This window comes from Lissotriton vulgaris, chromosome 2_1 (assembly GCF_964263255.1).
Source record: "Lissotriton vulgaris chromosome 2_1, aLisVul1.2, whole genome shotgun sequence".
Classification (NCBI taxonomy): domain Eukaryota; kingdom Metazoa; phylum Chordata; class Amphibia; order Caudata; family Salamandridae; genus Lissotriton; species Lissotriton vulgaris.
This window is the reverse complement of record NC_141687.1, coordinates 1,710,556,452-1,711,709,884: the sequence shown is the minus strand read 5'-3', so window position 1 is coordinate 1,711,709,884 and position 1,153,433 is coordinate 1,710,556,452. Positions and strand designations below refer to the sequence as shown.

The 1,153,433-nt window shown below is 44.8% G+C and overlaps 3 protein-coding genes across 4 annotated transcripts; 1 reads left to right on the top strand and 2 right to left on the bottom strand.

The window, feature by feature from the left end:
- Nucleotides 1-140,169: 140,169 nt before the first annotated feature.
- On the bottom strand, nucleotides 140,170-152,773 carry INS (insulin). Its single transcript, XM_086958933.1, has 3 exons — nucleotides 152,697-152,773; nucleotides 149,454-149,654; nucleotides 140,170-140,380 (listed from the first exon to the last, which is right to left on the bottom strand). The coding sequence occupies exons 2-3, from the start codon at nucleotides 149,635-149,637 to the stop codon at nucleotides 140,256-140,258; spliced, it is 309 nt and encodes a 102-aa protein (XP_086815059.1). The 5' UTR covers nucleotides 149,638-149,654; nucleotides 152,697-152,773; the 3' UTR covers nucleotides 140,170-140,255.
- Nucleotides 152,774-162,496: 9,723 nt separating this feature from the next.
- LOC147733160 (uncharacterized) lies at nucleotides 162,497-163,926 on the top strand. The gene is made up of 2 exons (XM_086955911.1): nucleotides 162,497-162,936; nucleotides 163,203-163,926. The coding sequence occupies exons 1-2, from the start codon at nucleotides 162,497-162,499 to the stop codon at nucleotides 163,924-163,926; spliced, it is 1,164 nt and encodes a 387-aa protein (XP_086812037.1).
- Nucleotides 163,927-301,590: 137,664 nt separating this feature from the next.
- TH (tyrosine hydroxylase) lies at nucleotides 301,591-870,536 on the bottom strand. Of its 2 annotated transcripts, XR_015308512.1 has the most exons (14): nucleotides 870,415-870,536; nucleotides 652,468-652,683; nucleotides 540,296-540,479; nucleotides 535,159-535,247; nucleotides 535,009-535,076; nucleotides 527,757-527,807; nucleotides 525,081-525,226; nucleotides 474,883-475,018; nucleotides 413,519-413,588; nucleotides 371,806-371,862; nucleotides 369,944-370,039; nucleotides 358,002-358,135; nucleotides 301,929-302,598; nucleotides 301,592-301,864 (listed from the first exon to the last, which is right to left on the bottom strand). XR_015308512.1 is itself a non-coding variant. In XM_086957708.1 (13 exons), exons 1-13 carry the CDS (start codon nucleotides 870,505-870,507, stop codon nucleotides 302,439-302,441), a joined length of 1,500 nt encoding a protein of 499 aa, XP_086813834.1. In that variant the 5' UTR covers nucleotides 870,508-870,536; the 3' UTR covers nucleotides 301,591-302,438. The 2 variants fall into 2 exon arrangements, 1 of the variants encoding a protein (XP_086813834.1); XM_086957708.1 differs by having other exon boundaries at nucleotides 301,591-302,598.
- Nucleotides 870,537-1,153,433: the final 282,897 nt, after the last annotated feature.

Sequence of the window (1,153,433 nt, the reverse complement as noted above, 5' to 3'; positions counted from 1 at the left end):
CCTCAAAACTAAAACATTACACTTGACCTAGAAAGCCTCTCAAGCTACCAGGCAGAGGGCAAGATGGAGTCTGTCCCGTTTAAGGCCTACAAGGCCCAGAATAAGCATAACTCCATGGAAGATATACTAACACTCTTGCAAAAGGATGGATCATCACTAATACTTATATATCTATCCCCTAGCTTAAGTTTATAAGCCCTGATCTAAAGAAAAGGGTACGAAAATGCACTACTGTGCCTCATGGATAGGTCCTACTTATAGTCCTAATCCCTATACTATAAGGGTAATAGGCTGGAGTCATCTTCCATCATCCTCCCTCTAAAGAGGGTCGAAAAAGTCGGTCATTACACTTCACCCTTGACTCCAGTCTATTAGCCATGTTCTATATAGAACTAACATCAGTGGAAGAGTAATAAGAAACAAAATTAACTGATCTATTTTTCTTACCAAATCTAAAATATTGGAATAGAGAAGGAATGCACTGAATAAAGCAGCAAATGGCAACTAAAATACAAATAGAAATCATAACACCCCCTATAATCTGTCGTAAAGAATGTAAGTCAGGCAGCCAATTAAAGAGCCAGTCAAACCAGCCCTGATCAATATGTTTTCTAACCTCTGCAGTCAAGTCGTGAAGTTTGTCAATATGGGCCTGAATCGATTTAGAGTGGTCAGATAAGTCGAAGCAGCAAAGACCTTCAAAGTCAGAACAATCATGGCCATGTTTTAACTGGAGATAGTCAATTGCTGCACGATTCTGCAAAATTGCCCTTCGTTTACCCTGGGCATCTAATAACAGGTCAGATAACACGGTAGAAGTCTGATTAATGGATTTAACCATCCAGCAAGCCATCTTGCCAATTGTTTTAGCATTGTAATCTAGTGATAGCACATGGACCTCCAGAAATATTTGCGGGAATATAAGGCCAGGAGGAATTCCCACACGAGAAAAGCCAACCAGAGGGCAGCAACATTGCACGGTAATAACTAGGAGCAACTAATATACGTTTACATGTCATATTATTTTTAACGGAAACACATGAATTTGGAAGTCTTCGTAAGCACAGCAATCGTTGATGAGCTGAAAAAGAAGTGGCAGCTCGCAATTTCAATTTAATACATTCAGAAATAGCCTTAGGATCACATGTTAAAATGAAGCATAAGTCACCCTGCGAAATGTTGTAGGTGGTAATTCGGGAATGAATAGGGGGAATGGAGTCCGAAAGGATGGTACACAAAGGGCAAAATTCATGGGCCGCAAAATCGCCCAGAATAATATTGGGCCGGGCATTCGAAATATTGAAAATATGCCGCAAAGTTTCAGTGGAAGCAGGGACAGCAACCAAGCAGGTCGCTAGGATATCAGTCACAGACCTCATGGGAGTGAGGCAGAAATGTGGAGAGTTAGTCACTCTTTTCGCCAAGGTAATCCAAAAATTTGCTGAAGAATCCCACGCAGCGAAGGAACGCGGAACTCGGGTTCTCCAATCAACCGAAGTCGGTGGGTTCTCTCCTCTCCCGGCGTAGCAGACCAAAAGGAGTCCAACGCCGGCACATCCTGCAGCAGCAGTCCAGAGAATGATCTGAAAGAAACAAATACAGGCCTTACTCATTCTCGTAAATAACATTTGTCAGCCGGGACAGCTTCCCAGCTATCTTTCCCTGGTCTCATCACCAAAATGGTATTATCATGACCGGTCGCAATGACTTCAGCTTGTTCAGGGGGATGTTTAGGCGATTGCACCCATATTTTAGCACCAGGGTTATCCGTGGACCCGAAGCCTTTTTGGCCTCGTACTGTTAGCAAAGTCGGGGCAGTGCCTTTCTTAATCTCACCACTGAAAACAGGCATAATTAGCAACTGAGCAACACGGTCAGATTTTTGAATTGACAAATCAATGTCACTGCTATTAAGCAGGAGAACCTTAATCTCTCCCTGATAGTCGCTGTCAATCACTCCTCCGAGAACTTGAATACCTTTCAAGGCAAGGCCCGATCTAGGGGCAATCAGTCCAAAGCTACCGGCAGGTATACAGACACCAACGCCAGTTTCAACAATTATTCGGTCTCTACCTTTCAGGACAGCGTCATTCATGGCATGCAGGTCCAAGCCTGCGGAACCGGGGGTTGCTCTACATGGAGCCAAAGCTCCGAGGGTAATTTCCCAGTATATAACAGAATTAGCCATGGTGTTGGGCTTTGCATCAACAGTTGGAGGAAACAAACTCATTAAAGGAGATTCAGCATGCAACAAGGGACGGTTATTTAATATTAACAACGCCTGGAGTACGAAATCTCTCCAGTTCTTGTAATGTTCATCAGTCAACTTACGCAGCTGTTCTTTTAGTAAACCATTCATCCTCTCTATAAGGCCCGAGGCCTGCGGATAATAAGGAATATGAAACACCCATTCAATGTTGTTTTCCACACAGAATTCCTGCACCAATCTGCCACGAAAATGGGATGCATTATCAGATTGAATTTGAAATGGAACACCATAGTATAATATGAGCAATTCCAGAGTTTTGATGGTATTGACTTGGGTAGCTTGTTTGCAAGGGAAAGCAACCAATAGGCCACTATAGGTATCAACAGCTGTGCAAACATACTGACAATTTTTGCTCATAGGGAGCGGGCCAATATAATCAATTTGCCAAATTTGAGCGGGCATTTTTCCACGATGTAAATGGCCTTTAACAATATGAGGCACTGTTCTCTTTCGAGCATGCTGACAGATAGGACAATGCAGAATGACATCTTTAATCAAATTTAAAGGAATATGAATTCCCCGATCGGCAGCCCACCTGCTAGTGGCTCTTTCTCCAAAATGTCCCGCTTTTTGGTGGGCCCATTTCGCCAATCCCGCCAAATCAGAATCTTGCATGTCCACCATTGCCTCAGAAATTTTAGATTTTTCATCTGCAATATTATGAAAGAATTTGTCAAGGGAGTCTATCGGGGTGTGAGCATCCACATGAAAGATTGTCACAGTACTCTGTGGGAGCAATTCCCAAATTTCTTGCCATAATTCTTTTCCCCACAGTTCTTTCGAATGCAATTCCCAATTATGAGAATGCCAAGTTGGTAACCATACCGCCAGTCCATTAGCAGTGGACCAGGAATCAGTGAAAATGTGACATGTGCCAGGTAGTTCTTGTTTCAAAACTTGGTAAACTGCATATAATTCAGCATATTGACTACTCTTTCCATCACCAGTTGTACTCAATAACTTTTTAGTGATTGGGTTATAGGACACTGCTTTCCAATGCCGTTTCTCACCAATGAACCTCGCTGAACCATCCGTAAACCACACATGTTGTCTGTCCTCCGCGGACAAATCATCAAAAGGCTTACCCCACTTAACAGGAGATTCCTGCACTACAGGTACAGAACAATCATTTCCAGTCTCATTCGATGGCGCCTGCGCCACTCGCTCATGCAACACAGCCACACCTTTCGGACCCACACGTGCTCTGTCCTGAATGTACCATTTCCATTTAATCACACTCGCCTCCTCGCCTCTTGAGCATGTCCAATTCGATGGGATTTTGGCGAACTCAAAACCCACTGCATGATAGGAATTTCAGGTCTCAAAATCACAGCATGACCTAGAGTCAATTGCTCGGTATCCACCAGAGCCCAGTAACATGCAAGCAATTGTTTTTCAAAAGGTGTATAACGCTCACCAGCCTCAGGTAACTTTTTAGTCCAAAAACCTAAGGGCACTTTTCGTCTGCCCTGCTTTTGCCACAGACTCCAATTGGCATACAGACCTTCCACAGAAACATTCAAATCCACATCACCCTCGCCCACAGGCCACAAATCCAAGGCGTACTGAATCGCTTCTTTCGCCAAATTAAATGCATTTTGTTGTGGTTCACCCCATTCAAACGCATTCTTTTTACGAGTGACTCGATATAAAGGAGCCAAAATCTGACTCAAATGGGGAATATGCTGACGCCAAAAACCAAATAAGCCAATGTAACTCTGAGCCTCTTTTCTATTCCTCGGAACTGCAAAATCCAAAATATTCCGTTTCACCTGCGGGATCACTTCTCTGTGACCTTCATGCCAATTAATGCCTAAAAATTTAACATTCTGGGATGGGCCTTGTAATTTATCAGGATTAATTTCCCAACCTTTTGCACGTAAACAGTCAAGTATCTGATCTAAATAGGACTGGACCTGATCTTGCGTTTCACCTTGAATCAAAATGTCATCAATATAATGACACACCTGAATTTGTGGATGCACGGGTACCTCAGACAAATGTTCCGCCACCAGCCGGTGACAGATCGTAGGACTATGTACATAACCTTGAGGAAGACTCCTGAACGTCATTTGAAGGCCATTCCAGGTAAAACTGAATTGTTCCTGACACTCGGGGGCAATCGGGATTGAAAAGAAAGCATTAGCAATATCAATGGACGCATACCATTTACCTGGATGCTTCTGAATTCTCTGAATCAAAGTAACCATGTCTGGCACTGCAACAGCTAAACGGGGTGTGTGTTTGTTCAATTCTCGATAATCAACAGTCATGCGCCAAGAATTATCACTCTTGCGCACAGGCCATACGGGATTATTCCAAGCAGAAGTGATTGGAGTTACAACCCCTGCGTCAACCAAATCCTGAATTGTGGCACTAATTTCTTCATGACCACCTGGAATACGGTATTGTTTCTGAGAAACCACTTTCGTAGCTTGGGGAATTTTAATGGGGGCCATCCGCAAACGGCCAACCCGAACGGGTCTGGACGAAATGTAATGTTTGACTCCAAATTGATAACAACCATCATCCAAATGCAAAGTCATTCCTTTCAAAATATCAATACCAATAATATACTCCAAAAGCGGTACAACCAACACAGAATATTCTTTACGGGGAAGTCTGCCAATTTTCATCTCGAGTGTAGTTTGCACTGCGGGGGTTTCTTTACCACCTAAACCAGTAATTGTAAAAAACTGTCCTTTAAATTTCTTCGATTTACCATGAATTAAAGTGGCCTCCGCTCCAGTATCTACCAATGCTCGGGCCCTTTGGATATTACGATGTTTCCAAAAAATGTCAATATCTACATAGGGTCTATTATCTTTGTGAGCCCACCTGCGTACCGGAGCTTGACCTATTTCCTAGTCATTTTTACCGTGGTCAGTCAACCAAGACAAATCAGGATAAATGTTCTCAACTTTCTTCGGAATCAGAATGTCTTGCTCATATCCATCCCTATTACGAAATGGATTATTGTCATGTTCAAAGAATTGAGAATTGCGATCAGAAAGCTTGTGACGATCCTCCCGTCTCCTCATGTCAGGGGAATAACCTCTTTCATCTTTGTGTCTGTGAGAGACACGATCATCTCTCCCCCTGTCTCTCTCTCCCTCTCTCTCCCTAATGCATTCACGGCGGGGGGAGACATCACTTCATAGCGCCAGTCATCACGGCGATCAGCATCCACACGACGCCTCTCATCCCCACTGCCATCGGAACCACGGTCACAATCATTCTTTCGTACACGACGGGCACCCTCCTTCCTCCATATCCACAAACCGTTTTTGCAACTTAACAAACTTTTCATGAAGAATTCTATATGCAGTTAGCACAATCCAACCTCTGCGTCCTAAAAAAGGAAGCTCATCACCCTTCACTACTGGCGCTTTTTGCAAGCAAGAAACCAAATCAGCGGGCTCCGCCTGCTCCAAACAAGAAGTCCAATTCTCACTCAAACCAGTAGAATCGGCCCACTCACGGGAATATCAACAGGCAATTTAAAAGTGGATTTCGATTTTTTCGAAAACATTTCGACACACAAAAAATATATACACAATTATCAACAAAGAAAATAAAAATAAAAACGTACAAGCCGAGCGCAATCCAACAAGATCAAAACAATACAGCGCACACAGGCTTCGTAAACAGTTCGTGACGCCAGATGTACCGACCGGATTTTCGGACCAGATGGGATCAGCTCCTAGGAGCCCCTCTAACCCAGCCGGAACGTAATCACCTCCCTCCTTAGAACGTATTTACACTGGGTATGGATATATGTATGTACATCTCGTACCTAAGGATGGGGAAAATCGCAATAAACATGCATAGGTTTTCTACAATATCCTATTCACACCAACTAGTCTCGCGGCCACTTAGGCCCAGACTAATCTACCCTTGGGCAGGTCTGATTATATACTCTCACACACTGATCTCCCTCAGTGCTCACTCGACACGCAATCCAGCGTGTCTACACACATGGGCCTGCAGTCCCAGTGCTCTCATACACACATACGGTCCGCAATCCGGCAGACCTCCACACCGTATCCTTCCGGTGCTCTCATTCACACACGGTCCGCAATCCGGCAGACCTCCACACCGTATCCCTCCTGTGTTCTCATTCACACACAATCCGCAATCCGGCAGACCTACACACTGTCTATCTTAGGTGCTCTCATTAACGCCGTGTACCAACGACGATCACTTTCCTATGAACACTTAGGGAAGAAGTCTCTCATTATCTACTCAGGATAAAACTACGATAATAGAAATTAGTATGGCTTTCCAAATTGCAATATGTACCTTCTGCTCCTGACATCAAATGTTCCCTTCCTTCCTCATTGCTCAATCATCTCTTACCTGATCGGGATTCGCATCCGTTCATGCAAACAATGTTTGACTAGAAGACAAGGTTACCCGGATTGAACAAGAATACAAGGCACATGTTGGTTCACTAAGAACTGGGGTGTTGTATTACAATAAAAATGAACACAATACTACACAATATATATTCTGCAAAGAAAAGTAAAGGTTAGAATGCGTGCGTTGTAAGGGAAAGGGCGGAGGTCACCTGGTTAATATGAAGTCGGGGTTCGGCAGTCATCTAGGTTCCCTTCTCGTCTCTGTGTCTTGGCTCGTCTCGGAATCACACCTCAGCAGTCACGGGTACACGTCTGCACCGCTATGCTCGATCTCCTCTGCTTCCCTCCAAGTCACTGGAACCTTGCTCGCTATTAACTACCGTCTCTCTCTCTCTCTCTGTCTCTGTGCGCTCCGGGCTACTTCTCCTTCAGTCTTTCTCAGAAAGAGTCTCGGTTTCAAAATCTTTCTCGGACTTCAAAATGGCGACTGTCTGCCTTGAAAATAATTAATGGCATAGATGCTAACGGCTAGCTGCCGCCTGCAGACTGACTGACTCATTGCCTAACACTCTCGCTAATATCAAAACCTGTCCCTTCATGGAAAGTTACGGCCAGTAACCTGCCGCCCACCAAATTCTTGTACCTCCCCGTACCAAGGACACGTTCCCAGCCGGCCGGCCTGGAGTTGTGTCTTCGGAGTGGAGAAAAATACAGTCTTTCGATAAGGGCCAGCCTGAACCGGTTCTCTCCAAGCGAACAACACCTCGAAACTAAAACATTACACTTGACCTAGAAAGCCTCTCAAGCTGCCAGGCAGAGGGCAAGATGGAGTCTGTCCCGTTTAAGGCCTACAAGGCCCAGAATAAGCATAACTCCATGGAAGATATACTAACACTCTTGCAAAAGGATGGATCATCACTAATACTTATATATCTATCCCCTAGCTTAAGTTTATAAGCCCTGATCTAAAGAAAAGGGTACGAAAATGCACTACTGTGCCTCATGGATAGGTCCTACTTATAGCCCTAATCCCTATACTATAAGGGTAATAGGCTGGAGTCATCTTCCATCATCCTCCCTCTAAAGAGGGTCGAAAAAGTCGGTCATTACACACCTATGCACCCGCTTCCTGTGGGTGAGGTAACGAAAATACACCGGTGCTCCTATAGTGGTTTACACCTCTGGTGTCCTAATTTTTAGTGGCTAAGTTCTAGTCCAGTCAGAAGACTCCCAAACCTATAACTTTCTGATTTTTACGAGCCATTGACTTGTATGGTAAACGCGGTTGCCTATAGACACTGCACCCGCATCCTATGGGCCTCCTATGTCCTAACCTTTGTTAGTCCAGTGTAGGCCCAGCAATTCCCTAGGCCCTAGGCCTGTTCATTGTTCGTGACGTGGTACTTATACCACTTTCTTTATATAAGGTTTGAGTGGCCACCCGGCCTATCCATAATTGTGCATCTTATTGTACGTTATACTGTGTTCTTTGTTTAACGCTTGTGCTCCTGTGCTCATAAAGAGTCAAGGGGATTATTCTAGAAATAAATACATATATTTTATAATATATAATTTGTGTGGTGTCCTTTCATTTGGTATTTAAAGGATTGCATATGGTAAAACAGCTGGCTTCACATGCCCTCTTGAGCTTAGCCTAAGACTGCTTTTGTCCATGCTACTACTAGGATAGCTGGTCTATAAGGTTGACTTACAACCAATCACCATAAGGGTCGTTTGGACTGGTGCAAGGTGCTCACTAGAATAGTGATCATCATATACCAGGCCAACTTCTCACACACAGCACCCTCTGGTTCGCCACTGCCACCCTCTGGTTCATCACTGCCACCCTCTGGTTTGCCACTGCCAACCTCTGGATCATCACTGTCCCCCTTTGGTTCATCACTGCCACCATATGTTTCACCACTGCCACCCTCTGGTTCATCACTGCCACCCTCTGGTTCATCACTGCCACCCTCTGGTTTTCCACTGCTACCCTCTGGATCATCACTGTCCCCCTCTGGTTCATCACTGCCACCCTCTGTTTCACCACTGCCACCCTCTGGTTCATCACTGCCACCCTCTGGTTTGCCACTGCCACCCTCTGGATCATCACTGTCCCCCTCTGGTTCATCACTGCCACCCTCTGTTTCACCCCTGCCACCCTCTGGTTCATCACTGACACCCTCTGGTTCATCACTGCCACCCTCTGGCTTGCCACTGCCACCCTCTGGATCATCACTGTCCCCCTCTGGTTAATCACTGCCACCCTCTGTTTCACCACTGCCACCCTCTGGTTCATCACTGCCACCCTCTGGTTCATCACAGCACCCTCTGTTTCACCACTGCCACCCTCTGGATCATCACTGTCCCCCTCTGGTTCACCACTGTCACCCCCTGGTTCATCACTGCCACCCTCTGGTTCATCACTGCCACCCTCTGGTTCATCACAACACCCTCTGGTTTGCTACTGCCACCCTCTGGATCATCACTGCCCCCCTCTGGTTCATCACTGCCACCCTCTGTTTCACCACTGCCACCCTATGGTTCATCACTGCCACCCTCTGGTTCATAACAGCACCCTCTGGTTCACCAGTGCCACCCTCTGGATCATCACTGTCCCCCTCTGGTTCACCACTGTCACCCTCTGGTTCATAACTGCCACACTCTGGTTCAACACTGTCACCCTCTTGTTCATCACAACACCCTCTGGTTCACCAGTGCCACCCTCTGGATCATCACTGTCCCCCTCTGGTTTACCACTGTCACCCTCTGGTTCACCACTGCCACCCTCTGGTTCACCACTGTCACCCTCTGGTTCACCACTACCACCCTCTTGTTCACCACTGTAGATTATGGGAGGAAAGCACACCTGCCCAGCCTCAACTGAGATGAATTAATTCGGGGCTGGTTAATGTGTCACTGAATTTGTGCTTCAAGTCTGGCACCTGCTTCCATAGCTGTAAGACCTTCCTGTTGCAGTTATTTTTTTTACAGGAGCATTGTGCCATACTTGTAACTATTCTCTGACCCTGCTTTGAGGGTCAGAGCAGGGTCAGAGAATAGTTGCAAGTAGGCAACTGAACTCTGGAGGGGCCCCTCAGGAAGCACTACAGGGAACGGTTACAAATTACCTTGAACTATTGCACCTTCTAAGTGCTTTCAGTTTTCCAAAATTCGTTTTTCTGCCATTTTGCGAGGTTCGCGGGGCGCGAATTCATGCGAAATCAAACTTGCAATCCGCAAATTCGTGCTAATTTGCTGATTTCTTTTTTTTTACATGTTCGCACGTTTTTTTGCTTATTCGCGGACCGCTTGCAGTGCACCGACCCCGAGGTTGCCCATGCGGTCTTGTATGGGCACGGCCATCATGTTTGCGTGACAAGTTTCCGTTTCCAGGCGCTAGTTGTATGCTCACGTTGTATGCGGCGCGCGATTACGTGTTCGTGGGCGTTTTTGCGTGTTTGCGGGGGAAATATCACACGAACTTACCCACGCAGTCCTCTATGGGCGTTGCCATCTTGTTTTCCATTCACTGCTATGGTTTTGGGCATGCTACCTTTCTATCCATCTTACATCTTTGTAATCCTATGTTTTTCTGAACTTTTTTTGTTTTTTTTTTGCTTATTATCTCTCTCTACAATTTCCTACATCTATATTTTGTTTTTTATTTTTTTACTTTTTGTTACTTTATTACCTACTTTATTTCTTACGCTCTCTCTCTTATTTTTTTTCACACTTATTCTTCTTTCCTTCTTCTTGTGCCCAGGACCATGGCTAAGGGAGGCGACAAGGGCAAGGGGAAGGGCCCAGCACCCCGTACCCGGCTCCCTTGCGGGCGTTTGAGGGGGGAGGAAGTCCAGGCCAGGGAGATCTTCTCTGCGGTGGAGGTGGCTGCCTTGATGGTTTTTGTACAAGTCCACCTCCCGAAGACCGTGGCAGCAGGTGGGTGGATTGCTTCCAGTTACGGCCTCCGGGAGCATCGCCAGCTGTGGGAGAAGGTGTGCTGGCGCATGTATAAGGAGTCTGGGGTCCGGCGCACCTACCAGCAAGTGATGCACCGGTGGAGTGACATCTTGGACTGGGAGCATGACATGCTCGACCTGCTCGGTGTGGAGATCACTGGCCTTTGTAAGTAGCTATTTAATAACTCCTTTTTTTCCTTCTGCTCTGTTATATTGCTAATCTATTTTTTTCCTAAAGAGTACGAATGCTGCTGATTCGATTACATTGCAGGTAAATTAATGTTTAAATAGCTTCTGTCATTGCAGGTGCTCGCCTGGTTATTGGTGTTGCTACTATGCTTACTTGTTTGCAAATTTTTAGTCATTTGAGAGCATTACTGCGTAATGCTAGAGACAGTACACTCAAGTCTAGTACTTCTTTGTACTCCTGCTGCTGCCACTTTGAAGAGATAGTGGTGGATTGATACGTTGAGTATATCATTTATTACTTGTTATAGGACATTTGTTAGTGGTCTGCAATCATGATGACGGACTGTGTCTGTCACGCGACGTCTCGTGCTGCTGAGTGATGGCAGTAGTAGTAGAACCTTTTTGTTGTTGATGTAGTTAGTGAATTACATAACTTTCCTATTAGACGGTCTGCGAATCCTGCAATACTGTACTACTATCTTCCTAGTTGACCAGATCAGATGCAATTGATGTTAATTTGTTTCCCCGACATAATTTTAGATTGAGTACAAAGAAATCAAATATTTCCAAAAAAACAATCATCCATGTTGTGTTTCTTTATTTCATGATCACCAGGACCTCTCAGGGGCAAGGCGCCGGCGGCAACAGAGACTCCGGTGGCAGAAGGTGGACAGGAGCAGTCCCTTGCAGGCTCTTCTGCTGGCCCCAGTAAGTTGTTCTATTGTTATATTGATACTTATACTTCCCTAACTTTTACAGCTCCTATTCATTACAAACAGGTTCCTAATAATTCTATGTTTTACAAAATAGTCTTTGATCTTCTAATGTAGACTACTTTCTAAATTCTTATCCTGCCTCTACCATCACTCTCTGTGCTACTACTATTTACAATTATGAGTTGGTCTGTGTAGGTAGCTAAGCTTGCCCATTCGGCAAACGGTGTTAAACAAAACTCTGATACAGCAAAAGCTCTAGGCACTGAGTGCAGTCCTCTGCTGTCTATTCCAGTCTTCTTAATGTAAGTGCTTTGACAATTTCCAACGACAAAATGTCATTGTTTACACCAAGTAAAAGGTAGCAGTTGCCTTTTTGATTTGAGAGGAGCACATCTCATACCGCTAGTGTTTTAGGGACTATTCTGCACACAAAGAAGTATGGACAAGATGATAGGTGCAGTTCGACTTTCGACATCCCTCAGTCCGAACAGAAGTTGAACCCCCAATCCCCTGACCGACTATCTAGAATGGCTGACCAATGATTTTACGACCCAGAAGAACAGAAGAAGACTACCTCCGAGTCCCGGCCTATCTGAGTCACTGAAACATGACTGCCAAGTGCAGTAGTTCAAACCTTTCCGCTCACTCACTCGTCAGCAAAAACCACACAGTGTTTGTTAGTTTTAAAGTATTATTTTCAATTAAGAAATGAAAACATTATTTCTTTATTTTTAATAGCGTAGTATTCTGATGGATGAAGATGACGTTAAAGTTGAAACAACATTCCCATGAATGAAATTAGTATGACTAAAACTTAATAATAGTTAACAGACACATGAAATTATTAGAATAACTGTGCGGGAGCCCCCACCTTCTTTAAAGTACTTAAAGTACTGCTGGTGATGACTTAGTAGTAGTTGGTGAATCGTCTGGCAGAAGGGCAATGGAATCTTCTTTCTGTAATGAAGAAAAATGGTGCCCGTTAAGCAAGCATTTATCAGTTGTCATAAGAAGAAGTGTAGCATTTAATGGAATAAGCATATAAAAGGTAACACCCTCCCCGAAACTGTTACTTTTTTTCAATCCCAGTAATAAAAAAATGTGTTATGTAACATTTTCTTCCATTACGAGACAAAATAGGGGGTTGTGTATGGCATCTGAAAATATGACATGTTTTTCCTAGACGTCACAACATCTGATGCGGCACAGATGACTACCAGTGCCGGGCCAGCAGTGCGGAGGGGTCCACTCTGGATGCGACGGCGCCAACAGGAGGAGCTGGGGGGGGAAGACTTAGCGGCGGCGGACGGTGGTAAGTTATTATACTCCTTACTTATTGAATTTTTTTTGAGTAGGCTCGCAAAGGAATGTATGATGTACTGTACAGTAGTACACAGTACACTAGTATAAGTACACTGTACTGTCAAGAACATTTACTAATTTAGAACTACTTTTTGGGCTATCACGGAGAAGACAGTCAACCTTGACTTTTAATAGCATTAGCGGCGGTACTTCTCTGGTAACCAATGGCCCCCTCTATTTCACTTCAACTCAGCTGGCAAATTTTTATTGTGAAGCCAAGTCATATCTGATGAAGTTTAGGGATGTAAAGAACGAAAAGTTAAAGAAGGGTGAAACGAAGGACGAGCGAGTCTTAATATTTATGACTGTAAAGAATGGTTTTGTTGAATGCAATTCAACATAAGAAGACAGCGGTTTCCAAAATATAATGAAAAGGGTGTTAGTTGGTTTTTGACAAAAAGAAATTTTGGTACATTTGAGACATCAAGAAGAATCATAGATGTACTTTGGAAGCCTCGATGTTATCTTCTTTATCCTCCTCGCCGATAGCAGAGGTGTATGATGTAGTAGAGCAGACACTGAGTGGATGAAGTATGGCCAGTGGCAGTGCCACCCCTATAGAAAAGTAAGAGATTCAGATCCCCACTTGCATGTACTGCTTAAAGTACTGCAAGTCTGCATCATCATGGCCTGTGTCTGTATTTCTTGGGTGAAAGCTGAGTGAGCTGCCATTATGGCGGCTACCACAAGTTCACGTACCAGTAATGTCTTTTGCAACCCAAGTGAAAAAAAGTAAAAAAGGCCTTTTTTTAGTACTCTCTGGCTATGTATGTAGTAGTGAGTCCACCCATAGTGCTGCTAGTGGAATTCCTGAAACACCCAGTAATGTCACAGGCTTACAAAGACGACGGAAAGATACACGCCAAAATATTATACTGTTACAACAGGTATCTGTGCACACGTCCCCTTTTACAGAGTAAATGCTGTAGGTAATCAAACAACACAACCAATTGACAAACAATGTGGAAGTAGTCTTGATAGAAGTTTTTCTTCAATTCAGATTTTATCCACCACGCCCAGCCAACACGTGTTTCATCAGGGCTAGTAGCCCACGACTTCATCAGGGCTCCCGCGGACAGCGGTTCCAAAGCTATTGCCACAATGGCTATGTGCTCTCAGCCGCTTCTAATTCCGACCCGGCTACCGGGTACTGTGGAGGTTCTCGCTGATTCGTCTCAGCCGTCCGTGTGATGGTTAATACCAAAGATGCGACACACCATAGGAGTATCCGTGTGAGCGGCAGGTTAAGCCGTACTGCTTTCCAGAGTCTCCGCGTGTAAATGATGAAGTCATTTACAGTTTACACGCGAAGACGCTGGAAAGCTGAGACGGCTGAGACGAATCAGCGAGAACCTCCACAGTACCCGGTAGCTGGGTTCAGAGAGAATAAACACTTAGAACATTAAATTAGTGTTAAACATAGCAAAGACGTATCAAATAGCTGGAGGGATGAATTTGAAGCACAGATCAAACAAACGCACAGAGTCACACTCGTAGAAGTAAGTTCAAGTTCACAAGAATATCATTTAAAAGATAAGGAGAATTTTGGATACTGTTACTGTTTTTTGTAGTTGTCCCGTTGAATTTGTGAAGTTGATGCATTCAGCCATTCCTCCTATTCGCAGTACTCCTTCATTCCATCGGATGCTTCGTCGATCAATCTTGGTGACCAGACACACTGTCCACTGCCTGCCTGATGTGGATTTGCGGATCGCTAATTGTAAGCCTGAGTAGTACATCGATGGCACAGGGTAAAAGCCTATAAATATTGGAAAGTGGATCTGCACACCTTGTTATTTTCCAATAATCCTGTGTTATTTCACAGTAGTCAATCTTAGCGTGCTTCTGGATATAAGGGATAGTGCCCCCTCCCTACCAAGTGCTAGAAGTGTATGTATAAGGCCAAGGAAAACCCTGGTCTACCAGATGCACAGCTTATGGGCTGTATGCCTTTTCAAAAAAATGCCTTCTAACATAATTTAATGCATTGGGACAAACGCACACAAGTTAAATAATTTTCTGTTTTGCTTATTTATGCAATCTGTAAAACAATGACTTTTGTTGAATCTGCTTTTATAAATGTTTCTCAGTTTATATGACAAATGAGCGCTTGATTGAAAAAAGTAATGCACTGTAAATAATTTTTTTGTTTACACTCTTCCATGAGTATGTATAATTTTGAGCATTAAATGAAATATGAATACACACCTAAACTTATAAAATTATGTTAGAAGGCATTTTTTTGAAAAGGCATACAGCCTATAAGCTGTGCATCTGGTAGACCAGGGTTTTCCTTGGCCTTATACATACACAGGGTAAAAGGCTGCCTGTAATTGATGATGGAAAAACACAACAGTAAGTGTTAAAGACACCTCGGAGAAAAAAATATGTAAGGCACGCTGTGTAGTGCAAAAATTATACTGTCACTTTCAGAGATGACAATCCCCAAAATCTAGAACACCCCACATTACCGTCCCAAAAACGTGCAGAATACTGCTGCTACCTCGCAGAGGCCTAATTTCAAATCGTGTCAAAACGTACTCAGAAAGTATGCCCAAAACCCCCCTTTCCCACCATGGATTATCTTCAAACCACTTGCAATCAACATTAGACATTCCAACAAGTTTTCCAAGACCCCACCCAGTCGTAAAAATCTAGAACCCCTGCCCAAACACATGCAATACAATACTGCTAACCCTAACGAGCCCTAAGTTAAGAATAGTGGCAAACGCTTTCTTTAACTAGGCCAAATCCCCCCTTTCCCACCATAGATTTTCTTCAAACCACTTGCAACCAAAATTACACGTTCCCACGAGTGCTCTAAGACCCCAGAACCCAGTTCCAAAAATCTAGAACACCCCCAAACACATGCAATACTGCTGCGAACCCTAACGAGCCCTGTTACAAAAAGTGCCAAAACGCTTTTCAGCATGGATTTTCTCTAAACCACTTGTATCTGGTATTAGACCTTCCCAGCAATGCCCCAAGACCCGCCAACCCACCCGCAAAAAAGCAGAACACCCCCAAACAGGCAAAAAGCAAAAATGGAAAGTCTCATACTATTTTCGGCCTTCTTTCAATTCTGTCCAAACGCTCTGTGCAGCTAGGTCATAACTCCACTTTTCCACTATGGATTTCCTGAAAAACAAATGCAATCAACATTAGACTGTGCCAGCAGTGCTCCCAGACCCCAAAACCCACCCCCAAACACCAGGTACCCCCCCAAACAGCACCCCAAAGACAAGCAAGTGATTACAAACGCAAAAACGTTTTCACCTCCGATTTTATCCAAAACACTTTTAACCGGTATTAGACCTTCCCAGCAATGCCCCCAGACCCGTCAACCCAGGCGAAAACAAGTAGAAGACCCCCAAACAGCCAAAAAGCAAAACTACAAAAATGGGGACTTTGACATTTTCAGGCAAATTTCCAAAATCACTCCACGCGCGCTCTGCAGGTAAGCCCTAACTCCCCTTTGCCACCATGGATTTTCTGCAAACCACTTGCAATCAAAACTACCCATACCCAGCATTGCTCCAAGACCCCAAAACCCACCCACAAACACCAGGAAGCCCCCCAAACAGGCCCCCGAAAACGCTAAAGTGAGCGAAATGCCTGAAAATTGAAAAACTTTTTCACCTCCGATTTTCTCCAAACTACTTTTATCCAGTATTAGACCTTCCCAGCAATGCCCCCAGACCCGTCAACCAAGGCGAAAAGAAGTACAAGACCCCCAAACAGCCAAAAAGCAAAACTACAAAAATGGGGATAGACATTTTCAGGCAAATTTCCAAAATCACTCCACGCGCGCGCTGCAGCTAGGCCCTAACTCAACTTTGCCACCATGGATTTTCTTCAAACCACTTGCAATCAAAACTACTCATACCCAGCGTTGCTCCAAGACCCCAAAACCCACCCACAAACACCAGGAAGCCCCCCCAAACAGGCCCCCGAAAACGCTAAAGTGAGCGAAATGCCTGAAAATTGAAAAACTTTTTCACCTCCGATTTTCTCCAAACTACTTTTATCCAGTATTAGACCTTCCCAGCAATGCCCCCAGACCCGTCAACCAAGGCGAAAAGAAGTACAAGACCCCCAAACAGCCAAAAAGCAAAACTACAAAAATGGGGATAGACATTTTCAGGCAAATTTCCAAAATCACTCCACGCGCGCGCTGCAGCTAGGCCCTAACTCAACTTTGCCACCATGGATTTTCTTCAAACCACTTGCAATCAAAACTACTCATACCCAGCGTTGCTCCAAGACCCCAAAACCCACCCACAAACACCAGGAAGCCCCCCCAAACAGGCCCCCGAAAACGCTAAAGTGAGCGAAATGCCTGAAAATTGAAAAACTTTTTCACCTCCGATTTTCTCCAAACTACTTTTATCCAGTATTAGACCTTCCCAGCAATGCCCCCAGACCCGTCAACCAAGGCGAAAAGAAGTACAAGACCCCCAAACAGCCAAAAAGCAAAACTACAAAAATGGGGATAGACATTTTCAGGCAAATTTCCAAAATCACTCCACGCGCGCGCTGCAGCTAGGCCCTAACTCAACTTTGCCACCATGGATTTTCTTCAAACCACTTGCAATCAAAACTACTCATACCCAGCGTTGCTCCAAGACCCCAAAACCCACCCACAAACACCAGGAAGCCCCCCAAACAGGCCCCCCAAAACGCTAAAGTGAGCGAAATGCGTGAAAATTGAAAAACATTTTCACCTCCGATTTGGTCCAAACACTTGATTCCGATATTAGACCTTCCGAACTATGCCCCCAGACCCCTGCAACCACCCGCCCAAAAGCAGAACACCCCCAAACAGGCAAAAAGCAAAAATGGGCCTACCTTCAATTCAGTCCAAATACGCTATGCAGCTAGGTCATAACTCCACTTTTCCACCATGGATTTCCTGAAAAACAAATGCAATCAACATTAGACTGTGCCAGCAGTGCTCCCAGACCCCAAAACCCACCCACTGAAACCTAGAAGCCTCCAAAACAGCCCCCCAAAAACATGCAATACTGGTATATTCAAAACATGGCGAATTGCGCTGTTCACAAAACATTGCTGTTTTCAGCACTTCCACTACTTTGATCCTCTTGAAACTCACCTGGACAGTCACTTGTTCCAGCGATTCACAAGTATCTCAGCAAGGCAGAACAAAATTGAACTACTGCGCTCTTTGAAGCAGAAAAAGAAGAAGGAAGGTCTACGACTAGTTTTCACCCAAACACACGCGCCCGCAAAACACCCAAAAAGGCCAAAATTCTGCCAATTCTGGAGCAAAGAACACCAAACCCCCCTAAAATATTGCCAACATCATTATGAATGAGCCAATGTTAGAAATGGGATCCCTGGCCGGCCAGGGCTGGCGCCAAAGTCAGTCAGAGACCACCACTTCCACGTCAGGACAAGGGAGTTACGCGCCAAGATAACCCCTGCTCACCCCCTTGGTAACGTAGCACGAGCACTAAGGCTAAACTCGGAGGCAATGTGAGTTAAGTGTTTGCGCATGCACCCCCAGCAACAACACCCAAGGCCCACCACAAAGGAAACTCCACACAAGGTTATGTATAAAAAAAATAGCCTTTGTATTACACCAAAATACATTAGATAAAAACACACACTTCACAATGTGCCAACAGGCACGGGCAGAATTTACAGGGGATATGTACAAGACAGGGCCACCTGTACCACTGTCAGGAATCAGCACTTTTATAACTAGAAATTCTGTTAGAATTAGCACTTAGAACATAGAGTATAAATCACTTTAGCACACAACCAGTAACTACTGGTAACCGGTAAGTACCACCTACGCAACCCCTAACCATCCTTAGGAGAATATTACGCAGGGAACCAGGACCTCACAGGGAACACCTGTAGTAGGAGAAAACAACCAACTAAATATGACCGTACATTTAGGGGTGTAGGCCTGGGAACGAAAACACATGATGCATAAACATACATTCAGCGGTGTAAGAACAAGGCACATGATGCATAAAACACATTCAGAGGTGCAGCACAGGAGAACACATGATGCATAAACAACACATGCAGAGGTGTAAGAAAAAGACACATGTTGCATCAACACATTCAGAGGTGCAGCACAGGAGAATTCACAGAAATTACCTTAGCACAGAACTTACATCAAAGTCCAGGTTGAGCCACCGCACCAAAACCTAAACGTAGCAGCTGGCCACTACTTGCTGGGCACCTGAGGACAGGGACAGAACAGGGCCTAAACACTGATGGAAATGGATAGGGGGAGTCTGGAGGAGGAGTATAAAGGAGCATGATTGAGTTGTGAACGTGTGAACCTCAGGAATGCAGACTGAGGCACCTTCAAATCAATAAGGAATATAAGATGAAGACAGTGCTGCTGATGGACTTGTTGTGATTAGGTCATTATAGTTTTGTTGTGGTAAAAGTTGCAAAACAAAGAAAGACACACAGGAATAAAAGAGAATAAGGACGAAAAAAAGGAAGTCATTTTCAGGGCTCGGTGTCAGGGAAGTGGAGCTCGTCCTCCAACTCCATGATTTGAGACGGGAGTAGGTCAGGTAACAGAGAAGAACTTCCGTCACCTAAGTCGGTGTCCTCTTCTTCCTGCGTGAATTCACGTACTTTGTAATCTGGTGGTATCAAGTGCTGATTCATCTTCATCAGTGTTAACCTCTCCACATTTTTGGCCGAGAGCCGGGACCTTTTTGAAGTTACAATGGCACCAGCAGCACTGAAAACACGTTCAGAAGACACACTTGCGAGTGGGCAAGACAAATAATTTAGAGCCAGGTCAGTGATCAGTGGCCATAGAGCCATTTTCCTGTACCAATACAGCAATGGGTTCGTATGAACAAAGACCTGTGTTGGCTCATCCAGATAGGCCTGCACCATCAACTCAAGGTTCTCCACAGTTGTTCCACTTTGCGTACCATCTGTGGCCTTCTCAGCACTGGAACGAGCAAACCCTTGATGAGTTAGTCAATCCGCTTCCGACAATATTATGGCTGGGCCTGGTGCAGGTGAGGATGATGATAGGGTTGCTGCTGGTCTCGTTAACGGCTGTGAGGGAAAGTGACTCCCTTCGGCCACAGATTCAGAAGTGAATCTTAACGCTGGATCGCCTGCTGATTCAGTTGGACTTCTGACGGCTCCTTGAATTCTCTGCCGATCTTTCTCGTACCATCTGGCTGACACAGCTATCCAATGTTTGTACTTTGAAACATCTGCCTCATCAAAAGGAATGAATGCTTTGCTGGCCACTGCCTTTTTGTACCGTGGATCCAGCCAGAATAGTGGCACACATGTAATGTTGTTCTGTATGTATCTTTTGAAGCCTTTCATTGGCAACTAGGCGGCTTAATAAGTTCTCCGCCAATAGATATGCAGCTTGCTTTCCTCCATCATCTCTCAATGTTGAAGACACCGCCTTCAGTTGGTGCTCTAGCATGCGCAACAATGGGATAGCTTTGCTGAAACAACAGTCCTCCCTGCTGACTTCACGCGTGAAGACCTCAAAAGGATGAAGCATGTCTGTCAGGCTTTTAACTAGCTGCCGCTCCTCCAACTCTAGCCTCAGGTCAATAGAACCTACTGTAAAGATATAGTCATTGATTACCATGCACTGCTCATGCAGACGCTCAAGCATGTAAAAGGTTGAGTTCCAACGTGTTGCCACCTCCTGGATGAGTCCTTTGACTGGCACTTTACGTGCATGTTGAAAGGTCCTCAGCTGCTTCCGGGCCTTAAAAGAATGGTTGAAATGTGTGCAGATTCTTCAGCAAATAGACAGTAACTTCTTGACTTGTGGTTCAGTTTTCAAAAAATCTTGAACAACCAGGTTTATACAGTGCGCCAAACACGGCACTCTGAAATAGTCACCGTCCTGCATGGCCCTAACTATATTACTGCCATTATCCGTGGAAACATAACCAGCTATGCGATTTCTTGGTTCCAGCCATTCAGAGAGCTTACTTTTAAACTCATCCAAAATGTTTTTTGCAGTATGACTTTTCTCCATGGCAAACATGGCTAATGTTGCATGTTTCCGAGAAGCTTGAAAAACTGTGTCCAGGTCAGCATCAACTGCACTTGACTTGTCTCTAACCCCTGCAAAAGAGACCCAGTGTGCAGTGATGCACATGTAATCAAGGGCTTGGCAACTGGTCCACATGTCTGTTGTCAAGTGGATAGTGTGAACAGTACTCTTCTGCAAAGCTGCCCCAATCACCTCCAGCACATCTTGATGTAGTGCTGGAACCGCAACTCTGGCAAAATAAGACCGGCTCGGAACCTTCCATTTAGGGCAGACTGTTGCCACTAATTCTAGAAACCCCACCCCTTCCACGAAAGAAAAAGGGAGAAGGTCCAGCGCTAGTATTTTAGCCAGCTTCGCGTTATCTAGTTGGGTGGTTGCGTTCAAATGGCGCCTCCGACCAAAGCATGCTTCTAATGGTGGGCTGGATCATTTTACGTGATGATGATGATGATGACTTCTTCAAACCAGTTTGGCCCATTGATGTAGTTTTTCGCGTTAGTGTCTCTCCGAGTCCAGAACTCTTAGTGTGCCTCAAAGGTGTTGCAAGGGTAGAGGGTGTGGGCGATACCACTGCAGTGCTGCTGCCAGTGGTACTGGGTGTACCAGAAAAAACGTCTGTCGCTTCTTCACTTCCCCCCTGCACAATCAGATTCTCGTCATCATCAGATTCAATATCAAGGGATACATTTGGATTTTTTTTTCTTTTATCTTCCTCGATCTTCCTCATGTGTGCTTCCCACTGGATAGGGTGGTGTAACTTGAGATGACCATAGTTGGTACCAAGCTTACCCGGACTAACTGATGCTTCACAAATCGAACAAATGACCACGTTTTCCACCTTTGCGCTAACAGTAAAGAAGTCCCAAACTGCGGACTGGTGATGTCTGCTGGTGGTGGAGGTGCTACTTTGACTTTCAATGCCAGATGAAGTGGAGGATGGGAGTGACTGAATTTGTTTCTGTTGTTCACTTACAGCACCACTACTTGAGGTCGAGCTGGATGGAGGTCCATGCTGGCACTTCTGACTAAAAAAGATGGAAGCTGTAGGTCGTGTTGGTGTTTTAGTTAACGCTGGTGGTACAAGTGCCACCCAGCCCATATCCCGCTCAGCAGCCATCCGGGCTAGGGTTACAATGTCTGTCTGCTGCATGCCTGCTGGGGCTGGAGTGACGACTGTGATGACTGGGTCATCGTCAGACTGTTCATCAGCAGCAGAAAATACCACTTCTTGTTCGTCGTCATCACCCATAAGTGGAAGCTTTGCGGGAGCCTTCCTTTAAGGCTTAGCTACCTTTGTTGGCTCATCATGGGGTGACTCACTCTCAGACCGCATTGGTGGGTTCCAATGAACATCAGCATCATCAGAAGGAAGGGGGCTTGAAGAAGAACTTCTAGTATCCCTCCTTGACCTTTTTCTTGCTGGGGATCTGGAAGACAATGGATAATCATCATCAGGAGGAGTGGCTTCGTTGGATACCTCCTCTTGAATAGCAATTTTCTGATGTGCCCCTACTTCTGGAGGAACAAGTGTTGTAGGCAGTTGTGCCACTCCAAGAACCTCTAGTCGCACCTCTCCATGCACCTGTCCATGCGCCTCTCCTTGCGCCTCTCCTTGCAGCTGTACTTGCGCCTCTCCTTGCCCATGTACTTGCGCTTGTAATACTTGTACCTGTGTTTGTGGCTGTGGATGTTGAACACTCGTCAGCTGAGTTACACCCGGCGTTGGTTGGATGGTACTTTCTTGTGATAAGCCAAGATCACTGGTCGATGGTGATTCAACAACCAAAGTGGCTGCCGCAGCAGCACTCATGGTGGTCTTGGACCTAACTTGGCGTAGTGGCACTGAGCCCAATGAAGCGGAGGGGCTGCTTCCAGCTTGGTCCCCGGCGGACACCGCTGCTGCTGCAGGCATAGTTTTTTTCCCAAAAAAGGTGTCAGTGGGCACACCAGTCTCCTTGGTAGGTGGTGCCACTTGCTTCTTCTGCTCCTTCTTACTGGCAGTGGCACTGGTGACTTTTGTCGCTGAGGCGCTATGGCCAACTTTCTTTGGGGCCATCTTCTTGAGATGTCAGAACAGCAGGCCGCAGTTGCACGAGTTGCAGAGTTGTCTTGTCTATGGCCACACGTGACGTTGTGCTGCACACACCACTGCAGGACTTCCTCCTGGCACTGGTGGTTCTCATGTGCACCTAAAAGCAATGGAAGCCAGAGGAACATCAGTTATACACCCCAAAAGTCGAAAAACACTCATAAATCACCACAATCCCATGCCATCCATGCCCTCAATGATGTTTAAATTCAAGACACCCCAGAGAAAGACTAGGCCCATGTACCACTGAGTAGCCCTTGTGCAGAATGGTTGAACGCAAGGCAACGTGGGTGCAGGCCTGAGCACACTGCCTGCCTTCAAAATGGCCCCTTGACCCCCACCACATGGCCAGGCCCTGCCTGTACCAGTCCTCAAGATGACCCCCACCCACATGGCCAGGCCCCAAAAACACCCCCAAAAGTAAAAAAACACTCAAAAATCACGCGCTATAGAAGACCCATAATAACATAACATAACATAACATAACAACGGGAAACGGCCTGAACAACGATTTTTAAACAACGAGTGTCCTTAACAACGACTCATATACAACGACCTGGGACTGAACCACGACCTCCTTAACAACTACTTTATTAAACAACGAATGGCCTTAACAACGACTCCAACCTTTAAACATGAAAATAATGTAATTTAGTTAAAGTACACTTCAAACGTATACTAATTTTAATAAACATCTAATGATAGTCCGTTTTAATTTACCAGGTTTAAATTGGCCAGTAGATGGCACTGTAGGATTATTTTCAGGCAGGAGGACCTTGGGCACGGATCACGAGGATCTGTGTTTCACTGATTTGAGATCACAGACATGCATTGGGTGAGGACGAGGACTGCAGAGGGGCAGTGTGGCGCAGCAACCCCTGCGGGATGCAGTGGGGGCCAAGAGAGAGGTGCTGGTGCACCCCCTGCTGTAGAGACAGTGAAGTCGACCGCTGGGACCATGGTGCCTTCCGCACTATGAATGGATGAATGAAACCAATTAAACCAATTAATGGAACCAATGAATGGAAGAATTTGGAGCGCAAATCCTTTCCTTACTTTCTGCTGAGGCAGTATACTTCAGAGGGTTTTTCTGAGGAATTTACTTAAAATGTTAAGGCTTTCTAATGAGGGGTGATTTGGCTCGGAGGATGCCCTTTGCACTGACCCAGTGGAAAAAAAGATCAAGACTGACATTCAGGGGAAGAGCTCTGGCATCAGAAAATGTTGCTGATGTTGGTAACAGGGCAGGTTGGCACAAACAACACTCTCACAGCAGAACCAGCACCTGTTAATAGTGTTACTCCATAAATTGTTTTTATAGCGTTTATGTAGCCCTAATCAGACTCGAAGCACTGACAGCGAAACGGAGACACATAGTAGTAGATTTGGTTTATATGTAAATGGAAATTACGGAGAAACATAGTAGTAAATTTGGTTTAAATGTAAATGGAATTTATTTCGTAGTTCAGTGAGTCGTGGTTCAAAACATAGTGGTTGGGATTAGGTCGTTGTTTAGCCTTCGTGGTTTAGGCACTCGTGATTGCAGAGGTAGTTGTTAAATCATACAACCATAACAACACCCCAAAAAGTACAAAAACACACAAAAATCACCACAATCCAATGCCATCCATGCCCTCAATGATGTTTACATTCAAGACACCCCACAGAAAGACTTGGTCCATGCACCCCTGAGTACCCCTAGGCCTAATGGAAGAAAGCAAGGCAAACTGGGTGCAGGCCTGAGCACACTGCCTGGCTTCGGAATGGGCCCTTGACCCCCAACCACATGGCCAGGCCCTGCCTGTACCAGGCCTCAAGATGGCCCCCACCCACATGGCCAGGCCCCAACAACACCCCCAAAAAGTCGAAAAACACTCAAAAATCACCACAATCCCATGCCATCCATGCCCTCAATGATGTTTAAATTCAAGACACCCCAGAGAAAGACTAGGCCCATGCACCACTGAGTAGCCCTTGGGCATAATGGTTGAAAGCAAGGCAAAGTGGGTGCGGGCCTGAGCACACTGCCTGCCTTTAAAATGGCCCCTTGACCCCCTCCACATGGCCAGGCCCTGCCTGTACCAGTCCTCAAGATGGCCCCCACCCACATGGCCAGGCCCCAAAAACACCCCCAAAAGTCGAAAAACACTCAAAAATCACCACAATCCCATGGCATCAATGCCCTCAATGATGTTTAAATTCAGGACACCCCAGATAAAGACTAGGCCCATGCCCCGCTGAGTAGCCCTTGGGCATAATGGTTGAAAGCAAGGCAAAGTGGGTGCAGGCCTGTGCACACTGCCTGCCTTCAAAATGGCCCCTTGACCCCCACCACATGGCCAGGCCCTGCCTGTGCCAGGCCTCAAGTTGTCCCCCACACACATGGCCAGGCCCCAAAAAAGTCAAAAAACACTCAAAAATCACCACAATCCCATGCCATCCATGCCCTCAATGATGTTTAAATTCAAGACATCCCAGAGAAAGACTAGGCCCATGCACCACTGAGTAGCCTTGGGCATAATGGTTGAAAGCAAGGCAAAGTGGGTGCAGGCCTGAGCACACTGCCTGCCTTCAAAATGGCCTCTTGATCCCAACCACATGGCCTGGCCCTGCCTGTACCAGGCCTCAAGATGGCACCCACCCACATGGCCAGGCCCCAACAACACCCCCCACAAAGTCGAAAAACACTCAAAAATCACCACAATCCCATGCCATCCATGCCCTCAATGATGTTTAAATTGAAGACACCTCAGAGAAAGACTAGGCCCATGCACCACTGAGTACCCCTGGGCCTACTGGCTAGCGAGGCTTTACTGGCACCCCAAAATTAAAACAAAAAACAACATATAACAGTGCGCTATATTCCATGACATAAATAAGAATTACGTTTCAAAAAAATCACAGAAACAGTTGTTTCATGCACCCATGACTAACCCTGGGCCTACTGGATACTGTGGCTAGCTACCCACCACAATATATATTTTCTTAAAGCTGTGAAAAAAGTTTTAGAACTGGAGTTGCCTCAACTGCAATGCCCCAAACAAACAACACCAACTTACTTGTAAAATCTCAAGTCCAAAAGAGATCCAAACTCCAAAGTCCAAAAAGTTCTCAAATACAAATATACAGCAGCAGCAACAAAGAGTAATCCTTCCAGCTCCAGATCCAAATGAAAAGTGACCAGGACTTGGACAAAGCACTTGGAGGAGCCTGCTGGACAGGAACAGGAAGTTGGAGACTCTGGGGCACTTCCTTCCTCCCACCCCCCCCCCCCCCAAAAAAAATGGACTCCTGCACCAAAAAGTGCAGCCAAATGTCAATCTCAGGAGTTATTCTGTTGAAAATCATCATTTTCACAAGGTTTATGCTTCCTGCGGTGGATTTCTTGTGCAGAATTGCAATTTCGGGAACGCGATCTGTTCAAACCTCCCGCCGGAAGTCAGCTGCGCGCCGTCGCGGGTGTTTATGACGTACTCGCGTTGTCAAACTCTCGTCGTGCAAGATGGCAAGCCGCGATGACGTAATTGCGTTCGAAAAACTCCCGCGCGATCACGCAGCAAGATCGAAAATGGCGCAGCACACGCAAAACCGGGAGAAAAACAACATGGCAGGCTCTGAGTCAACTCCGCGCGCGCGATATTGTATTTTTCAAGCGCGACCAAGCAAAATAATTTGCAGCTTGCGAATTTGCGGATTATTGGGTTTATTCGCGCAATTCGCGAATCGCGAAATCGTCAAAAATCCGCAAATTCGCCCGCAAAACGGATTTTACGCCCACGCTTAGCACTGACAAACATGCTGTCTCCAGGGGGAAGGAGTGTGTGTCCAAATGTCACAGGTTTCCCTGCCTGCAGTTATAGGTATGAGTGAAGTTTGTGGCATTGTCAGACATACAGTGACACTGTATGTTGGCCATGCAGGTTCCAGGACAGTGATTGCTAGGCTGAATGGCTATGTGTGCCCCTGTTGTCCATCACAGTGTGAGCCCAGATGTTCTGCACAGTGCCTTCCCACCAAGACGAGGTCACCTCACTGCACTTACTGTGTCCTTACCATTGTTTTTTCACAGTCAAATCCAACTATGCACCACCTCACCCTGTATAATTACACACAATCACACTTTTGTAGATCTATATTTTGTTGTGAGGCCATGTCCCTCAATGCCACACACATGACATACTGATATATTCACAGGGCATGGACATTGAGTGCTGCACAGTCTTGCACTGAGTGAGTCTAACCACAGACACAGGTCGATATTAATGCATGTTGTGGCTAGACATGCAAAGGACTGGATATGTGTGCAAGCAAAATAGGGGGTTCAGTGCTGGCATCTTGCATGTTTGTGAGATGTGCAGGGACTCTCTACGCCCTCATAAATGCATGCAGCTTAGCCCATGCATAGTGCCCTTGGGAGATGTGCCCCAGGGTGGGATGGACAGAGATTGGATTTGGTAATGATTCTGTGTCTTGCTACTGTACTGATAAATGTTGGCACATTACACTGTGTCACTGATCATTTCCCCCTCTTGTCTGCCATGCCTGCAGCTCAAGATACACCAGCGTAAGGCCGTGTGGAGGGCCATTGCAGCAAAGGTGCAAGCTCTGGGGGTATCTAACCGATGGCGCACCCACTGCCACAAGAGGTGGGATGACATCAGCCGGCTGGCAAACAACGTGGCATAGATGAGCTTGGGGCTGTTCCTTCACACTCGGCAGTTGGCACGGCACAGCACTACACCACTGATGGGCTGCATCTTGGCAGTGACTCATCCTGAGCTGGATACACGTCTGAAGGAGCATCAGCAGCAAGGCAGGGGTGAGTATTTGGGGACGGTCACTTTGGCTGGGAGCGGCTGCATGTGTACAGGGCCTGTGCCAGACCTGGCCTATGTAATGTTGGTGGAGTGGTGCAGTGCGGTGTCAAGTAAGAGGCTGCTGGGATGGGTGCCAGTGTCATGCATTTGCCCAAACTGTTCTTACAAAGGTGCTCTTCCCATGTGTTATGCTCTTCATGGTTGTTCAGCATTGGGGTAGTTTGGAGAATCGATTTGGGAGTGAACAGCAGTGTTCCCAATCTGAGTGTGACTACATCTATACGTACGTTGCATGCACCATGAATGTTGAGGCCCACACATCTGACTAAAATGTGCACTGGTCTATGTAGTGAGTTGCTGCAATTGCAGTGTAGTTCCTATATTCCCAATAAGCTCTGCGCATTGGAAAAATATATTCTATAGATATGACGTAGGACCTAGGTCGACTAGGTCTCTATCGAATATATTAAACTTATTTGTGAGTGCCAACTAGCTCAGAGGTCACTAAAAACTTTCTCGAATGAAGAAGAAGGGATTAGTTTCTGACAACCGCATAAACATGACAACTTTGTTTCCCCAAGATAAAACTGATCTTCAGAGTCGTGGAAACAATAGATAGATATTTTACTCAGTCAATTGTGCATGCTTCGTTTCATCAGAGGTGCAGAGAAATAGAGAGATGGGCATTTTCAATAAAAGTATTTATTGAACAGTCTTCTTTCTCATACAAAAGAAATGAGCTGCTACAATCGTAATACTGGCTGTAAAGTATAATGCATACAGCAAGAGGAGTATTATAAAATAATATTGTAAAAGCATGGTATGGTTTCTAAGCCATAAAATACATACATAAATAACAAAGACTAAAAGTACTCAACTGGTGCTTCTAAAATAGGCCTACCCTGATGTACCTAACCTAAGTCTAGTACGAGGTAGGAAGTAAGTTTAGTTTCTTTGCCAAGAATCTATCCAAGATTCCTCTTAGGGTTTAAACAGCGCCGCACCTTGGTTAGAATGATGAAGGTCTGGTTTCTCCGTCTCCGGACTCGATTTTCCAAAACCCCTCGAGGGTAGCTTGAAAACACTGGAGCTGGATTCTCAGTGAGAGAAAGGCAGCCTCTCTGTCAGTGCATCAGCTGGAGGGTTGGCTTTCTTCGGTACTTGCTGTAGCGAGATGCGTCGGGCAAGTAGATAGTCGAACTGCTCAAAACTACTGTGTGTTTGCTAGGGCAAGTGTAGGCATATTTATACCTTGAAAGTGCCAGGATTGACGTAAGGTCAGATATAATAACATCACCAAAGAACAGCAGTTCTTTGAAAACGCCATGATTTGTAGGACAAATCAATATTCAAGAAAGGGGATGTCCCTGACTGCTGAAGCCAAGTTTTCCAATAAATCGTTGTGGCTTTTTGGAACTAGTGGAAGTAGCCATGCCTGTATTTGGACTGGATGGGTTATGTCTAAATATGGTTATGATTTCTATGCCTATATAAGGGTAATGTGAATTATACCTATATAAGGGCATGAATTGGGAAAATTACACTAGGGTCCTAAAACGCTATACAACACCCACTCCACTTTATTATGTTTTGACATTACTAAATACTAAGCAAAAAACATACCTAAAGCATGTGTTTACAATCCCACCCAAAATACATAAAATGCATTCAAAATGGTTGTTCACGAAAATGAGCATTTGTGCTGTACGCATTTGAAAAATGCATATCAGAATGAATCATGAAATTCCAGTTATGAAATGGCTCTTGAATACGGAAAAAAGGCCGAGACCATTCCATGGCAGAATATATAAACTGTTTTGCTTGTGAATGAGGTCAAATATTGTCTCTTGGAAGTGTTCAAAGAATTCTTGTTCTCTAAGAATAGTTCTACTTTAAGCAGATTACCTTGTGCCAAAAGAAAGTTCAATGTGGAAAAAGTTAAATCGAAGAAAAATATAGTTCTAAAGTTTGAAGTTTTGTTTAGAAAAGTGAAGGTCGAATTCAGAGTTCATCAGAACGCTGTTTGCTAACTCCGAAAATCATTCTCACTGTTAGGAAAAAACTTCTAAATTTGAAAAGAATTTGTCTACTACTGTAGGTGAAAGTTGGACTACTTCGTTAAGCAGATTAATTGTGCACAGATGAGAAGCATCGCCATCAGCGCCAGTCACATCAGCAATGTTCGCAGTAGATGGTACCTGTGAGCCTGTCGGTCCACAACATATCTCACAGCCAGCTGGTTGTGGCGGTGAGACCTCCATGAATGCCGTCATCAGGATAGGTAGCCGTTGCATGAGCCGTTACCGAACCAAGCAAAGCGTCAACATCCGTTGGCAGTGCTGATGGAAGTGTTAGACAGATCTCTAGCACGCATTCTTCTCCACATAGCAGGCATCGTAGAACAGGTAAGATGCAATCTTGCCAGATTGGTCTGAATGAAAGAAACCATGTGGTATTCAGATCTCTTAAACGAGCCAAGCCCAAAATTTGGATTATGCGCTCATGACACTTCATTGCCAGGAGAGTGTTCTCAATGGTAATCTGGGCGTCGTTGTAGGATTGGCTTGCCATATCGAAGCAGAAGTAGCAAAAATAAAATTCCTGCTGCGAGTCCCAAAACAAGAGGCAGGCCGCCAAACACAGAGATTATGAAGTTTGGAAATATGCTGAGGACTGCATCAAAAGGTGCTAACAGTCCCGAAAAAATCGTCTTAAATACATGTACAATTCCACTGGTATCAGACACGTTTAAGATACGACCTGATATTTCTGCGAAATATATGGGGCAGTTTATTGATAATAAGGCATGTATCTCCGCAGAGGACCTTGCAACTTGTAAATCATACATCTCTTTAGATGAGGTCAGTGGCACATGTTTTTGTAAAAGAATGGCTTTCATTCTGCTTAAAGTATCAGTTCGAATAGAAGAGATGTTCAGTGAAGGCCATAGTGGTGACTCCCCGTCTGTTTTGCTTTTAGGAAACAATACTTCCATACAACAAGTGACCCTGACACACTTACGAGATAGGCAATTACTGGCATCATTACACAACAGCTGTGATCATTCAACATTATGTAGCTCCCATTGGAAAGCTGCCTAAAATTGGATCTATCGCTGCTGCCGGAAAACCTTGCAGGTGGCAGGATAAGTTGGTCAAAGAACCATCACAGGCTCCATATAAATTAATACCCTGACATAAAAGAGTACCACTTAGTGTGCTGTTACATTGTGTGCCACTAAGAAATACTTATTTTCCCCCACTCCAACATTTATGTGTGTATGGTAAATCCCAGGTTGACTTAATGTATTCTTTACCCAACCTTTCATACAGGCCTGCTGGTATGTGTTTCAAGCAATACTGAAACTGGAAAATCGTCACTGGCAACGTAATGGTGCCATGTATTATCCATTCTATGGCTGGTTTCTCAGAAACAGTCAAGGGTAATCTTTCCAGTTTTTCTATGCTCAGCACCGTATAGTCTGCTCCCGGTTGTGCCAAAGAGATTTGTTTATCGGTAATGTTAAATCCAGTAAACAATGACGTGGTGTTGATTAGATGCCAAGGCACATAGCCAGAATGAAGATTTTGTAACATCCAGCCTAGCAGCATTATACAATGCAATTAAGACTGTCCATGTTGTAACATGAGCAAGTCCTGTTCCATTATGTCTATGGCAGAGGATACAATGCTGTCCAAAGAATAAATCCTGGATGACAGAGTTGTTAACCCATTATCAACTACAGAGAGAGCTTTCTCTAAATTAATACGATCAATTTCTCGTATTTGTTCTGCAGTTTCCATTTGTGTGACTTTCCATGCTTCATTATAAGCAGCATAAATACCGGCGTATATGAAAAGTTTATGACGTGGTTTATGAGGCCCTAGTAAGAAATCTCTCGAATCAACGCCATCTTTAAGTAAAGTTAAGTGTTGTTTAACCTCTGTAAGTGCAGATTTTTGTAGCCACTCGAGGCACAATTTTTCTACACTGTAAGTTGTTACTATCCCTGGATGTTGTCTCTGGACATATCTTGGGTCTGGCCTAGTTACTGTAAACCCTTGTGTCTTGTTCAGGAATCTATCTTGACAGTTATTTGTGTCTGTGAGCCAGATTAACCATTTTTTCCAATCAGGATCAGTTCTGTTTTTAAGTAAAATAGTTTTTACGTTGACCCCTCTCTCTGAAGTGTTTTTACTATCAGCTGTAGGTATAGGTATGGACGGCTTATTTAAATCTTTTATCTTGGCTAGGCCAAGACATGATGTTTGTTGAACTGTGTCATTTAAAAACACTATTTGTTCAGGAATAATACAGGCTCGGAATAAGGCTTCTATTCCCTGCACTTGCCAGTCTTTTGAACTCCAGACAGTTTTCCTATCTATGTTGTCTCTTCAAAAGTCGAAACCTAATGAGGACAGCTGGGCATAAAAGGCTGCTGAATAAATTTACGTTGTATTTGTCAACATACTTTTCATTCGTGTCTTATTAGTATTTTTAACCCATTCGATGCTGATGACGGAACCGCTCCGTCATCAGCTGCGGTTGGGCTGTGCTGATGACGGAGCGGTTCCGTCATGGCCCTGCCGCCGCGCCTGCGCGGCGCTGATTTCGTGCATGCGCGGCGCGTTCTATTGAGCGGGCGGGGCCATGACGGAACCGCTCTGTCACAAGCGCAGCCCAACCGCGGCTGGTGACGGAGCGGTTCTGTCACCAGCATGCGGCCGCGGAGTGGCCGCCCCGCCCACTTAGCGCTGCGGCGGAATAGCCCCCGCAGCGATGTGGTTAAAGTAAAATGTTTGCGGATTTGTGGTATTAAAACCTGAGAAGTATGGACATTTGTTATAGAATGTTTTTGAGCTACCTTTTGGTGGCTTTGGACAATGTTTCCATTGATTGAAAGTATAAACATTTCTAGGGCTTGCAGATTTGTGCAAGTAATGATGACCAAAATGATTATAACACTACATTTGTGCATAATCTGATGAACCTTCTAAGTATTCATGTTTTGTAAATTTTACAGACATTTCTAAATCTGACATCATGTTATTAACAGTCTCGAAGTCCCGATCATCAGAAAATGTTCTTGATGAAACAAAGTCACTCAGGGAAACCTTGAATTGATGTGGAATTTTCAGCAGCTCTGCCGGACCATAAATGTCATAATCAGTTCTGTCCCATGCTATACCACCTGGTATAGGAATGGCTGTGATATTCAATGATGACAGGTCTCTTTGTTCACGATGAGATGATTTGTGTGGTTTTAGGAGCAAGTTGATATTCTTACTTGCTGTGTCCATTTTACTATATTTTCCATCTATCAGCTTTCCAAAACTTAAAACAAGAATGAGCCAAAGTAGGAGAAAAAGTACACCTAACACAATCCAAAATCAACCCATGGTGAAACCAGATAAGTCTTTTCGAGTTGCTGAAAAAGTGCTGTTATTTTGTCTTTAAAAGTTTTGTTTGCTGGCATTGTTTCGGGCTCACTGGGATCCTCAGAAAATGTATCAAAGTTGATGAAATAGTCAGAGGCAGTTCTGTCAATTGTAGGTATTGCATCCGGATTACTGGAAATCGCTGGAGCTACTGAATCTCCTGCCATATTAGTATAGTCCGAGGCTACATCATTGTAAACAGGAGTGTCTTGACGAACTGTTATTTGGGTTTCAAGAGGCGCAAGTTCCATTGCTTTGTTGCATAGTCCTTCTTTTCTTACTGCAGATTCTTCAAAGGTGATGAATCTCTCAGCTTGAACCTCTTAGATAGTAGCCAGATTTGGTCTTCTGCTACATCTTTGGAGTCCACTGGGCCTACTACTTATTATCGGCCACATGGTGTGGTTTTACCAGGTCAATTGATACAAACCGATTCTCCTTTCTTCCAGAAAGGGGCGACAGTAACACTGTTCCTGATCCGTGGATTGCTAGCTCAGGTACTGGTTTTCTATAGAAAGGCCAAAATTCCTTCTTATCCACGATCTTTTCTTTGACTAGATCCCCAATCTTTGGAATCCAGACAGTCCTTGCTGGGACAGGTGGTTTTTCTTCAGTGGTCGTTGGCTTCTGTAATGTGTTGCTTAGACTTCTTCTTGTATCATTTAAGTCCTGCAAAACAGCCAAACGGTCTTTGATGGCAAAGGGTTTTTGTTCTACCACTGAAGTATGACAATCGAGGTCTTCGACAATCATTCTAGTACCAAAAAGGATTTCATAGGGAGTGATTCCACCCAGAGAATTTCTTGGCAGATTGTTAAGACTACGTTGGACACTTATTAGATGTTTGACCCACCCGTCACCCGAGCCTAGTACCCTAGCTGTTATAGATAGCTTTATGTCACGTTTATTTCTTTCCACAACTGAATTTCCTACAGGATGGAATGGACTAGAGTACCACAATGCAACACCCAGACTGGCCATGGCCTCCTTGTAAGCTTGAGAGCTAAACGCAGGACCCTGATCAGAATGTAGCATGCCGATTGCGTATGTGCTGATAAAGACTCGCAAATCTTTTATAACAGTTCGGGCGTCAGCCGAGTGCTGAGGCCACATCCAAATGAATCTTGTCCTAATAGTTGTGGGACCGCATTCGTCTTTGTTGACGTCTGCGTGTAGATGGTCTAATGCTGTCTAACAATAGTGTATGTACTGTGCTGGCTACACTGTAGTCAGATATCTGGTGGCTTTCTCTGCTGCGATGTCTGTTGCATTCAGGGCAATTAATTGCAAATTCGTGAATGTGGGCATTCATTCCTGGCCACCAATATGTCTCTTTTAATTCTAGTATAGATTTAGAGATCCCTTGATGTATCAGACCCTCTCCCATATGTGCTTCTTGAATTAAAGCACCTCTCCGCCTCCTGTTTGGAATGACTCTATCCCCCACCCCAGGGATTCGAGCAAAAGGAACAGAGTTTATATCAATTATGTATGAATATTCGAGTGGATAGTTCAGAGGTAACGATGCACCGCTGCCTTTGCTTGAGGCATTGACAGCTAGCATAGTTTCGCCATCTATTTTTGTTTTTGAATGAGTGATTGCAGCTACGGAAGCTGTTTGCACAGCTGCCTTCGCGGCTTCATCAGCTAATGATTTCCCGTCAACGTGAATGCCATCACGCTGATGACTCAGTGTATGGATCACGTGAGTCTTTTGTAGTTCTTTCTGTAATTGAACTACTTGTTCCCAAAGCAACTTATGCTTAATTGTGCCACCTTTTGCATCTTTGAAACCATTTTGAACCCAGTTCTGCAAGTATTCATTGTACGATTGGACGCAGTGATACGAATCGCACACTATGAGCGTGGGGAATTTGCGATTGGTATTTTCCAGCGCCATCTTGAATGCCTGTAGTTCAGCTTGCTGAGCTGTACAGTCTCCTAGAGATTGAGTTTTTGTTACCATAGGTCTGAATTTACCATTGCGCCAGGGACCTTTAACAATCGTGCACGCAGCTCTATAAGCTTGTTTACCCCCAATTGCGGGCTGTGCTGATCCGTCTGTAAAAGTATTAATTCGTACTGATCTAGAGGGAGAATTTCAGTCAGCAGAGGACATTCTTGTTCATATTGTAAAAATTCTTGAGTTTTCAAGTAGGAGTCAAAGACGTATTCAACGTCTGTTGCAGCAAGAGAGTTAACCCATTGTATCCATCTCAGATGTAAAGCCTTTACATTCGGAATGCTTGCTTTTATCACTGCCTCTAAGGCAGGTATAGGACTAACGACGTTTATGTGTTTTCCCTGTGCAAGAGCTCTCCCTTTTGCTACATCAGTTTGAACTGCTGTCAGAATTTTTTCTGTTGAAGTAAATGTCATTTCAGCTTGTGTGTACAAGTGTGATTTATAAGCTATTGGTACTTTTTCACCTTCATTAAAGGTTAAGTACGTGAATCGGCATCTTCCTGGGATGATTCGGATTACAAGGTTGCGTACGTTTACGCGTGTCTGTAAATGTGTTGTGTATAACATATCTGTTTGCACTGAATGCAAAATTTCTGTGTTTTTGAGTCCAATTAGTTGTTTTGAAATCAGGTTTGAATAATTTGTAGAGAGGTTTAACCCTTTCTGCGTAGTTTAGAATGTAAGTTCTTCCAAAATTCAGGAAACCTAGAATTGACTGTAAGTTTTTCAGCGTTTTTGGAGGTTGGAGCAGCGCACATTTCTCTAAAAAGTTTGCTGCCAGGCTTTTGCCTTCACTTGAAAGTTCGTATCCTTGGAATAGGACATTGAGGTGGGCAATTCTTGATTTTTAAAAGTTGAATTTGTACCCTTCAGATGCGAAACCAAGTATTATGGTGTTCACCCTGTTCAAGTGCCCATCCAAGTCATCGTCTGTAAGATAGATGTCATCTACATAAGATAATGCCTCATCATCATACATTTGTAGTAACTCTGTTATTCTGGCTGAAAATAACCCAGGGGGAGATGACAAAAGTGACTTTGTGTCCCCATAGTTAAGAAAGCAGTCAAGTACCTGCTTTAAGGTGCAATGTTTCAACAGAAGAAACCGTTTGAAATATCTAATGTAGCTTTATATTTTTTACACACAATGTTATTCATTAGTGCTGCACTGTGTGCATTTTGTACTGCAAATTTTTTGCAACAAGAGTTTAAATGTCTGTAGTCCAAAACTAGATGATATGTATTGTCTGGTTTGGAGACAGGAAACAAAGGATTGTTCATGGACGAGGTGCATGTTTCAATCACCCCTTGGTTTTCAAGTTGATCTAAGATCTCCCTGACCTGTTTTTTAGCTTCTTGCTTAACTGGATACTGCCTCTGAGCAGTTGGTTGATTTTTTAACTGGATTTTATGGTGAGGAGAGTCCTCATCCCATTCTACATGATTTTTCTATAATGCTGGAGCCTGGGCGACAGCCCATTTTCTGGCACAAGAATATTTTTATGAATCGGAATATGATTGGAGAAGGCTGGGTATAATGATCTCTTCGCCATGTGGGCACTCCCTGACAAATTTTGGTGGCCAGTCTTTTTCAGCTAAAAGAATGTCATTACCCTTAGAGAGCTTCTCCCAAAAGAGTGCTCTTATTTTCCTAGTTATGTCACCCTCCATTTGGAGTGTTACTTCATATAACTCATGGGGTACACTAACCCTGGTATCGCCAGTTTCAACTTGAATATATTCATTCAAGTCCACTGTCTCCAGATGATCCTTCGGGATCTTGCGAGCTATGGTGACTTCTGCTGCGCTGTCCAGCATTGTCTGGGCCCACCCCCATTCTTGAGTTGTGTCCTCAAGATCCTCGGCATGTCTAATTTTTAGACCTGCTACCTTCTTTTTGGTAAATTAGGTTTTCTTATTTTTTGGAACGTGTTGATCGTCCTTGGACTTTGCGCGTTCTTCCTTGTGTTCTGACCGTCCTCTTCTTTCCGATTTCTGTGAGGAACTCTGAAAGGTATGAGAGGAACGTGTATCAGTATCTTGATATCTATCAGGTTTTCTCAAATTATCCCTATTCCTGAGGTTATACCTTTTTTCAGAGGGCTCCCTTTGAGGAGACCTACCTCTGGATTGGGAACGCTTTTCTTTAGGAAGTGTGTGTCTAGTATTTTCCCACTTCTTTTTTGGAGTTGTGAAAGTGTTTTTAATAAGCCCTTTTCAGGATTTTCTGTCAGTTGGGGCTTTACTGGTTTCCCACCCAAACTATCTCTACCTAGTTCTTCATAGGATTTTTCAATTATTCTTGCTAGTTCATATGGTTGTTCAGTTACATCAAGTTCTTTTAATTTTTGGCGGATCGCCACGGATGCTGCTTCCCCTTTAATATCAGCTAATATTATAGCTGAGACCTGTTTGAAATCTTTAAGTAATTTCATACTTCGATTCAAAGCAGGCTCTGACCCGTATTCATTTTGAATCTGTTTCAGGATGTCTGGTATTACCGCCATGGACGGAACACCATGAGTTTTTATGTAGATTGTAGCAAAGACTGTACCCCAAGTGTCACAGTCCTCCAGATGTGGTGCGTTCCCCATTGGTAAACAGATTGTTAAAATTCTGTGTTTCTCATGAGGTGTACTGTCAGGAAATACTGCCTCCATTTGAGTGATTTTTTTAGCTAACCAGAATGGAATTTGTTCCCGTTTTGCGGGCAATTTACCAATGACTGATTGTATGGTCTGTGGTGTAATTTTATTTGTGTTCCCCTGATGAGGGGTTTGCTGTGGAATCCTTATAGGAGGTTGGCCTGTTAGAGTCCGCATGACATATTGAACCAATTGTCTATGTATTTTTATTAATTGTTTTAGTTGAACTAATAGTTCTTCACTTGACATTTCTTCAAAGTCAGGATGTGGTGTATAGCTAGCTAGTACCGGCCATGTTGCTCCTGGTCTACCCAGTGGACCGAGCCTGGTAATGTTATTTTGATGTTGTAGAGCGCCTTTTAACCAGGGCGCATGCTCTTGGTATGTTAATGGAATTTCAATGTCCTCAAAAGGAACGTATTCCATTGGAGGTTCCCCTACTTTGTAGAAGTGGAACCCATGTGTTACTGGATTTGCTTCAGGGAAGACAATCCATGAATAGAATACCCCTGTCTGCCGATATTTATGTGCCTCTATGACAAAGATGACACTACCACCTCTTGATGATAGGCCATTTGTTATAAGCTTTATAGTGATGGTTTTCCTTAAGTTTTCCGGGATCATTATAGCATCCGGGTCATTTTGTTGGAAACCTGTAACGTCTAAACCCGGTCTGGCTGCACCTGCAGCTCCACCGGTCTCGTTTTCAGTCATTTTTTGACTGAAAGTTTGCAGAGCTAGTTTTAAGGAAACAAAGATAAGGTGCACAATATTTTGGAACACTGTATCCTTCAATGTTGAATCAAACCAAAAACGAATACATAGGATTTTAGTCCTACTCAGTAATGGTGGATGTTTTATCCTTTTACCCACTCCAGACGTCTATTGGAGTATTTTATGGGGAAAAGGGGTCTCTGTGAAAAGCACGACTGAGTTACTCTAGTATCTAGCTTTAAATTAGTGACTTACCAAACGTTGAGCGCCATGTAGTGTAGTTCCTATATTCCCAATAGGTTCTGCGCATTGGAATAATATATCCTATAGATGTGACGTAGGACTTAGGTCGACTAGGTCTCTATCAAATATATTAAACTTAATTGTGAGTGCCAGCTAGCTCAGAGGTTACTAGAAACTTTCTCGAATGAACAAGAAGGGATTAGTTTCTGACAACCGCATAAACATGACAAGTTTGTTTCCCCAAGATAAAACTGATCTCAAGAGTCGTGGAAACAATAGATAGATATTTTACTCAGTCAATCGTGCATGCTTCGTTTCATCAGAGGTGCAGAGAAAAAGAGAGACGGGTATTTTCTTTCTCATGCAAAAGAAATGAACTGCTACAATCGTAATACTGGTTGTAAAGTATAACACGTACAGCAAGAAGAGTATTATAAAATAATACTGTAAAAGCATGGTATGGTTTCTAAGCCATAAAATGCATACATGAATAACAAAGACTAAAAATACTCAACTGGTGCTTCTAAAATACACCTACCCCGATGTACCTAACCTAAATCTTGTACGAGGGGAGAAGTAAGTATGGGTTTAGTTTCTTGGCCAAGAATCTATCCAAGATATCTCTTAGGGTCTAATCAGCTCTGTAGATTGGCTTAGAATGAAGGAGGTCTGGTATCTCTGTCTCCGGACTCGATTTCCCAACAACCCTCGAGGGGAGCTTGGAAACACTGGAGCTGGATTCTCGGCCAGAGAAAGGCAGCCTCTCTGTCAGTGTGTCAGCTGGAGGGTCGACTTCCTTCAGCACTTGATGTAGCGAGATGTGTTGGCCAAGTAGATAGTCGAACTGCTCCAAACCACTGTTTGTTTGCTAGGGCAAGTGTAGGCATATTTATACCTTGAAGGTGCCTGGATTGACGTAAGGTCGGACATAATAATGTCACCAAAGAACGGTAGTTTTTTGAAAACGCCATGATTTCTAGAAAAAATCAATATTCAAGAAAGGGGATGTCCCTGACTGCTGAAGCCGAGTTTTCCAAGAAATCGTGGTGGCTTTTTGGAACTCGTGGAAGTAGCCATGCCTGTATTTGGACTGGATAGAAATGTCTAAATATGGTTATGATTTCTATGCCTATATAAGGGTAATGTGAATTATACCTATATAAGAGCATGAATCGGGAAAATTACAATAAGGTCCTAAAATGCTATACAACACAATGTGATTGCAGAGTGTGGTGTGCAACAGGTAGATTTTGTACCTCATTGATTGCTTTGCTTTGTCCTGTTGATGCCACTAACCTGATTCTGCATCTCTCTGTCATGCAGATTTTTCCAGTGGTCACGGAGGGCCAGGAGCCGGACACCAGTGGGGGTGAGACTAGCACTACAGCTGTGCGGGAGCCCAATGACACAGAGGTCACCAGCGCCTCAGAGAGGGACCGGAGTATGCAGGAGGAATCCCTGCCTGAGACACAAAGTACCACATCATCTGATGCCAGTGGGGATGCATCCATGTTGGCGGGCACAGGGAATAGAGATTCGGCATCATCTTCTACCACACCGCGGCCAGTGCCTACCCTCCCATCCACTTCCTCTGGTGCTGCCCGTGTCCATGTCAGTAAGAGGGGACGAGTTACATTCACACCTGGCACCCCTGCCCCTGCACCTGTCCCCCTGCTGCCCTCAGTGCTGAGTCTGTTGAGCTTCTGCGCCAACTTTGTGTGGGTCAGACAGCCCTCCTCAATGCCTTCGGTGACCATGACAAAAAATTAGCCCAGGTGGTTGCCTACATGGAGGGCATACACTCTGACGTGGGTGGGCTTCACCGTTCTGTTCAGATTTGTCATCCACAGTGATATCTGCCCTTCCACAGGCACATACTTCCATTCCTGCTCCAGGGCCTTAGTCCACTCCTCAGGTAGTGGCCACATCTGATGATAGTGACCACGGTTCCCATGCGTCACAGTCACGATACAGCACAAGAAGCACCCAGCAGAAACAACCCAAGCGGGCCCACCCGCAGACACCATCCCCACAGAAGAGCAAAGCCACCCCAGAATGCAAAGACAAGAACCCGTCAGGGAAAAGCAAGGCCCAAAAAGCAAAGAAGCAGACCTCAGGCTCACATGCCTCAGAGGCATCCCCATCTAAGGACTCTCCTGTCCCTAAAGCTTCACGCAAAGCAAGGCATGCAGTTTCTGTGCCCACTGAGGAGGTGTTGTATGGCAAGGGTACACCTAGGAAAGGTTTAGAGCCACATTCCCCCACCACATGGACTCCTATTCCAAGCCCAGTGAAGCAGATGAAGGAGGGCACTGTAGGGGGTACCCCTGGCAAACAGGGGAAGGAGGGCACTGTAGGTGGTACACCTGGCAATCAGGGGAAGGAGGGCCAGAAGCGTAGCCAGATGAAGCGTTCCGCAGGATCCAGCACGTCACCAGAGGGAGTGCCATTGGCTGCACCTGATGCGGCTCTGTTGGTGTGTGTGCCTGTTGTGTCTACACCAGTACCCATTAACCCCAATTCAGGGAAGCCATTTTGAATTCCCAATAAGTGGAAAGGCACCCCTCAAACCTCTACCACCCACACTGTGTCTCAGGTCTGCATGACTCTACCTCCACGTGCCGCTACATCACCCGGTCCAAGCCACCTGGGCTGCTCTCTCCCCAAGCAAGTGCTCCCGATGTCCCTGACTCACAGCCAGCTCCCAGTCCGCCTGACAGCCAAGTGTGAATGCTAGTCCCCATCACACACCTGTCTCTCTCACAGGTGGGCCTGTTCTGCCCATTGTTACACCCTGACTGTGTTGCTGCCCATGGAGGGGTACAGTCACGCACACTCCCTGTGCAGATTCTCATGTACTCGCTCTGCACTTTGCCATGCCCACTGGCCTTCGTGTTCTGCCCTTGCCTGTGCAGATTCTCATGTACTCGCTCTGCACTTTGCCATGCCCACTGGCCTTAGTGTTCTGCCCTTGCCTGTGCAGATTCTCATGTACTCGCTCTGCACTTTGCCATGCCCACTGGCCTTAGTGTTCTGCCCTTGCCTGTGCAGATTCTCATGTACTCGCTCTGCACTTTGCCATGCCCACTGGCCTTAGTGTTCTGCCCTTGCCTGTGCAGATTCTCATGTACTCTCTCTGTACTTTACCCTGCCCACTGGCCCTGTTGCTCTGCTGTGTTGGACTATTCCTTGTGCAGCCTCTCATGTACTTTCTGTGCACCCTGAACTGACCACTGGCCCTGTTGCTCTGCTACGTTGAACTATTCCCTGTGCAGTCTCTCATGTACTTGCTGTGCACTTTGCCATGGACACTGGCCCTGTTGCTCTGCTGTGTTGGACTCTTCCCTGTGCAGCCTCTCATGTACTTGCTGTGCACTTTTAATGTGAAAGAGAGGGACCCCCTGTAACTAGTAAGATGTTCCTAGGTCAGGGCAACAATATTTCAAAAATAACAAAATCCTAGGCAACTTAAGGGTCCTGTAAGATTACAGGTACAGCAACACAGAAGATAACAAATGCTAAAGTGTACTGGGCTAATGACGACAAAATAAGTTAAAAAATATATTGTTCATTTATTATAAAAAGCATACATACACAATACAAGTAAAAACCAAATTAGTTATCACATATACAGTAAATAACAATTTATGCCAAATGATGTAGGGCATGTAATGATACAAATACAATACACATACAATAAAAATCAATACAGAATTTGGTTGTAAAAACAACAAAGTGGGTTAAATGGTAATTTCTGGAATCAGAGAATGTGGAGGAATGCCTGGCAAGCAACAACTCTACAGTAAATACAACCCTAGATCAGCTGGCCCCATTGAAACAATATCTCTTTCGGCCAGATGCCCACATGCTCGTGGTTCTCTCTAGACCTAAGGAAGCAAAAATGTCTTTGTAAAAACCTGGAAAGGTGCTCGCGCCACTTCCATAATGTGCAGGATAAAGAGATGTATAAGACCTCTCTGGCTCGATACCATAAAAACATGCAAGGCCTATATTGTGCTGCAACTCAACCAGGCAGGGAGTGCCCCCAAAGTATTATACCAAATTCTTAATTCCTTTACTAACCCGAAGGCCTGCAACAAGGAAGCTGCTCCAACTCAAGAACTTTCTGATAAAATTACTATCCATCTTGTACAGAAAATTGAGCTGATTTACGATACAATCACTAAAATCAGGAACACCCTGAATGACACACTCCCCTGCTGTCCCCCATTCTCGACTAATGTGCATCTGTTGGAAAATGTTCCGCCTCTCACAGTTGATAATGTGGAGACACTGCTGAACGCAGTTAAATCAGGTTCCCCTTTGGACATTATTCCAGCCAAAATGTCCTCCTTACTGGCTAAACAGTTGTCCCCATCTATTTGCTCAATTCTTAATCTCTCAATGAGAGAGGGCCAACTACCACTTGAATGGAAGGCTGCACAGTTAATTCACATCTGTAAAAAAACCAATGTCCCAATGGAGGACCTGTCCAACTACCGTCTGTTTCTCTTCTACCTCTCCTGAGTAAGACATTGGAAAAGCATATTAATAAACATCTCTCTGACCATGTCAAATCTACTGGTTGCCTTGACCAATCTCAGTCTGAGTTTAGGCCGATGTACAGTATGGAGTAAGCATCAATTGCCGTTACCAACTATATAAGGCACTCCCTTGACAACAGACTAGTAGTTCTACTAGTTCAGCTGGATTTGTCAGCAGCTTTTGACACGATCTCTCATCAGATTCTTCTCAGGAGAATTAAAGAAGCTAGAGTTCAAGGACAGGCTTTTCAGTGGATGATGAGCTTTCTCACCCGACAAACTCAGACCTTCAATCTGGGCCCTTTCTGATCTCAGACCATAGAACTAACCAAATAAGTACCTCAGAGATCCTGCCTTTGTTCCACTTTGTTCAACATTTATGTGGCTCCATTAGCTGGATTGCTCAGAATGCTGGGCTTCACACCAATCTTGTATGCTGGTGACACCCAACTGTTGCTGTCATGTGACCAATACTCCAATAATATCCAGACTGCCTTCTCGGAAAGCATGACTGCAATTGTGACTTGGATGAGGAATAATGTCCTACAGCTTAATGCTGGGAAAACCAAGATAATGGTGCTTGGAGATGCACCTATGCTCTGGTCCCCAGAATGGTGGTCGTCTGAGCTAGGTGACACCTCAGTCCCTAAGACAGTGGTTAAGAACCATGGCATACGCTTGGACCAGAAACTTACTATGAGTGAGCAAGTCACAGCAACTGTGGGCTCATGTTTCCACATGCTAAGCCTCCTACATAGGGTATTTCCCTTTCTCCCCTTAACTGCACGGATAATTCTCATCCTGGCTCTGGTGATAAGCCGCCTGGACTACTGTAATTCTCTTCTGATCTCAGCAAGTGAGTCCTCTCTGAGTAGACTTCAAGTAGTTCAAAGCACCGCAGCCTGCCTTGTCTCAAACTCTCCTGCTAGAACTGCTTCTCTCCCTCTTCTACAATGGCTATACTGCCTCCCAGTACTTAAACGGGTCAAATTTAAGATGTGCGCATTCTGCACAAAGCATTCAACGGTAAAGGCCCTGGCTATCTTGCAGGAAAACTCAGTCAATATCAGCCACCCAGACCCAACGCTCAGGAGCTAAATCTTTGGTCCTCGTCCCGCGTTTTAAAAAAACACACCTGGGTGGGAAGGCATTTTTCCACCTAGCCCCCTCTTACTGGAATCAGTTCCCTACCTATCTTCGGAAATGCCAAGGCTACCTTCTAATTAGAAGGCTCCTTAAAACTGAACTCTTTTAATCAACCTCCTCTCATCTATCTTTCTATAGCACCGCCGAAGCGCAGACATACCCCTTTAAGGGTGATTCGGGCACTTTACAAATACATAAAATAAATAAATAATAAACAGACAAGCAAGACATCCAGTCATGAGCATTGGTAAATACAAAGCCCACACATTTTAAGCATTGGTTACAATGTTGTCTGCAACAGACAGCTAAAGCTAAAGTTGTCTTTTGTGAGACCAGAAAATACATAGGGTTCCCATACTGGGAAAGATTCATTTACCTTCCCACATAAGGACAGTGTGCCGATTGCATTCTTGACAGGAATGTTGAGATTACAAAGAGTATATGATGAGGGTGCTGATCTAAAAGAAGCATTGCCTACTTTACATTGTGGACATCACTCTACTGAAAAGTTGTCTGAAGCTAGTTTCTGCTGAGAGTACCATACTAAGATCAAAAAGGCAATGGCAAAATCAATAGGTCTGGCATTGGCTGCCAGAATTTTGGCTTTGGCAATGCTTGTTTCTTTTATAGTTTCTGCAAAGAAATTACTGTTGAAGATGCTGTCAGTCCCTTGTTAACCTGAATAAAGAATTGGTGAAAGTAAAAATATATTTGTTCTAAAAAAACACGCATTGCCACAGTAGTCCCTGGCATTGAAGGGAACTATTTGTTCGGGTGTGCTCCTTCAGAAATGGCAGAATGCCCTTACTCACAGTGAAATTAGCTAATTGCTGAAGTGTTCTGATACAATGCCCCATCCTGTAAACTCTAGATGGAGAAAGAAAAATGTAAATGACAGAACAACAGCTCAACAGATGAAGATAGCTGGTTGATAAGTAATTATATTGTGTTCATAATTTTAGAAAAATTAAAATGTCTAGACTAACGCTAGACATGAAAATGAGGGGGTGGTGCCAGGTGTACCCCTGGCAATCTTTAGTCTGGGTATAATAATCTGGGATTGTTTCAGTGTCAGCTGTATATGTCCAGCCTTGCACTGCAAAGGATGAGCTGGTAGCAGTGAATGTTGATTCTGGCGTAGCATGCTTATTGTGAACCTGTAGAATGGGTTGTTCATAGTATGGACTGGTTCATATTTTGGTTGGCCATGATGTCATTTGGCCATAGTCTAAGCTATATGACTCAGATATTGGCATAAACAAACTTTGGATTATGTGGTCGATATTGTCTCGTTTAAAAGAAGGAGGGCTGAATGGATTCACTGTGTACAGAATGCAGTCTGGTCTGAACTAGCTTAGTACTGCCAGGTTTTAAAGTTGCCTTGACTGGATGGGTGTTGTCTGAGTGGAGTTTGGTCTGGCTTGTGATGGCTTAAAGCAAGTATTATCTGATAAGGTTGGCATCTTGACGGGCTGTAACTTGGGATAGGTGTAGCCTGTCTGGGTGCACTGTGTGGTGTGAATTGTGTACAATTTATTATCATAAGTCTGGCAGAGTCACAATCTCGTTTATACTACTGATATATGTGGACTTGTTGAGGAAAATAGGAGGAAAAAATGCAGTTAAGTTGTGCAGTTTTGTTGTCCTGTTTATACACCTTAAAGTGGAAAGCCCCAAAGACATTGGAAATGTACACATTTTCAGTAGCCTCATAGCGGTTGATCAGTGGATGACATGGAGCCATTACTAATTGAATACTTCCAAAATGGAAATACTCACATGTGGCGATTGGAAAAATTATGACTCACGTACTGCCTAGCCTGACGACCTGGGAACCCTGCCTAAAGTATCTAAGGAAGAAAGAAACCTCGAAATTACCATGGACTCCAAACTATCAATGAATGCCCAAGTGGCAAACTAGCAGGATCCAGCTTCTTTACTGTAAAACCTCTGTGATGCATTTTCCCCCACCAGGGATTTCAAAACTGGATTATGCCAATATAGCCTTTATCACAGATCATCAGTAATAACTGTGAAAAGACTACAATGGGCTCAGAACTCTGCTGCCAGACTACTCTTACATATAAAGCCACAAACCCACATTTCCCCTGCCTTGAAGGCCCTATATTGGAGTGGAAGAATAACAAAGAACTTCTTTAACCCCTTCCATGCTGATGACGGCCGGGAGCCATCATGGCACACAGTGCTCGTGTGCTGATGACGGTTCCCGGCCATCATGACCGCACCTGCGATCGGAATGTGCCGCACAGGCGCAGAATCGCGCCCACGCCCAAGGGGTTAAACAATGGGGGAGGAAGCAACATTTCTCAACTACAATAATCCTGTCCCAACTGTATTAATTTAGCATAATGGCTTTATTTTCCTTGAAGTCCTTAGTGTTATCTAATTGTTTTCTGGTTTTCCAACTTTTTTCCTCCCCCTTTCATCTCTTTATTTTACATTTTGCTGCTACTTTGTGCTCACCCATGCCCTCAACCCTCTGCACCCTGTAAGGCACCTCGGGTAGCCACAGTCCTCCAGTAGCGGGGGTAAACCAATGGCTTCTCCAGAAGGGTCTATCCCATGGAGTTCCTTTGGTGTGCTCAGTGCTCTCCATTTCTTCTCCCTGCCTATCCATACAGACCAGAGTTTCTCAATTGAACCAGGCCAGAGGTGTCTCTTTTACATCTTCTGGACTCCCGCTCCTGCTGGTTCCTCCTCCTTTCTTAGTCTCTCCTCTAGTCCACTGCTTCCATAGTCCTCCTGTGGGGAGAAGAGCTCACTCTTTGTTTCCGTGCTTTTTGTAGTTTCCTGTCTGTGTCCTTCCTTTAATTTAACTAATCTTTCTTTTTTTCTTTCTTTTTTTGCAGGTTGCACCTTAACCACATGGCTGCTGCAGGGATTTTTGCGCTGTGCTGCAAATTGCTCTTTTGCTGCAGTCATGACGAGCTCAGCTCGTCATCAGCACACGACACCCGTGGGTGATGACGAGCTGAGCTCGTCATCAGCATCGAAAGGGTTAAAAAGGCAATGTGTAAAGTATTTGTGCAACACTTCAAACAGTAACACAGTGAAAACACGACAAAAAGAATCCATATGAGGTTGGAAAAATAGAGTTTACTTTTATAAATAAAACAAGACCAACGTAACAAAAATCCAATAAGTAGAAATTGAGATATGAATTTCTATAGAACAAATGTGAAAATAGCGCTTAGAATCGATAAGCACCTATTTGGGATATTAGGTTGTGCTGGACAGGGACAAAGTCAAATTTTCAGCCACAGTGGAGCATGGGCCGGATACAGGGACCCACTTAGGCATGTTAAAGAAAACTACCATGATCCTGGGTGCGTAGACGAACATGCAGGATGCAGCCGTGCAATGCCTCAGTATTTCCTGCTCAGTAGGGGTGATACATCGATTTTCTCCATGCAGCAGCAGCGATGTGTTATTTCCAAAGGTTTTTGCTCAGTTTCCAAGAAATGATGGTTCCAAAAGCGATGCGCTGGCTTCCTTCACGCAGTAGAGGGGATGCATCAATCTTCTCCCTGCGGTGGCGGCCATGCATTGGTTCTAAAGGGTGCTTTTGATGGCAATGCGCTGGTTCAAAGTACAATGCACCGGTCCTGTTCCTGCAACAGCTTAGTTCCTTCAATTCAGCTCTCACAGCAAAGGATGCGTTGGTTCAGCTGGAGCAACCACCTTAGGCCCACTTCCAATGGCCCAGATGCAGGAACAGTGTAATGGAAGTCTGGTATGTCCCTGTAACTTCAGATAAGGAGGCTAGTCAGCTGGCCCTTGTCATCAGTCAAGTGAAGGAGGTCCGGTCTTCACTCAGGCAGAGACAGAAGCAGGCAGAAGGGCAACACAGTAAGGCAGCAGTTTTTCCAGAGCAACAGTCCAGCACAGTGGCAACCCTTCAGCACAGCAGATCTTCCTGGCAGAGTGGTTTCAGGTCCAGAAGTGTACTGAGTTGGTGGATACAGAGGTTGAGTACTTATATCCAGTTGTGCTTTTGAAGTGAGGGAGACTTCAAAGAAGTGCCATTGAAGTACACAGAGGTCCTCCCTTCCTGCCCTGGCTCCAGACTCACTACAGGGAAGTATGCAGCCCTTTGTGCGTGGACAGGACAAAGCTTATTTATGCGTAAGTCTGAGGCTGTGCCCAGCTCCTCCCTCTCATCCTGTCAGGATGCCCCATCAAGGCCTACCAGGTCACACCTAAGCTTCTTTTGTGTGTGGCTGTCTAGATGAAATGTACAACGTCGAGCTGTCACCCACACAGACATGTATAGGAGACAGGCTGCAGGTGCACAGGGCTGAGAGCAGAAAAATGCCATCTTTCTAAAAGTAAAAGACACACATTTGATGGACAGAATGCAAAACAAATCAAAACATTCACACACCCTCGTTCATAAGATCTGAGTTATATTCATCATTCTTTTGCTCACAATGCCACCCCAAGTTTAGACCTGGCCATATGCAAATCAGTCTTGACCCTGCGCCTCATGGGAACAGTTCAGCCCGAACTGCCAGGCCAGGTCATACCTGGACCAGAAACAAGCATCCTAGGACAGGGTTTGGGGTTTCACCACTCATCAGCCATGATAGCTTGAATCCAGTGGCACAGTGAGCCCGGGACTCACGTCTGGGCATACCTAGTGCACTTAGGATGAGAAAGCAAAAGACACACAATTGATGGATGGTATGCAGAACAAATCAAAACATTCACCCTCAGTCAAGCGATCTGTGGTAAATCCATCATTCTTTTGCTCACCATGCCACCCCAGTTTAGACCTGACCATGTGCAAATCAGTTTTGACCCTGTGCCTCATATGAACAGCCCAGCCCAAAATGCCAAGCCAGGTCCTCCCTGGACCAGAAACAAGCATCCTAGGACCAGTTTTGGGGTTTCACCCCTCATCAGCCAGGATAGCTTGAATCCACTGGCTCAGTGAGCCCAGGACCCATGTCTAGGAATACCCAGTGCACTTAAGGCGAGAAAGCAAAAGACACACAATTGATGGACGGAGTGCAGAACAAAACAAAACATTTACCCCCAGTCAAGAGACCTGGGTTAAATCCATCATTCTTTTGCTAACCATGCCACACCAGTTTAGACTTGGCCATATGCAAATCAGTCTTGAACCTGTGCCTCATGGGAACAGTCCAGCCCGAACTGCCAAGCCAGGACCTCCCTGGACTGGAAACAAGCATCCTAGGACCGGTTTCTGGGTTTCACCCCTCATCAGCCAAGATAGCTTGAATCCACTGGCACATTGAGCCTAAGACCCATGTTTGAGTATACCTGGCACACTTATGGTGCAAAAATCAAAAGACACACAATTGATGGACAGAATGCAGAACAAATCAAAACATTCACCCCCCGAAACAAGTCCTAGGATGCTTGTTTCCAGTTGAGGGAGGACCTGGTCTGGCAGTTCCGGCTAGACTGTTCCCATGAGGCACAGAGTAAAGACTAATTTGTATATGTCTGGATTCAAACTGGAATGGCATGGTGAGCAAACAAACTATGGATTTAAGCCCAGATATCTGTACTGGGGTGAATGCATGTCATTGTTTTGCATTCTGTCCATCAATTGTTCTTTTTGCATCTTTCTAAAAGTGGCATTTTTTAAAAGTATAATGATAAATTTGACTTTACCATTAAATATGATTTATCATTACCATTCCAGAGGTATTAAAAATGAAAGATCTATTCCCTCTCAATCAGGAAATACAGCTAATTAGTGCAATAAGGAATCCCTAATGTTCTCCTATGTGCCGGGTAGTGAAAAATGTATTTGGGTGTTTTTTACTACCAGGACACGCAAAACATAACAATACATGTCCTACCTTTTAATTACACAGCACCCTGCCTTATGGGCAGCCTAGAGCCTAACTTAGGCATCACTTATATGTAATAAAAGGGGAGTTTACCACTTGGCAAGTGGATTAAAATGCCAAGTCAACATGGCAGTGTAAACTGCATGCAAAGGCTCTGCAGTGACAGACCGGAGACATGTTTAAAAAAGCTACTTGAGTGGGTGGTACAATCAGTGTTGCAGGCTCAGTAGTAGCATTTAATTCACAGGCCCTCAGTACAGGTTGTACACTCTGATAGGGACTTATAGGTAAATAAAATATGGCAATCGTGGATAAGTAAATGAAACCATGTTTAGGGGAGTGATCCCAAGCACTTTAGCACTGGTTAGCAGTGGTAAAGTGCATAGAGTCCCAAGACCAACAAAAAGAATGCAGCAAAATTGGAGGCAAGCACGCAAAACATTTTGAGGGAAGACCACCCTAAGGTTGGCAGGTCTAACAGTGATTCTCCAGCGTAGCTCTCCAACCCAAGGGATTTGCATCTGTTGTCAATGGCAAAAGCAGGTATTCAGACAGAATATCGAGTTGTAAATGTCGACTTACCCAAATATTGAGTTGGAAATGTCATGACACAGAAGTATCGACAGCAAGAATGTCGTGGTCAAGAATATTGAATTTAAGGTAAGGAATATTATTTTCAAAAATATAGAAGTCATTATTTAGTTTGCAAATATATAGTTGTTTAAAATATCAATTTTTTTCATTAGTGTTATGTATTTTAGTTTATAATTTAAAAGTATGTGATGTAAGTTTTTTTGTATAAGTATTGTTTATGTTTTTTATTGTATGTGTTAATTTTTTTAGCAGTTATAAATTTCATTTTAATTAAATTTTGCGTTTTTGAGTTCCGCAGTGAGTTCTGGGTTTATATGGGAATCGGGTGGGAAGTCATTTAATTATAATAAATTAATGATTATTTTTTATTTATTAAAATTTAAATTAACGGTTATTTTTTATTTATTAAAATGTAATTAACTGAGATTTTATAGTGTTAATTGTGTGAAGTAATTTATTCGTAATTAATTATCAATTGGTTGTTAATTAACATGAATCAATTAATTAATTATTGTAATTGTGTAAAAATAAATAGGTGCAGGTTGGGGGGTTTATTGGGGTAAAGGGTGGGATGTAATGTATTTTAGATGAATTAATAATTAATTGTTAATTTAAATTAAATAATTGATTGAAATTTAATTATGGAAATTGTGCAATTAAGTTTAGGTGCAGCTTGTGGGGTTTATGGGGTAAAGGGTGGGAAGTAATTTATGTTTAATTTAATTAATAATTAGTTGTTCATTTATATTCATTAATTGATTGAAAATGAATTATGGAAATTGTATAAATAATGTTAGGTGCGGCTTATGGACGTTATGGGGTAATTCATGTTTAAATAATTAATAATTAGTTGTTAATTTATATTAATTAATTGATTGTAATTTAATTGTGGAAATTGTGTAATAAATGTTATGTGTGGGTTGTGGAGTTTATAGGGGTAAAGGATGGGAGGTAATTTATGTTTAAATACTTAATAATTAGTTGTTAATTATTGTTAATTAATTAGTTGAAACTTATATATGGAAATTGTGTAATTCATTTCAAGGTGTGGGTGGTGGGGTTTTTATAGGCGTAAAGGGAGGGAAGTAATTTATGTTTAATTAATTAATAATTAGTTGATCATATTGATTAATTAATTGATATTCAATTAGGGTAATTGTTTATATTTATGTGTGTGTGGGTTTTACTTTTATAGGAGTAAAGGGTGGGGAGTAAATAAATGTTACTTATTTTATAATTTGTTGTTAGATACTATTTGTTTTAAAAATTGAAAAAAAGGGTTTTTTGTTTTTGTTTTTATTTGTTTTTTTGTCCTCATTTGCCTTCAACCACCTTAAACCAGCCGCCTGTTCGTAACCTTACTTGATGAACTGGGATATCTTTGGCTTTTTATATGGAATCTCTCAGTGCCTCAGCCTGTAAGGGCACATTTTCAGCCCGGAAGGTTATTCCCCCTGCTGAGAAGGGGGAGATTGGATTTACTCCAGCTAGGTCTTTGAGAACCTGATGGACATTATCAATATCCTGGAAAGGCATAAAGTGGTTGAAGGAGTATCCAAAAGGCATAATCATAGGACCCACAGAGAAAAAAAAACTGGATCAACAGGTCCCAAAATGCAAGTTTTTTCTTGCTGCAAGTTCTAGACATATCCAACTTGGATACTTCATGTAGTGAGGTCAACCAATCTGAATGTTTGGGGGACTGGATCTACCCAATGTTTACAGATGATTTTTGCCTCCTCGCCAATAATATTGAATAGAATAACAGAGATCTGGCAGGGCCTACAATGTGACTATTGAGGCCGAAAATTATCAAGGGCAAGTTTATGTGAATTGGTACTCTTAAGATACTCTCAAATTTCTTCCGCACATCTTCTCAGAGAGAAGCAATGGAGGGGAAGTCCTTAAACATATATGTGGCCGATGCTTCAGCCAGCCCACATTTGTTGCACACAACTTGGGTCCCTTTAAAAAATTTAGATAATCTAAGAGGGGATAGGTATGCCCTATGAGCAGTGAACAGGTGATTCTACTTCAGCCAAGCAGGTTTAACTAGTCTGCAGAGAGTTCTAAACGAGTCTTGTCATAGAAGATCACACTGTGTGTTCGGGATCTGTTCACCCCATAACTCATCTGCAAGCTTGAAATCCCCATCCACCACCTCTTCAATAGCTCAACACCACACTGAGACCTCCCTCTTTCCTGTCGGCCTCACGACTAGCTGTTTGTTCCAGGCTAATGCCCCTACCAAATGATTTTTTCTGTCTTAACTGGGATTGTGCCCAACTTTTTAGCTGGATATCTTGAAAGACCCGTCCCTACTCTTTTTCTTAGATCATCCCAAGAAACAAATGTATCCTCACTAACCAGATCTCCCCACACTTTTACCCCAGCTTCTCTTAATGGTATTATCAGACTGTCCTGGAGGCACTCTGGTGAACCTGGTAAATCCCAGAGTGGCAATAAGTTTGAAAAGCAATTAAGCCCACCATTTTTCTTAATCGGGCCCATGATTTTGCTATTGACTGGAGGACCTTGAGTTTAACCTTTTTAAAAAATGTTGGTCCCCAAATCTAAACATAAAGCCTTCTTCTGGTGAACCAGCACCCCTTAACATAGCCCAAAACATGTCTCCTCCACCTGTACTCACAGTCATTTTAATAACATTCGGGAATGTGAAAGCTGAAAGGCCCAGGCATAGTATTGCAGATCGGGTAGCGCCAGTACTCATTTCTCTGTCTTTCGCTTTCGTTTTTTCCAGGCTAACCTGGTCGATCTATATCTCCAGATGAAGGAGTTTAATTCTTGTTGAATATTGTCTATCAGGGATTTGTAAAAAAACAGGGAGATTGTATTGAAAAGAAATGTGAGCTTAGGTAACATTGTCATTTTGACCAAATTTACCCTCCCCAAGATGGATAAGGAGAGCTGGGCCCATGAGTTCATCTGTTTCTGACATTCTCTGAAGACTCGATCTAGATTTGTTTCTGCGATTTGTCCTACATCCTGCACGATTCTGACACCCAAATACCGCATGGCGGAGCTAACCTGGGATTGCGTTTCTCTAATATTTCACATCATTATTTCTGTCTTACCGGCATTTATTTCGTACCCAGAAACTTGTCCGAATTCCTCTGCCAGTTTTATGATTGTCGGAAGAGCTGTATCCAAGTCTGACGAAAGTATCAGGATGTCGCCCGCATACAGGGCCACCCTCCTCTCCCACTCCCCATATTTAAAAGAGATGATGTTAGAGTTGTCTCTTAGTCTCTGTGCAAAGGGCTCTATTTACATATTGAAGAGCAGGGGCGAGAGGGGGCAGCCCTGTCGCGTTCCCCTAGTTATCTTAAATGCCTCAGTCAGAGTGCCATTGACCAGCAGCCTAGCTGACAGAGCTTGGTACAACAGCTGAATGGTACAACGGAATTTATCCCCCAAATTATATCTTGCCATGACTTCCGACAGGTAGCCCCAATTCACCCTGTCGAAAGCCTTGGGGGCATCCAGAGTTAAAACTGCCAGGGGGAGTGAATAGGTGGAGGCATTATCAATTGCACCAACCAGATCATTCGTACGGTTTGCTAGTTGTCGCCCTTTAACAAAGCCTTTTTGGTGTGGGTGAAGAATGTCATTTGCCACTATCCCCATCCTGGTTACTAAGATAGAGAAGAAGAATTTGTACTCTATATTTAAAAGTGATATTGGTCGATATGAACCGCAGCTAGCTGGATTTTTGTCGGGTTTCAAAATGAAGACCACCGTTGCATCGTCCCAGGAACGAGGGGGACTTACTCCCTCCAATAATATTTTACTATACAATTTAGTAAGTGCTGGAATTATATCCTCCTATTGAGATCAATATATTTCAAATCATAGACCATCAGGCCTGGCCGCTTTCCCTCTTTTACCCCCTGCAATGACCTTCCTCACCTCTTCTGTGATGGCACACTTCAGGCCTGTCTGTTGCTTGGAGCTAATAGATGGTAGAGTGGTAAATGAATATAAGTTTTAATTGTGTAATTCATTTTGTTACAGTTTAATTTTAGCTGTGAGCTGTGGTTATTATAGTGGTTAAGTGTAGGAAGTTAATTAATTTTTATGAGTTTTAATTTGAATAATATTTCTTTACTTGGCAATTAATTAAGTTAATTATAAAAAGTATATTGGCTTTGCGCATGGACAATGGGTCTGGTTGGGAGTCGGGTCGGGGGGAGGACAGTTTTCCATTGTTTGTTTTGCAGTGGGTTTGCCTCGTTAGGAGTATTTGGTGGCTGTGCACGTCCTGGCACCGGCAGGGTAAGGGCAGATTGGCGCGTGTGGTTGTTGCTGACAGTTTGCTCGTGGGAAGGGTGTGGGGGGACCGTTTACAAGAGAAGTTGCGGGGTAATGTTTTTGGCATCACTTGTATTACAGATCGTGAACTTGGGAGGACTTACTTTGTGCAGGGGTGGGTACGGCAGGGTGGGAGTTTCTGGAACCCATGGGGTATAAGTTTTTGAGCTGGAACGTGAGGGGGCTGGGTACATGCACCAAGCGATATAGAGTCCTCTCCTTCCTCCGCAGACATAAAATATCTATAGCTTGCCTGCAGGAAATTCACTTAATCGATGACGGGGCACAAAGGTTGGGGAAAATGTGGCGTGGGCAGTGGTTTCATGCGTCCTTCTCTTCCTACGCTAGAGGGGTTCTGATCTGGGTGGCACCGGGGGTGCCGGTCGTTATGCAGTACATGGAGGCAGACATTCAGGGTCGGTACCTGCTTCTCGGGGCCAAGCTAGATGGCAGGGATTTAGTCATATTGAATTCATACGTGCCCAATACTGATGACCCGACATTTTTCGAGGCTTTGTAAAACACTTTCATACAGGACCTGCAGACTCCAATGCTCTGGTTCGGGGATTTTAATTGCATCCTTGATCCGGTTCTGGATAGGTCTCCCCCCGGGAGGGCATTAAACCCCGTATGACCTCGAGGCTTAGGGAAGTCATGGACAACGTGGGAGCGGTAGATATTTGGCACCTCAAACACCCGACCCAGAGGCTGTACACCTGTTTTTCGCCCACACACAATACGTATTTTCGCCTGGACAGGATCTTGGTGGCCAATGCCGAGCCCAGCCTGTCGTTGATGTAACGCACCAGGCTCGATTTCTGTCCGACCATTCTCCAGTGACCTGTGTGGTTCGGTGGGGGCCACAGGCGGTTCGGCCTCGCGCCTGGAGGCTCCCAGTGGATATCCTTCGTGACCAGGTGGGTAGGGCACACGTGGATAAGGCGATTGGAGTCTATACTGATATCAATTGGGGGGAGAGAACTGTGTCATTGGCCACCAGGTGAGAGGCTCTTAAGGCGGTGGTACGCGGCGCCTGTATGGGCTTACATGCGGCGTCCGGAAGCAGCTCCTCCACGACCTTCAGAGGGAAGAGGACTCTCTCCTGTGGGCCCAACTGGTGGTCGACCCTAGTGGTCCCCAGCGACGGGAGAAACAGGCGGCTCGTGCCCGACTGCACGATGTTCTTGATAGATTGGACAAGTACACCCTGGGCCAATATCGGCAGCGTCTTTATCGAGAGGGTGACAAGTCAGGGAGGCTTCCGACCTGGATCCTGAAACGGGAGCATACACCCGAACGTATTGTCGCTCTTCGCGACCGGACGGGTGAAGTGGTTTATTCAGAGCAGGCCCTCCTTGGTGTTCTCCAATCCCATTTGCAGCAAGTGTATCAGGCAGGCCCAGCCGTTTCTGCCGACACCTATCTCCCCTATTTGCAGGGGCTGCCCATGCCGACCCTTTCGGACTCGGACCGTGCTCGCCCGCTTGCCATGTGCCAAATCGCCGGGGAGTGATGGCTTCCCCCCGGAGTTCCATTATGAGTTCCGGGATAGGTTAGCTCCGCTCCTGTTGCCGGTCTATCTCGAGGCCTTCGAGAGTGGGGTTCTTCCGCAGACCATGGCTCAGGGAGAAATTTGTAACGTACAGGGGGGGAACAAATACGACCGTTCCTCATACCGCCCCATTACTATGATCAACACGGACGTTAAAATAGTGACCAAGCTGTTGGCTACCCGGCTGGCGCCCCTCATGGAGCACTTAGTGCACCAAGACCAGTGCGGTTTTATTCCGGGTCGAAATACAGCGATGAACCTGAGAAGGTTAAACCACATACAACACGAGGTGAGCAGTAGGGAAGAGCAGACGGTGTTGGTCTCCATAGATCTGGCCAAGGTATTCAACACTGTCGAATGGGGCTATCTGCAGGAGGTACTCCGGAAGATGGGCTTCGGACCCAACTTCGCTCGATGGGTCGCGATCTTGTATAATTCCCCCTGTGCCCTAGTGTGCCTGGGAGGTGCAAGGTCAGAGGAGTGGCAGCTGGGACGGGGAACGAGACAGGGTTGCCCCCTCTCGCCGCTGCTTTTTGACCTAGCTATAGAGCCGTTCGCGGTCAAGATATGTACTGAGCTGTGGCAGTGGGGTATCATGGTAGGTGACACTTGCAATGTTCTGTCACTCTACGCGGATGACGCGTTGTTTTACCTGTCAACTCCTAGAGAGGCCCTTTTGAGACTGTTACATCTCCTGGATTCTTTTGGGGAGGCGTCGCGTTTGCGGCTTAACCGCAGTAAATCCCCGATTTTTCCGCTCTCTGGCTTTGATTCTGTACAGATGGAGGATTTACCGGAGCTGGGTTTGAGATGGGAACGAACCAGCTTCCGATATTTGGGCATTCACATGACCTCATAGGAGGATCAGTCCCTTGCTTGTAATGTGGATAGAGTACTTGCCTCGCTGCGTCACTCTGTAACTTTTTGGAACACACTGCCACTCTCACTAATGGGGCGGCTGGCCATTGCGAAAATGGTGATGCTGGCAAGAATGCTGTATATCCTCCAGAATTCGTTGTGCCCCCTCCCTCCAAGGGTTTTTAGAACCCTTAATACCCTGCTCACTTCCCTGCTGTGGGCGAGACGGTGTAGCAGAGTGGCCCTTAGCACCGTCGTGCACTCCTTTGAGGAGGGGGGATTGGAGGCCTGCGCTTCAACCTCTACTATTACGCAGCACAGCTCCTTCTGGCAGCCAGATGGTTTGCAGACACTGAAGTGTGGGAGACGCAATTATTGGCATGGCGAGCCACAACGCAGGAGCTCCAGCTGGCATTAATGCGGGGGTCAGGGGCACCGGCGGACCTTCCATATGGGGTACGGCGCACGGCAAGCGTGTGGCAACGTTTCGCAGAGAGGGTCCTGCGCTCGGCGCCGTTTCACAGAGAGTTGCGATATGGATTTTGGCCCCTATGGTGGAAGTGGAGAGCCATATGTCCTTCCGTGAATGGAGGGTAGGGGGCTGTGAGCTGCTTGCGGACTTGTACCCCTCGGAGAGCTTCCTGACTTATGAGCAGGTGGAGGAATCTTTTGGACTCAGCTGTGGCCAATTTCTTCAATACCAGGGCCTGCGCGCCATTGTGCGATCGGTTTGGCCGCAGTGTCCAGAGGCACCCTATATGACCCACACGCTCCATATCATATTGTCCTGCGGCAGGGGACGTAAATTGATTACTTTATTGTACGCGGCTATGAAACGTGATGTAGCCCCCCCGGTCCCACCGTCATGGGCGGCCTGGGAGGAGGACCTGGGTCCTACCCTGGATCGGGGTCAGCGGACGCGAATAGGTGCCTTGACAAAGCAAGTGTCTTGCAATGCTCGCTTCACGCTCATTCACTTCAACTTCCTTCATCGCACCTATCTTACCCCGAAAACGGTGAGCCGTTACTCGACAGACAGGTGGGATAACTGCCCCAGGTGTGACGCAGGGTGGGGGCGGGTTTTCTGCATATGGCCTGAGAATGTCCACTGGTGGGGAGCTTCTGGGCCGGTGTCGTGGGTCGTATAACGGCCACTACTGGTCTCCGAATTGATTTGTCCCCTTTACACTGTATGTTGGGATTGGTACCCAAGCCCAGGAAAAGGAAACTTCTGTACAAGATGCTGCAGTTGATGCTAGTATTGGCTAGGCGTAGGGTCGCTTTCACATGGATGGGACAGAGGGCTCCTGAAGTGGACACTTGGCTTAAAGATGCACAGGAGTGGGTGCTTGCTGAGGAAACACACATGCAACACACCAGAAAAGACGACAAATTACAGGATGACCTGTTGGCATGGCGTACCATGTGTATGGCAGGGTTTGGCACGGAGTCCCACTCTGATTCAGAGGGGACCAGTGGTGAGTTATTCTCTGCCCCCGACTCAGGTCTAGAGGGGGAGGTGGACGCAGACCTGTGAATGCTTGCCTATGGAGTGCATGCCATTGGACCTGGTCTCAATTCCTCACGTGTTTCGTAATGTCCTGATGAATACACTGCTCGGTCACATGGTCTTCCTTGTTTACAGATGTTGTCTTATCCCGTGTAGTGCCATAATGAGTCCATCGATCTGAGTAATACTGTTTTAAATGATGCCTATGTGGGGGGGAGGGGTTTTGTTTGTTGTAAATTGCAAAAATTAGAAAATAAAGTTTAAAAAAAAGAAAATATTGGAGGTATATTTTTTTAATGTAGATGTAGATGTGGGTTGTGAATTGTATGATGTTATAAGGTGGGAAATAAAAAAGGAAAATTATGTAATAATTAATGTTTTTTTCTAAATAATTTCTAATTAACAATATTGATTTTTTAAAATTATTTTTACTTTTATTTAATATATTGTTTGTAGGTATTTGTCATATGTATTTAACATTATGATATGTTTTTAATTTGTGTAAATATTAAATATACTTGTATTTTAATTTTTAATATATATATATTTTTTTACTTTTAAATATTTTTATTGTTAATATTTTGTTTGTTTTAAATTTTGAACTGGCTGGAGTGAGAATAGTAATTTTTACTCCCCCCAGCTATCCAACAATTTCCCTACTGTTGCACTCATTGGAGTGGGAATAGTAATGTTTACTCCTCCGCTATCCAAAACCTTTCCTACTGTTACAATAATTGGAGTAGGAATAGTAATTTATACCCCTTCCGCAATCCAACAATTTCCCTGCTGTTGCACCAACTGGAGTGAGAATAATAATCTTTACCACTCTGCTGTCCAACACTTTCGCTACTGTTGCACTACTTGGAGTGGGAATAGTATTTTTTACCTCTCCTTTATCTAACACTTACCCTACTGTTGCACTGACTAGAGGGGGAATAGTACATTTCATCCCTCTGCTATCAACACTTTCGCTACTGTTGCACTCATTGGAGTAGGAATAGTAATCTGTACCCCTCAGCTATTCAACACTTTCCCTACTGTTACACTTATTGGAGTGGGAATATACATTTTTACCCCTCCGCTATCCAACAGTTTCCCTATTGTTGCACTCATTGGAGTGGGAATAGTAATTTTAATCCGTCCTCTATCCAACACTTCCCTACTGTTACTGTCACTGGAGTGGGAATATACATTTTTACCCCTCTGCTATCCTACTTTTTCCCTATTGTTGCACTCACTGGAGAGGGAATAGTAATTTTTACCCTTCTACTATCCAACACTTTCTCTATTTTTGCACTGCCTAGAGTGGGAAATATAAGTTTAAAGATTTTTAAATAGTTTAATGTTTTAATTTATAATGGATTGTTTTTTTTTACTAGATTTTATGTTATTGGTATATAAATATATATTTGTAAATGTATATATAATTTTAAAATGATAAAATTAATTAGAATTAATAGTTTAGGAATTGTTTAAAAGCAAATATATGTATAAATTATTATGTGCGTGTGTAACTTTTTAAAATTGTATCTATATTTTTTACATCTATATTTTTTACATCAATATTCTGTCAGTGAACAGCAAACTGTAGGACCCAAAGACAACACTTTCACAAGATTAGGTGGCTACAACCTCCATTAAAGTTGCAGAATAATCTGAGCTGCCACCGGACCCAAGGAGTTGTAATTATGGGATTTTGGGCTTCAGCATGACAGTAGGTGATAAACAAGATGGGACAGATGCTTATGAGCCAAAGGAATGAGGTCCAGGGAAAAAGACATTTCCCCCTGAAACTTCAACCAGTCTGTTGCAGGAGCCGGCTGAGTCTTGAGTAGATTCCATAGACGGGACATAAGGCACAGGTGATGCACAGGAGGAAGGAAGGTTCTGCCCACTTTTGTGTTGAAAAGTGACCCTATGAACTGGAGTTTCTGAGCCTGGTGAGGAGATGAGACTTGTTCTCCAGGAAGCTGCAAACCATCTATACCACTTCTTGGGCTTTGAGGAAATATGAGGAAGAAATTAACCAATCATCCAGGAAAAGGAACAATAAAACACCCCAATAATTTAAGAGCCCCGCCAGAGGAGTTAGGGTTTTAGTCAATACCCCAGGGGCTGAAGGAAGACCAAAGGGAAGCTGCCCAGAGCAAAGAATGTAAAAGCCCTCTGTAAAAGTGGATGAATTGAAAAATGAAGATAGGCATCCAGAAGATCCAAAGAAGCAAGAAATGACCCAGGAGATATGAAAGGCAAAATCTTCTGCAAACGTACCATCTTGTACTTCTGGTAAGGAATATGAAGACTGACAGTCTTTAAATCCAAGACTGGGAGATAATCCCCTGTTGGTTTCTAAACAAGGATTGTCAGAGAATAACAGCCCAGACTAATCTCTGACTCTAGCAACTGAATGATTGATTCTTTCTGAAGAAGCTCTTAGATTCCTTTCTGCAGTTCCCGATTCCTGTGGGGATTTGGAGGAGTTGGGGTTGGAACAAAAAGAGCTGGAGGCGGGAAGAAAATTCAATAGAATAATTGCCTCTCACCAATCAAAGAAGTCATGCATTGGAGACATGTTCAAAGTATTTACCCAGAATAAAAATACAGTTGCAGATTTCTTTTCTCTAGGATACCCACTACATCACTAGAAAATCAAGAGGCTTTGGCGGACAGAGAAAACATTGTGTGGGTAGTTGAAATAGGGGGAAACCCATTAAATCTGGATGAATGGCAAGCAGAGAGTGAGAAAGATCAATAATTGATCAAAATAAATATTGACTTTGTGAAGGAGAAGTGCCCCAATAAAAGTGTTTTGAGATAACTCAGATCATTCAGGGAGGTATGCAGTGAATTGGAAATTGTCTAAGGAATCTTAGTTTGAGGGAAAAAGATAATTCCCCCTTCTACTTTGAGGAAAAAATTATTTCTGTGTACCATGAGTGACACCTAAGTATAATAAAAACTAAATCGGCAATGAAAAGTTTATATTGGTGGCCAGGTATTGATAACGAGGTAGAAAGGGAAGTCAGAGAATGCCATGAATGTATATAAGCTGATAATTATTTGAAGACAGAGGGTCCGATTCACACAATGAACTTAAGACTCAATCCTAAACTTACTACTATTTTGGTATTCACAGAATGCACTTACTACTTTTGGCATTCACAGAATAAACTTACTACTTTTGGTATTCACAGAAGTTAGGATTTTGTCTTAAGTTTGTCTTAAGACAAACTTAACACAGACTTAAGACAGACTTAAGTTAGGATTTTGTCTTAAGTCTGTCTTAAGTCTGTCTTAAGTTTGTCTTAAGACAAACTTAACACAAAATCCTAACTTCTGTGAATACCAAAAGTAGTAAGTTCATTCTGTGAATGCCAAACGTAGTAAGTGCATTCTGTGAATACCAAAATAGTAGTAAGTTTAGGATTGAGTCTTAAGTTCATTCAGTGAATCGGGCCCATTGAGACCTTCTATGAGCAATACATTCGAGTGCCAAATGCCCCTTGGGAAAAAGTGGCAGTTGACATAATGGGGCCGATTGGGAATACTTACAAATATGTTGTAAATTTGATGAATGTATTTTACTGGTGGCTTTACATCAAAATTGTTAACAAAATAAATATGGATACACTACTAGGCTTCATTACAGAATGAAGGGACACCCAGCCTTTTACTGAGAGACAATGGTGTACAATTTGTCTTAGGGGAAGCTAAGGAATTTTTTTTATTGAGATTTACTACAGGACAATATCCCTTTGCAATCCAAGTGACAATGGAATGGTACAATGCATGCTTTAATAGAGTTCTCAAGGGAGCCATTCAATTAGTATTAAAAAACAATCCTTATTGGGTAACACAAGTGTATAAAGCTGTTTGATCATATAGATCAACAGAAGTGGCATGCACAGGGTTTTCCTCATTCAAATAAATAGGAGGAAGTAAACCTAGATCAAAGTTTAACCCAGGATGGTTACCCACTCCTACAAATGTGGCCTGGTCTTTGGAAAAGGTCAGAGAAAAAATAACAAACAAACAGGAAGAATATAAAACATACCACACGAGGAAACATGGGGTAAAACATAGCAGGTTAAAGGTTGGACAGTGGGTTAGAATTAGGAAACCATGAAATGTTCCCAAGGGAGTTAGTTCTTGCTTTGAGCCTAAACATATTAAACAAGGGTTAAATAATGTGGTCAGATTACAAGCTGATAAAGTTTGGAATTTAAAGAAAGTAGCTGTGTGTTCTGAACAATGCAGAGGAGAAATGCCACAGAAACAAAATGGTAGGACACATATTCTGAAAGAAGATCTTGCAACTGCAGGGCACCAAGAGAGTGTTATGAACAACAAAATAACATAGAAGGGAAGACAAGTGGAAGATCAGTCAAGGGGTAGTGGTAGGCAGCAGATAGATCCAAGGTTGAAAATACTTCCATACCTTTTGTCATAGTTAGCATTTTACTGATCCTGGGTAAAGGGCACTGATCTATAACAATGTTATCATTTAGCTCATGTAGATCAATGCACAGTCTCTCTTTACTGTTGGCTTTCTGCACAACCATTAATAGGGCTAACCACTCCGCTGCTTCTAATGTCTCTAAGATTCCAGCCTCAACTAATCATGTTAACTCCTGATTGCCATTGGTACATTGCTTGCTTTGTGGGCTTTAGGAATAAATTTGTCTTTGAGAATGTGTTTGTGTTCAAAATGTTTCAACCTTCCAATTTTTCCATTGAAAATATTGGGAAATATCTTTAACATTGACTTATTGATTATTTCTCCTTAATCCAAAATTAAAACTTGTTGTTTACTATTGGGGTCAAATAATATATGTAAATTCATTTGATCCAACCACCCAAGGACTGATGGACCCATCCTTGCTACATATAATTTTCGACAAGCCTTCCTATTCTTGAATTTGAAAATTAATCTTCTGTTTCCTAACATGTCTATAGTCTCACCTGTGTAACTTTCTAGTGCAATATCATAATTCTCCACAAACTATCTTAATTATTTTTCCAAGCTTTTTTGTTCACAAAAGTGGAGTGTGGATCCAAATCTGATGCTATATGCATACCTACACCTCCTAACTTCATGAAACATATAGGTTTGTTTCTATTGTTTTCATCTGAAATATTTAGTACAACTTTTTCTCTAATATTCAAGACACTCTTACTTTCCTCTTCACTATATGTACTAGTACCCTCCATTCTAGTACCTTTCATCTCAATACATTTTACTTTATCACATTTCTCTTTTTTCGTCTTGCAGATACACACATTTGGCCCGATTCACAAAAATAATCTGAGACAAAGTCTTAACTTTACGACTTTCGGCATTCAAAAAAGGCATTTAGTAGTAGTAAAGTTAGGATTCCTAACTTTACTACTACTAAATGCCTTTTCTGAATACCGAAAGTCATAAAGTTAATACAGTATGAGTATGGGGAGGCAAGTGGCAGATGTCTTGCCCAGAAACTAAGGTTAAGGGAAGCAGCACAGCGGATTGATAACATAGTAGACTCAAATGGGAATTTAGTAGATAACGAAATTGCCATATTAGAGGCGTTTAGGCAATTTTATGAATCACTGTATGAAGGAGATGAGTATGATATGGATAGGGCTGCCACTCTCATCGGGCAATTTTGTATGGAAGATCTACCTGAAGATGAAAGAGAAAGTTTAGAGGCACCTATTTTGTCGGAAGAACTAGAATTAGCAGTCAATGTGTTAGCCAGGGGTAAGGCGGCAGGTCCAGATAAGCTGCCCTTGGAAATGTATAAGATTTTTTTCCCTGTTTTAAAAACAGATCTTCTTGCGACAATGAGAAATGCTCAGAAAGGGGCGCCTCCAGGGAGTTGGAGTGAGGCATGCATTGTGATCTTCCATAAAAAAGGAAAACCAGCGAACCTCGCTGGGTCCTACCGTCCTATTTCGGTCCTGAACCACGGATGGAAAAATTTACTCAAAGATCTTGGCAAATAGGTTGTCCGGCATGATCACTAATTTAGTTTCTACCATACAGCATGGATTTATTCCGCATTGAGGAACGGCGGATCATGTTCGCCGGGTGATCACTTTATTTGATTTTGTTAATGTTACCCAAGAGCCATTATGTTTAATTTTTCTAGATGCCGAAAAGGCTTTTGACCGGGTCTCATGGTGCTTTTTATGGGACATAATGAGGCAAAGAGGGTTTGGCCCTAAGTTTATAACATCACTTCAGACACTCTATTCTCAACCTAAGGCCCGTATCAGCACCATGGGACTCGTGGCTGATCTGGTACAAATACAGAGGGATACCAGACAAGGTTGCCCCTGCTCTCCTCTTTTATTTTCATTGTACATGGAGCCCTTTTTAAGAATGTTGGAATCTAGTTTAAGGATTTCTCCGGTGACTATGCACAATTATCAATGTAAGGTCCTACCCTTCGCGGACGACGTGGCAATTGTTACGCCACGCCCTGTAGCTGCAATGGAGGAGATCGAAAGTATAGCCGCAAACTTTGGTTCAGTTGCTGGCTATAAACTGAACGCTTCCAAAACCCAGTTATTATGAGCCAATCTCCCAAAGTATTCTGATCCCCGGGTTTGTAAAGAGGGTATTTATTTGGGGATTAAGCTAAGGGCTTCCTCATCGGCTCTCGTCAAGTCTAACTGGGAGGATGTAACATCAGGGGTGCGGAAACAGTTGGACCAGGCGGAATGTCTATATCTTTCGCTAGTTGGGCGCTGTAGTTTATTAAAAATGATGATATTGCCACAAATATTATATTTTTTTCGATGTGTCCCTTTAGAAATTTCTACAGTAAGCTTAGCACAGCTCCAGACTCTCTGTATGCGTTTTATGTGTGCTGGGGGTAAGGCCCGCCGTGCTGGGCGCTTTATGATTTTACCAAGAATTTTAGGAGGTTGGTCGGTACCAGATTTTACTTTCTATTATTATGCTTGCATGCTTCAAGGCATGAATGTCCTGCTAACAGGGATAGGTCCTCCAAATCTGGCAGAAAGCCTGTCAATCTATCAGATGCTACTGGGAGTGAAGGCTAAAAATTGTTTGATGTTGCACCAGGAATGGAGTTATTATAAACGCACACGTTTTAAGGTTCTGCTGGCTGCTTATAAGACTTGGGAAATATTAAGGAGAATGTTTGGTATAGAGAAAATTTCTTGGTGCACACCATTGACATCTCCTATATTCCTGTCAATTGATCTATGGGATTGGGTAGTGCACGTATGGTGGCAAAAAGGATTAAGACTGCTGGGTGATTTTTATAGTGATGGCTGTTTAAAATCCTTCGAGCAACTCCGCGAGCAATACCAGCTTCCCAGGGAGAATTTTGCGAAGTACTTGCAACTCAGGAATTTTCTATCTCAGAAAGCAATAAATCTGCAAGCTAACCCCTTGATAGAAGACAATATAAAAGCTGCAAAAATAGGAGTGTTATATGGTCATATGTTGGGCACTAAGGCGAATGACTTGGAGCTACATAATTCTAAATGGGGGAACAAATTGGGGAGGCAGGATATTCAGATAGAAATTTTTTGGGAGATGGCCACGAATCTATTTCTTTCGGCAAAACTATCTGCACAGCATTATAAATCCATCCTCAATTTATATTACACACCCGATAAGATCTCCAAATGGCAGGGAGATGTTATAGGGAAATGCTTTCGGTGTGGATACCCTTCGGCGGATGACCTCCATATATTTTTTGGGTGTCCGTGGTTAACATCTTTATTATCACAGATGGAGAATTATTTATCGGATATTCTGGGTATTCCAATACAATTAAGTGCTACGCAGATATTATTAGGAGTTGAAATGGGGCAGGCAGCCCTAGATCCATTACAACAACATGCAAAGTTAATATTTTTAGTTATAGCAGTATATCGGCTGGTACATGCTTCTTGGTAGTTACAGCAGGAACCACCATCTTTTGAATTATGGAGGGCACGTTTCTTTGCAATACATAATATGGAGCATAACCTATATGCCCTTAAGGGGCATAGAAAACAGAAGCTGGGTCAAAAAATTTGGGGCAATGTCACTAATCATATAGAATCTATCATTTGATGGTCTATTCTTGTTATTTGTTCATCCATGCAGTTTATACCGACATTTGAAGAATCTTGGACTATCTTAATGTACGGCTAATGCCTTCTTTATGTATGTATTGATACTGATCATTTCTGTGTTTTATTTATTTTGCTCCAAGACTATGTATGCTTTGATTCTTAATAAGTGTATATGTATCATGTAAATTCAGACTTCTTAACGACTAATTCATGTATTTTGCAAAAATAAAGAATTTTCTTTTTTTTAAAGTCATAAGTTAGTATTTTTCTCAGTTTAGTAGTATTAAAGTTTGGAATCCTAACTTTACTACTACTAAATGCCTTTTGTGAATACCGAAAGTCATAAAGTTAGGATTTTGTCTCAGATTACTTTTGTGAATCTGGCCCATAGTTTCCAGATTTCCCACATCTACTACAATTTTGTTATAGTGCAGGACAGTTTTTCCTATTTTCTATGTGAGATGCACTGTCACACCTGTAACATTTTCGTTTTTCGTGAACTACCCGAGATTGGCCCCCTTTGTTATATGACTTGTTTCCCGTTTGATCCATGGTTAATTCAGCTACAAACTCAGACTCAGGTTCAGTAGTTTTCTTTATCACTTTAGCACACCCTCCTGACATTTATGCCTTACATACTAAAGACAATACATCTTTTAACTCTGCGTCACCATGAATCCAAAACCTTTCCTGTATTGTTGAATCCTGTGCATGCCTAACTGCTTCATCTGGTATCAATTCTTCAAGTAGACCTCCCAACATGCCATCTAATGGTAATTTTCTCATTGTCATGACATATTCATCTATAGTTTCTTCCTTTTGTTGTTTCCTGTGAAACAATTTGTATCTAGTGACAAGTAATCACCCCTCTGCAGAAAAATAAATGCCCAATTGTGTTATGGATTCAAGAAACACATTGCCACCCCACCATCATTTCCCTATGAAGTTGTCCATACATTCTTAATCCAGCAAGACCCAATAAATGTAGTAACAAACTTTGTTTCCTTTCTGGTTGCAATTTGTCCTCCAGCTGACTGAGTCTTGTGCCATTGTGAAGGTGCTGAGGTGCTGGTGCACTGCTGGGGACAGGGCTGCTTTGCATGAGGATGTCACCCTCTTCTTTCTCATCATTATTACCTCCTACCATGATTGCACTCTTAGTTGATGTTCACAGTCTCTCCTCCTCACCTTTCTCACCACGACTACGTTGAGCAATTTTTTATGGTGCTTCTCCCACTGAATTGTGTGGGGGGTTTTCATATGGGTCATTTAACCTCCAGTGCCATAATGTGTACCAGGCTTACCTCAATGAACATTTGTGTGGCCAATGGTTCATACTGCAATGTACTCTCCCACTTTGCTAACCATAAAAAAGTCCCAAACTGGGGAGGAGTACCTTTTTACTGTGCAGCTGCCAAAGCTTGAAGAAGAACTGGTGGTAGGTGGGGTTGTCATCAATTGCCTCTCTGCATTGCATACTGCTACTAGTGCAAGTCTCTACTGGAGCTTTGCAAAGGTGGGCGCTGGCGGTGCCACCTGTGCCACATCCCTTGGAGCAGGTTGAATAGCAATGTCAGACTCCTCTGTGTCACCTTCCAGAATGACTGCCTCATCGCCATCATCCTCATCATACCCTTTCATAATTCAAATGGCTTTCATGAACTTTTCTTTTCACTTGCCTCTCCTGGTGTCTCCAGGTCTCTGCCAGGGTCCACTCCATGTCCCTAATCATCATCATCAGAAGTGGTGCTTGGAGACGATGGTGGAGCAGTACCCATCCTTTTTCTTGCTGGAAATCTAGAAGCCAATGATTCTAAAAGAGGAGGTTCTTGTTCGAAAGGAAGCTCAACCTTCTGTCTTGCTCCAATATCTGGAAGATGTACTATTGCTGGCTGCGGCTGCTGTGCACTTTTCTCTTTTTCCTGAAATGATTGGGTAATACTTTGCAAAAGGGATAAATCAAATTCAGTGTCACTGCTCATCACAATCACCATGATTACAGTGGCCACCTCACTGACAGACATGGTCTTTGGTTGGGGTTCTGTTGTTGATGTGGGTTTGCTGCTCTCAGCTTTCTCTCTGGAGGCTGGTGCGGCAGGCACACGATGTGGTGGCCCAAAGAAGATTTGGGCGACATGCCACTGGTGGGAAGCTGCTTCTTCTCACTGACAACTTTCTTGGAAGCATCTTTCTTTGGGGCCATCATACAGCTTTCAGTTGTCAGTTGCACTAAGCTGCACAAGTAGAAGAGATTGGAGGACTGACATGTGACTGCACAGGCCTTCTGTTTTGCAGTACTGCGGGTTATAACTCTTCTCTTGTGTACCTAAAAGCAAACAAGCTAAAAACATATTAAGGGTGAAACGTGGTATTGTTGCAGTTTGGATTAGTACAGATAAAGGCAATATTAGTGTGTTTGTTTACTTAGGTAATAGTAACCACTTCAATGTCAAACCACACCACCATATCATGCAATTTAATTCCCCATCAGAATAACACACAGTATACAGAATGATAGAGCTCTTTCCTTTATGTCCATATATTTTAAAGGAGACACCTGTTGCACTCAGGGAACTGCATGGGTAAATGGAATAGTATTCTTTTTTTTAAATGGAGGTTAGTGTGCACCTTTCATGCAATATGTTCCAGGGGGAAATGGAATAATCATCATTACACAAATGAATGATGCTGATGTGTCTAAAGTGCACCACAGCTAGGGTGTCCAGGAGGAAATTGAATTATATACCTGAAAAAGGAATGCTGTTGTGCGGCTGTGCTCCTATGATGGATGGATGATAAAAAATTTAAATTAAAACTTAAAATAAAAAATATAACAATTCTAAATGAAATAAAAAAATAAAATAAGAGACTTTTTAAACAAAAAGAACGAATAAAAAAATTAAAATACTTTTTTTGAAAACAAATTATAATTTTTTAAAAATCTATAACTGCTGATGTTTATATGGGAGGATGAAAAGAAACATGGGGATCAAACAAAAAAAAAATGCCTATAATATTATATGCAAAAACAACAGTTGATGGACAGAATGCAGAACAATGTCATACATTCACCCCAGTACAGAGATCTGGGCCTAAATCCATCGTTTTTTTGCACTCCACACTACCCCAGTTCAGACATGGCCATATGCAAATCAGCCTTGACTCTGTGCCTTATGGGAACATTCCAGCCCAAACTGCCAAGCCATGTCTTCCCTGGACCGGAATCAAGCATCCTAGGACCGGTTTCTGGCTATCAGCCGTCATCAGCCAGGATAGCATGACTCCTGTGGTGTGGAGAGCACGGGACTCACGTCTGAGCATCCCCTTCCCACTAGGGGTGACAAATGCAAAAACAACAAGGTTTTATACTTAGTCCCCTAATATTTAATCTGTATATGAGCCCCTTGGCCAAGGTGGTGGAAGAATCAGGTCTATCAATGTATTCATACGCGGATGACTCTCAGTTTATTTTCTCCCTCTCATCTGAGAACATTGATACTCCCTCCACACTCAAACAAGGTCTAACTAAAATAGCAGGTTGGATGCAGGACAGCCTTCTCATATTAAACGGGGAAAAAACAGAAGTAATTATTCTCGGCAAAAACAAAAGCCTGTGGGGACCCCAACATTGGCCTAGTGAGATGGGCATACTCCCTGCCCCAGTCTCACATGCGCGTAACCTGGGTGTCATCATTGATGACTCTCTTAAGATGCACAAGCAAGCTGAAAAAACCTCAACCATGTGCTTTGCCATTCTAAAATGGTTGAAAAAGATATGCTGGATGCTGCCTGAGTCAACAAAGAAAACGGAGTCAATGCCTTGATTACCTCGAGGATTGACTATGGGAATGTGCTTTATTTGCGCTCAAATAAAGCAACCACTCACAAATTACAGGTAATTCAAAACTCAGCAGCCAAACTGCTTTGCAAAATTCCCAGAACCATATCAACTACCCAATATTTTCGGGACCTTCATTGGCTGAAGGTTGAAAACCAAATTAAATGTAAAGCACTCTGTTTTATGCACAAAATCAATTCTGGCACAGCCCCGTAATATCTTCACTCGCTTGTTCGCCCATATCATCCACCTCGATCTCTCCTTTCTTCCACACTAAAAAAGTTTGTCATCCCCAAAATCAAGGTCTCTCATATGGGCGGCAAATCTTTTTCCTACCAAGGGCCCTTGCTGTGGAACTCCCTGCCTTTCTCAATACGTAACGAGAACAACTACATCAACTTCCGTAAAGCTTTAAAAACTTGGCTATTTAACATCTAGGCACTCATCTTTACCCACCTTACTTACATAACTCTACAATCTCACGCCGGGAAACCCTTTGTGGGTAGCTGTTGCGCGCAATAAATGCAATAATAATAATAATAATGGCTTACCAGTTCGGGCTGGACTGTTCCCATGAGGCACAGGGTCAAGGCTGATTTGCATATGCCCATGTCTGAACTGTCCATCAACTGTTGTTTTTAGGTCTCGTGACCTATCAATGCGCATGCGCATTGTTAGAGAAGCGAGACTATAGGGCTTTAAACAAACTTTAACTAACTAGCGATTTGGTGCTGTGCCCGTGGCTTTTAGGTCAATGCGCAAGCGCATTGATCTAATATGCGCGTGCACATCACCAAATCGCCGTCTATTCCCTCAGCCGCACTCCTCCCACACCTTTGAAGTGAAGCTTAGCTTTACTTCAAAGGCCCCTGCTGCTTTCACACCCTCTCCGCGCTCCGCCCCCTCCCCTGCCCGCCGTGTCGCATTTCTCCTCCCCCCTCCCACAGCAATGCCCTCAAGTGTCCGGGAGCCCCGCGTCTGTATTATATCTAACTCTATTTTCCCAAAATACACCCGTGGAATGCAAGTGAGAGAACCGTGGAACACATCATTTTAAGCTTGACACGTCTGTCTCATACAAATTTCCTTTTGTGCAACAGTCTGCAATAACTCTACAGTTAAGTACAAGCATTGATTAATTAATCACTCGCACACATCACGTTTTTCTCCTTTGCTAGTGTTCTCGTTGTTTACATCTGAAAGAAACAGACCTTAAAACAATTGAATAATTGACAGAATGCTCAAATATTGTTAATTCCATTGAAGTCTAGTGAAAACGCTGCTCGAAGAGGAGATATGTTGCTAAAATTACCGTAACAAAATCCATCCACTCACTGTAATATTCTTAATGTAATTGTATGTGCTAGCACCAGAAGGTATGGAGTGAAATTACTTAACTTGTGAGTAAACATATTTAAGTATTGGATTTCCTTACCAGACGTTCAAGTTAGGAAGTTACAGGGCTTGATTACAAATATTGTGGGCTCCACTAATAGCAGCAGATACTAAGGGATTCCCTGAACCTGTTCCAAATGCACGGGAAAACGGACAGACACGCACCAGGACACACCACACAGACGCAGTACAAGCATTGATTAATTAATCACTCGCACACATCACGTTTTACTCCTTTGCTAGTGTTCTCGTTGTTTACATCTTAAAGAAACAGACCTTAAAACGATTGAATAATTGACAGAATCCTCCAATATTGTTAATTCCATTGAAGTCTAGTGAAAACGCTGCTCGAAGATGAGATATGTTGCTAAAATTACCGTAACAAAATCAATCCACTCACTGTAATATTCTTAATGTAATTGTATGTGCTAGCAACAGAAGGTATGGAGTGAAATTACTTAACTTGTGAGTAAACATATTTAAGTATTGGATTTCCTTACCAGACGTTCAAGTTAGGAAGTTACAGGGCTGGATTACAAATATTGTGGGCTCCACTAATAGCAGCAGATACTAAGGGATTCCCTGAACCTGTTCCAAATGCACGGGAAAACGGACAGACACGCACCAGGACACACCACACAGACGCACACTGTAGGGGTGTAACAATGTCCTACCACTCACGCCTCCAGGGTCACCAGGTCACGTGCATGTTACCCACCTGTGTGCCACTGCTGTTATGTCAATAATGCCCAGCTCTGCTGATACAAGGCTTCTATACAATATACACAACCACCCCATCCACCACCGCATCCACCATCACCACATCCACCACCACCACCACCACATCCACCATAACCACCACATCCACCATCACATCCACCACCACCACATCCACCATCACCTCCACATCCACCATGACATCCACCACCACCACATCCACCACCACCACCACCACACCCACCACCACCACACCCACCACCACTACATCCACCACCACATCCACTACCACCACCACCCCATCCACCACTACCACCACCCCATCCACCACTACCACCACCACCGCATCCACCACATCCACCGCATCCACCACCACATCCACCGCATACACCACCACATCCATCATCACCACCAGATCCACCATCACATCCACCACCACCACCACATCCACCACCACATCCACCATCACCTCCACATCCACCATGACATCCACCACCATCACATCCACCACCATCACATCCACCACCGCCACATCCACCACCACATCCACCACCACTTCCAACACCACCGCATCCACCACCACCACTTCCACCACCACCGCATCCACCACCACCGCATCCACTACATCCACCACATCCACCACAACCACCACCCCATCCACCACCACCACCACCACCACATCCACCACCACCACCGCATCCACCATCACCACATCCACCGCATCCACCACCACCGCATCCACCACCACATCCACCATCACCACCACCACCACACCCACCACCACTACATCCACCACCACATCCACCACAACCACCACCCCATCCACCACCGCATCCACCACCACTACTGCATCCACCATCACCACATCCACCGCATCCACCACCACTGCATCTACCACCACATCCACCATCACCACCACATCCACCATCACATCCACCACCACCACATCCACCATCACATCCACCATCACCTCCACATCCACCATGACATCCACCACATCCACCACCACCACATCCACCACCACCGCATCCACCACCACCACCACACCCACCACCACTACATCCACCACCACATCCACTACAACCACCACCCCATCCACCACTACCACCACCCCCGCATCCATCACCACCACCGCATCCATCACCACCACCGCATCCATCACCACCACCGCATCCACCACCACTACATCCACCACCACATCCACCACAACCACCACCCCATCCACCACCACCACCACATCCACCACCACATCCACCATCACCTCCACATCCACCATGACATCCACCGCCACATCCACCACCACATTTACCACATCCACCACCATCACATCCACCACCGTCACATCCACCACCACCATCACATCCACCACCACTTCCACCACCACCGCATCCACCACCACCACCGCACCCACCACCACCACTACATCCACCACCACAACCACCACCCCATCCACCACCACCACCGCATCCACCACCACCACCGCATCCACCACCACATCCACCGCATCCACCACCGCATCCACCACCACATCCAACATCACCACCACATCCACCATCACATCCACCACCACATTCACCATCACCTCCACCACCACCACCACATCCACCATGACATCCACCACCACCACATCCACCACATCCACCACCACCGCATCCACCACCACCGCATCCACCACCACCACTACATCCACCACCACATCCAATACAACCACCACCCCATCCACCACTACCACCACCACCGCATCCACCACCACCTGCACATCCACCACCACCACATCCACCATCACCTCCACATTCACCATGACATCCACCACCACCACATCCACCACCACCGCATCCACCACCACTGCATCCACCACCACCACCACCACCACACCCACCACCACTACATCCACCACCACATCCACTACCACCACCACCCCATCCACCACTACCACCACCACCGCATCCGCCACATCCACCGCATCCACCACCACATCCACCGCATACACCACCACATCCACCATCACCACCACATCCACCATCACCATCACATCCACATCCACCACCACATCCACCACCACATCCACCACCACATCCACCATCACCTCCACATCCACTATGACATCCACCGCCACATCCACCACCACATCCACCACCATCACATCCACCACCGCCACCACCACATCCACCACCACTTCCACCACCACCGCATCCACCACCACCGCATCCACCACCACCACATCCACCACCACCACCACTACATCCACCACAACCACCACCCCATCCACCACCACCACCACCACCACCGCATCCACCATCACCACATCCACTGCATCCACCACCAGCGCATCCACCACCACATCCACCATCACCACCACATCCACCACCACCACTACATCCACCACCACTACATCCACCACCACATCCACCACAACCACCACCACCCCATCCACCACCGCATCAACCATCACCACATCCACGGCATCCACCACCACCGCATCTACCACCACATCCACCATCACCACCACATCCACCTCCACATCCACCACCACCTCCACATCCACCATGATATCCACCACATCCACCATCACCACATCCACCACCACACCCACCACCACTACATCCACCACCACATCCACTACAACCACCACCCCATCCACCACCACCGCATCCAACACCACCGCATCCATCACCACCACCGCATCCACCACCACCACTCCCACCACCACTACATCCACCACCACATCCACCACAACCACAACCCCATCCACCACCACCACCACATCCACCATCACCTCCACATCCACCATGACATCCACCGCCACATCCACCACCACATTCACCACATCCACCACCATCACATCCACCACCGCCACATCCACCACCGCACCACATCCACCACCACTTCCACCCCCACCGCATCCACCACCATCGCATCCACCACCACCACCACCCCATCCACCACCACCACCGCATCCACCACCACCACTGCATCCACCACTACATCCACCGCATCCACCGCCACTGCATCCACCACCACATCCACCATCACCACCACATCCACCATCACATCCACCACCACCACCACCACATCCAGCATCACCTCCACCACATCCACCATCACATCCACCACCACCACCACCACATCCAGCATCACCTCCACCACCACCACCACCATCACCTCCACATCCACCATGACATCCACCACCACCACATCCCCAACATCCACCACCACCGCATCCACCACCACCGCATCCACCACCACCACCACTACATCCACCACTACATCCAATACAACCACCACCCCATCCACCACTACCACCACTACCGCATCCACCACCACCTCCGCATCCACCACATCCACCGCATCCACCACCACATCCACCATCACCACCACGTCCACCATCACATCCACAATCACATCCACCACCACCACCACCACATCCACCATCACCTCCACATCCACCATGACATCCACCACCACATCCACCACCACACATCCACCACCACCACATCCACCACCACCAGATCCACCACCACCACATCCACCACCGCCACATGCACCACCGCCACATCCACCACCACCACCACATCCACCACCACATCCACCACCACCAACACCACATCCACCACCACTTCCACCACCACCGCATCCACCACCACCACATCCACCACCACTTCCACCACCATCGCATCCACCACCACCACATTCACCACATCCACTGCATCCACCACCACATCCACCACCGCATCCACATCCACCACTTCCACCGCATCCACCACTTCCACCGCATCCACCACTTCCACCGCATCCACCACCACCACTTCCACCACTTCCACCACCACATCCACCACCTCATCCACCACCGCATCCACCACCACCACATCCACCATACCCACCACCATCACTTCCACCACCACATCCACCACCACTTTCACCACATCCACCACCACTTTCACCACATCCACCACCACTTTCACCACATCCACAACCACCACCACATCACCACATCCACCACATCCACCACCACATCCACCCCCACATCCACCATCACCACCACCACCACCACATCCACCACCACCATATCCCCCAGATCCACCACCACCACATATATATGTGTGTGGCTCTGTGTGTGTTTAGGTGCAAATGCAATGTTCTTGGATTTTCGTCACAATAAAATACACTGAACATAATCTTCACAAAAGTTATTTACAAACGTTTAAGCTATTGCCATTATAAATTACAATAACTTTTATTTAAGTATTAATTATTTACAAAATTAAAAGCCATTGTTATTTGTAATATCAATACATCTAAGTCACGTAAATACAACACACATTGCATTACAAATGCTATAGGTGTCACATTTGCGAAAGTTAAAACTATTGACATTGTAACTGACAAAGCTATTAATTTTGCTACTTTCAAAACCAACACATAAATAAAAAAAGTGTCATTTACAATACCAATAGCTCAAACTTTCCTAATGCAAGACCTATTGCATTTCCAATGCTTGTTGCATTTGTAACCCCGCGTGGGACGGGTATGCTCAAACGTGAGTCCCGTGCTCTCCACACCACTGGAGTCAAGCTATCCTGGCTGATGACGGCTGATAGCCAGAAACCGGTCCTAGGATGCTTGATTCCAGTCCAGGGAAGACATGGCTTGGCAGTTCGGGCTGGACTGTTCCCATGAGGCACAGGGTCAAGGCTGATTTGCATATGGCCATGTCTGAACTGGGGTGGTGTGGAGTGCAAAAAAACGATGAATTTAGGACCAAATCTCTGTACTATTGTGAATGTATGACATTGTTCTGCATTCTGTCCATCAACTGTTGCTTTTGCATTTGTCACCCTGAGTGGGACGGGTATGCTCAGACGTGAGTCCTGTGCTCTCCACACCACTGGAGTCAAGCTATCCTGGCGCGGATTTTCGGGAAATCCGCAATCCGCGAGATTTGCGGATTTCCCGCAAAATCCGCAAATTCGCACGCAGCGGATTTTTTTGGCGGCGCGCGGCGTTGGTGATACAATTTTTGCGGCGCGCGGCGTTTATCATCGTTTGCCGAGTTGTTTTTTTCGATAGTTTGCGAGTGCTGCGCCATTTTGGATCTTGCTGTGTGATCCCGCGGGAATTGGCGAGCGCGATTACGTCATCGCGGCTTGCCAGCGATAGTTTGTCAACGCGAGTACGGCGAGATCACGTCTCGCGGTACTTCGCAATTGCGAGATTTGAGATGCGGCGAGCGAAAATATAAATTTGCAATTCTGCACAAGAAATCCACCAGCAAGCAGCATAAACCTTCTAGAAATGATGATTTTTATGTGAATAACTCCTTAGTTTGACATTTGCCTGCACTTTTTTAGCGAGGAGTCCATTTTGGGGAGGGGGGCAGGGGGGTGGGAGGAAGGAAGTGCCCCATAGTCTTCAACTTCCTGTTCCTGTTCAGCAGGCTCCCCCCAGTGCTTTGTCCATCTCCTGGTCACTTTTCATTTGGATGTGGACCTGGAAGGATTACTTTTTGTGGATGCTGCTGGATCTTTGGATTTGAGGCCTTTTTGACTTTCTTTGGATCACTGTTGGATTAGAAATTTTACAAGTAAGTTTGTTTGGGGCATTACAGTTGCTGCAACTAAAATTTTGGGATTTTCGATTTTTGGGCTGTTTTGGGGCCTTTTGCCCAGGGGTACTCAGTGGTGGGTGGACTGATTCTTTCTGTGGGTTGTCTTGAACTTAAACATCATGGAGGCCATAGATGAATTGGGATTGTGCTGATTTTTCTGTGTTTTTCGATTTTGTTTTTTTGTAAAATGTTGTGTTTTTCGATTTTTGACCTGTTGTTGGGGCCTTGACCAGGGGTAGTGAGTGGTGCATGGGCCTAGTCTTTCTGTGGGCTGTCTTGAATTTAAACATCATGGAGGGCATGGATGGAATGGGATTGCGCAGATTTTTCAGTGATTTTCGTTTTTTGGGCCTGTACTTGTGGCCTTTTCACCAGGGGTATTTGAGTCTAGCATGGGCCTAGTCTTTCTGTGGGCTGTCTTGAATTTAAACATCATGGAGGGCATGGATGGAATGGGATTGTGCTGATTTTGCAGTGTTTTTCGATTTTTGGGGGTGTTCATGGGGAGGGACATGCCATGTGGCTGGTGGCCATTTTGAGTGCAGCTACAGGCACTGGCCATGTGCTGGCAGGCAAGTGGCCATTTTGAATGCAGGCTTTGTTGTTAGGCCTCCAACCATTTTGCCTACTTTTCAACCTTTATTTATGCCCAGGGGTAGTGAGTCTTGCATGGGCCTAGTCTTTCTGTGGGTTGTCTTGAATTTAAACATCATGGAGGCCATGGATGGAATGGGATTGTGCAGATTTTTCAGTGATTTTCGTTTTTTGGGCCTGTACTTGTGGCCTTTTCACCAGGGGTATTTGAGTCTAGCATGGGCCTAGTCTTTCTGTGGGCTGTCTTGAATTTAAACATCATGGAGGCCATGGATGGAATGGGATTGTGCTGATTTTGCAGTGTTTTTCGATTTTTGGGGGTGTTCATGGGGAGGGACATGCCATGTGGCTGGTGGCCATTTTGAGTGCAGCTACAGGCACTGGCCATGTGCTGGCAGGCAAGTGGCCATTTTGAATGCAGGCTTTGTTGTTAGGCCTCCAACCATTTTGCCTACTTTTCAACCTTTATTTATGCCCAGGGGTAGTGAGTCTTGCATGGGCCTAGTCTTTCTGTGGGTTGTCTTGAATTTAAACATCATGGAGGCCATGGATTGAATGGGATTGTGCTGATTTTGCAGTGTTTTTCGATTTTTGGGGGTGTTCATGGGGAGGGACATGCCATGTGGCTGGTGGCCATTTTGAGTGCAGCTACAGGCACTGGCCATGTGCTGGCAGGCAAGTGGCCATTTTGAATGCAGGCTTTGTTGTTAGGCCTCCAACCATTTTGCCTACTTTTCAACCTTTATTTATGCCCAGGGGTAGTGAGTCTTGCATGGGCCTAGTATTTCTGTGGGTTGTCTTGAATTTAAACATCATGGAGGCCATGGATTGAATGGGATTGTGCAGATTTTTCAGTGATTTTCGTTTTTTGGGCCTGTACTTGTGGCCTTTTCACCAGGGGTATTTGAGTCTAGCATGGGCCTAGTCTTTCTGTGGGCTGTCTTGAATTTAAACATCATGGAGGCCATGGATGGAATGGGATTGTGCTGATTTTGCAGTGTTTTTCGATTTTTGGGGGTGTTCATGGGGAGGGACATGCCATGTGGCTGGTGGCCATTTTGAGTGCAGCTACAGGCACTGGCCATGTGCTGGCAGGCAAGTGGCCATTTTGAATGCAGGCTTTGTTGTTAGGCCTCCAACCATTTTGCCTACTTTTCAACCTTTATTTATGCCCAGGGGTAGTGAGTCTTGCATGGGCCTAGTCTTTCTGTGGGTTGTCTTGAATTTAAACATCATGGAGGCCATGGATTGAATGGGATTGTGCTGATTTTGCAGTGTTTTTCGATTTTTGGGGGTGTTCATGGGGAGGGACATGCCATGTGGCTGGTGGCCATTTTGAGTGCAGCTACAGGCACTGGCCATGTGCTGGCAGGCAAGTGGCCATTTTGAATGCAGGCTTTGTTGTTAGGCCTCCAACCATTTTGCCTACTTTTCAACCTTTATTTATGCCCAGGGGTAGTGAGTCTTGCATGGGCCTAGTCTTTCTGTGGGTTGTCTTGAATTTAAACATCATGGAGGCCATGGATGGAATGGGATTGTGCTGATTTTGCAGTGTTTTTCGATTTTTGGGCCTGTACTTGTGGCCTTTTCACCAGGGGTATTTGAGTCTAGCATGGGCCTAGTCTTTCTGTGGGCTGTCTTGAATTTAAACATCATGGAGGCCATGGATGGAATGGGATTGTGCTGATTTTGCAGTGTTTTTCGATTTTTGGGGGTGTTCATGGGGAGGGACATGCCATGTGGCTGGTGGCCATTTTGAGTGCAGCTACAGGCACTGGCCATGTGCTGGCAGGCAAGTGGCCATTTTGAATGCAGGCTTTGTTGTTAGGCCTCCAACCATTTTGCCTACTTTTCAACCTTTATTTATGCCCAGGGGTAGTGAGTCTTGCATGGGCCTAGTATTTCTGTGGGTTGTCTTGAATTTAAACATCATGGAGGCCATGGATTGAATGGGATTGTGCTGATTTTGCAGTGTTTTTCGATTTTTGGGGGTGTTCATGGGGAGGGACATGCCATGTGGCTGGTGGCCATTTTGAGTGCAGCTACAGGCACTGGCCATGTGCTGGCAGGCAAGTGGCCATTTTAAATGCAGGCTTTGTTGTTAGGCCTCCAACCATTTTGCCTACTTTTCAACCTTTATTTATGCCCAGGGGTAGTGAGTCTTGCATGGGCCTAGTCTTTCTGTGGGTTGTCTTGAATTTAAACATTATGGAGGGCATGGATGGATTGGGATTGTGCTGATTTTGCAGTGTTTTTCGATTTTTTGGTGCTCTATAACTGAACTGATGTTCCTCTGTCTTCCATTTTTTTTAGGTGCACAAGACTCAAGAGAACCACCAGTGCCTGGAAGAAGTCCTGCAGCGGTGTGTGTGTGCAGCATAACGTCACGCGACGTCACGTCTGGCCTCAGACAACTCTACAATTCGTGCAACTGCGGCCTGCTGTCTGACCTGCTCTGAAGAAGATGGCCCCGCCCCCAAAGAAAGTTCTCCGTAGCTCCTCTAGCAAGAAAGTTGCTAGTAAGGAGCAGAAGAAGCAAGTTACCAAGGAGGCTGGTGTGCCACCCGCCACTTTTTTTGGGAGCAAAAAAAAAAGTACGCCTGCAGCAGCAGGATCTGCTGGGGACCAAGCTGGGAGCAGCACCCCTGCTCCATTGGGTTCAGTGCCTCCACCACCACGCCAACTTAAGTCAAAGCCCTTGAGTGCTTCAGAGGCAGTCAGTGTACTTCTCCAATCACCATCGACCAGTGATGTTGGCTCATCGCAAGAAAGTAGCAGCAATGTCCCTGAATCAACACAGGTTGTTGTAACTCATCTGACAAGTGTTGAACAACCACAGCCGCAACAACAACACCATGTGCAAGTACACGCCCAAGTACATGTGGAAGGAGAGGCAGCAAAAGGAGATGCGCAAGCAAAGGTGCATGGAGGTTCACAAGTGCCCACAATAGTTGTTCCTCCCGAAGTAGGGGCACATTTGGAAATCGACAATGAAGCCGAGGTATCATTGGAAGCCACTCCTCCTGATGATCATTCATTGTCTTCCACATCCCTAGCAAGGAAAAGATCAAGGGGGGTGTCTACATCTTCTTCAAGCCCACCTCCTTCTGATGCAAGTGATCCGTCTTGGGAACCACAACTGCGGTCTGACAGTGAGGCACACCATGATCTGACACCGGTACCTAAGCGTAAAAGGAAGGTCGTCCAAAAACTCAAACCTATGGAGTGTGATGAGGCTCAACAAGAAGTGACAGATACTGCTGGTGATGAAGCCTCTCACGATGACGACGAGCCAGTCATCACAAAGGTCACTGCAGCCCCACCGGGCATGCAGCAAAGAGACATTTTGACCCTATCCCGAGAAGCTGCTGAGCGTGATGATGATGTCGGCGAGGAGGCAATGGAAATGGAATCATTAGATTTGGAGTTAAGTAGTACACCAAAACCTACCACTTCCATATTTCTTCCTCGCAAGAAGGTACCCACCTCGTCCTCGACCTCAATTCGTGGTGGTGAAAGTGCAAAACGTACTGAAGTTCGGCAATCCACATCCTCCACTTCATCTGGCATTAGCAGCAGGACCACCACCACCAGTATCGCCGCCTCCTCCGGCCCCCGAAGACATTTCAAGTCTCCAGTTTGGGACTTCTTTAGTGTTTGCCCAAAAAATGAAAACGTAGCCATTTGTAGCATTTGTAAGCTTCGAGTTAGTCGTGGTAAGTTGGGTTCCAACTATGGTACCGGAGGCCAGAGAGGTCATCTTAGGAGAACGCACGATGTCCAATGGTTTGCGCACCTACACACGATCAAGGAAGCCGCAATTGCACGCAATGAAAACGTTGTTTTTTCATCTGGTGATGACGAGGAGGTAGAAGACGATTCAAACACTTCACTTACACCCAGTTCCCCTGTCAGCAGCACACCCCATGGGAGCCACACTAAGAGTGTGGGAGAGAGTGAGACATCAATGCGGAAAAGTTCATCAGCGAGCGTAACTGGGTCGAAGAGATCATCATCATCCCGTAAATCCTTGGTCCAGGGCAACATTAAAAAGATGTTGTTTACAGAAGCGCAATATGAACGCAACCACCCAATGACCCGTCTGTATAACACTAAGCTGGCTAAAATGCTAGCTCTGGACCTTCTCCCTTTTTCTTTTGTAGAAGGGGTTGGTTTTCTAGAATTAGTGACAGCGCTCTGCCCTAAATGGAAGGTTCCTAGCCGGTTCTATTTTGCACGAGTTGCGGTTCCAGCACTACATGAAGATGTTCTGAAGGTGATTGGGGCAGCTTTGCAGAAGAGTGCTGTTCACACTATACATCTGACAACAGACATGTGGACCAGTGGCGCAGGCGCTGATTACATGTGCATCACTGCACACTGGGTCTCTTTTTCAGGGGCTAAAGCAAAGCTAAACTCAGGTGTTGACACTAACATTGTTTTTAAAGGTGCTCGGAAACATGCAACACTAGCCATGTTTGGTTTGGAGAAACGTCACACAGCAGAAAACATTTTGGATGTCTTTAACACAAAGGTCCTTAACTGTCTGTCCCCACTAAAACGCAAGGTTGGTTATGTTTCCACGGACAATGGCTCCAATTTAGTTAAGGCCATGAGGGACGGTTACTATTTCAGAGTGCCGTGTTTGGCGCACTGTATAAACCTGGTTGTCCAAAAATTCTTGGGTAATAAAGGCAGTGCAGCGTACGGTGTATTGGACACCTGCCGAAAAATGTGCAAGCATTTCAGCCATTCTTTTAAGGCCCGGAAGCAGCTGAGGAGCCTGCTATATCAACATCAAATGCCAGTGAAAGCACTCATCCAGGAGGTGGTAACACGTTGGAACTCAACCTTCTACATGCTTGAGCGTCTGTATGAGCAGTATACGGAACTTGATCAATATTTCCTTAAAGAGGGTGCAGAGGAGCTGAGGATGGGTGGGCCGCAATGGAACATAGTTGAAAGCCTGACACGCATGCTTCGTCCTTTTGAGTTCTTCACGCGTGCAGTCAGCAAGGAGGACTCTAATTTGGGAAAAGCTATCCCATTGTTGTACATGCTGGAGGACCAACTGAAGGAGGTGTGTTCTGTGTTTAGAAAAGATAAAAACCAAGACTCTTTGCTTCTGGCCGAGCAATTATTAGAGCTCCTACAAGGTGATGAACGTCTTAAAAAGATCCACTCAGAACAGCATTACATTTGTGCTACTATTCTGGATCCACGCTACAAAAAGGCGCTGGCAGGCCAAGCATTCTTTCCTTTTGATGATGAACATGTTCTAAAGTACAAACGTTGGCTAGCCTTGTCAGCCAAGAAGTTTGAAACAGAACGGCTGGAAATTGAAGGAAATGGCAGTACATCAGCAGGCCATCCCCAGTCAAAACAATCCACTTCTGCACCTGTGGCTGTGGCACAAGTGACCTCTCAGCCGTTAAAGACACCGGCAACCGGATCATCTGCACGAAAGACAACAGAAACATTGGAGGCTGAAGAGGATTGGCTAGCTCTGCGTGGGTTTGGTTCTCAAAAGGTCAGAGGCACAGCAAGAGCTAAGCAAAGTGGAGGAACCTTGGATGAGGACCTTGAGTCGATGGTGAAGGACTATCTGAATGACTCAACAGAGGTCTATGTTAATTCTGACCCATTGGCGTATTGGCATGGGAAAAAAGAATTGTGGCCACAGCTCACCAACCTGGCTTTAAACTACTTGTCTTGCCCACTCGCAAGCGTGTCTTCTGAACGGGTTTTCAGTGCTGCTGGTGGCATTGTAACTCCCAAACGGAGCCGCCTCTCGCCCAAAAATGTGGAGAGGTTAACAATGATCAAGATGAATCAGCACCTCATACCACCAGATTTCAGAGTACGAGAAAGCGTGCCGGATGAAGAGGAGGTGGCCAGCAACATAGATGAGGGAATTTCTACTCTGTCAGGTGACACTGAGCTCACCCTGCCTGAATTTGCAGAGTATGATGACGAAGCCTTATTCTTATTCCTGGACCGTGATACCGAGCCCTGAAAATGAGACAACGAATCAATAACTTTCTTTTTCGTCCCTATTCACTTTTATTCCTGTCTGTCTGTCTTTCTTTGTTGTGCACAGTTAATATATTTCAAACTTTAATCAGATAATCACAAAATCAAGCCCATCAGCAGAACTGTCTTCACTGGTTTGCTAATTGATTTGAAGTTGCCGCAGTCTGCATTCCTCAGGTTCACAATTTCAGAAGAACATGCTCCTCTATCCTCCTCCTCCAGACTCCTATTTCCATCAAAGCAGAGGGCTGGTTTACGCCCAATGAAGAAAGACTCAGCACTTGTGGGGGTGTTGTTCTACCTCTTTGCAGGTGAGTTGACGGGTCTGGGGCCATTGCTGGGAAGCACTAAAAGTGGTTTGGACCAAATCCGAGGCGGAAAATTTTTTGTGTTTTTGATGACTTGCTTGCCTTTGAGGTGCTCTTAGGGGGGGTTCCGTCTGTTTGTGGGTGAGTTTCGTGGTCTGGGAGCATTGCTGGGACACTCTAATCTTGATTGCATTTGCTTTTCAGGAAATCCGTCGTGCCAACCCCGACTTATGGCCTAGCTACGCAGCGCGTTTGGACCGAAGGCCCAGAAATATTGCAAGTATGAGATTTTGCTTTTGGCCTGTTTGGGGGTGTTATGCTTCTTGGGGGGTGGGTTGACGGGTCTTGGGGCATTCCTGGGAAGGTCTAATACCGGGTAGAAGTGGTTGGGACAAAATCCAGGCCGATTTTTTTTTGTGGCTATTTCTGACATTTTGCTCTATGTAGCGTTTTCGGGGGTCCTGTTTGGGGGGCTTCCTGGTGTTTGTGGGTGAGTTTCGTGGTCTGGGAGCACTGCTGGGACACTCTAATCTTGATTGCATTTGCTTTTCAGGAAATCCGTCGTGGCAACCCCGACTTATGGCCTAGCTATGCAGTGCGTTTGGACCGAAGGCCCAGAAATATTGCAAGTATGAGATTTTGCTTTTGGCCTGTTTGGGGGTGTTATGCTTCTTGGCGGGTGGGTTGACGGGTCTTGGGGCATTCCTGGGAAGGTCTAATACCGGGTAGAAGTGGTTGGGACAAAATCCAGGCCGATATTTTTTTTTGCTATTTCTGACATTTTGCTCTATGTAGCGTTTTCGGGGGTCCTGTTTGGGGGGCTTCCTGGTGTTTGTGGGTGAGTTTCGTGGTCTGGGAGCACTGCTGGGACACTCTAATCTTGATTGCATTTGCTTTTCAGGAAATCCGTCGTGGCAACCCCGACTTATGGCCTAGCTACGCAGTGCGTTTGGACCGAAGGCCCAGAAATATTGCAAGTATGAGATTTTGCTTTTGGCCTGTTTGGGGGTGTTATGCTTCTTGGCGGGTGGGTTGACGGGTCTTGGGGCATTCCTGGGAAGGTCTAATACCGGGTAGAAGTGGTTGGGACAAAATCCAGGCCGATTTTTTTTTGGCTATTTCTGACATTTTGCTCTATGTAGCGTTTTCGGGGGCCTGTTTGGGGGTCTTCCTGGTGTTTGTGGGTGAGTTTCGTGGTCTGGGAGCACTGCTGGCTATATATACTTTACTTTGCAAGAGGTTTGAAGCAAATCCATGGTGGCAGAGGGAACTTAGGGCCTAGCTGCAGAGCGCGCGCGGAGTGATTTGGGAAATTTGTGAAAAATTGACTAAGTCCCCATTTTTGTACTTTTGCTCTTTGGCTGTTTGGGGGTCTTCTACTCGTTTTCTCCTGGGTTGACGGCTCTGGGGCCATTGCTGGGAAGCTCTAATACCGGATAAAAGTGTTTTGGACCAAATCCCAGGCGGAATTTTTTGTGTGTTTTTGATGACTTGCTTGCCTTTGAGGTGCTCTTAGGGGGGGTTCCGTCTGTTTGTGGGTGAGTTTCGTGGCCCGGGAGCATTGCTGGGACACCCTAATCTTGATTGCATTTGCTTTTCAGGAAATCCGTCGTGGCAACCCCGACTTATGGCCTAGCTACGCAGTGCGTTTGGACCGAAGGCCCAGAAATATTGCAAGTATGAGATTTTGCTTTTGGCCTGTTTGGGGGTGTTATGCTTCTTGGCGGGTGGGTTGACGGGTCTTGGGGCATTCCTGGGAAGGTCTAATACCGGGTAGAAGTGGTTGGGACAAAATCCAGGCCGATTTTTTTTGGCTATTTCTGACATTTTGCTCTATGTAGCGTTTTCGGGGGCCTGTTTGGGGGGCTTCCTGGTGTTTGTGGGTGAGTTTCGTGGTCTGGGAGCACTGCTGGGACACTCTAATCTTGATTGCATTTGCTTTTCAGGAAATCCGTCGTGCCAACCCCGACTTATGGCCTAGCTACGCAGCGCGTTTGGACCGAAGGCCCAGAAATATTGCAAGTATGAGATTTTGCTTTTGGCCTGTTTGGGGGTGTTATGCTTCTTGGCGGGTGGGTTGACGGGTCTTGGGGCATTCCTGGGAAGGTCTAATACCGGGTAGAAGTGGTTGGGACAAAATCCAGGCCGATTTTTTTTGGGCTATTTCTGACATTTTGCTCTATGTAGCGTTTTCGGGGGCCTGTTTGGGGGGCTTCCTGGTGTTTGTGGGTGAGTTTCGTGGTCTGGGAGCACTGCTGGCTATATATACTTTACTTTGCAAGAGGTTTGAAGCAAATCCATGGTGGCAGAGGGGACTTAGGGCCTAGCTGCAGAGCGCGCGCGGAGTGATTTGGGAAATTTGTGAAAAATTGACTAAGTCCCCATTTTTGTACTTTTGCTCTTTGGCTGTTTGGGGGTCTTCTACTCGTTTTCTCCTGGGTTGACGGCTCTGGGGCCATTGCTGGGAAGCTCTAATACCGGATAAAAGTGTTTTGGACCAAATCCCAGGCGGAATTTTTTTTGTGTTTTTGATGACTTGCTTGCCTTTGAGGTGCTCTTAGGGGGGGTTCCGTCTGTTTGCGGGTGAGTTTCGTGGTCTGGGAGCACTGCTGGGACACTCTAATCTTGATTGCATTTGCTTTTCAGGAAATCCGTCGTGCCAACCCCGACTTATGGCCTAGCTACGCAGCGCGTTTGGACCGAAGGCCCAGAAATATTGCAAGTATGAGATTTTGCTTTTGGCCTGTTTGGGGGTGTTACGCTTCTTGGCGGGTGGGTTGCCGGGTCTTGGGGCATTCCTGGGAAGGTCTAATACCGGGTAGAAGTGGTTGGGACAAAATCCGCGCGGAAAAGCCTTTAGTTTTGGCACTTTTTGTAACTTAGGGTTCGTTAGGGTTAGCCCTAGCAGCAGGATTGCATGTGTTTCGGGGTGTTCTAGATTTTTCCAACTGAGTTCTGGGGTCTTAGAGCACTCGTGAGAATGTGTAATTTTGGTTGCAAGTCATTTGAAGAAAATCCATGGTGGGAAAGGGGGGATTTGGCATAGTTAAAGAAAGCCTTTGCCACTATTCTTAACTTAGGGTTCGTTAGGGTTAGCAGTATTTCTATTGCATGTGTTTGAGTGGGGGGGATTTCGAGTCTTGGAGCGATGCTGGCTATGGCTACTTTTGCTTGGTTGCTTGCAAGTGGTTTGAATGCAATCCACGGTGGGTAATGGGTAATTAGGAAGGGGGTACTTCGGCCTACTTTTACTTTCAAAGTAAGTTTTGTCACCAGTTTTCTGCTAGGCCTCGTTTTTTGAGATTTGATTGGGGGTCTTCTACATTTTTGCGACTGGCTTTAGTAAGGGTCTGGGTGGGAGCACTGCTAGGAAGATCTAATTTTGTTCTAAAACACAGTTTACAGTACACCTAGCTTGAGGGGCAAGATCCGCTACATTAATTTGCCCATACTTATTTATCCTTCAAAAGGTGACTCAGAGTACGCACTTTCAAAAATATTGTACTGTCTACTAGGAAAAACAAATTGTGACTTTTTGCACTCCACAGCCTACATACCTTATATTTATTTATCAGTGGTGTTGTAATATTATATCACTTCCTGTTTTTCGTTGAATAATTACAGGCCGGGTTTCAGTCTCTGCAATGGGGAAAAAAGGATGGAGTCAGGCTTCACAGTAGCGAGCCACAATTCAGCATCAGGCAGGCAGTGGACAGGGTGTCTTCTGGTGACCAACATCGATGGACGAAGCGTCGGCTGCAATGGAGGAGTGCCGCTAATAGGAGGATTTTTTTTCTGCAGGCAACTTACTTACCACTTCCAACAGGACCACTACAACCACATAGATACAGTATCCCTTGCCTTTTTCTCTGACTGTGACTGCATTTCTTGGCTCTCTCTCGGCTTCTACATTGATCCCTTAACACATCACTTAGTCCACTCCACTATCACATCTGCACCACACATAGTCATTTGTAAGTGCTCCTACGTAATTCGCAAGTCGCAGCACGCCCCAGGCCGTAGAGGACTGGGATGGCCCCAATGATGAAGCATGTCACCAAGGGGCAACCCTGGTGATTGAGGGGACACCTAGAAAAAAAGCAATTTCTCCTTTTCTATCTACTATACCTTCCAGACCAACCCCACTGAGTGTTGTTGTGAATGGATTTATAGTGACCAGCAAGGCTCTCGGGTATCTGGCTACAGAGACCTTATGTTGAATATCGTTATCAATAATTTACACATAGGCCCTTTACTGTTGCATTCTTTCTTCCACAGTTGTCGAATGTACTACTTACTTTTCACTGACATGCATGCAGTAGTGCATGCACTTTCAATGATTGATGGATAGGTTTGTACCCAAAGAATTGTTTATGTTCAATTGTTTGTCTATGCTGTGCTTTTTTTTACAGGGTGTCTTCTGGTGACCAACATCGATGGACGAAGCGTCGGCTGCAATGGAGGAGTGCCGCTAATAGGAGGATTTTTTTTCTGCAGGCAACTTACTTACCACTTCCAACAGGACCACTACAACCACATAGATACAGTATCCCTTGCCTTTTTCTCTGACTGTGACTGCATTTCTTGGCTCTCTCTAGGCTTCTAAATTGATCCCTTAACACATCACTTAGTCCACTCCACTATCACATCTGCACCACACATAGTCATTTGTAAGTGCTCCTACGTAATTCGCAAGTCGCAGCACGCCCCAGGCCGTAGAGGACTGGGATGGCCCCAATGATGAAGCATGTCACCAAGGGGCAACCCTGGTGAGTGAGGGGACACCTAGAAAAAAAGCAATTTCTCCTTTTCTATCTACTATACCTTCTGTCAGGTTACGCAGCCCCTAAGCGCCTACCGTACTATGAAACTACATTTCCCATGAGTAGGCGGGAGACTTGCAGGAAGTTTATCTGGGGAACAGACGCGCTTCCTGTTGCGCGTTATTCTGGTTTCTGTTCTGCACCGGCATGAGAGCGGACGCTCTGCATGCTTTTCTATCGTGTCTCCTGTGGACTATCACCTTCCCCCCCCCCCCGAGGCTCAGTGGGGAGCGCTTCCGTGTTCTGTCCTTGGCGGTAGACGGACTTCACGCGTCTTCAGGTAAAGCCGCTCTAAACTCTTCGGCCGCCCGTGCGGTCAGCTGATTACTGCCTGAACGGATTGTTAAGGGAGGTTCTGTGACTGTTTTCTAACAGAATTCTACCTTTGATGAATTCCTGTTTGGTTGAATTGTGTGTGGCGGAGCACAGTGGCGGTCTATACCACGTGTTAGCGTTCACATCGGGGATCGTTTTTGTACTATTAAAACGGAGCGCGGTAGTAAGGACAACTACGCGTCTCCGTTGTATACCTGTGTATTTCAAAGGACCTCCATAACTGGGCATGTAGTGAGGTAACTACAGGCTACCCCAGTTCTCTTTGTGTAGTGCACCGTGGGGTGTGTTGTTGGCAGAATTCAGTGGTGGTCGCAACTACGTTTTTCTGTTTGACCTTCACCAAAGATTCTCTACTGGGTCATTACTTAGAGAGCGCAGTGTTGTAGTTCTTGCTTCCTACACACTACCGTTTCCCTCTTCCTTTTTGTTGGACCATACATCTTTGCTTTGACTATTTGGAACCCCCTTTGTACATTGAGTCCTCTACCAAGTTTGTGGTATGTTGTGAGTAGTGGGTTTGATGTCTTAGTATAACGCGAGTGTGTTTGGTGCGACAGGAGTGTGTTCGTTAACTATATGTTTATGTGTTTCTTAGGCCTTCCTCACAGATTGTGGCAGAAGGGCTATAGTATTTCCTATCCAAGGTCATGTTTTCTTGGTGCTCAGGTACTTGTCTACTTCCTTGGTTATTTAGTGAGACTATATGAGAGTACCCTTGTATGTTAGGACAGCACTTCACTGATGCCTGTCTTGTCTTCTGTTACAGGTATCCTTTCCCTGCTGACCCTACCTTTACCCATCCCACATTTTTTATTTTAGTTTGTTATTTTTCTCCCCCGCCTAATGGCTCGAACACCCTGTGTTTACACTTCTGGGTGTTGGTGACATTTGGAGGTGGAACCATATTTGCATCGACTGGATCACGGGGAGTAAACCTGACACCTTCCAGACCAACCCCATTGAGTGTTGTTGTGAATGGATTTATAGTGACCAGCAAGGCTCTCGGGTATCTGGCTACAGAGACCTTATGTTGAATATCGTTATCAATAATTCCACACAGGCCCTGTACTGTCGCATTCTTTCTTTCCACAGTTGTCGAATGTACTACTTACTTTTCACTGACATGCATGCAGTAGTGCATGCACTTTCAAAGATTGATGGATAGGTTTGTACCCAAAGATTTGTTTATGTTCACAATAGTTTGTCTATGCTGTGCTATTTTTTCTTGTCTCCCAAAACCTTTCCCAAAAACCCCCGTACCCATCCATTTTTCAAACCCTAACCCTCTTCCCCCGGGCTGTGTGGTTTTGATTGATGTGTGACTAAATTATTATTACAGCAATAAATCCACACACTTGCTGGGTGGGGAGGATAAGGTGATAGCAACAGGCTGGTGAAGAAATCCGAGGATATATTCTTACTCTGCTTGACAAAGAACCATTGCTAATGTGAAAGAACTTCAACCGAATTAGTAGTTATACTTTACCATTTGTTAGGCTACAATGTGGCACTGCTCTACTGTACTTCTGTCACCTGCTATATTCTCAGTTGTACCGTTGAATTGCTCAGGAGGACAAACCAGATTTCATTTTCTTTTTTTTCATAGGCATGCAACTGCCACTGTGTCACACCACTAGTACCACCGCTATGAGGAAATTTTATACGACCAAGATTGCCAACGTTATTCGGTGTTTCCCGTGGAGCCAGCCCTGGGTCTAGCCCTACTTTCAAACACAAATTACAGGTAAGATAAGCGTTTGGTGGTTTGGGGGTATAATGGAGTATTAGTACGAGAGACGAGAGACTGAAGGTAGTACTACTAAAGTCCTAGGACTCTTGGATTCACTTCACTTAGTCTGTGAGAGGCACTTAGTGTTGAAAACATTTGGGCATTTACACTTAAAGGAAGAAAATGGAACTAAACTTTCAGGAAAACAGTCAACGTTAAACCCCCACCCACCAGGCAAGCAGTAAAAAACAGGTATGCTCAGATAAAGTTTGAAAAAGTATATTTATATCCCTAACAAAATAATCTCCCGCAAGACCCTCCCTAACCCCAACGATTGTCCTTCAAAAGTCCCCAAAAACCCAACTCCCAATTCCCACCCCCCAAAAGTCTCTAAAAAAGGGGCAAGGGACACTATGGGTGGATGCTGTTAACTTTTTGGGCCAGGGCATCATGCTCCTCGCGGAGCAAGGCGAGCTCCTGCTGAAGGCGGGACACCATCAGGGTAGTGCGGCGCAGGCGTGCCTTCACTGCCTTGCAGGTGCAATGCCTGTGAGAGGCAGCTGTTGGCCTTGCTGCTCGGCGGTGGCGTTTGCCTTTGGCAGCCCGGCTCAGTCTGGGTGGACCACTGTGCTGGGTGGCAGCCCGTGGGGCCACGGAGGCCGATGCAGACGACGTTGTTGTAGTTGTCGACTGCACACTTTCCACGTCCTCCAGGGCCACCAGCCGCCGATATTCCGCAACAGTGGCCTCGATCCTCCGTTGCCGGGCCGCTCTAGCCAGCTCCTTCCTCCTTGTTCGTTTGGAAGGAGAACCTATATGAAGAAAGAAAGACATAGTCTGTAACCAATGCTCTTTAAGATTAACTCAATCATTCAGCAGAAATTTGTGTTGCAGTACAACTAGCAACTTGCAAGCGCATTACATAACTATTGAGGCCAGTATCTATCTAACCTCACACTTCTTCATCCTTGCTCTAACATTAGTGGGAGTTTAAGGAACAAATTCTACGAGCACTGTGGACTTCCATTGGAGTCGACTATGAAAGTACACCAGTCTTATTCTTCTTCTTATCTCTTGTTTTGGAAAATTGGTACGTTATTTTCTGCAAGCCGGCATAATGCCAGCGCAGTAAACTTGCACCCGAGAAAAAGAGACGCACGCCATGAGGAGTGACCTAGACTTGCGTTGCCGTTGCGTTACTGTACCCGTCCAGTACATGCAGGTGGTGAAGCTCTTACTTTTCTATTACGGGTGGCACTGAGAATACTCTGTTACAACTCAAGGGCTACTGCTTAATTAATTTAACTTTCACCCTACAGTGGAAATGAGTACTAGAAATGGAAAATTGAAGAAGATAAATAATCTGATTATCTATCACTTCACATGGGATGTTTTTGCTTATATATGGGATGACTTTAGGTGCTTTGCTTTTTATTGAGTGACCAGTGATACATCCACACATGAATGACTGAGTACTACTAAACTTATTAAGAGAGGTAGGGAGTGGCCACCATAATAACCGGATCTATGCAGTGCTTGCAATACAAACTACTGCTACTATTTATGGTAGTATTTGGACAAAATTAAAAGTTCTTTTCCTTGCCTTTCCTACACTGGAACGGACGTGCGGGTGCAGTGTTACATGCTCTTCAAAGTTACACTTAGTTCATCCACTGACCGTCTACTCTCTCTAGATCATGGGTACTCACAAACTTTCTCTCAGGGGCTACATTTACAGTGTAGTTTGGGGCCGAGGGCCGCACTGGTGGGGGCGGAGTCAGAGGGGGCGGGGCTAAAGCAAAACGATAACTTGTGACCATGAGGTTGCACACAGGTCCCTGCAGCAGATGCCCTCATCCACTGAGCCACCAGACCCAGCATTTACATACATCTCTCTCCCTCCTGCTCTCCCTCCTGCCCTCCCTCCATCTCTCTCTCCCTCCTGCCCTCCCTCTCCCTCCCCCTCTGTCATCTCACTGTGTGTGTGTCTATCTGTGTCAGCCTTCAGCCCGGGTTGAGACCGCTTCCTCAACGCGCACACACAGACAACAACACCAAAGTACTTAACAGGTCTTTAAAAGACCATTAACATATTATTGAGGCTTTGTTTGTTTTAGCGCCCCTGCTTCTCCACCCTGACAATCACTGCTTGCCCGGCCCCACAGAGCAGAGGCTTTGTTCTATTTCACCTCTTTGTGGCCTTGCATCTCCACTCTGCTCTGTGGGGGCCGGGGGAGCAGTGATTGTCAGTGTGGAGATGCAGGGGCGCTAACAGGTGAAATACAAAAAAGCCTCTGCTCTGTGGGGGCCGGGGGAGCAGTGATTGTCTGCAAGGTCTGCGCACCGCCAAGGAAGGCTTGCCGGGCCACCACCGGCCCGCGGGCCGTACTAGGAGTACCCCTGCTCTAGATACACATATGCTATCTAAGAGTCAGATAGTAGCATGATCCAGGTATATGGACACATACAGTTTCTGTGTCACCCACCCAGGCTGTTGTCCTTCCACCCATCATTGCTTCATCATTCACCCAGCCATGCATCTCATATTCTTGCCTTCCCAGCTAGTCTTCAATCTCAATAAGTAAGGAATATATAAGAGCTTACCTCTGGCCGCCACCACCACCGTCTCAACTCTCACAGCCGCCGCCGCCGCCTCCTCCCCTGAAGAATCGGCCTCCGCCTCCGTGTCGAGCACCACCACCTCCACACTGGCCCCGCCACCAGATGTTCCACCTACAAAGTACATTTAACAATGTTAGAATAAAGCACTCACTAGTCACTAGTATTTGGTCTAGGAATGAAGACATGTGAAAACAATGTAATTTGTGACTGTCTACGTTAAAGTTAAAAAAAATGTCCCTTTTTCCAGGGAAGGTTGTCTTGCTGCACTTTTTGGCACAACTGATGAAGGCTGTTTTTTTAACACGCACCATTTTTCTCCACACAGACAGAAGATGGACTTCTAACAACAAGATCAAGTTGAAACCAGGTGAGAGCTCGGCTCGACCACAAGAAATGTCTTCAATTAATCGTCAGCACTAACCACTTTTCCATTATCAGTTAAACGTTTAGTTTTATTATGACTTCATTTTAATAAATGTGTTTACTTTTAATAAAGCTTTTAAACTTAAATACAATCTGTGTTTTTTGGTCCAGACTAGAGTGACTGAGCGAAAGGTTTTGCAATTTTTGCAAGCATGAGTCCAGATAGAACACTTCAAAAGACATTATGGACAATCCCAGAGGACTGCACTAAGTTGATAGAGCTATTGCTGACTAGAATCATGGGAGTTTCGCCAACCGTGCAATCTTAGTTAGCTACACAGACAGACTAATAAGAATAATCTAGTAATACCACAGGGAGTCATAGTAGAGGCAGGATAAGAATTTAGATACAGTCTACAAGAAGAGCAAAGACAATTTTGAAAAAAGTCAAATGAGGAACGCTAGGAAAAATAGGTACTAGTCTAAAATGAAAACTTACTGGGGCCAGCAGAGGAGCCCTCGCCTGCCCGATCCTGGCCCTGTTGAACAGCATCCGCCGCCTGCTGCTCCTGTGTCCTCCTCTCGCCCCTGGGGGGAGCTGACGTACAACATGAAAGAAAGAACAGAAAACATGGATGATTGTTGCTTGTCAATGTCAACCAAATCAAACATTTCAAAAGAACAATAACAAAATATTTCCGCGAAATTATATTGATTATGGTTACTTTTCATTTATTTGCGGACCTGTGACTTCGAAAGTCACGTAACTCACTAAACAAAGTACTGAAACGTTCACCTAGGACTGGCAGTCCGCAGTCCGCAGGCAAGACGCAAAGTGACAGACAAACTCCATTGTGATTTCAGTCAGATCAGTGACAACACTAACAGTTGCCTGCTACATTACCAGTCATTTAAATAGTCAAACTATCAATCCACCGCCACTATTTTTCTTATTGTCAGGGTTACAAAGGAAGGGGCAGATTTAAGCCCTTGCGGCTCTTTTGCGCCGTTCTTGCGTGACTTTTGTGACGCAGCAGCTAAACAAAAAAGGGCGCCATGGTGCGGCGTATAATATTATAACAACGTGACGCATTTGGGAGATGCATCCCGTTATAAAGCCCTGCGCCATCAGGGGGCGTTCCGGCGCAAGGGAGGGCATTCCTGCGCTGGAACACATCCTAATAGTGGCTGAGGGAAATCTACAAAATATCAATCAGTCACCTTTAGGACAATGATGCGTCACACAAACCCTGCACCTGCTTGAAGCAGACGTACGGCTTGACCCAGCATTGGGGAGATAGGGTACCCCAGAGCATTGATGGAGCTGCGCCATCGTTGCGACGCAACTCCAGCAGTAAAGCTTCGGTGACGTTTTGGGCCCATGGTGCGCCACATTGCAAATACGGCGCACCATGTTTGGTGGTGGTAGCGGGCCGCACAATTAATGGCGCATCCCTGCTACTTTGCAGGGATGCGACGGTAATTGCAATTCTGCCCCTTAGGGGCATACTTACTTACGCGTTCTGGCGCATCTCCAGAGATGCGCCAGATCAAATGCGTCACGCAAAACTACCCTTGCGACACGGCAGATGTGCCTCATTTACAATGCGGCGCGCCCTGGCGCAAGGGTAGGCACTTGCGTGACGCATCTCGTCACGTAAGAGCGGCGCATCGCTGGAGTCACGTCGCCAACGCAATGCAACTCCAGTAATGCTCAGGGCCACCCAATACTTAACATGCTGTGTCAGTCCTTTCGCCTGCTTCGAGCAGACATAAGGAATTGAATTGACGTAGCAGCGTCGCAGAAGTGCCTGCGTTAAATCTTGTACATTTCACGCAGGCAATTTTGCGAGGCGCACAGCCGCTGGACCGCCCACCCTGCGTACTAGGAACGCACCCATTGTGGTGCAGGCCCATGGCTTTATAACGTGACGCATCTCCCTAGATGCGTCATGCTGTAAATGACTCGCAGGGATGCGGCACGTTTACGCCGCTGTTGCGTCACGCAAGGCAACGTAAACGTGGCGCAAGGGGCTTGTAAATGTAATCTGCCCCCTAGTGTCTAGCATTACGCAGTTCTGTAAAGTACACTCATACATAATAGTTACTCAGGCCAATGAGACCACGAAATAGAAAACAAATAAGCATAGTAGCAACGCCACTGAGAAGGAGAGCAGTGCACCTGAAATGCACAGAAGATTTTGAAATATAATTTAACTACAATGTAATCGTCATCAGCGGCATTATTGGCTTGCTCCATGTAAAAAACAAATATTTGCAATACAACAACACAGAGCAGGAGAAAACATCATAGTAGTGAGTGATTAAATGGCTACTACTACTCACCAAGCCCGGGGATCTCCAAGCCGAGCTGGTCCAGCAGGTCGCGCTCGCGGTCCAGGAGGTCCGTCCAGCGATGGGTGACCTGGCTGTAGGTGCGCTGGACCCCGTAGAGGTGGGATATGGCCCAGCACACCTTCTCCCACCGCTTCCGGCGCTCCCGCATGTTGTAGCCGCCGGCCGCGATCCTGCCGCCTCCCGCGATGGTCCTGGGCAGGCGGCGCTGGACGAAGTAGACCAGCGCGCCCACTTCCTCCGGGCTGAATATCTCCCGTCGCGTCACCTGCTCCCCCCTCAATCTCCCGCATGCTGTCCTGGCACTGGGTCCAGCACTACTCCCCGCCGCCGCTGCGGCCCTCAAGTGCCTGGGCAGCTTCACGGCGCCTGGCTTGACCATGGTCTGGGCAGGTAAGGTAGGAAGAAGTAGAAAATTAAGAAAGAATAGGATAGGGAAGAAGAAAAGAAAAGAGTTTAAAAAAGTAGTTTAAAAGTAAAGAAAAATAGCAGAAAAGACAAAAATATACAGCTAGGAAAAGAGAGGGATAGATAAGAAGCAAAATCGTAAAAAAAAAACTGAAAACAAGCAAAGGATGGCAAAGATACCAAGAGGATTAAACACCATGCCCAGACACAGGAAATGAATGAAAAACAAGATGGCCGGCGCCCGTTCACGAGCGCGAAAGTAAGTTCGCGCGAGATTTTCCTCGCGATCTCGTGCGAACCTCTAGATTTCCCGCGCGATCTCGTGCGAACCTCTACTCGCAATGCGCTTACTGCGCGAGATTTTACATAGCGGGCGGAAACGGAAATACGTCACGCAAACAAAATGGCCGCGCCCGTACTTGACCTTGGGGTAAATTCGCGTGTTGCGCTGCAAGTGGCTCGCGAATACTGCAAAAAAACTCGCGAAACAACAAGCCGCAAAAAAATAAAATGCTCATTCGCACGAATTGGCGGCTTCCGCGGTCGGTTTCGCACGACGCCGCGCCCCGCGAATAGCGCGAAAAAAACCGAAAAACGATTTCAGCAAAAGCAAAAGCAATGAGCAGGTGCAAAAGGTCAACCTCATGATTTGTAACGATTCTTTGTAGTGCTTCCTGAGGGGGCCCTCCAGAATTCGGTTGCCTGCTTGCAACTATTTTGTGTGACCCTGCTCTGACCTTAACTGTATGCCACAAAGGTCCTGATTTACAGCTAAAGGAGCAGACAAGCAGGTGCCAGGCTGGAACTTTAAATTCTTTCAGTGACACATTAATTAGCCCCTAATTCATTATTGTCAGTTGGGGCAGGGCAGGTGTTGTTAATAAACTAACCCCAAATTAATTCATGTCAGTTCAAGCAGGGCAGGTGGGCTTGCTTTTCCCCCCCATCTTCTACAGTGATGATGAACCAGAGGGTGGCATTGATGTAACAGAGGGTGGCATGGGTCAAAGAGAGGGTGCCAGTGGTAAAACAGAGGGTGCTGGGAGGCTGTGATGATGAACCAGACGTAGAAACAACATAGTCGCGACCGTTGCGAGCCGACAAGTAAGTTCGCAATTGCGAACTAGTACCAAATCCTCGCGAACTGGCAGAAACAATTGCGAACACACAAAAAAAAAAAAATCCGCAAATTCGCGGGAATTCGCGGATTTTGCGGATTGCGGGTTCGCAAATCCGCAAAATTCGCGAACGCGAGATCCGCAAAATTCGCCCATGCTTACTGATGACGGCTGATAGCCAGGAACCGGTCCTAGGATGCTTGATTCCGGTCCAGGGAAGACATTGCATGGCAGTTCGAGCTGGACTGTTCCCATGAGGCACAGGGTCAAGGCTGATTTGCATATGGCCATGTCTGAACTGGGGTGGTGTGGAGTGCAAAAAAACGATGGTTTACGCCCAGATTGATGTATTAGGGTGAATGTATGACATTGTTCTGCATTCTGTCCATCAACTGTTGTTTTTGCATTTGTAATATTATGTGAGCGCTGTACGCCAAAATAATATTACTACTATACATACTGCAATAATACTGAAGCATATTATTAAACTGATATCTCACATCCATCTATGTGCAATCATTTCGAACAGCACCATGCACAGTGCAAGATTACCTTTTCTGCCGCTCAAGTAGATTTTTACTGGAGCAACTGCTTTCTCAACGTGAACGGGCAGATTCTCAACCCGAGGGTCCCGAGGAAACGCGACCACTCGCAATGAGAAACCTGACCCCCGCATTGATAAAACTCTCTGGGAGGTTTATTTTCCACACTCGCGCTCGGCGATTGCGAACGAGGAAAAATCTCACTGGGAGGTGGATTTTCCTTGCTTGCGCTCGCCAACTCGACATTGGAGAACACGAGCGAGGAAAGAAACTCCGCACCACTGCGCGAAGCGGAGTTTTTTGGAACTGCGTGAGCTCCTCGTAAAACGGAATGTGGGAAATTCCACAAACTTCGCGAGCGGAGTGGAGTTCACCGCCCAGGGTTGATGCAAAGGCACCTTGGCTGGATGCACCAAACAGCTACCAGCCAGTGCCACATGGTCAAACAACAACACTGAGCAAGGAAGCCTGGGGAAGAAAGAAGACATGCAAGCCTATGGCAAAAGCTCACTACCTGATACACAAAACGGCTGCCAGCCAGTGCCACATGGATAAACAACAACACTGACCAAGGAGGCATGGGGAACAAAGAGAACACATTCATGGAGAAAGACTCCACAAAATTGTTCCTGGCCACATGTCATGGAGAACAAAGACAACTCAAAGATAATCTATGGCAAACACACACACACACACCACACACACACACACTGGCCAGACAAAGGAGGCATGGTAACACTGATGTAAACAATGCCATAAATAGTGCCATGTGGTCAAACAACAACACTGAGCAAGGAGGCATGGGGATTGGGGACAAAGAACACATGAAAGCCTATGGCAAAGGCACGCTGGCTGAATGCACAAATGGCTGCCAGCCAGTGCCATATGGTCAAACACCAACACTGAGGAAGGCGGCAAGGAGAAAAAAGAACACATGCAAGCCTATGGCAAAAGCACACTTGCTCGGTACACAAAATGGCGGCCAGACAGTGCCACATGGTCAATCCACAACACTGAGCAAGGAGGCAAGGGGAACAAAGAACACATGCAAGCCTATGGCAAAGGCACACTGGCTGGATGCACAAAATGGCTGCCAGCTAGCCAGTGCTACATGGACAAACAACAACACTGTGCAAGAAGGCATGGGGAACAAAGAAAACACATTCATGCCTAAGGACATAGACTCCAGAAAATGGCCCCAGGCCACATGGCATGGAGAACAAAGACAAATCAATGATAACCTTAGCACACACACACACACACACACTGGCCAGACAAAGGAGGCATGGTAACACTGAAGTAAACACTACCATTAATTCAGAAATACCAAAACCGGATATTAACTTAGCTATAAAAATTTCACAAGGGGGGCATGGCTTGACTGCCGGCCAAGATGGCGGCGTAACATCGGAGCTCCGGACCGAACCTCCTCTCAACGCCATAATTTAGCAGCAGTGCGGAGGTTTTCTTTTACCAGACAGATTGATTCGCGGACCGGAACATGAGGTGAGCTGCGTGCCCTCTTGTTTCCCGGTCCAGCGCTGTTTCTTCGATGCTGTTCGGCGCTTCTAGCTATTGGTGCAACCATCCGCCATTTTACCTGCGGGCCGCGTTCTCCTCACGGCGGCCGGCTGAAGAACCTTCAAGATGTTTATACGGAGTCTGCTGTTCTAAATATGGACATTTCCGGAGGGTGAGCATTCTCAAAGTTTTATGATGTGAATTTGGTCGTTTCTCTTCCCCCTTGACTTTGGGACCTGATAATAGCGGCTGTGTCTGCCATTTTGTGGAGTTTCTTTCTCTCACCGCCCCATCGCTTGCCCTGCCTGTCAGCTAAGCCTACACTTCCAGTGGACTACGGAACTTCTACTCCTCTGGGCTTTTCCTCATGCACTCATCTTGACCAACGCTTGTAGCCATGTTCCCCATGCCTGTGGTTGCTTGCCCTATGCCGGCTGCGAGTTACTGAAGGCGGCCAGCTTGTGGGACCCACAGGGTGTCTACAGCAAGTGTGGATGCTACAACTTTCAAGGAGGACAACTTTTTTGCTTGCCATAGCTGTGGGCTTTTCACACCATGGGTCCTTTTCTACAGGAGGCTGTTTTCCTACACTTTTAGCCACAGTCGTGCACTGACTATGCTCCCTATTGTACAGCTCCTCCTGTAACCTGCTTTACATCTCAACATTCTCCTCTTTGGATCATTTGCGGTCTATTATCCATTCATCTGTGCCCTCTCTCCTCCTTGCTGGCCTTGGTTTTTGGACTACCATCGACAGTTTTGCTATCTATGAAAATGTCTTTTATGGCCACCACTGTGTTTCCTAACGCACTTCCGTTATTCTGCTCTACTTCTGCATGACCGTGCTTGTTCTTGCATCACGTTTCCATTATTTGGCCTTGAGGTGATTCCAGCTTGTATCTTGCACTTCTTTCCTCCTCAGCATTAGGTTTCCTGTTCCTTCTTCGTTGGCTTCTCGCTTTCTCTCACTTGACTCTTTGACCCTTTCATGGCGGAGCCCTGTGGTTTACTACTGGCCGCTACTGTTAAGTTGCCTGTTGGCTCGGACTCAGACTGTTCTCTTCAGGACTTGGAGGACAACATGGCTTCAAAATCAGATCTCCCACGTGGAGCCATCCCAAAAGCGCGTAACAGGGGCAAGTTGTCGTCTACCATAGCTTCCTCTAAGCGCCTGAAGAAGGATCCACCATCACCAGAGAGCAACTCCTCATTCTCTTCCATGGCTCTCATCTTGGAGGAACTTTGTGCATTCAAACCCTTTATGGAGGCCACCACTAAGAACATGCAGTCTATGCAGGAAAAATGGTCATCTCTGGAATCACGTGTCCAGACGTTGGAACTTTCCACAGACTCCTTGCAATCCTCTTGTTCCCATATTCCGTTGCTGGAGGCGGAGATACTTCTACTGAAACGCCAGACGGAGGATTTGGAAAATAGGAGTCGTAGGAACAATCTACGCCTATATGGTCTTCTAGAACTTACAGAGGGGTCAAACCCTACCGTCTTCTTCCAATCCTTTCTTGCCAAGATCTTAGATACTCCGGCCTTAACGTCTATTAACATCCAAAGGGCTCATCGCCTTGGACCGAATGTCGCTAGTAAGTCTAGAGGTGTCATTATGTTATTCCTGCAATACACTGACCTCCTGCAGGTCCTCTCAGCTGCCAAGCTCAAGAAGCAAATCATGTGGGAAGGTCATTGCCTCTATCTTTCACAAGATGTCTCCAAGGCTACTGCAGAATCGAAGGAAGAAGTTTTTGGACATGAGACCTCAACTCAGGGCCCTGAATGCTAGATAAGGACTTCTACATCCTTGTCTCTTCAAGGTCACATATAAAGACAAAACAACCACATATGAGGATCCTGCAGCCCTGCAAGCGTTTCTCCGACGGCAGGGCCCAGATGTTATGGATGTATCCAAGCCTGGTTGACAGGACCTGCTACTTCTTTTTGGAACTCGTTGTGCTATGATTCTGTTGTCTTTCCATTATCGCTGATGTTGTGCATTCCCTAATGTCTCTTCTTATGATGGTCATTTCTTTCTCATGTGTTCCTTATGTAGTTCAATTGTAGTTTTGTTTTTTCATGTTCCTCTATGTCACGTCTATCCATTCAATTGTATACCTCTCTTGTTTTTACAGAGGTCTCCTCCTTCCCTCCTACCCTGATGTGCCTTTCTGTTCTTTATTTGCTGCGTTTTGGATCCATGGTAGTTGAGGTTTGTTGTCGGCTCTGGTTGTTGTCGTCGTTGTCTCCCGGCACCACCACCCTATCTTCGTTCTTGAGTTTTTTTGTTCCGTAAGTATGTTTCGCAGTCGTTCGTTTCGAACGTGTACTGTCTTCTTGTTTGTTTTTGTTTCTGTCCTTTTTCCTACACTTGATCTTTTCCCATTTGATCTTTCCTTTCTCTTTTCACTCTCTTTCCTTTCTCTTCCTCCCTTCTTTCTCTTTCCTTTCCTTGGATTCAGTATCATATTCATAGGGGTTCCTTCCTTCTTTTCCTTTCTTTCCCTTCTTCTTTGCTTTTTCTCCTTCTGCTCTCTCTTCCTCATCAACCTGTTTACAATTCTCTCAGTTCTCTCAAGTTATTTTTATGTAGTAATGAGCATGTTGCTCTTAGCTGTTTTTCTTTGCTGTTCCGTTCCGTGTTACATCATGGAACTGTGGTAAATAAAATTACCGGGACTATTTTTCTATACATTAAATGACAATAAAGGATAGCTCAATAAATGAGAGGCAGAGTCCGTGGTATCTGAGTCATACGGGCTTTAATCAAGATTCTCGAGAATCGGGACATCGAGTTCCATCACCACTAGGGTTCAGGAAGGGACATTCAACATTTTATTAACATCACACATTATATATAGTAAAACTGTACAGTTGAAATGAATACAGTAGGCGTAACAAGTGAAAAGAGAGAGATAAGAACACATGGGCGTAAAAAGAGGGCGTGTACAGGGGCGTACACGGAGGTGTGTACTGGAAACGTCACAGAAGTGTCATAGGTGGGTGGATGCATAGAGAGATTTCTGCAGGGTCAGCAGAAACCTTTAGCATGAGCGCGTGCGCAACTGAGCATGACGTGGTATTGACGTGTAACTGGGGAGAGCTGGGGGGCTTGACTTTAGCACTAGTAGAGGAGACTGGTGTCTGGGATGTCAGAACGACCTGTACCTATAGCATATCTGGTATCTTATGTTTGGAGGATGTGTTATTTGAAGTAAAAGGTCTCTCGGGCAGAGGCCGTTCAATACTGAATGCTAGTGCGTGCATACGTGTCTTGGTGCAATGCGCGGGGGCCATGGGCCTACCATGGTAACGGGTGCTGTAATTCACTTGCAAGGAGGACAGGAAGGCCGGACCCTTTGCTCTGCAGCCGGGAATATGTTTACCTATTTCACTAGACTGGAATGTGTTTTCGAGGAGGCTGAGCAGATAACTGTAGGCAAAATACTGTCTTGGCAGGCAGGCCAGGCCGAGCCGGGCACCGCTCGCTGGGCAGGAAGTAAGACAGAGGTCAGGGATGCATACCTAAACTGCAGCTTTCAGAGACAGAAGAGACTCGGAGCCTCAATTAAGGACCTGGCTCGACTGAGCCAGAAAAACGTGGAAAACGTGTGCTTCGCGTTATTTTAAAAGTGCACTATATAAAGACGTTGGCACCATAGGCCTAAAAGCCAAATTAACGTGGTTTTCTTGGAGGGCTGGATAACTGACATGTTAACGTTGGACGCAAATGCATAGGCGTCTTCATGGCAGACATGGGAAAGGAATTATACGACATTTATGGAACATGGGAGCATGGATAGGGTGTGAGTGGGGGACACATCGAGTACCTAAAAATTTCTATTTCCTCATTCCCTCCTTGGCCCCTACTACACCCATTAGGATATATCTATTTTCATGAGACCATCTATCTGTTCGTATAACATCATTTGCTCATCTTTCTTCATTCGGGAACGGGAACGTGAACTTGGACGGGGAATACAAGCTGTGGTGCACAAGCCGCAAATCGCTGGCCCACATTGTAGACAGAGACAACAACTGAATACTATAAGGAATACTAGTCCTAGGAACGACAGTACTTTCCATCCCCAGGCTGATATCACACTCCAGAGCCAGCCGGACCAAGTCCAGGAATCAGGATTCTGGTGCATCTGGTGAGCTATGTTATGAAGTCTTGTTATTGCTTTATACACTGATGGCGCGTTATTAGGAATGAAAATACAACAACTGGATCCGATCACTCTACAAGCCCCACCCCTATCGGCCAGGATGACGTCAAGGACAAGGCGGTTTTGAAGAACAGCAAGTCTCATAGCAGACTGCTCTTCGGTCAGGTTACCCAAAGCAAAAGTAGTTTCGTTCACTACTGCTTCCAAAGTTCTGGTCAATCTTCGTATTATCTTACTATTTTGGACGGGACCTATGAACCAGAAGTATCCTTTAATATAATCCTTATACTGGTCCCATGCTGACTCAGAATAATCGATAACAGGAGGAAGGTCTCGCTTATGCCTTACATGCACAAGATGTGAATTTCGATGATAATCAGGTGGGGCTAGAAAAACAGGTGGCAATAGGAACGCGATATAACACGTTCCATCCCAATCTAATGGCAGGCATACATAAGCTGTCTGACCACAAATAAAATAAGAATGTCGGGAAGCTTTGAAAGTAGACTTTCCTTTATCGCTGAATTCGACCACAGTATTACAATCACTATGTCCTAGGTGTACTGAACCATTCTTTCTAACACATAATTCACCTTTCACTGGTAAAACTGTAATAGATGGCAAGTCCGAATTAGTCTCGGACTGAACGTTCAGAATCATGAGGTTAAGGGTAAAATTACCTAATCCATACACTTCATTTTCTAGATCGGTTCCTGTCCTTTGGGGAAAACCTTCCTTGTCTGGGAAACATACTTTATTCATAACTGTATTCAAGTTCCCCCATATCCAATTGCCTTGGGAAACTTTGGACTCACTGTCTAATGATGATATTAAAGTAAACCATGCTCCACACGAACCATTATGTGTAAACGGGTAAGGAAAGAGAGGCAGAGCTCCCTTGTATTTCTGATAGGGAGGGAGTCGGCCACATACCCAGCAATTCGTGGCATTGCTGGCCTGGTGAGAATGGTGTAACATTCGGATAAAAGTATTGTTGCGCATTGCTAATCGATAGGACAGCTCGTGAGGGGGCAGGTCACTGAAAGTGTGCTCCACAGTGTCGTTAGAGGAAGTGTGTACATGGGAACCAAGAGGAGGAAAGAAAACATGTAGCATTAAACTTATGCATATGATCGTAAGACTCAGAAAAAACTTAAAAATTAAAGTAATGACGCATCTGCTGTGTAGGTTTTTACAATATTTTTCTCTCTTTTCGATTCGCCTATCTCTCTGACTATTTGGGTCTATCTTATACATGTCAGAAACCTGTCTAACCGCTTCACCCGAGGGGGACTTAAACAATTAAACGCTGTCTGACTTACTAGACCTCAACTTGGTTTTATACTCCTGCTGCGGAGTTTTCTCTAACAGGGGGAGTTTAGAGTCTGTTTCAGAAACGGGGCAGTCCTTGGGAAAAGTCTTTGGACACAGTCCATGAAATCTCTTAATGTGGCTGGAATGTAGCCATCCTTTTCTGCCTTCAATCTTCACAGCGGTCCTCGTGGTCAGTAACACCAGCTTAGGCTCCTTCCACCTGGGCTCCAAAGGGCTTGAGCGGTCAAAGTTGCGGACCAATACCAGGTCTCCTGGAACGATTTCATGCGGTTTCACCTGGGTATTGTCCGGGAAGGCAGCCGCGACCTGTGAACGACAAGATAGTAGTGCAGACATCAAGGAAGCTAGGTAATCTGTCAGCATATTACTGTCGACATCGGTGATTTTACGAGGCATAGGCGTACCCCACATATTGGGGGGACGACCGAAAACGATCTCATAAGGAGACAGTCCGGTTCTGGAATGGGCTACCATACGCATGTAAAAGAGGGCAACCGGCAGGGCTACCATCCAATCTACTCCTTTTTCTGCACAGACCTTCACTAACCGTGTTTTTAGAGTCTGGTTATGTCTTTCGACAAGACCAGCTGCTTCAGGGTGTCGTACGCAGTGGAATTTCCACTGGTATCCTAACAGGAGTGATACCTGTTTCATGAGTTCGGACGAGAATGGCTGTCCATTATCTGAGTACACGACACGGGGCAAACCATATCGCGGGAAAAATTCACGGACCAACTGTTTGGCTGTAGTTACAGCAGTGTAATCTGGGACTGGGTACGCTTCTGTCCATCTGGAAAGGGCACATACAACTACGAGGACATACTTGAATCCTCGGCATCTGTCCATCTGGATATAATCCATCTGGAGGACTTCAAAAGGATAGTCAGGAGGATGAAATCCACCTTGTTCCACGGGAATGCCTTTGCCTGGATTGAACTGACAACAGATCATGCAGGTACGCACTTTCTGTTTTGCTGCTGCACGTAAATGCTTGTTGAACCATATATTCTGGACACTATCTAACATGGCTTTCTCTCCTAAGTGTGCTGGACTATGCGCTGTATTAATGATAACTTGAACCATAGAGTCGGGGAGAAACCATGTGGCTTTTCCCTTCGTCATCCATCCCTGATCTGTCTGGACCCCTCCTTGTTCAGTCCATTTCTTTATTTCGTCTGGAGTAGCATGTGACTGTATGTCGAGTACGTCTTGTGTGGGATCCCTGACTGTCATACAATGTGTTAATGGAGTTACTTCAGTCTTTGTCGTGTCAGTCGATATATCTGTATGAGTCTGAGCTGTAAGCTTGGCTGTTCGATCTGCCAGGTCGTTACCCTGGGAAATGGTGTCGGTGACTTTAGTATGTGCTTTACACTTCATGATGGCTAGGGCTGTAGGCAAGTGTATTGCTTCTAGCAGAGCTTGAATGAGGGGACCATGTTGTATCTTGGCACCGTGAGAGGTCAGAAAACCTCTTTCCTGCCAGAGAACGCCGAAGTCGTGAACGACTCCGAATGCGTACTGTGAATCTGTGTATATGTTTACTTTCTTGTTCTTAGCTAGTATGCAGGCTTGGGTCAGAGCGATGAGCTCTGCTGCTTGAGCAGACAGTGTATCAATGCGATGTGTTTCTACGACTTCAGTTTCAGTAGTCACTGCATATGCGGCTACCAACTCTCCTGTACTTGTTCTCATACATGAACTATCCACGTAAAGTGTCAGGTCTGGGTCAGGTAATGCAATGTCGGTCAAGTCTTGTCTTGGCTTCGTTACGGTATTAATGACGTCCACACAGTCATGTGGTACGGGATCTGCTGTGATTGAGGGTAACAGTGTAGCAGGGTTTAGTATGTTGCAACGTCTGATTTCTATGTGTGGTTGGAACAGTGTCAGTTCATATCCTGTCAGTCGTGCTATGGTCAAGTGTTGAGTCTGGGTTCGGTTTAGGAGAACTTCCACGGAGTGTGGAACCTGTACTGTCAATGGATGTCCTAATACTATGGAATCACTTTGTCTGATAGCTAGAGCTGTTGCTGCAACTGATTTAAGGCACGCAGGCAGAGCCTGGGCTACTGGATCTAATGCACTAGAGAAATAAGCACAAGGCTTGTGTTTTCCTGCTTGATCTTGTGTGAGAACAGACAATGCTGTGCCATCACGATCTGTGACAAAAAGTGTAAAAGGTTTGCTGTAACATGATGTCGCTAAAACAGGTGCTTGACATAGGGCTTTCTTCAGTTCATCAAAAGCTTGTGTATGTTCCTGAGTCCAAGGGAGGACAGTCGAAGTCGCTGCTTCCTGTGTTGTCAACTGTATGAGTGGCTTTGCTAGATATGCATACTGAGGAATCCATTGTCTGCAGTAAGAAGTGAGGCCAATGAAGGCCCGTACTTCCTTTTGTGTCTTGGGCTGTGGAATATGTGCAATTAACTGGATGCGGTCAGGTGTCAACTGTCTACCCCTCTTGGACAGCAAGTGTCCAAGGTATACCACTTGCTGGGCACAGAATTGTAGCTTCGAAGGGGACACTTTATGCCCCTTTTCGGCCAGAAAATACAAGACAGTCAGTGATGCACGTTCGCAATCTCGTTCTGTCCGTGCTGTGATCAATAAATCATCCACATACTGGAGCAGGGCAGTGTCAGTAGGCATGTGAATACAGTCTAGTTGTCGTTTCAGTGCTTGGCTGTAAATACTAGGGCTCTCTGTGAATCCTTGAGGAGCATGTGCAAATTTGAAGCTTCTGCCATTTAAACAGAATCCGAAGAGATACTGGCTTTCCGTATGAATGGGGACACTAAAGAAGGCGTTCTTGAGATCGATAACAGTAAAGAACGCTGCTTCAGAATCAATGGCAGTCAATAGAGAAGAAATGTCCGGAACCACTGGATACTGGGGTATTATGCATTTATTTAATTCTCGAAGGTCGATCACCAGTCTGTAGACCGGTGGTGCATTTGGGTCAGTTCGTTTAAGAATCGGGATGATCGGAGAATTACATACATTGGAATCAGTTTCTACAACCACTCCTTGAGAAATGAGCTCGTCAATAATTTTCAATAAGGCTGCTACCGCCTCGGGTGGTAACTTGTATTGTCGGATTCGGGGTAGTACAACTCCTTGTTTGATAGTAACACGATAAGGTGTAATATGCATACAACCTACATCAGTTGGACCTTGTGCCCATAAGTGCTGTGGTACATTCTGTAATCGTGGATCAAAATCTCTTAATACATAATGTCCTTTAAAATCACGTAAAAACAATCTCACTCCCTCCGGAGAACAACAAATCACTGCTCCTAGTGCTTTCAATGTCTTAATACCAAGCAAGTTTTCTGGACATGATTTCGTAAGTAACAAGTCTGTGGTACGAGACAATGGACCAACTTCTAGGGAAACTGGCTTTCACACTTCGTTAATAATAGGCTTTCCTGAAAATCCCAGGGAAACATTCTGTGAGCCTGAGAGGGGTGCCCCTGGAACCTCGTCATGACTGATGGTAGTTCTGCTCGCCCCTGTGTCAATCAAAAATTTTCTGTCTTTCCCTAATACCTGACTATGTACATAGGGACCCTCTTGATCTACAGGAACCTCAATAAGGGGCAAGCCAACCTCCCTCTCTAGGCTGTTTCATGAATACTGCTGATAATCGGGGTAATCTGACTGTGCATACTGGTACATTTGCTGTGTAACATGTTGGGTGGCAGCTATTGGTTGGGGTTGGGGTATAGTTACTGTCTGTTGCGTGTTCTGTGGAGGTTGCGTGTTCTGCGTAATATTTTGTGGAACATGTTCTTGTCTAGGTGGACGCGGTCTTTCTTTCGTTTTGCCTGTGGCTATGTTGTGTCTTAGAACGGCACATTCGTTTATGTAGTGACCTGGCTGTTTACAGTAGTTGCAATTCCCTTTAACAGGAGCTGCAGGATGACTAGTCTGTGTCGTACCCCTCTTCTGACCATCAGCTGGGACGGACTGGGCAACTAGTACTTTCATTTTCGTGTCTTTAATACGTCTCTGTTCATGTTCGTGTTCCTCTCTGATTCGATTCTGGTGGTACTGTAACATTTGTAACATCTGGGAAGGGGTATTAGCTTGCCATGTACTCTCGACCTTCAGTACTCTGTTTTTAACCTGTGGTAAGGAATTCTCTACTAATTTGGTCACAAAAAGATGTGGATACGATTCGCTACTCGTTTTCAGGCCGCTATTAATAATGAAACATTTCTCGAATCTGGAATGAAAATCACTAGTGTCTTCGTCTTGTTTCTGTTTGCAGGCTGAGATAGCATCCCAGTCTTCCTTTTTCGTGGTTAGTAATCTTGGTAAAACTTGTATTAACAACTCGGGTAATGCTTTGGCTTTTTCCCCAAGGCCAGTACCAGGGACTCGTGTATTTTCTTCGTTTTCTAATAATGTCCAATCAATCTTTTTCTCTCCTACCTCCCATTCTTTTTCCTTAAGTTTTTCGTAAATGCCGGCTGGCAACAGAACCTTTAACATTTTAAGGATATCGGGATACGTATACTCCCCCATGAGGAGCATGTCTTTTAATTCACGGTGTAACCCTGCTGGATCTTTATCATGACAGGGCACTAATTTTTTCATTTCCAATAACTCCATTTTGGTCAAGGGTGTGTATACGAATACTCGTTGAAGCTCACCCCCTTCCGTCCGGACGGGATGAACTTCTCGTAAGGGATTCTGTCTGTCTATATAAAATGCTTTCCTTACTGGAGGTGGGACAGGAACGAAATGTGGAGTCAGGAAAGTTCTGTATTTGTGTCGTTGTTCTAGAATGATATTAATTAAATCGGTACCTAGGCCTCTCCATCTCTTTAGTAGTAATTCTTCCAATATATTATATAAGGGACCTGGATCAGAATGCTGACTTTCATATAGTGTAATGAGATGTTGAATCATGTACATACCAGCTAGTCGTTGTTCGTCTGGGGAAAGGCTCAAAAACGTTTGTGCTACTGAGTCCTCTTTATATACGCTAGTATTGCCAGCCCATTGGACTGCTGACCGGGCTAATTCCTGTTCATGCATGGTACTAAGTTCACTGTAACCTATTCGTTGTTTCAGTACCTTATCGGTGGCTTGGAATAAATGTTCAAGAGAACATTGTTCTGGTATGGGAGAAAGAAAACGTTTCTGGTTTTCTAGACGTATGGGTCTGTCAAAAGGTCTTGCCCTACCTACATACGCTATTCTACCTGCACTCGCAGTTTCTATATCCTCATCTTCTGAGACTTCACCATCCGCTTTCTCGGCTTCTCTCGCTGCTTTTTCCCTGGCGTGTATGTCTAGAATTTCTTTACGAATCTTCCTATACATGGACTCTATACAACCTTGTTTACTATGCTTTCCATCAGCTATGTTGTCACTCCATTTTATCAGGACTTTCATCTCTTCCTGGTCCACGCCTGGCTGATCTCGTTCTCTTATCAAACAATTTATCAAAAACTGTACGATCATACCCTGAGTCTCCACCTTCCTGTGTGCCATGGCCTCGTGAATACTTTCTGGTCTCTCCCCCGTTCTGATAAAACGATATATGTTGTCTAAATGATCTCTCATATCTGGTAAAAGAGTCAGATAGTTTGTAACACGTCGTATACGTATTGAATATAATATCATATGGTCTACGCCTGGTACTGGATCATATCTGCAATCAGTAAGGTACTGTTTAAGGGCTGCGTATGTAGCTACTTTTGGTGTGCGTTGTAATGCTGCTTCTCTTAGTGTGGTTCATTTTATTTGAGGCGGGGTGATAGGGGGGCCTCCTACTGCTCCTCCTGAAGTGCGATCGTCGACTACTAGTGGCTGTGCTGTCGCTGGTGGCGGTATAGGCGGTAAGCTAGGCGTAGGTAATGCAGGATGGCCCTGAGTTGCAGGCGGATTAAAAGGATTGCTAGGGCCAGTGGCCGGAACAGTGGCAGATGAGACAGTGGGGGAAATCGTGTCATCTACAGGAATGTGAACAGGGTTGGGAGGATGAACATTTGGAGGAGGATTTCTGTTTGCATATTCTGGGACAGTATCATCTAAGTATGAAGAAAGGAAACTTTCCGCTGCGGTCTGTTTATGATGTAATTTAGTCGGGACCAATGGTGGCGGCAAGTTACGGGGTACTTCCGGGGTCGCCTTGGGTAGGCCCTCGGCGAGAACAGGATACATGCCTGTAATAAGGGCATTTCTTTGTCTGTCTGATTGTTCTGCTCTAACTCGTTCACCTTCTTCTAGTAGCTCTTTTTCTCTAGCTTTTTCAGATTCTTCTCTACTTTTCTCTGCTTTCCTAATTTCTTTCTCCATTCTTCTATGCCCTTCTTTACGCCACAATTCTATAGCATCTTTCTGGGATTGTCTGGCTTTCTTTTTCCATAGTGCTTCTTCTACTCTCATGATGCATTCAGCATCCCATGTCCCTGAGACAGGCCATCTATATTTCTCTTCCAGATCCCTAGTATAATCAACCCATAAGTCTAAGTACAGTATGGCATCTAAGCCATGTTTTTGGTACATAAAATGACCTGGAGTGTCCCTAGGCGGGACGGGAACTGCTTCTTCGAGTATCCCTTTCCTAGTTCCTATCTGACGTAATTTCGAGAATAGCGGCATATTTGAACTTACTTGAACGTGGACACAATAAACACAGTAATGAATAGCAAACAATCATTCATACCACGACATTAAATACATTAAAACATTTTCAACTGATACCTGGTACATAGAAAACATCAATTCTGTAATAATAATAATACTAGAAGACTAGATCACTAGATGCACTGCTAAAACAGTACAGACATACCGGTCCCATAAAGAGACACGTCATACCGTATTCACCTAAGTGAACACGTCTGGACCGGGTCTGTGTACCCAGACCCGTCTTGACCGGGCACAAATTAACGAACCCGTCTAGATGCGTTCCCAACAACGGTACTCTCCGGGAAGCAAAACTGAAGGCCTCGGAAACTGGACTGGACTGGACTGCATGCGCTTCGGAACAGGTGGGCCTCCGGATACCTCGGACCTTGCTCTCTCGGCTTGGGGCTCTGGTCGGGATTCTCCGCATTCCTCACCGCCTCGTCTGGATGCTGGACCGCAGTCTCCGTCTCCTCCGTGGGCCTGAGGGAGATAGCAAGAAAACCCGCAGGTGTGCACAGGAATCCGTCACGGCTGTAGAAGGGGTCAGGGGCCTGCGTTACATCGCCGGCGAGTGGGGAAGGGGAGGAGTCCCTATTCGGGCGCCAGATTATGTGGTAAATAAAATTACCGGGACTATTTTTCTATACATTAAATGACAATAAAGGATAGCTCAATAAATGAGAGGCAGAGTCCGTGGTATCTGAGTCATACGGGCTTTAATCAAGATTCTCGAGAATCGGGACATCGAGTTCCATCACCACAAGGGTTCAGGAAGGGACATTCAACATTTTATTAACATCACACATTATATATAGTAAAACTGTACAGTTGAAATGAATACAGTAGGCGTAACAAGTGAAAAGAGAGAGATAAGAACACATGGGCGTAAAAAGAGGGCGTGTACAGGGGCGTACACGGAGGTGTGTACTGGAAACGTCACAGAAGTGTCATAGGTGGGTGGATGCATAGAGAGATTTCTGCAGGGTCAGCAGAAACCTTTAGCATGAGCGCGTGCGCAACTGAGCATGACGTGGTATTGACGTGTAACTGGGGAGAGCTGGGGGGCTTGACTTTAGCACTAGTAGAGGAGACTTATGTCTGGGATGTCAGAACGACCTGTACCTATAGCATATCTTGTATCTTATGTTTGGAGGATGTGTTATTTGAAGTAAAAGGTCTCTCGGGCAGAGGCCGTTCAATACTGAATGCTAGTGCGTGCATACGTGTCTTGGTGCAATGCGTGGGGGCCATGGGCCTACCATGGTAACGGCTGCTGTAATTCACTTGCAAGGAGGACAGGAAGGCCGGACCCTTTGCTCTGCAGCCGGGAATATGTTTACCTATTTCACTAGACTGGAATGTGTTTTCGAGGAGGCTGAGCAGATAACTGTAGGCAAAATACTGTCTTGGCAGGCAGGCCAGGCGGGCAGGAAGTAAGACAGAGGTCAGGGATGCATACCTAAACTGCAGCTTTCAGAGACAGAAGAGACTCGGAGCCTCAATTAAGGACCTGGCTCGACTGAGCCAGAAAAACGTGGAAAACGTGTGCTTCGCGTTATTTTAAAAGTGCACTATATAAAGACGTTGGCACCATAGGCCTAAAAGCCAAATTAACGTGGTTTTCTTGGAGGGCTGGATAACTGACATGTTAACGTTGGACGCAAATGCATAGGCGTCTTCATGGCAGACATGGGAAAGGAATTATACGACATTTATGGAACATGGGAGCATGGATAGGGTGTGAGTGGGGGACACATCGAGTACCTAAAAATTTCTATTTCCTCAGAACGTTAAGGGATTAAACAATCCCATTAAAAGGCAAAGGGTTCTATCACATTTAACGAGACTTCAGTCTGATGTTGTCCTCCTTCAGGAGACTCATCTCTCTGTGGAGAAGTGTGGCTCAATGGTTAGAAGAGGCAGACCATGAAGCAGAGGTCAGACCCGGGACCAGGGTTCAATTCCCGACCCGGCAGGGTCTTGAGCCCAAAAATGTCCACAGACTCGATAATTCTCGCTTCGGTGCCTGCTCAAATCACGGGTTCACACTCTGCAACTCCGGGCAATAGCTTGCTTAATCTCCACTATGGCCCCCCGCGGCGGGATGCCTGGCTTTCACCTTGGGGGTGCCCAGTACGGGCTATATCAGAGGGAAAAACCAGGACGGGTTCCCAAAGCAAGCGCTTAGAGACCGTTGGTGATAATGCGCTATATAAATATAAATTACATATAAATTACATTACATTACATTTACTCTCTGAGTCAGAGGCTCTAAAACTCAAGCGTTGTTGGGTGGGTCATGATTTTTGCTCCCCCACAGTTTCCAAGAAAAATGGTGTTGTGATTTTATTACATAAAAAGTTGAATGTTTCCTCAATTTCTCACGAATGTGATGTTGATGGTCGCTGGGTATTGTCACATTGCTTATAGATAATATTCCTATCACTTTTTTAATGTGTATGCCCCAACTGGGATTGACAGATTATTTTGGCCCTCTATTTCAACTAAGCTCTCCTCCCTTCCTGGAGATTACATTCTTCTTGGGGGAGATTGTAACCAAGTTGTTGACCCTTTCCTCGATCGTCATTCCAATGTTAAATTTGTCCCCTCTAGAATGCACTCACAATTTGTTAACACTTTTCAAAATAATGCCTTGGTAGATATCTGGAGATTATGTAATCCTGACCTTAGAGAATACAGTTTTTACTCCCCTCCATATCAATCACAGTCCCGCATTGACCATATCTTCCTTAGTAAATCCCTTTCCCAGCATGCTATTCGCTCTGACATTGGTTCCATCCTACTCTCAGACCATGCTCCGGTTCATGTGGACCTTGACCTCCTTCCCTTTTCCCCTCACTCGGGCAGATGGCGTTTCAGCAATGCTCTACTTAGGGAACCTGCTTTTTGTTCTGCATTTACTGCCTTTGCCAATGAATTTTTCCTTCTCAACCATACCCCTGATTCCTCTTTTGTTACTGTCTGGGATTCTTTTAAAGCATCCTCTAAGGGTTTTATTATTAATTTTGTAGCCCGACGAAAGAAACTTCGAGAAGCTAAATCCTAGCGCATTTTAGCTAATATTAAAACTTTAGAGCTTCACTATCACGCTTCTAAATCTGAGACTTCTCTTAAAAAGCTTATTGATGCGAAAATCTCCTTCAATAAGTTCACAACTGATGCCGCCTCTAACCTTTTGCTAAAATGTACTTCCAGGTATTATGGGGGAAAGAACAAAATGGGGAAACTTCTAGCCAATTACTTAAAGATAAGAAGGGAGCGTACAAAGATTGAGTCCATTAAGACTTCCACTGGGGACTCTTGCTTCAAAGATAAAGACATCCTTTCTGAGTTTGTTAAATTCTATGACAGTCTTTATACCCCAAAAACATATAGCGGAGACTGCAGATCTTCTCTCATATTTTCATTCGCTTCCCTCGCCCCGGCTTCTCATGTTGATTTTACTGTCCTAGATCGGGACATTTCGCTTTCTGAAATCTCCCATGCTGTTTCTAAACTACGGCACGGTAAGTCTCCAGGCCCGGACGGTTTCACTATCGAATTCTATAGCCACTTCGCCTCTTTACTTCTCCCTAAACTTTTACTATTATTCCAATCCTTCCTTGTAGCGGGTTCTTCCAGCAGTTCCTTCCAACAAGCTTTAATCTGTTTAATTCCCAAAGAGGATAAGGACCACTCGTTATGCAAAAATTACAGACCAATATCCCTGGTCAATACGGATTATAAAATTCTGGCTAAAATGTTGGCTTTGCGCATGGATCCCCTCTTACCCGATCTCATTGGTCCTGAACAATCAGGTTTTGTCAAGGGCCGTCTCTCATCCGACAATTTCCATGTTTTTCTTAATATACTTAGCAAGGCTTCTTCTCTGCCTCTCCCCTTCGCGGCTATTTCTTTAGATCCTCAGGCTTCCATTTTCATCAACGGAATGACCTCAGATTATTTCTCTTTACATAGGGGAGTGCGACAAGGTTGTCCTCTGTCCCCTTACTTTTTGTTTTAGCCTTGGAGCCTTTCCTTACCAAAATTCGTCTGGATAACAGTATTTCCGGTTTCAAATATGGTTCACATCAGGTTAAACTCTCGGTCTATGCTGATGATATTCTTTTTTACTGCTCTGATCCTGTGTCCTCTATTCCCTCTTTTATTCAGAAAGTATCTTCCTTCTCTGCAGTCTCTGGTTAACGCCTAAATGCTGATAAATGCGAGATTCTACCTTTAAATCCTATTTGTCAAAAACATCTTTTTTCTCAAACGGGTTTCTCATGGCAACCATCTAAGATCAAATACCTGGGTGTTTGGTTTGCTCCTCTCTATCTGATATTCTCAAATTTAATTTAGATTATGTCTTCAAGAAAATGGAAACGGCTATTCAACGCTGGAATCCACTCTTTCTGTCCTGGTGGGGTCGGCTCAATTCTATAAAAATGATGTTATCCCCTCTTCTTCTTTATACCATTTCCATGCTTCCTGTGCACATCCCAGTTTCCTTCATTAAACGGATTGACTCCTTGTTGCTGAAATTCCTATGGAATGGCAAGCGGTCTCGGATAGATTTGGCTTCATTGCGTAAGGATAAGGCCCAGTCTGGTGTACGCTTTCCGGATTTCAGAGCACATCATCGAGCCTTCTCTTTGAAACAATCGTCCCGTTGGTTCTCTTCTGACCTTCCTTATTATCCGCCCGTCTGGTTAAGAATGGAATCTTCCTTTCTTTCCCCTTTTACCTTTCGCGAGTTCTTATCCTTGACATCTTCTTTAGTTCGCCTTTGTACACCTGTTACCTCTCATTCCCATAATCTTCTCCTACCTTAACCTAGGTATTAACCTCATATTATCCCTCCCTCCTTTCCATTCACGAACAGCCAATCTGGCACAGTTCTCATTTCAAAATTCGCAATCGCACTATCTTTTGGAAGACATGGCATTCTCGAGGATTACGTTGGATCTCTCAATTAATCTCTCAAGATACTCCTCTCTCATTCCAGGAACTTCAATCCTCTTTCTCATTGCCTTCTTCTGCTCGGTCGCAATATAATGCCCTTCTCCCAGTCCTGATCTTATATCTTCGCTCCTTGTCGCCGTCTACCGATATTCCTTTGGACCGCAAAGCTACTTCTTTACTATTGGAATCCTCTCCCTCAGCTTCTTCTATTTATAACTCTTTCTGGTACACCATTGACAGACTGAAATCTAAAATTGAGACTGCATGGGAGTTGGATCTTTCTCAAGATTGGCCAGTACTTTTTGGGACAAAATATGGGCTAAGATTCATAAAGCCTCTAGAGCTGCTAATCCTACCCAAACCTTATATTTCATTTAACAGAACTTTATGTACTCCATTTGCTTTATCCCGTTTTTCACCTGACACATGCCCCTTTTGTTGGTCCTGTTCTTGTTCCGTTGCAGATCTCAAGCACGTGCTGTTTGATTGCCCTCCTATCTCCAAGTTCTGGCATCTAGTTTGGACGCAAATACAAAAGATATTCCAGTTTCAAATCCATTGTTCCCCTTCACCAGTTTTTCTAGGTTCCCTATCATTGTCACTTTCACAATCCTCTTTTCATTATCTATTACTTAACCTTTTAGTTGCTGTGGCCTTCCACACCATTACTTCTAATTGGAAACAGGCTGCCAATGTCTCTTATCAATCCTGGTGGAATGCAGTCTGTTTCCATCATCGCCTAGATACTAATTACGTATCTCCCATTTCCCTAGCAATTAAGCGTGACCTGATTTGGCTCCCTTTGGTAACAATACTCTCCTCCTTTGCTCCAACACATGCCTCTCCAGACCCTAGCACAGTTGAGGTGCGCAAACCACCATGAGTTTCTTGTTTCTTTAATGCCTTTTTGTTATGGTATTACGTTCTGCTATACTTTATGGTACCTTTCATTCATATACGTAGGTGATGTTCATGTAATCTTCATGCTTGTTATATTTGACTTTAATGTGAGTTCTTATTGAATTGCTTATTTTATGTATATGTTTATCATCATGATGATTGTATCCCTTTCCCCTTCCCTCTCCTTCCCTTCTTTATTTCTTCAATAAACTCAAAAAATTTCACAACAAGACACATCCTCCCAAAGCATCAAATATTACCCCACATATACACATTTTGTCCACAAAATAAACATGAAATACAAATAAAACCACCACATTTTTAATTCAATCCAAAGCCATCTCAGCCCTATGCACCCATGACTAGCATTGGCCGGGCCTACAGGATGGCCCCTTGGAAGTTTAGGCCACATAGTAAAATAAATAAATAATGCAAAGTTAACAGACATGGAAGAATGTACTGAACTGTGCAACTTTGTTCCTTTACAAAAGAAGAAAAATTTAATTAAAAAAATATTTCTAGGCCCTTACTGAAAACATGCAGGCCACCCACCACAATAACTTTGAAAAAAACAATAAAAGTACAAATAAATACTTGTTTATGGCCTCTATCAAACAAACAACACCCTTACACAAGAGGTTGTTACCTTACTCGTGAAATCTCAAATACAAAGTCCTCAAATCCAATGGTATATAAGTAGTAGACAAGAAGAGTAATCCTTTCAGCTCCAAATCCAAACGTAAAGTGAACAGGAGATGCACAAAGCATTGGGAGGAGTCTGTTGGGCAAGAACAGGAAGTTGGAGTCTCTGGGTCACTTCCAGTTGGAAAAAAAGTAAAAAACATAAAAAGGCTTCACCCACAAAAACAACTCCAACGACCCGTTGGAGAAGAAAATCCACTCGAAAAGCTTCTCAGCTGCTACTCAAGCACAAAAGCTTCTCAAGCGATGCGTTCCCAATCAGCACTACATTGGCGCAGTCATAGCCGGAAGCCATGTGAGAGAGTGTGAAGTGTCACGCAAGCTCGCTCGCGTCCCAAAATTATTGTGGCGCAAGTGAGTGCCAGAACAAATTTTGAGTGCGTGAAGGGAAACAATCTCTGCTTTGAACCCAGGAAGGTGTTCAGGAACTCTGTGCTCCTTCATGCCCGGGTCTACTGGAAACATAGTGTGAGGTTCTTTACTGATCGGTGATGTAGCCCCTACATTGGAGAGCTTCTTCTCTTCTCCATTATCAGCTCCACGACTGTCTCACTATGAAATCTTGTTGCTGTCTTCATCAGACGTTACCCTTGTCCGGTGTTCTGCTCTATATCCTGTCTCCCAGGAACCTCATAACTACCTTATAACTGCCTTGTGGTCACTGACCGGTTCACAAAGCCCTTGATAGATCTGACTGACATATCCATTGCAAATTGAGATATTGTGATCTTTGTTAATTTCTCATGTCCCTGGAATGATGTGGGTGAACTTGTTGCTGGATATCCTCTGAGCATTCTGTCCCAGGTCATTGACTGCGGGAAACTGCTCCAGGTGCACTCTGCTTAGGTAGAAGAACTTGCTGCTCTTACTGAATTATGCATTTTGGCAGACAAAGAAATTGTGACCATTTATACTGATTCGTAATAGACCTCTGGGTGGTGCATGACTTCAGGCTTTTGTGGATGCAACTCGATTTCCTTATATTGGCATGAAACCTGATCAAAAATGGGTTATGTGTGCATTGTTTGCTTGATGCTACCTGAGCAGATCGCAGTGGTCAGCACATCAGGCAGTTGTCAATAACATCACTCGGGGCAATGCCTAGTTAATCAGGCTGCAAAGGAAGCTGATTTCAATACCTTTAAAAAACTGTGGTTATCGGTGGTTACTTATTTCCGTGCCATTAAAAATAACAGAAACAGTGTTTTTCTGGTATTAATGGAACATTTAGCTTTTATTATGCTTGCTTTCTGCACTGATAGTGCATTGTATATAAACAGTGTACATACAGCGTATATGAGTTTCAAATACATTTTTACAAATCAAGCATATTGTTTTATACCATACAATACTTCTTCAGTGAGTGTTTGGTCATGTGCGCGCACTCTTTCCTTCCCATGTAAACTCTTATCTGTGAAAAGGCCTTCTCAAGATTGCCACTTGAGACATGCAACGCCAAAACAGCCAGGGCACAATTTTCTAACTCTGGCCACATACATAGCTTTCCATGCCAATACTGGTACACCTGAAGATTGTGATTCACTGGGACAGGTTCTGCAACATATGCAGTGAACTAGGTGCATATGCCCTCAAAATTATTGAAGAGGTCTAAAATGAAGGAGGACTTTTCATAATCTGGATAAAATTCCCCTTTACGGAAGAGCTCTAGAACGTGTGCAGAGTACCACAGTAACGCTCCATTGACTTTAAGTATAATATAATAATAATAATAATAATAATAATAATAATAATAATAATAATAATAATAATAATCCACATTTGTAAAGCGCACAATCACCGGTAAGGGTCTCTAGGCGCTGGGGGCCGTTGGGAAGATTAAGCAAGCTATTGCCCAGAGTCACATGGTGCTGGGCTAATCTGCCGCCGGCCCCGGGAATCGAACCGTGATCCCCAGATTCCGGAGTCAGTCGCCCTAGCCGCGGCGCCACACCTCTTCGCCGTGCCGTGGTTGTTGAAGGGACATTTCTATGCATCATTGCAAGCCATTTCTCATGCTTGCAAAATTACATTTCCTAAATTGCTCCTCAACATTTCTTTGCTTAACAAGTGGCAAATATTCAAACATGGAACATGTTGCAGTGCCAAAGCCACTAAAAGTGTCAACCAGCCTACTAGGAGATGTTTCACATCAACACCAATGATGCTGAACACTTGTTTGACAAGTGTATTTTCAGACTCTATTTTTTTATTATGTCCACTACATCAGTCATATTTTTCTGTAGGAATGCAGGGGAGTGTACTTTTTTTCACATCACTATCACATGTGACTGAAGATCCTCACATTTATTTCCTTTGGCATTATCACTAAGCAAACATTCTGTAAACAGTTACCACATAGATAAAATAGCATTCACAGCCTCCAGGACCAAGAACTACTGGCTAAATGACTCTGTTGGGATGTATCTTTCCTTGACGCCACACAAAGCACAAAATGAGAAATATGTGCGTTTTAGTACCAGCGCATAATTAAAAGGTACACCAGAATGCACTACAAAGTCAATAGCATTCATGATTAAATCTGAAGATTGTAAATATGCTTTCAGCATACCAAATAGCAAGTGCTAAGGATCTCTTACAGAGAAGCACTTTAACTCAGGTATCGATGTTGACATGTCATCACACAACTTTTTCATATTCATAGCTGAATGACTACAAATATAAACAATATCTCTCCAATCTTTTTTGAAATTGGTGAGAATTTTTCGAAGCAGCATTCCAAGTGACACTGTGTTCCATGTTTCCCAAAAGTCTAGGGCCGTGTTTTCACTCCTATCCCAGATGCTTGATGACAGCACTCTTTTCACATATACCTATCACTGCACCTTGCATTGAATGTTTAGAGCCTAAGGTGTTTGACAATTCACCCACTATCAATACTGACTCGCTAGAATAGGGGGCTGATGTATCAAAGGGTTTCACCCATTCTCTGTCTGTGGGTAAATGAGAAGGTACATATTGGGAATATTCTTATGAAACCAGCCATTTTACCTATCAGTGAAAGAATCAAATATAGCCCAAATATCAAATATGATTTTTCTACTTCTTGATTCTCTACAGTTTATAAAATAATCAAATATGGCTGAAAACATGCTTCTAAACCCTGCACCCTTAGACCCAAGGCTAACCGTGGGCGGAGAACTTCCGCTCCACCCAAGGAGTATGCAGAGATTTGTCTACTCTGCGTTCCATAGGAACGCAGAGTAGGTAAATCTCTGCATACTCTCCGACGGAGCGGAGTTGACCAGCCCCCGCCTCTAATCCCTAAGTAAGAAATAAATAAAAATACATTATAGGTAAATTAATAAACACTTACCTTGCCTGCGGCGTCCCTGAGCTGCCGTCCTCCTATTCCTCTGCGTTTCATGCGCATTCCTTGCAAAAAATGCTCAGATCACTGTGAAACGCTGAGGAAGAGAAGGACGGCAGCCTGGGGACGCCGCAGGCAAGGTAAGTGTTTATTATTTTACTTATAATGTATATGTATTTAATTCTTACTAGGGGGTGGAGGCAGGCGGCGGAGTGGAGTTGGTCCCCAACTCCGTCGACTTCCGCGTAGTGTCGTTCCACCAGCTCCACCCAGGGTTAACCAAGACCGCAAAACTGAAAAAAGCAAATTTGACCTCCCTAAAAATCAAAACTCAACCAGAATAAAGTTAGCCCAGCCTTTCTTCCTGCAACCTAGTTTAACAAAGTTACATTGTGTATTGGCCCTTTCAGGAAGAAATAACAATTACTCTTTCACTCTCCTGTTCCTTTCTTTGAATGGCATTTACTTTGCGGTTCTACAGGTGTGTTTTCAGTGTATATATGTTTACACTGGTGAGGGCTATTTCATTTTCGGTGGGGTGTTATCAGTTATTTTAGGTTTAACCCTAAAACGGGATGGCCTATATGTATGTGATGCAAACTGATGTTTTACCTGTACCTAATATTCTACATTGGAAAGTCTTTGAATTTCTAAAGCAGAGCTGGATTAAAACAGGATTCTGAAGGGACTCTGAGGGAGTGGCATAAGATAGCAGGGGCATGGGGTCACACCAAAATTCTTGCTCCCAAACCCTTCTAGGTTGTATCACACAGGTGTTCAAATGCTTAAAGACAGCCTGCTATGTGCTGCTGCAACCCATTTGTATGCACCCTTCTTTTCTTCTATAGTCTATGAGTATTTCCATTCCTGTGTCACTCGTCAATCCCACACTGAAGGTAACTACATTAAGATCACCACCGCTGCCCATCCACCCACTTGAGGTCCATTCGGATCCATTTGTTTGCCAAATGTGATGTGCTTCATACTCATATGTGCTCATTATGGTATGTTTTTCAGGATGGATGAAAGCCTTTCTATGTGCCAGAGCAGATGCAATCACAGTGGTTAAGCATCCACTTTGACATTTTATACCTAGGTTCTAAATTCTGCTTCGTATTTCTAGTGACCAAGGAACACACTTCATTTCAGCAGTAGTAGGAGATATGGAAAGCATTAGGATCACGCAAACGTCAATGGGGCTTACCAACTAGAATCCGTAGGAAGGGTGGAAAGCTACAATGCTACACTAAAAATACAATAGCCAAGATTTGCTCTGAAAACCAGTTGAAGTGACCCGACACCCTGGTTCTCGCTTTATGGTCAAACAGAGCAGTTCCCTCCCAATGAACCCCATTAAGCCCATATGTGATTACCATGTGCCGACCTACAGTGCTGCAGACAGATGATTTGATGTCTCTTCAGTTTGCTTTCCCAGGTTAGAGCTGCCTTACATGACTGCCAATCTGAGGTGTACTATTCACTCCAGCCTGGTGAGTGGGTATTCATATGTGCACACCAGAGAATATTCTCACTGCTGCCTCGCTGGAAAGGTCCATTCCAGATTTCGCTCATCAGCAAAGTGCATTCGGCTGCGATGTGTTTTAGCCTGACATCTTGGATTGACTCCTCACAGAGCAAGCATGCTGCAGCATCTCCGTACAATGACCCACCTGATCCGATCAACCCTTCAGCCATCCCCAAAACTGCAGCTGCTACACCTGCATCTAGACCAATAAGACCAGGCTGATCTCCACCCAGTTCAGGAGGGGACAAAGCCACTCAACTCCTTCTGCTTCACCTCTTCCATTGTAGTCCTGACAGGAGTGCATCCTCCATTCATTGTCACACAGCAACCTCTGTCCGTAATGACTGGAGGGGTGCCCAGTTCTGCACCCCATGGTATTTATGGCCTCTGCTGTTTCCCTTCTGATTCATGTTGTGGTTGCCCATCTGGAATGTCTCCTTGGGGGCGATTTGAGCTGTGGCTCACCCATATCCATTGCCCAGCCTCTTCACCGAGGTTGGTGTTTCATTTATGCTAACAACTCCTATGTTGACTTCCTAGATAAGTACAGAAAAACAATTAATATCCCTTCTTGCTTCATTTGCTAATATTTGCCTGTTGATGTCCCTTCGACTGGTGTGCCACTTAGTCAAAATTATATGTACCTCCTTCTTTTCTACTAAGGGAAACGATTTCAATAGTGTGCCAGTATATCTATCACTTCTTATCAGGGCCTTGAAAAATGTAACAACCCTTTTGGCCAAGTAGGCCAGAGGTGACTTTTTTTGCACGGACAAAGCCAGGATTTAACTGATCACCGTAAAGGAAACATTTCCAGTGTTTTAATTTGAAAGAGTGATTATGACTGTGCTGTAGAAAACATTCCTTTCAAATCTACCCCTTTTGAGACTCACCTCCACACTGGACTGTTGTTTTATAAGCATCACCAGCAGAGGGGTGAAAAAAGGTGGATGCAAGTGTCTGGTGGGTTTGCTGTGTATAGGTGGTTGTCCCTGCATTGTGCATAGCCAAATACGGCTGGGAGATAGTCGCCCATGGAGGCTGGGCACAGGGTCTGCAGCCAACTCAACGCTGTGCACGGCCGAAGCCTGTGCGTGGCAGAGGCTAGATTCACACATGGGTTGGACACTTTGCAGCCAACTGCAAGCTGTGCAAAACCAAAGGCTGTGCACAGGGTTGGCGTCTCATGGTGGGGTGGGTGTAGGGCCTAGCTGCAGTTAATGGTTTGGCCTAGCTATGTATGGTAATAAAATATTATTTGATGCTAAGAGAACCCTAGAAATTCACTAAAAAAATAACAGGTTAAACTGACATTGAAGTTAGGTGTTGTAATAATGTCTTACATTGCACAAAGAAAAAGTCAGAAAATCACTGAAAAAAACAAACGTTTGTGACATTTTAGTTTGGTGAAAATGTCAGTTTAACTGTAACATTTTAAACAAATAAAAAACACTGATATTCACCAGTTCTCCTTTTTTCAATTAATTATAGCATGCACCATTCACCATACACTTAGGGTGACCAACTGGCATGGGTGCAAATTCAGGACAGTGAGTGTAAAAATTCAGGACAAAAGGGTCAAAATTCAGGACAAAAGTTCAGGACAGGAGGTCAAAATTCAGGGCAAAAGGTAAGTTTTACAGAAACATCAGAATTGATTGTGCAATTGTATATAAGTAAGTAAATAGATAACCACTTAAGTATAAGTGAAAAGAAGTTTCTATTAGGTTGAGACAATTGTGCCCTTCATGGTTTTTCAGCATGCACGCAGCTTTGAGCAAATGTGCAGGTCTTTTTGTGGTAACAACCCCCCCCCCACCCACCTTTCCAGCCTCCCAGGGAAACACCTGATGTCAAGTTCGGCCAGTCCAGCCTTGCTACCACCCTCCAATGTTTTTTTTTTATTTGAGTAGTTTTGTATAGCACTAGCTGGACCAACGGGTATCAGAGCGCTTCACAACATATACATCATATACAATAGTGAGCAGACATGAGATCCAGGAGAGTGGGGGGGTGACACTCCTCTTCACATAGACCCTCTCTCGTGTGTATTTCATTTCTTTTATAGTGCTACTCATCCCAAGTAAGTAGGACAGGGTTGCGGAGTGTGTTACATCACACACATATTATATAGAGACAATGACTCATATAAATGTAAACGTCAATCTATAGGAAATATACTTAAGATATTGGAGGTTACAATGTGTAATCAATCTTTCATCCATCATTCAGTCTTTCACCATTCATTCTGTCCTTCTATCTGTGTGCCCATCCATATCAATATTCCACCATTTGTAAACCTATCCATCATATATTCTTGCATCCATCCATCATTCCACTCATCCATCCCTCCATCCACCCATTCACTCATCAATACCTCCATTCATCCTTTCACCTTATCCATTCATACACTCATCCATACACTCCTCCACTCATCCATCCATTCACTCGTCCATCCAGCTATCTACTCTTTCCCCCATCCAGCCATCCTTTCACTTACTCATTCATCCACCCAGTCACTCATCCTTCCACCCATTCACCCTTCCAGTCATCCATCCATCCACCCTCCCTTTCTCTCTCCAACCCCCTTTCATTTTGCCATCCATCCTTCCATCCACCCATCTATCTACTCATCCATTCATGAATTCATCCATTGACCCTATCACTCATCCATCCTTTCACTCATCCATCCATCCTTCATCTAATCCATCCACCCTTTCACTCCTTCACTCATCGATCCATCCTTTCTCTTATCAATTTACCCTTTCACTCCTTCACTCATCCGTTCATCCTTTCTCTCATCCATCCACCCTTTCACTCCTTCACACATCTATCCACCCTTCTGGCCATCAACCCTCCCTTTTACTCACTCATCCAGCCTTACATACACCTTTTCACTCATCCATCAATCCACTCACCTTTCTACTTATCAATTCATCAATTCATCCATCCTTTCACTCATCCAGCCATCACTTTACCTGTCCATCCATCCTTTTACCCGTCCATCTGCCCTTCACCCATACATCCATCTATTTACCTTTTCTCTCATCCATCCTTCCACACACTCATCCATCCATCCTTTCTCTCATTATCCATCCATTCGCCCTTTCATTCGTCCATTCCCCCTTTCACTAATCCATCCAGACATCCAGCCATCCCTTCACTTACACACCTTTTCACATTAATTATGAGCTGAGCCTTTGTCTGCAGAGTTGTATACAGAAGAGGCCCATCAAGGACTTCACCCCTGCTGTAGTTCCTAAAGCAAGGAGTGGGGTGGGAGAGGGCTCACTATGCCCATGCACATAGGCAATCTGAAAAAGTTGAAGTCATTAGTCATACATGATGCGCTGTGCCACTATGACATGGTGTTGTTTCCAGGGCTTTAAGTGGGATGAAAAAACTGGGGGGTCTCTCCAAAGGGGGTGTTCGATGTAATCAAGGGCATGGCTTAAAACACCTAAGCGAAAAAAATCTGATCTTAGCATTGTGACGCACGATTGGTAATTTGCTGCTTCTCTCATTGCAGCCAGATATATAACACAACAAGTAGTGTTACACCTACAAGCCAGAACTATTTGCTTTGTCAATGGTTGCATAAAATAAAAAAGCAGCAAACATGGCTTTGTTGAATATAACAATGAAAATGCATCAGTTTTAAAATGATGAGACAGTGAAAGACCCATAGCCCTTTTTTTAAACTTGTTTCACCACATTTTCATGAACTCGATTTTCAACTAGCAGCTTGGGCCTTTTTGTACATTTCTTCCATGTGACTGAATATCCTGCCCTAGACCTTGGCAAATGGAGGCCCACCACACACAGCAAGAGCCCAGAGAGGCCCATTATCATTCTGTATGTGGCAATCAGCCGCAGACAGAATGACAATGGGTGTGGTAGGGCTGCTCTTGTGCTCAGAAGAGTGCGAGGGGGCCCCATCAGGGAGCTGAGGCTTCCGGCAGGGAAACAGTGATGTTCCCTTAATGCCCAAAATTACAGACAAAAGACGTCCGTAAAAGGGATTGTCACAGACAACGGACGTGAGATCCAAATTACGGATGAACCGTGAAATTTACGGACGGTTGGTCACCCTACATACACTGCTTATGACCTCATCTTACATCTCTCATGGCATATATTTATCAAAAAGGCCTCATTTTCCTATCACAAAAGGACAGTGCACTCCCACGTTGGTAAATTGGAAATTAGATTTATTCATCCAAAGATTACATGATTAAACATCAGTGTGACCTGGCGCATTTTGGTGACGGTGATAAGTCTTCGCCATGGGTTACAGGCATCAACATAATGAGTTACTTTAATGTGAAAAAGTGAAACGGAAACAAACAAAGGCTGAACTTGGGCCTCAACTTTAGTATAAACCTTGCTGCTGTATTCTGACTTGGGTATCTATAAATATAGTCCATATTTATACTGAGATATTTTGTAATTGACTAAGTGGAGAGTAATACCTAAGGATGTAATAGGGTATTGTGCTTTAGTCGAAGACTTGATTTGTGGTATATTCTGAGCTTAGACTCTCAGATGTAGAGAGGGTTGAATCCTGATGAAGAATTATATGTATACTTGGGATGATTTTCAATGTTGAGTGCACTGCTTTGCTTAGTACTTTTTTGTATAGGTGAGCTATTAGCACATAATAATTGATTTTAGTAGATGGACTTTAACTTTGTTTTTTCACACAGGGCCCCCTGGGACTAACTGCCACTGAACCAGCTGGGAATCCACTAAGAGCTAAGATGTTGACTTTGTTTTGAATGTTTGTTTGAATTTGCTTTCTTTAGAGTCTTCTGCCCCTTGGGCATGATGATGTGAATGATGCTATGGACCATGTAAGACAGACATGCAGGGCTTTAGCGATGGTGGCCCTGAGTGCAACAGTTGTTTTGGGCACCCCCATTGATCTCCTTCTCCATGAATTGCCTCACTACTGCTCTCCAACAGTGAACCTCATCTCTCCATAGTCTCTCCCTGACATAAATATCTTTTTTATAGCGCTTCCCATAGCACACTCACTCTCAGTTTTATGATCTGCATGTAAACGTTCTTTGCAGTAGGAACATTAACCCTCAGAAACATTTTAAGGCATTGGCAAAGTGGGTTCTGGCCCAGGGCCCCAGCCTTTCAGGGGGGGGGGGGGGGCTGATAGTGCCAGCTCTGTTCTGCAGAGGCTTGCCCTGATGACCTTGAATAATTTTTCATCTGATTCTTTTAAATACTGTTGCTTTTAAATTTATTTTCATGTGAGTGATGTGTGAAAGTCTAATGCATGCATTTTGCGTTTTTATGTGTTTATGTTTGATGCAACATCCATAAATAAATACATTTTTAGATCAAAATAGGACCTCATATTTGAAAAATGGGAGGGTGTCACAAAAAACAATATTAGCGAGCTGCTGCTGTGTTATAATATTGAAAACACTAATTACTATCCGTGAATATTATATGAAACAACTTTAGAATTTGGACACATGTGCCTGTGCACTTTCAGTGACCTAGCCAAAGAGGGGATAAAGGAGCTAAAAGTGGATCATAAATTCTGACTGTTCCAAACAGCGGCCCCCAAATTGCAATCGGCCCCATGCCCCCAAAATCCTTAAGATGTCCCTGTTAACCCTCTGCACCACTTGATGATGTCAAAACTGCCACTAGACAAAAGTAGATCTCTCACCAGTACGAACATTAATCACCGGAGTTATCTTGTCATTTTTTACTGTGGTTTGGAAACTGCTGGGAGCACAAGGAAGTTCACATGCTTTTAAACCAATAGTTATTTTTAAACATAGTGCCCCACACCAAAGTCAGCACCAGGCGCAGCTGCACCGGTCGCACCAGCCATGCAGACATGTATGAGTTGTGATCTATTGCAGCCAGAATGCTAACTTAGGTTCTATAAAATAGATAATCCACAATGAGCTAAGATTTTGTTTTTTGTTTTGAACATTTGTTGAATTTTGCATCATTTGGAGTCTTTCGCCCATTTGGGTAGATATACAAGGGCAGATTTACGAGCCCCCAGCGCCACCACTACGTCACTTTTTGTGATGTACTGGAGGCGCATTTCACTTCTTCATTTTTACAAGGAAAAAAAAGCCACCCAGCATGACTTTTCCTCTCCTTGTAAATATGGCCCCTTCACATTCAGCACTTTGTGCGGAAGGGACGTTCCATGGGTGTTGTTGTGGGTGTTCCCACGCAACAGCCATGGAACAAGGCACATTTCTGAATTTACGAGGAATCGCAAATCTGGAAATGCGTGTCAATGCAACCCCTCCCTAGGGGAGGCGTAGCGAGGTGCAACGAGGAGAACTTTCTCATTTCTCCTCGTTTTTTTTGTCTTTCAAAGCGTGCTGCTTTCTACAGCACATATTGAAAGAGTAAAATGCCTGTAGTGATTGTTTTTGTGCAGGAAGGTGCCCCTTCCTGCACAAAAACAATCTCCCCATGACGCAGGCATCCTTGCACCATGGTGTAAGGGTGCCTGCGCCGGCGCATATTTGCAATTTGTGCGCCATCGCAGGGGAGAGCACAGGAATGCAACATGTTATTGTAAATATGTTGCCTTGCTGTGCTTCGGAAGTGCAGCTGCATGGTGTAGCCAAAGGCTTGCGTTGCCGCTCTGCGGGACTTCCTTGTAGATCCACCCCACAGTCTGTTATATGTTCAGCCAAGTACAGGGAAACACTGGGGCTGCTGACAAGTGTTTCATCCTTATGGACTTTATCACAGTGATAAACTTGGTAGATTAAAGGGCAGATCTTTCACGTCCATTAACTGACTACTCGTTATTGTATATATAACTTGAATCAAACATTGGGGAATATTTACAAGAAAATGATGCAATGTGGCTCTGCAAACCATCTTGCTGCACCATCAGGAAAGTGCAGGGTTGTGCAGTATTTACAGCAATACGGTGCATCCCTATGCTTTCCTTTGCATTGGCACACAATTGGCTGTCTAGCTCTAACGTAGGCACCCATGCACCATGGTACAGTGGTGTCTGCATTGCAGGAATGATAGTTTTTGTGTAGGAAGTGACTCCTTGCTGCACGAAAACAATAATTGATGGTGTTCTCCTCCGATATGTGCTACAGAATGCAGCACACATTGAAAGTGCAAAAAATGAGGAGCAATGAAGGTATTTCTCCCCGTTGCGCCACTTTCACACCTCCCCTGGGGAGATGTGGGAATGTGATGCATTCCCAGGTTTACAAAACCTTGTAAATCTGGGAATGCAGGAGAACCCAAGGATGTTGCTTGGGAACACCCAGAGCAACACCCATGGAACCCCCTTTCACGCAGAGTAATGTGTGAAAGGGGCTCATATATACAGGTCCATGAAAAGTCATGCTGGGTGGCTTTGCCTGGCCTTGTAAATAAGGTGAAGACTTTTGCGCCATGGGAGTGTTAAAAGAAGTAATGCTCAGGCTTGTAAATATGCCCCATAGTAACCAATAGTGTTGTGCAGTAACTGTGCATCGTAACCCTACAAAGTAAGCCATGCTCGTAGCTAAAGATGTGGAACTGTGTCTGAAGGGTTCCTGGATCAGTGGCAAGACTGAAATCGTGTGGGAATAAGGCTGTGTTAAGTGGTCGAACCTTTAGAGACCACCTTGTTTCAGAAACGCGCTATTTAAAATGTCTTTTGATATGGGGGTTTGCGGGACAGTGAGATGGTGTATGCATGATTATTTATCTGTTATCCAATATGCTTTTATTATTACCTTTATTTTGCACTGCATATTGGACAATGAAAGTGTACATAGATTCCTCCCATACATACTGGAACTGAGAACATCTGATGCACTTAGACATACCATCCTCTATTGAACTGTATGCTCCTATATTTGGATATATCCGTTTTTGCAATGAATTATTATGCACATGTGGACTGATTCATTATGTATGATTTAAATCTGATACAGTATAATTCTACATATATATATGGAATAGATTGGTAGATCCACATGTTAAGATATGATGGCATTGTTTTGCTATGGTTGAGGTCCTGGTTGATCCTTTGTTTCTGCTGCACTTTTTCACATTCAAGTTACGGCCAGTATTAAGTCCTGTAACCCATGACCAAGGCTTGTTGCCGAAATGCGTTCATCCACACTGATGAAATCTCATGAGTTATTTTCCGACTTGGGAATGCACGCAGTCTGCTTTTGCGACGGACAAAGGAGGTTTTTGTGACTTGTGTAGTACATACTCACACACCCGGAAGTGCACCACTGCCGAAAGGGCTCAGAGGATAGGGGGTTCAGTGGGAAAATGCATAGACATTTGCCTGAGGCCTGCGGATACATCGGGGCATATTATCAAGAACGGCGTTAAAATCATTGCTGCTTTAGCGGCAGGAAACTGCTGCTAAAGCGGCAATAATGGGCTTGATAATATGCCCTTGTGAATTCCCATAGAAGCCCAGGTAAACATCAGAACCCGGGCTTCTATGGGAATTCACAAGGGCATATTATCAAGCCCATTATCGCCGCTTTAGCTGCAGTTTCCTGCTGCTAAAACGGCGATAATTTTAACGCCGTTCTTGATAATATGCCCCATCGTGTTTTACCACCAGCGGCTGTGGTTTACTAGAAGGAGCACAGAGACTGTTTCCCTCAATGAGGGGAGTTCTGGCATCCCATGCAGGCAGTGGTCGAAGTGGGCGGGAACGGCTGGGCACGGCGTGCCCCTACTTTTTTTATTCTGTAGATTCTGTTTCCCTACTTTTTTATTATGAACATGCGTCCCTGGACGTCAGAAATATTCTGTTCGTGGACGGGCAGGGAGCAGAGAAGGAAAAGGGCTCTGTCTCTTACTTCCTGCCCAGACAAGACAAGGAAGGTGTCCGCTTCTGCTCTGCCGCTGGCAGCTGCCCCCTCTTTCTTACTCCTATTCCCTCTCATTCTGTGTAACTCCTTCTCACTTTTCCGAAAATCATAAATCAAGAAATGGTTCTCACCGTCTTTTCCTGTCATCCATTTGTACCCCTGTGAAATGGATGCACAAAAGAAAACCACTTTTCCTGGAAATGCCGTTTTGACATTTTTCTATTCCAAAGTGCAGCCTCGGAAATAAAATGTTCAAACTCTGAAAAATAATTAAAGCAAGATGGGGTGTTCAGAAAGTGACCAGATCATTTTTTATAAAACCCCAACACATTAGCGCCACTTTACAGAGTTTGCCAGTAAAGTGCTACTTTTGTTTTCTTGTCTTTCTTTGAACAGCATTGTTTTCCTCCAGTACCTCTGTCCTGGAGGCAGGGCCGGCGCTAGGCATGGGCAGTGTGGGCAGCTGCCCAGGGCCTGGCTCTCGGCCTGCCAGGATGGGCCCCCCACAATGGCAATTAACACCCCACTAGTCCTCGTGTATGTCTGCCAATCAGAGTGAAATAAATGCTTCACAAACGGGCTCATGGGAGGCCCCCACCCCCTCCTGGGGCCTCTAAGGGATGGTGTCGGAAGGCATAGGGGAGGGTACACCTCTCAGGCAGGCAGTTCAGAGACTCGGCAGGGTGCCGATTGTCAGCACTTTAGCCCACACAGGTTTAACTCAGCCCCCAAGCAATTCTCACACCTTCAGTTCGAAATGGGCTGTACAAGAGTTGCTTGGGGTGGCTGAGTAGAGGAGCTGCGGCCCAAGTGGAGTCTGCACAAAGCAGCTTCCCAGAGATCAGAAGGTGTCACTTATGTAGATTTCAGGGGCCTCCCACATTCCCTTTTGCCCAGGGCCCCGAAAATCCTAGGACTGGCCGAGGTACTGCAATACCTGGTTGATGGGTGGATTGGAAAACGAAATGTGTACGGCGGCTTTGTGTTCACAAATGTGGTCTTTTGAAACCATAGTGCTTACATTTTGTAAGCATATAAGCAGTGGACATTGAAATGGGTCCTTTCTGGGCCCTGTAGTTTTGTCCTTAACTTTTCAGGCAAAAATACTTGTTGATTTCTGAATAATGACTGTAAAAGCGTTAAGTTCACCATGTTCCTGCTTACACTTTACAGGCTTTAATAAATCTTTCATTCCTTATGAGTGTTTGCTTTTTCCTGGATGTTGTTACCTTTTCTTTTAGGCAGCATATTGCTCTTGCCTAGTGTGTAATTTGAATTGAGTCGCATCCAGTTATTTATAGCAGGTCAAATTGGATTGTAGCTGAAGGCAGTATGAGTTTCTCTCAGTGGGGCAGTATGGTGTTCAGTGAGGGAGCAGATTGCGCACTGGGGGGCAGAGCTGCTAAATTTATAACTGGGGAACCAGGTTCAGCCTTCATGAACAGTCCCCCAGACCACTCTCCTGAGGGAGCACATTCCCATGCTAGACCTTAGAAGGCACCAGATAAGCCTTGGTGTGTTAGCACCAGCAGGTGGACCCTAGCAGTGGCAAGTGTGGGTTCACCTTGAAGGCTTGCCCACCACAATCCATACTGAAGTTCACCTCCAGTCTTGCGGGCAGGCCTACGAAGTAGCAGACCCTAGAGCAACATTGACTCTGTCACTGAGGTCACAGGACCCCTGAGAAGAGCTGGCTCTAGGGCAGTGTGACTGGTGTGACTGCAACGGGCGATGACTTTGAGTGGGGGCATCGTATATTATGGTTTTAAAAGCACTTGCTGCCTCTTTCCTGGCCGCCAGCTATTTTCGGCAATATTAAAAATGTCATGATAACTCTGATGAATAAACTTCTTCCTAGAGCGAGATCGGGGATTTGTCTAGTGGAAGTTTTGACTCATGGAAAGATAGCGCAGAGGGTTAATGTGCCTGCTGCAAAGAAAATGTACCAGGCTAATCACAAAGTGCACATATTGTAAATAGGTCAGTGGGTTACTGCTTTTGTCAGTGAGATCCTTTTGCTACTTGCAGTTAATAAGTTAAAATCCTAACAAAGAACAGTGAGCTATTAACTTTCATCTAAGAGCTGAATACAAACTGCAAGGTATAAACTAGAGCATTATGGTTTTTACCTTAAGCCTTTGATTATCCTAATGTTGCAAAAAGTGTTATTTTTTATACAAATCAATAATGATTTTTAAAGAGAACCCCCAATCATGGTATTAAGTTTTACATTCTGAGTTTTTGTTTCTCCAGGCCAATCACTATTAAACTATACTGTCTACTAGTATGGGTGTCATGTGACTCCTACACCTTGTAGTCCTTTGTCTTATGAAACATTTCCTATACAGTCATTTACACACGTAATATTGATTGTCTCTGTGTATATTGCTGACGACAGAAACTCCATGGCTCGGAAACAAATGGCTTGTGCTTCCACTTTTAAGCATTTTTGGGACATTCTGTGATTAAAATAAATTCACAAAGTGGAATATGTTTCTAATGTCAATAGCTCATATTATTCGTTAAATAATCATGTGGATCCATTGGTTGAATTACATAACATAATAAGTTGTAACTGGTCAGTGAAATGCCACACAAATATAAAGATTGGGATGTTTTGCGCATCCTGGCCACACCTCTAACACCGCCCACTGATCCACTGATTATTCCCGCCCTCTGATTCTCCGCCCACAGTTCCTCTACTTTTTTTCACCCACTTCGACCACTGCTTGCAGGTCATCATTGCATGGAGGGGCTGTATTTATTGGCCAGCAGTTTATGTTAAGTACCGCAGCCATCTTCTGATTGAGCCCAGCGGGGGGAAAATAAGTTATAAGGGGCATTTAGAGCAACAACAGTATTCGGATGATTTCGGATGAGACTGAGATATCGGAACAGCATGGCGGCCGTAACACTAGCAATGCTATTACGGTCCTCCCATTGGCCAGCAATACACCAATGACAAGAGTAAATATAGTTTTTAAACCAATCCCTGTGCAGCAAGCTCTTTGTTTTCCAAGCACTGAAGAAGGCTCAACGCTGAAACAGGCCTGCAAAGGTAATTATATTAAAGATTTTAAGAACCCTGTGAGTGCTCCGTACTTTATCTTTAAAGTTGTTGTGCAACAAACGAGTTCTCAATCTAGTTTCACGGACAATAGTGGTCATTGGTGAGAAAAAGAAAACCAGTATACATACATACATACATACACACACACACACACACACACACACACACACACACACACACACATATATATATATATATATATATATATATATATATATATTTATATATATATATATATATATATACACACACACACATATACACACACATACATGCTCCCACACTTCATGATTCCAAGCTGTGGGTGGGCTCGCCAGTTTTATCTGTGGCCCCTTATGTGCCTCTCCTGAAAGACTTTACACAGAAAATCGGCAGCGGGGAACGCTACCCTCCACGCTACGAGTATGCATCCTAAGCATACTATTGCAAGTATCCTGTACGGTGAGATCCTTAGGTTAAAAAGGATATGTAGCTCCCCATCTGATTATGACTCCTGTATCAATTAGCTCATGGTGAGATTAAAAACTAGAGGTTATTCTGAAGCTATCCTCAATCAAGCTATTGAAAAGTCTAAATCGAGGTCAAGAAGGAGTCTATTCCTTGAGGCACCTTCGGATCCCATGGTGGCATCCCCTCCTCCTCCACAGGATGATTGTCCACGGTTGATCACTACATTTAGCAGGGAAGAGAGAAAATTGACAGCCATACTTAGAAAGAATTGGCCTATTGTACTCAGCGATCATGTTCTCACCTCTAGGTTACCCGCTAATCCTATCATCACCTTTAGACGGGCTAAAAATATGGGCATGACTTTGGACAAAGCAGCCCCACAGTTAAAAGCCAAAAAATCTTGGCTAGCACCCTCCAAAGGTTTTTTCAAATGTTCAAGCTGTCGGGCTTGTAAATTTGGGGTCAGCACGTCTCACTATTCTAATATTCTACGCCCTTTAGTGTTGACCCCCCAACCGATCAATGGCAATTTCAGTTGTAAAGCCGACCATGCAGTTTATGTGCTGACGTGCACCTGTGGCTTGAAGTGCATGGGTAGTACAAAGCTCCAGGTGCACGTCAGGATATTACAGCATCTTAGTGCCATCTTGCATAATGATCCGGTGTACCCTGTGGCCCGCCATTTTTAAGAGAGTTCACAATAATGATTTGTCTTGTTCAAGTTATTTTGTGGTCGGGCCATTCCTCCTCTTAAACGAGGAGGGGACAGTCAGTTACTGTTAAGACAGCTTGAATCAAAAATGATATTGGAGTTTGATAGTCGTTGGCCTAATGGTCTTAACAATATTGAGGAAATGCATCACTTTCTATAATGTTTATATTACAGTATTATACTAGTAGTTAGTTTGGATTCATTATTGTTCATTTCCCTACTCCCTCTCAGTTAGGTTCCCTATTTTGAGGTTGAGTCAGTGTCCCTTACTGCTAATTCTACTGGTACTCTTTTCCGTACACTACTACTTTTTTCTGTATATGGATCGGCTGATCTATTGATGTTGTATTTCTACATAAGTTGTTTTGCATATAGGCCCTTATTTATTTCCTGATATTTATGTGCATATATTTCCCATATGTGTATATAGTATGACATTTTTGACCTTTCGTTTTATCAGGATATTCAAGAAACCCTGAATGAATTTATTATTGGATGTTTTTGTATTTTTGTACTTTCATAATCTTTTCGATACTTCTTTTGTATTAGGTGTAGGGTTTGTATATATATCAAAAATATTTTTAACTATAATATTTTTGCTACCATCTTTTATCGACTGCTTTTAAAAAAGATATATTATGTCATTAAGTAAATGTATGCACTTTATCTCAGGGATCTGAGTAGCATTGTATATATTAATGATTTTATCTTTAAGATGTCGATTATATTGCACACTATTGTGGTTGTTCACTTCGTGTACACACATTTGCACTATCTTTAGCACTTTATTATCCATGGCTGCTTAAATTCCAGTTCTGCACATGAATCTCATGAGAGTTTACAAGTTTCTTTCCTTTATCACTCTGTGAATAGGATTATTATCATGTATTTATACTATGATATCTTGCTTAGCTGCTAGGTGTACCTATTGTTTTATCTTTCAATGGATTTTATCACTTGCAGTAGATTGTTTTCCCCGTCTATATGGGAAACTGCCTCTATATGTATGGATTTATCCAGTAATTCTATTGTGCAACCTTAACCGCAACATGCTTAGTGATAATAGTATTTTTTCACTTTTTGTTTCATTACAAAATTTATGATGTCACCACTAGGGGGTGTTTACTTAGCACTGCATATGTATATAAAAAAGCATTTCGTTTTTTGCACTGTTGCAGCGTGATCAAGGGCAACTCGCCTGAAACGCGTAGCTGCTGGTCTCTGTACAGGTTGTAAATAAATTCCATCTTTGCTGACTTTTGTGGTCCGTCTCCCTTGTCTGCAAGCGTGCACTGCTGCGGCTCGAAACGCTGTGAGAGCCGAGGAGGAGCTGAGTTTTCATATATATATATATATATATATATATATATATATATATATATATATATATATACACACACACACACACACACACATACATGCTCCCACACTTCATGATTCCAATCTGTGGGTGGGCTCGCCAGTTTTATCTGTGGCCCCTTATGTGCCTCTCCTGAAAGAAATCACATCAGCAGACACCACTGGGACAATTGTAATAGGGATGTAGTTATGAGGTTGAAAAAGTGGTGGTGAGGCCGGGTGTATGCAATTGACGTTGGCCAACGGATAACTAGCTGCTTCTTTCCTCTGAATCTCTAAAATGAACATCCATGCATCCAATCCTTTTCCTTGCCTCTCTGTAGACCTAGCTACATTCTCCCTCCACTTTGCGTTGGAGGGGGCTGGAAACACATTGGTAGGATAGCTTTTATAACTTTGATTTCAAGGAGAGCCTCTCCCCGGCATTATTTTACAAATTCACATAACTCTTCTTCTCAGGAGAGCCTAATATTCCAGTGATGTGAATTGTTGTTAAATGCATGATTGACCCTCAACGAAACGAAGCAACCCAGTTACATCCAAAATAAACACCACATTACCAAATGTACTTTTGGTTCACAGCATTTTTAATAAACTCTTCTAAGGTGCAATTCCAGAAGTGCAATGGCCTCTCCCTCGCCCCTCCTTCTCCCCTCTAGTTGCAGTAGGTCTCCAGTTGGTAGAGCGAGCACGTGTTGTGGCAGCACTGCTCAACGATGCCCCTCCGCATTCGCTGCGTGAAGGTCTGCTCGTCCAGTTCGCTACCCAGAGGCCCGTTCGCTGCAAGAAATGAAAAAAAAGAGACAAAGCTTTAATGCTGGTTACTTTTTTTGTTGCTTGCATTTTTTTTTTACAATGTTCCTGAGGCTTGGCCATTTCCAACTGCGCGGCCGTCGTTCAATCTGCACCAACTAAAAATAAGGCAATTTACCGATTTACCAATGCACTTTTGGGGAGCACTTGCAGGCCTTTTAATGGCAAGTAAATGAACGCAATGCTTGCGTGTACTAAATAACCCTCAAAATGTCTTAGGGGCAGATTTATGTTGAGAATGCGCCACGTTTGCGTCACGCAACTGCGGCGTAAACGTGACGCACGTTCAGGCGCAGGGTAGGCGTTCCGGGGCAGGTGCGCCTCGCAAAAGTGGCTGAGTGAAATCTATAAGATTTCACTCAGTCACTTTCAGGCCAATGCTGCGTCAAAACCCTGCGCCTGCTTGAAGCAGGCGTAGGTCTTGACGCAGCATTGTAAAGATGGGGCACCCTCGAGCCTTGCTGGAGCTGCGTCACGCTTGCGACGCAACTCCAGCAATGCGGCACCTTTACGGCACAGATGCGTCACGCATCTGTGCCGTTTTTGCCCCAAGGTGCGCCGCATTGTAAATGCGGCGCACCATGGGTGGCGGAGCAGCGGCGCAAAATAACTGGCGCATCCCTGGGGATGCGCCAGTTATCATAAATCTGCCCCTTATTGTTTACATTCCAATAGTTACGTCCAGGACTGGGGGTGGGGGTGCTACTATGATGAACCGCTCCCGATTTTGTTTGGGGGGGGGGGTGGAGCGATAGTGCAGCAGAGCAAAACCGGCCCATGCGGCCACAAAACCGGATTCCACCCCTCTGGCTCACCAGGGAAACACCTGCTGCCCGCTACTGCCAGTCCGGCCCTGGTTATGTCCACAAGATACAGGCCTTTCCTCTGGGTCTGTCACTCTCTAGTTCTTTCATTTTTCATGATCACCCACACCCTCATCCTGAAACTTCAGTAAAGTCTGTTATTGGATGGTGTAAAATGTACGTCATTACATTACCTCAACCAGCCCTGTGGCCTGAGTTTGAATCACTTCACTGCGTATGCAAGCTCTCTTCAAGAGTTCAGACGGTTTCATTAATGCATAGCACACATCTGTAACCTCTCTGTGACCCAAGGAAGTGCCACATTTTGATTGTCCACTAGATGGCAGCGCCTTTCCAGTGGCGTAATGATACTTGAGAGTCCCATCCTGCAAAGTGCACGGAGGGACCTCCCCCTCCCTGGCCCACAACCTAGCACTTTTGCTGAGGGGGCTCCCAGAGCTTGAGGCACCCGAATCTTGCTGGCTGCGGGGGGTTATGTTACGCCACTGCACCTTGCATTGTCTGTTTGCTGCTACCCCAGTTCCACCACTTTTGCCTGGCATCTTTCAGTTCCTACCTTGATTTCTGCTAATACCATACTGTGAGTGGCCAGTGGGTGTTGCTGCTACACAAGTGCTGTCTGTCACCACTCTCCAATCCATCAAACCGAAGTTGGTCTTTATCCCCGACAAACGTTGCTGTAAACCGTACATCCTGGACCCTTTACTGTTCACACCTTCTAAACACCATAAATGTACAGACACTATAAAGGTATCTGATGATCGGCCCGGCTTCTTAGGCTACTCGAATACTCAAATGGACCGTGAGATGAGCATGCACCCTCAGCAAGCAATTTCCCCTTCACTAGAGTAATGCTTTGACCTTTTAAATGGTGTGCCATTGAACTTGTTTCCGGTCCAAGGAGGACCGGCTTGGAAGTTCAGGTTAGACTGTTCCCATGAGGACCAGGGTCAGGACTGTTTTGCATATGGCCCAGACTTGGGTCTTTAGCTCCATGTGCCACTAGATTCAAGTTTGCCTGGCTAATGAGGGATGATACCCCAAAAACGGTCCCAGGAGGCTTGTTTCTGGTCCTGGGAGACCCCGGCTTGGCAGTTCGGGCTGATTGTTCCCATGAGGAACAGGGTCAAGACTGATTTGCATATGGCTGGGTCCAAACTGGGGTGGCGTAGTGAGGAAAACAACAATGGGTTCAACCCAGATCTCTTGACTGGGGGGAATGTTTGATTTATTCAGCATTCCGGCCATCATTTCACTCCACAGCATTTTTCACCCTAAGTGGTATGAGTATGCCCAGACATGGGTCTCTTGTCGCTGTGCCATGGGATTCAATCTAGCCTGGCTGATGAGGGGTGTTACCCCAAAACCGGTCCTAGGATGCTTGTTTCCGGTCCAGGGGGGACCTGGCTTGGCAGTTCGGGCTGGAGTGTTTCCATGAGGTACAGGGTCAAGACTGATTTGTATATGTCTGGCTCCAAACTGGGGCAGCGTAGTGAGCAAAAGAATGATGGGTTTAACCCAGATCTCTTGACTGGGGGATGAATGCTTGATTTATTTCTTACTCCCTCCATCATTTGTCGCTGCAGCATGGAAATGACCACAGCAGTAGCAATCCTACAATCAGCAGACATTGAGTGCATGGGCCATGTCTTGCATGCAGTAGCCACTCTGGACAGGTACTATCATTAGTTTCTGCACCTATAATCATTAGGGATGAACAAGTTTTTCCAAACCGGTGATTCTTGCACGATGGATAAGACAAGATACCAAGACTTCTCCCTGGAACTGAGGCTTCTCCCCCACACTGACCTGCAAACTTCCTCACGCCTGCTCTTCAGGAAGAAACTTAAGAGTGATCCTTGTCTTTAAACAGCAACTCATGAACATGTAATCACCCAGGCAATAGACACAGGTTGCAACATTTCTTGTTCTGTCTGCATGCTTCTACTCTCTCATTCCCTCCTTTGTACTGCTCGCTTTTACCGGCACCGTTCTACACCACTCCATTCCTTCGTAAATAGATCTGCACACACTGAGTATGCAAATCTACATACATTCATTCCTACTGGACTACACAGTCTTGTTAAGCTTCACTGGCTGACTGGAATCAAACCAGAGTCAATGTGATGGATCATCAAATGCCTTTTTTATGGTCTGGCTTGACATCACATCTTTTTCCATCAATTATTCTAGCATCACTAGAAAGAGACCTTGGCTCCACCCACATTCTGGGAGTTAAGAGTGCATATTTTGATTGGGCAGAAGTTGTGTGCTTCCACAAAAAATGTGCCTTCTCTCCAAACAGCCTTGATCATTTTGTTTATTTATCCAGCTGTCTGAGCTTGTACTTTGAGGGGCACACACTTGGCATTTGAAAGCTTTTAAAGTGTCTTAGATAACTAAACAATTTATCCTGCTTTTGTCTGACAACAGAACAGGTGGAAGGAAGGAAGTTATTAACTTACATGGACTTTTAGATCTGGCTTTACAGTGCAATTGTCATTTGACCATTTAACCTACACCAATATTTTTCTACAGTTCTTTGCTTCAAACAGATACATATCCATTGTGCTATTTACCTCTAATATAACATCATTAAGGTGATGGACGGAATGCTTGAATTAACTTCAGCCAGTATCAATTGCTCGGGAGGCCTCCCACTCCATTATTTTTTGCCAACATGCCACCTTAGTTTGGACCCAGTCATGTGCAAATCAGTCTTGACCCTGCTCCAATAGGAACAATTCCACCTGAACTTCCAGTAGATTAATCTTTGTTACTATTTGCATACATTTTTAAATGTTTTATCGACATTTAAGATTTTATTATAAATTCTGTGGAACATACAAGAAATAAAAATAAATAATTATCCAAAAAGCATTCTGCGGACAATCACCATTATTATTGAAATAAGGAATTCCGTGCGGATGTAAACCCTGAAAAATTACGTTCTTGCTGTTATTGCCTAGTCTGTAGGGTTTTACTATACATTTTTGGGTACTGGTACCATGTTCCCAGGATGTTGCATCCTGCCACTACCATCCAACTCCTAACTTGGGCCTAGTTTTGAAGAAGGCTTTCCAGCAGCACTACAAAGCTATGCACCAATTCCTGTTGCTTGAAGATGATGAGAGCAGAGCCCACCTTGCAGCATGTAGTGACCAGAACTCTAGCCTCATGCCAAAAATTCTGGGGCTTATTATCATGAACAGCGATAAAATTACAGCTGCTTTAACGACAGGAAACTGCAGCTAAAACGGCGATAATGGGCTTGATAATATGTCCTTGTGAATTCCCATAGAAGCCCAGGTTCTGGTGTTAACCTGGGCTGCTATGGGAATTCACAAGGGCATATTATCAAGCCCATTATCGCCGTTTTAAGGCAGTTTCCTGCCGCTAAAGCAGCGATAATTTTATCGCAGTTCTTGATAATATGCCCCTCTGTTTTACTGTTGGAACGAATAATCCCATGAGTTAGCCAGTTTATCAACACTATAATTCTCAGAGCGAGCGATGTCTCTTTTAGGGCAAGCAGCGCTCCTGCTTACAGTTTGAGGTGACGCAATGATGACGACAGTTAGGTGCTGTCCTTAAATAACATGTTTGAAAGAAACAATTTATAATCCACAAAACTATAAAACATCCTTGAAATATGTTCCTGCAGATGTTGAGGGTTCTCTGCAGCTGGCCCACTTCTCTCATCTTTTAAACTGGTCTGCTTAAAGCACGCTGTGTGAGCGGGGTTGGCTCTCACAGCTGACGTGGGGAGGGCTGGGCCCATGCCAGTTTCGAAACCCTTCTCAGATAATGACGGGTGCGTTGGATGTCGACTTTACCACCACTAGATGTACACGTGCCCTGTAGGTGGCCTGCCTTTTCTGGCTGTGTATTTGCTATTGAGCCACGTCACGATGCTGCATTAACCCACCGTCGAAAAGAACATCGAAAGGCGTGTCTTTGGCACTTCTTACCAGGTAGACAGCTACCTGGTGCGAGGTACCAGCCATTCATTAGTCTTTTGATGTTCCTATGCCAAGCATGCTCGAGCAGTGCCATCTGCTGGCTTGATTCTGTACTACACGAAAGCTGCTGGGTTGTGTGGCTTCTCGATGCTGGAGATGGACAGCCCAGCAAGGGTGGGAGGAATCGGAGTTCGACGCTGACTCTATGGGGCAGATTTACAAGCCCCTTGCGCCACTTTTGCCTCACTTTCCCATGTTAAAAATGACGCAAATGTGGCGCAAGAGCCTTGTAAATAAGCCCCCTAGTGCGTTGGGATGAGCCTTTTTGTTTTCCGTTATGTATCACATTTCAAGACACTTTGATCCGGTGCTACTTTATCTTTTGTTAATAAATAGTTCTCCTTTAGGACTCCTGTGTATCTATCGACCTGCATCTTCGGTGACCCCACACCCCGCAGATTGATACTTTAATGGCTGAGACGTCTATATAAAGAGATGAACGTGTACATTACTTTTAACAAAATACTCATCTTTCGTCAGAGAAATCACTTTGCAAGGATCCTTCTATTGGGGGTTGGTGCGTAACAAGGGGGTTGGCCAACACACACAAGACCTGATGGCCCCGTCTCTGGTGAGGCCTCGTGAAAAATATGTCAGTTTCTGAGTTAGAGCCATTACCAGAAGTACTGTGACCACTTCCGGCGATAGTATCCGGAGTATTGTGTTCAGCTCTGATTGCACATCTGGAGTACTGGGCCAAGTTCTGAGTCCTACCCTGGAGTCTCGTCACGGCCCACATAAAACGTATTTAGCCCAAATGTGTGGACCACATCTGAAATGTATACTTCTTGCGGCTTCATGTAGATCAGCGTGTCTAATTCTGAAGGTCATATCTCGAGAAGGATCCAGGCTAGCTGGGACAGTCCAAGGACCGATGCGAATGTAGTACAACGTGTACACCACAGACCTTAAGAAGCGGGATGGAAAGATGCTGTCTGTGTAGTAAAGGAGACGAGCCTACCTACTGCAACAAAGCTGTGCTTCTAGAACAAGCATCATGTACCAACAAGTGTCAGAACGAGGGAGAGCGACATAGAGGGAACATACAATTCAGATTCAAAGAGGTCTGGGGCAGGCATGGGTCAGTAATTGTTGGGAGGGAGCAAATACCTCACTAGAGACCAAGAACCATACTTTTGAAATTTGTGGAGCAGGCACTGCGGCAAGTCACCTTCATCACTGAGAAAGGGCAGGAATGCACCGTATTTATCTAATAAGGCGTATTCCTGTCCTTCACCCCTGCGCTGGCTCTGGTTTGGCAGCCAAGCGCCAACGCAGGCAGCCTTCCACAATGGTGCAAGGATGCCTGTGTTGTAAGCAGGATTGTTTTTGTGCAGGAAGGTGTGCCAGAGGAAAAAAGAAGGATAAATAAAGACATTTCTCCTTGTTATGCCTCTCCTGGGAAGGCATACCTATTTTGACACATTCCCAGGGTTACAAATCCTTGTAAATCTGGGAAGGCATAAAAAACCATGGTAGTTGCATGCTAACACCCACTGCAATGCCAATGGAATGCCTTTCTTGTGCAGAGTAAGGCAACGCAGTGATTTGCGCTTCATTGCCGTACTCCAGTTTTTTAAGCCATTCAAAACCATGCAAAGTGGCTTTGCGTGGCTCTAAAAATCGGAGTTAGAGGTTTATGTCACAAATATAGCATGTTTTGTGGCGCATTGAATGACGCCTTGTCTTACCAAGTTCAGACTATGGCAGTGCAACTCTCTGTGGTCTTCCTAAACACGCCTTGGCTCCACTTAGGGTCTCGCTGAACTCTGCAGCAAGACTGATTACAGGCTCCAAACGAAATGAGCACATATCCCCAGTCCATAAATCTCTCAACTGGCTACCCTTTGAAGCACGAATCCAGCTAAAGATTGCAATCCTGACGCACAAAGCCCTTCACTACAATACTCCCACGTATCTGGCGCAAAAACGTAAATTATTCTGTGGGGTGAGGGCTTCTAGAAGCTCCTCTACTCTCCTTCTGAAACCGATCACCCTTAGCAAAAAAAGAACTCGTCGCCAAGCCTTCTCTGGTGCTGGATCGGGAGTGTTTAGTCTTCAGGAGGAGATATATTGGGGAGGTATAGTCATTCTTCAAATATAGTTTCTTCCATGTTATTGTGAGGGAAATGTTTAATGCTGTTAAATCTATACTTGGTTCTGTGATTCAGGATTTAAGGAGGACAGAAAAAGTCATATGAAAGCCTTGGGAAGTAGGACTGCTGTTTTATCTCTATTGCTCTACACATAAAACCTTGTGTGGAAATAGAAGGCGTTCCCAACATTGGCTATGGTGTCATGAGATTAACGGGAAAGTCCTCATTCCCTCTAGGCTCACTCTGGCTCCCACTAGGAGAGGTGGTAACTCTGGGTGGGATTCAACCACTAATCATTGTGAGTGGCTCAATGTTTCCAGGTCTAGAATGACCAAGTCCACAAACTCCAAACAAAATCTTTTCAGGCCACAAGACACACCAGACCCAGTTCCATCAAATGTGGATGCACACCTGGCGAAACCGCTACAGGGGCTGAGTGTAGGAGTCCAACCCGCCGCCACCCAACACCTGCAGCACCATGGGAGAGAACATAACACTCTCCCCAGTCAGGTCGGGACCGTCATCAGACATCCTCTTTCATATCTTGTGGAGAGGAAAATCCTGAGCCAATGTCAACCTGTGACTGAGATCCCTACCCTGCCAAGCCCTTTTCAAGGACAGTCTTCAGCCAATTGCACAATAGTGGCTGTGTGCAGTCTACCTTGCCCCCACCCGTGTCCAGAGATCTGTTAGAGGGGAGCAGAAAGCTCTCCAATCAAGCAACATCACAATTACGGAACCCTAACTTCCGAGCCTTTACCCTAAAATCCCCTCCCTGTCCCCATTGGCCATCCTCTGTAAAATGTAACCTTGGTTACCCCTATCATCAGAGATCAACTGCAAAAAAAGAAGCAGTATTCCCGGGGCTGTGCGATTCTTTCCCATTTCATTAAAAAAATTAGGGCAGATTTACAAGAACTGGCACATCCCTGCATATTAGCCGGGATGCACCAGTAAAGGTGTGACGTGTAGGAATACCCTTGCGCCATTTACAATGCGACGCACCGTGGCGCAAGGATAGCCAGATGCGTGTCGCAAGTTCTGCCGTAAGGGCAGCACATTGCTGGAGTCGTGACACAACTCCAGCAATGCTCAGTGGCGCCCTACACCTAACATTCTGCGTCACTCCTTACACCTGCTTCAAGCAGGCATAAGGTTTTGACGCAGCATGGACGTAAAAGTGACTCAGTGAAATCTTGTTGATTTTGCTGCGTCACTTTTACGGGGCTTCCTTGTGACAGAATGCCCACGCTGCATACATTATACCTGATGCAGGTATAATGTGGCGCAGGGCTTTACAATGTGACGCATCTCACTAGATGCGTCACGTTGTAAATCTGTCGCATGGTGGGGCATTGTTTACAATGCTGCTGCTTCACAGAAGTGACGCAACGGTATCGTAAACATGTCACAAGGGGCTTGTAAATTTGCCCCATAGTATTTGTCGGCTTTTGATGCCTTGCTATAGGCTTGAATCAGAGATTCCGGCACCTTGGTTTTCCCACACTAACATTTAGAAATCTAGTAATGAGGGCCTATAAGTCTACATATTATGTAAATTCCCAGGTGTTTCCCAAACTCATATGCAAGGAACGTGTGCCCCAGTATGGCATAAAACCAAAGAGACACTTTGCTATGTACCAGGAAGAACAGCCTCCCCCTAGAGAAGTGATAACTGCACCTCTGCGGGTGTTTGACTCTTTGGAACATGTTTCCTTTAGAAATGCTTCCATTTTCTAAATGCGTCACCTATCTGAAGTACTCTTACACTCTAAGGCAGGATTTTCCAAAGTCGGTCCTGGAGGACCAGATCCATGCCAGATTTTTAGTATATCCCCATTTAGATAAATGTAGTTATCTTAAAAATCTGGCATGGATTCGACCCTCCAGGACCGACTTTGGAGAACCCTGGTCTAAGACATCCAGTCTTTACTTTATTGCCTCCTTGAGCGGTGGGAGGTGCAGTGTTTCAGAGTTTAACCTCTACCAAGCCATGAGCAGACTCGTGCAGGGCAGCAGAAGAAACAGTCAATATGGCGGCGAGGCCGAGCCCATGCTAAGGGTCATACTGAATTTAAGAGTGCATGCATGGGCTTACCCATTGGCTGCTCGGTGTCGCGTCGTCCTTTGGGTGTGTAGAAGAAGCCTCGGTCTCCACACACCAGGTAGAGGGCTTCCACCAGATGAGAGCCGCACAGGTGCTGGTTGGTAATAGCCTGGCTGGTGGGGGTGCAGAGCGCACCGAGTACCAGGAGAGTCAGGGCGCTCAGCCAAACAGCCATGGTGTGTGAGGTGGGGCCTGGGGATGACAAGAAGAGAAAGAGAGGACGGCTGGCAAGAGAGAAGGAGCACGAGCCAATAGAAGAGAGCGAGAGAGCATGGAGGGGAAGAGGAGGGAAGGAGATGTAAACCATAAACAGAGAACAATCCAAGAGAAGGATAAATAGAGGAAGACGTCATAGGGTAAGAAATGAGATTCAGCTCAAGTAGAGTGCCAGAGTAGAGAACAGAACAGGGAGAAAGTTTAGAGTTTGAAACGAGAGCACAGGGCAGGGACCAGACCAACGAGCCAGGGAGAAAGTTTGGAGAAGACAAACAGCGAGCAGGTAAGAAAGGCGAGCGATGGATCAGGAAAAAGATACATATTTCAGGAGATAAAGAAGGGAATAGGCCGAGGAAGAGAGCAATCAAACAGGAAGAAGATTCCGAGAAGAGAACGAGTGAGCAAGTAAGGGAGTAGAAAGGGTGAACACAAAGTAGGTTCAGGGATGGGAGAGAGAGAGCGAGGAAGAGGAAGATGGCGAAAAAGAAAGAAAAACGTTGCGGAGGAGAAAGATGCAGGGAACAAATGAAGAAAATTCAAGGAAAAGAAACGAACGAGTGGGCCAAGGATAGAGAGCAAGAGGGAGGGTAGTTTAGAGAGAGAAGATGGAGAACAGAGAATGTTAACATCTGGCAAAACATTGCACTCTTGTAAATACATTGAAAATGTATAGTTTCTCTTAGACTGCGAGCATTTTTATACAACACGGAAGGGACGCCGATAGGCAGAGGAGACCTGCCATGCATCCATAGCATAAAATCCACAGTTACATTCACATCACAAGGACTCATTCTTGACACATTTGAAAGAGTTGCCAGAACTTGCTAAAAAAAGATGTGAGTAAAAATGAAATCGGTGGGGAGAGATCAACAGGACTGTGGGTATATTCATTCATCATGCAAAGCCAGCTCGAGCTGCCACAGCCCATCATTTATATAACTGAAATAAAAAAGCTCACTAGATGCATGGGTAAAGCATAGCATTTTACATTGAGTTTTGCTACATTGGTTACTTTTTAGCTATGTGTTGGATCAGCATAAAAAGAGAGTGTGCCACAACGAGAAGTAGCAACAACGGGACTAAGGGGCAGATTTATGAAGGCCTTGCGCCGCCGGTGTGTCATTTTTAACATGGGAAAAAGTGACGCACCGGCGGCGTAAGTCCTTCATAAATCTGCCCCTAAATATTTACTTGTTTTGCTTTAGCATCTGGTGCAAAATTCACCTGAAAATAAACGGTGTTCTGCACCAGGACACGTTGTGCAAGCGACTACAGAAAGGATTTCTTTGCATGGGGGTAGGTGAGTGGGGTGCGTGCCCACTTACATGCTTCATTATTGCTGGGGTGGAGAGGGTTAGAGATGCTTGTAAATACTGCTGTCAATCACCATGGACAGCTTCACCAGTGGCCTTTAACAGACTGCAGTAGAAGCTGAGGCCTTTTGGTGCTGACAGCACAATGTCTTATGTCCCCTTCTGAAGAAATAAACCCAAGATACTTGTCTTCTAACTTTAACATGGGAAGGCGCTCTTGTATAAAATAGTTAATAGTCTTACCGTCGCTCCTCAAGTAAAATATGTTTATCACAATTATGATGTAAAATATTTAATACTGTAATGTTGAATCTTTAAAGCTGGGGCTTGAATCTGGGTAGGCAGATTTATTTTCAGTGTTGGTGTTCAATTTATCTGAATAAATGTTTGCCAGGTGAAATATGTCAAGTGAGTACAATATTTAAAATGACAACAGAGAGGAGCACATTGAAAAAAGTCCCCAAACTGATTGCTGTCTAGCTGTCCTATTACAACAAGTCTAGTCTTTCAATTGAAAAATATAATATAATTGAAAAACCTGAAATATCTACCGGACCTTGGGGTGGATGTGTTAGATGCCTTCCAAAACATTTAGAAAAACTTTGATACCCTTTGTCAACTTTTAATTCCTCCGATTAACCTATTTAACATTTCAAGAATTGCAGTGATGTTAAATTTCCCTTTTGAAAGCTCTTTTTGGCGTCTGCCGCCCATGGCAAATATTATTCATTTTCAGGGACACGTTGGAAGTGGCTGAGAAGGCTTCAGTCCTCCTCTTTGCCACCGCCTTGAGTGCCCCTGGCCTCCTTTGGTTAAAAGACCAAGGGGCATATTTTTTTAGCCTAAAAATGAGATTTATGAAACCGCGCAAGGCCAACTTGCATGGCCCTTCATGGCATCAAAAATCTCAGGTAATGTAATCCAACACAAATGCTGCGCTGCATCACTCTGCTTCAGAGAAGCGCTTCCATGGGTGTTGCGTGGGTGTTCCCAGCCAACATCCATGGATTTTGACGCATTGATAGATTTACAAGAACAGGTAAACTTGGGAATGCACCAAAAAGATACAACTCCCCAGGAGAGGCGTAACGAAGAGAAATATCTTTATTTCTTCTTGTTTTTCCCTCTTTCTATGTGTGCTGCTTTCAGCAGCACACATAGAAAGAGAAAAAGCCTCTCAGGATTGTTTTTGTGCAGAAAGGAGCCTTTTCCTGCACACAAAATAACCCTGCATGCAAAACAGGCACCCTGGCACCATGGTGCAAGGATACCTACGTTGGCGCTGGGCAGCCCACTGCTTGCCAGCTAAGGGAAATGGACAGAAATGCACTGTACTGCATTAAATAAGGTGCATTCCTGACCCTTTCCCACTGACGCAGTGCAGCTGCGCCAATTTTTCATGAATATGGCTGAGCCCATGTTAGCCTGCTGCCTCCACCGTCCATTCAGAACCAATCCCAAGTCCCTGAGGCAGAAAGGATTTCACCCAAGCAGGTGTCTCTCTAGTCAGACCATTAGCACCTCATCACACAATGTCTGTAAATTCAGGGCCTCATTGATGAGGAATTGGCACAAGGCAGCGCCACAGTCTTCTTGCTGCGCTGTCCTTCGCCAATGTGAAAGGGCAAAGAAAAAAAATCCAAGATGGCGGATCTTTAACAAGTACCAGCACTCACTCAGCTTAGGAGGTCGAAGATGGACTCACCTTGGTGATAAATGGCTGGAGGAGAGAGAGGCGACGTTGCTTCGAGGGGTGAGAATGGTGCAAGTGACCTCTCTGGGAATTCGCTTCACATTTATACTCCGCGCAGGAGCTTTGCTCAGCATTAACTTCCCAGCCACTGCCACACCCCGAATGTACATTTTCCGCTGGCGAGACAGAGAGAGATCCCCAAATAGAGTCGAAGGGTCTCGAGAAAGGGAGGGTGTGGGGCAAACGGACAGCAGACAGCTTATTTCCGTGTCATTTAGCCACCAATCCGAAGACCAAGCAGGTTGCCTCTCACACAGGTACCTTTTAGCTTGAGATAATGCTCCTATTAGAGCGCCGACAAGGCACTTCCAGCCGGCGGTCCCCAGAGCAGAGAGGCGTGACAGCTGCCCATCTGGGAGCCTGCCGCCCTTAAGCGGTGGCTGTGTCAAGACAATTAAACAAGGCAAACACTCTGCTCTCATCAGTGCTGCCCCTCTGAGCTGGCTCCTTGCTGAATTGGCACTGTTTCTTTGGAAACTTTCCCTTGGCGCAGAGCTGCCAGGGGGGTTCGACTCATCGGACTGAAAAGATTGTGCTGGCCAGCAGGAAACAATGAAGGAAAACAACCTCACGACTCAGAGAAGAAGGAAGGCCGGCGAGCAGAGCAAGGCCCGCCATCTCCATGGGCAGAGAGGAGCAAAGAGACGGGAGGGAGCAAGGGCGGCCATATTGTTGTACAGGAGGGAACACGGACCTACCGCTCCACTGAGACATGGGCAACTCATCCGTTGGGCACTTGGGGTTAACGACAGACATAACATTTCCTCTTTAAGCTAAGACACGAAAGCATATTGTGTCGGATGCGAACTTCACACATGGTCACCTTGAGCATGGTGCGATTTGAGATTAGTGACAAGCTCACTTTTTTTTCATTTTACAGCGACACAGTGGTGTATGTGACTAGACACTCGCCAGGGAAATAAATGTGTAGAAACACAACATCCACTTTTCTTTTACTAGAAGACATTGTGCAATATGTTCTTTTAGTGATACCCCACTCACTTCTTACACACAATGAGACATAGTGATGTATGTGATGAGAGTCGCACGACCCACCTCTCATGTACCATGAGATTTTGTGATATATGGGAGATAGAGGAACGCTAAGCTTATCTCACGTACAATAAGCCACTGTAGCTTGGAGGGGTTGAGAGAAGCACCACTCACTTCCGATTTACAATGAGGTATGGCATACATGATTAGACGCACACCACAGATTGCTTGATATCAGCAAGCCATGGTTGTACTTAATTGGGTTTTTAGTTGAGGTGGTGGAATCTCTACTCAAGCAACAACTGCAATCCTTTCCGCAGTCAAGAAAAAAAATGCTTTATTTAAAAGCAGTCCCACATGGAGGTCTTCTGAGCCCAGCAGTCCACCATACCTGGGAGGGCCAGCCATTCCCAATGGGGTCGCAAATTGCAAGAGGCTCATTAAAATTCATGAGCCTCTCAATTTGCGACCCCATTGGGAATCGCAAACAGTGTGATACAACAGTTTGTATCACACAGTTGTACATCCAAAATAGTGCCTTGCAAATTTCGAGTCGCAAAAAACTCGCAATTTAAGAGGTGCTTTTTTGCGCGTTGTACATCTGTCCCTAAATCATCCTGTGCTAAACACTCTTAACTTAGGGGCAATGTGTAAAGTATTTATGCAGCAAACATTAATAAAGTGGAAACACAACACAAGAAAAATCCCACACCAGTTTAGAAAAATAGAGAATATTTTAGTATATAAAATAATTCCAAAATGACAAAAATCCAATCAGTAGATCAGTAAATATCCAGCGTTAAAGTTTTAAGTCAGTATCAGGTTTAAAAGCTCAAAGCATCACTCACAGTCATCTGGTTGTGCTAGACTAGTGGAAAGTCACAAGTTCAGATTGACCACGATTGTGTATGGGCTGGATACAGGGATCAGGTTAGTCCCACTGAAAAAGCTGCATTTTCAAAGTCCGGCATGTAGCGCTCTATTTGTTGTGGAGGAGGCCGCCAGGGGCAGGGAGAGTATTGTGGATGGTCATTGCTGTAGCTCGAAGAGCTGGACGAGCGGCGTGGCTTGTCATCGCTGTAGCGTGAAGAGAGCTGGTCTGGTGCCATGGACTGTCATTGCTGGAGCTTTACGCTGGGGATCACAGAAGGCTGTCTTTGCTTTAGCGCGAAGTGCAGACCTCACTTTGCCAATTGTCACTGGCAGTGGCAGTAGCGCGCAGAGTTGGGTTCACCGGAGCTTCATGTTGGCAGTTATTGTGGGAGTCTTGGTGTGAACTGACCTATTTGTGGCCACAAAGATCCCAAAAATTCAGGATTCACCTTTCTTCCTAGGATAAGCTCAGACTGATGCCAGCCACAGGACCAGAACCTTGGGGTATACTTCTTAAAGTTCAGGAAATCACACCAGCGGGGCTCAGACAGGTCCAGGCAAGTCCAGTGCAGGAGGTCAGTTCAGGGGTAGCAGGGAGGCCTCTGAAGCTTGTTGCGTCCTAGTGGCTTAGACAGAAGCCCATCCAGCTAACCTTTTGAGTCACTCAGGGTAGCCCGGGATGAAGGGAACAGTTTCAGTCTTCTTCTCAGAGAGCAAGTCAGTCTTCATGCTTAAAGACAGTACTCTGGAAGTGGCAGGTCAGTGCTCTAGGGGCAAGGCTGTCCTTCTGTAATGTCCACAGGTCTAGGAGTGTACAGATGAGTGGCTCTCCGGGTCCAATATTTATACCCAGTGCCAGCCTTTGAAGTTAAGGAATTCACTATACTACCCCCACATCTGGTCCTTCCCTTCCCCTCACAAGGCTCCAAGAAGTTTGGGGTGACAAAAGACAAGTGTCAGGTTCCTTTATGTGTGCTGGAAGCAAGCCCTCTGAAGAGTAAGTAGGGTGAGACCACTCTGGCAGGATGGCCCATCCTGCCCACATCTAATCCATTTTGTGTCAGTGTCGGGGAGGAATACACAAACCCTGACAGCAGAGCAATTTGCAGTCATATGACCCAGGACACTGGAAGAAGGCACACATAGTTATGAAAAGGAAAATGCCAACGTACTAAAAGTGACAGTCTCAGACTTGTGATTAAAAATCTGACTTTACCATTCAAGAAGATTTAAAATTACAGTTCATTTTAGTGTAAACCCGCATATCACTATCTGCTCCCAATCATAAGTTATCTCAAGCAAAAATCTAGGGGAAACCACGCCAAAAGGGCCAGTCCAACATGATCTTCCCTCCAGCCAAAAGCTAGGGAAGATTAATCAATACGTTGATGGACTTCCCTGCTTAGGCGATAGAACGTGGAGAATAGCCTTCTTTTGTAGTAGAACTTGTCAGTTCTATGCCCATCCAAGCCTAACTGTATCCCTCTGGCATTATTCTCTTGTGTCACTGTACTAGCCCATGGGGAGCCCTTTTCCACATCTGTGGACCCCATCTGTGAAGCTCCTGACCGTAACTTGTTCACAGATGCATCCCAGTAGGCAGGCCACCATGACCAACATGTTGATGTGGCCCATTCTACCCCTTGGGTCAGAGTCTGTCCCAATCAAGAGAAAACTCTACCCATAAAGACACCAACCAACAGAAACCACTGACAACTTTCAGTGTCAAGAGCCACACCCTGAGGCACCCATTGTCAGGTTGAGGATCTAAGCATGGCCCTTGAGCAGGCCTCACATCCAGCCTTGGGGCTAGCAAGGAGTTCTCTATTTGCTCCTGAGGGTTCTCTGACCTCTGTGGTTTCTCAGATGGGGGTACTTTCCCTGTGTACTAAGCACCCTACTTCTACTCTACTCCCACCCGTTCAAGGGGTGATAGCCTGAGAATGACCTACAGGCCAGGGTCTGTCCGCTGAGGCTGAGAAGGGGCCTGGCAAGCCAGAACTTTCAGGTGGGAACCATCACCCCTTCAAGGGTAACATACACTGTCTGTGTCCTGTAAGTGTCTACCTGGTGCAAGTCTCCAGCTCTCTGTCTCTGTGACAGTGCAAGGAGCACTTCCAGACCAGAAGTAGCCTCACCAGATCCACTGGCCCTCCCACTGTGGACTGTATCCACCTCCTGCTCCTCCCTCTCGGCCTCTTTGCTCTCCCTTTGGGAGTAGTACCCTCAGAATCCTGAGCTTTCAGGGGGCCCTGGGCACCTGGCCTTCCCATCTCTTCTGACACTGGTGGTTATTCTTTTTCCAGAATGAACTAAATATGCATCTGGGGACTAACTATGACCCTCCTCAGGGTGACTCTCCCATCCCATTCTAGGGGTACCAGAGCCATAGGGCGGACAAAGTCCAGGCTAAGTGCCTGACTCACCATATACACTTGTCATGGCAGGTACTGATCTGATGAAACCATCCTTTCCACTACTGTAGCCTGGCTGGCACCGATGTCTCTCAGAGCAATGACAGGGATCCAATTCACTGTGATCAAATGAAAGTGGCAACTCCTACCCTTTAGAAGCCTACACCCTTAGTCTATCTCCAAACTAAAGGAGACTACAGCATGTTCTACAATATGCTCTCGGGGACTACTTCCCACTAAGGCCACATTGGCCAACCCTGGTTGGTGGTTTCTTGGGACAGATAGAGTCCCAAACCTGTGTCATAACTAGCATCACTCAAAGCAAAAGGGTTGGAAATTGGGTGCCCTGGGCCACCACCCACCAGAACCTCCCCTCTGTTGCTCTGAAGGGCAATGGGAACTCTTAGCCCCACCTTACTTCATGGTTTGCCTGTGTGACTCTGAACCACCCCCTTAGTCTTCTGAGGGTTTCAAGGGAGAACCTTTTTGGACTCACTCCCAGGTGCTTTCTTTTGAACCCTGGGTCTGAGCCTCCTTAGCAAGCTCCCGAGGTACAATGAGCTTCCTATCTATTAGGGGTTAGAACAGGTCTGGAAAATAACTACTGAATATGTGCTCCGTGGCAACCAAATTATACAGCCCAATGTAATCACTCACATCACTGTTCTTTGCCTAACTATCTAGTGCCTCGCAAAAATGATCCACACACTCTGCCCAGGTCTGCTGTGGCAGCTTCTGGCTGTCCCTGAATGTCTGCCTATACTTCTCAGGGGTGAGGTCATACTTCTTTAATAGTGCTTCCTTCATGAGGGAATGCCTCATCCTGTCACCCTTCCGTAAGGCAAGTAGTGAATCCCTCCCTTCAGTGCGAATATGCCTCCAGAGACTGGCTCTCCAATCCTCCTCAGGACCCTATGCATCTCTAGGGCACCCTCATTAACTGCAAATCACTTGTTGCTGTCATTACTCACAACAAAGTTAAGCACAAGATGTTGTTTCCACTGGACATTTGATTTTCACTGCCACCATTGAGGGTTGTTTGGCCTTCAGGCCCTGCCATCTTGGGCTCACTTCATGAGCCAAACAGATTATTTTCTCGTCCAAGGCTCTCTCAGCTTGTTTCTCATCCCGGAACAATTTTCGCTACTCTAGCTGCAGTTTGGCCACCTGCAGCTTGAGCTCCCTCTCAGCTCTCCTGTCTTCCTGCTCCTCCAGGAACAGGTTGTTGGAGAAAACACTGATATCTGCCCTGGCAGGGGACCTCACTCCTGTGAGCAAGTGGCCCTCCATCTCCTGCTGCTGCATTTCAGGGCATGTGGCCAGGGCATTTTTCTCATCTTCCAAGCCCACCTTCCCATTCTCAGGGTCATCCTCCTTTTGCTCTTCTGGTGTAGCCTGCATCCCCCTGACATCCTCAAAGGCTATGAGGGCTATCTTGGAGATCCACATTGGTGGCCTTCTTTCCCTCATTGAGCCATTTCTGTTTTCAGAGCCTCTACAACTCCACCTTGCTGAGGTAGCAAAAAGGATGGGAGGCAATACGTACATTTCAGAAAAGGAAAAAATGGCCAAATGAGAAACAAAGGAAAATTAAAACAAATGTCAAATCTGATGTCAGATTATTTATATGGGATTTTAGTTTTGCCCAAAATCCTTGAGTGACACTGCACAAACACAAGAACTGTATCCCACTGCTGCCACCCAAGTAAAAAATTGGGTTATTAGTTGAGGGGGTGGAAGCCCCACTCTGGTGACAACCACAGTCCTTTTAAGGGTGAATTACAAAAGTCACAGAATTCACCTGTGCTTAACCCTCTGTTAGCTTGACACAAAGCACTCAAGCTTAACTTGGAGGCAATGTGTAAAGAATTTATGCAGTAAATACGCAAAAATACTTGACACACTGTATTCACCTTTGCAGTGAAAGTACAACACAAGAAAAAACCTCACACCAATTCAGACTAATAGAGAAAAGCTAATAAATAAAATGATGCCAGAACGACAACAATCCAATCAGTAGAACAGAAGACATTCAATTTTAAAGTTTTAACTCTGTATATTGTCTTAAAGCACAAAGTGGCACTTGTGGTCATTTAGTTGTACTAGATCTGGGGAACATCACAAGTTCAGGCCGACCATGATGGATGCAGGGGCAAGATATAGAGAGCAGCTTATTCCTGTTGCAAAAGTTACCATCTCAAAACCAAGTGCATAGAGTTCCCTTTACGATGAAGAGGCCGCGAGGAGCAAGGAGAGCATAATGGATGGTTATCGTTGTAGTGCGAAGAGCAGGCCGGGTGGTGAAGACTATCATCGCTTAGGGTGAAGTGCCAGTCCAGAGTCATCAGCAGTCACTGCTGGAGCTTTGCATTGGTGGTGACAGAAGACTCTCATTGCTGTAGCGCATAGTGCATACATCACATTCGGATGTTTGTTGGCAGTGGCTGTTGCATGAAGAGCTGGGTTAATGGAGCTTCGCATTGGCAGTCACCATAGACGGCAGAGTCTCATCACTGATGAGCCTGTTCATGGTCATGAAGAGCCCAATTCCTGAGGATTTCACCTTTCTTCTTAGGAGTAGTGTTAAAACTGGGGTTCTGTAGTTGGCTGAGGCAGTTACCTTAGTCCAAATATGGACCCTTGCTTCTAGCCAGGGAAAGGAGGGACACCCTCTTTGATAGCCCCTGCTCATTCCTTGGTAGCTTGGCAGGAGCAGCCAGACTTATCTTCAAGGCAATGTGTAAAGTATTTGCAATCACACTCCCAGTGATGTATGAAAATAGCGTATCTTTATCAAGAAGAAAAATATGGTAAGACCAAACGATAAGAAATCCAACATATGCGTATTTGTAACATTTCACTTTGCCGGTTATTAGGCCAACAAAAACTTGTAGGTTCTTGCGGTATTAATGAGCAGTTCACAATGTTCAAATGCAGTCCTAATGTAATGCTATGCAGTTCATAATGCAGTTGGTGTTGTCAGACTAATGCTGTTCGTAATGTAAGAATAATGCAATCCTCAATGCAAGTAATCAGGCAGTTCATAATGCAAGAATAATGCAATCCTCAATGCAAGCAATCAGGAAGTTCGTAATGCAAGAATAATGCAATCCTCAATGCACATAGTCAGGCAGTTCGTAATGCAAGTATAACACACTCCTTAATGCAAGTAATAAGGCAGTTCATAATGCAAGAAAAATTCAATCAGGAATTATACCAGGACAATCAACTCGATTAGCGCGGGCACCACTAGGCCCCAACCACAGACAACAGTCCTGAACTTCCGAGGGCGGCCCTGGTTCTGCAGGGCAGGTCCGGGACGCTAGAGGACTCAGTGCGTCCAAAGCGATGCAGCGGGAGACAGACGGGAACACTCCTGTACTCCTCCTGCACGCCTCCCCAGGCCACACACGCTTTCAGCTCCCAACAGGAGTCTTAGCCTTACCTGGGGGAGGCGCTGCCTTGCTCTCTCTCTCTCTCCGCTCGTCGGACGTCCTGCTGGGTGCTCCCAATGACGACGCAGCTCCGATGCAAGGAGGCGCTGTAGCCGGACAGGTTATGGCGCTGCCTTCTCCGATGCTGATGATCTTGGGCAGATTCCTCTTGTGAACAACGATCACAATTACTTCACAACTTCCTTAGCTTTACGAAATCCTTTAGGGCTTCACAGTCCTGGGGCAATGTTTACAAAGGTATCAGACTGCAAAAAACACACGCACAAAGCGTCACTGAGGCACACTTGGAAACTTTGATGTTCCTGAGTTTCCACAACAGGGAGCCAGCTCTCCTCAGGCCCTTGGAGACAAGTTACTTCAGTACACAGCACACAGCAAAGTCCTTTTTCAAGCAGGGGGACACAGCAAACAGCAAAGTCCCTTAGCGTCTCCTTAGTTAAATTAGCAAACTGCAGGCCAGCCCCAGAACAGAGAGCAAGGGTCAGTCCTTCTCTTCAGTCTCTTCAGCTGTTCTTCCTTGGCAGAGGTTACCACAAATTAGTTGCAATCCTTTTCAGTCTTGATCAGTCCAAAGTTCAGGGGTTTCAGCTCTCATAGGTATATCCCAAATTTTCTTTGAAGTCTTTGTGTTCAGGGGCACTGACCCCTGTCCAAACCAGTTCTGGGTGTGTTCCTGCCAGTGGCACCTTCTTCCTTTGATAGTGGGGGTCTGGTTCCTCAGACACTCAGCAGGAGGTGGAGCCATTCTTTTATGGCAGCAGCCCAGGCCTCTTCCCATCCAGGAGGCTACTCCTCCCCCCTACACTCCATGGCAGGTCATCATGTTGCTGTCTCACCTACCCCTCCCCTGGGTCAAGACACTTCCCAGATCCTATCACATTCAAATCCAGACAGTTAATCCACAACCAGGCAGAGACACACAGAATTGTTAAAACAAAAAAACCAGCCACTTCTAAAAGAGTGGTTTCTAAACACACAATGCAAAAACCACATTCACAAAAATATGTGTTATTAAATTGTGAGTTCAGGGGCACTAAACTTCACCTCTCCATCTTAAGCCTATGGGAAGATAGGCTGGAAACATATTACACAGCCTTCCCCATTCTGTCCTATGGGCAAGATGGCCTTGCAACAGTGAAAAACGAAATGGAGAGTATTTCACTGTCAGGACATGGTACACACCTCAGTACATGTCCTACCTTTCACAGACATTTCACCCTGCCAGGGGGTACCTTAGGCCTACCATAGGGGTGTCTTATGTGCATGGAAAGGGAATGGTAAGGTCTGGCAAGTGGGTGCACTTGTCAGGACAACATGGCAGTTAGCAAACTGCATGCAGGCACTGCAGTGGCAGGCCTCAGATCTCTCTTTAGGGCTACTTGTGTGGGTGGCACAATTAGTGCTGCAGGCCCACGAGTAGCATTGTCATTACCAGCCCTGGAACACATAGTGCACTTTACTCGGGACTTTACTAGTAAGGCAATCATACCAATTATGGACAACCAATTACCATAACACTTTATACAGGGAGCACTTGTACATTAACACTGATCAGCAATGGCAAAGTGCCCAAAGCATCTAAGTTGGCAACACCATGTCAGAAAAAAGGTCTAGGGGGAAGGCAAAAAGTTTAGGGAACTTTAGTCAAAAAGGGCCATGTCCAACAAGGAGGTTAGACTGATGTCAGCCAATGGACCGGGACCTAAGGGGCACTTCTTGGGGATCAGGAACTCACCCCAGAAGAGGCCAGCATGGCTCAAGCAGGTCCAGGCAGGTGGAATGCAGCAGGCCATCTGTGCAGTTGCAGGGAGGTCTCTGGAGCTTTTTGTGTCCTCGTAGCTCAGACAGAAGGTCAGTCAAATGGTCCTTGGAGTCGTATGGAGATAAAGGGAGCAGGTCCAGCTTGATGACATCACACCGAGGAAGTGGGAGTGATTTGCTGCACCTGATTGCCTGAGGCAGAGTCAGAGGCTGTGAGGAGAGGCAGAGGAGTGAGCACACCAGTGAAACTGCTACAATGGAGTCCCAGGGCAAACAGGACAAGGAGGGTGCAGGAAGAAAAAGAAAACAGAAATTCAGTGAAAGGGAGCAGGAGGTGATTATAGAGGAGATGGTGTGCAGCCATGAACTCTTATTTGGCAAGAAGGCACTCCGAGTATCTGAGTCCAGGAAGAGGAGGCTCTGGCTGGACATTCAGGAAAAGGTCAATGCAGTTGGTGTGACTCAGCGCACAGTGGAGGAGTTAAAGAAGTATGACATGTGGCAAAGGTCGAAGGAGAAGGTGGCAGCCAGGCTGGCGGAGGCCAACAAGACCAGGTGTGGAACATCTACTGCCACCAACTCAACACCCCATGAGGAGTTGGTGGTGTCAACCCTTCTGCCCGAGAGTATCAGTGGTTTGGCTGGCATAGACAGCTCTGACCCTGCATCCACCAGCCAAGCTAAGATGCATGCCAAGTCAGGAATGCACCAAACAAACTACACATGTCAATCTGGTCCACTTTTTCAAGCACACACAGGAATGCATCATGGGATACGTAGTCAGATGCATAACAGTGGAGCAATGAGAGCTAGCGATGTTAATGTAGTATGTGAATGCATGTACAGGGGAAAAGTGAGAGATAGGAGATAGCCAATACAAATGCAGAAAACTTTATTCAGAGAGAAATGCAGACAAAGTCACAAAATCATATATTCCCCTTTCCATCCACAGAACAAGCCAGGACACAGGAAGACAGCGCAGGCTGCGAGGAGTCTGAACATTTGGATGACCTGGATCATCATGGGGACTCAGACACAGAGGCAACACCTGTCCCACGTAGGAAGTGCACCATTGTGCCACCACTGCCACCACTGGAGGATGAACCACAGTCCACAGGGAAGGAGGATGGACAGGCAGAGCCAGGGCAGCGTGTCACCCAGGTGCGTGAGCAGCACACACCCCAACATAGGGAATCAGGAGCAGTCAGATGCAGGTCAAGGGCCAGGACCAGCTGTGCCACTGATGAAGATGCCACATTGTTTGCAGGACTGGAGGGAAGCATTCTGCAGATTCAGCGCCTGCAACACAAATCAATGAGGCCCATTAACCGTCAGCTATGCACAATGAAAAAAAGGCTGTGCTACATGGGGGAGGACAAGATGGGCATGGCAGGTGCCACCATCCGTGAACTCTGTGCAACATTAAACAGGGACCAGGCAGCCAGGCACAGGGCTAGCCAACGCTCAAACCTCCGTCTGCAAAGCTACACCAAGGCAGTGAACCGCCTGTGCACTGCCACCAACCAGCTGAAACGTTGCAGCATCAGCATGCAAGTGGAGATGTCCCACTGCTGCCAGGACGTAGCACAAGGCCTTGCGCAGGCCACCACTGCCGTTGAACAACTGCAGATGGAAAAAGCAGGTGGCACAGCACTCATGGCCCCAGGGGAGAGTGAGGAGACATAAATTAGGAGCAGTATCACCCCACCAGTGCCAGATCCAAGTAGGTGCAGTAGGAGACCGGGTGCAGCACCTATGGACCCAAGGGAGGGCAATCAGTCCCCAGAACGGCCTGCAGCAGTCCATCCAAGAAGGAGGTGAATTTGGAACAATGAGTCACGCAAATGGGCGAGGCAACCCATTCCTACAATACTCAAGACTTGCCTGACTACCTGAACTGTGGACCTAGCATGTGCTACGGACAGTGACACTCATTGTGTTGGTCAGACTGTGTGACAAACTTTCATCCTGCAGTTAAAGGTGTGAATAAACACAGATCTGCTACAAAATGTATGTTGCCTCATGTCATCATTACTCACCTAGAAGTAGTTCTGCGTGATCTCAGCCCATCTCTGCCGTCCTGCAGCTGCCCCAACTCCAACTGCTGGTCTGCTTGGGGGACCTGGGCCATCATCGTCCGAGGCTGTACCACTCAGTTCTATTAGGATGCCTTTTCTCATTGCTATGTTGTGGTGCATTGCACAGGTCGCCACAATCTTGGAGCAGGTCTCAGGTCTGTATTTGAGTGCTCCTCCGCTTTTATGCAGACAGCGGAAATGGCTCTTCAGGATCCCAACGTCTGCTCCATTACACAGCGCATATATATGTGTACATGGTTGTATCTCCTCTCCCTTGCATTGGCTGGATTTAGGTACAGGGTCAGGATGAAGTCCCGGACTGCATATCCACTGTCACCTGTAGGGATGAAAACAAGAGGTGAGTTAATGTCCCACCCCCAAAGATGTACTGTATGTAGGGATGTGTGCCCTGCATTTACCTAGCAGGTAGTCCTCACCAAACTCGCCAGCATTCAAACGTCTGTGTATCCCACTATGTCTAAAGATGAAAGAGTCATGAGTACTGCCTAGGTATTTGGCTGCAATGTCATTGTTGATATGTTTGGCATTGCAGATGACCTGAATGTTCAGGAAATGGTATGATTTACGGTTTCTGAATACATATTCATTGGTTGATGGGGGTGTGAGGGCCACATGGGTCCCATCTATGTAGCCAATTACGTGGGGGAATCATGCAATCTGGTAAAAGTCCAGTTTCATTTGCTGAAATGCCTGTTATGTGCTGGGGAATTGTATGTTGTAACCGCTGTAGCATTGCATCTAAGAATGCATGGAAGAAGCACGACAGGCAACTCTGTGAGACCCCACCTGCCACTGCTATCAACCCTTAAAAACTCCCTGAGGCCAGTAGGTGCAGTGAGCAGAGGACCTGCACATGGGTGGGAATGGCTTGGGTCCTGCGTGTTGGGTGTTCCAGATAGGGTTTCAGCTCCTCTATCAGGTCTAAACTGGTCTTTGTGTCCAGTCTGTACCCTTCATGGATCTCCTCCTCAGTCTGCTGGAACAGAGTGATGCGCACTCTGAAGATCCATTCCTGTTGCCCCTCCTCTGTGATGCTGCCCGAATTTGCAGCCTCCTGGCTATCACATCACACTGCCATTGTGGAAGTCCCTGTTGTATTGTTGGCCTGTTAATATAGCTTGCACCTGGTTACCACCTGCATTCACTTGGTGGTAATTTTGCAGTGCAAAATAGCACATTTTTGAAATTCGCAATTTGCAATTTTTTCATGCCTTCCTTAGCGACTTCTTAAATTGTGATTTCTCAATTTGCAATTTTCGCAGCCTGCGTATCGCAGACTGTGAATTCACAAGGATATTCGCGGATTTCTGGCCGCACAAATTAAGAAATTGCAATAAAATGTGTTTTCTTAATTTGCAATGCGAAAATGTGTGATACATTGCGTTTCTCTATTTCACAAACGCAGTTTTTTTGCGATTCGCAGCATTTGCGAACGCAAAATAGTTTCACACATATGCCTCTTAGGGCCATATGTATCATCAAACTGATTTGCGATTCCCAAATAGCGATTTTTAAGAAATCGCTATTTGAGAATCGCAAATAGGTATGTATGTACAAAATCGATTTTTTTTTTGCAATTTCTTAAAATTCCTCAATTGCGATTAGCAAATTGCGAATCGCAATTAAGGAATACTTTCCTATTCATTTCTTTGGGCCAGGAGGCCCATAGGAATGAATGGGAAGTTATTCTCAATTTGCGATTTGCAATTTGCTAATCGCAAATTGAGAATGATTTCAAGGGTGCAGGGGTGTCCAAAGGACATCCTGTTACACCCCTGAAATATGCATGGGTGCACATGCGGCGCACATACATGCCCTAAGGGCACGTATGTGTTTCACATGGCACTTTGAAAAATGCAAAAATTAGCATTTTTCTAGGAATTCGCAACTTACCACCAACTAGAAGTTGGTGGTAATTTGCGATTCCTTAAGGAAATTTTGCAAATTTTTTTTGCTCCTTACATTGCATTTAAGGAATTGCAAAATTTGCGATTCCTTAAATGCAATTGCAAAATAAGGAATCGTAAATTTTGCGATTCCTTGTTTTGCACCACATTTTGCTTCATACATAACATTTAGCAAATTTGCATTCGCAAACGCCGAAATTCGGCCTTTGCGAATGCGGATTTGCTGGATACATATGGCCCGTAGTCCGTTATTTTTTCACAGTCAGGGAGGAATGCACAGACTGCAAAAGCACAGCCATTCACAGTCATGTGACACAGGACACTTGGAGAAGGCGCAAATGATTAGAACACGAAAATGCCAACTTTGTAAAAGTCAAATGAAATAGGCTAAGTGCACCGCTTGGTTGAATAACTTTGTTGAATAGTAAGATGTTGTAGTTAATGTTTTGAGACGGTTGGGTGCTCCTGCAAGTAACATATCCGTCCGTGTACATTTAAGAAATACCATGAGATAGTGCACACATCAACAGTGATTGCATCGAAGGGAGGAGCTACGACACCAACCAAGATGGCCACATAGTCTCCCGGCTCCGCTGACCTCCGTCCTACGCTCTACTATCCTGTCATCGATCCTGATCTCCGGCCCCGGATCCGTGTGTGTGACCCGATTTACACTCCGATGATGTGATCCCGGAGCTTCTCCGACATCGTGGAGCGGAGTAACGTCGAGGACCGATTTGAGGCCTAACCCAGCCGAGAAGCCGGGGTCTCCAGTGCTGGCCTAGCCGGGTCCGAGTTGAACAACAACAGACTGTTGAATGTGGTTGGGTCCGGTCTCTGGAACATTCGGAATTTTGGGATTGCTCTGCTACCATCTGCTGCCTGGTGTTCTATAGGAGGTGAGGTGACGAGTGACGCAGGGGGTTGCGGGGTTCCGGACCGGGGGTCCGGCATTCATATCGCCGGTGCCCCTTCGGTTGGAATCTCACTACGCGCTACTGCACGCTACCAGTCTGTCCCTCATGGCTCATTCCTGCTCCGCCTCATCTTCCCCCGGAGAAGGCGCCTCTCCTGTGGGGAACACCATGCCTGAGGAAAAATGGAGGTTGACGGAGCAGGCTCAAAGTGGCCCGTCATTGCGGACGGTGCTGGAGGCCCTTGTGGCACTTCAGGAGACTGTTAAAGCCCAGACCTGCAGCCTGTTGTTGGCGGCGGATGGAATCAAAGGATTGAGACCGGATCCTGACTTGACGCCCGAGACCCGGCGGCCAGCCCGCCTTTCGATTGACGCTCCGGTGCCGTACCTAGACCCGGCGCTGGAAGCTGTATTTGCCCCTATCGCAGTGGAGCTACCCGAAAGTACTGTGCTTGGTGACTCAATTAACCTGTTGGAATCCCCGGTTTTGCAAATGTCGGAACATTTACATGCTGTCCCCACTTCGGATCCTTTCAATTGGTACCGTGAACTGTTTTGGACTGTGTCCACCCCCTCCCCAGTCGGTTTATCAAGATGGTGGATGGGATAAAGCCTGGCTTCGGAGACGGGGAGGGCAATCGTTGGAACCAGCCGACTAATTTGGGACCCGCCGTTCTTTTTTCATCTGTGGACCCCTGTCCTGTACCTTTTGACATTTTGAGGATGGGGCTTTCTTCCCCTGAAGGACTCAGCGAATTTAATCGACGGGGCCAAGGCTGAGATTGCTGTCTGGGTTGTTTATTGTGGTATTATGGTTAACGGGATTGTTTTATTGAAGTAACGGAGTCCGGGGCGGGGTTGGTTAGGACGGGGGCAAGAGACCGGGAGTGCGTTGAACAAAGCCCTCCTCCATTTCCCCTCTTCGGGTGGGGTTTAATTTCTTTTGCTTTTTTCCCTGTTTCTTCTATATTTCGGGTTTCGGTTCTTGGGCGACAGGCACGCTGCTAGGGGGGTAGGCCGTAGTCATCTGCAGGGGTGCAGGGTGGGGGGCTGGGGGATGGGAGTTTTGTTTTTCCTTCGTTTCTATGGCCCCTTTTTTCTCTTCTTATCTTTCTTTGGCCTTTTCTTTTCTCTTTTTCCGGGTCAGCGTAGTGGGTTCATTGTTCGGTCCATCTTTGCTTTCACATCTGTGCCTCAACTCTCGTGATGTTTCGGGGCTACGGGGCAGGCATAAATGTTGGCGTGAAGCGTAATAGTATGCTTGTTTATCCGGGTGTCGTCCGCTTTAACGCCACTGACCTACATGAAAACGAATTAACCGTGGACACTTTGCTATTTCGCTCGCCCCCTCTTCATAGCTTGAGATATTGTATGGCACCTGATCCTTCTATTTTATATTATAAAATGAAACCTTTTGTATCCTGTTCCCAATTTGATATGTCATCCAACCAGTGCGCATTGTGGATGTAGCGACTATGCTCCCCGGGAGGCTGGGTCTGGAGATTTGATCGTAATACTGTGTTGCAATTGCTTAGCGGCCAGCCCTGGGGGTTTTAGGCCCGTGTTTGTATCTGGTTGAAACTGTCAAATAAAGGTTTTTAAAAAAAAAACAGTCATTGCATCCCTGCGTTGGGCACACCTTTAGTTCTTTGTAGAAGACTCCAAATGAAACATTTAATCGTTGTTTGAGTTGATTTATTTTTCAAAGTTTGAACTCTAGTTCCATTCAATATTGTTTTTTCATATCAAATGTGTTTGTCAAACAATTCATATGTTCAATACATTATTCATAGAATTTTTAACCTCTCCGATGCATTTCGGGCTATTTAGCCCTTTATCAAGGAGCTGTGGAAATTCAAATAAACCAAAATGTACATCATTTCAAGATTCACATAAATAAAGGTCATAGTATACACGTTAAGTTCACAAGTTCAAAAAGATGCAATAAGTACACATGCTTGACATAATCATTAAATGAATGCGATAACGTGTTAGTGCCGACTCGGTGATATGTGTTCAAGTGCTCCGGTACGGTAAAGTGAATCATTCATCGCGCTAAACGTGGGTAATGCTTACATGATCCGGCTTGAATCAGTTCACCAACTGAAACGGAGATAATGGACCAAAGTTAGCAACTAGCAGCCTCTCGGGCTAACGCTAGAAGAAATAAAATAAAATAACAGTGCCAAGGTGACTGCGGGTCAAAACGCCGACTTACATGTAAGTTGCCTGGAGGTTAACTGCGAACGGGTAACAGAAACTCGGTGTTCAACGCTGCGCGTCTATTCCTTCCCGAAATTCAAAAGCGTTCGTTGGGCGGTGAGATTATAAACCCGGAAGAGGCGTTAGTTGATTCTCGTGTAAGTGGTGGTAATGGAAAACGGGCTATTGGGGCAGGTGAACAATATGGCGGCCATCTTTAGTGAGTGTCTGTAGAACGATTGTCTACTTGATAAGTGCAAAACATCCCGATAACATAAATGTACATCATGAAATAGTGCTAAATAACGTATAACAAATCTCATAATCGGCAGCAGAAAAGTATTATGCATTAGATCCCCACCAATTTGGTGGTTTACAAAAAACAACTAAATTCAGTCCTTTCATTAAGCCCAAAGGGCTTCATGGCTTGAAGACGGTATATCCAGGTGATTTCTCATTGGAGCAACGTTTTATTGTTGTCTTTGCCCTCTTTTTTATCAATGGTTTCTAGTACCAAGAATTTGAGTTGAGCAATGTTGTGTTGATATTCAAGGCATTGCAATATTCGATTTCTCGTTTTTGGTATGAATGTTCGATTTGTGTTCATTCAAGCGTATTTTTCTTTTTCTTTCACTCTTCCCAATGTAAATTTTGCCACATGGGCATTTCAGCAAATAAATGAGATTGGATGAGTCGCAGGTAGCATTGACATTCAATTTGATACTGTGCCCCTTCATGGGGTGGTTGATGGTATTGCCTTTTATTAAATTATTGCAACTGTTGCAATTTAAGCATGGTTGAGTTCCTTTAGACTCTGTCTAGTATCCTGGTTCTCTGGAGAGGATTTCTTTGAGGTTGTTGTTCCTGGAGTAAGCGAATATAGGTGCAACTTTGAATATGTCATTGAACTCAGGTTCTGATGTTAGGATACGCCAGTGTCTTAAAATAATCTTTTTGTAGGTCATGCTTTGTGTGGCAAATGTAGATACTAATACCATCCTTGTATCTTCCGGTTTGGTAGTTCTAGTTAGCGCTTTTTTTCTGGTTATTTTGGATACTCGGTTTTCAGCATCTTTTATGGTGTCACGTGGATAGCCTCTTTCAAGGAATCTAGAGCCCATCTCTTTGATCCGTTTTTCACATATTTCAGGGTTAGATGCTATGCGTTTGGCGCGTAGCATCTGAGAAAAGGGTAAATGACGTTTAAGTGAGCCCTGGTGAAAACTGGAAAAGCGTAACGTGTTATTGCCGTCTGTTTCTTTCCGGAAGAGATCAGTTTCAAATCCAGTGTCAGTTTTTTAGATTAACACATCTAAGAATGTAATAGTATCCTCACTTATTTGCCATTAAAGCTGAATTCTATTGTCTTTAGAGTTTAACTCAGTTAGAGCTTGTTCCAGATTGTCTTTGGTATCCTTCCAGATAAAGAAGAGATCGTCAATATATCTGACGAATAGCTTTAGATTCTTGTTCCAGTTGGGATTCTCAAAAATGTTAGTGACTTCAAATTCTTGCATATAAATGTTCGCGTACGTGGGCGCTGCACAGTTACCCATGGACATTCCAGATAGCTGCAAAAACCATTTGTTGTTATATACAAAATAGCTATGGTAAAGGGTGTACATCATGAGTTCCATAAGGAAAGTTTGCATTTTCTCCTCTATATTGCTGTTCAGAATAGCTTTTTCAATTGCCTCGATACCTCCACCGTGGGGGATAGATGTGTATAAGCTGTTCACATCTGCCGTGCAAAGAATCAACTTTTCCCCTTCTTGGATGTTGACTTCAGATAGTTTAATGAGAAATTCTGTAGTATCTTTAATGTAGCTATTCATTTGTTTGACAATTGGTTGAAGGTATCGGTCCAGAAATTTTCCAACTGGCTCATGTAAGGAGCCTCTGGTAGACACTGTTGGTCTAAATGGAGGGTCTAGCAGATTCTTATGGATTTTTGGCATCATATTGATAGTGGGACTCTTTGGATGTTCCAATAGTAAGAATTTTTTGGTTCGTTCATCAATTGTGCCAGATTTCTGGGCTTTGTTAAGTATTTCCATCAGAGTTGCTTTAAATTGATTGGTTGGATTCACTTCCAATTGCATGTAAATACGCTGATCTGATATGTGTTTGTGTACTTTATTTTGGTACAAGTTAGTGTTTACAATTACCAAGGCTCCACCTTTGTCCGCTTTAATATATCTTTATTAGCTGCTATTCTTTTCAGTGTGTCTTTGTCTTTTTGCGTAATATTTTCTTTGTTTTTTTTGTGATAATTGATTTTCATCAAGTCTTGTTTGACTAGTGTTTCAAACATATCAATACATTTATGACTGAATGGAGCTAGGTAGGAACTAGGTGGGCGTAAGCCCATTAGTAGATCAGGTTTCTGTGCAGTACTAGGTGGTAGGATGTTATCAACGTAGTGACGCAATCAGAGTTTCCTTGTGAATTTAAAGGTACTGACTTCTAATTCCAGTAGATTGGTTGAAGTGGTTGGAATGAATGATGTACCCTTTTGAAGTAATTTGATTTCGTTTGATGTTAGGGTGGTGTCTGATATATTGATAACTTGGTGTTCTTTTTGTTGTTGTTGTATTGTGCTCCTCGTGTTGGGGTGATCTTTTTCCTTTTCTTTTACCCCTCCTGGGTCTGCTGTGTCGCTTTGGCCTTCTACTAAAAAAGGCTCCGATGTTGATGGATGATCTTCTCTAGAGGTCGACCTTTCACTGGTGTCTCTATGCCCTTCAGTTGTTGTGGGAGCTGTTTTTCTTGGTGGGCGATTAGATGATTCACTTCCAGATAAGGAGGTGTCAGTTTGCTGACTGTAGGGTTTATTCCGACGTCTCAGGGCATATACGTCCGCCCAGGTGTAGACTTCACCAAGTTTATAGTCCAAGGTATCGCGTCTAAATTTGCAAATTTTTCTTTCCTTATTTCTTTCGTGTTTGTCGAGTTGTATATTGATATCCTCCAATGTTTTGGACCATTCATCAGATGGAATAGAATCTTCTAGTTCTTTTTCGATTTCTTTAATTTCCTTAGTGAGGTCTACTAATATGTTGGACAATTCTTCCACTATAAGTAGGATGAGGTCGAGGCTGAGTGCTATCCTTAGTCCACGTGGTATCCTTAGTGCTCCATGGTGTTTAATCAGAGTGTTAGCATGAAGTTTCTGGTTAATTCTGCGTTTTGAAAGGTACAGTAATTGTCTAATGCATTGTTCTTTTGAGAGGCCTGATGTGTCTTGTGTGAGATCTTCGCTAATCAAGGCATAGATGCGTTTCGTTTCTTCATCTCCATAAGCGAGTGTACTTGCTCTAGCTTCGGTGGATTTTGAAATGTCATCATATTGCATTTTAGGATTTGTGTTATTGCGTGCTACCAGCCTAGAATGGCGGAAATATTGGTATATCAATCAAATGAAATAGGCTAAGTGCACCGCTTGGTTGAATAACTTTGTTGAATAGTAAGATGTTGTAGTTAATGATTTGAGATGGTTGGGTGCTCCTGCAAGTAACGTATCTGTCCATGTACGTTTATGAAATACCATGAAATAGTGCACACATCAACAGTGAGTGCATCCCTGCGTTGGGCACACCTTTAGTTCTTTGTAGAAGACTCCAAATGAAACATTTAATCGGTGTTTGAGTTGATTTATTTTTCAAAGTTTGAACTCTAGCTCCATTCAATATTGTTTTTTCATATCAAATGTGTTTGTCAAACAATTCATATGTTCAATACATTCTTCATAGAATTTTTAACCTCTCCGATGCATTTCGGGCTATTTAGACCTTTATCAAGGAGCTGTGGAAATGCAAATAAACCAAAATGTACATCATTTCAAGATTGACGCAGAATTAACCAGAAACTTCATGCTAACACTCTGATTAAATACCATAGAGTACTAAGGATACCACGTGGACTAAGGATAGCACTCAAACCTTCACTCTGCAAAAATTCAAAAAGTTTTCAAGACAAGTGGAATGCAATCCTTAATAAGTGTAGCCTCGACCTCATCCTACTTATAGTGGAAGAATTGTCCAACATATTAGTAGACCTCACTAAGGAAATTAAAGAAAAAAGGTGTGCCCAATGCAGGGATGCACTCACTGTTGATGTGTGCACTATCTCATGGAACTTTGTAAAAGTAGCATTTGCAGAGTGTAACCCCCATAGCTCTATCTGCTCCCAATCAAAGGTTATCCCTTATTAAATATAATAAGGTAACCCAGTCAATGGGAGAGATAGGCCTTACAATAGTGAAAAACAAGTTTTTCACTTATAGGACTGTATTTAGCCAGGCCGAAATGGCAGTTTAAAACTGCACTACAGGCTGCACGTGCAGGTCTGAGACATGTTTGAAAAGGCTACTTCAGCAAGTGGCACAATTTGTGATGCAGGCCCTCTAGTGGCATTTGATTTAAAGGCCCTGGGTACATGTAGTACCATTTACTAGGGGCTTACAAGTGAACAAAATGTGCCAATTAGGTGTAAGCCAATTTTACCATGTTTAACGGAGAGAGCACAAGGACTTTACCACTGGTTACCCTGGAAAAACTGCACAGAGTCCTAATACCCATAAAAATGGGTATAGCAACAGAAGGCAAAAACCGGAAAGTGCGGACCCTGGAAAAAGGGACAGGTTCAACAGTGGTGTTATGTGGGAGCAGAAGCATACAACAACATTTCTCTTATTGAGACATATCTTGAGTTAGAGTCAGGTAACCAGTGCACCTACAACATGTACATTGAACAAGAGACTTTATTCACCTTTCATCTCTATTGAGACATGGTGGCAAGAAAGATAAAAAAAACAGAACATGCACACCCCTTACAAGATGTAGTGTCATATGGGATGAGTGACACACCACACACATCCATCAACGAGACATGATGGAATGTAGGATGAGGGACACACCATACACATCCATTAATGAGACATGATGGAATGTGGGATGAGAGACACACACACACACACACAAAATGCGCATACGTTTTGAGACATGGAGTTTATATGGGATGAGACGTACCTCACACTTCTGTTTTTACACTTAGATATGGTGACATACGATGACAGAGACAGCACACTTCCTTCTTACATTGAAACATGGTTGAAAATGATAATAGACTATGACCACTAAATTCCCTTTCATAATGAGACTGGTGCTACAAATGATTAGAAATAGATGATATTGCTCTCTATAACAAATCTACATGGAATTAGAGGAAAATACTAATGCCTGTTACCCTGGGAGCTGGCCGCATATATAATTAGAGATATGGCATACACGACCCTAGTAGATGGAGACAAGATATACATATGAGATTAGGAAGAAGCCACAAAGGCAGATGACGGAATTTAGGGTTTATTGGGAAAGAAAAGGATAAAGCAGAACACTATAACATTTTTGAAAAGGTATTAAGAATTTTGGAGCAGAAATTAGTAACTGTCGAGTATGCTACATGCAAGTTTGCAGTACAATCTGTTACCTATTTTGGCCATGTTCTAAGTGGGATGATGTTGCTCTGAAACCTACATTTATAGAATCAGTTCAAAAGGCACCTGCTCCCTCAAACAAAGGGGAACTAAGATCTTTTCTTTGGCTTGCATAATCTTATGCAACGTATGTAAAAAACAATCAGCCCGTGAGACCTTCAAAATTCAGATATGATTGAAAAATTAGAGTAAATGTGTGTGAAGCAGTATATGTCAAGAAGATTTTGAAGATGTCAAAGGGACAATAGCTGATGCACTAGCTTTGGTATGTTCTGGCCCTAACCTCCCAAGTGTGGTGACCACTGATGCTAGCTGCAGGGGACTAACCAGGTGGAGTACTTTCACAGGAACATGAGGATGGAAGGTAGGTGATGATTGCATATGCTTTTAGAGCCATGTCACCTTATAAAAAAATATTCAGTGGTTGAAAGATGTGTACAGGCACTAGAGCACTTTAAATCATTTATTTGTGGTAACTATGTTTAGTAATGTAGTGACCACAAACCTATAGTTGAATTGGCCACCACTGAAAGTATGTCTAATTGCGCTGCATGAATAACATAAATGTCAATTGGGTTGGAAGACTTCATACAGAAAGAGAAAAAAATATAATGCCAGATTTTTAGTCTCGAATGCCCGTGGATATTATGGATAGTATGGACGATGAATGGCCGGATTACAAGATTATTTGGAGTCAAGATTATGGTATTTCTGTCATAGAGTAAAAGTAATGAGTGGATGGAAAAGCATACAAATGACTGTGTTCTGCAAGTAGTGATTCGCAATGTGAAATGAGGTTGGCTGATAAGGAGAATACTAAAGCCAGAGTTGAAATATTTAGGAAATGCGGAATGCATTGATTTCCAACAAAGGAATGGTAAAGAGAGGAGATAGGGCCCTTCCATCAGTTACTTTGAGACACACCATAACCAAACATTTTCATGAGGGACATGGAGGTATAGTAAAAACTAAGGGCCATATTATCAAGAAAGGGCGATACATTATCGCCGCTTTTATCGGCAGGAAACTGCAGCTAATGCAGCGATAACGGGCTTGATAATATGCCCTTGTGAATTTCCATAGAAGCCTAGGTTCTGGTGTTAACCTGGGCTTCTATGGGAATTCACAACGGCATATTATCAAGCCCATTATCACTGTTTTAGCTGCAGTTTCCTGACGATAAAAGCGGAGATAATGTATCGCCCTTTCTTGATAATATGGCCCTAAATTAGCTATTAAAATGTTTTTGGTGGGCGGATGTTGACATTTTTATTGAGAGAGTTGTTAGATCTTACATAAGTTGTGCCAATGCTGACAGATCCTTGAAAACTTTATGACCTATATGTATGATCCTATAATTGCAAACAAAGCATGGAAGGCCTATTTTGATGATAAACCTAATGCATGGAGCCTCATTTGAACTATGGCAGAGGTTCTGCTGCTGCCAGGTCAGTGGAAAAATGTTCTCGACTTACATGATGGAAGCGGTCTGCTATACTTCAAGTTCTCCATCAGGAAGGCAGGGAACTTTGTACCATAAACTGAGATGCCACTGAAATTTTGCTGAGCGGGTGCTTTGGTTGACTGTAAAGATTATGTGTAATTATTAGGCATTTGGAGAGTGACAGGATGATCTTTCTAATGTGTGTTCCGAAAATTCAATTGAAATTGAACCAATTTTCATGTAGTGAGTTTGACAGTCAGGTATAACAGCAATAAATGCATGCACTCTGTCTCCCACTCAGTTTCATACCATTACAACACTAGCTCCAGAGAGAATATAAGAGTATCAGTGCAGTCACTTATACGGCATACCAACATGCTTCCTTCATTGGCCAAACTCCAGTTCAACACTTTTCAAATCAAGCACTCCACCATGGTGTAGGATGCTTATAACCTGCTGACGTCAGTGGCGACTGGCATCTACGGGGTGGGGGGTGGGGGACGGCGCAAAATAATATTACAAAAATTACAATAATATAAAACATACCTAATGCGGCATCCTCACTCCAGAACTCTTCTTTGAAGTAACTGGCACCGGACGCTAAAACGTCTTTGCCCAATTCTGGTGCTGCTCACATGCAGCATATGAGCAGTGCCCTGATTGGATGGAGCAGCCTCACTCAGTGCTTCACATAACACTGGAGGCCTGCAGTTACTCTTAACCCAGCTGGGTTGAGAGGTTTAAAGTGCACATGTGTGGCTATACGGCACAAGACGGTCAGCCAAAAAGACATGCACACCTTAAACAGTGCATTAGACAGCCCACCACCATCGCTGCTGCAGCCACTCAGCAGCAACCCCGCCCCCGTCCTGACACTCATCTCAGTTCATGAAATATTTGATGGCAATAAGGGCTTCTCTGGACTCCCTTATCATATAGAACTTTAACTGGTAATGCTGGGACACCTTATGAACTCCTTTAAGGGTTTTATGTTTATAGTAACCAACATGGAGTTTCCATTTTCTTAATCTTTGCATAATTGATTGAAACAAATTGTCTTTTTATCCTTTTCAATAAAGGAACCAAATTGTTATATTGTATATTTATATATGGTTTCATTGCAATGGTTTTAATTAATTGTGCAATAAAATTATCTATCTATCTATTGTCTCGTGAAGTGGGATGAAAATTTAAATGTTAATGAACTATCATTTTAATTTTCATCGCTGGGGTTTTGGGGGAGATTTTTAGAGGGTGACACAGCTCCGCTTCAACGGAGGAGCCGCCCCTGGCTGACCTACTTCTTCATACCCATATGGGGTATGAAGCGCTATATAAAATCTTTACAATACAATCTCTGGTTGTCCCTGGAACAGCCCTACCCTCTTTGGATCTTGTAAATGAGATGTGAAAAGGAGCACAACGGTGCCGTAGTGTCTTTATAAGTGACTGGAGGGGAACACTGCAGCACTGAAATTGTCTTGCTAAATGCAGCTTTGAGAGTGCATTTATAGTTTTAGATATACTAATTAGAAGGTATGTGAACAATTGTATTGAAATGCCACTCGTTCAGCAGGGGAGCAGCCCTAATTTCTGTAATATTTGCCCACCTGACATTTTTGCTTTTGCTGTATTGAGTGAATGTTAGTTTCCCAGGGTAATACACTAAAGTCACATGAGGTAAGCTGGTACCTCTGAAAGATTTGTGTGGCCAGGGACGTTTTAAGGCATGGGCAAAGGAGTGAATTGCCCAGGACCCCCAACTTTCAAAGAGCCCTTGAAAAAGTATTTTTTTTTCTTTTTCTTACTTCTGTCTGTTTCTATTTTCATTCTTTAACATATAGGTCAAGGTTATTTGTCATTAAGGGCATAATAAATGTAAAAGTTACTCCAAACAGGGCCCCGAAAATATTTTTTTGCCCGAAACCCTCAAAATCCTGTGTGCCGCTGGGGCAGAATCAGCCACTTGAAGTAGACCGCTACTTCTGAAATGCCAGCCGTTGCTACTCTCGTGACCGTATTGTACCAAACATCGGGAATAGGAGATTCACTTATCTACAAGTTTCATGTAGACGATCTACCAGTCTTGTGCTGTGCACCCCCTGACACAGTTTAAAAACTTCAAATCCCACAATGCATCGGGACCACAGGTTGTTTAAATACAGGGAGACACGCCCCCTCCAGCAACAAGCTGTCTCTCAGAAGTCACTGTGTGCCAGACCGTTGCAGCCCGTATTCTCTGCCGAGAAGTAAGTCATCCGCTTGGGATATGCATCCCCTTTTTGGACTTGCATTAAACCACGATCATCCTAATGGCAGTCTAAACGTGTGCCCCCCTTTTTTCTTTAACAGCACGCCAGCCCGTGCGGCGGCCGCCGCCTCCCACGCGCTTAATTTGAATAAATCGCCACGTTAAAAAAGGTAGGATTTCCTTCACTTACTCTGCGTTCTAAAAGTGCAATATCTTGGCCATTAGAGAAATACTAAGTCCCAACCCTCTTCCCAGATTCTAGATCTACACACCGAGCAACAGATCACGGCCGGCACCGCGTCCTTGTTCAGCGGCAACTTCGCCCTCTGTCAAGGTACGCCTTGATTTTACGTTACAACTTGTGCACAGCACATACACAACATAGGTAGACTGCATCTAATGTAAATCTCGTATTTCATTCTTCCTGCAGGGAGTGACCCCTCCACCTCACAAATAAGGTACTTTTTTGATTTTAAAGTGGATGAGTCCACGCGATGAGCTGATTAAAAAATCCCTCGCTTACACCGTGTCTTAATTGTTTCACAGTGACAACAACCCCCCAGTCCCTGTCCTGAGGAGAACCCTTCGAATGGTATTGGGTTCGAAACGCGTCGACGTTCTCACCTCCAAGATACCAATTTATTAGGGCACGCTAGGATTCAACTAAAACACACTTTGGAATTGTTTAACTGTTCCTATGTTGTTCCTAGCCTAAGCACCTGTTGCGGTATCTATTGTGTATCTTGTGATGGTTGTAACAAGGAGGTTTTCTTTTCAAACATAACAGTCCCCTTGTCTATTTCATATCCAGGATTGGAGCCTCTGTAAAGTGATTAATTTGAGGCCTTTTCACAGTTGTCCATGTTATTTATGTATGACAATTTCTTTGTTTTTCACACTGTTTTGACAATTTCCGTTCAAGTTCACTGAATTTGTTTTTGTATATCTATGAATTTTGTGTTGTATCTTTCTTGCATAAAATATTTTATAAAAAATAAGTCAATCAATACAAATGGTTGTCCAACCCAGTGATTTATTACACTAGGTCTGTGTACTCTGACGCTAATTCAATACTGTCCGGCCATTGTTTTGTTGTTCTAAGTAATAGTGGTCCAGGCCGGTCAGTGACAGGGCCCAAGCCTTCCCCAGTTTCCCCTTCCCTATGTACAAGGGCAGCATACCTGGAGGCAGCGCCAAAATGAAGACCAGGTAAAACCTGGTCTTAATTTGGCGAAGCGAGGAAAAATGCAATATTTTTCCTCGTTATTGCTTTTTCCATGTGTGCTGCACATGGAAAACGCGAAATACCATGGATTGTTTATGTACAGGAAGGTCCTCCTTTCTGTACATAAACAATCTTTTTAAAAAAAGCCATTTTGTGACTTTCTCATGTGCTGCAGTAAGCAGCACACATGAAAGTGACACACTGGCATTTCATGATTGTTTATGTGAAGGAAGGGACACCGTCCTACACATAAACAATCCTCCCCTGCATGCAGACACCCTTACACTATGGTCAAGGGTGGCTGTGTTGGCGCTACACTACTAAGAGTAGCACCATCGCAGAGGGAAACGCAAGGCTGCACCATATTGGTGTCAACATGGTGCCGCAAGGCGTTTCAGAAGTAGTGGAGTGAGGCGTTAAGCCATGACGGATAATGCCTCACTCCGCCACTTCTATTGTACTAATGTATTGTAAGAGTGTTAAAACACACCCTGGATGGACCCCTTTTGGAATGGGATATTTGTTGGTGAGCCGCCCAGTTATCCAATTATTTATACAACAAGCACTGGCAAATCCAACTGAGCTTGCCTATGCGCGATCTATTGACTTTGTCATTGTTTAGCCATATTGTACAGCATCATGGCGACTGTGCAACATGGCTAAAAGTAACAAAAAAGAGTTATCATGTGGTCAGTGCTGGCCATGTAATAGCGCTTTCAATCATGCTTCATAGCAGCCGCGCTGCTGTAGAACTTGGCAAAAATGAAATAATAATTAACAAAGCCAAATAGCTTTACTATTGAGTTTCGTCAATGTGTGTTTTTTTTCAAATCATTTTGTACAGCAGCTTGGCTGTTTTGCAACGTGGATGAAAGTTTAAAAAAAAGTAAAAATGCTTTGATGCTGCCAGCAGTGACTATGTCATAGCGCTTTTTGTTTTTTACTTTCAATCATGCTTAACGGCAGCTGTGCTGCTGTACAACATGGCTAAAAAAAACAAACATTAACAATACCAATATTTCTCTCATAGGTAAGAACTATTGGCTTTGCCAGTGCTTGTTGTCCAGTTTACGACCACCATGCAAGGCATTACTGCTTGCATTCAAATTTCTTTGGGTGTATTTTTACCTCCATCTCTTAATCATCAGCATTTTCTAAGATTGCTATTGCTTTTGGCACATGTATAGTTTGACGTGCCATAGCTAACTTTTAAGAAGGATTTATTTTGATGGTTTATGGTTCCCCCACCACACATTGGGTCATCCTAAACCTCTGATTGCCAAAGTTCGGCTTCTCACTATTGACCACAAAGGAGAGGGAAAGAAGGAGCCAAAGTTGTAAAGGTAATTTGCCAGATTAGTGCCTATGTGTTTATTTACTGCAACTACCTATGCTAAAAGTGTGAGGTTGTATCTCCCCAAGACAACAAACTGCGATCCGTTTTGTGCTGGAAACATGATCTCTGCTATTGGGTAAAGATATTGTTCAAGAGCAGAGTGTGGTATCCTTATTGTGATGTCATGTGTTCCTGTATTCTGCATTTGTTATTCTTTCTGTTGTATGCTAATGTGAGTGCATCTTCCAAGCGTCTTTCCAACCTCTACTTTCCTGTTAGGCAGTTATCGAACAACAGAACTAGGTGGACGCTTGTCGATGGGCTCCTTACCTTGGATACTTACTAACAAATTTGTATTTCACTCTTTGGCGTACTGATTCAGATGAACCTACTTCAACATATAAGCAAAGACTGAGAGCCCAAATAATTCATATTTAGTTTTCCTCACAAAGCCTGTTGACAGCTGATTTTGCCCACGATGCCTCCCTCTGGCTTTCAAGCTCCTGCGGCAAAATTCCATATTTACCTGAGAACAAGTTACTGATTGGATTTGGCCGCTTGAGCTTGCATTTTGGGAGCTCATTGGGAAGCCGAAGTGACATCATCCAGAAGGTACCAAATTGGCCAAGTGGATCTGCTACTGGTCAGGGAAACTGCTCTCCCCTCGTGCAGCTCCATCGTTGTGCCGCTGCCCCCTGCACCTCTCTGCTTGAAGGTAGGTGTTCGAGGCCCTCCTCCACCCCTAACCTATGTTGTCTTCCTGTCCCTCTGTTGTCTTGTTGTTCCTCTGTTGTCTTTTTGAGCCTATGTAGTCCTTTGTGCCTCTGCCTCTCATGCCTTTTTGTCTCCTTGCCCATTTTTCTCTGCTGCCACTTTTTCCCTTTCTCGCCGCTGCTGCCCCAACGGCCCCTCCGCCCCCTGCCTGTTCCTGCTCCTGCCTCCCAGCTGCTCTTCCTCTCCCTCTCCCTACTTAATGGCAGCCTCTGCGCAGATGCACTAAAGGCAAGCCCATCTGCTCCCTACCGTGACCAGCTCCAGGGACCCTGGTCCTCCAACCACCCACGGCTATGACACAGCTGCCCTCCACGCACTCAACCCTGGAAGTAACAACAGCTGGCAGCTGTCGACATCTAACACCACCCATGGCTAGTTGTCCTGCTGACACTGACGCTACACATCGTCTCACCTCCAGACACCCACTGCTACCTCCAACCCATCGGATGCCAGCAAACTCAAACCCCTGAACTGCATCCTCCTCAAGGCTCCCTACATGAACACGCAGTAGAGATCTATGACCTCCTCGACACTCTCTTACCCCGACATTTCCTTTCTCACAGAGATATTGATCGATGCCAGCTCCGCTCCCGACATCGCAAACACCATCCCCGACGGGTACAAGATCCAGATGAAGGTCCACCTCAACCACCCTGGAGGTGGACTCCCCATCGTACACAAAGACTCCCTACGACTCACTACAGCCAGAATGAGCAACTCCTCGTCCCCCATGGAACTCCTCCATTTCCAGATCCAGACCAACCCTAGAACGGCTCTCCGTGGCACTCTCATCTACAGACCCTCTGGACCGTGCACCACGTTCACCACAACCATCACTGACCTCATCGCACCCCACGTCCTCACCTCCATGGACTACTTACTCCTCAGTGACCTAAATTTCCATCTCGACAACCTCAGCGACCCACCTCCACTGCCCTCCTAGACAACCTCACCAACATCGAACTGAAACAGCTCGTCACCACCCCAACCCACAAGGCAGGACACACCCTCAATGCCATCTTCGCAGGAGGAAACAACATTCGCTTCAGCCACACCACACAACCCTTCTGGACAAACCACCACTGCATCAACTTCTCCTTTGCTAAACCCACCACACACAAGCCCACACCACGCCCCTGTGCAGGAATTGGAGCAAGATCACCGGGGAGCAACTCACCTCCACATTCAACCACGTCCCTCCACGACCCATGCCAACTCTGCAGCCAACGAACTCCATGGATGGATCACCGACTGCGGCATCACACTCTCCTCCCCCAGAACCTCGACAGACAATGCAACACGCAAGCCACCTGGTTCACCATCGACCTCTGAGAATCCAAGCGCACTTGTCAGAGACTTGAGAAGGCGTGAAGGAACTGCAAAACCTCGGAAGCACACACAGCCTACAAGACCGCTATGACAGAACACCAAAAGTCATCAGAACCATGAAGATGAATTTCATCCAGGACAGAATCCTCACCAACTACTGCAACTCTAAAGAATTCTTCAGCATCACAATAGAATTCACTAAACAAAACCTCCGACATCCCTCCTTCCCAGAACCTCTGCACCAAACTCAGCTCTTACTTCCATCACAAGATCAGGACTCTCTATGACAACTTCGACAAACGGAATCAACGCATCAACACGACACCTACCACCTTCGCCACCCAGCATACAAACACTGAATGGACACCTGTCACCACAGAAAACACCACCAAGGCAACGAGGAGCATATACTTGGGAGCCCCCGCGACCCCAGACCACCGCACATCTTCCACAGAGCCGCCTCTGACAAAGCACCAGAATTACAATGGACAATCAACTGCTCACTCAAAAGGCACATTTCCTGATGAATGGACACGCTTAGAAGTCAAGCCCCTCCTCAAGAAGCCCTCCACAGGCCCAATGGACCTCAAGAATTACAGACCCATCTCTCTTCTCCCCTTCCCAGCCAAAGTCACTGAGAAGATCGTCAACAACCAGCTCACTTCACAGAATCCAACTCGATCCTCATCACCTCCCAAACCAAATTCCGCAGCATCCACAGCACTGAGACACCCTTCTAGCCACCATGGATAACATCCCCACTCTCCTCAACCAAGGCCACATGGCTGCCCTCATCCTACTAGACCTCTCAGCAGCCTTCTACACTGTCTCCTATCGCACACCAACCGCCACACTCCACAACGCTGGCATACAGGGAACTGCCCTAGACTGGACCTGCGCCTTCCTCAATGGCCAAACTCAAAGAATCAGACTCACCCCCTTCCTCTTTGAACCTACGGAGATCAGCTGCAGAGAACCCCAAGGATCCTCACTCAGCCCCACGCTCTTCAACGTTAACATCGCCCCTCGCTACCATCGTCAGAAAACACAGACTCAGCATAGTATCCTATGCCGACTACTCCCAGCTCATTCTATCCCTCACCAAGGAACCCAACACAATTTACAGGAAGGAATGAAAGACGTTGCATCCTGGATAAGCAGCAAAACAGAAGTCCTCGTCCTTGGATCCACCCCCTCTGTATGGGATAACACCTGGTGACCCACTGCCTTTGTCAACCCTCCTGCACCCACGTACCACACCCGCAACCTCAGCATCATACTCGACTCCTCCCTCACCATGAACGACAGGTCAACAATGTATCCTTCATGTGCTTTAACACCCTCTGCATTCTCCACAAAACATTCAAATGGATCCCCCGAATCCAGAAAGACCATCACTCACGCACTCATAACCAGTATCTAGACTGTGGGAATGTCCTCTATTCTGGGATCACCAAATCTCCACTCCTAAACTCCAGATTATCCAGTACGCCGTAGCCAGACTCGTCCTCGACATCCCACGACAAGACCATATCACCCAGCAACTACGAAACCTCCACTGGCTCCCCGTTGAAAAGAGAGTGACCTTCAAACTGCTCACTCATGCCTACAAATCCCTTCACAACACTGGAACCCAATACCTCAATGAAAGACTCTCCTTCTATGCACCCAAAAGAAACCTCCACTCCGCCGACCTTGCCCTGGCCAAAATCCCACGCATCCGCAGAGCCAGAACCGGAGGAAGTGCCTTCTAATAGATTGCAGCCAGGATCTGGAACAAACTCCTCCTCAGCATGAGACAATCCCCCACACTGCAAGCATTCAAGTAGAGCCTCGAGACCTGGCTCTTCGGAAGAGACGGAGCTGCTCAAATCCCCCTCCGCCCCAGTGCCTTGAGACCCTCATGGGTGAGTAGTGTGCTTCACAAATCCTTGATTGATTGCTACACTCATGAGTGTATTCACCTGCACGTATACTTCACATATGCTTTGCTTGTCAAACAACCTACATCTACATGGGATATCCTGCAGTGTGCACGCAGCTCTACTTTCTCCATGCTGTGCACGTGCTGCCCTATGTGCATCATAAAGTTATTCTTCTTCCTAGCAACTAAGTTATTTAAGCTCTACATGTGCAGAAGTTACTGAAATGCCAGGAAGTTAATCGCCACAATGTGCTTGCAGCCCTTTTGTCTCTATTGTTAAGTTACTGATGTATTTGGACAAGGGCTGCGTCACTAAAACCCAGGGTACTTTCTGTTGGCTTGGCTTGATTTTCCTTTTGGATTTAGGAAGGCCAGCGAATCAATTGCATGCGCATTATGTCAGGAGGTGGGAATGTGCAACAGCCTGCTCACTTCTTTGCCCAACCTGGAAAGCCTAAATTGAGGTGGACCCCTAGAGAGACACTTCTTGAACGTAAAAAGAAACCAGATCTAAAACGCCAAGTCTGTGTCACGACATACTGGCCCAATGCCAACCAGCTGAAACGCGTTATTGGACAAAACTGGCATCTGGTAAAGAATCTAGATGAGAGCCTAAAAGACCCACTGCTATTCGCTTTTAAAAAAGAGAATAGTGTTGCAAACCATGTAGACCGAGCAGCGATGCCACTAGAAACCCAACCATTCCTTCGCCAAATGATGGGATTGGCCCCAATTTTAGGGCACCACAAATGTGGAACATGCTTGTGTTGTGAGACCACAGTGGAAGGGACCGTATTCCAGCACAAAGGCATATCCTGGAAACACGAGACATTCAGCAACTGCAAATCAAAGTTTGTGGTGTATGGGATATACTGCCCCTGTGATCGCCTATATATTGGCAAAACCAATCAAGAAGTGCGCCAACGCATCTCCCAACATAAATCCAGACTCAAAAGAAAGGTAGAAAATGCACCTTTGGTAAATCACTGGGCTAAGATGAAACATCAACTTAGTGATTTGAAGTGGACTGTGATTTCCAAAGTAGAAAAGGATCCCCGCGGGGGCGATTGGATCTCAAATTATCCAAAAGGGAAGCGCTACTTATTGTCAAGTTCGACACGGCTGTGTCGGGCTTAAATGAACTGTCCGAAATTTATAAATTATAACTGTGTCCTGTATAATGTATCCAACACCTCGGGTTATACTGGTGAGTACCAGAAAGGCCTGCCTCCTTTAGACTGAAGGGATGTATGACGTTAAAACGCATACTTTTACCACGCAAACCATTACAACGCAATTTTTACAACGCAAGATCCTTTACAACGAATGCCTTTACAACGCATGACATTACATCGCAGATACTATTACAATGCATACCATTACAACGTAAGTATAGGTAAGTATATATTTTTTTTAAATGTAATTAATAAATATGTAATTAATTTTATTTTTTAAATACATTTTTTATTAATGTAATTGTAATTTTAAAATTATATATATATATATATATTATATATATATATATATATATATATATATAATATATATACGTTTTTTAATAAATATTAAAATTACTAAAATAAATTTATTTAATTTAATTATAGTATTTTTTTTAAACTGAACCCTAAAAATACCCCTGTACCCCAAAACCCAAACCTAGCCCTGAATCCTAAAAATATCTCTGTACCCCATAACCCAAACCTAGCCCTGAACCCTAAAAATACCCCTGTACCCCATAACCCAAACCTAGCCCTGAACCCTAAAAATACCCCTGTACCCCATAACCCAAACCTAGCCCTAAACCCTAAAAATACCCCTGTATCCCAAAACCCAAACCAAGCCCTGAACCCTAAAAATACCCCTGTACCCCAAAACCCAAACCTAGCCCTGAACCCTAAAAATACCCCTGTACCCCAAAACCCAAACCTAGCCCTGAACCCTAAAAATACCCCTGTACCCCATAACCCAAACCTAGCCCTAAACCCTAAAAATACCCCTGTACCCCATTACCCCAACCTAGCCTTGAACCCTAAAAATACCCCTGTACCCCATAACCCAAACCTAGCCCTGAACCCTAAAAATACCCCTGTACCCCAAAACCCAAACCTAGCCCTTGTCATATGGATACTTCGTTACATATATTGCGTTAAGTTAGCATGAGTGTATTACATGTTTAAACAGCCGTTTTTCCTTCGGCTTCAGTTTTGCACACGACACCTACTTGTTGTTGTCGCTTTCAACCTAGAAGCGGTGATGTGATTTATTTGAGAATAATATGTTATCACTATGCTATCAGCTTTGCCTAGTACACTTGGTACAACTGTCTGCACACTGAGAGCTGCACACTCTAAGAATAACCTAACACAAGGTTGTTGGGAAGCCTGATCCTCGCACCACATTAGACATAACACTAATAATGTTGATGCCAACATTTTGGGCTCTACGCGGGTTTAAGATAGAGTTACACGGAATGAACGTAGACACTTGGTGCTGCGCATGAAGAGAGCTGGTAGCTGTTGATGTGATCTACTCCTACTGACATTTAGAGGTATGGGTTCGCCCTGCTAAAGCCCGAATGAGACCTTCTTAGATATAAAATAATATGCTAAATAGGGTGCGCGAAATATAGGTGATATAGATTTCTATAGATTTTGCATTGTAACATGCTATCACCTTTTGCTTACTATGGATTAGTGACTATGCTCCTGACTCAGATTTTTATAATCTGCATTTTGGTATTATACAAGATACTGCGTTTGAGAACTTTGCATTGAATAATAAATATTTCAAACTTGCACTTGTGTTCTTTGACTCTCAGTTTTGGTTTGAAATGATTATATAACGAAAGAGTGTTCATGTGTTCCACGATTCCTGAGGTATTCTAAAGTTCATGTTCTGGTTTGTCTAAGACATGGATCATTCCATAATGAGCCATGAGACACTGTAGCTAGCTAGGTAAGGGGATTTCTGACACTGAGATGAGTTTTGGATCATCCTAACTCACTGAGGTTCTAGATCTCTATGCACAGTTCTGTGAGAGAACGGAAACCCTGCTACAACCTGAACCCTAAAAATACCCCTGTACCCCATAACCCAAACCTAGCCCTGAACCCTAAATATACTCCTGTACCCCAAAACCCAAACCTAGCCCTAAACCCTAAAAATACCCCTGTACCCCAAAACCCAAACCTAGCCCTAAACCCTAAAAATACCCCTGTACCCCAAAACCCAAACCTAGCCCTGAACCCTAAAAATACCCTATACTCATACTTATTTTTTAAAATTACTTAAATTAATGTATTTCATTTATTTTATAAAAATACATAAATTAATATATTTATTTATGTTTAATAATTACATTAATTCCATAATGTTAAATAAAATATAAAATAAAATTATATACTTACCTATACTTACGTTGTAATGGCATGCCTTGTAATAGCATCTGCTATGTAATGTCATGCGTTGTAAAGGCATGCGTTGTAATGGATCCAGCGTTGTAAAAGTAGCGTTGTAATGGTAGTGCGTTGTAAAAGATGCGTTGTAACGGGTGTTTACCGACTGAAGCCTTGTCTTCTACCTGCATTATTGAGCACCCTCATGAAACGGTGGTCGTTATTTGTTTGAATATCGGCCGCCCCCAGATTGTGCATTCAACAGTGGCTGCTATTCCATTTAATGAAATCCGGTGAACGAAAAAAAAAACCTTTTTTTATATATATCAATTTTTTTTACATCAATTGATGGCCAGTTAGTAATATCTTGTAAGAAAAGAGAGGAACCCCTTGAGTTAGTCAAGGGAAGTGGGGTGTTGGACTCAGCAGTTTCCTCGAGCGGGAATACAATCTTCCCTCCTAGAGCGGATCAATGACGCTGCTTCTGGGGGTTATGAAGCCAGAACCCCCAGAAGCAGCGTGATTGATCCGCTCTAGGAGGGGAGATTGTATTCCCGCTCGAGGAAACTGCTAGAGCGCTCCACCTTAAAAATCAGCTCTACCTGACAGCGAAAGACGTGTCAAGCGCCCATCATTTTCCAGCAAAACCTTGCTAACGTAAATGTTCTTCTTTCCATATTGGAGAAGATTCTCCACTCGATTGTAGAGATGGAACTTCATTGATCCCCTTCAGGAACCATTTTAATCTGTACAACGTCGTAATCTATAAAGTGACATCACTCAACATTCTGAAGAAAATATACAGGAATTTATCCTATTTTACTTCTTAAAAACGTGGTAGAGAACAGACCATCAGCTTATCGCATCGCACAGAAATATACCGGGGAATTTTCCAGACCCTGAAACAAGACAGACATCGAACCTTAGTCTTGATAAAGGTGGAACATATTCGCTTCAGAACCACCGAAACGCGTCGACGCCAAACTCCTGTACAATTCAAGTCCTCTCCTCCCCTGTTGATATACAAATTTGTGGCCATAAAACTAGGGAGTGATGAAATTGTAGTATTGAATGTACCACTTGCATTTTACAATTTGTTATGTTTTACAACAAATTTTTGTCTGTCTGTTGCATTGTGCAGGTCACAATAGATTGTATTATTAGTTGAAATTTTAATTGTTTCTTCGTAATTGTATGATGTATAAATGTAAACTGTTTTTATTTCTGTTACTTTAATAAAGTGATGTACTTTATGTTTAGAATTGTATTAGTTCATGATTTTATCGTTGGTTGCTTTAAAGCTAAGTTTTAGCTTATCCTGTATATGTCTCAAGGGAACTAGTCTAATTTCCAGTTAGTAATATCCACATGAGCGATGCTTCCCGTTCCCTACCCGGTTCATCAGTAATGCACCATCGTAACAGCTATCTACTATATTTTCCCATAGAGGTGCAGTCGAAGAGAGAATATTCTGGACATTTTGCAGGACCGCCTACTGCCCTTAAAACGCCAATAGTCTTAATCAGTAAGAACCACTCTATGTTCCTAACTTTGATTCCCCATGTGTATCTGTGTAGTTAGGTAACGTGATGTTAACTTTATTCCAGACCGAGTGTACGACTGCTTCCACCAAAACCGGCCCCGAAACTACTGCATGAAATAGTAGCGGTAAGAACGACTCCTTGTTTCGAACTTTGATTCTTCAACGCGCATCTGTTCAGTTAGATGACGTGATGTTTATCTTATTCCAGACCGAGTGTTAAAACCGTATGACTGCTTACATCAATACCGGTCCCGAAACAACCACATAAAATAGTAGTGGTAAGACACGCTTCGCTGGTGTGGATATATATGAAATCGTAAAGATTCCTCCTATCACGTTTAATAATTTGGCCATGTATTTCCATCCTCAGGCCGTGTCACCACATATTGCTTTGAGTAATAGCATCGGGAAATAGAAGATACGAGGAACACGGGACTTGGTAAGAGAGTCCCGCAATAAATCTTTCTTCTCCCTTGCTATGGAGCATTGCCCCTGGCTAACGCTTACTTTAATGTTAAACCTCTGCAGGTAAAAACGTTTACCGAGTTCGTCCTTCGCACGTCAAAGAAAACTGTACAATTGGTGAGTATAATATTATGTACGAACATCGTTGATGTTTGTCTACTTTATACTAAACCCTGACTTTATGGAGTCTCATAATGCGTATCTTTCAGGCCACTCGACTGTCGTCGTAACCCCCTTCTTGTATTTTCAAGCGCGAAACCATTGATGTTATCGCCGGTATGCTTACATCTTTTCCCGTTTTTCTATAACGCAACCCAGCATGTAATTAGACATCTCATGCAGAATTATAATAAAAGACACCCTTTCATTTTAGGCTGAAAATTAGTCCTTCGAGGCTCCCTTTCCACCAGTTTGGGTATATACCAAGGAACGCCCTATGCTCCTAGTAACTCTGGTAAGCTGACTGCGGAGGCTGGTGTAGTAGTGCAATGTAGTGTTCTTGCTGTTTCTTTTGGTTTTATTTATTTTTCCAAACACTTCCTCTCTAACATTGCTTTTTGTATATTTTTCATTTTTTCTCACAGATATGTCGAGGCCCTGAGGAGAATCCCTCATGAATGATATGGGATTCGAAACGCGTAGGCCCATTCCTAGTTGGTCTGCTTGAGTATCTGGGTGTTTAAATAATTGAACCTGGAGCTCTATGTTGTACATTACCTTATTGTGATTGATTGTATTGGTTGTCATCAAACATGATAGATACATAGGAATGTACTAGTTAAAAGTAACTTTTCACTTTTGAATTTGAAAACAGAAGTAGACCTAGGTCCTTTTTACTGTGGCTTATTAGTCTCTCCAACGTGTGTGAATATTTCTGTACGAGTGTGTTGATTTGTTTGACTGTGATATGCCTGAGTTTTTGAATGGATGTTTTTAAGTGATCGTAGTGTGGTGTGTCCTATACATTTTTTAATGTTCCTTGTTTACTATGTAATGGATTTAGAAATGAGTGTTTTGTATTAACATTGAAATAAACTGCTATTAAATAGCGATTCCCATTCTTGAATTGCTTTTCTTGATTTGAACGACAAGTTGTGATTTGAATTATTGATATCAGTATTGGCACCTTGTTGTTGTTATTTGATAATCCGGCTCAGCCTTACTGATTAGAGCCAGCCCTTGTTTGTTTTGCGTAAATTGAAGTGGAACACTAGGTTTGAGTATTTAGGAACAAATTACTTGCTATCTATGGGAATAATTACAGTGCTGTCAGGAAGTCTGCTATCCTTTATAACTGTCTTGGAATTGAAGGGCAGAAAATATTTGATAACTTACTTGAAATTCCATCTCCTGAAGAGGACTAGGGGGATGCTGCTGGGAGGAGTGTGTTTATTGAACCTGAAAACAGATCTGCCTTACATTGTACTGACGAGTCTAGCATTGTTTTAGAAAGGTTACATTTGTACTCACTGAAACAAACAGTTGGCGAAGGTGTTGATCAGTATGTCACTGCTCTTAGGATTCTGGCTAGCAGTTGTAAATTTGACAATGCTAAGGATCAATACCTGAGAGACCAAGTTGTTCTAAACTGTTAGTCTAAGAAAGTTCAGGAGCACCTTTTATGTTGTACTAATTCAACTATTGGTGAAACTGTTAAGACTGCTAAGGGCATAGAGCAATGTTTGGACTCTGTTAAAGTGTTGTCTGGTGCTTCTGGGGGTTCAGAAAATATGAGTATAAATGTAGTTAAATAGATACAGGATATTCAAAAACCCATGATTGTAAAATCAGCTGTATGTTACAGGAGCAGTACTCTTGGTCAAATGGCAAATAATCCTACTTGCCCGGCTCTAGGAAATACATTTAGTAAATGCAAGAAAATGGATCATTTCATGAAAGTATGCAAAAACGAGGAAACTGTAAAAGTAAATTGTGTTCCTGAAGTAGAACAACATAATAGTCAGTTAGAAGATGAACCGAATACCATGACAATTTTATGTGTAGGTATTAATCAGCAAGATGAAAATGAACAGCTGAACAGTGGTGTATCTGGAAATTATGATGTTGCTTTAGTTGCTGGTCCATATTGCAATGTTAAGATAGGAAATGTTGGTATTAGAGTCATGTGGATTTCAGTTGACATGTTACCATGTTTTCCAAATATTCATGTGGAGAATCCGAGATTAAGACTATTGGATTTGAGGATATCTAGCATTTTTCAGGCAGAGAAGTATTTAAAAAAATGTAGGTGCCCATAAATGGTAGGGGCCTTTTGGGATGGATTGATCAAGGGAGACTGGGCATTGTTTAAAGACTGGGCACACGTGTTCCAGTCATGTCTCTTGAGTCCAAGGATGAAAGCATTGAACACATAACTTCTAAATTGCCCACATTTTTGGGGGGAGAGCTTTGGGACAGTTCAAGGGTTTTAACAGGAAATAATGTTGAAACCTTTTGCTTTGCCTGTAAAGCACCAAGTGAGGGATGTTCCCTTATCTGTAAGGGATGATTTAAGGAAAACATCTTGACCAGTTGTGCAAGAATAAGATCATTGAGCCTGTCAATGCGGCTGAGTGGATCAATTGGGTTGTTATAGCTAAAAAAAAAAGAACAGGCTGTAGTGTGGTTTATGGGCCTCTTTCTGCATACACATTAAGTTAGCATGGCTTATTAGGAGTTTAAACACCATATTACCTTATGTTGCTTTTTTGCACACGACACTGCTGAGCTGTTTTTGCAGAGTTAGCTTTCACAAAGGTCTACACATGAGAAAAGGTTTGTTTTTCGACATCTCTAGACATACATCGTGCCCCCTGTCTGTACAGTGAGTGCTGAGCCGCCAAGGTTATCATAACGTGCAAGCCTCTTTATCGGCCTGTTCGTGTAACACATTCTAGACACAACAATTTGGCAACTACAAGCCTAGTAGGATTCTGGCGCCTTTATCATAGCGCACTTGCCAGAATTGAACACACTTGGAAGATTCCACGCATGCAGAGAGACTAACCGATCCTGATGTACTTTACACCTACTGAGCGGACAGGTAAATGGGGTCCCCCTAAGAAAGCTCAAGAGACCTTCTATAGTTTTATAATACATAGTTCCTAGATAGGGAGGATGCTTAAACTAGGCACTTTTATCATCTGTTTGTACTATCATTGTAATATGATTCCACGGTCAGCGTGGTTACATAGAAATAAGAATATTGTGATGGGTTGCCATCCAGTGCCAAAAATGAATGAGCTATTCTACACTTTAGAGGGGGTGAACGTTTTCAGTAAAATTGACCTTAAGGCAGTGTAGCACCAGGTCCCTGTTAAAGCAGAGTTGCAGGCCCTTACATCATTTATAACACGATTCAGGCCTATAATACTTCTGCTTGCCATTTGGTTTGACATAAGCAGCAGGTGTGTTTCAAAAATGTATGTTTACTCTCTTCAAGGATGTATCTGGTGTCTTGGCTTTCCAGGATGTCTAAAGACAAGTTCAAATTTGTCACCAAAAGCGTTGAGTACCTTGGACACTGCATAACTGCTGACGGAATTAAACCCAAGAAAGACCTGGTGAAAGCATTGAGGCATGCACCTCCTTCTTGTAGTAAAGGGAAGTCAAAATCCTTTTTAGGATTGAGTGATTATTACTCCAGGTTTGTCAGTGGTTTTGCCACTCTTATGGAGCCACTTAAAAAGATGCTCAGAAAAAAAGTGAAGTTCATGTGAGGATCTGAAGAACAAAAACTATTTGTAGACATCAAAGAGATATTAACTAAAGTTCTAGCATTTAATTCTTATATTAGTGTTCAGCAGTGCATAATAACAGGAGATGCAAGTGTGGTGGCCCTAGGTACCACTTTAAGCCATCGCTACCATCGCTGTCTTTAAGACAGCGATGGTAGCGGTTGTCGAAGAAGCTAGGAAAATCATCGATGCAGGAGGATCAGTGGCAGTGATCCTCCTGGACCTTAGCGCAGCATTCGACACCGTTAACCATAGCATCCTGGCCCAGCGCCTGGAAAACCTGGGCATCACTGGGACGGCCCTCGACTGGCTAAAATCCTTCCTCCACAATCGCTCCTTTCAGGTGGCGGAGGGAGACTGCATCTCCAGGGAAACCCCGATACGTTGCGGAGTGCCCCAGGGCTCTTCTTTGAGCCCTACACTCTTCAACGTATACATGGCACCACTTGATCAAATTGTCGCCCCCTATGGCATCAAACTCCTGACCTATGCGGACGACACCCAACTGGTCGTTTCCCTCAGCCAGGCAGAACCCCCCACCATTAATCTGTACTCCTGCCTGGAGGATATAGTCAGCTGGATGAGCGAGTCCCACTTAAAGCTCAATGGGGTCAAAACTGAGCTAATGGTCCTGGGCAATCAGTCCCACTTCCGTCCAGAGTCTCTATGGCCTCCCAGCATGGGCCCACCTCCAATCCCCAAGACTGATATTAAAAGCCTGGGGATTTGGCTGGATGACAAACTAACCCTTAGTACGCAGGCCAGGAAAACCGCGGGCATTTGTTTCGGCCTACTACGTTCCATCCGTAAGATCCTCCCACTGCTCCCATTTCAGTCAAGGAAACTTCTAGTACAGGGTCTAATACTGTCTAGACTTGACTATGGCAACGCCTTATACCTCGGTTCACCTAAAAAAGTCATCTCTAGGCTGCAGGTGGTGCAAAATGCGGCAGCCCGGATCCTTACAGGTACTAAAAAACGCTGCTCTGCTAAACCTGCACTTAAAGAACTTCACTGGCTCCCGGTGGAGCAAAGGGTACAATTTAAGGCCATGTGCCTAACTCACAAAATCCTGCATGGAAAAGCCCCGCCGGTCCTGAAAGATCTCGTGACACCATACACGACAAACAGAACCTTACACTCTACTACCGCCCACTTAACTCAAATACCCAGGATCAAGAGAACACGCTTCGGAGGTCGACAGTTCTCATTTCAAGCGTCCAAAATGTGGAACACTCTCCCCCCGGACCTTCGGGCCCAACCTAATCTCCTTTCATTCCGCAAATCCTTGAAGACATGTCTGTTCCCCTGACCGTTTCTCCACCCCCCCTGACCCCTCCTCTGGATTCAGTTAGCGCTGGGACGCTCTCGGGCAGCCATGCGCTCTATAAATCCCCTTCAAAATTCAAAATTCAAAATTTTGACCACTGAATGGAGACCTCTATTGCCTACACCTCCAGGGTTTTATCTGATGTGGAGAGTTGGTATAGTACCATTGAAAGAGAGGCACTTGCTTGGGCGTGGACAATATAGAAATGCACAACTTATGTGTGAGACACAGTTTACACTACACATAGATCACAAACCCTTAACATATTTGTTAGGAGATAAGGCACATCTTCTGCATCATCAAGACGTATTAGGATTTTGTCTAAGCTGCAGGATATTATTTTCAGGTTACATATATTCCTGGTAGTACCAACGCTAGAGCGGACTGTTTATCTCGCCTTCCGATTCAGGAGTAAAGTGAATCACTTGGGGAAGAGCCGTTTGGTAGATATTGTGTGGTGGCCAGCCTAGAAGTGGTAGATAGTTGTCAGGGTGTAGTTTCTGAGCAATAGTGGAACAATAGTGGAACAAAGTAAGTCAGCTTTCTGCACAACTTTCTATGGAGTCAGGCAAATTGCTAAGTGCTGGGAAAATTGTGATACCTAAAAGTTTTGAGATTAAAAGTTGCGGATGTAGCGCATAGGGGACACTTAGGGCTCACTTCTATGAAGAAAACCTTGAGGTCTTATTTTTGGTGGCCATACTTGGACAAAGATGTGGACAAATTTGTGGATGCATGTCAAGAGTGTATTATGTCCAACGAGCATTGGAAATTAAAGGATACACTGCTCATTCCCACTCCTTTGCCTCAAGCTCCATGGTCTAAATTAGCACAAGTCTTCGCTGGAACAATGTTGGCTTTACCGAATGGGTCTAATTTAGCTTATTGCTACTTTTCCAAGTGGATTTATTATGATTTTGTGGCTAAAACTACCACTCATGTGTCTATTCAATTCTTTTTTTTTAAAAACAGATTTTATTGGTTGCATGGTAGAAACACATCAAGTAATTCTCTGACCTCCAGAGACAATCACTAGAACAAATAATCAATGACTTTGACATGCAAGCATTTTCTTAGGCGATTATGCAGTTGAATTAACAAACAAAGAAATGCCTTGTTGTACAAACCCCCCCCGCCTTCCCTCACCCACCCTCAACTCTCCCCTCCCTCCCGCGCGTGCCGCTGCCTACTCTGTCCTTGTCGTGCTATGCGTGTTACAATGTTCGCCATAGCATAGGTTATCCGGCTGTCAGATTTGCTGTAAGACCTCTTCCTCTGGGGGTGGATCCAGGTCCAGGCCCGATAGTCTGCCCACCGCTTCCAAATTCTATAATGCTTGAGTGGGCACCCCCTTGCGACATATACAGGCTATTCCAGGCCCATACAAAAGTCCATTCCATTCTGCCAAGCTATGAAGGAAGGGGCGCGGGGCGCCTTCCAAGATCTCGCAATGTCCCTTTTGGCCAAGGTCAGCCCCAACAGTAGTAAATGGCGCTTATACTGGTTGCCCCCCACTCCAGCCAGCACATGAAGAAGAGCTAGTTCAGGGTCCCTCTGTAGCTCCCAGGCCAGTACCTCATTCAAACACCGAAACACTCTGTCCCAGAACCGCTGGAGAACCCCACAGCCCCACACTGTATGTAGCAGCGTCCCCACCTCTGTGCTGCACCTAAGACAATTCGACGACGCAATCAATCCCGCTCTCCACAAACGCTGTCTAGTGTAGTATGTACGGTGAAGGTACCTGAATTGTATCAGTCGCAAGCACTTGGAAATGGCCGCTCCCCTGGGCCCCTCCAGTGCCTCCACCCAATCCTCCTCGTCTAGCTCCCCAACATCCTGCTCCCACTGGGTCCTGAGATGGGCAAGTTCTGAGGCGCTGTGGCGTACAAGGGTTTGGTATATACAGGATATATTTTGTCAGGCAGTTCTCCCATAAAGACTTTGGCCTCTATAGGACTAAATTCCGGTATATCTTCCACTCCCTGAAGATACGGGGTCAGAGCATGTCGGAATTGGAGGTATTTATAAAATTGGGCATGTGGCATCTCAAACTCCTCCCGCAACGTGGCAAAGGACTTGAGCACACCCCCAGACATGACAACACCCAGGGTAGAGATGCCTATCACGTCCCAACTGCGAAAGCCCACCAGAGCCGCTAGTTGAGGTCATCTTCCATTCTGCCACAATGGGGTCTCCAGGGTTAGGACATTCCACCAGCCCACCCTGCGCAGGGCCTGCTGCCAGATCTGAAACACCACCTGCGTGACGGATGGCAGGGATCTCTGAAGAGATGCCGAGTACAGTAACGTGTGTAGGGAGGCAGAGCCCATGAGGGATCGCTCCACCGCATAGGCAGGATCTCCCCTGTCCGCGTACCACCAGTCGTTCAGTACCAGTAGGTGGAATGCCTGATAATATGACAATACGTTCGACGGGGCAAGGCCTCCTGTATATATGGAGCGGTAGCAAGTCTGCAGTGCAACTCGTGCCACGCCCCCCCATAAAAAGCCACTCAATGCCGCGTTCAGGCGCCGAAGCCAAGTTTGTGGAACCATTGCCGGATGGTTCTGTAATTGATACAATAAGCGTGGGAGCGCGACCATCTTAAAGATGGCAGATCTGCCCTGAATGGAGAGCGCCATCCTGGCCCATGCTTTAAGATCTTCTCGTGTACGTTCCCAGACCGGGGTAATATTACGCTCCAGGGCTACAGACGCATCTTCCGTGAGGTAAACCCCAAGGTATTTCACACCATCTACGGCCACCTGAAGCCCGTCGGCCCACTCACCCAGTGGTTGCGGGCCCCCTAGAGTCCAGAGGGTGGACTTCCCGGGGTTCATATAGAGCCCCGACGTTTCTCCAAAAATTTGCAGGATCCGCATAATTCGAGGCCCCAACGATCCAAGTTGGAGAGAAAAAATAGCACGCCGTCGGCGTATAGGGTTATTCTATCCGCCACACCAGTTGACCACTGAAAACCCCTGAATTGGGCATCAATCCGCACCCACGCCGCTAGAGGTTCCATTGCGAGTGCAAAGAGGTACGGGGAGAGGGGGCACCCCTGCCTTGTCCCCCGCTGGATACTGAAAGAACGGGAGAGTCCACCGCCGACACGCACCGCTGCCGTCAGGTCCGTGTAGAGGAGCCATATATATGCCATGAATCGGGGGCCCAGGTTCAGGCGGCCCAAGAAGGCAAACAAATACGTCCAGCTCAGGGAGTCGAACGCCCTATCCATGTCTGCCAGCAGCAGCGCAGCCCGCTCTCGCAGACACCGCCAGGCTGAAATCGCAACTTGGGCTCGCCTAATGTTATGTCGAGTGGCTTGCTGGGGCATAAAACCGGCCTGGTCCGGGTGGACCAAGTCCGTGATATGGGGCTTGAGTCTATTAGTGAGGGCCTTCGCCAATATCTTGGCCTCGGTATTAAGCAGCGAGATAGGTCGGTAGGACTCGTGTCTCTCCGGGGGGCGCCCCGGCTTCAAAAAAACTACTACCTCCGCATGTCTCCAGTCCGGAGGCAGCGTACCCTTCTCAGGTGCCTCCTCGATGACTGGCCGGAAATGGGGTGTCAACTGCGTCGCATAGTGTCTAAAAAATTCACACGGAAACCCATTCGGACCCGGTGCCTTGCCCGGGTTCAGTTCGCCCAGGGCCGTAGCCAGCTCGTCATCCGTCAGTAGCCGGTCTAGTGCATCACGAACCTCATCCGAAACGGCCCTTGGCGGAAGATCATCTATGAATTGCTGCACCATGGCGGCTTCTAGGCACTTCCGGGGCGCATACAGGGTCTCGTAGTAGGAGGCGAAGCTACCCGCTATCGCACCTGGCTCCAACAGTGGCTCCCCATCTGGGGCGACTATCTGGGGCAGTGGCTGTGTGTGCATAATGCCCTGACACAGGCAATGAAGCATTTTGCAGGACATATCGCCCCATTGGTATATGCGGCTCCGTGTAGCTAGCCAAGCCTGGCGGGCCTCATCTAGTAATATCGATGTATATTGCTGTTGCGCCAACACTAGCTGATGCCTTTCCCGTTCGCCATCTTTCCCCCGACCCCTGCGCTCTAGGTCATCCAATTCTGCCTCCCGCCGGACCAGGTCCCTACGCCTTTCCTTCCGCGCTGCTGAGCACCACGAGATATCAATACCCCGCATGGTGGGCTTCATGGCCTCCCATAGTACTGCCGGGGATGCCACTGAGCCCACATTGGTGGATAGGAAGTGCACAAGTTCACAAGTAATGTGGGCGCGATAGGTGGGCTGCATTAACTGCCAGGGCGACAGGCGCCACCTGAATGGCTGCCTGGTGCGCCCAGTGTTGACCAACACAGAGATCGGAGAATGATCCGATAGTGCCTGTGGCAAGATTTCCGCTGACATGAGCCTGTTGGCCATTGCCCGTGGGAGGAAGATGTAGTCCAGGCGCGAGAACGAGTCTCGCGCAGAGGAGAAGTATGTGAAGTCCCTACGCGCCCCTCGTTTGTATCTCCAGGAGTCAATCCAGTCCAACCCCATGACCATTGCCTTCAGTCGAGACACCTGCCCCTCCCTCCCCGCCGCTTCGCCTGTAGCGCCCCGCCATCTGTCCCATGATACGTCCATGATGTCATTCCAGTCCCCCCCCACAATCGATAAAGCCGTAGGCATATCCACCCATAGGGACATCAGCTTCTCCACTAGGGCCCATTGCAGTGGGGGCGGCGCATACACACTACCAAGGATAACCACCTCACCTCCAATCGCTCCCTGTACGAACACATACCTGCCCTGCGCATCTAGCCATGTGCGTCTATGAGTAAAGGGGACTCTACGATGGATCAGAATGGCCACGCAGAGCACCTTAGTACCCAATAGGTGAGTTTCCTGAAGTAGCAATATGTGAGTTCCCCTTCTCTTGGCCCAAGTAAAAACAGCCCCTCTCTTCACCTTATCCAGCATTCCTTGCACATTCCAGCTCAGTATGCGTGTCCCACAGGGACCTAGCCGAGAGCCCCCAGCATCAGATGACAATTGTGTAAAGGCATATAACTCATACATGTCGCACCACAGACAACAACAGCAGCATCCACCACGGATCGGAAGCAGCAAAATACGCACAGACCCTTCCCCTGAACCAGAACAACCCGAATCCCTAACAGACCCCCCCCCACCCCCACCCCGCACCTCCCAAACATGGAAGCACCTGTCGTGGTCGGGGAATGTTCCTGGCCCCAACGGGGAGCCAGGGAGCACCCCCTCCAATGGATCCCCTCAGCACAACTCATGTCGAACTAGGCTGTGGCCCCCTCCCAACCCTGAGAAAGCGTGGCTTCCAGCCAACCTAAAGCACCCTGGTCAAAGATAACAGTCAATCGGATGGGCAATTGTTCTTCCCCCCCCCCCACAGTCAGGGCACATCTTCATTGGCCTCCTGCGACTCCTTGTCTTTGCGTGTTTTGGATCGCGATTTTGAGCTGCGATTCGATCGAGATCTGCCTCGGCGCCTGCGCTGATCTTCAGGACCCCTACCCGAGGGGCCCCCGGTCGAGGAGTCAGACTCACCGCCTTTTGCCGTGTTGACTCCCACCCTGACAGTCTCATCCATCCACTGAAAGATGGCCTCCGGGGTATCAAAGAAGAAGGTACGGGACTGGAAAACAACCCGCAATCGAGCCGGGTATAGTAGGGCATACGGCAGCTTCAGGCCCCGGAGGCGGGCCTTGGCCGCGGCGAAGGACTGTCTCTGCTGTTGCACCAATTTCGTGTAGTCCAGGAAGATAAGAATAGGAGAATTCTCAAACATAAGCTGATCTTTCAATCTCGCCTGTTCAGGATAGCGTCCATGTCGGCATAATTCAGCAGTTTGGCGATCATGGGATGAGGGCGTTCCCCACTGGAGGTTTCTGAGTCAAGGCCCGATGGGCCCTCTCCACAACAAAGCAGCGCAAGAGGGTGTCAGCCGGCATCCACCCCTCCAGCCATTGTGTTAGGAAGCGCTTAGCATTGCCCTTTTCGCAATCTTCTGGAAACCCCAGGAATCGAAGATTACTGCGCCTGGCGTGTCCCTCTGCCTCCTCCGCTCTCGCCACCAGTCCTTTCTGCGTCCTTTCAAGGGCAACAACCCTTTTCTTTAGGGTAGTCATGTCGTCCTCTACGGCTGAAATGCGCGTCTCCGCGCCCATTATGCGTTCCACGACGTTTCGCAAGTCCTGCCGAAGGAGCATAACATCAGAGCCCACTGCCCCAATCTTGGCATCAAGGACATCCCTGGACTGCGTGATCGCGGCTAAGAGTGCAGCATTGTCCGGCACCGAATTTGCGCCCCTTTTGCGCCAGCGGCCTCAGTAAACTTATCAATGGGGCCCTGTTTGCCCTGGATTCCACTTCCACCTTGTGTCATGATGTTGTGGAGGAGTGGGTCCTTTCACCGGCTGTTCACAGTTAAAGCCGCTCAACAGGCGACGCCTGTGACCAGACACCCAGCGACAAGATGGCGACCCCGGGAAGGATGCACTCACTGCAGTCTGTAAAGAGCGGCTTCGCCCCCCAGCCAGTGCCCCAAGATCTCTAGTCAGTAATATAGGGTCACCAGGCTCTCGCCGGGGGGCCCACCATGCAGTCCACTCCACAGACGTCTGGCACTGGGTCCGATCCGACCCCCGAAACGTGGCAGGGCCCTGCCGACCCCTGGGGCCCCCACTGTCCGGCCACCCAAGACCCTCTGCGGCGACCAGCTAGCTCCGGTCCTGCCCTCCTCCTAGCTGGGCCCGGGTCTCCCGAGTAGCGCGGCGAATCGCCGTTCAGGAATGTAGGCCGAGGTGAGCCTGGGGCCTGACTCGACCCCCGATATGGCAATGTGGCACTGCAACCTCTCCACCTGTCCTCCCACTGGGCACCACTCTGACCTTGCTCTGCTGCAGTCCCCCGCCAGGCCCCAGACAGAGACTCGTTAGGGCAGCAGTGCTCTCCCAATGCTGATGACGGCCCTCCTCGCGTGCAAGATGGTGCCTCTCCTCACTGCAGGGACCCGCTGAGCCTGCCCCGCAGCCGCCACCAGCGGCGTCGCCCGGCCCTCCAGGGGCCCGGGGCCGTCGCTTCACAGCAGCGCCGGAGCTCCGGCAGCACCCGGCGCAGGCTCCCCAGCAACTCTCGGCGCGGCCCCTCTTGCCTGGCGGGACGCTCTGAAAATCGAGGCCCCGGCTCCAAAGGCCACACCAATCAGCCCGGCTCGCGGTTTCCCTCCGGGACGCCTCACCGCCTCAGGACACAGTGCGGGCGGCCCCAGCCACGGATTTCAAGTGTCCCGGTGTTAGGGACTGGACCCGACTGCAGGGAGCTTGGAAATTTGACCAGGGTCAGGATATTTATGCCAGGATGATGATCGGCTGGTCGGAGCTCCGGCTCTACACGACCGCCATGTTCGCTGGCCAAGCCACGCCCCCATCTATTCAATTCTTAGAAACAATCTTTGCCCTAGAAGGTTATCCTGAGGAACTTGTTACAGAGAACGGGGTCCAGTTGATTGCAGAAAGAATGGAATTGTATTTAAAAAGAGAGGCATCAAACACTACAATGTTGCATTGTACTCTATACAAACTAATGGTGCTGTTGAGTGTACCAACTGCCTGCTCAATGAGGGTATTCAAATTTTACTATCATGTGGTGAGAATGTAAAGTAGTTTGTTCGAAGAAAAGTCTGGGGATATCACAATCTCCTCATAGCACAACAGGGGTTTCTCCATTTTGTATTTTTCCTGGAAGTCAATAAAGCACTGGTTTGTGTCTTACATGGTTAAATGACAAATATGACTGCCTGGTTCCCTAGCACATAGATCTCGACAGAGTCAGATCAAGTGTGAGAGCTGCTCAGGAGAGAATGAACTGATATGAATTCATGATTCCAACAAGTGTGTTTTTTGCAAAGAAATCAATGTGGGTGCCTGATTTATGTTAAAGGACATGCGATTAAAAAAGTCTAAAGAAGAATTTCAATTCCTTGGCCCATTCAAAGTTTCTAAATGTGCAAAAGTTTCAGAAAATTTGGTAGACAGTCGTTGGTGGGCTAAGAGGAATTTGGTAACGTTGAACGACTTTCAAAGTTCTGTTTTAAGGAGTGAAATGCAACTTCCAGGGAATATGCTATTACCCCCTGTAAGTTCTGTTTGGGGCGGACATTGTTCCAAAGTGGGTAACAACAAAGTATGTATGACTTTCATCATTTTATCACAATAATGATACCACATCTCCCCCTTAAAAATAAACAAATATAACGTCGGGGGCATTGCCCAATCCTAATTAAAAAATTTGTGGGGCCACCGCAGCCCCATGGACCACCACCTCCCTAGGTCTATTATAATAAAACTATGTGGGAGGGCACATGGCCATCCCACAGCCCAGGGGACACCACCCCTGGGGCTTGATTTTCAATGTGTGGGGGGTCTCCAAGGTCCCTCCAAGTCCAGGGGACCACTACCCCTGGGGTTTCTCTTCAATATTAATGGGGGCACATGACCCCCCGCTGCCCCGGGAACCACCACCCCCTGGGGCTATGTTAATAAAACTATGTGGGAGGGCATGCAGCCCTCCCGCAGCCCGAGGGACCACCACCCTTTGACTTCTCTTAAATATTCCCAGGGCACTCACCCCTCGCTACGCTGCTCCGGGGACCGCCACCCCTGGGACTTTAAAAAAAAACTGTATGGGGGGCTCAACCCCCCATGCCCCGGGGACTGCAACTTCCCTGGGGCTCTAATATGCACATGCAGGGATCTCTTACGGACCCCAGAGCATCAGAGATCACCACCTCCCCGGGGCTGTGCACTAGTTGGAAGGGGCCCCGCCTCCTGGAGCCCTTCATGGCCCTGGGGACAGACACACCTCCAAGGCCAGCTTCTGCAGTGTCCCGGGGTGCCCACCCCTGGGGCACTGCTGTTTGCTATGGCAGGGTGGGAGCCGTGCTGCTCGCGCCCTGCCATAGCAAACACTGCTTTGGATTTTGGAAGCGAGAGCAGGGAAACCTGCTCTCGCTTCCAAAATCCAAAGCAGATTGTTTTCCACACGGGGAGCTGCATGTCAGAAGCTCCCCTTGTGGAAAAGCAATGCCAGCTCCCGCAGGATGCGGGGAACCGGCGGGACCATAGGGAAATTGGGTTCCCCCCACGGTCCACAACAGAAAGGGCCGGCCCTGGGGAATGGGGTCCCTGGGGCCAGAAGTGGCCCGGGAGGGGGCCAAGTGGCACTCTCCCCTAAAAAAACAAAAATAAAAGCCAGGCCGGCCCCGAGGAATGGGGTCCCCGAGGCCTTTATTGGCCTGAGGAGGGGGCCACACGACCCACTTCCCAAAAATAAATAAAAAAAGATGGCCAGGCCCAGGGGATGAGGTCCCCGGGGGCAGAAGTTGCCCGGGAGGGTGGCCATGCCGCCCCCCTCCCGGGCAAATTTTTCTGAGGGTCCCTTGGGTCCAACTAGCTCACCAGGTACCTCCAGTAAGCACCACAGAGCTGCGTTCTAGAGAGGTGTAAATAGGGCCGTGGCCTTGGACCACCTTTCTGCAACACAGCTCTGTGGTGCTTACTGGAGGTACCTGGTGGGCTAGTTGGCTCCCAGAGAGCCTCAGGATTCAAGGCGAATTATTCCCCCAACATAAAACTAGCCAGGGGGTGCGTTTGCACAGTGGTGAATGAAGGGGGCAGGACTGATGTGACATGTATGTACTTATCCAATCACCCAAGCACTTATAAATTCACCATGCACTCTCCTTGCAGTACTCGAAACATCCAGTCAGTACCCATGCACTCATGCAATGACCCATGCACAAACTCATATACTGCTAAAATATCCTGAGTACTACCCATGCAGTCCAGCCATCCCCTGTCAATACCTATGCACTCCTTCTATCACCCAGTGTCAAGATCCGACTCACCTGAATATCCTGTTGGCTCTGTTGGGAAGCTGAAGACAGTTCGACCCACCCTCAAACCCCTATTCCTGCTACATTGAGCTGAGATACAGTGCGCAAAGAGGAGAATCTCAAGGGAAGGGGGAAGTAGACAAAATAACAAAAGAGAGAGAGAAACACAGCTCCTTAGCGTGCGTCAATGGAGATGCGCAGCGAACTGGTTACAGTACCTAATAAAACATGAATACAAACAAAGGTTACTATTCTCTTCTATTCTGTCTCTGTTATTCTCTTAAACTAAGAAGTTTCACAACATTACATCATTCATCAATACCTCTCTTATTCTGGTTCATTGTTCACCAGATTAAAGCATCTTATCATGAAAGTGTATTTCTGCTTCCATAACATGTTTAGTTTGTTGCTCTTTGGTTTCAAGCACTGTAGTTGTTTATTTCACAACTTGTATTCTGTCATTCCTTACCATCTTACTCTCATCCTGTGTAATGAGTCCTTAAAAAATGTTCAACAAAGAAATAACCATAATCACAAAAAGTTCCTATGTTCCCAGAAGCAGTCTTTGCCTCAACAGTTTGTATGCACTCTGGGTTCCAAAATAATAGTCTGTGCCTTTAAATCTGTAAAAATCCTGAGGGCGTCTTTAAACTCAGTCTTAACACTTACTTGTATCGATGCTGTGAAGCATTAGCGCGCTAAACTTACTGTTTGTTCTTTTCTTTTGCAGGTTGAGTTGTGCTGCGGGGAACCAGAAACTGGAGAGCCGGAAATGAGGGGGGCTGAGTTCGGTGCTGGACCGGGAGCCGAAGGCAGGAAGGAGTCTTGCAGCCGATTGAGAAAGGAAGAGGACGCGGAGAATGCTGGAGCGGGAGCAGGATGAACAGGTAAGCGGGATTTCTTCCGACGACCACAAGCGCCTGTGAATGTTCCGGAGACACTTTTATAGAGGGAGGCAGGTGGGGCTCAGACACGCTGCACTTTGGAGGAATGTTCGTTGAAACATGTTCAACGTTTCATTATGTATGCGGCCTTTTTCAGAACAGAACTAGCGATTGAACAGAATACTAACGAACAAACAAACCTTGGCAAAAACATTGCTCCTAATGATGTCACAAAACTAGTGCATATTATTCCTTTTGGTACACCAGTCATATTTATAAAATACATCAGGCCGGATTAATGTAGGGAGTGAGGGCAAGCTCTTTGTATCGCACAAACCCTAACAGTTGCCCCTCCCAAAGGCCCCCTCATAGGGCGCGGTTTTTGAGGATTCTTTAGGTAGAACAATCTGAGTAATCGTGGGGCATGTACAAAAGATGCTGGCTCCCATGAATTTTTTGTGTTATCATATCCCTTCCCGGCTACTAAATAAAACAAACGGCCATGAATCCTTTTTGCATCTAGAATGCTACGGACTTCATATTCAAGATGTCCATCAATGGGGATGGGTCGAGATGGGGGTTCGAATCAAGTGTGAGGGTTATAGGGTTTAGGCAGGGAGACATGAAATGTGGGATGTACTGGATACTCATCCGGGAGGTCTAATTTTACAGTTACTGGGTTAATTATTGCTAAAACACCAAAGGGACCGATGTACTGTGGTTGTAACTTTCTGGGCCCTTCAATGATTAGATTCTAAGTAGAAAGCCAAACCTTATCCCCAACATGATAAAGTGGTGCTTCAGTTCTATGTTTATCTGCTTGTTTTTTCATCCGCTCTTTATACATGATTAGATGTTTTGTTGCCTTTTTTTGAATTTCAAGCAAATGAGTTAACCTTTTAGTCGCTGTAGGGAGAAGGGAGTCATCCACAGCAATAGGCAAAGCTTTTGGATGATATCCCTGCATAAAATAAAAGGGGGTACAATGAGTTGCCGAATGTTCCAAATTGTTATATACAAATTCTGCGATTGGTAAAGCCTCTACCCAATCACTAGTATATTCTGCTAAGAGGCATCTTAATGTTTGAAGCAATGTTTGATTTATGCGTTCGGTTTGTCCATCAGTTTCTGGGTGGAAAGCAGAGGACAACGCTACTTCTACCTTTAACTTCTGACAAAGTGTTTTCCAAAAGCGGGAGTTGAACTGACTACCTCGGTCTGAAATAACCTTGCTTGGCAATCCATGTAAATGTACTACTTCTTTCAAGAATATTGTTGCAAATTCTCCTGCTGTGGTTAGTTTTGTTAAAGGTACAAAATGTGCCATTTTAGACAAATAGTCTACTAAGACAAGGACTGTGGTATATTTCTGTGATGATGATAAATTTACTAAAAAATCCACACTTATGGTGTGCCATGGATTACTAGGAGTTGGCATGGAGACCAGTAATCCAGCAGGTGCCTGGTGTGATGTTTTCTGGCGGGCACATATAGGACTTGTTTCAACATAATGTTTTACATCAGTGCTCAAAGTAGACCACCAAAAGTGTTTTCAGACATTTTCTAACGTCTTTAACCAACCTGGATGTCCTGCTAAAGGTGAAGTGTGATGCCATGCTAAAAATTGTGTTTGCAAGTCTCTAGTTTGTACATATAGCAGGGAATTGTGATATAACAAGCTTTGGTGGATTGTGTTTGCTGAGTCTTTTAACCAATCCTGTGGAGTGATCTGTAAGTGAGCTGCATACATTTCCTTCATGAAATCCTTCTGTTGTATAGGTGCTAGAATGATCTGTGGTGCTATGATTGGTTGCCCATTCTTTTTTATTTTTGAGTCTTCAGTGTGCCCATACCTAGACAAGATATCTGATGGAATTTGTTGTGTGCCTGGCCTATATGTTATGACAAAATCAAAGGTGCTAAAGAAATGTAACCACCTCATTTGACATGGTCACAAGGCTTTAATGGAACTAAAGAACTGCAGGTTTTTGTGATCACTGAAAATGGTGACAGGGAACTTAGCCCCCATTAAATGATGACGCCATTCCGAAAAGGCTACCTTAATGGCCAGTAATTCCCTCTCAGCTACAGTGTAATTCTGTTCTGCTGGAAAGTAATTTCTTAGAATAATACGCTATGGGATGTAACTGACCATCCACTGGGTTTCTCTGTGAAAGGACTCCTCCAAGGGAAACCTGTGAAGCATCAGCTTCCACAAAGAATGGGAGACTTGGGTCTGGATGTTGCAACAAGGGAGCTGAAGTAAACATTCGCTTTAAGAGTTGAAAGGCTTGGGAAGCATATTGATCCCACATAAAGCGTTGATTTTTTTGTAAGAGTTTGGTAATAGGAGTCGCTATGTCAGAAAAATGGGAAATAAACCTCCTGTAAAAATTAGCAAATCCTAAGAATTTTTTTACTTCCTTTACAGAAGTAGGTTCTGGCCAATCATTGATAGCATTAACCTTTATTGAGTCCATGGTGATACCTTGAGGTGATAAGCAGTATCTTAAAAAGTCTACAGAAGTGGCATTAAAAATACACTTTTCTAACTTAGCAAACAAATGATGTTCTTGCAACTTGGCTAAGACTGCTCTAATTTGTTGTGTATGCTCTTCTGGGTCTCTTGAATAAATGAGAATGTCATCGATATACACTATGACGCAAACATCTAAGAATTTGTGTAACACCTCATTTATAAAGAATTGGAAATCCGCGGGGGCATTACACAAGCCAAAGGGCATCACAGTGTACTCAAACAATCCAAATTTTGTCTTAAAGGTAGTTTTTCACTCGTCATGTTCGTTTACTCTTACGAGATGATATGCACCCCTTAGATCCAATTTCGTATAGGTGGTTGAATGACGCAATTGGTCTAGGAGAACGGGTATTAAAGGGAGAGGGTATTTATTTTTTATAGTTGCTTTATTGAGCTCCCTATAATCAATGCAAGCGCGCAGGGACCCATCCGGTTCTGGTATAAAAAAAAGTGGAGATGACACAGGAGATGTGGAGTGTCGAATGAAACCAGATTGTAGTAGATCGACTAAATAGGTTCTTAAGTATTTAGTTTCTTCTTCTGTGAGAGTATACACTCTGCTGTTTGGCAAAGGAGCCCCAGGGATTAAATCTATGCAACAGTCATATGTATGATGTGGGGGTAGAACACTCGCTTTTACTGGGTCAAAGACAACTTTGAAATCTAAATATTCATGTGGAATAGTACACTCTTCTTTTGATATGTTAGCACAATGTATTACCGAGTAATGATCATGTCCTGCCTCCAGGTAACAACGAGACCTACGATAGGAAGAATCCAGAGTTACAGTGCGAGAAACACAATCAATCTTTGGGTTATGAGTAGAGAGTCAGGTCACTCCCAAAATCAAACCAAAGTTTGGGGTGTCTATTAAATCAAAACTAAGGTCCTCGGTATGTCCATTTTGACACACCATAGTGATGGGTCCTGTTTGTCTTGTGATGAGACCAGAGGTCAACTCTGAACCATCGACAGCACATACTGCCTCTGGATGAGTTTTTTAAAGGATGGGTAAACCTAATTTTGTGGCCAGAGTATTATCTATAAAATTGCCTGTTGCTCCTGAATCCAGAAGCACTGGTAAAGTATATCGTATTTGTGCGCCAACAATTAAAATGACATGAATCAAAAAATGCTTAGGAATCTATGGTACAGTATATGCTGCTGCGTGTGAGGTCTGAGGGAAAACTTTTCTCGAACAAGTGACCTCTGCTCTTGTCGAGTTTACTCGTTTCCCGACTCTAAAGAGTGTGTAGCCACAAAAGTTACCTTCTTTGGGGTCTTAGGCTTAATGGGACATTCCTTGGCGAAATGACCTGCCTTACCACAGTACAAACATAATTGCAGCTTTCTTCTTCTTTCTTTTTCTTCGGCAGTTAAGGGGCCCTTGAGTGTCCCTATTTGCATAGGTTCTGGTTCAGGCAATTTCGTGTGTGAGACTTTCTTTTCCTGTCTCACAAAAGTTAACCTAGTTTCTAACTTGACTTTATCACCTTTCCGTTCTCCCAAACGGTGATCTAACTTTACCACCAAATCCACAAACTCAGAGTATTCCTCCTTTAAATCCACTATATGTGCTAGGGCGTCTTTTAAGTCATCTCTCAATCCTTTATAAAAGAGAGAAACATGTTTCTCTTCTGGCCACTGTGTATCAGTTAGAAGACAATTGAAATTAGTAAGGTAAGTTAACAGGTCCTTGTTCCCTTGTTTGAGATTTAATAATTTGTTATCACTTGCCTGTGTATAAGTATATTTAGCAAATAAACATAGCCATTAATCAAATGGGGTAACCCAAAAGGTCTAGGACCTGGGTGTCAAACAGTATTACAAAACAATGGTCCAAAGACTATTACTTCCCAATATCGCAATTAGTCAGTGCTTCATGAATTAACTTTTAAGAGTATAAGAATCTACTCTAAATCAATAAATGCAACAGTATCATACAACGCAACAGCAAAACATATAATCAAAGGCAATTTATTCATTTATCGCCACTTATTGGAAAATGTAAAAGACTAACATTACATAAGGGATATAATGGTTGCCCCTAGGGGAGCGTGCAAAATAGAAAGATGTGATTCAGATAGTGTTGGGTGTTAAAGATAGGAAAAGAATTGCAGAAATTGGTGACATAAAAGACCATTATTTGTTATATTACACAAAGGATCAATAATCATCCATGTTGTAAGACCTGGCCCTAAATCAATAAGGGATAGACCAATTTGACGCTGTCCCCCCTAGATAAGAAAATACGAATGCCACCTTAGTAGCATCTGAGGGGAATTGTTGTGGCTTACAAACAAAATGTAATTGACACTGATTTAAGAAAACATGAAATTTGTTTCTATCTCCATGGAACCGTCCGGGAAAAGCTAAAGGCACAGCGTTGGGGACATTGACAGTTAACTCCACAGGGGAGGGATTAGTAGTAGTGGTTCTGGGTCTTGCACCTGTTTCAAATGAATCTTTACACAATGGTGTAAAGGTGGTTCCCCACAAGTTATCTTGGGGTTTGTATCATACTAGATCCTGTTTTAAAGCAGCATTTTCTAACTTCAATTTCTCCAAATCTATTTGCATTTGCTGTAAAAGTGTGGACACTGATTTGTTTCCAGCTAAATCCTCATGTAAAGCCTGTGCTAATTCTGTAGTATCTATTGCATCCATTTCGTCCCCTGTATTCATCTTTCCAACAGAACCTGGGTGGGTGGCTTGTGCTTCTGTCAAGATCCGACTCACCTCAATATCCTGTTGGCTCTGTTGGGAAGCTGAAGACAGTTCGACCCACCCTCAAACCCCTATTCCTGCTACACTGAGCTGAGATACAGTGCGCAAAGAAGAGAAGCTCAAGGGAAGGGGGAAGTGGACAAAATAACAAAAGAGAGAGAGAAACACAGCTCCTTAGCTTGCGTTAATGGAGATGCACAGCGAACCAGTTACAGTACCTAATAAAATGAACACAAACAAAGGTTACTAATCCCTTCTATTATGTCTCTGTTATTCACTTAAACTAAGAAGTTTCTCAACATTACATCAATCATCAATACCGCTCTTATTCTGGTTCTTTGTTTACCAGATCAAAGCATCTTGTCATGAAAGCGTATTTCTGCTTCCATAACATGTTTAGTTTGTTGCTCTTTGGTTTCAAGCACTGTAGCTGTTTAATTCACAACTTGTATTATGTCAATCCTTACAAGCTTACTCTCAGCCTGTATAATGAGTCCTTCAAAAATGCTCAACGAAGAAATAACCATAATCACACAAAGTTCCTATGTTCCCAGAAGCAGTCTTTGCCTCAACAGTTTGTATGCACTCTGGGTTCCAAAATAATAGTCTGTGCCTTTAAATCTGTAAAAATCCTGAGAGCGTCTTTAAACTCAGTCTTGACACTTACTTGTATCGATGCTGTGAAGCGTTAGCGCGCTAACCTTACTGTTTGTTCTTTTCTTTTGCAGGTTGAGTTGTGCTCCGCGGAACCAGAAACTGGAAAGCCGGAAATGAGGGGGGCCGAGTTTGGTGCTGGACTGGGAGCCGAAGGCAGGAAGGAGTCTTGCAGCCGATTGAGGAAGGAAGAGGACGCGGAGAATGCTGGAGCGGGAGCAGGATGAATAGGTAAGCGGGATTTCTTCCGACGAGCACAAGCGCCTGTGAATGTTCCAGAGACGCTTTTATAGAGGGAGGCAGGTGGGGCTCAGACGCGCTGCGCGGTGGAGGAATGTTTGCTGAAACACGTGCAGCGCTTCATTATGTATGCAGCCTTTTTCAGAACAGAACTACCGATCGAACAGAATCCTAAGGAACAAACAAACCTTGGCAAAAACATAACTCATAATGATGTCACAAAACTAAGGCATATTATTCCTTTTGGTACACCAGTCATATTTATAAAATACATCAGGCCGGATTTTGATAGGGAGTGAGGGCAAGCTCTTTGTATCGCACAAACCGTAACACCCAGCCAGGACCATGTACTTATCCAATCACTCCACCAAAACCCTAGCACTTATAAATTCACCATGCACTCTCCTTGCAGTACTCGAATCTTCCAGTCAGTAACCATGTACACATGGAATGGCCCAGGCACTATATACTTATCCAATCACTCCGCCAAAACCCAAGAAGGTATAAAATCACCATACACTGTCCTTGCAGCACTCTAATCATCCAGTCAGTACCCATGTACTCATGCAATGATATAGGCACTAAAACATGCACTGCTACAATCCCTGTGTACTACCTATGCAGTCATCTAACCACCTACACACTTCTCATTCGCTCCTTCAATTCGCCTGGTAGTACCCATGCAGTCCAAGCAATCACCCTGTCACTCCCTGTGCAGTCCTCCAGTTACTACGACACGCAGTTAAAAAGAGACATTCAGGGTGGGCGCTCACTCTATTTTTTATTTGGGACATAGAACGCGCAAGAAGCCTACGACGGGGTAAGCAGGTCGTTGGAATCAAAAGGTTAGCGGGACACGTTTAACGTAACGGACGGGTCACACTAGAGTGGTCTAAAGTCAGTGGGCTCGTTTGTGGCTCGTTTGAGGTTGATCCATGTGTATTAGATAATAGGAAGCATTGACTCTTACCTAATCTCAGAGTAGCTGTAAACATTTGTTAGCACCCGCAATCTGTGTAATGTCCTTTGGGGTTATTTTTAACTTTCAGTCCTACTTAAAGAGATCTGAATTTTTACATTAACATATACGTGATGATGGATGCAGCCACAAATAAAAAGACACCCCGTCCCGTGAACCAGACAAATAATTATAAAAAGGGTTCGGACACTTAAGCAAGGTGAGGCGGTGGATGATAATTGTATGTCTATTGGCTTATTTATTGTTTAAACAGGGACCAAAAACTAAAATAATAGAGGTAAAAAATTATTTCTCTTTAAAAAAAAGTTTGCCCAATTTCGGAATAAGAGACAGCTCACCTGAGTCCCGGGTCCCGAGAACCAGACAAATAATTATACAAAGGGTTCGGACACTTAAGCAAGATGAGGCGGTGGGTGATAATCGTATGTCTATTGGCTTATTTGTTGTTTAAACAGGGACAAAAAAACAAAATAATAGAGGTAAAAAAAAATCTTTCTTTTAAAAAATAGGTGGCCAAATTTGGAATAAGAGACAGTTCACCCGATGGTAATTTTATAATCGCCACGGACCAAGGACAAAGGTGAAAGAATAATTTTGCCTTAAAGTTGAGTAAATGAAGTTTGAGTTGAAACAAATGCATCTTAGCATGACAATGATGTGCTTTTGCTTGTTGATGGACTATGTTGGCTCCTAAGTCGTTCCCTTTATCTTCCAACCAAGGATACTACAGCAAAGAACACATAGCTATTAATAAAGGTATATCCCTTTTACAAATAAACATGCAATATGAGTACAATAGACAGGATGGTCCATTATTATTATAGATGGATTACTAATAGTGTATCTGCTATATTCCACAGATTTTTTAACTGTGACATCAAAATACCGTTATCAAATCGGGGAGGATTCTCACATATGTGCGATTGCACGGGTGAGTCATAACGACGATGCTTAAATAATAATTAAATGATAAGCGGTTTGGAAGGAAGAATGACTGTTTTGTGTGTAATTTAATAAATCGTGGAGCACTTACAAAGAACAACAGATAACCAGTAGTGGCTATTATTACATGGCCCTGAAGCAATATGCACTTTAATATAATTCTGTTTTTGATCATGTGTCAACTACGAATACTTGGCGCTTATTATATATGTTTACTGTATGTACAATTAATGTATTTTTGAGATACGTTTAGATAATATTGACGTATCTCAATGAACCCTATGACAAGTGTGCAAAGAATGAATGCATTTAATTTTAAGGTAAAAAAATGTTTTGTTTTTATTTTTAATTAGGTGATACCAGTGATAAGGAGAAATATAATATATTTTGCCCTGATGAAGGTGGTTTTATTGAATAAATACCACTGAAACGCGTTGACGCCCTATTTCATGTTAAATTTGGAAGGTTCAATAGCATGTGGTGACAGGGAATTAAGACGTATGCCCTCTGTTGTACCAAGATAATCCGAATTAACTTGTGCAAGACAAAGTTAATTGTCTATGTTTTCTCCTGTTAGTTCATGATATGGTTTTTAATCTATGCAGTTGTTTTTAAATACTTGTGCAAGCAATTTGAATGAAATTTTGTATTAGGGATATTGTTTTTAATGATAAATAGATTTTGTGACATACTCATATATAACTGTGATCTTCTTTGTAAGTGCTTTATAGTTTTATAATGGTATGAGAAGTCTGTTGAATGTGAGTAGAGATGTGAGGCGTTCTTGGCTTTTACACAAAACTACACTAAAGGGAAAACCTTTTTTTTACTTTATGGTATCTAGATGCGCCATTCCCTTTGGTTCAAAGAGCCCCTCTCCTTGTTTTAAGATGATATATATTGTAACCATAAGGAGATGTCACTTCCGTATATATACTTAGCTCGATCATATAGTGGAAGTCGACAATGAGGAGTCGATATTTGTGCAGATCAATATTTTTTACCAAAAGTTTCTGAGATACTCTCTTTCACAGTATTTTGGACTCTGTGAGGAAATTGGTTTCACACAAATCAATTGAGAGGGTCCAACTCATTATTTCAATCATTTATGATCTCTTTAATTTACTTTCACCCTCAAAGCTCTAGATTTCTTATGACCTCGAAAGCAACGGATGGTCAGCTGAATTTTAATATCATTCCAGTAAATAGGTAACTTTGACTACTTCATCCTGAAAATATAGTGAAAAAACAATTAATTGGCAAATTGATCCTTGATAATGATTTGTTTGAAAACGTTTTAACTGCCTGGGGCCAGGCTTCATACAAGTCAAAAATTATAACTAAAGAAATCCAGGCTTCGTACAGGTTAATAATTGGAACTGAAGACATCCTAGAGGAAGGACACTTTGAGAACAAAAACAAGCACACACTTATTGTTCCTAGGTCCAAAAAGATGCTACAAATCATATCCGATGTCTAAAAGTATGAGGTCAAATCCTTTAAAATGGCAGTGCCTTCCACTTTATCGACCAAGCACAACATGTCTATCAGGCTATGGCTACCAGCTCCGGATAGCGAACAAGCATCATGAACATCGAAAAGGAGATGAATAAACAGACTAGGACATTAAAGGATTCTTGATATCTAGCGGGGCAGGTACCATAGTCCTATTTAACACCAACTAGTACTACAGTTATAAGCTGCAAGTATGTTGGCGTTTGAATCAAACATCACTTTCATACTCCTGTGACTGCCAACTCCATAGATCCTCGTGACATCCAGGAGCTTGAAGTTTAGATTGACAGTAGTACTTATTTTATGAATCCTTCTTGGGTGTTTTGACTCTTCCTATTAAACTCCAGACCCAAAAACATCTCAGCAGCTGGGGCCACAAGACCTGGAATCTCTGGGTTCCTATCAGCAACTCTTTAACAATATGAGTAATTTACCATCATTAGTTTATGTGCAATTCATTTGCACCACAGTTTTTAAGTTTTTGCTACTAGCCCTTCTTTGTAGGTCAAAATCTAAGCAGACACCACAGCTGTCTGGTTGTGAAAAGACATCTTGGGGACATTCTGAGAGCTTCTCTGGGAATGCATTCTGCCCATTGCTTACTATTGGGTCTGAGTTTTGTATGCTTGCTGGCTTTATTTGTTTTAGGTTGTCTAGCATGCCTTTGTCCCTTCTGTAGAGTATAGCCTATTTACCATCACTCCTTGCATTCTTCCATGAGGGCTCCTTTTTTGTAAACAGGCATTTAAATTATGTTATTATCTTGTCAAATTGGTGGTTTTTTCAAAGACAGAGGTCAAATGTCATGCTCTGTATTCTGAAGGAGCTTGGTGTTCACTATTCTGACTTCAAAGTGAGAGTGTTCATGTGATAATCTTGCTGGATACTAGGGGTTGGAAAGGAAAGTTTTTTTCTACCACACAATCAAATTTAAATGTCTGTAAATGAACTGTGCAAATATTTCAGAACATATCAGAATAAGGAAAGCACAAATGACACACATTTTTTGCATTTACGTAGTGTGGCGGAAACATTTATTTTAAAACAATCAAAACAAATCCATAGACTAAGTGATACCATTACCTCACATCAGCGTTAGTGAGCTGTATCGTTTTTTCATAAAACTGTATGTGCAAATGTAATGGTCATTTCAATTGAAAATGTGTTGTTTGTAATGGCAGTGCGCTACCACATCATCCGTACTCCACTTCATGCCACTCCACTGTACGCCACTCTACACCACTCTATGCCACTCCATCGTATTTCACTTTATGCCACTCTATGCTACTCTAAAACACTCCACGACATTCCACTCTACGGAACTCCATGCCACTCCACTTTGCAACCCTTAACTGTAGTCTATTCTACTCCTCTCTACGCCCCTCCACTCTATGCCCCCCCACTCTATGTCCTTCCATTCTACTCCCCTCCACTCTAAGCCACTGCACTCTATGACACCATGCTCTACTCCACTCTAGGACACTCTACTCCACTCTATCCCGCTCCACTCTATAACACTCTTTGCCACTTCACTTTAGGTCACTCTACTCCAGTCTACGCCACTGAACTTTACATCTCTACTCCACTCTATGCCAATCAGCAACACTCTACTCCACTCTGTGCCACTCTACTCTACACCACTCCCCTCTATGGCATGCCTCTCCATTCCACTCTATGCCCCTCCACTCTACGACCCTTCATGGCACTCTACGACACTCCACAACGGTGTGCACCATTCTACTCCCCTCCACTCTGTGACCCTCCACTCTACGACCCACCAATGTAGACGCTCTACTCAACTGCACTCTACTCCACTCAATTCCACTCTAAGACACTCTATTCCACTCTACACCACTCCACTCTGCAACACTCTGCGCAATACTCTCTACACCATTTCACACCACTTTACTCCACTCATGCTACTACGCTCTACTACACTCTCCAACATGCCATTCTACTCTGTGACTTTCCACCTCTATGACACTCCGGGATACAACACTTCACTCTACAACACTCTACTCCACTCTACAACACTCTACTCCACTCTGTTTCAGTCCACTCTATGACACTCCACTCGAGTACCTCCCTTTATTCTACTCCACTGTACGTCACTCTATGCCACTCCATTCTACGACACTCCACAACAATCTATTCCACTCTTCACCTCTCCATTCTATGCCCCTCCACTCTACGACCCTCAACTACACACACGTATACACCACTCTATGCCATTATACTCTACTACCCTACTTCATTCTACGCCATTCCACTCTATGCCTCTCTGTGCCACTCCACTCTAAGACTTGTATGCCTCTCCACTCTATTACTCTCTACTCCACGCTATGCCACTCTACGCAACTCTACTCCACTCTATGCTATTTCACTCTACACCACTCTACTCCAATCTACACAATTCTCTCTGTGCCACTCCATGCCACTTTATTCCACTCTACAACACTCCACTCCACTCTATAACACTCTATGCCACTCCATTCCATAACACCCTACTCCACCCTACTCCATTACTCCACTCTACACCACTCCACTCCTCACCACTCTGTGCCACTCCACTCTGCGACATTCTATACCACTCCCATGTATCACACTCTCCTCCATTCTGTGCCCCTCAATGACACTCTACACAATTACCTCTACGCCAGTCACACCACTTCACTCTGACACTCTACTCTACAAGATTCCACTCTATGCCCCTCCACTCTACACCACTCCACTCTACAACACTCCACAACACTCCACAGCCCTCCACTGTACTCCACTATTCCTCTCTACACCACTCTACTGTACGCCATTCTATGCCACCCCACTGTACAACACTCTGTGCCACTCCACTGTAAGACACTATATTCCACTCCAAACCTCTCTACTCTATGCCCATCCACTTTACAGCACCGTACTCCTCCCTACATCATTCCACAACACTCCACTCTATGCCAAGCCACTGCACTTTACACTTCTCCACTGTACTCTATTACACATTACACCACTCTACTCCACGCCACTTCACTCTATGCCACTCTATGACACTCTACACCACTCAACTCTACAATATGCTACTCCACTCTGTGCCATTCTACAACACTCTACTCCACACTCTGCCACTCCATTCTACAACACGCTATTTCACTCTACACAACTGCTGCTATGCCACTTTACTACACTCAACACCACTCCACTCCAATCTACTCTATGACACATTACATCACTCTTCCTCTACTTTACATCACTCCACTGTACGCCACTCTGTGCCACTCCACCTTACTTATGGCCGGGATGCCCGTCACCCCCTCCCAACACAATCCCCAAGGATGGGAAGACGGACGCAGTTCTGAACTTTTGGAAGGCGGGGGCCCCCCTTTCCGCTCGATGCCATCTTAAAGGTCGTCCGAGCACCCGTGTGAGGTATCTGTAGGAAGGACAGCGTGGACTCCCCCCCCCACCCCCACACTCTCTATCACATCCGCCGTCGCGGATATCCGGGCCCCGGGAAATTCGTAGGAGGGGCATATAGCTGCCTCCTCCCCTGGAAGGGGCCTATGGCCGTCTCCCCTTAGGGGACCCATCCTTAGTGGGTGCCGCCTCCCAGTGGGAGGGGCCAATGGCCGCCTCCCCCCGGGCGCTCCCATCCATAATGGGTGGTGCCCCCCCTCTAGGGACCTTGAAATTACTGCTCACCGATCATGACCTTACCGCCCGACCAAAACATAAATACGACATTTGTTCACCTGCTAAGGAAGAAAATATCAGCCTACCTAATTGTATCAAACTGTTTACTCCTAAAAGAAAAAACAGTATCTTACTGACAGAAGTCACATCATCAATCTAGACATTCATTCTTGTTCTATACGGAGGGAAAAAAGATGTTATCAGAGCAAAACTTTATTGCAAAACCAACATTGCCATAAGGGGCTGGTGGGTGGGTCAAAAATGGCTCCTTGTTCCATCGAGGGCTCACGAGCAACGAGTGGGTGCAGCATTCCAAGCACAGGAACAAGAGGACGCTTCTTCGGAATCCCGCTCTCTTTATTCTTCTTCGGGAGGGCGTGTACCCTCCCCAGGTACGCCTACTGGGCGTGGCCATCGGTGTAGGTGTCTAGGACAACCCCTCTTGGGCGGGAAAAGGCGCGCCCCGGCTACACCGCTTCGGGCATACCAGCCGAGACACGCCTCCCGCCCAAAATGGTTTCCCGGGAGGATCGGGGCACCCGACCATACGTTCGGGGGGACCGAGTGGTCGCCCCTTTCCATATGGCCGGGATGCCCGTCACCCCCCTCCCAACACAATCCCCAAGGATGGGAAGACGGACGCAGTTCTGAACTTTTGGAAGGCGGGAGGGAGTCACCCTCCCGGCCGTATTTATTAAAATATGAAACAAAATTAAAACATTAAATAAAAGTTTCATAATCATGTACAATTTTCATTCATTACATTTCGATGAAGACATGTTATTTGGCTAACCTTAACAAATCTCTAATACAAAGGTTTCCTAGCCGAGTCTAACATCCTGCAAATGCATACTTTCTAAATTAAAATTGTACATCCTAACATTAAGGGCCAACGGCAAGGTCTTAACCGGTGTCAGATCCCTACTACCAAAAACTCTCGCCATCACGGTGTGAGTGGCGTCCGCGCAGAGGACTGTACCCTCATTGCCAACTGTAATTTCCCTTGTCTTGTCGGGGGCCCCCCTTTCCGCTCGACGCCATCTTAAAGGTTGTCCGAGAACCCGTGTGAGGTATCTGTAGGAAGGACAGCGTGGACTCCCCCCCTCACCCCCACACTCTCTATCACATCCGCCGTCGCGGATATCCGGGCCCCGGGAAATTCGTAGAAGGGGCATATAGCCGCCTCCTCCCCTGGAAGGGGCCTATGGCCGTCTCCCCTTAGGCGACCCATCCTTAGTGGGTGCCGCCTCCCAGTGGGAGAGGCCAATGGCCGCCTCCCCCCGGGCGCTCCCATCCATAATGGGTGGCGCCCCCCCTCTAGGGACCTTGAAATTACTGCTCACCGATCATGACCTTACCGCCACAGGCCGGATAGTTGACCGGCTATCCGCCCCCCCCCAAACTCCTCCTAAAGGTCATGCTTCCTCAAACCCCTTAGCCATGCTATGAAGTCTCCTATGAGTAAAACATTCCCCTCCCGGGACAGGTGAACCCCATCACTCAGATACATGTGATCACCCCGAATACACCCATGAGGAATGCTATGCAACTGCGCTGAGCGAAACAATCTACCAATTTTGTTGTTAACCTTCTTCACCGAATGGTTCAGTGCTGACACTGAAAGGCCCCCCCGCCACACCTTTCTGGGAATCATGTGGGACCAGGCAATCGTGCACCCCGGGATTCTTTTTGCCAACCAGCTAACGGCCGACAAAACTTGCTCGAGTAATACTCATCTACCCAGTGTCACCAAGTCATTGCCCCCCAGGTGTACTATGACTACAGATGGCGGTGACCTCTGCCGCCCTAAGAGACCCTCAACAAAAGATTCGAATTGGTCAATACAGAGCCCGCCCCTTCCATGGAAGGTCACTCTGTACCCGTATTCCCCAGCTGCGCGAGTCGCGTCACCTGCTTTGAATACGTCCCCAGCCCGCCTCACGTATGAGTGGCCCACGACCCAAACCACTCTCTCCTCAGACGGTGATCCATGACCGCTGGTCCCCTGGTACTGGGTCGACTGCAAATTCCACCCCGCATGACATGCTCGCGAAACTGTAAATCAAACAGAAGACAAGAAGCGTGAGTGCATGTAACTTGACTTCACAACATGTGCAATCGCACATACCTTTTAAAACAATTCGAGGACCATCTTCCTAACTGTTTCACTTCTTCTGTACTCTGACCCCTGGCTGTAGCCTCAGTAGCAGCCCCTATCCTAAAGGAGTGGGTCCCGAAATCGCACGGGTCCATGCCCGCCGCAGCGATTGTCATTGCTAGCACCCTCTGAAACTGAAACCTCGTCAGTGGAGTGGCATCGATGTGCCTCAGCAAACTCCTCCCCCATGTATCCGCCCTCAGTGCCAAGTATTCCTCTATACACTTTATCGGGCACGTGGGGGACCCTCGCATGCGCTGGACAACAACACTGTTTCCCATCGCTCCCTGGTCAGTTTTGGACCTAGCTATCGTGACTACCATCGAATCACCCCTAATTAGGATGTGATCCCTGCACAAGCCACCCTCCACATCTTTCTTATTCCTTGCGACCAGTTCGCTCACCCGCATAGCCCCATGGAACGCTAATGCGAAAGCTGCCCGGAACAGAACTGCTTCGAATTGGGAGGAGCATGTCGTGCCTAGTTTTGCCATGAGCAGGGACAACCTTTCTAAGCCAATCGGGCACCTCTCGTCTTGCTTGCGACCCTCGAGGCGCTGCCAGCCGCTAAGGGCTTTTTTCGCCAGAAAGGAACCTGTTGGGTCTTTGATGCCATGCACCTGCGCCATGAATGAGATGGCCGCCCTGTGTCTATTGGCCGTAGCCGCTGATCGGCCTTCTCTGTGCAGTGCTACCTGGAACCCAAGGAAGGAATCCTCCTGACCCCAGTTCTGACTCCCTGTCGGACCCAAAAATGCACAATAGGAACGAAACGCTCCTTCGTATGCCTTCCTCGTCCTGGGGGCTAAGCTTGCTGCCATGAGGTCTTGTAATCCGGGGCACCGATTAGCCAGAGTGCTTCGGGGAATGGTGCCGCCACTAGGTCCGCTGTAGGTAGATAACCCCTGAACGCCTGCATATGTGAACGAGAGAGTGCATCAGCCGCATGATTCAGTACACCCGGCACATGTTTCGCCCTGAACTGTACATTCAGTCTCATGCAAAGCAGCACAATTTCCTTCAACAATCTCAAGATCCATTTGCAGCGTGCTGCCTGTTGGTTAATGCATTCGACAACAGTCATATTATCAGACCAAAATACCACCGAGCGGTCTCGGAACTCGTTTGGCCATGCCATCAGAGCAACAAAAATAGGGAATATCTCAAGGAACCCTATGTTACCTGTGAGACCGCTAGTGTGCCACCACGTCGGCCATGTTTGCGCCGACCATCGATTACCAAAGATGGCGCCAAATCCCACGCTCCCCGCCGAGTCGGTCCACAAACCCAGCTCGTCCGAAGACGCTGGCGGCTTGTTCCGCACCACTCGACCGTTGAAGTCCGCCAGGAATGCCAACCAAATGCGCATGTCCTGGCGAACCTCTGCAGACAGTCTTGTGCGGTGGTGTCCTTCTTTGAGACCAACCATAGCTTGTGCAATAGAGCGTGAAAAGGGGCGGGCCATTGGTATCACTCTCAAGGCAAAGTTAAGCTGACCCACTGCTTGCTGTAACTGGTGCAGGGTCACTTTCGCCTTACCAAGGCAAAGTTCCAGGGAAGCCCTAAATTTAGATACCTTTCCCACTGGCAAACGGAAACATCCCTCCACAGAATCGATCTCAATTCCCAGAAACTCCAGTGAAGTAGATGGTCCAACCGTCTTACCTGGTGCCAATGGCACTCCAAACTCCCTCATGAGGATGCAAAAGTCCTGTATAGCCCTGGGCGTAGTGGGCGTAGTGGGGCTTCGCGGAGCTACGTGAAGTGGGCGAGAAACTACGCCCACCTCCGCACTCCGCGTAGCCCCACTACGCAAACACCACTGGCCGCCACCCGCCTCCCTCCCGCCCTCCCTAAATACTTTCAATGAAAAGAGTAAAATAATTAAAACGCACTTACCTTGCCCGCCGCTGCCCGCCGCGTCCCCAGGGCTCGCTATCTTCATTCTTCCGTCTTGTTTACTAATGCGCATGCGCGGGCGGCCGCGCATGCACATTTTCTCGTGAGAAATGCGCATGCGCGGCCGCCCGCGCATGCGCATTAGTAAACAAGACGGAAGAATGCAGATAGCGAGCCCCGGGGACGCGGCGGGCAGCGGCGGGCAAGGTAAGTGCATTTTAATTATTTTACTCTTTTCATTGAAAGTATTTAGGGAGGGCGGGAGGGAGGCGGGTGGCGGCCAGCTACGCTCCGTCTGTGGAGCGTGAGTAGTGCCGCCTGGCTACGCCCGCTCCGCAAAATGCGGAGTAGGCGGCACTACGCACACTCCGTGCACGGAGCGTAGCTGGCCGCCCACGCATAGTCCTGTAGCGCCTGGGCACATTTCGTGTCGCCGGCTGCTCCCAAGAACAGAAAGTCATCTAGGTAATGCATAACATGCCTATGCCCCGTGGCCTCGGTGAATGCCCACTCTAAAAAACAGCGGAATTTTTCAAAATAGGCACAAGAAATGGAGCAACCCATCGGCATGCATTTATCCATGTAATAACGTCCTTGGAACGCAAAACCTAGCAGACGCTGATCCTGTGGGTGTACCGGGAGCAACTGGAACGCTGATTCGATATCTGATTTCGCCATCAGCGCCCCGGGGCCCAGGCGATTTAACATGGTGACGGCATCATCGAACGATGCGTACCACACCAAACAGACTTCTGGGTCAATAGCATCGTTTACTGAGAAACCCCTTGGAGCAGACAGATTATGGATCAGCCTAAACTCCCCCGGGTCCTTTTTGGGGACCACCCCTAATGGGGAACAGATGAAATTCGCCACTGGCGGGAGCTGAAAAGGCCCAGCCACTCGGCCTAGGCTCACCTCTTTAGCGATTTTTCTCTCCACCACACCTGGATTATGCTGTGCCGAAAGCTGGTTTTTGCAAAAAGGTTCCCCACGAAAATCCCCCGCCGGGATGTGGAAGCCATATAAGAATCCCTTCCTCAACACCCCAGCGGAGACATAATCAGGGTATTTGTTTAACCAAGGAGTCATAGCCATGAGATCAACGGGAGTAGGCAATTGTACACAACAATCCACCTCAGTCTTGCTTGGACCCTCCTTTACCTCCCGACCCGCTATTTTTCGATCTGCATGAACTCTCTGTGTGAGAGGAATTCCCACAACCCGCACACAGGTGCTTGAACCTACATGAACCTTGCGGTCTGTTACAGTTGCCTCTATTGAAGCCCCAACAGACCCCCCGCTTTCCACCATTCCCGCCGGTTTTCGGCTGGTGATCGCCACCGGTGCCTGCTCGAAAGGGCACCGCGGGATTCTGGCGGGAAACCCCCGACCCATTCCCACCTGGCGAGGAAGTTCTTGCCGCCCCAGGCAGGAGCTGCTTATGCCAAGAAATTGAGTCAAGGCAATCCCATGTCAGAGAGGAGTCATACTCTTTTGCTTTACGGAACTTCAAGTCGTAACCTTTCCATTCACCCCCCTCATACGTTTCATAAAAATCCATTATACGTGCCTGATAACAAGACAGTTCGGGCAATACCTTGGGCTTACGTTCACCAATAATCGCAGTAAACATTGCAAAGGCCTTAGCCCAATTCGTTATCGTCTCCTCAACCCTGAACTCCGCCATCTTGGCGCGCCAGACGCTCGGGTGCCACAAATCTTTCTGTGTTTTAGCATACTCCATCTCGCGATGGTCGGTTAACAACGAAAACATATTGACATACTTGTTTGCCCATATCAATTCTTTTGTGGCCATCGGGATATGTTGAACCACCCTCTCCCGCCTTGAGGGTAATGAGCCCTCCCCTGCCACTGGCAAGGCGAGCTTACCTGGTGCGGTCGTTGTTCCCGACGTTTTCTCGAGACCAGCTGCCGGTCCTTCTGGTGTCGCCTGTGGGGAGACAAGAGGGAGATTCGCCTTCGCGGCATCTCGCGACTGCCGCAACTGCTGGATTAGTAATTTGGCCTCTTCGGCCGTGTCTCCTGGCGCCGTAGCACCCCCTGCCTTCTTATTGAGCCATGCGGCCAACTGGGTGGCCAATTCAGGAGGCATATCCTCATCATTAGCGGGCGTAATCACAACCGGAATCGGTTGACCCGCGTCTGGGGTTGGTACTGGGTCATCAGCTGGTATGGCAGGGATGACCGGGGGCACCTCAGGGACCGGAACCTCCCCTGCCGCCGCCCTCCTCTTGACCCGTTTCCCTCTACCCCCGGGGACGACTCCCGGCAATGCCGGGCCTATTACCTTCTTCGGGTAACCAGGCTTGTTCATTGCGGCCAGTTGCTTCTTAACATCCGCCAAATCACGACCAAGCGCTGGGACTTTTCCGAAGCTTCGTTCCATTCTCGCCATTCTGGTCACCAACATGCGAAGCATCTGGTCTGTCTCGGAACCCTTTCCTGCCTTCTTGCCAGACTTGCCAGACATGGTTTCGATTATCAACTGTTAGCCGATCAACACGGTCCTGGATCCTTCGCTGTAAAATCTCTGAAAAAGAAACACAAGAATTACACGTTCTCAAAAATGGCTCCTTGTTCCGTCGAGGGCTCACGAGCAACGAGTGGGTGCAGCCTTCCAAGCACAGGAACAAGAGGACGCTTCTTCGGATTCCCGCTCTCTTTATTCTTCTTCGGGAGGGCGTGTACCCTCCCCAGGTACGCCTACTGGGCGTGGCCATCGGTGTAGGTGTCTAGGACAACCCCTCTTGGGCGAGAAAAGGCGCGCCCCGGCTACGCCGCTTCGGGCATACCAGCCGAGACACGCCTCCCGCCCAAAATGGTTTCCCGGGAGGATCGGGGCACCCGACCATACGTTCGGGGGGACCGAGTGGTCGCCCCTTTCCAATATTATTTGCCACTCCACGATATTCTGTGCCACTCCACTCTAAGACACTCAATTCCTCTCTATGCCACTCTACACCACTCCACTATACGCCACTCTATGCATCTGCAGTCTACGACACTCAATGCCACTCCACTCTACTCCACTATATGCCACTCCACTCTTCTCGACTCCACTTTACACTCCTCCACTCTTCGCTCCTCCACTCTATGCCTCTCTGCTCAACTCAATGATACTCTACTCCACTCAACGCCACTCTATGCATCTGCAGTCTACAACACTCAATGCCACTCCACTCTACTCCACTATACGCCACTCCACTCTTCTCGACTCCACTTTACACTCCTCCACTCTTCGCTCCTCCACTCTATGCCTCTCTGCTCAACTCAATGACGCTCCACTCCACTCCACTCAACCCAACTCTACTCTACTTTACAACATCATACCCCACACTTTGCCACTCCACTCTACGACACTCAGCTTTACGCCACTATCCTCTACGCCACTAACTTTTAGCCATGCTGAACAGCAGCCACGCTGGTGCACAAGATGGCTAAAACACATTGGCAAAGTCAATAGCTCTTGTATTGGCTAGATCTTATGGCTTTGTCAATGCTTGTTCATTTAGAGGGAGTTCTTTGGGGTTCTATAGTTTACCTCGTTGCACACAATACACTGATTGACACACAACATTTGCATTTTCATAAACGTACAATTATAAATTGCAGCTATTTCGTACATAAAATAGTAATATTGTTCCTAACAATTTTTTTATTGTGAAATATATCTTCCACTTAAAGTATGTGACCCTCAAAGAGGGGTGTTTTTGTTCAAAATACTAATAATGTAAAAAAAAAAAAGGCTGAGTGAATGAAATTTCAGTTATTTAAAAAAAACTGTTTTGATAATTGTTTGAGTGGTGATACAATGCATTTTGAAAATTGAAAAATGAGGCTATAGTATTACCTACCAAAAGGAGTCGCCAGCTGGAGGCTGAATAAGAATAAAATACCATTAAAAAAGGAACGGAGGCAGAGTGGACGCCGAAATCAAAAGAGAACGTTGGAAGACTGAAAGGAAACAGATGGTTTCTGGGAAAATGACAGAGGACTGAAATATGGTGTGTAAACTGAAGACGTCGGTCGGTCAATGCACCACAAAGGCAGCCTGACCTGTAAATACTCTTTTCTATTAATCGAGTTGCGCTTAGCTCAGACTCTTCTTTCACTGCCCTTGCTTCTGATCTAATGCAGACTCATGCTTTGCTACATTCGGCTTTGTATATGTTGGCCCTTAACAGCATCATCACTGCCAAACTACTCTACAAATCCTGCACTATGCACCTCGGTCCTGCTCGACTTCAAAAAACAAAATACAATGACAACACAAATGAGGAAAACATAGAAAGTCGGAAGAGAAAAGTATAAACCAAATTTAAAAAAAAATGTGCATCTTTAACAGTTACTGGAATGGAAAAAACTTACCCACTCACATTTACAACCATCACAAGTCCATCAAATAAGTATGCATGATGTACAGAGCCCCAAATCAACTCCCTACCACAAACCACAGGTAAAAGTTCCATTCAACTTCCCCTACCATCATTCAGATAGATATTATCAAGATGAATGGTAACTCTAACAGGCGAGGTGATGAAGGTGGCACAGCTCACTTAGCACCTGATGCACGGAGTGTTTTAACAATCGCAAACATGTGATTTTGACTGTGATCGAGAACACAAATTTGCATGCAAAACCCCATTGTAAGAGTCGGTAAGTTATTAAACTGACTCCTAAAATTGGCGATCGTTTAGGAGATGTATAAATGTTTTACGTCCGAAATCTAGTCACAGACTTTTACAAATTTGCCGACTCTCGAGTTAGGAAGATAACTGTAAGTCATTCGTAAAAAGGAAAGGGTGCCCTTGAAACTCCTTTCTGTGAATGAAAATGTTTGTTGCGGAGTAGGCCATGGGTCCCGGGGCCACTGCCATCTCTCAGACTTTAGAAAAAAGTTAACTTATTTGACCTAAATGCAGCCCTGGTGCATTCATGGGGAAATTTGCTGCATTTAGTGTGGTTTATTTAAATGCAATCACAGACACGGTGGTCTACTGACCTCAGCAGACATCATTACTGTGTTGGCATCCAATCGGAATAAATCTCAATGTTCAATTTACAACATTAATACTCATGAGGTAGGTCTGATTGCGACCCATTCCGAATAGAAATTTTGTGAACCAACCTATGAGTACATAGGTCGGTGTTATGATGTGACTTGTGATGGGGGGTAAACATATAACGATCAATGTCTATCAATTTCACAATTAAATGTAATTTATGACAAAAAGTGCAAAATTGAATGATGATGAAAACATGAGATCTTTTACTGCAGAAATGTTCGGAAACATAAAAATGTGGAATATATAGATAAAGAGAGCAGAAAAATAATTATATGATCATGAAATGTAGACATGCGTTTAAGAAATAAAATGGGGTCAACTTAGAAATGTGCTGCTGAATATCTAATGTGATAATATGAAAAGAATTCTTACATAGTGAACTAAAATAAATACAATTAAAATGTTTAGCTTAACGATAATTAATATTTAAACTTTTGCTGCAATTACAAAAATATGTGAACTACAAACGTGAAAAACAAAAGTGAAACGCATATTTATCTGTTAAAAAAATTAAAACTTGCGAATGTTTTGTTTAGTAGTGCCTAAAATTGACATGTAACCTTTGAAGATAAGAATAATGAGTGAAATCACTCAGAAAACTGGATTTAGCAACACTTTTGACAAAGATGTATCTAATATAATTGCTAACTCACATAGAGCGTCTGGGAACGGACAGACAGTGAATAAAATGAATTACCTAAAATGAATTACCTAACTTCCTAGGAAAGGATTCAAATTATAACATGGTTGATATTGATGGCTCGACAAAAGGATTTCTTAATGTTTCCGGATTTTCTTAGTGCGGTATCAATCACACCATGAGCAGCCGACTGCGGACAACCAATGGAAAACATAACGTACAACAGAACTAATACTTTGTGGGCGTAAACTGAGAACTTTTGGAAGCATAATTGTTCGGGGCAAGCTATCATTTTTTATTTCTCTGCCTGGCATGCTGTTGGACTGAACTCTGGTTTCTTATGCCTATCCAAATTTGAACAGAACTTTCAAACTGGATCAACCTGAATTTACCGGCTGGTAAAGTGTGCAGGCATAACTCTTCGGCTCGAGAGTTATGGACTCAATCCGCCAACTCCTTACATTTCATCTCAGCATAATTGGTTTGTACAACTTAAATGCTGAACTTGGTTTCCCTAGGTTCTCTTTCTCTCTTTTTTTATCCCCTAGGTAATCTACATATGTCTATTTTATTGCATCTGTATGAAAATGCTGAGACTTCGTTTAGTATAATTACTCTATATACAAAATCCTAAATGTAATTTGTGTTTCTTGACCATTCAAATTGAAGCTTAGATAAACGATGTAGATGAGCAATTTTATCGTTTCGAGTCATTCTTAGTGTGAAATGTTTTGATGATAATTTACTTACTATTGGTTTTGATTAATTATAATTGTTTTATTTTAACAACCCCTGTGTAAATTGTAATTTCATGTTGTTGCTTTCATGGTTATTGTCTTTTAACCGAATAAAGTACTTTTTGAACTTACTAAGGTTGCTGGTGATATTTCAATGTATTCATGAATATGGCATTTCCTTATTTCAGGTCATGTTCACTTGATATCCAAAGCCCTGTTATGTTATGTTATGTTATGTTATGTTCAGTTTTAACTTTTGCAGAACGCACAGCTGCCCCAGCAAAGGGTCATCTCAGTGCTGACTGTAGCAGATGATTAGGAGGAGACTGAAAGAGAAGAGCAATGTCTATAGCATAGGGAAGAGATGAGTTTTGATAGCTTTGATAGCTTTACGAAATGAGGTGTGGTTGTTGATGCTACAAATATAGTTCCAAAGTTTCGCAGCCAGGACGCGAAAGGAGCATCCTCCTGCTCACTCTTTCCTCACCAGAGGAACAACCGCCAGATGCTGGCCCAAGGATCATAGTTGGCGAATGGGTGTGTAGGGTGAGAGCAGGTTCACCATAATATCTGGGGAACAGAAATCCATGATTTTTTGGGCAATGCAGAGAGACTTAAACTCAATGCATTTCGCTACCGGCAGCCAATGAAGTCTGTGGATGGCGTTGGTCGTGGGCTGGTTCTTGGAAGGGCCAATAGGGTTCTGGCAGCCGCATTTTGAGCCCTTTGCAGACGTAGGATTTCAACCTTAAAGTGAACTGGCATAGTCCAGCCTAGATAAAATGGAGGCCTGGATGATGACTTGGCGAACTGTGAGGTAAAAGAAGTCCAGTAGTGGTTTGAGCCCGCACAGGAGACCAAAACAGGTCACAGCCACTTTTTTAGTTGGGGCCTGGAAATTAAGGGCAGAATCATCCCATATTCCTAGGTTTTTGACCACCTGTCGAGAGGCGGTTGGGCAACCCAAGGTCAAAGGCCAACAGCTCTCACTCCACAACTCAGTATCTTTCCCCCCAGCACAATCTCTGATTTGCTTGCCTTTAGCTGGAGACAGTTAGCAGTCATCCACGCTGCAATAGCTGTTAGATCGCTCCTGAACTCAAGTGCATCCTTCGTGGAGTCGTCAGAGAGTGCCACTACCTAACTGAGTATCATCAGAGTATGATACCACCGTTAGTCCTCTGCTCCTGGCTACCGCTGCTAAAGGTTGAACATATAGGTTTAATAGCGTTGAGCTCAACGTTGAGCCCTGTGGAACCCCTTGTTTGATAGTGTGTGTCAGGAAGATGAAAGGGGGGGCTGACACCTGGAAGGTACTTTCAGATAGGAAAGAGGCGAACCAGCCTAGGGACGGACTCTCAATGCCATCCTCCTCCAGACGTTGCAACAGAATCCGATGGGATACAGTGTCAAACGCGGAGCTAAGATCTAAGAGTATCAGGGTCGATGTTCGCCCAGCCTCCCTCAAGTGTACGGTCACAGCTAGGAGGGCAGTCTCCATGCTGTGACCCGGGCAGAAACCATTCTGAGAGGAGTCAAGCATGTTATTTTCTAGGAAAGGAGTTGATGTAGACCTCAGCGATTTTGGACACCCACGGCAGGAGAGAGATAGGGCAAAAATTCTCCGGTTTAGAGGTGTCAAATGTGGGTTTCTTTAAGAGAGGGACCGCCATGGCCCGTTTCCAAGCCCTGGGACAACTGCCATGGACAGGGACATATGAATCAGCTGACAAAAAGGAGGGAGGAGCAGAGGCAGAGATTTAAGGAATTGCTCAGGATTAAGAGAATGTGCAGGAGAACTTGATTTAACTTTCCTACATATTGTAAGCATCTCATCTTGAGAGATCGGAGGGAGGACAGAGAGTATTGGGGTAGAGTAAGGCCTATGGACAGGGTCTGGTCTGATCGCAGTGAGGGGGAAGGCCTTGTAGATGTTCTCAACCTTCATAATGAAGGAGGCGGAAAGATATTCACATTGCTGATCAGATTAAATCAGAGGCGCTTTAGGTGGCCCTGCGGATTTTAGATCTTTAAGTATTGAAAAAAAGCATTTAGCAGGATTACTGCTATTTCTGATTTTGTCGGCAAAGTAGGTCTCCCTTTCCTTCGGAATAGCTCAGAGGTAATTTTTGGTGCCTACCTGGTAATGCTCCTTCAAATCAGGGTCATAATCCCGCCTCCAAACCCGTTCCAACCTTTTGCATGCTTTCCGAATTGTGGCTAGGTTACTGTTGTTTACCTAGTTGGTGTCATGGTTCATCATCGGGTCCCAGCTGAGTAGCCGTGAACTTAAACGTTATGTAGTTACCAGTGATTATAAGGCTTGGTGATTAATAAAGGTAGTTACATTAATCAGTTTGTTGGCTCGCGTATCTGCTCCTAGGAGGAGGGGAGGGAGCCTTTACATCACCAACTCTTCTAAGCGTGAACACTAAAAATGCCTTAACACGTGGTGATTTTTTACCACACACTTTCACTTTATCACGTAATTCGAGAGGTCCTGAAGAAAGTTCCTTATCTTTTTAAGTGGGCTGAAACATGTTGACCATCATTGGATAAATATACGGTTACACATAGTATCCTTTGTCCACTCTCTAGTTTTTAAGTATACCCAGGATCACCAAGAATAAATTCAATCAGTAGTATCCGGAGGTATTTTTATATTTACGTTCTCTTCATCACATTCACCAACACATCAAACCTTCTCCACTGTAAACAGGTGTCGTAGCACAGCTGAGTAGCATTCAGCTACTCAGCTAGGGTCTGATGATGAAGCATGCCTCCAACTAGGTTGGTGTGTGAGGGTTTTATTAAAAAAACATTATTAAAAAACCATTGACAGTCTTCTTAAGTGGCCGTCTTAGTTTGTTTACTGTTGTACCATGGGCTGGATTTGCTGTTACAACTCTGTGACCTCTTAACAGGAATGAATGTGTCGAGAGGCCGCCAAATCCCGTCAGATAAGGCTTTATCAGCTGCATCAGGATCATCCTGCATGCTAGGGGTATGCATACAGAGGAGGGCATGAAATTGATCGATGTCAAGTTGTGCCAGGGGTGTTTTCAGACTGCCCTCCACACCACCCTCTGGACGAGCTCTGTCCCTGAGAGTATCATAGTCACAAGAAAGTGGTCGGACCAACTCATCGGGATAGGTGGATTGACTATGAGGGTAGAAAGATTAGAAAACCCGGGTCTAGCAGATGACCTGCAGAATGGGTACAACCTGGGACAAGTTGGATCAACTGAAGGGCAGAAGGGTCAGCTAAAAAGTTACCAATTTCACAGTTGTATTTGTTGTCCAGGTGCAGGTTCAGGTCACCAATAATACTGAAGTTGGCAGATCTTATAGCAAAAGTACTTGCTGTATCAGTCAGAGCATCCTTGAACTATTTTGAGGTCCATGGCGGGCGGTAGACCAGAGGCCCAGACATAGTAAAGGTGGCGTGAAAGATGATCTCATATTGCGCACACTCATAGCCCACCAGGGCCTCTTTCATATAGGTGCAGGTGTAGCTGGATTTAAAGATAATTGCAATGCCGGCGCCTCTTGTCTCTCTATTGAGAGTTGCGATGCTAAAACCCGGGGGCAGAGCCAAACCAGGCTCAGCCACCATTACAGCTGAGAGCCAAGTCTCTGTCAGAAAGAGAATGTCAGGTGACTCGTCCTGCAGCAAATCATACACATAAGAAAAGTGCTTTGCTAAGGAGTGGCAGTTTAGAATGAGGAGTTGGAGGGGATGGAGGGGATGAAATAACCCAGGAAGTGAAACCACATCTTCTGCAACAAAACGGGCCCTCAAGCAAGTTACTTGCTGGATGGTCGCATGGACTGGCCCGCTTCCTGATAGACAATAAGTTGAACCAGGAGTAGGACTGCTTGTTAGTGGACAAACCGGCATCATGTTTGGCGTCGTCCAGGCGCAGACGGGTGCAGACGGGCTTACCTTAGGCGCATAAAAGATTCATCGGAGGATCTATGGTTTGTATATAGAATAGTTTGATGATAGGCTCAGAGAGGAAATAGTTGAACATATCATCGATGTGAAAGTAAGGTGTGTGTAACATTTGTGTAGCTTTCCACTCGATCACTTGCCAGCCTGATTGGCGAATATTGCCATTGTGTTCAGGTGTGAGAATTTTGGGAATGGCATCCTGTGATCAACTGAGGAACTGTGGTGACAGTTGCTGGTAAGCAGGCGAGGGAGCTTCATCTGTGTAGCTGGCTGGAAGTAAATATATCTCCTTTCTTTAAACATTGAAGGGAGATATGTTTATTCCACTTCCGGGAATTCTGACATCTGAGCACCATGGCAACAATCACCAAGCAGGCTGGCCAGTCACATCAAAACAGTCGATCTATAAGATTCTAAACTGGTTAGAATAATACTGGTATCAGTTTGCAACTAGTATTTTGGGATCTGTGTTTTGTACATCATGTACCAAGTTACTGAGTGTGTTTCTCTTTACTATGAATCACACCATCAAATTCAAGGAAATGGTCAGAATGTCAGAAGCAGTATTTTATTGAACAATTACAAATTTTTTACCCGTAAAAACTGTGATTTTGCATATTTATTGAAGTCGACAAACTTCTACTTGTTCTTTCAATATAACTATGTAATTGTGAATATTTTAGAGCCTATGAGCCTCATTTATGAAAAGTGAAGCATCTTTGCGTGAAAACAGCGATGCGTCACTTTTCACTGCGCCCTCCTTGGGAGACCAATGATTTGTCATATTTACAGTATGACGCATCATGGCGCAAGGAGTTACATATACGGCAGTATTTCTGACGTATCTGTATGGTGCAAAAGTGATGCTTTGTTGGAGTGTCACAAAAGTGACGCAACTCCAGCAATGTGTCCTTTCACATGGGGCAATCCCCATGTGAAAGGGCCTACGTTAGTCTTACGCCTGCTGTGAGGCAGGCGTAAGAAATTGACGCATTTGTGTCCTAGAAGTGGCGCAGTGAAATCTTATAGATTTCACTGCGTCGCTTCTATGACCCTGTATTGCGTCAGAACGCCCCCCTGCATACATTATACCTGGCATAGGTATAATGTAGCGCAGGGGTTTACAAAGTGACGCATCTACCTAGATGAGGCACTTTGTAAATATGGTGGAACAAGGAACATTTTTTACGCTGCTGGTGCGTCACAAAAAGTGACGCACCGGCGGCGTAACATTGACGCACAGCCTTATAAATGAGGCCCATGGTCCCTCATTATTAGCGGCCTTGTGGTGGATCGTGATTCAGGGGCCTGAAAAATGCAGACACCCCAGAGATCAGTATTTATTGGGGCAGATAAATAACTCCCATCACGAATTTGCCCCTTCTAAATGGGAATACAATTCAGATTTTGGTGGTTCTTCACCAAAACCAGCAAGCATATCCTGTGGTTTTTTGAGTATTGTTTACCTTCCGAAATGTATCTCTAGGGGTCAGTAAAACTCGGAAAAATATATAAATGCACCCACTCCACAAACAGAAGTTTGCACAGGTGCCACAATTTACTTGGTCACTCATAATGAGGGCATATTTTCGATTTCCTTTTGTACATTTATATAATTTTACTAAATCATAAATATAAGTTGTTAATAAATAGGAAGCTGCAAGGACTGCAGTTCACTGCTCACTGAGCAGCAATATTGTTTATTTAATCAGGTTTATATGTACTGCAAACTCGGTCTGGAGATATATCAGAAGTTTGAACTTATCTAAATATTGCAAGATGTCTTCCCAGGGCACGGATGATAGGCAGCTTTGTATCACAAAACTTTATTCGACAGTTGAGTCATAAAAGCACATTATACAATACAATTAAAACAGTTTTTTAAATTAGCTAAACAATATTAAAATACTATTAAATCATTCTATAACCATCAAACAAATAATCAGACAATCACCCTAAAACTATAATCTAGAAAATTTAGACAATTAATTCATTAAACAAATATATTATTACTGAGTTTACAGTCATATGGAAACGGATACCATGGTTTGGGTAGACGAAACATCATGCAGACATAAATCCTGAAAGATTTAAAGAAAAATAGGTATTCACTCATTGAAACCTAAGTGCAATATTCTCAACCGTATTCGCCAAGCCCACCCCAAGAACTTCGCAACAGCTATGGAGATAGGAGGTTCAGGATCAGAGCACAATATTCGTAAAGCAACTACGTGCCTTCTAATGCCCATAGCTCTACTAATAGGCTTTAACCAAACTTTACGGGGCACAGTGTACAAAGGGCAAAAGAATAATATATGCCCAACAGTTTCAGATTGATCTATACACTTACAACATTTATCATTACTCGCACCTCCCCATCTGCAAGTGAGTGCTCGGATTGGTAGTGCACCCACCCTTAATTGAAAATATAGTTTGCGGTCGTGAACTTTCTCGATCATGTCCCAGTATCTTTCAAATGTTGGGCGAGACTTTATTTCGAGAAAGCGGCCTGTTAGGTGGGTTGAGAGGCCTTGAGAGGTTTCTAATGTGAATACCATTTCCCAATAATGTTCTTTCAGTTTTTCCTTCGAAGGGAATACCGCATTAGATGGGTCATTCCAAAGTTCTGGTAATCGAAGGTTCCCCAGGAGGTATCTAATTTTGTTTAACCATTTTATTTTATGAGACAGGTCAGCTCTTATAACGTCCATAAGACCTCTAGAATAATGTGTAAGTTCCTCCGTACACCAAAGCCTCCGCCTGTAAAGTAGGGGGCGAAGTTTCGCTAGGTGTTCCACAGGCTTCTTACCAAGGTCAAGTAATAATGGTCTTAGGGGAGTGCTTTGGGGGAGGCTTTTTACTTTGCGTAAAAACGCATTCTCCAAAGCAATCAAACACTTCAGATTTTCGAACCCCCATAGCTCTGCTCCATAAAGGCATGAGCTTAGGACTTTCAGCCCGTAAATTTCTAAAACTGGGCTAATGGGTTTTGTGAGGGAGGTTTTAAACTTAGTTAGAAGGATTCCTGCTTGCTGTTTATGTGACAGATCGGCCCGATCAAGTTGGCAGGTCCATCGCATATCCTTCTGTAACGTAACGCTCAGGTATGTGAAAGAAGCAACCTGTTCCAGGGGCATATTATCCATAAATACATTGCCCTTGAATGACTTGTGTTCGTTAAATTACATAAACTTCGTTTTTGCAGTGTTAACCTCCAGATGATAGGTAGCACTCTGCCTAACTTCCTGTAGATTGTGTTCAACCGAAACCAGTAATCTCAAAATGAACAGAATTATCCTTGTTTAATGCCAAAATGATTCTTTTTTCTTCAACATACCAGACCGCTATGGTTCAGGACATTACCTTGGTTGCAGCATTTTCTTGAATATGCCTTTGGAAGTGTCGTCTCCAGCGTGTGATTGCATCGTGGCAAGAGTTCCAGGGTAAATTCAAGCATCCAGGCCAAGGTTGGTCCTGTGATGAATTGACCTGAAAGAAGCTGGAGACTGCCGGAAGTGGTGCGAAGTGGCACACTTACAGAGAAGAGGCCACGTCCCAGGCCATAGTTTCAGACGTGTTGGGGCATTGTTGTGACTTAACTGTTGACATCCTCTATCTACATCCTATCTGTTATCATCTACCTTCTTACCTGGAACTTACCCTGTAACTAAGCTTTCAAAAACCACCTATAGAATATACACCATGGCTAATGGACGCCGGGACCCACTGGCAGGCGCCTGCTTGTGGAGGTGGGTGAAGAGGAGAGGCCACTTCGCGAGATGCTGCTACACAGGGAACTATCAATTCAATTCAAAAGACTTTATTCGGTTATATTTCATAGATAACCATAAAAGTACATCAAATCACATCAAATATTACATCGTCATAATTAATATATTTTAAAAGCAGTGTACACAATATTAACATAGGCCAGAGGTTAAAATAGTAGAATTCATATAATCATTGTCTTACGTAGGTAAAAAATGCTCTTAAGAAATGCCACGACAGAAGCAACTGAGAAAATATCCTCCAAGAGTTGTATTGCTAAAAATGCTGGGCGACACTGTCTCATGTTCATATATTTTAAAATAGGCATAATCCATCTCTTCCTAGATATAACATAGTATCTACAGAAAAATAGAATATGAATATCCGATTGAGTTGAGGCATTATCACACGGACATTTAGAGATTACCTTTGACCAATCATTTGTAACGGGAAAGCTCAACAGTCTAAACAGTTTCCCAAACCTAAATCTAGTCAGCAAGAACCTTTCTTGGTCTTTCATTTGAAGATTTAGATAAGGCTGGGTGACCCTTGGTTTAATTATCATTTGGTGGGCAATTACTGTCTTTTTTAACAATTCTGTTTGTTCTCTTTGATTCTCAAGAAAATTTAGACTTAACTGTTTCAATGCTTTCCTAGTGATATCAATCATTGTCGTAGGGTCAGTATAAAATTCCGGATGCTTGATGTTATCACAGAAAGCTTTTATATAACACAACCACTTAATCCTTTTACCCCCATCTAGTTTCAGTGCATCCCCCAGGATAAGGCGATTTAGGTGACATTTCTCAGTAGTCCATACCCGATACCATAGATGGATCGGTTGCACCTTGATTAGATCTTCCAGATAAGAAATGCCCAGTTCTGTGTGGCAATTATAAGTGGACATACTCTTTGGGAGGGCTAGAAGGTATCGCAGAAAACCATTTTCGGTGACTTGTAGGCTGCTGACATTTGAGTCACCCCAGATTCCTGCCCCATATAATGCCACCGAAACACAGCTAGCTTTGTATATATATATGAAAGCTCTTTAACTGGCTTTTTACCCATCTTCTTGCTAAAAGACCTAAGGGCCATTATGGATTTAGAAAATAATAAATTCCTAGCTTTAATCGCACTGCTCCGTTTACCAGTGCGATCGAAAAGGATCCCCAGGTAAGGGAATGTTGGGGTATGTTGTAGAGCGGTTGATTCTATGAACATGGTTTTTTTCTTACAGTTCGCTTAACCACCACAGTTCATAGCAAAAGTCTTAGTACAATTTATTTGTAGTTCTAATTTGGCCATGAAAGTGCTAAAAGAAGTAATGATAGTCTGCATGGCTATGGGAGTTCTTGCTATGAGGACAGCGTCATCTGCATAAATAAGAGCAGGTATACGACGGGCTGAGGCAATTGGCATGTCAGTGCAGTCCTGTAACAGAGTGTCCTCCAGGTTGTTTATATATATAGAAAATAAAAATGGGGCAAGGATGCACCCTTGCCTCACGCCCCTTGCAACACTGAACTCCCTGGTACACTCCCCATTTTTACCGTATCTAACCATTGCACTAGCCCCGTTATACAGTTCTCTCAAAAATTTGATGATATTTACTTCTACTCCCAATTGGGTTAAGATTATCCATAATTTACCATGATTTACAAAATCAAAAGCAGATGTCAAATCTAAAAAAGTTAAGAAAAGTCTTCCTCCCTTAGCCGTGGTGTATTTCTCTATCAGTATTGATAAATTGAGTGCTTGTTGGATGGCACCGACTCCTTCGCGAAAACCATATTGAAGGTCACTGATAATATTGTGTTCCTCTGTCCATAAGTGCAGTCTATCTAAAATGACTCTACCAATAATTTTAATGGTGGAGTCGAGCAAAGATATGGGCCGGTAGCACGCACAACTTGCTCTGTCTCCCTTTTTAAAGATAGGAATAATGATCGACTTATACCAAGTACCGATCAATCCTATTGAGCAAGCGGCATTAAAAGTTTTGGTAAGCAGAGGTGCCCAGAGCAATATATTTTTCTTAAAAATGTCCACTGGAACACCATTGGGGCCGGGTGCCTTTCCCCCTAGGCTGGAGTTAATACCCTTAATTACCTCCTCCAGGGAAAAGGTAAGTTGCAGCCCTTCATTACCCTTCCCCTTAAACGTGGGTTCTCTCACTATGTCAGTGGTGATTGCTACTGGGTTATAAAGTGTTTCAAAGTGCTTGACCCATTCATCCTCTGTAACAGCTATCTCAATACGAGCCTTAGTACTATCTTTGAAAAAGGGGGCATTCACTGCTTTCCAAAAGGCTGTCATGTCCTTTGATTCTGAGGCATCCATAATAGATGTCCATGCTTCCCTCCTCATCAGCTGTCTTTGTACTTTTAGTGCTGTTTTATATTCCTTACGTAGAGCCCTTATCTGAGTCTGGTTTCTATCTTGCTTATGCAAGGCCAATTTTAATTGCTTATGGGCCTTACTACATGCTGATTTAAACCAGCCTCTTGTTTTCCTTCGGTTCTTCTTTTCCTTGACATTTACCCACAGACCCTTCTTTATACAGGCAGTTATTTCTCTGAAATTACTTATAATGTCTGCATCGTCAGATGCCAGGTCCAAGCAAACACAGAAGCTTGTGTTACATGCATTAATTAGGTTACTAAGAAACTCCTCGGGGACCACCTTAGTCCATTTTAAGGCATATCCGTTCTGCCTGGTTATTTCTAAGTTTTCAGAGAAAATCTCAGCTCTTTTGTGCACTATTAATTGTATGTCTAATAATTCAGTCCTGATGGGGAAATGATCGCTTAAGGGGGATTTTAAGACATTATGACTAACAATGCAGTCCCTATAACACGAGGAGATAAGGATAAAGTCAATTGTAGAAAAAAGACCTCTCCCATTAAAAGTTGGAGAAAAGGGGGTCTCGTGTTGCATAATTCATTTGAAAACCCTAGATCGTTGTTGAACATGATCTCATTTAAAGCATTCCCCGTTAATGTGTGCTCAAAATGTGTCGGGTGGTATCCCTATCTATCGTTAGCCCACAATTTCCTGTTTCTGATCTTTCACATAGGGCGCAATTGAAATCACCACCCCATATAATAATAAACTGTTTGTGAGAACTAGTTAATTTACTAAAGGCAAGAGGGGATTTTGCGCTTATAGTGTTTATATTATGTAGAATTTTGTTAGACTTAGCAAATGCTCTAAGGTTGAGATACAGTCCCTGCCTATAACTGTAAGTATAGACAAACAAAGTCTGTCTATCAAACAAACATAACACAATTCTCCTCCTGAGCAAATACTAGAACCTTATCTCAGAATCAATCCATAGGTCAACATCAAAAAAATATAGAAGAAATGGAAGATAAGTCCAATGTATTTCAAAACGTCTTCTTTATTTTCTTCTTTTCAGTTACTCTGTACTTTTCATTCTTTTTTTGCTTTGCCAACACGTGTTTCGTCCTAACTTTTACAGTTTATGGACTTCATCAGGGCTAGAAGCAAATTAAACAAATTTAAAATTACTAAAAATTCATAGAAATTTAGGTAATTATAAAACCATAAGTACATTGGAACTAGGAATTTCAGGCAACATGGCCTGTTGATAGCCAATTTAATTGTATCTAAAATGGTCACCGGCTAGAGAGAATCAAAACATTGTTATGGATGGGAAACTATGATGGTTTTGGGGGAGGCAGGGTTTTGCATAATATTAGGGTTTTAAGCATAGGAAAAGAAAGGGTGGGCCTTAGAAGGAGGAGTTGTGCAATCACAAGGGTGGGATGGAGGGAGGAGGGTGGAGTTGATATGGACAGGGAGGGAATAGGCAGGAGCAGACTATAAAAAAAAGAGTCAAAAATAACTACTAGTGTATAAAGGAGGTGAAAGCAAACACTGAGAAGTCTTCAATATTAAAGTATGGCATTGAGATTCTTAACTAATAATGTGAATGAGCTCCTCAATCTCAGAAAATGTGGATCCTTCCTCCAATATTTAGAAAATACAGGTTCCGATGTTATCATACTCTGGGATACACACATATCCTAGAAAATGTATGGCCTAGATTGTAAAGAAAAATACAGCTGGATGGAAGAAAATATATGTTCATGTGCTTCTGCTTCACATAGACGCAATGCTACTATTTTTCAGGGGATAAAAGTCAACAGATTGTAAACAATGAGATCAACTGCAATGGTCGGTGAATTATTGTTCATATATCTATTCAAGGGAATATGTTTATCCAGGTTTCCCTCTTTAGTCTCAAAATCGACGACCCCACTGATTTAATCGAAATCAAGACTACTCTAATAAGTAAGGCACATATCATTATAGGGAGTGATTTTTATGTCATGTTTTCTCAGACTCTGCCAAGACTCGAAAATGGTAATGAGACATCTTCAGGAACTGAAGGGTGGATATAAATTGATATGTATTTGGAGAAATAAACATCCAAACAGCCGACAATACACTTTTAGCTGTCCCCCATTGTCAATGGAAACTAGACATGATTTCTTTTAAGTAAGCTCTGATGGACATGTACCACAAATAGACATTAAACCTGCTATATTTCCTGATCACTGTCGCAAAGTAATATGAGAGCATTTAGTAAGATTGGAATATACTAAACATACCTTGGATGTTGGAGATTTAAAGGCCATAAACTGGAAGAAACTGAATTTTTAGAGGGAATCAAGAAAATTATTTGAACTTCTTTGGAGGAAAATGCATGGATTGCTAGAGTTGTAGTGATATGGGATTGCTTTAACCCTTTGCGTGCGCCGGACAGCCCCCCGGCCGTCCGACGTCACGGTGGGCGTGTGCGGAGGACGGCTCCTGGCCGTCCTGACCACGCCCAGTCATAAATAACCCGCACCGCCGCCGAATTCCAATCGCGGTCAACGGGTTAAAGCGGTACTTTGGAAGGGGGGCACTGCTTCGAATGGGATGATACAGCAAGCCTGAAAATAGCAATACTATACCATTATTACTAATTAAATTAGAGAGGGCAAGATTTCCAAGTGAAGCTGATAATGCTTGCTTAGATATACGTACTTTATATGAGCGGTAATAACTCACGAGTGCTACTAGGTATGGACAGTAGGTATATGAAGAAACTGGGATGTTAGACAAACATTTAGCGTGGCAAATAAAAGAGCTGGGGATTAAACTATTTGTATAAAGGACCCAATAAATAAGATCACTCCTCTAGTGACCTAATTGCTATACCTTGCACCATGAGAGAGCAAGCCACTAGCCTTGAATCTCCTATTAAAAATAGAAGAAATCAAGCATGTTATTAAGAATGTATCTATCAGTTGATCACGGGGTTCTAATGGATTTGGCTTGGAGGTATTTAAAAAGTTCTTAGAGATACTGAAACCATATTTCCATAAGCTATATATCTCCTTTTGAGGCTCTGAGATTTCCGTGAGACTTTGAAAGATTGGATTATATATATTTTTTCTGCAAACCTCACAAGAACCTGGTGCAATGCAAATGCAAGTCGTACCCATCCATAACACTCCTAACCACAGACTATAACATTTTCATACAAATTCTAGCTAATGGCCCAGCATCTATGGAGGGTGAGACCAAACCAGGGGCCATATTATCAAGAACAGGCGATAAAATTATCGCCGCTTTATCGGCAGGAAACTGCAGCTAAGGCGGCGATAATGGGCTTGATAATATGTCCTTTTGAATTCCCATAGCAGCCCAGGTTCTGGGCATATTATCAAGCCCATTATCGCAGCTTATTTAATTTTAACACCTGTTCTTGATAATATGCCCACGGATTTCTTCGGGGACAAAGGTTGGGATCTCAAATGTATTTTGTTGGTTAAAGCCTTCTCATATTTGTCTGAAAATTACACACATGCTTATTTGCTTATCTTAATGCACAGAAGGTATTTGAGCTGATGATTTTGGACTTTCTCCAGACCGTTTAAAGAGAATGTGAGCATGCATGATCTTTATAGGAAGAGAGGAGGCAAAACCAACACTCAACATGGGACAAAACAGGGCTATATCATTACCACTGTTGTTTGCCCTGTTCATAGAACCTCTTGCTGCTAAAATAAAAAATGCACAGCTGTCTCTGTAGTAATAGAAATATTAAGATATATGCTGATGAACTTTCTATTTAGAGGCTGACAAAAATAATGTAGATTAAGCCTCTAAAATAATGAAAGAATTCTCTGAGGTTGGGGGTCACAAAATAAATCTCAGCAATATCTTGATTATAAATGTCAGCACTATTCTCGAAGACTATCATGCTAAAATGAGGGCTTTTGATAAATACTAATTCCATTAGTGATTAAGGAATTCTAAATATGGTACACACAATTAAGCTGTAGGCTCTGAAATATATCCTCTCAATGTTGCAAATCAAGCAACAATTCAAATCCTAGGCGAAGCTATCTCTTAGTTTCATAGGGAAGGTCAAATCAATGTTGTCACAATAACTTATCCTATTTCAAGCCTTTCCTATTGCTGCGGCCCGTGGAGGGAGTTCCGGTGGGGCAGACAGGTGGGGCGGAAGAGGGGCAGGGTGGGGGGTGATAAACACCGGAATATGGATGATTGCAGGTAAGTAAACAATTAAATTAATAAAATGAATTTTGTAGTGCGCCCTGCATCGCATTTTGCGATTCAGGGCACAGAACAAAATTCGTTTTATTAATTTAATTGTTTACTTACCTGCAATCATCCATATTCTGGTGTTTATCACCCCCACTGCCCCTCCCCCACCTGCCTGCCCCACCGGAACTCCCTCCACGGGCCACGGCTGCTTTCCTTGCTTTCTATCTAAAAACGAAACATCACTTGCATTTGATTTATAGCGACGGGTAGAGAAGCTGAATCAGCTGGAAAAATTATGTTGCACATTATTAAGGGTAAGTTAGGCATTACCTGAAATTCAAATATTTACTGCTCCTGCATCATTAGGCTATGTAGGAGACTGATCAACCCAGGTTAGAACATTTGAATGTTGAGAGTTTCATTGAAGACAATGGAGTAGCTTATAGTGGCTGGTATAAGCCTTTTGCTCCAACATTCCAATGTTTGTCTTCCTGTTTCTCCCTTTCTAATTTAGAACATTCTACTCTCAGTGGATGAAATGTTCTAATAGCCTTATAGCCCTTCTGCCTCTGGCTATACCATAGTTAAAGCCCTCTCACTCATTATAGACCCAGACTGAAACGGGCCTGTGTGGCTACATTACAAGGCTCCTGCTTATGAACTGTACTAGTTACATAAAGGATTTCTCAGTACTTATTTTAGCATGATGAACTGTTCCCCTAACTTACAGTTTGCGACATTGTGACGTTACCGGTCGACATTTCAAATTTGAGATTATTTTTTCTTTTTGACTCAAGAAAAAGAAAGAAAGATTAAGAAACAGTAAAAGCAGACATGGGTTCACCAGCAGCAAACTTCTTTATTTAGTCTGTGGGGCATATTATCAAGCAGGGCGTTAAAAATTATCGCTGTTTTAGCGGCAGAAAACTGCCGCTAAAGTGGCGATAATGGGCTTGACAATATGGCCTTGTGAATTCCAATAGAAACCCATGTTCTGGTGTGAACATGGGCTTCTATTGGAATTCTCCAGGGCATATTATGAAGCCCATTATCGCCGCTAAAACGGCAATAATTTTAACACCCTACTTGATAATATGCCTGGGCGATAAAATTATCGCTGCTTTATCGGCAGGAAACTGCCGATAAAGTGGCGATAATGGGCTTGATAAAATGCTCTATGGAATTCCAATCGAAGCTCATGTTAGATGTCCTTCACATTTAACATGAGCTTCGATTGGAATTCCATAGAGCATATTATCAAGCCCATTATCTTATGCTCCTATGTTTTTTATGTGGCGCCAACTCCGTCCAGGGCAGTGAGCAACAGTGCTTTTCAACATGAAATGCTGTAGGTACCAATAGTATAATGATGCACACCACTGTAGCGGCGTAGCAGGGATCCATAGAGGAGGCGATGGTTTAGATGGTGAAAAATCACATGAGCTACCTTTATCATATATACTGATGTACACAATTACAGTGGCAGATTAGTGTGGAGCTATATTTGTTAATGCGATTCTTGCAGGATGAAGTGGTCCGTGGAGCGGTTTTCAGAGAGTGAGTGAGTTCCAGTATAGTGGCCATGGTAACTGAAAGAACCAAAGCCGGGATGCTGCTATTAGAAGTTTGCATCTAGCTTCGAGTTTGTCTTGGTTGGGTGTTGTGGGGCATGGTGTAATGTCACATGATTCCAAAGAGATAGTTCAGGGTGGACACTTTCAAGACCAGGACCGATGGCATGATTTGAGCTCTAATTTGAGCTAAAAGTCATTGCTTTTGGTGACAGGACTGTGAGATATGCGTGTGTCATGGGAGATTGTAAAGTATCCTTTTAGCGAAACCTAGGTACCTTGCTCAGAGGGGTAAAAGAATAGATGATTTCTGTTTTGGATGAATTCACTGAAGTGAGCGAACGGTCATTATGAGGCCACTGGCTATGATGCAGTTTGGAATTTGTGTCTGGAGGTGAGGAGTGAGCTTAAGAAATGATTTGGGTATCATATTCATAAACATGATAGCACAATCTAAAGCAAACAATGATATAGCTAAAGTATGCCTTTTAAAGAGAGTGAAGAAGAGGACAAAGGTCACAACCTTGTAGGAAGCCTTTGTGCAGGACTGTGGCAGAGGAAAGTAAGGAGCAACCTATCACTTTAGAAGTCCTACCAAATAAACTAAAAGATTGAGAAGTGAATAAAGAGACAGGATGAAAACCTTTTGAGAGCATAGTTTATGTTTCCAAGGATGGAACATGGAGTGTATCAAATGAGGAAGACATGTTGGGAAGAGAGGCGATTGAGGTGGACAGAGGTTATGAAGTATGATGTGTGAGGGGGGATTTCTGTGCAATACTGCACCCAAACCCAGACTGAATTCTGAAGTCAAGCAGACCATGACTAGTGAGGTAGGTTATTTGAGAAGAAATGAAGATGAGAAACAGTAAGATAGTGCTGGGCGGCAGGGGTCAGTGGTGTTTTTTTAACAGGCAAGACCACTTTAGATTTAAAGCAAGGAAGGTAGATGCTTGGAGTGAAAGTGTGATTGCAGAAAGATGTCAAGCCATGAGGTACATATGAGGAAAGAGGGTCAGTTCAGTATATCATGTAGGAACTGCAGGGGTCAGAGAGGATTGGCTCTTTACAGAATGGAGTGAACTCAGTGTGAGATATAATAGATAAGCCAGTGAGTGTGAGAGGATGGGTGGGAATTTGATTTTGGGGGAGGGGTAATAAAGGTAATAAACGAGCTTCCACAGCAGTGTTAAGAATACAGTTCAGGGGGTAGACTGAAATGCGGGATGGTTATCCCTGAAGATTTCTGTAATGAGTTAGGTAAATAAGGTAGGGCCAGAAATGGAGCCGTGTTGCGACAGTGAGGCTAGAGATAACCGGGTTTTAACTGCATATGATAAAATTTGTATGCATTTCATACTCCTGTAAAGATTATGCTAATAAAGGACAAAGGTGGTTTGATCATAGACGTTCAGTGGCACATCAAAAATGAATGGATGCTTTAAAGAATAGACCACAAGATAGGACCTTGATTGCTGCCTGTAGGAAAGAGTATAAATTGGCATTAAATACCTGTAAGGCAGAGATTAAGAATTATGCTTTTAATTAATTACTATCAACTTACGTGTTAAAGAACTGCACCAAATTTTGGAATGTTGTGAACAGACCTTTCTTCTCTGATAATAAGGGTAGTTTATTGGAGTGTAACATCCCGGAAGAGGGTTGGTTTAATCATTTCAAAGTTATATATGGGGATCAGGGAGATATCAAATCCAAGAGTCCCACCTATATGGGCAAGAAATATTCCCTAACTTTTACAGATAGGGAAATAGCAATGACCATAGCCCAAATGTCAAGGAATAAAGCCCCTGGCCCAGATGGGGTTCCTGCTGACCTCTTCATAACTAATATGCTCCTCTGGTTTAAACTGCTAGCCAATGTTTTTAATAAAGCCTGTAAAGTGGGTTTACCACAATCTTGGTCAAGATCAGTAATAGTACCAGTTTGTAAAAAGGAAACTAGAAGTGAACCGCACTACTACAGGCTAATTTCTTTGATAGATTCAGCCGTAAAGGTTTTAAGCAGAGTGGTTTTGGTCAAACTTACGGAGTGGCTGAATTACGCTAACATCCACTCAAATCTTCAGTATGGATTTAGGAAAGGGAGAGGCACTACAGACCAGTGCCTCAATTTGCTTCTGCTGTCTGGGAAATACACAATCATGAAGAAGGGTCACTCCATTTGGCATTCATGGACCTTTCTTCGGCTTTCGATCGTGTTAATAGATCTAAGTTATGGCATCTATTACTGAAGTTAGGATTGGAGGAATATCTTGTAAACTTACTAGCGGATCTGCACAAGGATCTTGGAGCCACAGTAAGATTTGACCAAAAAGGCAACCTAACACGTAGCATCTGTATTATTAAAGGAGTGAGACAGGGTTGCATTTCAGCCCCAATTTTATTCACCCTATACATTAACAATCTTGGAACAGTTTTATCGGATGCTAGTTTGGACATTCCCCTCATAAGAGAGAGATTAATTCCGGCTCTCCTATATGCGGATGATGCTGCCTTACTAGCCAGAATGGCGAATGGCCTACAGCATCTTTTAACAACTTTTGCCTCTTTTATGAAGTCCTTGGACTTAGATGGAAATGTTTCTAAGTCCCATATTATGGTCATGGGGGTTAAACCGAAGAAATGTAAGACCCATTATTGTGAGGGGAACGAACTTACACCGGTGGCGTCTTTTTCATCTAGGAGTGTTATTTGAGGAAAAGGGCACATGGATCCCACAAATGAAAGCCAAAAGAAACGTAATGGCCACATCAACTATTGCAGTCCTAGATTTTGCCCGTAGATTGGGATCGAAACCTATACACGCCATGTTAAATATCTACAGGGCTAAATGCCTTGCTATTGCTAGTTATGGTTCTGATCTTTGGGGATACAGGGATGCCGGGGATGTCCAAACAGTGGAAAACAAATCTTTAAGAATTCTGCTATCCGTGCCACCATCAACCTCTACTTATACCATACACAGAGAAATTGGTATAGGTTTTATATCAGACATTATGGGAATGGCTCATTTACTTAAATGGATAGGTATTTGGACAAATCTGGAGCTTGCGATGAAGTTTTAATTAACTGAAACAATAAACTTTTCACTTTAAAAATAAATAAATCTGGAGCTTGAGATGAACTGCAATATTATTCGCGTTTGTTTAACTCTTGATTTACATAGCAGGATCCTGTGGTTAAATTATGTAAAAAGGATTGCAACCTACCTGGGGAGACCTGAGCTATTTAGCTCCCCGGAGAAACTCCTTAAAGAGGACATGCTCTGGGTCAAAAGCATGTACGTCCAGATATCACAAAATGCTTGAGAGTCCAAGAAATTAAGTAAACCTCTTGTGCGGGCACGCCATTTGCTATGTACATCACAAACGATTGAGCTATATCTAATCGCACCTAGTCAGCTGGGTACTTAATATCACTCAATAAGTACCAGGGTTGATGAATTACCAGTTATACAAATGAAAATGTTAGAATACAGACAATATTTGTGAAATTTTCTGCATATGAAGTTTTGTATATATGCATCCGAATGATACCTGTGTCCTCAGATATTTGTGTGATTCAATGAAGTAATTGATATACATAATTTTTCATTTGTATAACTGGTAATTCATCAACCCTGGTACTTATTGAGTGATATTAAGTACCCAGCTGACTAGGTGCGAAAATAATGAATAAAAATGTATGCACTACATGGATGAAATGTTGATAATTTACACTTGATTAGATTCATGTGATACATTGGATGTTTCAGCTAATCAATAGACTCTGACCACTGTTTACGTATCTACTTTAACTGACCCAGGTCAGAGAGTTCTTAGGGTATACCCCGTTATAAACTCATCACTTTCCTAGTATGAGCCTGAAAACTGAGAGATGAATCCATCCATACCCCAAGATTTTTAACCTCTGCCTTTGGCGCAGGAATATCACCCAGAGCAGTCGGCCACCAATGCTCGCTCCACATGCTCGCGTTCTTCCCGACCAACAAAACCTCAGTTTTGTTGGCATTTAGTTGCAAGCAATTGGTAGCCATCCATTCGGCTACAGCTGTCATCCCATCTCTGAATCTAGAGGCATTCGGAGAAGACTCTTCAGCCAAGGTAACAACAACATGTGGTACTGAATGGTGGAGAGTGAGTGAGTGGTTTAGAAATCAGGATTAGATCAAAAGGGCATTCATGTGAATGGGTAACAGCAGAGCAGATGTCTTGCAATGAGCTGTTAGGACATGCTCTTGGTGAATATTTTCTTCCGTAGAAGGCAGGCATTTTAGTGCGAGAGTAGCTAGGACGAGGACACGCAATGATTCATCTTCTCTAGGCTCGTCTAAAGGACCAAAATATTTTATCCAGATAGAGCAATGGTGGCAGGGAACACGAACAGGGGTCAGAAAGTCCTCAAAACTTGCGATAAAAGAAGAAATTATAACTCCATGTAGCAAAGCACATCGTGTGGAGCAACCAAGATGGCCATGATGTAAGACAAGCAAAGACACTTGAAAGGCTGATAAAGTGGGGCAGCGTCAACCAAGTGGAGCTTGCCAGAGAGATTTCATACTGAAGATGTAGCTGAGCGGCGCCTCAAGGCAATATGACAGCATGTAGGAAGCAGAGGTTCATCCGTGTTTATTACCGCAAGGTATGACCTGACCCACCAGTGCCCACGCCCAGCAAGAGAACTTGGAAAGTCCTGGTTTACATTTGGGGAAGCGCCACCAGAAGCTGCACTGGAACCTTTCATTTCAAGAACCTCTAGCTCTGCAAGAACAGTACTAGACAGGCAGACAGAAATTACCCATAACATGAGCCCCACATATCAAGCTCAGATGGTGGCTAACTCTGGCTAGAGGTGTCATATGTGATCCCAAGGGTGCCCTGCAGTGAACCTTGCCAAAGGGAGAGGATGGTTGAAATGAATAGCCACGGTGTCCTTGGTGACATATTATCATATTCTTCTTTCCCCAGTGGGAACTAGAAGTTCTTAACGGTTCACTCCCAATTTGCAAAACATGCCAGTGAACAAAAGCATGACGACAAAAACACCAACTATAAAATATCTACTTAGCAACCAGAAGCCAGATCCTCCTTTGGCTTACACAGACACTGCCCATTTAGATAGCTGAACCTCCATGCTCTAGCCACCAAAGAAGAAAGTCACACAATTATGCTGAAATTTCACAAATCATCTTTAGATCTTGTCTAAAGTTAGATGTATCAGAGATTGGCTACTTTTATGACTTACTGGCAAGTATCTGGAGTAATACACCTATTGTTAAACTTAAAGGTGTGTTGGAATGATCTTTAGACATATCCACGTATACCCACAGATATACACAAAACGATTGCCTTGCGGACTAGGTCGCGTTGTCTTTTTGGTCAATTTCAAGCTAAACAAACGCTTTTACATTATTAGAGAGGTTTATGAGGCACCATCCATATTGGGACTTCCAACCACACCCCAGGCATCCCAAGGAGTTCAAGATCCCCCACCTCCGAAATAGCAGAGTGGTGAAGAGTGTACCCAGTGTACTCATAAAGCTCACAAGGAGAGTCATTGACAACATTGACAACAAGACAAAGAGGCGATTGACACTATTAACCCCTTCGGCGCTGTTGACGGAACCGCTCCGTCACCAGCCTCGGTCGCGCTGTGCTGGTGACGTAGGGGTTCCGTCACGGCCCGCTTGGTGCGCCTGCGCGGGGCTGATTTCGCGCCTGCGCCACGCGTTCCATTAAGCGGGTGTGGCAGTGACGGAACCGCTCTGTCACAAGCACAGCGCGCCGAGGCTCGTGACGGAGCAGTTCCGTCACAAGTACGGGAGCGCTGCGCGGCCCCCCATCCCCACTAGCGCTGCGGCAGAATAGCCGCCGCAGCAAAGGGGTTAAAGGCTGTAAACCTTTTCCAACAGGCGCCGCTGACTGTCTTGCCAGTTGACTTTGACAATTAGCCATGGAACATTTCTGAGCGACCGATAGAAGCAGCAGGGGCGAGCTGGCCCGTATTCTGTTAGAGGCAGCCCCCTTACTCCTTTTTCAACCATAACTAGTTCCTCCAAGTTTTCTCACTTCTTCCATCCTCCCACTAAGGTTCACCAGTGACCGTTCCGAGATGACATCAACTTCATCTAAGTTTTATAATGAGCCATGCACCAGCTGTATGCCCTAACTGGTTTTTATTATTTATTTATTACTGATCTTATTTCTGCTGTTCCTAGCGCATATCCACGGGCAGCAATATTGTGCTGTCCCCAAAATAGCCCTATTCACACAAGAAGCCTGATACTACAAGGCAATTTCAACACTTTCCTCTCTCCAACAGCTGACAGGTCTCACACTAGACAATCCAAAACTGATATATCACCCTCCCTCAACCAGGGTATAGAAGACCTCAATTGCTTAGATTTCTGGAGTTCTCAGCATATGAGAGACAGGGACTTGACATTATTTTCCAAGGTGCACAGGACCTATTCAAGGATCTACCGTTTTCCTATCTCAAGACAATTAGCCCCCGAAAATATAAGGTCGGACATAGAGACAATTGCGCTATTGGATAATGCTCCAAATTGGCTTCAATTAGGCCCCTCAACTCCCATGCACCCTTTCAGACAAACTTGGAGAGTGAGTGAACTAGCTATACAGGACCCAGTTGTGCAGGAAAGCATTCAGGATGTGTTTGAATGCTACTTTATTGAGAATTAAACCAGCGAGGTGAACCAGGCAGCATTCTGGAATGCTGCAGAAGCAATAATTTGAGGAGAACCTCTTTAACGCACTGCTAATTTGGAAGGATTGGCCAAACAAAATAAGGAAGAACTGAAAGTCTCCTCACGGAGTCTGAGCAATGCCAAAACCAGACTAGCTCAGAGGAAGATCTGTAGGGCCAGAGGTGAACTTGAGCAGGTTCTTGCAAAAGCGGCCATCAAGAAGCTTTTTCATGAGAGGGGTTAAAGGCTGATAGGTTACTGGCCTACAAATGACACATTTCATACAAGAAATCACATAAAAGAGATCCATGGTGAGGGTGTCGCCCGATTCTGAACTACCCCAAACAAATTGAACATTTCCTCTTCCTAATATTCTACCTTCTTTAGAGGCCAACTGCTAGAAGCAAACAGAAGAATATATCCAAACTTACACCTCGCTAGTTCTAGAGGATACCCTCACAGAATTATCTCAGTAGAATTGGTGCAAAGAGCCATCCAAGGCAGGTTGAGTCGGAAATCCCCTGGGCCAGATGGCGCATCCTAAGATCCTCACTTTTATTCAATGCACCTCCACTCTATTGGGATACTGGCAGCAGGTCACAAGGAAAACAGGAGTCGCAACCCACCCATCCCCTCTGCAAGAGGCTGGCTTAGTAAATGGTGCACACATATTTAAGAGTTACAAAAGGGGATGATGGACGGAGCGTTTGAGCAAATCAAACACTCACCGCCAGTCAACTGATCTGGATTTAATCCATCATCATTCTTTAGCTCACTCCACCACCCCAGTTCACACATGGCCTTATGCAAATCAGTCTGACCCTGTGCCACATGGGAACAGTCCAGCCCAAACTGCCAAACCATGTCTTCCCTGGACCGGAAACAAGCATCCTGGGGCCGGTTTCGGGTTCATAACCCTTATTAGCCAGGCTATCTTGAATACAGTGGCAAAGTGAGCAAGGGACCCACGTCTGAGCATACCCTGCCAACGTAGGGTGTGCAAAGAGATACCAAAGAGGATGATGGACGGAGAGTTTGAGCAAATCAAACACTCACCCCCAGTCAACTGATCTGGGTTTAATCTATCCTCATTCTTTAGCTCACTCCAGCACCCCAGTTCAGACAAGTCTGAACTGGCGTGGTGGAGTGAGCTAAAGAATGATGATGGATTAAACACAGACCAGTTGACTGGGGGGTGAGTGTTTGAGTTGCTCAAACGCTCCGTCCATCATCCCCTTTGGTAACACATGTTTAAGTTTAGCACCCTGCACTAATCGGGACAACCCTTATGGTGATTTTAGTGTTTTCAGACAACCTTAGAAAGCTGTCTAAGTGGTAGCTGCAGAGAGCAGCCTTCAGGCTAAGTTCAGAAGGAGTGTAAAGCAGCTTGTTTCACCAGTACTTAATCTTATGGTTTAGGTTAAGTGAAAAAGAACCACACAGTGCAGTTATAAAAAATATATATTTATTACTAACACTCACTAGCACAAAGTATTATCTCCTTGTCGGATTTATAAACACAATACACACAATACTTTGTCAATAGAATACGTAAGTAGCACAGAATACACAGTGATCTCCAGGGGGAGACCAAACCATATACTAAAATAGTGGGATGCGAACTATGACCTAAATCGAGAATGGACTCAGAATACGTAGAAGAACTGGGGACCCAAGGAACCACTCAAGGTGAATATCTAGGAACCCCACTGAGGTTGTGTGCAGAGTGGGAATACAACTGCGTGCTCAATGTAAGTCAATAGGTGAGTCACGGTTGCAGTTTTAAAGAAAAAGGATCCTTCCCAGCGGACCCTGAAGAAACCCTGTGGAAGATGGAAGGTTGGAGAGTCACCCCACTTGCTAATACCCCAGGGACCAAGATACCTACAGGGAAGCCAGGTGCCTGGGTGCGAATTGTCATCATGAACTGCAGTAGACCACAATGCAGGACTTCAGAAAAGATGCCGCTGGCGAAGATGGTGAAGTGTCCGGTGGAACCCAAAGGTGGATTCAAGTTGAGAGGTACCTGCAAGCAGTGGGGACAGCGTCTATGCCACTCAACAGTGATCAGGAGACACAGAAGACGAATGCCCACCGATGTTGGGAATGTAGAAAAGTTGATGTTGCCCTTGAAGTTGCAGCTGTATGGACCAGGCAATCCATAGGAGGACCAGGAGCCATGCATGAGCAGTCCCACATGGCAGAATCGTGCCTCTGGTCTGCAGTATCTATGTGGTTATAAATTCTTTATATAAAAAAATATTAAATAATATAAAAAATAAATATACAATTTGTGTTAAGTGCAGTATCAATGTGAAATTGTTTAACTGTACATATATATTTTTTGGCTATATGGTGTCCTATATATGTGTTGTCTTAGTTTCGAGTTTTAGGTAATTTTCGTGTTATTGCAATTGTATGTATTTTGTTGATGTTTGTCTTTTAATTGTGTATTGTTATTGTGGATGTTGTGATTTACGTTTTGTGTTTATATATGTTTCCAGCCCTGATGAAGTTCCGTCTGTGGAACGAAACGCGTTGGCTGAGGCTGATGTCCATTTTTTACTATCAATGACAATAAAGATATTTTCTGGATATACTTGGAGAAAACTGACTTTATTTTGGTGCACCTTCCCTTCTGTACAAAGTTTTATATCTGGTTTCCAGTGGAGCTGAACTGCAGCAAGCTCTGGAAGTGGTTGCACAAGACCCTTACTACTCATTACTACTACAAATTTTAGGATTTGATCTGCTGAACCCTGGTCAGCCGCTGATTGGAGTTTCTTGTTATCAAGTCTGGACATTACCAGGGACAGAGCTACCTTGATCCTAGCTGATCGCTGGATGAAAGGGAAGATTTTATTTAACAGCCTTATGAGTCAGGGGAATGTAGAAATGACACAACTCACTTGGATATTGAAACTAAGTTCAGTGTCCATTAGGACTCTCACGTTCTTAGCCTTTACACTCGGGTCAGGGCAGCATCCCAAAGATTGAGGCCAGCAGCTGCTAGTCCATTTGGCTGCCCCTGATCCAAATATCATCACTTCGGTTTTCTCCCCGTCAAGTTTCAAGAAGTTAGAGGACATCCAGTATGATAATAACCAGCTTATAGCTAGACCCCCATTGCCGCTGCCATGGTCTGACCATTTTATGGTGCCTTTTTCATGGAAAATTTGCACAGAAGAAAGAAGTGCTCCCCGCTCTCGTATACTACAGAGAGCCTGGCCAAAACTATCGGTGGAAGAATGGACTCATACCCTAGAACAAACGGCCCCTGTGGCAGAATTAAATCCCCTGGTGGCAGACTTAAGCTTTCAGAATTGGCTTAACGACTCCCTGAACGCAATACTGCCCCTCAAAATGATCACCAAAAAAAGTAGCACTTTTAAATCACCATGGTACACCACCGAACTCAGAGATCTTAGAAAAGGCTGTAAAAAGTTGGAACGTATCTGGAGGAAGGATTGGGCAGTCAACAGCAAAACTTCCTATCAGTCTGCCCTGAGATTATACAAAGTTGCACGACAGAAAAATCAGGCTTCCTTCTTTGAGAAAAAAATTAACCTATCTGCTAACTCCTTGAAGGAAACTTTCAAAATCGTTAAGCAACTGCTCAAAGCTCCTGCTCCGACGATTAATCAAGAATGCACTGAAGCTAGGTGTAACCAGTTAGCAGAGTTTTTTTACACCAAGATACAACGAATACTTGATAGTTTACCACAGACTGTCCCCACTACAGGTGATGAATCCCCCTTAGTCCCAACTACTGGCCCCCGGTTGGATGTTCTTAGAAGCATTACCAAGGAGGATTTTTGTAACACGCTATCCTCCGTGAATAGTGGTTCTCCATCTGACCCGGCGCCTATGTACATCCTCAAACAAGTTGCAGACACCATTGACCCCCTCGCAACGGAGTTGTTAAACTCCTCCTTCACCAACGGGGTGGTCCCACCCAGCTGGAAACAAGCCAGAATTAAGACACTCCTTAAAAAAACGGGGCTGGATACAGCTGATCTAGCCAATTTTCGCCCTATCTCTCTGTTACCTGGTCTGGGCAAAATTGCTGAAAAAATTGTTAATCAACAGCTCTCAGGGTTCTTGGAAAGTAATGGGCTGTTGAGCGCCTCTCAAATGGGTTTTCGCCCAGGTCAGGGCACCGACACAGCCCTTATAGTGGTGGCTGAGGAGGCAAGGTGCATCTTAGATTCAGGGGGATCTGCAGTTCTGATCCTCCTGGATCTAAGCGCTGCATTTGATATGGTGGACCATAAAATACTAGTCCACCGTCTTGCTAGACTAGGGATTGCAGGATCAGCCCTAAGATGGCTGGAATCCTTTCTGAATAAACGAGCATTCAGGATTTGGGAAAATGGTGTCATGTCTAAATCTACCCCCCTCCAGTGTGGAGTTCCCCAGGGCTCATCTTTGAGCCCTACCTTGTTTAATGTCTATATGGCCCCACTGGAGGAGGTAGTAGCCCCTTTCGGGATTAAATCCGTCACCTACGCAGAAGACACCCAATTAGTCGTCTCGCTGACGCAACAAGTGGGATGTTCGGATAACCTTTCGGCCTGCCTCACTGGAATCTTTTCCTGGATGACCAGTTCAAAGCTCAAACTGAACGGAGCAAAAACTGAGATCCTGATCCTGGGCCACCAATTTACATCTCTGCCCAAAGCCTTTTGGCCGCCCTGTATGGGCGAGCTGCCTCTACCGAAAGAGAAAATCAAAAGCCTAGGGGTCTGGTTTGAGCCTGAACTAACCTTTAGGACACATGCCCAGAAAGTCGCGGGCGCGTGCTTTGGCCTGCTTCGGACAGTGCGGAAAGTTCTCCCGCTATTGCCCTTTCAGTCCAGGAAACTATTGATCCAGGGATTAATTTTATCCAGACTGGACTATAGCAACGCTCTACTCCTGGCAGCGCCAGAAGCCACCATTAACATCTTGCAGCGGTTGCAGAACGCTGCTGCCAGGATGCTTATGGGCGCCCCAAGAAGAGCGTCTGCCAAACCACTGCTGAGAGCTCTCCGCTGGCTCCCAGTTCGTGAGCGAATCACCTTCAAGTCATCCTGCATGGCCCATAAGACACTCCAAGGCCAAGGTCCTCCGGCCCTGAGGAGCCTGATTTGTCCCTACAGACCCCCTCGGGCCCTCCGATCGGACCTGTATAATCTTGCCATAGTTTCTAGAGTGAGGAAGGCCCGCACAGGAGGCCGACGTTTTTCAGTAAATGCGGCAAAAAATTGGAACGCTCTCCCTAGGTATATTCGGAATGAACCTTCCCTTCTTAAGTTCCGAAAGTTGCTTAAATCTTTTCTTTTTCCTAAAACACCTTAAAATTCCGGTTCCTTTTTGAGTTTTCTGTTATCTGTTAGGCAGCGCTGGAATGCTCTCGGGCAGCCATGCGCTTTACAAATCAAATTTCATTTCATTTCATTTCTGCCACTCTGGTCATGCATCCGAGAACATTTTCTGACAGTGAGCCCAGTCCCTTAGGGATGGTAACCATAATTTGTGTAACATCCGCATATGACACCACCTCCAATTCAAAAGAGTGGACTACAGTTGCGAGGGGTGCCACATACAGATTAAAGAGGGTGGGGCTCATTGAAGACCCCTGCAGGACTCCACAAGGAAGAAGATAGGAGTCTGAGTGAAAAGATTTTAAATTCACCCTTTGGGATCTCCCTGTCAGAAATGAGGAGAAGAGGGCAAGTGCTTGTTGAGAGATACCAAGACTCCGGAGTCTGTCCAGCAGCAAAGTAGCTGATATGGTGTCAAATGCTGCTGACAGATCCAAGAGAATTAGCACTACCCCTTGTCCTCTTCATCCACCGTATGCCAGATGTATTCCGTGGCTGATTTCAAAGCTGTTTCTGTATCATGAGGCCTTCTCAGATGGTGTTGAGATGGTGCTGTGCTGATGAGGAAGTGGGGCTGTGCTAGTGCTGAGGTGGGGATGCGTTGGTGGAGGTGCACTGATGCGAAAGTAGTGCTGATGCTGAGATACTGCTGTGCTTATGTTGAGGTGGAGCTGTGCTGCTGCTACGGTGGTGCAGTGCTGGTGCTGAGGTGGTGCTGAGTTGGTGCTGCATTGGTGGTGGTGCACTGATGAGAAGGTGGAGCTGTGCTTATGCTATGATGGTGCTGTGCTGATGTGATGCTGAGGTTGAGCTGTGGTAGCGGTGAGTGTTACTGAGGTGGTGCTAAGTGATGCTGGGGTGGTGCTAAGTAATGCTGAGGTGGTGCTGAGCCATGCTGAGTTAGTGCTGAGTCATGCTGAGCTGGTGGGTCTGCACTAGTGCTCAGGTGGTGCTGAGCTGGTGCTCAGGTAGTGCGGAGCGATGCTGAGTTGGTGCCGTGTTGAGGTGATGCTGCACTGATCCTGAAGTGGTACTGTGCTGATGCTGAGATGGTGTATTGCTGATGTTGAGGTGGTGCTGTGCTAGGTTGGTGCTGTGCTGGTGCTGCGCTGATGCTGAGTTCATATTGCACTGTTGGTGGTGCATTGATGAGGAGATGGTGCTGTGCTGATGCTGAGATACTGCTGTGCTAATGTTGAGGTGGTGCTGTGCTGCTGCTAAGGTGGTGCAGCGCTGGTGCTGAGGTGGTGCTGCACTGGTGGTGGTGCACTGATAGCATGGTGGAGCTGTGCTGATTCTAAGATGGTGCTGTGCTGATGTGATGGTGAGGGTGAGCTGTGGTAGTGGTGAGTGATACTGACGTGGTGCTAAGTGATGCTGGGGTGATGCTACGTGATGCTGAGGTGGTAGTGCTGCACTAGTGCTCAGGTGGTGCTGAGCTGGTGCTCAGGTAGAGCGGAGTGATGCTGAGTTGGTGCTGTGCTGAGGTGATGCTGCACTGGTCCTGAAGTAGTGCTGCCTTGGTGCTTAATTGCTGTTGAGGTGGGGTTGCACTGGTGCTGAGGTGGGGCTATGCTGGTGCTGAGGTTGGGCTGTACTGGTGGTGGTGCACTGATAGGAAGGGCTGTTGTGCTTATGCTGAGATGGTGCTGTGCTGATGATGAGGTGGTGCTTTGCTGAGGTGGTGCTGTACTGGTGCTGAGCTGATGCTGCGCTGATGCTGAGTTCATACTGCACTGGTAGTGGTATGTTGATGAGGAGGTGGTGCTGTGCTGATGCTGAGATTGTGCTGTGCTGATGCTGAAGGTGTACTGTGGTGCTGCTCAGGTGGTACTATGCTGATGCTGAGGTGGTGCTGTGCTGATGCCGAGGTGGTGCTGCACTGAAGCTGAAGTGGTGATGTACTGATGTTGAGGTGGTGCTGTGCTGATGTTGAGGTGCTGCTGCTCTTATGCTGTGCTGGTGTTGAAATTGTGCTGCACTGGTGCTGAGGTGGTGCTGAGTGATATTGAGATGGTGCTGAGCTGCTGGTGCTTGTACGGAGGTAGTGGTCAGGTGGTGCTGAGGTGGTGCTGCACTAATGCTGAGCTGGTGCTGCACTGGTGGTGGTGCACTGATGAGGAGGTGGTGCTATGCTGATGCTGAGATTGTGCAGTTCTGATGCTGAGGTGGTGCTTTGTTGTTGTTCAGGTGGTGCTGTGCTGATGCTGGGGTTGTGATATGCTGATGCTGAGGTAGTGCTACACTGAGGTTTAGGTGGTGCTGCGCTGATGTGGAGGTGGTGTTGTTCTGATGTTGAAGTCTTGCTGCACTTATACTGTGCTGGTGTTAAGATGGTATTGCACTGGGGCTGACTTATACTGGGGTAGTACTGAGATGGTGGTGTGCTTGTGCGGAGGTGGTGGTCAGGTGGTGCTGAGTGATGCTGAGTTGGTGCTTTGCTGAGGTGATACTGCATTGGTGCTGAGTTGCTCCTGAGTTGGTGCTGCACTGGTGCTGAGGTGATGGTGCACTGATGCTGTGGTGAGACTGTGCTGGTGCTGAATTGGTGCTGTGCTTGTGGTGGTCCCCAAATCAGACGTGGTGCTGTGCTGATGCTGAAGTAGTGCTGCAGTGGTGTTGAGTGATGCTGAGGATATGCTGCAATTGTGTTGAGGTGGTGATGATGTGGTCACACTGAGTAATGCTGTGCTGGTGCTTAGTGATACTGTGGTGGGGCTGAGTCAGGCTAAGGTGGTGGTGATGTGATGGTACTCATGTGTTGCTGAGTTGGTGCTCAGGTGGTGCTGAATGATGCTGAGTTGGTGCTGTGCTGGGGTGATGCTGAGTTAATGCTGGGGTGATTCTGCGCTGTTGCTGAATTAGTGCTGTGTTGGTGATGAGTTGCTGCTGTGGAGGGCTGGTTGGTGCTGAAGTGGGCTGCACTGGCAGTGGAGCACTGATGGGCAGGTGGTGCTGTGCTGATGCTGAGATGGCGTTGAGTGATGCTGAGGTGGTGCTGACTGATGCTGTGGTGTTGTTGAGTCATGAGGAGGCGGTGGTGCTGCACCTATGCTCAGGTGATGCTGAGCTGGTGCTCAGGTAGTGGTTAGTGATGCTGAGTTGGTGCTGTGCTGAAGTGCTACTGTGCTGAGGTGATGCTGTGCTGATGCTGAGGAGTTGTTGCACTGGTGCTGAGGTGGTGCTGCGCTAATGCTGAATTGGTGCTGCCCTGCTGGTGGTCAACTGATGAGGAGGTTGTGCTGTGCTGATGCTGAGATGGTGCTGAGCTGATGCTGAGGTGGTGCTGTGGTGGTGCTAGGGTGATGCTGTGCTGATGCTGAGGTGATCCTGTGCTGATGCTGAGGATGTGCTGTGCTGATGCTGAAATGGTGCTGAGTGACACTGAGGTGTTGCTGAGATGGTGGTGTGCTTGTGCAATGGTGCTGCTGCTCTAATGCTTAGAATGTGCTGAGGGATACTGAGGTGGTGCTGCGATGGTGGTATGCTTGTGTGGAGGTGGTGCTTACGTAGTGCTGAGTGATATTAGGGTGGTTGTGAGTGATGCTGAGGTGATGCTGAGGGATGCTGCTTTGAGGGTGCTCAGGCGATGCTGTGAAGGTGCACAGGAGGTGCTTACTGATGCTAAGTTGGTGCTTTGCTGGTGCTGAGGTGATGGTGCATTGGTACTGAGGGAGTATTGCACAAACTGGTGAAGCAGTGCTGTGTGAGTGCTGAATTGCTGATGATGTGGGGCTGCACTGGTGTTAAGGTGGTGCTATGCTGTTGCTGTGGTGGGGGCTGCGCTGGTGCTGAGTTGGTGCTGCGCTGGTGGTGGTGCACTGATGCAGAGGTGGTGCTGTGCTGATGCTGAGATGGTGCTGTGGTGGTGTTGAGTGATGCTGAGGATATGTGATAGTGTTGAGGTGGTAGTAAAGTGGTGCTGCACTGGTGCAGAGGTTGTGCTGTGCTAGTGCTAAGGAAGTTCACTGGTGCTGTGGTGCTACACTGGGGCTGAGGTAGTGCTGCACTGGGACTTAATGATGCTGAGGTAGTGCTGTGCTTGTGTTGTGGTGGTGCTGCTGAGTGATGCTCAGGTGGTTCTGCGGCGCTGCTGCTGAAGTGGTGCTGAGTGGTGCTGTCTGGTGCTGAAGTGGTGCTGCGATGATGCTGAAGGGGTGCTACAGTGGTGCTGAGGTGGTGTTGCACTTTCTACTTGCAGGATATATTGTTAAGTAACCTCCCATTACATGTCATGTTTGGAGTGCATGAGTTGGCATCCCTTGATAGTGGTTTTAATTTCATCAACAATTGAAACTAAAATGAAAGCATCAAAAGTTGAAAGTGCACAACTTAAAGTTGCTTCCATTTTCATAAAGTGAAGCAATAGCATGTTTACCTCTTTAAATAATCACGTTGTCAAAAGCACAATGTAAATAGGTTGATCCTACTGTCGCCTGTCTTCTTAAACTACACTTCCATTAAGTAAGTATATTATTTAAAGTTTGGACATTTGAGTTAACATATCCAGAAAAGTTATAGGATGAAAAACAACACAGCCTACAGCTGAAAAAGTTCTTGTGAAACCAAAGAGAGTGGAAAACAAGATAAGGATATGATTTTCAGCTCTCAGCTGAGCTCATTCAGAAAACCAAGCAAGCTGAGGCAAAAGAAAAAGTAGTGAATTCAAACGAACATATTTGGCCAATAGTGAAGTGATTCATGTAACAGAACTATTCTCCAGGGCGTGACCAAAACAGCAAAAGGAGGGACACATGTAAACTATACACCAATAAAAACAAAGGAATTTTGCAAGGCACATGAAGGAACAAATGAAAACGGATGGACCTGCTGAAAGACCATACAGCTGCCTAGGTGAGACCTAATAACTGCAATAGCCTGGTTGAGGTTAGATTGGGAAACTCTAAGGTAGAAACAGGCTTTAAAAGCCTTATGTCCTGAACTGCCTCCGATTGGAAGGCATTTGTGGCAACATAACATGTGACATCCTACTCATCTTTGATAAAATTCATTTTCGAATTTCTTTCCCACAGCCTGGGACGAGGTTCTAGAACCCTGATTAGATCATGCCTTCTTCTGCTTAGTTGCCACATTTGGGTCACCAGTAGCAAGTCAATACCTTGGGACCTTTACTCATCCCAGGGCCTCTGGTTAAGTATGAGGACTTGCTGTGAATATGTGTTTTATTTTTGATATTTGATATTTTGTGGGTATTTGTAAAGCGCAAGCGTTCGCTCCCAGGGGAGCATCATGGCGCTGGGCGAGTTGCGGAGGAATAACTGAGGAAAAAGTGGTGAATGAAAGATAGAGCTAAATGGCAGCCAGGACAGAGGAGTCTGATAGTTTGTAGACCCATGTCTTGAGAAGTTTCCTGAAATTGTTCTCATTGTTAATGGCTCTAAGGTCGATGGGTAATGTGTTCCAGGCTTTAGCTGCCAGAACATTAAAGGATTTTCCTCCTCTGGTCTTGTATTTAAATCTGGGGATTTGAACAAGGTTTGTCCCAGAAGATCTCAAGCAGCGCGAAGGGTTGTAGCGCTTGAAGCGATTTACAAAGTAACGGGGTCCTGTGTTTTGCATGGTTTTATGGACTGTGAGAAGCAGTTTGAAAAAGATTCTTTTGTGCAGTGGCATCCAATGAAGTGAATTCAGGGCTGCAGATGCGGATGACCTTCTGGGGAGTTGTAGAACCAGTCGAGCTGCAGCATGTTGTAAGCTCTGCAACTTCCTGAGGGTAGATTTTTTCACCCCGGCCATAAGGCCGTTGCAGTAGTCGAGTCGGGAAAGTAAGAGAGCCACCGCGACTGACTTTCTGGCTGCAATTGGGAGGAAATCAAAGAATTTCCTCAGAGATTTTATTAGTCCAAAGCATCGACCGGCAGTGATCTTGACGTGGTCGTCAAAAGTAAGGGAAGAGTCAAATTGTACGCCCAGATTTCTGGCTGATGTAACTGCACTAGGAGGGGCCTCGGATCCTGTGGGCCACCAATCTTTAGGAGAAAAAGAAGGATTTTTGCCTATTGGGATAATCTCTGTCTTTGCGCTATTGCATCTAAGATGATTAGTGTTTAGCCATTCAAAGACATCAGAGAGGCAGTTTTTAAAGCGGAGCTCTGCGTCCGTACGCTGTTTGTCAATGGTGACGACCAATTGCGTGTCGTCGGCGTAGGACGTGACCAGGATCCCATGTGATTCTATCACAGCTAAGAGGGGTGCCATGTAGATATTAAAAAATAGGGGGCTCAATATGGACCCCTGGGGCACTCCAGATGTAATTGGCTTTTCGCTGGAAAGATGTGGTCCTAGTGCCACAGTCTGGGACCTATTTGAAAGGAACGATGAAATCCAGGCTAGGGCTGAGTCTGTCACGCCAATCTCTCGCATTCGATTGATTAAAATAACATGCAAGATGGTGTCGAATGCCGCTGTAAGATCCAACAGGATGAGGACAGCTTGCTTGCCCTCATCCTGTAGGAATTTAATAGAATCAGCAAGCTCGATTAAGGCTGTTTCGGTCGAGTGACCGGAGCGGAAGCCCGATTGCTGTGGGTGCAAGATGTTATGGGCTTCTATGAAGGTTTTAAGCTCCTCGTGCACTAAATGCTCCGTGACTTTGCCCAGGAAAGGAAGTAAGGAGATGGGCCGCATATTAGTCAAATCTGTGGATGGTTTGTTCTGTTTTTTCAACAGAGGTTTGACAGTAGCCTTCTTCCATTCGGCAGGTACAATTCCGGATTTGAGGGATTCATTGATGATTCCATTAATGTGGGGATTGACTGTATCAATCAGATGGTGGAGGATAATAGGGGGGCAGGAGTCTGTAGGTGCTCCTGATTTACAGGCGCGGATTGCCTTGCTTGTCTGTTGCAAGGATACTGGTTTAAAACTGGAGAGAAGGGGGTAATTGACTGTGACTTGTGTGATGGTCGTCGGAGGTAGAGGAAAGTCTTTCTGAATGTTGACAATTTTATCAACAAAGTAGTCTGCAATTTGGTTGCAGAGACTCTCTGACGGAGGTATGTCAACGGTAAGAACTTTTGGGTGGGTGAAGGACCTAACTATAGTGAAGATGTTTTTTTGGTTTTGGCGCGCTTCCATTATGAGATTAGTAAAATAGTCTTTTTTAGCTGCTTTGATGTCAGAGAGGTATACTTTTCTCTGTTGAACGTAGCGAGCTTTGGAGGCCGTGTCATATGTTTGTCTCCAGTGTCTTTCTAGTCTCCGACATTGGAGGTGGCTATCTGCCAGGGTCTTGGTGTACCATGGGGCATTGGATTTTTTTTTCTTCTTGGGTCCCTTTCCTTGGTTGTTTTTGGGTTCAGAGTTAACCGCAACTATTTGGTGCATCCAGGTGTGGAAGTTGCATGAGTCAACTTCGACATCTCCAGTTAACGCGGGGGGTAGGGGCAGTGGTTTTGGCTCAAGCTGTATACGTTCAGCTACCTTCTTCCAATTGATTGTGAAGACGGCTTGGGTATGTCTAGGGTTGGATAGGGGGGCAATGGGTGTTGTGATGTCAAAGGGGATGAAAAAATGATCGGTCCAGATTAAGGGCAATGGAGGGGAGGTGGAAAGGGTAGGAATATTAGAACAGATGCCATCAATGGTATGTCCAGCGCTATGGGTGGCCATATTGATAAGTTGGAAGAGTCCAAAGATGTTCAGGGACTGTAAAAAGGAGATGGTGTGGGGATCAGTGGATGATTCCATGTGTAAATTCATATCGCCAAGGAGCATGAAATTAGAATATTGTAACATAAGTGCGCCGAGGGCCTCATCCAAGGAGTTGAGGAAAGAGGAGGGGTTGCCAGGAGGACGGTAGAGAAGTCCAGCCGAGAGAGAGAACGATGGAGTAATTTTAATTGAGAAGCCCAGGCTTTCAGCGTCTTTAAGATGGTGTAGGTCGAATGTGTGGCAAGGAAATGTATCCTTGATTATTAATGCTATCCCACCGCCTCGGCCTGAGGGTCTGTCCCTCCTAAAAATAGTGTAACCTGGGGGGAGGGCAATAGCAAGGTCAGGGTTGGAGGAATCGTTAAGCCAACTTTCCGTAATGAACAAGGCATCCAGCTCTTGGTTTAATATTAAGTCGTGTACATCTTGGCAGTGGCAGGCTAAAGACCTGGCATTTACCAGACCTCCCTTGAAGAGGGTGGGGCGAGTCTTTGGAGGGGCGTGCATATCGTCGACGCCATTTGTAGGTGTAAGGGGAGTCCATTTACAGCAGGGACATAACAGGGGGCTGAAAGAGGGGTCAATATGGGGGCAGGCGCGACCGTGGGGGGCGGGTGGAGGGCGTAGGGACAGTAAATGATTGTTGTCATACCTAATAACGGGTTTTAGACCGACAGCGTGCCCTGCGCCCAGCGCGATCCGGTCGCGGACGGGCGCAGACGGGCTTGGCTTAGGCGCGGCTTCGGCGCGTATCCGGCGCGCCCGCTGCGCCAGCCCGCTGCGCCGTCTAGTTGCTATGCACATTATATAGGAAGGTAGGAGGGCGGGAGTAGGGCGCGACTAGAGCGCTCTCCCGACCCCGACTGCCTCACTCAAGATGGCGCCCACCGCCGCCGAGAATCGGCTAAGGAGCGGTAGGGGTGAATTAAAAGAAGAACAAAGGTGTTTAGGGTGTCAGAGTGCCTAGTTAACGATTCCCCATTAATTTAAAGCCCCCAGAAAAGAATTTCAAGCAGTTACAAAAACGAGTGAAAAACACTGACAAAGTGGTTTTAAAATGCTGTTTAAAAGTCTAAAATCAGAGTGCACGTTATTAACACACAACAGTCGCTCGCAGCCCCAGTTCCCTCGCTAGGGAGAGCTTCTAAAGGGCGCAGAGCTCTGCAGCAAGTCGATTGAAATACACAAGGAGGGCGGGAGTAGGGCGCGACTAGAGCGCTCTCCCCGACTGCCTCACTCAAGATGGCGCCCACCGCCGCCGAGAATCGGCTAAGGAGCGGTAGGGGTGAATTAAAAGAAGAACAAAGGTGTTTAGGGTGTCAGAGTGCCTAGTTAACGATTCCCCATTAATTTGAAGCCCCCAGAAAAGATTTTCAAGCAGTTACAAAAACGAGTGAAAAGCACTGACAAAGTGGTTTTAAAATGCTGTTTAAAAGTCTAAAATCAGAGTGCACGTTATTAACACACAACAGTCGCTCGCAGCCCCAGTTCCCTCGCTAGGGAGAGCTTCTAAGGGGCGCAGAGCTCTGCAGCAAGTCGATTGAAATACACAAGGAGGGCGGGAGTAGGGCGCGACTAGAGCGCTCTCCCCGACTGCCTCACTCAAGATGGCGCCCACCGCCGCCGAGAATCGGCTAAGGAGCGGTAGGGGTGAATTAAAAGAAGAACAAAGGTGTTTAGGGTGTCAGAGTGCCTAGTTAACGATTCCCCATTAATTTAAAGCCCCCAGAAAAGAATTTCAAGCAGTTACAAAAACGAGTGAAAAACACTGACAAAGTGGTTTTAAAATGCTGTTTAAAAGTCTAAAATCAGAGTGCACGTTATTAACACACACCAGTCGCTCGCAGCCCCAGTTCCCTCGCTAGGAGAGCTTCTATACGCATAGTGCATGTGCACACAGGTAGGTTCCCAGAAAGTCACATATTACCCAAGGTTTGCACAGGAAAGGAAGAGCAAACTGATGAAGGTCAGTGTGAAAACGGGGCTAGCCTTCTTCGTTGTCCTCAGGCCAATTCAGTGTGATGTGTGTTCCTCAATGATTGAGCATCACTACTGTTCTTCTAGTATAGGCTAAAGATGGGGCCTAAGTGGGATGAAGGGTCCAATCCATATCACCTAATCAGCAAAATCTATGGAAACCCGAAGCCAACGCCTAGATAGCTGAACACTTGTAATTCTTCTTCATTTTATTTACATTTTCAGCTGGATTTCATAATTTAATATGAATTATTGATTGATTGCATTCGTAAAATCTTGCTCCTAACTGATGGTCTCCCAGGAAATCACTGTCCTTTATGAGGACAGCTACTGTGCTAAGCCTCAGCTAGTGCTTGCTTTGAGCCTGTGGTTTCCGGCGCTCAGCACTTAATTTACAACACTGGCACTTGTGAAAGTCTGCCACATGGTGGCACATTCTGACTAATTTAGAGATGACTGCAACTGCAGTTAATTAATAATTCAATATACATTAGAAATTACAATTACCTGACACCCAGGGCACTAGTCCTAACAAAAGAGGTGGGGGGGGGGGACTAACCTAGGTAAGCAGTATGCAAGTGACATCAAGGCACATGACATCACAGTGTGTGACATCACAACGCATGACATCACGGCACATGACATCACGGCGCATCACAAGCCATGACCTTTAATATGTATGTGTGATGTAAAGCACTCTGACACTCTGGTTCGGCATAGGTAGCGCAATACAAGAAAAAATAGTGGTACTCAAATTATTTCAACTCCTCCCCAGGAGTAGTAAGCGCTATATAAATTACATTTAGGGGCCAGATGTAGGAGAGAAAATACCGGTCGGTAATGGCCGATTTCGGCCGTTACCGACCGGTATTTAGGATTTGGCATGTAGGGGCCATCATTTTACAGAATCAGTAAATTTACCGATTCAGTAAATTTTCCGATTCTGTAAAATACCGAATCGGTATTTTTACCGATTCGGTAAATCCACATGTAGGTGACACTCCTAAGAGTGTCATAGGCCCTTAAGAATCGGTATTTTACAACCCAATCCAATTGGGTGGTAAAATACTGAATTCAGGTGTGCATGCACATATGTGCATGCACACCTGTGCAATGTGACACACAGACATGCCCTTAGGGCATGTCTGTGTGCCACATGCACACAAGTCTGGAATTGGGGTGCTAGAGGGTGTCAAAGTGACACCCCCTGCACCCTTGCAAGATTCAGTAAATCGGTATTGGCCATTGATTCCTATAGGCTTCATGGCCCATAGGAATCAATGGGCAATACCGATTCGGTATTTACCGAATCGGTAAATACCGAATCCTACCGATTCGGTAATTCTGAAAATCAAATTACCTACATCTCCCCCCCTTCATATTTACCGACTCTTAAATACTGAATCGGTAAAATTCGGTATTTAAGAGTCGGTAAATATGAATTACCTACATCGGGCCCTTAGTATTATGTAACTACTGGGAGAGACCAACACATCTGACATTTCTACAGTGCATGCATATCTAGTAAACAGAGCCTGAACGAAGTGAAAAGCTGCCTCTCTTAAGTATGTGTGAAGTGCTAACCTTTGTGCCCCTCGGCTGCATTTGCTTCTAGGTGTAAGGCTCCTGACTGCTCCCAGCCAGGAGACTCAAACAAAACGAAGCCTTATGACCCCTCAAATTCGGCCTTTGTTATGGACCCAGCAGGTGTTTTAAATAAGAAAGGCCCGTCCCCGCTTGCACATTGTGTCTTGTTGCAGATGGAAAGTAGACAACGTGCAGGCGCTGCTGAAAGTGTCCCGGTGTTTGGAAATTACACGGGACGAGTTCAGCACATTATTTAGTGGGGCCCAACTTCTTGGTAGGATGGACGGCGTTTACCTTGTGAAAATAGTGGGTGAACAGCGTCCACCTGGGTGTACCCCCGACTCGTGCCCTGCTGACACCCAAGCTATTCTTATAGCTTTGGGGGCCTGACACAGTCTGGATCATCACACTTGTAGGAGTGGGATGCTTAGTATTTGTGTTGTGACTATCATTAGCAGCATAGCAGGGGCAATGTGTGGTACAAGCTGCAGTGGCCTCCTGATGAGAACCCTGGCACTTATATTTTTACAAACTTACAGGCACATGCATCAAGCGATTTAGGAATCGCAAACAGTGCGAATCGCAAAATTCGGCCGTTTGCGATTCCCAAATCACTATTTGGGATGCATTATCCTTAAAAGTGAAGAAATCGCTATTTTTGCGATTTTTTAAAGTGCGATTGCTTTTAAGGAATCGCAATTTTACGATTCCTTAAAAGCAATGCATGAAACTGTAAAAAATTGCGATTTCGCAATTAGAGAGAAAAAGTTACCATGAGGTTGGACCTCATGGTAATTTTGCGAAATGTTAGAAATATGCAATTTTGTGCATTTGTTTAACTTTCATGTTGTGCACACACATGCCCTTAGGGTATGTGTGTACACAACATATGTGCATTGTTTGATTTCAGGGGTGCAACAGGGTGTCCTTTGGACACCCCTGCACCCTTGAAATCGCAATCTCAATTTGCGATTAGCTAATTGCGAACCGCAAATTGAGATTGTCTTCCCATTCATTCCTATGGGCCTCTAGGCCCATAGGAATGAATGGGAAGGGATTCCTTAATTGCGATTCGCAAAATGCTAATCGCAATTAAGGAATCTTAAGAAATCGCAATTTATTTAGCGATTTCTTAATGCATAGGCATTTGCAATTCCTTAATTGCGATTCCTTAAAAATCGCAATTAAGGAATCGCAAATGCCGAGATTGATGCATGTACCTGTAAGCTCTGGCCTCAGCTGAAGGTCCTCTACTGGGCTTTCAATTGTAACCAAACATGCAGCTGCCCCGTGTAAAACGAATCTATTAACACAAAACTCGCGAAAAAAAGCAAACTAAAACTCTTGCCAACAAAAATAGAACAAAACAAAAAAGCAGCTCGTGTGACAGCTTTAATCTCTGCGAAGATCGGTAACCAGAGGATAACACGGCACCCCCAGATCCCGTGTCAGTGGAAAGAGCGCGTCGTACCCAAAGCACAACGACCTTCTAAAGTGACTATAAAATGAAGATACAATCAAACCAGGGAACGTGCTCAAGAGACGTGTCTAAACTGCAAGATGTTCCCAGCAGCCAGAGTGGATGTGGGCTAACAGATGGGTAACATCCCAGCAGAATTTAGCTGAAAATTCCCAAACGAGCCACATATCGGAGTGTTACTACAAAGAAGATCAGACTTAAGAACGAACAGTACCTACAAACACAGAGGGGCAGTGTTACAAACATTGTGCGCTGTGTTTTCATCACAAAAGTGATGCAAACCAGCACAAAATGTTGTTTTCATTGTTTACTTTACAGGGAAAAACTTATTTTGCACTGGAAATTGCCTAAAAATAACAGAAGGTTGTACGAAGAACTGCTTCATGTTACTTAGCGCCCAGGAGGCGTTACATGGGCGTTCTCATGCAGCCGCCCATACTTTTTTTTTATTTCAAAATATTTTTTATTGAAAATAAATTTTACATATACAAAAACAAACCGTTTGTCATATTTCTTGGCAGTTCCGACAAATGTGTGCTGTTGGCTTGGCATTAAAAGGAGAAATGTTTTCATTTCTCCTTTCTTTGCCTGTTCTGACTTTGCATGCGTGCTGCACTGTACAGCACACATACAAAGTAGGAAAACATTTAAAACTTGTCTAGTCGTAGTATTCTGCACTCAAGGAGAACCCTTCCAAAACAAAACCTATGCTAGACTCAGGCACACACCCTTGCACTATGGTGCAAAGGTGTGTGGTGTTACATGGCAGCAAAATTCTGCTCCGGAACTCGGGAGAGGGGAAGAGAGTGTCATATCTCTGTGGATATAGTACTCTCCTGCCCCCTCCCTGTCATGCAACACAGTGCAGCATTTTAGGCTACTGCACTGCGTTGGGTGACTGATAAATTTGACCCAAAGTATGTACTTCTTTTTAGATATCCCAAAAGACCAGCTAAAATGTGCCGCCTGTATTTTTTTCCTCGGCAAGACATGAGTGAACGAGCAAAGGCCCATTCACACGCTAGACACCTACCAAGGAACTTTTAAGAAGCAAAAGCAATGACTGAACTCACTTGCTAGATACATAAGGGCAGATTTATGAGTTCTGGCGCATCTCTGCAAATCAGCAGGGATGCGCCAGAACTGATACGTCACGCAATTCCCTCCTTGCGGCACCACAGATGCGCCGCATTTACAATGCGGCGCACCATGGTGCAAGGAAGGGCAGATGCGTGACTCATCTTGTGGTGTATGGGCGGCGCATTGCTGGAGTAGCGTTGCAAGTGCGACGCAACTCCTGCAATGTACAGAGGCCACCCATACATAACGTGGTGCGCCACTCCTTACGCCTGCTTCAAGCAGGCGTATGGATTTGACGCAGCAGCCTCGTAAAACTGACTCAGTGAAATCTTGTAGATTTCACTGCGTCAGTTTTACGGGGCTTTTCTACTGTAGCAGGGTTTCCGTTCTCCCACAGAACTGTGCATAGAGATCTAGAACCTCAGTGAGTTAGGATGATCCAAAAACTCATCTCAGTGTCAGAAATCTCCTTACCTAGCTAGCTACAGTGTCTCATGGATCATTATGGAATGATCCATGTCTTAGACAAACCAGAACATGATCTTTAGAATACCTCAGTGGTCGTGGAACACATGAACACTCTTTCGTTATATAATCATTTCAAACCAAAACTGAGAGTCAAAGAACACAAGTGCAAGTTTGAAATATTTATTATTCAATGCAAAGTTCTCAAACGCAGTATCTTGTATAATACCAAAATGCAGATTATAAAAATCAGAGTCAGCAGCATAGTCACTAATCCATAGTAAGCAAAAGGTGCTAGCATGTTATAATGCTATTTCTATAGAAATCTATATCACCTATATTTCGCGCACCCTATCTAGCATATTATTTTATATCTAAGAAGGTCTCATTCGGGCTTTAGCAGGGCGGCCCCATACCTCTCAATGTCAGTAGGAGCAGTTCACATCAACAGCTACCAGCTCTCTTCATGCGCAGCACCAAGTGTGTGCGTTCATTCCGTGTAACTCTATCTTAAACCCGCGTAGAGCCCAAAATGTTGGCATCAACATTATTTGTGTTATGTCTAATGTGGTGCGAGGATCAAGCCTCCCAGCAACCTTGTGTTAGGTTAATTTTAGAGTGTGCAGCTCTCAGTGTGCAGACAGTTGTACCAAGTGTACCAGGCAAAGCTGATAGCATAGAAATAACATATTATTCTCAAATAAACCACCTCACCGCTTCTAGGGTGAAGGCGACAACAACAAGTATGTGTCGTGTGCAAAACTGAAGCCGAAGGAAAAAAGGCTGTTTAAACCTGTAATGCACTCATGCTAACTTAACGCAATATATGTACGAAGTATCCATATGACACCCCCCCATTGGTCCGAGCACCGTCAAACATAAGGGAAAAGGCAATACTAAATCAGATACAAAAATTGAAAGCAAAGTTCAATAATCTTGAGCTAAAATAAGCTAAAAATATGTATGAATGAATATGTATGAATGCCTACAGTGGCCTCAAGTCTAAAAATAAAAACAAAACTTCCGAACCAAAAGTTATTCGCCAGGTCTCAAAAATATGAAAGTAGGACCAGGTCGCATCAATCCAAATGTCTGTAAGAGAAAAAACAAGGCACTTATCCGATATCCAAAGTCATGTGCCACAATGACGTTATCCTCAGTGACATCACGTGATTGAATTCTCCATCAGCTGAACACACTCCATCTCTCCAATTCAGCGAGGGTAAAGTCATATTTCACAACAAAGCACTCCTCCCAGGTATGTCATGAATGGAAAGTGTATGCAAAGAAAGTTGCAACAGCCTCCAGTATGAAATCACTGCCATCATCCGAAAACAGTTCAGCAATCCAATTCAGCAATGGGAAAGAACATACGTGCTCCTCCAGCATCGGATCCTCCTGTAACGCCAGAGGACAACTCGGTGGGTTCACCAGATCGCTGTGTGTCAGAAAGGCATCCGCCGCTGCAGAGATCTCCCATTGGCCCAGAACTCCATTTATCGCTGCCAAGGCCATAACTCTTTCGCCAGAACAGATCAGCTCATGAGCCACCACGGGACGCATTAGTTGATCAAAATCGACGTCAGGAGCATTCCTCAAGCATATGCACAAATCAATGGCCCAATCGAACTCGCAGCTTAGGCAGTGAAACACAGGTTGGACACACGTGAAGTCGGTGAACCGAAATGACAATCTATAGGCCGTGCTTAATGCTGCAAGCGGCAAAGTTCCATAGTAATTGAGCATCCGATTACGGCACAGCGTCAGGAGGCGTTGAACGGCGTCTTGCGCAGGATGGGCATCCATGTTTTATGAAGAAAAACACCAACAGAATGCCTGCGGCTACAGCCAGCAACACAGGTAGTCCACCAAACAAACTCGAAAAAATAGTGTGGAAAAACGTGGGAATGATACCAAAAACTTTTTCAAACGTAGTCACGAGGCCACTGCTGACTAACTTGAAAAAATGTGCAAGCCCAGTCGTTGAAGAAGCATTAAAAATCTGGTGTACCAGCTCGCAGAAATGAAACGGCAAATCAGTATTTAAAAGCGCCTGCACCTCTGTGCGGGTGTTTGCTATGTGAAGGACATAAGTTTCCCGGGCCGAACTCAGGGTCACTTGTTTTTGAGACAAAAGGGCCCTTATTCTGCTTAAACCATTGAATTTTGCTTCCAAGGTTGGAATCCGTGGCCAGATGGAGACATCTAAAGACCCATGCGTGGGTGGGTATAGAACATTCTTGCAGCACACCACACGCTCTGATACAGTTACCACATAAGCCACACCAATTAATAAACCACAACATAATTCGTTGTTTAAAAGCAAATAACTACCATTAGCTAATAATGTGAATGTGGGAACCACTGCTGGAACTGGCGTGCCTTTTAAAACACATGCTAAATTTGGACGGTCCTGATTACAAGAACCGTGTAACTGAATGTGTCTGCATATTAATGAATGGTCAGGTGACTGTGTGCATTCCTCACCATTAAGATTCACTTCTTTCCCATCCTTCAGACATCTGTATGTGTATGGTAATGACCATGCCTCATGTAGGAATGCATTGCCTAGTGGTTCATATCGTCCTATAGCAATATACCGCATACAGTTAGTAAATTTATATAAAGGAAATGGTAATGTAATTAACCCATGAATAAGCCACGTGGCAGTAGTGGTTTCAGCAACAGAAAAAGGCAAGGATTCTAGCTTCTCAATATGTAACATAGAAAATGATGCATCACGCATTGAAAGCATGCGCTGTTTTTCAGTAAGATTAAAAGGGGCGAATAGGGATGAAACGTTCAATGAGGTCCAGGGAACTCGACCAGCCTTAATTGTCTGTAGAGTCCAGGCAAACTGCATTACAGAACGCAATTGATTTTGACCATGGTATAACGTGGACACTTCATCATGTACAATATCAACAACAGAAGAAACAATATTATCTAATGTGTAAATCCTGGAAGAAAGCATGTTAATACTGTTATCGACCACTGCAAGCACTTTTTCCAAATTGGCTTGATCAATAGCCCTCAGGCGTTTAGCCGCTTCGACTTGTGAAAATTTCCAAATTTCATTGTAAACAGCATAAATAAAGCGTTTAGACCTACCCATAGTCGGGCCTTTTATAAAATCATTTAGCTCTATATTCTCATTCAACTGGGACAGATGCAGTTTAACTGCAGCTAAAGTGGAATGTTGTAACCAGTTCTGACACAATTTGCCTACTGAATAAGTTGTAACAGTGTGATCTGTGTCAAACCTGGGATCTGGCCTGATGTGGGTAAAACCTTCAGACAAACCCATAAAACGACGTTGGCAAGAATCAGAGCTCCTTTGCCATAAAAGCCACCCATCTGGATCAAAACTGGAAATATTAAAGGATGAATTCTGCAAAAGTGCTTGTATCCCACTGATGGATAATGTAGTGAAATTACTCCAACCTGAATATTCTTCCAAATCAGGGATAGTAGGGGCATTTAATTTTTTAGATGTAGCCAATCCAAAACATGTTGTTTGGGAAATAGTCGAATTTAAAAATAACATGTGATTCGGGATGAGACATGCACGATGCAAAGCCTCAGTGCCTTGTACCTGCCAATCTTTGGTACCCCAAACCGATTTAAGGTCAACAGCCTCCTTCCATAACTCATAGCCATCCACAGATAACCTTTCTAGAAAGGACTTTGAATACAGCAATTTGGTGTCAGTTAGTCTAACTTTGGGCATACATTTCTGGTTCACTTTAAAATAAAACGACTCAGGATTTGATTGATTAAAATCTGTAACGTAAGAGTACTTTCCCAGAAACGTACTTGAGCTCCCCTGTAAAGGAGTAGGGCAATGTTCCCACTGAGTGTAATTCACAGGAACCCGCCTGGAACTTGTCTTGTGCAAGAAATGATTTCCATAATGTTGGTAACAAAACAAATCACCATAATTGACAGAATCTAAATACAAATCCTCATCATCAAAGGCCGCATAATATTTCAAATCAGAGAACAATGCTTCTACGGCCTGAAGATCCCAATCATCAGAACGAATATTTTGCTTAATCACATCTCCCATGTTTACTCTAAGCACATTAGGAACATTAATAACCTCTGTGGGGCCATGTATCTGAAACCTAACCGCATCCCACACAATCCCATCAAGGACAGGCCAAGCAGTAATCTCCACTGAATGTAAGTCTCTCTTTAGTCTGTGTGCTGAATGTGAGGAGGAAAGAGGGGCCAATGTTCCATTAAGGTACCGAATTCCTGTTCTTTCTTTCACATAATGGCCATCGATCAGGCGGAAAAAATAAAACACAAAACCAATTGACATAAAAAGATAAAATGAAAATAGTATCAGCCAAATGTATGTCCAAGGTGGAATTAAAAAATGTTTTTTAAACAACGTGGCATATTTTGCAATAGTCTATGGTTTCTTTGAAAGTTCCGAATCAGAGTCAAAAGAGAATCTGGACTGGTTTGCCAAACGAGCATGTAAATCGGACATAGATAAATCAGCAGGATCTGCATATGTCACTTCATCAATGTTAGTTACAGGAATAGTATTTAATAAAGGACTGGATATGGCAGGCATCTCGAGGGACACCTCCTGATCTGCACCAGATGTAATAGCCAGCACAGAGTGCCTCACCATGGAAGGACAGGATACAGCCGGTGTCATGCTATGAAGAATCGGCCACCCTGTGTGTCTTGACATTGTCAATAGAAATAAATCTGTTTTCCTTACGACCTGGAAGAGGTGGTAAAATGACTGTTCTTGTGCCCTTCACTCCAAGGACCCGAACTGGTGCACGATATGAGGGACCAAACTCTTTCTTGTTATCGATCTTCTCTCGAACCAGTTCTCCAACTTGGGGTAGCCAGCCAACTACCGGGATCTGCAACGCATCATCCGACGTGGAGGGCAAGTGTTCCTTTGCAAGACTGTCTCTGGTCTTTTGTAGATCCTGTAAAACATTGCAATGTTCATCTACGTCAAAGGCCGCGGCCTGGGCCTGGCAGTCTGCACCATCAAGGTCAGGGACGTACATCTTGATACCAAAGAGCATTTCGTATGGGGTCCGCCCACCCAGAGACCTTCTAGGGAGATTATTAAGCGCACGCTGCACGCCATAGAGGTGGGTCAGCCAGTTTCTACCAGTGCCTATAACACGGGCTGTCAAAGATTGCTTTAAGTCGCGGTTCATTCTTTCTACCACAGAATTGCCCTCAGGCCTGTAGGGACTTGAAAACTTCACCTGTACTCCCAACGAAACCATAGCATCCTTATACGCCTTAGAGGCGAAAGCCGGACCCTGGTCCGAATGGAAAGCACCACAAGCAAAGATTCCCACAAAGACACGCAAATCCTTAATGACAGTTCGCGAATCAGCGCTTCGATGCGGCCATACCCATACAAAGCGTGTGCATGAGTCAACTGCTACTAAGATGTATTTATACGCAGTATCAGAAGAAAAAGGACCGCAGTGATCCAAATAAACACAACCAAGTGGTTTATTAGAGATGTACAACTGTGTCTGAGGCGGACGCGCAGCAGTAGAAGGCTTAATCTGCTGACAAATGTCACACATAAGGACATAATCGCGCGTCTGTTTGTACAGTCCCCGCCACCAGAACCTCTGTTGTAGCTGAGATACAGTGGCTGAGACGCCCGCATGCGCAGACGCCACACCTTCATGAGCCGCTGTAATCAGAGAAGCTCTGCGATCCGAGTTGGGAACTAGACGCTCTCCAACTTCAGGAATTTTCACATAAGGAACCTTATCGGGACTTAAGTGGTATGTGTACTTCGAAGGGAACCCCGCAGGATATTTACCTCCCTTCTCCGTGGCAGCAACAGCCGCCAAGATGTCATCATCTATTTTGCTTTTGGACCTCGTGACTGCTGCAACTAAGTATTTTGATACCGCTGACTTCGCTGCTTCATCAGCAAGCGAGTTGCCAACAGCGTGGACCCCCACGCGCTGGTGGCCAAGAGTATGAATCACAAACACGAGCGGCAGTTTCTCTTTAAGTTCCGCCACTCGGACCCAGATCATTTTATGTTTTATTGTGCTACCCTTGGAATCACGAAAATCATTCTGAATCCAAAAGAACAAGTTTTCATTGTAAGACTGGACACAGTAGTAAGAATCACTTACGATTAAAGTCGTCACACTAGGATCAGCGTACTCCAATGCGAGCATAAGAGCACGGAGCTCTGCTAATTGTGCGGTGCAGTCTCCTAGTGTTTGCGTGTGCACGACACTGGACTGGAACTCATCGTTCACCATGGCACCCACCACAATGGCGCAAGCGGAAACGTAGGCATGTTTAGAGCCATGCGCAACCTGCGCCGAACCATCCGTGTAAATGATACAATGGAAATCCTCCAACGGCCGCATTGCTAAAGGAGCAGGATGAACAAATTCATACTGTAAATACTCCTGCGACCGTAAAGCGGCGTCAAAAATAAACGTGACATCCTGAGATGTCAAGGATGTAGCCCACTGAATCCACCGAGGGTGTAAAGCTTTAGAATTCGGTACACTGGCTTTCGTGACCGCCTCCAAGGCAGGACACGGGGTAACAACCAACATGCGCTTTCCCTGCGACAGGGCACGTTCTTTAAGAATTGCCATCTGCACAGCCGTTAAAACTTTCTCCACAGTGGAAAAACGCAGTTCAGCCGAAGTGTACAAGTGTGACTTGTAAGCAATAGGTACCGTATCCCCCTCATTAAAAGTAAGGTACGTGAAACCCACCGTTCCAGGGATAATTCTTATCACCAGGTTGGTCTGGTTATCACGGGTCTGTAAGCAGTCCGAAGTGAGCAAATCAGCCTGCAAAGACTGCAGAATGGCTGAATGCTCTGGCAGCCAGCATGATTTGGAAAAAGATGGTTGTACCAAGGCATATAAAGGCTTGATACGCTGGGCATATTCCGGAATGTATGTCCTCCCGAAATTTAAAAAACCCAGTAAAGACTGTAATTTTTTCAGCGTTGTCGGAGAGCGCAACTGCGCGCACTTCTCCAGGAAGTGAGGAGCCAATCCCTTTCCTTCATGGTTAAGTTCATAACCTAGAAACAACACTGTGTATTCTGCAATGTGTGATTTTGCAAAGTTAAACTTGTAACCCATGTCTGCAAAGTTACAAATTATGCTGTTTACTCGACACAGATGCACCCAAAGCTCGTCGTCTGTGAGATAAATGTCATCCACATACGAACATGCAACTGGATCGAAACTCTCCAAAAGAGAGACTATGCGGGCGGAAAACACTCCAGGACTATTTTTATATCCCATTGGGAGTCGTTTAAACATTTTTTGTACGCCGCCGCACGTAAAACTGGTCCATTGGGAACTTAGACCATCTAATCTATGTGCATAAAAACCATTGGAAATGTCAAGCGTGGTTTTGAACCGTTTACGCTCAAGACTATTTACTAGAGCAGAGCCGTGAGTATTCTGTACTGCACAGTTACGGCAATGCGAGTTCAAATGCCGGTAATCCAAAACTAGACGATACGAGCCGTCCGGCTTGTTAACAGTAAAAAGAGGATTATTCATTGGTGACACACACGTTTCAATTACACCTTGATATTTCAATTGTTCAAGGATAGCCGCGACTGAAGCTTTAGCTTCACGCCGTATGGGATACTGGGGTTGTGGCTGCGGCTGTGACCGTAAAGGAATCTCATGGCTAGGGGACAATTTATCCCAGCCACACTGATTTCGGTACACAGCCGGCGCAAGCGCCAGAGCCCACTCTTCTGCAAAATGCAGCGCTTCCACTCTCGGTACAGTGTGCGCGAAACTGGGGAGGATTACCTCCTCCCCTCGCGGAGCTGCGAGAACAAAAGGTGGGGGCCAGTCAGCCTCCGAAAGCAAAATGTCATACGTATCCGAAAGATTTTCCCAAAATACCCCTTTTACAGTTCGCTGCATGTCACCTTCAATTAACAGGACAATTTCAAAAAGTCTTTCAGGGGGAGCAACATGCGTATCTGCTGTTTCAATCACAATAAAAGTCTCAGTCGCTGTCACCTTCAACAGTGGACGGAGGGCCTCTCTCACTATGGTAATCTCCGCCGCGCTGTCCAGCAAGGTCAGAGCCCACGTCAGATTCCGAAGCCGCGTTCTCACTATCTGGGGCATATCGATGCGCCGTTAAGGCTGCGACTTTCTTCTTGGCAAACTGCGGTCTCTTTGGCGTAGAGTCGTCCCGCTGATCCCCTTCACTTCGCGTGCGGGGCTGGCCACGTCCTTGCTGGCCACCCCTGCCCCTGCCGCCCCCTCCACCACCGGTTGACGGAGCCGATGAGTCCTGAAAGGAACGAGGAGAGCGTTGGTCAGAAGCCTGATATCTCTCTGGCGTTTTAATCATCGCGCGATCGCGCAAATCATAAACTCGATCTGACTGCGCAGGCTGCGAAGGTGCAGGACCAGAAACCTGTGTCTGCTGTTGTTGTTGCTTACCCTACTTCTGCTTTTTAGGCCAATTTTGTTTTTTGGACTTGGGTTGTCCACCCGTTTCCGAAGACTGTCCCTGGGGTTGCTTCCTCTCTTTTTCAGAAAAAGCCTTTAAACCCTTAGAAGTGCGGCCAACCATTTTATAAGCCGCCACAATAATTCTTGCCAGCTGACGGGGTTTCTCGGCCTCGGGAATTAACGCCAGAGCATTGGCCACCTGAAAGTTCACTGCATCCCCCTTGACATTTGCAAGGATAAGACCGCAAACCGTTTCAAACGAGCCGCTCAGTCGCATACCCAATTCAACCGCCGACTCCGGTCCGTGATCATCCTGAACACGTTTAAGGACCTCAGAAAGGTTTGACACAGACGGGGTGCCATAGCACCTCGAGTAAACCGCTGCAAAAGTCTTACCCCATGTTTCACAGTCAGCAAGTTCAGGGGCTAAATCTTTCGGTAAACTAAGCGTAAGAATCCGGTGTTTTTCACCCGGAGTCGTATTAGGGAACACAGCCTCCAGCTGGTCGAATTTCTCGGCAAGCCAGTAAGGAAAATCATCCTTATTCTCTGGCTTTCTGCCCATAACGGAATTCACCAAGACAGGACTGATTTTCAAACCAGCCTGTTCTGCCCGAAGCTGCGCACCTGCGGGGGCTGCGCCATGAATATTACGACCAATGTAATGAACAAGCGCTCTAATCACTCCAACCGCGACCTCATGAAGACGCCGCAGGTCACCCACGTTACAAGTGGCGCGATTAGGATGAGGAGTAAATCCACCCAAAGCGGGCCAATTTGTGCCCGGAATGGATAAAGGACCTAACCTCGGAGCCGTTAAAGAATGGGGTAGGGCGCCACCAAACCAAACTCCGTGCTGCCAAGCGTCAATAGGTACTTCCAGTGCCCTGTACGGAGCATAAGCCGCCGGTACATCCGTGGCAGTGTATGAATGGAAGACACCAGAATTAGCGTCCAAAGCCGGAAATGTTACCCAGGAATAAAACAATTCGTACGGGTAAGCATGTTCCGCACTCACCACTAGAACCACAGCCAAGCCTTCCGCAGGTACATTATAACCCCGCAAGTGGTCGCGAACCGCGACGCGGCTATGCTGCGCTATGTCCACGGCCATGTTAGCACAGGAAGTGAAAAGAGACAAAGAACAGTTTGTAGCACAACTGGGTAGTAATTCAAAGAAACCGTTTCCAGAAGAATTCAAGCTTGAAAAGACCTATTTCAAAAATAGGTAGGTTTTTCCGACACCACCGTTTACCGGAAACGGGAATGAAGGTGTTAAGGTTTGAATGATATACTACTCGAGTGTCATGAAATAAGGCCAACCAAACCGTTGGGCGCCATGTAGCAGGGTTTCCGTTCTCCCACAGAACTGTGCATAGAGATCTAGAACCTCAGTGAGTTAGGATGATCCAAAAACTCATCTCAGTGTCAGAAATCTCCTTACCTAGCTAGCTACAGTGTCTCATGGATCATTATGGAATGATCCATGTCTTAGACAAACCAGAACATGATCTTTAGAATACCTCAGTGGTCGTGGAACACATGAACACTCTTTCGTTATATAATCATTTCAAACCAAAACTGAGAGTCAAAGAACACAAGTGCAAGTTTGAAATATTTATTATTCAATGCAAAGTTCTCAAACGCAGTATCTTGTATAATACCAAAATGCAGATTATAAAAATCAGAGTCAGCAGCATAGTCACTAATCCATAGTAAGCAAAAGGTGCTAGCATGTTATAATGCTATTTCTATAGAAATCTATATCACCTATATTTCGCGCACCCTATCTAGCATATTATTTTATATCTAAGAAGGTCTCATTCGGGCTTTAGCAGGGCGGCCCCATACCTCTCAATGTCAGTAGGAGCAGTTCACATCAACAGCTACCAGCTCTCTTCATGCGCAGCACCAAGTGTGTGCGTTCATTCCGTGTAACTCTATCTTAAACCCGCGTAGAGCCCAAAATGTTGGCATCAACATTATTTGTGTTATGTCTAATGTGGTGCGAGGATCAAGCCTCCCAGCAACCTTGTGTTAGGTTAATTTTAGAGTGTGCAGCTCTCAGTGTGCAGACAGTTGTACCAAGTGTACCAGGCAAAGCTGATAGCATAGAAATAACATATTATTCTCAAATAAACCACCTCACCGCTTCTAGGGTGAAGGCGACAACAACAAGTATGTGTCGTGTGCAAAACTGAAGCCGAAGGAAAAAAGGCTGTTTAAACCTGTAATGCACTCATGCTAACTTAACGCAATATATGTAACGAAGTATCCATATGACACTACGAGGGAACGCCCACCCTGCGACAGAATGCCCACATGAAACCTGACGCAGGTTTCATGTGGCGCAGGGCTTTACAACGTGACGCATCTGCCTAGATGCGTCACGTTGTAAATAGGATGCAGGGATGCGCCACGTTTCGGCGCCGTTGCGTCAGGCAACGGCGGCGTAAACGTGGCGCAAGTCCGTCATAAATCTGCCCCATAGAGTTTTGGTGGTGCAATTTCGTCATGTTGACTGGAAATATGATCAACGTTGCATTGCAGCAGACTAAACCGAGAATTGGTGAGTATGTCACAGGAGTCATTACCTTTCATTTACAGGGACATACAGATGGGGTATACTTTAGCAGCTTGCCTAACTTGCAGGCTATCTTTGTACAGATAACCCAACTGTCCTAATGGCAAAATAGAACCCCCAAAACACAGGTATGATAAGCCCAGCCGGAGCAATTTCCTTATTGCCAAAGAATAGAGCAGCCCCCTCCAAGAAACTTTCCCAGTTATAAAGCGTCCTCTGTTATTTGTAAAGCTGGCATTCTGACTTGCTTGATTGGGCCTTAATATCTGTAGGGGCATATTCATGAATTAACTACGTTGCGCACCAAGTTAACTTGCTGGACTGCACTGCATAATAGGGAAAGTGCAGGAATGCACCATATTTAACATTATAGGGTGTGTTCTGTCTTTTACCTGCATTGGCGCCCAATGTGCTGCTTAGCTCCATCGCAGGCACCCTTGCACCATGGTGCAAGAGTGCCTGCGTTGCAAGCAGGATTGTTTTTGTTCAGGAAGGGACACCGTCCTGCAAAAAAAGTACTCCTGAAAGGCATTTTCCTCTTTCTATGTGTTCTGCAGATATCTCTCCTTGTTATGCCTCACTGGGGATGCATAGCATTTTGACGCATTCCCAGGTCTGCCAGTAATGGTAAATCTGGTAATGCACCAAAATCCATGGGTGGATTCGTGGGAACACCCACGCTCCACCCATGGAACATCTCCCTGGGGCAGAGTAACGCAACACAGCAACTTGCGCAGCATTACTTTATCTAGAGGTATCAAGCCACACAAGGTGGCCTTCATAAATCTAACTCAAGACTTGCGTCACCATTGCACCCTTTTGTGTGGCTCAAGGACGATGCAACTCTTTAATAAATATGCCTGCATTTAGTCACGTCAGGAATGTTGCACCATCATTTTCACCAACTGATATCTGTATTCTGCCAAGAAAGCCTGCCCTATTATCCTCGACCCAGTAGTCCTGCGTCAAAACGCCCCCCCCTGCATACATGACACAGGTATAATGTGGCGCAGGGGTTTACGCAACATGTAAATAAGATGCAACATGGCGCATTTGTTACACCACTGGGGCATCACAAAAAGTGACGCACCAGCGGAGTAAAAGTGACGAAAGGCCTCATAAATAAGGCCCAGGCAATTTAGGGGCAACCAAAAGTTACTTTTCATTATAGTATTTGAAGTGCGATAAGTGAATTGCTACATGTCAATAAGCCCTTTAAACTGCTTCCATTTCTTTTATAAATAGGGCCACTGGAATATGCGGTGTGGCGCCCAAATTATGCGGCAGGGTTGCCTAAATTATGCAGCAAGAAAAAACAAATTATGCGACTTAAGGTGGCACATTTGTACAGTATTACTTCACTATTTTGTAATTTTTAATTTTTTTTACAATTGGTAATACTGTCTGGGGAAAGATTTCATCTCATTAGTACTCTTTTACAGGGGCAGCTCCTCCACTAGGGCAGAGGAGAGTCGCCTCACTGCTTTTCCTTGTGCGAGAAGCAGAAACATAAAATGGTAATAACTTTCTGTTATTACCATTTTATGTTTGGGTGTGGGTGGGTGGGGCTGCTCTGAGAGCAGGGCAGGGGAGGAGTGGTGTGCCTGCCCACTCCAGAGTGCGCAAAGACAGTTTGGTCGCCCCCCAGGGGCCGCCCAAACCAGTCATGCACACTCTGCCCTTCGCCATGCAAGCTGCAATGCAGCCTACATGGAGAAAATGGTCTCGCCATAAGCGGCTGTCTGGGCGGCGTCCTCACCAATCACAATGCTGCTTGCAGCATAGTGATTGGCTTAGGGAAGGGAGGGAGCGTGGCTGACTGCTTCTGCTTCTTGTTTCTGGAGAGCAGGAGTGCAGAGAAGACGCGGGACATGACTGGCAGGAAGGTAAGTTTAATTATGTATATATTTTCCAATTAAATTACGCCCCCCTGCATTACCCCCCCTCATCATGCGCCCACCCCGCCCCCACACCCAAGAGTCATGCCGGCCGCGACTGCTCGTTTAACAGCCAAATAAAGCTATAAGCAACAGAAAATGACCTGTCACCACATTTTTTGTAACTTTTCATCCGTTTGAGCTAGAATTTTTGTTGTTTTTAAAGTCTGTGGATTGTGCTGCAGATGATGGATTATGTAGCAAATGCCGTAATCTATGATAGTGCAAAAAAATCCCTGGCAGCAGAATCGCATAATTTCAGTGGCCCAGCTCATAATATAGATGTTTATTTCTTTCTGGTTTTAATATGACGACATTTAATAATATGAAACCTGTAACTTTGTGCTGAGGTCCAGGAGTCTGTAAAATGAGACATCTTGAAGGTCACCATAGTACACAAGTGTTGAAAAATATGTTTACTCCCTTTCTAAGGTATTCTATATTTCAAAATATATTGCTATCCTGTGAAGCACAAAAGAGACACATGTCCTTTTATTCGTTGTATGTTTGTTATCTCGCAAATCTATATAAAAACGCTCATAAATGCCACACATGTTACACCACAATGAAACACATTAAAATGGCCATACAGATTCATGCTGTAGGAGCAATGTATACTGTTTTGCTCCATACAGTTGTATACAAGCAAGGCTGATACATACAGTGCCGAATAGGGACTACTCACCATATTTATACCTTATACCTCCTGGCAGCCTAAATTATAACTCTTTCAAAGTGTGATATACTTGTCCTTCTGTAGGAATTTCTAGATGTTAAAGTGGGCCAATGGTATCGCATATCCAGATGCTCCCTGGGGGGGTTGGAGGGGGGGGGGGGGGGTAACTAGCAACCTTATGTCCACGACTCCAGGCACAGTTGAGCAAACATTATCATTGGTGGAAAAGGAAGAAGATTCCCAAGATTGCCCAAGTTAAAGTTTCACTTACCTTGGCCCTTTCCCAGCAGATGGATCTCTCACCCAAGCAGTGGTCAAAGGGGGCGGGATCAGCAGGGCAACGCGTGGCCCTAATTCTGTATTTTAAAGATGCGTCCCAGGACGGCAGAAATAGCCAAGGCTACAGATAAGGCTCCTGGGGCCTCATTTATGAGAAATGACGCATCGCTGCGTGAAAGCAGTGATACGTCACTTCTCAGTGCGCACTCCTTGCGACATTCCTGATGCGTCATATCTAATATATGGCGCATCATGTCGCAAGGAGTTACAGATACGTCAGTATTTCTGATGTATCTGTAAGCGCAAAAGTGACGCATTGCTGGAGTGTGTCACAAAAGTGACGCAACTCCAGCAATGCGTCCTTTCACATGGGGCAAGCCCCATGTGAAAGGGCCTGCGTCAATCTTACGCCTGCTGTGAGGCAGGCGCAAGATTTTGACGAAACGGCATCCTAAAAGTGACACAGTGAAATCTCTTAGATTTCACAGCGTCACTTCTACGACCCTTCCTTGCGTCAATACGCCCCCCCTTGCATACATTATACCTGGCGCAGGTATAATGTGGCGCAGGGGTTTACAAAGTGACGCATCTACCTAGATGCGTCCCTTTGTAAATATGGCGCAACAAGGCGCATTTTTTACGCCACTGGTGCGTCACAAAAAGTGACGCACCGGCGGCATAAAAGTGACGCACAGCCTCATAAATGAGGCCCCCCGTTTGTAGCCGTTTGGGTACGGGCAGGGAGGGCAGGGAATAAAAAGCACTCTGCCTCTTCCTTCTTGCACAGAGAAGAAAAGGATAGTGTCCACTTCTGCTCTGCTGCTGGAAGCTGGTCCCCGCTCCTTCTTCCTCTTCTTCCCTCTCTTTCTGTCTCGCTACTCCTCTCTTACTGAAAACCATGGGCCTCATTTATTAGCAAAAGAAAAGGGCAGGAATGCGCCGTATCTATAAGATACGGTGCATTCATGTCCTTTTCCCCTGCGCCGGGGAACAGTGGACTGCACAGCGCCATCGCAGGCACCTTTGCACAATGGTGCAAGGGTGCCTGCCTTGCGGGGAGGATTATTTTTGAACAGGAAGGGAAACCTCTTTGTACAAAAATAATCACAAGAGGCTTTTCCTCTTTCTACGTGTGCTGCAGCACACATAGAAAAAGGAAAAACAAGGAGAAATAAAGATATTTCTCCCCGTTGCGCCTCCGGCGTAAGCTTTTGGCACTGCCTCAGATTTACGATTTCTCGTAAATCTGGGGCAGTGTGAAAAGGCCATGGATGTTGCCGGGAAAACCCCCAGCAACACCAATTGCACGCCCCTTTAATGCAGAACACTGCGTTAAAGGGATTGATATTTATCAGGCAGCAATAAGCCAAAAAAAGTGGCTTAGTGCTGCCTGATAAATATCACGCAGGCTTCTGCGCCACGGAACATCACAAAAAGTGACATTTCCGATGGAGCAAGGGCCTCATACATGAGGCCCCGTGACTTCAAGAAATGGTTCTCATCCTCTCTTTCCTCCTTTCATTTATTTATTGCCCTTTGAAATGGATCCAAAAAAGAAAAACACTTTTTCTGGAAATGTCGTCTTTTTCTGACATTTTCTTTTCCAAAGTGCAGCCTCAGGATTGAGAGAAATAAAAGGTTCAAAATATGAAAATAAATAAATAACTAAATAAATCCAGACAGAGTAGTCGCAAAGTGGCCAGATTGATTTGATTCACATCCATACACATTAGCTCCACTTTACAGAGTTTGTCAGTGAAGCGCTACTTTTTGTTTTCTTATCTTTCTTTGAACAGCATTGCTTTCCCTGGGTGAGGAAGTGCACCAATCCTGGAGGTACTGCAATTCCTGACTGATGGGTGGATTGGAAAACAAAATGTGTTCATGGATGTGGTCTTTTTGAAACATTCTGCTTATGTTTTGTAAGGATATAAGCAATGGACATTGAAATGGGTCCCTTCCGAGCCCTGTAGTCATGTCCTTAACATTTCAGGCAAAAACACTCACTGATTTCTAAATATTGAGTGTTAAAGCGTTAAGGTAGCCATGTTGTCCCTCCTTATATTTCACATGCTTTACGTAATCTTGCATTCCCTATGAGTGTTTGCTTTTTCCAAGATGTTATTACTTTTTTTTTAGACAGCATATTGCTCTTGTCTAGTGCATACTTTGAATTGAGTCGCATCAAGGTGTTTATAGCAGGCACAATTGGGTTGTAGCTGAAGGCAGTGCGAGTTTCTCTCAGTGGGGCAGTATGGTGCTCAGTGAGGGAGAGGATGTGGCATCATGACCAGAGCTGCCAAATTTGGAACTGGAGAACCAGGTTCAGCCTTCTTGGCCAGTCCCCCAGACCACTCTCCTGAGGGAGCACATTCACATGCTAGAACTTAGAAGGACCGGGAAGACCTTAGAAGCCTTGATGTCTTAGTACCAGCAGTTGGACCCTAGCAGTGGCAAGTGTGGGGTAACCTTGAAAGCCTGTCCACCACAATCCATGAAGTTCACGTCCAGTCTTGCGTGGAGCCCTATGAAGAAGCATACCCTAGATCAACAGTGACACTACCTCTGAGGTCACAGGACCCTTTAGGGTGGTGCGAGCGGTGGGACCGCAACAGATGTTGACTTTAGGTGGGGGCTTCATGTTTGCAAGTATATTATGATTTTAAGAGGGCTTGCTGCTTCCTTCCTGGCCTCCAGCAATTTTAGGCAACAATAAAAATGTCTTAGTTACTTCGATGATTAATCTTCTTCGTAGAGAGAGATCAGAGGTTTGTCTAGTGGAAGTTTTGACTCACGGAAAGGTAGCACAGATGGTTAATGTACCTGCTGCAAAGAACATGTACCATACAGATCACAAAGTGCACATAATGTAAATAGGTCAGTCGGTTACTGCTTTTGTCAGATAGATGCTTTTGTTACTTGCAGTTTATAAGGTAAAATCCTAACATAGAACAGTGAGCCATTAACTGTCATGTAAGAGCTGCATGCAACTGCAAGGTATAAATTAGAGTGTTATGTTTTCCCCCCTGTCTTTGATTATACTAATTTTGCAACAAATGTTAATTTGGATAGAAATCAATTCTGCGTATTAAAGAAAACCCCCAACCATGGTATTATGTTTTAAATTTAGAGTTTGTGTTTCACCAGACCAATCACTATTAAACTATACTGCCTACTAGTATTATTGTCATGTGACTCCTGCACATTGCAGTACATGGTCTTATGCAACATTTCCTATACAGTGAATTACACAGGTATAATTGATTGTCTCTGGGTGATGTGTGTGATGTAAAGTGCTCTGACAACCTACACTGGTATGAGTGGCACTGTAAGTTAAATTAAATGTAACTGAGAGAGAGTGTGGTTATGGAGACTTGAGGGACACTGTTTAAGAGTGGTAGTGAGGGAATCTATGGCAGAGGCTTGTCCGCCTCACCCATTGGTACCTCTACTGGCCTTGTTTAAGCAGTAGTAGCTGCAACTTACCAGGGATTGGCATTACAGGATTTGCACGCACACCAAACTAAGTTCGCAAACTTCACAGTGTCTCTGCTTCATGCACAAGCACTTTTAACATGTGCTGCCTGCTTTGAATTAATTATGCAGCAATGGAGGACAAAATTATGCTGTAGCATTGACTACATTATGCAGCAAAAAAGGGCTGCACTGTGTGCAGTACATTTTCTGGGAGAACAGCCTTTACAACGCGGGTATTACCACGCGCTACCATTACAACGCTGCTATTACAATGCAAGTCGTTACAACGACTTGCGCTGAAGGGCGCTGTTGTATAGGGAATAGTTTAATTTTCTATTCCAACACCTTCCCTACTGTAACGTGGGCTGGAGTTGGAATATAAAATTAAACTATTCCACTATACAGCGCTTACAGCGCAAGTCTTTGTAACGACCTGCGCTGTAAAAACATTGTTGTAATGGCACGCGTGGTAAAAGCCCGCGTTGTAATGCCATAAAACCATTTCCTGATACTTTATTATTTTGACATTTTTACACATGCTGTCTCCGGAAATATTTAGCCTTATTAGTACCAGTGTAACATACAAATGCAGAGGTGAGAAAGGTGACCAGTCAACCTTTGCAAAGGGCTGTCCACTTCGGACCAACAAAAGTCATGTGTTTTTTAGTAACCTTTGATCCGTTTGAGATACAAACAATTTATTAGTTAAAATTGTCAGATTATGCAGCAGATGTATTATGTGGAATATATGGCAGTGCCATAATTATTTAGAAACATTTGCTAACTAAGATATTTTACCATTCATAATTGAACTGCTCTTGTGGAAAAAGGGAGGAGAAGTGCTGATGAGAGAAACTCCCTGGCTCGGTGACAAATGGCTTGTGCTTCCACTTTTAAGCCTATTTGGGACTTTCTGTAATTGGAAACATATCCCACTTTGTGAATGTATTTTAATGTCAGTAGCTCATATTAAACCTTAAATAATCATGTGTATCCATTGGTTGAATTTTATGACATAATAAGCTGTACCTGGTCAGTGAAATGCCAAATACTAAAAATTGGGATGTTTTGCACAATCTGCCCACACCTCTGCCCATCGATCCAATCCTTGGGTTAGTCCCGCCCTCTGATTCTCTGCCCACAGTTCCCCTACTTTTGTTTCCTCCCTTCGACCACTGCACCCAAGGCCATCAGGCTGTAGGTACTTGTGTCTCAGCATTGCCCTCAGCAGGAGTGCCAAAGGGGTAAAACAATAGCACTGCTTGTCACATTTGCCACTGCTTAAATAATTTCAGGCAGCTGAGAACTGACCTGTTGTCACTGGCAGGCAAACACCAGGGTTTTCCTGGTCTTAATTTTGGTGCTGCCTCCTATGTACGCCACCCTTGTACATAAGAGGCAGCGTCAAATACAATGGGTGTTGCAGTGGAACGCCCACCACAACACACTTTGGGGCAGATTCATGTTAACTGGCGCATCTCCATGGATGCGCCAGTTGACGTGCGCCACAGTGCGCCACAGCTCCGCCACCCATGGTGCGCCGCATTTATAATGCGGCGCACCATGGTGCAAAAACGGCACAGATGCGTGACGCATCTGTGCTGGAAATGTGGCGCATTGCTGGAGTTGCGTCGCAAGCGCATCTACACAATGCTGCGTCAAGACCTACGCCTGCTTCAAGCAGGCGCAGGGTTTTGACGCAGCATTGCCCTGAAAGTGACTGAGTGAAATCTCATAGATTTCACTCAGCCACGTTCAGGAGGCGTTCCTGCGCAGGAACGCCCCCCCTGCGCAGGAACGCCTCCTTATGGCGCAGTGCTTTACAACGTGACGCATCTCCTAGATGCGTCACGTTGTAAATAGGGCGCATTGTTTGTGGCGCAGCTGCGTCAAATAAAGTGACGCAACTGCAGCGCAAAGAGGCGCAACGGCCTCATAAATCTGCCCCATTGTACGCCCCTTTCACTCTAAACATGGCATGAAAGGGTGCCTTAGGTACAAGGCAGCGTTAAGCCACGTTAAGTGGCTTAACGCTGCCTTATACATACGGTAGGCCCCTTTTGCCAGGGGAAAGATATAAAAAGTGTCATTCCCGTGGTGATAGGGGCTCGTACATATGCCTCTAAGTGGCTGCTGAGCAGAGTGTGTTCTGCCCCAGGAGTGCAGCTGCCATTGGTGCAAGAGGTGCAGTGCACCGGGGCCCAGAGCCCTCAGGGACCCATTGAACCCTGATAATTGCTGTATTTTAGTACTTCATCCTCGCTATGCTGCAGTTCTGCCCTCAGTGGCATCACAATTGTTCCATCTGCGTTGCGCAGCCCCTTTTCTTCACCTCGGACTTGCCAGCTTTGCCGATCGCTACTATTCGAATGAGCAAACATGGACCCTTTTTAGCAATCCAACTCGGGAGCAGGCTTGTGCATACCTTGTAACATGTAAATATATCACTACTTCCTGTCAGTCATTTCCGTCAGACGAGAACCAAAGTGGCTAACTTCCCTGGAGAACAAAGTAAGTGCCTGCCTCCTCTCTTTGCTTTTCTTATCCTAAATAACCCATGATTTGTAAATAGTAGGCATCAAGTGGGCTGGCCTATCACTGCCCTGCCTCTCCCCTCTAATACCTTAATGAAAATTACATAGCCCCATCTCTTCCTCGAAACAGTGGGTCAGACTACCAGAAACCTAACTTATCTGGCACTAGAAGCCGTGGGTACAAGACTCAAAAGCATATGAAGCAGTCAGTATCCAGTCAACAGACCTAAGAACATCTTTTCCCACATATTATGCTGTGACAATAATAAGTAGCAAACAATATTGGGGAACGTACACATTTTGTGGTCCAACATATTCATAGCATTCATGTAGGTACATTTATGATCTTTACATGTTGTATCACTTTGTCTACCTCGCTCTCAAGTGCTTCATCCGAGCTTAGAGCACATTTTGGTCTCAGTTTACTTTTTTTTGTCTTATGATCTGCCGTGTCTCTGGTTCAGCACCTTCTCTACTGTGCCCTGGGCCAGAAGGCTATGGTCTTGTTATGAGATTTTTCCGCGCCAAAGTCTATCATCCTTTCCTTCCAATCACGTTTTGCCTTTTATTTTATTTTTAACCAAGACTCACAGTATGCAGTCATGTTGTCTTGCTGGTGTTGGTCTTGCCCAAGTCAAATGTGTGTGCTGCTCTCTGACACTGGGACCTCTTTGTAACCTTTCCACTAAACTTATTACAGTTGTCGTTATGGACCATGGTACCCTAGCATTTCATGGTTTCTTCATCCGTGTCCATACCTTCTTCACCCCGTTTACTCCCTTATTACAAGAGGTGTCTCGTCTTACTTTCTCTTAAAGATGATTGCCTCTGGAAGATACTTGTCTACTTCTTCAGTCTTTTTACCCCATACATTCTAAATGCATGACTCGGTTCCCACTTTTTCCTTTTTCTACTGACGAATTTTCACAACACCCTGCCTTCCATTCACAAGCCCATGGAATCTTTAATAATAAGCACACATGCATCCCTGCCCTCGTCTTTCACCTTCAGCACTCGCCCATGGAGTGTGACCTCTTTCCTTTGTTTTACAGGGTTCTTATATGTTACCCCTTCTCCCTTATTTCATGTATCCCATCCTTCTCGTATGTCTATGTTGCTCACTCAAATCATATTCCCTTGGTGGTCGACATCATCATCTGCAATGCTTTCATGACCTTTCTGGATGGCCTTGTGCGCATCCTCTTTCCACTGCTTCATATTCCCATCTTTCATCTATGCCAAGCTGGGCAGTCATCCTAATCCCCGGTGCCCATTTTCTGTGCTTAGACCTCGATGCCAGTCGAGTCCTTCCCTTCAATACCTCCTTCTCTTATTTCAACATATATCCGAAGGGTTCCCCTATTCACCCCTGAGTTCACTTCTTAAAACCAGGTACCCTCCACGTCACACCCCCTGTCCATCGCTTTCATGTTACTGTTTGTTCCTGTTGCCAGTATGAAGGATTGTCTCAAGTTCGCCCCCTGATCCCATGAATCCAATCCTCACCTGGACACTTTACTTTATCAGTAGCTACATCCCTTGAGGAGGCGGTGTCCTGGTCCCCTCTCTGCCCCATGAGTGAACTCTGGTGAACTGCTGGGTCTGGTGGCTTAGTGGATTATTGCATCCTCTCTAGGGGCCTGTGTTTGACCTCATGGTCTCATGTTCAAATCCCGATGGGTCCACTCAGCCTTTTATCCTTCTGAGATCGATGAAATGAGTACCATTCAGCTGGGTAACAATAAACATCGGTTATACAGCACCAAGATACCCTTGGGTGAACGTGTGCTTTACAAATACTTATGTTACAATTGGTCAACCGTGCTCTATCAGTCCCCCTCTGCTTCATCTTCAGGGCACAATGTGCCGGTCATGTTTCCCCTCCCAGCTCCAAGCTACTCCTATTCCATCCTTAGTTTTAAAGGTGGTGCTCCAGTGACATTATCTCTCTTATTCCAAGTCCCCTTCTTTCTTTATGAGACAACCCAGGTTTGGTCTTAAACCCCCTCCCTTTCCACATCTATCTCCCCCTTTATCAACTTCCATTTACTACTCAATTGATCAAGATCTTGAGCTCAACTTCACCCATTTATGGTACTTGAAATTAAGATCTAGTAACTCACACACTACCTTCAAACCCAGCTTCCTTTGCTAGAGCTCAAGACTAATGGTGGAACACACAACAATGCAATGGCCATTTTAAGCATGAAATGTGTCCGACCCAACTCAAACTCTGCTTCCAACGGTGACTTACTGACGCCGCGATTAATCAAGTGGGGGGAGAAGGAAAAGGCTGTGATCCATTTAGCTTCCTTGAAGCAATGCTCAATATCAAATAGGGAATGAATCACTTGACCTGAGTAACTAGGGTTTGCAATGTATTCAGATAAAAACCCTCATTCACGTCTGTAGGACCTACATACGTGAATGAGGGTTTTTATCTGAATACATTGCAAACCCTGGTTACTCAGGTCAAGTGATTCATTCCCTATTTGATATTGAGACTTACTGACGTCTCCGTTCCACCAGATTCTAGCATTCTCAAGGATGGCATATTGCATCTCGCAGTTTCCTTTTACCACTCTGCTTGACATATCATTGTAATTCTAAATCTACTGGCATGTGAACAGGAAACATTGCCCTGCAGAGGGTGTCATTACTGTCAAACCTCCCACCCCCGCCCCACACACACACACACTTTTAATATCTCTGTCTACAGCTCTACCGGTCCTTATCTTAGATTGTGTGGTTGCTTGCTGGACACCTCATCTGAAAATCTTGTACCTTAAGAGAGTTATATATTGTGGTGTTTTGGAGATGAATTCGAATCTGGTCAACCTCAAATTTAGAATAATGTGCATTAATTTATTGTTACTGAAATTCCACTTGAAACTATCCATACTGTTTGACACCTTCTGGAACCTGACTCACATTTTGGAAAACCTCATAAATGCAATGCTTATAGTTTTCTGTGTGAAAAAGGGTCAAAGATGTTATTGAATTCTGAGTAGATCACATCCTCCTCTCTGCCTCGAAATTCGTCCCAAGCCATCTTCTCAAATTTCATAATTATACGTTTCTGTCATAACTTTCCTAGAAAATATTTCCATGAACCTGCTGTCTGCTGTATCCAAGGATTTAGCATCACAAACCCCGTCAACGGGATCCTCAATGTCACCTCAACAGGACCTCGAACTACAGCTGTGCCGCATCTCGGAACCGACTCATCGCCTCTGCTGTGAAAAGCGTCTTCGGCGCGGATCCACACAACGCTTCGCAACCAGGATTTAAGGTTCTCTGTTCAGCTGCCCTAATTCGGTCCCTGTAGCCAGCCTGCTCACTATCACGTCTGGCCTGAACTTGTAATTTGGGGCATATTATCAAGAACTGCGATAAAATTATTGCCGCTTTAGCGGCAGGAAACTGCTGCTAAAACGGCGATAATGGGCTTGATATGATGCCCTTGTGAATTCCCATAGCAGCCCCGGTTAATACCAGAACCTGAGCTGCTATGGGAATTCACAAGGACATATTATCAAGCCCATTATCGCCGTTTTAGCGGCAGTTTCCTGCCGCTAAAGCGGCAATCATTTTATCGCCGTTCTTGATAATATGCCCCTTTGTCCCTGCCTTTGTTTTATAGTTGATTGTTTAATTTTCTCCTGATCTGAAGGCAGACTAACCAGCTTAGGGTCATATTTAGAAGGGCTTTATCTCCTTTTCTTTGGCTTAGAAAGCCAAAAAAGCAGAGCTAAACTATCACCCTATTTCCAAGAGGGTGCTAACATGCATAATCGCATGTTAGCACCCTTTTTCCCAACGCCTCCCTTTGCATCTCTAATGAGATGCAAAGTGGGCGTCACTGGGTGTAACCCGGATGGACAACCTTGCGAATATCGCTGATGTTCACATCGCAATATTTACAAGGCTGCCCCAGCATTTTAGCACACGTTAGTATTTGGAGAAAACTGCTGTTTTCTTCAAAGACTAACATCTGCTAAAATGCAGACTTACCTATCCCTAACATTGGGGTGGATTATGCTGGTATGACCCTGTGGGTCGTGTCAGCAAGGTTATCGCCGTTTTGCAGGGAACATCGCTTGAAAACCAGCGATGTTCCCTGCAAAATGGCGATAACCTCGCTATCTCTGGAATTTTTATCGCCCTGGAGAAACGGGTTGTTAAAAACGCGCTACCAGGGCGATAAATTCCAGAGATAGCCTGCGATAATAAAATTATCGCTAAGCACGGCCAGCGATAATTATCGCTGCCCGTTGATAATATGCCCCTGGGTTACCAGTCTCCACCCTGCTCACTCTTTTGTAGTCAGGGACCAAATTTATCTTTCCCCAGTCCTCCAGCACCTTACCTGTACCTAATGAGTGATTCAACAGGCTTACCAGTCGAGCAGCTTCCGTCTCTGAAGTGCCTTCTCTGTAGCCTATGATGTAGCCCCTTCAGACCCTATTTCATAGACAGCGACTCTGCAAACATTGCCTGTACCTCTGCTGGCAATAACATATGCATAACTGGAGCTCTCTCTCATTCTCTTGTGTCAACATCCCTGTGTTACTGAAAGCTCAGCAGCAAGCTCCACATGTATTTGTGTTTGACTTCAGCTACATTACCTCGGTGTGCTGAGTATGCCAAGTCACTACTTGTGCGTAGAGGCTCTATGTTCTTATATCAGGGGCGTAACACAGGCTCCTGCAGCCCCCGCTGTGCGGGGGCCCTCACCCTCCAGGGGGCCCCGTCAGCACCGCACTTCTGCTGGGGTGTTCTAGATTGAGTCCAAAGGGGGCCCCTTCACGTACCCTGCAGGGGGGCCCCCTCAAGGTTCGTTACGCCACTGTCTTATATATTGCATAGTGGTAGGTGAAGGTAAAGATAAAAGCTATCTCCGTTCTACCTGCAGACTTATCATTGTGTGATCATTCTGGCTCACCCCTGTAGTTTTCCATAAGCATTCTATTGCTTTACTACTCTGACTGTCTTTCTATCGGTGTGCATGATTATAAGACCAGGAAACGTCAGACAGTGTAATACTCTGCAGCCCGGAGTATTCTGGGCCTTTCGATTGTTGCTCTCCTCGTATTTGCAGGAACTGCATTGGCCTCCCATTAAGTAAAGGATACAGTTTAAAGCTTCAGCTTTCCTTAATCGAGGTGTTTATAATCGAGGTCCCAGTCACCTGGTCATGAGAATTTTCCACTACACCCCTTCTAGGGCTCGTGCTCAGCCAATAGTGAGGATTCCTCCTTCTCAGTACTGGCACGCAAAGAAGACCCTAAAAACACAACAGGCATATTTCGCTTAACTCACTGTGATTGGCTGTTCGGTTCTTAGCAGACAAGCACTGGGACACTCTTTGGTGTAGGTGAATGCTTTATAAATTGCATTCATTCATTCATACATGTGGTGGGCTGTTATTTTCGTTCTCTTTACCTGTAGGCTATTATATTTGATTCATTCTTGTCAAGTGGTTAGTCTCACCTGTGTGCTTGCATGCTTTGTGTTATATGACTATATGCTTATGTTTATCTTTCTTGTATTACACACACCACAGAGCTAAGTTACTTCTTAAGGCAGAGGCATTAAGATGGTATTCAAAAAGAAACTACTTGAATAACAGTGAATACCACGGATAAATGAAGGAATAAAGAGGATTAAATCCCAGTTGGCTGCAATTTAAAGCTAATGGAACAAACAGAGAAAAAACACAATAACATCTATACCCAGAGTCGCAACTGGACCGACAAATCCACTAGCAAAAGGCTCAACTACTTAAAAAGGATGCCCTTTGCTAATGCCCTAATGCTTGGGAGCTCCATAAAGTCCTCTCAGAAGTCTGCAACCCAGAAAGCACCTGCAAAAATGCTGGTAAATCTACTGCAGGCCACCTGGCCAAAGCTAAAAATGCTGGAACGTCATCTTGCTAAGAAGACATCAGACTCTCAACTCACTGAGGCCTGGATATGGTGTGTTCACCAAAGAAAATCAGCTTTAGAATTCCATTATTTGTAAAAGGTCAGAAAACCTCTGGGCTGACTGTTGGGCCCCTGACTTCCACAAAGATTGAAACATTTTCAAACTATGGCCACAGCAACACTAGCATTGACCATCATCAATAATTACTAAATCACAGACACCTCCTACTCAAAGTATGTGCCCGGAGCCTAGAAAGACACCTGTCTGCTTTGACTGTATAAAAGTGAGAGCCACAGACCCACTTGTTCCAATTTCAAGTTTTGTCTGATGAAGGAAGTGCTTGACAGCCAGATTCTCAGAGGTGAGGGGACATCACCTGAATGTGTGCCTTGCTTTAAGTAGCTGTTACTCTGGCCTGAAGCACCACAAAGCCAGCCTGCCTACTGCCGAGAGAAACGCCTGCTAACCCTGCAGGAGTGAATGTCGAGGGAGCACTAGAAGCAGCTTGACCCCAGTTGTGTGAGTGTCCACTAGGAGAGGAGGTCTGTGGAGAGGAATCTATGTGCCCTGTGGACATGGGTGCAGTCTCTACGTGCTAGCAGTTCTGGGAGGGACTCACGGAAATGTGTTCTTGCTACCATGGACAAGAACTGTGCCTGAAGCATTCAAGAATTGCGCACAGGGCAGAATGTGCCACCAACAACACTCTGTTCCTGGGATGGACTGTGCTTCAACCATTTCAAACTGTGCCTGAGATAAATTGTGCACCCACATTCATGCCACTGTGAACACTTATCCTTGGTGGCCCTTCTTCTGCACCTCACCAAGACCCAGAAACAGGCCCACCATCCCCTGGAAACCTCTACATCATTCAAAAATCAGCATCTGTCTGAGGAGACAGTGGATGAATGCCCAGCTGTTGTTCTACTTGAGTCCTCCTCAGGATCACGGGGCATAGCTCTGCCTGATGGGTTCTCACCCAGAGGCGAGGGTGGAGAAAGATGCATGCTCTAGATCCCCGACAGCTGCATGAAAAGGACACTGATGTCTGTGCTGTGGTTAGACTATGCTTAAAGCTGACTTTTTCTTTTATTAACTGAGTGCTACTTACTGAACTAAAGGTTAATCTGCATATGAGTCCAAGAAAAAACTCTAAACCTTGAGGAGAGACCTACCTAGAATTATCAAAAGGGAAAGCCCAGGGAAGGGGGTAAAGTGAGGCAGAATCCAAGGGGCAGGGGCCCAAATGTCAATGTGTTGTTTGTACCTGTTACCTGTTTTGTAGAGTATTACTTTTTAAGTGTGCAGATTAAAGTGCTTATCTTTTACTAAAGTAATGCACTGGGTTGGACAATCCGTTATTATGCTGCTTGGGGACTGTTGAGTTCTGAGCTTACTCGGCCCCACACTACATCCCTGAGAAGCGTGAGACAGCTTTTCATTGATACCACTGAGAGTCAAGTTCTGAAAGGGTTGTACCTGGTCCAGTTGTGAAGAGCCTTGGGAAGACAGAGCCCATGACAACAGAAGCAAACAGCCCCAGTCCCCATGGCTGACGTCCAGTATATCCCGTTTTCCTCATGGCCTCCTGAATGGGGTCTGACAGTGTGCCTCAAGGATCGATCATTGGTCCATCATTTTATTATCTACCTCAGCCCACTACCAGAAATCATTGAGTCTTTTAACCTGATATGCTACTAGTATACAGATTACACACAGTCCATCTTGAAATTGGAGAATCTGAATGGTGTTGAAAGGTCAAAGACTAGATTGCAGTCTCAAAGCCATTAACCAATCAATGCTAACAAATTACCTTAAAACCAATGCATCCACAACAGAGAACTTTATGTAAAGAATAGAAAAACGTCCATCTTAATAAAGTCTGGCCACAGGAACTTAAGAGTATCACCAACAACAACAAAAGTGTGAAACTTGGGAGACAAAATTGATTCCGACCTTTCCATAGCTCAGCAACTAAACAAAGTCAGAAGAAGTCCCTTTCCCAGCCTCTAGGGGTATAAAAAGATTATTCTCTCCTCTTGGATTTCTGCTGAAGCACTTGGTGATTAACTTTCTCCTCATATCAGATCTGGATTCAGTGGTTAATTTGTGAAACAATAAGTGCCAGGGTTCTCGTCGGGAGGACAAGTCAGCTTGCACCATCCTTTCCCCCAGTGAGCACTGCCATTTACAGTACCACCATAACTACTTATCATCACACTCCTAAATGTGTGACATTGCAGACTATTCCAGGCACCCAAAGCTATAAGAATGGCTTGGGTGGCACGAATTCGTGTTTATGTATATAAAATGAATAAACAATTGTTGTGCTCATACACAAGGCCACTATCTGGCAGACTGTCACAAGCGACGGTACTAAGAATTAATGCTGGTGCCGAGCTCAAATTAAGCAATGCCTGGATTATGTATGTGGATGTTACCATGGGTCCCAATGTCCTTACTGTGACAGCTAAAAAGAATTAAAAATTACTACATACACATCTCACTGACTACATCTCATAGGCCACTAACCTCTACACTGGTTTCCCATTGGTAGGTAATCAATTTTCAAGACCATCTACATAACACATAGGATAATCAACAGTAAAAGCCTAGCCTTCTTTCAAGTAAAGCTCAAAAGGTGTTCACAGAACAGAAAACTCTGATCTAGATGCACACCACATCTGATGATCTCGGCTTGCAAGAAGTAGTTCATGTGTGAAACCTTCTTCCTTCGTGAAGATAAACTCAAGAACTCACTTCCGGCAAAGAAAAAAACCCATCGACAACCACCTTGAAATCAGGAAGACTAAACACCTGGCTCCTTCCAAGAAGAGTCCACAGGGACTATGCCTAGAAATAAGGATGGAGAATGACAGTCCCCTAAAATGCACATTCGATGGCTGCATTGACTTCATGAAACTACAGTGCCTGAAAGTGGACACTCCAATACGTGGAGCCATATGTTGGCTAGATCTATGCCAGTCAGGGTGTTCCCTCTCACATCTGTACTTGGGTGTATTGTACCATATAATATGCACGTGATGGGGTTGATACCTTTAGGACCTGTGCTGCATTACTTGCAGTTATAGAGGTACTAGAGTGGATTCCCCAGAAACCCACCTATGGTTAATTCATGCCTTTTGAAACTTTATCGTTGCTCTTTATTGTAGAGATGTTTATTAGTTCAGATCACCTCTGTAGAAATGTAAGAATATTAGTACAATTGGTTGTGCTTGCAAAAAAGACGACTCTAGACATAGGTGTGTGTTTTTTTAATGGTTGACATTGAAGCTGTGGTATTGTAACACATCATTTTATTAAATTCGACACCAGAGAGCTCAAATATGATCACCCTGTCTTCCCAAAATTATTTAGCGTTCCTGAGAAAGAACGTGGGGGCATATTAGCAAGAACCTCGTTAAAATTATCGCCATTTTAGCAGCAGGAAACTGCCGCTAAAACAGCGATAATGGGCTTGCTAATATGCGTTATAGAATTCCAATAGAAGCCCAGGTTAGATGTCCTGCACATCTAACCTGGGCTTCTATTGGAATTCTATAACGCATATTAGCAAGCCCATTATTGCAGTTTTGACGGCAGTTTTCTGCCTTGCTATAACTTTAACACGGTTCTTGCTACAATGCCCCGTGACATTTTACGTTTCTACAATTCTCCAGCTCAGCCAGTGGGCCCTACTGTTCCATTGGTGACTTGAGCTTTTGTGGAGTTTCTGAAACGTTTTGGTTAATTTACACTGGGGAAGCTGTGCTCACCATACATAGATCTGGTACAGTAAAAGTATCAACGCATACACAGGAGGAACTCAGCAGGGAAACATTGCAGCTATGGCTGGGCTCTCAGAACAGAGGGGCTGACACTTTGTAGTCTACGAAAAATATATGCATTCATGATAGGGAAAATGAAGTCACAAAAAACAATAGCTGATCCAGAATAGTATCAAAATGTGACTAGGGCCAATACACCAACATTATTTTTCCACACTGGGGTAGAACTGCTGCAATGCTTTGCCAATGGCAATCCACTGAACTGGACGGTTTGCAGGGAATGATGAAGTGCTCTGTGTTCTTGTCTCACTCTTTGTAAGCTAACTGATCATGTTCAGGGCATCAGTGAGGGACTGTAGTTCTTCCTTCACCTCGTCCAGAGATTGGCGGATCTTGTGCGGGTTATCCAAGACCTCGATGCTGAGGGTGAAAGGGTCATACTTCACACCAAAGGGACGCTTAATGCGTGCTGCATAGCTCCTGCAGAAGGGCGAAAAAGCACCATTGGAAATGTGAGCACGTATGGTATGTAACAATCATTTAATGTTTTCTTAACCCCTCCCATGCTCATGACGGAGCCGCTCTGTCATGAGCATCAGCTGAGCTGTGCTCATGACGGAGCGGTTCCGTCATGGCCCGCTCGGCGCGCCTGTGCGGCGCGAATTTCGCGCCTGCGCTGAGCGTTCCATTGAGCGGGCGCATTCGTGACGGAACCGCTCCATCACGAGCACAGCTCAACCACGGCTCGTGACAGAGCGGCTCCGTCACGGGCATGCGAGCGCCGCTGAACCCCCCCCCGCCCCCTTAGCGCTGCGGCGGAATTCCCGCCGCAGCGAAGGGGTTAAATAAGAAGTTTCCCAGTCCCACCACCACTGATCTTCTTTCTTCGTCCATCACCCATTCGCTCTAGTTATATATGGGGGTGACATTTCTGTAATTTATTCTAGCATACTTACATGAATGTTCAGAAATATTTAACAAAAATATGTGAATGCAAATATGATGTTTAGCTTTATATTTTAGCAAACCTTTAGCTCAAATTGCATCTTGCATTCTTGAGCATGAAAAAGCAATTCGGACATAAAAGAAATAGAGCCAAAAACACAATACTACAAATGACAATCACTCGCTTTCCAGTGATTTGCACTTTTCCTGGGCTCCCATGCTATCATTTTGTGTGAACACAGCATAATTACACAAAAAGCCATAATGGTGTAACTTTGCATAACAAGAGTAATGCAGAATTCCACACATTTTGAAATGTATTCCAATATAGTTGAAATTCTTCCCAGAACCTTGTTGTTTCAGAATATTGTATGCAACAATATCACCCGGTAAAACTTTAAAAGGCAGAATATTTACATACACACATATATATATCTATCTATCCACATAGTCCCATTTTTCTGGCTGATGGGCACCTCTAGGGTGGTGCGTTTTGAGTACGGCAGGACCAAGCCGTTCCAATTATCGCCACAGTTCCCTTGCCAGGGATGTTCTCACCGCACTCGCTGTTCCGTATTTTTATGAAAAGCAATTAATCACCCATTTGTACTTCAAGGGTGTTTAATTCTGAACGCTGCCAACACAGCCCAACGCATTTCAGTCTCACCCAAAGGGTTTCCCTGTGAGCAAGGTCTCAGTGGTACATGTGTGAGTAACTACATATGTGAAAAGCAGTATATGAGAGTGTTAGAGTATATAAATGACTATATGTGAGAGTGAGTGATTGTGATAGTGGCAGTATGGATGAGTGTGTGCTTGTATCAGTGATTGTATAAGAGAGTAAGTATGTGTTGGTATCTGTATGATTAATGTAATATGTGATGTCATCAGCAGTGCATTGTGAGGGCGCAAGTTATAGTTAGGCCAACTAACTATAACGGCTAAATTTCTCTGGTTTTGTATGAGTAAAATGTCCAATTAACTATAACGTCCCTGAAACCTGTGGTTTTTTCAGTGAATTTCAAAGGTTTTTTAAATGCTAATTTCTAACTATAACTCCCTGAAACCTGTTTTTTTCAGTGAATTTCAAAAGTTTTAAAAATACTAATTTCTAACTATAATGTCCCTGAAAACTATGTTTTTTTCAGTGAATTACAATCAAAGGTTTATTAAATGCTAATTTAAAACCAGAACTTCATCCCCCAACCAGTACTCTGCCAGGAGGAACATTTGCAAAGTGGTGAAGAAAAGGGGGCTTGGCCTCCGAAGACCTCTTAGCAACCCCACTGTGTGGGACTTAGTGGAGGTAATAGGAGGACACAAGAGGACCTCATCGCCCCACCAGCAGTCCGCCAAGAGGCACATTTGCAGAGTGGTGTCAAAAGGGGCGTGGCGTCAGACTACCTCTCTGCAATCCAGCTGTGTAGTGCTTACTGGTGGTACCTGGTAGGCTAGTTGACCCCCATGGACCCTCAGTATTCATGGGGACTTAATTCCCCAACTTAGAACGCGCCAGGGGTCACATTTGCAGAGTGGTGCAGGGAGGGGGCGGGGCATTGGGCAAGATGCCAACTTAAAAAAAAAATGTTAAAAGGGGCGCTGTGTGGCCCCCCTTCTTTCAATCTTTTTTGGGCCCTGGGGAGCCCATCTTCCTGGGCCTGTCACATAAAAATAAATAAATAAACGGGAAGGGGGCAGCGCGGCCCCCCCCCCTCCGAGGCCTTTATCTACCCTGGGAACCCCATTCACTGGGGCATTGCCTCTTTTTAAAAAAGTGTTAGTTTTTTTATTCTGGAGAGGGCCATGTGGCCCCCCTTCCCTGGGCCCCTTTTGGCCCGGGAGCTCATCCCCCGGGGTCTGGCCTCCTTGATGGGGACCGTGGGTGGAGCCCCCACAGTCCCAGCCTACTCCCTCCCTCCTGCCGGAGCCTGCATTGCTTTTGGGTAATGAGAGCTGCTAACATGCAGCTCCCTTTGTCCAAAAGCAATTCTGCTTTGCTTCATGAAAGCGAGAGCAGGTTTCCTGCTCTCGCTTCCATGAATCAAAGCAGTGTTTGCTATGGCAGGACAGGAGCTGTGCTCCCAACCTGCCGCAGCAAACAGCAATGCCCTGGGGGTGGGCAGCCTGGGACTTTGAAGGAGCCATCCCTGGGGGGTAGAGATCCCCAGGGCCAAGGAGGGTTCTAGGAGGGGGCCACGTGGCCCCCTCCCAACTGTTTAAAGCCCCAGGGAGGTGGTGGTCCCCGGGGCCCGGGAGTCCATAACGGACCTCCATATTTAAAAAATTAGTGCCCCGGGGTATTGTGAGGGGGCAGGAGTCCCCCCCACACTTTTTTATTTAAATTTCAGCTCCGTTAGGGGGCAGTCCCCGGGGTTTGGGGAGGCCCACAAGGCCCCCGCCCATACTGATTAATGCCCCAGGGAGGTGGTGGTCCCCGGGGCAGCTTGGGGGGCAGGAGCCCAAACACACACTTTTTACAAGCCCCGGGAGGTGGCGGTCCCTGGGGATGATGGGGGCTGCGTGCCCCGCGCACATAATGGATAAAGCCCCGGGGAGGTGGTGCTACCTGGGGCTGCAGGGAACCCCACGAGCCCCGGCTAATTTATTGCACATTGCCCCTGGGACCTGGCCCACCAGGGGTCTTATAGAAAATGAAGCACGGGAGCCAGTGCTTCGTTTTTTTAAATTTTCTCTACCAGATTAGCGCACTCAGTGCGAATTCAGCCGATTTTTTTTTCCTTTTAATTTTTGGATCCTGGGGGTCCTTGTAGGACCCACTGAGCAGGCCTAGGGGGTCAGAGTGTTTGTACCCTGCCCCCTTTTCTTGTCTTTTATCATTTTCTAAACTGTTTTCTTGTGACTCGGTTTTACTGAGTCACAAGATGGCTGCCAACACTTCCTGGTTTGGAGTGTTGGCAGCCAATCAGAATTAAGCTTGTGCTCGCAAATCCTCCTCGGTCACAGATATCGATATTTTTGTTTTAAAATGTCTCAGGAACTACTGAACAGATTTACACCATTTAAAGCAAAGAGTGCACTCTGAAACAACAGCTACCTCTCTGCATATTTGGTGTAATTCGTTCAACAGTTCGGGCTGTATCCGTGACAAAATTTGCTTTGGAAATTGACATTGGGAAAGCATGCTTTAGGACCCCCCTTTTTTCTCAGCCCCCGCTTGACAAATAACCCCAAAACTTTCAAGACAGAAGTTGACTGGAGCGCCCCATTAGTTCTGAAAATTTCGCAAAGATTCGTCAAACGGCGCCAAAGATAATGACAAATCAAAAACGCTTTTTCTATGGAATCTAGGTCCTAACTATAACTACCTACTGGCAACAAAAGATCCAAATTATAGCCACTGCACTCAGGACGAGTGCATCCACTAGCGATGTGGGAAGTCGCCTGCCTACAAGCAATACGTTTTACAAATTGCAGTTCACTCACAGAGTCTTGCAAAGACTTCATTAAAAATAATTATTCCATGCTTTTCGACGTTGTGCCTTTCTCAAATGCCATGCCATTGCTTTTCACATTGTGCACCAATATCATTGGTTAAAATACCATGTCGACCCTTCTCATTGGTCGACCACTAGCCAATGAGAGGACCCAATTACACTATATTCATTGTACAAGCTCTCCTGCCCTTCGACATCGCCACAGACTCCACGGTCTGAATGAATCAAAATGAGAACTCCAATATCCAATAAATCTTCCACCCCGATGGGCTGACTTGGAAACAGGTAACGTGTTGTGTGGGCAGGACTATCTTCTACTAAAGACATTCAAATTCTTGTAGGTCCCCTTCATAGTTTCACTTGAATAGTCCGTGCACCTCTATATGGGGTAGGCCATCCAATGCACTCAAATAACTCCTCGCCTCAGCCGCTGGATGTGAACTCTGGACCCAAACGTAGGTGTTGGTCAATTGGCTTGGCATCCTCAAGTTTGCATAACTCGCAACCTTGTTCCCGGTCAATGCGGCATCCGATCAGCAGCGTTATTTGTGTTATACAGTTATCTTCATTAACAAAAGATCCATTAAAGCTGCTGCACTCAGGACGGGCGCATCCACTAGCGAGGTGGGAACTCGCCTGCATCCAAGCAATATGTTTTACAAAATGCGGAGTACTCACAGAGTCTTGCTAAGATTTTATTAACAGCAATTATTCTGGCATCATGCGTTTCGGCCTTGTGCCTTTCTCAGATGCCATGAAAGTGTTTTTCACTCTGTGCACCAATAACATTGGTTTAAAATACCATGTCCACCATTCATATTGTTCGACCACTGGCCAATGAGAGGACCCAATTGCACCATGTGCATTGTACAAGCTCTCCAGCCTTTCGACATCGCCACAGACTCCACGATCTCAATAAATCTAAATGAGAACTCCAGTGTCCAAAAAATCTTTCACCTGGATGGGCTGACTTGGAAACAGGTAACGTGTCATGCAGGCAGGACTATCTGCTACTAAAGATATTCAAATGTGTGTATGTCCCCTCCATAGTTTGACTTGAATAGTCCTTGCACCTCTATATGGGATAGGACGTAGACCTATTGGTCAATTATGCAATCAATCTGCATTTGTAAAACGCAATTCTGTCACCCCTAGGGGTATCTGGGCATTGTGTTTCTATCAAAGAGCCAAGTATTGAGTCTTTTCTGAAGTCTGCCAGTGAAGGGGGCTGTCCAGAGCTGCAGGGGGAGGTTGTTCCAGGTCTTGAGTGCGATGCAGGAGAAGAAGCAGCTGCTGCTGCAGGTGCGGCGAATGGGGGGATGCGAGGGCGAGTGAAGAGGAGCATAGGTGTCTAGCAGGTTGGTGGAAGTTCAGTCTATGTTTGATGTGGGTAGGTCCTAAGTCATGGAGGGCTTTGTGAGAATGCATGAGGATCTTGAACTCGCGTCTTTTCTAGATGGGGAGCCAGTGGAGGTCTCTCAGGTGGGGGTAATATGGGTTCATTTGGGGAGGTCCAGGATGAGTCTGACTGCGGAGTTCTGTATAGACTGGAGTCTTATAAGGAGCTGGATGGAAAAACTGGCCTAGAGGGTGTTGCCGTAGTCGAGGTGGCTGTTGACAAGGGCCTGAGTGACGGTCTTTCTTGTGTTGGTTGGGATCCATCTGAAGATTCTGTGGAGCATGCGAAGTGTGTGGAAACAGGAGGCCTGTTTCATGGTCAATTGGCTGGCGTGGATAATGCAGAGGTTGCATGCATGGTCGGTCTATGTGGATCTGAGTTTGCAGGTCACCAGCTGTGGTTTTAGTTAGGACGGAGTTTCCATAGGAAAAGTGTTTTTTTTGTTTTGCTAATAACTATGGCACAGTTTGAATCTTCCTTATATTCTCAAACCTAGTTTGCCACTCACTTCAGCTGCTGGCTGGGAAAGTTTAGGGTTGATTCAACAAGCGGGGGCTTAGAAAAAGGGGGTCCCAAAATGCATTTCGAGGGCAATTTCCCATCAGGGTTTTGAACATGACTACAGACTGAATCGCTGAACGGAATTACACTAAAGTTAGCAGAAAGCTACCTTTTGGTCCAGAAAGAGCCCTTTTTAGCTTGAGCCTGTGCAGCATATATACTGCTCTGTGAGACATGTTGTATTCAAGTCTATAGGCAGCACCCAGCACTTTGGTTGGTTGGTTGGCCTGCCTTTGGAAATTCCTTTACTCTGGTTCATTATTAGTGTTCATCTATCCTGCCTTAGGGTGCCTGGTTCCCTCCCATGGGACATCACAGACTGACTCTTTTAGTTGGACATCTCTGGCCATCTGTTGTCACCTCGCTCAGACTACTTCTGTCCCATTATTGCTGCCATTCTTCCTGTTCCTGCTTGTTTTCAAAGAGAGTTTCCTGGCACTGCTTTTTGTTGGACATCTATGACCATCTGTTCACTCCTCAATCGCACCCCCTCCCTCCCGTGATTGTGCTGCTAGTTAGTTTTTATGGCTTGACAGTAAAAAGTGCAAGAAAGTGGCATATTTAAATTCCTGTATATGATAAGTAATATTGATTGTTATCTGAAAGGTTAGAAACTGTGCAGTTTGCCATTTTACAACAGGCTGTGAGTTATTGTTGAGAAATATTATAAATAAATCCACCACTGCCATAACAACAAAGTAATTCATCATTTTGAAATGTCAATGAAGCTAACATGGGCTTGGATTACAAAAAAGAGATGAAAGTTTACAACACAGAGCTAGAAATGCTCTGGCTTTCTTCTGCCTCTGTTGGCATATGCTGCTTGTTGAAGAAAAAGGCATTAAGTGGAATGCGAACTATTGATCGTGAAGCCAGATGTTCAAGCCTGGGGCTGGCCTCCACACCCCCAGTCTACTCTTGCAAAGAGTGCATTGGAACACATGCACAAAGTCAGTTAACACGATCCTTAATACCAGTCTGAGCTGATTTCAATCTTTCTTCAGCACTATTTATAGCGGCTCCTAAGAGCTTTTCAAAATAACAAACGGACACTTCATGCTGTACAAAATACTACAGAAAAACATATGACAGAGCTCTTTATTTTATTAAGGTGGTGCGGGCATATTTATTGCGAAGGTAAAATAAATTGGTGTGGGGATCCCTCTAGGCTTTTAGTCAGTCAAGCAACTGGGTGCACAGCCTGTATGTGCGCACTAAGAGTTGAAAAGTTAATTCTCTCTTGGCTGCAGAGGCGGAGTTGGGCAGGTTAATTGCGAGTGGAAGTCCCTTGGATCAACAAATGTTGGAAATTATGGTGTTAAAGGCTGAAATAGCTGAAAGTATTGCTAATAAAACAGCAGCAAACTACTTGGCAAAGAAAGAACAAGCTTGCGAGTTTAGTGAGAGAGTGGGGCATATTCTTGCCGTCAGAACGAGACAGAAGATTACCGCAGGTGATATTAGGAATATGATAGATGGCTCAGGCAATTTGATTTCTGACCCTGCAGATATAGGAGATGAGTTTTGGAGATATTATTCAGAATTATACGATGTGGAAGCTGAGGTGTGTAGGGATAAAATTAAAGACTATTTAGGAAACATCCAATTTAACGAGTTAGAGGTAGAGGAAAGGGAAAAACTAGACTCTATTATAACCATAGAAGAATTGACATTAGCCCTATCAGATCTTCCGTCATCAAAGGCTGCAGGACCAGATATGATCCCTGTGGAATTCTATAAAACATTTTTTGCGGCCCTCAGGTCGGAGTTACTGGATACGCTTATTCAAGCTCAGAGTGAAGCTTCAATTCCAAACTCATGGGGTGGCACTGAAATCATAGTCATTTTGAAAAAAGGCAAACCTCCCACAGCCCCTGGGTCGTATAGACCTATTGCTCTAATGAATGCGGATGTGAAGTTGTATTCGAAAATCTTGGCAACAAGACTGACTGCTGTTATAGAGAAGTTAGTTTCCCCAGTCCAACATGGGTTCATCCCAGGGAAGGGTACTACGGAACATGTTAGGACAGTGCTTACCTCCTTCGATGCTATGGAGGTTGCGGGCGGCCCTGTTGCAGCTCTATTTCTTGATGCCGAGAAGGCTTTCGACAGGGTCGCCTGGGAGTATTTGTGGGAGGTAATGAGACATTATGGTTTTGGTGAAAGATACATTAGTGCAATTCAGGTTTTATATAAGGCTCCAACGGCTAGAATTAAAATTAATCGGGAACTCACAGCTGCGGTACAGATAAAAAGAGGGACAAGGAAAGGATGTCCGAGTTCCCCACTCCTCTTTGCACTTTATATGGATCCTTACTTACGTTATCTTAATTTTAATCCTAGTATTCCCCCCCTCTGTTCGAATGGGATAGAAATTAATGTGCTGGCGTAAGCAGATGACGTCGCTATAATTACCCCGGATCCATCTACGGCAATTGGAGAAATCGAACAAGAGGCCCTTAAATTTTGCATAATCTCTGGCTATAGGCTTAATAGTGCAAAAACGCAGATCATCAAGAATGCAATGGTATGCTGTAACGATTCACGAGTGGTTTCGGCAGCAGTCTATTTAGGTGTTGAAATCTCGCCTAATTTGGAGACAGTGGTAGAACGGAACATTTCCCCCTTAATGAGAAAAGTAAGCTTAGATTTGGTCAGGATAAACAACCTTAGACTCTCACTGGTGGGCCTAACCAACGTCATCAAAATGCTTATACTCCCTAAGTTTCTTTATTTTTTCCGAACAATACCCCTAATGTTTGAGTCCTCTTGGTTTAATAAGCTTGAGTCAATTTTGAATAAATTTATTTGGTCATATGGGAAGACCAGGCGGGCTTACAAATTTATGACTTTACCGAGGGCAAGGGGGGGTTGGGGGATTCCTGATTTTAGATTATATTATTGGGCTTCGGCTCTTCAATATATACAGGGTCTGATTGGCGCTAGTGGAGCGGATTTGAATGTTAATGCCTTTTCGACCATGATATACTCTATTGTACTGGGCTCTTAAACTGCGAATGCTTTCCTAAACTGCGCTGGTTTTTCATACTATAAACGCACTCGTTTTAAGACAGTTCTAGAAGCGCATAACATCTGGTCAGCTGTAGCAAAAAAATGTGGGTTGGGAAGATACAACAGATACACCAGACTATACAGGAATAAGACCCTCCCACCCTTTTGCTGATGCTACTATGGCAGAATGGGCTAGAAAAGGAATTATAAAAATAGGAGATCTGCTGGGCCCAGATGAAAAGATACTGCAATTTTCCGATTTGATGGCAAAATGTAATATTGCTAGACAGAGCTTCTTTAAGTATCTGCAGATTAGGAGCTTCCTCAACAGGAAAAAAGGAGGCGAGGCTGGATTTGTAAAAAATAATATTCTGGAAGCCATAGAACAAGGTGGGATGTGTTCTATTCGCCGTTTTTATGCTAACTTGGTAGAATTGAAGCAAGATGATATTGAAAAATATGGAAATAAATGGGCTGGGAAATTAGGGATACAGAGCCGATTTTTTTTGGACTTGTTGGAACTAGGATGCTCTGTTTTCTGTTCTGCCTCGCTCCAATCCCAACATTACAAAACTGTATATCAACTCTACCATACACCGGATCGTATTGCGCAGTGGGGTGGTATTACAGGGACTACTTGTCCACGCTGCAGTACTCCGGCAGCGGATAGTATTCATATTTTTGTGTTATGTCCTCAATTAAGAACACTTTTGAAAGGTATCGAAGAATTTATGGTTCCTATACTTGGATTGGATGAGATGTTAACACCAACTGTAATTATGTTAGGGGTTAGGGGATTTGATGGTGAATATTGTGAATTTTTATTTGTAGCAATGGCGTAGTATAGAATGCTGATTGCCAGAGCCTGGCTGGATATACTACCTCCAGTAACTCAACAATGGATTGCCTTGTTATTGGGGACGTTCAATCTAGAAAAAGGCATTTATGCTAGGAAAGGAAAAAGGGCAAGGAGGTTGGGAAGGCAAATATGGGAACCAGTTCATCGATGGAAAGAAAGGCTTAATGAAAGCCATAACTGATTTAACAATCTTTGTTATGTTTTGTAGGTTAAATGGAAGTAAAGGAGATGTATAATGTTATATAGATTTTTTGTTCTTTAGTACTTGTTCAATATATGTATTTATATGTTGTGTATTTTGTGTAGTGCTATATGTGTGCCCATAAAATTTTTTTAATAAAAATATTTTTAAAAAAAAAAGAGTTGAAAATGCAAATTATCAGGTGGTGCAAAAAGGCGAGTGGAGAGTCCTTGGAACCACTCCAAATTGAGTAGACAGGGCTACCAATTATAGAAATGACGGGCTTGCCAATGCACTCAAACAAACAGTGGAGCAATTGTTATGTAACATAAAACGTTCAGTACAAAAACCAAAGTGACAAAAGATTTTTCGGAAACTCCAGTGGAAGAGTAGTTCGTTGGAGTGGTCACCTGCTGGTCACCAGCATGTCTATAGGAAAAAGGCATAAAGGAAATTTCGACATGAATGTCTTCTGGTTGCACTTAGATGTAACAAGGTGTAATGATGTTGATCCACACTAGTGGAAGCGATACGAAATGTGTATAAGACCGCATTCAACGGCCTTTACTGTAATTACACTCCGGCACGATGTATGCTCCATTGTCACCTATTTGTCTGTTTCAGCCCTGAGGATTCGCAATAGCGATGAAACACATGTCGGCTGGCTGTTTGACATATTAAAGGACTCCAACAAACTACTCTTCCACTGGAGTTTCTGAAAAATCTTTTGTCACTTTGGTTTTTGTACTGAACGTTTTATGTTACATAACAATTGCTCCACTGTTTGTTTGAGTGCATTGGCAACCCCTTCAGTAAAATAAATTGGTATTTACAATGCCAATAGCTCCAACTCTAACCAATGCGAGACCTGTGGCATTTCCAATGCTTGTTGTAATTTGGTGTAAGTCCCTACACCAGTTTTGGAGTTATTTAAGAAAGAGGAAATAAAGTTATCTAGGGACGTGAATCCTCAGCGGATCCAACAAATCTCATGCTGAGATCTGAATCGCTGCCAACACTTCAACCAGAAAGTGTTGGCAGCTATTTTGGGACTCGGACTCAGCTGAGTCCCCCAAAATATTTTAAATAAAGAGCAGGGGCAGAGTATGAATACCTTGACCCTCTAGGCATGGTGGTTGGGTCCCACGGGGACCCCACCGGGGCCAAAAGACATTTTTTGTTACATTTTTGTATGGAATCTCAGCAAAAATTTCAAAAAATCAAGTGTGGTCTCCAACTTTGACAGCTTCGGCCAAGCAAGAGCAAACAGTAAGTGTGCTACCAGCAGGCGGGGGCAGGAAAACTGCTTCCTCCCGCAGGGAAATGACTTTCGTTTATTTACCAGCCCGCTGCCAAACAGACAAGAAAACAGATGAAAATATTCCTCCAGCACACAGGGAGCAGCATTTTGGCGGAGCCAGCCGGGACCGCAGGTGCATTAAGCGTCCTTCCACAGACCCAACAGTGCGCACTGAGTGCCCTGGGTGGGGCCATGGTACCCAGCGTTAAGTGGCCAGGCTCCAGAGGATGGGGTCTCCAGGGCCAAATCCGTCCCATGGAGAGGGGCTACGTGGCCCCCCTGCCAATTTACTAATTGGTGGGCCCTGGGGCCCCTGAGCCCACACGGCCTGAATTGGCCCAAGGAGGAGGGCCTGTTGGTCCCCCTTGCCTTGCAGTAATTGTCTGGAACCTGAGAAATGGGGCCCAAGGCCAAAATAGGCCAAAGGGGGGGCGTATCAATTTTACTTGTTTTGCACTTACATTTTGAGAATTTGGCGTTCACATAATAAATAGAAGAATTTGTACAAACTGCCTGGCTGCGGTTGATTCTGTGCTCTGTCACCGTGTCAGGGGTCTAAGAGAAGGACTCTGTGACCCAGTATAGATCAATTAACTAGCCTAATCTTTAGAGGCCTCTACATATACTGTGCATTTAGGTGGCCACACATGAATGTACAACCATGATTTGTGCACGTATTTTGCACTATTGCACAGATGTTTGCTGCTATTTACTGTTTTTATACCACTCGCCTTATGTTTTTTACATACACCAGTGTTGATGTTTTTAAACATTATTTATTTATTTTAATGTTTATATATGAATCTATATTGTATGTATTGGTTGCTCATGGTTACATTCCCTACCATACTCGATTTATATCCAAGACCAGAATTATTTCTATGTCTATTCCCATGTGTCCCACTTGGTTTGTTAACAATTAGCACTGTCACTTTAAATTTGGAGTTCTCCTATGATGCATTGTCATGTGATCAAGGCTCGGACGAGCCGAAACGTTATATCGACGGAATAAGGAATTAAAAAGATTTTGCACAATTACCTGGTCCGTGTCCATTGTGGTTAAGGTGAAGGCGATGCACCAGCCGTCTTAAACTCGGAGTGTTGGATATATGTGGCCGTAGGTTTCACACGGCCATAAAACGGGACCCTCTCCATTCTAAGGACATCACCATTAGTGAAACTAATTCGGGGTTTGACCTGGAAGTGGCTGTTTCCGGAAATGAAAGGTTGCGTTTGACACCCCGAAACCTGCACTGAGCATGCCGTACAAGGAGGAGGATCTGTGGGACCAGAGTTGGAGGACGCGGAGGACCCATAAACAAATCCAGGCTAAATTGTCAGGTACTACAAGGGAGGAGAGACTTGTGTGGAGCAGTGGTCGAAGTGGGGAAAAAAAAGTAGGGGAACTGTGGGCGGAGAATCAGAGGGCTGGAAATACCTGAGCATTGGATCAGTGGGCGGAGTTAGAGGTATGGCCAGGATGCGCAAAACATCCCAATCTTTAGTATTTGTGAGGCATTTCACTGACCAGTTACAGCTTATTATGTTATGTAATTCAACTAATGGATACACATGATTATTTAACGATTAATATGAGCTATTGACATTAGAAACATATTCCACTTTGTGAATTTATTTTAATCACAGAATGTCCCAAAAATGCTTAAAAGGGGAAGCACGAGCCATTTGTTTCCGAGCAATGGAGTTTCTGTCGTCAGCAGTATACACCGAGACAATCAATTTTACATGTGTAAATGACTGTAAAGAAAATGTTACATAAGACAAAGGACTACAAGGTGTAGGAGTCACATGATAACCATACTAGTAGACAGTATAGTTTAATAGTGATTGGCCTGAAGAAACACAAACTCAGAATTTAAAACTTTATACCACGATTGGGGGTTCTCTTTAAAAATCATTATTGATTTGTATCAAAAATAACACTTTTTGCAAATTAGGATAATCAAAGGCTTAGGGAACGCTCTAGTTTATAACTTGCAGTTTGTATGCAGCCCTTAGATGAAAGTTAATAGCTCACTGTTCTTTGTTAGGATTTTAACTTATAAACTGCAAGTAGCAAAAGGATTGCACTGACAAAAGCAGTAACCCACTGACCTATTTACAATATGTGCACTTTGTGATGGGCCTGGTAAATTTTCTTTGCAGCAGGCATATTAACCCTATGCGCTATCTTTCCATGAGTCAAAACTTCCACTAGACAAATCTCCGATCTCGCTCTAGGAAGAAGTTTATTCATCAGAGTTATCAAGACATTTTTATTATTGCCAAAAATAGCTTGCGGCAAGGAAGGAGGCAGCATGTGCTTTTAAAACCATAATATACGACGCCCCCACTCAAAGTCAACGCCAGTTGCGGTCACACCAGTCGCACCCCCCTAGAGCAAGCTCTTCTCAGGGGTCCTGTGACCTCAGTGACAGAGTCACTGTAGCTCTAGGGTCTGCTACTTCGTAGGCCTGCCCGCAAGACTGGAGGTGAACTTCAGTATGGATTGTGGTGGGCAAGCCTTAAAGGTGAACCCACACTTGCCACTGCTAGGGTCCATGTGCTGGAGCTAACACGCCAGGGCTTTTCAGGTGCCTTCAAAGGTCTGGCATGGGATTGTGCTCCCACAGGAGAGTGGTCTGGGGAACTGTTCATGAAGGCTAAACCTGGTTCCCTAGTTCTAAAGCAGCTCTGCCCCCAGTGCTACATTTGCTCCCTCACTGAAAACTATACTGCCCCACTGGGAGAAACTCATACTGCCTTCAGCTACAATCCAATTTGACCTGCTATAAATAACTGGATGTGACTCAATTCAAATTACACACTAGGCAAGAGCAATATGCTGCCTAAAAGAAAAGGTAACAACATCCTGGAAAAAGCAAACACTCATCAGGAATGAAAGATTTAACAAAGCACCTAAAATGTAAGCAGGAACATGGTGAACTTAACGCTTATACAGTAATTATTCAGAAATCAACAAGTATTTCTGCCTGAAAATTTAAGGACATAACTACAGGGCCCAGAAAGGACCCATTTCAATGTCCACTGCTTATATGCTTACAAAACGTAAGCAGTATGGTTTCCAAAGACCACATTTGTGAACACAAAGCCGCCGTACACATTTCGTTTTCCAATCCACCCATCAACCAAGTATTGCAGTACCTACAGGCAGGGCCAGTCCTAGGATTTTCGGGGCCCTGGGCAAGAGGGAATGTGGGAGACCCCTGAAATCTACATAAGTGACACCTTCTGATCTCAGGGAAGCTGCTTTGGGCAGACTCCACTTGGGCCGCATCTCCTCTTCTCAACCACCCCAAGCAACTCTTGTACAGCCCATTTCAAACTGAAGGTGTGAGAATTGCTTGTTGGCTGAGTTAAACATGTGTGGGCTAAAGTGCTGACAATGGGCACCCTGCCGAGACTCCGAACTGGCTGCCTGAGAGGTGTACCCTCCCCTAGGCCTTCCCACACCATCCCTTAGAGGCCCCAGGAGGGGGGCCCGTTTGTGAAGCATTTCTTTCACTCTGATCGGCAGACATACACGAGGACTGTGGGATGTTAATTGCCATTGTAGGGGCCCCATCCTGACAGGCAGAGTGCCAGGCCCTGGGCAGCTGCCCACACTGCCCAAGCCTAGCGCCGGCCCTGCCTCCAGGTAGGAGGTACTGGAGGAAAACAATGCTGTTCAAAGAAAGACAAGAAAACAAAAGTAGCACTTTACTGGCAAACTCTGTAAAGTGGCGTTAATGTATTGGGGTTTGAAAAAAATTCTCTGGCCATTTTAAGAACACTCCATCTTGCTTTATTTAATTATTTTTCAGAGTTTGAACATTTTATTTCCGGGGCTGCACTTTGGAATAGAAAAATGTCAAAACGGCATTTCCAGCAAAAGTGTTTTTCTTTTTTCCATCCATTTCACAGGGGTACAAATGGACGACAGGAAGAGACGGTGAGAACCATTTCTTGATTCATGATTTTCAGAAAAGTGAGAAGGAGTTAGACAGAACGAGAGGTAATAGAAGTAAGAAAGAGGGGGCAGCTGCCAGCGGCAGAGCAGAAGCGGACACCTTCCTTGTCTCGTTTGGGCAGGAAGTAAGAGACAGAGACCTCTTCCTTCTCTGCTCCCCGCCCGTCCACGAACAGAATATTTTGGAGGTCCAGGGACGCATGTTCATAATAAAAAAAGTAGGGGAACGGAATCTACAGAATTAAAGAAGTAGGGGCACGCCGTGCCCTGCCGTTCCCGACCACTGGTGTGGAGGCAGCAACGTGCGTTGGAACTTTTCTGTAACCGCCTTGCTTGCCAGAACTTGACTGCATTTTCCTATTACCAGTATGTCGGCTGACAATGTAAGAGACAGGGAGGCTGCTGCCATGCCCATGTTTTCTGACAGCCTCCCGATCCCACTGAACAGTCGTAATAAGTCCAGCACAGAAGGAAATCAGGTAATAGTTCCCTCAAAGAAAAATATAAAATCTTAGAAAAAAAGCTATGCAGCAAACAAAGTAAATGGTGGGAGTCAAAATCCCTTTAAAGGTATATTGTTGTGAACCGCATTCTAAGAGGCTCAAGGATACTTACGGCTCCAAGCTATAAAAATCCTAACCAGACCTCATGCGGGAATGGGCAGAAAGTAACCTAGAAGCTTCCCGGAGACAGGTTTTGATCCTCATCAAGTATGAGGATATTGACAGGGCGCAATTACTCAAAGAAATTGCTGAAATCAATTAGGAGTTGGACAAAATCGACAAAGCTGGCGAATGATTTGGCAATTCGTTTGAAAAAAGGGGAAATTAAAATCATGGAGCGCAAATCATTTAAATTTCAAAGTGATCGTAACGACTATGAGCTGGGGCAAATATTTATGTTTGCCAAAAAATATGATGCTTTGCGTGTCCCGGCAGCCAGAACCTCTGCCAATCAGAAGCTACGCAACAGAAAAAGAATCATAGGAGAAACTAACACAATAATAATAATAAGGGTGGCTTATAAAGCGCTTGGTTACGCAGAAGCGTGTCCCCGCGCTACAACTGAAGAACACTGTGCGAGGTTTGCAGACCAGTGATCTGACCTAAGCTCCATGGGCGGCAGCAATTCTGATTCCGAACTCCGTAGCATAGAGGTAACGGGCCAGTTACCGAAACCATCACCTGGCGAAGACATCAATTTTTTATGCTATGAGAGGAGTCAAACTTTGCATCCAAGACCGCAAAGGAACTACAACGAAAACATGCCAATTTCAAACGCAGGCAGAGGAGCAGGGAGAGGAGGAGGCGCTCAAAAATAAGGCAGGAAGAAGGGCAGGGGCCAGTGGTTGAAGAAGCAGTAATCACGAACGAGATGAACAAAATCGTTGTGAACTTAAAATCAGTGGAATTAACGAACGAGGGGGAACATATTTTGAAGCTTGGTCTCACTATGCACCTCAAACTAACTTCGACTATGCAGCCACCAGGCTTGATATATACAAAGCAGTAAGAAAATTGAAACTATGCAAATATCATACCCTGAAAAACAAAAGCATGACTTCAAGGGTTGATTCTTTACAAGGAGGACTGACCCAATCCGATATTCCTTCCATGGTGGAGTTACAAGAACTATGGGACACAGAGGGAGTGGGTTTTTGCTCTAACAACCAGCAGGTGGCAGCAGAGTTGGCTAACTGAATCAACCTTCAAAGCGCCAGTTACACCTTACAAACCTCCGTCTACATTTAATCCTCTAATGCCCCGCGACTCTTTAGATATATTCCACGAGAATGTTGCAGTCCAACTAAAAAGACTCTACACGGATACACAGAGAAAAAAACGTAACTATGATAAACAAACTCAGCAATTCAAGGCCCTAATGATTAAACTAAAATGTCAAAAAAATATCATCATTAGGGGCAGCGACAAAGGAGGCAATATCGTTGTGTTGGCACGTGAGGATTATGACAGGGAGGCCTACTATCAATTGAATGACAGGGAATGTTATGCAGGGACTACGCCGGCAACTATGAAAATATCCCATAATGATTACCATATGAGATTGACTAGGTGGAAAAACAAAATTTTATTACAGAAGCAGAATACAAATTCCTCAAAAACGATTTTCCAGTGACCCCCTCTATGTACTTTATCCCCAAAATTCACAAGGACGCTAACAAGCCACCTGGCAGACCAATTATTTCTGCAAGAGATGTGATCTTAGAGCACACATCTAGCTATATTGATTTTTTCTTGCAAGACTATGTGAGATCCCTAAACTCTTATGTTCAGGATACGGGAAATGTTTTACAAAAAATTGGGGGGGTACCGTGGAAGAAGGGATACTGGATGTTAGCCCTAGATGTAACATCCCTCCATACTAGCATCAGGCATGAAGACGGCCTTAGAGCTGTAAGGCACCATCTTTCACAAAGACCACTTCAATATTTGGACCATAACAATTTGCTCCTAGAGATGTTGGAATACTGTTTGAAAAACAACATATTCATGTATAATAACTTGCTTTACCAACAACTTAGAGGTGTAGCAATGGGGGCCAGTTTCTCCCCCAGCTATGCCTGTCTGCATATGGGCAGCTGGGAGGAATTGGTCCTCAGAACACAGTTTAGCCAAACCTTTGATGACAATGTGGTTGTTTGGCTGTGCTACATTGATGACCTGTTTGTCCTATGGAACGGCAGTAGAGACCAGGCCGAAATGTTTGTCACTGAGCTTAACGAAAACAAATTGAACCTCAAATTTACTGTTACCATGAGTGTTACATCCTGTCTTGCCTCTCATTATTAATTATTTATTTATGCTTGTATGACATCACTCTGTTCCACTGATGTTTTCCCTGCATGTTTTGTTATGATTCCAACTTCTACTGTATTCTAGAAGGTTTAAGTGTAATGAAGCAGTTGTACCTTGGATCTTGATCTGTGTACTTGCTGATGCTGTGCTGGACATTAAACCTACCTGTTTCTACAATTGCTTCCTGCTTAATTTCCAACAAATTTTGGCGACGAGGGAAAAAACCATCTTACACTCCTGTCATCTCACCAGCACAGGTACGGAGTGTCTAAAAACTTTAAAAATATTTTTGTTCTATATGTGCTCTGATTGCACCAGCGGCAGTTTTCTGATTTCTAAATTCAATTATATGTGTTTTGATAGCACCTGCGGCTGTATTCTTTATTTGTTACAGTGGATTATCTTGGATTACACCTTTTTTCAATTTTCTATGCTTATTTTCACCTCGTGAAGGAAAACAACGTTTTATTCAACACATCGCAATTTTAGACTGATACCCTTTCAAGCGCTATGTTCCTGTGATTTTCCCACTTTAATCTGTCCATTTTTGTACCTTTTCTCCGATTTGAAACAGTCACCGTCATCTGCATTTTTTAATCTGTGCTCGAGCATCTGCTGCCATCCGCTGCCATCTCACGCGTCATCTCGAGCGCCGTGGCTAACTGTTTCCAAGGTTACGCTACGTCATTGTTGTTGTGTTGCCAAGCATCGGGTTGGTTGTCAAGACTGTACCTTGCACGACTTCCTACGCGAGTTGTCTTTCGCCGTCTTCACGCAGCGCATCATCACGTGGTGCAGCGTCATTACGTCGGCGGCCATTTTTGAGTTGCCAAGACAACGGAAAGCAACTTTACACGGACTTCAGTCAACGAAGCGAAATTTCGATCGTTTTGGGCATCGATCGTGTTTTTACACGGCAAGATCATTAATTCACATTATAACTGACTTATTTAAGAACAAATATCTGCATCTATCATTTTTACAGTTATTTACATTTCCTCAATTTCTTTTATATTAACCAATTGAATTACATTTACAACAGTATTCGTTTATACAGTATTGTAGTACTTATATATCTATATTCATTATGCAGTTTGACCCTCCAGCAAAATTCCTTCAAACTAAAGGTGACCCTCCTATGCCATGGGTAAGATGGAAAGAGGAGTTTATTACATATATGAAGGCAATTGATGGGGAACGCATGGGAGCAGAAAGAAAGAAAAGTATTTTCCTTCATTGTCTAGGATCAGAAGGTCAGGTTATTTTTAGATCCTTACCCCAAGTTACAGTACAAAACGATGGTAGTGGTGACAATTTAAATGTGTATAACGAAGCCTTATTACGCATAGAGAAAAGATTTAAACCTGTCACCAGTATTGCCCTTAATAGATTTAAATTTTATACAAGAGAACAAAAGTCTGATGAAAACTTTGATGATTTCCTTACAGGTTTGAGATCACTATCTATACATTGTAATTTTGGGATGTTAACAGATGAAATGATCAGAGATCAAATTATAGTGCATGTTAAAAATAAAAAAATACAGGAGAGATTGTGGGTGTTGGGTAATCCCACGTTAGCTGAGTCCATTTCAGAAGCTAAAGCTTTAGAACAATCTGAGAAGTGGATGGAAGTTGTTAAAGATAATGCTAGTAAAAAAACTACAGAAGAGGAAATATGCAATGTTAAACTCAGGAATGATAATCATATGCAACAAACCTATCAACGTCCTCAACCTTCACGTTTTCAACAAAATTACAGGGGAGGTTTCAATAGAAATTTTCAAGGAACTTTTGGTAGTACGTCTGTGTGCTATAGATGTGGAAATAGATCACATTTGGCGTCTTTTCCTGGATGTCCTGCTCTCAATAAGGAATGTAGGAATTGTGGTAGAATGGGACATTTCACCAGTGTTTGCAAAGACGTCAAACGACATTTCACACCCTCTAAGGGAGCAGTATCTGTTCTCACTTGTAATGACACCACTCACAATAGCAATTCACAAGATTCATTACAGGTAACAGACATGATAGATAAAGGTTTTGTTGTCTCAATAATTGATATTGTTCCTGCGCACATTAAAAAATCACCTAATGCTGATTTCTTTATATGTCAAGTTAAGTTATCCTTAATGGTAGACTCAGGATCACCATGGACCATTATGACAGAACAGTATTTGTTTGAAAAGCTAAGTGACCATCTTAGTATTAGTAAGTTGGAACAACCAGACATTATGGCTGTTAGTTTTGAAGGACACCATATCGAAGTTGAAGGGTATTTTGAAGTGTCCATACATTTTAAGCACAGATCTGCTGACATTAAGCTTTACATTGCAAAAAAAGGTGTCAATGTCCTGGGTTGGCGTGACCAATATAAGCTGGGTATTATACTTAATCCAAGAGCTAAGGAACCTGTTATGTTATGTGATGATGCACTTTATAACGAAGTAGCCACAGTGGAAGATAATTTTAAGTCTGATAGTGAAGAACAAAAACTTGTTAACTCTTTTAAAAATGTTTTTTGTGACAAATTGGGGAAGTTAAAGAGTTTCTCACACAAGATTGTCTTAAAAGACAATGCTATACCGGTGAAACAAAAAATAAGGGGTGTACCCATTAGTGTGAGACAAGAACTAAAAGACATGTTAAAAGAATTGTCAGATGAAGGAATAATTGAAACCATTGAGTCAGCGGAATGGGTTTCCCCCATAGTTTTAGTCCGCAAACCGGATCAAAAATTAAGAGTGTGTGTAGACCTCAGGGCTCTAAATGCCAATATTGTCATAGACTGTCACCCTTTACCCAATATCAACGAAGTGGTATCAATGTTTGAAGGTGCAAAAATATTTTCAACGCTAGATTTGCGTTCAGCGTACCATCAGATTGAACTTAAAGAGGAATCTAAGAAACTGACAGCATTTATTACCCCATTTGGTTTATATCAATACACTAGAATGCCTTTTGGGCTGGCGTCAGCCGCGTCAGTTTTCCAAAGAGTCATGTTTATGATTTTCAGAGATTTAGATGAATATGTTAAGTGCTTTCAGGACGATATCCTGATTTTTTCAAGGAATGAAAATGACCATGTAGGACATCTCTATGAAGTTTGCAAAAGGTTGGAAGATCATGGTCTTACCTTAAAAGCCCACAAATGTAAACTGTTCCAACGTTCTGTTGAGTATCTAGGACATACCTTATCTGGAGATGGAATTATTCCCAAGAAAAATAATGTTGATGCCATACTCAAAGCACCATCACCTGTTAATAGGGATCAATTACTGTCTTTCACAGGAATGTGTGAATACTATAGCAAATTTGTACAAGGTTTTGCTACCAAAATGGAACCGCTGCGAAGTTTATTGAGACAGAATGTGATGTATGTTTGGTCTAAGGAACAACAGGAGGCTTTTGAGTCAATAAAAAGGGATATTGTCAATGCCCCCACATTGAAACCTTTCAGGATGAAGAAAGAATGTGTTATAACTGTGGATGCGAGTCTATATGGACTAGGGGGTGTTCTGTCACAGAGAGAAGGAAAGGAGGAGTGGAACGTAGCTTTTGCTTCTCGCACACTAAATGACTGTGAAAGGAGGTATGCAGTGATCGAGAGGGAGCTTCTTGCATGTGTGTGGGCTGTTGAACATTTTCGTTTGTATGTCTGGGGCTGTAGATTTGTTCTGCGAACGGATCATAAGCCGTTAGTTAATATTCTATCTACTGGTGGTGGATGGAATTCGACTGCCAGAATTGCAAGATTGTCATCCAAGTTACAGGAGTATAATTTCAGTACGGAATATGTTCCAGGGAAAAAAAATGTAACAGCGGATTTTCTTTCTCGACTTCCATGTAAACAAAATGGTGTTGATGTTATTAGAGAGTTTGATTTTTCTGTATCTATTACTGACGTATTGGGTGATCAGTTTCAAGAGATTACTGAGGAGATGTGGAATAAGTGCATTGGTGAAGACGATAAGTGGAGCACCCTCAAAAAATTTGTGATGGAGGGTTGGCCCAGGAAAAATATGATTATGGAGGAGTTGTTGCCTTTTGCTAAAGTTGCAGATGAGTTGGAAATGGAGAATGATTTTTTGTTTAAAGCTGGCAAATGTGTTCCACCGCAGGGTATACATGACATGATTCTCAAATTGGCTCACAAGACACACCCAGGTATATCGTCCATGAAGAGATTGATAAGGACTTTTTTTTGGTGGCCAGGAATGGATGCGTTCATTGACAGAACTGTAAGGGAATGTACTGAGTGTACATCTAGTGAAAAGATGCTTAGAACTAATGTTCCACCTTTAAAGGTGACAAAATGGCCAGAAGTGCCTTGGAAAAAATTAGCTTTTGACATTGCGGGACCTTTCAAGAACTTACCAGAGAATTCACGTTTTGCTTTGGTGTTAATTGATTTCCATTCCAAGTGGCCAGAGGTGAAGTTTGTTCCCTCTGCCACCACCAATGCTGTTATTTTGTTTTTTAAGGAGATTTTTGCCCGAGAAGGCTGTCCTTCTGTTCTTGTAACGGACAATGGTGTCCAGTTGAAATCATTAGAGATGGAAAACTTTCTGAAGGGACATGGTATTGTGCACAAATGTACATCTTTGTATGAACCACATGAAAATGGTCAAGTAGAAAGGTTCAACAGGGTGTTGAAGTCTTATGTCGCTGATGTCATTAATACACGTGGAGAATGGTTGAGTGAGTTGAGAGAGAGGTTGTGGGTTTATCGGATAACACCGCATTCCACGACTGGAATTAGTCCTTTCAAATTATTGAAGGGTAGAGATCCAGCCTCCAAAATCTGTCCATGGTGGCTCATGGATAAATGTCAAGACAAATTATCAACTAGGGAATGTGTACATGATACGGCTAAAAGAGTCGAAGAGAAACAGAATAAGACCATGTGCTGGTACAACAAAAAATGGAATGTCAAAATGCATGATTTTGTTGTAGGGGATTGGGTGCGAATTAAGAAACCTGGTTTAATGACTAAAGGTTCCTCTAAGTTTAGTAGACCTATACAAGTAAAAAAAGTGTTCTCTAATTCTGTTATTACTCAGGATGGTAAGTTATGGAACACCAAAAGAATTGCAAAATGTAACCATGATGCTCAGGGTGCCTGTGCTAAGAATTTACTGTGTTCTGATATTTCAGGGCAGGGTAATCAAGACACCATCGCCTCGAGGATCAAACGTGAGGTGCGGGTTACCAATAGACCTTTGAAATATAGAGACTATGTGTAGTGTATCTTTGTTGTGGAAAAGGGGGATGTGTTACATCCTGTCTTGCCTCTCATTATTAATTATTTATTTATGCTTGTATGACATCACTCTGTTCCACTGATGTTTTCCCTGCATGTTTTGTTATGATTCCAACCTCTACTGTATTCTAGAAGGTTTAAGTGTAATGAAGCAGTTGTACCTTGGATCTTGATCTGTGTACTTGCTGATGCTGTGCTGGACATTAAACCTACCTGTTTCTACAATTAACGAAAACAAATTGAACCTCAAATTTACTGTTACCATGAGCCAATCATCCATCAAGTTTCTTGATACTGAAGTGTATATAGCTAATAACAACATAGAGACTAGGCTCTACATGAATGCTACTGCAGGAAACTCGATTTTACATGCTGGAAGTGCCCATCCGCCCCACCTAATCAACAGCATCCCCTACGGGGAAATGCTACATATTAGAAGGATTTGCAGCAGTGAGGCGGATCTGAAACAGGCACAACTCCTCAGAAAACACAGATTCCTGGAGAGAGGGTACAGTAAACACACAATAGACAGTGCAATCACAAAGTCAATGAGGACCAATAGAAGGGACCTTCTAATTGACAAAGGGACAGGGTAAACAGAGTCTCTGAATACATTAACTGTTACACCTGAACAGCGGGCTACCTCCAATCCTTTCAGGATTATCACAGGTTTTAGCAAACAGCATTCTACTCTTCACCGAGTCATTACCAAAAATTGGCCTACTGTGTTAAGTGATCCTATAATAGGTCCCACCTTACCCAAGAGAGTATCTATTACTCACAGCAGGGCCCCGTCCATGAAGGATAGGTTAGTCAACACTAGTCCCTAGGTCATAAATAAAGCCACTTGGCTACAGACCAATTGTGGTTTTTACAAGTGCAAGACATGTAAAACGTGTATCCATGGCGTCAACATGAACACCTACAGGGACCCCTTCAGTAACAGGTAGCACTAGATCAGTAAATTACTCACCTGTAAAACAGAATACACTATATATGTCCTTATCTGTCCATGCGGATTCAAATATGTAAACAGTACTAAGCTGGCCGTACACAAGCGAATCCTGCAACACCTACGGGCAATTTCCAACCAAGACTACACCTATCCGGTGGCCAGACACTTCAGGGAGGCCCACAATAGTAACAATAGTGGACTCAAATACTTTGCTATTGATGCCATTCCACCAAGTAGAAGGGGAGGGGATAGGGAATCCAAACTTCGAAAGTTTGAAACTTGTTACATCCTCCAGCTGAATTCCAAGACCCCGGGAGGATTAAATATCACATAGGACTTACATACCTGCTTGGGGTAAGGGATTTGTCTTTTGACCATAGAGATTAGGGTCATGTAAACCTATTCCCACTCTTCTTTTCAGACTGGCCTGTGGCCAGCCCTTATGCGATATTGCTTGCAATATAAGTCCCATGAACTGACTAGAGCCGAACTACAACTAGGTAAATCACTGTAATTACGTTTATACTTGGATTTTAGGTGTGACCGGTATTTTATCTGGTTTTAAATTATTATGTATATATTTATTCCTGTACATATATATTTTTTTTTATTTAAAGATTAACTTTTGCAGTATACCAATAGTCACACTAGGTCCTCCCCTTTGCTTGAGTCTAAAATCGTGGGGGCACATATATATATTTTTCTGGTCAAATTTTGATGACACAATTTGGTCGCATATAGGCTATTCCCATTTAGACCGAGCCTTGGACATCAAATTTAGGTTGATTAATCGATCCAACTGATCCTCGGGTGTTGCCTTCATCTGAATCGGTCTGAATTTACTATAATTATCACACATTTTTTGACTTGAGCCTTTGCTTTTCAGGCTGCGTTCTCGCTGTTTTTTCTAAGTATACTTGAGTCAGTGATAGATATGACAATTGAATTACATGGACTTGTCACCATAAATTCTAGTGAATATTCGTTTTTAGCAGTCGTTGTTTACCACATTCATCACTACAATTTTTTGTAATTATTTTTACTAGCACGTGGGAAGGGCATAAAAAATATATGTCTGGATTTTCTGGCTAAGGGAATTATTGACCAAGGGGATTCAACCCGTTATTTACATACACGGCTAATACATGTAAGGCGATCAAAGCTGGGCTGCCTATCTGGGGTAAAATCAGACTCCGACAGAGCCGTCAATCTATATTAGACTGGGCTCTGTGTACATGTATTCTGTGAAGACATGCAGTCCAAGAAGTGTACTTCAAATGTTAGGACGCTCTTGCACATGGAATACCAGATGGTAAATATGTTTGCTTCTTTGCACATTGGTTGTTTACAAGAGACTGTATCAAATACATGTGGAATTCGCTAGTCCCCCAACATCAAATATACAGTTTATGTGTCTGTCCTTACCGAGGCAGTTTTGTATAGATCCATTAACTAGCCTAATCTTTAGAGGCCTCTACATGTACTGTGCATTTAGGCGGCCACACATGAATGTACAACCATGACTTGCACATGAGCATTTCTGCACGTATTTTGCACTATTGCACAGATGTTTGGTGCTATTTACTGTTTATATACCACTTGTCTTATGCTTTTTACATACTTCTATTTACATCCAAGACCAGAATTTTATATATGTCTATTCCCATGTGTCCCACGTGGTTTGTTCAAAATTAGCACTGACACTTCAAATTTGGAGTTCTCCAATGATGTATTGTCATGTGATCAAGGCTCGGACGAACCGAAACGTTATGGCGACGGAATAAGGGATTAAAAAGATTTTGCACAATTACCTGGTCCATATATATATATATATATATATATATATATATATATATATATATATATATATTCACTGAAAAAACCATAGGTTATAGACCATATATAGTTAGGGATTAGCATTTAAAAAACCTTATTTTATTTGCACAAAACCATTGAAATTCCATATATAGTTAGTTGCACTAACTATATATCGCGGACCCGCAATCCACTGCTAATGATGTCACATATTACATCATTCATGACATGGTCAGTGACATCACTGATGACATCACTGATGACATCTCAAATGACATCACTGATGACAACACCCAGTGACTGTATGTTTCTGTAAAGTTAAAATATGTCTTACATATTGAAGAATGAGTGGATGTATAAGTGTCTGGATGAAGGATTTAGTAGGTGCATGACTGACTGTATGAGAGAATGATTAAATGTGTCTCACTGAGTGTATGGGTTAGTGATTAAAGTGTCTTAATTTGGCAATCATTATTTATGTTGTTCTGTAAACTGCTGCATGTTTAAATCAGTAGCTATATCAGTAACTATATGGGTTATTGAATGGTTGCCCAAGTATTTGTATGGGAGACTGAGTATGTGTGTGGGTGGCTGGGAGGTGTATAACTCTGTGCATAGATGTGTGAGCAGTTGATTCCCTAGGTGTATGGGTTCAAAAGTGCATGTGGAAACAGCTGTATGGACAGTTGACTGTGTGCATGAGTATATGGGTGAGTGAATGGATATCTCAGTGCTACATGTCAAAGTAAGTACATATGTAAAACACACTCCATGTGAGTGTTGACATATATAAATAACTGAACATAAGAGCCAGTGAATGTGTGAGTGGCTGTATGAATCATTGTGAACTTGTATCAAGGATTGTATAAGAGAGTAAATATGTGTTAGTATATGTTTGAATAAGTAAGGTGTGTATAACTGTATAGTTGAGGAAATGGAGATGTGATTGATTCTTTGCATGACTGACTAGGTGTGTGAGTAACTCCATGGATGTGTGACAGTCTGTGAGTGCCTGTACACTGAGTGTATCTAAGGTTATATTAGAGTCTGAAGATGTATTATCACATAAATGATATCATCAGTGATGTAATCAGTAATGTCAAATGAGATGTCAGTGATGTCATCAGTGATGTCATTTGAGATGTCATCAGTGATGTCATCAGTGATGTCACTGACCATGTCATGAATGATGTAATATGTGACATCATTAGCAGTGGATTGCGGGTCCGCGATATATAGTTAGTGCAACTAACTATATATGGAATTTCAATGGTTTTGTGCAAATAAAATAAGGTTTTTTAAATGCTAATCCCTAACTATATATGGTCTATAACCTATGTTTTTTTCAGTGAATTTTCAAGGTTTTGTAAATGCAAATTCCTAACTATATATGGTCTATAACCTATGGTTTTTTCTGTGAATTTCATTGGTTTTTTAAAAGCTAATATCTATAGCTGTAAAATATATTCTTTATTAAGTGACGTATCACGTAGCCCGTGAGACGCCTCATGATGCATCGCATAACCGTGACGTATCGTCTCTGCAGCGCAAACCAAACCCAAAACGTAAGCGCGCCAGAACACGCTTAAAGATATATATATTTTTTTAACCTTAATTAGACAAAATCCACACGTGCACATATCACAAACGTTCAAAAAACGCAATATGTCGGACTCCCGTTACGCTGCCGGTTAGCTGCCCGGTTAACGTACCAGGAAGCACCATTACCGCGAAAAATCGCAATTATTTTTTTCTTTTGCCCCGCAGGGAACTTTAATAGCCCCCTCATCAATCCTAGGGGTTCAGGAAGGGTCTGCCTTACCCCTTTCACTCATTTACACCTTTTTTTTTTCCACCTCTTGTCTCTCGATCCCACTGAGAGACAAGATGGCGGCCGCTCCAGACTGTTTACAATGATAACAGCCAATCAGCTTCTCCTCAGACTCCCGTTACACTGCCGGTTAGCTGCCCGGTTCGCGTACCAAGACGCGTCTCTACGGCGAAAAAATCGGAAATTTTTTTTTGGGCCCAGCGTGGCTCTATAATATCCCCTCATCAATCCTAGGGGGTCAGAAGGGGTCTACCTTGCCCCTTTCCTTCATTTCCCCCTTTGTTTTGGCCTCCTCTTGTCTCTCGATCCTACCGAGAGACAAGATGGCGGCCGCTCCGAACTGTTTACAATGTTGACAGCCAATCAGCTACTCGTCAGACTCCCGTTACACTGCCGGTTAGCTTCCTGGTTAGCTGCCCGGTTCGCATACCAAGACGCGTCTCTACGGCGAAAAAAACGGATTTTTTTTTTTTTTTTTGGGCCCGCGTGGCTCTATAATATCCCCTCATCAATCCTAGGGGGTCAGAAGGGGTCTACCTTGCCCCCTTTCCTTCATTTCCTCCTTTGTTTTGGCCTCCTCTTGTCTCTCGATCCTACCGAGAGACAAGATGGCGGCCGCACCGGACTGTTTAGAATGTTGACAGACACTGGAGAGCCAATCAGCTTCGCTTCGCAAAGTTCCGATAAGCGAAAAGTACGCGAACCGGATCGCTGCCCGGAGCGCTGTTACAGATATATATCTTGATTTAAACGTTAATTTCTCAAAATCCACTGAAGCACATATATTGAGACCTAGCAAAGGCACATCGGGCTAACAGTCCCTACAATTTTGCCAAGTTTCGTGCAAATCCATTCAGCCGTTCGAGCTAAAAGTGAGTCCAACCGCCCTATGGAAAACTCAATGTTAAAAACGCGTTTTGGGACCCCCCTTTTTTCTCAGCCCCCCCTTGACGAAACCCCCCCAAATTTCCAGGAGCTGCTCAGAAACAAAATGTGCCATTTTCCTGAAAATTTCAGCCGATTCCGTCCACAAACGCCAAAGTTATTAGACATAGAATTTTCAGAAATCCCATAGGGAAAAAATCCTAACTATATATACCTACTGGCGACCGCCAGTAGGTAATATATATATATATATATATATATATATATATATATATATATATATATATATATATATATATATATATATATATATATATATATATATATTTTATTTATTTTTTTCACTGAAAAAAACCATAGGTTTCACCCATGTTATAGTTAGCTGGACATTTCTCTCATACAAAACCATTGAAATTCCTCCGTTATACTTAGTTCAGCTAACTATAACTCATAACTCGCACGCCCGCAATGCACTGCTGATGACGTCACATATTACATCACTGATGACATGGTCAGTGACATCACTCATGACATCACTGATGACATCTCAAATGACATCACTGATGACATCATCCAGTGAATGTGTGTCTTTCCGAAAAATAAACATTTTTTATATGTATATCTAAAGGTCGATGGAAGAATAAATGGGTAAATAACTGTCTAAACTGATTTTTTGTTGTTAAATTGATTGTATAACTGACTTATGAAGTGTATCTTACTGAATACATGTATTAGCGAGCAATGTTTAAATATATAAATATCTGTATCAGTGTCTCACTTTGTGTATAAGTGGCTGCATGGGTTGGAGAGTAGCTATATGAGTGTCTATATGGGCTATTAGTTGATTTTTGAGTATCAGTATGAGTGTCTGTATGATTTAGTGGGGGGGTATTACTTAGCGCATAGATGCATGAATAACTGACTCACTGTATGTATTTTCAAGACAGCATGTGTGCAGGACTGTATCAATGGATGAGAGAGTGTATGGGTGTGTTAGTGAGTGAACAACTGTTTCAAAAGTATCTTTATGAGTAACTACATATGTTTTAAACTAGTATATGTGAGTATTGATGTATATAAGTGAGTATATGTGACAGTGTGACAGATTGGAAGAGTTACTATATAAATAAGTATGTGTTTCTAAAAGTGATTGTTTAAGAGATTGTTTCTGTAGAAGTAAGTGTAGTGGTGTGTTTATCGCTATATATGCAAGTAAATGGATGTTTGCTTGTTTATTTGCATGTGTGAGTATGTGTGTGAGTAACTCTATGGATGAGTATTGTGTGTAACAGGATGTAAAGGTGTATGAGTACATATAATGAGTGAGTACATGTATATCTGACTATATAGAACTGTTGGTGAATGAGTGGATGTGTATGTAGATGTTGGAATTAGTGAACATGTTGTTGTAACTAGAATTGGTATCTCCATTGTTTTTACATTTTTAGTTTCTATTTTTCAATGTGTGTATCAAAGCTTATATTACGCTGAGAGGAGGTCTCCCACTCTTTCACAAGGATAATGTCATCAGTGATGTCAAGTCATTTGAGATGTCATGAGTGATGTCACTGACCATGTCATGAATGATGTAATATGTGGCGTCATCAGCAGTGCATTGCGGGCGCGCGAGTTATAGTTAGCTGAACTAACTATAACGGAGGAATTTCAATGGTTTTGTATGAGAGAAATGTCCAGCTAACTATAACATGAGTGAAACCTATGGTTTTTTCAGTGAATTTCTAAGGTTTTTTAAATGCTAATTTCTAACTATAACGTGCCTGAAACTTATGGTTTTTTCAGTGAATATATATATATATATATATATTACGAATGCCGCTTTCAAATTTCGCTGCAGCGAGTCTTGCCAGCCATCAAAGGAAACTCGGACACGGACCAAATGGGCTCTTGCTTTTCTTTATTTGCAGAGTACTGTCAAAGACGTTTCGGCTCAACGGAGCCTTGTTCACATGACAACGTTTTGATGGTAAGACAGCCCTTTTAAAGTGCTAGTGACAATAAATAATAAGTATCACCTGTGAATATCATTAGCATGGACATGGATAAAATTCTTTCAGCTACTGAATGGTATAAGATAGTGATGTCATTTGAGATGTCATCAGTGATGTCATCAGTGATGTCACTGACCATGTCATGAATGATGTAATATGTGACATCATCAGCAGTGGATTGCGGGTGCGCGATATATAGTTAGTGCAACTAACTATATATGCGAATTTCAATGGTTTTGTGTGAGTAAAATAAGGTTTTGTAAATGCTAATCCCTAACTATATATGGTCTATAACCTATGGTTTTTTCAGTGAATTTTGAAGGTTTTGTAAATGCTAATTCCTAACTATATATGGTCTATAACCTATGGTTTTTCAGTGAATTTCAATGTTTCTTTTTATAGCAAATATCAAAATCTGTAAAATGTATTATTCTTTTAAATGAAAAATATATTTTATATGTTTTTAATATAATTTTTTTATGCATCTGCCAAACCCTGACCTCTTAATAGTGCACTGTGGTGGAAATGATTTTGGGACTATGACTGGGGTTGGTCTGGAAATGCTTTTAAAGGACACCTTTCATCAATTGATGACACTTTTTCCCCAAACTTCCTTGGTATATTCCAATATATGCCAAAGACAGAAATGAAAGTGGTCCAACCAATTTTTTCCATTATTTGAGAAAGCACGGAAACATGTAAATAAATCTGTTTCTGCTTACATGAGAGACTTTAGAATGGGTTTAATATACAACAATAACTTGCGTTACAACATGCAAGACATCTACAGAGGAGATGGTGTGCACTTCTCCGATGAGGGGAATAGAATATTCCTCCTGAATTTAAGACTGTGCATTGGGACCTACATGTAGGTACCTAAATAAGCCCCAGAATCCAATAGCTCTTTTCAGAGCTACTCTACCTCTGATCATTCAAAAAGTTTTTCTTTTTGTAACTTTTTTCACTATTTTTCACCAAAGTACGCTCCCTGGTTCGCTTACCGGTGCGCGTACCGGGCGCTCCCCACGCGATTTTTTTTTTTTGCCTATATGAGCGTCCTAAGCCCCCCTCAGAAAACCTAGAGGGTCAGAAAGTGTCTACCGTGCCCCCTTCTACCCATTCCGAACATTGTTTCCCCTCCATCTTGTGTCTCAATTCTACCGATACACAAAATGGAGGACTCCCGTAACGCTGCCGGTACGCGTACCAGGGCGCGCACCGGTGAGCGCTCGCTAAAAAAAGGTGGGAAAGTAATTTACAGAAAAACCACTGGAGACACTTTCATCAAATATAGAAAAGGCCCTACTACATAGCAGTCCCTACCATTTACCCAAATTTGATGGAATTCCATTGAGAAAATTATGCTGTAGGCCTGACTAAATATCCTGAGGTAAATTACATGACAAAAACACATGTGAAGTGTTAGAATTGACAACCAATTAAAATGTTACTTTCATTTTCTACTATTATTTCAAGACTTTTGATTGGTTATGTACCTGAATATATATAAAGAAAGAGAGAAACAGCAATTTTGACTACTACTTCCTGAAGTACATTTCAAGAGCATTTTCACTGTCAACTTTAACTTCTTTTTCAAAGGTAAGATATAATTTTAAAAATTTGAAAGGAGAACTATGTTATGCACTTTAAATTAATTTAGGAAAACGTTTTCAGATAGTTACATACTGTCCCTCTATAAGAGTTAGTCATTGAGAAAGACTTAGGGGCCGATTATGATTGCGGAATTTCCGCATCCTCTGGGCCGGTGGAAGCCACCACCGGCCCAGAGGATGCGGAAAAACCGCAGCGGACCCACCAAAGACCCACCGCCACATTAGGATGGCTGGTGGGTCCTGGTTTCCGTCCACAGCTTTTCCACCGCGGTTGGCTTATAACCGCGACGGAAAAGCTCTAATATGGTGGCGGTGTCTCTCAGACACCGTCCACCATATTAGGATGGGCTTCCAAAGATGCTTTTCCGCGGCGGGTTTTCCGCCGAGGAAAAGCATGTGTATCTTCACTGCGGGGGCCCGTTGCGGGCCACCTAGGTGAAGGGGGGTTGGGGGGTGCACATGGGGGGTACCTATGGTACCCCCCTGCATTTGTATACAGAAATCGGCAGGCACCGCACCGTGCCTGCCGCTTTCTGCATACAAATGCATTGTATGCTTTTTTAACATTGCGGCGGGTGCAGCTTGAAGCTGCACCCGCCGCAATGTTAAAGATATAGGATGTGACCGCCACCCTGGCGGTCACATCCTAATCAGCACAGAGGGAACGCCGCTGCCCATGCAGACGTTCCCTCATACTCTGGGGTCGCGGACGGATTCAAGTCCGTCAGCGATCCTAATGACCCCCATAATTATTTAAATTATTGATTGAGTTAGGCTGCTGTGGTATAAATATTAATTTACTTAGGCTTCATCACAGGCACTTTTTAATAGTTCTACTTCTTGCCTGAAACCATGCACTGCACAAAGATTACTTCACTGTTAAAAACTCACAAGTACCTGTCTGCACTTAAACCCAACAGTGCCCTATCTCCACTGATATATTTATTTTTTATGCAATTTACAGCAAGAAAATGGAAGCACAGCAAAAAGAAAATACAATTTCATTTGAAATTAAGATTAAAAGCAATCCAAACCAAGAAAAAGAAGAACTTGACTTTATGGATGAAACAGTAGACCAAGAATTATTAAAATGTGCTGAAGAATGTGATTCGTGGAATGAAAAGGAGGACATTCCTGATGATTTAATGTTACAAATTCTCTTAGATTTTGAAAAATCAGAACAATAAATTAAAATTTTAAAAGTTAGAATTGTTTGAGACATTATTCTTTTTAATATGAAAATTATGAAATAGTACCCAAAAAGATAAAATATAAACTGAGACTTAAAATATACTGTGCAACTTTTTTGTGTTACATAGTAAGTTTGCTCATAGTTACTTCCTTTCTCCCACTATATTATCTCCAATGTGTATTTAACATCTCTTTATCATCTCCTGCCTCCATGTTCTTTCTGCTTTCCTCGCAGACTATGCTATGAATTCCATATACCACAATAACTTCTGAAACAACATGCAAGATATCTACAAAGGAAACGGTGTATATTTATTTTTAGACTCTGCATTGGTACCTACATGTTGGTACTTAAATAAAAAAAAAAAAAAATACAACAAAAAGAACAATCAATAAACATACAATATTTGAACATTCTTTCATTCTTTTTTTCCTATATTACGCTCCCCGGACCGCTTCCCGGTGCGCGTACCGGGCGCTCCCCCCGCAAAAAAAACGATAATATATATTTATTTTTTTTGCCCTGCGGGGCCCTTTTAAAGCCCCCTTATCAAACCTAGGGGGTCAGGGAGGATGTACTCTGCCCCCTTATGCTCATTTCCCCCTTTGTTTTTGCCACCTCTTGTGTCTCGATCCTACGAGACACAAGATGGCGGCCGCTCCGGACTGTTTAGAATGTTCACAGTCACCGGGGAGCCAATCCGCTTCTCCTCGCGAAGTTCCGTTACGCGTCAGGTACGCGAACCGGGGCACTAACGGGGACGCTGTCACAGATATATATATTTTTTTGAACGTTAATTTCTCAAAATCCACTGGAGCACATATCTTGGGACCTAGCAAAGGCACATCGGGCTACCAGTCCCTACAATTTTGCCAAGTTTCGTGTAAATCCATTCAGCCGTTCGAGCTAAAAGTGAGTCCAACCGCCCTATGGAAAAATGAATGGGAAAAACGCGTTTTGGGACCCCCCTTTTTTTCTCGGCCCCCCCCTTGACGAAACCCCCCCCAAATTTTCATGGGCTTGTCAGAAACAAAATGTGCCATTTTCCTGAAAATTTCAGCCAATTCCGTCCACAAGCACCAAAGTTATTCGACATAGAATTTTCAGAAATCCCATAGGAAAAAAATCTTAACTATATATACCTACTGGCGACTGCCAGTAGGTAATATAAATATATATATATATATATATATATATATATATATATATATATATATATATATATATATATATATATATATATATATACACAGGAAAGCTAAACAGGCACTTCCCTTACAAAGAAGTACAAAGTTTGCAAGTCTGCAGCCTTTCTTATTTTTCACCTTCTTCATCTTCTGCTCAATCAACACATCATCCACACATACACACCTACTTGCTCCTTGCTCCCTTTCTTGGCTGGGGTTATCAATCATTCTTCTTTAATTCAAATTCAAACTACAGGCCCTTTATCGACGCTTTTTATTATAACAACTACCCCGGCAGAAGGCACTATGAAATTTGCACACTTGCTCCCTTTCTTGGCTGCACTTATCAATTATTCTTCAATTTCATATTTTGATTCAAACTCAAGGCCCTTTATCAAGCCTTTTTCTTGTAACTACTGTTGCAGTAATTCTGCTCCTACACACAACTGTGCATAAAGACTTACGACCTCAGTGAATTACAGTGTTCCAAACCCCACCGTAGTAACCAATTGGTTCTTCTTCCTATAGCAAAAACATCAATTATTAGTCAACCCACAACATGCGACTTAGGTTACCTCACTTAAGGTAGATAACAAGAGCACTCTTTCGTTACATTCTTACACAAGTCCAAAACAAGCAGTTAATAAACACACCTGCAACTTTGAAATGGTTATTTCTAACACTGTAATCTCATGCCCAGTACCTTACATAATACAAGCAAACATGTTATCAGAAACAAAGTTGTCAGCATTGTTACTATTCCATAAAATACAAAGGGAGAAAGCATCCTATAACGCAAAAGGGAAACAGATTTAAAATATACCTACATTTCACCCTCCCTACTTAGCAGGTTAGTTTATAACTACCGAAGATCACATACGACTACATAGGCAGACCTATACCTGTTACTCAGCAGTAGTGGATCACATTCTACACAAACTGTCAAGATACGAATATTCTCAAATTGTGTGAAATCATACCTGCACACTTCATTAATAAATGTGCAAGTATAAGAGATGCCACAGCTGCATATCTCTTATGGCTCAAACATGCGAACATCATTCCAAATAACACACACAGTATCCAACATAACCTTGATGTTTCATGCCCCCCCTATACACACTAAAGTAGCGACACAGTCTACAAATGTTGTATATCAAATTATTCTCATATGAAGCAAAATACTCAGCCTTCTCTAAACAATATTGCAAGTGCATGTTGTGTACAAACCAGAGCACGAAAACAAAAATGGGGTTTAAGCTTCTAATAAACCCATGCTAACTTAACACGGTGTGAGTGCAAGGCTCAGCCCACAACACATTTCCTTGACCAAAGCACATAATGTAAACATGGGCAAATTACGAACGTAGACTCCAAGCCTAAAAAGCAGAGTCAAGTTCAATTTTGCAAAAAAACATTACTCGATCTTTGATAAAAAGCAGTAACTAAATAATAAAGAATAGGTAGAAAAATCAAACAGTCTTATTCCACCAGCGTATAAGCACAGTATGCAGCAACATCCTCCAACAGGAAGTCATTGTTCTCATCTGAAAACATTTCAGCGATCCAATTCAATAGTGGGAATGAACATACATGTTCCTCAACCACCGGAGCCTCTATCACCATCGGAGGAAACCTCGGGTCATCTTCAATGTAACTGTGTGCCAAGAAGTCATGCGTCGCTGCTAAAACATAAAACATTCCAACGTCCCATTATTCCATGTGTCGCTGCTAAAGCCATAATCCCGCCGCCAGACCAGAGCAATTCATGAGCAACTAAGGGGCTCATCAGCTGATCATAATCCGCGTTGGGAGACACCGTAATGCAGAGACACAAATCCAGGGCCCAGTCGAAATCGCAGCGAAGGCAATGGAAGACAAGTTGAATGCATGTGAAAAAGGAGAATGGAAACGATAATCCATAAGCTGCACTCAACGTTGCAGGAGGCAGCACTCCACAGTAACTAAGCATTCGGTTATGGACCAGCAACAACCGAGAAATATTGTCGTCTGCTGCAAAATGTGCATCCATATTTAAGTAAACAAAATAATACAAACACACCGGCAACTAATGTGAGCATTAAGCAAAATTCACCAAAGATGCTGGAAAAAATGTAATGAAAAAACACCGACAAGACACCAAATATAGTTTCTACAGAAGTCGCAATGCCAATGCTTATAACATTAAAAAAGTAAGCTAAATCCCTACTCGAGGACGCATTAAAGATAGTCTAAATTAACTCCCTTAAATTCCGGGGCACGTCTGTATTTAATAAAGCATACACTTCTGTGTGGGTGTTTACTACATGAAGTACAAATGTTTCTCTAGCAGATGTAAGAGCCACCTCTTTTTGAGACAATATCGGCCTTATATGGCTCATTTGGTTGACTCTTCTTTCAAGGTCGGAATCGACGGCCAGATGCAAATATCCAGCTTCCCATACAAAGGACTAAACACAACCTTTTTATAGCAAACTACACTCTCAGTTACTGTAATCATGTAAGCAATGCCTGCTAAAATCGCACCAGAAGCCACACAGCTGATTCGGATCTCCAATAAGTGACCACTTCTAACTATTCTCATAGCGCCCCCTCTGCTCTGATTTGACAGAGAGAGAGTGATCGCACCATAGTTTCTACTGCTAATCATTCTCAGCATACGCTACGAATACGATAAAACGACGATAATTTTAACACTGGCCCTTTATAATATGCCCCGAATTTCGTAGCGCGCCCTGCATCGCAAAATGTGATGCAGGGCACGGAACGAAGAGGCATATTATCAACAACATAAGACGAAATAATTATTGCTGATTTTATCAGCAGGAAACTGACGATAAAGCAGCGATAATGGACTTGATAATTGGCCCTTGTAAATTCCCATAGCAGGCCAGGTTCTGGTGTTAACCTGGGCTGCTATGGGAATTCACAAGGGCATATTATCAAGGCCATTATCGCCGCATTATCAGCAGTTTCCTGCCGATAAAACTGGCGATAATGTATCGCCTTATGTTGTTGATAATATGGCCTGAAATTTGTTTTATTAATTTAATTGTTTACTTACCTACAATCCTCTAGATTGCGTTGTTTATCACCCCCCACCCTGCCCCTCCCCCGCCCCGCCTGTCCCACAGCAACTCCCTCCACGGGCCGCGACTGTCCTTGATAATACGCCCTTGTTAATTCCCATAGAAGTCCATGTCAACACCAGAACATAAGCTTCTATGGGAATTAACAAGGGCGTATTATCAAGACCATTTTCGCCGTTTTATTTGCAGTTTCCTGCCCATAAAACGTCGATAATTTTAACACCGGTCCTTGATAATATGCTCATCAGTGCCATATCATCAGTCAAGGGCGATACCTTATCGCCGCTTTTATCGTCATGAAACTGCCACTAAAGCAGCGATAATGGGCTTGATAATATGCCCTTGTAAATTCCCATAGCAGCCCAGGTTCTAGTGTTAACCTGGGCTTCTATGGCAATTCACAAGCACATATTATCAAGACCATTATCACCGCTTTACCTGCAGTTTCCTGCCGATAAAAGCGGCGATTATGTATCGGTCTTTATTGATAATATGGCCCATAATCCCTTAATGTACAGAGACGCACAAACTGATATTAAACAAAAAAACATAACAGCATGCATTATAGCAAAACACATTTACTACTATAAAACTTTTAACAACGGATGAATATAGGGGCATATTATCAAGACAGGTGATAACATTATCACCGCTTTATCGGCAGTTTTCTACCCATAAAGCGGCAATAATATTATTGCCTGTCTTGATATGCCCCATAATTCCTTAATGTACAAAGATGCACCGCACACACTCCCATACAACTTATCAACTCACCTTCCAAATTGATTTGTAGATTAAGAAGAATGGGATAAACAAAATGCAGAGCAAGGGTTTTGTGAGGGGCGAGTCCTTACCCCTGAGGTATAATCAAGTAAACAACGAGGACTGGCCCACTGTGTTGGGGTGTTGGAATCTAGTTAGTATTCCATGTCACCTGTAAGCGTAGCTGTATCAGCTGGGCACAAGCAGTCTTTGTTTAAAAACCCCTCACACACCAACCTGGTTGGTGTCATGCTTCATCATCGGGGTCCAGCCAAGCAGCCGTTTACTAGATTAAGAAGAATACCACTCAAACAGTGGATATTCTTGTACAGAATCTCTCTAGTTCCGTGTTTGCAGCAGAACCGTCAAATGGAACATTTTCCCCTCTCATTTTACACATACATACATATAAATAACCAATTAAAATCCTGCACACATTAATTCAAAACAAAATACACATTTCTATTGATTTAACATTTTAAACCTTTCCAACTGACATTCCTTTCCACCCTACCCCCAACAGATCATGCAAAAGTCAACTGTCAACAGAGGTCAAAAGGTCAGCACTGTATAAAACACTGCTCCTCAACAAATTTAGACTATGGATAAGCATTTACTTATAAGTACCAATAAAGCAAAAACGTCTCATTACAAGCAACAAAGATATACACACATAAACTTGATAAATATCTTTAATTTATTTATTTTTAATAAGGAAAATGAAGCCGGGTGGTGGCTGATATGGGGCTGGGGACCAAGATTAGCTGTGAGATAAGGTGCACGGTAGAAGGATGGTAGAACATTGATAATCAGGTCTTGAAGGAAGTGTGCTGCAGAGTGTGGGTCCGGTGGATGTATTAATGAAGAGAGATTCTCTCTGAAGGCTGGCAACGAGGGAGGCTGAGTAGTGTTACTTGCCTGATACTCCCACCTCAGAAACCTCCTCTTCCCATGAAAGAGACCTTACATGGGGAACGAAACACTTTTTCAGAGTGTTAACGATTAGAAAGATTTGCAAAATAATGCATTTTACTTGGCCTTGTAAGACTAAGGAAAGATAAAGAAGGGCCCTGAAGTAGGCCTTGCTATATATATGGGCCCATCTCTAGGGATGGGTTGGAAAACAAATTAACAGGAAGAGCCGAAGCAGTTGAGCTATCTGTTTGGCTTGGTTCAAAGGCCCTAGCAACAAGCCGAAAACTGAAAGTTTGCACTGTAAATTGTACAGCATGCCACCTGTGAAATCTCTTCAATATTAAAAAAGTCCTTTCTTAAATGTTGAAGAGATTTTCCAGAGGGATAACATCCCTTCTCTGAAGGAAATAGATTCTCTGCATAGAGAGCACCAGCACTTCTAAGGAGCAAATAGGTTCTCCGGGAAGAGATTACTGCATGTTGTCAGGAGCAAGTAATTACTCTGAATAGAGAGTACTACACTTCTCTGGGCGAAATGAGTACTCAGAAAATATAGCTCCTGCACTTCTGGATTCTTGAGCTCTTACAATGCATCTTAGTCCTGATTTGCAGCCCTGCTATTTCTGCACAATTAATCACTAAAGTCCTTTACATTACATTTAAATGGTGACTTGTAGAACTCCTGCTTTGCCGCCTTGAAAATTGCCTCCAGGCTGATTATTGCCCTACTGTTTTTGAACTTTTGAATACTCACATGTTAAACCTCACTCACAATTCACTCGCTGTACATCAACTAGGATTCTTGCCTCCAGTGCCATTTCTGTATTAATCAAATCTGAACTAAACGGCCAGCTGTTATGTGTGACCTACTTGTGGCTTAGATTCTTAGTGCAGAAGAAGCATTATTATACAATACTAAATTAAACAGAAAAGGTGTTTTCTATGGTGCACAGCTACAACACATGTATTTGAAGGTGCACTCTTATGTGATGATGAATAAAGGAGGCTGTTGGAAATAAAGATTTGACTCGGATCACACAATTGGGTCAAGCATGGAAGCCAAGATTGATCCCAGGTCTTGTAGTTTCACATTGTGCAATTCACTCAATAGATAAGTGTCTCAATCTCCTGTTTAGCATTACAGATTAATGCTTTACCTTTCATACTTGGCATATGACATCACAGCCTGGGCAGCAGGCAGAAGCCAAATGAAAGCTAGGCTTGTTTTGGAGCACGAGGATCAAAGAGGACCTTGAGCTGAACCACGCATCTGGCTCAAACCTTAAGCAGAACTAACTGTTTCAAAACCATTGTTACAAAAGAAAGTCCCAGATGGTGCAGATGTTGCCGCCATTTGTGAACTGTTACGTGATTATGCTGAAGCTTTCCCAGCACTTCATGAAATGTATGTATCTGTGCTGGTTATACGGCTTTCAACCACAGCCTGTGAGAGCTCCTTTTCAAACTTATCCCGCGTCCTCACACCTTTCCGACGCACAATGAATCGTGATTGGAAACAGAATTTGACTATTTTACCACAAGAGAAAGAGCTCACGGCAAACCAATGTATGCATGAGTTTGTAAGGGAGTTTTCAAAGAACAATAGAAGATTACCTCTGACTGGAACTGCCAGTTTAAAAATGGGCGGTGTGAATACTGCTGGCAGTTTTCAAAATTACTCCTTTCTCTTTTTTCAAATGTGTTACTGTTTTTCAAGAATTTTTATCTATGAAAGATCTTTGCAAAAAAAATGACAACAAAATAAAATGTATAAAATTACATTTGTGCAGAGAAATAAGTGTTGGGCAAATTGCAATGAGTAAATTGCCAGCCTTTCTGGTGCAATGGTGTCAAGGCTTTCGTTTAGTAATAAGGGCTTCCTTAATCTTGAATGCTTCATAATATGCTTAACATTCAACTACTTGTGTTGAATCCAGGGAGCTGGAATTCAAGGGTTTGCAGTTAGGTCCAGACATTGTTCTTGCTGCCTGGCCAGCTGGAATTCGAGGGTTTGCAGTTAGGTCCACATATTGATCTTACTTTCAAATAACTCCCCACATACTCTGGGTACACACAGAAGCATCCGTTGTCTCATGCTGCCTGTTTGCAAGTACATATGTTGTAATCTAGGGCTTGTAGGATACCTCCAGAAGGGAAAAATTGGGCCCACAGTGGCCCCCCGAATGCGCCCTTGGCCCACCCAAATAAAAATTCCTGAAGCCGGGCCTGCTGCTCTCTCAGACGAAAAACAATCTGCTTTCCTACTTCAAAGAGAACTCTCGCACAACCATAGCAAACAGCAGACTCCCACGAATAGGCACCCTATAACACTACAAGAGCCAACCCTCGGAGACGGTGCTCCCCAGGGCCATCAAAGACTCAACAAAGGCCATCAAAGATTTTGAACTTGGACATCATTGTAAATCCCCTAAGCAGTCCTACGGGATCAAGAAGTCCTATAGCAAATAGCAAACTTTTCCGATCAAACTACACACTCAATCTAATTTCAAACATGATTTCAACAGTTTGTTATACATTTTATAAAATAATATACTACTGCACGCTAAAGCAGAAAAGTCAGCACAATTATGATAGAATACAAAATGTGAAAAAAATAAATATATACTTCTACACTCAACAAACTCGTAACCAGAGTACACAGTTTAATTTAAAAAACACCCTACCACAACTGTTTTTTCAAACGCATTGTACAATAAAATGCCTCACAAAGTAGGTCACATACATGGTGAATCTATAACGTCACATAGAAAAAAGAAGGCCACTCTTACGCTACCAGGAAAACACAACAAAAGTACAAGGACCAAACTTCCATTGTAGTGATTTCATAGTTGCAGGTCTAGTTGTCAGATCGACACACACACTCCCTCATGGCTGGGGTACACCCACACCACACCCATTCAGCGCATCACTCACTACACACGTGACCCTATCTATAAAAAAGACGGAGCGCACGTGTTGTACGCCATTTTACAGTTGGTCCCAAAGCATGCACCGACCAAAGGGCCCACTACTACATGCATGGCCTCTTTCGTCACTGAGTTAGTAGTGCCCGAAGCACTGAGCGGGTGAAGAACCTGCGAGGATGATGATGATGGGAGCACAAGTATGTCGTGAGCCATAGACGTATCAAGACTCGGCAACACGTTCGACACTTCTTTGTTGAAGATCGCGAATACATCATGAAGAAACTCGTTTCCACAAAAGGTGAGCAGTGACATTTGAGTAGGCATCAGAAGGAGTCAAAGGGTTGTAGCTGACTACATACAAAAATGCAACTTAATATTTTAGACGAACGCAATCCTATATAATGTATTAATTTACATATTTAATTTTTTTTCCCAATAGCATTAACGTTTTTATAATAGCTGAAATGTCCGCAATATATTCACGCAACTCAGTATACAATGACTAATCAAAATGTCCTTTTGTTTCCTTCAGCAAACATCCTTCAGAATCAACCACGTCCTATCAAGCAACAGCAATGGAATTGTCTGCAACGCATTGAATATACTTTGACGTATAGAAGCAGAGTTCAAGTCGAGTGGTGACCTCCAATGGCCGCACTGTTTATACAAGGTAAGCACAGCAGCCTACATATACAATGCCATCATAGCAATGCATTAGAAATAAGTCGGCATAACGGGCGTCAGTAACGCAGTAGGCACTTCCATATAGACACCACTTGAATGCGGCACTGTAACAAGTGAAATGTACCAAGTACACTGCACTCGTAAAACTGTAGTGTTACCTTTATTTGTGAAAGGAGAGAGGGCCATATTATCAAGCCTGGGTGACAAAATTATCACCACTTTATCGGTAAGAAAGTGCCGCTAAAGTGGCGATAATGGGTTTGATAATATGCTCTATGGAATACCAATCGAAGCTCATGTTAGATGTCCTTTACATCTAACATGAGCATCGATTGGAATTCCATAGAGCATATCATCAAACCCATTATCGCCACTTTAGCTGCACTTTCCTACCGATAAAGTGGCGACAATTCTATCGCCCAGGCTACATATTATGACCTAGTGTGCAAAGTGTACAGCAGCTTCTCTGTAAAATCTATAATTACCTCCGAGCAGTGACAACAGATAGGTTACAACAGTCTGACAAACAGATCGACAACCTTATTATGCCACTTTCGAGTCACTTTTAACATGGGTAAAGTGACGCAAATAGCTTGTAAATCTACGTCTGACTTTTCAAGAAAAAATCTCAACTCCAGACTCTGCGATACAGTTTTATTGTTGTTTTCTCTCTCTCACTCTCTGTGACATCATTTCTCTTTCTCTCTTAAACTCATAGAAACTGCTGTCTGCTTGGATGTGTAGAACAGCCCAAGTGAAGCTGTGGAATAAACTGTCTGTAATGTTTGGCCGCAAGGTTTATGCAACGGTAAGCACAGAGGCCTAGATCTACAAAGCCTTCATAGCAATTCATTAGAAATAAGTCGGCATAACGGGCGTCAGTAACGCAGTAGCAACTTCCATATAGACACCACTTGAATGCGGCAGTATAACAGAACTGAAATGTACGAGGCACACTGCACACGTAAAACTGTAGAGTAACCAAAACTTGGAATGCTTATTAAGCTTATTTACTCACATCTACATAATTCTAAACTCTAATTTTCTTTTTTGTTTTGCAGATTACTAATCGGACATCTTCTGGAGTCCAATTAACAACTTGTTTATAATATTGTTTGTTAAAGTTATTTTTCTAGTTGCTTCTATTATAGTTATAATTCAGTTTCGTTTACATTTATTTATTTAATAAAAGTTATTAAAAAAATACATACTTCTTTTATTTTGTGGGGGAGAGGTATGACGGTCCACAACAAAAATAATGTTGAAATACTATAGTAAGATATTCAAGACTAGGATTGAAAACTACTGAGTTCTGAGTAACAGATATAATAAAAAATAACAGTGAAGTACTTCTAAAATGGCGGTGGACGGAGTACGTAATCAACGTTTGGCGCCTCAACACTACCTTTCAAATAAATTTAGAAAAAATATGATTATTAATATATTACAAAAGTACAGCAGCGGATGACACACACGACCCGGAAAAAGAAAGCGACAAATTTACTACCTGAAATAATGAAACATTTGCCTGTTGAACTTCAAGAAAAAGAAAAAAAGTGGACTTCGAAAAAAGGCTGCGCATGCGTAGAGAGTACAACTGCTACACAAAAGAAAGTTTTACATACTATAATAGAACTGAAGGGGCATATTATCATCAAAAGGCGATACATTATAGCCGCTTTTATCAGCAGGAAACTGCCGATAAAGCAGCAGTAATGGGCTTGATAATAGGCCCTTGTAAATTCCCATAGCAACCCAGGTTCCGGCGTTAACCTGGGCTGCTATGGTTATTCGCAAGGGCATATTAACAAGCCCATTATCGCCGCTTTATCTGCAGTTTCCTGCCGATAAAAGCGGCAATAATGTATCGCCTTTCGTTGATAATATGGCCCATTGCTCTTTTTTTAACCAGTAAACTTAGGTGCATATTATCAAGGACCAGTGTTAAAATGATCGCCGTTTTCTTGACAGGAAACTGCTGATAAAACGGTGATAATGAGCTTGATAACACAGCCTTGTTATTTCCCATAGAAGCCCATGTTAACACCAGAACATGTGCTTCTATGGGAATTAACAAGGACATATTATAAAGCCCACCCTTCCAACATTAATAAAAAACTCCAGACAATGCAGGTACCTGGAGCTGGAAGGTCATCTATACTACTATTATAAAGAGAGAACTGGGAACCTTTGAGGCGGGTAAACTCGCGAACCACAGCGCCAATCCAAACACCCAATACATCATTGGAATTGTCAGGGTAAGCAGATGGACATAGGCTATATAACAAAAAAATATATATGTTAGAAGGGCAAAGTATGTTTTTTGCCAAAGTAGTCCCTTGAAAGTAGCGCCATGTCTGAGGTGGGCGTGTGCGCTAACGATGTGCGTGCGGAACGTGCTGACATCACGGTCAGACATTTTGGTAAAGTAAAGTAAGTAAACCAGGAGCGCGAGGAGGAACGGCCAGGAGCGCGAGAAGGAGCGGCCAGGACAGCGAGGCTGAAGAGCGGCGGGGCGCCCACGGTGGGCTACGGTAGAGGTCCGACATGCCATGGGGTAGGAGCGGCCAGGAGTGCGGGGAGGAGTGGCCAGGAGCGCGAGGCTGAGGAGCGGCGGCGCCCGCGGTGGGCTAAGGTAGGTGAGTGTCACCCGGTCTTTGGCCCACGACTGCACAGGTGGTTGGGGGCCGAGGATTCGGGACGCGGCATGCTGCCGGAGGTCTGTGCACGCGGACCATGTGCGGCTGCTTGGGGGCCCTGAAGGTGGCGGTTGCGCTCCGGAGGACTGCGCAGTGAGCCTCATTGCCCCCGGACAACGTCGGGACGGGCTGCTAGTTTTAGATATTTCTGCCCTAGAAAGGTGGTGTTCCCCGTGACGTGTACGGGGAGAGAGAAACAGAGAGCTCAAAATTATTATTTTTTTTAAAACACCAAGGGGTGCCGCTCCCCGAGACTGCAGGGAGTTGGACCGTAACCCCCCCCCTCATACTTCAAAATAAAACCAGAGGAGTGCTGTTCCCCAGTGCTAGGGGAACCTTACAACACCATTACGCAAACAAAATTACCCCCGTAATTTGCCCCCCGTACCTAATACATAAAACGGACTTCTAGTTTTATTTCACCTTTTCCACCGCGTACAAGTACTGCATGAGTACCCCACCATTTTTTATTTAAAAAGAAATGAAAATTGAGCCTAAATACAGCCTTGTTATTTCCCATAGAAGCCCATGTTAACACCAGAACATGTGCTTCTATGGGAATTAACAAGAACATATTATAAAGCCCACCCTTCCAACATTAATAAAAAACTCCAGACAATGCAGGTACCTGGAGCTGGAAGGTCATCTATACTACTATTATAAAGAGAGAACTGGGAACCTTTGAGGCGGGTAAACTCGCGAACCACAGCGCCAATCCAAACACCCAATACATCATTGGAATTGTCAGGGTAAGCAGATGGACATAGGCTATATAACAAAAAAATATATATGTTAGAAGGGCAAAGTATGTTTTTTGCCAAAGTAGTCCCTTGAAAGTAGCGCCATGTCTGAGGTGGGCGTGTGCGCTAACGACGTGCGTGCGGAACGTGCTGACATCACGGTCAGACATTTTGGTAAAGTAAAGTAAGTAAACCAGGAGCGCGAGGAGGAACGGCCAGGAGCGCGAGAAGGAGTGGCCAGGACAGCGAGGCTGAAGAGCGGCGGGGCGCCCACGGTGGGCTAAGGTAGAGGTCCGACATGCCATGGGGTAGGAGCGGCCAGGAGTGCGGGGAGGAGTGGCCAGGAGCGCGAGGCTGAGGAGCGGCGGCGCCCGCGGTGGGCTAAGGTAGGTGAGTGTCACCCGGTCTTTGGCCCACGACTGCACAGGTGGTTGGGGGCCGAGGATTCGGGACGCGGCATGCTGCCGGAGGTCTGTGCACGCGGACCATGTGCGGCTGCTTGGGGGCCCTGAAGGTGGCGGTTGCGCTCCGGAGGACTGCGCAGTGAGCCTCATTGCCCCCGGACAACGTCGGGACGGGCTGCTAGTTTTAGATATTTCTGCCCTAGAAAGGTGGTGTTCCCCGTGACGTGTACGGGGAGAGAGAAACAGAGAGCTCAAAATTATTATTTTTTTTAAAACACCAAGGGGTGCCGCTCCCCGAGACTGCAGGGAGTTGGACCGTAACCCCCCCCCTCATACTTCAAAATAAAACCAGAGGAGTGCTGTTCCCCAGTGCTAGGGGAACCTTACAACACCATTACGCAAACAAAATTACCCCCGTAATTTGCCCCCCGTACCTAATACATAAAACGGACTTCTAGTTTTATTTCACCTTTTCCACCGCGTACAAGTACTGCATGAGTACCCCACCATTTTTTATTTAAAAAGAAATGAAAATTGAGCCTAAACATCCATGTACAACCCCCTGAACAAGCCTTAGAGGTTCAGAATATTTCTAGCCTGCCCTCTTCCCTTATTTCTCAACTTTGTTTTACTGTTTTTTTGTGACTCGATTCTACCAACGCACAAGATGGCCGCCAACACTTCCTGGTTTCGAGTGTTGACAGACAGTTCACAGCCAATCAGCATGCAGCTCGCGCTCGTAATTGAACGGATTTTTGTTCGCGTGCTGAACTCCGTCTCTAGATATCGCCATTATTTTACTTGCAATTTCCTCAGAAACTACTGAACGGATTTACATCATTTAACAAAAAGCACAATCTGCGAACAGAACTCTACCTCTCTGCCAAATTTTGGTAATTCCGTTCACCTGTTCGAGCTGTAGCCCTGGCTAAAGGTCCCTATGAAAAATTGCATGGGAAAAACACGTTTTAGGACACCCCTTTTTTCTCGGCTCCCATTTGACGAATCACCCCCAAAGTTTCAGGGAAGGAACGGAACCAAGCAGGCCATTTTTTTTGAGAAATTCACAAAGATTCGTCCACTGGCGCCAAAGTTATTCCAAATAGAATGTTGTGAATTTTCTATGGAAACTAGGTCCTAACTATAACTACCTACTGGCGACCGCCAGTAGGTTATATATATATATATATATATTAACCAAGAGCTCCCGGTTTCCCGGGAAAAATGGATTGCACTCCTTACAAATGCCTTGTTCACGGTGTTTTGTATTGCCGAAACGCGTAGGAAATTGCTGTCGTCATTTTTACTGCCTATAAACTGATGCATATGGAATACTGCTTGAATAAATAAGAATTACGTGCAAACTGTGAGGAGTGCGATCTGTTTTTCCCGGGAAACCGGGAGCTCTTGGTTAATGTGAAAGCGGTATTGGTTTCCACCGCAGGAGTCACGCATCACAAACAGAACACCACGGATACTGACAGAGAAACCGGGTTTGGAATATATATATATATATATATATATATATATATATATATATATCCTGGAAATTCCGTATTCAGCAAACACAATCCAAGTATTCAAACACCGACACGGACCACAGTTCTGGTGCTTCTTAGTGTTTAATTCAGTGCATGGACATCATGGCGCGTTTCGGCCCCGCCTCGGGCCTAGATCACATGGCACAGTGAGAACGAATACATTGGTTTAAATAATTTACATAGATGGGTGACGTTAGGTGTTTGTAGTTCAAACAATCATAGACATAAAAGAGTTCTTTCAACTCCATCCCAATAATAGGCATTTAAATAAATATATCCTATTAAAAAACGTAATAAATAAAGTACATTGTGCATTAGAGCAGTGGTTCCCAAACTTTTGACTCCTGAGGACCCCCATTGAGTCACCACTTGAAGCCGGGGACCCCCACGCAATTTGTATGAGTTAAATTTCAAACATTAAAACAGTAATTCAAAAAAATAGACATGTGTGCACACAAAACAAATACTCAAAGTACTAAGGAATTTGGGGCCAGATGTACGACCATTTCTTTTAGCGCCTCGCAATTGGCGACACATTGCAAGTGGCAAATTGCGAGTTGCTAAATGAAATGTACAACAGGGAGTTTAACACTGTTTAGGATTCCCAATGGGGTCGCAAATTGCGAGGTTCATTAATATTAATGAGCCTCTCGCAATTTGCGAGCCCATTGGGAATGCCACCCCTCCCAGCAATGGTGGCCTGCTGGGCTCTGCAGGCCACCATGTCTCGGACTCCTTTCAAATAAAGCAGTTTAAAAAAAATGAATGCAGCCTGTTTACCATGCTTTTTAAAAAAAAGGAAAATTAAAAGTTTTCGTTTCATTTTCTAAGGACAGGCAGAGGTCCCTGGCACCACTGCCTGCCCTTAAAAAATTATTTTGCATGCATTTGCAAAGGGGAAGGGGTCCCCTGGGGACGCCTTCCCATTTGTGAATGCATTACCATCTACTTGAAGTAGGCGGTAATTGTGACTGTTTTGCGACCGCAAAACATTTGTACTTGGTTTTGAGACTCGCTATTTGGAAGGGAATGCCTCTTCCAAATAGCAAGTTGCAAAACCTATTTAGAGAGTCACAAACAAATTGCGACTCGCGAAATAGGCTATGTACATGGCCCAATAGGTTTTTGCATGCGCAAACGGGTTCGCAAACCCGTTCGCGCATATAAAAACAGATCGTACATCTGACCCTTAGTATTTTAGTAATAATTAGTAGTAATAGCCCCTCTGTCACATGTATTTCATTTGTTTATAGCATCTCTCATACCATTGTAGGATGTCAGAGCACTTTACATCACACACATATAGAGACTTTGAATCATACATGTAAAGTGGCTAGCATTGACTTTAACATTAAAAATGTATTTCCACCCAAATATATATTTTTAGCAGCATCAGGATAATGAATAACTGGGACAAAATATAAGTTACTAACTGGTACCATGCAGTTTGCAAGCAGCTCTTTGATGACAGTTTATAGGTCCCTCTGCTAGATTACGATTGTCACTTATGAAGTGCACAGTAACAAAAGAATCTCTGTGACAAAAGCAGTAACCACGAACCTAGGCACATAAAATACTGCTTTTTAAGATGCATGTTACACGTTCTTTGCAGTAGGCACATTAACCCTCTGTGCTACATTAGTTAAATCAAAGCTGCCACTGAACAAGCTTTCCTGCTCTCCAGAAAGTACATTAATCACTGGCATTCTCTTGACACTTTTATTGTTGCTGGAAAGCTGCTAATTACACAAGAAACATTTGTGTTCTTTTAAACTGTTGCCTACGGACCCCCTGGGAATGTGTCACAGACCCCTGGGGGTCCGCGGACCACAGTTTGGGAAACACTGCATTAGAGTAAAACCAATGTTTAAAATATTAAGTGCAAAAAGTCAAAAAGTGCAAAGTGCAAATGTTCCGTTTTCTACAGCGTGTTAGTCTATAAGAGATTGATCCCAATCTCATAAGTTGTGTTGGTATACACATTTGGTGGTTCTATGCATATGGAATAACCTTTAAGTATGAAAAGATGACAGTATAAATACCAGAATGTTCGGCAATTCTTGTAGGCCCTGTGTTCCTACAAAATTGATTGGAGCCCCAAACAGTTATTCTATATGTAGGAGGGGAGACAGCCGTCCGAATTGAGTGAGGAGTGCCAAAACATCGGGCGCAATAGGTTTCTAACAGTTTAAATACAGTACCCCTTGCAGCTGCAATGGACTTATATATATATATATATATATATATATATATATATTCACTGAAAAAATCATAGGTTTCACACCAGTTATAGTTAGCTGGAAATTTTACTGACATAAAACCATTGAAATTCCCACGTTATAGTTAGTTGGACTCACTATAACTTGCGCGCCTGCAATGCACTGCTGATCACATCACATATTACATCACTCATGACATGGTCAGTGGCATCACTCATGACATCACTGATGACACCATCCAGTGAATGTGTGTCTTTCTGAAAAATAAATATGTTTTATATATGTATATGTAAAGGTCGATGGAAGAATAAATGTTTAAATAAGTGTCTTAATGGATGTTTTTTTTTTTTTAAATTGATTGGTTAACTGGCTTATTAGGTGCATCTTAGTGAATACATATATTAGCGAGTATTGTTTAAATATTTAAATGTTTGTATCAGTGTTTCACTTTGTGTATAAGTGGCTGCATGGGTTGGTGAGTAGCTACATGTGTGTGTATATGTGTTATTAGATGTTTTTTTAGTATCAGTATGAGTGTCTGTATGGTTTGGTGGGGGTGTTACTTAGCACATAGATGCATCAATGACTAACTCACTGTTTGTATGTGTTTTGAAGACAGCATTTTAGAACTACCTTAAATTTATAAAAAAAATGCTACATTTTTTTAAAAATCTGTCATTCTTTTTTCCCCATGGTACGCACCCTGGTTCGCTCCCCGGTGCGTGTACCGGGCGCTCCCCCCGCGCAAATCGAAAAAAAAAAAATTGCCCCGCGGGTCCTTTTTATGGCCCCCACATCAAACCTAGGGGGTCAGGGGGGGTCTACCCTGCCCCCTTTTGGTCATTTCCCTCTTTGTTTTTGCCACCTCTTGTGTCTCGATCCTACTGAGACACAAGATGGCGGCCGCTCCGGACTGTTTGGAATGTTGACAGACACCCGAGAGCCAATCAGCTTTCCGCTCGCAAACTCGCGTAGCGCGCTGGAGCGCGTCCCGGTGCGCGTACCGGGGCGCGCTTATAGACATATATATTTTTTTGAACCTAAATCACTCAAAATCCCTGTTTTTTGTTTGTCCCCATAAAAATTCCCAAAAATATATTAAATTGTTCATAAAAGCCAAAAAAAGTACAAAATGTTCCAAAAAACAATAAAAAATATAAAACAACAAAAAGAATAAAAAAACAGTTCTTTTTAGAACTACCTCACATTTATAAAAAAATGCTAAATTTTTTTAAAAATCTGTCATTCTTTTTTCCCCATGGTACGCTCCCCGGTACGCTTCCCGGAGCGCGTACCGGGCGCTCCCCCCGCGCAAATCGAAAAAAAAACCCATTTTGCCCAGCCAGTCCCTTTTATGGCCCCCACATCAAACCTAGGGGTCAGGGGGGGTCTACCCTGCCCCCTTTTTGTCATTTCCCCCTTTGTTTTTGCCACCTCTTGTGTCTCGATCCCACCGAGACACAAGTGAGCAAGACAAGCAAGACGAGTTCTTTGTCGAAACGCGTTGGGTTCTTTCCATCTAGCTCGATACACCATGCTTAACATTATGAAGTAAATAAACCCGATTTTTCTGCAAACCGAATAATGAAGTGGTAATACGTTTTTGGAGTGGAGTGCGCCAGCAATTTCTTTTGCTTTGGGAACTTGTGAGTACGTGACAGGGCAACCTCCGACCCTGGGGTGCACCGCTGTCCTGGAGTCCCGGCGACCTTGGAGGAGGTGTGGAAATATATATATATATATATATATATATATATATATATATATATATATATATATATATATATATATATATATATATATATATGTATTAAGCCCCTATTAAAAAAGCCTAACTTAGATATTTCGGACCCCAACAACTATCGGCCAATCGCAAGATTACCTTTACCGGCCAAGATCATAGAAAGAATTATGAACATCCAGCTTAGCGCGCACACCTAGGAACTACTCAAGGGCTAGAAACTTCACAGCATGGGTTTAGACCCGGCCATAGCACAGAGTCCGCCCTGATTAAGTCAACGGAAGAGATCAGGAAGGTGATGGACTCTGGGGGCCGGGCGGCCCTTGTCATGCTGGACTTATCTGCGGCCTTTGATGCGGTCCACCAAACCATCTTGGTGGACCGGCTGGAAGTATGTGGGGCACAGGGGAAGGCCCTAGACATTTTGAGATCTTTTCTGACCAACAGGGTCCAGGTAGTCGCGCTCGGAGACTTTGAGTCTAAACCCTTTCAACCAGCTTGTGGGGTTCCTCAGGGCTCCTCCCTGAGCCCTACCTTGTTTAATGTCTATGTCTCTTCCTTGGCCCTGGTCATCCGCTCCCATGGGTTTGAACTAACATCTTACGCAGACGACACACAGATTGTGGTGTCGCTGGTACCAGGGAGAGAGGATGACGTGGCCAGGAATGCAGTGGAGTGGCTCACTGGTTAGAGGCGGCAGACCCGGAAGCAGAGGACGGCCTGGGACCAGGGTTCAATTCCCGACGCGGCAGGGTCCTGAACCAGGGTCAGCGGACTCGATAATTCTCGCCTCGGTGCCTATTCTAACCAGGGATCACACTCGACAACTCTAGGCATTAGCTTGCCTCATCTCCACAATGGCCCCTCACAAATGCCGGGGATGCCTGGTTTCACCTTGGAGATACCCAGGAGGGAACATCTCACAGGGAAAGCCAGGATGGGTTCCCCAGCGGTCTATAGCGCCAAGACGCCTCCGGGTAGCAGTGCGCTTTACAAGACACACACATTTACACATGACGGCGGTGAGCACATGGATGGCCAGGAATTGCTTAAAACTTAATTTGGCCAAAACCGAAGTGATACTGAACTTTTGGGGACCGGTCAATAAGGTTAAGAACTTGGGGGTCGTTATAGATGATAGACTCTCTAATAGACCCCAGGTAAACGCCTTAGCCTCATCTTTCCACTGGACGCTGAAAATCCTGCGGAAGGTTCTCCCGTTTCTTCCAGCGGACTGCACAAAAACAGTGGTAACGGCCCTGGTGCTTTCACGTTTGGACCACTGTAACAGTTTACTCCTTGAAGCCCAGCAAGGAGTACTAGATAAGTTACAGATATTACAGAATGCAGCAGCTCGTCTTCTCACAAGCTTGCCAAAGTTTGCTTCCATCTCGCACAAACTTGTGAAGCTGCATTGGCTACCAGTACAGAAGTGGATCCTATTTAAGATCATGTGCATTGTTTTCAAGGCAGTCCATGGCATAGGTCCATCATTCCTTGGTCAATACTTTCATTGGTACAAACCAGATAGAGCTCTGAGGTCAGCTACACTAGGACTGATTAATACCCCACGCACCAGGAAAGTGTGCTGGGGAGGCAGGAGTTTTAGCCGAGTGGCTGCGGTGGCCTGGAATGCCCTTCCGGTTGCACCTCGATTGTCCCCCGAGTTGATGACCTTTCGCAGAGGTCTAAAAACATGGTTGTTTGTAACCTAACGCGGGGATTAGCCATAGGAGTTATCAAGAGAGCGCCAGGACACCGTACGGTAACAGTGCGCTCTACAAATGTCAAAAATAAATAAATAAATATATACTGATTACCCAGTGATGGCCACTACTGGATAGTTATATTAAGCCCAGCTTTTTTAAAGACAAGGCGTATTTTGCTTTCTAATAAATTTCCTCATGCATTTTCCATAGACTTCAAAAAACGGCCAACTGAATTACATGATATATGGCAAGAAGATAGATTTTGGTTCCCAGATTCTGCTTTTAGTGATTTGGTGTATATCCTTTCAGTAGTTTTTTCAGAAATTCAGGTAAAAAAAATTGTATATCTGGAAGGTTGGCCCAAGGAGCTTTGCTGTTGCTGGCAGCCATTAATGGACTCAACTCAACTCGACTTGCGATTCTCTAATTGCAATTCCCTAAAAATCGCAATTTGAGGATAGCAAAACACGTAGTCTGTGGTAGCACTAACTGATGCCTACGTTTTGTACCTGATATGGGATGTGAAGTTTTGTAATACTACTGCTACGTTTGTAGAGGTACTTGTCAATAGAATACGTATAGTTTGTAATTCTTGTGTACGTGAGCTCATTACAATGACCATGGAATCTTCTCTGCCATTAGGTGTTAGTAATACATGTGAAGATGCTACACAAATCTTGAAACATTGGAAGAATGTTTGAATTTGGTGTTAATAGTTGGGGCAAATATGGTAGACTGATTTGAGTTAGAAGCTGCTAAGTCTGATCCTCTGACAAAGAAACACTGGTGTACCTTCAGTACACCTTTGTATTTTTGTGTATTACCTGCAGTCACAAATGGGGTGTTAATGGTGTGTTGGGTGAGTGATGCAGAGCCTGGAATCCGCCCTATCTTAAATTGATGCACGAGTTTTGCAAGATAATATATGACTTCTTCATTCCCCCTTTGAGGGGGGCATTGGTAATCCATGTGGCAACCTGGTGTAACAATGGTAGCTTCCCCCACACTTATCCATTAACAGTCTAACAGAATGGCTTGCTCTTGCTCACAGGTTTAGGTTCCACATGCCAAATAGTGTTACCGTCTCCCCAGACCAGCTGCCCCTTTCATAACTCCCTTCCTCTCACTGCCCTTCCCCACCTATGGCTTCCCTTCTGTTGAAATGCACATCATTGAAGCAAGGTACCTTTTCCATGTGGTCTTTACCTGAGCTTTTCTTTGGCACTCCCAAAGCTTTCCGAAACGAAGTAGACGGGCTGGTAGTTCTGGTCCTGGTATGGCTGCAGAGCCGCGGAATCAGGGTCGAAGTCTCGGACCTCTGGCTCATCAGACAGGCAATGCTAGTGGGTAGGAGCACAGAAAGGTATGACTGTATGACCGACATATTAGATAATGACATGCCAACATAACTATGGGTACAGAGGACACTGTTACACAGCTACTCTAGGACACAGAGGGCGGCCATCTTTCTGTCACATTCCTCTTCCACAGACCATCCTGCTCTACAGCACCTTTAATCCAGGACATCAACTGCATTTATGCGGCAGTGGAAAACTAAATCACACAGCAGACATGACTAATTTATTCAATGGGAAATCCAATTCATGGGCATATTCTGGCACATTCTGTGGCAGCATTATTAATTACAAAAAATTAATACAGTCTGGGCAAATGTTTCACCTTATTACTACCACCTTAACACCCAGATACAGCAATTACTAGCTGCAATATAACAATTTAACCTTTGGAAACTGCCAGTGTGTGGCAAAACTAGCTCTTTTTTAGTAACTGTTGATCCTTTTGAACTAGAAAGGAATATTGTCTGTTGAAATCCTGCACATTATGCAGCAGATTGTGCAATATATGGGAAGCATTCTGAAACCCAAATTATGGGGAAGATGTTGTGGCCACAAAATGTCATAATTCCAGTGGCCTTTTCTGAGGTTAGGTGAGAAAGCACTGTGCTGGTCAGGGGAAGCGTGCTAGCATTGGACAGTGTCCGCCACACAGTGATTAAAGATATAGCACTGGGCAGCAGAGGCGTCAAAGGTTTTATCTGATTCCCGAATCAATTAAGGTAATATGTCCATCCTAACCCGCTGCAGCCTGCCACCTTTGATGCTGAGCCCCCCGTGTGATACCCCCTACCTGCACTAACCATTAAATCCTGCCTTATGCCCACTAGTAAAGAAACTGTCTGATTTAAGGGTGATGTAAAACTTTCAAGCAATCAGGACAATTCTGTGAAACTCATTTATTTCAGCACTAATGGATTTCTTCAATAATAAAGGACTAACAAAAAGTGATCATTAGGAGCAGTCACAACTTTTGTTCTATGCATTGTGGGGCAGAACAGGATTGTTTCTTCATTGCCTTCCCCACTGTTAAACCTATTGCTGCTAGGCCTTTTCTCCCCCGGTGGTAAGCCTGTTTTTTTGGCTATTTGGGATAGTTCGCTCTTAAACTTACCCACACAAGTGAGGTACCAGTTTTCTCTGAAGAGTTTGGGTAATGCAGGGTGGGTAGAAGTTTGTGGATCCAGGCAGATTCCAGAACTTTCCATCACAGAAATGTGAGGAAAATGTATTTTGTTTCACAAAGTTTGAGGTTTGCAAGGGATTCTGGGTAACAGAACCTGGTGAGAGTCAGACAAGTCACCCTATCCTGGATTCTCCTGGCTGTCTAGTTTTCAAAAATGTATAGGTTTGCTAGGTTTCCCTAGGTGCAGGCAGAGCTAGGGTTCAAAATCCACAGCTAGGCACTTTGCAAAAAAGGGATCAGTTTTCACTGTAAAAATGTAATGTGTCCATGTTGCATTTTGGGCCATTTCCTGTCGCAGGCACTAGGCCTACCCACACAAGTGAGGTACCATTTTTCTCGGAAGACTTTAGGGAATGGGGGTGGGTGGAATTTTGTGGATCCACGCAGATTTGAGAACTTTCCATCACAGAAATATGAGGGAAATGTGTTTTTTTTTTACAAAGTTTGAGGTTTGCAAGGGATTCTGGGTAACAGAACCTGGTGAGACTCACATAAGTCACCCCATCCTGGATTCCCCTGGGCATCTAGTTTTAAAAAATGGTTAGGTTTGCTGGGTTTCCCTAAGTGCCCGCCGCGCTAGGGTTCAAAATCTACAGCTAGGCACTTTGCAAAAAAAAGGTCAGTTTTCACTGTAAAAATGTGGTGTCCACTTTGCTTTTGGGCCGTTTCCAGTTGCGGGCACTAGGCCTACCCACACAAGAAAGGTACCATTTTTATCGGAAGACTTTGGGAAATGCATGGTGGGTGGAATTTTGAAGATCCAGCCAGATCCTAGAGCTTTCCATCACAGAAATGTGAGGAAAATTAGTTTTTTTAACTAAGTTTGAGGTTTGCAAGGGATTCTGGGTAACAGAACCTGGGAAGAGGCATACAAGTCACCCCACCCCGGATTCCCCTTCATGTCTATTTTTAAAAAATATAAAGGTTTGCTAGGTTTCCCTAGGTGCCGGCTGCGCTAGGGCCCAAAATCCACAGGTAGGCACACTGCGACAGAAAAGTGAGGGCCTAGTGGGCTTTCTGCCACCCTCGAGGTGGGATAATCGGGGGGCAGGGGAGGGGATTTGCCCTGATATGCCTCCAAGGCAGCTAGAAAGACTGTGGATGTTTTATTGGGGAGATAGGGACATTAGTATGTCCATTCTGGGGGACCCCCAGGTATAAAAAAATAATAAGAATCCCTGACACCTACTGGGCTCTCTGCCGCCCCCCTGGGGGCAGGTCAGGGAATGCTGCCCCCATCTGCCTCCTTCAGTGGGCAGAAATACTGTGGCATTTTTTTGAGGGGTGGAGGAATTTGCCTGCCCATCTTGGGAAGCCCCCAACGCTAATTTATTTATCCCTAGCTTCTATTGGGCTTTCTGCCCCCCCCCCGGGGGGCAGATTGGGGGATACTGCCCCATCTACCACTCGGGGGGACAGAAATACTGATATTTTGCTGTGAGGGTGGGGGCATAGGCATGCTCATCTTGAGCAGTCCCCACCCCTAAATTTAATGGAAATAAAAAACCCTGGCATCTAGTGGGCTTTATGCTGCCCCCAGGGGTGCAGAAAGACTATACATTTTATGGGGTGAGGGTGGGGGCATTCACATGCCAACATTTTGGGAAGCCCCCACCCTAATTAAAATGATGAAAAAAATCCCTGGTATCTAGTGGGCTTTCTACCCCCTCCGGGTACGCAGATTGGGAGCTACTGCCCCCATCTGCCCCCCGGGGGGGGGGCAGCAAGACTGAATTTACCCAATTCTATATGGTGGGAGCAAAGGTCCTCCCTGGTGTTCGGTGGGTAGATCCCTCCTTGAGATTCTCCCCTTTCCAATGATACCTCTCCTGACTTTCTACATGCTCAGGGGGCTGAGATAGCCCGCTAAGCACATTGAGAGTGAAACTGAAATGAGCCCATTTGCTCATTTTAGTTTTGGTTTCTGTGCAATGAGGTCAGCACAACATGCGTTCTGATCTTCACTGCACAGAAACAACAGAGACAGCCTCGGGAGCTGCTCCTGAGGCTGTTGAAGGAAAAGAAAATCGATCTGGTGCCCGCACCAGAGGGATTTCCCTTGCCATGAGGGAGGACTGTCGGGAGCCATCCTGCGCAAATGAGCACCATGGCGCAGGACTGCTCCCGACCGTCTTGCGCATGTAAGGGGTTAATATTGAAAGCCAGGAGTGCTTTACATGGCCTTCTGTGGTGCAAGTGACTCACCGCCTCATGGGCACAGTGTCCCTCCCAGGGACTCCAACAAGGGCCACGGGCCACAGCCCTAGAGCTAAAACTGCCTCCCCCCTCCCCGACAGATTCCAAAAGACTTTCGTTTATAAGTCTGATTTTTAGTTTGAGACTCCACAGCGCTAAATGTCTGAGCTCCTTTCATCTGAAACCACAATAGGGACGTCTTTTACCTCTCACCTTTACTGTTTTTTACTGAGAGTGAGGCTAATTCAGAATAACTATTCGCAATGTCAAACGTTCTGGCTTATAAATGAAAGTGCTTCTTCAGTCATTGATTTTTTTCCTGCAGTTTTGTATCGCACAAACTCAGTCTAAGGGTTTTGAAGATCTTTACATGAGCACCAGTTACATTATACAAGGTCGGATAAAAAAAAGGTGTACGGGGATATTTAGAGAATCGCCCAGGATCACACAATTTTGAGTCACGGGCAGGACTCGAACCTAGGTCCCCAGGTCCAAATTTGGCAGCTCTGACTGAAACACCACATCCTCTACCAAATTGGAGGACTCTGTAATTCATCATGCATACACTTTTTCACAAATCTTTGCACTCACAATTCCATTCACCTACCTACTGAGTCATTCTTGAGTTCACCCACTTACACAACCACAATGAAAAATACAAACCACAAACTTAACAACATGCATAGCGGGCATATGCTCGTAATAACACATTAAATCACCATAGCTACGGATGGTTTTCTTGCCAAGGTGTTTTACATACTGCATCGTTGTTTTAAAGTTCCAGGATCGCCACCAAGTTTAGAAGCAACAGGTTGATCATTTCGGAGTAGTAAAACAATGATCCATTTCATATAATACCTTTCCGTGAAGGTCACCAGGTTTAGAGGTAGTGGCAGCATGTGTTGCTGCACACTGCTGATTAAATAAATGGGAAGGATACTGTTGACACTGTCTTAGGAACTGGAATAAACTCTAAAAACTCAATATAAAAAGAGTAGAAAGAAAGAAAGAAAAGGGAAATAAAAGAAGAAAATTGAGACTGAAAGCATTCACCCAACAGCCCTGGCACTGAAGCTCACTCATTTTCAGGAAGATATGGTGCATTTGTTCAGCCAAATGTCGGCACTTAAGGGCATATTTACATGTTCTGGTGCATCTCTGCAAATCAGCAGGGATGCGCCAGAACAGATGCGTCATGCAATCCCCTCCTTGCTCCAACACAGATGCGCCGCATTTACAATACGGTGCACCATGGTGCAAGGAAGGGAAGATGCGTGACGCATCTTGTGGCGTACGGGTGGCGCATTGCTGGAGTCTTGTCTCAAGCCCGACGCAACTCCTGCAATGCACAGGGGCCACCCATACTCAACCTGGTGCGTCACTCCTTACGCCTGCTTCAAGCAGGCGTAAGGATTTGACGCAGCAGCGTCGTAAAACTGACTCAGTGAAATCTTGTAGATTTCACTGCGTCAGTTTTACGGGGCTTTCCTGCGAGTGAACGCTCACCCTGCGACAGAACGCCCACATGAAACCTGACGCAGGTTTCATGTGGCGTAGGGCTTTACAACGTGACGCATCTGCCTAGATGTGTCACGTTGTAAATAAGTCGCAACATGGCGCATTGTTTACGCCGCCGCTGCGCCACAAAAGTGACGCAGCGGCGGCCTAAAAGTATCGCATGGGGCTTGTAAATCTGCCCCTTAGAGGTCAAGAGAACCAATGGCTGAAGTGTGCTGGCCCTTTGTTCGATAGTAGGGATTATCACAGTGAAAATCATCTACCCCTCGCCCACAGTTTGTCAGAGATTGACCAGCACCAACACCCTTGTCTATTACGATCATTTGTGAGATTTCATGTAACAAAATACCTCTCTAACGTCTGAAACTCAGTATAATAACAGCACACCAATAAAGGCCTATTAACTTTAACAAATGCTATTCACGATAAATAGGTAAGGCCTACTGCGTTTGTCATAATCTTTCATAATTAACAGGTCAGAACAGTAACACTGTTAATAACGTTTCCCACTGAACCAACCAGTGTAATAGCCTTTATCATTGACTTGTCACAATAACAAACTCAGGCCTACTGTATTGAGAGTAGGTCTTCCTAGCAAATAACAAAATCAGAAAGACAGTCATAAAATTAACATATATATACACAAAATCACAGATGTAGAGAAGGCAATGCAAGATCTGATCTACCTCAAGAGGGCCTAACAAGGGTTGTTACTGGGTAAATCTTCCATCCCAAAAGTTTGTGAGAGGGGTCAAATAACACCAAAGCCTTTGCCTTCTATGATAACCTATGAGATTCATTGTAACTAAACATGTGTGTACAGGCTTTCATTCAGAGCAATAACAAACCACCCTTAAGTGATTATTGACTTTAACTTTTGTTTTTCACACAAGAGATATGGCAAGCCTTCTTTTTAAGTATTTTGTAACGTCATAATAAACAGACTAGGCCAATAGCATTGGTCATTGACTTTCATTGTTACCCCTCAGCCCTTCTGTATTGAGCTTAAGCTTTCCCTCAAACAAAAAAGGGCAATGCAAGCACTGTCCTTCATTAAAAGCACAAAACCTCTGGCTGTACTGAAGGTAACCATTATGTGAATGGAGCCTACGCACCTCTCTCAATAGTACTTCTGAAAGTAGTTTTTTTCTGTTAATCACATAAGGTATAGTGGCAGCTGCACTGTCAGGTCAGACCTAAACATGTGGCAGAAGACATTGCATCGTAGAGTTTTCTCAGCAATACACCAATCCTGGCATATGTCCATACACGTAATCGACAATCCATAAATATATGGTTGGGGTAAGTGCGTACTTGTAAATGTATTTTTCCCTTGTTAATGTGACAGGGATAACAGTGTCCATGGGGAAAAAAACATCCATTTACACACCATGAAATAGAACTTTTCTATGGGTTTTATGAATCGATGACTTATGCCTACTGGAAGAGGTTGTAAGTTAAGAAGTGAAAATACCTTGTAGCCATGCACCACATTTGCAATGCCAGCTACCAAGATGCTCCCAGGGGAACACTCATCGACTATTTCACACTTACCACTGTCGAAAATCCATACGATTTAGTGTATATTCCACAGTTTTAGTGCTATTTACGCAATGAAAAATCTAGAAATCCTGATCTTTTGAATCAGAATCTCTATTTCTTTGGGCACAACCACCTTCTGGACAAATATGTCTCACTTACTTAAGGGCCCAAAATTATAGGAATGAGCCCCACTCACACTAAGGGACAGATTTATGGATTGCATTGCACTTGCATCAAGCAAGGTGGCGCAAGGGCAACGTAAGCTTTCAGTGTGATTTATTATGCACTGCAGAGCCACCTTGTGTGACTCTGCATGGCATAGTAAACCTGGAGTATCACAAGGAAGGGCAAGTCACTGCCTTGCCTTACTCTGCCCTGGGAAGGCATTCCATGGGTGGAGTGTGGGTATACCCAATCATTCTGCCCATGGACCATGGCGCACTCCAAAATTTGCTGCCAGTAGGAAACCTGGGAATGCTTCAAAAATGTACGTATCCCAGGAGAGGTGCAGCGAGGAGAAATAACTTTATTTCTCCTCGTTTTTGTTCTCTTTCCAGGTGTGCTGCATTCTGCAGCACATGTAGAAAGAGGAAAAAGCCTCTAAGGATTGTTTTTGTCCAGCGATGTTTTTGTGTATGTAACACTGTCTTGACAATCTACACCTATATGTTTTTAACCCCGAAAAGGGGACTCCTGATTAAATATCTCGCGGTACCTCTTAGGTAGTTTTAAACCACTTTTTTCACTATACTCACTACTGAGACCCCACACACCTGCAAGCATCATCACGGCTAAAATAAAAGATCTCTGCTAAAAGCCCTCTTGCGGACCCCGTGGGGTGTTGCAGCACCAGCCCCACGAGGAGCTAAGCTCAATGATGAAGCATGACATGTGGGTGTCACATGGGTGTGTGAGGGCAATACCTTCCAAGAAGACAGATCCCCCAACTTAATACAACCTCCATATGGCGTCTTCTATATAGGAACATCCACCCCCTTTGCTCAAGTGAAAGTTTTAGAGCATGTGTCTTTTGATCCCATGACATACAGTGATATTAAACCTGCAGTTCTCTCATTGCAGTAACATTAGCCATGAGCACAGGTGAACTACAACCCTTGTTTTTTAATAACCATCTCTAATCACCATCTGGGTTGACATTGAACCATTTTTCAGCAATCCTACCTGATCTTTCTGTAGTCTTTGACACAGACCACCATACAACCTTATTACACAGACTAAATAAACGAGAATACAAGAGTGTGTGCAGGGCTGAATCTCTTCATACCTTGAAGAAAGGCGCAAGTAATCATCCTCCCAATCATCATATTTCATCACTGAAGCAGGTATCCCGCAAGGCTCTAATTTGCACTGCTACTTCTCAATGCCTATATGAGATCTTTCCCAGACATCATTAAGACTTTCAACCTGCTACAACAATGCTAATGACACCGAGTTCATTCTGAAACTGAATCAATAACACACCTAAATGAATACATCAAGGGGCCATGACTGATTGAAAAGACAACATTATATACTATAACAATTTAACCCCTTAAGTGCTGATGACGGAACCGCTCCGTCATCAGCTACGGGTGCGCTGTGCTGATGACGGAGCGGTTCCGTCATGGCCCGCTCGGCGCGCCTGCGCGGCACGAATTTCGCGCCTGCGCTGAGCGTTCTATTGAGCGGGGCGGGCCATGACGGAACCGCTCCGTCACAAGCACAGCTCAACCGACGCTGGTGACGGAGCGGTTCCGTCACCAGCATGCGGCCGCCGCACGGCCGCCCCGCCCCCTTAGCACTGCGGCGGAATAGCCTCCGCAGTGAAGGAGTTAAAAGTCACCACAACAAAACAGAAATCCTCACCTGTGGAAACAGTTCACCTTCCCTCCTTGCAGGACATGGCTCATGGAACTTGGAGGCTCCTGTAACTTGGAGCCCCCTTCACTGTAAGTAATGCACGAAATCTTGGATTTATCATTTGGCCTGAACTCTATTTAATAGCTCAGGAAACCATATCAATGTTCGAAACAATAAGTATCATGTGACATATATCCCCTTTTCTGATGATCCCTCAATGATTCCAAGCCATCACTTGCTTGTACACTACCAGTTGGACGTTGTGTTTGAGCTCCTGCTTTCCTTTGGCTTTCCTCCTACACAGCCTACAGCACATCCAGTTTGCCATTGCCAGACTTTGACTATATCTCGGTACTAGAGATTGCATAACACTAACTCTTTACTTGCCACCCATTGCCACATGTAACTCCTTCAAGGCCTTCTGCCTTTTTGGCAATGCAATCTTTGAACATATCATCCTAAAAGGAACTCCAGATTAAGACCATGAGCTTTACTTAAATATCCCTGTCTGTTGCAGTAAAGGCCACCAAACTCTGAAACTCCCTTGTAACCCTTGTAGGAAAGCTCACAAATCTGCCTGAATGCTGATTCTGTATGCATCTAACCAAAACATCGGCAGCGAACCACAGTTTGCCTATTAGGCACTCATTATTAGTGGCCCTTTAAGTTATGGTGTGTGCCATATCACTTGTGAATGCCCCTTCTGGAATTCAAAGTTTTGCAGCTAGCACCACAGCCTTACGATTTTCTTAAGTAAATTTTCTCCAAACCTACTTACCAGGGAAACATGCCCCAAAATACTGGGACATGACACACTCTCCCGCCCATGTAGATAAGCCTGGCTTGTGTCAGACTCGATAAAGATGCACAGCACTCTGATCCACATTTGCAGTAGCAGCATGCTGTGCAATGTAACTAATTGAACAAGTAATTACTCAGCCTTGTTATATTTGCCGGCCATTCTGCGGATGCTGGTAGGACTGCTCACAAGCAGGGCTTTAGGAAAACCCTAGTATGGACTGAAAAAAAGTTTTTAGGCCCTCAATAAACCTCTTTGTTAATTTTAGCGATTTTAACTGGCAATCATTACGCCTCCAAAACATGACTCCTTCCCTTCCACAGTGCAAGTTTGGGGAAACCAGACAGTAGTGCTGGTCAGAGTGGGGATGCTGCTATCAGTGTTACAAAGCAAAACCAAAGGGGATGATGGACGGAGTGTTGAACATTGCAAGCACTCACCCCCAGTCAACTGACCTGGGTTTAATCCATCATCATTCTTTAGCTCACCTCGCCAACACAGTTCAGACATGGCCATATGCAAAGCAGTCTGACCCTGTGCCTCATGGGAACAGTCCAGCCCGAACTGCTGAGCCATGTCTTCCCTGGACCGGACACAAGCATCCTGGGACCAGTTTCTGGCTAATCAGCCGTCATTATCCAGGCTAGCTTGAATGCAGTGGCAAAGTGAGCAAGGGACCCACATCTGGGCATATCCTGCCAACTTAGGGCGAACAAAGCAAAACCAAAGGGGATGATGGACGGAGTATTGAACGTTGCAAGAACTCACCCTGAGTCAACTGATCTGGGTTTAATCCATCATCATTCTTTAGCTCACTCCGCCACCCCAGTTTAGACATGGCCATATGCAAATCAGTCTGACCCTGTGCCTCATGGGAACAGTCCAGCTCAAACTGCCAAGCCATGTCTTCCCTGGACCGGAAACAAGCATCCTGGGATCGGTCTCTGGCTAATCAGCCAAGCTAGCTTGAATCCAGTGGCAAAGTGAGCAAGGGACCCATGTCTGGGGATACCCTGCCAACTTAGGGCGAACAAAGCAAAACCAAAGGGGATGATGGACAGAGTGTTTAAGATTGCAAGCACTCACCCCCAGTCAACTGATCTGAGTTTAATCCATCATCATTCTTCAGCTCACTCCGCCACCCCAGTTCAGACATGGCCATATGCAAATCAGTCTGACCCTGTGCCTTATGGGAACAGTCCAGCCCGAACTGCCAAGCCATGTGTTCCCTGGACCAGAAACAAGCATCCTGGTACCGGTTTCTGGCTTATCAGCCAGGCTAGCTTGAATCCAGTGGCAAAGTGATCAAGGGACCCACGTCTGGGCATACCCTGCCAACTTAGGGCGAACGAAGCAAAACCAAATAATGATGGATTAAACCCAGGGTCCCTTGCTCACTTTGCAGCCCGAACTGCCAAGCCAAGTCTTCCCTGGACCAGAAACAAGCATCTTGGGACCGGTCTCTGGTTAATCAGCCAAGCTGGCTTGAATCCAGTGGCAAAGTGAGCAAGGGACACACGTCTGGGGATACCCTGCCAACTTAGGGCGAACAAAGCAAAACCAAAGGGGATGATGGACAGAGTGTTTAAGATTGCAAGCACTCACCCCCAGTCAACTGATCTGGGTTTAATCCATCATCATTTTTTAGCTCACTCCGCCACCCCTGTTCAGATATGGCCATATGCAAAACAGTCTGACCCTGTGCCTTATGGGAACCGTCCAGCCCGAACTGCCAAACCATGTGTTCCCTGGACCAGAAACAAGCATCCTGGGACCGGTTTCTGGCTTATCAACCGTCATCAGCCAGGCTAGCTTGAATCCAGTGGCAAAGTGATCAAGGGACCCACGTCTGGGCATACCCTGCCAACTTAGGATGAACGAAGCAAAACCAAATGACGATGGATTAAACCCAGGGTCCCTTGCTCACTTCGCCACTGGATTCAGTCTAGCCTGACTGATGACGGCTGATTAGCCAGAAACCGGTCCCAGGATGCTTGTTTCCGGTCCAGGGAAGACATGGCTTGGCAGTTTGGGCTGGAGTGTTCCCATGAGGCACAGGGTCAGACTGATTTGTGTCGCAACGGCAGCGTAAAAAGGGGCACAAGGGGCTTGTAAATATGCCCCTCTGTGTCTACGTCCCTTATTCTTTAGCATGGGGGCCTAGGGCCCAAGAACCTGCAGTGGCGATGCAGCCTTACTTTCTGTCATAGCCTGTTGGGTGTGGGTGCGCACTTCTCTCAACTTATCCATGTGTGTATGAGGGTGAGATTTTGCAGTGTACATTTTGTGCTTTTATGGCAGACTTGCAATGCTACGGTCATGGTGTACTTGTAGTGCGTTTGTCAGTCATGCTTGAGAACTGAACCCAAAAAGGAATGTCCTTGTCAAAGTTGATTTTCGTTTGCATCTAGAACCTCTGCTGCTCCCTTACAGTGTTAAAAACATTTCCAAGATGTTGAAGAAACAGAAGCAGGGACATGGGGGTATAGTTGAGGCTGAGACCTGAGACATGTCAGGAATTTGTTGAACTTCACCCACATAGAGCTGTGTAAAGAACATCCATGTATATTTAGAAAGCTCTAGGTTGAAATCTGAAGACATGCTTTCTGTTGGGTGTGTCTCTCTCGCTTCGCACAGAGTAAAGCTGTACACCGAACCTGAATTATACCAAAAGGACAGTCTGGCTACTCACTATTAACTCCCCATATGAGGAGAGGAGCCCAGCACCATAGGCCTTGAGTGCGCCATCCTGCTTGCAGAGTCCAAACTCGACGGTGAACCAGTAAAGCTGGAGAGAAACAAAATGCTGGTTAGTTCAAGTTTCATTCCCTGCACTGCTCTGTAAGCCAGATCCATATGACGTCTCTGATGGCGTCATAGCAAAATGGGAATCAAACTTTACGTGTAAATAGAAATGCATGTTACTTATCAGACATTAATATGGTCCTCATAACTGGAAAATGGATAACTCTATCATTTATCTGAAGGGGGATATCATATCAGTTACCCACCTACACGAGGTGACTGAACAAAATGTCAGACTCTAGAGAGAAGAAACAGGTTTTTTATAAATTGGAGACCGTAGGAGGCCTTTCAGGCAATGCACTTTAATGGCTCTTTTCATTTCTTAATGATAGATCTCAGCCAGTTCCTTCAACTCCCTTTTGCTTCTCTTTTATAGCCATGTCCTACAGTGGGAGGCAAGTCTCAGTCCTCAGCCCTACTCTCTTTAATGTGTATGCTGATCCTCTTCCTTTCCTGATCCAGTCCTTTGAAGTTACTATGCTTATGCAGATGACACACAACTGATCATAAGCCGCAAAGCTGATCTAAAACCCAATGCATTCTCAATTTAAAGATTGGATGCATTCTATCTCTTATTAGATGAGTAACTACCCATTATGTCTCAAATCTTGTAAATCTGAAATCCTTCATTTTGGCATTCTGCATCACACATAAAGAGAGGAAAATGACTAAAGGGATTGTGTTCCTTCTTGAACAAAAACAATCCGGATTACAAAGCAGGCACCTTTACACCATAGTGGACGGGTGCCTGCAGTGGCGACAAAGCATTTAATGGATATTAGAACATTGGAATGTTGGGAGCTCCATTGCAGACAATGGAGTGCTCCCTGCTTCTACGGGCCGGTAAAGGCCCGCAGAGCAACATTCCAATGTTCTACAAAGGCTTCTCGAAGCTCGAGGGGATTTACATCCCTTCGAGCTTCGAGAACCCTTTGTTTAATTTGTTAGAACATTCTGCCCTCTAGTGGCAGGATGTTCTACTAGCCTTATAGCCCTTCGTAGCAGGGCTATACCGGCAATTAAAGTCCCGCTGTCTCGTTAAAGTCCGATTCAGTGGGCCTTTAATAGCCGGTATAGCCCGCTACAGCAGGCTATAAGGTTATATTAATAACCCATCCAGAAAATAAAATGGTCACAAGCAGGAGCCTTGGCCTTCACAGGCACCAGGCTAAAGAATGGAATATACTAACTTTTTCAATGTGGTACTTCAAAAACCATTAATTCTCCTGAAAATGTCTTAACATTCATCTCCTTTCTCCTTCCATAACTCCTTTATTTCATGGTATCCTACTTATCCGAGCGGTACACCGTGTTCATGGCAGCCATGCCCCCTACATGTCCCCTACAAATCCTCTATCCATTATATACCTGCACATATGTTATGCACATATATGTTGCTATAGACACCTCTTCAAATAACTTCCAGAAAGTGCTAGATAACTTTTAAAGATGGCCAGTGGCTGTCACTGACATATAGCTTATAATATTAAAGGAAAAAGTTGATTAAATGACTCGCATTGCTCCTGGCTAAAGAATGAATGGCCAGATCCACTCAAGGCAAAGGCACCGCTCACAACTATAAATGACTGGAGTTTGTATCAGCTAGTGTGAATTTGACAACAATGCTATTGCCATAAAGAGGTGCATTTATCGATGGACTTGACATCTTGCTGTGTTCTAATTGATATTGTACCTCAATCTGACATCTTTCACATCATCGTCCATTAAGCATCAGTGAACTCTACTTACTGTTGAGAGTTTTTCGATCTCCTCTTCGGATACTCCCAAAGAAGCAAGTCCGATATCCTGGCAAGAGAGCAGAATAAATCAGTAGGCACAAAGAGTCTGCTTCTGCAGTAAGCACTTTTCTACCAGCTCACATACACCCAAATACGTTTTCTGTCATTTTTCATCATCTCATGTTTTCTATCTCGTACATGCCAACATGTGGGAATTGATAAGAGGAAGAATTTGAAAATGAAATTAAGGTAAATGCATTTCCCTGATTAACTTACTTTGAGGGGCTCATTACGATGTTGGGCAGAAAATCTCAGGCCGACACCGGATCGCTGATTTGCAATCGGTGGTTCCGACTGCCGGATTGCGATGTGACCGAGCACTGTTCAGTTAGATTCCCATTGTTTCCTATGGGAGCTCGTGTTGCGCATGTCAACTGGCCATAACACAGGCTGCTGTAGGGAAATGGGGTGTGTGTGGAAAACCCTGCACCCTGTGGCAGGCCCCCAGAGTGCCTACCACACAGTGCAGGATTGTACAGGTAGGTCCCTTAGGTACCACCGTAGCCACCAACCTGAGGCCGCAGGAGGTAGGGGGCCCAGCCAGGTGCCACAAAGTCACTTAATGACAGACTTTTTGTGTCGGACAGGCCAATGCGGAGAGGCTGTTGGAAATCGGCATTGTAATCCCAACGGCGGAAGTGCTGTCTATAGGGGTGTACGATGCAGGTCTAACCGGCCCAAATACTCCGCAAGTCAGTCGGAACTGATTCGGAAGAAATGCGCAGCTTACATTTCGACTGCGAACATCGTAATCAGGCAGTTGGAATGTAAACCGACCGAGTCGGTCAGAAGTGTTCCAATGCTGTTGTGAAGATTCTGACTGCTGGAAGGAGGCTTTCTGCCGGACATCATAATGAGCCCCTGAGTGTAGGTAGTTTCAAGCAGTGGAAGGCTAAAATACAACTGTAGTATTTTTATCTTCCTTTGAATAAACCAATGAACCTAAGTCATGTGCACGTTTCTCTGTAACAACGTTCCAACTAGAAAGTTTTTTTGTTTGATGGTGTCACTTGGGTTTGAGACCTATTGTAACACAAAAATAACACAAAAATACTTTTCTCTGTAACAACATTCCAACTAGAAAGTTCTTTTGTTTGATGGTGTCACTCGGGTTTGAGACCTGTTGTAACACAAAAATACCTTTCTGGTACCCTAGTTTGGGGACACTGATATTCTGTTTTGTTGCACTGTCACTTTTGTCTGTCTGGGGTATCGATCAATGCTCTATCACATAACCACAACTTGATTTCAGATATTTTTATAGAATGCTTGCCACAATTAGCTGTCAAGTTTGCCTTTTTTAAATTCATCATTGCTTCCAGTTCTATCAAATAAGTCTTCCATTAAAAGCAACACACAACAATGTCAATCTATATATATCTGCAAATTTTCCATATGAGTCACGTCACTTCACCAAACAACCACAGAAATGTTGCCAGAGCCCAAACGAAGTGCCCTCATGTCAGGATATGCATTATAATCAATACTGCACTCAACTTGTGCAGGCTTAGTTAAAGAAATGTACTGAAGCATTTTTGGCTAATTGTACTAAGGGCCCGATTACAAGTACGGGGTTCCAAAGACCACCCTACACACTGTGGCATTCCGACCACCACCTACTCGTGGACCGACCGACCTATTACGAGCAGGGCAGTCTGACGCCTCAAGTTCGCTATCACAGATAGGATTGTGGACCCCGCAGCAGCAGCAGTTTAGAAAGCAGCGTGGTATGGCGGTGGTGCTGATACGGAACTAAACGTCGCATTCCAATAACCTCTTTGTGGCGAGAACCCCACCATAAAAAGGTCACCGGGAAGGCAAGGAAGAGGCCCCAAACAGGGCCCACTGGGCATTTTAGCCCATTGGAAAGTGTAGCTGGCTGATCAGGCAAGAGCTGCATCAAATATGCCTGAAATAGTCTTTAATGTTCCCGGCCAAGCTACAGCACCACCACCCTTGTTTTTAGGTCACATGCAAATGGCTGGGAGTGGCTGGAGTTGATGAGGGTGTCCCCAATTCCTCAGGTAGCACAGTTTGAGGGTGACAGGGGGCACCCACGCTCAAGGAGGTGCCTACACTGGCCATCTAGGAGGAAACCCATGAGTGACCAGGCAGTGAGTGAGTGCACCCAGACTGTGTTGCAGCTGGAATCACAGCGTAATTTGTTATCATCGTCGTCTGGGTCAGGGGCCACCTCCCTGGCCCTTGCCATGGAGAACATTCCAGAGGGGATGCAATAAGGTCCTGACCTCACCCCAATGACAGAGGAGCATCTGTCTTGTCAGTGGTACTGTATGTTGCCTTAGGGCATCTGACAGCTCTGGGACTTTATCCCACAAGAGTGAGGACACTTGTCCTATTTGTATATGGGCTTGAAATGCATGTATTGCTATCTTGTTCCTCTCCACTACCGAGACACCTCTTAGCCAGTGGGAACAGGTTGTTTGAACTTTATATATTGATTACAAATGGTCACAGGTTACTTATTGTCCAGACCAGAGAGTGGGAATTGTGGGTTTATATGTTGAGTTTCAGATCCATGGAATGACAGAACTGAATTACACGAATCACTTGGGGCCACAGTTGGCTGGACCTAGGGAAGCTTGGTCCACAAGGGTGGGACGGATTGGAGACTCGGGATGACGACACACCCGCTCACACAACCACCCACATATAACATTCTCACTTGGAATGTCCGAAGGTTGGCCACCCCCAGATGGCACCACTTGGTATACTCCTATCTAGGGCACTGCAGGTACATTTCGCTTACTTGCAGCAGAACTCCATAAACTACAGAGGAGATGGAGAGGCCAAATAGTTGGTGCTACTTATTCGGGCTATACCAGGGGTGTCCTCATCTAGGTGACACTGGGGCTGCCGCTGATAATGAGCTGCATGTTGGTAGACCCTGAGGGCTGTTATGTGGTGGTTGGGGAAACACTGGATGGGGCCTCAGTTGCCTTAAAAGCGCTTAATGCACCTAGCACAAACCAACAACAGTTTCTAGCGAGGCTGGTCCCCACAGTGCTCCACGATCTCACCGCACTTAGCATGCGTTAGACAGGTCATTCCCCCCATGAAAGGAGCACATTCTATCAGGCCAGTCTAAACTCTGAGAGACTGGATCACACACAGGTAAATGCAGCACATCTGGTGCTCTTTACACCTGAGACATGAGGGAGTACTCATTTTTTCCCCACACCACCAACTACACACTACAATAGACCTCTTCCTGTGCAAATCCCATATGTCACCCTGGGTTGTGGCCACGAAGTACATGGACAACACAATCTCTGACCATAGTCCCCTTAAACTCTCATTGTGTTTGCTTTGTTCGCCCTAAGTTTGCAGGGTATACCCAGATGTGGGTCCCTTGCTCACCCTAGGTTTGCAGGGTATACCCAGATGTGGGTCTCTTGCTCACTTTGCCACTGGATTCAAGCTAGCCTGGCTGATGAGGGATGTTACCCCGTAACCGGTCCCAGGATGCTTGTTTTTGGTCCAAGGAGGACCTGGCTTGGCAGTTCAGGCAGGACTGTTCCCATGAGGAACAGGGTCAAGACAGGTTTGCATATGGCTGGGTCTGAACTGGAGTGGTGAAGTGAGCTAAAGAACAATGATGGATTTAACTCCGGATCTGTGACTGGGAATGAGGGTCTGAAAAAGTTTCAGTGCTCCATCCATCATTTGTTAGTGGTTGCTTTGGAGTGGGGTAGACAGCTGGTGCTGGTAAGCACTTGTCATTTATATACACCAACACTATAAGACAGGGGTATGACTCACACTACGGGAGCTCATGTTACTAACTACTCCATTGACAATGAGGGGACCGCCACTGACATGGGGGTTAAATGGGATGCATGGAAGGTGGTTAGATGAGGCCTGTGCATTTAAAATGAATGCACTGTAAAACTTATGCTACGTTCTCAAATTCTGAAGCTTGATAGGGATATACGAGCTGTGGACGTCCGTGAAGGCACCAGCATACTGAACGAAGATGAAGTGACTCCCCTCTGTTGGGAGCGCAGGGAGGCAGTCCCTAGACTTAGGAAACTGGACTAAACAGACAATGTAGCGAGGCAACACGCAGAAGGAGGCAGGGCTTGGTGAGTGTTGGCATGTCCTTTGACGATGGAGAACCCGAGGACTCATATGACCACCATCAGATCCCTGATGGGACAAGTACTGAATAGTTTAGGAAAAAATCATCTTGTCTAAAAATTCGAGCAAAGTTATTTTCCAAACAGTAAATAAGTTCACGTCAATGTCTGAAAGTAATTCAGAAGCTTGTAGTCAGATTTTTTTTTGTGATTCGATTGCAACCTTCTTTCTTGCGAAAGTTGAGAGTATTTTACCAAATTCCTCCAGTTTAGATGAGAACCTGGTGCTCCCAGGTGGTAGCTTTAAGAAGTAGAGTTTTAATAAATCTGATTCTCTCACAATCAAACAATTAAAGGTTCTGATTATTTATAAAAAATCAGGATCTCCTCAAGATCCATGCCCACCAAACATTATTCAACTTATGCCTGAAACGGTGGCTAGTGATTTGAATAAAATCTTTAATGCTATATTTGAGGTAGGCTATTTCCCAAAGCAATGGAAGTATGCGTTAGTTTTGCCATTGTTGAAAAAATCTAATATAAATGTGTTGGATCCGAACAAATATTGGTCCATTTCCCGACTTCCCTTTCCGGCCAAGGTTGTGGAAAAGATTATGAACAGGCAGTTAGCTGCCTTTATTGAGAACAATAATCTGTTTGAAGACACTCAATTTGGTTTTAGACAGGGTCCCAGCACCGAGTGGGAACTAATAGTAACCACAGAGGAAATTAGGGTTATTCTAGATAACGACGGTAATGCAACCTTTATCTTACTTGACCTGTCAGCAGCATTAGACACGGTCAATCATGATCTCTTGATTGACTGTTTGTTAAGGTTAGGGACTAAGGGCACAGCATTGGCCCATTTGAGCTTATTTCTTACAGAACGGGTCCAAGCAGTGTCCCTCAATGAATTAAATTAGGAGCCCTTTTTTCTACAATGTGGGGTTCCTCGAGGGTCATCGTTGAGCGGGACCCTGTTTAACCTTTACGTGACACCTTTGGATGCATTGATTAAGTCATTTGGTTTATCGTTGGTGTCTTATGCCGATGATACTTAGATAGTGGTTTCGGCAAGAACTGTGTTAACACTGGTGATTCCTTTTGGAATTGCATGAGTGCAGTCGGTAAATGGATGGACTGTATTTGTCTTAAGCTGAATTTATCAAAGACTGAGGTTATTCTCTTTGGGGATAACAGATCATTTTGTCCCCTGCATGGTGACCGTTTGATATGGATACTCAACCAGTGCCGGTGAAGAAGGTAGGAATCTTGGGGGTTATGATAGACGAGAAACTTAATTTTAAAGATCAAGTCAGTAAGGTTACTTTGGTCTTCATTCATTGCTCTGCGAACTATAAAAAAATAGCAAGATTAGTTCCTTCAGACATTCTGAAGACCACTGTCATTGAAGTGGTCTTATCTAGACTAGGTTATAGTAATGGTCTATATTAAAACCTGCACTGTAATTAGACCTGAAGCACACCCTTTTTCTTTTTCCTTAACTTGCTTAATGTTTCTTTTAATGTTTTTTTCCGTTTTGGCGTGCAGCACTCCGATGTGCTTCAACCCAAACAATCATCTGACATAATAAGCTCTGTAAGTGGCGCTGGATGTTCGTGCCATGAAGGAGTTGCACAGCCGTATGCACATATGTAAATAATATTCACATGTATTCCATATTTTCACCAAATTCGTCCAAATTTTATTCCGAATTTTATTCCAAGGTTTACTCGTTCTTTCACCATCACGTCAAAGACATAAAGTTTTGATGTTTTATGCATCTTGATACTCTGAGAGTGCCCATCCGGGCTTCATCGCAGGCAATAACTTAAAACTTCATAGTTCCAGAACATTCCATTCTACCCAATGCATTTCGGTCCACACGACCTTCTTCGGGGGTATCTATAATGTTAAAAGCATATTTTAGTGAACGCTACATTTACACGACAATGTTGCAACTAACATTTAGCCCAAGTGTCCCTCCCAATTCATCAGGAACTAATTGAATTATATATATTGCCTCATAAGCGCGCTGTTCACTACCCCGCATTTTAATCTTTAAACAGCCCGTCGGAACTGCCCCAGTTCACAATACACATAAACTTGATGTGCCCTCCCTGTGAACCTCGCGCTCGAAACCCATTTAAGAAAACAAAAGTGAACAATCAACAAAAGTACAACCTATTTTAAAGCCTGCCAAAAGGTTCCCCTAAATAGACTTAAAAGTCTACAAAATGTGGCATCGTGCATGCTTTTGAAAGTCCCAAGATTCCAATCTGCATCCAGAGCTATAGGCAGACTCCATCTGGGTATTGTTTGCAAGACGGTTTAAGGACAGGGCTCTGCCTTGCTGAAGGAGAATCTGAGATGGTATGCATCTGGGAGGACTCTCCGTTCTAGCTTTGCAAGTAATTTGGTTGATCCCCCCTTCAAGTGCTCCACCTGGGGAGGCAGGAGGTTTGTCACTTGCACAGACATGAATTGTAATTTATTGCCTCAGGACCTTAAAACTACTACTTCACTTTTAGGTTTCAGGAAATCGTTCAAAACTTGGCTTTTTAAACAATAGGAATTTCTGGGCTTTTCTGATCTTGCTCACTTTAGTGCCAAGGTGCCTCTGGGTATACGTTGTGCCTAACAAATTATTTCATTAATTCATTCATTCATTTATGGAGCCTGTGTATTAAAACATCATACGGGGTAGCGCGCATGCTAAGCCTTCGAATTCTGGAGCTTGAGGGGGCTATAATAGCTGTGGAGGTCTGGGCAGGCACCGGCAAGGGGAACGAACATGAAGTGACTCACCCCCCTAGGGCAACACGCAGAAGGAGGGCGAGTGTTGGCGTTGGTTCTGAAGTCAGAGACCCACATGACTGCCATCAGATCTCCGACGGGACAAGTTCTGATTACATAGGCAGCCAAACATTAAGTTATTACATCTCATTATACAGAGTAGATGGGGTTCAGAAAGGCTTGTCTATCCCACAGCTCGACCCTTTACACCCTCACAGTGCATGAAGCACTGTCTGTAGGAGAGACCTGCTCAGTGATTGGCCAATTAACGCATAACAAATCCAGTGGATTGGATGGATTCCCAATGAAATTTTAGTCCTCATATAGTGTGACCCTTGCTCCGAAACTGCACAAGATGTTCCTTTGTGCAAGAGTAGAGGGTGTACTCCCAGCACCCCTGAGTGAAGTGCTGATCGTAGCCCTCCCCAAGTCAGTCAAAGTCCCACTGCAGGTCCAGTCCTACAGACCACTTTCTCTACTTAAGTCAGACTATAAGTTCCTCAAGAAGGTTATCGCAAATAGATTGCTATTGTGCCTCGCTGCACTGGTCCATCCAGACCAGAAATGTTTTATCTCTGGCCAAAGCACATTCTTGAATTTAAGACGCCTCTTCCAACTGATGGAAGGAAACCCACAGGTGACCCTGCATGATTGGCTTTTACTCTTGTCATCGGGAGGCCTTAGATACCTTCGGATGGCCTCATCTGACGGAGGTATTGGAGAGGATGGGCCTGGGCCCATAGAAAGTTCAATGGATAGCATTAATCTATACTCTCCTGATGGCCTGGGTGCTCTTACCAGCAAAAAAGTCTCTGCAGCATTTGAGATCCATAGGATTACCCAGTAGGTGTGCCCACTGTTGCCGATCATTTTTGCTTTGGCAAAGGAGCCCATCACATGTCTTTCCGCCTGCGGGCCTGCAGTGGGGGATTCTGGGCGGAAACTCCCAGATAATCATATCACTGTATTGGTATGATGCGCTAGTATAACTAAGGGGTGTGCTCAGGGATCTATCAGGCACAATGGAGGCACTTGGCGAATTCGAAAGGGCCTTGGGCCTTCGACTAAACTGGGCGAAATCAGGATTATTCCCCATGCAGAACCGTACTCAGGGCAGTGGCGTAACACAGGCCTCTGCAGCCCCAACAGTGCGGAGAGCCCCCCAAGCTCCAGGGAGCCCCAAACTTCTGCCCCCCCCAAGCTTCAGGGCCCCCCTCAGCACAATACTCTGGTTGGCTAGCTCCAGATTGAGTCCGGAGGGGGCCCCTCCACGTACTTTGCAGGGGGGGGCCTCAATTTCGTTACACCAGTGACTCAGGGAGAACAGGAAGCACTGCCTGCCGTAGTGATGACTGGTGCCCTGACTCCTTCCATTACCTGGGAGTGAATATACACTACTCTGAGGCTGATCTTATATAGGGGAATGGGGGGGGGGGGGCAGTCGTAATGAGCACACACAACTCCTTTGAGTTTTTAAACCCCTGACACTATCGCCAAAGGGTAGGATGGTGATAGCAAAGATGCTGGTGCTGCCTCAGGTATTGTATTATTTTGTAGCTCTTCAGGTTAGCCTCCCTGCTCGCTTTTTCAGGGAACTGGAATCCACTCTCTCGGATTTGGTTTGGGGGTCTGGTTCTAAGAGGGTGGCGCTCAACAAATTGTATGCTCCTCTTGACAGTGGTGGGTTTGGTGCACCGCATTACAAGCTCTATGTGGTGGCTCAATTGTAATAGCTGATGCGCTGGCTTCCTGGTACTTCCGGTGCCGAGCAGGCGGCTGTGGAGAGAGAGCTAGGGGAGTGTATGATCGTAAGCTGGCTGCTGGACCCCAAGGTAGCTATCCCGTGCTCTGGCTGTTTGACCATGGTTGCCAAGTGCTGTAGGCATAGAAATGTCCAGCCCATTTGCTGCCCATTGCCCACCTCCCCCAGCATGCCTACATGGGCATTGCTGTCTCTTCCCAGGGTGACTGTGTAGTCTGTGCACCACGATGTCATAACGTGGAGAGATGCTGGCCTTGTTGCGCTGGGAGACCTCTAACTATATAAACCCCTTATCACAATCCCAAAACTGCAGGAACTGTACGGCATTGCGGAGGGCCATTTCTTAGCCTAATGTGCGCTGTTGGCTGCTATTGGGCATCTTTGGGGGTCCAAGCAGCTGGAGCTGGACCCTTTTTAACTGCTGCAGTCACATGGGACTGCCAGATGAGTCATCACCGTGCTTTACAAGGCGCTACCGGACACTAGGATAGTGGGTTATCCTACACTCAGGGAAAAATGGGCAACTGCACTGGGACAGGCAAATGGACACAGCACATAAACAGGTGTGCACAATCTTCAGAAAACCCTAGCTGGAGTTCACTCAATTTAATTACTCGCACCGGACCTACCTGACACCTATATGCATCCACCGCATGTTGCCAACAGTAACCCTCGGGAGCCCCCGATGTTTGGCCTTTTAGGCGGACTTCTACCACATGGTATGGTCCTACCTCATTATTGCGAAATGGTAAAGGCGCTGTTGGCGGACATTACGACGGTGGAAGTCAAGATGTGGCATTTGCTACTGCACCTGAGGGGTGCTCCCGGCAGCGGGTCTTTTGGGACACACACCTAGAAAAGTTAGCAACTAAGACAGAGGACAGGCTCCATTGAGAGGCATTGAGGCTCATCTACCCCTTGCTCACTTTGCCACTGGATTCAAGCAAGCCGGGTTGAAGACGGCTGGAATGCCAGAAACCGGTCCTCGGAAGCTTGTTTCCAGTCCAGGGAAGACATGGCTTGGCAGTTCGGGCTGGACTGTTCCCATGAGGCACAGGATCAGACTGATTTGCATATGGCCATGTCTGAACTGGAGTGGCAGAGTGGGCTAAAGAACGGTGATGGATTGAACCCAGATCTGTTGACTGGGTGTGAGTGTTTGATTGATTCAGATGCTTCGTCCATCACCACCCCCTTTTGTACCGCTTTTGGCGGCCATAGGTGTGTCAGGGTATGCTCAGACGTGAGTCCCTTGCTCACTTTGCCACTGGATTCAAGCAAGCCGGGCTGAAGACGGCTGGAATGCCAGAAACCGGTCCTCGGAAGCTTGTTTCCGGTCCAGGGAAGACATGGCTTGGCAGTTCGGGCTGGACTGTTCCCATGAGGCACAGGGTCAGACTGATTTGCATATGGCCATGTCTGAACTGGGGTGGCAGGGTGGGCTAAAGAACGGTGATGGATTGAACCCAGATCTGTTGACTGGGTGTGAGTGTTTGATTGATTCAGATGCTCTGTCCATCACCACCCCCTTTTGTACCGCTTTTGGCCACCATAGGTGTGGCAGGGTATGCTCAGACGTGAGTCCCTTGCTCACTTTGCCACTGGATTCAAGCAAGCCGGGCTGAAGACGGCTGGAATGCCAGAAACCGGTCCTCGGAAGCTTGTTTCCGATCCAGGGAAGACATGGCTTGGCAGTTCGGGGTGGACTGTTCCCATGAGGCACAGGGTCAGACTGATTTGCATATGCCCATGTCTGAACTGGGGTGGCAGAGTAGGCTAAAGAACGGTGATGGATTGAACCCAGATCTATTGACTGGGTGTGAGTGTTTGATTGATTCAGATGCTCCGTCCATCACCACCCCCTTTTGTACTATCATCTACCCCATAGGGCACACACAGCTAGTACCCCTCATTCCCATTCCAAACACATGGGTTGCTCACCTGTTGAACCTTGCAGCCCACCACCCCCGTCTCCCCCGGCCGAGCCACCCCACCCGCCCCCACCATGAAGTCAGGCCTATGGCTGCAGTACCAGCATCCTGGCATATGCTGGTGGACCCCTGCCCCCAGCCTTCCCAGACATGGTGTAGTTTACCAGTACATAATCACTCATGCTCCAGACGATGTCGGGATGCCTCCACGGAAACACTGGTTTAAAAGTTTATGCCCATGTTGGGTGGTTTCTGTACTCTCACACAACATGGTGTTCTTGATAATTGGTGTGTATGAACAACAGACCCATTCTAGAGGGGACATAAACTGCATGGGGTACAGGATGCACCCTCGAGTAGAATATAATATTGATATGCTGTTGTTATAAGTGTTAATGGTACCTCTGGGCCGTGTGCAGACACTTCCCTATGTGTAACCCGGAACTGATGTGGTCCACTGAACAACATGCTAGTATTTTGTGTCGGATTCAGTCCCTTTGGATCTCTTTAAACACAACATTGAGGTGTGGGCACCACTCCTATTACTTTTATTTAGAGCAGTTGTGGTAGGGCGTATCCCGACTTCCTGGCAAGAGGCGGTAGTGGTACGGATATTTTAAAAGGGCGATAAAGGTGACCCCTGTTGTTACAGACCAATATCTCTAATAGATGCGTCTTGTAAGCTGATGGGTAGGGTGATATTGGCACGCCTGGAAAACTGGGCTGAGTCAACAGGTATTATCGTGGATTCCCAGTACGGGTTTAGGCGGGGAAAAGGAACCACTGAGCAGTGCCTTAATTTGGCTTTAATCATGGGTAAGTACATGAGGGCTAAGCGTGGTTGTATCCACTTGGCCTTCATGGACTTATCCAGTGCCTTTGACACTGTATGTAGAAACAAACTGTGGCAAATGATGGAGTCCATGGGGTTTGAAGAACCGTTGGTCACCCTTCTCCGTAGACTGCATGCCGCCACAACAGTGAGGATCAGATTTGGCCCTGGTGGGGAGAAGACAAAGTCCATTCCATCGACTGAAGTTGTCCGCCAGGGGTGTATCTTGGCTCCTTTTCTGTTTTTGGTGTACACCAATGGTCTGGAAGGTTTTCTGTTGGAACGTTGTGTAGATTTTCCCCAGGTTAATGGTAAACAGATACCGATGTTATCTTATGCAGATGACACAGTGTTAATGACCCTAACTGCCAACAGTATGCAAACTTGTTTGAATGCTTTTGAAGCTTTTATGCAAGGATTGGATCTAAGGGTCAACTTCACAAAGTCTTTTGCCATGGTCTGCGGCCCAAAAGGGGTAAAATCTTGCAGGCTTATGGTGAAAGACTCAACTATTGTGAAAGTTGATAGTTTTAATTATCTGGGGAATCTATTCAATAAAACCTTGAGTTGGGAACCTCTAATATCAGCTCGCGTTCAAAAGGCTGTGCAATCCATAGAGGCCCTTTTCCGTTTCTCAAATAAATTGGGTCAGAAGCCGGTTGCAGAACTAAGGGCTAGATGTAGGTAGAAAAGATTTACCGATTTTAAATTACCGAATTTTACCGATTCGGTAATTTAAAATCGGTAAATCTATGGGTCCGACATGTAGGTATTCCAGATGTGCTGGAATACCGAATCGGATGAATTCGGTATTTACTGATTCGGTAAATACCGAATCGGTAATGCCCATTCATTCCTATGGGCTTTGAAGCCCATAGGAATGAATGGGCATTACCGATTCGGTATTTACCGAATCGGTAAATACCGAATTTCACAAGGGTGCAGGGGGTGTCACTTTGACACCCTCTGGCACCCCCATAACAGGCTCGGGTGCCATGTGGCAGGCATACATGCCCTAAGGGCAGGTCTGCCTGTCACATGGCATAGGTGTGCATGCACACATGTGCATGCACACCGGAATCGGTATTTTACCATCAAATTGGATTTGATGGTAAAATACCGATTTGGTAAGGCTCCTGGGACTCTGAAGAGTCCCACCTACATATGGGTGGCTCACATTCGGTAAATTTACCGAATTTTTATTTTACCGAATCGGTAAAATTACCGAATCAGTAATTTTACCGATTCGGTAAAATAATGCCACCTACATGCCAATCACCTGTTTACCGATCGGTAACGGCCGAAAATACCGATTTTCGACCGTTACCGACCGACCTACATCGGGCCCTAAAAACCTTATATAAAGCAAAATGCCTCCCTGTTGCAACATACGGCGCGGGCGTGTGGGGGATACAAAACTGCAATAAAATCCAAATTATGGAAAATAAATTTATAAAGCGCCTCCTATCTGTCCCATCGGGTACCTCAAACATTTTCTGTCATACTGAGGTGGGTCTTGAATTTGTGAGTGACAATATCCATGTCTCCCCCTTGCTACTATGGAGCAAGGTTTGGAGTTCTGAAGAACTGAAACTCACAACGGAAATTTTGCAAGATTGCCTTAAGCTTGATCATCCTGCGAAGATCCCATGGTTATTATATGTCAGGGAAACCTTTCACAAGATAGGTTTGGGTCATATTTATCTAAACCCGGAAACTGTTGGTAGGGAGACCAAGCTAACAATTAAAGATGCCTATCGCACCAGGTTAGGCATGTTGAGAAATAGTGAGAGTGTGGTATATGATGGGGGGAGGTTGCAGCAGCAGCCTTACCTTTCATATATTGCGCAGAGCCAATGGCGCTTTTATTTGACTAGGTTTTGCCTCAACACACTGCATTTTCTTTTTGCTTTTCCAAAGCAAGTGGGGTGGTGTGAGAGACTACCCCCTTGCCCCTGTAATAACAACGTTTCACAAAACACTGTGCATCTTATCCTTTTTTGTACCCTGTATAAAGATCCAAGGAATCGATGTATTAGGCCTGTCTTGTTAACTCTTGGATCTCGCTACTACAAAGAGGGATATGAACATTTATTGTCCCTATCAACTCCAGCTATATGTAGTGCTGTGCTTAGCTTTATTAGACTGGCGCTCACTATCAGAAATCGATATTGATCCCCACTATTGGAAATCATCGATTATCTTTTGATTTACATCTATGAGATCAGTGTGTAGATTGGTATCCGTATGGATTGCACATGCACTTTACAATAATCCCTGCTTATATATATGTGACATTTTATCTTAAATGTATCCCAAATGTATTGCAAATTGAATTCTGGACATATAATATGTTTTATGGATGTCAATATAACTGTATGGTCCTTTTAAATTATCTGTGTAATGTGTAATGTTCCTTTTAATTTGTTTATACTTTTATGATTCCATTTTTGAATCGAAATAAAGTTTATTGAATCGAATCGAGTATTAAGAACCACTTGTCAAAAAAAGGCAAATGAATTTGACCAACTGCAAGACCAAACCATTGATTCCCCCAATGGTAATTCCTATAAACCTTCAGGAGTGTGGGACATTGTGGCAATGGTATCGTGGCACTCTAGCCTTCACATGCATAGTTACCATTTAAGGACTATAGTTTGGGGGCCGGCCTGACATCTGCCATAAGGCCAGAGGTGATAACCACTATTGTCATGGCGGACAACTACACACCACGTTTAGACATCTGTGACTGCCTGGCGGAGATCTCTAAATTTGGGTATAGGGGACCTGCTGCCACAACATCTCCTCTGAAGACATTGTACTTTTGCCATATTTTATGTGACCGTTCAACAACATTTTTTGGTTTGCAAAAGCAACTCCCAGAGGGGGGATTTGCTTTTGTAAAACAAAACAATAATGGACCTGATACCCTAGGAGTTTTCTTCCAGGATTTAGGAGACATTTAGTGCCAGATGTATGACCATTGTAAATTGTGCAGCGCAATTTGCTCACGATTGTGAGTTGCAGATTGTGAGGTGTAATTTACAATGTACTACCATGTCAGAGACACTGAACGCAATTCCCAATGGGGTCGCAAAATGCGAGGCTCATGAATATTAATGAGCCACTCGCAATTTGCGACCCCATTGGGAATGGCTGGCCCTCCCAGGGATGGTGACAAGGTGGGCTCAGCAGACCTTCATGTCTGGGACGGCTTGTCAGTAAAGCAGTTTTGCTTTAATGCAGCCAATTTTCCTTAAAGGAAAACGGGATGCATTTTTAAAAAACAAAAAGGAACATTTTCGTTTCATTTTTAACCTCTTGGCTGCTAATGACAAGGGTAACTCGTCATGCACTTTTCATTGATTTCAATGGAAATTAGATGAATAGTAAAATATTGCCTTAGCAGCCAAGAGGTTAAGGGCAGGCAGTGGTCCCTTGGACCACTGCTTGCCCTTAAAAAATATTTCATAGCCAATCACAAAGGGGAAGGGGTTACGTGGGGACCCCTTCCTATTTGCGACTGCATTACCACCCTCTTGAAGAGGGTGGTAATTTGCGAGTGTTTGGCAATTGCGGTCGAAAAACATTGGTACATGGCTTGTGACTCGCTATTAGGAAGGGAACACCCCTTCCTAATAGCAAGTCGCAAAACACTATTTTGCGAGTTGCAAATTATTTGCAACTCGCAAAATAGTGTATGTACTTGGCCCGATCAGATTTAGCATGCGCAAACAGGTCGCAAACCCGTTTGAACATGCTAACTCTCATCGAACATCTGGCTATTAGTATTTTTACCTGTTTGTGACTGCAAGAGTTTTCCTGGCGGCTTCAAACAGAAAAAAAGTATGTTAGACCGCTTGCTCTAAATAAGCCATTCAGTCTGAGGTCCTTAGACCGAACGGTCTGAATTCCGTCAGTCTGTCAGTCTAAGATTTCGGCCAGCTGAAATATGACAGACATCCTCACTCTATTTTTGAGAGGGTTGACCATCAATTGTGTGGAAAGAGTACTCCAACACATTCGTGACGGACTGCCCTGTCTACAAATTCTAAATAGGGCACTAGTTCAGGTCACTTCTCCAGATCTTGGCATGCTCAGAAGTATTGGGTAAAACTAGTAACAAGTATTCCCTGTTATTGAGCAGCACACTGAAATGCCAAGAGTCTCTTTAACAAGTAGGCAATAGGGACTGATAGTTAGTTGATCTTTGACAAGTACTACTGAGAGAATATTGTCATTGTAAATATCGAGTGATAGAAATATTGTATAATGTAAATGACAAAAATATTGCTTCAAAAATATAATTTATAATAATAATGGCAATTTAAAAATGTTGTTTTCTTTTTTTTAAAAATATTGCGCTTCTATTAGTGTATTTAAAACAGATTTTGCTTTAATTGTGATATAGTGTCGATTTAATTATTTCAAGTATATTTTTCGAAATTATATGTGGGTGTATATATATATATCTCTAGTCTCTAGTACTGTAGTGAATTGAATTTTTTTTATATCAACGAACTTTTTATAAAAATTGTATTTATTTGTTTATTTATATATTTATTTGCTAAATTATCATTAGCTATTTAAATACCGCATTTCAATTCATGATAAAAAATGAACCATGTAGAGTATAAGTCTTTGCATTTAGGCATATGAATTCCTATCAACAAGTATGTTGCCTTACAATGTATTTACAATGTATTTCGCGATGTATGCATACAATGTATTTGGTGCTCAATTGGAGAGAAGAAAGAACGAAATAATGCCAAAAGTGTTTCCTTTATGTTTATATCATGTGATTGGGGTGTTAGCATCACAAGAAAATAACAAAAAAAACACAGCATAAAAATAGCAAGTGGACTGCGTTTCCGCCTGTGAACAAGGATACTCCGGTATTCGAAACGCGTCTGATGATGGCTAAATAAATCAAGACCTGCTAAAACCACAAAACTTGGTGTCCGTTTCCCTTTTCTCTGAAAGCATTACCGGCTGGAGTGCTAGAGACTGTTGGGAGAATACTGTTCGGATACGTATATAAATATATATATATATATATATATATATATATATATATATATATATATATATATATATATGTAGTCACTAACAATGAACAAATATTTTTTTGTTTTTAAACATAAACAGACAAAATCATTAAAACTTAACAAAAATACATACCACCAACAAAAATATTCTACCCTACATAAAATAATAAAATAAACATAAATTAACCTAAAATAAGCATAAATTGCATTTATTAATACTGTACATTACATTTAGAAACAAAAACAATGCATGTAACATATATTAAGAGAAGTTTAATCATTTTACAATTTTTCAAAAATAATATAATTAAAAAAGTTAAAACACTGTTTAGGTAAAACATTAACTAAAGAAATATATTTAAAAAAATGTAAACTTTTAAAATGAGGGCGGAAGAGTGCCAAAGGCTGCTCGTCACCACAAGGGCTCACTGACCCCCTCCCTCAGCAGTCACATCCTCAGTGGGCATAAGGCACAGAAAGGACGCTCCTCAGAGGAAATGTAGATGTAACAAAGAACCAATCTTTGCATAGGCACTTTTTGTTATAGTCTGGCTAGCACAAAATCATCAACATTCTGGCATTGGCACAATCTCCCCTCACAAGGAGCAGCTGGTTATCGTGGCATGCTGAAAGCAGTAGTGCCTCATGGTTTCTGAAAATGAGATTAGGCCTATCTTCCTCACTCATGGCAGCCTCCGTCTTCTCCTCTTCTCACAACAACTGTTAGTTTCCTCCCCAGGTCCAGGATCACCCCCTAGTAGTGAAGGGTGAACTGATATACTGGTCCAAAGCAGCAGCTCATATGCCAAAGATGGGGCAATTAGTGACAAACCAACCAGTCTCTGGGGAGCTTAGCTGCACCCAAAGTAGCATTCCCATAGTGATGAGACACCACTTGAGACACTTACTTGCTGTTTCTCAAAAGCAGTAGTGATGGGACACTAGCGGTGGCATACCAACAAATTAAAAGGGAGGGTGAAGCCAGAACTGAGCCATGGTATTATAATTATAACAATGTTTCTCTTCTAGGTATCTTCTTTCTTGAATTATAGATGCTGTTTATTTAGGCATAAGTGTCAAATATAAATGCACAAACATTCATATTGTTAATAATTGCAATGTGATAATTAAGAATGCTTGAATATATTCATGTTTTAGTATGGATTGAATTCCCTTTTCCAGTCATTGTTTTTAAATAATGAACAGAGTTTCATGGATAAAGATACATTGTGTATTGTTTTAAAAAAAATAGGCAAGATTTCTATCAATGTAAGTAAATGAAAGAGTGCTAGGGCCTTTTTACTAATTGATTATTTTGAGAAGGTTCAACAATGTCCAGACACAATATATAAACTAAGGAAACAATGTAATGAGCTAGAGAGTAACTATGTGACAGAGACTTGAGACATCAAGACCATACAGAGCTGTAATCACTGTCCTTTGCTGAAGGCTACGGGAAGGTGCAGCTGCCTCTCAATCTGGTGGTTTATCTTTATGCCTGACTGATGCAAACACGAATAGCAGATGCATCTACTTTGCTGATCATTGGTTCTTTTGTTCAGCAGAGGTATGTGGCTGGTTTTGGTGCTATGTTCAGCTTAGTAAGCTGAATGTAAGGTGGGTTGACAAATATTAATATAAATAGGCTTATGATACAACCACAATGTTACAATATTTGTTGCTGTTTAGCCTCCTGATAAGTTGCATTGCCACTATTTTGCTTGTTTTCATAATAGTAACTATTCATATTCTATGCACTAGGGTAGAGTATTGATTCTAAATAAATCTTTGAAATATATTCCTGAATTCCTAGTGTTGTTGAGTGTGCCTTTCCATGATAGAAGAGCTTTGGTGTTTCACTAACTATGCCTGTGATATCTCACACAGGATTCATCATTTCCTAAAACAAATCTCACTCGCTCAGAGGTTGTGATGTGGTTGCTGTCCATCTGGCTTTCTCCCTCGGATTGCCACATTGACAAAGTCCTTGGTGTCAAGGAGTCTAGAAAGCCTATTCCCAGGATGTGTTGTGGAGAGGAAATCCAGCAAACGTATTAAACGTTCGACTCTGGCTGTAAGAGCCCATACATCCATACATCATCCTAGAACTGAAAAACATTCCTGCTCCTGCCTTTACAACAATACCGTTAGTGAATTAAGATGCAAATCAGTTGTCATGTGCACCCTACATGTGGCCTATATTCTTATTATAGATGGTACAACACTATAGGCAAAACAAAACTGAACGCAAGAGAGGTGTTTGTACAACGGACATCCTGAACTCAAGTATTTGAAGGTGCTCTCATATGTGATAATGAACAAAGAGGCTCAGTGAAATAAGTGTTTGCTTCCTGTTAGGCCTGGCATTCCTTGGCGAGATTACCGCTGACTTTTTGCCTCTATCTCCTCTATTTTTGGTACTGTGATGGATATGGTGTTGCCAACTTAGATGCTTTGGACACTTTGTCACTGCTAACCAGTGTCAAAGTGAAAATGTTCCATTTGTAAATTGTAATGATGATTGATTGTCCTTTATTGGTATGTTTGCTTTACTAGTAAAGTCCACAGTGAAGTGCACTATGTGTGTCAGGGCTAGTAATGCAAATGCTACTGGTGGGCCTGTAGCACGTATTCTGCCACCCACTCAAGTGGGTCTTCGAAAGGGAACTCAGGCCTGCCATTGCAGAGCCTGCGTGCAGTTTCCTAAACGGCCATGTTGTTATGGTTAGTGCATGGACTTACCAGACCCTGCCCTTCCCTTTCCATACACATCAGGCACCCCTATGGTAGGTCTAGGGTACCCCCTGGACATATGCAGTGCATGTGAAAGGTGGGACATGTTGCAAGGTGTGTGCCATGTCCTGGCAGTGAAATACTCTCCATTTCGTTTTCACTGCTGAAAGGCCATCTTGCCCGTTAGAATAGAATGGGGAGGCTGTGTGATATGTTTTTCAGCCTAGCTCCCCAAGGGCTTAAGATGGAAAGAAGAAGTTTAGTATGCCTGAACTCACCCTGCAATAACACATCTTTTTATGAAGATGGTTTTTGCATTGTGTGTTTGTAAGCCACTTTTTTAGAAGTGGCTGGGTTTTTGTGCTTTAAACATTTTTGTGTGCCTCTGCCTGGTTGTGGATTTACTGGCTGGATTTGAAAGCAACATGACCTGGGGAATGCCTTAACCCAGGGGAGGAGGTGAGACAGAACAGGCGGACCTGCATCTGATGGGTAGGAGGAGGAGTAGGCCTAGAGGTGAAGAGGCCTGAACTGGTGCTATAAATCAATTGTCCCATCTCCTGCTGAGTGATTGAGAATCCAGACCCCTACTAATCAAAGGGAGAAGGTGTCACTGGTAGGGAGGCACCCAGAACTGGTTTGAGCAGGGGTCAGGACCCCCTGTAAAACAAAGACTTCAAAACCATTGAAGGGTATAACTATGTGAGCTGAAGACCCTGAACTTTGGAGAATGGCTTGATCAAGTGTGAACAAGACTGGAGCTACTTCGTGGATCAAGAGGAACCTTTGCCAAGGAAGAAAAAACTGAATAGACAGCTGGATAGGACTGCTCTTGCTGTGTGATCTGGGGCTGGCCTGCAGTTTGCTGTTTTAACCATGGAAAGACTCTAGGGACTTTGCTGTGTCCTGTGTCCCCCTGCTTGAAGGACTTTGCTGTGTGCTGTGTCCTGAAGTAACTTTCCCAATGGCCCGAGGTAAGCTGGCTCCCTGTTTGGACAAACACAGGTACACAAAAGTTTCCAGAGAAAACTCTCAGATACGCCGTAGGTACGTGTGCTCTGTCTTGCCAGATACCTTTGCAAGTTGTGCCCTGTGATCTTGGACACCAGGAGTTCCAAACGAGGCTCTGAGATGAGGTGTGCGTGTGCTCTGTCTAGCCTGAGTCTGTCGAGAGGATCGTCCTGTGAACGTGTGTGCCGAGGAGCCAAGTAAGTCTCAGTGATGCTGTGTGCATGTGCTTGGGGGCAGCCTGAGACTTTCATGTGGATTGGCCCGTAATTGTGCACACCAGAAGTGCGAGTGTGCCTCAGCGACGCTGTGTGCGTGTGCTATTCGCAGCCTGAGACCCTCGCTGGAGGTGCTCTGTGATCAGGGGCACCGGGACATAAAGTGTGTCTCAAGCGACGCTGTGTGCTTGTACCGTATACTGCCTGAGACCTGTGCAAGAGGTACCCTGTGATTGGGGGCACCAGAGGATAAACTGTGTCTCAGCAACGCGGAGTGCGGGTGCTTTCTTCTACCTGAGACCTGCGCAAGTTGTGCCTTGTGATCATGAGCACAAGAAGATCAAGTGTGTCTCAGCGAATCTGCGTGCATGCGTCATGCATAGCCTGAGACCCTCATGAGGAGTTGTCTGGTTAACGTGCACCCGGAGTTCCCATGAGTCTTGGTGACTCTGAGTGGGGGTGTAGTGTGCAGCCTAGGATCTTCCCATTGCCTGGAAAGTCAGAGATTGCATTGGAGGCCCAATTCGCGGAACGAGGAGGGGAGAGTGGGTTCGCGCCCCCAGGTAACGTGTGTTGACTCCTGGGGCGTGGCCCGGGCTCCGAGGTAGATGCTCTCAGCTTCTCTCTCTGTTCTGCAGTGCGAGCCTCTGCTTCGGCTCTGATTGAGGCCAGTGTCCCAAGGGAGTGGCAGCACCGGGGCCTGAGTGCAAAGCTGCAGTTGCTGTGTTCTATCTTACCCGTGTGGTGGGGGGCAAATGTGGCTGGAGACTAACCGCAAGCCAGCACGAGTGGCGGAGAGACCGCTGGAGGCATCGTGAACGGTGCTGGAGTAACTTATGCATTGCACAACTTCTGCGTAGTGTAGTATCTGATGATTGTATAAGGCATTGCTTTATTTCTGCACAACAGACTGCCTGATTTGTCGTATTGCCCATTTTATTAGTTTGCCTAACAAACTGCCTGATAGGAGTCTTACGCATTGCACTAGGTTTGTATAACGACTTGCCTGATAGATGTGGTACGCCTTGTCTGAATCCTGCACCACAATCTGCAGAATTGTCATATTACACATTGCATTAGTGTTGCATACCGAACTGCTGGATTGATGAGTTCCACATGCATTAGTTTCGCATAACGAATTGCCTGATAACTGTATTACACGTTGCATTGCTTTTTCACACCAGAGTACCTGAATGGGGACCATACTCATTGCATTACGGGGGCATAACAGTTTACCATGCTGTTGCTTTACGCATTGCATTACAGTGACAGTACAAAGCGCCAGATAACCGTATTATGATCTGCATTATTTTTATGTTGTGAAGTACCTGACTGTTGCACATCGAACTTGTTGGACTTGGCCTTTTTTGCAGGGTCATCCCTGAACTTTTTGCCTTCCTCCTGTATTTTCTCTGACCTGTTTTTGTTGGTTTTATGACTCTGGGCACTTTACCACTGCTGATCAGTGCTAAAGTGCATATGCTCTCCCTATTATAAATTAATGGATGAATTTGTGATTCCCTGATTGGCTGGTTTGGTTTACCTGTCAGACTGTAAACAAAATGCTGCTGGTGGGCTTGCAGCACTGGTTGTGCCACCTACAGAAGCAGCCTGTAAAAGTGTGTCTAAGACCTGCCATTACTGAGCCTGTCTGCAGTCTGGTACTGCCATGCTGACTGGGCAAGTGCACCCACTTGCCAGTCCCTAAAGCTTCTCTTTTCTTCATATCAGCCACCCCTATGGTAGGCCCAAGAGCAGAGTGCATTGTGGGTATAAGGTAGGGCATGCCCTGGTGTGTGTGGCATGTTCTATTAGTGAATTACAGCCATATTCGTTTTTCACTATTGCAAGGCTACCTGTTCTCCATAGGCCAGAATAGACAGTTAGATTATTACATTTGATAATCCTAACTGACTCAGGGAACATGGTAGAAAATCGCGTTTAGTATGCCTGAACTCAGCATGATAAAAAACACCTCTTAATGAAGTTGATTTTAACATTCTGTGTTTGAAAATACCACTTTTAGAAAGTAGCTATTTTCTTGTCTAACTATCCAAACCTGCCTCTGCAAGGTTGTATATTCCTTGTCTGGAGTTTGAGTGACAGGGGCTGGAGGATTCCAGGAGAAAGGGTGAGTCCGCCCAGTGGTGAATAGAGAGATCTGCATCTAGATGGGAGGGAGGAGTTGCACCTGGGACCTGAGTAGGGCTGTGCCTTCCCTCCACAATGCTGGCACCACCCTCTGTGGTGCGTCTGATGTCTCTGCCCTGCACTGTGTAAGGATAGAAGGAGTCATGTCAACAGAGTGCTCCAGGGCTGTGCTTTCCCTCCACAATGCTGGCTCCACCTCCTGTGGGGTGTCTGATATTTCTGCCCTGCACTGTGAAAGGAAAGAAGGAGTCATGTAAACAGAGTGCTCCAGGACTGACCAGAACTGGTTTGGATTAGGCAAAGGCCCCTCTGCCCTCAGAGGACAAAGGATTTTGGGATATACCTATTGGGACCGTGATCCCTAGATTTTAGATCAGTTTGGACAACCAAGAAGAAACCTTTGCTGAGGAGAGGAACCTGAAGAAACTGAGGAGAGACTATCCCTAAGCTGAAGTGCTGCTTGGGGGATTGGCTGCAGTGGTTACCTGACTTTGTGTACTTTCATTAACTTGTAAGGATCTCCAAGGGCTTGGAAAAGTGCTTGCCTCCTGCTGAAGTCTCAGGAACAACAGACTTCAACCCCCAGCTCCCCAGAGTTCCTTGGGAACTGCCTCCTGCTGTTTTGGGCCTTCTGAGGGACTGCGTGTCGCAAGGAGCTGGAAGCGCGACTCAAGAGGAAAAATGCGTATCGCCGTCGCAGCCGCTGCCCTCACATCTTTGATGCCGCCGCTGTAGCTGTCGTATTGCACCGCATCGAGAGAAGTGACTCGCAACAAAGAGGAAGCGTGTCGCTGCTGCTGCAGTCGCATTTTGAATGTCGCCGCTGTAGCTGTTGTATTGCACTGCATTGAGGGAAGCGTCTCACAACAAAGAGGAAGCGTGTCGCCATCGCTGCTGCTGCCGTCGCATTTTGGATGTCGCCGCTGTAGCTGTCGTATTGCACCGCAAAAGCGCCTCGCGTCCACGGAGAAGCGTGTCGCCGTCGGAGCTGCTGTCGTCGCATCTCTGAACAAAGGTGTCGCCACTGCAGCTGTCGCATCGAGCGGAAGCGTCTCGCATCGAGGGAGAAGAGTGTCGCCGCCAAAGCCGCTGTTGTCGCATCTCTGAACAAGGGTGTCACCGCTGCAGCTTACGCATTGAGTCAAGACATCTCGCAACATTGGAGAAGCGTGCCGCATCAAGAAGAAAATAACGTCTTTATTTCTTTGCACCAAAATTTCAACGCATCACCATCTTTGCAACACTTTTGTTGCCCTGCGTGTCGCATCTTAAGGTACATTGACTCAAAGTGTCCCACTTTAAGATCTAAAGAGAACTAAACTAATTCTACCATTTTAAGTACAGTATTGTGGATTTTTGTTGTTTGTGGTCTTGTGTTAAATCTATATCAAGAATACTTATTTTTTATATAAAACCTGGTTTGTCCATCGGTAGTGTTGTCACTGGATTACTGTATGTGTTCACAAATACTTTACACACTGCCTCTGAGATAAGCCTGTCTGCTCATGCCAAGCTACCTAGGGGGTGAGCAGGGGTTATTTTAGGAGGGTACCCCATTACCCTGACTAGAGGCAAGGATCCCTATTTGTCACAAGTTCCTACCTGTGCCAACTAGAGACCCCCAAATCTAACAGGACTGCATATTATGGCATTAGGATTACGCAGGATTGTTTAGTTTAGCTCAATATTATTAGGCCAGGGGGAGCATTACCCAGACACATTTGTTGGCTTAGTATTGTGTGGTCACATCGTCTATCGTTTTATAAACATATACCTCTTTTCTATGAAACTCGTGTGGAGTCTATTTGTGGTGTCATCATTGGATCGCTGTGAGCGTAATTGCAAATACTTTACACATTAAGCCTTGAAGATAAGCCTGGATGCTCGTGCCAAGCTGCCAAGGGGGTGGAGCGGGGGCTATCTCTGGAGGCTCCCTGTCTTTTCCCTAACGTTAGGGCTCACGGGTCCCAGCTTGGCCTGCGGTACCTACCTCAGCCAACCAGGGATCGTGGGAATTCTAACACTTCCCATCACAAAATTAAGTTAAGCAGGGAAGCTGAAATTACTCCTAGATTTCCCAGTTTCACACTGTGCAGTTGAGCCATTTAATGGATATTTATTTCTAACATTAGACGTTATTGGTTTTTCCTTAATTCTGGAAGGAGATCAGAGCATGGTAATAGGCACAATCACATTCTATTTCTGGCAAATGGTTCTAGTATACACCTTGCCCAAGTAAAAAAAACATTGTTACACCTTTTTTTCAGCACATTGTGATTTTCCGGAAATCACAGAATGCTGACCTGAAGCCAGATTGGAATTTGATTTACCTTGTGGTATGGTGGTCGGCAGCTGTAACCACTAGCCATATTGCTTCGTTGGAAAGTGTCTCACGTTTTAAGCTCCAGCTTCCAAGAGGACCTCAAGCTATGCCAGAGCCAGGCTTCTAAGTATACAAAAGGCAATGCATGGATTGTTTGATTTATTATCAGCCACTGTTACTCAGGCCACATCCCAGTCCATCATTATTTTGCACACCATGTCATCAAAGTTTTGGGCCTAGCTGTATGCAAATCAGTCTGACCCTGCTCCAATGGGAACAGTCCAGCCCGAACTGCAAGACTAGGTCCTCCCTGAACTGGAAAACCAGCAACCCAGGAACGGTTTTGTCCTTGTAGATGGGTCCATCAGCTGGATATAGCTTGGTGCTAGTGACACAGTGTGCACAGGACTCACGTCCGAGCATGCATGTTCAGCTTAGGGGGACATAGTAAAGTATACATTCCATCCATCACTTTTTGTATACTTTAGAGCCAGGCTTCAGGCTTGAGCTTAAATATATTGGCTTGCCCATCTTTAGTGGACACATCCCATAATTGTTAATGGTATGGTGGATTCTTCCCAGCCAATCAGAAGCCGCTGCTTGTTCGGCAATTCTTCTACCTGATCTGATCTGAACACAGCATTCAAGGATTTGGCAGAGAAAGTTTCCTCTACCTCAGATGCAAGCAATTGGTCCTCAATAAACAGTCACAGGCTGAACTGCTAGAACATGTCCATATTAGTCTGAGGAAACACCCAGGCTCCATCTCTGTTTCATTCTTCCATTCGGGGATCCAACTCAGACACTCACAGCTCCTAGATAAACTAGTGTTTAAAAAGAGAAAGATGAAGGGGCTGCTTGGGCTATATGCCTGATGTGACAGAGAGAACAGCCAATAGGAAAGTCCACCACTATTCTTAAAGGCCACCTTTTATCTTGGGGCGGCCAACATAGGAACCGCCCTCCCCAATCAAGGGATATAACATCTCCTCACATGCTTTGAACATTCAACATTTACACCACACTTGGCGATAAGGGAGGGGTCCAAATCATGATGACAGGTTGGGCAGGTAGAGAGCACCAAGGGGGTGCTGGGAAACACTGTAGTCATGCAGCAAGTTGGGACTGAGAAACAATGTGGGTGAGTTGGGCAGGCGACCGAGAATGGACTCAGAGCACGGGCCTGTCTGGGCGGCTGACAAGTAGCGCCACTCCCTTTGATGCCCATAGCAGCCGCGCCGATTGTTTTTAAAATGTGTGTAATGTGCAGACAGACAGTCTTTCCATCACACCAGTATCTTGAACTCTGGAAAAGTTGCTAAATGTCCCTGGTATATCTTTTAGATGGGCAGACAAGTACGATCTCTGCATTTTTACATAAGTATAGTACTTGGGGAAAAACGCGCCAGGTTGGAGAGGTTAGCGCTAAGACACCTTAGGGTCAGGGCTTTAAGTGGGATGAAAAAACTGGAGGGTCTCTCAAAGGGGCATGGCCAATGTAATTAAAGAAGTGGCTGAAAAAACATTAAACATTTGTGCTAAGCATAGTGTGCTGCCCGACTTGTATTTTGCTGTTTCTGTCATTGCATCTAGATATATGATACAGCAAGTAACATCATACCTACAACCAGTCAGGATTATTGGCTTTGTCAAGGGTTGTTAGTTGCATAGATAAATAAGCAGCAACTATGGCTTGTTGTTTATAATATTGAAAAAGCTTCCACTTAGAGGACTGGTGACACCAGGACAGTGTTGTGGCTCCTGAGTTTCAGAAAGAGAATGAAATCCAGAGAAAAAAATGACTCTCTTCAAAGGATTTCTCTACCATAGAACGTTCACCTGGCAGGACGTCATGCCATAACTTCGCCCCTAGTGAGAAGTGAGCAGTGTGAGCACATCAATGTACCTGCTGTCCAGGAAAAAACGGACTGCAGTGACAGCAGGCACAAAACAGAGCCTGAAAGAGACCCGTTTCAAGGCCCCCTTTAAAAAACTGCTGGTGCTCAGACTCGGTGAGACCAAGCCCACTTAAAGCCCTGCTTAGGGTAATTGCGAGCTTTATAAAATGTTCTCATTCATTCATTCATTCAGGCACGACCTCTGTGTCATTCCTTAGAGGAGAGTGGAACTCCCTTGTTGTAAGAAGAGGTGGAAGGCCTGGCGCCTGGATCCTTGTCAGTATTTGGAGCTGTACAGATGGTATAGGTCGTTCTAGGTATCAGATGCTAGAATGTCGTAAAGTTGGTTTGATGGATACCTGGCACGAGACCATGGAGCGCTTTTTCCACCAGCAGTGCTAATAGTAAACCATTTGCTATGGGGCTGCCAGATTGTACAGCCGCTGCTCGTGTTTACAAAAGCTATCTAAACAAATCTGTTCTGATAGATTTAACACCGACACATCAGCAGCTCTGGCCGACTGCTAGGATGCTTTTCATGGGTCTAGGTCGCTGTTGTATAAACAGAAATAGAACAAGAGATAAAAGGCTTTTGTGAAAATCCTCTGCAAATGCATCATGGATTGACAGCCCCACAAACACTGCAGAATGTGCTGTTTTGCTTTGGAGCCGTAGCTCCGTAGAGCCTTATTTTCTTTTTAATTTATTTGAAAAATCTACTGGAAAGCAAAAAAACATGCTCCTCTCTTCTTTTCGTCAGACACTGTTTTGGTCTGCTATTATCCGACTCTATTGTGATTCAGGGAGGTCAAGACCATCTTGAAATTTTCCTACCAATAAGAAGACAATAAAGCCATGTCTTGCCTTTGAAAGGCCGCGCTAATGCTTGTTAACAATGCTGAAGAGCATTGGCAAAATGATAAAAAGTTTTTGACAAAACGTTTATTTGGATTTTGTTGATGCAGTTCACCATCGGCAACAAAACCGTTTTGTTGTCGATGGTGAATGCATGAGAGGGAGCGACGAGACCACTTTAGATAAGGTGGTATCCAAAGCAATGCGAATACTACTCAACCTCCCACAGTACACTTCGCCAGCGCAAATAAGACTTGAGTTCGACCTCCAGAAACAACAAATAGCACGCAAGGGTGCCTACGCCAAATGTTGGCATAAAATAAAGGGAGCTGAGATAGGCACCTTGAACTCACATCTATGGAAAGAGCTGGAAAGGAATAAGGACTGCCCAGCAATGGTCGATCTCCAGGCAGCAATAAACTATCTCACAAAACAAGAACTCTTGGAAGCGAATGGGACTCACAAATGCTTCAAGCAGCTTGTAAACAAAACAGTGAAGATACTATCCCTGGAAGAAGATAAATCTACACTTAACAGGAGGGCCCATGGGTGGTTCATGGTCCAGAAATACACCAGTTTTCAAAGGATGTAAAGAAATCCTTGCAGTTGAGGATGGGAGTTATACCAGCTAAAGAACATCTCCCCCATGGTCAAGCGCGGAAACCAACACAAACTGTAGACTTTGCGGTGACCTAAAAGAGGATGTTTTGAATTTACTCCGTAGCTGTAATGGTCTAGAGAAGGAGCGAAGGTTACTACTAAAACAACTCTGGAACCAAAGACGCCTGCAAACTCGCCGACAAGCATTAATAGCATGCTTTGCAGGAGGAGATATTCAATTAGCTTGCAGATTGGTACGTTTCATGAAATTAGCAAACATTGTGCTAAATCCTCTTGTCAGTACATGAATCGACTAAAAACGCAAACATAGGAAAATTAAACTCCGGAATCGTAACCTTTATCTGTTAAGCAGTCTTCTTGTCAGATTTGTTTGCGAACGTTTAAGATATTGTAACCAGAAAAAGTACAAACTGATGTCTGCCAAATGGAAACTCCTTCCTTTTAATTTTTTAAGCTAGGTTAGTTTAAAGAGATTTTATAATTTTCACTTGCAGTAAATAGTACTAACATAAAAGTAAACAAAAAACACATTGTAATTGTTATTTTTTTTATGGTTTTCTAACTATTGTCATTGTAATGAAATGAGTTGTTCTTATGTGCTTTGCAAAGGTGCTTTCCTCTGTACTTTTAGCTCAATTGCAAAGGTTTGTATTGATCATGCAATAAAGAATTTCTTTCTTTCTTAAAAACTGCATCAACAAAACGAAAATAAAAGAAAATAGGGCTTTGGGGGGGCGGGTGACCAACGGGAGGCCTGCCTCCCTCAGGGGGGTTTTGGGCCGGGGTGCAGCCCAGAGCCCAATTGGGCTTGTTGGACTACACTTGGGCTGGGGGAATATTTAACCGTCCATTTCGTTTGACCAGCCACCATTTCGGTGGAGTGACACGACAGCCGTTTCAGGCACAGGCAGGGCAAGAAAATTGTGTCCCACCCGCCAGCCCCGTTTTTTCAAGGATATAGTTCGGGTTTGTGTTTTGGCAGGAGGTCAACAGGGAAATTTTTTTCTTTGGGTTTAGTTGGTTTTGTTGGGAACAGGTGCATCTGGTGGGGAAACATGTACATACTGGTTGTCGCTTGAAGCAGGTGCTGGTGTTGTGTATTGGGTTGTTATCGGGTGGCGTTTCTTCTAGGTAATAGTTTCTACATCTGTTTGCAGTTACAGTTTATTGGTTTGTCACTCCGGGAACATGCAGGAAGGGGAAGTAGCATAGTACAAAGATAGTTATGTTAGGAATGATAAGAAGTTACAAGTTTAATGGGGCAGCAAGGAGGACAGATTTGGGGGTTTATAAATGGCAAAGGGGAAAACTTTAGGGGAGGGGTAGGGGGTGGGGGGTAAAGCAGGAGGAAATATTTAGTGAGGTTTAGTTTTGTACGGCACAGGCCAAGGAAATTGTTTGTCCGGTGCACCTGTCATCAATAATGTGGACTTTTTCACACTCAACAAGCTGGCCTGTGGTCTGTGCTGCACCCCCCTTTTGGACCAATGGCTGGACACTTAAGGGATGACAACTATGCATGCATGCTGCAGCACACCTGCCCATGTATAGGCATGACGCTGCATTGGTAAATGTTTTTGCTTTAAGGCTAGCCTCCCTGTTAGTCTTCCTCGCCACAGAAATGACATAGAGAATTTCAGCTCCCCCACAGAACCCTCCAAGTACACTAGCGCTCTAGCCTCCCCCATTCCTCCCTAACATGGCTGACCTCCTTCACCCTCGGCCTACCATAAGAGGAGGCACGACCCACCCCACTTCCTATTTTTTTGGTTCTGCCTTGCAGACTCTTCAAACAAGTCACAGGTAATAATAATAAAATAATAAGGTAGTTTATAAAGCGCCTTGTTTCGCCATCCCGGCATGTCCCCGCGCTGTGAAGAGCAAAAACCCGCCAGATAACATCCACAGAAAAACCCCTCCCTAGTTTGTGCACCTAGATGGTATATAGATGAGTTTTAAGGAGACTCCTGAACTTGGCCTCTGACCTTTCCAGTCTGAGACCCACCGGGAGTTTGTTCCAGCTTTGTGCGACTATGGCTCTGAAAGAACATCCCCCCATTCTGGCTTTCTTGATCTGAGGGATTTCAAGCCGCCCAGTCCCTCCTGAATGAAGATCTCTACCGGGCACATACCTGGTGACCAAGCCTCCCAGGTATGACGGGGCCTTGTGCCAGAGAATACAATGGCATTTTAGGAGGGATTTGAACAAGACTCTCTTCTTGACAGGTAGCCAATGGAGCGCCGCCAGTGCAGGCCTAGAAGCTGCTCTTCTAGGGAGTCTTAAAACTAGCCGAGCAGCCGCGTTTTGCAAGATTTGCAATCTTCCCAGGCTCTTTTCCGATGCACCCAGGTACAAACCATTCCCGTAATCCAAACGAAATGTGATAAGAGCCTGGGTCATTGTGCATTTTGCTTCTAGAGGGAGCAAATCCAAGGTTTTGTTTAGTGTTTTTAAAACCCCAAAACATTTTCCCACTAGTCGCCGGATATGCACCTCATAGGATAGGGTAGGGTCCACCCATATCCTCAGATTCTTAGCCTCCTTACAAGGAGTAGGAGTAGGGCCCAGACATTGTGGCCACCAGTCATTCGTCCAGCTGAGTCTATCTCCACCGACCACAAGCACCTCGGTCTTTGCACCATTTAACTTTAGGCAATGCTTGTCCATCCAGGAGGCCAGCTCCTGCATGCAAGGCTTAAAGTTAGACGCCTCGACCGAAGGCGCTTGGGAAAGGGAGATCAACAGCTGGGTGTCATCAGCGTAGGAGACTAACTCCACTCCAAACGCTTGCACCACCTCAGCCAGGGGGGCCATATATAGATTAAATAAGGTGGGACTAAGGGACGAGCCCTGGGGCACCCCCTGTTCTAACGCTACCTCCGTGGACTGTAAGGAGCCCCGTTGGACCTGAAAACTACGGCCCGTTAAGAAGGATTTCAACCAGCCCAGTGCAAACCCTGCGACACCACCTTTGTTCAGACACTGCAGCAAGGTGAAATGAGCTACAGTGTTGAACGCCGCACTGAGATCTAGCATAACTAGTGCCATGGTGTGTCCGGCATCCGCACCTTTTCTAATGGTTTCCGAAGCTCTCAGCAGGGCAGTTTCGGTAGAGTATCCTGTCCGAAAGCCCGATTGGGAGGGATGCAGTAGATTAGCCTTCTCTAGATGAGCTATCAACTGAGTGTTAACCACCTTCTCGGCCACGTTGGCTATATACGGTAGCAGAGAAATCGGCCTGAGGTTCTCTAGGACTTCATGGCTAACATTGGGTTTCTTCCTGATTGGTAGGACTACCGCTTTCTTCCAATCTGCCGGAAGTGTCTGGGAAGCAAAGGAAATCTCGAGAACATGCCTAATATACGGCTCCAGGACCTCCAGGCTGTCTCCCAACACCCTAGGAGGTGCTGGATCCCGAGGGGATCTGGATTTGACACTGAGACATATACTACGCAAAGTATCCGGGGAGGGAACTATGAATTGCTCCAAGCTCCATCCCGAGTTACTTGCCCCTGTCACTTCCTCAAAAGTCAGCCCACTTTCAGGGCTGCTAGAGAAAGAGGCGTAGATGTTCCTAACCTCCCTGGCGAAGTACTCCGCTACTCGATTACATTCGACCACCGAGTCGTTGTCAGGAGCATTCGAGCCGGCCACCGAAGAGATCTCTTTAAAAATCCTAAAGAGTTCCTTTGCGGAGTTCTCCGCTTCCCCAATTCTGTTTTTATAATGGAGGGCCTTAGCTTCTCTCAGCAGCACTTGATATTTCCTCTGCACCACCCTATAACATCTCTTTTCCTGCGAGCAAAAACCCTTTCGCCAACTTCTCTCTAATCTCTTGTAGTCAGATCTGGCTGTTTGCAAGGTAGGAGTGAACCAGGGGGCAGATTTCCTAGCTCTAGTGCCCGATCTAGTCCGGAGTAACGGAGCCACTTTATTGAGGGCCCTGAGGATACGCTCATCTAGATTTTTATTAGCACTATCACTGTCATAACGGGGCAAGATCGTGCTGAAGCAGACCCAGAGGCCCAGTAAGTAGTCCTGATGTGCAGGCTCTTTTTGAGATATTAGTATTGATATATTGTTATTTGTTTTTTACGGCATATTGAGAGACCCGGCAATAGCGGGCTCTTACCATGTGTACGAAGCTCTGCTTCAGCGGGCTCATGTATTCCAGCAGGATCTCCTGGCAGGACAGGGTTGCACTGCTTTCCGTTTTGGCGCTGGTGGTCCAGGAGGACAGGAGGGTGCTATAGTTTATGGAATCCTTGCCAGCCAGCAGGCATGTACTGATCAGTCTTATGATGTTTTAGGCTGCAGTAGGACTGCCGGCTGATTTGTGACTCAGAGGCATAAAAGTGTTGCTCTTTTCTGGAATAAGGGAATTTGCTGAAGAATGGGGATGCTAGGCTCACGCTCAGCGGTGTGCACGCTGCTAGATTATTTTAGTTGCTTAGCAATTGGCCTGGCCATCACTGTGTTTTTCACAACAATTTTTTTGATTGATCGGCCTATTTAATCTTGGCTTCCTCAAGTGAATTCTCTGCTTTCTTGAACGATAAATTGTTCCATGAGGGGTTGTTCTGCCTACTTTTTCTCCGGAGCATAAGTCAGGGGTGAGTGCTGTTCTCCATTTTTGGGATGTAAGTAGGGCGGTGTTGGTGTATCTGGAAAGCACACTGGATTTTTGCCAATGTGATAGTAGTTTGTTTGTCACTTTTGGCCTGGTGAGGTCCAGGCATTAACCCTCCATTTCTACTTTGAGTAGGTGGATTCTTCTGGCATATGAGTCTCAGGGGTCGGAGTTATCATCCAGGATACAGGGAAGGTCTACCCAAAGTACTTTTGTCACCTCTGCTTCTTTCAAGGGGATCTCAATAGAAGATATTTGCAAGGCTGCCACATTGGCTTCACCTCACATGTTCATGGACCACTATGTTGGGAGGTTCAGCTGCTGGGGATTTTGCTGTGGCTGTTCTGCATTCTGGCACTGACTGTTGATTGATTGTCACTCACATTTTGTGCAGCTGTTTTTTGCTCTGTTGGCTGTTTGAATTAAACTGAATTTATGGCTCACATGTTCATATATGGCTTTCTTTCTAGTGATCATGAAGCCGCTTTGGTATTTGTTCAATATGTTAATTCTGTGGCTAGGAAGACTTACGAGGAGGTAATGCACTGGCTACTTACCGGCAATCTTTATTACTATGAGTGTAGTCTTCCTTGCCACATGGGTTCCGAGCCCTTCCTTACCTGTTTTTTTTTTTAGGGGGGGAGGGGGGAGGGGAGTTTTATATAGCACAAACTCGACCCAAAGGTATCAGAGCACTTTACATGAGCACCAGTTGTTTGTGGGGCACTTGGAGATTAAGTGATTTGGCAAGAACCACAGGATGTTGAGTGTCCCTGCCAAGACTCTAACCCAGTCCCCCAGCTTCGAGGTTGACCACTCTGACCGTTAGGCACTGGTACTGGTTTTGGTACTGAGGTTTTTGTAGTGGAACAGGAAGTGGGGTGGGTCGTGCCTCCACTTATGGTAGGTCAGGTGTGAAGGAGGTCGGCCATGTTAGGGAGGAATGGGGGAGGCTAGAGCGCTAATTTGCTTGGATGGTCCTGTGGGGGAGCTGGAGCTCAGTACGTAATTTCTGTGGCGAGGAAGACTACACTCAGAGTAATGAAGATTACCAGTAAGTAACCGGGGCATGATGCTGCAATGGGCCATTTTTTATTTTAAGTCTAGCCTCACAATGATGATGTATACATGTACTTGGCACCACGCATAGCACATGTGTCATGCCAATGTAACTGACATTTTTTTCTGCTAAAACAAGTGCTTTTTAGAGAAAAGAGTTGCCCAATAGCAAACTTCAGCTGCAGAGATCTCAGAACCTCAGAAAAAGAAGAAAACAAGACTTGGTGGAGAAGGAGAGCAACGGAGAAGTGGATGGTGGGAGAGCAACTCCATGCTTGCAAGCGGTGGTCATCCACGGTAAGGAGTACAGGGAGTGGGAGCAACGGAAGAGCTGTGAATAAGGTCAAACTGGGAAGGACAGGGGAAGCAATGGACGAGCAAAGGCGGGGGCACTGAAACATGGAGAGTATGGTGGGTGGGAGTTATATTGTACACCATAAGCTTTCCCCAACAGACAGCCGTTTGTAATCAAGACCAAAAAGGAACGGACGGAGAATGGAGGCTGCAGAGAACCACGCCTCTGCGTAGTCTCCCGTGACCCGGAATCTGGACTCCACCCCCTCAATGGCGATAGCGGGACGCTAGCTGCTCTTGTCCGGAGCTCCCCGCTCGAAATCCAGGCAGAGTAATCTTGTTACACAAAGACATCGGAAACGGGCGAAGGATAAGAGCAACGCCGAGAAAACGCAGAGAAAAAGCTGCTGCCGATCCAGTTTCTGTCATCACGCGTGTCTGGGCCAGAGCTCTCTGTTTAAGGTCAGACAGAGCAATTGATCAGCAAAACGCTTTGGACATTAGGAGGAGGTAAAAAATATACAAAGTTGCTGCTGCTGCAGCTTTTTTTCACCCCGTGTATTGGATGGACTGTGGTTGGTCTATGGAGCAGTGTCTTATGTTTTACAGGAGGTGCCTCGTAATTTTTTTTTTTTTTTTTAGCTATCAGCTGGGAAACTCGAGCACATTTTTCTGTCTTCTGTCTTTATGTCTTTAAGATGAGCAGCTGTCTGGGGTGGTAGTTACTTGGACTGTGGATTGTTATGGACATCGGTCACCCCCGAACCAGCTAGACCAATAGATCTCTGGATCAGGACCAGAGTGCACCACCCGGATTCCGTCAAAACCCGGTGCAGAATTTTTTTAAATTTTTTTTTGGAATACCCAATATCAATTAAAACCTGAAACAACCTGAAATAACCTTGGAATCCTGCAGTGAAGGAAAGAAGAGGGTGAAAGGAAGGTGTAAAGGCAAAGAAAAGGAGAGACCACAATGGGCAAGCCCATGAAAGAGGGAGAGGATGTGGTAAAATTAAGTAAAGTCGAAATGGCCGCCCGCTCATAAGCAAGGACCCGACTTGCTCAAGCCAAAAAAAACGCACGTAAGGCACGCAAGGCAGCCGAAGCCGAAGAAGAGAAAGGTAAAGATAAGATTAGAGAGGAGAACTCAGCTGAAGACACTACGCCGGAGTCCTCGGAGGATGAACTTTCTCCCTCCTCTCCCTCCCTCCCTCCCTCCCTCCCTCCAAGATGAAGGACATATGAGAATAGCCGTAGAGGGGTGTAAAAGTTTGGGTTCTCTGGATCAACCTGAGGCAGGGGTTCAAGTACAGAACCCCACTCCTACCCCTACTCGGGTCTCAGTCTCAGTCTTAACACCATCCCAGACAACAGAGGAAAAAAGGAAGAGTGATAATGGAGCAAAGGAACTGAGACACTTCCCTCTATTTGCCAAAAAAGTTTCCCCAAAATCTCTAGCGCCACCACCTCCTCCACAATCTTCTATTGTCTCTATTGACCTTGCTGATCCTAGAGACTCTGTTCTAATGGGGGGGAGGATCAAAGCTCTGAGGCTCTATCGATATCTGGATCCCAAACACCCCACTTGGCAATGAAGGAGTCAGCCATGGAAGGGGAGACTCGACAGAATGAAACATCAGGAGTAGAAGAGGCAGAAGATTCTAGTATACCCACGGAAGTAAGATATCAGTTAGATATCCGTGAGATGTTAAACCTGATCCTAGACGAAATCCGGGAAATAAAGAACAACCAGCAAACCGAAATAGCTGCTCTCCATGCTAGGATGGATAAATTTGAAGAGCTATACATGGTGCTCCCGAGCAGAATTCAAGAGGCAGAGGGGAGGATTTCTGTCCTCGAGGATCGTATGAATCTAACCTCGGGGGAGGCCAAGGAAGCAGCAAAGAAGAGGATCTCTATGGAGAACAAGCTGGAGGAGCTCAAAAATCACTCACGAAGATCAAATTTAAGGATTGTGGGGGTTCCGGAAGGAACAGAAGGCTCTGATACTGTCCAGTGGGTCAACTCCTTCATCCAGAAATCAGTTCTACCCGATTTTGAAGGAGACCTGACCATAACTAGGGCCCATCGAGTTCCAGCACAGAGGTTTGCAAACTCAACATTCCCAAGAACTATTTTACTGAACTTTGCAGATTATAGGATCAAGGAAAGGATTCTTTCGAAGGCCTATCAGCAACGCCAATTTGCAGTGACTGAAACTACAAAATGTAGGATCTTTTCCGATATGACAGCGGCAGCTGCAAAAAGAAGGAAAGAATTTGTAAAACTTCTGCAGTTATTCAAAGCAAACGGTGCTCAAGCCTCGATTGCTCAGCAATCAAAGCTGAAAGTTTTGGTCAGGGGGAAGTTTTTCTTATTTTCAGATTTAGATGAGGCGCAGTCTCTTTTGAAGGAGATATCAGGGGGTAGGGAGTGAAACGGAGCGAGAGGAATTTTCTTTTTTTTTTTTTTTCTTTTTTTGTGTGTTCACCTTCTTCTTCCCCTTTCCCCTCCCAGCCCAATGGTTTTTTCTCTTTGTCTTCTCCTGGTATCTTGTGGGCATCTTGCGGGGAAGGAAGAGGCATAGGGTGAGCTAGCGTTCTATAAAAGGGGAAAACATTTTTTTGTAAAAAACAGGGTGGGTCCAGCCAGACGGGTCACTAAGGGTGTACGAAGAAGACACCCAGTTGAGAAGGAAGGGAGGGAGGAATGTGGTCAGCGTGGAAGTACAGGGTGTTGCCACATTCCTGGGGTGGGGGGGTGCAGGGGGAGAGAAATGCAGTAAAAAGGTACATAAGCAATGGATGTCATAGTTATTTTTTCAGTATTTGGTACTTAACAAGGACAAGACACTTAATTCAAGATGAATCATGATATATGTAAGATACTGTCAATCAATGCTAATGGTATGTTGAACAAACAAAAGTATGGGGCTCTCTTGAAGTGGGCAATCTCACTAAATCCTCAAGTAGTCTACTTTCAAGAGACACATCTGAAAACGAACGACCCTAATTTATTTATTCCGAGATATTTTAGTCAAGGTGTTTTTTCATCTGAAGGGGTTGCCCAGAGAGGGGTAGCAATTTATTTCTCTAGGAATCTACCCTGGGAGTTTATTCAGACTAAAAGGGACTCCAAAGGAAGGTGGCTTTGGGTTACAGTTAAACTTCATGGGAAGGCTCTAAATTTTGTGAACTATTACGGCCCAATTCTTGATGATGTTTCTGCTTTGAAAGAAATGTATGAGGCGTTAAGAGGTGTCCCAGGACAAATTATTTGTGGAGGGGATTTTAACTTTATCCAAGACCTGAAAAGGGACACTTCAAATAAAAATAAAAAACAGTTGAAGCCCAGAACTAAAGGCTCTCTCGAAGCATTCGTAGTTGAATACCAACTACAGGATCCCTGGCGCTCCAAGAATGTAGAGAGGGAGCTGTTCACATGCTATTCTCATCGTTTCCGGACTGCATCCAGAATAGATTTTTTCTTGATATCAAGATCTCTGCAGATCTCAAATAATCTGATTGGATGCAATCCTTTCTCCGATCATGGCAGAATCGAATTGGATCTTGTTCTGGGAGGGGCCGATAGGGAGCGCCCAAGATGGCAGTTAGATCGTACTTTGCTGAGGGACCAAACCTGGGTATCTGGATTTAGATCATGGATTGTGGAATATTTTGAAATAAATCAAGATTCAGCTGAACCCTTCTCAGTCTGGGGCGGGTTTAAAGCAGCAGCACGGGGCAAGATAATCGCCTTTACAAGCGCCCAGGCGAAGGAAAGGAAACTAAAAATAGCTAAACTACAATCTACTGTCGAGGAGCAGTATTTATTACAGCTTCAGTCTCAACCAAACCATTTGGAACAAGCTAAAGCATGCTTAAGGGATTTTTTTATTCTCGAAGAAATAAATAACTCAAAAACTTTCCAGCAAAAAATCTATGAAGACAGTCAGATGGTTGGGAAATTACTAGCCAACTCTGCAAGAAAAAAACAGGAGTCTTCTCATATACTGAAAATTCAGGACCCTCTGAGTGGGATCGAAGTGGTAGAAAATGAGAAGATCTCTGGGATTTTCCTAGACCACTTTAAGAGAATCTATTCCACAAACTACCAGGTAGAGGAAGAAAAGATTCACGAGTATTTCGCGAATTTAGAGATTCCTAAAATCTCGGAATTTCGGAAGACACAAATAGATAGGGAATTAACTGTTTCAGAAATTCGTACAAGTGTTAAGGCAACCGCTGGGGCAAAGGCTTGTGGCCAGGATGGGTACCCTATAGAATTTTATAAAGTATTTCTTGCGGAATTAGAACAACCTCTATTAAAATTATTTAACCATATTAAATTAGGAGGTACCGTTCCTGGGGTTTTCAAAGAATCGACAATTATATGCTTTATAAAAAAAGATTAAAAAAAGGATGATGTAAATTCATACAGGCCAATCAGCCTTTTGAACTCTGATTATAACATTTTTATGAAAATATGGGCAGAAAGATTTGTTCTGGCAGCTCAGGAAGTAATCCATTATGACCAGACCGGGTTTATTGCAGGACGTTATTTGGCCACAAATACGGAATATCTAATTCAGGCTTTGGACTATCTCAACACAAATTCGGTGCCAGCTTGTATTTTAATGGTCAATGCCGAAAAGGCATTCGACTTGGTGAACTGGGACGCCCTATTTTATTCTCTCGGCCAATTTGGATTCCCGGTTCAAATAATTGAGATGTTACATAATATATATTCTGGAGCCTCTGCTCAGGTAATAATTAATGCACAACAGGCCGGGAGGATCAATGTAACTAGGGGCACTAGGCAGGGCTGTCCCTTATCTCCCTTGCTTTTTACCTTTTTTATTGAGCCCTTGGTGGCAAGGATCAGGGATAATGCAGCTATCATGCCCTCCATCATCGGCATGTCTAAACTAAAACTATTTGCCGACGACATTATTCTTTATCTTGCTCCTGAAAAGGAGGTAGTTGAGAACTTACTGAAAGAGTTTAAAGCCTATGAAAAGATTGGGGGATATAAGATAAATGCTAAAAAAACTGAAGTCCTTGCTTTAAATACAGATACAGGATTTCTCCCTAATTTCTTGCAAGTTCAAGCTGCGAGAAGAGACCCAATAAGATATCTGGGTATTTTTGTAACTGCAGAGTATGATATGCTTGTAGATCTAAATTACATTAGAATGAAAAATAAAATCAAGCATATGTTAGATAAATGGCTCTTGCTACCTTTGACAGTGATTGGTAGGGTGTCAATGGTTAAAATGTCAGTTTTGCCTTTACTTATATTTTTGTTCACTAATGTACCGATAAAAATTAATCTGTCTTTTTTTAAAGAATTAGAAACAATGTTAAGAGGATTTATCTGGGGTAATAAAACTCCTAGAACTAAGCTCCCGGCGGTACAACTCTCAATAGATCAAGGAGGGTTAGCGTTACCCCACTTAAAAACATACTACGAAGCTGCTTTTTTTGATATAGTGGCAGGTCTTTTGAGGGTGTATCAGACAAGAGACAATTTTTTTTTGGAGAAGATGGTTCAAGAAGCAGGTTCTCAAATCCCAATTTTTTTAAAGACCGCTAAACTTCCCAAAAAATCGAGGTATAAGACGTTGAAAGAATATACAACGCGCTTATTGCTGCTTTTTAAAAAACATGGTTCTGATGGTTCCCAATATCTAAGTTTGTCCGAATGTAGTAAAATAGGCCTTCCGTTAAGTTTGTCGAAGATTACAAAATGGGATTTGTGTGGGTTTCGGGAATTGAGAGACTTGTTAGTCCAAAATAGGGTTATTAGTTGGCAAGAGGTGACAACTAGAACCAACATTTTAAGGCGACCGTCCTTTTTTGAATATCTTCAGGTTATTAATTTTATTAAAAAGGAAGTAAGTGGTCTGTTGAATACCCCTAATAACTTACTAAATAACCTTTATGGTAGGAAGAGCAGCGGGATAGGGCAGTGGCATAAATTGCTCCATTGCTCTGGTCAATCCCCACTCATTGTTAAACATCTGAATAAAGTAAGTCTCTCGACCCAGTGCTTTTTTTCCTTGAAAGATTGGGAGGCTCTCTGTTTACTGGGAAACAAATCCTTGCGCACTGCCAACTATAAGAGGATGGCCTTCCTGTCTCGTTGGCTAGCCTATTATACGCCTGAGGCTATGGAAAGAATGTTTCCTGGAACAGAAAACAAGTGTTTTAGATGCTTAGCACACGGCCAGGGAGGATGGTATCATATCTTTTTTGCCTGCCCGATGTTGGAGTCTTTCTGGAAAGAGATATTCGCGGAAATTGAATTGGCCATTGGAAAATCATTTCCGCCTACGGTAGAAGTAGCCTTGTTTGGCATAAGCAAGGATAGAAGCAATATCAATAAATCGGAGGAGGTATTTATATTTATATCATGTGCGGTCGCTCGCTCTTTAATACTACAAAACTGGAAATCAAGGGAAATTCCATCACTTATAAAATGGTTTAATAAGATGAGGAGAACCTTTCTCTTTGAAAAAGCATATGCGGGCAGAGTAGGTTCTATTAGGAGATTTGAAAGGAATTGGAAATATTTTGGGGATTTGGAACAACTGAAGGAGGGATGAGCAGCAAAAGAAGGATAAAGATAAATAAAGGGTCAATACATTTGACTGCACTAGCACTTTTTTAGATATCACTTTATCATACTTTTTTGCACATGCAGTAGCACTTTATTGCAGGTTTTTGCACTTTTTTGCAGTGCCACTTTATAAATTGCGGATTTTGCACAGACCCTTTTTGATAAAATTGTTGTTTGTATTCCTTTTTTTGTGCTTGATGAATCTCTTCCCCTTTTCCTAATTCTCATGTCTGATATATATATGTATATAGATTTTTTTTTTTTTTTTTTTATTCCTAATGTTTTTTTTAAGTCTGTTTAACCATTGAAATGATTATTGAAAAAGATGCGTTGTACCATTGATCATCCATTGCTATGTTCAATAAAAAATTTATTTAAAAAAAAAAAAAAAGGAAAAAAAAAAAAAAGACCAAAAAGGAACAAGAAATGCTAGTTTCCTACTAAGCTTGAAAGGATAGCTGGTACGGGTCCCTGCATTCGTATTAGATGTGCATGCAGCAGGTCACAAGGCGTTATTGGGTCCCAGTACGTCACTCAAATTAGCATGCTATTTTCTAACATGTACAAGGTTCATGGCCCCTGTCCAAATGCTGTATAAAATGTCCTTACTACTTCTTCTCAAACCTCATTGATGTGTGACAAGTTGTTAAGCATGAAGGGCACCACTTCCACTGATGACGACTCTGTAATTATTTTAGTGGACATTCATACTTGTATTCCTACAGCAGACAACAGCAGTGTTACCCCAGCAGTCAATGTAGGCAATCCAATGAGGCATTTACCTGTGAGAACTGAGCAAAGGTGCGGTCAGCCAGCATCGGCACGTGCCCAAGGAGCTCATGGCAGCAATCCCTTCATATAAAATGAGAGGAAACAGGTCAGTATAGGGCAGGAGGTTTGTGGAGGTTACAGACTAGACATCAGTTTGTTACTGTTACTGACAATGTTTAGAATACATCAGTCATCTGAACAAATAAAAGACTGCCAGCAGCAAAGACAATCGGTAATCTAGCAGAACAAATAATGCAGCATGTACATTAGTCATGAGCCTAGTAAGGTATAATTAGGAAACAGCTCAAATGCACTTACACTTCTTATTATTCAGGGATGTCCATGTGCCTGCAGCAGATTATACAAAAGTCTGTTTCCCGGGCTCATAACTCAGAGCAGTTTTGTTCGAGTCGCCAATTGAAACACGGCCAAACGAAACTTCACCTATTACTTCTGACCTGATTTCCATTACTTCAAAATGATATTTTACTCACCAGAAGGCGTCTTTAGAACTAGAATATCTGATACTCATTCAATAAATTATTAAGGAAGAATGTAATGCTTACATTAATTACCGGTAGGCATTACGCTGAGTCATACTCCCTCGCTTTCATTCATTACAGATGAGTCACCCCTGCCTCATCAGACCAATCACACGCTATTTTCTGCCATAAAAATCCTCTCCCACCCCTCCACGCCTCCTGTCAGTAATCAAGCATCTTCTTTTTTTTGTTCACTTTTTTTTATTAGGTTTTTCTTTTTGGTTCACAATATAACTTCCACAATGTTCATTCACATGTATACAGTGCAGTGGAGAAGAATCAATTAAACTTTTCTATACATTGGTAGCATATTTGATTTACTGGTAACAATTCCTATTCAACATATTATACGTGATGAGATGTTGAGGAACAACCTGTGTGTTAGGTTTTAACGATCAACAGGGTGGAAGGTTAACTGCCGCTCAATGATGTGTGTCATTGTCCTCTGATGTTACATGTCATCTTTGTGTCTGCACCGTCTATGTAGTGAGATTGTATGGTACCTGTCCATATTCCATAGATTATTGTAATATAATCTTGGTATGAATGTGAGGTATATGTCATTTTTAAGGGCGCTGTATAGACTCTGGTCTAAATCATGTGCTGGTGTCTGCCTTATTCTGCATCAGTTATTTACCCTTGTGTCTCACCGACCTCTTGGATGGTTGTCTGGAGCTCCTCTTTGTTATGTCCTGCGAGACACGTTCTAGTGTCTCGACAGGCATAGAGTTTATAGCCTCTCCCCTATGGGAGTGGGCACACAGGCACCCCCACACGCATCCCTCACAGGCGTCCCGAGTGCCGTGAGCCTGTTAATAAAAGGGCCAGAGTGCTCGTGGCCAATTTCAGTACAATACTAAGGTGTCTCTGTAGTCCTTTTGTCAGCATATGGGCCTAGCGGCCCAAGACACAACAATGGTGACGGGAGTGGAAACACCACCCCGTGTAACCTGGCACCTGTTTCCACTGGTCGTCGAGGGGGTAGTGCAGCCTGCTCCTATGCCCCTCTGCCTGCTGCCAGCGTGCCGGCGAATGAGAAGACGTAGAGTGGAAAGACGGACCCTGGCTGGGTACATCAGCCCCCACTGCTGAGGCCTCAGCAGCCACCACCTGCAGTAAACCAGCCTGTCCTCCAGCGTGACCACCTCAGGCAAGACCACATGGCTGGAGAGATATCCGTAAAAAGGGGAAAGGTGTGGCAGCTGGCACATAGCCGCCGGCAGTCCTGCAAGAGGTGAGACCTCCCCCGCTCCTGGTAGTGCGTACGTGGGCAGACAAACACTGCATGTATAGCACACAGGGCGCAGGGCCCAAGCGAGAAAAGAAAGCAAATCTGACCAGTAAATGCCACTGCACACTGCCGCCCAGCCTATTGTGCACCCTGATATGTCCCAAAGCGAGGGAGTGGCGAGATCGAGGTGGGCGAAAAGCTGAAGCAATGCCGCCAGCTGAGTTGCCTGTTTGGAAAAGGGAAGCCCAAGCAGTGCCATGATCATCCAGAGGCCACGTACTGGCTCAAGTGGGAAAAAAATGCCCTGACTGCACGGAGCCGATGGAGACGGTCTGTCGCGGCACCACTCGCTCTGGATGAGCCTTCTGGCCACAGTAAAGGCCTCGAGCGCGCCGCTGCAGCGAGTCTTGGGAGGGAGGAAAGGGGGGCAAGCAACACTGACACCCATTTTTGTGTGTAAACGTCTGCTTTATTGAAACAGGTGCACATCACACTTTATTAAACTGGCAATTTTGCCTTACTAAACTAACACCTCTCTAAACATCGAATTACCTCACCACCTTTACATTTCCTCCCCCACCCCTACAATCCCCGCATGATAAAAACCCGGCACCCTGCAACATCCAAACATAAATTGCAATACATTCAATCTTTCACCATCTTCCCACCTACCACTAACTGTTACCCTCCTAAGACCTACAAGCCTATTTGCCTTCCTGCAACTGTAACAAACGCCCTCTAATGTAACCCTTAACATTTCCCCGCTCCCGCTCACCAATTCCCCCAACTTCCGATAACTGCCAAACTCCAGCCAACCTTGGCCAACTTTAACAACAACTCCGCCAGCACCTGTTCCAAGCGGCAACATAACAAGTTTTTCCCCCCTGTGCACCTGTCTCAAAACGGCCCTAGTAAAAAAAACCTTTTGGAAAAAACCAAAACCAAAAAACCGGAGCCTAGGGTGGGTGGGTGGTCAAAAACTGTCACCTGTCCTGCGCTCCCAGCCACCGGGTTACCAAACCTAAAATGGTGGCTGGGACAGCGCAAAGTCCCCAGATAAATGCCTACTTGGGCTATTTATTTAAATTTGGGCTGCCTTTGGGCTATTCCCAAGGCAGCCCGCTGCCTATGCTCGCCCCCCTTCCCCTCCCAAATCTGCCATCACGAAAACCACACAAGTCTCTGACATGAGAGGCGTCCAGAGAGCCGCTCCATTTAATTACCTGTAAAGCCATAAGGAACGACCCCTAAATTCAGGCTGGTTCCGCCTCTGGAAGGCCTGTGGTGCATCCGCAGGCCTTGTTCTAACAACCGCTATCCGCAGGGAAGAAGAACGAAGGGAAGTAGTGCGCCGACCAGCCAGCAAAAGGCCGGAACTTTGCCTGAGACTGCCAACCTCCGCCGCGTTCTGCAGCAAGGGAAGAGATGACGTGGCCTTCCAAAGTGGCCGCAGCGTCACATGGTGAAAAGCGCAAGCCCCGCCGCACTGTTCGAGACATGCGGGAGCGGCCCCATTAACAGGAAAAAAATACCCAGTAAAGTAAGCACCGGCATTCCCCAGCCCCGCGCCATGTGCTGGATTCACCCTGGAGAACCGGCGTCCTGAAGCAGTGGGCCGGCATAGAATGTCCTCACCTGCTACTGAAGGGGCCTTGCCTCTGATCATCCTTCGGGCCTCAGCAGCCACAAACAGGCGCATCAACGCCCATGAGTAGTACAGTGCCTCAGCCCACGCAATCACAGCCGGAGTGCAGGGGCCGACCACCAGTAAAGACGATGTCTGCAACCCCACCTTGTGGCAAGGTACAGCTCTTCGAGTATAGTTGTAGCATGTAGGGGAGAACGCCTGCCTGAACAGCACTATGTCTGCTCCCACAACACCGGGCTTTGACCTAAAAGGCCTGCAGCCGCTCAAGAGCTGCCCTGGCCTGAGTGCATGGCAGCATCTAAACCACACCAAGTGACATGGCAACGGACCCTTCAAAGGCCAAACCCCCAAGGAAGAGTATGCACAGCATGACAGTATATTCTGCACCTGACAAAATAAAGGACAGCATGGTCTCCTATGCCCCTGTTTGAACTGCTGTGCTCCAGGACAAGGAAAGGAACAGTTAAATCCCCTTAGAGAGCCCTAGAAACTCTTAAAATCTGCCCCAACCACAGTAGAGAAACGAATGACAGCAGAGATCTAAGCAGTAGCATCAAAGAAAAAACAATGCCCAAAGAAATAAAAAGGAGGTGGGCAGCGTGAGTTGCAGTCGCTAGAGAAGGCTCAAGGGACATTTGGCCGAGAGAAAAGGGCACAATGACCAGAGTCTGAAACCCAGCAGAGAGCATTCAAATAGCCCAAAGCTGCCCCAGTCAAGTAGGAAAGCGAAGAAAAATATGTTTGCTGCATGCCCCAGGGGTGAACGGACACCATCGCAAGCATGCAGAAAGGTCAAACAAAGCACCTGAAGGGGGCGCCCATGAAGAAGAACCACAAGCGTGACGTCCGGTGTGTGCGACGCACGCACCCATAAACCTGATGACACACACAAGCGCCAAGGAGAGAGAGACCAGTCCACAGAGAAGTGCACTGCTGAAGGCAGAAGGGAGATCTTCTACATCCCCACCATGCCAGCGAAGCCCCGCAGTGGGCCGAAGACATCAACACAGTGTCCTCCCTCGCACTGCTGCAAGCAGGAGTCGTCAGTGACCCAAGGCTGACGAGAGGAGAGTCGTACACTGCGAGTGGCCTGCCACCACCATAGTTCACCACTGCCTGTGGAAGCCATTCCCTGGAGAGGGAACCCCTGGTGTAGGAGCATCAAGAAGCCACAGCTTACCACTGCCCATGGAAGCCATTCCCTGGAGAGGGAACACCCGGAGTAGGTGTGTTGAGAAGCTGCCTGAAGAAGGAGCACCCAAGGTGAGTGGCTGCTCGCCACACAGCAGAGAAAAGCGACAGAAGTCTTGCCTTGATGGTCAAGAGACCATTAAAGTTAATAGGCATAGTTGGCCTTTGCGAACATGGTGCATGTCACTGTACCCAGAGAAAAAGTAAAAGAAGATTGGAGATCGTGTCACCCAGAAGAGCTAGACAAATGCAGGTGTGTCAAAGACAACGAGAGGAGAAGCACGAAGACTCGTAGCACCACAAGGTAAGAACACCTCCAAAGACACCAGACAGCCACCAAGGCAGACAGATGGCCCTGGCGACAGCTCCAAGGGAGAACCACACGTAGGCCGCAGCCAGCGCAAACGGCGTTGCACCCATCGCTTCACAGTGAGACCGTCCAGCCACAGGTTTCGGCAGTTGGAGTCAAACTCCATACCTGCCCATGACCGCAAATGCCGGAGGTGCAAGAGAAGATTCAGAATAGGCAGTCATGTGGCTACGACGTCCCTCCAGAGACCTCTTCTCCTAGTTAATCATTGCCACCTGTCGTTCAGTCCCAATGGCAGCTACATCATCAGTGTCATGTGCGTGACACTGCACTTAGCTAGAAACGTGGAAGTGTAACCGGAGGGTCTACACCAAGAATCGGACAACCAGCTGAGGTCAAAAGGGGAAGTCGTGAGTGACAGGGCCGGACGATGAAGAAAACCCAAGCTACAACAGGAGTGAGTCTAGACACAGCGATGGCAAGGGAAGAGGGGGATAACCCGAGAAGGAACTGTCAACCGCACTGCGGGAGTCCGAGGGTAAGCCGCACAGCCTGCGCGAACAGAGTCTCAAGCCTTACGTTTCTCGGTGTGTTCATCACTCCTCCGTCATCCAAGTCCTAACAGCCCAAGAAGTCCCAGGACACGAATACAAGTGGCTCCCCAGAGAACATTGAGGTATCTAGCCACTCCCTGCCTCAGGTGATCAATTCCAGACTAGACGCCTGCATCCATCAAGTGAAGTCATCACCCGCAGTTGTCCCAATTCACCACACGGCTCGCAATGCTACCACGCCAGTCATCATCAAGTGCGTCTATCGACACCATCTTGAATACGCCTGGAGTGGAGTCCTACAATAGTGCCAAACTAGCCAACATGAAAACTCAGAGGCTACCTGCTAACCTGGTCTGCACCTGAACTGCAGCAGCAAGAGCATGCCCTGACCAAGACCCATACACCCTTGAGGTTTGTGCGGTTTGCAGCTGCCCCCAGCTAGTAGTCCAGTGGCAAGCCCGACAAATGGGAGAGCGGGAAGTGATATTGTCGCACCAACTGGTCACTGGACACAGCAAGACAGCCTAACAGAGACTTCAGCCAAAACAGAAATGATCCAGTGAACTTTCATTATGGACTCCCACCATGATCTTGACGCACCCAGTTAATGAACTATTGTTACACACCATATACCATTATCCAGGTCAGCTGACAGAAGTTACGTGGGACTAAAGGACATACTTACACTGGCACGTTCCTAGTGCGCAGATGACATCTTCAAGCAAGAAATCGTATCCTTAACTGATCAGGTTAAATGATAAATACCTGCTGTGATTTTTCCTCCACCGTCAAACTCACCAGCCCTTGTCTGCCGTCTTCCTGATGCCCGACTCGAGAAACTGATAGACCCTTGGTGTATACTTCGTTACTGTTTATCCCTACAGGTTGAATTATAGAGCTTTTGTTTTATTAAAATTTGGGAGGAATGTTATGTCCTGCGCGACACGTTCTAGTGTCTCGACAGGTATAGAGATTATAGCCACTCCCCTATGGGAGGGGCACACTCGCACCCCCACACGCATCCCTCACAGGCATCTCGAGTGACGTGAGCCTGTTTAAAAAAGGGCCCAAGTGCACGTGCTCGTGGCTAGTTCCAGTACAATATTAAGGTGTCTCTGTAGTGCTTTTGTCAGCATGTAGGCCTAACGGCCCAAGACGCAACACTCCTGTGCCTGCCAATAATTGCGGAGATCTTGAAGGATTGCATCTGAAACTGCTGCTAATGGCTGCGCCCGTAGCCCCACTGTGTTGTCACGTCTCAGTGCCACGCATTCAGCCTGGGTCCAGCACAACATAGATTGGTACCAAGCTTCTAGTGGCTGAGGTCTAGGGACTTCTAGCACCTGGTGATGAGACGCTTGGCCACAATGAGCCCAAATCTATAAATCGGGAGTTCAGTTTGTTCTTTTTAGTCCTCTTAAAGAGTCCTAGGAGACATACCTCCCAAGTACATTCCACTGTGCGTCCCGTGGAGTACGCCAGGAGTTTAGCAACTGCTTCCCGGTAGGTGGAGAACACTGGGCAAGCCCACAACAGGTGCAGAAGGTCGCCACCTACCTGCCTATATCTAGGGCATAGAGCACCATTACAAGTAAAGTATTGGTTTATTCTATCTGGTATCATGTAGGCTCTTTGCAGGATAAAATAATGTATAAGGCGGAACCTGGTATTTCGAGGAATATATCTGGGCCCTCCCAGAATGGTCATCCATTCACGTTCTGTGCTCTGTCTCTGTAGTTTTGTGTTCCATTGCTGCCTAAGCGATGTCAGTGAGTATGCTGCGTGTGTTCTCAGTGAGTCTGCAAACCATCTTATGAGGTGTTGTCTAATGTCCATTACATGTAAATATGTATTGTGGGGTGAGCCATAGGCTCTTGTGGCATATCTCCCCACAGTACCCGTAACTCCTGCACTAGTGTAGCGTGCAGCAGAAACTGGGCTTGCGGTAGATCTCAGCCCTCAGCAGGCATTCCAAACGGCATAAGCTGTTTATACTGGTATAGGTCCCCAAGAGTTTGGATACCTGCTGTGTCCCAAGAATGAAGTTCTGCGGCTGTTATTGTAACCTGATTCTGTCTTGGCGTGCCAATTATGGGCAGGGAGGGTGCATATGGGGTCACTGCTTTCATGAGTTTTAGAGCGCGGTGGAAACAATTGTAAGCAACTGTTAACATCAATTGGGTGGGTACTGTTCTTTTCCTGCCAGAATGAAATAAGTCTATGATCTGAGTGTGGGTGTGGTCTGGCTGATGCGTGGCAATATCTTTTAGGTCCAGGCCACTGATCCAGTGAGCTACCCACTGTAGTTGGGCTGCCAGATAATAATATTCCATGTGCTGTACCGCTAACCCCGCCTATCAGTTGGTAAATAGAGCTTGGCCAGCGCTACTCTGCTACATGTAGCATGCCATATGAACTGTTGTATGCCATGCTCGAATGTCAGGAATAGCACGGGTATGAGGTGTAGGGGTGTGTTTGCAAAATGGCAGGGAAGCCTCGGAAGGACCACCATTTTGAGGAGCACAATGTGGCCCATGGTGGTTATTGGGAGGGTGCACCAGAATGACATTTACAACCTAACTGCTGTTAGGGCAATGGTCCCTCTAATTTTAGTCCTCTGTGTGTGGTAATGAAATATCTCCCTTTAGTGGACTGCGGTAAGCTAGCACTTCTTGATCTGATGCAAAGGAGGATGAGCCACTGAAAGCTCAAGCCTGATGACTGGCTTTGTGTCAGCTCAAGGTCCTCTTGGACACTGGAGCCCAAAAAGAGTCAAGGTTTCATGAGGTTTCTGCCTACCTACGTGCTCTAACCTCATACACCAAGAGTTAAAAACAAGCATTGGAAATGCAATAGGTCTCGCAATAGATAAGTTTGAGCTTTTGGTGTGTAAAATGTAAATGTTTGTAATATTTGGTTATGTTTTTAAAAAGATTAAAGTAATATTTTTTGTAATACAAATGGCAATAGTTCTAAATTTAGCAAATGTTACATCTATAGCATTAGTAAAGGTACATGTTTAGTGTTTCCCTGTCTTCTATGTATTATTCTGACAAATTACAATGTTTTATCAAGAACATAATTGAAAATATTTAACTTTTGTTATGTATTTTTTAATAAATTTATATACATTGACAGAAATGTTTTGATGCATTTGTAGTTGAATTGTTTAACAGATTGATGCTGTGGTGGCGCAGAGTGATGTTATTTTTGCGACAAGTGATGCAGTGGTGTTCAGTGTTGCTGTTGTAGTGCATAGTGATGTTCTTGTGCCCCTGAGTGATGCTGTGGTGGTGCTGAGTGATGCTATGGTGATTGAATAGATAGAGTGAGTGAGATAGATAGATAGAGGGAGTGTGAATAATAGAGGGCGGGCGATAGAGGGTGAGCAATAGAGGGAGGGCGATAGAGGGAGGGCGATAGAGGGAGGGAGTGCGATAGATGGAGAGAGGGGGATAGAGTGATGTTGTGCGGTAGAGTGATGTTGTGCGACAGAGTGATGTAGGGCGATAGAGTGAGGGAGTACGATAGAGTGAGGGAGTACGATAGAGTGAGGGAGTACGATAAAGTGAGGGAGGGCGATAGAGTGCGTGAGGGCGGTAGAGTGCACTGGAGTACACGGACAGGCTGGGGTGCAGCTGGACTACATGGACATGCTGGGCAGGCTGGGGTTGAGCTGGAGTACACGGGCAGGCTGGGGTGCAGAGTACATGGACAGGCTGGGGTGTAGCTGGAGTATACGGAGAGGCTGGGGTGCAGAGTACACGGACAGGCTGGGGTGGAGCTGGACTACACGGACAGGCTGGGGTGGAGCTGGAGTACACGGACAGGCTGGGCAGGCTGGGTTGGAGCTGGAGTACACAAACAGGCTGGGGTGCAGAGTACATGGACAGGCTGGGGTGTAGCATGAGTACACGGACAGGCTGGGGTGCAGATGGAGTACACGGACAGGCTGGAGTGTAGCTGGAGGGAGTACACGGACAGGCTGGGGTGTAGCTGGAGTAGACGGACAGGCTGGGGTGCAGAGTACACAGACAGGCTGGGGTGTAGCTGTAGTACACGGACAGGCTGGGGTGCAGCTGGAGTACATGGACAGGCTGGGCAAGCTGGGTTGGAGCTGGAGTACAAGGACAGGCTGGGGTGCAGAGTACACGGACAGGCTGGGATGTAGCTGGAGTACACGGACAGGCTGGGGTGCAGCTGGAGTACATGGACAGGCTGTGCAGACTGGGGTGGAGCTGTAGTACACGGACAGGCTGGGTGCAGATGGAGTACATGGATAGGCTGGGGTGTAGCTGGAGGGAGTACACGGACAGGCTGGGGTGTAGCTGGAGTAGACAGACAGGCTGGGGTGCAGATGGAGTACATGGACAGGCTGGGTTTTACGCTGGAGTACATGGACAGGCTGTGCAGGCTGGGGTGGAGCTGGAGTACACGGAAAGGCTGGGGTACAGAGTACACGGACAGGCTGGGGTGTAGCTGGAGTACATGGACAGGCTGGGGTGCAGATGGAGTACACGGACAGGCTGGGGTGTAGCTGGAGTAGACGGCAAACAGGCTGGGGTGTAGCTGGAGTACACGGACAGGCTGGGGTGCAGAGTACACGGACAGGCTGGGGTGTAGCTGGAGTACACGGACAGGCTGGGGTGCAGCTGTAGTACACTGACAGGCTGGGTTGCAGCTGGAGTACATGGACAGGCTGTGCAGGCTGGGGTAGAGCTGTAGTACACAGACAGGCTGGGGTGCAGAGTACACGGACAGGCTGGGCTGTCTAGCATGGTACAGTGCGGAAGTTGCCAGCAAGTGAGTGCAGACAGGGAAACTGAATTAAATATAAAACAAGCAGCAATATCGAGAGGTTTTGGGGGCAGGGTTAAGGGGTAGGGAGTGATGGCTGGGCAGGCTGTGATGGGCTGTTGGGAGGAGAATTGCGAGTGAGTTAGGGCCTGGCGGCCATGAAAAGTGAAGTGAATAATTAGGGGAGGAGTAATGCCAGAGGCCAGCCTGCCCAGTGCACGCTGGGGGAGCCTTTGAAGTCATGGGGAGGGAAGCCTGCGGCCGTGAAAAGTGAAGTGAATAATTAGGGGAGGGAGGCTGATGCCTTTCATGTGGGGAAATGCTTGTGCTTGTGGTCACGTGATTCACGTGAACTGTTAGAAATCCGCCTGGTTAGGTAATTTTCTGGTTTCACTGCAATAGGTCTCTCTACGAGACCTATCAAGCAGTACTCTGATGTAAAGCAGGCAAGAGGAGATACACCCATCTTGTGGCTGAACTGCCAATGTGACTCTAGAAAGCCTGGGCTCCATCCCAGCTCCCCTATTTCACTAAATTGTGTGATTCTATACAAATATTGAGCCTCCTTTTTCTTCATTATTACATATGACAGCGCTTTCAAATATGTGAATCTAGGATGTGTGCTGGCCAAAATCCTGTTGTGTTTGATTTAATAGACTATAAATTTGCTTTAGAGGTGGGCGAGCCACTGGAAGCTCGATCCAAGGGCGTAGCTCAAGCTCAGTTCAAGGTCCTCTTGGACCATCAAGCCCAAACTGAGCCGAACTTTCCCAGGAGACAAGGTGTACTCGTAGCTATAATTGCTGTCCATGTCACAAGGGAAACAGGGTTCAAATCTCACTGTGCTGGAAAAAAAATTTTTTAGCATGTGGTTTCTGTTGTGAAGAGCTCTTATGTCCTTGGGTAAGGATTGCGCTGTGATCTGTGTGGACCTGCCAAAAATAATATGGGAATTCTGTTTATAACCTACTCTCTAATCTCATCCTCCAAGAATTACGAACAAACCATTAATCTTTGATGTCAGAGATACCTATCTATTGGTTTAATTGCAGTGGATCACTGGAAAATCTGGAACCAATCCCAGCTTCCCTGCATGACCAAATTGTGTGGTCAAAGGTAAATATTTTATTTCCCCAAACCTTCTTTTTGTTCATTGTAACATAGCAGAGCGCTCTTGAATAAGTTAATTCAGGGTGAGCTCTGTACAAAAACCTCTATTTGATTTAATAACATAAAATGTTGCTCTATTTATAATAAGAATCTAATCTATGTTTAATGTACACATGTCAACTTACTCGGCTCCTTGTCAGACACCACCCAGGATATCGCAATTAGCAAACAAAATGCAAAATCTGCACTTTTGTAAAAGACCAATGATTTTTGCAAAAGTGCCCACAAAACTTGCCATTGTAATTAAAGTGAGGTCGATTCCCCTTCTATTGGCCCTGCTCTGTGCTGAGTCAATAAAAGGATGGTGAGTAACAGGTGAACAGGTGGCAGAGATGTTAAGTTCCTCTGCCGCCTGGCTTTAAAATACACAAGCCCTTCTCCTGTGCTATCAGGCCCCTGCCCTACACCCCCTGCCGCTTGTTTCATCCGCCCCAGTTACATTAAACACATTTTTTCTCGGTACGGCGAGATTAAGTGATCTGCCCAAAATCACATGTTGAGCCAACGCTGGTACTCTGCCCTGGTCCTAGAGGTCTGAGTCTGTAGCTCGGGCCGTACCACAACATCCTCTCAGTTTACCACAGAAAAGAGAAGTCACTCCCTCCTGTGTCTCCTCTCTCCCATCATGAACACCCCTCCCCATAACAACCCAGGACAGCTCATGGCCTGTCTCTTCACCCCCATTGCTCTCCCACTCCTAAGTTTGCAGTGTACGCGCCACTCCATTTGCCACCTGCAGGGAGTCCCTTAGGAATAGAGTCTGTCTGATGCCAGAGAGAGAAGTTTTCAAATGTAGAAATGCACTCTCTAGCATCAAACACCGCCCTGTTCTGTGGTGCAGTGCTGCTGAACATTTCTGCCAGGACAAAGAAAGTGACTGGTCAGAGTCTCCAGTAGTGACGAGTGGTGGTAGTTTTGTGAGAAGCATTCTACCGGCTGCAAAAGTACTGCAACGTTTGTGGTTTGGATTCTTAAATTGTGCTTTCTTTTCTGCATAATTTGCCATCCCATGCTGCTAAATCATGGGGTGGGGGGAAGAAGGGTTGTCAGCCTAGTGTACTAACGGCGCTGTCATCAGTCCTGGGGCAAGAATGTTTCCCAGTGCATGTTTAAAAACTCTCACTTTCAATAATTTCTGGAAAAACAATCTCATGCACTAAGTTGGAAAGCTTCCATGTGTTAAAGAACATTATTGACGTTTACAAATTCCTTATCCTCTTTTAACATAATGTCTATTGCATGAGCCTACCCTTGGATGGACTCTGCCCTCCCTGTTAATGTGTTGACTCTCCCAATACTATGTTACTCGAGGTATAAGATTGTTGGTACAAGCGACACAGACTTGCCACTTGCATTATTTCCGGATCCTGAGGACGGAATGTGTCAAACTTCATGTTTTAAAACTATTTCTTTTGATAAATGTGTCTCACTCTCAATGTAATTATATAATTATATAATATAACCAGGAAGCTTTGGACAGCAGGAGAAAATACATTGTCAGGTTTGCTGCTTTACTTAGGAAGGGTTCATGGAGAACCCGAAATGCATTGGGTTGTTTTGAGTTTTGCAACAGGCATTTGAATATTGTTTTCTAATGGCAATATTGTACTGAATTTGATTTCATGTATTAAAGAAGATGAGTTTTCCCATATTTATATTTATGTTTTGAAATCATGACGATTTAAGAAAAATTGAGAATATACATGATTAACATGAATATATGTTTACTTTAAAATGTGTTTAAAATGTGTAGGCATTATTGCCTGAGAGCTGTGCAGAGCATAGTCCTTGGTCTCCAAGGGCTCATTTCATACATTGTACCCAGGGGATGTGGTACCCCTTCCCCTTGCATCGCACGCATACACTTTGATTACGTTTACTAATAACACTCATCATAATTAGATAAAATTAGTTTACCATAGGTGTGCAGACCCACCCACACTTCAAAATTCTAGAAAGTGTCATTTTAATGGATACTTATAGAAATGCTTGCACTAGGTACAGTCTGATTACCTATTACTAAAAAATAACAACAGGAGGGAGGTAGAGTGAAGAGTTAGGATTTTTACTCCACAGGCACTGTTACTCAAACAAAAAGAATCCTACTCGCAGTGGACAAGGGGAATGTCGACCACAAATGTCGGGACACTCAGTGTTTTGTAAAATACCCCTCACACACCAACAGGCCCCTTGGTGTCATGTTTCATCATTGGGGCCTTCGCACCCCTCTAACGGGATGCGGCGTGCTGCGACCTACGACTACGCGGGAGCACTGGTAATAGAGACTATGGGCCCGATGTAGGTAATTCTAAATTACCACTTCTAAAATACCGAATCATACCGAATCGGTATTTAAGAAGTGGTAAATTAGAAGGGGGGAAATGTAGGTATTTCAGATTCGGTAAACACCGAATCGTTAAGATTCGGTATTTACGGATTGCAGCCCATAGGAATCAATGGTCATTACCAAATCGGTATTTACCGATTCGGTAAATACCGATTTTTGCAAGGGTGCAGGGGGTGTCACTTTGACACCCTCTAGCACCCTGAATTCAGGCACGCGTGCCATGTGGCACACAGACATGCCCTAAGGGCATGTCTGTGTGTCACATGGCACTGGTGTGCATGCATACATGTGCATGCACACCTGTATTCGGTAATTTACCACCCAATTGGATTGGGTGGTAAAATACCGATTCTTAAAGCCCTGTGGCACTCTGACATGTGCCAGCTACATCTGCATTTACAGAATCGGTATTTTACAGAGTCTGTAATTACCGATTCGGTAATTTTACCGAATCGGTAAATACAGAATCGGTAAAATACCGATTCTGTAAATGCATGCCCTACATCTGGAAACCATAATACCGGTCGGAAACGGCCGAATTCGGCCGTTTCCGACCGGTATTAGGGCACCTACATCGGGCCCTATGTGTGGTGCGTGTGGTGGAAGTGGTTGGGTATTTATAAAAATGTGAGTGGTGGGATATAGTGAAGATTAAAATGTACCTGGCTCGTAGGTGTCAGAGAAAAAACTTTATTCACAACCTCGGGCTGGTACTAGTAAAAGAAGTGCAGGTTGAGGTAGTTAACTGTCGTAACTATGGACAGTACCTCTGGTGTGCGTCGACATGTTTCGGAGCTGGTGCTCCTTCTTCAGGACGGGGGCACAACTTCCCCACCTTACTCACGTTTTTCTAATTGGTGTGTAATTAACCAAAAAGTGAAAGACTATTTACAGTGTTTAAAAAGGAAAACTAAGGCTATAGTGTGCCCACAGCGGTGGAACATGCAGTTGCATGACCTAGAAAGATAAAAACAAAAAGCCAAAAAGGAATGAATTTGGTTGCCCAGAATGGGCTAGCTCTAACAGGTGCAGTCACCTGGAGCACCAAAGATGCATTGATCCTGTAAAAGAAAAGAAGACACACATAACACACAACATAGATAACACATATTTAGTCAAAGAGGCACTTGGTCATACCTATTGTATAAAGTTTTCTTGCTTCAGGAGTACGATAGAGTGAGGGAGTACGATAGAGTGAGGGAGTACGATAAAGTGAGGGAGGGCGATAGAGTGCGTGAGGGCGGTAGAGTGCAGCTGGAGTACACGGACAGGCTGGGGTGCAGCTGGACTAAATGGACATGCTGGGCAGGCTGGGGTTGAGCTGGAGTACACGGGCAGGCTGGGGTGCAGAGTACATGGACAGGCTGGGGTGTAGCTGGAGTATACGGAGAGGCTGGGGTGCAGAGTACACGGACAGGCTGGGGTGGAGCTGGACTACACGGACAGGCTGGGGTGGAGCTGGAGTACACGGACAGGCTGGGCAGGCTGGGTTGGAGCTGGAGTACACGAACAGGCTGGGGTGCAGAGTACATGGACAGGCTGGGGTGTAGCATGAGTACACGGACAGGCTGGGGTGCAGATGGAGTACACGGACAGGCTGGAGTGTAGCTGGAGGGAGTAAACGGACAGGCTGGGGTGTAGCTGTAGTACACGGACAGGCTGGGGTGCAGCTGGAGTACATGGACAGGCTGGGCAAGCTGGGTTGGAGCTGGAGTACAAGGACAGGCTAGGGTGCAGAGTACACAGACAGGCTGGGATGTAGCTGGAGTACACGGACAGGCTGGGGTGCAGCTGGAGTACATGGACAGGCTGTGCAGACTGGGGTGGAGCTGTAGTACACGGACAGGCTGGGGTGCAGATGGAGTACACAGATAGGCTGGGGTGTAGCTGGAGGGAGTACACGGACAGGCTGGGGTGTAGCTGGAGTAGATAGACAGGCTGGGGTGCAGATGGAGTACATGGACAGGCTGGGTTTTACGCTGGAGTACAAAGACAGGCTGTGCAGGCTGGGGTGGAGCTGGAATACACGGAAAGGCTGGGGTACAGAGTACACGGACAGGCTGGGGTGTAGCTGGAGTACATGGACAGGCTGGGGTGCAGATGGAGTACACGGACAGGCTGGGGTGTAGCTGGAGTAGACGGCAAACAGGCTGGGGTGTAGCTGGAGTACACGGACAGGCTGGGGTGCAGAGTACACGGACAGGCTGGGGTGTAGCTGGAGTACACGGACAGGCTGGGGTGCAGCTGTAGTACACGGACAGGCTGGGTTGCAGCTGGAGTACATGGACAGGCTGTGCAGGCTGGGGTGGAGCTGTAGTACACAGACAGGCTGGGGTGCAGAGTTCACGGACAGGCTGGGCTGACTAGCATGGTACAGTGCGGAAGTTGCCAGCAAGTGAGGGCAGACAGGGAAACTGAATTAAATATAAAACAAGCAGCAATATCGAGAGGTGGTGGGGGCAGGGTTAAGGGGTAGAGAGGGACGGCTGGGCAGGCTGTGATGGGCTGTTGGGAGGAGAATTGCGAGTGAGTTAGGGCCTGGCGGCCATGAAAAGTGAAGTGAATAATTAGGGGAGGAGAAATGCCAGAGGCCAGCCTGCCCAGTGCACGCTGGGGGAGCCTTTGAAGTCATGGGGAGGGAAGCCTGCGGCCGTGAAAAGTGAAGTGAATAATTAGGGGAGGGAGGCTGATGCCTTTCATGTGGGGAAATGCTTGTGCTTGTGGTCACGTGATTCACGTGAACTGTTAGAAATCCGCCTGGTTAGGTAATTTTCTGGTTTCACTGCAATAGGTCTCTCTACGAGACCTAACAAGCAGTACTCTGATGTAAAGCAGGCAAGAGGAGATACACCCATCTTGTGGCTGAACTGCCAATGTGACTCTAGAAAGCCTGGGCTCCATCCCAGTTCCCCTATTTCACTAAATTGTGTGATTCTATACAAATATTGAGCCTCCTTTTTCTTCATTATTACATATGACAGCGGTTTCAAATATGTGAATCTAGGATGTGTGCTGGCCAAAATCCTGTTGTTTTTGATTTAATAGACTATAAATTTGCTTTAGAGGTGTGCGAGCCACTGGAAGCTCGATCCAAGTGTGTAGCTCAAGCTCAGTTCAAGGTCCTCTTGGACCATCAAGCCCAAACTGAGCCGAACTTTCCCAGGAGACAAGGTGTACTCGTAGCTATAATTGCTGTCCATGTCACAAGGGAAACAGGGTTCAAATCTCACTGTGCTGGAAAAAAAAAAATTTAGCATGTGGTTTCTGTTGTGAAGAGCTCTTATGTCCTTGGGTAAGGTTTGCGCTGTGATCTGTGTGGACCTGCCAAAAATAATATGGGAATTCTGTTTATAACCTACTCTCTAATCTCATCCTCCAAGAATTACGAACAAACCATTAATCTTTGATGTCAGAGATACCTATCTATTGGTTTAATTGCAGTGGATCACTGGAAAATCTGGAACCAATCCCAGCTTCCCTGCATGACCAAATTGTGTGGTCAAAGGTAAATATTTTATTTCCCCAAACCTTCTTTTTGTTCATTGTAACATAGCAGAGCGCTCTTGAATAAGTTTATTCAGGGTGAGCTCTGTACAAAAACCTCTATTTGATTTAATAACATAAAATGTTGCTCTATTTATAATAAGAATCTAATCTATGTTTAATGTACACATGTCAACTTACTCGGCTCCTAGTCAGACACCACCAAGGATATCGCAATTAGCAAACAAAATGCAAAATCAGCACTTTTGTAAAAGTCCAATGACTTTTGCAAAAGTGCCCACAAAACTTGCCATTGTAAATAAAGTGAGGTCGATTCCCCTTCTATTGGCCCTGCTCTGTGCTGAGTCAATAAAAGGAGGGTGAGCAACAGGTGAACAGGTGGCAGAGGTGTTAAGTTCCTCTGCCGCCTGACTTTAAAATACACAAGCCCTTCTCCTGTGCTATCAGGCCCCTGCCCTACAACCCCCCACCCCCCAGCCCCCACCCCCTGCCGTTTGTTTCATCCGCCCCAGTTACATTAAACACATTTTTTCTCAGTACGGCGAGATTAAGTGATCTGCCCAAAATCACATGTTCAGCCAACGCTGGTACTCAGCCCTGGTCCCAGAGGTCTGAGTCCGTACCACAACATCCTTTCAGTTTACCACAGAAATGAGGAGTCACTCCCTCCTGTGTCTCCTCTCTCCCGTCAGAAACACCCCTCCCCATAACAACCCAGGACAGCTCATGGCCTGTCTCTTCACCCCCATTGCTCTCCCACTCCTAAGTTTGCAGTGTACGCGCCACTCCATTTGCCACCTGCAGGGAGTCCCTTAGGAATAGAGTCTGTCTGATGCCAGAGAGAGCAGTTTTCAGATGTAGAAATGCACTCTCTAGCATCAAACACCGCCCTGTTCTGTGGTGCAGTGCTGCTGAACATTTCTGCCAGGACAAAGAAAGTGACTGGTCAGAGTCTTCAGTAGTGACGAGTGGTGGTAGTTTTGTGACAAGCATTCTACCGGCTGCAAAAGTACTGCAACGTTTGTGGTTTGGATTCTTAAATTGTGCTTTCTTTTCTGCATAATTTGCCATCCCATGCTGCTAAATCATGAGGGTGGGGGGAAGAAGGTTGTCAGCCTAGTGTACTAACGGCGCTGTCATCAGTCCCGGGGCAAGAATGTTTCCCAGTGCATGTTTAAAAACTCTCACTTTCAATAATTTCTGTAAAAACAATCTCATGCACTAAGTTGGAAAGCTTCCATGTGTTAAAGAACATTATTGACGTTTACAAATTCCTTATCCTCTTTTAACATAATGTCTATTGCATGAGCCTACCCTTGGATGGACTCTGCCCTCCCTGTTAATGTGTTGACTCTCCCAATACTATGTTACTCGAGGTATAAGATTGTTGGTACAAGCGACACAGACTTGCCACTTGCATTATTTCCGGATCCTGAGGACGGAATGTGTCAAACTTCATGTTTTAAAACTATTTCTTTTGATAAATGTGTCTCACTCTCAATGTAATTATATAATTATATAATATAACCAGGAAGCTTTGGACAGCAGGAGAAAATACATTGTCAGGTTTGCTGCTTTACTTAGGAAGGGTTCATGGAGAACCCGAAATGCATTGGGTTGTTTTGAGTTTTGCAACAGGCATTTGAATATTGTTTTCTAATGGCACAATTGTACTGAATTTGATTTCATGTATTAAAGAAGATGAGTTTTCCCATATTTATATTTATGTTTTGAAATCATGACGATTTAAGAAAAAATTGAGAATATACATGATTAACATGAATATATGTTTACTTTAAAATGTGTTTAAAATTTGTAGGCATTATTGTCTGAGAGCTGTGCGGAGCATAGTCCTTGGTCTCCAAGGGCTCATTTCATACATTGTACCCAGGGGATGTGGTACCCCTTCCCTATGCATCGCACGCATACACTTTGATTACGTTTACTAATAACACTCATCATAATTAGATAAAATTAGTTTACCATAGGTGTGCAGACCCACCCACACTTCAAAATTCTAGAAAGTGTCATTTTAATGGATACTTATAGAAATGCTTGCACTAGGTACAGTCTGATTACCTATTACTAAAGACATGCTTTGAAAGCACTTGTTTTATTTTAAACATTAAACCCAGATCCACTGGAATTATACCATTACGCGCCTTTTTTCATATAATTAGCATTATAAACTATCACCTGATGCATAATCTGCAGATTTCAGAAAGAAAAGTATTTCTAGCTCAAAATGATCAAAAGTTACTAAAATGTGGTGATGTGTTCCCACACAGTAGAAGGCCCTCCACAAAGGTTAACTCGTCACCTTTCATTTGCCTACTTCTGTATTTGGTAAACTGGTACTAATTAAGTAAAATCTTTGCCCAAATAGTATTATCATGTGTAAAAAAGTATAAAATAATGAATTAATAGTGTCAGAAAATATGCTGCATTATTTGCTTTTTCTTCTTGCATAGTTTCATAAACACTGTTGCATAATTTGGTGCTCCACTCACATAATTCCAGTGGCTCTGACTACACCATTCTGCAGAATCCTATCTTATACTGTGTATACAGTTTTAGAATAAGAATTTACATATTCACATTCACAGTGCTTTATGTAAGAGGCAGGGACCTGTAGCACTATACATACACACACACACACCTTTTTACCCACTGCGCCCACTAGGATTCAATTATTGGGCTCTTTGGCCTTACACAGAGACATTAACAAATTGAGGTTTCAGAAGTACTAATTTGAAATTATTCTTCATTTCGAGCGTGTGTTATGTTATCTGCAGTTACCTGCAGGTGAAAAAAACTGAACAAAACAGTTATAGAAAATGGTGTCCTTTTTAAATCATATCATTGGCCCTGCATGCACTTCAGCTACTGCTTGTAAATCAAGAAAGCTTGGAAACGCAGTGAATAAACACATTTGTGTTGCTAGGCCATTTTCATATACAAGTTCTTATTGAGGCCTTCGTGCCCCCTCGGAACACCGCCACGGCCCTCCAGGGGGGCGCGCCCCACAGTTTGAAGACCTCTGCTTTAGTGGCATCCCAAACTACACCTCTATGAGGGACTGAGTCTTTGTTTGTTTCGAAGTGCCAGCGAGGCCCTGAATGGAGGGGGGGGGGGGGTCTTCTAATGCAGTAGGCTGTAATCTCCACATACGGATTCTGCATCCTACGCTGTCCCCTTGAAATTGTAACATGTGCGGGTTGTGGTCTGAGTGCGTACGGTCAAGGTAGTCCGAGGCCATGCAATCCGGAAGGAGCATTGTGCTTGCTATGAAACGATCTATGTGGATGTGTAGTCGGTGTGGATGAGAGTATAAGCATGTCAGTGGATTCAATGACCTCCAAAGATCTATTAGATCCCAATGTCTCATCCATTCCCACAAGGCTCGAGTGTTTGATGTGGCTGTAGTTTGTTGCAGTGGCAGGAAGGATCTATCTAAGTTCGAGTCCAGTTCTGATTTGAAATCCCCCCCTAGCAGCCAGGGGATGCCGCATCATCACGATAGAACACCAGACAAGGCACGCCAGAACGTTGTCTGTTCTGTATTTGAGGCGTATATAGAGTCCAACACTACTTGCCTATCATTTAGATGGCCTTTAGTCAGCATGTATCGACCATATTTATCTATTTTTATTTCCTAAGGAGTGTACGGGGTACCTGCGTGAACCATGTTAAGGCCCCTCCGGCATGGGAAGAATATCCTGTGGCGAATAGTTGTCCCTTCCACCTACGTTGTAGTCGAAGGGCATCTGGTTGTGCCAGGTGTGCCTTTTGCAATAACGCTGTGTGGGCTGCATGACGCTTAAGATACGCATAAGTTTCATATCTGCGCGCTGGCGTGTGCATGCCTTTAACATTACAGGTAACTATATTTGTGGATGGCATCTGTCGTATTCCTAAGTCAACGGTGCATTCAGGAGGACCAATGCGCTGTGGGCGAGTCGACATGGTCGTGTGGCGTGCATATACCATATCTGCAGTGTTGTTGGGCACTTGACTGTAGCATATGAGGCTATAAACAGGGGGTTAACAACGGGTCGTTCAACTGGGATAAAGCAGAGGGAAATAGGTGTCTTCCCAAACTACGAACCTTGCCATTACTCAGTTTGTGGCTGGTCAAGCCGTATTCTCCCCCAATAGGGTGGGACTAAAGGTGGGGAGTTTGAGGGGGGGCTTTTCAGGTTGGGTCTACGGAAGGTTGGGTGCATGTATTGGCCCTATAACCAAGCACAAATAGACACACTAAGCACTCTCCTCCATGTGGGACAGTGAATTTACGCTGAGCTGGGTCTAAATTTATACTTACGGCTGGGATACACAGGTCTGTAGTAGCTTAACATTAATAGACATTTATAAGGGTGGCAGCAGGTTCTTGCTTTAAAGTACTAAAAGTCATCTGCCGTTTAGGGCGCCACATCCTGGGGTTTCTGCAGCTCATCAATGAGTGGCCATACAGCAGAAGAGTTGTCTTTGCTGAGAGACCCTTCAGATGAGGCATTTGTATTGCTATTATTCTGAGGGCCACCAATTGTTGCCACCTTTTGCAGTGCTTCTCTCCGCTCCTGCAATACTTGTTCCAGGTTTGGGGCTGCTCAAAGCTGTATGAGGGACCTCCCAGGTCGCCTACATTTCCTTCTCTGAGTTCCTTTAGCAGCCGGAGTCTTATTGCTAGCATTGTTTTGTCTGTTCGGGGAAGTGTGGTGTCCTGTGACTTCAAGCCAGTCCCATGCCTCCTCCACTGTCTGGAATAAGCGAGTGGAGCCATCTACGATGTCTTGCAAGCGAGCGGGGAAGAGGGGCAAATATTTAATGTCAAATTCACGCATCTGTTTCTTGACCATCAGGAACGTGTTCCTTTTCTGAACTCCCAAGGCGTAATCTGGAAAGTAGAGGCTCTGTGCTATGTCTATTCTGACTTCCGCCATCTTATGCACTTCACAAAGGACCACATATTGGTCTTTATAATTGAGGAGACAGAACAAGAAAGGGCGAGGCCCAGCCCAGTGGCACTCTGGCTGGTGCGTGGCTAATGTTAGTCAGTTTGGAGATTCTTATGGCGTGATACTGCACAATAAGTGAGGTCACCTTGAGCTACATCCTGCGCTGCATTGTCCCCATTTATGCAATAGTGTCTTGACTGTTTGACATGGATGCGTGTAGTTCGTGTTCTGTTGTTTGCTGCTTAGATAGCTGAAACCGGTAAGGCATTCACAAGACATTACCCATGCGCAACTGCAGGCGCAGATGTCCGAGTGTGGTCAGCTAAGGAGTCTCTTCGCCTGCCGCATATCAGTTCTAACAAAATGGGTCCTAGTTGCTCGCTCCAGCACTCACTGCTGAGCCACCAATCCCGGATCCGCCAACCTTCGCTAGTTGCTAGGGCTACTTTCGTCACAGTTTCTGCCTGCATAAGTTTAATCTTTTGGAGTGTGATGCCTCTCGCATTTCCTGGTCTTCCTGGTTTGTTTTCTTGTATCGTAGAACCTCCTGAGTACGTACAAGTGGAGGAGAGGAGACGCGTGTGACTCCCTGCTGCAGATCCAGGGTTGCTCTTGCCACGATAAGATCTTCACATGACCCAAGTCCGGTCTATAATTCAGACACTTCGCTGTGTGGCAACCCAGGGGCAGGTACCCCAGGGGCTTCATTACCTGTTACAGGCTGTGGCAGGGCGGACCTCAGCCAACCGGTTGTCACCAGCGGCACCACCCCGTTGGCGCTGCAGTCATTTATCTGGTGTTCTCCTTCCAGCTGGGCCTCCACTACTGTTAGGGCTTGGCTGGCGTCTTATTCCTCACCGCGTATACCCACCATTTACTGACCTCAGCTGCTGGGGGACTCTCAGGAGAGGATCCGGGCTTGGAGCAGCCCCCGGGTCTCATTAGTCACTTTGTGTGCACCAGCAGGGCCTTCCCAGATTCCGGCTCTGCTCAGGGCAAGTCGTGTTGGACCATCACCATCACAGAGTACTCTCCTGCGGACCTAGGCTCGAGACAGACCCTGGGCTCCACCAATCGCCTGGCACATGCAGCGGGGGGCACCACTCAGGGCTTTTCTGCGATGGCTCACAAACTCGGGCATGGTGGCCTGGCAGCTCCCGCATCCCCCCCACTCCCAGCTCCCACCATCTGTTCTTCGCCACCAGCAGGTCCCCCAGCAAGGAGACGAACCTCAGCACGGCTGCTGTCTTAGCTCGTCTCTCTTGTGTCTCCTGAGGCACAGTCCCTCTCCACCATTCTGTGCATTCCAATTTCTAGGAGGGCTGCAATCTTCTGTGCCGGTCACAGACAAGGTAGGCACCTGCTTGGTCTAGTTAAGCTCTCCGGCAATCAATGGAGTGGCCTACCATCACAGACCTGCACCAGCTATGTAGTGAGTTCGATACCGGCGAGATGGCGTCAGTGGCCAGGGTATTCAGCTGGATAATAGGGCTATGATGCAGAGTTGCTTCAAAATGCAACCGCCATCTTGGCTAGCTAGCCACGCCCCCTCATCAGTAATCAAGCATCATAACCAACACAGATGTCAGGTGCATACTGGGAGGGGTGAGGGACCATGAACGAAAGTGAGGGAATAAGCCAGAGTGTAATGCCATTGCCAATAAGTAATGTGAACATTACCATATCGTCCCTTTCTCGTTTTCATTTATTACATATGAGATGGAACAAGCTCAGAAATGAGACACAACTGACAGAGATGTATGCCAAAATTACAACATTTATTTGAAACTAATTAGTAGTCCATCTAGTCCTTCATAGAGGACGGAACCTAATAACCAAAAGCATCATCAATGTTGTCACCTTCTACCAACCTATAGTGCTTTGCAAGGGTAGAGGACTCCGACCATGTAGCTGCCCTTCAAATCTCTTCAAGAGATGCACCCTGCAACTCAGCAACCGCAGAAGCCATGCTACGTGTAGATCTGCCCTGGACCTGTAAAGGGGCAGGCTTCCCCTCTACCTCATAAACCTTACCAATCAAGTGCTGGGAACACCAATTGCACGCTCCTTAAACACAGAAAATTGCTTTAAAGGGAGCCATTTTTACAAGGCAGCATTATGCCAAAAAAAGTGGCTTAGTGCTGCCACATAAACATGGAGCAAGCTCCTGCGCCAAGGAACGTCACAAAAAGTGACATTCCAACTGCGCAAGGGCATCATAAATGAGGACCTTAAAGTATTGCCAATTTAATTATACATAAAAGGTCAACAATGAACAAAAGTAAATTTACTAAAGCTATCTAAAAATTACTTATATTTATATATAAAAAATATAAAATGAAATACATAAACATATAATAATAATATATATTTAAACAATTTTAACAAAACTATTAAACTCTAGAAATAATAAACTATTCCCACTCCAATCCATACAAAAGTATGTAAAGCAATGGACTCAAGAGTGGTGCAGTTTACTATTCCCACTCCAGTCTTTGCAAAAGTAGGGAAAGCTTTGAACACTCGAGGGTCAAAGTTTACTATTCCCACTCATGTAGGTGCCACAGTAGGGAAAGCGTTGGACTCAGGAAGGGCAAAATATACTATTCCCACTCCAGTCTGCGCACCAGTAGGGAAAGCGTTGGACATCAGAGGAGTAAACTTTATTATTCCAACTCCAGTATGTGCAACAGTAGGAAAAGCGTTGGACTCTGGAGGGGTAAAATTTACTTTTCCGACTCTAGTCTGTACTACAGTAGGGAAAGCGTTGGACCCTGGAGGGGTAAAATTTACTATTCCCATTCCAGTCTGTGCAATAGTAGTGAAAGCGATACATCGGAGGGGTAAACTTTTCTATTCCTACTCCAGTCTATGCAACAGTATGGAAAGCATTGGACTCTGGAGGGGTAGGTTTTACTATTGCCCGTCCAGTCTGTGCAACAATAGAGAGAGAGTAGTTCACCTCAAGCAAATAACATATTTTAACAACTCTATAAAATAACCCAAAATATACAATTCTAAATCGAATAATTATATGTCTAAATCGTAACAAAAATGTAACAAACTATATAATTATTGAAATTTTCCAGAATTATTATCAATTAAAACTTTTTGAAATATAAAATATTTAAGGTATTTTTTTAATTAAATTAAAATACCACACTATATTCTCACAAGCAACACGACTAACAATTGAAATGTAATTGAAGTAAAAAAGGTATAACCCAATTAACATATTAAGTAATAAATAAAACAATATGTAATAACTGTTTAAATATTGTTTGATTCATTATTACTTAAATAACTTCCCACCCTATCATCCTACAAACACAACAAAACACACCTAATATGTAACATATAAAAATAAATTATTAAATGTTTTACAAAAGTATAAATAACTAATTAGTAATTAATTTGTACTTATCTTCTCACCCTTTTCCTCTACAAACAAATGAGAACACACCTAAAATATAACTTAACAAATATGGTAATTTCACAATTTACATGATTCTCAATTATATAATTAATAATTAATTATAAATAAATGTTGTCTTAATTGAGACATTAGGGTAATGAAAAGTGCCAATGAAGTATTAACCTAGAAGTCCGTGAACACCACCAAGTTCATTCTTCTGTCTACTACCATTCCACGCACTGTGCAATACAATCTCATAACATGTGTTTAAATGTGACCTCTGCTTAATTACCATTCCAACAATGCCCTATTCTAGGGAGGTCATTCGAGGATTAACAATACATACTCATTCAAATCCTCTGCTGAAGTAAGCTCCTTGGCACATCAAAGTCTAAGGAATGTTTGACATGACCATCCTACGTGTAGAGAAAGGGATGTCTGTTATCTCAGTTTCTCTATTTCACTCAACCAAATACTTTAAATAGTAGCCAATCAGTGATATTTAATCCTCCATCTACATATTTTGAGACCAGGATTTGAGAGAATAAAAAGAAAGATTATTTTGTTATGTACCACAGATTTTAGTACATGTCTGATTTTAACTGCTGGGAAAAAGTTTGCTTCAGCATGGAGAAAGTTGTGGGGAACTCAGCAAAGAACCTGAATTTGCACTCACATGCTAAAAGCTCTATGACTTCAAATCTGGGAGCTCAAAAAAACCTTTACTCATGGAACCAATTGTTTATTAAGAGATACTGATAACTCATTAAACCTTATATCACCTGGTCACTCTGTGATACTACACTCCGTCTCGTTGGAGGCTGAGGACCCACATGCGGCTGGTTGAATTTGTGGAGTCCGCCTGACTATCCTGTTCAGAGGAACTTGTGAAATCCATCCAGCCTCCTGTTGACATGTTTCACATCACCCACGATCTCACCTGATCCCCCCACTGCCTGTCGACCCTCAGGCCTACCCAAAATTCAGGAGGGATCACAGACATGGGCAAACCCACCAATAAGGGATCTCATACTGGAGAACAAAGAGAGACCCTTCTGGCTCCGGAGACCACACGCACACAGTAAAAGATGGATTTTCGCCCCCCCCCCCCCCAAGGACGAGAACACATCGGCCATATTGAAGTCAATTAAAGAAAGTCTGCATGGCGCTAGAACAGAAGATAGATGCCAAAGTGATTGATGTAAAAACCTTAGGGCAGATAAACTGAAGTTATCAGAGAGAATGGAGAAGACAAGTCCACTATCACCAAACGTATTGATGGAGTTATTCCTAGAGGACTGGCTGCTCAAGGTGGTACTCCCTAACACACAGTCTAAGTTTTCATGATTGAAAGGTCGCACAGGGTGCTGGCCTGTCTGCTGCCCCCAGGGGCCTACCTTGCCGAATGTAGTCAGGATGTTAAATTATCTGGACCAGGATGACATATAGCAGTGGGTGTGGTCCCATGGCCTCTGGGTTCTCAAAGGCCATAAAACTCACCTTTTTCCTGCCTATACTGCCCAGGTGCGTTTTGGCCACCACAAGTGTGGCAGGGTATACTCAGACATGAGTCCCTTGCTCACTGCACCACCAGGGTTCAAGCAAGCTGGGCCGACGACGGCTGAAATGCCAGAAACCGGTTCCCGGAAGCTTGTCTCCTTTCCGGTGAAGAATTGGCTTGGTAGTTTGGTCTGCCCTGTTCCCATGAGGCACTGGGTCAGACTGATTTGCATATAGCCAGGTTCTGAACTGGGGTGATGCAGTGAGCTAAATAACGGTGATGGATCAAGCCCTGATCTCTTGACTGGGTAAGAGTGGTCTGCTTAATTCAGACACTCTGTTCATCACCACCCCCTTTTTGAATCGTTTTTGGCCACCACAAGTGTGGCAGGGTATACTCAGACATGAGTCCCTTGCTCACTGCACCACCAGGATTCAAGCAAGCCGGGCCGACGACGGCTGAAATGCCAGAAACCGGTCCCCGGAAGCTTGTCTCCTTTCCGGTGAAGAATTGCCTTGGTAGTTTGGTCTGCCCTGTTCCCATGAGGCACTGGGTCAGACTAATTTGCATATAGCCAGGTTCTGAACTAGGGTGATGCAGTGAGCTAAATAACGGTGATGGATCAAGCCCTGATCTCTTGACTGGGTAAGAGTGGTCTGCTTAATTCAGACACTCTGTTCATCACCACCCCCTTTTTGAATCGTTTTTGGCCACCACAAGTGTGTCAGGGTATACTCAGACATGAGTCCCTTGCTCACTGCACCACCAGGATTCAAGCAAGCCGGGCCGACGACAGCTGAAATGCCAGAAACCCGTCCCCGGAAGCTTGTCTCCTTTCTGGTGAAGAATTGGCTTGGTAGTTTGGTCTGCCCTGTTCCCATGAGGCACTGGGTCAGACTAATTTGCATATAGCCAGGTTCTGAACTGGGGTGATGCAGTGAGCTAAATAACGGTGATGGATCAAGCCCTGATCTCTTGACTGGGTAAGAGTGGTCTGCTTAATTCAGACACTCTGTTTATCACCACCCCTTTTTTGAATCGTTTTTGGCCACCACAAGTGTGGCAGGGTATACTCAGACATGAGTCCCTTGCTCAATGCACCACCAGGATTCAAGCAAGCCGGGCCGACAACGGCTGAAATGCCAGAAACCCGTCCCCGGAAGCTTGTCTCCTTTCCGGTGAAGAATTGGCTTGGTAGTTTGGTCTGCCCTGTTCCCATGAGGCACTGGGTCAGACTAATTTGCATATAGCCAGGTTCTGAACTGGGGTGATGCAGTGAGCTAAATAACGGTGATGGATCAAGCCCTGATCTCTTGACTGGGTAAGGGTGGTCTGCTTAATTCAGACACTCTGTTCATCACCACCCCTTTTTTGAATCGTTTTTGGCCACCACAAGTGTGGCAGGGTATACTCAGACATGAGTCCCTTGCTCACTGCACCACCAGGATTCAAGCAAGCCGGGCCGACGACGGCTGAAATCCCAGAAACCGGTCCCCGGAAGCTTGTCTCCTTTCCGGTGAAGATTTGGCTTGGTAGTTTGGTCTGCCCTGTTCCCATGAGGGACTTGGGCAGACTAATTTGCATATAGCCAGGTTCTGAACTGGGGTGATGCAGTGAGCTAAATAACGGTGATGGATCAAGCCCTGATCTCTTGACTGGGTAAGAGTGGTCTGCTTAATTCAGACACTCTGTTCATCACCACCCCCTTTTTGAATCGTTTACTGCCCAGGTGCAGCAGAGGCAACAGGTAAACTTGTCAGGAACCAAGTGGATGCTTAGGGGCCTGGGTATTGCCTATGGCTTGATATACCCGATGAAGGTATGCATCACATCAAGCAACAGGACCTTTTTCTTCAACACTCCTGACGATGTGTACTTGTGGCTTGAGGATCAGGGCATGATGTGTCATGGGCATGCTGTTTTGAGCCAGAGGTGGCCCATGGATGGCAGTGCATTTAAAGGTTGCTTAGTGTGATTAGAGGAGCACTCACTTTATTTATGTTTCTTGATTGGATTTGGTTGCTTTTTATGCTTAGTTCACCTCAAAGCGTGCAGCTAAGGTAGCACGCCTGCCCTATCACGTGCCAAAACTTAGACAACCTTATCTTAAGTGTGAATGACACTTAACCTTAGCGCACTGTTGCTCAAGCGCTGAACGCGCTACAAATTAAATATACACTCTTGAATGCTTTTTCAGATTTGGTTTTAGTGCTTTTTCCAAAAAATGGTTTCAAAACATTACAAATAAACACAGCGTATTTTCATTATGTATCAAACACAACATATGATTATTAACACAATATTCAAAAAAACTTCAGTATCAGTTTCTTTATCAATTGTAACATTTCATCTGTATGCCCATTTCATCTGTATGCCCAATGCATTTCGAGCTGAGAGCAGCTCTTCGTCGGGGGCCTGTAAAGATATAATGTGGAAAGCAATACTATCACTCTAGAGTCTTAAGGCACAAGAAAAGTTGAAAATAGCCAATTGGAGCTCATCACTCCAGAAAAAGAATAACCTTCACCACCACCTAAGTGCACGTGTGAAAAAGACATGAAACAAAACTTACTACAATCGCGCTCCTCAAGCGCTATATCCTTCTGTAAAAACAAAACCAAGACATGTGTCCTAACTCATGTGTTCACCGCGATAGCTTCAGCGTGGTCTAAGCTCAAAAAACATCAACCCAATCCGTTTGAACGCCACGTTACCTTGTCTTAAACACCACTTGTTCAAAATACTGTGCTCCCAGTACTCCTGTGTTCAACCTGAGAATGACAGAAAAACCCATATCTGTCAATCGGGAGACAAACTAACCCTGACCGATGTCTGAAGACACCGCTGCTATAACGCAGCATGCTCACCTCGTAACACTTCCTCTGCGTGTGAAACGGAAACTCCTCTCTGTTGAATCGCTCGTGCTTTCTCTCTCGGGACAGTGAGTGCGAGTGAACAAATCTCGCCGATTCTAGACCTGAGCTACGTCCACAAACATAGTAAACAGACTAACATCTCAAAGATTCTAAATGCTGATCCGCGCCATCTTGTAATGGCAAAAATAAAGACATAAACATGATAGGAAAATAGTGAAAGAAAAGAATGTAGTATTAATGAAAATGGAAAATGAACAATGAAATGTGCCTCTAAAATACATGGAATTCAATACAATGTTGCAATGCAAGTCACAGACAGTATACTCTGGTACAGGGGCAAAGTCAAGGATGGTTATAGAAAACATGAAAAGTCTATTTTTTCATTGAGGCCTTTCGGTTCTTGTGACAATAAAAATTTAATCCAGTGAATTTCTCTCTGGAGGAGGGATCTAGTGAGATCAACCCCCTCGTGAATTTTAACTACCTCTAGGATGGAATACCTTATCTGAGCAATGCTGTGGTTATTATCATTCCAATGTCGAGCTAAATTACTTTTGGTGTTTTTGTTTCTGATCGTACTCTTGTGTTCAGAAATTCTAGTTTTCAATTTCCTTTCGGTTTTTCCTGTGTAGATTTTGCCGCACGGGCATTTGATGTAATAAATCACATTTTTTGTGTTGCAATCTCCATTGTAATGTAGTTTTATTTCTTTGCCAGTTTGCGGATGATTTACCGTATTGCCTACGATTACATTGGAGCAATGTACGCAGTTTTGGCATTTCTTCATACCTCTGTTGATTTCTTCAGTTGCCCTGAAAGAGTTACTGATGACCCCTATTAGGGCAACTGAAGAAACTGATACTGAAGTTTTTTTGAATATTGTGTTAATAATCATATGTTGTGTTTGATACATAATGAAAATACGCTGTGTTTATTTGTAATGTTTTGAAACCATTTTTTGGAAAAAGCACTAAAACCAAATCTGAAAAAGCATTCAAGAGTGTATATTTAATTTGTAGCGCGTTCAGCGCTTGAGCAACAGTGCGCTAAGGTTAAGTGTCATTCACACTTAAGATAAGGTAGTGCATTTAAAGGTACCAGCGGCTGCCACCTGGGGACCCTTACAAAGGAGCCAGAGGTGGAGAAATGAGCAACTTTGGTCTCTGGCATCCGAGCACAGAGGGACCATTGTGTTTCATTTGGAGCTAGTGATTTGGACACTACTGAAAGCTACTCGGACACAACATCAGCTGGAGGACTACTATCCCAGCAGGAGTGGCCCCCAAGTCACACTCATTACTGCAGATTACCTAATTTATTTGCGTTATGCCCTCCATGAGAAGCCCTTGCTCCATGATTGACTGGGTGACCTAGGGACCTTGCACTATTCTACTGGAGGTGGGGGGCTGTATTTCAGCCAAGATTGCTCTTGACTTTGCCCCCCTACAGCACCTTGCAAATGCACAAGTATTCAGCAATGATGTTTCATTTGTTTATGTTTTTTATTCTGTTAATACTGCTTCGACTGGACAAGGTACTTTGCACCTTGACCGGGGTGGGGGTATTTGCTCACGATCCCTTTGCACTTACCCCCGAGAGATTTCCCTCTGACACATCCTGCAGGTAGCTTTTACTGTCTCCCGGTATTCCCCGTCCAATACATACCGGGCTTGATACCTCCAGATCAATGTCAGTTTGTACCAGGTTAAAAAGTTAAAATATGCACTCCATTCATAACCTCTCTTGATATTGAGAAGGCCTTTGATACCTTATTATAGCCCTATTTGTTTGAGGTTTTTCAGGCCGTCGAGATTGGAGGAAACATGTGGCGGTGGATACAGTTATTGTACACGCATCCTTTAGCTAGAGTATGTATGAGAACAATGTTCTCTCACAAGTGGGACCTACATAGGGGTTCTTGGCAGGGCTGCCCACTGTCTCCTCTACCATGTGTACTGACTTTGGAGCCTTTTGCATGCACTATGCATGACAGGTGACCGAAATTGTGGATCAGGGTGGGAGAAAGAATTCATGCGGATGCCTGGTACACAGACAACGCATTATTATTTCTTAGGTATCCGGAATCTGCCCTCCCCTGACTGGTTGAGCTGTTGGACTATGAGTAAATTGGGATAAGTTATGTTTGTTCAATCTTTACCCTCGTGGGCACTGGGGCGCCCCCCATTCCTGGGGGGTCCATAAGATGGGAACCTACCTCCTTTAAATGCCTGGATGTACACATATCACGCAGACCAGGATTTGTGAGAGGGTAATCTAGATAAGTGCGTCGCCAACATACAGACCGCAATCCCCTTTTTATTCTTTCTTCCGCTGTTAGTCATACTCAAAATAACAGCATTACCCGGCCTGCTGTACTTTTTTATGGCCCTCCACCTCATCCTTCCACAGACATTTTTCAGTGACTTGTGTTCCACCTTTCTAGCACTGATCTGGGGTTTCCAGTGGCACAGACTCTCCATTGAAAAAGCTATGAGTAGGGGTGTGCGATGAACTCTGCTCCACCATCAGAGTTTTCCCACTGATATGAGTTCAGCAAAAACTCCGCCAACCACCAGCATGCTCACCTTAAACTTCACTGTGTATGGCACTGGGGTAAAGCACTCAACCTGCAGATATGCTCTGAAGTTATTTTAAAAAGCAATGCATGCATGCATGACCTCGCAGACCCTAACCTCAATATTCATGGATTCCAACTCATGGCACGCCCACATAAGTCCACTCACCTTCCGTTCTTGGTGACAATCATTTAGTTCATCACCTCTTTGAATTTGTGCCACAACTTGCCATCCCTGAGGAACACCCTGCAGCTGCTTCTCCGTTAGGTTCCCTTTCTCCCTCCCAGCCTGGAGCTAGCTCTCCACCATGACATGAGCAGCCTGGACATGCAGACTGTACCATGGGGAGGAGGCATACATGGGTGAAAGGTGCACCCTGCACAAAGCCTTTCCCTATCCTCCTGATCCTCTCATTTGCTTTGCCATGGTGGAGGGCGCACATTAGTGGAAGAGGTGTGTTTCAGCGGCCAGGTTGCCTGACTCCAGACCATGGAGTTCATGGTTCGATCCCCGGTGGCAGGTTAGCCCAGCACCATGCGACCCTGGGCAATAACTCGCTTAATCTTCCCAACTGCTCCGAGTGCCGGGACACCACTTCGGAGGTAGCTATGCCCTTTACAAATACTGGTATTTCATTATTTCATTTCATTAGTCCGAGTGAGAAACCGAAAGCTGCCCAAGCACCGCCGTGCATGCGTGCATTGACCTCGCCCCCTGCGTCCCTCTCTACAGTCTTGGTATGCTTCTCCTCTCAGCTGGCGGCCTGTAGAGACACTGCTCTGATCCCAGAACTGTTGGGGCCGTGTTTTCCGGGACCTAGCGCCTTCCCTATCCTCATAGCCTGGCCCGAGAGCGGCTGCAGAGCCAGGATCAGGAGGCTGCGTGGCAGGACAGGAAACCAGTGGCAGCAGAACACCAGCAGCAACTTCAATTCTTTTCACACTGCATGCAGTTCTGCTCTTAGGGGCGGTGCATGTAGGTACACTGAACACCATACTACGCTGATAAAAGGGGAGCAACTACCAGAATCTACATGTGTCTGGTACAGTCAGACCTAGGGGAGTCTAAGGCTAACACTAGTCTAAGGTTCTATGAGGGAATTAATCAAAAAGGGACAATTTCATAAGAGTTTTGCTACATTTGTTGGTAAGGTGCATCTTCTAGAGATGATCAATGCCACATCGGAAGTCATAGACGTTGTTAAAGGGCTTTGTGGCTACAAACCTTTAACAGTGATGTTATTTCTATTTTCAATTTGAGAAAATCATTTTAAAGTTGTTTTTAGGTTTCAATTACGGTTTTTAGGGCAGATCCGAACTTCATGGAATTCCACTGAGTTTTTATGCAACTCCATGGAATTCCACGCAGTGCAACTCCACGAGCTCCACCCACTCCTAGCTATGTGCCCAGTGGCCCTGGGAGGCATGGAGTACCCATCCTAGACATATATTATGTGGCTGTGCACATGCCTTGGCTGGCATGCTGGTAGCTATCCGATCTCGAGGGACAGGATATAGGGCACCTGTTGGGCACCCTCGACCTCTTGATAACCCTTTACCAACCTGCTAGGCCAGTGGTACCTTACACCAGAGTACTCCAAGCAATATAGGCCTGTTGAAGTCTTTATAACAGGAGGTGCAGGGCCTTGAAAGAGGCAAGTCTTGTGTCGATAAGTAAGTACAAGGCACCTTCAACCCCGTCCCACCCCCAGACACCCTCCTCCCAAAAAGCTTGACGTCTGCAGTTCAAAGCCTCGGGAAAACCAGCTGGAAAACCACTATTTACAGTGATTTTCAGCTCGTCTTACCTGCCATCTTCTGATGTCGGCTCCTCACAGAGAGACCGTGTGATGGGAGCCAATATTGTGTGTCATACACAAGGCTGGACTGGCCAGCCGGGCAAGAGGGCAATGCCCCAGGAGGCCGAAGCCCCAGGAGGCCGGTATTGACACTTGGAGCCTGGGTTCAGCCTCTAGGAATGGTGGTGCTCATTACCGATCCCGGCCGCAACTTGAAAGAGTTGTTTTTATTCTAGCTCACATTAGGACATCGGCCCATGCGGCTGAATTTTTAATTTTTGCCAGGGCTGTTTTAAGTTTCCAGTCCGGCCCTTGTCACAAGGTGCCACCGTGTGAGTTGGCAGGATTGAAATATGATGATGCCCTACGAAGTTTGTTGCTGCGATATTTGGCATGTGCGCAGGACACTGCTTCCTTGACATGGACTTGTACAGGAGTGGGGAGCGCCAACCTGAAATGGAAGTCGAGATTGAAATACGATAAGTGGATCTATAATTCTGATTCGATTGATGACGTTTGTTATTATGGCTCGGACTTGTCCTCTGACATGAACACATAATGTTCTATGACCTCTATACGCATACAGCTCTTATTACTTCCCTTGATGTCCACAAGCCAATTGTCTATCTTTACTATCTAAAAAATGCGACTAAAGAGCTATTTAAGAAAACAGTTGCAAAACAACCCCAGAGAATCGTATTTCCAACTAAGAAATGTCATCTTTAATGCAAGCCAAACACTAATCCTCTGAGTTATTCCTTTTCAAGCCATCTGAAAGCAGCATGTTCTTATGCTTACACTAGTTAACGCAGTAGCCTGAAATCCTACCAGATTTTGTGACCAAATCCAGAATTACCACAACGGATGTACTACAGCTGGCAACATCATGTTGCTAGCAGAGAACAGTGGGCCTTATTTATGAGGATGTTGCTCACTAAAACATCTATGGGCATCAGGGGGATACTACAAGGCTGGTGTGATAGTGTACAGACAAACCTTCTTCGCTGTTTGCTTGTAAACCTATTCTAGCCCTATCACAACCCTAGGAATAGCTTTCTTATTTGCTATTGATGGAGCAAGGTGGAGAAACAAAATTTTGTGTACCCTTGCAAATTCATACTTCCATAATCATAATCTGAATTAACTGAGTGACGCATGAAACTAATCAACTTAGAATAAAATTTGCACCTACACAAAGACACGTGGCAAATTAACATTGCTTATGTTGCAATCATAAATAACGAATCCTTTGATTTTGTCATGTCCTAAACTAATGATCAGCTTTAATATAACGGAATGCAGAACAAATGTGCTTTTGTTTACGTATTATTGTGGCAAAATGCGAGGATAAGTGAGTATTTTACGCTTAAATGTGGCTGTTTGCTAGGTAAATACTAATAGGGAAAACCTTAGAAAGGGGGGCAGTAAACAGAAAGGTTAAATTACTTAAAATTAATGTTTGTTTGTGTTTGTTTCTATAACAGTTCCCATTTTTGACACGTGAGGCCTAAAAGAAAATGGAGTCACTCGATTATTGTGGTCACATGGAAGTACGAATGCGAGCTGCTTTTGCCTGGAGTGACTACAGTTCAAGGACGGAGTGGCCTGGAAGTATAGATGGCTGCCAAAATGATGAGCACAATGGTTCAGAATGTGGGAACACATAGCAAAGTTGCGAGTGGAGAACAGGACTAGGCCGGACTTGGACCAAAACAAAGACCCATTAGAAATTTGCCGACGGAAGGAAAAGTAATATTGTGATGACGAGATGATACTCATCCACCACAAAATTGTCCAATCAGAACTCGAATTTAGGCTGAAAGTTACACTTTTAGATAGATAGATCTAGTGAAAAAGGTATAAAAAGTGATGATTTTACTGAGGAAAAAACTTCTCTTCGATTTCCTCCAGAGATGCTGCTGGAATGCTGATTTTCCTGAGATGTAAGACTGACAATTTTTTCTATTTCTTTTGACAGGAAGATGCACTTTAAGTGAGGGTTTAGTTAGGGAAGCTAGGAGAATAAATGATTATTTGTGAACAATCTGTCTTTTGCTAATATTTGACTTATAAAATAAAATGAAAATGTCTATTTCAGAGTTTCCTTGAATAAATTAATCTAACTGTTTGAATTTAAAATTCCTATTCTTTAAATTGTTTGTTTTTTCATTTTTAAATAAATAAATAAAGTGAATAAACTTTGGACATGCTAAATTTTGCTCTTAATAAAAATTAGATAAATGGAGAATTAAGCTGGTCTTGAGTTTTCCTACGCCTGATTTTTTACTAGCAGATCCATTGATCTCAGTGGTGGCGTGTCTAAATAAATGTTTTGCTAAATGAAAACCATGGTGAACTTACTTAAACTGCAGGTGTAAATAGTATAAATATTTAGTTTTAGTTTAGACACTCCACTAAGATACAGCAGCTCTTCTTTTGAATTTCACCGATCCATGAAGTAGGTTGTAAGTGTTTATGAGTGACTCCCGGTGTTATGGGCCCCACTGCGCGGAGAAACGCTGCATCAGTAATTAGCTTGGTAGCAGAGCATTGGTTGCTATAAAATTAGCTTGGATTATGTATAAAGTGTTATATAGAGTTTGATGTACAGAATTATGACTAACATCTGTTGAGTTCGTATTATGTTATATGTAGTCCTGAAAAGGCTTCAGAGTATTGTGTGAAACTGGTTACTCTGTATGCAGGCAGAGGAAGTGTGAAAAGTGAAGTTGCACATCACATAGTCTGTTTCAAAAAGTAGTATTGTCGTATACTGCGGTGGTATCGTCGCATACCACTGTTTAGGGACACTATGGGCCCCATTACGATATCAGGCGGATTGCCTCCGCCAGGGTGGCGGTGGCCACCGCCACCCAGGCGGAGGCAATCCGCCCGACAACCACTCTCGTGTTCCCCTCCACCTGATTAGGATGGCGGAGGGGACAGCGGCGGACGGAAAGACCGTCCGCCACTTTACCCCCGCGGTCGGCTTGCCACCGAGGCGGTAATAGATTAATATGGTGGCGGTGTCCAATGGACACCGCCAGCCAAATTACAATGGCAAAAAGCAGAGGCCTTTCCGCGGCGGCAATGCCACCATGGAAAGGCATGCGGTGATTGCTGCGGGGGCCCCCTGCAGGGCCCCCAGGTTGGCGCCACTGTCTGGGAGGCACATAGGTACCCCCCTACATTTGGATATGCAAAGCGGCAGGCACCGCGCGGTGCCAGCCGCTTTGCATATGCAAATGCAAAACAGCATTTTTTACATTGTGGCGGGCGGTGCAGAGTGCACCGCCCGCCACAATGCAAAAACTACAGGATGTGCCCGCCACTGTGGCGGGCACATCCTAATTCCCCCCACGGGACCCCCGCCCTTATGGCGGGCGGTCCCGTTCTACGATAGGGTGGCGGGCGGACAATGTCCGCCCGTCATCCTAATGGGGCCCTATGTGTGAAAGGATAAATGCATAGCGAGGACAGCCCATAAAATCTTGGCTTTCGAGTACAGGAATCATTGCGTTTCCTGATTTAAAACTTACTGCTGAGAGAGTAACAGAGGTTAACCCGAGCTTGTGAAAAGGGTAAAGTCAGAGGCAAGCGCTGCTTTATCGGCGAATGTAAAATTCTGTGGTAGAGAAGAGGTAAGCGCTGTCTACCGAAAATACAGAATACTCGTATAATTGAGAAAATCTATGACTTTGTTTAGCGAAACAGACAAATGGAGTTGTTTTGTGTAAGTTAACTGACCGATTCAGTTGAATATCTTGTAAATACCGCTTCTCGAAAAATCCTGTAAAGGAGGGGTCAGTCGGCGCTGCACAAGCCGGAGCGCTGGTGACGTCAAATGTGCCGCACTGGGATTGGTCCTCGTGACCAAAACAGAGTAAGAGCTGATAGGTTCATCACAAAAAGCAGCGATACTATCGGTTGAGCACTAAGGAGACGTAATTGGTATGTTAGTGTAAACCGCGCTGTGATAGGTTGGTGTTACGGAACAGCAATCAGGAAGTGTGCGATCTTTTGAAAAACAGGGAATTTACAGAAAAATTGATTACTATTACAGAGAAGAAAGAAAGAAACCTTCATGGTTTAAGAAATTGAAAAGTGTGTTTGTGAAGGACAAGGAGATAGTCACAAGAGAGGGAAAATTGCTTCCTCCGCCGAAAATGCCTGCTTCCTATATGTTGTCAAAATATGGTTACCATACATGTGTTTGGTTAGAGAATTGGGTGAGATATATCAAAAAGGATGGTGTATTAGCTTTTCCGGAAGGAGGATCTTTTGATGTGGCAGTTTTGAGAAATTTGAGAGAAAAGATGATGAATCTTGAACCAAGACCCAGACCGACTCAGTTTGAAGTTCTAGTGGAATGGGAAGATGAGATGCATGAACTAGAAAGTGAAAGATTGAGAGGGCATATCAGACCAAGGGGAAGATTTTGAAATATATGGGGAGAGACACATGAGAGCAGAATGCGTAGATGGAGAAATAATGATATGTGTGATGGCATTGTTCCGGTCAGATTAGTGGATGATTATGAAATGCAGAAATGCACAGAAAAGAAACAAAAGTATATAAACAGGAAGCGAAAGGTATGGAGACAGTGAATCAGAGGATGATGTATTGGAATAAATATTAAATAGGAGACCACCACCATATCAGCCAGGTTCTTTATGGACTACACCTAATGCTCCAACTGAAGATGAGAGAATTAATGAAACTCTAAAACTATTTTCTAATTTTAAAGATGTACCAGAAAGAGTAGAAGTGAGATATAATCCGAACACTCCAATGACAGAAACAAGACTTACTGGTACCCCCATGCAAATTAATGAATGAGAAAGTGTAAATAGAGCAGAAAAACGGGTAGAAGAGCAAGCCAGTACTGCTAAATATATACGAACTACAAATGCATTGACAGAAAAGATGCAGGAACTTACGAAAAACATGGAAGCAGTGACAGTTCCAGTAACGATAGGACCTGTGATTCCAGTGTTTGAAAATCAGAGAATAAAAGAACCAAGTTTGACAATTCCTTTACAACAGAGTTTGCAGAAAGTAAAAGAAAATAATTACCCAGATCTGTCAGAAATTAGACGGACAAATAGTGTAAATCCGCCAGATTTAATTTTTAATCAGAGCTTGCTATATAGGTATGCAACTGGAGCAGAATCTGACTCTGCTACACCTGAAAAGAGCATAGAGAAAATAGACTTAATACAAACCCCTGTAGGACCATCAGAAAAAGAATTAAGTGATTGGATTAAGACTTTGAAAATAAAAGAGCATGAACCTAAAGTACTGGATGTAGCAAGATTAAAAGTCGAAATGGAAGAATTAACTATTGTGGAACAGAAAGTCTAAAAACATACCAAGATGATGAACTTATGTTCATGTGTAAAAGCATTACATGGAAAGCAAAATCTGTACATGATCAATTGCAAGGGTTAGCAAATGAATTTGAAATAGAATTTGCAAAAAATAAAATGTTGCAGAAATCCTACAGAGTAGATTTTTCAGAAAAAACATTGAAAACATGAACACTGCAGGAAGGTTAACCCAAATAAAAGAATTAATTGTTTTGTTACGGAGATGGGGAGATGTGAATAAATGGAGAGTGAAATGGGCAAATAAGAGAGAGGAGACTAGCGATAAATCTACATTAACGTTTCCATTTTGAGAAAAAGAGACAGTTGCAAATGAGTTTCCTATGAGAGAAATACCAGTAGGAGGATATTTACATGTTCCATCGAGTAGACAGGATATTTTATCATTTACAAATGATTTCCCCAGATTGAGAGAGAAACCAGTAGAATGGTATCGACAGGTAGACCGATTTGTAAAGGTTTCAAAGGTATTATGGGTTGATTTGGATGGATTGTTTGACATAGTTGTGCCAGCAGACTTATGGACTGAATGTAAGATATCTATAAATTGGCCGGGAGAGAAATATCCTTGAGACAAAGTGACAGATGCCCCGTCACCTGAAGTAATGCGAAAATATGAACAAGTGATAGTGTTTTTGAAGAATAAAATCCCACCAAAAGAAACAGATTGGGTTAAAATAGATAGAACCACACAGGAACCGAAAGAATCTGTACATTCATTTTATGAAATATTATTATTGGTATTCAAACAATACAGTGGATATGAACAGATATGTCATTTTATATACCAATTCATATATGGATTAAGACCAGAAATCGGAGACATGATCAGACATAATATGATAGGATGGCAGTCAGGATCTGTGGATGATGTTTTGAGAAAAGCTAAGTATTGTAGTGAAGAATTTGATGCTAAACAGAAGAAATTAAACGAAAAAGCCATATGGGCACAAGTGAAGGTAGCCGAACACCAAGTAGCACAATTGGAAAATAAAAGTGCTGATGCAAACCAACGAAAAGTAAAAGGAAATTTCCCAAAAACAAAATTAGTGGGGAATATAGAAGAACTTAAGAAAAAGTTCCCTTGTCATAATTGCAGCAGGATAGGGCATTGGAAGAAAGAATGTAAGTATCCACCAAGGGTTAATCCGGACAATACATCATTGAATCCACAGGTGCAGCATGAGGTAATTCAACAACAACCACAACAGCAGCAGATAGTTACTCAGCAAAGTCAGGTGCCACAACTGCCACTTCCAAACAGTATAAATCAACAGAGATACAGTGCAGAGACAGGATTCAGCAGAGTCGAACAGGTAAACAGATCACCTAGAGTGAATGTGAGTTCACAGTATTGGTTGCGAGAAGAAGGCGGAAGTGAGTCGGATGAAAGTTTCTGACGGTGCCTGAGAGAGGGAGAAGAGTGTGTGCTTGGAGCCACTCTTGAGGTAGATCAGTCTGGTCCATTTGTAAACGGAAAAGTGAACGATGTAGAAATACCTTTCCTAGTGGACACTGGTGCTACCCGTTCTACTGTTAGATCAGTGGAAGTTCAAAATCTTCCTCTCTCGGGAGACTGCATCCAAGTTGTAGGTGTTGCCAATAGACAGATTAAAACTTCTTTGACACAACCAGTTGAAGTAGAAATTGGAAATTTCAAAGATATGCACCGATTTGTGGTGTGTGATAGTAGCCCCGTAAATCTGTTAGGACGAGACATTCTGTGTAAGATGAACTGTGCCATATACTGTTCACCAGATGGCATAAAATTGCAAACTCCAGATGAAGACAGACTGTATAAAATGACCATGTTAATGATTGAGGCAGAACAAAATAAATTATTTTCTGTGTTTGATCGAGAGAAGATACCAGAGGAATTGAAAGAGGTAGTGGCAGAAAAAGTATGGGATTTCACAGGAGAAGATATTGGGTTGATGAAAGATGTAGATCCTGTAAAAATCTCTGTAAAAGAAGGTGGGAGTTACCCGAACATTCCCCAGTATAAAATGACGACATAAATAATTGAAGGAATAACTCCAGTGATAAATAAAATGATTGAAAAAGGAATACTGAGAGAAATAGAGAGTAGTCCTTGTAATTCACCGATAATGGGAGTAAAAAAACCTAATGGAACATTCAGGATTGTACTAGACCTCAGAATGGTAAACAAAATGGTTGTTCCATGTTGTCCGATTGTACCAAATCCAGCAGTAATTTTATATCGAATTCCCCATGATGCAGAATGGTACACTGTGATCGATCTGTGTAATGCGTTCTTTACTGTTCCATTACATCCAGAAAGCTAGCCAATTTTTGCGTTCAGATTCGGGAGTCGAATTTTGGCATGGTGCCGAATTCCTCAAGGGTATACTGAAAGTCCATCTATCTTTAACCAGTTGCTAAAGAAATCATTAGAGAGTTTGAGCATGACTGGAGAGCCTGTATTGGTCCAATATATTGATGATCTCCTAGTGGCATCAAAGACAAAAGATGCATGTGTAACTGATACCATAGCATTGTTAAATCATTTGGCTGAAGAAGGACTTAAAGTGTCTCCATCTAAATTGCAATTTTGTCAGAAAGAAGTGCAGTACTTAGGTCATAAGATTGCTACAGGAATCAGACAAGTCACTGTAGAAAGAATTAAAATGATAGAGGGAATGCAACCACCAAAAACTAAAAGACAAGTAAGGTTGTTCTTGGAAATGGTGGGTTATTGTAGACAGTGGATTAGTGGATTCTCATTGATTGCAAAGCCATTGCAGAGATTAACCAAAGCAGATATCAGAGACCCTATAAGTTTGACCAAAACTGAAATGGAAGCATTTGAACAGCTGAAAACAAGCTTATGTGAAGCACCAGCTTTAGGGATGCCTGACTATGAGAAAATGTTCGAATTATACTGCAGTGAACGGGAAGGCTGTGCATTGTCGGTATTAATTCAGAGGCATGGAAAACTGAGAAAGCCTATTGCGTATTTCTCAACTGTTTTGAACCCTGTTGCAAAAGCGTTGCCAGGCTGTCTGAAAGCAGTAGCAGCTACAAGTGTCAATCTTGAGCAAAGTGAAGGAATAGTGATGTGATTTCCTGTGAGGGTGTATGTACCTCATTCTGTGGAGATTCTCCTCACTAGAACAAAAACACAGTATCTGACCAATAACAGGATGACCCGATACGAAAAGACAATTCTGGGAGCAGAAAATGTGTGAATGTAAATCCTTCCACATTATTGCTTGAAACCATGGAAACTGAAGTGAGAAATGAAGTTGATCACAAGTGCCTAGATGTTCTTGAATACTGCACCAAACCAAGACCAGACATCAGAGATGAGCCTTTGCCTAAACCAGACTATGTGATGTTTGTAGATGGTTCGTGTCTGAGAACAGATGAGGGTGCTCTGAGCGCAGCATACGCAGTCTGTACTGTAGCAGATGTACTGGAAGCTTCTTGTTTGAAAGGAATTAGTTCTGCTCAAATAGCGGAATTGATTGCTTTGATTTGAGCATGTGAGCTGGGAAAAGAGATCAAGGTAACCATAGTGACCGACAGTCAATAGGGTTTTGGAGTTATACATTATTGCGGACAACTGTGGTCCCAAAGATGTTATTTGACTTCTGCAGGATCCCCCATTTGGAATTCAGAATTTGTGAGAATGTTGCTGGATGCAATACAACTACCTGATAAACTTGCTGTTGTTAAATGTGCAGCTCACAAAAAGGGGGATGACTATATCACCCGAGGTAACAGGTATGTAGACTCAATTGCTAAATAATGTGCTAAAAATCTTGCGTCAATCAACAGGGACTGGGAGAAAGATCATGTTCCAAGTCTTTTAATGCTAACTAACGTAGTTGACACTTGGCAGGAAGTGAGACAAATGCAGAAAGAAGCTGATGAGGAAGAGAAAAATATCTGGTTAAAGGCAGGATGTAGACAAAGAGAGGAAGATGAAATTTGGGTTTACATAAATGAAAGACCAGTAATGCCCGATAGCATGATTTCAAACATGGCCCGAATGTACCATGGTTAAGCCCATATTGGGGGAGATGCCATGCTTCGCTTATTTAGAAAGACGTGGTACAATCCCAAGTTCAGGATGATTGCTGAGAGCCTGTGCCAGAGATGTTTGGTATGTCAGCAGTTTAATCCAAACAGGAAAACAATTGTGAGTTTGGGAACCATAGGACGGGAGGGAGGTCCATTTACACGAATACAGTTGGACTTTATTGAGCTCCGCCATGTAACAGACTCAGATATATTTTGGTGATCATTTGTCTATTCTCCCGATGGGTAGAAGCTTTCCCCACAAGAAAGAATGATGGGCTAACTGTTGCAAAATTACTTCTAAGGGAAATAATACTGAGGTTCGGTTTCCCAGTGACAATTGAAACTGATCGTGGCCCACATTTCCAAAACGAACTCATGCAAATGGTATGTGAAGCACTGGATATTCATCACAGACTACATTGTACTTACAGACTTGAAGCTTCAGGAGTGGTTGAGCAAGTAAATGGAACAAATAAGAACAGGATTGCAAAAACGTGCTTAGCAACATGACTTAAATGGCCTGATGCCCTGCTACTTGTTTTAATGACTTTAAGAAGCATACCTGACAGGAAAACTGGACTGCGTCCACATGAGATCCTAATGGGTAGGGTAATGAGACAAGCATTTGTACCAGTTGATAAATTGTTGACAATTAATGATGACATCATACTGGATTACTGCATAAACCTGTCTGACGTGGTCACTTCTGTGTTCCATCAGGTGGGAACTGAATCGAACATGAAAGAGAAAAATCCAGCTGATGCTCTAGTGCCTGGAGACTGGGTGCGAATAAAAGTACACTGTAGAAGAAACTGCTTGGTACCTCGTTGGCAGAGGCCAAGACAAGTTATATTAGTGAGCACCACTGCAGTTAAATGTGCCGTATTAAAAAGATGGGTGCACGCAAGTCACACAATCTGTGTGCCTGAACCTGAATATATAAACGAAGAAGGCGAAAGTACAACTGATTCTGACTCTGAAGGTGAACCAGAGAAAAATCCAGATATAGAAGATCGACAGGAACGTCGACATCTGGAAGTATCAGATACTAGCTCTGCATCTGAAGGAGAAGGAGAAACTCTTGAAGTACCGAATTCTGGAGATCAATCTGAAGATCGAGAATTGGTAAAGACTGACACCAGTAAGGAAACTGAGCAAGGAGAAGACAAAACTGGTGAAAAAGAAAATTCTGAAGGACAGACTGAAAGCTCTGAAAGCAGGAACGAAAATCCTGACACTAGAAAAGCGGAAACAGCTCACGAAGAGGATGAGATTCCAAGTACCAGCTATGGAAGTGTTCCTAACAGAGTGAAAGAACTGTCTAAAGGAAAAACTGACTCTGAAAAAGAGAAACACGCTGTAAAAATCATCATAAATGAAACTGTTGAAGATACCGAAAGTGAGACAGACGACAGTGGAGATGAAACTCCATTGAGAAAAAGTACAAGACAAGCATTTACAATGCAATGGTTTCGCCTTTTGAAAAGTTTGAGCTATTGGCACTGTAAATGACAAAATTTGTATTTATGTGTTGGTCTTCACAACAGATAAATAAATGGCATTGTCATTTACAATGCCAATAGTTTAATCTCTGGCAAATGCCACACAAAGACACACATACAGACACATACAGACACACACAGACCCACACACACCAACAGAGCCCCCCCAACACACACACACACAGAGCCACACACAAACCCACACACAGAGAGAGCCACACAAAGAGCCACACACACACGGAGCCACACACAGAGAGAGCCACACACAGAGAGAGCCACACACAGAGAGAGCCACACACAGAGAGAGCCACACACAGAGCCACACACACACACCCAGAGCCACACATGCCACGTATTTCAACGACCACTGATACATGATTAGATCTGGCTTTGCCGCATACGTAGTGCAAAATATGTCGATTTCAAAGGAGGATTGTAAAGTTCTTCCCTCGGACAATGTCTATCACCTACATCCGCAGCAGGGTCTGTGCTGATGTGGCCCATGACATTTAAACCAGGCTGACCTGTATGTAACTGATGCTCGTGAGGCCTCGGTCTTTCATATGTGTACTTTTACCAACAAACAAGAGAGTTCCTAACCAACTTCCATACGTCATATTTAAGTTGACATATGCGATCGTTACGACATGGCCTTTCACTCTCCATACTTGCAGAGCATACGGTGAAGGCACACTTATTGCAGTTGTATATTGCACGAACTCGACCCGTGGTTATTGGAGCGCTTACACGATCCCCAGTTACGTTAAACAAGGACACGTTCGTTTTTAGTTTCCCCTGAATCACGAAGTAGAGCCCACGCCGAGAATCGAACCTGGGTCCGACCCCAAGTTTCAAAGTCGGCAGCTTGGGTCTGGGTTAGACAACTACATTACTCAGTTGACCGTTCTATATTATTTTGATGTTTTTTCAACAAGTCTTAGTCGAGATGCCCCAGGGGAACATTGAAATAGAACGACTTCCGGGTGGTATAAACAGACCGGTGGTTCTAGAAGAGACCTTTAGGAGTTTATTTACAAGCTTGCGCCACCGGTACGTGACTGTTTTCCATATTATAAGCGGCGCACCAGTGACGCAAGGGGGTTGTAAATAAGCGCCTTAGATTCTGGTGACTACACGCGCATTTGTAACAAACACATACGCAACCATCTGAAAATCCGACACCTGCTCCTGCAATGCGACCGGCAACCATTTTTAGCGACTGCGTCACAGCCAGCGGGCGCTCGGAGCGCAGCCATTTCACGTTATAGTCCGGTAGATTAACCCAGTCGACTCTAGGTTGGGGTTTTCAGAGGTGCGCGACGTCGGAGTATCAAAACTAACTACGCGTTCCCGTTCCGGAAAGAGGAACGAGCCGTTCGTCAGCTATAAAGCTCCAGAGCTGTGCATGAAGAAGAGTCGAACAGATCTTTAGGAACCTCTTACAATAAGGAAATGTTATGTGATGTGTTTCCTATCCCCGCTAAAAACGCACAAACCCCTACAGCTGATCACTTTTACACAGAACGGCGAGTTTCTAGTGCGTGTAGGAAACTGTCAACCGCGCTGCACTTCACATTCTCATGTACACCACCACAGGACAACCTTCTAATTGTTACGTACCGCCCTGGTAGCGTCCGCCATACCGCAACATCTTTGCTTGTCGGCTGGTCTCCGCACCACGGGCTCGCTCCTCGCACCCTAATGGCGCCAATAGCTAGTCGGTTACGCAAAAGATATGCGAAGAGCTTACAGCTCGCATGCGCCGAGACGCAGAAGCAGCCTGGCCCCGTGCTCGAGAACTCCGGTCGTTGTAATGTCACGTGACGGGCAATGCTGCGGCTGGTTTCCATGGCAGCGGAAGGGACTGTACCTTTGCCTATAAACTGACATGAAGTTAGGAAGCTTGTTAATTCACACTACTTGGCGGAGAGGCCGAATTGAGAGGGGATGTAGCTTACGCAGGGCTTTAAAGTGCGTTGAAAAATCTGGGGGGGACGTCTCTCAAAGTGATGTGACCGATGTAATTAAGGGCGTAATCAGAGAGAAGCGGGAGGGGGCGGGAAAGGGGGAGGAGAGAGCTGACGACGGCCGGCCGGAGCAGAAGACGGGCACCAGGAACAAGCGCGGGAGAGAACGAGGGGGGCGGGAGAGTACACGAACGGCGGGAGGGGGGCGGGAGAGGACGAGGGAGGCGGGAGAGTACACGAACGGCGGGAGGGAGGCGGGAGAGGGGCAGCTAGGAACAAATAAGGAGACCCGTCCCGAGCAGCAAGGGAGGTGCCGGCAATGCCGGAACAGACTCGGGGGCGTTCCCGGCGTCGCGTGACGTCGGCAAAAGCCAAAGAATCTCGGGAACGCCCCCGTGTCTGGTCCGGCATTGATGGACAGGCCCCTCGTCCAATGGCTAGGCTCCATTTATGGAGCTAGCCAATGGGACGGGGGGCGTGTTCCAGAGTGCCTTACTGTACTCAATAGATTTCTCTGGAGGAGGAGCCTAACGGCTCCGTCCCCCAGCGAAACCTAAAAAAGGGCTTGGAGAGTGGAACATAACACCAGGGAGCCTAAGTCGAAAAGAATTTGCAAAGGAGATAATTAGCCTAGAGGAAATAATGGACTGAGATTCAAACTGGTTAGCAAAGAAAGAAAACAAGAAGAACAGGTTAATGAAATAACCAGTCAGAGAGAGGCATTGGGAAAGAAAATAGAAGTTGTTCAGAGGCCAAAATGAGTAAGAAGACCTAATCAGAAGTACAAATCACCTGAATGGACATACATTGTCCTACCTCCAATTGAAGAGGTGAATAGCAGTCAAGAAAACTTGAATTGCCCAAAGATGAATGGGAAAAGTTAGTAAAGGACTGAATCGCAAAAGAAAAGTGGTAATTGATCAAAGAAATAAAGGTAAAGATAGAACCTGAAATCCAGGAGAAAGGACACTGTAAGTGAAAAGTAAAAGTTGTAAGAGATACAAGGTCGAAGAAAATTTTGTTAGAAAAGAGAAAGATTGTAAGACACAAGGTCGAAGAAACCCTGTTAGAAACTTTTGCTGTCTAAAACAAAAAAAAATGGTTAATAACGAACATAAGACAAAGGGCCCGATGTAGGTAATTACATGTTACCACTTCTTAAATACCGAATGATACCGAATCGGTATTTAAGAAGTGGTAAAATAGAGGGGGGGTGTAGGTAACAGAGATTCGGTAAATACCGAATCGTTAAGATTCGGTATTTACAGATTCTGTAAATACCGATTCGGTAATGCCCATTGATTCCAATGGGCATTGACGCCCATAGGAATCAATGGGCATTACCGAATCGGTATTTACCGATTCGGTAAATTCTGATTTCAGCAAGGGTGCAGGGGGTGTCACTTCGACACCCTCTGGCACCCCAATTCCCGACTTGTGTGCCATGTGGCACACATACATGCCCTAAGGGCATGTCTGTGTGTCACATTGCACAGGTGTGCATGCACAGATGTGCATGCACACCTGAATTCGGTATTTTACCACCCAATAGGATTGGGTGGTAAAATACCGATTCTTAAGGGCCTGTGGCACTCTTAGGATTGCCACTTACATGTGGATTTACCGAATCTGTAAATATACCGATTCGGTATTTTACCGATTCTGTAAATTTACAGATTCTGTAAATTTACAGAATCGGTAAAATATAGGTCCCCTAAATCTGAAAACCCATTTACCGGTCGGTAACGGCCGAATTCGGCCGTTATCGGTCGGTAAATGGCACCTACATTGGGCCCAAAGTGTTCTATTTTTAGAAAATGGTATACATCCTTCCTAATTTGTACTGGATTACTAATATTGATATGGATAATATTAGCTATCAGTAGCGGTCGGCAGTAGGTGTTTCTATAGGGCGGTGACGTGGGCAGGAGGAGGGGCAGGGTGGGGGGAAAATAATGTATGGATTACGGAGTTTTACAGGTAAGTAAACATTTAAATACATAAAACGAATTTCGTTGCGCGCACTGCATCACATTTGGTGATGCAGTGTGCGCAACGAAATTCGTTTTATGTATTTAAATGTTTACTTACCTGTAAAACTCCGTAATCCATACATTATTTCCCCCCACCCTGCCCCTCCTCCTGCCCACGTCACCGCCCTGTAGAAACACCTACTGCCGACCGCTACTGTTAGCTATTGTTATTCCTTTTCAAGATAACTTAGTGAAGTTGAAGCATAATGAAAGTACAGGTGAGCAAGATATGGATCAAAGACTAAAAAGCAGCATGTATATAGGCCAGAATTACATCAAGATAGCTTAATTAGTGATTTTAAAAGAAATACATTTTCAAAATTGTTATCAGAATATGTCAGGATAATGGATGCTAGTGACTGCTATGTTTGTGTAAAGGTACCTAGATCTGTTTCCAAAGGGGTGCCATATCACCACCTTCCGCTTACATATGGAGTTACTTGTAGTGTGATTGCAAGCCTGTTTCACCAAACAGGAAAGCTAGAGTACCATTATTCGAATTCAGATGAGGTATTTGCGAAGTTGAAAATTGATAAAGCCTTAAATAAAAAGTAAGATGCTACAGTTATGGGAGAACATTTTTTAGAAATAGATGAATTAACAAACAATTATGCTTTTAAGAATAATTTGACATGTAAAATGAGAGTGGAAGTAAAAGCATTTTTAGATATGTTTGAAGAAAGGAGAATGGCTTATAAAATGTAAAGAAAAAGTAAAGCACGAGAAATCAAAATATTAGACATTTGATAATGAAAATCTTGATGAAAATAATGTGAATGTAGCTATAAACATAGGGATATATGATGTTACAACGCGGACTTTTACTCCGCATACCGTTACAACGCGGTTTTTACAACGCGGATACTGTAACAACGCATGTATTTACAACGCATTTTTTTACAACGCAGGTACCTTTACAACGCAGACCATTACAACGTAAGTATTGGTAAGTATATGTTAATATTAATAATATAATAGTAACTTAATTTTAAAAATATAATTTAATGTAATTTTAAATAATTTAATTTCCGTTAATTATTTTAAATTTAAATTAATATTACTTTATTTTTACCATGTACCCCTGTACCCCAGAAACTGAAAACTGACCCTAAACCCCAAAAATAAATTAAAGTAATTTTATGAAATATAATTTAAATTAATTATTGAAAATTAAAAAAAATATAACTTTATTTTTACCCTGTACCCCTGTACCCCAAAAACTCAAAACTGACCCTCAACCCCAAAAATAATGCAATGTAATTTAATTTAATTTATTTACTATTAAATAATTTAATTTAAAATTAAATTTAATTTATTTTTACCCTGTACCCCAAAAACTGAAAACTGACCCTGAACCCTAAAAATACCCCTTTACCCAAAAACTAAAAACTGACCCTGAACCCTAAAAATACCCCTTTACCCAAAAACTGAAAACTGACCCTGAACCCTAAAAATACCCCTTTACCCAAAAACTAAAAACTGACCCAGAACCCTAAAAATACCCCTTTACCCAAAAACTGAAAACTGACCCTGAACCCTAAAAATACCCCTTTACCCAAAAACTAAAAACTGACCCTGAACCCTAAAAATACCCCTTTACCCAAAAACTGAAAACTTACCCTGAACCCTAAAAATACCCCTTTACCCAAAAACTGAAAACTGACCCTGAACCCTAAAAATACCCCTTTACCCAAAAACTGAAAACTGACCCTGAACCCTAAAAATACCCCTTTACCCAAAAACTGAAAACTGACCCTGAACCCTAAAAATACCCCTTTACCCAAAAACTGAAAACTGACCCTGAACCCTAAAAATACCCCTTTACCCAAAAACTAAAAACTGACCCTGAACCCTAAAAATACCCCTTTACCCAAAAACTAAAAACTGACCCTGAACCCTAAAAATACCCCTTTACCCAAAAACTGAAAACTGACCCTGAACCCTAAAAATACCCCTTTACCCAAAAACTGAAAACTGACCCTGAACCCTAAAAATACCCCTTTACCCAAAAACTGAAAACTGACCCTGAACCCTAAAAATACCCCTTTACCCAAAAACTGAAAACTGACCCTGAACACTAAAAATACCCCTTTACCCTAAAACCCAAAACTGACCCTAACCCCTAAAAATACCCCTTTACCCCAAACATATAACATTTAAAAAATAACTATATACTTACCAATACTTACGTTGTAATGGTATGCGTTGTAAAGGTACCTGCGTTGTAAAAAAATGCGTTGTAAAAACATGAGTTGTAACAGTATCCGCGTTGTAATGGATGCGTTGTAACAGTAGTGCGTTGTAAAAAATGCGTTGTAACAGGTGCACACCTAAACATAGACACTCCATTGTTAGGGAAATTCTGTATTAGGAGAGACAATACCATGTATGACAATTACTTTGTGGGAGCAAGTCAATGTAAAGACACTTACAGAATTCAAGGGGGTTGGGGTTTAAAGAGGAAAAGATCCAGTTTTCTCTGGCATCTATTTAATTTGTGGAAGCAAAGCTTATTATAGGTTACCTGACCACTGGTACTGGACTTTTTATGTGGGTTTGGTCTTTCCTAAAATCTTTCATGTAGACAGAGGTACTAACGGAATACCTGAGATAGGTAAACCTTTAAGTCGTAGAAAAAGAGAGAGTGTGATAGAAATAATAGGTGATATCTTTGGAGCACTGATACCAGCAGTGGGAATATCTTTCAATGCAAATCGAATTTGAAGATTGTCAACGATAGTAGATCGTTTGTCAACAGACACAGCAGGTGGATTCTTAATGGTAAACACCAAAATGATTCCTATGAGGACTATGGTAATGCAAAATCGTCTTGCTCTTGATATAATTTTAGCAAAAGAAGGAGGAGTTTGTGGAATTGTGAAGGTACAGCATTGCTACACCTACATACCTGATAAAAGTCAAAACATTGAAATGTATATTACAAATATTGCAGACTTGCATAGAGAAATTGAACCACTGGATGTTGATGGTATTCTTGAGCGACTTGGAAGACGTTTTACAGCAGTTAAACATTGGTTTCAAGAAAGAGGTAGTTCTATTATAGGCAAAATACTAATTCCAAGAACAGTAATAGTATTAGTAGTTTTTATGATAAGATTATGTTGCATATACAGGAAGCAAAGGAATATTAGAAAGTCATTGAAGAAGATGATTCTAGAGAAACCAGAAAGAGAAAGAGAAAAAGGTGATATAGAAATGGAGGAATTCAGAGAAAAAGTCTTTAAAGAAACTAGAGAAAAAAATACTAGAGTATAAACCTGTACTAATCTGAAGAATTTGAAACATGTTTTGATAAATTTTGGGAAATATTTGGTGATAAATCACCAAAGGGGGGAGTTGATGGAGCAAGGTGGAGAAACAAAATGTTGTGTACCCTTGCAAATTCATATTTCCATAATCATAATCTGAATTAACTGAGTGACGCATGAAACTAATCAATTTAGAATAAAGGTTGCACCTACACAAAGACAAGTGGGAAATTACCAATGCTTATGTTGCAATCATAAATAATTAATCCTGTGATATTGTCATGTCCTAAACTAATGAGCAGCTTTAAGATAACGGAATGCAGCATAAATGTGCTTTTGTTTATGTATTATTGTGGCAAAACGCGAGGAAAAGTGAGTTTATTACGCTTAAATGTAGCTGTTTGCTAGTTAATTACAAATAGGGAAAACCTTAGAAAGGGGGGCAGTAAACAGAAGGGTTAAATTACTTAAAATTAATGTTTGTTTGTGTTTGTTTCTATGATAGTTCCCACTTTTGACTCGTGAGGCCTAAAAGAAAATGGAGTCACTCGATTATTGTGGTCACAAAGGAAGTACGCATGCGCGAGCAAAAGTTCGAGTTTGAGTGCGAGCTGCTTGTGCCTGGAATGACTATGGTTCAAAGACGGAGTGGCCTGAAAGTATAGATGACTGCCAAAATGATGAGCACAATGTTTTCGAACGTGGGAACACATAGCAAAGTTGCGAGTGGAGAACAGGACTAGGCCGGACTTGGACCAAAACAAAGACCCATTAGAAATTTGCCGACGGAAGGAAAAGTAATATTGTGATGACGAGATAATGCTCATCCACCCCAAAATTATCCAATCAGAACTTAAATTTAGGCTGAAAGTTAAACTTTTAGATAGATAGAGCTGGTGAAAAAGGTATAAAAAGTGCTGATTTTACGGAGGAAAAAACTTCTCTTCGATTTCCCCTGGAGATACTGCTGGAATGCTGATTTTCCTGAGATGTAAGACTCTGACAAATTTTTCTATTTCTTTTGACAGTGAGATGCACTTTAAGTGAGGGTTTAGTTAGGGAAGCTAGGAAAATAAATGATTATTTGGGAACTATCTGTCTTTTGCTAATATTTGACTTATAAAATAAAATGAAAATGTCTATTTCAGAGTTTCCTTGAATAAATGAATCTAACTGTTCAAATTTAAAATTCTTATTTTTTTAAATTGTTTTTTTAAAATAAAGAAATAAATAAAGTGAATAAACTTTAGACATGCTAAAATTTGCTCTTAATAAAAATTAGATAAATGGAGAATTAAGCTGGTCTTGAGTTTTTCTACTCCTGAGTTTTTTACTAGCAGATCCATTAATCTCAGTGGTGGCGTGTCTAAATAAATGTTTTGCTAAATAAACACCATAGTGAACTTTCTTAAACTGCAGGTGTAAATAGTATAAATATTTAGTTTTAGTTTAGACACTCCACTATGATACAGCAGCTCTCCTTTGAATTTCACCGATCCATGAAGTAGGATGCAAGTGTTTATGAGTAACTCGCGGTGTTATGGACCCCACTGACGAGTAAGTTGTATGAATTTGTACTTCAGGGAAAGGTGACATGGTTTTAGAAATTATTTCCGGAGAAACGCTGCATCACTATCAGTAATAAATCTTGCAGAACTCAAGTGTTATCAAGGATGTGACTACCCTTGATAAGCCTTGTTTGTTATTTTGCCACCAAAGTTCTTCCAATGTCCCACAAATATTGAGGTGGTATCACTACTCTGATAGAGGAACTGAATGGAAGTTTTGATTCATAATACCATTTTTTCCTTTTTAGGTCTAGCCTGATGGTAGCGTGCATGTGCTGCTGTTGCTAAGTAACCTATTGGATTCTAAAAAAGTTTTTTTTAAAATCCTAATGACAGTTCTCTAACCCACCATTACTTACCCCTTGTTGGCATCATTATAACTCTTCTTTAGTGCATTCAATTCAGCACAGCGTGCCAGGTGACAGTGGCTACATCATTTCCCTTTTTTCGTGTGGCACATGGACGAAGTACAAATTGATTACTCTTAGTGTCCATCCGCTGCTCGCGGTATGATTACTTCTTTTTTTTAATCCATTTTATATATAGTACAAACTCGACCAGAACCAAAGGTATTGGAACACTTTACATTAGCACCAGTTATATTATCTTCTAATTAGATAGGGGAGAGAGAACCTAGGATCCATTCAGCTTCCATATTAGTTATCAAGTAATCAGGAGAGAATGGATCAGTTGTCCAGTTTTTACCAGGGTCTTTGACACTCCACTCGACTCCACTCGACTATACAACACTTCACTCTATGCCGCTCCTACAACACTCTACTCTGTGACACTCTACTCTTTGGCACTCCAATCTATAACACTCCTCTCTTTGACACTGCACTCTCTACTCTGTAATACTCCAGTCTCAGCCACTCAAATCTGTGATACTCCACTCTGCTATACAACACTCCACTGTATGCCACTCTGCTCCACTCTTTGGCACTTCACTCTACGACACTCTAATCCACTCTACGTCACTCTGTTCCATTCCATGACACTTGACTGTATGTCTGCCCACTCCACATCATTCTATAGCATTTCATTTTATAACACACTACTCCACTCCATGACACTCTATGCCACTCCACTCTATGGCACACTACGGCACTCAAACCACTCCACTCTACACTAGTCCAATCTACAACTCTCCACTCCACTCAATAACACTACACTTCCCTCTACGACACTCCACTCTGACACTCCATTATATGACACTCTACAACACTCTACTCCACTCAACACCACTCCACTATACTCCACTCCACTCTATTACACTATAGTCCACTCCACTCCATGACACTCTACTCCACTCTACAGCATTCCACTGTACAACACTCTACTTCACTCTACGCTACTCCACTCTACAACACTCTATGCCACTCCACTCTACTCCACTTTATGCCTCTCTATGACACTTCGCTGTTTGCCACTCCATTTCCCTCTATGATAATCTACTCCACTCTATGACTCTCAACGACACTCCACTGTTTATAGTCGCTGCTGGGCCAAATTCTCAGAAAATAGTATGTAGGGGTCAACGCCCTTCTTAAGAAGTGATTGGCCAACCTGAGCCAACTGAGAAACCTCCGTCCCATCTCCCTGCTTCCCTACACTGCCCAATTGATAGAGAAAAGTGGTCCTAGACGTTAATTCAAAATATACAGTGTGGTTATAAATCAGATCAATTATTCATTTCATTTTTGATCGCCATCTGATTAGATCTGTGATGGTAGATATTAATCAAAACAAAGAACATACATTAGCCCAAGGTTTTTGTTGTTACAAGTAAACCACACCTGAAACAGAAAACTTTGTCTAACCCAGTCCGGGAGACTGTATGATTTAATGCATACTTAGATAGACAGCATAATAAACTTTTTCAAACTAGAAAAACACAGCTATTTACATAAAGGTGGCATTGTCAAAATGACGTGCATAGAGAAAAGAAATCTAACGCATAATGGATTTAGTTTGTTATTTATGCATTTATAACTATATGTACTACTCCATCTCCATAATGTAGTATTTTAACAACCGTTTTTCTTTATGTAACTTAATTTAATCTGTTGTCCAGATTTGGATTTAGACATATTTTAACCTTTCACTTGTATTTCATTTAGTAAATTGTTCAGTAATAATGTCACCGTATCTTCAACTTTTTCCCTTTCCTAAATCTTACAAACTGTCCTCTCTGTGGTTACTTTGACTGATCACTAAAAACGGCGAATATTCAGGTGGCTTTTACAATAGTAGCGTGTTATTTTATAATGCACATTAGCAGCGTATTGTTTTATAATACACATTGTTAGGATGCATCATGGATATGAGTGCATGTGGATTTGACCGCTTTGATTTGTTTTCGAGTGATGCCCTCGGGGTTGCCAGGCAGGGACGCATTGTAATGACGTTGCACAAGCAGCTCCGTGGACGGCCGTGTTGCTAGGTTATTTGAGCAACAGTGCGCACGCCACTACCGCATTCCTTCACGTGGACTAGGTTGCAGATGCAGCGTGTGTGAAGGGAGCAAGTTGTATGGCTCCTGCTCCTTTGCCGAAAACCAAGGTATGTTGAAAACGATCCCCCACCCGAAATTTTTAACTGCTGGACTTGCTTAATTAGCTACGGCTGTATCCGTTTTCATTGGGACTGACGGGAGCTTGTATATCTTTATCCTTTTTAGTTACATCTTTACAAGCTTTGGGATTTCGATTTTGAAATTGAACGTGGGTGAGTCAAATACACAGAGTTGAAATGAAATGAATAATTGATCTGATTTATAACTACACTGTATATTTTGAATTAACGTCTAGGACCACTTTTCTCTATAATACTCGATACCCAGGTCCTGTGACTTTCATTGGGTTACCCCCTGTTTATGACATTTGATAGAGAAGGCCATCAACAAGCAACTCATACACCAACTTGAATTACAGCCCCTATTACACAACACTCTGTCAGGATTCAGAACATCAATAGATAGCACTGTAACAGCACTCATCGCAACCACCTACAACATCCAGATCATCCTATACTGAGGAGAAACAGCAGCCCTCATCTTCCTCCACCTCTCCGCTGTATTCGACGCAGTCTCTAACAACACACTCATCAGAAGTCTTCATGAGAACGGAATACAAAGACCCGTCTTAAACTGTATCTGCACCTTACTCGCAGGACGAACCCAAAGTCTCAGACTATTACCCTTCACATTGGAGTCCAGGAACCTGATCTGCAGAGTCTGTCAGGGGTCATGTCTCAGCCCGACCCTGTTCAAAGTTTACATGACACCGTTCACCAACATCATCCAATCCCAAGACATCACCATCATCTCCTACGCCGATGACACCCAACTCATTCTTTTCCTGAAACCACCACCAGAACCAACTTTACCAACATGACTATGGTAGCAGGGTGGATGAGAAAGAACTGCTTGAAACTTAATTTTCAATCCAATCCAAAAATTCTTTATTTCGGCCATTTGAGACCTTAAAAGGTTCATTAAAAAACATTAAAACATTTAAAACACATCTACTTCCAATAAAACCATGACATAATACATTTCAAAGGTAGTTCGTTTCCCTGGAGGGGCTGCGAGGACGATTTCATTACAGTTCATATCACTTTTCAGTCTTTTAGTATTTTTCCCCTTATCTGCCACATGGCCATTAAAACTTAGCAACTGCAAAGACTATGTGGGGCAGGATACTTGTCTTCAGTATTCTGGTTGAATGTGAATAATTTCTTATGCCCAAGTTCCTACACAATGGCACTAGCCAGTATTTCCTCAGTCTAGTGTAGGCTGGGCAAAAAAACAGAACGTGAATTTCTTCCTCATTATAGTTGTTGCACCCAGGACAGATTTTATCATCCCGCATTGTCCATTTGCAGGTGAGCGTTTTCAAGGGCAGGGTACTTAGCCTCCATTGGATTAACAATTTCCTTGCTAAAATAGGATATATGATGTCCATAAAACCTTCAAAATGATAGGAATTTGGGGAATTCAGGAATTGTTCGGTCAGGGTGCCAATGTTGGGTGCACACACAAGAGAGAGTAGACTTTTCTCCTTGAATATTTCAACCAGCCTTTTGCGAGGGGCCCTTTGGCAGCCTCTTTCAGGAACCTCCCATAACTCAGGGAGTCCCAGATGATGTAATTCTCTCTTGATAAAGGCCAACCACGGGATTCTGTTACGCTGGTTGAGATTCATAACATGCTTGAGGTCTTCCCTGTAATGTGCAAGTTCGCCGGTGGACCAGAGCCTGTGCCAGAACCTCAGTGGTTTAAGTTCCAATTTGTTCCTTATTGAAGGGAGCCCCAGAGCCATCCTTAGGGTAGCAAGGGTGTGCCTTGGGGAACAACCAAAAGGCGTCTGAGAAAGTTGTTTTCTACTCTGACAAGTTCTGTCCCGACTTTGTGGCCCCACAGCTCACTACCATAGGATGCGGCCGCTTTAGCTTGGGTTTTATATATCTCCACAGCTGGACTGATGGGTTTAAAGGTTGATGTATTTGCGACCTTCAAGATTGCCCCCGACAATTGGGACAGCTTTAACCAGGATCTAGCTATCTGAGGGCCCCATGATAAGTTCTCGTGTAGAGTTACCCCCAGATACTGGAATGTTTTTACCCTTTCCAGCCTTGCAGAGCCCAGTGTTGGATTAGGCCTAGTTGTGAAGTAGGGGTTAAATATAATTTTCACAAGATGGAAGTATCGATCTTCGGAAACAAGCCCTCCACATGGGACACCACCTGGCGGCCGACAGAGCTAGGACCCACACGAACACCCACACACCATGCCAGAAATCTGGGGATCATCATAGACCACAAGCTCAACATGATGGCACAAGTCAACACAGTGAGCATTTCCTGCTCCACAACTTTTATATACTATGAAAGATCTTGAAATGACAGCCACACCACACCAGACGAACCGTCACACAAGCACTCATTACAAGTAGACTTGACTATGGCAACGCACTCTACATTGGAATCTCCAAGCAGCTCTTACAGAGGCTTCAGACCATCCAGAATGACAGAGCAAGACTAATACTCAACCTCCAATTGCACACCTACATCTCAACCCCCCTCAGAGAAGTCCACTGATTCCCCATTCACAGATGCAGCCAATTCAAAATATTCATGCACACATACAAAGCTTTGCACAATACTAAACCAGCATACCTAACAGCGGCATACACTTTCACCAGCCCATCAGGCACCTTTGCTCTGCCACACACTCACTCGTACACACACCCCTGCATAAAAAAAAGAGCAGGAGATTGCTCTGACTCATTCATTGCACCCAAATCATGGAACTGCCTCCTACAACAGATCAAAGCCTCCTCCTCGCTTCTTGAGTTCCTCTAGAAGCTGAAGATCTGTCTCTTTGAATAACTCAGCGGGCCACATGCCTACACACCTTCTTAAGCACCTGAAAACCCTCACAGGTCATTAGTGCGCTATTCAAAGCGTCATAGCATAACAAAGCTCAACAGTGTACCAAAAGCCTACCATATATAGAATAGCAATGCCTTAATCTCACCCTGAATAAGACTTATTCAGCTTTCACAATAAAATGTTTATTGATTGCATATTTAACCTTCTAACTCTGTTACAAGAGTGCCACGTCTTTTTCAGATGCAGCAGACATTCTTTTCCGGATCTCGGTTGGTTTTCTAACAAAGCTCAATTTTCCATTGGATTTTTTCTTCTGCTAAGCGAAGACTGCCTTTTTATGTTTTCAAATACAGTAATGAGGTTGCTCACTAAGCCCTGTTAGTGGGAAAAGAGTTAATCAATATCCTTCTTCTGGGTGCTCCTAAGCACTGTATCTTTCAGCAAAGAGGTGATGAGCTTCCACCTTGGTCCAAGTTTTCCCTTACAACTGATTTCAAAAACCAAATTCTAGCTGGTGGTGTATGGCTCAAGGCCCACCCTACACTCAGAGCCATTGACTTTAGGTTGTGGCCAAATGCCATGCCCTGTGAAAACAGCCCATTGGGACAGCCAATGTCCTGTCTCCTGTGCGGGCACAAGGTGTACCTGAAGCCTCACATTATGCAGGTTGCCCAGTAAGGCATACAGGGGCATATTACCAAGCCCCTATTGCCACCTCAACGTCACTTTTTGTGACTTTGTGGTGGCAATAGGGTCAGCGCCCTATTATCAAGGCAGCGTTGAACCACATACCGTGGCTAAAAGCCATGATAAGTGGCTTAACGCTGCCTTGGTAATAGTGCCCTTTCACTTTAAACTTAGCGTGAAAGGGGCGTGCAGTGGGTGTTGAGAAGGGCATTCCACAGCAACACCCATTCACATTGACGCTACCACATAATAACAAGAGAGGCAAGAATAGGTGGCAGCGCCGAACTTAAGACCAGGAAAATTCCAGTCTTAAGGTGGGGAAACAAGGAGAAATGCTTAATTTCTCCTCGTTTTTGCTTTTCCATGTGTGCTGCCTTGTGCAGCACACATGGAAAAATCAAAATGCCAAAGTTTGTTTTATACAGGAACGGTGTCCCTACCTGTAAATAAAAAAACCTTTCTTTAAAATGCTATTTTGTAACTTACATGTGTGTTGCATGAAGCAGCATATATGTAAGTTACTAAATGGCATTTTAGGTTTGTTTATGTACAGGAAGGGACACCTTCCTGTACATAAACAAACCTCCGTGCTCACAGACACCCTTGCACTCTGGTGCAAAGGTGCCTGCGTTGGCGTTAAGTTGTGAGACTTAGCACCATCGAATGGGGAAACGCCAGGCTGCACCATATTATTGGTAATATGGTGCAGCCTGGCGTTTCCGAAGTGGCGATGACAGGCGTTAAGTCAAGGAGGCCAACGCCGCTCACCGCCACTTCCTAGATAATATGTCCCATAGTTTTACATCAAATGTCACATTAGAGAAGGTGATTGACAGGGATATTCTTCATGATGGAATTTCTCTCAGCACTAAAGAGTATAAAGCACACTTGGACAATTACAGAACTTCCTAGATATAGCACATCAACACATTTAGACTTCCAAATGAAGGTAACGATTTAAAGAATATTATTAGTCGGATTTTATACCTTGCTCGCCGAGTACGGTAAATAGCGTGCAATCACTCCATACTATGAAATGGTCCTAGTAGGGCAAGGCAAGCAGTCATTTTTACACTCATGAGACGCCATATTATTCTACTCACGGTTCTGGGGAGTGCATTGGGGAGGAGGCATGGCGGATGTACTGTGTGCACTGGAACACGCGAAACGCCAGACTTGACAGGAAATCACGTGCAGAGAGCAGCCCTGCTACTGGTCGGAGCTGAAACCCAGTCCTCTCTGGTAGGAGGATAGAAAAAGTTGTATGCGACACTTAGAGAACATATTCCACAAGTATGCCAAAACAGACAGTCATGACGCAGAAAAATACAGTACGTTTGTAAAAAGACAGAAGACTCTTGAAATTATATGTGAAGTGTGCTGGCACCTCCTCATATCGCTTGCAGAAGTACAATGCCAGGGGAAACGTCTTGTCAGAGAAAAGTAATGGATTACCATGGAGTGCTGAAGGTCAGAACTGAGTTCAATTTCCAGAGCACTGAATGGGTCCCACCACTGAAATAGCAGGGGATCCCTCATGTCCAGATGGAGGTGCGTTGATAGAGCTCTGTTTCAGTCCCAGTACTGGAACAATAGGAGAGCGTGCAGAGTAGGAGTGAAGTACCTAAGCAGTGTACTGGAATAGTAGGGAATGTTTTATTTAGAGAGCTGTGTGAGTGTGTGTATCTCCCATTATTTGACAGCAAGAGTCTGCGTTTTCATGCCACTAATGAGATACACAGGCAGAGCGGGAATGTTAGGGAAGGGGGGTGACCAGGACTGACACCTATTTACATGGTTGTATGTAGGTTCTAGTGCCAAAATAGTAAGGATGGAGAAGGTCAGCCTTGTAGTTCGTTAGGAAGATTATGGGCCAGATGTATCAAAGGCAAAGACTCCTGCCTCTCGATCTTTGACCACCTCTTCCCCTCCTTACTCCCCGTCTCTGCAACCGGGTTTCCCCTTGACTCTCCTTCCAGCTCCACCCATTACTCCCTTTCTCCTCCGCCGCCCCCCAACTTACCTCATCTCCTAATCCTCCTCCCCCACAGTATGTCCCATCCCGCATTACTTCAGCCTTACCACTAGCTAACACGCTCCTCGTCCCATCTGCACTTTCACGACACTCCAATCTATTCTCCTCCCCCATACTTCTTCCTGTCACCCCCCTCTTTAGTCCACCTCTCCTCCAACACTCTCTCCCAATTAACTTTCCCTATGCTCCCCTTAGCCCTCTCTCCATCCCTCCTCTCCACCCCTTCGTCCCCTCGTCATTCACCCCGTTTTTGCCACATTCCCACTGCATCTCTCTCCTCCCTCCTACTCCTCCAGTACTGCCACACTACCCCCTTGCCACTCCTAGGAACACCTTCCATCTCCCTCACTCGGGCCCAGCAGAACCACTTCCCCTCCTCAACTTCCCTTTCTCTCAACCCCCCTCACTCTGCCAGATGACCGTTCCCTCAGTGCTACCTCTCCTAACTGACAGGACCTCCGCAACCAATGCACCTCAGTTCCTCCCAAACCTCCTACACTCCCATGACGCCACACAGGCTTCCCCCCTCCTACTTTCCTACCGACGTGTTCCGCACCTTTCTCCCTCTAAATTTGTCCTTAATTCCTCTCCCTCTTGCAACACCAACAATGACAACTCTCCCTTAACCCCCAATTCACTTACTCCCGCTCCCAACCCCCACCTTTCCCCACCTGTGAACCCCACCCCGCAACACACCTCCTGTCCCCCCACTTCTCCCTGCCGTCCACCACCAATTCCACCCCCCCCCCCTTATTTCAATCGAGCCACCCAACCTTCCGCGCTCTGCCTCTTTCTCACTGGAAAATACGCTTGGCTCTCTGATCACCTCCATCTCTCAGCTTACAGCTGCCATTTCACTTTTATGCTCTAAGATCTCCACCCCTCCATGCACCTCTACTCCCTCCCAACTTCCCCAGAGATACACCTCGCCCCCTCACCCCAATACAGCCAAGCTCAACCTTTCGTCTGCAAACGTTGTTAACTCACACAAGCCCCTGAACGCCACCCTTCTTCAACAGGCATACCCTAGCAACCCCACTGTCTACACTATTCCGACCATCACCTCTGTCAGAACAAAGCGTCCACCTAAACCCTCCCGAGCACCCCCGCAAATGTACAATATCCCGATCACCCTTCAGAGCCCAAGTGCCCCCGTCACCAAAACAGTCTTGACAGAGCTGCGCTGTATGCTTCACAACTGCAGATCTGCAGTTAAACACAAACTTGAAATATCCGACACCATCTCCCTTCACAAACTTGACATGCTCTTCCTCACAGAGACCTGGTTCAAAGATACCTCTCACTCTATATTTGATCTCCTAGTACCCACAGGTTATTCCATATTTAGGAATGACAGAACTGAAAACACGGGGGAAGGTGTTGCAGTCATCTTCAGAAACGCCCTCCAACTTAAGGCGTCTCCTAGCAGCTCCTCCCACACCTTTGAATGCCTTTCTCTTGAACTTCAATTGCAACACCGTTCACCGCTCAGATTCCATATCATTTACCGCCCGCCTCGTAGTAGTAGCTCTTCGTTTATAGAAGATCTCAAAGACTTCATCAGCGACCAATACTCTCAAAGTGACAATCAGACCATCGTGGGTGACTTCAATCTCCACTGGGGCGCACCGCAAGACTCCTCTGCGAACTCACTGGCCACCTTCCTCTTGGCAAATGATCTTATCCAACACTGCACTGAACCAACCCACTCTAAGGGCGCAATCCTGGACCTTGTTATTTCTAAAGCAGGCATGCTTTCTACTACTACCCCTATTCATGTAGATTGGTCTGACCACCACCTCATCCCATTCTCACTTCAACTTTCACACTCTATAACTCTTGGCCAACCCAAGAGGGCCATCTCCTGGTTTTGTGTTGCCAAAAACATTGATGTCGGTCCCCTCTGTGAATCAGCTTTGCTTTCACTTCCAAGGCTAGACCCGAACATAGCTGTTGACGATCTCACCTCCCAATGCCTCACAGTTCTTGCAGCTGAAATTAATAACGTCGCTCCACTTAAAAGCAAAAGGATAAGGCCCACTCCCTCAGCACCTTGGTTCAACAAATCCCTTTATGAGGAAAGGAAGCAGCTAAGAGTCCTGGAGAAGCAATGGAGGCAATTGCCTTCCACTGACAATTTAGCCTTGCTTCGCACAGCAAGATCCAAATACCACAAGCACATCTTCCTTGAGAAAGCGACGCACTTCAAAACCCTCCTTGATTCCGCCAAAAATAGACCCAAAAAACTATTCGATCTCATCAAGACTCCAAGCTGCTCTCCCCCAACCTCCAAGGTGGAGGATTCTACAAAGAGAGCAGCGGATTTCGCTATTTTCTTCGATGGAAAGGTGAAATCACTTGTGGATCAGGTTGCTCATCCTACACCTCCAGAGGAGCGCAAATCCTTATTCATTTGGCAGAGCTTTGACCCCATATCTGAAGATGCCCTTCTCAAGTGCATACGCGAAACAAAGCCCTCCAACCATTCTCTTGACCCTATTCCCAGTGCCATTGCCTTTGACTTCTATACCCATTCCCTCTCCTATTGGACCACTCTGATCAATATCTCCCTCTGGCAAGGCTCCCTTCCTGTCTCCTTCAAAACTGGGCAGGTCACCCCTCTGCTGAAAAAGCCCACTGCTGATGCGAATGACCTCAACAACTTCCGCCCCATCACCAACCTTCCCTTTCTTGCGAAGATCACAGAAAGATGTGTAGCCAAACAACTCTCTCGTCATATCAAGGACAATGATCTTCTTGACAATTGTCAGTCCGGCTTCATCCAAAACTGCAGCACTGAAACAGCCCTACTGCAAGTGGTTGATGATGCGCTGAGGATACTCGACTCAGGGGGGTCCTGTCTGCTAATTCTCCTTGACCTTTCCGCAGCCTTCGACACTGTTAATCACAACACCCTCCTCAATATTCTTCAACAGAGAATGGGCTTGGAGGGCACTGTGCTTAAATGGTTTGCATCCTTCCTCTCTGACAGATCTCAAATAATCAAAATAGCGAACAGTCTTTCTTCTCCTGTGGCGGTGGGTCAAGGTGTTCCCCAAGGCTCTATACTTGCACCCACATTGTTCAATCTCTACTTAGAACCACTGGGAAACCTCCTAAGCAAATCCGGGATTCACTATCATCTCTATGCAGATGACACTCAACTCTACCTCAAGGTTGCCTCCACTCATGACCTCTCCATCCTGAGCTCCACTCTCGACTCTATTCAAAATTGGATGTCATCTCATCAATTGATTCTGAATCCCTCCAAAACTGAATTCCTCCTCTTCTCCTCCTCACTCTCTCCTTCCCCGGTTCAATCATGGATGGATCAGATGAATCTACTCAACAATAAACCCATCATTGTAGACAGCGCAAAATCCCTTGGTGTCATTCTAGACAAAAAACTCAATCTAACTCCCCACATCAATTCTATTGCAAAATCTGCTCGCTACCAACTGCGCCTTCTTTGGGGAATACGTCGCTTCTTCCCGGAGCAGGACCTTATAACCCTGGTGCAATCGCTGGTCCTCTCCTGACTAGACTACTGCAATTCTCTTCTTACTGGGCTCCCCAAATCTCACCTGTCCCCACTTAAGTCTGTCTTCCATTCAGCAGCTCGTTTCATTTATGGGGCCAAAAGAAGCGATCACATCACACCGATGTTATCCACCCTCCGCTGGCTTCCCTTCGAGGCTAGAGCTATCTACAAGACCGCTTGTATCACCCACAAAGCCTTGCACTCCTCCTCTCCCCGCTACCTGGCGAATAAACTGAAACTCTCTGGAGGCTCTAGACCTTCACGCAATGCGGAGAATCTACTGCTTGAACCTCCCACCTTCAAGAAGGAAAGAACAATCGCCCAATCCTTTTCAGGCAACGCAGTGAGAATCTGGAACTCGTTTCCGCCTCAGCTCCGGACCACCGCCTCCTCCCAGGCCTTCAAAAGGGACCTCAAAGTTCTCCTCCTCCAGAGACACCTCCAAAAGTAATTCACGTCCTCTTGCTATTTGGAGGAAGACTTCCCACTACTGATATTTTCTACTTTCCATGACCATGGAAGTGCCTTCCCAGTGTTTGTCCTGTGGTTGGAGTGTCTGCCTTTCGCAGTATTCTCCATGTTCTTGTGTTCGGTGCCCTTTTGTAACATGCACACACCACTTGTAACTTGTAACACACGGTTGCTACCTCTCACATGTTTTTACCTTTGATACTTGCACAAGTGCCACCTTGCCTACGTAACGCTTGTTCGTGTGCCTTGCATTTATTGCAGTATTATACCTCAAATTATACTCTGTTTTCTCTTATAACTACACACTTGTCACTTTCCTCTTGTGCACTTTTGACTACCTCATGTATTTTTGGTTGCTCACAATTTTTACTACCTCAAGTATTTTGTTTGCTCACAATTATCACTATTACCTTTACTACCTCATGTATTTTTGGTTGCTCACAATTTTTACTACTACCTCAAGTATTTTGTTTGCTCACAATTGTCACTTTTACCTTTACTACCTCATGTAATTTTGGTGGCTCACAATTTTTACTACCTCGTGTATTTTGTTTGCTCACAATTGTCACTATTACCTTATGTAAGTAACGTATGCTTTTGTAATCTGCTCTTTTGTAATGTTTCTCATTATGTTTCATTTCTGTTCCTAATGTGAAGCGCTCTGACGCCTTCGGGTAAAGTCCGCGCTATATAAAAATGCATAAATAAATAAATAAATAAATAATAAAAAGGGTTTACCCATTCTGTGTCTATGGGAAAATGTGTTCATACATATTGCCCCTTATGTGGCTCCCTGTGATTTCTCGGTGACCTGTGTTAGTAATGCATGTAACTTTTGTACTATTTGAACGTTTTCTGATTAACCCAAAGATTTCCTCCTACAGATTTTGTCAATTATAGATAAAAAACTTCAAATTGAAAGATGGGATGTGCAATATTAAATGGCAAAATTGTAAATCAAAAGGTATACCTTTACCTTGCTTATGTATTAGAATTTAAACAGACTGGCAATTGTTTGTCTAAATAGTACATTATATGTGCATTACAGTACGGCACTCATGGCATTCAAAATGTAGAACTTGTGTTGTAAGAATAAGTAGCTTCAGGTCTTTGTAAAATGGTTTTAATAAAATGCAAAAATAAGATTATGTTGCTACATTGGAAACTGCCCACTCATGCCGACATTTTAAATTAAAATTTTACTTTCAGTTTACTCTATCTAGATTTTTTACATCACTTTTCAGCCTCATTCTCCCTTTAACAAAAAAAGTTTGTCTAAAGTGTGCTTTCACCTGCCTTTCGTATTTCTTGTGACATTGTACCTTGAAATTTAAGACTATGTTGCATCTGGCATTGTCCAGTTTATAAATAACTCTAAGCCAGCTCAAATTAATGTTGGTTCATTCTAAGAAAGTACAAATGATATATTTCTGAACCTATTTATTTATCCATAAAGCACTCCAGGCTGCCATTCAGGTACTTCAGAGCTCTGTGTCTTTTATTGAATAGGCCTCCGGGATAGCTGTTTCAGATAAGACCCCTGTCTGATATTCTTTTTTTCACCATTTGAGTACCACCTCAGGCTATCCTCTTCGATCGGGAAACATCCTTTACCACGAAGCCTACCACGAAACAGTATGGTTATATTGTGGTTTTAACAAGTCCTTACATCGACTTGCACTGGAGGGCACTCTAGACTAAGTAATAGTGTGAATTACTATTCCAACACCTTTCCTACTATACGTAGACTGGAGTTGGAATAGTAATTCACCCTATTCCTAAGTCCAGTGCCCTCCAGCACAAGTCGATGTAACGACTTGAGTTGTTAAAACCGCGATGTAACATACCGGGTTGTGATGGTACGCGTTGTATCATCATACATCCTTTCGAAGACCCAGTTCAGGAAGGACCTCAAGACCTCGCTCTTCGTCTGAAACTCAGTGCTCAGCAGGACCTGCAACCCCCCCCCGACCCCCCGTGCCCCCCCCCCCCCCAGTGCATTGAGACCCTTGCAGGTGGGTAGTTACGCTTAACACTGATTGATTGAGTTAAAGCTGAGTTTGAAGACTACAGTTTCCTGTAATGCATGTACTTCAGTTTGGGTCTCATGTCCCATGTGCCCTGGACATTCATGAATCTGTCTTTTGCCTGGTATGATTCGTTCATACTTCTATAGAGAGGATGATTTGCAGTTCTGTTGTCAAGGTTGGCACCTCAGTGCACGAGAAACCCAAATATTGTATAACTTTGCACCCTCCTCTATATTCGATGCACATTGAGCTGGCAGTTCCAATGTTTTAAGGAGGGTCCCAAAATGAGTACTCACTTGTTATTATTAATTATTTATCCATTCAGTTCAATAGGCTTTATTCAACAATTAGTCATACAAGCAGATAAAATGTAACAATACAGCAATAAATAATCAAGATATAAAAATAATTGCAATCAAGTGGGAGAGCCGAAACATAGCATCATACAAGAATAACATTTCTTATATATAGAACAACAAGTTAAGTCCTCTCTAAGGATAAAGAATAAAATGGGTGCATACATCAATTAGTTAAACCTACAAGGGAAGTAGTCAATGACACAACTTTATAAAAAATCACATCCTTATATAATAGTAAAACAACAGGACCAGTTGTCTCTATCCATAAGTGCAGACACTCAGAGGAATTATAAACATGATCTTTCTCTTACAAATTAAAGAATAGCCTAGAGCAACAATTGGGCCTTTCGCCAAAAAGTAGCTCCAAAATAGAACAATGGCTCTTGTCAAAAGGTAGCTATCATGGCAAAAAACCAAAGGACCAATTTGCCCCCATTAATGCTTCTCCAAAAATGCACTAGCCTAGTTTGTGAGAAACATATTTGGATCGGCAGATACCTGGCGACCACGCATAACACCAACCTTGAGATGCTAGTTCTTAGAATCCTAGTGGCCAGTAGCTCATAACACCCACAGTCCTACACAGTGGCAGTAGTCATATTTTCCTCTGCTAAGCATACGATGGGCAGAAGAGTAAGAAATGGAGTAATTCCTCGAGAGGGCCTTTACATGCCAGGCACTCACTGCCTAATATTTTACATTTAAACCACTTCACACAAAAAGCCATAATAGGTAGGGACTGGTATCTACATTGCAAAAACAATTTCCTGGCTAAGAAAGAAGTGAGCTCATCAATCGGACCCTGGTAGCTGGAGATCAGCTTAAACTCCAAAAATTCAAGGGTCAAAGTACCTCTACTGCTATCAGTGGCTTTTTGATATACACCTAGCCAGTAGGCCGATTTAATTACTATTTTGAAGCCAGGGGCGAGGCAGCTTGTGGTACTGCCCAAAAGCAGACCCAGTTTCCTGAACATGGACCTGATGTACTTAAGCGAGGGTATAGACTGGATATCATGTTGGGCTATTAGATCTTTAATGGAAAATCTATTGGCTCTTAAGGTGGATGGGGTCCAATCCTATGCCAGTACAGTAGGAGTCGAAGCTAGGGCCTTCCATGTAACTTTCTTGAGTGCCATATAAACATACAATGGAATCAAAGGTGTACTCTCTGGGAGTGCAAATAGCTGCCTAATGAAATTGTGCTTTGTGTGCAATAGAATACTATAATTGATATGGCTCCATATCTCTGCTCCATATAGTGCTGCACCCAGGGCCTTTACATTGTAGATCTCAAACGCCAGTTCAACTTTTTTGGAAACGTTTAGTTGAAACGCTTTAATAATCAAGTGAGTGGTGTATTACCATGCAATAAGCTTTAGGGACCTGCCTCGACCAATCTAGGCAAGCTGTAACCTTTATCCCTAAATAATCAAAATTGAATACCTGTTCCATTGGGTCCAGATTGACAATTAGTTTGCACTTGTAATTTTTAGCTCCAGCAGGTTTACAGACCACAAATTTTGTTTTAGCACTGTTAAGTTCTAGTCCCTGCTCGTTACATAAAATATTAAATCATCTAACAGCTATTATATGCCCTTTAATGTTTTCAAGATCAGGAGAGTGAGATTAGCAAAAAGCAGGGCTGGCACTCTCCTGTCCCCCTCGCTTGGGGCATCGCATCCATCCCTTTCTAACCTTTTCACAGCAACATTGATAACGATAGAAAACAGGATGAGAGCCAGTAAGTAAGTAAGTAAAACGTTTATTGTTTCTGATTAATAAAAACCATTACAAATATACATTTGAATAGACATTTCATCAATATTTTTTTTTTAAGAAAAAAAAGAGAAATCTTAATTATTAAGAAAATACAGTATTTGTAAAATGAGAGCTGGAGAAGTGTCCATAATTCATTATTTTCCCAAACCACCGACATCTTTGTTGGATAGTTTGAGCACCACTGATTTAATTTTTTTTACCGACATCCCATTTAGTAGCGGAAGTCTTGGATCAAAGCATGCTAGCACTGCTTGTCTCCGTGTGCGTATTCTGTGTTCGTTAACACCTTGGCTGCTAGAGGTTTTCCCCCGCGGCGCTGCATTCTCTGATTTCCCATTGTTCATGATGAGCTCAGCTCGTCATGAGTACACGACCAGTGTACTGCATGACGAGCTGAGCTCGTCATGAGCAGCGAAGGGTTTAAGGGTTGTTTTTAAGAGAGCTACTCTTTCCTCTTTTAGCTTCGAACAGGAGCATAGCAAATGTGCGATGTCTTCTTTCCCTGCACTGCATTACCTATATATTGTCCCGCAGTTCCTTCTCAGCCATGGTTGTAGATGGGGTATGGCTGGTAGAATTCCTAGCCTGTGTCTAAGGAAGGCTTCTTTTGATTTCCTGCAGTACCCCAGTCCAAAATAAGCCTGTAACCCGGGCGATTTATAGGTGCTCAGAATCATCCAGGCGTGGCACCTGTGGACAAAAGCGGCTTTGTCCTCTATAAAAGAGAGTCTCTTTATGCCCTTGTTTACTGCATGCTTAAATTGTACGTGCGGTAGTGACATTTCCCATAGTTGTTTTAGTCCTGTTATAGCCAGTGACTCCTCTAAGTATTTTTTTGCCGGTACGATGGAGCTGCTACACAAGTCTTGCCAAAGCTGGTGGTTCAGTGTGTTCTCAGGTGAATTCTTTATTTTATACCAACACTTAATATACGATCCTCGCCTTGCTAGTAGTTGTTTTGTTAGTCCAAATTCTAACCGGATCTGGGCATGCGAGGTATAGGATGGCAAGTTTAGAAGAAGTGGTCATCTTCGGTCACCTCTCCCCGGGCTGGTCACCTGTCTGGTGGCCACCATCTTTCGGTCCCCCGCCGAGTCCAGCTAGCAAAGTGAGAAATCTAGGCGTCATCTTCGATGCTGGCCTCAATTTTATGGCACATGCGAATAAAACTGCGGCTTCAGCTCATATGAAATTGAGAATGATTATGAAAATACTACCATTCCTACCGAACACGGCCGGGAAAACACTGGTCAGCTCACTAGTCCTGTCCTCCTTGGACTATTGTAACGCTCTATTCTTAAATGCCCAAGTCCGAGTGACAAATAAGATGCAGTCAATCCAAAATGCAGCCGCACGAATGCTGGCTGGGATCCCCAAGTTCGCACCAGTTACAAACCTCATTAGGGATCTCCATTGGCTCCCGATACGCAGCCGTATCAAATTCAAATCGCTGTGTATTGTTTACAAGTCACTCAATAATCAAGGTCCCCACTTTCTCAAACAGAATCTTCTCCATCATGTCCCAACCCGATCTCTTCGTTCCTCTATTCAGAACCTCTTGGCTGTGCCTCGCACTAGAACAGTCACCTGGGGCGACAGGCGTTTCCTGGTTGCCAACCCTAGACTCTGGAACACCCTTCCTGCACATATCCGAGCAAGTCCCTCCCTGTTCACATTTCGCAAACAGCTAAAGACGTGGTTATTTGACCAATAGCCTTGTATATCTTCTTTACCCCAGTTGCTGATCCATCCCTTAATTAGCGCCGAGACGCCCACGGGTATTCGCCGCGCTCTACAAATGTCAATAAATAAATAAATAAATAAATAAGAACTCTCTACGCGTTTGAAATAGTAGTGTCCAATTATTTCGAATCTGTGCCCCTTAGTGCTTCGCTGCCGTAGGTAATGGATGACTAAATTTTAACTTAGGCAACACGAAGCAAAGGCAGTTTGTTCTTAAGTTGTCTAAGTGTTATCGCAATCAGCATGCCTTTCCTCTTTGTGGTCTCAAGGTGATTTGAAAAACGGCCTCCCCTGTCAACTATAACGCCAAGATATTTATATTCGGAGCAGTTCGCAATTGACTTTGTTCCAAGGAACCAAGAATGGGACATTTTACTCCCGGTTATTGACAGTACTTTGGTTTTGTCAATGTTTACTTCAAGAAGGTTCTCTTCAGCGTATCAATGAGGTGTGTTGATGAGATGTTTTAGTCCTACTTTGGTATGACTAACCAGGACCACATCGTCTGCATAGGATATGCTAGGCAAGGCTTGACTCCCTAGTCGAGGAGCGTGCGCATTGGAGGCTTCTAAACTGGTGGCAGGTCTGCTGTAATTAGGTTAAAAAGGGTTGGTGCTAAAACGCACCCCTGCTTGAGGCCTTTTGTTGTTGGTATACGCTTCGAAAGATGCGTACCGTTCTCAAGCTTCACCTGAACCCACGTGTTGGAATTCAGTTCGATTAAGAGGTTTAAGAGAGGAGCAGGGATCCCCCAAAGAGCTACATTTCTCCAAAGATTAGCTCGATTAACGTTGTCGAAAGCCGCTTTGAAGTCCACAAAGCAAAAGTGAAGGGTTTGTTTGGTCAGTTTTGCTTTGTCAATAAGTAGTGATATTGCTAGGAGGAGTGTTGTGGTTCCGGAGTCTCTGCAGAATCCTGTTTGGCTGGGTGGAATTATATTATGCTTAGTTACCCATTCACGCAGCTGTGTCAATAGAAGCCCCGCAAAGTATTTCGCCTCAATATCCAGTAAGGCAATCAGGCAGTAATTTTTTGGTAGGGTTCTATCCCCTGCTTTGTATATTGGTGATATAATAGAGCCCTTCCATGATGCTGCTGGGAGGCACCCGGACTGCCTGACCGACATGAAAAGCGGGGTCAGGGATTCCGCCCAGTATTCCAGATCATATTTGAAAAGGGCTGGGGGAATTCCATTTGGCCCTGGTGCTCCGTCTTTCCTCCCTTTGTAAATTAGTTCCCTGATCGTAGCAGTGTTGATTTCCATTGCCACGTCTTCATATGGTTTTACTGTTTGAGACGGATAGGTCACCTGGATATCCTGGACATGTTTGTTCCGACAGCCTGTTGGTTGAAGTGAGTGTCTAGAAAGGATTCCCAGGAGTTGTCTGTTATATATGATGCTAGTCCACCCTGTTTAGGATTTAAAAATGTGTTCAGCGGGGACCAGAATCGGGCACTGTTGTTTCCTTTAGAGTTGTGATGAAGTTTAGCCCAAAAGTCTTCTTCGTTGGATCTTTTAATCTCCCACTTAAGTTTTTTAAGATCGGCCTGGTGCTTGCGAAGCTGTTGGAGAAGACCGTTTCCCCCTGGGCAGGTTCTCAGCAACCTTAGTAATTTGTTTATTGCTTTTTGTGGTGTTTCAGGGCCAATTTATGGGTGCTTGAAATCTTCCCTGTAACCGTGAGGCCGATTGACTGGAGGTGCTGTACTGTAGTTGAGAATGAATTTGTAAATGCGGCCGTAAAAGTTTCCCATAGAATAATTGGGTTCCCCATGGGATAATTCAAGCTGTTTAGTTGTAGCTTTGCTGCCAGAAGTACCTCCTTGGTATTTGCATAAGAAGACTTAATTCTTTTGAGATTTATAGTATAACATGCATGATCCCGTTGGATTAGGAGGAGTTAAATCTGGAAAGGCAAGAATAGAAACTTCCTGGGGCCGATGGTCACTGTCCCCTTTGTCTCCTAGGCAGAAGCCTAGTATATGGTGAAAGAATGGAAGGGACACTAGAGTTCAGTCTATTGTGGAGGTTGCGTTGCCTGAGTGGAATGAAGCGGCGGATGGCAAGTCGTCTGCAAATCTTTCATTTAGAACTCTCAGGCCGATATGCTCCAGATCTTCTAAAAGCTCTTTCCCCAACATTGGGAGTTTTTCCCTGGCCACTAAAAGATTGGGTTGGAATATTCCAATAGAAGGACTGGGCCTGAATGTCCTTATTTGTGGAAGAGCCTAGGATATTTTGGTTGAACTCCCCAGACAGAATGAAATTAGAGGGGATATGCATAGTCGTTAATTGATGCAGATGGTCCATTAGAGATTTTGATTCCTGTTTTTTCTTTTTTGGATTGATGTAAATGTTAGTCAACAGCACCTCTTCTTTTTTCCCACTGAGGTTTAGTTTGATCTTAACAGTACTTATAGCCGGAGAGTGGGAAGTTAATTCCAGAGCACTGTGGATTTTTGTGATATTGATGTGGGTAGCTAGACCACCCGCTAGCCGACCGTATTTATCTTTCCTTATAGCTGGAGAGTGAAAACAAGTGTAGCCTTCTATTTGCACAGGCTTCTCAAGCCATGTTTCCTGCAATAGGATGATGTCAAATGATTTTACATATTGAAGGAATTTGGTGTCTGCAGCCTTGTTGTTGTGCCCGTTTAGGTACCATGAGCACAATTTCAATAGCGAAATGTCCAAGTTCGAACCCACCCTAGTTTGGTTGCCCTGTCATTGTGGGTAACTCAAGGTATTGATTGTTCTGAATGTCTAGAGGTGGTCTGGGTTGTATGAATAAGAAGCCGTTATGCTCTTTTGGGTGTTCAATGCCTGAGTTTCTGGTGGTGATCGTCCCTGGGCACCCCTGAGCACTGATGTGGTCTTGGAGTTTTTCTGAGTTGGTCCATCTCGTGGTCTCTCAAGCAGGGGGTACGGATATCCTGTGTTGTGGTGTAGGACAGATTGGATCTCCCATGCTTTGAGGGTGGTTTGTGTTACAAAGTATAATCGTAGTCAGGAGGTAAATCCAAGTAGAGGTTTATTGTAAGTTAAAAGATGATAGTTGTAGGTAACAAGCTGTTTGATGGTTGGTTCAAGATCATTACATAGCTAGTTCATGGCCCCATCGGGAGCTGCATCTTCACAGCTCAGCCCACTCTCTTCAACAGTCACTCTTCCAGTCCACCAGGCACACCAATATTCCACACTGTCATCACGCATTCTAAGGTTCCATACATACACACAAGCATACTGGCTGAGCAGCTGTAAATGCAAGCACAACAGTTTGCTCCTCCAGGATTTTGTTTACAATTTCAGACGCTCTCCAGGTTGCTTTTGTAGTTTCCAAGTCCTGTGTTTTATCGACTTTTATAAATTCCACTGAGAGAAGGTCAGCTGAGCATAGATCGTTTAAAGTTGTGCAGAGAAGTCGAAGTAAGTTCGCTCTGTTGAAGATGTTGAATGGACCCTTTGATTCGTATTCTGGGGTAAAGAGAATATTGGTGGAATTCCTAGTTTGATCTACCGGCTGAACTGTTGGATGCTTGCCCCCCAGTTGGGTTCCTCTATTATTAGTGATGGGCTGTTGTGAGGATCCTTTAGAGACGTCAAGAATAGGAATTTCTCAAGGCTTGAAAACTGTGGGAGCTTTGGAATCGCCGTCTAGATAGGGATGTGTTGGACCTGAAAAACCGGGAGTCCAATTATCTTCGGTTCTTCGCCCATTAATTGAGGCGGATGGAGGGTGGTCATAGATTCCGGTACCAGGTTGGGGCCGTGCGCAAGTGGTGCCTCCCTTAACTCATTTGACGATGGTTGTCTGAGGGGACTGGCGTCCTTTCCCTTACTAGTTCCACTGTGGTCCATAATACTTTGGGTGCCAGTTTGGCTGCTGGACTGGGCCTTACCAGCCTCCAATGTTGGAACTTCTTTATTTGCTACCAGGTTCCCTCTGTGTGTGGGTACGCTTGACTCGATGGAAGTTTGTTCTGTGCCTGTATAAAAGACTGTGATAGTTTCAGATTCTGGTGACTGCTGTCTCGTTTCAATCCTAAATAAGGGATACAACTCAGGAGGATTAGAGGTTGATTTTTTATTGCGACCTTTCCTTCTTTGTTGACGACGACGCTTAGCGTTCTGAGTTGGATTTTGATCCTCTGAGAGTGGAAGGGAGCATTTGGGTGAATAGCCCACTGGAAAGGCCGGTACAATTTTGTCTGCGGTGTTGCATACTTTAACGACTGAGATATGTTCCCTTTCTTTATCCCCATTTCTTTATCCCTATTTCGAAATCGCTATTTATTATACTTGTAACATTTGTTTACATGTTAACTGGTCCTGCAGTGCCCCGTGTTCCCGCTGGTATTATTACCGGCGCAGACACCAGTCTTTCTCTGTAATATCATGGGGTAGGAGCGTTTGTTTATGATGGGTGTCGAATCTCTAACCAAACACTAGCCTTTAATGCGTATGCACCTTGTACGAACGGACATATTTTAACAACACGCATGCGCTATTCTCAACCTCGGTTGAGAATTGCGCGCATGCGTACAATGCCCACATTTCAACACCGCGCATGCTCCGGAGCCGAACCACTGTGATCACATGAGTGGTTCACCGGCGCGCATGCGCGATGGCAATAATTCCCGTTTTGGCGGACCGTCATCGGCCTACCAGGTGAGCCAAATCAACGGACCCTCCACCAATTACGGGGGGTATTTAAATGCTCCTCTCACCTCTCCTCGTCGCCTCCCCTTCGGCTGTGGATCCTGCCGAGAGGTACCGACGGAGAGGTGAGTTTATGCGACTTTTGTCTGCCACACGCTGGTTCGATTACACTTTACCTCTGTTTGTGGGAACTGATGTGAGCGGTTCGCTCGGCCGGCGCTCTGGCCTGTAGATACTCACTTAGAGGGGTTACCCTTTCTTACACCAGTCAGGATCAGGGTAGACTATTACTGAAAAATGGGCTTATACATAGAGGCAGTTGGGCCATCTCTCTACCTCATTTCAGGCATTTTTTTACTCTATTTCAAACAGAGTATTGAGATACTGTTGAGGTTGCAAAATGCTTGTCAACATCATGAGGGTGTAATGCTATGAACATTCCATCTTCCTTGTCAGTTATAACCTACTTTTACACTCAACATTTGATGCTACACTCACCCCATGTCTCCATGGCATTGTGATCATTGTGGGCAACTTACAACCAAGCGTTTACATGCACAACTGTGAATACATACTAATGGTTGAGGATATTGATCAGATTGCTGACAGTCTATCTGTACATTTATTCATTTTCTCTGTGCATAGAGCGGGGCCTCATTCTCCGAGCCGTTGCCGGGTGAGGTGAGGCTTGACTCCCACAAATTGCTGGGTAAGTCTATTTATTTGTTTAAACTATATTCAAAATTCTCTGTGGTTTACCCTATGTGCAACCTGTATTAATCAATCGGCCATCACAGATTTGACTGGCCTAGCTGAGTCTTGTTTTGTCTTCATGGCATGATATGATAGTTCTTTTCAGGGTTGATTGCCCCTGGTAAACTGTCATGTTCTCAACATATAGTAGTTTTATTTTTCTCTGTCTTTGTTTACAGGGACTGCATCCTCTATCAGCATTTGGTTCAAGAGGATACGGTAGGATGGTCTAATTGACCACATTTACTGTTGACAGACTTATTTTGATCTGACACCTCACTTTTTCTGTGCACTATCAATAGAGTGTATCTTTGCAGTAGCAATTTCTATACTAATGGCCCTGAAGAATGCCGGTGTAGTGTCACCTTATGGCAGAAACATGTTGGCCTTATCAACCACACAGCAAAGTAGACAGTGATTTTGTCACACTGTTTTGCACCCTTTTTTAATATGACGTCCAGGTGAATAATAATAAAGGGATCTTTCTTTTGCCTTGACCGTCATTTTTATGTAACTCACTCATTTTTTACTGCACTGCACTGTACCAGCACCGCCAGTGGCGTGGACACTTCCATCTTGTGAACCACAATAGTGTGATATCTAGCCAATTCATCTGGGCATGGATACACCAATTGGGTTCTAGATGTCCTACATGACGAGGCTCCGCCAAAAGGGTGGGCTGATAGGATCTCTATCGTATTTCTAATGTCTTTCGACCACGTGGGTCTGGTTCAGTGTAGTACCAGTGCTTAGTTTCTTTCACTGAAGACCTTGAGGACTCAGCTTCTTTTTTCAGACCTTCAAGTCCTTTTTGTTCTTTATAGTTCTAATAGGGGGTTTGGACTTGGATGGTCTATAAATATATTCCCCTTGACCCTCCTTTAATAGTTGTTTTTTCAGCTGTGGTGGGATCCCCTTTTGAGTGGTCAAAACTGGCTGTTATGCAAGGAATGGTATTAAGGTCCCTTTTATGAGGGCCCTTTGGCAGGTCTTCTATCAAAGTGGATACTATTTCCGGGAGTGACAATAGTTTGCCAATAATTGGGCCACAACTGCAGATCAGCTTGGCTTCCTGCTGAGCTCTGCCGATTATATGGTTTAGTTGACAAAGTTTCTCGTCGATTCGCCCCACAAAGAGGGCCAAGGTGTCAAGTAAGGTCAACTGTAGGTCCATTTTGTCGGACTGGTAGTGAAGGGCATCAACGGTACGTTGCATTGTATTTAGGAGAATGTCCCAAGTGTTCGAAGCATTTGATACTTGAGTCCCGAGCTGGGTCCCAGATTGACTTGAGGGACCGGGGGATGTAGAAGAAGCGGAAAGACTTTGTTGAGTTGGAGATGATTACCTCCTGATCGGAGACTTGATTGGCACACTGATTTTTGTTGGTTTTAGCTATGGACAGAGTCTGTCTAACAGGGGTGACCAGGGTATAGGAAGCAATTAAATCCGCTTATTCCTGTGTCCCAAGTAAGTGAGTTTAGCAGGGCCGTCGCACCCTGAATCCTGTGCGGTTTATGCGGCCTCCTTCGGATACTCAGAGAAGCCCTTTTCATCTGCGTTTACTTCGGTAGGCGGTTGGCTAGTATTGAAGGCATCCTGATGGTGGGGGGAGAAGTTGATGGTCTTTGGTCCTCTTGCCCTTGATTGAGATCCTTGCCAGTGCTTGTCCTGAGCGTAACCGAGGGTTGTCTTTCCTTCTGATTGTATGGGGTAATTGAGACAGTAGTAAACTTGGGGGAAGGAGATGAACTGGAGGGGGACTACTCCCTCTCGCCTTCTTTTTGCATGGCGACTGGGCTCCTGGTGCGCCTATTGTTAGATTCCATTTTGCCTGTTTTTCCATGTGCGGGTGAGCAGGCCATAGGTAAAAGCATATTGGTGGTGTTGGGGGCTTGACCCGAAGGTTGTGATACTGACGATTCCTGAGGAGATAGTGGCAGTAGAGGATCCTGAAGGCCCAGAACTTTTCCACTAGATGAAAAAATGGAGTAAGGTGGGTCCTTTAGGAGTTGAAATTTTGAAGGAATTTTTGGTTGACGGAGAAAGGGATGGTGGACTCTCACCTGAAGAGCTGGGTCACTGCATGTCCTGGCTTCATCTGGAGGCGTACCCAAGCTCACACAGGCTGGTTTAGTGTTTACGTTTTGTTTGACCTTTGACTTGGTCTTGGTCATGGGCTGGCCCCTTTTCCTTCGCGACCTCATAGCTGGATGTACTCCAAGGGGCTCTGGATCGCGCACCCCTGCCCCCGAGGCCCCGCCCAGAGCCTGACTTTGTAGGGCCCTTGTGGGGGTTCAGAGGTTTAGGAGCCTCTCCGGGAAGCAGAGCAGCACAGAGAGCCGGACAAAACCACAGCTGAAGACTTAAAAACTTGAAACTTGAAGACTTTTGGGGCTCCGGGGCTGTTCTGACACGGCTAAGTGGACATGGAGTGGTGGCAGGAGTCGTAAGAGATCAGCACAAGAGGGGAAAAGTCAGCGTAGGACAGCGAAATGTGTGGTCGTGCCGGCCCCCTGGGGGCTGTAGCCTAGAGCCTAGATGTCTGGATGTCCTGGATGTCCTGCGGCCCAGCTCAACCACTGCTCTTATCGGCAGGACTCAAATGCACTCACCGCTTACCGCACCTCTCAGCTCAGCTACCGCTGGGCTACCGCTGGACACAGCTCAGAGACGCCACCTGCAGACTGATGGCCCCCACAAAATACCTCCCGCTGGGTTTTCCTGTCGCCTCTGTCGCCTCTGCCTCTGCTCCAACCCCCTCACTGGGCTTGTCAACTGCCGAAAAGCGGGCTCAACGATCGTCGGGGGTGCTGACAAGGGTGCTGACAAGGCCAGCGACCCCCAGTTAAAAGGCAGGATACGTGAGGTGAGGGTAGGCGGAGCCAATACACCGAGCCAAAGACAAAGCCGCAACACGGCACGCTGCCTGCTCTCTCGTTCTGGCTCTGGCAGGTTGGCAGGTTGATCCGGCACCTCGGCTCCTCGGCGGCTTAGTGCGGCTGAATGTGGACTGAATCGGCCAATGCTTCTTTTCGGGCCTCAGCTTCTCCGGTTTCAACTTCGGTGAGGCTGCAGACCAAACACCGCTCGCCGGACACTGCACGCTGCGGAGGGGAGAGGGGGACAGGCCCGCAAACAGGCACCTCTCTCATGCGGCACCAACGGCATCAGTGGCAGCGGCAGTGGCAAAACGCCCGGGAATTGGAGCCGGGAACCCACAAACCGCAGGCCGTCGCAGCTCCGCAGCTCAACGCCAACACCCTCGGCAGTCTCAATTCTCTGCAGCATGCAAAACGTGGACTGGATCATTGACAGTAGTGGAAAGTGTAACAGGAGGGCCAGTAAGCATCCCTGTCTAACTCCATCCCTAATGCTTACTGGATTGGTGAGCTCCCCATTCTCCCCCCATATGACCCCTGCATATTTCTCTTTGTGCATCCGTGTCAAGATTGCCATGGATTTGAGAGAATACCTATCTTATGTTGTCCATAGCAGGACTCTTGGAACCAAATCAAACGTTGCAGATAGGTCGACAAACGCGACAAAGAAGGGTTCCTTCTTAACCATTGCAGTAATTCCAAATGAGGCATTTAAAACAAGGCCTGGCTACTGTACTAATTCCACCTCTATATCCTGCCTGGAACTCTAACGTTATTTTTCCTAATCCCATCTGCAAGGTGCTTCAGGATTTGTTTGCAGAAAATGTTCTGTGTGGCATCGATTAAACTAATTGGTCTATAATTACTAGGGGCACAATGCTGGCCTTTCTTTTAAATTCGAATAATTTCTGCCAAACGCCATGACACCAGAATTTGTATACCCTTTAGAATGGCATTTGCGAGATGCTTTATATAGGAGGCCCAGACACCTAAAGGCAATTTAAAAATCTCATTTGGGATTCGATCTAGCCCTGGTACTTTCCCTGGTACCATGGAGCTAATTGCCTCCTCAGTCTCCCGCAGGGTTACTTCTAAACTGTTGATGACCTGAAGTTTTCCCACCAGCCCTTGGTCAACGCTGACCCATGCCACAGCATCCAAACAGGAATATACGTTACTAAAGTGGGTTACCCATGTCCTGAGGTTGTACGAAGTACTCCACAGACCTTTTATCACCAAGAGTTCTGAATGCCAAATCGACCCAAAATTTGGCATTGTCTTTGGACAACAACATGTGGGACAGCTCCGCCCAGAGGGAGTTCTCTGTCTCCTTTTTTGCCTAACCTAATTCGCTCCTGTAGTTTGCTCTTGATAACAGTAGTTGTAACCTATCCCTGGTCTTGGCAGCTAGCAGTAGTTGAGATTTGGCTACCTTACATTCCTTTATATTCCATGGTGTTTCTTTCTGGCTCATGTGAGGGTACTTAAAGTCATGTGCCAAGATCTCCCATATATATTAAAGATGGCCCAATGGGATTTGGCTAGAAATAACCCTCTCTCCTCTGCAGCTAGTTTATTCAATCTCTACCTGTTCTTTGTCCATATACACCACCTCCACAGCTTCTGGGTGCTTTTTGAGCCAACCTCATTTGATAGGCTTTCCATTATTATAGACTTCAACGCCTACTCTTTGAGCATGACCCTGGCCAAGTGGAGTATTTGCAATGGAGCCCAGCAAGGTCTAACTAAGGGTGTTGCGATCACTATTCACCCTTTCCACAACCACCGTGTCATGGACATACTTCCAGCTCTTCAGACCCATGACAAAATAATCCTTACGGCTGGTGTTCCCTGGCCTGTTGAAGGTGAATTGACCTTCGGCATCAGATGGAGTCCAGCCATTTGTGGCTTTTAAATAAAAATTTATAGTTAATGCAAATATTTGGGATTCCTTTGGGGACCTTTTGACGGGGGAGATATCTATGGATGGGACTCCCCAATCTTAATCTAACTCAGCCAATAAGTCGGTGTCCAGTAAAATAAGTGGTTTGAAGGTGGCATTCAAGTCACTTGTTATAATGAGCTCCCATCCCGTCCTATGCTCAATCAAATACTCTTCTAAGATACTAAGCATCTGAGTTCCTTCTTTCCTCCCCACACCCTGATTATAGAAATTAATCAACACCAAGAAGTTGCCACAATTAAAAATTACTCTAACGGCCAACACATCTGGGAAATCTCAGGTAAGGTTATTTCAAGCACTGCAAATCTGCCAGCACCCATATTACTAGACCTCCCGATGGCCGTCTTCTAAGGGATTAAAGTGTGAGGGTGTAAAAGGAGATGTACCCAGTCCTAAGTTCCATGACTCCTGGAAGAGACAAATTTCATAGTCATAAATAGACTGATCCCAAATAGAATCCAACAGTTTAGTGCCTATCCCAGCTATCTTCCAGGACAGAATTGTGTGTAATGAGAATTTGCCTAGCTTTAGCGCTGGTAAGTTCCAATTCTATTAAGGACTCGGAGGCTTTGGATTATGCCTTTCTTTCTTCACTTTATTTCCACAGCAGCAGGAAAAACATATAAAAACTACTTTTCCCATGAACACTAGGGAAAAAACAGGAAACTGAACCATAAGTCCTTCTTTAGTCTCTATACTCCTGCAGCACCCATCATGCTTTGCAGCTGCCTCCTCTTCCTCTTTCTTCGCTGCTCAGCAGAAAGTTAAGTGCTTTTTCCAATCTCTCCTGTGTTTTGGGGGTGTCTGTGGGTAGCGTTTGTCATTTTTTGCTTAGCGCTGATGGTTTTGAACCCCTACAGGTTCCCCTGGTAATCGCTGGACGCTTTTGCGATCCTAACGCGATTTTTGGCCAAGTAGAGTGCGGTGCGCCTCTGGCGCCGCAAGGGGGCAGTGTTCTCGCTGCTTGTAAGTGTGCTGGAATTCGCGTTTTAAACTCGTTTTTTGACGCGTTTGCGCAGGTTAAGACACTGATCCTGGCCACCCGGTGTTGACACTCTACCGGGTCGTAATTTAGGTTTTCCCCATATTTTCTGTGACGCCCAGTGTGGGTTGTATTGTGTGGACAAACACCCTGAGGGGTCGAAATACGCGCTGGTGTGCGGCGCGAGGGGACGCTTGACCGGGTGGTGCCCTGGTACATAGAGGGCTGCTGCGTAGCCTGGGCTAGTCCCGACATTAGTGCCTTTGTGCCACCATATCTTCTGGTTTGCCCCAGTCCTACAGTGTACCCCCAGGGGTTTTTCGCAAGCGGCTGTGCCGTACCTCCCTTACCTGTAGAGCCCAACTTACCTCAGTATGCAGGGGGAGTCAGGCCAGTACACGGACCCTCTAAATTATGCCTCCTGGGATGACGACTTCTACCAGGCGGTTGATGATTCCATCTACAAGGCGGTGGATCAGGTGATAGCGCCCCTGGAGCAACGCCTTTCGGCGCGTTTGGAGGAGGCGTACGCAAAGATCGCAGCCCTCATTCCAGCGCCTGCCCCGGCACCGGATCCATCCACCTCAGTGGTCCCCCCCACCACCTAAGAAACCATGTACTGAGGGGATTGACCTGGTGGCCTTTGATAGGGTTAGGCACGCCTTTAGGGCGACTGACGAACCCCTGCCCTCTCCCGCCCTCCCTGGGGAAGTCCTCCTCCTACTCCTCGCACTATGTCCCCGGAGCCACAGCAGGATGACGACTCCCGGACACGGAGGAAGAGGCCTGCTCTTCTAGGTCGTGGCTTCCATCCCAACCGTCCGCCTCTGTGGGTCATTCGAACATGTTTGACCCGGATGACATTGTCCATCCCCGGTCCTCAGAAAGGGTCCCAGGGGATAAGGTGGCCCTCTATGTGGCGAACCGTCTGCGGAGACCGGTGGACAAGGACGCGCGTAGCCGCCTTAGAGCGGAGTGCCCCCGCCCCTCCCTGGAAGGGAAGGTAGCGATGACCCCCGACATTGACCAAAAAATGGCCACTTTCCTAGCTAAATTTGTTAAAGATCCCCGGAAGGGTAAAGATAGGTCCTGGCGTACTTGCCAGGACAAGCTTCTAGATGCAGTGGGCCCCATGACCAAAATACTTGACATGGCAGAGGAGGCCAAGGTATCGGGGGACCTAATTTCTCCAGAGGTCTTGTCTAACTGGGCGCTGCGCGCCATTATATTCCTAGGCAATGCCAACTGTGCCCTCTACACAGAGAGAAGGAGGTCATTGTTAATTAAAATTGATCCTAAATTGGGTGACCTCGCCTCTTCGGAGGCAGGCGCGGTGGCGCAGGGAGGTTTATTCGGAGATCCCTTTATTAAGGAGCTCGGTAAATTTGCAGCTACCTTAACTACTCTGGGCCGGGCCCAGTCCAATATTAAGAATGTTTTTGCCCCTCGGGTTTTTGAGAGGGCCGGACGAGGCAGGGGCCGCTCGTTCGGTCGAGGCAGTCCCTCAGACAGAGGTCAAGGCTCTGGACGTGGGCAAGGACAGGATAACTCCAGTTTCAATCATTTCTACCCCACGAGAGGTCAGAAGATTCGAGGCCGTGGGGGACACCGAGGTCAACAGCAGTGTGGACGAGGTGAGTGTGCTTCCCTCTGCAAGTTTGCGGGTAGGGGGGCGCCTGGCGCAGTTTTTCCCCGCTTGGTTTTCCCTTACCAACGACGCCTGGGTACTACAGATGGTTCAGGGCTTCCAGCTGGAGTTCCATGGCCGTCCGCTGCAGCCCCAGCGTCCTCGCCCCATTACGTTCTCTCAGCGCGATGCAGAGTTGGTGCGTGAAGAGGTTTCCGCCCTCCTTCACAAAGGGGCAATTTGTTGCGCATGCGAGCATCCGGGCGGCTTCCTCAGCAATATCTTTTTATTCGACAAGATCGACGGAGGCGGCCGTCCGGTTATCAATCTGAAGGAGCTCAACGAGTGGCTGGTTTACCGCCATTTCAAAAAGAAGGGGATTCACCTCCTGAGGGATGTGCTGCGGCCGTCCGACTGGATGGCCAGGCTCGACTTAGACTCCTATCTGGCGATCCCGGTCTTCCCTCCACACCGTCGTTTCCTCCAGTTCAGGTGGGACGGACAGGTCTACGAGATCACCACGCTGCCTTTCGGGCTCTCCTCAGTGCCGTGGTGTTTCACAAAGGTGCTGCGCCCGGTGGTGGAGGCTTTGCCGGCGCGCGGTGTCCGAATGATAGTGTATTTGGACGATATACTCTTCATGGACCAGTGTCCGAAATGGCTAGCGTCCCAGCTGCAGTACGCGATGGACCTGTTGCAGGGTCTTGGATTCGTTATCAACGAGAAAAAGTCTCTCCTACTCCCGTCCCAGTGCACAACCTTTCTCGGGTTCAGCATCGCCTCGTTAAGTCTTCCCGCCAGGAAAATGTCGAGAATTCGGCACAAGTTGCGCCAGACTCTAACGAAACCGCTGATATCGCTTTGTCATCTGGTAAGGATAGTAGGCCTGTTGTCATTCTCGATTCAGGCCATCTTCCCGGGCCCGTTGCACTACCAGGCCATGCAACGCTTAAAGGCATATTATCTCAGGAAGGGTCTGACATACTCTCAGCTGATTCCGCTGCCGGAAGACGTGAGGGACGAGATGTGATGGTGGCTGACGCACATGGAGGCCTGGAATGGTCGTGCGATATTTGGCTCCGCCCCAGACATCGTGATAGAATCGGACGCCAGTCGTTCGGGTTGGGGAGCCAGGTGCGGAGAGTTCTCCACGGGCGGCGCCTGGTCTGCCCTCGAGCAGTCGTTACATATCAACTGCTTGGAGTTGCTGTCGGGTTCCTTTGCGGTCCAGTCTTGGACCAAGGATCGTGTCCAATTGTGTGCCCTCCTGAGGATGGACAAGGTGTCCGCAGTCCGTTACATCAACCATCTGGGTGGAACCAGATCCAAGATGCTGGCGGATCCCGCGAGGGACTTTTGGCACTTCTGCCTGGACCGTCAAGTTTCAGTCACGGCGGAGTATTTGCCGGGCCGTCAAAACGAGGTGGCCGACTGGCACTCCCGGCACCTTCTGGATGCCAGCATATGGAAGCTGGATCCGCTGGTGTTCTCCCAGCTGATGGACCGTTGGGGTCCGTTTTCAGTGGACCTGTTCGCATCGCGGCTGGACCACCAGTTACCGAGGTATTTCAGTTGGCGTCCAGACCAGTCGGCAGAGGCGATGGATGCGTTCCTCCAGGACTGGTCAGGCGAGCAGGGTTATGCGTTTCCTCCATTTTCAATGATAACACGGGTATCAGCGTTGCTGCGCCGCCAATCGGCGCAGGTGGTGATGATCACGCCATGGTGGAGGTCTCAAGTTTGGTTCCCAGTTCTTCTGGAACTTTCTTGGGATTTTCCAATCCTACTTCCCCACTCTCCTCAAATTCTACTCAATCCAGACGGGAATCCCCACCGGTTGGTTCAGGGGGGCTCGTTGAGACTGATGGCATGGAGGATCTCCGGCGTCGCGGGTCTCTCCCAGGCCTTTCGGGAAAGGCAGACGACCTGCTCTCCAAGGCCTGGGCGGATAGCACCACCAGGAGATACCGTTCAGCGTGGCATAGGTGGCGTCGCTGGTGTATGCGACGGAGTTTCAATCCCGTGGGGGCAGATGTAGTCCATGTCCTAAACTTCCTGGCCGCCTTGGCGGAAGAAGGCTTAGCCTATAGGTCAATCAATACCTTCCGCTAGGCCATCTCGGCGGGGTATGACCTGGTGCAGGGTTCCCCGATTGGAGAACACCCTTTGGTTTGCAGACTTTTGAGGGGGATTCGCCTCTCGCTGCCGCCCGAGCCGCGGTATTCCGTCTTGTGGGACGTGAACAGGGTTCTGAATTTGTTTCTTTCCTGGCAACCAAACAGGTTTTTGTCTCGCAAAGAGCTTACTGCTAAGTTAGCAATACTACTGTGTTTGATTTCCTGCAGGCGGTTCTCGGATGTACGAGTGCTTGATGTTACGGCCAGGGTGTTTTCCCCGGATGGGGTGTCCTTTACAGTGAGCAGGAGAACTAAGACTCTCACGAGGGTTATTTCATATCCGGATTCCCCCAAGCTGTGTTTAGTGCAGTGCCTCCGTGCATATGAAGAGATGACTGATGATACTCGCCCTCCGGGTGAGAGACAACTTCTTATTGCCCTACGAAGACGGTACAAGCCTGTTTCCTCCCCAACAATCGCCAGATGGGTTCGTTGGGTGATGAAGGAGGCGGGGATTGATACAAAGAAATGTGGTGCTCACTCAGCAAGAGGAGCTATGGCCTCGGAGGCTTTTGCCCTGGGGGCTCGGTTGGAGGACCTGATGAGGGCCACAGATTGGTCCGCGGACTCCACGATCAAGAGGTTCTATTTTAAGCCAGTAACGGAAGTGGCTCGGCTGGTTGTCGATAAGCTTTGAACTGGCATAATCCGAAGCCTCCGGTCCTGCTATAGAATGAGAATTTGCCTAGCTTTTTAGCGCTGGTAAGTTCCAATTCTATTAAGGACTCGGAGGCGAGGATTATCCCCCCCAATGACTTCCTCGAAGTGGACCCTCCCCGTACGGAATGTAAGTAATCTATTAGCGGAATTCTTGATGTTGCAAATGCTATTGATCTGTATGCATTCGATGTTACGTACCTGGTTATTCTCAAGACGGTCGGAGTCTGACTGTGAGTTTTCTTGCAGGGAATGATGTTCCAAAACAGGATGCGTGAGACATGCTTCCTTAGCCTGCTCCACAGATGCCACTTGACTATGTGTAGCCTCCCCTCCCTTCACATGTTGTTTCCAACCTACCAGAAGACACAACATGTCCATCTTCACCACTATGTGCCCCAACAGAGATGATTATAGATTTTGGTGAGTTCCACTGCACATGCACTGTCTTGACATACATAGTTCCCAAGTACTCTTTCTCTCAGGATCCTAGCCTTTTCACAGGACTGCTTCCACGTCTAGTCCCTATAGAAGTTGTATCCAGCCAGTCAATATTCCATAAACTGCTGGATCCACCTTGGATGTGTGGGACACTTCTGGACACATGCTGGATAGCATAATCATCCCTATACCTAATACATAATCAATCTGTCCAGGATGTCAGTCCTGTTAATATAGTAGCACCCTTTGAGTTTTGAGTTTGAGTTTTAAATTATTTTTAAAGCGCGCGTACACCTGACGGTTCCATGGCGCTACAGTATGCCGAGTCCTTGAGAGACAAGAATAACAGGGGGGGGGACTAATAGGAGATTAATTAGGGGAAGGCTTTAGAGAATAGAAAGGTTTTTAAAGCCTTTCTGAAGAGTGAGTATTGGGTGGAACATCTAAGTTGGACTGGGAGGGAGTTCCAGAAAGTGGGGGCAAGGGTGGAAAATTTAGAACCTCCCCATTTTTTTCGGCGAAAGCGGGGAACAATCAGCAGATGTTGGGAAGAGGAGCGAAGTTCCCTGGTGGGGGCATAAGGCTTGATCTCCGAAGAGATAAAGGCCGGAGAAGAGCCTAGCTGGGCCTGGAAGACGAGGCAGCCCACCTTAAATTGGGAGCGTTCACGAATGGGGAGCCAGTGCAAGGATTTCAAAAGGGGAGTGACATGATGGGATTTGGTGAGGTTGTAAACCAAGCGGGCAGCTTGGTTCTGAACCAGCTGTAAACGACGTACATTGTAGGCAGGCATGCCATGGTAAAGAGCGTTGGCGTAATCCAAGCGAGAAACGACCATGGCAAGTACGATAAGTTTTAGGGCTGTGAAGGAGAAGAAGCGGGAAACCTTGCGGATGGTGCGGAGAGATAGAAAAGAGGAGGAAACCACCGAGCTCACCTAGGAGTGCAAAGTGAGTTGGTCATTAATTTTGATACCGAGGGTTTTAACAGACGAAGAGGGGGATGGAGAGGGCCCAAGGGAAGGGGGCCAAAAGAGGGGGGACCAGGGACTGGAGCAACCACCTGTCAAAACCAGCTCTGTTTTATCTGGGTTTAGTTTCAGGTGGTTGTGATTCATCCAGTCCCGAATAAAGAGCATTGTGGATTGGAAATTAGATTTAGAGTCAGGAGAGTGAGAGAGAGAAAATATGAGCTGGAGGTCATCCGCATAATTGTATACGGAGACCTCCATTTGCTGAAGAGCAAAGATGAGGGGAGCTATGTATAGGTTGAATAGTAAAGGGGAAAGAGAGGAGCCTTGAGGGACCCCACACAGCACCTTCCTAGGTTCAGCCGAGATATCGCCCAGGCGGACCGCTTGGGTGCGATCACTTAGGAAAGATGACAGCCAGACCAGGGCCGAGCCACCGACACCCGCCGCCCCGACACGGGAGAGTAAGATGGAATGGTCCACCGTGTCAAAGGCGGTGGAGAGATCGAGTAGCACCAAGGCCTGGGAGATGTTAGTGTCCAATCCCTCTCTGAGGTTGTCAAGTACTGAAAGCCCGACTGACTCGGTGGAGTGAGCTGGACGAAAACCGGCTTGGCGGGGGGCCAAGACTCGGTTTTCTTCCACGTAGGTGGTGAGAACTCTGATGACGTGTCGCTCCAGAACTTTTCCTAGGAAGGGGAGCAGAGAGATAGGGCGATAGTTGGCGGGGACAGAGCGGTCTGCGCCAGGTTTTTTTAGAATTGGGAGGATTATAGCAGTTTTGAGCACAGGGGTAACCACACCCTGGGACAGGGAGCAGTTGAGAAAAGTAAGAGGGGGTAGCGGGCAGTTCATAAAAATGTGACAGAGAACATGAGCCTTAGCCAATTAATTACCTTGTTGGCTATGGATCCCTGATCTTCTCAGCACCTTGGGGCTACCTTTGGGACATGGACAAGGAAAAACTGGACTTGCTCAAAGTAAATTGATGCCGTCCTGCAGCCTCTAGATCTCTTCTGTATTGGAGGTGTGCGTTATATGAGCGGGCGGAAAGAAAGTTTGTTTAGGTTGGAACATAGGCCCTTAGTTGTAGAAAACACCTGGATCCTCCCCCTCTTTCATCCCATCCCATGCTTGGTGTAGGACACTAACCCCTGCCCTCTTCCTGCCAGATCCTCTGCCTGCCATGCCCAAGTCTCTTGAAGTTTGTTTGCTTCTGGACCCTGTTATCCACTAGGCCTAATACAGTTTGTACCCCATGACAATGGGAAGCAAGGACTAGTTGGGCCGGGGGATATATCTGGGACTGGGCCAAAGGCATAGATTGGGAGTCTGGAGGTGGGGTAGGAGGGGGGGTAGGCGGGTCTATATATTTCTCGCAATCGAGCGCTTGTTTGGTGGGGGCTCTGGATTTTCTTGGGTGAGGCAGACATAGCTACCGGAGGAGTCCCCTTTGGTGATTTAATCTCTTCGATTTTTCATGACATTGTACTGTGAAATGACATTATACCCTCCTCAAGTTATTGGCTATGTTTAATAGGAACCAGACCTTCTTCGCTTTTTAATATGCATTTCTACTAACTTGCTTTACTTTTCAAGTACAGTGTAATTATGTATAATTAACCCCTTCCATGCTGATGACGGCCGGGAGCCGTCATGGCACACAGTGCTCGTGTGCTGATGACGGCTACCTGCCGTCATAACCACACCCGCGATCGGAATGTGCTGCACAGGCGCAGAATCGCAGCCGCGCCCAAGGGGTTAATCTCCTTTATTTATCTTTTTTCCCCTTAAATGAATTACCTGTACGAAGTACTGTTGACTTATCCCTATTTTCAATAAAATTACTTTTGAAACTTAATCTCTTCGATTTTTGTTTCTAAAGATTTTAAGGTCTGTTTCAAAGCTCTAAAATAGTCCCTGATCCCCTTGATCACCTCCATTGATCTTATAATGTCAACAGGAACCCTTGGAAAACCAGCAACATTAGCACCAACCACTTTCACACGCATGTCACTATTTTGCAGACTCAAAACAGTGAACCTATGTACACATGTGACATCATAGTTCACTACAGTAATAATAATAATAATAATAATCCACATTTGTAAAGCTCAAACAATCACCCATGAGGGTCTCTAGGCGTTGGGGACCATCAGGAAGATTAAGCAAGCTATTGCCCAGAGTCACATGGTGCTGGGCTAATCTGCCGCCGCCACCGGGGATCGAATCGTGATCCCCAGATTCCAGAGTCAGTCGCCCTGGCTGCGGCACCACACCTCTTCCAGTCACTGCATTGTCTCCTGTAAGATGGTCAGAGTCATTGAAAATATGATGTGACTCCAAAGGCAAATCAACAGGCAGTAAAGGGAGAGCCTTTTTCCTTGTAAACTTCGCTGAAACACTCTTTTTAGATCTTTTTTCTTCGTTTTGCATGCCTGGCTTTTGGGCAATACAACATGGTTCTAGTCAGCTGGGGAGCTTAGTGTCTCTTCCACTTCTTCAAGGAAATCATCAATCCTGTCCATAACACAATTACTACCCGCTGTGTTGGTCCCTTTTTTAGCAATTCATGGACCATGCACTATCTAATGGGCCTTGCGCTTCTCCATCACCGCTCATCCAGCGATAAACGCAGTCTGTCAATTTGGCAAACCAAGTACACCCCCTATACTTGAGTGAGGTTATTGCGGGACATAGGAAAGAGGCTCACCAAAATAGAAATACAATAAAAACACAGGGGCATATTAGCAAGAACCTCGTTAAAATTATCGCTGTTTTAGCTGCAGTTTCCTGCTGCTAAAACGGCGATAATGGGCTTGCTAATATGCGCTATAGAATTCCAATAGAAGCCTTGGTTAGATGTCCTGCATTCTAACCTGGGCTTCTATTGGAATTCTATAACGCATATTAGCAAGCCCATTATCGCCGTTTTAGCAGCAGTTTCCTGCCACGAACACTGTGATAATTTAATCAAGGTTCTTGCTAATATGCCCCACAGTACCTGTGTATAAGGTGTTCGAGGGCTGGCAATGCCCAGCCGTGAATGGGCGCAGATGGGCCCCCGCTTTGCCCGACTCGTTCTGCGCTGCAGGGATGCAGGAAGCGCTTTTCAGCATGTGGCTGGCCCCGCCCACCTACAGCTGCACTTAGCACCTGCCCCTCCTGCTGGGTTTGGTGATGGGGGATTGAGTCCCTTGGGTGTGGAGAGGTCCTGGAGTTCATGTGGGGCCCCGTCGTATATATATTAATTATAATTGTATGTTAATAATTATAATAATTCCCCATTGGATTTTTTTCAGCACATGTAGCACCAAAACTGCTGAAGAGATTACCTTTGAGATTTTCATTGCACGGCAGACTTTCAGCCACTATGTTCTCTTTATTGTGTTTTTTTTTTAATCTTCTTTGGTGTTTTGGAGATTTAAAGCCAAAATATACGTTCCAGTGTGTGTGACGAAGAATATCTTTCAAAATATTTGCACACGCCTTTTTAGGCTTGTGAGAACAATAGGATCCCAGTGTGCACACTTAATGTTCAGAAGTGTTTTCCTCCCAGTTTTCCACAGGGCGTTTGGGGACGTGGAGCTGAAAAGCATAAAAGAAGTAGGGACCGCCTGACCCACAATTAAATGGCTTCCGCGATATTAGGGGGGCACCGAGAAGGAGGCCAGCTCCTTCCTGGCTCCCGACAGTTCCTACATGTGTCCATTATCTTCCATATATCCCTTCATGGTACCCCCGTTTCCACTGCTGCCCCTAAGTTCCACTCTCTCCTCCCCTTGGTGGCCCTCTGTGTGGCCTCCCGCCCCACCCGCCAAACTCCCCCCCCCCCCTCCAACCCCCGTCCTGCAATTTCCCGCACTTCTGACCCTCCCTGTACTTCTTTACCCTCGTCCAGTACCTTTCTTTACCCGCACCTCATCCTAAAGACCATGTATGTGGCTCTGCCGCCACGGTCTCCCTGGCCCTATGTAGTCCATGCGTTCAACCCTTTCCTGCCCCTGCAACACCTTGTAAGTGTTCTACTCCTGTGCATCTGCCAGTTGTGGCTTTGCCTCCCTGTATCCCATCCCACTTGCTTCCCTGGGTGCCGTCCAGCCTCACCCTCTACAGCTAGTCAGTGCCACCCACCCCACCCTATAGTGTGGTAACCTGCCCTCCCCCTGCTGCTCCACTGCGTGCCCCACCCTGCTGGCCATATGTTTGCCACCACCCCCTCTATGTGCAACTACACTGGGCCATTGCCTGCTGCAAGGAGCTAATGCCCTCCTGCTCTTGGGATTAGATTAATCTCCTCTCCCCACCTCCCTCCACCACATCCTTCCATCTCATCCTAAACTGGGGGCTGCACGGATGATGATTCTCTAACACCCCCAAGTCGTGGGTCCAGTGTTTTAAACATCCGTCCGGATTCTTCGAAGATGAGGGGAGATTTGAAAAGAGTGCAAGCCGATGGATTAATGCAAACCCCCAGAGGTCACTGGGGCTTTTTAGGCCCACACCTCCTCAAGGGCAGTGTGTGGTGTGTTTTCCATTAAATCTTACATACGCCTTGCCCAAGGACAGGGGATTATGTGCCACCCCTCCTTGCAATGCATAAGGGCAAGATGGGACAAATGCCCGCTACTCCCTCACCTTCGCCAAGTTGAAGGGAGGGGTACTTAACAAAAAGTGAACAAACAACAGCAGTTGAGTGAGAGACCTTCCATCAATCAACTCGTCTATCTGCTCCTTCCCCTTTAAGAGCAGGTTGCATTGGAAGGTATCCGCTGGCACCAGTGCCTGCACCCTATTCTTAATGAAGAACTGACTGAGTGTAGGGCTGTCGGATAACCCCACTCTTCCAGGGCCCACACAGTGTTGCTGGCCATCGAGGAGTGTGCCAGGTGGCAACCTCTCCTCTGAGTTCCGAGTAAGGTATGGGGGTGGGGCAAATTCCCCCTAACCCCCTAACCATTGGGCAAGGTGAGGGGGGGCTTCAAGGCACAGTTTCCATCAGGGGTGTAGCTTCAGGGAGGGTGTTTACTCCCCCTCCCCCCAATAAATGTATTTTCTTATAAGTAGTTGGGTTTGGTTGCTTTCAGTGAGGTATTGTGAGATGTCAGTCGGATTTCAGCATGAATTTTTACATATACACAGACAAAAACGCCCTCTATAACAATATTGTGTTTTCTCTCTTAGTGCGCCTACCAATCAGCATTCCTCTTCCTTTCCACTGCCCCTCTCATGCACCCTGTTTGTCGTATAAAGTATTTAAACATTATATGCCAGCCTTATTGTCAGAAAAACTGAAGCTACCTCCTCCACTCCCCAATGATACTGACCAAGCTACGCCCCTGGTTCCAGTGCACTTTGGCAATGTCCGCGGGGTTGATAATAACAATAAAGGCTGTGTACGGGAGGCCTAAGACAACTGATTCACATCTTGTGTCACTAATAAAATTGTCAACAGGGCAGAAGTTGTAAAGAATAAGACACCTATCCAGTTTCTGAAGTGGACAATGTGTTCTCTGGGAACCTGGTTTTATTCCTGTCTTCTCAGTTTCACCACATTGTGTGACCCTAGGCAATTAATATTCTTCACTGTGCCTCATTTCCTGATCATAACACTTGAGAACATCTTGAAATAATTCATTTCAGGGTGCACATTGTACAAACATCTATCTTGTGCAGGGTTTATTAGGCCATAATGTTGCTCCATCTATAACAATAAAGGTTTATATAGCAGGCACAAGATGCATTACTTGCACCTTCAGTCGTTAATAAAACCATCAGGGCAGAAAGTGTGTGATTCGCTCATTCTGAAGGCCACTCATTACAGTGTTATTAATATATTAGTTCATACATAAGCCATACATAAAGCGACAGTCAGTGACATGATTTGCAGCAGGGTAGGAGGTTTAGGGTAAGCTAAGAGCCCTTCCAGGGGTCCAGAAAAATGATGGGACCTGGCCATCAGCACCTCACGGTCACTCTCCTACTGGCACGCCCACTGCCCTGCAACCAATCAGCTGCGAGTGTGGCTTGTCAGGGTGGAGACAGTCTGTTTACTAGCACCAGCCATGATTGCAATGCCTTGCTGTGCAATTTACTGCACGTACCGACAGCCACTGCGTGGGGCCTCTTCAGAGAGCAGGGCCCGGGGAAAATCCCCCCTCTTTTTACGGTGTGGGCTAAGCACAGGCAGCTGCAAAAAATGTAAAGTGAAGTGAGTGAACTATGGCCCTGTAGGATTATTTATTTCTGTTGTTTACCGAATTTGGGAAATACTGTAACCGCCTTCCGGTCAAATGTAAGAGCTGCAACTCAACATCACAGGAAGCCCCCTTTGGGACCCCCACTACCAACTCTCGCCAAACCCTAAAAGGTACATTCATTCATTGGAGGCGTCATGTCCTTAGAGTGTAGACAATATGGCTAATGTCCAAAAGTCACTTGCTGGGTGAGGTTTGTGACGGCTGATGTCATCCTCGTCAGGACCGTAGTATCTCCGGTCCACCCTCGTGTGATGTCACATCTTTGCTGGATGTGGTGAGGATTTTAGACATCTTCTCCCGGTGCAGCGTACTCATCCACTCACCTATATACTGTGACATATCCAGTGTTTAATTTGAGTCGGTAGTTGATGGTTGATGGGGGCCAATAGTACAAATTTTTGGGAAAGCACGTATTTGTCCTCAACCGACAATTCCTGATAGAAACGGAGGGGCAATACACAATGTGGAAGAATGAGGAAGGAAAAGACGGAAAATCAGTCTGAAAGGTGGAGAGCAGGGACCTGCCGTAGGATTTTTGAGTAAGGCATTGATCTTGGCTTGTTTCCAGCTCTCTGGGAAGGTTGTGGTCTCGAGGGAGAGATTAATGACAATGTGCAGGTAGGGTGCGATGGAGCTGCTTGCTTTGTTGAAGACGTGGTACAGGAATGGGTCTGACGGAGAGCCGGAGTGGATTGTGCTCATGGTCTTGATGGTGTAATCGACGCTCACGCTGGCCCAGGCTAGCAGGGGGTCATGGTCGATGGTGTGCGGAGGGTCTGTTGTGTTGCTGTCTGTTGGAGCTGTCTGGGTGTTGAAGCTGTCATGGATGTCTGCTCTCTTGCGGTGGAAGAAGGTGGCGAAGGAGTCGCACAGGTCTTGCGACAGCGGGATGTCGTTGTTGTTGGAGCTGGGGTTGGAGAGTTCCTTCACAAATGTGTGTTCAGCTCTTAAAGGTGCAGTGTGGGGAATTACAGACTCAGGGGGTATGTTATCAACACAGGACATTTCATGATGTGTTTTATGTCGTAAGTCACTGCACCCGGAACTAGTATCAATCCTGAGGGGGCGCAAATGTATCAAGTAATTTCGTGTCAGGGTTACGCTAGCACCCCGCGGCGGGGGTGAAACAGGGTCCGGTGTTACTCATCTCAGTAAAATGCAAACCTGTGATCTGGCCCTGAGTGGAGCCTGTGAGTTTACAGGTGGCAAGAGGATGAACACAAGAGAGGAGTCCTGTACCACCAATATCTATGTGTCTCATTGGGCCCGATTCACAGAATGAACTTAAGACTCAATCCTAAACTTACTACTATTTTGGTATTCACAGAATGCACTTACTACTTTTGGTATTCACAGAAGTTAGGATTTTGTCTTAAGTTTGTCTTAAGACAAATTTAAGACAGACTTAAGACAGACTTAAGACAGACTTAAGTTAGGATTTTGTCTTAAATCTGTCTTAAGTCTGTCTAGTCTGTCTTAAGTTTATCTTAAGTCTGTCTTAAGTCTGTCTTAAGTTTGCCTTAAGACAAACTTAAGACAAAATCCTAACTTCTGTGAATACCAAAAGTAGTAAGTGCATTCTGCGAATGCCAACAGTAGTAAGTGCATTCTGTGAATACCAAAATAGTAGTAAATTTAGGATTGAGTCTTAAATTCATTCTGTGAATCGGGCCCTATATACTTCAATGACAGCGCGAGGATGGACAGGGAGTTGCTGCGTATATGTACATAAAAGAAATCTTACTATACACCCTTCTGTAATGAATGAGGACATTCAGGGGTAGCGTGAGCTGAGAGCAGTACTATGGCCCTTACAATAAATGCTCTTCACTACTGCCCGGTACAAGCCTTCTCTGCCGCACGTGTGGATTATTTCCAATTGTAGAAAACGGAATTACCACATGGTGGCACCAGAACACCAAAGACGCTTATAACGGTGACACTTTTACGAGTATGACAATGAAAATGATGTTTATCGCACAATGAAAATGATGTTTATCGCACAAACGGAAAGGAATTGACGGGCAACTATAGATAACTAATAAAAAGTAGTAGAGGACTGTATGTGACAGAATCAGCAAAAGACATCATGAACCCTCGACACCACAAAACATGCGCCCGCGCAGGAGCATCCAATGCGCATTGGTATTCAAATATGAATCCCTCTTCGTTCTTCTTGGCTTGCTATATACACAGCTCCTGCCCTAGCCCTATTGGTCGGCCAATACCCCGACGAAGCAACATAGAGGACAGTTGGACACTGTCCCAGTGTTGTCCCTGGGCAGGGCATAAGATGCAGGTACACCCTACTAAATACCCTCGGTATCCTCTTCGTGCCTTTCACTGTCCAACGGTTACAACAGCAAGAAGCCACCCTGTTACATTGGTTTTGTCGCATGTTCTATCAGTGATGAACTAGGATAATAGTGCAATAGTAACGTGTAAGTAAATAGCGTGTGCCGGCTGAATTATTTATTCTGTGTCCAGGCAAATGATTGTATTTAATTTTTTACGAGGCCAAGCCCTGAATGACATAGTCCATGCCTCTGGCAGGGTTTCCTTCTTCAAGGCCACGCCTCTTTTAGAGCCCTCACTCCCGGTCTCATCCATCTTAAAGCACTGCATAATCTCATGTTTGCACTGAACAGCATCTGTCACGTGCATATCCAGATAGCATCATTGCTGGACAGCAATCGCTCTGGGCATGGCTCCTCTAAGAACGCCTACCTCCTAACCGCCCCTTAGCCATATCAACGTTTGAAACAAACCTGTTTTTTCAAATAGCCAGGGTGCAGTAGTCTACGTCATCACTACAAGAAAAACATTAGACAAAATGCGATTGTGTACCATCATTTAATCACAAAGTGCTCCCCGCCATGTGACTGACTCTGTCCCGGCCAGCCTGTCCTGACATTCGAATGACTGTGCTAAAAATCGTCATGTCTGTAAAGGAACAAGCAGGTTCTAAACAAGACACAATGACCTAGTAGATGACATTGTTCTGCCCCATCTCTTCCCACTGGCCACGTGAAGGATTCTACTTCTGCTCTATTCTTCTGCCATTCGACTGTCTCCATCCCAGCCCTGCCAGCGTGCCTTGTGACTGACTATGGTTCTTCCCCTCCTAGTTAAGATTCAGCAGTCTCTTCCCTAGTTCGCCTGCCACCTGTGTGCTCATCTCTGCCCCAGCGTGGCTCACCTGGCATTGGACTATCAGCTCCAGCCGTCCTCCCTGACATGCCACGGATTCGTTTACAAACCCACTGAGTTGCAATTGCGGTTCTGCCACAGCAATGCCAACGTGCTATGTAAGTGACTCAGCCCCAGCCCCGCCGGGATGACCTGACAGACACCTGGCTCTTACCCTGCCCGACCATCCTGACATGCCACAGGCCCCGACTCAGCCCTGCTAGTCGGTCATATTCATTTTTGCTTTTCTAACCCAGGGCTGCGAGGCACACATGGTCACAACAAGATGTTTTTATTTATGGACTGCTGTTCAAGGGGTAGTAAAGTAACATGTGTTTGTTTGACGCACAGCAAAGGCGGCAGTACTCCAACTGGAAAGGTTTGCGAAACAGTAAACGTGAAAAAGATGGCGGCTGGCAGCCATGTGTTAAGCTTCAGCTATTAATGGAACATCTATTCTAAATCCATTCTAAAAATGCTACTGCATTTGTGCATATGCGTCATTGGGAAAACAAATAACTCGAACTATTTAGAGCTGAGACTTATTAACTTGCTTATTTTTTTTCTTAATTTTTCATAGATCCAGTCCAGAAAAAGTAGCATTTTATTGGTTAATGCGAGAGATCTTTCTTAGCACGTGTTGCAGCTTTCAGGTGTACTGTGCAAGTTTATGTCCGATTTTTTCCCATTGGTTCAAATTAATCTCTGATTCTATTACAATCTATCCACTGAGGACACAATAAATATTTTAGGTCCATCATGAAGTAGTTTTAGCAAATCACTTAATTTCATTGCCCCTCTGACTCTTCCCAAACAACAGTCACAGCGTTTCTCATAGATCATGGGTACTCACATGGGAGATGAAAGGTGGGCGTAAGAGGATGTGAAGCAGATGCATGGTGTGGACAAAACCGAGCCTTTACTGACTTCTTTCTGCCACCAATGCTCTTTTCTCATGCACCAATAATTAAATTCAAAGCATTAACTTCTAATGTAAAACTTGAAAGAGATACTCATCTGGTGGATGAAATGCAAAATGTTAAACTTGAAAACCTGGTATCAGTCATGGCTTTCTCGCTTGACGAGACTGTGCGATCCTAAGCAATTGGTTACTTTCACTTTGCCTTCTATTTCTTCAATACCATATATGAGAGCCCCTTAAAAAATACTAGTTCAGGGTGTGTGCAGTACAAAAAATCTTCTAATGTGTTTTGCTTCAACGTTTTTCCAATTATATAACAACCAACCCCCAGATTCATCAAAGCCCTCTTTTGCGAGTCTGTATTAGCGATTATTAAGGAATCGCTATTACAGACTCGCAAAACGGGATGCATGTAGAAATCACAATATTTTTTGCGATTTCTACTGCTTCCTTATTTGAGATTCGCAAATTCCTAATCGCAAATAAGGATGCGATTTCCCATTCATTACTATGGGCCTAACGTCCATAGGAATGAATGGGGAGTCAATCCTTATTTGCGATTCGCAATTAGCGAATCGCAAATAAGGATGCGATTTCAAGGGTGCCAGGGTGTCCAAAGGACACCCTGTAGCACCCCTGAAATGGAAATGTACACTGATGTTGCGCACACAAATGTCCAAAGGACATGTGTGTGTGTAACATGCAACTTAGATAAATGCACAAAAGTGCATTTATCTAAGTTTTCCCTATTTACCACGTAGTCAGACTTCGCAGTAAATAGCAGCCCCGGATTGCAAAATCGCAATTTTAAAATGGTTCATGCATTGCATATAAGGAATCGCAAATTGCGATTCCTTAAATGCAATCGCAATATCAGAACTCGCAATTATTTGTGAATTCTTATATTGTGAGAGCATGAACCATTGATGAATCCCAAATGCAATTTTTGCGGGCGTAAACGGCCAATTTTTGCGATTCGTACCTTTTGCGCTCGCAAAAATGCTTGATGAATCTACCAGAATGGCTCCACACAAGGTGACCTGACAAATGACTTGCCTCTTTATTCACTAATGACATTGTTTTCAAAATGGGGGTGGTGTGAATGTTCTCAAGATCATGTTTAAAAACTATCACCGCTAATAAATGCCTCTCAATGCCGTGATATATTCTGATCTACTCATGCTTGTTAATGAAATAAAAAAAAATTACATTTGCAGACCGTTTATCATATTTTTACATGTTTAGTGCAAGATGTGTTTAAAACTAAAGGTATTACTAACAATAAGTTGTCTAGCACACCTTCTTTTCTTCTTTACAGTTACTTGAGGGTGTACATAAAGTATGCCTGTTTGTTTCACAACTTTCTGAATGTTCCTACTCTGTCAAGTGAACATCAGCCCAGTGCTGCTGTTCACCAGGGGGCCTCAATTAAAGGTCAGGTGGGATACTTTGAGTATCCCTGTCAAAGAGCCAAATCTGGGTATCAGTGTGAGAACTACTGTTCTGACGAAGCAGGTCCCCCATGAGTGAGCCAGAGCTTTCATCCTTCAAAAAGAAATTCCCTTAGGATGCATGATTCTTTGGAGACACTTATCCCAGAGCACCCATTGTAATTGTTATATTGAGAGTATAGGAGGACTTCCTTCAGAGTTTCTTTTCCTCCCAATCGCCCTGTGTTAACAAGTGAATAAGGGCTTCACCAATGGTAGGAAGGCTGCACTGGAACTCGGAGAAGGAAAGGGCAGGAAAGCCAGAAGGTGCATGAAGGGAATTCATGGTCGGAGTACGACTCAGGGCTTATTGAGAGAATCAGCGAAAGTCCATTCAGCATGTATGTATGGGTCAGGACATCCATAGGAACCAGGAACCATGATACTAAACAGATTTCCACCTCCCGAAAGTGATCTAGGCAAGGCTTGATGACGGAAAGAACTGCATGAACCATAATGCACCTGGAAGGTGGTGTGGAAACCATAACTTGAGTGACATGTAGAGCAAAGTATGCAGTGTTTTGGAGACATAAATCTAGTCTAAGGGCAAGGCTCACAGATGCTTCTTGAGCACCACCTACTGGCAGAATAGTAGAATCATGACTGAGAGAAGACTGAGAGCCCCTAGAAATTTAGGGATTTCACACGTCCTTTCCTGGTCCACTGTTTCCTCAGAGGCTACCCCTGGAGGTTAACAAGTTGTTAATGAGGACAGCCCCACCCAGCTTCCTGCTATCACCTTCTGACAAAGTCCTGAGAGAAGGAACAAGCATTGGAAATGCAATAGGTCTCGCAGCATTAGAGTTAGTGCTTTTAGAATTGTTTATGGGTTTTTTTGTAAATCTTTAGCATTTTTGTTTCCTGTAGCCAATGCTAAAGAATTAAAAAAAAAAAGCCATAAACATTTCTAAAAGCTCTAACTCAAATGCTCCGAGACCTATTGCACTGTGTGAGGGTGAGGGGTTGAGGGTGAGTGAGGGTGAGTGAGGGTGAGGGTGGGTGAGGGTGAGTGAGGGGTTGAGGGTGAGTGAGGGTGAGGGGTTGAGGGTGAGTGAGAGTGAGGGTGAGTGAGGGTGAGTGAGGGTGAGTGAGGGTGAGTGAGAGTGAGGGTGAGTGAGAGTGAGGGTGAGTGAGGGTGAGAGTGAGTGAGGGTGAGTGAGGGTGAGTGAGGGTGAGTGAGGGTGAGTGAGGGTGAGTGAGGGTGAGGGGTTGATGTTGAGGGGTTGAGGGTGAGTGAGGGTGAGTGAGGGGTTGAGGGTGAGTGAGGGTGAGGGTGAGTTAGGGTGAGGGGTTGAGGGTGGGTGAGGGGTTGAGGGTGAGTGAGGATGAGTGAGAGTGAGGGTGAGTGAGAGTGAGGGTGAGTGAGGGTGAGTGAGAGTGAGGGTGAGGGGTTGAGGGTGAGTGAGGGTGAGGGTGAGTGAGGGGTTGAGGGTGAGGGGTTGAGGGTAAGTTAAAGTTTGTTTAAAGCCCTATATGCTCGCAAGCTCGATGCGCATGCGAATCGAATAGCTCGACCTAAAAAACTCTTAAATATCAATATAGATGCACAGATAGAAACACTAACGTGCAAGCACAGAAATATAGAAACATGCATGCACAGACAGACATGCACACATCTGGAAACACAGTCACCTGCAGCCACATACATTGATAGATGCAACCACACAAGCATACATATACACTCTCAGGCACACATACGCTTGCAAGCAGGAGCACATACAAACACAGACACACACATGCACATAGAAATGCATATAGCAAGCATGCATATACATATGCAGCACTACCAAGAGCAGATACATTTACACACACGCATGCAGATATATAAGCACACACACAAACACAGGGACTCCTACATACCTATGCAAATGTGTACACTCAGACACACATGCACGCGCACTTATACACGCACACACTCTTGTATCTCTTGTCTCACCCATGTGAGGTGGCTTCAATGAAATATTAATGTTACACCTTTGAAAAATGCAAGCATTTGAAGTGCTCGGGCGGGTGGAAGCAATTTTGATGTAGAAGTGCTGTGGGAGGCGGGTGCAAGTAAGGACAGGGAGGGCAGAAGATGCCCTTGTAGAACATGCACTTTAATGGAGCATGACAACAATAAAAAATGTCAATTACTTAATGAGCCTGCAGTGAAGCAACATGTCCATTTTTTCCATTGCGTCACATATTTTGTATGAGCACTAAACTCACGTAACAGCGGGCGCTACACCATTGTGCGGTTGGTTAAAGTATGGTCGGGGTGAGGATGGCGAAGATGGTGGCTGGGCTGAGGGAAGAGTGCAGTGACCAGGATTTTTAGAAGGCTGCGAGTGTTACAGGACCCTCTAGAGGGGTTTCCTATTTCCTGAACCACAGCTGTGAAGGTTCAGAAGACCCCTGCCGTTCACTGCTTTGCAATGGGAGGTTTAAAGCGTCCAGATTTGAAGAAACAAGAGATTTTAAGGACACAGAGCGAGATGGGGCAACATGAGTGGATGGGTAAAGAGAGAGAGCAAGAGAGCAAGGGGGAGAGAGATGAAGACAGAAGTGATTAGGTAAGGTGAGAGAGAAGGAGCAATCCGGCACACACAGACGGGCACACACACACAAAGGCACACTCACATAACACAAAAATACACACTGACTGAAAGCAATAATACACGTGCTCACATACAGAATGCAATAAATGCGTACATACAAAGAGACGCACATGTGCAGAATGTTTTCTAAAGGTGAGAAAGGCATACACACGAAGGGGGTGAAGTGGAAGTGGCGAAAGACGCCCTAGAAAGCCAGCCCATTGTATACCTTGGAAGCTATTATCTTTTTGCAGGCATTGCAAGAGCGACTCTGGGAAGCAGGTCACAATGTGAGGGAAGCAGGGGGGGGGGGAGCAGAGCAAGAGGGGTCGGGCAGTGAGCGGAGGGGAGGTATGGATAGCTGAGTAATGAAGATCGAGCGTTGCTGGGACTCATAACTAAACTAAGAAGTTCCCACAAGAATAGAAAGCACATTTGATATAATATTGATTCCGGAGACCAGGGCCCAACTCAGTATCCCACACATTTGTTATGCAGAATTCAGATAGCCGGCCGATGAAAGCCTGGTGAACATCTGAAAGCTGCACAAACCTCCTGTCTGCTCTGAAGTCAGTCGGTCATAAATATAAACAAATATGTTAGATCATTTTTGTCAGTTTCATTTTCAACCCAAAGTCACTGAATGCCAGCTTTCATCAGGCAAGTCAGCCTATAACAGCACAAGGTAAGCGTTTAAAAAAAAAGTGAAAGGTGGCACAGGTAGTGGGAGTGATGGAACACAATCTCCAGCACCTACACTGCCAAGATGTGTTGTCTGGCTATATACTTACCTTTGTAGAGGGCATTTCTCCGGCAACTATATCATTTCTGACACTGTATTAGTCTTTCTTGTCAAGGAGAAGGAAAGCCTGAGCTTATGGCTGTGCATGTCTCATTGATGTCAGACTGCCTCGGGCTCCCATCTCACTAGGAATGGTTTCTGTGTAGGATTATTTTACTGCTTTATTATCCTCGCATGCAAATAAAGCTTTTCGACTGTACATTGAGTACAATTAGTTGTCAGACACTACCCGGAATAGGACTGACGTCCACCTTCCATATCTGGTTTGGGTCCACTTAATCTGTGTCTGCATGCTTTGCCTTTCTTAATATGCTATCCCTCTGTCTTATCTCTTTGCAAGCCTGCTCTCAGTAGAACCAATGTGACATTTGGGTGTGAGGCAGTAAGCTGTACACCGTTCCCTTTCTAGATGCCTTCTGTGACATTTTTCTGTGTGCCCTATTCATACCACCATCTTCATCCAAGCCTCTCCCAGCTGGGCACAGTGTTGACAGATGGGTGCGAGCAAGGAGTAGCAGCAAACCAGCAATGCAATAATACTCCACTCAAAAAAGGGCATAGAGTATTTAGGACCCTGCATCAATAATGATGAATGACATTGTCTGATGTAATGCAATGAAGCCCACTTTGTCAAGCCTAAAAGAACAACGTGGCTTTGTTGGAGCCATGTATGGATATGCAAAGATTCAGTGAAAAGGTTAGAATGAAATGAAAAATAAAAAGATGCAAATTGCACTTGAAACCATTGCACTATCTACCAGTAATGGCAATTTGTAGAATGCTCTACTACCCAAAGGTGTCTAGGCACTAAGATTCTGGCATGAGAGAAAGGAGAAACCTAATGTAAAGACCTAGCAAGAGAGTAACATGAGAATGATTGTAATCTACCTTTCTAGCCATACCTATTTATTGAAGAGACGAGTTTTTAAGGCCTTGCAGAGTGTCAAACGGCAGTTTTTTTCTTTCCACTTACCCCAAGGTAGTCCTTCAATGGTTTTAAATGTTTGTAGCCACAGATGACGTCACTTTGGTTGAAGTCTTCAGTAGCGAGCACAATATAGGGGACTATCTCAGAGGGGGAACATCCACACCAGGGGAAAGTAAGTGGAGGGGACAATGGAGGTGAGAGGTCTAGCTAAAAAAGAAGAGTAGAAGCGAAACACCCCAATAAAGCAAGTACTCAAATAGGGGGCTCTGTACGTATCGGATGGCCACTGGAGAGACACAGAACCTCTAAAAGGGGAAAGGAATGGAATTGAGGTGTTCCGACCGGCTCCCAGAGAAACTCTGAGGGCGGAGCAGACACACACTCAAGAGGTGTGCCGTCCGGCTCTGGGAGGTGCGACAGAGCGGATCAGCAACACACTCTACGCGCAACAAGGCGTTTCGTCCGGCTCTGGGGGTTACTGGGCGGAACAGAGACACACTCGTGGAGAGGGGTAGCCGAGCTCCGCTCGAGAAAGGAAATCAAAATTCGGGTAAATAAATAGAAGCATCAAGCGGGATACAAAGCGGCCAATTCAGGAAGGAAGCAAGTACTCAAATAGGGGGCTCTGTACGTATCGGATGGCCACTGGAGAGACACAGAACCTCTAAAAGGGGAAAGGAATTTAATTGAGGTGTTCCGACCGGCTCCCAGAGAAACTCTGAGGGCGGAGCAGACACACACTCAAGAGGTGTGCCGTCCGGCTCTGGGAGGTGCGACAGAGCGGATCAGCAACACACTCTACGCGCAACAAGGCGTTTCGTCCGGCTCTGGGGGTTAATGGGCGGAACAGAGACACACTCGTGGAGAGGGGTAGCCGAGCTCCGCTCGAGAAAGGAAATCAAAATTCGGGTAAATAAATAGAAGCATCAAGCGGGATACAAAGCGGCCAATTCAGGAAGGAAAGGCGTGGAAGCCTACAAACCAAGATTCCTTCTGAGTAGGGAATGTGAGGAAAGGCTCCGAACCGGTAACTAACTCCACATGGAGGGGGGGGGAGGAGAAATGCGACACGGCGGGAGGGGGCGGAGCGGGTAAACAAAGACGGACGTGCACGCGCACGCGCTTTTAAGGTCAATGCGCATGCGCATAAGCTCAATGCGCATGCGCATTGACCTTAAAAGTCACGGGCACTGCAAGGAATCGCCACGATTCCTTGCAGTGTAGATAAAGAGTGGATAACTCGCAATAGTCTCGCTTGCTCGATGCGCATGCGCATCGACAGGCGAGACCTAAAAAGGAGTAGAATTGCCCAGATATGGTCTCAGAGCTGATTGTTGAAATAAGCAACTTCCGTTTGCAACTTTATTATAAATATGGGATAGGAACTGCCAGTCAAATCGCCAATATTTCGCTCCAGAATCCAGGCTCTACACACCAGTGGTGACTGAGATAATCTATTTGCTTCAGGGTAAGGGCATTCATTTCCAACTCCCCTTGCCAGTTTCGGGACCAGATGTCCGGGAACTTTGACCAAGATTTCCAGGAGGGGCTGTCAGGATCCTGTTTAGAGGTACAGAGCTGACTGCCTGCTTAGGATGAATATTGGTGGTTCCTTTGCATTCTGGAAATGTTCATCAGTAGGAGAGGAGCCATGAAAGAGATAAGGCAGGATATGCTAAAGACATCCACTGGAGTACCAGGGAAGGCCTTACACCTCTCTGCAAAGGTGAGGCCCAGGAGTCCCTGAAGTGTCTCTACAGTGTAAGCAGAAGTGTGTGCGACACTGCCCTGCTTAAAGACCAGACAAAAGAGGCACTGCCTGCCTTACCCGATGAACATAAAGTCAACAAAAGGTACTAAAAGGTGCTAAAGGTGACCCAGAAGAACCATGAAGTTCTGAACAAGGTATAATCTAACATAGAAGGAGCAAATGCTGACCCACTACTGTGCCGACCTCCTCTAAATGCTTACCACATTCTGCCCCCTTGCAGAGAGGCAAATTGTGAACTGTTCAACAATTTGTATCACAAGAGACCGTCCAACAGGAACAGCCTGGACTGCCTTTTCTATAACCACTGAGGGTAAATAATAATATGGAGTATATTTGCAGCTAGTATAGTACACAGCACTGTTAGATTTAAATAAAATACGTATTCTCTTTCAAAGACTAAGCAATGGCTTGACATTGAGTAATTAACATGTGTTTGTTGATTTATTGAGTTCTGAGTCTCTTACCCCACACCAGCTCCTTGTTGATTATACCTTTATTGCCAGACGTATTGGGCAATACTTGCCATTAAAGGCCCGCTCCAGCACTAAAGGCTGAAGGCTGTAACAAGGGAGCGGGCCTTACATGCCGGTACAGCCCAGCTACGAAGGGCTATAAGGCTATTAGAACATTACGCCACTAGCGGGAAGAATGGTCTAAAAAAATAAAACAAAGGCCTTACAGAGCCCCCAGGCTTAGTAAACCCTCTGTTGAAAGCAACAACTGTGAATGGCAACATTGGAATGTTGGAGCTCCGGGCTTCTACCGGCCATTAGAAGCCCGGAGAACAAGCCCAGAGAACTCCATTGTTTTCAATGAAGCTCCCAGCATTTCAATTTTTTAATACGCCATAGACTGCTTGATGGTACCCCGAGGGTCAAATGTTAAAGGGTGAACTTGGAGCTGAGTTTTGGGCTCTATAGTACGGTTAAGCCCAAGGACATTAGTGGTAAATATCTCTGATTGGCACAATCTGAGCCAGTAACCCATGTCTTTTCCCTGGGATTCTTGACAAAGGTCCCATATATGAAGTGGAGGTTCGCCACTCAACTACTCTTTTATGAAAGGCATTACAGACGGCTCAAAAATAGCAGCTCAGTTTGCAGCACAACCACTTCATTTTACTACGGAAAGCAGAAATGGATGTAAAGCGGGGATATAATTAGAGTTCTGAAACCATTAATAACCGTAACATGAACTTTTATGCTCATTTCAGCAGGAAAATGAGGTAGTGGTGAATGCCCATTCTGAATGTTCAAATAGGAAAATCAAATATCTTTTGTTGATCCTAAAAAAGATTAAAGTCCTCCTTTTAGTTCAGGAATCATGAAAAATGTATCACAAAAAGTTCAGGGTAGTATTTCTCTTAATTATTGAGTTTATTTACACGTCCAAGCGGAAAACATCCTGTGTGTGGTCTGAAGACCGCCATGATGTGTCATTCATAGTAGTGTAAAACTGTAAAGAATACATCAAACGGTAGTCCCTCTCTGTACTAGAGCAGGGGCTAGTGAACTCTCTGACCAGTTAATTTGCTGTGATGAATCAAGTTTCCATTTTTCTCTACTTAAATCTCTTTCTTTATCACTTTTCTGCACTCAGAATAATATATAAGTTCTAAAGGAATGTGGCAATGGTTTGTGACCTCAATTGCAAACCATTTTAAATGTACCATCTCTAAAGATGGCTAATAACTGATTCGCAACTGATCGAGAATCGGATTGGGTGGTCTTGTGAAAGGAGCAGGTAGTGATTCGGGAAAAACATTTAATTTAAAAAAAATGCAGTCCTTGACTTTTTAGCAAACACGTTTTTTAATGTATCCTTTTTGGCAAAGCAAATGCAGGTGTGCTGTTACTTGCAGGTCACTGCCCATGCTTTCGCACCCGGTTACAGAAGGTCACATACTGCAACCAGCTTTTATTCTTTACACAGGCTGTTTTGAGACCCCCTACAAATGGGCAATTGAAATGCAACCTGTAAGTACATAGGTCACATCGCAAATTACATCTCTGTTTGCAAACCAGTCAGTGGGCAAAAATCACATATCTGGTTTGCAGATTATTATCCGTCATTTATAAAGCTCACTATCACCCAACGGGCATCTTGGGGCTGCATGACTATCAGTTCTAAGAGACTACTATCAGAGGGAGTGAGACTACAATTTGTATGATTATCCTCTGTCCTTCCTACTGGGGAAAAAGCCATGTCTTTAAGACTTTCCTGAAACTTCTCAGGTTTGGACTAGCCAGCCCATTCAGGAATATTTTTGCTGGAATCATTCATACTCATGCAGGATGTTGGGGCATATTTACTAGGAAACTTTCAGAGGGCAGCGTTCAGCCAGGAAGGCTAATGCCACCTTCCGAGAGTTTCCAAACGCAGGAATGAGCCGCATTCACAAGAATACGTTGCAGCTCTGACTTACCCTTAGCTCTGGCACAAAATGTAGCTGCCTACCGCCAAAGCAGGCACTTTTGTACCATTGTGCAAGGGTGCCTGCATTGCAGAGAATGATTGTTTAAATGCTGGAAGGTTACCTTCATGCACATAAAAAATCAGTAATTGCGTTCTGTAACTTCTATGTGTGCTGCAGAACGCAGCACACATAAAAGTTGTAAATCGTCATTTTTTTAAATGATTATTTATATGCAGGAAGGGACACCTTCATGAACATAAACAATCATCAATGGTGGTTTTCTGTTTCTATGTGTGATGTACAATGCAGCACAGATAGAAACAGCAAAAACAAGGAGAAATAAAAGAATTTCTCCAGGTTTTGCCAGGTTAAGACCAGGTTTTCCCTGATCTTAATTTTGGCGCTGCTCCATATTTACACCACCCTTGTACATATGGGACAGCATCAAAATCAATGGGTGTTGCGGTGGAACACCCACCTCAACACCCATTGCCCACCTCTTTCACGCTAAGTGTAGCGTGAAATGGGGCTTAAGCCACTTAACTTGGCTTAACACGGCCTTGTGAATAAGGCGAAGCCTGTATCGCCATAGGAACGTTGGAAAAAGTGACGTTCCTGTGGCGATAGGTGCTTGTAAATATGCCCCTTAGTCCATTCTTTTCTTTCCCTTTCTTATAAGATAGCATAAGGGTTATTATGCAGCCAGGATCCCACTCTCGAGTTGAACAGTCAGGTTATTATAAAGCAAGTTGTAATAGAGGAAGGTTTCTCGTAGCTGAAAGTCATCTGTGTATCTTGTTATCCAACTCTCCTATTGTTATATCAGATGAAGCTTATCTACCAAATATAAATGTGCACTTTTACATTTATAAATATCTGTTTTACTGACATTTTGAAAGCAGCCACGTAAAATTCCACATTTAGCCGTCTACCTTTCCTCGCCTATGGATTCTCAATGACTGGTACTCAGTATTACAAAATATATTCATCTATTAAAGAGCCAGCACAGCATCAGCAGGGCAGCTAACATTTCAGGAAGTTGCCAAATCCTCTCTGTTTTCTGTTTCCCAACTTTGCCTTTTAGTAGCCAGGATGCTCTGTAATCAGCCACATCCTGTGTTCTTTTTAATGTATTGGTCGCTCTCAGCGTGAAACTGGGGTTGCTTTAGTGTTATTATCTACTAAAGCTCACTGAAGGATCATCTGTTAGTTGGATTTCAGGATTAGCTGATTGCCTACTAGGTACTGTAGTGAGGAATTTTGGAGTGGTGGTCACTGAGTTTCTGTGCCTAGATTGCACGTAAACCTCTTTAGCTGTTATAGATATTTCAGGGAGACTGTCACAGTCTTTAGCATGGTGTCAAGTAAAGGCGGTCCCATATGTCTCGGTCTGAGGCGGACCCAAATGTAAAAACGCTTTTGTTTAGAAATAACACAAAACACCTCGGTTTGCAGAACCTTATCTTAAATGTAGCTCCCATTCACCGATATCAGACATCTTCTTTCATGGTGTCAAGTTTGTTTCTCACATACACTACACAAACTACATACACTACACACACACACACTACACACACACACACACACACACGTTACTTAGTGCAAGCAATAATGCTCCAGGTGTGGGATCTTCCATTCATCAGCAGATTCCCTGTTTGCGGAGGGGCTGCAGAGTCTCTGCTGTGCCCACTATGGTGATGTCTGGTTTACATTTTAAGTGTCACAAAAGCTGACCCCAGATGCAGGGAATAAAGTACCAATCATAGCACATATGGAGCTAACATTCTAAAACGAAGTGACTTTACCAATCACGAGGTATCTTGGATTTAACTGGCAGCACTTACACCGTAGCCCCTCAACACGGATCTTCGTACCTTTGAGGAAGCGCGACACGTCCTCCAGTTGGGGTATGTTGTGCTCGCTGTACCCGCAGTGCCTCTCCAGCAGGGTCAGCGCCTCGGTGTGCTCTCTGCAGGCGTGAGTCGGGTACAGGCTCTTCAGCATGCTGTAAACTTCTCTCCTGCGACCACCAGAAAGACAAGTTCAAGGTCACACAGACATGCAGAGGCTCCATTGCCGCTGTTCAATTTCACACAGTTATGCAGAGGCTCCATTGCCGCTCTCAGCTCAAGGGGTGGCAGCTTTAAGCAAACAATAGAATACTTGAAAGAAAAATTGCTGGCCCCGTCTACTGTTCACTGGGTTTCCAACCAAACCCTACTCAATGGTTCAAAATACTAAATAACTCTTCACTTATTCAATTTGAATTCACCACCTCCCCCAATTTTTTTGTATTAATTTTGAACATCAATTATACAATCATTTATAAGTGTAACCATTTAAATGAATCCATGCAAAATAGATTTCAACTATCTTCTCATATTTTACATGTTTCAAGTCAAAAACAATGCATAACAAAACATGAAGGATAATTCCATATGCTTGTCAAAAAGGCCCGATGCATTGCGGGACTGTATCGTCCCTTCCTCAGGGGGAAGCCTCAATCTCAAATGTTGTAATACGGTAGAATAATATGCTTCCTATAGTCTCTGGCAATCAACACATTTCCAACCGTGCTATCATCACTGTTTAAAAAATGTTCAAACGACCTCAGGGGCATATTATCAAGAACAGCGTTAAAAATTATTGCAGGTTTAGCGGCAGAAAACTGCCACTAAAACGGCGATAATGGGCTTGATAATATGCCCTTGAGAATTCCCATAGAAACCCATGTTCTGGTGTGAACCTGGGCTTCTATTAGAATTCTCCAGAGTGTATTATCAAGCCCATTATCGCCGTTTTAGCTGCAGTTTTCTGCCGCTAAACAAACCGGCGATAATTGTAACGCCGTTCTTGATAATATGCCCCTCTGTTTTACATTCGACTCGTGTAATTATGACGATACAAAGCTCCCACGGATGGGAACCATCTGCCGATCTGTTTTCAACAGCCTGTGTTTTCAACTGGGTGTTGAAAACAGATCGACAATGCATCGGGCCTTTTCGACAAGCCTATGGAATTATCATTCATGTTTTGTTATGCATTGTTTTTGACTTGAAACATGCAAAATATGAAAAGATTGTTGAAATCTATTTTGCGTGGATTCATTTAAATGGTTACATTTATAAATGATTGTATAATTGATGTTTAAAATGAATACAAAGATTTTTTGTGGGGGGATGAATTCAACTTGAATAAGTGTTAAGTTATTTGGTATATTGAATCATTGAGCGGGGTTCGGCTGGAAACCCAGTGAACAGTACACGGGGCCAGCAAGTTTGTTTGCTAGTATTCTATTGTGTTCAGATAGGCACTTGGTCAGACCGCAAGTGCAGCACCCTAGCACCGATTAATTTAAAAATAAAAAGATACCACTTAGTTTTGAGTAATAAGGTGTGCACCTTCGGTCTTTTCTGTAGCTTTCGGTAAAGCCACATACTATTGGGCTGATCAGGAAGCACTTCAGAGAAGTACAGAGGGGCTGGGGCTAGGAAGGGAAGAGGTGGGGTTTGTGAGCATGCACAGAGCTGTGTCCCGTCAGTGTGCTTCAGTGATGTATATATTGTAGGGTTAGTATTAAGAGCGAAGAAGGGTAGTGCAGATCAGTGGTCCATATGAAGGGAGGACGATACCCTTAAAACAACAATCTTCACAATGATTCCATAAATCCATCTTAAAAACCCAGTCGGAAAGGCGGCCATTTTTAATTGCTTCTGTGCTTTGTCATGAGAACTGTGCATGCTTCCATTGCCAAAACTGCACTATCACCTGTACAACACACCAAATCGCAACCCCCAAACCCAAAGGTAGAAACTCATTTGGCTCAAATGGTAATTATTGCCCGGTGCCACAGTTTTTAATTACGATGTCAAGTAATTTATCGACAGAGCTGTGCTTTGATCCCTGTTGTGAAATCTGGGTGTTGCAGGTCAGGACTGAAGTGCATTGGCAGAACTGTATGTGTAGGTCAAAGAACCTTTTGCTGGAAGAGCACCCACAAAGCTGCTCCCAGTAATCCTCAATACACTCTCTACTGACCTTCAGTGTAGACGTCCTTACAATAAAGTGCTCTGGTGTCACAGTATCACCTTCTTACACTCCTGTTATAAAGTGTCTTCATGTTTGACATCTGAGGCCAAAGACTCAGACTTCCTGAGAGTGTGTGCGTGTGTGTGTGCATGTGCGTGCGTGTGTGTGGTTGATTATCCCAATTCTGTGAATGTTCTACCTGTTCAAAGTGTGTTTCTTCCACTGATTTTGTCTGTGATGGGTCTATTCGTTTTTGGGCGGGAGAACTGAACTGGTGCAGACTGTGATGTTCATGATTAGTGCATACATTTCTATGCGAGGGAAGCTTGCATTGCTGCTGCCCGTGTGTTATTGAGGATTACACTGCTACTTTCTGTCTGTGTGCTCTATCTGCGAGGGAGTCTGCGAGGGAGTCTTGCACAGTTTCTATAAGAGATTTTGGGTCTGATGCATGAAAGAGTTATATCTATTCTGTGTCTAAGGGGAAACGGGTTCACACATAAGGACATTTTCACACTCACCAAGTACCGATTTCCTCAGCGGTGTACTCCACGCGAGGGATGGGCTCCCCACTGCCAGAAAGAGAAGAGAGGCCATGTTAGAGGACTGGGGAAACGATAGCTAGGTGCAGAGGCGGATTGGCCTATTGCAAATCTAGAGACATTTAGGTTTGCAAGCCTTGGAATGATGTTTTCTGAAAGCCAGTATTGGCTGAAGGTGAATTTTATTCTATTGGACAGTTAACATCTAAAGAAATAAAACCACTGCTTCAGATGCATTTAGGATGCTCTGTTATTTACAATGCTATGAAGATCAAGACTCTAGCAGCAAGGGATGAATGACATTACAACGCATGCTTTTACCACGCATGCTTTTACAACGTAAGTATTACAACGCAACCCTTTACAACGCATAGTGCTTTGGGGTGCTGGATAGTGAATAGTTTAATTTACTATCCCAACTCCAGTCCCCGTGGACACTAGGGAAGGTGTTAGATAGTAAATTAAATCTATTCCCTATCCTAGAGCGCCCCCCAGCGCAATGCGTTGTAATGGTTTGCTTTGTAATAGTTGCGTCGTAAAGGCACTGCGTGGTAAAAGTTGCGTTGCAATGGATGTTTCCCAGCAGCAAGTCCATGTGGAAAGCCAAGTTATTAGGAACAGGCCAGGTTTCAGCATTGAGTTCTGTAGCTCCTCATTGTATTATGCACGTTTTTACTACTTTTTACGATATCACTAGAGAGTTTTACCCCTGGCCACCAGTAAATCAGGCCACATGGGTGGTTTGTGGGTGCTTCGTGGAGGCGTTGCCTGTCAAACTCGGTGGAAATATAAAAAAAAAAAAATGTGAGTATATTTTCAAAGGTTTGGCAGGCAAATTCCCACCCTGCATACAGTCTCAGTAGAACACCTGTCAAGGGCAGAAATGCTTATCAGAGGTAGGAAATGGAGGCAGGCGGTGGGGGGGGGGGGGGGGGGGGGGCACATTTGGTGGTTTGGGGGAAAAGACTTCTTCATTAAGAAAGTAACTGAATACCTTTTCCTGTTGAAAAACAACACAAAATGTAAAAGTTCAAATTGCACGTTTGCATTGCATTTCCGGGCTGGGAAATATAAACTTACAGCATTACAACATGTAAAAATGTTTACGATTGCTATTACTCAGAAATCCGCAACAGCTGCAGACTCCCAAGATTTCTTGTGGTTTGAAATGAGTACAACCATAGGGAAAGGCCTGGGAGTCACATTTTCAACCTTTCTGACAAGTCCATATTTTCAACAATTTCAGAAGTGTCCCTTTATTATTGTTTGTTAATAGTCCTGCTTAATATAGAGAAATATAATGTGAGAGGGTCCCTTTTCAGCCAAAGGGATAGGGTTCCGTATAAAGATGAGAACATATGTATACTCCCTCTGGCAACTATATTCACCCTAATCCACATACATTATACTTCCACTTGTCCTCTACTATAACCCCACATATGTGTAAAGCCTTTATGTATATATAGTGTATAGAGAGCCACTACACAGAACCTGGATATAGAATTTCTTTTATTAAAAATGTTAATAATAATCTTAAAAACAAGTCATAGTACCCCTGCCCTGTTACAATCATTTGTAGACCAGTTCATCCAGTAATCACAAGACAATATAAGATTAATACATCAATATTATCAGTAAATGACACAATAAAATCAATAAAAGATGAAAGCGAGAATACTTAAGACAATACACTTTGTCATCAAGAACCACCAATCTGCGTAGAAATTCAATCAAGGTAGGCAATTCCCTATTTTTCATCTATTGTGCCACAGATTAAGCTTGATTGCGTTGACACGTTTCAATGGTATGATAACTATCAATGGGAGAGGGAGGAAAAGGTACTGGAGCCAGTTCACTTCTCCGGGTTTGTGTATAAGTATCAAAGAGAACTAGCTATGAGATAGATGCTCCTAAAGTATGTCTGTACTTAGGAAAACACTGTGTGGTTTATAGAAGGCCCTCACTCACCAACCTAGTTGGTGACATAGTTCATCATATTACATATACCCAGGCAGGCAACTAGAGCCAAATTTAGGAGGGGGGCTGAAAAATGCAGCAAACGCCTAATTTACAAGTAAATGGTATTTTAAAGACCTGTTAAGTACTCGGGTGCGGCTGCTATTAGATGGTCGCCAGCCCACAAAGCTGTGTCAGCCCAGGCTGACACACACGAGGGGGGGGGGGGCTGAAGCCCCATGAGCCCAATGGGTTTTAACACAATAGAAAACAGGCAATTAAAACAACAATGTATCGGTTAAAAAAACAAAACACTATCATCATGCAGCTAACTTGAATTTCACTCTATGTGTGTAATGGCACTACTATATTTCATAACTTTGGGTTTATTCACATGCATGAACGATTGAATTTCTACACAGATTGGCGTATCTTGGTGACAGTGTATTGTCTTATATACGCTTCCTTTGATCTTTTATTGATTCTATTGTGTCATTTACAGCTAATATTGATGTATTATTGTTATACTATTTTGTGATTACTGGATGAGCTAGTCTACCAATCCTTGTAGCAGGCCAGGGGTACTTTGATTTGTTTTTAAAATTAAAAAAAATTTATATAAAATAATTTCTATATGCAGGCTCTGTGTAGTGGCAATATATACACTATATATACATAAAGGCTTTGCACATATGTGGGTTATATTAGCAGATGAGTGGAAGTGTAATGTATGTGAATTAGGGTGAATATAGTTGCCAAAGGGAATATACATATTTTCTCATCTGCTTCATATAGGGCAGCCCTTCACCAATGGTTGACATATTGGCGCTGAAACATAAATCACTCCTAACTTAGGGGGAAGTTCATCATTGAGTTGCGTCACCCTTGCACCGCGCAACGGGGCGCAATGGTGGCGCAACTAAAAAGTCTGATTTATCAAGCCACTCCAGGCCACCTTGCGTGGCCCTGCAGGGCATGATAAATCTAGAGTAACGCAGCACAAATCACTGTGTTGTCTCATTCTGCCCCATAGAGGCGTTCAACGGGGGGAGCGTGGGTGTTCCCACGCACACACCCCTAGGTTTTGGGGCACTTCCAGATTTACCATTATTGGTAGACCTAGGAGTATGTCAAATTGCGACGCCTCTACAGGTGAGGAGTAACAGGGAGAAATATCTTTACTTCTCCTCGTTTTTTCCCACTTTCCACGTGCAGCAAACACAGAAAGAGGAAGATGCCTCAGAGGATTGTTTTTGTGCACGAACGTGTCCCTTCCTGCTCAAAAACAATTCTGTCTGCAACACAAGCAACCTTCCACCACAGTGCAAGGGTGCCTGCGATGGTGCTAGGCAACACATTGGGTGCCAGCGCAAGTAAAGGAGAAAAATGCTCCTATCATGTTAACTAGGGCGCATTGCTGCTTGGCCTGGGGGCAAGGGTCTCCACTTACCTGCATTTAAAGAGTTGATGCACCGCCGTTTTGGCGGGTCCGGGTCCCGAGGGGGCATATCTATTCAACTTTGGCCACCATTTTGGATTGGGGCTGTTGGCGCTTTTGCGGGCGCCATCTTAGAGCGTCCTGACGCTCGCTTCAGTCCAGGGGACGCCTATTTAAAGTCGTCCTCTTCGCGCAGCGGGAACGCGCAGCTGGGACGCCGTCGCTTAGCGCGGAGTCGTGCCAGAGTCCTGCCCGTCTGCGCCCGTCCGCGCTAAGGACGCGCGGGACTCTGGCCAGGCCCTGCTGGTACGGGGTGCGGTTGGTTATTTCCAGCCATGTTGACATACTCTTGTGACACCCTGCGTGACCTGGGACGCCGGACTGCTGGCTGTAGCTTACCCCTCCTACATCCATTGGACGGTCCCTATCATTGTGCTGGCTGTCAGTGGTTTCTGGAGCAAGCTACTTCCATTGCCCCCACACGTCCGGAGGCAGCCGTTTGCAACACCTGCCCGGAGCATGTTCTCCGCATTTTTAGTTTTAATGCTAGGTCTCTGGTGTCACACTATCAGGCAGTATTTGACCTGTTGCAGGATGAAAGCCCGGACATCGTGGCTATCACCGAGACATGGCTGAAAGACGAGGACGCAGCCATTATTAATCTGGCATTCCCCCCTGACTATACAGTCCGTACTCTTAATCGATCTTCTAGGGGAGGGGGAATTGCCCTGGCGATTCGTTCTAGTCTTACTTGCTCCTGGACCGCACTGACCATTGCGGGATGTGAAAGTGCGTTGTTTAAGATTCTGGTTACTCCTCACTTCTCACTCTCGGGGATGGTGGTCTATCGTCCCCCAGGGAGCGAGGCGGCGTTTCGCGCCGCTTTCCCGGACGTGGTCAGCTCCTTGGTGGTGGGGTGTCCCAATTTTTCGATTTTGGGGGACCTTAATCTCCATTTCGATAGACCCAACCTACCTGAGGTCAGTGGCATTCTCACGGATTTGGAGGCCTTACAGTTGCTGCAGCTTGTTCAGCAGCCCACCCACATCGGTGGCCACACGCTAGATCCCTTCTTCACTAATTTGACAGATGCTTCTGTCACTGCCGTCTCGCCCCTGGGTTGGACTGATCACTCTTTGGTCGCCATTAGTACCCCTTTATCAGGTAGGACTGTCATCCCTCCTGCTAAGCTGATCGTAAGGCGGCATTGGGGCAAATTACGGTTGGAAGATCTGCACCGTGTCCTCGCTGCAGAGCCATTAGATCCGTTTGTAACTGTTGATTCAGGTTACGATGGGTTCTGCGCGTGGATCTCCAAAGCGCTAGATGCGCTCATTCCACTCACCGCCTGTAAGACCAGTGCCAGAGAATCTAGCCCATGGTACGATGGCGCCCTACGTGCGCTCAAGGGCAGTTGCAGGCGCGCAGAGAGGGCTTGGCGGAAGGCGTACGATTCGGGGAAAAAAGCTATCTATCTCGCCTCCGTCAAAGTATACCATCGGGCTGTGTGCCGTGCTCGGGCATTGTATTATACTGCCGAAGTCGGCAACAGCTCTAACCCCTCGAAAACTATTTTCAAATTGATGAAGGATCTTCTAGCTAAGCGCCCCGATGCTCCGACGACGGGCTCTACTGCTCATTGTGAGGCTCTTGCGGCGTTCTTTCAGGAAAAGGTCCAAAACATCTATATGACCTTTCCATCCACAGGACCCCCAGTTGAGTCTCCGATTTCCATCTGTGGAGACACAGCCCTGCACTCGCTTCCCCTGTTGACATTGGAAGGGTTTAACATCTTGGCAAAGCAGGTGAAATCTGGGTCCCCCGCCGACCCTCTCAGTTCGGCTCTCTTTAGAGATGAGTCGTTCGTGGGTCGGACCGTGGTACACTCCCTGATCAACATCTCGTTGGAGTCGGGCACGGTCCCCCGTAGCTGGAAGCGGGCGATGGTTTCCCCCATCCTAAAGAAGCCCTCACTGGACCCAGACAAGCCTGAAAACTATCGGCCGATCTCTTTGCTTCCCTGGCCCACCAAAGTAATGGAGGCCCATGTCAACAAAGTTCTCTCGGCCTACCTCATCCAGTTTAACATCTTGGATCCCACCCAAAATGGCTTCCGTGCTGGTCACAGCACGGAGTCTGCCCTTCTCTCCATGGCTGAACACCTACGCACAGTGATGGATGCGGGGCAGACAGCGGCGCTCGTTTTATTAGATCTGAGCGCCGCGTTCGACACCGTGTCCCATCCTATCCTGTTGCATCGCCTGGAGGAGGTCGGGCTGGGTGGCTCTGCCCTCCAGTGGTTTCGCTCTTTCCTGAAAGATCGTTTATTTAGCGTTGCGCTGCCACCGTACCAGTCCCAATTCCTTCCTCTGAGACAGGGGGTCCCGCAAGGCTCCTCGCTGAGTCCCACGCTTTTCAATCTGTATGTGAGACCGCTGGCTGAGATCGTCAAGCAATGGGACATGACTATGGTCTCGTATGCTGACGATACTCAGCTAGCGGTGACTATCAGCGGGGATGCGGACCGGGATGCCCCCAGGTTTCAGAGTGGACTTAGGGCGGCGGCAAGCTGGATGAAGAACAACTGTCTCCAGCTCAACGCGAAGAAAACCGAGATCATGATCGTTGGCAGGAAAGCGGAACTGTGGGGGGACAAGTGGTGGCCCATTGAACTGGGGCCGGTCCCTCTCCCGGTCACTGAACTTAGGAATCTGGGAGTGTGGATGGATCCCGCTCTCAGTTACGAGGGCCACTCGAAGAAAATCGCGGCCGGCTGTTTTGGCATCTTGCGGTCGCTGAGGCCCATTCTTAAGTTCTTTGACCGTGGTACCAGGCAGCTGATAGTCCAGGCCACGGTATTATCTCGCCTGGACTATGCCAGCTCGCTTTTGGTAGGGACCAACGTGGCGGAGACTACCCGCCTTCAACGAGTGCAGAATGCCGCGGCTAGAGCCATTGTAGGCTTACCCCGAAGGAGCTCTGTCTCAGGAGTCTTGAGATCCTTGCATTGGCTCCCCATTAAATCACGCATCCAGTTCAAGGTGTTGTGCTTGGCGTTTAAGATCTTGAGGGGAGTAGGTCCGCCAATTCTTGCTGACCTCCTGTCGTGGTATGGTCCCCCGATACAGGTTGTGTCGGGCTGGTGGTCGCTCTTTTCGGGTGAGGGCGGCTGAACTCTGGAATTCCCTCCCAGTGGACTTGCGGCTACTGACTGACCTCTTGGCCTTTCGCAAAGCTCTGAAAACGTTTCTTTTTTAAATAGATCTTTTATCTGTGTTGTGTTTCTGCTATCTGTTGCACATTGCCTGCCATGCGCCAGGACGCCCCTTAGCTGGGGCAGCTGTGCGCAATACAAAAGTGCATAACATAACATAACATAACATTCCTGCCTTTTCCCTTTCACGCAGCGCAGCAAGGTGGCTTTCTGCCCTGTGCCGCGGTGCACCTTAGTTTCCTTAAGCCTAATCAGAAGTCCTAGGCTGGAAAGAGGTATGTGGGTATTCTTCTGAAGAAAACTGGTCCGATGCTTACCGGGTTCTTTAATGTTGAGAGGGAATGCATTCCACAACTGTGAGGCTTGTCCTCAAAGTGCAAAAAACAGACCCACTTGTTGAGGAAATCTAAACTGCGCCTTTTAATGCCTTTGTATGCTGGCATAAGGTGGCCCTTTCTGCCAAAAGGAGTGGTCCCTGGTTGCTTATTGTTTATTTCTGCGGCACACAGATGAGCCAAGAGCTAATTTCTGAGCTGGCAATGTCATGCTGCCCTGGAGGCATATGTTAAAGTTTCCTCTTGCTCCTAAATGGACAAGCCAGGCCCCTGTTTGCTTCATCTTACTTCTTATAGTTGAAGGCAATGTCTGTGATCGCTTTCCTCCTTTTCCTGTACTCCTGGTCGGAGAAACCCTGCAGAAAAAAACAGAAAGAAGGGCGATCAGTAGACGAGACAGATTGAGCAATAAATAATGAAGGCGCTAGAAACACTCACTGGGTGGTCCAAGTCCATGTCCGGGTCGTACTTGGTGACCAGGTGGTGACACTTGTCCAGCTCTGCGATTGACTTGGGGAACCAGTGAACTGGGAAAGAGGAAGGTCAGAATGTAAAAGGGGAGAAGTGTCCGCGAGGGGGGAGGCGGACAAAATGCACTGAGAGCACTTCAAACTAGTTTGTACCCTTGGCTCATCTAGCTGGGATTAGTAAACCCTCAATAAAAGCTGCTGCTAACTGCCCCCCCCCCGCCCCTTTATCCCTACTAACACCCCTTGAGTCGGCGGGAGACTCATTCTGACAAGACTGGTGCTAAAACCCCACAAGCACACACACTCAACACACAGGCGCGCGCACACACGCATGCACGCACACTCTCCTCGCCACCACCCTTTTTAGGAAAGCTGTATAAAAATATTGCTGAGTGCATACACATGGCAGAAATGTGATGTTCACATTTTCATAACATGACGTGTTAATTACAACACTTCAGGATGTGGTAGCAAATATTTCAGTCTATTATAGGACTACCATGTCATGATCCCGCTTTCAGTACTGCACATACGAATAATGCCTTGGTTTCTTTCCAGAATTGCGCTATCAACAATGTATACATGAACATGGGAAATCTACCAGTTAATGTATGAACGGTAACCAGCGCAGGTCAGAAACACAGAGGGAAAGACGGCTCTGGGCTTGAGCTCTGTTGCTCGCACTCATGCTCTAATTAAAAACAGCCAGGTTCTGAGCTGGGATGGTGCAGTGAGATAAATAACGGTGATGGATCAAGCCCTGATCTTTGGACTGGGTAAGAGTGGTCTGCTTAATTCAGACACTCTGTTCATCACCACCCCCTTTTCTGAATCATTTTTGGCCACTATAGGTGTGGCAGGGTATACTCAGACCTGAGTCCCTTTCTCACTGCACCATCAGGATTCAAGCAAGCCGGGCCAAAGACGGCTGAAATGCCAGAAACCAGTCCCCGGTAGCTTGTCTCCTTTCTGGTGAAGAATTGGCTTGGTAGTTTAGTCTGCCCTGTTCCCATGATGCACTGGCCAGGGACAGACTGATTTGCATATAGCCAGGTTCTGAGCTGGGATGGTGCAGTGAGATAAATAACGGTGATGGATCAAGCCCTGATCTTTGGACTGGATAAGAGTGGTCTGCTTAATTCAGACACTCTGTTCATCACCACCCCCTTTTCTGAATCATTTTTGGCCACTATAGGTGTGGCAGGTATACTCAGATGTGAGTCCCTTTCTCACTGCACCATCAGGATTCAAGCAAGCCGGGCCGAAGACGCTGAAATGCCAGAAACCGGTCCCCGGTAGCTTGTCTCCTTTCTGGTGAAGAATTGGCTTGGTAGTTTAGTCTGCCCTGTTCCCATGATGCACTGGGCCAGGGACAGACTGATTTGCATATAGCCAGGTTCTGAGCTGGGATGGTGCAGTGAGATAAATAACGGTGATGGATCAAGCCCTGATCTTTGAACTGGGTAAGAGTGGTCTGCTTAATTCAGACACTCTGTTCATCACCACCCCCTTTTCTGAATCTAATTAAAAACAAGCATTTGCAATGCAATAGGTCTCGCATTACTGAAAGTTTGAGCTATTGGCATTGCTAATAATAAAGCCACAGCAATAGCTTAAACATTCAGGAATGCGAGACCTATTGCATTGCAAATGTGCAAGTGCAGGTTTGATCTGAGATTCGAAGTGTCCTTACTTGTTGTCACTTACGGTACAGGAAGAGGACTCACCTGAGAGTAGAAGTGTCCTTGTACATTGTGGGGGTCATTATATGTGTGTGAGACGACCCGCTGCCTGTGGGTGCATTACTGATTGGCATGGAAGGTGTTGGACCATAATCTGTGACCGGGATAGAGAGGTCTCTGAAAGACTCAGTTTCAGTGAGGTTTTCGCTGCTTGAGTGGATTGTAAACCGACTTGGGTTTCTGCCAGTCAATGGTCTCCCACGTAGCGCAGGATACAAATGGTGGAATGTGTCTAGGGCGGCCCCCTGGAGCAGGTGGTTGGTGTGTAATGTGACCTTGATAGGGATATGAAGCAGACTTGGTGTTGTGCCTGACAGCAGGAGCCTTCTTGTCTTTCTGTACTCTTGCTGCTTCAGGTGGCAGGTAAGTGTATGCTGATGGGGAAGGGTGAGAGGACTCAGTATGTGTGTGATTTAACTCTAGTGCTGTGTGGATGCGCAGGGTACCAAGTGTACACATATCGGGTGTATACAGCCGTCAGACGGCTCTGCTAACAGGACACTATGTACGCAGAATGTACTCCTTTTACATGTAATTTATACAAGACAGCACCAGGGGATTTCAATTGGGTTGAGTTAGTTGAAGGAAATTAAGACTACAATTTCCAGAACTAGATTGGAACCTAGTGTCTCACATAGCTGTCAACTCCACATTTGTCTGCTTCATCCATAATGTGTTAGCCATCAGAGTACTGCATCCTGGGATTTATAAGCCTTGTACTTCTAAAGGTAGATGTTAATCTACAAGTCCTAAAAAGCAGGGAGCAGTTAACGAAAACAGTAAACCATAGTTATCTATGATGTTAGGCATTCAAAAGGGCTGCTGAAATGAATTGCAGGCTACATTCTTGTGTGTGAGTCCGATATTGTCCAACCTGTTGTCCTGCCTCTGCCACTAACTGGGTCGGCAGAGGCGCGGCCTGCAGTCACAGGCTGGATTAAGTTAATTGGATGCTGGTGCAGAACAGAAAAAAACGTTATGAAAAATAGCGCAAGACACAAAACCACTGAAGTGGATTAATGTGCAGATGCGAGAGATGACGGAAGAAAGGGCAATTTTTTCACAAATGCCGCCTCCTTTTCAAATTGAGGTGTACTCGGCGCTCCTTGACAACCAGGACAGCTTATGCATGGATGGCAATGCTGCTGCAATTTGGTCAGAGGTAGGGGCCCCCGGGTGGGATGTAACAGTTAGGGGCAGGAGAGAAATCACCGGACCTCGCCAGCCACCACAGCACATAGTTCCCAGTGGATGTAGCCGAGGAGGACAAGACTTCCTGAAGGTGAGTGATGTTGATATCTGTAGAGGGTGGGGTGAGAACCTTCTCACTAAAAACATTCTACTGTGAATCTTTAGTTTTGCTATCTCAGAAAAAATTGCAATTTGAACGAGAAGGCAGCATTGAGTGTATCTACCCAGGTGTTTGAAATAGTCATAGTGAAAGTGATCACGATCGCGGACTGTAAGGGTGCCCACGAGTGATGCACATAATGAGCCATGACAAGAGAGGATAGCCAGATGGAGCCCCTGCTCGTAACTGTGCGTGTAACCGCACACTCTAGGCCGCACAAAAAGCTGTGGTCGGCTTTTTAAAGCCCACTCACTAAATGTCTCGCCAGTGTAGCGCATGCGCTGGCTCAGGCGAGACCTAAAAAATTCGAGTGACAGTGCCATTTAGAAAAAAACATAGGCATAGACCCGTCCTGCATCTGCACAGCGCTGAGAACAGGATCATGACAGGGCCACAGTTGGTTAAGATGTACCAGTAAACAAGCTGTTTACAACACAAGGAAAGAAAATAAATACAATAAATCACAGAAAAGATCTAATGGGGACTAAACACTGTTTGTTGTCTTAAAGATCTTCAGAAGCACCGCAAGGAAAATTAGTCACAACACTAAGGGCTCTATTGCGAGTCTGGCGGTTCACGGACTGCCAGACTCGTGGGGGCATGGAGGTCTTCCGACCGCCCCAATAATAATAGGGTGGTCGGACTGCCAAAGCCCTACTGCAGCTGCCAGGGAACTGCTGTTCCCTGGTGATGTTGCAGTGGCCAGAAGGCCGCAATATGGTTGGTGGTACCACCGCAGTCCTGACAAGCATATTACGAGTTTCCTCTCCGCCACGGTTTTCATGGCGGTTCCTCCTCTATGAAAAGCGTGGCGGAGAGAAAACTAAGGGAGCCCTACAGGGCCTTCTTGTGTCTCTGCATCATGAGGTGCATGCAGGGGTAAAGCATATGCCCTACTGTGCATGCAGCTCAGTTCCTGCACCGCATGGACTTTACAGTCAGTGCAGGAACTGTTTTTGACATTCCCATTGGGGTGCCCATTTTCAGGGCACCGCCGTGGAAACATAAAAACAAAACCACCAGACACAAGAAATACTCGTAATCTGGCTGGCGACTCGACCACGGGTGCGGCGGCAGGGCGGACTCTGCGCCGCCCCACCAAACTCGTAATCAGGCCCTCAAACACAGCAGTGTGCAAGCAATATTGCTTCACTTCAGTGTATTTGATCACTTTAAATGTTGGGGTCTTACAAAGCCTTCTTTTTATTAACTCCTCCCCCTGTCACCTTTCATTACTTACTGCCAGTATACAAACCTGCATATTGGAAAGGCAAGGCTGGAGAAAGTAAAAATACCTTCAACCACTCATACCTTGACAGAACAGATGTCAAACAGGACTATTACTACAATATACATAGCATGGACTTTAAGATTGTCCCTTTCAACCATTGGCTTTTTTCGACCAGCCTCTTTCAATGGTTTGAGATTCTCTCACCAAATGCTACTGGCTTTTTGGGTATGAGCTCCCACCTCCACTCAAGTGCTCGCACTGAACTGGATAAGGGAATTTTTTACAGCTAGCACCCTCTTTACTGGCAATACAAACAAAAACAGGACTGTATCGAAGGCAAAGGAACCTTTAATAGTTCCCCTTGAGTTTATACCTTGTTGTAATAAGCTTACATCTCATGTACACAATTTAAATCCAGACTTCTTCCAGTGGTCACCCTGGGTGTATTACGATAAAAAAATGTGCAACCAAGAAAACCTTGCCTTGAATGAATCACTTCATGAATTTGTTACTTCCTCCCTTTTAAGGTGTTATTGATTGTAACGATGAAGATGATGATAATGAGCATCATCAGAACAAGTCTTTGGTGAACTTTATGGAGGTGTCAGAGGAAGAAGCAGATGACGTCTTAGGAAGTGAAATGGAAGGAGGATTTACAATATGCTGCTGAAAGAGGAAGGCCAGAATGCGGATTAAAGAGACATGCGAGAGGCTACAGAACAGAACATAAGGCAATGGATCCAAAGAGAAGCAAAACAAGTTGTCAGCGCAGTGTTCCTACCTTTGTCTTCTTTGGTGCTTCTGAGATCATCGCACACTCTTTTCACTGAGCTCACCATTGTAGTGAGATCCGAACTGTGAATCTCACAGCGCACAAAGTATTCAAGTTCTGCTGTCCCCACTGAGGCGCTGGGGGCTTTCCTACATGACCGCGTCTCCAGATGCTGAATTTTTGCTTCAAACGTCTGTCGAAGGAAATAAAGCATGAAGCAGAAGTAAAACGCTGGTCATCTCAGAGTATTATAGCAGGCAGCCTAAGTCAATGTGATTACAGGCAGTAGATTTATTCTGCGGACAACCCCAGCAAGCACTCTGGAGGACGCCCACGCATTCAACACCATATTGGTACCTTGCCGGATGACCTGCTTCAAAATATCACAGTTGAACTTTTCAGTGGTAGATACAGTTACACCAGAATTATCAGCAATACTTCAATCAGGGTCGTTCAAAAACCATCTGGCCAGGGGTACAGTCATGCAAGTGATTGACTCACTCCCATATCATTAAACAAGATGGCACCCAGGAACCGGACGATGCATTTTAGTAGAGTCAGGAAATAACTTTACTGTTATATAATGATCTCATGTATAATACTGTGCCAGAAATCCTACCTGATGAATGGAGAAATCCGATGATGTTTAGGACGAGGAAGACCAGGGGATGAGTGCTACTGAACTGCTAGACAACATTAGGGTTTGAGAATACACCCTACTTATTTCAGAGTGAAATCACTATCCCGATTAACACTTCACCACTGAGTCAAAGGCGCTCCTCTCAAATTCGGAAGTCGTACATGTATCATTCATGAACATATTTAAAGGCATCTCTCATTATACAAGCCCCTCCTTCCTCTGTACATCTTTGGTATCATCCACAGGACAGGTAGGTTGAGTGTGTCCAATAGCAGCTGGGAAATCAAAGCGCGTGCTCTGACCCATCACCCAACTTTCATCTTCTCCCATTTCCATTTTTTGACTGGTGTAGTGGTAGTGTCCACCAGTATGCTAGCTTTTTCTTCCTTCTGTCCGCATATGCCATGGAACTCCAAGTTTAAAGAATGGGGTTCTTGCAGGGTGCGCCTTTGTCTAAGGGATTCTACCAACACTGACTCTGTTGTATGAACCTGGCCATTGTACTATCACGTTGGAAGACTAATGTCCCTGTGCAGTTCAGACTAAGGGCTAGCATCTCTTCGCAGTTCAGACAGCTGTACCACCCTTCCCTTTTTTGGTTGTTTATGGATCCCCTTTATTTGTCTCCCCGCTGTGCTCATGTGCCCTTGGGACCACCTATAGAGGCTCAATGTGTTTTTGCTGTTCCCTGGGCAGAGTACTCAATGACAACCAACCCATCCTCCCCCTCACCTATGGCCCTACAACCACTGGGACCAACTTCCACAAATGCATGACAAGCGTTGCCGACTAGATGAAGAACAACTGCCTGAAGCTGTACACAGACAGTGGAGCAAGCGTCATTTTAGCTCCACCCTTACACGTCACAGAGGTGCAAAGGCTACGTGCACTTACCACCATGTATTCTTGGTGCCTACCTATATTATTAACAAGTGAAGTATTCAAATGTATTTCCGAACTGCATTACCTTTGGTAACTCGAGATCTATAAACGTGTGCGCACTAATGTTTAGCCTTACCATGATGATGAAATGTAGTTCTCATACATATTCACCCTTATGTTTTGTGTTATGTTGCATATATTTGAAAGTGCCTTGCTTAATGTAAGCATGAACTCATTAACATTTATATTGCTGCATTCAGTTTGAAGCTATACGTCCGCACATATAACCATGTAATCAAAGTTACATTCTAGTGTTTAATCATGCTAATTCAACTGGATCTGAATATCTAAATGTACTTTTTTTTTGCATGTTCTCGCCTCTGCAGATTCGGTCCAAGCCTTAATTTGTTAGAGAAAGAAGTACAATGTATTAGTAATAGCAAGGCTGGGAAGAAAATCTTGGCAGAGGTGTGAGGATCTAATGAACGGGAGAAATGGTGTCTAGTCATTGTATATCAAATGGTGTTTCATCCAAGACCGTGTGAATGTCCAGGCTTCATGAGATGGCAAAGAATGACTATGTTGCCAATGGGCACGTAAAGTGTAATTCTATTGATTCCTGGAAGGGTAGTGTGAGGACTGCACTATGAGAATGCATCTATCAGGCACATGCATCAAAGGATTTTGCGATCGCAAACAGTGTAAATCGAAAAAATCGGCCGTTTGCGATCGCAAAATCTGCTTTTGGAATGCATGAAGGGTGAGGGCCCTCGCAATTTGAGAATTCCCAAATATTTGCAAATTCTCAAATTGCGATTGCATTTAAGGAATCGCATTTTGCGATTCCTTAAATGCAATTCATGAAACTTAAAAAAATAGCAATTTCGCTATTAGGGGGATCAAATTACCATGAGGTAGAACCTCATGGTAATTAGCGAAAACTTTGAAAAATGCACTTTTGTGCATTTTTCAAAGTTTCATGTTGTGCACACACATGCCTTAAGGGCATGTGTGTGCACAACAAATGTGCACAGATTGATTTCAGGGGTGCAACAGGGTGTCCTTTGGACACCCCTGCACCCTTGAAATCGCATTCTCAATTTGCGATTCGCTAATTGCGAATCGCAAATTGAGAATGTCTTCCCATTCATTCCTATGGGCCTTTAGGCCCATAGAAATGAATGGGGAGGTATTCCTTAATTGCGACTCTCGAACTGCGAGTCGCACTTAAGGAATATTAAGAAATCGCAATTTTTTTACCAATTTCTTGATGCATTGCATTTTGCCATTCCTTAATTGCGATTCCTTATTTTACGCAATTAAGGAATCGCAAAATGCAATATTGATGCATGTATGTATGTATGTATGTATGTATGTATGTGTGTATGTATGTATGTAAGTATGTATGTATCGCATACTTCTATAGCGCAAAAAACTGTCACCCAAAGGGTATCCTGGCGCTTTGACTCTACCTGACCAATTACGCAATCACAAAGTTACACTGCCCTAGGGGAAAGATAAGTCTTCAAGCCTTTTTTAAAGGGTGAGAGTTCTCCCAGGCTCCTCAGAGACAGAGGGAGTGAGTTCCAAAGTTTAGCGGCCGTGTAGCCAAAAGAACGGCCACCCATCCGTAGCCTTTGGATTCTAGGAACTACCACCAAACATGCCGAGGAAGAACGTAGAGGTCTGGCGGTGGAGTACCATGAAAAAAGCTCTTGCAGCAAAACCGGCCCCTGACCATGAAGGGCTTTGAAGACTAAGCAAGATGCTTTAAAACAAATACGCTGTTGGACAGGCAGCCAATGAAGATCTTTGAGCGCCAAGGAGGAGGAGGCAGAGCGCAATCAAGAAAGGGCAAGCTTAGCTGCCATATTCTGTATGCGCTGCAGCTTACTGATAAAGGTGCTAGGTGCACCCAGAAGCAGTGCGTTACAGTAGTCTAACCTACTGAGAATGATGCCACGCACTACCTCCGGTCTCGCCTGCGCCGGAAGCATGGGAAGGATCTTACGCAGAGTACGGAGCAACAGCATGCAGGTGGCGATTGTCTTATTGACAAAAGCATCCAGTTGTAAGTTAGGGCCAAACAAGACCCCCAGGTTGCGGGCGGAGTCCGCCGCCGCCACCGTGCCTAAGGAAGATGTTGGCCAGAAATCCACCGGCAAAGGACGTGGGGTACGGTCTGTAGAGCAATACAGCACCTCCGTCTTGGATCCATTAAACTGGAGGGAATTATGTCGCAACCAGTCTGCAGTATCTGTCATACAACGATGGAAAGTCTCTTTAGACACAGCATCTTTGCCTTCAAAGGAAAAGATAAGCTGTGTATCGTCGGCATAATTAATTACTCCTTGCCCTACTCTTTTGATGCCAGATCTAAAAGGTGGCAGAACCACTACCTGATGTCTATTGTGAAGGTAGGAAGCTAGCCAATCCCGCGGCAACCCAGCTACCCCAATCTCTTCCAGTCTGCTGATAAGTATAGCGTGGCTGACCATGTCGAACGCGGCAGACATGTCGAGCAGCACTAAAAAAGCTGCCCAACCAGTGTCGACCCGCGAACGAAGATCGTCCAGAATGACCACCTGCGCAGATTTCGTGCCATGGGCTGGCCAGAAGCCGAACTGCGCCACGTCTAGACAGATGTTGGTTTCCAAAAAGCTGGACAGAGACTGAGTGACAAGTTTCTCCATGATCTTAACAGGAAAAGGGAGCAGCGAGATTGGCCGATAGTTCGCCGGGCAGGTAGGGTCCAGTGTGGACTTCTTCAAAAGAGGAGAGACCACTGCTAGTTTCCAACATTCAGGCACTGTGGCGGTACTGAAGGACTGGTGACAGGTAGAATAAAGAGGAGGGAAGAGTTCCTCTTGGAACACCTTCCAAAATTTATGAGGCAGCGGGTCCATCGGAGAGCCCGATGAAACACCATTCGCCAGAGCACAGAAATCCTCGAGAGAAGGGAGAGTGAAACTATCCAGCTGAGGTTGGCCTGCTACTGCCTCTGGAACACCTGGATTAGGTAGGGGTGCTGAAACCGCCGAGGACTGGAGGCAGGGAGTGCCTGGGCTGGAAAGTGGACTCAAAATGGTGGCGATTTTGTCCTCAAATGCGGCTGCCAAGGAGTCACAAAGGGACTGAGAGGCCGGGATATTATTCGTGGCACAGGCTGGACGGAAGAGGTCGTTAACAATTTTAAATAAAGTCTGCGATTTGTTTGTTGCCTGCAACAGCATGTCCTCGAGATACTTGGCTTTAGCACACTTGATCTGTGCTTTATAATCCAAAAGTGACTGTTTGAAAAAGGCTCTGTCTGGCTCTAAATAATGCTTCCTCCAAGCTCTTTCCGCCTGTTTACACCGCAGTTTCAGCTGAAGAAGATCATTAGAATACCAAGGCATGGCAAGCTTATGCCTGCCCCTAGCTCTCCGCAAGGGAGCCACTTTATCCAAGGAATTTGTAATTTGCTGGCACAGCCTTAAGTAGCTCTCTTCCACATTTTCCCCCAAGGAGAAGCCACCGGCTAACAAAGATATTGGACTAGAATTTTTCAGGAGTCTAGACCTTTGCCTACTGAGTTTGGTAGAACCTGAGCTATTATCTCTCAATGAGTCAGCAGGGAGGTATAGGGAGAAATGGACAAGAGCATGGTCCGTCCAACATTGGATAGTTATGTCCCTAATCATAGCTTGAGTGACATCCGCAAAAACTAAATCTAAAACATGGCCCTTCAAATGAGTCTGGGAGAGTACCAGCTGTTGCAGCTGTATATTGCTGCAAGCCTGGCCAAGGTCTCTATAAGCTGTATCAAATGGCCCATTTGGCCACAAATTTAAATCCCCAAGACTATTAGCCTGGCATGTGTATTAGAGAGATCATAAATAAGATGAGTCAGCTCAGGTAGAGTAGATAGTGTATTACCAGGTGGTCTATAACATAACAGCCCCGAATACAGAACTCCTTTTTGCCCTTTGAGAGAAAAGCCCATGAGTTCAAAAACTTGGACCTCCTTTTCTCAAACTCAGATATAGCCAAAGTGTCTCTAAAAATAAATCCCACACCTCCACCTCTGCTCCCCACACAAGGATTATGCCTGATTTTATAGCCCAGAGGTCACGCCAATCCAAGTTCTACATCACTGTCAGCTCGAGTCCATGTCTCTGTGAGAAAAAGCACATCCAACCCATAGGATTCGATTAAGAGTGAAATTTCAACATGGTGTTTACAGAGGGACCGAACATTAAGCAGACCGCAAGATAATACCCAGGGGCCACTGGTGAAAGTATCCGGCAGGCTACTCATCTTGTGGTGCTGGTCAAGCTGAACAATCTCTTCCCTGGAGTACGCCTGGCGGGAAGGAGCAGGAGAAGCAGCATGACTGGCACTGGTCCCGACCTGAGTGCGAACGGGCGCAAACGGGCTTACCTCTGGTGCACCTCCGGTGCGCTTGACCGGTATGCATCTTAAATACCGTTGAGTGCGGGAGTCCTGCGAGGCAAACCTCAGGCCCCTCACCCAAGATGGCGCCTGTGAATCGGCTCCTCCTGGCTACCCACACCCAAGATGGCGGCCAAAACGCAGCGATACAGTCCCAACGAGCCCTGGATCGGCCTGAGTCCCGCAAAGTGCAGGTGAATAACAATTATAGTGCAGGTAAGATCTATTTATCGCCCCCAAGGATGTCCAAAATAGTGATGAGCACCTGCGTCCTAGAATCGAGCAGCGCGATAGTGCAGAGTATTTTAAAAATAATAAAATCACAGCAAGGCAAGCGAGCGCACAGCAGGTAAGTAAAGTCTACCTGTGCTGAAGTAAGGCCTGCTTCTATGGGCTCCTCCGAGCGCGGGAGTCCTGCGAGGCAAACCTGTGGCCCCTCACCCAAGATGGCGCCTGTCATCAGCACCTCTTGGCTACCCACACCCAAGATGGCAGCCAAAACGCCGCAATACGGTCCCAACGAGCCCTGGATTGGCCTGAGTCCCGCAAAGTGCGGGTGAATACCAATTATAGTGCAGGTAAGATCTATTTATCGCCCACAAGGATGTCCAAAATAGTGATGAGCGCCTGCGTCCTAGAATTGAGCAGCGCAGTGCAGAGTATTTTAAAAATAATAAAATCACAGCAAGGCATGCGAGCGCGCAGCAGGCTAGTAAAGTCATGTGCCTGTAAATGTTTTAAATAATGTTTGCAATGTTTAAGGCAGATCCCTTAAGACTTAGGGCCAGATGTAGGTAATCCTAATTTACCGATTCTAAAATACCGAATTTTACCGATTTGGTATTTTAGAATCGGTAAATGCCATGTTGGAAATAATTCGGTAAGTATTACCGAATCGGTACGATTCAATATTTACCGAATCTGTATTTACCGATTCGGTAATTCCCATTCATTCCTATGGGCCCAGAGGCCCATAGGAATGAATGGGATTTACCGAATCAGTAAATACCGATTTGGTAATGGGGGAACACATTCAAGGGTGGCAGGGTGTCACATTGAGACCCTGTTGCACCCCTGAGTCGTGCATGTGTGCACATGTGTCACACATACATGCCCTGAGGGCACGTATGTCTGCCACATGGCACTTTTGGAAATGCCCAAAAATGTTTTTCCAAAGGTTTTAGTTGGTGGTAAATACTGAATCCTTAACTATGCAATTCACTCATTTGAGTGCTCCCTACATTGCAGATTCGGTAATATACCGATTCGTTAAATTACTGAATCTGTAAATTGGCTACCTACATCTCAGAAGCCTAATACCGGTCGGTAACGGACGAAATTTGGTAATTTCGGCCATTAACGACCGGTATTAGGCTACCTACATCTTGCCCTTAGAGAGGTACATATCTCTCTGCTTGTCTTATTCTTGAGAGTGTAAAGCTACATGCTAAACACTTGTCCTCTCTTACAGATTTTCTAGAGAAATCCTCACTGTGCTGACACCTTCTCATTTAATTGTCCTATTTCTTAAATTCCTAAGGCGACTTTTCACTCTAAACCACTCTCAATCTAATTTAGAGCCCTGATTAGATGACTTTAAACCTTTTGCCGTCGTTACTTACGTGGCTGTGCTTGCAACATTTGATGCTATTGGACTGGATTTACTTTGTTGAATAATGCTTCCTTATATATTCTGTATCTGAATGATGCTTATTTTACATTGATTTGAATTGATTGATAATTTGTAATAGACCCTTTGACTTTAGTTACTGTGTGGCCAAAAGGGTTTTGAACTGTTGTGCTGAATGTTAACTCTCTTTTTTGTCCGCCAGCCACAAAGGTGTGTAACATGGAAATTGCAACTGAGTGCAAATGCGCCATCAGCAGTAAACTCTGGAATGACTTGTGCTGGTCTCAGATCTGGGACCCACACCAATACCTGCTGTCCACACCAGAGACCTAGGAATCATCATTGATAACAAGCTCACCATGAAATCACAGATCAACGCCATCTCCTCCGCCTGCTTCCTCACTGTGCCCATGCTATGAAAAGTTTTCAGGTGGATACCTCTGCTTTACCACGCTGCCATTACAATGCAAGTCGTTACTACGGCTTGCGCTGGATGGTGCTGTTGGTTAAGGAATATTGTAATTTTATATTCCAACACCTTCCCTACTGTTACGTGGACTGGTGTTGGAATATAAAATTATAATATTCCTCAATCCGCGCCCTCCAACGAGCCCTGGATCGTTGTAACGACTTGCGTTGTAATAACCTCGTTGTAAAGTACCGCGATCTAAAAGATCGCCTTGTACTGACATACATCCCTTTGCCACGCTTGTCTACACTCCCCGCATCCATCAAAGCAGAAGTGGGAGTGCTCCTTCTCCTACATCGCTGAAAGACATGGAACAGGCTCCCCATGAAGCTCTGGACCACCACCTCACTTCTGGAAATCCGAAGGGCCTGCAAGACCAGGCAGTTCGATTGAGCCGTCCGGGACCAGCAAGCATGTAGGTACCCTATTGGTTGATTAGCAGCACTTTGTAAAGCCTGATTGATGTTGCTTATTTTAATGCACCACCAGCTAACGCTTTCCTGTTTACGAATGGAGCCTTACCTACTATTTGTACCAGGAGCCTTCGACAGGATGCTTCTGACAAGATTCAGATGGGTAATGTCCATAGAATAATGATTGCAAACAAAACAGGTGATGGACCGAATGTGGATCAATGTCACACATTCAACCCAGTCCGAAGATCTGGGCCCAAATCCATCATTTTTTTGCACTCCACACCACCCTGGGTTAGACAATGGCGATATGCAAATCAGCTCTGACCCTGTGCCCCATGGGAACAGTCCAGTCCGAACTACAAAAGCCATGTCCTTCCCAGAACGGAATCAAGCATCCGACGACCGGACCGGTTTCGAGGTAACACCTCTCATCAGCCCGGCTAGCTTGACTCCAGTGGTGTGGAGTGCCTGGGACCCACGTCTGAGCATCCAAGGCACACTTATGAGGCAATTGCAAACAAAACAGGTGATGGACCGAATGTGGATCAATGTCACACATTCAACCCAGTCCAAAGATCTGGGCCCAAATCCATTGTTTTTTTGCACTCCACACCACCCTGGGTTAGACAATGGCGATATGCAAATCAGCTCTGACCCTGTGCCCCATTGGAACAGTCCAGTCCAAACTACAAAAGCCATGTCCTTCCCAGAACGGAATCAAGCATCCGAGGACCGGACCGTTTTCGAGGTAACACCTCTCATCAGCCCGGCTAGCTTGACTCCAGTGGTGTGGAGTGCCTGGGACCCACGTCTGAGCATCCCCAGCGCACTTATGGCGGCAATTGCAAACAAAACAGGTGATGGACCGAATGTGGATGAATGTCACACATTCAACCCAGTCAAAAGATCTGGGCCCAAATACATCGTTTTATTGCACTCCACACCACCCTGGGTTAGACAATGGCGATATGCAAATCAGCTCTGACCCTGTGCCCCATGGGAACAGTCCAGTCCGAACTACAAAAGCCATGTCCTTCCCAGAACGGAATAAAGCATCCGAGGACCGGACCGGTTTCGAGGTAACACCTCTCATCAGCCCGGCTAGCTTGACTCCAGTGGTGTGGAGTGCCTGGGACCCACGTCTGAGCATCCCCTGCGCACTTATGGCGGCAATTGCAAACAAAACAGGTGATGGACCGAATGTGGATCAATGTCACACATTCAACCCAGTCAAAAGATCTGGGCCCAAATCCATTGTTTTTTTGCACTCCACACCACCCTGGGTTAGACAATGGCGATATGCAAATCAGCTCTGACCCTGTGCCCCATGGGAACAGTCCAGTCCGAACTACAAAAGCCATGTCCTCCCCAGAACGGAATCAAGCATCCGAGGACCGGACCGGTTTCGAGGTAACACCTCTCATCAGCCCGGCTAGCTTGACTCCAGTGGTGTGGAGTGCCTGGGACCCACGTCTGAGCATCCCCAGCGCACTTATGGCGGCAATTGCAAACAAAACAGGTGATGGTCCGAATGTGGATCAATGTCACACATTCAACCGAGTCAAAAGATCTGGGCCCAAATCCATCGTTTTTTTGTTTGCAATTGCCGCCATAAGTGCGCTGGGGATGTTCTGGCATTTGAACAAGTCCTCCTGTCATCAATAGAGAAAATGGAAAAAGCAAGACATTTTGTACCACAAAACATGGGCCAGAAGCAGCGCGCAGCAATCAAAACCTTAAAAGAAGACAATTCAATCATTATAAAACAGGCCGACAAAGGTGGAGCGGTGGTGGTGTGGGCCCGTGAAAAATACCTAGCAGAAGGCAACAAACAGGTGAACAATGTGACTTGGTATAGACGTCTCCAAGAAGATCCGACCAAGGAGATTCAGAGACTCATTGCTGACACTTTACAGGGTGGCCTGGACGGTGGGTTTCTGGGCAAAAAAGAGTATGACTATTTACTAAAGAAGCACCCAAGAACTCCGATGCTGTATCTCCTGCCAAAAATTCACAAGGGTCTTCAAGATCCCCCAGGACGCCCAATCGTGTCCGGGTGTGATTCTTGTCTTGAGCCCTTGTCACAGTACGTGGATTTCTTTTTGAAACCCTTCCTAAAAACAGTCAAATCGTACCTACGAGATACGACTGACTTTCTCCTCAAGGTTGAAGACACAGCCTTCAACTCTGAGACCCAACTGCTTGTCACAATGGACGTCACCTCTCTGTACACACAGATCCCGCAGGAGGAAGCACTTGAGGTGATGGAAATCTACCTAAATCAGAGAGAAAGGCCCCACCAAGTACCCACAAGGTTTATCTTAAAACTGGCCGAGATTGCTCTAAAAAAGAACTACTTTTCATTTAATGGGGAGTTCTTTATGCAGGTCAAGGGCACCGCCATGGGGTGCCCTTATGCCCCAGAGATGGCCGTGTTGTTCATGGCCCAGTATGAACAGATGTTCATTGACAACAACAACCCCTTCAAACAACATATCTTACAATGGCTCCGCTACATAGATGACGTCTGGCTCCTGTGGCAGGGGAGCCAGACCGACCTCGGAGCATTCCATGACTGGCTTAACAACCGGCATGCTGACATTAAATTCTCGATGACACAAAGCAATGAAAGGATGACTTTTCTTGACGTTGAAATCATCAACATCAATGGAGTATTGAAATCTTCTCTCCATAAAAAAGACACAGATAGGAACACCATCTTGCACCATAAGAGTGCCCACCCTAGGAACTTGAAGTCAAACCTTCCCTATGGGCAACTGCTGCGCATAAGGAGGAATTGTTCGAACCTGAGGGACTTCACGTCCCATGCAGAGACGTTTTGCCAAGAAATGCAGGAGAGGGGGTATCCTAAAAAACTACTCAAGCACTCCCTAACAAGAGCACGCTTCACCCCCCGTGAAACTTTACTGCAAGTACGGCCCAAACCCACGCTTGACAGGTTGGTCTGTGTTACCACCTTTGGACCAGACACCCACAAACTGAGAAAAACGGTGCTGAGCAATTGGCACCTATTGGCGAATCTAGAATGCCCACTATCCAACCCCTTGTTCGCCTACAGGAGGAATCAAAATGTAGGCCAACAACTTATGAGGGCGGACGTATTTCTACCTAAAAAGAAGAATGACCTTATCAGTCAATGGAACCTCAAACCAATCACAGGGCACCATAAGTGCGGAACCTGTGTTGTATGCCCAAACACTATCGAAGGCGATGAGTTCCAGCATGGCACCACCAGATGGAAGCATGTGGACTTTTCTAATTGTAAGACTAAGAATGTCGTCTATCTGGTCCAGTGCCCCTGTGATCTGATCTACATTGGCAAAACTACACAACAAGTGAACACACGCATTTGCCAGCATCGATCCAGGATCAAGAACAAAATCATGACCGCCCCCATGGTGGAGCACTTCATAAATGCTAACCATGATGTCAATCACCTCAAATGGACAGTGTTGTATACATTACGCCCGGCACAAAGGAATGTGGATATCGATAGGTCACTCTTAAAAACAGAGGCTTATCTGATATTGAAATTCAACAGCGTGCAAAGGGGCCTTAATACTTTATCTGAAGTTGGTAGACTCTAATTCAATGATGCCTTGGTGTTCTGGCTGGTCGACTTGGTCGTGTCTCAGTACGTTTTTTTAAACACATGGTGATTTCTTCCATGTTTTACATCCACATAAACTACAAATCCCACAATGCAAAGCGGCACCCTAATGGTTCATCACCATAGTAACTGCAGCAGCACCCATCTTGGGAAACTAAACAGTATGCTATGAGCCGCCAACCGAACCACTTCGAGGTAAGCAACGCTCCTGTAGGCAAAGCTATGCGTTCAGCGCGCCCGCCAGGATTGCTCTGGCTGTTGACTAACAACAATTTCCTTCTTCCCCAGCGGAGTTGGAACACGCCGATTAAATATCAAAACGGGGACTGCGCCCCTCAGTAAACAGGATCCCTTATTGGACAACAGCGGCGGCAAACGCCAAAGGTATTATTTACCGCCAGCCGGTCTAGAACTGTTTTAAACCCGGGCTGCAAGTTTTCTAGCACCAATACACAAAACCCCTCTCTTTTCTGTACACAGCGCTTCAGCCCAGTCACAGGCAGCGAAAACGCCGCGGAGCCCTTGTCCCGCATCGAGCAGCCGTTCTGATTGATTTTCAACCCAACAACGGTATGCCCAGTGGGGATTTGTTTTTTAAGTGTAACAACCAAGTGTACTTCTCGCGCCATAACATACACTCATTCTAATTGTAGGCGCCCCAGTTTTTGGACCCACTCCTGAGTCTGCACTCGCAACCCCAGACTGGAACCTGCTTCCTTTAAAAAGCGGTATGTCAATATGAATGTCACATTACAAGGAGAGTCGTCCTCACGTCAATACATGACACTAAAACCTCCCCCTTTGTTTAAATTTACAGATAGATAAACTATGCCCTGATGAGAATCCCGACAGTTAATTTCCGGATTCGAAACGCGTCGGCGAATTAGAAAAGGACAATTCAAACCCAAGCCATTGCTGATGATAATATTGAGTTTTGAATTCACTCGCGTTCCTTTTTCTAATCTTTTCTAATCCTTTCTCTCATTCACCATGCTTTTGCTCTAACCAAATTTTGCACTGATATAAATATTATGTGTTGCACTCTGTACTTTGTCATACATGTTTTATGTCTCTATCTGTTGACCGCATTCAGGTCTATGTTTAAGTTTGACAATGTGTTGCAATGATTGATACAAACGTTGTGTAAAAACTGTTGTGTTATACAGTTCTTTTCTGCTGATCATATGTTGTCTGCGACAAACTTTTGACAAATTATTAAGTCAATGGTAAAAATAAAAATACCGTGTTGAATACGACAAATAGCGTCTTCAAACGCCCTGATTTTTGGCTTCTATCAAATAGTGAGAGGCACACTTGTTTGTTCCCTAAATTTAGGCCCAGCCTTCTCACTTGTCCCCTAAGGGCCAAGCTCCCCTTGTTCTACCAGACGTGGGTCCCAGGCACTCCACACCACTGGAGTCAAGCTAGCCGGGCTGATGAGAGGTGTTACCTCGAAACCGGTCCGGTCCTCGGATGCTTGATTCCGTTCTGGGAAGGACATGGCTTTTGTAGTTCGGACTGGACTGTTCCCATGGGGCACAGGGTCAGAGCTGATTTGCATATCGCCATTGTCTAACCCAGGGTGGTGTGGAGTGCAAAAAAATGATGGATTTGGGCCCAGATCTTTGGACTGGGTTGAATGTGTGACATTGATCCACATTCGGTCCATCACCTGTTTTGTTTGCAATTGCCGCCATAAGTGCGCTGGGGATGCTCAGACGTGGGTTCCAGGCACTCCACACCACTGGAGTCAAGCTAGCCGGGCTGATGAGAGGTGTTACCTCGAAACCGGTCCGGTCCTCGGATGCTTGATTCTGTTCTGGGAAGGACATGGCTTTTGTAGTTCGGACTGGACTGTTCCCATGGGGCACAGGGTCAGAGCTGATTTGCATATCGCCATTGTCTAACCCAGGGTGGTGTGGAGTGCAAAAAAACGATGGATTTGGGCCCATATCTTTTGACTGGGTTGAATGTGTGACATTGATCCACATTCGGTCCATCACCTGTTTTGTTTGCAATTGCCGCCATAAGTGCGCTGGGGATGCTCAGACGTGGGTCCCAGGCACTCCACACCACTGGAGTCAAGCTAGCCGGGCTGATGAGAGGTGTTACCTCGAAACCGGTCCGGTCCTCGGATGCTTGATTCCGTTCTGGGAAGGACATGGCTTTTGTAGTTCGGACTGGACTGTTCCCATGGGGCACAGGGTCAGAGCTGATTTGCATATCGCCATTGTCTAACCCAGGGTGGTGTGGAGTGCAAAAAAACGATGGATTTGGGCCCAGATCTTTTGACTGGGTTGAATGTGTGACATTGATCCACATTCGGTCCATCACCTGTTTTGTTTGCAATTGCCGCCATAAGTGCGCTGTTGATGCTCAGACGTGGGTCCCAGGCACTCCACACCACTGGAGTCAAGCTAGCCGGGCTGATGAGAGGTGTTACCTCAAAACCGGTCCGGTCCTCGGATGCTTGATTCCGTTCTGGGAAGGACATGGCTTTTGTAGTTCGGACTGGACTGTTCCCATGGGGCACAGGGTCAGAGCTGATTTGCATATCGCCATTGTCTAATCCAGGGTGGTGTGGAGTGCAAAAAAACGATGGATTTGGGCCCAGATCTTTTGACTGGGTTGAATGTTTGACATTGATCCACATTCGGTCCATCACCTGTTTTGTTTGCAATTGCCGCCATAAGTGCGCTGGGGATGCTCAGACGTGGGTCCCAGGCACTCCACACCACTGGAGTCAAGCTAGCCGGGCTGATGAGAGGTGTTACCTCGAAACCGGTCCGGTCCTCGGATGCTTGATTCCGTTCTGGGAAGGAGATGGCTTTTGTAGTTTGGACTGGACTGTTCCCATGGGGCACAGGGTCAGAGCTGATTTGCATATCGCCATTGTCTAACCCAGGGTGGTGTGGAGTGCAAAAAAACGATGGATTTGGGACCAGATCTTTGGACTGGGTTGAATGTGTGACATTGATCCACATTCTGTCCATCACCTGTTTTGTTTGCAATTGCCGCCATAAGTGCGCTGGGGATGCTCAGACGTGGGTCCCAGGCACTCCACACCACTGGAGTCAAGCTAGCCGGGCTGATGAGAGGTGTTACCTCGAAACCGGTCCGGTCCTCGGATGCTTGATTCCGTTCTGGGAAGGACATGGCTTTTGTAGTTCGGACTGGACTGTTCCCATGGGGCACAGGGTCAGAGCTGATTTGCATATCGCCATTGTCTAACCCAGGGTGGTGTGGAGTGCAAAAAAACGATGGATTTGGGCCCAGATCTTTTGACTGGGTTGAATGTGTGACATTGATCCACATTCGGTCCATCACCTGTTTTGTTTGCATAGAATAATGATGACACCATCCATGAATGATTGGTCATGAAACTTGACACTTTGCCTCTGTTACAAACGTTCTGAGCAGTCCACGGTTCATTTAATATTTTTGTGTACATTTTATGTAGAGTTGAGGAAAGTGTGGATAATTCCACTTTTAAGACGTCAAAGTGTAAGGCAATGCTGTCCAGCTTTTATCTTGTTGCAGCTATTGGAAAATGAATACTTTGCGTGGAGAGTAGCTAGGTTTTTAAAGAAGGCGATCCAGCGGCGGAAACATGTGATATTTGATGCTTTGTCATTTTTGGGCAGATCCTTTCATGTGAATAGCAGGTTTTAACTTTTAGCATTTGTATCTGTATGGTTCTATGACGCCCTAAACACAATGCTATGTATTTTTAGTTTTTATCTTGTGCAATTCATAACGACATTTTATATGACATTTTCTATGACATTTTCTTGTTGTGTATGTGCTTTTATGATTGGTACAATAACAATCCAATAAAGATTTCCTTGACCTTGATTATTTTAATGTTAAGTATGTTTATTTATCTTAATGTCTTTTATTTTGTAATATATCTTAATGTTTTTTATTATATGTCAATTTTTTGGTTTGCTGTTAGGTGTGCAGAGGAAAAGGGTATGAAGCTTCTTAAATATTATGTTTTTTAATTGATGTTAGATATTTTATTAAGTTTTAATTTGTTAATTTGATAAATAATTATGTGAATAATATGTGTGTATCCAACAAATGATTTTAAAATACAGTAATCATTTTTATATGTTAATTTGCTAATTAGATAATGGATTGTGCTAATTATTTAGTTGCTTTTACTAATGTAGGTATTAATGATATTATGTTTCATTTTTTTGTAGTATTTAATTTTATAGTGTCATTATTTTTTAAAAGAATGTGTATTGTTATTCTACTATTAATGTATTTTGTTTTTGGAGCTGGAATCGTAGGGTAGCATAGAGGGGAGTATTTGCAATCTATTTTTTAAATTTACAATTGATATCATTTTGAATATAAATGTATGTATAATTGTATATGTTAGTTTTGTGTTTTTTGTTTCTGATGATTTATATAAATTCTATAATGTTAAAAATATTTATATCTTTATCGAAATATATTTATATGTAATTAATTTTGTATTCATTTAGATTAGGGAAAAATCTGAGCTTTCTAAAGTTTTTATTGTTAGGCCTACTGTTGCATAGGCTGGAGTGTGAATAGTAGTTCCGACCCCTCCAAATCCAACACTTACTTACTGTTGCGTACAGTGAGTTGGGAATCGTAGTTCTGACCCACCAAAGTCCAGCGCTTTCCCTATTATTGATAACGTTGGAGTGGGAATAGTAGATCTGACCCTCCAAAGTCCAACACTTTACCTACTGCTGTTTAATTGGAGCTGAAAAAGTGAATATGGCCATTAAATTGTCCAACACTTTCCCTACTGTTGCTCAGTTTGGATTGGAAATAGTAAATATGATCCCTCCAAAGTCTAGCATTTTCCTTTATTTTTATTTTATATGCAAATTCAACTTGTTATAATATAGGTATATTTTATGCAAACTAAATAGTATTTTTAAAGTTAATTTATGATTTAAATATAATATAGTGTACAATAATAAAAAATCGATATACTTACCTATTTCATGAGAATATAGTAGTGTTCTACCTTTTTGTTGTCTATATTTTTTACAAGAATATTTTTTTGACATTTTTTCTAAACAGCCGTCAGTGCATTTTAATGTATGGAGGGACTTACATTTTTTATCCCATTTATATCACAGCTGTTTGCATGTGTTTCTTTATGACTGTGAGCTACAAAGCAAGCGAGAGAGAGAGAGAAAGAAAAAGAGAGAAAGAGTGGGAGAGAGAGAGTAGGAGAGAGAAAGAAAGAGAGAACCAGAGAAAGAGACAGAGAGAGAGTATTTACAAAATGCCAAGCCCAGGCAAAATGACGGTCATGGTCACAGGCATAATGGTGAGCATAGCAAGAATCCCTGTTTCAACAGTAGTAGGCTGGAGTGGCCAGACAAAATAGTGCTAGAAGGGGTAGGAGATATATAGATAATACTCCCTATATTATTTCACTCATGGTAACTTATTAAAGCAGGCAAAGAATAGACATTCACACAAAGGTAACTGAAAGTATACTCAAAGAATCAATTTTTGTTGGTTGCAAAAAGATTAAAACAATTTATTACCTCCCGACACGGGTTACAATCTAAAACATGATAAAAACATTAGGTTTAAGAACCACCGACGGTGGTAAGACAATACTATGTGATAGAGTCAAACGTGAACAGAGACAGTCGACGCGGCGTTTCAGTGTTTTCTAATTCTTCACACCTTCTTCAGGACTTTTGTACAATATTGACTCAATATCTATAAAATTAGAAAATACATTTTACTATGTGATTTCATATATATAAAAAACCAACAACCTTACATTGCCACTGCCTTGCTTAAAAGGTACATACCTAATATTTTTAATGCATTTCTTATCTAAGAACCCCTAGACATTCATTTCTTTATCGAAGAAACACAGAATTTATTTAGAGCTTGGTAATAGAATCTCATTGGATTAATTTATGTGCGTACTATTCAATGTAAAGAACTTTCTTTATGCATGATTCTGCTTTTGGTAATTATTAAATATTACCTGGTATAATGTAAAAGAGGATTACATTTCTTTCCCTCTAAGTTTGGATTACTTGCAATAATAATCTTTCACAGGCTGTTTGAAGATAAGCATAGAGTACCATTGAGTGGTTTTGCCTTATTATAATATCATCAAGAAAATAAATTTATTACACATTTGTGGCCGGAGTTTACCTTCGTAATTGATTGAGTGAAGCCTACGTGTGCAACGGAGGAGCCACCGTAAATTAGGGGTGGGCTGCCAGCTACGCTCCGTGCACGGAGTGTGCGTAGTGCCGCCTACTCCGCATTTTGCGGAGCTGGCGGAGCCAGGCGGCACTACGCACGCTCCGCAGACGGAGCGTAGCTGGCCGCCACCCGCCTCCCTCCCGCCCTCCCTAAATACTTTCAAATAAAGGAATGCAATAATTTAAAAAGCACTTACCTTGCCGCCGCTGCCCGCCGCGTCCCCGGGTCTCGTTATCTTCCGTCTTCCGTCTTCTTCAGTAATGCGCATGCGCGGGCGGCCGCGCATGCGCATTTTCACGAGAAAATGCGCATGCGCGGCCGCCCGCGCATGCGCATTACTAAAGAAGACGGAAGATACCGAGCCCCGGGGACGCGGCGGGCAGCGGCGGCAAGGTAAGTGCTTTTTAAATTATTTCATTCCTTTATTTGAAAGTGTTTAGGGAGGGCGGGAGGGAGGCGGGTGGCGGGGCTGGCGGCCAGTGGTTTTGCGGAGTGGGGCTACGCGGAGTGCGGAGGTGGGCGTAGTTTCTCGCCCACTTCGCGTAGCTCCGCGAAGCCCCACTCCGCCAACTCCGCCCAGGGCTACCGTAAATATAAGGGATGGGTCATCTTTTTCTTAGAATCTAAAACAGTCATATAGTTCCAAAATTTATTTATTATATATACGTGAGGGCTACATGTTCATCCTAGTCACGAAAATGACCAAGGCTACTGACCTGTTTATATTTTTACAGGAGATCTTGAGAATATGGATCAAACTGCGACAATCTCTTTATGCCAGTCTTCACCTTCTTGCTTTACCGAAGTGGTCTAATATCAATAGAAATGATTATGTTTAGGATCTTGCCACTACTATATAGTTATGGAATAAATGGATTTTATAGTTCTATCAAAAGGTGACTCATTGTTAATGACTATCCCACTTTACAAAAATAATCTTAGGGCTACACGCTTGTTCTATTTACCATGATAGGTATACATTTGATACCATGGCTCTGGACTAGCGTGTCATGTAGTCTATATTTTACCTTCATTGAAAAGGTATTTCAATAAAGCAAATGGCAGTATTTTGGTATCAGAAATTTTCATACTGCAGCTTTTAAAACGACCCTTATTGGCTGTTCTGAGAGAAAAATTGCAACTACATTTTAGCCCAGTTACCCAAATGAGTGGAAATGGTCTGAACCTTATTACTAGGTCTACTCAAATCTTAACAGAGGGAAAAAACAGTCTCCTCATCTCGGCGAGTATTTTGCCTACCTTGGATTTAAAATTCGGCCTCCCTGCTCGTCCGTGCATCAGGACTTCATGGCGATTCGAAGTAGAGTGAGCCTCTCTGAGACTCCGCTTTTTATGCTGCCGCCGCCTATGCCGCCCCGGAAGTGGTAAATGTTACGAGTTACACCAAAGGATGGTATAATGGAGTTATGGCGCTAATATCTTAAACTTTATGACTAAACTCTGTCTGCCGGAATTGTATATATCATAACGTCTTTTTTGGCCGGGTGAACCCGAGTTTCATTAATATTTACAAGTATCTAACCCGGAAGTATCTGACCCGGAAGTGCATCTGTGTAATTGACAATCCGGCCGGTAATAAACTGCTTGATTTTGCAAAAAAAGGGGATGTGCCTAGGTACCAAAATGACAATAACGATATTAAACAGACACATGTGTCTAAGATAATGGATCCACATGCCAGTGTATATAATGTTTAAGACAGCTTGGTTTTGTGTCGGCCATTTTATGTTGGGACATGTCGAATAAGGCGTGTCGGCCATATTGAGTTGGGACGCGCCTAAAGAAAAAGTATCGGCCGTTTTAACTAGAACTAAGTTCGGACAATCTCCCGATTTCTTCCTGTTAACCATGATGTCAACATAATATCAAGCATATCACAATACATTACGTGGTGAACACCAATACCACTCTATTACATTTTTAACAATTGTACATAATGTACAGTATATTTTGCTGAATGTAACATCTTCATTATCCTGGATGAGAAATTACATAAAAAGTGAACGAACAAATATTATATTTGTTGTCTGAAAACATTATGGTTAGACAATTCTGGCCGTTTTAGGTTCGGACAATCTCCCAATTTCTTCCTGTTAACCCTGATGTCAACATATTATCGAGCATCTCACAATACATTACGTGGTGAACAACAATACCACTCTATTACAATTTTTGACAATTATACATTATGTACAATATATTTTGCTGAATGTAACATCTTCATTATCCTGGATGAGAAATTACATACAAAGTAATTACATAAAAAGTGAACAAACCAATATTATATTTATTGTCTGAAACCTTTATGGTTACACAGTTCTAGCACAACAATCAGTGTGTAGCTGGAATTTACAATTGCTCATTGATACCTTGACCCTACTGGTTATATAAAGATCCCTAATTAATCTATAAGATTCTTAAGAATAAACAAGCTTAAAGCCTACCTAAACTATGTTGATATACATGCCGTCTTACTTGAAGAAAAACAACAAGCTATAGTTCTTTGTACAGATTTTAGACTGACACACAATCTTTAGCATATCTATTATATTCATATCTAGCCTATTTTTATAAGGAGGGGACTATCAGGTAGTGTTCTACTCCAATTATAGGATTATTCTTTCCCACTCCTCTCTATAGTTGAGACCAGTCCGAAATGTGTCGAATAAGGACATAAAGAATTGTTCTCTTTTTTTCCTTTTATTATTAAAATTACCGCCTCTTGAACTGTGCATTATGACCTCTACCACACACCACTTCAGATCTTCTAATTTGTGGTTGTGTGTTGTCCAATGTTCCACAAGTGGAGCAGATTTCTTTTTTAGTCCTAATGGCGGACCTGTGTTCAGTAATTCTTGTTTTAATTTCTCCGGCTGTTTCACCTATATAGGCTTTATTACACGGGCATATTATCATGTAAATTAGATCTTTAGTTTTGCAATTAGCAAAATTTTTTACATTGTATGTTATGCCATTATAGGATATCAAGTTTCCTTTGATCATAGATGCACAGTTGGAGCATGTATTGCACGTAAAATTTCCAGTAGGGAGGGGAGTTCTATTAATAGTATTGGAGATGTTGCGAGTCTTATCTTTGTATGTATGAACCAAACAATTCCTAATTGTTCTGTTTCGACGGAAACTGAACATTGGTTTCGGGATTTTTTCTCCAGGTCTATTATTTAATAAAGACCAGTTGCGGTGTATAATATTTTTTATTTTATTACTCGCTACACTATAGTTAGTCACAAAGATAAGTCTATCATTGGTTTTATCTACTTTTTCCGTGTCTTTCTTGAAAAGTGTCTCTCTATTGTAGTATTTCGCACGTTTGTATGCGCGTTTAATAAGTTTGTCAGGATATCCCCGATTCCTGAGTTTCATTGAAAGGGCATCCGCATGTTTATTAAAATCATGTAGATTAGTGCAATTGCGCCTGATGCGCAGATATTGTCCAAAAGGTATGTTGTCCTTTTGACTATTAGGGTGATTACTTTTATAATGTAGCAATGTATTACGGTCACTTGGTTTAGTATAAAGATCAACCCCTAATGTCGCATTTTCCACTCTGATTTTGATATCCAAAAATTCAATTGCCTGTTTATTAAAATTAGAAGTGAATTTGAGATTTTTATCTCCCAAGTTCAACCAAAGTAAAAAATCATTGAGTAACTCTACAGTGCCTGACCAAATGAAAAAAATGTCATCGATGTATCGTGACCAGGGGGGCGTGGCTTGGGCGCCGATGGCGATGGTCGCCTGAGAGCTCGGCTCCGGGACTGAGCCCGTGATTATCCTGTAAATCGGAGGCTGCGGGGCACCCCAGACCCCGCATTCTGCTGAACGGACCGACGAAGACCTGCCAGGGCCCTTGGCGTGGCTCGGACGAGTGGTGATCCGGCGTAAATCCGAAGTTTGCGGAGTTGCGGAGTGCGACCCAACATGGCGCCCGGACTTCATTGTCCCCCTGGCCGGATCCATTGAATTGGAGGTGCGTCGCCGGCGGCGTCTCGCCCCCGGCTTTGCCATCCCCTGCTGATCTGTGCACTAGATATCGGTCAGATCGGACTTTCTGCAACGAGAATGCACTCGGTTGGGTGATTGGGCGGATGCCCACGTTATAGTGGATCCCGTGAGCGGACGTCTGGTGAACCAGGCGGTGGCCCCACTCACGACACCGCACCTAGCTACATTTTCCTGGCCAGTCCACTCCCATGGGAGGCGCGACACTCTGGCGCCACAAATCGTCCGGTGGAGTTGGTGACCCTCACCCCGGGACTTTAGCGGCTGTGCGGGCCTGCCCGACCTGGCGGCGGTTGTCTCCGCCCCCTCATCGGTGCCCTCGGACGCCGTGGTGGTGGCGCGAGCCGAAGCGGAGAAGTTCCCACAGGCCCTGGAGAAGGAGGTCTCCGATACTCGATTTGAGGTCCAGTAACCGGGAGGGTCGTGGTCGGCATCTGCACCCGGAGACGCCTGCTCCTGGACCATCACGGAGTGCCCCCGGCGACATGGGGAAACCTAGAGGAGCCAAGGGGACTACCCCAACCGCCTCAGACTCGGAGACCCAGGACAAAGAGGAACATGGGGACCCAAAGAGTTCTGGTGGTGCATCGATGCAACAGCAGTTCGACCGCGTCCTGGAGGCGATAGCGACCACGCGATCGGCCCTCCAACAGGACATTGCCCAGGTGGCGACGAGCCTAGGTCTCCTTAGAGCGGACCACGGCAAACTTTCGGACCGGGTCAAGGAAGTGGAGAGCTCGGTGAAAACCTTGGAGCCGGCGCAGCGAACCTTGGCTGCGACTATGAAGGATGCCTTATCCCGGATTGCGACCCTAGAGCAGAGAGCGGAGGATGCGGAAGGCCGCAACAGGAGGAACAACATCCGTGTGGTGGGCCTTCCGGAAAAGATCGAGGATGGCGACATGGTGGCATACTTGGAGGCCTGGCTCCGTGACACGGTGGCCCCGGAGGGGCTATCCTCCTTCTACACCTTGGAGCGCGCCCACAGAGTCCCGGCGCGGCCACCGCAGCAGGGACGTGCCCCGAGACCAGTGGTGGCGCGGTTATTGCACTTTCGGGACAGAGACTTAATCCTCAATGCCGCCAGACATAATGGTCCATTCAAAGTGGCGAACAGTCAGGTGAACATCTTCCCGGATTACACCTACGAAACTCAACGCAGGCGGTTCTCCTTCCTGGCGGTCAAGCGCGAGCTCAGGAGCGAGGGCATCCAGTACTCGCTCCTCTATCCTGCAAGGCTCCGCATCATTGTCGATGACAAGACTCAATTCTTCGACACCCCGGAGGATGTCTGTGCCTGGCTCGAGCTTTACAGAGCAGGGAAAGATGGCTTCGGCTCCTCATCCCAACAGGCGGAGGAGCCGGAACAGAGACGGCGATCCAGGAGGATTAGGAATCGCCGCGGCCGCTCGGGGGGGCCCTCCACTGCAGAGACATCGACGGAGCGGAGGGGAGTGCTGGAGGTGTTATCGGAGCTGTCTGGCGCACGAGACGATGCCATTGAGGAGGAAGCAGACCCGGGTGACGAGGGGGCACCATCGGACTCCGAGGACTCAGTGACTGATAGATCCCATACACCGGTGATCACACCGAAATCGGTGGAAGACCTTCTGGATGGACAGGGGTAACGGGGTGAGCTACCTCATTTTGGGAGGGGGCCCGGCAGGGGGGAGGCGGTGGCCGTCAATTGATGCTGACAACGAGGGCGGGGAGGGTGGGGTGCCCCTGTTTTTGCCCCGAGGGTCTTCGGCACTGTTTTGGGCTTGTTTTAGTCCTGGTAGCCTGAGCGTCGAGGGCCCACTGCCTCCGCCCGGCCCGCACCTGGCCCTTAAGGCCTTCCTACGGTGGCGACCGCAGGATTAGTAGGGGTTATTGGGTTGTTGGAGGGCAAGGTTTGGATGGGATCTGGATGGTGCTGTTTGGGTCCTGTTCTGGGGAGGGTGGGTTGGGGTCTGGTTCGTTCTTGGGTTGTTTTGTTTTGGTTGGGGAAAATGGCCGCCGTCAGTGCTGGGATGAATGATGTCCTTTTTCTGTGGAGACCCGGATGGGGAGACTGTGCGAGAACAATATGGGACAATGGCTGATGTTGCTAACTTGAAATGTGTCACTTGGAACGTGAGGGGGCTTCATACTATGTCCAGGCGCCACAAAGTCCACGCTTATTTAGTGCGTAGGGGAGTGCAAATGGCGCTGCTGCAGGAAACTCATCTGAAGAGGGCGGAAGGGGCGGCGCTACAGCGTAGATGGAGGGGGCAGGTCTTTTACACATCGTACTCCGCGTATGCCAGAGGGGCGCTAATATGGGTTAGAGCTGGGGTCCCCTTCCAGGTCACGAAAACAGTGATAGATCCAGAGGGGCGTTACGTGGCCATTTCGGGCACTTTAGGAGGGAGGGACTTGAACGTTTGCTGTGTGTACGCTCCTAATATAGACCAGACTGCCTTCCTTTCCAGGTTATCGGGCTCGTTGGCCCACTTCTTCTCCGGGCCCCTTTTGCTCGGGGGAGATTTCAACTCAGTAGTGGACGTGGACGCTGACCGCTCGCATCCACCCCTTCCCGATTCTCCGGTTCGTCGCACGGCTAAGGGTCGTAAGGATTGGCAGACCCACTGGGGTCTGACGGATATCTGGAGGGCGCACCACCCCACATCTAGGGACTATTCATACTTCTCGAGCCTCCATGAGTTGCATGTCAGACTGGATGGATTTCTTGGCTCGCCCGAACTGGTTTCGGCAGCGGTCCGATCTGAGTACTTGTCCAGAACCATTTCAGATCATAACCCCCTCCTGCTGGACCGTCGCTGGATCCCCGGAGCGCCGGCGGTACCCACCTGGAAGTTACGACCCGAGATTCTTGAGGACAGTGTTTTCAGGGCGGACCTGGGGGATAAGGTATCGGAATATTTTGCGTCCAACGGCGGCACCGCGAGTACAAGAGCGTTAGAGTGGGACGCTTTTAAGGTAGTGGTGAGGGGTTACTGCATTTCTAAAAAGGTAGGCATGAGGCGAGTTATCCTAGCTGACCTAGATGCAGCGGACCGGAAACTCCGCGAGCTGGAAATTCGCCGCCCCGGGCGCCCGGAATTACAGGTACACACGGCGGAGGCGAGGGAGAAGGTGGCGGCGGAGGTCGAACGGCTTCGCTGTTTTGACTACAAGGCCTATACGATCCGGTCCATCGCGGAGGGGGACAGATCGAGCGCGTTGCTGGCATGGCTGGCCAACCCTACGCGTCAGTCCTCATTGACGACAAGTATGCGTAAGGCAGACGGAACCGAGGTATACACTCAACCGGAGATTCTCAGCTGCTTCCGGCATTATTACGAACGTTTGTACCGCAGTCGCTCCGCCCGAGACCCTGACCGGCTCGATGATTATCTACGCCCACTGGAGCTCCGAACAGTGGAGCAAGAAGTGGCGAAAGCCCTGGGGTCTGACATAGAATTGGGGGAGATCCGCGGTGCCATTAAACGGATGGCGAGAAATAAGACCCCGGGCCTGGACGGCCTGCCCGTGGAGTTTTATGCAGCTTATGCTGACCTCCTAGCCCCTAGGTTATTGGTGGTCTACAGAGAGGCGAAGAGGCTGGGGCGGCTCCCGAGCTCGATGTGTGAGGCGTTGGTGGTTCCTCTCCTCAAACCAGGGAGGGACTCGTCCGACCCGGGGTCTTACCCTCCCTTATCGATGCTGACGGTGGACTATAAAATACTGAGCAGTATCTTGGCCTCGAGGCTGCTGGGACACATGAGTTCCCTGGTGCATGAGGACCAAGCAGGTTTTATCCCAAGGCGTAACACGACTATGAACATTCGCAGGTTGTTCCGTTTGCTAGGGGAACCGTTTGTGGATGCCCCGTCCCCGGTTGTCTTATCGGTGGACCTAGAGAAGGCTTTTGATAGCCTGGAGTGGGACTACCTTTGCACGGTGCTGCGGAGATTCGGCCTCGGTGAGGGCTTCATCAGATGGACCGCGGTTCTCTATGCCTCTGCATCGGCCAGGGTCCGGGCGGGACCACTGATTTCCTCACAATATCCGGTAGAACGAGGCACGAGGCAGGGGTGTTCGTTGTCCCCACTTCTCTTTGCGCTGGCGGTGGAACCACTCGCGCTGCATCTTCGATCGGGAGCCCACTATATGGGCCTGTGGACGCCTTCGGGCCCGCACTACGTTTCGCTGTATGCAGACGACCTGTTGCTCTTCCTAGAGGACCCGCTCGACGCTTTACAGGGAGCGGCGGCGGCGCTCACGGAGTTTGGGGAGGTTTCGGGCCTCCGGGTGAATTGGTCCAAGACCTGTCTTTTCCCGGTTCGTAAGGGTGCCCCCGCCCCTACTTTAAGTAGGGAGATTAGATGGGAACCCGACTGCTTTAAGTACCTGGGGGTATTCGTCTATCACGACCCATCCGACCTCCTGGATGGGAACATTGCCCGCAGCACTCGAGCACTTCGAGGCTGCATGGACTTCTGGGCCACGCTGCCGCTCTCGGTAGCGGGACGGATCGCTCTGCTTAAAATGGTGGCGCTTCCCCGGCTATTATATTATTTCCGGACACTACCGATCTGGGTCCCACCGGCCACGTTTCGACTATTACGATCTATGATGGTCGGATTCCTCTGGGGCTCGGGCCGCCGTCGGGTGGCCCTCAAGACCCTGATGAGGCCGAAAGATGAGGGGGGGCTTGCGGTGCCGGACTTTGAAAAGTATTATCTGGCGGCGCAGCTCCAGACCTTCACCCAGGAGATCGCCCGGGAATTCCGGGGCCCGGAAGACAGAAGGGGGACGGGCATGGCCAGGCATGTTCTCTCCTTCATAGCGCTGCGACAACGTTTGGCCCTGCGGGATTTGTCGCTGGAGGAGCGGACCGTCCGCCTGTGTTGGAATCGGGCTCACGCCCGAGGCCATCTGAGAACACCGTATGCGCCCGAAATACCTTTGGGGATGCTGACGGCCCTCCCCCATGGAGGCGATTGGTCACGATTGGCGGCCTGGGAGGACGCCGGCTTACAGCTAGTTGGGGATCTGTATGAGGACGGGGCGCTCTTGCCCTTCCAGGATCTTATTGACCGCTTCGAGATCCCCCGTGGTGACTTCCTGTTGCACTCGGCCATTGTCCGAGCGATCCAGGCACACTGGAAGAGCGGGCAGGAGGAACCCGCCTTATCTCCGGTGTGCCAATACGTGATGATGTCTGCGGGCACGGTGAAGGCGGTCACTTGCCTTTACGGTAGATTGATCAACGAAGGGTTGGCTCCTCTCACTACTTTGAGAAACCGCTGGGAGGAGGACATTGGCAGGGAGATCCCGGAGACGACCTGGTCCCAGTTGGTGCGGCGAGCCTGGAAGGGCACACGCCACGCCCGTTTTCAGCTGGTCCACTATTACGTTCTCCATAGAGCATATCTGACCCCAGTGAAAATTAAACTATATTTTGCCACGAATTCGGCGGATTGCCCTAGGTGCCCAGCTCAGGAGGCGGACCTCCTCCACATGTTATGGGCCTGCCCGGGATTATCATCCTACTGGGTGGAAGTGGGGAAGACCCTGGAGGAGGTGACGGGGAGATCCTTATCATTTGATGCGGCGGTGGGACTCCTACACTGGTTCCCTCATACCCCCAAGAATAAAATTTCCAGCAAATTTATAGACCTAGGGCTCCTCCTTGCTAAGCGAGAGGTGACCAGGAACTGGAAGGCACGAGTTGGTCCGACAGGAAGCCGATGGCGCAGCGAGCTCTTGAAGTGGGCGGCGGGGGAGAGCACACTGAGATACCAACTGGCTTGGAGGCAGCGTAATGAGAAGGCGCAGGAGGCAGCGTTGGAGTGGGAAATGTTAGTGCAGGCCCTCAGGGATTACTGCGCCCCCAGCGACTCTGAAGGTGAAGAAGCGACTCGCCCCGAGTCCCGATAAACATTTGCACTATTGGTCCTGTTGCTTTCCCCGTGGGTCCCATAGCAGATCCTGTTGCGGTTGTTCCCAGGCACTGATGGCGGGGTTGGGTGGGGTTTACTTTGGTTAGTAGTATTTTGAGGGTGGGGGGTTTTCTTTTGGGTTTATAGGCTTGTTTGGAAAAGCAGATGACGGACAGTGGATCATCCGGACCAGCTCTGACATCCCTCTGAGCCCCCATTGAATTTCGCCGCCCGACCCCAGGGTTATGGGCCGGATGGCTGTGTACGGAACTTACGGTGCGGGGACAGAGGGTTGTATTTCGCTGATATTGCTTGTGATATAATGCTGGTCGATTTTGTAACGATTTACTAATTCCTGCAATAAAAATATATTTAAAAAAAAAAAAAATCGATGTATCGTGACCAACATGTAATGTTCTCACTGAAAGGTGCTATATTGTTAAAAATGTGCTTATCTTCAAAAGCCGCTACATATAAGCAGGCTAGACTTGGGGCGCAGGTGGCCCCCATACTGGTCCCCTTTATCTGCTTAAAAAAGTTGTTTTTGAACAAGAGAATATTGTTTTTCAAGATGATTTCTGCACATTCAATAATGAATGTTGCATGCCGACTCAGGTCATCAGTACCACCTCTATATCCAAAGTGACTAGCCATTGAGTGGCAGTATCAAATGGTAGGCCTTCTATTTTCTCAATCATGCATGTCGTATCTTTTATATACGCTTTTTGACATATAACTATTGGTTGTAGGAACCTATCTATATATTTACTAAGGGGTTCTGTAATAGAGTCAATAGAAGATACTATGGGACGCATGGGAGGATCCGCTAAATTTTTATGGACTTTAGGAAGTCCGTATAGGGCGGGGATGATAGGTGTCTCATTTTTTAAAAAATTGTATTCATCCCGACAGATGATTTCATCTTCAAAGGCAAAGTTTACAAGCACATGTACCTTTTGAATGAGGGCATTCCACTCCAGTCTACTAGAGGGACAGTAATGGTCAGAGTTGTTTAATAGTAACATCATTCTTCCTTCATAGTCTTCAGACCTCACGAGAACTATGCTCCCTCCCTTATCACCAGGTTTAATGGTTAGAGATTCATTCTTTTCTAGATTTTTTAAGGCAGCTCTTTCCGCTCTATTTAAATTATTAGGACCTCTTAGAGGGTGTGTTAATAGTTCTGCAATATTACTTTCGACTACTTTTTCAAAAAGGTCTATTTGTTTATTAACCATACCTACATGGGGTGTCCACGTTGATTTAGGTTTAAGGCCCGATTTATTGGTCTGACCTTCTCTTGGGGGCTTATCTTTAAAGAAATCTTGAAGCCTGATCTTTCTAAAAAAAACCTGTAGGTCCCTTTCCAGATTATACTTATCAACCCGATTACTCATGGCAAATCCTAATCCCTTCTCTAAGACATCTATTTCTGTTTTATTCAAAGTGATGTCTGAAAGATTTATGATTCTCTGTTTGGGGTAGATGTTGCTTCACCACCTCTATTTCTATCCATTGTTTTATCTTGTTCAGAATCATTGCTTGTGTATGAGGAATCAGAGAAAGTCACACGTTTTTTGGGGTATGTGCGCCAGGGTTGTTGACCTTGGTTTCTATTTGGAAAACTCTCTCTAGAGAGAATCCTTGCCTTTTTTAGGGCAACGGGGACGGGGAAATCACCAAAACCACAACCACCCGAGAGGCAATGGGAGAGGGAAATTCTTCCCTCAACCTCAACAGAGGAGATATTATACAAGGAGCCAACCGAAATGGGATTGAAACAAAAAGCAGCAATCATAAATCTTTCAGACATCACTTTGAATAAAACAGATGAGGATGATACCATCATGATGTTAGAGGGCCTCTTAAAGAATGGTACTGATGACCTGAGTCGGCATGCAACATTCATTATTGAATGTGCAGAAATCATCTTGAAAAACAATATTTTCTTGTTCAAAAACAACTTTTTTAAGCAGATAAAGGGGACCAGTATGGGGGCGACCTGCGCCCCAAGTCTAGCCTGCTTATATGTAGCGGCTTTTGAAGACAAGCACATTTTTAACAATATAGCACCTTTCAGTGAGAACATTACATGTTGGTCACGATACATCGATGACATTTTTTTCATTTGGTCAGGCACTGTAGAGTTACTCAATGATTTTTTACTTTGGTTGAACTTGGGAGATAAAAATCTCAAATTCACTTCTAATTTTAATAAACAGGCAATTGAATTTTTGGATATCAAAATCAGAGTGGAAAATGCGACATTAGGGGTTGATCTTTATACTAAACCAAGTGACCGTAATACATTGCTACATTATAAAAGTAATCACCCTAATAGTCAAAAGGACAACATACCTTTTGGACAATATCTGCGCATCAGACGCAATTGCACTAATCTACATGATTTTAATAAACATGCGGATGCCCTTTCAATGAAACTCAGGAATCGGGGATATCCTGACAAACTTATTAAACGCGCATACAAACGTGCGAAATACTACAATAAAGAGACACTTTTCAAGAAAGACACGGAAAAAGTAGATAAAACCAATGATAGACTTATCTTTGTGACTAACTATAGTGTAGCGAGTAATAAAATAAAAAATATTATAAACCGCAACTGGTCTTTATTAAATAATAGACCTGGAGAAAAAATCCCGAAACCAATGTTCAGTTTCCGTCGAAACAGAACAATTAGGAATTGTTTGGTTCATACATACAAAGATAAGACTCGCAACATCTCCAATACTATTAATAGAACTCCCCTCCCTACTGGAAATTTTACGTGCAATACATGCTCCAACTGTGCATCTATGATCAAAGGAAACTTGATATCCTATAATGGCATAACATACAATGTAAAAAATGTTGCTAATTGCAAAACTAAAGATCTAATTTACATGATAATATGCCCGTGTAATAAAGCCTATATAGGTGAAACAGCCAGAGAAATTAAAACAAGAATTACTGAACACAGGTCCGCCATTAGGACTGAAAAGAAATCTGCTCCACTTGTGGAACATTGGACAACACACAACCACAAATTAGAAGATCTGAAGTGGTGTGTGGTAGAGGTCATAATGCACAGTTCAAGAGGCGGTAATTTTAATAATAAAAGGAAAAAAAGAGAACAATTCTTTATGTCCTTATTCGACACATTTCGGACTGGTCTCAACAATAGAGAGGAGTGGGAAAGAATAATCCTATAATTGGAGTAGAACACTACCTGATAGTCCCCTCCTTATAAAAATAGGCTAGATATGAATATAATAGATATGCTAAAGATTGTGTGTCAGTCTAAAATCTGTACAAAGAACTATAGCTTGTTGTTTTTCTTCAAGTAAGACGGCATGTATATCTACATAGTTTAGGTAGGCTTTAAGCTTGTTTATTCTTAAGAATCTTATAGATTAATTAGGGATCTTTATATAACCAGTAGGGTCAAGGTATCAATGAGCAATTGTAAATTCCAGCTACACACTGATTGTTGTGCTAGAACTGTGTAACCATAAAGGTTTCAGACAATAAATATAATATTGGTTTGTTCACTTTTTATGTAATTACTTTGTATGTAATTTCTCATCCAGGATAATGAAGATGTTACATTCAGCAAAATATATTGTACATAATGTATAATTGTCAAAAATTGTAATAGAGTGGTATTGTTGTTCACCACGTAATGTATTGTGAGATGCTCGATAATATGTTGACATCAGGGTTAACAGGAAGAAATTGGGAGATTGTCCGAACCTAAAACGGCCAGAATTGTCTAACCATAATGTTTTCAGACAACAAATATAATATTGGTTCGTTCACTTTTTATGTAATTTCTCATCCAGGATAATGAAGATGTTACATTCAGCAAAATATACTGTACATTATGTACAATTGTTAAAAATGTAATAGAGTGGTATTGGTGTTCACCACGTAATGTATTGTGATATGCTTGATAATATGTTGACATCATGGTTAACAGGAAGAAATCGGGAGATTGTCCGAACTTAGTTCTAGTTAAAACGGCCGATACTTTTTCTTTAGGCGCGTCCCAACTCAATATGGCCGACACGCCTTATTCGACATGTCCCAACATAAAATGGCCGACACAAAACCAAGTTGTCTTAAACATTATATACACTGGCATGTGGATCCATTATCTTAGACACATGTGTCTGTTTAATATCGTTATTGTCATTTTGGTACCTAGGCACATCCCCTTTTTTTGCAAAATCAAGCAGTTTATTACCGGCCGGATTGTCAATTACACAGATGCACTTCCGGGTCAGATACTTACGGGTTAGATACTTGTAAATATTAATGAAACTCGGGTTCCCCCGGCCAAAAAAGACGTTATGATATATACAATTCCGGCAGACAGAGTTTAGTCATAAAGTTTAAGATATTAGCGCCATAACTCCATTATACCATCCTTTGGTGTAACTCGTAACATTTACCACTTCCGGGGCGGTATAGGCGGCGGCAGCATAAAAAGCGGAGTCTCAGAGAGGCTCACTCTACTTCGAATCGCCATGAAGTCCTGATGCACGGAGGAGCAGGGAGGCCGAATTTTAAATCCAAGGTAGGCAAAATACTCGCCGAGATGAGGAGACCGTTTTTTCCCTCTGTTAAGATTTGAGTAGACCTAGTAATAAGGTTCAGACCATTTCCACTCATTTGGGTAACTGGGCTAAAATGTAGTTGCAATTTTTCTCTCAGAACAGCCAATAAGGGTCGTTTTAAAAGCTGCAGTATGAAAATTTCTGATACCAAAATACTGCCATTTGCTTTATTGAAATACCTTTTCAATGAAGGTAAAATATAGACTACATGACACGCTAGTCCAGAGCCATGGTATCAAATGTATACCTATCATGGCAAATAGAACAAGCGTGTAGCCCTAAGATTATTTTTGTAAAGTGGGATAATCATTAACAATGAGTCACCTTTTGATAGAACTATAAAACCCATTTATTCCATAACTATATAGTAGTGGCAAGATCCTAAACATAATAATTTCTATTGATATTAGACCACTTCGGTAAAGCAAGAAGGTGAAGACTGGCATAAAGAGATTGTCGCAGTTTGATCCGTATTCTCAAGATCTCCTGTAAAAATATAAACAGGTCAGTAGCCTTGGTCATTTTCGTGACTAGGATGAACATGTAGCCCTCACGTATATATAATAAATAAATTTTGGAACTATATGACTGTTTTAGATTCTAAGAAAAAGATGACCCATCCCTGATATTTACGGTGGCTCCTCCGTTGCACACGTAGGCTTCACTCAATCAATTACGAAGGTAAACTCCGGCCACAAATGTGTAATAAATTTATTTTCTTGATGATATTATAATAAGGCAAAACCACTAAATGGTACTCTATGCTTATATTCAAACAGCCTGTGAAAGATTATTATTGCAAGTAATCCAAACTTAGAGGGAAAGAAATTTAATCCTCTTTTACATCATACCAGGTAATATTTAATAATTACCAAAAGCAGAATCATGCATAAAGAAAGTTCTTTACATTGAATAGTACGCACATAAATTAATCCAATGAGATTCTATTACCAAGCTCTAAATAAATTCTGTGTTTCTTCGATAAAGAAATTAATGTCTAGGGGTTCTTAGATAAGAAATGCATTAAAAATATTAGGTATGTACCTTTTAAGCAAGGCAGTGGCAATGTAAGGTTGTTGGTTTTTTATATATATGAAATCACATAGTAAAATGTATTTTCTAATTTTATAGATATTGAGTCAATATTGTACAAAAGTCCTGAAGAAGGTGTGAAGAATTAGAAAACACCGAAACGCCGCGTCGACTGTCTCTGTTCACGTTTGACTCTATCACATAGTATTGTCTTACCACCGTCGGTGGTTCTTAAACCTAATGTTTTTATCATGTTTTAGATTGTAACCCGTGTCGGGAGGTAATAAATTGTTTTAATCTTTTTGCAACCAACAAAAATTGATTCTTTGAGTATACTTTCAGTTACCTTTGTGTGAATGTCTATTCTTTGCCTGCTTTAATAAGTTACCATGAGTGAAATAATATAGGGAGTATTATCTATATATCTCCTACCCCTTCTAGCACTATTTTGTCTGGCCACTCCAGCCTACTACTGTTGAAACAGGGATTCTTGCTTTGCTGACACAAATACCCCCTTCCCTGCTATATATACCAGGGGTACCTCCTTTTTTTGTATTTTATAATGGTGAGCATGTCAGGCATTTGATTTGCAGTCTCTGCATACTATGGCTATCCATTGGCTGGGATACTGTGGCTAGTCATAGGGTGGCATTGAATGATAGTGCCCATCTTTGGTATGTTTGGTGCAATCCCGGTTATGAGGGAGGTAATAATGTTTTTAATGCCAAAGCAGAAAAATACTTGGAATTGTGTACGGCACACACTGCTGCCAAATTGTGCACCCAAAATGCATAAGCCGTCTGTTAGAACCAGCACTTTCCTGTTGGCTGAAGGAATTAACCCAGCCGGGCAGAACCCACTGCTCCTATCAAGGGCAGGTGATTACACTCACCCTATAACAAGTGATCACCCTTAGGTAGCTTGGCACTGAGCAGTCAGGCTTTCCTCCGAGGCACGGCATAAAGCAAAGGCACAACAGTCACTAGTGATGAATACACCTGGTGTCACACAAGAGACTTCACACAGGATGTAACATTTATATTCAACATATATATTCATTCATTATAACATAAACATCATATACTTTCCATTGACAACTCGGGGTGGTACTTAGTTACCTGTTTACCACAACAGGGAGCTCACAATAAAAGGTAAGTAAGACTTTTTAGAGTTTGCAGTTTAGTTACTTTTTCTTTCATACAAATTCAGCTTCACACAACATTTTTGGAACAAAAACTCGTTCCATTGGTTCCTATGGGAGAAAAATGGTTATTGGTTTCACAGGTAAGTAACCGTCTTACGAGTGGGAGTTTTCTGGGTTAGGACCAAGGTACCTCAGGGTCAGGTAGGCACTCAAGCTGCACCACTGGCGGCAGTGGGGCGGCTGGGTGCATATTTCAGTGGCCCAATGTTAGCCAATGAGGCTGCGGGGTTCTTTGGTCAGGGACTGCTTACGAGCAGGCCACTCAGGTGTGGGAGCAAAGTTCCTGGGGTTAAGGTCAGCACTCCAGGGGCCAACAATCAGCAAAGAGCTGCACCACTAGCAGCAAAGTGGCGGCAGGGAGCAGTGTGCCAAGGCGATGTCGGTGGCCCTGTGGATTCCAATGGAGGCCTTAAGTTTGGAAACAATGCTGCAAACTTGGGCAGGGAGACTTCCTGAAGGTGACAACAGGCTGGAGAGGTAAGTTGGGTTCTTGTGGGATGCCTGGACAACATTAGTTTAGCCACCCAAGGCCATAGGGCGACAGGTGCAGGGGTGTCTTTTTGCTTTAGGTTTTTCCTACCAATTACAGTCACGGTCTGGGGGACCCTTCAGGTTGAGGCTGCGGGCGTCAGCTTGAAGCTTGAGGGAGATCAGGATTAACCAGATCCCAGGTTAGGATTCCTCATGGTATTGGGCCACTCAAACTTCGTTAGAAGGGGTGTGCAGGTCGGGACCAATGGGATAGGTACACCCCCTATTATGCTACCCTCCAGTGGGATCAGGGCATGACCCTCTTTCTAATTGGCTGGGTCCCCTAATCTTCAAGATGGAGGGGACTCAGATGTTATCTTCACCTCACCTCCCCAACCTAAGTGGAAGGGTTGGCAAATGTGGGCACACCTCTCTTTCTAGCTTGGTTTTCCCATCAATTCTCCCACCCAAAGTGGGGGGCAGAACCGGTGGGAGCCGGTTGCTGCTATCCGCAAAAGGCAGGGACAGCTTCCAAAGGTGGCAGTCCTTTGAAGCTTCCCCTTCGTGGGCCCAGCCCATCCTGGGGGAGAAGGCATGACACCTTTGCCCAGGATGGGCTTTGTTTCTAGACCCAGACAGCGGAGGTCCTTTATCCAGGAGTCCAGAAACGTGTCTGGTGGGCGCAAATGGTGGGCAGCCATTCAGGAACCACACTAAGGCCGGTCGTTGTTCAGGGGGAATCTCTAAGATGCCCTCTAAGTGCATTTTACTTTAAATCCCACACTGGCAAAAGTGTTCGTTTAACGTGCTGAGAAGTTTGCTACCAAACTTCCCAAGTTTTAATAAAGCCCTTATCGAGCTGTGGAATTCGTAATGACCAAATCCTAGACCATATACTCTTTATGGCTTTACTCCACTTACAATATCTAAGAATAAACTTAGACACTGTAGGGGTACATGCCACCTTACCCTCACCTGAGGGCTAGTGTACCTTGCTAAAGGGATGACTTACCTAGGCCTCAGACAGTGGGTTGCAGGCATGGCCCACAGGGATGTGCGCCATGTCAGCTCTTCACTTCTCTCTGCATCAAAACACGCAGCCTGCAATGGCAGTGTGTGGGGATTAAGGTACAGGGCTCTAAGAGCGAGACAATAGGTGTTGAAGTTCTTAGAGGCCTCTACTGGTCACAATGTTCTTGGTACCCATGGTACCATTTACAAGGAGCTTACCTGTGGCCAGGTATGAGCCAATTGTAGATACAAATGTACAGTTGTGGGAAAGAACACAGGCCCTGGAAACCTGATTGGCAGGGACCCAGGGCACATGAAGTCAAGTGGCATCAGGTGTCAGGCAAAAAGTGGAGGGTAACCATGCAAAGAAGGGCACTTTCCCACACAACCCCCCAACCCCTATTCCCCAACAAAAGAGAATGAGACTAACCTTTCCCAAGACAGTCTTCATTGTCTAAGTGGAGGAAGAATCTGGAAAGGCCATCTGCATTGGCATGGGCAGTCCCAGGTCTATGCTCTTCTGTACAGTCCATTCCCTGTAGGTAGAGGGACCACCTCTTAAGTTTTGTGTTTTCTCCTTTCATCTGCATCAGCCACCTCAGAGGTCTATGGTCAGTTTGAACTAGGAAGTGAGCACCAAACAGGTAAGGTATCAACTTCTTCAGGGACCAAACCACTACAAAGGCCTTCCTCTCAATTGCACTCCAATGCTGTTCCCTGGGGAGTAGCCTTCTGCTTATGAAAGCAACAGGTTATTCTTGTACATCATCATTTGCCTGGGATAGGACCACTCCTATCCCAGACAAATTAACTGCTTGGAGTAATCGGGAGACTTGGGAATAGGTGCTGAGCACATTGCCTCTTTCAGGGTGTCAAAAGCCTTTTGGCAGCCAACTGTCCAGTTCACTTTCTTGGGCACCTTGTTGAAGTGAGTTCTGTAAGGGGGTCACAAGGTCACAGACGCACAACTAAACTCTACCCTCACCCGAGACAACCACACCTGGGCATCCAACGCAAGCACTGCAGCTAGAAGACTCCATACTTGAATCTCCAACTGCGCAGACGAGCTTGCCCCACTATGAGACCCCGGCAAACAATACCCCAGGAAAGCTGCCTGTTCCCCACAATCTCCAAGAAGCCAGGCACATCTGCAGACGCCTGAAAAAGAACTGGAGGAACACCAAGACAATGGATAACTACGTAACCTACAAGGACGCCATGACAGACTATCACAACCAAATCAGAACAACCAAAAGGAACTTCATCCAAGGCAAAATCCTCACCAACTCCACCAACGCCAAGGAACTATTCAGTGTCATACAGGAATTCACCAATCCATGCAGCGAAGCCACAGACATCACCCGGTCCCAACCTTTGCGACAAGCTTGGAACCTACTTCCACCTCAAGATCAGAACACTCTATGGCAACTTCATCAACCACCCACAAGACGCCACAGCCAGCCCCCTGCCTCCCCAAGACACCAGCCAACCCACCATCTCCAACTGAACACCGATCACAGGCGAGGACACCGCCACAACCATGAAAGGCATCCATTCGGGGGCCCCTACTGGCCCCTGCCCCCCCAACATCTACCACGTAGCCATGGACACCGTCGCACCCGAACTGCAACACACCATCAAAACCATCTTCAAAACAGGCGCCTTCCTAGACGACTGGAAGTGCGCAGAAGTCTGACCACTGCTTAAGAAGCCCATGGCCGACCCCACCAACCTCAAAAACTACAGACCCATCTTGCTTCTCCCCTTCGTTGCCAAAGTGGCAGAGAAAACAGTCAACAAGGAACTGACACGATTATCGAAGAGCACATCGTCCTCGACACATCCCAATCCGGATTCCGAAGCAACCACAGCACCAACAACACCCTAGTCGCCACCACAGACGACATCAGCACCCTCCTAGACGAAGGCCACTCCGCAGCCCTCATCCTCCTCAACCTGTCTGCAGCCTTGAACACTGTCTCTCACCGCACACTAGTCTCCAGACTACACAATGCCGGCATACAAGGAACAGCCCTGGAATGGATCCGCTCATTCATCACCGGAAGAAGTCAAAGGATCAGACTACTGCCCTTCCTCTACACCCACACAGAAATCACCTGCAGAGTCCCACAGGGTTTATCCCTGAGCCCAACCTTCTTCAACATCTACATGGCCCCACTCGCAGCCATCATTCGACAATTCAGTCTTAACATCGTATCCTACGCCGACGACACCCAGCTCATCCTTTCCGTCACCAGAGACCCCACCATCGCAAAACTCAACTTCCAGAGAGGAATGCAAGAAGTCACAGTCTAGATGACCAACAGCTGCCTAAAACTCAACCCCGAGAAGAGAGAAGTCCTCGTCCTTGGAACCACCTCTTCAGCTTGGGACAACACCTGGTGGCCCACCACTCTAGGAAGCCCCTCTACCCTCTCAGACCATGCCAAAAACCTTGGCATCGTACTCAACTCATCACTCACCATGTACCGACCGGTCAATGCTGTTACCTCCAGGTGTTTCAACACCCTCCGCATGACCTTCAAATGTCTTCCACACACTCATCACCAGCAGACTGGACTATGGCAATTCACTCTACGCCGGCATCAACAAGTCCCCACTCCGCAAACCAAAACAATACAGAACACCGTGGCCAGACCCGTCCACGGCATCCCCGGCACGAACACATCAGCCAACACCTGCGGAGACTCCACTGGCTCCCCGTGGAGAAGAAAGTCACCTTCAAAATCCTAACCCACGCCTACAAATGCCTATACGATAACGGACCCAAATAACTCGCAATCCGCAAAATCCGCAAAATCTCGCGAATTTGCGGATTTTTTTTGTGTTCGCAAGGATTTCTGCCAGTTCGCGAGGGTTTTGTACAAGTTCGCAATTGCGAACTTACATGTCGGCTCGCAACGGTCGTGATTATGTTGTTTCTACGTCTGGTTCATCATCACAGGTTCCCAGCACCCTCTGTTTCACCCCTGCCACCCTCTGTTTCACCCATGCCACCCTCTGGAACATCAATGCGCCCTCTGGTTCATCATCACTGTAGATTATGGGGGGGAAAAGCAAGCACCCCTGCCCTGCTTCAACTGACATGAATTAATTTGGGGTTGATTTATTAATGTGTCACTGTTTTAAAATTCCAGTCTGGCACCTGCTTCCTTATGTGTAATTTGCTTTCTGTTGCAGTGCAATTTTTTTTTCAGGACCTTTGTGGCCTACTTGTAGCTATTCTATGAGCCTGCTGTGAGGGTCAGAGCAGGGTCATACAATTGTTGCAACTAGCAACTGAACTCTGGAGGGGCCCAAGTCAGGAAGCACTACAGGGAATTGTTACTAATGATGAGTTTGAACTTTTGAACCTGCTGAATGCTTTCACTTTTGCAAAACTCGTTTTTCTGCAGAACAGCATTACAGCAACTGTAATGCCCCAAACAAGCTTACTTGTGAAAGTTGATTTCTAATCCAAAAGTGATCCAAAGAAAGTCAAAAGGCCTCAAATCCAAAAAAGTGCAGGCAAATGTCAACCTGAGGAGTTATTCTGATAAAAATCATCATTTTCAGAAGGTCTATGCTGCTTGCTAGTGGATTTCTTGTGCAGAATTGCAATTTTTGTAATTTCGTGAGTGCGAGATTGTTGCTGCCCGCCGCACCTACATGTTCGCAATTGCGAACTTACACCGCACGCCGCAAAATTGTATCACCAAGAAAAAAAAATCCGCTGCGTGCGAATTTGCGGATTTTCGGTAAATTCACGAGCGTTCGCGGATTGCGAATTTACCGAAAATCCGCAAAATTCGCGAGCGGAACGGATTTTCCGCCCATGCTTAGTGCCTTTACAGTTAGGCCTGCAGCTTGCAGAGCCTATAAAACCTTGCCCAGGTAGACCAGGTGATCCTGCTAGGAAGAGCTAAACACAACAGTATCATCCACGTAAGCTGCACTAAAGCCTTCCAACCCAGCAAGGACTTGATTTGCCAACCTTAGGAAGGTGACAGAGGCATTCATTAGACAAAAGGACATCACAGTGAACTGGAAGTGACCATCATGTGTGCAGAGTGCTGTCTTGTCTTTTGCTCCAGGGGCCATGCCAATCTGCCAGTACCCTGCAGTTAACTCAAAGGTACTTAATTATTTGGCAGCCCCTAACTTATCTATCATCATCAGCTCTGGGGATGGGGTGTGCATCTGTCTTGGTGTCAGCATTCAGGCCTCTATAGTCCACACAAAACCTAATCTAGGCATCTGTCCCTCCCTTAAGTCGGCAGTTCGTAACCTTGGAATGCTGATGGGCAATCAACTCTCCATGTCTGACCACGTTAATCATGTGGCCAGTGTCTGTTACGGACTAATGTGCAGCCTCCGTAAGATCTTTAAATGGGTCCCCTTGTGCCTCTCGTGCAAGGACTAATCATCAGATGGATTTTGCCAATGCCCTTCTGGCCTCCATCAACGAAGAGCACCTAACAAAACTTCAGGTCCTTCAAAACATGGCCACCAGATTAGTACTAAATCTTCACCCTTGATCCTCCTCGGCTTCCTGTTTGAGAGCACTCCACTGGCTCCCCGTTATAAAACGTATAACATTCAAGATTAACTGTTTAGTTCACAAAACCTTTAATGGCCATGGCCCTCATTACCTTGCTAATAAACTGAAAAGATATCACCCTTCCAGAATTCTCTGATCCGCCAATAAACATCTTCTCATCCCCCACAAGATCTGCACGGTTGGGAATGGCGGAAGATCTTTCTATTGCCTCGCCCCCTCCTAGTGTAATGCTCTCCCTCTTCATCTCCGCACTGAGATGGACCTCAAAAAGTTTACCAAGTTTCTTAAAACCTGGCTGTTCTGAGGCTGTCCCCATCCTCAGTCGTTCCCCTTTTCCCTCCATGTTTCCTATGGCAGGCTAGCGCTCGGAGACAACCTTCAGGTGAAATGCGCTCAATAAATATCAATACATAACATAACATAATATTTCTCTTTCCACCCAGTGGATGAGTTTTGGGGACAAGGACCATTGGGCTAGCCCAGGAAGTTTCAGAAGGCTCAATGACTCCCAACTCCAGCATCTTGCTGACCTCAGCCTTGATGCTTTCCTTAACTTGATCAGACTGGCAATAGAGTTTGGTCTTGACAGGCAAGCTATCTCCAGTATCCACATCATGGGTACACCAGGGAGTCTGACCAGGGGTGAAGAAAAAGAGCTAAGAATACTGTTGCATAACCTGTCTGCAATCAGCCTGCTGTTGGGCTGTGAGGGTGTCTGAATAGACAACTCCTTCTATTGACCCATCTTGGGGGCTGTAAGTGTGGAGGTCAGGGAGAGGTAGACTCTGTCTCCTGGTCCTAATCAGTAACAATCAATATGGTTACATCAGCCCTGTCACAATAGAGTTTGAGGGGGTTCACATGTATCACCCTTTTGGGGGACCTGCTAGTGCCCAGGTCTACCAAGTAGGGGGGCTCACTCTTCTTTTCTAGGATAGGGTCAGGGTTACTCCATTTGTCCAGAAGAGCCCTTTGTACCCCTGGCTCCAAAAGCCATACCTGTTGCCCTGGTTGGAATTCTACTATTGCTGCTTTTTGGTCATGCCATAGCTTCTGGAGCTCCTGGTTGGCCTCAAGATTCTTGGATGCTTTATGCATGTACGCTGCCATCCCGGAAAGAAGACCTAGTACATAGTCTACCACATCTTGCTTCGGTACATGATGGGGTTTATCCCATTCTTCCCTCACAAGTGAGAATACTCCCTTTACAGGATGGCCAAACAGAAGTTCAAAGGATGAAAACCCTACTCCCTTCTGAGGTGCCTCTCTGTAGACAAAAGGCAGGCAGGGTAACTTAACAACCTATCTCCTTTTGAATTTTTCAGCGAGTCCTATTATCATGCCTTTCAATGTCTTGTTGAATCTCTCAACAAGGTCATTACTTTGTGGGTGGTAAGGTGTTGTGAACTTATAGATCACTCCCCATTCATCCCTCATGTGATTTAAGTATGCAGACATGAAGTTGGAGCCTTGATCTGATACTGCCTGCTTAGGAAACCCTACCCTGGCAAAGACACTAATGAGGGTCTTGGCTACCATAGGGGCTGCAGTAGTCCTAGGGGAAATGGCTTCAGTGTACCAGATGGCCTGATTCACTACCACAAGTATACATTTGTTTCCTGGGGTGGTGGGAGGCTCAAGTGGACCCATTATATCCACCCTTACCTTCTCATAGGGAACCACAATCAATGGTAGTGGAATTAAGGGGGCCTTTGGGTGTCCCCCTGTCTTGCCACTGGCTTAACTAGTAACACAGGAGCTTACGAACTCATTCACTTTTTGAAACATGTGGAGCCAATAAAAGTCGGTGACCAATCTTTCACAAGTTTTCGGCTGGCCCAGATGTCCAGCTAAGGGGTTGTCATGGGCTAGAGTGAGTAGAAACTCCCTATGCAGCTGCTGCACTACCACTCTCCTAGTGGCATCAGGTGTGGGGTCTCTGGCCTCAGTGTACAGGAGTACTTCCTCCCAATAGACCTTGTGGGAGCCACTGACATCTCCCTGCTCCTGTGAAGCAGCTTGTTGCCTCAGGCCTTCCACATTGGGGCAGACCTGTTGCCAAAGGCACAGCTCTTCCCTAGAGAGTCCCCCTGGACCCAAGAGCTCTACCTCGTAAGGCTCAAGCTCCATGGGCTCAGTTTCCCTCTGGGGCTGAAGAGTCGTCTCCTGGAGGAGAGGGGTCCTGATCTTTTTGCTGTGTGGAAGTATTTCACCAGTCTTCCTACCATTTCTCTTGGGAGGTTGGGCCATGATTTCAGACTCCAACTCTCCTTTTTCAACTTGTTCCAGGCACTGTGCTCTTGTTTGCTCACACACTATCTCAGGGATTTAAAGCATGGTTTCCAATGTATCTTTATTTCTACCTCAGCCCATGCTGAGGTTTTCAGATAATTTCCAAGCATACAGGCAGCTGGGATGTTTGGGGAGACCACTACCTGTTTCAGGCCAGCACCCCCCTTCAGTCTAATATCATCATAGCCATGGCATGGTTAGTGGTGACACTGTCAGTACTGTTAACTGGGTAAGATTTTCAAGTTAGGTATTGCTCTGGGGAAACCAGTGTATCTCTCACCATGGTGACACCGGCACCTGTATCCCTCAGGATTTCTAAGGGTTGCAGCACCTATTGTGACATACTTAGATACCCTGTATCTAAACACCCACACACTGCCAATGCAGGTTGCATGTTTTGGTGCAGAGAAAAGTGAAGAGTGGGCAGGGCACACATCCCTGCAAATGAGCACCCACAGCATCATCCGTTTTGAGGACATTGATGTACCCTTGAGTTTGTGCTGTGGTTAAGGTGGTATTGTTTACCTGACATTTCGGGTTTACACCACTACCGGTGGATATTTGTTTGAATGACGACTCACTCCAACCACTGGTTTAGTATTTCACCTTTTGGTTGATGAACTGTCGTGACGCACGCATACCAACCTACCATTTTTTATCTTTCTTACATTGGTCCTGATGCAAGCCGCTACACCTCTACGGAGGGTACTAGGCAGAAACATGTTGACCATCACTTATCTTCAACCATATCCTATCCTTATCTATTGGTTTGAGGAGACCTCTTTCTGAAACACTGAAAACATCCATGAGCTCCTCCCTCTCAAAGAGCGGGTTGTGACCCGCATTGTGACCAAATCCACAATGCGAGGATGTGTCCCTATGATGAAGCATTTCACCTATGGGTGGATGAGGGAAACCGTCCTGTAAAAGGGACACTCTAGCACTCTTTTTCTTTATTTTTCCATTTGGACCCAGAGGCCTTGTTGTGTTGTGTGACACATCTCTGTGTGCCATGCCTGCAACCCACTGCCTAAGTCCTTCTTAGACATTGTAAGCCATAAATAGTATATGGTCAGGGAGTCAGCGATTACGAACTTCACAGCTCCATAAGGGCTTTACTAAAACCTGAGCATTTGTAGCAAACTTCTCAGCACATTAAACCAACACTGATCCCAGTGTGGGATTTAATCTAATGTAAAATTCACTCAGAGGGCATCTTAGAGATGCTCTCTGAACAACGACCAGCCCTGGTGTGATTCCTGAATGGCTGCTCACCATTTGCCAGCCCCAGACAGGTTTCTGGACCCTGGGTAGGGAGCCTCCATTCTCTGGGTCCGGAAACAAAGCCAATCCTGGGCAATGGTGTCATGCCTCCTCTTCCAGGATAGGCCGGGTCCACGAAGTGGAAGCTTCAAGGCTTCCTGCCTTTGGAAGCTGCCCAGTCCTTTTGCTGCTCCCAGTGACTGGCTCCCACCTGTTCTGGCCCTCACTTTGGGTGGGAGAATCGGTGGGAAAACCAAGCTAGGATTAGTTGTGTGCCCACCTTTGCCAACCCCAGCACACATCTCGGTCCCTTCCGTCTTGAACATGAGAAGTCCCAGCCAATTAGGGAGAGTCTCATGCCCTCTTCCCATTTGATGGTTGCGTAATACGGGGTGTATCTACCCCAAGGAAGGGACCCTTTGGTCCCGATCTGCACATCCCTTTTAATACCCTTAAATTTAGTATTTAGGGGAAACCCTGAATCTTGTCTCCTCAGATTCAAAGAAGATTGAAGAAGGACCGAAGTGCCGTGCTGACCAAGGAAGAAGAGGACACCAATTGCTTTGGCCCCAGCCCCACCTGCCTGTCCTGACTTCGACCTGCCTACAGAGAGAACCCTGGTGACTCCAGCAGCCCCCAGAGCCTGAAGGACCTGCCCTGCAACCACTTCTAAGATTCTGTCTACCTTCAGCACCAGATTTGCTCAAGCGAAAACTCACCCACAGAATCCGGATCCAGGCAGCTCTGCGATTCTCCACCACTCTGCACACGATACCCATGCTCCGAGTTCAAGTGGCCCAACTCCACAAGGAGGTCTCCCCAGCAATCCAGACCTGGTATCTGGTGATCCCCAACTTCCCTCAAGCATTAAAGCCGGCGCCTGCAGCCTCAACCCGAAGGGTCTACCCGACCGTGACGGGAGCTGGTAAGAAGAACCTGATGCCAAAAGACACTGTTGCATCCGACACCCCACAGCCTTGGGTGGCCCAACCAATGGTGTCTAGGCATCCCCCAAGAACCCAACTTACCTCTTCAGCCAGAGGTCACCTTCAGGAAGCCTCCCTGCCAGAGCCTGCAGCATCTTTTCTGAACAGATGGTCTTCATTGGAATCCAACAAGCTCGCCTTGGCAAACTGCACATGGCTGCCCCAGTGTTGCTGGTGGTACAGCTCCTGTGCTGATTGTTGGCCCCTGCAGTGCTGACCTTTACCCCAGGAGCTTTGCTCCCAAACCCGAGTGGCCTGCTCGTAAGCAGTCTCAGACTGAAGGCCCCCTAACCCCATTGGCTAACATTGGGCCACTGCACTCTGCACCGGGCAGCCCCATTGGCTCAAGTGGTGCTACTTGAGTGCCTACCTAGGTCTTGGGGAACCTAGGTCCTCACCCCCAAAACTCCAAATCATTTACTTACTTTCTGAAAACAATAACCATTTTTCTCTCGTAGGAACCAATGTTACGAGTTGAGTTGAGCTGACTTTGTATGAAAGAAAAAGTAACTAAACTGCAAACTCTAAAAAGTATTACTTACTTTGTATTGTGAGATCCCCGGTGTGGTATCTAGGTATACCACCCCAAGTAATCGATGTAATCCAATAGTAATCTAAAAATATTCTAAAAGTAATTACTGTGCAATTTAAACTGCTTTTTGAACCAATACCAACCTGCAACGATTGCAAATCAATTCCCATTTCACTTCTTGAAATGTTCTATGATTGAAAGTATATTTTATCTACCTGTACCAAGATATGCTTGGTTCTATAAAATAAAACATAAGTGTACCTTTTTTATACTTACCTGATTGGTCTGGATTCAGTCTCTGAGTGTGTACCCTCAGTCTTGAGTGAGTGAATACAATAAATGCTTAACACACCCTCTGGATAATCCTAACTGCTCACCCCCACAACCACAAAGAGAGCTGTTAGTACTTACCTAATGGAGCCTCTGCTATACCTCTGGGGATCTACAGGACTTTGTGCATACTATTAGGCCTGGGTGGTGGCATTCGCTCTGTTTGAGGAGTTTGCAGAGTTTTTCGCACTCAGCATAGCTCACGGAGTTCTGAAAAACTACCATCTGCATAGTGGAGAAGAGGTTTTTCCTGATCGTGCTCCCCAGCAGTAAGTTGACGAGTGTGCGTGAGGAAAATCCAATTCTAGACTGCTTCTTAGCGAGATTTCCCAACGTGGGCAGACATGGATGGTCGCTACAGCTTGCATTGCGAAACCTTCCATTCGGGTTGTGGAGGCTGCCACTCGAGTAAAATTTCTACTCGAGTGTCAGAAAGAAATAGCACCCTCTTGAGCTCTGCTTGATGCCGTTCATGCACGGGACAAACACCCGGAGCTAAAACTCTGCGCAAATGGCGCAAGGTAATGCACTCTGCCGCTAGCGGAACTCCACATAGCTTGGCAGAGTTTTTTGTCACTTAGAGGATATTCACGTAGTGGAAAAGTGTGAACTCCGCCTAGGCCTACACACTATACCTCACTACCTTACTGGTATATTATATACAGAGACAGCTTCCTACATTGGTTGATCAGTGGTGGGATGTAAAGCCTTGCATTTATTGGACTAACTTAGTCAACCTCTAATCACATGACTTTAGTTCAACACATTTTTAGAATTGACATTTTTTTCTAATTACTAAAAGTCTTGACAGGGCTTTGTATTAAGTCCATGTAGCATTTTTAGAAAACGTAAATGTCACTCAAGGTAGGGGGAAAGTACTTAGAATTGTTTTTCTATAGTGCTTCTAAAAAGAACCCGCTTTAGAAACATAATGAGGGAATATGGGTGAGTAGTTAAACTCACAGGGAGATGGGGGAGGCAGTGAGGGGGGTGAGGTCTTTAACCCTCCACCTCTACTACTTAGGGAGGAAGGGAACTTTGAGCTCCCCACCTCCAAGCCAAGGAGTAGAGGGTCTAGAAACTACAGAAGTAGGCTAGACTCTGTACAAGATAGTGAGGACAACTTCACTGAAGAGGACACACTTTTAGTAAGGTTGACCAAGAGACTAGAACTAGATAGTAGGCTCCTAGTACCAGAAAAAGAATGAGTAGATATGGTGGCAGCAATATTAAAAGCCCAGAGAGAGAAGGATCCTATGATCCTAAAATCTCCAAAAGGGATTTTCCCCAAACTTGAGGATGGTGATGATATCACCAAGTGGTTAGCAACCGTTGAGAGGGCTTGTGAAGCCAGTAAAGTGAATAATTCTCAATGTGGGGCATTGCTTTAGTGACTGTTCTCTAGTAAGTGAAAAAACAGACTTCTGACTCTAATTGGAGTAGTACCAAAGACCTATGACATCATGAAGGGCACCTTGAGGGATTTGGACTCACTACTGAGGAGTACAGAATTAAATTCAGGGGAGCTCAGAAATCCCAGAGTCTGTCCTGGGTGGAATTTGTAGACTACTCAGTAAAGACACTAGGTGGCTGGTTGACTGGAAGTAAAGTGTAGAATTATGAAGGACTTTGTCAATTGTTTATGAAGGAACAGATTTAAAGTAACTGCATCAATGAAAAGTTGTATCAGTATCTGGTAGACCTAGGTTCAATTTATCCCCAAGAATTGGGAAAGAAGGCAGACCACTGGGTCAAGACAAGCGTGACAAAGACAATTACTGGGGGTGACCAAAAGAAAGGGGTCACAAGCCTCCCCAGGGGAAAGAGGGTGAGAAACCCAAAGATAAAATATGAGTATACTAAAGGCCCCCAAAATCCTGGTCAGGGGGTGAGCCCAAGAACTATTCCCAGCCCACTATTGGGTACTAGGGAAGACATTTTGATCCTGCTAAGGCCTGGTGTTTCCACTGTTATAAGAAGGGACACCGAACTGGAGATTCTACCTGTCCCAACAAACCTGCCCATAGTCCCTCTCTAGTTTCTACTTGTGTGGCAAATCTCCAAATGGTATCAATAACGTGCCCAGAGCAAATCAGGGTCCACACTGAGAATGTTTTAGTCTCAGGAGGGGAGGGAGGATTAGCCATTTTGACTGTCTGGCCCCCTAATTTAAAGAAATACCTGCAGTACTCCTTAATAAATGGGACTAAGATAGAAGAGGAAGTCATTTAAATTGTGTAGTTTAACCCCCTCAGGGTATTTTGTGTATACAGCCCATTCAAGGAATGTACTGAACATCTTGATATAAGCAAACAAGACAGCACAGCCTGTGGGCAGGCACTCTACAGAAGCTTTGGCATTCCAATAGGAATCCCAACAGGCTGTAACTGTCTTGGCGCAATCATAGTGAGGTGGAATTCTGGCTCTATATCTGCTTTGCCATCAGTGCCTCCCTGCCCACCACATTCACCAGGTAAAAAGCACCATACAGGGTAGCATAAGCCACTGTGCAATGCCCCAGGTTGAAACTGTCATTTACTGAACTGATGAATGAGCCTGAACTGACCTGGGTCCTTTCTTGTATCACTGTCAGTGGTGATATAATGAGGCCTGGGATTGGGAGTTTCAGGAATGTGCCTGTTATCCTCCCTAGCTTTAATTCCTAAGCACTTTTGTCCGTCACAACTCTCATGTGTTCTGCAACTGACTTTAGGTGGTTGTGCATCCTTTCCTCCCTTTGCCCTTTGTATGTTATTCCAAAGCCCTCATCATAGCCCAACATCAGTTCTTGCACTACTTGCACCCACTGGTAGCTGTTTAACAGTCTCCTTAATAACCCCTTCACCATAGGTGTCGTGGCCAGATGCTGGGGTCCTTCCACTTTTCTCATTCCACAGTCCAGCGCTTGCAACGCTGCCAGGTCCAGTACACCCACATCCCCAGATAGCTGGACCATTTACTGCCTTCACTGCTTTCCACCGCCCTCTTGGTTTCCTGCTTTCACTGCTCCAGTGACTCCCTCTGGATTTATTGCACACATACCTGGATTTACATGCCGCTCCCCATGTTAAGTCCCCTTTTCCAAATTTCCACCATATAGTTGCTGCCCATTTTTGGACTCTTATAGCCTTGCTGTACTTTGAACTTGCCCTCTCCATGTTGTCAATCCTGCCTCCTCTTGTTGAGGGGTTAACATAAGGAGTACTCACTCCTGTTGACCCCTTACCTGGCTCCTTCCATTCACCTTTTGTGTATTTGATGCCCAAAGTAGCAAGGGTATGCTCAGACGTGGGTCCCGTGCTCACTGTGCCACTGGGATCAAGCTACACCCAACTGACGAGCCCCCATCAGGGCAAAACCAGTCTTCGGTCACTTGTGTTCTGGTTCAGGCCTGACAGTCCCCGCTGGACTGTTCCTATTGGAGCCGGTCCAAGGCTGATTTACATATGGCTAGGTCCAAGCTGAGTTGGCATGGTTGGTAAAAGACAGCCGTGGTTGGTAGTAGGAGTACCTGCCGGGCGGTGACGTGGGGACTGGGAGGGACACAGTGGGGGGGTAGTAAACAATGGATTACGGAGGTTTACTGGTAAGTAAACATATAAATAAATAAAACAAATTTCGTTGCGCGCACTGCATCTCATTTGGGGATGCAGTGCACGCAAGAAATTTGTTTTATTTATTCATATGTTTAATTACCTGCATACCTTTATAATCCATAGTTTACTACCCCGCACCCTGCCTCTCCCCCTCCCCACGGCACCACCCGGCAGGTACTCCCACTACCGACCGCGGCTGGTAGAAGATCAATGGTTTGGGATGTTACCCCAAGAAATTTTTACTGTGGTTAGACTTATTTCAAGCATTCCCGTCATCAAATTTTGTTAGTTTAAGGCATGTATCATGGCAGGTCTTTGTCATCCCATTCCATGTTTGGCCATGCCTACATCGTCAGCTTGAACCCTTAATCATATTGTAGAGATGCAATGGAACGTTGTGTATGTTTAATATATGTGTGACTCAGACTTGTATTATCGTAGTTTTGCCTTTTGCAGAAACTTCTCTATAATGATACATGCCATTACCCGGAATGCTTTCAGGCTATTCTCTGAGACCCTCTCTTTTTTATCCTCCTCCTTCTTCTCTTGCAAAAGAATTAGACCTTTTGCACCTCAAGCAGCATGAAAATATCAATATATTATTTCCATCATATGTTCTCCTTCACAAGAAAAGTTGGTCAATCCTGTCACTTTGGGCACCATGGGCTCCCTGTGGTGGAGGTCGCATGTACACGCTTGCTGGCTAGCCAACCAAGGTTAGATTGAAAGACACCCCTAGTCATGTGACTGTGGGATTAATGCCCATGCCCACCATTGCACATCCTCCTGTCCCTGGTGCTACCCCCTGACATGTGAGTGCACTCTAACCTAGTGCTTGTGAACTGTTTGCTAGTGCCATTACCCATAGATATATGAACCCTAGCCAACTCTGTAGGTATCCACTACCTACAGCCTTGGGCTTGGTTGAATTGCAGTTGTGCTCCCCAGGATGTGCCTAGCTTGATGTTGCACATATTGGCTTAAGGACACCAATTGGCCTGCTCTATGGTATGCTGAGGCACATTTTCATTTGCCTTTAACCTGGGCATGCAGTTGACCCCATGTTACAGCCCTCCCAGCCATCTTTGGCCAGCTGCCATCATTTTCCATACCCCAGCTATTGTTTGCCTTGGCTACAGGATACTCAAAGCTTTATGAAAAGAAAGAGAGTGCAAAACCTCTGAAACACTATATTTTTTTATGATATATCCTATCTGCTTCATTGCTCTGTGCCAGTGCAGAACTTCTATATCAGAGGGTGCTGTCAGGGATTCCAAGTGCATGGTTCCCTACCCTGGATTCCCTTATCACTGCCTTTATTTGGGGAAATGGTAGAAGGCGAGTGGCACTGACCACATTGATGAGGGCGACAACTGAAGGGGGTTTAGCAGTTCCAGAGATGGAGAGATACTGCTTGGCGGGACAGCTCCAGTGATTCACACAATGGGTGGCGGGGATTCTAGATCCGGGCCAAAGGAAATCTCCTTTTACTGCGGATAGGGCGGATGTATTGAGTACACTAATGAGTACCATCAAACCGAGAAAAATCGGCTCATCTGAACATAAGGTACTTAAGCGCTGCTGGAGCAGATGCTTACAAAAAACAAACACCAAACGTCCCTACTCATCGGAAATGTCAATGGTATTACTCGAGGCGCTCCCACATGGAGGCCAATGGAGGGGATTAGAGGAGTGGATGCAAGCCGGGGTTACCAAGATAGGAGACTTCTATAGAGATGGAGAACTACGCCCATTTGAAGCCTTCCGTGCAGATTGGAACATCCCACAGGGACATTTCTTGCTCTATGTAGCTGTCACAGGGGCGAAGCGCAGGCATCGGGGAAGGGGGATAGCTGAACCGCTCACCCACTCAACATGTATTGTATTGTAATTGCATTTAAATAGCGCTTACTACCCTTGACGATGCGGCGAAGCACTTTTTCGGCGGGTAGCAAGCTACTCCAGGACCCATAGAGGATTAGTGTTGATTTTGTATAGTGAAACATGCAAGTACATTTTAAGTGGTGGATAGGTTAGTCAGTTATTTGGATTTGGAATGATAGCAGAAGAATACAGGAGGACAAAGGTTTGTATTTATTTATCACTTGTTGAAGCACGCTATTCAGGAAGCCTACAAAGGATTAGTGGTGAATTAATGTGGTGAAACATGAGGTAGTTTCAGTTGTGGATATTAGTCTGTTACTTGGAGTGAGAAGGATAGCGGAGGGATAGAAGGGGAAGAAAGATTTGCATTCCTATAGCACTTGTTCCCACTGATGGGTGTTGAAGCGCTTTTTTGGCAAGTAGCACACCACTCCGGAACCCAGAAAGGATTAGTGTTGAAAATTAGTATAGTATGAATATGAAGTAATTTGAGTAGTAGATATGTTATTCAGTTATTTGGGCAGTATATTAGTATAGTTGAATATGGAATTTGAGAAGTGAACATGTTAGTCTGTTAATTTTGATTGAAAAGGATAGTGGAGGGATAAAAGAGTGAAGGATTTTTTTAAGGTCTTAGCAGTAGGAAGAGGCTTTTGGATGAGTAAAAAGGAGTTTTGGAGGGGAGGAGTAAGAGGGGAGAGTTTAGAAAGGTTTGTTTTAGGGGATTGGTGTAGTAAAAAGAGGTGTCAGATGATGCAAGGAGGGGTAGAGTAGGAGAGAGTCTAGAAATGGTTATTTTGGCGATAATAGTAGTGGTATGGGGTTTGGGATAAATGAGAGTGCGGATGTAGAGGATATATTGATAGATGTATAGGATGAGAGATAGGGTAGTGCATTGGAAGGAGTAGTAGAAAGAAGTTTGAGATGAGTCAGAAGGTTGGGCTAGAAGAAATATTGAGCGAAGGATAGGCTGAGAAATAGACTAGTGCATTGGAAATGCTAAATTAGAAGAAAGTGATAAATATATAGATCCATAGGTACATTGAAAGTATATAGATACATAAAGGAAGTAAGTATATTTAGATTAAATATATTGATAGTGGCACAGGATGAGAAATAGGGTAGTGCATTGGATATGCTTTTTCAGGAGAAAAGTAACAGACACACAGATCCAAGTACATGGAAGGTACATAGATGCACAATGGAAGTATGTACATGTAGACCAAAGGGATGTATGACGTTAGCACGCACACTATTACCACGCATACCTTTACAACGCGGTATTTACAACGAATACCGTTACAACGCATAGCGCTTTGAGGTGCTGGATAGTGGTAAGTATAATTTTATATTCCAACTCCAGTCCCCGTGGACACTAGGGAAGGTGTTGGATGTAAAATTAAACTTATTCCCTATCCTAGAGCGCCCACCAGCGCAATGCGTTGTAATGGTATGCGTGGTAATGCCTGCGTTGTAATGGTAGTGCGTGGTAAAAAATGTGTGCTAAACGTTGTATACCAGACCAAAGATATTGTTTGAATAGAACTTTACTCCCCCTGCTGGCCAAAAAACGAAGTGCACAGGCCCCAGTAAATACAGTTTAAACAGCTCACAGAAGCACCCTCTGATGTACAATATCCCTGTTGCTGGAGGGGAGGAAGGGGGGCTGGCCTCACTGGCTTGTGAACACAAAATGGTGGCTGGGGGTGCACTGTTTTAACACAGAGGTCTTAGCACAGAGCAAAGGAGAAATTTGGAGGGAAAACAGATTTGTCACCAAGGAATGAGAGGGACAAACTACAGAGGTTGGACTGCAAATCCCACAATTCAACAGGTTAAATGCAAGCAATCATGGGCAGGGAAAACCACAAGTTTAAAACACAAAACAGGTGATAAAAATATCCAATCACAGGCAGGTCAAAACTGCAATTTTAAACTGTAACAACCGCATGCAAAGACAGTTATCACATAAAGGGAAAATCGTTTTTTAAACAACTTTTGTTTTGGGAAGAGACAGTACTAGTCTGTCTCCTTATCACTTCCTGGACTCTGCTCACTGCAAACCAAAGACCTTTAATATCTATTTTCTGCAGGAGCATTCTCATATGGCCCAGACGTACAAGTTACTACTTGTGTAACAATATATCTGTAAGAGACATTAGTTAGTGATAGATTCCCCACCCCAGAATACTCCCCAGGTGCCAGACTGGATCCAGACAACCCCGCCAGCAGCACCCCTGCGCCTCGGCAGGCGGCGCCGTGCGGATTCGCGCACCGTCACTGGCATCGCGAGCGCCGAAACGACACCACGGAGATCACCCAGGCGCCACCCATGCGCGCAGACGTCAGCTCTGTACACGACGTTCCACGCCGAAATGCAGAGCTATGCAAGATACTGACCACTGGTGCATAAAACTAAGGCCCTAAAAGGAGATGACCTTAACCCTAGCAATCAGTTTGCAAAACAGGGAGGATGGGTGGGGCGGTAAGGAATCTCACTAACTAATGTCTCTCACAGATATATTGTTACACAAGTAGTAACTTGTGCATCTGAAAGAGACATGTTAGTGATAGATTCCTTACCTTAGAATAGATACCCCAGCAATACCAACCCCGGTGGAGGGTCTGTGAACAAGATTACACCAGAAAGTCTTGGAGCACAGAACAGCCAAAGAAGCCGTCTCTCCAGACACAACTGTCAAGGCAGTAGTGTTTGGTAAACGTGTGCAGCGAGGCCCACGTAGCTGCAAGGGAACGCCGCGTCCCAAGGCAGTAGTGCTGCTGTTGCCCTGGTGGAATTGGCACGCAGCCCCACAGGAGGCTCCTTCTTGGCCAAGGAGTAACATGCTTTGATGCACAGAACAACCACCGGGAGATGGTCTGTTTGTACACAGCCAGACCTTTTTTGGCGCCCATTTAGCCAACAAAAAGCTCATCATCAACCCGGAATTGCTGTGTATGCTGCAGATAAAATGCGAGCACACATTTTGGGTCCAGACTGTGGAGCCTCTCCTCTTCCTTGAAGGATGCAGAGTGGAAAGAAGGTGGGCAAAGTGATGGTCTGCTCGATGTGAAAGGCAGTGACAACCTTTGGCAGAAAAGAAGGACGGGTCCTTAAACCACCTTGTCCGGATGAACAGAAAGGAGAGGAGGTTTGGAAGAAAGGGCCTGGAGCTCACTCACCCTTCTGGCAGAGGTGATCGCAACCAGGAAAGCAGTCTTTAGAGTGAGAAGACGTAAAAGACAGTTATGAAGGGGCTCAAAGGGAGCGCACATCAGAAAAGCCAAGGCAAGATTAAAGTCCCACTGAGGAATTATGAAGGGTACGGGTGGAAACATATGTGTAATGCCCTTAAGAAAACGGTTAACAACCGGGGACTTAAAAAGAGAAGACTGATCTGGAAGCCGCAGAAAGGTAGAGATGGCTGAAAGATAACCTTTGATAGTGCCCAGAGCAGAGCCCTACTGGGCCAAAGTGGGAAGGAACAGAAGAACCTCAGAAAGAGGAGCAGAAAGGGGATCCACAGCCTTTGCTGCGCACCATGCCACAAATCTGTTCCACCTGCATGCGTATAACGTTTTAGTGGAGGGATGTCTCGCTGCCAGAATGAAATCACAGACTTCGGGAGGAAGATCGAAAGGTATCAACTGTCGCCGCTCAATCTCCACACTTGGAGGTGGAGGCTGGACAGGTTCGGTGGAGTACCGTCCCTACTGCTGTGAGCGAAGATCCTCCCAAAGAGGCAGACAAATCGGGAGATCGATGCTCATACTGAGTAGCTTGGATACCATACTCTTCGAGCCCAGCCCAGAGCCACAAGAATGACTTGGGCCTGGTCGTGCCTGATCTTCAGCACTCTGGGCAGAAGTGGTATAGGCGGAAAGGAGTACAACAGACTGCAACTCCACTTGCAATGAAAAGCATCTCCGAGCGAGTGCCGCCTTAGAAATTCCAAAGCGCAGAACTGAAGACATTGCGCGTCCGAGTTCAGACACCATTTGTGATCCACCAAGCACCGGTAGCTGGCGTTCGTCCGCCCTGATGTTCAGAGAACCTGCCAGGTGTTGACCCACCAAGGTAATGCCTTGATGTTCCAGCCATGTCCAGAGGCGCAGAGCCTCCTGACATAGGGTCCACGACCCCACCCCGCCCTGTTTGTTGCAATACCACATGGCAGTGGTGTTGTCCGTGAACACCTGCACTACACTTCCCCGGACAGAGGGAAGGAATGCCTTCAGTGCAAGCCGGATCGCCCGCAGCTCCAGAAGGTTGATATGGAGCTGGGAGTCCGCCAGAGACCAGAGGCCTCTGATCTCTGCCTCTCCGATGTGGCCTCCCCTTCCCAGGAGGGATGCATTCATCACCACTGTGTGCTCCGGTTGGGAATGGGAGAGGGATATGGCACGGACCCAATCACAATTTGTGAGCCACCACTGCAACTTTCGTGCAGTGTCCTCCGAGATCTGGACGTAATCGGACAGGGTGCCCTGATGCTGTGCCCACTGGAACTTCAGGTCCCACTGCAGAGCCTGCATATGCCATCTGGCATGTGTCACCAGCAGGATGCAGGAGGCCATCAGGCCCAGAAGCCGGAAGGTCAGCCTGACAGAAACCCAGAATAGAGGCTGAAAGAGCGGAATCATAGAGTGAATATCCCAGACACGCTGCTCGGAGGATAAACCCGAAACAGCGTTGAATCCAGAACCGCTCCGATGAAGGGGAGCTTCTGTGTGGGACTCTGGTGCGACTTCGGCACTTGATGGAGAACCTCAGCAAATGCAAGAGGTCGGCTGTAGTCTGGAGGTGGGTGAAGACTGCCTGGGGCGAGCACGGCTTCAACAGCCAGTCGTTGAGGTAGGGGAAGACTGACACCCCCGACCTGCACAGATGAGCAGCGACCACCGCCACTACCTTCGTGAACACCAGAGCGGCACTGGTAAGGCCAAAGGGGAGCACGGCAAACTGAAAATACTCCTGGCCTATCGTGAAATGCAGGAAGCGCCAGTGGGCCGGCAGGACGGGGATGTGAAAATAAGCGTTCTGCAAATCCAACGCTACCATCCAGTCTCCAGGGTCCAGGGCAGCCAGGACCTGAGCCAGAGTCAGCATCTTGAATTTTTCCTTCCGGAAGAAGTGATTGACGTCCCGGAGGTCCAAGATGGGGCGCATCCCCCCCTTGTCCTTCTTGGGGACCAGAAAGTAGTGGGAACAACCACCACTCCCTTCTTTGTGACCGGGAACTCGCTCGATGGCCCACTTGGCCAGCAGGGCCGAGACTTCATGACGGAGAAGAGCCAAATGATCCCCCAACATGCGGTGGTACCGAGGTGAAATGGCCGGAGTGGAGGACAGAAAGAGGAGTGCGTAACCGTCGCTGATTATCTGCAGCACTGACTTGTCCGATGTAATTTCGCGCCAATGTGGAGGTGGTGACGGATCTTGCCACCCACCGGCTTGGGGTGCTCCCTGAAGCTCGGATTAGGATTGCTTAGAGGCGGAAGCAGTGGGGGAGAAAGTGGTGTGACCCGCGCACTGGTTTCCAGACCCGCCCCTGCGGAAACCACGGCCCTGGCCACGCTGAGGTTGGTTCTGCATAGGCTTGCTGGAAGAGCGTGCGTGGGTGCCCATGCCTTGGCCACAAAAGGAACGAAACCCAGGCGTGGCAGGGTTCTTTGCGGAAAGACTAAAGACTAGGCCGTGGCACAAGAGTCTTTAAAGTGCTCCAGGGCATTTTCAGCCTTATCACCAAAGAGGTGGGAGCCATCAAAGGGCATGTCCATGAGCGAGCTTTGTTGAGAACCCAGTGGAGCGCAGCCAGGCGTGGGGCCGCAACGCCACAGTCTTGGAAATTACTCTGCCCAACAAATCAGCGGTGTCCAAACCACACCGGATGGCAAACTTCACTGCATCCTTACCCTCCGGAATTGCTTGGGAAAGGACAGCCTGGACCTCCTCAGAACACTGAGGCAAGACCGGATTCACTGAATCCCACACTGTGTGGGAGTAACGGCCCAACAAGCAGGTGGTGTTAACCAACCGCAACCCCAAGGTGGCTGAGGAGAACAACTTCTTGCAAAATTGTTCTAGCCTTTTAGAGTCCTTATCCGGCAGAACCGTGGGAAAAGGCACTCGGCGACATAGAGGCCTGAATGACCAGGCTCTCAGGCGTAGGGTGAGTGGTCAAGAAGGTGGGATCACCAGGCGCCGGGCAATGACGCCTAGTGACGTTTATCCACCAGCGCCCCCGTGGCCGGACGCAACCAAGTGCCCAAGAGTACTTCGGTGAGGGCCTCATTGAAAGGGAGCAGCGTCTCAGATGACGCAGACGCCGTCTGGAGCACCTCAGTAAGGAGGTTGGTTTTAAGGGCCACCGTAGGTAGGTTGAGATGGAGAGCCTCTGCAACCCTACGCAGCACCATGGTTTAGGAAGCACCCTCCTCCATAGTAGGTGGAGGAAAGGCAAACCCCGGGTCAGAAGACACATCAAGTTCACCTGCATCTTCGAGGTCGTCCACCCAATCGTGCTTGGAGTCACACTTCCGGGCAAGGGGGTCCTTGGAGCCGTCAGAGTCCTTGTCTGGCTCCGGCGTAGATGAGGGAAGGGGTGGGAGAAACTGCACCCAGTGCTGCGCCTGTGGCGGAGCCGGGGCCAGAGCTGGCGGCGCTGCACCGTGTGGTGCTGGAGGCGCAGGATCCTGTGGTGTCGGGCTGGCACCGGTGGCGGAGCCGTCGATCCAACAGAATCTGGACACGGGACCGCGGGGCCCGCAGGCATGCCTGCGGGGGCCCGGGGCCTGAAAAGGCGGTCCATGGCAGCAAGAAACTCCTTAATCTGTTCTCGAGTCTCCGACAGACCCGGGTATAGCGGGTAGGCCGCTGGAATTCCTGGCTCCAGAGGAACTGCAGGAGCAGAGCCCCTGTCCCCCTCGTCCACCTCCGGGGAGCGACGGGGGGACGTCGGAGAGCGAACACGCTTCTTCAACTTCTTTTTATGGCGTTGCTTACCTGAATCTGAAGGCAAAGACTTCGAGCCCGAAGAGCGACGGCTCCGGTCCCGTGAACGGCGCCTAAACCCGGAGCGGTGGTGAGAGGAATGCCGGGCCTCCAGCAACTTCCGGCACCGCTCTCGTAAGACCTTCGGGGCCATGGCTCGACAGTTTCAAGAGTCGTGATCGGTCTCCAGGCAGTAGAGACACACATTGTGGGGGTCCGCCACCGACATTTTATGGTAGGACGACCCACAAGACTTAAAACCGGGCATCCCTACGTGCACCAGAAGACAAGAAAAGGAGACAAAAAGTCCCAAAAAAGTACTCAAAAAATGACTGAGGTACGTGCTCAATCCGGATCTGCACTTACGGCACGAAAAAAGAAAGAACTGACCCCAGCGCGCATGGGCGGTGCCCAACAGTCTCCGCGACGCCATCTCAGCACCCACGACGCTAGTAACGGACGCTGAGCCGCACAACACCACCCACTGCAGGATGTGGCCTTGGCCCTTGGCGGTGCCCCTGCAATCCACTGTGTGGATTGCAGGGGCACCGCCAAGCAAAACTCTCCGGACCCAGTCCGACGCCTGGGTAACACTCCAAGGTAAGGAATCGATCACCAACGTGTCTCCTCCAGATCTGACGTACACATCCCCATCAGGAGCTATAGATGGGGTAGTGAGAACAGTCTGCTGCATGTAAGGTTGACATCAGTCAACATATCACAGTAGTCACATATCTCACATCTTGTGGGTGTGTGGATTAGGTTAGGCACTATATCAGGAATTTTGCCTTCCTCCTGTTAATCGTCAGAGTACAGATCCTCATGTCAAGTAGACACAATGAGCCTTGAAGGTGAAGGTTCACCAGTTGCAATTGGTAATCTAGGGCAACCTGCTGAGGGGATGGTCATTGGTATACAAGATGCTAACAGGCAAGTAAGAGCATGTATCCCTGGCGATGCTGCTTGCTCTGGGAATACTTTATAAAAGTCTGCAAGCATTAATTGGGAGTTTCACTAATGGTCTGGGTATCTGCATTTCATAGATTTGTCCTAATAATAACAACGGTCTAAAGGGTCATAATCTTACATCTCCGGTAAATATTCCACTTCCCTTGATTTTTGCATGCTTGGCTGAGACCTTCCATGTACTAGCAGTCATGGTCTTCTTTCTGCTATTTGAAGTTGAGTTGTAAGGGACTGTATGTAGACCCAAAGGGACAGTAATCACCCATGTGTGCTCTGGTGGAATTGGTACTGGAAATTAAAATTACCTTCGGTCTCATTAACGAGTCATTGATGGTGGTTTTGTCTTTGATGCAGTCATTGTTAGAAGGACTGGCATTGATGGTCTTGTCAATTATCTCAGTCAACTCGGTTGACGACATGGTGGGCTTTTACACCACTTTTGACCAGTCAGCTTCAAGTTGTCTAGTCGACTATTTTAGTCAACAGCATTGACGATGTGCCAACCAACAGTCGTTTAGATTTTGAATTGCTTTAATAGGTACCTTTCAAATTGGAGTGGAATGTTCAGATTGTTCCTTCAAGAGACTTTATGAGGTCTCCTTTTTCTTTGGACGTTCTATGGCGATTGAGGCAGACCTTTGAGGCCCAAGTGATTACACCTCAGTGTTCGTGCCTCTTCCTCCTTATTTTGCCAGAATGGTTTCCAAGAGAAGAATATCTTAGAGTATGGTCCACCGAATGGACTTGGATTTTTTGGGAAACTTCGTACCTTTCTTCTCTTCTCCTGAAGATGGCAGGTCCTTGATCTTTCGCAGCCATAAAAGCAGACTACCTTCATTGTCCTTTAGTGCTTTGGCAGAAAAAAGTGTAATGAATCCGGCAATTCTTAGGCGTATGTCTGAGATGCGACAATAAATGATCTTTGTGCGGGTCCTCTGAATGTAGCCTTAGTAGCTCACAGAAGCCACATTCCGAAAAGACCTTTTTTAGGATCATCTGTCATGAATCCCGTTGTTTCACCAAGAGGGAGACAGGTTATTACAGATTAAAAAAAGATTTGGTTTCAAAATAATAAAAAATGGGTCTCGGAGAAAAAAAAAACAGCAGCGCTCAAGAAACTCCATTCATACGACACGCAATAAGAAAAATTAGGTGTTGAGGTCTGGGTCCCAAGGGGAGTGGTGTTGGTTCTGCTCTGTCCAGACTAGTGGAAATTTGGATTTTAAATGGTGTCGATAGGCTAATAAAGTACTCACTTTAAGCTATGAAAGCTCAGCTTAGCTTTCCACTGCCTACTTAAAATGAAACAGTGAGACTGACGCCTCTATGACTGCGGGGATGTTTCAAGCATGTGAACCTATGAAAGATTTAATACCAGAAAACCAACAGTATCCAGTAGGCCACAATGCCAAGCCAATGTCCCACCTGTATGACCTGGAGATGCGCTTGAGTGAGAAACCATCTCACAAATACTCATGATTTTCAAAGGGGGAGGACACTATGAACACCATCTCTGCATTGGAAGGAGGTGAGGCTTTTGGGCATGGAAGGTAAAACCAAAAGCCATGGAGAAGTGCTCTTGTGCACCAAAGGTGTTCCGTAACCACCAGCAAGGAGCATAGAAAATCACGCACTTCCCACTGTCCCAGAGATAGCACCACATCGGCAAGCACTTTCCTAAAAACAGTAAAAGTTGCTGAGGTGTATGACTTGTCTCTGCTGGGACACTCGAGCTATGAAATAGCCTCAGAATTTTCTATATTGCTGATGCAGCTGCCTCACTAGTGACCAGCGAGCAAGCAAGGGTCCCTACTATGTTTTTGTTTAAGTCATCAAACAGCAGCACACCAGCAAAGTGTAAGTCAGGGTGGTCAGGACATCTCTGTAAAAGTCAGCAGAGCACATGAAGGTATGGCTGGCAGTGGTATCCACAGAAAACAAACACACGAGGGTCGGCTTTAAAGTGTCTCAGCCTCCAGTGGCCAGATCGGAAGAGCCAGTTTCGCCAATTCCTACAACACACAAACATAGCAGGTACTGTTGGTTATCTAAGAACTCCCATTACCAACTATGTTTGAGTCCACCCTGGCAGTATCATCTGACCAGGGTGTGGATAGGCTCCAATGAGGAAGCATGTCACGATAAATGAGTCAGGCGTCTACTCCAAAATCTTTGGATACCGAATCAGAAGAAAACAATTAAGCAGAGAGTGCAACTGACATCCTATTACAAAGAGGGAACTGGATATAGTTCCAAGAATCCCCTGTTTAATCAGTTACCTATGTGATTTAAATGTTCAGTAGTGGAAGAGTGCAACTGATTTCACTTTCTCTCGCTCTCTTTTAGTGATTACAAGCCCCAGAATCATTACATTCTCTGTGGCCATAAACTTTCAGGTTTAGATATCCTGTTCCAAACCCAGCTACTCCCTAAGGGGAAACGTCTGGACCCTAGGAAGGGGCTGTTCACCAGGAGAAAGCCTGATATTTTATTTTGCACCTGAATCACTTTAGCAGACTGAGGGCAGTGCCATGATCGGTTATGGGGTGGCAGTGAGAAGACCCTGGATGGGCGGTGTGTAGCACACTGTTATTTCTTTCTAGGCAACAAATCAGGCAGTTGCAGAGTATCATCTTCGGAGGAGTGACTAAGCCTGAAAGAGCAGGCCCATTCTTCAGGAGTGTTTCAGAAGTTAATGGAACTATCCTACATACATCAGAAATGGCCAGAGGGAAGGCCTCGGTCTGCACAGGGTCAGACTTAGCCAGGAATACTAGCAGGATCTGTTACAGCTTTGGAACTGGCTCCTAGGAAAAGCCATGCATCGGGGTTGGCATCGGGACCCCAAACAGACCCAAGAATAGGATTGTTTTCTAGAGGATATGATTTCTCTTTCCCATTATGCTTTGTAGTTTTTGTATGAAGCCCTATTGGAAGAGCATTCCCAATCAGGAGAACGGGTACACTTTGATGTAGAACGGAGGCCCAAGGCTAGAAGTAATTTGGGCTCTAATATCGATGGCCTTCTGTAGCACAATTGGAACAAATTGCAAGCCATCGAGTTCTGGACAGAGCCAAGACACGATATGAAGATGTCTTAAGAATCTGATTGCTTCATCTGCTTGGAGCAGTTAGTACAAGGAGACATTTAACCTAGTCTCTCTCAAACCGGAGGAATGTCCATCAGTGAAGAACAGTGAGAGCCCCATACCACGTAGAGAAGGTGCAGAAAAAAAGGAACTTTGGTGCCTATTATATGCCTGTGTGACGTCACCTGGCAGGGCTAGCTGGAGAAGAGGCGGCATGGAACCCCTAGTGGTTCTGGCGAGCTGCTGCTTGGTTAAAAGTTTTCATGGGCTAGGCTGAAAGCTGGGAGGATATTTGAAAGGAGAAGAATCTGAAGGAAGAAGTATCCTTTAGAAGCAATAATTTGTGAAATGTGCAAACCACTGTTCACCATCGTTGCTATGCCGAGAGCTTGTAGATGTGAAAGACAGGTTTTTAAATGTAGCTTAAAACATTCGGCTCTCTATTGATATGGAAAGATGAAATTTACCCCTGAAAAAAAGGCAGCCTTCAACAAGGATGAGGTAACTCGAGACAAAAATACTGCCCTTACCTTGCAGGCATGAACTTTCAAATCCCAGATTCAAAGTTCAGTGTCATGCAAAAAGACCCTGTGTGTGCATGAGGACCTGGGGTTCTAACAGAAGCACCTTAGAAGAAGTTTGCCCAAGCCCCACACTTACCCATTCTAAGGCAGAGTGGAGCCCTCAATCGACAGACTTCCGGCCATTATCAAACCGATCTCCCGCCATATGTGATGCAGGTCCTTCTTATTTCTAGTGTCCACAGGCCAGCGTTTAAATCCTCCTCCTCCTCCTTGGTTTTGCAAAGGGGTGTCTTGCAAGCATATTAGCCAGGCCGTTCCTCTGTAATCTAAAGCCATTTGTAGTTACGGGCCCAGTCTCCAAACGCGGCTGCTTCACAATTTAATTCTCCACTCCAAGCAAAGGGGGTTGGTTTTCAGAGACACTAACCTAATGGTTACAAACACACGCATCAGATGACTGATGAGTGGAGTCAAACAGGATGAGTTTTGCAACCACAGGACTTGTTCAAGATGGTTGACTAACATTTCAGAAACAGTGCTGTTGACGGCAGTGCTACAGGATCAGGAGTAGTTGCAGCCAATCCAGAGGGAAAGCGCCTAGAGGAAGGCACTCGAGGCATAAGAAGAAGCAGTGATGGTAGTAATCATAAAGGTAGATGGTGCAGAAAGTGGCAAGCTAAGGACTCCCAAGCCGGAGCTTTACAAGGTATATTTGCCTTCCTATCAGCATCAATCACTTTATTGGATGACCTTCAGATGTATATGGCAATTCATTAGTGAAAACCCTTTTCTAGTGCATCTCACCTTTGTATGAGCAACATTTTTGCATATTTTTGGAAGTTCCAGAATGAGAAGATGGATTACTTGAAGATGGGACATCCGTAGAAACCTTCTGTGGCCATATCAAGAGCCTCCGTTTGCCATTTAAAGCTTTAACAGAATAGTTCCTGCAGATTTTACAATGAGATCTTACAATCTCTTTCCTTGTCCTTAGGGTAAAAGTAATATAAACTGTTCTTGTGGGTGTCCGTGAATTAAAGGTTCTGAATGGAGCCCTCTTGTTACTCTGTCATTTATTCAAGAAATGTACCTTCTGCTGGACCAAAGTCTAAGGCCATGAAACACCAAGACTGTGCCAGAATAGAGGAGATTCGCAGAGATGAGGAAAAACGCAAACCTGAAGAGAAGGTCAAGCAGAGCTCTATAAGACTACCTTCCACACAACATGCATTAGTATTCTGCACCCAACAATCACCATACCTCAAACTGCTTCCTTCTGATAGGTTCAAGATGGGGTCTTTTTCAAAGTACAAAAAGTTACAATCATGTGTCTTTGCAGAAGACTGTGGTTTCAGAATTGGTAGCTCTGTGACACTGAATGACTCATGCATGTGAATCTATGAAAAATGAAATGCTAGAGAATAAGCACTGAAGAAAGTTAACACTTCCTTTAGAGTAGAACTATTAATCATGAAGCATGTCCACCAATCATAGATGAACTAAATACCTTTTCCTAGGCAAACGAAATCACTGCACAAATGTCTTGCCAACTAATTTGCTCTTTCCAGACCATTATTGTAGAGAAAAGTACTAAACTCTCCTTCATATCAGAACCAGCCACTCTCATTAGGCCTTCATTTAATTCAATTTTAGACTCCCTTACCAAATTGCATCTACTGTACCCTTTTGTGCTTCCTTAACCGGTGAGAAGAACTAGGTAGCAAGTCCTTGAAAGTCTTCAATGAAATATTGAGGCATCATCAACAAAACATTACTTGAGGCAGAGGGTGACTCACTGTAGAGTTCCATAGGACATGATGTGGGGTTGCCCACACTTGGAAACATATTGTTAGGAGGTGACTCGGGAAACAGCGAGAATTATAGGGAGGGTACCATGCACCACGGGACACGTGTTACTTAACCTGTTACTTCTTGTGTCTTCCCTGCATCCTTACTCCAGCCACGGCTCATCTGCCTCTGAATGGACTCAGCAAGTGGGTAGCTCCCGACCTGTCAATCTGAACAAACATCTCACCGTCTGAGGAGTGGGCGGGGACTTGGAGGGGCGGGCCTCATGCTGAGAATTACCTAAGAGGCACTCCTCCCCTCTGCTCTCAATCCCCCTCCTCCAAAAACAAAAACAAAAGTTTGCTAAGGCTGTTGTCAATGTCCTGAGGTGCCCTTAATGGATGGCAGCAGTTCAAAGCCTCGGAAACCGGGCTGGAAATCCACTGTGTCCAGTGGTTTTCAGCTCGTTTTCTCTACCACAGTGTGATCAGCTTCTCACTGGGTGACCAGGTGCTGAGAGCCGATATCATGTGTCACACAGGAGCACCGTGTGAGTTGACAGGTCTGCAGTGCAGCACCGCCCCTTTCATTTCCCTCGCTGCCTGGTTCTTCACACGCTGCTACCTGGTGTAGGAGCAGCGTCCGGCTCACAGCTATAGTTGCACTGGCACCTCAAAGAGACGATTTTAGAAAGCTGTAGATATAGATATGCTGGATATGTCTGAATCGGTTTCACGAAGGTCTTCTCACCTTGCTTCCAGGAGCTCTTCAAACCTGCTCATGACTGCCTATCTACAGGTGTTGTTTATCACGTGTTCTCACGTCCATTCACTTGCATTGAGAAAAAGTATATAAATGTAGCATAAAAATATATGAATTCTAGCATTACATGCTCCAGTTGATGGAAGGCGAATCCCAGTTCCACTGAAACAGCAATTGCCTTGCTTATTTTAATTGCTTGCTGGCTATTTTTGCATTAAACGCATGTTAGACTTCTATGCACTACCCCAAGTATTTGTGCTTTGTTTATCAACACATTTCTGTCTTAAGCAAGGGACATAGGAAAACTTGACAGGCAGCGAGGATTACTAGACACACAGATTTCCCCAGACAGTCCTGTAGGAGGGGTCGCTGTTATCAATGAGACCAGGAGCCACTGGTAAGTGTACGAAATAGCCTTTATTATCGGAGTGCCGGGGCAGCGCGCGCTTTCTCTATTGCCGGATCGGCGCCAAACAAAATGGCCGCCTTCCGGTTCCTGTGGACCACTTCCGGTTCCGCCCTCGCGGGAAAGAACTAGACCGTCACTACATATCTCCCCCCTTTTAAACATTTAACCAATGAACAAAACCGGTCCCAAAACAGTCTTACTAGATGTTCATATTAAAGTTCTTGAACTTCTTGGATATTCTCACAATTCGTCCTGTTCGCGTCCTCACGTCTTCTGTTTCCTTTCTGCTTCTCGGGGTCCTAGGGGTAGCATGCAGCTCTCGCCTGTCGCTCACTTCACCTCCGGTTCCGTCCTGTCTCTCTCTGTTCTTTTCCTCATCATGTCCCTTTGCTATAGCCTCACTTCCAGTTGCACCTTCCTCATAGTCTCCAACCTCCTCGTTTCCCATCTCCTCTACTTGCTCTTCCTTTCTTCCGACTTGCTCTAGTATCCTTCCACTGACATCGCTTCTCTGTGCTCCCACTTCACATCCTGTCTCGCCTTCAGTTTCCCATCTTAGGATTTTGTTGCACTTCGCCATTCTGTCTTGCGACCACACTTTCCCATCGCACAACAACGCTGATCTGGCATATGGTTCCAGGACCTGAAGGGGTGGCGTGAATTTGCTTTCTCCTTTTCTTTTTAATGTGGCTACTCTCACTCTCACCCAGTCTCCCTTTTCCATAGACACCGCTTGTACATTGCGTCGCTTGTTGTAATGTTCTGTATATGTCTCTTGCGCTCTCTCTAGATTCCTCTTCACAATCGCCAGAGACCATTTACTCTGCACTACCATCTGTCTCCACGCCATGTTGTCCTTTGTGAATGGTTAACGTCCTCTCAAAATTTTGAACGGACTGTACCCTGTGCTTCCAGGTGTGGTGCGGTATGGCCATAGCATCTTGGGTAGCTCCTTTTCTCAATCCTGCCCATCGCTTATGGCCGCTTGGATTGTCCCCATTATGACACGGTTAAACCGTTCGGCCAGTCCATTGCCTGCCGGATGGTATATAGGAGTGTGTTTTACTTCAATCCCATTTCTGGACATGAACGCTTCCCATTTGGCTGAGATAAACTGTGGCCCATTGTCACATGTAATTATTATGGGGATTCCTTCCTTCACGAAGATCGCGTTTAGGAACGCCAATACCATTTCCGTGTCCACCGTTTCTCTCACTTCCACCTCAGGCCACTTAGAGTACCTATCCATCAATACTATAGCATATTTCTGTATCCCCTCAATGTTCAGAATGGGTCCTATTATGTCTATGGACACCATCTCCCAGGAACTGCTGGGCACCGGGAACTTGCCAGGTTGAGGTCTCACGAGGGTTTGTGTCTTGTCTGCCTTGGCGCATGAATCGCATTCCCTCACATACCTCTCCACCTGGGCATCAATGGCAGGCCACCAGTATGCTTGTCTTGCCCGGGCCTTTGTCCTCGTTATCCCTTGATGTCCCTCATGTAGGATTGCTCCACGTATCCTTTTATGGCCTCCAGATCCTTATCTTGTTGATATGCCTCAGTCCATTCTTGTTCACTAATCACCTGCTCCACATCTTGCATGGTAGCTACCATGTACCCCTCCCATCCAGGGGTGTCCTGCTCTTCTGCTTTCTCTTTATCCGCCACTCTACTCAAAAAGTCTGCGACTTTATTCCTGGGACCTGGCAGATATTCCACTTCATATACGTAATCTAGGAGTCTCAATGTCATCTTTGCTATTCTTGGGGTGGCATGTGCATGACCGCTTGATGTAAGTACTTTTATCAACGGCTTGAGCTCAGTGCGAACCAAGAACATGGCTCCCCACAGGAACTGCCGGAAGCGTTCCATCGCCCACACCACCGCCAGCATTTCTTTCTCGATGACACTGAATTTTTCTTCGTTCTGTGCCAATGTTCTTGATGCGAAGCAGATAGTGGACGTTCCCCACTGTCAGACCTTTGCATCAACACAGCTCCGAGACCACGGTTGCTGGCATCAGTGGTGAGTATGGATTTAGCTTCATGGTCGTAGCCCTTGAGTGGTATGGCCTCGCTCATTTCTTTCTTCAGGGCCTCGAACTCCTCTTGTTCTTCTCTGCCCCACTGGAATCCATTTCTCTGTTTCAATAGCTGACGCATGTGATGTGTCTTAGTGGCGAAATTCTGGATGAACTTTCTATAGAACTCCGCCATGCCGGACCTGACATCTTCCTTCGTCCCCGGGGCTGGTGCTTTACGCATCGCCTCCATGTTTTCTCTCTTGGGCTCAATTCCCTTCTCACTAATTTTATGCCCCAGGTATGTCACTGATGGCATCCCAAATTTGCATTTCGCCCACTCTGCAGTGAGACCGTTGTTCTGTAACACTTTCAGTACAGTGTGTAGTTTCTCGTTGTGCTCTGCCTTCGATTTTCCCATTATCAGAATGTCATCTTGGAAGTATTGGACTCCTTCCACTTGTTTAAATAGTTGGTGCATTAGTTTTTGGAATACCGCCGCTGCCGAGGCCAGTACAAACGGCATTCTCACGAATTTGTAGCACCCAAAAGGTGTTATAAAGGACGTGAGGTGGTTGCATTTAGGATGGAGTGTCACCTGACGGTATGCCAAGGACAGGTCCACCGTTGAAAACCACTTTATGCCTTTCGCCCTCGCTAACATCTCATTTATGTGTGGAAGTGGGAATTTGTCAACTAGAATGTTTTTGTTTAGTTCCCTGAGGTCCACGCATAGCCTCACTTTGTCATTGGGCTTCTGTGCTACCACTAGAGGCGACAACCATTCTGCACTTTCGATTGCTATGATCACACCTCCTTTCTCCAATCTGTCCAACTCCTCTTGCACGGCCTCTCTGCAGCGGAAAGGAATGTTTCGAACCTTGTGGCTCACGGGTGTGGCTCCTTCCTTCAATCTGATCATGTGCTTGAATTTGGCCAATTCTCCAATCTTCCCGCTGAACACCCGGGGGGTATTCCCTCTTCCACGCTTCTCCATCTTGTTCACGTTCCGTGTCCATCAGCAACACTTTCTCTATTCCTCCAGGATTCAGTTGGATCCCTAGCGCTCCTTGGTCTTTCCACCCTAGCACTGAGGGTCCTTTTTCTGCCACATATAGTTTACAGTTCGCTCGCATTCCTCTAAATTCAAATGGCAACGGGCAATACCCCAACATTGGTATTCTGTGTCCCATGTAGGTGACTGGTCTCAGATCCATTGGCCTTAGTTCTTCCTTTATTTCTCTCAAGAACTTCTCTTCCCACACCTTTCTCTGTACAATCGTGATGGGAGCTCCGGAGTCAGCTACGATGTCGACCTTCACACCTCCTATGCTCATGTTGAGTATTGGTTTGTTGGACCCCTTGCAATCCACGTCCAGGACTTTGTCGTCTATGTATAAGACCTCTTCCAGGTATTCTTCTTCCGCCTGTGCCTCTTCCTCCTCTAGGCTGCCCTGGTCTATATACTTGACTGCTGCTCCTTTGGGCTTCCGCCTGCACACTATTTCATAATGTCCAAACACGTTGCAGAACGTACATTTCGCTTAAAACGCTGGACACACTCTGTAGTTGCCTAGATGTGATCTGCTACCGCATCTGTAACAACTTGTCCGTCTCTCTCCACTCGCCTTCTGTGAGGCACCAGTATTCTGTTGGCCTCGCTTGGTGTATTGGTATCTAGGTGGTCCCTGTTGCTTGGTTTTGTCACTCTTTCTGTGCACCATCACTCTACACACGGTTTAAGTGCCCCCTGTCTCTTTTCTGGGCGCTTGCGCACACCTTTTAGACAGCTCTGCTTTCTTGACCAAGGCCCAAACTTCTTTGAGGGGGGCATCGCCGTTCACCCATAACTTCTCTTGTATCATCGTGTTGGACGTGTGCATGATGATTTGGTCCCTTACCAAATCGTCGTGCAGGGCGCCAAATTTGCAGGTTAGGGCCAGTTTTTGCAATGCCGCGATGTACTCGTCTATGGTCTCTCCGCTTTCCTGCTTTCTTTGGAAGAAATTGCACCGACCTATGGCCACACACACCACCGGCCTATAGTGCGTGTCCAAGTCCTCTATCGCATGTCTGAACACGTCCGTGTCTGTCGCGTCTCTCGTGCCCTTCACCAAATTGTCAAACACCCTTAAGCCCTCTGGTCCTAGATTGTGTAGAAGAATTTTCCTTCTCCTCGGGCTGGAGTATTCCGCGTCGCTCTCTTCTTCCAGTAGTTCAAGAAATATCTCTTCCAGTCCTCCCACGGCATCGTGGGTTCTCCTCTCTTCAGGAGGAAGGGCATCATGTTTGCTAGGGAAGTGGACGGCATGGCCATCTTCTTGTTTCCCCTCGGGGCCTCCTGTGCGGGAACGTTGTGGTTGGGCGGGCTTCCTGGTGCATGCCTCGCGTCCGTATCGTCTCCTTGGTCTTGTCCGCTATATACTCCTCCCGCTGCACCCCTTGCGTCCAGGGTTGCCTGCTGACTTGCCTTGTCCCTACTGCTGGGCTCCTCACCTTGTGCTGGCCGATCCGCCAGCGTTCTGCGGCAGTGATTCCATGGCAGTGGTTCCTGTGCTTCTGCACCTTCTTTCTTCCTCCCCTTTTTCTAGTCTGGGTCTTCTATTTCGTCCCCTCGGGTGCCTTCGCGTCCGTGGCATGCTTGTGCCACTTGCTCCGCCTCCTTTCCCGGAGTGGTCACTTTTGTGCACCTGGTGGCTCCTTACTGTGCCTGCACGACTGGTGTGCTGCTCAGTGTGCACTGCTGCACCCCAGCTCCCTTTGACGCTTTCCGCCCTCTTCCGCACTCCGAATATGCCTTATTCTGCTCCACGGTGGCTCGCGCTCCTTCTTAGTGAATTTGGCCCAATTGTGCCCTGTGTAGGGCTCTGCTCGGCCTGTGCCTCTTTCCTTCGACTTTTTTTTCCGTTTTTTCTTTTAAATCGCCGTGTACCGCCTCGTCGCCATTGTAGGAGGGGTCGCTGTTATCAATGAGACCAGGAGCCACTGGTAAGTGTATGAAATAGCCTTTATTATCGGAGCGCCAGGCCAGCGCGCACTTTCTCTATTGCCGGATCAGCGCCTTACAAAAGGCCGCCTTCCGGTTCCTGTGGACCACTTCCGGTTCCGCCCTCGCTGGAAAGAACTAGACAGTCACTACATATCTCCCCCCTTTTAAACATTTAATCAATGAACAAAACCGGTACCAAAACAGTCTTACTAGATGTTCATATTAAAATTCTCAAACTTCTTGGGTATTCTTACAATTCGTCCTGCTCGCGTCCTCACGTCTTCTGTTTCCTTTCTGCTTCTCGCGTCCTCGGGGTAGCATGCAGCTCCCGCCTGTCGCTCACTTCACCTCCGGTTCCGCCCTGTCTCTCTCTGTTCCTTTCCTCATCATGTCCCTTTGCTATAGCCTCACTTCCAGTTGCACATTCCTCATAGTCTCCAACCACCTCGTTTCCCAACTCCTCTACTTGCTCTTTCTTTCTTCCGACTTGCTCTTGTATCCTTCCACTGACATCACTTCTCTGTGCTCCCACTTCACATCCCGTCTCACCTTCAGTTTCCCATCTTAGGATTTTGTTGCACTTCTCCATTCTGTCTCGCGACCACACTTTCCCATCGCTCAACAACGCCGATGTGGCATATGGTTCCAGGACCTGAAGGGGTGGCATGAATTTGCTTTTTCCTTTTCTTTTTAATGTGGCTACTCTCACTTTCACCCAGTCTCCCTTTTCCAGAGAGACCGCTTGTACATTGCGCTGCTTGTTGTAATGTTCTGTATGTCTCTTGCGCTCTCTCTAGATTCCCTTCACAATCGCCAGAGACCATTTACTCTGCACTACCATCTGTCTCCACGCCATGTTGTCCTTTGTGAATGGTTCACGTCCTCTCAAAATTTTGAACGGACTGTACCCTGTGCTTCCAGGTGTGATGCGGTATGCCCATAGCATCTTGGGTAGCTCCTTTTCCCAATCCTGCCCATCGCTTATGGCCGCTTGGATTGTGCCCATTATGACACGGTTAAACCGTTCGGCCAGTCTATTGCCTGCCGGATGGTATATAGGAGTGTGTTTTACTTCAATCCCATTTCTGGACATGAACGCTTCCCATTTGGCTGAGATAAACTGTGGCCCATTGTCACATGTAATTATTATGGGGATTCCTTCCTTCACAAAGATCGCGTTTAGGAACGCCAATACCATTTCCGTGTCCACTGTTTCTCTCACTTCCACCTCAGGCCACTTAGAGTACCTATCCATCAATACTATAGCATATTTCCGTATCCCCTCAATGTTCAGATTGGGTCCTATTGTGTCTATGGGCACCATCTCCCAGGGACTGCTGGGCACAGGGAACTTGCCAAGTTTAGGTCTCACGAGGGTTTGTGTCTTGTCTGCCTTGGCGCATGAATCGCATTCCCTCACATACCTCTCCACCTGGGCATCAATGGCAGGCCACCAGTATGCTTGTCTTGCTCGGGCCTTTGTCCTCGTTATCCCTTGATGTCCCTCATAAAGGATTGCTAACAGATGTCCTAACAATCCTTGGGGAGGGATGATCTTGTCTCCTCTCAATAAGAAAATGGGGTTCTCTCCTAGGGACAGCTCTTCTCTCACCTCCCAGTATTTCTTCAGTTTCTCATCTAGGTGTCTTTTCTCTGGCCACCCATGTGTCACGTATCCTTTTATGGCCTCCAGATCCTCATCTTGTTGATACGCCTCAGTCCATTCTTGTTCACTAATAACATGTTCCACATCTTGCATGGTAGCTACCATGTACCCCTCACATCCAGGGGTGTCCTGCTCTTCTGCTTTCTCTTTAGCCGCCGCTCTACTCAAAACGTCTGCGATTTTATTCCTGGGACCTGGTAGATATTCCACTTCATATACGTAATCTAGGAATCTCAAGGTCATCTTTGCTATTCTTGGGGTGGCATGTGCTTGACCGCTTGATGTAAGTACTTTTATCAACGGCTTGTGGTCAGTGCGAACCAAGAACATGGCTCCCCACAGGAACTGCCGGAAGTGTTTCATCGCCCACACCACCGCCAGCATTTCTTTCTCGATGACACTGAATTTTTCTTCGTTCGGTGCCAATGTTCTTGATGCGAAGCAGATAGTGGACGTTTCCCCACTGTCAGACCTTTGCATCAACACCGCTCCGAGGCCAGTCCAAACGACATTCTCACGAAGTTGTAGCACCCAAAAGGTGTTATAAAGGACGTGAGGTGGTTGCATTTAGGATTGAGTGTCACCTGATGGTATGCCGAGGACAGGTCCACCGTTGAAAACCACTTTATGCCTTTCATACTCGCTAGCATCTCATTTATGCGTGGAAGTGGGAATTTGTCAACTAGAATGTTCTTGTTTAGTTCCCTGAGGTCCACGCATAGCCTCACTTTGCCATTGGGCTTCTGGGCTACCACTAGAGGCGACAACCATTCTGCACTTTTGATTGCTACGTTCACACCTCCTTTCTCCAATGTGTCCAACTCTTCTTGCACGGCCTCTCTGCAGCGGAAAGGAATGTTTCGAACCTTGTGGCTCACGGGTGTGGCTCCTTCCTTCAATCTGATCATGTGCTTGAATTTGGCCAATTCTCCAATCTTCCCGCTGAACACCTGGGGGTATTCCCTCTTCCACGCTTCTCCATCTTGTTCACGTTCCGTGTCCATCAGCAACACTTTCTCTATTCCTCCAGGATTTAGTTGGATCCCTAGCGCTCCTTGGTCTTTCCACCCTAGCACTGAGGGTCCTTTTTCTGCCACATATAGTTTACAGTTCGCTCGCCTTCCTCTAAATTCAAATGGCAATGGGCAATACCCCAACATTGGTATTCTCTGTCCCGTGTAGGTGACTGGTCTCAGATCCATTGGCCTTAGTTCTTCCTTTATTTCTCTCAAGTACTTCTCTTCCCACACCTTTCTCTGTATAATCGTGATGGGAGCTCCGGAGTCAGCTACGATGTTGACCTTCACACCTCCTATGCTCATGTTGAGTATTGGTTTGTTGGACTCCTTGCAATCCACATCCAGGACTTGGTCGTCTATGTATAAGACCTCTTCCAGGTATTCTTCTTCCGCCTGTGCCTCTTCCTCCTCTGGGCTGCTCTGGTCTATATACTTGACTGCTGCTCCTTTGGGCTTCCGCCTGCACACTCTTTCATAATGTCCAAACACGTTGCAGAACGTACATTTCGCTTTAAACGCTGGACACACTCTGTCGTTGCCTAGATGTGATGTGCTACCGCATCTGTAACAACTTGTCCGTCTCTCTCCACTCGCCTTCTGCGCCGCACCAGTATTCTGTTGGCCTCGCTTGGTGTATTGGTATCTAGGTGGTCCCTGTTTCTTGGGTTTGTCACTCTTGTTGTGCACCATTACTCTACACACGGTTTGAGTGCCCCCTGTCTCTTTTCTGGGCGCTTGCGCACACCTTTTAGACAGCTCTGCTTTCTTGACCAAGGCCCAAACTTCTTTGAGGGGGGCGTCACTGTTCACCTATAACTTCTCTTGTATCATCGTGTTGGACGTGTGCATGATGATTTGGTCCCTTACCAACTCTTCGTGCAGGGCGCCAAATTTGCAGGTTAGGGCCAGTTTTTGCAATGCCGCGATGTACTCGTCTATGGTCTCTCCGCTTTCCTGCTTTCTTTGGAAGAAATTGCACCGATCTATGGCCACACACACCACCGGCCTATAGTGCGTGGCCAAGTCCTCTATCGCATGTCTGAACACGTCCGTGTCTGTCGCGTCTCTCGTGGCCTTCACCAAATTGTCAAACACCCTTAAGCCCTCTGGTCCTAGATTGTGTAGAAGAATTTTCCTTCTCCTCGGGCTGGAGTATTCCGCGTCGCTCTCTTCTTCCAAAGCCTCTAAGTAGTTCAAGAAATATCTCTTCCAGTCCTCCCACGGCATTGTGGGTTCTCCTTTCTTCGGGAGGAAGGGCATCATGTTTGCTAGGGAAGTGGACGGCGTGGCCATCTTCTTGTTTCCCCTCGGGGCCTCCTGTGCGGGAACGTTGTGGTTGGGCGGGCTTCCTGGTGCTTGCCTCGCGTCCGTATCGTCTCCTTGGTCTTGTCCGCTATTTACTCCTCCCGCTGCACCCCTTGCGTCCAGGGTTGCCTGCTGACTTGCCTTGTTCCTACTGCTGGGCTCCTCACCTTGTGCTGGCCGATCCGCCAGCGTTCTGCGGCAGTGGTTCCGTGGCAGTAGTTCCTGTGCGTCTGCACCTTCTTTCTTCCTGCCCTTTTTCTAGTCTGGGGCTTCTATTTCGTCCCCTTGGGTGCCTTCGCGTCCGTGGCGTGCTTGTGCCACTTGCTCCGCCTCCTTTCCCGGAGTGGTCACTTTTGTGCATCTGGTGGCCCCTTACTGTGCCTGCACGACTGGTGTGCTGCTCAGTGTGCACTGCTGCACCCCAGCTCCCTTTGCCGCTTTCCGCCCACTGCCGCGCTCCGAATATGCCTTATTCTGCTCCACGGTGGCTCGCTCTCCTTCTTAGTGAATTTGGCCCAATTGTGCCTTGTGTAGGGCTCTGCTCGGCGTATGCTCGTTTCCTTCGGCTTTTTTTCCCCGTTTTTTCTTTTAAATCGTTGGTCCCGCCTCGTCGCCATTGTAGGAGGGGTCGCTGTTATCAATGAGACCAGGAGCCACTGGTAAGTGTACGAAATAGCCTTTATTATCGGAGCGCCGGGGCAGCGCGCGCTTTCTCTATTGCCGGATCGGTGCCTTACAAAATGATTCAAAAAAGGGGGTGGTGATGGACAGAGTATCTGAATTAAGCAGAACACTCGTACCCAGTCAAGAGATCAGGGCTTGATCCATCACCGTTTTTTAGCTCACTGCACCATCCCAGCTCAGAACCTGGCTACATGCAAATTAGTCTGTCCCTGGCCCAGTGCATCATAGGAACAGGGCAGACCAAACTACCAAGCCAATTCTTTTACTGGGAAGGAAACAAGCTTCCAGGGACCGGTTTCTGGCATTACAGCCGTCTTCGGCCCGGCTTGCTTGAATTACAAAATGGCCGCCTTCCGGTTCCTGTGGACCACTTCCGGTTCCGCCCTCGCGGGAAAGAACTAGACCATCACTACAAGTCCTGGTTTTCCTAAGTCTGTCCTGAAATCCCGACCTTTTTCAATGTGCTAAATATATGTAACGATTTTTGAGAGAGTTAGGTGAGCAAGCATGTTCTCGTTTCCACTGGCCCTCTGTCTTTTACATTTTACTGTGGACAAAATGTCACTTGCTTAAAAGCATTTTTTATAGAGGGTGAAGAGGTGCATAGGGAGACTCTGTAGCCTGTGTCCAGGCTCACCTGTGGACTTCATTACAGTACTGAGGGAAGGGGTTATTTAATAACATGTCATTTTTCAGTGCTTTCATCTCACAGATTTAGTCAGAAAGATCTTTGTAAGGTACTACAACAAGTCAGGGAAAGGAGCACTATTTTGTGGGGTTCTATATATAGGAAATGCAAATGATTTCAATTGGGAACCCTAGGTGAAACCCTCCACCCAAGGACATAGTTATCAATAGTGCAGCAGTTACCAAGGTAACTGAGGCCACGGGTGTGGTGGGCCCACTGCAACCCAAACAGCTGTGTTGTACTAGCAAACAAAGGTACGAGGGCCATTCCCTTGCTTGCATTAGATTCCATAGTAACACCTATGCTACACCACTGCATCTATCACCTTCCTTTTCCTTAGGATACTCAAAGCTTTATGAAAAGTAAGCGAGTGCAAAACCTCGGAAACACTGGATTTTGTAACGATATCTATCTGCTTCATAGCTCTGTGACAGTGCAGAATTTCTATATCAGAGGGTGCTGTCAGGTTCCAATATATGTCCAGGACAGCAGCATCTATGCCAACTTTTTATGTTATCTACATACGATGATTCTCCATACAATCAATTTAAATGTAACTGATATTCATAGCCAATAGTTATCCTGAAAATATGGACTATGTCTGCCCCTTTCTGTGTCTACAATGTGCCCTAGCTTTTTTGGGAAAATCTGGTCACCTAACAGACAAGAGGTATAATAAAAATGAATTTAAAGGCACATACTATACAGAGTTTCTCTAACTGTAGCAAGAGATACAATCACCCAGAATCAGAAGGCACTAGTAACAGGATAAGCCAACCATCCTTCTTTAGACCCAGAATGTGATGCAAGGCCATGGGAACGGGAACAAGCTTGTAGCAGGCAATGTCCATTGAGGGCTTCTCACACCCAGTACTCTAGTACCTATGAGATCCAATGTGTGAGGTATTGAAATGCAATTTAAGAATAGGAAGGGCAACACTGACTGATCCAATGCTTCTCATGGCAGTAGGGACACCACTCTTTCAGTTAAGTGCTCCTACCAAGCCTGGCAAATCGGACAGGAAAGAATCTACTCTCTTCCCCAACAGCAAATGATGTCCCATTAGAGCAGAGTTATTCGAACTGTGGGGTTTCTCACTCTATGCACTTTACCCTTTGGTAACCCCCTGTTTTCCTAAACTGCATATTTGTGTATTGTACCATGAGGAGGAATTTTATTGAGAATAAACAGTAGAGTCTTCTCTCCTCTACTTTTAAAACGATTGAAACACCATTTTTGTGTGAGTTGGACATTTGTTTATTTTGGGCTATTGTTTTTCTCCTTTTTTGTTTCCAATTCTTCATTGCAGGATTAATTTTGCATGTGGAATAAGAGTTGAACAAAGTTTCCTTGAAATAATATCAAAAATTGTGTGTAGAGTTAACGTCTAGGACCACCATATCTGTAACCCCCTGGTGGGGCACGACGCCATCTCAGGGGGTGCGCGCACTCCACCATAAATTTTCACCTTTCATTGTTTCCCACGGCGGAGAGGCAGAGTGGAGCTGCAGGGGCCCTAAGAAGGGGTGAAGACCAACAACGCCTCATTAACATGCAAAAGGTCTTTAAAAGACCTGTGAAGTACTTGGGTGCGGCTGTGTGTGTGCCTGCCAAGCTGATGCTGTCTCATCCCGGGCTGCTACCCACAGACGCAGGAGGGGAGGGGGGGGGGGGGGGGGGTGAGAAGCCATTTAAGTCCAATGGGCGTTGCGCGCCTGTTCTTCACCCATTTCAAATGGGGCTTTTGGAATAGAGAACAGCAGCCGATTAGCACATAGGAATGTCAGCACTGACATGCCACCAATGAAGTGGACAGCACCATAGATGGCAGGAAGTGCCGCAGAATTTGCGTGCACAAAGCTCCTGCATACTACTACCTTTTGGTAGTGTGGCACTTCTTCACTCCTGCTGTTTGCCCTACGTGCTGTCTCGCTGTGAAGGGTTATGCCTCTGAGCATTTTCAAATCACCAACAGGTAAGTCAGATCTGAAGAGAAAGCGAACAGACAGTCCTTCATAGGGCATCTCATCTGCTTGCCTGAAAGTAGTATGTTCACTTTCGGTTTCACAGCATAGTGAACATCACATACTCCCTGTATCCTATTTTTGACTGTCACACTTAATGTCTGCCTCTTTCTTTCAGTTCTATTGTTTATTTGTTTGGGAGTTTTATAGCCTCGGCCAGTAAACGTTCGGTTACTTCACTGGGCAATTTTGATTTAAGCCTGGCACCCTCAGGCATAACACACCCTAATTAAAGCCCCATGCAACATCCATTGTACAATAGGCAGAGGCTTTGCATCTTCAGGTTTAGCACCCTACTCTAACCTCAGCATCCTAGTCCCTCACCTAGATATGGTGCAGGGTTGTCCTTTTCAGAGAGGCACCTCCAAATACAGCCCCTTTCTCCAATCTTCACACTCCTGGGACAGTCTAGGCATCTTGCGCCAGAGCACCCATAAATACATCAACATACTAAAATGTACCCCCCAGGGCACCCTTCTACATGTGGTATACACCTGACATTTTTAGGCACAGCAGCTGGGACATTAATTCTCCTAGGTCACACATCCCAGACACTGGGTATCCTTTGGCCTATTCTCATATTTTCAAACTTGCACCCTTCAGAAGCAAATCACTAGCATTATGATAAAAATGCAGGGTCTAGAGCACTACAGAGTAGGAAGTTCCTTTTCATCGGCTGTGAAGTAGAAAGCCTTCAGCCTCAAAGTCTATCCTAGGGATGAACTTGTACCAATCACTACCCCAGAGGAGCGACCTACTTCACCTGATCCCAGAAATCCTGGCCACTACCATTGTCCCAAAGTAGACACCTGCCTCACTCCCAGGTCCAGGGAACAGGGACATCTTAAGGATTTTGGGGGGGGCCATATTCAGAGCAGCTTTGAATTTATGATCCAGTTTCAGCTCTTTCATCCCCTCTTTGGTCTGGTCACTGACCGTGCACTGGCACACTGGTCCACATTCTAAATGGGTTGACATTTCATATTCAGGGATAGTGACGTGTGTATTCAATATTGTAACACAGCGGCAGCTCACTAATATTACTGCAAATAATCTCTGTTACACCCTCCCATTTCGTGTGCGTGCTGTTTTGTTCTAAAAGAAACTTTTTTTATGGGTGTTGCATGAAACTTAAACATATTTGTCTGCAAAATGTCTTTAGTAGACTCTCACACATCACCACAGTAAAAATAAATTAAAGGAAAATGCTATTTAAAACAATCTGTTTAAGAATGATTCAAGAAAGTCAGGGTAAGACTCTCTCCAGAACAGAGCTGGCTCTATCAGGGGTCTATTCAGGGGTCCCCCTTAAATGCTGGGGCCCTGGGCCAGACCCCACGTTGCCTATGTCTTAAACGTCTCTGCCAGGGAAGACACCTGCTACAACCTGTGTATCAAATAAACTGCTTACCTCAATGCCTGGCAGAGGGTGTCAACCGCTTTTTTTCATGGAAAGAGAAGCTGTGATAGGATGGGCAGTGTAGGAATGGGGATTTTTTTCTGGGAGGTGAGAATGGGGCAGTGCTGCTTAGGAAGGCCAGAGTTGAAATTGTTTTTTTTAATGCCATTGGACAGTGCTTCTCAGTGGAGAGGATAATCTTTGAATGGTACTCATTTTATTGACCACAGAAGTTTCTTTGAGGAGGCTTTGCAAGAATTAAGTGGAGAACCCGTAACCATTTGCACACATTTTATCTTGAAAAATGTAGTTTTGTACTGTGTAGTAAGCCTCTGTCATTTCACCACACCAACTCGCAAACCTGCAGTTTTCTAAACACTCTTACTGTGTTTAACATTATTAGCCAGATATGGACTGGGAAATGCGGATGACGGTCAATTATGCAGAATACCAGGTTCCAGAATTTTTTGTTAAGTGGTGGGGGTGCCCGACATCTAAATAAATTCAGCTGGGGGGGCTCAACCTAAAAAAGTTTGAAGACCTCTGCATTAGGGTGTTCTGACATTCTTTAAACAGAGGCAACACAGGCCCAAGGCCTTTGCTTAGGTTAGTGTGAAATATTTTCAGGCAATCGTGAGGTTTTGCGGTTGTGCGGTCATGTGGTCATGCGGTCATGTGTTTATATCACTCTGCCACAAATACTCTAAAGACAATCAAGGAGTTATGGCACTCTGCCACAAATAATCTAAAGGCAATCATGTACAGTCTTAGATACTGCTTACGATGCATGAACAATGATCACTAGCTAATTTATTTTTGTACAATTTTTACAGCACAATTGTCTATTGGATCTTTTTAGAACAATATATTTGGGTTTATGCATTCCCTATAGATGAAGAGCCGGCTGGCCGTCGCTGTGTTATCAAGTTAATTTCCTCACTGGAATACTTTTATTTTCAGGTGAGCATGAATGCTATGTATGAGTGTACCTTCACATTACAAATACCTTCAATACACTTTTGACTGGTGTTCTTCCCATTTTCTAGGTTGCTCCTATTTGTCCTGACGAACACCCGTCATTGAGGTTTTAATTGGCCTTTTACTGTCTTGGGTCAAAACTTCGACATCTTCACTCTTCTAGCCCAGACTGACTTAGCCATCTACGGAGGGACAGTACTGAATTGTACACTGACGTTATTTGTTTGGGTTTCTAAATTGTCGTAATTATATTATATTCTTTTTGATCTCCTTTCACCTATGCATGAGCACTTCTTTCCAGCCCTTGCATTTCACACTATGGGGGAACCGATGTATAATATTAATGTGCATATATTTGTTTAAGGTCAATACAATTTTGAATGAATTTCAATTAGACTTTGTGCATTTTTGTGTTGTAATTTTGATACAATCTTCCTTTTACTGAGTAATGTTACGTGCCCCTATCCTTTGGATTGGGGACATTTGACTACTAGTTTTGAGTCAGGATAGGAAAATTGCATTGCTATATCTTTATATTTTCCTTCAGGACCACTCCTTTCTGTATCACAAATAATCTAAAGCCAAGCATGCAGTTGTGGCACTATGCCACAAATAATCTACAGGCAATCATGGAGTCATGGTACCCTGCCGCAAATAATTTAAAGGCAATCATGGAGTTATTGGACTCTGCCACAAATAATCTATAGGCAATAATGCGGTTATGGCACTCTTCCACAAATAATCTAAAGGAAATCATGGAGTTATGGCACTCTGTTACAAATAATCTACAAGCAATCATGGAGTCATGGTACCCTGCCGCAAATAATCTAAAGGCAATCATGGAGTTATGGCACTCTGTCACAAATAATCTATATGAAATAATGTGGTTATGGCACAATTCTACAAATAATCTAAAGGAAATCATGGAGTTATGGCACTCTGCCACAAATAATCTACAGGCAATGAGTTATGGCACTCTGCCACAAATAATCTGATGGCAATTGTGCGGTTATGGCACTCTGCCAGAAAAAACCTAAAGGTAATCATGGAATAACGGCAGTCTGAGACAAAACCTCAAAGCAAGCGAGAAGTTATGAAGGTCTGCCAGTAACAACCTAAAGTAAAGCATAGCATTATGGCACTCTGACAAAAGTAACCGAAACACAAGCATAGAGTAATAGAGCACTGTCAGAAACAGAATAAAAGCATTCATGGGGGTATGGAAATCTGAGCGACTGAAACAGTTGTGAGGCAAACATGGAGTGATGGCAGGTGCCAGAAACAACCAAAGACAACCACTGATTTATGACAGATTGCCAGAAATAAACTAACATGGAATTCTGCCACTCTGGCAGAAACAACCTGATAGTTGCACTCTTTCATCTTAGCCAACATGGATCCGGTCCCCATTAATTTATTGGGGGAATAGGCGTTGGAAGTACGGATGCAGGTTTGCTGAAGTACCCCCCAAAAAACCATGACAAAGTTCAGAAGGTTAATGAGAAATCAAGATGTCTTCACATTTTCCTTTTATCTTTGTCACCTTTGCTGTGAGATTAAAGACAGTGTCAAATGTCAGACCATGTCTTCAGTCAAATGGCTGCTTACTCATATAACACTGAGATTGGTGTTTACTTTTCTTTCTCTGACTGCAAAGTTAGAGGGTTTTGTGAATTCAACAATGTGATAATCTTAGTGGGTTAAGGGTGAAAGGAAAGTCTGTAGGATGTGAGGTATTTTTTCGAACACACCACACAATTTACAAACCTGTGAATGAACTGATCAAATTATTGAAAACAAGCAGTTATGAAAGCAGAGATGACACACTTTCTGTAGTTCTGAAATATAGTGGTAACAAAGATTTTAATATGATCAAAGCAAAATAAGATTGTTGAAATCCGATTTCCAACCCTCATTGTTCGTGTGTTTAGATTAATCAGTTAAGCTGTATATCTGTGCAAATTTAGTGGTTATTTCAATTAAAAATGTGCTTTCTGTAAATAATAGTGTACTTCCACACCATGCTTTAGTAATATATTTGCAACTGTGTGATCTAAAATGCACCACCGACTATATACCACACCCTTAGCACTCTTATTCTGAATGGGTGTGGCTCTTTTGTTCCACTTGTTTTAGTGTGATGCTTGGATTTTTCACAATCCCTATGACTTCAGTGATATGGGACTGCCTCCCCAGCTCTGTAAATGTATTTATACAATGCATTAGAAAGGCTTTGAGGCATGTTTACTTTTACATCATTAATAATTCTATTTTCCCACATTGCCCTGTTCCTTCTAAGTCAGCCATGAACAAATCTTCGGTTTCTCACTTAGATTACAATAAAATGTAGACACTATACCTGAGATTTTTTAGAAGATATTTCTCCCTCATGGTTTCATTGTATGCAAATGAATCAGAAAACGTATGTTTCCCGAGATGGTATCTAGCCTTTAATGTGCTTTACATCTTTCTGCGAGGGCCCTGGGTCAGAGCCCTCTGTTCCCACACCTTAACATCTCCGGTTAGGCAAGTTTTGGACTCAAGAATTCAGGACTACCTTGGGCTGAGCCAGACATCATGCTCGCGCCGACACAAGTGGATAATCAGTGGGCTCGCGCACCACTTACCCTGCGCAGACTTCATTCGCTTGATCTAGCCACCAGGCTGACCATCCACATTGTCACCCTATACGCGCGGGGAGCCGATGTAAATATGCCCTTCTGTCCCTAAGGAAGCCTCATGGTTAATTAAAACGATAAACCGTTTACACACTGCCACCTAGGGGTCAATGTGAGGGCGCATTTGGGTTGTTCACCTTAATAATGTTATTTACTGGTGACCTAGCCCCAGTCTTCATTTGGACGTTCCCACTGTGGGGAGGGACCGCTGTGAACATTCAACAGAATGTATTGGCAGAGATAGGCAGATGGGATGACCCAGCACTGGGGAGGACCCAGAATTTGCTATTTGGGTGTGGACTGAACGCCCTGGGATGTTATTGTTTGATCTATTGATCGATCCACCTGATCAATATTCTCACCCTGTGCACGTGGGCTCTGGCTTTGCTCATGAATCACGACCCTCAGAGGCACCCTCATCTACCGGCCCCCGGGACCACGCACGCAATTCAGCGAAGACATCACGGACTTCATCAGCCCACACGCCCTCCCCTCCGCCGACTGCATCCTCCTAGGGGACCTCAACTTCCACCTGGAGAACAACAAGGACCGCAACACTGCCACCCTGCTGGACAACCTCGCCAACCTCGGCCTCAAGCAACTGGTCAACACCCCCACCCACTACACCGGCCACACGCTTGATCCCGTCTTCTCATCCAGCAAGCACATCAGCTTCAGCCACTCCACCGAACTCCACTGGACCGACCACAGCTGTGTCCACTTCAGATTCAGAAAAACCACAACCCACCACCACCCGCAACAGGTTCCTCACAGGAGCTGGAGCAAGATCACCGCCGACCAGCTCACCACCTCCCTCAGCCAGAACCCACCCGCCAGCACATCAGACGCCAACGAAGCAGCCCGCAACTTCACGCAGTGGCTGACCGCCTGCGCCGATGACCTCGCACCATTGAAGAACCCTCCCAGCAGACCCAGAAGCAAGAAAGCCCCATGGTTCACCGACAAACTCAAAGACTCCAAGAAGACCTGCCGCACCCTCGAGAAAACCTGGCTCCACGACCGGACCACTGACAACATGACCGCCCTCAAGCACGCCACCCGCAAGCACCACCAGCTCATCCGTACCACCAAGAAGAAATCACTGAAGGAGCGACTGGACAACAACGCCCACGACAGCAAGGAACTCTTCAGCATCGTCAAGGAGTTCTCCAACCCCAGCACCGGCAACAACGACATCACCCTTTCACAAGATCTCTGCGACTCCCTCGCCTCATTCTTCCACCACAAGATTGCCGACATCCACAACAGTTTCAGCGCACCATCCACGCACCCAACCACCGAACCAACGAACCCCACCGCCACCCTCCGCACCTGGACTACGGTGACCACCAAAGACACAGACCGCACGATGAACACCATCCACTCCGGCTCTCCAACCGACCCCTGCCTCCACCACGTCTTCAACAAGGCCGACTCCACCATCGCACCCCAACTCCGGGACATCATCAACACTTCCTTCAACACCGCCACCTTCCCGGAGAGCTGGAAGCATGCGGAGCTCAGCGCCCTACTGAAGAAACCAACAGCGGACCCCACCGACCTCAAAAACTTCCGACCTATCTCGCTCCTCCCTTTTCCCGCCAAAATCATCGAGAAGATCGTCAACAAACAGCTTGCCGCCTTCCTCGAGACGAACGGATCCCTCAACCCTTCGCAGTCCGGTTTCAGAGCCAACCACAGCACCGAGACCGCCCTCATCGCAGCCACCGACGACATCCGAGCCCTGCTCGACAACGGAGAAACAGCGGCACTCATCCTCCTGGACCTCTCCGCAGCATTCGACACTGTCTGCCACCGCACCCTAGTCCAACGCCTCGACAACACCGGCATCCAAGAGAAGGCACTGAAGTAGATCATCTCGTTCCTCGCCGGAAGAACACAGAGAGTCCGCCTCCCCCCGTTTCGATCCGAGGCCACCAAAGTCATCTGTGGAGTCCCGCAAGGATCATCACTCAGCCCCACCCTCTTCAACATCTACATGAGACCTCTAGCCGCCATCGCACGCCAACACAACCTCAACATCATCTCCTATGCGGATGACACCCAGCTGATACTCTCCCTCACCAGAGACCCCGACACCGCCAGAACCAGCCTACACGAAGGGATGAAAGACGTCGCCGAGTGGATGAAGAACAGCCGCCTGAAACTGAACTCAGACAAGACGGAAATCCTCATCCTGGGACCATCACCCTCCGCCTGGGACGACTCCTGGTGACCCCCAGCCCTGGGCACCGCCCCCAAGTCAACAGACCACGCATGCAAGCTGGGCTTCATCCTGGACTCCTCCCTCTCGATGACCAGACAAGTCAACGCCGTATCCTCATCATGCTTTCACACCCTTCGCATGCTTTGCAAGATCTTCCGATGGATCCCGACAGAAACCAGGAAGACGGTCACCCAGGCCCTCGTCACCAGCCGACTGGACTATGGAAACACCCTCTACGCCAGAACCACAGCCAAGCTACAGAAAAGACTCCAACGCATCCAGAACGCCTCCGCCCGAATCATTCTGGACATCCCCCGACGCAGCCACATCTCCGGCCACCTAAGGGACCTGCACTGGCTCCCCGTCGACAAGAGGATCACGTTCAGGCTCCTCACCCACGCACACAAGTCTCTCCACGACCTGGGCCCCAAGTACCTCAACGACCGCCTGACCTTCTACACGCCCACCCGCCAGCTACGGTCTACCAGCCTCGCCCTCGCTACCGTACCACGCATCCGAAGAGCCACCGCCGGAGGCAGATCCTTCTCCTACCTGGCGGCCAAGACATGGAACTCCCTCCCCATCCACCTCCGGCTGACCCAGGACCACCTCGCCTTCAGAAGACAACTCAAGACCTGGCTGTTCGAGCAGTAGCGGACCCCTTCCCCCAAGCGCCTTGAGACCCTTCCGGGTGAGTAGCGCGCTATACAAATGCTGTGATTGATTGATTGATTGATTGATTGACGTATAAAACACTCTTCTGTCTCTAAGGAAGCCTGATGGTTAATTAAAATGATAAACCATTCGCATCACTGCCACCTAGGGGCCAACATGAGGGCGCATTTGGGTTGTTCACCTTAATAATGTCATTTACTAATGACCTAACCCCAGTCTTCAATGGGACGTTTTCTTTGTGGGTAGTGACCGCTGTGCACATTCAACAGAACCAGTGGTCGAAGTGGGAGGGATTGGCAGGGCACGACGTGCCCCTACTTCTTTAATTCAATACATTCCATTCCCCTACTGTTTTTTTATTTTAAAACTGCGGCCCAGTACAGCAGAAATAGCCAAGGCCTACAGATGAGTCTCGGCGTTCGTGGGCGTTTGGGTCGGGTGAGGTGGGCAGAGAATGAAAAGGACTCTGACTTTTCCTTCTTGCCCAGAGAAGACAAGTACAGTGCCCACTTTTCCTGCTCTGTTGCTGCCAGCTGTCCCCTCTTTCTTCCTTTTCTTCACTCTCTTTCTGTCTAACTTCATTTTTTACTGAAAACCGTGACTCCAAGAAAGGGTTCTCTCGTTTATTTGTTCCCCTGTGAAATGGATCCAAATAAGAAAAACACTTTTACTGACATTTTATTATTCCAAAGTGCAGCCTCTGGAAAATAGGTTCAAAATATGAAAAATAAATAAAGCAAGACAGATTGGTCGCAAAGTGATCAGATTGGTTTTGTTCACACCCAAACACATTAGCGTCACTTTACAGAGTTTGCCAGTGAAGCGCTTTCTTGTCTTTCTTTGAACCGCATTGTTTTCCCTGTGTGGGGAAGTGAACAAGAATTGGAGGTACTGCAAAACCTGACTGATGGGTGGATTGGGAAACAAAATGTGTACTGCGGCTCTATGTTCACAGATGTGGGCGTTTTTAAGTTATTAAACTAGAGAGGGGGCTCCACTGCGAAAGGGAACAGGCACTACTAAACAGTAGAGAAGTATAATTCCCCTTGGAAACCAGATGTCCAATGCTCACCAACTCTCTCACATACGATACACACAATACATGGAATACTATACCAGGTCATAACATATCAACCCCTCTTGTTAATGTACCACCAAAGTCGAGATGTAGCGTTAAAGGATCATTTAATTGGTTAAAAACAACATATTATTTTACAGTATACTCTTGAAAATTTATAGCACATAAAAAATAAAAGGAAAAGTCATATGTAGCATGTGATAAAATACAATATACATTAATGTTGAAATCCAATTACATTTACACAGTAATAGACAAAAAGAGAACAAATATGAACAGGGGACCCTTTTTGCACAGTTCTAGGCGAGTTGTTGCATAGGCTGATCCAACACTATACATCAAGTTTGCATCCTGGTAGATATTACAATATATTCCTTCCCAAGATTCCTTGTGATCGGATTCAGAATTGATCGGTGTGGACACGTTTCGGTGGTAAGTCACTCTATTTAAAAACTACCTTCATCAGGACACTAAAATAAGGGAATTTTTCCTCCTTGGAGGGCTAATAGAATGTATAGTCTATATAGGGAAAGGAAAACATATAAAGAGGGTTTTAGTTTCCATATTTTCTGAGCCACTATCCCCCCTCCCAAACTCAAGTTTATTAGTCATCATTGTAGAAGATTCAAGACCAGATTCAAAATTCATTGTACTTTTCTACTTTTAAACAAATCCCTTTACGCTTGATCTCTATTTCTGATGGTTACATAAAATCCAAAGTCTCTAAAACAGTGGCATCACCCTTACATTCACGCTCAACATGCATCCAAGTTCATACATATTTGAAGAGATATGCACTCACAACTCTTTGTGTATTGTATCCAAAGTATAGAGAATAATAATCTGCGGCATCTGTTTTCTCAATATTGCCACAGTCTAGCCACGTTTTCACTGTAGTATTATTTCTAAGATAAAAGGAGAAGAGTTATTCTAAATAATATGTATGCTTATTCTTTAATCTAGGCTCCTTCTCATGTAGATAAACTACAAAAATCTTACCTCCCAAAAATCCCTTTCATGCATGGATGGACATATCGTCCTATCTTTATCCAGGAAGCTCCAAAGAGGAAAAAAATCCCTTATTTTTGTGTCCTGATGAAGGTGTTTTTTAAATAGAGTGGCTTACCACCGAAACATGTCTGTGCCGATCAATTCTGAATCCGATCACAAGGAATCTTGGGAAGGAAAATATTGGAATACCTACCAGGATCAATGTTCCCTCCAATTTTTTTCCAGTGTAAGATCTCTGTGCGCTGCAGCCAACATTATGTACGCCAGGAACCATACCGCGCGTGTGGGTGCAGCGTCTAAAGAAAGGGGCGGGCCAACATTAAAGTGAAAGTGCCTATGTAGCGCTTTTTCACAAAGTGTAAGAAAAATAAAGAAAGGAAGAAAGCTTTTGTATCGCAGCCGCTAAAGGGAAAACGGTTGCGCTGGGAATTAAATCAATATATAAGCGCAGCTGCACAAGAGAACTACTAAACTTTAGAATGTTAACCATAACAACTTTATTCGGGGGAACTTATGTAGCTCCATGTTGAGAGGATCAGGGCCAGAGCTTCCTTCATAAATTTGAAGTCTAAAATGTTTCAAAAAGTCTGTCTAAAGGTCCTTTAAGCCAGTATAAGGTTATCCTTTATATGTACATATAAATAAAGCCACTTGCAAAATAAATTCTTTTTGAAGAGTTCAGCCATGTCAGCATCTGTTTTACACTGAGAAAAGCAGGAGTGGGAGCGCACCATCAGGCACTGCAATTGACAGAAATATTTTCACAAAGGCCCACAATCAGCCCCTAGCCGTGTTCCATTAACAAAAAAACGTGTACCAAGTTCAAAAGCACGAAGTGCAAAGCAAACGTTGTGCTTTTGTACTTGCTGCATTTCATTCTTCAATAGAGTGCGACTGCGGACTGATAGTGTGCATTTGTGAAAGTATTCCTGTTAATTGCAGCCCCATCATGCGCTGCAATTAACAGAAATATTTTCACAACGACCGAGAATCAGCCCCCAGCCGCGCTCCATTATGAAAACAAATGCAGCAATTATAGGAGCTTCTTGTGCTGAATGCGAGCACAGCACACAGGCTGCCATAAATAGGAAACGTACCTGCTCTGCCACTCCTGGAAACACGAACACCCTCAAGTGGTCTGCTCTGGGCGCACTTCACGTAGGACACTGCACGCTTCCTTGAAAGAGGTGCACGGGCGCGCACCCACGCACTTTAGAGGGAACACTGGTTGTAACACAGTAAGCCGTCCGTCGAGATCTAAATCAGGCCTTAAGTGATTTCCCCAAAACCACAGGATTTTGAGCCAAAGCCAAGAATTGAATCTGACTCCCCAATTCCAAAGCCAGCAGCTCTGGTCAAAATGCCACATCTTGGTTAGTGAGAGAATGACAGGTAGAAGATCAAGGTTACAACAAGACCTCGAGCTGAACCAGAGCTCAGCTTCAGGCTCAAGCATGGCTCAAGCTTTCTGTGGCTCGCCCACCTCTTGTGTAGCAAGCATGCAATGAACCCTGGTGTCAACAAGGAAATGACACCTTTAACTGTTCTTGGGGTAGTAAAACACAACCATTATCAGGGTTCAATGGAACCCTCAGTGCGCTGGGCCCAGTGCCACTACAGCTGCTGCATCAATGGTCGCTATGCTCCTGCTTGGTATATCAGTTTGCTGTGCCGTAACTCTAGTGCACTTACAGGGAAGCAAGCTGCAAAACTAAAGGTTTCTAACTGTTAAACAAGACCACACCTTTCCATACAGAGCAAAGCACATGTGCCAAGGACAGCATGGGAGTGCACACAGGATTGCACTGACTATGTAAGTCAGAGATGTTTTCAGGCACAGTAAGGTGGGCTGTGGCGAAGGCCACAGTCATTCAGGGAGCACCATGATAGAGCCAGCTCTTTTCTGTAGAGAGTCTTGCCCTGATGACCTTGAACAGCTCTTAAAGAAATTGTTGTAAATACAGTTTTAATTTATTTTCAATGTGAGTGATATGACTGTGCAATATTCATAGAAGTCATGTTTTAGATTAAAACAGGACCTCACATATAAGAAATAGGAGGAGATCACAAATGCTCTCCCGTGATGTGTTGTGGTTGCGCGCTCCACACGCAGCACTGCTCGCTAGGGAGAACAGGCGTGTGCATGCGCCGGACTCGCACGTTACTTGGAACACTGACCAGGATACAAACTTGATAAAATTAGCAATCTACTGCTGTATTATAATATTGAAATAAACATGTCACTATCCCGAATATTAGATGCAAACAGATTTCGAATTTGGACTAGGCGCAGGAAACAAGGGAAGGTAAGGATGCAAATGGGCCTAAGTGTTTGGAGATGAAGGGTCCACTTATGGTCTTCTAGGCTAGTCAGCCCTACGGAGGTGCGAAACTTCAATATGAGTCAGGAAGCAGCTGCCAAGAGTAAACATGTCTGAGGAGGGACCTGTAGAATGAAGTTTGTGGTTTCTTTAATGGCATACTACAGTATCTCCTGAAGAGAACACTAAAAATACTTACCCAATGAGGACACTCATATAGGGCACCCTGACTGAAACAAATGATGACATCTTGAAAACAAGCATACGGTTAATCCCTCGTGCCCCATGGACCTCTTGTGTGAGACTACCAGCCCCTAAGCATATAATGCCCACATACCATACACATGCAGGCAGGTCGACTGTTATCCACTGTAACATAAATTACACAGCCTCACCACTGGAACACTGGTACAAACTACCTCCGGAGAAATGAGGTAGGTAAATAATACAACTAATTCACAGTCCTAAAGCACCACAGCAGAAGCACCTGCACCACAAACCATGTAGATCATGTTAGGTATCTGGAGATGCAGAGAGTAGGAGCAGAATGAAGGTAAGTGGGATAGTTAGTAGGGAGGAGAGATAAGTGATGACAATGTCATTTGCCATCAGATAGAAGGGGGCACTGCGTTTGCACCGATCAAGGGCCTGTTTCAGGGTAAAGGAATAAAAGAAAATACAAAATATATAAATAATCAAATTAGGAGGGTGTACCCAAGTGGATAAAAAAAATAGAAAAATCAGGAAAAAAGAAGGGGGAGTGTCCCCTTGACATTAAACGAAACAAATGGAAATTGTGAATGTCAAAAATTAGAAAAGAACCAGGCTCAACATTTAGGACAGGAACAGGCTCACCATCCGATACAAAGTTGAATTTGCACAGTCAAAAAACAGAGTGCCAAACCCATTTAGGTGGATACATATGGACTTGCTAAAACCTCAAGCCAGGCAAGCAAATTCTACTCCAAACACTCTACAAATAACACAATGGGTCCCTAGACCCCGTGTTCTATCAGCATACATGCTTGTGAACCTCAGTGGCTAACTCTATGTGAATAAGCAAAGCTTGTAGTAGTTGACCTATTTTTGCTTTTGGCTGAGATATTGACTTTTAACCCTGCTTTGTTTGGCTAGAAGAGGAGTTTATAGAAGTATTGTTGGCAACGCAATTTGGTCTTAGAGCATCCGGCTTCACAACTTAAAACCTGCATCAAGTCCAGAACATCGACGTGTAAAGCACACGTCATGCTTTTGGACTTTCTGCTATTCTTCTCTTAAAGGAGCACGGCTGGGGGCTGATTGTGGGCCATTGTGAAAATAATTGTTAATTGCAGGGTATTAAGATACTGCAATGAACAAATATTTTCATTAAGGCCGACAAACAGCCCCTAGCCATGCTTCATTAAGAAGAGAGAACAGCAGTAAGTGCAGGAGCCAGGAAATTACCATTTTTCGCGCCACTAGCGTTATAAAAGTGGCGGCGCGAATGCTCTCCCGGGATGTGTTGTGGGTGCGCGCTCCACACACAGCACTGCTCGCTCGGGAGAACAGAGGTGCGCACCCGCCGGGCTCGCACGTTACTGGGAACACTGACCAGGATACAAACTTGATGTATATTGTTGGATCAGCCTATGCAACAGCTCAACTAGAACTGTGCAAAAAGGGTCCCCTGTTCATATTTGTTCTCGTTTTGTCTATTACTGTGGATATTTCATTGGATTTTAACATTAGTGTATATTGTATTTTATTGCATATTTCATGCTATATATGACTTTTCTTTTTCTATTTTATGTGCTATGAATTTTCAAGAGTATGCTGTGATATAATATGTGGTTTTTAACCAATTAAGTAATCCTTTAACGCAACATCTCGACTTTGGTGGTACATTAACAAGGGCGGCTGATATGTTCTGAACTCGTATAGCATTGCATGTATTGTGTGTATTGTATGTGATAGTTGGTGAACATTTGGTTTCCAATGGGAAGTCATATCTTCTCTACTGTGGTCTTTTTAAACCATACTGCTTGCGTTTTGCAAGGATATAAGCAATGGACATTGAAACTGGTCCCTTCTGGGCCCTGTAGTCATGTCCTTAACTTATCAGGCAAAAGCACTCACTGATTTCTGAATTGTGAGTGTAAAAGCGTTAAGGTAACCATATTGTTCCTGCTTACATTTCACATGCTTTACTTAATCTTGCGTTCCGTATGAGGGTATGCTTTTACCAGGATGTTATAACCTTTTTTTTGTCAGCATATTGCTTTTGTCTAGTGCATAATTTGAATTGATTTGCATCTTGATGTTTATAGCGGGGCTCCATTGGGTTGTAGCTGAAGGCAGTGCAGGTTTCTCTTAGTGGGGCAGTATGGTATTCATTGGGGGAGAGGATGTGGCACTGTGGTCAGAGCTACCAAATTAGGAACCGGGGAACCCGGTTCAGCCTTCATGACAAGTCCCCAGACCAATCTCCTGAGGGAGTGCATTTCCATGCTAGACCTTAGAAGGCCCCGCTAGACATTAGAAGACCTGATGTCTTGGCACTAACAGGTGGACCCTAGCGGTGGCAAGTAACATTGAAGGCTTTTCCACCACAATCCATACTGAAGTTCACCTCCAGTCTTGTGGTCAGGCCTATGAAGCAGCACACCCTGGAGCAGCAGTGACTCTGTCACTGAGGTCACAGGACCCTTGAGAGGGGCTCTAGGACAGTCCAACCGATATGACCACATCTGGTGCTGACATTGGGTGGGGGCATTGTGCAAACCTTGAAGGCCTGTCCAGCACAATCCATACTAAAGTTCACCTCCAGTCTTGCGGAGAGGCCTATGAAGCAGCACACCCTAGAGCAACAGTGACTCCGTCACTGAGGTCACAGGACCCTTGAGAAGGACTCTAGGGTGGTGCGACCGGTATCACTACACTGGGGGCTGACACTGGGTGGGGGCATCAAGTTTGCAATTATGGTTTTAAAAGCACTTGCCACCTCCTTCCGGGCCTCCGGCAATTTTCGTCAACGATACAAATGCCATGATAACGCCGGTGATTATTGTTTTTCCTAGCCAGAGATCGGAGTTTTGTCTAGTGGAAGTTTTGACTCATGGAAAGGTAGCGCAGATGGTTAATGTGCCTGCAGCAAAGTACATGTGCCATGCAGATCACAAAGTGCACATAATGTAAATAGGTTAGTGGGTTACTGCTTTTGTCATCAAAATCCTTTTGTTACTTGCAGTTTATAAGTTAAAATCCTAACATAGAACAGTGAGCTAATAATTGTCATCTAAGAGCTGCATTCAAACTGCAAGGTATAAATTAGAGCGTTATGTTTTATTTCCCCAATGTTTGATTATCCTAATGTTGCAAAAAGTGTTCATTTGGATAGAATTCAATTCTTATTATTAAAGCGCACCCCCAACCCTGGTATTACGTTTTAAAGTTTGTGTTTCTCCAGCCCAATCACTATTAAACTATACTGCCTACTAGTATGGTTGCCATGTGACTCCTATACCTTGTAGACCTTTGCCTTATGTAACATTTTCTATATAGTTATTTACACACATATAATTGATTGTGTCCGAGTAATGTGTGTGATGTAAAGTGCTCTGACACCCTACACTGGTATGAGTGGCGCTGTAAATCAAATTAAATGCATCTGAGGGAGAGTGTGTTTATGGAAACTTGAGGGGCACTGTTAAAGGGTGGTAGTGAGGGAATCTGTGGTGGAGGTGGTCATTGGGGGGCACCAACAAACCTTGTTGCACAGGGCGTCACCAGCACTAAAGCTGGCCTTGCTCTTGAGGCCAGTCTGCCTCACTCATTGGTATCTCCATTGGCCTTGTTTCAGTAGTAGTAGCTGCAACTCACCAGGGATCAGCAATGCAGCATTTGCATGCACACCAACCTAAGTTCACAAACTTCAGTCTCTCTGCTTCATGTACAAGCACTTTTAACAGGTACTGCCTGCTTTGGTGCCATTGGAATTATGCAGCAAAGGAGGACAACATTATGTTGCAGTGTTGACTAAATAATAGAGCAAAAAAAAGGCTGTAGCGTAATGGAGTATATTTTCTGATACTTTATTTTTTTGAAAATGTTACTCATGCTAGCAGTCTCTGGAAAGATGTTGCCTTATTAGTACTAGTGTAACACTCAAATGCAGTGGTGAAAAAGGTGATCAGTCAACCTTTGCAAAGGGCCGTCCACTTCGCAGCACCACAAGTCACTTTTTTTAGCGACTTTTGATTCGCTTGAGCTACAAACAATGTATTAGTTAAAATTGTCAGATTATGCAATAGCTGTTATATTATGTGGCAAATATGGCAGAGCCATAATTATATAGAAAACATTTGCAATCTAGAATATTTTGACCTTCATAATTGAACTGTTCTTGTGGAAAAAGGGAGGAGAAGTGCTGATAACAAAAGCTACATGGCTCGGAGACAAATGGCTTGTACTTCCACTTTTAAGCATTTTTGGGACATTCTGTGGTTGGAAACTATCCCACTTTGTGACTGTATTTCAATCTCAACAACTCATATTACACCTTATATAATAATATGTATCCATTGGTTGAGTTAAGTAATATAATAAGCTGCAACTAGACAGTGAAATGACAGAAACAAATACTAAACCTTGGGATGTTTTGCCCATTCTGGCCACACCTCTGACTCCACCCATTGATCCAATCCGTGGATTATTCTCACCCTCTGATTTTCCGTCCACAGTTCCCCTACATTTTTTTCCCCACATCGACCATAGAACAGAACGCAATGGCAGAGATAAGCAGACGGGAGGATTCAGCACTTGCAAGTTGCGTATCCGGGTGCTGGCTGAACCCCCTGGTCAGGGCATAGGGAGGGAAAAGCTTCTCTAAAGATGAAATAAACACCGTCAGGTGAAGCTGTACGAACACTTACTTCAAATAAAGGGATCACACTAAAATGTAAAGCACATGAACGGCTAGAAATCATCTTGTAAAACATGCATTTTCTGATTCATGTGCATACAATGGGGAGATACATCTTTTCAAACATCTCAGGTGTACTCTCTACATTTTATTGTAAATAGAGAACAGAAACTTTGTTCATGGCTGACTTAGAATAAAACACGGCAATGTGGGGCTTTAGAATTATTGATGACGTAAACATGCCTCAAAGCCTTTTTAAGGCTTAGTGTAAATACTTTTACAGAGTGGGGTCATACCTTTTCGCTGAAGTCATAGGGATTGTGAAAAATCCAAGCATCGCACTGGAGTAAGTGGAACAAATGAGCTGCACCCATTCAGCATGAGAGTGCCAAGGGTGTGGTATATAGCCAGTGGTGCATTTTGGGGCACACAGTTGCAAATATATTACTAAAGCATGGTGCAGAAGCACACTGTTATTTACAGAAAGTACATTTTCCATTAAAAAGGCCACACAATGTGTACAGAGATACAGCTTTACCGATTAAACTACGGGCATAAACAATAATATGGGTTGGAAATAGGATTTCAACAATATTTATCATTTGCTCATCACCAAGTAAAGTGTCTTGTTTTGTTTTGATCAAATTAAAATAGTTGTTTTTATCAAATTTGAGAAACTACAAAAAAGTGAGTCATTTGTGCTTCCATAACTGCTGATTTTGAATCAATTGCTCAGTTCATTGACAGGTATCTAAATTGTGCGGTGTGTTAGGACAAAAACTCACATCCTACAGACTTTCTTTCACACTCTCTAAACCCACCAAGATTGTCACATAGTTGAATTTACAAAACACTTTGGGGCAGATTCATGTCGGACTTGCACCACGTTTACGCTGCCGTTGCGTCACGCAACGGCGCGGAAACGTGGCGCATCCCTGCGACCTATTTACAACGTGACGCATCTAGGCAGATGCGTCACGTTGTAAAGCCCTGCGCCACATGGAACCTGCGTCAGGTTTCATGTGGGCGTTCTGTCGCAGGGTGGGCGTTCCCTCGTAGGAAAGCCCCGTAAAACTGACGCAGTGAAATCTACAAGATTTCACTGAGTCAGTTTTACGACGCTGCTGCGTCAAATCCTTACGCCTGCTTGAAGCGGGCGTAAGGAGTGACGCACCATGTTATGTATGGGTGGCCTCTGTACATTGCAGGAGTTGCGTCACACTTGCGACGCTACTCCAGCAATGCGCCGCCCGCACACCACAAGATGCGTCACACATCTGCCCTTCCTTGCACCATGGTGCGCCGCATTGTAAATGCGGCGCATCTGTGGTGCCGCAAGGAGGGAATTACGTGACGCATCAGTTCTGGCGCATCCCTGCTGATTTGCAGAGATGCGCCAGAACTCATAAATCTGCCCCTCTTAACTTTGCAGTCAGAGAAAGAAAAGTAAACACCAATCTCATTTTTAAAGATTAAGCAGAAATTTGACTGAAGACATGACCTGACATTTTGATGGGAGGCGGTAGAGGGACAGATGATTAATTTTACCAACCACAAACCGTACACTATCTATCCCACAAGAAGGTTCTACATGTCCTCGGCACCATGGAGGGGCTTCAAGAACCATAGGGTACCGGGGTGACCCAACATGAAAGATTCTGCTATCCTATGTAACATGTGCTGAGGCTCTGTAATGTATACAATGTGCATTCCCTGTGTGAATGTGTATATTGTGCGACTGTAGTCTGTGTAGCTCTGTGAAGTCCTTATTATCTCATTGCCTTATTACTGCAACTGGAGCCATTTTGTTTTCCGAATGGGGGCTCCTGGGGCTAGCATTCAAAGAATGTCCACCCCTGGGCAGCTCCGGGCCGATGGTACGGTCTAAGGCAGCAGCCAGGGCCGGCGCTAGGCATGGGCAGCATGGGCGGCTGCACAGGGCCCCGAGCTCAGCCCATCAACAGGGGGCCTCGCAAAAGTGTTTCACCACCGGCCGCCGTGAGGCCCAAGGAAAAGGGAAGGGCTGCCTCTCCCCTGGGCTTCGCAGGCATGTGTAGGAAATGGGGAAGAGGCCCCCCTCCCCTGTGCTTCGTAGCACTGGGCAATGGCTGTTAACCCCCAGGGAGGGGGGCCCCTTTCCCCTGGGCCGTGCAGCCCACATGTTAGCGCGAGGCCCGTCGGCATTTGTAATTGGGGATGCCGTCCACTTTTATGAAGACAAGCAACTCTCACAGATGCTGATGAGCTGCAAAAGAGATTGTGGTCAGTGGCTGAATGGAAGGTGTTATAGCACACAAGGGGGGCACGCACCATGCAGGGCCAGGAGCACCTTCCGTAATTTAGATGTAAATAGCTTTCAATCTCTGTGGTCCAAAGTCCCGGGGCTGTGAGTCAGGTCAGTTAAAAATGTTAAGTGTTTTGCAGGCTCCACTGGTGGAGAGTTCATAGTGTTCTACTCCTCATTTCAGTCGTGCATGAATGTTACGCGTCCCCAAAGCTTTGAGGGGAAAAAGTGTTACCTTTTAATTAGTAGTCACGAAAAACTTGATTGTGAAAAATGATGTCTATTTGGGCAGTACCGTGTCTAGTAGTTTAAGCCATAGGCTACCTTTTACAACTTTTTTTTTAAACAAATCTATGGAGAGAAAAACACTTTAAACATCGAATGCAAATATATACAATAAAAATGTTGCCTACCCAAAGGTATTCCCTTGAGTATATGCCCATTTTTAATTGGCCTATTTGAAATGTATACAAAGGGAAGATTTTAGAGAAAGTTTGTAGCCTAAGCTCTGCTATCCCAGTACAAAATCTTAGGCTAAAGCTTGGACTCCATCACCCATGTTCAAGCACTGGCTAATGTGATTTCTTGGGGGGTACAAGGTCCTTAACTCTCTTTACTGCTAGGCCTTTCCCCGTGCTAAGCCGTTTTTTTGGCAATTTGTTGTAGTTTGCGTTTAGGTCTGTAACTTTGTGCATGCAAGTGGATGGAACCACCCTCCCCTGGGCCTTACAGCTCGGGCTCATGGTGAGGGGGTCCACACCTTGAAGCCATGGTGTAGCACTGAAAGGCCTTGTAGAGGGCCCCTCTCCCTGGGCCTCATAGCCATGGTTCAGTGCTGATAGGCCTATGGGTCTATCCTAATCCTTTCAATGCTACACCATGTATAAGAGGCACACGAGAGGGGCGCTCCTTGTGTGGGCTCCCACCCCTGGGTCCATAAAAAATGTTTTTACAGTGCTGGACCCTGGCCCTGTGCATGTGTCTCTAACAGAGGAATAGCAATCGGTAGTGCAGCAGGTGGCATGACACCAGGCAAAGGCATATTAAGAGCTCAATCTTTCCATAATATGGCTTTACTGTACTGTGCAGCCAGTGGACGAGGGTGAGAGATGCTTTCACTTTGCACCATGGCACCACTGGTGCGCTACAGCCCTCTCTTTCATGGGCCTCCCAGCCATTTTACAGAGCCGTTAGGCCTGCAAGAGGCCCTGCCTCCCATGGGCATCACAGCCATGGTTGGACACTCACAAGAGGAGGCACCCTCCTATGAGATAAGCAGCACTGGAACATGGCTATGAGGCCCAGGGGTCCTCTCTCAGGGGGTGTAGTTAACAATAGTGCAGCAGGTGCAGTGGCACCAGGGCTCTTTCTTGCATCACGGTCCATGGCAACATTACTAGTTCACTGGTTCCTTCTCCCATGCACCGCAGAGCCATGATCCAGTACTGCTGTGCAGCTCACAGAAGGCCCACCCTCCCCTAGGTATCACTGTCATCGTCCAATGCTGAGAGGCAGCACAGATTCATGAATTCCATGCTTAGGGCAAGAGGCGACATCTGAAGGGCCTAGCTATCAATAGCGTAGAAAGTGCAATGGGACCATGGTCTTTTGGGGTTATCTGTCCAATGCACCCAAATTATGGATGTATTTTACTGCTCAGTCAGTGACTAGAGGGTAGTGTGGAGTCACAATTTGCCTTGCTTGCACGACGGCAGGCCTGCTCTCCTACACCTTGCAGCCATGATCCTGTTCTGTGATGTCCAAATGTCATTCTCTTCCTTGGCACTGATGTGGCACTAGAGGATCTCTAGTGTCATCCCTTACCGGGCACACAAATATTTGTCTTCCCACACAAAGAAGACTTTCAATCCAGTGTTTCAATTGTTCATGAAATTTATTTTATATTTGTAGAAGAATTTATCATCATCATTTCATGTTGTTCGTTCAATATGATTATCATGTTTGTAAATCAGACATTGTCATAATAAGGCATCCAATGCATTTCGGGCATTATATAGCATGCCCTTCATCAGGGAAATAGACACTGTAAAACAAGGAATAATAAAATCATATCATCAAAAAGGTTCTGATGTGAGTCTTATTAACATCAATCATGACATAAACAATACAAGGTCTGCTTGATATGTGCTTATAAGTCAATATGAACTGTGTGTGAATCACATGCTGTGGTTAGTATTAGTGAAAAAACAGAAAGAATCTTCTCAAAGAAAAATACTCTAACTCACATGGCTGGGTCTCTAACAATACTTGTAGTTCTGCAAATCAAAGATAAAGCAGTGTTACAAAAACAGCCTCAAGTAGTGGGGCAGTTCATAAGGCAAAAACATTCTAACAACCAGGCTGGTGGTCTATAAAGTCCCTCACAACTAACCTTGCTCAAGAATAGGCGCGCGATTACGTCCTTCTCTCCTCGTACTCCGCGATGGCTCAATGAAGTGCCGATCGCGTTCACCTATTTAACCTGGATTCTAGTCATGTGACGAGTCACATGGCATGGCCATAGAAGAAAGACTCATTATAGAGGGTAGCGAACCAGAGTATGCTGTCTTAAGTAATACCCGAGTCACTGATCTAAATGCTGGTTATCATGGTGGGTGGCCTGGAGAGCCGGTTGTGAAAAAATTCTAAAAAATGTTTAAAAGGATATGTATAAGCTAACGAAATTAAAAAAATTAGGTTACAAAATGGGAAAAGGTTAGAAAGAAATACCGGGAATCGAACTCATTACTACTGGGATGTTAGATGAGCTGTTCTATGGTTAGTGCTATTGTAGAAAGTGAAGAAATGGAAAAGAATATAAGAAGTGTAAGTGTCAGATGTGTATATGAACTCACATAGTATACACAAGGAACAGTCAGGGGAGCAATTAATTACAGGTAACATGCAAATTCAATTCTTTCATTTAACCCCAATGGTTTTTGGCAGGATAAATTTTGTATCCAATAGTTCTCTCTCTGCAGAAGGTATTTGGAATTGTCTCTGCCTTCTACTTTCTGGACCGTTTCAAGGATGATGAATTTGATCTGGGAGATGTTATGATGTTCTTCAACAAAATGGGAGGATAATGCAGATTTCATATTTTTCAAACGAATGTTGGACTTGTGTTCAGTTAGACGTACTTTGATTCGACGTTCCGTCTTACCAACATACATTTTGCCACAAGGACATCTGATTCCATAGATGACATTACTCGATTCACAGGTGGCATTTACCTTTAGTTTGATGGGGTAACCTTTTGAAGGATGACATAATGTGTTACCACGGATTACGTTGTTACAACTTCCACAGTTACGGCAAGGTTTCGTACCAGAGAATTTCGTTGCAGATGTTGAGGTTGTACATATTTTGTGTTGAAGAATTTCTCCAAGATTCTTTGATCTAGTGTAAGCAAAGATGGGAGGTTGATTAAACGACTGTTTGAAATCGGGTTCAAGATTCAGTATGGACCAATGTTTTAAAATGGTTTGTTTGTATTTCCTGCTGGTTGTTAATCAAGTTGGGTTGATGAAAACTGCCGTTTTCACAAATGGCAAGAGTAAAGAGAATTACCTCAGATGAAAATGCATTAGGTGTCAAACTAAGAGAAGTTAAAAAGAAATTCTTGGATAGAGGTTACCCTGAATCTCTACTAGAGGAATCAAAGAAAAAGGTTGAAACATTGGATAGAGAGAAACTTCTAACCATCAAAACTAAATCTGAACAAACACGGACAGTGGTGGTATCTAGATATTCTACATCCAGCAGGAAATACAAACAAACCATTTTAAAACATTGGTCCATACTGAATCTTGAACCCGATTTCAAACAGTCGTTTAATCAACCTCCCATCTTTGCTTACACTAGATCAAAGAATCTTGGAGAAATTCTTCAACACAAAATATGTACAACCTCAACATCTGCAACGAAATTCTCTGGTACGAAACCTTGCCTTAACTGTGGAAGTTGTAACAACGTAATCCGTGGTAACACATTATGTCATCCTTCAAAAGGTTACCCCATCAAACTAAAGGTAAATGCCACCTGTGAATCGAGTAATGTCATCTATGGAATCAGATGTCCTTGTGGCAAAATGTATGTTGGTAAGACGGAACGTCGAATCAAAGTACGTCTAACTGAACACAAGTCCAACATTCGTTTGAAAAATATGAAATCTGCATTATCCTCCCATTTTGTTGAAGAACATCATAACATCTCCCAGATCAAATTCATCATCCTTGAAACGGTCCAGAAAGTAGAAGGCAGAGACAATTCCAAATACCTTCTGCAGAGAGAGAACTATTGGATACAAAATTTATCCTGCCAAAAACCATTGGGGTTAAATGAAAGAATTGAATTTGCATGTTACCTGTAATTAATTGCTCCCCTGACTGTTCCTTGTGTATACTATGTGAGTTCATATACACATCTGACACTTACACTTCTTATATTCTTTTCCATTTCTTCACTTTCTACAATAGCACTAACCATAGAACAGCTCATCTAACATCCCAGTAGTAATGAGTTCGATTCCCGGTATTTCTTTCTAACCTTTTCCCATTTTGTAACCTAATTTTTTTAATTTCGTTAGCTTATACATATCCTTTTTAACATTTTTTAGAATTTTTTCACAACCGGCTCTCCAGGCCACCCACCATGATAACCAGCATTTAGATCAGTGACTCGGGTATTACTTAAGACAGCATACTCTGGTTCGCTACCCTCTATAATGAGTCTTTCTTCTATGGCCATGCCATGTGACTCGTCACATGACTAGAATCCAGGTTAAATAGGTGAACGCGATCGGCACTTCATTGAGCCATCGCGGAGTACGAGGAGAGAAGGACGTAATCGCGCGCCTATTCTTGAGCAAGGTTAGTTGTGAGGGACTTTATAGACCACCAGCCTGGTTGTTAGAATGTTTTTGCCTTATGAACTGCCCCACTACTTGAGGCTGTTTTTGTAACACTGCTTTATCTTTGATTTGCAGAACTACAAGTATTGTTAGAGACCCAGCCATGTGAGTTAGAGTATTTTTCTTTGAGAAGATTCTTTCTGTTTTTTCACTAATACTAACCACAGCATGTGATTCACACACAGTTCATATTGACTTATAAGCACATATCAAGCAGACCTTGTATTGTTTATGTCATGATTGATGTTAATAAGACTCACATCAGAACCTTTTTGATGATATGATTTTATTATTCCTTGTTTTACAGTGTCTATTTCCCTGATGAAGGGCATGCTATATAATGCCCGAAATGCATTGGATGCCTTATTATGACAATGTCTGATTTACAAACATGATAATCATATTGAACGAACAACATGAAATGATGATGATAAATTCTTCTACAAATATAAAATAAATTTCATGAACAATTGAAACACTGGATTGAAAGTCTTCTTTGTGTGGGAAGACAAATATTTGTGTGCCCGGTAAGGGATGACACTAGAGATCCTCTAGTGCCACATCAGTGCTGTGTATCTTGACGTCGCAGGACCCTCGACGCCACCTTACGGTGCACCAAAAAAACGACTAACTGTTGAACTTTGAGAGGTAACAAATCGCTGTGCATTTATCCAATTCTAATATTCTCTTCCTTGGGCCTTATGTTTTTTATTATATGTGTTGTATTTTACACTTAACATAATTCTGGCGAGTAAAGAGCCTACACACAAAAAAAGATTGTCCTACGTCTCTTAGCATGTGTGTTGAGATACTGGTTAGAGAGAATTTATGTTAAAACAAATTACAAAGTATTAATGTCATCCTAAGGTAGCACAATAATGGCACAGAAAGATAAGAGAGCCTTTTGAAATTTGAAATTATATCCATGGTGTGAGAGGTTTTCTCTTGTGTCATTTTATATTTTGAATGATCCCGCCCCTCATTATTATTATTATTATTAATTCTTGTTAAGCGCATGGCTACCCTCAGGCATCCCAGCGCTATCATTACCTCACAGGATCTCCCCCCTTTATGGAGCAGAACTGGAAATTGTATCATGCACTCATCTGGAAACAATCAGTTGAGGAGTAAATAATATACATCTTTGTGAGACCTGCACCTAGCTTTTCCATCCAATGTGACAAATGTAATCCATTTAATACAGTTTTAAAATATATGGACTTATTTCATTTGTATATTTATCTTTTTGTCCATGTTACTGATATCGATGTTAGGTCTCTTCAGGGTTGCCAAATAAGATCAATAGTCCTTCGATGTCACTTTCTGTGATGTCACTTATTGTGATGTTACCAAGGGAGCCGCCCTCCATTAGGACGGAGGTGCGTTGCCCCACTGCTTTCTCGCAGTGTGAGAAGCTGAAACACAAAATGCTAAAACTACCATTTTATGTTTCTGCTACTCGCACTGCGAGAAAGCAGAAGGGTTTGGTTGGGGGCGGGCGGGTCTGCTTTAGGGCAGGGGAGGATTGCCTTGCCCCCTGATAAAGGCCCTGACTGTTGGTCGGCCCTCCGGGATCGACCAAACAGTCATGCACACTCTAGCCTTTCTCCATGTAGGCACCAATGCACCCTACATGGAGAAAATGTCCTCCCCATAGGCGCCTGACTGGTCAGCGGCCCAACCAATCACAATGCTGCCATTGCAGCGTTCTCATTGGCTTAGGAGAGGGAGGCTGCCTGCTTCCTGTTCCTGCCAGAGGCAGGAAAGAAAGAGAGCAGGTCAGGAGCAGAGATGACGCCAGACCTGGGAAGGTACGTTTATTTTAATTTTAAATTACCCTCCATGCGAACCCCTGCAAGAATTCCCACCCGCGAGTCATGCTGGCCACGACTGGATTTTACATGAAAATTAGAGGGGCCTCACATCTTCCCTTTCGCCCGGGGCCCCAGATGTTCTAGGACCGGCCCTGGCAGCAGCAATTGGGCGGGTGAGGCGCCTGCCTTAGAACGCTGAGATTCCAACACCACGTTCTTCAGTCAACGTTGAGAGCGGAGGTAAACGAAACGTTTTTTCGTTGCTGCCAGCGTTTATTATAATTTTGGGACACTTTAATTTTTAACTATTGCTGAGTCCTCCGCTTCGGTGAGGGAAGCCCTGACGCTCTTATGTGAGGCTGGGCGGAAAGATGTATTGGTCCCGGGTGTTCTATCTCAGGTTTGGATGGGGTTTGAAAGGAGGAAGAGGGCTGCGTTTCTGTGACCATGCTGGCTTGCTCCTCGAGTGACAGCTCCCCCGTTAATGAGTGTTCTAAGCCGGGTAGCATAGCTCTTAATGGAAGTTTGAAGGAGGCAACTCCTCTTAACTCCACACGGCAGCCTGCTGCCCCAGTTCTGAGGAGAGGGAGAGGCAGATCGCGCACACACGCTTTGAGCGGCAGGGTCATAGGGAGAGGGAAATCCCTTAAAGGAGCCTATGGTATTACAGGTGAAGAGGTTTTTGACAAAAATACAGCGGCAATGCCCCCTAGTGGTTCTTTATATGCAGAGAATGTTTATCTTGAGGAGGCTGTTACATTAAATAAAGGCAATGACAAGAGAAATATTTCTATTTTTTGTAAAAAGTTGCAAATGGCACCAAATTTACTAAATATCCCAGGTTAGAGGTCATTATCCCCTTTGATTTCTGGTGAGAAGGGTGATATAATGTTACTACGTAACAAAATACAAAATGGTGAGGCTTCCCTAGAAGTAAGAAATATGCAACCAAGTTTGCAATCGGTTAATGGAACTCTGGGGCATATTATCAAGCCTGTGCGCTAAAATTATCGCCGCTTTATCGGCCGAAAACGGCCGATAAAGCGGCGATAATGGGCTTGATAATATGCTCTATCGAATTCCAATCGAAGCACATGTTAGATGTGAAGACATCTAACATGGGCTTCGATTGGAATTCCACAGAGCATATTATCAAGCCCATTATCGCCGCTTTATCGGCCGTTTTCGGCCGATAAAGCGGCGATAATTTTAGCGCACAGGCTTGATAATATGCCCCTCTGTCTTTTATTCTTAGTCAGAATAAAGAGAATTTATGCTCTAAGCCTGGGGTTGTTAAGAAGATGGATATGTCAACTAAAGCTGGGCAGGTGAAAGAAGGTCCAGGTAAATGGTTGTGGGTTCAAGATGAGAAGAAAGGGAGTGACCTGTCATCATCAATGGTTATGGACGTTCCAGTGTCAGCAAGTTTTGGCGGCTTGCAGGCCAACGCGGGGATGATAGTGCAAAAGGACGAAAAGTGCAGTAAAAAAAACAGTAAGCAGGTCTAAAGCGTTCTGCATGTGTTGGAGCACGAAAGGGAAGATTTTGATGCGGTTTTCCCGGCATCGTTGGAAGAACAAGAAATTGCACATTTTTAAAAGGCTTTTAATTGGAGGGTTTATGATGGTGGTGTTGGGGACGGGGTACAGCCGGGCTGTAGTGGGAAATTCAAGAATGTTCAATTAGTAGACGAGTTAGGGATGACGACTCAATGGAATTAGAAGAGGGGGAAATTGGGAACTTTAATTATGAGGTACCCTCTGGGGGTTTCAAATCATACAGGGGGAGTCTCTAAAAAGCTGTCCAAGGCTCATATTTTTCAGGAAAAAGACACAGAGGATAACTGGATGGACTGTGCAAGGCGCAAATGATACCAAGAAGGGACAGAAGAAGACTTCAAGAGCAGGTGAGAAGCCTTTTAATGATAGTTCTAGTAAACATTTTTTAAGAAACAGAAAACACCTGAGGTAATTCTTGAAGATTAGGGTGTGGGGATTGATGGCTGTTCCCATTGTGAAAGAACGGTAGTTTTGCCAAAAAAAGAATAAGGGCAAGTTATCGGAATCAACTAAAGCTAAAGACAATAAAGAAGAGGGTGGTAGCAAAAAAGAAGAGAAATCGAAATCGGAAGACACGAAAAGACTTCCTTATATGGGTTTATCTATGCCTCTAGGTTCACATTTAAGCAACACTACAAAGGAGAAAATCTGGAAAGGGGAATTCGTAGATGTATTTAAGCTTCTCCACAGAGAAATTCAATAAAAAGAGGGTTCTAGTGAAGAAGCTTGGGAGCTAGCTAAGAGTTCAAGGGTCTTCCCATAACTATAGATTCATGGACGCCAGCTTGTCTAATTTTCGCAAGTGTTTATTGCGAAAAATTTCTAGATACATCAGTGTTGATTAGAAAGGCTCATACTGAATTTGGGGGGTTCGCTGGCTTCATTACAATGAAGAATTCAGAGCTACACTGGTCCTTATTCCTGAGAAACCTTGGGGAGAAGTGGATAATGAGTTATGAGTCCAGTTGATGTATCCCCAAAAGTCCACTCCTACTATGCATACAGGCAGCGAGCGATCTCACCGTTTCACACCGGCCCTTTCTCAGCAGACCCACCTTGGCAGGGATGCCTAATTTGGCCAAACCACAATCAACATATTCGGAAGCATGCAGGAATTTGTACAGGGGGTATTGCCAGAAGAATCCCTGTAGATTAAATGCCCAAATGTTCTAAATGTGGAGGCAAGCATGCAATTTTGCAAGGTTTTGCGGAGCAGTCAAATTGGAGTAATTTTGGGCAAGGCAGAGGAAGAGGATATTCATTGCAGCCTAACTACAAGGGCTCTTAACCCAATTAATATACAGAAGTTATGCTACTGGCTACACTTCTATCCTTTAAGGGGAAATGCAGGCATTCAACAGCTTTCGGCTGGGTTATAAGAAACCCCGTTGCCGTGGATTTGCAAAAAATTTGAAATTGGCTAGACAATTCCCATAAGTTATTTTCATAAGTTATTAAACAAAATCTGTGGTCAGAAATTGCTGAAGGTCCTTTTTCTAAATGGCCACTACCAGATCTTATCGTATCACCCTTAGGAGTCATACCTAAAAAGACACCAGGTGAATTTCGCATGATTCAGCATTTGTCATGGCCTCAAGGTTTATTGGTTAATGATTTCATAGCCAAGGATGATACCATCATTCAATTTGCATCAATTGATGTGGCGCTTCAGTTGGTAAGGAAGGCAGGATCGAATGCTGAATTGGCGAAGTGTGACATTAAGTCTGCTTTTAAATTGTAAACAGTGCACCAGCAGGATTTTTCTTTGTTGGTTATTAATTTTGAAGATCAATTTTTTGTAGACAAAGTTTTACCCATGGGATATGCAGTCACTTGTAATCTTTTTGAAGAGTTTAGCTCTTTTATTCAATGGCGTTTCATTTTCAGGTCAGGCCACATCAAATAACACATTATCTGGATGACTTCCTTTTTATTGGTGCAGCTGGTACTCAGTAATGTAGCAGAGCTCTTCAGTTTTTTAAGTCATTGACAAAAGATTTAGGTGTTCCTCTGGCAGATGAAAAGACTGAAGGCCCTTCAAGTTGTCTGATCTTCCCAGGTATCTAAATAGATACAGTCAAGATGGTGGTAAGACTACTTGTTAAAAAGGTGAAGGAGATGGTGGAGATGCCAGAACACGCCAGGCTATCACAAAAGTTTACTCTTTATGAAATGCAATGTTTCTAGGGCATTTAAACTTTGCTTGCAGAGATGTGAAAGCTGGTAGATCTTTCTGTAGAAGGTTAGGATTTGCCATGTCAGGGGTTACCTTTCCTCATCACAGAATTAGACTTTCAGCCACCATGAGGGCTGATTTCGAAGTCTGGATAATGTTTTTGAGGGCCTTCAATGGAGTTACGATTTGGTCTCTTGATGAGGATTTTCTATGGTCAATTAAAAACAATTCGGACGCGTCAGGAGCCAATGGTTTCGGGCATTTTTGGGAAGGTAAATAGTGTGCTGAAAGTTGGCCATCAAAATGGATTTCTGAGAAAAGAAGCATAGCCTTTTTTTAATGTTTCCCTCTGCTAGTGGCATTAGCGGTTTGGGGCAAGAAATTGTCAAACAAAACTTATTTTTTATGTTGACAACAAAACTGTGGTTGACCTAGTAAATGGTCAAAAGGCTAAAGACAGACTCCTTCTTAAACTATTACAAAGATTCATGCTAGGTTGCCTGATGTTCAATATAATTTTTGAGGTTAAAAACGTTACAGGGACATATAGTAATATAGCAGATGCGTTATCTTGTTCCCAGTGGCTGAGATTCTGTGGTTTGGCATCTGGAGCATACCCAGTGAAAACCCAGATTCCACAGGAGGTATGGTATCTAACAGACTAAAAATACGACATCTTGTAGAGAACTCTCCAGCTCATAGTACAAGAGTGGCTTACAAAACAGCATGAGCTGAATTTTTAGAACTAGGTGCTTCTTTTCGAGTCAGCAATGAATTAGGTTGGGAAAATCGTAGAGATGACGTTCTGCGGTTTATAATGGCCAACATAGAACAGAATATTTCTGCCACTACAATTGCTGGCAAACTCGCAATCTAGCCTTCTATGGTAAGTGTTTTTGGGGCTATGAACCTTCAACGGGAGAACTAGGTAGGAGAATTTTACAAGGCTCAGCAAAAATGAGGAAAAGCTGTCAGTTTGTGAGAAAGCCCATATCTTTTAAGCTATTAGGCAACATCATTCAAGTTTTACCACAAATTTGCTATTCACAATTTGAATTCTTATTGTTCAAGCTATGTATGGTTTGGTTATTTTTTAGACCCTTCAGGATCTCAGAGTTACTGGGTAGAGCAGACTCTGAAGGGCTAAAAGTTTCGAATGTGTTGATAACCAGACTGTCTTTACGAATAACTGTTGGGAAAATTAAAAACAGATCAAAAGGGGAAAAGAGCCACAGTGGTATTGTGGAAGCTGAGCGGCCTGCTTTGCCCAGTGAAAGCTTGGTTTAGATTTAGATCAGCGAGTGATTCTTTGCCCATCTTCATTTTCAAACAGGAGGATGGCTCTTCTTTAAAAGCATCACGGATTTTATCAGTTTTAAGAAAAGCATTAAGCCTTTTAGGTTATAATCCTAATGATTTCAGTACTCATTCCTTCAGAATAGGCGCTGCTTTAGAGGCAGTAAGAGGGGGTTTCTCTTTGAAGCAATTAAAAAGTTTGAGCCGCTGGTCTTCCAATTGTTGTTTGAAATATGTTAGAGAGGTAGAGGATTTATTAATTTTTACTGTATTTCTAAAATTTTTCACTTTTTAGGTAATCTGTTGAGCCCATCTGAGTCAATGGCAAAATCGTCTGGATCGTTGGACATTCATTTATGAAAGGGGCAGCAAAGCAAGCCAAAAGAAATCATTATGGACAGAACCTTGGGTTTAGCTTTGATGATATTAAGATTGATTGGGGGGGCAAATGAGGTATGAAATGGGGTCAATTGATCCTATTCTTAAGTAAGCTGCGCTGCGTTGGTCTAGAAAATGTCCAAACATTTTACTTATTCATTTAGGCAAAAACGATATTGTCCAGCTTTCAGGTCTTGGGCTGCTGATTGTGATGAAATCAGTTTTTGAACTAATAGTCACATTCTGGCCAAATACAAAGCGGATACTGACTGCTCTAGTACCCAGAAGGGTTTGGATGGGAGCTGAGAAATTCACAGCTGTAGACAGAGCCAGACGAAAAGTAAACAGAGAACTTCATCGTTTTTGCAGTATTCATGGAATAAGTTGGCTGGCTCATGTGGGTAAATATAACAAAAGATGATTTCCAATTTTTCCATCCATATGGGGTCCATCTTTCGTTCATAGCAAAGGAATTATATTTGATAAATATTAAAGAGAGGTTATCTAATATGCTGGGTTCAAATACTTGGTGTTAAAAAGGTGGCTGTTTAACTGCAGCTCTTCTCAACTCTATTTTCAAATCACTTTTTGTTAGTTGGTGGTATGTTTGATTCAACTGTTTAAGCGACAGTGTGAACAAAAATTCTTTATGTTGCTCAAATTAAAACCTTTTGTTTTCCTAAGTTGTTATTTGGAATTTTGTATCTTATTCGAAATTGAACATTATCTCAATTAAAGGCATGGGGAGGGGGACACAGGAAAAATGCCTGTTCAGGGTTTGTTCCTGGTGGCAGATTTGGACAAGATAGAGGCAGGCAGGAAGGGTTGGGACAGTCAGAGTAGCTTAGGACAGAGGGAAAACAGATGACCGAGGAAGGAGGCAGGAGGTAGGCAGGTGACGAAACAAAGGGGTTTAAGGGGTTGGGGAGGAGATTCAATATCGGGAAAAGTTTGTGGGGAATTAATAAGGGGCAGCAGGGGGTGTTAGACTTGATTTGTATTAGTTGGGCGGTATCAAATTTTATTATAAAATGACGTAAGCAGCAAGCCTGTTGCAAATAAAGCAACCATTTACGCCATATGGACTTTGATGTAATTATTGCCCGATGAAGGAGTTTAGCACACAGTCGCAATGTCTGTGCTCATTTGGGCGTTAAAGCATTTCATGTGCTGCTATAATCCACACGGAGGTGCAAAATGCGTGTTCACTGGAGGTAACGCCCATTGGGCACCACCCAGAGTCAGACACAGTAAGTTCAATTCTCTTTATCTTCCCACATTGCGTCACCTTGCGTTCCAAGTACAGGAACATGGAAGCCTGTCCTATCCAGTTGCATTCTCCCACAGGGTCAGGGGCTAATGGCGGTTATGCTTCGCATACAAAGTCCATAGATTACAGGATGCTTTAGGCTGGGTATTTGGAAGGCTAGGGTTAGCATGAGACTCTCGTGATGACACTCATTTGGTCAGGAGAATCAGCAGTGAGACACTTACCTCAAACACTTTGAGTGTACGCGACAAGGACGAGGTTTTCCCCCCGCTGAGGGTGAAGAGAAGATTAACAATGGCCTTTCCGTTCTTTTCTTCAAACACAAGTGTCTCCAAGGGGTCCCCAGATTCTGCCATGGCTGCTGCCGCAGCTGCAGCCGCCTCGCGCTCCTTTCGGGCATCCTCTATGAGGCTCTGCTTCCTGCCCCTGAACCTCGGAGACTGCAAGATACAAAAAGACAGGAGATGAGGACAGTGAGATGAGGGTTCATTGCAGTACTGAGCACTCACTGCTCGGCTTTGTCACCCTCCGTAACCAACACTCCAGGACTCACAACAAGGGGCCTTCAGGTGAATGATGTCATAATGTACCTTAAAACCCAAGCAGACCTCATCAATCAAAGGGGCATCCTAGAATATTGTTAGGAACGCAGAACTGGGTGAAGAGAGCTGGTCTTTTTGCTTGACAGGATGGCCATTTTAAGGTCATGCACCTTGCAGTATGAGCTGATTAGGAATGATCACCGAATATTCGTAATTCTGTAACACCTTTGTGCATTAAACCCATCAACATTCCCACTGTAGGAAGCTGGCTCTGTATATACTATGCCAGAGTAAGGTGTAGTGTGCACAGAGTCCAGTGGATCCCCAGAGGCTTTACAGAGGCTCAGTTAGCTGATACTAAAGGTATCTTTTGTGGAAAATTGGACGAGCAGTTTGGCTTACAAGAGTGAAGTGATAAGGATTTGTTGTACACACACACAAGCAATAAATGTATTTTGCAGGCAATGGGTGGATGATACTCTCGCCAAAGAAGTCAGGACCCAAATGTTGTGGTTGGCACACACCTCCCAAATAGCTACACCCAAGAGCCACTTTTTTTAGAGAAGAAATTAGTCCGAGGAGGAGGTCTGTGCCTAACGATCGATAATTGTATCCAAGGTAATGATTCCTAAAGTCCTTTTCAGTGCATAATCTAGAGAAATATTCAAACAAAATAAAAAAAAAGAGCCGACACGTGTTTCACCCGGAAGCCAACAGGCCGAGGGATTTTTCAAGGCTGACAATTACAGTGCACATATCATATTCGGTCAGATAAATGTGAACAGTGACCAAAGAAATGTGGACAAAAGACGCATAGAAAGGTAACGTCATTAGGAGAGGTTAGTGTTTTTTTTGTGCTAGGGTGTGATAATAAGGGACAACCGAAATATAAAAGAATGGGGAGGAGGAATAAGAGAGTGAAGGAAAACATCATAACATTCAACAATTTTCCCAGCAGTAAACATCACAGCACAGTGATATTATATTAGGCCAATTGGCTAATCGACAAATTGAGCAATTACTCAGTATCAAGTTCATAGTATTTACCATTGGGGTCAAAAGTGACCTCTTAATGTAATAAACATAGTTCCATCGTTACGTAATAGCATTGAGAGAGAGAGAGAGAGAGAGAGAGAGAGAGAGAGAACATTGTATAATTACATTGCATTCTTTTTAACAAAAAGGAATTCACTTTATACAATAGAGATAGCAGATATCATACCTCCCAGAGATTTAACTGAAATATTATAATGTTATATATGTTATAATATGTTAATAGTTATTAATGAAGGGTTGTTAAGAGTAAAAGTGAAGCACACTTGCCAGAGAATCTGGTTGAGGTCATACGATCCACGGAGAAGAGTGGAAATGAGAAAATATGTGAAAGACAATCTCCATTAATGGGCGGTCCCCTAGGTGCCAGTTATAGGGAGTGCCAACGAAGTGGCAGAGATTAAGATAGCGCATCCGTCCTAATGCTGCCTACCTAATGCTGGGTTGTCCGTTACGAGAAAGGCTGAGTCTAAAGACCGTATAGGGAAAGAGGGCTTAGAGCACAGACTTCAGCAAAATAAAAAGCCAGAGGCATGTTCGTAAATACAGAGGTGTGCCAAGCAAATTCCAAAGACACATATGATCTGCGTTGAGAATCATAGAACTGACACTCAGTGATACCATAATTAAAGCTAGCAGGGCGGGGGTGAAAACAGTATTGAGGTTATCCAACTTACTGGAGTGCTCTTGTCGTAGGTATGGTCTCTTCGGTTCCGAGCAGTTAAATCGGCCCGCGTGTCCTACGCTTTAATTATATAGACCGCGGTGACCTGATGTTGTGTCAGCGTCTTCTGTCATGGACGTTATCACCAATGACGGGTAATTGAACGGCATGGAAAGTTACTGCCGACCGAAACCCGCATGATGGGAATAATGTAAATGGGAATAAGATCATTTTTATATTAATATCTGGAAGGGGCAGAGGTGAGAAGGTCTGACAAAATGTATTTAGCAAGTGTGAAATAAGCCAGGTTAAAGTTTATTGTAAATGGTCTACAAAGTGCAACTTGATAGAGGAAAATGAGGTGCCCAGGGTCAGGGTTGGTTTAGTCCTTGTCTAAGTTGAAGACAACTTGGAAGTAAAAGCAAATACTTCAACGCACAAAAGACGGTTATATTTTGACCACATAAAGGTGACCAGAGAACAAAAAGATTATTATTTTTGTGTTTGTGGATATAGAAGAAATATTAGACCCAGTGCTGCAACATGTTACTTTCTTAAGTGTATAGTACACCAACAAAGAATAAAATAGTCACTAGATAGTACTTATTGGTCTTAAAGAAAAGAAGAAGTGAAATAAACAGTCTAATAGTACTTAGATTATTGTTGAGATGTCCTGGAGTTTCTCATGGGGAAATGAGGGATTCTGTATGGGGGGGGGGGGTAAGAGGGTAGAGAATAATGATGTACCCATTGTGCTGTACCTCATCGTAAGGGGTCATAACGGTAAGGGGTTAATAGTGGGTGGGGTGGAGATATGTCAGCCAAAAAGGTCAAGTACCAGTGAGTTAGAAGTATTGAAATTATAAAGGTTATAGCGTAAAGTGGAAGGAATCATGACTTACCACGGGATAGCATGCAGATAGTGGAGATAGGGGTATTATTCTTGATTAGAAATTGTACATAACCTCCTGTGATCCTATCAATACAGCCAATAATGCATATGTGCATCCTTATTCAGTCCTTTCTTCACAGTAGCCATACATAAGATGCATTCACTGTCTTTGTGCCTCAGGTTTAGTTCACGGTTGCCACCTCTAGGCAGTGGTTCCACCTGTTCCAGTCCAAAAAATGTAAAACTATTTTGGTGAGGGCGATGCTCCTGGAAGTGTTCTGTCAGGGGAGGTCCTATTTCTGTTTTATTGATGTTCGGATAATGCCCCATAATCCTAGTTTTGAGGGGTCGGATGGTACTGCCCACATATAATTTCTAGCATGGGCAGATTATGACGTAGATAACATATGTTGAGTTATAGTTAATCCAGTCTCTAATCTTGATTGTGTTCCGTGAGTTGACAGTCAATTGAAGTTGTTTGTTTATTCCCAGTTTGACCGCATTACAGTTGTGGCAGATGTAGAAGCCACATGGTTTTGTCAGAAAATTAGGTTTTGGTGCTTTACGCTGGTCAATTTATTCCGATCTGCATAGGATTTGTTTAAAAATGTTGCCTCTCCCAAAACTCATTTGAGGAAAGGTTTCAATCCGTTCCATTAGTGTCATGTTGTTGGTTAAAAGATACCAGTGCATTTTTAGGGTTTTGTGGATGTGGTGGTGATCTTTGTGAAAGTCAGTCAAGAATCTGATAGTGTTTGATTTCTCATTCTTGATAGAGTCTTTTGGTTGTAATAGCTCAGTGCGTGATATTTTCTCACATTCATTAGCTGTTTTCTCCAATTGTGGAGTAGGGTACCCACGTTGTGCTAGTCTGTTAGCCAGGCCTTTTACCTACTCTTTTTACATGTTTGTATCACTTTAGTTCATTTGCATCTGTATGAATTCTCCCTTGGGGATGTTTTGTATTGTTTTGGATAGATGACAGCTGTCCGTCCTGAAGATTGAGTTGGCTGATGTAGGTTTGCCAAAAGCCTTAGTATGTATTTTGTCATCTTGTACATAGACAGTGATGTCCAAAAAGTCAATTTTAGATTTAGATGTGTTTGATGTTGTCTGGGTGTTCCATCTGTTGGCATTTATTTTCTGTAAAAATTCATTGAGATTAACCTGTGGGCCCTGCCATATTCAAAGGATATCATCGATATATCTTCCCCAGTACAGTATGTGGAGGGTGTATTTTAAGAAAGTGTCATCCCACAACCAATGTTTCCCCACTTCTCCCATGAAAATACATGCATATGGTGGTGCAAATTGTGCTCCCATTGCACTGCCCTGTAGTTGTAGGTAGAATTTAGTGTTAAATGATAACACGTTATTGGTGAGGCAGAAGAGAGGCATCTCCAGAATCATCTGGTTGGATTCCATGAAGTGTGCCAGTTTAGTGGCTAGTATTTTCTGTACAGCTTCCAATCCATCCTCATGTCGGATTGAGGTATAGAGACTCACCACATCGATGATAGTGAGTATGCAGTCAATGTCCCATGGAACATTGTCCAGTTTAAGTAAAATATCTTTGGTGTCCCTTATATAAGAGGGAAGGTCTTTCATGTAGGACTGGAGTTGGTAGTCAATGTATTCTCCAATTTTAGAGCAAATGGAATTCAAGCCCGCTATGATTGGTCTTCCAGGTGGTTTGATGCCATTTTTGTGTATTTTGGGCAACAGATATAGGGTTTGCCATTGTGGGATGTTCTATATATAGGTCGTTCCTCTCTTCTAGGGATAGTAAGTTTTTTTGGTACCACAGATCCAATTTGGTTTTTAGGTCATGGAGAATTCTTTTTTCGGCTTGGTATCTAGTTCCTTGTAGCATGCTTTGTCGTCGAGCTGCCTGTGTGCCACTGCAATGTAGTCATTTGCATGTAATAATACCACATTTACCCCTTTGGCTGCTTCTTTAATCACAATTTCATGGCTGTGTTTGAGTTCTTTAATCGCAATTGTTTCATGAATATCCAGATTTTTCTTCTTTTTCTGGTATTTTTGGTATTCCAAGGTTAAGTCTTTTGAGACTGCTGTATGGAATAGATCAATAGTGTTTCCAGTTGATAACTGAGGACAAAAAGCATGCTACAAGGAACTAGATACCAATCCGACAAAATAATTCATAATCTGCCCATACAAGAAATTATATGCGGGCAGTACCATCTGATCCCTCAAAACCAGGTTTTTGGAGCATTACCAGAACATCAATAAAACAAAAACAGGACCTCCCATGACAGAACACTTCCAGGAACATAACCCTCACCAAAGGAATAAAAAAAAGAATTGGAATGGAATTTGTGAAACCACTACCGAGAGGTGGCATCCATGAACTACACCTGAGGCGCAAAGAGAGTGAATATATCTTAGGTATGAATACTGTGACGAAAGGACTGAATAAGGATGCAGAAATGCATTGTTGGCTGTATTGATAGGATCACAGGAGATTATGTACAACTTCTATTCATGAAGAATACCCCCATCTCCACTACCTGCATGCTATCCCGTGGTTAGTCACGATTCCTTCCACTTTTACTTAAAACTTTTATAATTTCAATACTTCTAACTCACTGGTACTTGACCTTTTTGGCTGACATATATATCCTCACTACCCACTATTAACAGCTTACCATTATGACCCCTTACGATGAGGTACAGCACAATGGGTACAGCTTTATCCTCAACCCTCTTACCCCTCTTATACAGAATCCATCATTTTCTCATGAGAAAATCCAGGACATCTCAACAATAAGCTAAGTGCTATTGGACTGTTTATTTCACTTCTTCCAAATTAATTTTCAGCTCAAAACACCAGAATACTAATATATTTTGGCAAACCATAAATCAGTTAACAAGACCCTGTAACGCCCTCATATCAAATGTGCAGGAATCGGAGTGGGCATTGTTTCTTGCTACAAAATTTTCAGATATCTCGACAAAAACTCCGAGTAATGCTCTTTGTCCAAACAGTAAAAACAAAATGTGCCCCCGCAGAAGAACAAGGGAGTCAACCTTGGACTAACAATCCCTGTAACGTAACAAGTCCTCCTCCTCAGAATAAACAATATACGACAGAAGAGATAATTAAACTGATCAAAAAAGCCAAACTCAATGGGGCGCCAGGCCCGAATGGCATCCCGCAAGTGGCCTACAAACATGCTCCGGAATTTTGGCGCTATTGTTTTCGGATGTGCAAAATTGGAACAGAGTACCCGAAAGCTGGCAAGGATCCATATTTATGCCAATCTATAAAGGTGGTGAAAGATCAAATCCGAACAACTATCGTCTAATAGCATTGCAGGACGTTGAGGCAAAATATTTTGCATCACTTCTCTTAAATGATTTGGTCACTTGGTCAAGTGAAAAAGAGCTGATTCCCATTAATCAAACGGGGTTCAGGAAGGGGATAGGTACAACAGCAAATATCCTATCCATCACTATGATTTCGGTGCATTACCAGCAAACAGGACCTGAACCTGTGTTTTATTGATCTTCAGGCTGCGTTTGACAGTGTGGATCGTAACTTACTGTGGTCGAAACTGAGAGCAGGGGCTATACCGGAGAGTATTTTAAAGGGTCTGCTGTTATTTTACTCCGATACCCGGTCGCAAGTAAAAATAGGGGATGGCACACGGTTGTCGAGAAAAGTTTTTACATCAATTGGACTCAAACAGGGGTGTGTTCTTGCCCCTCATTTATTCAATCTTTTCATCTCAGTTCTCACCGGGAAATTGAGCAATTGTAATGCTCACCCACCTAAACTAGGCGACCTACAGCTCACCCATTTGGCCTATGCCGATGATATAGTACTCATGAGCCTAACAAAAGTGGGTTTAACCAGATTAGTAACTGAACTCTCAGCATTCCTGTTGGCAAACAAGTTGGCTTTAAATGTTTCAAAAACCAAATCCATGTTGATAACCAACCGCCGTGGATCTCATTGCAATATTTGGCTAAAAGGAAAACCACTAGAGAGAGTCTCAGCATACAAGTATTTGGGTTTCTATCTAGACGATAAGCTTGATTTTAAGGAACAGAAGAAATACCTGACGCAAAGAGCGGGTGCCCTGATATTCGGACTAAGCACTTTGACAAAAAAACTGGAAGGTCCATCACTGAAACCTTTATTAATTGTTATGGCCAACAAAGTTCTCCCAACACTGACCTACGCAAGTGAGGCAATGCACGGAAAGGATGCAGACTTACTTAACAGCTTAACAACTAAAATCTACAAGAAGGTTTTACGATTACCCAGGATGGCGTCACCAGCCCAAATGCGACTAGAATTTGGCATAAAAAACGAAACTCCGGGTAGATTATACTCATATATAAAGGTATGGTGCCAGATCAAGCAAAAAGCAACTAATAATAATCTTAATACCTACCTATGGCAAGAGCTCAAATCCCCCCAAAAATCCAAAGCAAATCAATTCCTCAGGCACGCTTTGGAGGTGACTTGCCCAAAAACTCTATGGGATAAAAATTTGACATTTGCAGTACTAAAACAGGCATTAAATAAAGCGGCCAAACTCCATTCATTGGTATTGGACAAATAGATTTTTTCCCATCGCTCGCACTCCTGGGCTGTGATAAATGGCTGTAAGGCATTAACTCCAGCAGTGTACTTGGAAACAACATATTCCATTTTTATTCAAAGAAAGCTGATGTCATTGAGATTTGGCAAATTCCCGACATTAGCCGAGGAACCTGCTTGGAAACAGCATGCAGGTGTAACATATTGACTCTGTGGTACCCCCAAAGAAGATCTAATAAACATAATCTGGCATTGTAAGATGTTGTCTAAGGAACGGTCATACCTTTTAAAGCATAGCTTTCGGATCAAGAAGTTACGAACATGTAGATCTGCCATAAATGGAAGTTCGGACATAACTGCCCCTCGAATGCATTGCAAGTTGGTGAAGTTCTTGCAGACATTTGAGAAACATCTTAAACAACATGAAGATCTCAATTATTAATAATTTGGATAATCATTGACTTTTATTTCTTGTTCTTATAAAATGTTTTTTTACTCTTCATTTTGAATGATAATTTTATAAACTTTTATAATGCGTGTGCGAAATACATCAAATTGTTATGGTTTTAATTAACTAAACAATACAGTTTAAATTTCAACATTTCAACAACAAAAAAATGTTAGTTCTTCTTTTCTCCAATGCCAATAAATACTATCTAGTGACTACTTTATTCTTTGTTGGTGCACTATACACTTAAGATCTCCGCGGTCTATATAATTAGCGCGGAAACCTAGCGGGCCTACCTACGACAAGAGCACTACAGTAAGACAGATAACCTCAATACTGTTTTCACCCTCAACCTGCTACTTTTAATTACGGTATCTCTGACTGTCAGTAATATGAGTCCTTGCAAAGTATATATATCTCACCTCTCCACCACCATCAGCTACCCTACATCTGCTCCGAAGGGCCTCCTTCTAGCTACCTCTATTCAGAATAACAATTCCACGTCAATGCCCATTGTGAATGAGCCACTACAGCACAGTCATCACAATATTCTACATGCTCTTCCACCTCTCACGGTTAGCTCTAGCTCTAACTCCCCTAGCTCCACTGCTCACAATGCTGTCCGGATTCTCCCCAGGATCCCTTCACCCAGTCCAACCCGCAATCCCAACTTGGTCCTACAGGCCTCCAAGGGTCGCCTTCTGTCCTTTCCCTCCTCCCCTATCCTACCCATCCCTCCGGGCATGCAGTTCCATTTCCCAAAATCCCTTCCCCTGGGACCCAGTTATTCGGCACCTGCCCTACCTTTCCCTGCCCCCACTAGTCCTCCTCTGTTGCAGGGTCCCCTGGACCTAGCCTCCCATTCCCATTCAAACACCTCATTGAAAGCCAGACTTAACGGGATTGCACACTGCCTACAACAACCTAAGACAGAGGTTTGTAGCCTTTTACCTATCACTGAGGATCTGTCAGCTAACTCCAGACTAAGCCACTCCATTTTGAGCAATCACCATCTACGCTCCCCCCCAGATAGCGGTTGTACCTGGCGCCCTTCCCACTATCCTAGGCGATCACCATATCACATCACCCACATACCCCATAGTTGGGCCTCCGATCCGTACCATAATGACCCTTCTTGCCCCTCCAGATGTAGAGCCTCACCGTCCTGGCTTTTCCCTGTGAGATAACCCGTACTGGGCCTCCCCAAGGTGAAAGCCAGGCATCCCGCCGCGAGGGGCCGTAGTGGAGATTAAGCAAGCTATTGCCCAGAGTTGCAGAGTGTGAACCCGTGATTCGAGTAGGCACCAAAGTGAGAATTATCGAGTCCGTGAACATTTGGGCTCAGACCCTGCCGCGTCGGGAATTGAACCCTGGTCCCGGGTCTGACCTCAGCTTCCGGGTATGCCTCCTCTAACCATTGAGCCACACTTCTCCAATATTCATTCTCTCCTACTTTCATATGATCTGGCACTTCCTTCCGCCCTATCAAACTTTGGCCGGCTGCTATAGTGCAAATCAACAAAGAAATCAGAATAGTCAATCAAGAGTCCTCATATGCAGTGCTGTAAGACGGCTCATCAATTCATTAACAGTACATAGATAGTAAAAGCACATCAATTTGTCTCACTTTTGTCATTTTGTTGAAAAAATAAACAGAACAGAAAAAAACCTAAGCATGTGCAATACATCATTCACAGAGGGGTGAGTCCCACGTGGCAGCCGAGCGGCCGGCGGACAGACACAATTCACAGTAGGATGGGGACAGTAAGGGAAGCGGAGTATGGACAAAAATACATAAGAAGTAAAGTGCAATATCGGGTCATGGGCCTCACTTAAGGCTCCGTAGCATCCCCACATCCTGCCCGTGACCCGGATGTTGTTCCGTCTACTCCTCGCTTCTAACTCCTCATTTTTGGCGGCTATCACCCTAAGTACATCGTCCATGCGGGAAAGCCATGAAGCCTGCGATGTCGTGGCATCCTCGTTTTCAGATATTCGACGTTCCGCCTCCGTCAAGCGCTCCTCATGAACGTCCATTTTCTGGACGATGCCGTCCATTCTGGCGGACAGCCTGTCCACCTTGTCTACCACCGTGGCAAAGCCCTGTCGCATCTCCTGCAGCATCGTGGCGATATCCGGGACCGTGTGAGACACCTCCGCCGCCGGGCTTCTAGGCTGAGCGACATCTCCCGTTTGTCTGGTCGCCTTCTTCTGTGTCGCAGGCTCAAATTGCAGCTTGGGCTGCCGGTTATCTGGCTTCCCCATGACGGCACGGCAGTGATAGATCGATGTACCCGTGGCCCTTGGTGTGCGCCGTGTAGCTGAGCAGCACAGGCAGGCCCGGGCGTGCAAGTGTCACAAGGAGGCAGCGGTATGCCGGTGTCTCGCCAATAATTCCGGTACTGCCGGAGTTCAAGTGTCGCCGCAGGGTGCCCACCCGTTCTCGCACTGTGTTACTTGCCGGTGGCCCCCCGATATCAGCCAGTGATCGCCGTTGCTTCCAGTTCCAGCGCGCCTGCCGGTGAACGGCCTATGCGCCACGTGGCGATCCGGGGCGTCGCGTGAATTCCAAAGCCGCCGCCTGCGAGGTCCCAACCAGAGCGCGCCTCCGCTGCGGCTTCAGCTCGCTCTATCTCAGCAACCGCAGGTCGTAAGGTCCCCAAACTCGGATAGAGCGGGCAGCAGTACTAGTCCCCTCTCCCAGGGGCTTTTCAGGCGGGTGGGCGCAGATTTGAAAGGATTACAGCAGGATGAGAATGCCAGGCAGCCGGAGCCTCACTAAGGTGCGGCCATTCAGCTCGTGCGCCCTCTATCGCCCAACCGCCCTATCAAACTTGCATCTAATTGAATCCATCCCCACGGATCCCTTCAAGGAACCTAGGGCAAACACCAGAACTTTAAATGAGAACAAGCTCACGAAAGTCACCACCACTCTACCTCCACCAACTGACACCAACGTTAGACTCAAATGGAAGCTCCTAAACTGTAGATCGGCTGTTAAAAACGCTGCGGACTTTGCCAACCTCATCCTTGTCCAGGATCTTGTATTGTTGACAGAAACCTGGTTAAATGACTCAGCCGCTCCTATCCTGGACCTTTTAATGCCTCCCAACGTTGATGTCATTAGGTTGCACAGAACTAGTGGTCAAGGGGAAGGCATTGCATGCTTACATTATATTAATCTAACAGTGAAAGTAATTAATGCCAACCTCCTGCCGTCTTGTAAATACTTATACATTGATGTGACTGGCGGCAACAATCAGTCATGCAAACTGCACACATTCTATCACCCCCCTCGCGACAACCTTCCCTTCACAGAACAGATCATGGACATTATTTTGGCCAACGCTGATTTCCAGGGCACTCAGATCTTTATGGGAGATTTCAACCTCCACTGGAATGATGTAAATTATGTGGTGGTTAATAGCCTTAATTCCTTCCTACTTGACCTGAACCTAATCTAAATCTGTGACAGCCCTACTCATATCAAACGAGCTACCTTAGATCTTGTTATTGGTAAGCCCAACTCTATCCTCCTGGAGTCGATCTTCCCATGTGACTGGACAGATCACTATTGCATCACCTTCCTCATTCTTGAATCGGTAAGAGCAAGCAGAGCCCAACCTAAGAACCCAAAGCAGTTGAAAAGATGTCTACGGAGCATCAACTCACAAGAACTGATGGCGCTCAGTGATAACATCCTACCCCCCCATGAACATGTTGGATGTCCATGACCTTGCGGCCAACTATAACCTCTCAATGCTTAATGTACTTGACTCAGTGGCACCACTTCAGCTTAAAAGAATGTCTTCTAAACTCTCCAAACCGTGGTTTAATGATAGTCATATTCCGTAAGAAGAAACTTAAGACTTGCAGAAAGGAAGTGGCAATCATATCCCTCCCTTGAACATCTCTGTCACCTGAGATCCCTGCGAAGCATATACAATAAACGCAACGGATGCTCGGTCACCTTTTTCAGAACTCAACTAGATCAAGCAAAAAAATGTCAAAAGAACTGTTTGACCTCATCAAGTCCCAAGCTAAAAATCATCCTAGCCTCTCGTCACGTGGTCAAGGGGCATTGCCGAACTGTGAAGAATTTGGTTATTTCTTCACTGATAAAACTATTAAGATCGAGACTGAATTATGCTAGGCCTGTGATCACCTCTTGAACAGTCCACTGAACACCCTCTGCCCCTCAGGTTTGGATATCACTGTCCCTTCACAGCCCTTCCTCTCCAAAAACAATGCATCAGGAAGTCTGTTCTAAACCTTGGATGAATGCACTATTCGTTAAATGCTGTTGACTTTGAAACCTTCTAATCACTACAACAACCCTCTGCCATCAAACCTTTTCCCGGAAGTGAGATCCTCCTTACTAACACTTTGGATGACAATCGTCAATGCATCACTTTGGCAAGATTCCACTTTGGATGACAATCGTCAATGCATCACTTTGGCAAGATTCCATTCCGGATTGCCCTAAATCTGGTCAAGTTACCCCGATCCTAAAGAAAATACCTGCTGATCCCACGGACCTTCTTAACTTTCACCCAACCACTAACATCCCCACCCTGGCAAAGCTCCTGGAGAAATGTGTGCTCGACCAACTGTGTAATCACATCGGCCATTTCCAACTCCTGGACCAATGCCAATCTGGTTTCCACCCGGGTCATAGTACAGAGTTAGCGCTAACGCACACCGTGGATGATGCGCTAAGAATAGTGGATCACAATGAGTTGTGCCTATTGACCCTTCTTGACCTTTCGTCAGCATTCTATATTGTCAAAAATGATAACCTAACTGACCTCCTGGAACACAGGATGGGGGTATTTGGGCCTGTACTAAACTGGGTCTCTTTGTTCCTTCAGAACAGATACCAAAGCTTCATGGTGAACTAATCCCTGTACCATCCTGCACCGATCACCCTGGGGGTCCCCAAGGTTCAGCACTCTCTCCCACGCTCTTTAACCTGTTCATGGAGCCTCTGACAGAAATTCTAAAACCATCCAGAATTCACAATCACATGTATGGGGATGAAACCCAACTATACCTGAAGATCGCCTCCCCCGAAGACATTCAGTCCTTCAACTCAGTCCTGATGGATACACAAAGCTGTCTGACACGTAATCACCCGAAGCTAAATGCTCTGAAAACGGAATTCCTACTAATCTCACCCCACGAACAATCTCTTGTCATGGAACAACGGTTGAATCAACTTACTGCTCTTAACTGTAGAGCTCACCTCGTGGATTCAGCATCCTCTCTGGGTATTATACTAGACAAAAGTCTGAACATGCAGAAGCACATCAGTTTCCTCACCAAAGGAGTGAACTTCCAATCAAGCATACTTAGGAAACTCAAACACCTTCTCCCTGCTCATGACCTAAAGGTTGCAGTACAAGCATTAGTGATCTCGAAGCTGAACTACAGTAGCGCAACACTCTGCAGCTGGCCTAGAGTGAATCCGGCTCCTGTTTGGGCTCCCCTCAATTTTGCTGCTAGGCTCTTAACTGGCACTAAAAAATACCACCACATGTCTCCGGACTTGCGGGACCTGAATTAGCTTCTATATGAAGCTTGGATACAGTTACAAATGGCATGCATAGCTCACAAAGCAATCCACTTCAAGACCCTGCTGTACCTCGCATGATTCTAGAGCCAGGGTCTCCAACCAGTCGATCGCGAGCTACCGGTAGCTCGAGGAGATCCCAGGAGTAGCTTGTGTAGCCCTTCATGGGCTATTTATGTTTCCGGCTGCATTTGCCCGCCCTCACCCAAACCAGCCGCTCGGATTGGAGCTTAGCTGAGGGTGGGGGTGGGTGAAGAGGATGACGCTTCTCTCCTGGAGCTGCAGACTCTTCTCGTGAGAGTCTGACTCCTGTGATATCGAGGGCAGAACGGCACGAATAACAAGGTAAACAGAGGGCAGAAGGACACGAAAAACAAGTGGAAAATGAGTGAAACATAGGGCAGAAGGGCACGAAAAACAAGGGGAAAACGAGTGAAACAGAGGGCAGAAGGGCACGAAAAACGAGGGAAACAGAGGGCAGAAGGGAACGAAAAACAAGGGAAACAGAGGGCAGAAGGGCATGAAAAACAAGTGGGAAACAAATGAAACAGAGGGCAGAAGGGCACGAGAAACGAGGGAAATAGAGGGCAGAAGGGCACGAAAAACAAGTGGAAAATGAGTGAAACAGAATGCAGAAGGGCACGAAAAACAAATGAAACAGAGGGCAGAAGGGCACGAAAAACGAGGGAAACAGAGGGCAGAAGGGCACGAAAAATGAGGGAAACAGAGGGCAGAAGGGCATGAAAAACAAGTGGAAAATAAATGAAACAGAGGGCAGAAGGGCACGAAAAACGAGGGAAATAGAGGGCAGAAGGGCACGAAAAACAAGTGGAAAACGAGAGCAGAAGGGCACGAAAAACAAGTGGAAAATGAGTGAAACAGAGGGCAGAAGGCCACATAAAAATAGGGAAACAGGGGGCAGAAGGGCACGAAAAACGAGGGAAACAGAGGGCAGAAGGGCACGAAAAACAAGTGGAAAACGAGGGCAGAAGGGCATGAAAACGAGGGAAACAGAGGGGAGAAGGGCACAAAAAACATGGGGAAAACGAGTGAAACAGGGCAGAAGACCACAAAAAACGAGGGAAACAGAGGGCAGAAGGCCACAAAGCAAGGGGAAAACAAGTGAAACAGAGAGCAGAAGGCCACAAAAAACAAGGGAAACCGAGGGCAGAAAGGCACGAAAAACAAGGGGAAAACGAGTGAAACAGGGCAGAAGGCCACAAAAAACAAAGGAAACAGAGGGCAGAAGGGCACGAAAAACGAGGGAAACAGAGGGCAGAAGGGCACGAAAAACAAGTGGAAAATGAGTGAAACAGAGGGCAGAAGGCCACATAAAAAGAGGGAAACAGAAGTCAGAAGGGCACGAAAAACAAGGGGAAAACGAGTGCAACAGAGGACAGAAGGCCACAAAAAACAAGGGGAACAGAGGGCAGAAGGGCATGAAAAATGAGGGAAACAGGGCAGAAGGGCACAAAAAATGAGGGAAACAGAGGGCAGAAGGGCACAAAAAACAAGGGAAAAATGAGTGAAACAGAGGGCAGAAGGCCACAAAAAACAAGGTAAACAGAGGGCAGAAGGGCACGAAAAACGAAGGAAACAGAGGGCAGAAGGGCACAAAAACCAAGTGGAAAACGAGTGAAACAGAGGGCAGAAGGCCACATAAAAAGAGGGAAACAGAAGGCAGAAGGTCACGAAAAACAAGGGGAAAACGAGTGCATTAGAGGACAGAAGGCCACAAAAAACGAGGGAAACAGAGGGCAGAAGGGCATGAAATACGAGGGAAACAGGGCAGAAGGGCACAAAAAACAAAAGAAACAGAGGGCAGAAGGGCACAAAAACAAGGGGAAAACGAGTGAAACAGGGGGCAGAACGCCACAAAAAATGAGGGAAACAGAGAGCAGAAGGGCACGAAAAACGAAGGAAACAAAGGGCAGAAGGGCACAAAAAAACGAGGGAAACAGAGTCAGAAGGGCACAAAGAAAAGGGGAAAACGAGTGAAACAGAGAGCAGAAGACCACAGAAAACAAGGGAAACAGGGCAAAAGGGCACGAAAAACAAGGGGAAAATGAGTGAAACAGGGCAGAAGGCCACAAAAAACGAGGGAAACAGAGGGCAGAAGGGCACAAAAAGCAAGGGGAAAACGAGTGAAACAGAGGGCAGAAGGGCACAAAAAAAAGGGGAAAACGGGTGGAACAGAGGGCAGAAGGGCACAAAAAACAAGGGGAAAACGAGTGAAACAGAGGGCAGAAGGGCACAAAAAACAAAGAGAAAACAAGTGAAACAGAGAGCAGAAGGCCACAAAAAACAAGTGAAACAGAGAGCAGAAGGCCACAAAAAACGAGGGAAACAGAGGGCAGAAGGGCACAAAAAATGAGTGAAACAGGGCAGAAGGGCACAAAAAACGAGTGAAACAGAGGGAAGAAGGGCACAAAAAACAAGGGGAAAACGAGTGAAACAGAGAGCAGAAGGCCACAAAAAACAAGGGGAATACGAGTGAAACAGAGGGCAGAAAGGCACAAAAAACGAGTGAAACGGAGGGCAGAAATGCACAGTATGGGCTCTCATGAAATCAGGCTTAAAGTCAATGAAACTGGTCGTGGGGGGTCAGTCGGAAAAATGCGCGAGTTGCTTCGAGTTCAGTAGCTCATGACGATTTTCACTGGCCAGAAGTAGCTCTGACTACACAAAAGGTTGGAGACCCCTGTTCTAGAGCCTCCAGAAGCCCCAGCACCCTTTTGCTACAATAATTCAAGAAAAAAGACCTATAACTGAACCTTCTGAGGGATTGCTATGAGGATATGGAACTCCCTTCCCCCCGAAGTAAAGGTGAACCCTTCCACTGTCTTCTTCAAAAAAGAAGTCAAAGGGCTCCTGATGAAGAAACTTCTGCCTCTTCCGGTCCCCTCCATCTGACTCTGGGACCATAGCCGTTGACTGTGTCCCAGCTGCCTGGCTCACGAGAATGTAGGACACTTTTAGACTTTGAATTTGTTGGTTTGCTGATTTTGTTTTGTTTGTTTGTACCCTGAGTGCTGCAGAATCTGTAAAGCGCTCTGATACCCTCGGTGGTCATGTTTGCGCTATATAAAACTTCTTAAATAAGTAAATAAATAAGTAAAGATCATACGTGTCTTTGTAATTTCCTCAAGACACCTCTGTATGTACGGACATGCCTCTGGCTTTTTCTTTTGATTACGTTTATGCACTACACCCTCTTTCCCTATAAGGCCCTTAGACTCTGCCTTTCACGTAATGGACAACCCAGCATTAGGCAGGCAGCATTAGGCCGGAAGCACTAACTTAATCTCTGCTGCTCCATCAGCACTCCCGAAAACCGGCGCCTAGGGTACCGCCCATTAATAGAGATTGTCTTTCAACATCTTGTCTCACTTCCACTCTTCTCCATAGATCGTATGACCTCAAACAGATTCCCTGGTAAGTGTGCTCCCTTTTACTCTTAACAACCCTTCATCCAAAACTATTAACATATTCACATTATAATCTTTCAGTTAAATCTATGAAATGTATGATATCTGCTATCTCTATTGTATAAAGTTAATTCCTTTTTGTTACAAGAAATGCAATGTAATTATATGATGCTATTAATGCTAATAATAATTATTAATGCTATCAATGCTATTACGTAAAGATAGAACAATGTTTATTACATTAAGAGGACACTTTTGACCCCATTGGTGAACACGATGAACTGGATTCTGAGCGATTGTACAATTTGTTGATTAGCCAATTGGCCTAATAAAATATCACTGTGCTGTGATGTTTACTGCTGGTAACATTGTTGAATGTTATGATGTTTCCCTTCTCTCTCTTATTCCTTCTCCCCTTTCTCTTATATTTCAGTTGTCCCTTATTATCGCACCCTTGCACAAAAAACCCTAACCTCTCCCAAATGTGTTACTTTTCCACGTTTCTTTTGTCCACGTTTCTTTGGTCACCGTTCACATTTATCTCACTGAATATGATATGTGCACTGTAATTGTCAGCCTTGAAAAAGCTCTCGGCCTGCTGGCCACTGGGCGAAACACATGTCAGCTGCTTTTCTTCGTTTTGCTTGTATATATCTGTGGATTAAGAAATAAAATGGCACATTATGCACTGAAAAGGACTTTGGGAATAATTATTTGGGATACAATTATCGATCATAAGGCACAGATCTCCTCCCCGGTCTAATTACAGGCAATAAATAATACTCACACTCAATGACTAAATCCAAGACCAATAGTTTGTAAAAATATTACTTTTTGTATATTTATTTTATACAGCCAAAGATACTTTTGTGCACGTATATATGTTTTACAATATCAATGCTTTTCAATGTAAAAAGAAGACACTGCATTTTTCAACTGTACAATGGTATTTTGTGGGAGGAAACACAATCAGCAATATATAGGTATGTAAACGATTTATGATATTGAGTTTCTGGATAAAGAATCACTACCAGTTAAGGTTCAGGTAAGTGACAATACTGCACCACCAGCGATACTGAGCCGGCCGAGTGCATATGTCAGACTCGGGATCTGGTGCCAATGTTATCCAATGGAGAACTTGGGCAATCGAAGTGGTACTTTTTGCAGTGGTGCCTCCTCTGCTAAGGTGTCGGAGCGTCGCCCCTCCGAGCAATTCAAAACGTAAAAATAAAATGATAATAAGACAATGTTATAATCATTTTATTTAACCGTACTGGCTCAGTTGGTTTGTGGGCGGGGCTGGACTTTTAGAGCTAGGGGAGGAGTGGTGGGCCCTTCCTAAGTGTGCATGACATTCTGACCGGCCCTCTTGAGCCGGCAAAACAGTCATGTGCACTTTGCATGTTCTCCACCCAGGCTGCATTACAGCCTGGGTGGAGAACATGCACCGCCTTCCAGCCACTGTCTGAGCGCTGAACCATGATGCTCAGACCAATCACAATGCTGCTGTAAGGCAGTGATATGATTGGTCAGGGGAGTCTGTGAGTCTGTGTGCTTCCTGGCTCCTGCTGCCTGGGAGAAGAGAAGAGGACGGAGGAGGGGTGGCAGCCAGGCGGCCGTATCCGGGTAAGTGCTTTTTTTTCTATACGCTCAGCTCTCCCACGCACCCTACCACTCCACCCCCATTTGGTAGCAGCCACTACTAGCTTCTTGCAGGTAAACACAGGGGGGCCACAAGGCAGCCCCAAACTTACATCTCCAGGCAGCAAAGGGGCAGCCGGATTCAGAGTGCCAACACAGCTTTGGGTGCCCAATACAAACTAATGAGGAATCTTGAACTTGGAAATAGGCTGCAGGCTCTGGCTAGAAGGCTGAACAATGGAAACCAATGCAAAAGGAGCAAATGATGGACGGAATGCTGAACAATGCAAACATTTACCCACAGTCACAAAAATCTGAGTTGAATCCATTGTTATTTTGCTCACCACACCGCCCCAGTCTGGACCCAGCCACATGCACATCAGTCTTTATCGTGTTCCTCATGGGAACAGTCCAGCCCGAATTGCCAAACCAAGTCCTCTCTGGAACGGAAAAAAGCAACCTGGGACTGATATCGGCCCATTACCCCTCATCAGCCAGGCTAACTTGAATCCAGTGGTGCAGTGAGCACAGGACCCATGTCTGGGCATACCCTTCCCAATGGGTAACAAAAGTAAAAGGAAGAAATGATGGACGGAATGCTGTACAATGCAAACATTCACCCCGGTCACAAAGATCTAGGTTTAATCCATTGCTCTTTTGCTCACCACTTCATCTCAGTTTGGACCCAGCCATATGCACATCAATCTTGACCCTGTTCCTCATGGGAACAGTCCAGCCCGAACTGCCAAGCCAGGTCCTCTCTGGAACAGAAACAAGCATCCTGGTCCCTGTTTCGGGGCATCACCCCTCATCAGACAGGCTAGCTTGAATCCAGCTTTTGCCGATATTCGGCGGCGGTGGGCGCCATCTTAAGTCAGGCGGGGACAGCGTTCTAGTTGCGCTGGCCTCCCGCCCTTTTCTCTTTCCATAAAATGTGTAAGCCGGCCAGACGGCGCAGCGGGCTGGCGCAGCGGGCGCGCCGGATGCGCGTCGAAGCCGCGCCTAAGCCAAGCCCGTCTGCGCCCGTCCGCGACCGGATCGCGCCGGGCGCAGGGCATGCTGCCCCTACATCCCACACAATCAGGTACGACAGCAAAACTCTATCTGCTTTACGTTACACTACAGTCAATCATCACACTGATTGTCCCCCCATGCATCCCCTATCCAGTCCCTTTTTCTGTTCATACTGCAAATGGGAACCCCCTACTTTAACCACTGAAGTACCCGAGCTATTACCCCCCCTAAAGACAACCCCCATTCATTTTAAGGGAGGTCTAATAAACGCTAGATCTTTAGCTTGTCATAGCCAAGATATACATGATCTTATATCAGACCACGATCTAGACGCTCTTTTCATTACCGAAACCTGGCTTACCGACTCATGCAATCCTGACCTTGCCATTGCCCTTCCTTCCGATTTCACTGTTTTTAGGCGCGACAGACCAATCGGGCGTGGTGGAGGGGTAGCACTTGCCATTAGAAAAACCCTCTCCTGCCACACATTTGATCTCGACCACCTCAAAGACTGTGAGGGCATGGGTTTTTCTATTAAAATTAATGCCTCCATCTCCTTTTCGGGAGGTCTTATATATCGTCCCCCTGGCAACGCTTCTTCCTTTCTTGACTCTTTAGATGAGGCCCTGGGAGCACTTACATTACAGTACTCTAACTTCACCTTATTAGGAGATATGAACCTGCATCTAGAGTCCGGCGTTGACCCCTACGCCATCTCCTTTCAACATTCATTAGATATCTTTGGATTATCCCAACGTGTCACTGTTGCAACCCATCTCGCGGGACATACCCTTGATGGTATTTGTTCCAACCTTACAACTTTGACTACATCCCCTCCGTTACCTCAAATCTGGACTGACCACTTTTTCATTCCTTTTGATATCAAAATCCAAGTTCCTGCTGTACTCAGCAAGAAACGTTCACACCCCTCCTTCACAGTTAATTGGAGGCAAGTTATGCAACGCATCACGCAGGACCCTCAACCCTTACCTAAGTCCCCTGAACCAACCAGAGACGTGATACTTGACTCCCACAATTTCCATGACTGGATGGATCAAGTTGTTTTGGCTAACCTCGAACCCAAAAGCCAACGTACGAAACAACACAAAAGTAAACTCAATGCACCCTGGTTCTCTCTGGCCTTATCTGATAGTCATCTTATCTGCCGAAGGCTCGAGAGAAAATGGAGAAAAACATATGATGAGGCTGCAAGAGCACTCTATGTCCAACAAAGGAAAATATATCTTTCCAACATAAAAGTGGCAAAAAGGGAATTTTTCACTAAAGCTATAAATGATGCCCAGCAAAAACAAAAAAGCATTTTCACTATAGTTAAGTCTTTCACCCACCCCAAATCCCTTGCACCAGAAATCCCACCGTCTGTTAGCCTATGCAATCAAATCGCAGATTTTTTTGTAGATAAGATTGCGAACATCCAAAAAGACTTCCCTCCTCCTCTAACCACCTCCAAAGAGGTAACAGATAACTATCCTCCGCTCTCTAGTTTTAAATCAGTTTCCCTCCAACAAACACGTAAGGCAATCCTTGCATGCAAATCAGGAGCCCCCACCGACTCTTCCCCTCCCAGTATTCTCCATCACTTGATTGATATTGTCAATCCCCTCATTAACACCATCATTAATGAATCTCTTGAATCTGGGATAGTGCCCAATGACTGGAAGAAGGCCATTGTGAAGCCTCTGATGAAGAAGCAAAACAAATCCCCCACTGATCTTACCAACATGCGCCCCATCTCGTTGCTACCTGTTCTGGGCAAGATCACGGAACAGTTAGTACACGAAGAGCTAAAAACTTTTGTAGAGGCACGTAACATTCTGCATCCTCTACAGTCGGGATTTCGTTCCGGTCATTCGACCGAAACTGCTTTAGTTGAACTAGCTGACTCCATCAAGTTCTTGCAGGATGGGGGCAAGCAGGTTGTCCTCATCCTGCTTGACCTAACAGCAGCTTTCGACACTATCTCACATGTCATCTTGATAAACAGACTGCGAGAGATCGGTGTGACAGACATAGCTTTGGGATGGGTTAAATCTTTCCTATCCAACAGGTGCCAAACTGTGTCCTTGGGTCCCTTTCTGTCCAGCGAGAAACCAATAACATCAGGTGTTCCTCAGGGGTCCATCTTAAGTCCTCTCTTCTTTAACATCTATATGGCACCCCTTCTCGCTGTGATAGAATCTCACGGGATCCTTGTCACGTCATACGCTGACGACACACAACTTGTCGTCACAATTGACAAAGAGTATGCGGGCGCAGAGTTGCGTTTCCAAAACTGTCTCTCGGACGTTTTCCAGTGGCTTAACAAAAACCACCTAAAATGTAACAGTGCCAAGACTGAAATCATCCCGCTGAGTAGAAACCTATCTTTTTGTCCGAAAGAGTGGTGGCCCGTAGGATCTGAGGTTCCCCCCAGTGCGGTACCTTCAGCACGGAACCTGGGCGTGCAATTCGACTCATCTCTTTCTTTCGATGACCACGTCAGGATCACTGCGGGACGTTGTTTCTCAATTATAAAATCTCTAAAAAAATTCTTTACTCTTCTCCCCACCGCAGCGCGAAAATCAGTCACGGTAGCTGTAATACTCTCCCGCCTTGACTACTGCAACGGACTAATGGCGGGAGTGAAAAAATCCACTCTAAAAAAACTCCAAAGCATACAACACGCAGCGGCCAGACTGGTGCTGGGACTTCCTAGAAGGTCATCAGCTTCAGCGGCGCTGAATACCCTCCACTGGTTACCTTTACATAAAAGGATTCTTTTTAAACTTCTCCTTACTGTTTTTAAATCCCTGAAAAATACAGGACCTCATTATTTTGCAAAGCGTTTTATACGTTACAACCCCTCACGTTGCCTGAGATCTTCCGGTACAAATCTAATTACCATTCCACGATTCAAGTACAAAACCCGGGGTGGAAAAACTTTCACCGTACTGGCAGCAAGGGCATGGAACAACCTTCCAATAAATCTTAGGCTAATTGACAAGGAGAGCCTTTTTAGGAAACTCCTAAAGACATGGGTGTATCAACAACCAGACACCTCTGTTTTGGCAGCCATCTAGTCTCAGTCTTTTTTTTTCAGTACGTTTCACCCCCTGCACATCAGCTTAGCGCCAAGATGCTCCTTTGGAGCGAATGTTTGCGCTCTATAAATACTCATAAATATCAAATATCAAATATCAAAATATCAGTGGCACAGTGACCATGGTAGCCTTGTCAGGGCATACCCTTTCCACTTAGGGAAACAAAAGCAAAAAGGACAAATGATGGACAAAATGATGAACAATGCAAACGTTCACCCCCAGTCACAAAGATCAGGGTTTAAACCATTGTTCTATGCTCACTCCCCCCCCCCCCACCAGTTTGGACCCAGCCATATGCACATCAGTCTTGACCCTGATCCTCATTACAGGGATTAGAAGGTGGTTCCCAATGGGCTTCTTACCCTTAGGGTAACTACACTCTTTGTATGTCCTCTCCATGTGGGGAGGGGGCATACCCCTAACTCTATTGGCTAGAATCCTCCAAAACAATATGGAGGATTCTGAAAATAGGAGGTCACTTCAGCTCAGGGCGCCTTATGAGTGGCCCTGGGTGAGAGAGGACACACCTCTCTTGCTTACTAAATTTTCCACCGACCTTGCAGCAAAAAATGGTATGGGGTGGGCATCTCCACTAGCTGTAGAGTCCCTGGCCAGCATAACAAAGAATGGGAAGCCTTTGAGGTTTGCCACCTTTCTATGTGGTTCCTGCTTGGGGTAGGTGCGAAGAGGCTTTGTTTCTGACCCACAAGAGCAAAAGGCTCCCTCCAGGGGGTCAGAAGTAACCCTGTGCGAAGTACTACGCTACGCTCGCGGAGTTTGCAAAGTTTGTGCTACTTCACACTACGCAAATTGCACATAGCTCAGTCCAAACACGGGTAGCAGTCATTTTTTACTTGCTCGCGGTCCTCAACGTCAAGTTGGTGACCGTGAGCGAGCTAAATGACATCTCGGCGAGACTTTTTCCTTGTTGGCAATCAGCAACATCAAGTTGCCGAACGTGAGAATTTAAAATAAACCTCCTGGTGAGATTTTCAACGCGGGGAGGTCAGGTTTCTCACTGCAAGTGGTCGCATATGCTCGCAACCACTCACGATGAGAAACTACCAGTCTGCGTTGAGAAAGATGCCGCTCCAGTAGAAATCTACTAGAGCGGCAGAAAACGATTGCACAGTGCAGATAAGTATCTGGCACTGTGCAATCAGTGCGAACAGCATTTTGCACAGTGCAATACGCAGTTCGCGTAGCTCGCGTAGTGCGAAGTGAACTTCGTGTAGCTACCCACGTAGCGCTACTAAGCGACCTATGCCTAGGGTTAGTCAGAAGCATGTCAATAGTTTGTAGGCTGGCCGGACCAGTTAAGCACTCATTAGCATTTCTTAATAAATCCAACACTGGCATCAGTGTGGGTGTATTAAGCTGAGATGTTTAATACCAAAAATCTTGGAATTCAGTGGAGCCATCTAGAGCTGTGGCACTTGTAGTGACACACTCCCAGCCCATGTACTCAGTATGGCTTCATTGTGAATTTAAAATGTCTAAGAATGGACTTAGACAATGTATGGGCATATATGCTCGTGCAGTTATGCCCTCACACAAGGTATAGTTCACCCTGCCTTAGGGCTGTAAGGTCGGCCTGGCGCACAGGTATATGTGCCAGGTCGACTCTTCACTTTTATCTGCACTAAAACATGCAGGCTGTAGTGGCAGTTTGCTTGTGGTTGGTGAGGGGTTCCTTAGGGTGGCACAATACATGCTGAAGCCTTATAGAGACCCTTTCTGGTCACAAGACGCTAGGTACCACTGGTACCTTTTACAATGGACTTATATGAGAGTCAGAGGTGTGCCAATTGGGGAAACAAAGGTACAGTTTTGGGAAAGAAGACAGGCACTGGGAACCTGGTTAGCAGGAACCCTGTGCACATTCAGTCAACGAGGCATCAGAATCAGGTAAAAAGTTGGGGGGTAACCATGCCAAAAAGGGTATTTTCCTACACCCATTGCATAAAAAAGTGATACTTCCATAGAAGACTCACTTTGTAAAAAAATCGCACAACTGACCCAGTTGTTATGACATTTGTGCTAAAAGGTCTCACAACACCAAGTTTACTTTTACAACCGAGGTCAGAAGTAACATCAGTAATCTGATCTGTGGTGAGTCCCTTGCAGAGCACAAGTTGAGGGTACACGCGGGTAGACATCCTCCATCTACTATTCTCACAGGGTGGATGTTGTCTACCCTGCCAAGAAGTTTGGCACCACACTAATATGTGGAACTAGTCCCTGTGTAGTTTTCAGACAATGGGACACATTCAGTAGCGCCTGCACATTGTCTGCTTTCGTTCTGAACAGAAACATGGGGGTGGCAAGGGACTTTGCTATTCCAGCTTGGCCTCAAACAAAGCCAGAAGTAAAAGCGACATAAGGCCTCCTTTGTTAGAGTATCCTTGGATGGGAGCTATCTGGAGCCTCACACATAGATGCAAGTACAATGGAGGGGAAGCAAATGAACACAGCTTGTTACTTCAGAAGTACTTGATAGGCATGCTTTTGACTTTGTTCAGTATCTGTCTGTCCCAGTATTTACAAAAATAACAAGTTAAATACCACTTTTTATTTTATTTCTTTCATAAAGCCACTCATCCCAATGCAGGATGACAGAACACTTTACATCACACTTACACATTATACATTGACAATAAATCATATGTGTCTGAATCAAGGTATAGGGTGAGTTACACAATACATTGAGGCTTACAAGGTGTAGGAGTGGCATGTCCTTCATAGCTCTCTGCTATATTGGATTTCAATTTGTGAACTGCAAGTAACAAAGCGGTCTCTGTATTAAAAGCAGTAACCTACTTACATAATATTAAAACCTGTCATTTGCATGTTAGATGATTTGCTTTGCAGGAGACACATTAACATTTATGCTACTTTAATTCAAAACTGGGACTAGACAAAACACAGATTACTCCAGCAAATGTGGTAACCTCCAGAGTTATCACACCATTATTTTTATTTCCTGGGATTTATTGGGCACACAGAGATCTCTGCCTCAGGTGCCTTGAACCCATAAGATAATTTAAAATGCGGACTTTGCAAACAATTAAGCAGAACAGATATACTACCATGTTTTTCTTAGTTTCCAATTTCTTTGTGGCAGAGTTTAACAAAAGCAAATGTATAAATTGAAGCCAAGATTTTGCGCTGGGGTTGTGTCATGTTTTTGGCACAACCCCGATGCAAAATCTAATTTGCTGAATCTCATTATTGCTAAAATGTACTCATGATAGACCTGCAAGAAATGTGTGTGAGGTCTTAAGATCTGATGTCACTTCTTGTGATGTCACTTCCTGCGAGGTCATGGAGTGTGATGCCACCTCCTGTGATATCAAATCCTGTGATGCAACAGGCAATGTCACCACTGTGCTGTAACGTGCTCTGATGTGACGCGCCAGGATGTCACTTTCATACTGTCATACTTGGTTACTTCCACCACTTCTTTTTTTAGGACTTATGCCCTGAACACTGAGTTCCACAGCATCCACTCAAGTGGCTACAATATGTCAGCAAACGATTCATCATTGCTAATAGGCCACTCCTTTTATACTCTTCATTGTGGGGATGCTGCCAGCCATGTGATCTGACACAGAACTGCAGCAATGTGGTAGTGCGGCAATGTGCATGTGGAACTCTTCTTCTAAACAAAGGAGGTGATGGCCCACCCCTAGTTTTCAGTGTTTATTGCTAGAGTGTTTTGAGCTCAGCCACAGCTTTACATGGGGAATAAAAACTTGTGTTTGGGGCGAGGGTCTCAACAAGGGGCATGGCCTGTGTAATAAAGGGGGGTGGTTTCTACAGCTAAACAACATTTTCGTGATTCCCATAGTGTACCACTCGACAGGTATTTTGGTTCCTCTGAACTGTCTGTTATTGCATCCAGATATATAACACAGCCACTGACTTACACCTAAACCCAACCTGGACTATTGGCTTTGTCAATGAGTGTTGGCTGTTTAAGATGATGGAGTAACAGTAATGATTTTGGTGTAAATAGTATTGAAAGTGTTTCAACTCTAAAATTGTGAGGCTGTGAATTAAATATTAGGGAGGCAGGTGAAAGGGGTAGCGGTCTTCAGACTGTCCCTATCACTCCCTTTATATTCACTGTGTTAGACATGTATGCCCTATTTCTCTCTACATCTCGCCCATCTGCATATCTTACACCCCATCTATTCCCTCTTCCTCCCCCTCTATTCACTGTCTCCTGAATAATCTTCTTTGCATTTCCTTCACTTCAGCCACCAAATAACACAACACTCCCACTCACCAGTAAGCACTGCATTTCCTTTTACTTTCTGCTTGTCAATATTTTGACAGCTGTGTACCTCCTTCACACACATTTTCACAGAAGCACAATTGCACTGGGAAAACACTATAACATTAGAGAGTGTTTATTGTACGATCCTTACCTTTATGAACTCGGAGTAGGCTGGAATACAGTGTAATGGAGTTTTGTGGTCCTGTGTCTGCCGAGTAATATTAGCTGTCTAAACAACCTTTTGTTTTGTTTGTACAGATATTTTTTTTTAAACATTGGCTTATGTACAAACAAAATGTGCAGGCTGACAGGTGAATGCTGCCATTGTTATGCAAATGTATTTGAGATTATTATTGGTCCTTGACTATTTTCTGATAAACCTATCCTGCTGATCTAGGAATGCAATGATCAGATGGTGTAATTTTCAGTTCACTTTCAGTGAACATCTAGCCCTTTTACCTCTCAGTGTACAGCACTTTATAACTCTGCACTTTAGTAAAAATTTTGGCTTAGGTTAATGAAAAATTTCCTACGTATTGTATAGGAATGTTTCAATTTTATTAAGGCCTCGGAGGCGAGGATTTGGCTTCACTTTCTCTACTTTTATTACATCCAGCAGTTATTAACAGTTTATAAACCATAACAAGCAACATTTCCAATAAGTCATCGGGAAATAGAAAAAAAACATTACATCAGAATGTCCAATCAGGATGCGACCCTTCCGTCAACTTCCCCTAGGACGTTCTATCCTCCTCTTACTTCCCGCGTACACACCCAGTAAAGTTCCATTTAATTCTTGTTTGCTTTACTCCGTTCCTACAAAATAAACAAGGTGTTTAATGCTCTGTATAAAGATCGCAGTCAAAGGTACTGTTCTACACTAAGAAATGCTTGATATGAATATCAAAGAGAAAATCAAGTATCAAACTTATAATGGTATTTATACATCAAGATATTTTACTTATGTACCCAACGTAGATACATTGGGAGGGAATTCTAGTCAATGGTGGGTTAATCCTCACCTCCGAGTCCTTAATAGAATTGAATCTTTTACAATAGCTGGACATTTTTTCATTCTATGTCAGGACCGGGGCGAGGATTAGGCTAGTTTCAGGCTTGTCCACCACCAAAGATGCCAGCTTTATATTAGGCTTAAAATAGAATGTCTTGACGGTGGAGTGTGAAGGCCATTCTGCAGCATTTAATATATCCTCCAAATGAGCTCCCAGAGAAAAAGCTTTTGGAAGCCATTGCCCCTCTTCCTGAGTGGGCTCTGAAATGGGAAATATTTATCCCTGTCTACTGCATGACCCAGCGGATCCAACGAGCAATAGAAGGACACCAATTTGTGTGGCTTTGTGAGTGCAATGAATAGTTGCATTACACCCTGTGGACTTATCTCTTCAGTCATAGCTTCATAAGCTTTGAGCACCCGGACCACACACAACTTCAGAACATCCAGGAAAGCTGGATACGATATTGACATTGAATCGCATTTTGTTCTCCACAAATGTGAAAGGTGAATACTCTACCTGTCATCTCCAGAGTCCTCATGTCTGATACTCTGCGACAGGATATCAAACACAAAAAGATAGCCACTTTGACTGACATTTATTTCCTTGAGAGGTGCTTCTTAGAAGGTCATGACTTAGATTCAAAACCATGTTCACATCCCATAAGGTAGAGTAGAGTATCCAGGCTCTGGGGCAACAGACAACCTATTGCCGCTGAGGAGTTTGCATACCAGCAGGTGTTCCCCTATCTGATGACTATCTACTAAAACATGACCTGCAGAGATAGCCGACATGAATGTGTGAATCGACCTATAAGCTAAGCCCTTTGATGCTAGCGAGGCCAAGAAGTTTAATATGTGGACAACATCCCCACCAATTGGATCCACATCCCTAGATGACACCAAACCCACCATTGTGACCAAGTGGAGTGGTACCACTTGTTGGTGCTATCCGCGCATGCTTTTGAAGATGAGATGTCAGGTGCCTTAGGCACTGATTCACAATAAGAATGTCATCTAAATAGACTATTATTCTGACACCTACCGATCACAGGTGTACCACCACAGCTCTCTTTAACTAGGTAAAAGAGCACGGAGGGGACGATAGACTGAAAGGGAGGGAGATGTATTTGAAGGTCTGAGACCTCCTGTGGAATTGTAGAAAATGTCTGTGAGGGGGGGAATGGTAAACATAAGAAAAGCATCTCTGAGATCCAACCAGACCATCCAATCTTATCCGCGCAGGAGTTCTCTGAGGAGGTGGATGCCCTCCATCTTGAAGTGACAATAAACCAGCCATTTGTGGAATTCTCCAGGATGATTACTGGCCAATGACCCCCATCTTTTTTCCACTAGGAATAGATTGCTGAGGGAGCCATGGCGGGGAAGGAAATATGAAACCCTTTTGCTAATGGTACTGAAACCTCCCCATCTATTAGTGCATTTTGATCAGCGAGAAAAACTAGAGGTTTGGGGTGGGGCGGTTTGGGTAAGGGAGTCATAGAATTCTATTTGGAAACCTTCAATTGTCTGTAGGACACACATCCATCGTTATGGAATCCTAGTTGCAGGAGAAGATTGTCATCCTGTCCCCAATCTTGATCCCAACCGAGTTTTGAACACTCACTTTGTTAGGAGCTATAAGACCCATTGCCTCTTCCTCTGCCGCCTCATCGAGGGGGATATGTTCTTGTGGGATGAAGTTCCCAAATTTACTGTGTCCTGCCACTGTCCTCTGCATGAATCTGCACCTTTGTTGGAGGCTTGGTGGTAAGCATGGCCGGTTGGGCACCCCCAGCCATGATCGGCTCCACCAAAAACACAGGCTGTAAAGATACGTTTATTTGAGGTTTGGGCCGTGTCCAGGGAGTTAAATGTGTTGACTAATTTCCCTAATTCTTTTACGAAGGGGTCCTCAACAAGGTTTGCCCTCTGAAATGGGTCCTGCCTCTGAGGTACAGTGTTCTCCTAATGTTGAGTCTATTTTATTAGGAGTGACTGATGCCTCTGTGGAAATCACAAAGTTCGCATTTCCTAAGACAATGATGGCCCTCTGGGCCCAACTGGAGAGCGCGTTGGGGGAGTCTTTTGCCATGTCCATGATCTTAGCTAATGGACCAGTGATGTCTAACAATTTATCAAATGCTCCGTCCATCACCACCCCCTTTTATAACAATTTAATCTTGGCATGAGCGCCAAGAGCGATAAATCACTTTCTTTGGGTCCCTTACGAATTTAGCCAGGAGTGTAGCCATTTTTGCATCCACTTCTGGTGTGAGGGCAACTTTCCAATCCAGCACCGGACTGGGGCATTCTTCTCTAAGACAACTCCTCACCTCTTTGTCTTGGGGTTTCCCCAATCTGGTGGCAATGTAGGACTGTACCTTAGGCGCTGGTGTCACTCCACTGAACGTGGATGTAACAGCTCATCCAGGTTTAGCATATCAGACCCCGGGTCTTGGGGTCCAGCGATAGCTCCTGCAGCTGGAGGGGCCCCCGAAGGGTGCCACAGTCTGCCGGAGTCCTCATCTCCATCAGAGGTCTGGGAAGAGTCATCAAGGTCCCCCAGGTGTGGGGAGTCAGGAGCAAAAGAGGGTCCCTCTAAGTTTTCTATGACTTAGGCGGTAGTGTTGAGGGATTGAGAATCCATAAAGGCTTTCTTCAGGCTTGCAAACGCATCAACATCTACACCTTTCTCTTCTACACGCTTGCGTTTGGACTCTGGGGCTGATGTGGATGTCCTGGGGCCATCTAAGATCTTTCATCGGTTCAAGGGGTTTTTGGCACTGAGCCTGGAGTTGAAGAATTTTCTTCTCCAAGGGTGCTAACACCTGATAAACTGCCTTAAAAATAGAGACATAAATTTCCTGGCAAAAATGATCATCAATCGGAAGGTATGTTACCTCCGCCTCCTCATAATAATCCTCAAAATCCTCAATTTGGCTGTGAATTTGAGGAATGCGGAGGCATGTGGAATTACAAATTAGGGGGAGCCTCCTGTATGATTAGATACCAATAAGGGTTAACTGAGAAGACCCAAGGGGCCTGAGACCAGTCCTCCTTTACTGTTAATTAGGGAACTGTATTGTCTGGGCAGGTCCCAAATATGTACAAGTCTTACCTGTGAAACTGATCTTTTGCTCCAGGCAAGTGGCTCCCACTAAACATTGGGAAAACCCTAATTATCACCCACAGTACTTCCCCAGACAAAGTTTGCGGCTGTACACGCTTCACCAAGTTCCAGGAAGTAGGTAAAAGGCATGCTAGCCACATAACCGGTAGAGATGCACTGAACGTGTAATTTGACAGCACGGTTCCCCTAGCACTCGGAGCACTGCACCATGACCAGAGCCTGTCACCAGTATGAGCGTCACTAAATGAGCAAGAACGTTCCAGCAGCCACGCTGTAAAAGAAAAGGAAACAAATTAAGCATAACACATCTCCACGAAGGCATGACAATGTAAAACAACTTTGCATACATAGTCAATAACACTGTGATTAAGCTGAACAAGCAAATAACATTAGAGAAAGAGAAAAACACTTATCTTAAGCTGTTGGAGCAGCCATGAAAGAGGAGGATAGAACATCCTTGGGGGAAGTTGATAGAAGGGTCACATCCTGATTGGACATTCTGAAGTTGAGGTTTTTTTCTATTTCCCGAGGACTCATGGGAAATGTAGTTTGATATGGTTTATAAACTGTTAGTAGCTGCTGGATGAAAGTAAAAGTTGAGAAAGTGCAGCCTAATCCTCGCCTCCGGTCCTGACATAGAATCTGTTTTTATCTTGGAAATGCATCAACTGTAATGAAATGCTTTTATTTTTGCTTCAGATACTTTAAGCTAAGAACTGCTATATCATTTCAAATTTTAATAGGTCCTAGCTTAAGCCATGACATTTAAGCCAAAGTTCAAAGTTAATCAGATCTTATATGTGCATACGCAGCGAGGCCCAACCTATTTTAGTTGAGTTTATTGATCAATTTCTTAGTTACTTAAAACCGTTGCAATAAATGACAATTACAAAACATATAATGCATTTTGTTACTTAAAATCGACTAATACTAGGTGCTGAAACTTCTTCAAAATGTCAATTTGCAACATATTTCATATCATAGTCAGGTGGCATGACAAAGATCGCAGCGGTTTAGCAGATCTTATGCAGAGCTCCCCCCACCACCTTACAAGGCCAGAAACTCTCTGTTTTTGGCGGCACCATGGCTACAACCTAGCCATGAAGAGAAGGGACACGAGTCCAGGCCAACGGCGAACTTCCTGAGGAGTCCAGAGCCAGCAACAGCTGGAGGCGAGACTGACCCAAGCGGGGGCGCCACGCAACATGGTGACCGCTGCCTAGTGTGGCCAGGGGCTGCGGTGGTGCGAGGAGGCTGGGGGCAGCAGCAGATTCTCAGCTGCGCCCCTCCGCCCGGGTCTCGACAGATGCAGCCCACCGTGAAGCAAGTGGGTCCCCTGAGGGGGACTGATAACACTGCAGGGACAGGAGGCAGGAGCATGACTGGAGTCAGAGGCTGGGCCGCAACAGGGAGGATTCTGTGCTGAGTGCCGACAGGCTGCAGCAGAGGGTGATGCTTCCTAGAGTACTCCTTGCTCTGGCTCCTGATCTGGGCTGATGAAGGGGTGTACTGAGCTGTCATCTGCTTACACGTGGAGAAGCCCAACCAGAGTGCTATTTTGGAACAGTGCTCACGTGATGGGCCTAGGCACTGGGGTGATTCTAGGACAGAATGCACTGTTCCCTCATTGGATGGAGCTCATGGTGAGTTCAGGTGTCTTACATGATTCCTGTGCCTTACGGCTGAGTGGTGGTGGAGAGGTCTGGAGCCAAAGCTGTGGGCCACGAGATAGTGCTGCCTGTATCTGGTATAGTGTGCCAGTATCTGGTATATGTTCAATACGACTTGAGAGCTTGAGAAAAGGGTATTTGGTGCTTTGAGTCGACTTCTGTGGCGAAATAGCTTGGGATGGTAGGGGCATCCACTTGTTCAATTAAGGAGAGTGTGAAGGCTCATCAGCGAGATCCCCGATTCGCGGGGAAAAGCCAGCAGGACGAGTGCTCCTGAAGAGTGGTTCCGGAACAAGTGGATGCCCCTACCATCCCAAGCTATTTCGCCACAGAAGTCGACTCAAAGCACCACATACCCTTTTCTCAAGCTCTCAAATCGTATTGAACATATATTTAGACTGGACTACTCACCACGACGATTTTAACCACTTCACCTGGTCTCGAGCGGGGCCGGGTTGGAATTATCACCGGCACAGCGACCTGTGGTTAAGTACCCATCTACTACAGCCCTGAGGAGTCGCCAAAGTATTGTAATTGCTTTGCGACGAAACACGTGTCGGCTGGCCATCAATAGCAATAAAAGAGGAGCCGTATTACCCATCGTCCTCCCTTTTCTTCAAATGTGGATACTTGAACTTTTAAATGTCCATTGAGACATCATTTCTGTACTCTCTTTAATTGGTGTGCAACAGGTTTTTTGCTTTATGTATATAGTGTGTGTCTTGGCACACATTTTTTGAGGGGTTTAGGGCTTTTGTCCTCTCACCTGCATGCACCCTTACCTAATAGTACTATTTCTACTACCGTGAGCAGTGCGCCCAGTAGTTCCCTCACCTAAAAACCCTGGTCTCAATTGTTGTTACTGTTTCCGAAGGTTTAACCTGCTGGACTCCTTTCCCTGTTATACTCTCTGTTTACCACTTCGTGAAGCCTCAGCGCCAGGATACCTGTAAGGTGACAGCCGCGCTTTATAAATTCCTTAAATAAATAAATAAATAAAATTAATTGGATGAGCGTGTATTCTGCAAAATGGGTATTTTTGACCCACTAACAGGCAATGTGAGAGCCTGGCAGAGACTTCAGCCTCAGCTCCAGAACTCTCAATTGTTGCCTGTTATAAACACCTGGGGCGCGATTCCCAAAGTCGTAAACTTAGACTTCTATGTTTATGACTTTGGGAATTCACAAAGGGCATTTCCAAGTACCATCATAATGTCTGCACTAAGGCGGGCATAAGGAGTGCATTATGATTAGGGCTCCCAGTTTTATGGTATTTATCTTTGTAACATTTCCGTCTGTATTGATCCATATTTATGTTTTGCTCATTTTGGCTGTATTTCCCCACATTTATTTTTGTAACAAGCAAAAGAAGGCACTGCAGCTAATATTTTTTCACAGTTATTTAAACAGCCAATGCACTCTTGCACTCGGTTGTTATAGATTTATATATATGCCAAATTAAGTAAAGTTGTTACATTCATATGAAAACTTTGCCATTGTAGTACAGGCATATGATCAAACTCCTAGAGTCAGAGTGCTCGTGAGGACCATATCAGCTGTTTCCCTTTGCAACCCACCCCCAGTTGTGTAGCACTTTTATGAAGTGTGTGATTATTGGTATACAAAACGGGATCGAGGGCATAGGGCAAAGTGTGATCCACTGTTATATGTTCTTCCTAGGAGCTGCTTGAGGTTTTGTAATTCTCGAGTCTGACTCCATTTTGTTCTGTGCCACCATTTTGTGTTGCCCTCACGTAGGCCTGTGAAGGTAGCCTGGCGAACAAAGTGGCCTGGCCCTCTTAGTTCATGTATACATTAACTAGGTTTCTTTTTGACTCTGAAATGAACTGTAAGAAACTGACCTCTTCACCTGAAACTGACCTCGCGAAGCCAATTTCCCTGATCGATCTTTGTCTGAGATTGCCAATCAATGTTCAGGACATCGTTAACTTTTAGTTTCCTTGCACATGCCCTATCTTGTTCAGCATCTGTTACTGTTTCTTTTTTATGTTTATTCATTACATGGGTTATGCTTTCAATTATAGGTTTGTCCGGCTTGTGGAGATTGAATTTGGGACATTCTTAATAATTAACTTTTGGATTGGGATTCTGTAAATTGAGTTTTTGTTATGTGATACTTTGTTTGAAAATGTACCTTATTGGCTAGAATTTTGTGCAGTGGGCGTACATGTATAATGTGAATATTGGGTATAAAAGGAGACGTCTCGCCTTAGTAAAATGAGCAGTCTCCTGAGAATTTACACTGTGATGTATTTCTAGGATCACTGTTACTAGCTGCAGCTAATAAACTTGGTCTCTGATGCCATCCAGAAGTATTCTGTGTCTCTGTATACCAAGACAGGTGAACTCGAAGATCTTAGGCGTGCCCCTGACGCCGCTGGGTTAAACCCCGGTACTTCATGCTATGCTTCGCTTTTAAAACGATCTTCTGTAAAACACTGAGGAGGATGTCCTGCAATAGTTACAACGTGCAATGTTCTAAAACAATAAAAACAAAATAGACCACCGGTGTCTGTAATTCTTGATAAAAGTTATACGTTCCCTATCCCCGTAAGGGAAAAGCAACCAGCAGTAATTGTTTGCCACCCAAAACACGCCAGGAGGACAGGCCGATCTCGCACCCAATCCTGTCTAGCTATTTATTATGTTATGGACTTCCCTCTACACACCCTGCTTCGCCTCCCACCTCCAGCATCTACAAACTTCCATCTCGAAATAGCACACTCTGATACCCTGGTCATTTAGAATGAATGCGCGCCCACGCTTCTGAAAAGTCAGAATTTTAAACATCAATGAATAGAGGAACATAGCCTGCAGTACATAGGGGTGATCTGCACTAGCCCCATCCAGCTGTAGTTCTCCTGTAACACCAGTCAGGAATGAAACCACGACACCTGCAACAGATATAAAGCCCAAAACCTGAGTTTCAAGGCGGCGCAGAAAAGTGTGAATCAGGAGTGAAGGATCGCTCACCTCTCCACTTAAAGCGACGTTGTTACTACGAAAGAGTATCCCCCTACCTTGCTCTGGGCTATTCAAATAATAAAACATAATTGTGACCCTCCCTTTCGCTTACATTGGCTTTGAACCGGCTGGGAGACTGACATACCCACGCAGCGACACATGGATCCGACCAAGATAGGATGAATGAAACTAATTAGGAGATGTCAGCAGGGGTTTGGGGACAGGCAGAGTTTATCCAAAGATCTACATTAGGCAGAGGGGCGTGGCAATCCTGGGCTGGAGCATGGCTGCGCACCACAAGTCTCTAAATCATTTCAGCAGTATTATACCGTTTATATTTATAAATACAGACAAAGGAAAAATTGTTTTGCCGTCTTAATTTATATGTAAAAATACATTTAAACGGAAAACCCAGAGCTTTAATTGTGATCACATGTAGTTTGCACACACATATATTCCATATAACTAATGTTATAAATGACAGAGGGGATGTTGCATATTTAAAATATCCTTGCAAACTAATGAAATGTGTATGTTTGTTGAGAGATGTAACTGATAGATTTGAGGTGCTCATGTATTAATATTTCATGAGAAATGTTTGCTAATGTGTTCATGGATAATTGGTATACAGAGATGTTTACTAAAGAATAATCATGTTACTACTGAATTAAGTACCAAAGAACATTTTGAAATTTCAATTTATTTGTGTATAGAGAAGTGCATATAATGTAACCCGTTAACATGTTACCTTAGTCTAAGTTGTGGGCCTGAGATGTATTGGGATTCAAGCTCAAGTTTCAGCTTAACATTTGAATTCATATTTTGATTGTTGCAGTAGAAAAGCTGCATGTATTTTGTATTCCCAGTGCAGGTGGGCAAGACTTTGTTAGTAAGAGAAAAGGGTCTTTATTTTTAGTAGATAGCAAGGTATGTGAAGCAGCAACTGGTACGAGGGAAATGTGATAAAAAGATTGGAGGTGAGTTCTAATGGGAGAAGGAGACGAGACCAAGGACAGCTGAAGTAACAATTTATGGGAATCACTGCGAAACGGTAAAAAATCTCCCCAAACGCGCAGGAATTCCACGAACACGTGGAATTGCTTGTTCGCAATGCTTTTTTCCTGTTCGCAATTGCTTTTTGCGTGCTCGGGGAGAAACATCTTGCAAACACGCATTTTGAGAACGCGAACGAGCAAAAAATTCAGCGGAACGTAGAATTTTGGGCCATTTGGCATTCTCCGCGAAACGCACAATTCCGCAAATTCCGCGAGTGGAACGGAATTTACTGCTCAGGCCTACAAAGGATCAGGTGGCAAACAAAAGGAGCCTTATCATCTGGGGTCTAAAAAAGCCTTCCCCTGCCCCAGCACCTTGAGACCCTCATGGGTGAGTAGTTGCGCTTAACAAATACTGATTGATTGATGGAAGGGACCAGCAGAATCAGCTTGGATAATTAGCCCAATAATTACCTAAAGCTTAATTAACCTAACAGGGGCAGCCAGGAACAGCCCACAAGGGCGATGCGACCCGGCTATAAGGTAAGCAAGCCAGGAGCAGTCAGGAACAGCCCGCAAGGGAGACACAATCCGGCTGCAAGACAAGCAGGCCAAGAGCAGGCGAAGACAGCCCCTGAGGGTGATACAACCAAGCTCTGAGGCAAACAGGACAAAGAGCAGGCAGGGAAAGTCTGCAAGGACTATGTGACTCAGGTGTACGAATAAGTAAGAGGGCCAAGGCCTGCTCCAAACAAACCCAGCGACGTCAGAGACAACAAGGTGCCCAGGGAAAAGGCAGATGAAAAAAAAGATGAGCCCAGGACGCACCAGGGCAATGCAAGCAGAGGCAGCAAGAAAGGGGTGAAGGACACAAGGAAGCTGGCAGATGCAGCAAGGACTCCAGCACCCAACAAGCGGGCCAAGGCGGTCAATGGTGAGCAATTCAGCGTGATTGTGCAGTAATGCCTGAAATCTTTTTCACCTTTGCTGCTTGCTAATAAAGGGAAGGTGGACATGGCAGGCAGTAGCGGGGTGAAAGCCCTTGGGAAGGCTGATGCTCACCCTTGGGGCCCGAGGCATTGGAGCACAAACACCTCCTCTGAGGCACAATGATTAGGGGGTCCATCCACAGAGAAGGGATTAGAGGGGCTTGCAGTGACCAATGTGACAGCACTGCCCACACAGATTTGGGGCACAGCACCCGGCAAGAAAGGGCAAATGCTAGGCAACCCAGCCATGTTGGAGTTAGCACCAGAAGTGTATAAAAGAGGCACGTTAGGTCAGCCATACATGGTTACCAGGGCTACGGGCTTTGCAAGTCTAATACCAATGGCAGTAAAAGATTGCATCTGGTGCAAAGAATTCATTCTTGCTGTCATTAAAAGAGAGATGCGTGGCGCGGCACGCTAGGAAATTTGAAAGCAAAACCATTGAACCCGTGATGTTGTTTTATAAAAAGTTGGCACTTTGCAAGTTGGGTTTTATCTAATAAAGGACGTAATTCATTACATGTCACGATCCCCCTGACGAAGGGATTTTATTCCTGAAATGCACTGGGTGATCTATACTACTATAATAAAGGAAGAACTTTCAGCCTTTGAGGCGGGTAAACTCGGGAACCACAGCGCCAATCCACACACCCGATACACCGTTGGAATCGTCAGGGTGTGTAGATGGTTATAGGCTATATAAATTTAAAAAAAAAACGTTATTTAAAAAATGTACAGTAAAAAAAATGTAGTCCTTCCGAAGTAGCGCCAACTGCGACATGCGTGCTCACGGCAGGAGCGCAGGGAGGAGCAGCGTCCAGGAGCATGACGAGGAGCGGCGGACATGGCACGGGAGGAGCGGAGACAAGAGGAGCAGCGGACAGGCCAGCGGCAGTGCGAGCAGCAGACAGGCTGGAGGAGCGGCGGCTGAGGTAAGGGAGCAGCGGACATGGCGCAGGGGAGGAGTGGTGACATGAGGAGCAGCGGACAGGCCAGCGGCAGTGCGAGCAGCGGACAGGCGGGAGGAACGGCGGCTGAGGTAAGGGGACCCATGTCGGGGCAGGTGGGGGTTGGAGCAGGCGGGGGACGGGCCGGGCAGGGGCCCGGGCTGCTGAACAATGTCGGGGCGGGCGGGGGGCGGGGAAGCCTGTTGCTCCCGGACATGGTCGGGACGGGCTGCTAGTTTTTAATAAAACATGACATATGGAACCAACCGTTGCTCCTGTGCTTGTGTGAATATCTTTGCATAACATTGAATAAATATAACGAATTGAAGGAACAATGAATAAGAAAGGAGTAAAAAGTATAAGTAAAATATGGATAAATTGGAAATTAAGCTACATGAATTTAATTCATTTGATTCATTCAGCCCAGTGGCTGTGCAGCTTGAAGAGGAACCGAAATGGCTCCTCCGTGTTTGGCAAAGAATTCATTACCATATTTTCAAAATTGGAGATAAAAGTGGAAGGATTGGACAATGTCACATGCTACAAGAAGGACGAAGATAGGAGGGGGAGGGATAGAATAAGAAAAGAGAGGAATTTTGGCAACAGGCTAGGTGCATTCATGATTATGGATTGCATTATAGTTCAGAAGTTCCCTCACTGCGCGAAAGATCTATGGGTATATGAGTCAAAGATATATGAGGAACAAAGACAGTTTGCAGGATATGCATGGCTGAGTTACTACAAAGGGTTCAGGCTAAAAATGCAGACACACCATGATATAGAATGGAATGAGTAGGACATGTCTGGTTATATGCATAAAATGATGATAGCGAGGAGGCCAGGAGCTGGTCCGGAAAGGACGAGCAGCCCTTTCAAGGGAGTTATTCCAAAGAGAAACAGGGGAAACATAAGCCTTTACACAGGGAAACACACACTGGAAAGGAACACCAGCAGGGAAAGGTTCACTGTTGATACGCTATAAATATGACAAGGATGAGAGCACATGGGGACCAGCATGCACATTCAGGCATGTGAGTTCTACTTGTGGGGGGCCACCCATCAATGAACAGGAAGAAGATCAGAGTATCCAGCCACAAGAAGGAGACGGAGAAAATGAAGTAGCTCAGATAGACACGAGGCTTTGAAGTGGTAGGGGGATGTCCCCTATAAATACCCACAGACTCAGGCAAGTAGCCAATAATTATGATAACAAGGAGGCTTCTAGAATGCCGATCAGAGGTTTTAAACAGGGTTTTAGAATCTCATTAGTAGGTTTCCTTGCCCCAGAGGAGGCAAATAACCATCTCTCAGCACTTGAGCATCCAGAGGTGGTCAGAAAGAAAATCCAGAAAGAGATGGAGCTGGGAAGGGTAGAAGGCCTCCTTACAGAACAGAGCACCCCTCCCCCCTCCCTGGCTTGGTCATTTCGCAACTCAGAGAAGTGCCCAAGAAAGAGCCAGATCACTTTTGGCTAATCCAGCACCTCTCTTTCCCACAAAGGGCGTCAGTGAGCGATGGGAGCAACCCCGAGGACTGCAGTTGGCGGGGTACGCATTTATAGAGGATGCTATTGAGATAGTGCATACCGCAGGGCAGGGGGCCCTGGTGGCAAAGGCAGACATTGAGTCAGCCTTCAGATTGCTCCCAGTGCAACCTGAAAGCTATCTTCTCCTATGGTCCAAATTTGAGGTGAACACATATTTCGACAAGAGGTTAACTATGAAGTGCTCCTTACATGTGCGAACTTTGAGAGGTTTAACACCTTCCTAGAATGCTCTCTGCATAAAAGGCACCCAAGAGGAGGGATACTATGGTATTTAAAAGATGTCCTGTTTGTAGGGAGGCCCAGGGATTAGAGTGGTAGGAGTTACTGGGAGTCTTCCAGCACCTACTCATGGACTCAGGTGTCCTCCTAGCAGCAAACAAACAGTTGGCCCAACGACAAAACTTGTGTTCTTGGGCATGGAACTGGATTCAACAGCAGGCACATCCTGCATGCCCGGGAACAAGGTGCAGGATATGAGAAAATACATCAAGGTGCTGGTGCGGAAAGGGAAAGCCATGCTCGGGGAATTCCAGTAGCTCATTGGAAAACTAAACTTCGCAGCCCAAGTTACCCCAGCAGGGAGGGTGTTTGTGAGAAGGCTCACACAGTTGACAAGGAGGTTGCAGAAAAAGCACTACCATGCAAGTCTAGGGGCAGGGTTGAAGCAGGACCTCAAAATGTGGCTGACATTCCTGAAAGAGTTGATTGCATCCTCATCTTGAGAGAGGGTTGGGGGTCTGACGGGCAGATAACACTGCACAAAGATGCATCGGCAGCCTAGGTTTTAGGACTATCCTTTAAACCAGCAGGTGCGAAATGAGATGGCCCTAGGAATGGGCTAGTGCAGGCCATTCACCAGGAACAATACAGTCCTGAAACTGTTTCCCATAGCGGTGGCACTAACCAGGGCCAGACTTGTATTGTCGGGCACCGGGCAATCCCCCGGGAGGCTGGATGGGGTGGGGGCCGGTTTATCATTGGGGGGACGGTTTTGTGGCGGGCCAATTTTTATCACGAGTTGTGGTGACGAGTGACGTGAGTCCATCCAAGCAGCCTGCAGCTGCAGCCAGGACTGGAGGAAAACAAACAATGCAACCTGCAGATTGTTTGTTTGACTCGTGCCGCTGACACCATGGGGTGTGTGCAGTGCTGTGCAACTAAGTGCAACCTAACATTTCAGGACTCAGAAGAGGTGGTGGTGACTGTACGCAGAGCGCACTGTCTTCTCCTACCGCCGCGTCTGTGTGCCACTCTAAGCCCGGGTGCAGGCGCTAATGTCAACCCCCCGCATGCACCCTTGGGCCCTAAAAGTGCGTGTGACTGGCCTGCAGCAGCATCACGAGTGACGACGAGGATCAGTGGCCCTGTCTTGACCACTGGAGTTTGGGCGCCATAATTAATTCTATTCCTAGGCAAGCCTGCCAGCCGCCGACGTAGCCCCCCCTGTCTGCCACCAACACAGCAGGTGAGTTTAATTGATTACCCTGATTGACTTTTATTTTTAATATTGTGTAAGTAGTTACAGAATAGCAACTGGGACACGGACATTCACTAAATCCTGCTGAAATGGTCTGAATGTTACCCCAACAAATTGCAGGTCGGGTGTAACTAGCTGCCTTTAAAGAGCAAAGTGGGAGGGGTGGCAGATCACCTCCAAACTTAGGCCCCCATTAGGATGGCGGGAGGACTTTGCCCACCCGCCATCCTCGCGGAAAACGGGACCACCCGCTAGCTGAGCAGCGGTCCCGCCTTGCATATTATGATGCGCCCGCCACAGTGGCGGGCGCATCATGCATTTATAACATTGCGGCGGGTGGTGTTTACACCTGCACCCGCCGCAATGCTATAAATGCATGCGGTGCCTGCCGCATTGTGTATGCAAATGCAGGGGGGGTATCACAGGTACCCCCCATGTGCACCCCCCACCTCGCCTTCACCATGAGGGCCCACAGGGGCACCCCAAAGTGAAGACTGCCTGCCTTTCCGTGGTGGCATTGCTGCCACGGAAAGGCATCTCCTAAAGCCCATGCTAATATGGTTGGCGGTGTCAGATAGACACCGCCACCATATACACCCTTTTCCGCCCCGGCTGCAAGGCTACCTGGGCGGAAAAGCGGTGGACGGTGTTTCCGTCTGCCTCGGCCCCCCCCACCATAGTAATATGGGGGGAAACGGGTGGTGGGCGGAGAAGGATGTCGGGCGGATCGCCACTGCCCGCATGGCGGTGGCGATCCGCCCGACATCCTAATGGGTCCCTTAGAGTGGGTACGAGGGAGGGGGCGTACTTCCATAAGAACATTAATTTTCCATTGTTCCAGCCTCATGAACTGAGGTGAGCCCGGAAAACAAGTCACAGGCAGCATATTCCTAGTAGAGCACCTGGAAACCTCCTCCTCGTGCTGCTTGTTAAACGTGTCACTAGGAACGTTTGCAGACTAGTTAAAGATTTGCATCTGTGTAGGTACTGGGGCGGTATTACTATTTTGTTAGCATTAGGACTAGTAATCGCAAGGCATTACTGAGTCTCACTTTCACTTTCCTACTTAAGAAGCCAGTTCATAGTTGGCAGGTGGTAATAAACAACAAGCTACAGAATGCAATGCGCTATTAGCTGAAAGGTCAAGACCGACTGACAATGATGCAGAATAAAGTGGGTCCTTGGCAGCTACAAGTTATTTCCTTTCTTCAGCATCAACAGTAGCACTAGTTTTAGGAAATGTTTTTTTTTTTAAAGGATGCTTTGCAATGACCTCATTTCAATGCAGCAGAAAATGATTTGGCCGTGTGGAAAACTGTATGTTGAGCACACGATGAATGAAGAATATACAGATTTGTATTGATTTATTAGTTCTACTTGGTGCAATGATTTGCCTTAAGTCATCTATTATTGCTGCGGCTGTAAGATAACTTTTACAGTCCTGGACCTTCATTCAGAAAACCACTGCATTGTGAGTGTTGTTATCTTCATTTCATTCAAGTGAACAACTGGACTTACAGACTTTATAAGAATGATTTGTAAAAAGAAAGCTTTGGAGTTAACAAGGAGGTATCTCGCAACCCTACATAGACCTTAGAGGCTGCAATGTGTCTGGCCATTGAAATTGGTCCATTCAGGGCCCTGTAGTCATGTCCTTAACTTTTCAGGTAAAAGCACTCACTGATTTCTGAACAGTGAGTGTAAAAGCGTTAAGGTAACCATGTTGTTCCTGCTTACATATTGCTCTTGCCTAGTGCGTAATTCAAATTTAGCAGCATCCAGGTGTTTATAGTTGGCAATAATTGGGTTGTAGTTGAAGGCAGTCTGAGTTTTTCTCAGTGGGGCAGTATGGTGTTCAGTGGGGGAGAGGGTGTGGCACTATGGCCAGAGCTGCTGAATTTGGAACTTGGAACCAGGTTCCGCCTTAATAACCAGTCCTCCAAACCACTCTCCTGAGAGAGCACTATCTCATGCTAGACCATAGAAGGCTTTTCAAGGCATTAGAAGCCCCGGTGTCATAGGACCAGCAGGTGGACCCTAGCTTGACAAGTGTAGGTTAACCTTCAAGGCCTGTCCACCACAATCCATACTGAAGTTCACCTCCTGTCTTGCGGGCAGGCCTATGAAGCAGCACACCCTAGAACAACAGTGACTCTGTCACTGAGATCACAAGACCCTTGAGAGCGGCCAGCTCTAGGGCGGTGGAACCGGTGTGACCGCACCAGGTGATGACTTTAGGTGGAGGCATCATTTTTGCAAGTATATTATGGTTTTAAAAGTGCTTGCTGTCTCCTTCCAGGCCTCCAGCAATTTTCGGTAACAATAAAAATGTCATGATGAATCTGGCGATTAATGTTCTTTCTAGAAAGAGATCGGAATTTTGTCTTATGGAAGATTTGACTCATGGAAAGGTAGCTCAAAGGTTTAATGTACCTGCTGCAAAGAACATGTACCATGCAGATCACAAAGTGCACATAATGTGAATAGGCCAGTGGGCTACTGCTTTTGTCAGAGAGATCCTTTTGTTACTTGCAGTTTATAAGTTGAAATCCTAACATAGAACAGTGAGCTATTAACTGTCATCTATTCTGCAGCAGCGCAAGTCAAATTTTTTATTAACTTTTGATACGTTTGATCCACAAACAATTTATTAGTTTAAATGGTCAGATCATACAGCAGATCTTGCATTATGAGGCAAATATGGCAGACCCATTATTATTTAGAAAACATTTGCAAACTAGGAGATTTTGCCATTTATGTTTGAACTGCTGTTGTGGAAAAGGGAGAAGTGCTGATGACAGAACTTCCATGGCTCGGAGACATATGGCTTGTGCTTCCACATTTTATCGTATTTGGGGACTTTCTGTGATTAGAAGCATATCCCACTTTGTGAATACATTTTACTGTCAATATCTCATTATAACCTAAAATAATCATGTGTATCCATTGGTTGATAAAACTGGGCAGTGAAGCCAAACCAATACTAAAAATTGGGAGGTTTGCGCATTCTGGCCACACCTCTGTCTCTGCCCACACCTCTGTCTCTTCCCACTGATCCAATCCTTGGGTTATTTCCACCCTCTGATTCTCCGCCCTCGGTTCCCCTACTTTTTTCCTCCCACCACTTCCACCACTGATATATTGTGTTGATGGATAGTGTGAACACCACACCAGTACAAAGTACCATACCTATGATGTTATAAATTCCAATAAACTGTTGACTAGCAGGTAGCCCACTGTACGACCTGATTAATGAGTCATTATCACACTGTTGTTAACAGGTACAGGGGTCTCTGTTTGCAGAGGCACAGCTGGGTGCTCACTGTCTACACAGATTTGGGTGTTAGTAAATATGTCAGAAGCCTAAGCAAGCCCAGGAAAAAGGAGCGCACAGTAGCATGCTTCCACAACGGGACACCATGCAGTCTGCAGCCTGGCATCTGATTGAGCCCAGTTTTCTGCTGAGCTCGGCTGCCAAGCTATCCCTCAGTGCCAGGGATCCACAGGCTGTATTCAGTACAAAGATGGCTACATTTGGAAGCATAGTCAAGGGAAAATTCTGTACTACATTAATGGGCGTATACTGCTGTACTGTAATGACAGGTTATTCAGTACATTAATACCCGTGTTGTTATAATACAATAAGATCTATATTATCTAGTTCAGCTATTCCCTTATTCTGTAGTGAAAGAATATTGCATTATGTGGAACAACGATGGAGCTTTGGTGTAGCGAGGGTAAAATTGTAAGTAAATTAGTGGCATGTTCTTTAGTGAAATGATGGAAATCTCTCTCTCTCCTTTACTCTCTCTGTCTCTTTCTCTATCCCGCATTCTCTCTAACCTCTTTCTCTCTCGCGCCCCCTCTTTTTCACCATCCTTCACCCTCCCTCCCACTCTTTCTTTCTATCGCCCCTCTCTCTCCCTCTCTTGCTCCCTCCCTCTCTCTCTCTCTCTCTCTCTCTCTCTCTCTCTCTCTCTCTCTATCTCTATTTCACTGTCCCTCTTTCTCTTGCTCCCTCAATCTCTATTTCTCTATCCCTCTCTCTCCCTCACGCACTCTCAATTTATCCCTCTCAATTTCTCTCTATACCTATGCTCTCTCTCTCCCCCTCTCTCCCTCCCTCTATACTCCCCTCTCTCCCTCTCTATCCCCATATCTCTCTTGCTTCCTCTCTCACTCGCTATCCCTTTCTCTCTACGCTTTTCTCTCTCTCCCTCTCTCTATCCCTCCCTCTCTTCCTATCCCTGTATTTCTCTCTCTCTCTCCCTCTCCCTCTCTTTCTTTCCCTCTCTCTCCCACTCTCTTTCTCTCTCTCCCTCTATCTCCCCATCACCCTCTCTCTCTTTCTCTCTCTCTCTCTCTCTCTCATTCTCTTTTTCTCCCTCTCTTCTTCTGTCTCCCTCTCTCTGTCCTGGGGCCAGATGTAGGTAGCCTAATACCCGTCGGTAACGGCCAAAAATCGGTAATTTCGGCCGATACCAACCGGTATCCATGAAATGAGATGTAGGAGCATATTATTTACCGATTCGGAAAACATGAGCCGGTAAAATTCCGACTCGATAAATATGAGTCGGTATTTTTACCGAGGCGGAATATACCGAATTCATATTTACCGATTTCTTATTTTCCGAATCGGTAAATAAGAACCGGTAAAAAATGGTCATGGAGATGTAGGAAAGCTCAAAAATACAGAATTCACGGAAATTCGGTATTTATGAGTCGGTATTTACCATGGATTGAATGCAGGTGGTAACCAGGTGAAGGCCATAAAAAGAGTCCCAAAATGCACCTGTGGAACCATAATGGCGGCTTTCTACGTCATAGCAAGGCGGCAAAGACTACAGGCAGCAGAAGAGAGAGAATGGCAAAGGGAGGAACAAGTGTACAGGCAGAGGATAACACTGTTCCAACTGACAGAGCCTGAAATACTCCAGAGGTACAGGCTACATCCCCAAACCATCCAGGACTTGATCAGGGACCTACACCCACTTCTGGAGCACCCAACACCCAGGGCCCACGCCATCCCACCCCATGTGCAGGTGCTGTGTAGCTTATACGTGCTTGCCTCCGGGAGCTACCAGAGTGTGATAGCTGCAGTGGGTGGTGTGTCCCAGAGCTGCCTGTCCCACTTCTTCAGGAGGTTTCTTGACGCCATGATGCAGAGGATGGAGCATTACATTTCATTCCCTGATACACCAGCGGAACTAGCAAAAACCAAGACAGACTTCAATCACCTGGCACACTTCCCTCACGTGATAGGCTGCATTGATGGCACCCACATACCACTCTGTCCACCTGCAGCCACAGAACACATATACAGAAACCTCAAGTCAACGCACTCCATCAACGTACAGGTCATATGCAACGCAGGTAACATCATCACAGACATCGTTGCGAAGTTCCCTGGAAGTACCCATGATTCGTACATATTCCAGAATAGTGGAATATACACACGCCTACTTGCCGGGGAATTTGGAAATGGATGCCTGCTAGGTAAATGACATTGACACACCATGACACTCACAGCAGATCAATGTATCATGTACATGCAATTAATGTCATTCTTTCTCCCCCCTAGGCGACAGTGCATATGCCCTGCGGTCCCTTGTGCTCACCCCCTACCTCAACCCATCCACCCGGAGTGAAAGGCGGTACAATGTGGCTCGCAGATCTACACGCAACGTTGTGGAGCGCACATTTGGACTCCTAAAGAGCAGGTTTCGCTGCCTCCACAAGAGTGGAGGGGCATGCCACTACACCCCTATCGTCTGCTGCAAAATCATTGCGACCTGTGCAATGTTACACAATCTCGACCACCAAGGAAGGCACAGAGGGGGAGATCACACATCATGTGGAGATTGATGATGACACAGAACTGGCAGAGCCCCATGGTACAGTAGCAGCAGAAGCTACAGATGGGAGACTGAGACGGTCAGAGGTCACACAGCAATATTTCTGAGTGAGTAATGAGACACAGACAGGCAAAGTTCATGACGTACGCAGTTTAATTTTCACTACGCAAGTGCAATGATAGCACACATTGGTTACACGATATATAAATGTCCATGACTGTGTTGTCACGGTTAACACCACCATGACCTGTTCCTTGGGTGGAGGGTATAGTCAATGTTTACGGCCACGGACCACAGGGCGGGACTGCTGTGGCTGTGTGTCAATTTTCTCGGTGTGGCCTGTCTCAGTTGCATGACGCCTGCCGCTCCTACGTACTTCTTGTACAGGAGTGTTTGCGCCACTCCTGCTGGTGGACTCCTCACTTTCCCCCACACATGTGTCGCCTGGATTGGCAGTCTGTTGTGCGAACATGAGCTCCATTGCAGAGGTCACTCTGGCCATTCCCACTGATAAATTGGTGCAGCACTGCACAATGGCATCCTGCATTGCCACTGACCGTCTGCACAGCACGGTGGTAGCAGTAGCAAATCTGTTCAGGGCTTTTGTCTGCTGCCGCACATCGACACGAGCCTTGCGTCTCTCCAAATGGTCCCTGTCCAACTTGTCACACAGGACAGTCATGCACTGTGTTATGTCGGAAATGCCAGATGCCATTGACTGCATGCTCTCGGATATGTCTCCAATGCCCTTGCCTATTTCATCAAGCTTGTTGTTTGTTGTGCGTGCCTGCCTCTGAACCCCCATCATTGCTTTCGCCTGCAGGCGCTGTACTTTGACCATGGTGGCCTCCAGTCCGCAGGAGACCCCCTGATCCTGACGCACATCATCTGCCTCCCGTGGCCTTCGTCCTCGGACACTGGCCCGCACAGCTCTGGGAGTGGGCAGCTGCTCAGTGTTGGCTGTATCCTGTGGGTTGATGGCCATGTCACCCTCATCCTCCTCCTTCTCAGATGTTTCCAGTATTCGGCGAGGGGGCACATCAAGGCGCCTTGCCCTTTCCAGCACTGGGGATGGAGCTGTGGGGGTGGGGGACTGTGCAGCCGCTCCTGACTCCTGACTCCCAAATAACAGAGGGGACTGTGGCTGTGGTGGTGTTGGCTCCTCAGTTGACTTGGCTGCCTGCTCTTTGTCCTTACCTTCGTGTAATGGCTGAGTCCAGCTTCTTCCCTCCTCTTCTCCCTATCCTTTGCTGTGCTGCGCATTGACTCTCCTGTGGACAGACATGGACATTGTGTCAGTGGAGTGGTTCACCTGTGTCTCCTGATTAAACACACTACTATAGCACATGTGCCTGTCTCTCAATTTGCCTATGCTAGTAGTCTGTTGCTTCCCTTGCTGCATGGCATACTGACTGCTTAGAGGTATCTACCCATGACTACATTTGCCATGATGCATTGCACACATTGGTAAAACCTGTTCTGGAGTATGATGTAGGCACACAGAGTGTGTGAGGGGAATAGGTAAATGGGTAAATGACAATGTACTTGCATCTTACCTTGTTTCTTTGCAGCTCTTGCAGAGCTGTCAGCATCCCCGAGGCCGTGGATGCATTCAGGCTCAAGGGTGGATTCCACCAGCTCCTCTATGTTGGTGAGTCGTGGGGCTCGGTTTCTTCCTCCCCCTGTTGCAGCACATTCCTTGCGGTGGGCAGCTAGTTTCTTCTTAGTGATGATGCGGATATCATACCACCGTTTTTTCAAATCTTCTATTTCACAGTGGGTGACACCAATGGCATTTACCTTGCCTTGTATGTCAATCCAGGTGGTGCGCTTGATGGACTCAGCCACATGCAGTGATTGCTTCCCAAATATCTTGCTGCAATGTCTCACGACCTCTGCAACAAGCACCTGCAGTTCTTCAGGGCTAAACTTCATCTTCCTTTTGCGCTCTGCAGCATCCCTCTGTGCATCCTGACTCTCCATGGTGCTGTACAGGTTAGCTCAGGGAAGCCTGCTCCTCAATCTGTCCTCATGCTCTCCTGACTGTTGGTTTCTGCACCTGCATGGGCGTGGCCAGTCCCAGGTACTGGGGAGGGGTGCTTGATTCTGATTGGTTGATTCCCCAGTACCTTTGGGATTGGGTGTGGTTGGAGATCCTGATTGGTTCACAGGCTCACATGTTTGTCAGTTTCAAATTTCCGAATCGGTATTTACCGATTCGGTATTTACCGATTCGGTAACTACCGATTCGGTAATACCCATTCATTTCTATAGGCCATGGGCCCGTTGGAATGTATGGGTTTTACCGAATCGGATTTTACCGAGTCGGTATATACCGATTCGGTAAATACCGATTTCAGATACCGAGTGATTCCGATTCGGTAATTTTTACCGATTTTTTCATCTACATCTCATTTTCCGATTCTGAAATACTGATTCGGTATGACTCGGTATTTTAGAATCGGTAAATTACATTTACCTACATCTGGCCCTTAGTGCTTTATAAGGTAATCATTTACTATGCTTTAAAGGTTAATACAAACTAATATGTAATGAAAAATGTGTTGAAAAATACTTTCTTTTGGCCTTTATGTCTCCTAAATTTTCTTGGGAGGGAGAAGTTAAACCCCTTAACCACATGGCTGCTGCGGGGATTTTTGCCCTGTGCTGCAGATCCTTTACTCCCATTATTCATGACGAGCTCAGCTCGTCATCAGCACACGACACCCGTGGGTGATGACGAGCTGAGCTCGTCATCAGCAGCGAAAGGGTTAAACTCCCTCTAGTAGTGGTTGCTCACTGCGCTTGCTCACTACACACGATGTGGGAGCTGGTCTCACTTTTACTTTGTTCTCTCTGATTCACTTGTGTCTATTTTTGGTGCTCTCTGAAAGAATGTCTATGGGTACATATGGCTGGGTGGGTAACATAGTGTTCTTTAAGGTCACCATCTACTATTTACTGTGATTTGAAAGTTGAATATGTAATGAAAAATGTGCTGTAAAATTAACTATTTTAGTCTGTCAAATTTTCTTGGGGGGAGAACCCCAAAAATCCCCCTAGTAGGGGTCGGGCTCGCTCGCTACGCTCGCTCACTACGTGCCAGACGGGCCTGGTCAGCCGAAATTTGCCAGGGCTGTTTTCAGTTCCTAATCCGGCCCTGGCACTAACTGTATGATGGGAACAACCAAGAGACATGAAGCTGACCCTTTTTGTCAGACAACCAAGCAGTGGTAGACGCTATCAACAGAGGGGCAGGCAGGTGCCCGCAGGTATTAACTGCTCTGGTACCTGGAAAGAACGCAGTTAGTTTGCAGCCTAGACTTAAAGCAGAGGCATGTTCCGGGGTGAATGACGCTGAAGCGGATGTACTCTCTCACTTTCAGATGAACAAATTCAAGAAGCTGGCGCCGGAGGCAGAGCAGAGGTTGACCCCATTTCCAGACAGCCAGTGGGAATTAGTGGATGTGACCTGTCCCACTTAATAGATTATGCTTCAGCCCCAAAGACAGCAAAGTGCTATGCAGCTTATGCAGAAACGTAAAGAGGGCAACAGGGTTGTCAGCCTTTAACAATCATGAGACAGTGGCCGGGGAGTCTGAGCAATTCATAAAATGGACTTTCAACTATGGTCACAGCACACCTAACAGCAGTAACACATTTCACCAAGCTCACAACCAGGAGGGACCCCACCAGCTCAAAATACATGAGGGCAGCCATGAAAGGGTGGTGTAGGCTTGAAGGGCCCACATATGACAGAAGGCCCCTGACTGAATCACACACGGTGGCACAGCTGGTGGGGGTGCTGGATTTGGTAGGCACAGATGGATTTTAGGTGGCATTGTTCAAGGTGGCTTAACCCTGGAATCCTTTGGGGCATTCATGATAAGCAAATTAGTAGCCCCAGCAAAAAAGGAGGAAGGCAAGTATAGGTGTTGACTGAGAAGTCCAGAACAGGCCATCTGGTGAAAGGGGTCGAGGGCAACTTCTGTGCATCTTTGACCCCACTCTATGCCCAGTGTGCTGTCTCAGAAAGTACTTGGCTGCAGGGTCGGATTGGGATTGAAAATCGGCCCGAGCACACAAAAAAAAAATCGGCTCCATTTGCATAATGCCTTTCCTCAAATCACTGCTTTGGTGTAATTGCATTAAAAAGAAGGGGGGTAAAAAAAATGCACGCATTAATTTACACTGGAGAAACACACCTGAAAACAAGTGAGGCCACTTCTATTCAGGCCCCCTGCCCCCGCTCAATATGTGCACACATTAATGGGCTGGGCCCAGCGAGACAAAGGGAGTGTGGCACTTCTTCCTGTTGCTAAATGGGGGCAATGAGCACCCATCTGCCTCTAGAAAGGCCACTCAGACACCCACTGGGCCGCTGGCGATATTCCAACAATAGAGACAGCGCCCAAATGGCCCCCAGACTGCTAAAAAAAGCAGCCCACAGCAGGAACTCGGATACCGGCCCCTCGGGCATTGCCCGAGTGCCCGCGTTACCAATCCGAGGCTGCTTGGCTGTGACCCAGGGGAGAAGGGGAGCTGTTCGGGCATGGCAACATGGAGTGCCTAAGGGCATTTCAGTTCACTTCAGTCATGAAGAAGGCACTGAGAAGGGCAGGGATGCCAGAGGCATGTTTTGGCATGCATTTGTTTATTATAGGGGCAGCAACTCCGGCTGCTCGTTTCTGGATCATGTCAGAAGGGGTCAAAGCGGTGGGCATATGCTATAAAAGCTAAGTGAGGGTGCAGCTACTGAACACAATTAGATGCTGGACAGATCACCCCACAAACAACAATAGGCCCACCATTAGGAGCAAATCGCACAGCAGGGTGCAAGATGGAGGTGCCCAGGCCTGACATTTCTATGCTTACCTTAATCAGGCATGGAGCACAAGAACGTTGGCCACTCTTTCATCCTCAGGATCCAGGCCTGGGCAAGGCAAGGCAAGGCAACGAGGGGGTGGAGCACTCACATCATACAGAAATGCCATGGGAGCAGCAAGGGGCTACCTTCAAGGAGTCAAATGCCACCCAAGCACACCAACCAGATATGTTAATCATACACTTGGGGGGGGAAACCACCTGTCACAGCTGGGCAAAAAGGAGCTTCTGGGTCAGGAGTGGCTTAATAGAGGCAGCGAGATTGTTAGCACAGCACTAGTGTGATCAGAGCTCATACCAAGGCAGACATTGAGGGGCACGTGGTCTACATGGGCCCTGGATAAGTCGCTAAATAAATTGAATGTGGCAACGAAAAATATCTGCATTGTAAACGACTGGGTGAATATTAGGCATAGCATCATGAACCAGCCTTTCATAGCGATGGGGTGCACCTCTTTACATAAGGGACAGAGGTGTCCTGGGACAACTTATGGGCAGCCATGCGACAGGCAGGCTGCATATGAAAGACAGAGATGTTTGGGGGGAGCAGCCCTCGGACATGAGCCCGCAGGCGGCGTGGCGGTAAAGGAGATGAGCACAAGGGTGATGGATGGGCCACACCCGTTATGGCAGGGTGGCAAGCCATGCTGCTCACATGGGGATCATTTACTGCAGGTTAAGACAGTCGGAGGAGGGGGTACATGCAACATGGTACATGCAATCCACCCCACCCCCAACAAACACACACACACAAAGTGATAAAGACAGCTCAAAGACGCCATTTCCTCCCATACCGTCGGAATGTGATGATGCATTAAAATGATTAATGGCTCGTACAAATTAGCATGTTTATGATAGGCCTGCCGTGAGTGATTTATGACCCCGATACAATACATGGTGGGGTATATGCTCGCGGATGCTTAATAAACTCTGGCCAATACTTCCAACCTACCAAATGAGTAAGTGCATCATTAACTGAGGAGTGGCTGCGTGCAAGGGTTCCCAACTGTGCGTAGCAGCAGTCGTCACCAGGAAGTGGGATTCGTGGGAAGTATAATTCCAGTTCATTCCACCCTGGCCTCTCATGCCGGTTCCTCACTATCGGCACCCTAATACGAAGCTCCCCACCGAGCGATGGCTCCCTGCACCCTTCTCATTACGTGGAGCACATTTACATAATTATAGGCACAAGCCGGTGATTGTGCGCACAGCTGTGACGGAAACACGCGGCCCGCCGGTGCCATCTTCAGACGGGGGTCCTACTCATCACGTCAGCACTGCTGCAAAGAGCTATTTAGAAACAGAGCTGTTATCTGCCGCCTAGCGTAAATGGCGATTTATTAACACAGTCAATTGGAAATAACACTTCACAGAGGCAAGAGGGTTGCGCTGGTGTAGGGTCTGTGTGGCTACAGAGTGCTCTCTTTGTGTGGGCCACAGGTGGCCAGCTCCAATAACATGATATTTCGAAAGGCAATAAGAAGTGGTTGGTATTCCAGCTAGCACAAATGTCATGGCCCCACATGACACAGCTGGCAGCAGTAGAATCGTCACCAGACTGGAGCGAGAAATCCAATGGAAAATTGAAAACAAAGATCTTATTTGCAATAATTGTCAGAAAAAGTAGAAAATCCTACTAAAACATGGAATCTTGCCTACAAAAGGATAAAAAAACAAGACAGGGAACGAGTTTCATTAATGTTCTCTGTGCTGATGTTGGACAAGTTAGAAATTGAAAAAAAAGATAGCAAGAAAATGGAAGGTATTTAGAAAAGTTTAGACATCAACTTTCATTCCAAGGTTTTTTCAAGCAATAATTAGTAAGTAGCCTTTACGCATATAAGAATTACCACACTGTGGTAAGATTGCATGCTTTGTGCAAATGATTGCTCACAGCTGCAGACCGCTTTTGGAAAGTTTGCTATGGTGCACAAAATGTGCCGGGGCTAAAACACATTGGCTTCTTACATGTACCCAAAAACTTTACAACCTAACTTACTTTTGCAGCAGATTTTTTTATTTTTATGATTCTCAATGAATTCCTTGATACTTATGGGATCAGACTCCTCAACAGTAGCTTTCCAGAAGCACGCAAAACTGTGAGAAGTTACAATTGCATTATGGTGGAGCAACTTTTGTGAGTTGGCCATCATTCTGGCTCTTGCGAAGACAGCATTCCACCAGGTGATTCTAGAGGGACAACTGCTTTGATATGTTTATAATATTCTTCACTTATGCTGCATCACCTGTACATGAATTCTTTTTCTGCCCAAGCTGGCCTGCTGCTCCCAGAATTCTTTACACTCTGGTTTGAAAGCTGAACAGTAAAAAAAATAAATTTACCATTCCTTCCTCTGGGTGCTTCATTTGTCTTGTTGATGAAAGGAGATGGAGTGAGATAACAAACTACCGATATTTTTTTCTGATGTGAGGAAGGCTCGGATGAGAACAAAGAGGAGGAAATTGAAGGATGGTGTCTGTCCGTTTTTTTTTCTCCCTCGATGAGACATATGACACCATCCGCACGATGAACTCCATCCACTCCGGATCACCGACATATGACACCATCCGCACGATGAACTCCATCCACTCCGGATCACCGACCGACCCCTGCCCTCACCACGTCTTCAACAAGGCCGACGCTGTCATCGCACCCCACCTGCGAGACATCATCAACACATCCTTCGACACCACCATCTTCCCTGAGAGCTGGAAACATGCCGAACTCAGCGCTCTACTCAAGAAACCAACAGCGGACCCCACCGACCTCAAGAATTACCGCCCCATCTCGCTCCTCCCGTTTCCAGCCAAAGTCATCGAGAAGACCGTCAACAAGCAGATGGCCGCCTTCCTCGAGACGAACGGATCCCTCGACCCCTCACAGTCCGGCTTCCGAGCCAACCACAGCACCGAGACCGCCCTCATCGCCGCCACCGATGACATCCGAGCCCTGATGGACAATGGAGAAACAGCGGCCCTCATCCTCCTAGACCTCTCCGCGGCTTTCGACACGGTCTGCCACCGCACCCTAGTACGGCGCCTCAGCAACATCGGAATCCAGGACAAGGCGCTGGAATGGATCATCTCCTTCCTTGACGGAAGAACACAGAGAGTCCGCCTACCACCGTACAAGTCAGAGGCCTCCGAAGTCATCTGCGGCGTCCCCCAAGGATCATCTCTGAGCCCCACCCTCTTCAACGTCTACATGAGCCCCCTCGCGGCCATCGTACGCAAACACAACCTCAGCATAATCTCCTACGCCGACGATACCCAGCTGATCCTCTCCCTGACCAACGACCCCGCCGCCGCCAGAGCCAACCTGCACGAAGGGATGAAAGAGGTAGCCGAGTGGATGACGACCAGCCGCCTGAAACTGAACTCGGACAAGACGGAGGTCCTCATCCTGGGCTCCTCACCCTCCGCCTGGGACGACTCCTGGTGGCCTCCCGCCCTGGGCACCGCACCCAAACCGACAGACCATGCACGCAACCTGGGCTTCATCCTGGACTCCTCCCTCTCCATGACCAGGCAAGTCAACAACGTCTCCTCGGCGTGCTTCAACATCCTACGCATGCTACGGAAGATCTTCTGGTGGATCCCCACCGAGACCAGGAAGACCGTCACCCAGGCCCTCGTCACCAGCCGACTGGACTACGGCAACGCCCTCTACGCCGGGACCACCGCCAAGCTCCAGAAGAGACTCCAGCGGATCCAGAACGCCTCAGCCAGACTCATCCTCGACATCCCACGAACCAGCCACATCTCCGGACATCTGAGAGACCTTCACTGGCTCCCCGTCAACAAAAGAATCACCTTCCGCCTCCTCACCCACGCACACAAAGCCCTACACGACCAAGGCCCGAGCTACCTCAACAGCCGAGTCAACTTCTACGCTCCCAAACGCCACCTCCGTTCAGCCAACCACGCCCTCGCCGCCGTCCCCCGCATCCGAAGAGCGACTACAGGAGGAAGGTCCTTCTCCTACCTGGCCGCCAAGACCTGGAACTCCCTCCCTCCCGACCTGCGCCTGACCCAAGACCACCTCTCCTTCAGGAAGAAGCTGAAGACCTGGCTGTTCGAACAGTAGCGGCACCCCCCCCCCCCCCCCAGCGCCTTGAGACCCTACGGGTATGTAGCGCGCTTTATAAGTGTCAATGATTGATTGATTGATATGACACCCCAAGTAGTGTCTAAGGTAGATCTGATTGCTCTCCCTAGTGATCTATGATTCCAAGTGCTAGGTCTGCAAAGGTTAGAAATGTCTCTTTGACGGGTTCATTTGCTCTACAGTTGTACTTGTGGTTGAGCAGTTATGTATTAAATCACAGGAGGCAGAGTGGAAGTTGGGATCTACAAGTGGATCCCCACTGAAACGAGAGGAACAATCACCCAGGCCCTTGTCAGCAGTAGGTTGGACTATGGAAACGCCCTCTACCCAGGAGCCTCGGCCAAACTCATGAGACGGCTCCAACGCATCCAGAACGCCTCTGCATGCCTGATCCTCGACATCCCTCGCCGCAGCCACATCACACCCCACCTGAGAGACCTTCACTGGCTCCCGGTCAACAAGAGGATAACCTTCAAGCTCCTCACCCACGCATACAAGGCACTCCACAACACCGGACCAACGTACCTCAACAGACGACTCAGCTTCTACACCCCCACCCGCCAGCTCCACTCCGCCGACCTCGCCCTCGCTACAGTCCCCCGCTTCCGAAGAGCGACCTCAGGCGGAAGATCGTTCTCCCACCTCGCCGCAAAGACCTGGAACACCCTCCCCATACACCTCCGGCAGACCCAAGACCTGCTGACCTTCAGAAAACTCCTCAAGACCTGGCTTTTCGAGCAGTAGCAGCATTCCCCACCCCAGCGCCTTGAGACCCTCACGGGTGAGTAGTGTGCTTTACAAATGATATGACTGATTGATTGATCGATACATTGACTATGTCTCATTACATTGCGATGCATTACATCACATGCTTTTACAAAGCGGTTGTTACAAAGACCGCGTTGTTAGTACATGATGCATTTACATTCAAAGTCATTGCAATGACTTACACTAGGGGGCGCGCTGGACTTAGGAATAGTATTCATTACTATTCCTACTCCAGTTTGCGCAACAGTAGGGAAGGTGTTGGAATTAATTTCTAATACCTCAGCACCCCCTAGTGCAAGTTGTTGTAATGACTTGTGATGTAAATGCATTGCATACTAACAACACGTTAGTTGTAATGACCTTGTTGTAATAGTAGCACGATGTAATGACAGCATTGAAAACGTTGTTTCCCTATACAGTGAAACACAAAGCTATCACAATCAATAAAGGTACATGCCAAGTCAGATGCATTTAAAAAAAATATTGTGTTACTTATATATACATATATTATATACATAACTGATAATTCACCAGCTATGGTTATCTCAAGTAACTATAACTCAAGTCCTAATGTAACTATAATTTGCACCCCCACTATTCACAGTGTTGTCGTCAATTATGTCCACTCATATGTTGCAGTGATGATTATCAATGCTGTCATAGAACATGTCATGAGTGTTGTATAATGTGTGGTAATTAGCACTTTATGGTGAGGGTGAGAGTTATAGTTACTTTAGGGAATGAGTTATAGTTAATTGAGATAACTGTGAACTGGTGAATTTCAATGGTTTTGTTAGTTTGAAACTTTATGTTTCAACTGACATTTTTATTAAACTGCATCTCTTTCACCATTTTCTTTCCCAGTGAATTTCTATGGGATTTTTATTGTACCACTGCAGGTGCCCAATTATTTTTTTTTAATAATAAATATGTTTAAAAGGCAGGCCTATTGGCTTTATACGGAAATTAGCACGTCAACATATATAGAGCAGACCTATTCACTTTGTCAAAAAGTCACCACATTTTTTATAAATACACACATTGTAATGTTTAACAATACTTATTGTCACTAACTATTTTAAATAAACCATTATTAAAACAACTATAAATATTTCTTCAAGACTTTTTTATGCCTTTTCAGGACACAAAATAAAGCCATAGAACCAACCACATGGTGTCTCTGCACTCCAGCTGAAGAGCATACAGCTCCAGCTCAGAGTGCTTTAAAAGTAAATGCAAGCTCTCCTGGGGTCAAGGATTCAGTAACCCAGGAGATTTAATGTGATTTTGTTGCTGGGGGGCTGCTGTGCTCCCTGCAGCTCTCCACAACACTAGTAAAGTACTTGGTGTCCCTCCACCACCAGAATAAAAAAATATAATTTAAACGCCCTCGCAGGGCATTATGGGCGCTCCCTGCCTGGAGCAGTGAATAATAAATGAGCAGCTCATACATTTTGGTATTTGTATTTTTTTGTGGGTGCTCCGGTACCACCTTGCACACCCACATTTTATGCACACTTTGGGGCTATGGGGGGAGCCACAGGGCCACCAAGGCCCCCCTGTTCTCCATCAAAAGAATAAAGCTACCCCCAGTACAAACAATTTTAGGTCCGGCATAAGGGGAAGACAAACAACAAAACACGAATACAAAATCCCACTTGACCTGTATTTCTTCACAAATGGCTCAAACCAGCTCAATGGACTGATCAGAGGCAATTCAATGTGATATTGTGGGTTGGAAAAAGGCAGTCTTGTCGAATGAACTCAAACATGTACAGTTTTCCATATAAAAAATACTAACAGTATTTCTTTGTTTGCCAAAAATATGTTTTTAAGAAAAGGACTATGATGTAAATAACCAAGGAATTGTAGATGAAGATGTACAGCATTGTATGATAAAATGTGTATAAAATGTTTATATATAAAATGACAACAAAACGAAAGAAATAAGTCAATACAATAAGGGGCCGATTCTGATCCTGGATTTTTATTTTCCATACAAATAGGATTTGTCCCTTCCAACCCGTGTAGTACGATTAGTATGGGAAAAATACATACAGATCGGCCCGATCCTTACAAATCGGATCGGGTAAAGTTGTACGACACGGACTTGTAAAAAAGACCATACAATTTGTAAAAAAACTGTCCAACCCGCCAAGTACGATTCGTACCGGGTTGTCAGCATACGATTTGTATGGAAAATGGCATGTATACGGGGAATGACTCGTACCAGGCAACGAAGAGAACCCCTATACGCCTCGTACCCTGGTATGACTCGTTCTGGGGGTACGACTCATACCGGGGTACGGGTCGTGTAGGGGTATGAGGCGTACAGGGGTCCCCCCACATGCGAGGTGTGTGTATGGTACGTACCCCAACATTGCGCATGTACGCACCGTACATACGCGATTTTGGGGTACGGTGCGTACACAGGCGATTTCGGGGTACGGTGCGTACATGCGCGATTTTGGGGTACGGTGCGTACATATGCGATTTTGGGGTACGGTGCGTACACAGCGATTGGCGATTTCGGGGTACGGTGCGTACATATGCGATTTCAGGGTACGGTGCGTACATACGCTATTTTGGGGTACGGTGCGTACACGACCAGTACCCCTTCATCGCATATGTACGCACAGTACCTCACTTTCAGTGTCATCCGTACACACCGTACATACGCACCGTACCCCTGTATTTATGGGGTGTACGACGCAAACATGGGGGGTCTGTCTCGTACTGTTTTCGGGGCGTACAAGGTTTTTCCGGCACTTTTTGGCTCTTGTAAAAAAAGAGCAGAACGGAGTGCCGTTTGTACGAATCGTACTTGCTCGGTTGTAAACTGCTGCCGGGAATACATGGGGACTTCGCGTACAGAGCAATCCGAATCGGAATCGCTTGTATATACGAGTTGTATGGTCTTTTTTACAATTTGTATGGAGTGCGTCTATTTGTACGGATCGCACTTCCTAGGTTGTAGGGGCCTCCTTACAAGTACGAGCTGTATGGGGAAAACGCTCCATACTGAGAGAGCGCAAACTGACCTAAATGTAGAAGTGCATCACACTTACACGTAGTAAGCACAAGTCATGAAGAGAAATGCCATGAGTGCTGATAGTACCTACATCTATATTCTGAAATGTGTAGTTAATGTAGAGATTTAAGTAGAAGTGGAACTAATACAGAAATGTGTGAAACTATATGATTTTATTAGACGTGATTATTCCTGAATCCATGTTGTGTAGCTGCTAAAATGTAAGATGGCATACGGTTAAACGTAGAACGAGGTAGGCCTCAGGGCCAGAGTTAGAGGGGAGGGGGAAGGTGGTTCATTTCATAACATGGATTGCACTAATGTTTTAGTAATAACGAATAGGCCATGATTTATAGATGTGTTTACCGAATAAATAGAATAAGAGTACTAACATGCTAATAATTAAAGAAGAAGTTGAATGCTATAATCATTATGAGAAATGTTGTAGGGCTGGAGTGTTTTAACGTTGATTTACACATACTAGTCTGGGCCGGGGAATGTTGCAACGCTGTTGGAAGTCTATGAGAATTGGGATTTTGGCTGCAGATGTCTGTCTGTAAGAGAAAAGGGGGTATTCAATTATAAATAATATGAATAGAGGTTTGTTCGGAAGACGGCCCAGACATGGAGGAGGGTTCCGGAATGTTTAAGGGGTATCAGCGGGCCGGAGAAGAGTCTGAGAAGCAAGGTCGACTCTAACCACAAGGCCTCATCATGGAAAAAGCCAGAAGCTACACCACGTGAGGGGCGTCTCACAACGGGCGTCCTAAATGTTGTTGTATTTTTGTATTAGGGACAGCACCCCTGGGTGGAGTTAGAGCAGATGCCTGAGGACCCCTTAGAGAGCGGATGGGTAGGCAGAGAGGGGTCATGACTGGAGAACTATAGGTTTTCACCAAGAGACTGAGAGTGGGTGACTTCCCTTGGGGGGTCATTCACTGCTGACACCTTTTGTTAGGTTGGGACCTGGTTAAGTAGGGATACCATCTAGATCAGGGTAGGGACAGCCTAACCTGTATTTTCCCTCCGGCTGTAAATGACTGAGAGATCTCAATACGTGTCTATGCTAATAGCCCTATTATTTTTAGAACTGGTTCTTGTAGTTTCCGTTGCTCGTCTGAGGGCTTTCAGAGAGCACATGTATGTAGTTGGGCCCGTGTATCTTGTGAATCTCATTTTGAGATGCCTGTACCTGCAACTTATCTTGACCTTATAATAAACCTTTGAAAGCTAGAAGTTGTTTGTGATCTTTTGGAGCGGAGTCCTTTATTGGGTAAACTAACTTGGTAAGGGATGCACTTTCTTCCCTCAATGACAGGCAATAAAGGTTCAGTCGACCAGATCGGGGTTTTAGATCAATAGTGATAAGGTATCGATCAAAATCTCGCCCTTCCAGTTGGTAGCTATAGAGAATGGTTGCCTTCTTGAGGAAGGTGATCTAGGCCAGGTTAGATTACCCCAAGGCCCCTAGAGATCGATGATCGGAAGAACCGCCCGGCGAAGAAGGACCGGATGACGTGAGACAGAAAAGCAGCAGTATCGGTCGAGAGTGAGTATAAAGGGTCATGCGTGCTAGATTGCGGTGTTTTTGTGTTGTATCTATGTTGTAATGTCTGGCGGAGTTGAATGCCTGTAGAGAGACTGTGAGACAGGTTGTGAGCGCGCACAACCGGTGGAAATCTTAAGTTCAAGGAGAGCTTAAGTGGTTCGGGTGTGCCGGACACCCAGAGTAATTGTCAACTAGTGTGAAGGGGGTCATGAGGTACCATTGATCACCCGAAGGACCGAGATAGGGGGAACGTAAGAGTGAGTGCGTGAGTAACGGACGCTGGTCGGAGGTTACTGTGTGTGTAAAGAACCTATCAGAGAGACGATAGACATCTCGTCAGTTGTGTTGACAATTACAGATAGACTGTGGACGTACAGTCGAGGGAAGTGACCGCTTGGTCGGAAGTAGTCATTTTTCAGAGTATGAATGGGACGCATGCATGACCGCGAGGAGAGCTGAGAAAGGAGGGGTGCTGCTGCGAAGCGGAGACTAGTGACGTCAGAAAGTGCCGCGCTGGGATTGGCCGGCCGGTGAACGACCGCGCTGCGATAGGCCAGCTAGCACAGCCGCGCTAGGATTGGTGGATTGTCATCAGGAAGTAAACAGAGTATTCAAGCTGGAGATTGTGCGCATAATTATGAAGTGTTTTAAATGGTTAAGAGCGCTGTTTAAAAGAGAGAGGCGGGGATCGTATGAAGGGGAAGAAGCCCCGCCGGAGGGTACACCAGCTCGTTATATGGGGACACATGTTGGGCTGCATACGATTCTGTGGATCTCAGAGTGGAGTAAGATTACAGACGGAAATGAGGAACTCACGTTCCCGAAGTACGGGACGTTCAGATTAGAGGTGCTACACAGATTAAAAGCAATTATGACTTCAACGAGACCCTTGCCTAGACCGACCCAGTTTGAAGCCCTTAATGCATGGATTAGGGCAGCGCATGAAAAGAACATGAACAGACGGCAAGAAAGAGTGAAACGTTCGGTAAGGGCAGTACAGGATGCCAAGTGGGATGCGGATGCTAAAAGATGGAGGGTGCATAACATGGAAGTAAATAAATTATATCCAGTGTTAGAGATGCCCGGGAACAAAAGCCCCCTAGAAGAAGATGACGAGAGCGAGACAGAGGACAGCCTGATAAACAGATTATTGACAGACAGGCCACCCCCGTATAACAGAGCAGGGGGAGATGTTGAGAATAGTGAGAAGGGGGGGGGCAATGCAGGAGAGCATGGGCCGCTTCCCAGTCCCGATTGGGATCCCGCTGCAAAGAAAGAACTGTCCCAGCCTAGCCAGGTGCAACAGGTAGTCGGGAGGTTTGTGGTGCAAAGGCCGCCAGAGACGGAGTATGCCACATCCTACGCATTACCCGATGCACTACAGGTACCTGTTACCATAGGTCCTATAGTATCGATATATGACCCAGAGAGGGCTAGAGGGGAGGAACGGGTACGGAGGGACAGAGAAAGAGCAGAGATGGCAAGGAGGAAGGATACGATCAACTCCCCAAGTCAGTTGCCGATACCAAGAGAGTGGAGCACCCCAGTACACACAGCAGGAGATCCGGGGGGCCATAAATGGCCAGAGGATATGAGGGGATCAGGACGGAAATCCTTTCAGGAGTTAAACGAGTACATGAAGAAATGGGATGAGGCAGTTGAGGCTCACAAGAGCATCATAGCTGCGGAAGCTGAAAGGGAAAGTCAGGACAGCAGAGCCCGGACTCACTGCGGGGCTGAAGAGAGTAGCCCGGAGTGGGACGGAAGGGAAAAGGATAGGAGGGGAGTCACCCATTGGGCCCGGAGTGGAGGTAGATCAGACCTGGAGAACAGGGATGCAGGAAGCGGGGGTGTCTCGCCCAATACGTAGTGATGAAGACAGGAGGGCTCGGGAGTACAGAGACAGCTTTAAGTGTATCCACTGTGTGCCCGGCAACAGAGAACAGAATGAGAGTTGCGAGAGGTCGCACCATAGTCCCTGTGATGACGGGCATGAGCGCAGCCCAGGGAATATGGGAAACCAGGAAGGATTGTATCAGATACTGAGTGATACGAGGCCAAGAGAGAATGGAGACCGAAGGGAGAATAGCAGAGAGTCCTACTGTGAGAAGAGAGGAGAGAATGGACAAAGTAAGATAGGGGGTAACAGGCCCGTGTTCCATCACCTTCCAAGATCGGATGGCCGAGCATGGGACCTGGAGAGATGGGAGCAAGAGAGAACACTCCCCAACTCTCCCGAACCCAAACGTAGGGCCCGGAGTTGGGATGGGAGAGAAACCTGTGAACCTCCCTCGAAGGAGTTATTGCGAGCAGAGATAAAAGCCAAAAGACTCGATGTCTCCAGCTTAAGGTCAGATCTGGATGACATGGTAGACGGTACCCTGCCCTTAGAAAGAATGGACATGTATGAGCAGGATGAAATTCTGTTCATGGCAAAAGACGTAACTCGAAAGGCGAGGACAATCCATGAGAAATTGGTAGAACTAGCAGGCAAATATATGGTGGACCTGTCAAGAACCAAAGCATTACAGGGCAACCACAGGCTACATTACTCAGACCGAGACCTAGATGAGAGGAGAACCATCGGATTGAAAACACACATCAGGGAGCTGATCACTGGAATAAGGACATGGAGGGCCCTAGATAAGTGGGAAGAGAGGTGGTCCAAGAAAGGGACCGTCAGGAGAAGCACACTTGGTATGACACCAGGAGGACAGCAGGGAGTAGAGACATACCCTTTGAGGGAGGTCGCAAATGGGACCTATGTTCACGTCCCTTGGAGTAGGGGAGATTTAGCTGCTTTTACCACCTCCTTCCCCAAACTGCGGGAAAACCCAGTGGAGTGGTATAAGCAAGTTGAGAGATTCGTAAAAATCTCAAAGGTCCTATGGATAGATTTGAACACGCTGTTTGACATTGTAGTGCCAGGAGATTTGTGGACCGCATGCAAGGTTAGCGCCGAGTGGCCCACCATAGAGCCAGAGAGAGATGCTAAGACTAATGGGCCGTCCGAGAGTGTGATGGCAAAGTTCGAGAGAGTAATGACTTGGCTGAAAGATAAAGTGCCAATGCAAGACATAGATTGGGTCAAAATTGACCGAACAAGACAGGAACCCAAAGAGACGGTTCACGAATTCTATGAGAGGTTGCTAAAGGCGTTTAAACAGTATAGCGGTCTGGATGTAATGGATCCAAAGGACATAGGGCAATTTGTGTCCAAGTTCGTCTTGGGCCTGAGACCGGATATTAGTTTAATGATACAGCAACACTTGATTTGTTGGCAAAGTAAACCCCTAGACGAAATACTGAGGTATGCCAGGTATTGCTGTGATGAGATAGACTCCAAGGCAAAGAAACTAAAGGAGAAACTGATGGTGGTACAGATGCAGGCAGCTGGGAAGGGGGGACAGCAGCAACAGCAACCAGGAGCAGGTACTGGAGGAAAGAAACAGTACAGTCAGAACAAGGGCAATGAGGAGAACTCCACCTTTAGACCCAGGATAGATATAGCTGCCTTAAAGAAAACAACTAGGTGCCACCAGTGTAACGAGGTGGGGCATTGGAAACGCGAGTGTCCCTATAATGTTGAGATAGGAGACCAAGAGGTAGAAGAGGAAGAGACCCAGAGTGCGCCTACAAGAGGGGTAACGCAATACCAGGGAAAGGTGCTCAAAGGGGGGGGCCCACCTCCCCGAGCTCAGTTCCCGCAGCCACCCAGAGTAGGGACCATGGGTAAGACGTATAGACAGATGCCCTTGTTTGTAGGAGGAGAGGAGTGCTATTATGTGGACCCACTAACTGGACAGAGAGTGGAAAGGGAAGACTGCACCCTCGGGGCAGCTCTGGAGGTAGACCAGAGGGGACCCTATGTTGAGGCCGAAGTGGCAGGGTTCCCCACGACATTTCTAGTGGACACAGGAGCCACTCGATCCACGATCAGGTCAGCCGCAGTGCCAGGCCTGCCCATGTCTGGAGAGACCATACAAGTGGTGGGGGTCGCTAACAAGAGAATGACCAGTCCTCTGACTGAACCCGTGCAGGTGAATATAGGGAAGTACAGTGATGAGCATCAGTTTGTGGTTTGCGATTCTAGTCCTGTATGTCTGCTAGGAAGAGACCTTTTGTGCAAGTTAAATTGCACCATATACTGCACACCACAGGGAGTGGAGGTATTGACTAATGACGATGATGCTGACTTTAAAGTCGCAAATTCCAGAATATGTGTGGAATTGTATCCCACTCTGACAGTAGACGAGCTCCCCTGGGATCTGAGAGAGACAGTAGCTCCAGAAGTGTGGGATTTCACTGGGGAAGAGATTGGGTTGGTGAAAGGGGTGGACCCAGTGAAAATTGTAGTGAAACCGCATGCTGAGTTTCCAAGAACACCTCAATATAAATTGACTCCAGAAACGATTGCAGGCATAAAACCCGTGATCGAATCCATGATTAAGCAGGGAATACTGAAGGAAATCGTGGGTAGTCCATGTAACTCCCCGATTATGGGTTTGCAGAAACCAAATGGGAAATTCCGGATAGTGCAGGACCTCAGGAAGATTAATAACATAGTCGTTTCGTGTTGTCCAGTGGTACCGAATCCATCAGTGATACTGTTTCAGATACCGTTCCAAGCAGAATGGTTCACTGTAATTGATCTTTGTCAGGCTTTCTTCTCGATCCCTCTGGACGAGGAAAGCCATTTTCTTTTCGCATTTAAGCTGGAAGGTCGCGTCCTAACATGGTGTCGTATTCCTCAGGGGTATACAGAGAGCCCATCGATCTTCAACCAGCTTCTAAAGAAAAATCTTGAAAGTCTAGTGCTGCCCCAGAGGTCAGTTCTGGTCCAGTACATAGACGACCTCCTTGTGGCGTCAGAAACAGAGGAAGCTTGCAGGGAAGACTCTATTGCTTTGTTAAATCACCTAGCTGAGAATGGGCATAAGGTGTCCCCGGGAAAATTGCAGTACTGCCTGACAGAGGTGCAGTACTTGGGACACAGAATTGAGAAAGGTAAACGAAAAGTGTCACCAGACAGGATAGAGGCCATCATGAAGATCAATGCGCCTAAAACACAGAGAGAAGTCAGGATGTTCCTAGGAATGGTGGGATATTGCCGACAGTGGATTGCAAACTTTTCACTGAAAGCAAAGCCCTTGCGAAAACTGACGCACAAGGAGGTGAGCGATCCGGTACCATGGGACAAAGACTGTTTGATGGCGTTCCTGCAGCTGAGAGAGGACTTGTGTCGTGCTCCGGCTCTGGGAATGCCAGATTACGATAAACCATTCTTGCTCTACTGTTGTGAGAGAGAAGGTTGCGCGCTGTCTGTGTTAGTCCAAATTCATGGGAATGCCCGTAGACCAGTCGCTTATTTCTCGGCTACTTTAGACCCAGTAGCCGCAGCGTTGCCCGGATGTCTCAAATCCGTTGCCGCAACAGGTGTCAGCATTGAGAGGTGTGAAAATATAGTCATGGGGCACCCGTTAGAGGTGCATGTGCCCCACTCTGTTGAATTATTGATGACCAGGACCAAAACACAGCATCTGACGAACAGCAGGCTCACGCGCTATGAGCAAGTCATTCTTGCTGCAGAGAACGTGACCCTCAGGAGATGCTCTGTTTTAAATCCTGCTACCTTGATGCCACTTCCAAACGATATTGAGGATGATGATGAATGTACAGACCATGACTGCCTCGATGTGACTGAACTATGCACCAAACCAAGACCCGACATCGTGGATGAGCCACTGACTGACCCAGATGAAATTTTCTTTGTCGATGGCTCATGTGTAAGAGACGAAGTTGGGCAGTTGAGAGCAGCTTACGCTGTTTGTACAATTACTGGAGTTGTGGAAGCTGGATGCCTGGAAGGAGTACACTCCGCTCAGGTAGCCGAGATTATTGCCCTGACGCGTGCCTGCCTGGCAAGCAATCAAATCCGAGTCACCATATACACTGACAGTCAATATGGTTACGGGGTAGTTCATGATTACGGGCAGTTGTGGTCTCAAAGAGGTTTCATGACCTCTTCAGGCTCTCCCATTCGCAATGGAGAGTTTGTGCGCCTGTTGTTAGAGGCGTTGCAATGTCCAGCAGGTATCGCAGTTGTGAAGTGCACCGCACATACCAGAAATATGGACTTCGTGTCACAAGGCAATAGATATGCCGACGAAGTCGCGCGGTATTGTGCGGAAACAGGGTACTCTTTCACAGAGGTGGAAGTGGGTGGAATAAATGTAAGGACTGAATTAGCCATGATATTAGAAACTGTTGATACTTGGGACGAACTGAAAGACATGCAAGAAAATGCTCCTGATTGTGAAAAAGAAATGTGGGAAAAGGCAGGATGTGTGGTGGGTGAGGCCCATTTCTGGGTCTCACCAGATGGCAGAGCAGTGTTGCCCAATGAGATGGTGAGCCCAATGGCCAGACAAATACATGGTCCCGTCCACTTAGGAAGAGACGCTATGCTGAGAGTGTTTAGACAGACCTGGTACAACCCTAAGTTCAGAATAGCAGCCGAAGCAGTGTGCCAGCGTTGTGTGACGTGTCAGCAGTTGAATGTAGGGAAAAAGACACCAGTTGCACTGAGCCACATTGGGAGGTCAGGAGGTCCATTCAATCGAATGCAGATAGATTTTATTGAAATGCCAAGGTGCAACCGCCTCCGTTATGTCTTGGTGGTTGTTTGCGTATTCTCCAGATGGGTTGAGGCATACCCTACACGTAGGTGCGACACCCTCACAGTAGCCAAGTTACTACTTAGGGAGCTTATTCCGCGCTTCGGGGTGCCGGCCTCTTTGGAATCAGATAGGGGAACGCATTTCAACAGCGAGCTTGTGAAGATGATTTGTGCGGCTCTGAACATAGATCAGAAATTGCATTGCAGTTATCGACCAGAGGCTTCAGGAATTGTGGAGCAGATAAATGGCACCATCAAGGCCAGAATTGCAAAGGTGTGTTCATCAACATCCTTGAGTTGGCCTGATGCGTTGCCATTGGTCCTTATGAGCCTCCGTAGTACCCCGGATAGGAGAACGGGTTTGTCTCCTCATGAGGTGTTGATGGGGAGAGCAATGAGGTTACCTTCTGTCCCAACTGCTGCACTGATTAGCATCACAGATGATATGATCCTGGACTATTGTAAGGGGCTGTCTGACGCCATTCATTCTGTGTCCCTTCAGGTGCAGGCTGCCGAGGTACCATCGTGCCAGGACCCGTGTCATGACTTGCTTCCTGGGGACTGGGTCCTGGTGAAAAAACACGTGAGAAGAAGCTGCTTGGATGTTCGTTGGCGTGGGCCCTTCCAGATCATCCTGATCACGAACACGGCAGTGAAGGTGGGAGGCCTGCCCAACTGGATCCACGCGTCGCATACGCGGAGGGTTCCAGCACCTCTGGAAGAAACAGCTCCTCTCTCGGATAGACGTCCAGCTGCGGACCGAGAAGCCATAGAGGGGGCCAGCCAAGCTGTAGAGGTGCCAGCGGAAGCAGGGAACGAGTCTGACCAAGCTGAGGACGGTCAGTACAGCAGCGAAACAGACGACGCTACTGAAGGAGAAAGTAGCTGGGAGTACGAGTCAGACACTGACAGGTCTGACAGAGAGCGTGAACAGACAAGAAGGAGAAGGAGTAGAAGGGTACGTGGAGAAGCGGATTGGCCACAGAGAAGAAGCTCTAGTCTGAGGTCAACTCCAGAGAGAACCCTTCCTCCGATATCAGAGGATTCAGATCCGGAAGAAGGTGCTCAGGGCGCTGAAGCACCGGTCTTGAGGAGGTCAAGAAGAGTGCGTGTACCTAGCAGAAGATACTCCACCCCTGAGTGGACATATCTGGCGACAGATGTCTTCGAAACCGGTGACAGGGAGGATCCGAGCGGTGGTGGTGTCCAGTTCTGAGCCCATCGTCACGGTGGAAATACGACTGTTAGTACCCGGTGTCGAACAAGAAGGGTCGCTAACTTTTATGCTCCCCAGACCTCCCCGTCTCAGCAAGTTAAAACACATGTTTCTCACGGAATTGCAATTCCCAGATTTTGGTACAAAAATAACAGCCCATGAAGAGCACAATCTTCGTATGGAAATATTGAACTTTGCTATCGAAGCTGCAGGCACAGGCCTGATAGTAGATGCTTAAAAGACTTTGTAAATAAGCGAGAAGAAAAGAAGATTACCTAGCGCCCAGGAAGCAGAGAATCTTAGGGACCTTCCCTTGAGTTGATGGAGAAGGGCTAGGGTTGTCTGCATTGAACTGTTAAAGGACTTTTGCGAGGAAGGTTGTCAGCTTCCAGTTGTGTGGTTCTAAGGACAAAAGGAGTAAAAGAGACTGTAAAGGAACGGAAAAGAAAAGAACTTTGTGCCAAGATACGAGAGAGCCATACAGTCTGACGAAATGGAGGCCGGCACCCAGAACCGCAGAGCTAAATGTATAATAGGCACACTAATAGTAGGAGTAATAATATTAATAGCTTTAGTAGTAACAGTCTCTTATGTAAAGGGACGTGAGGAAGAGGCAAAGGTAACTGATGTGAAATCTGTAGAGGCGCTTACACCCACTGTTGCTGGTGAGAAAGGGGAAAACACACAAGAAAAAGCGTTATTAGCCGCAGAAGCCCGCAGGTTACACGTAGATGAGTCCCAAGGAGACTTTAGGTCAAATGCTTATGCTAAACTTCTGTATGAATACGTGGATGCCATGGAGGTTAAGGACTGCTATGTTTGCATGCAGTTGCCGGCGTCTGTAGATGAAGGCATTCGATATCATCACCTCCCGCTGACATATGGCATTACATGTAGCTTGTTGCTTAGTATATTTTATGGGAGAGATAGTTTTGAATACTATTTCTCCAATTACGATGCAGTGTTACCAGAAGTCCCAAATTATAAACAAATGAATAAATGGGACTACTGGAAGAGTGAAGACAGGTTGGCAAAGTTTTTCATTCCTTGGATTACCTTAGATACTTCACATGCCCGCAGAAATAACCTGACATGCAAGGTGTCAGAAGTCGAGAAAAAGTTCATAGGGCAGGTGGATGATCGAAATAGGAGACAAAAGATTTTGAAAAAATCAGGACAATGGAAAACAGATTGGACCGAGGAAGAAAAGGCACACAAGAGAAAGGGTAGTAGTGGTCCAATAGCTTTAGATAGAACGCAGAGAGGAAAGTTATGTCTTCATAGAGCCAAAACGTATTATGAAAATGTATACGTGGGAGAAGTTAGCTGTGAACATGCTTTCAATTTAGAGTACTATACTAAGGACTTCCTGAAGGGAATGCAAGTGATTCCAAATGTATATTTTGTATGTGGAAGAAATGCCTACGTGAGACTACCTGAAAACTGGTATGGATCATGTTACTTGGCAATTATCTTCCCTAAAATATATCATGCCCAAGACTTAGAGATTATCGAGGGCAAGACATCATCGAGGGGAAGGAGAGATGTAGGAGGTGTAGAAATGGTTGGAGATGTCTTTGGAGCTGTGTTCCCTCTTTTAGGATTAATCCTTAATGATGTTAAAATTAGACGACTGGCAACAGTCGTAGACAGGTTGTCTGCCAGCACTGCTCAGTCCTTAATGCTGGTAGAAGGAGAGATGCAATCGATAAGGGCTATGGTTCTCCAGAACCGTCTTGCATTAGACGTCCTATTAGCAAAAGAGGGCGGAGTCTGTAAGGCTTTGAAGGTCCAGGAATGTTGTACTTACATTCCAGACAATTCGAAGCCCCTTGAGAAAGTTATTAGGAACATAACTGATATTCACAAAGAGATCGAAGACCTGAGCAGAGAAAATGTCTGGGAAAAGGTGGGCCAAGGAATAAGTGAAGCTGGAGGTTGGCTCACCACCTTAGGCAAAAGTTTTGTGTGGAAAATACTAAAACCTATCATCATAATATTGATCTGTGGGATCGTGTTGTGGGGATTGGTGAGGGTATTCAAATGGTACAGAGCAAGAAGGTCAGAGAGGGCTCAGAGAAAACAGCTGCAGAGATTGGCTGCCATACAAGATAGTCAGTACCGGAGTCTGAGGGCTCTGGAAACACAGAAACGAGTTATGCTAGCAATCACTGCAGTTTAAATGTTAATGATGACCCCGAGAGGTCATCAAAGGGGGGAACTGAGAGAGCGCAAACTGACCTAAATGTAGAAGTGCATCACACTTACACGTAGTAAGCACAAGTCATGAAGAGAAATGCCATGAGTGCTGATAGTACCTACATCTATATTCTGAAATGTGTAGTTAATGTAGAGATTTAAGTAGAAGTGGAACTAATACAGAAATGTGTGAAACTATATGATTTTATTAGACGTGATTATTCCTGAATCCATGTTGTGTAGCTGCTAAAATGTAAGATGGCATACGGTTAAACGTAGAACGAGGTAGGCCTCAGGGCCAGAGTTAGAGGGGAGGGGGAAGGTGGTTCATTTCATAACATGGATTGCACTAATGTTTTAGTAATAACGAATAGGCCATGATTTATAGATGTGTTTACCGAATAAATAGAATAAGAGTACTAACATGCTAATAATTAAAGAAGAAGTTGAATGCTATAATCATTATGAGAAATGTTGTAGGGCTGGAGTGTTTTAACGTTGATTTACACATACTAGTCTGGGCCGGGGAATGTTGCAACGCTGTTGGAAGTCTATGAGAATTGGGATTTTGGCTGCAGATGTCTGTCTGTAAGAGAAAAGGGGGTATTCAATTATAAATAATATGAATAGAGGTTTGTTCGGAAGACGGCCCAGACATGGAGGAGGGTTCCGGAATGTTTAAGGGGTATCAGCGGGCCGGAGAAGAGTCTGAGAAGCAAGGTCGACTCTAACCACAAGGCCTCATCATGGAAAAAGCCAGAAGCTACACCACGTGAGGGGCGTCTCACAAGGGGCGTCCTAAATGTTGTTGTATTTTTGTATTAGGGACAGCACCCCTGGGTGGAGTTAGAGCAGATGCCTGAGGACCCTTTAGAGAGCGGATGGGTAGGCAGAGAGGGGTCATGACTGGAGAACTATAGGTTTTCACCAAGAGACTGAGAGTGGGTGACTTCCCTTGGGGGGTCATTCACTGCTGACACCTTTTGTTAGGTTGGGACCTGGTTAAGTAGGGATACCATCTAGATCAGGGTAGGGACAGCCTAACCTGTATTTTCCCTCCGGCTGTAAATGACTGAGAGATCTCAATACGTGTCTATGCTAATAGCCCTATTATTTTTAGAACTGGTTCTTGTAGTTTCCGTTGCTCGTCTGAGGGCTTTCAGAGAGCACATGTATGTAGTTGGGCCCGTGTATCTTGTGAATCTCATTTTGAGATGCCTGTACCTGCAACTTATCTTGACCTTATAATAAACCTTTGAAAGCTAGAAGTTGTTTGTCATCTTTTGGAGCGGAGTCCTTTATTGGGTAAACTAACTTGGTAAGGGATGCACTTTCTTCCCTCAATGACAGGCAATAAAGGTTCAGTCGACCAGATCGGGGTTTTAGATCAATAGTGATAAGGTATCGATCAAAATCTCGCCCTTCCAATACCACGATTTGTACCGTGTTTTTCCAGGATCGGAGTCGGCCCCTAAGTGTACTTTTGGCGTACATTGAATTGCCTCTGGTCCATCTATTGAACAGGTTTGAGCCATTTGTGAAAAAATACAGGTCGAGTGCAATTTTGTGTTCATGCAATGCAAGCTTTCCAGCCAGCATCCTTCCAGGGCAGCAGCAAGAGCCAGTCATTTTTTCATTATAGTGGGTGCCCCAGTGTCTACCAGGGACACCCACACTTTTTTTTGATGTTGGCAGCTGCACAGGGAGTTCAGGCATGTGGCCCTTACTGCCTCTGCAGCCAGCAATCATCCTGGGTGCAGCGGGATCCATCTTTGTTGCTTTGCTCCTGCCTGGGTGGGATTAACTTTGTTCTCTGCTCTAGCCAATCCGGAGCAAAGGTCTATTGCCTGCCCGGGAGAGTGTGGGCAGGCAATTCAATTTGTTTTCCCTGCCAGCACTCATTGAGATATGGAACAAAACAATGTCCTGGGGTCCCCGGGCCACTCTGTGCCTTCGGGCCCCAGGGGATAGAGTGCTCCAGGCCATATAATGGCTCAAGGAGGGGAGCCCCATGCCCGCCTCAGCAATACAAAAATAGATTGCCCCCTGGGATGAAACTTATTGTGTATTGTGACTAGTGGCTGCACAACTTCTCCCACCAAAAAATAAAAACTGGCCTTGGGATCGGATTCCTAGAGCATTAAAATGGCACAAAGAGTGCTATCACTTCCCTCCCCAAATAAAATGTTTGCACCAGCGCCCACGCCCTGGCCCAAGCCTGGAGCTTATATTTCAAAATGGCAGGCTCCCCCCTTTTTATTATGGGTTGACAGATAGAATATCAATGGTAAAAAACATTTATGGTAAAAATATTGAAAAAAATATAGGGGCCGATTAGGATCGCGGACGGACCTGCGTCCGTCCGCGACCCCCATGGTGGAGGGAACGTCCGCAGCGGCTGCGGCGTTCCCTCCAGTGCAATTAGGATGTGACCGCCACCCTGGCGGTCACATCCTCAATATTTAACATTGCGGCGGGTGCTGCTTGAAGCAGCACCCGCCGCAAGGTTAAATATGCATGCTTCGCATTTGCATGCACAAAGCGGCAGGCACCGCGCGGTGCCTGCTGCTTTGTGCATGCAAATGCAGGGGGTACCATAGGTACCCCCCATGTGCACCCCAACCCCCGTCACCCTTGGGGTCCCGCAATGGGCCCCCAAAGAAAACACTGTATGCCTTTCCACGGCGTTAGACACCGCCTCCATATTAGAGCTTTTCCGCCGGCGAACGGTCTTCCTGACCCCCAGCCATCCTAATCTGGCGGGGGGTCTTTGAAGGCTCCGCAGCGGTTTTTCCGCATCCTCCGGGTCGGCGGACACTTCTGCCGGCCCAGAGGATGCGGAAAAACCGCAATCCTAATCGGCCCCATAGATAGTAAAAATATCGACTCCCTATACTTAAACAGGTAAGTACAAAATATTAAATCAAAAATATCGAAGTTAAAAATATAGATGTAGAAGAGGATATAGCCTTACTGCTAGAGCGGTCGACGTCAAAGCTGGGGATCCAAAATCGAGTCTCAGCTAAGCATGAGCGGATTTTGCGGATTGGCAATCCGCGAATTTGCGGATTTGTAAACTCGCAATCCGCAAAATCCGCGAATTCCCGCGAATTTGCGGATTTTTTTTTTTTTTTGTGTTCGCCCGTGTTTCTGCCAGTTCGCGAGGGTTTTTACAATTTCGCAATTTGCGAACTTACCTGTCGGGTCGCAAGTTTTGCGAACTTGTTGTTTCTACGTGTCCAACCTGTTTGGGACACTCTTCTTCATCACTGCCACTCTCTGTCACCACTGCCACTCTCTGACTACTCATGCCACCCTCTGGCCCACCCATGCCACCCTCTGTTTCATCACCACACCCTCTGGTTGTCCAGTGTACATTATTTTTGGCAAAGCAAAGCACACCTTCCCTGCCTCAAGTGACCTGAATTAATTTGGGGCTGATTAATGTGTCACAGAATATTTTTTTAGCTGGCACCTGCTTCCTTAGTGCGCCCTGATTAGTGATCTTTTGCACTTGCTAAGTGCTTTCATTGTTGCAAAATTAGTTACAACACCTGCCCTGCCCCAACTGACAATAATGAATTAGGGGCTGATTAATGGATTTTAACTTCCAGCCTGGCTCCTGCTTGTCTCCCTTAGCTGTAATTCAGGACCTTTGTGGCATATGTGTAACTATTCTGAGGTTCAGAGCAGGGTCACATAATAGTTGCAACTGGCAACTGAACTCTGGAGGGGCCCCTCAGGAAGCACTACAGGAAATGGCTACTAATGATGAGCCTGAACTTTTGAACCTGGTAAGTAGTTACTTTCAGTTTTGCTAAAATCGTATTTCTGCAATTTCGCACTTATTCGCGGGGCGCGAACTCACGCGAACAGTGCGAGCAGTGCGAGCAAAATCCGCTGCTCGCGGATTTGCGGATTTTTCAGGAAATTCGCAAATCTCGCGGATTGCGGATTTCCCGAAAATCCGCAAAATCCGCGAGCGGAACGGATTTTCCGCCCATGCCTAGTCTCAGCAACGACGCTCAACATCCTGTGATTCTGGGCAAATCACTTAATCTCCCCGTGCCTAACAAAAATGAATGTGTCCTCATGTAACACAACTGGTGCTATGTAAAGCGCTCTGATACCCGATATCTTCGGCTCTAGTTTGAGCTACATAAAACAAAAACAAAAAAGTAGATGTAAAAAAATCGATTTAAAAAATATAAATAAAATAATTTACATATTAAAAAAATAAAATATTAATATTATCTTTAACAAAATAAATGATATTTTCCCTAAATATAAAAACTAAACTTAATTAAAAAAATATAAACACAAACATCATAATGTATACATTAATATTTACTTTAAAATAATGTATTAACTATTACCTTTAATTAATTTTTTTACTTTTAAATTATATAAAAAATAAATAAACAATATTTTTAAAATATACAATTAAATATATTAAACACATCAAAAGAACACAAATAGGGGTCGATTCTGATTCGGTAAAATCCCCTACGAATCGCCGTACGGAGCATTTTTCCCATACGAATCGTACACCTTCAACGTCCCCGTACGTATGATGAAGTACGATGAAGTACGATCTGTACCCATAGCAGATATCCGTACGAATCGTACGAAAGACCATGCGACTTAAAAATAGGTACAAATCGCATTCGGAACACGCAGTACTCGACGTCCGTACGGATTGAATCAGCTTTTCACGAATCAGCAAGTACGATTCGTTACGACAACACTCCGTACGACTCTTTTCCTACGGGTGTTTAAAACGTCCGTAAAAACATATTTTGACACGAACCGCATGCGACACAGACCCGGGTACGCGAGTCCCCCCCATGGTTGCAAGGGTACGGTGCATAGGGCTACGGTGCGTAGGGGTACGGTGCGTAGGGGTACGGTGCACTGGGGTACTGTGCGTAGAGGTACAGAGCATTGGGGTATGGTGCATAGAGGTACAGAGCATAGGGGTATGGTTCGTACCCCCATGATTGCAGGGGTACGGTGCGTATGTGAATGTGTGGATCTCCGTACGAATTGCTCATATGACGTTTTCTGTACGAATCGCGTTCTCGGTCCGGATCGTACTTGTCGGGTCGTACGGCATGTTTACGATTCGTACAGTTCACTTTCAGGGTCCGTATCGTACGGATTTTCTCTTGCTTTTCGTATGGTTCACAACGATTAGGACATATTTTTTTCCTACGGATCGTACTACGCGATTCGGACGGATTCGTATGATTCATACGGTAACGGCTACAAATTCGAATCGTCATACGGATTCGTTTCCAGAATCGACCCCATAATGTTAATTACATATAACAAAAACCTACAAACATGATATAAAAAAATACTTTTATATACAACATTCATTTAAAAGGAATAAATATAAACAAAATATTTTTTAAAAGATAAATGTAATTATTTTATATCCTACCCTATAACACCACACCAATCAAAAAAGACATCAACATTTTTATTGAAATTTATTCCCATAATTAACATAATTAATAATGGAATTATAATATATTATTAATAGAAAAAAACATTCATTGAGTACACATTCTTTAACACTATAATATCCACAACACACACCTAAAATTATTTACACAATTACGATTATTAATTACTAATTAAGTAAATTAAATTAATTAGCAAATAATTAATAATTCATCAATGATAAACAATTATTAATACATTTATATATACATTTAACACTATAACATCACATCACAATTAAATAAATATGAATAAATACACATTATTCAATAAATTTCATGTAATGAAATTACTTCCCACTCTATTGCCCTAAAAACCCACAACCCGCTACCGAACTAAAACACATATTTCAAATAAAAAAATATTAATAACTACTATAAAAAATCAATACCATTTATATAATTAAATTAGTTCACACCCTATTCCCCTATAAACTCACAACCCGCTACGGAACTGAAAATGAAAAATTCAATTAAAAAAAACTTAATGACCACTATAAATAATCAAAAAAATGTATATAATTAAATGATTTCCCACCCTATTCCCCTATAAACCCACAACCCACTACGAAACCAAAGACGCAAAATCCAATTAAAAAATATTAACTACTAAAATCTTAACAAATATAATAAAAATACAAACACTTCTTATACAAAAAAACAAACATCACACACATAAAATATATACTAAAATATATACCAAATCTTAAAAAATCGATATTTTTAACAAATACATTTTTACAAACGATATTAAACACTTTGATATTTTTTTAATCAATATTAATTACCTAAAATCGATATTCTTAACCACAAGGATTTTACTGTCGATCTTCCTGGTTACGATATTTTTACCACAATATTTGTGCAATTCGATATTTTTACCTCGATATTCTTTCTCAGCACCTTATTCATGGAGCCAAGGATCCACAAATCCTCAGCGGATGTGCAGTACAGTTGAAATAAAATATGGCTTTGGCCTGAGGGGTGGGCTCTCTAAGATTTCCCCCGGCCTATGGGGGCAAAGTATACTTATCCTGCCCCCCACTCCATATGTTTCTTCATTATCTTTACAGGACATAGGACTAAGTCCACCAATCGGAAAATGGCTGCTGCCAAATCTTTGTTGATGTGATCTTATATCTAGATCCACAAATCCTTGGGGGCATGATATATACATACATTTAAAACCTTAATTTCTAAAAAAAAAAAAGACTACTGAATGGATTTACACTAAATCCCAAAAGCGCATTGTCTGGATCTAGATCTAGCTTTCTGTCAAATTTGGTGTAATTCCATTCAGCAATTTTTGTTGCAGCTGTGTCTAATTTTTCTATGGAAAATTGCATGAGAAAAATGAGTTGTGGTATCCCCCTTTTTCTCGTTCTCCACTTGATGGATAACACTGAAACTTACCAGGATGAAGCTAACGTAGATGAGACTTGTGTTGGAAAGTTTTATGAAGATTCTTCAAACAGGTCCAAAGTTATTAACAAACCAAAAAATCAAGTTCCTGGTGAAACATGGTCCTATCACTACCTAGTAGCGACTGCCACTGGGTCAAGAATCTTAGCAGTAATTACTGAAATTTGAAACTGATATCTAAGATGAGCTCTATGAAGTTTGATCTCTTGGGGCTCCAAGGACTTCTGAGGATTTTCTGATAAAGTACATATGTGGCTTACTTCTTCATCGCTTCTTAAGATTTATGAGCCTTGAAAAAGTCGTCATCGCCAATAATCACGTGTCGGCTGTGCCATTCCTCTACTGACCTGCGTGTCAACAGAATTTTGGATTGGACTATCTGTGAATAAAATTTGGATTTGTGAGATAGACAGATCGAAATGACTGTATTTGTGTAGTGCTCTGGATTGTGTACGAACAACCTATGAGTAGATCTGATTTATTGTTTGGAATTAAAAGTAGCAACACAATCTCCAAAACCACACAGAAACAGAAAGAAAATCAGTTAGGTTAATTTTCACCTACAATAAACAATAGAGACGGTTAAGAAAAATAGTCAGAAAATATTGACACCTTAGGTAAAAGCAGTCCAGAGGTGTCAGAAGTGGGCAGTTGGCTTACACAAAGAAAGGGATTATTCAAATGCAACACTTGTTGAGCTGGTAAATTTGGAGTCAACAAAGTGTCATATTCAACCCCATTTAGTGACAAACCCATTTGAATCAAAAAGTTCCTTACTTGCAAAAGGGATTATGTGGTATACATGTTGGAGTGTTCTGGTGGAGTGTTCTGATGGATTGCGTTATGTTGGCAGTACCAAGTTGCAAGCACCAAGTGGATACTCCAACACATTCAGGCAATCACTAACTCTGATCCAACTTATCCTGTTGACCGCCACTTTAAAGAAATTCATGGCAACAATTTGGAACATCTTAGATACAATCTTTTGTACTCTGTTACGATTTTCAGACATGGAGACAACAGAGAGGCCACCTTAAGAAAATTGGAAACAAGATATATCCTTGAATTAGATAGAAAGAAGCCTAGAGGTCTAAATGCAGGAGAGGATCTATTTACTTGTATGTAACATTAATATGTGCCAGATAGTTTAAACAACACGAACAGACACATTGGTCCAGTCTTCCTGTTTTGCCCTATACCACTTTAAAACCATCTTAACAGTGTGGTATTTCAAAACTTAAGATAATGAAGTAACTTAGCGAACCCCCAATATCACATACATACAAATCGTAGCCATCTACATAGTTAATATGGGTTGGGGAGTGATACGATAATAGGAGGACATTCAAGTCAAGTCTAGTAGTTAACTACTCATTGCTGCTCTTAGCCTGCTGCTATCTTTTTGCACTTTAAGAAATTAAATATGGTTCATATGTAATGCAACATGGCACTTTTATTTTTGGCAATTTTTTTGCAATTTTAACAGACCACAATAAGAATACATAGTTGTACTTGACCCACAGGGGCCATTTTATATGCTGACCATTTGATAATTCGCAGGGTTGCCTTCAATAGGCAGTTGCCATCAATAAATTCAGACATGTCTAAGGAAGGCAATTGGGACTACCAAACCAAATCTCTTTAAGTATTTGGAAAACTCATGAATGTTTATGAGAATAATGCAATTATGCTCTTATTAACATGTTTGTATTAGTTTTACATAACTATCTTAATATTCAATTTGACTACTGTTTTATACAAATGTATTTATTCTGTACTGCGTATTATGTTTACAAATTTAAAATCAACAGAATGAAGTTGCAGCATATTGGGTTGTAAATTTAGACAGCCCTTTGTTTTTATAACTAACATGTGTATTACAACCTCTGGTTATCTGTAGTCTATTTACATTGGTCATTGCACGTTCGAAGCACTTGCCACTGTATTGTTGGATCCAAATTTTAAAGTGACATCATGTGATCAACGCCTGTTCAGGCTGAAACACGTTATGGCGGATTATTGGCAATAAACTTCCAGCACTAGTTCTTCAGGGTCTGTGTTCGTTTTTTCAAATCCAGGTTGGCTTGGATCGTATTTTACAAATCCAAAGCTGCAGTACTTTGTCTGAAGTGGTAAAAGGCTTTTGCAATTTTACATCTCTGGCGTGGATGGCACTGTGCTAATTCTAAGTTTAAATGCATAACGACAATTGATGGATGGAATGCTGAACAATGTCAGACATTTACCCCCAGTACAGAGATCTGGGCCTAAATCCATTGTGTTTATGCACACCATACTATGCCTAAAAGAGTTTGCTTTAGAAATGGCAACATACCTTGTCCCTTTCTAGCGCAACCTGGACGGCACTGTGCTTATTCAATGCTTAGAAACATTGCTAGAAAAACAGACAATTGAGGTGAGCAAATTCAGAGTGTCACTGTTTTGTTTTAGGGTGCTTTATACAAGAGCAGCTCTCCGCCTAAACTGGGGAACTACCCAGAGTTCTCTGCTTCTTTTTTGCATAATTTATATGGCACTCTAACCCTGAAAGGGTATTGTTTTGACTTATACTTGGTGCTCCCTTGTGTCTGGTAAAGCTAAACCTCTCTGAAGAGCTATAATGGTAGCTATAATTGGACACATGTCAGGGGATACTTTTATTCACTCCAGTTTGGCTTGGATGGCATGTTTCCAACCCAAAGCTGCAATATTGTGCACCAAGTGGTAAAAAGCATTTGTCATTTTACAACTTGGCAGGATGCCACTGTGCTTAAAGGCTTTCCTGCACAAATGGCAAAAGGCTTTGGGCCTCATTTACAAAATATTGCCATAGGGCATAGCCACAAGCCTTCCAGCCGTGCTGCATTAAGGCATAAGAAAACAGCAGGAATGTGTCAAATCTACCAGTTGCAGGCCATTTCTATCCTCATTCCCGGCGCTGGCATTTAATTGGGTGACATGCGCCATCGCAAGCACGCTTGGCCATGGTGCAAGGGTATCTGCATTGTAGGGATGATTGTTTTTGTGCAGGAAGGGACACCTCAATGCACAAAAACAATCAATGTAGGCAATGTCCTCTTTCTATGTGTGCTGTAGAATACACACAGATAGAGGAAAAAACAAGGATAAATAATGTTATTTTTCCTCGTTGTGCCTTCGCTATGCCACCCCTGGGGAGACATAGGCTTTTGACACATTACCAGGTTTACAGCTTGTTATAAATCAGGGAATGTGTCAAATGCTGTGGGCGTAACACCCATGGCACACCTCCCCAATGTAGTGTGAGGCAGAGCATCAACTTGCACTGCGTTGCCTAGCTCCATATCTACAAGGCCATGAAAAGCCACTCAGTCCATACGAAAAGTGTTTTTTGTTTTGCCAATAACTTTGGCGCTGCTTGACGAATCTCCACAAACGTTTCCCAAAACGTCTCCCGTCTGGTTCAACTTCTATGTTGAAAGTTTCATGGTGATCCTTCAAATGGGGGCTGAGGAAAAAGGGGGTGCCCAAAACCCATTTCCCCAGGTTAAGTCTACGGGAATTTTTCATTTTTTGTACACAATTACAGCCTAAAATGCTGAACGGAATTACACCAAATTTGGCAGAAAGCTAGATTTTGGTCCAGAAAGCGTGCATTTTGTGATTTGGTGTAAATCCGTTCAGTAGTTTTTCAGCTATCTAACTTAAAAAAATCAATATATCTGGGTTCTTGAGTCCTTGCAGTGGAGTCGCTGACCCTACTAAAATTTGATTTGCTGTCAACACACCAGGAAATGTTGGCAGCCATATTGGAACTCGGCTTGAAGCCGACTCCCAGAAAAAAAAGTAATAAATAAAGAAAAGGGTGAAGGGTATGAATACCCTGACCCCCTAGATATGGCGAGGGGTCCCTCAGTGACCCTGTCAGTGGTAAAAAGCTTTTTTTTAAAAACCTTTGCAGAGGACTCGCGGGTGGATCCGTCAATCCGCAGCAACATTTTTAAAAAAGCAATCGCTGGCTCCCGTACCTGCTTTAAAATAACCCCCGGGTGGGCCAAGTCCCGTGGACATATGTCAAATATAGGAGGGGGCACACAGGTACCCCCTCTTTGGTCTTTTCAAAGCCCCGGGGACTGACACTTCCCCCAGGCTATTGTAATTATTAATGCGGGCGGGTCCACTGAACCTACCCACAGCCCCGGGGAACAACACGTCCCCGGGGCAAACAAAGTTACAAATTCAGGAGGGCCGCACCACCACATCCCTGAGGTGTATAATTGAAGTAGGGAGGTCCACGCTGCACCCCTCCTAGAGCCACAGGTGGTCGTGTGGACCGCCACTGCCAAAGGATGACTCCGACAATGTTCCAAGGTGCCTGGCAAGGGACATTGCTGTTTGCTATGGCATGGCGGGAGCACTGCTCCCACAATGCCATAGCAAACAATGCTCGCTTTCAAAAAGCCAGAGCATACAAAATGCTCTGGCTTGTTGAAAGCAAACGCAACGCAATTGCTTTGGCACAGAAGAAACTGTATATTAGCAGTTCTATCTGTGTCAAAGCAATGCTGGCTCACGCAGGAGGCAGGGAGCCGGCTGGGACCACGCAGGCAACGAAATGGCCTGGCCCTGGGGTATGGGGTCCCGGGGGCTGAAAAATGGCCCGGTAGGGGGTCCACTGGGCACCCTTCCCTCTAAATATTATATATATTTTTAAAGGCCTTGCTGAGCGGGGTGCAATAGGTGTGAGGAAGGGAGCCATGCACATGCCTCCCTCTTTAAAAAAAAAAGGCAAGCCCCGGGAGAAAAGATCCCCAGGGCTGAAAATGGCTGCTCAGCTCCCCTCCCTTGAACTATAAAAAAATAAAAAATAAAGGCTGGGCGCTGGGGGATGGGGTCCACGGAGCAGACTTCAGCCTGGAGGAAGGCCATGTGACCCCCCTCCTGTTTTCGTATAGTTTTTTTAAAGGGTCAGGCTGCAGAGGTTGGGGTCCCTGGGGCCCAATATGGTTCATGGAAGGGGTGCCACATGGCCCCCTTTCCTAAAATATAAAAGAAGAAAAAAAAGCCAGCAACTCGCCGGAGGGCCTGCCTCCTTTCTCCACTACTCTGCAAATGCACTTCCTGGTGCACTCCTGGTTGGAGGGATAAAGTCCCCTTGGCTTCTAAGTGTCCTTCCTTAGGGGCCAACAAGACCTCCTGCTACCCCCAGTAAGCCCCACACAGTAGGATTGCTGAGAGGTGGTCAGAGGCCACGCCCCCTTTCTCCAGTTACTGGCGGAGTGGAGTTTACCACTTTCCTGACACTCACCCCTCACTATAAAGAAAACAGCCTTTCAAATCTGGTTGAATCTATCTTTTGTGTCTATGACATCAACTTGGGTGATACCATACCATATTGGAATCAGAATAGCTCTCGTCCTTTTGGCTAGTTTCCCTCTCAGTCTTGTAAAGTGCTGCCGAAGGAGTGCAGGGGTCGTATGGCCTTGTTCTAATTTTCACTAATGCTTTCAACAAACACCAGCTACTGGAGTGCTTCCCAGTGGAGCTCTTAAAACTAAAGTGCTCAGTCCCATTCCAGCTGGGCAGTCAATGTGAAGCCGGGCTGCCGCAGAGAGAGGCACTGCTGCTGCTGACAGTGCAGCCTGAACATGCCTGGGAATAGAGCGCAATTCACTAGAGTCTGAATCTGTGGTGGGCCTGGGAGAGGAAGGAGGGCACGGAGGAGCAGGGGCCGAGCCCGGTGAACACAATGAGTACACAGCCAAAGCACACAACCGGGAGCTGAGCAGAAGTGCACTAGGGTGAGCACGAGTGTGCACAAGATGCTGTGCTAGTGTGCAAATGGTGAATTATGTCTGTGTGCACACATCTGTCCGGGACCCTGAGCGCAAGTTTGTATACTAGGGTGCACACATGCAAGCAGAGGAAACCTGTGATTGTATGAGTACAGTGGATGTTGCCTGTGCACATGTGGGACTCATGCAAAGACACTTTCTCTGTATGCCTTTAGGAACACTGGTTGTGTACAAATACAATCTTTACAGTTTGTACATGGTATGTTGTGTATGCACACATTGATGTATTGGAGATGTGTGCGCTCCATGAATGATCACTGCATAAGCATGTGTACTCTGTTCCTGTGTGTACAGAAGATACTTGTTTAAACACATGTGATGTGGGTACACACACACACACGGGTGAGGCTGTCGTTTTGCACAAGGTTCTAGTACTGTTAATGTGCACTACTGAGCCTGAATGTGTCCACACAAAATGTTCCATGCATACATGCACATAGTGCTGTTGAGGGTGGCTCATATGTTAATATGCGTGATGCTGACTGCACAAAAAGAGGATGGTGTATGTTGCATATACATAATGCTGTTTGCACACTTAGGGGCTCATTACGATGGTGGAACGATCGCCACTGCCGGGCCAGCGGTGGCGATCGTTCTGCCATCGTACTGAGATTTACCCACTGCCATATTAGGATGGAGGTGAGTATCCCAGCGGATGCATAGTCCATCTGCCACTTTACCGCCAGTGGCAATCATTACGATTCTCTCCTGGGTGAAGCAGGGGAACTAATATGGTGCCGGTGCTTAGCAGGCACCATCCACCATATTAGGATGTAGGGACTGAACAGCCTTTCCATGGCCGCATCATGGAAAAGCTGTAGGGGATTGGTTTTGTGGACCATTGTGGGCTCCCTTGTGTCTGGGGAGGTGGGGTGCACTTGGGAGGGTAGCTATGTTACACCACAACATTTCGCTACATTTCGCTGCACCAAGTGATGCAGTGAAATGCCAGACATGCGATTTTGACATTGCGGTAGGTGCTGTTGTCAATAGCACCCGCCGCAATGTCAAATTGCAGAATGCGACCGACATGGTGGCGTTCGCATCCTAATTCACGGTGTGGGACTGCCGCATGTCTGGTGGCCGGTCCCAACACCACGGGGATGGTGGGCGGACTCAGGTTGGCCCTCCATCCTAATGAGCCCCACAGTGTGGGTGTTTTCTGCTTTGTTCTTTAGAACTATGTCCTCCACATTGTTCGTATATTGGCACTAGACACAATTTCGGTTCCTGCTCCCTTGACATTGTGCTTAAATGGCAATCCTGCCACTGGCGAAACTCTGTGGAATCTCGCAGAGTTATTTTTATAAATGCTCTGATTGCCGCGGGATAGAACTCCATGAGTTTCGTCCATCCCTAAAATATTGCCGGAGTCATAACTCCTGTATTTTTAATAGCATACCTCTTGATAATGAGGTGTATAAAGCAACCTTAAAGGCATATCACAAATTAATTTTGCATAAGAAGGAAACTGACCGGAATACAATTCTGCACTATACTAGTTCGCATCCTCAATCACTAAAAAACAATTTGCCCTATGGACAATTATTGAGGATTAGGCGAAATTGTACCAATTTATGTGATTTTGACTGCCACGCCACGAGATTCTGCAGTGAGATGGCAGAGAGAGGATACCCAAAAAAACTGTTAAAACATTCGAAAAATAGGGCCAAATTCACTCCAAGAGAGACGCTATTCAAAAAGAAAGAAAAGAAAGATTTGGAACAATTGGTTTGCGTCACAACATTTGGCCAACACACAAATCAATTTAAGAATATAATTCGGAACAATTGGCACCTACTTGAGACTTTGGAGCACCCCCTCTCTAAACCCATCTTCGCTATGCGTAAGAATAGAAGCATAGGGCAACATCTAATTAAAGCGGACAGTCATATCACAGCACCTAAAAGTGACCTTGTCGCACAGTGGAAGCTGAAACCAATTTGCGGGCACCACAAATGTGGCAACTGTGCGTCATGTTCCAGCACATTAGAAGGTGATACATTCATGAATAATGGCATCAGATGGAAGCATGATTGCTTCACTAATTGCAAAACTCGCAATGTCGTCTATGCGGTGGTTTGCCCGTGCAACAGAGTATACATAGGCAAAACAAATCAGCCCATTAATGCTCGGATTACCCAGCATCGATCCCGTTTTAAGAAAAAAGTCTTGACTGCTCCCATGGTGGAACATTTCATCAGTAACGGCCATTCTGAGAATGACTTTAAATGGACCACATTGGCATGGATTGACCCCAAACATTTTCAAGATATGGACGCAATGTTGTTGCGCAAGGAGGCGTACTTAATCCTCAAGTTTGACAGCGTCAATAAGGGTCTGAATAGTCTTAGTGAAATAAACAGGGCATAATCAACCTTGCCCGTTTTTTGACACTACATGTCCCAAAAATGCATCTGAATTTTTCTTAAAAATAATGGACTGTTTTTTCTGAAACTACAGGCCCCAGAAAGCATCATAACGTGGTCGCTATTCTGATTGGCCCCTCACGAACTACATGATCCGGGATTTCCAAACCGGCGTTTGCCAGGGACATTCACATCCCTTTGTCTGTCGGTTTGGAGCCAGTACACTGATCGGAGGCTTTTGAATATTTGCGGTAAGCACGGAAGCGGCCAACAATTGGAACTGCCACCATTGCAGATTTTAAGCACACATAACAGCCCAATAATGCGGTAACACGTTCCTCTCCCTACCCCCATAGATTCACTAAGCGGCTTATCGTTTGGAGAAACACGGTTACAGAATCAGAACCCCCACTGCGGTCACCGCGGACCGGTGTCCAAGTAAGTGAATTAGTTTTGGTAATGACAATCAGCAGGTTATCAGCGTGCTAGCAAGTGAGCAGTGCATTAAATCGCGCTCTGTCCCCTTGTTTCAGAAAGTATACGAACTTTACCCCAAGTGGTTAAGATATGACATTGAGTGGCAAAGTTTCCAAGAATAACGCAGGTAAAAAACAGCAGCTTGACATCCATGTCCAAGTAGGTTTTCCTCCCGTGTACCCACGTAGGACTTAACACACTCATTACTCTGTTGCAGCGTAAACCATAAAGCCTAGACGACATTCCCATTTAAACAGGATTGACTGTGGGCAGGATTAACACAAGGTACGCTTTATTCTGGCACTCGCATCGTTCTGAGAGTAGTGGCTAGAGGACTCGCTCGATAGTAAACACTTTGTTTTGTTCTTTATTTTAAACAGTTCCCATGGACTAGATTCACACTGCCCTGACGAGAATCCTGCAAGTCACTAATCAGGATTCGAAACGCGTCGGCACCCCCTTTTTCTTGTTCACTGGCTAGTTGGCCATTGTTATTGACGCAGAAATGGGCAATGTTCCTGAAATTTAATTGATTAGCTCCTGTTCAGGTCGTGGGAGTTGAACTGTTTTTGAAAACATTGGGGCATATTATCAAGCCTGTGCGCTAAAATTATCGCCGCTTTATCGGCCGAAAACGGCCGATAAATCGGCGATAATGGGCTTGATAATATGCTCTGTGGAATTCCAATCGAAGCCCATGTTAGTTGTCTTCACATCTAACATGTACTTCGATTGGAATTCGATAGAGCATATTATCAAGCCCATTATCGCCGCTTTATCGGCCGTTTTCGGCCGATAAAGCGGCGATAATTTTAGCGCACAGGCTTGATAATATGCCCCATTGTTTTCTTTTTTTCTCCCCGTGTTCTATAAATGTTTGTAAGAGTTCTTTTTCATTCACAAATGTACAAGGTTATGTGGTCCATGTTTTATATATGTACTCATGGTGATATGTATTTATGGTAAAAAGTCACTGTTTGTCAAATTGTTTAATATATGTTTGGCTCACTGTATATATGTATAAAGTGTTTTTGAAATTGTATATGGCTAAGACATGAGGTTGATAGTGGTCTTAGTTCTGTTTTTTCTGAATTTCTCTTTTGTAAATTGAGTATAAATTGAAAACATAAACTGTTTTGGGTAAACTAATACATTGTTGTTTACTTGTACATGAACTAGTGTGTACTCTAACTAGCTCGGAGGCATAGGCAAATATTTCTATTTCATAAATGGCAATCCTGCCACTGGCGAAACTCTGTGGAATCTCGCAGAGTTATTTTTATAAATGCTGTGATTGCCGCGGGATAGAACTCCATGAGTTTCGTCCATCCCTAAAATATTGCCGGAGTCATAACTCCTGTATTTTTAATAGCATACCTCTTGATAATGAGGTGTATAAAGCAACCTTAAAGGCATATCACAAATTAATTTTAAAAAGTCAGTCTGATTATGTTCTCACAGAAAATTAAAGCAGCTAATAATACCCCTCGAGAGTTTTTTCAAATCACTAAGCTTTTTCTTTTCCAGCAGGCCCGCAAAGCAGATAGTATTCCATCATTAACATTATGCGAGTAAGTTTTCTAGTTTTTTTCAGGAAAAAATGTAAATGGTACTAAGTACTGATCTCAGCCCATTACAGTCTAGCTCTGCCTCTGGAAGCACCTTATTCTGGAGCAGTCGACACAGGCTACTCAGCAAAAACGAGGAGAAATTAAACATTTCTCCTTGTTGTGCCAAGGGTTTTCCCTTGTCTTAATTCTGGCGCTGGTTACTATTTACGCCTCCCTTGTAAACAGGGGGCAGCGTCGAATCAATGGGTGTTGCGGTGGAATGCCCACAGCAACACCCATTGCCCTCCCCTTTCATGCTAAGCATAGTGTGAAAGGGGGCCTTATTTTCAAGTCTAAACTGAGGGGCATATTTACAAGCCCCTATTGCTAGGGGAACTTCACTTTTTATGGCGTTCCTGTGGCGATATGGGCTTCACCTTATTTACAAGGCAGCGTAAAAAGTGACATTCCCATGGCAATAGGGGCTTGTAAATATGCCCTTTAAGTTAGACAAAGAGCAGAGTACGGCCTTGATATTACTGGACCAATCAGTTGTGTCCGATACAGTGTCCCAAGCAATACTGCTCCCACGCTAATTGGATGTAAGGATTTGTGATATTGCATTACTATGGTTATAGTATTTCCTTAGTAATAGAGGTAAAATGGTGTCTCTATCTGTCTACTTTTATGGAAGAAAATCACTCAATTATGAAGTTCCACAGGGATCTTACCGTAGGTCACTTTATTTAACATATATATGGCCCCCTTAGCCTCCATCATTCAATCTTTTGGCATTAGAGTTGTTTCATATGCAAACAAAACACTCTACTTATCTTCTCCATAAACCTGCTGTTATTCAAGATGCCTTCAAAGAATGCTTAACCAAAGTGGTTAAATTTAACTTAGACAAAACATATATCTTGCTGTTTGGAACTACAAACAACAATTGAGCTAATAAATGGTGGCCACGTGAACTGGGCCTACTGCCTGAATCTATCAAGGTGTTACAGCAAACAAACGATGGATGGAATGCTGACAATGCAAACATTCTTTCCCAGTCAAAAGATCTGGGTTAAATCCATCATTCTTTTGTCCACTACGCCACCCCAGTTTGGACTCAGCCATATGCAAATTAGTCTTGACCATGTGCCCCAGGGGACCAGTCCTGACTGAACTGCCAGGCAAGGCCCTCCCTGGACCAGAAACAAGCATCCTGGGACCACTTTCTGAGTATGTTACCCTTCTTCAGCCAGGCTAGCTTGAATCCAGTGGCATAGTGAGCAAGGGACTCACGTCTGGGCATACCCATCCCAGGGTATGCAAGTGCACTATATTTCGGCTTACCATTTGGTTGATCATAGAGAATGCACCAGCCAGATTAATTATGAAGATTCTGCAGCACCACTCAATTTCCAAACATCTTAAAAAGTTACACCGGCTATTTGTTTGACTAAAAATCCTCATTAAAATGTAGTCATGGCACACAGAGTGTTTTAAAAGAAAAGTGTAAGACAGATCCTAAGTGAAAGACTTGTTCAATACCGTCAATCTTGCTCTCTCAGATCCTCTGATGTTCAACTGTTAAATATCCCCAAGTTTGGGTTAGCCATGAGAGGACAACACTCATTTGGTTGTCTGATAGAATATCAAAGTTAAAAATACTGTGTGGACAGAAGATTGTGTTAAAAATATTGAGGACGGGGGCGTGGCCAAGATGGCGGGGTGAGCGGACGCTTCCTCCCGTAGCTCCTCCGGCCCAGCTCAGCCCGAGCCCTGATCGCCGCGCTTCTCTCCCCCCGCGGCTGCACTGCGGGCGAGAGAACTGTGCCGGAATTCCTGGGGCACACTTTGATGCCACTTTGACTTTCGTGGCCCCGGGGGAAGTCCCCGAAAAGTTTATCCGAAGATCGCTCCGAGGAGCGGAGCCTGGGTCGTCCCGAGGAGAAGAGCTTGGAGGCGGAGCATACGGCGGCGCTGTCCGCTCGCCTCGGCTAGGACGAGTGCTGAACAGCTGAAAGCCGGAGATCCCGGGGGAGCGGAATCGGCGGACTTCGCGGAGTGCCGGAGCTTCCTGACCAGTGCCCTGGTGGCGAACACCGCTGATGGGCGACGGACCTCACCCCTGCACCGGCGACCCTCCCCCGGCCTTGGACTTCGAGGGGTGACGCCTTGCGAACTCCGCGCCCGGAGGCGCTGGATGGCGGAGTTCGAGCTGTGCCCGTGCCGGGCGAATTAACTAGTGGCGAGGGGGGCCGCCGGTTTCGCCCCTTCCGGACCCGTTGCTGTTTGGGGGTCGCCCATGGACTTGCCGGCCCGGGCTACCTCCTTGGGTCCCACCCTCCCGCCATCTTGTCTTTGTGTAGCTGTGCCCAGTGGCCCTCGCCCGCACCCTGCTTCTACGAGGGCCTCGATTTGTCCTGGCACCGACTCATCTACTGCCCTCCCTGGGAATACGAGCCTGGAGGCCTCCACTTTGGACGTTGCTGCCTGCCCTGCTGGCCCGGGGGTCGTCTTGCCCAGGACCGGGCCGCCATTTTGTCGCCTGTGACGCACTACCCTTGGGCCCACCGAGGGCCTCACATTTGGTGCCCGCGAGCGGTGGCGCTCGCCTACAGCGACTGACCCTAGGCTTCACCGGGGGCCGAGATGACTGGGAGACGTGGCGCGGCGCGAGGAGATCGCACTTTGCCGGAAATGCTCGGCAGGTCCCAGCAACTACGCGACAGGACACAGCCGTCCCCGGGGGCCTCCCGGACATCGACGGACGCAGCCTTGAGCGAGCCACCAGTCACGAGGTCCTTCATGGAGGACTTATTCAGCTCCCTCAAGGAGGAATTTCAAACTCTCAAGACCGAGGTGGCTGGAGAGGTCCGGGAGGTGCGCAGGGAGGTCGAGGGCCTGGGCGAGCGGGTCGATGCTGTGGAAACGACGGCCCAGCGTCGCGATGAAGAGATAACTCATCTCCAGCAGGACGTCCTCCGCCTTCGGGAGCAGTGTGTTGAGCTCCAGGCCCATTCGGAAGACCTCGAGAACAGGTCCAGGCGGAATAACATTCGGGTGCGAGGTGTTCCATCCGCGGATGAGGGTGGGGACCTGGTGGCCTATCTGCAGGACTTGTTCCGCGACATCTTGGAGGAAGGAGCGGATTTCCCGATCCGCATTGATAGAGCGCATAGGGTGGGCCGCCAGCGCCAGTCATCGGCTCCCCCGCCTGATATCCTAGCCTTCCTGCCGGATTTCCCCCTGAAAGAGCGCATCATGACGGAGGCCCGCAGGAAGCAGCCGCTGACCTTTCGTGACAGACCTGTGGCGCTCTATCAGGACCTGTCCGCCATCACACTGCAGAAGCGCAGGTCTTTCCGCATCGCGACGGACTTTCTGCGAGAGCATGAGACACCCTATTCCTGGGGCCACCCCTTCCGTCTTATCTTTCGATGGAATGGGGTGCTGCATCAGCTGCGCTCTCTGCAAGATGTCTGTGGAGTATTGGGCCTTACTGCTACAGAGGAGGAGGGGGCTACACCTGCATGGCGGCGCCCCGAGCGGCGGGGCCGGCGGAGGTCGAGGAGGCGCCCATCGTCAGCACCGGCGAGTCGTCCGGACTCGCCCACCATCAGGGCAGAAATGGCGGAGGCCCTGAGGAATGCGGCCAGGAACTTGCCTGAAGCTACTGGTGTGGCCCTGACGGCCTAACTTTTCTCCGGGGGGAGAGGTTCTTAGCTTTAACGGTGCTGAGCTGGGGCTGGGGATGTGGGGGGGGGTGTGTGGCTGGACGTCCACTTGACTTTTTTCTACGGACTCGCCCATTTGGGCTAGACTGAGACTATGGGGTGTTGTTTTCTGTTTTTTCTTACTTTGGTTGGTAGCCATGGGTTGGCTCTGGGGGGGTTTAACTGTTGGTTTGGTGTGGGGGGGGTCCCGTCCGAAGTGGTCCGAGCATGTGCGATGTTGCCTCTGGTCTTCCCTGCGCCCCTGCCCCGCGCGCCCCCTCCGCTGATCCCTTGCCCACTGCATAGCGCGTTGTTTCCCTGGAGGCGATGCCGCCCCTGAAGGTAGTGACCCTTAATGTTAAGGGCCTGAATAACCCCGTGAAACTTAGGGCGATCCTTTCCCTGTTGGAGGGGTAGCAGGCGGATATTTGCCTCCTGCAGGAGACCCATTTGCTTTCCAAAGATTGCCATAGGTTGCGCTCTGCCAAGTTCCCCACGCAATTCTTTTCCTCTGCTACGACTAAGACTGCTGGGGTGGCCATTCTTTTAGCCAGCTCCTTCAGGGGGGAGGTGTTACATAAACATGCTGAGCAGAAAGGGAGGCTTCTGGTGTATCGCATGCTGTTGGGAGGTGTTACCTTTACGGTTGGTTCGGCGTATAGCCCGAATGACCACCAGGATCGTTTCCTGGAATCAGTGTTGGTGGACGTTACTGCCTCGCCCGATCGCCATATCATCTTGGGGGGAGACCTGAATACGGTCTTCGACTCCACCCTGGATAGGTCTGCCCAACGCTTTCCGCAGACAGGGGAGCTTTCTGGGGCGGTGCAGGACCAGCTTGCGGAAATGGACCTGCATGACCTCTGGCGCGTCCTGCACCCCACCGATAGGGACTACTCCTATTTCTCCCACGCGCACCGCACGTATTCACGGTTGGACTACCTCTTGGTGAGTGGACCGCTTCGCTCGGCCGCCACGGCAGCGGACATCGGGGTTTTGTCCCTGTCCGACCACGCACCGGTTTCCGGAATCTTTGCTTGGCCGGCGGCCCCCCCCTCTAGGGGGATGTGGCGGCTCCGGGACACGCTTCTCCATAAGAAATCGGTCGTAAAGCGAGTGGAGGAGGTCATCCAGGACTACCTGACCCACAATAACAACTCTGCCACGTCCCTGGCGACGCAGTGGGCGGCTTTGAAAGCGGTCGTCAGAGGGGAGTTTATCTCCATTTCCTCGGCGGAAAACAGGGAACGCCAACGCAAGAGGGAGGAACTGACAGCGCAGGTTCGGGAGCTCGAGCAGGTTCACCGCCGGACGGGGGCTCCTCGTATCTGGAAGCAGCTGAAGGCGGCTCGGAAACTCCTCTCTGCGTTGGATCTGGATCGGGCGGAGTATGCTGCGCTGCGCCTGAAGCATGCCTTTTACACCGGCGGAGACAGGTGCGGTAAGCTCCTGGCCCATAGGCTCAGGGCTGCGCAGCAGCGCAATGTGGTGAAGGAGCTGGTGGGAGTGAACGGGATCCCGGTTTCCGGTGACGCGGAGGTGGCAGATACCTTTCATTCCTTTTACGAGGAACTGTACGCGGCGGAGCCTTCCCCACCGGGAGAGGCTGAGGCCTATTTGGAGTCCGTGACCCTTCCGGCCCTGGACCCCTCCCAGGCGGACCACCTGGAGAGGGACATTCACGTGGAGGAGGTCATCTCCGCGATTGCACGGCTAAAACACGGCAAAGCCCCGGGCCCGGATGGTTATACGGCCTTGTTTTACAAGACCTTCTGTCCCACTGTCGCGCCTCTACTGGCTCGCTTGTTCAACTCCTTCTCCGAGCCGGGAGCTATCCCGCCGGACCTTCTCTCAGCGACGGTGTCGGTTATCCCCAAGCCGGGGAAGGACCGGACCCTGTGCGGCTCGTACCGGCCCATCTCGCTCCTAAATGTGGACCTCAAGCTTTACACCGGAATCTTGGCGGCCAGATTGGGTTTACACTTACCAGGTCTGGTGGAGGCAGACCAGGCCGGTTTTGTACCCGGTAGGCAGACGGTCGACAACACAAAGAGGGTGACGCACGTGCTGGAAAAGGCCTCACGCATTCCGGGGGAGCGGATGCTGCTATCAGTCGACGCGGAGAAGGCCTTTGATAGGGTTCATTGGCCATATCTCGAGCTGGTCCTTGGGAAACTGGGGATCGGCGAGAAGTTCCGCACTATGGTCTTTAACTGCTATAGGAGACCATCTGCGTCAGTGCGTGTCAATGGACACAGCTCCAATTGCTTTGCCATTGAGCGCGGCACGAGACAGGGTTGCCCCCTCTCGCCGCTCCTCTTTGCCCTCTATATGGAGCCGTTTGCACAGAGGATTCGAGATAACCCGGACGCTGTTGGGGTGAAGATGGGGCAATACACGCACACTGTCAGCTTATACACGGACGATGTCTTGCTGACCCTGGACGACCCCAAGCGGTCGCTCCCTGCCTGCGTCCAGGAACTGGACGCTTTTGCCCGTGTGGCGGGTTTTAAAATGAACATGACTAAGTCGGCTGCACTGGATGTGTCGCTCTCTGCTGACACCAGGCAGGACCTTCAGAGTCTCTTTCCTCTGCAGTGGTCCTCCTCCACGGTGCCTTACTTAGGCATTTTGCTTGCTCCTTCCCTGCCTGCCATGGTTGCAGCTAACTACTCCTCTCTGGGCAAAAAGATCAAAGAGGAACTCGGCCGATGGAACAAGGGCCTACTCTCGTGGTTGGGCCGTATCGCGGCTGTGAAGATGACGATACTGCCTCAGATCCTATATCTCTTCCGCGCTCTGCCCCTCCAGCCCCCCGTGGGTTGGATACGGCAGGCGCAGGCGGACATATCTCGCTTTGTGTGGCAGGGCCGTAAGCCTCGGATGAAGCGGGTCCTCTCCATGCTGGCCCCGGAGGCGGGGGGTCTCGGAGTCCCGGACCTCCGGAGATACTTTCAGGCGGCGCAGCTTCGGTATCTGGTGGAGTGGAGCCGGTGGGAATCGGATAAACACTGGCTCTTTCAGGACCAGGCAGTCGCAGGCCGTACCCTCCAGGAGGTCCCGTTCCTGCGGCGCGCTCACCGCCCGCCTAATCTCTACGCCTCTTTTATCACCCGGGTCCCGCTGAGAGTGTGGGACATGGTGTGTGAGCTGCGTGAGCTCACGACCTTTCCATCGCCGTTCACTCCCATCGCTGACAATCCGGACTTTGCCCCGGGTTTGGAGCCGGGAGCTTTTTCCCACTGGGTGAGTGCGGGCTGCAGGGCGCTTTTCCAGATCTACGGGCCGGAGGGCGTGCTCCCCTTCCAGCAGCTCCGACAGGAGTTTGGCCTGACGGAGGGGGACAGGCTGCGTTACATGCAGGTCCGCCACTGGGCTCTTCAACCCCCAGTGCGTGACGTCGCTGCCCGTTCAATCACGCCCTACGAGCGATGGTTGGTAACCCGGACCTCGGACGCCAAGCTCATCACTGATTTGTATAAATTTCTCCAACCCCCGCCGTTTCATTACCATAACCCAGGGAGGGAGCGCTGGCACAGGGAACTGGGTAGGACCCTGAGTCACAAGGAGTGGGACAAGATTGCGTATCGGGCGAGGCACTCTGCGTACCATACTGGGCTGACGGAAACCTTCACTAAAGTGTCCACCTATTGGTACTATACCCCGGAGCGGCTCTATGAGATGCGCAAAATAGGCGATAAAGGTTGCTGGCGCGGCTGCGGACAGGAGGGCACCCTCACGCACGTTCTCTGGGAGTGCCCGGTGCTGTCGGCCTATTGGAAGGAGGTCTTAGATGAGGTGGATAGGCATTTTGAGATAGAGCTTCCGCGCTTCCCCGCGTATGTCTTGCTAGGCCTCCCCAATGATTTGATGTACCCGCTGAAATCCCGCAGGGGCAGGCAGATTGCGATTGCGCTAGGTTCAGCCGTTCAGAACATACTGATACTCTGGCGCACCCCTACTGCCCCCTCTATCACTGGCTGGCTGCATAGACTCTGGCAGGTACTGGGCATGGAGAAGATGTCGCTAACGGTGGCTGGGAATGTCGACCAGTTCGAGGAGCTCTGGCACCCCTTTTTGGCATTGCTGTCCACGGAATTCCACGAGCTCACGTGCCCACGGTATTTGCGCCTCCTTAGGCTGACGCCGCCGGCAGCTGCGGCGGAGTGAATGTGCGGATTGGGGGCCGGGGGTTGGGGGCGGGAAGAGGGGTTATATGCTTCTATTGCTGCCTTTCGGACGGGGATGTTGGGGTATTGTTTTCTTTCTTTTCCTCCTTTGCTCTCCTTTCTTCTTCCTTTCTGGGGTCGGGGGGTTGGTGGTACGGTATGCTTCTCCTTTACTGTGTTGCGGGGTGCTATTCGGGTGTGGCCTTGCTTAGAGAGGGGGGGTCAACAGGGGGGTCGTTCACAATGCCTTATTGCCTTTTGTATTTGCCTAGTTACCCTCTGGGGCTTCCTGCCTCCCTGCTTTTCTTCTGACTCGCTGCAGCGTTCCGCTTCTTGTATTGTATGTATGCTTGACCTCCTGCTCCCCTCCCCGTGTTTTTGTGCCTTAATAAAATACTTTAAACCTAAAAATATTGAGGACCAAAATATCAAGAAGGTCAGAGCAGGGTACCCGATCCCCCGGGGTCCGGTCATGTGTCCTGGGTGTTGTGGTCCCAGCGCCAAACTGGAATGGTCAAGACTGATTTGCATATGGCTGGGTCCAAACTGGAATGGCATGGTGAGCAAAAACACAATGGATTTAAGCCTAGATCTCTGTACTGGGGTGAATGTATGTCATTGTTCTGCATTCTGTCCATCTATTGTTCTTATTGCATTTGTCACCCTGAGTGGAACGGGTATGCCAAGACATGGGTCCAGTGCTCTCCATGTCACTGAAGTCAAGCTATCCTGGCTGATGAGGGCTGAAAGCCTGAAACCGGTCCTAGGATGCTTGTTTCCAGTCCAGGGAGGACCTGGCCTGTCAGTTCGGGCTAGACTGCTTCCTTTGGGCGCAGGGTCAAGACTAATTTGCATATGGCTGGGTCCAAACTGGAATGGCATGATGAGCAAAAACACGATGGATTTAAACCTAGATCTCTGTACCAGGGTGAATGTATGACATTGTTCTGCATTCTGTCCATCAATTGTTCTTTTCGCAATGGTCCCACCCAGTGCACCCCGTGTGCTATGAGACCACGGGGGGAGCCTCAAGGCCTCTGTGGTTCCAGATGGTCCCTCGCCTTCTACGGGAGCTGGCATTGCTCTCGCACACAGGGAGCTGCTAAACATGCATTCATTTCATCTCTTGGTGTCTGCTTGCTAGGAAAGAGATGAAAACTCAGCTTCCAGCACGTGGAAGCCCTTTGACAGCTCCCACTTGCTGGAAGCAGAGTGTTTGCATTTGTTTGCTGTCAGCTCCCACAAAGCTAAAGCAAAAGCAAACAGCTATGTCAAGGAAGGACATAGCAGGAGTTGTCCCTGGGGGCAGTGGTCCCCAGGGCCATATAAAGCTCCAGAAGGGTAGGCCGCACGGCCGCTCCCTTCACTGTGCATCGGCTGGCCCCTAGGTAGTGGTGGTCCCCGGGGCCGTATATGGCCCACAAGGGGGGCCGCAACACCATCCTCCATGTTTTTTTTGTCATTTGCCCCAGTGAGGTTAGGCTCCCCAGACCAGGGGTCCTCCTTGACTCCCTCTGCAATCTTTCATTCAGCCCCAGAGAGGTGGTGGTCCTAGGAGGGGGGACTGTTGCCCCACTCCTTGGTCCCCCGGGCCCAGGGGTCCACGCAGCCCCCTGTATATCTGTATTTAGCCCCAGGGAGGTGGTGGGTCCCCAGTCCAAGGGGGTCTATGTGGCCCTCCTACCTATTTTTAAATTTAAAGGCCCAAAGAGGTGGTTGTCCTCAGGGCATGGGGGGGGTCCGCGCGGGCCCCCTCAATAATGTAAACATCAGCCTTGAAGAGGTGTTAGCAACCGGGGCATAAATAAGCCCTTGGAGCCCGCAAGCCCCCACCTTAATAATTAAAGTATGCATGACCACGGCACCCGACCCACCCTAAGGCAATATTCAGATCAAGTGCAGGTGACACACTTGTTTATTTGTTTTTTTTAAATTACAGTGACATTTGCGAATTTTGTTAATTTCTCTGTGGATTTTTTTTTATTGCTTTTTTGTCCTGTTGAGGTCTGGAGCTGAGTCTAAGTACTGCTTCCTGTTCCAGTAGGCGGCTTTCAGCTCTAGCTCTTCTAGAGGTAATTTTTTCTTTAATTTGCTTGCTCCATCATCATTTTTTGTCTGTCGTTGCTTGCCCCATTGTCATTCTTTGCTCTGCCCCCCCCTCGTATTTTTGCTGTTGCACCATCACTCCCACCACTCTCCCATGTAGTGTTGCTTCTCCCGTCCATCCACCTCCCATGCTGTGTTACTTCTACCGTCCCTCCCACTACCCTCCCGCATTGTGATGCTTCACCCTCCCCAAACATATTCCCGCCTTGTATTGCTTCTTCCATTCCTCCCACCCCCTACTGTGTTGTGTTGCTTATCTAGTCCCTCCTTCACTCCCTTCTCTCATATTGTGTTGGTTTGCTTGTCTCTTCCAACCCCTCCCACGCTGTGTTGCTTGCCCCCTCTCTCTCCTGCCAGAAACAAAACACTATGATGCAGCCAGTGCTGGCCATGTAATAGTGCCTTTTCTGACTTTTAGATATTCTGCGCAGAAACTGCACTGCTGTACAGCATGTTTATAAGACATTGACATAACCAATGGCTCTTGCATAGGCTAAACCTATTGGCTTTGCCAGTGCTGGTTTCCACTGTGTTGGGACTCCTTTTCTAATATCGTGTGTTTCAGTGGAAAAATAGTAAGAAAACACTGTCACAGAATGTGCTGCATACTGCCATATAATCTGTTTTCCTGCTATATAATTTGAAACCCAGCTGCATAATTTGGGGTCTCCACTGCCTTATTATTCCAGCATCTACACTCTTGAATGGGTCAGAATTTTCCTGTTCCTGCAAAACTTTATCACTTCCTTCAGAGCGTGCAGGAGAGCTTTATCAAGAATGACAGAGGATGAATATTGACCATATAATCACAACAGGAGATAAGGAGGAAAGAGTGCACACACTACACCCTCCAAAAGTCAACACATCTAAACCCAATGACTATGGGGCACAGAAAAAATGTGAAAAGACAAAATCCTTTCATATTCTGTGACCCTAGGATCGGGATAAAAAATCCAGGTTTTCTGGATGAGGTAGCCTCGCCTACGTAATGTGGCAAGCTTCATCAAATGCTTCATTATCCCACTGTGTTAAGAGGGTACTACCAGGGCAACCTCAACCTCATAGGTGTGAGGGAGTTCTTGAGGTTCACCAGCGGATGCACTTCCTTCATGAATGTGTGACTACAGGAGCTGCACCCATGCCTACCCTCCCAAAGTCTTTGAACATGTTGTTAGCACCCGCCCACAATTGGGCTGTCATTTCCACATAGTGGAAACCAGAAAATTCCTCTTTCACCCAGGGCCGGACTGGGAACCAAAACCGGCCCTGGGAAAGTGCTCGGCCGGCCCCCCTCCCCCCAGGGTGGTTGGGGGTGCGACCGCGCTCTTTGCCAGGGCCTGTTTCTGGTCGATTTTGTTACAGGGCCGTTTTTGCGGCCCTGTAACAAAAACGGCCTCCAGTGGCCAAAAACCGGCCCCCACCCTTGCGGCGCACCGGGGGATTGCCCGGTGCCCGCAACGGCCAGTCCGGGCCTGCTTTCACCGTCATGTAGGTGTGCTTTTCTAGTTAAGTTGGGAACCTTTATTTTGATTAGCCCTGATGAATGCCCAAGTCCCTTGTGTAGGTTGATTTGTAGGCAGAAACATGTTAGCAGGAGATTGGAATTGAAGGTCAGAGCACCTACAAACATCCTCCCTAATTTTTAGTTTCTACTCCTACCCAGGTTATGTATCAATATAGGGAAATCTCACAGGTTTGCCCTAAGGTATTTTTAGGTAAAGCCTGGGAAGTGTATGCACTGCTCTGTAAGGCATGCTGTAATCTAGACTGTGGCTTGAAGCACCTCCCACCTTTTCCATCAACTCTTGCCCTTCATAAATGCCTGCTTTTGTTTGGTCAGCATGCTTAATTGGTTCCGCTTTTTGGTGTTTCAGACTCTCCCAGCAGACTGCCACTGCTATATGTGGTAATACTTTTTCCTAATTTACGTTCCTTTGTGTGGCTTGTGTTTGTGAGTTTCCCTTCCTAATACAACAGCTGCTCTTCATATGTGCAAACGCGTGTTAATTTATTTCAGCTCCTGTGTTTGAGAGACATTTTTAAAATTACCTTTAAAAATAAAAAAGGAAGCACGTGCGGCTGTTTGAATTGAACAAAATGTGTTTACTTATATACTTTTTGACACTGTGGAGCTTTTATTTTATCAGCACTAGGCCCGCTTCAGGGTCGCCACACTTCAGTTCATTGTTTTCTTGCCTCGCAGAGCAGCACATGCGCTGCCCAGGTTTGACCTAATAAAACCACTTTTACAAAGGGCAATGACACAAGCCCATGCAAAATATGGGCAGAGAGTGGGTGGAGCTTCATGCGCTGCCCTGGCTCTACCTAAAAACAGTCTTCTTTTGGTCACACAGGGACTGTTCTATCACATGGCTGCTTTTGTTGTTAGTTTGTTTATCGGACAACTAACGATTTGTGTGTAAAACTAAAATGTTTATTCTGTTTTTCCAAAATAAATTAATTATTTATTTAGACATTTTATTTAAACACGTATTTTTGTTTTAAAATAATTGATACACCATAGGACTCTGAAGTACACTTTTCGTTGTCAACTTAAATAATATTTCACATTTCAGAATATTTGATTAAAAACGTTCTGGTTAGTGAATTTTGTTTTTAAGCATTAGCACCATTGAAATATGGCATTCCTGTGTACTGTAGGTCGTCTCACTTCTTGGTCTAGAGGAGTGGGAGGAGTTTTATTGTGTCTCGAAGTTCTCGCTCTGGTGTGTGGGAGTACAGTAGCAGCATAGAGTTTGAGGAGCTGGGTATCAGGGAGGAATGCAGAGTGTTCAAATGCATCGCTGTAGGAGAGCGACCAACACTGCTAGAGCGCCCCATGTCATCACTCTAGGGTTGGTGGGACTGCAACCAGTCTCGGGTGGTATGACTCGTCTTATGCGGGGAGAGGGTCGTGCGGGGCAGGGGTTAATTTAATTAAATAATTAAAATTAAAACTTACCTTCACCTCTGGTCCCACTTTGCGTTTCTTCTCTCTGCTCACAAGAAGCAGAAGCAGGCAGCCTGCCTCTCTTCCCCTAAGCCAATCACATCGCTGCAATTCCAGCGTTGTGATTCGCTGGGACGCCAACGACACAGACGTCTACGGGGAGGCCGTTTTCTCCATGCAGGCTGCTTGCTGACTACATGGAGAAAACGGGAGACTGTGCATGACTGGTTTGGTCTGCCCTGGGACAATCAGTCAGTGCCCACAACATGGGGCAAACAGTCAGTGCCCACAACATTGGGCTTGCACTCCTCCCCGACTCACCCACCCGCCGCCCCCAACCAAACCCTTCTTCTGCTTTCTTGCAGTGCAAGAAGCAGAAACATAAAATTATACCCGTACCATTTTATGTTTCTGCTTCTCGCAATGTGGAGAAGTGTGGCTCACTGGTTAGAGGAGGCAGACCTGGAAGCAGAGGTCAGCCTGGGACCAGGGCTCAATTCCCAGCTCAGCGGGGTCTTGAGTCCTAAAAATGTCCATGGACTCGACAATTCTCGCTCCGGTGCCTTCTCGATCCACGGGTTCACACTCTGCGACTCTGGGCAATAGCTTGCTTAATCTCCACAATGGCCCCTCGCGGCGGGATGCCTGGCTTTCACCTTGCTGATACCCTGCCAGGGTTATCTCACAGGGGAATACCAGGACGGGTTCCCTAAGCAAGCGCTTAGAAACCGCTCGATGATTTGCGCTATATAAATTCCTGTACATTTACATTTACATTTACATTTACAATGCCAGAAAGCAGTGATTCGATGCTCCTCCGCCCACGTGGATGAGCCGCCCGTGGCTGCAACACAGGTAAAGAGGTATTGCGAGCATGCTGCCAAGGTCAGTGGCTTTTTGGCAGACACATGAGGACTCTTTGTGGATTCTGCATGGAAACAAACCTTAACATACAACTGGGTGCAGTTTGAACAGAGTAATAGCAGAAAGAGCAAGCTTTTTTTGTGTTGACTTTTGTTAAAACAATAGGCTTTTTTTGTAATTTAAAACGCAACTTGAGAAATATAATTAGTGCTGATACAAATTTCTCTCCAAACTTTGGGGAGAGGTTCATGTCATTTTGTATTATGGAAATAGTTACAAGGTCTTAAGTCGAAGCAATGATGCTTACTACTTCCATCAGCTAATGTAGTAATTTCTGCTTGTGTAGTGTAGCACAGTGGTTGTGTGTGCATATATAGGGTTATTTGCTGTTGTGAAACACCTTTCTTGCTCCTACATAGTTTGTTGGTTTTGCACATATGGGGTTATTTGCTGTTCTGAAACTCCCTTCTCGCTCTGACATAGCTTTTGAAAATACAGGTTTGCACAAAAAACGTTGATCAAACCAAGAAAGGCTGCTTTTATGAAGTGGGTGTGTACCATATTGTATACAACTCTAGCACATGCCTTGCAGGGTATTCTGACCTTATTAAACATTACTGAAAACCTGTCCACACAAATGCACATCACACAATTCCGCTACACAACACATTTCACTATCTCATAATTCCACACCCCACAATTTAACTCCACATTATTCCACATTATTCCACTACATTCCACATAATGCCAATCCAACACATTTAACTCCACAAATTTCCACTCTGTTCTATGCCACATAATTCGACTTCACATAACACCACTCCATGCAACATAATTCCTTTTTTGTATTTTTAAATTATTTTTTATTATTAACAGGCTGACAAGGAAAAAATACATTAATACATATATTAGCGGACAAGTATATATAATAAAGAAAACAGGAAAAAAAAGGGAAAGGACAAAGAAAGAGAGAAAAAAAAAAAATTCACTAATACATATTTAAGAAGTTATAGCATTTTTTCAAAGCACAGCCAAAATAAATTGCCCTGGAGACAAGTTAAGAAAAAAGAAGAAAAAACTTGTTATTAATAGCATTAAAACACAATGTTTGCCTATGCTTAGCAGGGGGAGAAAGCACCATCATTCCACAAAGGTTCCCCAATTTTTTTCATATTTGCTCAGTGAGCGTGTTCCCCTAAGATTCGCTAAGGCTAGCTCCATCGAGTGAATCTCAGTTACAAGTGCCCACCAGTCCCAGACCGTAGGTGGTTCGGAGCAGGTCCAAGCTCTGGCCAAGGTTAATTTGGCACAAGACATAAGTATAGGAACCAAGTCAGCCTGTGGGAAAAAGACAGGATAGGTGTTTAACAAAACAGAAGCAGCAGTAAATATGGGCAGCTGAATCTGCTTAATTTTCAAAACCTTCTGAATATCCCCCCAAAAGGCCTTAAGATTGGGACAAGAAAACAGCATATGTGCCAGATCGGCTGCCTCGATGGAGCATTTGGGGCATTTCGTACGATCGCTGTAGGAGTTATTAGGGGACCATTTGGAGATTCTTTTGGGCGTGTAATATAGCATGCAAGTCGTTCTAAATTGTTGGAGCCTTAGACTAGATGACCGTACACGCTTATTAATATTTGACAGGGAACACTCTATCTGTTTTGATGTTGTATCTAGACCCAGTAGTCTGCTCCACTTATCAGCTAATTTAGGACAGTCGTTTGATTTGAGACCGATTAAAAGACTATAAGCTTCACTTATTACTGACTTGCTTTTTAAAGAATATAGACAAATCCATATGTCACAATCAGAAACCTCCTGAACCTGTTTTTTGTTGATCAGGTAGTCGTGCATCTGTAGGTGTTGGTACCTCATAGTTTCAGGTAGATCATATACCAGTTTAAGAGTGTTGAAATCTAAGAACCCTTGTGTGCCATATAGGTCCCCTAAGACGTTAATTCCTGGCCTAGACCAACTATGAGCGATGTTATCATTAAAGATTCCCGGGAGACCCGGATTACCCCACAGCTGTAGCTTTGAATGGAAGAAGGTGGTGTTGCAGAAAGTTAATATGTTGCCCCAAATCTTTATTGTGTCCTTTGCGGTCTTGAATTTGACACTTTTATAGTAGTTAGGGTCATTTGCTCGTAGCAAAAACATATTTGAGTCATGTTTTAACATAAAAGAGTGAAAAAACAGTGCCCTTCCTCTGTAGAGAGCGGAGGCGTATAACAAAAGGAGACCAAAAGTACATCTTAAAATCAGGAAAATTAAGCCCTCCCTCACTCGTATTGTTTTTCAGAAGATTCAGCAACCTTCTCGATTTTTTGTAACCCCAGATAAAGCTGCTGATTGCTCCATCTAGTTGCTTAAAAAAGAGATTATTTAGTGCCAGTGGGATAGATCGAAATAAGTACACAAATTTAGGCAGTACCTTCATCTTAATTAGGTTAATTCTACCAATTAGATTCAGGGGTAATCTGTGCCACTTTTTTAATAGTAGAATAGTGGATTTAGTTAGTTTGTTGTAATTTATATTGTTGATTTCCTGTAATTTGGCCGTTATTTTGACCCCTAGATATGTAGCAACTTTGCAGATCTCGGGAACCGCCACAGCTGGGGTATAGTTAGCTATAACTTGTGTCTTTTGTAGGTTAAGTTTATAACCAGACACCTTCCCGAATTTGCCAGCCTCAAGGGCGATTCCTTGTAGTACCTCCACAATATCCTGTGAATAGACCGCAATATCGTCAGCATATGCTGTTATTTTTAGCACCTGTGAGCCGGATCTAAAAGGTACAACCTGGGTTTGGGACTGAAGAGCAAGCAGAAAAGGTTCTAGTGAGAGGGCAAATAAAAGAGGTGAAAGGGGGCATCCCTGACAAGTGCCACGTAGGATTAAAAAATCTGGAGAGGTCAGGCCCCCATAGCTGGTGCAGGCCGTTGGGTTATCATACAGCGCCTGTGTGCCCCGCAGAAATTGCCCCCCGAACCCCATTTTGGACAGGACGCACCAGAGATAGTCCCACCCCACTCGGTCAAAAGCCTTCTCGGCGTCTAATAGGATCATGCCGAGTGGGGTGGATTCTGTCTCTGCTACATCAAATGCCGTGATGGCCATATTGACGTGTGTTGTAGTGTCTCTCCAGGTTATGAACCCATGTTGCTGTGGGTTAATAATTTGAGGCATAATAGGGGCCAGTCTTAATGCTAAAATTTTTGCAAATATTTTTGCGTCAGTATTTATCAGAGAGATGGGTCGATATGACCCTCTCTCCTCCTTCGGCTTGTCTTTCTTAAAAAAAAAGATTATTTTCGCCCTATTCCATGATTTAGGAGCTTTTCCGTTTGGCCCAACAGATTGCATTACCTTCAGCAACACAGATTCTAATTCCACTAAACACGCTTTACATATCTCCAAAGGTATTGTGTCCTCCCCCGCCGCTTTTCCTGCAGGTAATAAAGCAATGGCCTGATGTAATTCTGCCATGGTTATATCATCAGACAATGAGTCCATCCCTGAAATGTTCTGTGTGTTTATTAAGTGCTCGTCAACATATTCCCGTGTTGTGTCTGGGTTAGGCGCAGTTTCTGGGGTATATAATGTTCTATAGAAATCAGCAAATTGTTCTAGTATATCTAGTGGCTGGTTATAAATTTTGTTACCGGCCCCCCGAATATTTGTAATCAAAGTACCTGCTCTGTCCTCAGCATCTTTATAGGCCAAGATTTTGCCGATTTTATCCCCCCCCCCCCTCGTATTGTGCTATTTTAAATTTATGAATATTAGCGCTGCTCTTCTGGATAAACTTAGTCTTTGCTTCACTTTTTAATAAGCCAAGTTTAAGGCCAATTTCTGTAGTCGTTAACGAATTTAGTCGAAGTGCTGAGGCCAGTATCTCTTCTTGAGTGGTTATTTTTTAGATCAACATAGCGTTGTGCTTTCTGCGTTCCAGGTTTTGTCTAATCACATAAGCCTGAGTAAAGCCCCTAATACTTGCTTTGCAAGCATCCCATACTGTGCAGCATGCAGCTGAGTCCATGTTGATATCTATAAATTCTGTAAGATGCGATTTAAGCTGCATCATATAAAGTGAGTCTGAGACTAAATGTCTAGGGAAGGAGAATGGTCTGGGAGAAGTACTAGTGTGTGTTATAGTGAATATCAGCATTATTGCATTATGATCCGAAGATTTTCGGGGGCATAGAACCATGGAACTGACCTTCAGTAAATTATCGCTTATTAATGCCATATCCAGTCTTGAACAGAGTTTATGAGGCGTGGAATAGTAAGTATATCCCGGTGTTTTTGGATATAAATACCGCCAAGCATCTTTAATGTTGTGGATACGGCATAGGTCAAGAACGGACGACCTATTTTATGCATCCTTTGGTAGCTACCAGACCTAGTTGTGTCTATTTTGTAGTCCATGATACAGTTAAAACCCCCCATGATAATAAGTTCTCCCTCCCAGTCCAAAAGTTTAATATTCAGCTGATCAAAAAGCATGGGTTCATCTGTATTAGAACCGTACACCACACATAGGCCATATTTATGATTCTCAAAGCTAATCTGCGCAACAGCCCATCTGCCACCCTTGTCACAAGCGGTCTGTAATATTTCAGCCTAAATCGCCTATCCTTCAGGATGGCCACCCCTCTTATGGAGTACCCGAAGGTGGAGCAAACCACAATGTTGTATCCCAGTTGATTGAGTAGCTTCTTGTCCTTCCCAGCAATATGTGTTTTGGATAGAAGACCGAAATGAGGGTTATGTAGTTTTAGTTCTTCTGTAACCAGAGATCTCTTATTTTTGCTATTTAGCCCCGCTACGTTCCAAGCTAGGCACTTTATTTCATACATTTGTAAATAATAAAAACCTTGAACACATCTCCAGTTGTCCTAGTGAGTTTCCTGTTCCTCATACCAATAGTAAACCAGACAAAAAAAACTGATATGTCCTCGCAGCATTCTGCCCCATCAGCCTGAAAACAAATTTTACTAAATTTACCCCCCCCGACTCCCCATCATGCGGAGAAAGACCACCCCCCCCCCCCTAGCTCTCACCCCAGCCGGGGAAGAGCCACCCTTCAGCAACGGCTGCCGCTGGAAAGACAGCATGAGTAACAAGTCACCTTAAGAGGCCCCCGCCCTCCCTCCTCTTTGAGCAATTCACCAAATAGAACAAAAACAAAATAAGCACTTTTCATATTCTCAGTGGTACGACAAAAAAAACCCATACAACCAGTGTTTCTAAGTACCAAACCCTCCAATTGTGAGTTATTCTTTGCGCATATAATTAGAGCTAATTCTTCAGATTAATTTTAAGTCTAGCTCTTGCAGACACTGATGCTAGAAAAATATGCTTCAGCTTACTTTGCATCATTAAAGAAGTGAGTACGTCCGTTTTTAATAACCTTGCGACGGGCGGGTTCCTGAAGAAACGCCTGTCCTCTGCTAGACTTAATAGGATCGATCAGTTTGCGGAGCATCCACCGTCTGTCCATTGTTTACTTACGAGCGAGCAAAAATTGAGAGCTCACCTATAGCTATAGGGGTGTTGGGACGAGCTCTCTGCCAGACAGCCTGGCGCAATAAGAAATTACCCAAAAAAATTAGAAAGGGGCGTGGAAACTGATTCTCCCTGTTTCTCTGAACCAAAGGCAGGCGATGAGCACGCTGGATTTGTGAATCCCAGTCCCAGTCTGCTAGGTCTGGAAAAGCTTTCTGAAGCAACCCCACTAAATAGGCCCTCAGATCAGAGCCCTCTGAACACTCCGGTATCCCAAAAAGTCTCAGGTTGGATAGTCTCTGTCGGTTTTCCAAATCTTCGACCTTTAGTTGGAGCACTGACAGCTGAGCATCATGTTTGTCGACTGCAGCCATCGTATTTGTGCTTGTTTCCTCAATCTCGACCACCCGTTGTTGAAGTTCGACAATATCCTGTGAGATCCCCCTGAATTTGGTAGTAAGCTCATGTAGAGAGGATTGCACTTTGCTGTTGTCCTCCCTCAGTTGAAGATAGTGTTCCTGCGCTTCAGCCCGTTGATTACTCAATATCTGGAGTATTATGTCTAATGGAGAGGAGTCAGTCGCTTCTTGCCTTTGTCCCTCTTTGGAGGTGCTCAGATGTTTGCCCATCGCTGGGTTGGCTAAAGGAAATGTCGTTACGAAAGAAGAATCCCCGGGGGAGGGGAGGGTGGCACCACCCGTCATTGAGGTAGCTACGATTACATTAGGTTGTGAGGTTTCATCTGCCAGTACTGGTGAATCAGCCACGTGTTCCTGCATCGAGAGCTGTTCTTGATCAATTGGCCCGTCCGATGACAAGTTAAGTGGGAAGGTTAGGGCACTATTTTCCAATGTAATAGGGCTACCGCTGATGCGGGGCACCTCTATAATAGGCATAGATTCTGTAGGGCTTGCACCTGATAGTCTCAGCGTCATATTTTTAACCAAACCCTTTGCTTCAATCCATTTTCTTAAAGGGCTTTTGTCCAGAAGAATCTTCTTTGAGGCTTGGTTATTGTTTGTGATAGGCCGATTTAATATGGCACCAGCCTTGCCACCTCTCTTTACCCTGGACTTGCTTTTGGGTTTGCGTCCTCTTCTCGCACAAGATTTTGCCATGCTATCTGTGTGGTCGTCCTTCTCCCCCTTCTCCCCCGACTCATCCTCCGTCTCTGCGTCATAATCCTCAAAGGAGCCTTGCTCGATAAGCTCAGTAAGCTCAGTGTGCTCCGTATGTTCGGTGGATTCAATGGGCTCCACACTTTCCTCTGCCAGCCCACCTGTCCCGGCTGCGAGGCAAGGAATAACGGGTTCAGCGAAAGATATTGAACCCGAGATGGCAGCGCTCACCCCTCCAGCCGAGATCTGTGCACCCACATTTAGGCCAGAACACGGGTTTTCAGCCATTTCAACCCTTTCAGCAGTGATTGACTCATCTGTCAGTGTCTGTTCTGTTGAGGGGCTACTAAGTATCCCTTCAGAATCTGCAAGAATGTTGCCAGTTAGCGAGTTTAATTGTTTATGCTCCTGTGTGTCACATATTTTTTCATTACTCAAGAGTGCCTCCTTAGAACCAGGGATAGTTTTTAAGGGAGTAGCCTCTGAAGCATAAAATGCACAGTCTGCTTCACCCCCGGTCGCCCCCCCCCCCTTCCTGCCGGTGGTTTAGCCGCCGTCTTGGTTGCATTTTGACCGGATTTCTTAATGTGCGAGCCCGCTAGTAAGATAGGCGGTCTCTGTACCTGTTTACCGGTATTTCCTCTCCCCTGATGCAAGCCTCCCATCGCGTTAGGCTTCGGAGTTACTCCCATCGACCCAGCTGACGATGATGGTGCTTCGTTTCCTGTCTTCTCCCCTTCAATGGCAGGGCGTCCATCACTCTCTAGTGCGGAAATTCCGGCAGCTCCAGTAGCCACAGTGATTGGGGAAAGCGCTGCTGCTGCCACTGCTTGTATAATTACAGCCGAAAGGGGGGGAGGGGAGCGCCGCTGCTCCTGTTGTTTGTTTGCTATTCCGCGTTGTTCGTGGCGGATTCTTTGGAGACATCCTTCTTGACCACACGGTGTGCGAAGCAGCACGAAGGTTGAGGCTAAGCCACCCGAGCCCCGAGCTCCCAAGCAGACCTCGGATCGTCCGCCAGAAAAGCCAAGCCGTGTCCGGGAGCCTTAGCATCGGTAAGAAACGCCACCGCCACTCTAAAGCTCCAAAAACCGTTTCTTATTCTTTTTTTCTTCTCAAAAAGCCCCCGCTGTCTTCCTGGGGTTAAGCTCTATGTCTAATGCAGCCTCTCCATCACGAACGTTTCACCAGAAGAGGGAAGGAGAGGAGCCTCCAGGTGAGCTGCTCGGCACAGATCCTCACTCCGCCATCTACCATGCAACATAATTCCATTACACTACACATAATAACACTACAACCTACATAGTTACACTTCACACCACATAATTACACTCCACATATATCCACTCAAGTCCAACACACATAATTACACCCAACAAAATTCAACTCCACAACATGCTCCATATTTACACTCCACATAAGTCCACACAATGCCACACCACACAATTCAATGACACACAATTCCATACCACACAACATAATTACACTCCATTCCATACCACATATTTACACCACACATAAATCTACTCCATGCCACATACCAACACTCCACATAATACACTCCACAACATACAGCTGAATTCCGCTCAGCTTAATTTCACTCAGTACCACACAATTCCACACAACACAATTCAACTCCTCACAATTCCATCACACAACACAAAATTCAACTCCACACACAATTCTACTACACACCACATATAAACAATTCGCATCACAAAATCCTACATCATGCCACATAATTCAACACCATGCCACAACATAATTACACTTAATACATGCCAATCTACGACACACAATACCACTACACATAAGTCCCTAAACTTAATACCACATAATTACTATCCATATAATTCCATTGCACAAACATGCACTAATCCAGCATTTCTCATATTGGTTCACTTTAGGTCTTTCAGCACAGTTTCTTTACCATAACTTTTCAAAAAAATTCGAAGGCACACTCTCTTGCTCTTCTTTCGGTGTCTTCTGCGTACACAAGCGCAGCCTCTTTATGCGTTTATAACCTTCTCCCCCCTTCGTTCTCTCTTTCTCACACACTCTCTCCGCTACTCTATTAAGAGTTCATTCAACCCTTGCATACACAAACTACCTATCCCTCTCAAGCTTACTTTTCATCTATTCTCTCCAACTCTCCCCTTATCTATACACCATTCTGCATAATTCAAAAATACAAATACACTAAACACCACACAATTCCACCCTGCATAATTTCACAACTAACAAATTCAAATCAAACCACATAATTCTACTACAAACAACATACATCCACTCCACTACAAACAATAAACATAAGTAAAAAGCAATAACATTTACAACGCCATAGAGGGGACTTTCTTACCTAAGACTGTTGAGTACCCACCATGAATAACACATTAGCGCTTTACGCAGATGCTACACAATCAAACCAGGAAAATACTCTCACTGTAGAATGAAGGGCTGTGTGGGGGTATACAACCGGAGCTCACACAACCCACTCATTCCCCATGGATGACATGTACTGGGCTACATCTCCTGCCGGCACACCAAGTACACATTGACGTCTCTTATAACACTGCCTTTCTCCCCTCCCACCGGGATCACGGTAGTGATTGTATGCAACACTCTTCTACTATTGGTTCCTTTAGGAGCTTACACCGCCCACTCCACATGTGACCCTCTATACTTACATACACTGTTGCCGTCAGAGTTAAAGCTGTTTGATTTACCCTTATTTGTTTCCCTTTTCTCTATATTGCTTCCCTTTCAGTTGATAAACATTACTTTTGTGTTCAATGATGATGACTTTACCATGACTTCATCTCCAGTCATTGTAGCTCTAACACTTACCTCCTCCCTGCTACTTGACTGCTAATTGACTCCTATCTGCCCCCCCCCCCAGTGGTTCTACCATAAGACAACGTGCTCTCTATGAGGTTATCTTAGGACTCAAGGACTACCTCAATACTGCTCAACATACTAAGGCCTCCATTAGGATGGCGGGCGGACTTTGCCCGCCCGCCATCCCCGTGCAAAACGGAACCACCCGCCATAGGAGCGGCGGTCCCGCCTTGGCAATTAGGATGCGCCTGCCACACTGGCGGGCGCATCCTGTATTTTTACTATTGCGGCGGGCGGTGCTGAAAGCGCAGCCCGCCGCAATGGTAAAAATGCTGTTGTGCATTTCAAAGCACAACATGACAGGTACAGCACGGTGGCTGCCATGTTGCACTTTGAAATGCGGGGGGGGTACACCATAGGTACCCCACCATGTTCACCCCCCACCACCCCCGGAGTCCCTGGGGGCCTACAACGGGCCCCCGCAGGGATTCTCCGCATGCCTTTCTGCCGCCACGGAAAGGCATTCAAATTTGCCCATCATAATATGGCTGGCGGTGTCTGATAGACACCGCCACCATATTATATCTTTTCCGCCCTGGTCGCCTTGCAACCGGGGCGGAAAAGCGGCGGACGGTCTTACTGTCCTCTGCGGTCCACCTCGCCATCCCCTGCCCGCCATCCTAATGGGTCCCTTAGTCTTCCGAACCTATGTAGAATACTGCTTTGTTGGACTAGCCCCAAGAAAACGTGCACTCTATGAGGTTATCTCAGGACTCACACACTACCTCAATGCTGCTCAACACACTTGGACTTTCCCTACCTATATGTAGAATACTGCTATATTGTATGAATCTTGCGCAAAAACTGTTGTGAAGCACTCCGATACCCTCGGGTCAGGCTAGCACTATATAAAACTCCTTAATAAATGAATATTAAATGCATAAATTAATCCTGCAATGCTTCTCTACAATTGCATGGTTGTTGCCTACTCTCTGTGTCTGTAGCATCATATATCATTTTCATATATTCGACAAACAGTTCAGTCTGCCTGGACATTATATATTGGGGTGAAAAGTTCAAGGTGGACATCCGTACCACCACATCCCGAAGGTCTATCCAGGAGGGAAGTACTCAAGGTAAGATTCAGCGGTCCTCAGAGCAGACCACTGCTGAGGGTATTCATCCGATTGGGTGGTCTGCTGAGAGGTGAGGTAAGAGTGACTAAAGGCCCATGGTAAATCGAGTGTGCACAGCAGTCGCTCTTGTCAAAATTGTAATGTGATATGCATAACTTTAATAAACACATTTAAAAAAAAATTTACAACGCCAATAGCTCTAACATTCACAATTGTGATTGTATGTAAATGTATTGCGACTTTTATAGCGCACGTATCACCTGAAGGCATCAAGGCGCTTGCCTTGGGAACCCGTCCTGGCTTTTCCCTGTGAGATAACCCCTACTGGGCATCCCCAAGGTGAAAGCCAGGCATCCCGCAGCGGGTGGGCCACCGTAGTGGAGATTAAGCAAGCTATTGCCCAGAGTTGCAGCGTGGGACCCCCTGATTAGGGTAGGCACCGAGGCGAGAATTATCGAGTCCGTGGACATTTTTGGGCTCAGGACCCTGCCGCGTCGGGAATTGAACCCTGGTCTTGGGCCAGACCTCTGCATCAGGGTCTGCCTCTCTAATCAGTGAGCCACACTCCTCACAATTGTGAGATTGATTAAATTGCTAATGCTTGTCATATCTGTATCCCCGTACTATCCAGTAATTATAATTTATCAAAAAAATCTCTCACACCTATGAGGTTGAGTTCGCCCTGGTAGTACCATCTTACCAGGGTGGGGTAAGGAAGCATATGCTGAAGCATGCTAGATTATATGGGTAAGGCTTTCGCATCCAGAAAATCTGGATTTGGTACAATATGGAATACATTTGTCTTTCTGTATTTTGTATGTAGCCCTTACTCATTAGGTTTAGATAAATACCCTCATGCCTGTTGATTTTCTGGGCCACATCCCTGTTTTCGGGTCACACCTTGAATTTAAAATGCTTAGGTGAATGTCTTTGGTGCCAGTATTGTGACCCTACTCTGCCCCTACTCTGTCTATGAGGAGCGCATAGTATAATCACTGGAGCATCCTGATAGAGCAATACACATGTGTAATACTGTTTGATTGGCTTCGAGGTTTCTCGATTTTAAGGGTAAGACTTCCCAGTGCTGCATCACATTCAAGTTCAAGTTCAGTAATTTGTATAGCGCACTACTCACCCAGAGGGTCTCAAGGCGCTTGAGTGAGGGTGGGTGCATCATTTATCGAATAGCCAGGTTTTCAGCTGCTTTCTGAAGGAGAAGTGGTTCTGTGTGAGGCGGAGGTGAGCGGGGAGAGAATTCCAGGTTTTGGCCGCTAAATAGGAGAAAGATCTTCCTCCCATGGTGGATCTGTTGATGCGCGGGATTGTGGCGAGGGCTTGATTGGATGAACGTAGTTGGTGGGTGGGTGTGTAGAAGGATAGTCGTTTGTTGAGGCATTCGGGTCCTAGGACGTAGAGGGCCTTGTGTGCGTGGGTGAGGAGACGGAACGTTATTCTTTTGTTGACGGGAAGCCAGTGGAGATCTTTCAGATGACCGGAAATGTGAGCTTGACGGGGGATGTCCAGTATGAGTCTGGCTGAGGCGTTTTGGATGCGTTGGAGTTTTTCTGTAGTTTGGCTGTGATTCCGGCGTAGAGGGTGTTTCCATAATCTAGTCGGCTAGTGACTAATGCATGGGTGACTGTCTTTCTTGTTTCGGTGGGGATCCAACTGAAGATTTTTTTGAGCATGCGAAGGATGTTGAAGCATGAGGATGAGACAGCGTTGACTTGTCTGGTCATCGAGAGGGAGGAGTCTAGGATGAAGCCCAGGTTACGTGCATGATCTGTAGGTATGGGTGCTGTACCCAGGGCCAGTGGCCACCATGAGTCGTCTCAGGCGGAGGCGGATGATCCTAAGATGAGGACTTCCGTTTTGTCCGAGTTTAGTTTAAGACGGCTGTTCTTCATCCATTCGGCTACTTCTTTCATTCCTTCGTGTAGATTTGGCGGTGTTAGGATCTTTGGTGAGGGAGAGGATCAGCTGGGTGTCGTCTGCGTAGGAGATGATGTTGAGGTTGTGATGTCGCGCGATGGATGCGAGAGGACTCATGTATACATTGAAGAGGGTGGGACTGAGTGATGATCCTTGTGGTACGCCGCAGATGACTTCGGTTGCCTCTGATTTGAATGGGGGAGGCGGACTCTTTGGGTTCTTCCGGCGAGGAACGAGATGATCCAGTTCAACGCTTTTCCTTGTATTCCAATGTCGCTGAGGCGTTGAATGAGGGTGTTGTGACAGACTGTGTCGAAGGTGGCGGAGAGGTCAAGTAGGATGAGGGCAACTGTTTCTCCGTTGTCCAGTAGTGTTCGGATGTCGTCTGTGGCAGCGATGAGGGCGGTTTCGGTGCTGTGTTTGGATTGGAAGCCGGACTGTGAGGGGTCAAGTGAATTGTTGGATTCAAGGAAGGCGGCAAGCTGACTATTGACGGCTTTCTCGATGACTTTGGCCGGGAAGGGGAGGAGTGAGATGGGGCGGTAGTTCTTAAGTTCAGAGGGGTCCGCTGTGGGTTTCTTCAGAAGAGCGCTGAGTTCGGCATGTTTCCAGCTTTCTGGGAAGGTAGCGGAGTTGAAGGAGCAGTTGATGACATCACAAAGATGGGGTGCGATGATGGAGTCTGCTTTGTTGAAAATGTGGTGGGAACATGGGTCGGTTGGCGATCCTGAGTGGATGGAGTTCATCAGGCGGATGGTGTCTTCAGTCGTGATTGGGTTCCAGGCGTAAAGGTTGTGAGAGTGCTGTTTTGGTTCGGAGGTGGGTTGAGTGGGTTGTTCTTTGGACAGGATTCCAAAGCTGTTATGAATGTCGGCGATTTTGTTGTGGAAGAAGGAGGATAGGGAGTCGCAGAGGACTTGGGAGGGAGTGATGTCGTTGGTGCCGGTGGTGGGGTTGGTAAATTCTCTGACGATATTGAATAATTCTTTGCTGTTGTGGGTGTTGTTGTCGAGTCGATCCTTGAATGCTGATTTCTTGGTGGATCGGATCAGTTGGTGATGTTTGCGGGTGGCATCCTTGAAGGTGGTCAGGTTGTTAGTAGACCCACGTGCCCAATAGGCTGGTCTGATGGGTCAGTGTGTGGGCCGGCTTTTTAACAATTTATGGACCTGTTTTATGGCTGGATAGGCTGGTTTTTACTATTGATTTCCCTGATATTACCACAAGCATTGCCGGTGGCATTCTAAAATGCATGGAAAATCCAGTGCCTTGTAAAACAACTATAGAGCGTATTGGTAAACGTGAGCCACTTTTTAAGCTATCTTGTTCCCCAATGGGGGCCACTTTTATTTTGGTGTTCTGGCCTGTTTTTTTCAGTCCAAACCTGATTAACTATTCCATGGAGCCAAAAACCCAAAGTGGATTGCTGTAGCCGCCCCTGTGAGAATAGTACGGCCCTCCTAATGTCTCTAGTATTCCAACAACGCCTCTACCCTAAGAGCCTCCCACTCCTCATACCCGCAGACACTGCATTGATTTTGCTCTTAAGAAATTCTCCTAATATCTGCAAAACTTCAGGTGAACAAGAGTCGTCGATAACAGTTTCTTTAATGCCAAACAATTAAAATGCCCCATGCAATGGGGTCGGCTCATTCTTAGGGGCTCTGCTCCTGGCCTGATGTGCCCCAGGGCACAACGCACGCCACCCATATAATTATTACAGCCTTGAGGGCCTCTGCACTATCGGAGCGTCACTGTTTGTGACGTTTCGTGGCGCAGAAGCCTGTGTGTTATTTATCAAGCCACTTTTTTTGGCTTAATGCTGCGTGATAAATATCAGTCCCTTTAACACAGTGTTCTGTGTTAAAGGGGTGTTCAATGGGTGTTGCTGGGGGTGTTCCCAGCAACATCCATGGCCTTTTGACACTGCCCCAGATTTACGAGAAATCGAAAATCAGAGGCAGTGCCAAAAGTTTACGCCTCCCCAGGGGAGGCGTAAGGGAGGCACAACGCGGAGAAATATCTTTATTTCTCCTCGTTTTTTTTCCTTTTTCTATGTCAGCACACATAGGAAGCGGAAAAGCCTCTTGTGATTATTTTTGTACACAAAGGTTTCCCTTCCCGTACAAAAATAATCATCCCCGCAACGCAGGCACCATGGCGCCATTGTGCAAAGGTGCCTGAGTTAACGCGGGCAGCCCATTGTGCGCCGGCGCAGGGGAAAAGGACAGGAATGCGTCTTATCTTACAGATATGGCGCATTCCTGCCCTTTTCTTTTGCCGTAGGGAAACGCAGCGGGAAGCCCTGCTTCGCTTCCCTACGACAAAACCTCATAAATGAGGCTCAGAGAGTATGTCACCTTCTGTACTGCTGACAGTATGGAGGGGTGTACATCCTGCCACTCTTTCGCTCTGCCAGCCTGTGCGCCATGGTTCACTACTGATCCACTGTTCGGAGGATACAATCCGAAGTGAACCCGAGAGTTGAGAATAAAACATGTCCCTCTCTATGTAAACAATCTCTAACTTGACACCAACTCTACTGCTGACAGAATATGCAACTAACTCCACGCAGGCCATCCGTCTTCATGGCACCAGTTAGAGTAGGCTTCACAGTGGACATTAACATGTGTTAAGGCCTGATGCTCAAGATACTGGCTGGCTGCCACAAAGTACCGCCTCAATTCTCATTCCCCACACCACCTGCTGTGCGCACTCGATTTACCATGGGCCTTTAGTCACTCTTACCTCACCTCTCAGCAGACCACCCAATCGGATGAATACCCTCAGCAGTGGTCTGCTCTGAGGACTGCTGAATCTTACCTTGAGTACTTCCCTCCTGGATAGACCTTCGGGATGTGGTGGTACGGATGTCCACCTTGAATTTTTCACCCCAATATATAATGTCCAGGCAGACTGAACTGTTTGTCGAATATATGAAAATAGAAGTTTATGGGACTAACACTCTATATTATCTTACCTAGACATAAAAAGCTTTGCCTGTTCTATTAAACTGTTCCATAACATATGCCCTCAGGGTCTGGATCACTTTATGAAATTCCATTTAATATTGAATGAATAAGTAAATAAATAAATTCAGAAACAAATGTGAGTGTTGAGTATCCCTGGGAGGAGACCTCCGCTCCGCCCGTGGAGTGTGCAGAGATTGCCTCCTCCGCGTTCCGCAGAGAAGGCAAATCTCTGCATACTCTGCAGCGGAGCGGAGTTGGCCAGCCCCCGCCTCCAGCTCCTCTATATTATCAAGTAAATCTACATAACGTACTAGTAAATTAAAACCACTTACCTGGCATGCGGCGTCCCCAGGCTGCCCTCCTCCTCTTCCTCGCAGTATGGGTAATCCTTGAGAAAACTGTGCATACGTCCGTGCCTGCGCATGCGCATTTTGCGCAAGAACAGCATGCACAGTTTTCTCAAGGGTTACCGATAATACGAGGAAGAGGAGGAGGGCAGCCCAGGGACGCCGCATGCCAGGTAAGAGGTTTTAATTTACTAGTAAATAATGCAGATTTACTTGTTAATATAGGGGGGTGGATGCGGGTGACATAGCAGAGATCCACAGAGTTGTGCACAACTCCGTGGACCTCCGCGTAGCCCCGCTACGCCCACTATGCCCAGGGTTAGTATTAAGTTTCCGCATGCTGACATCATTGACCTCCTGACCTACCTTCTCACCAGTGGTGCTTCAGATTTTAGGGATAAACCACTCCAGTTATGTATTATGATCATGTATAGGGTGGTGCGGGGAGGCGTGTGGCCCTCGGCAGACTCCTCACAATGTTATGTCATTAGTTGGGATGTTTCTGGGTGTGGTCAATAAAGTTTGTGACATAACAAGATAATTTAACAGTTTCATCATGCAGAATAAAGACATGTGCTACAGAGCTACTTGTGTGGCGTGGTCATCTACATACTCCAGAGCTAGGGAGGCGCTACAACTCCCACGTATTTCCATTTTCTCTCTGTTTGCCATTGTCCCTACGTGCCCATGAATGATGCTCATATCACCGTCCCCACACCTCTCCGCTGTTGTTTATGAATATAAGTGTTCCGTGTTTTCGCGGGTGTAATGCCCCTAGTAGAATATTGTTTGGGTGGAAATATCTTGCTGGGGTTTTTTCGGTCCCAAGAGCTTATATGTGTAAAATTTTAAAGTACATCAAACAACTATTACTAGATGAAAGGTTATTTTCATCTCAAAAGCAGCATCCAGTATTCATTATCAGCTTTCATTATTAACAAACTGAATAAATAAAGTCCTTGCTGTCTTAGGGGCTTATTTACAAGCCCCTTGCGCCCCCACAAACCCCACTCCACCCGCATAACGTACGATTCCGCAACCCTTTCAGCACTCAACTCCGGCCGTCTCCCAGACTGCCACCAAGCCGCCCCAGGACACACCCATGGACCCTTCACCTGCCACGCCTGCAAGTTCGACTGCATCAGGACCCATGCCAAATCCACAAACTCCAAACAGAGCTCCGACACTAACCACCTGAAATGCATCCTGCTCAACACCCGCTCCGTCCACAGACATGCCATTGAACTCTGGAACCTACTCGACACCACATCACCGGACGTCGCATTTCTTACAGAAACCTGGATGAACGCCTCATCAGCGCCCGACATTGCCATTGCCATACTGGACGACTACAAGATCATCCGAAAGGACCGCATCAACCAAACAGGAGGAGGAATCGCCATCGTTCATAAGAGCACCATCCGCATTACGACCAGTTCCGATGACAACCTCACATCCGCCGAACACCTTCACTTCCAGATTCACACCGATCCGAACACCACACTCAGAGGCACCCTCATCTATAGACCACCCGGACCCCGCACACAATTCAGCGAAGACATCACTGACTTCATCAGCCCTCACGCCCTCCCCTCCGAGGACTACATCCTACTGGGAGACCTCAACTTCCAGCTGGAAAAGAACAACGACAGCAACTCCACCACCCTTTTTGACAATCTCGCCAATCTTGGACTCAAACAACTTGTTGACACCCCCACCCACCTCGCCGGGCACACGCTCGACCCAATCTTCACCTCCAGCAAGCACATCTCCTTTAATCACACCACAGCTCTCCACTGGACGGGCCACAGCTGCGTTCACTTCAACTACAAAAAGACTACGACCCACAACCACCTACAACCAATTCCCCGGAGAAACTGGAATCAAATTACCACCGACCAGCTCTTCACATCGCTTCTCCAAAACCCCCCTGCAAAATCATCGGACCCAAACCAAGCAGCCACCAACCTCACACAATGGATCACCCACAGCGCTGACGAATTAGCACCCTTGAAAAACCATCAAATGAAGCTAGGCAGCAAAAAAGCCCCCTGGTTTAATGATGACCTTAAGAAATCCAAGAAGATCTGTCGCACCCTCGAGAAAGCCTGGCGAAAAAACCCAACCACTGACAACCTGGCCACTTTCAAGAACGCCACCCGCAAACACCACCAATTGATCCGATCCACCAAGAAATCAGCATTCAAGGACCGAATCGACAACAACGCCCACAACAGCAAGGAACTATTCAACATCGTCAAAGAGTTTACCAACCCCACCGCCGGCACCAACGACATTACTCCATCCCAAGACCTCTGCGACTCTCTGGCCTCATTCTTCCACAACAAAATCGCTGACATACATAACAGCTTTGGAGACCAGCCCACCCACCCTACCTCCGTACTAAAACCCCCCTCCAACAACCTTTATGCCTGGAACCCGATCACCACTGAAGACACCATCCACCTGATGAACACCATTCACTCAGGATCACCAACCGACCCATGTCCCCACCACATTTTCAACAAAGCAGACTCCATTATCGCACCCCATCTTCGAGACATCATCAACTGCTCCCTCAACTCCACCACCTTCCCGGAAAGCTGGAAACACGCGGAACTCAGCGCCCTCTTGAAGAAACCTACAGCAGACCCCACTGAACTTAAGAACTACCGCCCCATTTCGCTCCTCCCATTCCCTGCCAAAGTCATTGAGAAAGCCGTCAACAGTCAACTCGCCGCCTTCCTCGAATCCAACAAATCCCTCGACCCTTCACAGTCTGGCTTCCGAGCCAAACACAGCACCGAGACCGCCCTCATCGCAGCAACAGACAACATTCGAACTCTAGTGGACAGCGGAGAAACTGCTGCCCTCATCCTACTCGACCTCTCTGCAGCCTTCGACACAGTCTGTCATAACACCCTTATACAATGCCTCAGCAACGTCTGAATACAAGGAAAAGCATTGGACTGGATCATCTCGTTCCTCGCCGGAAGAACCCAGAGAGTCCGCCTCCCCCCTTTTAGATCAGAGGCCACTGGAGTCATCTGCGGCGTACCCCAAGGATCTTCACTCAGTCCCACCCTCTTCAACATATACATGAGTCCCCTCGCATCCATTGCGCGCCAACACAACATCAACATTATCTCCTACGCAGACGACACCCAGCTGATCCTATCCCTCACCAAAGACCAAAACACCGCCAAAACCAACCTACACGAAGGGATGAAAGAAGTAGCCGAGTGGATGAAGAACAGCTGTTTAAAACTTAACTCAGACAAAACGGAAGTCCTCATCTTAGGATCATCCCCCTCCGCCTGGGACGACTCATGGGGGCCACCGTCCCTAGGCAGCGCACCCAAACCGACGGACCACGCACGTAACCTGGGCTTCATGCTGGACTCCTCCCTCTCGATGACCAGACAAGTCAACGCCGTCTCATCATCATGCTTCAACATCCTACATATGCTCAACAATATTTTCCGTTGGATCCCCACCGAAACTAGAAAGACGGTCACCCATGCACTGGTCACAAGCCGACTAGACTACAGAAACACCCTTTACGCCGGAACCACATCCAAACTTCTGAAAAAACTCCAACGCATCCAAAACGCCTCAGCCAGACTCATCCTAGACATCCCCCGACAAGCTCACATTTCCGGTCACCTGAAAGACCTCCACTGGCTCTCCGTCAACAAGAGAATAAAATTTCGCCTCCTCACCCACGCACACAAAGCCTTCTACGACCTAGGACCCGAATACCTCAACACGCGTCTGTCCTTCTACACCCCCACCCGCCATCTTCATTCGTCCAATCAAGCCCTTGCCGCAATTCCACGCATCCAAAGATCCACCATGGGAGGAAGATCCTTCTCCTACTTAGCGGCCAAGACCTGGAACTCCCTCCCCACCCACCTCCTCCTCACACAGAACCACCTCTCCTTCAGAAAACAACTAAAAACTTGGTTATTTGATAAGTAAGCTCCCTTCCTCCCTCAAGCGCCTTGAGACCCTCTGGGTGAGTAGTGCGCTATACAAATTTAAACTTGACTTGACTTGGTACATCACTTCTAAAATGGGAAAAAGTGATGCACCAGCGTTAGCCCCTTAGTCCTCAGGTAAAAACACACATATCTTTTATTGTGGTTTGTCCGTAGTGCCGAATGCAAAAGGTGCATAGGGCAAAACGCAGCCTCAGTCCTAGTGACCTCCATCTCCACCTATTCAAGACCCATTCCTCCCTCAACCTGTGACCTCCTGGCCTCACCCCTCTTTGACCCTCATTACAGGTGCCTGGAGGGGCATCCCTCGGGGGATACCACTCTGGGCAACTACAAGGGGGCTGGTGTTTTCCTACTCACATGTACCGGCTCTAGAAACACTGGACCTGGCTTTAGCGGGTGCAGAACCACCTCTGGTAAAACTACAGGTGGAGAGGGGAGGTGAGCAGAGGCACAGTTGAGTCGCCGCACACCCCCCAGCACCCGCAAGAATGAGCAGTGTTCTGTTCACCTCCAAGGAGAGTCCATAGCTTCCTCTCCCTTAAATACCCCACCCAACATCCCAATGCACATCGGCCCGACCCCAATGAATGAATGCATTTGAACCTACACACGCAGCAAATACCCTGCCGTAAATTACCACTTGTAATGCAGCGATCGCAAGGTAAGTGGTTTTATTAGGCCGAGCCTGAGCTGCGCATGCGCTGCTCTGCGAGGCATGCTGTATTCAGGTAGGGACTTGAAGTTCCGCCCACTCTCAGCCCATATTTTTCATTAGCTTGTGTCACTGTCCACAGTAAACTGTGGCTGTTTATTGGTCAATAGGCTTAGTAGTCCCTGCTTAGTACCGCCATGTCTCATTTTGTAACCTCCCATGGTGACACCCCCAGTTATGTGTGTTGTTACTTAGTAGGCATTAATTACAGCCTCCGAGCACTGTTTTCTCAAAAAGCTTTGTCCTGCCTGCTGTTGCAGGCAGGACACGTTTTTAAATAAAATTTATAGCAAGCGCGTCGAACGCATTTGCGATGCAATAGGTCTTACATTTGCGAGAGTTTAAGCTATTGGCATTGTAAATGACAATGCCTTTTATTTATCTGTTTTAAAAACAACGCATAAATAAAGGGCATGGTAATTTACAATGCCAATAGCTCAAACTCTCTTAAATACAAGACCTGTTGCATTGCAAATGCTTGTCTATTTATTTACCTGTCCTGTTGTCTGTTCAACTCCCCCTCCCACCCTTTCTCCGCCCACCACTCTTACCTGTGCCGGCCAGGCCTGCTTGCCTAACAAAAATGAATGTTTCCTTGTATAATGTATATAACTGGTGCACACGTAAAGCGCTCCAATACCTCCAGGTCGAGTTTGTGCTACAGTTGCAACAACAAAAACCAATTAAGAAAAGTTATTGAAGCTGAAAAAGCCAAGTTCACATTTTCTCCTGAAAAGGTTGTGGCTATGGGGGACTCTCATATTCAAGCGAAGAATTAGGCTGCAAGATAAGATAAAGAGCTTCTATCTTTTCTTGAAAGTTCAGCTTTATGCTGTGACTAGATGCTGTGAGACAGAGCGGAGTCTTAAGGACTGATACCGAATACATGGGATGTATGACATCACAACGCAGCCTTTTACCACGCATGCTTTTACATCGCAAGTTTTACAACGCATGCCTTTACAATGCATAGTGTTGAGGGGTGCTGGATAGTGAATAGTTTAATTTACTATTCCAACTCCAGTCCCCGTGGATAGTAGGGAAGGTGTTAGATAGTAAATTAAATCTATTCCCTATCCTAGAGCGCCCCCCAGCGCAATGCGTTGTAATGGTTTGCGTTGTAAAAGTTGCGATGTAAAAGCACTGCGTGGTAAAAGTTGCGTTGTAAAGGATGTTTCCCGAATACGTGTCTTCCTAGTATAAGCAGGATCTATGTTATGCAAGCCCTTATGCATAAAGCATAGTGCTTTGAAGGTGATGCATTTCCTTACAGACAGTGGGTGTAGCTCTGCCAGGTGGTCTGAAATAGAAGCTCATCCAGGAACAAGAGTAAGGGGGGCTGCTGCACTTTGGACTGCTTGAAGTCGCTGAATGAGATATTGGGATGCTCTCAAATAAAGAGAGCCTTCCCATAGCCGAGTCGTGAGGAAATCATGGACCGAACCACAGTTTTACGCAATGAAAATAGGAGTAAAGAAAACATTTCAAGCACTGTCAGTAGGTTTTTTTTGTTTAAATCTGTGTATTAGTATTTTATACTTGGGAATTTCCATACATACATTATAGATGACAGTAGTGCAGTAACATAGGACTATTAAAAAACAGATACGCGACAAACATAGCATCGTGTATCATTAAACCGTGTAACTGGTGTCAGCAGATCTGTAAAAAGTAAACAACGTGTGGTGAACAGGAAAGATGATACACAAGATGTCACATAACATATGTCATCTGGTTGTATCTACAATAAAGGTTCAGGTACATTTAACACAATTGAAATATCATCTCTGGTATACTATGAACTATGAACTAATCTGCACCCAGCCAATGTAAGTGTCCGCAGGGGTATGCACCTGTTACAACGCAATTTTTACTCCGCACTACCACTACAACGCAGGCATTACAACGCATACCGTTACAACGCATTGCGCTGGGGGGCGCTCTAGGATAAGAGGTAAGTTTAATTTACTATCCAACACCTTCCCTAGGGTCCACGGGGACTGGAGTTAGAATAGTAAATTATACTTACCACTATCCAGTACCCCAAAGCGCTATGCGTTGTAAATACCGCGTTGTAATGGTATGAGGAGTAAAAGTATGCGTTGTAACGACATACATCCGTCCGCAGGTTGTTACAGCAGATGGCTGCCACTGGTGGACTCCAGAGGCAAAGGAGAGCTGGCTGTCAAACATTATGCCTATTTTGGTGTAGGTGACCCCCTCAGCTCCTCTGGCCTAGTGTGTGATGACCTAAGTAAAGTTTGTTTACTTGAGAGGAGAACCGGAGTCTCACACAATTTTGTCTCATCCGCAGCAGACATTTCAGACCTGCTCAGAGCAGGTGGTAAAATGTAATGTTAAACTCCTTGTTCTCTGCGATAACCTGCATTAAAGGACATGCCAGTTCTTGGTCTGGCAGATTAATCCCACTTCTGCTGCGTTGACCTTGTGATCCCTGTTAACTCACAGTGAGACACTGGCTGGAATAATTAAATATGGCCCTTGTATTTCCCGACGGAGTTGACAGGGATTTCCAGTTGGGGGCCTTTGTGTCCAGGCAGCTGTCTTCAGTGTTTCTCCCTCGGCCCAGGTGCCGTCCAGTCATTTCATGTTGTTGTATTAAAGAGCAATCTCATACGTATCCTACAACTGCATTCGTTACGGTAATCGCCCAAAATATTGAATTTGAAATATCGATAGGGCAGAATATGTAATCCAAAATATATATAGAGAGGACAGTATCGAATTACCAAAATATAGTTGGTCAGAATATTGAAAACGAGGTAGGAAATATCGAATTCCATAATATCGAATTTAAAATATCGTTTTCCATAATATCATTTTTTTTAGTGTTATGTATGGTACTATATGTGTTAAAATTATATATTATTTTTGTAATGTGCGTTTAATTTTTTTAAAGTAATGAATGTATGTAATTTAATTTTTCCATAATTTAATTCCGTAGCGGGATGTGGGGTTATAGGGGAATAGGGTGGGGAGTAATTTAATTATAGAAAATTAAATATTAATTTTAATGAATTATTAAATATTTGTATATAATTTTGCATTTTAGTTCCATAGCGGGTTGTGGGTTCATAGGGAAAAAGGGTGGGAAGTAATTTAATTGTAATAAAGTTTAAAAAATGTATATATATATATATATATATATATATATATATATATATATATATATGTATATATATATATATATGTATATATATATATATATTGATAATTAATTAATTGATAATTCATTATTAATTGGTAATTAATTTTTATTAATTGATAATTAATTTTATTAATTGATTAATTGATAATTATGTTAATTGTATTAATGTATTATTTGGAGTGGGTTGTGGGTTTATAGGGGAATAGGGTGGGAAGTAATTTAAATGTAATTAAGGAAATATTTATTTTTATTTCTATTTATTGATAATTAATATATTGTTAATTAAATATTAATTGGTAATTGATTTTTATTAATTGGTAAATCATTTTAATTAATTGTTATTGGTATTGATTATTAATTTATTTTAATTTTAATATTAACTCATTACTTTCCCTCATGTTGCACTCTCTGGAGTGGTAATAGTCATTTTTACCCTCCCGCTATCCAACGCTTTCCTTACTGTTGCACTCTTTGGAGTGGGAATAGTATTTATACCCTCCCGCTATCCAAACCTTTCCCTACTGTTGCACTCTCGGGAGTGGGAATAGTCATTTTTACCCCTACGCTATCCAACGCTTTCCCTACTGTTGCACTCTTTGGAGTGGTAATAATAATTTTTACCCCTATGCTATTCAACGCTTTCCCTATTGTTGCACTCACTGGAGTGGGAATAAAAAATGTTACCCTCTCACTATCCAACAAATTCTCTATTTTTGCATTTGTTGGAGTGTGAATACTAATTTTATTTAGTTAGCTATGTAATGTTTTTAATTTTGTTATATTTAGGGGCCGATTCTGATTTCGGAAAATGCCCTCGGAATAGTCGTACAGAGCTTTTTTCCCTTACGATTCGTATGGAGAACCATACCCGTACGTACGACCTAGTACGATGTGTACCCAAAGCAGTTCTCCGTACGAAACGTACCGAAGACCGTACAACTCACTGATCCGTACGAATCGCATTCGGAACGCACAGTACGCGACGGACGTACGGATCAAAGCTGTATTTTCTGACCCAGCAAGTACGAATCGTATCCACAACACTCCGTACAACTCTTTTTCTACGAGAGCTCAAAACATCCGTAAAAGCATATTTCGTCTCGAAATGCATACGAAACGGACCCCCCCCCCCCGGGTACGGTGCGTACACCCCATGATAGCAGGGGTTCGGTGCGTCGGGGTAGGGTACGTACACCACTGGATTTCAGGAGTACGGTGCGTATGTCCCCCGTGAGTACACCCCATGAATGTTGGCGTACGGCGCATAGGGGTGCGGTTCATACCCCCCAAGGCCGTAGGTGTACGGTGCGTACACCCCGTGCGTACACCCCTTGTGTTTAGGGGTACGGTGAGTATGTGAATGTGTGGCTCTCCGTACGAATTGCCTATATGCGACGTGTTACGTACGAATCGCGTATTCATTACCCGGTCCGGATCGTACTTGGCGGGTCGTACAGCATGTTTACGAATAGTGCGGTTAACTGTGAGAGTCTAATTCGTACGGATTTCGCCTTGTATTTCGAACGGTTCACACGGATTCGGACGTATATCTATCCTACGGATCGTACTACGCGATTCGGACGGATTTGTACGAATCGTACGGAAACGCCTTCGAATACGAATCGTCGTACGGATTCGTTTCCTGAATCGGAATCGACCCCTTAATGTAGTGTAAATTAGTACTTAATATAAAAAGTCTTACTTTAATTATTTTAATAATGATATAGTATTTATTTCTATATTTATATAATAGGTTTATTTATACATATGTAAATATATTTTCAATAATGTTTTAAATAATTTATAATTAAGATTAATAATTATTTTATAATATTAATAAGTAAATATATATGTTTAAAAAATTATGGTTTTTTACATTACATTTATTATTTTTACATTTTAAGCTTTTTTAAATTATTTTAAGTATGTTTTATTTAATTGTGTTTAATATCTAATTACTTTTATATTATTTTTAATACTCAATATTTTAGTACTTACCTGTTTGTAGATAGGGATTCTATATTCTGTACTTCGATATTTTAGAGTTGATATTCTGGGCATTCTATAATATGTCCCTCGATATTTAGTCAATGAACCATTTGTTACATCCTTCTCCTGTGCATTATTCACACGGATGTCTACAGATATGGACCTCCCTTCACTATTAATACTATTCTTCGGTTATAATTCCCTGGAAACATGGGCGGCCTTTTGGTCGAAAGATGCCGCCCCCCAGACCTTCAGGGTGGAACAGTTAAGAACTTGGGTGTCAAATTCGACAACTGCCTATCCTTACAACCACAAATCAAGTCTGTGGTAGGTACGTGTTTCGGGCTACTGCATATACTAAAACAGTTCCTGCATTTCCTATCATTTTCTACGAGGAAGTCGGTTGTCCAGGCACTTATAACATCAAGGTTATGGATGTTATGGAAATGCCCTATATCTGGGACTACCTGCTCAGCAGACTTCAGGTGGTCCAGGGCACTGCAGCCTGCCTTTACTACTGAGAACGCACATGTCCCCACACCCACACACTCCACTGGCTCCCAATGAGGAAGCGAATCCTCTTTAAAACACTAGTTTTGATCCATAAGGCACTTCATCATACAGGTGCCGGCTTCCTTAGGATGAGAATCAGTCTTTACGCTCCCTTCAGAAATCTGCGTCACCAAACATCCTTTTGGCTAGGATTACTAAGATTCGCCACAACAGGTCTGGAGAACGAGCCTTTTTTCCTCTAGGGTCATCTGCATGGAAAGAACTACCTCTTGAGATACCCTCAGTGGATGCTATCTTACTGGTCCAAAAAAAAGCTGAAAACCTGTCTTTTTCAACAGTAATAGACAGTGCGACTATATTCTGTTAGGTTGCTGATAAGCGTAGCTCCACGACACTTCTTGGGGTAGCCGTGTGCTTTACACGTCACTATTCATTCACTCATTTATATGAAACAAATTACTGGCCTGAGATATGTGCTAATCCGGCTCCTGGATACTGGCAGTGCAAAAAGCATGAGAAACTGGAGAAGGAGGCAGGTCGTTCTCTCACCAGGCTGCAGCCATTTGTGATGACCCCCCCCCCCAGCTGTCATCACTTACTGACCACTTTAGTTTTTATGTCATTTCGAGAGTCCGTACGACTTCGGTCAGGAGCCGTAACCAACTGACCTGCTGTGGTTGGTTACGGCCCTGCTAGTACGATGCGACCGGACCCTGTTGTGTCGCATTTGTATGGTTCACAATGCAAGCATGCATTCCGACCGGAAAGCATGCTTGCATTGTGAAATGCAGGGGTGCAGTACATCCCTGCACCTTGTGGCCGGCACCCCAAGGGGCCTGCCACTGGGTGCAGGGATCAACGGAGGGGCACCATAGAGGCCCCCAGGCCTCCTATTCGGCGGCCTCACACCCATGGGGGCCCTGCTGGGGGCCCCCAGAGACAGTTTCCGACTGCTTTTTCGTGCCGGACACACCGGCACGAAAAGGCAGTGAAAAAATGCCATTGGACTCCCTCGGTCGCAAAGAGGCGACCGGGGGAGTACTGGAGGATTTCCGGACGGCAGACAAGCTCTCCGAGCCCGTTGTAGGCCATCCGGAAATCCAAGTTGGATTCCTTTCAAGCCGAGCCCATTGGAATGGCTCGGTAGGGAAGGAATCCGTTCCACACATACCGATTTGGTCGGAAGGGCTCCGAACATGGTTCGGAACCCTTCCGACCCAAATCGAAATCGGCCCCTAAGTGATAATATAACTCTGTTATAAGTGTATATGTACATTGTATGTGTGTAGCGTGAACCTAGCCAAAAGGCAGCTGCACAGTATTGTGTCAAACACAAGAATAAAGTCAACAAGTGATAGGGGAGGTGTTGGTTTGTCCCCCTATGGGTTTCAGGTCCTGTTAGAAGGTACCAGGCAAAGGACACCAGAGAACTGAACTGCACAAGGCATGCTGTCCCGATGGAGCGCCACACTCCTCAGAAGAGTCTGAGATATCTTTTAAACTTTTATTTCTATTTAGCTTCTTTGGGTTGGGCAACACAGATCAGTGTTTAACAGTCATTCACTTTAACTGTGCACAGAAAAAATGTCTCTATGCAGATCCACACCTCTGACCATGACAGCGAAACCTCCTAATACAAGTATTGGTAATGAACCCTGACCTCATCATCTATCGCCTCAAGAGACAGCCAGGGCCGGACTGGGAACTGAAAGCAGCTCTGGCAAATTTTGCCAGACCAGCCCCCATACGTCGCGTAGCCAGCGAGCGCAGCGAGCGAGACCAACCACTTCTAGGGGGGTTTGGGGTGTTCTCCCCCCTCAAGAAAATTTTGGAAAAAGACAGACCAAACTGGTGAATTTTACAGCACATTTTTCATTACATATTCAATTGTATCAACTTTCAAAGCACAGTAAATTGTAGATGATGACCTAAAAGAGCACCAGGTCACCCACCCAGTCATATGTAGCCACAGACGTTCTTTCAGAGAGCACCAAAAATAGACTTGAGCACACAGGCCACTGAGGCCAGAAACTGTGGAAATGTCACACAAAAGCAACTAGGCACTGAGGGCAGAAACTGTGAAAATGTCACACATAAGCATCTGATAACTAGCATCTAGGGCACAGAGGCCAGAAACTATGGAAACGTCACACCCAGGCCTGGTCACACCAGGCCAGAAAGCATGGAAAGCATGGAAACGTAACACATAAGCACCCAGGCCAATAAGCATGGAAATGTTACACATGAGCCTCCAGGTCACTGTGGCCAGAAACTATGGAAATAGCACACATAAGCACCAAGGCCAGAAAGCATGGAAACGCTACACATAAGCACCCAGGCAGCCAGAAATCATTGAAATGTCTCACATGGCACCCTGGCCAGAAAGCATGAAACATTCACACGAAGGCACCCATGCCAGTGGCACTGGAAAACTTTTCAGAGTGTGGGTGCTGCCATCAATGTTGCCAGTACATCACTAAAGTCAACTCGTGGTATTGTGAAAAATTCAAGAAACACACAAAGAACAAGGGTAGCAATTGAGCCTAGCCTATTCCGGGACATATAAAACTTAAAAATATATGCCAAACCATTTAAATACACTGCACTCTACATACTGCACCCTGCCTTATGGACAGGGCTTGAGCTAGCGGTGACATCCTGGTGACATATGTAGTAAAAGAGAATATTTTTTTAGGCCTGGCAAAAGGTTCCTTTTGCCAGGTCAACTGCTCAGGCAGACTGCATTGGCAGGCCCTGGCCTTGACACATGTTTAAATAGGCTACTTAAGTGGGTGGCGCAATATGTGTTGCAGGCCCAGTAAAAACATTTAATTTGCTGTCTCTGAGTACATGTAGAACCACATTTCTAGGGACTTACAAGTAAATTACATTTTCCAATTTGGTGTAGCCAATTTTACCATTAAGAACGTTTTTAAATCTAATTAATGGATGTATGATATTTGTATTTTTTCTTTGTTATATGCTTTATCTGTTCTCTTTAATGGCCAGAATTCGAACAATAAAGCATGCATGAATACAATAATCATTAGGGTAAGGAGATGACGTAGAGGTAAAATTAATAACTAATTTTCCATGATGATGCAACGGCAGGTGATGTACTGGATGTGCTATAATTGTAGCCCAGTCTAATTGTACTCGGCATAATGCCATTCAATGATAGACACTTTGACGGGCCAGAAAAAGAAAGGCACGGCAAAACATCTTGTTTGGTTGGTATAAAGCACTGCCCTAGGCTCATAAAAATTACTACCAGCCACCTGTAAGCAGCCTGCTGGTGGGCATGAATTTATGTCAAGTGATATATGACGTACAGCGTAGGGGGTCATGTCGTGTCCCCTTCGCAACAGAGCGAGGGTTTGGCATGTGGACTAGAAGACAGGTGCGCAATGCATGGGGTTGAAGGCTGACGCTTGCACACATATTGTGCACAATATTGGAAGTAGGAAAGAGAGCACTATAATGTATAATGTATACCATTCCGACACAAAACTGTCACACTTGTGAACTCTCCCATTTCACCACAATTAAAAATGACCTGGCAAAATGTATTTGTGAGTACAATTAATATAATAGTCCACGGGCAAACAATTGTACACATCCCTAAGAGTATCAAAGGCTTCACTGCTGAGAAGTGAAAAGAATACCAATATAGACTACCTGCAGGTGAGTGCCTGTGAGTAAACCCCAAACCCTGCATGTCTGCTGTGATGGACGGTCCAAAAAATGGTGCACTGTCATCTGGCCCGGAAGTGGCCAAGTCTCTGCTTCAGACTATGAAGCAAGCCACCCTCAGTCAGTTACATAAATCTGACAGTGCAAGTAACAAATGGCCCACACTGTTGTCAATGCCGATCAGTGAAAGGACACCTTTGCAGAGGGCATGAATAGCTCCGTTAGCACCGACCGCTGCTGCCGGCTGCGAGCAGGGGCTGAAGAGTCATCATGGGAAGACTTTTGGATAATCTTCATGGCGTTAAACCAACATTATGGTCGGGTACTTGGGCATTTCTGTGCAATTCTTGGTGAAGGATATGTCGGTAATACAAGCCGTGTGAAATGGCACATCACATCTGAAAGACAGTTTATTGCACACAGGGCGCAGAACAGTCTATCAGACAGAGCCTAAGCCAGTATGGCCATTCTCCCCTAGCCTTCCTCCTTGTTCGGTACCCAGGTGCCCCTCTGGCTTGGTCCGACACCTCGGGCTCAATAGCGTAGTGTAGCTAGACACATGGAAGTAGGTGATGCGCCCACCCTTTTATTGCGGGTAACTTCGACAAAGCAGGCATAAAATATAAGACTGTAGCTCACACGCGCATTACCTGACATAAACCGAAAACGTGCACTTTTTTTTTACCTCTTCTACATTCTTTTCTAACAGGCTGTCACCCTTCTCTTCCCTTGGCCAGGATGCAGGGGCTGAGGATCCATATCCGCCTGACGAGGCGGCTGGAAAGACAGGAACCCTCCGGTTCACCCATCCTGGAAGTTTACTGTCTGCTGTAGCGGAGCAGTTTATCACATGTGGAGGGAGCAGTGGGGCTCATTAGGGAGGGAGCGGGACTAGCCACCTGAGCTGTGTATCCCGCAACAAACCTTGAGGCGACAGGCATGTGGGACTCTGCTCGTGATTGGTGTGTGTGTTGCCCTGCAGTGCCTAGAATATAAACGGGTTAGATTCTCAGTCCCCATGGACCTATAGTTGTGGCCCATTACTAACATTAGTTTTCCTGCGGATGTTGAAACTTTACACTGCGCACCACCAACATGGCGAAAATCTCGGCTAACAGACACTGCCAATCACCCTACCACTTGTTTAAATGATAAACAACACTGCACATCTTCACAACTACATTTATATCTAGGATTCTACGGACCGAAAACAAAACTGGCCCCTTATCAAGAAACCGGCCCCCACCCCATCCAAGCTACCGGGGGATTGCCCGGTGCCCGGAATTATCAGCCCGGCCCTGCCCCCTACTTCTTTCCAATTGTGAAAGGGTCTCTCTACCCTCCAGATCTGAGAGGGATTCCTTTCTCAGATCTAAATTTATAAACGCTTTAAAAATGAAACAAGTTCTTTTTTAATTGAATGAGCTGACTAACTTAAGTGAAAGGGTCGACTCAGCCGTTCATCCTTCTGAGGTCGATAAAATGAGTACCATTGAGTTGGGTAACAATAAACATCTGTTATTCAGCACCAAGATACTTAAGAACCTGCGCTTTACAAATGCACGTTATGTTATGTTAAAGTTATTTTACACCTACATTTGCAGAAATCTCTCTCCTCCTGCCGAGCAAACGAGCTAATGTAGGGCAGCTCCGGTCCCTGCTACTTACATAGCACTTGGGGGCATATCATCAAGAGGCGGTGATAATAATTATTTTGCCTCTTTAGAGCCCGTTTTCGGGTGAAAAGTGGCAATAGTATTATCGCATTTTCATCAAGGACACGCTAGGGAGTGATTCCTTGACCGTTTTTCATATGCCTCGCATCGTTAATGAGATGCAAAGGAGGCGTGACTGTGAAAACAACATGGGATAATATCGCAATGGCAGCTTCGCGATATTATCAAGGAGGGTTAGCGATATAGAAAACTGCATTAAGTATGCCATAACGCAGGAATTTAATGTCTGTTAAATTCCTGACTAAAGCATACCTAACATGGGGGGTGGATTGTGTGGCTAAGACCACAGGCCCTATCATCTAGGATCTCGCTGTTTTCCACCATGGAAAACGGCGATATCCCCACTATCTCTGGAATTTTTATCGCCTCGGCGATGCGCGCTGTTGATAACGCACTAACCCAGCGATAAATGCCAGAGATAGCCGGCGATAAATATGTAAGCGCAAAGCAGGCTTTGCGATATTAATCGCCGGCCCTTGATAATATGCCCCTTGGTTGGTACACATTGGTGCACATTTGAAAACCGAACAAAAAGCTCCCAGTAGTTAACCTGGTATAATTGTGCCTGTTGTGCTCTACAAGGGTCAGCAGTGGCTGTCCTTCAAAAGCTGCTAACCTGTCGCACTTGGCAAACAAATATTTGCGCTGTGTGTAGAGTTGGTAAACGAAAAAAAAAGCTAAATAAGAATACTTAAAAAAAATAAAGCCGTGCCTGCGGCTTGTGCACTCTTCCCTGTCCTGCCGCGTTTATCTTCATGAGCTGCAGCTGGGCTCTTTAAATGTCAGGCCGCAGGTTAAACTGGCATTTATTTACAGAGTGGACTGACATGTGCAGGGCAAGCGGTTCACCGGCAAATAACGGCTTGGCCCTTGGGGCACGGTGGTTTTACTCAACAAGCACAGATTTTTTAATCGAATGAGGAAGGCTGCCGCTGCCACATCTCATAGAGGAGACGATGTCTCGCAGGTGTGCGGGTGTAGGTGAGGCGAGCTTGAGAAGTCTCATCTGTGGGGTGGGGTTAGATATGCCAGTGGTGTGTGTACCGAATCTAGCAGTCCGTGTCAGTGAAAATATATTTCTAACGTTCGGATCTTAGCAGTTATGGAGTCAGTTAGGAAGTCGACAACATTTGTGTCATTGAGTTAGGCAGTTCCAACTTACATTCAGGCTTCAGAGGCAGAAGGTCAGGCGCAGATCTGTAGATGTGTACCAGATTCAGGGGTGCCTCCTGACCACCCCCTACTTGTGTGCCGAAGGACGTACTTGGGAGAGGATGTAGCCTAACAGCTAGGGCGGTCAATCTCGAATCTGGGGAACCGGGTTCGAGTCTTGGCAATGAAGTCAAAGTCAAAGTTTTTATTATTATGATTTGGCTCTCATTGAGGGCCACATAAAATAACATACATATTATCATAACGAAATACACACAAGTTACATACAGCTACAGAAATAACCACTTGATTATAAACAAATAATACGCTCATCAACATCTCCCAAAATCACATTAATATATGTCTAAAAATTCTTTAAAATAATTAAATAATCTGGAACAGAACATTTCGTTAGGGGGGCAGTACAGAGCATGAAAAAACATTTTTATATTCAAAATTCCCAACTGTAGACAAATTGGTTTTATCCATTTTTTGCGCAATAGACGTAGTTTCGGACAAATAAACAATACATGGTTGAGGTCTTGAGCCGCATTATTACATAAGTGGCATAAGGGAGACACTCCATACCATTTTGCGAGGAGTGTATTAAGTGGGAGCAAATTATGGCGTAAAAGGTACCAGCTCCTACGGACACCATGTGGAATATTCCACGTTAAGTATTGTTGTGCTTTTTTAGGTGTATAGGTTAAGACCAGAGCTTCCCTTTCTTTATACTTCTGTTGGGCAAGTATATCCAGCTTATAACATAGTTCCCAGGACCTACTTTTTAGCTTTAATTTTAACTCTGATGGAGAGAGAGAAAATAGCATACTTTCATCTAGTTCCAATAATAAAACAGCTTTTCTGAAGTTTTTTACCAGCTGCGCGAACTCATTAAAGTTGCCTAAAAGCTCCTTTTTTATGCTTTCACGAAGGGTTCCTGGTTTACCTCTGGCCAAGCATGCTACCCACCTTACAAGAGCGGCCAGCCCTTGAGCCCAACAGCTTCGCAGTCCAAATTCCAGCCTGCAAGAGGCTGTGGAGCAGGCCGAATTAAATGAAGAAATTTTCCTTAATACCTTTCCCTCCGTTTTCTGCATAAAATCCCATTGATTTAAATCCACCAGTTCCATTCCATAAAGGAGGGTAGCAGGAATCTTCGCTCGGAATACCTCTAAGCATGAGGAGAAGTGCCTCTTCCCCGTCGCATTATACAAGGAACGTAGTCCCCTACCATGGGCCATTGCTTTTCTGGAGTTATTTTCGATGTGAGGCTTCTCACTAAGGTTAGAAGATATTATTTTGCCCAGAAACGTATAGGAGTTAACTACCTCAAGTTTTTCTCCGCTTAATAACCAATTGAAGCTCCTAGTTCTGCACTTCTTCTTGCCAAAGATGCACATGATCTTGCTTTTTGAGCTATTAATTTTCATACAGTGTTTATCCGCGAAATCATTCAATGTATGAAGACGATTAGCTAGACCTTTCGGAGTCAGATCTAAAATTAATATGTCATCTGCATACATTAGAATAGATATGGCAGTCCCTCCAATTACTGGGGCAAGTCCCTCACAGTCTGCAACAGCGGTTGGCAAATCGGCCATATACAAGGAGAACAGTGTTGGTGCCAGTATACATCCCTGTTTTAAACCATTTCGGGAGGGGATTGCTTGAGTAAGACCCCTTTCTCCGCCTTGTAACACCCTACACCAGGTATTCCAATGTAGAGACTTAACTAAGTCCAATAAGTATCCCGGCATACCCAGTGCCATCAGTTTTCTCCACAGCGTCGGTCGGTCAACCCTGTCGAACGCTGCGGAGAAATCTATAAATGCTGCATATATGCCCCCACCACGGACACGCACATATTTGTCTACGATTACATGTAGCATAGTTAGGTTATCTAGAGTTCCATGCTCTTTTCGAAAGCCTGTCTGTTCCCTAGGAATAATATTATTTAAAAATGCCCAGTCTGTTATTAATATTAATAAAAGTTTAGCGAAAATTTTCCCTATCGCGTCTAATAAAGCAATTAGGCGATAATTAGAGGGATTATCACGATCTCCTTTTTTTAAAATTGGGATCAGGATACTTCCCCGCCAAGAGTCGGGAACTGTTCGATTTCTAAAGCACGCCCGAAACACTGGAAGAAGAATCCTGCTCCAAGCGGTTACGTCTTGCTTAATTATAGACATGGGCAATTCATCCGGTCCCATAGCCCCAGAAGAGCGCATGCTCTTGATTGCGGTAGCTATGGAATACTCAGTGGGGAGTTCCATATTAACATCGATATTACAGTCTGGAACCCAAGCGTCACCCCCTGTCTCATTGGACGCATATAAGGTGAGCACAAATTTGATCCAGACATCTTCAGTAATAACAGTAGGAGTGGACGTTTTTACAGATCCACATCCTTGTCTTATTATGGACCAAAAAGCTCTAGAGTTTTTACAAATGGATGCTTCTCTTAGGTTGATCCATACCATATCTTCTTTGTCTCTTTTTAACTTGGCTCTCAATCTCACCCTCCTTCTCTTTAACAGAGCTAACTGTAGCCGAATTTCCCCTGATCTATTAAGATATTGTATCCTAACAAGTTTGTTAATCTCTTTATTTAACCTTAATAGAGGACTAGGAGAGAGATATTTCTTATTAAACCTTCCTTTACTCCTGGCCATTTCAGTGACTTTTTGAATAAGCATTTCAAGGAACCTGAATTCCCTACCTTGCCACGAGTCGAGATCATTTAAGAATTGGGTGAGGATGTTTTGTACCTCCTTATTATGCCTGGAACCCCAGTAACATCTCCCAGAATGGGGATTAATAGAGAAGCCTCTGTTCTTTAAGGACCAGCGGTCAGATTCAGGGGGTATTAAAGAGACAGTTAATTTAATAATTTTGTGGTCACTCAAAGGAGTATGGGTGATTACCAAGTCTTTGAAGCAAGAGAACGTGTCAAAGTCTGTTATTGCGTAATCCAAAATAGATTCACCCCTTATAGAACCATGTGTATAGTTTGCCGGGGAATCAGAAGGCATTCTGCCATTTAAAATAATTCCCTCCACGGCACTAAGCTCCCCGAGAAGAATCTTGCCCCTTTTGTTCGTTTTTATTTTATTAGGCAAGAGCGCTTGGGGAATATTAAATACTTCTTCTTTTACCTTGTTTCTAAACATGTCTAGGGAGTATTGGACACTTTACAATTTAAGTCCCCCACCAATAGGGAGTATGGGGGGTCATCCACCTCTAATAACTGCTTTATATAGGAAAACATACGTTTTAAAACTGGCGTAAAATTATCTTCGGGAGGAATGTAGGCATTTAATATTATAAACGAAGACCGTTGTACAGCAGGATCCAGGTTAGAGATGGTTATGGCTTGGAATAGGTTACTATCATCCTTGTAATGTGAGAATTGCCATTGTAATGTATTGGATAACAAACAAGCAATTCCACCTTTAGCATGGCCCTTTTTAGATGGCGTTGCAGCGACTTCTAGGATGAAGTAATCATTCCCTCCATAGGGAAGAGTATCACACCATGTTTCTTGGATACAATACACATCCGCATTCAGAGAAAGAAGATAATCAAATTTCTCCGGGCAGTTAGACAAGCCCGCAGCATTCCAAGAAACAATTTTTAAGCACTGGTTAAAGATGTGAAGATGGTCGTGGGTTTCTCGAGGTGGTATTTGAGAGAACTCCCGGTAACCAGTTCCACATCGAAGCATCTTCAGCTAGAGGATTATCCGTGCAACCAGATAAGGGAAAGACCTGAGAAACCATACGTTTGCCTCTGGAGAGCCAAATTTTTAGGTCATTATTACATACAGGATATTCATCCTGACCAGAGGACAACCTTGTATATTTTTCAGAGAAAGAAAAACACAAGTTTTTATTAACAAAAGGTAACACGTCTATTCCTCTACGTTGAAAGGCTTCTGCTTGTTGAAGGACTAGATTGGCAATTATTTTAGAGTAAAACTTTACCCTTATTCGTTGGCCATTTATGGATCTTATTGGAAGCACTAAATCAATATCATTTGTTAAGACCAACTTTAAGCTTTCAATTTCATTAAAGCAGCTAAGTAGCCAAGATCTATTCATTCTTAAATCAGAATCAAGTAATGGAAGAAAATCCAATGACAAAGTATCCACATATGAAATAGTACCTTTTACTGACTGATGTGTTACGTTCCTAGCTACATCAGTCTGAGGCAGAAAAATAGGAGCTGTTGGATTAAATACTCTTGTTACAATTGGAGAATGTTTATCAGCCACACTTATAGAATGGGGAACAGGGGCATCAATAGCAGATCCAGAAACCACCCTATACGACGTTACTTCAACTGGGGCCTCAATTACTGATCCAGAAACCACCCTATTCGTAAATAATTCAACTGGGGTATCCTTGGAATCATTTAAGATACCTTCCACATCAGCATTATCCGGAATATCGGGAGGTGGGCTATACCCTCTTTCTATAGGAGCGGGCGTTTCAGTTATTATATGTTTTGGAAAAATAATTTGTCTAGGTCTTTTCTTTTTATGTTTACGTATAGGCTTCCCCTTTTTTCCTCTTGTTATCATTTTGGCAGCTCGAGGAGACCCCACGAGAACTTCTGGCTCCTTTTTATCATGTACAAAAATGGGAAAAAGATCATGGCCCCCCGTTTGAAGTACTTCACCCACATTCTCTTCCTGCTCAACTAGTGATGACGCTCAACATCCTGTGATCTTGGACAAATCACTTAATCTCCCCATGCCACACAAAAATGACTATGCCCTTGTGTAATGCAGCTGGTGCTCATGTAAATCACTCTGGTACCTTTGGGTCAAGTTTGCGCTATATAAAACTACCAAAAAAAATGAGAGTGGGTCCATTTATCTCTCTCTCTTGAGCTCTGGGCTCTGCAGGTAAATACATTGATTAGAAAGAAAGGGCTATCCCTGTCTACTTCACTGTGCTTCCATCTTGACTTCCTGCTGTTGTCATTCCTTTCAAGGTTCCTTTAGTGTTTATTTGTTCACATTTCTCCTCCCCGCACAATCCCTGGCTTTGCTTTGTCCCCTTCTCAAGCAGCCACCGAGCCTTCCCTTATATGCTCTCCCACTCTGCACAAGTGTATTCCCAACCTTCTTGATAAATCAAGAGAAAGGCTCTGCAGTTCTCCCTTTTTCCTTTCCAACTCCTCTGGCCTGCCTATTGAAATTCTGACCTGCCCCCCTCACTTGACTTACCCACTATTTTTAGGGCTGGAGTGCCCCATGGGTGGCAGGGTCAAGACTGATTTGCATATGGCTGAGTCCAAACTGGAAGGGTATGCCGAGCAAAAACATGATGGATTTAACCTAGATCTATGACTGGGGGTGAATGTTTGATTTGTTCAGCACTACGCCCATCATCTGTTCTTTTTGCAAGGAGATCTAATCAGTAGACCCTTGCTAACAAAGCCTTCATGGATTTTCTAAAGGTAGCCCTGTATCCACCCCCTTCACTCCAGTATCTGAGACCACTCCCTTCAGTCAAGGGAATGCAGGCAATACATTTCCATTGTTTGTATGAGCTATTCTGCCCCCATCGGGTTTCATCCTAAACCAGCGACATTCCAAATTGATTCCACTTTGCTTTTTTAAGTAACACTATGAGGGAAACTTTGAGGATGAACATCAGAAGACATCAGCTCCAGCATTTGCAGAATCTCCTTTTCAATGTTTGAAATATTTACCACATACATTTGCTCTTGTTTTTATGATCATGAATAAAGCAGCTCCCTGTTTTGGCCGCTAGAGGAAGGTAGGTCCTGGAAGTCAATACCTTGGACATCTTTACAACTTCCTGTGCACTCTGTTCTTTAGTGCATAGCAAGGGTCAAACCAGGAACTGAATCTCTGCTTTTGCTGCTGCCCTTACAGTTATTGAAGTTCTGGAGAGTTAGGGGTTTCCTACCTGTAGGAGAGGAGATGGGCACCATCTGCCAGAAGAAGACCTTTCCTGATCACAAGAAGATCCAGACAGGGTCCAACTCCACTAACTGGAGAATCTGCATGCAGAATGCCTCATGGGATCCACATAGTTCAGGTATCCCTGTAGCCTAGCTGGCAAGGACTAGAAATACAGATCAAAGACCAACATCATCTGGGTTGCAGAGCTGCAGGCGCAACACAGCATCAGTAAATGGGTGTGTATGCGCTATCCCCAATACATCAGTAAGGGGCCGGATCCTTTCCTGTTCGGTCCCAGGGGGAGGCAAGTGTTCTTGCACCTTTATGCCTCAATCCTAAGAATTATTTTCTAGCTCTGACAGTTCTGGTAACAAAACCCTTTCCAATAACAGATGCCCCTCCCTCTGAAGTCCAGGTTCCAGCGAGAACTGTTGAAGCCTTGGGGCTCAGTAGGTATCATCCACCCTGTGGGCTCCACCACTATCAGAAATTGTTAAATGAGTGCACCTGTCCGTAGGGCATGCAGTGAGGGATGGCTAGCAAGTTGCCTCCAGCAAGAAGCGTTAAAAAGTTTCAATATCTTTAAGAACCCAAATAGTGTCTACAACTAGTTTTTTGAACTATGAAAGGCTGTGACCCTGCCAGTGCCCGGCAACCAGATAAACAGACAGTAAACTTTGGTACTTTTGGTCAATTGTCATCAGCACTGTGTTTGCAACCCTAATGCATTTGAGGTGGTAGATGAGTTTTGTGCTAGGCATTTGCGACAAAATTTTGATGAAAAATCTGCAAAGTGAATTCATTTCAGAGCAAGAGGCCTTCACAGACTAAATTAAATTACATTAAATTTGTAGATTTATATAGCGTAGCTTATCACCTGTAAGGGTATCCATTGGCACAGGGAGATTAAGTGATTTGCTTAGAATCACAGAATGTTGAGCCAACACCAAGACTCAAACCCGGATCCTCAGTTCCAGAGTTGGTAGCTCTGGCCACAGCGCCACATCCTCTCCTACTAAGAGCCAGATATGTCATATTAAACTATCTACATTGTCTCTTTAAGTCTGGCCACCTCTGTCCGCCTACTGTCCAAACATATACGTAACCCAACAACTCCCAACGTTGCAATACCCAACCGAAGCATAGACCATAAGATTGTATAGATCTGGCTCAAGTTTCAACTCTTAAATCTTTTGTGGACGTATCATGGCCCACAGCACTTGCTACTGCCTTCTGATTTTTCTGCAAGAAGAGTAGTTTAACTGTTCAGTATGCTTACTTGTTTAGAAAAACAATATAGTTTCTTGTGCCAAGCCTACACTGTACAATTCATGAATTCTTTTTCTCTGAAGTTAGAGGACTGACCACATATTAATATGTTAAATGTTAAATACTTGTAAAGCGCACAGCTGCACCAGCAAAGGGGCGTCCCGGCGCTGTATACCGCTGGGGAACCCATCCTGGCTTTCCCTGTGAGATGGTCCCTCCTGGGCATCTCCAAGGTGAAGACAAGCATCCCCGGCGCTGATGGGGCCGTTAGTAGAGATTAAGCAAGCTATTGCCCAGAGTTGCTGAGTGGGACCCATGGTTGGAGTAAGCACCGAGGCAAGAATTATCGAGTCCGCTGACCATGGCCCAAGACCCTGCCGCGTTGGGAATCGAACCCTGGTCCCGGGCTGACGTCTGCTTCCGGGTCTGCCGCCTCTAACCAGTGAGCCACACCACTCCACTGTATTATCTATTAGGTTTTGAATCATACCTCAGTTCACAAACTCTGCCACCTCCTGGAGTAGGCCTTGATTGCCCGCCATTGCTAGCCAGAATGAAGTAACATAGAGCCAGATGTATACAATGCATTAGGTAAAAGTAGTCGCAGTTTGCGCGCCGACTTGCTTTTGGCAAATTGCTACCACTTTCACTGATCGTATTGCTATTCTGTGAAATGACCTATGTACTAACAGGTCAGTTCACAAAATACCGAATCATGGTGGGTCGTGGTGGGTCACAAATCGACCTACCTCGTGCAAAAAGGAAACAGGCTGCATTTAAACAACAAGAATGAAAGGGTTTGGACCACTGCCTACTCCTAAAAAAAAGTTTTTTGTAAACATTCACAAAAGGGAAAGTTCCCTTGGGGAACAATTGCTGCTCGCGGTTAGGCTACCACTTCCTTTGAGGAGTCAGTAAAATATTAATGTTTTGGAACCTAATTTTGGTCGCAAACGTTACTACATACCATAAGGAATCAGTATTTAGAATGGAAGCCCTAAATGCACCCCTTCCAAATAACAATTCGTTATGGTTTTCTAAACCCATTTAACAATAAGGAAAATCTTTTTCAAGTCATTTAAATGGGCTTAGCACATTTGAAAAATGAATTTAGCCTTAACAAAACCTCTGATTTACTGAATCCGAGGGTTTGAGAACACTAAAATCCTGTGTTCATCTGTCCTATTGTTATCCAATAGTAGTTCAGGATTCTCAGATGTTTGGAACACCTGTAGCAGATGGTAGTACGGACACCGGTAACTGCTGAGTAACCATTGACTGATCCAGGACCGCAGGATAATGTACCCCTGGACACGAAAGCAGATATGACGAGAGGCTTCTCTACTGTGTTAGTGGCTTACCACAGACACCATCCCTAGTACACACAGCTGCAATGACATGCCACAGGCCTCTCTTGGCGTGTTTGAACTGCTAGCAGTACAGCAGCCCCAATATCTTAGTATGCAATGCTAAAATTCACTTCACTGTACACTACACACGATTCCTCAGCTTGTGGCATGATGTAGAATCTCTACAAGTATGTAAACACACACACACAACTGCACCTCTACGTGATACTCAAACCACTAGTTATTATTCCCACTTCTACTTGCAGGTGACAACAGCTTTGCTCATGACACCTTACTACACCTGGTCAGCAGGGAACAGATTACCTAAGCATGACAGGTGTCATCTCTAAGGGGAATGCGGGGAACTTTAACACATATATCATTCAGCATGAGGGAAGCTGGGAAAGTATCATCACAATTGACACTTTTGAGAACTCAAAATCAAAATGGCCATTTCTGAACAGTCTTTTAGACAATGCACTTGGCTAGAGAGGCGTGTCACTGTCCAGTCGATTCTTCAGTTTGCAAAATATTAAAATGTAAGGTTTGGTTAGGTTTCCCCTCAGACAAGGACACCAGTGTTCTGCTGTCACATTAGAAGCTACACTGTGCCCCAGTCCACGTGTATCATCACCAAGAGATATCAACTTGAAGACAGCATTTCGGTTCAACTTCTTCCTGAAACTATCCACCTATGCTTCACCCAGAGCAGTGCCAATGGGTATTGAAATTCCAATGAAAACGAAGGCCCTCATTCACAAGAGGTCTGTGCCTCCTTAGTGTCCCAGGCCTCTCAACCATTAGGCCACAGAGAGCCACCCTGCGTGGCTTTTCATGTACTCATAGATATGGTGTACGGTGTCGCAGCAGTGCCTTAGACTGCCTCGGTGAGGCGCCCCACGGGCATTGTGGTGGGTGTTCCCACTCAACGCCCAAGGTTTTTGACACATTCCCAGATCTTCAACATGCTGTAAACCTGGTAATGAGTCAAACCCCTTCGCCTCCCAAGGGGTGGTGTGGCTGCTGTTTTGTGCAGGAGGGTTTCCCTTCACCCATCAATATTTTTTTAGGGCACACATTATTAGAAAATGTATAATTCTCATATTTTCCAAGCAGTCCTGGAGATACTTTAGGTCATCAAGCAAACTTTGCAGTGCAACCAGTGATTTTGTGATAACATACTGATGTGGGCAAATTATAAAATAATACCCATGCAGACCACAAAACTTCTTATATGTGGTGTCATGTGTATGCAATCTGAGGGATGATTTACATTAATTTAATTTCCGCCCCTTAAAGTGTCTTCTATCAAAACGCATAATAATGCAAAACTCATAATAATGTGACTCCCACATTTGTAGTCCCATGATCCTAGATCTGTCATGCGGACGGGAGGCTTTTAATCGCAACAATTAAATTAAGCAAGGAAGCTAACTATCTAATATGATAGTCATATATTTGTATCTGTTGAATTAGATGTTAGTTGCTCTTGGTTTTATTTTTTTAAGATTGAATGATGTTTTTTTTATTTCAGTTACTATTAATTACTTTTTTGTAATACCCTGTAATGTCTGTGTGTATTAATTATAGGTTTAACAGACTTTTGCATCGTCCTCCTGATGGTATTTTTAATGCACAGCATGAATCAATTGTATTGTGATTTGTGTGTGGATATTTTAATGACGTTTTAATTATGTTTAGATGTGTCTGTGATTGAATCACAGCAGCCAAATCGATTGAATAATTGTGCCAGATAATTCTCGCCTCGGTGCCTACTCTAACCATGGGTTCCACTCTGCAACTCTGGGCATTAGCTTGCTTAATCTCCACAACGGCCCCTTCAGCGCCGGGGATGCCTGGCTTCACCTTGGAGGTGCCCAGGAGGGACCATCTCACATGGAAAGCCAGGAAGGGTTCCCTAGAAGTATACAGCGCCAGGACACTCCGAAATGGAGTCACAGTGCGCTTTACAAGTATACACATTCACATTCACATTCACTAAGCACCTTAAAGCTGCAGCGCTGGTCGCTTTATGAAATACAAAACTTTGTGATTGACTGGGTCTACATGACAAAAGGCACTAGGCAGCTATGTCATATTTCAAACTCGCCACGATGTGACAACACCATATAAACATTTTGCAACATATTAACCATAAAAACAAACTTCATCGAGTTTTCCAAAAACAACCGAAGAAATATCACTGTTTATGTCAATGTCATGCCTCGGAAAGGGGTGGGTGGGAGAGGCATTGATGTAGCCATCTTAACTAAAACTCTCCGGTTCTCTCATTTAAAGTGGGAGCTGGGAATGCTGGTCCGGATTTACGCAACACATTCTGGAACATGTAGTGCTGCTCTACAGTACAAACTCTTACCTACAAATCACGTATCTTAAAGGACACCTAAGGAAAGAGCGACTCAGGACTTTAAGTGGGATGGAAAAAGTGTAGGGTCTCTAAAAGGGGCGTGGCCTATATAATTAAGCATACAGCTTCAAAATTTTAAAAAAACGCTTCACATAGCGTGCTACTATCCACACAACTGCAACGACATTCATAACCATTGCTTTGTGTGCTCTGCAGAGAGGCCAAGGACTGGAAGAGCAAGTATCCTGAACACATTTTTGATCTACTGACAGGCACATTGAGAAACTTGCATTGGGAAATTTCAGGCACCTAGAATACTGAAGTTAGGGTGTTTATCAGACAAATCGCATCTACCCTATTCTGCAAAAGATAGATTATCTGCCAATAGAGGAAAGTATTCTGTTTAAATCTAGAACTCTCGTACATAAAGTAGTGCATAGAACCACAAAGTACTTGAATTGGAAACTCCAGAGTTATAACCCTAACAGAGAGCCATGGTCAGGCGGCAAAATACATCTAAAACCAAACTAAATTCTAAGATCAAGAGATGGTAGAAGGCTCATCTCCAATCAGGCAACAGCTTTATGGGAAATGCTTCCATGAGAGCTACGGCACTATTTCAAATGGCTCCCTTTAAAAAAACTGTTAAAACAGATTTTATAAAAATACACAATATTTATAGATTACACTTGTCCAGCAACACGTAAGTATCAGACTTTAAAACACATGTTACCATTCCTTAAACACTTACAGCAAACTGCAGTGGTGGAACAACGAACAGTGTTATTTTACCAAAACACTACACATTAATCTAAGAAAAAAAATCTTTCTGACCAATACTGTTAAATCATCAAATGCAATTGGATTCTTTAGACAGATTTGCTTCAAATCGATTACTGGGATATTAGATAAAGAAATTAAATAATCCAGGACAGATTTGCTCACACACTCACTCAGAAAGGCTAGAACACAGAGCCCTCTATGGACGTGGCAGCTAGCTTCAATGGACACTAATTAAATCATGTGTCCTGGACTTGTGCCACTAGAGGAATTAAGAGCTTGTGACAGGCTTGTGACCTTGGAGGTTCAACAATGCCCATACTTGACCACTGTCCCAACTCAAGAGTAATACTTTTTCTGTAAAAGCCCACAGGACTGTAAGCATCTTTGCTTACAAACAGCAAATTTCATGCCTATCCTTTGACATTTCTATGCAATATGATATTGTCAAATGTCCTAAAAATACCTTATGAGCAGTCTTACAAACCAACACAAGACTGCAGAAGTATCATCTTCCTACCTGATCTGTATAGTTTATTTCTCCCCGACAATTAGAAGATGGCATGTATACATGTCATTGACCAGGAAAATAATCTTGTATCCTAAGATCACACAATAAATAGCAGGAGGTAATCCTGCATCGTGTGACATTACACAAGATCTATGCTGCAATGCCCAAAACATTCCTGTGGTTAGATACAATCTACAAGGAGACCACTATTTCACCCCAAGACTACATATCACCATTGAAGAAATTAAATCATATTTTACCTTAGATTACACAATAAAAAAGTTAAATCCTGTGGCCAAAGACTGCGTCACCTACCAGCAGGTCCTTCAATCTTCCCGGAGAGTATATGCTGAAGCTCAAGGCGCTTAGCTGCGGATGAATCATGCATTACCTGGGAATACATGCCCTATTAGGAGGAATTTTACAGTCTGCCTTTTGGTCACGCTTAAAAGTGAGGACATTCAGCTCTGCCTATGAGTCACAACAAGAAGCCCTTTCATAACAACGGGAGACCTGTCTCTCTGCTATTGAATGTCAAATGCCAGTGAGATCTCAGTAATTTAATGAATCCAAAACTGAAGTAATGCTTCTAAACACCAAGCACACTAGCAACATTTATCCTCAAAAATGAGTGCCTCACACTAGATAAGTAAAGCATGAAAGCATCAATATAAAAGATTCCAAGGCACTTGCTGACTACCTGTATGAGTAGGTCTAAACGTATCATCCCACACAGGCAATCAATTTAAAAACCAGCAATAAAATGAGTAATATATTGTTTAAATTTGACAATACTATCTGTATTGCTGCATATATTTATTTATTTTATTTATTGATTTATAGAGCGCTCAAATCACCCCATCAGGTGGATCCCCACGCAATGACTGCTGCAACCAACTAGGGAGGGACAACTCAGAACAATAGGGTTTTCAGCAGCTTTCTAAATACCAGGAAGTCAGTACATAGGCTTAGGTGGATAGGAAGTTGGTTCCATTAAAGGGGAGCTAGATGGAAGAAAGGTTTGCCACCCATGCAAGCTTTTTTAAAGCGTGGGATATGCAGAAGTGCTTTGGACCCTGACCGGAGAGACCTGGACGGCTGGTATCTGACAAATTTGTCTGATAGATAGCTAGGACCCAGGTTGTTTAAAGATTTGTAAGCAATGCAGCAGATCTTGAATTTAATCCTCTTCCGAACCGGGAGCCAGTGGAGCTTTTGAAGTAAGAGAAGAGAAACTGTTCTAGGGGGCATTGGCAACCAGGCGGGCCACAGTGTTCTGGACAACTTGCAATTTATTCAAGGAAACTTCTTTGACTGAAATCAGCAGAGCATTGCAGTGGTCCAGGCGGTTTAGCACTAATGTCTGGATCAAAGTCTTCAGCGTGGAGGATGGTAGGAAAGGGAAAACTCTTCGTATGATAAGTGTGTGGAAGCAAACCCCAGCCATATTGGTCGCGTGCTCCTCTAGTGTTCATTTTTGATCTTTACGAACTCCTAGATTTTTAACCACCTGTTTTGGGATTGGGGCAGAACCTAGTTCCTCTGGCTACCATCCAGGGGACCACTTTGTATGTGTCTTCGTGCACCCACAACTCATGATCGTGAAGTGCCTGGAGGCAATTCTGTTTGTAGACCAGAACTAAAAAGGAATCTTGTTAATTTAATCTAGGAGGGATATCATATGACAACTAATAATGAACATCATATGTCATAAGAGGACAGCTGAGCCCTTGAGAGTTGTGGCAATTGATTGAGGATTACAACATAAGAGCGACTGCACATTCCAAAATGAACCGGCATCCATAGTTAACTCCTTCGCTGCGGAGGCTATTCCGCCGCAGCGCTAACGGTCGCGGGCGGGCGCGCGGCTCACTGGTGACAGAATCGTTCCGTCACGGCTCGCGGGTGAGCTGTGCTTGTGACGGAACGGTTCCGTCACGGCCCCGCCCGCTTAATTAAACCAGCCGCGCTGGTGCGAAATCAGCGCCGCGCAGGCGCGGCGGCCGGGCCGTGACAGAACCGTTCCGTCACCAGCACAGCCCACCCGAGGGGCGTGACGGAACGGTTCCGTCAGCAGCGTCGAACAGGTTAAATGCACATACCACATAGAATGAAAAGTGAGAGAAATATTAGGGCATGAACAAGTTGTTTTAAGTGGTCATGGTCTTTTTCCACTGTCCAAGGAAGACAATTTATATCATTCATGTATTTAACTGAGGCAAGTTTAATTAAAAATAACAATTCGAAAACGTTTAAAGAAATAATAAGCAGATCAGAATATCCAAGAACACAAGCCTTCGTCACAATTGTTCATTCTGTTTAGTCAGTCTATTTTTTTAGTTCCATTTTGATATTTTATATTTCTGTGGTTGTACAGTGTCTCAGGATGTAGAGCTATGTTGGCAATATGTAAAACAGTATAACAAAAAAATGGTGTTGCCTGTTGGCCAGTACCCCATACCCCTAACCCAAAGGCACCAGAAAACATAAGTAATCATATCAATATTAGAAATGACTGAAATGTATGAAGGCCTACCGTTCCGTTTTTGTGTGCTGGCTAGCCACTGTTTACCATTGCTTCTATTCGCTTAATAGATATCATGCTATCTTTACAATATTGTGGTCTTTATGATAAAACTTGTTGGGTTCATATGCATCATGTGGACTAGACATGACTAGTTTTCAAAGTGGGTGTAAAAGAAAAATGTGTTACTTTTAAAAATCCTCTAACTATATACTTATTGTTCTTCATTGTGCTAGCTGAACATCCAGTACTTGACACATAACGTCATACCGGGCTTGGTGGCCCAGTGGACAAATACGTCCACTTTGCCGCCTGGGTTTGACATCATGGTTGCAGGTTCTATTCTCAGGGCTTTCATTCAGCTTTTCGTTCTTCTGAGGTCGCTAAAAGGAGTACCATTGAGTTGGATAACAATAAACATGTTATTCAGCGCCAAGATATCAGTCGTGGTGAAAGTGCACTTTATAAATGCACTTGTTAAGTTACGCCAGCCAGGTGGTCGCCTATTAGTGGAGGTGCCCTGTCCACCACCAAAACGCAGTATATATCATTCAGGGCCGTTTTTGCAGCATAGCTGCAAAATCGGCCCTGTAACAAAATCGTCCGAAAACCGGCCCCGGCAAAGAGCTTGGTCGCAACCCCAGGGGGGCGGCCGAGCACTTTGCCAGGGCCGGTTTTGGTTCTCAGTCCGGCCCTGACACGCTCACACAAACTTTGGTGCGCCAATCGGACAAAAGGTGAACTTGCCTTGGTACCCCAGCAATTGCAATTTATGGTGTTCTTGACTTTCAGGGTGCATGATCCGCTTATCGGGCAATAACTGAAACTGTCGTTTCCACAAGTTTGTGTAAACACCATGTCTTGAATAGACTAAGATTTTTGGGGCATATTAACAAGGCCAGGAGATAGTTATCGCTAAGCTCACTTAGCGCTAGGATAATTATCTCGGGCCAACTCTGAATTTTATTGCGGAGATAGCGTGCTATCAGCAACGCTTATCTCCAAAGCGATAAAATTCAGAGCGCAAGCTGCCAATTGTGAGATTATCGCTGGAAAAACAGCGATAATCCAACATGCCGCCTTTAGTGATGTAAACAATTTTAATAGAAAATTGGCTTGAGGACCCTTTTCGATTAAAACAACTTTTCCCCTTTGTTTTGTAAACAGTGTCCATGGACTAGAATTACACTGCCCTGATGAGAATCCTGCAAATCCACAAACAGGATTCGAAACGCGTCGGCATTTATCTTGTATTTGATATTTACGTTAAAGCGATTGATGCATGAAATGGGCTTTTTTTCTTGAAGTATATTGATTTGTTCAGCTCTAGTGGCTAGGGGTTACATTTGAAAAATTCTCACCCCCCAGCCCATATACTGACAATAGTGTTTTTTCTAATTCTGATGGTTACTTTATTGTCCATGTTTTTGTTATAATCATGAGCACCCTTGTAATTTAAATGTATTCACATCATTTTGTGTTTCATTCACTCATTGTAAATATTCACAAATTTGTATTGTAAACCACATATGGCTATATGTGAAGTTGATGGCGACCTTGTTCTGTGTATAAAAAGATAAAACAAACTGTGAAATCAAAGAAACAAAAGACAAAATTGACTGTCGGGGTAAACAAATAAAGTTATGTTTATCCGTCAAACAACATTCATTGTTTCAATTAATTCCCAGAGGTTTAGGTAAAAACTCCCCGTTTTTTCATTAGACGTTAAAAAGCAGCGCTAACCGCGGTTAACGCTGCTTTTTTAGCGCTAACAGGGTCAGCGATATCCTTGATAATAGAAGAAATGTCGCTTAGCGACATTTCTCCAATTATTTTACTCTGGCACGTCCCATTTGCATCTCATTAGAGATGCAAGGGGAAGCGTAGAGTAAAAGGGTGCTAACATACAAATTTGCGTGTTAGCACCCTGTTGCTGATAGGGCGCTAGTTTTATCTCTGCTTTTTTGGCTTTTATAGCCAAAAAAGCCCTTGTTAATATGCCCCTTAGTTTTTTTGTGTGTATAAAGTTAATGCTGCATTCATTTAAATTGTTGTTACTTCGGCTGTCTACGAGAACAAAAGTAGCATGTGTTCTGAGATTGTCACCCACCTAGAAATTAGTTCTCAATGTACTGTGGGGCTTATTTACAAGCCCCTTGCGCCACTTTTGCATAATTTTTCCATGTTAAAAATGATGCAAAAGTGGCGCAAGGGGCTTGTAAATGAGCCCCCGTGACTTTAACCATCCGCTATCATGCAATGGATACGAAGCCAACTCTTGCAAAGGTATATGGGTGCTGAACCGAAAAGGAGACTGATCTTATATTGCAACATATTACGAAAATTAAAAAACGAAAGGATTATGTTGCATGAAATTTATTTTGTACCTAAGGTAATCATCTGTCCCCTACTTACACTGCTTCAGCCTAAGCTCCGTGGTTCGGTGTTGAAATTCTAACGGATGTCATTTGTCCATGAGTCCATGTATACAACCAATCCCACAAGTGAACATATTCTAGGAAATCCTCTGGGAGTCAGCAGTGCTGCTAACATGTCAGGTGACCCAAGACTGAAATACTGACAGCACCTCAGCCAATCCCAGTGCACAGCTCAGAATTTCACAGCGCTGTGAAGTTGCACATGCGGTTGAACTGAGCGGTTCCCCTGGATATCGGAGGGTGTTTCCCAGTTGGCAGCACTTTTCGCAGTTTGCAGCACTCTCACGTGAGACGAGTTAGTTAGGACAGACCGGGCAATTATGCCCTGCCCTTTCTAGTTTGCTATTCAGAAAAGGGGGTGGTGATGAACAGAGTGTCTGAATTAAGCAGACCACTCTTACCCAGTCCAAAGATCAGGGCTTGATCCGTCACCGTTTTTTAGCTCACTGCACCATCCCAGCTCAGAACCTGGCTACATGCAAATTAGTCTGTCCCTGGCCCAGTGCATGGGAACAGGGCAGACCAGACTACCAAGCCAATTCTTCACCCTGCCACACCTATAGTGGCCAAAAACGATTCAGAAAAGAGGGTGGTGATAAACAGAGTGTCTGAATTAACCCCTTAAGTGCTGCGTCAGGGCATTGGCCGACGGCAGCACTACCTCCCCAGTGCTGCGCACGACCATTGGACGTCCATTCAGCACTAGTTCCAATGGACAGCGCAGCACTGGGGAGGGATGTTTATGAGCATCTATGAGGTTAAGCAGACCACTCTTACCCAGTCCAAAGATCAGTGCTTGATCCATCACCGTTTTTTAGCTCACTGCACCATCCCAGCTCAGAACCTGGCTACATGCAAATTAGTCTGTCCCTGGCCCAGTGCATCATGGGAACAGGGCAGACCAGACTACCAAGCCAATTCTTCACTGGAAAGGAGACAAGCTTCCGGGGACCGGTTTCTGGCATTTCAGCCGTCGTCGGCCCGGCTTGCTTGAATCCTGATGGTGCATTGAGCAAGGGAGTCATGTCTGAGTATACCCTGCCACACCTATAGTGGCCAAAAACGATTCAGAAAAGGGGGTGGTGATGAACAGAATGTCTGAATTAAGCAGACCACTCTTACCCAGTCCAAAGATCAGGGCTTGATCCATCACCGTTTTTTAGCTCACTGCACCATCCCAGCTCAGAACCTGGCTACATGCAAATTAGTCTGTCCCTGGCCCAGTGCATCATGGGAACAGGGCAGACCAGACTACCAAGCCAATTCTTCACTGGAAAGGAGACAAGCTTCCGGGGACCGGTTTCTGGCATTTCAGCCGTCGTCGGCCCGGCTTGCTTGAATCCTGATGGTGCAGTGAGCAAGGGACTCATGTCTGAGTATACCCTGCCACACCTATAGTGTTCAAAAGCGTGGAAGGGTATACTCAGATGTGAGTCCCTTGCTCATTGCACCATTAGGATTCAAGCAAGCCGGGCCGAAGACGGCTGTAATGCCAGAAACCGTTCCCCGGAAGCTTGTTTCCTTCCCAGTATAAGAATTGGCTTGGTAGTTTGGTCTGCCCTGTTCCCATGATGCTCTGGGCCAGGGACAGACTAATTTGCATGTAGCCAGGTTCTGAGCTGGGATGGTGCAGTGAGCTAAAAAACGGTGATGGATCAAGCCCTGATCTCTTGACTGGGTACGAGTGTTCTGTTTATTTCAGATACTCTGTCCATCACCACCCCCTTTTCTGAATCGTTTTGTCCACCATAAGCGTGGAAGGGTATACTCAGATGTGAGTCCCTTGCTCATTGTACCATCAGGATTCAAGCAAGCCGGGCTGAAGACGGCTGTAGTGCCAGAAACCGGTCCCTGGAAGCTTGTTTCCCTCCCAGTATAAGAATTGGCTTGGTAGTTTGGTCTGCCCTATTCCCATTATGCACTGGGCCAGGGACAGACTAATTTGCATGTAGCCAGGTTCTGACCTGGGATGGTGCAGTGAGCTAAAAAACGGTGATGGATCAAGCCCTGATCTCTTGACTGGGTACAAGTGTTCTGTTTAATTCAGATACTCTGTCCATCACCACCCCCTTTTCTGAATCGTTTTGTCCACCATAAGCGTGGAAGGGTATACTCAGATGTGAGTCCCTTGCTCATTGCACCATCAGGATTCAAGCAAGCCGGGCCGAAGAAGGCTGTAATGCCAGAAACCGGGTCCCCGGAAGCTTGTTTTCTTCCCAGTATAAGAATTGTCTTGGTAGTTTGGTCTGCCCTGTTCCCATAATGCACTGGGCCAGGGACAGACTAATTTGCATGTAGCCAGGTTCTGAGCTGGGATGGTGCAGTGAGCTAAAAAACGGTGATGGATCAAGCCCTGATCTCTTGACTGGGTACGAGTGTTCTGTTTAATTCAGATACTCTGTCCATCACCACCCCCTTTTCTGAATCGTTTTGTCCACCATCAGCGTGGAAGGGTATACTCAGATGTGAGTCCCTTGCTCATTGCACCATCAGGATTCAAGCAAGCCGGGCCGAAGATGGCTGTAATGCCAGAAACCGGTCCCCGGAAGCTTGTTTCCTTCCCAGTATAAGAATTGGCTTGGTAGTTTGGTCTGCCCTGTTCCCATGATGCACTGGGCCAGGGACAGACTAATTTGCATGTAGCCAGGTTCTGACCTGGGATGGTGCAGTGAGCTAAAAAACGGTGATGGATCAAGCCCTGATCTCTTGAGTGGGTACGAGTGTTCTGTTTAATTCAGATACTCTGTCCATCACCTCCCCCTTTTCTGAATCGTTTTGTCCACCATAAGCGTGGAAGGGTATACTCAGATGTGAGTCACTTGCTCATTGCACCATCAGGATTCAAGCAAGCCGGGCCGAAGACGGCTGTAATGCCAGAAACAGGTCCCCGGAAGCTTGTTTCCTTCCCAGTATAAGATTTGGCTTGGTAGTTTGGTCTGCCCTGTTCCCATGATGCACTGGGCCAGGGACAGACTAATTTGCATGTAGCCAGGTTCTGAGCTGGGATGGTGCAGTGAGCTAAAAAACGGTGATGGATCAAGCCCTGATCTCTTGACTGGGTACGAGTGTTCTGTTTAATTCAGATACTCTGTTCATCACCACCCCCTTTTCTGAATCGTTTTGTCCACCATAAGCGTGGAAGGGTATACTCAGATGTGAGTCCCTTGCTCATTGCACCATCAGGATTCATGCAAGCCGGGCCGAAAACGGCTGTATTGCCAGAAACCTGTCCCCGGAAGCTTGTTTCCTTCCCAGTATAAGAATTGGCTTGGTAGTTTGGTCTGCCCTGTTCCCATGATGCACTGGGCCAGGGACAGACTAATTTGCATGTAGCCAGGTTCTGAGCTGGGATGGTGCAGTGAGCTAAAAAACGGTGATGGATCAAGCCCTGATCTCTTGACTGGGTACGAGTGTTCTGTTTAATTCAGATACTCTGTCCATCACCACCCCCTTTTCTGAATCGTTTTGTCCACCATAAGCGTGGAAGGGTATACTCAGATGTGAGTCCCTTGCTCATTGCACTATCAGGATTCAAGCAAGCCGGGCCGAAGACAGCTGTAATGCCAGAAACCGATCCCCGGAAGCTTGTTTCCTTCCCAGTATAAGAATTGGCTTGGTAGTTTGGTCTGCCCTGTTCCCATGATGCACTGGGCCAGGGACAGACTAATTTGCATGTAGCCAGGTTCTGAGCTGGGATGGTGCAGTGAGCTAAAAAATGGTGATGGATCAAGCCCTGATCTCTTGACTGGGTACGAGTGTTATGTTTAATTCAGATACTCTGTCCATCACCACCCCCTTTTCTGAATCGCTTTCTAGTTTGCTGTCAGCAGTTCTGGGTGGAGCGAGGGTGTTGGAGTATACCATAGTAGTTTGGAGCAAGGCTGACTCTAGGTGTCGAATTGAGCGGTGGATGGGCAACAAAAATATTCTCTAGTCTAAGTGAAATTGTCTGGGAATCCACCAAACACCCAGGGGAGGGACTTTGGTAAACAGTCCCCCAATAGGGGCCCAGCATTTTTGATTGGCACAGTGGTGAGTGAGTGGAGGTCGATGAGCTTGGTTCAAGCCCATACTGTAGCTACATAGTCTCGCAGAGGAGCCCTGTGAAAACTGAATATAACCACAACTATCTTCACGGGGAAACATTGCTGGAAGTTACAGAATAAAGGAAGACTTTTATTATTTGTTTACATTGGTATGTACATACATCAACATAATTTACATTTCTCGAGCCTTTTTCGTATCTGGCAATTATGATATCACACCGAGTGGATGCAGTGAGCAGAACAAACAGGAAAAGGAACAGCAAACTGAATATTCCTTGTGACCACACAGAGAGGCAGCATCCGAAAGATATCTTGTTTATGAGTACTGGTAAACAGGTATCATTTCTCTTACGTAACTTGTGAAGCGATGTCTGCTTGTAGTCATGCATTCTGTTATACTGCAGGGATGAGCATATCTTGCACATATGCCAATCCTTTCATTAGCCGAACTATTCAGTAATCCCCTTCAACGGTACAAAACTATGAGGCTTATTTACAAGCCCCTTGAGCCGCCGGTGCATCACATGTTTTGCCGCAAAGGTAGCGCAGTGTGCTGGCCCATATTTACAAGGCCAAGCAAAGCCACTCTGGTTAGGGAGCCCATTGGGGATTGCACCGCCGTCCCAACGAGGAGCAAGCCCAGATGATGAAGCATGACACCTGAAAAGGTGTGTGAGGGCATTATGATCCAACACATGGATCTCCACTACTGCCCTTTCTAGGGAACAGTGAGATCCAGCCACTTGGCTTCTCCAAAACAGCTTCGGTTTTTAGAGAGGAACAACATAGAAATCCTTTTTGAATTGCTCTTGTTGAGGCATCCTCTATGTTGGACCTCCCCACTCCTCCTGAAGTGAGAAATGCGCCTCTAGTCCATTTTTCTTGTATTGACTTGTAAACATGGCCCCTTTTCATGCATCCCTTTGCGTGAAAGGGGCAAGCCAGGGGTGTTGCTATGAGTTTTCCCAGGCAACACCCATGGATTCTGCAGCATTCCCAGATTTACAACATTTCGTAAACCTGGTAATGCGTCAGAATCCTACGCCTGTCTGTTTCCCTGCCCACAGGAGGGTAGGCAGGAAAACTGAACAGAAGTTTGCTCCCAACCAGCAGAAGAATGTTTAAATCTCCCGTCGGGAGCGAACAGACTCGCCTTCCCCGCCCATGATCCCGCAGTCAGGGAAGGCATATGCGCTTCCGTTTTGTGGGAAATGAAAAGCTGCTCCAGCCAGCCGGGAGCAACACATCAGTGCGAGCAGTGAAACTACTGTGTGCCAGAGGTAGGCTCCCAGGACACAGTAACAGAACCCTAAAAATACCCCTGTACCCCGAAACCCAAACCTAGCCCTAAACCCTTAAAATACCCCTGTACACCAAAACCTACCCCTGAACCCTAAAAATACCCCTATACCTCAAAACCCAAACCTAGCCCTGAACCCTAAAAATACCCCTGTACCCCAAAACCTATTCCTATACCTATCCCTAAACTCTAAAACGACCCCTGTACCCCATAACCCAAAACTATATCTGAACCCTTAAAATACCCAAACACCCCAAAACATATACCTCAGTACCCCAAAACATATACCCCTATACCCATTCTTACCTTATCCAAACATTAAAAAAAACATGCTTTTACCATGCATTTACAACGAATTTCGTTCTAAATGTATGCATGGTAAAAGCATATAAAATGTAATGCCATGCGTTATAATGGCATTGCGGAGTCATGGTACTTTCGTGATGAAAGTATGCGGAGTGATGGTATGCGGAAAGAAAGTTGCGGAATAATGGGTGTTTACCCTCCCCCGGTAAGTACATTGGTGGCACGGCGGCCCACATCTCCAGCAAAATACTCATATTTTTTCACCACCGATTTGAAAAATGCACAGGTCTCTCTCATTGATTGCCAGCACCGGCATACACTTTTAGACACACCTCCCGCCACAAGTTCTAGAATTGCAAACTTTAGAGCTGGGGAGCTACGTTCGAATCTCGGCATCAGCTCAACATCCTGTGATTCCAGGCAAATCGCTTTGTCTCCATGTGCCTACCACAAATGAATGTGTTCTTCTGTAATGTAAATTGTGCTCATGCCATGTTGTCGAGTTCGCGCAATATAATATTGCAAGGAAATATAAAGTAGGGAAACTCGAGTTCACACACTACTGAACGCGCACTCTTAAGTGCATCAGCAGTGCACTGTGAATCGGAGCGTTTCAAAGGCCTGTCACAGATAAGAAATGCTATCAGAACGAAATCCTACAAAACAATATACTACTGACCGGCAGCAATTCATACCCGGACAACATCAGGATGGGCTGCTAGTATAAATATGCATATATGAATATACTAGCAGCCCACCCCGGCGTTGCCCGGGGGCAGAAGGGGGCTGGGGGCTGCATTTTGTGCATTTGCTTAGTCCCGGCCGGGCCCCCGCGTCCCGGCCGGCCCCCTCGCCCGCCCCGACATTACGCATAAAGTTGCCCGCCGCCTGCCTCCCGCCTCTGCCTTACCTCCACTCCGGACTTAGCCCCCACTCCCGGGCCCCCGCCCGCACCGACATTGCCTGGACCAGCTCCCGCCTCGCCTTACCTGAGGTGCCGCGCCACTCCTCGACGCACGTCGCCGCTCATCACCGCTCCTCCCCGCCTGTCGTCATCACGCAGGTGTAGGTCCCGGTTAGCGCTACGTCGTGGCCGGAGCTTTTTTTAGGGGACTACTTTGTTTTAAAACTTGAATTTTTTAATTTACGTTTTCTTTTTAGTTTATACAGCCTATGTCCATCTACACACCCTGAGGATTACAACAATATATTGGGTGTGTGGATTGGCGCTGTGGTTCTCGAGTTTACCTTGCCAAAAGGTGTCTGTTCTCTCTTTATAATAGTAGTATAGATAAATATATAGCAGCAATAGGGAACAGTATAAAAAACATATAAATAAATAGTTAAATAAATATGTTTAAAAATGTTATTGCTCCAATTGATTGCAATTGAATCCAAGATTGGTAAATGCACAACAGTATTGGATGGATCAGTATATTAAGGATAACCCCCTAATAGGTGGTTAAAACGAGCTGTTTGCAAATATAGCAAAGTAAATACACATGTGCAAAATCGGCAAAATAAATATTGGCATTTCTTTTAAAATGAGTGCTACCCTGTGTTAATAAAATTATATAGAAAAGTGAAATTTAAAACCTTCAACAAACAGTATTAATAGTTGAGACAGCTACTACTTTTATGCATGTACAATTGATGATTTCATAGGAGGTACTCATAAATAGGTGTGACAATCTTCCCCAGCATTAAGACCATTTGGCGTCTTAGTGTTCAATAAGATAATGTGTCTGGTTTCCAATCTACGCAGCAACAGTTCACGATCCCCTCCCCTCCTCTGAGGTTGTACTGTATCAATTACAAAGTACCGCAATTCAGCTGGATTCTTATTGTGTACCTCCTCAAAGTGTCTCGCTACCGGGTACGCGGTGTCGCCGTTGGTAATGGCCCTGAGGTGCTGGAGGATGCGTTTTTATACCTGTGGTCTAGTGCTACCGACGTAGTGTAGACCACAGGGACACTCCAGCACATACACCGCGTACTAGGTGCAGCACGTCAATTTGTGTTTGATGGAGGTCGGTGTATTGCTGAATGGAGTGGAGTATTCTGTTCTACTCACTCCGTTTCTGCATGCTTTGCAAGATGAGCATTTTATAAAGCCCCTGCTAGAATCTAACCACGAGCCGGTGGTCCTAATCTCAGGGCTACTTGACACTAAGCAGTTATTCAAGGTCCTGGTACGCTTTTAAGCTATACTGGGTGCACCAGTGACCTGACTGCCCCAAACTGGGTCACTAGTGATAAGTGCCCAGTTTAATTTGACTATACTTCTAATAGTCCGATTTTGATTGTTGAAAGTGAAAATAAGCCTAGTTTCACTGTGGGCAATACTGACTGTGTCCTTCCTGCTATGTTAAGTGTTGGAGAGTGGAGTTCCTATGTCATGGATTGTATTGGACAGCAGGACAATAGGGGTACTCTATCATGTGAGTTTGCTCTAACCATAGCTTTTTCAACAATCTCATTGGAGTAACCCCTCTGCATAAACCTATTTTTGCATGATAGCTGGGCTTCTCTACAATCAGAGTCTGTGCTACAAATCCGTTTGATGCGGAGCATTTCCCCCATAAGGGATACTCCTTATGAGATGCGCGGGATGATGGCTACACGCATGGAGGACACTGTTACCGGCAGTCGGTTTACCGTAAAGTTTAGTTTCTAGTCTTCCCTCTCTGATGTAGATCTCCACATCTAAAAAGCAAACTGTTTTGTCACTGATATGGCTAGTAAACTGAAGATTAAGATTATTATCACTCAGTTTATCAATGAACTCAACTGCCTCATTCTCCAAGCCATAAGTGTGGCAGGGTATGCTCAGACGTGAGTCCCTTGCTCACTTTGCCACTGGATTCAAGCAAGCCGGGCTGAAGATGGCTGGAATGCCAGAAACCGGTCCTCGGAAGCTTGTTTCCGGTCCAGGGAAGGCATGGCTTGGCAGTTCGGGCTGGAATGTTCCCATGAGGCACAGGGTCAGACTGATTTGCATATAGCCATCTCTGAACTGGGGTGGCAGAGTGGGCTAAAGAACGGTGATGGATTAAACCCAGATCTTTTGACTGGGTGTGAGTGTTTGATTTGTTCAGATGCTCCGTCCATTACCACCCCCTTTTGTACCGCTTTTTGGCCGCCATAAGTGTGGCAGGGTATGCTCAGACGTGAGTCCCTTGCTCACTTTGCCACTGGATTCAAGCAAGCCGGGCTGAAGACGGCTGGAATGCCAGAAACCGGTCCTCGGAAGCCTGTTTCCGGTCCAGGGAAGGCATGGCTTGGCAGTTCGGGCTGGACTGTTCCCATGAGGCACAGGGTCAGACTGATTTGCATATAGCCATGTCTGAACTGGGGGGGCAGAGTGGGCTAAAGAATGGTGATGGATTAAACCCAGATCTTTTGACTGGGTGTGAGTGTTTGATTGGTTCAGATGCTCCGTCCATTACCACCCCCTTTTGTACCGCTCATTCTCCAAGCCGTCCCAGATTATAAAAAGGTTGTCAATATAACGTAACCATCTTACAACCTTAGTTTTCATGGTGTCTGTAAAGTTGGGCATGAGGACCTGCTCCTCCCAGTATCCCATATGCAGGCAGGCATAACTGGGAGAAAAGCAGGCCCCCATTGCCACACCCCTAGTCTGTTTGAATATCTGGTTCCCAAACAAGAAAAAGTACATATGATGAGTGAGTACATATATGAGTGACTATGTAGAACTGTTGGTGAATGAGTGGATGTGTATGTAGATGTTGGAATTACTGAATAGGTTGTTGTAACTGGTATTGGTATCTCAATTTTATTGAAAATTTTAGTTTCTATTTTTGAATGTGTGTATCAAAGGTGATATTACAGTGAGAGGAGGTCTGCCACTCTTTCACAAGGATGATGTCATCAGTGATGTCATCAGTGATATCATTTGAGATGTCATCAGTGATGTCATGAGTGATGTCACTGACCATGTCATAAGTGATGTAATATGTGACATCATCAGCAGTGCATTGCGGGCGCGCAAGTTATAGTTAGCTGAACTAACTATAACGGGGGAATTTCAATGGTTTTGTATGAGTGAAATGTCCAGCTAACTATAACATGTGTGAAACCTATGTTTTTTTCAGTGAATTTCTAAGGTTTTTAAAATGCTAATCCCTAACTATAACGAGGCTGAAACCTATGTTTTTTTCAGTGTGTATATATATGTGTGTATATATGTATATATATATATATATATATATATATATATATATATATATATATATATGTGTATATACATATTATTTTGTCCATTTTGGATCATTATGTCACATATACCGTATCCAGAATATGGCAACTGCCCATCAGTGGGCTCCAATGTTTACTTTACGTATGATGTTGATTTGTTCAGCAATCAAAACAATCACTATAAGATGGCCGCCCTTATTCTGTGTATGGTGCGAGTCCCCTTTCTATGTCTATGCCTCTTAGAATGTGGGAGTGGTAAAATAATGTTTAAAACAATGTCAAGAGTAAACACAGTGTAACGCACACTGACGAAGGCAGAACGCCCAAACGCGTCTGTGTGCACCCCCTCGCTGAATAAAATCTAGCGTGTTGAAACATCCTACCTTTCGAGTGCTGTTTGGTTCTTCTACGAGTTTGGAAGGATTTTTGAGCGTTATGTGTGGCGGTGTCCACGAACCGCCGACAGCACCCGCCGACGAGTGAGCAGCCATTTTCGTGGGAAAGGAGCGTCTTGAAAGTTTGTGGCTGCGCACCGCCTTATCCAAAATGGGAAGCTGAGCCCGAGCACGGAGTACGGAGGAGTACGCAAAGCGGCTGCCAAGTGTCTCCCGAGGAAGACGTCTCTGGTGAGAACAAACATTCTTGAAATCGTCTATTCCCATTTCTGCATGACAGAGAGCTTTGGAATAATTTGGCCAGGCGATAGAAGGGCGGAACATTCAACACGCTGATACTTGCGGGGGGGCTGCACTATCTGCACGAGTCCACGATAGACACAGCAAAGCTTAATACTGTGCAGGACACGTGTGAAACCCGACATGTTCTCCGATGCAGAACGCCAAGCAGCAGCAAAAGGCATGTTTAAAAGGCAAGAAAGAACGCCTGCAACAACAGCCATGCCGACAGTGGAAACGCCCAGCAATCCACTTCTAATGACTATGACCAAATTAGAGAGACTCCATGAAAGGGAGATCCGTAAGTGGTGGGAGGCGACTAGTCTCACCAACTATATTGAAGAGGAGAGGGTACCACGAGGATTGAGGGTCTATACAGTACCCTCATACGAGAACCCAGACCCACAACTGCTTACCGACTGGTTCGAACACACTGCTCAATACTGTGAGGGGACATTGAAAATACTTGTTAAATACGCTTGGAGCGACAGAGAACGAGCGTTGGCCAGATATCGCTTCAATTAACAACGAACTGGATAGCGAAACGGAACCTAGCCTAATAACAACAATTGGACAGATGAGAGAGCAGATGAAAGCCCGGCTAGTGAAATATGAAGCCAAAATAAGATTCCGCAAACAGGAGAAATATGAGAGAGACGCAAATGATTACCATACTGGACGCGTACTCACATATGCAAAGAAGTTCGATGCTCCACGTAAAGCCCTCCAGAAAATAAGAAAGGATGGTGTTGTAACAACAAATGAAATGGGGGAAGTGACATCTGAATCTGACGTCACCGAAAATGATTCAGAAGGAAATCAATCAGACCTGGAAGAACGCAGAGGCAACAAAGGATTGAAAACAATGGAGAAAAGCAAGAAGACCCCTTTTCAAGAGGAGTACGAAGTAATAAAGAGCTCCTGGCTCCGGAGAGGGAAGAGCAAACCACCGGATGCAAATACCCAAGAAACAGAAAAAGAAGGAGAACCAGAAGGGCAGGCGGGGGGAACAAGAGGCAGAGGCAGAGGCGGCGCGCGGCCGTCTCGTTGGTTGAAGCGGAATCGCACCAACAAGAAATAGTGCCATCTACCATCAATACCGCCTTAACTGCCAATACCACCAATACCCTTAATACCCATAACATCGGGAATGAAGAAATAAACCTAACAGTGGTCAACCTAACCTGCAGAGAGCTTACGACTGAGGAAGAGCAAGTCCTAAGCCTCGGACTAACATTCTGTCCAAACAATGAGTTGGAATACACCCAGACTAAAATAGACTTGTTCCGCTTCACGCGCAAGTTAAAATTACATAAATACTTCAAACTGCGACCACATTTACAGAACAAGGGGACTAAAGGCTCCAGGATCACTGCAATGGATGCTTTAAGCGTTAGAGATCTACGCTCAATAGAAATTCTGGGAGATCTAGAACTGGAACGGACACAGGACCTTGCTCAATTAGACATAGCCCAAAGAGCCGAAATGCAAGGCATAGAACAAGAAAGAGACACAAGTGGATTTAAACCAGTGTCTATTTTTGTTCCCCAGTCCCCTTGGGATGCTGTAGATGTATTCACTGAAGCCATGAACAATGATCTATTGAAATACCGAAAAGCCAACCACCAAAGTTCTAATCACAATATCACGGAACAACAAAGACAAGCACTGAAAACCTTAATGGCAGACACGAATATAATTGTAAAGGCCTCGGATAAGGGCGGGAATGTGGTTTTAATGACACAAGAATATTACAAACAGGAAGCATTAAGGCAGCTCTCGGATGAGAAATTCTACAGCAAATGTACTACCGAGATATACCAGCAAAGTATCAAAGACTATGATGCACTGATAACTAAGTGGTATGATCGCCAGATGCTGAACAAGGACGAACATCTGTTCTTACGAACAAACTGCCCTATGACTCCCACATTTTACCACCTCCCAAAATTGCACAAAAATCGTGACTGCCCACCTGGTCGCCCAATCATTTCCTCTATTGGGAGCCTCACAGAAAATATGTCTCGCTTTGTGGATCACACTTTGTTTCCTCTGGTATCTACCCTGGAATCCTATGTGCGAGACACAAAAGACTTTTTGATGAAACTACAGAACCTTGTGTGGGAATCAGGATACTTACTGATGGTATTAGACATCACTAGTCTATATACAATAATTGAACATCAACATGGACTAGAGGCTGTTAAGTATGCATTAGAACAACGCCAGTTACGTTTTTCTTTTTTTTTTTTTAACTCTTTTTATTGGATTTTATACAACGAAAAGACAATACAACACATAAGACAACCCCGAGCCCCCCCCCCCACTCTGATCGGGCAGATTGAATGTAGAACAAAAAGAATTTCAAGAGCTTATAAATAATAATAGTACATAAAATTGAATATTTGAATTAACAGATGAATCATCAAGATACAGATATACATTAGGATAGATGGGTATACATTACATCTAAACAGTTTTAGCCATATTATTGTTAAATGATTGTCTAAAGTTCAGACCATTCTATTAAAGGAGACCATATTTTTAAGCCTTTTATTCTACGTTTCCTACCTTTAGTTTTATATATTGCCATTTCTAAATTAAAAATTGCTAACAGTCTTGAAAACCACTGTTGATATGAGGGGGCAATAGGATCTAGCCAAGCCGATGCTATACAGATTCTTAGAACGTCCATCGAGATAAAAATCAGTTCGTGACCAGTATTCAAATTAGTACTGTTTACTAAGCCTAATAGAACTGTTTGATCAGATAGATTGACCACAGTTTTAAGGATTAATGAGAGGAAATGTTCAATTTTTGATTTGAGAGAGGTTAAAATGGGACAAGATGAAAAGATATGTATACAATCCGCATCTTGCAAGTTACAGCGAAAACAACATGTTCCCCTCCCATTATCCCATTTGGCAATTCTATCTGGAGTATAGTACATGAAGAAGCATATTTTATAAAATTGTGTCTGTAATTTGGTTGACATGAGTACAGTTTGTGATAGCTCATTTACATACTCAAATTCATCAGTTGAAATTATAAATTTCTTTTGCCATTTCTGAATAATCTTCTGCCTATCATCAGGTAAATATGTAAGTAATAGTTGATAAAATCCCCCAATCCGTATTTTTTCCCCTATGATGGCTAAGAGATTCAGCTATGATGTTTTTAGGCAGTTACGTTTTTCAAGACATAACACCATGATTCTTGAATTCGTAGAATTCTGCCTGACCCACAACATCTTTTTGTTTGAAGATCAACTGTATATTCAGAAGTCTGGAACGGCGATGGGCACCTGCTTTGCCCCCAGCTACGCGAACTTGTTCGTGGGCTGGTGGGAGGAGCAAGTGCCCAGGAGCTGTGTATTGGGAGGAAAAGAGGGAAAGGTTATCTGTTGGCATCGTTACATCAATGACCTTTTCTTGGTGTGGAATGGTGATTTCGATACAGCATATGAATACATCAATGTCCTGAATAGGAACAAAGTCAACCTTCATTTCTCGGGAACAGTTAGTATGGTGGCAGCGGACTATCTGGACCTCAAGATATATGTAGAAGAAGGACACCTCCACACAAGCCTTTTTAGGAAAGAAACTGCTGGCAATTCTACACTCTTTGCCAGCAGTAGCCATCCTCCCCAACTGATCAACAGTATCCCCTATGGGGAACTACTCAGGCTTCGCAGGAATTGCTCAAAAAGGTCTGACTTCGAAGCGGCTGCTTCGGAGTGCGTATCCCGGTTCAGGGTCAGGGGTTACGGTGATAAACTACTGAATAAGACCCTGAATAGAGTCAGGAGAATTGAAAGACAGACTCTCTTGACCAATAATCCTGAACAAGGTAGACGCAGAGGACCACCAGGTGACAATAAAGGTAAATTCAGAGTTGTAACTCCCTATTCATCAGGAGCTGAAAACCTAAGAGCTATGCTAAGGAAGAATTGGCACATTCTCCTAACGGATAATGTGCTTAAAGAAGACCTACCAACCCACCCACTCCTAACCTTCAGTAGAGCCAGATCAATAGGCGACATGCTGGTGACCAGCCACTTTGAAAAACTGCCCCGAAGGATTAACACCATAAGGGAGCAAAAAGGCTTTTACCCCTGCAGCTGCTGTAAAGCGTGCGCAGGAAGTAAACGGGTCCTTTCTTACATCATAACTGATACTGGCAGGAAAATGAATATCAACAAATTTATTACCTGCAGTACGCAGTATGCCGTCTACTGTCTACAGTGCCCCTGTGGCTTATGCTACATCGGGAGCACTATTAAGGAGCTCAAGCTAAGAATACTCGAGCATCTAAGAGCCATTGATAAAGTGGACCAGGCTTATCCGGTGGCTCGCCACTTTGCAGAGGCCCATAATCAAGACCGGAGCAAACTCCAATACTTCGGTTTAGACATTGTGCCTCCCAATATACGTGGCGGTGACCGTTTACGTAGGTTAAGGAGACTCGAATCGAGATACATCATAGACCTCTCAACAAAACACCCTAAAGGTCTAAACAGTGGGGAGGAGATGGCCTTTCATTTGGGGAAATAAATTTAATCCACCTAAGAATGATAACATAATTATGAAGATCCATGATGACACATCACGTGAAAAAACTGAAATTAGAACTACTTGAGTGTCATCCTCAATAGATAATCCCCACACTAGCATATACATAAGCTGAAGGTTAACATTTGATTTGTGTCATATGAAGAAATTTATGCTATACACTTTCATATTATGTTGCTCAACTCTAATTGAGGAGAATCGCATTTTGACTATGATACACATACAGTTGGACATTGAGATAATATCTGATAGTGACAATAATTTATCTTGGCCAACTTATAATTTTTGGTAATCTAAGTATGTGATAATATCTAGCCACTTGAGCATGAATGCAGCATGATTTATGGAATCTGATTTGTTTTGGATCCTGATTTTGACATGATTCTGAAGCATAATTTAAGACTCAGAACTGATGAATGTTTGATCGGATCTTTATATGGAATTACTGGGTGAGGTTCCGTGACAATTGTAAGTGGTGTTTTCGACTCGCACGAATATGGTCGAGTCTGGTATCTATGAACCGCAAATGACGAGTTTAGTAAGTGTGCGCAGTTTCGCTGTGCTAACTTAAACCGTTCGTTTGTTATGTGGGTTTTTCATCTGTACCCACGGGTTCCATCTTAGATACGGCATCCATTTTGTCTCTTGCCCTCAAGTAGCCAGCGAACGGACGCTGTCCGCTTCGCGACCCTGGGACTCCCAAGATATTGGCGGAAGACACATGTTCTTTGTAAGTGTCTTTATGACGAGGGGGTTGCTGTTGTAAGGCAGATGGCGCCGCTCGAGGCTCATCTTGCCGCACGGGCTTATTGTCTCAGCCGTGCATCTCATTAGGCGCGTCCCTTTGATGCCTGTATCTCGTGTTTCTCGATACCTCCCCTTTTACACCCTTTCCGATCTCCCCACTGTCTCCGTCTTCCTCTGCACCTGTCTTTGTTCCTATTTCGATCTACTTTACTGCTGATTGGAATTTGCTAATGGTGGGAAGATGGGTTTTTACAGTTGGGAACCGCCAAATGTTTCCGTACTTATGTTCCGGACCTTGTGTGTTTCAAAGTGACCAAAGCGACCCCTCTGGGGGCTAATTGTGGGAACCGGGTTGTAAACTTTTGTGTAACATGTTATCCTATGGGTAAAAACTGTATAAAAGGAGCGATCCACAGAACCAATTTGAAGCAGTCTCCCCGAACTACACTCGATGTACTTCCTGTGACTTCTGTGTTCCCTGCAGCAAATAAACCTTGAATCTTTGACGCCGAAGGAAGTGTCCCGTGTCTCTGTGACTTGTACGCCGGAGCAGGTTACCCACGAAGGTTTCAGGTGTTGTGCCCTGGCACCGCTGGGTCCAAAAGAACCCAGTCCTTCAGTTGGCGCCCAACGTGGGGCTGCATCAGTGGTACCGGTCCAAGCCCGACGATCGTGAGGAACTTCGTGTGAAATCTCCGAGGGAAGGTGCACCCCGCTTCATCGATCTTGTTGTCGAAATAAGTGGCCCGAAGACTTTTCCCGCGAAGATTCCCGCCTCCTGACGGCTGCGACGGACTGCTGCCCTGACTGTAGACCTGTTTTGGCGCCTGGCGTAGACCTTGGTATAGCGAGACGATTGACGGGCCTTCCTGAGGACGCCATCGATCTTTGAGTTAAGTATTTTGTGGGTCGCTCCCAGAGTTCTTGGTTGTTGACACTTTAGCGAGTGTCTTTGTTGTAAACGCTGTGTGAGTGTTTTTGTCGGTGACACTTTGCTAGCGTACTTTGTTGTTGTATTGTTTGACGACTGCAGCCGCCAAAAACCGAGGGTTTTGTTCTTTGCTGGGACTTGGTAAATCCCGTAACCCTTGAAGTTTGTGAAACTCGGCTAGTGTGCAAGATGCCTGGTCGCAGTACTTTGTTCAGTTGTTTTAGACCTTGTGGTGCGGATTCCCTGCTGGAGGACTCATGTCTGATACCTCCGGTTGGAACTCCTACTTATGACTTGTATAGCAAACATGGGCTAGGCCCGATTGCTTTTAACGATTATTGGGTTAAATATACACAGAAAGACGGCGATCTTCGTTGGCCACCTCACGGTAGCTTCGAGGCGTCGATCTTAGATAATTTAGAAATAAAGTTGTTCGAACGTAAATCTAGGCCGGCCATGTTTGATGCCTTTCGGTTGTGGCGCAAAGAAGCCCGACAGAAAGAAATCAGACAGAATAAACGTAGTCAGCGAGATACTGTTGCTACTATAGTGAAGAAAGCTGAGCAGTTTCAGCGTGATAAGGAGGATAAGGATAAGGAAGTGTTTGAGAGACTACAGCGTATGTCCATAGATAAATGCTATCCTGCTTTGCCTACGGAGTCGGATAAGAAGGAAGAGGCAGTTGAGGATCCTTTAATGTCCTATCTTATGAAGTCGCCACCTCCGTACGTACAGGGTACCGCGGCTCCTGTGGTCCCTGCCGTACCTGTTCTTCCACCTATTGTTCCTCCACCAGTTCCTCAACCTGCACCCGCTCTTCCGACTGTTCCTGCTCCTTTATCTGTTTCTATTCCTACTGCTCCTCCGCTTCCACATACTCCTGCTCCCGCTACTGCTCCTGTGTTGTTAACCCCTGTTGTTGCTACTGTCTCTACTCCTTCTCTTGTTAGTCCTGTGTCTTACTCTTCTCCCTCTACTCGTAATCGTAATTCTCCCCTTGCGACAAACTTCTTTCAGTCGCACGGACCTGTTTTTGGGTCTGCTGGATCTGATGGTCCTCAGAGACGTAGTCAGCTTCCTGGTAACAGAGAACGTGTTGCACTATATAATATGGCGATGGGTTGGATGGTAAACCCTCTTAGAAATCCACCCCGTGTTGTCCTTGAAACGTTTAATCAATTCAACATACCAACTCAGAGATATGTGTTTGACGAAATGTGCAAGTTCCTTCATGATCAGATAGTGGCCAATGCGCCTGACGAGGTGCTGACCGCCTTGTCCGAACTTCGGCTTCAGTTCGCAACTGGACTGATAGTAGATACTAATGTCCGACGTGCTATTGAGCGGTTGCTATCTCTTCGTCCCGCTCCTATTCCTCATGCATTGTTCGTTGAGGATATTGAAAAACAAGACGAGTCTGGCCAATATCCTATGCGTGAAGTTCCACCGGTTTGGATACCAGCTGATCCTAATGCTCAACCTCGTCCGATATTGGCACATTTTGAGAGAGTGTGGATACACCTCCCATGGAAACGATCGGAAGTGCTTCAGGTGAAACAATCTTTGCCCGATCCTCGTAAAAATCCTACTGGGTATTATAAGGAATTATCGCAGCTCGTAGATGCTACGGTGATGAATCTTGCTGATATCGATATGTTGTTTGGCAACGTCGTACCACAACCGGTATGGGCTAAGATTCGTCACCAAGATCAAGCAAATGAATTAGGTGGTGATTGGGCTGCCATTACAGCGGCAGACGCTGGACAAATGGCTGCTACTAAACCCGATCAGTTGATTGCTGCTCTCCCCCAGCGAATCATTGCATTAATGAAAACGCTTATGCCAGCTATGAGGGTAAATTGGGACAAGTTGTCAGCCTGTAAGCAGAAGAAAGATGAGAGTGTTTCCGATTTCTTTACGAGGTTCGAGGAAGCATTCATTGATCATAGTGGACAGGATATGGGTACTGAGGGTGGACAGAGGTTGTTTGTGGATAAATTCGTGTCGAACTTGTTGCCCGATCTGAGCAATAAATTAAAGAATTCAGAGAGTGCATGGGCCGTTTCTACCTCAGCTCAGATATTGGCTACGGCACAATATTACGAGAATAGAGAGAAAGAGGAAAATGACCGTGCTGATAAAAAGACGAAAGAGCTAAAAACTAAAGTGTTGTTACAACAAGCGTATCCGCCGCGTTCTAATCTGAATGCGCCTCAGCAGAATAGATCACAGTCGCAATCGAATCGATCGCAGTCGCGTAATGATTCCTCTTTCCAAAGATCTTCATTAGGGTACAATCAATGTGCTTATTGTAGACAGGAGGGACACATTAAATTCAATTGTCCTGCTTTAAATGAACGTAATAGTGGCAATTCGTCTAAAGGAGGCCGTGGTGGTTCACAGCACGCATCACGTGGTAGAGGTCGTGGTGCTCAGAATGATCGCTCTGACCATTCATCAAATTCCAATAACTGTTTCGATCACCGTGGATCATCGCAAGGACGATCTGCGCAGTACAATGTAGACGATTATTACGTCGATCAAGGAACTGACGATAGTAATTACTAGGACAGCCAAAGACAAGGAGAGGGAGTGGTATCAGTTCCGGTTGATCAGAGAGGGCCTTACGTCGCAGTTGCTACATCGGGCGTCGTTGAGCCTTTTCTGTTGGACACTGGTGCAGCGAAAAGTTCTATCATGCATTCGAAACTCCCTGGCGCACCTTTGTCTGGCTTAACAAATGTTTCCGTTGGATTCTCTGGCGCCCCCGTTAGCAATCCAGTTTCGCGCCCTTTGCCCCTTAAGATTGGGCCTCGTGAGCTCCAAGCTCCGTTGATTTTGACTACTGGTTGTGGTGAGAATCTTTTGGGTCTGGATTTGCTCAAACGTTTGTATGCAACTTTGTATTGTTCTCCTGCGGGTGTAAAGCTTACGTTAGGAGAGAGGGTAGTCTCTCCCATGTATTTGTCCCTCGATAAGCTTCCACCGGAATTGAGTTCTCTTCCTGCGTCTTTGTGGGCGACGGGTCCAAATGATGTGGGCCTACTTGATATCTCCCCTTATGTTGTTCAGTTGAAATCTAATGTGCGATTGCCACGTATTCCCCAATACCGTATCTCCCTTGATGGTGAACGAGCTCTGTTAGCGATCATCTATGACTTGATCGAGAAAGATGTCATCGAAGAAACTCGGGGAAACGTGTGCAATAGCCCTGTACTGCCCATTCTTAAACGTACTGATCCTACCAAACCGCCTGTTTATCGTTTTGTTATCGATTTACGGGAGGTAAATAAAATTGTGGTTCCTCAATTCCCTGTTGTGCCTGATATCACGGCGCTACTGACTCTGATTCCAGCTACTGCTTCATGGTTTTCGGTGATTGATTTGAAAAATGCATTTTTCAGCATCCCGATTGCCGAAGAGAGCAGGGACCTTTTCGGTTTCTCTCTTGGTGGACGTAGCTTCCGGTTCAAACGCGCTCCTCAGGGCTACTGTGAAAGTCCATCGATTTACAGTCAAGCTTTGAAGGGTCAACTGGATGCTTTTAGGTTGCCGGTTGGTGCGGCTTTAATCCAATACGTCGACGACTTATTGGTGGCTGCTGATACTCAGGACATTTGCAAAATTGCTACAGTGTCGTTGCTGCAACATCTCTGTGAGTTAAATCACAAGGTGTCACCTTCTAAACTCCAATATTGTTGTCAAGAAGTAACCTATCTAGGTCACTTATTGTCAAAGGAGGGAAGGAGATTGACCCCAGAGAGAATTGCAGCGATTGCGCGCATGGCTGTGCCACAAACCCAAAGAGATGTGCGTGCTTTTCTAGGTATCACGTCGTACTGCAGGCAGTGGATTCCTAATTTTTCATTGCTAGCGAAACCATTGGTGGCTCTTACGTGCAAGGATGTTTCAACTCCTTTACCATGGACGGAAGAATGTCAGAAAAGTTTTTCTGAATTACGTGATTCATTGTGTTCGGCTCCTGTGTTAGGTACCCCTGATTACAGCAAGCCGTTCACGTTATATGTTCACGAGAGGGAAGGTTGTGCTTTGAGTGTTCTAACGCAACCTTTTGGTGGTAAGCAACGTCCATGTGCATATTTTTCCTCGACTTTAGACCCAGTAGCTAGAGCATTGCCGAGTTGTTTGAGAGCAACTGCGGCAGCTGCGGTCTCCATCCGACAATCAGCAGGATTGGTCATGGATAATATGCTTACAGTGATGGTTCCGCATGCAGTCGATACTCTTTTGAATCGAACGAAAACTCAGCACTTGACGAGTGCGAGGTTATCTGGGTACGAATTGACGCTCTTGGCAAGCCACATTCAGATAAAACGTTGTAATGTCCTAAATCCGGCAACTTTGTTACCAATTAGTGCAGAGTCAGATGAAGTAGCAGAACATGACTGTTACTTGCGGACAGAAGAGGAAACAAAAGGTCGTGTGGACCTTAAAAACACCCCATTGGAAGACCCGGATGGCACTCTGTATGTGGATGGGTCATGTTTTAAGTTGCCGAATGGCGATGTGACTACTGCTTATGCTGTTGTAACATTGAATACTGTTGTTGAGACTGCAAGATTGAATCAGAATTCTGCCCAAGCTGCAGAGCTGATCGCTCTTACTAGAGCATGTGTGTTAGCAAAAGGTAAACGTGTGAATGTGTACACCGATAGCCAGTACGCTTTCGGTGTAGCGCATAGTTTTGGACGATTGTGGCGAGAGCGTGGTTTCTTGACGTCGCATGGCACGAAAATCCAGCATGGCCAGCTTGTGAACGATCTTTTGGATGCATTGACTTTGCCTGCGCAAGTTGCAATTGTTAAGTGTAGTGCGCATCGTAAAGTGACGGATGATGTTGGTCGTGGTAATGCGTTTGCAGACGAGATTGCTAAGGAGACTGCCCGGAACCTTAGCACTCGAATGTATGTGACGAGTTCGGTTAGGTGGCCTGCAGAATCAAGTATGTGTGAAGATACCATAGAGAGCGTGAAAGCAATTCAGAATGAGGCCACCGACACTGAAAAGACGAAGTGGAAAGAAAGTACGGGAAAGTTGGATGTGAATGGTTGCTGGATTGATTTGTCGGACCAGAAAAGATGGATGTTGCCCGATGCGTATGTGCTGGCCGTTGTGACAATGGCACATGGGTTAGCACATATTAGCGCAAAAGGCATTTGCAAGTTGCTGGCTGATGTGTGGAAGAATGATGGCATTACAAAGTGTGCTGAACGTCTGGTGAAGAATTGTATGGTGTGTATAATGTACAATCCTGGCAAAGGAACCCCAACTCCCCCTGGCAGTTTTGCTCCTCCTTCGTATCCCTTTGAGGTGATCCAATTGGACTTCATCCATATGGAGCGATGCAATAACCTGAAATACGTTTTGGTTGTGGTTTGCGCATTCTCCCGATGGATCGAGGCCTATCCCCTCAAAGACAATACTGCTTTGTCTACTGCGAAAATCCTACTGAAGGAATACTTTCCTCGGTATGGAATGCCTAGAGTCGTGTGGTCAGATAACGGAAGTGAGTTTGTTGGAAGTGTGATGAAGAGTGTGTGTAAGGGCCTTGGAATTAATCAAAAATTCCATAGCGCCAATCATCCCCAGTCAGCTGGATTGGTTGAGGGGTACAATGGCACCCTTAAACTAAAACTAGCGAAGATTCAGGCTACGACTGGACTTTCGTGGCCTGATGCTTTGCCTCTAGCATTACTGTCAACTAGGGCGACTGTACACTCCCGAATAGGGCTTAGTCCCTATGAGATAGTGTTCGGCCGTCCTGCGAATGTGTGGGGGGTTCCTAGGCCAGGAATATTCTCTGATCTTGAGTATCCGATGTTGATTGACTACTTACATGACTTGACTGCTAAACTGAGGTTAATTCACCAACAGGTTTACGACGCCTTGCCAACGCAGACGGAGGGTCCAGGCCACCAGCTCCAGCCCGGGGACTGGGTGGTTACTCGTAACTTCTCACGCAAGAACAATCTGGACCCCCGATTTACCGGACCTTACCAGGTACTCCTGGCCACGAGGACTGCCGTTCGTCTTGAGGGGCGGAAAAATTGGGTACATGCTACCCATTGTAAGCGAGTCCCTATTCCTTTGCCGGCAGACCCGTGGGTAAGGAAAGGCATTGCGTCAACAGAAACAGAAACATTGCCGGCGTTTGTACCTTTTAGCGACGCACAGCTTGTTGGAGAACCCTCAGCGCAGCAGAAAGCCACTGTTGAACACTTGTCAGCAAAAGACTCAAGACCAGATCAACCAACTGATCAGCAGGACGCTGTCTCTTCAACGGATCCTTTGTTCGACGAGCAGACACGTCCCGGGAAACATCGATATTCTTTGCGATCTCACACTAAGGACAAATAAAATTTTCTTGCTTTGCTGAAATTGACAACTGCAATATCCTCGTTTCCCATGATCAACTTTGAACATTCGTATCATTGAAAATTTTTTGTACATATATCAAGCTTCTTCCTTGTATCTTTTTCCTTCCACAGCTGAGAGACATTGTGCTAATATATATACATATTGTGTATTGAAGGCCGTAGGGCCGCGCGCGTACTTCCTTCTGGACAGTAGGTCTTGACGCTAGGTTAAAGGCCGTCGGTTCCTAGGAATCCCTGGGGATTGACTATTGCTGCACAGAACGAAGTGCGTCAAGAAACGTTGCGGACGGTCGTAGGGAATGGCATTTTCGAAGCTGAATGATTTGGAAGGAGCTCAGGCGTGCAGATTCAAGCTGCAGCAACTCAGTCGTACCAAATGTTTTATATTTCAATTGTTTGTGTTGTTTCTGACTGCTTCTGCATTTTTGACGGGTGGGGTGTATTACACTATGTCTTACTTCTTACTTGCTACCCCTACTCCTACTCCTTACCCTAACCTTACTTCGACTGCTTCTCCTCATTCCTTTCATATGTTACCGGAACACGAGCAGGCTAGACGTGTAGAATTCCGCAACAATTCCTTTATTCAGCTCCTCCATCAGCATCAGTTAGTGGTTAACACTACTAATTGTTGGGTGTGTGGGTTGATGCCACATACTACGGGTAAGGGAATTCCATATCTGGTATTACCGTATAGTTCCCAAGGGTCAGCTCGAGCATTCCAAACAATGTTTCGAAGCGCACTGGGTTTCCACCCCACTCAAGAACAACGTTCCCCCTACTCTGGTCCTACCTCGTATCAGAGGCTGCTGTCGATGGCAATAGAGGATATGGAAGATGAGATCCATGATCCTTTTCTTATCCCTGAAGAAGAGGTACAAACCTATAGGGTCCTAAGTAGAGGGGAATATAGTATGTTCACTAGTGCAAAGCAGCTTAAAAGCTCGCCTCCAATATGGGTCGTACCCCACACTGGTAATCTTTGTCTTATGGGTCGTGGTTCGCAAGCCCCACTTGGAGCAAGTGCTTGCACTGAAAGTTATGTTCTGCCAATGTTCTCGTCCCCTGTGTTTCTGGCTGCCAAGGGTACCTACTTTATCTGTTATGATCGTGCATACACATGGTTGCCCGCGGACTTCATGGGCTCATGTTTCATTGCAAATCTGTTGCCTCCGACGTTCACTGTAGATGCTGATTATCATAAGACTAGAGTTGTACGAGGCGTAATTAGCGAAGAGGATACTGCCGGTCAAGAGGCAGGAGACTTTTTCAAGGGTTTCCTCCCGTTTTGGGGACCTATGGTTAATAGTAGGAACCTGAGACAGTTGACTCGAGTGGTAGAATCGACAGCTAATATTACTGCCAGTGCCCTTGGTAATATCACCACAGAACTTCAGGCGGAGAGACTTATGACGTTACAAAACCGTATGGTTTTAGATGTCGTCTTAGCAGATCGCGGTGGGGTATGCAAAGTGATCCATTCGAGCTGCTGCATTTTCATTCCAGATAATGCTCCTACTGTCTATCAAGCCATCTCGAAGTTGCATAAGATCTCCGAATCCATACACGTGGATGTAGGGGATTGGACGCTACTTGGATGGTTTTGGGGCCTGATGTCGACTTGGGGTTGGAAGATTCTGATGATCATCGGGGTTGTGGTAGTGTTCCTGTTCACGTGTTGCCTTTGCGTGCAGTGTGGTCCTGCCTTATGTGGCCTCTGTGCTACAACGTGTATGAGACAACCATCTGCTACCAAGGGGACTCGGTTGGACAGAGCTATGCTACAACAACATCTTGATGGTCTGATGAATATCGAATATGATTCCGACTAGTGCTTGCCTACATGAGGGCAAAAGGAGCGTCTGAGGTTCCGTGACAATTGTAAGTGGTGTTTTCGACTCGCACGAATATGGTCGAGTCTGGTATCTATGAACCGCAAATGACGAGTTTAGTAAGTGTGCGCAGTTTCGCTGTGCTAACTTAAACCGTTCGTTTGTTATGTGGGTTTTTCATCTGTACCCACGGGTTCCATCTTAGATACGGCATCCATTTTGTCTCTTGCCCTCAAGTAGCCAGCGAACGGACGCTGTCCGCTTCGCGACCCTGGGACTCCCAAGATATTGGCGGAAGACACATGTTCTTTGTAAGTGTCTTTATGACGAGGGGGTTGCTGTTGTAAGGCAGATGGCGCCGCTCGAGGCTCATCTTGCCGCACGGGCTTATTGTCTCAGCCGTGCATCTCATTAGGCGCGTCCCTTTGATGCCTGTATCTCGTGTTTCTCGATACCTCCCCTTTTACACCCTTTCCGATCTCCCCACTGTCTCCGTCTTCCTCTGCACCTGTCTTTGTTCCTATTTCGATCTACTTTACTGCTGATTGGAATTTGCTAATGGTGGGAAGATGGGTTTTTACAGTTGGGAACCGCCAAATGTTTCCGTACTTATGTTCCGGACCTTGTGTGTTTCAAAGTGACCAAAGCGACCCCTCTGGGGGCTAATTGTGGGAACCGGGTTGTAAACTTTTGTGTAACATGTTATCCTATGGGTAAAAACTGTATAAAAGGAGCGATCCACAGAACCAATTTGAAGCAGTCTCCCCGAACTACACTCGATGTACTTCCTGTGACTTCTGTGTTCCCTGCAGCAAATAAACCTTGAATCTTTGACGCCGAAGGAAGTGTCCCGTGTCTCTGTGACTTGTACGCCGGAGCAGGTTACCCACGAAGGTTTCAGGTGTTGTGCCCTGGCACCGCTGGGTCCAAAAGAACCCAGTCCTTCATGGGAATGTACTTTTTCACCTTTTCACTCTTATCTACACTCTTCTCTCGTATCTCTTAGAGATTGTTCTTAAAGATGAACTGTGATTTTTAGATTTGTAATTAATCTAATGTGTTTTCTGTTGCTACACGTGAAGCATCAACCTTATGAATCCCACATTTTATTTATGAGTAACTTCAACTGAAATGTTATTGAACCTGAAGTCTCATTTTTTGATTAACTGCATTTGACTATTCACTTTGTAAGGGGACATTAGCCGATCCACGGCTGGATTATTTTGTCCATTTTGGATCATTATGTCACATATACAGTATCCAGAATATGGCAACTGTCCATCAGTGGGCTCCAATGTTTACTTTACGTATGATGTTGATTTGTTCAGCAATCAAAACAATCACTATAAGATGGCCGCCCTTATTCTGTGTATGGTGCGAGTCCCCTTTCTATGTCTATGCCTCTTAGAATATGGGAGTGGTAGAATAATGTTTAAAACAATGTCAAGAGTAAACACAGTGTAACACACACTGATGAAGGCAGAACGCCGAAACGCGTCTGTGTGCACCCCCTCGCTGAATAAAATCTAGCATGTTGAAACATCCTACCTTTCGAGTGCTGTTTGGTTCTTCTACGAGTTTGGAAGGATTTTTGAGCGTTATATATATATATATATATATATATATTCACTGAAAAAACCATAGGTTTTACACCAGTTATAGTTAGCTGGAAATGTTACTGACATAAAACCAATGAAATTCCACGTTATAGTTAGTTGGACTCACTATAACTTGCGTGTGTAATGCACTGCTGATGACATTACATATTACATCACTCATGACATGGTCAGTGACATCACTTATGACATCACTGATGACAGACCTCCTTTAAGTGTAATGTAACCCTTAAAACACATATTGGAAAATAGAAATTAACATTTTCAAAAAAATGGAGATACCCATACCAGTTACAACAACCAATTCAGTAATTCCACCATCTATATACACATTCTCTCATTTACCAACAGTTCTATATAGTCACTCATACATATACTCACTCATCATATGTAGTGATACACCTATACATCCTGTAACACACCGACAATCATCCAAAAGTTACTCACACACATACTCACACATGCAAATAAACTATTGAACATCCATTTATTTGCATATAAAACTATACACACTCAACCACCCATACAGTCCTGCACATATGGTGTCTTCTAAACACATACAAAGAGAGAGTTAGTCGGGGGGCGTGGCTTGGACGCCGATCGGGATGGCGGCGTGAGCTCGCAGCTCCGCGCGGAATCCCGCTAATTCTCCTGTCTTTGGCACCCTGGGCGACCCGAGGTCGACGCTCCTGCCCTCTGAAGGGTGAGGGGACAGCCGGGCACAGACGGAAAGTTGCTGGGGGACTGCTGGCCCCGAGGAGACCGAGTTAGGCGACGGCCGAGGTGTTGCCGAGAGTGAGAAGGAAATGGCGCCGATGAGGACGGGCGGCCCCGGACACCAACTTTGAGCCGAGTTGTCGCCGGCTGGCGGGAGTCCCTGCAGCTGATAGATCGAGACATTGGGGACAGAGGCGCCAGTTCCTGAGATCGGGGAACAGTGAATCGCCCCGCCCGGGCCTTGTGGCCCCTCGCTGGCCGCCATCTCTGACTCCTTCTTTCCCCCCTCAGGCTTCCGAGGGGACCGGCGGAACAGTGCCCGCCACGCTGGCCATTGGTCCTGAGGGCATCGGTGGCGGCGCTTGACCCTGCTCAGTGTCAGGTAGTTCGCGCCGGACTACGAGCGCAGAAGCTGGTCGGCTTGCTGGCCTGTGACGCAGTACCCTGAGATGGCGGCGGCCGGAGGGCTGGTGGCCGAGGAGCGCGCTGAGGGGGACCTGGCGGCATCGTCCCGGATGGGCGAGACTCCCCCGCCGGAGTCGGATCAGGAGCAGCGGCTGCACCGACGTCTAGACGCCATACTCGATGCGATCACCTCGACCAAGGAGGCGCTGCACCAGGACTTTGCACAAGTGGCCACGGGACTGAAGCTACTGCGAGCTGACCATGCAAAGCTGGCAGATAGGGTCAAGGACCATGATCAGCTGCTGTTGGACCTGAAGCCGTCGGTGGTGACCGCAGAACACAGGATCACGGATATATTAGCCCGGTTGGACTCGCTGGAACGACGGGCGGAGGATGCAGAAGGCCGCAACAGGCGAAACAACGTGCGGGTCGTAGGCCTGCCGGAACGAATTGAGGGGGAGGATGCGGTGGCCTACATGGAGAACTGGTTTCGCACAGTGGTGGCACCGGAGGGGCTTACTCCTTTCTTTACTCTGGAGCGAGCCCACAGGGTACCTGCTCGCCCACCAGGGCTTGGCCGCCCCCCCCGACCGATGGTGGTGCGGCTCCTCCATTATAAGGACCGGGATCTCCTCATCCAGCGGGCTAGGATGTCGGGCCCGTATGAGGTTGAAAACAGCAAGGTCACGATCTTCCCGGACTACACTCAGGCGGTCTAGAAGAACAGGGCATCGTTCCTAGCGGTGAAGAAGGAGCTCCGGGAGGAAGGCATCCAATACTCCTTGCTCTACCCAGCCAAGCTGCGGATCATACTGGACGGAACTACGCACTTTTTCCAGACCCCAGACGAAGTTTGGCAATGGCTGGAGTCGTATAGAGCGGGGACGGACAGGTCACATAAAAGTAGGCGAGATCAGCCTAAGCAACCCCGGATCAGACAATCGCAGCGCATCAGGTCCCGCAACAGGCGCCAGCGGGAGAAACGGGAGGCTCAAATGGCGGCGGAAAAGAGAGATGCGCTCGCAGCGACGGCGGCCATCACGGGGTCGCAACAGAACAGTGACCGGGTGGAAACGGACTCGGGCGGGGAAGGCAGCAGAACGGGAGAAGACCTCTCAGAGGCGGAAAGCTCGAAGGGGCCGGAGGTGACCCCCCAGACCTCTGATGGGATATTTTGCGGCTGAGACTGTGTTGGGACTTGTTCGAGACCTAATGGTAGGGCGGTATCCTGTTGGAGATGAGTGGGTTGCCGGGGGGGGGGCTGAGCGCGCAGTAAGGGATGAGGGCGCGGGGTGCGGGCTCCGCTAGCTGGGGTCGGCGATAACTCACCCCCCTTGGGCCCTTAAGGCCTGCTGTGGTGGAGACCACAGGGTAGGAATATGGGTAGTTGGTTCGAGGTTTGGATTGGGGCTGACATTGGGTTTGTAGGCTCTGTCCTGGGGAGTGGGGTTTGGGGTGTTTTTTTGTTCAGGGGGTGTTCTGGGGGGGGCAACTGCTTTGAGGGGGATGTGAACTTTGGTTATTTGGATCGGACTGTCCGATGTTGGTATGGGGACATTACCTAACCTGAAATGCCTGACGTGGAATGTCCGGGGGCTGCGAACTATGGTTAAACGCCACAAAGTACACGCATACCTGGTGCGAAGAGGGGTACAGATTGCTATGCTGCAAGAAACCCATCTGACTAAAAAAGAGTGCGCTGCATTGCAAAAAAGATGGCGGGGCCAGGTGTTTGGCACCACTTACTCAGCATATGCCAGGGGGGTGCTGATTTGGGTGAGGGCGGGGATACCGTTACAGGTGCTGAATCAAGTGGTGGACCCTGATGGTAGGTTCGTAGCAGTGGAGGGGAGGTTGTATGGAAGGGACGTGGTTCTCTGCTGTGTGTATGCGCCAAATACTGATCAGGCTCGATATTTTGATGGCCTCTCTGGGTCCTTGGCTTCTTTCCTGGCGGGCCCGATAGTGTTAGGGGGGGACTTCAACTCGATTACGGATGTGGCTCTGGATAGGTCCCATCCCCCCCTAGTAGACTCCCCGGTGCGCAAATTGGCCATGCACAGGAAGGATTGGCAGGACAGGTGGGGGTTGCTGGATGTATGGCGGGAGCAGCACAGGGACACCAGGGATTATTCCTTTTACTCTGCTCTCCACGCTCTGCATGTGAGGATAGATTCGGTGCTCTGTAGCAGGTCCCTAGCCCCATTGATCTCTCATACGGAGTACTTGGCCAGAACCATTTCGGATCACAACCCCCTATTGGTAAACATCCAGTGGCAGCGGGAGCGCTCCGCGATACCAACATGGCGGCTTCGGCCGGAGACGCTAGAGGACTCAGTATTCAATGACGCTGTCCAGCAGGGTATCGGCCGTTACTTTGAGGAGAATGAGGGCACGGCTACGAGTCGGTCCACTGAATGGGATGCAATGAAAGTGGTGGTGAGAGGGGTGTGTCTGGGTAGGTTTTCGAATGCTCGCACGACTGTGTTGAATGCACTTATGAAAGCGGAAGAGACTTTGAGAGATTTGGAGCGCCGCAGGCCGGCCAGCCCGGACTTACAGACCCAGTTGTTGGAAGCGAAGGAAGTGGTCGCCACCGCGACGGAACGGTTGAGGTGTTACGACTACAGGCAGTACACCATTAGAGCGCATGCAGAGCGGGACAAGGTGGGCACGCTCTTGGCCAGACTTGCTAACCCGGAACTTAGGGGTTGCCCGATCCTTAGCATTAGCAACGCACAGGGGGAGATGGTGTATTCCCAGGCAGCGGTGTTGGAGTGCTTTCGGGGGTACTATCAGGAATTGTATCAGAGTCAGCTGGGAGTGGAGGTCCAGGACATCGCGGAGTACCTAGGGGCGAGGCAGCTTCCGGTCCTAGATGAAGAAGACGCGAAGGAGTTGGGTGGCCCGATCACGCTCACTGAAATACGGGTGGCTATTAAACATATGGCTCGTAATAAAACGCCCGGGGTAGACGGTTTGCCAATAGAATTCTATCAGCAGTATGTCGACAGTTTGGCCCCCAGGCTCCTGGTGGTGTACACGGAAGCCTTTGAGTCGGGAAGCTTGCCTGGGTCCATGCGTGAGGCCTTGATTGTCCCGCTCCTGAAGCCTGGCAGGGATGCAACAGACGTGAGGTCCTATCGCCCGCTGTCCATGTTGACGGTGGTTTAAAAGATCCTGAGCCGGATATTGGCCACCAGATTGGCCCCACACATGACGGGCCTGGTGCACAGGGATCAGGCTGGGTTTATCCCCACGAGGAGCACGGCGCTGAATATTCGCCGCCTGGTGGGGATAATGGACGCCATCTTGGATGGGGACGGGGCCCAAGCGGTCCTGTCCGTGGACATCGAGAAGGCCTTTGACAGCTTGGAATGGACCTTCCTGGATGGAGTGCTGGAGAGGTTTGGCATGGGCGAGGGGTTCCGCCGCTGGACGAAGGTCTTATATGCCTCGGCGACGGCGCGGGTGCGCTTGGGTGGACTGGTGTCTGCGTCATACCCGGTGGGTAGGGGCACGAGACAGGGGTGCTCCCTTTCCCCCTTACTGTTTGCACTGGCGATGGAACCCTTGGCGGTCCATGCGAGGTCGGGTGACCAGTATGCGGGAATAACCAGCGGCGGGCAGCAACATCACACATCGCTGTATGCGGACGACCTACTTCTGTATCTCGATGATACGGAGCGGGCCCTGGAAGGAGCGATGGACCTGTTGTCGGAGTTTGGCCGGCTGTCGGGACTTAAGGTCAACTGGGCAAAGACCTGTGTGTTCCCGCTGAGAGCGGAGTCGCCCAGCCCTGCTCACGACTTAGGGGTGCTCTGGGAGCCATCTTGCTTCACTTATCTGGGAATCCGCATCTACCACGCGACCACGGACTTATTGGAGGGCAACATCGGTCGGTGCGTTCGGGTGCTGAGGGGCAGCATGGCCTTCTGGTCGACCCTCCCACTGACGGTTCTAGGTAGGATAGCTCTTTTAAAAATGGTGGCGCTCCCCCGCTTCCTGTATTACTTTCGGACGTTGCCTATTTGGATTCCTCAGGGGATCTTTAGAGATCTGAGGACGATGATTATTGGGTTCCTATGGGGGCATGGCCGCCGTAGAGTGGCGCTGAGCACGCTGCTTTGCCCCAAGGTCGAGGGGGGCATGGCTGTACCCGACTTTGAGCTATATTATCTAGCGGCGCAATTGCAGGTCCTCACGCAGAACGTGGCCAGGGTGTTTAGGGGGCCGGAGGCGGACCGAGAGCAGGCGATACAACGCCATGTGTTGTCCTACATCATCATGCAGCAGAGACTTGAGTTGCGGGGCCTCACTATGGAGGAACGGACACTCAGGCTGTGCTGGCAGAGGAGCCTTAGGAGAGCAAAGGCGACACGGCCTTATGCGCCGGAGATCCCGATCGGTATGCTGACGGCCTTGCCGCACGGGGGTGACTGGTCCCCATTGCTGGATTGGGAGGAGCCGGGCCTGCAGGTGGTAGGAGACCTGTACATCGATGGGGCCCTGGTACCCTTTGAGGTGCTTCGGGAACAGTTCGGGCTGCCTGATGGGGGGTTTCTCCTACACGCGGCGGTGGTGGCGGCTATACAGAAGCACTGGAAAGGGGGGCTCATGGAACCAACCACGACTATGGCGTGCCAGTATGTGGTGATGGCAGCGGGCACGTTCAAGGCTGTGACATGCCTCCATAATAGGATGCTGAACGAGGGACTGGAACCGCTCCAGGGGCTCAAGGCTAAATGGGAGGAAAGTGTGGGCAGACCCATTCCAGACACGGCGTGGAGTCACATCTTGCGGCGCACGTGGAAGGGCACGAGAAATGCGCGCTTCCAGCAAGTGCATTTCTATGTGCTCCATAGGGCCTATCTGACCCCCGAAAAAATAAGGCGGTATTTCCAGATACAGGACGCCCGGTGCCCGCGGTGTTCGTCTCTAGGAGCGGACATGGATCATTTGCTCTGGGGGTGCTCGCATTTGGAGGCCTACTGGGCAGAGGTGGGGGACCTCTTAAACGATGTGACCGACAGGGAGGTGGAATTTGATATGGCGGCGTGCTTGCTGCTCTGGTTCCCGCACACCAAACACACCAAGGTGACGAGCAAATTTATTGATCTGGGTCTGATACTGGCGCAAAGAGAAATAACATGGCATTGGAAGTCCGAGGGCGGGCCGTCACTGCGGAGATGGAAGAATGAATTGCTGCGGCGGTCTTAATGCGAGAGTGTGCTCCGGATGAAGCAGGCTGTCAAGCTTGGTAACAAGAAGGCTTTGGATGCAGCGCGTGTGTGGGAATTGGTGGTGCAGGCTTTGGGTGATTCTTTGGTGGAGGATGAGGACTGAGGGAATAGGACCAGTGGACACTGCGGGGCAAGCGAACACAGAGTTGTCATTGACACTGTAGTGGATCCATCCAACACATCAGCACGAAGCACACACCATTAGCAGTTGCCGGGGTGGGGACGTAGGGGGGTTGTTCAGTGGGAGTTTGGGGTGGGTCGGCAGCCGAGAAGCTGATTGTCCGTAAGGCGACTTCGAATCAAGCAGGCTAGTTAGGCACCGCGCGGAGCTAGGAATGGTGGTGGGGAGCGGCCTGACATGTTAGGCTCTATAGCGCTCGGGGTGGGCCCTGGAACGGACAGTAGCATTGATCACGCAAGCGGAATGGCTGACGAAGGTATTGTTGAGGGTGGGGGGGTAAAATGCAGATACGTAAAACGATCTTTCGACCATGGTCCCTATGGGACGCTCACCGTGATGTTTTCCTACTGAGTAGAGTATTATGCCGCCCGGCCTCCGGGATGCGGGCTATATGGCTGTGTATGTTATACGCTTTACTGTTGATCGGGGGGATGTCACGAGTGGACTGGTTGACTACTTGTATTCTGTGGTTTCTAATTCTGCAATAAAAACAAATTTAAAAAAAAAAAAAAAAAAGAGAGATTTAGTCATTCATGCATCTATGTGATTAGTAATACCCCCATAAAACCGTAGAAACACTCATACTGATACTAAAAAAACATCTAAGAACCCAAATACCTACACATGTAGGTACTCATCAATCCATGCAGCCAGTTATTCACAAAGTGAAACACTGATACATATATTCAAATATTTAAAAATTACGCGCTAATATATGTATTCACTAAGGTACACTTAATAAGCCAGTTATCCAATCATTTCTTTTTGAAAAAAACATTCATTAAGACAATAATTTAAACATTTATTCTTCCCTCGACCTTTACATATACATATATAAAACATATTTATTTTTTAGAAAGACCCACATTCACTGGATGGTGTCATAAGTGATGTCACTGACCATGTCATGAGTGATGTAATATGTAATGTCATCAGCAGTGCATTACACGCGCAAGTTATAGTGAGTCCAACTAACTATAACGTGGAATTTCATTGGTTTTATGTCAGTAAAATTTCCAGCTAACTATAACTGGTGTCAAACCTATGGTTTTTTCAGTGAATTTCATAGGTTTTTCAAATGCTACTTCCTAACTATAACGTGTGTAAAACCTATGGTTTTTTCAGTGAATTTCATAGTTTTTTTGAATGCTAGTTCCTAAGTATGTAATCACGTTCGTAACTACATAGTGTCACCGCCTACACGTCCTGAGAAGCGCATGTAAAGTCATGTGACTTGAAAACAAAACTTCCAATTGGTTATTAGTAGTTTCTGTTCTGGAATATACACGAAGCACTCCACCCACTTTCCTCACAATCTTTTCTACTCTCAAGAGACAACAACGTCGAGCATCTTCCGGAAGACTTTGCTGAAATGGCTGCCCTACCGGATTCATCTTCCGAATCTGAAGGAAATGAGCGACCACCGTTAAGAAGAAAAAAGGAATCTTTCATTTGGCAATTTTTCACTTATCCTGAAGATCAAAAGAAAGTGAATGCGCCAAAAGTAACCTGCACGATATGCAATTCGGAGCTCTCAAGGGGAAATCCAAATAAAAAATATTCCTTTTCTGCACACACCATGCAGCGGCATGTTAAACAAAGGCATCCTGAGCATTATGCAAAAGCATCGACAAGAGCCCTGGCCACGCTATTACCATCAGAGGTGGCCAGCACATCTTCTGGTGTACGACCTATATCTCCATCGAGTGCTGAGATGGACTTGAGACCATATCTTGCGAAGGTGCATATGAAATGCAACAAGTGTGGAGAAATTCTTTTGTATGGAGAGCAGAGCCTCGTTCTTATTAAACTCAAAATTGACAGTCACAAATGCCCCAAGAAAAGATAAATTTCTTCACTTCATTTTCAAACTATTACATACTGAAAAATGTAGTAGCAACTTTAAGAAATCGAAAGCATTATAACACTTCTTCCCCCCCCCAAAAAAAAAAAAAAAAGTTCTTTTCAGAACTAACTCTTTCTACCAAAGCGTGCTCCAAGAGCATATTATGAGATATTTTTTCGCCGCTTTATTTTAGTGCGAGACCGGGTGCGCGCACCCTCCTATCGCGTACAGGACCTGACACTTGCATGTGAAGTCATGTGACTTCTAAACAACACTTCTAATTGGTTCTTGGTAGTTTCTATTCTGGAATTTACACGCAGCACTCCACCCACTACCATCACTTTCTTTTCTACTCTCAAGAGACAACAACGTCGAACATCTTCCCGAAGACTTCGGTACAATGGCTACCGTTCCGCATTCATCTTCCGAATCTGATGAAAATGAGCGACCACCTTTGACAAGAAAAACGGAGGCCACGCTATTACCATCAGAAGTAATCAACACATCTTCCGGTGGACGACCTGTATCTCCATCGAGTGCTGAGATGGACTTGAGACCATATCTGGTGAACGTGCACATGAAATGCACGAACTGTGGAGAACTTCTTGTATACGGAGAGCAAAGCTTTACTCTAATTAAACAAATAATTGAGAGTCATAAATGCTCCAAGAAAAGTTAAATTTCTTCACTTTATTTGGATAGTATGACATACTGAAAAATGTTGTCGCAACTTTAAGAAATCAAAAGCATCATAACACTTGTTTCCAAAAAAAAAAAAAAAGTTCTTTTCAGAACTAACTCTTTGTACCAAAACAAGCTTGAAGAGCATATTAGCTGATATTTTCTCGCCGCTTTCTTATAGTGCGCGACCGGGTGTGCACACCCACCTATCGCGTCGAGACACGCATGTGCAGTCATGTGACTTTAAAACAACACTTCCAATTGGTTCTTACTAGTTTATATTCTGCAATTTACACGGAACACTCCACCCACTTCCCTAGAAAACCAGTTTATCGTAAAACTTTTAAAGCCTCCTCTTATGAAATATTCGACATCAATCCAATAGCAGAGTACTAAATAGCACTATATACACTCCGTCCCTTAATTATAAGAGACTTATTGCTATGTAAAAGCAACTTTTGTTTTCCAAGATAATGTAAAATGCTGAGCCTATTACATAATTTTATTTCACATATATGTTACTATTCTCCTTCGAGTACTAACACCGTAGAAAATACCACCAATAGCGGTGATATTTTTTACACCGAGAACGGGTGATTTCTATCGCTTACAGCCCTTACAATTATAAAGTTTTATTTCCTAAGTCTCTGATCTCCAACTGTGCAACGTAGGTCCCCTGTGTGTCGCAATAAGGTCCATAAACAAAAACTACAGAGCCAGCATTATAAACATACACAGAACCACAAAACGACAAGAGCCACCATGCTAATATATATCCTTAATATAATAAACCTCTGAGAATAAATACATATTTCCGTGGCAGCCCATAACACAAATGTGGCGTCCTCTGACTCTGCTCCATTACCAAACACCGTAACTCCCCGCCCCCCTCACTTTTCACTAAACTCCGCACTCCACCCCAGCCGAACCCCCTATTACAAAACCCCAACCTACCCTCCCTGCCCAAACCCACCATGAACCTCAAACCGCCCCTAGAAAACTTATAAGACACAGGATTACTAAAACTCAAAGAATACGCAACAGGCACATAATGTAAATAGTACATAAAGGCACATATTTTTTCCAAAATACTATTTAAAAACATGTTCTATTTTTAATAAATCTATCATGCATCTGACCCTCTAGAACTGCTTTCAAAACGTGAACTATAAACCTCTACTTTTCATTTTCAAACCATACACTTTCATCTGACCCTCTAGAACTGCTTTCAAAACATGAACTATAAACCTCTACTTTTCATTTTCAAACCATACACTTTCAATTACATTATTTTTTTCCACAATTCATGTAATGTTACAAGCCTTTTCTAAAATACACCAGTCCGTATCATTTATAAGGATTTATTTTCAGTCTTCATCAGTGACACTTTCTTCACATATAATAGAAATCACTATAACTTTTTAAACGACAATGCTAACGCGGTAAAAATAACCCTTCATTTGCTTTCCTTTAAGAATGCACACTATGTACCCCACGCATGCGTTTCTTAATCTTTGTATTTGGCAGCGAATACCGACCTTGAATCGGAAGACATGAACAAGACCGCCATTGTCACATTTAAAACTGAACGTTGCATCTGCTCACACACATATCTTTCACTAAGCTAACATTCACAGAAAACAGCATTGATGTAAAAAAAAATTGACCTTGCTTTACAACTCCCTCAAATCACTCCCTTATTTTTTAACGCATCCTCCAGTTAAAAAAAAGCTACTTTTTTAATAACCACTAAGCAATATATAAGTGACTACACTCCTAGAAAATGTATCAAGTCATTCTGCTCCTCTCCACTGCATAGCCGGCGACCTAATTCTGTGGAGTTGCTATACAACCAGCGGTGCTGCGCCGTTTCCTGTACCATCTTGGGAAATTCAAAATGGATGTCCCTCCTGCCTTCGCAAACGAGCCGGGCCACTTAGAACTATTTCGACAGCGAATGCTTCTATACTACGGCACCTTACCACTCTCAACTTTGAATACTTCATATCGATTATCATTTCGATATTCGTATTTCACCTGTGTGCAGCCTGTATTTCATTGCCTGAGCTGTGATTTCACGTGGGCCCTGGATTTATGTCTCTGCAATTTGGTACCTCCTGAACCGAATTACAATCACCTCATGAATCCGTTACTTGATCATGAACAGCTTTGTTACAACGGAGGGTTTATGGCTTTTGCAGCGATACAAGGAGTTCTGGGTCATTGGAATATATTCGCAGCGGCGCAAGATTTCCTAACAGAGAGCTACATCGAAAACCCACCGAGCTGCCCTATGATGGTAAAAGACGCCCCAATAATGACAGATCATGAATGCTCCTTTCATCTTCTCAATTGGATGGCTGACATGTTTTCAGATGATAACAATGATTTCATGTTAGAGGCACTTGCTGCATACTTTGCCTACACAATGGACGGTTAACTCTTTCCTAACAGCGAGCTACATCGAAAACCCACCGAGCTGCCCTCTGATGGTAAAAGAGGCTCCGATTATAACAGATCATCAGTACTGCTTTACTCTTTTCCATTGGATAGCTGACATAATTTCAAATGATAAAACTGATTTCCTGTTACAAGCAGAAGCTACCTATTTTGCCTAAACAATGCTTCAATAACTCTCAAACAACCCATTGACGTCCTCATTTCCTTTTGGTTTTCTATATTCTTCACGTTATTTTCCATATTTTCTTTTGAAGAACAGACCTATTTGCTTTACTAACAGTGGACATTATGATTTCGTGTTGTTAGACAGCTGATTCATAAAGTAATGATGTATAACCACTTGCATTTTCATATATCGTTCCTAAACTGAAAGGTCAGAAACCTTCTTCCATTTATTAAAATATAATATACTTCCTTATAAGACTGTACAATGTTTTTTCCAACTATATTCATTTTTCTTCAACTATAGCGTTTGTATTCCATGTACTACTGACAATACCAATTACTGTGTTTTTTGCAATTTCTGTACTCAGATTACATAATGATTTGCCTTTAAAATAGTACATTTCTAAATAAACATTTCAAATATTCACGGTTTCTCTTTTAATCCATAATCTCAACTGAAATGATTTCATATTGAAAAACTATTCATGGGTTCCACATAACCTTAACTGTAGACACGGAGGACCTTATTTATGAAGACCTTCCGCCGCCAGTGCCTCATTTTTTAAAATGGGAAAAAGTAATGCACCGGTGGCGCAAGTCCTTCATAAATAAAGTCCTGAATGTTTTCTTTTCTCGACCTCACTTACTGATACTAGAACCTGCAAGCCAAATACGGCCCGTGAACTCTTTCTTAGTAGGTCGCGCACCGTAAAGACAGTTATACCACTGTTAAAATTTTTTTTTTTACTGTTACTAAGCACCGACACAGTTCCGCTTCACTCAGAGTTAATCACTGCTCCCACACTTCTACAGGCCAGACGCTATGTCGTATTTCTCTCCTTATCACCCTTTCATCTCCACAATAACAAACAGTTGTCCGCCAGCCACCAAAGAACAGACTCAGATGCAGAGGCACCAAAGAGTGAACCCATCACCAACTGCCATCTCTGGCTGTTTCCATGGTTACACCTCATTCTGCACCTTGCTGAAGGCACAGGTCAAAAGTTCATGTCTCAACGTTCTACAGCAAACTAAGAACACTATTTTCCCTCCAGAAACACCTGCCAATACACAGCTCTGTTACATGTCTTGTTTTTTCACACCCAATAGTACTTTTCGTTTAACATAAACATTGACCTGTTCACTCTCCACTTGTTACAATCAACCAATCATTTTTATTTTTTTAACCACACCCAGCCTCTTCCTTTTTCTTTATTTAAAATTTCAACTTCTAACTACCATTCCACTTCCAGAACCGATCGGAGGACGACTACAAATCCCTTGAAAATGAAGGTCTGGCTAATAGGACACAGTTATATTCACTGGAGTGAAAAATATGCAGTAAGCAGACGAATTTGCAACCTCAGCTTACCAAATGTACACATAACATGGATTTCCAAAAGAGGATTGAAATGTCACCAATTAATTCCATTGGTGAAAACTTTTATGCATCTCCCAGAACCAGACCTTATAATTGTGCACTGTGGTGGGAACGATCTAGGCACAATCACTGGGGTAGGTCTGGAAATGCTTCTAAAAGACACCTTTCGACAATTGATGACACTTTTTCCTTGATCTGCCTTGGTATATTCCAATATATGCCAAAGACAGAAATGGAATTGGTCCAATCACCATTGTGCACAATTTGAGAAAGCAAGGAGACATGTAAATAAATCTGTTTCTGCGTTCCTCAGAGATTATAGCATGGGTTCTATTTACCACAACAACTTGCGATACCACATGCAAGACGTCTATAGGAGAGACGGTGTTCATTTCACGAATGAGGGAAACAGAATCTTCCTCTGCAACATCAGGCTCTGCATCGGTACTTACTTATAAAAGCAGAAAACACTCAATTAACACAAGCGCTCTTTTCAGAGCCACCTTATATCTAAGCACTCAAACTTCTGATTTACCTCCATTTTCACACTCTTGTAAATAGGTGTGCGCGACCGGGTGCGCGCACCCTGTATTTTTTTTCGGAGAAAAATTATATCTTTTCGCGTTTTAGGGCCTTATTGCACACCCTGAGAACCTACGCAGGAAGACAATCTCTACCTTCTCCCCTTTCCAAGTTTCAACGCTTTGAAATGAACAATATATTTACTCGCAGTGACAAAATGGCGGACAAAACTTCCTGATTTCCTTCGAATCGAATGTTAACAGACGTCACGCAGCCCAAAAAAATACCGCTCACGCGCAGCCGTTTGAGTGCGCGCACGCGTGCGCGCCTATAGATATATAATTGACTTTAACTTTAATTTTCTCAACAACTACTGAACGGATTTACACCATTCCAAAAAAAGCGTAATCTGCGAACAAGACTCTACAGTTTTGGCAAATTTCTTATAAATTCATTCACCCGTTCGAACTGTAGCCGAGTCTAAAGGTCCTATGGAAAAAACCATGGAGAAAACACGTTTTGGGACCCCCCCTTATATCTCAGCCCCCACTTGACCAATCCCCCCCAAACTTTCAGGGAAGGAGTGCAGCGAACCTAGCCATCTTCTTTGAGAAATTCGCAAAGACTCATCCACCAGGGCCAAAGTTATTCCAAATAGAATGTTGAGGATTTCCTATGGAAAACAATCCTAACTATAACTACCTACTGGCGATATATATATATATATCAGAACGATTTATCACACAGCGAAGTTAAGAAGACACTCACTCGTCTTCATTTTGGTGTTAGGCGGATTTATTAAATGATTGCTGCCATGCCCTACGCATGACGGACATTAAAGCTAAACCATCCTCTAATTACAAGCAAAAACAAATAAGAATTGTAACAGAGACAAGAGCACCTTTTCACTAATTCACACAAACATCACGTTTAATGGACGTTAATCACTACAACACCCATAATGCACTTTAACTGTTCATACAGGAAGTAGCCATGTGCAAAGAGAATTGAAATAAAAGAAGAACTTTACTCTGTACAATCTAATCCCGTGAACAAGGTCAAAGTTACCTGACAGAAACGCGTAGGGCATGGCAACAATCATTTAATAAATCCGCCTAACACCAAAATGAAGACGAGTGAGTGCCTTCTTAATTTCACTTTGCGATAAATCGTTCTGATACATACCGGCGTGGCTCTGCCGGTAAGAAGTGCACCGACCCAAGTAAGTGACCGCCAGCGTCGGACTCGAATGGGCTACAAACCGTGAAAAAAAAAAATGTATATATATTATATATATTGAAATTATACAATGTTTTGCTGCAAACCACAAATATATTGAAACTGTGCTTTTTTTATAGAAATCTTTTTCCTTTACATGTATTTACATGATTAAGTTTAACCCCTCTAAAGCACAATAGAAAGCTCGATGTGATGTAAACAAAGAGTCTTTCTTTCATTTTCATTACTTCATGTTTTGTTACGTTATTCAAAGAGCAACTATGTCCGTGGTGGTCATGTGACCAAGAGCCTGTGTGCTCGAAACGCGTCTTCTTTGTGCCCAATAAAGAATACCTGCTAACCTACCCGGCTGGTGCGGCTTGTCATTCCTTCACGTTGCTGTGCAGGAGGTTTGGGAGAATATATATATATATATATATATATATATATATATATATATATATATATATATATATATATATATATATTACCTACTGGTGTTAGCCAGTAGGTATATATAGTTAGGACCTAGCTACCATAGGAAATCCGCAACATTCTATTGGGAATAACTTTGGCGCCGGTGGAGGAATTTGCATGTAATTTTCCAAAATTTAGGCCAGCTCCGCTCCGCTTCTTCCCTGGAAGTTTTGGGGGGATTCGTCAAGCGGGGGGCGAGAAAAAACGGGGGTCTCAAAACCTGTTTTCCCCATGTTAATTTCCATAGGACGAATAGACAAGGCTACAGCCCGAACCGCTGAACGGAATTAGACCAAACTTTGCAAAATTGTAGGGACTGGTACGCAGAAGTGCCTTTTCTATATTTGGTGCCGGTACGCGTACCTGGGAGTGCACCCAGAGCGACACGGAAGTGCGCGAGCAGAAAGCTGATTGACTCTCGGGTGTCTGTGAACATTCCAAACGGTCCGGAGAGTCCGCCATCTTGTGTCTCGGTAGAACCGAGACACAAGAGGTGAAAAACAAAAGGGGAAAACTATAAAAGGGGGCAGGGTAGAGACCCCCTGACCCCCTAGGTTTTATCAGGGGGGCCTAGGAGGACCCCAAAGGTCAAAAAAACGAATATTTCTTTTTTTAATTTCGCGGAGTACGCGTTGGGTACGATGCCATGTATGCGTACCCTGAGCATACCACGGGGAAAACCAAAAATATATATATACTTTTGGGCCTGGGGGGTCCTTGTGGGACCCCCTGAGCAGGCCTAGTGGGTCAGGGTGCTTCTACCGTGCCCCCTTTGCGTGTTTTGCACCTTTGTTTCACTGCTTTCTTGTGTCTTGGTTCTACCGAGGCACAAGATGGCTGCCAAAGCTTCCTGGTTTGGAGTGTTGACAGACAGTGGCAGCCAATCACCATGCCTTTCTCAGGAAAGCAGCATGCTCATTGGCTGTCAACACTTCTAACCAGGAAGTGTTGGCATTCATCTTGTGCTAGGTAGATCGATGCACAAAAGAAGCAGAAAAACAAACGTGTAGAATGCAAAAAGGGGCCAGGGTAGAAACAACATGACCCCCTAGGGCTGCTCAGGTGGTCCCACAAGGATATTAACATATTTAAACGTTATACGCTAATAGAATTAGCATTTAAAAAACCTTGTGAATTCACTGAAAAAAGCATGGGTTTCAGGCCTTATATAGTGAGGAATTAGCATTTAAAAACCTTGCAAATTCACTGAAAAAACCATAGGTTTCAGGCCTTATATAGTTAGGAATTAGCATTTAAAAAACCTTTGAAGTTCACTGAAAAAACCGTAGGTTTCAGGCCTTATATAGTTAGGAATTAGCTTTTAAAAAACCTTTGAAATTCACTCAAAAAACTATGTTTCATACAAAACCATTGAAATTGCTACTATATAGTTAGTTGTACTAACTATATTTCGCGCACCCCAATCCACTGCTGATGATGTCACATATTAGATCATTCATGACATGATCAGTGACATCACTGATGACATCTCAAATGACATCACTGATGACATCCTCCACGTGACAATCACATACACCTTTTCATACACTAGTAAAATCTTTCATCACTCTTTGTAAAATACAGAGTATCATATTTGATTCCATTGTCCCAGCAATACAAGTATCTAAAAACCCTCTCAGTGATTCATAGATGTATACACACATCTAATCACTTACCTGTAGATTCACTCAGACATGCTGTCAATGAACAATAGAACACTATCAAAAATACTTATACACCTATATCGACATTAAACAACAGCACACATCCTATTCACATATGAAGTCATCCTACTCACTTATGCAAACAATGCATCATACTTACATATTTACTTAGCTACACACTTATACAAACACCATGTCATCTATTCATTTAGATAGTAAGTCATACTTAGTGAATTATAAAATCATTATTACAAGTATGCAGTTATCCATACAGTCACTCACACAATCAATGAGTCTTATATATACTTATTTATATACAACAACTGACACATACACGGCCTTTTATTTTTCTAGTTTGTTGGACATGTACCATTGAGAAATATATTTGCTCATCACCACACCCATAAAGAGATTCACTCACCCAAACTGCTAGAACATGTCATTTTAACTTCATATATCTACTGAATCAACTATTCACACACCTTTGGACAGTCACACACCCCCCACCGAACCACACACACTTTCACTCTCCCATACAAATACTCAGTTAACTAATCAATAACAAATATAGACTTTCACATAGCTAGTAACCAACTGTAGAACCGGTTTACACAACAACTGACAAAGTGATACAGATATTCACAGAGTTTAGTCACTATCCACTATTTTTAGTGAGACACTATAAATTGGTCAAGTAAACAGTCAATTACACTGCTACTAAATCCTCCATCCAAATATTTATTTATATATATATATCCACTCATTTTCAATGCAAATTGCAATATATATAATGCATATTTAAATAACGAAGCAAACCACATTCACTGGATGATGTCATCAGTGATGTCATCAGTGATGTCATTTGAGATGTCATCAGTGATGTCACTGACCATGTCATGAATGATCTAATATGTGACATCATCAGCAGTGGATTGCGGGTGCGCGAAATATAGTTAGTACAACTAACTATGTAGTAGCAATTTCAATGGTTTTGTATGAGTGAAATGTCCAGCTAACATAACACCTATAAAACTTATAGTTTTTTGAGTGAATTTCAAAGGTTTTTTAAAGGCTAATTCCTAACTATATAAGGCCTGAAACCTATGGTTTTTTCAGTGAATATATATATATATATATATATACGCTATCTGAGTGAAAGTAAATGCCTCCCAATCAAGTATGTTATTGTACTACTAAATGTGAATGTACATTCACACATATATCGTTGTATTATTACCAAGCAGAGGTCGTTTGTTCAAATGTCATATTAATGAAATAGAACACCCTAATTAATTTTGGAAATCACTACCTACAGCTTCACATATTGTACCTTACCATGACATTGCAAAGGAAAACAACTTTAGTAATAAATTCCATTGTACACTGTTTGCTTCTGCATAGTACTGTAGATTTGTGTGAGATTTAATGTGTCGGTTGACAGACAGCTTTTGACACATTCGCTTCTGCCACTCGGTCCACATATATTTACGGCTCCGAAAGCAAACATTTTCTTTTGTGCTTGTACATTGGAGGGGTTCAGATTGTGTCTGGGATCTGTGATTTTTTGCGGAGCTAATATGTACTTAGAAAAGAGAGGCTGGTAAAACAAAGCACACTTTTCAGGACAAACAAAGCATGTATAGGGAGCCTATTCAATAAAACAATTGCCCAAGAATGGGATCCCCTACAAAGTGACACAGTATTTGGTAATGATCATATCATTTTACACAGCAAGTCAGAATGAGACTCTGAGAGGGTGAGGCCAAAACAGATAGGGAGAGAGGAAGGTGGGAGATAAGGAAGGTGAGGAGAGAAAAAGGGAGCAAAAAACTGAGAAAGAAGGACAGAAATGGGGTGAGAAAGAGAGACAGATCTGCTAGTGCCAATCTGCCACACTGACGGCCTCCAAAAGGTGGGGGGGAGCCAGAAGTTTTGCAGATGGCAATCTGGTGCTTTTTGGCACATGCATCACTAAATTACCTTTTTGGATATAATCTGAGTAGTTTCTGTAAGGGGTGTGGACAGTGCCTACTTTGTAAAGAATAAATACCAGGGCCCAAAGTTTGCTATTGAAAATTGGTGTGTAGAGATTCAAGGCTGCATACCCTGCATTACATCTGACTCCTCTTTAAACCACCAACAGACGCTCCCTGACTTTTTATCCCACTCTTACAGATACCTTTTCATCCTTCCTTTTGCATGTTTTTCCATCTCTCTTTTCTTCCTTCTTGCCCCTTTTGTGTTTTTGTCTCTCTTGCTCTGGGTAAAAGTCTGATGAGAAATAATAAGTGCTAGGCTCAAAAATGAGTTCCTGCGGGCCCACAGTGAACACACAGGGACCTATTTATGAGCCAGTTAGCGTCTCTCTTGCACCATGCAACGTGTTGGAAGAGCAGCAAAAACCTTACATATGATTTACGGAGTCACGCTAGGCCACTTTGGTGGCCTTGAGTGGCTCACTAAATCTGGAGTAGGGCCCTGGGAAGGCATTCCATGGGCACTGCCAGGCATATTCCCACATAGCTCCCATGGTTTTTGACGCATTCCCAGATTTACAAGAACTGGTATACCTGAGAATGTGTCACAAAGTTACACGTTCTAGGTGAGGTGTAACGAGGAGAAATATCTCTATTTTTACTCGATACTTCCTCTATCTATGTATGCTCCATTCTGCAGCACACATAGAGAGAGGAAAATACCTCTCAGGATTGTTTTTGTGCAGGAAGGTTTGCCTTCCAGCACAAACACAATCCTGCATGCAACACAGGCACCTTTGCACCATAGTGCAAGTGCATCTGTTGGTACTACGTTTTCAAAAAGGCCCCAGCACAGGGGAAAAGGCAGGAATTCACTGTAAACACGCATTCCTGCTCTTCCCTGTTGTGCAGTACAGCGCAGTGCAGCAAGATGACTGCTGCGCTGTGTGACAAGTTCGTAAATAGGCCCCACAGTGTGTCAGTGATAGCAGAAATGCCCCATATCGTAGTTGATATGATGAATTTCTGCTGTGTCGCTTTCATGCAACACAGCACAACAACTTTGCTTGCTGTCCTGCATTGCGTAAAAAAATGTGTAAATCTGCCCCTGCATATGTTGATGAGTGTAAGAATTTGTGTAACTCCCTCTCTAAGCTGCAGTGAGACATGATTTGAAACTGTATTTGTGCTGATGTTTCGGTTTGTTCAAATATACTGGTGTTTCATGTATGTGTCATACATAAATGACGTTATTTGCAGTGGCGGCTGGTGATATTTGAAAGTGGTGAGACGGAAACTGTTAATCATACTGCACCGTAGCGAGCGAGCGTAGCGAGCGAGCCCAAACCCCCTAAGGGGAAAAAATAGTGGGAAAATGGTGCATTTCCAAGCAAATTTGAGAAAGCAGGAAGGTTAATAAAGCAATTGTGAAAGTGCAGGTATTACATTATTAAAGAGCTGTCATATGGATCTTTGTGGGTTAGTGCACAGCACAACCTGGCCTGCATGATGAGGCCTTAATACAGGAATTCCTGTCAGTGGGCACCCTATCCAGAGCCCTGGCCCTGTGTCACGCTCGCGTTCTGCCTCACGATTTTTCACATTTCACCCTCATCCTCCCCCCTCATCCCAATCTTTATGAGGCGAGTTCTGTACTTCATGGGCCGGAAACTCTCTCACTGCCTACCAAACAAGCCATTCAGAACCCCCACTGTTAAAAGCCAACGTAAAAGTACCTAGAGTGCAGTTAGCATTTGCGCTAGAACTGGCGATTTTGAAATAGGAGAATTGGGTTTGAGTCCCGGCGCCCTGTCACAGGATCTCTATGTTGTTGTATGCTTGGCTATTGAGGTTGGTTGGGGTGTCTGAACAGTTGCGGTTTGTGGAGGATGAAAAGCTGTCCTATGTTGGGCTCTGCATGGAGGGTTGCTATGCAAGGTTCTAGGCAGTGCTGAGGGTCTGTACTGTCCAAGTCTGATCTTCCTGCTGGTTTCTTCTATCCAGGCGAGGGGTGCGGGGTCTGTTTAGTACTGGGCTCTGGGTGTGGGCCGCAGAAGGCCTGTTTGTTTCGTCCCACGCCCGGAGGGTCTCGTCTATCTCAGGCACCGTATGGGTGCTGGGGTCTGTTCGAAGCAGGGTGGTGGGTGCAAGGAGGTCTCTCTAATCCCAGACCCTGGATACAGAGCCTGTTCTACCCCTGGCTCTGGGTTTTGATGGCAGGCTCTGGGTTCTGGGCAGTCTTATGGACTTTGGGCCCTGGGGGAGGGAGTCAGTTCTGTGTTAGACGCTGGGGGCAGGAGGCTGTTCTATGCCAGGCGCCAGCTGCTGATGATCTTCTATGCTACTAGGCCCTATTACAGGGGTGTAGAAGGCTGTTGGCCCCAGACTGTGGGTTCTAAATGGCCTGATCGGACCCCAGGCATGATGTATTTGATAGTGCCTGATTTGCAGTCGTAGCATCATTCTTTACTGTGGGCGCTTGATAAGTGCTCCAACTGAGTCCTTTGCAGTTTTTTTTATATGGCGCAAACTCGTCCCGAATATGTTGGAGTGCCTTTACATCAGCACATGTAAGGACTGGGGTACAAGATGCCTGCAGCAGACGAGGGTGGAGGTGGAGCTCCTCTGAGAGCTTTCAAGCAAGAGAGGCTGGTGGGATGTGGGCAGATCGATGGCAGGCAGGCACACACCGCAGAACAGAAGCCTCGGGCTAATTCCAGGCAGCTCAGCTCTATTCATGGGCCTCACTTCTAGCGTGCTGTCCTTTGCAGTTTTTTTTATATGGCGCAAACTCGTCCTGAATGTGTTAGAGCGCTTTACCAGCACGGGTTCCATGTGGGGTACAAGATGCCTGCAGCAGTCGAGGGTGGAGGTGCTGGGCAGATGGCAGGCAGGCACACGCCGCGGAGCAGAAGCCTCTGGCTAATTCCAGCTCAGCTCTATTCACGGGCCTCACTTCTAGCGCGCGCACAAATTACTGGTGATTCTGATCAATTGTCAAGTCACTTATTCGTCCCGTCGTGCTTATAAATTAAAATAGACACACATAAAATCATCACTCATCAAATAAACTCAATGTAGTAATTCATTTGTTGGTGGTCATAACTTACGTGGGCGAGGGGGACGTGGTCTCGATGTCACACTAGGTAGGTCCAGGCAGGCGGTCCGAGTCCAGTGGCAGACACCAGTGACATACACACACGTCTGGTCACGACGAGGCCGACAACAACAGTCACGTGCCCACTGACTCTCACTAGTGTGACTCATCATGAAGATCACTTCCACTTTCACTTACTAGTTGTTGTTGCTGTCGTGGCATGATTCCAGCACGCGCAGTGTGGCCAATCACCGACGACAATGGGTCAGAGCAGCCAACACCCCCGTGTGGCACCATCTTGCTGGAGTAGCCAATCCTGGTGCGGCGTTAGCAGCGCCACTGCGCTAGGATTGGCTAAGAGCAGGCTGCTATCTGCCCATTTTGAAACCCGGGGCCCCGGGTCCATGCCTCTGTCCACACTACTGGTAGAGTGGGGGGGGAGGTCTCAAATGTGCGCATGGGCGGGCCAGTCGAAATCTCGACTACTCCGGCATTTTACATGCGCAGACTGAGACTAGTCAGTCACCCCTCTGCCTGTGCGCTGCCTGCCTGCCTGGCTGTCACTCTCTGATGCAGCCCCGCCCCCCACGCCGCCGGCCCACTTCCCTAATGCAGTCCCGATCCTGTCAGGCTTTTCCCGGGGCCTTAGTGAGCTCGGCTACGATTCTTTTTCTAATTTTAATTAAATAAAATACAAATACTTATTTATTCAACTGCGGTGCGGTCGGCAGTCGGACAGGCTAGTGGGGCAACGCCCCAACACCCCCAATGGACGCACCGCCACTGGTTATTTGTAGGTTTGTTGTTTGACTCATGATGAGCTGTTTTGTGACTCTATTTTTGATATTGTGCGGTTGCATTCCATGTTTTTGCCAAACTTTCATTCCATTAATGTGGAATGATTATTTATTTAATGTGTTTATTTTAGCTTACATTCTCTGCACCAAGAACGAGGCCCTAGGGCATCAGAGCACTTTACATATGGCAGAAAGTGTGCAATAGGAGTATACAGAGGAGTTAAACAAACTTGTATTAGAGACACCAGAAATGAGGATTCTCGTACACATCCGGGCATAATATTTCAAGTGAAAAGCAAAAGTTTGAATAAAGGTTCACGTAGAAATGATTAGCCTCAAATAAAATAAGGACTGAGGTTTGCATCCACGTATGCCTTTAAAGACATGCAGGTGATCAGCCTTCAAAGATTTAGAAATCTCAAGGAGCAGAGAGTGTGGAAATGTGAGCAGATACTTGGAGATCGGGTAGACCTTCAATGGCAGATAACTTAAAGAGATAAAGTGACTCGATTCTTCATAGTGTTAGGCGGTATTCACCAAAAGGCTTTTTAGTTTTCTTTTGAACAGCCAAAGGGGGGAATTGCAAGTCTCTCTGAGAACATGTACTTACACAGTATGTGAGCATTATCAAGAAAGACTGCTTGTCTGTTTTAGTCTTCTCCAGCTCCAGATTTCTAAGAAGGAGGCTATCCACATTCCTAGTTGAATTTGACCTCCAGTAATGTGTAGTTTCCTGGCGAGGTTTCAGAAGTGTTCTTATGCATTGTCCTATACGTTGCGTAGCAGAGGCCAGTTTGAAAATGGATGTTGCTTAGGTAGAAAGCTAGTTCATTAAGTAGCATTGGGGAAATGTGGTCATATTTCAAATCTGGCGGCAGCATGCCGTGCGGCTTTGATGGCTGTCAACAAGATTTCATCATTTCTACCTACATTTTTACCTATGGTAATTAATTCTTAACAGGATAAAAGCCTGTGTGATTTGTTTTAAGTCTTGATCTGGGGTGTATTGTTGATCCCTAATTTGGTGTTGAGGGAAATTTTTGGTTTTGAAAACCTGTGTTTGTCCTTTCAAGTGTTTGTCCGGGTAGAACCCTAGCAATTTCAGTGAGTCCACAGTGTTAGGACAAGTGCCCACAGGTGAGTCATCTTTAAGTCACTCGTCATCTGGATGTTGTAGTCGGGGTGAGATGAAGACAAATTCCGTTTTTATGCGGTTGAGTTTTGGGTGAAACTGGATCTTATTAAAGGTTATTGATAGATTTCCAAAATCTTTTGGAGAGATTTTCAGTGTAGCTGTGTAGCATCTGCTCGGAAATGGAAGTTCTTGTTGGATAGGGTCAGGATATAGGCTAACACTTAGAAGGGTTGGGTGCAGAATTTAGGCTTGCGGAACGCCTTGTCGCAAGGATAATGGTCAGAAGGCAGGTATTATCTTAACTAGTGATTTTATTATTTTATCTGGTTTTGTATGTGTAAAATGTGTGACCCTGTAAATCTGTATACTGAGAGATGAATGAAGTTAATGAACTTGAGGTCTTTTTAGGTCATGAGTTGTAGCTAGGATAAACACTCCATTCAACCTTAACTTTTTCTGCATCCTTCGCGTTTTCGGTGAAAACTCAATCGAGTAGCATGACTGCACCAAGACATTCATGAGGATTAATGTCCTACGACAGAAATTAGGCTTATAGTCCCTATGCATTACTGAGCAGTAATAGACCCAGGAGGTAATATCTATTAATGGACCACAATAGGAGCAATGGACTGAGTTAATACAAAAGCCGCATGGATTTATGCCAAGGTTGAATGAAGTAGAGAGGCTGAAAATCCACCCTGTAGCCTTGCCAAGTCAGGAAGCTACCACATACCCTTTACTGCACAGTTTGAGGAGTTGTTAATGGTCATTGAAATATGATGTCATTACTGCTTATCAATGCACTGGGAGCATTAAGGCTTTTTAATGTCTTTGTGCCCCCATACCAAGTGCAAGCATTTGTGCGGAAAGATTGTTTGCCCCCTAAGCGTGGTTTGTGCAATTGGGTTCCCAGCCATACCCAAGGGTGATGAAGGGTCTATGCTAGTACCCCACCATGGCCATATGTGGGGATAGCATTTGATGCCCTGCTTTATGCAATGTCCATGGTATATCATGCCCCATCAGCTTGACATACAGAGGCAGGCATCTTTTGCCCCCACCTCATTTTTTGTAAGGATATAGGAAGGGCATTTTGTGCCCCTTCACCGTGTCGAAAGACAGTCTTTGTCAGCCCCATCTTTGCCCAAATTGGCTCAAAGTGAATACACCAAATTTGCGCAGGCCCCTAGTGGCACCTACTACGACATGTCTCAAAAATGTATACGTCCATTGTGCCTTTCTTCCTTATTTTCACTGACCCAGTTTGAAAGCCCACAGCTCAAACTGTGGGGTCTATTTATTAAGATTTAATGCTGTATTTGTGTCACAAAAGTGACGCAAATTGACAATTTTTTTTTACATGAATGTAATTTCCACCCCTAATGTTTAGCACTGGAAAAGACTTGAAAGTAGCGCATAGCAGCACATAGAGCCGCTTTGCATTACTTAGCGCTAAGGAGGTGTACCATGGGTGATACATGGTCATTCCCATGCAACCACCCAAGGTTTCTGATGCTAAACCCTATTTACTTAAAAAAGTAGACAGGTTTTAGTGTAGGAAAATAGTACCCATTTCACATAGGTGCCATAAAGTAACATAAGTGTTTGAATAACAGATGTTTATTGTTACCCAACGGTACTCATTTTATCAGCATCAGATGAATAAAACGCTGAGAGGACCCTCCAAGATTTGAACCTGTGACCATGAGGTTGAACTCAGGCCCCTGCAATGGATGCATAAGTCCACTCAGCCACCGGACCCGTCACTACGAAGGAGAAATACTTTCATTTCTCTTTCCTTTTCTGACTTAGTATGTGTGCTGCACTGTACAGCACACATACAAAGTGGGAAAAGGTTTCAAATTAATCTGAGCATAGTATTTTGTACTGGAAGGCTATACTACAAGTACAAAACGTATGTTACACTCACGCAGACACCCGTGCACTATAGTGAACACATGTGTGGCAGCTAGTTTCAGCACCGGAGCTAGGGAGAGGGAAGCAGAGTGCCATATGTCTGTAAATATGGGGCTCTTCTGCTCTCTGCTCGCGCAACACAGCACAGCTTTTTTGCCTGCTGCGTTGCGTGATATTTTAGTAAATCTGCCCATGTGTTTTTCATAGATTGATGAAAACTAGTCAAGTGAGGGCACAGTTGATGAGGATACCAACAACTGATTTTCCTATAGAGCGTTGTGCCAATCTCAGCGTCCTCTGCTAACGCCACTGTAATTATAGTTGAGACCTTTAGACTATGGGAAAAGCACTGTTGAACCACTAAGAACTTGTGACCCATTTCCCAGATATACACCAAATGAAGTACCTAAGGGGGGAGATTTACCATTTTTTCACGTAGCGCACTGCAGCAGCAGTGGCAAATGCTTGCCTGCACTTCGTGAAAAGGAGAGAGAAGGAGAGCGCCCAATTTACTAAAAAAAAAGCACTCTCCTCTCCCTTGCACTGGCACTGAAATAAGCTACTGTGTTCCACACAGACTCATTTGCGCCATGGTGCAAGGTTGTCTCTGTGAGTCTATCCTGGGTTTTGTACAGGTATGCATAAACTAACTTCAAGCCTTTTCCTACTTTGTAGTGTGCTGAACAGTGCAGCATAGCCGCAATGTCGGAAAAAGGAGAAATGAAAGCATTTTTCCTTTCTTGTACCTATTTTAAAAGGGCGCAGTTTTCTCACACTAAACCTTGTTAACTTTGTTTAGTAAATTGCGATTAGTGTGAGAAACCTTGGGTGGCTGCATGGGAATGCCCATGCTCCACCCATGTTACGCCCCCCTTGCCGCTAAGTAAAGCAAATAGCGCTGTTTGCATTACCTTCCTGTTATTTGCAGTGCTAAACAAGTTTGGCACTGGAAAGTAAATCGGGATAAAAAAAAATTCGCCTATTTGCGTCACTTTTGTGATGCAAAAGCGGCATCAATTCTTAGTAAATCTCCCCCTAGGTTCCTTATTTTAGATGCTAGAGATGGCAAAAGTTAAAGGGACATGTTTTATGCGTGGAAATGACCACTAGGTAAAAGGGGGACCCCCAAGTGGATAAAGGTACAGCAATAGATCAAAATATCAAAAAGCTAACAGGCTACTCTACCTAACTGTCTCAAAGAACGCAATTAAGTCATTAGATGACTATGCCACTCCAGCTATGTCATGCGCTCAGAGAAATATATAGATCAAATCATTTAGACAACATTTTATTTTTGTTTTGCTGTTATTTAAAGACGACAAATCAGTACATTAATCATATCTTTACACAATAAAATATATAGAGCAATTATAGTGGCCCAAATGGTGGTGGTTACCATGGACTTCCTTTCATACAAACCATTCGTGCAATCTCACTCTCAAATAAACCCATCAAAACCGTGAAAACCCACTTCACATTCATCAAACGTATACCTGGTTATGATGCAGAATCCCTATACATATGCAACATAAAACAATTTTTATTCTCCATAGAACAATCAAGTTGCTGATGTACAATTCGTTGCTTCTAGGATAGTGCATCAAAACGAAACTTTTTATAAATAAATTGAAAAAGTTCATTAAATCAACCTAAGTTTGTTTTTAGATAAATCAAACGGTAGAATACATATGTAAGGGACAACAAAAATCAAACACGCCACTGGAGTGGCATATTCATCTAATGACTTAATTGCGTTCTTTGAGACAGTTAGGTAGAGTTAGCTTTTTGATATTATGCGTGGAAATGCCCATATTCATTTTCTGCTCTCTGCACCAGCAAATGTTGCTGGAGATCTTTACACCAAATACATTATGAAGATAGAACTTGAAATAAACATCAAGAACATACGATTGTAAAACCAGAAAACATCTCTGAAAAAGTCCACATTCAAGGGTGTTGAGATGCAAAAACTGAATATTTAGGAGATACCCAGTTACCATTACAGTCATTACAAGTAAATGAATACCACAGGAATGGACAGGCTCTACCAGAACGAAGAAGCTTGTAGGTGAAGGTGAGGTGTGTTGCGTCCTCATCACTGGTGCATGTATTCATATATGTATGAACGTACGTACACGTGTACTCACTAGTAAGCACTATGTAAGTAACTTCTGAGGTTCTCCTAGTGACTGCATTGGTTGTTGAAGAAACAATATGCAGAAACAATGAGATAATGGGGGCAGCTTTCCTAACCTGTGACAAAAGCACCAATTACAATTATGTCAAGATCTTACAAGTGCTCGAAACTTGATTGAAAATGCAATTATAGGAATGGGACATTTTGAGCAGCCACAAGCCTACATTGTTATTATTTTTCTTGCATTAATCAAAGTTCACGCTGTCAGCTCTGCTGAGATGGAAGCAGTAGAAAACTAAAAGTGTCTATCTGACATTGAGGCAGTTTCTGAAATCAGAACATTAATTATTTAGCAGCATTTATGAACCACCCATGTGCCAGTCTGTAAACGTATTCCTGGTGTGCTCCCTTTTTGTTTTATTTACTTATGTTAGGTATTTGTTGATTAGGGGTGCCTTAAGTTAAGCATTTGAGCTCTGTACAGAACAGAGTATTGGACCGCATTACATAAAATAAGTTGGAACAGTTTGAAACCGATTAGTGCTCACTCCTCCTGTACAAAGGCAGAAAACATGGTTACAGACAATTAGGCATGTATAAGTGCTGAATTAGGTGAGAGGATGTTGTTGAAAGAGAAGAGTTTCTAGAACTTTCCTGTAGCACAGGAAGGTAGATGCTAGACTGAGGAAGGGACTTCATATAGTATTGTTTTTTTTTTGTTGTTGCAGTTTTGTATAGCACAAACTCAACCCGAATTTATTGGAGCGCTTTACATAACCGCTAAAAGTTACATTACACAAGGACACATCTAGTTTTGTTTTTTGAGGCAGGGAAGAGTAAGTGATTTGCCCAGAATCACAGGATGTTGAGAGTGAATGTGGAAGTCTATTAACTTTTTGATCAGGCAAAGAGAAAGCGTCTATGGATATGCTTTCAAGCTAGAGTTGAACATTGGTAATTTCTTTTATTTTTTAGAAAGGAATATGAATTCTGGTTTTTTTTTCAGATTAAATTTCAAATACAATACCGACATCCAGCTCTCTGTGCAGGAAAGTCAGTTTGGTGTGCTCTACTGATTACATTTTGAGATAGCACTGGGCGTATTCAGTGGCATGTGGATGGATTTAGGACTTATTTGTGGCCAAGCAGAAATCCTGAGAGGTTGGAGAGTTTGGGAGCTTTTGGGTACTCTTCGGCGGAAGTGGATGCGTGAGTTTGAGGTTGTTATTTGACAAACTGGTAGCAGTTGGAGCAGCAAGAGTGTAACCAGACAGAGATTTGGCAATGTGAATGATATTATGGAGAGCCACGTTGTGGTTGGCTGTGTTGAACATGCCTGGGGGCTCCAGCAGCATAAGCAATCGTGCATCCTCTGTTCATCATCATCATCCTCATCTACTTTGTGGGTGGTGACCTTGCTGATATTGCATGATCTGAAGACACATTAGTAAGCTTGAAGATGGATATGTTGATCTCTGCTGGCTTGTAGATGAATGGGAACAGGTGTTCTAATATTTTGTAGATGAATGGAAAATATGTCATGGAGATCTAATTCCTAAATTTGGTGAGGTGACCTTCATACACTTAAGAGCAGGGGGTTTGACTATAAAGCTAAATATTGTATAGCTGTTTCATAGATGTGATTTTATTATAATGTTGAGGAAGACATTGCCCTTACATGTGATACCTGGGAGAGATTTCAAAGGTTTGCAAGGTGTTGCCTTTTTGGTGTGGAGAGGTGGCGTGTAACAAGTTATGATGTGGATGGATTTGAGCCTGAAGTAAAGCCTGATTCCATCCATTTTATCTCCATAGAATGTGTTCATGCAGTTTACTTTTCAACTCAGTGATAGATGGGAAAAGGGATTTAATGCCTAGATAAAAAGCATTAAAGATCATGGTTCTCTAAATGTTGTCCTTTGTGATGGATATCCTTTGCACATTAGGGTTTCTTTGCCAGTGGTGCTCCAGTCTGTGGGGTTCTTTTCTGCAGTCATACATATCTTTGTTTTCCCAGGGAGGGGTGGGTTAGTCTAGAATGTTTTGTACTGGCCGGGGCATTGAATATGGGATATAGGCCTGTGAATATGGAAAAATGCTGCATTTTATAAGTGGGGAAGTGCTGTCATGTTGTGGTGGGAGGTTCTCTCCACGTTAGAGAGTTCCACGTGGATGACATCAATGTTCCAACATTTTGGAGAATTTGCAGATGATTCTTGGTGACTTTTTTATGTTGACATTTGAGTAGTATGTTGGAGCTAAACCAGCAAGATGGCTTAACAAGCTACGGGGCATAATAGCAAGAACCTTGTTAAAATTATCGTCCTGCCACTAAAACTGCGATAATGGGCGTGCTAATATGTGTTATAAAATTCCAATAGAAGACCAGGTTAGATGTCCTGCACATCTAACTATTATCACCGTTTTAGCGGTGGTTTCCTGCCGCTAAAACAGCAATAATTTTAACGAGGTTCCTGCTAATATGCCCCTATGTTCTCACTACTGGCAACTTGTGTGACCACTAGGTCACACGTTCAAATACCATCAAGCCCACTTTATCTTTCTGAGATTGGCAAATTGAACATCCTTTCATTTAATAATATGGTTTAAGGGATACCTATTATGCACAAAGTCAGGAAGCGCCTAGAAATGGGAAAAAAACGGTGTCAATAAACATTACATAAAGCAAGTAATTCTACAGAATAGCAGAAGGATTGGGTCAATCAGTATTATACGTTAATATGGTTTCAAAAGAATGTCTTTGTTGAGGAGATTTGGAAATCAGGTGAGTTTCCCTTGAAGAGGGTAGGACCGGATAGTGGTGGGTAAGGGTGAGGCCCTCAATAACTGGTCGGAAGTCCTCTTTCCCTGCTTTGTTTTTGTGCTTTTTAGGTCGAGCGTAGCGAAGGAGCTCTTGTATACTTTAGTATACCTATTTGCTTACTGAATATGTGGACACGAGTCGGACGCGCGCATTTTCCGTCTCGGATTTGTCCTTGAGAGCGCGCTTTTGCTGCTGTCTGTTTGCTGTGAATGTGTGCGAGCGCTTTCGCTTTCGGTTATGTCCATTCCCTCACTCCTAGCTGTTAAAACACTCTGCCCCTGGCCCACATCAACCACATCAGTTTAGTACTCGCTGATGTTGCTCCAGACGTACTTCAAAGACCCTCTTCTGTATTTGGGCATTCTTCCCCGTGGTTACCGACTCTTATTTCTTCTAGTTATTATCTCTTTCCGTGTGCGTGAGCGAGAAACAGCCGAGGGAGGCAGGCAGGCGGGACGGACGCTGTGAGTGAGTGCCCCTGCCCCGGGAGCTCTCAAATGTCTGTTGAGTTCATATTTAACCAGATTTGGTGGCTCGCTGCACCCCATCGGCGGAGGTGTCTGAGCTCTGCAGGAACCGGTGAAATGCGAGCAGCGGGTGTCATTTCTTTTCGTTACATGCTCGAACAGGCTAAGTGCCGGATTGGGTCACGCGCGTGAGCTTGTCTGTAGACAACCGCACGGCTGGTAAGTTTCGTTTTCGCTACTTCCTTGTTTAAAAGTTGTATCTGATATCCATAGAGTGGTAGAGGCGCTTTGCTCATGGGGGTAATCCTGCTTGAGAAAAGCGTTTGGCAGCACGGAGTTTGGGAAGTTTACGTAACGCACCTGCATCTCCCGATCCCTCCCCCTTTCCCCTACTTCTATGAAAGGTGACCCTCCGGTCCCCGGCAGCATGTCCTCCAGGGCGCAGTAACCAGAGCTCCGGGGCATCCCTTGCGAGCCCCCAGGGAGAGCGGGCGGCTCGGGTGCCCCCTCGACACCCTCTTTTAATGAGCTGAACACCCGCTCAGCCAGACACGGGTTTCTGTAAAGCGGGCTTATCACGAGCAGCACCATCACCTGGCTGCCGTCCGGCCGGGCCCCTGCAGGGCACTCTGGAAAGGCGGGACTCGAGGCGCTTCCACGAGTCCTCTCGGGCCTTCGCCTGTCACTGTCTAGAGTTGTCAGCATTCCCTCAAACATGTGGAGACGCCCAGGCCTTCTCCTGCCTCTTCACTACATGTACAATCCAAGCATAAAAGATGTTACCCCTCCAACAGGGACGTGGGAGGAACGGTGAAACCAGTTTAAATGCATTTTATTTACAATGAATCATTCACAATAAAAGGTACACGCATGTTTCATACTTTAAAAAAAAACTATTATGTGTATGCATGTAAATGTTTCTATATTGATAGAAGGTATAATCTTTAAGTTACCTCGGAAAAAAACACAAACCACTTTATAAAAGGCAATCGAGCGTAAATTACTGCGACACATTTTGCCTATTTCCGAAAACATGCTACAAATCTAAAAACACATGTAAACATGTTTATATATGTAAAAAAACGTTCGCTTGCAGACAGGCATACAAACCGATACAGACTGCCGCAATAAAAGGTGCATACCTTTAACTCCAAGACATGCTAGCCCCCTAAGAAACACTGTTGTGGTAGCTGAGCAGAAAAAACTGAACACCCAATTAATGCAATATTTTTTATATTACATGAATCTGAACTACAGCAAGGCAGAGTGGAAATATGTTGGAACCCCGTCGACTCTGGCACCAAAAGAGAACGTGAGAACAGACCTTCCTCTGCCAAAGTCTAGGGTCAGGTGAGGACCGTGGTAATCACAGACATCCTCGATCTGGTTTAACAAAAATGCATGTGTTCATACAACGCGCATCTGTGGACAGCCTGTTGCATACAGCCAATATCATAATTGAAAAAATCTTTCTAGGTGAGACAGGGATTGACACCCTCACCCCAGACATGTTTTCTAAAAGAAGTGGTTGTTTATATTATGCTCTCGCAGGTCAAAGTCTAAAATCCGGCAAAGCCTATTCAGCCACCCATCCTGCCGAGGTCAATCGATTACGTACCATTACATAAGTTAATAGTAATATCTGGATCCTGGATGAACTGAATAGCCTGCAGTATAGCAGTTAAATGCGGATAAAGAGACCCAGCCCCTCTAGGATCAGCATCGGGGTATTTTTATTTTATTTAATGAGATTTTATACAGCGCGAACTTTACCCAAAGGTGTCAGAGCGCTTTACATAAGAACCAGTTGCAAAACATAAGGATTTAGGATTATATGCGTTACATAAAAGATACAAACAGAAAAATTTGCAAATGTACAAGATGTAAAGTCACACAAGGAAGAGTCTGATCAGTTGAGCTAGAGGAGGAGGGGCCACCCTGAATGGGATTCAGAATGTGCTAGACGTGTCTATGTATGGTAAGGTGGAGAGGCTCACAGGAGGATAAATCCACTTCACCTCTATGCGGTCCGCCAGCTCCTCAAGTTCGGGGTCAGCCTCAGCCACCTGGGTCTGTGCCACAAAAGCAGTGTGTGGACATACCAAATGTAAAATAACACCACTCTTTTTTTAAAAAAAATATCTTTGATTAGCATATATGTTCTACTGGTAAGATAGCTCAGAAACCTACGTTTTTGATATCTGTCATTAACGTGTACGTTTGTATCCCAGCAGGACAGACATTGCATGCCATTCATTTGCAGGCTATAAAAATGGTATCATGAAAATGTGTTGGTAGAGCATCTTATTTCTTGTGCTTTAAAATGGAAACGTGTGTGGTAGTGTTAAGTCAGCGTATAGCTTTATGCCTATGCTATTGTGCTCCGATCTTAAAAAGCACTTTGTTCTATTAATAGTTAATAAATCGTTATCTGGGCTCCATTTCGAACTACATGGAAGCTACTGACAAATTAATTTTCATCAAGTAGTGCATTAGTCGTCTTTAAACATGTTCAGTTTCTTTTTCGGACTGTCAGTCTGATTCACTTCATATTACCACTCATAATAAGTGCAATATGAATTACGACAGTCTAGGTGTTTACTTTCGCTTGTTTATTCTAGTCACATGCTCTCAAACGAAGTTGCACCTGCTCTAGTTTTGAAACATGATTTTAGAGGTGCATCGCCGCAGGAAGCGTTGGCCTTTATTTTAACCTGGCCACATGTGGCTTCTCTTTCGAATTTCCTCTGTTGGGGAATAGTATATTTATTTAATTTGTCAATGCTAGGACTGACTAAGCCAGTTGGACGTTGGGATAAGGGAAAATTCAGGTTCCAGAATTTGGTATTAGCTAAAACGAAGACCTGGAGGGAGGAGTTAGCTGTCACTGAAGGCAGTCCAAATCAATGGGAAAGACTGTGGAAATATTTTCTTGATGACAATGAGATAAAATTGTCTAAAAGTATCATGACAAATATTAATGATTGTTAGATTGATGCTAAAAATAACGAGAAATGTGCAATTTCAACATTACTGAATGTGTATAAAACAATTTCATTAAAATAGGTCTGTGCCCCTTCGCTTGCATATTTCCCTTCAGCTACAACTTTCAAGTCATGTTGTAAGGGTTGCAGTCAACATCCAGTATGCCCCCATCTCTCAGCAACCTTTCTGTTTCGTGATGCTTAGATGTCTGTTCCCTCCCACACCTTTCCCGAGGTTCCTCTTTTCGTGCTTGTGCAGTGGCCATGACGTTTTCCTGGTCCAGGTGTGACAGTCTGCTTAACTCCATTTCTCCTTTTTTTCCCCTTTTGCGTTTTGGGACTTGTCTTATTTGTGGCTCGTTTCTTCTTCGTCCTATCAACCAGACCCCTTTGGTCAGCAACCTACTACCAATCCCTCCCTGCTACATCATTTAGTTCCCTGTGTTGCTTCCTCGTGTTCTCCCACTGTGCCCTCCTTTCCACTGCCTTATCCATAAGGCGCTTGGAGGTGGCATGACATGACATGAAAGGAGTGCAAACCACTATAGCTTCAACCAGCTTCACACTGTCTGTGTAAGGTTCACTGCATGCATTGTCAGTACCGTAGCCAGTGTGTCCTGGGCCCTGGAGCAAGTTAGGAAACGGCCCCCCTGGATGCGGTTTGTGCCCACCTTCAAACCGCCCTTACAGTACAAGCACCGGGGGAGGGAGGCGGATTAGCAGCGGGCCTCTCCACATGTCTCGGCTCGTTATGCTGGGGATATCACTGTCGGAGCACTTAAGAGATTGGTTGTAAAGACCGCTGGCCTACGCTTCAGTGTTTACACTCTTTCTGCTCCTGCTGCGCGGCTCCCAGCACGATGGGGCATCAAGTTGAACACAAAGTCAGATATGCTGCTACAGTCCGCTCAGTGTCCTCAGCGATTCACTGTTTCCTACAAGGGGAGTTCTGGCTAAAAAGGTAGCTACGTATTAGGGGTAGATGTCCTTACTTGGCTGACGGTGCAGCGCTGTCGCAAGAGTCCTGCAGCTGCCCCATGTGAGTGGTCTGGCTCTGCTCTATTGAATAAGGGTATGACCCCAGGCCTCCACAATGCCGTACTGCTACACCCCCGAGACATCCCAGCGGGCACAATCACTGTGTTACGGTTACCTCAGGGGTTCCGAGGCTTCTTTGCTTCTCCGGGCTCTGCTGAGTGGATCTGGGGCACACTAGACCAGCTACTGGCCACCGTCTGACTGTTGTAGCTGCAGCCCACCCCACAGCATTGATGGCGCCCACTCCCCTCCTGCCACATGGCCTACTGCGCACTGGGGCACCCAGTGGAAACAAGTGCTAACTGCCGATACGGCACACTCCGGGCCCGCAGTAATTCCCAGTGGTCTTAAAGGAACGCCGACTGGAAGAGTATTCACCAGGGGCAACCTCACTTATTTGGCTGGTGGAGCAGTGCTGACATAAGAATCTGGCGGCCGGTTTCTTCCCCGCCCAGTCAAGGTGGGCCCCTAGCCCTCCGCAGTGCTGCATCACTACCCCCAAAATATGTTCCAGAGGGAGCAGTCACTCCCCCTGGGGGCAGGGGAGTTCCACTGCCGCCTTGCCTCTCTGGTCCTCGTTGGTTGGATTTTGTGCACCCAGGTTCCCCTCCCGCGGCGGGCCGTCCCCTGTCTTGGGTTGTCCCCATGTTCTCAATCTCTCTCTCTCCTTCTCTCTGTGTGTGCCAATTTGCTCCCCGTGCCTGTGTGACACCTCTCAGCCTCTCTTGTGTGCATTCTTCTGTGCCTCCGGTTGTGTGACCTCTGTGCCTCCCTATGCACTCCTCCTGGACTCTCCTGTATCCTCCTGTGTGCACCTATACACCCCCGTCTAATTCCCTCTGTCTGCCCCAATCTGCCCCATCCCTCGTGTTGCACCTCTCAGCTTTGCTTGTGTGCGTTCCTCTCTCCCTCCGCCGTGTGACCTCTGTGCCTCCCTATGCCCTCCTGTGCCCTCCTGTGTGCTCCTCTACACCCCCCTGTCTCCGTCCCTCTGTGTGCACCAATCTGCCCCCTCTATCGTGTTGACCCTCTCAGACTCTCTCGTGTGCAGTTGTCTCTGCCTCCCGCTGCCATTCACAAACAATGTTTATATACCAATTGCAAATTTAAAACAAATTAATGCAAAGCATTGTCATTTCCAATGCTAATACCTCAAACGTTAATGCTGCGAGACCTATTGCATTGCAAATGCTTGTTTTTGTGGCTCCTGAGATGCTATATTCTTTTGGATGATGTCACTGAGGTTCAAGACCCTAAAGAGTAAGGCAAAAATCTAACCTCTGTTGATGTACCAAAGTCTAAGAATGTGCCATTGAAGTATGGGTGGTGAGCAGAGATGGAGGCTCAGGAGACCAGGCTGAGGGCAGTTGTATCTGAAGAGGAAAGGGACGTCAGGACAGAACTTTCCATGGAGAGAGGCTGAGGTGGGAGCAGAAGCAGGGGGTTTTGAGGATTTGATCGACTCTTCTGCCTGTGCCTTGGGTGTTTCCAGTTTGCTCAAGCCTGTGTCCATCCAAGATGGGCAGGGAGGGGGTTTTTACAGGGTTTCTGGGATCAATAGGGTGTATAGTATAAGATTAGGGTCTAACATGTCAGCTAATTGTGCAATCGCACAGCCTGCCTGTGGAAGGAATTCATGTTACAGTATCATGTATCTGATAAAACAACCCTCCATAGTTCAGCTCTGCCCCCTTGTGGCTTATGGTAGCAGTTCCTGTTGCAAGAGCATTCCCCTGTAAGGCCACTTCTCCACGGCGCCACATGCCCCTCTGTGTGGAAGTAGTTCCTGCTGTAACGTCCCTGTGAGAACGTCTCTCATCACTCCCACTGTGCTTCGAGGACTTGCCTCCACTGCCCGACGCGCCCCTCCCCGTGAACGGGGTTCAGCATATGAGACCTATGAGTAAACCGTATCTTTTTATAAAGCCGTTTCTAGGCGCTAGACGGAGCAAGACAACTGGCAGGTGAATGGCGGATCTGCATATTCAATGACAGGAAAACTCGGGGGGAAAACCCCAACAACTGTGCGGATAACAGCGAGAGATGTAACTTAAAGAGAAACAAGAACTCGAAGATTTTCTGAGGAGCAAAATACGGCTATTTTCCCTAAAATGTTAAAATACAAAGTCATTCAGTGCCAAAGTAGTTTTAACAGGTTTGTCGTGTCGTGACTGATTAACGCCCGCTGCGCATTCATCTCTTGAGTAGCGATTGAATACAAGATATTTTATTTCCCCTTGAGACAAGTTGTACTGTCGTCCTATATATTATCGCATCTGTCCAATATATTATCCTTTGTATACCGCACGCCCTGGCCAGTGAGCCTGCGTTACTTAAACAGGAGCCTCTCATAGAGACATGCTAAAGAAGAGAACACGCGCACGTGCGGCAACCCTGTCCTCCGGTACAAGGCATCGGAATGCTGTATATGACATTAATTATATCCCTCCCAAAATTATTCCAGTGACTGGAATGTCTCTCCATTCCTCGGAGTGCCCCACAAACTTCCATCCACAACGCCAGCCTGCTCCTCCCAAAAGAATGGTTTATTTCATTAAACATGGTCCGTCAGGCACAATCCTCTCCTCTCCCTATTTTGAGAATAAATTACATTCCAAGTGGATGTTCGCATAATAATGTCCGTGACAATCCTATCTACCCCAGATCTGACTCACTGTAAAAAACCACAGCAACGTGCTGCTTCTCCCATCAATAATTAAGATGCTCGCAGTGCCTCCACTGCCTCAAATCTCAAGCTACAAATCTACTATTAATTGCTCAGTGGGCTAGTGCCCAGCAGCAAAGATTTGACTACAACATGCGATTCTTTTGTCCCACGCCTGAATTTTGAGTTAGCTTTTTAAAGTGCTATGAAGTCCCACGACTAAGTCGCTAAGCGCTATATTAAAAGAAAAATATTGGTTATTCGTTACGAGTTGCAAAAGGTGTTACTGCCCCGGGCGCGCATCTTACCATCATGGCTTCTGCCTGCCTGGAGTCCAGCTCTGACACAGCCCTGCGGAAGCTCTTGGGGGTGGACCCCGTTGGGTTCGCAGCGGTCATCATGGGCAGAATCAGATGTGCACGCAGCCTGTGCTGCCAGGGAGCCTCGGCTGCTGGCCTTTTATAGGACCTGCATGACGTCAAAGCCACTTTCAGTCCCTCCACCAGCCCTCCCTGCAGCCAGAGGGGAGGGGGATAATGCACGTCTGACCGATTAAATCTAATTGCTGCAATCATTGCGGACACCCCACCTCAGCAAACCGCCCCTTGCCACTTGTCGTCCTCCCGAAAAGCCTTTCAGACACCACCTGTAACAGGCAGTTTGGTTATCGCTTGTTATATCACAGGCAGGCTTGTGTCTGTCATTTGCACTAAGGGTGTTAAATTCCTGGCTTCGGAAAATTATGGAGGAGGTGGGGGAGGACGCTAGGGCAAAGAACATACCTAGAAGGAAAGAGGGAATAATTGCCTGAAAAGGTAAACCAGTCCTGCTCGGTCGAGGCGAAGAGGCAAGCAGAGAGAAGGTGACAGAGAGCAGAAACATCGGAAGTCCTAAGGCGAAAACGGTATGACACAAGGCAGAGTGTTGAAAGGCGACGGAGGGAGGAAACCAAGGAAACAAGATGGAACAAGTGTAAATGAATTGTAAGATTTGCATAAAGTAAATACAAGGGAAAAGAAAAACAATGAAAGGAGGAGAAAGAATAGAGAGAGAAAAGGAGTGCAAGAAAGAACGCAATAAAGCTAAAGAGGACAGAGAACAAACAATGCAGGGGAGAAATAAAGGAACGTCAATCAAATATTACAGTGTTGTTTTAAGAAAGAAAAAAAGAAAGAGCACAGCCAACACAGAAAGAAAGACCTTAACCAACAAAGAAAGGAAAGAAAAAAGAAAGAAGGTAGAAACATAGAATGAGAGGATAAAAGGAAGAATGAAATAAGAAAAAAAAACAAGCAACGTTCCAAAATCTGATAAAGGTAATTAAAGGAAGAAAGAAAGTTAGGTGAAGCTAGAGAAAGTGTGAAGCGACATAAGGGAAGGAATCAAAGCACAGAGGGAATAAACGGGAATGGATAAAATACAGACTGAAAAGGAGACGTGCAGACAAAACAGGAGAGAGAAAAAGAAAGAAATACACGAATAAAAAAGAACAAAAAAATGGGAGAAAACGAAATAAAAACAAAGAGGCAAAGAGAGAGATTGGAGAAAGTGGGCGTAATCGAGAATACAAGAAACTTATTGAACTGAGATTCACAATGACAGCATAAGAATGATGAAATGGAAGAAAAGAAAAAAGAACAGCAAAATAATATAAGAGCGGGGTAGAGGAACTAAACAGGGGGATTAAACAATGAAAGAAAAAAAATAAACTAAATTAGAGAGACGGGGAAAAGAGAACAAATGGAATTAAGGAAAGGAAGAAAAATGTAAGAGAAACAGAAGTTAAAATAGGTCTCTCATTTGCGAGACTTGAAGCTACTGGCATTGCAAATGACAAACCTTTAACATATTGCATTGCAAATGCTTTTCAAGTAGTATCATTGGTGTTCTGTACGGATATGTACGTTTTTAAATGAATGTCACAGAGTGCTTGTTTTATTTTACATGGAATTGTATCCATGTGCTGCTTTCACTCAGTGATTCATTAGCTAGTAGCTAGGTTATGAGGAATGCGCATTTTTTGCAACATGCCCACTAAAGTCAACAGGGAGGCTCCTGTTGCATTCTCTCCATATGAGTGGTAGGCATCCTAGACCCTTCCACCTAGGAAGCAGATTATAAAGAAGCATTTAATTACGTTTTGGATTTTGCGACAGAAGCCTCACTAAGAATAAATCATAGTGCAATCTATAGTTAGCTATTGTGCTAACATCCAGATGTGAAAGAGCATGCAGTGCGTAAAGGTTGAACTCCCGCTTTTGCTTTTAGTCGTACCACTGACGCGAAACGTAAAAATAATCTCAGTGGGCTTCCCCAGCTACAGTCTGTCAGCACTGCCACGGGGGAAATACGGACGTGCAGGTGGCTCCCCTCCGCGCTTGGGATGACTTCTTCCCTGGATCCAACTGCTTCTCCCTGCCAGATTTCAAGGATGTCTCGAAATGGAAGAACCGGGTGGTCAGCAACCTGCTTTACTACCAGATCAACTACCTGGTGGTTGCGGCAGGGCTTTTCGCGTTGGTGGGGTGAGTGTATTTTTCGAGCCCGCAAGCAGCATTTTGCTGCTTCCGAAACATGGCGGCCACAGTACTTGCTGAGACTAGGGGCTGCTACTAGCAGTGTCCGGATGAGAGAGCCTGCCCTGAGATAGTCAGCCAGCAGGATGTGCATGTATATAGCACTTAAAACGGTAGACGTGTGGGGTTATACTCACCAACTGTAGACATATGGTATTTAACTCTTTATAAAAACAGGAATTTATAAAAAAAATAAAAAAACAAGTGCAGTGACCCAGAAGCGGGCGCCACGCTCAGTGTTAACGTTTCAAAATTAAATAAATAAACCGAGCACAGTGCGCGGGGCCTAATGAACAGGGCAGACACCAGCAAATGCCGTAAATGCTTCTTGAAAAGCCAGTGCAAGACTAGCAAAATATGCAATCAGGATGAGCGAAAAACACGCAAATGTGCATTAAATCATCACAGACGGTCAACATTCACCTATGGTGTCTGCTCTGACTGTTTATAAGAGGTGTTATGCATTTTCCAACAAAGGAAGGGTTTCTGCTGGATAACATAAGGCAGACTAACGGTGCAACAATATAGAATGCAAGCATAGCACAGTGATGGTTATCACGTTAATGGAGCATAAAATGCAGTTAACGAACGCCAAAAATGCATCCTGAAAAGCGCGAGCAAGGTGAGCGGGGCCTAATGAACAGGGCGGACACCAACAAACGCAGAGAATGCTTCATGAAAAGCCTGAGCACGGCTTGCAAAATTTACAGTCAGGGGCCTAATGCTACAGGGCGGACACCAAACCTGCTTCCAGAGAAGCCGGACACAAAAGCAACAACAATAGTCCTCACCAAGGCTAAGCAGCGCATGCGCTGCAACGCAGGCGAGACCTAAAAAACTAGGTAGGAAAGAAAACAAAGAAAATACATCAGAAAATGTTAGACTTAGATTTAAATTAATTGTATTACATTGTAATATATAAAACAAGAGAAAATATGATAACAAAAAGAATGGAAAGAGAATATAAAAAATGACTGTAGATTTAAAGAAAGCAAAGGGACAAAAGAATCTGAAAGTGAGAGAGAAAATGGAAAGAGATAAAAAACCAACAGAGAGTAAGAAATAGAGAGAAAGGCATAAAATATGAAAGAATAACAAAGAGATGAATTAGAAAGAGAGCGAGAGAAAGAGAACACAAAAGAGAGTGATTGAGAGAGAGCAAGACTGATGAAGAATGGGGAGTGTCATAATTATGCAGGCTACTGTGCAAGCACATTTTCTTTGGCTGTGGGTCGGCCCTTCTTCGGGCTATTCAGCTGGAGCCACAGTGTGTCTCAGATCTCAGACTCACTGACATTAGTGACTGGCAAAGATTGAAACCCTGGACGTAAGTACCTTGGCGACATTTCAAGGAGAATTGGAACAAGATGATATTACAAAGTGGGTGCTGGAGGCCCAACTAGAACATCTTGAAAACAAAATATGGCAAAATGAAACCTTTATATTACTCAACCTTTTTAGGGTGGAGCCTGAGCATGCATCTAACCTGCGAGACACCGTTGTCAACAAAAATTAGGGACGAGCTTGTGAGAGCATGCAATAGCGCATGCGTCTCACTTGCGAGGCACTGTTGATAATAAAGAGGGCTTGGACCCCACCTATTGCTTCCCATTTGTTGACTTGCATGACAGTCTTCTTTACAGCCTCATAATTCGTCATGACAGGCCTAACATCATTTCCATTACTCTCTGTGGACAAAGGATCAAGCACTGATCGATTCAGCTAAATCAGTGCATGTCCGCTGCTCCCAATATAATTGAGGTACTATTTTGTTCCGTTTATTTTTTAGTACCCTGCAAGCAGAAGAAGCATGGATGTCAAAAACATGCCCAACAGACAAACAAAATTTCAAAGATTTACTTTCTATAGTCAACTTTATTTTATTTTGCCAAGTCTTCTTTTCTCACTTTGCACACATGTTTTCTTTTGTTTTGGTTCACGGGCTCTGTCCTCAAAAGATGAGGATTATTTTATGGCAAAGCAACATTCCTTCTTTTTTCCATTTCATTTCTGAAATAATGTTTTAACTCTTAATCGTGCAGTATAAACAAATCCACCCCACTCCAATCCGCCCCACACCAATCCTCCCCAATCCAGCCAACCTCACCCCACACCAAACCGCGCCACTCAAACCACTCCACCGCAGACAAATCCAATCCACCACATTCCAGTCCAAACCACTCACCCCAATCTAATTTTCTCCAATCCACCACACTCCAATCATCCCAACCCACCGCACTCCAATCTGCCCCACTTCAATTCGCCCCATTCCAATCCAAAACAATCTTCCCCACTCCAATCCAAAACAATCTTCCCCACTCCAATCCAAAACAATATACCCCACTTCAATCCAAAACAATCTTCCTCACTCTAATACAAAACAATCTTCCCCACTTTAATCCAAAACAATCTACCCCCTCTAATCCAAAACAATGTGCACCACTTCAATCTGCCCCACTCCAATCTGCCTCACTCCAATCCAAAACAGTCTGCCCACTCCAATCTGCCTCACTCCAATCCAAAACAAACTGCCCGCTCTAATCCAAACAACTCTTCCCCACTCAATCAAAAACAATCTGCCCCACTCCAATCCAAAACAATCTCCCTGACTCTAATCTGCCCCACACCAATCCGCCACACTCCAATCCAAAACAGTCTTCCCCACTCCAATCTGCCCCACTCTAATCCACCCCACTCCAATCCAAAACAGTCTGCCCCTCTACAATTTGCCCCACTCCAATCTACCACACTCCAATAAAAAATAATCTGCCCACTCCAATCTGCCCCACTCCCATCCAAAACAATCTGCCCCACTCCAGTCTGTCCCTATCTAATCCGGCCTACTTCAGTATAAAGCAGTCTGCCCCACTCTAATATGCCCATCTCCAAACTGCCCCACTCCAATCCAATACAATCTGCCCACTCCAATCTGCCACATTCCAATCCAAAACAATCACCCCACTCCAATCTTTCCCACTCCAATCCAAAATAATTTGCCCCACTCCAATCTGCCACACTCCAATCCACCTCAACCCTATCCACCCACTCCACTCTAATTCACCCCACTCCCCACTCCAATCCACCATAATCTAACCCACTCCAATCCCATCCACCCCACACCAATCCAATCCAGCCCAATCCAATCTAACCCACTCCATTCCAATACACCTGACCCCAATCCAATCCACCCACTCCAATCAAATCCACCCCACTCCACTCCAAAAAAATCTGCCCCACTCAATCCAAAACAGTCTGCTCCACTCCACTCTAAAAGAATATGCCCACTCCAATATGCTTCACTCCAAACCAAAACAATCTGACACACTCCAATCCATCTAGCTCCAATTCACCTCACCCCAATCCAATTCCCCTCACCCCAATCCAATACACCCGACTCTAATACAACCCACCCCACCCAATCCACCTCAATCCAGTCCACCCTACCCCACTCCACCCCAATGCTATTCACCATAATCCAATCCAATCCACTCAATCAATCCACCTCACTCCAATCCACCTCACTGCAATCCAATCTACTCCACTCCAATCCACCCCCTCCCACGTCAATCCAGATCACCCTACTCCATTCAACTGCACTCCAATCCACCCCACCCCATTTTACCCTACTCAAATCCATCCCACTCCAGTCCACCTCACTCCAGTTCACCCTACCCCACCCCAATCTAATCAACCAGACCCCAATTTCATCCACCCGATTTCAATCCACCCCATCCAGCCCACTCCCCTCCTCTGCAGTCCAATCCACCCAACTCCAGTCCACCCCACTCTATCCAATCCATCCAGCCCACCACACTCCAATCTACCTCACTCCAATCCAATCCACCACACTCCAGCTCAATCCACCCCACTCCAATCCAATCCTATCCACCCCACACCACTCCAATTCAATTCACCCTACTCTAGTCCAATCCACCCCCTCCAGTCCAGTCCACCCCTCCACACTATTTCGCAGTACAACAAATCAGCCGATTATAATCCAATCTACAACAAGATTGCAAACATCTACAGAAACTTCAAACACTAGTCCAAGACCACTGACTTCTTCAAGCAACAAAATGATCCTGCTGCCACCACAGGCATCTGACTAACCAAATGGAGTCAGCTCACTCCACAGGACACCACCTCCATCATGAACTCGGTCCACTCAGGGACTCCAACCTGTCCGTGCATTCACCACATCCTCCACCTAGGCGAAGCCAGAATTAGCCATATACCCACCACCGTCCTGAGGACTGGAAACAAGCAGTTGTCAAAACCCTACTAATGAAACCATCGGCGGACCGCAGTGAACTCAACAACTACCGACGATCTCCCTGCTCCTGTTCCTGGCCGAAGTACTAGAAAAAGCCATCAACCAGCAGTTCTCCTCGCATCTGGAGTGGAACCAACTACTCAACTCCTCCTGATCGGGATTCCTCAGCAACCACAGCACAAAGACACCTCTTATCTCGGCTGCCAGCAACATACGAACCCTACTCGACAGACGAGAGACTGCTGATCTGTTCCTACTAAAACTCTTGGCAGCCTTCGATAAATGGGCTTCCACCACACAGTCATCACAAGGCTCATCAACATAGACATCCAAGGAGCTTCTCCCAGATGGATCGCCTTTTTCCTCAACATAGTAATGCAAAACGTCTGCCTTCACCTCCAAACACAAGGAAATCATCTGTGGAGTACCCCAAGGATCCTCCCTCAGCCCCACCCTCTTCAACACTTATATGACACCACTGGCCGGCATCGCCAAGACCCATGGACTCAATATCATATACTATGCTGACGACACACAACTCTACCTCTCCGAAGACAACGCCAATACCAACATTTGCAGCTGCATGATAGACGTCCCCAACTAAATGGAGGACAAATGACTGAAGCTCAACACAAACAAGACTGAGCTACTGATTTACAGAAGCAAAAACTCCCCATAGGACGGTTCTATGACAGAATCACGCATGCCTTTACCACACAGTCATTACAATGAATATGTCTTTACGACGCATGCCTTTACCATGCAAGTCTTTACCACAAATCTGCCTTTACCATGCATGCCTTTACAATGAAAATTTGTTGTTGAAAGGCATGTATGGTAAAAGGCATATGGGTAATAAAAATGTAACATCCCATCTGATTGATTTTTGTGTATAAGTACTAACTTGCCTGTGCAAAAAATCTTACATAGGTAGCACTTTTTTTAATGTGAAGAAAATAGTGTTGGAGTATATGATGGCCATCCAGAAGAAGGATAAGCAATATCCATTGGCACGCCATTTTGAAGTGATCTATAGCAGTAACAGAAATGTATTATGTTTTTTTGTTAATAACTGTTTCACCAAACACAACAGGAGTGGGGACAGAATAATCAAACTGCGACAATTGGAGTCCAGATACATATTGACACTAGACACTAAGGTGACAACAGGCCTAAATTCTGATAAAGAAATGTCCACTAATTTAAGGGAATGATATAGGGACAGATTCTGGTTCTGTCTCTACTTACCAGCTGAAACACTGTCTTGATATTGTTTCAAATCAGTGATACTAGTTTGTATCCATTGGTTTTTCTGCACCCCTCCTTCTCGCTCTCTCTCTTCTATCTTTTACATCCTTTCCTTAACTCTCTTTTTTCTGTTTTTTTTCTTTTTCATCCACTTCCTCCTCCCCTTCTTTCTTTTCCCTTCCCTTTCTTTTATTTCGACCTTTCTCCCCTTCTTATCACTTTCTTCTTCTTTTCTTCTTTGTCCTCTTCCCCTACTCTTTGAGACAATTGTGCTAATTAAGTAGTCTACAATGAAGTGTTTTATTGTAATTAATATATACATGTTTTAAATAGATTTGTTCTATGCTTTTGTTCTTCTCTTTTATATTCATATACGACAGGCTGACATGGTATTCAAGCAGCTTTACGTATAGAGAGTATAGCAGCTACCTTTGGGTCTGGACAATTCTGTTTTCCTTCTTTGGGAGGCTGAAGAATGAATTACAGACAGTATGTTATTACATGGGGCTCTCCATGTAGTAGAGTTGTATTTTCTTTTCTTGACATATGATTTTCAAGTTACCATATTGTGTTATGGTGCGCATTTTGGTTGGTGATATTTAAACCAACAGGAAAGGATAATATGGCATGTTAGTTACTGCCCACTGTGGCTTAATTGCATAGACATATATGTGTCTTAGTTTATTTCACTTTAGGTGAATATGTTTTGATGGAGAGACTATATTTACATGATTGGCATTCATTTTATGTTATTTAATATCAATTTATTTTATATTCAATTTTCTGCCATGAAATGGATGCACACTAGGCCAGGATTGGTAGCTATCAGTACCCCCAAATGATTAATTATGTTTGAAAATTGGATATTGACCTATGTCCCTGGATTTAAAAGTCAACATCAAAAAGTCACATGTCATGGTGGTGGGCAAACATTGTGGATCCCGAACAAAGAAAATTTTTCTCTGTAATAATATTGCTATCTCTAGGGTCCCAATGTTCACATACCTAGGGGTTTTATTTGACCAAAGGGGGTCATGGAGACCCCAACAGCTACAAAAGAGTAATGCGCTCTCTAGGTCATCCTCCGCTGTTCTGGCATTTGCAAAAAAATTGGGAGCGAAACCAATTAAGGCTCTTCTTAACATCTATAAATCCAAATGTCTTGCAATAGCTTCATATGGTTCTTGTATCTGGGGATACACCGCCCACACTAAAATCCAATCATGTGAAAATAAGTTCCTAAGATCATTGCTGGGTCTTCCACATTCCTCTCCTACCTACTCAGTGCATACTGAGTTGGGAGTAGGTTATGTGACGGACCAGCTCAGATTGGCACCTCTCATTTGCTGGGCTAAGACCTGGCTTAATCAGGAGATATCATTAAACCACCAAATCCTGAAGGACTGTATTGCACTGGACAGGGCTATTTCTATCCCTTGGTTTTCGTATCTCCAAACAATGTTTACGCAACTAGGACGCCCTGAGATTTATACCACCCCCAATTTTATTACTAAAGAGGACGTTGGGTGGATAAAGGTTCACTTCCTGAACATGATCAGTGTGGAAAGAGAGGAGCAGGAGCTTAAGAAAGTTTCTGTAAGGGCACATTTTTTACTATCAACATCCCCATCAACTGAACCCTATTTGATTATTGTGAACCGCCCCTTTCATAGACAGCTCCTAACGAGGTTCCGTTTTAATATGATATATCTAACTCTGGGTGATTTCCCATCCTGGGGCAAGCCGGAAGCCTGTAACCCCTGTAAATGTGACAATTTTTCAAACCAGGATACGCTGCATTTCGTCATGTTTTGTGACTTTTATAAAGAAATGAGAGACAAATACTTGTTACCTTTGTTGAAAGAGGCTGGTTTTATACAAGTCAGACCAGCCCTCTTATTTTTACAAATGTTAAGTTGTCCTCAGGTCATGTTCTGTGTTGCGAGCTTTCTGGTGGCTGCTGTTCAGAAAAAGAAAACTGTAGTCTTCCCTTGTCTACCTGGCACTTAGCACTTTGAATATATATACGATGAGAGCAGTCTTCCCAGCTGGCTTAAGTGATGAAATGTATATTATGTCCATGTATCATCTATAGTGTAAATTACGTTTTTTAGTCTGATTTTTAATGGAATTGTGTTTTTATGTATACGGACATCTGAACGCACTGTGATCTTTGTACATTCAACTTACACTGTATTTAACTATGTGTATATACCTGTATATTTGTATGTATGTATATATGTTCATGACTGTCTTTTTATGATTTTTAATAATCGAAATAAAATGCTTTGACTGACTGACTGACTGACCTATGCCCATATATGTTCATGCTGCACCTTGTAGGAATCTGTTTGCATCTATAGCACTATGCACTTCACAAAGTATAATTCCATATTTGTAGACTTGTGCTTTGGGTCAAAGACAACAGTATTGGTCCTTATGTCAGACAATAGTACTTAGATGTGAATTTTATACAATTGATGATTTCACTAATTTGATGTATTGATGATGAAAGAATTAACAATTGAGTGAATAATGTATACATTTGACAACTATCAATGCACTTTTATAATTTATTCATGAACTTTAATGTGTTATATTGCTATATATGAACGTTCTAAGATGGCTGAAATGTTTTCCAGGTTCTTATACCACATGTTGTTTGTCTGTTGTCTATTTTGTTGTATCACTCGAACACTTGAAATGTATGCTAGGAACAAATCTCCCCTACCCGTGATCAAGGCGTGTTCCATGCCGAAACGTGTTGGGTTATTCGGCTACTATGGCAAAAAACCTCACGAGTTAAGACATTTTAACGATTTATTTCTTTGAGGCAAGTGCGTATTACCGAACGTTTCCTGCATTTGGTTTGTGGATTGGTATATGTTATGTTATGGGTTCTTGTAAAGTGCATGGCTGTCCCAGCAACAGGGCGTCCCAGTGCTGAAACTGACAGGTGTAGCAGGGGGGAAATTGCACCTAGAGGTTTGAGAACAGGTTTTGATAGTTTTTCTGAAGGACCAGTGGTCTTGCGTGTTTTGTGCAGCAAGAGGAATAGAGTTCCATAGGGCTGGTGGCAGGGCCCTGAAAGAGCGCCCCCTGCTCTTCAACTGCATATTCTGGGGACTATGGCAAGATGCAAATCTGCAAAGCACATGGTATGAGGCGGGACATATGGCGGACATAGCCTGTTCAAGATTTTTGGACTTTGGCCATGTAAGATTTTATGCGTAGTACAGATAGTTTTAAAAAGATTCTCTGTTCTATCGGCAGCCAGTGAAGCCGGCGCAGCAAGTCAGAGGTATGACAATGCTTAGGCAGTGCAAAAAGCAACCGGGCAGTTGCGTTCTGGCTTTGGTTTTGGTCATGGCTTTATTCGCGCCGAGTAGGAGCCCATTGCAGTAGTCCAATAAGGACTGTACAGTTGATTGGACAATAATCTGATGGATGGATGCATCAAAGAATACCAGAATGGGTTTTAGGCCATGTAGAAGGCCAAAGCAGGTGCCTGTGACTGATTTGGCTTGATTTTCAAATGAAGGGTATTGTCCATCAGGAATCCTAAGTTCTTAACCACCGTTTTCGGTTGGGGAGGGGTACCGAGGGTCACAGGCCATCATTGATTGTCCCAAAGGTGGGCACCTCTGACTTGGCGGAATTCAATTGTAGGTAGTTCATCATTATCATCATCTTCTTTATTCGATCTAATTAGAAAATGACCATAAAGCACATATAAATACATCAATAAAAGTTATGATTACAAAAAACATTATTTTTTAAAATTCCAAATGTTTCTTCCCAATCCTAAAATCAGATGAGAATAGATAAAAGTAAAAAGTATGAGAGATAAAACAATTCATATAGCAAGTCTAGGTGCGTTTCTAATAGCTGATCGTGCTCAATGAGCTATATGCCATCCCCTTCCTCTTCCTCATGCAGGCCCATAAGAATGTTGCCACTGAATAGCAAACCAAAGGGTCTGGCAGTGTTTTTAAGAAGAATAGTGCTACCCGACACTACTAAATCCCACTTTTTTTTAAATCGGTTTAAAAAAGGCTTTCCTTTCACTCTCGTAGAGCCCGCAAAATAAAACTATGTGCATTTCAGTTTGGGGTGATAAGTTATCACACGGGCACAAAGTTAGTTTGAAATGGTTGTATGTTTTCTCAGGATAACCAAGCATGAGGGGAATCAAATGAGTACGGAATGTTAAAAAAATGAATCTGTGTTGCACACTATTTATGTTAACAAAATATGAGAAATTTCCCTCCCTTGCTGGTGGGTTAAGACGATAAAGCTGTGCTGCGTGTTTGTTTTCATAATGGTCCCTAAGCTTGTATTCAGCCATCAACATAAACATGTTGGTAACTTTCTGCTTTTACACTTTTTTACAAGCCAGGGGATTATAGAAAAGTTCGTGGAGCCCTATCTCTTTTAAAACTGACTCCGCGTAGGTTAGCCACTTAGACCTTTTCCAGTTGTCCATCGCTATACAACTCCTTATTACCATTTGGGTCAAAGGTAGTGTGTCTCTCTTCCAGATAGAATGCCATAGGAGGAGTGGGGCTAATCGTATTTTATCCGATATGTAGGGAAGGGACAATTCCATATGTAAAATATCGTTCGTAACGGAAGAGGGGAGGCCCATTACAGATTTAAAACATTTATTTCGATGATTTGTTGTGATAAGGGTGCAACCGTGCTTGAAATTTTGCTTGGTCCAGTTTGAGGTTATTTGTGAAGGTGAATACCAGTTCTGTATCATCAGCACATGATACCATGTCGATGTTCCATGACTTGGCCATAAGGGCCAGGGGGTGGACATAGATATTAAACAAAGTGGAGCTCAAGGCAGAGCCCTGTGGGACACCGCATCCGAGAGGGTGGACACTGGACATGAAGGGAGGGGCAGAGACCTGGAAGGTTTGATTGGTCAAAATGGACGCAAACCAGACCAGGACCTTGCCCTTGACCTCGATCTCCTCAAGTCGTTTTAGTAGAATCCTATGGGAGACCATATTGAAGGCTGCGCTGAGGTCTAATAAAATCAGCGCTGAGGTTTTGCCCTCATTCAGGCTGGCCCGTAGCTGCTCTGTGACTGCAAGCAGTGCAGATTCGGTGCTTTGTCTAGGTCAAAAGCCATTTTGTTACCTATCCAGGAGCGTGTTTGCGTCCAGGAATTTGGTCAGGGCGATGTTACCATAGGACTCCATGATTTTAGACAGGTATGGTAGTAGGGATACAGGGCAGAAGTTTTCAGGCAGAGACGGATCTAGTGTTGTTTTTTTTTTTTAGTAGGGTAATGACTTTGGCGTGTTTCAATGATTAAGGGATCACTGCTGCTGAGAGTGACATATTGATCAGCTCCCGCCCCTCCGTCAGAAGGTAGTCCTGAAATTTCCTGAAAAGTTCTTGTTTTAAAGGATCGTCAGGAGAGCCTGATTTTTCCTTGGCTGACAGAATGTCCATGTCTTTAGAGGACAGGGGTGGATGGTCCTGTAGGGAGTGAGGTATAGCTATCAGGGTAGGATTCTCCCGTGGCGCAGGGGCAACCTTCCTCGGGCAGAGAGCGTTGTAAATATGCTCCACCTTGCTGGTGAAATATTTAGCTAATGTCTCACATTGTAGATTAGAGGATATTTTGTTATTGGCAGCAGTCGGGGGTTTTACCATGTCTTTCATAAGGGCACAAATAGTTTTGTGGGATTGCTGCTCGTCATTGTCATGTTCGCATAGAACATAGCCTTGGTCTTCCGGACCCGTTTATGGTATGCTTTGATTGCATTCCTGTAGGTGATTTTCGCCTTGAGATCATCAGCACTTCTCCAGGCCCGTTCTAGAATTTTGCATTTTTTCTTTTCTGTGCTCAGTGCCTCGTCGTACCAGGCGTGGGTATGGCTACATTTTGCCTGGGTCATTTTGGCCAGAATGCAGTGATCTAGAGCTTTATTGATTCAGCCCTTAAAAGCAGCTTCTGCTGCCTCTAAGTCTGTCGGCCAATTTGGACACTGCATGTTTAGAGAGGATGTGAAGATGGTTGAGTCCAATTTATGCCATGGACACATCATAGAGGACTGACAGGGAATTGCAATAAGGCACCCACTGTACAAAGGCGAAGAGAGGTGAGGGAGTGATCCAACTAGGGTTTAAAGAGGGGCGGGTTAGCCACCATCATCTGGAGAATCGAGAATACAGGGTCAAGTAGATGACCTGCTACATGGGTTGGTCCCATCACCATCTGCATTAACTGACAGGCGTCCATGTCCCCCAGGAAATTAATAATCTCCTGGGAATCTTGCCTCATTATAGCCGCAATCCTGAAGAAATACAGGTCACGCAAATTAGGTACAGACCACTCAAATAAGTGAAGTGAAGATAGGTGTGCTTTATTCCTCCATTGATAGCAGCATGACGTGTTTCGACCGGGTAAACCCGGTCTTGATCACATGACATGGCCAAAAACCAACAAGTTTAAATGCTGTGGTGCTCAAAATTAATGCTACTCCTACTTTGCCGCAAACAGTGAAAAAATACTGAAGTAAATATCAGGTTAAAAACGTCAATGGTATTCAAGCAAGTATAATAGCGAGCTAAAATTTAGGAAAACCACTTGCAAATATATCACAGAATAAATACATAAATATATAGATATTCAAACAAGATAAATAAACAATGCTATTATCTTAAACAGTGGTGGACCAATCAAGGGCAAGTGCCCAAAGACTACAATACCAGAAGTAATACCGAAATAATGGTTTGCTTAACAGTAAAAAATCACATACAGGGCTGGCGGTCATAATCAATGTGAACATACAACAGCAAAATAGAACTGTGCAAAGTGCAATACAAATCACATATTCATTCATAATAGATTTGTTAAAAAATTCATAAAAGCAGATGCCAAAGTGAAAAATAAATGCAAGTCCCTAGTGCAAAAATTGCAAAGAGTTCACAGAAGTAAACTTCAAAACTAGTAACGGGATATAAATATACCTATACAGCTAGGGACCAGGAAATGGACGCTGCAATAGAATATTCAGTGCAAGATAACGCAAATGTATGTATATAAGTAGGACCACTTCCATGGATCCTACCAGAACAACCATGGTAACAATAACCAAGTACAGTACCGTAAGCCAACCTATGCCCAATAAATAACTACGTAGACCCTACACCTCATCTCCACCAAACTAAACCCAGTAAAACTAGAAAACTAGTAAAACCAGCTAAAATCCGATAAAAACAAGGCATAAAGGAACACAGATAAAAATTAATCAACACAAAAAAAGCTTAAAATTCATTCATAGCAGCAGATTCAAATATTGCACGGTTCAGGTTACAAATATTACAATCAAGGGTAATGGGATAAGCATGCCCCATGATAAGATCAAACAGGTAGAATTAACCCTATAAATAGTTATAAAAGATTATAAATAATTATAGAAAATTATAAAGATTTTCCCTTGTATTAAGCCCATTAGGAATCTTCCTGTCCAAAAGTAAAATATACTGGCTCTCCAACTGTCTAAGTTTCCTCTCTCTATCCCCATCTCTTTTGGAAAATGGGACTGCGTCAATAACAAAATAACTCAAAGCTTTAAGATTATTTTGATGAACCAATTTAAAATGACACGCCACAGGATAGCTGGGATTGGAGTTAACAATAGCCCGAAGATGCTGCAAGATACGGTTGAAGACCTGGAGCTTAGTGCTCCCAATGTATTGGAGATGACAAGTACATTGTAATACATAAACAGCATAATCTGGTGAATATATACATCAAAAGTAACTTCCTTTGAAGAAACAACAGTTAACCCAGCAGCTCATAATCAGTTAGGTTTATTGGATCTCTTTGGCATGACGCGTTTCAGATTAATTCCACACTCAGATGCCAAATATAATATGTTGGTGCTCATTACGGTCCTCTTTTAAATGCAACGTGCATCTTCCCCATTGGCGGGGAGCAAAGAACTGCAAGTCTCAGCATCCTTCTGGACAGATGTTAGAAATGGCTACCATCTCCCAGAGTCTCTTCCCACAGAACTTAACAAAACTCCCTTTTATGTCCAGCGTCTTCTGCAGCCTGCATTGCAGGAATATTCAGGAAGCAGCGCGACAGTGCACAGTGCCACACCGTGAAGTCAAATATTTGTCTCCCGTGGCTGCAGCAGTCCATGCACTATTTGATCCCTCAAAACACTCGCACAGTTGATGCCACTAAGTGCTGGACTCGTTAGGACGGGTTCCCTTTGCCCGCTTTAGCCGCGCCAAACATCCACCAAAAGTCTCCCACTTTGTAGAAACAACAGGGAACACAGTGGCTCATAATCAGGTAGGTTTATTAGATCTCTTAATATATATATATATATATATATATATATATATATATATATATATATATATATATATATATATATATATATATATATATAATATATATATATATATATATTCACTGAAAAAACCATAGGTTTCACACATGTTATAGTTAGCTGGGCATTTCACTCATACAAAACCATTGAAATTCCCTCGTTATAGTTAATTCAGCTAACTATAACTTGTGCGCCCGCAATGCACTGCTGATGATGTCACATATTACATCACTCATGACATGGTCAGTGACATCACTCATGACATCACTGATGACATCTCAAATGACATCACTGATGACATCACTGATGACATCATCCTTGTGAAAGAGTGGAAGACCTCCTCTCATCGTAATATAACCCTTGATACACACATTTATTTTTCATAAAGACAGACATTCACTGGATGATGTCATCAGTGATTTTACACCTCTCTGCAACGCAGCCCCCGGGTGTGTTTGCAGAGGGGGAACTAATTCCCCTTGCATACTGGGGGTGCCTGGGGGACAACTAGCTCATCAGGAATCTCCAGTATGCGCCAGGGGGCTGCATTGCAGAGAGGTGTTATGAGGTCACGCCCCTTTTTACACCTCTCTGCAACACAGCCCCCGGGCACGTTTGCAGAGGGGGAACTAATTCCCCTTGCATACTGGGGGTCCATAGGGGCCAACTAGCCCACCAGGAACCTCCATTATGCGCCAGGGGGCTGCATTGCAGAGAGGTGTAATGAGGCCACCCTCCTTTTTACACCTCTCTGCAACGCAGCCCCTTGGCGCGTTTGCAGAGGAGGAACCAATTCCCCTTGCATACTGGGGGTCCATGGGGGCCAACTAGCCCACCTGGAACCTACAGTATGCGCCAGGGGGATGCGTTGCTTTGCCCCGGGGGGTGGTGGTCCCCGGGGCAGTGTGGGGGAATTGGGGCCCCCCACACTTCTTTTTCACTATGCCCCGGGATTTGGTCACCCTGGGGGGTAATTTGAAAAAAGCAAACCAGGTTTAAAAAATAAAAATTGGGGACCTTGGGGGTCCTTGTGGGACCACCTTAGCAGGCCTAGGGGGTCAAGCTGTTTCTACCCTGCCCCCTTTTTGCGTTCTACACGTTTGTTTTTCTGCTTTCTTGTGCCTCGGTCTACCGAGCAAAAGATGGCTGCCAACACTTCCTGGTTTGGAGTGTTCACAGCCAATAAGCATGCAGCTCGTACTCGGAAAGGTACGCATACGGTACTCGTCCGGTACTCGAACCCCGCGATTTGTTGAAAAACAATTAATTTGGGGGGGGGCCTTGGAGGTCCTTGTGGAACCCCCTGAGCAGGCCTAGAGGGTCAGGGGGTTTCTACCCTGCCCCCTTTTTGCGTTCTACACGTTTGTTTTTCTGCTTTCTTGTGCCTCGGTCTACCGAGCACAAGATGACTGCCGACACTTCCTGGTTTGGAGTGTTCACAGCCAATGAGCATGCAGCTCATACTCGGAAAGGTACGCGTACGGTACTCGTACCCCATGTTTTTTGTCAAAAAAAATTGGGGGGGGCCTTGGGGGTCCTTGTGGGACCCCTGAACAGGCTTAGGGGGTCAGGATGTTTCTACCCTGCCCCCTTTTTGCGTTCTACACTTTTGTTTTTCTGCTTTTTCGGGCCTCAGTCTACCGAGGCACAAGATGGCTGCCAACACTTTCTGGTTTGGAGTGTTGACAGATAGTTGACAGCCAATTAGCATTCAGCTTGTGCTCAGGAAGTTACAGAGTACAGTAAGCTTACAGTAAGCTTACCGTATGCACCTCTAGATATACTTCTGATTTTACTTTTGATTTTCTCAGGAACTACTGAACGGATTCACACCATTTAACAAAAAGGGTCATCTGCGAACCGAACTCAACCTGTCCGTCAAATTTGGTGTAATTCCGTTCAGCCGTTCGGGCTGTAGCCCAGGCTAAAAGTCCTATGGAAAATTGCAGGGGGAAAAAATGTTTTGGGACCCCCCTTTTTTCTCAGCCCCTGCTGCACGAATCACCCACAAACTCTCAGGGAAGGAGCGGAGCGGAGCAGAGCAGGCCATTTTCTTGGAGAAATTCCTAAAGATTCAGCCACCGGTGCCAAAGTTATTCCAAATAGAATGTTGCGGATTTCCTATGGAAACCCGCCAGTAGGTAATATATATACATATACATACATATATATATATATATATATATATATATATATATATATATATATATATATATATATATATATATATATATATATATATATATTACCTACTGGCGATAGCCAGTAGGTATATATAGTTAGGATTTTTTCCCTATGGGATTTCTGAAAATTCTATGTCTAATAACTTTGGCGTTTGTGGACGGAATTGGCTGAAATTTTCAGGAAAATGGCACATTTTGTTTCTGAGCAGCCCCTGAAAATTTGGGGGGGGTTCTTCAAGGGGGGGCCGAGAAAAAAGGGGGGTCCCAAAACACGTTTTTCCCATTCATTTTTCCATAGGGCGGTTGGACTCACTTTTAGCCCGAACGGCTGAATGGATTTGCACGAAACTTGGCAAAATTGTAGGGACTGTTAGCCCGATGTGCCTTTGCTAGGTCTCAATATATGTGCTTCAGTGAATTTTGAGAAATTAACGTTTTAAACAAGATATATATCTGTAACAGCGCTCCGGGCAGCGCTCCGGTTCGCGTACTTTTCGCGTATCGGAACTTTGCGATGCGAAGCTGATTGGCTCTCTGGTGTCTGTCAACATTCTAAACAGTCCGGAGCGGCCGCCATCTTGTCTCTCGGTAGGATCGAGAGACAAGAGGAGGCCAAAACAAAGGGGGAAATAAAGGAAAGGGGGCAAGGTAGACCCCTTCTGACCCCCTAGGATTGATGAGGGGGATATTATAGAGCCACGCGGGTCAAATTTTTTTTTTTTTTAAATTCCGATTTTTTCGCCGTAGAGACGCGTCCCGGTACGCGAACCGGGCAGCTAACCGGGCAGCTAACCGGGCAGCTAACCGGCAGCGTAACGGGAGTCTGAGGAGTAGCTGATTGGCTGTCAACATTGTAAACAGTCCGGAGCGGCCGCCATCTTGTCTCTCGGTAGGATCGAGAGACAAGAGGAGGCCAAAACAAAGGGGGAAATGAAGGAAAGGGGGCAAGGTAGACCCCTTCTGACCCCCTAGGATTGATGAGGGGGATATTATAGAGCCACGCGGGGCAAAATTTTTTTTTTTTAAAAATTCAGATTTTTTTCGCCGTAGAGACGCGTCCCGGTACGCGAACCGGGCAGCTAACCGGGCAGCTAACCGGCAGCGTAACGGGAGTCTGAGGAGTAGCTGATTGGCTGTTAACATTGTAAACAGTCTGGAGATCGAGAGACAAGAGGTGGAAAAAAAAAAGGTGTAAATGAAGGAAAGGGGTAAGGTGAACCCCTAGGATTGATGAGGGGGCTATTAAAGTTGCCCGCGGGGCAAAAGAAAAAAATATTGCGATTTTTCGCGGTAGAGGTGCTTTCCGGTTCGTTAACCGGGCAGCTAACTGGCAGCGTAATGGGAGTCCGACATATTGTGTTTTTGGAACGTTTGTGATATGTGCACGTGTGGATTTTGTCTAATTAAGGTAAAAAAAATATATATATATCTTTAAGCGTGCTCTGGCGCGCTTACGTTACGGGTTTGGTTTGCGCTGCAGAGACGATACGTCACGGTTATGCGATGCATAATGAGGCGTCTCATGGGCTACGTGATACGTCACGTAATAAAGAATATATTTTACAGCTATAGATATTAGCTTTTAAAAAACCAATGAAATTCACTGAAAAAACCATAGGTTATAGACCATATATAGTTAGGAATTTGCATTTACAAAACCTTGAAAATTCACTGAAAAAACCATAGGTTATAGACCATATATAGTTAGGGATTAGCATTTACAAAACCTTATTTTACTCGCACAAAACCATTGAAATTCCATATATAGTTAGTTGCACTAACTATATATCGCGCACCCGCAATCCATTGCTAATGATGTCACATATTACATCATTCATGACATGGTCAGTGACATCACTGATGACATCACTGATGACATCTCAAATGACATCACTGATGACATCACTGATGACATCTCAAATGACTTCACTGATGACATCACTGATGACAACACCCAGTGACTGTATGTTTCTGTAAAGTTAAAATATGTCTTACATATTGAAGAATGAGTGGATGTATAAGTGTCTGGATGAAGGATTTAGTAGGTGCATGACTGACTGTATGAGTGAGTGATTAAATGTGTCTCACTGAGTGCATGGGTTAGTGACTAAACTGTCTTAATTTGGCAATCATTATATATGTTGTTCTGTAAACTGCTGCATGTTTAAATCAGTAGCTATATGAGTAACTATATGGGTTATTGAATGGTTGCCCAAGTGTTTGTATGGGAGACTGAGTATGTGTGTGGGTGGCTGGGAGGTGTATGACTCTGTGCATAGATGTGTGAGCAGTTGATTAACTAAATGTATGGGTTCAAAAGTGCATGTGGAAACAGCTGTATGGGCGGTCGACTGACTGCATGAGTGTATTGGTGAGTGAATGGATATCTCAGTGCTACATGTCAAAGTAAGTACATATGTAAAACACAGTCCATGTGAGAGTTGACATATATAAATAACTGAACATAAGAGCTAGTGAATGTGAGAGTGGCTGTATCGATCATTGTGAACTTGTATCAGGGATTGTATAAGAGAGTAAATATGTGTTAGTATATGTTTGAATAAGTAAGGTGTGTATAACTGTATAGTTGAGGAAATGGAGGTGTGATTAATCTTTTGCATGACTGAGTAGGTGTGTGAGTAACTCCATGGATAAGTGACAGTCTGTGAGTGTCTGTTTATACTGATTGTATCTAAGGTTATATTAGAGTCTGAAGATGTTCATTGTATTATCACATAAATGATATCATCAGTGATGTGATCAGTAATGTCAAATGAGATGTCATCAGTGATGTCATCAGTGATGTCATTTGAGATGTCATCAGTGATGTCATCAGTGATGTCACTGACCATGTCATGAATGATGTAATATGTGACATCATTAGCAATGGATTGCGGGTGCGCGATATATAGTTAGTGCAACTAACTATATATGGAATTTCAATGGTTTTGTGCGAGTAAAATAAGGTTTTGTAAATGCTAATCCCTAACTATATATGGTCTATAACCTATGGTTTTTTCAGTGAATTATATATATATATATATATATATATATATATATATATATATATATATATATATATATATATATATATATATATATAATTTGGCAAAAGTACCCGGCAGTATTATACGCCGTTCAGTCCTGACCCAATTCAGATCAAGGGTCAATACAATTGTAAAACTGAATTCGCCATCTATGTTCTAACCTGCACATGTGCATTGAGATATGTCGGTAGTACACGACAGCCGGTGCATGTTAGGATCCTCCAGCACCTACGAGCCATCGTGAACAATGACCCAGCTTACCCGGTGGCCAGGCACTTCAAGGCTGTACACAATAACAATTTGGAGTGCCTGTCCTATTATGTTATCTCTGCGATTGATAAACCAAGAAGGGGCGGAGATAGGGTTAAGATGCTTAGAAGAATGGAATCTCATTTTATTCTTGAGCTGGACAGCAGATCCCCAAATGGGCTTATCAACACGGAGGATCTACATGTGTTTCTGTAATTTAGTTCTGCACTGGCTCCTTTTCAATTGCTTTGGTAAGAGAGTCTCGGTGGGCCGCCGCCCATCCCCATATGATTAATTTTAAAATCTCCTTGTTGGGTTTATGCACGCAATTTTTCTTTTTCCTGATATCGTTAATGATTCACGGTGATTCACAAATTATGTTTGTTTATTATCTCTTTTGGGTAAACACTAGTTTTTTGAGGACATAGACAATAGGCATTTTCTGTTTTCCCTTAAAATCTTTTACATAATAGAATATGTGACAACAGTAATCTTGTGGTATCCATACCAAACAGTCTTTGCCCTATAAATATGCTGCTACAGTCATATGTTTACAAAACAGCGCTGATTTGCACACAATTTGTATAGATGCAATATGGTGATGTTTACAATACTGCATATTTTGCACAAATAACTGTTATTATTACTCTTTATTGCGTCTAATCAGATATTGATTTTAATTGATGCACTTTGCACTTTATTATGCATTTTTGCACTGCAATATCGTTTTGTATGTTGGGGCTTTGACTGTAAATATTTGGTATCATGCAATATAGGCATTTTATGCATTTATTTCTTTTGTACCATTTTCCATGAATTACATGTTTTAATAATGTCGCATTATTTTTGGATTTTAACCAGAAATTGCACTTTATTTCCGATTCTTTTTTTCGAATCTGTAAATGTTTGGAAAACAGACTATTATATGCAGTACTGGTAGTTTGTCCTCTCTTTCCATAATCACGTGGTGTTAAGCAAAAAAACGGGAGAAAAAAATGCATTTTCACTGTTAAGCATTGAGTATTTAAATGTGGCCATTTCCAACACTGACTGTCTGTGAGCAAGGGCGGATGCCCGAAACGCGTCAGATTGTTTGGTTCAGCTCCTAATAAATCTTGTGCCTGAAGTAAGCTACATTGGATCTGCGTGATTTCCTGGGTCGCTGTGCTCGGAGCCTGGGAGGTTGCACTTGCTGAATATATATATATATATATATATATATATATATATATATATATATATATATATATATATATATATATATATATATACATATATACATATATATATATACACTCACACACACATGTATACACCCTTACCACCAAAATATGCACACCCACCATAAAACCTAAAAATACCCTTGCCACCCAAAAACCCATACCTACCCTAAACCACAAAAATATCCTTGCCACCTAAAAACCAGTACCAAATATAAACCCCCCAAAAATAATATATATGTATATATATATATATGTATATATATATATATATATATATATATATATATATATATATATATATATATATATATATATATATATATATATATATATATATATATATATAACATATATATATATATATATCCTCCATGCAGATATTTATATTTATATATCCACTCATTCTTTAATGCAGATTGATATATATTACCTACTGGCGATAGCCAGTAGGTATATATAGTTAGGATTTTTTCTCTATGGAACTTTTGAAAATTCTATGCCTAATAACTTTGGCGTTTGTGGACGGAATTGGCTGAAATTTTCAGGAAAATGGCACATTTTGTTTCTGAGCAGCTCCTGGAAATTTGGGGGGGGGTTCGTCAAGGGGGGGCCGAGAAAAAAGGGGGGTCCCAAAACGCGTTTTTCCCATGTTAATTTCCATGGGGCGGTTGGCCTCACTTTTAGCCCGAACGGCTGAATGGATTTCCACGAAACTTGGCAAAATTGTAGGGACTGTTAGCCCGATGTGCCTTTGCTAGGTCTCAATATATGTGCTTCAGTGGATTTTGAGAAATTAACGTTTAAAACAAGATATATATCTGTAACAGCGCTCCGGGTAGCGCTCCGGTTAGCGAACTTTTCGCGTATCGGAACTTTGCGAAGCGAAGCTGATTGGCTCTCCGGTGTCTGTCAACATTCTAAACAGTCCGGAGCGGCCGCCATCTTGTCTCTCGGTAGGATCGAGAGACAAGAAGAGGCCAAAACAAAGGGGGAAATGAAGGAAAGGGGGCAAGGTAGACCCCTTCTGACCCCCTAGGATTGATGAGGGGGATATTATAGAGCCACGCGGGGCCCCAAAAAAAAAAAAAAAAAATCCGATTTTTTCGCCGTAGAGACGCGTCTTGGTAAGCGAACCGGGCAGCTAACCGGGAAGCTAACCGGCAGTGTAACGGGAGTCTGAGGAGTAGCTGATTGGCTGTCAACATTGTAAACAGTCCGGAGCGGCCGCCATCTTGTCTCTCGGTAGGATCGAGAGACAAGAGGAGACCAAAACAAAGGTGGAAATGAAGGAAAGAGGGCAAGGTAGACCCCTTCTGACCCCATAGGATTGATGAGGGGGATATTATAAAGCCACGCGGGGCCAAAAAAAAAAAAAAAAAAAAATCCGATTTTTTCGCCGTAGAGACGCGTCTTGGTACGCGAACCGGGCAGCTAACCGGACAGCTAACCGGGAAGCTAACCGGCAGTGTAACGGGAGTCTGAGGAGTAGCTGATTGGCTGTCAACATTGTAAACAGTCCGGAGCGGCCGCCATCTTGTCTCTCGGTAGGATCGAGAGACAAGAGGTGGAAAAAAAAAAGGTGTGAATGAATGAAAGGGGTAAGGCAGACCCCTCCTGAACCCCTAGGATTGATGAGGGGGCTATTAAAGTTCCCTGCGGGGCAAAAGAAAAAAAAATTGCGATTTTTCGCGGTAAAGGTGCTTCCTGGTACGTTAACCGGGCAGCTAACCGGCAGCGTAACGGGAGTCCGACATATTGTGTTTTTTGAACGTTTGTGATATGTGCACGTGTGGATTTTGTCTAATTAAGGTTAAAAAAATATATATATATCTTTAAGCGTGTTCTGGCGCGCTTACGTTTTGGGTTTGGTTTGCGCTGCAGAGACGATACGTCACGGTTATGCGATGCATCATGAGGCGTCTCACGGGCTACGTGATACGTCACTTAATAAAGAATATATTTTACAGCTATAGATATTAGCTTTTAAAAAACCAATGAAATTCACAGAAAAAACCATAGGTTATAGACCATATATAGTTAGGAATTTGCATTTACAAAACCTTGAAAATTCACTGAAAAAACCATAGGTTATAGACCATATATAGTTAGGGATTAGCATTTAAAAAACCTTATTTTATTTGCACAAAACCATTGAAATTCCATATATAGTTAGTTGCACTAACTATATATCGCGGACCCGCAATCCACTGCTAATGATGTCACATATTACATCATTCATGACATGGTCAGTGACATCACTGATGACATCACTGATGACATCTCAAATGACATCACTGATGACATCACTGATGACATCTCAAATGACATCACTGATGACATCACTGACATCTCATTTGACATTACTGATTACATCACTGATGATATCATTTATGTGATAATACATCTTCAGACTCTAATATAACCTTAGATACACTCAGTGTAAACAGGCACTCACAGACTGTCACACATCCATGGAGTTACTCACACACCTAGTCAGTCATGCAAAGAATCAATCACATCTCCATTTCCTCAACTATACAGTTATACACACCTTACTTATTCAAACATATAGTAACACATATTTACTCTCTTATACAATCCTTGATACAAGTTCACAATGATTCATACAGCCACTCACACATTCACTGGCTCTTATGTTCAGTTATTTATATATGTCAACTCTCACATGGAGTGTGTTTTACATATGTACTTACTTTGACATGTAGCACTGAGATATCCATTCACTCACCAATATACTCATGCACACAGTCAACTGTCCATACAGCTGTTTCTACATGCACTTTTGAACCCATACACCTAGGGAATCAACTGCTCACACATCTATGCACAGAGTTATACACCTCCCAGCCACCCACACACATACTCAGTCTCCCATACAAATACTTGGGCAACCATTCAATAACCCATATAGTTACTGATATAGCTACTGATTTAAACATGCAGCAGTTTACAGAACAACATAAATAATGATTGCCAAATTAAGACACTTTAATCACTAACCCATACACTCAGTGAGACACATTTAATCATTCTCTCATACAGTCAGTCATGCACCTACTAAATCCTTCATCCAGACACTTATACATCCACTCATTCTTCAATATGTAAGACATATTTTAACTTTACAGAAACATACAGTCACTGGGTGTTGTCATCAGTGATGTCATCAGTGATGTCATCAGTGATGTCATTTGAGATGTCATCAGTGATGTCACTGACCATGTCATGAATGATGTAATATGTGACATCATTAGCAGTGGATTGCGGGTCTGCGATATATAGTTAGTGCAACTAACTATATATGGAATTTCAATGGTTTTGTGCAAATAAAATAAGGTTTTTTAAATGCTAATCCCTAACTATATATGGTCTATAACCTATGGTTTTTTCAGTGAATATATATATACATATAATACATATTTAAATAACAAACCAAACCATATTCACTGGATGATGTCATCAGTGATGCCATCAGCGATGTCATTTGAGATGTCATCAGTGATGTCATCAGTGATGTCACTGACCATGGCATTAATGATGTAATATGTGACATCATCAGCAGTGGATTGCGGCACGCGAGTTATAGTTAGCAGAACTAGCTATAACAGAGGAGTTTCAATGGTTTTGTACGAGTGAAATGTCCCGCTAACTATAACAGCTCTGAAACCTATGTTTTTTTCAGTGAATGTTTAAGGTTTTTTAAATAATCTTTTTTAAATGTAATAATAGTGATATGTATTTTTTATACTGATTTTCTAGTTTTTTAACTGTTTATTTTTACATATTTTATTTTGAAAATTACATTATATATTTTTAATTTAAATGGAAATAAAAATGTTTTTTAAAATATTGAAATTGAAATATTGTTTTTTTTTGTTGAATATATACGTGCAGAACTATAAGTGTGTTGGTTAGTTAGGGGACTGCATGCATAGTGAATAGGGGTTTGAAGCAGTCCATGTGCTAAGGCCTTGCTCACTGCATGAGTACTTGGCTACTGACTGAAGGATTAGAGTACTGCAAGAAGAGTGCCTGGGTGAATTTATAAGTGTTTGGCTTTTGGCGAAGTGAATGGATTAGAACATTATGCTGAATGGATCACTAGAGGACAGCAAGGGGAGTGACAGTGTGTTTGCTGGAAGTATATGGATACTGACTGGGGAATTGAAGGTGTGAAAGACAAGTGTGTAGGTGGTTAGAGGATTGCATCCATAGTGGATAGGTGTTTGAAGCAGTCCATGTGCTAAGGCCTGGCTTACTGCATAACTACTTGGGTACTGGCTGAATGATTAGAGTACTGCAAGGAGAGTGCCTGGGTGAATTTATAAGTGGTAGTGTTTTGGCGCAGTGAATGGATTAGTACATGGTGCTGAATGGGTCATTAGAGGAGTGCAAGAGGAGTGACAGGATGTTTCCTGAAAGTGTATGGATACTAACTGGGGAATTGAAGGTGTGAAAGACAAGTATGTAAGTGGTTAGAGGATTGCATGCATAGTGGATAGGCGTTTGAAGTAGTCCATGTGCTAAGGCCTGGCTCAGTGCATGAGTACTTGGATAGGGACTGAATGATTAGAGTACTGCAAGGAGAGTGCCTGGGTGAATTTATAAGTGTTTGTGTTTTGCTGCAGTTTTAAAAATAATTGCAGATGGGTACAGTTGGTAACTGACTCTGATGAACCAATCCTAGAGCCAGTGTAGTGCTAAAAGACACTTAGAATACAGTGAAAACACCTACATACACTAGGGAACACTATGCAGTGGGGTATCCCTGTGATAAGAATGACCTCTGTAAGCCCCTAGTACATAATAGGGCAGGGGGATAACAACTACCACTAAAAACGCGCCACACTGGTGTAGGGGGGATAAAGTCCCCTTGAATCCTGAGTGACCCTTGGGTCTAAATAGCCCACCAGGTATCTCCAGTTTGCGCCACAGAGCTGCGTTGCAAAGAGGTTTAAAAAGTGGCACAGCCTGGACCACCTCTCTGCAACATAGCGCAATGGCGCCTACTGGAAGCAGCTGATGGACTAGTGGGCCCCCAGGGGCCCTCAGGATTGAAGGTGAATTATTTCCCCATCTTAAAACGCGCCACAGGGTATGTTTGCACACGTCACCTCAGGCCCCATCCCGTTCGTTCACCAACAAAGATCATAGCGCTAGTGCTTGAATGCGACCAGGAGTTCTGCAAGCTGCTACTTTCGTTTTTAATAATTTTAAAGACCTATTGGCTAAGAATATGTGTTTTTAAAATTAGATTGCTGCTACTTCGTTTTAACAATTTAAAAACCTATTGATTGAAGAATATGTGTTTTTAAATTACATTGCTGTGCCTCTTACCTGTTTTCTGGTCGCTACTCCCCGGTCCACCACAGCTTGTGCTGATTGTGTGGAGGGAGGCTTAAGCGACACCACTTCCTGGTTGTCCCATTCTGGGCAGCCATCTTGGGGAGGTTGACGGGCTAGTCTCCCCCCTGGCCCTCACTATTTTAGGGCGGGAGTATTGCGCGTACGATCACTTACCAACAAAGATTATAGCGCTAGTGCTTGAATGCGACCAGGAGTTCTGCAAGCTGCTACTTTCGTTTTTAATAATTTTAAAGACCTATTGGCTAAGAATATGTGTTTTTAAAATTAGATTGCTGCTACTTCGTTTTAACAATTTAAAAACCTATTGATTGAAGAATATGTGTTTTTAAATTACATTGCTGTGCCTCTTACCTGTTTTCTGGTCGCTACTCCCCGGTCCACCACAGCTTGTGCTGATTGTGTGGAGGGAGGCTTAAGCGACACCACTTCCTGGTTGTCCCATTCTGGGCAGCCATCTTGGGGAGGTTGACGGGCTAGTCTCCCCCCTGGCCCTCACTATTTTAGGGCAGGAGTATTGCGCGCACGATCACTTACCAACAAAGATCATAGCGCTAGTGCTTGAATGCGACCAGGAGTTCTGCAAGCTGCTACTTTCGTTTTTAATAATTTTAAAGACCTATTGGCTAAGAATATGTGTTTTTAAAATTAGATTGCTGCTACTTCGTTTTAACAATTTAAAAACCTATTGATTGAAGAATATGTGTTTTTAAATTACATTGCTGTGCCTCTTACCTGTTTTCTGGTCGCTACTCCCCGGTCCACCACAGCTTGTGCTGATTGTGTGGAGGGAGGCTTAAGCGACACCACTTCCTGGTTGTCCCATTCTGGGCAGCCATCTTGGGGAGGTTGACGGGCTAGTCTCCACCCTGGCCTAATCTATATGACCTCTTTCTATCCCGCGCAGCGGTGACGCGCTGCGGTAGCGCCGTATACTCGCCGAAGAAGCGCCAAAGAGAAGCCAGTCTGCGCCAGTCCGCGTCCAGACGCTTCTCGCTGGTCCTGGTCTGGGGTGGTGACCGGCATCATGGTCGGTAATCAGGTTGTCTACAACTCTTTGTGGTTACACTCCTTATGCCCCCCTGTCAGTCCTTCCTGCTGCCATTCCGTCTCTCCAGCTAGCACCGACCATCACTGCAAGCACTGTACATGGAGCACCTCCCGCCCATGTAGCGGCTCCCCCCCGTTGGGAGAGTTTTGGAGATTGTATCTCCTTAATTGTCGGTCGCTACCTAAACACTCCACAGAGTTGCATTTGTTGATTGATGAGCTTAATCCTGACGCCCTATTTTTAACGGAAACTTGGCTTCAGATTGACAACGACCCGTCCTTAATATGGGCCACTCCTCCAGGCTACACCCTTAAGCACCTCGACCGCCAATCGGGGAGAGGCGGGGGCTTAGCTATTATATATAGGGACACCTTTAAGTGTCGGGTCACTTCTAATTCCCTGCTGACCTGTGAGAGCTTACACTTTGCACTTGATCTCTCCCCTACCACCACTTTTTCTGGTATTCTACTCTATCGACCACCAGGCTCCCTCAACAATTTTATCACTCAAATTACTGATCTCACCGCTAACGCAGCCGTGACCTCATCTAACCTCACTCTGCTTGGGGATTTTAATATCCATTCAGATGACCCCCAGGAGACGGCAGCTAATAACTTGCGGGCCAACATGCAAGCGTTAGACCTCTGCCAGAGAGGCTATCAGGCGACCCATAAGAAGGGACATCTTCTCGATCACATATACAGTAATATCAACCTTAATGTAGAGTCCCCTGTTCCTCTGCCTTGGACCGATCATTTTTTGATACCGTTCACCTGGCTTTCTAACTCTTGTCCCCCTCCTGAAGCCTCTATAAAGTACATGGGCAGGAAATGGTCCTCACTTCCCCTCACCGATTGGACAACGGCCCTTACTCAAGACCCCCCGAGAAAGGCCTTGAACCCTGCCTCAGCTTCTAGCAACTTTGATCATTGGATCTCCAGCACTTTAGACCAAGTCCTTCCCAAACGCCCTTGTAATCTCATCAGAAGACCTAAAGTTGCACCCTGGTACACTCCTGCTCTGAGGTTATTAAAGCTTGACTGCCGCAAACTAGAAAGAGCGTGGAGGAAGGACCATTCTCAGTCTAGGAAAGACGAATACAGGTCCGCAATGAGGCTCTATAAATCAGAGATTAAAATGGTGCAAACCTCCTTCTATGAAGGTAAAATTAGTGTTGCAGCAAATGCGCCTAGAGAAATCTTTAGGATAGCTAAGTCCCTCATTTCAGCTCCGGCTGAGCGTCCCTCTGTTGAAGGGGCACAAGACCGTTGTAATGAGCTAGCTGCCTTTTTTTCCAAGAAAATCTCGACCATATATTCATCTTTTAGTAATCCTACAGTCAATACCCCCTCCGTCCCTCCTAGGCCAGCTGACTCCTCGGCTCCCTGCAAACTGGACACAATTCCACTTCTTGATGCCGCCAGCCTGGATAGATTAATCTCAAAAGTTTCTTCTGGCTCCCCCAATGACCCGGCACCCCCCCGGATCCTTGTCAAGGCACTGGACGTTATTCGTCCTGTGATCCTGGAAGCTTTAAACACCTCCATTGTGTCCAGGTCGGTCCCACTTGCTTGGAAGTGTACCATGGTGAGGGCGCTTCTCAAGAAACCCTCCCTGGACCAGAACAACCTGTCCAACTACCGCCCCATTTCGTTGCTTCCCTGGTTGAGTAAACTGCTGGAGAGGCACACCAACAATATCTTAACAGACTATCTGGAGTCCAACTGTCTGTTGCGTGCCTCCCAGACAGGTTTTCGCCCTCAACATGGCACAGAAACTGCCATGTTGGCGGTCACAGAGGAAGCAAGAACGACTTTGGATCGGGGAGGAAAGGTGGCCATTATCCTGTTAGACCTTAGTGCCGCGTTCGACACGGTGAACCATGCCACGCTAGTATACCGACTGGCGGGCATGGGCGTGTCGGGCGCGGCTCTGGACTGGCTCACCTCCTTTTTGAGTGAACGCTTTTTCCGGGTCTTTGAGGGTGAGACAGTCTCTCCTAAACATTCTCTCAGGTGTGGGGTCCCTCAGGGCTCCTCCCTGAGCCCGACCCTCTTTAACGCCTACATGGAACCTCTGGACAGGATAGTCCATCCCTTTGGTGTGCGTATAGTCACCTACGCGGATGATACGCAGCTGGTGGTCTCGTTAGACCACGCAGATGGATCATCCAACACCTTAGGCCCCTGTCTAGAGGCTGTTGCCAGTTGGATGCAAGCCTCCTGTCTCAAGCTTAACGGGGAGAAGACAGACATCATTCTCCTTGGAAATCCCTCCCCGTCTGCTCTTGCACCCGTCTGGCCACCATGTCTTGGCGCTCCTCCTGCGCCCAAGTCCCAGATAAAGAGCCTCGGGATTTGGCTTGACACTGCCCTTGATTTCTCTGTCCAGGCTACTAAGACTGCTGCCACTTGCTTCGGACTAATGAGGATGCTCCGGCGGGTGCTCCCTTTGCTCCCTTTCCAGGCGAGGAGGATCATGGTCCAGGCCCTCATTCTCTCTCGCCTGGATTACGGGAACGCTCTCTACCTGGGAGCACCGGCTTCGGTCCTTCAGAGGCTCCAGGTCACACAAAACAGTGCGGCCCGCCTATTGTTCAATCTGTCCCGTCGGCAGTCGGCGAGGAAGGCTCTGAGGGACCTTCATTGGCTCCCAATGGCTGCCAGAGTGCAGTTCAAAGCTCTGTGCATCATGCACAAATCCTTCCACCGTGTAGGCCCAGCGATTCTGCACCCTCTGGTTACGGCTTATGTTCCAACACGCCCCCTTCGGTCTGGTACCCTGCAGCTGGCCACCTCCTCTAAAATTAACAAAGCCCGTTGGGGTGGCCGCTCTTTTTCCCATTCGGCGACCAGACTCTGGAATGCCCTCCCCTTTGCCATCCGGGGTAACAGCAACCTCCTCTCGTTCAGAAAGGCCCTAAAAACGCATTTGTTTGCTAAATCTCTCTGATCTGCCCCGAGCCTGCGCTAAAACCATTTCATCTTCAAGCGCTGCGAGGCCCCAGGGCGGTTATGCGCTATACAAATGCAATTTTTCATTTTTCATTTCATTGTATAAACGTGCCCAGTGGCTGTTTTAATTTGGGAGATTAAGTTCCCTTGAATACTGAGGGTCCCTAGGGTCCAAGTAGCCCACTAGGTACCTCCAGTAAGCACCACAAAGCTGCATTGCAGAGAGGTGTAAAAAGGGCACACCCTGGACCACCTCTGTCCAACGCAGTGCAGTGGCGCTTACTGGAAGCACCTGGTGTACTAGTTGGCCCCCAGGGTCCCTCAGGATTGAAGGGGAATTATTTCCCCATTTTAAAACCCGCCACAGGGCGTGTTTGCACATGTCACCTCAGGCCCCATCCCCCTCCCTTCACTACTGTGTAAACGCGCCCTGTGTCAGTTTTAATTTGGGAGATTAAGTCCCCTTGAATCCTTAGTGTCCCTAGTGTCCAAGAAGCCCACTTGGTACCTCCAGTAAGCGCCACAGTGCTGCGTTGCAGAGGGGTGTAAAAAGGGGCACGGCCTGGGCCACCTCTCTGAAACACAGTGCAGTGGTGTTTACTGGAAGCACCTAGGGGGCTAATTAGCCCCCAGGGGCTCTCAGGATAGAAGAGGAATTATTTTCTCAACTTAAAACGCGCCACAGGGTGTGTTTTCACACGTCACCTCGGACCCCATCCCCTCCTTTCACCACTGTGTAAACGCGCCCTGTGGCCATTTTAAGTTGAGAGATAAAGTACCCTTGAATCCTGAGGGTCCCTTGGGTCCAACTAGCAAACTAGCCCACTTGGTACCTTCAGTAAGCGTCAAAGAGCTGCGTTGCAGAGAGGTGTAAAAAGGGGCATGGCCTGGGCAACCTCTCTGAAACACAGCACAGTGGCGCTTACTGGAAGCACCTGGTGGGTTAGTTGGCCCCTTGGGGCTCTCAAGATTGAAGGGGAATTATTTCCCCAACTTAAAACGCGCCACAGGGCGTTTTTGCACACGTCACCTCAGGCCCGTCCCCTCCCTTCACCACTGTGTAAACGCGCCCTGTGTCCATTTTAATTTGGGAGATTAAGTCCCCTTGAATCCTGAGTGACCCTAGTGTCCAAGTAGCCCACTATGTACCTCCAGTAAGCGGCACAGAGCTGCGTTGCAGAGGGGTGTGAAAAGGGACACAGCCTGGGCCACCTCTCTGAAACACAGAGCAGTGGCGCCTACTGGAAGCACCTGGTGGGCTAGTTGGCGTCCTGGGGCTCTCAGGATTGAAGGGGAATTATTTTGCCAACTTACGCGCCACAAGGCGTGTTTTCATACGTCACCTCAGGCCCCATCTCCTCCTTTCACCTCTGCGTAAACGCGCCCTCTGTCTATTCTAAGTTGTGAAATTAAGTCCCCTTGAATCCTAAGGGTCCCTAGGGTCAAACTAACCCACTGGGTACCTCCAAGTTGGGAGATTAAGTCTCCTTGAATCCTGAGGGTCCCTAGGGTCAAACTAGCCCACTAGGTACCTCCAGTAAGTGCCATTGCAGAGAGGTGTAAAAAGGGGCACGGCCTGCACCACCTCTATGCAATGCAGCGCAGTGTCACTTACTGGAAGCACCTTGTGGGCTAGTTGGCCCCCAGGGGCCCTTAGAGTTGATGGGGAATTAATTCCCCAACTTAAAACACGCCAGAGGGCATGTTTGCACACTTCGCCTCAGGCCCGTCCCCTCCCTTCACCACTGGGTAAATGCGCCCTCTGTCCATTCTAAGTTGTGAAATTAAGTCTCCTTGAATCCTAAGGGTCCCTAAGGTCAAACTAACCCACTGGGTACCTCCAGTAAGCACCACAGAGCTGCGTTGCAGAGAGGTGTAAAAACGGGAGTGGTCTCTGAACACCTGTCTGCAACGCAGCTCCGTGTCGCATCCTGTAGGTATCTGGTGGGCTAGTTGGCACTCAGGGAGCCTCAGTATTGAAAGAGAATTAATTCCGCAACTTACAACTCGCCACAGGCGCGTTTGCACAATGGTGAAGGAAGAGGTTGTGGCCTGAGGTGACATGTCTGCAAACACGCCCTGTGGCACGTTTTAAGTTGTAGAATTAATTTCTCCTCAAACCTGAGGGTCCCTGGGGGCCAACTAGCTCACCAAGTACCCCCAGTATGCGCCAGAGAGCTGTGTTGCAGAGAGGTGTTCAGAGGCCACGCCCCTTTTTACAATACTCTGTAACACATCTCCGTGGCGCTTACTGAAGGTACCTGGTGGGCTAGTTGGCCCTCAGGGACCCTCAGGATTGAAGAGAAATTAATTCTCCAACTTAAAACGTGCCACAGGGTGTATTTGCAGACATGTCACCTCAGGCCACACCCTCTTCCTTCACCATTGTGCAAATGCGCCCCGTGGCAAGATGTACGTTTTACGAATTTGCAAAGCCTCGGGGTGGTGGTCTCTGGAGGCTGGAGGTCTGTTACAAACCCCCTAATTTGAATATTTAGAGCCCCGGGGAGGTGGAGGTCCCCAGGGCTTGTGGGGGGCAGTGAGCCCCCGCATATATTAGCATAAAGCCCCTGAGGGTGGCGGTCCCTGAGGCTTGGGGGGGACTTTGAGCCCCCACCCATGTTTTTTAAAGCCCCGGGGGTGGCGGTCCCCAGGACTGGGTGGGGTTGAGAGCCCCCCACATATTTCAGAAAAGCCCGAGGGTGGCGGTCCCCAGGGCTGGGGGCCCCTCTGGGCCCCCCATTACTTTAATATATTGCCCCCGGGACTTGGCCTCCAGGGGGCTAATTAGAAACGAAGCACGGGAACCCGCGCTTTGTTTTCTTTTTCCGAGGCGGGATGCACGGATCCTACGTGCATCCCGCGATTTTATTTAAAAAAACATTTTCTTTGGGCCATGGGGATCCTTGTGGGACTTCCTTAGCAGGCCTAGGGGGTCAGGGTGCTTCTACCCTGCCCTCTTTATGTGTTTTGCGTGGTTTGTTTCACTGCTTTCTTGTGCCTCGGTTCTACCGAGGCACAAGATGGCTGCCAACACTTCCTGGTTTGAAGTGTTGACAGCCAATTAGCATAAAGCTTGTGCTCGGGAGGATCTGCGGCCCTAGATATATATGTGTTTTTACTTTTGAATCTCTCAGCAACTACTGAACAGATTTACACCACTTATATCCTGCTGTGGCAACACCAAAGAAAAGAATGAGCCGATGCCCAACTCAGGAAACATGTGTGCTTTTATTAGTTGAAAGGGGCAGCAGTCTTTTAATCTTCTCCAGACACGTTTCAGCTGCTAAATCAGCCTTAATCATCGGAGGGCATACTTTCCGCGCAAGCCAATTTGTGTTGCTCGCTATTCCTTCATTGCCCATAATGCACTTCAAAAGTAAGTTGCAGTTCCAATAAGTTCGTACTGTAGTGCCAGTGTATTTTTACTGCATCACAGTCCTCTGTTAAAATAAATGCACTTACGAAGAGCTATTGGTACTGTGTCCGACTAGTGCAATTTTAAAAGCACACAGTCCCAGTACTCCTCTAGCGTCCCTTACTCACTCCCATGTCAGGCTTGATAAATGGATAATCCTTTAATTCTCCTCGAAAATCAAAGAGCACTTATGACTGCCAGATAGAGCCCTCAATGGACCCGCGCAATATCTGACAGTCATAAGTGCTCTTTGATTTTATTTGGCATAATAACGACTACGACTCTCAGAGGTCTTCATTGAGCCCATTGGGGCGGGACTTTGTATTAATTGAGGGAGTTGCCTACTACAGCACGATCTTTCCGATAGCCCAAGAAGAAGGGGAAATCCGAAACGTGTCAGCATTTTGAAAACAGTGTTTATACCTCAAATAAAGGCTGGTTGGGGGGGTGTGTTCAAGATGGCGGACGTGTAGGTTGTGTCTACTCGCCGCTGCTGTCTGCTTTCCGGGCCCGCTTGCATAGCTGCACATAGCAAGACCTTACCTGCGCTTCCAGACCCGGTTTGGTCTCATGGACCCACCTGGCGCCTGTAGTCTTCTGAATTCACCAAGGAGCCTAGGGGGTGCTATATAAGCCGGGTCAGCCCCCCACTCACTGAATCAAAACACAATAATGACCTAACCAAGATGCTAGAACAGACACATGTGGATCTAATGTTTGTCTATAGCTGCCACGACTTTGTGTGCTGCATGGGCAGTTAATCCTACACTGTCTTCCTCTGTAGGTCCCTGTTCTATTTGTAAAAATGTTTCCTATTAGTGCAGCCCAGTGTTAAGTGTGATCAATAGAATCCACATTACACCAATGATTGCCAATAAAGTGCTGAAAGTACAGCATTGTTTTACAAAGGTACGGGGTGCCTCACGGAAGTAACATCATGGGAGTCAACTGGTTCTCACCAGTGGGCTCATGTTCTCATCATCAGCACACCTGTACGTTAAAGAAAACAAAAAAATATAAACGATAATAGTAGTGAAGTGCAAATGTGGTGAATTTGCAGTGAACCAGTCGTGAGATTACTGGTAATCGGCACTAAAGTGTTATTCTCAGTGTTAAAAACTGATCCGATAAAGTAGACCCCAACATTTAAGGACCACTTTATTATTATTAAAAACGAGCTACAACCTACACTAGCTGTTCACCTGTATTCTATGCTGTGGGTTTGCTCACATTAAAAGGACACTCTGTTGCCTCTTATCATCATAGAGGGCCAACATGTTTAATTGCCTATTATTTTGAGGCAATATCTTCAGGGCACGGGTCAGTACCACCACTCTGCTTTCCTTTCACATGTAAATGTTATCCTAGGGAACAAGTTAAAAATACAGACAACACATAATTAGCGACACATAAGCACAGCCCCTTAGGAACAGATTTCTTCTCTGAACCATTGGCCCCTCGACCATGCCCCACATAGTTACCGCTTGGGTGCTCTTTCTGAGCATAGTGGTGGCCTCCTTTTTCTTTTTGTCACCGTACGCTACTGTTGTAAGCGTACGGGGAAAGACACATGAATTACCCCCAGGTGTCAACATCAGAATGCTGACTCAATTGGTAACTGTCTATTAGCCACCCAATATCTGGCGTGTATAATGAACAAGTTCAAATACATTCTGAGGCATAACCGGTGAACTTTGCCTACGAAAATAAAAGAAAGACCATCCGCTTGTCTATATGGCGTGCGTGTGTTAGAGTGGTCATCGCTTCAAATAGTGCCTCGTACATCTGCAAAGACCTGTTGTTACAATGTCTAAACAGAGTTTCAGTGTGTGAAAAAGTTTCCGCTAGTAGAGACTACACTGCACCAAACTAGCTTAACAATCCCAATTGTAGTTGGCGCTGGACCTCCATGCCCCATGCTCCTTACCCGGGAGTTTCTGGTGCCGGTTTGTTACTCGTCCACACCCTTGGACTGAGTAGCCACGATATTTAAAGAGGCCCCAGCGCGGGATTGATATCTTTCGGACCGCCCTGTACTGCCTACTCTGAAGTTCCGCCCCAGTATCCTGTTTACAGCCCGTGGTGATTACTTGGTGAATGTGCGCACCATCTTGGAAATGCTTTCCCGTTACGTACTTCCCATTATAGTCATGGTTATAAGTTCTATGGGAGGTTGAGTAGTCAACTATATGTAAACGCATGTTGGAGTGTGTACTTTAATCTCAAATATCTATGTTTAGATGACAATTTCGCACCTTATTTTTGTTTAACTTTCTGCCGTGATTATATTGACGGTGCTCTGATGGTTATGCCTCGCATATATAGCTGCGGATTGGTTGCCAGATTCCTGCTCCCGAGTCCGGGGTGCGTTGAGCCAAGCGCGCCCTGGGACTGTTTCTTGGAGGAGGCAAGGGCTGCAAAGTAGAGTGGTACCATGGCCAGTGTGTCCCCCTGCCGGGCTCGCACCGGGGTCTGGGAGCCTTGATCAGACCCACCTCCAAGTGGCTACAGGGGTCGGGACCGGCGCCTTGCTTCTTCCCGCCTTCCCCGGTGGTGACAAGATGGCGGCACAGGGGTGAGTGCGCTGTCGCTGCAGGGTTGCCCCATGCAGCCGTGCTCCCCAAGTCTGGTTGGTTCTAAGGCCCGTTACTGATACTCTGGCATTGTGATTCCCCGCCGAGGGACGCAGCGACTTCTCTCCAGTGATTGCCTTCTGCCCTCTTGGACCGGTAGGGGAGCGCTGCAGGTGGTTGTGCTGAAGTGAGTGATCTGGATGCGGAGCTTGCCTGGGTTGCAGGCCCTCCTCCCTTGCTGCATGTCTGCGCTGCGGTCACAGCCCTGAAATTGACAATCTCCCGAGGAGGTGGCGCTCGTTCCCTACTGACTTAACTCCTTGGCAGCCCTGAGAGCAGATTTCTACCTGCAGCACTAGTGGAAAACCAGCCGTCTGAACTCAGCTACTCTCTTTAGGGGCATTTTCTGACACTCTGCACCGCGCCACAGCTTCAGCTGCATGTCTGCGCTGCCGCCACAGCCCTGAAATTGACGATCTTCAGAGGAGGGGGGGCGCTCGCTCCCTACTGACGTAACCACTTGGCAGCCCTGAGAGCAGATTTCAACTTGCAGCGCTAGTGGAAAAACAGCCATCTGGAAACCAGCTACTCTGCACCGCGCCATAGCTTTAGGGAGAGCGCGATTAGGAGGCCCTAGCTACGTTCACAGCTGGGTGGTGGGTGTAAACCTGAAAAGGCCTGCAAAGTGCTTGTTGGATATCCTGCTTTTCTGTGGATAGCTGCCCTATTTAGCAACCACTTTTGGCGGTGAACAGCACTTGGGGGGTGCGTCTCCATCTGACCAGTCGCTCCCTAGGTCTCAGCCCTGTTGCCTATGTGACGTCATTAACAGGTGGGCAGAGTCTGCACTTTTTCCTTCTTTTTTCCATTACCAGCAGGATCATTCATTCTTTCTCGGGCAGTGCCCAGTAGGGCGCCTGATCCTGGTTCCTTGCTGGGTGCGGGATTTGTTCCTGGTGGAGGTGTTTGGGAGCAACTTTGGCTACTGACGTGTTGCATCTGTTTCCCTGAGCTGTGGGCCGGCAGTGCGTACCCCTGTAGATGGCTACCGCTAGAAACCGCAAGGACAGATCGGTTAAGGAATTACTGCTCAAAGTCGGGGCTAGTGCTCCAGAGACTATGTCCCACCCTGGGGGAGCCACTGAGCGGAGGGAAGCGGGGGTGTCCGACGGGCTGGTTACTTGCGGTGTCCTGGAATCTCTTTTTGCGGAACTTACCAAGGAATTCCATTCCATGAAGAAGGATCTTACTGCTGAAATCCTAGAGATGCGCAAGGATCTCGACTCGGTGGGGGAGCGTGTGAATGACCTTGAGAATCAGACGGCAGCTAGAGATGAAGAGGTGTCCCTGCTCCAACAGGAGGTGCTCAGGCTGCGAGAACAACATTTGGATCTGCAATCCCACACCGAGGACCTGGGGAATCGTTCCCGCCAGAACAATATCCAAATCAGGGCGGTCCCTGAGGGAGCAGAAGAGCAGGACATAGAAGCCTTCGTCGTGGACCTGTTCCGTCACATTTTTGGTGCTCCCCCAGACCAGGAGATTCAACTTGACCGCACGCACCGAGTGAGCCTCTAGAGATCACCTACAGCTCCGCCGCCTGATATCCTAACTTGCGTTCATGATTTAAAGCTTAAGGAACGTATTCTCCGAGAGGCACGGTCCAAGCACCCTATTGAATTTCGCTCCTGCAAGCCCCTTCTTTCCCAGGACTTAGCAGCCCCCACTCTTCAGAAACTACACGACTTTCGTCCCATCACAGCATTCCTTCGCTCCCAAAATGTTGCTTATTCTTGGGGGCATCCATTCAGACATTTTCAAGTGGGAAGGTAGACTCAGACAGATAGGCTCTCTGGAAGAAGCGACATCCCTCCTGCGTCCTCCAGGGGTTGATCATGACGGCCTGGTGACATCCCCTGCTCCCAATCGACGAGATGACAGCACCCGCTGGTGGAGGGTGGGGGGCTCGTCTCTGGCCTCTCGTCCAGCCTCAGATGTTATTGCCAAAGAACGTTTGGCAGTCCTCGGACCCTGTCGGAGGGCTCTAATTCTGCAGACTGATTTTTGCATTCTTGAGGTGCCTTTTGTTCCTTGTTGCCTTCTGGTGAGGCAGGCCAGCTGATACAGTTGGGCCCGGGGCGAGGGGGGGAGCTCCTGCTATCCATCCCATGTCCATATTCCTATGACTGTTCTCTTCCTTATGTTGATTAAATGGGGTTTTTTGTTGTTGTTTGGGGATGTTCTTTTTGACTTTTCTCTTGAGTTGCCTCCTCCTCTTTTGATGTTCTCCAAGGGTTGTACTGGATTTCTGAGGCGGATTTTCTGCTTTTATTTGGACAGTATTCATACTATTCATGTTGATAGCGAGCTCGCACCTGCAGCCTTATGACCCCTGAGTTCCTTGTTGTATCCCTCAATGTGAAGGGGCTAAATAACCCCACGAAACGTTGTGCTCTCCTGTCCTATCTGGAGTGGTCGGATGTCCATATATGCCTCCTCCAGGAGACACATTTGCTCCCAGCTGAAACCTACCGGCTGAGATAAAGGGCATTCCCTCATCAGTTTTTTCTGCAGCTACCTCCAAAGCAGCTGGAATTGCCATTCTGGTGTCCTCTAGGTTTCCGGGGCAGGTTTGCAGCAAGCAGGCCGAAATTAAGGGGAGGTTTTTGACGCACTCCTTCACCTGGGGCACACATTCGTTCTCCGTAGCTTCAGTATACGTTCCCAATAACAGGCAGGAGCATTTCCTTAAGACAGTGGTCCAGGAACTCACAGGCCTACCAGACAGAGCAGTTCTGCTAGGGGGAGACTTAAATATAGTGATAGACGGGGACTTGGATTGATCTGGGCAGAGGTGGGGTCAAACTGCAACTTTGTCTAACGCTGGGAAGCACTTGCTAGTGGAGGCTGGACTGACTGACATATGGAGACTTCGGCACCCCCACGCTAGTGCCTACACATTTTATTCTCATCCCCATAAAATGTACAACAGAATTGATTATGTCTTTACCTCTGAACCCCTTACACAGCGGGTTCGGGATGTGGAGATCCTCCCATGCCCCTTGTCTGACCACTCCGCACTGCGGCTCTTGCTGACTCTGCCCCCACAGCATCCTACTCGCCGTTTTTGGCATCTTTGGGAAACTATGCTTCAATGCCCCTCTGTGGTGCAGCAGATTGACGAGGGCATTACCAACTATTTAACCCTAAACGATACCCCAGATGTCTCTCTGATGACCCTATGGGAGGCGATGAAAGCTGTGATTCGAAGGGCTTTCATTGGCATTGCGGCAGCTGATAATAGAGAAACAAGATCATCACTGGAAATTTAGGATATTGATTCAAATATTATCTCCATAAGTGGACCGCAAGTTCCTCCCCACTGTTTAACCCATATAGGACCTTGGTCTGTAAATCGATTATGTGGCGGGATTCCAGCCTACGTAATCTCTGTACCCTATCACCACCCCTCGGGTTCATTGGTACATGATCCACGCCATAATATTGAAGCAACTCCCTATTGCTTTGATGTTTTAAAGCAAAATGCCTCGCTACTGGATAGTTGACATCTTTATTAGCAATAGCTCGCTGATGTTCGAGGATGCAAATCTTGACATTGTGTATAGTGCTCCCTATGTACCTGAAGCCACAGGGACACACAAGACAATACACTACAAAGGGAGTTAGACATGTGATGAATTTGTCAATCGATTTAGGTTTCTTTAGACCAGGAATATGGTAACTCAGAACTCTTCTGCTGTTCTCACAGGCCCTACATTTCCCGCAGGGGAAGAAACCCTTCATGTCTCTGAGTGTTCCGGTCCTCTGTGTAATGTCATTCAGATCTGCAGTGAACTCCTCTGCTTGTTTGAAAGAACCCTTCCAAAATAGGAAGAGGTAGTTGATGTATCGAAAAAAAACATACCATACTCTGCCCACTTTTTCTTGTTTCCAGCGAGTGCCACCTGCTCCTCCCACATGGCAACAAACGTTTCACATAGCTGGGGGCGAAGCAGGTGCCCATCGCTGGCACAGAGATCTGCCTGTACAATTCACTTTGAAACAGAAAAATATTATGCAAAAGACAAAAGTCCACAAGCTCAACCAGCATAATATCATGTTACATGAACTTCAAAGGTCTTTTTTTCAAGAAATACTTGATGGCCTGAATCCCTTGTGTATGTTCAATGCATGTGTATAGACTTGTGATGTCTAACGTGATTAACACATACGCGGGATCCCAGTGTATATTGCTTAATTGAATTATAAAATCTTTAGTGTCTGACATAAGAGGAGAGCTGTAAAACCATTTGAAAAAGAAAAGAGTCAATATATGTAGATAGGTTCTCAGTCAGTCCCCCCTTCGAGGAAACAATAGGCTTCCCTGGTTGATCGAAGAGGTTCTTATGAACTTTGGGTACTTGATAGAAGGTGGGTATCACCGGATCGCAGTTTCTCAAAAATAGAAATTCATCAGTTACCAGCATAGATTTATTACCCCACTTGTTAATCAAATCATGGTATAAAAAAATACTCTGCTGATACTTCTCTTTGTTTGTTTCTAATAATGTCTCATGTCATTAAGTTGACGTAATGACTCGTGTCAGTATTGGTCTCTCGTTAGCAGCACAAAATTTCCACCCTTATCCGAGGGTTTACAGATTATTCCATCATCTTTACTGAGGTTTGAAAGTATCTGTTCTTGTTCCCTCGTGAGATTCTTTTTCTGTATCCCACTGTACTGATTATTTACTCAAAATTTGACAAGATCTTGTAGGACTGCATCAGAAAAGGAGTGCATCAGAAAAGGATTCAATCTGGGGATTGAATTGTGATGGAGGCTTGAAGGTTGTCACAGGTGCCTCTTGCTCAATGCCCACCTTCCTAGTTCCCACTGCCACATCGTTGCCTACATTGTCCACGCAGTCTTCTTCAGAACGTAATTCTTCCAACATTTCAATCATACTCAGATCATGTACTGTGAGTACATCAGTATCCCTTGCTGATGATCTCAACTTTAGTCGTCATGCCTCAGTAACTGATGGTTTTAATTTGAAAAATGTATGCAGTTTCATTTTTCGAACAAATTTGAACAGATCAATCCTGGTCTGTGTAAATTCCAGTCTCTCACTTGGACAGAATGTTAGTCCTAATTGTAGTGCCGATTCTTCAGCTGTTGTAAGTACCCGAGATGTCAGGTTCATGATGGTGAGGTTGTCTCCAGGCTCTACCACCAGCCGCCCCTCTTGCTGGGAATAGTTTGAGGTGTCATTCTTCCTCTTTCTCTGTCTTTCCAGCCGCCTCGTCGGGTCCGTCTTCGTTTCCTGGAGGTTTGCTTTTTCTACCACTGAGCTATGTTTGACGGATGAGGTTGAACTCCAAATGAAAAGGATTTTTCACCTTATCTGCTGGTAATATGGCGGTGTCTTCTCCTGACTGTTCACCCTTGGTGACTTCCGATTCAGATGTTTCGACCCTTTTAGGGGGGGCAGTGGTTTTCTTCTAATTTTGTTCTTTACGCGAGCCATCAAATTTCTTGGACAATGTCAGAATCCTGCCCTGCATATAGTCCCGTTCGTCCCTCTCAAATTTGTCTTCATTACGTTGGCGGATTTTCAATTCATATTTCATCAACCGTCTTCATTTCTTCTCTCGATTGGTCTTGTTTGCTCTGATCAGTATCTTTAGAGATCTCTTGCTCCAAACTTGCTAGTTGAAATCATCAGCAAGGGATACTGATGTACTCACAGTACAAGATATGAGTATGATTGAACTGTTGGAAGAATTACGTTCTGAACAAGACTGCAGGGACAATGTAAGCAACAATGTGGCAGAGAGAACAAGGAAGGTGGGCATTGAGCAAGAGGTGCCTGTGACAACCTTCAAGACCCCCTCACAATTCAATCCCCAGATGCCATACAATGCAATTGACTCCTTTTTGAAGCAGTCTTACAAGATCTTGTCAAATTTTGAGTAAATAATCAGTACCATGGGACACAGAAGAGGAATCTCACGAGGGAACAAGAAAAGATCCTTTCAAACCTCAGTAAAGATGATGGAATAATCTGTATACCCTCGGATAAGGGTGGAAACAGTGTGCTGCTAACGAGAGACCAATACTGACGTGAGTCATTACGTCAACTTAATGACATGAGTCATTATGAGAAAACAAACAAAAAGAAGTATCAGCAGAGAATTTCTCTATACCATGATTTGATTAACAAGTGGCGTAATAAATCTATGCTGAACACTGATAAATTTCTATTTTTGAGAAACAGCGATCCAGTGATACCCACCTTCTATTAATTACCCAAAGTTCATAAGGACCTCTTTGATCCACCAGGGAGGCCTATTGTTTCCTCAAAGGGGGGACTGACTGAGAATTTATCTACATATATCGACTCTTTTCTTTTTCAAATCGTTTTACAACTCTCCTCTTATGTCAAAGACACTAAAGATGTTATAATTCAATTAAGCAATATAAACTGGGATCCCACATATTTGTTAATCACCTTAGACATCACATGTCTATACACATGCATTGAACATACACAAGGGATACAGGCCATCAAGTATTTCTTGAACAAAAGACCTTTGAAGTTCATGGAACATGGTATTATGCTGGTTGAGTTTGTGGAATTTTGTCTTTTGCATAATATGTTTCTGTTTTAAAGTGAATTGTACAGGCAGATCTCTGGGACAGCGATGGGCACCTGCTTCGCCCCCAGCTATGTGAACTTGTTCTTTGGCTGGTGGGAGGAGCAGGTGGCCCTTGCTGGAAACAAAAAAAAGTGGACAGAGTATGTTGTGGTTTGGCGTCGATACATTGACTACCTCTTCCTAGTTTAGAAGGGCTCTTTCAAACAAGCTGAGGAGTTCATTGCAGATCTGAATGACAACAATCTTAACCTTAGGTTCACACATGAAATGTGCAGAGTATCAGTGAACTACTTGGATCTCAGAGTATTTGTCAAGGGGGGAGTGTTAGAAACTGAACTTTATAGAAAACCTACTGCCGGTAATTCTATGTTGCATGCCGGCAGTAGTCACCCACCTAATCTCATACAGAGCATTCCGCACGGGCAGCTTCTCCGTCTTAAACGGAATTGGTCCCGTGACATTGATTTCCATGTCGCCACAGAAAACTGTATAACCAGATTTAGCGCTAGGGGCTACGAACAAGCCGTGTTAACAACTGCATATGATAAAGGTCAGAAAATACCTAGAAAAGAACTTTTGAAAACGAAAGATAAGAGCACCATGGGAGATAAAGGTAACCTTAAGGGTCAATTCCATATGATAACAACATACTCAGACAATGCCAATTATCTGAGAAAAATGCTTAAAAGAAACTGGCACATACTCCAGGCTGACTCAGTAATAGGGAACGATATTCCCCCACAACCACTGATTACTTTCCGGAAGTCTATATCACTCAGGAACAAGTTGGTCCAGAGCCATCTAGCTCCCATTACAAAGAGGACCAGAACACTCAGAGACATGAAGGGCTTCTTCCCCTGGGGGAAATGTAGGGCCTGTGTGAACAGCAAAAGAGTTCTAAGTTACCACGTTCCTGGTCTAAAGAAACCTAAATCGATTGACAAATTCATCACATGTCTAACTCCCTTGGTAGTGTATTGTCTTGTGTGTCCCTGTGGCTTGAGGTACATAGGGAGCACTATACACAGTGTCACATCCTCGAACATCAGCAAGCTATTGCTAATAAGGATGTCAACTATCCAGTAGCAAGGCATTTTGCTTTAAAACATCAAAGCAATAGGGAGTTGCTTCAATATTATGGAGTGGATCACGTACCAATGAACCAGAGGGGTGGTGATAGGGTATTGAGATTACGTAGGTTGGAATCCCGCCACATAATCAATTTACAGACCAGGGTGCTGTATGGGTTAAACAGTGGGAGAAGCTTGCGGTCCACTTAGGGAGCTAATCTTTGAATCAGTATCTCAAATCTCTGGTGATGATCTTGTTTATGATCTTCATATGACTTTGCTTTGCTTTTGACCTGTGACTTATGTAACTAAAACTGTTAATATAGAGAACATTCTGAAATTTGTTAGTTGCATTTTTGGGTGGGGAAATCAGAGATGGAATCATGATATCACGTATATTTTCACACATTGGCCGATACACGGCATGATGATGTTATTTCGTGAAGTATTGACATTTGTAAACAGTGCCTGACACACGGGGCCTATTGGAGATTGATGACAGGAACTTGTGGGACACGGCAGTGCCGATACACGGCATAATGCTAGAGACAACATATTGGCTTGTCTTCTATCTGTAATTGACAGGGAAGTGTTCCAGAAAGACAACATTTACCTTACTTCACTATGATTAACGTTGCCGATACATGGCTGCAAAATGTGGAGAGGAAATCTTTGTAAATACAGCACTGCAATGAATTCCTAAATTGAACCCCACACCCATTATGGAATTGAATTTTTTTTACCGTGGAAGGCAATAATGAATTAAGAACTAACACAGTGTTAAGATGGCCGTCATAAAAGTGTGTGCTGACGCCAATGTTGATACCGTCCTTGATGTTGCTACATAGGTGACGTGTAGAGTTTAAAAATGCCTCCTTGCAGTGATCTTAGTAGACACTGATGAAGGATTGTGTCCGAAAGGCGTCTGTTTTGCTGTTTGCTGCTGGCTGAATAAACAACTCGTATCACACCCCCAGAGTGCTCCACTTTGTACGAAAAGACGACTGAGTTTGGAAGCGATTATTATTACTTGGGACATCCCTGCGATCAAGCACCTGCCTGCAGGTGCCCCGACATTGAGGTGCAACAAGGAGTGTTATATATATATATATATATATATATATATATATATATATATATATATATATATATATATATATATATATATATATTACCTACTGGCGGTCGCCAGTAGGTATATATAGTTAGGATTTTTTCTCTATGGGATTTTTGAAAATTCTATGTCTAATAACTTTGGCGTTTGTGGACGGAATTGGCTGCAATTTTCAGGAAAATGGAACATTTTGTTTCTGAGCAGCCCCTGACAATTTGGGGGGGTTTCATCAAGGGGGGGCCGAGAAAAAAGGGGGGTCCCAAAACACGTTTTTCCCATGTTAATTTCCATAGGGCGGTTGGCCTCACTTTTAGCTCGAACGGCTGAATGGATTTGCACGAAACTTGGCAAAATTGTAGGGACTGTTAGCCCGATGTGCCTTTGCTAGGTCTCAATATATGTGCTCCAGTGGATTTTGAGTAATTTAGGTTCAAAAAAAGATATATATCTGGGCGGAGCCTAACCACACATCTGATCTGATTGGCTGTCAGCACTTCATCCAAGAAGTGTTGGCAGCCATCTTGGGACCAATATACATGATAGCACCTCATTAAAAAGCATTGTAGTTAATAGAGGGTTTTAGGACTTTAGTTACATTATAAATCATTTGTTGATGGTACCATACTCGTTTTAGGAATTGTGGTGGGTTCTAAGGTGATTTTACCATGTGAAAAAACCTTCTGCTGTGATATCATGAATATTGTTTGAAAGAAAACTAATATCTCATGATTTTTCCACAGTGGTTTGGAAGGGGATCTATAAGCTAAACTGAAAGCATATTTTCTGTAAATTCACATTATCTTTCTCAGTCATGTGAAAATGAAGTCTGACATTCTCAGTAAAACATGTACATCCAACAAGGACAGAGACTGTCAGTTGATTCCTTTGTGTTCTACTGCAGCCTCCTAGAGTGTTCTAAAGAACAACTAGAGCGCTAACAGTCCTACTTATTACAAAGGTATGGCACACCTGAAGCCATCTTGATTGGAATAAAGTGGTAACTCTTAAAACATTTAATTTAAAAAGAAACAACATGAGGGGGTATATTTTGCCATAGAAAGTATGATTAGTGCTGCAGAATGAAAAATTAGGGCACATTTTGAGTGACTTCTTAAATCCTTTTCTATTTCATTAAAACATTCTGACATGCAGTCTCCCAAAATGGCCACCAGAGACAAAAGAGCCCAAATGTAGCCCAAATATCACCCAGATGTAGCCCAAGTATAGCCCAATGACAGAATGTCCCAGAGTGTTCTAAAGAACAACTAGAGCGCTAACAGTCCTACTTATTACAAAGGTATGGCACACCTGAAGCCATCTTGATTGGAATAAAGTGGTAACTCTTAAAACATTTAATTTAAAAAGAAACAACATGAGGGGGTATATTTTGCCATAGAAAGTATGATTAGTGCTGCAGAATGAAAAATTAGGGCACATTTTGAGTGACTTCTCAAATCCTTTTCTATTTCATTAAAACATTCTGACATGCAGTCTCCCAAAATGGCCACCAGAGACAAAAGAGCCCAAATGTAGCCCAAATATCACCCAGATGTAGCCCAAGTATAGCCCAATGACAGAATGTCCCAGAGTGTTCTAAAGAACAACTAGAGCGCTAACAGTCCTACTTATTACAAAGGTATAGCACACCTGGAGCCATCGTGATGGGAATAAAGTGGTAACTCTTAAGACATTTAATTTAAAAAGGAACAAAATGAGGGGGTATATTATGCAATAGAAGGTATTATTAGTGCTGCAGAAAGAAAAATTAGGGCACATTTTGAGTGACTTTTCAAATCCTCTTCTATTTCATTAAAAAATTCTGACATGCAGTCTCCCAAAATGGCCACCAGAGACAAAAGAGCCCAAATGTAGCCCAAATATCACCCAGATGTAGCCCAAGTATAGCCCAATGACAGAATGTTCCAGAGTGTTCTAAAGAACAACTAGAGCGCTAACAGTCCTACTTATTACAAAGGTATGGCACACCAGAAGCCATCTTGATTGGAATGATGTGGTAAGTCTGAAAACACTCAATTTAAAAAGGAACAACATGAGGGGGTTAATTTTGCCATTGAAAGTATGATTAGTCCTTCAGAAAGAAAAATTAGGGATCATTTTGAGTGACTTCTCAAATCCTCTTCTATTTCATTAAAAAAATTCTGACATGCAGACTGAAACATGCACTTTGAATACCAGCAGCAGACGTCCCTGGTGAGCAGTAGCTTTACTACAGTGATCTAATGTGCAACTAGAGTGCTAACATTCAGAATTTATGGCAAATGTGTGACACATCTGAATGCCTTCTTGATGGAACCAAAGTAAACAAGCATTGAAAATGCAATAGATCTCGCCCTCGTTTAAGTTAAAGCCATTCTGTTTGTAATGAGGTGGCTTTTTAGCTTTGCTTTTATTAGTGTTTTTTCAACTTTCATGTAAATAACGCACCGTTTTCACCAAATCGACTTTGCCCAAGCACACCCTTCCCTTCGGCCAACAAATCCCAAAAATTCGGCACACCTGCCGATCCACTCTCCCTACAGCTCACCCAAGCCCCGTCCCTCTAGCGCAACTGGAACACCCCACATTCACCTTCTCCATGCGCACCAAAAACTCCCATTGAATAACATGGCAATTCGCTACTCCGCACAAAAATTGCTCTTTAAAGCACTTCCACTGCTCTGATCCGCTTCAAACTTGGCTGGACACTAGTTCCAGCGATTCCCTAACATCTCACCAAAAATCAGCCCAATCCATCCACTGGAACGGGGACGAATTTCAACCCGAATACGCGCCCCCCGCAAACACAAAAAAAGCCATAAAACGGCCAAATCTCGACCAAAATCCGCCAAAATCCCTCAAAACCTTGCCAACACCAATACGCACGAAACTGAACCGGCCCCTCAGCCCTAGGCTCCGGGAACCCTACTCAATTGACCCAAAAGCCCTAAAAAAGCAACATAATACACACGAAAACGCCCTAACAAACCTAAAATGCATATAAGTATATGTATGCATGCATTTATGTTTGTATTTATATAGATATACAGATGATATATGTTTATATATGTATGTATATATATATATTCACTGAAAAAACCATAGGCTATAGACCATATATAGTTAGGAATTAGCATTTACAAAACCTTGAAAATTCACTGAAAAAACCATAGGTTATAGACCATATATAGTTAGGAATTAGCATTTACAAAACCTTGAAAATTCACTGAAAAAACCATAGGTTATAGACCATATATAGTTAGGAATTCGCATTTACAAAACCTTATTTTACTCACACAAAACCATTGAAATTCCATATATAGTTAGTTGCACTAACTATATATCGCGCACCCGCAATCCACTGCTGATGATGTCAGATATTACATCATTCATGACATGGTCAGTGACATCACTGATGACATCACTGATGACATCTCAAATGACATCACTGATGACATCACTGATGACAACATCCAGTGACTGTATGTTTCTGTAAAGTTAAAATATGTCTTACATATTGAAGAATGAGTGGATGTATAAGTGTCTGGATGAATGATTTAGTAGGTGCATGACTGACTGTATGAGTGAGTGATTAAATGTGTCTCACTGAGTGCATGGGTTAGTGACTAAACTGTCTTAATTTGTGCATCATTATGTCTGTTGTTCTGTAAACTGTTGCTTGTGTTGATAAGTAGCTATATGAGTAACTATATGGGTTATTGATTGGTTGCCCAAGTATTTGTATGGGAGACTGAGTGTGTGTGTGGGTGGCTGGGAGGTGTATGACTCTGTGCATAGATGTGTGAGCAGTTGATTCACTAGATGTATGGTTTCAAAAGTGCATGTGGAAACAGCTGTATGGGCGGTTGACTGTGTGCATGAGTGTATTGGTGAGTGAATGGATATCTCAGTGCTACATGTCAAAGTAAGTACATATGTAAAACACAGTACATGTGAGAGTTGACATATACAAATAACTGTGCATAAGAGCCAGTGAATGTGTGAGTGGCTGTATGGATCATTGTGAACTTGTATCAGGGATTGTATAAGAGAGTAAATATGTGTTAGTATATGTTTGAATAAGTAAAGTTTGTATAACTGTATAGTTGAGGAAATGGAGGTGTGATTGATTCTTTGCATGACTGACTAGGTGTGTGAGTAACTCCATGGATGAGTGACAGTCTGTGAGTGTCTGTTTACACTGATTGTATCTAAGGTTATATTAGAGTCTGAAGAGGTTCATCGTATTATCACATGAATGATATCATCAGTGATGTGATCAGTAATGTCAAATGAGATGTCATCAGTGATGTCATCAGTGATGTCATTTGAGATGTCATCAGTGATGTCATTTGAGATGTCACCAGTGATGTCATCAGTGATGTCACTGACCATGTCATGAATGATGTAATATGTGACATCATCAGCAGTGGATTGCGGGTGCGCGATATATAGTTAGTGCAACTAACTATATATGGAATTTCAATGGTTTTGTGTGAGTAAAATAAGGTTTTGTAAATGCGAATTCCTAACTATATATGGTCTATAACCTATGGTTTTTTCAGTGAATATATATATATATATACATATATATATATATATATATATATATATATATATATATATATATATATATATATATACGCACCAAACAATTCCCACCACTTCCGTTTCCCGGCGACGAAGGAACCCAGGCCGCCACAGCAATTCAGGCAAGATGTACGTTTGTTTGCGTTTCCCACGCAGCCTGCAACAACGCGTTTCGGGCTTCAGGAGCCCTTGATCACATTCCAAATATATATATATATATATTCACTGAAAAAACCATAGGTTATAGACCATATATAGTTAGGAATTCGCATTTACAAAACCTTATTTTACTCACACAAAACCATTGAAATTCCATATATAGTTAGTTGCACTAACTATATATCGCGCACCCGCAATCCACTGCTGATGATGTCACATATTACATCATTCATGACATGGTCAGTGACATCACTGATGACATCACTGGTGACATCTCAAATGACATCACTGATGACATCTCAAATGACATCACTGATGACATCACTGATGACATCTCATTTGACATTACTGATCACATCACTGATGATATCATTCATGTGATAATACGATGAACCTCTTCAGACTCTAATATAACCTTAGATACAATCAGTGTAAACAGACACTCACAGACTGTCACTCATCCATGGAGTTACTCACACACCTAGTCAGTCATGCAAAGAATCAATCACACCTCCATTTCCTCAACTATACAGTTATACAAACTTTACTTATTCAAACATATACTAACACATATTTACTCTCTTATACAATCCCTGATACAAGTTCACAATGATCCATACAGCCACTCACACATTCACTGGCTCTTATGCACAGTTATTTATATATGTCAACTCTCACATGTACTGTGTTTTACATATGTACTTACTTTGACATGTAGCACTGAGATATCCATTCACTCACCAATACACTCATGCACACAGTCAACCGCCCATACAGCTGTTTCCACATGCACTTTTGAAACCATACATCTAGTGAATCAACTGCTCACACATCTATGCACAGAGTCATACACCTCCCAGCCACCCACACACACACTCAGTCTCCCATACAAATACTTGGGCAACCAATCAATAACCCATATAGTTACTCATATAGCTACTTATCAACACAAGCAACAGTTTACAGAACAACAGACATAATGATGCACAAATTAAGACAGTTTAGTCACTAACCCATGCACTCAGTGAGACACATTTAATCACTCACTCATACAGTCAGTCATGCACCTACTAAATCATTCATCCAGACACTTATACATCCACTCATTCTTCAATATGTAAGACATATTTTAACTTTACAGAAACATACAGTCACTGGATGTTGTCATCAGTGATGTCATCAGTGATGTCATTTGAGATGTCATCAGTGATGTCATCAGTGATGTCACTGACCATGTCATGAATGATGTAATATGTGACATCATCAGCAGTGGATTGCGGGTGCGCGATATATAGTTAGTGCAACTAACTATATATGGAATTTCAATGGTTTTGTGTGAGTAAAATAAGGTTTTGTAAATGCGAATTCCTAACTATATATGGTCTATAACCTATGGTTTTTTCAGTGAATTTTCAAGGTTTTGTAAATGCTAATTCCTAACTATATATGGTCTATAACCTATGGTTTTTTCAGTGAATTTTCAAGGTTTTGTAAATGCTAATTCCTAACTATATATGGTCTATAGCCTATGGTTTTTTCAGTGAATATATATATATACATACATATATAAACATATATCATCTGTATATCTATATAAATACAAACATAAATGCATGCATACATATACTTATATGCATTTTAGGTTTGTTAGGGCGTTTTCGTGTGTATTATGTTGCTTTTTTAGGGCTTTTGGGTCAATTGAGTAGGGTTCCCGGAGCCTAGGGCTGAGGGGCCGGTTCAGTTTCGTGCGTATTGGTGTTGGCAAGGGTTTGAGGGATTTTGGCGGATTTTGGTCGAGATTTGGCCGTTTTATGGCTTTTTTTTGTGTTTGCGGGGGGCGCGTATTCGGGTTGAAATTCGTCCCCGTTCCAGTGGATGGATTGGGCTGATTTTTGGTGAGATGTTAGGGAATCGCTGGAACTAGTGTCCAGCCAAGTTTGAAGCGGATCAGAGCAGTGGAAGTGCTTTAAAGAGCAATTTTTGTGCGGAGTAGCGAATTGCCATGTTATTCAATGGGAGTTTTTGGTGCGCATGGAGAAGGTGAATGTGGGGTGTTCCAGTTGCGCTAGAGGGACGGGGCTTGGGTGAGCTGTAGGGAGAGTGGATCGGCAGGTGTGCCGAATTTTTGGGATTTGTTGGCCGAAGGGAAGGGTGTGCTTGGGCAAAGTCGATTTGGTGAAAACGGTGCGTTATTTACATGAAAGTTGAAAAAACACTAATAAAAGCAAAGCTAAAAAGCCACCTCATTACAAACAGAATGGCTTTAACTTAAACGAGGGCGAGATCTATTGCATTTTCAATGCTTGTTTACTTTGGTTCCATCAAGAAGGCATTCAGATGTGTCACACATTTGCCATAAATTCTGAATGTTAGCACTCTAGTTGCACATTAGATCACTGTAGTAAAGCTACTGCTCACCAGGGACGTCTGCTGCTGGTATTCAAAGTGCATGTTTCAGTCTGCATGTCAGAATTTTTTTAATGAAATAGAAGAGGATTTGAGAAGTCACTCAAAATGATCCCTAATTTTTCTTTCTGAAGGACTAATCATACTTTCAATGGCAAAATTAACCCCCTCATGTTGTTCCTTTTTAAATTGAGTGTTTTCAGACTTACCACATCATTCCAATCAAGATGGCTTCTGGTGTGCCATACCTTTGTAATAAGTAGGACTGTTAGCGCTCTAGTTGTTCTTTAGAACACTCTGGAACATTCTGTCATTGGGCTATACTTGGGCTACATCTGGGTGATATTTGGGCTACATTTGGGCTCTTTTGTCTCTGGTGGCCATTTTGGGAGACTGCATGTCAGAATTTTTTAATGAAATAGAAGAGGATTTGAAAAGTCACTCAAAATGTGCCCTAATTTTTCTTTCTGCAGCACTAATAATACCTTCTATTGCATAATATACCCCCTCATTTTGTTCCTTTTTAAATTAAATGTCTTAAGAGTTACCACTTTATTCCCATCACGATGGCTCCAGGTGTGCTATACCTTTGTAATAAGTAGGACTGTTAGCGCTCTAGTTGTTCTTTAGAACACTCTGGGACATTCTGTCATTGGGCTATACTTGGGCTACATCTGGGTGATATTTGGGCTACATTTGGGCTCTTTTGTCTCTGGTGGCCATTTTGGGAGACTGCATGTCAGAATGTTTTAATGAAATAGAAAAGGATTTGAGAAGTCACTCAAAATGTGCCCTAATTTTTCATTCTGCAGCACTAATCATACTTTCTATGGCAAAATATACCCCCTCATGTTGTTTCTTTTTAAATTAAATGTTTTAAGAGTTACCACTTTATTCCAATCAAGATGGCTTCAGGTGTGCCATACCTTTGTAATAAGTAGGACTGTTAGCGCTCTAGTTGTTCTTTAGAACACTCTGGGACATTCTGTCATTGGGCTATACTTGGGCTACATCTGGGTGATATTTGGGCTACATTTGGGCTCTTTTGTCTCTGGTGGCCATTTTGGGAGACTGCATGTCAGAATGTTTTAATGAAATAGAAAAGGATTTAAGAAGTCACTCAAAATGTGCCCTAATTTTTCATTCTGCAGCACTAATCATACTTTCTATGGCAAAATATACCCCCTCATGTTGTTTCTTTTTAAATTAAATGTTTTAAGAGTTACCACTTTATTCCAATCAAGATGGCTTCAGGTGTGCCATACCTTTGTAATAAGTAGGACTGTTAGCGCTCTAGTTGTTCTTTAGAACACTCTAGGAGGCTGCAGTAGAACACAAAGGAATCAACTGACAGTCTCTGTCCTTGTTGGATGTACATGTTTTACTGAGAATGTCAGACTTCATTTTCACATGACTGAGAAAGATAATGTGAATTTACAGAAAATATGCTTTCAGTTTAGCTTATAGATCCCCTTCCAAACCACTGTGGAAAAATCATGAGATATTAGTTTTCTTTCAAACAATATTCATGATATCACAGCAGAAGGTTTTTTCACATGGTAAAATCACCTTAGAACCCACCACAATTCCTAAAACGAGTATGGTACCATCAACAAATGATTTATAATGTAACTAAAGTCCTAAAACCCTCTATTAACTACAATGCTTTTTAATGAGGTGCTATCATGTATATTGGTCCCAAGATGGCTGCCAACACTTCTTGGATGAAGTGCTGACAGCCAATCAGATCAGATGTGTGGTTAGGCTCCGCCCAGATATATATCTTTTTTTGAACCTAAATTACTCAAAATCCACTGGAGCACATATATTGAGACCTAGCAAAGGCACATCGGGCTAACAGTCCCTACAATTTTGCCAAGTTTCGTGCAAATCCATTCAGCCGTTCGAGCTAAAAGTGAGGCCAACCGCCCTATGGAAATTAACATGGGAAAAACGTGTTTTGGGACCCCCCTTTTTTCTCGGCCCCCCCTTGATGAAACCCCCCCAAATTGTCAGGGGCTGCTCAGAAACAAAATGTTCCATTTTCCTGAAAATTGCAGCCAATTCCGTCCACAAACGCCAAAGTTATTAGACATAGAATTTTCAAAAATCCCATAGAGAAAAAATCCTAACTATATATACCTACTGGCGACCGCCAGTAGGTAATATATATATATATATATATATATATATATATATATATATATATATATTATTACCTACTGGCGATAGCCAGTAGGTATATATAGTTAGGATTTTTTCTCTATGGAACTTTTGAAAATTCTATGTCTAATATCTTTGGCGTTTGTGGACGGAATCGGCTGAAATTTTCAGGAAAATGGCACATTTTGTTTCTGAGCAGCCCCTGAAAATTTGGGGGGGGGTCGTCAAGGGGGGGCCGAGAAAAAAGGGGGGTCCCAAAACGCGTTTTTCCCATGTTAATTTCCATAGGGCGGTTGGCCTCACTTTTAGCCCGAACGGCTGAATGGATTTCCACCAAACTTGGCAAAATTGTAGGGACTGTTAGCCCGATGTGCCTTTGCTGGGTCTCAATATATGTGCTCCAGTGGTTTTTGAGAAATTAACGTTTAAAACAAGATATATATCTGTAACAGCGCTCCGGGCAGCGCTCCGGTTCGCGTACTTTTCGCATACTTTTCGCGTAACGGAACTTTGCGATGCGAAGCTGATTGGCTCTCCGGTGTCTGTCAACATTCTAAACAGTCCGGAGCGGCCGCCATCTTGTCTCTCGGTAGGATCGAGAGACAAGAGGAGGCCAAAACAAAGGGGGAAATGAAGGAAAGGGGGCAAGGTAGACCCCTTCTGACCCCCTAGGATTGATGAGGGGGATATTATAGAGCCACGCGGGGCCCAAAAAAAAAAAAAATCTGATTTTTTCGCCGTAGAGGCGCGCCCCGGTACGCGAACCGGGCAGCTAACCGGGCAGCTAACCGGGCAGCTAACCGGGAAGCTAACCGGCAGTGTAACGGGAGTCTGAGGAGTAGCTGATTGGCTGTCAACATTGTAAACAGTCCGGAGCGGCCGCCATCTTGTCTCTATATAGTTAGGATTTTTTCTCTATGGAACTTTTGAAAATTCTATGTCTAATAACTTTGGCGTTTGTGGACGGAATTGGCTGAAATTTTCAGGAAAATGGCACATTTTGTTTCTGAGCAGCCCCTGAAAATTTGGGGGGGGGGTCGTCAAGGGGGGGCCGAGAAAAAAGGGGGGTCCCAAAACGCATTTTTAACATTGAGTTTTCCATAGGGCGGTTGGCCTCACTTTTAGCTCGAACGGCTGAATGGATTTGCACGAAACTTGGCAAAATTGTAGGGACTGTTAGCCCGATGTGCCTTTGCTAGGTCTCAATATATGTGCTTCAGTGGATTTTGAGAAATTAACGTTTCAAATAAGATATATATCTATAACAGCGCTCCGGGCAGCGCTCCGGTTCGCGTACTTTTCGCGTAACGGAACTTTGCGATACGAAGCTGATTGGCTCTCTGATGTCTGTAAACATTCTAAACAGTCCGGAGCGGCCGCCATCTTGTCTCTCGGTAGGATCGAGAGACAAGAGGATGCCAAAACAAAGGGGGAAATGAAGGAAAGGGGGCAAGGTAGACCCCTTCTGACCCCCTAGGATTGATGAGGGGGATATTATAGAGCCACGCGGGGCCCCAAAAAAAAAAAAATCTGATTTTTTTCGCCGTAGAGGCGCGCCCCGGTACGCAAACCGGGCAGCTAACCGGGCAGCTAACCGGGCAGCTAACCGGGAAGCTAACCGGCAGTGTAACGGGAGTCTGAGGAGTAGCTGATTGGCTGTCAACATTGTAAACATTCCGGAGCGGCCGCCATCTTGTCTCTCGGTAGGATCGAGAGACAAGAGGAGGCCAAAACAAAGGGGGAAATGAAGGAAAGAGGGCAAGGTAGACCCCTTCTGACCGCCTAGGATTGATGAGGGGGATATTATAAAGCCACGCGGGGCCAAAAAAAAAAAAAAAAAAAAATCGGATTTTTTCGCCGTAGAGACGCGTCTTGGTACGCGAACCGGGCAGCTAACCGGGCAGCTAACCGGGAAGCTAACCGGCAGTGTAACGGGAGTCTGAGGAGAAGCTGATTGGCTGTTATCATTGTAAACAGTCTGGAGCGGCCGCCATCTTGTCTCTCTGTGGGATCGAGAGACAAGAGGTGGAAAAAAAAAAGGTGTAAATGAATGAAAGGGGTAAGGCAGACCCCTCCTGAACCCCTAGGATTGATGAGGGGGCTATTAAAGTTCCCTGCGGGGCAAAAGAAAAAAAAATTGCGATTTTTCGTGGTAAAGGTGCTTCCTGGTACGTTAACTGGGCAGCTAACCGGCAGCGTAACGGGAGTCCGACATATTGTGTTTTTTGAACGTTTGTGATATGTGCACGTGTGGATTTTGTCTAATTAAGGTTAAAAAACATATATATATATCTTTAAGCGTGTTCTGGCGCGCTTACGTTTTGGGTTTGGTTTGCGCTGCAGAGACGATACGTCACTGTTATGCGATGCATCATGAGGCGTCTCACGGGCTACGTGATACGTCACTTAATAAAGAATATATTTTACAGCTATAGATATTAGCTTTTAAAAAACCAATGAAATTCACAGAAAAAACCATAGGTTATAGACCATATATAGTTAGGAATTTGCATTTACAAAACCTTGAAAATTCACTGAAAAAACCATAGGTTATAGACCATATATAGTTAGGGATTAGCATTTAAAAAACCTTATTTTATTTGCACAAAACCATTGAAATTCCATATATAGTTAGTTGCACTAACTATATATCGCGGACCCGCAATCCACTGCTAATGATGTCACATATTACATCATTCATGACATGGTCAGTGACATCACTGATAACATCACTGATGACATCTCAAATGACATCACTGATGACATCACTGATGACATCTCAAATGACATCACTGATGACATCACTGACCTCTCATTTGACATTACTGATTACATCACTGATGATATCATTTATGTGATAATACATCTTCAGACTCTAATATAACCTTAGATACACTCAGTGTAAACAGGCACTCACAGACTGTCACACATCCATGGAGTTACTCACACACCTAGTCAGTCATGCAAAGAATCAATCACATCTCCATTTCCTCAACTATACAGTTATACACACCTTACTTATTCAAATATATACTAACACATATTTACTCTCTTATACAATCCTTGATACAAGTTCACAATGATTCATACAGCCACTCTCACATTCACTGGCTCTTATGTTCAGTTATTTATATATGTCAACTCTCACATGGAGTGTGTTTTACATATGTACTTACTTTGACATGTAGCACTGAGATATCCATTCACTCACCAATATACTCATGCACACAGTCAACTGTCCATACAGCTGTTTCTACATGCACTTTTGAACCCATACACCTAGGGAATCAACTGCTCACACATCTATGCACAGATTTATACACCTCCCAGCCACCCACACACATACTCAGTCTCCCATACAAATACTTGGGCAACCATTCAATAATTCATATAGTTTCTGATATAGCTACTGATTTAAACATGCAGCAGTTTACAGAACAACATAAATAAGAATTGCCAAATTAAGACACTTTAATCACTAACCCATGCACTCAGTGAGACACATTTAATCATTCTCTCATACAGTCAGTCATGCACCTACTAAATCCTTCATCCAGACACTTATACATCCACTCATTCTTCAATATGTAAGACATATTTTAACTTTACAGAAACATACAGTCACTGGGTGTTGTCATCAGTGATGTCATCAGTGATGTCATTTGAGATGTCATCAGTGATGTTATCAGTGATGTCACTGACCATGTCATGAATGATGTAATATGTGACATCATTAGCAGTGGATTGCGGGTCCGCGATATATAGTTAGTGCAACTAACTATATATGGAATTTCAATGGTTTTGTGCAAATAAAATAAGGTTTTTTAAATGCTAATCCCTAACTATATATGGTCTATAACCTATGGTTTTTCCAGTGAATATATATATACATATATTTATTATATGTATATATAAATATATATATATATATATATATATATATATATATATATATATATATATATATATATATATATATATATATATTTATGTGTGTGTGTGTTCCTTCAAAGCCGTCTATTGGTTTAGACAGTGCACTCAATTGTCGGTGCCTGTGGTGGGGGTAGACCAATTCCCCTTGTTATCGTACTCCCACTTTTATGAAAACTATTTAATCACATCAAGTAGCATGAAGTTTGATTAATATAACCATCATACTCATAGGATAAAATGCCTTTTTTCAGAAATGAGTTTAGATTCATAGAATAGTAAAATAGTACTGTGAATTGTGTTTTCTTTGCACCCTCTTCCCCTCCCCTCCCTTCCTTCTTTTTCCCCTTTTTCCCTCTTTGCCCTTTTCTTTCTTTTCTTCCCTCTTTCCTTTTCTTCCCCTTTCGCATTCCTCCTTTATAATCTGTTATAAACTATCAAAAAATGCTGCAGACTTAAAATTGAATGTAATACCATACTAAATGATTACGTAACTGAGAATGTCATTCTGATTGATACTATATCAATACTAATGCTAAATGAATGAATTCACTCGTGATCAAGCGGCTGCGAAACGCGTTGGGTGTGAGCGCAAATAAAACTTCACCGTAAATGCATATGGGCCTCAACTTGTTGTCTTTTGGAGGATAACACGACAACTTCATTGTTGGATATATATATATATATATATATATATATATATATATATATATATATATATATATATATATATATATTCCAGGAATAATCCGATGTAGCGCAGAGCTTTCAGTCAGCTCCCAAAAACGGACTCGAACCCAAAATTCGGTGCAAAGATGATTTATTCAGCAAGTGGTATTCCCATAGTCATCACAACGCGTTTCGCGCTTCACAGAGCGCTTGATCACATGACACAGGTAATCACCTGACACACGTTTAAATACATTCTACCAATGTAGGTCAGACTACAATTGCGATGGAAATAGAAGAGTTAGCCCCCTAAGGACTACTCACATTTTACTTTAATATCTGCTAATGCATTTATAAAAGGTGGAATATATTTCAGCATTTAATATTTTAAATGACCAACTGTAGACATAAAGAAACGTGCAAAATAAATGTTTGGTGATGGTAAATTGACAGTGAGTTTAAACCAAAAAAGTGTTTGTGGATTAAGACAGAAAAGCAATTTAAAATTCATTGTCGGTTAGAGTGCGGTATTCTATGATGTTCAAGTTCTTGTAATACTATCAGTATAATACTTTTATCATAGGAGCCATACTATTGTAGCAAGTAAACATGTGGAGCCCCACATGTTCATACATTGCCAAGTAATATATGCAGACTTTAAAGTCATGGAGAGTGCTATAAAGTGCTAATGCAGAGTAACTGGACAGCTTCCAAATATCTGAGGACACATTCTCCACTAGTAGCAACGATATTGCACCATAGGTGTACAAAAATAATCTCTGTAAAATACATGATATTGCCCAAGTGCTCGTCGTCCTACCAATAATAACATTAACAGTATGTACAGTACTAGATAAAATATAATACCATTCATGTAAAACCATTTGTACAATATATCAAAGGTAGCCCAGTGATTTAAGAGACATAAAACCATTCATAATTCATACATAAATCTATAAAAAACCTTAAAATGGTTGTTTTTGAAAGAGGCTAAAATAAATGAATATGAGTCATATGTCTAAAATCTTCATATAAATAGATTTGTTAAAATAACAAATTAATTGATATGTATGGTAAAAAAGTACAAAAGGACATAAATAGTCTAAAATATTTCTCTATGTTGAGGAGGCCCATATAGCACTTAAATAGATTGTATATTGAGGGATATTCATATTGTGTGTACATTTTATCATAGGCAGGTATATAAGTCCTCTGTGATATTTAGACCTGTAGGATGCTTAGTATTAAGCTCAATGATATATTGCGTCTCGAGGCGGCGTAGTTTATCTTCTCTGTTGCCTCCTTTCCTACTGGCCTGTACACAATCAATCACATAGTATCTGAGGTCACTGCTTCTGGAGTTGTGTTTTAACTTAAAATGCCTCGCTACGGGATAAGTATTATCCTGATTCCCAATTGCCCGAAGGTGCTGCAGAATTCTTTTGTGTACTGGGAGCTTAGTGCTCCCAACGTACAGCAGATTACAGGGACATATTAACACGTAGACGGCAAATTCCGTCTTGCATGTTAATAATTTGGTAATTTTGTGTTCCCTGCTATCAAAGGGGGAATGGTAGCTCTTTTTGTTGATAGCTTGTTGGCATGCTTTGCAGACTTTACAATTGTAAAAGCCTGCATGGGTTAAGTACCAGGTTGATGCTTCCAGTACCTCAGGGCTGGTTTTGACCAGTTCATCCCTCATCGACTGCCCTCTACTGTACGTTATGCTGGGCCTCTTAGGGAGATCCCTCCCTATCACTGGGTCACTCAAGACTAATGGCCAGTTCTTGCTGATGATTTTAGCTATCTCCTTGTGTTGGGTATTGTACTGTACAATAAATCTGAATTCACAATTTGTAATGGCGGTATCCTCAGAGGCTGTTGTTAGAGATGAGTTACCAGCCAATAGAAGAGATCTGTCTTTTTGATTAGCTTTCAAGATTGCTGCATCTATGATTTTGGTGGAATACCCCCTAGCTACAAATCTTATTTTGCTATCCCTCTGTGCCACATCTAGATCCGTTTGCCTGTTGTGTATCCTTTTAAGGCGTAGCATCTCGCCATATGGAATGCTGTTTATGAGGTGCTTAATATGGGAACTGGTAGCGTGAAGAGTAGAGTTACCGGCTGTTGTCTTGCGGTGTAATCTTGTCTCTATCTTGTCCTGTTCTATAAACACCTCAGTATCAAGAAATGTAATGGACGATTTGCTCAATGTAGCAGTGAACTGGAGGTTTAGACTGTTGTCGTTGAGGTCAGAGATAAAGTTTTCTGCTGATGACATATCCCCTTTCCAGATCACAAAGAGATCATCAATAAAGCGTAGCCAGGTAACTACCTGGGCCCGCATAGTTGTTGAGTGTGAGACCATGAGGACCATCTCCTCCCACCAGCCCATGTGGAGACATGCGTAGCTGGGGGAGAAGCTGGCCCCCATGGCCACACCCCGCAACTGCCTGTACATAAGATTATTAAACATGAAGACGTTGTTATTCAAACACATTCTAACCATTTCTAACAACATCATCCTATGCTCAGGCATGTTGGGTAGAGATCTCTGCAGATAATAGTCAAGAGCATTTAGTCCATCTGTATGTACGATGCTAGTATACAACGAGCAAACGTCCAGAGCAATGAGTATGTAGTTTTCCTGCCACTGGATATTTTTTATCTTATTCAAAAAATCACTTGTATCGCTTACGTAGGATGGGAGTTTTTTAACCTCCCCCTGCAAGAAAAAATCTACATACTGAGACGTATGTTCCAAGCAGCTGTTCCTGGCTGAAATAATAGGACGTCCCGGGGGGTTTGTGGGATTTTTATGCAGCTTGGGCAGAAAGTAAATAGTCGGTACCACCGGGTAGTCATTTAGTAGGAATTTGTGCTCCTGGTTAGTGATAAGACCCTTTGATTTCCATTTGGAAAGATTTTTATAGCAGTTTGAATACATATTTTTCAGTTCTGCACTGGAAAATCTGGTATAACACATTCTATCATTTAGCTGTAGAAGTGCTTCATTCACATACATTTCTCTCTGGAGCAACACGATGTTCCCACCCTTATCTGATGCTCTGATGATTACATTTCGATTACTCTGTAGTTTAGAGATAAGGGCCCTGTAGTCCGCTATTTCTTTATTGTATTTATGTCTGCCCCTGTGTATTCTGGTGTTCAGATCTTTCAATTGGTTGGTGACTTGTTCGTGAAATAAATCTATGAAGTCTTTGAGCATGATGGGAGTATATGTAGACTTAGCTCTAAAATTAGTTAGAGGTTTCTTTGTCCGTTGGTCTACAGATGCATTGAGACTTTCACTGCCAGTCAAAGATACAGTTTGTTCATTATCGTAGGGTGTACTTGACCCCCACATTTCCGCCAGTTCTCCCATTAGTGCCACTGTTGCCTGGCTGGCGCTGTTTTCTTCATTTGCTGGCAAAGGTGTTTGTGCATTTTCAAATTTGTTCATTGTGAAATATTTTTTAAGTTTAAGTTTTCTAGTACTTTTTTAGACATCCAATCTCATATTGGCATAATTAAAATCCCTTTTTGGACAATATGTTAGGCCCAGGCTCAAAATTTCTTTCTCTTTTTTCACTGAGTTCTATGCCTGCGAGGTTGACAATGGTTTTATCAACATCCATGGGGGCGATTACTTTTTGTTCCACCCTCCTCTCTTTTTGTTTTTGTTTTTCCAGTTTGCGCCTGTGTTTGTTTGCTTTTCTCCGCTCTCGTCGTTTGATGTTTTTTGCACGGCATAATGTTGTTGTCTTGTCCGAGGTCGCAAGGTTTGTCTTCTGTCCTCGCAAAAAAGGGCCAGCTCTTCATCTAGTGTGTTTTTGGGTCCCGCTGCCCTTGCTTGTTCATCCTTTTCCTGGTCACTGTCGGGATTGGAACTATCCTCTGACATGGATGATCCAGTAGCATTTTTTTCAGTGATAGTACTCGTTTTTTTGGTAGTGGTAGCTCCTTGTTTATTTGCTTGTTTATTTTTTCTTAGGGCCTCATATTTTCTAGAGAAAGTAAAAAATTGGCCAGTCTTATATGTATATATAAATAAATATATATATATATATATATTTATGTGTGTGTGTGTTCCTTCAAAGCAGTCTATTGTTTTAGACAGCGCACTCAACTGTCGGTGCTCGCGGTGGGGGTAGACCAATTCCCCTTGTTATCGTACTCCCACTTTTATGAAAAAAGACCGCTGGCACCAACTTTCAGTTCCTGATAACTATTTAATCACATCAAGTAGCCACCGGCCAAATTAAACAATATTCAGGATCTGAAGATTGGCGTGCAGCAGTATTTTTTCATAAAAGTGGAAGTACGATAACTATGCCATGTGATTTGCAGTGTGCTACTAAGTTATCATAATAAACACCAAGCTGTATATAATTAAGCACTATAAACCCCCTAATGCTTTGAACTGTATACTAAGGCATGACAAGCAGAACTGTTAAATGAGCCTCACCACTTGAAAAAAACGTACTGCCCGAACTGCTGAACGAAGTACGCCAAATTTGGCAAAGAGGTAGGTCTTGGTTCAGAAAGCGTGCTTTTAAAAAAAAATTGTGTAAATCCTTTCAGTAGTTACTTAGAAATGTAAAAAAGAAAAATATTGATATCTGAGTTTCATTCTGATTGGCTGCCAACACTCCAACCCACAATGTGTTGGCAGCCATCTTATGACTTGGTAACTGAGTCACAAGAAAAAAGCAGACAAAAGATAAAAACTAAGAAAAGGGGACAGGGTAGGAACACCCTGACGCCGTAGGCCTGCTCAGGGGGTCCCCCGGGGCCAAAAAAGTGCATTTTATTAAAAAATTGGTAAATTTGCGCTGGGTACGTGAATCCGGCCGGAAAAAAAGAAAAAAACAAAGCGCGGCCTCCCTTGCTTCATTTTCCTTAAGCCCGCAGGTGGGCCAGGTCCTGTGGGCAATGCCCAAATTTATTTGCATGGGCCTGCGAGGGCCCCCATAGCACCGGGGACCACCACCTCCCCGGGGCTTAGTTAATCATATGAGGGAGGTACGCGGCCCCACTGCAGCCCTGGGGACTGCCACCTCCCCAGGGCTTTTTTTAAGAAACACGTGGGGGGGCTCCTGCTCCCCCCATTCTGTCCGGGGACCCCACCTCCCTGGGGCTTTTGTTTAATAGGGGTGAGGGTCCTTGCAGACCGCCACCTCCGGGGGCTCCAATCATATTAAAGAAGTGTGTGGGGGGGGCTTCTGCCCCATCCTCATACTGCCCAGAAGACCACAACCTTCCTGGGGCACTAATTATTTAAATAAGGGGGTCCGTTGTGGGGCCCCGGGAATACCAACTCCCTGGGACTTAAATCAGTTGGGAGGGGGGCTGTGCGTCACCCCTCCTGGAGCCCTCGATGGCCCTGGTGACCTCCAGCCCCCAGGGCCGGCTCCTGCAATGTCCAGGGGTGCCCATCCCCGGGACATTGTTGTTAGATATGGCAGGGTGGGAGCATGGCTCCCGCCCTGCCATATAAAACACTGCTTTGCTTCTTGGAAGCGAGAGCAGGAAACCTAATCTCACTTCCAAGAAGCAAAGCAGATTGCTTTTGGACAAGGGGAGCTGCAGGTCAGCAGCTCCCCTTGTCCAAAAGTAATGCCAGCTCCCACAGGAGGCGGGGAGCCTGCTGGGACCATGGGGGCATTGGGGCTCCCCCCATGGTCCCCAACTTTGAAGGCAGGCCCGGGGGGTGGAGTCCCTGGGGCCAGAAGTGGCACAGGGGAGGAGGGCTACGCGGCCCCACTCCTGGAAAATTTAAAATAAAAAAATGAGGCCAGGCCCCTGGGCATGGGATTCCTTCTGGCCCAGGAGAAGCTAACCACGCGGCCCTCCTCCTGGGAAAATAAAAAATGTATTTAAAAAAAAAGAAATGAGGCGAGGCCCTGGGGATGGGGTCCCTGGGGCCAATACTGGCCCAGGGAAGGGAGGCCACAAGGCCCCCTTCCCATTTTTTTTTTTAAGAAACAAATGCTCAGGCCCTGGGGGATGAGGTCCCCAGGGCCCCAAAAATACTAAAATAAAGGGGACCTCACAGCCCCCCTTCTAAAAATATTTTTAAAAAGAAAAGTCGGCATCTCTCCGAAGGCCCTGCCCCCTCCCTGCACCACTCAGCAAATGTGCCTCCTGGCACATTCTAAGTTGGGGGATTAAGTCCCCTTTAATCCTGAGGGTCCCCGGGGGGCAACTAGCCCACCAGGTACCTCCGTAAGCCCCACAGAGAGCTTAATCCCCTAAGCAAGAGGTGCATTTGCAGAGTGGTGGAGAAAGGGGGCGTGGCCTGTCTCCTCTGCTCAGCAATCCAACTATCTGGGGCTTACTTGAGGTTTCAGGTAGGCTTGTTGGCCCCTAAGGACCCCCATCAGAAAAGGGGACTTTTATCCCTATTGAAGAGCGTGCCAGGGAGGGCCTTTGCAGAGTGGTGGTCAAAGGGGGCATGGTCTGCTATGAGTACTTACCAATGCTGCTGTTTGGGACTTACTGGAGGTAATAGGAGGGATGGTTGGCCCCCAAGTTGTTACCTCCAGTATGTCCCCCACAGTGGGATTGCCAAGAGGTCTTTAGAGGCCTCGCCCTCCCTTTACCCATGTCGGGATTGCAAGCGGCGCAAGTACAGTCGCGCGCCACTAACCTGAGGAATCGGGCCAGCAGGAACGATGAGATGAAAGTCCCCTCAAATTGTCTAAACACCACACTCAGTGGTGACGTGTGAATCACCTTCTGAGTGAGTATTACGAGAAGCCAGGAGGTGGGAAGGTGTAGAAGAGCCGGAGTTTTGGATGTTGCCTTCTGGGTCTGGGTGATCGGCAAGACTCGGTTGAGGGACGGACTGCAGCGTGGAGAGACAATGGACAGGTATAAGTGCTTTGTCTCTTTGAGGTCACTTCCCTCCCCTGGCCCCAAGTAATGACACTTACCAGAGATAAAACTCTCTCGTCTTTGAATGCTAACAAGCAGTTCCTCAATCCGAGATAACCGGATAGGTGAAGAGAAAGTTATCGTCACTTTCTCCAATGGCGTATTTACCAATGAGGCTCTTCTACTCTCGGAAACAGAAAAGTATATTTACTTTGTAGACTCTTGTTCTCAATAACTCTTGGGAACAATCTTGTTGTTATAGGGTATAATAACAATGAACTCAAGTAAGAACTCTGTCTTACGGAACTTGGGAACTTCTGGGGAATAAATGAAATCAGAACGCGTAATACGCGGGAAACTTGAAAGAAAGAAAAATACTGGGAAAGAAGAACGATCCCGTTCTTCTTTCGAAATACTTGCGACTTGTCGGAAGTTTTCTCCACTCCTCTGACCTCGCAGGCTTTTCTTCGGCGTCGACTTGAGTGTCTGACCTCGCAGGCTTTTCTTCGGCGTAGACTTGGATCCGTTGACCACGCAGGCTTTTCTTCGGCGTAGGCTTGAATGTTCTCTGACCACGCAGGCTCTTCGTCTGCGCTGAGTTTCTTCTCGGGTATACATCCGGCGGGGACAACACCATCCGCCAATACCTAAACCACCATAACAATTGTCAAGCGCCGACCTGTTGCAGAGGAGGAGCTTATATAGACTCAGCCTTCTTTCCTGCTCTCCAGAGCCGCTTTGCCTTCTGGGACATGTAGTCCGTTTGGAGAGATCGCGCTATTTTACCTTTTCTTCTTCTTCTCGCCGTGGTGGCGAGAGCGATCGCGACAGAACCCCCTCTCGAGGACAGCCATCCCAGCGGTCGGCCCGGTTTACCAGGGAAACGCTCGTGAAATTCAGCAACCGGATCCGGGCAATGCAGATGGTCCACTGGTTCCCATGTTCTGTCTTCGGGCCCGTACCCTTTCCAATCGACCAGATACTGGACCCTGCCACGTACCATACGAGAGTCCAGAACCCGTTGCACCTCATATTCCTCCTGGCCTTCTACCTCCAGAGCAGGGGGACGCTCCGGCAATCGCATACTTAATGGACAGGGCCGGAGGAGGGACACATGGAACACCGGATGGATAGACCAAGAAACCGGCAGGGACAGTTTCATGGCCACAGGATTCACAACTTCACAGATACCATACGGTCCGACAAACTTAGGCTTAAGTTTATTTACCCCTTTCAGATGAATGTTACGTGTGGAAAGCCACACCTTGTCCCCCACCTTATACGCTGGCTCCTCGGACCTCCTCCGGTCCGCAAACAGTTTATGAGCCGCTTGTGCCGTCTCCAAACAGTTCCGAGCATCGATGAGGATGGCTCACAAATGAGCATGATGTTCATGTATGGAGGGAACCAAAGATTCCGCAGGCCAGTCGAACGGAAGCATGTTCGGATGGAAACCGTAAAGGCAGAAGAAGGGAGAACACCCCAAGGTGGTATGAACAGCATTGTTATATGCGAACTCCGCCAACCACAAAAGTGTGGTCCAATCCGTGGCATTCTGCATGGTAAAACAGCGGAGGTATTGCTCCAGAGTCTGATTGAGACGTTCGGTTTTACCATCCGTCTGGGGATGATAGCTAGACGATAATCTTGCATCAATTTGCAAGATGGCACAGAGAGCCTTCCAAAAATGCGACGTAAATTGCGTGCCGCGATCATTTATCAGCACACTGGGCAATCCATGCGCCCACACAACGTGTTGGAGGAATACTTTAGCCAACTCCACAGATGAAGGTAGACCCGGTAAAGAAATGAAGTGACCCATTTTTGTGAGATGGTCTACTACCACCAGGATAACAGTCTGATTGACGCAGGGAGGCATCTCTACAATAAAATCCATGGATAAGGTATGCCAAGGTTTATGTGGAATGGGCAAAGGATGGAGGAAGCCTGATGGTTTAGTATGGACTGATTTGCCCTGGGCACAAATCGCACAGGTCTTTACGTATTCTTTCACATCAGCTTGAACATCCTTCCACCAAAAGGAACGTTCCACATTGGCTGTGGTCTTGTAGATGCCCATGTGTCCTGCTTAATACAGAATCATGCGCCCATTTCAACACCTGTTGTTGCAACGTTATCTGGGGTATATACAACGCATGGAAATGGTATGCCAGGTCGTTTTCCATATGTCGGTGTTCCGGCTCCTCCTCTATCCAAGAGGCAATATCATAATCGGCGAGGGCCACTTTTACGTCGTCCAGAAAGTCCTCGGACGTGACCAGGGCAAGCGAGTGAATGGAACAGTCTGCTTCTTGCAGGATATATGGAGGTTCCTCAAGTTCCACCGTTTCTTCTTCTCCTAGGCGGGATAAGGCGTCTGCTTTCCCATTGCGTGACCCAGGCCTATATTTGATTATGAAATCGTAGTCGGAAAAAAACAAAGTCCATCTAAGCTGCCTCGGAGTCAAAGCTTTAGCCGTTTTGAGGAACAACAGGTTTCGATGATCCGTGATGATCTCAACAGTGTGTAAAGCACCTAGGAGATAATGTCCCCACTCTTCACAAGCCCTTTTTATGGCAAGGAGTTCTTTATCCGTTATGGTGTAGTTTATCTCAAAGGGTGTAAGTTTCCTTGAATAGTAGGCCACTGGGTGCAACTGCCCCGTGTTCGGATGTCTTTGTGACAAGATTCCTCCGAGGGCGTATTGGGAGGCGTCAGTTTCGAGGATATACGGCAGTTGAGGATCCGGATGTCTGAGAATCGGTGCCTGGGTGAACCTGTCTTTGAGAAGTTGAAAGGACTGTTCTGCTTCTGTTCCCCATACAAACGGTACGTTTTTTCGTAGGAGGGATGTGATGGGGTGGATAGTTTTCGAAAAGTCCCGAATAAAGCGCCGATAATAGTTGGCAAAGCCAAGAAAACTTTGCACAGCCTTCACATTCTGTGGAGTCTTCCAGTTAAGGATTACCTCAACTTTGCTCATATCCATCCGGAACCCTTGGGCGTCTATAATGTACCCCAAGAAGGCTACTTCCTGTACATGGAAAAGACATTTCTCCAACTTAGCGTACAACAAATTTTGTTGTAGCTTCCGCAGGACTGTCTTTACATGGACGATATGCTCGGACATTGTTGTTGAATAAATCAAAATATCGTCGATGTAGACCACACAGTATGATTCCAGACATCCTCTCAGCACCTCGTCCATGAAGAATTGGAAGGCTGCGGGGGCGTTGCAGAGATCAAAGGGCATTACCCGATATTCGAATAACCCGAATTTGGTCCTGAAAGCCGTCTTCCACTCGTCCCCTTTTTGCACTCGCACAAGGTGGTAGGCCCCCCGAAGATCGAGCTTTGTGAAATATCGTGCTCCCTTCAATTGATCCATCAAGACCGGAATCAGGGGAAGAGGATAGCGGTTTTTTATCGTTACCTTGTTAATAGCACGGTAATCTATGCAGGGTCTTAGCTCATCACAGTCCTTCTTGGCAATAAAAAACATCGGCGAAGACGCAGGGGAGGTTGAGTGTCTGATAAACCCGGTTGCTAGGTTATCATCAATATAGGTTTTCAAGTATTGGGTTTCTTTTTCCGTCAAGGCATACACCCTGCTGCAGGGGATATCCGCCCCCGGTACCAGGTCAACACGACAGTCATAGACCCTATGGGGTGGTAACTGGGCTGCTTGTTGTTTGTCAAACAAGGCTTTAAACTCTTGGTATTCAACGGGAAGCACAGTAGCACAACAGAACTTCTCAAAGGTGCAGGCGTTCGCCAAATAGGTGGCAGGTGAGGGTGCCGTGAGTGAAGGCCGCAGCTCATGTTTCTTACAATGTTCTTTACAATAGGGAGAGGTCATATTGACTGTACGGGATGACCAACTCACAAAAGGATCGTGCAATGTAAGCCATGGCATACCCAGGATGAGTCGGAACTGCGGGGCATCTATCAGGTCAAATTGGATATGTTCTTGATGGTTTTCTCCAAACTCCATCAATAGTGAAAGGGTATTATAAACCACCGGACCTGATGAAAGAATGGTGCCGTCCACGGCTTTTACTGTTTAGTGTCGCGGCTTCTTTTCGCACGGGATGCCCATTCTCAACGCAAACTCTTGGTCGATGTAATTACCAGTAGCCCCAGAGTCAAGGAGAGCATCAATCTGTAGTTTGTGTTGAGAGGAAATCCAGAGAGACACACTTACGTTCATGTGGGCCACTGCAGGATGAAGGGTGTTAGCAAGAACGGGGGAGATAATGGAAAGCTGGCATCTCAAGTCAGAGTCTGACTTCAGATCTTCAGTTTTCCGACGGTTCCGCGTTCTTCATAGTAGCTTGGACTCGGGGAAGGGTAGAGCGTCCGGGAACGTAATTCCGGGCTCGACACTCCTTTATAAAATGTCCTCCTTTCCCACAATAGAGGCAAAGTTTCAGACGTCTTCTGTTATCTTTTTCTTCGGGAGTAAGGGGTCTCTGATCCCTCCGATCTGCATGGGTTCAGACTCTTCTGACACCTTAGTTTTCTCCTCTCCTCCGGTTCTGGGTCGGGTAATAGGATAGTAGAATCGATTGTCTCCTCTGGGTCTTTCTCCTTTTCGTTCTAGCAGACGGTGATCTAACTGGACGGTTAGATCGATAAGTTCTGATACCGTTGTCGGTAATTGCACCACTTGGGCCAACACATCTTTTAATTCTCCTCTTAAACCCTGATAAAAGAGGGAAATCCTTTTTTCCACCGGCCAATCCGTTTCCACTAACAGGCGATTGAAGGTGGTAATGTATGACAACAGATCTTGTGAACCCTGTCGAAGTGTCATAATTTCCCGGTCAAGGGTTAACATGTGAGATTTCCTGTCGAATAGTTTTCTCAATTCGAGACAAAAATCAGAAAAGTTATGTAACACAGGGTCGTTACGTTCCAACAAGGGTATGGTCCAACTTGACGCATTCCCTCCCATGTAGGACATCATAAATGCCGTTTTAGCCGCTTCCTCCTGGAAGACTGCGGGCTTACACAAGAAATGAAGACGGCACTGATTTAGAAATGTTTCAAACTTACGAGGATCCCCATAAAACCTCTCCGGTGGGGCCAGAGGTATCCCCGTGTTCTGGATTATTTGAACAGTCGGTAAGGTATCCGTGGTTGCAGCGGGAGTAGACAAAGGCAAAAAATAACCCCCGGTCCGGGATGAAGAAGGTGGGGGTAACGTGGCTGGTTTGAGTATGGGTCTCACCACTGGTTCCTTAAGTGCTAAGTCAGACAACTCTTTGCGCATCTGTGTAACTTCCTGGTATAAGGATTGGTTCTCGGCTCGAGAGGTAAGGACCTGCTGTCGGAGTTCTGAGAAACTTTCCAGCAGGGAAGCGAGAGTAGCATCGACTTCCATCGTCCGGGCTGGTGAGTATTCTTGGGCTTGACAATCTGTCGGGATTGCAAGCGGCGCAAGTACAGTCGCGCGCCACTAACCTGAGGAATCGGGCCAGCAGGAACGATGAGATGAAAGTCCCCTCGACTTGTCTAAACACCACACTCAGTGGTGACGTGTGAATCACCTTCTGAGTGAGTATTATGAGAAGCCGGGAGGTGAGAAGGTGTAGAAGAGCCGGAGTTTTGGATGTTGCCTTCTGGGTCTGGGTGATCCGCAAGACTCGGTTGAGGGATTGACTGCAACGTGGAGAGACAATGGACAGGTATAAGTGCCTTGTCTCTTTGAGGTCACTTCCCTCCCCTGGCCCCAAGTAATGACACTTACCAGAGATAAAACTCTCTCGTCTTTGAATGCTAACAAGCAGTTCCTTAATCCGAGATAACCGGATAGGTGAAGAGAAAGTTATCGTCACTTTCTCCAATGGCGTATTTACCAATGAGGCTCTTCTACTCTCGGAAACAGAAAAGTATATTTACTTTGTAGACTCTTGTTCTCAATAACTCTTGGGAACAATCTTGTTGTTATAGGGTATAATAACAATGAACTCAAGTAAGAACTCTGTCTTATGGAACTTGGGAACTTCTGGGGAATAAATGAAATCAGAACGCGTAATACGCGGGAAACTTGAAAGAAAGGAAAATACTGGGAAAGAAGAACGATCCTGTTCTTCTTTCGAAATACTTGCGACTTGTCGGAAGTTTTCTCCACTCCTCTGACCTCGCAGGCTTTTCTTCGGCGTCGACTTGAGTGTCTGACCTCGCAGGCTTTTCTTCGGCGTAGACTTGGATCCGTTGACCACGCAGGCTTTTCTTCGGCGTAGGCTTGAATGTTCTCTGACCACGCAGGCTCTTCGTCTGCGCTGGGTTTCTTCTCGGGTATACATCCGGCGGGGACAACACCATCCGCCAATACCTAAACCACCATAACAATTGTCAAGCGCCGACCTGTTGCAGAGGAGGAGCTTATATAGGCTCAGCCTTCTTTCCTGCTCTCCAGAGCCGCTTTGCCTTCTGGGACATGTAGCCCGTTTGGAGAGATCGCGCTATTTTACCTTTTCTTCTTCTTCTCGCCGTGGTGGCGAGAGCGATCGCGACACCCCACCACTCTGCAAATGCACCTTCTGGCATACTACGGGTTCGGGATAAAGTCAACTTTATTCCTTAGGGACTTTGGGGGCCAAGAAGCCCTCCTGGTACCCCCTGTAAGTCCTATGCAGCGGAATTCCTGAGCGCTGGTTGGAGGCCCAGCCCCCTTTCTCCACCACTCTGCAAACTCGACTACCAGTTAAAGAAGCATTTGCACTGTAATAGGTTTCGCATTTGTGAGAGTTAGAGCTATTGGTATGGAAATGTAAAAGTGTTTTATTATTTCTTGGAGTGGAGTGGATGTAGGTTGTGTGTAGTGGAATTATGTGGTATGTTGTGCAGTGAAATTATGTGGATAGAAAGTATGTGGTATTTAGTGTATAGGAATTATTTAGAGTGGGATAATGTGTTATAGAGAGTAATTGTGAGGTATAATCTGTTTAGTCTTCCTCGTTTCCATAGAAGCTAAGCTTTAACCCCTTGGGCACGGCCGCGATTCTGCACCTGTGCGGCACTTCTGAAGAGTGGGCTGGTTCATGACGGCCCCCAGCCATCATCAGCACAAGGCACCGTGATGCATGACGGCTGGGGGCCGTCATCAGCATGGAAGGGGTTAACCTCAATGAGACATAAAAAAAGATGGAACCACTGAGAAGCACTTCTGGACCTAGTCAGAGGTATGAGCAGGGCCAATGGAATTATGTGACTGTTTGGCTGCACCGACTTTTGCACAATTATACATTTTCTCCTTTTGCCACATAATCCATCATCTGCTGCATAATCTGCAGATTTGAACAAAAAAACCTTGTTTCTAGCTCAAACATCTCAAACGTTATCAAAAATGCAGCGACAAGTGTTACAGCGTGGCGAAGACCCTTTGCAAACCTAGAATGATTACCTGTTACATATTGCTAAATGTGGGTATTAAATTGCTACTAATGGTGTGTAAACCACTCCTGCTTCTTTATGCACCTCTCTTGCCTCTTTCTGCATTTCTGTTGCTTCTTTTAGCAAGTTTCCTTCTTTTTCTGCACTTCTTTTGCCTTGATCTTCTCATCTCTTGCACTTTCTGCACCTCTTTTGCCTCTTTCTAAACCTCTGTTCCTCTTTCTGCACCCATGTTCCCTCTTTATGCAACTCTCCTGCCTGTTTCTGCACCTCTGTTGCTACTTTATGCAATACTGTTGCCTCTTTCTGCACCCCTCTTGCCTCTTTCTGTACCTCTGTTGCTTCTTTCTGGACTTCTCTTGCTTCTAACTGCACCTCTGTTGCTTCTTTCTGCAAGCCTCTTGCCTCTTTCTGCACCTTTCTTCCCTCTTTGTGAAACTCTCTTGCCTTTTTCTATACCTCTCTTCCCTCTTTCTGCAGCCCTCTTGCATCCTTGTGCACCTCTGTATCTTCTTTCTGCACTACTCTGGCCTCTTTCTGCACCCCTCTTGCCTCTTTCTGTACTTCTGTTGGTTCTTTTGCACTGATCTTGCTTCTTTCTGCACCTTTCTTACCTCTGTCCGCACCCCTGTTCCCTCTTTATGACCTTCTTTTGCCTGTTTCTGCAAATTTCTTGCCTCTTTCTGTAGGTCTCTTGCCTCCTTCTGCACCTCTGTTGCTTCTTTCTGTACTACTTTTGCCTCTTTCTACAGCTCTCTTGCTTCTTTCTGTACCCCGGTTGACTCTTTCTGCACTTGTCTTCCATCTTTCTGCACCTCTCTTGATTCTTTCTGCACCCTTCTTCCCTTTTTTGTATCCCTCTTGCCTCTTTCTGCAGTTCTTTTGTTATTTTCTGCACCTCTCTTGCCTCTTTCTGCTCCTCACTTGCCTCTTTCTGTACTTCTCTTGCTTCTTTTTACACCTGTTGCTTCTTTCAGCAATTCTCCTGCGTCTTTCTGCACTTCTCTTGCTTGTTTCTGCACCTCACTTGCTTCTTTCTGCACTTCTCTTGTCTTTTTGAACCTCTGTTGCCTCTCTCTGCACCTCACTTGCTTCTTTCTGTATTCCTCTTGCCTCTTTCTGCACCCCTCTTTTCCCTTTCTGTACCTATCTTGCTTCTTTCTGCACCCCTGTTCTGTATTTCTGCTCCTTTCCTGCCTGTTTCTGCACCTCTCTTGCCTCTTTCTACGCCTCTGTTGCTTCTTTAGGCACTTCTATTGCCTCTTTCTGCACCCTTCGCACCTCTTTTAGCATCTCTGTTGCTTCTTTCTGCATCTCTCTTCATTCTTTCTGCACCCCTCCTGCCTCTTTCTGTATTCCTCTTCCCTCTTTGTGCATCTCTCCTATCTCTTTCTATACCCCCCTTGCCTCTTTTTGCATCTCTAATGGTTCTTTCTCTACTGCTTTTGCTTCTTTCTGCACCTATTTTGCAAATGTCTGCAGCCCTCTTGCCTCTTTCTACACCCCTCTTCCCTATTTCTCTACCTCTCTTGCTTCTTTCTGCATTTCTCTGGCTTCTTTCTGCACTGCTCTTGCTTCTTTCTGCACCTCACTTGCAAATCTATGTATCCCTCTTACCTCTTTATACACCCCTGTTCTCTCTTTATGTACCTTTCTTGCCTGTTTCTGCACCTCTCTTGCCTCTTTCAGCACCTCTGTTGCTTCTTTCCACACGTCTCGTCTCTTTCTGCTCCCCTCTTACCTCTTTAACCCCTTCGGTGCTGATGACGGCTCCCGGTTGTCATCAGTTATGGTGGGCATGTGCTGATGACGGCCGGGAGCCGTCATGACCCCGCCCGCGATCGGAATGTGCCACACAGGCGCAGAATTCTGGCCGCGACGGAGGGGTTAAACGCCTCTGTTGCTTCGTTCTGCATTTCTCTTGCTTCTTTTTGCACACCTCTTGCCACTTTTGTCTCCCTTTTGCCTATTTGTGCACCTCTCCTGCCTCTTTTTCTACAGTTCTCTTGCTTCTTTCTGCACCTCTTTTGCTTCTTTCTGCACTATTCGTGCCACTTTTGGTACCCCTCTTGCCTCTTTCTGCACCTCTGTTGGTTCTTTCTGCACTGCTCTTGCTTCTTTCTGCACCTCTGTTGTAAATTTATGCATCCCTCTTGCCTCTTTCTGTACCCCTCTTCCCTATTTCTGCACCTCTGTCTGTACACCTGTTCAATCTTTCTGCATCCCTTTTGCCTGTTTATGCAACTCTCTTGCCTCTTTCTGTTCTTTTGCCTCCTTCTGCACCTCACTTGCCTCTTTCTGCACATCTCTCAGATCTTTCTACACCTCTTTTGCGTCTTTCTGCACTTCTCTCTCATCTTTCTGCACCCCCTTGCCTCTTTCTTCACCTATGTTGCTTATTTATGCATTTCTCTTGCCTCTTTCTGTACCCCTCTTCCCTCTTTCGGCAATTCTCTTGCCTCTATCTGCACCCCTGTTCCCTCTTTCTGCACCTCTTTTGTCTGTTTCTGCAACTCTCTTGCCTCTTTGTGCAGTTCTCTTGCCTCCTTATGCACCTCTGTTGCCTCTTTCTGCACCTCTTTTGTCTGTTTCTGCAACTCACTTGCCTCTTTGTGCAGTTCTCTTGCCTCCTTCTGCACCTCTGTTGCCTCTTTCTGCACCTCTCCTACCTCTTTCTACACCCCTCTTGCCTGTTTTTGTACCTCTTAAGCATGGGCGAATTTTGCGAATCTGGCATTCGCGAATTTGTGTATTTGCGAACTCGCAATCCGCAAAATCTGCAAATTCTCGGGAATTTGCGGATTTTTTTTGTGTTCGCAAGGGTTTCTGCCAGTTCGTGAGGGTTTTGTACCAGTTCGCAATTGCGAACTTACTTGTCGGCTCGCAACGGTTGCGACTTTGTTGTTTCTACGTCTGGTTCATCATCACAGGTTTAATCACAGCACCCTCTGTTTCACCACTGCCACCCTCTGATTCACCCATGCCACCCTCTGGTACATCACTGCCACCCTCTGATTCATCATTGTAGAGTATGGGGGGAAAAGCAAGCACACCTGCCCTGCTTCAACTGACATGAATTAATTTAAAGTTGATTAATGTGTCACTGAATTTAAACTACCTGTCTGGCACCTACTTCCTTATCTGTAATTTGCTTTCTGTTGAAGTGCAATTTTTTTCCCAGGACCTTTGTGGCCTACTTGTAGCTATTCTATGAGCCTGCTGTGAGGGTCAGAGCAGGGTCAGAGAATAGTTGCAAGTAGGCAACTGAACTCTGGAGGGGCCCCTCAGGAAGCACTACAGGGAATGGTTACTAATGATGAGTTTGAACTTTTACACCTGCTGACTGAGTGCTTTCAGTTTTGCAAAACTCGTTTTTCTGCAGAACAGCAACTGTAATGCCCCAAACAAACATAGGCAACTGAACTCTGGAGGGGCCCCTCAGGAAGCACTACAGGGAATGGTTACTAATGATGAGTGAACTTTTGCACCTGCTGAGTGCTTTCAGTTTTGCAAAACTTGTTTTTCTGCAGAACAGCAACTGTAATCCCCCAAACAAACTTACTTGTGAAAGTTGATTCCTAATCCAAAAGTGATCCAAAGAAAGTCAAAAAGGCCTCAAATCCAAAAAAGTGCAGGCAAATGTCAACCTGAGAAGTTATTCTGATAAAAACCATCATTTTCAGAAGGTTTATGCTGCTTGCTAGTGGATTTCTTGTAATAATTGCAAATTTTGTAATTTTGCGAGTGCGAGATTGTTGCTGCCCGCCGCATCTACATGTTCGCTATTGCGAACTCTCGCGATGCGTCCCCAAACTCCTGCGGGATCCCGCAGGATCCCGCAGCAAGATCCAAAATGGCGCAGCACTCGCAAAATATCGAGAAAAACAACTCGGCAAATGCTGAATGACGGTAAGTGAACGCCGCACGCCGCAATATTGTATCACCAAGCAAAAAAATACGCTGCGTGCGAATTTGCGGATTTTCGGTAAATTCGAACGAGTTCACGGATTGCGAATTTACCGAAAATCCGCAAAATCCGCGAGCGGAACGGATTTTCCGCCCATGCTTAGTACCTCTGTTGGTACTTTCTGCTCTGCTCTTGCTTCTTTTTGCACCCCATTTGCAAATATCTGCATCCTTCTAATATATTTCTGCACCCCTCTTCCCTTTTTTCTCCACCTCTCTTGTTTCTTTCTGCACTTTACTTGCTTCTTTCTGCATCCCTGCAGTCTTTTTCTGCACTTGTTTCCCCTCTTTCTGTACCTCTCTTATTTCTTTCTGTACCCTTCTTCTCTTTTTTGCATCCCTCTTGCCTATTTCTGCAGTTCTCTTGCCATTTTCTGCACCTTTCCTGCCTCTTCCTGTACCCGACTTGCCTCTTTCTGCACTTTTCCTGCTTCTTTCACCAGTTCTTTTCCCTCTTTTACCTCTGTTCCTTCTTTCTGCCCCTCTATTGCTTCTTTCTTCACCCCTCTTGTGTCTTTCTGCATTTCTCTTGCCTCTTTTTGCACATCTGTTGGTTCTTTGTGCACTGCTTTTGCTTCTATCTGCTACTCTCTTGCACAGTTCTGCACCCCTCTTGCCTCTGTATGCACCTCTGTTGGTTATTTCTGTACCTCTCTTGCCTATGTGTGCACCCCTGTTCCCTCTTTGTAAACCTATTTTGCCTGTTTCTTCAACTCTCTTGCTTCCTTCTGCACTTCTCGTGCATCTTTCTGCACCCCTTTTGCCTCTTTCTGTACTTCTGTTGCTTCTTTCTGAACTTCTCTTGCTTTTTTCTATACCGTTCTTGCTTCTTTATGTACCTCTTGTGCCTCTTTCTGCACTCTTCTTCCCTTTTCCTGCGCGTCTCTTGGTTCTTTCGGCACTGCTCTTGCCCCTTTCTGAACCCCTCTTTCGTCTTTCTGTACCTCTTTTGCTTCTTTCTGCACCCCTGTTGCCTCTTTTTGCACTGCTCTTGCTTCTTTCTGCACTGCTCCTGCTTCTTTCTGCACCTCTGTTGTTTCTTTCTGCACTTCTTTTGCTTCTTTCTACACCTCTCTTGCCTCTTTCTATACCTCTCTTACTACTTTCTGCACCCCTCTAGCCTCTTTCTGCATCTCTTTTGCGTGTTTCTGCTCTTCTTTTGCCTCTTACTGTACCCATCTTGCCTCCTTCTGCACATCTGCCTTTTCTTACTGCAATGCTCTTGCTTCTTTATGTACCTCTCTTGCAAATTTCTGTACCCCTCTTGCCACTTCCGACACCCTCTTCTCTCTTTCTGCACAGCTGCTCTCTTTTTCTGCACCTCCTCTGCCTGTTTCTGCACCTCTGTTGCTAATTTTTGCACTTCTCTTGCCTCATTCCGCACCCCTCTTCCCTCTTTCTGCACATATGTTGCTTCTTTCTGTGCTTCTCTTTCATCTCTCTGCACCTCTCTGGCTTCTTTCTGCACCTCTCTTGCCTCTTTCTGCACCCCTCTTCCCTCTTTCTGCACCTCAGGCTCAGCAGTGCACACATGCAAGTGCAGAAAAGGGCTGCTGGCCTCTAAACTGCCATGACCTATTATAGTCTAGAGACTTACAGGTATTTTTAACCCCCTTGCCCCATTATGTGCTAGGGCCTTACAGGGGAGGTTATGCCAATCACAGGAGTACCCCAGCCCATAGTGCACCCTAGTGTATGTAGGTGTTTTTACGGTATTCTAAGTGTCTTTCAGCATAGCACTGGCTCCATGCCTGGTTAGGCAGAGCCCAGGGTCAGTCAGAGTCAGTTACCACCAGTACCAGTCAGCAAAAGGTTGAGGGGTGCGAAGGGTAACAAGGCCTCTTTCTGCACCTCTGGTTGTTCTTTCTGCAATTAACTTTCTTCTTTCTGCACCTTTCTTCCTCTTTCTTGACTTCTGTTGCCTCTTTCTACATTTTTCTTGCTCATTTCTGCACTTTTCTGCCTCTTTCTGCACGTTATACCTCTGTAGGCATAGTTAGAAATTAGCATTTAAAAAACCTTAGAAATTCATAGAAAAAAAACATACGTTTGAGGGATGTTATAGTTAGAAATTAGCATTTAAAAAACCTTTGGACAAACTATTACAAAAAACTAAATGCCCGATGCGTTTCATCTCAACGCCTTCAACTAGGTCTCACCTACTGTCATGGTGGACACCAGAATACTACATAGTCCTTCTTCAGTTTCATTGGCTCTCAAGCACAAGAGCGTCCAACATCACATATCTCAATCACATTTTTGCCTCATTTCATAGTACATTTTGGCTCATATATAAACAATTCATTTTAGATAGTGTTTCACATTCATATGGTATCACAATCTTGTATTTATGCACTTTTTATGGTTAGCTGTTTTATGGCATGCGGGGTCTGCACACATTTCCCAATTTCAGATAAAGTAGTTACCTTTAGCATAATTACAACACAAATTGCACATGTCCTTAATTGATATTTGTATTTCAGCTCAAATGAAACATGTTATTGCACAGCCATAATCATTAGGATAAGCATACTTTCTTCACAAGCATCCTATTTCTAAGGTGCTCATGCACATGTTTAATATAATACTTAAAGAGATGTGCAGTTGTTTGGTTGACCATTCCTTACCATACTATGGTTGTTCTAGTCAATATTAACTTAATACTCATAAGATGGCTCATGCATACCTTACTCCAGACCACCTAATATTGTTCCAGGGATTGAAAGTGACTCAAGCCAGATTAAAATGATCCAAGCTATCTGCCCTAACACTAGTTCTAAGATTCTGTGCTAGTACAATAGAACAGTTCATGCTCAGATTTCACGTTTACTCTCATTTGTAGCGTGTGCATTCCCCATATGTATCCTAACTTTGGGTCAGTTTGACGAGTAATCTATATTGCAAATATTCAGAAATAATACATAGACTTCAAATCAAGTTCAATACAAAATTTCACATGTTATATTATAGTTAGGCATGTCTCATTATTCTAAAGGGCTAATGCATATGCATAGTACAGTTTACTTAAAGTGACGTGATAATATTCAAGATGTTCAGCAGACCACTCCCTAAATCCGGGTCACGTAAAACAATTGATATATGTTGCACATAGTCAGAATTAATAAATACGCTGCAACTCAAGTTCAATGCAAAATTGCACATGTTATATTCAATAAGTTAGGCATGTCTCATCCATAATTCTAAAGTGCTAATGCACATGCATACTATAGTTTACTTAAAGTGACATGTACTTATATTCAAGATGTTTAACAGACCACTCCCTATATCCGGGTCACATGAAACGATTGATATATGTTGCACATATCCAGAATTAATATATGCACTGCAACTCAAGTTCAATGCAATATTGCACAAGACATTCAATGATTTGGATATATTTCATCCATAATTCTATAATGCTAGCACATCTACATGGTGTAGTGTACTTAAAGTGGCATGTGCTAATATTCAAGAGGTTCATTAGACCATTTCCCATCATACAATGGATACCCTGGCCCATATTAACTGGAAGGTCATAAAGTGCCACATGGATACATTATTCTAGACCAGCTATTGTCACTCAACTAAGCAAAAATAACTCATACAAGAAGAGGTTGCTGAACTATCATGATATTTATTCTAACGTGCTAAGGTGTCAAGTGGCTCTAATGATAAGTGCTTAGATGTACTAGTGCCCTTATTGTACTAGTACCCAATGCTGTCTCATGGCACTTGTTTAAAGTTCTTATAGTTTCTAGGACATATATTGGTTATAGTACTCTTGTCACCATCCCAATGACCATCTGGCATCCCCACCATTGTCCGCACTGGTCTAATAATAATCATAATCTTAAAGTGACATGTGCTACTTCCAAATAATAGGGCCAAGGGACATGTGTTGTTGCAAGAATTGTGAATTATAACATGCGCAATCTGCATATCTCAAATGTGTCCCTGGTTTCAAATTCACAGAATAATTTTTAAAACTTATTATTATTTAAGAAAAGATCAAGAAACTGGGAAAAATTAAATATCAAGTCCTTTAATGAGTGTTTATCTCACAATGCCCCTACTATTAAACATGTTTCCATTTCCTCTCTGGATGAGGTCAGCAATTGGATTCTTAAAGCTAGTGACATCTGCTTACCACCCTCCATTAAGAGGATCAACAATCATTGCCCTCCCGCCCCTTGGTTTACTGAGACACTAAAAACTGAGAGAGCAAAATGTAAAGGACTGGAAAGACGCTGGAGGAGGTATTACTCACCTGAGACTAAACTTACACATAAAATGGCTATAAGAGATTATCACTCTCTATATAGGACAGCTTGTGCTGAGTATGTCTCTTCTACTATCTACAGCTCATTGAACAGTTCTCGAATTTGGGACTGTTAAAGAATTATCTGGCTCAAATACTCAGGCCAGTCCTCCTATCCTAATAGAGAACAATGCAAGAAACTTGCTAATTCTTTCCTCACTAAAGTAGAGAAAAGGTTCTCTGCACTTAATGGCGACACGGTAATGGTCACCACTCAGCAGACATCCATCTCTATGCAGATTGCTAAGATGGCTAGCCATGTTGACAGCATGAATTCTGATTTTATTAACAAATTTTTAACAGTACACCACTATATTTTGAAACATCACTAATTGAAAAGATGCAGAGTGATATCTCTTCATTTGTTTGGAACAACAAAAGTGTAAGAATAGCCTGGAAGAAATTAAGGCGTCGTAGGGAGAAGGGTGGTTTGGCCGGCCCAGACATTCAGATTTACGCCTGGGCCTTTCAGATGACACATGCCCGAATGTTGCTAAAAACTCCATCAGACCAAGGCATCGGGTTGATGTTTACAACATTACTACAGTGTGAAGGACTAGGGCAGTTGGGTTTTCGTTTTAAGTTTGGAGACCCCAAATTTTTCAAGAAGATCAGACTGAAGGTGTTGCAGGGCCTAGCAAGAACTTGGTACAATCTTGGAGTTATTACTAAAATAGGATACCACTCGAATAGATCTCCTATATGGGATCTCCCTGCTCCTCCTGGTTGGGCTAACGATGTACTGATAAGTCCATTAATAGACGCCGGAATCTCAACATGGGGTGACCTGTTTGCGGAAGGAGACATGCTTTCCTGGGAACATCTAGCGAGCAAGGTGGGCCCCAATTTCTCCAGATTGAAGTTTTTACAACTTTCAAGTTGGGCACAAGCACACACAGCTGGGGCTCCCCGTCGCCCTCAAATGCCCCTAGGAAGAAGTAGTCAACTGGAATCTTCTTTACTTGATAAAAAACCTGCACCCAAGGAGGCTTCCTTTTTCTACAACCTAATCCTAGAGGAGATAGATGGGAAATTCCATCTTCCAGAACAACTATGGGGCTCCCTGTTGCCTTCTTTCAATTTGCATGAACTATGGCTAGCCTCCTGCAACATTCTCTGGGATATATTCAAACCAGCTTGGCTCCCTAGTAACCACCTGTATACCCTTCACAGGGCTTACTACTCCCCCCAGAGACTGTCTAAATTTTCAACAGGGGAACCGGTGGCGTGTGCCCTGTGCGGCCTAGGTGCGGCCTCGGATGCACACAAGTTTTACGACTGTCCACACTTAATGTCTTATTGGCATTCAATAGGCAACAAACTAACATCTTCAACAGGCTCCACCGTGGTTATAGATCTCCGGCTAGTAATATTTGGAGTAGTAGACCAGAAGCGAAGTTCAACTAATAACCTTTTGTTCTATTCTATGTTGGTGGCCCGACGAGAAATCTGCAAGCGGTGGAAAGAGGCTTCTCCTCCGTCGTTACATGACTGGTGTTCCTCCATGTTACAAATATCAAAAATGGATCTTTCCAGGGCCGGAAAATCAGATAAAAGAGCTTTTTGGCAGAAACTCGATTGGTCCCAATAGTTTGAGCTGGGTTTCCCCCCCTCCCCCTCCTCCCACCCCAGTTCCAATGATTACGAAGCCATGATACACTTTTTCTGCTAGAACATCTTCGGCCTCTTTCTAGGTGAATTGGTGATAAAAGCAATGGTGGTAACTGGCTAATGGTAAATATCTGTCTAACAGGATACAAGGTGTAAGGATTGGATGGGAGAACGACATAGCTGAAGGGTTTTGGCGGATTCTTACATCGATTATACCCCTACCAGTCTTTGACTGAGACAGCATGTCAACTCACCATATGACATTCTTCCCTGTCCATTAGTTCGACAGATTAGAGCCATGGTGGAGATGAGGAACAAAGAAATAAATAAATAAATAAATAAATTGGAATCCTGGTCACTTTTAGACATCAACTCCTTTAAGCATCTTCTTGGTAGCATTAAATCAGGTTCTCCCTGCGACCTTGTTCCCATCACGGTGCTAAAACAGCTTGAACAGCACACGCTTATGATAATTATGGAGCTCCTTAATGCCTCTCTTCTAGAAGCTAAGGTTCCACCAGATTGGAAACACGGTATGGTCCTTCCACTTCTCAAGAAAGCTAACGCAGGCCCTGCCCAGCCTTCTAATTTTAGACCTATTTCATTGTTTCCTGCCTTTTCCAAAATTTACGAAAAACACATCAATATACAGCTATTCTGTTGCGTGCTTATCTAGGTTCCTGATCGATACTGTGACCTTATTCCCCTATTCGGCTATAAATCCATTTATTCCCTATATTGGCATAACCGTTCAAGTGCGATTTTCTGAAAAGTCATCTCTGGCCTCACACGAACAGAGCCACATTCCAGCATGACTCTCTGCTACTTCCTTTGCGACCAATTAGTGCAATGACAGTGCAGCAGTCACTATCTGATATTCCTAGATAACACTCCGAGTTCTTCAACAAGATAAAAACTCAGCAAACCTGGAAATCCCCGCTTGCTATGTTTTGATTAGTAATGGAACTCTAATGAGCAACTGATAACTGTCACTTCCTAGTGACATCTTTAATTGACGTCTTATGTCCAGCAAACTTGCGTCAAACCCGGCACCTGTCAGGTATAAATATTACCAACGTTGCCTTAAGCAATGCGAGTTCGTTGCCTGTTGCTGATGCCGGCTGCCTGCATGACCCTGTGTTGGTAAATCTAGCACTCTGTCGCTGCAGCCTGCTATCCTGTGGTGGTGAAGCTGCTGATTACCATTATCGCCGCTACAGCGCGAACTATGGTGCAGTACGCTTAAGGAGCTGAACAGCCGTCCTCTGCGAAGACATCCAGCAGATTCCAGCTGCCCGCGGACGCTGTCCCCCCTCCTTCCTCGACGCGCTGAAGAGAGCCGCTGCCTTTCTCGTGCAGAGAAATCCAGTCCCGGCGCTTCCGGTTTACCCTCGCGGGTGACTGGGATATCGAGAGAGACCCCTGAAGGAGATACCAATCCTCCATCATTCTATTCAGAGGTATGGTGTTGACTAAACCCTTAGACGAGAATTCTTGAAACAAACCTTGGCAAAACCAACTTAACTTAAAGCTACTTACTTACTCCCCTTTCACGTGTTAGGCTTAGGTCAGGCACACTGGGGTAGGCTTAGTTAGAAGCACCAGTTGAGTATGTTAGCCTAATGTATATATGACTGTATATATGTTTTATTACTTTTAAACCATTGTATGGCTAAGAAACCATATCAATGCTTTTACAGTTCTATTTCGCAATACTTATCTTACTGTACGTACTTTTTATAATAACAATTATTGCAATTGTGGCAATACATTTCTCTTGTACGAGAAGAAAGACTGTTCAATAAATGTTAACCTTTATTGATACACGCCCGTCTCTCTATTCTCTACATCTCGTGAAAGTAAACTGCACTAGACTGACTGAGTGAAATACATGTCTATTGTTTCACACGACCCTAGAGATTGACTCTTGATCTGAGGAGCAAAGTTGTCATGTTGCACGGTTGTTGGAAAGCTGAATCCCTTCTTGTCTGTGCCAAGGAAGCTGATCACTTCCTATGCAGAGAAGAAAGTTTCCAGTGACCTCTGAGCTAGTTGGTAACACAACCCAATTAAGTTTAGCATAGTCAGTGGAGGCCTGGAATATCCGCAGTTCCACGTCGATACTACTGTTTATGTTATTCCAATGCGCAGGGCCTAGTGGGAAACTAGGAACTACACTACATGGCGCCCTAACGTTTGGTAAGGCGATAAACTAACGCAAGACTTTTAGAGTAACTCAGTCGTGCATATTTCACACCCCTTTCTCCCGTAAATACTCCAACAGACGTCTGGAGTGGGTGAAAGGTTAAAATCCGCCCGACCTTAGTAGGAAGAGATTCCTATGTAAAGCTCTGGTTTATTCAACGTTGAAGGATACAGTGTTCCAAAATATTGTGCACCTAATCTTTGTCTCCTTGGAGACTTACTCTGCAAAACCTGCATTTATACAATGTCAGTAGAAAATAACGGAACCACTGGGGCCGCAGCAGATGCGACTCAGCAAGGTCCCGAATACACAGACCCGGATGCTATTATCATCCCGGTCCACTTAAGAAGATCTATAACTTTAAAACTTATAGAAAACGGACTGACACCTCAAGGTGGTACAGTAATTTTCGTGATAGAGGCTCACGAGTATCGGCAGACAGAGGTATTCTATTCATGGATAAACTTTCCAGCGGTAAACGCTATAACAAAAGAGTTTCACTATTACAAAATAGAGGAACCTCCGGGAGAGTACGCTCCTTTCGAGGAGATTGAAATCCCACTTAAATTTCAAGAGCACCTGCTCTGGTTTAATGGCGCCCTAAAACACAATGATCACATAACTAGGCTCGGTCCACTAGGTAGACCAGGAGCAACGTGGCCGGTTCTGGCCAGCTACACACCACATCCTGACATTGCAAAAATGTCTAAAGAAGAACTCTTAGTTAACATAGGAGAATTAACAAAAGCATATAGAGAGTTAGTAAAATTATTTAAAAATAATTTAAACACTCCTAAAAAGAGCTGGGATGGAAATAAACAATCCACTCCCAAGGAAAAAGTTTTCCAGTCCAGAGGAAGGTCTCCTCGACGGAGAGAAAGAACTCCGACTCGAGAACGCCAGTCTCCCCAGAGGGAGCCCTCTGAGAAAAGATATAACCTTAGAAATAGGGATAATCTGAAAAAACCTGATAGATATCAAAGTATTGATACACGTCCCTCTCGATCTTTTCCACAGAATTCGGAAAGAAGAGGACGGTCAGACCCAGGAGAGCACACCAAGTCCAAAGACAAGGAACCTGCTCAGAGTAAAAAATCTCAATTTCAGAAAAAGAAGGTAGCCAGTATTAAGGTAATCAACCATGCCGAGAATACTGAGGACACAGTTGAAAAACGGGGAGTGGGCATTGACAATGTTGGACAGTGCAGCAGAAATCAGTATAGCGCGCAAGATCTTGATGAGTCATCTGGAGACAGTGGACACGAATGAATACATTCAAGTTGAAACTGCCGACGCCAGGCTTAGGGAGCCCCATAAAATATACGAAATAACATTGCGTATAGAGGGTGATAAGACTAGGAAAATTAAGGGTCTATTTTGGGATAAGCTCTCAAAAGGCTATGATATTCTGTTAGCTGAAAAAGATTGGCCCCCAGAGTTTGTCAGGGAGTGCCCTCGTGGCGAAGAAGTGATTATGCCTGCCTTCTCGAATCACATTCCGATTCACAAAAAATATACATATGCAAGGAAATGGGCAGTAGCCCAGGCACCTGCATTATATAAAAATCATGTAGGATGGGATGAGGATTCACCTCCTCACAAAATCCAATTAAAAAGTGAACCAACTGCCCAACGGCAGTATCCCATAAAGCAAGAAGCTAAAAAAACAAGTCAGGGAGATCTTAGATCAACTTGAGTACCAGGGGGTGATTGAAACATGCACCTCTCAAATGAACAATCCTTTGTTTCCTGTCTCCAAGCCAGACAATTCATATCGTCTAGTTTTGGACTACAGACACCTTAATACATGTTGCAAAACTTTTGCAGTACAAAACTCGCATAGTGCAGCCCTAATGAATAACATAGTTAGGAAAAAATACAAAACGACATTAGACATATCTAATGGTTTCTTTTGTCAAAACATTGCACCAGAAAGCAGATATTTGACCGCTTTCTCCGCATTTGGGTCACAGAAAAAATTCTGTCGACTCCCACAGGGGTTCAAGAACAGCCCAGGACTATTCTCAGCTAGGGTAACAGAGTTACTACAAATCTATGATGATGAAGCATTATCTTACGTAGATGATATTTATCTCACAGACGACGACTTGGATACTCACTTGAAAAGAGTGAACACCATTATACTTGGGTTCGCAGCAGAGGGTTACAAATTCAACTTTAAAAAGTCCCGAATTGCCCATCTGACAGTACTATTTTTAGGGTACGAATTATCAAGTGAAGGGAAAAGCCTAGCGGACAACTTCTTAGAGAAGTGCGCTGTACTCCAAGCTCCAAAAACGCTGAAGAATTTACAATCCATTCTAGGTTTTCTGAATTTCGGAAGAACTTACATACTAAATTACGCAGAGAGGGTTAAACCTCTCTACGAACTAATTAAACCTGATTTAAAACAAATCAATTGGACTCAAAAACACACAGAAATTTTGAGATCACTGCAAACAGACATGTTAGCAAAAACAAAATTAGATACACGTGACAACACACGTGATCTTGTAATCCGAGTCATCCCAGGAAGATGCGGATTCACATACCTAACCTCTAATGAGGGAGAAAAGGTACCAATAGCTTACAAATCACATTTGTACACAAAGGCTGAAATAAAATTCAGTTCAACGGAGAAAATTCTAACTGCGGTTCAGACTGCTGTAGCGAAAGAAAGGCCCCTAGCACAAGGTAAACGAATAATAATCGTAACACCCATACCGGCTTTAGAAGCGGTAACTAAAGCAAGCATTCCTAATGCTAAAGCTTTGCATCCGAGATGGATTCAGTGGGTTAATTCTCTTGCTGCAACAGACGTAGTTTACGAATTTGATCCTAACTTAAAAACACAGGAATTTTTACAATATGAATACGAATGTCCTCTGCCAATTGAAATCCTGCCTCTCGAAGAATACGGAAGTATTATATATACTGACGGATCAGCACAACCCGCAGTTGGGGGTAAGCAAGCTTACAGTGCTGCGTGCGCGATTGTAAAAGGTCGCTGGCACAAAGGAAAATTCAGACCACTGGTCACTAAAACTCAATCTCTAGGAGATTGCTCGGCTCAACGAGCTGAATTAGTAGCATTTAAGATGGCGCTAGAAAATACCGATCGCGAATTCCCCACACTAATAGTGTGCGATTCTTTTTATTGCGTACAATCTTATAATGAATACTTGCAGAATTGGGTGGAAAATGGTTTCAAAGATGCAAAAGGTGGCACAATAAAGCATAACATGCTATGGGAACAGGTAGTTCTTTTACAGAAAGAACTACAAAAGACTCACGTGATACATACACTGAGTCATCAACGTGATGGCATTCACGTTGCAGGGAATTCATTGGCTGATGAAGCCGCGAAGGCAGCTGTGCAAACGGCTTCCGTAGCTGCGATAACTCGGTCACAAACAAAAATAGACAGCGATATTCTACAAGCTGTCAGTACGTCAGTAAAAAATGATAAGAAAACACTCCCAAAAGGCTTTCCTGAAAAGTACTTGTACTTAACGGATAAAAATAATGTTCCTTTTGCTCGAATCCCTGGAGTGGGGGATAGAGTAATTCCAAACAGGGAACACAGACTAGGACTAATCAAAGCGGCACACGAAGGGCTTGCTTCTGCACACGCTGGCGTTTCCGCAACAATATCACTGCCAGCTCAGCGAACCCCAGCCAGGCCGCCGATAACATCACGAAGTGGATCAGCAACTGCGCAGACGAACTCGCCCCGCTGAGGACCCCGCCCAGCAGACCCGGCAGCAAGAAGGCCCCATGGTTCACCGACGAACTCAAGAGCTCCAAGAAGAACTGCCGAGCCCTCGAGAAAGTCTGGAAAAGGGACCCGACACCGGACAACAGGACCTCCTACAAACTGGCCACCCGGAAACACCACCAGCTGATCCGCGCCGCCAAGAGAACAGCATTCAAGGACCGGTTGGACAACAACGCACACAACAGCAAGGAACTCTTCAACATCGTGAAAGAGCTTTCCAACCCCAGCGCAGGAAACAACGACATCACCCCATCGCAAGACCTCTGCAACTCCCTCGCCTCATACTTCCACAACAAGATCACGGACATACACAGCAGTTTCAACAACCAACCAACGCACACCACGACCGACCTGCCACCCCCCCCACCATCACCCTCCACGCCTGGACCCCGATCAGCACAGAAGACACCATCCGCACGATGAACTCCATCCACTCCGGATCACCAACCGACCCCTGCCCTCACCACGTCTTCAACAAGGCCGACGCTGTCATCGCACCCCACCTGCGAGACATCATCAACACATCCTTCGACACCGCCATCTTCCCCGAAAGCTGGAAACACGCCGAACTCAGCGCTCTACTCAAGAAACCAACAGCAGACCCCACCGACCTCAAGAATTACCGCCCCATCTCGCTTCTCCCGTTTCCAGCCAAAGTCATCGAGAAGACCGTCAACAAGCAGATGGCCGCCTTCCTCGAGACGAACGGATCCCTCGACCCCTCACAGTCCGGCTTCCGAGCCAAACACAGCACCGAGACCGCCCTCATCGCCGCCACCGATGACATCCGAGCCCTGATGGACAATGGAGAAACAGCGGCCCTCATCCTCCTAGACCTCTCCGCGGCATTCGACACGGTCTGCCACCGCACCCTAACACGGCGCCTCAGCAACATCGGTATCCAGGACAAGGCGCTGGAATGGATCATCTCCTTCCTCGACGGAAGAACACAGCGAGTCCGCCTACCACCGTACAAGTCAGAGGCCTCTGAAGTCATCTGCGGCGTCCCCCAAGGATCATCACTGAGCCCCACCCTCTTCAACGTCTACATGAGCCCCCTCGCGGCCATCGTACGCAAACACCACCTCAGCATCATCTCCTACGCCGACGACACCCAGCTGATCCTCTCCCTGACCAACAACCCCGCCGCCGCCAGAGCCAACCTGCACGAAGGGATGAAAGAGGTAGCCGAGTGGATGACGACCAGCCGCCTGAAACTGAACTCGGACAAGACGGAGGTCCTCATCCTGGGCTCTTCACCCTCCACCTGGGACGACTCCTGGTGGCCTCCCGCCCTGGGCACCGCACCCAAACCGACAGACCATGCACGAAACCTGGGCTTCATCCTGGACTCCTCCCTCTCCATGACCAGGCAAGTCAACAGCGTCTCCTCGGCGTGCTTCAACATCCTACGCATGCTACGGAAGATCTTCTGGTGGATCCCCTCAGAGACCAGGAAGACCGTCACCCAGGCCCTCGTCACCAGCCGACTGGACTACGGCAACGCCCTCTACGCCGGGACCACCGCCAAGCTCCAGAAGAGACTCCAGCGGATCCAAAACGCCTCAGCCAGACTCATCCTCGACATCCCACGATCCAGCCACATCTCCGGACATCTGAGAGACCTTCACTGGCTCCCCATCAACAAGAGAATAACCTTCCGCCTCCTCACCCACGCACACAAAGCCCTACACGACCAAGGCCCGAGCTACCTCAACAGCCGAGTCAACTTCTACGCTCCCAAACGCCACCTCCGATCAGCCAACCACGCCCTCGCCGCCGTCCCCCGCATCCGAAGAGCGACTACAGGAGGAAGGTCCTTCTCCTACCTGGCCGCCAAGACCTGGAACTCCCTCCCGTCCGACCTGCGCCTGACCCAAGACCACCTCTCCTTCAGGAAGAAGCTGAAGACCTGGCTGTTCGAGCAGTAGCGGCACCCCCCCTCCCCAGCGCCTTGAGACCCTACGGGTATGTAGCGCGCTTTATAAGTGTCACTGATTGATTGATTGATTGATTGACTATTAAAACAGAGATATTGGTGGCCTCGCTTGAGAATACAAACTAAAAAGTATGTATTAGAATGCGACATATGCCAAAGGATAAAAGTATCAACAGTGAAACGACCAGCGCAGACACCCCTTCTCATCTCGGATAAACCATTTGCATGCGTTTACCTGGACCACTGTGGTCCCCTACAAAGGGACGGCAACTATAGATATATCATGGTAGCAGTGGATTCCTGTACGAGGTTCATATGGATGTGGCCCCAGCGCTCGGCTGACGCTAGAACGGTTATAAAAGATTTGCGAGTCTTTATCGGCACATACGCAATTACCACGTTCCATTCTGACCAGGGTCCTGCTTTCAGCTCTCGAGCTTATAGGGAGGCCATGGCCAGCATGGGAATTGGGTTGCGGTATTCTTGTCCGTCGCACCCCGAAGGGAATAGTGTGGTAGAAAGAAAAAACCGTGACATAAAGCAATCTATAACAGCGAAGGTATTAGGTTCAGGCGCTGGGTGGGTCAAACATTTAATAAGTGTCCAGACTAGTCTTAACAACATGCCAAGAAATTCTCTAAAAGGTTTCAGCCCATACGAACTATTGTTCGGAATTAGAATGAGCGTTCAGGACCTCGATAGTCAGATGTCAGTGGTACAAGAAGAAACAACGCACTTTGATGTAAAAGATCGTTTGGCTGTTTTACAGGAACTGAATGAAACAAGAAAATCATTAAGCAACATAAAGTTAAAGCAACAGCCAAGTACCACTGACGAGGCACCACCCACAACAGCCCCAGCAAGGCCTGTCTGGATTCCAAAGATTGGGGATCTAGTCAGAGAAAAGATCGCGGTTAAGAAGGAATTTGGGCCTTCTTACAGAAAAGCAGTACCTGTCTTAGCAGTCACCGGAACAAGATCAGTTGTGCTACCGCCCCTTGCTGGTAAAAAGGAGAACAGAGTCGTGTCTATCGATCTGGTAAAACCACAAGCATGTGGCCCATAATCAACAGTAGGCCCAGTGGACTCCCAAGAAACAACAGAATACCCAAACTTGCAACAATCCAAGAGGTTCAAACTGAAAGACTAATCACATTCGATCAGCCTGCAGTGCACAATGAAGGACTATGCAATACAGCCATGGAACTCGTGCCTCTTGAAAAACAGATTGAAACGGTTCGTCAAGAAACAACACCAGTCTACAATGATGTGGCATCAGAAAGTGCTACCGAGAGACAGATTGAAAAAACAATCCCATCAATTGACAGAACTGCCTCTGGTTATTTCATCAACTTCGACAACTTCTCTGAAGATTTAAACGACCCCGAAGTGATGCCAGAAACAAAAAAGTCTTTTAAAGAAAAAGCAACGGAACTCTTTCATCAACTGAAGGAAATCTACCTAATTTCCCCTTGGCTAGAGTTCTAGTTCGGTCTAGGTGTATTTTTCCTCCTGCTTTGGCTCATCATGGTACTGTGTTTGGGAAAATTCATTGAAGGAAAACATATTACAATGACACAGCAAGTCAGAACATCAACCTAGTCCTGAAACCACACAGATCATCCCACGTGAAGAAAAGAGAACTGCCAACAGTAAATGTCACAGCAATTCCAATACCTGGTGGGGTAGTATGGGAGAAAACAGACTATGAGATCTATGGTCCGGTCGAAATCCTGAAGTATCCTCATCAACTAAAGGTTTCCTTAAGTGACTTTGTGACACCAAGTACATTCTCTGATGATTGGGACTTTAACAGTATTAATGACATGATGTCTAATTTAGTAATGTCAGCTAGATTCACAGATCATGATTATTTACAAGGTTCATCTAGTTATGAGCAGTTATTCTGTTACACCCACTATGGGGATCATTACTTGCATAAATCTGCACAGCCTAGAAATGTTTTTATGTATAATCAATGGGAACATTGTGCTACACCACCTAAAAGCAGTTCTAAAGCATTTTTGAGAAATTCAAATACTTCTCAGGGTTTAACACCAGTGATGCAGAAACGTTTTATTACAAACTGTTAGATAAATCAGGAATGAAAACAATGCTGACAAATTCTAAATTGATATATTCAGAAGCATTTTATGACAAAATGATGACATTTGGTTTTGATTATTGGAAAAATAATATTGAAACGAAAACAATTTGGGGTACAAAAGATTGGCAGGTGCAAGGCATTGAAGCACTATTTAGAACCTGCATGATACCAGAACAAATGTTATTTTTAAATGACACAATACACCAAACATCTTGTCTTGGCCTAGCTAAGATCAAAGACCTTAAAACACCGTCTATACCAAAGCCAATACCGGAAAATGCAACCGCAGATATTGAGTTAGACGTGTCACAAATTTTACATTTCAACAGAACACATCCTGATTGGAAAAAGTGGTTAATCTGGCCTACAGACACAAATAGCTGTCAAGATAGATTCCTGAATAAAACACAGGGGTTAAAAATGACCAGATTAGACCCAAGATATTCCCAGAGACAACATCCAGGGATTATAACAACATACAGTGTAGGGAAACTCTGCCTAGAATGGCTAACTACATCCACACTGGCTGAAATTAAGCAACACTTGTCTTTACTAAAAGATGGTGCTGATTTGCGCGATTTCATTCTTGGACCACGCAAACAGCGTCAAAAGCATTTCATAGCGACCAGTATCTATGCTGCTTACAACGAGGCTTGGAAAGTAAAGCAAATTGAAACTGCTGAAAAAATACGAGAAATTGATCGTATTAATTTGGAGAAATCACTTTCTGTGGTAGACAATGGGTTAATGACTCTGTCTTCCAGAATATATTCTTTGGACAATATTGTGTCCTCTGCCTTTGATGTGATAGACAGAGATTTGCTAATGTTACAACATGGCCAGTCTCAATTACGCTCTATTATAGAATTAGGCTGGACGCTGCAAAATCTTCGTTCAGGCTATGTGCCTTGGCGTTTAATCAACACAACGTCATTATTTTCCAGTTTTAACCTTACTGATAAACAGATCAGTTTGGCACAGAAAGGAGCAGACTATACAATCCTGAGCATCGAAAAACTCGAGAGATTACCATTGACAATGTCAGAGAGTCCTGTCATTGAATGGATAATACACGGAATTATCACAATTCCGATAACAACTTTCCGATTTAAAAAGTGCCTTGAGTACATACCTGCTGGCCAATATGAACAATTGGGTAAGGGATATGTAAAATCCGAATGGAAATTACCATACACTCATTCTTGCTATAGTGACAGCGACAAAAATGTATTTCTTAGTGGTAACAACTGTAAACACTCACTAAGCGGTATACTTTTGTGTCAGGGTATTAATTTACACGGAGCATGTGATGGAAATTCTAACAACCTTTCATGCCACCAGCTAGTCACACCTGCAACTCAGATAGAGCCCTTCTTTATGCAACTCGCAAACGGGAGTTACATTCTTAGAACGGATCACAGATGTTGTGGCCTGACGCCAGGGAAAAGTTATCTAATACAAGTAACGTCCATGGTCAAATGTTGTATGCAAGCATTGTTTCCGAGCGGGCCTCCAGACATAGTGACTCCCCTCTGGCCTCGTCTGACTCTCTATTCTATACGAATTGATACATTAAGCAAAATGAAATCTGTACTTTTACAGACAACCGTGCCTATAACGTCATCTAAAGAGACGTATGATCTTCTAGTCGCAAGGACGGCTACTGAAGTTCATGACCTTTTATCAACAAATTGCCCCGTGCATTTCGTAGAAATGTTCAGCCAACTCCTTAACATGTCTAGTGCAACAAGCATCCCAGGCATATTTAAGACAATCTTTACGGGACTGCTAACACCCTTCCAGGCAATTTTGGGAATCTTTCCTAATTTTGTGCACTCCATTTTTGGCGGCATACCACTATTTTTGGGACTCGTTGCAGGGATTCTATTTTTGACCCTCCTGCTACGTTATGGCAAGCCTCGGCTCAGACATAGCTCCCATGGGAATGGAAGAGACAATCCTAGCAATGCGCTACAGGGACAGGATAACTAACGTCCTTGGATTGGCCAGGCTGAGAGATCTAAACATGACCTGGTTCCTTTCATTCAGACCGATATGGCAAAATTGCATTTTACCTGTGCTACGGTGTATGCTTTGCGGCGATGAATGCGTGTTGGACATCTGTCTTTCACTTCCATCAGCAGTACCAATGGACGTCGATACTTTGCTCAGTCCAATAACGGCTCACGCATTGTGTTGTCCCCAGCGGCTACCAATCCTGATGACGGCATTCGTGGAGACTCCTGTGCTACAGCCAAGTGGTAACAGTGGAGCGAGTGACAAAAGCAACATCATCCAGGTACAACGTTCTGTGAGCATTGCTGGTCCTGCCTTCGATGACAGCAATCATTCTCACACCTGCCAAGTTACAGCGCTATCTAATTTGGTTGAACTATCACCTGAATTCGTAGACCAATTCTTTGAGAGCCTGTCTGATACGATGTTCTCACCCATAGAGAAACAATAACTTTTGAAAAGCTTTCCGACACACAGCGTTCCCATGAACTCTGAATTCGGCCTTCAGTTTTGATCAACAAAAAACTGCCAAGAGCTTTGGAAATCTATTTTCTTTGAATTGGACAATTTTTCTAATATTGACCTTTTTTGGCACGAACAATTCTTTGCTTAGCGTAAAAACTATTCTTAAAGAACAGAAGCTTCACACTTCTATTTCTAAACACATCTAGAGACATAACAATATTACACCAGCCTCTAGCACACATGTTATTACAATGCATTTTTATGTGATGATTTATCTCGCCTTTCTTCTGTCAGAGATACTTCATGTGTAATTCCTTTTGCATAATCGTTCATTGATTTCATATGCAATATTTTTTTGGATGATTACTATGCTTTAAAAAAAACGTACAGTACCTAAATTCCATGTATTACAAGTACGCCTATTTCGAATGCATTTATGTATTTTGGGGTGGGCAATGTTACACATGCATCTTATTGCTTAGTTTTAGTAATTTTGATGGACATGAAAACGTGGAGTGGGTGTTGCGTGCTTATCTAGGTTCCTGATCGATACTGTGACCTTATGCCCCTATTCGGCTATAAATCCATTTATTCCCTATATTGGCATAACCGTTCAAGTGCGATTTTCTGAAAAGTCATCTCTGGCCTCACACGAACAGAGCCACATTCCAGCATGACTCTCTGCTACTTCCTTTGCGACCAATTAGTGCAATGACAGTGCAGCAGTCACTATCTGATATTCCTAGATAACACTCCGAGTTCTTCAACAAGATAAAAACTCAGCAAACCTGGAAATCCCCGCTTGCTATGTTTTGATTAGTAATGGAACTCTAATGAGCAACTGATAACTGTCACTTCCTAGTGACATCTTTAATTGACGTCTTATGTCCAGCAAACTTGCGTCAAACCCGGCACCTGTCAGGTATAAATATTACCAACGTTGCCTTAAGCAATGCGAGTTTGTTGCCTGTTGCTGATGCCGGCTGCCTGCATGACCCTGTGTTGGTAAATCTAGCACTCTGTCGCTGCAGCCTGCTATCCTGTGGTGGTGAAGCTGCTGATTACCATTATCGCCGCTACAGCGCGAACTATGGTGCAGTACGCTTAAGGAGCTGAACAGCCGTCCTCTGCGAAGACATCCAGCAGATTCCAGCTGCCCGCGGACGCTGTCCCCCCTCCTTCCTCGACGCGCTGAAGAGAGCCGCTGCCTTTCTCGTGCAGAGAAATCCAGTCCCGGCGCTTCCGGTTTACCCTCGCGGGTGACTGGGATATCGAGAGAGACCCCTGAAGGAGATACCAATCCTCCATCATTCTATTCAGAGGTATGGTGTTGACTAAACCCTTAGACGAGAATTCTTGAAACAAACCTTGGCAAAACCAACTTAACTTAAAGCTACTTACTTACTCCCCTTTCACGTGTTAGGCTTAGGTCAGGCACACTGGGGTAGGCTTAGTTAGAAGCACCAGTTGAGTATGTTAGCCTAATGTATATATGACTGTATATATGTTTTATTACTTTTAAACCATTGTATGGCTAAGAAACCATATCAATGCTTTTACAGTTCTATTTCGCAATACTTATCTTACTGTACGTACTTTTTATAATAACAATTATTGCAATTGTGGCAATACATTTCTCTTGTACGAGAAGAAAGACTGTTCAATAAATGTTAACCTTTATTGATACACGCCCGTCTCTCTATTCTCTACATCTCGTGAAAGTAAACTGCACTAGACTGACTGAGTGAAATACATGTCTATTGTTTCACACGACCCTAGAGATTGACTCTTGATCTGAGGAGCAAAGTTGTCATGTTGCACGGTTGTTGGAAAGCTGAATCCCTTCTTGTCTGTGCCAAGGAAGCTGATCACTTCCTATGCAGAGAAGAAAGTTTCCAGTGACCTCTGAGCTAGTTGGTAACACAACCCAATTAAGTTTAGCATAGTCAGTGGAGGCCTGGAATATCCGCAGTTCCACGTCGATACTACTGTTTATGTTATTCCAATGCGCAGGGCCTAGTGGGAAACTAGGAACTACACTACAATTCCACTTTGTCAAATTTTAATTTGTTTTACATTTCTCCCAATCAGGTTTCAGAGCCGGTTTTTCGACCGAAACTACTCTTCTGGGAATTAATGAAATGTTGTGCAACCACTTGGATAATGGTGATACTGTGGCCCTTATATTACTCGACCTGAGTGCCAATTTTGATGTGGTGTCACACACCGGTCTTCTAAAAGCTTTACTATCTCTAGGGGTTGTTGGTCCGGCACTCAACTGGCTCACCTCCTTTCTCACAGAGCGCACGTTCCAGGTCTTTTCCCCTGGGGCGACTCCAAAACCCATTCCCCTCCTTATGGGGTGCCTTTGGGCTCGATACTCAGCCCTTTGCTGTTTAATATCTATGTTAGACCCTTAGCAGAAATTGCTGAAGATTCTGGTCTGCCTCTGTTTTCTTATGCAGATGACATGCAGATTATTTTTTCTCTGAACAATCTGCTCTTCAGACCGGGCTAAGGAACATTGCATATTGGATGAAAGTCAACCTTCTTAAACTTAATGCTGACAAAACTGAGGTTTTGATTTTTGGGAAACATGAGGACCCCTGGGGCCCTCTTCACTGGCCTGGGGAAATAGGTGCCATGCCCCTCCCTACGCACCAAGTCCATAACTTAGGATTTATCATTGACGATAAGTTATCTATGCATCAACAAGCAATGACGGTGGCTGCAACTTGTTTTACCATTCTTAAATGGCTCTATAAATCATTTGGATACTCCCTAGTTCTACCCAGAGAACAGTAGTCCAGGCTCTTATTACTTCCAGACTGGATTACTGTAACATAATCTACCTGGGAGCAAATAAAAATGTGCTACGCAAGCTGCAAGTGGTACAGAATTCAGCGGCCAGATTGCTTTGCCAGATTCCCAGAAATACCTGTTTCTAGTTCTCTGCGCGACCTCCACTGGCTCAAGATAGACAACCGCATTAAGTGTTAAAGCCCGAGTTACATGTTCAAGAATAACTCTGGGATGACCCCTCAATATTTGAAAGCTCTAGTCCACCCCTATTTACCACCCCCCCTTCTCCGCTCCAATATGCAAGCAACATTTTCAGTTCCTAGGATTAAACTTTCCCAATTGGGCGGTCGCTCCTTTTCTTGCTTGGGCCCGGTTTTGCAGAATGCTCTCCCCCTTTCATTCTGTAAGGAAATAGTCTATGTAAATTTTCGCAAAGAGTTAAAAACCTGGTTGTTTAATAGGTAATTTCTCTGCTCTCTTGATTTCTCTCAGGTTGGCGCCGGGAAACCCTTTGGGTAGCTGTGCGCCATAGAAAACTAAATTAACATAACATAAAATAACAATTATTAACAAGTGTGGTTTCTCGTCCTTATTATAAATAAAGTGTCCAACATGGAGAATTCAATGGTCGATTATTAAAAAGCTTATGAGATAAAAAGGCAGCACCATGAGCTTAAAGATAGGGGTTGCCAATCTATTCAAAGTAACTAAGAAACATTGGCAAACCAACAAACAACCTGGGTTGGTAAATTCAAGTTCCATAGGGAAGTATACTCTGAAATTGATAGTCACAACACCACTATATGGGGACAGTCTCCTGCAATCATTAACCGCTGATCAATATTCATTGTTCGCCTAGGCCCTATAAATGAACATATAAATCTGCATCTGAGGGGACCCTCAAATGTCTGATGTGTCTTCTAGATCAATTCATATTGAGAAGCTTTGCAGGAATTACATCTGACAAAGTCCTTGGACTTGTTCGATAGACAATTGTTTTTTTCCGCCAGGATTTTAGAAACTACAAGTTAGAATGTCACCCAGTAAATTAGTTTTTTGGATGTTATTCATGGACAGTACAAACTATGACTTTCAAGTGCTCATCCTTTGCTTAACACATGCCATTTGTTTTGCAAAATCTTCTTTATGCTGAATCGGGCCACATTGTACTCAAGAAAATGCCTCTTCGCCATTTTATCTTTTTGGCCATGGTTATTGCTCTGTGGGTACAATAGCTGGTCCCTTAGTTTCTTACCACACCTTTCTTTTTCATTCTCTAGGAGACTAAAGGGATAACCATGTGTTGGCAAAACTTCTCATCATGTTCAGGATCTCTTTGTTGAATGCCTCGTTAGTTAAACATATCCTTCTTGCTCTCAGCATTTGACTGTAAGGAAAGCTCCTTTATTAAGACCCCTGAATGACCACATTTAGTATGCAGGATGGAATTCATAGCAGTTGGTTTCCTGTGTATCTTTGTTACTAGTTTCCCATCAAGTACATCCATTTCAACATCCAAGAAGTCAAAGTGAGATTTACTATGCATGCTGGAAAATTGGATATTGAATTCATTCAAGTTCAATGACCTTGTGAAATTCCATAGTTCAATCTCATCTCCTTCCCACAAAAGGAACAAATCATCGATAAAGCGTGTCCACAATACAATTTTTCAACGTATTGTTCATTATCTTTGGCCCAGGCCACCTCCTTCTCTCACCAACCCATGAACAAGTTTGTGAAGGTGGGGGCGAAGGAGGGGCTGATCGCCATGCCTTGGTGTTGTAAGTAAAACTTTTTGTTGAAAATGAAAACATTGTGGGTAAGCCACAAAAATGAACATGGCAATCACAATCTATGTTGTGCTCAAGATGTGCTATTGATCTATCCTTTAAAAAGTATTCAGATGCTCGAATTCCATCTTTATGATAGATCGAAGTGTATAGTGACACCACGTCAAGTGTGACTATAATGTACTCCAGTTTTCAAGGGACCCCATCCAGTTTCCTTTAAAATTCTGTTGAATCCCTCAAGTTGGATGGCACACTAGTGATGTATTGTTGTAGGAACAAGGCCAGATATCTCAAACTGTTTTCCACAAGGGGCCCAATGAAGCTTACAATAGGCCTATCAGGCAGCACCTTGGAGTTCTTATGGATTTTAGGGAGGCAGTATATTGTAGAAATCCTTGCAAGTTCCACTCGTAGATATTGGTATTCATCCCACTCTAAGAGATTATGATCATACCACATTTTCAAATAAGAGTGATATTTCTCCTCAATGTTGTTCATGGGATTTTGTGGAAGGCAAATATAGTGGATTGTCTTACTTAATTGCCTCTTTGCTCCCATTAAATATGCATCCCTGTCCATCAGCACAATATTTCTCCTCTTATCCGAGGGCGTAATAATCAGTGAGGTGATCCTTCTCAGACTTGAGATATTGTTCTGATTCCTTGGTGTGAAGTGGCTCTTTTTAAAATTATTCTGACATTTCTTTCTCAAAGCATTCAAATTCTCTACCACCAATTCTTGAAATAGGTGAATCCTGTTGGCCGAGGGAAATTGGGGGCAGGCTTTGGTTTTGGGTTTGCACCCACTTCTCATGGCCTCATCAGTGATTACTCCCACTTCATTTAGGGTGGCAGCCTTCAAGGTTCTTATTTGTGGTGTCTGCTTATTTTCTCCACTTGCTCTTGTCCCAGAGCCACTTCCAACATGTGCTGTGGGTTTCCCCAAAAGCTCTGGTCTTATAATTTCAACATGTCAGCTCATCACTTAGGTCGAGATCCAACTAGGTGGGGGAAGTCGTGTTATCACTAGAATCCTGTGCAATCTCATCTGCCAGGTCACGAATTTCCAGTAAGTTAGGTACATCTGCAATTTTGAAAATGGACGTTTAGACCTAATATTGATGTCAGTGGTTGATTTCTTTGGTTTCATTTGATAATATTTATGCCACTTTAGTTTCTTTATGTATTTATATAATTTAATACTTGTGCCTGGAAAGTTAGGGCCTGAGTTTGGGCAGAATATTAATCCAAAATGTAGTATCTTTTCCTGATATCAGGTGAGTTTAGTTGATGAAATATTTACAACCAGGGGTTTTCCCCCTGGGACACTGTCACTGTGTAATAATCATAATAGGCAGGTTTATAAAGCGCCGGGTTACGCTCAACGGCGTGTCCCCGCGCTATGGTGGATGGTAGTAGCAGAAACCTCGCCACTTGAACACAGCCCCAGTCTACCGAACAAAAAGATGAGTTTTAAGACTCTGAAGGTTCTAGGGGTAGTTCCAGCGGGAGTTTATTCCAGCTTTTTTCAGCCAAGAACCTGAAGGACCGGCCCCCTATGCGAGCCTTTCTCACACTGGGAATCTTCAGTAACCCAGAGCCAGTAGATCTCAATGCTCGGGGCGGCTCATAGCGGGTAACAAGGTCCTGCAATGGCACCGGTGCCTTACCGCCCATGATGCGGTGGCACGTACACAGAGCTTTGAACTCAATTCTATTCCTTCCTCACCGGCAGCCAATGAAGAGCTCGGAGCGCTGCCTTCGAGGCTGATCTCCTAGGCAACCTCAAGACCAGGCGGGCCGCGGCGTTCTGTAACACCTGAAGGCGGTCAAGGCTCCTTTCTGTGGCCCCAAGATAGAGGAGATTGCCATAGTCCAATCGTGCTGTTACCAGGGCATGCACCAGCGTCCTTCGGGCCTCCGTTGGTAGGAGCTCACGAACCTTCCGCAGGCCCTTCAGGACACCAAAGCACACCCCCACCACTCTGTTAATCTGAGGCCTGAATGTCAGGTCAGAATCAAGCCTGATACCAAGATTTGCAAGTAATGCATTTATTTCCTACCTCCGGCCTTTCCTCATCCTGTTGCCCCTCCTAGCTCTGCATGGTCTTTTTCGAAGCTCCACACTGTTCCCTGCCTCTTCCACCTTCCGCAGGAGACAGAGTCCCTTGTGAAAATCCAACTTCTCAGTGGGTGTTTTGCTTTACTTGATCCGGGGCAGAGCTAAATTCACTCTTACTAGCTACGCTGCTGGTGGGTGTCTCCATCTTATCCTTTGCCCTCAAATTATAAAATGTTAATGACAAAGGTGTTAATATGGCCATACTGAAAGTCTAATCTATCCCTGGAGAATTTCCTCAATTATTTTCCTATTATTTCTTCGTCATATACTTGTATGGTCTTCTTCATCTTCACCAGCAACTCCTTTACCGCTGCATCTTACTTACTCTTTTCCAATTTCTTTAAATCCAGTTCCACTTTTGCAGATTGCTGCTCCATCTTCCTTTTTGCATGTTTTGTTAATGTTCTCAATAGCCTTACGGAGCATTCTTCCATGAACATTGACCAAGTTCTCATCCATGTCTTCGTATCTTGGTAAAATCATGACTCCTAAACCTCTGTGTGTTCTCTTGCAACCTAAGAATTTAGTGAAGGATGTCATCACCCACCATTGTTTCGACTATATCCTTCTAGCTTTCTCCAATTCCCTGAAGAGTTGTGCTGGTGTCTTACTCCTTGTGCCTTGGTTATTCCTTCTCAATGCAATTTCTGCTGTTCCACTGAAAGTGCGTTCTGCGGCTAACCTCCATTTGGCTGGTCTGTCCTCCATTTTAAAAGAGTGAATTTTGATTACAAAGCTCCGTGCAATTTTAATCGAGCTCAACTTCTACATATATGTTCATCATTACAGATTAATCCATAAATGTGTGTGTTCACACTCAGTAGTTCTAAATGCGTGCAAATCTTTACCTATCAGGACATTGTTTCTTAAAGCACAAATCCAAATATCAGCACACTACTTATGGTAATTCACCCAATTATTTTATTTTCTCTGTACAATGTTAATTTATGCCATTACGCTTTGCAGCCTGCATCGAGAAGGGTAAAGTGCTAATTACTGGTTTGGGTGGCCAAACAGGCTTTACACACTCAGGAGTGAGCACACCACTCTTCCTCTACCCCGCTCGGAGAGCAGAGCAGCCCTGAAGGCCCACCCGCAACGCAAACATGAAATGGTAATAACTAAATGTTATTACCATTTTCTGTTTCTGCTTCTCGCACTGCAAGAAAGCAGTGGGGCAACGCTCCTCCGCCATAGCAGAGGAGCCGCCCCTACATATGTCCCTCGCCCTGCCACACTCCTCCAGCCCCAGTGCTCGTCGTTGTGTACACTAAGGGTGTGCACATAACATTTACTTTCTCACATAGACTTCCTCCTCGACACGTAACATGGCGGCACAGGTACACATCCGTCCACTGCCAAAAAATGATGTAAGAAAAATTATTATTTCCATATAATACACTTACCTGTAAAATACTTACACGCAGGATTCTACAATGAATATGCCTTTACACTCATGCCTTTTCATTTGGATGACTCATGAAACAATTCTTTAACATCACCATATAAGTGAGTAATTCAGCATTAATTATCACTAAATAGCATGAAATATTTTGTAAATTCACACTTTTTAACCCAAAATAGCAGTAATTTCAGTGGAGCTGGTGTTCAATCGCAAACATCAGTTTTCGTTTTCTTATTATGCACACTTTGTGCCTCCAATAAACAGATTTGGATTTTTAGTAAATTACTTAAGATTGTCTCACTGTCAATGAAAGGCATAGCACCATCAGTTAGCCTCAATTTTTTGGGTTATCCTGATGGATATCATGGCAGTCAATTCCTGATGTTCCCAGTTGTTTCTCCATATACATGGCAAAGTGATGCCATGTCTGAGTTATCCTACACGTGTCTTTTTCATTCTTGTTTTTCCCCTATGTCTTTATTTATTTTTCTTTGTGAGAGCCTGAATTTTACCTGCACCCCCTCAATAACCACTGCCTTTGGTGCATCCTTTATTACATGCAATTTATTAGCAAAAACTAGTTTGTTGGTCAAGAGAAACATCCTTTAATGACTAACTCAACAGTCGGGGAATGGGGTGGGGAGAAGCAGATGTAAGAATTAATTCTCACTCTGAGTTCTACCGCCTCATTCAACACTATGCTTCCTACCTCCTTATTCAACAGAACCGAAGTACGTAAGCTAAATTCCAGCAGTTCAACCTCCTACATCATCACATTTTGTCTGTCTTACCAACCTACAGTGTCAGGCCTTGCTTCTAACTTTAATTTCGTGGGCCAAAGTCCCCAACTGTATTAATAGTGTCATCTTGCAAGGGTTTTTCCATCACATGTAAAGTGACATCACTGGACCTCCCATCATCCAACTGGACAGGAAGTGGCATTACTGATTTTCTCACTAAAACCATCTTTAAAAGAAGAAGCCAAGCAAGAGGACTTCATTTCCCATCACTCATCAGCACAGGAAATGGCTTCACAGCACTCTTCACTCACAGGACCTACCTAATGGCAGCTGCAACACGAACGTGCAGCAGGAACATCACTGGTGCGTCGAAGGCAAGCCTGTCTGCACCCATCAATGCCTAACCCGCCCAATGCCAGGAACCCTGCTGCAATCACCTCCCACTGATACTCTGCAGCACTTCTTAGGTCACTAGACCCCAGATGCCATTGCCCCTACAGCTGCCCGCCTCACTCCACAGTAAGAGCTTTCACCTGCACCCACTGCCAGTTCTCCATAATCCACACACTCACACCCCTGCAAATACTAACAATGACCTTAACACCCCTCCCAATACATGCCACTCTTGCACGAACAATGCCTACACCACACCCCACAGCAAACCATCACGTAAACACCCACTTGCATGCATGCTCCTCAACACACGATCACTCAGCAAACACGCAACTGAAATATGGGACCTGCTCAGCAGTAACGCACTCAACATCCTTCTTATCACAGAGACCTGGATCAACCCATATTCAGTTCCCGACACTGCCACAGTAATCCCCGTGGGCTACAAGATCTTCTCAAGCCAGGAGGAGGACTCTTTAACATCTATAAGGAATTCATCAACATGCACAACATTCAGTGAGAACACCACCCTGTTAGAATTGGGGGTCTCTGATTGGCACTGGTAGGCACTTGTGACAAGCAGGGACCCTCTCCTCCAGTCAGGGCAAGGGAATAACTCCCCCAAAATAACCCCTGTTCACCCCCTAGGCGGCATGACGTGAGCAGTCAAGGCTTATTTCAGAGGCGATGTCAGTTAAGCAGTTGTGACCACATATAGTAACCCAGTGACAACTCTACAAATGGACACCACACACGTTTTATATCAAAAATAAGTTATACTTTATTTAGAGTTACCACAAGACCAATAAAAGACAAAAAGAATCCACAGTACTATTCAGTTCAGGTTTAAAAAGCTTAGTTCAAGGTTCTGTGTGAGTTGGTGTTGCTTAAAAGAGCACAGAGTCTAACAAATCCAGTGGACCGCGGCGGTCCGGACCCACTCAAATGTCGACAGACTCGTCAACACTGCTGGGATTCAACCCAAGAACTGCCATGACGATCGAGGACTAGGAGCAGGGACTGAAGAGGGCATTAGCCTAACAAAAGAATCTTTGTTCCTGAAGAATTGTATTTACCATAATTTGGACATTGAAATAATTTGGAAACCAAAATAATTTACGCCAGAAAAGTAAAATTAGCCTTGAGAAAGCCCCGGCGCAAATCGCCAAGAGGGGGCGAAACACGTGTCGGCTGTCCATGTTCTATGAAAAATAATAAAGACACCTTACTGCAATCAAAAATAGCTCTGTCTTTTGTACCACAATTTGAAAGAACGGATATTAATCCTGGAAAAACTCTCGTGATTTTCTATGGAGCACACACTTACCCTTCCTTAAACCTGTTTTTCTACATGAAGCCCAAGAGGTCCAGAGCTTCGAGTGTGTCTCCATTCACCAACAAACACAGCTTATTTAAGCGTTGTTCAAGCCTTGGAATTCTTGGACCTTTGCTACCTTACTCACAGACTCGTCAACAGTACCTTTTCCTTGAGGAGGCCAGCACAGTTGTGCGAGCCGGTTCCGGGGTTCGTCATGGTGTAGAAAAAGGAAGCATTGCAGGTCATGGTGTCCTTCCAGTCGCAGTGCAGGCTACGGCTCGTTGACGGCATTGAGACGGAGATGGTGAGCTCAGAGCTTGCGTTGTTCGAGGCGGACATTGCTCGTTGCGGTGCTTCCAGCTTTACGGTGTGGCGACAGAGCCGGAGTTCGGGAGCTGGTGTCGGTCAGTCTGGACAGCAGTGCGAGTCGGGCGGTGCGTCACAAAGCGTGCGAGGCAGTGCCCAACTCCGGTGCAGTCACAGGACTCGTAGTCAGCAGCAGTGACCGCATCGGTCAGACCAGTTCGATTCGGTGTAGCAAGGCATTGCACATTGCGGTGTCCTTCCAGTCGCGGTTCAGGCTACGGCTCGTTGACGGAGGAGGTTTCCTGCCAAGCCAGGGCCTAGGAGGCGCTAGGAGAGAGGGCATACTGTCAGGTTCCGGCATCACCGCGCCTACCTAAATATCAGAAAACTACATCTCCCATGATCCTTGTAGGGGGAAGTATAAGGGTGGTGTTTGCAGGAAACTAGTTGCACGTAATTTTGAGTCCTTTGTTTGTGTTTCCCGTATTGCTGGGAGAAGACCGGCATTCCTCGAGCTGCTGCCGCGCTGGGAAGTGAGCGCTCTGATCCAGCTCCTTTCAGCGTTAAGGTACTGTTGCTTTGGATTCAGAGAGGAGCCCTGGTCTCGGGCGCCTACCGGCTTTATAGAATTAGACACCGTTGTTTTCCAGAGTAACGCACCGTTTTGGTGCGTGTCAATTTCAAAACCCGGCTCCTCTGGGTTTTCAGTTTCCCGGAGCTTCGCGGCGGCTGCTGCAAGTTACCGCGGAAAGCTTTCGTTGTTTTGCATATTTTTGTCCTGACTATCCGGAGTAGAGTGGTGGGCTTCACTACCTACTGCCGGCTAGAATAAACTTCGTGTCTCGCACTGTCCGGAGTAGAGTGGTGGGCTTCACTACCTACTGCCGGCTAGAATAATCTTCGTGTCTCGCATTGTCCGGAGTAGAGTGGTGGGCTACACTACCTACTGCCGGCTAGAGTGTTTGTCTATTTCATCTTCTTCAAATAGCGGAACGTGGTGGCGGTCACAACCACACGTTGCCGTTATATTGTTTAAAGACTTTTTGTTTGCTGAAGTGTACACCAACGTATAAACCCTTATTTGGATAAAGGATATTCTGAGTGCTTCTTAGGGACAGAGCATTGCTTGATAGAGTGACAAGGTGTGGTAATTACTACAAACTCTTTTAAGATATATCTGAACTATAGACTTGTGATTAACTCAAAGAATCATTTAGAGGAACAAGTTTCTAGACCAGGGAGGGATCATTTACTAAGGTTCATTCTCCACATAATATGGTGTGTATTCACAAAGGTTTTCTAGTTTCTAGACCATATGCCTGTGTAGGAAATGTTGTGTTAACTATTGTGTTTCCTTTCAGGAAGCTGGACTGTTTATCCTTTAAACTTACTGGAGGACTGTGTACAGCCCCTCAAGGTATTCAGTGGTCTATAGAGTATAATTGAGAGCAGTCAAATCGTTGGTTGGTGTTATAAACTTCTGTTCTGTCGTTGCAGATCCCTTGTCCCTGCTGACCCCTACCCGTCCCCGGTCTCTTTTCATTATTTATCCCTCGCCTGATGGTTCGAACCCCCTGTGTATATATTCAGGGGGTTGGTAACGTCAGGAGGTGGACCCCTTTGTTCATCGATCGGATCCCGTGGAGCAGGCCCTGACAGAATTACGTGCCCACGATATATGCTCCACCTGATACGGTTGTTGAACAAACATGGCTACCCTAGAGGAAGTGCTACAAGCTCTAGTGATAGTTCAACAGGAGTTGGTAGCCTCTAGAGCAGAGGCTACAGCCTCTAGGGCAGAAGCTACAGCCTTAAGGGAAAGAGTGGATAGGCTGGCTGGCAACCCCTTTGATGCTGCTACGCTTAATCCTCGTATACAAGTAACGGTACCTCCTCCTATACCATTGGCAAGCCCTGAGAGATACTCGGGGGATTCATCTAAGACGCAGATATTTCTCACACAGATTATGATGCATTTTTCTTGCAAACCCGCGTCTTTTCCCAACCACCATTCGAGAGTAGCATTCGCCATCTCTTACATGATAGGAGATGCAGCAAGTTGGGCGGTCCCACTGGTAAGGAGAGATGATGCCATTCTTTCAGACTGGGGGGCCTTCAGAACCGAGTTTGAGAGGGTGTTTGATAGAAGGGCCACTACGTTCAGGGCTGACAGAGAATTGATGGAGTTAAGACAGGGACGTAACGAATTGATTACCTATCTAACTTCCTTTAACAGATTGGTGGCCGAGTCCTCCTGGCCCGAAGAGAAACAGATGTCCATCTATTATCAAGGGTTGCGGGATGGGATGAAAGATGTTATAGCGCAAATAGACCCCCAACCTACTACCTGCGCTGGTATGATTAACCTTTCCTTACGACTCGATGGTAGGATGTCAGAGAGATCTGGTGACAGGAGAAAGTGGGACAGAGGATCCCCTAGGCCGGAGTATTTCAGTAAGAAGGGGCCGTCATCCATAGGGGAAAGCCATGAACCTATGGAGATAGGAGCAGTGAGGGCACCCTTAACCAGAGAGGAAAAGGAAACCCGTAGAACCCAGGGGCTGTGCATGTATTGCGGGAGGAAAGGTCATTACGTGCGAGAATGTCCCTCCAAGCCAAAAAATACAGGGAGTTGGGTTAAGAAAAGGTTAGCAGTATCCAGCACCGAGTCATATGACAAAGATAATGAAGGAAGGGATGATCATAAGCCCTTAAAGCTACCTTCGTTGGTTTGTGAGGTTCTTCAGGATTCAGTATCCCACATCGTGTTGTCCATGTGTTTGGAGAGTCAGCTAGTGGGCCACCAAGTATTGGTAATGATTGACTCTGGGGCCACGGGCAATTTCATAGACAGCGGACTGGTCACATCTCTAAACCTGAAACGCATTTCCAGGGTGCACCCTGAAGAAGTATGGGCGGTAGATGGGAAACCCTTAAAATCGGGAATGATCACTGAACAGACAGAAGAAGTGTTGTTGGTGGTAGAAATACCAGAAGGGGAACATCGGGATAAGTTAACCCTCAACATAATCGAGGCTCCTCAATATGAGGTGATATTGGGTATGCCCTGGCTTTCATATCATAACCCTGATATTGATTGGAAAGAGAAAAAATTGAGGTTCCCTTCACCTGAGTGTCAGGAACACATGTCTGCACCTCTGGTTACTCAGGCTAGAGAGCTGTCTACTCCTTTTCAGGTGGCTACTGCGGCTGAAAAGGAGGTATCATTACCATGTGCTTACCAGTCGTTTGCGGATGTATTCAGCGAACAGCTTGCTAACAAACTACCACCACATCGGTCATACGACTGCTGCATTGATATGGTTGAAGGAGCCCTGATGCCCACCTGTCGGGTGTATGCGTTATCTGTGCCTGATACCAAGCACCTCAAAGAGTATCTAACTCATTATCAAGCTATAGGCTTTATCTGCCCTTCCAAGTCCCCTGCAGCCTCTCCTTTATTTTTCATAGCGAAAGCTAATGGTGAATTGAGGGCTTGCGTGGATTACAGAATGCTGAATAAAAACACTGTCCGTAACAGGTACCCTCTCCCTCTTATTCCGGTGCTACTTGATCAAGTAAGGAAGGCTTGCATTTACACAAGGTTAGATCTTCGGGGGGCCTATCACCTTGTGAGGATGAGGGAGGGTGATGAATGGAAGACGACCTTCAAAACATGCTATGGGTTGTTTGAGTATACTGTTATGCCGTTTGGATTGTGTAACGCCCCAGCCGCTTTCCAATACTTCTTGAATGATGTCTTGAGAGATCTGGTAGACATCAGTGTGGTTGTTTACATTGATGATATCCTGATTTATTCTTGTAATGTAGGGATTCACCACGACCATGTGACACAGGTTTTACAAAGATTGAGAGAGAACAATCTGTTTTGTAAACTTAGTAAGTGCGAGTTTGGAGTAACCTCTGTGGAGTTCCTGGGGGTCATGCTATGTCCAGATGGGTTGCAAATGGCAGAAAGGAAGGCGCAAGCAGTACAGTCCTGGCCCACACCGAAAACAGTGAAAGAAGTCCAATGTTTCCTGGGTTTTGCGAACTATTACAGGAGGTTTATTGATGGCTTTTTGCGCCTTGCTGCACCTCTTTCTAGGCTACTCAGAAAAGGGGTGGTGTATGGTTGGTCACAGGAAGCGGAGTATGCTTTTAATCATCTCAAGAGGGCGTTTGTTACCGCACCCATATTAGCACATCCGCAACCTGAGTTGCCGTATGTTGTAGAAGCTGATGCCTCGGATGAGGCAGTGGGGGCTATATTGTCTCAGAGGCATGTACAAACAGGTCAACTCCACCCGGTGGCATATCTCTCCAAAAAACTGAGCCAAGCAGAGAAAAACTACACGATAGCAGAAAAAGAACTACTTGCTATTAAAAAGGCCTTCCAGGAATGGCGACAGTACCTATGGGGGGCCATACATCCAGTGACTGTGTTCTCAGACCACCGTAATCTGCAATACATGCGAACGGCTAGGCATCTGTCACAGAGACAGATGCGGTGGATGCTGTTTTTTGCGGAGTACAATTTTCTGATAACATTCCGTCCAGGCGCTGAAAACAGGAAGGCGGATACGTTGTCACGCTTGGGTGATACCTTGGAGGTAAAGGTCGATCCTCCAATGGATGCCATCATTGCACCTAGCAAAGTAATCTGTGTGCTTAATGCGGATGTCTTCCTAGAGACAATCAAGGGGCATAAGACTGAGGCTGCCTGGAGGTTGTGGAGTAGTAAAGACACCCGACGAACCCTCATCCGTGGTTTGCCTTTTGTAGAAAACAAACTATTCTTGCCTACCAAGGAAAGTAGGAAAAAGGCTTTTGAGTGGTGTCACTCTTCACCAATGTCAGGTCATCAAGGCATAAAGAAATCAGTGCTTTTGGTCCAAAGGCAGTTCTGGTGGGATACCTTGTCCAGAGACGTAACGCTTTGGGTGGGTCAGTGTGAGGAGTGTGCACGGGCAAAGACAATGCAGAGCCAGAGTAAGGGGAAACTTATGCCTCTACCCACCCCAAAGAAACCATGGCAGAGTATCAGTATGGACTTTATCACAGGGTTGCCTTCTGATCATGGACATACAGCTGTCCTGGTGGTAGTGGACAGCCTTACAAAGATGGGACATTTTATACCGTGCCGGAACCTCCCCACGGCAGGTCAAACAGCGGAGCTGCTGTTGTCTAATGTTTTTCGCTTTCATGGGATCCCTGAAACCATCGTTTCAGACAGGGGTCCACAGTTCATTGCGAGCTTTTGGAAATCCTGGTGTCTGGCGTTGAAGATCAAAACCTCTTTGTCAACCAGTTTCCACCCACAGACGGATGGTCAGACCGAACGGCTCAATCAGACTTTGAAAAAATATCTACGTTGCTATGCGGCTGAGGCTCATGATTCATGGGTGTCCCTGTTGTGGCTAGCGGAATTCGCCTATAATAATGCCTGGCACAGTTCATTGGGGGTGTCTCCCTTCTATGCCAACTATGGATTCGATGCCAGGGCATTGCCAATTACCATTCCTGGTGAAGTGGGTAATCAACCTTCGGTGTTGGGTTCGGTGCGACGTTTGCACGCAATCCAAAAGAAAGTGTCCAGACATTTGGTTCAAGCCAAGCAGGAGTACAAGAAATGGGCTGATAAGCATCGAGATGTGGGACCTGTTTATCAAGTGGGGGACAAGGTGTGGTTGTCCACCAAAAATATCAGGTTTAAACTCCGTTCGGTGTTCCATCCTAAATACATTGGCCCGTATGTGGTGTTGAAACAGGTTAACCCTGTGGCTTATAAACTGAAGCTTCCGGCCTCTCTCCGTATCCACCCGGTGTTTCACTGCAGTTTGTTGAAACCGGCTGTGGCTGCCCGACGAAGAGCACCCCCTCCTGTGTTGTGTGACGATGTGGTACGCTGCATAAAGGACTCTAAACGTCGCAGAGGCGCTTTGTGGTACCTGGTGGCCTGGAAAGGCTACTCGGCTGAGGACGACTCCTGGGAACCATCTGTGAACGTACACGCTCCCGTTGCGGTCAGAGCATTTCATCGGAGGTTTCCTGCCAAGCCAGGGCCTAGGAGGCGCTAGGAGAGAGGGCATACTGTCAGGTTCCGGCATCACCGCGCCTACCTAAATATCAGAAAACTACATCTCCCATGATCCTTGTAGGGGGAAGTATAAGGGTGGTGTTTGCAGGAAACTAGTTGCACGTAATTTTGAGTCCTTTGTTTGTGTTTCCCGTATTGCTGGGAGAAGACCGGCATTCCTCGAGCTGCTGCCGCGCTGGGAAGTGAGCGCTCTGATCCAGCTCCTTTCAGCGTTAAGGTACTGTTGCTTTGGATTCAGAGAGGAGCCCTGGTCTCGGGCGCCTACCGGCTTTATAGAATTAGACACCGTTGTTTTCCAGAGTAACGCACCGTTTTGGTGCGTGTCAATTTCAAAACCCGGCTCCTCTGGGTTTTCAGTTTCCCGGAGCTTCGCGGCGGCTGCTGCAAGTTACCGCGGAAAGCTTTCGTTGTTTTGCATATTTTTGTCCTGACTGTCCGGAGTAGAGTGGTGGGCTTCACTACCTACTGCCGGCTAGAATAAACTTCGTGTCTCGCACTGTCCGGAAGTAGAGTGGTGGGCTTCACTACCTACTGCCGGCTAGAATAATCTTCGTGTCTCGCATTGTCCGGAGTAGAGTGGTGGGCTACACTACCTACTGCCGGCTAGAGTGTTTGTCTATTTCATCTTCTTCAAATAGCGGAACGTGGTGGCGGTCACAACCACACGTTGCCGTTATATTGTTTAAAGACTTTTTGTTTGCTGAAGTGTACACCAACGTATAAACCCTTATTTGGATAAAGGATATTCTGAGTGCTTCTTAGGGACAGAGCATTGCTTGATAGAGTGACAAGGTGTGGTAATTACTACAAACTCTTTTAAGATATATCTGAACTATAGACTTGTGATTAACTCAAAGAATCATTTAGAGGAACAAGTTTCTAGACCAGGGAGGGATCATTTACTAAGGTTCATTCTCCACATAATATGGTGTGTATTCACAAAGGTTTTCTAGTTTCTAGACCATATGCCTGTGTAGGAAATGTTGTGTTAACTATTGTGTTTCCTTTCAGGAAGCTGGACTGTTTATCCTTTAAACTTACTGGAGGACTGTGTACAGCCCCTCAAGGTATTCAGTGGTCTATAGAGTATAATTGAGAGCAGTCAAATCGTTGGTTGGTGTTATAAACTTCTGTTCTGTCGTTGCAGATCCCTTGTCCCTGCTGACCCCTACCCGTCCCCGGTCTCTTTTCATTATTTATCCCTCGCCTGATGGTTCAAACCCCCTGTGTATATATTCAGGGGGTTGGTAACGTCAGGAGGTGGACCCCTTTGTTCATCGATCGGATCCCGTGGAGCAGGCCCTGACAGTTGCTTGGTGCGGTGCCTACAGGACACTGGGCCGGTCGTGAGAGTCGGTCACAGCTCCCTGCCTCTGTAGCCACTTGTTTCCAGCAGCAATTCACAAAGGCTGGTGAAGTCCACTGGTCCTGGGACTTCAGTAGGGGGCAAGCTCTCTTCCAAGCCTTTGGAGATCTTTGCACAAGTTGAAAGAAAAGTCCAAAGTTATTTCTCCTCCCTTTGGCAGTAAGGCAACCACTGTAGGCCAATCCCCCAAGCAGCACTTCAGCTTGGGAATAGTCTCTCCCCAGTTCCTTCAGGTTCCTTCTCCTCAGCAGAGGTTTTGTCTTGTAATTTCAGAAGTGATCTAATTTCATGGGATCAGGGTCCCAATACTTATACCCCAAAATCCTTTGTTCTCTGAGGGGAGAGGGGCCTGTGCCCAGTTCAAACCAGTTCTGGAGCACTTTGTTTACCAGACTTCTCCTTCCCTTTCACTGCACAGGGCAGGCACATCAGACGCCCCACAGGAGGTGGAGCCAGCATTGTGGAAGGCAAGTACAGTCCAGGAGCACTTTGTTGACATTCTTCCTTCTCTTCTTTCAGTGTGCAGGACAGAGACATCAGACACACCGCAGGGGGTAGAGCCAGTATTGTAGAGGGAAGGCCCAGCCATATTCAGGCCCCAGGTGCAACTCCTCCCTCCCATCTGGTTGCAGATCTCCCTATTCACCACAGGGCTGCCCGAGGCTGGCTCCTGGAATTCCCCAGTCCTGTCACACACAAACCCAGACAAGGAATACACAATCTAGCAGAGGCGGGCTCAAATGGTTAGGCAAGCAAATACCTACTTTCTAAAAGTGGTATTTGCAAACACAGAATATTAAAATAAACTTTGCTAAAAGATGTATTTTATTATTCTGAGTCCAGGCATACTAAACTCGAATTTCTACCATGTTCTCTGAGTCTGTTAGGATTATAGAATGTAACAATTCTAACAGCCCATTCTGGCCTATGAAGAACAGGTAGCCTTGCAATAGTGAAAAACTAAAATGGCTGTAATTCACTATTAGGACATGCAACACACATCAGGGCTTGTCCCACCTTATACTTACAATGCGCCCTGCCCTTGGGCCTACCATCGGGGTAACTAATATGAAGACAAGGGAAGGTTGAGGGCTGGGAAGTGGGTGCACTTGCCCAGTCAGCATGACAGTACCAGACTGCACGCAGGTTCTGCAATAGCAGACCTTAGACACATTTTACAAGGCTGCTTCTGTGGGTGGCACAACCATTGCTGCAAACCCACTAGCAGCATTTGGATTTACACGCCCTGAGCACACTCAGTGCACTGTACTAGGGTCTGACAAGTAAACCAAACATCCAATCATGGAACCACTAATTGATACATACATTAATTTACAGTACGGAGAGCATATGCACTTTAGCACTGATCAGCAGTGGTAAAGTGCCCAGAGTCATAAAATCACCAACAACAGGTCAGAAAAAATATAGGAGGAAGGCAAAAAGTTCAGAGATGACCCTGCGAAAAGGGCCAAGTCCAACACACCCCATTTACGGAACACTGCAATTCAAGCTGCAAAACTCCAATAACCACACTGAACGAAGCGCTCGCCTACCAGCCACCCAGGCCATTACCCACCTTTACCAACCTAATCACTGACATTTTTGTTCCACTCACCGTCAACTCCAGAGCCTACAATCTCATTCGGTGACCTCAACTTTCACCTGGAAGACCGAAACGACCCCTGCTCCACAGTACTGCTTGAAAACTTTAGCAACATCAGACTTACCCAGCTCGTCTCAGAACCAACACACACCGTTGGACACACACTGGACCCCATCATCACCTCAAGCAAAAGCATCAAATACAACTCTACCATACCACTCACATAAACCGACCAGTCCATCATCAACTTCTAAATAAACATACCTCAAGTCAACCCCCTACCAAGTTCAGCATTCCAAGTCACAGCTGGGGCAGCATCGCAGAAGTAGACTGGCTCAGTGCCCTCAGCACGGATCAATATAGCCCTGCAGACATCTTCAATAAAGACATGGACAACTTCAACAAATGGAACAAGGACTGCACAGACTCCCTGAACCCATCAAACCAAACAAGCATAGTAGATCCCACAAGCAGGCCAGCTGGTATACAGAAGACCTCCAAAACACCAAACAGCACTTTAAACAGTGAAAAAGGAAATGGAGAGCCATACCCAACACCATCGACAGAACTACCTGCAAGACTGCACTCAGATGCTATCACCACCAAGAAAAAAGCACTAGTGTGGACCCAATTGAAGGAAGCCTCAACAGCTGCAAGGAGATCTTCTCAATCATTAAGAATTTCCACTCGCCCTCAGTCACTGTCAACAACCTCCCTGCCTCCAAACAACTCACAACCCACCTCAAACTAAAGCATCTTCTAAACAACACTCAATCAGGATTGAGAAAAAAACAAAACACAGAAACAGCAATCTTTGCAGCCACTGACGACATTCGAATCAACCAGGTCCGAGGACAAACAGTGGCCCTCACTCCTGCTCGACCTCTTCACTGACCTCAACACTGTCTCACATAACACCCCCATCAGAAGACACCATGAGATTGGCATACGACGATTTACTCTTAAATTGGGCTGTTCATTCCTCATGGGAAGAACCCAAAGGGTTAGGCTGTCACCTTTCACGTCAGAGACCAAGAAACTGATATGAAGAATCCCAGCGGGATCATCTCTCAGCTCCACCCTTTTCAACATATGCATGATACCGCTCGCCGAAATCATCCAATCACCGGACATCACTGTCATCTCCTATGCCGATGACACACAACTCATTCTCTCGCTGACGGACATGATAACCACCACCAGAACCAACTTCACCAACTGCATGACCATGGTAGCAAACTGGATGAGACCCAACTGCCTGAAGTCCAACTCCGACAAGACAGAAGTACAGGTCTTCAGCAACAAGACTCCACCATGGGACTCCACCTGGTGGCCGTCAAAGCTAGGACCAAAACCCACATTCACAGACCATGCAGGAAGTAAAGCGGTGATCCTAGATGACAAGCTCAACATGGCAGCTAAAATCAACACAGTGTGCATCTCCTGCTTCCACATCCTATGCATGCTGTGAAAGATCTTCAAATAGTTGCCTCAGAACACCAGGCAGACCATCGCGAAAGCACTCATCACCAGCATACTGGACTACGGAAGCACTCTATGCCAGAATATCCAAATAACTCCTATATAGATTCCAGACCATCCAGAACACTGTCACAAGACTCATACTCGATTTCCCACTACACAACCACATCACACCGCACTTCAGGCTTCACTGGCTCCCTATTCACAAGCGCAGCCAATTCAAACTTCTCATGCACGCATACAAAGCCTTACACAACACAGGACTAGAATACCTGAATAGCTGCATACACTTTCACTAACCCATCAGACTCCAGACTCCAGACTCCTATGCTCTGCCTCACTCTTACTCGCACATATTCCCCACATCCGCAAAGCGAAACTGAATGTCACACATTCTCCTACATCACACCCAACACATTACATGAGCTCCCTCAACACATCAGAGGATCCTTCCCACTTATTGAGTTCCGCAAGAAGCTAATGGCCTGACTCTGCATATAAGTGCCTTAGGGACTAAACACCTAAACACCTACACAACTGCCTGGATACCCTCTTAGATGATTAGTGAGCTATACATATCAACATACCATAAAAAGGCTCCTTCATTGTCCATGCCTGACTCAGGGAGCCTGAGGACCCTGTGTCAGGCTTGCTACATCATTCATCAAATCTATGCTTCTTTTGACACTCTTAAAGTCCTCCCCATGACTGGCCCCACTTCCATGGATGGCTCATGCTACAGCTCCCTTTAATCTTTGCCTGGCTACCACCAATCACTCTCTCTCCACTTCTGCCCCAGACTATACTTGAAGTTAGGTGAAAGTTTATTTCGCCAATTTCTCCCACAGGCTCAAACACCTGCCTCCCTACTTTCTTAGATCACATCACTCCAATCTTAAGGTCCATTGGCTGTGCTCCATTGGCTATGATCCCAAGTTGACTCATAGAACGGGAGCCCTATGATGGGCTCCTCCGGACTTGTGATCACAATGAGCGTAAATCCCTTGCTTTGTCCTGACTCTTTTGCCAAGTTGAGACATGACTGGACCGAAAACATCACTGTCAACACCGGAGACAGATTTGTGAGTTGATGACTTGACCTCATGAAACTCAGAGCACTCCGGCATTGGCATTCTACCCCTTCCCCTCTAAAGATGAAGCTGAACTGTAGGTAAACCCATAGGTGGACACCAAAGAATCCCGAACACAACCTAATGGACTTAAGGTGAGGCATAAAGGAGGAAGCCCGGAGCAAGGCACTTGCACTCTCAGACCAAGAGTTTCCTTGTTATTCCACAGTGGTAGGAATATGTTGGTCATGGGTGTAGTGAAGAAACTCACTCAGTTGAAGGTATAAAGATCCTTTGTTCACAGCTCTTCATAAGCTGGACAAAACTAGGACCACATTCTTTCAGATCCTAGCTCTCAATCCCAACAGCCCTCCATAGAACATTCACATATCCCACATTCCCTCACAGTTGTCAACCTAACTCATTCATTCCACTGCTTGCAAGCAGCAATGCCACACATCCTCCATCCTTATAACTAGAGACAGAACAGTTAATACATAATGACAAAAAGACTATACCCTATTGGAGATGGAGTTACATGATAAGCCCACAACATCTTCTTTATCTCTATCTCCCAACTGTTTCCATTTCCACATGTTATCTGAATAGTACCATTTATCATATGGTTAAATCACTCTACAGCGCCATTTCCTGCTGGATGGTAAACTGAGGTACATACATATATCACTCCATTCTTTCTGAGAAATTCTTCCACTACTGTAGCCTTGAATTGTGGTCCATTATCACATTATAGTGTTTTAGGCAAACCTTCTATAATGAATACGGAATCCAAACACTTTTAAACCGTCTCGCCATCTGATTTTTGTACCATGTCTAACTCTTCCCAATTACTGTAATAATCTATAGGTACACTGATATATTTGGTCTTACCCATTTCGTTTGAACTGGACCTACAAAGTCCACTGCTAACATCTCTCAAATCATTTTAGGACACTCTATAGGCATTAATGCTGGTCTTATAGTCTTAACATTTTTATCCAATCCAGCAAATGGCACACACGTCTCTCTATGTACAGAACCATTCCTGTACACTAATATGAGGATTCCACTCTTTTCTTTACCATGACTATCCCAAAATATCCTTCATGACATAATTCTAACATGTTGTCTTTTAAGCACTGCGGCGGCACAATTCTCTCTCCCCTCCTTACAAAATACATTCGACATCCAACTCATTCCTGACTTCTCAGAAGCCGTTTACAGTGCTTGGACAACTCTTTTTATCAACCCATCCTTCCTGGATACATTTCTTTACCATAGTAAGTTCAACGTCCTTCTCATATACTTTTCTCCATTCTACCTCCCCAATAGAGTCTAAACCCTCTTCATCAGTATAAGGCACCTTAAACTCATTCCACTCATTAAAGGTAATTCTTTGATAGGTAACGACATGCGACAAACAGTTCGCTATTTTATTCTGCACACCTGAAACATATCTTATTTCATAATTACAGTCCTGTAGTCTCATTGACAACCTTGCATTTCTCGCTATTGTCTACAAAAACCCCACCACTAGTGAATAGGATTACAAGAGGTTTATGATTAGTCCTCACATCAAATTCTGTTCCTCATATAAAATACTTGAAATTCTACATGCTCCATACACAAGCAAGCGTTTCTCTTTCAATATGCCACCTCAGCAGGCGTGAGACTGCATGAAGCAAATCCTTTCACACATATCCCTCCTTTCTCATATTTTGACTGAATATGCCCCTCCAGAGGGAAGGCTGCTTCAGGGTGAACAAGAGGATAAGGCCCTTTCCTGGACCTATAAAAATGATCAACAATAATATGCTTAACACCTTACAGAACCGGCGGGACCGATGAGTAAGAGAGGTGGGAGAAATGGATGACAAAGACTTGAATGCATCCCAGAAAAACTGCAATTAAGTCACAGCCCGACTGATGCAGTATAAGATCCTTCATCAGGTGTACTATGTCAAGTTCAAGTTAAAGTTCAAGAATTTATACAGCGCACTACTCACCCAGTCTCAAGGCGCTTGAGGGGATGATCGGTGCATTACTTATCGAAAAGCCAGGTTTTTAGCTGTTTTCTGAAAGAGAGGTGGTTCTGTGTAGTACGGAGGTGAGTGGGGAGAGAATTCCAAGTCTTGGCCGCTAAGTAGGAGAAGGATTTTCCTCCCATGGTGGATCTATGGATGCGCGGAATTGCGGCGAGGGCTTGATTGGATGATCGTAGTTGGCGGGTGGGTGTGTAGAAGAATAGTCGTTTGTTGAGGCATTCTGGTCCTAGGTCGTGGAGGGCTTTGTGTGCGTGGGTGAGCAGACGGAATGTGATTCTCTTGTTTACGGGAAACCAGTGGAGGTCTTTCAGGTGACCGGAAATGTGGGTGTGACGGGGGATGTCCAGTATGAGTCTGGCTGAGGCGTTTTGGATGCGTTGGAGTTTTTTCTGTAGTTTGGCTGTGGTTCCGGCGTAAAGGGTATTTCCATAATCCAGTCGGCTAGTGACCAGTGTGTGGGTGACTGTCTTTCTTGTTTCCGTGGGGATCCAACTGAATATTTTTTTGAGCATGCATAGGATGTTGAAGCATGAGGATGAGACGGCGTTGACTTGTCTGGTCATCGAGAGGGAGGAGTCTAGGATGAAGCCCAGGTTACGTGCGCGATCTGTAGGTATGGGTGCTGTACCCAGGGCCGGTGGCCACCAAGAGTCGTCCCAGGCAGAGCGGGATGATCCTAGGATGAGGACTTCCGTTTTGTCCGAGTTTAGTTTTAAGCGGCTGTTCTTCATCCAATCGGCTACTTCTTTCATTCCTTCGTGTAGATTGGTTTTGGCGGTGTTAGGGTCTTTGGTGAGGGAGAGGATCAGCTGGGTGTCGTCTGCGTAGGAGATGATGTTGAGGTTGTGTTGTCGCGCGATGGATGCGAGGGGACTCATGTATACGTTGAAGAGAGTGGGACTGAGCGATGATCCTTGTGGTACGCCGCAGATGACTTCGGTGGCCTCTGATTTGAATGGGGGGAGGCGGACTCTCTGGGTTCTTCCTGCGAGGAACGAGATGATCCAGTCCAGAGCTTTTCCTTGTATTCCGATATTGCTGAGGCGTTGTATGAGGGTGCTATGACAGACTGTGTCGAAGGCTGCGGAGAGGTCAAGTAAGATGAGGGCAACTGTTTCTCCGTTGTCCAGTAGTGTTTGGATGTCGTCTGTAGCTGCGATTAGGGCGGTTTCGGTGCTGTGTTTGGCTCGGAAGCCGGATTGTGATGGGTCGAGCGATTTGTTGGATTCGAGGAAGGCGGCGAGCTGACTATTGACGGCTTTCTCAATGACTTCGGCCGGGAAAGGGAGGAGTGAGATGGGGCGGTAGTTCTTAAGTTCCGAGGGGTCTGCTGTGGGTTTCTTCAGGAGAGCGCTGAGTTCGGCATGTTTCCAGCTTTCCGGGAAGGTTGCGGAGTTGAGGGAGCAGTTGATGACATTGCGGAGATGGGGTGCGATGATGGAGTCTGCTTTGTTGAAAATGTGGTGGGGACATGGGTCGGTTGGTCAGCCTGAGTGGATGGAGTTCATCAGGTGGATGGCATCAAGCGGATGACAGGGCTCGTCTGCATAGAATGGGGAGGGCAGAGGACACACAGTGCCTTTGCTTTAAAATAGTAAGGGGATCATTCATACGCACATTGGTGAAGTGCTCAAGGATACAGGGATACTGGAGGGACATACTATGAGATCTCGGTAAAATACTAAAGGACACTGTATCACCAGATCCCAACTATGTGCTCCTGGGTGTGCCGACAGATGTAGACCTCCCCAGGACCAAACTCCTCTTTGCTAACCTAGGATTGATAGTAGCCAAGAGGGATGTGGCTAGGAAGTGGGGGGCGCAGGAGTTGCTGATCCTTAAGGAATGGATAAAGGCAATGGATCTTTATATGGCAGCAGAAAAAGTCACATACGTGAGGGAGCCTGGGAAAGTTCTGTAAGATATGCACCCCAGGGATGGAATATTATGGCATTGGCTTCGGGGGCGATACAGCCGAACTATAATGTATGTACCACTTTTTGGGACCTCACTGACTACCGGGTTCCAGAATGGAATGGAGGTCATAGACCACTTTAATGTTTTTTACACAATCATAACAATGTTAGGTCTGCCCTCCTGGCCAACCTTACCTTTACTGCTTTGTAATACCAGACATGAAGAACGTTCTATATGCTGTGTCATATGTTCCCAAAAAAATCAATAGAAATACATGTAAAAAAATAAAATCTTGTGCTTGAGCCCTTTCAACATACCGATCTTGCCCATGAACACTTTTTTATATTCTTCAGATATTTCTTCTCCCACACTCATCACATTATCCACCAATAACAATTGTTCTTTACTATTGGGAATTAAAATTATGTCAAAACTTCTTTGGTATCTCCACCCTAGTACACACAGTCCACACTCTCCAACATACAACTTTCCATATGCACTCCTTACTTTAACCCCTTCACCGCGGTGACTATTCCGCCGCAGTGCTAAGGGGGGAGGGTGGCCGAGCGGCGGGCGCATGCTGGTGACGGAACTGCTCCGCCACCAGCGTCGGTTGCGCTGTGCTTATGACGGAGCGGTTCCGTCACGGCCCCGCCCACTCAATAGAACGCTCAGCGCAGTCGCTGAATCCGCGCCGCGCAGGCGTGCCGAGCGGACCGTGACGGAACCGCTCCGTCATCAGCACAGCGCGACCGCGGCTGATGACAGAGTGGTTCCGTCACTAGCAGGGGAGGAGTTACACTTAAACAATACTGCCCTAAGCCGTACCATAGGTTTTGCCTTCTCTGTAAAGCTCTCTGATCGAATACCCTTACATTTTTCCATTCACATTTCCTCATTAACTATATTTAGTGCATGGTGACCCCGAATCAGCCATCAAAACTGCAGGGATCCCAGCCAACATTACTTCACACTTTGGCTAATTTCTGGACTCAGTAGTCATATCCAAAACATTATCCTTTACACTTAGTACACATTAATCAATATCTGATTGGTCCTCTTCTGGTGTTGTTTCTTTTTGTGAGTCTGATACACATCATATCTTCTTCCTCTTACCCGTCTCTTCCATGTTCTTGTGAAGTGTCCAATCAAACCACACACTGAACACTTCTGATCCCTATTAGCTAGGTGCTCAGGGCTCCCACATCTGTAACAACTCCAATTACCCTGTTTAAATCCTTTCTCTGTGCCTTTCATTTCAACCTCTTTACTTTTCACATCTTTATTATCGACATCCTTCTTCCCTCTGGCATTTTTTAAAAAGGTTTTAACATCTTTTTTCCACTCATAGCACAAACCTCAGTTCTCTCTTTACTCCTGTCTAGCGCTGCCTTCGCACATCTGTTTGAAATTTCCTCATTTCTTGCTATTGCCAATACTTCTTTCAAAGTTGCCTCCCCACATGCCCATACTCTTTCTTGCACCCTCTTGTTATTGGTCAGCATGATATCCTGGTCTCTCAATAACCCATCATGCAATTTCCCAAACCTGCATTAGATTGCTAATTTCTTAAGAACAGACACATAGGGATCGATTACGGTGTTGTGCTGAAACTTTCCCCCAACTTCTTGTCCGAATCATTTTCAGACCTACTCGGCGGTTCCGCAGCACTGATTAAGATGCCTTCTAACACCGTTCGGAAGGGCTCCCACTGACTCCTATGGGAGCCTGTGTTCTGACCGACAACACAGGCTCTCATAGAGAAAAGAGGTGGTTGCGCAAAACCTTGCACCCTGTCGCAGGCACCCCAAGGTGCCTGCCACACTGTGCATTGTTTCACAGAGGGGTCACATGGGTACTCCCATTGCCCCAACCAGAGGTCTCAGGAGGAAGAGGGGGCCTGCTCGGGGCCGCTAAACACAGTTTCCGACAGCATTTCCATGTCAGACAAACCGAGTCAGAAAGAATGCCCTAATTCGACATCATAATACGTTGGTCGGAATCGCTGTCTGTAGATCTTTGCAACGGTCTCTCGGAATGCCAGTTGGAGCCATTTCAGATTGACCAAACATTTTCCTTTCCGACCGCGAGCATCGTAATCGGTCGGTCGGAATTGTTTCCGACTGAGTCAGGCAGATAGGCTCCAACACAGTCTAGTGAAACAAAAAGCCATTTGGAGGCTTTCCACATGACATCATAGTAGACCCCATTGTCATCTATTGACTTTTTTTGCTCCTGTTTACAGTGAAAAAACAGCCATGAGTTCCTAAACCCTTCCCCTAGCCCCACCCTGCACCTGAGTTCCTAAACTCTTCCACTAGCCCACGCACCTCAGTTCCTAAACTCTTCCTCTAGCCCCCCCCCACACCCACTAGGTGTACAACAAGGTCCATGACCATTACCACGCACCCTTTACAACTTTATAATAAACATGCCTGTACCACGTATGTCTGATTTCACATGCCTGGTATAGGCTTATTCATGGTAAATGCTTTGTGGTAACGGACATGCGTGGTAAAGGCGTGTTCATTGTAAAGGATGTGTGGTAATGTTCATGCATGGTTATGACTGTGTTATAATGTCTGTTTCCCACAAGGGTGAGCCTAGGCACTTAACTCTATTTTGGAAGTAAATACTGTATTTTTGCTTGCTATGCATAATTCTCATTTCTTTACAGGCACCAGTGTCACAGCACTCTAATTTAAAATTGTTTTTGTGTTAGCCTACTGTGTGACGGGCTTGTTTAGTATAACTGATTAATTTAACAATGTTTCTCAGCTCTTGCACTGGATGGGAGACAGAGGTGGTGAATACTCCTTTGTGTGCTATCATGTACGCAGAGATGAGGGAAAAAGCTGGCATTGTATTATTTGTGAGAAGGAGGCCAACACCAGGTAGAGGTAGAACAACGTTTTGATTGGTTCTTATTCGGTGGGAACCTGTAGAATGTATAATTTGAAGAAATGTATGTTTTAACTGTGTAACTGTCTAAAGTTGATTTAGTTAGTTAGGATTTGCCTCAGTACACCTTTGCAGATGGACATCCCTTTCCATCTCTCAAGACCAAATCCTCCTCATTTTCCTGCTCATAGAGTTATCCTAATGAGTAAGCACATTCCTTCTCATTCTATTCAGGACCTTCATTTGGTTCCCTTTCAATTATGATTGAACTGACACCTGCTGCTTTTGAATTCTGCGACTGACCCACAATCTTAGTTTAGCATTAGGAGTCTACTTTTATGGGAAGAGAATTTATCTTGCTTTGAATATGCAGCCTTCAATAAAATGTACTTGCATTTGCTGATTTGAGTCGCCTCTATGATGTTTGTAATTGTAGTAAGCTTAACTGATTTGATTTGAGATGCAACTTCACTAATTTGGTAATAAACCATCATGGTTTACAAACTTACCCTCTCTGTTGTTACTGGGAAGTAAAATCGCTTCAATGTCATTGAAGTGTTACAGAATTTTTGGCTTCAGCCTCAGTTAGAGAAAAAGATCCATTCTAGTGGACATAGTGGAGTTCTGAGTTTTTGCTTACACAGTGCAAATATAATCCTTATCTATCCCACTATCTAGATGGTTGAAGAAGATGGTTCTCACTGAGGCATAGATAGTTAGAATTTGCCCCCAGACCCATCTAAATCCCCCCCCCCCCCCCAGTCTGCGTCCCCTTTGGTTCCTATGATCCAGTTTGGAGAATTGATTGTGTTGTCAAGCATTGTGGTATTTGTGAATTTTGATGAGTTTGTGTGCTGCGCGGTGTATGTTCATTTTGAGTCCAGGATTGCTTTGTGTTGTTGTGAAAGCTGTAATGCTGCCTTATGTTAAGTGTGGCATCCTTGGGGTGGATGTCCCCTAGACATTTTGCCTTTTACCTCCTGTTTTTGCTGATTCTTTTTGTTGGCTTAGGACTTTCAGCACTTTACCGCCGCCAACCAATGATAAAGTGCATGTGCTTCTCCCCGAAACATGATGCCATTGGTGTATACCTGATTGGCATATTTTATGTACAGGTAAGTGTCTTGTAAAGTGGAATACCATATACCCAGGGCCTGTGCTTCAATTACTACTAGTGGGCCTGCAGTACTAATTGTACCACCCAATAAGTTGTACTTCAAATCTCAGGCCTGCCACAGCAGTCCCTGTGTGTACAGTTTACTTCCACTTTCACTTGGCATTTGAAACTACTTGCCACGCCTTAAACTCCCCTTTTATTACATAAGTCACTCCTAAGGTAGGTCTAAGTATCCCTAAGGGCAGGCTGCAGTGTAAGTTAAAGGGAGGACATGCACTGTTATGCTTTGCATGTCCTAGTAGTGACAAACAGCCTATTTTGTTTTTCACTACTGTGAGGCTTACTCCCTTTATAGGTCAGCACTGGGAATTCCTTAATACAATTTTAAGCTGTAATTCCTGATCAGAGAAGAGTAGCTTTTTCATGTTTCATACCTTTGGAACGGTAATAATACACTCTCCTTACTAGTAAAGCTGGATTTAAGATTAAAGTTTTAGAAATTCCACTTTTAGGAAGTGGACATTTCTCTGCACTTTCTGCTCTGTGTGCCTGACAACCTGTTACCAAAACACATCTGGGATGGGTAAAAGCTAAACTTTGTGCATTTGCTCTGGATAGTCACAACACAGGAAGGATAGGTGTGTTTTGGTACCCATCTATAAACATCTGTATTCTGATGGCCTTGCCTGAGCAGGATGGAGGGGAGGGGCTAACACTTCACCTGAATAGGAAGTGTCCTGTCCCCTCACAAAGGATTGATCCCCCTCCACAGACAACCTGGCAGACAGAACTGGGCTGAAAGAGATACTTGTGCACTTCAGAGAGCTGCTTTGAAGTCCCCACCACATCAAAGGCCATTTAGAGTATAAGTACTGGATCTCTGACCCCATCAAATCAGACACTATTGGACTTGTTACTGAAGCTCTGCCAGAAAAACTGTGGTGCTGCTTAAAGGACTCAATTGGCTGCTGATCAGGAAGAACTGCTTTCCTGTTTGTTGCCCTACTGCCTGCTGCTCTTTGACTCTGCTGAAGGAGAGCTGGACTCCGCCTTCACTCGAAGTGATCTCCAGGGGCTTGCTGGCTCGCCTCCTGTTGCTTGTACTTCAGGGATATAAAAGCCTTTACCCCTGCTTCTGTGCCAAGCTCACTGGAAATGGCCCTTATTCTTGCAATACAGATTTTGATTCATCTCCTGTCTGCATGTAGCAGAATCGGCATATCAACCCGGTTGCAGGAGTAAAATCAGTGCATCGCCCCAAAACCAGCACTTTGCCTCCAGAGATTGACTCATTGGACAGAGTATCGCTGCTGCAGCAGCCTGGTAAGATCAACAAATCCCCTCGACTGTGTGGCAGAATCCAGCACGTCGCTCAATGTCTCTCAACTGCGGCACCGGTCTTCAGAACTGATGCATGGAGAAGTTTGACGCATCCTACGGGCCTCGACATTGACACAACTTGCTGCTTGCAACCAGGAAAGGTACTTTGTTTACTGGGTCTGTGTGGGTCCTGTAGCCGGTCAGCGCTCCATCGCGGTCATCCCCAACTTCGACTTTGTCCGGGTCCAGCGCAACCTAATGTAAACTTTTTAGCCCTACTTGCTTCTATGTGCTTTACTAAATTTATTCCTTCAAAATTCAATATCTCAACTTCTATACATTGGATCTTTGCCATTTTTGTCTTGTTTTGATTATCAAATAATAACCTATGTTTACAAACCTGTGGTGTATTCATTGTGTTACTGTGTATGTGTGTGTTGCACACATACTTTACACATTGTCTCTTTAGATAAGCCTGACTGCTCTGTGTCAAGCCACCAGAAGGTGAGCCAGGGACATTTTTTAACCTCGGCCTGCGAAAGACTGCGCACATGCGCAGTCAAGCTGGCGAGATTTAAGGAAGTAGAGTATTTTCCACTAGCAAGGTTAAGCCCCCCTCTTTTCCATTGGCTGGCTTCACCGTTCGTGCTAAATGATGGCAAGCCATTGGTGAAGAGGTCCTAGTGACGTTCTTCTTTCTCTTCAAACCCCGTCCTTTTCAGACTGGGTTCCTTGACTTCCTCCCGTCGCGAAAGGATCCTTATCTTTATGAGGCCATGTGCTTCAAACACATAGCCCCAGAAAGCTTTCCCGACGGGAGGAAATGAAAGCAGACCGTGCTTCTACAGCGAAGCCCTGGCTCCGTGTGTGATTGTGCCATATTCACAAATGTTGTACATCATTTGTAATGATCCCCCTCCCTGTTTTCTTTTTTGTTTCATGCAAAGTGTACAGTGATTGGCAGGGAAGAGCCCATCGTGAGTCGGAGTTTGTGCAGGTCCCCGGAGGAGGGGAGGGGGGGGGGGCTATGGCAGGGCCGCCCATAGCGTCCTCTCTCCGTCACTGTTGTTCTGTCTTCCCTCACATTCTTCCTGTTTTTGTTGTCCTTTCGCCCTGTCACCCCCTCTTTAATTTTCTTGTCAGCCCGAGGAGACAGGGCAGATGCCTGTGCCATGAGTATTTAATGGAATAGCTCCTCAAAGGGCAAAGCGAGTTCCCCCCAAGGGAATTAGCAAGCACTAGAACGTGAATAATATACAGTGCATTTAGGTGCAATTAGTGGTAATGGGAGGGAGGTGGGCAGAGATTGTTGCCCTGGTGTCTCCTTGCATGCCGCAACCTCTTTCCCCATCCTCCAGGGTTGTCTGCATTGGCGGGTCTCTGTAAATGCCCCTTATTGCTTTTTGCCTCGTTAAAATGGCTTATTTAGGGTAGCCACTCTTTTGTCTATGGCGCTGATGGCTTGATGTAACAGCTCGATCGCCAGCCCGCCCGCTGTCTCCTCCCTCCTCCTTCCTTCACCCCTCCTCTTTCATGTCAGCTTCAAGCATGCTCTGTGAATGGACCGAGCAGCTGATGAGGATGAGCGCTGGCACAGTGCCAGGAGCGCCGAGTGGCTGTGTGTGGAGGAACGACGCAGGGAGCACAAAGACAAGGCCCAGAGTCTGGGGCAGCGCTGGCTCTTACATAAGGGAGCACGCGTCACGCCGCTCGCTGAGGAGGCGGGCGCGAAGACGGCTGCTGCGGCCTGCCTCATGGCGCTTTCAAAAATCTGATCTTTGACTGCCAAACCCCGTGATGTTTGGGGTGTTGGAATGATGAACCACTGAGCCAACTGTGCCTATATGATGGGCTTGACCTGTGTGTGACGAAAATTCACCCCCCTCTTAAGAGGGCATTGCGGCCAGCCATATGAGTTTTCTTTACACGCTTGAAATGTTTTTGCCAATGTTTTTATTTTTTTTGCATTATCTCGCCTCACCTTTATATTTTGCAAAATATGACCACTGGGACTTGCCTGTGCTGTTATTGAACTGTACATCGTTGCTTGCAGTCAAAGATTATTGTTGCCTGCGATGGAGGTTTGGAAAAGAGGCCCCCAGATCCAGCACACCCACAGGCCGAATCTGGTAGAATACCTGGCTGGAAACATGTACTGTTCCTTGGCCCGGTGTAGCCTTAGCCCTGCGTCTGCGACGCTGACACACGGGCGCACTCTGTAGAAGGCGAACAGCACATGGCAGCAAAATCATACCGCCCTGTGCATTCCCCGTCAGCTGGAGCAGAGCAGCGTGTCTGCCTGGGTGTAGTATTTCATGAGCTGTGAAGTTCAAAACAGCCTACACGCTGCATCACGGTTGGGGCCATTTTGTTCCAGCACCATGTCATCCACTTCTTGGAGTTCTAATTCCACCTCCTCCCAGGGCTCTCTGCTCGTTCATCAATGCGTGTACCTTCCTTCCTCCCCCTTTCCACACCAGCTAAGGGGGTTTCGATGCTCTGTTCCATTGTGCTTTTACACGTGAACTTGTGACAATGAGGTTGCAGCGTGCCATCTGATTCGTGTATGGCAATGATTCAAGCTTCCCAAATGAGTATCTCTTGCCCCTCTCTTCTCTAGGACTGTGTTCTAGAAGCCTTTTGAATATTTCCACGTATTTAGGGTATGACTCTCTACTACACACTCTCTACTACTCTACTACACAATCTCTACTACTCACTCTACTACTCTCTTCTACACACTATCTACTACTTTACTACACAAACTCAACTATTCACTCTACTACTCTCTACTACACACTCTACTACACTCACTACTACACACTCACTACCCTACTATACACCCTCTACTACTCTCTACTATTCTCTACTACTCACTCTATACTACACACTCTCTACTACTCACTCTCTACTATACACTCTCTACTACACACTCTCTACTACTCTGCTACTCAATATCTACTACTCACTCTTCTACTCTCTACTACACACTCTACTACTCACTCTACTACTCACTCTCTACTACTTATTCTACTACACACTCTACTACACACTCTCTACTGCACACTCTACTACACACTCTCTAAAACTCTACTACACACTCTCTACTACTCACACTACTACACACTCTCTACTACACACTCTCTACTACTCTCTACTATTCTCTACTACTCACTCTACACTACACAGTCTCTACTACACACTCACTACTCTCTACTACACACTCTACTACACACTCTCTACTACACATTCTCTACTACACACTCTCTACTAATCTACTACTCAATCTCAACTACTCACTCTACTACTCACTACTACACACTCTACTACACACTCTCTACTACACACTCTCTACTACACAATCTCTACTACTCACTCTACTACTCTCTACTCTACACAAGCCTTCTTTGCGCCCCTCCCCCATCACCCCAAAAGCCACTGAGCCGAGATGAAACACAATAATGGAGTCACTCAGCTGAATGTTGTTGTATGTGGTGTAGTGGAATCACTGACAGAATTTCGATTTCACAAAAATCGACCTACTATAACATCGAGTCTCAAACATCGATATCACTAATATCGACACCCTATACTTAACATTAAAACTACAAAATTATCGATCACACAATATCGATGCACAAAAATATTGACTACACAAATATCGTTAACATAATTTTCGACTACCATAATATCGACACTCAATACTACATATAGCACGCTACAAAAATATCGAAAACTAAAATATCGATAGCACTAATTTCGTCTACATAAAAATATCGATAGCTTAAAAATACAATTTTTTTGATATATAACACCAATACATCTATTCTCTTAGTAATACACACATTTGAAAATACTTCACTAATTTATTTTACTATTATTAAGTAACATTTTCTTTTTATAACTTTTTTTTTCTCTCACTAACGATATTTTTATATACACTCAATGTAAACATACATTTTTTTATAGATTGTAGTCATTATAAAAATACTATATTTATTACAAGGGTTTTTTAATACATAAATACATCATTTATCTTCCTCTATATTACCAATCTAATCAGATATATCTTAATTTTTTAACTTAAAAAAATTCAAACTAACCAATAGTAACTCGTCTTAACATATGTGACCAATCAGATAGCAAACCTAATTACACATACCCTATATAAACCAGTCACAAACAGCCATACAACTTGCAGGGAATATTCTTCGTGACCACATACTGCCAGTTTTGGGAGCAACATCTATATTCTTCTGTGCCAGAAATTTCTTCCAAATACTACAAGTAAGTAATCATATAGCTCTGTTAATAATTTCTAATGCTTTATTAACTATTACTTATATACCAATATTTTTAAACTAAAAGGTTGTTTCTCTATGTTCTTTTCCTTAAAACAGACTCTACAAACAAATCAAGTTCTACTTCTACTTCAAGATATTCGACACTTTGAGTATAAAAAAGGTATCTACATATTTTAATTATTTACTTAAAGTAATTAGACAAGTAGTGTCCTAAAATGATGCTCTCTAATGTGTTTATTCTGCTCTAACTCATAATACATATTGTGATCCCAGGTTTTTTAGGACGAAATAAGTTACAATGCTTTATAAAAAATTATCTATTCATGTTCTTAAATATGTTTCTTCTGCTTTAACTCATAATACATGTGTCTTCCCAGGTTCTTTTCACCAAATAAGTAACAATGCTTTATAACAAGTGTCTATTCTTTATCCAACATATAAACTCATTGGTAATTTTCTGAAACTTTTTCTCTAAACAGACCTCAAAGCAAATGAAAACAGATAATTCCCATCAAAGAACAAACATTCTGCTACAACTCTAAATCTCTTGGTGAGTAAAAAAATCAAACATAACAAGTCTTTATAAACTCTATAGAATATACTCTAACAATAATTGACTCTTTTTATGCTTCTGTTACTATTATCTTGCAAATTTCTCTTTTAAAATGCAAATAAAGTTACGTATTTTTTAGTGACGTTAGAAACTACCAAAACTGTAACCAAAAAACACATTTAAACATATCCTATAACATACTTCACTTTTTTTCAACAGACCGTGGCAATAGGACTACAACATCTGAGTGAAACTACACCTACTTTCGATACATACAACTTTACTGCTGGTAAGTAAGATACTAGAAATAGTACCTGCTTAATTTATAATGTTTTATAAATTACACATTTTCATAATATTTTTATATTAACTTTTCTAGATAACAGAACTCAAGAATGACTGATGATGCAAGATTTATTACATCTCAGAAAGGCAAATTTTTATTATGCTGTATGGGCTACACTTATACTCAGGAGAAACAAAAAGACCTTAAAGTGAATTGGAAATGTACGAAATATTACTCCAATAAATGCTATGGGTGTGCTACAACCAGGGAAACAAGTGTTATTAATACTACAGAACATAATCACCCACCAAACATCTTGGAAATCGAAGTGAGATCCACTCTCGAGAATATCAAAGAATTAAGTAGCACATCAGACCTACCTAGCAGCGTAATTCTGAAAGAATTACTACCTAAAGTTCCCAGAGAAGCAAGAGGTCAGTTACCATCTATTGCTTCCATTAAAAGAACAATAGCAAGGACAAAAAGAGCAAGTAGACCCAATATACCAATTCCTAGAACTTTTGAGGAAGTCATAATTCCACCTGACCTTGTAATCACTCATAACGACGAACCATTTATCTTTTATGATAATCATAGCAAAGACAAAAGAATAATCATGTTTGCAACGAATAACAACATTAAAAAATTGAAAGAAAGTGCTACTTGGATGATGGATGGAACTTTTTCTATATGCCCAAAACCTTTCTACCAATTATACACAATTCATGGGCAATATCATAATACCTGTATCCCATTCATATACTGTTTGTTACCGAACAAACAAGCCACAACTTATACAGAAATTTTGCACTTCCCAATGAAAATAATCATGGACTTTGAACAAGCAATGATTAATTCTATTTTGAAAACTTACCCACACACATCCATTCAAGGATGTTATTTTCATTTCAATCAATGTCTCTGGAGACATTTACAAAAATCTGCCCTTAGTGTTGAGTATGCAACAAATATAAATTTTGCATACCAAATTAAACATCTCATTGCTCTGGCATATGTACCAATAACTGACGTGGCCGAACATTACAATCTATTAATTGAAAGTACTTTCTACACCCAAAATGAGCAAAGACTTGCCCCACTTTTAGATTACTTTGAGGACAACTGGGTAGGGAGACTACATAGGTCAGGCCACAGACGCCAGCCTAAATTTTTAATTCCCTGGTGGAATGTATATCTACCTACGCTGAACCAAGAGGCTAAAACGAACAATGCTGTTGAAGGTTGGCACAATGCCTTCGTCTCTTCTGCTGGACGTACAACACCCACATTACACAAGCTACTCACAGCTATACAAAAAGAGCAAAGCTTTCAGGAACTATGTATGGAGCAATCTGTCATACAACTTAAACCAAAACTCTCTAGACAAACTGCTCAAATTTATCTATATCTTCAACAGCAAGTCCAACTCTATCCTACAACAAGAGGACTCGAATATCTAAAAATGATAGCCAAAACATTAAACTAATTGTAATAAGTAAATAAATGGATAAACATCGGACAATATCCTTAATATGATACCACACATATTATAATATAACAATTCACTATTTATTTAGTCTAATTTATTTTTTAACACTATTATAATAGACTAAATAAATATGTCCTTATATCACAAAAATTTTGTTTAAATACTGTTTCCATCCAAATAAAATAATATTAATGAATAACTTACCTTTAAATGCAGCCTCATAACGATTAATCCTTTACCGACAATATAGTGTGTAAATCTCAATGACCTAATAAAACAAATCTTTAAATATTTAGCAATTAACTGTGCTAAAAGTATCCATCAGCCAAATGAAACCACTCTTTAAATGCCATTGAAAATGACGACTATAATCTTAAACTGTGATAAAGATTTCAGTGAACTCAAAAAATAAAGTGAGAATGTTATACATCTCCGTTCTAACAACTGAAACACACTTCCTTTCCCAAAAAAAATCAGTAATCAGAAACGGAAATAGCTGTTTCAAAATACGAGAAAAAAAACTCAAAACAATCCCACCGACATAACACTAACGAATATAGCATAATATATAAACATAACATCCGTACTTTTTTAATTTAATATTAATTCATACAACAGACTCACTAACTCCAACTACTTCAAATGCCACAAAAACTGGATAACGGAAATACGTATTGAGTCCACTCCATAATATGTAAATAGTCATTCTTAATTTACCAACCCCTAAATAACAAAGGACTACCTTTAATTTTTAGTTAAAATAGTTTAAAAAGATAAAACTAGAATCGTACCTACTCAAAAGTGAACCTGCTTCCAACCGCGACTTTCCCTTGCCCAAATAACGCAAAAAGACAAAGAGTGGTTACAAAATAAAAGACCCGAATTATGTCTAACTGTGAAAAGTACTACTATAAATGTCCATTGTTGTTATATATATGGTTAGAAATTATGTATAATGTACAAAAAATTGTATACTACATTGTGAAATGAATATCTTATTTTTATATATATTATTGTATATTTTACATACTTTTAATATTTATTACATTAAGTATTAAAATATTAAAATATTTAATGTAATATTTATTAAAATAAGTATATTGCTAAATGTGTAATATTGTATTTGTTTTTGTGATTAACTTTTTTACAATATGACTAATATGTGTTAATTATTATTATTAAAACTTATTTATTAATAATAATAATTATACATAACAATATTGTATACTTAAAAAAATCATTGATTATGATCAAAATGTTCTAATCAAGATCTTAATATTATATTATACTTTTAAAGATGTTCATATGTTAATATCATCATCTGTATAACACTATATTTTTTTTAAATTTCTGATTTATGTTTTTCATTACACATGTTTTATGTTTTATTAAAAAATAATATTTTAATTATGTATGTATAGTATCATACATTTTTTCTCTATAAATTAAAAGTACTTTTCGAAACAACTACTCAAAAATGTGATTGTTCAGAGAACATTGTCCTTCTACTTTGTATTATTTATACCAAACATTGCTTTATAAAATGTATATCTTGTCGTAATTTTCAAATGTTGAATAAATAAAATTATTTTCAACAAAAATTGTGTAATTATTTTCTATTACCTATTGCAAAATCATTTTTGTTTTTTTCAAATGTATTATAAATGTAATGTTTTATCTATTTCTATATACCACATGTAATTAGAGTACATACTATACACTGAATCTATATAAGTTATTATTCATACACCCATATACATATAATATAAATAGGTGAAGGACACAGAATTAATTAATTTAATATTCCTACTCCAATCAACATTTACTTTAGGTAATTGCTTGACAAAAAACCTTAATAATTTACTATTCCAACTCCAATCACCATTTAATTATGGTAAGTGCTGGACACAGAACCTATTTAATTTACTATTCCAACTCCAATCACCATGTAATTAGGGTAAGTGCTGGACACTAAACCTATTTAATTTACTATTCCAACTCCAATCACCATTTAATTAGGGTAAGTGCTGGACACTAAACCTTAATTATATACTATTCAAACTCCAATCACCATTTAATTAGGGTAAGTGCTGGACACAGAACCTATTTAATTTACTATTCCAACTCCAATCACCATTTAATTAGGGTAAGTGCTGGACACAGAACCTATTTAATTTACTATTCCAACTCCAATCACCATTTAATAATGGTAAGTGCTGGACACAGAACCTATTTAATTTACTATTCCAACTCCAATCACCATTTAATTAGGGTAAGTGCTGGACAGTAAACCTTAATAAATTAATATTCCAACTCCAATCACCATTTAATTTGGGAAAGTGCTGGACACAGAACCTATTTAATTTACTATTCCAACTCCAATCACCATTTAATTAGGGTAAGTGCTGGACACAGAACCTATTTGGTTTACTATTCCAACTCCAATCACCATTTAATTAGGGTAAGTGCTGGACACAGAACCTATTTAATTTACTATTCCAACTCCAATCACCATTTAATAAGGGTAAGTGCTGGACACAGAACCTATTTAATTTACTATTCCAACTCCAATCACCATTTAATTAGGGTAAGTGCTGGACAGTAAACCTTAATAAATTAATATTCCAACTCCAATCACCATTTAATTTGGGTAAGTGCTGGACACAGAACCTATTTAATTTACTATTCCAACTCCAATCACCATTTAATTAGGGTAAGTGCTGGACACAGAACCTATTTAATTTACTATTCCAACTCCAATCACCATTTAATTAGGGTAAGTGCTGGACACAGAACCCATTTAATTTACTATTCCAACTCCAAACACCATTTATTAAGGTAAGTGCTTGACACAGAACCTATTTAATTTACTATTCCAACTCCAATCACCATTTAATTAGGGTAAGTGCTGGACACTAAACCTTAATTATATACTATTCCAACTCCAATCACCATTTAATTAGGGTAAGTGCTGGACACAGAACCTATTTAATTTACTATTCCAACTCCAATCACCATTTAATTAGAGTAAGTGCTGGACACAGAACCTATTTAATTTACTATTCCAACTCCACTCACCATTTAATTAGGGTAAGTGCTGGACACAGAACCTATTTAATTTACTATTCCAACTCCAATCACCATTTAATTAGGGTAAATGCTGGAAACAGAACCTATGTAATTTACTATTCCAACTCCAATCACCATTTAATTAGAGTAAGTGCTGGACACAGAACCTATTTAATTTACTATTCCAACTCCACTCACCATTTAATTAGGGTAAGTGCTGGACACAGAACCTATTTAATTTACTATTCCAACTCCAATCACCATTTAATTAGAGTAAGTGCTGGACACAGAACCTATTTAATTTACTATTCCAACTCCACTCACCATTTAATTAGGGTAAATGCTGGACACAGAACCTATTTAATTTACTATTCCAACTCCAATCACCATTTAATTATGGTAAATGCTGGACATTAAACCTTAATACATTACTATTCCAACTCCAATCACCATTTAATTAGGGTAAGTGTTGGACACAGAACCTATTTAATTTACTATTCCAACTCCAATCACCATTTAATTAGGGTGAGTGCTGGACACAGAACCAATTTAATTTACTATTCCAACTCCAATCACCATTTAATTAGGGTAAGTGCTGGACACAGAACCTATTTAATTTACTATTCCAACTCCAAACACCATTTAATTAGAGTAAGTGCTGGACACAGAACCTATTCAATTTACTATTCCAACTACAATCACCATTTAATTAGGGTAAGTGCTGGACACAGAACCTATTTAATTTAATATTCCATCTCCAATCACCATTTAATTAGGGTAAGTGCTGGACACAGAACCTATTTAATTTACTATTCCAACTCCAATCACCATTTAATTAGGGTAAATGCTGGACACAGAACCTATTTAATTTACTATTCCAACTCCAATCACCATTTAATTAGGGTAAATGCTGGACACAGAACCTATTTAATTTACTATCCCAACTCCAATCACCATTTAATTAAAACATTAAACAATATTCCATAAATTGCTATACAAATTCGCAATTTACTAATAATTACTAGAAATTTCGATTTTTAAAATGTTAGATTTAAATGCGAAATTTTTTATTCTATAATTACACTATACTTTTTTAAAACACTACCCACCCTTATCCCCTATAAACTCTACATCCCGCTCCTAAAATTATTATACATTTCTTTAATAAATATTAAAAATTAAATATATATTGATAATACTTTATACTACATACACAAAAGCAAAATTAAAATAATTAAACAATAAACAAAAAATTTCAATATAATTTCGCCTTTTACAAATATTTATTAGAATTATCGAATTTTTGAATATTTAATTAAAATTCGAAATTTAATATTCTATAATTACACTACACTTTTTAAAAAAACACTACCCACCCTTATCCCCTATAAACTCTACATCCCGCTCCTAAAATTATTATACATTTCTTTCTTAAATATTTATTAATAAATATATATTTACAATACTTTTTACTACATACACAAAAGCACAATACACAAAATTAAACAATAATCAATAAATTTCTATACAATTTCGCCATTTACAAATATTTATTACAATTTTCGAAATTTCGAATATTTAATTAAAATTCGAAATTTATTATTCTATAATTACACTATACTTTTTTAAAACACTACCCACCCTTATCCCCTATAAACTCTACATCCCGCTCCTACACTTATAACTAAAATTATTTAAATTATATTTATAAATTACCTTATATATAGACAACATTTTACTATATCATTACTTAACATACTTTAAAACATCACTTTTAAATATCGATATTTTTGCCTATCGATATTTTAAGCTTCGATATTACATATTTCGAAATTAATGTCTTCGATATTATTAACACACACTTAAATCGATATTTTCAACGTCGATATTTTGGTTGTCGATATTTCTTACCATCGACTTTTAGGACTCGATAATATGGTACTTCGATATTATCAACTCGATATTTTGACTGTGTACCGGTGTAGTGAACAGTACCCAGGCGAAGCTAACTGGTTGGTTTAGGTAGCTCTCTCCCCCATCCCCCCAGACAGAACAAGGCCCTCCGTGCAAGCTGCTCCTGCTCCACAGAGAGGGGCCTAGACCATGAGATTGTTAACTTGCTTTAGTGTCCCAAGATCCTGCCTCTCTCTCTTGGGCGCCTAGAGGGATACAAAAATTGTGCAACCGGTAGAGAGAGGGCCTCTGTCACAGAGACCTGGCCAGGGCTAGAGAGAGTTCACACTAAGCACCCATTTGTTCCGGGGTATAAGCCTGTTTTAAGCATTGTGATGTGTTGTTTTTCAACTTTTGTGTAACGCTCCAAACTGCTGACGAGGCAGACAAGCATTGGCAACTGGGAACCGTTTTAGAAGTACAGTGAACGGTGTAGGATGCATTATACCTACATGGGAAATGGTGGATGACCTTTGAAGGTGTGCTCTAAGCATGGTGTGGTGCTGTACATATGAATACACTGTTGCAGAGTTTGTGAGCGAATAGGCCTAGCAATGTTTATCTACTACATTTGTATGCATTATAGTACCCATCTTCTGTTTAGAATGGCGGGAAGAGCCATTTAATAGCCCCTAGTACTGGATGTGATTGTCAATGCTCCTTATTTGAGTGGGCTTGGAGGGTCAGAGTTTGTGTGTGTGTGGCTCTGTGTGTGTGTGGTTCTGTGCGTGTGGCTCTGTGTGTGTGTGTGGCTCTGTGTGTGTGTGTGTGGCTGTGTGTGTGTGGCTCTGTGTGTGTGTGGCTCTGTGTGTGTGGCTGTGTGTGTGTGTGTGGCTCTCCGTATGTGTGGCTCTCTGTGTGTGTGGCTCTGTGTGTGTGGGTCTGTGTGTGTGTGTGGCTCTGTGTGTGTGTGTGGTTCTGTGTGTCTGTGTGTGTGGCTCTGTGTGTGTTTGTGGCTCTGTGTGTGTGTGGTTCTGTGTGTGTGTGTGTGACTCTGTGTGTGTGTGGCTCTGTGTGTATGTGGGGGCTCTGTGTGTGTGTCAGGCTCTGTGTGTGTGTGGGGGGCTCTGTGTATGTGTGTGGGGCTCTGTGTGTGTTTGTGGGTGTGTGTGTGGGGGGGTCTGTGTGTTTGTGTGTGGCATTTGCGAGAGATTAAGCTATTGGCATTGTAAATGACAATGCCATTTATTTATCTGTTTTCAAAACCAACACATAAATAAAACATTTGTCATTTACAATGCCAATAGCTCTAACTTTTGCAAAGGCGAGACCGTTGTATTGTAAATGCTTGTTTAGTGTGTACTTAGCTTACCCTGCCTAAAAAAGTGACTCTTGCTTGGCCAGGGTGCATACTTCTGCCAATCCAGAATCCAGTTTCTAGCACCCTACGCATATTGCTTGTGCCTATGAAGAGAAACTCGCTTGCTGCCAGAGTTGATGTTTTGGTATTGGACTCATCGAAGCTTACGATCCGATCCTGGGATCGATATTAAATATAATATATTGTAACTTGAATCATGAATAAGGCTCCCTGTTTTTCAGTTTTTACTGATTTTTACTTATTAATACAGACAAATAGTATTTATTTTGATGTCTATTTATTTTTAAATGCAGATAAAAACGGAAATAGGGTTGCTTTTGAGTAATTCTAAATACTGTCAGCCATGACTGCCAAGTCAATAGCTGTGTGGATTGATAGGTAAGGAGGTTAACAAGCATTTGCAATGCAATAGGTCTCGCCTTAGGAAAGTTGGAGCTATTGGTATGGTAAATGACAAATTTTTTATTTATGTGTTTTTTTTTAAATAACATAATTAATAGCTTTGTCATTTACAATGCCAATAGTTATAACTTTCACAAATGTGACACCTATAGCATTGGTAATGCAACATGTTTTGTATTTACGTGACTTACATGTGTTGATATTACAAATAAAAATGGCTTTTATTTCTTTTGAATAATTAATACTTAAAAGTGATTCTAATTTATAATGGCAATAGCTTAAACTTTTGTAAATAACTTTTGTGAACATTATGTTTAGTGTATTTTATTGTGACGAAAATCCAAGAACAGAAGTGAAATATTAACATCTTTTTGTGACATTTGTAATAAAGCTTGAAACATTGAGAGAACATATTTGAACCAGTGATGCTGTGGTGGTGCTGAGTGATGCAGTGGTTGCGCTGAGTGATGCAGTGGTTGCGAGTGCACTGACAGCTGGTGGTGTGTGCCTGGCTAATGATGTGGTGGTGTCCCCGAGTGCTGTGGTGGTGTCCCCGAGTGCAGTGGTGGTGTCCCCGAGTGCAGTGGTGGTGCCCCCAAGTGAAGTGGTGGTGCACCTGAGTAGTGTCCCAGAGTGATGTGGTGGTGTCCCAGAGCGATGTGTTGGTGGTGTCCCAGAGTGATGTGTTGGTGGTGTCCCAGAGTGATGTGTTGGTGGTGTCCCAGAGTGATGTGTTGGTGGTGTCCCAGAGTGATGTGTTGGAGGTGTCCCAGAGTGATGTGTTGGAGGTGTCCCAGAGTGATGTGTTGGAGGTGTCCCAGAGTGATGTGTTGGAGGTGTCCCAGAGTGATGTGTTGGAGGTGTCCCAGTGTGATGTGTTGGAGGTGTCCCAGAGTGATGTGTTGGAGGTGTCCCAGAGTGATGTGTTGGAGGTGTCCCAGAGTGATGTGTTGGCGGTGTCCCAGAGTGATGTGTTGGCGGTGCCCCAGAGTGATGTGTTGGTGGTGCCCCTGAGTGAGGTGTTGGTGGTGTTCCAGAGTGATGTGTTCGTGGTGTCCCAGCGTGATGTGGTGGTGGTGTCCCAGCGTGATGTGGTGGTGCCCCTGAGTGATGTGGTAGTGTCCCTGAGTTATGTGGTAATGTCCCTGAGTGATGTGGTGGTGCCCCTGAGTGATGTGGTAATGTCCCTGAGTTATGTGGTGGTGTCCCTGAGTGATGTGGTAGTGTCCCTGAGTGATGTGGTTGTGTCCCTGAGTTATGTGGTAATGTCCCTGAGTTATGTGGTAATGTCCCTGAGTGATGTGGTGGTGCCCCTGAGTGATGTGGTGGTGTCCCTGAGTGATGTGAAGGTGCCCCTGAGTGATGTGGTAATGTCCCTGAGTGATGTGGTAATGTCCCTGAGTGATGTGATAATGTCCCTGAGTGATGTGGTGGTGTCCCTGAGTTATGTGGTAATGTCCCTGAGTTATGTGGTAATGTCCCTGAGTGATGTGGTGGTGTGCCTGAGTGATGTGGTGGTGTGGCCGAGTGATGTGTTGGTGTGGCCGAGTGATGTGGTGGTGTCCCAGAGTGATGTGGTGGTGTTCCAGAGTGATGTGGTGGTGCCCCAGAGTGATGTGGTGGTGCCCCTGAGTGATGTGGTGGTATCCCGGAGTGATGTGGTGGTATCCCGGAGTTATGTGGTGGTATCCCGGAGTGATGTGGTGGTATCCCGGAGTGATGTGGTGGTATCCCCGAGTGATGTGGTGGTATCCCCGAGTGATGTGGTGGTGTCCCTGAGTGATGTGGCGGTGTCCCAGAGTGATGTGGCGGTGTCCCAGAGTGATGTGGTGGTGTCCCTGAGTGATGTGGTGGTGTCCCCGAGTGATGTGGTGGCGCCCCCAAGTGATGTGGTGGTGCCCCCGAGTGAAGTGAATATATATGAGTGTTTAATAGTCTGTGTATGTGGATGTCAATGCATGCCACGGCCTGCTAGTGCGTGTATACCCGCACGTTAGAAGGGGACTATACACGGATGGCTAATTGTACAGCCCTGGGCGTGTGTGGATGGACAATCATCACAGTGAAGATGTTTGTATGCAATCTAGGTGAGTAAGTCACTGCCCTCTTTCTTGGCAGTGCTTCCTGCTGACGGACCACTGGTCCTACTCTCACCTTGCCCGGGCTCCGGCTCGGTGCCACGGTACCGGCCCTCGTACCTGGAGTCCACCACCTGGAAGCTTTTGGTCCGCAGGTTCTCCAGCATCTCCTCGAAGCTCTTCACCAGCCGACCGTCCAGCGTGGCCTTGAACTGGGCGGGCTCGGGCCTGCTGGCCTCCGCAGTCACAGGGCTGGCCTCCGCAGTCACGGGGCGGCCCTCCCGCACCCAGTTCCGGAAGCCGCCGTTGAGCACCGACACCCGAAGGCCCGGAACATCCACCAGGCCCGCGGGGCGTAGAAGGAGCCCAAATGGTCGCCGTCGTAGACCACCACGTGCGTGCTGTTGCCCCCGCCCAGGCTGCCCACGTAGTCACCGAACAGCTGCTCGCCGGGCAGCATCACCTAGTAGATGTATTAAAGGCATGACAAAGTGGTTTGCTGACAGAAGCTGAGTCACTATAGTTGACAAAGGCCCAGCGGCGTCACTAGGGTTGGTGTCACCCAGTGCGGTAACTCATGGTGTCACCCATGCGGTCCGCACCCCCCTAGTGACGCCACTGAACATACAATCAAATAAACGTCCATGAGTCCCTCTGGAAAATTCACCAACGCCATGCAATGCTTCCGAAATAAGGTTCAGCACATGCTGTACATTATAAACTTAAATCCCCAAGATCTGATTTAACTTTTCAAACATCAGTTATGATTATTTATTTCTCCAGCAAAAAAAACAGGGTTGTACCTACACCCATAACTATAAATTGTTGGTAGGTAGCCCACAAGAAAGCCTGCAGCTAGTGCCCGATAAATCATTACTGAGAGACGGATGCAAAGGAATGTCCATGCACCTAGGCCTGTCAAAAAGAGACGAGCATTTTCAGTCAGGGAATTAATTCGAAGGACATTTGACCAACGCCTCTGCGCATGCGCTGCCAGGGCTGAGCTCTAGCAGAACAGGTAAAATGGATATTGTTTGAGGACACTTTGGGTCCCTCTGATTTTGGCTTTTGCTTAATGGTGACAAAAACTGTACCTATCTGCCTGTCACTCGTCAGACCTACAATGCAAAGTCACAGGAATTCTTTTTTGTGGTACACGGTCAAAGTGACACCATGGATACTGCCATTGGTGTCTCAACGCCTAAGGTGCTATTTCAACTTGTGCCAGCTGGGGGTGCAGGGAGGGATCCACTGGGAGGGATCCGGTGGCCGAAGGCACGTGAGGGCGCACCCTCCCTTACAAGGTTTAAGGAGGCAGCACTCTCCTCAGACCTCCTCCTCTGCAGCCGCGGGCGTGTCCGACTGCCTGAGAAAGAGGGGTGAGACGAGAGCAACAAATGCCAATATTCTGTGGGTCAAAGAAGCAAAAAATCGAAAGAATGGAATGTTGAGACCAATCCGAGTCTCGCTTTTGTAGCAGGCGCGACATCCACACGCTGCCTTGCCATTTTCTATAAAATATTAAATTTAAAAGCATACGAGCACGTTCCCCTGGTTGTCCTGTAATCTTTCGGCCGTCGTTCAGGGGAGGTGGCGCAGAGACAGGCAGGTGGTGGCTGCTGACTCCTGGAGGAAACTTTTTGACAGTGACTCAGTGTACGAGTTGAAGGGGACGCTGGAAAACTGACCCGATGAGCGGAGTCTCCCCTTGGCCCCTAATGTAGAGAAAGTTTTACGCAGGCATAGCAAGAGCTGGGCTCACCTCGAGCTCTTGGTGCGCCCGGACATCTGAGTAGAGGAGGAGGGAGGGAGTCAGTGAAGCAGCCACGGACCCCGCCGCTCTCAGTAAAGGAAGCAGGGACACATACATGGCCTAAAGGAAGTCAGTGGTTCCATTTCGAAAGCACGCCCCCAGTCCCCCGATGGTGTGGTGTCAACCGGTGCGGCCCGCACCCCCCGCACTCCTCTAGTGACGCCACTGGGCCAAATTTAGAAACCTGCTCACTACTTTGCCAAACTTGGAACACCTATACACACTTAATATGCAGCACTCCAGGCTGACCCTCGTGTGCCTTTAATTCACCACCGCAGCCCAGGGAGTTTCTTCAAGTTCCCGCCGGGCCGCCGCGCTGCCTGCGACGACCCGGAAGCGGTTGGGCAGCCGGCCAATCGCAGCGCGGCCCCAACCGGAAGTCCCGCCCCCATCGCGGCGCGAGAGAGAAGCCACTGTCCGAGGAGCCCCGAGGGCTCCTGATCGAGTCCCGGTCCCGAGATGGGGGGCCGGGTGAAGAGCGGCCGGGCGCATGGGGAAGGCGGGGCTCTCATGTGGTGAGAGCCCCGCAAAGCGCTACCGCCGCCCGAGAGGCAGAACCGCCGCCGAGCACCGCCAGAACAGGTGAGTGTGTTGAGGGAGAGGAGGGGTGAGTGGGGGTGGGGTGTGCGCGTGTTTATTTATTTATTTATTTATTCATTTATGCAGTTTTATATAGCGCGGACTTTACCCGAAGGCGTCAGAGCGCTTTACAATAGGAACAGAAATGATACAAACTGAGAACATTACACGAACAGCAGATTGCAAAAGCATACGTTACGTTACATACGGTAAAGTGATCATTGTGAGCAAACAAAAATACATGAGGTAGTAAAAATTGTGAGCAACCAAAAATACATGAGGTAGACAAGGTAATAGTGACACTTCTGAGCAAAAACAAAATACATGAGGTAGTAAAAATGTGAGCTACCAAAAATACATGAGGTAGTAAAAAGTGCACAGGAGGAAAAAGTGACAAGTGTGCAGGCTACAAGAGAAAATAGAGTATAATTTGAGGTATAATACTGCAATATATGCTAGACACTCAAGCACAAGAACAAACGTTACGTAGGCGAAGGTGGCACTTGTGCAAGTATCCAAGGTAAAAAACATGTGAGAGGAAGCAAACCGTGTGTTACAGGGGCAAAGTGGTGAGTGCAAGTTGCAAGAGGGTACCAAACACAAGTACATGGATAATACTGCAATAAAAGGCAAACGCTCAAACCACAAGAACACACTGGGAAGGCACTTCCATGGACATGAAAAGTAGAAATTTTCCGTAGTGGGAGGTCTTCCTTTATATAAAAGAGAGGACGTGAATTACTTTTGGAGGTGTCTCTGGAGGAGGAGAACTTTGAGGTCCCTTTTAAAGGCCTGTGAGGAGGTGGTGGTCGGGAGCTGAGGCGGGAATGAGTTCCAGATTCTCACTGCGTTGCCTGAAAAGGATTGGGCCATCGTTCTTTCCTTCTTGAAAGTGGGAGGTTCAAGCAGTAGATTCTCTGCATTGCGTGAAGGTCTAGAGCCTCCAGAGAGTTTCAGTTTATTCGCCAGGTAGCGAGGAGAAGAGGAGTGCAGGGCTTTGTGGGTGATACAAACGGTCTTGTAGATAGCTCTAGCCTCAAAGGGAAGCCAGCGGAGGGTGGAAAACATCGGTGTGATGTGATCGCTTCTTTTGGCCCCATAAATGAAACGAGCTGCTGAGTGGAAAACAGACTTAAGTGGGGACAAGTGGGATTTGGGGAGGCCAGTAAGAAGAGAATTGCAGTAGTCGAGTCTGGAGAGGACCAGTGATTGCACCAGGGTTATAAGGTCCCGCTCCGGGAAGAAGCGACGGATGCCCCAAAGAAGGCGCAGTTGGTATCGAGCAGATTTTGCAATGGAATTGATGTGGAGAATTAGATTGAGTTTTTGTCTAGTATGACACCAAGGGATTTGGCGCTGTCGACAATGATGGGTTTATTGTTTAGTAGATTCATCTGATCCATCCATGATTGAACCGGGGGAGGAGAGAGTGAGGAGGAGAAGAGGAGGAATTCAGTTTTGGAGGGATTCAGAATCAGTTGATGGGTTGACATCCAGTTTTGAATGGAGTCGAGAGTGGAGCTTAGGATGGAGAGATCGTGAGTAGAGGCAATCTTGAGGTAGAGTTGAGTGTCGTCAGCATAGAGATGATAGTGAATCCCGGATTTACTTAGGAGATTTCCCAGTGGTTCTAGATAGAGATTGAACAGTGTGGGAGCAAGTATCGAGCCTTGGGGAACACCTTGACCTACCGCCACAGGAGGTGAAAGACTGTTCGCTATTTTGATCATTTGGGATCTGCTAGAAAGGAAGGATGCAAACCATTTAAGCACCGTGCCCTCCATGCCCATTCTCTGTTGAAGAATATTGAGGAGGGTGTTGTGATTGACAGTGTCAAAGGCTGCGGAGAGGTCAAGGAGAATTAGAAGACAGGACCCCCCTGAATCGAGTATCCTAAACGCGTCATCAACCACTTGCAGTAGAGCTGTTTCAGTGCTGCAGTTTTGGATGAAGCCGGACTGACAGTTGTCAAGAAGATCATTGTCCTTGATATGACGGGAGAGTTGTTTTGCTACACATCTTTCAGTGATCTTCGCCAGAAAGGGAAGGTTAGTGATGGGGCGGAAGTTGTTGAGGTCATTCGCATCAGCAGTGGGTTTTTTAAGAATAGGGGTGACCTGCCCAGTTTTGAAGGAGGCAGGAAGGGAGCCTTGCCAGAGGGAGAGGTTGATCAGAGTGATCCAATAGGAGAGGGAGTGGGTATAGAAGTCAATGGCAATGGCACTGGGGATAGGGTCAAGAGAATGGTTGGATGGCTTTGTTTCTCGTATGCACTTGAGAAGGGCATCTTCAGATATGGGGTCAAAGCTCTGCCAAATGGCTAAGGATTTGCGCTCCTCTGGAGGGGTAGGATGAGCGACCTGATCCACAAGTGATTTCACTTTTTCATCGAAGAAAATAGCAAAGTCCGCTGCTCTCTTTGTAGAATCATCCACCTGGAGGTTGGGGGAGAGCAGTTAGGCATTTTGATGAGATCGAATAGTTTTTTGGGTCTATTTTTGGCGGAGTCAAGGAGGGTTTTGAAGTGTGTCGCTTTCCCAAGGAAGATGTGCTTGTGGTACTTGGATCTTGCTGAGCGAAGCATGGCCAAATTGTCGGAGGGGGGCACTTGCCTCCAATGTTTCTCCAGGCATCTTAGCTGCTTCCTTTCCTCATAAAGGGATTTGTTGAACCAAGGTGCTGAGGGAGTGGGCCTTAACCTTTTGCTTTTGAGTGGAGCGACGTTATTAATTTCAGCTGCAAGAACTATGAGGCATTGGGAGGTGAGTTCGTCAACATCTAGGTTCGGGTCGAGCCTTGGAAGTGATAACAAAGCTGATTCACAGAGGGGACCGACATCAATATTTTTGGCATCCCGGAACCATGAGATGGCCCTCTTGGGTTGGCCAAGAGTTATAGAGTGTGAAAGTTGAAGAGAGAATGGGATGAGGAGGTGGTCAGACCAATCTACATGAATTGGGGTAGTGGTAGAAAGCATGCCTGCTTTAGAAATAACAAGGTCTAGAATTGCGCCCTTAGAATGTGTTGATTCAGTGCAGTGTTGGATAAGATCGTTTGCAGAGAGGAAAGTGACCAGTGAGTTCGCAGAGGAGTCTTGCGGTACTCCCCAGTGGAGATTGAAGTCACCCACGAAGGTCTGATTGTCACTTCGCGAGTATTGGTCGCTGATGAAGTCGGTGAGTTCATCCATAAACGAAGGGCCACTACGAGGCGGGCGGTAAATGACATGGAATCTGAGGGGTGAACGGTGTTGCAATTGAAGCTCAAGAGAAAGGCATTCAAAGGTTTTGGAGGAGCTGTTAGGAGAGGCCTTAAGTTGGAGGGTGTTTCTAAAGATGACTGCAACACCTCCCCCAGTGTTGTCAGTTCTGTCATTCCTAAATAAAGAGTAGCCTGTGGGTAATAGGAGATCAAATATAGAATGAGACGTATCTTTGAACCAGGTCTCTGTGAGGAAGAGCATGTCAATATTATGAAGGGTGATGGTATCGGAGATTTCAAGTTTGTGTTTTACTGCAGATCTGCAGTTGTGAAGCATGCAGCACAGCTCTGTCAAAACTGTTTTGGTGACGGGGGCACTAGGGCTCTGAAGGGTGATCGGGATATTGTACTTATAAGGGGGTGCTCGGGAGGGTTTAGGTGGATGCTTTGTCTGTTGTAGTGTGTCTGTGCGTGCGTGCGTGTGTCTGTCTGCGCGTGTGTCTGTTTAAGGGGGGGGTGCATGTGTGTGTGTGTATGCAGTGTGTGTATGTGCGCATGCGTGCGTGAGCCTTTCTTTAAGGGGGGGTGCGTGTGTGTATGCAGTGTGTGTATGTGCGCATGCGTGCGGGAGCCTTTCTGTGCATGGGAATATCAGGCACGGCGACGTGCGCGCTCACGAGCTAGAATCTCCAGGAGGACAAGCTCGTGATAGTCTGCTGTCCTCATTCCCCAGAAAGTGGCGACATAAGTTGTCTCCCTAGACAGCAAAAGCTTCGCTTTTGCTTTCGTCTAGGCGAGACCTAAAAAAGGAAGGTATTCTAATAAAGAGGCTTTAACAGCGGTAGATAAATGCAAGGTTGATACTGAAGTTTGCATATTTTCATATACGAGCATTGATATATCTTCAGCAGGTGTTCGCAGCATTGAAACCTGGCAGGCATTCAAGAATGAGTGCATATTTATCAATTAAATAAATGTGGAAATATACTAATTTGAGCTTTATTTTTTCACAAAACCCCAAATAAATATGCATGCGCAACTTTTTTTTAAAGATGTGTGAGGACTTTGCCGGACTCAGACCATTCTTTTTTCAGGGGGATCTTAGTCCTTCCCTCCTTGGCTTGGGAGGACCAATCTGCCTACAAGGGACATGTTCAGAGGGAGTTGTCATTTGGATAAATACTAGCTGTTGAACTAATATGTACAATACACTTTTGGTTAGAGTTTTAATAAGTTAAAGATTGACTTCAGCGCTTTCTTTTTGCCAATGACTGCCACTAGAAAAAAGTGTGTTGTCTTTGGGCATGCCCGATGTGTTTCTGCCCGGTACCTATATAATTACGGAATGAGATGTGTGGGCGCAAGCTCCTACTTTAATTGCAGACAGGCAGAAGTCAGGTTTTTTTTCTTGACATGTTCCAGCCTTGAGGTAAAGATTTTAGTTTTTTTGCTTGTGGATTAATATTGTTGTAGCAGCATGCCTCGTTCTATTTTGTTGCCAGGCATAATTGCTGTGATGGGCATGTATACTGAAAAGAGGAGAGATGTCTCTCGGTCTCCCTCAAGATCTTCTCATTTCTCTCACTACCCTGATCCTAGCTCTACTCCTTCCAAAGACAAGGAGCAGATGAAGGATGAGGAAGACAGAATAAGAAGAATTGTCATAGAACTATGGTAATGTTTAAAGTTGGCTGATGGTAATTCAAGGAAGAAGATGAACAATCCCACTTCTGATTCTGATGAGTTTGATTGGAGTGATGATATTTTTCAGGTTATTGACCACATCTCCTAAGACTTTTTAACAGATTTATTAAAACATGTCAAAGCAGGTATGGGTTTCCCTCCAGTTGAAAGAAGTGGGACCTCGGAATACTCTCTTCTAAGACAATTTAAGAGACCTTTTAATGTAACTTTGCACATTCATGAGCTCATTATGGAGGCCATTCAGCAGGAACATAAGGATCCTTATAGGATAGTTTCCAAGAATTATGTCTAAACTCTATCATTTGAGGACATAGAGTTTGATTTCCCGGAAAATGTGCATGTTAATTCAGTGGTGTCTAGTCTGGCAGGCGGATCATCAGTGGCAGAAGTGAACAATCTTAGAAATCTTGCTGACAAGAAAATCACTTAAGTCCTAAAGGTAGTTTTCACAGGTTCTCATGTGGCATTGAGGGCTGGAATTCCACAAAATCGTTGATTCCTGACTTTAAGAACTAGCTCAAAGCAATCCAGGATTGTCTAGTGGAATTAATTTCAGACATCTCCTTTGATCAGAGTCTCAAGCAAGTGGGGCTTGTTTTGCTGTCAGACATAATTTATATTTGAAGAATTGGAACACTGATGCAGCTCAGAGTTCAACTGCTTTTGAAAGTGTCTTTTGAAGGTTCAAGACCTTTCAGCTCTGAAACTGAAGATAAACTTCATCAAATTTTCAAGAAGATGAAATGTTTGTATTCACAATCAGATGGATTGCATCATTCCTCACAGGACGCATGAAGAGAATCCGCCTCCCTCATTCACCTTAGAACCCACAAGCATCCTCTGCGCCATCTCTCAAACCTCATCCTTCAGCCGCACCCTCTTCAACACCTATGACACCTCATGCCGACATCATTTGAACCCGCGATATCATCATCATATCCTGCACCGACAACACCCAGCTTGTCCTCTCGCTCTCAGCAGACCCCACCACCACCAAGATTAACTTCCAGAACAGCATGAAGAACGTTTAAGCCTGGGTGAAGGACAACTGTCTGAAGCTTAACACAAACAAGACCGAAGTGCTGATCTTTGGCAACCATACTGTGGTATCCTGCTGCTCAACCAGAATGACTCAGTGAGAGAATGTTGGCATATAGAATGTTGGAGTGCCTATGTCAGTTGGTGATGGGCTGAGCAGCAGGGAAGCTGCTCCTAATGGGGCTCTCTTCCATGTAACATACACATGGTGGCCCACTGAACTCAGACCCGCCCCCACACCAAAAGATCACGCCCGAAAACTCGGCATCATCCTGGACAGCAAAAAACCATGAAACCACAGATCAACAGTCTCCTCTGCCTGCTTCCTCACTCTGCATGCGCCAAAGATTCTTCAAATGGCTTCCCATAAGCACGAGAAAAACAGTCATGCAAGCCCTAATCAACAACCGTCTGGAATACGCCAACGCCCTGTATGCAGGAACCACCCCAAACTCATAAGAAGGCTCCAGGTGATACAGAATTCAGCAACCAGACTGATCCTCAACCTGTCCAAACGGACACACATCACCCAACACCTGAGGTACCTTCACTGGGTCCCAATCCAGAAGAGATGACAATTCAAACCACTGCCACAGACCGACAAAGCACTCCATGACCAAGGACCAGCATACATGAACCACTGCTTGATCTTCCACCAATCATCCATAAACCTTTGCACTACCTCCCTCATCTTTGCACAGACACAGCGCATCACCTTATCTACAGCAGAGACCGTTCCTTCTACCACCTTGTCACCAAGTCCTGGAGGCACTCCCTCCCCGCCTCCTGTGCTTAATTTGAGCCTGTGTTTTCCGGTGCTCTGCACTCCCATTTTATTGGCTTCTGGTGCTTGGCACCAACACTTAATTGTCAACACCGCACTTTTGACAGTCTGCCACATTGTGGCGTTGCTCCGCTAATTTAGAGATGAGCATATCAACGGGTGATTATGAATACAATGCACATAAAAATTCCTAATACCTGCCTCCCCAGCCATTCATTTAGCTTTGGGGAACTGGAATAATCTGAACTGTTGCACTTGCAGGCAAGAGAGATGGTAGTAGTTGTTTTGGCAGCAATGACAGGGCCAGTGGGTTGTGCAAGCTGCAGTGGCCTCCTGGTCAGAGCCCTCGCACTTATTACTTTACAAATTAAGCACTGCCCACCCGCGAACATCACCGTCACTGATGGACTTCAGGATGACTGCAGGCCTGGCTTTTTGACTAAGCACAGCTACCCAGCGCCTGTATACCCTCCTGGGTGATAAGCCGTGCTCCACAAGTACTGATTGATTGATTCTTTTCCATCTCTGCATTCTGATCTTCAAATTCTTCTAAATCCAAATCTTAATTTCAAAAGTCTTCAAGGAAGCAAAAGGGAACAGGACAGTCTTCTAGATTTCAGGGGGAAATCTTCATCCTTCAGATTGAACAAGAAGCTGAGACAGGATTCAGGGACTAAAGATCAGCATCCTGACTATAAAGAGGAAACACAGGATGGTGGCTCTCCGGTAAAGGTTGGAGGTCAGATCAGTTCTTTTCAGAGTGGCAGAGAATCTTATCAGATCAATTGATTTGGAATTTGGTAAATAGAGGATATAGATGAGAGGTAGTCTCAAGTCCCATTCACCTATGGCACAATTCATACATCTTTTCAAAGGACCCGGTCAAAAGAAAAGCTCTTCTCAACAGTGTGGGTGCTCTTTTGAAGAAGGGAGTGATTATTCAGGTGCCTAAAAAGGAGAGGGGTCTAGAAGTATTCTCCACAGTGTTTCTGGTCCCAAAGACATCCAGATATCTTTACCTTCTAATCTACCTCAAGAATATGAATACTTTTGTACAAAAGCATTCAATTCAAGATGGAGACCCTTCAGAGTAACATTCCTTTGATTTCTACCAGTCATTTATTTATATCTTTGGGGCACATAGATGCCTCTCTACACATTCCTATTGTAAGATGGCTCCGCAAATCTTTTAGGATTTATATAGAAAATCAGCATAGGCAGTTCAGAGTCTGAAAATTTGCCCCAAGAATCATCACGAAGATGAAGGCTCCAGTATTAGCTTATCTGCACCTTTTCAGCTTAAGTGTTCTCTTATGAGGACGACTGCTCCATCCATCATGAGAGACAGAAAGCTTTCATATCTGTGAGGGATAAAAATTAGATTTACCGTGCATAAGGGGTTTTGGACCTATGTTATGTTAGCATGATGTATCTATATGTATACTTTCTGCTTAATATATATATATATATATATATATATATATATATATATATATATATATATATATATATATGTATTTTGCTAGAAAGAGACCCTCTTTTCCTTTTCTTGTAAATCTGCTGCTAATAGAGTAGGTCGAAAAACCACACAGACGCCATCTTTGTTTTGTTCACGTCAGACTTGAGTAGCGGTCACGTGCTGTCCTCCAGTGGTCAGAAGGACCCTGTTAGTTGAGTTATAGAAAGCAGCTGAATGCACACTATTCTTTCCCTGTCCTGAGACCCAAGGTCGCATCTGGCTTCAGAGGTGATAAGCACATTCCTGAAGGCGTCGTGCCTGCGCTTCCAGGCACCGAGACGAAAGGGAGTCGCCCTTCCTGACCTTCCCAGAAACGAATAGCTAAGCTTTGAACTAATCATGTGTGCCATATAGGGTCTTTCCTTAGAGCCTTAGAGCCAAGTAGAACTTTTCCATGTACGGTGACTTCACGTGTTGATTTGAATGTATATATACAATGTATTGACTGTGAGCAGGCAGTCTTCTCTGTGCACCGTATGGGTGAGGACAGAGAGGCTCCTCTATAGAGTATTTTGTTTAATAAATGGTTGAACCTTCTTCACTGCCAACTGACTGGTTATTTAGTAATTGGTATTGGCGCTATTGGTAGGTATAGCTCCTTATGTTATTTTTATAGTACATCATCTATAATCAGATGAGGTCAGTCATAACTTGTCTGGGGCTTCTTCTGAACATTCCCAAATGTTAGCTCCAACCTCCAAAGACCTGATATTCATTGCCCCAAGATTTAGGACCAACCTCAGGAAAGTATTTCTTCTAAGTTAGCAGTGTGGGCACCTTCACATTTTGCTTCTCAGATTTTTAAGCTGCCCGGAAGTTCCTTTCAGGTTATGGTTAGCAGTTCAAGGTAGCACAGCTGCATTTGTACACACAGTTCAGTGGGCATGGGTTCACTCATACTCTCTTTGATGGCATCTCAACAAAGTGTAGTCTTCAGTAATTCACACCCTGGACATGCTGATTCTTCCTTCTTGAGAAATCAGGAAGGACATGGAATGGTGTATGATTGTGGAAAACCTTTCCAAGGGAGTAGTAATGTACGCTGATCCACTATTAGTGTGACAAAGGGATACAAGCCACATTAGATGGGGAGCAACCACCGACAACAAACAAAGTCAGTTCACTGAGCCAACAACAGAAAATTGGAGAGCATTGAATTGGCAAGAATTAATGGCAATGTTCATCACATTGAAGTATTTTCAGAATGTAGTACTTCAGAAGAATGTTCTGCACAAGACAGACAACACGGTTTCAGTCTCCTATATCAAGTAGCAACACAACTGAGTTATTGGGCATAGAAGAGATTGTAGAGTGTTGCAGCAATCAACACCAGACGGAGTGACAACAAGATTGTGGATTCTTTAAGCAGAAAGTTTCCCTCATCTCAGAAACTTACCTCATCCAGAATGACTTCAAAGGTGCTTGCAGGAGATTCAGCAAACCCTTCTTGGATCTATTTGCCTCCAAGAACATTGCTCTGCTTCACAGGTTCTGCGCCCGGTTCTTAGAGGAGGACGCTTGGGGGAGTGGATGCTCTGTTGGTCAAATGGTCCAAAAGAATTCTTTACACTTTTTATCTGTTTCCCCTAATCTCGAAGGTTCTTGCCAAGAGGAGTTGATCATGTTGGCATCTCCTTGGTCATGAAGAGCGTGGTTTCTTCTCTTGCAGTCTCTGGCAGTTTTCCCTCTGAAGGTGTTTCCTCTTTTTTTCTCCCAGACCTACAACTCTATCTCTTCCTTTCAAACTAAATATGTCGATTTTGAGGTTGACGTTTTTAACTAAGAGTCTTTCTCCTTCATTGATAGATGCTAATTAGTGATTAAGGAGGCTCTCCACCTTAAATTTTTATTCCAAGCACTGGGTGTCTTTTGACAAATGGTGCTCATCATTGGGCTTCAATTTCTCTTGGATGGTTTTTATCTTAATCGCTTTCTACATTCATAATCACAATGATTTGAGATCAAGGCTTTCTGTGAGTTTGGTGAAGCTCAGATTGAGGTGGAAACTGTCATTTTTGGGCTATTTAAAAGTGTCCCTGTTGCTAAACCCACTTCATGTTATATCTCTCCTGCTTGGAGCCTTCCTTCAGTGTTAAATGCTTTAAAGGTTCGGATTTTTCAGCCTCTGAAGCAAGAAGATTTAAAATTCCTTTCCTACAAAGGCCAGCGCTTAATTTGAGCCGGTAATTGTCGTGAGGGCCTTGTAACTCATTTATGGCGACTGGCACTTACTTTTCTTTATCTGATATTTACTTGGAGAAAGAGAGGGAAAACACACAAAGGCAGAATAAGGAAGACAAGAAAGACCGAAAAAAAGTCATGAAGTGAGAAGTCTGAAACCTGCAAGAGTGAGATAAAGGGGCAGAGAGTGTATAGTAGTAGATTAATCATTCAATCAATCATTTGTAAAGCACACTACATACCCGTGAGGGTCTCAAGGTGCTGTGGGGGGGGGGGTGCTACTGATCAAACAGCCAGGTCTTGAGGAGCCTCCTGAAGGTCAGCAGGTCTTGGGTCTGTCGTAGGCTCAGTGGGAGGGTGTTCCATGTCTTGGCGGCGAGGTGAGAGAAGGATCTCCCACCGGTGGTTGTTCTTCGGATGTGCGGGACGGTGGCGAGTGAGAGGTCGGCGGAGCGTAGCTGGCAGTTGGGGATGTAGAAGGAGAGCCATCTGTTGAGGTAGGTTGTGCCGGTCGGTAGGGGTCGGGACTGCCCCCAGTGCCGTCGGCCACCAGGAGTCGTCCCGGGCTGAAGGGTTGGAGCCAAGGATGAGGACCTCCGTCTTGTCCGAGTTCAGCTTCAGATGGCTGGTCTTCATCTAGTCGGCGACGGCCTTCATTCCTTCTTGGAGGTTGGCTTTGGCGGTGATGGGGTCCTTGGTGAGAGAGAAGATCAGCTGAGTGTCATTGGCATAGGAGATTATGTTGAGGTTGTGCTGTCGGGCTACGTGTGCAAGCGGGGCCATGTAAATGTTGAACAGCGTCGGGCTGAGGGAGGATCCCTGGGGTACGCCGCAGATGAGAGGCAGACGCTCTGGGTTCTGCCAAAGAGGATGGAGGTGGTCCAATCCAGAGCCTTGTCTCGGATCCCTGCAGCGTGGAGGCGTGCTCGTAGTTTGCTGTGGCAGGCGGTGTCAAAGGCAGCAAAGAGGTCTAGGAGGTTGAGTGCTGGGTCTCACCGTTGTCCAGCGGAGTCCTGATGTCATCGGTGGCGGCGATGAGGGCAGTCTCTGTGCTGTGGTTGCTGTGGAACCCTGACTGGGAAGGGTCCAGGATTCTGTTTTCTTCGAGGTATCGGGTTAGCTGTATGTTGACGGTTTTGTCGATGACCTTGGCCGGGAGGGGGAGCAGAGAGATGGACCAGAAGTTCTTGAGGTCTCTTGGGTCTGCCTTAGGTTTTTTGAGTAGGGATTAGATCTCGGCGTGTTTCCAGATCTCTGGGAAGGTTGCGGTCACGAGGGAGAGATTGATGATGTTGCGCAGGTGGGGTGCGATGGAGCTGCTTGCTCTGCTCAAGACGTGGTACGGGAATGGGTCTGACGGAGAGCTGGAGTGAATTGTGTGCATCGTCTTGATGGTGTCATCAATGCTCACGCTGGCCCAGGCTAGCAGGGGGTCGTGGTCAATGGTGTGAGGAGGGTCTGTTGTGTTTCTGTCTGTTGGGGCTGTCTGGGTGTTGAAGCTGTTGTGGATGTCTGCTATTTTGCGGTGGAAGAAGGTGATGAGGGAGTCGCACAGGGCTTGCGATGGCGGGATGTCGTTGGTGTTGAGCAAGGGTTGGAGAGTTCCTTCATGATGTTGAAGAGCTCCTTGCTATTGTGTGCATTGTTGTCGAGGTGGTCTTTGAAGGAGGTCCTCTTGGCCACCCTGATGAGGTGGTGGTGGTTGCGGATGGCGTCCTTGTGTGCTGCGTGGCTGTCCGGAGTTTGTTCTTTGTGCCATTTCTTCTTTAGTTTCCGGCAGGCTTACATGGAGGCTAGGAGTTCTGGGGTGAACCAGCTGGCCCTCTTGCTGGTGTCTCTGTGGGGTGGTTTCTTCAGTTGGGCGAGGGTGTTGGCGCAGTCCTCGATCCAGCATCTGAGGCTGTGGGCAGAGTCATCGGTGTTGGAGGGTTCGGTGGGTGGGCTGAGAGCGAGGTTTGCATGTAGTTGGTCTTTGGTGATTTTGCTCCAGCAGCGGCGGGGGATCTGTTGGGTGCGGTAGTGTGTGGTGGGCTTCTGGAAGGCGACGTGGATGGAGCGGTGGTTGGTCCAGAGGAGTTTGGTGGTGTGGCTGACAGAGACGTGCAGGCTTGAGGAGAAGACGGGGTCGAGCGTGTGGCCTGCGGAGTGGGTGGGCATTGTGACAAGTTGCTTCAGTCCGAAGTTGGGGGGGTTATCGATCAGGGTTGTGGATTTGTTGCCGTTGCTGTTCTCAAGGTGAAAGTTCAGGTCTCCAAGGAGGATGTAGTCAGTGGAGGTCAGGGCGTGCGTGCTTATCAAGTCGGCGATGGAGTCGCTGAACTGGGGGTGGGGTCCGGGGGGTCGGTAGACGAGGCTGCCTCTGTGGGTGGAGTTAGGGTCTGTGTGTATCTAGAAATGCATGTGTTCGGCGGTGTTGAGCGCATCGTCAGTGCAAGTCGAGACCCTTATGCTGTCCGTGTGGACAATGGCGATTCTTCCTCCGACTCTGTTGGTGCGGTCTCTGCGGGTGATCTTGTAGCCGTCTGGGATGGCTATTGTGGTCGGGTGCGGAGGAGTCATTAAACCAGGTCTCTGTCAGGAAAGCGACGTCCGGGGATGTTGTGTCGAGCAGGTACCAGAGCTCGACGGCATGCTTGCGTGCGGAGCGGGTGTTCAGTAGTATGCATCGGAGGTGGTTAGGGTCTTTCTTGGCGGGTGGTTCATTGGCTCTGAGGCTGGTCTAGCTGCAGTTTCGGCAGGTAAAGGGGCCGCGTGTGCATTTCGGGGAAGCCTTGAAGCATGCATCGCTCCGTCTAGAATTGAGAGCGTGCACAGTGCTGGCGTCGTAGTGGCGGCGGTCATCATGGTGGGTGCGGAGGCCAGGGGTTCTGGCGCTGGGTGCGGTCCAGGCACGGACGGGCGCAGACGGGCACAGACAGGCTTGCCTTAGGCGCACCTCCGGCGCGACAGCTGCGCGGCCACTCAGCGGCCGGCATATATGGGGAAGTGGGAGCAGCTGGGAGGCGGGGGCAGGGAATGGGCAGTGGGCCGTCAGGGGGGGCGGCACCGCAGGGGACGCAGCGGTTAGGGCGGTGAGGGAAAACAAAGGTAACAGAAGGAAAAAGGGGCACAACATCGAGGGAAAAACAAGTGCCACAGAAGGCAAGAGGGCACAAAAAACTAGTGCAACAGAAGGCAAAAGGGGCACAGAAACAAGGGGAAAACGAGTGGCACAGAGGGCAGAGGGGCACAAAAAAAACAAGTGGAACAGAGGGCAAAAGAGGCACAAAAACAAGGGAAAAACAAGTCCACAGAGGGCAGAAGGGCACAACAAACGAGTGGAACAGAGGGCAGAAGGGCACAAAAATTAGTGGAACAGAAGGTAAAAGGGGCGCAAAAACAAGGGAAAAACGAGTGGCACAGAAGACAGAAGAAGTGGAACAGAAGGCAAAAGGGGCACATAAACTAGGGAAAAAGGAGTGGCACAGAGGGCTGAAGGGCACAAAAAAACCTAGTGAAACAGAGGACAGAAGGGCACAAAAAACTAGTGGAACAGATGGCAAAAGGGGCACAAAAACGAGGGAAAAACGAGTGGCACAGAAGGCAGAAGGGGCAAAAAAACGAGGGAAAAATGAGTGGCACACAAGGCAAAAGGGCACAGAAACACTGGAAAAACGAGTGGCACAGAGGCAAAATACAGAACACAGAAATACAGGGGCAGCTAAGAACAGAAGGCAGAATGGGGAGCGAAGCACTGGAGCAGCGAGGGAACAGAAGGGAAAACCAGGCAGAGACACGGGGCAGCGAGGGGAACAGAAGGGAAAATCGGGCAGAGACACGGGGGCAGTGAGGGGTACAAAAGGAAAGACCAGGCTGAGAGAGCACAGGGACAGCGAGGTGTACAGAGGGAAGAAAAAGGGGAAAGGATCACATACAGGCAGCGGGGGAAGACAGACAACAGCAGACACAACAATGAAAATACAGGCAATACAATAAAAGCAATAAAGCGGAGGATGAACAAACCTACCTACGGCCTACCACTGGCCACCAGGGATGAGGTGCAGGTGGTAGCCTGCGGGTGGTGGAGGGCCACGAACTTCCTCAGCAGTGGCAGCTGGGGCAGGGAGACACAGGCGGTGCTGTGTGGAGGAGGAGCGACCTACCTGGTGGTGTTAAGGGTCGCTTAACGAGGCTTGAGGTGGATTGAAGACCACACAGCCTCGGTGTTTGGTGCACCGACATGTAATAGCACTGGCCACTGGCTTCTAAGCATTGCTTTGGGCACCAGCACTCAATCTTTAACAAATTAAAAACTGTCTGAGGCTTGTTTCCTTCTGGCTATTATGTCTGCCCGTAAAATTGGTGAGCTGTCCACTTTAAAGAGTCATTATCCTTTTATCAAACTTTTGGATATTGGCGTAATTCTTAAACTTAATCCTACTTTCATTCCAAAAAGTAGATTATTTGTTTCACAGTCACACTCTGTCAGATATTCTCATATATGTCAATGTGCACTACTAACCTGAGTGGTCCTGTCAGTAGGGGCGATGGAGAGACGACAGTCCAACCACTCTTCTTTATGTTGTCTAAGGGAGTCAACTAAGAACTGCCCACCCCAAAAAGAACACACTGGGCAAAGAGGGAGTGGATAGAATAATAAAGGATATCTGTAACCACAGGACGACCCTCTCTGTTGTCTTTAAGAAAGGGTTTCAGCATGCCACAAAGGTCAATCTGGGAGTGTAACTCATGCAAACAGACATTGGATCAAAGGCTGTATAGATTTTGACAACATGAGTTGGATGCATCACTCCTGGGTAAAGAAATTACTAGTGGATGAAGGTAGCTCCCAACAGTTTAGTACTTCAGAGATCTCTTCTCTCTAGACTGGTGGTGTGGAGTAGAAGCAGCCTCAAGTCCACAATTGCTCATGGAAAGCGTGCATGCATATGTAGAAAGACTAAAGTAGCAAGTTAATGCTCCGTCCGTGAGAGTAGTATTGGTAAGCGTAACTGGAGTTCAGGCTGGGCCTTGAGAACTCCTTCACTGGAGCTGGCAGCACATGCTTTAGCCCACACTTCTGCAAAAGCAAGCAATAGAACGCCAACACAGTCCAGCTGCTGGCAGGGAAAGTAGGCTACAGCAGCGCAAACAACCGGGCCTGCTCGAAGCTTGTGGGCACAACCCATAGGCAACAAAACGGCCTACCTATATAGATCGTTGGCCAGCTAGAGTAAATCCGTAGCACCGTGGCAGCTGAATGAAAGCCTATGGATGGCCGATGCTGCATCACGACGGCTGTTAAGTAATGAATAGGCAGATGTTATTTAACATGTACTTTATTCCAAAAGAAAGGCACCACCGGTTACATGACTTCCAGCCCCGGCTGCATTGCATCAACTGTCCAAACACTGTCAAAGCACAGACCTAGCAGTTCAAACCTGGAATACCAAGTTCGTGAGTACGTACCGTGAAAGCGAGACTGATACAAAAGTAAACACGCTACACATCTTCCTCCTTTAATAAAAAAAAAACCACAAATAAAACAAGAAATAACGAAAACAAAAATGCATTACAGTGAACAAAGTTGAGCTAACCTATATTATATGAAAAATGTATTCCTGACATGAGCTACAAAGTCAGACATCTACCCAGGACGGTATTTCTTCCACTGTATTGTCAACCTCCTAACTATTCCCACCTTGGGTTACCATAATTCCTTTCTTGCTCTTGTGGAATAACGTCATTAAGAATATCTTCTTCACACTCAAAACCCTCATGGGGTCCGGAAAACTCACCCTCGTACACATCCCTTTCTCCTTTGATTGACTCTACCATCATTAAGTCTTAATGCATTCATCAAAACTTCCTTCACCTCAAAAGGGCCCAAGTATTGACTCGCCCCTGTTTCTTCTTTCCAAGGTTTTTTACTTTCGCCTTTCCGAAGGTACTTTCACCAGCATTCCAAAACTGACAAATTGATAGATCAATTTGTCAAATATAGATTTGAGACCCTTTTTGATTCAAATTTATTTTGATTGGTTTCATGAGTTACCTTTATTCTTTTTTTACCATTTCCATGTCCACTGTAGCAGAAGTGTACTCGACTAACCACGAAGGACTGCTTTTTGTTCTGGGTAATCTGCCCCTTATAATTTCAAATGGAAAACACCCTGTCATGTCCTTTGTGGTAGTTATATACATCCAAACTGTCCTAAACACTTGAAATTACCACTTATCATTGTCTCTACACCTGCAATTTGTATGGCTCCTTTTAGCACTCTATTAAACGTCTCTATAATTCAATTTTTGCTAGAATATTAAGGGAAGTGGTGCAATGTGTAATGCCCACCCTTTGAAAAGAACACTTTGCTTTGTTTGATAGAAATTGCACCCCGTTGTCTGTGATGATTTGCGCAGGCATCCCTTCCCCAGTAAACATACAAGAAAAGATAGCACTACATCCGTGTGCTCCCTTTCTACAGCTTTCACGACAGGCCACCTAAAAAATACACCAATGGCCACTACAATATATTTAGACTTAACCAATAGGTCCCATGATATCCACAGCAATTGTCTCCCATGGATTTTTGGGGATAATGTGCTCCCACATGTTGGACCCTAATTTCTTTAAGGATGTGTCTGCATTGGCACAAACGACCCAATTTCTAACTAAACATTCAATAAAAAATTCCCAAACCAGCCACCAGAATCCTTTTTTCACAGATGTTTTAGTTCTTATGATTCTTCCATGTCCCTCATGCCCATGCATCAGTATGGTTCACCTCAATACAACAGGAGATACTGCTCTATCCCCTCTTCAAATAATGTCACTAATGCACAAGAACTAATTTCTCACCTCCCAAAAACACCGTAGCTCTGGACAGATCAAATTTTTAGCAGGCCAACCCTTAGTCATGAAATCCTTGACCTCCTGTAAAATTAGGGGCAATATTACCAAGGTGAAGTATTGCCGCTTTTTCGGCGAATTGTGCCGAGAAAGCGGCAATACTTCTAGCGCCCTATCAACAAGGGCATGCTAACACCTGCCTGAAGCCCACTTTGCATGTCAGCGAGAAACATCGCTAATGACATGCAAAGTGGGCGTTCCCACGTCCAAGCACATTTAAAATATGGTTGGAGGTGGTAACACCCTATTTTCAAGGCAGGCGTTGGGAGAAGGAGACCTGCAATAAACTCGTTTATCGCAGGTCTCCCAACGCCTGCTCTGATCAGGTGTTAGGCATTGATAACATAGGGGTGTGGATCATAAAGCTGAATCCACCCCCCCCATATTATCAAGGCACACATTAGCGCGTGACAACAACGCTTGTTTTCACGCACTAATGTTCCCTATCGCCGGCTATCGCCGGATTTAATATCGCCTACGTGTTGCGCGTTGATAATGATGTGCTAACACGGCGATAAAATTCGGCGATAGCCGGCAATAGGGAAATGTGCGATGTGCGTTTTTTTACGCACATCTTGGTAATATGGTTTGTATCTTTTAAAAACTCCTCAATCCATACATTCTTTTCTATAAGCATAGCACCTTCATCATGGACCAATGTAATTTGAAATTCTTCCCATTCTCCATGTATATCTGCTTTGATTGGAAAAGCTATTCTAGACAAAAAATCAGCTGTTACATTATCTTTCCCTGGTACATACACCACTTTATATATGATATCTTGAAGTCTCTTGTGCATTCTGGCGATGCGTGAGTATGCTTTATTCATTCCTTCTGTGGGAAGAAGCTGTACCAGTGGCTTTTGGTCACACCTGATTTCACATTGTTTCCCACAAAGAAGGCATTAAGGGGCTGATATATTAAAATACCAATTTGCGATTCTCAAATAGCGATTTTTTGAGAATCGCTATTTGAGAATTGCAAATTGGTATGTATATAAAAATTCGCAATTTTTTAGCGATTTCTTAAAATCCCTTAATTGCGATTAGCAAATTGCTAATCGCAATTAAGGAATAATTTCCCATTCATTTCTATGGGCCAGGAGGCCCATAGGAAGGAATGGGAAGTTATTCTCAATTTGCGATTCGCAATTTGCAAATCGCAAATTGAGAATAATCTCAAGGGTGCAAAGGTTTCTTAAGGACACCCTGCTGCACCCCTGAAATTTACATGTGTGCGCATATGGCGCACATACATGCCCTAAGGCCATGTATGAGCGCCACATGGCACCTTTACAAATGCCAAAAAGTGCATTTGTAAAAGAATTCGCAAATTACCACCAACTACAAGTTGGTGGTAATTTGCGATTTCTTAGTGTAAATTCGCAAAACTTAATTGCTTCTTACATAGCATTTAAGGAATCGCAATTTGCGGTTCCTTAAATGCTTACGCAATATTAAGGAATCGCAAAATTTGCGATTCCTTAATATTGCGATGCGTTTTACATGATACATAGCATTTTCTGATTTTTTTGTCGCAAACGCTACTTTTTACCGATTCGCATCGTTTGCGACAAAAAAATTGTTTGATACATCCGCCCCCAAGTGTTCTAACACACAAACACAAGCTAATGTCTCCTTTTCAATAGTAGAATATTTTTCCTCAGCTGGAGACAATGCTCTAGAAGCAACTACCACAATAGATTCTTCCCCATTCTCCAGTCTTTGTGCCAAAACCACACGTAAACCTTTGGAGCTGGCATCAGTAGAGACAATGCAGGTAAGTTGAGGATCAAAATCACACAATGCAGAGGCTTCAGAAATAGCAACTTTCCCATCACTGAACTCCTTTTCACATTCAACACCCCGTATGAATTTGCTCTTGTTTTTAAGTAATTGTCTTATGTTGAACGTCCTACAAGAAAAATTCTGAATATATTTGGAATAGAATTCTGTTAGACCTAGAAACAATAACACTTACATTGCCCTTGGAAATAGGCAAAGGAGCAGCATGTATAGTCTCAACTAATTCTGGTTTAGGCTTTACCTTCTCCTCTCATAAAACGCATAATCCCCAAATAGGTAAAGGATGGGACAGAAAACTTGCATTTTGGAGGTTTAGCTGTCAACCCATTTTCACATAACATTTCCAGAACCTTCTCTAAAGTGCAATCATGGTCACTCTTATCCTTCCCGAAAATTAAAATATCATCCTGGAACAGACCACGTTTTTACAGTCCCCAAAAAGGTTATGCATGATAGGCTGGAACACAGCAGCGGCTGAAGCGAGACTGAATGGCATCCTCTTGTATTGATAGCAGCCGAAAGGTTTGATAAAAGCAGTATGACCTTTGCAATTTTCATGTAAAACAATCTAGTGGTTGGCCGCCGATAGGTCAATGGTAGAAAAAAATGTTTACTTTGCCCAATATAGCCAACATTTCTGAGATATGAGGCAGCGGAAATTGGTCAATCAAAATATCGTTATTAAGGTGGAGCAGGTCAATGCAAAGCCTAATACTGCCATTTGCCCATCTAGCGACCACAATGGGAGCAACCCATTCGGATAATTCAATCTTTTTCATTTATATCCCAATTCACCAACTTTTTAAAGTTCTTTTTCCACTTCACATCTCACCCTGATAGGAATGTTCCTTACTTTGGAAATCCTGGGGCATGCATTTTCCTTCAATATAATTTCATGTTTGAAATTAACTAATTGGCCAAATCCATATCTTAAAACGTTTGGATTTTCTTTTTTTTTTGCAGGTCATCTCCAGTACTATTGCGATCCCCAATCATCATAATAGGATAAGGGCTGTTTGGATTAAGTATAATATTGGGTTTGCCTTGTTCAAACCAGCCTAAAACATAGGGAACTTTTTTGACACATAAAGTTTTGTAACACACTCAGGGTCCTTGAATCTGAGAACCAAGGAGCCACAACCTACCATTTCTATCCTTTCACCAGAATATCCTTCTGGGCTAATATCCAGTTCTTCTAAATTGGCTCCTAATCTATCCGCAAATTTAGACCACCATATGCTTTCATTGACAATGGAATAGTGAGATCCAGAGTCAGCATAAATCGGTATCTCAACTCCTCCAATTATCATGTCAGACATAGGCTTTTTTCTTAATCTTAACATTGTCAATTTTAAGTATGACAGGAGTAGTGTCTTCTCTATTAAGCATAAGCGAACTTCCATCTTTTGTATCATGCCCTAACTTACATCACTTCTATCACCATCTTCTACACACTTGATCCTGTTATTCATACTCATTTTGCACACCTTGGTAAAATGTCCTACAGTATCACAATTAACACACTTGACCACTGGACACAACTTGCTGTTAGCAAAATGTGATTTGCTGTTGCACCTTGAATCTCTCTATTGGATTCTAAATGTCTCTCCTTAACATTCCCTGACTTTTCTTTTTCTTAAACTCCTCACTCTATGAATTATTTCTGCTGCTAATTTTTCCAACTACCTCATCACCTTTCAATTTGACTTCAGCTTTCACTTCTTTTCCACTCTTACTTGACATTTCAGTGTTTTTTTTTTTAAATAGCTGGACTACACTCAAGAGTAGCATATCTCTACACCCACAACCTTTCTTGGATGGCTGGATCCTTGACATGCATGCCCACTTGAACCCTGATCAGCTCCTCCTGTAACCCACCAAATATACAATCTAATGTTAATGTTCTAAGTGCAGATACATAATAATTCACCGACTCATCAATGTTTTGTTTCCTCTGAAAAACTTGTAGCATAAAATACCAATGCATGCATTTGGGGAGAAATACCAGTCAAAATCGAAAATTGCTCTTTCAAACACATTTCTATCACTCTCCTCACTCTCCTTCGACATCTGATTAAAAACTTGAAGTCACTTGGGCCCTACAGAATGTAAAAAATAATCATTTTTTTGTACAGCTGACATCTTTCAACATCTAAAGTTTCAAGGTAATTTCAGAAATAAGCTTTCCACTGTGGCCATTTCATGCACGGTGTACTACCAGCCGGCAAAAAACATTGCGGCAATGCCAAAGAATAACTTTGTGCACACATGTTGACTAGAAGCTCCAAAAAAACAATAATAAGGGACTAGTTCACTGGGTAAGCAGGCAGTGTTCATTCTTCACCCTCTAGAAAACTGTTCCAAAAATAACTAAGACAAGGGAATTGTTCACTGAATAGAAGGTACAGAGTCCAATCCTCACCCTTGCATAGGAATGACTAAATGAGTGAATGTACCAAGGATGACAAACAAGAAACAAAACGAAATCAGATTTTCTTGAGAAAAGAAAATCTGTACAAAAGCATAAAAAACCATGCTGATGAGTCAAATGTAAGGATGACCCAAAAAACACTTGCTTAATATTGTTGCAATACATTTACAATGCCCAGCAGGAGCCTGGTAGAGTCTCATGAAAAAAAAAATCTCACCACGATCACCGTTCTTCCAAAGGTAACCCTTCAAGCATTAGAACAGGAATCCAAATAACTCCACAGTCGAGCAGCAAGGATTGTGAAGTAAACGAATCACCGACCAGAAAAACACAATATAGCCGCACATAGCACAATGTGACTACCTAGAAGGTCAAACAAAGCGTGAAAATGCAATCAGGCACTAGACCGCATTTCTTCCCGCATAGGTCTAGTGTTGCCTACACACTCGACTAAATAGAAGCATGCGCTTTGAATTCCAAGGATGACAGCAGCCGAACGAAGAAGGAGCAAGTGTTCCACAACTCCCAGGTGAGTCCATTCAAAAAATGCACCCAAAGTGAATGAATTGGCCGCCAACAATAGTGAAATCCAAAGTCAAAATCTGGCAAAAGTACCTATAGAGAAACAAAAAATCCCAATAACAATGGAAAAGTAACGTAGATAAAATCTTTAAAATTCAATCTGAAAATGGATGCAGCTCAAAAGGAAAAAAAAAAATCCCAAAATACTTCAAAAGTCTAAGTAAATCTTCCTCACGCGTAGTGTTCGGTGCAGTGGTGCCTGCTTGTTGCCAAATTAAGTAAGGAATAGGCTGAAGTTACTTAACATGTATTTTATTCCAAAATAAAAGCACCACTGGTTCCATGACTTCCAGCTCCGGCTGCATGGTGCTGCAGCGCAGCTCCAAAAATTCTTCATAAATCATCACCTTAACCCACGGAGCTATTCACTATTTTCTCACAACTGGGCCCATAACTCTTACCTTTCATTCACTCACACATGTATTCTACTCCGAGGATTCAGTGAAGACCTAAAAGGAGTGCCTAAACTTAAAATGTATACATTATTTACAGCTGCAGTTTGATTTTTAATACCATGGTTTTTCTAAAAGAAGGATATAAAACACCCCCTAGTCATTTCTTTGATGGATCAGCTAGTAAAAGTTAACTAAAGGAAACAAGACCTGCTTAATTCTCCATTTATTTAATTTTTATTTAGAGATTAAATCTCCTTTCATGATCTCTTTGTTTTAATTGAAAGAAATAATTCAGTTATGCATTAATAATCCTGAAAGAAAGGTTACATTCAAAACATTTATTTATAAGCATGACAGTTTAGGGAAAATAAGAAAACATATATTACCCAAATGTAGAAACGCAGACATCAGCACAAAAACAAAATAGTTCCCAAAGAAACACCTCTCTATCTCTCTCGATGTTCCCTTCTCATAGGACTTTGCACCCATTCAAAGGTTAAAGTTCAGAAAAATTTCAAAGTCCCTGCGCCATAAGAAAAATTGCGCAGACCGTCTGCATCTCGGGGTGCAAAGATCCGGTCAAAAAGCAAGCCCCTTTCAAAGTCCCAAAAGTCCTCTTTTTTACCCTTTTCAGTAACTTATCTGTCTAAATTCGTAACTCTTATGTCCTAAAATGTCAGTGATTAATCAATTTAGAGTTGGATAAGCATCACCTCATCGCTTTGCTGTTCAATTTGTGCGGAGTCATCATTATGACACAAAAAATAGTGGTGCTATTGTTCGAACTTTACTTCCTTCGAAGTGTCCTTTAAATTGTCATTCGGTGTTCCATTCCCACGAGTTAACTTGCTGACTTCAACAAATTTGGCATGTGCCCCATGAGGCAGGGCACACTGTCCTTGACCCATACCTCTCAGACACAGGCAGCTCGCTTCTCCAATTGGCGCATGCGTGCTTCGACCGCCGCCTCGGAATTAGAGTCAGCTTCCATTTTGTTTGCTCACACAGGCCTCAATTTAGGAACTATTACAGAAACAAACACAAATAAAATGTAAATTTACTAAATAAAGCCTTTCTCTTTACCTCCCCTTTCTAATAAAATCCCAGTTAGTATTTACTTAGCTTTAAACAACACATATGCGTGTTTTTACTGACCAATTTTCATGATTTATGCCACAAATAAACAGACAAAAGCACATTCATGAATGTTGAATTAGATTACGACAAATAGGTACCTTTTATGACACAATATACGACAAATTAATAAATTATGCTTGGCAATTTCATGCAAATTAGTATCCCACGTGTATTTGTGTGTGTGCATTCTATTCTATGTTGGTTAATTTCAAAACCACACGTTTAGTACATATTATTGTTATGGATAGTTAATTTTACAAGGGGTATACAAGAATTTTTGTTTCCACCTTGCTCCATCAATAGCATCAACTGTCCAGACACTGTCACGGCACAGACCTAGTAGTTCCAACCTGGAATACCAAGTATGTGTCGTGAGAGTGAGACTAATACAAAAATAAGCACGCTACACGCAACAATGGCGAAAGCAGGAAATAAGTGGGGAATAAGCCACGCCCACTCCAGGATGAAAAGTCAGCACAACAGGTTCCTGACGATAACTGGAAATCTCAAGGAAATCAATGAATATGGCTGTCTTTAGGATGAAAGAAGATTGTCAAGCAGCAAGAATCGGGGATAACAAGCTTATATAGCCCCTGTAATAACATGAGTGCAAGGGAACAGCTGAGATAGTCCCTTCTGCCTCAAATGATTCTGGGGTTTGGAGTCCTTCTCTTGCGGGTAAAGGCTTAACCTTACATATATTCTTCATACGTTCCCCGTTATCCTGTCATAACATACAGATTGTGACGCTACGCCTCTGCTAGAGCCCTGAATCATGACAGTATTCCCTACCCCCGAAAGGAACGCCTTCTCAGAGGTTGGCCTGGTTTGGAGGGATTATGTGCATGGTATTGTCTCACTAAAATAGGACAATGGAGATTGTGTAAGGGCTCCCAAGGCCTATTCCACTCCAAACCCATTCTAAACAACTAGGTTATACACTCAACCTCTCTTGATGCTGGAATCCAGTATGCAATTTACTTCGCATTTTGCTCTCCCTCTTCGACCACTATCGGACGAGCTTTCTTTGGTACTCTGGCATGTTAAGGACAGGGCTTTAACAATAACACATGGAATTAAAAGATGCATGTGCCACCAGGAAGGTAGTGCAAGTCGCGTTGCTATAGGATTTACTATATAGGGCCCCACATATTTTGGTTTCAACCAGTTGTTACCTCTCATGTGCAACTTCCTTGTGGATACTTTGTCCCCCATGTGTTAGAGAGGCCCTGTCGAGCATCTACGATCAGCAAAGTGCTTTTTCACCTTTTGCACTTTCTTCAGTTTTATTTTAGAGCTGTGTAGAATAGCACGGAGGTGTGCATGGGGTTCCTAAATGGGTAGATGAGCAGAAGTGACAGACCACTCAAAAGGAGGGAAGTTGGGGTGAAATCCTTTGAGGCAGTAGAAAGGGGAGCACCCTAACGTAGCATGTTCTGCGTTATTGTAGGTGAATTCTGCCATCCACAATCACATGCTCCATTCATCCCCTTGTTGCAACTTTAGACATCTTGGGGTATTGTTCTAGCATTTGGTTTGGGTGTTCAGTTTTCCCATCTGTTTGGGGATGAAAACTGGTGGGCAAACTGGCACCCATTTTTAAGACTTAACTTTGCACAAAGCCTTACAGAAACGTGATGTAAATTGTGATTCTGGATCAGTGATAAACACAGCAGGGATTCTGTCTGCCTTCACTATATGTTGTAAGAATATCTGTGCAAGTTCTGCAGATGTAGGTATTCGAGTTAGTGGAATAAAATGATCCATCTTTGTCAGATGATCCACTGCTAAAAGAAACACAGTATTGCCTTCACTGCAAGGCATCCTGATAGTTTTTGTGACCGAACTTCCCCTGAGCACATATGGCAAATGCTTCTACGAACTGGTTAACATCAAGGCATAGGGTAGACCACCAAAATTGTTGCTCTGTGCCTGTGATTGTCTTTTGTACTCCAGTGTGGCCTCGAAGGGTGGAATCAAGTAGTAAGGCTATCACTTGTTGCTGCAAGCCCATACTGGGCACACAGATTGCCTCCATACAATTCAACAGCCCGGCTTTTGGGTCCTGTTTTCTGGTTCTCCCTGTATCCATAAACCGCAGTCCACCTCCTGAATTGTTTTCGGAGGGACTGTAAGAAATCCCGGACATAACCAAGACCACCTCAGATCTCATAAAATCCAGGTCAAGTAATATCAAGGGTGGTTCACTTGTGGAAATGATGAGGTCCACTGTAGTTCGGGAAACAGCCTTTAAATCACATGCTTTACATCACATGCCATTACATTGCAGTCATTATCAACACTCTCTCCCCGCTGTGCCGTGACCCCATATTGAATCTCATCAATATGTCACTGTCTTGTAGAACGGTACCCGCGGCTTGGAAACAGGCAGTGGTCACTCCTATACTAAAAAAAGCCAACTCTGACCCCCGGTTGCCAGAAAACTATCGACCTATCTCCCTGTTGCCTTGGATTGCTAAAGTAACAGAAGCCCATGTCAACTCTGTTCTGTCTGAGCATCTGGTGCGTAACCAGATTCTGGATCCCAGTCAGAACGGCTTCCGGTCGGGACACAGTACCGAGACGGCACTACTTTACATCACGGAACATCTTCGCCAGGTATTGGACTCAGGCCATACTGCAGCGCTTTTATTATTAGATCTAAGCGCTGCCTTCGATACTGTGTCCCACCATACATTGATCCAACGATTACAGGAGGCAGGAGTGAAGGATGTCGCTCTCCAGTGGTTTCGGTCTTTTCTGGCAGATCGTTCCTTTAAAGTGGCTATACCACCTGGCCAATCCGCCACCTATCCTCTGGAGCTGGGGGTACCTCAGGGATCCTCGTTGAGCCCTACAATGTTCAACCTCTATGTGAAACCGTTGGCTGGTGTCGTCAAACAGTGGGGTCTTACGATGGCCTCATATGCGGACGACACACAGCTAGCGGTGACACTTAGTGGAGACCCTGAGGTGGAGGCCCCCAGATTCCGTGCGGGTCTCACGGCAGTAGCAGGCTGGCTTCGCACCAACTGCCTTCAGTTGAATGCCACCAAAACGGAGGTGTTGGTGCTAGGGAAGCATGCTGAGCTATGGGGTAACCAGTGGTGGCCAGCAGAGTTAGGTGTCACTCCTATTCCAGCTGCTGGAGTGAGAAATCTAGGAGTCTGGTTGGACTCTGCGCTCACCTTCAGGGACCACACCAAGAAGGTGGCTGCCACATGCTATGGCATTCTGCGGGGTACTAGACCGGTTCTAAAGTACTTTGATCCCCCTACCAGACAGCTTGTGGTCCAGGCCTCAATACTATCTCGACTGGACTACGGCAGCTCACTGCTGTTAGGGGTGAATCAAGCGGAGGCCTCTAGGCTCCAAAGAGTACAAAATGCCGCGGCACGAGCCATTGTGGGCCTCCCCAGACATTGTTCAGTGTCCGGTACCATCGCGACCTTACATTGGCTCCCGGTCAGACAGCGAATCAAGTTCAAGGCGCTGTGTCTGGCCTTTAAAATTTTAAAATCATCTTCGCCGCCGGCACTTGCCAACCTACTCATGCCCTATATGCCTTCGAGATCCTTGAGATCGGAGGGGCTTCATCTGGCTGTCTGTCCACGCTTTAAGCTGAGCAGAATGGGTGGCCGCTCCTTTAGGGTGCTAGCGGCAGGCTTATGGAATTCGCTCCCGGTACATATCCGAGCTCTTGAAGATTTGCTCGCCTTTAGGCAGGCGATTAAAACCTTCCTGTTTCCTGCATCTGGTTAATTTCTTTTTCTTTTACTGTGTGTTATGTTATAGTGTCTGTCAGAGCGCCAGGACGCCCCTTTGCTGGGGCAGCTGTGCGCTATAAAAATATGAATAACATAACATAACATAACATAACATGACTGCGTTGTTAAAACGCGAACCATTACATCGCAAGTTGTTTCAACAATTTGCTGTAGGGGGCGCGCTGGTGTTGGATGTACAATCCTACACCTTCCCTGCTGTTGCACAAACTGGAGTAGGAATAGTAAATTATAATATTCCTAAGTCCAGCACGCCCCCTACATCAAGTCATTGAAGCGACTTGCGATGTAATAGTTTGCGATATAACAATGTGGCTGTTGTAATGACCGCATTGTAATGGCATGCGATGTAAAGCATGCGTAGTGATGGTATATATTCATGTTGTTCCTGCTGATCGGGGATAACGCATCCGCCTTACCGTTTTGTGATCCGGAATGATATTTTAGTATAAAGTCGTAGTCCAAGAAGAATAGGGACCAGTACAGTTGTCTCAGTGTGAGAGCCCTGGCCATCTTCAGGAAGAGAAGTTTGCGATGGGCTGAGCTCTCCTCAAGTAGTGTCTCTGTTCTTCACAGGCCTGCTTGATCACTAACAATTCCTTATCAGTAATATTATGGTTAATTTCAGACGGGGTAAGGTTCTTAGAGTAGTATGCCACTGGGTGTAGTTGGCCTGTTTCTGAATGTTACCGAGAAAGAATCCTACCTAGCGCATACTGGGAGGTGTCTCTTTCCACCACAAAAAGTAGGCTCACGTCAGAGTGTCTTAGTAAACCTTGTTATTAGGTCCTGGAATGACTGTTCAGTTTCTTCTGTCCACACAAAAGGAGTGACATTTTTCAGCAATTATGTGATGGGTAGTATAATGCGGTAGAAGTTTTTCATGAATCATCTAAAAATATTAGAGAATTCCAGGAAACTCTGTAATGTCCCCACCCAGACGACTATAAACATTGCAATGATCAATTGCAGATCACTGTCCAAACACGCCCTTGAAATAAATATGCTCATTGAAGATCATAACCTCGAAATACTGTTTCTTACAGAAACGTGGTTGACGCCTGACTCAGACGCCGACATAGTCCAAGCCCTTCCCCCAGGATTCGGTATCCAACATCTTAACCGTCCCAAAGGCAGAGGTGGAGGCATTGCTGTCATCTCCAAGGATTCAATGCCATGCCGTTTCCTTGACAGTCCTCTGTTAGACTGTGAAAACGTCCACTTCACCCTGCAAATTTCCCCTTGCTCTTCTCTTTCCGGATTCCTTATCTACCGTCCCCCTGGTACCATGGGAAAATTTCTTAACTCCCTCCTAGAATGCTCCTTGGCCAGATCTAGCGCCCGGACCAACTTCCTCATCCTAGGAGACTTTAATGTCCACTTTGAAGATTGCAAAGACAACACGGCCTCAGAGCTGATCCAAGACTTGGCAGCCCACCAACTACACCTACAGAACTCCCTCCCCACTCATAACCGTGGGCATTTGCTCGACCCCATATTCTGTAATTTCCAGGATCTTGTGACCAGGCCTCCCATTCCGGTGCCATGGTCCGACCACCTACTTATTCCTTTCACCTGGTGCACTTACCCCAAACTGCCGCAAATCCAAGCTCCCGGCAGACCATCTCGACCCTGGGCGAAACTAGACTATGATAAGTGGAAACAAGCTCTCGAGGATACAGTCCCTACCCTTAGTTCAACCATTGACCTTGCTGATAGGGAATTCTCATCTTGGATCACCAATTCTCTAGACAAAGCTCTCCCAAAAAAACCTCATCGTAAACCAAGGACAAAAGTAACCTCTCCATGGTTTACCCAAGAAATTCGCCTTTTAAAGAAAATCTGCAAGAGAGCAGAAAAAGTCTGGAGAAAAGACTTTAATCCCATCAGCAAAAACAACTACAGACTGATGATTCTTAACTATAAAAAAGCTCTTAAAAACGCACAAATCTCCTTTTACAGTGAGAAAATTAGCAAAGCAGCAAGTTCGTCGAGGGAGACGTTTCTCACCCTGAAAAAGCTTCTAAAACCCCCTACCCCCCCAGCTGCGCGAGACCCTTCAATCGAACACTGCAATGAGCTAGCCAATTTCTTTGACTCAAAAATACAAACTATACTCAAACAACTTCCGCCTCTTTCTCCTATAGACCCCTCCCCCCGTCCCTCTTCCCAACATCAGAACAGAGACATTGAGCTAAGCAAGTTCCAACTCATTAACGCGGAAACGCTTGGTTCTATATTACAAGCCCTCAAAAGCGGATCGCCTCATGACCCAGCTCCGGTGAGACATCTGAAGCAGGTTGCCCCGAGCATCCTTCCACTCATGACCAACCTACTTAACGCCTCTTTTGAATCTGGAACTGTGCCCACAAGTTGGAAAAAAGCGGTGGTGAAGGCACTTATAAAAAAACCATCCCTTGACCCGGAAAACCTGGCCAACTTCAGACCAATATCACTCCTCCCAGGCATTAGTAAACTAGCGGAAAAATATATCAACTCCCAGCTCTCTCATTATCTGGAGTCCAATGAGCTGCTAAAAACCTCCCAAACTGGTTTCCGCCCGGGCCAAGGGACAGAAACGGCAATGGTGGCGGTAGTCGAAGAAACCAGGAAAATCATCGATGCAGGAGGATCAGTGGCAGTGATCCTCCTGGACCTCAACGCAGCATTCGACACCGTCAACCATAGCATCCTTGCCCAATGCCTGGAAAACCTCGCCATCACTGGGAAAGCCCTTGAATGGCTAAAATCCTTCCTCCACAATCGCTCCTTTCAGGTGGCAGAAGGAGACTGCATCTCTAGGGAAACCCCTATACGTTGCGGAGTGCCCCAGGGCTCCTCATTGAGCCCTACACTCTTCAACGTATACATGGCACCTCTGGAACAAATCGTCGTCCCCTATGGCATTAAACTCTTGACATACGCGGACGACACACAGCTGGTCGTCTCCCTCAGCCAGTCAGAACCCCCCATCATTGATCTGTATTCCTGCTTGGAGAATATAGTCAGCTGGATGAGCGACTCCCACTTAAAGCTCAACGGGGAAAAAACTGAGCTAATGGTACTAGACAACCAGTCCCACTTCCGCCCGGAGTCTCTCTGGCCTTCCAGTATGGGCCCACCACCAATCCCCAAAACTGATATCAAGAGTCTGGGGATTTGGCTGGATGACAAACTTACTCTCAACACGCAGGCCAAGAAAACTGCAGGAATTTGCTTTGGCCTGCTCCGCTCCATCCGTAAAATTCTCCCACTTCTACCATTCCAGTCAAGAAAATTGGTCATGCAGGGCCTCATATTGTCTAGACTTGACTACGGCAACGCCCTATATCTTGGTTCCCCAAAAAAAGTCATCTCTAGGCTGCAGGTGGTGCAAAATGCGGCCGCCAGAATTCTCACTGGCACCAAAAAACGCTGCTCCGCCAAACCTGCACTCAAGGAGCTCCACTGGCTCCCGGTTGAACAAAGGGTGCAGTTCAAGGCCATGTGCCTAACCCACAAAATCCTGCATGGAAAAGCCCCCCCGGTCCTGAAAGATCTCGTGACCCCTCACACGACAATCAGAACCCTACGCTCAACCAATGCCCACCTGACCAAAATACCTAAGATCAAAAAAACACGTTTTGGAGGTCGACAGTTCTCATTTCAGGCGTCCAAGATGTGGAATACTCTTCCACCAGACCTTCGGGCCCAACCTAATCTCCTTTCATTCCGCAAATCCCTGAAGACATGGCTGTTCCCCTGATCTCTTCTTTTCCCGTCGGTCCCCTCCTCTGGAGTTGATAGTGGATTTCAATTAGCGCTGGGACGCTCTCGGGCAGCCATGCGCTCTATAAATCTCCAAAATAAATAAAAATAAATGTCTTGATATTCATGGGGGATTTCCAGTGTGTGATGGCAGTTACTTTCCGGTTATCCATTTTTAGTCCTCCTGAGTTGATTACGTAACCAAGGAATTCAATTTTGGAGGCATGGTACTGGAACTTCTCCAATTTGGCATATAGGTTGTTGGTCCGCAGTCTCTTCACAACCGCCTTGGGATGTGCTGTGTGTTTTAGTGGGATTGATGAATAGATGATAATATGGTCTATATAGACCAAGCAAAACATGTCCAGGTACCCACATAGTACTTCATCCATGAAGTATTGGAATGCAGCCGTGGCATTACACAATCTGAACGGAATCACCGGGTACTAGAACAGTTCGAATATTGTCCAGAAGGCTGTTTTATATGTGTCCTCCTTTTGTACCCTTACCAAACGATACGCCCCTCTAAGATCCAATTTCGTGCAGAATTTTGCACCTCTGAATTGATCCAACAGCACTGGAATGGGGTGTAACAGATATCTGTTCTTGAGGGTTACCCTGTTGATGACCCTGTAATCAATGCATGAACTCAGATCTCATGCCTTCTTGGGTATAAAGAATAGAGAAGACAAGATAGGTGAGAGGGAGGAGTGTATAAACCCAGAAGTGAGGTTCTCGTCAATTTGTTTGTGCAAATGTTGCATTTCTGGGTCTGTTAAGGCATATATACGGCTGCACGGAATGGCAGCTCCTGAAACTAGGTCTATCTGGCAGTCGTACTCTTGGTGAGGAGGAACTTGGTAGGCTTTCTGTTTATCGAATACGGTTTGGTAAGACCTGAACTCAGTAGGAAGCGATATCGTACGCATACACAGGGTTCTGGTTTACTTTATGTAAGGAATCAAGCATGGTTTTTGTTTTCCTGTGATTGAAAAGCCTGTTGTCTTGTACAGTGATCCTGACAAAAGGGCAAGTCCATGGATAGAAAAAAGGCTGACCAATGTACTGTTGGGTCATGTAAGGTAATCCAGGGGATCCCCAAAATCATCTTAAAATGCAGAGCATATATTAGATCAAACTGGATGGATTTATAATGATTTGAACCGCACTACATGATAAGTACTTGGGTACGGTTAAAGCAGTACCATCCGCAGCCTTCACCGGTATAAGGGAGCTCTTCTTCATGCCAGGTACACCTAGTTCTTGAGCATAGGTGTTGTCAAAGAAGTTGCCTGCAGCACCAGAATTCAACAGGTCATTGATTTCTGATGGTGTGCTTTGGCCAGTCAAAAAGTGACTGATAGGTTCATTTGTGCAACTGCCAATTGAACGGTATTTACTACAAAAGGTGAAGTCTCGATGTCCTCTGTTCCTGAACAAGGGACATCCTCCTTCAGATGATTCTACGATGCTACCAAGCCTCACGTTTGTACCACAGAGTTCCTTCCTGGGCTCTGCTTGTCCTGAGCTCTGGTTCTGGCTTTACATTCATTGCTAAAGTGTCCACTCTTACCACAGTACATGTATAGCCTCACTGGTGTAATGAAACTTAGGGGGCCCTCCGTGCAAGGCACGTGGAGGGGCCATATCCGGTCTTAATCAGGAGCTCTCTGGCCTGAGTGCTGTGCCGGGGGGACCCTTGGAGCTTGGGGCCCCCACACTGCGAGGGGCTACGAGGCCTGTGTTACACCCCTGTATAGCCTTTGTTTCTGTCTCTATTCCTGTTCTTCAGAAGAAATTAGTCCACAAATGCCGTTCACTTGCATGGGCTCAACTCCATTGGAGCTTTGGGACCTTCCTCCAGGGTATTCCTTGGGTGAATTACAGAGTATTTCACTGCTCCTTGGGTCCGATCCCACTTCCTTTCTTGTAACCTGTGTTCCTGCTGCACCGCTTGTGCTATTAGATCTTCGCAGGGATGTGGCAACTGTACCACCTGAGCAAAGACGTCATTCAACTCACTGTGTAACCCTTGGTACAATAATGATGTCCTTTTCCCCCCTAATAAATTCTGCATCTCCCCACAGAAGGAAGGAAAATTGTACAGGAATGGGTCATCCTGTTCTATCAAAGGAATCAACCAGCTGGCCGCATTTCCAACGAGGTAGGACATTACAAAGGTGATCTTAGTTTGTTCATCTTAGAACACCGTTGGCTTACACAGGAAATGGAGCCTGCATTGATTGAGGAATATACAAAAAATGTCAGGATCCCCGTAAAACCGTTCAGGTGGTACTGACAGGACTTGCAGAGCATGTACTACCTGAAAGGGAGCATGATCTGTTTTCATCATAGGCAGGACTGGGGGAGGGGTAAAATAACCCAGGTTCTGTATTGCCCCTCCCCGGGTGAATGTCTGGTGGTTTGATCAGAGGAGGTGCCTGAATCAGGCAGGGGTAGCAAAGACCATAGCCTCATATATGCTCCGCCTACCCCTTTAGTGCCCTCAATTTATCTCTTCCATGACAGCCATGCAACCTCTTTCCTCACAGAACCTAACTCCTGACTTAACTCCTGACTCTACCCATGATGCATTGATCTCCACCTGTAGACTAGTGATGGTGTCTAGGATAGTTGAGAGGATCATATCAGAATCCATCGACCAGTGATACTACACGGGCTTGGCAATCTGTCAGATATTGTCAGATTTGTCAATGTGCACCACTAACCTGAGTGCTGCTGTCGGCGGGGGTATTGGAGAGGTGACACTCCAACCACTTCCTTCGTGTTGTCTATGGGGGACAACTAAGATCTGCCCACCCCTAAAGAGAACACACAGAGGACAGGAGGAGTGGATAATATCATAAAGAACAACTGTAACCACAGGACGACCCTATGCACTGTGTCTTCATCTTTAAGAAATGGTTTCATCATGTCACAAAGGTCAATCTGGGACTGTAACTTATGTAGACAGACATTTACTGAAGGGCTGTTTAGATTTTGACCACTGAAGTTGGATGCATCACTCCTGGATAAAGTAATTAGGTAATGGATGAAGGAAGCTCCCAACAGTTCAGTACTCCAGAGATCTCTTCTCTCTAGACTGGTATGGAATAGAAGCACCCTCAAGTCCACAGTAGCTCATGGAAAGCGTGAACGCATAGGAATGGAATAATGTAGCACGGTAATGCTCCATCCATGAGCAGTGTATTGGTAAGTTGAGATAGCATAAATGTCAAGAAAGATTCATGAAAGTACACAGAAAGTTAAAGATTAAGTGCACCTTATCAGGTGTGCGCAGCATTTACCCATTGTAACTGGAGTTCAGGCTGGGGCTTGGACCTCCTTCACCAGAGCTGGCAGCATCCACTTTAGTCCACACTTCCGCAAAGGCAAGTGATAGAAAGCCAAAACGGTCCAACTGCTGGCAGGGCAAGTAAGCTCCAGCAGCACAAACAACCAGGCCAGTTTGTGGCTTGCGGGTAAAACTCACAGACAAGAAAACCGTCTGCCTAAGTACAGACCTGCAGACTCACGTGGTACCACCTTATTGCAGTATTATCCTTGTACCTGTGTTTGGTACTCTTTTGTAACATGCACACGCCACTTTTCTCTTGTAACACACTGTTTGCTACCTCTCACATTTTGTTTGCCTTTGATACTTGCACAAGTGCCACCATTGCCTACGTAACGTTTGTTCTTGTGCCTGAGTGTCTAGCATATATTGCAGTATTATACCTCTAATTGTACTTTGTTTTCTCTTGTAACCTGCATACTTGTCACTTTTTCCTCCTGTGCACTGTTTGCTACCTCATGTGTTTTGTTTGCTCACAATTGTCACTTTTACCTCATGTAACTTAACGTCTGCTTTTGTAATCAGTTCACGTGTAATGTTCTCCTCATGTATCAGTTCTGTTCCTATTGTGAAGCACTCTGACGCCTCGGGTAAAGTCTGCACTATATAAAAACGCATAAATAAATAAATAAATGACATGGGCTCCCATCACACGGTCACCATTTAAGGAGCCAAAATCACATGTTGTCAGGGAAAAAGAGCTGAAAGCCACTGTAAATAGTGGATTTTCAGCTTGTTTTCAGAGGGTTTGAATAGTCTACATCCATTAAAGGGCATGAAAACACCCCTGGACATCGGCATCAGCTAGCTTTTTGTTTTTGGAGGAGGGGCTTGGGGGCAGGGTGAGGACAAAAGTGCCTCTTAGGTACTTCTCGGCACGAGGCCCCACTGTCTTTTAGGAGACTCCCCCTCCTCACACAACAAGATTTTTATTCAAATTGGCAGGTATGTCTGTAGATCATTGGCTGGCTGGAGTAACTCCGTAGCTTTGTGACAGCTGAATGAAAGCCTTCGGTTGGCCAATGCGTCATGACGGTGGAACCAGGAAACAAGTGGGTAATAGGCCACGCCCACTCCAGGATGAAACGCCGTCACAACGGTCTCCTGCAGATAGCTGGAAGTTTTGAGGACATCACTGAACCTGGCTGCCTTCAGTATGAAAGAAGATTGTCAAGCAGCAAGAATAGGGGCTAGAAAGCTTGTATAGGTTTCGGATGGGTATACACGACCAATTGATTGTTCAGTGTAACAATCGCAAAATACAAGGGCAGCGAAAAATCCAACGTTAAAAGTTGCGATAGTTTGAGCAAAAATCGTAGAAGAATCAGAAAAATGTATGAGGGAGTTACAGAAATGTAGTTCTGAACAGAAAATTGCTCAATTATCTGAGAAAAATGTAGTAGAATGTGAAAATAGTGATAATGAGTCTACTGCAGTAGCTATGGTAAGGAAAAAAGGGTATGTTTAGCAAAAGAAAAATTTGGATAACAGGTTCCAGAGCAAAATGTGCTCGAGGTGTGGAAGTTATTCCCATAGCTCAGATGCTAGATATTGTTTTGCGAACAATAAAGAATGTTTGAAGTGTGGAAAGATAGGGCACTTTGCCAAAATGTGTAAAATCAAACCAAAAAGTAGAGTGAGTCTAGTTGATGACCAAATGGACCTTAAAAGAGACATGTATAAAACCTTAGTTTTAGATGATGCTGAGATTAGTGTGTGCCAGGACAAAAGAGAAATAAGACCAAAAGCTAATTTTGTTATTGATAACGAGATTATTAGCTTAATGGTTGATTCCGGATCAAAGTGGACTATTATTCCAAAGTCTTTGTTAATTTAAGTTTGGGGTGATAGATCACTTGTTTGCAGCGATATTTCTCCAACTGGTTACCAAGGTGAAAGAATTGACCTACTAGGATATTTTGAAACTAACATTTGTTTTAAGAACAGGTCTACAATAGGAAAAGTTTATGTATCAACTGATGGTCCGGCCATTTTGGGATGGATGCATCAATATGATCTACATATTGTTGTAAATCCTAGAGCAGAAGAACAAGTAATGGTGGTGGATGAGTTTAGTCTTGATGATATCCTAAATAACTTCAAGAATGTTTTTAGAGAAGAATTAGGGGAGTTGAAAGGATATGTACATAGGATTTTGTTGAAAGAGAATGCAATTCCTTCCCAACACAAAGCTAGTAGGGTGCCTATAGCGGTGAGAGAAGAAGTGAAAGCTGTCATTGAAGAAATGCTTCAAAGAGGAATTATCGAGCCTGTGGAAGCTTCCACATGAATTTCTCCAGTAGTTATCACCCAAAAACCTGATAAAAAAATTAGGTTCTGTGTGGACCTTAGGTCTTTAAAGAAAAATGTTGTTGCTGATGTGTTTCCGCTGCCAAACATAGGTGAACTAGTCACTACATTGCAGGGAGCACATTTTTTTAGCAAACTTGATCTCAAACATGCATATCATCAAATTTGTTTACATGAAGAGTCGAAACATCTTACAGCCTTTATAACTAGTAAGGGTACGTTTCAATTTACCAGATTACCATTTGGTCTAATATCTGCAGCTAGTGTTTTTCAGAGGATGGTGTCGGAATTTTTAAAAGGTATAACAAAAGTATTATTCTTTCAAGGTGGTCTCACACTCCGCAAAGAGAAATGTTCATTTTTTGTCAAAGAAATTGAGTATTTAGGTTATGTACTTACTGCTGATGGTGTTAGGCCTAAGAAAAATGTATTAACAGCCATTGAGTCAGCTCCTTGTCCAGTTGACAAAGATCAATTGAGATCCTTCATGGGATTGATTAAATTTTATGCAAAATTCGTGAGGGATTTCTCAAGCAAGACAACAATTCTGAGGGGTTTGTTGAAAAAAGGTGTAAGGTTTGTGTGGAGTACAGAACACACAAAACGTTTTAATAACATTAAAAGTGAATTGTGCAATGCAAAAGTTTTGACACCATTTGAAATCGGGCGTACTTCAATTCTCATGGTCGATGCTAGTGGCATCGGATTGGGTGCTATTCTTTTTCAAAGACATGGGAATGAGGAGTAGACCATAGCCTTTGCGTCTAGACCTTTATCTTCATTTGAACGCAACTATTCAGTCATTGAAAGAGAGGCTCTCGCTGCTGTTTGGGGAACAACCTATTTTCGAACGTATCTATGGGGTACCAAATTCATTTTACATTCAGATCACAAACCTTTAGTGAACGTGTTAGCTCCTGGTGGTGCTGGGAAGGGTTCACCTAAATTGGTGAGGCTTGCCTCAAGATTGCAAGATTTTCAATTCGATTTACAGTTTATTCAAGGTTGGAAAAACATCCAAGCAGACTGCTTATCCAGGCTTCCTGTTGCTGATAAAAGTGTTAATGTTGATATCTTAGAATCTCAGGAGGAAGATGCAGTTGCTTTCTTCAATGATGTCATTACTTTGGGTGAGGGTTTTTTACCAAAGAAGAGTGGTGTTCAGGTATGAAGAATGATTTAGTCTTGCAGAAAGTCATGGACCTAATCAAAATTGGAACTAGAAGAGAGAGTACCGTTGAACCTGCTGTTAGAACGTTCATTAAGGTTTTGGATGAGTTATCGGTTTGCAAAGGTATGGTGATTATGATGGGAGATAGGTTTGTTCCTCCTCATTTGTTAAGGCATAAGCTTCTCAATTTAGCTCATGAGGGACATTTGGGCCAAACTCTCACCCAGCGTAGAATTAAGATGAAACTTTGGTGGCCTTCTATGGATGCTGATGCAGTTTCTTGTGTTGAACTGTGCAGTTATTGCAAGGAAGGGGAGAAGAGGTTACAAATTGCTGGAAGCCAAACTTGTGGGAAAATATTCTCACCTGATAAGCCATGGCATGGCATAGTATCAGTCTAGATTTTATAGGACCCATGGCTTACTACCTTTTTACCAATGTTTTGCTATTGTTGTTGTAGATAATTATTCTAAATGGCTCACTGTGAGTTTCGTTAGAGAAATCACCACTGATTCAACAATAGACGTTCTCAAAAATATATTTATAGATGAAGGTTTCCCGTCTGTCCTTATAACTGACAATGGAACACAACTTACATCAAACAAAATGAAGTTGTTTTTAGAGAGTTGTGGTGTTTCTCATCATCGGACCAGTCTGTATAACCCACAGGGGAATGGCATTTGTGAAAGGATGAACAGATTAGTAAAGGGAATAATTTAAATGTCATGTTCTTCAGGTTCCTTTTCTAATGATAAAGTTCAAAAAATGGTTTGGGCATATCGCTCTACTTCCCACAAGCAAGACATTAAAACACCATTTGAATTGATGAGAGGTAGACCTCCCAATACGAAATTAACACCTAATTGGCTAAAGAACTGTAATGAAAATATTTCCATACCTTTGGTGTCTAAAGTTCCAGTTTCAATTTCTGCAGGTGATCTTGTCAAAGTTAAACCTGGTCGAAATTCTAAAGGACTTTCAAAATTTAGAGGTCCTTTTGTTGTTAAACGTGCCTATCCTCACTTTATTCTTCTTGAGAATGGTGAGAAGTGGAACTACCGCAGAGTTGCTCTATATCAAAAGTGTTGCAAGGACAAGTCCAATATTAGAATTCATGATGAATCCTTAGATGATAATGGATACATGTTATCTACTCAAAGTAATGGTTCAACTCAGAATCTTTCTGAGTATAGAAGGGAAGAAGGTGATGGTGATGCCTCACATAGTCTTGGTGTTCAAAGTCAAAATATTAGAATTCAGGATGATCTCCCTTCATTAACCAATGATTGTGTCAGGAGTTTATGTACCCGTCGTCCACCTGTTTATCTGAATGACTATATACATTGACTCTATACTATAACCATTTTTATCATTGTTTTCTCTTCAATATTCCAAGGGAGGGAGATGTGTTGTAAATATCATTTTACTTAATTTGTATTGTGTTGTCTGTTTTCCTTTTATATTAGCCTCTTGTCATTGTTGGAATACTACCAATGTTCTTTTATGCATTCTGGCTTGACTGAGATTCTGTTTTAATCAGTTGAAGCCTGGCCAGATTAGGTGATGCACGTTTGTATCTGTGCTGGAATAAATCTCTACCTATCTACTTGAAAAGCGTCTTACAAAGTGATCTTTCCATTTACAACATATAGCCTCTGCAATATCATGGGAACATAGGAACAGCTAAGAAAGTCCCTTCTGTCTCAAAAGATTCTCGGAGTTGGAGTTGTTCTCATGAGTGTAAATGCTTAGTCCCACATACATGCCTCATATGGTCCCCGTTACCCTGTCATAACATACAGATTGTGCCTCTATGCCTCTGCTAGTACTTAGAATCATGACACACAGGGTGATTAGTCCTTCTTTCTGACATGCTCCTTCTACTGTAGAGGAAAAACTGTTGAGTACTTTAGATATTAAAAGAGCTCTCTTGATTTATATTGACAATTCACATGATTGCAGGAAATCTGGCCAGTAACATGTGACATTTGGTGAATCTGGGAAACGCAAGAAGGCTACAAAAGTGACTCTCAGCAGATGGATGGATTTAACATTACAGCTCGCTTGACAACAGAGAACTATGCAACTTTCAATTCAAGGAAGAACATTGAGAGGAGCTACTGCATTCTCCTGAGCTCAGCAGCAGGGAGTATCTATTCAGAAGATTTTTAGGGCAGTACATTTGTCATTTGATCATACCTTTCTAAGACATCAGTTGAATATGGAGACAGGCTTGCCCTCTAGTTTGGGTGTAGGAATTCTTAAATCTGGAATGCTGTGAATTGTGCTTATTTAATTTTCTGATGATTGGTTTATTATACAAGTTACATTTTATGGTGTTGCATATTTAAGATTTATCTATTAATCTGGTTTCTAAATTGCCAAAGGACTGTGTGGTGCCTCCTGTGCCCCGGCTCCAAAGGACAGCACGCAAAGGCTTGTAGGTGGATAAACATTTCTTTATTCTCTGTTCTGCTCTATGCATGCATGCAGGCACCTCCTTCATCATAAAAGGTATGGATAGTAGTTTGTTTTCCCCCTCCCTGTCCGAAAGTGGTGCCAGGTCACCTCCCCACAGGCCCTGTCTCCACCTGCACATGTCGTTTTGACATCTCCCCCCTTTGTTGACAAATAATGCTTTTTCTCCCTGCCTTTGCAGGAAGTAGTAACCACATGAAAATAAAATGTGAGCAAACATGAGACATAAGAAAGAGGAAGAAAGAGAGTGAGAGAGAGAGATAGAGAGAGAGAGAGAGAGAGAGAGAGATACATTGCTTGCAGTGTCTCAGGTATAGTTCTTTGACCTATCATTATAGTTCTTCAATTAGTCTTTTCGGTATTTGGCTCACTCTTGCTGGATGGGATCTTTCCTTTTCCTGAGCCTGTTGTTACCCTGCCGCTACCGACCTGAGAAGTCCTTCACTGCTGTGCGGTGCTCTATCTGCACCCTCCTCAGTGTTGATGGAGCAAGGTTTCATACGTACAGAAACTTGCTTGGACTCAGCCCTCTCGAAATAACGTATAATATATTAATCAACATGTTTTGTTTACTAATATTTAAATTTCACTGCATTTTTAGTAAGATGGGGAAGCTTGCATATGTGCTTTTACTTACACTAACCAGAGTGTCTTAATATGTCTGCCCAAAACGCGGGAACTGTACTATGCATGTGTCTCCCATATCTACGTGGTATGACGTATTTCTGCTTTTGGTGGGAACTTCTCGCTTCTGCGCACCAGTGCCAGAAATGGCTGCTTCAAACTTCACATGCTAATGCTTATGCTGCTGCTTGTACTAAGCTTGTTCGTTCTGCTTAACTATTAATGCAAAAGTTAAAATAAAGTAATGGGGTTAGAGTAGAGATAGTTGGTATACAGTGCATTCATTTATTTTTGTATTCTAATATGTTTCGATTTGACTTTGCTGATAGCTCGTACCTGGGCCTGAATACTGATACGAACTCCATCTTGGACAAAGCTGCACGTGTGCACTCTAGCTCCGAAGATGCTGAAGCATTGGCATTGAACCACAGCCAAGAATCATCTTACCCACAATATCTATTATTATTATTATTATTATTATTATTATTATTATTAAGGCTTTTATATCGCGCTCTATTACTAAAAAGATAGTATCCTGGCGCGTTGAAGGCAGAACAGTTTGGGAGAGGGCTAATGACTAAATAACTGAACATAAGGAAAACAGTTTAAGCTATTGTATTAAAAAGGTGAGTTTTTAGTCCTTTCTTAAAAACATTAAGAGTCGAAGCAGTTTTTAGGTGAAGGGGAAGGGTGTTCCAGGATTTAGCTGCTCTTACCGAGATAGATTGGCCGCCAAGTCTGCAGTATTTGAATTTGGGAACGGACATTTGGCACAGGTTGGCCGATCGCAAAAGGCGATTAGGGACATACAAACGGAACCTTTTCCACAAGTAAATAGGGCCAGTTTGATGGATAGCTCGATAGGCCATCACTAGGATTTTGAACTGAATCCTGAGGGCAACAGGAAGCCAATGGAGGGCACACAGCAGGGGGCGAGCACTGGAGCGCCTAGGAACATTGAATAGGAGCCTGGCAGCAGCGTTCTGAATGACCTGGAGGCGGTGAATCAAGTATGTTGGTAATCCACCAAACAGTCCATTCGCATAATCCAACCTGGAGAGAATCAAAGCGCGAATAACGGTCTCTTTTGCTTCTTTCGGCAGGAGAGGGAAGAACCTACGTAGAGTTTTTAAGGTGGCAAAGCAAACCCCCGTGAGTTTCTTAATGTGATCCTCAAACTTAAGGTTCTTACTGAACCAGACTCCTAGGTTTTTTACTGGGCCAGATGTGGCTTTTGGGGGGGGTAGATCAGCAGGCCAGAGACGCTCATTAAAGTCCTCAGGGAAAGAGCCGTACAACAAGATCTCAGATTTACTTTCGTTGCATTTCAGCTGGGCACGTGCTAACCATTGAAAGACAGAGGACAAACAATGTTGGGCCACCGACGTATCTAAATTACCTCTGGGCCAGGTAAACAAAAGCTGCGTGTCGTCGGCGTATGCCATAATTTTTGCACCCAACTGTTCAGCAAGGTAAATCAAAGGGGTAAGATAAACATTAAAAAGTAGGGGACTTAAGATGGACCCCTGGGGAACACCTGTAGAAAGTAATTTAGGGGTGGAGGCAAAAGGAGGCAGCCAAATTTGTTGTGTGCGGTTATCTAAGAATGAGGTTAGCCAATCAAGTGCAGGGCCGGTAACACCAATGTCAGCTAGTCTGGCGAGTAGGAGGGAGTGTGGCACCGTATCGAAGGCAGCAGAGAGGTCCAATAAAATCAGAGCCGCTCTGCCACCCTCGTCAAGGCACTCCCGAATGGCCTCCGAGATTTCAACTAAGGCCGTCTCGGTACTATAAGTGGCCCTAAAGCCAGACTGGGCTGGATGTAGAGCCTCTGTTGATTCGACAAATTTATCCAGCTGCTTGAAGACGGTCTTTTCACAAATTTTTGCAAGAGCTGGGAGCAGAGATATAGGCCGAAAATTGGACGGCGCGGTCGGGTCTAGACCATTTTTTTTAAGCAGTGGGAGCAATTTTGCTTGCTTCCAGCAGGCGGGGACAGTAGCCGTAAGGAGTGAGAGGTTAATAAGCTGGGTAACCTCATTTCCCACTGTTTCTGCTAAGCCCGCAAATACTCTAGCCGGGCAAGGGTCAGAAGGAGATCCTGATTTTAAAGCAGCAATAGTAGAGCTGATATCAGAATTTAATTGGAGGGTGAATTCAGCCAGCTGCTCAGTGCGTGGGGGCATTGAGGGAAGCAGAGTAGTTAAAGGTAATGTGGAGCCATTACAAACCTTTTGCAGGTCCTCCTGGATTTTAACAATTTTTTCAATGAAGAACTCAGATAGTTCTTCACACCATTCCTTTGATGCAGGTAACGTAGGTTGAGAAGCACAGGGGGATGTAAAGCTTTTTACAATAGTAAAGATTTCCTTACTATTGTTATTCGCTTTGTTAATACGTCCTGTAAAATAGCTACGCTTGGCAGATCTAATGGCTGCATAATACTTTTTTTGCGCAGCCCGCAGATCTTTTTTTGCCTCGGGAAGATAAGCTTGTCTCCACGCCCTCTCAAGCTTTTTGCAGCCTGATTTGAGGTCGCGGAGGGCATGGGAGAACCAAGGTTTGGAGGGGGTAGAACGGAGCCTGCAAACCCGGCTGCTTTTAATTGATGCAGCAGTCGCGCTTTCCATCCATGAATTAAATGCGCTGGCAGCAGCCTCAATATCAGGGGGAAGCAGAGGACGAGACGCGTCAAGTCCCTCAGAGAGGGTATTCAAATTAATCTTCTGTGCGTGGGCAGTTTGGGGTTGAGCCACAGCAGAAGTCAAAAGAGGCCAGGAAAATCTGACAAGCTTATGGTCCGACCAGATCACTGGCTCAGGTTGGGCCATAGTAATATCGAAATTTGAGCATACCAGATCCAAGATATGTCCTCCTAGATGGGTTGGAGCATCCACCCATTGTCTTAACTGGGCCATAGAAAGAACTTCTGTAAGGCGAACTGCGTCTGGCAGGTCCGAACAGTCAACATGAATATTAAAATCCCCCAGAAGGAGATACCGGGAATGGCGTAAGATCCGAGGGACTATTAACTCTTCTAGGGTTTGTACAAAATTACCCACGTGGCCAGGAGGGCGATAGACCAACGCACCGCCAATGGAGGAATGAGCGTTGAATTTTAGGGAGAAGAGGAGCATTTCGGCTTCAGGCAGTTGTTGTTGGGAGTCGTAAGAGAAAGTCCACTGTTCTCTAAAGACAACCGCAATCCCACCACCTCTACCTAAGGGTCGATCAGATCTAAAAATCTTGAAGCCACGTGGAATGGCCAATTCAACAGAGGGGGCACAAGTTTCATTAAGCCAGGTTTCTGTTATAAAAAGTAAATCTAGTTGATTTTCACTCAGCAGTTCATAGATATCTGCGGCATGTTTGACCAATGACCTTGCATTGATCAAACCCGCTTGAACCATTGAAGAATCAGAGGGTCGGAGATGTACATAGTTGAGCATAGGCTGAAAGCAAAAGTTACAGACCTGGCAGACTCGAGATACACTGTTTCCCACATCCCAAGAGGTGTTGCATGGGCAGGGACTGGGTTTCAACGTCATGAGGTATCCGCGTGAGTAACGCATGGCATTGTTAGAGAGACGCCTGGGAGCGTTAGTATAAATGTTGGCCCTGGGCCCGTCCGAGGCACGGACGGGCACAGACGGGCCCTCCTTTGGCGCTCCTTCGGCGCGCAGACGGCGCGCCCGCTGCGCGTGGCCGCTGCGCGTCTTAAAGTGCATGTTTATTTATAATCACAGCCCCTCCCTCCGCTGGACCGCTAACTCGGGTCCAGCCGGGTCCGAGCCTAACTCAAGATGGCGCCCGTCTAGCCCTCCACAACAATCGGCACCAGCCGCGGTGGAACGGGGCACAGGGGGTCCAAATATCAAGCGCAACAGAAGGTAACAGTATTTAAGTGTTTAAAAAAGGTACAGGGATAATAACACACAAGTTTTAAAAATTGAATGCAGGTAATCATGAGAGACTCGGTAAAACGGTGGGAGCTAGAAGGGAGCAGAGGAGAGCCCTCGCAATCTGCTCGCCTTCACAGAGCGAAATAACGAGGTGCTGCCACCACCTCCAGCAAACGCTCAGAACCCACCTACTCGTTTTCTATTTATAATCACAGCCCCTCCCTCCGCTGGACCGCTAACTCGGGTCCAGCCGGGTCCGAGCCTAACTCAAGATGGCGCCCGTCTAGCCCTCCACAACAATCGGCACCAGCCGCGGTGGAACGGGGCACAGGGGGTCCAAATATCAAGCGCAACAGAAGGTAACAGTATTTAAGTGTTTAAAAAAGGTACAGGGATAATAACACACAAGTTTTAAAAATTGAATGCAGGTAATCATGAGAGACTCGGTAAAACGGTGGGAGCTAGAAGGGAGCAGAGGAGAGCCCTCGCAATCTGCTCGCCTTCACAGAGCGAAATAACGAGGTGCTGCCACCACCTCCAGCAAACGCTCAGAACCCACCTACTCGTTTTCTATTTATAATCACAGCCCCTCCCTCCGCTGGACCGCTAACTCGGGTCCAGCCGGGTCCGAGCCTAACTCAAGATGGCGCCCGTCTAGCCCTCCACAACAATCGGCACCAGCCCTTCTGTCCTCAGGAGGAACTGAAGCTATATAAAAGGTATCAAATTTGTTGAACAGTATTGCTGGGTGGAAAAAAAGTGCATGGGAAAATAAATTATGGGCGGTAACCGGAATCAACTGAAACCAGCAATGAAATTACCTCATCTTAGTATGGTGTGATGACCTCTCCTCGTCTTTCTGACCAATCACTAAAGGGGAGCACATAGATTTGCAAAATTTAGGGGTGGTACATTGCCCTCGAAATGGTATAACTAAGGTAGGTTTAGATTGAGAAATTGTCCGACTTGTCCAAGTAGCTAACCTGTCACTGACCAAATGCATGCCATAGGAGATCGAGAGCAGAGCTGCTGGCGGAGCCCTCTGTCAGAAGAATCAAGGTGTTGGGGAAAATTATTGATTACCCAATCGGGGTACTAATTGGCTTGCTGAGAGAGAGGGGTGTGACGCTGTTGTTGCACTTAGCTGAGGTCACTTGTCCTGATCTGCACCTGTCTTGTCCCGTGGGCACCTGATTAGTCGGGAGCCTGGTCTTTTGCCCCAGTCTGTGACCAGGAGTGGACATTGCACCATTCTAGGTAAATATAATCCATGTGGTATGTCCTTGTACTATTTCCCTTTCTCACCCTTCCCAGGTACCGATGTTTAAAGGTGTTACTGGGATTTCTTACAAACGTTATGTCCTATTGATTATATTCTTTTTTTTAAACTTTTATTTCCATGTTTATCATACTTCAGTACATGTAATTCAAAGTAATGCATGAAGATTCGTGCCCGCAAACTGAAAACATTGCATATAGTAACATTGGGTTATCCCTCCCTCCCTTCCCCATACTGCCCCCCACCCTCCCCCGCCTCCCCCCTAGAGTCCTCAAAACAAACAGCCAAGACATCAATGAGGTCGACCATCACAGTCATGAGTGAGTCCAAGGTTCAATGTTCGAAGCTGCACTCGTTCCACGAGGCAGTGCTGCCGGCTTATAGGCAGATGATGAGTTCAAATCATTAAGAGCCCCCCCCAACCTCCCCCTCGCCACCCCCCACCCTCAGCAGACATTTTCCTCTTCCCTTCCCCAGCACATTCTCACATCTGGTTCACCCCTCTAGCACAGCCTCGATACCAAGTCCATCCTGTCCTTCCTGAGTATCTTGGCCCAGTAAGTAAGACCGCAGGGGGCCCCATATGTCCTTGGCGCAGGACCTCAGTGGCAGTTGGTCCGCATATGCGTGTAAATTCTCCTGCCACTTGGACATGTCATCTATCCAAGCCTTGAATTTAGGCGCTCTGCCCCTGCCCCACCTGCAGGCAACCTGCCTTCGAGCCAGAAGGATGCCCACTACTAGGAATCTGCAATGTGGTGTTTTAATATCAGCAACCAGTCCCAGCAAAGCCCTGACAGGGGTCGGCGCAACAGAAATCCCCAATATCTCAATGAGTCCCGCAAAGACTTCCTCCCAGTAAGCAACCACCCGGGAGCAAGTCCATGCTAAGTGCATGAAATCAGCTGGGCTATGCCCGCTTCTGGAGCATGCATCATCATCCCTCAGGTGAAGCCTATGGAATCTCGCTGGAGTGTGGTATATGCGATGTAAGAATTTATAGTGAAGTAGTCGCAATCTACTGTTGCTAGGTATTGCCTCAGTCTGAAGACAAGCCATTTCCCACTGGTCATCTGTTAAGGGTTCACCCAGGTCAGCGTCCCATTCCCACTTGGCCCTCACTGAATGTCTGACATAATATCGACAGACAGAATATCTACATACAAAAATATCGACACAAAAATATCGAAATCAAAAATATCGGAGTCATATCTTCATAAAGGTAAGTACAAAAATATCGAAAAATTAATATCGTAGTACAAAAATATCGAAATTAAAAATATCGTTTTTTAAAATGTATTAATAATAATGTAAAAATAATTTTAAAATACATATAATTTTACAAATATTAAATAAAAATATTAAAACATAATTAAAAAATTAAAACTAATACATATACATTTAAAATAAATTAAAAACGTAATATTGTAATGTAATTTTATTTTTTTTAATTTCATTTAATTGATTTAATTTAAATTTATTTTATTTTTACCCTGTACGACTGTACCCCAAAAACCCCAAACTGACCCTGAACCCTAAAAATACCCCTTTACCCAAAAACCCAAAACTGACCCTGAACCCTAAAAATACCCCTTTACCCAAAAACTGAAAACTGACCCTGAACCCTAAAAATACCCCTTTACCCAAAAACTAAAAACTGACCCTGAACCCAAAAAATACCCCTTTACCCAAAAACTGAAAACTGACCCTGAACCCTAAAAATACCCCTTTACCCAAAAACTGAAAACTGATCCTGAACCCTAAAAATACCCCTTTACCCAAAAACTGAAAACTGACCCTGAACCCTAAAAATACCCCTTTACCCAAAAACCCAAAACTGACCCTGAACCCTAAAAATACCCATTTACCCAAAAACCCAAAACTGACCCTGAACCCTAAAAATACTCCTTTACCCAAAATTAATTAATATTATTTAATTACCAATTAATTATTAATTAACAATAACAATAAAGTAAATATATTAGCACATTAGCTGTAATTAATTCAATTTAATAATTAATATTATTTTTCCCCAATTAATTAATTAACAATAATAAAAAATTATATATATAAAAAAATTACTCTAATTAATGTAATTAACTAATTAATATTAATTAATTACCAATTAATTATTAATTAAAAATATGTACAAAATTATATTAATTAATTAACTAATTAATATTAATTAATTACCAATTAATTTTTAATTAAAAAAATTACAAACATATATTAATTAATTAATTATTATTAAATTACTTCCCACCCTATTCCCCTATAAACCCACAACCCGCTCTGATACTAAAACGCAAAATGTAAACAAATTTACAAATTTTCAAACATACATTACAAAACATGTTTAACAAACATATAAACTACATAATAAAATACATAACACTAAATTTTTTTTCGATATTAGTAAAATTCGATATTAGTAACATACATACCTTAAAAAAACGATATTCTGTCTGTCGATATTTTGGACATCGATATTCTATACTGTCGAAATTAAAACATCGATATTATTGTATATCGATATTTTAATTTCGATATTTTGTCTGCCTACCGCCCTCACTAGTGTATGTGGGGGTGCAGTGCGGACACGCACATACAGCAGGGAAATAACTCAAACAGGGGCCTCAGCCTGTAGCATTAAATGAAGGGAGACAAAGGTTTCTGGCTCTTGAGGAAAATCTGGGGTCTTGGCCCTTACGCTCTGCCTTAGCCTAGTGTATAGAAAGAGGTCCATAAAGGAGTAGGTGTGGTCCCCGAAAAATTGTTCCTTTGTGCGGAATGTGCCTCCAATGTATAAGTCCCCCCAAGTCGCATAGTGCAATTTAGTTAACAAGTTTTGACATATTTTTTCGTCCGTTACAGGCAGCAAGGCGCAGCACCGTAACGGTATTCTAGGGGAGTAGAATAGTTGCACCCCCTCTGACTGCGCCAACCAGTTCCATGCTCTGACAGTACAGTCCACAGTAGAGGGGTCCCTACCCGCCTCTGCGACAGACGCAAACACATACCCTTGTGTTGGGACTGGGGCCATGTGTCCATCCTCAACCGCAAGGTGTGGCATGAACGGGGGGGGGTGAAACCAGTACACTGCGAAGTGCACCTGCACGCAGTGATAATATTGCTCAAAGTTCAGCACATCAAACCCTCCAAAGCGGTACGGCAGTGTAAGGGTGGTCAGCTTTAGCCGTGCTTGTTTACCTCCCCATATTAACCTCGCCAATTGCGTTTTCAGGGTTTGAAAGAAATGAGCGCCCGGACGGTAAGGGATATTGATGAATAAATATAAAAATATGGGCAGTATAACCATTTTAATGAGGGATATCCTCCCAGCCATCGAGAGGGGTAGTTTAAGCCAGCTAGTGACGTTGTCTGTAACTCTGTCCATAGCACGCCCATAATTAGTCCTCATCAGCACTTCCCTGTCTCTGGTGACATGAATTCCTAAGTACTTAAATTCATCTGTCTCCCACATCAGTTGGTAATCCAGCTGATGCGCTGGTGTATCGCCCCAAACGTTGTAATTTCACGCAAGATGGGGTTAAGGTTTTCACTTGGCTCGCGTACATACAGCGGAATATCGTCAGCATACAGTGACACCAACAATTGCCTATTGGGGTATATGAGGCTCCGATGATTATGGTGTTGCCGCAACTTGGCATCCAATGGTACTATTGCTATGGCAAATAGAAGGGGGGATAGGGGGCACCCCTGCCTCGTCCCTATTGTAATCGGGAAGGCCTCCGAGCGGGAGCCGTTGAGGAGAACCCTGGCACACTGCGCCGTGTAAAGCAATTTGATCCAGTCCAGAAAAGGTTTAGGCATGCCCATATACAACAGCGTCCCCATCACATAATCCCACTCCACTGAGTCAAACGCTTTGGTGGCGTCCAAAAAGACAGCCACCGCTGCGCACCTCGGATCTATATCCTGCAGCACAGCCAGGAGAGTTCGGAGATTATGGTTCATAGCCCTGTTTGGCACGAACCCTGCCTGATCCGGCAGCACCAGCCGTTCCAGGAGTAGATTTAGCCTTGTAGCGAGCAGTCTAGCCAAAATTTTGGTATCACTATTTAAGAGTGACAAGGGGGGATACGAGTCGCAGATTTCAGGGGGCTTCCCCGGCTTAAGCATGGACATGATCTGGGCCTCTCTCATGGTAGCCGGTAGGCGTCCCACCTCTAGGGCCTCGTAGAAGACTGCTTTCAATACAGGCGCCAAGTTGGATACGTAGGCCTTATAAAAATCAATAGGGATCCCATCAGACCCAGGGGCCTTCCCCGACTTCATGGTCATTATTGCCTCCCCAATGTAATCAATTTCCAATTAGTGTAATATGAGGATGGCTGCTTCCTTAAAGTAGTCTTTATGCCATTTACAATTTATACGGATCCGAAGAAATTGACCGTAGGGTAAGCCATCCATAAGACCTCTGGGATGGTAGCTTAAGTACATTAGAAGAGTGTTGCGTTCAGTGGGTTTGCGGTAAAGGGCAGTACTGATGGTCCCATCCTCCGCATGTAAAGTGAGGACGAGGAAGGGTTAACATGCCTTACTCCTGTTAATTGTTACAGCGTCCTATTCACAACACAGCAGTAACATGCAATAGTCTCCTGATAACGCGTCAAATGTCCGCGATAAAATCACCGGGACGGCAATAGAAATCTGAACCCAAACGTGAAAGAATTTGTGCTGGGCCCAACTGCGATAAGCAGCGCCACTCCTGCAAGTCCAACATGTCAGGTGGGAAAAATCACTATAAATGCGGCAACAAAAAACACAAACAAAACACATACAACTGCCAAGCACGATGGAGGTAGCCGGAGCAAGTACAAAGTTGTGGTGCGCTGCGGTAGGGACACCAGAGTTGACCTTGCTCATGTAAAGAAATTGTCAGTGATTGTGTCCCTTCTGGGTATTCCTGCTGCAGCTACAGTGGGGTGTGTTACAGCTGCCTTATCTTCATCATCATCGTCCCAGGTCTTCCACACTGCCTGAGGTAACATGGTTGTGTCCACTGTCCATAACACTACAAGCACCAGCAGTATATGTCCACATGTACAGGTCTGAGCTCTGCATACTGAGGTCTGTCCAGCACATCACCGCCACACTTGGCATTGTGTGTATTCTTATTCATGGGTGACTTGCCTCTTTCACACACTTGGTTCCCACCTCTCCCCACATTCTGCTATTGTGTAGCTGAGGGGCCATGCTGTTTTGAGAACGTCTGCTGTCCTGTTCTGCGCTGCCTCGCTGGTAGTCGGGGGGGGGGGTGGTCCGGGGGACATGGGTGTGGTGGCAGTGGGTGTTGTGGCCGTCTTGGGTCTCTGAGCTGCATGATCAGTGTCTCCATGACCTGTGTTGGTCTTTAGATGTGGCTCTGGGCTCGGCTCACGTTCATACTGCAGGAAGTTGTCCTTCTTAACACCAGTAAAAGGCAGATGTTAAATCCCTGGTGCTAACATGCCTTATCGCCTGTTTTTGGATCACATCGCAGATCTGGCTGTTCGTTGAGAATATCACGAAGTGGTGTTTTCATGTTTTTTTTGCATGGGAACGCCTACTCTGCATATCATTAGCATTAGTTGGTTCTCTCATCCGTGGCGATGTTTTTTGCGGAAGCTATCACTGAATCGGCAGTTTGCACCAGCTTGAGAATGGGGCGATAATTCTTTCACCACTTTTGCTGCGCTAAAGTGCCGATAACTTGGCGATAAGGCCTTGAGAATATGCCCCGATGTTGCTAAAGATGGGCCCAATCTTTGGATGGATGCATCAAAATGATCTGCATATTGTCATTGACCCAAGGTCCCCTAACCAAATCATGGTCGTTCATGATAATATTCAGGTCCAGCACATCTTACAAGATGCCGACAGAGTGTTTGACAACCTGTACAACAGAAACTCAGGAAAGTTCCATTGTCGTGAGGCAAGGCCTCAAAGATCTCTTAGAAAATTTACTAAAGTCTGGCGACATTGAACCTGTGGAGGCTTCTGCTTGGATTTCTCCGGTTGTTCTGACACTCATATCTGATGGTCGCCTCAGATTCTGCATTGACCTCAGGTCGTTGAATGGTGACATTGTCACAGACACTTTCCCACTCCCTAACATAAACAAACTTTTGCAATCTGTGGGTGGTGGTAAGATTGATTTGAGGAGTGCTTACCACCATATCAAGTTACACCCCGATTCCAAATCAAAGACATAGACTAGCTCAGGTCCTTTCTCAGCCTTGTCGAATATTATTCCAAATTTGTGTGTGATTTTGCTGATATGTCTGATCTGTTAAGGAAACACTTGCGCAAAAGTTGCAGATATGAGTGGGAAAAGGAACATCAAGTTTCCTTTTCAAATACCAAGTCTCAAATTTGTAATGCTGGCATTCTGTCTCCCTTCAGTACCTCGTGCAAGTCCTATCTTACTGTTGATGCCAGTCTTACTGGCATTGGTGTAGTGTTGTCTCAGAACCAGCGAGCTACTGAAAGAACGATTGCATTTGCTTCGAGAACTCTCACCGAGGCTGAAAGGAATTATTCGGTTATAGAGCGCAAAGCTATTGGTGCAGCCTGGGGAGTGGAGTATTTCAGAGTATATTTGTGGGGTCCAGGTTTGTTCTAATGACTGACCACAAGCCCTTAATGAAGATTGTGTCTGCCGGTGGTGCTGAAAAGGTGTCAGCACGCCTAGCTCTGTTTGCTGCTAGTCTGCAGGAGTACTTATACGACATTGAGTTCATCCATGGTTGGAAGAACCTTCAGGCTGGCTGTTTGTTTCGCATGTCACTTGTCTGGGAAGTTGTTGACCAATATGTAGTAAACAAACTTGAAAGGGAGGAAGCTGTTGCCTTCATGCATGATGTTTGTGAGTGCAGTTTGGGTGCTTTTTCCAGAGCACAGTGGATCGAAGCTATGCCCTCCGATTCTGTTTTACTTGACGGCGTTGCTTTGATCAAGAAAGGTGCTCCTCTTCAGAGTATGGTACCAGTAGCTGTTAGGCCATTTTGGAAATTGCTTGATGAGTTGTCTCTTAATGGTCATGATGTTATCATGAGAGGAGAGCGGTATGTGCCCCCATGTGGGCTCAGGTCACATACTTTAAAGCTTGCACATGAAGGCCACTTAGGCCAAGGCATGACCATCAGATGGATAAAGCAGGAATTATGGTGGCCTGCCATGGATGACCAAATTAGAAGTTGGGTTGAGAATTGAAACGTGTGCAAAGAGAGCGAAAAAAGGCTTAAAGTTGGTTCTCAGAATCTCATGGGTCAAATTACTGATCCTGGCAAAGCAGGGCACACTATTTGTCTTGTTTTTATTGGCCCGCTATCGGAGCTCCCGCTAGATATGCGCTTCGCAACTGTAGTTGTTGATGTCCATTCAAGGGAACGCCATGTTGAATTTTTGAGAGATGTTACTACGAATTCCACTGTAACTATGTTGGAAGCTTTGTTTTTGCATGAAGGTGTTCCACATGTTTTACTAACTGACAATGATACTCAGCTCACCTCAGGAGAGATGTGTTTTTTCCTGGAGAAGTGTGGTGTTAAACATTCATGCACATCTCTCTATAACCCCATGGGTAATGGAATTGTGGGGAGGGCCAATAGGATAATCAAAGGCACCATTCAACTCACCTTAGCCAATGAATGGTCTTGCTCCTAGGCGCCTCATTCAGGACATGGTTTGGGCCTACTGCACCACAGTACACAGTGTCACTTTGAAATTGCCTTTTCTGGTCATGAGAGGGCGCCTCCCAGGTTCTCCCTTGATACCCGCATGGTTAAAAGACTGGGTATTGTCTGGTAGTGAGCATACCTTTGATGTTATTCCAACCAAATTTTCTGTGGGCGATTGGATCAAGTTGAAGTCTGGCAGATTAAGAAGTGGTCTCAGTAAATTGAAGGGTCCTTGTCGTGTCATTGGCGTAGGGAAATACTTAGTTGCTGTTGAAGGTGGTGAACATTGGAATTTGCGCAGAGTCGCTTTGTACCAGAAGGGCGGAGCAAGTGCAAAGCATATTGTTGATGATGGGGGGTGCTCTGGTGTAATGTTCATGCCTGATAAGCCTACTGAATAGGATTCTGGCAATCCAAGCTCTTCGCCTTTTCCCTAAGGAAGGGGTGGGGGTCCAGTTGTGTTTTTGGATTCTACTGAACATGGAAGTGAGCTCTGTGCCAGAGTCCGCAGATCACCTGCTTATCTGCAAGATTAGGTCAGAGTCTGAATACCTTCTTTCTTCTGTATCCTTTTCGTTCTGTTTTTCTTTTAGGACCTTCCTTCTTTGTCTTTTTCTTTACTTTTCTTGTTTTTCTTTGCGTTCCTAAAGGGGAGGATGTGTTCTGATGTTACTTACCTTATCTTTTATCTTACCTGCTATGGTATCCTGTCATGCACCTTACCTTGGTTGGAGTCTTCTCTCTCACCGTGTTCTTTTAGAATGTAAGGCTGATGGCACTCTACGATTGCCAGTTGCAGTGGGGTCGTTGAGCTGGTCGGATGCCAGGTTAAGCTTTCCAGTAAAGATCTTCACTTCTCTTCCTGTCTCCTAGTCTTCTTTGGACAGACGCGTCACAACACAGACTTGCAAACATAACACCCCATTCAGTCACTCAGACTAATTCTCACTCACACTCACACTCTTTCTTATTCATTCTCACTCACTTATAGTCACTTTTAATCTCACTCACTAATACTCACTCACACTCACTCATACATACTGACATGCAATCTCACACATTCTCACTCATTACTTACCGCTGACTCTTACTCACACCTATACAGACAAGCTGTACATGTACAGCCACACATGCTCACACATATACATGCTCACTCTTACATAAACATGCTCTCACTAACAAGCTTGCAAATATCATACATTTAAAACCTTTTTTACATACATCAGCTGCCACCAACGTCCTGTTCCAGCTAATTGTTCTTTATTCTTATTACACTAACATTATTAGTATAATGAACAATGGGCAGAGCCGCCTCTGTATTCTTGGCACTGATTCTGCCACCTCTGAGGTCACGGGTCGCACAGGCAGTGATCCCTAGATGACATCTATGGCATAGATTGCACTGGACTGTATAGTCACATCAGAGATGGAAACAGGCATTAACTAATGACATTTCTTACTCAATTTTGATGCACCATCCTTTAGGCATTCCTGTGTCCGTCATTTACTCCCTCAGTATGGTTTCTTAATCATTCTCCCCAAAGCTCTGTCACATCCCCACCAGGCTCCACCCTAACATGGTCTGGGACTACCGGCCACCCCCCTCCTTAGTACACAAAAATGCATTACTTAATTCAACAAGTCAACACCTGAGTCTTTGGAAGGCAGGGGGTCAGGGACCCCCTGGCCGTATTTATTAAAATATGAAATAAAATGAAAATTTTAATAAAATAAACATTTAGAAAATTATTAAATGCACATTTCAGAACATTAGATTAACATCCATTTTTGACATGGTATGATGGGCTAACCTTAACAAATATCTAGTACAGCGTGTTTCCTAACCGAAGCTAACATCCTGAAAAATAAATGCATTCTAATAATTAAGTCGGACGGCAAGGTCGCTAACCGGTGTCAGATCCTTTACAGCTACGCTCTCACGTTCGAGATGCGCATGCGCAACCCAGGGCATGTTTCATCCATGTGCGCGCGCAACCCAGGGCACGTTTCACCCATGTGCGCTCCCTGAACTCCATTTAACCATAACAGGAGGGCCCGTACACTCGCGCACCTTGATGACGTCATAGTGTATGTGAGGGGTGGCTACCAGCCTGAGGAAAGCGTAGACTCCCTCCCCCGCACCCTTCTAAGAGGTGGATATCCTGCCCCTGAAGTTCTGGGAGAGACCAGTGGCCCCTCCCGCTGGGCGGCCCCTTTCGTGAATGGGACCGCCCCCCCCTAAGGACCTTAAATTGCTGCTCACCGATTATGACCTTGGGATGGAGGGTGGGGAAAATTAAACAGCCCCACGGTGGGGGCGAGGAGCGAGCCTGGGGAGCGCGGGCACAAAGAGGCCGCTTCCCGCGCTCCCCAGGCTCTTAACCCCTTCGCAGTCGCGGCCCCGCCCCCTCGGCCCGGAAGTGCACAACTACTTCCGGGGCGAGGGGGGGGGGGGGCGAGCCACCACGAAGGAACCAGGATATGGGAGGGGCCGGGCCCCGCCATGCATGCGTGGGGGCCGATTGGCCCCCCCCTTTTCTCATGGTCTGGGACTACCGGCCACCCCCCTCCTTAGTACACAAAAATGCATTACTTAATTCAACAAGTCAACACCTGAGTCTTTGGAAGGCAGGGGGTCAGGGACCCCCTGGCCGTATTTATTAAAATATGAAATAAAATGAAAATTTTAATAAAATAAACATTTAGACAATTATTAAATGCACATTTCAGAACATTAGATTAACATCCATTTTTGACATGGTATGATGGGCTAACCTTAACAAATATCTAGTACAGCGTGTTTCCTAACCGAAGCTAACATCCTGAAAAATAAATGCATTCTAATAATTAAGTCGGACGGCAAGGTCGCTAACCGGTGTCAGATCCTTTAAAGCTACGCTCTCACGTTCGAGATGCGTATGCGCAACCCAGGGCATGTTTCATCCATGTGCGCGCGCAACCCAGGGCACGTTTCACCCATGTGCGCTCCCTGAACTCCATTTAACCATAACAGGAGGGCCCGTACACTCGCGCACCTTGATGACGTCATAGTGTATGTGAGGGGTGGCTACCAGCCTGAGGAAAGCGTAGACTCCCTCCCCCGCACCCTTCTAAGCGATGGATATCCTGCCCCTGAAGTTCTGGGAGAGACCAGTGGCCCCTCCCGCTGGGCGGCCCCTTTCGTGAATGGGACCGCCCCCCCCCCTAAGGACCTTAAATTGCTGCTCACCGATTATGACCTTACCGCCACAGGCCAGCATAGTTGACCGACTATCTGGCCCCCCCCAACCGCCTACACTGAAAGGTCATATCTTCCTAATCAGAAAACCCTCTACCCCTGCTAGTTTGTTCCCTATCCATAGGGCATTCCCTGACTCTGTCAACTGGACCCCTACCCTGTGAGTACAGACAACCCCTCCAATAATTGTCAACTCTTCCTTATCAGCCGACTGTTAGTCTACATTGTCCCTCTCAGATGCCCCCCTGTGGGATATACTGCAATTAAGGTGTTCGAAATAATTTCTCAATCCAAGTGTTGATCCTCTTTCCGAGTGATTCATCACTGAGTGACTCCGTGCACTTGCCGAGTCCACCCCCCTTTTACCTGCAGCCTGGGAAAAAACTGAGCCCCCCCTCCTGGGGAGCGCGGGCACAAAGAGGCCGCTTCCCGCGCTCCCCAGGCTCTTAACCCCTTCGCAGTTGCGGCCCCGCCCCCTCGGCCCGGAAGTGCACAACTACTTCCGGGGCGAGGGGGGGGGGGCAAGCCACCACGAAGGAACCGGGATATGGGAGGGGCCGGGCCCCGCCATGCATGCGTGGGGGCCGATTGGCCCCCCCTTTTCTTTCCTCTTCTCTGTTTGAAGCCTTTCCTTCTCTCTTAGGGTCCAGTCCTTTTTCCATTTCTTCTGTTTACATTCAGCCCTCCGTCTTTTCCAGTATTTCTCTTTGACTACCTGAAGAATAAACTACAAACTAGAGGAGGCCAATTAAGCTCTAGAGCGAAATCCTATAAATTCCTAAAACCTAAAAAAAGAAGCAATCGCTAAACCAAACTTCCTCTTGACAGGCACTAAAAGCATGGTGCATTATATACGCAAAAGCTTAAGATTCAGTCTCCACTTGATGTCCTTCAAGATTGACCTCAAGAGACACCATTTCAGAACCAACTTCAAAGACTAGCTTGATTGCGTGATCAAACTAACTACTGCATCTTCTCCGTGCGCCTGCTGTAATGTCGCGTCTTTTTGTGTTACTTGTTCATGAAGCTAGGTCTGCTCTACTTAAATTACTTTAATAAATACAACCCCGCTTTCTCCATTTCCTATTGTCGTTCATTTTTGTTTCCTCCTTCTCCCTCTCTCGCAAGTTTTATTTCATCCTTTGCACAATTATCTGCTCCTTTCTCTCTCCTTCGTCCACGTACTGCAGGCGTAGTAACACATTCGCTATTGATCACTCACCACCACCCTCTCTCCCTTCGCTTTCTGTGCCCTCTGCTAATTACAGTTTGCCACATGAAGCAATTACAGCCTCACTTTGCCTTCTCCCTTTAATTTCGCGTTGCAATTTTGTTCATTCAATCCCAATTGCTGAATGATAGAAACGAATTTTAATAACCCTTAATGACAGTGTGTTTACCCCCTGCCTTGGCGTCACAGGCAGGCTTCCCAGAGCCTGGCAGCAGCGGGAGAAGGGCGATGGTACACTCTGTTCCTGGTTTATTCATCCGGATCTGGACATCTCAGAATAAGGGTAAAATGTTTAGTGTTTCCCATGTGCACGGGAGTCAATAATTTCACTAGTGCTCTGGCACCAGTTAGTATTGAGGTTACTGTGTGCACAGGACTGCGAGTCGGAGTCCAGTTTAAGCTTGCTAAAATAGTAAAATTGATCTCTTCTTGCATCGCCTAGGGATAGTGTCTTCTGAATTATGTAAATGATTAGGCGTCCATATATTGGCGGATGGCTATTATTAAGGACTCAGATAATAACAACAATAAAAACATCAAACGTATAGAATGTATTGAAACCTCAATATGTTTTGATATCGTTAGTAGAATCTGCCGAGCCATGATCATCTGATGATTTATTGAATATGATTAGCAGCACTGCATAACTATGGATATCAAAATTATACAAGCTATTTCTTTAATTATCAACAAAACTGTATGTCAATAATATAATTACACTTTTTTTTACTATGCATGTATTCTTGAGTACTGAATGCATTTGTACTGTTTTTTTCATGTATGTCTGTTCCTTTGTAAATTATGTACATATGCACGATTCTCTTGTAATGATAGTAATCAAGGAGCATTTATTATGACAAGCTTGAAAATATAGGATTTTTTTTTTCTTCAACTGAAGAAGAGATATTGTATTGGTTAGGAAGAGAAACAGGTGGTGGCAGGCAAATCCCATTGCCTGATTACCAATTTGATATCAAATGTATTCTAGTAGCAAACACCATGGGGTCTATTCACAACGGTACATTTACACAAGTGTATGTATTTGTGTGAATGCAGTCCTGCACTTTGTAGTAATTTTACTAAATTTGGCTATTTACCATTTCCAAGTGTGAAGTTACTCAAAGTGTAGACTTACATGTCTTCAGAACCTGAATTTAGGGGGCTAGGCCTAATTTACAAGTGCAAAATTAACACCGGGGCAGAGATCTCCCTGTGGGAAGCATAGGAAAAACTAAAATAGTTTATTAAACTTAACAAACATATACTAGGTGGGGTAGGGAGCTAGGGGGTGGGCTATTCCTGATTAGATTAGAACATTCTAGGAATTCACATAGGTACGATAAATTAGGAATGATCTTGGGCGGGCTGATAATAACAATGATGTGCTATGAAAATCTGTGGATGTGATGATTCTGTGTACTATTCTGAGCCGGTTTAATAAAAAATAATGTTTTAAACTTAACAAAAATAGTACAGATCCTTCACATCTATCTTTTGAGAGCTGACTCCAGAGGAAGGGACCTCTGACTTTTTCAGGCGTATTCTCCATCCTGTGTCTTGATGGTTCCCAGCCCTTCTCTGTTACAGCACCCGACATATTTTGAGATATCTGCCCATTCTCTCGCGGCTGCTGTCGTGAGATGTTTTCCGCAATTGAAACTAGTTCGGGGAAAGGCTGCTGACCAGGGGCGCAACTAGGTCTTAAGTTCGGGGGGGGGGGTTAACATGGCATACAAAGGGGCGTGGTTAACATGTTAATGGAGGCAGGGCTAAAATGGCAGACAATCAGGATCAGATAATGCTCAGGCCAAGCTAAGAAAAAGAAGTGGCAAATTCTGCATTCAAAACTGGACAACAATCAGTTTTATGAGAAGTAAATTGGAGAACAAAGGTTAATGTGAACCATTTATATAGCAGACAAGGGATTTGTTCATCTTGCAATAAAGTGTCACTCAAATACATTATATTGTCTCACAACGATATTATGTAGACGGTTCAAATTACGCCCTTTTTTCTAATGGAATGCCCATGAAACTGGGACAAAAGAGCCCAGAACAACATGCTACTCTCTGAAAAACCTAGACTGTTCACAGATATAATTCACACAAAAAAGGGGACTCTGTCCACCCCCCAAGGACAAAGAAGGAATTTGAGATTTTGCAATGTGTCCATTTGCAGTGTTGTTACAAACTATAGCACCAACAAACATTAATTTATTGGCAGTACAGACATTAAAGCATGGTGCTTTAATGTATAGGCAGTGGAAGTAGGGGAGGGTGGGGTGCTGTGCAGCAGCACCCCCATAATAACCATGCTGGAATTTAGAGGGGGCATGAGAAATAATAAAGCATTTGCATTTTGATAATATCATGTTACATTTGCTGTTCTTCGCACTTACTACCCCATATGAGGTGTTGAAGCGCTTTTTGGTGGGTAGCACGCTACTCTGGAACCTAAACAGAATTAGTGGGGACTTATATTGGGAAATATTAAATTAATCTAAGTGGTGGAGATCTTAGTATGTTATTTGTATTGAAAAGAAATAGTGGAACGATAGAAGAAAGAAGGAGGGGTCTAGAATGTGTTTTTTTTGGGGGGTCACAGCAGCAGGAGGGGATTTGGGATGGAGGTGGAAGAGTCAGAGGAAAGGGTTTAGAAAGGCTTGTTTGGGCGATCTGAATACTAAAAGAGGTATGAGATGATGGAAGGAGGGGAAAAGGAGAGAAGAGTATGGGGTTTAGGATGAATGAAAGAGTGTAGGTAGAGAATATACTGATAGAGGTATAGGGATAGAAATAGGGCAGTGCATTGGAGAGAGTAGTAGAGTGAGGTTTGAGATATGTCAGGGTGGAGGTAGGGAATATATTGCGAGAGATATATGGTGAGATCTAGGGTAACGCAAAGTAATAAATATAAAGATACTTAAGTACATATAAGGTATCTAAATGCATAAGGAAGGGAATCTATGTAGAATAAAGTTGCATTTAATAAACTAAGACTTTCAAATGTTGTTGTACTTGTGTGTTTGTGTAAGGTGTTAGATCATTCTGTACCATTACAGAGCACTATCCCGCCTGAAATAAAGGAAAAAGCTAAAAACCTGTATTTTCTAAGCTGAATCTGTTATCTGTTTCATATCTATAGCACCAGGAGGCTCCTAGTGTACAACTTTAACAAATGGCCAAATAATACTAAAGAATGAAGACAATATTAAAATGAGACCACACACAAGCCAATTTATCTAGTAAACAAAATATGAAATGAAACTAAGAAAAAGTAATTATCCTAGTCTAGACTCATGGCCTGGGAACAAGCCTGGTGTTATATATCAGCTTAACACATTGGGCCTGGCTTCAGATGGAGGACATTCTTACAAAGAACCAATAGCGGTCGGTGGTGGGAGTGCTGCCGGGCAGTGACGTGGGGTGGTGGAGGGGCAGGATGAGGGCTAGAAAACTATGGAATATGGCCAAATACAGGTAAGTAGACATAAAAATAAATAAAACGAATTTCGTTGCACGCACTGCATCGCCAAATGCGATGCAGTGGGCGCAACTAAATTTGTTTTATTTATTTTTATGTTCTTAAAATGTGTATTATGATGATGTAATAATTGAATTACTGCACAGTGAATATTTAAGATTGACAGGTATTATCGGTCTTTATTGAGATAGAGGGTGAATCAAAGAAAGAAGTGAAAATAAACTAAAAATCCACAAATAAACTTACGAACCTGTCTACAATACACATACTCCCAATCCAAACCTAGGACATGTAGACATATTCGGCCATCTTCTGTTGTTTCAGTACTGCAGACTACTTTAGAAAGGCCAACCTACCCATTGACTGGATGTATTAGAAGTGGGCCCCATATGCTTCAAACAACATCCCGGACAGGGACACCCCACCTGTGGCACCACTGGCCGGGGCCACTCTGCAGATAAGGGGGCGTGTCCTGCTTCACATCAGCATCACATCTCTTGCAAGGACATGCCAGGCACCACCGCCTCAAGGCCACTTGCTGAAAATGCGTCTACGATCTGCTTTGCAACATCATCACTTGCAAGTACCACCCATCCATAGTACCTCTGCTTCGCAACAGCATCACTTGCAAGTGCCACCCATCCATAGTACCTCTGCTTTGCAAATTCATCACTTGCAAGTACCACCCATCCACAGTACCTCTGATTCGCAACAGCATCACTTGCAAGTACCACTCATCCACAGTACCTCTGCTTCGCAACAGCATCACTTGCAAGTACCACCCATCCACAGTACCTCTGCTTCGCAACAGCATCACTTGCAAGTATCACACATCCACAGTACCTCTGCTTCACAACAGCATCACTTGCAAGTACCACCCATCCACAGTACCTCTGCTTCGCAACAGCATCACTTGCAAGTACCACCCATCCACAGCACCTCTGCTTTGCACCAGCATCACTTGCAAGTACCACCCATCCATAGTACCTCTGCTTCGCAACAGCATCACTTTCAAGTTTCACCCATCCATAGTACCTCTGCTTCGCAACAGCATCACTTGCAAGTACCACCCATCCATAGTACCTCTGCTTTGCAACAGCATCACTTGCAAGTACCACCCATCCACAGTACCTCTGCTTCGCAACAGCATCACTTGCAAGTACCACTCATCCACAGTACCTCTGCTTCGCAACAGCATCACTTGCAAGTACCACCCATCCACAGTACCTCTGCTTCGCAACAGCATCACTTGCAAGTACCACGCATCCACAGTACCACTTCTTTGCAACAGCATCACTTGCAAGTACCACCCATCCACAGTACCTCTGCTTCGCAACTGCATCCCTTGCAATTACCACCCATCCACAGCACCTCTGCTTCTCAACAGCATCACTTGCAAGTACCACCCATCCACAGTACCTCTGCTTCACAACAGCATCACTTGCAAGTACCACTCATCCACAGCACCTCTGCTTCTCAACAGCATCACTTGCAAGTACCACCCATCCACAGCACCTCTGCTTCGCAACAGCATCACTTGCAAGTACCACCCATCCATAGTACCTCTGCTTCGCAACAGCATCACTTGCAAGTACCACCCATCCACAGTGCCTCTACTTCGCAACTGCATCACTTGGAAGTACCACCCATCCACAGTACCTCTGCTTCGCAACAGCATCACTTGCAAGTACCACTCATCCACAGTACCTCTGCTTCGCAACAGCATCACTTGCAAGTACCACCCATCCACAGTACCTCTGCTTCGCAACAGCATCACTTGCAAGTACCACACATCCACAGTACCTCTTCTTCGCAACAGCATCACTTGCAAGTACCACTCATCCACAGTACCTCTGCTTCGCAACAGAATCACTTGCAAGTACCACCCATCCACAGCACCTCTGCTTCTCAACAGCATCACTTGCAAGTACCACCCATCCACAGCACCTCTGCTTCGCAACAACATCACTTGCAAGTACCACCCATCCATAGTACCTCTGCTTCGCAACAGCATCACTTGCAAGTACCACCCATCCACAGTACCTCTGCTTCGCAACAGCATCACTTGGAAGTACCACTCATCCACAGTACCTCTGCTTCGCAACAGCATCACTTGCAAGTACCACCCATCCACGTACCTCTGCTTCGCAACAGCATCACTTGCAAGTACCACACATCCACAGTACCTCTGCTTCGCAACAGCATCACTTGCAAGTAAAACCCATCCACAGTACCTCTGCTTCCCAACTGCATCACTTGCCAATACCACCCATCCACAGCATGTCTGCTTCTCAACAGCATCACTTGCAAATACCACCCATCAATAGCACCTCTGCTTCACAACAGCATCACTTGCAAGTACCGCCCATCCACAGCACCTCTGCTTCACAACAGCATCACTTGCAAGTACCACCCATCCACAGCACCTCTGCTTCGCCACAGCATCACTTGCAAGCACCACCCATCCATAGTACCTCTGATTTACAATAGCATCACTTGCAAGTTCCACCCATCCACAGTACCTCTGCTTCGCAACAGCATCACTTGCAAGTACCACCCATCCATAGCACCTCTGCTTTTCAACAGCATCACTTGCAAGTACCACCCATCAATAGCACCTCTGCTTCGCAACAGCATCACTTGCAAATACCCCCCATCCACAGCACCTCTGCTTCTCAACAGCATCACTTGCAAGTACCACCCATCCACAGTACCTCTGCTTCGCAACAGCATCACTTGGAAGTACCACTCATCCACAGTACCACTGCTTCGCAACAGCATCACTTGCAAGTACCACCCATCCACAGTACCTCTGCTTCCCAACAGCATCACTTGCCTATACCACCCATCCACAGCACCTCTGCTTCTCAACAGCATCACTTGCAAATACCACCCATCAATAGCACCTCTGCTTCGCAACAGCATCACTTGCAAGTACCGCCCATCCACAGCACCTCTGCTTCACAACAGCATCACTTGCAAGTACCACCCATCCACAGCACCTCTGCTTCGCCACAGCATCACTTGCAAGCACCACCCATCCATAGTACCTCTGATTTACAATAGCATCACTTGCAAGTTCCACCCATCACCAGTACCTCTGCTTCGCAACAGCATCACTTGCAAGTACCACCCATCCATAGCACCTCTGCTGTTCAACAGCATCACTTGCAAGTACCACCCATCAATAGCACCTCTGCTTCGCAACAGCATCACTTGCAAATACCACCCATCCATAGCACCTCTGCTTCTCAACAGCATCACTTGCAAGTACCACCCATCCATAGCACCTCTGCTTTGCAACAGCATCACTTGCAAGTACCACCCATCAAAAGTACCTCTGCTTCGCAACAGCATCCCTTGCAAGTACCACCCATCCATAGCACCTCTGCTTCTCAACAGCATCACTTGCAAGTACCACCCATCTATAGCACCTCTGCTTCGCAACAGCATCACTTGCAAGTACCACCCATCAAAAGTACCTCTGCTTCGCAACAGCATCCCTTGCAAGTACCACCCATCCATAGCACCTCTGCTTCGCAACAGCATCACTTGCAAGTACCACCCATCAAAAGTACCTCTGCTTCGCAACAGCATCCCTTGCTAGTACCACCCATCCATAGCACCTCTGCTTCTCAACAGCATCACTTGCAAGTACCACCCATCCATAGCACCTCTGCTTCTCAACAGCATCACTTGCAAGTACCACCCATGAAAAGTACCTCTGCTTTGCAACAGCATCCCTTGCAAGTACCACCCATCCATAGCACCTCTGCTTCTCAACAGCATCACTTGCAAGTACCACCCATCCATAGTACCACTGTCCGGCCCACTCAGCAGACATGGGGGCAGGTATGTGTGGCATCACAGCCCCAAGCCCACACAGCTGAACTGAGGCCTAGCACGCACCCCTGACCACCACCTCCATCATGCTTGTGGTGTAAGGTGAGGATACACCAGGTGTTGCACGACTTCACAGCCATCATTCTCAACGCAGGATCTCTGCTCTCACTTCACCATGTTACCCTACAGCCCACCCAGGAGTGCAGAAACCAATTACAAGCACCTACATCCATCGATGCACAAACATTGTGGGAAATCAGGGCCTAACATTTTATTTCCAACCAAGTAACACCCTTCAGTGGCAAGATTTGTTGAAAATAATAAAATCGGATTGATCATAGAACGGACCAGTCAAGCATTAAATTAAAGAGTTGCTTTCCCCTCAGCTGCTAGCGCCTTTCTATTAGAAGTTGGGCCATTGTTGACAGCATCTGGTGACAGCCCCACCCCAGGCACCAACTGTAGGTGCTTCCATTCTCCCCACCTCAATGTGCCGCTTTCATAGCCAGCACGAGCACTGAAACCAGTGCCAAAACCCACTAGGTGCTATATCCGTGCTTACGCACATTCACAGCTCCTCTCCACCCCAACAATCACTTCCAACCAATGAAAGGACCATAGGATGCAATGAGCATCACTATCGTGCACCTATATTCACTGTGTTCAGTCAGGAAACGGATAATGCGTGTAAACCTAGGATGCACTGTGCGCACAGCTTCGGATCACATGAAGAATGCCCGTACAGTACCCAGAGGACGCGAGTGTGGTGCTCTTCACACAGCCCTCTAACATTTACCATTGCAATGTGTCTCCCCTCCTCATGTAGATGTGCTGTTTGAGCAAGACTGGATACAAGGAAGGACAGCTCCTGAGAAAAAAAAAATCAGTTGAGGTGTTTCTCGAAAAGCTGTGTCCCAGATGCCCAGGGCAGGCGGGGCCTCACTTGAGAGGTGAGTCATGAAACTCAAGCTCACACAACAGGACTCTTGGAGCAGAGAGTACGAAGATGTGCACAGCAGGGGCAAAGGGATGGCCAGTGCAGGTGACGCTTTTCCTTTGAAAAGGAATTCCTGCAGGTGTCATATCCCCCTTCTGTGCACATCTTCACACTCCATGCTGCACCGCACATCAAACGTGCTTAGGTGAAATCCCTGCTTCAGGCAAGGAAATCACCTCGGCTGCACCCCTCTGAAAGAAAACAAAAGGTAGTGGGCAGGGAGGGTTGCTGAAACCGTCAGAGGATAGCTGCCTCCGGCTGGTTCTGGGCCTCTCTGAAGGGGTCATTAAAATCACAATCTCGGATTCTAAACCATCCGAGAATAAAAGTGGAGCCTTAAGACAAATGAAAGTGGGAAAACGGTTTTCATACTTTCATTATTTTACATCATTGTAAATCAGGAAAGTATGTTGTGCTGTCATCTGAACCTCGGCAGCCCGGGTTGAAGATGACGACTGGGGGAGCTGAAGCCCGTTCAGCCCAATGAGTGTTGCGCGCCTGGCTGTGACACATAGACTTAAGGGGCGGAGTACAGCATTTTCTTCCACTGGATCTAGTAGAGCAGATGGTATCGCAGAGGATGTCACGGAGGGTGTCGCTGCTAGGTGCCTGGCCTCAGGAGGTGGAGAGATATGCAACCCTTCAAAGAGATTCAAAGTGATATCATCCTGAGGAGTTGCTGAACTGATTAGCAAAGTACCCTGAGTCACAGGAGGCTAAATGCTCTTTTAAGTGAACAGAGGAAAATCCTAGGCTGGATAGTCAACCGCGTTTCAACCTGAATGATTGCAGGTCATCATCAGGACAATGGTCATTAGTTGGAGGGTAGTGCTCTATTGGAAAATGAAGGAGAGAATGGATCAACACATGAGTGTTCTGAGGGGACAAGAGAGCGAAGGTAAGGGGAAAATTGAGAAAAGTAGAAATTCCCTATTAAATAGAATATAGGGTGGGTGTAGGGGATCCCGAGGTAATCAAGATTTGCGAGTCTTCAGGGCAGCTTGTAAGTTCTGTCGGGAATAGAAGGGTAAGGGAGCTGTCGGGATATTAGGTTAACAACAGGTAGTGAAGGGGTCAGTGTGTGTACAAAAATTGAATAGCAATTACCCAGGTTTTTAGTCCAAGAGCACGGTTGGAAATGTATGAGGGACCCGGGGGAAGCCTTGGAAAGGAATCCAGAAACAGCCCGGTTAATGAGTGTGGAGGATAAATCTGAAAGAAGGCAGGAGGAGAGAGTCGAATCGGCATAATAACCGTTAGGTAACCAATCGCGTGGGACGATAATGGACGGATTTGGTGAGCACTTACTTGGAGGTCGTAGTCAGGAAGGTATCCATGAAAAACGCGACGCAGTGGCATGGAAGTAAATGGCTGTAACAGAGATACAAAACATCTGTGCTGCAGTCGGGTAAGGACAGGTGAAGCATTCGAGTACACCGGTACCAATGGGCGGTAGGTTGAAAAAGGACCCGGAGAGGGGTCACGTGACGTGAGTAACGAGGGGCGGGAAAACTAGACAGGGGAAAGGACATAATAATAAATATGGTACTCAGCAAGTGCATATAACAGAAAATTATAGGTAGTAACAGCCTCATGGCATGAGTATAATGGAAGGAGAAGGTGACCACAGTCAATGTAAAGGACAAAACAAATTGGATAAAAAACACATTCAGACATATCATGTGGCTAAGGTGGCAGCATCCTTATGGGACTGCCAATTCGGTGGAACACTGTCCAGAGGTGAGTGAGGGACACAAGGTACAAACAGCAGTGAGTCAACTAATGGTGTGGTGGCCACACAACGACGATTCAATTTTAATTTACATTGATTAAACAAAAGGGGTGGGGGAAGGACATGGAAGGGCAAATTGAGTCGATCAACGTAGCTAATGAAAGTACATCAATAAATTTGACATCAAGGATTTTGCACAGATAGAATAACGGGTTCTGAAGGTTACATAATCAAGTGATAATGCATGGAGTAATCAAGTGATAGCAACAGGGTACAGAGGGGTCCATAATGCACAATTGAAGATAGGTCCCAATCTATGAGCTCAGTGTGGTGGGTCCTAAATCATCGAAAGGGTAAGGTGGCCCAGAGGTAGGAGATGGGTTCATGTGGCTGTAATGACCGTGTTCCATTAATCAACGGTGTTGAGCTTATTTTCAACAGAATTACAGCGTGCAAACCATCTACATTCGCATTTGTTCAATAACAAATGTAGGTTACCGCCCCCTGAGTGGAAGTGTGGGGTGGTCAATCACCAGCCAGGTCGAATCTGTTTCAGAGTGATTTTTTTCTCTGTAATGGCTGACATTACATCCAATGCGGCTTTGGTGTTGGAAGATACGCTGTTTAGCCATCTGGGTGGTTTAGCCTATGTATAACAGATCACAAGGGCATCATATAGCGTAGATGACATTAGATGTACGACAGTTGGTGAAATTGTTCAGTTTGCATGTATGTCCTGCATTAACAAATTCCTTTGTGTTGTAGGTGAAGTTACATGCTGTACAAGATTGGCATTTATAGTGACCAAGGGTCGGTGGTAGTCCCCACAGTGAAGTGACTGATTCTTTTTGTCAATTTTGGGCCAGGTGATGGCATGCACCAGTTTGTCTGCAATGTTGTTACCCCTTTTGTAGGAGAACAAGGGAGGTTCTTTAAAAGGTGCATAGGTCAGTACTACTGGCCAGTTTCTTTTTATGACCCTGCTGACCAAGTTGCTAGAAGGGCTGTATGTGGAGACAAAAGGGATGTGTGAATTGATCCATTTAGGTGAAGGGGATAGTAGGACCTCCCTGTGGCAGTACCAAGTGCTTTTAGATGCACGGGAAACAATTAGTTTCGCATAGCCTGTGGTGATGAATTTTTTAGAAAGAATTTATACGGAGCCGAAGAAATTGACCGTAGGGTAAGCCATACCTAAGACCTCTGGGATGGTAGCTTAAGTATATCAGAAGAGTGTTACGTTCAGTGGGTTTGCGGTAAAGGGCAGTACCGATGGTCCCATACTCCGCATGTAGAGTGAGGAGAAGGAAGGGTTAACATGCCTTACTCCTGTTAATTGTTACAGCGTCCTATTCACAACGCGGCAGTAACATGCAATAGTCTCCCGTTAAAGCGTCAAATGTCCGCGATAAAATCACCGGGACAGCGATAGAAATCTGAACCCAAACGTGAAAACATTTGTGCTGGGCCCAACTGCGATAAGCAGCGCCACTCCTGCAAGTCCAACAAGTCAGGCGGGAAAAATCACTATTAAATGCGGCAACAAAAAACACATACAACTGCGAAGCACGATGGAGGTAGCCGGAGCAAGTACAGAGTTGTGGTGCGATGCGGTAGGGACAGCAGAGCTGAGCTTGCTCATGTGAGGAAATTGTCAATGATTGTGTCCCTTTTGGGTATTCCTGCTGCAGCTACAGTGGGGTGTGTTACACCTGCCTCATCTTCATCATCCTCGTCCCAGGTCTTCCACACTGCCTGAGGTAACATGGTTGCGCCCACTGTCCACAACACTACAAGCACCAGCAGTATATGTCCACATGTACAGGTCTGAGCTCTGCATACTGAGGTCTGTCCAGCACATCACCGCCACACTTGGCATTGTGTGCATTCTTATTCATGGGTGATCTGCCTCCTTCACACACTTGGTTCCCACCTCTCCCCACATTCTGCTATTGTGTAGCTGAGGGGCCATGCTGTTTTCAGAACGTCCGCTGTCCTGTTCTGCGCTGCCTCGGTGGTAGTCGGGGGGTGTGGTCCGGGGGACATGGGGGTGGTGGCAGTGGGTGTTGTGGCCGTCTTGGGTCTCCGAGCTGCATGATCAGTGTCTCCATGACCTGTGTTGGTCTTCAGATGTGGCTCTGGGCTGAGCTCCCGTTCATACTGCAGGAAGTTGTCCTTCTTAACACCAGTAAAAGGCAGATGTTAAATCCCTGCTGCTAACATGCCTAATCACCTGTTTTTGGATAGCATCGCAGATCTGGCTGGTCGTTGAGAATATTGCAAAGTGGTGTTTTCGTGTTTTTTTGCATGGGAACGCCTACTCCGCATATCATTAGCATTAGTTGTCGCTTTCATCCATGGCGATGTTTTTTGCGGAAGCTATCACTGAAAAACTGGCGATATCAGCAGTTTGCACCAGCTTGAGAATGGGGCGCACCCTATTTTGAATTATAAAATGTCTTAACTCAAGTAGTCCGCAGCTTTCCCAATTACTAATATGCCTAGATCGAAGCTGGAGACCAAAGCTGGAAATTTCTCTCAATTTTGAATATTGGAGACCCGAGGAGCCCGTTTTTAAAAAAAATGACTGAAGTCTAGAAGCCACATCCTTCAAGGTCTTATACCTATTTTTTTCCGGGAGTTTGGAAGTTTTTAAAAACACTGGGGTTTGCGAATCACTTTCTTGAATCATTTTATTAAAAAAAGCTATCTTTAATACATTTAGATCCCATCAGTCCAGATACTAAATCTATAGTACGTTCTTAAATGAGGCAAGGCTAAGCCCCCTTTTGCAAAAGGTAGTTGAACCACTGTCAATTTGAACCTTGGTGCTTGCTTTCCCCAGACAAATTCTCTAAATAAACTTTCTAGTTCTTAAAATAAAGACATATTTAACCTTAATGGGACATTGTTAAAAAGAAATATAAGTAACGGGAGTATAGACATTTTAATTAGCGAAACTCTTCCTACTATCGATAGGCGGAGTAAAAGCCATTGATCCAAGAGTTTCTTGATTTTCTCCTTCATCCTTAAATAGTTCAATTTAAATAGCTGGTGGTATTGGCTAGACACATATATCCCAAGATATCTAATTGGATTCGATTTAATTGCTTGCATCCTCAAGCAAGATGGAAAATAATAAAAATCTGCTTTGAGGGCAAGAACTTCCATTTCATTTGCGTTTATTTTATAACCACCAATTAGCTCAAACCTGTCAAATTCCCTTAATACCATTTTGAAATTCTCTTTGTCAGCGGTCAGATATAAAATTATATCATCTGCAAAGAGTTTCAGCTTTGACATGCCAAAAATAGGTGGGTTTATCCCCAAGTTATTACGTATTTTAATTGCCAGTGGCTCAATAAAAAAAGTAAAAAGCAAAGGCAAAAGCGGGCAACCCTGCCTGGTCCCAAAGTTTATTTTTATAGTCCCTGCTTGTTTCAAGTTAATGATTACCTGGGCCGTGGCCCCTGGGACATATTATGAAGCATATTGACCACTGGAAAACCGAATCGCTCAAGAGCAAAAAACAAGGTTCTCCAGTTCACGAGGTCAAACGCTTTCTCTGCATCGACCATAACAATACTGGCCGGGATAGAGTTCGTATTAAAAAAGTCCAAGGCATGTATTAAAAACTGGGTATTCGCCGTCATTGATCTGCCTGCTATAAAACCAGTCTGATCACTACAAATAGTCTCCTGAGCTGCAAATAAAAAACGCTCTGCCCATACTTTCATTAGTATTTTGTAATCTGAATTCAGAAGACTAATAGGTCTTTATGAATTGATGACGCCCACCGGATTTTAATCTTTTTTGACAAAGGATACAATTATCGATTCTTTAAAACTTGTTGGAACTAAGCCACCTCCTTTTATATAATTAAATAATTTCTTCAAGGGAGAGATCAGTTCCCCTAAGAAAACTTTATAGAATTCAATAGCGAATCCATCCTGTCCACATGCTTTAGCCCCTGCTGTTGCTTTAATGGCAGCTGAGATCTCATCGGATTCCACATCTGATCCCACTATATTGATCCTGTTATCTGATAGTTTGGGAATATCCATATTCGAAAAATACTCCTGGATCTTCTCCTCCTCCACCAAATATTCAGTAGAGTAAAGTCTATGGAAATGTTCCAGAAATATCTGGGAATCACGCTACTGTCGGCTACATCCCGACCTGTCAGGGGGTCGAGCACTTTTGATTTTATAGCGGCCTCTTTTTTTTCTGGTTGAGTTAGCCAGGAATTTACCTATTAACTGGCTTTCCTCATAATCCCTTTGTTGGAACATTTATGAACTACAAATCTCTTCTAAAACAAAGAAATCCCTCAGTGCTATTCTTGCCTGCTCAAGATTATTGGGAAGCAACTCAAGTTGGAGGGTATATTCCTTTTTCACCTTTAATTGTAGTTCAGCTATTTTTAACCTCCGGGTATTTACTTGAGCGGCCGTAAAGGCAATTATTTGACAGCGGGCAGCCGCCTTGAACCCGCCCCAAACTGAGATGGGCTCCGCTGTATTCTCATTGATATAAAAATATTCAGATATCCACTTTCTGAATTCTTTCACCCAGTCCTGATCCTGCAAGAGGAGTCGGTCCAGCTGCCACCTGGGCGGCTCCCTACCTTCTCCCCTAAAAACCATTTCTAACTCAACATACGCATGATCTGAAAAAGGATTACACCCAATATCAGCCTTAAGAACTTGAAGAGATCTAGACATAAGAAAAAAATCAAATGGTGACGCTGTTCGAAAACGATGTGAATAACAAGTATAATATTCTTTATCAAGATTAATTTCCCGCCATGGATCTACCAATTGATATTCTGTTCTAATGGCTTCCACTAACGTTTTGGTATTGGGTTTCAATTGTTTTTTTTTTATTAGAAGTGTCCTTTCTCAGGTCCTGTATGAAGTTAAAATCCCCTTCAAAAATAAACTGCCCAGGGGCACCTAACATAAGCTCTTTTATTTCGACAAGACACAGTCCATCTGACACAGGACCATAGTAGTTTACATAGTCTAAAATGTTCCCCTGCAGCCTTGTTACCACCCAACTCCATCTACCATGTACGTACCTATGTACTTGTAAAAATTCCCAGGGTAGTTGTTTAGAGAAATAAATGGTAACTTCTTTCAAGGTAAGACATGCAGATGCAAAAAAACATTAGAAAGAACCATAGGCACAAATAATTTAGGAGAATTGGATTTTAAGTGTGTCTCCTGGAAGAAAATCACTTGGGGATTAAAAGATGTCAACCATCTTATCAAAGCACCATACTTCTTTTTGTTTAAGATTCCGTTTACATTAACTGATAGGATCTTACATTTACTGGTTTCCATTATTACATTTTCCTGTCATAATTTTCAATTGTATATTCTCAGTATCTTCTGCTCTTACTCTTTTTTTCTGCAGTTAACCCTAGCCCTTCACCTTACCCATCCCTAGAAAGAACAACCCCCCCCCCGAAAGGAGGAAGAACCCTTTCCAACCATGCTGACCACATTTCGCCCCTCCCATTTACTCTCATGGGTGACCTGAAATTACACCCCCAGTGACCCCACTGACCCCTGACCCTCCCACACTACTTTCAAAGCAAACCAAAAATTAGCTGGCTAGTAAACACATCTTATATCAAAGGTAAAGAAAGCCATCTGCTAATCATAATCGGAAAAAACAGAAGAAATCACTTTATGATCAGATATATATATATATAAAAAAAACAGAATACTCCGAACTGTTCCCTTAAGCTCCCTTAAACTCCGGGCACATGCGAAATCTCTTGCAGTAGTGCCTGGGCTTCTAAGTCAGAGAACTAAAAAAACTTTCCCATGGCTAAAACTTGCAGTTTTGATTGTTGGGCAATTGATGCCTGGGCACTATGGCCTTTGAACAAATGAAAAATCTTTACAAATTATTTTCTTCTACGAGCAGCAGCGGCAGTTATATCAGAGAATATGCGGCACTTGATGGTCTCATTAACACAAAACTGCCTCTGCTGGATAGCCTTTGACAAGATTCTTTATTTTATTCAGAAGTCTGAGAAGTTCAACAAAATTGTCCGTGGCATTGTGGAGCTGGGGAAAGGATGGGCTGGAACTCAATGTACCCTGGTAATCGTGAGGTCTGTCTCAAATTCTGTAAGCACTTTCTGCTTGATAAAAGAGTTGACCCATTGCAGGGTTTGAGAACCTTCCATGCCTTCAGGGACCGCAACTATTCGGAGATTTTACCTTCGGGAATGATTTTCGAGGTCCTCCAGTTTATTCTCCAGATAGTTTCTTTCTAACAGTCTCTTTCACTTTCCCAATAACTGTGTTCATCTGATCTTCCAATGTGGAAATTCTAGCTTCGGCCTCTTGTAATTTGATAGGTAAGCAAGATATTGCTTCCTCAATCTTCCTTAATAGTAGATGCAAAGAGGCAAGCTCCAGTTTTTGAGGAGCTTTCTTTTCTCGAACTGCCTCCAATATTAGAAAAGGACAATTTATTTTCGAGCTATTGCTGGCGACAAAAAGATTCTCGAATTCACTTTCGCGCTCCTTTTTCTAATTCTTCTTTCTTTTCATTTCCACTCTTCTTTGCTTTAATCAAATCTTTGACCTATGTAAAAATGTGCTGCACCATGTATTTGCTATGTATGTTCAATGTTTCTGTCTGTTTCACATTGATTTTTGCATAATTGTGACTACATTCAGGACCACATTTAATTTCGACATTGTGTTGTGTTTTGAAAAACTTAACTTTGTTTAAAATTCATGATATGTACAGGTCTTGTCTGCTTATCATATGTTGTGTTTGACAAACATAGTATAACCAAAAAAGTAACTGGTATAAATAAAAGTACCTTGTTGAAAACGACAAATAGCGTCTTCAACTTGCCTTGAATTTGGCTGTGATTGATTAGTGGGAGGCACTCTTGTTTGATTGTCCAATATTAAGTTAAGCATATCCCTGATGTCTAGTTGGTAGACCCCCGGTGCCGCCATATCTTGACTGGAGTCGTTTTGCCAGAGTTCATATTCAAGTTCAGATTTCCGGCCATGATGTCACTCCGGGCCAGTGGCCTCTCTACCAATACTTGATTCTGAGAAAATGATTGAGTTTGTGATTGATGTTTAGGTTGAGGTGGCATCAGAGTTATAGAAGTACTTATTGCTGATTTGTTTCCTTCACCTTGGGCTGCAAATGCCGCCTTAGCTGCCAGAGGATCGGGTTCAAGACGGCAATGAGGCCTCTCCTGATCTTTTGAGACAAGATCCACCGATGATTCGGGCAGCATTGGTACCATTGGTAGATTTTTTGATGTCTCAGAGGTTGGACTTGACAAGGGGGGGTTGTAGATTTACCTTTTTAAAAAACAGCGGAAATTCCTTTGCCTCTTTTAACCCTTCTTTTGAAACCTCTGAAGGATTGTCTAGTTGCAATTTGAGTGGCGAAGCAGTACCTTCCATTAAATTTGGGGCTGTATCGATCTGTTCTATGGTCGAAACCTCGCACTCCGGGGGTAAGCATGGGCGAATTTTGCGAATCTCGCGTTCGCGAATTTTGCGGATTTGCGAACTCGCAATCCGCAAAATCCGCGAATTCTCGCGAATTTTTTTTTTTTGTGTTCGCGCGGGTTTCTGCCAGTTCGCGAGGGTTTTGTACAATTTCGCAAAACGCGAACTTACTTGTCGGGTCGCAAGTTTCGCGAACTTGTTGTTTCTACGTGTCCAGCCTGTTTGGGACACTCTTCTTCATCACTGCCACTCTCTGACTACTCATGCCACCCTCTGGCCCACCCATGCCACCCTCTGTTTCATCACAGCACCCTCTGGTTGTCCAGTCAGTGTACATTATTGTGGCAACGCAAGCACACCTTCCCTGCCTCAAGTGACCTGAATTAATTTGGGGCTGATTAATGTGTCACAGAATATTTTTTTAGCTGGCACCTGCTTCCTTAGTGCTTCCTGATTAGTGATCTTTTGCACTTGCTAAGTGCTTTCATTGTTGCAAAATTAGTTACAACACCTGCCCTGCCCCAACTGACAATAATGAATTAGGGGCTGATTAATGGATTTGAACCTCCAGCCTGGCTCCTGCTTGTCTCCCTTAGCTGTAATTCAGGACCTTTGTGGCATATGTGTAACTATTCTGAGGTTCAGAGCAGGGTCACATAATAGTTGCAACTGGCAACTGAACGCTGGAGGGGCCCCTCAGGAAGCACTACAGGAAATGGCTACTAATGATGAGCCTGAACTTTTGAACCTGGTAAGTAGTTTCAGTTTTGCTAAGATCGTATTTCTGCAATTTTGCGCTTATTCGCGGGGCGCGAAGTTGTACTGGGAAGCCGCGAACTCACGCGAACAGTGCGAGCAAGCCATGAAATCCGCTGCTCGCTGATTTGCGGATTTTGCGGGAGATTCGCGAATCTCGCGGATTGCGAATTTACCGAAAATCCGCAAAATCCGCGAGCGAAACGGATTTTCCGCCCATGCTTATCCGGGGGGCTGATTGACGGCGACTTCTCCTCTGAGCTTTCAAGGGTACTATCGAGGCCATGGGAGTTGATGGTATTCTCCCTATTGGCCGGTCTTTTAGCCTCTTTTTCCTGCGCTAGGCGAGTTTTAGTTTTAAGGCGGGCTGCAGAGTCCAATTTAGTGACAACATTTATATGTTTCAGAAGTTTGCCCATTTTTTTTTTGCTTTCCCCAAACTTTTCTTTACTTATTTTATTCCATTCACTTTCCGCATTTATTTTCCACCTCTAGTCCTTTTGGAACCCCTTTAACCTCTTAATGTTCCTTCCTGCGGCTCCTCTCCAAACTCCAGACTCCGGACACGAAACGCCCATCAAGTCTCTTTACTTTCCTTTCCTTCAGAGTAGTCTACACTTTAGTGTCTGGAAATTTAAAGGAGATGAGCTGGTCTCTGAATACCCTTCCTACTCCCAGCAGCGCCGGAGCCGCAAACACAGAAACACAGGCAGCCACCAATAATCGCCGGCCATTAGCAGCCGTTTATTTGCATAGCGAGAAAGCCTGAATTAACAAAGCAGCCGTAAAGGATTGCCTTGCCTGACCGTCCTGGAAGCAATCCCCCGGCTCCGCCTTGCCACCTCGCTCAAAGCAGAGCAGTTGAGTAAGCCTGGGGAAAGAAAGATAAGCAATACCGTCAAATGCCACCTGCCGGTTCTTCCACTGGCGTCCCGCTTCCGTAGATACCTGACCTCCTTGATACGGGTGGTAAGGCGGGGACACAAAATAGAGGCAATTTAATCCGGCTCACTTCATCAGTTACACCGGCAAAAGGACTTTTCTTCCCCTCGTACTGCTGCAAAAGATTTCCACCAGGCACCAAACATCCAAATCATCCCGATCGTCGGAATGCCGCCTGCCAGGTACAGTCCGCCATTGCTGGGGTTGGGGCTGCGGGTCACCTGTGGCTACTCGGTGGCGTGGTTCTCCGTAGCTATCGCTCTAACCCGACTTTCTTTTCATTGATATGAATGCGCCACAGTCTTGAGATATGAAGATGTTATGACCAGACCATTTGAGATGATGTTTTGCTTTGGCTGCAGAGAGGACTCCCATTAAGTCAGTAAATTCCCAAAATAACATAATTATTCCTCTAGGTTTGGAGGCATGAGGTTGCAGTCGACCAAGTCTATTGGCACGTTGGATATTTAATGCAGGCTCTGGTTGAAGATCCAAAAGTTCTGACAGGAATTTCTTTTGAAATAGAAGCATATCTGGATCTTCAAGATTTTCTGGCAGACCATAAAGGTGTAAGTTATTGCATCTATTTCGATTTTCAAGGTCCTCTGTATGAAGCTTTAAGCATTGGATTTTTCTGTTCCAAAGACGGAATTTTAGTAGAAAGATAATGTAAATCACTGATTTGTTGCTCCATATCCAACACCTTAGCCTCCATACTAATCCATCTATCCTCTATTTGTTGAAGCTTCTCATTAGTCGTGGTCATAAAAGACTTAACACCTCTAACGTCATCCAAGATAATATCAAGAACAGGAGTTTGAGAGGACAGAATGGGTGAAGGAGGGTCATTTTAAGATACACAGTTTTGAGGAAAAACTAGATGCTACATGTTGCCGCGCGTTAATAATGAAAACGCCAGTTATCTTAGGATCGTGCGAGCTGAGCGGCCGATGTAAAATGGTGGCCGCTGCTCACATTGTTATGAGGAGAAATCCCCGTCACCGGTGCTGGGTCTTCGACAGCAGTTGGAGGCGTTGAAGCGGGTCAATCACCTCTGACACCTTCAAACGTAGGCGTCCGACATTTGCGGCTCCTGTTGTTGATGAAATACGGCTGAAATCTGGTGATAAGCTCTGCGGTCACACGCAGCTCAAGGGAGAGGCACCATCTTCCTGCGGCGCAAGACCACGCCCCTCATCAATTTATTATAATTAAATTACTTCCCACCCTATTCCAATATAAACCCACAAGCGGCTACAGAACTGAAAAACACAAAATTCAATAAAAGTTCATTAATAAAAATTTAACTAATATAGTAATAAACATAAACAATAATTAAACAAAAAAGTTATATACTTTTAAAATATATACTAAAAAACATAACAATATTTAAAAAAACAATATTTTAAACAACTATAATTTTATAATATTTTATCAATGACTACATTTTTAAAATCAGTAATACTTACCTTCAAATCGATATTCTTGCGCTCAATATTTTCATTCCACACTATTTGTCACTCAATATTATTGTAGTTCAAATTTTTTTCTCTAAATTCTGTCTCATTACCGATCCATTATTTATACCTGACACCAATCTTTGAAGTGGAGGAATATTCTAGGCTACCCCCATCTGGTTCTGGAAAGTGCTTCCCTCCCCCTACCAAGTCCCCAAGACGTCTGGTGAGACAAAAGACTAGTGTTAGGTTCCTTTGTGTGTGAGTGCTGGTGGCAGCCCTTGTCAATGTAAGCAGGGCAGGGTTGAGCTCCACCCCCAGCAATCCAGAAAGGATATTTACACCCTGTCCTTTTTGTCTCTAGGTCTGAAAGGAATACACAAACCCCAACAGCAGAACTATTCACAGTTCAATGTCCCAAGACACTTGCAGAGGCGCAAAAATGGTTAGGGCAGGAAACTGGCAATTTTCTAAAAGTGGCAGTTTCAGAATTGTGGCTTAAAATCCTACAATACAAAAATTGTAATTTTTTTAGCCTAAACAAGAAATTTCTACCTGTTCGCAATCAAAAGTAAACACTTATTAAATGTAATGAGGCAGCTCATTATTATCCTATAGGAGAGGTAGGCCTTAGAGTAGTTATAAAATAGCTTAGGAGTTTTTGACTACCAGGGCATGTAAAACTTAAAAATACATGCCTTGCTTTTTAAATATAATGCACACTGCCCTCTGGGATTTTTAGGGCCTAACTTAGGGGTGGCATCTATGTATTAAAAAGGAACATTTAGGCCTTTCAAAAAGGTTTATTTTGCCAGGTGTAATTAGCAGTTTTAAACTGCACTAAAATCTGCAGTGGCAGGTCTGAGACATGTTTTAAAGTACTACTTTAGTGGGTGGGACAATGAGTGCTGCCTACCCACTAGTAGCATTTACATTGCATGGCCAGGGCACATGCTGTACCACTGTACTAGGGACTTTTAGGTAAATTAAATGTGCCAATCGGATGTAGGTCAGTGTTACCATGTTTTATTGAGCTAGCACTATCACTTAAGCTCTGATTAACAGTGATAAAGTGCACAGAGTACTAACACCAACAAAATCAAAATTCAGAAAACAGGAGTGGTGAAGGCCAAACATTTGGGGGAGAGAGGGTCAACCCAAAATATATGATATAGTCTCCATAGCTGGTTACGACACCTGGTTGTCTAATCTGAGATATTGAGTATAGCTGTGGTCCCATATCAGAGTGTGTTTGTGGGATGTAAAGAAGTGGTCATATTGTGTAGATATTAAGCACTTGCAATGGTGATTGTAATGTCTTGATGTTTACTATAATGCATGGTTGCCCTTTAAGCTGGTATGGAATCTGGAACCTGGTGACACTGTGCTGTGCTATGCTTAGTCTCAGTTGACAGTTGTCAGTTCAAGGCTCTGGATGGGGTCTCTATTACTTCTGACTTAATAAAGAAGTTACTTCAACTCATCTGGTTTCCTGTGGAGTTTACCTTTAGATCTTACAATTGGAGACGAGGATGGGATTCGAACCCACGCGTGCAAAGCACAACGGATTAGCAATCTGGATCTTTGCTTTCGCTGATGCGCACAACTACAACTCTATGGTACTGTCATTGTTTATGCTGCCTTTTATCACGCTGATAGGCACAGCTAATTTAAAACATTATTACTTATTTTGAATATAAATGTTTCTCTTCTTTGTAAAGGGTTAACATATCGATTTTCTATTTATAAGCTATATTTGCATTGAAATAGCTTTAAACATTACAGTTTTAATAAGACCCACGTATGTGGATTTTTATGAACTTAAAATACTGCTTTAATTGAGGTAAATTGCATTCTAGCATAGGATGTTTATCTAGGCTAGTGCATTTTAACTTTCACAAGGTCTGAAATTATTTTCATTTTTAAGACAATTTATTATATTGTTGCAAGTTCTTATTTGAGGGATCTTTTGCCATTAGTTGAAATGCAAAACGTCCCTGCTCCTTCATTTTTTTTTTTAATTCTCCTGGCGACCCTGTCATTCCCTGGATCAAGTGGAAGAAAGTTTTCACACATTACGCAAGAGTATGTGGCACATCGTTGTTGCAGAAAGAAAGACCTCTCTACTCATGCATTGTTTGGGGTCGGAAGGCCAAGAAATTTTTGAACACCTTCCGGATCTCTCTGATGGTGATTCTGCTGGGTTAAATGAGTTTGAGGTAGCTATAAAAAAACTGGGCTTGCACTTTCTACCAAAAACTAGCACAGATTTCACTTTGGGAGAAGGATGCAGAGGGAGGATGAATCGGTGGAACAATATGTTACTGTAACTTTGTATCCTCTCTCAAAGAACGTCTACGTGACCAGTTCATGTTAGGTTGTGCAATAGATAAAGCTCGAGAAAACTTTTGGCAAAAAGACAATCCAAATTTGCATGAAGTTATTACTATAGCAAAAACCTATGAGCATTCTAAAGCTTGCATTGAGGATATGCGAAGTAGCGATTCCTCTAAAAAGAAAGAAGATAGTAGTGTCCTGCTAGTAGAGAAAGAAAAATCTTTAAAATCTAGTTCATCTTCCAAATCTGATTCTAAACTTGGATCTTCTGAATCTAAACCAAGTGTCTCTAAACCTTTGTTAGGTAAGTGCTTCAGATGTGGTAATCAGGGTCACTTAGCTAATTCTAAAAGATGTCCTGCCTTAAAAGCAACTTGCTCTACATGTGGTAAAAAGGGGCATTACACAAAATGTTGCAAATCTGCTAAAAGTTTTTTAAAAAGTAAGGGAGATTGACTTATATGAAAGTGATAATGAATCAGTAACGTCTGATATCCATCAAATAAATTCTGAAGGTAGTGATGGTCCTTTTGAAACGGTTTTGAAAAATGATGCTCCAGTTAAAATGCTTTTTGATTCAGGGGCTAAGGTCACTCTAATTCCGAAGAAGTTCTTTGATCAAAATCTCAAAGGAAAGGTGAAACTGAGTAAACCAGACAACAAACCAAGAGGGTATAGTAATGAAATTATTGATCTGGTAGGTTGTTTTGTAGGCACTATTGATGTCAAGGGAAGAGTTATACCTGGGAAGATATATGTCTCAACTAAAGGGGATTCACTCATCAGTTGGTTCTATCAAAGGGATCTACATATAATTTTGGATCCCAACAAAATTCCTTCTGTCTGTTTAAAGGATTTGCCAGTGGTAAATCAGGTTGAACATAATGGTTCTTCATGGGTAAAAGATTTTCCAGAACTGTTTGACTCAAAACTAGGTTGTCTCAAAAGTTATTTCCATTGCATTAGACTGAAGAAGAATGCAATTCCCAAAGTAGCCAAAGTTCGGAATGTGCCTATTCAAGCAAAAGAAAGTCTGAAGATCGAACTGGAAAAATTGATTAAGAATGGAGTTATACAGGAGGTGGAGGCTACAGAATGGCTTTCGCCCATTGTGATGGCCCGTAAAGCCAATGGAGAGACTAGATTGTGTGTGGACTTAAGAGAACTAAATAAAGCAGTTGTTGTGGACCACTATCCTCTCCCGAACATTAGTGAAATGATGTGCTCCTTAGTTGGGGCAAAACATTTCTCGTCACTCGACCTTACTTCGGCCTACCATCAGGTCAGATTACATCCCTCTTCCCAAGAGCTCACTGCCTTTGTAACGCCGTTTGGCGCTTTTAAATTCGTGAGGATGCCCTTTGGCCTCATCTCCGCAGCCTGTGTATTTCAGAGAGCGATGGAACGAGTTTTAAAAGGGATAAATGGAGTTAGAATCTATCAAAACGACGTCCTGGTGGTTGGAAAGAATTTTCGTGAGCATGATGGTAGGTTAAGATCTGTCTTAAGAGCAATGTGTGAGTCAGGTTTAACTCTGGGAGCTGACAAGTGTCGCTCCAATGTAGCACAAATAGAATACTTAGGACATTTAGTCTCCTCAAAAGTATTTGAACCAAAACCAGCCTTAGTTAACACTATTCTAAATTTAAGATCTCCGCAGGACAAGGATGAACTGGTAAAGTTCCTAGGTATGGTTGGATTTTATCACAAATGTATTCCTAATTTTGCTAATGTCACTGAACATTTAAGATCTTTACTTAAAAAAGGGTGTGAATTCTGCTGTGATGAGGAATGTGAAAGAGAGTTTTTCTTCTGAAATGTCTTTTGAACAAGGCTCCTGTTTTGGGGAGCTTTGAACCTTCGAAGCATTCTTTTGTCATGACTGACGCAAGTTCAAAGGGCACAGGTGCCGTTCTGATGCAAAAGGGAGAAGCTGAAGACAAAACGATTTTGTTTCTTTCTAGGCCTTTAAGAGATACTGAATTCAACTATTCGTTCATAGAGAGGGAGGCTCTCGCAATTTATTGGGCCATATACGAAAACTTAGAAAGTTTTCATGGGGTTGTCTCTTCTCTGTCTTAACAGATCATAAACCCTTAAAAGAGGTCTTATCGAAGAAGGGGATTGATCGTGTTTCCCATTGTATTAGAAAGTGGGTTGTGGCTCTGCAAGAGTTTGATTTTGAGATAAATTATCTTCCTGGTGTGAGCAACAAACTTGCCGATTGTTTATCTAGACTAGCTGATCCCAATGAGGACGGTAAGGTCTCTGATGACATTGAGAAGGATTGGTTTGCAGGGGAAGATTTGAATGAGGAAGTTAATGTCTGTGTTATCAGTGAAGGCATTGTCTCGGAAAAGGACTGGAAAGAGTCCCTGTTGAAAGATAAGGTGCTGCAGGAGGAAATTTCTCTGGTTTGCGGACGGTGGTGCGACAAAAAAGACTATAATGATGGTGTTAAGGAATTTTGGCAGGTCAAGGATGAGTTGTCTTTTGTAGATGGAATACTGTTAAGAGGTAGTAAATTGGTTCCACCCCAGGATTTAAGAACTTTACTGCTAGAACGTGCACACTCGAGTCACATGGGTATCGTTAAGACAAAAGAGAGACTTAGAGAGGCATATTGGTGGCCAGGTGTGGACTCACATGTTGAAAGGGTGGTTAGGGAATGTCCAGACTGCTCTAACAGTGACAAGATTTTGAAATGCAGGACACAACCTATGATCAAAAGAAAGCCTTCTGAAGGTCCCTGGAGTGACATTTCTATTGACATCTTAGGCCCAGTGAGGAGAAATTCGTCTTATAAGTATGTTATTGTATGCATGGACATGTTTTCACGTTGGCCTGAATTTAAGTTTGTGAATTCTATTGAAAACAAGGTTGTGGTTGAGTTTTTAGATGAATTGTTTGAAAGGGAGGGTTTCCCTTTGTCCATATTGTCAGATAATGGTGTCCAGTTCACCTCAAAAGAGTTTGTGAACTTTCTTATCTCAAGGGGCATAAAGCATAAGAGGGTGGCTCTTTATCATCCCGAATGCAATGGACTTGTGGAAAGGTTTGTTAAGGTCTTGAAGGAGTGTATGCAAAAATACAGCAGAGGGACCCTGAAGACCTAAGACCATAGGCACGGGGAGCAACCCACCAGGGAAGAGATACTTAAATGAACATGAAAGGGAGCTTCCCCAAGGAATAGAGAATCAAATGAATGGAAATCTACCAAAAACACCCACAGAACAGCTAAGTTATTTTAGAAAATTTATTTTCAGTTGATCATATTTGATAAAAAAAAAAAAAAATTATTTATCAATCTTTATTTTGGCCATATGACCATCAAAGATATACAATAAAAACATTTTACAACCATTATAAAATCATCCAAAATAAACAATCGATACATATTTATACAGTGTAAAATCGTTCCATTCTAGGAATTAGATACTACTAGGGTTGCATTTAAAATTTGTAGGCTTAAAATTAGGTGGGAGCCTGCGACTTCAGAATACGGGTGCAAGTGTGCCAGACATTGGTAAGGAATTTTGCTAGTGCAAACACAATTGGACTTGAAACATCGGTTTTTAAAATTCTGTACATCGGGAGATACTCCCTACAACCGAGGTTTCTAATAAGTGGAAGGAGCCAATATTTCGTAGCTGCCTTGTAAGTTGGGCAAAACAGGACCACATGTAAATCGCTTTCCTCAGCACCATTGCATGCCGGGCACTGCTTGGTAGAGGGCGGTGTTGACCAGGAGCTGGTAAAGGATCGCAAAGGCAATGTGCCATATCTCCATTGGAGAAACAGCTTCCTGGCCAGCACGGGGGACATGGCGTCCAAAACCCTCTCCAGCCTGTATGAGTCCTTGCTTTGCGCAAATACAGATGTTAGTGACCCCTCACCCTGAGAATCCAAGGCCATGGCTAGTTTCTGTTCATGGTAGACATTGGCCAAAGCTCTCCGTGAGATATTTAGTGAGGCATTAGCAGGATCGGACCAAAGGTCAGGAAACCCCAGTCTCGCACAGGATTTTTGTATATATTTTATCCAGGGGATCTGTAACGCTTTGGGATGGGTTAGAAGCTTCCTCAGTTCCGCCCTATAAGCAGAGAGTTCTTCGCTACTCCATAGCCTTCGCCAGAAGACTATGGGTCTGAGACCTAGTTCGTCAGCTATTGGTCTCAGTCCCAGATCCAGCCTCAGGGGAAGGAGCGGGGTGCTAGGCGGGAGTGTGACTATCTGTCTGATAAAGTTGTTCTCAGTTGAAGACAGACTGCGGGAAGATGTGTGACCCCACAGTTCCGCCCCATACATGGTAGCACCCCTGGCCTGTGCCTTGTAGATCTGGATGAGTGGCCCCAACGGACGGTATGTGTAGCTTTTCATCATCCGAACGATACCCCCAGTGGTCTGTACTAGTTTGAGAGTGGCCCTAGTCTGATGTGGTCCCCAGGACATTGTTTCGTTCAGGGTTACACCAAGATATTCAAAGGTGGAGACTCTCTCTAGCCGTGACGCTCCCAATAGTGGGTTCGGACGCATTTTTTGGCTTGTGTTCAGGACCATGAACTTAGTTTTTGCTGCATTGATTTCTAAGCCCCTATCTGTGCAAAAGGCCACAAATGAGTCAAGGATCCTCTGTATCCCCATAGGGGTTTTGGACAGCAGCAGGGTGTCATCTGCAAACATGATTGCAGGCACCCTGCTGCCGTTCAACCTCGGGGCGTCAGTATATTCAGTGCCATTTAGGTGGGCGATTACCCCGTTGACAAAGAGGCAGAACAGGGTCGGTGCCAACACACAACCCTGTCTAACGCCCCTGTCAACGGGGAATCTGTCCGTCAATTCCCCAAATTTCCCGCACCTGACTCGGGCATAGTTGTTATGGTGCAATCTCTGTAAGATTATCAGGATATCCGGGGGGACGCCCATCTCGGCCAGAACACTCCAAAGTTTCCCTCTGGGCACCAGGTCGAAGGCGGCCCTCAGATCCACAAATATTGTGTATAAGCTGCCGCCTTCAAATATCGCTGCCCTCCAATAGATGATATTCAATCGAAAGACCTGGTCCACTGTAGAGACTCCCTTCCTGAAGCCCGCCTGATACGGACTAAGGACACCCGTCTCCTCTGCCCAGTCCTGAAGCCGGTTCAACAGAATCCTACCAAACAGCTTCTGTGACACATCAATTAAACTGATTGGTCTGTAATTGGCTGGGAGCAGGGGGGAGCCCTATTTGAATATGGGAACCACCTCTGCCCCCAGCCAAGTACTCGGGATTTCCATGCCACTCAGAACTCCATTAAACAAAACGGCAAGGTAGGGGGCCCAGACGTCGGGCTCCTGCTTGAACAGGTCCCCGGGTAGGCCATCCAATCCTGGCGCCTTTCCCGATGTCAGTCCTGCTATTGCTGCCTTGACCTCCCCCACTGTTATTAGATCCCCCTCGTAATCAGCCTGACCAATACCGATGTCATTCATGGTTTCTCCCAACTCGGAGCTATAAAGAGATTGAAAGTGTGCCTGCCACACCCCTGCTGCAATGTTAGGCTCAATTGCCGAGTGGAGACTCCCCGACCCCCCGTTCACTACTCTCCAAAACATTCGGTGGTCTCTTGCTGCGATAAAATCATTTAGTTCAGCATTGAAAAAAGTCAGTTTCTAATGTAAAATACCATTGGATTATGGAATCATGAGAAAACATCAGCCCAAGTGCAAATATGACAATAAAAACATGACATACCGTTCATTCATTCAATCAATCATGCACACTCTCTCAATCAAACAAACCAAGTATTCTCATTCAACAAAGCATCAAAGACAGCATACAGTGGACGAAAAAGCACTGACGCGCGTTTCGGAAACTAAAAGTTGTTCAAGAGAATCCTTCATCAGGGCGCATATATTTAATCCATAAATCTGTGTGGTCTGGAGCGATCCAAATTTAATAGCACACCGTAAATGTGAAAATCAGTTCACAGTTTAAATGTTGGGCTGACAGAGCATATCTCTGGGTCCATTGAAACTGACCAAGATTTAGGAGTCACTAATGGTGAAGAAATTGTTCCGGAGAGTATGTACAGATGATGGCAGGCTGTCAACAAAGTGGCTATAAGCTATGTGGAATATCATAAGTAGATAAATGAGAATAACAAGGACCCCCTGGGTAGTGAAGATCTATAGACTCCTAGGGCAGGGTAGCAACAGGTGCGAGAAAAATTCCTAGGACATCTAGGTGTGTGAGTGGACAAATAGGTCAGACCAGTTATCAAGAAGGAACAGTTGAGAAAGGTTGTTAAAGTTATATAAAAAGTATATTTTTATTCAGTATGTTTAAAAATCATATTAGAAATGACCAGAAGGCCAAACAATATGATGGGTATTAAATTTTCTTGTCAAAATTACATACAGTTACAATAAAAAATTAACATAAAACTCATACTCCACAAAGTAAAAGAATATATCGACAAAAACATAGAAATAATCACAAAAATAATGAAACAAGCATAAAAACTCGACGCGCGTTTCGGCAGAGGACCGCCTTCTTCAGGAGACACAGTTTAATTCCTGAAACACAGTTATAAAAAAATATACATGTTATCTAAACGTTCATAAATTCGTATCAGCATATTAACCAAAATATAGTAGAATAGCGAAAAAACCTTTTTATTTGTTATTACTAACATATTCAGAACATTATTCCTAACTTAAAGACTGACCATGACTATTAATTTGAACACTCAAAGCCATTGATGAGCAAGATAGCGTCTGGCGATTGTACAGTATCTGACTCAGAGAAAGATCATTGTGAATGAGTCATAGAGGACAACCCCCTACATTAATGAGGCACACAATCGAGCTTCTATATTTAAGCTAAAGTTGAATCACTTCTCAGTACATAAAATTAAGACTGTATCTTTTGAAATGAAAGAGCATGATAAACATACGATTTCTTACTATTTGTTGGAATAGGGTCATAATGGACCTTAGCAATGTGCACAATTTACAATGGTATACTTACAACAGTAGAAGCTCTATCCATGTAGCAAAGACACTGAAGGTGAACTCTTCATGCAGTAGTTATGCGTGAAAGTATAATTATTGGATGAAGGGGATCCTATTAATAAAATTAACATTAGTAAATGGATGGACACAAAGTTATTCGTCTGCATTTAAACACAATGGCTCAAACGTCCCGCACACAGCATGTGGATAACACTGCATTTATAGTTAGAGTCATAGTGGCGGTGGGCAAGAAATTCAAATGCTCAAACAAATATAGCCACTAACTGAGCGCTAACTATACTAGAAGATAGACTGATATTATATAGCACAAGTCATAGAAATGATAGTGCCATCTCTGTACCTGAGGTTTCCACACAGTACGTGTGAATAATGTTGATGAAGGTTATTCTTTATACAGGCATTGATGGCCGTGATGTGGATGTCCCATATCAATAGGTAAAATAAATGAACTAAAAAATAAACGGAGACAAAAGATAGGCTTACTCATCATATAATGTGGCTATTGTCACAGCGTTGGTCTAAGATTTAGTCAGCTAGTGATAGAAGATAGATATATTAATTACCTTAAATTGAATTACTATGGCAGTTGATGGACTTGACGCTGGAACCAGGTTAACTGATGATGGCGCCTTATTGTAAGAATTAAAAATGGGCTCTGAAAATAGGGTCATAATAGCGAATCAATATCATGAAGTCTCAATATTAATTAATAGCGAGACAGTCTGAAAAAATCTGGGCCTGTTTAGGTATGATAGCATGCCCCACATAACGGAACAGTTGAAATTACCTTGATGTGAAATAAAGTAGCGCTTGTGCTATACACACTTCAAGCAGATCGACTCGGGATAGCGCCTTGTCATGGAGAAAAAAATAATAAACTCTGAAAATAGAGTCAAAATACCAATTTAGTCTGGTATAGTCTCAATATTGGTAAATAGTGAGACAATATTAAATCTGTTGGCGTCTTGGTGTGCTCAATATGCGCACTATAGCGGGGTTCTTACCGGAAATCGAGTAGTTGGGGACAGACAGCAAGATGTTGCTGCTCCGTGCTCCGTCGTGTGGGGACTCGTCCTCCGCGAAGATAGAAGATAGCCAGCGAGCGAATAATTCCGTATTTTAAGGAGACATTTTGGCGCGGAAAACCCCCCGGTCACATTGATGGTGCTAGTGTGATCGAAGTAGGACTAATGAATCGGAAGCGATCCCGTTTCAAAATGGCGCTCGAAAGTGCGCGAGAATGATCGATCGCAAAAGGCTTACGGCGCATATCGTTATGGATAGAACGTGTGATGTATTCATCACCGTATTCGTGATAATCCCGCTCTGCTCAGACACGGAGGGATCTTTTTAGGATATTGATTATGAACAGTGTAGCTATATCAGACACTGTTCAGTGCAAACTAGATCAGTATTAGGCATTGACCCTAAGAATGTGTGTATATAAAATATACTGCTTATGTAGAGGGGTGAACAATACGTAATATTATAATGGTGATATACTACATAATTCATAATATTAGAAGTTCTCAGAGGTAGAACTAATTCGGTCTCGAAGTTTTAGCATTCATCCCATTTAGGTATCGTGCATATAATGATCAATTTCATAAGTCGTTCCAAAATCAAGTTGGTCCTTGTAAATACAGTACACATATGTATTCCTAATATAGGAGGCATCAAAAATAATATCAATCATAGGACATACATATGGTTTAGTATTTATTCATCGGAGAGTTCTAGAAGTTTATAATAGTTGCTAAGTACTAATAAAACTGTAATCCAGAACAAAAATTAATAATGGCTAAAGACTAGGAAATAATCAAACAAATCGATTCAATCGATTAGTATTGATTATCTATTAAGATAGTCAAAAATTATTAAAGTCCTAATAAGTATATAATTAAAGGGACAGCTGTATAAACTATCTTTTCTACATTAAGAGGTGAATAGTTAGAGATACCTATAGGATGGCGTTCTCCCAGGGAATTTCAGCATTGAGACCTCGTTTGAAAGTTCCCAGGGAGAAAATCCAAAAGACTTCCCTCTTCTTTCTGACTTGGTCACCTCCTTTGCTACTAGGGAGTCTAATTTTTTCCAAAATGCGCCACTTAAAGTTGTCTGGAGCATGGTTCTCCGATGAGGTTTTCGCTACCCTTGTCGGAATTAGTTCTGCAGCCAGTAGTAGTAGTACACCTAATGTTACCAATAACGAGGATAGTCGTAAACTCCTTGAACTCAAAAAGAAACTAACACGTATGGAAGCCCATGGGGAGTTTATGTTAGCTTATCTTAAGAATGGGATTATCCCCATGGGCCTTAAAGTACGGAACATCCCTGGCCTCTTTGTTCATCACAGGCCATTTCTAGAGAAATGGAGCCTAATAGCGAACAGGTGCTCCAGAGATCTTATGATCCTCATAATCGAAACTGCGAAGGAGTTAGCTGCAGATATCAAAAAAGAGATTGAAGATCTAGAGACCAAACTTAGGAATTCTGGTAATGTAGATGATGCAATTAAAAGAATTGAGGAAGCTAATAAAGAACTAGAGTCATTTAGCGCCTACCTTAATAAACGAAAGAACGACAAACTAACAAAAGATAAGCGCTATTATACACTGGAAGGAACGTATCCCTACCTGAAGCAAGATTTCTATAAACAGAACCACTACGTTGACGAGATTAGACCTACCCCACAAAGAGCCAACAACTTCACAGACTCTTCAGACTCAGAGAATGAGGGACAAAGTAACTACTATGAGGCAGAAAATAACTATAACCAATACAACGGACCTCGTACTAAGCAGCCTTTTTTAGCCAACAGGGGCCCGAGACGAGGCAGACCCAGAGTCCATTTCCAAACTCAGTCCAGGGGCAACTTCCAGCAAGCCCACCATCAACAACAACATCAACAGCACCCTCACCAACCACAAGAACCCCAATTCATACGGGAAACACGCAATCGCCAGTATTGGGGCCAGGGGATGTAATCCCCATTTTCAACCTGTCCTCTAAACATATAGATATCCATACTGAGTCTTTACTCTCCAAAGGTCTATCATATGTCCCTCATGCCCAAGTCAATGTATTTGAATTACAGAAATATATCATTTCTTTCTTCAGAAAGATTAGACTAAAAACGTTTTTTTCTTCCTCTATGCCGGATATCAGTGATGCGACTCAGAGAACCAGCCAGCTATCTTTACCTTCCTCTTTTAACCCTTCGTTAGACCAGTTAGGACCAGAGGTAGCAAGCTTTGAACTAGTTGTTCTTCAACAACTGGAAAGATCCCTTCGATTCATACCAAAACCTATTTACAATTTGAATAGAGAAGAATCAAAAGCTCTTCAGAATCTTAGAAAAGACAAGAAGTTGATAATCAAAAGCTGCGATAAAGGCGGTGGTATCGTTTTGATTGATAGTGATAAGTATGAACAAAAGATGTTAACTATGCTATCAGACACCACCACTTACTCTGAGGTTAGGACTAATCCTCTAGCCTCAACATCTAAGAAAATATTGAGCCTTACACTTACAGCTCTCGCATCTGGAGATATCAATCAAAAAGAATTTGATTACCTCAACAGCCATCAACACAAAACAGCATGCATTTATGGCATGCCTAAGATTCATAAAGACCTGATAGACCCCCCTTATAGACCCATTGTTTCGACGATAGGCACTAATACAGAACCACTTTCTAAGTTCATTGATTCTTACCTGCGTCCCCATATACCCAACATTACTTCTTACATTAGAGATACAGGGTCTATGATATCAAAAATAGAAAACCTGCCCTTTGACCCCAATAAAGACCTGTTGGTCACAATGGATATTGAGGCCCTGTATAGCAATATCCCGCAAAAGGAAGCTATACTAACCACTAGTTGGTTCATTGACACCTTTAACATCGCATGTCCTAAGGATTTTCTATTAAAACTGCTTCAGATTGTTTTATCTGAGAATATTGTTGTATTTGGAAACTCTCTTTTTCGCCAAACAAAGGGCGTCAGTATGGGGGCGTCTGTGGCGCCCTCCATCGCCAATATCTATATGGCGGGCTTTGAAACGAAATTTATATACAACGAGATAGCGCCATTCTACGAGTCAATCTCCCATTGGTCCAGATATATTGATGACATTTTCTTTATCTGGACCAATGGGAGAGACTCCCTTGCAGAATTCCTTGAATGGATTAATCTGACGGACACAAATCTCAAATTCACGGCACAATATAGTGATACTCAAGTCGAATTCTTGGACATAATTATTAAGAACCAAGACAATAAACTTATTGTAGATCTGTTCATTAAATCTACAGCGAGGAATACTCTTCTTCATTTTAAGAGTTTTCACCCGCGGTGCCAAAGGGAAAGTATCCCCTTTTCTCAATTTCTTCGAGTTCGAAGAAATTGTTCCAATCTGGCAGATTTTGATATTCAGGCCAAAATCATGAGACAGAAATTCCTTAATAGAGGTTACCCACATAGGTTGATCCGAGATTCGTATAAACGAGCCAGATTTTACGATCGGGACCACCTCCTCAGGACAAAACCACCAGTAACTAATGACCAACTGGTATGTATAACAAAGCACTCTACCCTAGACAATACAATAAGACATATTGTAAACAAGAATTGGCATATTCTGAATTCGAATCCCTCCAGCAGTAAACTAGAGAAACCCATCTTTGCACATAGGAGGAATAAAAATCTCAAAGACCTGGTTGTTCATTCACGATTTACATCAAGCAATCTTCAGTCAGAATTTGTACAAAGATCAATTAATAGTAATTTTCCTGTTAAGGGTACTGTCAAATGCTCAGCCTGTAAATCCTGCAGCAACATCATTGAAGGTGAGTCTTTTGAACACAATGGCTGTCGTACCTCTGCAACTGATATGTGGAACTGCAAAACCTCTAATTGTATATATTTCATTCTGTGCCCATGCCAGCTTGGTTATGTGGGCGAGACCTCTAGGTCCGTACAAACTAGGCTGACAGAACATAGGTCAGCCATTCGGACCAACAAACAGTTAGCGCCATTGGTGAAGCACTTCACCGAAAATCACCATGCTCCAGACAACTTTAAGTGGCGCATTTTGGAAAAAATTAGACTCCCTAGTAGCAAAGGAGGTGACCAAGTCAGAAAGAAGAGGGAAGTCTTTTGGATTTTCTCCCTGGGAACTTTCAAACGAGGTCTCAATGCTGAAATTCCCTGGGAGAACGCCATCCTATAGGTATCTCTAACTATTCACCTCTTAATGTAGAAAAGATAGTTTATACAGCTGTCCCTTTAATTATATACTTATTAGGACTTTAATAATTTTTGACTATCTTAATAGATAATCAATACTAATCGATTGAATCGATTTGTTCGATTATTTCCTAGTCTTTAGCCATTATTAATTTTTGTTCTGGATTACAGTTTTATTAGTACTTAGCAACTATTATAAACTACTAGAACTCTCCGATGAATAAATACTAAACCATATGTATGTCCTATGATTGATATTATTTTTGATGCCTCCTATATTAGGAATACATATGTGTACTGTATTTACAAGGACCAACTTGATTTTGGAACGACTTATGAAATTGATCATTATATGCACGATACCTAAATGGGATGAATGCTGAAACTTCGAGACCGAATTAGTTCTACCTCTGAGAACTTCTAATATTATGAATTATGTAGTATATCACCATTATAATATTACGTATTGTTCACCCCTCTACATAAGCAGTATATTTTATATACACACATTCTTAGGGTCAATGCCTAATACTGATCTAGTTTGCACTGAACAGTGTCTGATATAGCTACACTGTTCATAATCAATATCCTAAAAAGATCCCTCCGTGTCTGAGCAGAGCGGGATTATCACGAATACGGTGATGAATACATCACACGTTCTATCCATAACGATATGCGCCGTAAGCCTTTTGCGATCGATCATTCTCGCGCACTTTCGAGCGCCATTTTGAAACGGGATCGCTTCCGATTCATTAGTCCTACTTCGATCACACTAGCACCATCAATGTGACCGGGGGGTTTTCCGCGCCAAAATTTCTCCTTAAAATACGGAAGTATTCGCTCGCTGGCTATCTTCTATCTTCGCGGAGGACGAGTCCCCACACGACGGAGCACGGAGCAGCAACATCTTGCTGTCTGTCCCCAACTACTCGATTTCCGGTAAGAACCCCGCTATGGTGCGCATATTGAGCACACCAAGACGCCAACAGATTTAATATTGTCTCACTATTTACCAATATTGAGACTATACCAGACTAAATTGGTATTTTGACTCTATTTTCAGAGTTTATTATTTTTTTCTCCATGACAAGGCGCTATCCCGAGTCGATCTGCTTGAAGTGTGTATAGCACAAGCGCTACTTTATTTCACATCAAGGTAATTTCAACTGTTCCGTTATGTGGGGCATGCTATCATACCTAAACAGGCCCAGATTTTTTCAGACTGTCTCGCTATTAATTAATATTGAGACTTCATGATATTGATTCGCTATTATGACCCTATTTTCAGAGCCCATTTTTAATTCTTACAATAAGGTGCCATCATCAGTTAACCTGGTTCCAGCGTCAAGTCCATCAACTGCCATAGTAATTCAATTTAAGGTAATTAATATATCTATCTTCTATCACTAGCTGACTAAATCTTAGACCAACGCTGTGACAATAGCCACATTATATGATGAGTAAGCCTATCTTTTGTCTCCGTTTATTTTTTAGTTCATTTATTTTACCTATTGATATGGGACATCCACATCACGGCCATCAATGCCTGTATAAAGAATAACCTTCATCAACATTATTCACACGTACTGTGTGGAAACCTCAGGTACAGAGATGGCACCATCATTTCTATGACTTGTGCTATATAATATCAGTCTATCTTCTAGTATAGTTAGCGCTCAGTTAGTGGCTATATTTGTTTGAGCATTTGAATTTCTTGCCCACCGCCACTATGACTCTAACTATAAATGCAGTGTTATCCACATGCTGTGTGCGGGACGTTTGAGCCATTGTGTTTAAATGCAGACGAATAACTTTGTGTCCATCCATTTACTAATGTTAATTTTATTAATAGGATCCCCTTCATCCAATAATTATACTTTCACGCATAACTACTGCATGAAGAGTTCACCTTCAGTGTCTTTGCTACACGGATAGAGCTTCTACTGTTGTAAGTATACCATTGTAAATTGTGCACATTGCTAAGGTCCATTATGACCCTATTCCAACAAATAGTAAGAAATCGTATGTTTATCATGCTCTTTCATTTCAAAAGATACAGTCTTAATTTTATGTACTGAGAAGTGATTCAACTTTAGCTTAAATATAGAAGCTCGATTGTGTGCCTCATTAATGTAGGGGGTTGTCCTCTATGACTCATTCACAATGATCTTTCTCTGAGTCAGATACTGTACAATCGCCAGACGCTATCTTGCTCATCAATGGCTTTGAGTGTTCAAATTAATAGTCATGGTCAGTCTTTAAGTTAGGAATAATGTTCTGAATATGTTAGTAATAACAAATAAAAAGGTTTTTTCGCTATTCTACTATATTTTGGTTAATATGCTGATACGAATTTATGAACGTTTAGATAACATGTATATTTTTTTATAACTGTGTTTCAGGAATTAAACTGTGTCTCCTGAAGAAGGGGGTCCTCTGCCGAAACGCGCGTCGAGTTTTTATGCTTGTTTCATTATTTTTGTGATTATTTCTATGTTTTTGTCGATATATTCTTTTACTTTGTGGAGTATGAGTTTTATGTTAATTTTTTATTGTAACTGTATGTAATTTTGACAAGAAAATTTAATACCCATCATATTGTTTGGCCTTCTGGTCATTTCTAATATGATTTTTAAACAAACTGAATAAAAATATACTTTTTATATAACTTTAACAACCTTTCTCAACTGTTCCTTCTTGATAACTGGTCTGACCTATTTGTCCACTCACACACCTAGATGTCCTAGGAATTTTTCTCGCACCTGTTGCTACCCTGCCCTAGGAGTCTATAGATCTTCACTACCCAGGGGGTCCTTGTTATTCTCATTTGTTTACCCACAGCTTGTCTGTGTAGGGCTGTGTTCATTGGTATCACTACAAAGTACATCAACGATTGTCAGTACTGACTTCAGTTTGACTCTTGCCCCTTGTATACATATCTGGTATATATCCGTATCGCCTCTATACCATGGCCCAACTACCAACCTTTGGGTTCTCCGATGAGGTTTTCGCTACCCTTGTCGGAATTAGTTCTGCAGCCAGTAGTAGTAGTACACCTAATGTTACCAATAACGAGGATAGTCGTAAACTCCTTGAACTCAAAAAGAAACTAACACGTATGGAAGCCCATGGGGAGTTTATGTTAGCTTATCTTAAGAATGGGATTATCCCCATGGGCCTTAAAGTACGGAACATCCCTGGCCTCTTTGTTCATCACAGGCCATTTCTAGAGAAATGGAGCCTAATAGCGAACAGGTGCTCCAGAGATCTTATGATCCTCATAATCGAAACTGCGAAGGAGTTAGCTGCAGATATCAAAAAAGAGATTGAAGATCTAGAGACCAAACTTAGGAATTCTGGTAATGTAGATGATGCAATTAAAAGAATTGAGGAAGCTAATAAAGAACTAGAGTCATTTAGCGCCTACCTTAATAAACGAAAGAACGACAAACTAACAAAAGATAAGCGCTATTATACACTGGAAGGAACGTATCCCTACCTGAAGCAAGATTTCTATAAACAGAACCACTACGTTGACGAGATTAGACCTACCCCACAAAGAGTCAACAACTTCACAGACTCTTCAGACTCAGAGAATGAGGGACAAAGTAACTACTATGAGGCAGAAAATAACTATAACCAATACAACGGACCTCGTACTAAGCAGCCTTTTTTAGCCAACAGGGGCCCGAGACGAGGCAGACCCAGAGTCCATTTCCAAACTCAGTCCAGGGGCAACTTCCAGCAAGCCCACCATCAACAACAACATCAACAGCACCCTCACCAACCACAAGAACCCCAATTCATACGGGAAACACGCAATCGCCAGTATTGGGGCCAGGGGATGTAATCCCCATTTTCAACCTGTCCTCTAAACATATAGATATCCATACTGAGTCTTTACTCTCCAAAGGTCTATCATATGTCCCTCATGCCCAAGTCAATGTATTTGAATTACAGAAAGATATCATTTCTTTCTTCAGAAAGATTAGACTAAAAAAGTTTTTTTCTTCCTCTATGCCGGATATCAGTGATGCGACTCAGAGAACCAGCCAGCTATCTTTACCTTCCTCTTTTAACCCTTCGTTAGACCAGTTAGGACCAGAGGTAGCAAGCTTTGAACTAGTTGTTCTTCAAAAACTGGAAAGATCCCTTCGATTCATACCAAAACCTATTTACAATTTGAATAGAGAAGAATCAAAAGCTCTTCAGAATCTTAGAAAAGACAAGAAGTTGATAATCAAAAGCTGCGATAAAGGCGGTGGTAGCGTTTTGATTGATAGTGATAAGTATGAACAAAAGATGTTAACTATGCTATCAGACACCACCACTTACTCTGAGGTTAGGACTAATCCTCTAGCCTCAACATCTAAGAAAATATTGAGCCTTACACTTACAGCTCTCGCATCTGGAGATATCAATCAAAAAGAATTTGATTACCTCAACAGCCATCAACACAAAACAGCATGCATTTATGGCATGCCTAAGATTCATAAAGACCTGATAGACCCCCCTTATAGACCCATTGTTTCGACGATAGGCACTAATACAGAACCACTTTCTAAGTTCATTGATTCTTACCTGCGTCCCCATATACCCAACATTACTTCTTACATTAGAGATACAGGGTCTATGATATCAAAAATAGAAAACCTGCCCTTTGACCCCAATAAAGACCTGTTGGTCACAATGGATATTGAGGCCCTGTATAGCAATATCCCGCAAAAGGAAGCTATACTAACCACTAGTTGGTTCATTGACACCTTTAACATCGCATGTCCTAAGGATTTTCTATTAAAACTGCTTCAGATTGTTTTATCTGAGAATATTGTTGTATTTGGAAACTCTCTTTTTCGCCAAACAAAGGGCGTCAGTATGGGGGCGTCTGTGGCGCCCTCCATCGCCAATATCTATATGGCGGGCTTTGAAACGAAATTTATATACAACGAGATAGCGCCATTCTACGAGTCAATCTCCCATTGGTCCAGATATATTGATGACATTTTCTTTATCTGGACCAATGGGAGAGACTCCCTTGCAGAATTCCTTGAATGGATTAATCTGACGGACACAAATCTCAAATTCACGGCACAATATAGTGATACTCAAGTCGAATTCTTGGACATAATTATTAAGAACCAAGACAATAAACTTATTGTAGATCTGTTCATTAAATCTACAGCGAGGAATACTCTTCTTCATTTTAAGAGTTTTCACCCGCGGTGCCAAAGGGAAAGTATCCCCTTTTCTCAATTTCTTCGAGTTCGAAGAAATTGTTCCAATCTGGCAGATTTTGATATTCAGGCCAAAATCATGAGACAGAAATTCCTTAATAGAGGTTACCCACATAGGTTGATCCGAGATTCGTATAAACGAGCCAGATTTTACGATCGGGACCACCTCCTCAGGACAAAACCACCAGTAACTAATGACCAACTGGTATGTATAACAAAGCACTCTACCCTAGACAATACAATAAGACATATTGTAAACAAGAATTGGCATATTCTGAATTCGAATCCCTCCAGCAGTAAACTAGAGAAACCCATCTTTGCACATAGGAGGAATAAAAATCTCAAAGACCTGGTTGTTCATTCACGATTTACATCAAGCAATCTTCAGTCAGAATTTGTACAAAGATCAATTAATAGTAATTTTCCTGTTAAGGGTACTGTCAAATGCTCAGCCTGTAAATCCTGCAGCAACATCATTGAAGGTGAGTCTTTTGAACACAATGGCTGTCGTACCTCTGCAACTGATATGTGGAACTGCAAAACCTCTAATTGTATATATTTCATTCTGTGCCCATGCCAGCTTGGTTATGTGGGCGAGACCTCTAGGTCCGTACAAACTAGGCTGACAGAACATAGGTCAGCCATTCGGACCAACAAACAGTTAGCGCCATTGGTGAAGCACTTCACCGAAAATCACCATGCTCCAGACAACTTTAAGTGGCGCATTTTGGAAAAAATTAGACTCCCTAGTAGCAAAGGAGGTGACCAAGTCAGAAAGAAGAGGGAAGTCTTTTGGATTTTCTCCCTGGGAACTTTCAAACGAGGTCTCAATGCTGAAATTCCCTGGGAGAACGCCATCCTATAGGTATCTCTAACTATTCACCTCTTAATGTAGAAAAGATAGTTTATACAGCTGTCCCTTTAATTATATACTTATTAGGACTTTAATAATTTTTGACTATCTTAATAGATAATCAATACTAATCGATTGAATCGATTTGTTCGATTATTTTCTAGTCTTTAGCCATTATTAATTTTTGTTCTGGATTACAGTTTTATTAGTACTTAGCAACTATTATAAACTACTAGAACTCTCCGATGAATAAATACTAAACCATATGTATGTCCTATGATTGATATTATTTTTGATGCCTCCTATATTAGGAATACATATGTGTACTGTATTTACAAGGACCAACTTGATTTTGGAACGACTTATGAAATTGATCATTATATGCACGATACCTAAATGGGATGAATGCTGAAACTTCGAGACCGAATTAGTTCTACCTCTGAGAACTTCTAATATTATGAATTATGTAGTATATCACCATTATAATATTACGTATTGTTCACCCCTCTACATAAGCAGTATATTTTATATACACACATTCTTAGGGTCAATGCCTAATACTGATCTAGTTTGCACTGAACAGTGTCTGATATAGCTACACTGTTCATAATCAATATCCTAAAAAGATCCCTCCGTGTCTGAGCAGAGCGGGATTATCACGAATACGGTGATGAATACATCACACGTTCTATCCATAACGATATGCGCCGTAAGCCTTTTGCGATCGATCATTCTCGCGCACTTTCGAGCGCCATTTTGAAACGGGATCGCTTCCGATTCATTAGTCCTACTTCGATCACACTAGCACCATCAATGTGACCGGGGGGTTTTCCGCGCCAAAATTTCTCCTTAAAATACGGAAGTATTCGCTCGCTGGCTATCTTCTATCTTCGCGGCGGACGAGTCCCCACACGACGGAGCACGGAGCAGCAACATCTTGCTGTCTGTCCCCAACTACTCGATTTCCGGTAAGAACCCCGCTATGGTGCGCATATTGAGCACACCAAGACGCCAACAGATTTAATATTGTCTCACTATTTACCAATATTGAGACTATACCAGACTAAATTGGTATTTTGACTCTATTTTCAGAGTTTATTATTTTTTTCTCCATGACAAGGCGCTATCCCGAGTCGATCTGCTTGAAGTGTGTATAGCACAAGCGCTACTTTATTTCACATCAAGGTAATTTCAACTGTTCCGTTATGTGGGGCATGCTATCATACCTAAACAGGCCCAGATTTTTTCAGACTGTCTCGCTATTAATTAATATTGAGACTTCATGATATTGATTCGCTATTATGACCCTATTTTCAGAGCCCATTTTTAATTCTTACAATAAGGCGCCATCATCAGTTAACCTGGTTCCAGCGTCAAGTCCATCAACTGCCATAGTAATTCAATTTAAGGTAATTAATATATCTATCTTCTATCACTAGCTGACTAAATCTTAGACCAACGCTGTGACAATAGCCACATTATATGATGAGTAAGCCTATCTTTTGTCTCCGTTTATTTTTTAGTTCATTTATTTTACCTATTGATATGGGACATCCACATCACGGCCATCAATGCCTGTATAAAGAATAACCTTCATCAACATTATTCACACGTACTGTGTGGAAACCTCAGGTACAGAGATGGCACTATCATTTCTATGACTTGTGCTATATAATATCAGTCTATCTTCTAGTATAGTTAGCGCTCAGTTAGTGGCTATATTTGTTTGAGCATTTGAATTTCTTGCCCACCGCCACTATGACTCTAACTATAAATGCAGTGTTATCCACATGCTGTGTGCGGGACGTTTGAGCCATTGTGTTTAAATGCAGACGAATAACTTTGTGTCCATCCATTTACTAATGTTAATTTTATTAATAGGATCCCCTTCATCCAATAATTATACTTTCACGCATAACTACTGCATGAAGAGTTCACCTTCAGTGTCTTTGCTACATGGATAGAGCTTCTACTGTTGTAAGTATACCATTGTAAATTGTGCACATTGCTAAGGTCCATTATGACCCTATTCCAACAAATAGTAAGAAATCGTATGTTCATCATGCTCTTTCATTTCAAAAGATACAGTCTTAATTTTATGTACTGAGAAGTGATTCAACTTTAGCTTAAATATAGAAGCTCGATTGTGTGCCTCATTAATGTAGGGGGTTGTCCTCTATGACTCATTCACAATGATCTTTCTCTGAGTCAGATACTGTACAATCGCCAGACGCTATCTTGCTCATCAATGGCTTTGAGTGTTCAAATTAATAGTCATGGTCAGTCTTTAAGTTAGGAATAATGTTCTGAATATGTTAGTAATAACAAATAAAAAGGTTTTTTCGCTATTCTACTATATTTTGGTTAATATGCTGATACGAATTTATGAACGTTTAGATAACATGTATATTTTTTTATAACTGTGTTTCAGGAATTAAACTGTGTCTCCTGAAGAAGGCGGTCCTCTGCCGAAACGCGCGTCGAGTTTTTATGCTTGTTTCATTATTTTTGTGATTATTTCTATGTTTTTGTCGATATATTCTTTTACTTTGTGGAGTATGAGTTTTATGTTAATTTTTTATTGTAACTGTATGTAATTTTGACAAGAAAATTTAATACCCATCATATTGTTTGGCCTTCTGGTCATTTCTAATATGATTTTTAAACATACTGAATAAAAATATACTTTTTATATAACTTTAACAACCTTTCTCAACTGTTCCTTCTTGATAACTGGTCTGACCTATTTGTCCACTCACACACCTAGATGTCCTAGGAATTTTTCTCGCACCTATATCATAAGTAGATTCCCGTACTGTCCTAGTGTTCTCCTGATCAGAACAATGATTGTGATGACCTGAGAAAGTCCCAGTATTCTGTTTCTAGAATCTGTCATGAATGAAGATGTGGATAAAGAAAATCAGGTCCAGCCGTCTGATAAGTGCAGTCAGTAGGGGGAGCCGTCTGATAACGTAAATGAAATTGTCTCCTGATCGCGTAAGACAGGAAACACGTTATGGATAAAAATAATGTTTCGTCCGCAGTTCCTCAATGCCGGCTATGCACTGTCCTGTTCTGTCAACGAGCACCCGGGGTACATAGATATCGCAGCTGGCGGCCTCAGCGTTCGTCCATGGTCGGAACAGCACACTTGAAGGAGTGTATGCAGTTGGCCTATGCGTCAGGGAACAATTGGGAACTTGCTATTAAAAAAAAGTAAGAGAATATAGATTCACTCCGCATTCTTCAACAGGGGTATCACCTTTCAGATTATTTCGTGACAGAATACCCAATGTTGACATTTGTCCTTCCTGGGTGGTGGCAAAAAGACACTTAGTGGATAAAAATGCTGACAACATTGAAGGATGGGAGGAAAAACAGTCAAAGGTGGTTAATAAACGCAAAGTATGGTTTGATAATCGCAAAGCTGCTAAGAATACACCAATTTGTGTCGGTGATTGGGTAAAAATCAGGTCTCCCCGCCTAGAATCTGGTGTATCAAAATTTAGTGAAGCTTTCAGGGTTATAAAAGTTTTTTAAAATGCAATTAAAACAAATTACCATAGGATATGGAATTTGAACAGGGTGTCTAAGTGTTTTCCCCAAGAAACATTACTCTCTGAGTCTATTCAGGCCTCCACCCCTGTGGTGGGGAATAGACCAAGAAGGATAATGAGACGCCCTTCTAGACTTAATGATTTTGTTTAACGTAGTTTACTTTCTTAATGCTTGTGCTTAGTTTTTTTATATTTCAGAATGTGGTATTATTAGGGGGAAGGTAATGTAATGTCTTGATGTTTACTATAATGCATGGTTGCCCTTTAAGCTGGTATGGAATCTGGAACCTGGTGACACTGTGCTGTGCTATGCTTAGTCTCAGTTGACAGTTGTCAGTTCAAGGCTTTGGATGGGGTCTCTATTACTTCTGACTTAATAAAGAAGTTACTTCAACTCATCTGGTTTCCTGTGGAGTTTACCTTTAGATCTTACAGTGATATATATTAAAGTCCTCTAAATGGTCCAGCAATGTCTGACAGGAATGTCTGACATAATATCGACAGACAGAATATCGAAATGCAAAAATATCCGAGCAAAAATATCGACAGCAAAAATATCGGAATCCTATCTTCATTAAGATAAGTACAAAAATATCGAAAAAATAATATCGTAGTACAAAAATATCGGAATCAAAAATATCGTTTTTTTAATTGTATTATTAATAATGTAAAAATAATTTTAAAATACATATAATTTTACAAATATTAAATAAAAATATTAAAACAAAATTAAAACGAATACATATACATTTAAAATAAATAAAACACTTAATAATTTAATGTAATTTTAATTTTTTTCATGTAATTTATTTGATTTAATGTAATATTTTTTTGTTTTTACCCTGTACGCCTGTACCCCAAAAACCCAAAACTGACCCTGAACCCTAAAAATATCCCTGTACCCCAAAAACCCAAAACTGACCCTGAAACCTAAAAATACCCCTTTACCCAAAAACTGAAAACTGACCCTGAACCCTAAAAATACCCCTTTACCCATGAACTGAAAACTGACCCTGAACCCTAAAAATACCCCTTTACCCAAAAACTGAAAACTGACCCTGAACCCTAAAAATACCCCTTTACCCATGAACTGAAAACTGACCCTGAACCCTAAAAATACCCCTTTACCCAAAAACTGAAAACTGACCCTGAACCCTAAAAATACCCCTTTACCCATGAACTGAAAACTGACCCTGAACCCTAAAAATACCCCTTTACCCAAAAACTGAAAACTGACCCTGAACCCTAAAAATACTCCTTTACCCAAAATTAATTAATATTATTTAATTACCAATTAATTATTAATTAACAATAACAATAAAGTAAATATATTAGCACATTTGCTGTAATTAATTTAATTTAATAATTAATATTATTTTTCCCAATTAATTAATTAAGAATAACAATAAATTATATATAAAAAAAATTACTATAATTAATGTAATTAAATAATTAATATTAATTAATTACCAACTAATTAATAATTATAAATATGTATAAAATTATATTAATTAATTAACTAATTAATAGAAATGAATTACCAATTAATTATTAATTAAAATATGTACAAACATATATCAATTAATTAATTATTATTAAATTACTTCCCACCCTATTCCCCTATAAACCCATAACCCGCTACAGAACATATTTATCAATTAATCAATTAATTAAAAATAATTAAAAATTATTTCTCAATTAATTAATTAATAATTCCTACTAATTAATAATTAATTTAACATAATTAAATTACTTCCCACCCTATTCCCCTATAAACCCACAACCAGCTACAGTAGTAAAAGACAATATTTAATTAAATTACATTAAAAATAAATAATAAAACATAATAAATACAATATAATATACACTAAATTTATTTAAAAATTGATATTAGTAACATCGAAGTTATTAATTTCGATATTATTGACATCGATATTTACAACTTCGATATTACTGATATCCTACTAATATTGATATTAAGACTGTCGATATTACTTACCTTCAATATTTTGTCCCATCGATATTTAAACTTCGATATTTTTGTATATCGATATTTAAAAATCGATATTTTGTCTGTGTACCGTCTGACAGATATCTACAGTTATTCCATACTTGTTAATTTGGTGTTGTTTGGTGTTTTGGATGTACAGTGCTAGTGATGGACAACCCTCATAGCTGACATATCATTTAATTTTAGAGGTATAAGTTATAATTTATTGCTGACCACTGCATAATAATATTTTAGTATTATACAGGACCATTCTGCTACATACGGAAGTAGCACAGGTGAGCCTTTTGTGCTTAAGTGCATAAAGAAAGCAGTTTGCTGGTTGAGTTGTTGGCAATTCACAGGTTGCAAGCTGACGATTACACTTGAGGGTGTGACTCTTTTGTGGGGCCCTGTTGTCAGGATGTAGGGGGTACAGATATCTTGCAAATAGCCAAGCTTTCAACTGTCTTTGGACGTGTATATGCTCCTTGGTGCTTCTAATGCTGGCTGGTAGTGAGTTCCAGAGCTTGGTGGCTTTTACTGAGAAAGCAGTGCCTCCTACAGATTTCTTATGGTAAGGTGGTATGATGTTTAGTGGTGTAAGCCTGGAGTGCAGTGTTCTGTTTTGTTTGCATTTCTTGAATCTAACTTGTAGGTATAGCGGTCCTTTTCCTTGGGAGGCACTGTGGGCAAAATGTTTTGAGCATTGCTGGTCTACCTATAAGTAGCCAGTGGAGCGATTGCAGGACTGGAGCCATGCATTCCTTAGGGAGAAGGCAGAGATGAAGCCTGTGGCAGCATTTTGAATGAGTTGTATGTTGCATACAATAAATGTGGGTACTCCAATGTATAGGCTGGTGGCGTAGTCTGTATGTCATTGTCTCTGTTTTTGCGGTATTGAGTTTTAGATGGCTCCTCATCATCCATGTGTTTAAGGCACAAAGGCAGTAATCAAGAGTAGAATTGTAGGGGTCTTTGGGCAGTGATTTAGGGCAGAAATGTTTTTTTGTAAGTTGAAGGCTTCAGGGTTGGTTGTGATAGCTGTGGTGAAGTTTAGATTCTTCTTGTCATACCATAAATTGAGGTCTCCTAGAATGTATACGTTTGGGTGGTCCAGATGGGTGCTAGTTACTGTAAAAAGTAGGACATCTTTAAAGTCAGTATTACTGTATGGTGGTCTATATAATAAGATGAAGGAATAGTTGGAATGGGGTGACTTCTTGTCATAAAGGATTCATAGCCATCTATGGTGAGATTTTCAATGATTGTTCTCTAAAGTGTTTTTTATGGATGATAGCTAGGCCTCTTCCAATTGTACCAATATGATTTTTGTTAATAATGTGGAAGTCAGAAGGGATGGCTTAGTGGCATGTGGGTGCAGACTCTTTGTTGAGACATGTTTCTGTAATGAAGATGAGGTTTGGTGTAGTTTCTGAGAGTAGGTCAAAGTTAAAGCAATTTTTGTTCATGGATCTTGCGTTGAAGATTAGCCATTTTAGTTGTTTTTCTTTCTTCGTGTCCTGTAGTAAGGATGAAAGTAGAGAGGGTAGGGCATTTTGATGTGGCAGGGTTGGAGGTGTATTGTGCTTAGTGCGGCTTTTGGTAGAGGTGGAAGGAAAGTTGTTTGGTTAGAGAAATTAGTACTTTAGGATGTGTTTGTGTGTGTGTTTGTTTGTGTGTGCTTATGTGAGGAGTCGTGGTGCTTTAACTTCAGTGTTGCCTGGTGATTTGTATGGAGTGTGGGGGTTGTGGTGGGGATGTATTAGTGAAGCTTGTGATTATATGTCTGAGCTGTCCCTAGATTTTTAGTTTCCTATTGGGACGTGACATTGTATTTACAGAATACTTGAGCTGTGGTTATTGAATTGTTGTATTGTTTGTGATAGGTTGTGTGGTGTTTTGGTTGTTTTTTTGTGGAAAACTTGGATAGTTGATGGGGACATTTGTTAGTAGATAAAGTTACTCAGTGTTTGTATATAAGGTGTGTTATGGAGTAAGGTGGAGGTTTAGGGAATATTAGTTGATGAAGATTTTGGAAGTTGCTTACCTGAATCTCTTATGGTGGAGATGCTGTGTTCTGACCTGCTAGACCTGGTCCTTTTTCCAGGGTTATCCCCAAACTTTTTGCTTTCCTCCGCCTACTTTTCTGACCTTCTTTTTGTTAGCTTTAGGACTCTTCACACTTTACCACTGCTAATCGCTGCTAAAGTGCATATGAGCTCTCCTCTAAACAAGGTATGATTGGTTTACACCTGTTTGGCACATTTGATTTACTTGGAAGTCCCTTGTTAAGTGGTATACCATACACCCAGGGCATATAAATGAAATGCTACTAGTGGGCCTACAGCACTGCTTCTGCCACCCACAGACGTGGACATTCAAACCTGTCTCAGACCTGCTAGAGCAGGGCCTGTGTGTTACTGCCACTTTGACCTGGTGTTTAAAACTACTTGACAAACCTTAAACCTCCCCTTTATTACAAATAGGTAACCACTAAAATAGGCCCCAGGTAGCCCTATGGACAGGGTGCTGTGTAAGTAAAAGGTAGGGCATGTGCCTTTATGTGTGGCATGTCCTGGCAGTTACAAACAACCTATTTTGTTTCTCACTGCTGTGAGGCATACTCCTCTCATAGGATAGCATTGGGAATTCATTTATATGATTTTAAGTGGTAATTCCTAATTAGTGGTGTTGCATTGTTTTGCATGGTTAGAATAGTGGTGATAAATCCTGCTTACTAGAGTATTTGGATTATACATTACTATTTTAGAAGTGCCACTTTTAGAAAGTGTGCATTTCTCTGTGCTTATGACTGTTTGTGCTTTGCAGCCTGACTCCAGTCCACACCTAGGGTAGGGTGACAGCTATATTTGGTGCATATTTTCCAGACAACCAAAACACAGGAAGTACTGGGTGTGACAGGGGATGCATCTGCATTCATTTGCATTCTGATGGTCTTCCTGGTTTGGGCGATAGAGAGGTCGTTCACACTTCACATTTGTATATGTTGTGTACTGCCCTCACACAAAGGGCTGATTTGCCCATACTGATGTCTGGAGCTAGGGCTGGGTTGAAAGGAATTGTTGCGCACCTCTGAGGGATCCTTTGAAGTCACCCATTGATCAAAGACAATTTTGAGCATAAGTACAGGGGCTCTGGCCCCATGTTTTTAGACAGTTTGTGGACTTGTAACCAGATGTTGCTGGCTCTAAAGACACATTGCCAGAGGACTACTGTGCTGCCAGGGGGACCTGCCATTTGGAATACCTGCTTTGTTGTGCTGGCCTACTGCCTACTGATTCCTGGGTTACAGGAGGGACTGCCACTTTGCAAACTGCTTTTATGAGCAGGCCTACTCTATGCTCTGGCACCCCACTAGTGTTCTCCGTTGTCTGATTGGCTTGCCCCTCCTCTATGTTCTTTTGGAACCTCAGGAAATTTAAAAAAGGGATTTCACTGACAAGCGTAAACCAGATATGGGACCCGTGAGTCTGGTTGCCTGACTTTCAAAATTGTGAAGTCCTTCCCCTCGCCCAAAGTTGGTTCCAATGAGAAACTACCCTCTGAGGAGTGGTGTGAGACGCTAGCCTCATTCTCCTAAGAAAAAATAGTTTCCATCCAGGCCAGCCTCCCTCCACCTATGATGGGAGATGTTACATCAGGCCCTGCCTTAGAAGTGGGCAATGATCAGAGAACACTTAACTACTGCCTTCTGCCCCTTACGGAAATTTGCACTTTGAACTTTTTTGACCCTATCTCCCTGGAAGATTCTCTGAGGGCCTTAACATGCCTTAAATCTGGTTCTCTGATGGACCCTGCCCTTGCTTCTACTCTGGTCCTGGTAGCGGAGGCCATAAGGAATATGCTACTTACCAGTATGTATCTGTTCTTGGCATAGAGGGCTGCAGAGTGGTACATTATGAATAGATCGCCATCTGGTGTTGGGCTCGGATGATTGCACTTTGTTTTTCTCTTGGAGAGTCTTTTGTATCTTGGTGACTCCTCCCTTGGTTGGTAGTGCGCATGGGCATCGGCTCCATCCTTAGATTGTTTTGCCATAGTAGGGTTAGATGGAGTAGTATGATAGAATACAGATAAGAATGCCCATGTAAGTGTATCTAAATAAGATAATGTTGGAACAGACACAGGTTTCCGGGGAGGCTGGGAGGGCATGTACCACTCTGCAGCCCTCTATGCCAAGAACAGATGCATACTGGTAAGTAGCATATTCCGTTCGAGGCATATGGGCTGCAGATGGTACATTATGAATAGACTATACAGCAGTTCTCTCCCTAGCGGTGGTTGCCCGTGTCTGTTGCAACTGTCTGAAATAAAGTTTTTAATACCGCTTGTCCCACTCTAGCTTGTTGTGTTGTGTGCACATCTACACAATAGTGTTTTGTGAATGTGTGCGGTGTAACCCAGGTAGCTGCTTTGCATATGTCATCTAGTGGAATGTTTCCCAAAAATGCCATAGATGCTCCTAGTTTACGTGTAGAGTGAGCTCTAGGAGGAACAGTTAATGTTCTCTTTGCTTTTAAGTAGCATATTTGAATGCATTTTACAATCCATCTGGCAATGCCCGCTTTAGAGATGGGATTGCCTTTATGTGTAGGAGAAAACGCAACAAATAGCTGTTTTGTCTTTCTGAAAGTTTGTGTTCTTTCTATATAGTACAATATTTCCCTTCTAACATCCAATGTATGTAGGGCTCTTTCTGCTACTGTTTGTGGTTTTGGAAAGAAAACCGGTAATTCCACTGACTGATTGATGTGGAATGCTGAAATTACCTTTGGTAAGAATTTTGGGTTTGTTCTAAGAACCACTTTATTTTGGTGTAACTGCATGAATGGTTCTTGAATCGTAAAAGCCTGCAACTCACTTACTCTTCTAAGTGACATGATAGCTATGAGGAAGGCCACCTTCCATGTGAGGAATTGTATTTCACACCTATGCATAGGTTCAAAGGGTGGCCCCATTAGTCTGGTAAGTACTATGTTGAGATTCCAGACTGGGGAAGGTGGTCGTCTTGGTGGAATGACTCTTTTGAGTCCCTCCATGAAAGCTTTAATTGCTGGTACTTTAAACAGGGAAAGATGTTGTCTGTTTTGTAGGTACGCCGCTATGGCTGCGAGATGAACTCTGATAGAGGTATATGCTAAGTTACATTGCTGCAAGTGTAGTAAATAGCAAATGATTTGTTTAGTGGATGCGTCCAGAGGGTTGATGTGCTTACTGTTACAGTGTATAGCAAACCTCTTCCATTTTGCTGCATAGCATGCTCTGGTGGTAGGACGTCTTGCTTGTTTAATGATTTCCATACATTCTGGTGGTAAATCTAAATATCCAAACTCTATGACCTCAGGAGCCAGATCGCTAGGTTCAGTTGTTTGGGATCTGGGTGCATTATTTCTCCATGGTTCTGTGTAAGATGCATGGGTAATAATCTTAGTTTTTGATGTGGCACCTGTGAGAGTTGTAGTAGCGTGGTGAACCACGGCTGTCTTGCCCACGTGGGTGCCACTAGTATCATTGTCATTGAGTGTTGCTGCAGTTTCCGAACCAGTAACGGAATTAGTGGGAGAGGAGGGAAAGCGTAAGCAAATTTGTTGGACCAATTTATCCATAGTGCATTGCCCTGGGACCGTTGGTGTGGGTACCTGGATGCGAAGTTTTTGCATTTTGCGTTCTGATGATTGGCAAACAGATCTATCTCTGGTTGCCCCCATCTCTGGAAGAATGGCTGCAGTATTTGGTCGTGCAGCTCCCATTCGTGTACTTGTTCTGACTGTCTGCTTAGGATGTCTGCTATCTGATTTTGAACTCCTGGTAGGTGTTCTGCTAACAGATAGATCTTTTGAGGAATGGCCCATCTCCAAATGTCCTGTGCTAGTTTGGATAGTTGGAGAGAGTGTGTCCCCCCCTGTTTTTGAATATAATACATTGCAGTCATGTTGTCTGTTCTGATCAGGACTGCCTTGCTTATTATTTGCATTTGGAAAGCCTTTAGTGCTAGAAATACTGCTAATAGTTCCAGGTAGTTGATGTGCAGTTTCTTTTGCTGCACACTCCACTTCCCCTGCACTGTGTATTTGTCCATATGCGCTCCCCATCCGGAGAGCGATGCGTCCGCTGTTATTATCACTTGTGGAATTGGCTCTAGGAACGACCGTCCCTTGGAAATGTTTTCTGTGTTCCACCACTTCAGAGAGCGATACGTCCGGTCGTTTACCAACACCAGATCTGTAATCTGACCTTGAGCCTGATTCCACTGTGTCGCTAGACACTCCTGTAGTGGACGCATTTGTAGCCTGGCATGTGGTATTAGCAGTATGCAGGAGGACATCATGCCTAACAGTTGCATAAACACTTGTGCTGGTAGTGAGTGTTGTGGTTGAAATCTTTGTATTAACCCGACCATTGTCTGTATCCTGATTGGGTTGGGGTATGCTATTGCCTTTTCTGTGTCTATCGTAGCCCCCAGGTATTGCTGAATCTGGTTTGGTTGCAGGTGTGACTTTTTGTAGTTCACCGTAAACCCTAGGTGGTGCAGCAATTGAATTGTCTTCTGTGTGTTGTGAAGACATTCTTCTTGTGACTTGGCCTTTATTAGCCAATCGTCCAAGTAGGGGAAGACATGTATTTGTTGTCTTCTTAGGTGTGCTGCCACCACAGCTAGGTATTTTGTGAAAACTCTCGGTGCTGTTGTGACACCGAACGGAAGGACTTTGAACTGATAGTGTTGTCCTTCTACTACAAACCTTAGGTATTTTCTGTGGGCTTTGTGAATTGGGATATGAAAGTAAGCGTCTTTTAGATCCAGTGTAGAAAGAAAGTCCCCTTTCTTCAGTAAAGGGAGTACTTGTTGGAGCGTGACCATGTGGAAATGCTCCGAATTTATGTAAGCATTGAGAGGTCTGAGGTCCAATATTGGTCTTAGGGACCCGTCTTTTTTGGGGATTAGGAAGTATAGAGAGTATACTCCTGTCCCTTGTTGATTTTTTGGGACCTTCTCTATTGCATGCTTTTGTAGAAGTGCTAGTACTTCTTCTTTTAACAATGTCAGATGATCCTGACTCATTGGACGCTGTTTGGGGGGGATGTTTGGTGGGGTAGCTGTGAGTTCCAGGCAATAACCATGTTGGATAATCTGTCTCACCCACTTGTCCGATGTGATGTTTTCCCAGACAGGTAGGAACTGTGATAGACGTCCCCCGACCAGTGTTATGTGGTCTGGGGGGAGTTCTATGAAGTCACTGTTTTGGGGTTGAGGCGGCGCGGTTGTTATTATTTCCGCGGCCTCTACCTTTGTTGTTGTTACCCCTGTAATTTCCTCTTGAATTGCCTTTGGGTGATGTAGGTGTGAAAGAGGTGGATTGCTGATGTGTTCCTGTATTTTTTGAGCCCCCTCTATAGGTGGATCTACGAAAGGAACCTCTTTGTGTTGGCTGTTGCAATGCTCCCATTGACTTCGCCGTTTCAGTATCTTTTTTCATTTTTTCTAAGGTCTCATCTGTGCTTGAACCAAAAAGTGTCTTTTGATCAAATGGTTGGTTCAGTAAGGACGTTTGTACTTCCTGTTTGAATCCTGAGATTCTAAGCCATGCATGTCTCCTTAACATGACACTGGTGTTGATGGATCTTGCTGCAGTGTCTGCTGCGTCTAGGGCGCACTTAATGGAAGTATTAGTTATTATTTTACCTTCCTGTATTAACTGATCTGCCTTTTTCTGATGTTCTTTGGGGAGATGTGTGATGAGTTTTTCTAATTCATCATAATGTGCCCTGTCATAACGTGCAAGTAGTGCCTGTGTATTGGCTATACGCCAGCTATTTGCCGCTTGTGATGCTACTCTCTTGCCTGATGCATCTATTAATTTTGACTCTTTATCAGGTGGAGGAGCCTCTCCTGTAGATAATGAGTTTGCTCTTTTACGAGCGTTTGAGACTACAAGCGAGTCCAGAGGTACATGCCCTTTGATAAATATTGGATCCTTTGGAGCCGCCTTATATTTTTTATCAATTCTTGGGTTTAACACCCTAGCCCTCACTGGGTCTTTGAATATTTCTTCTGTGTGACTGAGAAGACCCTTCAACATAGGAAGAGTACCTGATGTTCTTTGTGCATTAGGTAGCGTCTCTAACAGGAAATCCTCTATTTGAGGTTCTGTATGTATATCTACTTTATGATATTTTGCTGCCCCATTAATGAGCTGTACAAACCCTGTGTTATCATCAGGTGGTGAAGGCTTTGAGGGATATAACTCTGGGTCGTTGTCCTCATCTGACCCTACGTCATAATTTTCCCATGGGTCATCCTCATCTGGGATGGTTTCATCATCCCCTTGAGGTTCTCCCTCCCCTGGATCACTGTCTACATCAGACTGAGGTGTAGATGGTCTTGGTGTGGAAGGTGTAGGAATATTTGGCATAGTGTGAGGAATAGGAGAAGAGGGTGTGACTTTAGGTCGAGGAGAAGCAGGAGGAGTTGTATTTGTCCCCAGTGTTCTCTTTTTTGAAGGAAGAGATTTATCTTCTGTCTGTTCATTCTTTCTCTTCTTCGTCACTACTTTGCCAGTTTGCGGATCGATAAACAAAATCTTTTGTTTGGGATCTGTCTGTTGCTCCTGAATCGGTACCGAAGGTCCTGGTTCCGAAAGGTGCTTATGTTTTCGATCGTCAGTGTTCGGTGTTTTCGGCACCGAGTGTCTACTCGATTCCGACTTCCTGGGTATCGAGTGAGTCTTGGACGACGAATCATGTTTCTGTTTCGACATGGAATGTTTCGATACCGAGACTTCCCTTGTATGGAGCTTCGGTGTCGAAGTCGATGTCGACCTTTTCTCGGATCCGACATGGTGGGAGGCCGAGTGTTTCGGTTTCAGTTTCGGTTTCGTTGCCGGGCCCGAGGGCGGGGCGTCGGAAACTTTTTTCTGCGGTTTGACCGGGCTCGAAGGCGGGGTCGTTACCGCACGGGGTCGGTTTTTCGGTAAGGGGACGTCGTCACTCACGGTTTGTTGCACGTCGAGTTCTTCAACATCCGACTGGTCCCCTTCCGACCCCGACTGATCCTCTTCTTCCTCAATTTGCTCGTCTCCGAATAGCTCCGGGATCGCCTCCGACTGCATTCTGGAAACCTCGTGTCTTCTAGCTCGACGATTTCTAATCGTTAGCTTGGAGGAGAATGCTGCGCAGGCTTCGCAGTCCCTGGATTCGTGTTCAGGCGATAGACAGAGGTTGCACACCTCGTGTAGGTCCTTGTGTGGGAACTTAGCACCACACGTTGGACATTTTTTGAATGGAGTCCTTTCCATGGACTCCGGGCTTGACTGCGTCGAGAAAGGCCTCCTGTTCGTCGACGTAGATCAAAGTTTTTTCTTCGATTTTGAATTCGCAACGCGTCGGAATGGAAATGAAACGCGTTCGATAACAATACCGTCGAATTGGAAAGGGAATACGCGCCGATAAATCACTTTTCTCTGAAGTTGATCTGGAGCGTCTCGATCCTCATCCGAACCCGATGGCGGAAAAAAACAATCTAAGGATGGAGCCGATGCCCATGCGCACTACCAACCAAGGGAGGAGTCACCAAGATACAAAAGACTCTCCAAGAGAAAAACAAAGTGCAATCATCTGAGCCCAACACCAGATGGCGATCTATTCATAATGTACCATCTGCAGCCCATATGCCTCGAACATCCATTTATGAGCTAGTTATTAAACTCCTGCCTTTCATCTGCTACGGTTCTCACTAAATGGAAACAGGCAAAGGTTATTCCATTGTTAAAAAAGGCCCAGGACAATCCATCGGACACTACCAACTATAGACCTATCTCCCTTGTCCCGGCCTTCACAAAGCTGCTGGAGAAACATGTAAATCAGCAGCTATCTTCCTTTCTCGAAATGAACTTCTACTACACCCGAGCCAGTCAGGCTTTTAACTAAACCATAGTATGGAAACCGCTCTCTTGGAGGTGATCGACTCCATTCTGCTGAGCCTGGAGACAGGTGAGAGAGCGCTGCTGGTCTTGTTGGACCTATTGGCCACTTTCGATACGGTATCGCATTGGACGCTCCTGTCTCGGCTCCATTCAATTGGCATCAGGGGTCAGGCCTGTAAATGGCTGGCATCTTTCCTTGCGGGAAGGGGGCAGGAGGTCTGGTGCCATCCCTACTCTGCCGCCTCGCGTCAGCTGAAGACTGGGGTCCCGCAGGGTTTGGCCTTCAGTCCGACCCTGTTTTAAATCTACCTCACACCCCTAGCCACGTTGGCGGAGTCGCTGGGGGCCAAAATTGTGCCCCATGCTGATTCCACGCACCTGTTGTTCACATGGAAGAACAACAAGCCGTGTCCTGGTTTGTCAATCAGTGCCTGCCCTTCAGCGGTTTTCGGGTGGCTGGCTGTAAATCAGCTGAAATGTAATGCAGGGAAGACAGAGTTACTCTTCTTCAGCAAGGGCGCTGAGACACTGCTGCAAGTCTTCTGGCCTGCAGACGTGCCGGCCCCCACGGCTAACAACAATTCGGCAGAGAAAAATCTGGGGTTCATAGTGGACAACCAGTTGCTATTACGCGCCCAAGTCAATGCTGTGGTAGGCACCTGCTTTAACCTGTTATGTCTCTTGTGGAAATTTCATTTTTTTCTGTTGAGAGCTGCCAGACAACAGGTGATTCAAGCCCCAATTATATCCCGGTTGGATTACGGGAATGGTCTCTATCTGGGCATGCCTAGTATTTTCTGGACAGGCTTCAGCTTGTCAGAAATGCACAGCCCATGCTATCTTTGAGCTGCCCCGGAATGCACATGTGTCCCACCTTCTGAGAAGCCTTCATTGGCTCCCAGCAAGGAAAGGAGTAATATTTAAGACCTTGCTCATTACCCAGAAAACCCTGTATGGAAGAGGACCAGAGTACCTCAAAAGTAAGATCTCATTTATACCCCACAAAGAACTCTCCGTTCCTTCAACTTGCTGCTAGCTAACACCCCACCCCCTACCCCCAAGTTAGAAAGCCGAGGACAGGGGGCAAGGCTCTCTCTTACCTTAGGCCTGCCTTGTGGAACGAAATGCCCTTTCATTTTAGAGACGTTGATTCGACACTTTTGTTCCAAAAGAAACTGAAAACCTGGCTCTACTCATGCCAATAACCTTTTCTTCCCTGCTGCTTCCCTTTCAGCTTTTAGCACCAGGACACTCCTAGTAGAAACAGTGTGCTCTATACATACACCCACATAGACATTGACTGTGATCAGCCGTTCAGTGTTGTGATTGGTGTGAGCATCGTAGTTCGACGTTCAGCAAGGGAACTGGGCACGCTTTCCACACAGGCTGTAATGAAACCTGCGAGGAGAACAGGGAAAGTATGCATGACTGTTTGGTCAGCCCCAGAGGGCCAGCCAAACAATCATGTGCACTTAGGAGTGGGCAAAACACTCCTCCCCTGCCCTGCTCCGAGATCAATGTCAGACATTCACCCCAGCACAAAAATCTGGGCCTAAATCCATTGTTTTATTCTCCCCATGCCATTCCACTTTAAACCCAGCCATATGCAAATCAGTCTTGACCTTGTTCCATGGGAACAGTCCGGCTCGAATTGCCAGGTCTTCCCTGGCCCGGAAACAAGCATCCTTGGACCGGTTTTGGGGCATCACCTCTCATCACCTAGGTTAGCTTGACTCCAATGGCATGGAGAACAGGGGACCCACATCTGGGCATTTGGGGTGACAAATGCAAAAAGAAGAATTGATGGACAGAATGCTGATCAATTTCAAACATTCACCCCAGTACAGAGAGGACCTGGCTTGATCGTTCTGGCCGGATTGTTCCTATGAGGAAAAGGATCAAGCCTGATTTGCATATAGCTTGGTCCAAGCTGGGGTGGCGTGGTGAGCAAAATAAAGATGGATTAAACCCAGATCTTTGTGACGGGGGTGAATGTTTGCATTGCTCAGCAATCCGTCCATCATTTGTTATTTTTGCTTTTGCTCAGAGAGCAGAGCAGCCCCGCCCACCCACAAAGCAGCACGGAAACATAAAATAATAATAACTCAAAGTTATTTATCATTTTATGTTTTCTTTATTTGCACTGCTTAAAAGCAGTAGGGCGACACTTCTCCACCATAGAGGAGGAGCCGCCACTGCTTTTACCACCCCAAAACCAGTGCTGCACATACTCCCAAACACAATTTAAACCACAAAAGACAGATGAATCAGTCTCTACACACTAAGGTGCTTTTCTTCCTCTTCATTGCATGTTGGGGAGGGGGCATGATCTTTAGTAACCTTAGTGCAGTTTAAGGAACGCAGGGAAAGAAATATAAGCAGCCACTCATAGACAAAAACAGCTGATTTAGAGTGAAGTTGCACAGCAGAAAGTGCCTGCTCATAGGACCTTTCATTTGGCCTGGCTCTCTGGGCTGCTCATGGCTCACAGAGCTGGGGGCACAAAATGGAGATAGCTACCTTGAGGTCCCTTCCCCTAATGTAAGGGGCTGTGCAAGAAGTGAGTAGAGGAGGAAGGCCAAGTCCGCTCAGGTGACTCAGGTTCAATAACTTACTAAATAGCGTTTGGCAGCACCTGAGAAGTACTATTAAACATGCTATGAAATGTAGTTTGTGAATATGCTGCAATAACTCCATGGTTAAGTGATGTTTTGGATCCGCGAATTTTCTAATGAAAGCACAATGATAACGTGCATTATTCATAAATTTGAGTTTTTTTGGAATTGCATGACGGAATGCTATGTTTGGAGCACTGTCAGCAGCGGGCTACCTGTCTTGCCAGTCACTGCCCAAGAATCCACTCTGAATAGTAGTTTTTTCAGTCAGAATTGTGCGAGGTGCGTGTCCCAGGGCATACGTGGGCGTGGATCCGCTACAAGTGCAAACCAAGCCATTATGATTTTACTAAGTAAATCCCTGAGCAGTTTGGAACAGAAAGGACAAAGGCCACACATGTCCAGAGGTCTCGGTGCACAAAGAATTTGATAAAATCAGTAAACGAAGGCGAGAAATGACGATGTAATGCGCCCTAACGAGAACACAGACCAGCTGGTAAACAGTGGCGAAAGTGATATCGATGTGACTGTCCGCGCGCTCTCCTCTCCGCCTGCGCTAATGTCCCCTCGGATCAATGCCAGGCACTTAAGAGCAATCAGGGCCTGGGCGGCGGCAGCCGACAGCGAGAGAGCCCGAAACGCAAGTCATACAACGAATTCGAAAAACACAAACGCGACAGCTCCCCACAAATTGCAGTGTGAGCCCTCCGATGCTTCGTAGGAATTGGGGTGTCCCAACGGGAGACGAGAAGGCATATTCGTACTCGCCAACTTGAGTCGGAAAGAAGTCGGATCCTATTTCTAGGACCCTAACTCAGGAATGGTGGTATGCAAAAATGTACCACAAATGACTTTGGAATGACAGCTGCGTAAGGAAGAATACGACGGAACAAGGTTGAAGATGGAAGCGTTTAAGAGGTGGCGCGAGTAGTGGAGGAGAGGCGAGGATAACAGTCAGGAGATAGTTTCACTGGCCTCGCTCTTTGACCTATTCCTACCATGCATCAAATGAGCTCTCAGCATAAATTACAAAAGGCCTCATCTACCTGGCGCATAATCTCAGCACTCCTCCTGCACTACGCGCCTGCTGACGGACTTTTTTCGTGAAGGTGTGCTCCCCCCCTCTCTCTCTCTCCCCCACGTTTATCACAGGGGAAACAAGCATTTACAATGCAATGGTTTCGCCTTTGGAAAAGTTGGAGCTATTGGCATTGTAAATGACAAAATTGGTATTTATGTGTTGGTTTTGAAAACAGATAAATAAATGGCATTGTCATTTACAATGGCAATAGCTTAATCTCTCGCAAATGTGAGACCTATTGTACCCTACGGACGAGCTCAGCAGACAGCAATTACTACCACACACACACCCAGAGCCACACACACACACCCAGAGCCAGCCACACACACACGAGCGCGGTGGCAGAAGCAGTAGGAGCCGAGGTGGCGACTGGCAGCTCATGGGGTGAATGGCACACTATAAAATGAGAGTGCTGCGTTGTAGTACTTGCAAATGTTTGTGGAAATCACCTGAGAACCCTGCTCATATCCAGTTCTGTTCCAGAGCAGCTTGAAGGAGTGTTTTGCAGTAATACGATATTGATACCAACTCTGGTGGCTTTCAATTTAATGTTACCTGCACTATGCCAGTTGTTCAGTCATGTGATGTTCCAGGTGTTTGCCCCTCCAACAATTATCAATCCATTGGGAATCTCAGGCTGCAAGAATCCTCACTACACTGATCCCCCGGCCTACACCCTCCTTTTACAATCCTTCAAACATTATGCACTCTTATTCCAACTATATTTTGGAGCATATCCTCATACTCAGAGCCACCCTCTTTAAGAGTAAAACATCTGGCTCACCGCAAGTTATCTCTCTTGACTAACTTTCCTAATAAGAACTCCCTTCTCGGGGGTTTTATCCTCCCAGAATACAACTTCAGAACAACTTCGAAAACAAGCACTCCTCTCAATGTTGACACCGGGCTGGACGGCTAGCAAAAACACACAACACTATATTAAATACTGACTAGTTTGCAGGACCATGCTAGGGCCAGAGCCCTATAAAGCAAATATTCTGTTGCACTCAGACGCCAAATTTGTGTGTGTGTGTGTGTGTGTGGCATCTCAACTCTCTCACCAGGGGCTACTGTTTGGGTCCAGTTTTCAATCCCTCTGCACATGCAATTAGGCACTCCCTCCTTTAAGACTGCCCTAAAACACCCCATCTGTAAATAGAATACCATGGACAAAGCCAACAGGGAATGTTTTATCATGTTATTGTCTGCAAGATGCATTTGTGCATGCCTCTGTTTTTGTGCGTTAACACGAAGCCAAATGGCGTTGCCAATGCCTATTTATGCAGTAGGCAGCTGGATTGTGTGGCCTTATGAGCATGTGTAGATGTAAACATATGTGCAAATCTGTGACTCACACCGTTCCCTGGGGAAGAGGCAAACCAATCACCCTGGATATGTAAGACAACTAAAATCACATGCCAAGTTTAAGTCTAGAACAAGTGCCCTCTCAATAAAACGACGTTGGCCTAGGCAGCATCCTAGATGACATGATTGTAGACCTTCCAGAATAAAACATAATAAAAACTTCCAGCTGTGAAAAAAAAACAGATTGCTTTCTATATGCAATACACATCTAGAATTAAACATGTAAGACAAACCAGTATACTTTTGCAATAACATAGTTGCTCATGTCTTTCAATGGAAGCAGATCATATGAAACTGAAATATACATCAAACAGCCAATACCAAAACGTATTAGAGTTACTCCTCTTGGTAGAGCTAAAGACCACTGAGGTCAGCAGCTAGCTGTGCTGTCAAATTAGACGTAAACAATCATTAGCAAAACCAACCGCTCTCGCCCTTGACACCCATTGAATTTGTCAAGTTTTTGGCCTTTTTCTGCAGCAATCCCAATGATGAGCCTTATGTTTTTCTTTTTTTTTACCAATGTGGACAAATGTTAACAACAAAAGCAAAACAAACAGGTGGGTTGAATAGAAGCCACACAGGGAGCGTGGGGGCAAACAACAAGGGGTGGGGGGCTGGTGTGAAGAAGCAACGGGCGCGAGTGAAGGAGTGGACGGATGGAGAGAAGTAACGTAAAGTGAGGGGATGAGCTGGAGAAGCAACAGGTTTAAGAGTAGGGTACAACTGTTGGCAAGGAGAAGCAATCGGGGACAGAGCGAGACATGAGGACAAGCACAATATAGAGCGGCAGAAAGAAGCTCATGGCCAACAGATTGCAGTGGAAAAGATATGCCCAACTCAGGCAGCTGTAACACGCATACACTCCCATGGAGTGCTCAACCCAAAAGCAACAAGAAACACGGACAGCGGGAGGGGGGCGGGTTAACGGGCACACGGACAGCGGGAGGGGGGCGGGTTCAAAAGCAAAAGAAACAGGTGGGTTGAATAGAAGCCACACAGGGAGCGTGGGGGCTAAGCATGGGCGGAAAATCCGTTCCGCTCGCGGATTTTGCGGATTTTGGGTAAATTCGCAATCCGCGAACTCTCGCGAATTTACCGAAAATCCGCAAATTCGCACGCAGCGGATTTTTTTGCTTGGTGATACAATATTGCGGCGTGCGGCGTTCACTTACCGCCATTCAGCGTTTGCCGAGTTGTTTTTCTCGATATTTTGCGAGTGCTGCGCCATTTTGGATCTTGCTGCGGGATCCCGCGGGAGTTTGGCGACGCATCGCGAGAGTTCGCAATTGCAAACATGTAGATGCGGCGGGCAGCAACAATCTCGCACTCGCAAAATTACAAAATTTGCAGTTCTGCACAAGAAATCCACCAGCAAGCAGCATAAACCTTCGGAAAATGATGATTTTTATCAGAATAACTCCTCAGGTTGACATTTGCCTGCACTTTTTTGGATTTGAGGCCTTTTTGACTTTCTTTGGATCACGTTTGGATTAGAAATCAACTTTCACAAGTAAGTTTGTTTGGGGCATTACAGTTGCTGTTCTGCAGAAAAACGAGTTTTGCAAAACTGAAAGCACTCAGCAGGTGCAAAAGTTCACTCATCATTAGTAACCATTCCCTGTAGTGCTTCCTGAGGGGCCCCTCCAGAGTTCAGTTGCCTACGTTTGTTTGGGGCATTACAGTTGCTGTTCTGCAGAAAAACGAGTTTTGCAAAACTGAAAGCACTCAGCAGGTGCAAAAGTTCAAAGTCATCATTAGTAACCATTCCCTGTAGTGCTTCCTGAGGGGCCCCTCCAGAGTTCAGTTGCCTACTTGCAACTATTCTATGACCCTGCTCTGACCCTCACAGCAGGCTCATAGAATAGCTACAAGTAGGCCACAAAGGTCCTGGGGAAAAATTGCACTGCAACAGAAAGCAATTTACAGATAAGGAAGCAGGTGCCAGACAGGAAGTTTAAATTCAGTGACACATTAATCAACCCCAAATTAATTCATGTCAGTTGAAGCAGGGCAGTTGTGCTTGCTTTTCCCCCATAATCTACAGTGATGAATCAGAGGGTGGCAGTGATGTACCAGAGGGTGGCATGGGTGAATCAGAGGGTGGCAGTGGTGAAACAGAGGGTGCTGTGAACCTGTGACGAGGAACTAGACGTAGAAACAACAAAGTCGCGACCGTCGCGAGCCGACAAGTAAGTTCGCAATTGCGAACTGGTACAAAACCCTCGTGAACTGGCAGAAACCCTTGCGAACACCAAAAAAAAAAATCTGCAAATTCGCGAGAATTCGCGGATTTTGCGGATTGCGAGTTCGCAAATACGCAAATTCGCGAACGCCAGGTTCGCAGAATTCGCCCATGCTTAGTGGGGGCAAACAACAAGGGGTGGGGGGCTGGTGTGAAGAAGCAACGGGCGCAAGTGAAGTAGTGGACGGATGGAGAGAAGTAACGTAAAGTGAGGGGATGGGCTGGAGAAGCAACAGGTTTAAAAGTAGGGTACAACTGTTGGCAAGGAGAAGCAATCGGGGACAGAGCGAGACATGAGGACAAGCACAATATAGAGCGGCAGAAAGAAGCACATGGCCAACAGATTGCAGTGGAAAATATATGCCCAACTCAGGCAGCTGTAACACGCATACACTCCCATGGAGTGCTGAACCCAAAAGCAACAAGAAACACGGACAGCGGGAGGGGGGCGAGTTAACGGGCACACGGACAGCGGGAGGGGGGCAGGTTCAAAAGCAAAACAAACAGGTGGGTTGAATAGAAGCCACACAGGGAGCGTGGGGGCAAACAACAAGGGGTGGGGGGCTGGTGTGAAGAAGCAACGGGCGTGAGTGAAGGAGTGGACGGATGGAGAGAAGTAACGTAAAGTGAGGGGATGGGCTGGAGAAGCAACAGGTTTAAGAGTAGGGTACAACTGTTGGCAAGGAGAAGCAATCGGGGACAGAGCGAGACATGAGGACAAGCACAATATAGAGCGGCAGAAAGAAGCGCATGGCCAACAGATTGCAGTGGAAAAAATATGCCCAACTCAGGCAGCTGTAACACGCATACACTCCCATGGAGTGCTCAACCCAAAAGCAACAAGAAACACGGACAGCGGGAGGGGGGCGGGAAAGGCACGGACAGCGGGAGGGGGGTGGGAAGGGCACAAGGACAGCGGGAGGGGGGCGGGAAAGGCACGGACAGCGGGAGGGGGGTGGGAAAAGCACGGACAGCGGGAGGGGGGGCGAGAAAAGCAAGGACAGCGGGAGGGGACTCACCTGGACCTGGACTTCCTCCGGCAGCGGTCGGCCGCGGAATGACGAAAAGAAACCTCGACGAACAAAAAAATAAACCCCGCCCAACGCCGCACTGACGTCCTAAAAGGGGCGGGATGAGAAAAATTCTCAGGAACGCCCACGAGTCGCCTCGCAGAATGACTGACGCCTCTGTTTTCCAATGGCTAGCCTCCATTTATGGAGCTAGCCAATGGGAAACAGAAGCGGGACAAACAGCCATACTGCAAAACAAAAGATTTCGCCTGCGCGAAACGCTGCTTGCGCAGCTTTCGACAGGCGAAACCTAAAAAAGGAAACCAAGGGGCATATTATCAAGGTACAGCATTACAATTATCGCCGCTTTAGCGGCAGAAAACTGCAGCTAAAGCGGCGATAATGGGCTTGATAATACGCTCTTGAGAATTCCAATAGAAGCCCATGTTTTGCTGTGAACATGGGCTTCTATGGAAATTCACAAGGGCATATTATCAAGCCCATTATCGCCGCTTTAGCAGCAGTTTTCTGCCACTAAAGCAGCGATAATTTTAACTCAGTTCCTTGATAATATGCCCCAAGTACTTTCAGTTTTTGGTCTTTGTACTACTTTTAACATCTGTCGGTGTTGTACCATATGTGGTGTTTTTGCCTCTATTGTGCCATGTGGCCGGAGTGTCAGGGGTTGCCATGTTGCTGGGAGCAGTTGTAAGTTTGACACAAGATATACTAGATTTGGCAGCTGTCCAGGCTGCTAGAAAGTATGACAGGGAAGGGGGGGAGGTGGGGGCCACAGATGGGTGGTGGAGCAATAAACAAAAGTGGCACATATAAGCTTCCGACCTTTGGTGCAATGATAGGACCTTCAGGGTCCAGCGAAGGATTTGGAACTGGTTTCTCCATTTGTTTATCATGGGTGCCATTGTGTTGTTTCAAGAGATTGGCGGTGCATGTTTGCCCCATAGAAGCTCATACACTTTATGAACTGATATCAAATAGTAAATTAGTGATTGATTTTAGAAGGGTGAGAGATTAAAAAAGCCCATTCCTAAGTAAGGCAACTTCAAGTAAAGTAAATCTACTGCAAACTTTAGCCACCTATTTTTTTTGAGATTCCAATGCAGGTCAATCAATCAAGAGTTCCTATAGCGTGGCTACTCACCCGTGAGGATCTTGAGGGGGGGCTGCTGATCCATCTGGGCGTGGAGGTGCACTCAAAGAGCCAGGTTTTGAGGTCCTTCCTGAATTGGGTAAGCAACTGGGATCAACTTGGTCTTGGCGTCAAGGTGGGAGAAGGATCTTCCTCCGGTACTAGTCTTGTGAATTCGTGGGACGGTGACCAGGGCAAGTTGGGTGGAGCGAAGTTGTCTAGCGGGTACGTGGGATGCGAGGCGAGGGTTCAGATATGCCGGTCCTGCGTCGTGAAGAGCTTTGTAGGTATGTGTGAGGAACTTGAAGGTGATTCTCTTGTTGATTGGGAGGAGTGGAGTTGTCATTGGTGTTGTGTTATGCAGCTGCGGCAAGGGATGTCGGGGATCAGTCTGGCTGTGGCGTTTTGGACATTCTCTAGTTTCCTGAGCTGTTTCTGGATGATGACGGCGTAGAGTGCATTGTCGTAGTCAAGTCTGCTGGTGATAAGTGCCTGGCTGACCGTCTTTCTGGATTCTGTGGGGATCCATCTGAATGTCTTTAGAAGCAGGATGAGAATTCTGGGCTGATATGGCGTTTCATTGTGAGAAAGGAGTCCAGTATGATGCAGAGGTTGTGTGCGTGATCTGTAGAGGCAGGAGGTGTTGATAGTGCGGCGGGCCACCAGGAGTCATCCAAGGCTGAGAGGGGGGTCCCAGGATGAGTAGTTTAGTCTTGTCCGAGTTGAGCTTGAGGCAGCTGTCTTTCATCCAGGAGGCAACTTCCTTCATTCTGTTATGAAAGTTGATTCTGGCAGTAGTGGGTTTGTTGGTGAGGGAGATGCTCAGATGGGTGTCGTTGGCGTAGGAGACAATGTTGAGTCTGTGATTTTTGAGGATGGCCGCAAGGGGGGCCATGTAGACGTTGAAGAGGGTGGGGCTCAGGGAGGAGCCCTGGGGCATTCGCAGCTGGTCTCTGTAGGGTTTGAGAGGAATGGGGGAAGTCTGACTTGCTGTGTTCGGCCGGTAAGGAAGGAGTGAATCCAGTCCAGTGCCTTGTAGCCGATGCCGGCGTCGTGGAGTCTTGTGATCAGGGTGCGTGGGAGACGGTGTCGAAGGCAGTGAGGAGTGCGGTCTCTGTGCTGTGGTTGCTTTGAAAGGTGGATTGGGAGGTGTCCAGGACGTGGTTCTCTCCGATGAACTTGGAGAGTTGGGCATTTATGGCCTTTTCGATGACCTTGTCTGGGAAGAGTGGGAGGGAGATAGTTCTTGAGGTGTGTCGGGTCGGTGGATGGCTTCTTCAGCAGGGGTTGATTTCTGCATGTTTCCAGCCATATGGGAAGGTGGCAGTTTTGATGGAGCAGTTGATGGTGCAGCGAAGCTTGGGGCGATGGAGGGGGCTGCTCTTTAGAAGATGTGAAACGGGCAAGGATCAGATGGAGCTCCGGAGTGGATCAAACTGATCAATTCACTTGATCATAAAAAGCAGAAGACTGCATGTTTTTATAGTCCAGTTTTTGACAAACTTTCATCAGTAGGTTCTGGGGTCTTAGAAAAAGAGGTGCCAGACCCTATTATGAGGAGGTGAGGGGCAACCAGGCAGACAAAGGCTACTTCACTCCAACCATGGTGGTTAAGGCCATTTGCCAATGGTGTGCTGTGGTCCTTCCTAATATAGCTCTGCAAACTAGGCCACGTACATCCTTTCTGCAGTTGACTCTCATGTCAGTGAGGGCAAGTAGGCAAATGCTTTTCAGTGAGGTAGTATGGGGAGTTAGAGGCTCAGAATTCAAGAGTCAGCCAACAGACACAGAAATGTATTGTTCAGCCCACTACCTGTCTTTAGTTAAATTGAAAGAACTTTACAAAGTTAGCAAAACAAAATACTATTTAGCATAATTTGGGGTTCAATTACAGGGTTTTAAACCTGATTGCAATCTTTAGCGAGTTACTACTACACCACTTGAGTAACCCTCCCCCTGGTATTAGAGTTCTCTAACAGTGACAGTCCTCACTTGTATAGCGTGGGTCTAGGCATAGAATAGGCACATATGGAGTTCAGGCACGAATATCATTACTTTTTGGTTCGCACAACAATTTTGTTAACTTTCTCACATTTCTAATTCACCCAGTAAAAGTCTTAAGCTAATACATGCCTTCTCGGTTTCTCACTCCACTTCAAGTTAGGTCCTGCAGTTACGTGTATTACTCTATATGCAGCTCTGATCGGGCAGGATGGGTGCATTCAGCAGTTCCGATCCTGTGGCTAATGGTTCTTGTGCTTGTCAGGAGGCTGTGGTGTCAACCTCACCTTGGGCCCGATTCACAGAATGAACTAAAGACAAAATCATAAAGTTACTACCATGTTGCTATTTTACTTTTGGTATTCACAGAATGAACTTACTACTTTTGGTATTCACAGAATAGACTTACGACTACTAACTTTACTTCTGCACCCAGGCCGGAATTTACGCTTCCAGGCTGGAATTTACGGCTCAGTGGCGGAAATTATGATTCCGGCCTGGAATTTCTGGCTCTGCGTTGGAATTTCCAATGCCGGGCCGTAATATACGATCTGTGGCCGTTGATCTTTTTAGCCCACGGCAAACACCTGTCCAAGTGCCTACCATTCCCCACCATGGACCAGCTGACAAACTGCAGCCAATCCTAGTCCTGCAGCATGTATAAATGCAGAGCAGACAGACACAAACCCTTTCAACATGTTACTGAATGTATTTGTTGCACTGCCCCATGCCATGCGACAAAACTACTTGAGGAGGAGGAGAGCAGAGAGGATCTTTAGACAGAGGATCAACCTATTTGGAATGTCCAGCCAAGATGTAAGGGCCAGGTACCGTTTCCCTCCAGAAGTCATGTTGGATATGGTATGTGAGTGGGAGCAGGAACTTGACACTGTGACCTGCTGCTCACATGCAATACCAGCATATCTCAAGATCCTTTCTGCTCTCCATTTCTTTGGCACTGGGTCTTTCCAAAGGGTCTCCAGTGACCATGTGGGCACTTCCCAGGCGAGCCAGTTGCGGTGCCTGCATCAGGTACTGAGATGCATCTCTGCTAGAGCCCCCAACCACATACAAATGCCACATGCACTGGCCATGAGACAAAGGGCAGCAAGAGATTTCTATCTCCTTGCACAATTCCCACGTGTGCTGGGTGCAATTGATTGTACCCATGTGGCCCATCAGCCACCCCGCCACATTGCACATATCTTCTGCAACAGACACAGATGGTATTCCATCAATGTGCAAGCTGTCTGTGATGCCGGTGGGAGGTTCATTAATGTGCATGCAGTGTTCCCAGGCAGTACCCATGACAGCTTCATATTCCGCATGTCACCTCTTGCCTGGCGGATGGCTGCTGGAGAATTTGGCAACAAGTGGCTACTGGGTAAGTACCAAGCACTAGAAATGAGTGATATGTGTCATTGAAATGTCTGAATGCCCCCCAATATTAACCATTGTATATTAAGAATCCTGGCCCAACAGACACTGCATGTACTAACTTATAGAACATGTCCTGTACAAGTCAAAGAGGGAAATGTAAACTGCCCTTTCTTCCCTCCTCAGGCGACGCTGGGTATGCACTCTCTCCCACAACTCCTCACCCCTTACAGGCGTGCAAACCCTGTACCTCAGCGTAGTTACAATAGGGCACACATACGGACTCGAGCCATCAAAGAGCAAACTTTTGATCTGTTGAAGTCGCGATTCAGATGTCTGAACCGTACAGGGGGTGTGCTGCTGTGCTCCCCAGGAGTTGTGTTGAAGATCATATTAGCCTGTTGTGTTTTGCACAACATTGCTTTAACGCATGGCTTACACATACTTCTGGAACCTCTGATAACCCTGAATCTGGAAAACCGGGCCATTGCACATAACCGACGTCAGGGCATGCAAGTCTGTGATCAGCTCATTTACTACGGTTTTCACATGAGCAACCTGTAGTGTCATGGACAAAATGTGGTTTGCTGTCTGTTGTCAATGATGAAACTTGGATAGACACGACTGTGTCAATAAATTCCATCCTGAGACAACTTTGCAAGCCTCACTAACTGCATGTAAATCACAGCTGCTGACAGTAGTCAAAAGGTGGAGTGTGCCTCAGGTCATGTGCCCATGTCAGCGATCAGTGTAGTGGATGTCCCTAAAAACAACTATTCACGCTGATGACAAACAATACATGTCCTGAGAGACCTACCTTGACCTAATGAGGATGGGTCACTTAATCACAAAAGGCCATAACCATTTCATACTCAGGCCTGTGACCACAACAGATTTGACTCCCCCACAAATGATGGGCCCACAACGTGAGTGATGATGTCATGGGTGAATCAGTCACCCAGGGGCAGATTTACAAAAACTGGCGCATCCCTGCATATCAGCAGGGATGCGCCAGTTATTGTGTATCACAGCAGACACCCCTTGCGCCACCATGGATGCGCCACATTTACAATGCGGCGCACCATGGCGCAAGAACAGACGGGTGATGCATTGCTGGACTCGAATTGCAAGCGCGATGCAGCTCCAGCAAGCCTCGGGGTGACCCTATGCCTAACATGCTGTGTCAATCCTTACGCCAGCTTCAAGCAGGCGCAGGGTTTGGACGCGCCTCCCCCCCCCCCCCCCTCCACCCTGCGCCGGGACGCCCACATGCGACGCAGGGCTTTACAACGTGACACATCTCCCAGATTAGTCACGTTGTAGATACCCATCAGCATGGCGCTGGCTTTGCGACGCCCCCTTGTCACAAAAGTGAAGCAACGGTGGCACAAATGTGGTGTACAGGCTTGTAAATCTGCCCCATGTGTCTGTGATATATACACACTGCTTCACCCCAATGTTACGTAACACATCACACAACTCTGATAATGAACACTCAATATGGACTACATGTTCCATAATGCAAAGTAGGAGAAAATTAAACTGGGGTTTGATGTTGTGTCAGCCAACCCTGTCCGTGCAGAAATGCCATTATATGGTCTGTTCCCCCTTTTGTTACATATTCATGATTCCCACCTGCACTGTAATTTCAGTTTTTTCTACAACAGAACAGCAGGATGGAAGTGGACTTGATTACTGATTGTGGATGGATCAGGATGAATACAAAATGGCTCCCAACTACTTCCTGTGATGTATTTCTTGTCTCCCACATCCTGTATAACATTTCCTGTATGAAATTATGTGTTCCGGGTCATTTTTGGAGGTTACGGCCCAAAAACGTAATTTCCGGTTTTGAAGCGTAATGGGCTTGCGCAGACCTGACGCTCCGGAACCGGAAACTACGTTTCCGGGCCGTAACCTCCGAATATAAACAGGAACACATCATTTCATATAGGCAATGTTATACAGGAAGTGGCAGACAGGAAATACATCACAGGAAGTAGTTGGCAGCCATTTTGTCTTAATTCTGAGTCATCCTCTATCACTGATCAGATCCTCAGACATCCTGCTGCTCTCATCACACTTATTTCCCCCAAAATGGCTGAGGAGTATGAAGAGAGAGCAACCCCTTTCACAGAAAGGGAATCAGACCTCTTGGTAGAGAGGGGGCTGGGCAAATTTCCTCAGCTATATGGGGACCCTGAGCACCAGCTGAGCACTGCAGCCCAGGCCTGGCTATGGGCCAACATCGGCAAACGCTGCAGTGCAGTGGGAGTCTACACCAGGAGTGCTAGGGCATGCCGCAAGCGCTGGGAGGACCTAAAACGCTGGTCCCGCTAGAAGGCTACGGAGCTGGTGGGCCTGTCTTCCCAGTGCCATGTGTATCGTCCTCGCCTCTCCCCACTGTGCAGTAGGGTCCTGCGAGCAGCTTGGCCGACCCTCCATGCTCAGTTGGAGGAGCATGAGCAGCAGAGACCTAGTAAGTGCATCATATGCAATATGTGTCTGGGAGTATGATGTGAGTGAAACAGTGCTGTACCATTTTGTGTCCCATGCCTCCATTCACCAATTCCGTGTCCATGCAGCAGTCACCAAGAATAAAAAGGCACACTGTGGCATATGGACTGTAAAGGGCAGAGTGCATTTTGGGAGTTTAATTTCTTCATGACAACTGGGTAAATGAGTGTTAGACCTGACATCATTGGCTTGAGTCTCTCCTCCATTTTTTCTGTTTGCATCCACTGTTTTTCGATGCTTTGCTGGTATATGCTTTGGGCGCAGTGTCACTGCTGATCAGTGCCACAGCGCAAGTGCTCCCTATGTTAAATTGATGTATCTATTGTATCCATGTTTGGCTTATTTGGTTTACTGTCAGTCCCTAGTCTAGTGCACCAGGAGTGCCGGGGCTTGTAAATGCAAATGCCGCTCGTGGGCTTGCAGCACGTGTTGTGCCACCCACAACACGTGTTGTGACAATTCTTTGTCCTTTTCTTTTGTATTGTCTCCCCTTGACTTGGTACAGGCTTGTGCCCAGTTATTAATGTGCGAAATGTTTTCGCTTTATGCTGTTTATCTTTACTACTTTGAAAATAAATACTTCTAGGTCCGGCTGGACACTGAAGAAAAAACACAGTCTTTATTTTTAGCCTGTGAAAATTAATCCTCTAGATATCATTAAAAACCTAGGACCTTTGTAATATAAAATTAGTGCCACCCACAGGAGCGGCCTCGTAAAAGAATGTCTACGGGTCGGTCATTGCGAGACCCACGTGCAGCCTAGTGCTGTCACGCAGGCTGCGCGAGTATACCTACTTGCCAGCCCCTCAAACCTTCCCTTGACTTCATGTTAGCCACCCCTATGGTAAGCCCACGGGCAGGGTGCATTGTAAGTATAGGGTAGGACACGCCTGACCAAGTTGGCATGTCCTAATAGTGAATTACAGCCATCTTCGTTCTTCACTATTGCGAGGTAGCCTGCTCTACATTAGTTAGAATGGGCCGCCGGGATTATTAATGCTATGATCCTAGTTGGCTCGGGGAGCATGGTGCAATGTCGAGTTTGGTATCCCTGAACTCGGGGTTTAAATACGCATCCGTTGGTATGGATGGTTTTTGGACTCTGGGTTCGAAAATAGCACTTTTAGAAACTGTCTATTTTCTTGTCTAACCATATCTGGTTTCTGCTGGTCTTGCGTGTGTGTGACAGGAGCTGGGTGGCTCCAGAGGTCTGGATGAGTCAGTGTGGGATGAGTGGGACATTTGCGTTGAGAGTAGGGGGAGAGTAGTTGCTGATAGCCTGCCCTGCCTGATACAATGCTGGCTCCACCTCCTGCCAAGCGACTGATGGCTCTGTGCCTGCCATGGACGATCCTAGCCCCACCTCCTGCCAGGAGGCCGATAGCTCTGCTCCTGCCAGTGACAATGCTGGCTCCACCTCCTGCTGGGCGTCTGAGGACCCAGCCCTGCTCAGTGAATAAGCCAGGTGCTTCTGCCTGGCTCCACCCCCAACAGACCCAGGATGTTGGGAAAGTCCCCTGCATGGACAAAGGGATCAAAGCCGAAAAGGGGTATAAGAGAAGGACCCCTGAACTACGAAATCAGATCACTTCTGACAAGGAACCCTGTAACCAAGGACAAGAGGCCTGCTGATCTGAGGACTTGCCTACCCCTTCTGCCAGTGTGCTGTTTGTTGGGGGAATCCTGCAGTGCTTCTTTATTTTTGCCGAGGAACCAGGAGAGAGGAACTGTGTGTGTACTCTCACGCTTGCTAAGAAAATCTCCAAGGACTGGAAGAGTGCCAGTCTCCTGCTGAAGTCACAGGGCTAAAGGACTTCATCTGCTTAAAGTGCTATTTGCTGGAACTGTGAATCCAGCACCTCTGAAAGAGCCAGCAATCTCGACGCCGACGGACGTCGCCGAATCCAGCTCGACATAGTGGGTAACGGCCCCAGTGTCCCGCTTCCTCGACGACCGGCCGCCGAGCCCGACTGACGCCAGCAAGCACCGCCAGTGAGTGGGAGTACGGCTCCAGCTCCAAGGGACCTCGTGTCCGCACCGCTGCTGATCGCATCAACTGTGTGCCCTCTCGACGCCGTGAGCGCTGCTCACTCTGTGCAACCACATCATCGACAACGACGCCTGCTGAGGCCTGATCGACACCGAAGACGCAACGCCGGATTGCTCGAGCCGCTGATCATTGTGTGCTTCATTTTCCAAAGGTACTGTGTTGTTGGGGTTCCGTGTGACTCCGGGCTCGACGTAGCGCTCCTCGCGGTCGACGCCGATCCTTTGGATTAACTTTGCCTCAACGTCGTGTAGTCCCCGTGTGGGTTACCCTGTTGCTAAGAACTGTATTGCCAAGAAGAAGATTTGCTTTGATACTAAAGACTTTTGTGCTAACGAAGAAACTACCTTTGAACTATTTTTCCCTTCCCAGAGTACTTATTAAGATTGTGTACATTTTTGTCGTTATTTGGTCTTGTGCTAAGCCTTATATAAAAATACTTATTTTTATAATACTACTGTGTCGTGTCCATTTGTAGTGTATTCACTTTATTACTGTATGTGGTCATAAATGCTTAACACACAGCCTCTGAGATAAGCCTGTCTGCTCTGCCAAGCTACCAAGGGGGTGAGCAGGGGTTATCGAAGGGTGTGATCCCCTTGCCCTGACTAGAAAAGGTGTGTCCCTATTTGTCAGAAGTGTATACCTCTGCCAACTAGAGACAGCCGGTTCTAACATTGGATGCAGCGGTGAGGATTTGGACCTTGCATTTATGACCCATGTACAGTGATTAGTGTGCGCTACATAGTGAAAGCAGACCATAGCGCAGTCACAATCTAGTTGGGAAGGATCCTATTTTTGGTTCTCCGCTTTTCTGAAACTTGATTTTTTGAACACTGCCAGTTTTGACCATGAGTGACACCGGAATCACTACCCCTGTTGTTGTTGTTGAGGAGGAATTCGACAGAGCGAAGTTAAACGACTACAGATTGGAGGAGTTGAAATCCTTTTGCAAGAAGTTTAAAGTTCCTACCAAAGGTCTCAAGGCTAAGGAAACCTATCTCAAAGCATTGCAGGCCTAGTTGGAAGCCAGAGATCCCACTGATCCGGTGGTGGTACCGCCAGTGGAAGGGGATGAGGAGGCGCCAGCGAATGGGCCTGAGTCCTCTCCCGGAAGCAGTGTTTCCTCCAAAGGTCTTTCCCCTGAAGAACGAGAAGAAAGGGCGAAGGAGCGTGCATACAACATGGAAATGGCAAGGCTAAAGATAAATGGGCAGTTGGAGTTAGAAAATGCAAGAGGTAGAAGAGAAGCTGATTTGGAGACCAAAAGGTTAGATTTTGAAAGAGAGAAGTTAGCTTTGGAGCGTGATACCAAGTTGAGGGAGTTGGACATCCAAGCTAAGAAGTTAGAATTGAATCCCTCTGGTGGCAGCATTCCATCTGGGCCTGCAGAAAGTAAGTTTTACTTTCCCAAAGATGTGATAAAAGATTATCATAGGTACAAAGATATTGGTCAGTGGTTTAAAGCATATGAGTTAGCATTGTTGGCCCACCAGGTCCCTGAGAAGAATTGGGGAGCGGGGTTGTGGGGTCGCTTTGTGAATGAGGGGAGAGATACCCTGTTAGACATGCCTGTTGCGGATAGGATGTCGTATGCTCATATAAAGGATGCTTTAATGTTGCGGTATGGCCTAACCCCCGAGAAGTACAGACAAGCTTTTAGAGAATGTAAGAAGTTGCCTGGTACGACGTGGGTTGAATATGTGTCTTATTTTTGCAGAGCCATGGATGGTTGGGTAAAGGGCAGCAAAGTGGAAAGTTATGAAGCTCTTTATGATTTGTTTGCTTGGGAGCATTTGTCTAATAACTGTTTTCCAGAGCTGCGCCAGCACCTGATTGATAGCAAGATATCTAACCCTAGAAAACTTGCTGAGGAGGCGGACCGCTGGGTCAGTACCAGGGTCCACAAGGGTCCAGTGGGAGACTCAGCCAAAGGTGGGCAGGGTCCCCAGCAGAAGAGTGGGGGGGACAAGGGTAAACAGAAGGAGTCCCAGAAAGGGCCCCAAAGTAATCCCCAAGGGAACCAAGGGAAAGGTTCCCAGCCTCCCCCTGAGAAGAAGCCAGGGGCCCCGACGGGTAAACCTGTTCATAGGGGCCCCCTGACCTGCTACGGTTGTGGGCAGGTGGGACACCGGTTTTATGACCCCCAGTGTCCCAAGAAGGATTCGAATGCACCGCCGCGTGCACCCCCCGTCAGTTGGCGAGTGTAGCCTTGGGAGGGGAGGAGATGGTTGTCCATGGTGGGAGGGGTCCCGCAGAGATGTCCCTGGTCTCGCTAGGAGACATGCAAATGGTCCCTCCACCCCCTCTGCCTAGTAACACTAGTAAATATAGGCAGTGGGTGACCATTAATGGCCATAGAGTGGAAGCTCTCAGAGACACCGGAGCGAGTGTGATAGCTGTCAAGTGTCACTTAGTGTCCCGAGAGCAGGTGGTTCCCCACGCATTCTACCCCGTGATAGCTGCCGACAACTCCCAGAAAGAGTGTGAGGTGGCTCAGGTTTCCTTTGAATGGGGGGGGAGTTTCAGGTACTCTTCAGGTTGCTGTGAGGCCCGCCATGCCTGTCGATTGTCTCTTGGGCAATGATTTAGAAGACTCCCCTTGGGCGAAGGTGGAGAGAGAGGCGCACTTGAAAATGTTGGGTGTGCCCGAGTGAGTGTGTGCAACCACTCGATCGATGACAGCGAGTAAGGGTGTTGATGGGGTCCCGGAGCCTGAAAGTACGGCCCAGGACCCGGCTGTGAAGAGAAGAGGCAGGGGGCGCGGGAAACCGTCCCCCGTAGTTCCCGTGGTCCAGGAGGAGGTAGACCCTGAGGGGGATGCCCTGGAGCCCACAGGGGAACAAATTGCCGAACTGGGAGACCTGCCCGAGCTGACCCATTGGCAGCCGGATGGTGGTCCCTC

Bases quoted from the DNA above. Each gene is read 5' to 3' on its own strand.
- INS (XM_086958933.1), bottom strand. From the start codon at position 149,637: ATGGCTGTTTGGCTGAGCGCCCTGACTCTCCTGGTACTCGGTGCGCTC. The intron at 140,381-149,453 runs GTAAGCCCATGC...CATTTCTTGCAG, and splicing joins CGACACCGAGCAGCCAATGG to CGAACGGGCCTCTGGGTAGC.
- LOC147733160 (XM_086955911.1), top strand. From the start codon at position 162,497: ATGGAGTCCCAGGGCAAACAGGACAAGGAGGGTGCAGGAAGAAAAAGA. The intron at 162,937-163,202 runs GTCAGGAATGCA...AGAACAAGCCAG, and splicing joins CAAGCTAAGATGCATGCCAA to GACACAGGAAGACAGCGCAG.
- TH (XM_086957708.1), bottom strand. From the start codon at position 870,507: ATGATGACCGCTGCGAACCCAACGGGGTCCACCCCCAAGAGCTTCCGC. The intron at 413,589-474,882 runs GTGAGTAGAATA...TTTTATATGAAG, and splicing joins CCAATGCACTCCCCAGAACC to GGATTGCTGCCATGAGCTCC. The intron at 358,136-369,943 runs GTGAGTAGCCAG...CCTACCCACTAG, and splicing joins CCTCATATGGGGAGTTAATA to CATTGCCTGTCTGATGAGCC.